Raw genomic sequence first — 1,153,433 nt, forward strand, 5'->3', positions numbered from 1 at the left:
ATTTGGATGTCGGATAAAGCCACCTTCTCACAGATGATAATCTCTGACTGCATGGCCCTGGAGAATGTACAAAGATCCAGATGGTTGTCATATGTGAAAAAGTTCTTGGCTGACATAGGATGGGAAAAATTCTACCACGATCCCCTCTCAGTCCGTGAGGTAACCACAAATGACTTTCAGGCAAAATGTCTTAACCATCTCGAAGAACTGCGTCTTACAAGTGAGGTTATGAAACCATCGGTTAGACACACATTGGATATTCAAACTACCTTTGACATTCAACCAAACCTAACCTATAACACTACTAGCTACGAACGCTTTCTTCTGATACGGTTTAGGTTGAACTTTTTCCACCAATTAGTTGCCTTTCCAACGAAAAATAACTGGGTAAAATATCTTCCCCCTTGTCCTTGTGACGGTACTTCCAACCAGTCCACAATACACACTATTCTTTTCTGTAAGTTCTACAGTGAGTTTAGAACAAAGTGGCTTTTACCATTGTTAAAGCAGATGGGGTTTAGAAGATGCCTCCCCGCATTTCTCTTTCTACAATTTTTGGAGGGAGAAAAACTTATTACCATAATTGCCAGCCTTCTGAAATGTATTGTTCGGCATAGAAATAACTTAGAATGATTCGCGGGTTACTGAGACTCCCCTCTGTTAAATGAGTTTGGCTTATCAATTTTTTAAGGTATTTCTTTTATTTTTAATCTTCCATTTTATCCGTGTAATAAAGTGTTTCAATTAAGTACTATAAGCTGCAATAACCTTAATGGAAGGATGATCCCAACAAGGTCGTATATATTTTGACACGCGCAGAAAGCTCACCAAGGAGTACCCATAAAAGTATAATGAAATTGTAAATTCTTCTTTTTAACTGCTGAACTGTGCTGATTGATATCATCGATGAAATTTGGGACATTTCCATTTTTTATATTGCAATTTAGCATTTTTTATTCTACTTTTAAATTGTAAATTTTTAAATATTTATTTTAAATAATTGAAATATTGTATGCTTTTGCAACTTAGTCTAATAAAGCTTCATTGAATTGAATTGACTAGCTCACGGCCGCAGCGCCGTCCTCCAACCAGGCGCCGCCGGCCTAGCGTGAGCGCATTCTCTGTGATGGCCTGGGACCAGTTCTGGCGGCTATCCGTGGGCTTTCTGGCTCCCGCCTCCGCACCCCGACTCCTCACCTCTTGCCGCGGCAGCTTCTTTCACACCCCGCAGACAGGGAGCGCACTCCGCCTCGGGGGGAGGGGGAGGGGCCGCGGCCTCCAGTTCATCGCGATCACCTCCCTGCCCCTCCGCTGATCGGAACCGAGTCCCCGATGTCCCGGAGCGCCCAAGAGGTGGTGGAGAAGCTGCGGGGTTCCGGAGCCGCCGTGGGCGTCTCTCAAGCTGGGCCTCTGTCGGGTGTCGCGATAGCATGGTCAGCAAGCCGCGTCCCTGGATCGCTGCTGCGAGGCACGCCAGAAGCTGCCGCTATGTCTCCCAGCCCCCGGGGGCAGTCCAGATGCCGAAAATGACACTTGGTAAGGGGGCACTGTGCTGGAGATCTGCTACTGGGGCCGACGGGCCAGGGAGCTCACGGGGTCTGCGCCCGCCTATGCCGCCATCTTGGCCACCACCCGAGGTCAGTTTTAAAGGCCTGGGAGGAGGTGGTGGTCCGGAGCTGAGGCGGAAGTGAGTTCCAGATTCTCACCGCGTTGCCTGAAAAGGATTGGGCCATCGATCTTTCCTTCTTGAAAGTGGGAGGTTCAAGCAGTAGATTTTCCGCATTACGTGATGGTCTAGAGCCTCCAGAGACTTTCAGTTTATTCGCCTGGTAGCTAGGAGAGGAGTGCAAGGCTTTGTGGGTGATACAGGCAGTCTTGTGAATAGATCTTGCCTCGATGGGAAGCCAGCGGAGGGTGGATAACAAGGGTGTGATGTGGTAGCCTTTTTTAGCCCCATAAATGAAACAAGCTGCTGAACGAAGAAAATATTTAAGGGGGACAGGTGGGATTTGGGGAGGCCAGTAAGAAGAGAATCACAGTAGTCCAGTCTGGATAGGACCAGCGATTGGACTAGGGTTTTAAGGTCTTGCTCCGAGAAGAAGCGACAAATACCCCAAAGAAGGCGCAGTTTGTATCGAGCAGACTTTGCAACAGAATTGATGTGGGAGATTAGATTGAGTTTTTTGTCGAGTATGACACCAAGGGATTTTGCGCTGTCGACAATGATGGGTTTATTGTTAAGTAGATTCATCTGATCCATCCATGAGTGAACCGGGGGAGGAGAAAGTGAGGAGGAGAGGAGGAGGAATTCAGTTTTGGCGGGATTCAGAATCAGTTGATGAGTTGACATCCAGTTTTGAATGGAGTCAAGAGTAGAGCTTAGGATAGAGATATCGTGAGTGGAGGCAACCTTGAGGTAGATTTGAGTGTCGTCTGCATAGAGATGATAGTGGATCCCGGATTTACTTAGGAGATTTCCCAGTGGTTCTAAGTGGAGGTTGAACAATGTGGGTGCAAGTATGGAGCCTTGAGGAACACCATGACCTATCGCCAAAGGAGGTGAAAGACTTCGCTATTTTGATCATTTGGGATCTATCCGAGAGGAAGGAAGTAAACCATTTAAGCACAGTGCCCTCCATGCCCATTCTCTGTTGAAGAGTGTTGAGGAGAGTGTTGTGATTGACAGTGTCAAAGGCTGCAGAAAGGTCGAGGAGAATTAGAAGACAAGACCCCCCCCCTGAGTCGAGTATTTGCAGCACGTCATCAATCACTTGCAGCAAGGCTGTTTCAGTGATGCAGTTTTGGATGAAGCTGGACTGAAAATTGTCAAGAAGATTATTGTTCTTGATATGACGAGAGAGTTGTTTCGCTACACATCTTTCTGTGATCTTCTTAAGAAAGGGTAGGTTAGTGATGGGGCGGAAATAGTTGAGGTCATTTGCAGTGGGTTTTTTAAGCAGAGGGGTGACCTGCCCAGTTTTGAAGGAGACCGGAAGGGAACCTTGAGAGAGGGAGAGGTTGACCAGAGTGGTCCAATAGGAAAGGGAATGGGTATAGAAGTCAATGGCAATGGTACCCAAGAAGGTCAAAGGCCTGCGTCCTATCTTGGACCTCAGGGACACAACCGCTTCCTCCGGAAGAAGTACTTAAAAACGTTGACATTGGCTCAGGTTCTGTCTGCTCTCAGCCCTGGAGACTAGATGGTAGCGTTGGACTAGCAGGATGCCTATTTCCACATCCCCGTCCTGCCAGCCCACAGGCGTTACATATGGTTCATGGTAGGCCACGAGCATTTTCAGTTTACTGTGCTCCCCTTTGGCCTTACCAGTGCCCCTCGGGTGTTCACGAAAGTGATGGCAGCTCATCTGTTCAGATCGGGGGATCCACTCTTCCCTTATTTCAGCCACTGGCTGTTGAAGCTGAGTTCGCCCCAGGCAGTTGTCTTCAACTTTCAGACTACGGCAGACCTCCTGGGGGTTCACTGACAACGTGCCGAATTCACACCTGATTCCCTCTCAGAAGCTCCATTTCATTGGAGCGATTCTGGATACAGCGCAGTTTCGGACTTATCCTCCCAAGTAGCGAATCTGGGATATTTAGGCTATGATTCCGATGTTTCAGCCTCTATCCCCGGTTAAGGTGAGAATGACTCTGAGACTGCTGGGCCTCGTGGCCTCCTGCATCCTGCTGGTGTATCATGCCAGGTGGCATATACAGGCTCTGCAGTGGGACCTTAAGTTCCAGTGGGCACAGCATCAGGGGAATCTTTCTGATTGCGCCCAGAACTCGGAGGGGACTGCACACCAATTGCAGTGGTGGCTCACAAACCAGGATTGGGGCAATTGGTCCCTTCCCTAACCAGACTTCACAGTAGTGACAGATGCATCACTTTTGGGATGGGGCTGCCACATGGGAGAGGCGGAGATCAGAGGCCTCTGGTCTCTGGCGGAGTCTGGGCTCCACATCAACCTTCTGGAGCTCCGGGCGATTCGTCTTGCACTGAAAGCATTCCTTCCCTCTGTCAAGGGAAGAGTGGTGCAGGTGTTCACTGACAACACCACCGCCATATGGTAATGCAACAAACAGGATGGGCTGGGGTTGTGGACCCTATATCAGGAGTCTCTTCGTCTTTGGACATGGCTGGTACATCAGGACATGTCAGGTTCCCTGAATGCCAGGGCAGACAAACACAGCACGAATAGTGTCTTCACTCAGAGGTGGTACAAGGTCTCTTTCAGCAGTGGGGAGAGCCTTGGTTAGATCTGTTTGCCACCGAAGAGAACGCGCAATGTCGGCAGTTCTACACATTGATTTCCAAGGTGACACTCGCTCGGCAACGCTTTTCATCGCGAGTGGAATTGCGATCATCTATGCGCCTTTTTGCCTATACCACTTCTGCCCAGAGTGCTGAAGAAGATCAAGCATGACCGGTCAAGAGTCATTCTTGTGGCCCCGGATTGGGCACAAAGAGTCTAGGATCCTGAGCTCTTCGACATGGCCATCGATCCTCCGATCAGACTGCCTCTACGGGAAGATCTTTTGTCGCAGCAGAAGGGGACGGTCCTCCACCCAAAACTGTCCAGCCTCCACCTCCTTGCGTTGAGTTTGAACAGCAACAGTTAACCTTCCTCCTGAAGTCTATAATGTAATCTTGGCAGCCAGGCGTCCCTCCACTAAAACCATATACACCTCTATACATTTGTGGCATGGTGCACAGCAAAGGCTGTGGATCCCCTTTCTGCCCCTCTTTCAGAGGTTCTCCTCCTCATCCTTTCTTTGGCCTAGCAGGGCTCTGCTCTGGACACCCTCGAAAGCTATCTTCCGGCCATTTCGGCCTTCCTTCGCCTTCCTGATTAGCCTTCTCTTTTCAGGTTCCCTATTGTAAATAGATTTCTTAAGGGCATTACTCACCTCTTTCCTCCTATTCCTTTCGTAATTCCCCAGTGGGATTTGAAGCTGGTCTCAACTTACCTTATGTGTGCTCCTTTTGAGCCACTACATAATTGTCCTCTCAGACTCTTGACTCTAAAGACTGCTTATCTGGTTGCCATCACCTCTGCTCACAGGGTGAGTGAACTTCAGGCTCTTTCTTCTAAACCTCCTTTCCTTGCTGTTCATCCGGACAAGGTTGTCTTTAGAACTAGACCTTCTTTTCTTCCCAAAGTCGTTACCTCTTTCCACTTAGGACAGACCATCACTTTGCCCACCTTCTTCCTGCCCCCGCATCCTTCCAAGGAGGAGGAGGAGGAGAGACTCCACTGTCTGGATCCAAGACGTGTGTTATCTTTCTATTTAGATCGCACAAAACAATTCCGGGTGGACGATCAACTCTTTGTCGGCTATGTGGGCGCCAAGAAAGGTTGGGCCATGCAAAAAAGGACCATTTCTAGATGGGTCGTCTTTTGCATTTACGATCTGTTATTCCTTTGCAAAAAAGGAGCCTCCCGTGGGACCGCGCGCCCATTCCACCAGGGTGAAGGCAGCCACTGTTGCTTTTGGACGTGCAGTCCCCCTTCGTGAAATCTGCCTGGCAGTCACGTGGGCATCTTTGCACACATTTACTAAACATTATTGCCTGCATACTCCAGTCCAGAAAGACAGCTTCTTGGGCCGTTCAGTTCTCTGGGACTTTCTGGTGTGAACTTGGTTCGCAGACCCACCTCCTAGGTTTGCATTGCTGGGGTATCTATTCTAAGGTAAGGAATCTATAACTAATAGTCTCTTTCAGATTAACCAGTTACTTACCTCAGGTAACGATATATCTGTAAGAGACATATATTAGTTATAGATTTCTTACCACCCCACCCATCCTTCCCATTCTGCGAACTGACTTTTAGGGTTAGAAACTCCCTTTCAAGGTCCTAGTTTTGTGCACCAGTGGTCAGTGTCTTGCAAGGCTCTGCGCTTTTGGCGTGGAATGTTGTGTAAAGAACTGACATCAGTGGTCAGTGGCGGCGTCTAAGTAGAGACCGCGATGTCATCCTAGCGATCAGGACGCCGACGACAAACGTGGAGTCAACCGACACCACCTACCGACGCGCAAGGGTACTGATATGAAAACATGTCTCCAGATCCATTCTGACACCTGGGGGTAATTGTAAGGTAAGGAATCTATAATATATGTCTCTTACAGATATATTGTTACAGAAGGTAAGTAACCTGTTCTTCAGAACCTATCACTCCACTCCATAAAGTTGGAGAAGTGCTGGAACCTCTTCATATCCTCCATGACTTATCAATCTACTCACCCCACCACAGCCAATCATCACCTGAGTAAAAACTTGTCAGTAGAAAGCAAGTTAAATTTACATTGAAAAACTCTGCCTCTTCCTAATCACCGCTCCAGACCACATAGGAACATTGAACATCGGTCAGAGGATGATATGCACTCCCTTCTATTATCTTACAACGCCGCGCATAGCAATTCTTCACTTGAAACATTTATTATCCAAACTATTCCCTCCAACCCGTTCAGAGAGGCTAGTGTCAATCACAGAACCTCGAACATGGTCAATTTACTTGCTATCACTACCTCTCACCTTGAAGCACTAGTAACTAAATCCCACATCAAATCGATGCTTCTTAACTCTAGGTCTGCGGTAAGACATGCTGCTGATATCGCCGACCTCATTCACTCAAGACTTGGACCTCCTAATCTTAAAGGAAATCTGGCTTAATGACTCCTCTTCATCAATTTTAGACATCTTAGTACCCCTTGCGTATGGCATCATTAGACTAAATAGGCTTTTTAAAGTTGGAGGGGGCTTAACCTGCATCTTTTGATCACTTCTTACCTGAAACACACTAAAACTGATCCAATGTCCTCTGTTGAGAACATGGGCATCGAACTCTGGAACAAAAACAACTAAGTTTGTATACTACACACCATCTATCAGCCACCTGGTGATAATCTTCTCTTTGTAGAACAAATAATGGAGACCATATCCTCCTATTCTGACGAAAACACGATTCGTATCTTCCTGGGTGACTTCAAACTTCACTGTAACGACGCAAATGATCCCTTACTGTACACTTTAAAGGCCTTCCTCTCTGATCTAAACCTCACCCAATCCTGCAATGATCCTACCCACATCAAGGGATCCACTCTAGAGTTAATCATCTAATGTCATTCAGCATCTTGGAAAGGGTGGCGCTCAGGCAAAGTCAACCTCATAAGGCCAAACAATGGTCAAGAGACTTCAAGAACATCAATTTTTATGAGCTAACTAGCATCAGCAAGAAACTACTTCTCCCGCCCCTTAACCTGGTAAATCTCAAGGTCCTCAACGATCACTACATTCATTCCATGATTAATATTTTAGGCCTCAATTGCTTCAAAGCAACTCAAAAGAATTCCCAGCAAAATATACAAACCCTGGTTCAATTGCTCCTTTAGTGAGTAAAGACGCAAGCTTAGGATAGAGGAGAGATACTGGAGAAACTCGCCTTTGGTTACAAACTTCAAGCATCTGCGGATAACAAAAAGCACGTGCAACAAACATATCTGTAGTGCCAAGATCGATCACTTTAGATCACCGCTCGACCTCGCCATAAACAGGCCAAGAAAACTCAAAACAGCAAGCCAACTACTCAATTGACCACCAGTCTGCACTCAATGACTTAACCCCAAATAGCGAGGAATTCTATGCACACTTCCTGGAAAAGACAAGAAAGATTGATTTTGAATTACGACACATCACAACAAATACAAATTGGGTGTCCCAGTCGACTACCTCTCCCTCACACCTGTGGATTTCCCCTCTCTCTGATTCATAGAATTGCTCTCCAAAAAGCCAAGGTCTGCATGATACCTTCAAACTACCAGGCGACTTTGAGATATATGATACTATTTCTTCATTAAAGCCCTCAAATCATTTCAATGATATTCTGTCAACCAATCTCTTCAAAAATCTTTTATTCTCTATGCTACCACTCTGGACGCAAATAGTCCATGAATCTCTCCCGCAAGGATTGATTCCTGACTGCCACAAAATGGGTCAAGTTATCACCATTCCAAAAATAACTAATGTGGACCTAACGGATCCTAACACCTTCAGACCAATTTCCAACATAATGACTTTAGCCAAACTACTTGAGAAGTGTGTGCACACAATTTTGAAATCACATTGAACGATTTCAACTCCTCGACCTTCACCAATCCGGATTCGGTACATAGCCATGAAAGTGCTCTAAATCACATCATTGACGACACCTTGAGACTTCTGGACCAGAATGAAAGCTGCCTACTTATACTTCTAGATCTTTCCTCAGCGTTTGACATCGTCGAACATGACCACTATATTGCTCTGCTGGAAAAAAGGATGGGGTTAGCAGGTCCATTTCTAAATTGGTTTTCTTCATACCTACACAATAGAACTCAAAGAATCAAAATCTGCCATTCCCTTTCTAACAGTGCTCAAGTCTCAATAGGAGTGCCTCAAGGTTCAGTACTTCCACCCATGCTCTTCAACCTGTTCATGGAACCTCTCACCGCAATTCTGAATCATTCAAACATACATTACCACATGTACACAGACGATTTGTAATTGAAAATCTCTACTCCGAAGGACATCAAAACACTTAACGTTGCCCTTGCGAAAAAGCAAAATTGGTTAGCCCACAATCATCTTATGCTAAATACTCCTGATCTCCCCTCGCAAACACTCTACCCCCATTCATGACTGGCTCAGGCAACTAACGGCCCTCAATTGTACTCCTCTTATTGTGGACTCAACTAGATCATTAGGCATAATTCTAGACAAACACTTAAATATGCAAGACCGCATCAGAACAACAACCACCAGAGAAGCTAATCACCAACTCAACACCTTAAGGGAAATCAAACCCTTCCTTCCTCCTGTTCCCCCCTCATGTAACGCAACTGGTGCGCCTGTAAAGCACTCTGATACCCGATACCTTTGGGTCGAACTTTGCGCTATATAAAAAAACTCTGTATTGGCCACTTCAGATGGAAGCTCAAAAGAAGTCAGTTGATACCGCTCAGTCTCCATGTATAGAGCCTGAGCATTTGAGGTTTTGGATGAGGGTTCTAACTACCCTGCTACAACTGCAGCAGATCTGCTCTGTCCAGTTTGAGAAGAGTGGGCCTAACACTGATTCCAAGAGTTCAGCATACAAAATCCTCCTTCCCCAATCCAGAGCAATAATGATTATCTGAGATCCATCTCTTTTTGAGCCTTGCTACGGAAAGTGCAGAGCAAAAATGAGAGATGCTTCCATTTGAGAAAAGAAGCTAATAGGTTGATGCATAGGTGCTCCATAAAACATTAAAAAAGACCACTGCTTTCATGTCAAGCTGAAACTCCCATTTTTAGTCCTTCGATAATGACCTGCTGTGAGAAAGTGCCATCTCTCTTGCATTGGTATGCTCCCACTTTTTGCTGAACTGCTGATGTGCTTTGACTGAGTGTGCCCTGGGCTCCTGCCAACCAGGTACCCAGGGCCTGTGTTCCTTCCCTAAAACTGTGTTGAAACAAAACCCAATTGGCATCTCTGGCCACCTATCAGCCCCTAGTAAATGGTACCCTAGGTACTCCGGGCATGGTGACCAGAGAAGGCCCCTAAAGGCTGCAGCACTTACTGTGCCACCCTTAGGGGCCTTGTACCCGGACAACCACACACTGCTTTTGCAGGCTGAGTGTCTGAGTACATAACTAAACAGAGTCGACATGGCACACATCCCTGTGTGCCATGCCCACAAACCCCACTGCCCTGGCATACATCAGTCACCCCTCTAGCTGGGTGCCCTATGCCAGTGGTGTGGGCACAGGTGCATGAGCCCTGTGCCCCTACAGTACCCAGGGCCATTCCTGGGCACTGTAAGTGCAGTGCTGCCATTTAAGAGTATATGGTGCTGGGAGGTCGTCATTACGAACTCCACAGCACCATGATGGCTTCACTGAAGACTGAGAAGTTTGGCATCAAACTGCTCAGCATATTAAACCCACACTGATGCCAGTGTGAGGTTTAATGTAAAATGCACCACCCCTAAAATCTAACCTACAATCCACGTCTGGACTAAGTGGCTGCCCAGGCTGCCACAAAGCAGACATGTTGCTGGACCCCTGGGTGGAGAGCCCCTCGCTCTCCTGGGCCTGCAACAATGCACATCCTGGGTGAGGTGCTAGGTCTCCTCCCCCAGGATGGGTAGGGAGAAGCTTCAAAGGCATGCCGCCTCTGTGAGCTTCTCCAGACCATTTGCTGTACCCAGCAACTGGCCCCCACCAGTTCTGACCCCCACTCCGGCGGGAAGACTGGCGGGAAACCCTACGTCAGGAAGGGGGGTGTGCCAGCCTGTGCCAACCCCACCCCTCAGGTGGGGAAGGCGAGGTGAAGCACGACCCCGGGCTCCGGCCATCTTGAAGATGGGGAGCCCTGCCTAATCACAGCTAGGTCCCTGCCCCCTCCCACGGACAGGAGCAGGCTAGGGGGTGTACCCACCCCAGGACAGGGACCTATTGGTCCCTGCCCTTGCCCTACCTGTAACGCCCCTAAATTCAGTTTTATGGGGCTCCCTGAACCTGGTGCCCAGGTCCACTAAGTAAGTGACCTCACTCTTTTTCTCCAGGATAGGGTAAGGGGCACTCCATTTGTCCTGGAGAGCCCTTGGTGCCACTGGCACAAACACCCACACCTGTTGCCCAAGTTGAAATTCAACCAGTACAGCTTTCTGGTCATACCAGTGCTTCTGAAGCTCCTGGCTGGCCTCAAGATTCTTCGATACCTTTCCCATATACTTAGGCATTCTGGACCTTAGGCCAAGCACATAGTCCATAATGTCTTGTTTGGGTTTTTGGAGAGGCCTCTCCCAACCCTCTTTTACAAGACAAAGTGTTCCCCTTACAGGATGACCAAACAGAAGCTCAATGGGGGAAAACCCTACTCCCTTCTGTGGCACTTCCCTTTAAGCGAAGAACAGGCATGGCAACAGGACATCCCATCTCCTCTTGAGTTTTTCTGGGAGTCCCATGATCATACCTTTCAAGGTCTTGTTGAATCTCTCAACAAGGCCATTGGTTTGTGGATGGTATGGGGTAGTAAACCTGTACTGCGTCTTGCACGCCACTCTCCTTCCACATGTGTTTCAGGTAAGCAGACATGAAGTTGGAACCTCTGTTTGAAACCACCTCCTTAGGAAACCCTACTCTGGCGAAGACACCCAGGAGGGCCTTGGCTACTGCAGGAGCTGTAGTAACCCTAAGGGGAATTGCTTCAGGGTACCTTGTAGCATGATACACTACTACTAGAATTAACTTTTTCCCTGAGGCTGTGGGAGGTTCCAGTTGACCCACAATGTCCACCTTTACCCTCTCAAAGGGGACCCCCACCACTGGCAGTGGTATCAGGGGGGCCTTTGGGTGGCCACCTGTCTTGCCACTGGCCTGACAGGTAACACAGGAGCTCACAAACTCCATCACCTTTTGGTGCATCTGGGGCCAGTAGAAGTGACTGACTAGTCTCTCCCAAGCTTTGTTTTGACCCAGATGTCCAGCTAGGGGAATGTCATGAGCCAAGGTTAGGAGGAACTCCCTGTACTTCTGTGGTACTACCACACTCCTGTTGGCTCCAGGAGGGGTGCTTCTTGCCTCAGCATACAATAACCCCTCTTCCCAATAAGCTCTGTGGGTACCACAGACATCTCCCTGTGCTTCTGAAACAGCTTGCTGCCTCAGGCTTTCAAGAGTGGGACAGTCTTGTTGTCCCTGGCACAGCTCTTCCCTAGTGGGTCCCCCTGGGCCCAAGAGTTCAACCTGGTAAGGCTCAAGCTCCATGGGCTCAGTTCCCTCTAGGGTTTCCAAATCCTGAGTGGAGGGCTGTGTATAAGCTGGTCCCCCAGGCTTCTGGTTCTTCCTCTTGGTTGGTTGGGCCATACTTTCAGGCTCCAAACCTATTTGTACACCCTTCTTTTGGCTCTGTGCACACACACCAGTCTATGGATACCCAGCATGGCTGCATGAGTTATTTGCTCAACTTCAGCCCAGGCGGACGTTTCCAGGTCATTTCCAATCAGACAGTCAGCTGTTAACTGTTAAGAGACCACCAACAGTTTCAGGCCAGTAACCCCCCCCCCCCCCAACCTAGTGTCGCCATAGCCATAGGGCGTTGGGTGGCAATGCTGTCAGCATTAGTGACTGGGTAAGTTTTCCCAATCAAGTATTGCTCTGGGGAAACCAGCATATCTTTCACCAAAGTGATACTGGCACCTGTATCCCTCAGGGCTTCTACTCTAGTTCCATGAATGGAGGTGTATTGCAAATATTTTTTTACAGTTGGGTGGCCAACCAGCTACATTGGCAAACTCCATTTCCCCCAAAGTGACTAGACTAGCTTGAGTGTATTCCCAGGTTTCATCTGGGCACTCCTCTGATCCCATCTGTAGACTCACTGTCCCTGGGGTAGTTGTACTGGGTGCCTTAGGGGCTTTTTTGTAGGGGCAGTTTTTGTCTACAGTTAAATGTCCCAACTTCTTACAGTTGTTACAATAGGTCTTGTTAGGATCAAAGTTCTTCCCCGATAGGGCTGAGGCACATAGGGAGTAGTTTGGGACCCACCCACCTGTACAGGTTTTTGGGGCCCTTTGGAAGACTCAGACTTTTTTTCTTGGGGATTCTCACCACCTTTCCCCTGGTGAGGTTTTGTAACCACCTTCTTTTGGTCACCCCCAGTGGCTGTCCTTGTCACCCTAGTCTCGACACAATGGTCTGCCTTCTTTCCCAATTCTTGGGGAGAAATTAGACGTAGGTCTACCAAATGCTGATGCAACTTTTCATTTGTGCAATTACTCAAAACATGTTCCTTCATAAACAAATTATAAAGTCCAGTAAAATCATGCACATTGTGTCCAGTTAACCAACCATTCAGTGGCTTTACTGAGTAGTCTACAAAATCTATCCAGGATTGGGTCTGGGTTTTGTGAGCCCCCCATAACCTAATTCTGTACTCCTCAGTAGTGAGTCCAAATCCCTCAATCAGAGTTTTCTTCATGAGGTCATAAGACCCTGCATCTGGCCCAGAGAGGGTCAGAAGCCTGTCTCTGCAGTTACCGGAGAACAGTTCCCACAGGAGCCCCCCCCCCCCCCCCCCCCCCCCCCCCCCCCCCCCCCCCCCCCCCCATAGAGGTTTATTCACTCTTCTCATATCACAAGCCCTCTCGAAGGCTGTGAACCACTTGGTGATATCATCACCTTCCTCAAATTTAGGGACAATCCCTTTGGGGATTTTAGGATCATAAGATTCCTCTCTATCCTTGTTATTGGTATCGCAGGCTGGCTCCCACGCTCTTTAGTTGCCCTGGCTCCCACGCTCTTTAGTCTTTATATAAATGGCGGGTGAACTGGATAGGGTCAGGGACAGTGATGCTCAATGGTTGGCCACTGGGCGGGTACCTGCTCTGATGTTCGCAGACGACACCTTGTTGTTGTCTCGAACATCATCAGGTATCCAGAGGGTCCTGGATGGCTTTGTATCTTTTTGCGCTCAGAGGGGATTGGAGATAAACTTGGCAAAGACGAAGTTTATGATCTTTCATCCCCCAAAGCGAACTCGCCCTAACCCGGTATTAAATGGCGTCCCGCTCGAAAGGGTGAGAACCTTTGTATACTTGGAGGTTACCCTGACTGAAGATTTCGGTTGGGGCCCACAGGTATCCAAATCTGCTTTGAGGTTGGCGCAGATCGGAGGGGGCATTGGCAAGTTCCACAGAACAACCCTGTTTAAGCCAGTTGCCCCAGCCCTTGAGCTCTATGGGGCGCAAGCTAGACCAGCTGTGATGTATGGTGCAGAACTCTGGGGCCATAAGAGTACACTAAGCCTCCTCAAGGTGGAACAGGCCTTTATGCGGAACCTGATAGGCCTCCCCCAGAGCACCCCGCTCTCACCCCTGAGACTAGATCTAGGCCTAGAGTCCATCTCAGAACTGCTAGCCACCCGAACTCTTCAGTATTGGAGAAGGCTCTGGACAGTGCCTGAGCTGAGTTCGCTGCAGTCTGGGGGCACCTAAAGACCAAGAATATCCACTGGCTAGCCCATATCAAGGCCCTTGTATATCAAATTGGTATGCCCCAATTATGGGAGACCCCGGAGGTGAGCTGCCCGAGAGTGAAGAGAATGGAGCTCTTGGCCTCCCTGAGACATTACAACCTAAGCCTTTTGCATAGCTCGACAACGCTGGGCAGTCTCTGCAGAATTTTTGCAGGTAAAACTTGTGTCTAAGAGGAAGGAGTTTCTGGACTTAATACAGCCTCCCCTTGCAAGAAAACTTTACACACAATTAAGACATGGTTATTTACCTATTGGGGCATTTACTTGCAAATGGAATGGACGAGAAGAGGGAATTTGCCCAGTTTGTAACAACACCAAAGAGGATATTGTCCACGTCTTATTCCTCTGCCCAGCCTACAGTACAATAAGGAGATGCTGGTTGGCACCGCTGTGTAGAAGCCTTGGTTTAAGAAAATGTGCACAAGCTGTCAGAATTTTAAGATATGACACCTCCCCCTCTATTGTGTTTGCGGTATCCCGTTTTTTATATGGTATGTGGCACAGAAGGCTCACTTTAATGAATTGCGACAATCTGTGATTAACTGGGATGTTTTGATACCATTACTTTGATAACTTACTGTTTAATAACTTTTTAACCATGTATTTTTTAAATTATTTATGTATTTTATGTATGTACATATTTTACCTGTGCTTTTATGGTCTATGACCGCAATAAAGTTATCAAAATGAAATGGTATTGCAGCCACCAGAGATAGGGGCTAAGCCCATCTCTTTCCTTTCTTTTTCTAGAGCCAGGAGCCTGGACTCTAGATCTAATCTCTTGGCCCAATGTTTTCTCTGGGCCCTGGCCCACCTGTGTAGGTCCTAGGGTCCCAGAGGGTGATTCTTGGAGCTAAGGGTACAGGGCCACTCCTCTACCTAGAGATGATTGGGGGGTGGGAAAGTATCCTCCTCCTCTAGCACCTCTTCCTCTGACTGGTCATCACCCTGTTCAGAGGGGTGGCCTTTAGCATACTCAGCCAAGAGCTCCTGGAGCCCTACTTTGGTTGGATGCAGGCCCATTGGTATATTTTTCAGTTTGCATAAGAACCTTACTTCTTTGAAATTCAAGTGTAAGTAAGGTGTGAGGTCGAGCTTCTCCACCAGGACCTGTGCAATAGTATCCTCACTAATAGTTGGGGGTTGTTGAGACATTCTAACCTGATAGTTCTAACCCTCTACCCTGAATATAGTGACTTATTTTTCAAAAATTTTAAAGGGACTTAAGCAAGGCCCTGACAAGACTTTTAGGGGAAGATTTACAATTACTGGCGCATCCCTGCTTATCGGTAAGGATGCGCCAGTAATTGTGCGCCGTAGTTCCGCCACCCTTGATGCCCCGCATTTACAATGCGGCGCACCATGGGGCAAAAACGGCACAGATGCGTCACGCATCTGTGCCGTAAAAGCGGCACATTGCTGGAGTTGCGTCGCAAGCACGACGCAGCTCCAGCAATGATCAGGGTGGGGGGTCTATGTGCACAATGCTGCGTCAATCCTTACGCCTGCTTCAAGCAGGCGCAGGGTTTTGACGCAGCATGGGCCCAAAAGTGACTGAGTGAAATCTTGTAGATTTCATTAAGCCACTTTTGGGATGCGTTCCTGCGCCGGAACGCCTCCCCCTGCGATGGTACGCCTCTTCCGGCGCAGGGCTTTACAACGTGACGCATCTGGGAGATGCGTCATGTTGTAAATACCCCGCACCATGGTGCATCTTTTGCGCCGCCGCGTCACGAAAGTGATGCAACGGCGGCGTAAAAGCGGCGCAAGGGGCTTGTAAATCTGTCCCTTAGTATTTTGGAAAACCCAATTTCAGAATTCTAAAGGCAATTTATGAGTTCTGTTGTGTGATCAGATGGTAACCAAGTAGTCCAACAAATGCAAGTTTGTATCCCACCGCTGATCCACCAATGTGAGAAAGTGGCTCTATATGTACTGGACTAAAGTAAGGTGCAGTGTGTATAGAGGCCACCAACCCCAGAGGTATAACAGAGGTTACAGTCAGGGCTGACCTTACTCTTAAAAGCGGTAGCTTGGGCGAGCAGTAAGGCAGTACCAGAGGACAGTGTAAATCATTTGTTGGACACACTCAGTCACAAAAGGTTTCACACACTCAAGGACTGAACTCCATGCCCTGGGTACCTGGTTGGCAGGAGCCCAGGGCACACTCAAAGCACATCAGCAGTTCAGCAAAAAGTGGGGGCATACCAATGCAAGAAATATGGCACTTTCTCACACCTGCTCAAGTCTTTATTCTGGATATTCAATGCTCCTATTAGGTGTGTTGCAGCTGGCAAAACCTGAATATCTAGAAGTTACAGGGAAAGGCCTCCATTCAGACAGTGTTTCTTATCACGCCAATGGAAAGTTACACTGTGTTGGAATGAGATGGCTCATCTGATGATTCAGAGAGAACACCAACAGACAAAGGCATTCCAGAGTGAAGTTCAAGTAGTGTGCAAAGAGGTTTAGGCTACCTTCATCCGCCTACTGTCTAAGTATGGAAATATGTGGATACCCGACCTGCTAAGGAAATCGGCCACAACTGACAAAACCTTGGTGAAAACCTACAGAATGGTTGTGAGGCCAAAAGGCAGTACTTGCAGTGTTGGGATCCCACAGGGAAGGCAAACAAAAATGCTTGGGAGTAAGCAAAAGTAGCATTTGAAAGTAGGTATCCTGTAGGTCAAGAGACACCATCCCAGCCCTGTCACTTGAGGACCAAAAGAACTTGGCTAAGGGACAACATCTTGAAATAGTCCTGCCTGAGCAAAAACGACCGCAGACCCCCATGCTTTTGGGGACCAGGAATTAATGGGAATAGGACCATGCTCCCCTCTTTGCTAGATAAACCACTTATACAGCACGTTCAGGTGCAGAGCATGAAATCCCACTTCCAAGCGTGAGTCATGTTCTGAAAAGCAAGTCTGATTTGAGGAAGAACGGTTCAGAGGAGCTATCAAAAAGGGGAGACCATACCCCTTGCAAATTAATTAAATCAACCAACCATTAATCTGTTTTAATGATATCCTACAATGGTCCAGACAGGCAAAAACCATCCACCAACTGGAAGATGACCCACTAAAGCATTTTTATAGCCAAAACGCTGGCAGCGGTTTAGAATATGTGACTGCTGCTGTTGATGTCTGCTTTTATGTAATCATGTTTCACATAATCAGTGTTAGAACTGCTGCAGTTTTTGCACCAGTTCAGACAGTAGTCTCTACAGGCTCAGTTCTTGAGAAGCCAGAAAGAGGGGATAATGCTGACTGGATTGTCTCTCCGGAGAAGCTGAAATGAATGAATGAAATGAATTCGTACTTGTATGGCGCACTTATACCCTGAGGCATCTTGGCGCTGTACACAAACTGCTGTGGAACTCTTCCTGGCTTTTTCCTGTGAAATGCCCACTCCTGGGCACCCTCAAGGTGAAACCAGGCATCCCAGCGCTGTTGGGGCCGTTGTGGAGATTAAGCAAGCTAATGCCCAGAGTTGCAGAGTGGGACCCATGATTAGAATAGGCGCCGAGGCGAGAATTATCAGGTCCGAGGAAATTGAGCCCAAGACCGCCGAGGCGGGAATTGAACCCTGGTCCCGGGCCAGACATCTGCATCGGGGTCTGCCGCTCTAACCATTGAGCCACACTTCTCCACTTAGCTAGCCCCAGGACAAGAGCTGCGGGTCTACTAACCATGAAGAACCCCGAGGAGGATTCTGCCTTGTCTCCCACAGCGAAATTCTTTACATTTAAATGGCATGTTCACAGGGCAGCATGGAAGCTACAAAAGAAGACTGTACATGTACATAAGGATACCTTTGCATGATCATGGCCATGAACCTAGAGAAACCCATGGTATCCGCTGAATCTAGGCTGCATTAATGGGTCAGTTTTGAGGCATCAAGGCCATCTCATACCAGTTGTGAAAACTATCATTCCATATGCTCTGCATGCTAATGCTAGTTCTTTTAACCAGACTTATCTGCCTCCTAGGCAGCTGGCATTACCAGAGTGGTAAATGAAGCTTCCTGACACAGACACCTTCCATCCCGTGGTATCCAAATACTTGGACTCAGGATCAAGTGGAGCATTGGGAAGAGCACTGGGGTTCAGTTCTACAGAGGGTGCATGAACTACCAGGCTTTTCAATAATTAGTGCTCCAACAAGAATTTCGGATTAGTCTGGGCAGACTTCTGTCGGCATTCAACCTTTCAATGGATTATGGGGCTGAAAGTTTTTTTTTCCCAAGCAGCAAAAAAGGGTTGAAGAAGGGCTTTTATGAAAGGCACAAGAGGAGTCGAAGTTTTATATGATGGCTGTAATATTTCAGTCAGAAAATTGAACTTTTCTTCAAAGCATGCCTGGACCTTTTTTTCTGGCAGAAATGAGGGTTGTGCAAAAGGTGCAAGATTTTCTTTTGTGTTATTACATGAATTTTTAGAAAATTCTGCAAAATTACACAAAATGGAAATCAAGCCTTTATTGCCACATTTAATATAAAATGCATCCCCACATCTATAGCGCTAAAACACAAGAGCCGTAAATAACATCCACTTGTGTTTTTGTAGTTTACGTTGTTCCGGTACTCCACAAGAACATTTTTGTTTGAACGGTCTTTACTTTCCTGACCAGGCATATTGGTCTCATCTCTGTAATTTTGTATAGTAACATAAGGCAAAATGCTGGAACTTATGTGAGATTGCGCTGGCCTAACAAAAATTTCACCTGGGCCAAAGACGGCACAAGTGTCTTATGGGCCTGCACTCTAGCACAGATGGAAAAGGCACACGAGGAGAAGGTGCCAAGACTGGACCCTGAGGTGGTGTGGAGTGGAGAGGCATTGACACTGGAGTTGTCAAAGGTGCCATACTGAAGAGATCAAAAAGGGTTTGTCAAAAGACCTCCACCTGCAAGGGGTTGACCGAAGGAGCTGGAAACTCCATCCTGAGTTTCATTAAAAGTGGAACTATCTCCTAGGAGGAAGAAGAGAACTCTGGCTTCAGGTAATGGCACCGCTAACTCTTTAACCAATCCCAATCCAGTCTCAGTGGTCAAGGTTCTCAAAGCTCTGGCCAGCATCAAAAGTGGTTCCCCTAGCGATCCAGTACCCATGCGGATCCTGAAACAGATTGCAACCACCATTGCTACACCGGTTACTGATCTTATCAATGCCTCTCTGTCGCAGGGAGTGGTTCCACCTGGATGGTAGGGAGCTATTGTGAAAGCACTTCTTAAAAAGCCTCACCTAGACCCGGCGGAATTGGCCAATTTTAGGCCGATTTCACTACTCCCTGGACTTAGCAAGATCACAGAAAGACTAGTTAATCAACAACTTTCCCATTTCCTAGAGTCCAACGGCCTTCTCCGGAACTCGCAAACTGGCTTTCGCCCTGGCCAGGGTACGGATACCGCCCTTCTGGCAGTCGTTGAGGAGGCTAGATGCATTTTGGACTCGGGAGGATCAGTGGCAGTGATCCTCCTGGACCTAAGTGCAGCTTTTGATACTGTTAATCACCAGGTCCTAATTCAACGACTGTCAGACGTAGGTGTGGTAGGGACAGCCTTGTCCTGGCTTACCTCATTCCTTAGCAACCGCACCTTTCAGGTCTGGGAGAGTAACTCACGATCGGCTGCAATTCCCCTCCAGTGTGGGGTGCCACAAGGCTCATCCTTAAGCCCCATATTATTTAATGTGTACATGGCCCCACTGGAGGAGGTGGTTGCCCCGTTTGGAATCAAAATCGTGAGCTACGCTGACGACACCCAACTGGTCGTCTCCTTATCCCAACTTGCCCAGTGTCCAGACACCCTCCACACATCAAAAATCTATAACTGGATGTGTGAATCCTCTCTCAAACTGAATGGGTCTAAGACCGAAATTATGCTACTAGGGTCCTCATTGCCTTCGAACATCTGGCCCACCTGTCTGGGCGAGCCCCCCTCCGGTGGGAGCCTGTTTTGGCCTCCTTCGTTCGGCTCGAAAAGTCTTGCCACTTCTTCCGCAGCCTTCTAGGAAACTGCTGATCCAAGGATTGATCCTATCCAGATTGGATTACAGTAACGCTATCTTCCTTGGTGCACCGGAAACCACATTTAACAAACTCTAACAGATCCAAAATGCTGCAGCGAGGCTTCTCACGGGCACCTCAGTCAGAATGTCAGCTAAACCAGCACTTAAGCTGCTGCACTGGCTTCCGATACGTGAAAGGGTAAAATTCAAATCCTTATACATTGCACACAAACTTTTGCAGGGTAAGGGTCCCCCCATTTTGAAGAACTTAGTCATACCCTATAAAGCCAACAGACCACTCCGTTCAGATCATGAAGGTCTGGTCATCGTGCCTCGAGTAAAAAAGGCACACACAGGAGGACGGCGATTCTCTGTAAATACAGCTAAACTGTGGAATTCCCTCCCCTTGATACTACGTGCAGAATCTTGCCATCTGCGGTTTCGGAAACTTTTGAAAACCCACCTCTTTCCCTAATTGTTTACTACTTCTCTGCTTTTCGCACTGGTCTCTCTGTTCTGGTTTAGCGCTGGGATGCTTCCGGGTAACTATGCGCTCTATAAATCCTCATTCATTCACTCACTCATTCATTCATTCATTCAATAGCTTTTCCTGTAGGAAGAAGTTGAGGAACCTTTGGAAGATCACTATATCTTACAGTTTATCTGCAGAATGTGAAAGAGACCATCTGAGAGTCTCCTTATGGGCTTGGGACAAGAATACCTTGGCCTCCTGATCCCTTATGGCTTTGGGGTGCATCAATGCAAAAAGGTGGCACAGCAAAGATTAGTGACCCAACACCAGACTCCACATTCAGATGTTGTGGTGGTCATAAAGAGACATCTGATTGTGATGTATTCTGTAAGTTATTAGCCACAACACCTTAAGAGGTGACAATTGACCAAGGTCTGCAGGGGACGGGGAAAATGTATTGGAGAAAATTGATAACTGAAGAGGAACCTCAGACCAATGCCAGGTAGGGAAAAACAGGAATTGATACCTGTGCATCAGGTAGCTCCATTTATAGCCTAATATCACCATGTCCAGGAGCAGTTAAAATCATGATAGCAGTCAGTTGGTACTTCTTGGCTATGCTTGATTGCTATTATTTGGAGAAGCTTTTTGGATTCTCTAAGGCATCTGGGATAAGTATAAGGTGAAGAATCTGCAACAAGAATTAATCATCAGACACAGTTAATAGGCTACCAACCCTTTCACACGATGAAAGGGATGATTGCTAGTATTGGGCCTACTTCTAAAGCAAAGGGACCATACTATGCACTTTCATTGTTTGTTTGTGCCGGGCGCACCTATTAAAAAGTGCCCCCGCTGCAAACAATCAAAGTACGCCCTATTACAGTGAATGAGCTGCTGCTTGCAGCCGCTCCGTGTTTTCTCAGTGCAGGCGGCACCCACCTGCACGTTTACAGGGGATTAGAGATCCCCTTGGAGGCAGGTGCAGTCAGTGACTGCACTTGCCTGCAAGGGGATGTCTGGCTTTCCTCCCTCCAGAGAGCTGCTCTCCGGGGGCGCACTCACAGTGCACCCCCTGAGAGCTTCTTTGCCTCTGCGCACACGTCTGTAATGCGGCTTGGGTGCAGAGGCAAAGGAATTCCCTCATTTACATTGCGCACGCCCCCATGCAAATGAGGGAACACCCCCTGAAGGTAGCGCTGGTGTTTTAAGAGCGCCAGTGCTATTGGTATTACTGAAGAGGACACATAAGCGCCTGCTCCCCCTTCCGTAATACCAAAGTGCCCGGGGGCGCACAAATCTGGCACAAACGCCGTTTTGCCCCAGAGCACTTACTGTAACATGGCCCTTGATGTTGTATAGCCTGTCCCTGACCATGTAGCTACTAGTACGGTTTTCAAAACACTGCAGTGTAGGCTTACACGCTATATAAGAAAACAAGCATTGGCAACGCCAATAGGTCTTGCCTATGCAATATCTATTGGCTTTGTGAATGTTTTCTTAGCTATGTTGTACAGCAATGAGTTTGCTGTACATCATGGCTAAAAACTAGAAGAAAGAGTGTGGCCAGTGCTGGACACGTCATAGTATCATATTTTTTGGTGGGTGCAGGGGGGGGCAAGCATCTGACAGAAGTGTAGGCAAGCAACAATGACCGGAGCGGAGAGAGGGGGCAAAGAACAACAATGGGAGAAGGAAAATAGGCTAGCAACAACAACGGGAGGGGGAAAGGAGCTAGCAGCAACAATTGGAGACGTGCAGGTGCAAGAAAAAAACAGGCAAGAAAGGACAGAGGTAAGCAAAAATGAGAAGGGCAAAAATAATGGAGAAATAATGACACAGAACAGGGGACATGGACTGTAAACACATGCTGTAATTACATATTTTTTTTAAAAAAGAAAGCGAAAGCAGCAGAAGGACACACAGAAGGACGCTGGACCACCCAGGTGCCAGCAAATAAAAGTGAGAATGAAGCTAACCAGTAGTAAAAACAAGCATTTACAATGCAACGGTTTCGCCTTTGGAAAAGTTTGAGCTATTGGCATTGTAAATAACAACATTTGTATTTATGTGTTGGTTTTGAAAACAGATAAATAAATGGCATTGTCATTTACATTGCCAATAGCTCTAACTTTTCCAAAGTCTTTTTTTTTTAAAGAAGGGAGGCACGTGCTCGGAGACAGTTCTGTTCCGTTTTGAAAAGTCACCTCCGCGTGAACAATCAGCATGGATATCCTCGCAAAGATTAGGAAAATAAATATTGCGTTTGCTTTCACAAAGGGGAGCTGCTAAATAGATCCTGAATTAATATGCATGCGAAATTAATTAGACGCAATTCGTGACATCGAAAGCAGTACCTGGGACGGAGGACACCTTCTGGGCATGTAGAGCATATGTTGGAATGCTACTTAATTGACTCATTACATAAATTAAGCATTCGTTTTTAGAGCACACACAGCCGAAAATATATCTGAATTAACAGAGTATAAATTACGGGGGTGGGGGAGGAGTTGAGGACGGCATTGCCCCCCACCGCACCTCCCCGTGAGCCAAAATGAGAGGACAGGAAAGGGAAAGAACCCAAATACGACATTTCTTATTAATTTTACATAATAATAGTAACCGTAATAATAACGCTATTATGTTTTACTATTGTTGTTATTTCCATTGTTATTGGCATCGTCGTCATCTATGCAATAAGTCACAAGAATTAGTGACCGCAGCGCTTTCTTCGGACTTGGTACTCCTTTTCTCTTCCTTGGTATATGAAAGAAACCCCCCCTTCCCCATATATGCACGGAGAACTCGGTGAAGAAAATGTTGTTGCGGCAGAAACCTGTATTGCGTGCAGCCAGCGGGGCTGGGTGAGCTGACATCCTGCCGGCACTGCGGGCAGTGCACAGATTCAACCTGCATCTGCACGCTATGGAATAGTCTCTGCGCACCTCGAAGTGAAATACAGATGATCGGTTACAGATAATTAATCATGTGCTTCGTCTACCTCGCCCCTTCATTCCCATAGAAGGATAAATAATGAATCGCTCACCTTCCAGGTGGTGAAGTAGTGACAGGTAAATATCGCAAAAAAACCCCACAAAATATAAGAGCCCCTCCCCCAACCGCTTCCAGTCCACACACCTCTTAGTCTAATAATCTCATGTTGAAATGTACACAGGAACATTATAAGGTCGTTTTTACATCCCCTTTCTGTGTTTCGCCCTGTGCTCGTCGAACCCCTACAGTGAAATATTTTTTCCTGTGTTCGTTTTCATTCGTGATTTTGAACCTTTTATGCAAATCTGAGTTCCGTGCAGATTGTTCAGCTGCTGCCCGAAAACGAGCTCTTTTTTTGCTCCTGTGTGATCGCTTACCTAAATCGGTATTTAATCCTCTATTTATCTCTAATAACCCGTTCCGGCTGGCTGGTCGCGTGAGGTCTCTCTTCGCATCGATCATTGCGGGAGTTTACGCAGATTGTAGAATCGACAGAGTGGAGTGCACGTGATGGACCTGAAACTGAAGGCTGATAGATGTTTTAAGTGAGAGTTCGATAGCGCTGTATTGCCACTCGCGACGCTTTGACGTCAGGCTACCTCCGACCTTTCCATCGCCGCATATGTCCGTTCGGTCCTTCTGAGTGTCGGAGCCCTAATCTTTGGAAGCAGAGGGAATCGGGTAAAAGGACGGCAGCGCGAGAGCCTCGGCTGGAGGGTTTTCTGCGACCACATGGCCTGGGAGGCTGCACTTCTGACAGGGCTACAGTGGGCACCAGTACCAGCCCCACAAGCATGTGGTGAGCGGCCTTCTGCACAAGAGTATAGACACGAAGGTTGGGGACCGCTTCGCGGGCACATTTCCCCTAAAATTGTAGAAGAATCCGCATAAGCGCATGGGTGCGCCTGTCACGGTACTGAAAGCGCCGCATTATGTTTTCCAGGGGGGACGGCTGCCTAGGTTACCGGAAAGTACCGCATTATTCCAAGGGTGCGCCTGCCACAATACCAGAGAGCACCGCTTTAGGCTCCGCCTGCCAGGCACCGGCAAGCACCGCATTATTCCAGGAATGTGCCCTTTCACCGTAGAGCATTGCATTAATGCAGGGGTGTCTCTGCCACGGTCCCAGAAAGCACCGGATTATTCCAGGGGTACCTCTGCCACGGTACCATGGCGCAGTGTGCCCCCCGGAGGAGCACGTGTGTGTGTGTGCTGGGCTGGCACACCCATCCCACTCTGCTCTCTGGCGGGAAGTGACCTGCCTTTGACTTCTGGACTCTATGCTGGTTGTTTCCGACTTGGAGTGAAAGCCGGACCCTTCGCGCACAACTGACAGGGTTACTCGCTATAGTTGGTTCATTTTTTACTGCTCCTTCATAGTGCTCTATGGCTCAAATATTCTTATACTTGCCTTAACTCTGAAATAGTGCCACGGAGAAACGAGCACATTATTAGTGTTTCCGCTGAAGGACTTGGTTTAAAAAAGTATAAACAAAACAAGTCTTCATCAGAGATACGGACCGTCGCTTCACTGTCGTGGGGGACGGCTGCCTAGGTTACCGGAAAGTACCGCATTATTCCAAGGGTGCGCCTGCCACAATACCAGAGAGCACCGCTTTAGGCTCCTCCTGCCAGGCACCGGCAAGCACCGCATTATTCCAGGAATGTGCCCTTTCACCGTAGAGCATTGCATTAATGCAGGGGTGTCTCTGCCACGGTCCCAGAAAGCACCGGATTATTCCAGGGGTACCTCTGCCACGGTACCATGGCGCAGTGTGCCCCCCGGAGGAGCACGTGTGTGTGTGTGCTGGGCTGGCACACCCATCCCACTCTGCTCTCTGGCCGGAAGTGACCTGCCTTTGACTTCTGGACTCTATGCTGGTTGTTTCCGACTTGGAGTGAAAGCCGGACCCTTCGCGCACAACTGACAGGGTTACTCGCTATAGTTGGTTCATTTTTTACTGCTCCTTCATAGTGCTCTATGGCTCAAATATTCTTATACTTGCCTTAACTCTGAAATAGTGCCGCGGAGAAACGAGCACATTATTAGTGTTTCCGCTGAAGGACTTGGTTTAAAAAAGTATAAACAAAACAAGTCTTCATCAGAGATACGGACCGTCGCTTCACTGTCGTGGATTCCGTGGTCTGTCTCTTGCGGAAGAAGCCTTAGCGCCCCAGGCAGGCTCATGTACCAACACCGGGGAAGGAACTGTCGGCTGGAGGAGGCAAAGGGAGGAGGGACAGCTGGAAGACAAAGAACCGAGCGCTAGACGAACGGCAACAGACACGAAACATGGCAGTGGGGAACATAAAGTGGGCAAAACTAAAGAACAAAATCTAGCGAGAAAAACAAAGCAAAATCTGAAGGAAGGAAACTAAGAGCAGGCTCCTCCAGTCGAGCGGGCCAATCCAGACACGGCAGAACGGGCGAGCCTCCAAAGCACCCGGGAGTCAGCCTATGGCAGTGCGGCTCCCGGGTCAAGCCTGCGATGACGCTCCTCGCCCTAGCCAATCACCACACGGCAACAGTGGTGACGCTGCGCCGCACGGGCCAATCCCGTCGCGGCGTTTGGTGAGGGGGCTCGGCTCTCCCGTCCAATCGGAGAGCAGCGGGCTCGTTTTCGGTCGCGTTGGTACCAGCAAGGTACGGGGCCCTTCGTCGGGGGTTTACTGATCCCGGGTCGCGGTGGTGAAGCTGCACACAGGTTATTTTAGTGCGCTCTGCTCGGGGAAGAGGGAGGCGGGAAACGTGGGGACGGCGGGAGGAGGGACACAAGGCAGGACAGCAGCAAGCACGGCCCGGCCGGACCAGATTCGGGGGCGTTCCCGGCGTCGCGTGACGTCGGCAAAAGCCAAAGAATCTCGGGAACGCCCCCGTGTCTGGTCCGGCATTGACGGACAGGCCCCTAGTCCAATGGCTAGGCTCCATTTATGGAGCTAGCCAATGAAACAGAGGGAGGGACTAAGAGTACACACTAAGAAACATAAGATTTCTCTGGAGGCGGAGCCTAACGGCTCCGTTCCCCAGCGAAACCTAAAGAACTACAGAAAAAGACGGGCAACTTTTTCGAAGACACTATTCAATGAATTAAACAAAGATATTTATTTTAGTTATGCTACATGTTCCACAGAATGATAAACTTTCATGTTAAATCTGATTGTGTTTTCACTCATTGAACTGCTTTTGTCACTATTGTATGGTAAAAATATTGACGGTGTGCACAATGCAGAACACATGGATACACCCTGGCGAAACAAGAAGCAATGCTTTATCTCCCCTTGTTTTTGCTAAGACCAGTTGCGCTGCCACATATTTATGCCACCCTTGTAAATATGGGGCAACGTCACAATCAATGGGTGTTTCAATGGAACGCCCACCACAACACCCATTGCCCACCCCTTTCACACTAACTTTGGCGGGAAAGGGTGCCTTATTCACAAGGCATTCATTACAAACCACAGGGGCAGTCCAACAAACCTGAACCAGGGACAGTCAGTATATACACCTAACAAATGGTTCAAGAGAAAAAATTGCATCGAACATACAATTTAACACACAAATGTCCAAATTATAAACTGTTGTGAATAGAATAGTTAAAAAGAAAGCAGTGGGAAAAGGAAGAAGCCCCTAATACAAGGAAATAATATATAAAAAAATATTATTTATTACATATGATAAAAACAGTCCCCTGACCTGAAGTTTACTTCTAATTCCAGCAATAGTCAGGTAGACTTCCTAGATCTCACGATCTTTCCACATGATGGTAAGCTGTCAACAAGACTGTTTACTAAACCAACAGCCCGGAATACCCTGTTGGAGTATACTAGCAATCATCCAAAAGGCTTAGGGACGGTCTGCCATTTGGGCAGTTTCTACATATACGTAGAAATTGTTTTTTAAGGAAGATTATTTCTATGAGGCAGAAGTTCTGGCAAAAAAACTCCAACAACGTGGCTATCCAATGTAAATTATTTAAAAGATCCATGAAAAGAGCATGGTACAACCATCTGGAATTTTTGTTAATACCCAAAACTAAAAAGCACTCTAATCGGATTCTGTGTGTGACAACTTTTGGAACCAGGAGTAACCAAATCTCTGGTATCATTAGAAAACATTGGCCTTCGGTTGGATCTACCAGAATCACGCAGGAACAGCCCCTATTTTCTTACAAAAGAGGAAAAAATCTCTGAGACCATTTGGTCAGAGATGCATTACCTCGGACAGAGAGCCCCAATTTCTTTGTGGGGCCAAAACAAGTTGGTCGGACACTATAAATGTGGTGGTTGTCTTTATGTGTGGAACTAGTATGAACACCAAACAGTTCACCCATGGAAACATTAACCATGATTTACGAGACTTCTCAAACTGCAATACACCGAACGTTGTATATGCGATTTGATGCCCATGTGACCTGATTTATGTAGGTCAAACGACCCAAAAGATTAAAACAAGGCATGGGCAACATAAAAGTCGGATTCGGTGCCAAACTGAGAATGCCCCTCTGGTGTCCCATTATTTGGAGCACAATCACGCTCGGTTAAATACACGGCGGTGCAACTGTAAGCTATTTCCTGAACTTTGCGAGCGGTAACACGGTCACTAAAGGTGACGTTCCTGTGGATATAGGGTCTTGTAAATATGCCCCTTATTTTCCTGCAGGTGTTATACTAAAATGTTAACTGTTTTCATATACAAGCCTCAGACAGTCACAGAGCACTAGTAAGCAAGTTAACATTTCCTCTGAGATTTTTCAAATAAATTGGTAACGTAATAATTCAAAGTAAAACTTTATTTGTGCAAATGCTGCAAAGTACAGTTGGAAAGGTACTTACATAAAACATAATGGAGCCCTTTTTAAATATATATTGTATACATTTTTCGAGGCAATACAAGAGGTAATTTATACAAGACACTTTAATGTTAGCATTTACTTTTTCCATTTATAAGGTGTTATCCATTTACAAAGATTTAATCATTGAACATATTAAATATTTTGACATCAAGGCATTAACTCAAAAATGAAGTCTGACAGTCAAAAAGTTAACAATGTTGATTTGATATATACGTTCCTTAAGCCTAAATTCCAAGTGGGCAACTAATTCAGGTAAGGGAAACCACCGAGGGAAATTATGTTACCACAATTATAGAATAACCTCCGTTTTCAGTTAGGGAACAGAATATTTCCCTTCTTCTGCTGCAAATGGCACACAGGGAAATATCATGGGTCTGTGTGAAACTACATCCTAGAATGTGAAATGGGGAGCAAACACGGTTTGCATCTGAGTTGACATTTATCACCCTACTCAGAGTGAGGGTATTAGTGTTTAAGGTCACCATCAGCTGCCAACACTTGAAAAGAAAATGTACCTATTGATCATTTGTCTTTTAGATTACATTTACAAAGTGTCACACTTTTGTAGTGAAATGTTTTCTTTGAGTACTAAATTGAGAATGAAGAAGACTTTAAGGAGACATATGCAACAGATTACATGTCACCTCAAGGGTTCCTTCTTCTGCTTAGTCACTAGTGAAGGCAACCAGCTCCTACCACAGAGAGGAGTAAAGAAAATATCTTTTTTTTTCCCTCGTTGCTTCCTCTTTCCATGCGTAATACATTCTGCATCACACATAGAAAGAGGAAATTTGCATCTAGGAATTGTTTTTGTGCTTTAATATATCCCTTCCAGCACAATAACAGTCCTACCTGTAACGCAGACACCCTAGCACCATGGTGCAAGGTTGCCTGCGTTGGCGCTTGGCATCTACAAGGGCACTAATACTGGGAGATGGCTGAACAGCACAATATCTTTGTTACATATGGTGCTGTTCAGCTTTATCTCATTCTCGCAACACACCGCAGCAACTTACCTTGCTGACCTGTGTTTCGTGAAATAATAGCAAATAATCCTCTATATTGGGCTAAGCTCTGCAAGATATGTAGGCTTACACTATTCGTAATCCTAGGGAAACAGAAAAACTGATTCCTATTTTCGATGAGCATAATTACATCCCCAGTAGAACTAATTAACAAAATTATATTTTACAATTTAGAAGTTAAGGACAGAAAGTGCAACTAAAGGTGTTGGGTTACTAGATCGGGATGACTAGACAGCATCACATAGGTTCTCTACCCAAGCAACTGCACCTCTTGGACAGAAGGCAGCAACTAGGTTTATAGTCCTATTTGAAATTTTGTAATGAGAAGTTTCCACTAATAAACACTACACAGAAAGACTAGCTGCTGAAGTCTTCAGAAGTAGCTTGAGGGAACACAGGCCCAAGAGCTGACAACCCTTAACAGTGCATATAGTCAGTCTCTGTGAAATATAAATGAAAGTGTATTATTAAGGTTTAAGATATTTAATGTGGTAAATGAACATAAATCAAGGAGTTTCATTAACAAAGAGAAAATTCCCTAAATGGCCACAAAGAGAATAAGTTAAAAACCAGGTTTGCCTTGAAAACATTTACCAAGAAATGACAAAGTCGTGGCTCTATCAAGAGGTGAAGGTTGCTAAGAGAAATTTGTGCCAGATTGTTCATGATAAATGTGGTAGAGAACCACCAGAAATGTAGGATGCAAATATTAAAACTTAATTTAGGAATTACTAATGCAGAAGATGGACCTTGAATACAGAATGCATTTAGTAGTAGTAAAGTTGAGATTCCTAACTTTACTACTACTAAATGCCTTTTGTGAATACCGAAAGTCGTAAAGTTAGGATTTTTATCAGTTTAGCAGTAGTAAAGTTAGAAATCCTAACTTTACTACTACTAAATGCCTTTTGTGAATACCAATACTTGTAAAGTGTGGATTTTGTCTGTTTAGTAGTAAAGTTAGGAATCTTATCTTTACTACTACTTAAATGGCTTTTGTGAATACCAAAAGTTGTAAATTTAGGATTTTATCTCATATTACTTTTATGAATCTGGCCCAACTTGTTTCTGCATTCCAATGCAGTCAACAGATGATAAAATGAAGACATACCTCAGACGGGAGTAGGATTAAAAAGGAATACCCTTGATGTGGAGGGGGTCCGAAATGATACATGGTAAACTGAGCGCAGTTCAGGATAATGAGTTTTTTTCTTATATGAAAATGCATACGCAGAACTCTAATTGGATTTGCGGTGGAACACAAGTAAAGCAAGATAAACGTCAGGTTGGGATGGAGATCTTTATAGGGTATATCCACAGCAATGGAAGTGGACCAAAGTCATGATAAAGCCTGGACCAGACAAATAAAGGAGATTTTCATTGATGGGCTCTGGGAGGATACACATCAGTGTATTGTGAAACTTCATGTAGTCAAATGCTTATTTTATTAATGGACATGACAGAATACCTAAAATTGATCTTGTTGTTTGCAAGCTATCTGCTTGAGATTGCAGTTCTATAGTTAGGAATAAAATGACACTCAAAGATATAAGCCACCACACAGAAAATTACTGATACACCAGAATTGGAGAGAGCAGTTATTGAGCGGTATGTGGAAACATTGCACGTTAAATAATTATTTTTCAGAGGCAGCCAACTGAGCTGTTTGGGTGAAACCTTACTCTTAGGGTAGGGGAAGACAGACTGGCATATGGATCAATCGCTGTAATGACACAGACGAGCTAGACATTATGGAATAGATTGTGGATCGTATCTTAAGTTTTTCCATTCCATCGAAAGGATGGCATCAGTCTACAATTTGGAAGCTACAGTTGAGAAGAGTTATCAATGCAGCACTATTCACTTCGAAATATAGCATAATTGTAGTATTTCCAAATTTAAAGTTAAGGTACAAAACATTTGGGCCTAGTGAAGCAGAAATATGCACTCACCAGCTGGTGGCTTCGGAAGGCCGGTGGCTTCAGCTCGGAAAAGAAAGGAAGCATAATGGATCAGGACACTAAGAGACTGAGGTTCTGCATCCTTTGGTGTGGTTAAGCAAGTTGCCATTGCAAGGAAGGCCTATTTGATAAAAGACTTTGGAAATAGATGCTTGCAGTTTGATTACTGCAGAAGAGTTGTTTTACTGAATACAGCATGCTCACTGCAAAGGTCAAGTTGGGAGCACACATACTTTAGAAACAAATATGCTTTTAAGTATGTCTAGGCCACGCGCTGTAACAGAAAAAGGCATCTTTGAAGTTCCTAGCAGGAAGATAATTACGGGGACTTCAGCTCAAGAAAACGTCTTCAAGACACTGTAGGCAACATCTTGGGTGTAATCTGCATGTGTGCGTTATTTTGTATTGGTACAGTTGTGCTCTTCAAGTCAGCCATTTTTGCCGTTTATTTGACAGGAAGAACCTTAAAAAGCAATATTGCCCAAAACCATTGTCAAGATTTCCTCTCACTAGTATTATGATTCTTATGTAAGGCCATTACCTGTTGCCTCCTTCATTTGACTAAGACCTGACATGAGAGTTGAGAAGCAGTGAGCATGCTATTAAACCAGTGAACCTATTGTGGTGGAGAACCCTTTAAAAATAACTGACTGAGTGGTGAATGAGGCATCAATACTTTTAAAGGCAACCAATATCTTGCCGATTTGAAAAACATTAGCTGGGATCACACTCTACAAATACCAGCACATACATACATGCAAGTGGTTAAGCAGGAGAGTACAGATGTCACAAGTGATACACACTCTGCAAATGAGCACTACAGCTTATATTATTTTTAGATCCACATTTGGATCTTAAGACCTTTTTATGTCGCCTTTATAATGTTGGTGTATTCTATTAAGTAAGTATTGATGATGGTGATGATGATGATTAGGTAATAGCATGAGTAGTGCAAAACCTTTTCTTACATTTAAAGTGCTATGAAAATGATCTTGTTTATGTAATCAGCAAATGCCATCACTACTTCCTTTCATTAGAACTGAAAGTACATTTCAATTACAATTTGGTAATTTAAAGTTTATGCTTTAATGTACAAAACATTATTTTAATTATAGTGCAACACTTAATGACACTTAATCATTTGCTCATCATGCTACGTTTATCCATGGTCAAGTTCTCAATGTAGTAATATTGCTAAGGAAGAAACATGTCAATTTAGTTAGACCTGATTGTCGGTGGGTCTTAATTCTGTTCCGAAGGAAAATTCCTGTTTTCATTCAGAACAGAATTAAAGGTTCCCAGGTTCTACCACACCTGAAATCATAGAAATGCAGTGCAAATCATAATCCGGCCCATAATGGTGACAGGATAAACAGGAAGGATAAAATCTGAAATGAGCACATTTCCAGTTATTCTTACACAGGACCCTTCTGTAGCAATGGAAATATATGAATAAACACATACACCAAATTTCAGCCCAGACAAATTTGATTCCTACATGTGTATCCCTACATGAATCCATCATCATTTCTACATTGTTGAGGAAAGTGTTGACATGGTGTTTGGATTTGTTGGGGGTCTAAAAGGAGGTAGGTACTGCCAATGGAGGAACAACTTGCACTGTAAGAACTGGGTCCAAAATAACACAACATTTAAAATGATAAAAAGATGGACCGGCACCTAATGCAGAAAAATTGAATTTATAAACGAATGCAGATCTAGATATTCATAATGTTTAGTCAAACCTATTTGGAAATAAATATGAAAAAATACATCATATAAAAGAGAATAGTTGTGTGTGGGCCCAGCTCCGATTACAATTTACAAAAAATCATCATGGTACATTTTTCAATGTCCGTTGGAAATAAAATCTCTCAAACTTGCGTGCTGGTTTTCTTTTTTATTTTGCTTCAATGTAGAAAAGAACTCCAGTACGGAAACAGAGAATATTGTCTCCCTGAACAACCTACTGTATTGCCCCAAAATTTCTTTCAACATATTGGGGCATATGTACCAGGAGTAAATGCCACCAGAAAGACACTTTTGCCAACGTTTTGGTGGCATTAAGTCCTTCAAACACAAAAATTGGCGTGTTACCCTCAGAAAAATACTTTTTGTTTATTCAGAAGGTCAGCAGGTTACTGCCAGAGACACAATAAGTTCTCTGGGTGCTGCTAGTTGCTCTTTACTTAAATTCAAGGCAATTCCACGAATTGGACGACAATGGCTCACTCACGTAATGTGACATGCTTCATCATTTGCCACCTCATTCCACCCTGGTGAGATATTACTACCAGGACGGGCTGAACCGAAGAATGGGGATTTTCTGAGGGAGGTCTTAGATATTTCTTCTTCAGGACAATGATTTAGGTCCAGTTCATGAATTTTAAAAAACATGGGATAAACCACTAAAGTATCCTTTAATTTGGTGGTATCCCTGATTAGTTAAAAGATTATCATCGGCGGCATACTCGGGTATAATGGCCTGTATGCGTCACTGTACAAAACTTATGCCAACATGTTCCTGCCTCTATTAAGCCGTGGGTCTAAGGCATTTGCAGGGCTGTGTCTATGCCCCCTACACTGCAATTAGTAAGTGTTGGATAGGCTTAGATGTAAAAAGGAGGACCTACCTCTCAACTGCCATCATAGTTCGTGATAACCTAGAGCCATTTAGCTAGGTGCTTCATGGTCTGCTCGGGGTGGGTCTCTCCTGTAGTCACACTTTTGTCAAGGTCAAGAACCCACTCATCACCTCACTTGCCACATAGAACAGCCATCTGGTGCCGTGGCATTAAGTCCTTCACCTTATTTTCAAGGCAGCGCCTTGTAAAAAATGCCCCTATTCCAGCGGCACTTAGCATGAAAGGTGCGTGCAATGGGTGTTGCAGTGGGCATTCCGCCGCAACACCCATAGCTTTTTGACAGTTCCTCATATTTACAAGGTATGGGACAGAACCAAAAATATCGCCAGGGAATAAATGCCTGGTCTTAAGCAGGTTATACGAGGAGAAATGTTTAATTTCTCCTCTAATTTTGCTCTTTCCATGTGTGCTGCATTCTGCAGCACACATAGAAACAGCATATCACCTGTAAAGATTGTTTATGTGCAGAGGGAGGTGTCCCTTCCTGCACATTAACAATCCTTCCTGCATCGCAGGCACCTTTGCAACATGGCAAAGGGTACTTGCACTGGTTCTAGGCAGCTTTTTTTACCACCAGCAGAAACACTGGGGTGCGCAGCTTTCTTGTAAATACGTCGCATCCCTGCGTTTTGAAACTGGCAGAGATCTGAGTTACCAATTTTGTCATAACACCGCGATCTGCCAGTCTCCAGTAAACATGCCCATTTGTTTCGTATTCATATCCTCAGAGTGTATTGAGAAAACGGAACCGCAATCTATTTATGTTGTGGTTGTTTGAAAAACAAGACATCAGTCTGCCAAACTTCAGGAGGAAGTCGGGGAGACTGGCGTAGGAGAGCGGAGTGTAATCTGGCCATTAACAAGGAAACATGGTTTGAGACCAAAAATGATTTATTATGAGTTATCAAATGCAAGATGTTTAAAGTGTACTTTTAGCTTTTTGCTAAATTCTGTGAGGGGTTATCACAGAAAATTATGTAGAGGCAGAGAGGCGAAAACTGTTCATTTCATTTGCTCTACTGTAACGGAATCCTGTCTTCAGAAGGGGGTGCTTTGGGGGAAGACTAGTGTAATCTACCATGTTGATGCCAAAAAGAGCCTGTGTTGTAATCCAGCAACATACTGTTAATCTATTTTTAGGAGGCTAGGTAAGGGCATACTACAGCTGTTTAGTAAAAAGACCATGTAAGTCACGATCATTGAGACTATCAAGAACGTTTAGAGAAGAATGTTTTTATACAAATGAAGTTTAAAGATTGAAATATTAAGACTTTGTTGATATGAGGTGTAATGAAGAGCCACTTAGGAAAGACCATCTCTACGATATACTCTTTTGGTGACAAATCTATGGTAAGGGCTTTAAGTAGGATAGGACATACCCAAGGGAGAGGATTTAGTCAGAGAGTACTAATACATGTTAGTTTGATTTCCCGCTGTAGTGGCAAATTCAATCTCAATTCATGCACTTCAGATTTTTTGGGGAAAAGATTCGGAAGCCCTCTGCATTTGGGTTGGCACTTCAAAGTAAAATAGATCTGGGAATTCCTCACAATAGAATCTTCCCCCAGGTGCCAGCCTAGAGCGAGAGATTCTTTGTAGAAGTGCTCCGTGCAATGCTAGATGGCATCATGCGGCTCTGCACTGACTCTATACCGCAATGTAAGTAACAAAGTGGAGCGGCATCAATGCATCACCTCTGCGTACAGATGTATTTTTTTTATTTTCCATTTCTGCACACTTAGACAATGAGTGTGAACAATTGTTGGTAACAGTGTGCAAAATACTAATTTAGGACCTTTTCTTTTACTAATAAAGTCCACTCTGGAAAGCGGAGGTGGGAGGACAGTGGGGAATCTGCGGTTAAATAGCATATCCACCATTAAAGGTAAGTTACTTGTTCTTATGATGGATCATTCTAACTGCAGATTCCTCACCTTAAAATTGATACAAAAGCACTAAGTTGAAAGGTCTGTAGAGGAGCTTAGACCAAAAAGTCTTGCAGAGTCCGTGAAGAGACCTTTCGGCTAGAATTGGCTGTCAAGGCAGTAGGGGTTTATGAACCTATGCACGAAAGCCCATATCATAGCCTGGCAGATGTCAAGGAGACAGTCCTCCTGCCAACGCTGGGCTAACAGACTTGGCCTTGGGGGACTGGGCTGTCAGACCTTCCAAGGGCTCCTTCTTGGCCAGTGCATACAGAGGACAAGGTCCTCTTCTGCACAGCCTTCCTTTTCTCCAGAGAACTCAACAAAAACGTTGATCATCTTCTCGAGGGTTCTTAATAAGAACTATGTAAAAACTTAAAACCCTGTTGGGGTGTGACTGAAGTAGCCCCTCCTCCTCTTTTGAGGGAGTGAGGGTGAGCAAAGAACGCTGGTGACTGATTGCCTAACATGGAAGGGAGTCACAACTCTTGGTAGGAAGGATGATTGAGTCCTCAGCACTAATTTGTATGGGGAAAAAGTGGTGTAAGACGGTTGCACTGACAGTGCCTATAGTTCACTCCTACGACAATCTGATGCAATTGGATCGAGAAAAACAGTCTTCAAGGTCAGGCGATGAAGTGAATAGCTATGCATATGCTTGGAAGGTTGCACATGAATATTGTCAGGACCAAGTTAAAGTCCTCTGTGGAATCACAAAGGGCTTTGGGAGGGAATATGAGAGGGTATTCCCGTAGACCAACTTGCTGGTGATGAGGGCATGAGTGACGGCCGGGAGCAATTTGAATTTGTTTGTAATATCTTTATGGTGTGGAAGCATGTCAGATGTGATGTGCGGGATGTGATGGATCCCCAAACTGGGAAGAAGTGCAGGATTCTGCCTTCCACTGGGCGGGCTAAGGGCAAGCTAAGAGGGCTGATGTCCCTGCCAGAGGACACATTGTTTGTCAGATCCTTGACCATTGCCTTGAAAGGACAAGGTTGTCTGCTGCATCACTGGCTGAGAAGAGTATATCTTCAACAGAAATAGAGGGACTGGGAGAAATGAAGGTCCAGCACAGACTCCTGACTTATAATACTCAAACAACAACGTGCTGTTCCTAAAAATGACACAGATTAACACCATTTGTGTACCTTAGTTGTTGCCAGGTTAAACAGAAAGTTTAATTATCAGAGCAAGAGCCCTCACCCACCCCTAGAAGTAACATGCTTCATCATCAGGCTAGCTCCTTGATGGGCCGATGATGCAGTGCTCAACGGGCCCCTATGTACTGGCTCTGTGCTCTCTCCTTGCACCGCTGAACTTTAGGCAGCCATGAACCAACGCACACGGGAAACATCGTTAACATCGCAGACAGCACACCGTGATGCTGTTACATCGCGGTCGTTACAACGACTGCGATGTTACCACGCTACGCAATTACAACGCACATCTTTACATCGACTTGCGATAGATGGCGTGCTAACATTACAAATAGTGTAGTTTACTATCCCAACACCTTACCTACTGTTAAGTGGACTGGAGTTGGAATAGTAAATTACACTTTTCTAATGTTAGCACGCCATCTAGCGCAAGTCGATGTAAAGACTTGTGTTGTAATGGCATAGCGTGGTAACATCGCAGTCGTTGTAACGCCTGCGATGTAACGGCACGCGTTGTACTGCCTTGCGTGGTAACGTCATACATTCAACGTACACACCCCTGCACCAAAGTGCAAGGCTGCTTGCATTGTCTGAAGCATAGTTTTGCACTTAAAGTGGTCCTTTCCAGTAAAAAAAGAACCCCTCTGACTTAAGGCTAATACCAATTTGTATTTGTGCTGTACAATCCAGTACACGAGGACCAATGAAAACATTTCTCCTTGTGCTTGCCTTGAGAAGGTGTTGAATGTTAGCGAAAATCCCTGTCAACAATTCTTTGTAGAAAGTAATTTGCATCAAACCCATGGATAAGTATGTGCATGGGAACGCCCATACACCACCCGAGGAATGCTTCTTTGAAGCAAAGTAAAGTAAAGCAAGGCAACACATTGCACAACTTTGCGTTACTTGGGGTTACTATCTAGTCCAAATTGAGATTTGCGCTGGATTGTAAAGAACACAAACACCTTACAACATCTGGTTTGTGGTAGAAAGTAACTCAAACCCAGCTCAAAGCGTTTCTACATCTGGGCCTCAGTGTGCCTCCCTACAGCTTTTGTGCCTCTGCGCTTATTTCTGTAATCAAGCAGAGCACAAAAGCAAATGAGGAACCGACCCAATGTGATCCTGCCAGCGCAAAATGTGCTCCCCATACAAGTTATATTATTGAAGCGGCCGCACAAGCATTCACAGTCCTTTGTAAGATAGCAGAGTGCCCCAGGGGCCCAAAAGGATGGGCAAACACACGTTGCACCCATGAGCACTTACTGTAATACAGTGACCAGCTCCTATGAAGCGCGGGCTGGAGCCTTGTACCCTGATATGGACCTGCTCAGCAGCTCCTCACATTCTGCCCACAACTGAAAACCTAACAACTAAACACTCTTTCTTTCAAACCACTAAACCACTCCTCGATTTTTAGTCTACTGCAAGCTTCATCAATAACATGAGAAGTCTTGACAAGCTGCTGTTACGTCTACGCTCACTCCTTGCTTCCATGTCTCTCCTCATTGAGAATTCAATCTTCGAAGCTGCCTGAAAGGCTCAACAGCACACTGCATGGACAAAATACATGAGAAATCAGGGAACTTGTCATCCTGCTGTCTTGCATGCCCAGTGGTAGGGTAGAGGTCCATATGTAATCTATGTAAAGATGCATCGATCGAAGCAAAATAGAAAATGATCAGCTATCAACGATTAAGAGATTTTAGTTCAGTACCCATGTTATTCACGGACATCATTTAAAAATGCAAAGTTATGCAATGCAGCTGTAAAACTGCTTGTGACATGTACCATGGCTCAGTAATTTATATATTTTCAATTTGAGTTGATTTTTGGGAGATTTTTAAAACTACTTTATCTAGCACCGATATGTGGAAGCCCTTAGTATGTTTTTACAGATGTCGGCTCCCTTTCCGTCAAACTTGATAGTATATCTTGTGCTAACGGTCTCCTCGTTGGCGTTTCTGAAAGCATTCTCTGGATCAATTTCACCTGTGAAAAGAAAGGTGCAGTATACATTTATTGCAGAAATTATGACACGGTATACAAGCATTCGAATTTTGATAAATAGTCCCAAAACCCGTTACCTCCTTTGGATACTTTGCTTTAAAGTCATCACTGAATTCCCCGTTTCGTACACGGTCCCAGTCCTAAAAATAAAAAAACATTTTTAAGATTGTGTAACTTTCCAACCAAAACTTTCTCATACACTAGTCCAGGAAGTGGGATCAAATGTTGCAGAGTGAAATAATCATACCAATGCTGACCCCATATGTATTGCGCAAATTACAACCTAACTATAGTTTCACGTTTATTCCGATGTTACTTTTACCCAACTCCGGTAAGGCTAGGCCAATTTACAGAGTTAAAACTGTAAATTTCTAGGGCCTCATTTATGAAAGCCTTGCGCCATCGGTGTGTCACTTTTCCCATGTTAAAAGTGACGGACCGGCGGTGCAAGGCCTTCATAAATAAGGGCCCTAGTTTTGTAATGATCTCTGCAGGAAGTGCATTATCCCACTGAACTACAGACAAAGGTAAATACCAGTGGTCTTTCAGCCCTACAAACTACTTACCACTAACTGAGCTCTCTCATAAAATATATCATTTTTGCGTCCATCATGGTAAAATCAGGGAAATTCTGCTATTATTCAGATTAAGATTGCTCCACACCTGTACATTCTGATCATACTTGCATCTAAAAGACTATCACATTTTAAGGCAATCCATAATCTGTGAACATACATCATACAGGTAGAGAAAAGCAAGTGAATACTCAGGCTGTTCTATTTAGGCAAGTTGCTGACTGTGCCTTACTGCATATTCAAAAAGGATTTATTTCTACAAAAATAAGTGTTGGGCAACAACAATTTTAGACCTACAACAACAGTTTTCCAAAATTGGTACCTTCAAATGGTGATGCAGACAAGTACCCTGATGCCCAGGGGTAGGTTGACACTGATTTAATGCCAGATATACAGATGTTTTTCTGTAATGCTCATCTTGGAAGCCCATGAGCAAAATAATCTATTGGTGTGTGCATATGGAGATTTAGGGTCTTATTTTTTGTTTAGCTGATCGGACCCTTTGTCAAAACGTGGTGGCTTTACCATCCGGAAATATTACAAGTACCATAGGCTTTAATGCATTTGTAATACAGTGGACAGCCGATCCACTGCATTTGTGATGGAGTATCCCATCCACCAAACTGTAAATAAGGCCTTTAGTATTGGAAAAGCCTACCAATGATGAATCTCTCAGAGCTGAGCTTTGAATCTCAATTGAGGACATAGGGCCAGTAATTGCTTTCATCGTGCTGCTGTAGCATGGGAAACATCCTGTGCGAAGAAAACATTATTGCCAGACCACTGAAGATTTCCAACTTTGCTTGCTGCTGAGAGGACTTGCATAAGCTCTGTGAATTGGAGATATAGGATAATGGACGTGAATTTAAAGAGATGGAAGATCTGGGACCAAGATGATGAGTCCGTTGGATAGTTAAAGAAGGCGTATCAGGTAAGTTCATATTTGTAGTGATTGCTATTTGCAAGAAAGTAATCATGTTGGAGCCCTCTAAACCTTCTGTGACATCAAATAGTCTGAGGTTGTTCCTTCTGTTCCTATTTTCCTGTCAGTCGTTTCAGCTGATTAATGTTTTTTACCATTTGAGTCACATCAAGGGTAGAATCCTCAATATTGCTCACACGTTGTTCAAGCATACTGATCCTTTGATCGTGGGAGGACCATTTTTCCTCAGTTCGTAGCAAGGAGGCATTAGTTTCAACCATAAATGGGTTCAGGGTTCTAATTTCTTCCTTAACATCCACCAGAGTCAAAGGGGAGGTGATTTAGGGGAAGAATCAAGATCTTTTTTAGGCCGCTCGAAAGACATAGAATTAGTGGACATCTCTGAGATAGCTCCAGAGGCCTTAGGAGAAGGCAAGCCCTCACTCCCATGTTCCGAAACACCCTCCATGAGTTCTGATTCTGAGGAAGGTGTAATGGTAGAGACTAGAGTGTGCCATTGAAAATGGATATTATTCACAGATTTAAAAGGAGAAAGAGATTTCTTGCCACCTTGCGATTTGTGAGGTCTCCCCATGCAAAGGATCAAAATAAATGTGATGATATGAGGGGAGAACCAATAGCGCAGCAATGACCAGGATGGTATGTCATGAAAATAAATAAAAATATCAACAAAGGAAAATATGCAGCAAACTATGGTATCTGCATAGCATGAAACTGTACTCAACAGTAGCAGACGTAGTAAAGTAGTAAGAAAGTCAGTCACATCTTCAGGCAGTAAATTTAAAATTGCATTGAGCGGTTAATAAAATGCTCTCATATATTTAGCAATTATGCAAGGAACTGCAGAGGATGAAGATATAAACATTAAGTGAAGTCCATGTGAGAAAACAAAAGCCATGAAATAATGCTGCAAGAACAAAAACAGCCATCTGCCCTCGAAGGCACCCAAGCTTCGACGGCCCAGACATCAAAAGGCTCAGATAGCAAAAGGCATTTTTTAAATTTATTTGATGAGTTTTATATAGCGCTGGCTAGACCCGGAAGTATCAGAGCGCTTTACATGAGGTTCCACAATGTTATAAAGTTACATCAGTTACAAGTTACATTTGTTGCAAAAAGACGAGATAAGAGGAGCGTAGAAGGGTAGTGGAGTAAGGTAAAAGGATAGGAGGGAGATACAGAGGAGAGACGAAGGAAAGTCTGCCCAAAGTCCGGCTGGGTAGGTGACGGCCGAGGGGGAAGTCCACAGCCCATCTCCTCTATAGCTATCAAGGTAGCTCCACCGGGCATCAGCCAAACTGCTAGGTTTCAACAGTCAGTGGCAAGTTCACAGATTCCATGCTCTGATGGGTGAGACGGATGGGGGATATGCTCGATGTCTGGTCGATCAATTTTGTCCAAGAGTAGTAGCACAACGTGGTAAAGGACCACTGTGGCAGCCATCCTGGGGTCAGGCAAGGGATTCTGCCCCTGGTGTTTCATTCTGCCGGACCCCATTTTTATCTTTTCCCTATGTATTCACAGAGCCCAAGGTTAATCGCGCAGCTTCTTGAGGTGTCTCCTAGGCTGTTTCAGTAGGAGACTTCTCCTCGATGCCTATTCAAGGGGGTTGTTTGTTGTACAATGGAGCAGCTTGGGCCAGCGCCAGTGTCCGTTTGCCACCAGAGGAGTGCAGTATTGTAATGATATAGCTGCAAAGGGGGACAGATGGCCACCATTTTAAGATCAGAAGGGCCCCTCCGGTTTCACTCTCACTCGCTTATAGGCCTCCTGATGCTGTTCAAAATGCGCAGCGCAATAAAGGTGGAGGGGGGAGGAACACAGCTCACCTCCGCTTACAGCTACATGCATTTCTGAGCTCCAGAAATATGTGGGGTATCTCCGCTGCAGCCGCAGCTCCTTTTCGTACTCAGCGACCAGGCCCTATGCCATCTTATGCTCCCTGGCAAATGTCAAGTGGCTGAACACTGCTTTGTAAATAAGTCAAAGCCCGTATCGCCACCACAATGTCTTTAAAAGTGACGGCGTGGTAGCGATAGGGGCTTGTAAATATGCCCCATAATATTGTTGTAGTGGAAGAGATAGGAATTGAAACAGGACTGCCACCCTTGTAAGCTGAAGTACACATCTTCAGAATTTAGTTTTTTCCAAGGCTCTTGAATTGAATGATAGAGTTTCTTCAATAGCAGCCATGTGATTGGGTGAATATTTTATTGATAAGAGATTAAGGCTCCACATCATTAAATGATTTAAAAGTAAAGTATTGGTATAAGTATAGAACTGTTCATTAACAGGGAATTTGCACTTGCTCTCAGGAGAGACATATAAAAAGAAAAGGTTGACATGAACCCTTTTGCTAGCGACTTACACTTTTAATCTAACAAATCCTAAAACAAACTAACAACTGTACCTTTCACTTGTACAACTGCACTGGATAAAAGGAAAAAGTATTACAAATCACTATTTAAGCAAGTTGGCATAAGGACCATGGAAAATGCCTTTATCTATTTACTCGTGACATAGCAAAGGCAGCTGTAAGTGTAGCACTGTTTTAAAATATATATTTAGTTAGGATACCGAATTAAAAAGGCTCATATATATCTTATGGTAAGAACAGAGCTCAATCGAATAATATAAGTGTATTGTAAATAAGTTCAAGTATAATTTTAATTTGTTAGGTGATGCTAATTTGTTAGGTGATTAAAATCTGTGTATGCTTATCATACTGCTAATAATATGCATACATTTTATATTGTAAAAGGATTTAGCAAAATTCACAATAAAAGCAATTTTAACTGGCTCACACAGAAGCATATTTCCCTTATGTAAAGCAAGGTTCTCAATCTGGATGCCACTGAACAGCTAATAATACATGAAGACAACAAATAATAGGATAAATATCATGATGTGCTGAAAAAGCACTGGACCTCACTGCCTCCCCCCCAAACCATGGGGTGGCAAAACAAGTACAATGGTAATGAGACTTTGTCCAAGCTTTTGAGCTGTGGCATCTATCATGGCCACCCATGCCACTAAAGTTTCAGGTCTCAGTGCTATCACCGTTGTGTATCTAACCTTTTGAATGCACTTTTACCATCCATCACTGCTCTCATGTATATGTAAATGTAAATGTAAATTGATACTTGTATAGCGCACTACTCACCCGCAAGGGTCTCAAGGCGCTTGTACGAATACCGCTGTGGAACCCATCCTGGCTTTCCCTGTGAGGCGTCCCCTCCTGGGCACCCCCAAGGTGGAGGCCAGGCATCCTTACGTTGTGGGGGCCGTTGTGGAGATTAAGCAAGCTATTGCCCAGGATTGCAGAGTGGGATTCCATGATTGGACTGACGTGCTAACAACTGTGAAGAAGTGTTATGCTGAATCTGCTGTACTCGTGTTCAGGTATCCCTCCAAACTCTTACCTCAACCTTCCTAGATTTTTTGATCTTCTGTTCCAAAACTGGACCTCCCCCTTTGTCTGGTGCTTGACCCGAACTGATTGTATTTATCTGGCTTTATCCTCTTGGCCAGCCACATGTCTTCCCTCCATACCCTGAATATGTCACTTATATTCATCATATATTACTGACCTGTACTAACTTTTGGATTTAACTGCTAAAGAAGAAACAGTGCCTCTTAAAATCAGATACGGTGTTACAAGCAACTACAAGAATAATTGATGGGTAGAACATTGCGATTAAGAAAGGAATAGATCTGAGCATAGTTCTACATTCCAAACATGAAAGAAACACAATGTCAAGTTATCACAAAAAGTGTTACCTACACCCAGGGTTGATGAACTTTGACTTAACTGCTGGGTACTGGCAGATTGGCATGGACCTAGGAGCCAAAGAAAAAACAGCATCCTCCACACCAGATGGGCATTATCAGTTCACTGTTATGCCCTTTGGTATAAAGAATGCCCCTGCCACCTTCCAAAGGTTGGTGAATCAAGTCCTTGATGGGTTGGAGAACTTTAATGCAGTATATCTTGATGATATTGCTGTCTTCCGCTCCCCCTGGCAGGATCACATGGTCCATCTGAGGAAGGTTTTATAGGCCCTGCAATCTGTAGGCCTAACTATCAAGGCATCCAAGTGCCAGACAGGACAGGGTACTGTTGTATACTTGGACCACCTTGTAGGTGGAAGCCAAGTGCAACCATTACAACCCAAGATGCTGACAATTCTGGACTGGGAAGCTCCAACCATCCAGACACACCCAAGCCAGGGCATTCCTTGGCTTGACTGGGCATTACAGGAGGTTTGTGAACGGGTATGTTGTGCAAACTGATGCCTCTGAGCTAGGGATAGGAGCGGTCTTACCCCAGACCAATGATGATGGCTAAGACCAGCCTGTTGCTTTTATAAGCAGGAGGTTACTCCCCGAGGAACAGCATTGGAGTGCCTTTGAGAGGGAGCGCTTTGCTGTGGTTTGGTCCCTGAAGAATGTGAGACCATACTCGTTTGATACTCACTTCCTTATCAAAACTGACCACAGACCTCTCAGATAGCGAATGCAGATAAAAGGTGAGGACCCAAAACCTTTGAGACGGTCCAGCTCCCTGAACATTACAGTGGAACACACAACTGGGACTGCCCATTCCAATGCAGATGGACTTTCCAGGTTCTCCCACTTAGACAATGAAGACTCTCTTGGGAAAGGTTAGTCTCATCCTCTCTCGTTTGGTGGTGTGAGGGGGGGGGGGTGTAGGAAAGTACCTCTTACTGCTAATCAGGTTCCCAGTGCCTGTGCTCTTTCTCAAAACTGTACCTGTGATTCCACAATTGGCAAACCTCTGGCTCGCTTGTAAGCCCCTTGTGAAAGGTGCCAATAGTACCAAGGGCCTAGTGAGGTTCTCTAAGGGCTGCAGCATGTATTGCGCCACACTCAGAGACCCCTCACTAAACACATACACATTGCCATTGCAAACTGTGTTGTGGTACAGACTAAACTTGCCTGTGTGCCATGCCCACCAAACACGGACTGTGGCATAGGTAGGTTACCCCTCTAGCAGGCCTCACAGCCCTAAGGCATAGGCCTGTAGCATAGGTAGGTCACCCCTCTAGCAAGCCTCACAGCCCTAAGGCAGGGTTCATTATACCATAGGTCAAGGCACAGCTTCATGAGCAATGTGCCCCTACAGTGTCTGTGCCATTCACAGACATTGTAAGTGCAGTGGAGCCATATTGAGTACTTGGGCTGGCAGTCTGTCATTATGAACTCCACCGCTCCATGATGGCTTTACTGAATGCTAAGAAGTTTGGTATCAAACTCCTCATCATAATAAACCCACATGGATGCCAGTGTTGGATTTATTACAAGATGCACTCAGAGGGCATCTTAGAGATGCCTCCTGAAAAACGACCAACTCCCTTGTGTCTAGCTGACAGGTATGCACCAGCCTGCCACACACAGAGATGTTTCTGACCCCCTGAGGTTGGAGCTCCTGTGGGGCAGGGACACAAGCTGCTTGGGGTGGAGGTGCTTCACATCTACCCCCAAGCAGGAACAGCATTCAGGATGGTGAGCCCAAAAGGCTTCCTGCCCTTCGATATGCTTGCCAGGGCCTCTTCAACAAGATGATGGACTGAATGTTGCACATTGGCAAAACATTCACCCCCAGTCACAGATTTATGTTTAATGCACCGTTATTTTGCTCACCAAACCACCCCAGTTCAGACATGGCCATATGCAAATCAGTCTTGACCCTCTGCCTCATGGAAACAGTCCAGCCCAAGCTGCCAAGCCATGTCTTCCCTGGACCGAAATCAAGCATCCTAGGACCGGTTTCGGGGGTTTCAACCCTTTTCAGCAAGGATAGCTTGACTCCAGTGGCTTAGTGAGCACGGGACCCACGTCTGGGCATACCCTTCCCACATAGGGCGAACAGCAATACACACAAGATGATAGACGGAATGTTGCACATTGGCAACATATTCACCCACAGTCACAGATCTGAGTTTAATCCATTGTTATTTTGCTCACCAAGCTACCCCAGTTCAGACATGGCCATATGCAAATCAGTGTTGACCCTGTGCCTTATGGGAACAGTCCAGCCCGAACTGCCAAGCCATGTGTTCCCTGGACCGGAATCAAGCATCCTAGGACCGGTTTCGGGGTATCACCCTTCTTCAGCCAGGATAGCTTGACTCCAGTGGCTTAGTGAGCTCGGGACCCATGGTTAGGCATACCCTTCCCACGTAGGGCGAACAGCAAAACACACAAGATGATGGACGGAATGTTGCACATTGGCAAAACATTCACCCCCAGTCACAGATATGGGTTTAATCCATTGTTATTTTGCTCACCAAGCCACCCCAGTTCAGACATGGCCATATGCAAATCAGTCTTGACCCTGTGCCTCATGGGAACAGTCCAGCCCGAACTGTCAAGCCATGTCTTCCCTGGACCGGAATCAAGCACCCTAGGACCGGGTTCGGGGTTTCACCCCTCTTCAGCCAGGATAGCTTGACTTCAGTGGCTTAGTGAGCACGGGGCCTACTTCTGGGCATACCCTTCCCACATAGGGCGAACAGCAAAACACACAAGATGATGGACTGAATGTTGCACATTAGCAAAACATTCACCCCCAGTCACAGATCTGGGTTTAATCCATCGTTATTTTGCTCACCAAGCCACCCCAGTTCAGACATGGCCATATGCAAATCAGTCTTGACCCTGGGCCTCAGGGGAACAGTCCAGCCCGAACTGCCAAGCCATGTGTTCCCTGGACCGGAATCAAGCATCCTAGGACCAGTTTCGGGGTTTCACTCCACAAACTGGGGTGGTGGAGTGAGCTAAAGAATGATGATGGATTAAACCCATATCAGTTGACTGGGGGTGAGTGTTTGATTTGCTCAAACGCTCCGTCCATCATTCACTTTGGTATCGCTTTATTCGCCCCAAGTTGGCAGGGTATGCCCAGACGTGGGTCCCTTGCTCACTTTGCCACTGGATTCAAGCTTGCCTGGGTGATGACGGCTGAATAGCCACAAACCGGTCCCAGGATGCTTGTTTCCGATCCAGGGAAGACATGGCTAGGCAGTTTGGTCTGGACTGTTCCCATGAGGCACAGGGTCAGACTGATTTGCATATGGCTATGTTTGAACTGGGGTGGTGGAGTGAGCTAAAGAATGATGATGGATTAAACCCAGATCAGCTGACTGGGGGTCAGTGTTTGATTTGCTCAATCGCTCCGTCCATCATCCCCTTTGGTACCCCCCTTGACCAAGCCCTACTTTTGGTAGCAAGATCAGTGGGAAAATTAGTAGTCAAGAGAGGTGTGTCCACTCTCTGCCAGGACCACCCCTAAGGTGCCCTGGACCGAGGTGACCTCCTCCTTCGGAAATCCTCCATCTTGAATGGAAGGATTTGACCCATTCAGGTTATGGGGATGCCCCCTCCCCAAAGATAGGGGCCATTTTAAGGATGCAGTCATCCTAAAGTCAAGTTGCCCATTGGCTACCATCTGCCAGCCCCTGTAACACCTCTAAATTTGGTATTCAGGGGCACCCCTGAACCTTGATCCTCAGATTCCTGCAGCCTAAGAAGAAGGACTAAGATGACGCTGTGCAGCAAAGCAAGAATATACCTACTGCCTTGGCCCCAGCCCAACAGGCCAGTCTCCTGCTTCTTGAGCCTGCAACTTCCAAGAACCTAAAGAAGACTACCACTCTTCAATAAAGACCAGATCTCCAGAGGACAGCGGCCATGTCCAGAAAAACTCCATCTTCAAGGATTCCGGATCCAGGTGGATCTGCGACCCCTGCCCACTCTGCACCCGACGACCACTGACTGAGCTCGAGTGGCTCACCTGTCCTCTGAAGTCTCTACAGCAATCTTGACCTCATCTCCATCGGTGGCTGACCTCTCCTGGACCCCACGAAGTCGCCTGCAGCCTCAATATGAAGGGTTCCCCTGAGCCGCACTGGCTCCAACCCCAATCCGATACTAAAAAGTATCCCTGCACCCTCAGCCCTCCTGCCTTGGGGAGTTCATCTGACGGTGCCTTGACCTGCCCCAGACCTCCAACTTACCTGTCCATCTGGTGGTCACCTTCAGCCACCCTCCTGGTCCGAGCCTGCAGCCTCTTTGTGCGACCGTCAACCTCCATTGAAATGCATTGGGTTGCAAGATTCTGATTTTGCACCCTGCACCAGTCCACTCCTGTGCCGCTGGTGGTGTAGATTTGGTGCTGCCTTGTGGCCCCCTCCTGTGCTGATCTTAACCCTCTGGGGCCTGTGCCCTGAAACTGCAGGTACAAACATCACTTACTTATATTTTACCTTAACCTTTCTGGTATCCAAGTGCATGCAATGTCCATTCAACAGCTCTTTGGTACATGTTTTATGAATAGGATTTTTGTTAAACTGCATGACCTTTGGAATTGCCGCCAGGAAATTTTATTTCATGATTCAAAGTCCCACAGGAGTAAGCACCTCCCATCTTTCACCAATTATCTTTGTTTTATTTGTACACAAATGAGATACAGTGAGAAGCCGGTACATCTTGGATCTTGATGCGGAATGCCAATTAAATCTGGACCTTCATTGTGTTCGACAGACCTAATGGATGGCTTTGTATCCTACCCAGAGGGCCTTATGAATCAATTCTGGAAGCAAGCAGCATTCCATATAACCTACGTCGGCCTGGTAATATATAATAGTGACAGGAAAGCCCACTAGCACACTAATTTCACGATTATGATTTATTTGGAGGGGCCCTTGCTTACTTTTTAGAAGCTATAATGAAGAGTGCATTTTTCTAGTTGGAGACCAAAGTGCTCAGGTGATCGTTACCCTCCCCTTTTTCATTAAAAGGACGTATATCTTTATATATACTATATCCATTCCAATCTATTGTAGTTTGAGATACAATTAACTGGTTGCCCAGATATATGATTGTATAGAAACAAGCCATACAGAAGTGCATTCTACCTTATAGCGGTTGCCACTGGAGATTTATTATGCTCTAATTTCTTCGTGCCTTTAACAATGCTAGCAGCTTTATGACGTATAGCTTTCAGAAGTGCTATGGCTGATTTCAGCAAATCACATAGTAGTCTGTTAACTTCATATAGATGAAAAAGAGCCACTTCTTTAACAGCTGGTGTGAAACTTGTGAGAGGAACAAAAGGGTTAAGGTTCCTTAGAAAAAGGAGTTGGATGGATCTAGTTTTGTGAATTTTGCAGATATGATGTGTCATACTATGTTCCTGATCAATTATGTAACTAATAGGGGAGAGGTACGAACCTCCGCAAGAACGCCATGCCGTTCTTAAACAGTACACAAAGGATCTTTGGAGTGCATGAGAAAGAATTCAGAATTGATAGGATTTCATTTTAAGTAGCATTAGGCCAACAAAAGTATGTTATTTTCTAGTAGGATTTTTAGGTGTAGAATGCTAGTGTGATTGGAAAATGTGAGGCATAGTTTTCTAACATCTGAATACTGGCGACAACTGTCATGTTGCCGTGCAACATTAGGCTTCGTAGCTCCATCTACAAGTTAAATGAGGGCGGTGGGTGTTGGGAATTGAGCCCGAGGAAACACCACATTTAGTTAGAAGAGAAGGAATGCGGAAGAGATTAATTTTACAAATAGAGCCCTAGATGGAACCAAGGAAAATAACCATTTCAGCACTTGACTCTCAATCCTCATTCTGAATCAAAGAATATTTAATATGAATCTAAGGTTGATGGTGTTGAATGTTGATGAAAGATACAGTACTAACTGGAGACAGAAATGTTCTCCATTCAGTATATTTAGATTATTAAGATTTTTTAGGTATCCATAGTCAAAGCAGAGAAATCCATTTGGTATTTAACCATTTTCATCATTTTGGGCCAACAAGAACATAAAAGACGATAGTCACAAAGCAATCCTTTTGGCCCAATACAGAAAGTGCGTAAAATGCAAAATTACAATTCATCAGTTTTCAGATATGCATTTATTAAAAGTGAAGTGGAGGGGCGCGGCCAACCATCATGGCCGACCGGACGTAACTCCGATCGGCTCCGCTCCAGGCCCGGCCACATGAGCTTGATTTGAGGCGCTTGGCACCCAAGAAGCAGTTTGCTGAGTCACTTGGGCACCCAGACAAGTTGGGCCCCCAGCTGAAACATTTGGGTCAGCAGCAAGGCGTGCTTTATCATAAGCAGTCTGATCTGGGAGCCGAGCGGATTGAACCAAGATGGCGCCCAGCATCGGGACATGACGTAGCAGCAAGGCCAGCGGTCCCGGACGAGAGTGACGGGCATACTGGAGGCCCACGACTGGAGACCAGGGGCTTTTACGGCGCCGCACATATAGCCTTGGGGGTCAGTGTCGCCGCCCGTGGTACATGCTCTGCCTCCTCAACATTCTTGAGGAGAGACGCGCATTCAATGCAGAGACCCTCAGGTGAGGAGCGGGTTCCGCGTGTGGCGGGGACCGAACCTGGGGAGAATCGCCCTGCATGTGAGGATCAAGGGAGCATTGGGGGACCCCCCCCCCCCCCCGGAACACCGAGGGATCAGCAGCAAAGCCCCGGGAACGCAATGCCTGACCTCAAAATGGTGTCTGTCGGGCACCTGAAAGCAGCCTCGTGGCTAGATTTTCGGCCGGCGGCCTCATATAGTCACAATGCACCCAGCCCACGAGCCTTGACTATGCGCTGGAGAGGGCACCAGACCCAGTAAAGCCCAGGCATAGGGGCACTGTACATCTGCCGTACCACGCAGTGAGGGCCTTGGAGTAAGACTGCAGGACAAAAACAGAGCGCCTTTGCAGGGGGGTCCAACGGGGCCCCCGGTCTTTTTAGCTGTGGGAAGGCCTCGAGCCGATGTAGTGCCTAGGTCCCTATGCATCCAAAAAAGGCACAGCCCGCAAAGGTCTCCAGCTTCTTTACCCCAGCTAACAAGGGGGCAGCCAGTAAGGAGACAGCCTAGCCCGGGGGAAGCATGGCCCTCACAAGGGACGACCTGATGACCTCGCTGACAGAGTTTAAGAAAGAGCTGCAAGACGATATTAAGGCTGATATGGGAGCCTTGTTTGAGGCATTCAAAGCTGAGATGGGGGGCAGACTGGTGGCCCTACAGGCAGATGTGGACTCGGTCGGGGCCTGCACCCTGGACCTCGAGGCAAAATACCAGGAGCTGGCTGACCGAGTGCAACCTTTGGAATCCCATTCTGATGTCCTGCGCAATCAACTGAGAGCCACGGTGCTCAGGTGCGAAGATCTTGAGAACCTCTCCTGGCGGGATAATACTTGTGTGAGAGGCCTGGAGGAGGGATGCCCAGGCCCAGACCTGGAAACATTTATGGTGAGACTTTTTTTGACGGTGTCAGAGGAAAGGGTCCGGAGATCCAGATGGAGAGAGTCCACAGGGGACTCCAGAAGGCCTAGAGATGTGCTGGCGAAATTCAGTTCCTTCAAGACCAAAGAGTTGATCCTCCAGAAAGCACGGGCCCTTGACAAAATCTCGTTCCATAATGTGTCCTGTTCGCTGTTCCAAGACGTGGCCCAAGCCACACTTCCTCGTCGCCAGCAGTTCAGGCCGGTCACAGCAGCTCTGAGGGAGAGTAAGCTGAAATACCACTGAACCTACCCTTTTGGGCTGACTTTTTCGTTGGACAATAAGAATTTCCACTGCACAGAACTGGATGACGCAGCAGCCATTTTGGGAGTAGAGGTACCCGCACTGACACAAACGCCAGAATCAGGAGATATGGGATCTGATACAGGAACAAGGAAACGTGGAGGAGGTCACTGGCTGCAGCAGAAGAGAGGCAGCAAGAACACGATGGGTTGACTCAAGCACTGCCTTGTTGTCTGGGCATAGGTAGGATCCACCCGAATGTTGCACCAAGTGGCTCGAAGGAGGCAAGACTCTAACAGGGACCTAGCCTCATAAATGGCAGTTGCTGACTTATCTGGCTGTCACAATGGGGGTGAGGGGTCTGCAGCTAAGAGGCTAAAGCTATCATTATTGGCTAATGTGTTCGATGGTTAATGCTACATTTGTACCGAGTAGTTGTTCTATGGGGCTTGGAGGTGGAATTTGGTCCGCCTCAGGAAGCGCTCAAGATGAGGTTCTCTTCTGAGATTGAGAGCCATTTCTTCTCCAGGCTTCTAAAACAGATAAGGCGGGGAGGTTTATAATGGCCAGGGGTGAACTAAGGGGTCGATTGTGCACCATTGCTACGATCTATGCACCCAACGCAGGGTAACACGAGTTCCTGAGCTCTTTTTTGGCCTCAGTAGAGGGGTTTGCCATTGATGACACTGTTACTGGGAGAATTTAACTCAATTTGGGACCCATCTCTTGACACTGCCCACCAGCACAGGGCAATAGGGGAGGGTGTTTAGCAAATCGCTTAAAGCAGCACTACAGGGGTTGGGGCTTTTCGATGCTTGGAGGGGTGCTCACCCCACGACAAGGGATTCCTCCTTCTTTTGGGACTCCCACAAGGCATACTGCAGGATTGACCATGCATTCATTAGCCACACCCTTCTCCACACACTGTCAGGATGCCAGTTTTACCCAATCGGCCTTTCGGATCACACCCCTCTAGAGTTGGTCCTGGACTGGCCTACCCCATGCTCCAAACATGCTAGATGGTATTTCCCCAACTTTCTCTGCAGGGAGCTTCTTCTTAGGGACAAACTAAGAAAAGCAATTATGGAGTATTTTGACCTCAACGATCCTGCTCAGACCTCTCTAGCTAATAATTGGGACGCCTTCAAGGCAGTCATCAGAGGGAAGTGCATTTAACTAGATGCAATGCTAAAATAACAACGCAAGTGGGAACGACTACTTCTAGAAGGTGAACTCTGGAATGACGAAAAGGACCACAAGACTAACCCCTCGATACGATCCCTGTGGAAAGTCATACAGATTAAGGGGAAGCTGCAGGCCATCTACACTAATGGAGCAGAAAAAACTCTTCTGCGCCTGCAAGCCAGTAGCTATGAGGGGGAAAATAAGGTAGGTCCCCTACTGGCACGCCAATAAAGAGTGAGGCTGGAAAAAGAATACATCACGCACATAGTAGATATGAAGGGGGTCTCCCAAAAACGCGAAGTGGGAAAGCCGAAGCTTTTGGGGAATTTTACTGCTCTCTGTATACCGCGGACTCGTTGGAAGCTGGAGATCAGGTGCATTATTTAGCAGCTCTAGATCTGCCTCAGGTCCCGGCCTCCATAAACGCAGATCTGAGCAGACCTATTTCAGTTGAGGAGGTCCAAAAAGCAATAGACACGCTAAAGTTTCATAAGGCACCAGGCCCTGATGGGTTGAATGCCCACTTCCATCGTACTTTCACGGCGGAGCTCGTTTCCCGTCTGGTGACGCTTTACAGCGATATAACTGCCTTGCAACGGGGGACCCACTTTATGGGTGAGGCACTGATCTCAGTCATCCCCAAACTGGGAAAAGATCCCACAAATTGGGCCTCTTATAGTTCTATCGCTTCCTTGAACCTAGATGCCAAGTTGTTCTCTAAAATATTAGCCACACGCTTAGAGCATGTCATGTCTCGTCAAGCCAGATCAAGCGGGCTTCATCAAGGGTGAGGCAAACCCATGATAATCTGCGGAGGGTGGTGCACATTATTGAGAAGGTGCAGAGGAAGGGTATTCCAGTGGCCCTTCCATCGCTACACGCGGAGAAGGCCTTTGATCCGGTCGATTGAGACTTTCTGACCCGAACACTGAGGCGGTTTGGGTTCAATGAGACCTTTATAGGCATGGTACGGGCCAACTATTCTGCTCCGAGATCCCAAGTCTTGGTGAATGGAGTAGCTTCAGACCAGACCCCCTTGATCTTTCCCGGGGAACTAGGCAGGGCTGCCCACTATCTCCACTGCTTTTTGCTTTCAGCATTGCGCCCCTAGCAGAACGCATTTGATCTAATCCTGGCAAAGGTGGAGTTTCGTTCAGGACAGACGTGCACAAAATCTCTCTCTTTGCAGATGACGTGCAGCTCCCTATCACAAATCTGGAGTCCTCTCTCCCAGCTATTCAATCAGAGCTCGCCTCCTATGAACAATTTCAGGGTTAAGTTAAACCTTTTTAAATCCTATCTCCTTAACCTAACCCTCTCCAAAGAGACTATGTGGAGCATAGAAACTCTGTATCCTTTACAAAGCATGCACAAAGACATCACATACCTGGGTATCAAACTCACCCCTAAGCTATTGCATGTCTATGGAACGAATGATCCTCCCTTACTACGCCAGATTAAAGCGGATCAGGCCAGATGGAGAACAGCCTACTTCTCCTGGATAGGGCGAGTAAACTCCATTAAAATGAACTTTCTCCCTAAGCTGCTTTACTTTTTCCAGGGTCCACCGATTCCAGTAGAAAGGCCTCTCTTTTCATACATTTGGCTTGGTCTTGCCCCTGATTACATACTTACTGGACGGACGTGCAGACGACACTGGGGAAAATAGTCAACCTCCCTTTAAATCCTATCCCAGAGATTGTGCTGCTAGGATACACAGCTCAATTCCACCAAAACGTCAGGGGATTGGCCTCCTAAGGACTGCTTCTGGCCAAAAGAGAAGTCGCCATACATTGGGGCCAGAAAACTGCTCCTAAAAAGCAGAGCTGGTTACGAAGTTTCGCATATTGCAATATAACGCTGAAACCTATGCCAATTTGATGCCATTAACATCACTCCCAAAGGACATTTAGGGATTACGTAGCAGTTGCTAAGCAGACTTCTATCACACAGGTGGAGAATGGCATTACCCCAGAGGGAGTGGGATAAGTCGGTTGAAAATGTAGGTTTTGGCTGGGCTGGTCCAGGATGCGGTATCATGGATAGAGGGGTGATCTATGCTGTACTGTCGAACACGCTGCAAAGAAAAGGACCTTATGGCAGGGGTTGGGAGGGTGGACCGTGTGCAATTGCTAAACTTCGAGATATGTAATGAAAATATTGCCATAACTGCGGCAGTTGTTTATTTTGTCAGGTGTGATATTCTGTAATTATACAGCGTTGAATGTGATGATATGGAAAAGATGACGAATATTTGCAAAATAAAGTGTTTTTTTTAAAAAAGGCTCTCTTTTCTGACCTGAAAAAAATTATCACTAAGTTCATATGGCAGGGTCAGAGGGCGCGTTTATCCAATCAAGTGTTAGCTAGGGCGCGGAAGGAAGGGGGATTGGCCTTACCGGATTTCTTAGGGTACTATAGAGCGGCCCAACTCAGAGTGATAACTGACTGGTCACTCCGTGAATCTGAAAAAACTCTGGCTCCACATGGACCAACAGATAGTGGGCAGGACGATTTGGGATCTCTTGTGGGAACAGAAGCACAGTCGACCATGTAATGCATATATTAGCACCCCCATGGCCACCACTTTAAGGGTTTGGGACGGACTTGCCAGATCCACTTCCCTTCCCACCTTCCCGTCCCCCTATGCTCCCATACACTTCAACCCAGAGTTTCCTCCAGCTCTTCAGGAGGGGCCATTTGAAGGTTGGCGGAAGGGCGGCTGTCTCATGATATCTGATCTTTATAAATAGGGGAAGCTACTGACATTTGTGGACTGCGCTAAAACATTTCAACTCCAGACTGCCGAAAAATACCACTACTTACAACTTAAGCATTGGGTCCTACAACCAGGTATGGCTGGTCGCAACTAGGGAGTTACTACCAATTGAAAAATGTGCACAATCAGGGGCTTCCACGAAAGGGACTATCTCCTTTCTTTACTCATTCATACGGGCTTTGGGATCCCATTCCACTCCTAGACACCAAAGGTTCTGGGACTCAGTTTTAACTACTCCTTTGGAGGGCAAACAATGGCACTCCCTATACAGGGACATCACCAAATACAATTGGCCCATGTTTTTAAGAGAAGCCCACTATAAAATTATGTACAACTGGTACTTGCACCCTCAGAAGTTGTACACAATCTTCCATACTGCCTTAGATAGATGTTGGAGGGGCTGTGGGCTATTGGGGGACTTTAGGCACATTTGGTAGGACTGTCCAAGCATCAAGCCCTTTTGGAAAGAAATACTATCCCAAATCAGGTTGATTTTGGGCTACCCAATTCCCAGAATGATGGAACACCTCTCCTGGGGAATCGGGACCTCAGCTTGGAACGTCAAACTCTAGGGGAACGCTCCGTGATGTGGCTGTGCTTCGGGGCAGCCAAGATGGCACTGACAGCAGCATGGAAGAAGATGGAGGCCCCCTCACTTACCCAATGGCATTCCAGGCTGTGGCGAGCACTGGCGATGGAAAGAATGGCGAATATTATGGAGGGTTCGAGAAAGGGCTTTGACTATATTTGGGCCCCTTGGGTTGAATATTTGTTGGAGGGTCTACTCTTGCTTGCATGTGGGTCCAGATTAAGGGCTCTCCACCTCTTCCAAATCTAGTATTCCGGACAGCCCCCCTGACTTGGATTTGGGGCCCCGTAGTTTCGGGGTATTCCGGTCCCCATTGACTTGCCCTCACTCGCAACCCAACTTTAACTTATTTCGACCGTGACACCATAGTTTGTTTACTTTTCTTTATCTTTGAGTTATTGGGGGTGGATGGGGGGTGTGTGAGTCACGGGTACCAAAGATTAACCTGACCAACAATGTTAAATTCTGGAGTAGTGACACATGTTTAGCACGGTTGGGGTCAGCAGGGGTCATGTAGTGAACAAACTTCGCAGATCGAGTCCTAGTACACAAACTGATCATTGTACTCTAGCTCTCTGTAACTCTCGATCTGTAAGATGTACTGGTGTCTCTCACCAATGTTTGTCTTGTATTGTTCCGACTCTAAAACCAATAAAAACATTTTGACATAAAAGTAAAGTGACCAGTGCAAAGTGCATGGAGAACAGTGCAAAATTTGCATAAAAATAACATAGCTGGCTAGGTCAATCTTCCAATCTTCAATTAAAAAGATTAACTATCCCTCTAATGGTTTACCAGCCCAGCACAGGAAGCAGGGAATCTTGCCCCCCTCCCTTAGTTTGTTGAGGGTTTGTCTGACGAAGCCCTTCTTCGAATAGATAGCTTTTTCAAGGGTACATATAGAATATAGTCGGGCCAGCCACTGTGAGAATATAGGGGGGTTGGGATCTACCCAAACATGTTGAACGGGGTGGGTTAGGGTGGAGGGGCGTTGTACCTTGATGCTGTGTTTTTGTTTTGTATGTGGCATATTTAAAAATCAATACAAATTTAATATAAATAAAAAAATAAGAATTTGAAGGATTGCTCTTTTTTTGTTGCATTTGGGGCGAAATTCAGATTGAAAAGATTTTAGTAGGTTTTTGGTAGTGATGTTCAAATGTTGTACAGAAAAATCTTTTTCAATGGTTTTCACAAAGGAAGAAAGTTTGGAAACTGGCCTTAGGTTTTGGAAGTTTGCCGGGTTATGGTTTTGTTCCTAAGCAGGAAGGGTTTGTAGTCAGTTTTAGGTTGACTAGAAATGTACTTTTTTCAAAGGAGTACATGCAGTTCCTCATAATGGGGTGCAGAGGGCTAAAGCTTGCATGCTTTATAATGTTTCCTTGGATAAGATTGTTACAGTAAGAGTTTAATGGAAGTGATGATCTGTAAGAGAGAGTGGGTATCCTGTGGTATTAAGAATGACCATTTTGTGATCTTCCTTCTTGAAATGGTAAAGGAGTGGAAGATTTTTTTTTAGATTCTTTGTGTATGAATTATTTGTAGTTTCTAAGACAAGCAGATAGCCAAGTGCGAGGCGAGTGTAGCTAAGCTTCAAATTTTAGGCTTTTCTCTAATAGAAGCAATGACTATTATTCAGAAAGAATATTCTTGAGTGGTTTGAAGTATTGCTCATTAGTTTCTTGAAATCTCTATAACTTAAGTGCTGGTTATAGAGTGTATAAACTATTCTTAACCATAAATGTGGGCTTGTGTCACCTTGATATTGAGGAATGTTTATGGTTAGTAGGACCAGTTCCACTTTACCAGCTGGGCTAGCTCTCAAGAAAATTTGTCTTGAAGACTGACAATCCTACCTGATTGGTTCCAGTGTCCATTGAGATTAACATGCTCAGAAATCATTACTTTCTTCTTTTAAGCTTATGCTGGAAAAACATTTTTTTCCTGCCATTTAGCTTGAGCAGCCCTAAGTTTGGTTTTAAAGTGATCACGTTTGTAATTATATCATCAGTGCCCTGTTCTTGCTTTTTCATTGGCCTGAATGCTTCAAGTTCCACTAGCTCTTCTGCAATGGGAGGCTGGAAGGCGTTACAGAAACATACACAAGCTTAACCTGAGAGAACGAGGGGCATTCTTCTGGGATATTAATAATACCTTAATATTGTGACCTCGGAGTCTTCTGGTTAGACATTAGGATACTAATTAAACAGACAATTTGTGCCTGGGTAGAGGACTCCTGAAGTTGATAAAGTTAGGTAAAAGGGATTGGCTATACCCTTATCTTCGCTAAACATAGCAAGTAAAAGGCTAAAAGCCAATCGTCAGTTTGACGCAAGTCATGTGTTGGAGAAATGACCTGTTGCTTAAAGACTAGTATTGAGGTGGCTTAAAAAGGACACTAATCATCTTAAATATTCAGCCTAAATATATTAAATGAATCTATATTGTGAACCTTGGGATCAAGATAAACTACTGAGTTTATAAAGTCATCCCCAAGTCCTTTTTATTGCCTGGGAGTCTTCACATGGAGACAAACAGCAGTGATGAGTTTGGAGATGCAATATAATATCATGTGACCCCCACACACTGCATGATGTTTGCCCAGCAGAATGGGTTTGCTGGTTAGATTTTTTTAATCAGATGTGCCATACCATCACTATGCCCGACACTCTGTTTAGGGAAAAGAAAGGAATAGTTACATGGCTGTGCTGCATTTAAGTCAATGCTTGAGTGCTCTTTTAACAATGCAGGTCATTACATCAAAGGAGGTGTTCCTCCCTAATTATTCATTCTCACTTGAGGTTTAGTTTTGTATTAACTTTATTTACTACTATACATACACACACACACATCACTGATTAACCAACTGGCCATAGGGACCTCCACCATAGTCCCCTCAAGCCTGTCTAGTGGAACAGTGGTCCTGATAAAAGCCCCAAACCTTAAAGACTCTTGGTAGTGGGCTGAATAGGTTAGTCTGTCTTTTAAGTAGAAATATTCCCCTGACTTTTTAAACTTTTCTGATTGGCCAGATTTTTAAGTTTCTGGTTTGCTTTTAGGAATTTTTATTCTTTATGATTTTGGTGCATCACGATCTTCTAGTAACTGGGGCTCACCACTGTGACAATTTTCCCCATTCTTAGGGGGATGATGTTGCAGAGTCTTAAGGGAATGAAGACTCATGACCATATTTTGACATTACCCAACTGAGGGAAGTACATTTACCTCCACTTAGGGACAGTGTTAATTGGAGTATTGGTTCTCATTTTTCCTCCCCTTGACTCAAATTCCTCTTTAAAACAAAAATGTCTTTAGATGTGAGCTTGTTGGGCTCTTTGTACGATAAAGGAGTACTTGATGCAATGGGATGGTCAATGATAAAATAGTTAATAAGATGCATACCCTGTCCCAATATGCAGCATGTGAAGCATGGCGCCTCTGACCTATCCATACCCTTGAATCACTTTGCTTTTAAATCAGCTGATACATATCTGTTCATATTAAATGACCTGTGATGCAAACCCATCTTGCCCATTATCGGGTGCAACTATACAGCTAACCATCAAGCAAATCAATTCTGTACCCATAAATTGGGAACAGAATCACACACATATTAACCCAGACATAACAATACTTATTGTGCAAACATCCAAGACCTACATGGAGAGGTCGGCAAACAGAGAATTATACACACACACACCACTCGATTTCAAACATAAACAGACAAATATAAAAACCTATCACCACTATGGGCAAGAGGACTCAGCGAGTTAGGTGCGCAGTCCTGCATTTTGTTGTAATTCGTAGGTCACAGGTTCCTTTTAGTTTTAAAAGACGATCATTCCATTTAAACAAAATACCTCATGATAATGCATTCAAACCGGTATAAGGAATACAATTAAAGGGAAAGACGAAGGAGGGGAAACAAACAATAAGGATGATATGATAAGAAAAGCATACATGGTTTATGGTAAAAGAATCAGATAAAAAAACAAGACATATTTAAGCATAGAAAGCAATTTATAGAAAAGAATAAATTATCAGTAAGAAAATAGGAAGTCAGGGAGTCTGAAGAACTTAGGTTGACGTTCAAAAGAGGGTTTTGCATTTTTACCTAGAACATTTGTGACAGGACCATAAAACAGTGTGCTTCGACATGAGTGAAACAGTGTAAATATACACATTATATCCAATCTATGATTTTAACAAATCACATACCACCAAGCTTGAAAAGATATTTGGGTGAAGGCCTTCCACTTCTTTACTATTTGCTGAAGGCAACTGCTAGTAATAGATCTACTCTTTGTATCCACAGTGAAACATCTTCCCAGTCATCAGATGAACTACTCGAGAAAATACTAATAACAGAAAAAGCTACAGTTGAATTGAAAATAGAATTGATTTGATTCCATATTTGTGTTCAGAAACTATGAACTACAGGACAAGTGAATAGCTGGTGTTTTATGTCTGGATGTTGTGAGAGACAAGACCAACAGGTATCGGGAAGATCTGGGGTACTTAGGATGCAGAGTAGAAGCAGGTATGAAGAGACTGTTGTAAATATAAAAGAATGCTTGTGTAGTGTCCGCTGCATGAGAAGGTTTTCACAATTTTGTCTATATTTTTCTCCATGTGGAGATAGGCCAAGTTTCTCCCAAATCTCTTTCCGAGGCTAATTCAGTATCTGTCTTACCTCTATCAACAGGAGTTTGTTTTAAAATATTATAAATAGTAGATGCTTAGAAGATTACCCAATCGAGGAGTGGATATTGTTGAACTTGAGACTTAAGCTGATTATATATGCATCAGATATAATAGTTTGTAATATCTAAAATTTATTTTGAAAGTAAGATGGAAGATTAAGAGTTTGATGCTTAAGTAAATATCATAAACTAATTATTAACAAATAATTGTTTACCCCATATTAGACCGTTTTTTCTCCATGTTTTCCAAAAAATAGGGTTAGTTTTATGTAACAATAGAGTGTTAGACGAGATTGTCGAGTTAAGGAAAGAGTAATTATTCGAAAGTGTACATGACAATATAAGTTCTAACAGTTTACAAGGGTGTTTAAAGATAGGAGTAGAGACACTCTGCGGTTTCTGGAGAATGTCAAATATGCACGAAAGGTAAAAGGATATAGAAAAATCTTTTCCAGGTCTTCCTAAGGAGATAATACTCCAAAGATTCTAAAATCCAATAAATAGAATGTTTTAAAAAAAGGATGTATGATACTTATGGAAATTGGGAACATTTAGGCCACCATCCCATTTTTGACATCTCAGTTTCAATAAGGACATAGAAGGTTTTTTGTATTTCATAACAAAGAGGAAAGTATGGAAATATTTGTTTAAAAGACTTGGAGGGAATATATAATAGGATACTAGGTATTGTGTATAAAACTATGCATAATAACATCATCTTTATGGTATCACGATGTTCCCACCAGAAGAAATGTAAACGATGCAAAGAGTTGGTTAAAGTTGGTAATTTATTTACACAGTAGTCTAGACTTAATGAAATGGAGGTTTTAATAGATTATGAAAACCACAACCCTGGGTATTTATTTTTAGGCAAATTCCATGAGAAATTGGTAACCAACAAATCTTGTTTAAATGTACATTTATTAAGGGGTAGCATTTCACACTTATCATGATTTAATTTATCAAACAGAAACAAGAGAATAAGAAGATACTTCACTTAAAAAAAAGCTGGAAGTGACAAATGTGGTTGTAAAATAAGTAACAGAATGTCATTGGCGTAAACTGCTAATTTAACCTGTTGGTCGTTACATTCAAACATGTGAAGTTGGACTTTGTCTGATTTTTAGAAATAAAAGGTTCTACTGCTAGATTAAAAAGAAAAGGTGAAAGAGAACACCCTTGATGAACACCTATATCCAAATGAAATAGGGAGAAGTAAGACCATTGGTGAAAACAGCCGCTTGGGGCGAAGTACATAATGGGTCACAAGCTCTAATCTTTCTTTATAATTGGGAATTACCCACTCCATTTTACAATCATACCTGCAAGACAATAATGTTGTCTGAGCATGTGTAGTTTCCAGATCTCTATTCAAAGCTATCCATATTTTGTACCACTACAGCCTGGACACACAAGAGAACATACCTGTCTATTAACATTCACCTCTACAAACACGCCCAAAAATCACGAAACATTTTTAGGTCTCACCTGAGACAGCACATAAGCTGTCAATTATTAGGTCTTCGCCTGAGACAGTGCATGTGCTGTTGCTGGTTATGTCTCGCCTGAGACAGCGCATGCCTGACACTTGCAAGACTTTTGTAAACTTAAAGGGGGCTTGGATCCCACCAATTGCTTACCATTTGTTACTCTTTTTTTTTGCTGGCTCCTGATTGGCTGCAGAAAATGGCGAAAACAAATCATTGACAAAGCCAATATATCTCGCATAGGCGAGTCCTATTAGCTTTTTCAATGCTTTTTGAAATTATGTTCTATAAAGAATGGAATTACATATTCAGCCCATTATACTGGGCAGCTAATCAAGAGCAGGGAAGTTTGACACCTTGACAGAATAAGGAAATACATTAATTTGCTTTGTTAAGCAACAGCCTTAGGGTTGATATTAGTTATCAAATATTGCTACTTTGTGCCTATGGAGGAAACAGACCTCTTGTAACTGTACACATACATGTACCCCATACACAAAGAAGGACATGGAAATAAATATGTTGGTCCACCCCAAAGGATGAAACAATATTGGCACAAAGTAATCTCACAAGCAATTTTTTTCTACAATCTCTTGGACAGTCTAGCACGATGAAGGGAGGTGCCCTCCCACAGAGAGGTTCTGTATCGTGTGCAGAATGAGGCAGATATGATATTTGTAACTTTGATTGGGACGCCTTGTTTATTTCCAAAGAAACAGAAGGTTAGGTCATACTTGTTATACAAACCTGGGACCACTTATTCTCACATTTTTTAAATGGCTGAGGCTTAAAAGAAATGTCACCTTTGGAAAAATCCCTTGCAAAAATAAAAGAAGAACACATTCAAAAGCAGGTTAGGAGGAACAAGGTCCATCACAGACAGATGACCCAGAAAATCCAGATCGCTAGGTTGAGCTGAGCTGGGTCTGGGTGTGTGATCTCTCCATGGTTCTGTGTTAATAGGCGTGGAGATAGGTTTAGTTTTTGGTGTGGTGCTACAGACATTTGCAACAGCGTGGTGTACCACGGTTGTCTGGCCCAAGTTGGAGCGACTAGGATGAGCGTCAGGGAATGTTGCTGTAGTTTGCGTACCACTAACGGAAGTAGTGGGAGAGGAGGAAAAGCCTACTCAAATAGTTCTGACCAATTCATCCATATCGCATTGCCTTTGGACAATGGGTGTGGGTATCTGGCGGCAAAGTTTGGGCATTTTGCGTTTTCGTGGGTGTCAAAGAGGTCTATTTGAGGTTGTCCTCACATTTGAAAGAACGGATGAAGAACTTGTGGATGAGGTTCCCACTCGTGGATCTGCTGTGCGTGTCGACTTAGCAGATCTACCATAGTGTTTTGTACTCCTTGGACGTGTTGGGCTAAGAGGAAGATCTTTAGTGGTATAGCCCATCTCCATATCTGCTGTGCTAACAGAGAGCTGCAGAGAGTGTGTCCCCCCTTGTTTGTTTATGTAGTACATAGCTTTCATATTGTCTGTGCGGACTAAGGCAGCTTTTTCTGACACTTGAGTTTGAAACGCTTTTAGGGCTAGAAACATGGTTGAAGTGGAGTAGCTTTTGTTGCGGCGTCCACCTGCTTTCCATGGTGTGATGCAGTAGATGAGCTCCCCACCCGGAGAGCGATGCGTCCACTGTCATGACTATTTGAGGACCTGGCTCTAGAAACGGTCGTCCTTTAGAAAGGTTTTTGGTGTTCCACCATTGCAGAGAATGATAAGTCCGACCGTCTACCAACACTAGGTCTGTTAATTGACCTTGAGATGGTTCCATTGGCGAGCTAGGCACTCTTGAAGTAACGCATTTACAGTCTTGCTTGAGGTACTACAGATATGCAAGATGCCATCATTCCTATGAGCTGCACGAACACTCGAGCTGGTAGCGAGTGTTGCGGTTTTAATTTTGTTAGGAGAGTTTGTACTGGCTGGAGAGGGATAAGCTAGTGTTAGTTGGGTGTTTATTGTAGCCCCGAGATACTGTTGTATGTGCAAGGGTTGGAGATGCCATTTGGTGTGATTCACTGTGAATCCCAAATCGTGAAGCAGTTGAATAGTAGCGTGAGTGTGTTGCACACACTGGCTGTATGAGCTGGCTTTTATGAGCCAGTCATCTAGATATGGGAAGACATGAATATGTTGTCTTCTTAAGTGTGCTGCTACTACTGCTAGGCATTTGGTAAACACCCTTGGTGCTGTTGTAACTCCGAATGGGAGCACTTTGAACTGGTAGTGCTGCCCGTCTAGCACAAATCTGAGATATTTCCTGTGTGCTATGTGGATGGGAATATGGAAGTAGGCGTCCTTGAGATCTAGAGTGACTAGGAAGTCGTTTAGAACCAGAAGTGAAAGGACCTGTTGGAGTGTGACCATATGGAAATGATTAGAGTGTATGTAAATGTGTAAATGTTTAGAGGTCTGAGGTCTAGGATGGGTCTTAGAGATCCGTCCTTCTTTGGTATTAGGAAATATAGGGAGTATACTCCTTTGTTTTTCTGATGCTCTGGAACTATTTCTATTGCATTTTTCTGCAGGAGTGATATTACCCTCCTGTCTGAGCAATGTTAAATTTTCTTGTGACATTGGACGCTGCTTGGGTGGCATGTTTGCGGGGGTAGATGTTAGTTCTAGATAGTAACCTGATTGAATTATTTGGAGCACCCACCTGTCTGATGTGATGCTTTCCCAGGCTGGCAGGTATTGTTGAAGTCTTCTCCCGACAGGAGTGGAATGGGACGGGGGAAGGGGAAGGGAGTCATTGGGCAGGGGTAGAGGCAGAGCGGGAGTTGTTATTTTTTACCTCTGCCTTTGTTATTGTTACCCCTGTAACCACCCCTTTGGTAGCCTCTGCTGTAAGTGGACAGTGTAGGGGCTTGGTATGAGGTAGAAGCTGTGTCTGACGAGTATCCCCTGGTGGCACCTCTATAGGATGAGCGACGAAATGAGCGTCTGGGAGCCTGCGACTGCAGGGCTCCCATAGATTTCGCTGTGTCTGTATCCTTTTTCATTTTTTCAAGTGATGAATCCACGTTAGGTCCAAATAGGTGTTGCTCATCAAAGGGTTGATTAAGAATGGCACTTTGTACCTCAGGTTTGAATCCTGATATACGTAGCTAGGCGTGTCTGCGTTGTAAAACGCTGGTGTTAACTGCCATAGAAGCAGTATCTGCTAATCGAGTGCACACCGAATAGAGGTGTTTGTGATGTTTTTCTCCTCTTGGATAAGCTCGTTTGCTCTATCCTTGTACCTGTCAGGGAGGTGTCTCATTAATGACTAACTCATCATAATGTGCCCTGTCGTATCTGGCTAATAATGCCTGTGTATTTGCGATACACCCCATGTTTGCTGCTTGAGACGCTGTTCTTTTCCCTGAGGCGTCAAGTAGCTTAGACTCCTTATCTTGTGCTGGAGCATCACCCGATGTTTGTGAGCTTGCTCTCTTGCGTGCGTTGGAAACTACAAGTGAGTCTAGAGGTACTGGACCTTTAATATATGCTGGGTCTGAGGGGGCAGCTTTATATTTTTTCTCTATACGAGGGTTAGTGACCTGAGTTCTGACTGGGTCTTTGAAGACATCAGGAGCATGCTGAATAACTCCTTTAAGCATTGGTAAAATGGATGAGGACCTTTGTGCATTATCAAAGGTATCCATTAGGAAGTCTTCTTCTACAGGGTCTGTGTGTATGTCTACCCCATGTTATTGTGCAGCCCTGTGGATTAATTCCTTAAACCCTATAGTGTCTTCTGGTGGGGAAGGGCTTGAGGGGTATAAGTCATTCTGAGGGACATTTGGGACATCTGGGGTGGCTGGATCAGGTATATGACCCCCATATCATCAGATTAAACCCAGATCTTTTGACTTGGTGTGAGTGTTTGATTGATTCAGATGCTCCGTCCATCACCACTCCCTTTTGTACCACTTTTGGCTGCCATAAGTGTGGCAGGGTATGCTCAGACGTGAGTCCCTTGCTGACTTTGCCACTGGATTCAAGCAAGCCGGGCTGAAGACGGCTGGAATGCCAGAAACGGGTCCTCAGAAGCTTGTTTCCGGTCCAGGGAAGACATGGCTTGGCAGTTCGGGCTGGACTGTTCCCATGAGGCACAGGGTCAGACTGATTTGCATATAGCCATGTCTGAACTGGGGTGGCAGAGTGGGCTAAAGAACGGTGAAAAAGATTAAACCCAGATTTTTTGACTGGGTGTGAGTGTTTGATTGATTCAGATGCTCCGTCCATCACCACCCCCTTTTGTACCCCCCCATATCATCAGAGCTATCCTCCCTGTTGTCCTCGTGTGGTATGATAGAGGATGCTGGGGAATGCTGTGGTATGGGAGGATGTGGTGATGGTACAGGTGAAAGAGAAGGGGAAGGCAGTCTTAAGGGAGAGGTAGCCATGTCCTTCTTCTTTGAATGCGGAGCTGGTGTGTCCAGTGGCCGCTTTTTTGAAGCCAAAATTAACTGTCCAGTAATTGGATCTTTAGCTAGAGTCTGAGCAGGGTCTGGAGAAGGTAAAGCCTCTGCAGGAGGTCGATCTTTTGGTGCGGAGGAAGGTTTCGGCACCGAAGCGGTTTGTTTTGGTTTCTTGACAATGTCTTTTACCGGGGTAGCAGGAGTCTTTTTCGGCTCCAAAGCTTTTTTCGTTTCCGAGGATTTTTTCGGTTCCGGTATAGTTTTTGGATCCGGTGGTCTTTTGAGATCTGGTAGTTTTTTCGAATCTGAAGAGTGTTTGCTTGGTTCCGACCTAGGTTTCGGTGTCGATTGTTTAGATGTCGACGTGGAAGCTGATGTTGTCTTTTTTGGTGCCGATGGGTGTGTGTCGGCACCGTGGGGAGGTCGACTTGAGCCCGAGTCGCCTGAAGACTTTGATAGCTGGGCCTTAAGGTGGGGCAATAGAAGCAGTGTCTCGGCGTGCACCCAAGGGCGAGGGTGTGACCGGAGCCTTTTTTGGGTGTGTTGAGGGTGGGGTCGACGGTCTTACTTACGACCCGTTGAGCTAGAGTAACTTCTTCGACATCTGATTCTTCTGCCTCGGAGTTGCTCTCGACGCCATGTTGTTCTGGGACGTCGACGCCCTCCTCGAAAATGTCGTCTGGAATCGGAGCTGAAGATCGAGCCATTGTTCTCCTGGCTCTTCGGTCCCGGATCGTCTTTTTGGAGCGGAAAGAGGCACAGGTGGAACAGTCTTTAGCCTCGTGCTCCGGGGAGAGGCAGAGGCTACACACCTCATGAAGGTCGGTGTGGGGAAAATTCGACCCACATTGAGGACACTTTTTAAATGGCATCCTTTCCATGAGCTGGAGTCGAGGCCTAGGTAGGCCCGAAGGCAGTCGACGACGACCGGAATCGAAGTTCTCGATGTGGAGAAGTAGCGTAGACTGGAAAAGCGTTCAAAACTAGATTCTAGAAGTCGGCGAGGATTGCGTGCCTAAGGAAATCGGTTCCAACACGGAGCGCTGGAAACACAGCCGAGCCCGGTGGCGGAAAAAAACAATCTGGGGATGGAGCTGATGCCCATGCGCAGTATTATCCAAGGGAGGAGTCACCTATCTTGTGACTTCCAAACACTTTTCTACAACAAAACAAACTGCAAACCTCCGGGCCCAACACTAGGTGACCATCTATGCACAGTGTGTAATCTGTAGCTCATATGCCTCAAACATATATTTCTAAAAAACTATGTTCGGAAATTGTTAGCCTGCAATGTAAACACTAAAGAGCAGACTGGCTTCTTAAAATACAGTCTAATACTGCCACCCTTTCTCCCTTAACTCTGCAATCTGCCACCCCCCCCTCCCCCAGTGAATCAATTATTTAAGCAGTTGGTGCCCACAGCACCCTACATAATGCCCCTAAAGTGTTGCTCATTTTCAGTGACACAACTACAACACCCTATGTTATACATACAAAGTGCCCCCCTCTTTTTAGTGACTGCTCCTAAACACCCTGATGATGGTATTCCAATGACATTCCCTGATAACACCCACCCTAAAACCCACAATTGCATTCCAGCAGACCTTTCCCAGCAGCTTCTTAATCCCATGCAGCTTTTGGACCACCAGATCTCGCTGCAAATAATCACCCACACAACTTACTGTTGGGCATCACAGTTCCCTCTCCAAAGGATAGGACCACATTGATATTCATCTACACAACCAGGAGAGATGGAGTTGGGATCCTTATCCATCAGTCCCATATCAAATCACCTAATTCACCCATGAGACCTGCTCCAGTCCATTAAACACAGATGTAACCTTCACAGCACTATTTAATTAACAAGTCCTCGTTATGTGCAGGCTATCAGGATTCAATGATAGTTTCTTTGAAGATATTGATAATATTCTCGACTCTGCTGATCCTTACCTCACCCCACCCATGATCATCATGTGCCTCTTGCATTTCTAGACATCATCGGAAAGGCAACAGTGACCTATCACTATACCCTTCCATTCTCAGATGCATGGTAGGCCTCTGGCTGAAACAGAAACCCCTGCCTTTTGCTGTCTTGTTAGGGTTCATCCTGGACCTTGTATACGTTCCATTCTACATCACTATTAATGAGTTCACTCATTCTTTGGAACTTAATATCCCAGCTACACCGTCTCCTCAAATAGTAAATTGTTCACTTCCTAATGGTAATTTGGTATGCCCAAATGATCATTCTTCATGTATTGCGCCACACTCAGAGACCCCTCACTAAACACATACACATTGCCATTGCAAACTGTGTTGTGGTACAGACTAAACTTGCCTGTGTGCCATGCCCACCAAACACGGACTGTGGCATAGGTAGGTTACCCCTCTAGCAGACCTCACAGCCCTAAGGCATAGGCCTGTAGCATAGGTAGGTCACCCCTCTAGCAAGCCTCACAGGCAGGGTTCATTATACCATAGGTCAAGGCACAGCTTCATGAGCAATGTGCCCCTACAGTGTCTGTGCCATTCACAGACATTGTAAGTGCAGTGGTGCCATATTGAGTACTTGGGCTGGCAGTCTGTCATTATGAACTCCACCGCTCCATGATGGCTTTACTGAATGCTAAGAAGTTTGGTATCAAACTCCTCATCATAATAAACCTACATGGATGCCAGTGTTGGATTTATTACAAGATGCACTCAGAGGGCATCTTAGAGATGCCTCCTGAAAAACGACCAACTCCCTTGTGTCCAGCTGACAGGTATGCACCAGCCTGCCACACACAGAGATGTTTCTGACCCCCTGAGGTTGGAGCTCCTGTGGGGCAGGGACACAAGCTGCTTGGGGTTGAGGTGCTTCACATCTACCCCCAAGCAGGAACAGCATTCAGAATGGTGAGCCCAAAAGGCTTCCTGCCCTTCGATATGCTTGCCAGGGCCTCTTCAGCTAGTGGAGAGGCCCCCCCTTGACCAAAAAGCACACAAGATGATGGACGGAATCTTGCACATTGGCAAAACATTCACCCCCTGTCACAGATCTGTGTTTAATCCACCGTTATTTTGCTCACCAAACCACCCCAGTTCAGACATGGCCATATGCAAATCAGTCTTGACCCTGTGCCTCATGGGAACAGTCCAGCCCAAGCTGCCAAGCCATGTCTTCCATTGACCGGAATCAAGCATCCTAGGACTGGTTTCGAGGGTTTCACCCCTCTTCAGCCAGGATAGCTTGAATCCAGTGGCTTAGTGAGCACGGGACCCACGTCTGGGCATACCCTTCCCACGTAGGGCGAACAGCAAAACACACAAGATGATGGACGGAATGTTGCACCTTGGTAAAACATTCACCCACAGTCACAGATCTGGGTTTAATCCATTGTTATTTTGCTCACCAAGCCACCCCAGTTCAGACATGGCCATATGCAAATCAGTCTTGACCCTGTGCCTTATGGGAACAGTCCAGCCCGAACTGCCAAGCCATGTGTTCCCTGGACCGGAATCAAGCATCCTAGGACCAGTTTCGGGGTTTCACTCCACAAACTGGGGTGGTGGAGTGAGCTAAAGAATGATGATGGATTAAACCCATATCAGTTGACTGGGGGTGAGTGTTTGATTTGCTCAAACGCTCCGTCCATCATTCACTTTGGTATCGCTTTATTTGCCCCAAGTTGGCAGGGTATGTCCAGACGTGGGTCCCTTGCTCACTTTGCCACTGGATTCAAGCTTGCCTGGGTGATGACGGCTGAATAGCCAGAAACCGGTCCCAGGATGCTTGTTTCCGATCCAAGGAAGACATGGCTAGGCAGTTCGGGCTGGACTGTTCCCATGAGGCACAGGGTCAGACTGATTTGCATATGGCTATGTTTGAACTGGGGTGGTGGAGTGAGCTAAAGAATGATGATGGATTAAACCCAGATCAGTTGACTGGGGGTGAGTGTTTGATTTGCTCAAACGCTCCGTCCATCATTCACTTTGGTATCGCTTTATTTGCCCCAAGTTGGCAGGGTATGTCCAGACGTGGGTCCCTTGCTCACTTTGCCACTGGATTCAAGCTTGCCTGGGTGATGACGGCTGAATAGCCAGAAACCGGTCCCAGGATGCTTGTTTCCGATCCAGGGAAGACATGGCTAGGCAGTTTGGGCTGGACTGTTCCCATGAGGCACAGGGTCAGACTGATTTGCATATTGCTATGTTTGAACTGGGGTGGTGGAGTGAGCTAAAGAATGATGATGGATTAAACCCAGATCAGTTGACTGGGGGTGAGTGTTTGAATTGCTCAAACGCTCCGTCCATCATCCCCTTTGGTACCCCCCTTGACCAAGCCCTACTTTTGGAAGCAAGATTAGTGGGAAAATTAGCAGTCAATAGATGTGTGTCCACTCTCTGCCAGGACCAACCCTAAGGTGCCCTGGACCGAGGTGACCTCCTCCTTAGGAAATCCTCCATCTTGAATGGAAGGATTTGACCCATTCAGATTATGGGGATGCCCCCTCCCCAAAGATAGGGGCCATTTTAAGGATGCAGTCATCCTAAAGGCAAGTTGCCCATTGGCTACCATCTGCCAGCCCCTGTAAAAACCTCTAAATTTGGTATTCAGGGGCACCCCTGAACCTTGATCCTCAGATTCCTGCAGCCTAAGAAGAAGGACTAAGATGACGCTGTGCAGCAAAGCAAGAATATACCTACTGCCTTGGCCCCAGCCCAACAGGCCAGTCTCCTGCTTCTTGAGCCTGCAACTTCCAAGAACCTAAAGAAGACTACCACTCTTCAATAAAGACCAGATCTCCAGAGGACAGCGGCCATGTCCAGAAAAACTCCATCTTCAAGGATTCCGGATCCAGGTGGATCTGCGACCCCTGCCCACTCTGCACCCGACGACCACTGACTGAGCTCGAGTGGCTCACCTGTCCTCTGAAGTCTCTCCAGCAATCTTGTCCTCATCTCCATCGGTGGGTGACCTCTCCTGGACCCCACGAAGTCGCCTGCAGCCTCAATATGAAGGGTTCCCCTGAGCCGCACTGGCTCCAACCCCAATCCGATACTAAAAAGTATCCCTGCACCCTCAGCCCTCCTGCCTTGGGGAGCTCATCTGACGGTGCCTTGACCTGCCCCAGACCTCCAACTTACCTGTCCATCTGGTGGTCACCTTCAGCCACCCTCCTGGTCCGAGCCTGCAGCCTCTTTGTGCGACCGTCAACCTCCATTGAAATGCATTGGGTTGCAAGATTCTGATTTTGCACCCTGCACCAGTCCACTCCTGTGCCGCTGGTGGTGTAGATTTGGTGCTGCCTTGTGGCCCCCTCCTGTGCTGATCTTAACCCTCTGGGGCCTGTGCCCTGAAACTGCAGGTACAAACTTCACTTACTTATATTTTACCTTAACCTTTCTGGTATCCAAGTGCCTGCAAGGTCGATTCAACAGCTCTTTGGTACATGTTTTATGAATAGGATTTTTGTTAATCTGCATGACCTTTGGAATTGCCGCCAGGAAATTTTATTTCATGATTCAAAGTTCCACAGGAGTAAGCACCTCCCATCTTTCACCAATTATCTTTGTTTTATTTGTACACAAATGAGATACAGTGAGAAGCCGGTACATCTTGGATCTTGATGCGGAATGCCAATTAAATCTGGACCTTCATTGTGTTCGACAGACCTAATGGATGGCTTTGTATCCTACCCAGAGGGCCTTATGAATCAATTCTGGAAGCAAGCGGCATTCCATATAACCTACGTCGGCCTGGTAATATATAATAGTGACAGGAAAGCCCACTAGCACACTAAATTCACGATTATGATTTATTTGGAGGGGCCCTTGCTCACTTTTTAGAAGCTATAATGAAGAGGGAATTTTTCTAGTTGGAGACCAAAGTGCTCAGGTGATCGTTACCCTCCCCTTTTTCATTAAAAGGACGTATATCTTTATATATACTTTATCCATTCCAATCTATTGTAGTTTGAGATACAATTAACTGGTTGCCCAGATATATGATTGTATAGAAACAAGCCATACAGAAGTGCATTCTACCTTATAGCGGTTGCCACTGGAGATTTATTATGCTCTAATTTCTTCGTGCCTTTAACAATGCTAGCAGCTTTATGACGTATAGCTTTCAGAAGTGCTATGGCTGATTTCAGCAAATCACATAGTAGTCTGTTAACTTCATATAGATGAAAAAGAGCCACTTCTTTAACAGCTGGTGTGAAACTTGTGAGAGGAACAAAAGGGTTAAGGTTCCTTAGAAAAAGGAGTTGGATGGATCTAGTTTTGTGAATTTTGCAGATATGATGTGTCATACTATGTTCCTGGTCAATTATGTAACTAATAGGGGAGAGGTACAAACCTCTGCAAGAACGCCATGCCATTCTTAAACAGTACACAAAGGATCTTTGGAGTGCATGAGAAAGAATTCAGAATTGATAGGATTTCATTTTAAGTAGCATTAGGCCAACAAAAGTATGTTATTTTCTAGTAGGATTTTTAGGCATAGAATGCTAGTGTGATTGGAAAGTGTGAGGCATAGTTTTCTAACATCTGAATACTGGCGACAACTGTCATGTTGCCGTGCAACATTAGGCTTGGTAGCTCCATCTACAAGTTAAATGAGGGCGGTGGGTGTTGAGAATTGAGCCTGAGGAAACACCACATTTAGTTAGAAGAGAAGGAATGCGGAAGAGATTAATTTTACAAACTGAGCCCTAGATGGAACCAAGGAAAATAACCATTTCAGCACTTGACTCTCAATCCTCATTCTGAATGAAAGAATATTTAATATGAATCTAAGGTTGATGGTGTTGAATGTTGATGAAAGATACAGTACTAACTGGAGACAGAAATGTTCTCCATTCAGTATATTTAGATTATTAAGATTTTTTAGGTACCCATAGTCAAAGCAGAGGAATCCATTTGGTATTTAACCAGTTTCATCATTTTGGGCCAACAAGAACATAAAAGACGATAGTCACAAAGCAATCCTTTTGGCCCAATACAGAAAGTGCGTAAAATGCAAAATTACAATTCATCAGTTTTCAGATATGCATTTATTAAAAGTAAAGTGGAGGGGCGCGGGCAACCATCATGGCCGACCGGACGTAACTCCGATCGGCTCCGCTCCAGGCCCGTCCACATGAGCTTGATTTGAGGCGCTTGGCACCCAAGAAGCAGTTCGCTGAGTCACTTGGGCACCCAGACAAGTTGGGCCCCCCAGCTGAAACATTTGGGTGAGCAGCGAGGCGTGCTTTATCATAAGCACTCGGATCTGGGAGCCGATCGGATCGAACCAAGATGGCGCCCAGCCTCGGTACATGACGTAGCAGCAAGGCCAGCGGTCCCGGACGAGAGTGACGGGCATACAGGAGGCCCACGACTGGAGACCAGGGGCTTCTACGGCGCCGCACATATAGCCTTGGGGGTCAGTGTCGCCGCCCGTGGTACACGCTCTGCCTCCTCAACATTCTTGAGGAGAGACGCGCATTCAATGCAGAGACCCTCAGGTGAGGAGCGGGTTCCGCGTGTGGAGGGGACCGAACCTGGGGAGAATCGCCCTGCATGTGAGGATCGAGGGAGCATTGGGGGACCCCCCCCCCCCCCGGAACACCGAGGGATCAGCAGCAAAGCCCCGGGAACGCAGTGCCTGACCTCAAAATGGTGTCTGTCGGGCACCTGAAAGCAGCCTCGTGGCTAGATCTTCGGCCGGCGGCCTCATATAGTCACAATGCACCCAGCCCACAAGCCTTGACTATGCGCTGGAGAGGGCACCAGACCCAGTAAAGCCCAGGCATAGGGGCACTGTACATCTGCCGTACCACGCAGTGAGGGCCTTGGAGTAAGACTGCAGGACAAAAACAGAGCGCCTTTGCAGGGGGGTCCAACGGGGCCCCCGGTCTTTTTTGCTGTGGGAAGGCCTCGAGCCGACGTAGTGCCTGGGTCCCTATGCATCCAAAAAAGGCACAGCCCGCAAAGGTCTCCAGCTTCTTTACCCCAGCTAACAAGGGGGCAGCCAGTAAGGAGACAGCCTAGCCCGGGGGAAGCATGGCCCTCACAAGGGACGACCTGATGACCTCGCTGACAGAGTTTAAGAAGGAGCTGCAAGACGATATTAAGGCTGATATGGGAGCCTTGTTTGAGGCATTCAAAGCTGAGATGGGGGGCAGACTGGTGGCCCTACAGGCAGATGTGGACTCGGTCGGGGCCTGCACCCTGGACCTCGAGGCAAAATACCAGGAGCTGGCTGACCGAGTGCAACCTTTGGAATCCCATTCTGATGTCCTGCGTAATCAACTGAGAGCCACGGTGCTCAGGTGCGAAGATCTTGAGAACCTCTCCTGGCGGGATAATACTCGTGTGAGAGGCCTGGAGGAGGGATGCCCGGGCCCAGACCTGGAAACATTTATGGTGAGACTTTTTTTGACGGTGTTCAGAGGAAAGGGTCCGGAGATCCAGATGGAGAGAGTCCACAGGGGACTCCAGAAGGCCTAGAGATGTGCTGGCGAAATTCAGTTCCTTCAAGACCAAAGAGTTGATCCTCCAGAAAGCACGGGCCCTTGACAAAATCTCGTTCCATAATGTGTCCTGTTCGCTGTTCCAAGACGTGGCCCAAGCCACACTTCCTCGTCGCCAGCAGTTCAGGCCGGTCACAGCAGCTCTGAGGGAGAGTAAGCTGAAATACCACTGAACCTACCCTTTTGGGCTGACTTTTTCGTTGGACAATAAGAATTTCCACTGCACAGAACTGGATGAAGCAGCAGCCATTTTGGGAGTAGAGGTACCCGCACTGACACAAACGCCAGAATCAGGAGACATGGGATCTGATACAGGAACAAGGAAACGTGGAGGAGGTCACTGGCTGCAGCAGAAGAGAGGCAGCAAGAACACAATGGGTTGACTCAAGCACTGCCTTGTTGTCTCTGCATAGGTAGGATCCACCCGAATGTTGCACCAAGTGGCTCGAAGGAGGCAAGACTCTAACAGGGACCTAGCCTCATAAATGGCAGTTGCTGACTTATCTGGCTGTCACAATGGGGGTGAGGGGTCTGCAGCTAAGAGGCTGAAGCTATCATTATTGGCTAATGTGTTCGATGGTTAATGCTACATTTGTGCCGAGTAGTTGTTCTATGGGCCTTGGAGGTGGAATTTGGTCCGCCTCAGGAAGCGCTCAAGATGAGGTTCTCTTCTGAGATTGAGAGCCATTTCTTCTCCAGGCTTCTAAAACAGATAAGGCGGGGAGGTTTATAATGGCCAGGGGTGAACTAAGGGGTCGATTGTGCACCATTGCTACGATCTATGCACCCAACGCAGGGTAACACGAGTTCCTGAGCTCTTTTTTGGCCTCAGTAGAGGGTTTTGCCATTGATGACACTGTTACTGGGAGAATTTAACTCAATTTGGGACCCATCTCTTGACACTGCCCACCCGCACAGGGCAATAGGGGAGGGTGTTTAGCAAATCACTTAAGGCGGCACTACAGGGGTTGGGGCTTTTCGATGCTTGGAGGGGTGCTCACCCCACGACAAGGGATTCCTCCTCCTTTTGGAACTCCCACAAGGCATACTGCAGGATTGACCATGCATTCGTTAGCCACACCCTTCTCCACACACTGTCAGGATGCCAGTTTTACCTGATCTGCCTTTCGGATCACACCCCTCTAGAGTTGGTCCTGGACTGGCCTACCCCATGCTCCAAACATGCTAGATGGTATTTCCCCAACTTTCTCTGCAGGGAGCTTCTTCTTAGGGACAAACTAAGAAAAGCAATTATGGAGTATTTTGACCTCAACGATCCTGCACAGACCTCTCTAGCTAATAATTGGGACACCTTCAAGGCAGTCATCAGAGGGAAGTGCATTGAACTAGATGCAATGCTAAAATAACAACGCAAGTGGGAACGACTACTTCTAGAAGGTGAACTCTGGAATGACGAAAATGACCACAAGACTAACCCCTCAATACGATCCCTGAGGAAAGTCATACAGATTAAGGGGAAGCTGCAGGCCATCTACACTAATGGAGCAGAAAAAACTCTTCTGCGCCTGCAAGCCAGTAGCTATGAGGGGGAAAATAAGGTAGGTCCCCTACTGGCACGCCAACAAAGAGAGAGGCTGGAAAAAGAATACATTACGCACATAGTAGATATGAAGGGGGTCTCCCAAAAACGCGAAGTGGGAAAGCCAAAGCTTTTGGGGAATTTTACTGCTCTCTGTATACCGCGGACTCGTTGGAAGCTGGAGATCAGGTGCATTATTTAGCAGCTCTAGATCTGCCTCAGGTCCTGGCCTCCATAAACGAAGATCTAAGCAGACCTATTTCAGTTGAGGAGGTCCAAAAAGCAATAGACACGCTAAAGTTTCATAAGGCACCAGGCCCTGATGGGTTGAATGCCCACTTCCATCGTACCTTCACGGCGGAGCTCGTTCCCCGTCTGGTGACGCTTTACAACGATATAACTGCCTTGCAACGGGTGACCCACTTTATGGGTGAGGCACTGATCTCAGTCATCCCCAAACTGGGAAAAGATCCCACAAATTGCGCCTCTTATAGTTCTATCGCTTCCATGAACCTAGATGCCAAGTTGTTCTCTAAAATATTAGCCACACGCTTAGAGCATGTCATGTCTCGTCAAGCCAGATCAAGCGGGCTTCATCAAGGGTGAGGCAAACCCATGATAATCTGCGGAGGGTGGTGCACATTATTGAGAAGGTGCAGAGGAAGGGTATTCCAGTGGCCCTTCCATCGCTACACGCGGAGAAGGCCTTTGATCCGGTCGATTGAGACTTTCTGACCCGAACACTGAGGCGGTTTGGGTTCAATGAGACCTTTATAGGCATGGTGCGGGCCAACTATTCTGCTCCGAGATCCCAAGACTTGGTGAATGGAGTAGCTTCAGACCAGACCCCCTTGATCTTTCCCGGGGAACTAGGCAGGGCTGCCCACTATCTCCACTGCTTTTTGCTTTCAGCATTGCGCCCCTAGCAGAACGCATTTGATCCAATCCTGGCATAGGTAGAGTTTCGTTCAGGACAGACGAGCACAAAATCTCTCTCTTTGCAGATTAGGTGCAGCTCCTAATCACAAATCTGGAGTCCTCTCTCCCAGCTATTCAATCAGAGCTCGCCTCCTATGAACAATTTCAGGGTTAAGTTAAACCTTTCTAAATCCTATCTCCTTAACCTAACCCTCTCCAAAGAGACTATGTGGAGCATAGAAACTCTGTATCCTTTACAAAGCATGCACAAAGACATCACATACCTGGGTATCAAACTCACCCCATAGCTATTGCATCTCTATGGAACTAATTATCCTCCCTTACTACGCCAGATTAAAGTGGATCAGGCCAGATGGAGAACAGCCTACATCTCCTGGATAGGGCGAGTTAACTCCATTAAAATGAACTTTCTCCCTAAGCTGCTTTATTTTTTCCAGGGTTCACCGATTCCAGTAGAAAGGCCTCTCTTTTCATACATTTGGCTTGGTCTTGCCCCTGATTACATACTTACTGGACAGACGTGCACACAACACTGGGGAAAATAGTCAACCTCCCTTTAAATCCTATCCTGGAGATTGCGCTGCTAGGATACACAGCTCAATTCCACCAAAACGTCAGGGGATTGGCCTCCCAAGGACTGCTTCTGGCCAAAAGAGAATTCGCCATACATTGGGGCCAGAAAACTGCTCCTAAATAGCAGAGCTGGTTACGAAGTTTCGCATATTGCAATATAACGCTGAAACCTATGCCAATTTGATGCCATTAACATCACTCCCAAAGGACATTTAGGGATTACGTAGCAGTTGCTAAGCAGACTTCTATCACACAGGTGGAGAATGGCATTACCCCAGAGGGAGGGGGATAAATCGGTTGAAAATGTATGTTGTGGCTAGGCTGGTCCAGGATGCGGTATCATGGATAGAGGGGTGATCTATGCTGTACTGTCGAACACGCTGCAAAGAAAAGGACCTTATGGCAGGGGTTGGGAGGGTGGACCGTGTGCAATTGCTAAATTTCGAGATATGTAATGAAAATATTGCCATAACTGCGGCTGTTTATTTTGTCAGGTGTGATATTCTGTAATTATACAGCGTTGGATGTGATGATATGGAAAAGATGACGAATATTTGCAAAATAAAGTGTTTTTTTTTAAAAAAGGCTCTCTTTTCTGACCTGAAAAAAATTATCACTAAGTTCATATGGCAGGGTCAGAGGCGCTGCGCGTTTATCCAATCAAGTATTAGCTAGGGCGCGGAAGGAAGGGGGATTGGCCTTACCAGATTTCTTAGGGTACTATAGAGCGGCCCAACTCAGAGTGATAACTGACTGGTCACTCCGTGAATCTGAAAAAACTCTGGCTCCACATGGACCAACAAATAGTGGGCAGGACGATTTGGGATCTCTTGTGGGAACAGAAGCACAGTCGACCACGTAATGCATATATTAGCACCCCCATGGCCACCACTTTAAGGGTTTGGGACGGACTTGCCAGATCCACTTCCCTTCCCACCTTCCTGTCCCCCTATGCTCCCATACACTTCAACCCAGAGTTTCCTCCGGCTCTTCAGGAGGGGCCATTTGAAGGTTGGGGGAAGGGCGGCTGTCTCATGATATCTGATCTTTATAAATAGGGGAAGCTACTGACATTTGTGGACTGCGCTAAAACATTTCAACTCCAGCCTGCCGAAAAATACCACTACTTACAACTTAAGCATTGGGTCCTACAACCAGGTATGGCTGGTCGCAACTAGGGAGTTACTACCAATTGAAAAATGTGCACAATCAGGGGCTTCCATGAAAGGGACTATCTCCTTCCTTTACTCACTCATACGGGCTCTGGGATCCCATTCCACTCCTAGACACCAAAGGTTCTGGGATTCAGTTTTAACTACTCCTTTGGAGGGCAAACAATGGCACTCCCTATACAGGGACATCACCAAATACAACTGGTCCATGTTTTTAAGAGAAGCCCACTATAAAATTATGTACAACTGGTACTTGCACCCTCAGAAGTTGGACACAATCTTCCATACTGCCTTTTTTTTTATTTTTTTTAAACTCTTTATTCGTGACTGTCACAGGATACCATACATTTCTGTACATTTTCTTATCTCAGCGTACGTCAGTCTTTTCCGTTTTCATAACCATTAATTTGTGGGAGCAGTACATTACAGATATAAGTTGCTTGTCAGAGAACTCCCCGGATACATCCCATATATATTCTGTAAACTCCAGAGTCGTGTCCTGTATAAGTGTCACACCCCAACTATCCCTCCCTTCCCACCCGCCCACCCATCCGCTGTCTCCTGGTCGTTCTCACTCGTGCACCCCCTATCCAGGGTCATAATGGCTCTGTCCATTTGTGATTGGTAAAAGCTCTAGGCCTGATCTAGCCCTTGTGAGTCGGAATGGTGCTCGTGGTTCCCGTCCCCCTCCCATTGCCCATGTGAGGTCACTCCGCCGGGCTTCCCGGACTATCTGGTTCTGCCTCTTCCAGCTCCAGCAGCATTACGTCCCATTCCTGAGCTATGGGATATTTGCGCAGGCCCTTGCTCTCCTCTTCTCGCAGCGCCGCGGATTCTGCTTTGCCCCATTTCAGTAAGTCGCTGCGCCATATTTCTATTTGTGGGGCCCTGGGCGACTTCCATCGCATGGTAAGCACCCTGATCGCCAGCACTAGTGCCAGGTCTATAAGTTTCAGCTGTGCCTTGCATGTCTTGGGCCGTTTCCTGTTCCCCAGTAGGCATGGTGACGCTCCCTCAGGGATCTGAAGTGTTGTTATGGAGTGTAGCGTATGTTTGACTGTTCCCCAATAAGCTTGCAACTTTGGGCATGACCACAGCATGTGGAGAATATGTGCTTCGTCTTGGTAACATCTGGGGCAGCAGTGTGCGGTGGCAGGGAACATCCGGTGCAACCTCTGGGGTGTAAGGTAAGCCCTGTGGAGAACCATGGCCTGTATGAACTGAAACTTAACGTTCCTGGATACCCGTCTATGATGGCCTAGGATAATTTTCCACTCCCCGTCCATTATGTTTTCGCCCGAGTCTGTAGCCCAGGCCTCCCTGAGTGTAGCAATCGGCGAAGGTTCATGTACCCTAATGCCAACATATAGCCATTTCACTAAGTGTCCCCCCGTGCCCATGTAGTATAGGAGATGTACTAATTCGTGTTGCTCCGGTTTTGCACGTTGTGGGGCCCAAGCCTGTCGCACATAGTGTGTCACCGAGGCGTGTAGTAGGTGTAAGCGTGCGGGTGCTCCCGTGGCGTGTACAAACGAGGCGTGGTCCAGCATGGTGTCATCGCCAAACAGGTCTCCCACCCTGTCCACCCCAGACTCCGTCCAGGGTCGTAATCTGCGCAGTGTCAGGGCCCCCTGTGGTGTCGGGAGTCCCAGTAGTGGTATATTGTCCGCATATGGGGAGGTCCCAGCTGAGTATGATAGTGCTTTCTTCCAACAGGTCAAGGCTACGTGTAGGAGGGGGTGACAGTCCCCAGGGATCCTAGCATTGGGCAAGAGGAGGGAGTGCAGGTCTCCACGCGCTAATTTATCCGCCGTGTAAGCTATCTCATGCAGGTCCCTGCCCGCCACCCACCGGGTCAGCCATTGGAGTTGGCGGCATAGTAGTAACTACGCAGGTCCGGCACACCCAGGCCGCCCTGTCTGGTGTTCAGTTGCAGTTTTTTAAGGCTGATCCGTCTTCTCCCCGAGCCCCATATGAGGGTAACCAGTAATGTATTTAGCGTGGTAAAGATCTGGCGCGGGAGCATAACCGGCAGGTTCACGAAATAATACAGTATGCGGGGAAGCAGGACCATCTTCGAGACAGCCACTCGTCCCATCACCGATAGGGGTAAGGACGTCCAGAAGCCTATGCTACCTCGCAGGCCAGTAATGGCCTTACGGATATTACCGTCAATCTGGGCCTCCGGGTCCCGGTAGACCTGTATTCCGAGATATTTAAACGTGGTCGGCGCCACCTGGATTTCGTAGGCCCTGAACTGTATGAGGGGGGGCTGTTGGCCCTCCTGAAAGAAGAAGCCCAGGGACTTCCCTGGATTTATAGCCAGCCCAGATATGACCTCAAACCGTCTAAAGATAGTCGCCAGGACTGAGTGGTCCCCCCGCAGGTTCCGGAGGAACACCAAGATGTCGTCGGCATATATTGAGATCATGTGGTCTGTGCCCTCCCCCGGTATGCCGTCCTCCGCAGCTCTATTGCGAAGCGCAATAGCCAGGGGTTCCAGCGTCAGCACAAACAGTAGTGGCGACAGTGGGCAACCCTGCCGGGTGCCCCTATGGACTTCATAGCTGTCCGATGTGTGTCTCCCCGTGCGTGCTCTAGCCCTCGGGCCCGTGTATAGCAGGCGGATCCATTTTATAAGGCCGTCCGAGAAGTCAAAGCAATGCAGGACTTCGAACATGAAGTTCCACGTCAGGGAATCAAACGCCTGCCGGAGGTCTAGTGCTATGCAGCCGGCGTGTGGTAGGTTGTGGGGCGTAGTTGTCATAAGGGCATGGAGTCGCCTCGAGTTCTGGGAGGTACTCCTCTCAGGGAGGAAGCCGCATTGGTCAGTATGGATCAGGCCAGGGAGGTGGTGCTGGATCCTCATGGCAATAGCTTTACTAAGGATCTTATACTCCGTGGAGAGCATGGAGAGGGGCCTGTAATTACCTACATCCAGGGTGTCCCTGCCGGGTTTCGGGATCGAGATCACCAGGGCCTGCATGGTGGTAGCCGGGAGATGGCCAGCCTTGTACGCCGTGATATATATTTTCTCCAGGACAGGGGCCAGCACATCAGCATATGTTTGATAAAACTCCCCTGGTAGGCCATCCATGCCCGGGGTTTTGCCCCGGTTAAGCGAGTGGATTGCCACCTTTATTTCCTGCAGTGTTATAGGCCCAGCTAGAGCCGCCTGGATTCCAGGGGCCAACACTGGGAGCGTCAGTTCGTCCAGAAAGTCCATCAGTTCGTCCCTATCCACTACAGAGGGGGGAGCATAGAGTGTCTCCAGGTGAGTCTTAAAGACATTGTTGATCCCCAGTTGAGTGTGTATCAAGTCACCCGTCGCGTTCCGGATAGACGTTATTGTAGGGCTCTCAGGGGCATCTCGGACCAGCCGGGCAAGTAGAGCACCGGACCTGTCCGCCTCCGACTGTTGTCGTTTCAAGTAGGCCCCGTAGTCCATCACTCTCAGGGTCTCTAACAGTTCAGCATGTTCGATATTGCACTGCTGCAGATCAGTCTGCTGGACAGGGTCCAGCCCTACCGCCTGTTCAAGGTCACGCAAGCGCTGCTCTACCTCACACAGCCCATTGTGGATCTCCTTTCTGGCTCCCACTAGGCGGCCTATAGCAGCCCCCCGTATCACAGTTTTCATTGCGTCCCACACCACTAGGTTCGAGGACGCAGAGTCCCAGTTTGTGTCGAAGTAGCCAGTTAAAGCTTCAGCTATGTGTGCCCGAAACGGGCCATCCTCGAGCAACTTAGGGTGAAGCCTCCAGGTAGGGACAGGTGAGGGCACTCTACCCCAGTGTAGGTCCAGCGTTAGCGGCCGGTGGTCTGAGAACGTTTTAGTAAGGTAATCTGACGAGTCGCATCTAGTCGCGACTGAGGTGGAGCATACAAATCTATCCAGTCTGGTATGTAGGTTGTGTACAGGGGAGTAGTATGAGTATTCCTTATGTGTTGGGTGCAGTGTGCGCCATATGTCAGCCAACCCCCAGCCCCGAAGCCACAACCCAAACAGTTCAGACAGTTTATGTATTCCCGCCGCCTGAAGGGGGGGGTGCGATCTGTCAAGGCCCACATCTAAGATCAAGTTCCAGTCACCTCCCAAGATCCAGGGGACGTCCACCCAGTCCGTCAATGCCCGTCCCACTGCAGCTAGGAACTTATCTTGGTCGAAATTCGGGGCATAGATGCTGCCCAACACTACCACCTCCCCGTCTAGGGTGCCCCTCACCAACACATAGCGCCCCTGTTCGTCTGTTCGTCTCTCCAGTTCTACAAATGGAGTGCCGTGGCGTATCCATATCGTGGCCCCTCTGGAGAAGGCAGAGTATGTGGTAGAGAAGATAGTACCTCGCCATTTTTTCCGTAGCAGGAGTGCTTCGGAGTGTGTCATGGGCGACTCCTGTAGGAACACTATCTGTGCCTTTTGTCGTAGCAGGAAGGCATGCACCCTGTGTCTCTTCTGCACTGCCCCCAGCCCTCTCACATTCCAGGTGACCAGCCTATACTTGCCTTGTGTTTCAGCCATAACCCCATGTAGGTGTTGCAAGGAGTATTCCCATATGTCTTAGTGAGTGATTCGCCCGTTGCAACCAGGAGACAGTACCCTCCCTATCCCAAACCCCAACTGTGGAGGCGCAGCCTCTGAACTCTGCTGTGCCGAACCATAAACATTGTAACGTAATTAAACAGGTAACGTTGCATACGCTAGTGGGGGGTGGGCCAAGCGCTGGCCGTGTCCATAGTGCCATGCCTGGTCAAGTCGCCGGCTCAACGGCGCCGCCGGGAGAGTTCTTTCGGGATTGTTCGTTATATGTGCCCACGTCTTGTGGGAGGGAGGGGGGGAGAGGAAGGGGCAGGGGAGGGGAGAGGAGAGGAAACAAGGCCAGTCTCACACTGTTACAGTTAGCAACCAGCGGCCAAGTGCCTTAGGACCTCAGGAGATGCAGGAATCTCGTCTGCGCAGTCCCCGCATCTAAGTTTCTTTCCCCACCCATGGGTAGGCCACGTAATGGTCGCCAACAAAAAGGGGCCAAACACATTTACGGAGCAAGCCCCCCCACGCCCCTCCCCCCCTTTTTAGTCCCCACACACAAAACAAAAGGATATCGTAGTGAAATCAATCTTCAGGTCTGGTCCATAGGAGGTCTTACTCTTGGGCATTGTCTAGAAGTTCGTCCGCGGCTCTAGGTGTCACCGTCGGGAACAGGACTATACTGTTGTCCGAGTCCGAGTGGACGGTGCTTTCCTCAGTGTCAGTGTTGATTGTCTCTCGGTCGTCTCTGAAGGAGCCCACTGTTGCCACTGCCTCCACCTGACCCTGCTTCTGCTGATGGGCAGTCGGTTTACGCTGTCTTGGATGATTGCGTCGGGCGCCGCTCCCGTTCTCCTCCTGAGGCTGGCTGTCCTTGGACCTGCTGTCCTCGGAGGTCTGTGTCGGGTCCAGTCTTTCCTCAATGTCCATCACCTCCATCCATTCTTCCACATCTGTGGGGCTTTCAAAAAAGTGGGTCTTCTTGTCATGGATTACCTTCAGGCACGCAGGGAACAGTAAGGCATAGCGTAATTTCGCCTTTTGGAGTTTCTGTTTCACCTCATAATACGACGATCGTTGTTTTTGCACTTGAGTGGTGTAATCCGGATACAGAGATATTCTTTTATTCTCCCACGGTATGACCGATTTTATTCTGGCCTGATTTAACAGCATGTCTCTGTCCCGGTAATTTAGGATCCGGACAATGAGGGGCCGTGGCGTCAGTCCCGGCTTGGGCTGGCCAGTTGGGATCCTATGGGCCCTCTCCACACAAAAGAACGGCGATAGACCTTCAGGGGCAACATTATCTCGGAACCACTGTTCCATGAACTCTGCCGGACGTGATCCCTCGCTTCTTTCCGGTAGGCCAATAACGCGAATGTTATTGCGTCGATTGCGCCCTTCTGCATCCTCCACGCGTTCCATCAGGGTTTTGACTTGACGCTGAATCAGCTGGATGGAGTCCGTGTGTTCCGCCACTGCCGGGGCAACTTCAGCCAGCGAGAGACCTTGGTCCTTAACTTTGTCCGCTAGCTTCTCGTGGTCCGCCTTAAGCAGGGAGAGGTTAGTGGTGAGGGTGCCCATCTGCGCCTCCATTACAGCTCTGGAGTCTCTGATCTCCTTAAGAATAAGGTCCAGCTTATCACCTTGCTGACTCCCTGAGAGAGTGGAAGCGAACGTCAGCGGCGCAGAGCCCCCGGGGTCCGCGTCCTGAGTAGGGCCCGTGACCGGTCCTTCCTTGCCCTCCGTGTTCCTCACGCCTTTGCGCACCATTGTAAGCGCCAGGAGTCCAGGCGGCGGCAGGGGCGCAAACCCCAGCCGTCCAGGGCGGGACTGCTGTGCTAGTAGCCCTCTCGTTGGCCTCTCTCAGCACTCACATCCCGGGGTATCTGTTGCAGGATGCCGTGGCTCCGTTCAGCGTATAAGGGCGTTGGGGCCCTCCGCAGCGCCAATCACCTCGCCTCGAGGCGCGATGTCGTACCCCCCACCCAGCGTTCTGCAGGGGCCAAGAGCGGTAACAGGAGCAAGTGGGTGTCTCCCTGCCTAAGTCTCCAGCACTGTATGGGCGAAATGTAGCCCGGGCCGTGCCGACAATGGAGCAGGTTAGGTGCCCCGGGGGTTCCACCAGCCCCGGTCCAGGCCCCTCCGGCGCTCCGACCCCTAGTATGTCTCGTGGGGCAGGCTCACACCCCTTCAGTCCCACCGTGTCACAGCCGGGCAGACAGGACGTCCCAGCCGGTCCCGGCTCCTACCCCAGGGGTCTCCGTCCTCCTCAGTCTGCCCCCTGCAGGCAATGGGGCCGTAGCGCTGTCCCAATCCTCGGACCTCCGCTCCTTTCAGGGCTTCCAGGGGTCTCCTCCTTCTCCCACGGACCTCTCACCAGCAACCCTCGCAGGCAGGGGGCAGATCAGGCGGTGGGGCACCGCATTCAATGGCGCCGCCGGGAATATCCGGGCCACAGCGTCCGCGCTCCGGCGCCCCCGTCTGCAGCTCCCGACCCCCACTCAGCTCTCGGGGTCCCAGGGCATCGTCCGCTCCTCTCAGGCGCCGCGGGGTCAGGGGTCCGCGCCCCAGGGGTCCACTTCCGGTCTCGGGGCCTCCGGCGCGCCGCCCCTCTCGGCCCACGTCCACCGGGTGCAGCTATCACCCGAGGTCCCGGTCTGCAGCGCGGCACCAGGCCCCACCGTCAATCACGGCGCAGCTCCGAGGTCCCTGCCGCCAGGGCTTCAGGAGTTTCAGCGAGGCAGGCGGGGGTCAGGAGCTTCGGTATGCAGCCGAATTTTGGTGTGAGCGGCCCCTCGGCGTGGGCTACAGGATCGGACCTCCCCCAGCGGCACCGGAGCACTAGCAAACTCCGTCCGCCATGCTGGCCTGCTAGCCAAGCCCCCCTTCCATACTGCCTTAGATAGATGTTGGAGGGGCTGTGGGCTATTGGGGGACTTTAGGCACATTTGGTAGGACTGTCCAAGCATCAAGCCCTTTTGGAAAGAAATACTATCCCAAATCAGGGTGATTTTGGGCTACCCAATTCCCAGAATGATGGAACACCTCTCCGGGGGAATCGGGACCTCAGCTTGAAACGTCAAACTCTAGGGGAACGCTCCGTGATGTGGCTGTGCTTGGGGGCAGCCAAGATGGCACTGACAGCAGCATGGAAGAAGATGGAGGCTCCCTCCCTTACCCAATGGCATTCCAGGCTGTGGCGAGCACTGGCGATGGAAAGAATGGCGAATATTATGGAGGGTTCGAGAAAGGGCTTTGACTATATTTGGGCCCCTTGGGTTGAATATTTGTTGGAGGGTCTACTCTTGTTTGCATGTGGGTCCAGATTAAGGGCTCTCCACCTCTTCCATATATAGTATTCCGGACAGCCCCCCTGACTTGGATTTGGGGCCCTGTAGTTTCGGGGTATTCCGGTCCCCATTGACTTGCCCTCACTCGCAACCAAACTTTAACTTATTTCGACCGTGACACCATAGTTTGTTTACTTTTCTTTATCTTTGAGTTATGGGGGGTGGATGGGGGTGTGTGAGTCACGGGTACCAAAGATTAACCTGACCAACAATGATAAATTCTGGAGTCGTGACACATGTTTAGCCCGGTTGGGGTCAGCAGGGGTCATGTAGTGAACAAACTTTGCAGATCGAGTCCTAGTACACAAACTGATCATTGTACTCTAGCTCTCTGTAACTCTCGATCTCTAAGATGTACTGGTGTCTCTCACCAATGTTTGTCTTGTATTGTTCCGACTCTAAAACCAATAAAAACATTTTGACATAAAAGTAAAGTGACCAGTGCAAAGTGCATGGAGAACAGTGCAAAATTTGCATAAAAATAACATAGCTGGCTAGGTCAATCTTCCAATCTTCAATTAAAAAGATTAACTATCCCTCTAATGGTTTACCAGCCCAGCACAGGAAGCAGGGAATCTTGCCCCCCTCCCTTAGTTTGTTGAGGGTTTGTCTGGCGAAGCCCTTCTTCGAATAGATAGCTTTTTCAAGGGTACATATAGAATATAGTCGGGCCAGCCACTGTGAGAATATAGGGGGGTTGGGATCTACCCAAACATGTTGAACGGGGTGGGTTAGGGTGGAGGGGCGTTGTACCTTGATGCTGTGTTTTTGTTTTGTATGTGGCATATTTAAAAATCAATACAAATTTAATAAAAATAAAAAAAAAAGAATTTGAAGGATTGCTCTTTTTTTGTTGCATTTGGGGCGAAATTCAGATTGAAAAGATTTTAGTAGGTTTTTGGTAGTGATGTTCAAATGTTGTACAGAAAAATCTTTTTCAATGGTTTTCACAAAGGAAGAAAGTTTGGAAACTGGCCTTAGGTTTTGGAAGTTTGCCGGGTTATGGTTTTGTTCCTAAGCAGGAAGGGTTTGTAGTCAGTTTAAGGTTGACTAGAAATGTACTTTTTTCAAAGGAGTACATGCAGATCCTCAGAATGGGGTGCAGAGGGCTAAAGCTTGCATGCTTTATAATGTTTCCTTGGATAAGATTGTTACAGTAAGAGTTTAATGGAAGTGATGATCTGTAAGAGAGAGTGGGTATCCTGTGGTATTAAGAATGACCATTTTGTGATCTTCCTTCTTGAAATGGTAAAGGAGTGGAAGATTTATTTTTAGATTCTTTGTGTATGAATTATTTGTAGTTTCTAAGACAAGCAGATATTCAAGTGTGAGGCGAGTGTAGCTAAGCTTCAAATTTTAGGCTTTTCTCTAATAGAAGCAATGACTATTATTCAGAAAGAATATTCTTGAGTGGTTTGAAGTATTGCTCATTGGTTTCTTGAAATCTCTATAACTTAAGTGCTGGTTATAGAGAGTGTATAAACTATTCTTAACCATAAATGTGGGCTTGTGTCACCTTGATATTGAGGAATGTTTATGGTTAGTAGGACCAGTTCCACTTTACCAGCTGGGCTAGCTCTCAAGAAAATTTGTCTTGAAGACTGACAATCCTACCTGATTGGTTCCAGTGTCCATTGCTCAGAAATCATTACTTTCTTCTTTTAAGCTTATGCTGGAAAAAAAAGAAATTCCTGCCATTTAGCTTGAGCAGCCCTAAGTTTGGTTTTAAAGTGATCACGTTTGTAATTATATCATCAGTGCCCTGTTCTTGCTTTTTCATTGGCCTGAATGCTTCAAGTTCCACTAGCTCTTCTGCAAAGGGAGGCTGGAAGGCGTTACGGAAACATACACAAGCTTAACCTGAGAGAACGAGGGGCATTCTTCTGGGATATTAGTAATACCTTAATATTGTGACCTCAGAGTCTTCTGGTTAGACATTAGGATACTAATTAAACAGACAATTTGTGCCTGGGTAGAGGACTCCTGAAGTTGATAAAGTTAGGTAAAAGGGATTGGCTATACCCTTATCTTCGCTAAACATAGCAAGTAAACGGCTAAAAGCCAATCGTCAGTTTGACTCAAGTCATGTGTTGGAGAAATGACCTGTTGCTTAAAGACTAGTGCATTGAGGTAGCTTAAAAAGGACACTAATCATCTTAAATATTCAGCCTAAATATATTAAATGAATCTATAATGTGAACCTTGGGATCAAGATAAACTACTGAGTTTATAAAGTCATCCCCAAGACCTTTTTATTGCCTGGGAGTCTTCACATGGAGACAAACAGCAGTGATGAGTTTGGAGATGCAATATAATATCATGTGACTCCCACACACTGCATGATGTTTGCCCAGCAGAATGGGTTTGCTGGTTAGATTTTTTTAATTAGATGTGCCATACCATCACTATGCCCGACACTCTGTTTAGGGAAAAGAAAAGAATAGTTACATGGCTGTGCTGCATTTAAGTCAATGCTTGAGTGCTCTTTTAACAATGCAGGTCATTACATCAAAGGAGGTGTTCCTCCCTAATTATTCATTCTCACTTGAGGTTTAGTTTTGTATTAACTTTATTTACTACTATACATACACACACACACATCACTGATTAACCAACTGGCCATAGGGACCTCCACCATAGTCCCCTCAAGCCTGTCTAGTGGAACAGTGGTCCTGATAAAAGCCCCAAACCTTAAAGACTCTTGGTAGTGGGCTGAATAGGTTAGTCTGTCTTTTAAGTAGAAATATTCCCCTGACTTTTTAAACTTTTCTGATTGGCCAGATCTTTAAGTTTCAGGTTTGCTTTTAGGAATTTTTATTCTTTATGATTTTGGTGCATCACGCTCTTCTAGTAACTGGGGCTCACCACTGTGACAATTTTCCCCATGCTTAGGGGGATGATGTCGCAGAGTCTTAAGGGAATGAAGACTCATGACCATATTTTGACATTACCCAACTGAGGGAAGTACATTTACCTCCACTTAGGGACAGTGTTAATTGGAGTATTGGTTCTCATTTTTCCTCCGCTTGACTCAAATTCCTCTCTAAAACAAAAATGTCTTTAGATGTGAGCTTGTTGGGCTCTTTGTACGATAAAGGAGTACTTGATGCAATGGGATGGTCAATGATAAAATAGTTAATAAGATGCATACCCTGTCCCAATATGCAGCATGTGAAGCATGGCGCCTCTGACCTATCCATACCCTTGAATCACTTTGCTTTTAAATCAGCTGATACATATCTGTTCATATTAAATGACCTGTGATGCAAACCCATCTTGCCCAATATCGGGTGCAACTATACAGATAACTATCAAGCAAATCAATTCTGTACCCATAAATTGGGTACAGAATCACACACATATTAACCCAGACATAACAATACTTATTGTGCAAACATCCAAGACCTACATGGAGAGGTCGGCAAACAGAGAATTATACACACACACACCACTCGATTTCAAACATAAACAGACAAATATAAAAACCTATCACCACTATGGGCAAGAGGACTCAGCGAGTTAGGTGCTCAGTCCTGCATTTTGTTGTAATTCGTAGGTCACAGGTTCCTTTTAGTTTTAAAAGACGATCATTCTATTTAAACAAAATACTTCATGATAATGCATTCAAACCGGTATAAGGAATACAATTAAAGGGAAAGACGAAGGAGGGGAAACAAACAATAAGAATGATATGATAAGAAAAGCATACATGGTTTATGGTAAAAGAATCCGATAAAAAAAACAAGACATATTTAAGCATAGAAAGCAATTTATAGAAAAGAATAAATTATCAGTAAGAAAATAGGAAGTCAGGGAGTCTGAAGAACTTAGGTTGACGTTCAAAAGAGGGTTTTGCATTTTTACCTAGAACATTTGTGACAGGACCATAAAACAGTGTGCTTCGAGATGAGTGAAACAGTGTAAATATACACATTATATCCAATCTATGATTTTAACAAATCACATACCACCAAGCTTGAAAAGATAATTGGGTGAAGGCCTTCCACTTCTTTACTATTTGCTGAAGGCAACTGCTAGTAATAGATCTACTCTTTGTATCCACAGCGAAACATCTTCCCAGTCATCAGATGAACTACTCGAGAAAATACTAATAACAGAAAAAGCTACAGTTGAATTGAAAATAGCATTGATTTGATTCCATATTTGTGTTCAGAAACATGAACTACAGGACAAGTGAATAGCTGGTGTTTTATGTCTGGATGTTGTGAGAGACAAGACCAACAGGTATCGGGAAGATCTGGGGTACTTATGATGCAGAGTAGAAGGAGGTATGAAGAGACTGTTGTAAATATAAAAGAATGCTTGTGTAGTGTCCGCTGCATGAGAAGGTTTTCACAATTTTGTCCATATTTTTCTCCATGTGGAGATAGGCCAAGTTACTCCCAAATCTCTTTTCGAGGCTAATTCAGTATCTGTCTTACCTCTATCAACAGGAGTTTGTTTTAAAATATTATAAATAGTAGATGCTTAGAAGATTACCCAATCGAGGAGTGGATATTGTTGAACTTGAGACTTAAGCTGATTATATATGCATCAGATATAATAGTTTGTAATATCTAAAATTTATTTTGAAAGAAATATGGAAGATTAAGAGTTTGATGCTTGAGTAAATATCAAACTAATTATTAACAAATAATTGTTTACCCAATATTAGACCTTTTTTCTCCATGTTTTCCAAAAAATAGGGTTAGTTTTATGTAACAATAGAGTGTTAGACGAGATTGTCGAGTTAAGGAAAGAGTAATTATTCGAAAGTGTACATGACAATATAAGTTCTAACAGTTTACAAGGGTGTTTAAAGATAGGAGTAGAGACACTCTGCGGTTTCTGGAGAATGTCAAATATGCACGAAAGGTAAAAGGATATAGAAAAATCTTTTCCAGGTCTTCCTAAGGAGATAATACTCCAAAGATTCTAAAATCCAATAAATAGAATGTTTTAAAAAAAAGGATGTATGATACTTATGGAAAGTGGGAACATTTAGGCCACCATCCCATTTTTGACATCTCAGTTTCAATAAGGACATAGAAGGTTTTTTTGTATTTCATAACAAAGAGGAAAGTATGGAAATATTTGTTTAAAAGACTTGGAGGGAATATATAATAGGATACTAGGTATTGTGTATAAAACTATGCATAATAACATCATCTTTATGGTATCAAGATGGTCCCACTAGAAGAAATGTAAACGATGCAAAGAGTTGGTTAAAGTTGGTAATTTATTTACACAGTAGTCTAGACTTAATGAAATGGAGGTTTTAATAGATTATGAAAACCACAACCCTGGGTATTTATTTTTAGGCAAATTCCATGAGAAATTGGTAACCAACAAATCTTGTTTAAATGTACATTTATTAAGGGGTAGAATTTCACACTTATGATTTAATTTATCAAACAGAAACAAGAGAATAAGAAGCTACTTCACTTAAAAAAAGCTGGAAGTGACAAATGTGGTTGTAAAATAAGTAAACAGAATGTCATTGGCGTAAACTGCTAATTTAACCTGTTGGTCGTTACATTCAAACATGTGAAGTTGGACTTTGTCTGATTTTTAGAAATAAAAGGTTCTACTGCTAGATTAAAAAGAAAAGGTGAAAGAGAACACCCTTGATGAACACCTATATCCAAATGAAATAGGGAGAAGTAAGACCATTGGTGAAAACATCCGCTTGGGGCGAAGTACATAATGGGTCACAAGCTCTAATCTTTCTTTATAATTGGGAATTACCCACTCCATTTTACAATCATACCTGCAAGACAATAATGTTGTCTGAGCATGTGTAGTTTCCAGATCTCTATTCAAAGCTATCCATATTTCGTACCACTACAGCCTGGACACACAAGAGAACATACCTGTCTATTAACATTCACCTCTACAAACACGCCCAAAAATCACGAAACATTTTTAGGTCTCACCTGAGACAGCATATAAGCTGTCAATTATTAGGTCTTCGCCTGAGACAGTGCATGCGCTGTTGCTGGTTATGTCTCGCCTGAGACAGCGCATACCTGACACTTGCAAGACTTTTGTAAACTTAAAGGGGGCTTGGATCCCACCAATTGCTTACCATTTGTTACTCTTTCTTTGGCTGGCTGCAGAAAATGGCGAAAACAAATCATTGACAAAGCCAATATATCTCGCATAGGCGAGTCCTATTAGCTTTTTCAATGTTTTTTGAAATTATGTTCTATAAAGAATGGAAGTACATATTCAGCCCATTATATTGGGCAGCTAATCAAGAGCAGGGAAGTTTGCCACCTTGACAGAATAAGGAAATACATTCATTTGATTTGTTAAGCAACAGCCTTAGGGTTGATATTAGTTATCAAATATTGCTACTTTGTGCCTATGGAGGAAACAGATCTCTTGTAACTGTACACATATATGTTCTCCATACACAAAGAAGGTCATGGAAATAAATATGTTGGTCCTCCCCCAAGGATGAAACATTATTGGCACAAAGAAATCTCACAAGCAATTTTTTGCTACAATCTCTTGGACAGTCTAGCACGATGAAGGGAGGTGCCCTTCCACAGAGAGGTTCTGTATCGTGGGCAGAATGAGGCAGATATGATATTTGTAACTTTGATTGGGACGCCTTGTTTATTTCCAAAGAAACAGAAGGTTAGGTCATACTTGTTATACAAACCTGGGACCACTTATTCTCAAATTTTTTAAATGGCTGAGGCTTAAAAGAAATGTCACCTTTGGAAAAATCCCTTGCAAAAATAAAAGAAGAACACATTCAAAAGCAAGTTAGGAGGAACAAGGTCCATCACAGACAGATGACCCAGAAAATCCAGATCGCTAGGTTGAGCTGAGCTGGGTCTGGGTGTGTGATCTCTCCATGGTTCTGTGTTAATAGGCGTGGAGATAAATGTAGTTTTTGGTGTGGTGCTACAGACATTTGCAACAGCGTGGTGTACCACTGTAGTGTAGTTCCTAGTTACACCACACCATCGTTCGCGCTTTAGCAGCGATAGTGGTATCAGCAGCTTCGAGCGATGGGCAGCAATCTGCAGCAACAGGGTGCTAGCTTCAGCTATCAGCGGGGGCAGCAGACAGCTAGCAACAGGCAATTGCTTAAGGCAACGTTGGTAATATTTATACCTGACAGGTGCCTGGTTTGACGCAAGTTTGTTGGACATAAGACGTCAATTAAAGATGTCACTAGGAAGTGATAGCTATCAGTTGCTCATTAGAGTTCCATTACTAATCAAAACACAGCAAGCGGGGATTTCCAGGTTTGCTGAGTTTTTATCTTGTTGAAGAACTCGGAGTGTTAATCTAGGAATATCAGATAGTGACTTCTGCTCTGTCATTGCACTAATTGGTTGCAAAGGAAGTGGCAGAGAACTTTTCTGGAATGTGGCTCTGTTCGTGTGAGGCCAGAGATGACTTTCTGAATATCGCACTTGAACGGTTATGCCAATATAGGGAATAAATGGATTTATAGCCGAATAGGGGCATAAGGTCACAGTATCGATCAGGAACCTAGATAAACACGCAACACCCACTCCACGTTTTTATGTCCATCAAATTACTAAAACTAGAGCAATAAGATGCATGTGTAACATTGCCCACCCCAAAATACATAAATGCATTCGAAATAGGCGTATATTGTAATACGTGAAATTTAGGTACTGTACGTTTTTGAAGCATAGAAATCATTCAAAAATTATTGCATAGGAAATCAATGAACGATTATGCAAAAAGAATTACACATGAAGTATCTCTGAACAGAAGAAGGGCGAGATAAATCATCACATATAAATGCATTGCAATAACATGTGCTAGAGGCTGATGTAAGTTTGTTATGTCTCTAGATGTGTTTTAGAAATAGAAGTGTGAAGCTTCTGTTCTCTAAGAATAGTTTTACGTTAAGCAAAGAATTGTTCGTGCCAAAAGAAAGGGTGAATATTTCTAGGTATGAGCGGATTTTGCGGATTGGCAATCCGCGAATTTGCGGATTTGCGGATTGCCAAAATCCGCGGATTTTTTTTTTTCATGTTCGCACGGGTTTCTGCAAGTTCGCGAGGGTTTTGTACAATTTCGCAAATTGCGAAATTGTACAAAACGCGTGCGAACTTGCAGCAACCCGTGCGAACACATATATGAAGAGAAAGAAGCTCCTGGTCACAGAACAGCACGGGGATTGCGCTCATGAAAGTCAAGGATGCAAAGGCCTCTACCCAGCATCACAGCTGATTTTCCACAGTAGATTTGGGAAGAGGCACACCTGTCCAGCCTCGAAGACGCTCACGATTGTTTTTGGGCTAATGAATGAGTCACTGAATTTGAGCATCAACTAGTTCGAGGGACCATGTGTGTGTTACTATGCAATCGCCCCGAAGGGCGCAGGGGTCCCTTGAGTGAACTGCCTGTAACTATTTTACAATGGCGCCAGCAAGCTGCCAGCGCCGTTGTAAAATAGTTACAAAGTTAGCTTGCACAGGAAGCACTTAGATAAAATAAAGCAGCACCTGCTTCGTTTTATATAGTGGTTCCTGTGCAAGCTAACTTTGTAACTATTTTACAACGGCGCTGGCAGCTTGCTGGCGCCATTGTAAAATAGTTGCATGAGTGGGGGTTCAACTTTTGAACCCGTTACGCTCGCGGATTTTTTTTTGCGGATTTTGCGGGAAATCCGCAAAATTAGCGGATTACGGATTTCCCAAAAATCCGCAAAATCCGCGAGCGTAACGGATTTCCCGCTCATGCCTAAATATTTCAAAAAAATGTCCAATTCAAAAGAATTATTGCTTGAACGGGGAAATAGAGTTCCAACGCTTTTAGCAGTTTTTGTTGATCAAAACTGAAGGCCGAATTCAGAGTTCATGGGAACGCTGTGTGTCGGAAAGCTTCTCAAAAGTTATTGTTTCTGTACGGGTGAGAACATCGTATCAGACAGGCTCTCAAAGAATTGGTCTACAAAATCAGGTGACAGTTCAACCAAATTCGATAGTGCTGTAACTTGGCAGGTGTGAGAATGATTGCTGTCATCATAGGCAGGATCAGCAATGCTCACAGAAGGTCGTACCTGGGTGATGCTGCTTTTGTCACTTGCTCCACTGTTACCACCTAGTCGTAGCACAGGAGTCTCAACGAATGCGGTCATCAGGATTGGTAGCCGCTGGGGACAACACAATGCGTGAGCCGTTATTGGACTGAGCAAAGTATCGACGTCCATTGGTACTGCTGATGGAAGTGAAAGACAGATGTCCAACACGCACTCATCTCCGCATAGCATACATCGAAGTACCGGTAAGATACAGTTCTGCCATATAGGTCTGAATGAAAGGAACCAGGTCATGTTTAGATCTCTCAGCCTGGCCAATCCAAGGACGTTAGTTATCCTGTCCCGGTAGCGCATTGCTAGGATTGTCTCTTCCATTCCCATGGGAGCTATGTCTGTGTTTCGGCTTGCCATAACGAAGCAGGAGGGTCAAAAATAAAATCCCTGCAACAAGTCCCAAAAATAATGGTATGCCGCCAAAAACAGAGTGTACAAAATTAGGAACGATTCCCAAAATTGCCTGGAAGGGTGTTAGTAGTCCCGTAAAAATCGACTTAAATATGCCTGGGATGCTTGTGGCACTAGACATGTTAAGGAGTTGGCTAAGCATTTCTACGAAATGCCCGGGGCAATTTGTTGATAAAAGTTCATGAACTTCAGTAGCTGTCCTTGCAACTAGAAGATCATACGTCTCTTTTGATGACGTTATAGGCACTGTTGTCTGGAAAAGCACAGACTTCATTTTGCTTAAAGTATCAATTCGTATAGAATAGAGATTCAGACGAGGCCAGAGGGGAGTCACTGTGTCTGCAGGCCCACTCGGGAACAATGCCTGCATACAGCATTTGACCATGGATGTTACTCTTACTAGATAACTTTTCCCTGGCACAAGGCCACAACATCTGTGATCCGTTCTAAGAATGTAACTCCCGTTTGCAAGTTGCATAAAGAAGGGCTCTATCTGAGTTGCAGGTGTGACTAGCTGGTGGCATGAAAGGTTGTTAGAATTTCCATCACATGCTCCGTGTAAATTAATACCCTGACACAAAAGTATACCGCTTAGTGAATGTTTACAGTTTTCACCACTAAGAAATACATTTTTGTCGCTGTCACTGTAGCAAGAATGTGTGTATGGTAATTTCCATTCAGATTTTACATATCCTTTACCCAATTGTTCATACTGGCCAGCAGGTATGTACTCAAGGCACTTTTTAAATCGGAAAGTTGTTATCGGAATGGTGATAATTCTGTGTATTATCCATTCAATGACAGGACTCTCTGACATTGTCAATGGTAATCTCTCGAGTTTTTCGATGCTCAGGATTGTATAGTCTGCTCCTTTCTGTGCCAAACTGATCTGTTTATCAGCAAGGTTAAAAATGGAAAATAATGACGTTGTGTTGATTAAACGCCAAGGCACATAGCCTGAACGAAGATTTTGCAGCGTCCAGCCTAATTGTATAATAGAACGTAATTGCGACTGGCCATGTTGTAACATTAGCAAGTCTCTGTCTATCACATCAAAGGCAGAGGATACAATATTGTCCAACGAATATATTCTGGAAAACAGAGTCATTAACCCATTGTCTACTACAGAAAGTGATTTTTCCAAATTAATACGATCAATTTCTCGTATTTGTTCAGCTGTTTCAAATTGTGTGACTTTCCAAGCCTCGTTGTAAGCAGCATAGATACTGGTCGCTATGAAACGCTTTTGACGCTGTTTGTGTGGTCCAAGAATGAAATCGCGCAAATCAGCACCATCTTTTAGTAAAGACAAGTATTGCTTAATTTCAGCCAGTGTGGATGATGTTAGCCATTCAAGGCAGAGTTTCCCTACACTGTATGTTGTTATTATCCCTGGATGTTGTCTCTGGGAGTATCTCGGGTCTAGTCTGGTCATTTTTAACCCCTGTGTTTTATTCAGGAATCTATCTTGACAGCTGTTTGTGTCAGTAGGCCAGATTAACCACTTTTTCCAATCAGGATGTGTTCTGTTAAAATGTAAAATTTGTGATACGTCTAACTCAATATCTGCAGTTGCATTTTCAGGTATTGGTTTTGGTATAGACGGTTTTTTAAGGTCTTTGATCTTAGCTAGGCCAAGACAAGATGTTTGGTGTATTGCGTCGTTTAAAAACAACATTTGTTCTGGTATCATGCAGGTTCTGAATAGTGCTTCAAGGCCTTGTACCTGCCAATCTTTTGTACCCCAAATTGTTTTCGTTTCAATATTATTTTTCCAATAATCAAAACCAAATGTCATCATTTTGTCATAAAATGCTTCTGAATATATCAATTTAGAATTTGTCAGCATTGTTTTCATACCTGTTTTATCTAACAGTTTGTAATAAAACGTTTCTGCATTACTGGTGTTAAACCCTGAGAAGTATTTGAATTTCTCAAAAAATGCTTTAGAACTGCTTTTAGGTGGTGTAGCACAATGTTCCCATTGATTATACATAAAAACACTTCTAGGCTGTGCAGATTTATGCAAGTAATGATCACCATAGTGTGTGTAACAGAATAGCTGCTCATAACTAGATGAACCTTGTAAATAATCATGATCTGTGAATCTAGCTGACATTACTAAATCAGACATCATGTCATTAATACTGTTAAAGTCCCAATCATCAGAGAATGTACTAGGTGTTACAAAGTCACTTAAGGAAACCTTCAGTTGATGAGGATACTTCAGGATTTCGACCGGACCATATATCTCATAGTCTGTTTTCTCTCATATTACCCCACCAGGTATTGGAATTGCTGTGACATTTACTGTTGACAGTTCTCTTTTCTTCACATGGGATGATCTGTGTGGTTTCAGGACTAGGTTGATGTTCTGACTTGCTGTGTCCATTGTAATATGTTTTCCCTCAATGAATTTTCCCAAACAAAGTACCATGATGAGCCAAAGCAGGAGGAAAAATACACCTAGACCGAACCAGAACTCTAACCAAGGTGAAATAAGGTATATTTCCTTTAGTTGATGAAAGAGTTCCGTTGCTTTTTCTTTGAAAGTCTTTTTTGTTTCTGGCATCACTTCGGGGTCGTTTTGATCTTCAGAGAAGTTGTCGAAGTTGATGAAATAACCAGAGGCAGTTCTGTCAATTGATGGGATTGTTCTTTCAATCTGTCTCTCCGTAGCACTTTGTGATGCCACATTAGTGTAGACTGGTGTTGTTTCTTGACGAACTGTTTCAATCTGTGTCTCAAGAGGCACGAGTTCCATGGCATTATTGCATAGTCCTTCATTGTGCACTGCAGGCTGATCGAATGTGATTAGTCTTTCAGTTTGAACCTCTTGGATTGTTGCAAGTTTGGGTATTCTGTTGTTTCTTGGGAGTCCACTGGGCCTACTGCTGATTATAGGCCACATGCTTGTGGTTTTACCAGGTCGATGGACACGACTCTGTTCTCCTTTTTACCAGCAAGGGGCGGTAGCACAACTGATCTTGTTCCGGTGACTGCCAAGACAGGTACTGCTTTTCTGTAAGAAGGCCCAAATTCCTTCTTTACCGCGATCTTTTCTCTGACTAGATCCCCAATCTTTGGAATCCAGACAGGCCTTGCTGGGGCTGTTGCTTGTGGTGCCTCGTCAGTGGTATTTGGCTGTTGCTTTAACTTTATGTTGCTTAAGGATTTTCTTGTTTCATTCAGTTCCTGTAAAACAGCCAAACGATCTTTGATGTCAAAGTCTGTTGTTTTTTCTTGCACCACTGACATTTGACTATCGAGGTCCTGAATGTTCATTCTAATTCCGAACAATAGTTCGTATGGGCTGAAACCTTTTAGAGAATTTCTTGGCAAGTTATTAAGACTAGTCTGGACACTTATTAAATGTTTGACCCACCCAGCGCCTGAACCTAATACCTTCGCTGTTATAGATTGCTTTATGTCACGGTTTTTTCTTTCTACCACACTATTCCCTTCGGGGTGCGACGGACAAGAATACCGCAACCCAATTCCCATGCTGGCCATGGCCTCCTTATAAGCTTGAGAGCTAAAAGCAGGACCCTGGTCAGAATGGAACGTGGTAATTGCGTATGTGCCGATAAAGACTCGCAAATCTTTTATAACCGTTCTAGCGTCAGCCGAGCGCTGGAGGCCTCATTCTTTAAGTGCTTTTTGTCTTAACGGTGTACACTGGGACGCGCTTCTCTTCTTTGATTGCGCAGATAGACCGCCTTATGCTGTCTAGCAGGGATCCTGAAACTACACTGGCCTGTTCATTACTGCGATCTCTGTTGCAGTCTTCACAATTTTGAGCAAAACATTGGATATCTATGCTCATTCCTGGCCACCAGTACTCTGATTGTAATTCTTTCAGAGACTCCTTAATCGTTTGATGTCTCAGACCCAATCCCATGTGTGCTTCCAGTAAGAGGAAGCCCCTCCTGCTCCTGTTTGGAATTACTCTGTCCCCCACTCCAGGGATTCGAGCAAAAGGAACATTATTCGTATCTGTTAAGTACAAGTACTTTTCAGGAAAGCCTTTTGGGAGTGTTTTCTTATCATTTTTTACTGACGCACTGACAGCTTGTAGAATATCGCTGTCTATTTTTGTTTGTGACCGAGTTATTGCAGCTACGGAAGCCGTTTGCACAGCTGCCTTCGCGGCTTCATCAGCCAATGAATTCCCTGCAACGTGAACGCCATCACGTTGATGACTCAGTGTATGTATCACGTGAGTCTTTTGTAGTTCTTTCTGTAAAAGAACTACCTGTTCCCAAAGCATTTTATGCTTTATTGTGCCACCTTTTGCATCTTTGAAACCATTTTCCACCCAATTCTGCAAGTATTCATTATAAGATTGTACGCAATAAAAAGAATCGCACACTGGGAATTCGCGATCGGTATTTTCTAGCGCCATCTTAAATGCTACTAATTCAGCTCGTTGAGCCGAGCAATCTCCTAGAGATTGTGTTTTAGTGACCAGTGGTCTAAATTTTCCTTTGTGCCAGCGACCTTTTATCATCGCGCACGCAGCACTGTAAGCTTGCTTACCCCCAACTGCGGGTTGTGCTGATCCGTCAGTATATATAATACTTCCGTATTCTTCGAGAGGCAGGATTTCAATTGGCAGAGGACATTCATATTCATATTGTAAAAATTCCTGTGTTTTTAAGTTAGGATCAAATTCGTAAACTACGTCTGTTGCAGCAAGAGAATTAACCCACTGGATCCATCTAGGATGCAAAGCCTTTGCATTAGGAATGCTTGCTTTAGTTACCGCTTCTAAAGTCGGTATAGGTGTTACGATTATTATTCATTTACCTTGTGCTAGGGGCCTTTCTTTTGCTACAGCAGTCTGAACCGCAGTTAGAATTTTCTCAGTTGAACTGAATTTTATTTCAGCCTTTGTGTACAAATGTGATTTGTAAGCTATTGGTACCTTTTCTACCTCATTAGAGGTTAGGTACGTGAATCCTTATCTTCCTGGGATGACTCGGATTACAAGATCACGTGTGTTGTCACGTGTATCTAATTTTGTTTTTGCTAGCATGTCTGTTTGCAGTGATCTCAAAATTTCTGTGTGTTTTTGAGTCCAATTGATTTGTTTAAAATCAGGTTTTATTAGTTCGTAGAGAGGTTTAACCCTCTCTGCGTAATTTAGGATGTAAGTTCTTCCGAAATTCAGAAAACCTAGTATGGATTGTAAATTCTTCAGCGTTTTCGGAGCTTGGAGTACAGCGCACTTCTCTAAGAAGTTGTCCGCTAGGCTTTTCCCTTCACTTGATAATTCGTACCCTAAGAACAGTACTGTCAGATGGGCAATTCAGGACTTTTTAAAGTTGAATTTGTAACCCTCTGCTGCGAACCCAAGTATAATGGTGTTCACTCTTTTCAAGTGAGTATCCAAGTCGTCGTCTGTGAGATAGATATCATCTACGTAAGATAATGCCTCATCATCATAGATTTGTAGTAACTCTGTTACCCTAGCTGAGAATAGTCCTGGGCTGTTCTTGAACCCCTGTGGGAGTCGACAGAATTTTTTGCTGCGACCCAAATGCTGAGAAAGCGGTCAAATATCTGCTTTCTGGTGCAATGTTTTGACAAAAGAAGCCATTAGATATATCTAATGTCGTTTTATATTTTTTCCTAACTATGTTATTCATTAGGGCTGCACTATGCGAGTTTTGTACTGCAAAAGTTTTGCAACATGTATTAAGGTGTCTGTAGTCCAAAACTAGACGATATGAATTGTCTGGTTTGGAGACAGGAAACAAAGGATTGTTCATTTGAGAGGTTCATGTTTCAATCACCCCCTGGTACTCAAGTTGATCTAAGATCTCCCTGACTTGTTTTTTAGCTTCTTGCTTAATGGGATACTGCCGTTGGGCAGTTGGTTCACTTTTTAATTGGATTTTGTGAGGAGGTGAATCCTCATCCCATCCTACATGATTTTTATACAATGCAGGTGCCTGGGCTACCGCCAATTTCCTTGCATATGTATACTTTTTGTGAATCGGAATGTGATTCGAGAAGGCAGGCATAATTACTTCTTCGCCACGAGGGCACTCCCTGACAAACTCCGGGGGCCAATCTTTTTCAGCTAACAGAATATCATAGCCTTTTGAGAGCTTATCCCAAAATAGACCCTTTATTTTCCTAGTCTTATCACCCTCTATACGCAATGTTATTTCGTATATTTTATGGGGCTCGCTAAGTCTGGTGTCGGCAGTTTCAACCTGAATGAATTCATTTGTGTCCACTGTCTCCAGATGACTCATCAAGATCTTGCGCGCTATACTGATTTCTGCTGCACTGTCCAACATTGTCAATGCCCACTCCCCGTTTTTCAACTGTGTCCTCAGTATTCTCGGCATGGTTGATTACTCTAATACTGGCTACCTTCTTTTTTGAAAATTGAGATTTTTTACTCTGAGCAGGTTCCTTGTCTTTGGACTTGGTGTGCTCTTCTGGGTCTGACCGTCCTCTTCTTTCCGAATTCTGTGGAAAAGATCGAGAGGGACGTGTATCAATACTTTGATATCTATCAGGTTTTTTCAGATTATCCCTATTTCTAAGGTTATATCTTTTCTCAGAGGGCTCCCTCTGGGGAGACTGGTGTTCTCGAGTCGGAGTTCTTTCCCTCCGCCGAGGAGACCTTCCTCTGGACTGGAAAACTTTTTCCTTGGGAGTGGATTGTTTATTTCCATCCCAGCTTTTTTTAGGAGTGTTTGAATTATTTTTAATAAATCATTTTTCAGGATTTTCGAGCAGTTGGGGCTTTACTGGTTTCCCACCCAAGCTGTCTCTACCTAATTCTTCATAGCATTTTTCTATGATTTTTGCAAGCTCAACAGGATCTTTTATATCTGTTTCCTTCAACTTCTGGCGCATCGCCACAGATGCTGCTTCTCCCTTTATGTTGGCTAATAATATAGCCGAGACCTGCTTGAAGTCTTTCAGTAATTTCATACCTAGAGTTAAAGCGGGCTCTGGACCGTATTCATTTTGAATCTGTTTTAGCACTTCTGGTATTATCGCCATAGACGGAACACCGTGTGTTTTTGTGTAAATGGAAGCAAAGACTGTACCCCAAGTGTCGCAGTCCTCCACGTGTGGTGCGATTCCCATAGGAAGGCAGATGGTCAAGATTCTGTGTTTCTCAATAGGGGTAGTATCAGGAAATACTGCCTCTATTTGAGTGATTTTCTGTGCTAACCAGAAAGGAATTTGTTCCCGTTTTACGGGTGTTTTACCAAGACATGACTGTATGTTCTGTGGTGTAATTTTATTTGTGTTCCCCTGATGAGGGGTCAGCTGTGGTGTATTAACAGCTGGTTGGACTGTTGCAGTCCGCATTACATATTGGACTAATTGCCTATGTATTTTTATCAGTGTTTTTAGCTGTACTAACAGCTCTTCTCTAGACATTTTTGCAATGTCCGGATGTGGTGTGTAGCTGGCTAGAACCGGCCACGTTGCTCCTGGTCTACCTAGTGGACCGAGCCTAGTTATGTGATCTTTGTGTTTTAGGGCGCCATTAAACCAGAGCAGGTGCTCTTGAAATTTAAGTGGAATTTCAATCTCCTCGAAAGGAGCGTACTCTTCCGGAGGTTCCTCTATTTTGTAATAGTGAAACTCTTTTGTTGTAGCGTTTGCCGCTGGAAAGTTTATCCATGAATAGAATACCTCTGTCTGCCGATATTCGTGAGCCTCTATCACGAAAATTACTGTACCACCTTGAGGTGTCAGTCCGTTCTCTATAAGTTTTAAAGTTATAGATTTTCTTAAGTGGACCGGGATGATAATAGCACCCGGGTCTGTGTATTCGGGACCTTGCTGAGTCGCATCTACTGCGGCCCCAGTGGTTCCGTTTTCTCCTGGCATTGTTAAAATGCAAGGTTTGCAGAGTAGGTCTCCAAGGAGACAAAGATTAGGTGCACAATATTTTGGAACACTGTATCCTTCAACGTTGAATAAACCAGAGCTTTACATAGGAATCTCTTCCTACTAAGGTCGGGCGGATTTTAACCTTTCACCCACTCCAGACGTCTATTGGAGTATTTACGGGAGAAAGGGGTCTGTGTGAAATATGCACGACTGAGTTACTCTAACGTCTTGCGTTAGTTTATCGCCTTACCAAACGTTGGGCGCCATGTAGTGTAGTTCCTAGTTACACCACACCATCGTTCGCGCTTTAGCAGCGATAATGGTATCAGCAGCTTCGAGCGATGGGCAGCAGGCTGCAGCAACAGGGTGCTAGCTTCAGCTATCAGCGGGGGCAGCAGACAGCTAGCAACAGGCAATTGCTTAAGGCAACGTTGGTAATATTTATACCTGACAGGTGCCTGGTTTGACGCAAGTTTGTTGGACATAAGACGTCAATTAAAGATGTCACTAGGAAGTGATAGCTATCAGTTGCTCATTAGAGTTCCATTACTAATCAAAACACAGCAAGCGGGGATTTCCAGGTTTGCTGAGTTTTTATCTTGTTGAAGAACTCGGAGTGTTAATCTAGGAATATCAGATAGTGACTTCTGCTCTGTCATTGCACTAATTGGTTGCAAAGGAAGTGGCAGAGAACTATTCTGGAATGTGGCTCTGTTCGTGTGAGGCCAGAGATGACTTTCTGAATATCGCACTTGAACGGTTATGCCAATATAGGGAATAAATGGATTTATAGCCGAATAGGGGCATAAGGTCACAGTATCGATCAGGAACCTAGATAAACACGCAACACCACGGTTGTCTGGCCCAAGTTGGAGCGACTAGGATGAGCGTCAGGGAATGTTGCTGTAGTTTGCGTACCACTAACGGAAGTAGTGGGAGAGGAGGAAAAGCCTACTCAAATAGTTCTGACCAATTCATCCATATCGCATTGCCTTTGGACAATGGGTGTGGGTATCTGGCGGCAAAGTTTGGGCATTTTGCGTTTTCGTGGGTGGCAAAGAGGTCTATTTGAGGTTGTCCTCACATTTGAAAGAACGGATAAAGTACTTGTGGATGAGGTTCCCACTCGTGGATCTGCTGTGTGTGTCGACTTAGCAGATCTACCATAGTGTTTTGTACTCCTTGGACGTGTTGGGCTAAGAGGAAGATCTTAGTGGTATAGCCCATCTCCACATCTGCTGTGCTAACTGAGAGAGCTGCAGAGAGTGTGTCCCCCCCCTTGTTTGTTTATGTAGTACACAGCTGTCATATTGTCTGTGCGGACTAAGACAGCTTTTTCTGACACTTGAGTTTGAAACGCTTTTAGGGCTAGACACACGGTTGAAGTGGAGTAGCTTTTGTTGCGGCGTCCACCTGCCTTCCATGGTGTGATGCAGTAGATGAGCTCCCCACCCGGAGAGCGATGCGTCCACTGTCATGACTATTTGAGAAACTGGCTCTAGAAACGGTCGTCCTTTAGAAAGGTTTTTGGTGTTCCACCATTGCAGAGAACGATAAGTCCGACCGTCTACCAACACTAGGTCTGTTAATTGACCTTGAGCCTGGTTCCATTGGCGTGCTAGGCACTCTTGAAGTGGACGCATTTACAGTCTTGCGTGAGGTACTACAGATATGCATGATGCCATCATTACTATGAGCTGCACGAACACTCGAGCTGGTAGCGAGTGTTGCGGTTTGAATTTTGTTAGGAGAGTTTGTACACTTGTTATCCTGGCTGGAGAGGGATAAGCTAGTGTTAGTTGGGTGTTTATTGTAGCCCCGAGATACTGTTGTATGTGCGAGGGTTGGAGATGCCATTTGGTGTGATTCACTGTGAATCCCAAATCGTGAAGCAGTTGAATAGTAGTGTGAGTGTGTTGCACACACTGGATGTATGAGCTGGCTTTTATGAGCCAGTCATCTAGATATGGGAAGACATGAATATGTTGTCTTCTTAAGTGTGCTGCTACTACTGCTAGGCATTTGGTAAACACCCTTGGTGCTGTTGTAACTCCGAATGGGAGCACTTTGAACTGGTAGTGCTGCCCGTCTAGCACAAATCTGAGATATTTTCTGTGTGCTATGTGGATGGGAATATGGAAGTAGGCGTCCTTGAGATCTAGAGTGACTAGGAAGTCGTTTAGAACCAGAAGTGAAAGGACCTGTTGGAGTGTGACCATATGGAAATGATTCGAGTGTATGTAAATGTGTAAATGTCAGGTCTTAGAGATCCGTCCTTCTTTGGTATTAGGAAATATAGGGAGTATACTCCTTTGTTTTTCTGATGCTCTGGAACTATTTCTATTGCATTTTTCTGCAGGAGTGATATTACCCTCCTGTCTGAGCAATATTACATTTTCTTGTGACATTGGACGCTGCTTGGGTGTCATGTTTGCGGGGGTAGATGTTAGTTCTAGATAGTAACCTGATTGAATTATTTGGAGCACCCACCTGTCTGATGTGATGCTTTCCCTGGCTGGCAGGTATTGTTGAAGTCTTCTCCCGACAGGAGTGGAATGGGACGGGGGAAGGGGAAGGGAGTCATTGGGCAGGGGTAGAGGCAGAGCGGGAGTTGTTATTTTTACCTCTGCCTTTGTTATTGTTACCCCTGTAACCACCCCTTTGGTAGCCTCTGCTGTAAGTGGACAGTGTAGGGGCTTGGTATGAGATATAAGCTGTGTTCGACGAGTATCCCCTGGTGGCACCTCTATAGGATGAGCGACGAAATGAGCGTCTGGGAGCCTGCGACTGCAGGGCTCCCATAGATTTCGCTGTGTCTGTATCCTTTTTCATTTTTTCAAGTGATAAATCCACGTTAGGTCCAAATAGGTGTTGCTCATCAAAGGGTTGATTAAGAATGGCACTTTGTACCTCAGGTTTGAATCCTGATATACGTAGCTAGGCGTGTCTGCGTAGTAAAACGCTGGTGTTAACTGCCATAGAGGCAGTATCTGCTAATCGAGTGCACACCGAATAGAGGTGTTTGTGATGTTTTTCTCCTCTTGGATAAGCTCGTTTGCTCTATCCTTGTACCTGTCAGGGAGGTGTCTCATTAATGACTAACTCATCATAATGTGCCCTGTCGTATCTGGCTAATAATGCCTGTGTATTTGCGATACGCAACATGTTTGCTGCTTGAGACGCTGTTCTTTTCCCTGAGGCGTCAAGTAGCTTAGACTCCTTATCTGGTGCTGGAGCATCACCCGTTATTTGTGAGCTTGCTCTCTTGCGTGCGTTGGAAACTACAAGTGAGTCTAGAGGTACTGGACCTTTAATATATGCTGGGTCTGAGGGGGCAGCTTTATATTTTTTCTCTATACGAGGGTTAGTGACCTGAGTTCTGACTGGGTCTTTGAAGACATCAGGAGCATGCTGAATAACTCCTTTAAGCATTGGTCAAATGGATGAGGACCTTTGTGCATTATCAAAGGTATCCATTAGGAAGTCTTCTTCTACAGGGTCTGTGTGTATGTCTACCCCATGTTATTGTGCAGCCCTGTGGATTAATTCATTAAACCCTATAGTGTCTTCTGGTGGGGAAGGCCTTGAGGGGTATAAGTCATTCTGAGGGACATTTGGGACATATGGGGTGGCTGGATCAGGTATATGACCCCCCATATCATCAGATTAAACCCAGATCTTTTGACTGGGTGTGAGTGTTTGATTGATTCAGATGCTCCATCCATCACCACCCCCTTTTGTACCGCTTTTGGCCGCCATAAGTGTGGCAGGGTATGCTCAGACGTGAGTCCCTTGCTCACTTTGCCACTGGATTCAAGCAAGCCGGGCTGAAGACTGCTGGAATGCCAGAAACCGGTCCTCAGAAGCTTGTTTCCGGTCCAGGGAAGACATGGCTTGGCAGTTCGGGCTGGACTGTTCCCATGAGGCACAGGGTCAGACTGATTTGCATATAGCCATGTCTGAACTGGGGTGGCAGAGTGGGCTAAAGAACGGTGAAAAAGATTAAACCCAGATCTTTTGACTGGGTGTGAGTGTTTGATTGATTCAGATGCTCCGTCCATCACCACCCCCTTTTGTACCCCCCATATCATCAGAGCTATCCTCCCTGTTGTCCTCGTGTGGTATGATAGAGGATGCTGGGGAATGCTGTGGTATGGGAGGATGTGGTGATGGTACAGGTGAAAGAGAAGGGGAAGGCAGTCTTAAGGGAGAGGTAGCCATGTCCTTCTTCTTTGAATGCGGAGCTGGTGTGTCCAGTGGCCGCTTTTTTGAAGCCAAAATTAACTGTCCAGTGATTGGATCTTTAGCTAGAGTCTGAGCAGGGTCTGGAGAAGGTAAATCCTCTGCAGGAGGTCGATCTTTTGGTGCGGAGGAAGGTTTCGGCACCGAAGCGGTTAGTTTTGGTTTCTTGAAAATGTCTTTTACCGGGGTAGCAGGAGTCTTTTTCGGCTCCGAAGTTTTTTTCGTTTCCGAGGATTTTTTCGGTTCCGGTATAGTTTTTGGATCCGATGGTCTTTTTAGATCTGGTAGTTTTTTCGAATCTGAAGAGTGTTTGCTTGGTTCCGACCTGGGTTTCGGTGTCGATTGTTTAGATGTCGACTTGGAAGCTGATGTTGTCTTTTTTGGTGCCGATGGGTGTGTGTCGATCAGAGTCGCCTGAAGGCTTCGATAGCCGGGCCTTAAGGTGGGGCAATAGAAGCAGTGTCTCGGTGTGCACCCGAGGGCGAGGGGGTGACGGAGCCTTTTTTGGGTGTGTCGAGGAAGGGGTGGGGTCGACGGTCTTACTTACGACCCGTTGAGCTGGAGTAACTTCTTCGACATCTGATTCTTCTGCCTCGGAGTTGCTCTCGATGCCATGTTGTTCTGGGACGTTGACGCCCTCCTCGAAAATGTCGTCTTGAGTCGAAGCTGAAGATCGAGCCATTGTTCTCCTGGCTCTTCGGTCCCGGATCGTCTTTTTGGAGCGGAAAGAGGCACAGGTGGAACAGTCTTTAGCCTCGTGCTCCGGTGAGAGGCAGAGGTTACACACCTCATGAAGGTCAGTGTGGGGAAACTTCGACCCACATTGAGGACACTTTTTAAATGGCATCCTTTCCATGAGCTGGAGTCGAGGCCTAGGTAGGCCCGAAGGCAGTCGACGACGACCGGAATCGAAGTTCTCGATGTGGAGAAGTAGCGTAGACTGGAAAAGCGTTCAAAACTAGATTCTAGAAGTCGGTGAGGATTGCGTGCCTAAGGAAATCGGTTCCAACACGGAGCGCTGGAAACACATCCGAGCCCGGTGGCGGAAAAAACAATCTGGGGATGGAGCTGATGCCCATGCGCAGTATTATCCAAGGGAGGAGTCACATATCTTGTGACTTCCAAACACTTTTCTACAACAAAACAAACTGGAATCCTCCGGGCCCAACACTAGGTGGCCATCTATGCACAGTGTGTAATCTGCAGCTCATATGCCTCGAACATATATTTCTAAAAAACTATGTTCGGAAATTGTTAACCTGCAATGTAAACACTAAAGAGCAGACTGGCTTCTTAAAATACAGTCTAATACTGCCACCCTTTCTCCCTTAACTCTGCAATCTGCCACCCCCACTACCCCAGTGAATCAATTATTTAAGCAGTTGGTGCCCACAGCACCCTACATAATGCCCCCAAAGTGTTGCTCATTTTCAGTGACACAACTACAACACCCTATGTTATACATACAAGGTCCCCCCTCTTTTTAGTGACTGCTCCTAAACACCCTGATGATGGTATTCCAATGACATTCCCTGATAACACCCACCCTAAAACCCACAATGGCATTCCAGCACACCTTTCCCAGCAGCTTCTTAATCCCATGCAGCTTTTGGACCACCAGATCTCGCTGCAAATAATCACCCACACAACTTACTGTTGGGCATCACAGTTCCCTCTCCAAAGGATAGGACCACATTGATATTCATCTACACAACCAGGAGAGATGGAGTTGGGATCCTTATCCATCAGTCCCATATCAAATCACCTAATTCACCCATGAGACCTGCTCCAGTCCATCAAACACAGATGTAACCTTCACAGCACTATTTAATTAACAAGTCCTCGTTATGTGCAGGCTATCAGGATTCAATGATAGTTTCTTTGAAGATATTGATAATATTCTCGACTCTGCTGATCCTTTCCTCACCCCACCCATGATCATCCTGTGCCTCTTGCATTTCTAGACATCATTGGAAAGGCAAAAGTGACCTATCACTATACCCTTCCATTCTCAGATGCATGGTAGGCCTCTGGCTGAAACAGAAACCCCTGCCTTTTGCTGTCTTGTTAGGGTTCATCCTGGACCTTGTATACGTTCCATTCTACATCACTATTCATGAGTTCACTCATTCTTTGGAACTTAATATCCCAGCTACACCGTCTCCTCAAATAGTAAATTGTTCACTTCCTAATGGAAGTTTGGTCTGCCCGAATAATAATTCTTCGAAAACTTAAATGATCTACCTCCCTAGAGTGCATATCTTCCTTCATCTCCATCAACACTAACATCTTAACACGTTCCTCCTCAGGAAGCAGTTTAGGCTTTTCCATCATCAACAGCATGAGCCTAGAGTCATTGATCAGCTCCTCATCAAAAGCCATCTGGTTCCAAATGCTTGACATCAGCAGAATCAATAATCATTGACCATAAACAGCCCCATCCCGACCCAGCAAGCATGTTGTGATCAAATTGAGCTATTAACAGATTACGAGAGGGTCTCTCCCCAAATGCTTTTGCTACCCTGGATAATACTATGAATTTTGCTACTCACATGCATAAAATCCTCCCTCCCAGCACCTTTTATACTCATCAACAGATGATGGGACTTCTGGTAACAGAATTAACTGAACCATCATAATCAATAAAGCTATAACAGAAGTGGAGACCTAGATGAAGCATCTTCATCAATTGCTTGGGATGAAGAAATGAAGACACAATGACAAGTTTCTTGCCCTATACTGAGATCACTCTTCCCTCTTAAGACATCCTGGATACCTTGCTCCAAGCCGCTGTACTTGCAAGCAACCTTCCATGTGATACTGCTCTTCATGTGTAGTAATATTGGCTGCCGTGACACTTTTATTGTCCTTAAGGAGGTCTGCTACTATTGCCATAATTCATACAATGCTCATTTTTACATTCATGGGCAAAGGTTCCTATTTTTCTATAGTGTATTTATTACTTAATATAATTCATGAACATTTGAATGTGCTATGGTGTAATTTATAGATTGTACTAACTTTTTAGCAGTGCAAGCATACCTGTGTCTCAGAAGATAGTTGGCGAACAATGAATATTTATTTGTTAACTTTGAACACTGTACTTGCCCTTCTGCTTGAAAACTTGTTTTCCACTGATTAACTCCTTTTTTCTTTCTACCAGGCTTTGGGTGCCATAAGGGATTCAGGTGCATTCTCAAAGCCTGATGACAGCATAGGCTCCCAACAACTTGAATCAATATCCGCTATATTATAGCACACTACCTATTTGCCAATACCACCCATAGGCCTTAATCTGTTGAAAGAGACTTATAATCTCGACAATCCAATAAAGGTTATGACCTTGCTGTCACTGTCTGTCGCTACACACCCACAGGGCATCTAGAGAAGGTTCCTACAATGCGATTAAATCTGAGGCATGAAAAAACATAAACCTTTACATACCGGAGGACCAGCATCAACCCTTAACCAGACTTCATAGTCATGTTAGCTGACATCAGACCGAATGGGGCAGTTAAATAGAGAAAATATTTCCAAAGTAAACCCATTTATATGTCAGCAAACTTATTCAGATTTTAAAGGTGAGGCGAGTCATATTTTCTGTGCATCACAGGAAAAACAAACTTCAGAAAACCACAGTAGGAACAAAAAAGAGTTTAGGAAGGAGCAGAAAATAATCTTTCTGTACTATGTGTGTCAAGCGTAAAACGTAGCCATATGAAAATGTTTAATTGAACTTTCTAAAGATCAATTTATGTATGTGGCCATAATTGCAAAGCTAATCCCGAGAAAATGATCGAGATAGTACAAAAAGATAAAAATGTGGCACAAATGAACTGTTTGGCAGAGAATATCTGTGGGCTATACCACTATAGCATATTATACTACCATCTCAAATACCTTTGAGTTTTACCAGTGCTTTTTGTTTAGTATTTCAAAATTAAGGACTGAAACAAACTTACCAAGCTGTACACTGTTCTCAGAATATCTACTTTCCTGCTTTTAAAAAGTGGTAGTTTTTCTGTGAAATTTAGAGGTACAGTGCCCAGGGCAGTTAGTGCAAGGAACTACTCACCTTATATTTTTCAGTATCAGTTGAATATAGCCTGAGTAGTTCAAAAAATATTAATCCTAATGCAAAAATATCAACTTCCGTTCCATATTGGCTTGAACGGTTCTGAAAAGCGAAAAAGGACAGTTGTTAATAAGAAAGTGTCTCTTTGAAAGAATGTGTGCATAAATGTGGAAATATCAGTCAATACATCACATTTACTATATATGTTATTTGATCTATACTACATGGTAAAATCACCATGATTACAAATACAAGGGCTCCTGCCAGATCAATGCACCTTTAGTCTTCAAGTAAGGCAGGCGGTTCTGATGAAAACATGCATGCAGTGAATGCAAGAGACGGGGCTCGGCTGCTGCAAATCTTCAGTGGCAGAGCAAGCCTGGATTAAAGCCAGAATCTTGAAGCTTAACACAGCGAAAGTGAAGGAAATTGAGGAGTCAAGGAAACAATTAAAAAAGATCCTTGGGGGTACAAGGTCCATGCAATAATTAGCTAAGCATGAGATAACTCACCAGGTGATGCAAGTGTACATGTGTTTCTCGGCCATGCACAGCTATGATTCAACAGCTGTTGATACAGTTTATGGTCCCACCACTGGGTTTCATAGTACACAAAATGCTGAGAATGGGAACTGACAGACCATAGGAGTAACTGAATGTATTTGATTTGCACAACTTCAGCTTCTCCCATTCCTGTGCAACAACGGCTTAAGTCAATGTTCTGACTCAGCATTTAACCCTCACATACATTCAGTACTTAACTTTGTATTTGAGTTTCTTGCTCTGCAGCTAGACACAGCACTGTATCATCAGCTGTATCCTTTGCTAGGTTGCCAGAGAGGCTTATTTTTAACCTTATAATATCTCAGACTAATAGCTATTCCTTTCTACTTGCTCATTAAAGAGAGCACAGTCCTGTAGGGATGGGGTTGAGGGCTACTTGCCATAACTCACCCCACTGCCTCATTCCTCTTCAGATTCTAAGCTGAAGAGAAATTACAAAATGTATTAATTACAAAATCTGCTGACCAGTCTGAAGAGAACCAATGAATTGGGAACACTGACACCCTCTTCACCACTACCCACAAATCCCCTAGTACACTAGGTAAAAAGCTTTCTTGGCATCAAACAACAAAATCCCTGGTAGGATTCATTGTATATTGAGCTAGGGGTATTGTCTCAATTGCAAAACATGTTAGGAACTAGCTTACTTCACAGAATGAACCCACCATGATCGGAATAGTTGATTCTTTTTATAATATTGTCCTGTGTTAATGATCACATTTTCAAAAGTATTTGATCATCTAAATAAAGCAAATTAATCAGTCGATATGCACTGTACTGAAGTGGACACTTAATTGCTTTTAAAAAGACTATCTGATTCCCTTTCTTGAAAAAGGCAGAACATAGTCTACTGTAGAACACTAGGTTGGCAAGCTACAACAGTGGGGCACCTGGTTCTATGCATAATTGTTTTGCATAATTTGTTCCAAGTCAGTCCTCATCACATGATTTTGTCACAGGGAACGTCCTGATGGCTTTCTCAATTGCTCTCGTTTCTAATTGTCGACGTATTATTTCACACTCGATTGCAATTAGGCAAGACAGTGAGATACAACTGAAAAAGCTTTCTCTTTGACCTGTCTAGGTTTGCTGACTACAATAGCATGTCATTCTGCAGATGTAAGATTCTACATTTCCCCAGATTAGTGGAAATATGTCAGTGCAGTCCACTATTAATGTCAAAGGATTCCAGTGAACAAGAACGTGTTCAAGAAATGTAATATTCGAGGGGCGTGGCTTGGCGCCGACAGCAATGGCGGCGTAGTCTCCGAGCTCCCACAGGGCTTGTGGCATACCCTGCCAAATCCGTCCAGAATCCGGAAAACTGGGGCAGAATAAATAGCAATACGGCTCCGGAATCCGAGGAGCACAAGAAAGATCACTTTTGAGCCTCCTGCTGATTGCGACCGCCAAGTTATCGCAGTGGTATTGAAAGTGAGGCGGCGGCCGCGACAGCGGTGGGCGGAGCTGCATAAACTGAAGGCCCGCGGCAAGAACCAAGGGCCGGGACCTGGAACCACGTGAGGGTCGCGGCTGCTGGCCTGCTCCTCCGAACTGAGGAGCGGTAGCTAAAGACCTCCCAGGAGCGCCGACAGAGCATACAGTCTGAGGCCCTCTTCAAGGTGAGTCCCCGGATGGCTTGCGGGAGGCTTCCCCACCCCCATGGGTGTTCAGAGATACAGGCACGCGGTGCAGCACCTCCTATCCTTTGAAGCACCGGCGATGCCTGGCTGGTGAGGAGGCCTTGATATATACTTTGGGATGTGACGCTGAGACATGGAAAACTGACAAATAAATGCTAAACTGCTCAGTTGCAACACTACAGCTGCAGTGAACATGGTGGGGGAAGAGGACGGGAGACCCCCAGCCGGCGGCTATTAAGTGAGGGAGAACGCGCTCCAGAAAGACTTCCGGCGGGCGTCCCATCGCATCCGCCCCTGCACTACCCTCCCACACACCGCTACATAGCCTGATATAGTGGATAGCTTTGGCATAATAAGGACAGGCGCTGACCACATCACCAAGGAGAGCTCTCGAACGCAAATACGCCAAAGTTGGGCCGGTGACCGACCGCCAGTACAGGCATTTTGCCATCATGGACTATTGATGTCAAACTCCACAAGCGCCAAATACAGCCTGGGAACCGGCTTTTGAGATTGAGGAGGGAGAAAAGTAGAATTACGAACGACACAACCGGAACTGGACGGTGCTTTGAAGGAGCCTGCTAAGGACTGCACTGAGGTGGGGGGACAGACTGTGGGAAAAGCGGGACCCTCCGGCTCCACATAATTGCAAGACAGCGCTCAATACGCTACAGAGGTGACAAAGCTCTCCTCCTTTGATGCCACACTGCCCGACGTGAGGCCCACACTGTAGCATGACGAAACCTAACGGCACTGTGGCAGCCGTCCAACTTAACATATGTATGCGGTCCCTCGCCAGCTTGCGGCTCGGATGGAACGAACAAAGAGGCCGCACCCACAGAGGAACCGTCACTTGGATCAGTTATGGCAGCGATACAATCAGTCGGTACCAACCTAGAGACAAAAATCGATAGTCACAATCAAGATGAACCTTATGAGAGCGGACATGCGGAAAACCTCCGACAGAGTAACGGCTACGGAAGGACATGTCGAGGAACTCCAGTCCGCAACACGCAAATTGAAAGACAAGGTCAAGCAATTAGTTCGCCAACACAGAGAAATGGCACTGCACCTGGATGACAAGAGGGACGAGCTTGCCGTAACAACATACGGGTGGTGGAGGTAGCTGATGGGGCGGAGGGGCCCAGCGTTGACCTCTTCCTTGAAGATCTCATCCTGCATCATTTAAAGCCCAAGAGACTCTCCCCAGTGTTCTCCATTGAAAGGGCGCACAGAGCCCCAATCGCGAAGCCTAAGCTTGAATGCCACAACGCACCATTATAGCACGCATCTTGAACTTCCGTGACTGAGATGCGATCCTGCAAGCAGCCAGAGTCACTGGAGACCTCCAATATGACAATTCAACGATCCGGTTCTTTCTAGACTTCACCTTGAAGGTGCAACGAGAAAGATGCTCCTTCGAGGGCATCAAACGGGCCCTTAGAGACAGAGGACCTAAATATATGATGTTCTTTCCAGCTAAATTGAAAGTCATTGACGAAAAAAAATCCTGGTTCTTTACGACGATGAGGAAGCGTAACAATGGCTGGAAGGAGGTCCACTCAAGTCCCAACGCCGCAAAGAAGAGACGAATCGCGAAAATGCTGAATATCACCCCAAGGACTCTTCCCATAGACGCAGAGGCGGTCGGCGCTCCACATCGAGATTGAGAGCAGTTCCCACTCAACCAGTCCTGGCAGTGACATGACGCGTGCCGTAAGATGAAAAGATCGCAGGACTGAGATAATCGTCTTTCTTATTGTTGATATGGGGGATAGGTGAGGATGAAGGTGGGAGATTCCTGCTCGTAGGACAATATCAGACTCCCCTTTTGCAGACTGAATCTGCACTGGCAGCCTGCTAGTGAACAGTAGAAAGTTCAGAACTAACATTGTCCTTTAATGTAACTTGGTTGTTGCTGTAGGCCGGGGAGGAAGAGACTGCTGGGCGCCAACGCCACACAACCATACGTTTTAATGGGTTTTCTCCTAGGGATTCTAAGCACTCTGCTATTGGGGTGGTGGGTACTAGGCAGGGATGCAGGGAGGGAGGTTGTTTGTCTCACAGGTAGGGGGGAAGGTATGGAATTTAACTGAGTTTATGGTAACCATGGCTGCATGTACCCACAATACAGATGCAAAATGTTCTTTTCTGTATATGATGGGGCCTAGGTTTGGCAGAGGTGGGGGAATGCAGATTCCGGCTGCAATAGATGTCTACTCGCAACTCTGGAATGCTTTATATGTTGATTTTCTTTTAGTTCTTGATCTGCTCATATCGAAGTACAGTCACTATGACAAGGGGTTCACAATGACTTTTGATGTCCGACAGGTTACGAGGATTGGCATCCCCAATGTCTTCATCTAATCCAATGACCCAACACACCAAAGTGCCAGCACTATCACTCCTCTCCTGGAATGTTAATGGCTTAGGGATAAGATAAAGTGTGCATTAGTGCTCCAATATCTCAAACGCAACTCCCCGGCAATTATACTGCTTCAAGAGACACACCTTATGGGTTCCACGTGTAAGGCACTTGAGAGGTGGGGATTTCTTTAGTGGACAACCAAGGCCGATTTGCGGCTATAACACTCCAATGGGAGGGTCGCATCTTTTTTTGTGTGAAAATCTTTATTGACATGAAGGCATATTAAGCATTTATCATGGTACATTTCTTTATAAAATTCCTGTTTGTCATAATTAAATTCCCGCATCTTGCAACATGTTTCATACAATTTCAAACAGTGTCCTTGTCTACCCCCCCTAAGACTAATGTGACCATACCCTTATGTCCAATCCGCCGTTGGAGGATTTCGCCAAGTATTGTTCTGAGTATGTTGCTTAACATGAACCCCCATCATAATAAACCTAATGAAAGTACCCCCCCCCCCCCCAACTTAAGCCATCATGTCTATTTGTGATACCACAACAGTCTGTCCTGGAGTGAGCCTGCATTCCCTTCCATCACCGCTTAGTCACCCTGTTCTAACCACATTTACATTTGGTCCCCACCAGTGGTCCTCCCCGTGTCTTTCCACTACTCATCTTCCCCCTCGGAGTCTAGGTCATCTCCCTCTGGCAGAGGTTCACATATCTCTCCTCTATAGACATTCCACAATGCCCAAACCTTGTTCCATTTACGGGGGGAGGCTCGAAGGACATAAACCGCCCTCTCCGTGACCATTAGTGCATCCATATTTTTAGCCCATCTGTTCACCGTGGGAAGCTCCGGGGCCCCCCACTTCTGCGCGATGTCTCGCTTAGCCACCGTCATGGCCAGTGTAGCCCAGATTAGGCCATATCTGTCTAGGTCATTGGGATCCCAGATATTTAGGAGGCATTTGCGTGGTTCAGGCAAAACAGAGATTGTAAGTGTTTGGGAGATAGTACGCATTATTTGTTTCCAAAATTCCTGTATACGTGTGCAGTCCCATAATGTGTGAAACAGTGTTCCCTCCTCCCCGCAGCCCCGCAGGCAAAAGGGATGTGGCGCCCTATGTATTTTATGGAGCAGCGTTCTAGTATAATAGATGCGGTGTAAAATTTTTAGTTGCACCAGTCGGAACTTTGCCGAAATTCCCACCTCTCTCGGGGAGGCTAAAGCCTCATTCCATTCTGATTCATCCATCTCGCCTACCTCCCTTTCTCATTGTTCTTTCAGTTTCAGTGTAGGGTCTTCCAGGTTGTTAATTAGCTTTTTATAGGAAAGAGAGGTCGCTTTGTGTTGCATAAAATCTGTTAGCAATCTATCCTCTAGTGGTGAGGATTCCGGTATGTCAGTGCCCGCTGGAATCGCCCGGAGTAATGCTTGTCTGATTTGTACGTATTTATATGTCTCCGTGGATCTAAGGCCATATTGCTGCTGCAATTGTGGAAACGGTATTACTGTGTCTTTGTCCCACATGTCCCCTACCGTGGAAAAGCCTATTTGATCCCAATTCAGCAAATCCTTTGCACATTCTCAGGGTCCCCAGTGACTTTGTGTCCCATAGTGGCGTCATTTTAGTGATCCTCTCTTTCCAGCCCAACCGTGCCTGTGCTATGTGCCATAGTGCTGCTGTGTGTCGCGTCGGGCCAGTCAGACGATTAATCTGTGATTTATTATATAGCACCGATAGCATGCAATCCGTCCCTAGCTGTGACCAATCTGCTCGATATGCTGGGTCGTCTCTCGGGGCGTGAAGCCATTGGTTGATTATTTTAAGTTGAGCTGCCCAGTAATATAGCTGTATGTTGGGCAGTGCAATCCCCCCCTCATACCAGCTTTTCACAAGTTTGTCGTAGGCTATACGTGCCGGGCCATTAATCCAGAGCAGGTTGGAGACCAACGCCGCAATTTGTTTAAAGTATCGTGGTGGGACAAGATGCGGGGTATTTTCTAACACGTAGAGGAACCTTGGCAGCGTCATCATCTTATATAAGGCTGCCCTCCCTAGGAGGGTCAGAGGTAGAGTTGCCCAGTGCTTGACGTCTGCACGCAGGCGTTCCATAGGTGGTTTTAAGTTGTTAATAAAGAAGGCTGATGCATCCTGTGTGACGACAATGCCCAGGTATTTAAAGGAGGTCGTCGACATCGCCAACGGGCAATCCTCCTGCAGATTCGGTGCCGGGCCCTTCAGCGTGTATAACACTGATTTTGACCAGTTCAAAGTATATCCCGAGGTCCTCACATGCGTGCTGCAGAGATCCAGCAGGGCGGGGATTCCGGCTTCAGGGTCGACCATATAGACGAGCATGTCGTCTGCATATAATGATATTTTATCTTCCCATCCTTCCTCCCATTTAATGCCTCTGAATAGGGGTGTCGTCCTAAGCAGAATTGCCAAGGGTTCGAGTACTAATGCGAATAGTAAGGGTGACAAGGGGCACCCCTGTCTAGTCCCTCTGCCCAATGGGAATGTTGGCGAGATGTGGCCATTGGCTACCACTTGTGCCACCGGTTTCGTGTACAGGAGTCGTATCCAGGCTATGTATTTCGGCCCAAAGCCCATACGGGCAAGCACTTCAAAGAGATATTCCCATTCTACGAGGTCAAAAGCCATTTTGGCGTCGAGGGAGATGATTACTGCCTTCTCTGAGAGGAGGTGTGCACGAGCCAGAACCCCATGGACCCTCCGGAGGTTCAATGCTGTACTTCTATTAGGCATAAAGCCTGACTGGTCAGGGTGGATCAGGGCATGTAGGTGCGGCAACAAACGATTAGCCAGAAGCTTGGCCAAGACCTTGGCCTCTATATTAAGCAAGGATATTGGGCGATACGAAGCACAGTCAGTTGGTGGTTTTCCTGGCTTCGGGATAGCTATGATCGTGGCCGTGCGCTGGTCAAGTGGTAATTCCGTCCTGTCCCTGCTCTCTTTATACATTTCTAACAGGGGTTTACTAAGCTCCGAGGCCATTGCTTTGTACCATTCCATGGGTAATCCATTAGGGCCCAATGCTTTGCCTGACTGTAATGCCTGAATCGATAACTGTATTTCCTCCTCTGTCGGGTCTGCCTCTAGGTCTTGCATAACCTCGTGTGAGATACTGGGGATGTCGATTTCAGTTAGTGATGCCGATGCCATTTGCGCGGTGATGGTATGTTCCGGGGTGTATATATCTCGAAAGTGATTCGCTAAAGTGTGCACAATTTCCTCCGGGTGTGTCAGTACCCGGTCGTCAGTAGTGTGAAGCTTCTGAATCCCCCTCGCACCCCCCTTTCTCCTATCCAACCATGCCAGCATTCTTCCCGCTTTGTCACCTACATCATAAATTCTGTGTGCCGTGCTGGCGATGTAACCCTGCACTGTCGTTTTGAGATGGATCTGGTATTGCTGCTGTCTTAGTTGCAATGTATGCGCTGTGGCTGGGGTGGGTGTCGCCATGTGTGCAGTGTTCGCGTCGTTGAGTGTCAGCTCCATCTCCGTGAGTTCTCGCCGGGAGTCCCTTTTGTGTCCTGTTATTGCTGCTATTGCCGCGCCTCTGAGGACCGTTTTGTATGCTTCCCATAGGACTGACGGTGAGGTCACCGTGCCCGTGTTTTCTGTGAAGTAGCGTGTTGTCGCTAGTTTGAGTTTCTTTCGGATCTTAGGGACTTTTAAGTAATTCGGGTATATTGGGAGGGTCGCATCTTTAATGTTGTATCGGTATATGTCCTGCCTGCCCTGCACTTCCCCGCTCTTCACGATCTCGGCAAATTCCTCCCAACACTGCCAGACTATGACTATGAATGACGTACTGGACCGCACACCAAGCCATCCGCAGCACCGCACCAGTTCCCCCAGCAGAATTTATAGAGGCGCATGTTCTACTGACATCTGGAGGCGTCAAAATCCGACAGCGAGACAATACACATTACACTCAGGAGTGCATAACAGCCTCTCCCGCATTGATTATGTGCTCACGGCTATGGACGATCTGGGAAGGATGGGGGCGACCACACACTCACCCAGAGGGATTTCTGATCATTCCCCGGTGAGAACAGAAATACGAGCACATTGCGCTCCTCGGGAAGTATGTACCCCATCTATCCCGGGTACCTTCTGAATTCTAAGATCAGGAAAACCTTAACTACAAAAACCACGCAATATTTCCTAGAAAATCAAGCGTCCGTTTCCTCTTCGCTAGCTAACGCTTTGGGAAGCTTATAAATCAGTAATACGGGGTCAGGCTATCTCCCTTATCGAGGGGCACAAACGGGAACAAGCATTTGCAATGCAATAGGTCTCGCATTAGGAAAGTTTGAGCTATTGGTATTGTAAATGACACATTTTTTATTTATGTGTTAGTTTTGAAAATAGCGAAACTAATAGCTTTGTCATTTACAATGCCAATAGTTATACCTTTCACAAATGTGACACCTATAGCATTTGTAATGCAATATGTGTTGTATTTACGTGACTTAGATGTATTGATATTACAAATAACAGTGGCTTTTAATTTTTTTTTAATAATTAATACTTAAATAAAAGGTATTGTAATTTATAATGGCAATAGCTCAAACTTTTGTAAATAACTTTTGTGAAGATTATGTTCAGTGTATTTTATTGTGACGAAAATCCAAGAACAGAAGTGAAATATTAACATCTTTTTGTGACATTTGTAATAAAGCTTGAAACATTGAGAGAACATTTCAACGTGGCTCTTTATTGAACTGTTTGCTAGCATAAGTCAGACACTTTGAATTCTCTTTGTCTTAATCTTTGTATGAAGTATCTGCTTTTGATTTGACCAATGGCACATGGCACTTCGGAGCTGGAGCTGGATACATTATCTCCTACTAGCTAATGCATGTTTTTAAGCTTATAGTGATTTTACCGCAACATTTCTCCCATTTAGTTATTTCTGGGTTATCATTTCCCTCCTATTCTCTCTTTCTTGGGAATATTAGAATGGAGTTCAGATACTTAAAAAAAACTAGTTATGATGCTTATGGTCTTTTTCGTGGTCTTCTTTGCTACTCGGAGTAGAAAAGAACTGCATGGATTTTCCCAGAACACTAGTGGCTCATGAGGCATAACAGTCTTCTTCTGTGAAACTGCACGTGTGAACACACCACCAGATGTGCTCTTTTATCAGTTTGCTTACTTAGCTAAGACATCATATCACGTGCTACAGATCCTGCTGACTTAACATTTTGGCTTACAACTATGTCATCGTTACTTCTATCCTCAGCACTCTATCAGTTTAGTCTAGTCTGCCTGATGTTTGATATTGCAGTGCAGGTTGATTACATGTGTTAATACACACACAATATGTCTGGCTATGAGGAGGGGAAAGCAGGATGTGAAGAGACAAAGGGAGTGCGCTGCTTAACGCCTTAACCGCAGCGGTTTTTCCGCCACGGTGTGGGCGTTCTAAAGGGTGGGTGGGGCTCCGTCGGACAACAGTGTTTTTAGGGTTGCGTTTAGATTGAGTTACAGATCGCTTTCAAAGACATGTCGGTTATGTTAATTATACTGATTCAACACCATCTTTTGGTCCCTTTGATTGCTAGAAAAAAGATGCCTTTTTGGTGAAGGTGTGCTGGATATGTAAGTAAATTCGATCAAATAAATAAACAAATAGAAGGGGGACAAGGATGGAAGTGTTTCATGCAAAGCAACCAGGAAAGCGCATTTGGTGCAGAGCCATCTTGAGACCTATAGCTAAAGGTGTTTTGCACCAACTCTTAGACAAATCTATCTGTCTCAGTTATTGGTCACCGGCTGACATCTAATCATGCATTTCTACCCCTACATTTGATTATTTGCTCTTGATTTTCTACCAGTGTAATAAAGAAAGAGTCACTTATGACAACTTTTAATTTGCTCTTTATTTTATACCCTATACAGTTTGTCACTTCGCATTTTATAAATCTAGCTGCTCTTATGTAAGGCGTTCTTCTAGCCTACGGGGTCTGAGTTACACAAAAAAAAGCACAATAAATAAATAAATATTTGCCTTATCTGACTCCACGACCCGAGGACTCCAAGGCTCGGTCTGATCCCAATGTGCTCACTACAGGCACATAATTTCACTACCATAGTAACTGTTCTATGTATGCATAGTGAGAAAATGGAGGTAGGGTGAAAAGATGTGTCTCCCACGGATTCATACTCAAATGTAGCTTTGGTATCAAAAGACAACGCCAACAAAATGAAACAAGAATAAACTAGAAAAAAAAAAACGAGAAGAGAAGGGGACAGTAAACTAGAAAAATAAACCTATTGTATTGCTTGTACATTTCCTCCCTTTGGGCTTAATGACTCTCAGCGATAATGGTAAAAAAATCACCCATCCGAACTCCTCGCACAGAAAAGGTCTGCTGGGAATTGTAGTGTTTTCGGGCCACGCCTCCAAAAGCTGCACGTGGTATGACGTCGGTAAAAAACTGCAATCCCCATTAGCTCCTCTCCCTTGTTCCTACAGGGCTAAAAGGTGGACTATGTCGCCGCTCGCCTCAGCTGTGAGTGACGCCCTCCTGAGCACCTGGACAGAGACCAGGAGAACAACGGAGAGGAGGAGCAGCAGCCTGGTGGAGAGAGGGAGCTGCTGCACGGTCCGCGGCGGTGGGGGAACGGAGCGGCCTGGGGGTGCGAGGACCTCCCATGGTGTCTGCAAGGTACCCGCGCTCTCTGGTCACTACTGCTGGGGCGGTATACCGGGGCAGAGGCGAGGATAGGGGGGGCGGAGAGGGAGCTACGCCTCTGCGAGGACTGTGCGCTAGAGTGTGTGCGTGCGTGTGTGTGTGTGTATGCGCGGGGGGGGGAGGGATTGTCTGTGCGTGTACTCTCGTGTGTGGGCGGCGGCGCGGGGGGGCTGGGGAGGTGTAGTGTGTGTCTGTATGTGTGCGCTCGTGTGTGTGTCGTGTCTGCCTGCGTGTGCATGTGTTGTGAACAGCCTGCTCTGTGTGTGTGTGTGTAGGTGCGGCGGCAGCGACGGGGGGGGGGTGTGGCTGTGACTGTGATGTGCGCATGCGTGAGTGTGGGTGCGCGTGCACACAGTGTAATCCAGCCAAGAGAAGCGCGTGGCAGTTTCCTGTCCTCCATTCCCCCGAGTCAGATAACTATAAGTCTCCAACCCTGGACGCATCCTTCGGATGCGAATTCCAGGGCGAGACCTAAAAAGGAAAGAATCAGAGGCCTTGGAACAGAAAGTTCAGCATTTAGAATCCCAACATGCAGCTGCACCCACTGACGAGACTACACATGCATTACGCGTGAAAACACAGGAATACTAGGAACACCTCAGGGTGGCCGCTCAGTTCCGCCTGCAGGCGGGTCCTTATCGGGTCTATGAGTCCGGAGACAAAGCAGGCAAACATCTGGCCTGGTTAGACAAGAAAGAACGGGCGCATAAATGGGTAGCGCAGATTACAATCGGTAAAGGCACACTCACGTCGGACCCACAACAAATTGTGGATACACTGGCACAACACTACAAGCAAGTATACACATCCACAAATGCTATCACTCTACAAGAAGCACTCGCATTCTTACACGACATTCATATACCACTACTTACGCCACAAGAAGCCGAAACTCTAGAAGCCAACATCACGGTAGACTAATTTAAAATCGCCATCTCCAAACTACCATTGGGCAAAGCCGCGGGCCCTAACGGAATCCCGATAGACCTATATAAACACACAGCGGAGAAAATAGCCCTATATTTGCAAAAAATGTTCGAAACCAGTCGTGACATAGGGACACTCCCCAGAGACCAACGGCTGGCAACTGGTGTTGCCAGCCGTTGCCAGCAGCGTTTTTGGGTCGGATGGTGGCAGCGGCCACTGTGACCCCGATCCGAATGAAAGTCCGATCACGGCGTACCTTGCGGATGACACCGATGGGAGTCGATCCGGCATCTGTGCCCTGGAGAAGGTGAGGCGGCCCGTTTTACCCCCCCCCCCCACCCCCCCCCCCCCGCCTTCGGCACCGCTGCAGGTTTGAGTGGCACTCTTCAATGGAGCTGCCTGGTTCCAAAATGGAGCCCGCAGCGTGCCTCGACCAACAAACGGCGAAAGGAGTCGGAACCCAATGAAGGAATACCACGGCAGACAGGAGGAGGTATCATGTTGACTCCCCCGAACCACCCGATGCCGCACGCATGACCGCCCCCCCCCCACCTCTCCCCCCCCATTGCTACTTATGCTGGCTGGATGCAGCAAAGACAGTCACTGCCTGACCCTAACTTGGCGGACTGCATATACGCACTGCAATCTTGCTTAGGAAACCACCTTCCTCCCCTCTGACACAAGTGGCACACACCGGAGGTCTCCTGACGCCCGTCCTGGGAGCTGCGCCCTGGGGGTGAAGCCCAGCACTAGCAATGGGAACAGCCACAACACAAACTTGGGGCCCCCCTGGCAGGGCTCACCGCCGACTGTACCCCCCTGACAATGGCAGCCCGAGTGGCCCTGACAAGGAACCGGGTGCACTCATGAGACGGCTGTGAACAAAACCGGAGCACTTCATAGACGGAGGCTCTGCAAAACATGTCCCGGACACCGGCAACACCCCACACTCAAAGAACCACTCCAGCCTGCACAATGGGGAAACAAAATATCACGCAGAACCTGACTGTACCTGAGACTGCACTGGAGAATCAGCCGACTACCCGCACATTGACTAAGCTGGCAACTATAGTCCACCAGATCCATGGGAACTTTTTACCGAACTACCATCCCCTTACCCCTCCTCGCTCTACTCCTCTCCACTTTCTTGCTACTGACTTCTGCCTTCACCTGTCCTGGCCCAGGTCGGGGATTCCCTCCTTGGACGTCACCTACCCAGTCGGTCTTTAGCCAGACTTCCATTCGTCTCTCCTGTCGTCTCTTCCCGCATCCTCCCTCTATTTATGTCTCTCCTCTCTCAATGTATTGAGACCGAACTATTTTGTCGAATGCCCGATGGAGCTACATGGTTTAGCTATAGGGGAGATGGGCCGTGGACTCCCTCCTTGGTCGTCACCTACCCAGTCATTTTGTCTCTCCTTGTTGTCTCTTCCCCTATCCCCCCTTCTCTCCTTCCCTGCCCCTCCCCTCTACGCTCCATTTATTTTGCCCTCCATGTTTCTTTAAATACTTTGCCATTGAGACCTAGCTATTTGGCCAATGCCCGGTGGAGCTACCTGATAGCTATAGAGGAGATGGGTTTTGGGACTTCCCCTCGACCGTCACCTACACCGTCACCTACACCTACTTTAAACAGACTTTCCTTTCGTCTTTCTGCTGTATCTGCCTCCTACCCCTTTACCCTTACCCCCTTCCCCTCTACACTTCAATTATCTCGTCTTCTATGTTCTTGTAATTGTTTGTCTAGCAACTGATGTAAATTGGAACTGATGTAATCTTGTAATGTAATTTTTGTGGAACCTCATGTAAAGCGCTCTGATACCTCCGGGTCTAGCCAGCGTTATATAAAACTCTTAAAATAGATAAATAAATAAATCCATAAACCTGGCAAACCGGCGGAGGAAATGTACATCATACCGCCCAATTTCCTTAATTAATGCCGAAGGTAAAATCTTAGCCAAGACGCTGGCGCTCAGGCTAACCCCTCTTCTCCGCACATTACTCCACCCAGATCTATCCGGCTTTATGCCGGGCAGAAACATGGCCCTAAACCTTGGACGCCTTCATGGCGTATTAGGTCAGAAACATACTATCCGGGAAGATACTGCGGTCCTCTCCTTGGATGCACGGATGGCCTTTGACTCTGTGGAATGGGCCTTCCTGTTCGCAGTCCTTCAACAGTTGGGGTTTGGACCGAAATTCTGTTCTTCGGTACGTTTACTCTATACTGATCCGATCGCACACGTAGTTGCTAATGGTCACATATCGAAAGACTTCAACCTAGGCAAAGGAACTAGACAGGGCTGCCCACTGTCGACCTTATTGTTTGCATTAGTGCTCCAACCGCTGGTGGCATGGATAAGATGGGACCCCATGGTTCGCAGTCTAAAATGGAATGAGGAATAGAAGGATCGCATCTCTATATGCAGATGATGTACTATTGTATATAACTTCACCTGCAAGGTTGCTGCATGCGCTACTTAATATCTGTGCAGTATACGGCTCTGTCTCCGGTTATGCTATCAATTGGGATAAGTCAGTACTATACGTATTATATGACCCATCCCCGCGTCTCACGAGAGGCTGTACGGTCCAAATAGTCACGGACAGTTTTAAATATCTGGGTATATATATAACTTCGGATTGCGACACGTTCTTGACACTTAATTTACAAGCCCCTCTGCAACGACTAAAATGTGATATTCGGCACTGGAAGACGCTACCACTCACTCTGCTTGGCAGAGCGGCTCTATTTAAAATGATGGCCTTGCCCAGATTCTTATACGTTATGCATAACACCCAATCCCTGAATCATACTTTAGAGCGGTTAACTCTGAGGTGGCAGCCCTCTTATGGGACTGCAAACCGGCAAGTGTGGCAGCGAGCAAGTTGGTATGATGGAGGAATATCCCTCCCCGATATCAAAGCGTATTACTGGGCTTCGCAACTTACGGTTATTAATCAAAGGGTTCATGTGCCGGAAATAGACTCAGCTTATCACCTCGACAGAATGGCTCTAGGGAAAGGCGGTATTAATAGAGCAATATACAATACCCAGAAAGCCAGTAACGTTGTAGGCCCCACATCGGACACCATCTGCATCTGGCACACGGTAAACAGGCACCTGGGGTGGACCGATAAACTTACGAGACACACACCCTTATGGGACACTCGCAAACTGGGGACACTGGGCAATAGCAAGGGGTTTCAAAAGTGGGACCTGATCGGCATCTCCCGGCTGGGAGATCTCTGGCAGAATGGGAAGGTTGTCAGCTTCACCCACCTGCAAGAACAGTACTCAATGGCTCCTAGCGAAAGGTTTAGATATTTAGAAGTCAAACATGCTATAGAAACGGCCCTCCCCACAAATGAGACCTTTCCAGAGTCCTCTCCATTAGAAGACCGACTACTCACTGACTTTCTCCATAAAAAAGCGACTACCTTGACATATAAAAAAATCATTAACAATCGACCAGACCCGCTCGCCCGACTCCGGGGACCTTTGGCAATCAGACGTGGGAGACATGGACGACCCTGACTGGCAGGAGGCGTTAGCATAACCCAAAGAAGTAGCAATCTCCTCCAGACTGCGATTGGTACAGTTTAAAATACTACACAAATCAATCAATCAATCAGTAGTTTGTTAAAGCGCAACTACTCACCCGTAAGGGTCTCAAGGCGCTAGGGGTGGGGGGGTTCAGGTTCCATTCCATCAAGGAGGGGGTCTGTCGAAGAGCCAGGTTTTGAGGTTTCTTGCCAAAATGGGGAGCGTTGTTGTCTGTCTGAGGTGGAGCGGAAGGGCGTTCCATGCTTTGGCCGCGAGGAAGGAGAAGGAGCGGCCTCCCGATCTGGTCTTTCTGGTGCGGGGGACCTCGGCGTAGGAGAGCTGGGCTGATCGTAGGGTCCTTTGGGGTGCGTGGAATTTGAGCCGGCTGTTCAGGTATGCTGGTCTGGTGCCGTGGAGGGCCTTGTGTGCGTGGGTGAGCATTCTTAAAGGTGATTCTCGCCTCGACGGGGAGCCAGTGGAGTGTGCGCAGGTGCTGGGAGATGTGGAAGTGTTTTGGCAGGTTGAGGACCAGTCTTGCGGCGGCGTTCTGGATGTTCTGTAGCTTGCGGATGAGGTTTTTGTTTATTCCGGCGTAGAGTGCGTTGCCGTAGTCGAGTCTGCTGGTGACCAGGGCGTGAGTGACTGTCTTTCGGTGTTCGAGGGGGATCCATTTGAAGGTCTTACGAAGGAGGCGGAGGGTGTGGAAGCAGGAAGATGAGACAGAGTTGATCTGGCGGTCCATTTTGAGCTCGGAGTCCAGGATGATTCCCAGGTTGCGTGCGTGGTCTGTGGGGGTTGGCGGGTTTCCGAGGGCAGTGGGCCACCAGGTGTCGCTCCAGGCGTCGGGGTTTGGGCCCATGATGAGTACTTCTGTTTTGTTGGTGTTTAGTTGTAGGCAGCTGTTTTTCATCCATTTGGCGACGGCTTCCATGCCTTCTCGAAAGTTGCGTCTGGCGGTGTTGGGCTCGTTGGATAGGGAGAGGATGAGCTGGGTGTCGTCTGCGTATGACACGATGTTGAGTCCGTAGGTTCTGATGATGGAGGCAAGTGGAGCCATGTAGACGTTGAAGAGCGTTGGGCTGAGGGAGGAGCCCTGGGGGACTCCGCAGGTGGTAGTAGTGGGGTCTGAGAGGAAAGGGGGGAGTCTGACCCGTTGCGTCCTGTCGGAGAGGAAGGAGCAGATCCAGTCGAGGGCCTTGTCCTGGATTCCTGCGCCGTAGAGTCTGCGTATTAGGGTGCGGTGGGAGACTGTGTCGAACGCCGCTGATAGGTCTAGGAGGATGAGGGCTACTGTTTCTCCTTTGTCCAGTAGGGTGCAGATTTCATCTGTTGCGGCGAGGAGGGCGGTTTCCGTACTGTGGTTTTTTCTGAAGCCGGATTGGGAGGAGTCGAAGATGTTGTGATCTTCAATGAATGTGGCGAGTTCGCTGTTGATGGCTTTCTCGATGACTTTTGCTGGGAAAGGGAGCAGGGAGATGGGTCTGTAGTTTTTGAGGTTGGTGGGGTCTGCTGAAGGTTTCTTCAGGAGGGGGTTGACCTAGGCGTGTTTCCAGTCGTCGGGGAATGAGGCGGTCGCCAGGGAGCGGTTGACGGTGTGGCAGAGCATGGGTGCGATGGTGTCAGCGGCTCTGTTGAAGATGTGGTGGGTGATTTAAAGGGGGGGTTCTACCCAAAAAATCCACATGGGACCTGGGTGCTAAATGGTATAGGAAAGAAGGGTCCCAGTAGAAGTTGATACATTTGCTTGAATTTATTATGTAAAAATCAAAACAGGCAATGTCAGTTAATCACAATGCATGAGCTGTATCATTTAGTAAATAAAAGTGCCCCAAGAAGGGAAGGAAAATGGGATAGCGTGATGCTGTGAGGGAAGGGCAGTGAGGGAATAGAGTTGGTGACAAATCATCTATTGCAAAGTTATTTCAAAATGCAATATGGTTTTGTGGCTTCAGATCTCTGAGCCAAAAAATTAGGGGATTATAACATATCCCAAAGAAATTAAACTGTTTCTGTTGACACTGAAATATTCAAAATCATGGGGGAGTGCCAACGAAACAAATTATGAAAGTAGCCGTCGACGTTTCGACCCCACGCTACACTTGTAGGCGTAATTGTAACCTTACATCGGGGTCTTCATCAGGACAGGGTAATCAGCAAAGGGGCACTACAATATCTAGAAATATAAAAACAATAGGGTGTGGAGGGGCGTGGCTTAGCGGGCGATCATGGCGGACGTGGCTGCCTAAGAGCTCCCGCCGGCCCGCCGCTTATCCTTGAATTATCCTGGCCCTGAACCCCAGAAAGTACACCACGTCCAGGGTAGTGTTGGCTGAGGACACCAGGAATAGTCCGGTGCCAGAGACGACGCGCCGGGACCGCCTGCGGCTGCGGGGCGAGTGAGTGCAGCGAGCGGCCTGGTGCCCGCCGGACGAGCCGGGGCCTCGATTTTGGCGTCCCCGACCGGGGGACCTGACTCGGAGCCGGCGCTGCCGCTCCCAGACCACGATCCAGGGCTATCTACTGCCGGCGGCTCACAGCGGAGTGCCCGGCCTGTCCTTGCTTTGCCGGTGGCGGGGGCCCGGGCCGGTGGGGGGCCTCGGAGGGACTGCGGCCTACCTGGCCTTGTTGGAGCCGGGGCCTCGAGTTTGGCGACACCCGAAGACGCTCACGCTGGTGTCCGGACACCCTGCTGCTGCTGTCCCCCACTGCTGGCAGACGCATTACCCCCCCGCTGGGACTGGCGGCGGCTCCATTGCCGGTGAGAACTGTGTCCTCTATCCTTGTTGACCGGCGCAGTGGGGGCTGCTGCGAGGAGTTGTGCCAGAAGGGGTCGCGGCAAACATTGGACCCTGGACCAGTGATTATCCTCCCAGGGCTTGGCTGAACCTGCAAGTGGGGTGGACGCGGCGAAGGGGCCGGAGCGGCAGAGGTGGCCTGGTGGCCCGGGCACAGTCGGGACATTGATTTTCGCAGCCTGGGCTGGCCGCGATCCGGGGTCCCCTGCTCCTGACGACTTACAGTGGGATCCTCGGCCCTTTCTCGCTGCGACTGGAGGAGTTGTCGGAAGCTCTGCGGCTTGCCTGGCCTTGGCACAGCCGGGACCTCTGGTTTGGTGGTCCCCACCCGGAATCACCGGCCCGGATCCATTGGGCGCGAAGACGATTTCATACACCTTGGCGGGGCAGCGTTGCCTGGGGTGTAACCCGATCGGTGGGCCGGAGGTGAGGAACTCTCAGGTGGCCTGGTGTGTTCGAGACGCCTCGGCTGGGGCCTGGCTGGCGGACTACTGCGAGAAGCGGCCCTAATACAGGTGCGTGTCACTGCTCACGGCCGCCATGACGAGGGGCTCGGCCGCCACTAAGACGGGACCCATTGACAAATTCACTGGCCATGGTGGAGGAGCCGGGGCGGCTGGTGGGAGCCATCCTGCTGGACCGGACAACGCGGCATTGATGGCAGCCATTACACAGTCCCGTGACATGCTGGATGCGAAAATCGGCGCGGTAGGGGCCGATGTGATGCTGCTGCGTCAAGATCTTCGCAATGCAGTCGCCCGCATTACTGAAACTGAGACCAGGGTCACGACAGTGGAGGGTGATGCCGGTGCCCTTAAGAAGAAGATTGCCGACATGGAACAGATCCAACGGGGCCTGGCGACTCGTGTGGAGGATGCCGAGGGTCGGGCAAGGCGAAACAACCTGCGCTTCGTTGGCTTTCCGGAGGACTGCGAGAAGGGACCTATGGACGCTTTTCTCTCCCGGTGGCTGGAGAGCTGGCTACCTCCGGACTCCCTGTCGCGATGTTTCATAGTGGAACGTGCCCACCGCGCCCTGACACAGAAGCCGCCAGTCGGGGAGCGGCCTCGCCCGATCATCGCCAGGCTCCTCAACTTCCACGACAGGGACGTCATCCTCCGGGAAGCGCGGTTGAAGGACACCCTGCTGTATGACAATCATAAAATAATGATCTTCCCGGACTATACCAAACTGGTCCACCAACAGCGGCACTCGTTCCTGGATGCCAAGGCCAAGCTGCGTGGTCTGAAAATTCAATACTCGCTGCTCTACCCGGCCCGCCTCCGGGTGATCTTCAACTCCAAGACCCTCTTCTTTGATACACCGGAGGCCGTCTTCAACTGGACCGATGAAACAGTCAGGATCCGACCTCACGTCCAGCCGGGGCTGCACTCTGGATCATCGCGTGGCTCGTCTCAGGACAGGAGCAACCCGTCTGGCAAAGGGAAACGTCATCGCAAGTCCCGCTCCCGGCGGAGGTCCCTGTCCCGGGACCCTCTCTTGGGGGACACACAGCCGGATGCGGACCAATCTGATGGAGGCTCCTGATCGCCCGTCATGGGGACTGTCTGCTGGCTGCCTTCTATATGTGACCATATCTGGCGGAGGCTGAGCTGTGGTCGATGGGACATACATTGGCTGGTGCAGTATGGCTTCCTTCTTGGCGAATGCTAGGGCCTTCATGGGCTGTAACTTTCATGTGGTGCTCTGCTTATGACTTTGCTGTGTGTTTATTGGGGTTCAGGGCACGTACTTTGGGCTGCCTCCTCCTGTTGGGACTGGGAGGTGGTTCTGGGTGTGTCTGATTAGTTAGGGGGGGGACTAGTTGGGATCCATTGGTATGGCTGGCTTTGGGTGCTGCGTTTTGGGCCTGAAGTACCGTATACCGCGACAGGTACTTCATTGTTCCTTGAAGTATGGGGGTGGGGGTGGGGGGAACCTGGGTGTTTGGTTGTTTGTGGGTTGGGTCGGGGTTGGAGGGGTAGTAGGGTTTGGGGCTTCGGGATTTGTGGGGTATGGGGTTCTGGTTCTGGGGGTGCACGTGGTCTTTGTATATTTTGCAACTGTGGGGTCTGGAATGTGGGCCGGGGGTCTGGGAGTGTGGGGCTGGGAACATTGTGATCATGGTTGATGCTCCTCACTTGGCGCCCAATGGCGCGTCCATGCGTGTCCTTAGCTGGAATGTACGGGGACTATTGGACAAGATTAAACGGGGAGCGGTGCTTCGATGGGCTAAGAGGGACTTGGCAGATGTACTCCTTCTTCAAGAAACGCACATGCTAGGTACGAAGGCCCTGAGCTTGCAGCGCTTTGGCTTCCATCAAGTGTTCCATGCCGGATTTACCAGGGGCTCCAGAGGTGTAGCCATTCTTATTCATAGACGGCTGGCGTATGTACATGAGCGTCAGTGGCTTGACCCCCAGGGCCGTTTTGTCTTTGTACAGGGGAAAGTCGGGGTGGAGCCGGTTGTATTTGGCTGTGTGTATGCCCCCCCCCCCCTTGCAGTGGACCTTGGCTGAACGTTTGTTTGTTGTGTGGGCTGAGCTCCCCCGCTCCATGGCTGTGATTGGCGGAGACTGGAACGATGTGATGGATGTGGCTTTGGACCGGCAGAGGAGGCCGGGAGTGGCACTTGTATCCTCCCCTACACGGTTGGGGGCTATGGTTGATGGTCTGGGCTGGGTGGATGTGTGGAGGCATCTGCATGCGGAACGGCGAGAGTACACCTTTGTCTCGGCTGTCCATGGCTCCCTTTCACGTTTGGACTGTGTGTTTGTCCCGAGGGCTTTCCTAGACAGAGTGAAGGGGCAGCGATTCGGCCTCGCGGGCTCTCTGATCATTCTCCAGTGGCGGTACAAATTGACTTGCGCAAAGCGCGCTCCCCCTTCCGGTGGCGAATGTCCGCGTGGCATCTGCAGCGCCCTGATTATTCCCAACATTTGCGTAGCGCGATCGCCCATTATTGGCAGGACAACCTTACTGAAGGGATGGATGCGGTGACAGTTTGGGAGGCTATGAAACCCACCCTGCGGGGCATAGATATCGCTTGGTGTGCATCTGCTCGCCGGACTCGGCTGGGAGGCATTGCTGCGGCCGCGGAGCGGGTGGAGGAGCTCGAGGCTCGACACGGTGAGGCACCCGATGATGTGGCACTGCGGCTACTCCTGCAGGCGCAACAGTCTTACTCCTCGGTCCTGTTGGATGAGGCTCGTCAGGCGTGGTTAGCCACTCGTAGTCGGGTCTACCAGTGGGGCGACAAGTCTTGCACCATGCTCCATAGGCTGTGCCAACAGAACCTACAGCCTCTTACGCTGCCGGGCCTTGTTGATGGTGCAGGAGTGGCAATCACAGATCCGGCAACTCTCGCAACGAGTTTTGCGCGCTATTATGGGCACCAGTATGCCTCTCGGGAGACTCTCTCCCCTGCCATCATCGCTGATTATATTGCCTCGGTTCCCCCATCTGCTGTATCTGATGAGGTGCGCGGGGCCCTAGACCTTCCCCTGTCGGCCGAGGAGCTGGGTGATGCACTGGGTCAGTTAAATGTAGGCAAGGCACCGGGGCCGAGCGGTTTCCCCAGCGAATTTTATAAGAAGTTCCATCTGCAGCTCGGGCCGCACTATTTGCGGGCTCTGGAAAAGGCACGAGAGCGTGGCCGCCTCCCATCGGACTGGCGTCATGCAGAAATAGTGGTGTTTTTGAAGCCAGGTAGGCCCCCCGATCGCCATGACTCTTATCGCCCCATATCCCTCATCAACTTCGAGGCCAAGCTCCTGGCAAAGGCGCTGGCGAACCGTTTACTTCCACACATTTCGGCCCTTGTCCACCCAGATCAGGCGGGTTTTATGCCGCGAAGAGCAACGAGACACAATATACGACGGGCGCAGGCCGCGATACAAGCGATTGAGTCCTCGGAAGACCCGGCGGCGCTCCTGCTGGCTGATATTGATAGTGCCTTCGATTCGGTCAGCTGGACCTTTCTCTTTGCCCTGTTGCCGCTGCTGAATCTCGGCCCGGTGTTCCTCTCCTATATCAAGCTGCTTTACACCGAGATCACGGCCTCAGTGCGTATCTCGGGAACGACGTCTGCTCGTTTTCCAGTGTCCAGGGGCACACGTCAGGGGTGTCCGCTCTCCCCTTACCTTTTCGCACTGGCCATGGAGCCGCTGGCCGCCAGGGTGCGCCGCGATGAGCTCTACCGTGGCTTCGTCTGGGGAGCGGATCACTCGGACCGCATAGCTTTATATGCGGATGATGTGCTATTTTTCATGACCGACCTGCAACGTACGGGTCCTCGTGTCCTGGAGCTGATGCAGGAGTTTGGTCGGGCATCGGGGCTCTTCCTTAACCCGCGCAAATCGACCATGTGGGTGCTGGGGGGTGCCGCAGTGGACTGCCCATGGGCTGCATCCCTTCAGGTGGCAGTTGAGGGTGTGAAGTACCTGGGTGTCTTCCTCTCGGCCTCGCCTGCAGTGGCATGGGACCGGAACATTCTACCTGTATGGGATCGGGTCCAACTAGACGTCAAGACATGGACGCGCATGCCGCTCAATATCTACGGCCGATCGGCCATCTTCAAGATGGTGGCTTTGCCCCGTCTGCTATATCAATTGCAGAATCATCCCTTCCAGATTGACCCGCAGTGGTTCCGTACTGTTGATTCTGTGCTGGGCCGGTTTCTGTGGGCTGGCGGTGCCGCCAGGGTGGCACTGCGCACATGCTTCCTCTCTACCTACTGCGGCGGCTTGGCGGCCGCGGACATTTTATCTTACTATCAGGCCTCCCATCTCCTTGTGCTCAACGAGTGGTGGTATGGCGACCGTGGTGACCCGGCTTATGCCCTTGAACATTCCCTGATGGGTGACACCTCCCTTCACACCCTGTTGTACTCGGCTAGGCGGAGGCGACTGCTTCCGCAAGTCACTCAAGTGGTCTTCGCTGTCTGGCGGCGGGCCTTGCATCGGATGGGCTGGTGGGGTCGGCTTACAGCCGAAACCCCGCTGTGGCGAAATGGTCTATTACCGGCACTGGCGTCCCTGTCCGGATTTGACGGCTGGGATGCGATTGGGATCTCATCCCTAGGACATGTCCTCTCTGGTACTACCCTGAAGTCCTTTCAGGAGCTTAGCTCCGAATTTAGCATGCCCAAGACCCAGTTTTTCCGCTACCTCCAATTCCGCCACGCACTTACTCCAAGTCTGGTGGGCATGGAACAGCTCCCTGATTTTAGTCCTATCGAGGCTAAACTGTTTATGGGAGACCTGGGGGACAAGAAGGTCTCGCAGATATATCGCTCTCTGGTCACTCACTGTTCCCCTTCACTCACAACGCTGCGGGCCTCCTGGGAGGCTGATGTAGGTCCACTGGACGATGACGACTGGCGTGAGGCCTTGGAATCTCCCCGAGGTGCTGCTATAGCCATCCGCCTTCGCTTCATCCAGTTCAAATACCTCCACCGGGCATATTTTACTAGACACCGTCTATGGCGGGCGGGCCTTGTCGCGTCTCCCGAATGCCTGAGGTGCAGTTCTGAAGAGGGCACCCTGTTCCATACAGTATGGTCCTGTGAGAGATTGAGTCGATTCTGGGCTGGGGTTTGGGACTGCCTGTCAGAGGTGTTGGGCTGGGACCTGCCCCGTACCCCCAGACTGGGTCTTCTTCATGTTCTAGAGAATGTTGGGGGCAATATTTACAAGCGCCATTTGCTGTTACTAGGGCTGGTGGTGGCGAAGAGGGACCTGGCGCAGGCCTGGAAGAGCGAGCGCGCCCCCCCCCTTGGGGCTTGGAGGGCGGGACTGGATTTCCTCATGGGTCTGGAGCAGCCTGTTTTCGAAGCCCGGGGATGTCCCCGCAAGCATTACAAAATTTGGAAACGGTGGGCGGATTACCGGGGCCTGCTCCTTGACCCTCCCGTGGACATTGATGATGCATTACAGCTGGATGTGGATCCCGCACTCTAGGCCACTGGCCGGCTCCACCTTGGCAGACTGTCTCAAGTTGCTGGACTGTGATCGCGTGCACTGGGTTAGGGTGGGATAAGGGGTGGGTAGTTGCGGGCGGGGCTGGTTGGTGTTTTTGGGGTTGGGTGGGAGGGGTAGGTCGAGGCCATTTCCTATATAACGATGGGTTCGATGCTGTGCTAATGATGTGTCTCTTTTTGTCTGTCTTTGACAGTTCCCTCCTGACTGTGGAGGACTGTGTTGAGCTTTGCTTGAACTCATAATAAAATTGGTTATGAAAAAAAAAACAATAGGGTGTAACTCGCCGACAATCAATGTCAAGTTACCGTAGTGAGCGGTAAACACATAACTAACACAATTACCATGGCTATATACAGACAAACAAGTTATAAAGCATATAAGAACTATACATTTGGAAACCTTAGTACGAAGAATCAACACTTGACTATACATTTCAAATCAATTAATATACCCCATGAGTGGTATCTAGTTTGAGAAAATTTAGTGTATACAGGCTGACCTACAAAAACACAAGAATCCTGGCTCGACCCAGAGGAAACCAAATTATTCAGTGGGAATCACTAATCCCATGAGGGGTCATAAGGCTCTAAGGTAGTTAGGCCTTATGGAAATATACTGAATTGGTAATGCGTGAATGACAGAGATCTATTGGAGAGTAAGATCACTAGGCAAATTGAAGAAAAACATACCTGCTCATGTAGAGCAAATTTCATGGCCTTGATCAAAATATTCGTGCTGGACGATCAGGCTGAATCTGCAGACATGGTAACGTATATTAATAGACCGGTCCACACTTAATTTATACATAGCGACCTTGTGTAGAAATTGGGGCTTACCTATCAGGACCACTAGGTTGCGAATATCCTGCTCTTTGATATCGCTACACAACGTGGGGATAAACAGTCACCTCAGATATGCCGCATCTGTAAATATTAAGCCAGGGATATGTATTTTAAACTTCATCACTGGTTAGGTGGCTCAGGCCTAGAGAGGGAAAAAAGGGGCTCACCTGATTTGTGAATTCGCGTAGTTATAAAAGCCTGACTGTGGAGGATACGCGTAGCTCATTGAGGAAGTTAATCACGTTGCTTTGTCAACCCGGACCTGTAGGCGGTTGGGCAATTATTAGTAGAATCTTAAACAATGACCATGAATACATATGAGACATGCACCATATGAAGTGCGGGCTTACCTATATAGCCCGGGAGAGTTAGATGTAAGTAGTTTCACTAATATTTCTTTTATCTCGGCGGAGCGTCCATGAAGATCGCCTCGCGTTTACCGTATCTGTGGGTAATGGGACAAGAAAAGCGGTAGATTATTGCCGACTCCGTGACAGTTTAAGTGGACTCAGGAGATACCTAAAGCGGGGGTGATCTTACCGTGTGTAAACGAACTCGGAGTTCAAAACTTCCGTCTTTCCGCGGTTGCTGGCTGCAAGCGAATGGGCGTGGCCAGTGGGGAGGTTTATGAAGATAAAGGGAGGACAATACCTCCGGAGCGTTGCTGTTGGCAACGTGAGACGCTAAAGACTGTTCCAGGTCTGTTTTAAAAAAATATATAAAGGACGGACATAGAGTCCCGAGTGTTACTAGTGGCAACCTGATTGTAAAGAGTGAGCCGTGGCGAAAGGGGTTGACCGGGACTGATACTACGTGCACCACGTACTGTTTTCAATGAAGCCAAATTATTTCAATGATGTAATAAATAGCAATTGTCCATTCCTAAATAATGAAATTGATGCACCTCTCCCACACGAGGGTGTAGATCACTTTAAATATGTTTTACATTGGAATAGGTACTCCATGTCGCAAATGTTAAAGGTTTTCAAGGCACATCAGAGTTGTGGATACCTGAGGCCTCAGTAAAAATATTACATTCATTTGAGGATGGAAGTGATGCACCTCTCAGCCAGGAGGGTGAAGATCTCTTCCATTATTTCTGACATTGATTTTTATATAGTAAAATAATTTGGTGAAAAGTAGACAGGGTAATCAAACATTCATTATTTTGTAAAAAGTGGAACAAAACGGTCATTATAAACATTGCAAATACTGTACTCAATGCGTGGTACATTCATGAAGAGATGCACCTCCCAGACACGAGGGTGAAGATCTCTTTTGGCATAGGGTCCTGTTCAGAACATCAATGTTTAAAACGTGAAGAGTGTGCAGACTATCCATGGGGTAGTCAGCACACAGGACTCTATGCCAAAAGAGATCTTCACCCTCGTGTCTGGGAGGTGCATCTCTTCATGAATATACCACGCATTGAGTACAGTATTTGCAATGTTTATAATGACCGTTTTGTTCCACTTTTTACAAAATAATGAATGTTTGATTACCCTGTCTACTTTTCACCAAATTATTTTACTATATAAAAATCAATGTCAGAAATAATGGAAGAGATCTTCACCCTCCTGGCTGAGAGGTGCATCACTTCCATCATCAAATGAATGTAATATTTTTACTGAGGCCTCAGGTATCCACAACTCTGATGTGCCTTGAAAACCTTTAACATTTGCGACATGGAGTACCTATTCCAATGTAAAACATATTTAAAGTGATCTACACCCTCGTGTGGGAGAGGTGCATCAATTTCATTATTTAGGAATGGACAACTGCTATTTATTACATCATTGAAATAATTTGGCTTCATTGAAAACAGTACGTGGTGCACGTAGTATCAGTCCCAGTCAACCCCTTTCGCCACGGCTCACTCTTTACAATCAGGTTGCCACTAGTAACACTCGGGACTCTATGTCCGTCCTTTATATATTTTTTTAAAACAGACCCGGAACAGTCTTTAGCGTCTCACGTTGCCAACAGCAACGCTCCGGAGGTATTGTCCTCCCTTTATCTTCATAAACCTCCCCACTGGCCACGCCCATTCGCTTGCAGCCAGCAACCGCGGAAAGACGGAAGTTTTGAACTCCGAGTTCGTTTACACACGGTAAGATCACCCCCGCTTTAGGTATCTCCTGAGTCCACTTAAACTGTCACGGAGTCGGCAATAATCTACCGCTTTTCTTGTCCCATTACCCACAGATACGGTAAACGCGAGGCGATCTTCATGGACGCTCCGCCGAGATAAAAGAAATATTAGTGAAACTACTTACATCTAACTCTCCCGGGCTATATAGGTAAGCCCGCACTTCATATGGTGCATGTCTCATATGTATTCATGGTCATTGTTTAAGATTCTACTAATAATTGCCCAACCGCCTACAGGTCCGGGTTGACAAAACAACGTGATTAACTTCCTCAATGAGCCACGCGTATCCTCCACAGTCAGGCTTTTATAATTACGCGAATTCACAAATCAGGTGAGCCCCTTTTTTCCCTCTCTAGGCCTGAGCCACCTAACCAGTGATGAAGTTTAAAATACATATCCCTGGCTTAATATTTACAGATGCGGCATATCTGAGGTGACTGTTTATCCCCACGTTGTGTAGCGATATCAAAGAGCAGGATATTCGCAACCTAGTGGTCCTGATAGGTAAGCCCCAATTTCTACACAAGGTCGTTATGTATAAATTAAGTGTGGACCGGTCTATTAATATACGTTACCATGTCTGCAGATTCAGCCTGATCGTCCAGCACGAATATTTTGATCAAGACCATGAAATTTGCTCTACATGAGCAGGTATGTTTTTCTTCAATTTGCCTAGTGATCTTACTCTCCAATAGATCTCTGTCATTCACGCATTACCAATTCAGTATATTTCCATAAGGCCTAACTACCTTAGAGCCTTATGACCCCTCATGGGATTAGTGATTCCCACTGAATAATTTGGTTTCCTCTGGGTCGAGCCAGGATTCTTGTGTTTTTGTAGGTCAGCCTATATACACTAAATTTTCTCAAACTAGATACCACTCATGGGGTATATTAATTGATTTGAAATGTATAGTCAAGTGTTGATTCTTCGTACTAAGGTTTCCAAATGTATAGTTCTTATATGCTTTATAACTTGTTTGTCTGTATATAGCCATGGTAATTGTGTTAGTTATGTGTTTACCGCTCACTACGGTAACTTGACATTGATTGTCGGCGAGTTACACCCTATTGTTTTTATATTTCTAGATATTGTAGTGCCCCTTTGCTGATTACCCTGTCCTGATGAAGACCCCGATGTAAGGTTACAATTACGCCTACAAGTGTAGCGTGGGGTCGAAACGTCGACGGCTACTTTCATAATTTGTTTCGTTGGCACTCCCCCATGATTTTGAATATTTCAGTGTCAACAGAAACAGTTTAATTTCTTTGGGATATGTTATAATCCCCTAATTTTTTGGCTCAGAGATCTGAAGCCACAAAACCATATTGCATTTTGAAATAACTTTGCAATAGATGATTTGTCACCAACTCTATTCCCTCACTGCCCTTCCCTCACAGCATCACGCTATCCCATTTTCCTTCCCTTCTTGGGGCACTTTTATTTACTAAATGATACAGCTCATGCATTGTGATTAACTGACATTGCCTGTTTTGATTTTTACATAATAAATTCAAGCAAATGTATCAACTTCTACTGGGACCCTTCTTTCCTATACCATTTAGCACCCAGGTCCCATGTGGATTTTTTGGGTAGAACCCCCCCTTTAAATCAATTATCTGAGCAGGTGCACACCTGCGAGGTTCTCTTAGGTTGTAATTCATTCCTTTAGAATTCCTTTCTTGAGACCATGGTAGAAAGTGAACTACTTTCGTATACGGAAGATTACATCAACACACTCCTGCAAGACCAGAATAACCAATTTTTGTCTAACACCAACTTACAAGTAGATGTCACTCTGAATGACAAGATCACCAGACTAGAGAGATTAGAAAAAAAGCTTATTAGAACAAGACTCCATGGGTACCTGTTCACAAAATATTTACAAGAAAATATCATTACGGTTGGTCTCCAAATTAAAATAGAACCGGCTATTTTTGTCGACGTACCTAAATTCAAGGAGGGATTTAGCTACGTCTCCAATAATTGCTCCCGACACTGGATGGTGTTGGGAGTGGAGACCGCCGCGGAACAAGTGCAAACACTCACCAAAGAGATTGCGGCCTTAAGATCCGAAATACTAGGGGACAGCACTTTGACTAATGCCAAATCCGCCCTAGAGTCTCTGGACGCCACACTAAAAGAGTTTGATGTCACCACTCAAACCAAGAAGCTAGAGAAACTAGCCAAGGACATAAGAGCATTTGACAAGAAAAGTGTCTACCCATATCTTCAACCGGACTACTACAAACAAGACACCCAAGGCCGGTTTTCCAACCGAGGGAGGGGTGGATACAGAGGCAGGAGAGCATATACCACGTTCTCCGACTCCTCTTATAGCTCTGGAAGCGAATCTGAACCTGCAACACCTGGCCCCTCATACAATTACCCTTACTCAGACTTCAACTATCCACCATACCCACCTCCGCCGCCTCATTTTTTAGGCAGAGGCCAGATGCAATGGAGACCGCCCCGAGGTCGGGGCAATTGGTCCGGAGGACTGCAACGTGGACAACAACCCAACGCGGGCAATCAGAATGGAGGTCGGGGGCGCGCCCAGAAACAAGTCACCTTCCGCCCCGAGAATCATGGCGAAATATCAACCAGGAGAAACACATATCGGTGGTGACCAATCAACCTGCACAGGTTTCTTCCAGCCCCGTAGTAAATATCTCCAAATATAAACTATCTGAAGAAGAAGAAAAAGTATTGAGTAAGGGTCTCTCTTACGTTCCAACCACACTTCCGAACAGATTTCAACTGAAAACAGAACTTTACAATTTCTTCAGAAAAATTCGTCTCCGGTATTTCTTCAGGCATGCGACTGCTCCACTAAGATCATCAGTAACAGGATTGAGGGAACCTTCTACCTTTTTCCCCCCTTCATATGCAATCAGTAATAAAATTCTTGCATTCGAAGAATTGGTCATTCAAGAAGTGGAGAAGACTGTCAGTGAGCCAAAATACATCAGATTCAACTTAAGTGCCAACCAAAAACTGGCACTAAAAACTCTGAAAGAAAATGCTGATATAGTCATCAAACCCGCCGACAAGGGCGGGGCGATTGTGATTCAAGACACCGCTGCCTATAAAAAGGAAATTTACAGGCAACTAAATGACGGAGTCAGCTATAAACTCATCCATAGTGACCCTTCAAAAGACCTAGCCCTAGAGATACTCCGAATCACACAAAGAGGATTGGATGAAGGTTTTCTATCCCAACAGGAGTTCAAATTCTTGAACCAAAGTCACCCACGGCTAGCAACTATATATACCTTGCCAAAGGTGCACAAAGGCCTCGACAATCCCCCCGGACGCCCGATAGTGTCCGGATGTGAATCAATGCTGGAACCACTCAACCAATATATTGTTTTTATTCTGAAGCCGCTGGCTATAAGAACAAAGACATATCTCCGGGACACAACCCAGGTTATCAACTTGATCGATCAGAGACCTTTCGACCCAGATATTCAACTGTTAGTAACCTGTGACATAGTGTCATTGTACACTAGCATCCCTCAGCATGACGCCATTGTGGTTATGGAAAAGGCCCTTGAAACCAGAACGGCTCCAGTCCCAGTACCCACGGATTTTATCATAGAACTCTTGAGAATAGCTATGATGAAAAATGTCTTTATGTTTCAAGGGGAGTTCTTTCTACAAACGAAGGGAGTAGCGATGGGGGCTACTTTTGCCCCTAATCTGGCCATACTTTATATGGACGATTATGAGAAACGGGTCATCTTCAGTGATATGAATCCATTCGGACACCACATCAATATGTGGGTCCGATATATAGATGACGTACTTTGCTTGTGGATTGGCACGCGTGAAGAACTTATGTCATTCCACTCTTGGCTTAACTCACAGAGCACGGACATACAATTCACCCTTGAGGCCAATCAGGAGAAGATTGCATTCCTGGATATAACCATCTTTCACAATCCTGAAACAAAATCACTTGAGACTACCTTGTTTCGCAAACCCACTGAGCGGAACTCGTTACTTGAATATAATAGCCACCATCCCAGGGGCCTTAGAGACAACCTGCCTGTCGGGCAGTTCCTCAGGATCAGACGGAATTGTTCCTCAAAAGAGAACTACATGCTGGAATCGCAAGATCTCGCAGACCGACTAACAGTACGGGGCTACCCCACACGTCTAACAAAACGTGCACGAAAAAGAGCCTGGTATAGTCCCAGAGAGCACCTACTGAATTGCGAAAGCAAAGAAGACTCAGCTGCTGAACGAATCATCTGTGTAACCACATTTTCCACCCGCAGTAATGATATAAAAAAAGTTATCAACAAACACTGGCGTTTGGTAGCAGATGATATTGGACAACAGACACCACCTTTACACTCTTTCAAAAGAGCTCGTAACATCAGGGATCAGGTTGTACGTTCATTCCTTCCCACACCGCCGAATCCCACCATTCAATCATTATGGCATCTTCCCCCGGTTGTGGGACACACTAGATGTGGATCATGCACTGCATGCGCAACCACAATCCAAACTAAAGAGTTGAAGTACAGAGGCAAAACGTATACCCTGAAGTCACATACTAACTGTAACTCCTCAAATGTTATTTATTGGATTAAGTGTCCCTGCGATTTAGCATATGTAGGCCAGACCCAACAAAAGGTTAAAGCCCGTATTTTACAACACGGCAGTAGTATCAGGTGCCAAGTACAGGGTGCCCCCCTAGTGGATCATTGCACTTTGAAGGGTCACACTCCATAGACCTTACAATGGCTAGTCCTAGAAAAAATCAACCTTGACCTAAGGGGCGGGAACATCGCACGCATTCTAACTCTGAGAGAATCCAAATGGATGACCATTTTGGACACTATCCGAAATGGCTTAAATGAGTCAGAGAGCAGCCATGCCCAATTAGCTACCTTTGGTCACTAACACTTGAATACGTCTGCCATCCGAATGGGCTACCTCTCTATACGTCATGTAAAGCGATCCCCTGTGACCCTCCTGTGCGAGTGGTCGGAAGTTTCGATTAACTAAGCTGAGGAATTGTATAGAGTATCAGACATAACATATGCCAGAGTCCTGTGTGCTGACTACCCCTGGGATAGTCTGCACACTCTTCACGTTTTAAACATTGATGTTCTGAACAGGACCCTATGCCAAAAGAGATCTTCACCCTCGTGTCTGGGAGGTGCATCTCTTCATGAATATACCACGCATTGAGTACAGTATTTGCAATGTTTATAATGACCGTTTTGTTCCACTTTTTACAAAATAATGAATGTTTGATTACCCTGTCTACTTTTCACCAAATTATTTTACTATATAAAAATCAATGGCAGAAATAATGGAAGAGATCTTCACCCTCCTGGCTGAGAGGTGCATCACTTCCATCATCAAATGAATGTAATATTTTTACTGAGGCCTCAGGTATCCACAACTCTGATGTGCCTTGAAAACCTTTAACATTTGCGACATGGAGTACCTATTCCAATGTAAAACATATTTAAAGTGATCTACACCCTCGTGTGGGAGAGGTGCATCAATTTCATTATTTAGGAATGGACAACTGCTATTTATTACATCATTGAAATAATTTGGCTTCATTGAAAACAGTACGTGGTGCACGTAGTATCAGTCCCGGTCAACCCCTTTCGCCACGGCTCACTCTTTACAATCAGGTTGCCACTAGTAACACTCGGGACTCTATGTCCGTCCTTTATATATTTTTTTAAAACAGACCCGGAACAGTCTTTAGCGTCTCACGTTGCCAACAGCAACGCTCCGGAGGTATTGTCCTCCCTTTATCTTCATAAACCTCCCCACTGGCCACGCCCATTCGCTTGCAGCCAGCAACATCGGAAAGACGAAAGTTTTGAACTCCGAGTTAGTTTACACACGGTAAGATCACCCCCGCTTTAGGTATCTCCTGAGTCCACTTAAACTCTCACGGAGTCGGCAATAATCTACCGCTTTTCTTGTCCCATTACCCACAGATACAGTAAACGCGAGGCGATCTTCATGGACGCTCCGCCGAGATAAAAGAAATATTAGTGAAACTACTTACATCTAACTCTCCCGGGCTATATAGGTAAGCCCGCACTTCATATGGTGCATGTCTCATATGTATTCATGGTCATTGTTTAAGATTCTACTAATAATTGCCCAACCGCCTACAGGTCCGGGTTGACAAAACAACGTGATTAACTTCCTCAATGAGCCACGCGTATCCTCCACAGTCAGGCTTTTATAACTACGCGAATTCACAAATCAGGTGAGCCCCTTTTTTCCCTCTCTAGGCCTGAGCCACCTAACCAGTGATGAAGTTTAAAATACATATCCCTGGCTTAATATTTACAGATGCAGCATATCTGAGGTGACTGTTTATCCCCACGTTGTGTAGCGATATCAAAGAGCAGGATATTCGCAACCTAGTGGTCCTGATAGGTAAGCCCCAATTTCTACACAAGGTCGCTATGTATAAATTAAGTGTGGACCGGTCTATTAATATACGTTACCATGTCTGCAGATTCAGCCTGATCGTCCAGCACGAATATTTTGATCAAGGCCATGAAATTTGCTCTACATGAGCAGGTATGTTTTTCTTCAATTTGCCTAGTGATCTTACTCTCCAATAGATCTCTGTCATTCACGCATTACCAATTCAGTATATTTCCATAAGGCCTAACTACCTTAGAGCCTTATGACCCCTCATGGGATTAGTGATTCCCACTGAATAATTTGGTTTCCTCTGGGTCGAGCCAGGATTCTTGTGTTTTTGTAGGTCAGCCTGTATACACTAAATTTTCTCAAACTAGATACCACTCATGGGGTATATTAATTGATTTGAAATGTATAGTCAAGTGTTGATTCTTCGTACTAAGGTTTCCAAATGTATAGTTCTTATATGCTTTATAACTTGTTTGTCTGTATATAGCCATGGTAATTGTGTTAGTTATGTGTTTACCGCTCACTACGGTAACTTGACATTGATTGTCGGCGAGTTACACCCTATTGTTTTTATATTTCTAGATATTGTAGTGCCCCTTTGCTGATTACCCTGTCCTGATGAAGACCCTGATGTAAGGTTACAATTACGCCTACAAGTGTAGCGTGGGGTCGAAACGTCGACGGCTACTTTCATAATTTGTTTCGTTGGCACTCCCCCATGATTTTGAATATTTCAGTGTCAACTGAAACAGTTTAATTTCTTTGGGATATGTTATAATCCCCTAATTTTTTGGCTCAGAGATCTGAAGCCACGAAACCATATTGCATTTTGAAATAACTTTGCAATAGATGATTTGTCACCAACTCTATTCCCTCACTGCCCTTCCCTCACAGCATCACGCTATCCCATTTTCCTTCCCTTCTTGGGGCACTTATTTACTAAATGATACAGCTCATGCATTGTGATTAACTGACATTGCCTGTTTTGATTTTTACATAATAAATTCAAGCAAATGTATCAACTTCTACTGGGACCCTTCTTTCCTATACCACGAAGATGTGGTGGGGGCAGGGGTCCGTGGGGGCCCCTGAGTGGATTGACTTCATTGTCTTCAGTGTGTCTTTGGCGGTGAGGGCTGTCCAGTCAACAATCGCTGGTTTCCGGGTGTCGGGGTGGTTGGTGAGGGTTCAGTGTGTTGGTTGTCTTTGTCGAAGTTGTCGTAGATGCTCTTGATTTTGTGGTGGAAAAAGGTGCTGAGTTTGTCGCAGAGGTCTTGCGAGGGAGGGATGTCGGTAGACTCGCTGGTGGGTTGGGCGAACTCCTTGATGATGCTGAAGAGTTCCTTGCTGTTGTGTGCGTGGGTGGAGATTCTGTCTTCAATCGCTTTTTTCCTCGTTTCTCTGATGAGTTGATGGTGAGCGTTGGTGGCGGCTCTGAAGTTGTTGTGGGCTTCTGTGGATTTGGTGTTTCTCCAGGCCTTTTCGCGGCGGCGGCATGTGCACCTGGACTCTCGAAGTTCGGTGGTAAACCATCTGGCTTTCTTGGCACGGGTATTGTTTTTATTGAGGGCGGCTATGGTGTTGGTGGTGTCCGAGATCCATCTATGCAGGGTTCGGGCTGCGGTGTTGGGGTCGTAGTTTTCCGCGATGGTTGGGGTGGAGTTGTTGAGTGAGGAGATGAGCTGGTCATCGGTGATTTTGGTCCAGTTTCTTTGTGGAAGCAGGTGCTGGTGCCTGTGGATGGTGGGTGTTCTGAAGGTGAAGTGGACGCAACAATGGTCGGTCCATGGGAGTTCGGTGGTGTGGCTGAAGGTGATGGAGTTTCCTGTAGTGACGAGGGGGTCGAGGGTGTGTCCTGCTGAGTGCGTGGGCTCGGTCACGATCTGGCAGAGTCCAATGTTGTGGAGGTTGTCCAGGAGGCATGTGGTGTTGGGGTCCAGTTGATTGTCGAGGTGGAAGTTGAGGTCCCCCAGCAGGGTGTAGTTGGTGGATGCGATGGCCTGCGGGGAGATAATGTCCGTGATGGAGTTTGCGAAGGGTCCGCGGGGTCCAGGGGGTCGGTAGATGAGGGTTCCTCGGAGGACACAGGTCCTATTACACTCGGACGGTACTACACAAGATGGGAAGGGCCCCTGACCCGAGCTGTCTGCGTCTCTGTGGAGACACGGGTACTTATTATCACACCTTATGGGAATGTCCGGCACGGATACCATACTGGGAGGAAGTGGTAGACATAATCGCAGACGTCACCAAGAAACGGGTCCCACTTGAACCTCAGTGCTGCATTCTTATTGTCTGGGGCCCGACAGATCTCACCCATGCTGAACACCTATGGGCCACAACTGGCATGATAATAGCTAAACGAAATATAGTGCAGAAATGGGGTTTGGGAACGGTGCCAACAATAATGCAGTGGTATAGGGACATGGATATGGCCATGGTGGCGGAAAAGGCCGCAATGGGGAGGGTGGAATGAACACAGAGGAAACATCTGTTCGCCCCCAGAAGAAGATAGTGATTCGGGAGAAGACATGTAATGCTAAGTAGAACCTCTGTATGAAAGTAGAATTGTATAATAAGTGACTGTACAAAAATGACATCATGATTGTATAAAGCATATGCAGATCTTTATTGTTATAATGTAACTTGAATAAAAAGTTTAATAAAAAAAAAAAAGAAAAAGAAATGTAATATTCCAGTATAAAGGTGTATTTTCAATTTAGCTGAATGTCAACCACAAATGACTGCAGGATTTTACACTATAAACTCCCTCTATGCCTCCCGTACAACTTGAAATCAAATACAGCGCAAGATATGTGCTATATGTATTTTCTACTTATATTTCCTTATTTTTTCAATACAAGCCTGACTAGACTCAGGACAAACGATGTGTGTGTTTAAATAATAGAACAAAGTTGGCAAAGCCATCCATATTAGAATGTTGTAACTGTATTCAAAGATACAACATTAATGCTTAACACTGTTTAATGTCAAATGCACCCAACATTTTAATGAGAACAAGTGAAAAAAGTACCTTTTGTTCAGGGCTCATGTAAGTTGTTGTTCCAACGCCTTTGGTCCGATCCCGATCAATGCTAATTGTGGTTACAAGGCCAAAATCACCTATTTTAATGTTCATTTCCTCAGATAAAAATATGTTTGAAGGCTAAAACAGACATTCAGAAAAAGATTTTGAGATTAATAGAATTCATTGAAATTAATATACATTTTTAATTGCTTCGTGTGATACAAAATTGAAATGTATTCTGCGACATAGTAGAGCTAGAAAATTAAATTGATGCTTGGGACTGACAAGTGAAACAAGCATTGGCAAGGTCAATAGGTATGGCTTTATTTTCAGTACATAGTAAAATATTGCGACTGCAAAAAACAAACATAGCAAAAATCTATTGCTTTGTGTATGCAAGGCATCTGTGAGATCTATCAGATAAAGAATCCAACGTGTGAAGTTTCAGAGCACCTTTAGAATGTAAACCAGTCCCCCATGCTTTTGCAACACAAGTACCTGAAAGGAGGTAAATTGATACATTAAACAGCATGAGGTGAGAGAGAATAATTGGCAACGAAATATGTTGCAGTTTAATTCTGGCAAAACTGTTGATTTCAAATGTGTTTACGGAAGGCCGTTAAAGTTTAATTACCATACAGCCTGACTAGATTAGTTAATTATAATCAAATTATTTTATAGTTTGTGTTCAAATATTATCATATTACATCTTATTTCTTAGGTACCTTCAACGCAGACGTCTTCAGCACATTATCCACGATTCAAACTTTCATTCGAACTAGTGTTATGTTTGAAACTCATTCCACCTCCCTTGGCTTAACCACTTCCACCCTCCAGAGTTGTGTGGCATTTATGAAAACGAAATGCTTTTTGATTGTCCCATCACAATCGTGCATTTGGTGGCCTATTTCCTGCCACTTCTTTCAAGATATCAGCTACAGAGATAGAAATGGTTGGCCCACAAAATTATACAGGGTAACTTGTGTAATGCTCTTAATTTTGGGGCTGAGAGCATGGAAGAACTATCCTCTATGGAGAAACTATTAAACCGGTCATTACCACTGTTTAGTAAATGTATGTTCATAAGCATTCAATGCATGTCACCTTATCCACCACCAGCAAGCCCCACATATGATGCTGGAACTGCAATATATAACATTTTGCTCCATTAGCAGGTGACCACTTCCTATGATGCCAATATACTGGTGTGATTAGTTTGGTTTTGAAGGCTATCAGGTATTATTCGCCTATGATCAGTAATCCTAGTAAACTGATCAACGTGTCCTTGGAGGAGGAGGTCAACAATTTCTGCTTGGGATGTGACATGGTAAGACTACCTAATAGGCATCACATGTCAGCAATTTCATCATCTCTTACAACTACTTGACCTATTAGAGACAATTCTTGTGAGCCTACCCTCTTGTTATGCATTTAATGTCCATGCAATGTTGTAGGGAGCTAGCCTGAACCTGTCTAGGACTTTACAGCACGATGTTTCTCTCACTCTCTCCAACAAATAAGGGCCAAAGCATTTTTTCATTTCATATAATTATATTTGGTCAGATTGCACAGATGTTACAGTAGGTTGAGAATCTGAAGTGAAGAAACATTCAAATACTTCAGGTTACTACAGCCAACATTTGACACAAAACACTTGTATATGTTCTCCAGCCCAGCCTCGGAGTATCATTTGCTTATTCATTTCCTTTCTTTAATCAAATGTCAGAGACAATCAAAGATAACAGGCAACATGCACTCAAAACACAATACATAAAAATCTATACAATAATCTTAGAAATCGGGTTTCTAGTTGACTACGGTTTGCACCTAAGCCAGACAGAACTCAACACTCTAGTAAAGGATAAGTCAGTTACACACCAAAGATAACCTGTGCTCACCCTCTGGTAGCATGCCACAGAGCAGTCAGGCTTATCGTCAGAGGCAAAGTGTATAGCATTTGTGCAACACACTTAAACAGTAACACAATGAATACACCACAAAAGCGACTCCACACAGGGGCATCAAAAATATCTTATTGTATTATAACCACATTAGGACCAAAACGACACAAATCACATGAGTAGTGCAATAAAAGAAATGTTCCTATTTTGCAAACGACAAAGAACATATGTATACTTTTGGAAAGACGCTAATATCACTTTTCATGTATGCAACCCCTAAATACTTCCCCAGGTACATGATAAAGTTCTAAAAGCAAGTAACACCAAAGTAGTTTTCAAGGTATGCAAGTGTGCAGTAGAACATTTCAGGCATCCATAAAACATGGAGCACCTGCACTCCTATTACACTTTATACTGTAATTTCCCTATGAGTCCCTTTGCAATGATTGCATTCACAAACAAAACGTAGGGCACGGGAGCACCTGCACACCTACTAAACATTATATGGTAATCTCTGTGAAGTCTCGTAGAAGTACTTTGTCAATTCAAACAGTACCTAGAACTAGCAGTTTTAGCACGGGTGTAATAAGCAAAATGGAAAGGTTTCAGGCACTCCTATAAGAAATATCCACATTATCAGCCAAAAAAACAGTGGGACCAGTGCCAACGCGTGTCAGGGACAATTAATTGCTCCTATTTGTGCTGTGGCGCTAAACTTCAGGGGCACGCGAGAAACCTTGCTCGGTCCCTTGAGGTACAGTACCTAATTTCCAAAGACACTGAGTCAAGAAGCAGGTGTTGCTGTGGCACTCCCCCACCCCCCTCCAAGGAGTAAGTGGGGCTCATCGCTCTTCGGAAAGTCGACAACCCAGCACGCTGTGTATATCGGTAGGAGATGGCCTGGACTGAGAATGACCAACAGGTACCTGATCTCCCTTCTTGCACTGAGTGGGTTGAACAGGGCTCACCTCTAACACAAGAATCCCCCAGGCTCCTTCGCAATGTGTACTTCCCGCGCCACTGGTGTAGCTAGCGCACCGGCTCAAGGGATGCGCTCGTTTCACAGTCAATTCATTGTTCGGGAATGAATTACTGCTCTCGCCGAGAAAGCCTTCCACGAGCGCACCTACAACAGGGAGGGAGGGGCATGTCGCCAACCAAGTCCTTATGTTGTGCTACCTCTTCAGGGGGAGCGCTGCTTTCGTGGAGCGAGAGGCTCTGCTGCTCTGGGGATTGTATAAATTGCTCAGCCCACGCAAATCTTTGAAGTAAGAGAACTGCTCCACACACTGGTTGCACTGCAAGGCGCAGTCAACCAGGCTCCCAGTTTAGGACGCACTGCAGCTGGACTCATAGGCAACATTTTTCCATGGCAGCGGTGTGTAAGTGCAATCTTTGAGGGCCTTGAGATTGTAAAAACTGGGGGCATGCCAACTAGCCTTTGGAGAACACTTGGGGGCACATAAGGAAGCAGCAATCAGCATGCCAGCACATGCATCCAATTGCAGAGTGGCAGTCCCTACAGCATCCCAGCAAGCAGTAGGACAGAACAATAAAGCAAACAGACCAATGGCGGTTCCTCCTGGCAGCACAGCAGTCCTCTGTCTATGTGCAGTTTGTAGTGCCAGCAGTGTCTGGGTACAAGTCCACGTAATGTCTAACAACATGGGGTCAGAGCTCCTGTACTTATACTATTAAATGTCTTTGATCAAGGGGTAACCTCAAAGGAACCCTTAGAAGCGCACAACAATTACTTTCAGCCCAGCCCTGCCCAAAGACGATCAATAGGGGTAAAGCCCTTTGTGTGAGGGCCGGACACAACCTATTTAAATGTAAGTGCGAACCACCTCTCCCAGCACAGGAAGACTATCAGTATGTAGATGAATGCAGATGTACCCCCTGTCACACCCAGCCGTTCCTGTGTTGTGGCTGTCAGGAAAGTATGCGCCAAGAGTAGCTGTCACCCATCCAGATGAGAATTGGAGTCAGGCGGTAAAGTATGAAGTCATAAGCATAGTGAAATGCCCGCTTTCTAAAAGTGGCATTTTTAAAATAGTAATGTAAAATCCAACTAAACCAGTGAGTAGGATTTATCATCACTATTCTAAACATATACCAAACATTACAACGCCAATCCTTTCTGATCAGGAATTACCAACTAAAAGTATATAAGGGTATTCCCAATGCTGGCCATTAGAGGAGTAGGCCTTCCAGCAGTGAAAACAAAATAGGCTGCTTCTCACTACAAGGACATGACACACATAAAAGAACATGTCCTACCTTTTCTTTACTCAGCACCCTGCCCATAGTGCTACTTAGGGCCTACCTTAGGCGTAACCTATGTGTAGAAAAAGGAGAGTTTAAGGTTTGGCAAGTAGTTTAAAATGCCATGTCAAAGTGGAAGTAAACTGCACACACAGCCCTGTCGGTGGCTTGCCTGACTCCGGTTTGAGAGGCTACTTCTGTGGGTAGCATAAGCAGTGCTGCAAGTCCACTAGTACTAAACAACAAAATAACTGCCAGTACTACCACTCTATTCTAATATCTTTTTAAGGGGAACGTATTGATTTGAAACAATATGTACCATGGACCGCTTTTTCAGTCTGAAATAAATCAATTTCTTTTATTTAATTTTACATATCAAAAGCACTTTTTCTTATATTTATAAACACATGATTAACATTTTCACCTTAACACATCCTAGAAAACACAGAAATGAATTACATTCACTCTCTCTCCTTCTCACATTCCTTTTCATCCATTCATACATACATACACGCAACAACCTATCCAAATCTTCTTTTTACAAAGACATATATACACTTTACATGAATTATTTACAAATCACAGCCATGGGAAATCATTTTAGTAATTGTCTAGTTTGAATCTTATGAGCACACTCCTAAGGCTGTATGAAGAACTGGTCAACAAAAAAGTGCTTTTGATATGTAAAATTAAATAAAAGAAATTGATTTATTTCAGACTGAAAAAGAGGTGTCCGGAGGGGCTGTCCGAAAACCGGCACCCAAAAACACTCCTTTCCATTGGGAAGCCAGCTTTTACCATAAACGATGACACTAACCAATGGAAAAGAGGGGCGGAGCTTAGAGTCCCCTTTAGAATTATTTTTTTAACAATATATCTCGCAGATGGGGAGCAGCTTCGCTGCCACGCCCACGGGAAACCCAAAAAGGGATGAAAAGACGTGTTACTTCCGAATCTTTATTTGGATGCGGGGGTCCCCCAAGCCCCGGGGAACACAACCTCCCTGGGGCTTTAAACGTTGGGAGGGGGGCCGCGCAGCCCCTCTTCTGGAGCCCTTGATGGGCCTGGGGACCGCCACCCCCGAGGGCAGACTCCTGCAGTGTCCTGGGGTGCCCACCCCCTGGACACTCCTATTTGCTATGGCAGGGCTGGAGCATGGCTCCAGCCTTGCCATAGCAAACGCTGCTTTGCTTCCTTGAAGCAGAGAAACCTGCTCTCGCTTCAAGGAAGCAAAGCAGAATTGCTTTTGAGCAAGGGGAGCTGCATGTCAACAGCTCCCCTTGCTCAAAAGCAATGCCGGCTCCTGCAGGAGGCGGGGAGCCGGCGGGACTGTGGGGGCATTGGGGCTCCCCCCACGGTCCCCAACACAAAGGGCCAGCCCCGGGGATGGAGTCCCTGGGGCCATAAGTGGCCCAGGAGGGGGGCTGTGTGTCCCCCCTTCAATGATATATATATATTTTTTTATTTAAAAAAAGGGGCACAACCCCGGGGGATGGGGTCCCCAAGGCCAATAGATGCCTCAGGAGGTGGGCCAAGCAGCCCCCATGCCCTGGGGTCCCCGGGGCCGAAATAGGCCTCGGAATGGGGGCCTCGCGGTCCCCTTCCCGTTTTTTTTTTAATGTAAAAAAAGGTCAAGTCCTGGGGGATGGGTCCCCATGTCCCCAAATAATGTACAAGAAGGGGGCCACATAGCCCCCTTTTTAAAAATAAAAAAAAGCCGGCATTGATCCGGAGGCCCCGCCCCCTCCCTGCAGCACTCAGCAAACGCCCCCCCTGGCGCGATGTAAGTTGGGGAATTAATTGCCCCTGAATACTGGGGGTACCTGGGGGCTAACTAGCCCACCAGGTACCTACAGTATGCGCCACAGAGCTGCGTTGCAGAGAGGTGTTCCGAGGCCACGTCCCTTTTTATACCTCTCTGCAGCACAGTTCTGTGGCGCTTACTGGAGGTACCTGGTGGGCTAGTTGGCCCCCAGGGACCCTCAGGACTCGAGGGGAATTAATCGCCTGGGGGCGCGTTTGCACAGTGGTGTAGGTAGGGGGCTGGGCCTAACAAAACAAGTGTGCAAATGTGCCCCCTGGCGCGTTGTAAATTGGGGAATTACGTCACCTTCAATCCTGAGGGTCCCTGAGGGCCAACTAGCCCACCTGGTACCTCCAGTAAGTGCCACAGAGCTGCGTTGCAGAGAGGTGGTCTGAGGCCACGCCCCTTTTTACACGACTCTGCAAACACGGCTTCTGGCGTACTGCTGGTGGGGTGATGAGGTACTCTTGTGTTCTTAGGATCAGGACACAAGTGGACTTCATCCTCTGAGCAGCAGTACGCCAGAAGCCGCATTTGCAGCTTGGTGTAAAAAGGGGCGTGGCTTATTCCTAATTTCTAACTATAACGTCCCTGAAACCTGTGTTTTTTTTCAGTGTATATATATATATATATATATATATAAATTACCTACTGGAAGTCGTCAGTAGGTAGTTATAGTTAGGACTTGATTTCTATTAAAAAGCCGTTTTTTATTTGCCAATAACGTTTTCAAAACTATTGTTGCAGTCACTTCAGCTCCTGTCTAGAAAACTTCGGGGTGATCCGTCAAGCAGGGGCTGAGAAAAAGGGGGTTTCCCAAAATGCTTTTTTCCATGTTAATTTCCCAGAGAAACTTTAGACATGGCTATAGCCCGAAATGCTGAACGGAATTGCACCAAATTTGCCAAAAAGGTAGCACTTGGTCCAGAAAGAAATCTTTTTGTTAAATGGTATAAATCTGTTAAGTAGTTCCTTAGAAATTCAAAGATTTTTCAGATATACAACTGTGGCGGCTGTGGATTCGCGACCGCTGCCTATCGTGTGCCTGATATATGATTGGCTGCCAACACTTCAAACCAGGAAGTGTTGGCTGCCATCTTGTGACTCAGTTGAACCGAGTCACAAGAAAAAAGTTAAAAAAAAAGAAAAGGGGCAGGGTAGAAACACCCTGACCCTCGAGGCCTGTTAGGGCCAAAAAAAGATTTTTTTGTGAATTTTTGGTGGGATCCGCAAATCCCGCAGAATTCGTTTTAAAAAAATGAAATGCAAGAACCAGTGCTTTACGTTAAATAGGCCCCTAGGTGGGCGAGGTCCTGGGGGCAATAAAAAAATGCAGGGCCCACGCGAGCCCACCCAGCCCCGTGGACCGCCACCTCCCAGGGGCTACTTTTAATTATAATGTGTGGGGGTCCAGCCCCCCTGCAGCCCCAGAGACCTCCACCTTTTCGGGTCTATATACTTAAATGCGGGGGATCGCCACCTCTCTGGGAGTATTTTTAATTGTAATGCGTGGGGGGTCCATCTCTCTCCACCCAGCCCCAGGGACCGGCACTTCCCTGGGGCTAATTGTTTGAAATGCGGGGGCTACGAGGCCCCCCACAGTCCCGTAGACCGCCACCTCCCGGGGGCTATGTGTAACTAAGATGCTTGGGGGGCTCCGCCCCCCCTCACAACCCCTGGGACCACCACCTCCCCGAGGATATTTTCAAGATGGGAGGGTGGCAACACGGCCCCCTCCTGGAGGCGTAAATGGCCCTGGAGACCTCCACCCCCCAGGACTGGCTCCAGCAATGTCCCGGGTGCACCCCCAGGACATTTCAGTTTGCTATGGGATGGCGGGAGCACTGCTCCCGCCATCCCATAGCAAACAAGTGTGCTCTGCTTTGAACAAGCAAGAGCGTTTTGCTCTTTCAAAGCGGAGCACACTTTTCTTTTTACACCCAGGGAGCTGCATGCTTCAGGCTCCCCCAGCGGTCACCAATGAGATGACCATGCCCTGGGGGATAGGGTCCCAGAGGCTAAAAATGGCATGGAAGGGGGAGCCACTCGGCCCCCATCCCCTGAAATAAAAAAAAAGAAATGGCCTAGGGGGCCACGCCGCCCCCCTGCTGTTACATTTAATAAAAAAATAAAAGAATGTCTCAAGGCCCGGGAGATGTAGTCTCCCCAAAAAGGGTCAAGGAAAGGGGGGCAACACAGCTCCTCTTTCAAAGAAAAAAAAAATCTGTACTCGCCCAAGTCCCGCCCCCTTTCTCCACTATTTTGCAAATGCACCACCTGGCTCGCTCTTGGTTGGTGGATGTAGTTCCCTTCGCTGCTGAGGGTCCTTAGGGGCCAACTAACCCACCTGTTACCTCCAGTAAGACCCACACAGAGGGATTGCTGAGAGGTGGTCAGAGGCCACGCCCCCATTTTCCACCACTCTGCAAACACACCTCTCAGGGCACTGCTGATGTGGGGACGATGCCATCTTGCTTCCGGAGCGCCTCAGGACTAAAGTGAACTTCTTCTCACAAGCAGCCGTGTGCCCGGAGGCGTGTTGAATGGTGGAGAGAGGGGGCATGGCCTCTGACTACCTCTCAACAATCCAGCTGTGTGGGCCTTACTGGAGGTAACAGGAGGACTAGTTGGCTCCCAAGGACCCTAAAGAGCCAAGGGGACTTCGTCCCCCTACTAGTAGTGCGCCAGGAGGTGCGTTTACAGAGTTTTGGAGAATGGGGACATGGACTTATATCAGATCTCAGCTATCGTGTTGTATGGGACTTGATGGAGGTAATAGAAAGAGTAGTTGGCCCCCAAGGACATCCTCGGGGGCCAACTAACCCTCCTGTCACCTTCAGTAAGTTCCACACAGCAGGATTGCTGAGAAGTTGTTAGAGGCATGCCCCTTTTCTCCACCACTCTGCAAACGTGCCTCCTGGCACACTACTAATTGGGAGATAAAGTCCCCTAGGCTCCAGATGGACCTTTGGGACCAAGAAGCCCTCATGGTACCTCCTGTAAGTCCTACACAGCTGAATTCCTGTGAGCTGGTCGGAGGCCTGCGCCTTTTCTAGACTGTGGAAATAAAATCTATAATTATGCCCCTTCGCTGCCCTCTGCGCGATCTAATTATGCCCCTTTGCGCGATTAATAATTGCCCACATTAAAAGCCGGCACCATTTTGTTTTTAATTCACCCTTTGGTGTCCCAAGACATGAAGCACGAGCACGACACCCCTGCACCTGGTCTTCCTCATTTTCACCATCTGTCTCTGTGGTTTCTGCCAAGTCTGGGAAACCAGTACATGAGTTCCTGCCCCCGCCCCGCCGAGATGGTTCATGTTTCTGACATGAAGCACGAGCACAAACCCCAAATGAGGAAGCCTCCCCCTTCCAACTGTCAGACTATTTCACATTGCAAGTCCCCTCACGAAGCCTAAGACACGCCCCCATTTCTTCACACTCTGCTCCTCTTGCTGATCTTTGTTCCTCTATCTGCCACGACCTGTTTGTTCCTCTATTTTGCCTTGTGACCAAGACTGTATAAAATGTTCTGCTGTTAAAATAAACACCCCACTTCAAGAGAGGGACTTGAGAGATTGCTCCTGTGCCCGCTTGGTGCTGGAAGCGCTCCCCTTAACTCGAGTTATTGGTCTCCTCCTCCTTCATTTGAGCACCACGGACTCCTCGCTTTGCATTGACAAGAAATTATGATTTCTTAAGCATAGAAATTCAGAAATGAGGTAATAAGTACATTTAATTTACCACATTAATTGGCGCCCGGAACAGGGACATTCCCTTTCCCCCACGCGCCGGCGATATTGGACCCGGTACTGTCCCCTCCTGACCGTTGACGGACTTCAAAAGTGCACAACACGGTGAATTCCCGCTAACTCCCTCGAGGCGAAGAGGGGGACCGACTGCGGCCCAGCAGCCACACAAGGCGGTGAGGAAATAGCGGAACGTCCTGAACCAAAGCCCAACCTGCGAAGCAGACGAGTCCGAGGTTCTACAAATCCCACCTTGAAACTGCGCGCCGCGTTTTTCCAAAATTTCCAAGAGGCCTTCCAGTTATTTTTCGGTGAGTACTGCTGAAAAGTATAAAAACGAACCCACAGCTTTTGTGGGGGCGGTAAAGATACGCGTTTTGTTGGTTTCTCACCTATCTTTGGTGAGGACTACTAAAACTAGTATAAAAGACGGACTCACTACCTTGTGGGCACGGTAAAGATACATGTTTTTGTGGGTTTCTCACTTATTTTGTGAGGACTACTAAACTAGTATAAAAGACGGACTCACCTCTTTCGTGGGTACGGTAAAGATATTTGTTCTGTTTGTGTTTTTCTTACTTCTAAAATCTTTGAAAGCCTTGCCATCATGCCTATTTTCTCGAAAATACGTAAGATGGCAACAAAAAGGAGTATTCTTGAGAAGGAAATTCCCCTTCCTCCTCGGGATACTCCAGGACACTTCATGTATGCAAAACATGGTGTCGGTGCACTTATTTATTGTGATCTATGGGTAGAATATACTAAAGACCTAGAACTCAGATATAGATGGCCTGAAAATGATAGTTTTGATACGGAGTGTATTATGAAATTAGAGGAACAGTTATGGAAGAAAAAGAGAGTCCGCCAGTCACAGAGTGACTCAGTAGAGTTATGGAGAAAAGAAGCCCATAGGAGGCAACAGAAGGAATTGCATAAAGTTGAAAAGGGTAAGAGAATGTCAGAGCAGGCCAAGAAAGAACAGTTACAAGAAATAGGGAAAGAAGTAGTTAGTGAAAGGAATAAAAGGGAGCAATTAGCCATTTCTACTGGTTTTTATCCTGTATTGCCATCTGCACCTGAAAACCTTAACATTGCATCAGCACAGCCTACAGCCCCACTACCAGAGGATACTTTCACCAATTTCCTCTTAGATACTCCACCTCCATATGAGGTTCCAGTAATTCAACACCCTCTGCCTCCGCCACCCCTTTTACAACATAACGCACCATCTCTCACTCCAGAAGGGGGTGCCGTAGGTCCAGACCCAGGTAAAACAATTCACGACTGCCCCTATGACCCGACTCCGAGCAACACAGGGGAGGCGGGCCGAATAAGTAAAATACTTCATGACTCCTGGGAAGAAATAAGACATCTACCAGCAATTGACACGTCAAGCGGCCTCTGAGTTTCTTCGTACTGGAGAGAACTCACGAGCCATTAACGCTATGACTACAAGAAGATCACACCCTGTAAAAATGCACATGTATAGGTTCCTCCTTTGCTGTTTCATAAAACACATACAAGCAGAGGAAAGAAATGTACCAGTTTCACTTTTTGACTTATTAGATTCTGCATCCAACCACGCTAGTCTAGAACTTATAAATGATGCACTAGACAGGTTCACCCGTAATGTGACCCGTATTCTGCAAAACTTGCAAACAAATGAAGAGAATAAGAAACTTGAGGAGGAAATTACTGAACCTACTGAAAAAGTCCTACCCGTTCGTTGTTCCGCCCCTAATTCACGAACACCCCCGCCTACATTCCTCCAAGGTCACTCTGAACGGTCATCTCCAGATGAGTTATTTGAAAATACATCCAATGCATTAGACTACTGGTTAGACCAGGAACCTCCGCTTACACCGGAGGAGGAGGAAATAGCCAGAACTGCGACCCTATGGGTCTCTCAATATAAGATATATGACAATGATCTCATAGCCCAGCTTTTTCTAGCATTACCACGCTCACATCAACGATTAGCAAGTCTCTACATGGTACAACATCTCATCACACTCAATGACACTCATCTTAAACATGATCCAAGACTCGAAGATTTTCTGTCTGACTGTGCTGATAACATGTTCCTCCACAATAGTTCAGTTTTTCTCAACACATTTATAGATTTTAGACAGAAATACCAGAAAACGACTGAATATAAATCTTTCAATAATACTTGTAGACCAATTAATAGACTTCCTCAAACACGCCAGTTCCCCATGAGAGAGGTCCACCCCAGAACTGACACAAATGGAGCGCTACAACGCGTCTTCATTTATGTACCCTTGACAAAACTTGAGTTACTAAGGATGAAAGAGATGGTTCCCTCCCACTCAAAGGATCCTGCTGGATTCTTTAAGGAATTAGGAGATGTATTAATGATGGGAACATATACTCTTTCTGATACCATAGCAATTCTGAAATTATTGTTGCCATCAGGTATATATGACAAACTAAGAGAAAAGGATTGGGAAGTAGCAGGTGAACACATTAGATGGACTGAACTTCAGAATGACGAAAATACTAGAGTAGCAGGTATAGGAGACAGACTAAAAGCACTTCCTGGCACTATTTTAAAGGTGCTACCACAGTTACTAACAGTGAAAAAGGAGGACTGGGATGCCATTTCCTTCTCCAACAGAAACATGGTGAAGACATAGGAGATTATTACACCAGACTTAAAAAATGTTTTGCGGTAAATAGCGGCCTTACGCCGACAAGTGAAGCTTACCCGCATCTGTTTGTTTCCAAATTAGTAGATAACGCCTTGCCAGCCATTAAGGACAGAGTACTAAAAGTAGAAAGTACCTGGCAAGCACATACACCTCCACAGGTGTTACAAATGCTACAATATCACCAGAATCGCATTAGGAATGAAGAAGAAAATGATAAGAAACGCATGAAAGACACAAAGATGAAAGCATTAGTAGCCCAAACTGCACCCCAGCGTCAACAGACACCAAGTAGCCAGACAAATATAAAAAGCACTTGTAATTATTGCAAGAAGATGGGACACTTCGTTAAAGATTGCCCAGTCTTAAAGCACAATTTGGCTACTGGTAAGACCCAGCCACGCCCATATCAGCCAAAACATCAGCCAAAACAGAATGTTTCCCAAGACAGTTCAACACCTTCAGTTCCACCGACAACACAAATGGCCCAAATGAACATTATAGACAGCGACTACACTGAATATTACCCATATTTCTCATGATGTTGCCCAGAGAGAGAAGGTGACAAACTGCCCCTAATCCCCATTCCAGTAGATAAGACAGGTCCATTTATAGAGGTCCGACTTCTTGGGGAGGATAGGAAATTTCTACTAGACACTGGGGCCAGTAAAACAACAATAAGCCATCAAGAGGCTCCTCTCTCGGGTTCAAAAAGTATTTCTCTGGGTTTCTCGGGACAACCTGTGACAAACGCCACGTCAAAACCACTGCCCTTGCAGGTTGGTCCCCTCACGACAACTACAGATCTTATATTGACAAAATCATGTCCAGAAAACTTGCTTGGTATAAAAACATTGAAAGAATTAGGAGCTGTCATTGTTTGCTCACCTACAGATGTCAGACTATTTCTGCGAGATTTCAAGGGCCACTACACAAGTAGAGAATTAGACGAGCGTTTGAAAGATTTGCCACACACCCTTTGGGCCACTGATTCCACCACAGTAGGATGTATGGAAATAACACCTCACAAGGTTACACTGAAAGAGGGAGCCCAACTACCACGCATAAGGCAATACAAAATTCCACCTCAGGCTGAACAAGCATTAATGTTAATTATTCAGGACCTAATACAGTCAGGTGTGATTAAAGAAACAACTTCTAACATTTGCAATTCCCCTGTTTTACCAGTCCATAAAAAAGTGGAACCAGAAACACCACCTGTCTACAAACTAGTGGTGGATTTGAGAGAGCTCAATAAATGTGTCGTTCCACAACACCCTGTGGTTCCAGACATCTCCACCCTACTCACAGCCATAGATGCGGAAGCAACGCATTTTTCAGTCATTGACTTGAAAAACGCATTCTTTAGCATACCTATTCACCCAGACAGTCAATACCTTTTTGGCTTCTCCTTACAAGGACGAAGTTTCCAATTCACAAGAGCTCCTCAAGGTTTCACAGAGAGTCCAAGCGTATATAGCCAAGCATTAAAAAGACAACTAGATACTGTTCAAATGCCCACGGATACAGCCATACTACAATATGTTGATGATATCCTCATTACGGCCAGATCTGACGCAGCATGTGCTGAAGCATCACTACTAGTACTAGAATTCCTAGCTGCAAATGGCCATAAAGTTTCCCCTGGTAAGCTCCAATTTTGTTTACAGCAAGTGGCATACTTAGGGCACTTGCTGTCAAAGGAGGGTAGGCAGCTTACACAGGAACGCATCCAGCTCATACTACAAATACCACAACCAACAACACAGAAACAAGTTCGAGCCTTTGTTGGTCTCACCTCATATTGTAGACAGTGGATCCCACAATTTGCACTTATTTCCAAACCGTTAGTGCAGCTGACAACACTCGAAGCTGGCGCTACTCCACAATTACCCTGGACAGATGAACACAGGCAAGCCTTTCAGTCTCTTAAAAAAGCTATGTGTCAAGCCCCAGTGCTGGCAACACCTAATTACACCAAAGATTTTACATTATTTGTAACAGAAAACTCAGGTACAGCACTATCAGTTCTGGCCCAACTTCAAGCAGACAAACATAAACCATGTGGTTATTTTTTAAGCACATTAGATCCAGTAGCACAAGCATTGCCTGCATGTCTAAAATCAGTAGCAGCTACTGCATAAGCTATTAGACAAAGCGATTCTATTGTATTGGGACATCATCTGATAGTTCAGGTCCCACACGCTGTAGAACTTCTGTTAAACAGAACACAAACACATCATCTGACAATAGCCAGACTCACCGGATATGAGATGACACTTTTTCAGCCACACATTGAGATTAGACGCTGCAACATTTTAAACCCAGCAACACTGTTGCCACTGACCTCTCCTACTGAAGAAATTCACGATTTTATTGACATAATTGATTTAGTGACCAAACCAAGACCAGATTTACAAGATACTCCCCTTGCTAAGGCAGAAATGACACTCTTTGTTGATGGTTTATGTATGAGACTCCCCACAGGAGAATTAGCAGCAGCCTATGCCGTCACAAATGGTACAGACACTTTAGAAGCACACAAGATAGAGATACTGTCGGCACAGGCAGCAGAACTCATAGCCCTAACACGAGCATGTCACTTAGCAAAAGGAAAGTCAGTTAACATCTACACTGATTCACAATATGCCTTTGGAGTTGTACATAACTTCGGTACATTGTGGAAAGAGAGAGGATTTCTCACATCACATGGGTCCAGAATACAGCATGCTACACTCATCACTGCCCTCTTAGAGGCCAGTCAGTTACCAGAGAAAATTGCAGTGCTAAAATGTAAAGCGCACACAAAAGGAACAGATGAAATATCAAAAGGAAATGATTCTGCAGACAGTGCAGCCAAGTTAGCAGCAAACACAGAATTAAGTATACCACACCGCCAATATACAATACGAGACCCCTTTTCTGACATCCAGGATGTCCAAAGTCAACCCACACCACAGGAACTGCTAGAATGGAAGGAAAAAGGAGGGGTCCTTACAGATCAAGGCTGGATGACACCTGAAAGAGCAGTATGGTTTCTACCGGATGCCATGGTACAGGTTATGGTAAACACCATACATGGACCAGCGCATCTGGGAGAAAAAGCAATGTTAGACAGCATACAGAATATATGGCACAACAAACATTTGAGAACTGCAGCCAAACAAAAAGTTAAAACGTGCATGACTTGTAATCAGTTCAACCCAGGAAAAGGCACAAAGGTGGAACAGGGAGGATTCCAACCCCCTGACCATCCATTTGAAGTTCTCCAGATGGACTATATCCAGATGGAGAGATGTAGAGGTCACAAGTATGTGCTAGTTGTAGTGTGTGCTCTGACCAGATGGACAGAAGCCTATCCCGTCCCAGATTACACTGCAACGGCAACTGCTAAACAATTAGTTAGAGAGTTTTTCCCAAGGTATGGGTTGCCCCGTGTCATCTACTCAGATAACGGCCAACCTTTTTCCTCTGAACTCATGAAGCAAGTGTCTCTTCTGTTAGGATACACTTGGAAGTTTCACTGTGTAAGACATCCTCAGGCAGCAGGTCTAGTAGAAAGACACAACCAAACTTTGAAGACAAAATTGGCCAAGATATGCACTGACAAAGGCGTGGACTGGATGGTAGCCTTACCGGTTGCCCTCTTCTACATGCGTATGGTAGTCCATTCCAGAACTGGCTTATCTCCATATGAAGTGGTCTTTGGCAGACCACCAAATATGTGGGGTACGCCAAGGCCTAAAGGAATAACTGATGTTGACAGTACTATGCTGACTGACTATCTGGCTTCCTTGATGTCTGCACTCCAATCTTGTCGTTCTCAGGTTGCTGCCACCTTCCCTGACAAAACTAACCCGGAAGAACACGCCATCCAACCCGGGGACTGGGTCCTCGTGAGGAACTTCGACCGGACCAGTCCCCTCCAGCCCAGGTGGAAGAAGCCAAGACTCGTACTACTAACAACACGGACAGCAGTGAAGGTCGAGGGCAGGAAGGGCTGGCTCCACGCAAGCCACTGCCGGAAACATTTTGGACAAAAAGACACTGTTGCTGATGGCCCTGCCAATCCCACTGACATTGTGACTGAACAATCTTTGTTGCCTTTGGAACTAACCCCACAAAAGGACTACAAATCAAAGTTACGGTCTGCCATTCGGACTCTGGCTAATTAAGTCCATTGGGCGTCGGTCCAGTGGTGAAGCGGTTGGAGCATGAGAATGGATTTTAACACCTTGACTATGTGGGGAAAAAAAAATGAACTCTAGAAAGAGACATACTGGTCCTACTATATGTTTAACAGTATTATTTTTCCTCATGGCAGTTATGACGTGTCTTGGTTGGATTCTCCACACTGTTTTTCCTCCAACACAACACACCTCTCATACACCCAACAGCACTCAGGAACACACCTATCACGACCTACCCCCTCATGAACAAGCCCATAGACTAGCCTTGCGAAACAATACCTTCATACAGATGCTACATCACACTCAGCAGGCCAGTAATAGCACCAATTGTTGGATATGTGGCCGCATCCCACCTCATCAGACAAGCATTGGAAATGCAATAGGTCTCGCATTAGAAAAGTTGGAGCTATTGGTCTTGTAAATGACAAATGTTTTATTTATTTGTTGCTTTTTAAAATAGCTAAATTGATAGCTTTGTCATTTACAATGCCAATAGTTATAACTTTTGCGGATGTGACACCTATAGCATTTGGAATGCAACATGTTTTGTATTTACGTGACTTAGAATGCATTTCTGGTCGTTAGGCCACATCTGTAGAGAGCAGGAGAGTGCAGCAGGGGAGAGAAGCACAGCACTGCAATAGGTCTTGCATTAGGAAAGTTTGAGCTATTGGTATTGTAAAGGACACTTTTTTAATTCTGTGTTTTTTTTGAAAATCGCGAAATTAATAGCTTTGTTATTTACAATGCCAATAGTTTTATCTTTCGCAAATGTGACACCTATTGTAACACAATATGTGTTGTAGCACTGAGTGGTGTGAGGGTGAGTGGTGTGAGGGTGAAGGGTGTGAGGGTGAGGGGTGTGAGGGTGAGGGGGGTGAGGGTGAAGGGGGTGAGGGGGGTGAGGGGGGTGAGGGTGAGCGTGAGGGTGAGGGGGGTGAGGGGGGTGAGGGGTGTGAGGGTGAGGGGTGTGAGGGTGAGGGTGTTGAGGTTGAGGGGGTTGAGGGTGAGGGTGAGGGGGGTGAGGGTGAGGGTGAGTGGGGTGAGGGTGAGGGGTGTGAGGGTGAGGGGGGTGAGGGTGAGGGGAGGGAGGGTGAGGGAGGGTGAGGGGGTGAGGGAGGTTGAGGGAGGGTGAGGGTGAGGGTGAGCGGGTGAGTGAGGGGGTGTTTGAGAGGGTGAGTGAGGGGGTGTGTGAGGGGGTGTGTGAGAGGGTGAGTGAGGGGGTGTGTGAGGGGGTGTGTGAGAGGGTGTGTGAGAGGGTGAGGGTGTGTGAGGGTGAATGAGGGTGAATGAGGGTGAATGGGGGGGTGAGGGTGGGGGGGTGAGGGGGTGAGGGTGAGGGGGTGAGGGTGAGGGGGTGAGGGGTGAGCGTGAGGGGGTGAGGGTGTGGGGGTGAGGGGGTGAGGGTTAGGGGGTGATTGTTAGGGGGTGTGAGCGTTAGGGGGTGTGAGGGTGAGTGAGAGGGTGTGAGGCTTCGGGTGTGTGACGTTGCGTGAGTGTGAGTGTGTGTGAGGGTGAGTGAGGTTGTGAGAGGTGTTGTTACGCAGAGGGTGTGTGACGGTGTGTGAGGGTGAGGGTGAGTGTGAGTCATTGTGAGTGAGTGTGAGTGAGTGTGAGTGAGGGGGTGTGAGGGTGTTGTTGTGAGGGTGAGGTGAGTGAGCGTGTGTGAGTGTGATGGGGTGTGAGGGTGAGGGGGTGTGAGTGTGTGTGAGGGTGAGGATGAGTGAGGTTGTTTGCGTCTGAGAGTGTGTGAGGTGTAGTGAGTGTGAGAGTGTTGTGATGTGTTTTAGGGGAGCGTGTGTGTGTGAGGGTAAGGTGTTTGAGGATGAGGGGGTGTGTGTGTGAGGGTGAGTGAGGGGGTGTGAGGTTTCGGGTGTGTGAGTGTGAGTGTGTGTGAGGGTGATTGAGGGTGAGAGAGGTGTTGTTAGGCAGAGGGTGTGTGACAGTGTGTGAGCGTGAGGGTGTGTGAGGCTGAGTGTGAGTGATTGTGAGTGAGTGTGAGTGAGTGTGAGTGAGGGGGGTGTGAGGGTGATGGGGTGTGAGGGTGAGGGGGTGTGTGTGTGTGAGGGTGAGGGTGAGCGAGGGAGTGTGAGTGTGTGTGAGTTGTTGAGGGTGAGAGTTAGGGTGTGTGAGGGTGATGGTGTGAGGGTGATTGAGGGTGTGTGAGGGTGAGGGGATGAGGGTAAGGCTGTGTGAGGCTGAGCGTTGTTGATGGTGAGAGAGTGTGAGGGGTGTGAGTGGGTGCGGCTGTCCGGTGTAGTGAGTGTGAGCTTGTTGTGAGGGGTGTTATTTTTTGAGGGGAGTGAGGGTGTGTGAGTGTGTGTGAGTGTGAGGGGGTGTGAGTGTGTGTGAGGGTGAGTGTGAGTAAGTGGGTGTGAGGCTGAAGGTGTGTGATGGTGTGTGAGGGAGATGTTGTGTCAGGGTGATTGAGTGTGTGTGAAGGAGTGTGATATTTTTGGTGTGTGAGGGTGATGTTATGAGTGTGTGTATGTTAATATTAATTATTTAATATGTGTTGTGTAAAAAAAAACGTGATAGATCTTCCCTTTGTAATTGTCCTGCCTTATGTGTATATTTGTATGTAATCGAACTGTGTATGTTTTTTACTTACTGTGTGGTGTTATGTGTGTTTTAGGTGTTTGATGAGACCCGTAATTAATTTTATTTTTTTTAAAATGGCCGACGCAATGCGTCACCTTGACGTCCCCTAGGTTAGCGTTCTAGTTTATTTTTGTATTGTGAGTGTTTACGTTTTTTTGACGTTTTTTTCTAGCCAATCGGAGCGCGACGTTTTTGACGTAGCGTTCCGATTTGCTTACGTCAACGGTGGAATTCCCCAGAGATCGAGAATGTTGGTGCGCGGAAGGCGTGTTCTTGTTCCTGTGCTGTTGCTGCGTCGTTTGACAGGTAAGAATGTATTCCAAAGTGTTTTTTTATGTAATGTAATGTAGTATCTATACTATCTTTACGTGAACGACTGAATAGGAGTGTGTTTTTATAACTTGACAAATTTTTTTTTTCCGATCGTAATATTTGTAAATGTTTGTAATGTAATGTAAATTAAATTCTTGTTTTTAATTGTTGATATGTAATGCATATGTTTTCTAAAACTGTAATGTAATGTATTTTTTGCTGGTGTTTGGTATTTGACGTACAAGAGCTGTTATTTGAACTTTGAAGTGCTATTTATTTTATAATATATTTATGTATGTTGTGTTTGCATTGTTTTTTTCCTGTGATGCTGAAGTAGCCGGATTATATGTTATTGATGTACTCGATGTATTAAAGGAAACTTTGTGTATTTGCTGAATTTATTATCCCTAGCAATGTATTAAGAGGATGTACAGTGATGTAATGTGTGTATTTTTTGCGTTTTGTGAAAGAATTGTTTTATTTTCGAATCCCTGTTTGCATATTTGTGTATTAATAGCTGCACCCTCCTTGCGTTGCTTTAAGTTTGCATTTTGGACTAGCTGCAAGTGTGTAATCCTCTTTTTACGTATAATTCAAATAGTTGCTTAACGATATTTATGTGTACAGTTGGAGGCTGGAGTTGTATTTGGAGTGTAGAGTTGTAGAGTTGTATTGTAGTTATAGGGTGTAGTTGGAGGCTGGACTTTGACGGTGTGAGTGTGAGGGTGAGTGCATGTGAGCCTTTTGTAGTTTGCCATAGTATGTGTAAATTTGTAGTACTGTATGCAGTCTATTTTCTTCCCCAAACATGTTTTGTAGCTTAGTATGTGTTAGATTAGAATGTGTATGTGAACTATCTTTGATGTATGCAATAGTGAGAATAAGGGTGTTGCTTGTAATTTATGGGCATAAGGGTAGACGTCTTAGGATGTTTTTGTATTTTCAGTAGTTCCCTAATTTTTTGTGAACAGCTGCGTGGGCAAGGGGCGTTGGTTGTTGTGTTGTTGAGTAGTGCTCTTTTGATGTTTTTTGATGCTGTTGTGGTGTACGGTGTTCCTGTGGTTGTGCACTTAGCACCACCAAAAACACTTCGTGCAACAGCAGCATCAGTCAGAGCAACACCAGAGTCTTGTGCTTTTGTGATGAAGCATTTTGTTTGTGTTTTTGATTTTTTCTGGCATTGTTTACTTGTTTATTTCCCCTTACTTTAGTAAGTGCTTTCTGTTGTGAATTTTTTCCCTTTAGCTCACTTTGTCCACTTAAAAATTGTTGTATTTTTTGCTGTGTATTCATATGTTTGTCTATTTTGTGTGCATTTATGATCTTTGTGAAAGAACTGTTGTATTTTACAATCCCTTTTCTTATTTTTGTGTATTAATTGCTGCACTGTCCTTGCGTTGCATTAAGTTTGAATGTTTTAATAGCTACAAGTGTGTAATCCGAATTTTACATATTAAAATAAATGTTGCCTTACGTTATTTATGTGTGGATTTGGAGAGTAGAGTTGTAGTTGGAGTGTAGAGTTGTAGGGTGGTATTGTAGGTATAGGGTGTAGTTGGAGGGTGGACTTGGACTGTGTGAGTGTGAGGGTGATTGGATGTGAGTCTTTGGGTGTTTGAGGGTGCGTGATGGTGTGTGAGAGTGATTGAGGGTGACTGTTTTAGTATGAGTGATGGTGTGAGTGTTGTGAGTTTGTGTGTGAGGATGAGGGGGTGGGTGTAAATGTTGACTAACGTTATTTTTGTGTGGAGTTTGAGGGTGGAGTTGTAGTTGGAGTGTAGAGTTGTAGTGTGGTATTGTACTTTTATGGTGTAGTAGGAGTGTTGTATTTGACGGTGTGAGGGTGAGTGGATGTGAGGGTCAGGGGGTGTGAGTGTGTGTGATGGTGTGTGAGGGTGAGTGAGGGTGACGATGTGAGTATGAGTGAGGTTTTGAGGGTTGTGAGGGTGGACTTGGACGGTGTGAGGGTGATTGGATGTGATTTTTAGGGGGTGTGAGGGTGTGTGATGTTGTGTGAGGGTGAGTGAGGGTGACGGTGTGAGTATGAGTGTGGGTGTGAGGGTGATGGTGTGAGGGTGTGTGAATGTGAGGGTAATGGTATGTGATAGTGTGTGATGATAGGTGTGGGTGAGTGAAGGTGATAGTTTGAGCGTGAGTGAGGCTGAGTGTTGTGAGGGTGTCAAGGTGAGTGAGGGTGTGCGAGTTTGAAGGTTGAGTGTGTGACTGTGGGTGAGGGTGAGTGTTTGTGAGGGTGAGGGGGTGTGAGGGGGTGGGAGTGTTTGGGGGTGTTGTTGAGTTATGGTGTGTGATGGTGAGTGGGTGAGGCTGATTGAGTGTGTGTGAGGGAGAGGCTGTTGAGGTTGTGAGTGAGGGTGTGTTGCTGAGTGATGGTGCGTGATGGAGGTTGTGGGAGTGTGATGGTATCACGCTGTAGAGGGATGTGGGGAAATAGTAGGCCAGCTGAATGGGTTTTTTTTATTTTTTGTATTTGTTTTGACACAAGTCTTTTGAAAGTAAAGCTAGCCATCCCTCTTGTGCCTCGAACTTGCTGTCATTTTTTCTTTTTTGTGTGTGCGTGTAATTTAGTATGTGTTGTGTGTTGTGTGTGCGTCAAAATGCAACCCAAGGAGACGTAATAGAGTGTGTGTGTGAAAGTCCCCTTGATCCGTGAATGTTTGTATGAAATAGGTCTTGCATTAGAAAAGTTTGATTTATTTGTCTTGTAAATGACATATTTTATTTATTTGTTGGTTTTTAAAATTGCTAAATTGATGGCTTTGTCATTTACAATGCCAATAGTTATAACTTTCGCGAATGTGACACTTATAGCATTTGGAATGCAACATGTTTTGTATTTACGTGACTTAGATGGCAGCTCTTGTCGTTAGGCCACATCTTTAGAGAGCAGGAGAGTGCAGCAGTGGAGAGAAGCACAGCAATGCAATATGTCTCGCATTAGGAAAGTTTGAGCTATTGGTATTGTAAAGGACACATTTTTTATTTATGTGCTTGTTTTGAAAATAGCGAATTAATAGCTTTGTTATTTACAATGCCAATAGTTTTATCTTTTGCAAATGTGACACCTATTGTAACACAATATGTGTTGTGAGGGTGAGTGAGGGTGAGGGTGAGGGGTTGAGTGTGAGGGGTTGAGGGTGAGTGAGGGTGAGTGAGGGTGAGGGGTTGAGGGTGAGTGAGGGTGAGTGAGGGTGAGTGAGGGTGAGGGGTTGAGGGGGAGGGGTCGAGGGTGAGGGGTCGAGGGTGAGGGAGGGTGAGGGGTTGAGGGTGAGTGAGGGTGAGGGGTTGAGGGTGAGTGAGGGTGAGTGAGGGTGAGGTGTTGAGGGTGAGTGAGGATCAGGGGTTGAGGGTGAGTGAGGGTGAGGGGTTGAGGGTGAGTGAGGGTGAGGGGTTGAGGGTGAGTGAGGATGAGTGACAGTGAGGGGTTGAGGGTGAGGGGTTGAGGGTGAGGGGTTGAGGGTGAGTGAGGGTGAGGTGTTGAGGGTGAGTGAGGGTGAGGTGTTGAGTGTTAGTGAGGGGGAGGTGTTGAGGGTGAGTGAGGGTGAGGGTGAGTGAGGGTGAGGTGGTGAGGGTGAGTGAGGGTGAGGTGTTGAGGGTGAGTGAGGGTGAGTGATGGTGAGTGAGGGTGGGTGAGGGTGAGTGAGGATGAGTGAGGGTGAGTGAGGGTGAGGGTGAGTGAGGGTGAGGAGTTGAGGGTGAGTAAGGGTGAGGTTGAGTGAGGGTGAGTGAGGGTGAGGGGTTGAGGGTGAGTGAGGGTGAGTGAGGGTGAGGTGTTGAGGGTGAGGCGTTGAGGGTGAGTGAGGGTGAAGGGTTGAGGGTGAGTGAGGGTGAGGGGTTGAGGGTGAGTGAGGGTGAGGTGTTGAGGGTGAGGTGTTGAGGGTGAGTGAGGATGAGGTGTTGAGGGTGAGTGAGGGTGAGGGGTTGAGGGTGAGTGAGGATGAGTGAGAGTGAGGGTGAGTGAGGGGTTGAGGGTGAGGGGTTGAGGGTGAGTGAGGGTGAGGGTGAGGGGTTGATGGTGAGTGAGGGTGAGGGTTTGAGGTTGAGTGAGTGTGAGTGAGGGTGAGTGAGGGTGAGGGGTTGAGGGTGAGTGTGGGTGGGTGAGGGTGAGTGAGGGTGAGGGTGAGTGAGGGTGAGTGTGAGTGAGGGTGAGGGGTTGAGGGTGAGTGAGGGTGATGTTTTGAGGGTGAGTGAGGGTGAGGGGTTGAGGGTGAGTGAGGGTGAGGTGTTGAGGGTGAGGCGTTGAGGGTGAGTGAGGGTGAAGGGTTGAGGGTGAGTGAGGGTGAGGGGTTGAGGGTGAGTGAGGGTGAGGTGTTGAGGGTGAGTGAAGGTGAGGTGTTGAGGGTGAGTGAGGATGAGATGTTGAGGGTGAGTGAGGGTGAGGGGTTGAGGGTGAGTGAGGATGAGTGAGAGTGAGGGTGAGTGAGGGGTTGAGGGTGAGGGGTTGAGGGTGAGTGAGGGTGAGGGTGAGGGGTTGAGGGTGGGTGAGAGTTTGAGGTTGAGTGAGGGTGAGTGAGGGTGAGTGAGGGTGAGGGGTTGAGGGTGAGTGAGGGTGAGTGAGGGTGAGTGAGGGTGAGGGTGAGTGAGGGTGAGGGTGAGGGTGAGTGAGGGTGAGTGTGAGTGAGGGTGAGTGTGAGTGAGGGTGAGTGTGAGTGAGGGTGAGTGTGAGTGAGGGTGAGGGTGAGTGAGGGTGAGGGTGAGGGGTTGAGGGTGAGTGAGGGTGAGGTTTTGAGGGTGAGTGAGGGTGAGTGAGGGTGAGGGGTTGAGGGTGAGTGAGGGTGAGTGAGGGTGAGTGAGGGTGAGGGTGAGTGAGGGTGAGTGTGAGGGAGGGTGAGGGTGAGGGAGGGTGAGTGAGGGTGAGTGAGGGTGAGGTGTTGAGGGTGAGTGAGGGTGAGTGAGGGTGAGGTGTTGAGGGTGAGTGAGGGTGAGGGGTTGAGGGTGAGGCGTTGAGGGTGAGTGAGCGTGAGGCGTTGAGGGTGAGTGAGGGTGAGGGGTTGAGGGTGAGTGAGGGTGAGGGGTTGAGGGGGAGGGGTCGAGGGTGAGGGGTCGAGGGTGAGGGAGGGTGAGGTGTTGAGGGTGAGTGAGGGTGAGGGGTTGAGGGTGAGTGAGGGTGAGTGAGGGTGAGGGGTTGAGGGTGAGTGAGGGTGAGTGGTTGAGGGTGAGTGACGGTGAGGTGTTGAGGGTGAGTGAGGGTGAGGGGTTGAGGGTGAGTGAGGATGAGTGAGAGTGAGGGGTTGAGGGTGAGGGGTTGAGGGTGAGGGGTTGAGGGTGAGTGAGGGTGAGGTGTTGAGGGTGAGTGAGGGTGAGTGAGGGTGAGGGTGGGTGAGCGTGAGGGTGGGTGAGGGTGAGTGAGGGTGTGTATTTGTATTGTAAGTGTTTAGTGAATTTTTTTTAAACTGTGTTTTATTTGTGTTATGTTAAACTGTCGTACGCTATGTATTCCGTTTTACGTTTGTTACGTAAGGGAGGTTAGCGTTCTAGTTTTTGTTTGATGTAGATGTAATGTTTAGCGTGACGTAATTTTTAGCCAATCGCAGCGCTACGTTGTGTGACGTAGCGTTGCGTTTGACGTGCGTCAACGGGGCGTTTTCCAGATTGGTGTGAATGTTCGTGCGGTAAAGGCGTGTTCTTCCTCAGTTGTTGTTGCTGCGTCGTTTGACAGGTAAGATCTAATTTTTTTAACATTTAGTACATGAATTTGAATGTATTATTACTTGTGTGTATATATGTATTAGTAGTAGTGTTTTATTACGATGTATTATTGTTTTTTTTGTATTGCGACTTGTGTATTTTGTACCGTTTACGTAAAATATACTTTTGTACTGTTGTAAAAGATAGATGCAGTAATAATTGTAATGTTTATAAATGTTACATATAGCAATGTATATTTTTGTATGTGTAATGTGTTTTAAATTACGAACGTTGTAATATTTTTGGTATGTACTTGTTTATTATATTTGGCAATACTAGAAGTTTTTCAATTGGGAAAGTTTTAATTATGTATATAAGTAGTATATTTGAATGTGTATTCCTTTTATTATGTATTTTTTGTATGTATTGCTTTTCGATGTTTTGCATATGTGCGAGTTGGTGCAACATACTGTTTTTATTGGCTAAAATCCCTTTTTATAAAGCTGTTGAGTGTATTGTATTTTTATTGGTATTTTCCTGTATTTATGTTTTTTTATTAATATCCATTTGTAATGAATTTATTAAATATATTATTTGTCGAAAGTGCTTACACAAATTGTTATCGTCGAATATTTGAATGTAATACGTTATTCTTGTGGCACGTTTTTGACGCTAACGTCAGTTACGTATATCTTCCGCGTGTATTTGCAGGTAAGAGCAATTATTGTTTGTTTATGTAATTTTTTATGTGTGAATTTTAATTCTTATATATATATATGTTTATAATTTTTTTCTGAAAGTGTTGTCTCGCGTTTACTATGTAGCCAAATTGCAGTGCTACGTTTTGTGTTCAACGTATTATGTATGCACTGTGGTTGTTTGTGTGTAGTTTGTCGGATTTCTATACTTTAGTCACTGATGTGCTACGCGCGACAGCTAATAGCCTTTTTAGTAAAAATATATATAAAGAGTGACTTTGTTATTTGGTCCTTAAATTTGTATAACTTTTTATTTCTGTGAATGTAATGTAATTTTGGTTTTTCCAATTATTTCGGTCGCACTTGCCTTGTGTCTGGCATTTTTCTTGTTATTTATGCTATTACTGGCTCGTCTTTAAGTTGATTGTTCGCCATGCATTGACTAATGTTTGCTAGTGTCTTCCTGGTATGTAGTTCCTGTAGTTTCGTTTCGCCTGAGCTCGCACTCTGATGATTATTTTTTCTCCGACTTGGCTTGTTTTTTGTGTGGTTTTGACCCGTATGTGACTTGTTTCGCCGCTATGCTTGGGCCTTTTTGTTTTTTTATTGTTTTAGTGAAACGTATTATGTATGCACTGTTTATGTTCTCTTTGTGTGTTGTTTTTTTATTCTCTACATTTCAGTGAATGAGCTGCTACGATCGACAGGTAATTACTATTTTATTTTCATATTATTAAAGAGTGCCTTTGTGAGTTGTTACACTTTTGTCTATGAATTTGCTTTTTGTGATGTGAATCTAATTATTGTTTGGGGTCTTGCTTTGCTCGCACTTGGTTTCTGTCCGGCTCCTTTGTTTAGAGTGTGTTTTTTATGTTATCAATGGCTGCTATTTAGTTTTTTTTTTAGCCATGCATTGAGTTCCGTTTCGCTGTACGTGTTTTTCGGTCGCACTTGCCTTGTGTCTGGCATTTTTCTTGTTATTTATGCTATTACTGGCTCGTCTTTAAGTTGATTGTTCGCCATGCATTGACTAATGTTTGCTAGTGTCTTCCTGGTATGCAGTTCCTGTAGTTTCGTTTCGCCTGAGCTCGCACTCTGATGTTTTTTTTTTCTCCGACTTGGCTTGTTTTTGTGTGGTTTTGACCCGTATGTGACTTGTTTCGCCGCTATGCTTTGGCGCTATGCTGTTGTTGTGATGTGTTGTTCTGTGCTGGTGATGAGTGGTGCTGTGTTGGTGTTCAATTATTACCACCACAGCATAACTCAGCACCACAACAGTTGCACTTCTCCCAACAACGTCATCACTGATGTCCACCAATGCAACACGCAGCAATACCACTTTATCATTCTGCACCCCCACAGTACCATTGAGCAACAACACAGCATCACTCTGCACCACCACATCCGTATTTCGCACACCAACAGTCTCATTCATACATACTACTGCAGTACTGATGACTGTTGTGTGTGTATGCCTGGTGAAAGCGTCCATTGATAGCTGTTGGTGTGTGTGCCTGTTAAAAGCGTACATGTTTTGATTGTATGACGTTTGTCTGCTGAGTAATGCTGTAGTGGTGATGAGTGGTGCTGTGGTGGTAAGTGTTTGTGTGTGGTTGTAGTGTGATAGTGTGTTGTTGTTGAATGATGCTGTTGTGGTGGTGTAGAGTGATGTTGGTGTGTTGCTGAGTGATGTTAGTGTGGTGCTTAGTAATGCTGTTGTTGTGATGTGTTGTTCTGTGCTGGTGAAGAGTGGTGCTGTGTTGGTGTTCAATGATTACCACCACAGCATAACTCAGCACCAGAACAGTTGCACTTCTCCCAACAACGTCATCACTGATGTCCACCAATGCAACACGCAGCAATACCACTTTATCATTCTGCACCCCCACAGTACCATTGAGCAACAACACAGCATGACTCTGCACCACCACATCCGTATTTCGCACACCAACAGTCTCATTCATACATACTACTGCAGTACTGATGACTGTTGTGTGTGTATGCCTGGTGAAAGCGTCCATTGATAGCTGTTGGTGTGTGTACCTGTTAAAAGCGTACATGTTTTGATTGTATGGCGTTTGTCTGCTGAGTAATGCTGTAGTGGTGATAAGTGGTGCTGTGGTGGTAAGTGTTTGTGTGTGGTTGTGTGTTGTTGTTGAATGATGCTGTTGTTGTGGTGTAGAGTGATGTTGGTGTGTTGCTAAGTGATGTTAGTGTGGTGCTTAGTAATGCTGTTGTTGTGATGTGTTGTTCTGTGCTGGTGATGAGTGGTGCTGTGTTGGTGTTCAATGATTACCACCACAGCATAACTCAGCACCAGAACAGTTGCACTTCTCCCAACAACGTCATCACTGATGTCCACCAATGCAACACGCAGCAATACCACTTTATCATTCTGCACCCCCACAGTACCATTGAGCAACAACACAGCATCACTCTGCACCACCACATCCGTATTTCGCACACCAACAGTCTCATTCATACATACTACTGCAGTACTGATGACTGTTGTGTGTGTACGCCTGGTGAAAGCGTCCATTAATGTGTGTGTGGCAACTTTAAAATGCAGTGGTCGAATGAGAAAGATGGTGGATGATTTGTTTGGCAATACATAAATGTAGAGACAGGTGTGGCGAAATGTTATGAGCTGATGTATGGTGCTGAATGGGTCAGAGGCTGGATGCAATATTTGCCATCAAAGTTGTGTTGTTATTTTTATTATGAAAAACGTGAGCATTTCTGCGGATGCGTCCCTTGAATGTGTCTGTGGGTAGTTTTAAATGCTGGAATTGTTGTTGCTGTGTGTGTACGTGTTGTAAATACATAACTTTGCTGCGGATGCGTCCCTTAATGTGTGTGTGGCTACTTGTAAATCCTGTAATCGTTGTTCTTGGTGTGTGTGTACGGGTTGTAGAATGATAAATATGGTGGCTGATGTGTCTGGCAATACATAAATGTAGAGACAGATGTGGCGAAATGGTATGAGCTTATGTATGGTGCTGAATGGGACAGAGGCTGGATGCAATATTTGCCCTTAAAGTGGTGTCGTTATTTTTATTCGGAAAATCGTGAGCATTGCTGCGGATGCGGCCCTTGAATGTGTCTGTGGGTAGTTTTAAATGCTGGAATTGTTGTTGCTGTGTGTGTACGTGTTGTAAATACAGAACTTTGCTGCGGATGCGTCCCTTAATGAGTGTGTGGCTACTTTTAAATCCTGTAATCGTTGTTCTTGGTGTGTGTGTGTACGGGTTGTAGAATGATAAATATGGTGGCTGCTTTGTCTGGCAATACATAAATGTAGAGACAGATGTGGCGAAATGGTATGAGCTTATGTATGGTGCTGAATGGGACAGAGGCTGGATGCAATATTTGCCCTTAAAGTGGTGTCGTTATTTTTATTAGGAAAATCGTGAGCATTGCTGAGGATGCGGCCCTTGAATGTGTCTGTGGGTAGTTTTAAATGCTGGAATTGTTGTTGCTGTGTGTGTACGTGTTGTAAATACAGAACTTTGCTGCGGATGCGTCCCTTAATGTGTGTGTGGCTACTTTTAAATCCTGTAATCGTTGTTTTTGGTGTGTGTGTACGTGTTGTAGAATGAGAAAGATGGTGGAGGTTCCTGAAAGACAGGGCGGAAAGGCAAAGTGCTGGAGGGATTCCCACGATAGACTGGTAGGACATGGAGCAATAGGGCATCATCACCCAGGATGGAGCACTGTGTGGCATGTAAAATAATTTGTGTATGTTTTGGTAGAAGGATGTACTCACCATAGGTGTTGTGTGTGCCTAAGGGGTAAATGTGCACAACTAGCAAGCTCTGTGTTTCATTTCCGTTTGGAAAAAGCAATGTCCATTATGTTCCCAAATACAGACGGTATTTTTCCGCATGGATCTATTGTTTGCAAGCATTGGAATAGTTGTAATAAGTTTATGCCAATGAAGACAACGGATTAAATTTTTAGTATGTGCAAGCGTAGACGTAAAATTCCCCATTTTTCCATAGGGCGCTCTAGAGGGAGGCTATAAAATAGGAGTCAAGGTGAATGGGGATGAGCCTGTGGGTTTTATGAATGTAGTACACAAGTATGTTTTAATTAAAACTATCCATCCCTCTCGTGACTGGCACTTTCTTTCACTTTTGTGTTTGTGTTTGTGCGCTGTAGTATGAGCTTATGTTAGTTAATGCTGTTGTGTGTGTACGTGTTGCTGGCATTTATAATAATTAGTGTATGTTTCGGAACAAGCATGTAGTCAAAAGAGCCGTTGTGGGTGCATAACGGCTAAATGTGCACAACGAGCATGCTCTGTGTTTTTGTTGCGTTTGTAGGATCAAAGGTTTTAATCCTTCCCTTGCCCCAAGGAAAAGTCACACTAGCTGATGTGCGCGACTTGGAAGTGTGAATGTTTGAATGTGTATGCAGATGAAGTTTCGACATTGGCGCGACAGTAGACTTCCCTGGGCAACTCCCTTAATCGCACATAAGAGTTCGCTCTCAACTGACAAAGCAAACGACATTTCTTCCCTTACTGTAATTCGACTTCAACTGTCTGCTCCAAGTTACCCTTACAAATGGCATATATAAAGCTGTCAAAGTATAAAAAGTTGGCCTTTTAAAAGTACAACTCTTGTAATATTCATGCTCAAACTTGTGACGTTATGTTTATTAGGAAAATACAGAACTTTGCTGAGGATGCGTCCCTTAATGTGTGTGTGGCTACTTTGAAATCCTGTAATCGTTGTTCTTGGTGTGTGTGTGTACGGGTTGTAGAATGAGAAATATGGTGGCTGATTTGTCTGGCAATACATAAATGTAGAGACAGATGTGGCGAAATGGTATGAGCTTATGTATGGTGCTGAATGGGACAGAGGCTGGATGCAATATTTGCCCTTAAAGTGGTGTCGTTATTTTTATTAGGAAAATCGTGAGCATTGCTGAGGATGCGGCCCTTGAATGTGTCTGTGGGTAGTTTTAAATGCTGGAATTGTTGTTGCTGTGTGTGTACGTGTTGTAAATACAGAACTTTGCTGCGGATGCGTCCCTTAATGTGTGTGTGGCTACTTTTAAATCCTGTAATCGTTGTTCTTGGTGTGTGTGTACGTGTTGTAGAATGAGAAAGATGGTGGTTATCCCAATGAAGGCAACATAGGAAATCTTTCAATGAAGGCAACATAGGAAATCTTTAGTCTGTGCAAGCGTAGACGTACAATCCCCCAATTTTACATACCACGCTCTAGAGGGAGGCTGTGAAATAGTAGGCATGGTATGTAAACTATAGGAGTTTTGTTAAAAAAGCATCACGTTTCCAGTGTTAGTATTTTCTTTCAGTGGGATTTTTTATTTTTTTGGTTTGTTGGGGTTCTTGGGCTAACACCCGGCTCGCATCCTGCTGTTCAAAATTAGCACATCCCCAAAGGAACTTGACAAGTGATTACAATCTTGACGACGGCGCTTAAAGTACTCTAGCATCCTGTAGTTTTGTTGACGAAAGCCTTGGAGTCTGTGGCCTGTGTGTTTATGTAAATGGAATTGAAGAGTGGTCCGAGCAGGTCCGACGTATTGTTGGGGGTTAGGGCGGGTTGCGAGGACTGTTTAGTCACGTGGATGTGATAGAGGCTCTGTGATGTCACGCTGTGTAGAGGGAGGGGGAGGGAAATAGTAGGCCCGCTGAATGGGACTGAGTCTGTGTCTTTTATTTCGTTTATAATCATGTCAAAATATTAAATGTTTTTTAGGTGCAATGCTATAGATACAATCGCTAATTTTTGCGTAGCACGCTGTAGAGGGAGGGGGGGAAATAGTAGGCCCGCTGAATGGGAGTGAGTCTGTGTCTTTTTTTCGTTTATAATGTCAAAATATGAAATGTTTTTTAGGTGCAATGCTATAGATACAATCGCTATTTTTTGCGTTGCACGCTGTAGAGGGAGGGGGGGGAATAGTAGGCCTGCTGATTGGGGAATGTACACGGCGATGTAGCTTGTAATTCGTCTGTGATTATTTGTTTTTGTCGACGATTTCAGTTTCAAGTCTTTCGTTTATTGTGTTGTGAGAGCCTGGCTGTGTGCAGGGACAGAGAGGGGAGGTGCTGGCGTCTGGGGAGGGGGAGTTGAATTGCGAGCCTGGCTGTGTCCGGGAAGAGAGAGGGGAGGTGCTGGCGTTTGTGGGTTGGGGAAGAGATGACGAAGGCTGTAGAAAAGTTTGTTAACAAATAAGTATGTTTCATTGTCCCAAAAAAGAGATTTGTGCAAGTTAGAGTTCAAGACGAAAATCATTTCTGCTGGGCAATAGGTCTTGTTATTGGTAAGACTTTCGTGTGGCAGACAGTTTCACGGAAGACAAGCAGTGCTAGAGTGGTGGTAGAGAGAGTGGTGAGGGGGCGGATCGGGAGGGGCGTCGTGAGGGGGAGTGGAATTGCGAGGCTGGCTGTGTCCGGGAAGAGAGAGGGGAGGTGCTGGCGTTTGTGGGTTGGGGAACAGATGTCGAAGGCTCTAGAAGAAATGCGACACGGCAGGCAGGGGAGGGGGCGGAGCGGGGGTGTGGGAGGGATGCGCCTGAGGGGAAAAACATGCAAGGCAGACGGCTGCAGGCAGGCATTTATTTTCAAAACGTTTTTTATGCAACATAACTTTGCCTTTAAACACTAAATACATAATATTACTCTTATACTGTTAGGAGGGGGAGTTGAATTGCGAGCCTGGCTGTGTCCGGGAAGAGAGAGGGGAGGTGCTGGCGTTTGTGGGTTGGGGAAGAGATGTCGAAGGCTGTAGAAAAGTTTGTTAACAAATAAGTATGTTTCATTGTCCCAAAAAAGAGATTTGTGCAAGTTAGAGTTCAAGACGAAAATCATTTCTGCTGGGCAATAGGTCTTGTTATTGGTAAGACTTTCGTGTGGCAGACAGTTTCACGGAAGACAAGCAGTGCTAGACTGGTGGTAGAGAGAGTGGTGAGGGGGCGGATCGGGAGGGGCGTCGTGAGGGGGAGTGGAATTGCGAGCCTGGCTGTGTCCGGGAAGAGAGAGGGGAGGTGCTGGCGTTTGTGGGTTGGGGAACAGATGTCGAAGGCTGTAGAAGAAATGCGACAAGGCAGGCAGGGGAGGGGGCGGAGCGGGGGTGTGGGAGGGATGCGCCTGAGGGGAAAAACATGCAAGGCAGGCGGCTGCAGGCAGGCATTTATTTTCAAAACGTTTTTTATGCAACATAACTTTGCCTTTAAACACTAAATACATAATATTACTCTTATACTGTTAATAAAAAAAAAAGTTTGCATTTAGAACACCCCTCCCCCCAAAAAAGACGGACTTCTTTCAGAATGTATTAAAACAACCCAACTCAAAGATGGCTCTGTGTTCCTCGAATGCATTTGGTTGGCACCTGCACGGCCTGTCGGCCTGGAAAAGAATTTTCATTTCGGGATACAATTTTTTTCGTGAATGGTATGTGTCTTTGTTAGCAGCGGGGAGAGGTGCGACACGGCAGGCAGGGGAGGAGAGTAGGAGGAGGAGGGGGGAGGAGAGTAGGAGGAGGAGGGGGGAGGAGAGTAGGGGAGGCACGGCCTAGCGGCCGTGCAATCAAGAAGTGAGGGGGCGGAGCTGGGGGAGGCTGTGACAGAGAGAGTAGGCAAGGCAGGCGGCTGGGGGCATGTGCACGCGCTTTTAAGCTCATTGCGCATGCGCATTGAGCTTAAATTTCTCGTGCACTGCAAGGAATCGCCACGATTCCTTGCAAGTTGGTTAAAGAGTGGATAAGCCCCCATAGTCTCGCAAGCTCGATGCGCATGCGCATCGACAGGCGAGACCTAAAAAAGGGAGGGATGCCTCTTTTTCCTTTCCCATTCTCTTATAATGGAACTTGTGAAGCCTGGTTCGCCCTAAAAACAGCTGACGATACTACCCTCACCTCCTGCCCTGACGGAAATAATTCATGCAAGAATGGGTGGCCTTGGGGGGATTTAAACAAGGTACTCAATACTGCCTGTTACCCTAATAAGGAGGGAGATCCTCAGGCGACAGGTACAGTCCTAGAAAGTGAAGAATACAAGCAAGGGAGCATGACCATGTCCTACAAGATGTTAAATACCAAACCTAAAAAGAATGCTGGTCCCCCTTCCATCTAGGTCTCACCAGTAAAAGGACACCTGTGCATCCAGAAAAATGGCTCTGTTCCATTAGGACACAGTGACTGTCATACCACTATAAGTTTTGAAGACAGAGGGAAGTCCTCATTTCTAGCATCTCGCCATACTTGTTTCGTCTGTGGCCAAACGGCCTATGTGCAGCTGCCCTTGAACTGGGGGGAACTTGCTATATAGCATTTCTGTTACCCCCTGTCTTTGTGGCCCCATCCACTTACCACCGAGACCTCCTAGTGCCCCATGTCAGACATAAAAGAACGATCGATACCTCCGTGGTTGACCAAACGGAAACCTCATGGGAACAGTATACAGATTTTAACAAAGGGTTCTTCTTCTTTGTTGGCCCTGTACAGAACAGCAAGCTTATACGCAGGTTGACAAGGACCTTAGAGGCTGTTGTAAACCAGACGGCATCTGCCCTGGGGAGCTTAACCCAGGAGCAGTCTGCCATACGATTGGTTACTCTCCAAAATCGCCTTGTCCTTGACATCATCTTGGCCGACAGAGGCGGAGCCTGTAAAATTATAGGCTCTAGCTGCTGTATATTTATTCCTGATAATTCCCCATCTGTATACACGGCCATAACAAAATTACACAAGATAGCCGTAAGTTTACATCAAGAACCTGGCACTTGGACGTGGTCTGACTGGTTCTGGAAGATGATATCGTCCTGGGGATGGCAACTGCTGTCAGCAGCAGGTATAATATTCCTGATAATAACTGGATGCTGCCTTTGCATCCAATGTGGCCCTGCCCTGTGCGGTCTATGCGCTGCAAAATGCATTCCTAAACCACTTGTCCAGCAGAGAGAAAGGGAAAGAATCATGTTACAAGAATGTATAAATGATCTCATGCAAATTGAGATATAATGTAGGTACACTCTGGGGGCAAGGAGGGAATGTGGAAATAAAATCTATAATTATGCCCCTTCGCTGCCCTCTGCGCGATCTAATTATGCCCCTTTGCGCGATCCCCTTTGCGCCATTAATAATTGCCCACATTAAAAGTCGGCACCATTTTGTTTTTAATTCACCCTTTGGTGTCCCAAGACATGAAGCACAAGCACGACACCCCTGCACCTGGTCTTCCTCATTTTCACCATCTGTCTCTGTGGTTTCTGCCAAGTCCGGGAAACCAGTACATGAGTTCCTGGCCCCCCCGCAGAGATGGTTCATGTTTCTGACATGAAGCACGAGCACAAACCCCAAATGAGGAAGCCTTCCCCTTCCAACTGTCAGACTATTTCACATCGCAAGTCCCCTCACGAAGCCTAAGACACGCCCCCATTTCTTCACACTCTGCTCCTCTTGCTGATCTTTGTTCCTCTATCTGCCACGACCTGTTTGTTCCTCTATTTTGCCTGGTGACCAAGACTGTATAAAATGTTCTGCTGTCAAAATAAACACCCCATTTCAAGAGAGGGACTTGAGAGATTGCTCCTGTGCCTGCTTGGTGCTGGAAGCGCTCCCCTTAACTCAAGTTATTGGTCTCCTCCTCCTTCATTTGAGCACCACGGACTCCTCGCTTTGCATTGACAAGAAATTATGATTTATTAAGCATAGAAATTCAGAAATGAGGTAATAAGTAAATTTAATTTACCACACCACTACCCTGCAAACATGACTACTACTTTAAAAACCATAGAAATTCACTGAAAAACCCAAAGGTTTCAGGGACGTTGTAGTTAGGAATTAGCATTTTAAAAATCTTAGAAATTCACAGAAAAAACAAAGGTTACAGGGATGTTACAATTAGGAATTTGCATTTAAAAAACCCTAGAAATTCACTACAAAACCCAAAGGTTACAGGGACACTATAGTTAGGTTCAGATTTTATTCATGCAAAACTAGAGAAATTCAGCCGTTATAGTTAGCCAGTTAACTATAATTCGCGCCCCTGCAATACACTGCTTATGACCTCACATATTACATCACTTCTTACATGGTCAGTGACATCACTGATGACATCTCAAATGACATCACTGATTACATCATCCAGTGACTGTGACTATAAAATGCTTATGAATGTTAAATATATATACCAAGGTGTACTGGTGAATCAGTGGGTGTATAAGTGACTGTGTGGATGACTTTGTGGGTGCAAGACTGACTGTATAAGTGATTGATTAGGTGTCTCGGTGAATGTATGAGTGAGTGATTGGTTGTGTGAATGTGTGTATCTGTCAGTTGATGTCTAAGTGGGTGTATGAGTGTGTTAGTGGGTATGTGAATGGCAATATGTGTGATTGATTGGCTGTCTGACTACCTCTATGGGTGTCTGTGTGTGTGGGTGAGGATGCATGTGACTGCCTGTATGAATGAGTGAGTGGGTGAGTCAGTGGCTGTATGGGGTACTGTGTGCGTGTGTGAGAAGTTGTATGGGTGGGTGAGTGAGTGTATGTATGGCTGTGTATATGATTGAGTACATGTGCCAGTATGGGTGAGTAACTGGGTATGTGAAAGGCAGCATAGAGGTGTGACGGGGTATATGAGTGACTGTATGCGTGAGTGACTGAATGTGAGTGGCTATATGGACGAGTGCATGCTTCTGGCAGTGACTGTATAGGTGAGTGATTATGTGTTACTATTTGTAAGTGTGTGTATGTGTAACTTTTTTGGTGATTACGTTGCTGTCTGATTGACTGTATGGGTGAGTGTTTAGGTTTGTAAGTAGTTCTATGGGAGACTCACTCAGTGTGTGAGTGCCTGTATGGGTGCATGAGTGAATATGTGAATGGCTGTATTAGTGAGTGAGTGGGTGTATGAGTGGCAGTATGGGTGAGCGAGTGGATGCATGTGTAGATCTATGAATCAGTGAGTGGGTGTGTAAGTACTGGTATGGCTCTGTGAATCAGTTTGTGAATGGTTGTGTGGGAGTGGCAGTGGGTGTACAAAAGATTCTATAGGGATGTGAGTGGGTACGTCATAGATGCTGTGGATGATGTCATTTGAGATGTCATCAGTGATGTCACTAACCGTGTAAGGAGTGATGTAATATGTGAGGTCATGAGCAGTGCATTGCGGGGGCGCGAGTTATAGTTAACTCAGCTAACTATAACAACTAAATTTCTCTGTTTTTGTATGGGTAAATTCTGACCTTAACTATAACGCCTCTCTAACCTTTGTTTTTTTGTGTGGGGACCTGATACCTACTTAAGGATATGAAATGCTGTGATATCACTGAAGCACACTGAACTTACAAAAAACAAATAACTGCCCACACAGCAGGACTACATGTTCCATCAAACATTGCAGGGACACGTGATGTTGATTGTTCCTGCGCAGTGATGTGGATAATAAATACCTGTGAAACACCTTGTGAGTATCAGCGGTGTTTCTGAAAGCTGAAACAAAACAACAAACTGGTGGGTAGAGGGTCCCAGGGAATATTTAATGACCCCACAGTTATAGTCCCCTGAACACAAGCACAACTAAACAACAAGATAACTGTGGGTCAACAAAGGTGTGTCTTGTATGGCGTGTGTCTGGGTGGCTGCGTGTGTGTTAAGCAAATTGTTAAAGCAGCACACAACAAAGTATCGCACTAGATGGGAAGATATCCATCAGTTGATCGTCCTTTACCGCCCAGGCAACTCGTCTCACCAATCACTTCCTAGAAGTCAACCAGAAACCTACTGATTTTCAATGGACAGTACTGGAGCAACCACAGATCCCTACTCATATTACAGATGTTTCCAAATACCTCTTCAAGATCGAACAAAAATGGGTATATAAACTTAATACAGACAAGGCTGGCTTGAACGAAGACATCCCTTGGATGTCCCTTTAATATCGTTCACATTGGAGTACTTAATGAATGAGGTACAGCGCTTGCTTCCAATCACTTATACCTTAAGATCTCTGATGAAAAATACGTCGACATAGGCAATCACGATTAAACTACCCACGTCTCTGGCTTAGCTCATCGACACCCATTTTGCAATGATTTGTTGTTTCTGTCTTAATATCAACATAGCTAGCTTAATTACACACATACGTGGGTATTTAGGAATCACAACTGCCCTTCCCAGTCACCTACTTTATTTCAAACATCAACATAGCCAGCTGAATTGCACACACACGAGGGCATTTAGGAGACATGACTGCCCTTTCTATTTCAACATTCACATCCCATTGTGGAACACAATTATTGACCTGCTGTGCAATCCCCTGTGTTTCTGTATATAATCATACAAGAATTCGGCATGTTTTCAACAACAATTATCCAGGGTGAGGCAACTACATTTCCCGACATACTTAGTCGCCGAAATGTGACGTCATTGATTGACGTGTTTTTCCATCGTAAGGGATTCCCTCTAATCCGAATGAAATTAATCGAGATTAGATGGTCTCTAGTTTTTCACGTATATGTAACTTTGGTGATGCACCGCAATCATAATACTAAAATGCAGTTTAGTTCTATGTGTGCACCATAATATTGGTCGCTGAAACTTTCAGTCATATCACGACCTTTGCCACGAGCGGCGAGCAACCGGAACTACATGTACCGGCATGCTCAGCCGCCGTTTGATGACGCGTCTTGTGTCGATCACCAAAACAAACAAGTAATGGCATCTCACTATTTTTCGGCACCTCCCCGAGCAGCATAGACGGCTGCCGAGTGTACCGACAGGCAGGTAAGCCCTGGAGTTGTTGCCTCCTTGTACCGTTTTTAGCGGGTCGCGCTGTATATGCGCAGTAAGCGTGAGCAGGAACTGTGTTTCGCCAAGCAAGTCTAGGCTTCCGATTACACGGGGACAAAATACTGGCTACTTTGATGCGTATAATAATCTCCCAAATGATCATTCATCCAATGTGGGATCGCGACTAGATAACCAACCGTTTAGAACGCGATAAGCATAGTAATACTACTAAGCTTGCAGAGTCCTTTCTTGTGATCGGACCATAGTATTACCACAGTGATAATAGAAGGGCTACACACCTCTAGCTATTATCTACAAGAATTAATTGTTACAAATATAGTCCTTCACCCCTTTACTTCTATTCCAGAGTGATGAGAGACTTTGTGCTAACGACATTAAATCAAACATGAGGTACCATCCCCAAAGAGCACTATAGTTTGATTTGTTGTTTCTTGATTAAAATACAGTGACAGGTATATCTCGACTAGCCTTTTTGTAGCGCCCACATGTTAGGCTCTCGCAGTGTTTTATTGGCTTTACATCTCATTTCCTCTACATTTTAGAGCAGTGCACTATCTTCCTGAGCTGTGGCCAGGCGAGGAGTGGCACGTTCCTCTTACCGTATAGGTGAGCGAGAGGACTAAGGTTGATTAGTGACTGGCAATTGACTTATTAGGAATGCCAAATCATGAGTCGTGAAAGTATAATGACGTACACTAATCATGTAAATGTCGTTTTTATCTTTGTATGTGTCTATTTATTTGTGTCGTTTGTGTCTTGATGACGCCTTCCCTGGACTTCCCACACATACCTAGGAGGATCACCAGGGTTGATCAGGTGACAACTGTATCAAATACCTTTTTATCGCACATTGAGCAGTAGCAAATACTATAGGTCCTGATGAAGCGGGTGATACTCTTTTGATCTATAAACCGCAGAAACATGTCGACCACCATGAAAAACCAGTGACTACTAGGGTTACTCACTGGTAGTTTTGCACTGATTTATTTTTTAACCTTGGAAGCAAACAGCACCAGAATAAAGTTCCTCAGCGTTTACTATCCAATTTTAATATAGAGCACCTCTTTCTCTTTCCTTGTTTGATTTTTCACTCACTTTTTCTTGCACTGCTCCTCAGTTATCAAAAAATATCCACTTCACCGCGCATCACCCTTTCCCTTTTGAAGTGGCAACAACTCAGCTTCCATGTTATGGGAAAGGTTTCAAATGATGACAGGGCGGTAAAGGACGATCAACTGATGGATATCTTCCCATCTAGTGCGATACTTTGTTGTGTGCTGCTTTAACAATTTGCTTAACACACACGCAGCCACCCAGACACACGCCATACAAGACACACCTTTGTTGACCCACAGTTATCTTGTTGTTTAGTTGTCTCTGAAAGCTGCCCAGGAAGAAGGGGCCGCCGAGCCCCTAAACGCGTTGGCAAATGAAAAATGAATTCGGGGAATCTAATGCAAGCTGCTTTTCAGACCGGAAGGTGGGGGCGATGCTGTGTGCTTTCCTAAAAGCTTTGGAAACTTTGTTTTGAACATTTCTTGCACGGCTGTTTCCTGCCGTGGGGAGAGGCACCATCTCACAACATAAAGAGAGGCTGGGAGTGGAACTGTTCAGCTCCATTCAGCGCATCGCTCCATATGCTAATAATTAGCTTGTGATCAGGACCTGATACCTACTTAAGGATATGAAATGCTGTGATATCACTGAAGCACACTGAACTTACAAAAAACAAATAACTGCCCACACAGCAGGACTACATGTTCCATCAAACATTGCAGGGACACGTGATGTTGATTGTTCCTGCGCAGTGATGTGGATAATAAATACCTGTGAAACACCTTGTGAGTATCAGCGGTGTTTCTGAAAGCTGAAACAAAACAACAAACTGGTGGGTAGAGGGTCCCAGGGAATATTTAATGACCCCACAGTTATAGTCCCCTGAACACAAGCACAACTAAACAACAAGATAACTGTGGGTCAACAAAGGTGTGTCTTGTATGGCGTGTGTCTGGGTGGCTGCGTGTGTGTTAAGCAAATTGTTAAAGCAGCACACAACAAAGTATCGCACTAGATGGGAAGATATCCATCAGTTGATCGTCCTTTACCGCCCAGGCAACTCGTCTCACCAATCACTTCCTAGAAGTCAACCAGAAACCTACTGATTTTCAATGGACAGTACTGGAGCAACCACAGATCCCTACTCATATTACAGATGTTTCCAAATACCTCTTCAAGATCGAACAAAAATGGGTATATAAACTTAATACAGACAAGGCTGGCTTGAACGAAGACATCCCTTGGATGTCCCTTTAATATCGTTCACATTGGAGTACTTAATGAATGAGGTACAGCGCTTGCTTCCAATCACTTATACCTTAAGATCTCTGATGAAAAATACGTCGACATAGGCAATCACGATTAAACTACCCACGTCTCTGGCTTAGCTCATCGACACCCATTTTGCAATGATTTGTTGTTTCTGTCTTAATATCAACATAGCTAGCTTAATTACACACATACGTGGGTATTTAGGAATCACAACTGCCCTTCCCAGTCACCTACTTTATTTCAAACATCAACATAGCCAGCTGAATTGCACACACACGAGGGCATTTAGGAGACATGACTGCCCTTTCTATTTCAACATTCACATCCCATTGTGGAACACAATTATTGACCTGCTGTGCAATCCCCTGTGTTTCTGTATATAATCATACAAGAATTCGGCATGTTTTCAACAACAATTATCCAGGGTGAGGCAACTACATTTCCCGACATACTTAGTCGCCGAAATGTGACGTCATTGATTGACGTGTTTTTCCATCGTAAGGGATTCCCTCTAATCCGAATGAAATTAATCGAGATTAGATGGTCTCTAGTTTTTCACGTATATGTAACTTTGGTGATGCACCGCAATCATAATACTAAAATGCAGTTTAGTTCTATGTGTGCACCATAATATTGGTCGCTGAAACTTTCAGTCATATCACGACCTTTGCCACGAGCGGCGAGCAACCGGAACTACATGTACCGGCATGCTCAGCCGCCGTTTGATGACGCGTCTTGTGTCGATCACCAAAACAAACAAGTAATGGCATCTCACTATTTTTCGGCACCTCCCCGAGCAGCATAGACGGCTGCCGAGTGTACCGACAGGCAGGTAAGCCCTGGAGTTGTTGCCTCCTTGTACCGTTTTTAGCGGGTCGCGCTGTATATGCGCAGTAAGCGTGAGCAGGAACTGTGTTTCGCCAAGCAAGTCTAGGCTTCCGATTACACGGGGACAAAATACTGGCTACTTTGATGCGTATAATAATCTCCCAAATGATCATTCATCCAATGTGGGATCGCGACTAGATAACCAACCGTTTAGAACGCGATAAGCATAGTAATACTACTAAGCTTGCAGAGTCCTTTCTTGTGATCGGACCATAGTATTACCACAGTGATAATAGAAGGGCTACACACCTCTAGCTATTATCTACAAGAATTAATTGTTACAAATATAGTCCTTCACCCCTTTACTTCTATTCCAGAGTGATGAGAGACTTTGTGCTAACGACATTAAATCAAACATGAGGTACCATCCCCAAAGAGCACTATAGTTTGATTTGTTGTTTCTTGATTAAAATACAGTGACAGGTATATCTCGACTAGCCTTTTTGTAGCGCCCACATGTTAGGCTCTCGCAGTGTTTTATTGGCTTTACATCTCATTTCCTCTACATTTTAGAGCAGTGCACTATCTTCCTGAGCTGTGGCCAGGCGAGGAGTGGCACGTTCCTCTTACCGTATAGGTGAGCGAGAGGACTAAGGTTGATTAGTGACTGGCAATTGACTTATTAGGAATGCCAAATCATGAGTCGTGAAAGTATAATGACGTACACTAATCATGTAAATGTCGTTTTTATCTTTGTATGTGTCTATTTATTTGTGTCGTTTGTGTCTTGATGACGCCTTCCCTGGACTTCCCACACATACCTAGGAGGATCACCAGGGTTGATCAGGTGACAACTGTATCAAATACCTTTTTATCGCACATTGAGCAGTAGCAAATACTATAGGTCCTGATGAAGCGGGTGATACTCTTTTGATCTATAAACCGCAGAAACATGTCGACCACCATGAAAAACCAGTGACTACTAGGGTTACTCACTGGTAGTTTTGCACTGATTTATTTTTTAACCTTGGAAGCAAACAGCACCAGAATAAAGTTCCTCAGCGTTTACTATCCAATTTTAATATAGAGCACCTCTTTCTCTTTCCTTGTTTGATTTTTCACTCACTTTTTCTTGCACTGCTCCTCAGTTATCAAAAAATATCCACTTCACCGCGCATCACCCTTTCCCTTTTGAAGTGGCAACAACTCAGCTTCCATGTTATGGGAAAGGTTTCAAATGATGACAGGGCGGTAAAGGACGATCAACTGATGGATATCTTCCCATCTAGTGCGATACTTTGTTGTGTGCTGCTTTAACAATTTGCTTAACACACACGCAGCCACCCAGACACACGCCATACAAGACACACCTTTGTTGACCCACAGTTATCTTGTTGTTTAGTTGTCTCTGAAAGCTGCCCAGGAAGAAGGGGCCGCCGAGCCCCTAAACGCGTTGGCAAATGAAAAATGAATTCGGGGAATCTAATGCAAGCTGCTTTTCAGACCGGAAGGTGGGGGCGATGCTGTGTGCTTTCCTAAAAGCTTTGGAAACTTTGTTTTGAACATTTCTTGCACGGCTGTTTCCTGCCGTGGGGAGAGGCACCATCTCACAACATAAAGAGAGGCTGGGAGTGGAACTGTTCAGCTCCATTCAGCGCATCGCTCCATATGCTAATAATTAGCTTGTGATCAGGACCTGATACCTACTTAAGGATATGAAATGCTGTGATATCACTGAAGCACACTGAACTTACAAAAAACAAATAACTGCCCACACAGCAGGACTACATGTTCCATCAAACATTGCAGGGACACGTGATGTTGATTGTTCCTGCGCAGTGATGTGGATAATAAATACCTGTGAAACACCTTGTGAGTATCAGTGGTGTTTCTGAAAGCTGCCCAGGAAGAAGGGGCCGCCGAGCCCCGAAACGCGTTGGCAAATGAAAAATGAATCCGGGGAATCTAATGCAAGCTGCTTTTCAGACCGGAAGGTGGGGGCGATGCTGTGTGCTTTCCTAAAAGCTTTGGAAACTTTGTTTTGAATATATATATATATATATATATATATATATACATATACATATACATATATACATATACATATATACATATATACATATATATATATATATATATATATATATATATATATATATATATATATATATATATATATATATATATATATTACCTACTTGCGGTCGCCAGTAGGTATATATAGTTAGGATTTTTTCTCTATGGGATTTTTGAAAATTCTATGTCTAATAACTTTGGCGTTTGTGGACGGAATTGGCTGAAATTTTCAGGAAAATGGAACATTTTGTTTCTGAGCAGCCCCTGACAATTTGGGGGGGTTTCATCAAGGGGGGGCCGAGAAAAAAGGGGGGTCCCAAAACGCGTTTTTCCCATGTTAATTTCCATAGGGCGGTTGGCCTCACTTTTAGCTCGAACGGCTGAATGGATTTGCACGAAACTTGGCAAAATTGTAGGGACTGTTAGCCCGATGTGCCTTTGCTAGGTCTCAATATATGTGCTCCAGTGGATTTTGAGTAATTTAGGTTAAAAAAAAGATATATATCTGGGCGGAGCCTAACCACACATCTGATCTGACTGGCTGTCAGCACTTCATCCAAGAAGTGTTGGCAGCCATCTTGGGACCAATATACATGATAGCACCTCATTAAAAAGCATTGTAGTTAATAGAGGGTTTTAGGACTTTAGTTACATTATAAATCATTTGTTGATGGTACCATACTCGTTTTAGGAATTGTGGTGGGTTCTAAGGTGATTTTACCATGTGAAAAAACCTTCTGCTGTGATATCATGAATATTGTTTGAAAGAAAACTAATATCTCATGATTTTCCCACAGTGGTTTGGAAGGGGATCTATAAGCTAAACTGAAAGCATATTTTCTGTAAATTCACATTATCTTTCTCAGTCATGTGAAAATGAAGTCTGACATTCTCAGTAAAACATAAACATACAACAAGGACAGAGACTGTCAGTTGATTCCTTTGTGTTCTACTGCAGCCTCCTAGAGTGTTCTAAAGAACAACTAGAGCGTTAAAAAGTCCTACTTATTACAAAGGTATGGCACACCTGAAGCCATCTTGATTGGAATAAAGTGGTAACTCTTAAAACATTTAATTTAAAAAGGAACAAAATGAGGGGGTATATTTTGCCATATGAATTATGATTAGTGCTTCAGAAAGAAAAATTAGGGATCATTTTGAGTGACTTCTCAAATCCTCTTCTATTTCATTAAAAAAATTCTGACATGCAGACTGAAACATGCACTTTGAATACCAGCAGCAGACGTCCCTGGTGAGCAGTAGCTTTACTACAGTGATCTAATGTGCAACTAGAGTGCTAACATTCAGAATTTATGGCAAATGTGTGACACATCTGAATGCCTTCTTGATGGAACCAAAGTAAACAAGCATTGAAAATGCAATAGATCTCGCCCTCGTTTAAGTTAAAGCCATTCTGTTTGTAATGAGGTGGCTTTTTAGCTTTGCTTTTATTAGTGTTTTTTCAACTTTCATGTAAATAACATGCATCTGTATGCATATAAGTATATGTATGCATGCATTTATGTTTGTATTTATATAGATATACAGATGATATATGTTTATATATGTATGTATATATATATATTCACTGAAAAAACCATAGGCTATAGACCATATATAGTTAGGAATTAGCATTTACAAAACCTTGAAAATTCACTGAAAAAACCATAGGTTATAGACCATATATAGTTAGGAATTAGCATTTACAAAACCTTGAAAATTCACTGAAAAAACCATAGGTTATAGACCATATATAGTTAGGAATTCGCATTTACAAAACCTTATTTTACTCACACAAAACCATTGAAATTCCATATATAGTTAGTTGCACTAACTATATATCGCGCACCCGCAATCCACTGCTGATGATGTCACATATTACATCATTCATGACATGGTCAGTGACATCACTGATGACATCTCAAATGACATCACTGATGACATCACTGATGACATCTCATTTGACATTACTGATCACATCACTGATGATATCATTCATGTGATAATACGATGAACCTCTTCAGACTCTAATATAACCTTAGATACAATCAGTGTAAACAGACACTCACAGACTGTCACTCATCCATGGAGTTACTCACACACCTAGTCAGTCATGCAAAGAATCAATCACACCTCCATTTCCTCAACTATACAGTTATACAAACTTTACTTATTCAAACATATACTAACACATATTTACTCTCTTATACAATCCCTGATACAAGTTCACAATGATCCATACAGCCACTCACACATTCACTGGCTCTTATGCACAGTTATTTATATATGTCAACTCTCACATGTACTGTGTTTTACATATGTACTTACTTTGACATGTAGCACTGAGATATCCATTCACTCACCAATACACTCATGCACACAGTCAACCGCCCATACAGCTGTTTCCACATGCACTTTTGAAACCATACATCTAGTGAATCAACTGCTCACACATCTATGCACAGAGTCATACACCTCCGAGCCACCCACACAGACACTCAGTCTCCCATACAAATACTTGGGCAACCAATCAATAACCCATATAGTTACTCATATAGCTACTTATCAACACATGCAACAGTTTACAGAACAACAGACATAATGATGCACAAATTAAGACAGTTTAGTCACTAACCCATGCACTCAGTGAGACACATTTAATCACTCACTCATACAGTCAGTCATGCACCTACTAAATCCTTCATCCAGACACTTATACATCCACTCATTCTTCAATATGTAAGACATATTTTAACTTTACAGAAACATACAGTCACTGGATGTTGTCATCAGTGATGTCATCAGTGATGTCATTTGAGATGTCATCAGTGATGTCATCAGTGATGTCACTGACCATGTCATGAATGATGTAATATGTGACATCATCAGCAGTGGATTGCGGGTGCGCGATATATAGTTAGTGCAACTAACTATATATGGAATTTCAATGGTTTTGTGTGAGTAAAATAAGGTTTTGTAAATGCGAATTCCTAACTATATATGGTCTATAACCTATGTTTTTTTCAGTGAATATATATATATATATATATATATATATATATATATATATATATATATATATATATATATATATATATATATATATATATATATATATATATATATATATATATATATATATATATATATATATATGTGTGTTCACTGAAAAAAACATAGGTTATAGACCATATATAGTTAGGAATTAGCATTTACAAAACCTTAAAAATTCACTGAAAAAACCATAGGTTATAGACCATATATAGTTAGGGATTAGCATTTACAAAACCTTATTTTACTCGCACAAAACCATTGAAATTCGCATATATAGTTAGTTGCACTAACTATATATCGCGCACCCGCAATCCACTGCTGATGATGTCACATATTACATCATTCATGACATGGTCAGTGACATCACTGATGACATCTCAAAGGACATCACTGATGACATCACTGATGACAACATCCAGTGACTGTATGCTTCTGTAAAGTTAAAATATGTCTTACATATTGAAGAATGAGTGGATGTATAAGTGTCTGCATGAAGGATTTAGTAGGTGCATGACTGACTGTATGAGTGAGTGATTAAATGTGTCTCACTGAGTGCATGGGTTAGTGACCAAACTGTCTTAATTTGTGCATCATTATGTCTGTTGTTCTGTAAACTGCTGCATGTGTTGATCAGTAGCTATATGAGTAACTATATGGGTTATTGATTGGTTGCCCAAGTATTTGTATGGGAGACTGAGTGTGTGTGTGGGTGGCTGGGAGGGGTATGACTCTGTGCATAGATGTGTGAGCAGTTGATTCACTAGATGTATGGGTTCAAAAGTGCATGTGGAAACAGCTGTATGGGCGGTTGACTGTGTGCATAAGTGTATTGGTGAGTGAATGGATATCTCAGTGCTACATGTCAAAGTAAGTACATATATAAAACACAGTACATGTGAGAGTTGACATATATAAATAACTGTGCATAAGAGCCAGTGAATGTGTGAGTGGCTGTATGGATCATTGTGAACTTGTATCAGGGATTGTATAAGAGAGTAAATATGTGTTGGTATATGTTTGAATAAGTAAGGTGTGTATAACTGTATAGTTGAGGATATGGAGGTGTGATTGATTCTTTGCATGACTGACTACGTGTGTGAGTAACTCCATGGATGAGTGACAGTCTGTGAGTGTCTGTTTACACTGATTGTATCTAAGGTTATATTAGAGTCGGAAGAGGTTCATCGTATTATCACATGAATGATATCATCAGTGATGTGATCAGTAATGTCAAATGAGATGTCATCAGTGATGTCATTTGAGATGTCATCAGTGATGTCATTTGAGATGTCATCAGTGATGTCATCAGTGATGTCATTTGAGATGTCATCAGTGATGTCATCAGTGATGTCACTGACCAGGTCATGAATGATGTAATATGTGACATCATCAGCAGTGGATTGCGGGTGCGCGATATATAGTTAGTGCGACTAACTATATATGCGAATTTCAATGGTTTTGTGCGAGTAAAATAAGGTTTTGTAAATGCTAATCCCTAACTATATATGGTCTATAACCTATGGTTTTTTCAGTGAATATATATATATATATACTTATTGTATATGTGTGTGTATATGTCTGTGTGTGTGTTATATATTAAATATTGGATTCAGTTTATTTAATTAAATGAAACTTCTAATAAAATGTTTTAATTATTCAACCACATAAATTTGAATACATTGTACTAAGTAATAATTAAACATAAAAATGATAGTTAGGGAGGGAATTGTTTTTACATATTATTTTAAATAATAATTATAAATGTAATTAATACATTATTAATGTAATTACTTATTAAACATTTAATTTGATGGATTATTGTGCTGTAAGATTTAATATTTTTTAATTCTAGGTTAGTGATAATTATTTTAAGTTTAAACACCCAACAGCCCTACTGACGCCAGTCTTACTAATGGCAAGAACAGGTGAAAAGTTCTGTGCTGCTTTGTTTGAGTGCTACCACAATCTGTGTATATGTTTTTAAAACCTGTGGTTTGGGGAGTGAGTGCCCTGCACCGAGGGGTTGCTCCCTTGATGGATAAAGGCATCCGGTAATTTCCCATTTTCATTATTATACAGCATTGAAAGTCATCACTACCAAATAAGGTTGAGGTCCACTGAAAACCTTTAATGGAAGTGAAATATCATGATGTTAGGAAAGCACCTCCCTGAAAACTGAACTGTTTAAATGAAAAGAGATTATCTCATAAAAAAATTGTCAGTATTTTACTGTTAAATGAAGATTGAAAAATAAAATCAAAAAAGCAAGACCTACATGTTTCATGATACTATAGTGCCTTAGTGAATGCAAACTTACTGAAGGAAAATACTTGTGAAAATGTCTGTGCTGTTTTGTCTGAGCGCTACCACAATCTCTTTGTCGTTTTGACTTCTTTCCACTTTTGTATTATATAGTTAAATTGTTCCCAATCTATGATAAACATGTTGTCCACAACAGTTTTCTATGTGTTTAAAAATAGTTGACTCACAATTACTGGATCATTGTTCTGTCCGAATTACAATGCTACTTATTTTAAAATATTTTTAATTACCTTTAAATGTAGTTGTTTCTAAGGTATGCAGAGGCAGTTACTACATACATTATATATTTTTAGTGTGTTTTATCATTTCCTTAATTATAACTCTATAAAAACTTGATTTTAAAGTCAGTTCACATTCATGCATGGAGGTGCAACTACTGACTAAAGGAAGTGGAAGAATCAAAAGAAAAAAAGTAGGTAACAGCCTTTGTGTGGAAGGCCAACAGCTGACCACGGGCGGAAAGGTGTATGTTATTCCAGAGGTGGATCCAAACATGTCTACACTCATGGGAAAATGTCCCCAGGCCCAAACATCTTACATACGTCCTGGCAAGAATGCCTGTACAAACTACTGGATCTGGCAAGTCCTCTCAGAAAGATTTCAGAAATGGCACTTACGCCAAAGACACCAGCTCAATGATTGGCCATGACATTCTGGTGGAATGGGCCAGTGGGCTATTTGCTTCCTGGGCATTGCTAATGCACTTTGTTGAGAAAGGGACAAATCTTAATCAGACTGGATCACAAACTGGGCTACCTTGCGAAAACTTAAGGCAGGCTCTTGCTGAGAGATTCCTATTGGGGATCCCTTTGCAAAAGAACCAGGTCATTTTTTGACTACTTTCACAGACTTGGATAAGATGTTCAGCCGTCACCTTTTTGTCAGAGACTGATGGGGTAGGGGCCACACCTCTGGCCATTGAAGTTTTCAAAGGTTTTAACACAGGCAAGCTGTTGCATAAGTTACTACTATGGCACAGCTCTACAAGGTGTGCTTTCCCACCTACAGGTGAACATGGTTTAATGCATCAGCAATAAATGTGAAAGACAGATTATTGAAGCTCCACAAAACATTATTTGATGTGTATTTGACAAAAAAGCATTGCTTTTGGGTTACATACAATCCCATAAAGGGATCAGGGGCACAGTGAAAACAGCAACAAACCTTACTTTGTTATTTATCGTATCACACACTCTGTACTGAGAATGAATACTTTTAAGTTAAAAGCATTTATTACTACAGGAACAATCTGTTTATCAGCACATCTAAAACAACTACAGAGAATAATATAAAGACAGCAAGAAGGCACGTTATGAATAACAAGAATATAACGAACATTTCCAACATTGTTAAAATGTCATGAGAAAATGTAATCTATATCGTGACACCCTAATATCTATTTCCATGCGATATATCAAGAAAGCATGGAAGGCACCACAACTTGCAGTCTCGAGTTTCTTAGGGAGCAAAAGCTATCTTTATCAGCAGAGGTGCGAACACAACGTTCCCCACGAAGGGCAAAATGCGGTAGCTGTCAGTCAGTCTTCCACCAGGACTCAGCGTTATCAGCTTCAGGCAAAATGTAACATCTGCAAAGTGCGAAGTGTGACAGCAGTAGTTGAGACTGTCTCTGGCAGAATCTCTGGAGATAATCTGGGCAAAGTACCTCTCCTGACAAGTGATCAAGTAGTTGTCCTTATATACTAAACCTTATCAGAAGTTGGAATTTTGGCTATAAGTTTAAGAATGTCTGACAATTATTATGTGCATCAAAGTATGCATCCTAGATGTTTCCTTACCAACACAGGACGTCAATTCCAACTACACTATTTCGGTTATATGTCTGTACGTGCTCTTAATTAACCATGACATGGTGGAGAGTAGAAATTTGACCCAGACAAATGTTGCATTGATGGAAAAATGAAAAAAAGATATCTTGAGTGCCCAGAATTCACACAATTCCACACAGCTGTACACTAAGGCAATTAAAAAAGACAGAGGAAGCTGTGAGTAAAGAATAGTTTGAGACTCCTATAAAGCTTATATAAGGGAATGATCATTTAATGGGTAAAAGACTATAGATGAGAAGTATGAAAGCTTTAGGATGCTTTGCAGATACAGATATAGCAACTAGAAAATCTAATCTAAGACCTAGGTAGTTAGGTGCAGTTAATATAAACAGCTAAAAAAAGGAAGTAACTATTTGCAAGCAAGAATATAGGAGACTCATAGAAAATAAACAGGAGAAATGGGAAGCAAGAAAGATAGAGCAGTTCGAATTTGGGGAGAAGATTGGTAAGATGTTGGCATGGCGTGTAAGAACATAGGCCACCCGCAATATTATCAAATGTACCTCAGAGATTTCCATATCTTGGAATTCTCTTTGACCAAAATGATTCATGGGTCCAGGCAGTATCAGCAAAAAAACTAGCGTTTTCAAGCAGTATCAGCAAAAAAACTAGCGTTTTCAAGGACTACAACAGCCCTCGCTAATTTCTCAAAAAAACTGGGCAGGAGACTGCCAGTACAGCTTATCCAGATTTACAAAGCAAAATGTGTCTCTGTGGCCATGTACGGGCAGGGGTTGGGGTTGGGGTTGGGGTTTTTCCGGTGTCCACCCGATACAAATTGTGGAAAACACCTTTCTACGCTACCTTCTGACCGTTCCAAATGGCACATCTTCATATGTCTGCCATACATCTCTGACCTTATAAAAATGGAGCCTACACTTTTATGGCAACGGATTTGGACAAAGAAAGAGACAAAGCTAAACCGTGATATTCTAATAGATAGCTTGAAGCTGGAAGGAGCCATAAAAATCCCATGGTTAAGGTATGTCCGAGATTTCATGGGCGATCTAGGCCATACAGAATATTTTACTGATCCGAATACAATGCGGATGGTCAAGAGAAAGGATTTTAAAACAGAGAGCCTCCTGCTATTAGATACAAACAGAATGTCAAGTGAGATTATAAAGCCCACTGTCCAGCACAATCAGTTGATTTTAACAACTTTTTATATATAACCGTATTTAACATTGGCACCTAGTGGCTATGATAGGTTTTTATTGACTAGATTTAGGCTTGGAATCTTCCAAAAAATTGTACGTTTTCCAAAAATTAATGACTGGTCCCAAGAAATGCAATTGAGCCCCCGTGACAAACACTCAGAACAATCAACCATCCATGTTGTTCTATTTTGTATATTTTATAGTGAATTAAGGAAGGTATGGATTGTCACACTCTTAAAATCTTTGGGGATTAGACAATGTCACCCGGCTTTTATTGTTCTACAGTTGTTGGATAATGAACTTAGAGTCTGGAGGGTAATGATGTTTTTAAAGAAAGTGCTCAACCACAGGAAACGCATTGTAATATAAACACTGAGATTACACAGAATCTAATGAATACTATTCTTAATCATGAGTTTTACAATTAATTGTATATAAATTATTCTTACCCTTATTCTGTGTAATGAATGTATGTTTTTATGTGCTTTTATGATTGTCTGAAATAGCAATCGAATAAAGTTGTTTTGATTGATTGATTGATTGATTGATTGGTTATATGTCTGTATGTGCTCTTAATTAACCTTGACATGATGGAGAGTAGAAATTTGACCCAGACAAATGTCGCATTGATGGAAAAATGGAAAAAAGGTATTTTGAGTACCCGTACATCACCCAATTCCTACAGCTGTACACTAAGGCATTTAGAAAATAAACAGGAGAAATGGAAAGCCAGAAAGATTGAGCAGTTCGAATTTGGGGAGAAGATTGGTAAGATGTTGGCATGGCATGCAAGAACATAGACCACCCGCAATATTATCAAATATACCTCAGCGAATTCCACGGCACTCGCTGGGAAGGAGCGGGAGTTGGTACAGATGGAGGAAATCTGAGATGCCTTCCAGAGATGTGATCAACACTTATACAAGGATAATATGCTTACTGAAAACAAAGTGTTAGAAAGTGGTTAGGATCAATGCAATTGCCATGTCTTTCAGGTGACACCAGAGCAGAATTAGGGCAGTAGATAACTGAAGAAGAAGGCAGGGGAAACTGTTAAAGGAATTAGCAAGGGGAAGGCGGTTGGGCGAGATGGGATACCGGGGAAACTCTACAAAGGCATAAGTAGGAAGATTTGACCTGTAATAAAATCACTGTTTAATGGAATATTATTCTCAGGACTGCAGTCAGCACATTCATAGTATGAGGCAACCATCTCAGTAATTTTGAAACCCATTAGAAACCCTGAGGAATGTGAGTCTTTCTGACTTATATCCTTAGAAAAAACATTATAAATGTTTGGCGGGATAATGGCAAAAAGGTTGGGAGGGGTAGTAAGGAAAATGCTACTTACCCAGTATGCATCTGTTCTTGGCATGTAGAGCTGTAGAGTCACATGCTGTGCATAGATCGCTATCTAGTGTTGGGTCCAGATATTTGCACTTTGTTTTTCTTCGAAGAAGTCTTTCCAGTCAAGAGGTAGGTGACAACTCCTTTCAGTGATAGTGCGCATGGGCATCGACTCCATAGTTAGATTGTTTTCCCCCAGAGATTGATAATGGAGTAAGTAAGAGTAGTAAAAAGAGATGTCCATGACCCTGGGAGGCGGGTGGACACATGTGACTCTACAGCTCTACATGCCAAGAACAGATGAATACTACTGAGTAAGTAGCATTATCCGTTTGAGGCATGTGAGCTGTAGATGACATGCTGTGCATAGACTACAGGGCAGTTATCTCCCAAAGCGGTGGTTAACCTGTAGCTGCTGCGGTCGTTTGAAATGGTGTACGTAAAACTGCTTGGCCCACTAGCTTGCTGTCTTGCTAACAAACCTACACAATAGTGTTTTGTGAATGTACGAGGTGTAGACCATATTGCAGCTTTGCATATGTCATCTATAGGTATTTTTCCTAAGAATGTCATAGAAGCCCCCAGTTTGTGTGTAGAGTGTGCTCTAGGGGGAACTGTTAATGTTCGTTTCGCTTCTGCATAGCATATTTGAATGCACTTGATTATCAACCTTGCTTGCCTGATTTTGATATGGGATTGCCTTATGTGGTGGAGCAAAAGCGACAAAAAGTTGCTTTGTCTTACGGAAAGGTTTCGTCCTTTCTATGTGGTACAGCAATGCTCTTTTCACATCTAAGGTGTGTAAAGCATGTTCTGCCACAGAATCTGGTTGAGGGAAGAACACAGGCAACTCAACAGATTGTTTGATATGAAAGGCAGAAATTACTTTGGGTAGGAATTTAGGGTTGGTCGAAAGAACCACCTTTTTCTGACGTATCTGTAGTTAGTGCCTGAAGCTCACCCACTCTCCTCAGTGATGTGATAGCTATGAGGAAAGCTACCTTCCATGAGAGAAATTGCAGCTCCATCTGTGTAATGGCTCAAAGGGTGGACCCATTAGCCTGGTGAGAACAATGTTGAGATTCAACACTGGAGCAGGTGGATGTCTCGGGGGAATGACTCTAAGTCCCTCCATGAACGCTTTGATGACAGGCCCTCTTAAGAGAGATAGATGTTGTCTATTCTGGAGGTATGCAAGTATTGCAGCCAGATGCAAATATATGGATGTGTACGCTAAATTTGAACACTGCAGATGTAACAAATAACATATATTGTTTTGAACAGAACCATCATGTGGGGTTGATGTGATTGTTAGTGTAGCATATTACAAACCGCTTCCACTTTGCTGCATAGTAGGCTCTTTTTGTAGGACATCTAGCCTCTTTGATAATATTCATACTGTCTGATGGTAGATTAAGGTGCCAGATCGCCAGGTTGAGTTGACTGGGGTCTGGATGTCTTATGTCTCCATGGCTCTGTGTGAGGAGATTGGGTGTAAGACGTAGTTTTTAATGAGGAACTACTGGGAGCTCCAACAGAGTTGTGAACCAGAGTTGACATGCCAAAATGGGAGCAACTAGGATTAGTGTCAGGGAGGATTGTTTGAGTTTCCGAGCCGCTAATGGAATGAGTGGGAGAGGCGGAAAAGCATAAACAAATATCCTGACCAATTCATCCATATTGCATTGCCTTTGGACAATGGGTGTGGATACTTGGATGTGAAGCTTGGGCATTATCTGGCTGTGGGTCAGTGTCATAATGGTCCCATGGGTCAGCATCCTGTGGGATATACTCATCCTCATCCCCATCCCTGCATCCTGAGGGCCAGGTGATAGTGGTGGTGGTGAATGTGTGGATGTGTCGTACGAAGGCATTGGAGGAACCAGAGCCTTTTTGCATAAGAGATGGTAGGAAGTCTCCATACTCACAATCCGTTGGCCCGGTGTTGGATTCGGCTTTAGACACAGAGATGTGTTCTTCTTCCAATTTGGCTTCCTGCGCTTGTGATTCTTCATGTTCGGAGTCGTCTCCGACTAGACCCTATACAAAGCCGCTTTGTTTGTGCATTTCGTGACGTCAAGCCCAACGGTCACAACGCGTCTTCTTCAATCGAAACGACCGACATGCGTCGCAGTCTTTCTCGTCGTGTTCCGGGGATAGGCAAAAGTTGCACACTTTGTGCAAGTCGGTGCGTGGAAACTTAGCGCGACACCCATGACAGAACTTGAATGGAGTCAGTTCCATTGACTGCTATCTACCCGGACGTGGGTAGGCCCAACGGCCCTCCACGAATCTTCCGATCGAAGGATTACGAGTGTAAACGATACAAGGAGAATGGGAAACGTGGTCGATTAACAATACCGTCGATGGTAGTGGATTGCGCATCGAAGGAAGCCTGAAAAACGGTGCCGAACCGGAGCGCAACAATTCACATCTGAACCCGATGGCGGAAAACCTAACCATGGAGTCGATGCCCATGCGCACTATCACTGAAAGGAGGTGTCACCTACCTCGTGACTGGAAAGACTTCTTCGAAGAAAAACAAAGTGCAAACATCCAGACCCAACACTAGATGGCAATCTATGCACAGCATGTGATCTACACCTCAAATGCCTCGAACATGCAGTTATCCATCAAGATAGGTAAAGTTTCATGAAAGGACAACAAATGCGTACTTTAACTCGACTGTTATTAGGTACTATTGATATGGACAACATCTATAAACTTCCATTGGCAATACAAACCTTTGACGTGGCCAAAGCTTTTGACCCGGAGCATTGAGCTTATTTGTGGCTTTGCCTAGAAAAACTGGTATTCCAACATCATGTATAGAGGCTTAAAGGTACGATACTTAAAAACCTTGGCTAGAGTATTGGTTAATTGTGGTTTAACATATTGTTTTCCTGTATTTGGAGGTACTCAGCAGGGGTGCCCCTTTTCCCCTCTATTGTTTAACTTATATATTGAACCCCTAGCTCAAAAGGTGAGGGAGGACCAAGACATCCGACTGTTTAAAATACATGTATACTCAAAAAAGATTAGCCTCTATGCAGATGATTTGATAATATACACGTCTGAGCCCAATACAGATTTGCAAAGATTAGAGAAACTGGTCATCAAATATAGAAAAAACTGAGATTATGGTTTGGAACTCAGAGATACAGAATAACTTAGTAAAAGAGAAACTGCAATATCTAGGCATTCTGATCAACTGTGAGTTAGACTGAATTGCAGAGGTTAATCTGAAAAAAGCTTGATCTGAGGCAAACAAACCCCTCACAAGGTGGCAGAATTTATCCCTGACAATATATGGCAGTGTAAATCTGGTTGAAAATAGTATTTTCCTTAAGCTCACTTTCCTATTTAATTGTATTCCGTTAGCCTTTTTGAAGACACTAATTGAAAAGATACAGGGAAACAGTAGTGTTTCTTTTTGGGCATCGAGAGGGGTGAGAATATAATGGAAGACGTTGAGAAAAAAGGTTAGAGAGTGAGGCTTACAGTTAACAGACATTCAATTGTACTGTATGACTTTCCAACTTTAACAAATTTAGGTTTTTCTAAACACAGTGGTAGACTCAGGCAATGGAGATATATATATGGTGTTCCGAATTCTGTTAGGATCCCAGGGTGCCAAAGCTGGTTATTTATGTAAGTTTGAGTATCCCAAATACTTTATCAATATGCTGCTGCCGGTTTTAGCATCTGCTGTTGACCTTTGGACTAGCCTTTGGAAAACATGGTTAATACCATATTTTAATATTTATGAACTGATCTGTGACTTGCCTGACATGCTGGAGTGTTTACAAGTAAGCTTATATGTCCCGTTGTGTGCCACAGGAATAACAAATGGGGGGATTTGCTGGATGGTAACACGCTACAATCCAGGCCAGAGCTGAGCCTGAAGACTGGGGAAAATGTGTCCAAATTTAAATATCTACATTTATCATTATAGGCAATGGCAATCAAAGATGAGCTGCAAGTTCCAGTTGATATCGAGGCCACTCTACAGAGCTTAAAGTTTTAAAAGGAAATTGCTAAATGGTATGGACTGTTGTGTCAAACTGAGGATCTAAATTCAAAACCGCCTTATGGAATATGGAAAGGATGCCTGCTGATTGACAAGTTGAAGACCCTATGGCAAGTATTCTTTAGCACTTTATATGATGTTGTCAGTCCCACAGCACTTAAAGGAAACCATTTGTTTACACTGCACAGGGCTTTTTGGACCCCCCATAAACTCTTGAAGATTTCCAGTATGATCGAGAGACGTTGTAAGAAGTGCAACTTAGCCAGAGCGGATGATTTGCACATGTATTTGGAATGCCCCTGCTTAAAAACATTCTGGGGTAAGCTCAGTGGTTTCAGAAATGGCTAGCACAGAAATCAAGGTAAGCCCCAATTTGGTAATGTTCGGAAAAACATAGGAGACAGAAGAAGAATCTGCTAAGTGGAAGGGAAGAAACGTAATTCTTTTTAATTGATATTATTAGTGAGACACACTATTTGTACAAAATTGATTGATCCTGACCCTCCTAAGCTGAAGGATTTGTTAATACAAGTAAAGAATGTTGCTCAATGGACTTATGATGTCGAAGGTTTAAGAGTAAATCTAATTTGTGGTTCCCTGTGACTGAATGTTTGAGAGCCAGACATAAATGGGTCCAATGATTCTTAACACCAGCTGTGCTGTGTCAGAGCAATGGCCTATGGCCCTGCACGAAAGGAATAGCCCCACCACCTATCATTGTGGTGTAAATGTTTGAACGGCTAACACTGTCTATTGGATCAAGAAAGTTTGGTAATAAGAACAAAAAAACAATGCATCAGTGACGGCAAAATATCTTCCTGGTGAGGCCAATATAATCGCGGACTGGACGTCTAGACATATGGTAGATTGCAATGATTGGAAATTAGGTCCACTGGTTTTCCAGTATCAAAAGACTATCTAGCTCCCATGCAAGATAGATTTTGTTTTCGCCTACACACTGAATTGCTAGCTAAATCAGTTTTACAATTAGCTGCCAGACCCGTACGCACAACATGCAGATACCTTCCTTCAGAACTGGCAGAGAAGTCTTCATTGTGCCCACCCCTCCTTTAATAATGATACTGAAACTGACTTCTTATCTGAGACCTCAGAAATGAGAATTAGTTGTAGTGATATCATGCTGGAGGCCACATGTCTGGTTTCCAGCTCTGTTGGAATCAACTGTGGCACATATGGCCCACCTCCCTCAGTCTCCTCAGTTTCTGAACAATCCCGAATGGGATTATCACCCCCCCTATAACATCATACCAAGTTCATCTCATTTGCCTGGCATCTGGAGATGCTGGCAAGCCCTGTGCCTTCCACAGGCAGGAACCATTGACATCAAACAACAGGAATGGAAAGAGGTTCTTGGCTTTTTCTCGGACCCTGTATATCCACATGGTCAATAACTACCTGAAAGTGCCCTTCCCATTGCATAGATTTGCTTAATTAGTGCCCATGGTTAGCTACAGCTTGCGGAGACCAGCTTTGACAATCTCTCTCTTCTACAGACAAAATGTCTTCTTTTTAATAAAGCTAAGTGATTTTCTAGTATATTTTTATAATTATAACTATGACTTTTTCTCTTCTTTTTACCACAGACAACATAAGAGCACAGTCCAATATTTTTCTTTTCACTTACTATTTTCAGTAAACATTTGACCTTTTGGGTGCTACCTGCCTCAAACTAAATATGTAATGTAAAAATATATATCCTGTAGCTTGTGTGATATGATTTTATATTGCCTAACTTTATAAACCACTCAACATTCAGACTTGTGGTTCGAGAGAGAATGATATATCGATATATATGTTAATATTGGTGAAAACGATGTCAATGTACACCCTGATGTATTCAAGCATAATAACTGCACTACTAATAAATGCAATGTTGACGCACACCTTAACCTATGCGTGCATAACTATGTCAATACCAGTAAATGTAATGTCGATGTGTGCCATACCTTATGCATGCATAACGATGTCATACAAGGAAATGCATTGTTGAAGTTCACTGTAACAACTGTACGCATAATAATGAGAATGTCAGTAAATGTGATATCAATTACCGCCGTATTATATATACAAGCAAACACAAACTCGTATCATTGCTGTGAAATTCACCCGAGATGACCTCCCCATCAACTCTGAGTCAGAGATATGTGGTCAGGCATGCCCTGCGACCCAAACCCAAGTCTACCGATGGACATGTCACACTTAAAAAGTGCCCCAGGGAAAACCCTGAATGATCCCACAGATTGGCAGTTACAACACAAACAGGACTGAGGAGATTGGCCCCAATAAAACAAGTTTTGGCCAAACGCGCATGTTCTCAAGACTCCAAAAAGTTAGATGCCACATGTAGTTAGGAACACTCAGCCAATCAGGATATGACATGTACACTGCATGAGGTGATCATGTGCTCCCCACACTGAGCAACTGAACACGTACACACTGGCCCAAACTAGCTCTCCCCCCAGGTCGAGAGCCATCTGTGCTCTTCTTATCAGATGGTTGTACTTGTTGTTTATGACTAGGATGCTTTTCAAAGAATATCGGATTGTTTTATTGTACCCCAAAAACTGTTTATATGTGCAGCCAAGACTTCTGTACATGACTTCTGGTACAAGTATATATATATATATATATATATATATATATATATATATATATATATATATATATATATATTCACTGAAAAAACCATAGGTTATAGACCATATATAGTTAGTAATTTGCATTTAAAAAACCTTGAAAATTCACTGAAAAAACCATTGGTTATAGACCATATATAGTTAGGGATTAGCATTTACAAAACCTTAATTTACTCGCACAAAACCATAGAAATTCGCATATATAGTTAGTTGCAATAACTATATATCGCGCACCCGCAATCCACTGCTGATGATGTCACATATTACATCATTCATGACATGGTCAGTGACATCTCAAATGACATCACTGATGACATCTCAAATGACATCACTGATGACATCACTGATGACATCTCAAATGACATCACTGATGAAATCACTGATAACATCTCATTTGACATTACTGATCACATCACTGATGACATCATTCATGTGATAATACGATAAACCTCTTCAGACTCTAATAAACAGTCCCTACAATTTTGCCAAGTTTGGTGGAAATCTATTCCTTTAAATTTTATTTTACTGTTTCTCTTGGTTTTCCCCTTGTTACGCTTACCGGAACGCTACCCGGTACGCAAACCGGACGCTCCAAAAACACAAGATGTCGGACTCCCGTTACGCTGCCGGTTAGCTGCCCGGTTGGCGTACCGGGAAGCGCCTCTACCGCGAAAAATCGCAATTTTTTTTTTCTTTTGCCCCGCGGGGCACTTTAATATCCCCCTCATCAATCCTAGGGGGTCAGGAGGGGTCTACCTTGCCCCCTTTCCTTAATTTCCCCCTTCGTTTTTCACCACCTCTTGTCTCTCGATCCTACCGAGAAACAAGATGGCGGCCGCTCTGGACTGTTTACAATGTTGACAGCCAATCAGCTTCTCCTCAGACTCCCGTTACGCTGCCAGATAGTTGCCCGGTTAGCTGCCCGGTTCACGTACCGATTTGCACCTCTACGACAAAAAATCGCAATTTTTTTTTTTTTCTTTGGGCCCCGCGGGGCACTTTAATATCCCCCTCATCAATCCTAGGGGGTCAGAAGGGGTCTACCTTGCCCCCTTTCCTTCATTTCCCCCTTCGTTTTGGCCTCCTCTTGTCTCTCGATCCTACCGAGAGACAAGATGGCGGCCACTCCGGACTGTTTAGAATGTTGACAGACACCGGAGAGCCAATCAGCTTCGCTTCGCAAAGCTCCGTTACGCGAAAAGTACGCGAACTGGTGCGCTATCCGGTACGCTGTCACAGATATATCTGTTTTTTTAAACGTTAATTTCTCAAAATCCACTGGAGCACATATATTGAGACCCAGCAAAGGCACATCGGGCTAACAGTCCCTACAATTTTGCCAAGTTTCGTGCAAATCCCTTCAGCCGTTCGAGCTAAAAGTGAGGCCAAACGCCCTATGGAAAAATGAATGGGAAAAACGCGTTTTGGGACCCCCCTTTTTTCTCGGCCCCCCCTTGACGGAACCCCCCCAAATTTTCAGGGGCTGCTCAGAAACCAAATGTGCCATTTTCCTGAAAATTTCAGCCGATTCCGTCCACAAACGCCAAAGTTATTAGAGATAGAATTTTCAAAAGTTCCATAGAGAAAAAATCCTAACTATATATATATATATATATATACCTTAACCAGCGCCCCATTGAGTGTGTACAACACAAAAAGATGATTGTTGGGATGTTGAAAATATGTTTGGAACAGAACTTTTTTATTTTCAATAATCAAATATACCAGCAACTAAGAGGGGTGGCTATGGGGGCCTGCTTCTCCCCCAGCTTCGCTTGTCTACATATGGGGCTGTGGGAGGAGCGGGTCCTCATGGACCAACACAAAGAGACTATGTGTAACAAGGTAATGCTTTACTTAAGGTATATTGATGATCTATTCATGATCTGGAGGGGATCACTTGAAGAGGCAACAGAATTTGTGAGAGAACTCAACACGAACAACTTAAACCTTCAATTCACATCACATATTGATAAAGAAAAAGTCACTTTCTTGGATGTGGAGGTTTATATCAGGGACAACACTCTGCAAACTAAATTGCACAGGAAAGAGACTGCTGGCAATACAGTCTTACATGCCAGCAGCCAGCACCCCCAACATCTAATCCGTAGCATCCCCTATGGGGAGATGCTAAGATTACGGAGAATCTGCAGCTCTGACTTGGAATGTGATCTTGCCCAACAAGCCAGCAAAGCCAGGTTCTTAAAGAGGGGATATAGCAGTACTCTAATAGATGGAGCGATTAGACGTACTAAAAATACAACAAGGGCGGAAGCCCTAGTGCCTAAGGTTAGATCTATTGCAGAGAGTTCTAGCAATGAGCTAATTCAATCGAGAGCCATTGTTACTTACAGTAGCCAACATTCCCAGATTAGAAAAATTCTGAACAAAAACTGGAATCTGGTCAAGGATGACCCAGTTATTGGCAGCCTGGTACCGGATAAACCCAGCCTCACTTTCCGCAGATCTCCCAGTCTAGCCAGTGCATTAGTCAGTAACACACTAGAACCCACTAAATCCTGGATGGATCACATTACGGGTTTCAAGAAGTGCCTAACGTGTAAAGCCTGTCGCCACGGGATTAACAAGACACAGGTCTCACACCCTTTCTCAGAGAAGCCCTTTGTGATTAATAAAAGACTCACTTGTAAGACAGAATACGTTGTCTATGTCTTACAATGCCCTTGTGGCCTACAATATGTGGGCAGTACACGCCCACCCGCCCACAAGCGCATTCTACAACATCTAAGGGCAATTTCTGGAAAGGACCAAGCCTACCCGGTGGCTAGGCACTTCGAAACTGTACATAATAGTGACCCCAGTGGCCTTCAATACTTGTTGACTCTGTCCTACCTCTGAGAAGAGGGGGAAATCGGGACGCAAAATTGCGCCTGCTGGAAACCAGGTTTATTCTTGAGTTCAACACAAAGAACCCAGGAGGTTTGAACGCTAGCGAGGACTTATACACCTGTCTCTAGTAGTTGTTGTTAACCTGTTGATAGTCACTTTTGCACTTTAATGTACATTAATAATGTTTCATCTGATTAATGGTGGGTTTTCTAAACAGCTCCCCCTAAGAGGATCTCGTTCTCTGACTCTGCTACCTGTTGTTAACTGTAGTATGTTTTTAATATTGGCACCAGCACCTTTCACTTTGCAACAATTTTTTGATCTGCAGTAACCTTAAAAGGATAATTTAATAGTGCGTTACTATATTGAATTTATGAGTATGTGCAGTGTTAAACTATGCCCACTTGGGCGTGATTTTCGTAACAGTGTAACTAACATATTATTCGAATATTGAATGTAAATGATAAATTTGGGTTCATACAGCCATACTAATGTGCATATGAAGAAGTGATGTCTATTTAGACCGAGATGTGTATATATATGAAGTAGTAGTGAGAAAAAGTTTTAAACTATGTGTATATATATGAATTTATTTATTTATATGCAAATTTTAGGATTAATACATGCTCCATATATGTATTCATATGCCTTAGAACCCGCAAGGCACTATGCCCTTTATCCTTCGATAATCTAGTGGAGTATGTTTTCACTGTTTACTAGAAGGTGACATGCACAGCTGTACTCAATTAAGCACTAGCACTTTAAATTCCCTTGTTTGTGTCCATGGCACCTATGTGATCAAGCCTCTCTTGAGGTGAAACGCGTCATGGTGGATTGCAGGCTGTAACTTTTTGGCACAGAATAAATTGCACTGAAGAAACTGCACCTACTTTGTGGTCTCGCTCTTTTCGTTGTTCTGCAGGGAAGCAGAAGCCAAAACGACGACTTTTGGAAAATATATATATATATATATATATATATATATATATATATATATATATATATATATATATATATATATATATATATATATATATATATATATATATATATATATATATATATATATATATATATATATATATATATATATATATATATATATATATATATATATATATATATATATATATATATATATATATATATATATATATATATATATATATATATATATATATATATATATATATATATATATATATATATATATATATATATATATCAGGAACACTCCAATCTTCACAATATAAGAAAGGCACTGACTCCGTGAAATTTCGAATTCCAAATAAGTTTTATTCCACTTTTAGGCTGCTTTGATGCGTTTCGGCGGTTAGCTCCCGCCTTGTTCACTACATCTCTGCATTCTGTGACTCAATTTATACCCCTGTGACATTACATTACATCATGAATGTTTGACTCTTTTTTCACGGTATATTGCAGCTTGTTTTACATTTTGACTACCCTGTTGCCATGACTGTGCTAGCAACTCTTGGTTTTGACAGACATAGAAGAGTTCTTGAGGCATGCACATTTCTACATAACGTCATCATGGCTTGCACGTTTTGCAGTTACTATAGAAACCTCCCCGCAATGACAGCCTAGTGATTCCTTCGTTCCTTCAAAAGCGCCTGGCTGGTGTGGTTCGGCGGTCCCTGTGTGCGGAGTTTTTCTAACAGTGAGTTTTGGCATGTGTGTTTCACAATTAAACGGGGTCCTTGAATTACGCGCAGTTAATTGGCGCTTGTGTCCCGTCATGTATTGTGAATAATCACTATGTATGGAACAATATCTTGTGGTGTGGTTAAAATATTGAACTGTGGAGTGGGTTTGGGGACTGGTGCCTAGGGTTATTCCGGTGCGTCATGTATCGGGCCCATAAAAATGCGGAGGCCCCAGGTTTATACCCGTGTGTAGTGTATTAGCCTAACTATGTGTATCGCACGCTTATAGTGCTTGGCTATTTCAAAGTACCGCTGGCGCTTATCCCTCTTCTCCAAGTGGACTAAACTGGGAAACTCTGATAGTTATGGTATAGTACCCTAGTGGATGTGCGCTATGAATGTAACTATGATTATTTACTCCACCTGTGTTTGTCACACGGAATCTTTCTTTTACTCCCCATTTAGATTAAAATGCATACAAATATACATATTTTTTAACTCCATATAGGATTCCCATTGTCAAACATCGAGAACAATGTTCAAAATTGAGTACACACGCCCAAATGCAATGATATTTAAATGATGAGACGACATGCCTGTCCGTAATAGCTTAAACTACCATTTGAAATCTCCAGAGTCTAGGGGTGGTGGTTGTGCTCATATGTACAAAGTGATGTGAGGTTAAAATGCGAACAGCAGATGTTTACTGGAATGGAGAACGGGAACTGGGAAGAGGATAGGAACTATTATTAATGCTCCTACGGCGACTTACAGATGTACGCTAAGAGCCTCATCTGCATTGAGGCCGTTAGGTATCTTGGAGTTTAAGAGGATTATATATCTTGACTCCAATCTCCTAAGTGTTTGGAGACGGTTTCCCCCCCTGATGTTTTTAGGGACACTGTCGATGACAAAGTACGACAGTACCTCTATGTCACCTGCGTGGACCGTATTGATGTGTCTGGCCACAGGATGGGCCAGATCATCATTTGTCACTGCTCGAAGGTGCTGGAGAACTCTCACATGTACAGGGTGAATTGTACTCCCCACGTACCGCTTCCCACAAACACAAACCAAAACGTATACTGCGTATTCCGTTTTACAGGTGTATTTGTCTCTAATGGAATATGGTTATTGTCTGAAAGGCACATCCACCTTACTTGTGTTTATACCGTGCTTGCATGCTTTACATTTTACACATTTTTTGAAACCCTTTTGGTTGGTAAGCCAATCTGCAGGTTTTTTGAGGATTGGGGCGTTGCAGACCAGATGAGTTCTCATCGATTTGGCTTTTCTGAAAGCAATAGAGGGTCTTTTTCCACACATTTCCCCGATGGCAGGATCATTTTTGACCAACGGCCAGTGTTTAGTGAGTATTTTCCTGACCTGGGTGTGGTAGGCAATAAAGCCTGTGATTAGTCTAGGAGGCTCTTTGGTTGGTGTTTGTGTGGCAGGGACCTGTTTTTGTGTAAACAGAAGATCTTTTCTGTTTAATGTTCTGCATTTGGTATTTGCTTTCTTGCATGTTTCTTTGCTGTACCCTCTTTTTTTCAATCTAGAAAAAAGATTTTCTTTTGCCTCAGTGAGCCCTGTTTTAGTGCTGCAATTTCTAGTCATGCGTAAGCATTCCGCATAAGGGATGGATTCTTTCAGATTGTGGGGGTGGAAGCTTTGTGCGTGTAGCACAGAGTTTCCCGCAGTAGGCTTACGGTAGGTTCGTGTTTGGATTTTATTGTGTTCAGTGTAGAGTTCTAGGTCAAGGAATTGTATGGAGGTGGCATTGGTGGTGCATGTGAATTTTAAGTTCAGTGCATTGTCATTTAGCTGTGCAGCAAATGATTCAGCCTCCTCTTTTGGTCCTTGCCACAGTATAAAAATATCATCAATGTAGCATTTGCACATGACTACATTCTTGGTTAATGTGGCTGCATGTTTGACTCCTAGTACCTGTTCCTCCCACCAGCCCATGTGTAAATTTGCATAGCTGGGAGAGAAACAGGTACCCATAGCTGATCCTTGTAGTTGTTTATAGTGGAGTCTGTTGAAAAGGAAGGTGTTGTTTGTTAGGCACCATTCTGTCATTTCTAATAACATTTTAGTGTGGTTGTACAATGTTATAGGTCTCTGCCCCAGAAAAAGATTGACGGCTCGTAGTCCGTCGTGGTGTCTGATACTAGTGTACAGAGACTGCACATCCAAAGTCATAAATACATAATCAGTTTCCCATTTGACATCAAAGATTTTGCGTAAAAAGTCTCCAGTGTCTTTTATGTATGCTGGAAGTCGTGATACAAATGGTTGTATGAAATGCTCAATGAAAATGCTTGTGCATATATGAGAGAGAGTCAGAGGTAGACAGACAAAAACCGAGAGACAGAGACTGACAGCGATTTACACCCAGGTTACCTTAAACCATTGCTTTTACTTACTTCTATATGGACCTGATCATTATATCGACCAGGCAACAGCACCTAAATTGCTAGAGAAGGAGTAATGCATGTTAAATAATTTATCATACTCAATAAAATGGCCATGGTTGATGTAAGGGGCAATAACGGTTCTGAGGGTTTTTATCCAGACATACATAAATATATACATTTATTTATATTTTTACCTTGAGATCTCTGTGAATTAAGCCTTTTGAATGAACATATTTCACTCCCTCGACGATTTGCTGAAATATTACCAATGATTCTGACTTGTCACTGTCCTTTCCCCTTCTTTCATCAATCCAATTTTTTAAAGTTCCCTTTTCACAAAGTTCCATTTGGATGAAGAGTGCTTCACATAATATCCCACAAGTATCACTGGATAAAAAGTGAAAAAACGATTAAACGACATAAAGTACAAAAGTTGTAAATAAACATCTTTCACAAAACGTCTGCCACTTATATTGAATAAACTCCCAAATAAATATTTTGGCAACATGCGTTAAAAACAAGTGTTTTTTTAAATGCTTGTTAATGCTCAATTCTCTTCCTTATTCAGAATCAGAATGATTCACATGGAGTTCTGACCTCAAGCAGGTCATTGATAATAAACAAGTTACTTACCGGCCACTACAGTTGTCCAGCATTGGTATGTTTCATCATGGATTCACATGTTTGAATCATTTCCTGCTGTCGAGCTGTGAGTACAACAGTAACCTTTCAACAATATTAACTTAATTGAACTGCCTGAAAGGCATATAAAATGTGGCTAGTCACCCAATCAAAGGCAAAATCTTTAACAAAGGAATTGAAACTTAACTATACATATCAGTATATCCCAGCTGAGCAACTTACGGCCTATCTCTCTTTTCCCGTATTTTGCTGGTCGATCAGCAACTCTGGGTGGCAGGGTATGCTCAGACGTGAGTCCCTTGCTCACTTTGCCACTGGATTCAAGCAAGCCAGGCTGAAGACGGCTGGAATGCCAGAAACCGGTCCTCTGAAGTTTGTTTCCGGTCCAGGGAAGGCATGGCTTGGCAGTTCGGGCTGGACTGTTCCCATGAGGCACAGGGTCAGACTGATTTGCACATAGCCATGTCTGAACTGGAGTGGCAGAGTGGGCTAAAGAACGGTGATGGATTAAACCCAGATCTTTTGACTGGGTGTGAGTGTTTGATTGGTTCAGATGCTCCGTCCATTACCACACCCTTTGTACCGCTTTTGGCCGCCATAAGTGTGGCAGGGTATGCTCAGACGTGAGTCCCTTGCTCACTTTGCCACTGGATTCAAGCAAGCCAGGCTGAAGACGGCTGGAATGCCAGAAACCGGTCCTCGGAAGCTTGTTTCCGGTCCAGGGAAAGCATGGCTTGGCAGTTCGGACTGGACTGTACCCATGAGGCACAGGGTCAGACTGATTTGCATACAGCAATGTCTGAACTGGGGTGGCAGAGTGGGCTAAAGAACGGTGATGGATTAAACCCAGATCTTTTGACTGGGTGTGAGTGTTTGATTGGTTCAGATGCTCCGTCCATAACCACCCCCTTTTGTACCGCTTTTGGCCGCCATAAGTGTGGCAGGGTATGCTCAGACGTGAGTCCCTTGCTCACTTTGCCACTGGATTCAAGCAAGCCAGGCTGAAGACGGCTGGAATGCCAGAAACCGGTCCTCGGAAGCTTGTTTCCGGTCCAGGGAAGGCATGGCTTGGCAGTTCGGACTGGACTGTTCCCATGAGGCACAGGGTCAGACTGATTTGCATATAGCTATGTCTGAACTGGGGTGGCAGAGTGGGCTAAAGAACGGTGATGGATTAAACCCAGATCTTTTGACTGGGTGTGAGTGTTTGATTGGTTCAGATGCTCCGTCCATTACCACCCCTTTTGTACCGCAATCAGCAACTCTCAGCACATATTGAGGCTTGCAGGCTTTTACATCCCACACAGGCAGGATTTCGGGCCTGCCACTCTACAGAGTCTGCGCTCCTCTTTTCCACTGAAGCCTTGCGCAAACACGTGGATGAGGGTCAAACAGCGGCACTGATTCTTCTTGATCTCAGTGCCGGGTTTGACACTGTGGCGCATCACACCCTGCTACAGTGCCTGAGGCAGGGGGGAGTGGCAGGTATTATTATTATTACATTTCTTATATAGCGCCAGAATCGACCCCCGAAGGGGTATCTCCACGCTTGCCTTGGGAACCCGTCCTGGTTTTTCCCTGTGAGATAGCCCCTACAGGGCATCCCCAAGGTGAAAGCCAGGCATCCCGCCGCGGGGGGCTGTTGTGAAGATTAAGCAAGCTTAATGCCCAGAGTTGCAGAGTGTGAACCCATGATTAGGTCAGGCACCGAAGCGAGAATTATCGAGTCCGTGGACATTTGAGCTCAACACCCTGCCGCGTCGGGAATCGAACCCTGGTCCCGGGTCTGACCTCTGCTTCAGGGTCTGCCTGCTCCAACCAGTGAGCCAGGTATGGCATAGAAATGGCTGGAATCCTTCCTTCATGAGCGTAGCTTCTGTGTTGAGCAGGGGCCCCACGGGTCAGAGGCTTTTGACCTGAATCATGGGGTCCCACAGGGTTCAAGCCTCAGCCCCACCCTTTTTAACCTGTACGTGGCTCCGGTAGCCTCTATCACGGAACAGTATGGGGTGGAGGTTGTAACTTATGTTGACGATACTCAGCTGGTTGTGGCTTTGCACGCGGCTGGTAGGTTTGCGACTTGTTTGCAGGACTTGGCTAGCTGGATGGCCAATAACTGCATCAGACTTAATGTTGATAAAACGGAGGTGCTCATAGTGGGCAAATCCCTATCGGTCTGGACCTCTGCGTGGTGGCCGCAGGACCTAGGGCCCCTGCCTACCCCTATGGATCAAGTTAAAAACCTTGGCATGTGGATCGACTCCAAGATCTCGTTCGACTACCATGCTAGGCGTGTGGCAGGCACCTGTTTTGGCATTCTTCGTAGTCTGAGGAAAACACTCGACTTGCTCTCTGTGTCAGCAAGGAGGGCCCTGGTCCATGCCTTGGTTACTTCCAGGCTGGACTATGGGAATGCCCTCTATCTGGGAGCAAGTGCGAGGTGTCTCCAGAGACTGCAGTGTATATACAGAATGCTGCTACACGTCTGATATTGATGATTCCAAGGAGATGCTCTGCCAAACAGGCGCTGGGGGCGCAGCACTGGCTGCCTATTAAAGAGCGGATCCAGTTTAAGGTCCTGTGTATTAGTCACAAAATTGTTCAGAGGCATGGACCCAGCTTCCTGCACAGCTTGCTTACACCGTATGAGCCTACTAGGCTACGGAGGTCGCAGGGTGCCGCTCTGCTACAGGTCCCCAAGATCAGAAGGGCGAGAATGGGAGGCAGATCATTCCGCTACTTGGCGGCGCGTAAATGGAATACTCTTCCCCTCAGGCTCCGTTTGGAGCCCGTGGAGTCAGTTTTCCGGAGGGAGCTTAAAACCTTGCTGTTTGCAAGGGTTTAGTTTGCTCTAGGGTCAGTAGTTTGGTTGGGGAGTACTTAGGCCACTGGAAGCGCGGGGACACACTGGCTAGTGTAACCATGCGCTATATAAGCTCAGTATTATTATTATTATTATTATAACTAAACTACACTACTAAATAACAGAAGCTACCATACATAAGATTTCGATTGCACAAGTTTAAAAGATATGTACATAGTGAGCCCCTGAAAGGGAAGGAGGGAAGGTTGCATGTGAATCGTTGAACGATACCAACACCAAAGAACCTTATTTACAAGTAGTCAACTAGTTTGTTCTACTGTATTTTAACTTTCATAGAGTCATATGCTTGAATCAGAATAGAACAAAGGAGATGAACACACACATGTACATACATTCTATGGTTGGTGAGAATCAGATAACGTTCACCTTATTGCTCATTTCCCTGTTTACTCTTGTGTAGCTCCAACCTCCAAACTGTAGTGCTTTATGATGGTGTGGCAGTTCTTCTGAGTAGCTGCCTTGCCTATGTCCTCAAGAGGTACTATAGCATACAGAGCCCCTGTTGCAGTGTGGCCTCTCACTGAGAGTGCTGTAAGAGCCCTAAAGGGGCTAAGTAAGTTTTGCATGGCAGAAAAATGATGGCTGCTGCTTTCCACCTTGCAATTATCTTTGGAAAGGGCACATCCCTTGCAGGATGTCTCGAAAGGTACGAAAAACTGGTCAGTTTTTTCCAAGCACCTCAATTCTCTCGATGTACAGTTTGAGGTACGTGAGAATGGTAAGACAATGACGGGATATATATGCGAGAGCAAAATGATCTATGAAAAACAATGGTTCATTGGCTGTAAAAGTCGAAGCGTATCTTCGGGATAACATTTGGCTTAGTTTAAAGTCAGTTTTGTATAATTGTAGAAAGGATTCCATCTATTTTTTTAAATGCCTCCAGCTCACTAAGCCTTTAGAGCAAGGCAAGTTAGGGCATATCCTGTGGCATGTCAGATATTTCAAAACCAAAGGAGAAGGTAGAGTGGTTGAAGTAATTGGGGACTGTGGGCTGCCACCTCAGCACCAAAGTGGAAGGCAGAGGCAAAGCAATGGTCACACCAATGGGGTAATTGCCACACTGCCACAAGAGAACATGGTAATGGCAGTGCTCTCAAGCTTAGCAGGCATGAGTTGCCCTCCCAGTCCAGGTACTTTCTTTGCCTTCTGATACCTATGGTCTTGACTACATCACTCAAAAATCAAACTTCATGCACCTAAATGCAAAGATAAATCCTAGATTACGTTAGTGTAAGTGTCCCCAAGGCGGGATAGAAAGACAGCTGAGTACCAAAGTCACTGGTCTTTAAGGAAGAGGAAGCACAAACGCTTGACTCTCCTCAAACCAATAAGTTAACATAAATCCATGCCTCTTCCTTCAGAACCTTAAGTTCAGTGATTTTTCACTGAACTTGGAAAGGTCCTTCTTGGTCTTTCTTCTGGCATATACCAGTCCAAAACCTTAAAGAATTTTGTATTGAGTCTTCAAAGCAGTGTTAAAACGGTGTTGAATGAAAGAAAACACCATCAAATCTTGAGAAAATGCAAAAGTTTTTTTTATAGTTCTCTTTCTTTCTATTGGTTAACAATTTTTCTATCAATCTCAGAGATCTAGACATTTTCGTTATATGGAAATGCTACTCCAGTGCCTTTCCTCTATTTTGTCGGTTCCTGAGGAGAAGAACGCAGGGGGTCATGAAGGTCAGATAAACTCGTTTACGTAGGTAACTGTCTAGATGTGCCCTTTTCTATAGTTCGGGCGGTGTCTGAAGCAGCGCTGTGAAATTTAACACAGGTTTTAGATACATGGTGCATGTGAATGCTGTCACAGTTCTGCGGAACTGGGAGACAAGTACAAAGTGCTTTACAGTGTGGATTACCAATACACTATGGAGCCCCATTACATAGGCAAGCCCCAACTATGCAGTCAGCGCTGAGTGTGCAGACTGTGCAAAGAGCCCACTCCCTCTAGAGACCCAAGCCCTATTAGGTAGGCAAGTCAATATTACACACAATCCCACTGTGTGTAGCGCCAACCCCCCCCCCCCCCCCCCCCCCCCCACAGACATGCAAGCGGTATTATGTGGGCAAGCCCCTAATATGAAGAGTTAGTGCTCAGTGTGCAGACTGTGCGTTGAGCCCACTCCCACAAAAGATTTAAGCCCATTAGGTGGGAGGCCCCTACTATGACCAGTTGACACTCAGTGTACATCCCACACACTCCAGGCACCCAAGCTCCTTTATGTGGAGAAGCCCCCACTACGGGCAGCTTGAACTGCCTATGGTGCGCTTCAGGGAGAGCCCACTCCCTCAGGACAGGAGAGCTCACTCCCTAAACATAATCAAGTCTACTTATGTAGCAAAGGGCCTTATTGATTCAGTTATGTATGTTAGGAATTGTTTTATGTAAAAGAAATCCTAGAAATTCACTGGAAAAAAACAAGGTTAAAGTGATGTTGTAGTTAGGTGATCATGTCTGTCATAACAACACATTTGCAACCTGAAGAACCACTGAAATTCACTGTTCTAGTTTACTGGGATAACTATAACATGCATCCCTGCTACATACTGTTTATGACCTCACATAATACATCACTCATGAACTGTTCATTGACATAATTTATCACATCACTGATTACATCTCAAATGTTATGTTATTGTTAGAGCGCAAAACAGCTGCCCCAGCAACGGGGCGTCCCGGCGCTGAACCAAGAAAGACACCTGAGGGGAGAGGGTGAAACAGCAGGAAGTTTAGATCAGAGGGAACAGATGAGTTTTAATTGCCTTACGAAAGGCAGTCAGGTTGGTCAGAGAGCGAATATGAAGTGGCAGGGTTCCAAAGTTTCGCCCCTAAAACTTTGAAGGAGCGGCCACCCATTCTGCTGAGCCTGGTTCGAGGGACAGACACAAGGTGCTGTCCTAAGGAGCGCAAGGCGCGCTGGGGAGTGTAGGGTACCAGGAGCGGGCGTAAGAGTTCAGGACAGCCTGATCTAAGAATTTTAAAAGCAATGGTGAGGGTCTTGAATTGAATTCGAGACTCGATCGGCAGCCAATGTAGTTTCCGGATGGTAGCTCTAACAGAGCACCTACAGGGAAGGCCTACCACTGCCCTTGCTGCTGAGTTTTGAACCCGTTGCAGCCATGCTATCTCTGCTTTATTGGCGCCTAAAAATAAAACACTGGCATAATCCAACCGAGCAAGGATGATAGATTGGACAATTAGTTGCCGCGTTTTGGAGTCGAAGAAGCCAAGTATCGGGCTGAGACTCCTCAGCATGGTTTCACTGATGACATCATCCACCATACTGTTGTTCAATTTAGACTACAAACATGCTTTTGAACTATGCAAATAAGTATCAAACGGCCCAGAATCATCTAAGGCATAAACATGTATACAAAAACAAGAAGAATCCTACTGCTAGTGTGAGGAAAGACGGGGAGGGGAAGCACTCAGTGTTGTGTAAAATACCCCTCACACACCAACAGGCCCCTTGGTGTCATGCTTCATCATCGGGGTCTTCGCACCCCGCTAGAGGGATGCGGCACGCTGCGACCTACGACTACGTGGGAGCGTTGACAGGTGTAAACTATGTGTGGTGTGTGTTGATTGTGAGTGATAAGGGGATTAGATGTGAGTGGGAAACGTGATGAGGAAATTTAAAAAGTACCTGGCTAGTGGGAAAAATGAAAAAAACTTTATTTCGTACCCCTAGCTGGTGCTATTAAAAGGTGTGCAGAAAAAAGACGAGGTTGGCTTGTCTTAATTATGGACAAAACCTCCAGAGGTTTTGTCCATAATTAAGACAAGCCAACCTCGTCTTTTTTCTGCACACCTTTTAATAGCACCAGCTAGGGGTACGAAATAAAGTTTTTTTCATTTTTCCCACTAGCCAGGTACTTTTTACATTTCCTCATCACGTTTCCCACTCACATCTAATCCCCTTATCACTCACAATCAACACACACCACACATAGTTTACACCTGTCAACGCTCCCACGTAGTCGTAGGTCGCAGCGTGCCGCATCCCTCTAGCGGGGTGCGAAGACCCCGATGATGAAGCATGACACCAAGGGGCCTGTTGGTGTGTGAGGGGTATTTTACACAACACTGAGTGCTTCCCCTCCCCGTCTTTCCTCACACTAGCAGTAGGATTCTTCTTGTTTTTGTATCAGTGCCCGTGGAGTAGGAATCCTACTTTGTACTCTACCTCCCTTCTTTGTTAAAAATATAAACATGTATATGCTTACATAAATAATTAGACTGTAGTCTACTGCCTGGAGACACACAAGTCCCATAAGGTGCCATGCTCCTACTACGCACATCCTATTCAATTTGCACACATTTTCACGGAGAGTCCATTACCTTCAGACTTCCCACCAACAATAGGTGCCTAAACATCTTTTACATACAGCCTTCATTCATCCTGTGCAAAACTCTTCAGGTCGAGCCCACTCCAGGCAGGCACCCAAGTACCATTAGGCGGCCAAACTCCTACTATATACAACCTTTTTCGGCAGCAGAGCTCTTCACAGAGAGCCCACTCTCTCCAAGCACAGATGATGTGCTAGCACGCTTAATGAAGACTAATGAAAACTGTTGGGAGAAATTGTAGGCAGATGCGTGTAAACTATCTTCATTAGATCAGACCTATCCTGAGAATTAGAGAGTTGCAACAATAAAAACAATCTTTCAAAAGGGTGATCAGGCAGACAAAAAAAACTACAGATTAATTAGGTTAATAGATGTGGGTGCAAAAATGTATAGCAAAATATTGTTCCAGGCAGTTTCACAACGGTGCAAAGAGCTGAATTTGATCCAGTTGGTACAGGGCCGCTTCAAGCCTGGGCATTCTACTTTAGATTAATGCCTTAAGCTATAGCCTATTTTACAAAAATCCTTAGAAACAGGGGGCTCTTTCTATACCTGCTTTGTAGACTTACAGGCTGCATTTGACCTGGTTGAATGAGAGATTTTGTGTGGCAAATTGGAAAGTATGGAAATTCCATGTACTTTACTGGGGATACTTAAAGAGATCCCCAGTGAAAATTGGGCCAGGGTACAGATGGACACCGATGGTAGTCTCTTCCAGAAGATAAACATTAACAATGGGCTAAGTAAAGGTTGTGTGATGGCCCCAACTCTTTTTGCCCTGTACTTAGCTGACCTCTCAAAAACAATACTAGGTACTCACTCCTTTTCTGCTAAAATTGGGGGGGGGTGGGGGGGGGGGGCTCCCACATATCATGTCTGCTTTATGAGGGTGATCTTGTTATTATGGATCCTACCCCAGCTGACTTACAAAGGAAAGTGGTTCAGTTTAAATAGTACTGCATGAAAAATAAGTTCATGATTTACTAAGATAAAACCAAAATGATGATGTCTGGTAAGAAGAGGCACAGCTTTGAATGGCAAAACCATTATCAACCATTGGTAGTTTACAGAAATTCATACAAGAATTTTTCAGGACATCCCTCCAACCAGTGATAGCAGCTTATGAACCACTAATTATTTCTAAAATGTTATATGAGTTTAAGTGCTGTGCTTAAATAAAACATTAGATTGAGATAAGGTAGACAAATGTTGCTTAAAAAAACCTATTATCCCTTCCAAAATGTATAATAGTATCAGCTATTAGGGTGGAGGCTGAGCTCCAATCCTGGTCCATAAGGAAAATGCTACTTACCAGTATGCATCTATTCTTGGCATGTAGAGCTGCAGAATCGTACACTTAGCAATAGATCGCCACCTGGTGTTGGGCTCGGATGATTGCAGGTTGTTGTCTTCTTGGAAGAAGTCTTTGTAGTCACGAGATAGGTGACTCCTCCCTTGGACAATACTGCGCATGGTCATCGACTCCATCCTCAGATTGTTTTTCGCCATGATGGGAAATGATGGAGTTAGTAGAAGTAAAGAGAAAGGATGTCCATGCGTGTGCATCTAAGTAAGATGAGTACTGGAACGGATACAAGTCCAGGGGAGGCAGGAGGAAGTGTACGATTCTGCAGCTCTACATGCCAAGAACAGATGCATACTGGTAAGTAGCATTTTCCGTTCGAGGCATATGAGCTGCAGATCGTACACTTAGCATCGATTGTGCAGCAGTGTCTCCCCTAGCGGTGGTCGTTTGTATCTGTTGCAGCATACTGAAATAGTGTTCTAAGGACAGCTTGGCCTACTGCAGCTTGCTGCTTGGCTTGCACATCAACACAATAGTGTTCAGTGAAGGTGTGTATTGTAGACCATCTTGCTGCCTTGTATATGTCCTCTAGTGGTATATTTCCTAAGAAAGCCATAGAGGCTCCTAGTTTGCGAGTGGAGTGCGCTCTAGGAGGAACAGTTAGTGTACGTTTAGCTTTTTGATAGCATATTTGTATACACTTTACAATCCATCTGGCAATTCCTCTTTTAGAGATGGGATTGCCCTTGTGTGGGGGAGAGAAAGATACAAATAGTTGTTTTGTCTTTCTGAAGGATTTAGTCCTGTCTGTGTAGTATAACAGAGCTCTTCTAACATCTAAGGTGTGTAAAGCCCTTTCTGCAACAGAGTCCGGTTTTTGAAAAAACACTGGTAGCTCTACTGATTGGTTAAGGTGAAAAGGATTAATAACTTTTGGCAGGAATTTAGGATTGGGCCTAAGAACCACTTTGTTAGGATGTATCTGAAAAAATGGCTCTTGTATTGTGAATGCTTGTATTTCACTAACTCTTCTGAGAGAGGTGATAGCAACAAGGAAAGCAGTTTTCCATGTTAGGAATTGCAATTCACACTTATGTAAAGGCTCGAAAGGGGGTCCCATAAGTCTTGTAAGGACCACATTTAGGTTCCATACTGGAGCAGGTGGTAACTTAGGTGGGATTGTTCGTTTTAATCCTTCCATAAATGCTTTGATTGCAGGTACTCTAAAGAGAGATAGATGTTGCCTATTCTGTAAATAGGCTGCAATTGCTGTCAGATGCAGGCGTATGGAAGAGTAAGCCAAATTGGACCTTTGCAGGTGTAGAAGGTAGCAAATAATATTTTGGATGGAAACATCCAGTGGATCAATGTGATTATTGTTACAATATATTGCAAATCTTTTCCACTTAGCGGCATAACATGCTCTGGTAGTGGGTCTCCTAGCTTCTTTAATTATGTTCATACAGTCTGGTGGTAGGTTTAAGTAACCGAACTCTAAGACTTCAGGAGCCAAATCGCCAAATTCAGTTGGCTTGGTTCTGGGTGTCTTATTTCTCCATGGTACGGTGTTAACAGGGATGGCGTGTGCCGTAATTTCTGATGTGGAACCAGTGAGAGATCTAGTAGTGTGGTGAACCATGGCTGACGTGCCCATGTGGGAGCCACTAGTATTAGTTTGAGAGACTGTTGTCTGAGCTTGCGTACTACTAATGGAATGAGTGGGAGAGGCGGAAAAGCGTACGCAAATCTGCCTGACCAGTTCATCCATATCGCATTCCCCTCCGACCGTGGGTGTGGAAACCTGGCGGCGAAGGTTGGGCATTTTGCATTTTCGTGGGTGGCAAACAGATCTATCTGTGGATGCCCCCACATTTGGAAGAATAGTTGAAGTACTTGTGGGTGTATCTCCCATTCGTGAATCTGTTGTGACTGACGACTCAACAGATCTGCTATCTGATTGTGAATTCCTGGAAGGTGTTCTACTGTCAGGTGTATGTTTTGAAGAATGGCCCATCTCCAAATGTTCTGTGCAAGCTGGGACAGTTGCAGAGAGTGTGTCCCCCCCTGTTTTTGTATATAATACATGGCTGTCATATTGTCCATCCGGATTAGGACAGCTTTGTTTCGTACTTGTACCTGAAACGTTTTGAGTGCTAGGAAAATTGCGAGCAACACTATATGGTTGATATGGAACTGTCTTTGTTGGTTGTTCCATTGGCCGTGTGTAGTATAATGCAAGAGATGGGATCCCCATCCTGTGAGGGATGCATCTGTCGTGAGCACTATCTGTGGAACAGGGTCTAGGAACGGCCGTCCCTTTGTCAAGTTTTTGGTGTTCCACCATTGCAGAGAGCGATATGTACGGCTGTCTACCAACACCAGGTCTGTGAGCTGACCTTGAGCCTGATTCCACTGTTGTGCTAGATATTCTTGTAATGGGCGCATTTGCAGTCTCGCGTGAGGAACTATGAAGATGCAAGACGCCATCATGCCTATTAGTCTCATGAACACTCTGGCTTGGAGAGACTGCTGGTGTTGAAAAAGGGAGACTAAGGTCTGAATGCTCTGTATCCTGGCTTGACTGGGATACGCTAGAGCTGTAGATGTGTCTATGGTAGCTCCTAGATATTGGTGAACGTGCGAAGGCTCTAGGTGCGACTTGGTGTAGTTTATTGTAAACCCTAAGTTGTGCAATGTCTGAATTGTTTGTTTTGTGTGTTTTACACACTGGTTGAACGATTTTGCTTTTATGAGCCAATCGTTGAGGTAAGGGAAGACATGTATCTGTTGTCTTCTGAGATGTGCTGCTACTACTGCTAAGCACTTTGTAAACACTCGTGGTGCTGTTGTGACCCCGAATGGAAGGACTTTGAACTGATAGTGCTGTCCTTGTATGACAAACCTTAGATACTTACTGTGCGCAGGATGTATAGGAACATGAAAATAGGCGTCCTTCAGGTCTAGTGTTGAAAGAAAGTCTCCCTGTTGTAGTAGTGGGAGTACTTGTTGTAAAGTGATCATGTGAAAATGATCAGATTGTATGTAATAGTTGAGGGGCCTGAGGTCGAGAATTGGTCTTAATGTCCCGTCCTTCTTGGGAATTAGGAAGTACAGGGAGTAAACTCCTGTTCCCCGTTCCTCTAAAGGAACTACTTGAATAGCATCCTTTTGTAGAAGTGCTAGAACTTCCTGTTGAAGCAGAGTCATATGTTCGGTGGACATTGGACGCTGCCTGGGTGGTATGTTTGGGGGGGTTGCTGTGAGTTCTAGGCAGTAGCCATGTTGGATAATCTGTCTTACCCACCTGTCTGTTGTGATGGAATTCCAGACAGGTAGGAACTGTGATAATCTGCCCCCCACAGGAGTGGAATGCTGTAGGGGAGGCAGAGGGAAGTCACTGTTTGGAAGTGGAAGAGGAGCGGTTGTTGTTATTACCTCTACCTCTTCCCTTATTGTTGCCTCTGTATCCTCCTCTAAAGTAGCCTTTGTTAGAGGAGGTCTGTGTGTGCGTCTTAAAAGATGATGTTGTGTCTGTGCCGGTCTGCTTGGAGCCTCCTCTATAAAAGGAGCGGCGAAAAGAACTTCTAGTCTGTGTGGATTGTAATGCACCCATAGACTTAGCTGTGTCCGTGTCTTTCTTCATCTTTTCTAGTGTGTTGTCTACTTCCGGCCCGAACAACTGGTTCTAATTGAAGGGCTGGTTCAAGATGGTAGTCTGAACATCTGGTTTGAAACCTGAAATGCGTAACCACGCATGACGTCTGAGTATAACACTAGTATTGACTGCTCTGGATGCTGTGCCAGCTACATCTAGTGCACATTTAATTGAGGCATTGGATATTAATTTACCTTCTTGTAAGAGCTCTTCTGCCTGATCTTTGTATTGATCTGGGAGGTGCTCCATTAGTTTTTCTAGTTGGTCGTAGTGAGCCCTGTCATAGCGTGAGAGTAAGGCTTGTGTGTTTGCTATGCGCCATATGTTTGTTGCCTGCGCAGCAATCCGTTTCCCTGACGCATCAATAACTTTAGATTCTTTGTCAGGCGGGGGCGTGTCACCAGAGGTCTGGGAATTGGCCCTTTTACATGCATTAGACACTACCAAAGAGTCTAGATGTCCCTTAATATAGACTGGATCAGATGGTGCTGGTCTATACTTCTTTTCTATTCTAGGATTTAACACCCTACATCGTACCGGGTCTTTAAATATGTCTGGAGCATGTTTAATGACTCCTTTGATCATGGGTAGTATTTGTGTAGTCCTTTGTGACTGCTCAAATGTGTCCAGTAAAAAATCCTCATCAATGGCATCAGAGTGCATTGGAGCTCCCGACATCGCCATCGCCATCCCAGAGGGCTACAAGATCACCCGGAGGGACCGCACCGCCAACCAGATGGGAGGAGGCATCGCCATCATCCACAGGAACACCATCCGTATCACGACCAGCACCGACAACACCCTTACCACCGCCGAACACCTGCACTTCCAGATCCACACCGACCCGAAGACCACCCTCAGAGGCACTCTGATCTACCGTCCTCCGGGACCACGCACCCAATTCAGCGAGGACATCGCCGACTTCGTCAGCCCGCATGCCCTCCCCTCCGCTGACTACATCCTCCTGGGAGACCTCAACTTCCACCTGGAGAACAACAACGACCGCAACACCAGCACCCTGCTCGACAACCTCGCCAATCTTGGACTCAAGCAGCTGGTGTCCACCCCCACCCACCTCGCAGGACACACACTCGACGCAGTCTTCTCATCCAGCACAGACATCGCCTTCAGCCACGCCACAGAGCTTCAATGGACGGACCACAGCTGCGTCCACTTCACCTTCAAAAGAACGACGACCCACCACCACCAGCAACAGGCTGCCCGCAGAAGCTGGAACAAGATCACAGCCGACCAGCTCGCCACCTCCCTGAGCCAGCACCCTCCTGCCAGCTCAGCGAACCCCAGCCAGGCCGGCGACAACCTCACGAAGTGGATCAGCAACTGCGCGGACGAGCTCGCCCCGCTGAGGACCCCGCCCAGCAGACCCGGCAGCAAGAAAGCCCCATGGTTCACCGACGAACTCAAGAGCTCCAAGAAGAACTGCCGAGCCCTCGAGAAAGTCTGGAGAAGGGAACCAACACCGGACAACATGACCACCTTCAAGCTTGCCACCCGGAAGCACCACCAGCTGATCCGCGCCGCCAAGAAAACTGCATTCAAGAACCGGCTGGACAACAACGCACACAACTGCAAGGAACTCTTCAACATCGTGAAAGAGCTATCCAACCCCAGCGCAGGAAACAACAACATCACCCCATCGCAAGACCTCTGCAACTCCCTCGCCTCATACTTCCACAACAAGATCGCGGACATACACAACAGCTTCAACAACCAACCAACGCACACCACGACCGAACCACCACCCCCCACCACCACCCTCCGCGCCTGGACTCCGATCAGCACCGAAGACACCATCCGCACGATGAACTCCGTCCACTCCGGATCTCCGACCGACCCCTGCCCTCACCACGTCTTCAACAAGGCCGACGCTGTCATCGCACCCCACCTTCGAGACATCATCAACACCTCGTTCGACACCGCCACCTTCCCTGAGAGCTGGAAGCACGCCGAACTCAGCGCTCTACTCAAGAAACCCACAGCAGACCCCACCGAACTCAAGAATTACCGCCCCATCTCGCTCCTCCCGTTTCCAGCCAAAGTCATCGAGAAGACCGTCAACAAGCAGCTGGCCGCCTTCCTTGAGACGAATGGATCCCTCGACCCCTCACAGTCTGGCTTCCGAGCCAACCACAGCACCGAGACCGCCCTCATCGCCGCCACCGATGACATCCGAGCCCTGATGGACAACGGAGAAACAGCGGCCCTCATCCTCCTAGACCTCTCCGCGGCATTCGACACTGTCTGCCACCGCACCCTAGTACAACGCCTCAGCAACGTCGGAATCCAGGAGAAGGCTCTGGAATGGATCATCTCCTTCCTCGAGGGAAGAACACAGAGAGTCCGCCTACCACCGTACAAGTCAGAGGCCACCGAAGTCATCTGCGGCGTCCCTCAAGGATCCTCGCTGAGCCCCACCCTCTTCAACGTCTACATGAGCCCCCTCGCGGCCATCGCACGCCAACACAACCTGAACATAATCTCCTACGCCGACGACACCCAGCTGATCCTCTCCCTGACCAACGACCCCGCCGCCGCCAGAGCCAACCTGCACGAAGGGATGAAAGAGGTAGCCGAGTGGATGACGACCAGCCGCCTGAAACTGAACTCAGACAAGACGGAGGTCCTCATCCTGGGCTCTTCGCCCTCCGCCTGGGACGACTCCTGGTGGCCTCCAACCCTGGGTACCGCACCCAAACCGACAGACCACGCACGCAACCTGGGCTTCATCCTGGACTCCTCCCTCTCCATGACCAGGCAAGTCAACAACGTCTCCTCGGCATGCTTCAACATCCTACGCATGCTACGGAAGATCTTCTGGTGGATCCCCACCGAGACCAGGAAGACCGTCACCCAGGCCCTCGTCACCAGCCGACTGGACTACGGCAACGCCCTCTACGCCGGGACCACCGCCAAGCTCCAGAAGAGACTCCAGCGGATCCAGAACGCCTCAGCCAGACTCATCCTCGACATCCCACGAACCAGCCACATCTCCGGACATCTGAGAGACCTGCATTGGCTCCCCGTCAACAAAAGAATCACCTTCCGCCTCCTCACCCACACAAAGCCCTACACGACCAAGGCCCGAGCTACCTCAACAACCGAATCAACTTCTACGCTCCCAAACGCCACCTCCGATCAGCCAACCACGCCCTCGCCGCCGTCCCCCGCATCCGAAGAGCGACAACAGGAGGAAGGTCCTTCTCCTACCTGGCCGCCAAGACCTGGAACTCCCTCCCGACCGACCTGCGCCTGACCCAAGACCACCTCTCCTTCAGGAAGAAGCTGAAGACCTGGCTGTTCGAGCAGTAACGGCACCCCCCTCCCCCCAGCGCCTTGAGACCCTACGGGTAAGTAGTGCGCTCTATAAATGTCTTTGATTGATTGATTGAACTCCATGGTAAAGGGCAGCTCTATTTAATAGATGATTAAACCCAATACTATCTTCTGGAGGGGAAGGTTTTGTTGGGTAGTACTGAGGATCAGGAATGTCTGGCACATTGTGTGGTGGAAAACCATATATGTCGTCATCCTTAGGATATTCTGGATTGACATCCTCATCTAAAGAGTATGCATGTGGCTCTGGTACGTCATTCCCCCTACCTAGATCATACTCCTCGTCAGTGTGGTGTGATGATGCAGGAGATTGAACAGGAGAAGCTATAGGTTCAATATAAGGAGGGATAGGAGAGGAAGAAGGTGAAGGAGAGGAAGGGTGCATTGGAGAAGTTGCACAATCCTTCTTTTTGGCAGGAACCACAGGTGGAAGTGGTGTGTCTGTCGGTCTTTTCTTGTAAGGAATTGCTTCCACATGTCCAGTTTTTGGATTGATAGAGACCTTTTTCTGTTTAGGATCTGGTCTAAACAGTTCTTCCACCTCTACAATCTTCTTCGGCGTCGATTTTTTCGGTGCCGATAGGGTTTGTTTAGTGTTCTTTGCTTTAGGAGGAGTTATCTAGTCCTGTGGCAAATTTTTCGGTGCCGAAGGTGGTTTCGGCTTGGTAGGCTTGTTAGAGGGTTTAGGCGTCTCTGTATCAGGTCTTGGAGTCTTTGGTACTGATGTTGGCGATTTCGGCGTGGAGACAGTTTTCGTTGGACCTGCGGCGCCGGACTCTGGCTTTCCATATTTATTTTTGGAACCGGAAGGTTTCGGAGTCGAAGCTTTCGGATCCGGTACAGTTTTTGGCTTCGGCACCGATGTGTCTTTTTATGTGGGTGCCAAAGGGTCTTTGTCTTTGGGCACCGAAGGGAGTTTTGGCTTCGGTGTCGAAGAGTCCTTCGGTGTCGAAGGATGTTTTGGTGCTAATGGAGGAGGTGGAATTGGCACATGAGGTTTCTTCGGTGCCGAGGCACTGGAAGGCGTAGTCTTTTTCCTCGGAGCCGAGCACGAAGGGTAGATTTCGGTCTCGACTGGGCCCCATGGGTGGAGTGCCGACCGCTGCCTTTGGCTTGGGTAGTGTATGTTGTGCAGGGGCAGGGGTACTCACGGGCTGCCGAGAAGGAATCGAGTCGTCTGAGTCCTCTGCACCCGATATGATCTGGAGATCAGGTGAGTCTTCCTCGGCGACGAGTGGAGCCTCGTCCTCGGAGATATCTTCGAGTGGATCCTCGTCCCCGGAGACGTCCTCTCCAACGATCTCCTCCTCAAAGATGGCCTCCGGTGCTGGCGCTGATCTCCTCATCTCGTGTCGACGGGCCCTCCGATCCCGAATGGTCTTCTTCGATCGGAAGGAGGCACAGGCTGTGCAGGTCGACTCGTCGTGTTCCGGCGATAGACAGAGGTTGCAGACCTCGTGATGGGCGCTATGAGGGAATTTTGCTCGACATACCGGGCATCTCTTGAATGGAGTTCTGTCCATGAGGCGTAGGCCGTACGGCGCCGATAGGCCCAACGGCCCGCGTCGACGCACCAGAATATAGCTGGTGATGTCAAAAAGTATTCGATGTCGAAAATGTTTATATAAAGTTTCACGCTTCGAAGTTGCTGAAAAAGTCTTTTCCAGCCGGAGCGGAAAACTTTCATCCGAACGCAGTGGCGGAAAAAAACAATCTGCGGATGGAGTCGATGACCATGCGCAGTATTGTCCAAGGAAGGAGTCACCGTATCTCGTGACTTCAAAGACTTCTTCCAAGAAGACAACAACCTGCAATCATCCAAGCCCAACACCAGGTGGCGATCTATTGCTAAGTGTACGATCTGCAGCTCATATGCCTCGAACCTATTGTTATATGAACACTACGGTTTTGGAGCAGGTTGCTAGTATCAGAGCAACCTTAGATAGCTATCTTGTGCCTCTCATTTGTTGCCCCTGTAGGACCCTCTAAAGTAACCGCTAGGAGAGGATTGCTGTCCCTGGGTGCACTGGCAGGACGTAGAGGCCTTTGGGGGAGGTGGTCTTCGAGCCGCCACAATAGCCTGTGCGGTAAAAGTAGATGCGGGAAGCATGTGTCTGAAGTGTGCCCAACGCCTTAGCTGTCTCTGTGTCTCTCTTGATCTTTTAGAACATTTGGTCCACCTTTGGCCCAATAGATGCTGGCCATCAAAAGGCATGTTTAACAGGTTCTGTTGAACTTACGACTTGAAGCCGGAGACACGGAGCCAGGCATGTGTGCGCAGAAGAACGCTTGAATTAACCCCCATGGCGGCGGTGTCTGCTGCATCTAGGGCATAGCGAACAACAGTGTTCGATATCTGCTTGCCTTTTGAAACTACTTCATGACCCCTCTTTCTGTGCTCCTCTGGGAGGTACTGGAGGAGCTCTTCTATCTTTTCCAAATGGACCCTATCATACCCTCAAAAAAGGACAACTGAATCGGCGATACACTATTCGTTTGATGATTGCGCGGTCACCCTTTTGCGCGCCGCATCTATGTGCTTACTATTCTTCCCCGGCTTGGCAATCATCCCCACTAGCATGGGAGTTGGCTCACTTAAGCGTCGTAGAAGGCTTCATTGTGGTCTGGCGACAGGCACAAACTACAGATTTGACTGAGGTCGATCCGAGGATATTTTGCTTGGCAGCGAAGACAATATCGGAATGGTATCCATTCTATCACCGTCGAAGCATGGTAGAGAGATGCGACCGAGAGATGGAAGTAGGCCCCGAAGGACAAGGCCCACTAGGCTTGAGATCGACCCAGACCCCGCTCAAACAAAATAACTAAACGTCTACCTGAGACAGAGAGTAGGAGAGACATGATTGAAATACAATACTGACAGAGGTAAGGAACCCGTGTGAACTGAAAAAGAGCAAAGCAACAGTGTTGATCGGTAGCGCAGGAGCACACATCCAAACACAATGGCAAAAAGAACACAATCTAACAATGGAGTCGATGAACATGCGCATTACCAGCAAGAGGATTCTGCAAAGAAAAGAACTGGCACACATCTGGGCTTAACACTAGCTGTCAGGAGAATGCACAGCATGTTTATCTACAACCACACATGCCTCGAACATATCATATCAGTACACTATAAACAAATATGTACTATTGCCAGAAAAATCCACATTCATTCTTTGCCCCATACTGTCCCTTACCAAAGGGACAAGAAAGGACAATAGCACGACTCCTGACAGCCAAGGATCAATAAGGCAATTCATGGAGTTTGGACGAATCGTACAGGTCATGAGAAGGAAGTGCTTGTACCCAAATAAAGAGGGGTTAACTGCTGTGATAGCAGAGAATATGTAGTCTACAATGTAGACAGGCATGGGCCAGTGGCATGGAAAGAGGACAGCAGAATCATAAGACATCTGAGATGTTACTTCTCTAGTTCTTTCATATTATTTTCCATTGGTTTTATTATGGCGGCCACGTAAAAGACTCTGATACCATGTGGAATGCTGATGTCAGAACCCCCACAAACATTCCAGGTTACGAGAACGGTACAGATGCCTCAGTCCACATGCTGTTACAGTTATTTTACTTAAGTATGTTAGCAAGCTGCAAGGTAAATAAATGTCAACAAATCTGTGATGATGTCAAGGAACAATAATCAGGTGGTTGGCTGGGCTGCTTATCAGATGAAAAATGTCAAATATTTAGGAATAATAATTCTAAAGAAGCTTGAAGACACCTTTTGCTTGAATTACAACTCAAAATGGTTGGTGATTCAACAATGTTTGGAGTATAATCAAATGCTTCGACTATCATTGATTGGCAATGTCAATTATATCAAGATAACAATTCTCCTGAACTTATAACTTTTTTAACACCTTCCTAGTTACATAATTAATAGCTTTTTTATAATTTAGAAACCTCCATTAACAGAATGTTCTTGTACAATACATGGCTAAAACCACACAGAGTAAATTAACACATAACTGAAACATCCTGCATGTGTCTGCACTTCGTGGATGAGCACAAGTATCTGATGGAAGTCCTCAAAAATAGCTATTTAATACTACCTGGATGAAACTGTCATCAAAACTAACTGATGCAGAGGTCTGATTAACACACTTATACCAGATAATTAGAGCACATCTTAAACTACAGCAGAGGAGTTACTAATTGTGAAGCTACACAGAAGGTCACATTCCTAAGAACCTGATTCTTGAGAACCTTATCTGAAAAATGACTATCTGTTGTATTCCCAGGGAAAAAATCCCCATTGTATGAAGCCATGATGAAAAACCAGAGGAGTGCCTCGAAATAATGGCATGCTTTTCATTTCCACTGCCTGGCACTGAGGAAGCTCAGCTCGTTGAGGCGTACTGAACAATCTTGCAATAACTTACATCATTTTAATCTAATTACAAAACACTTTAAGGAAAATAAAAACCTTTTGATAGTAATGGATAATACTTGCCTTGAGTTAGTGGCTGTATCACTCACATCAGGATAAAAATAAGCCTTTTCTTGCCAGGAGGTGTAATAGCGAACAACATTTGGGTGATTAAGATCTGCTAGAGTTATTACCTCCGACACTGCTTTCCTAATGAAACATAGGAATAAATGATATAATTATACACATCAAATTGATACCTACATATAGTATTCGATTGTCACCGGTTTGGCATTTGGGCATTGAGTGAAGACATTTGATTTAGGAAAATGTCTTCCTGTTTTACAGTGATGTATCGGTCCCAAAGCAGCTTTTATGATAAAAACAGGCTATATTAACATTATTTCAGAATAATTTAACTGCACTGCAAAAATCATTAATTTTGCACAATCATTTCGGTACCCTCAAATGATGCCTAAATAATTGGAACCCAGTACAAATCCAAAAAGATTGTGTGGTGATATAACTGGCAAGCCTTGGTAGTTAGAAGGGACTCTATTCTCCACCAATACTTCCCTAAACGATATTGTAATTCCTTACTTTCAAACAAAGTCAGGCAGTGATCTAAGCATTTCACAAACACCACAGTCTGTGAAAACTTGAGAAAGCAAAAATTGGAATCAAATGAAATGTAACTGAGTTGCCTCAATGTCAGCTAGAGATTAGAATAGATGAGTTTTACATATTGTAGGGAAATATGGGTTATCTCTTTCTTTTGAACTGTAGCATCGTGTGAGAAGGGGGCTTTGGAACAGGTAAACAATGTAGTTTACACAAATGTACTGAAGTTTTTTTATATAGAGCGAATATAGTACACATGAGCAATTCATATGCATGAGAAGTAAATGGTGATGTGAGTGACGAGGTTATTTGAAGAGAAGATGATAGAGAAAATGGAAGCATGTTGGATATCAATCTGATGTCAGAAGGCAAAGCCAAGAAGGAAAAAACTCAACTGAGTGCCTTAACTGTTTTGCTTTGAAGTGTTCCAAGTTATTCACTGCTTTAGTTTTTTGGCTTCTAGTACCGCCAGCACTTCTGAGTTTGTTTATTGAGCCTTTGTGGTGCCAGAGATGAGGCAGTCGGCAGAATTTATTTACATTTTAGTAGAGCTCTTATATATTTGGGCGAACATTTACAATTGTGTTTCTTTTATTAATGGGGAGAGGACATCATCATTTACAACAAGCTCACTATGAAATCACAGATCAATGCCGTCACCTCTGCCTGCTTCCTCACTCTGCGCAAGCTACGCAAGATCTTTAAATGTCTACCCCTACACACGAGACGCACAGTGACACAGGCCCTCATCGTCAGCTGACCGGACTACAGCAACGCCTTCTACCTAGAAATCTCTGCATGTTTCTTACAGAGACTTTAGACCATACAGAACGCCACAGCCAGACTCATCCTTGGTCATCCTGACGAACCAACATCAGGCAACTTCACTGGCTCCCCATACAGAAGAGTGCCAACTTAGGATGCTGACCCATGCATACAAGGCTCTACACAACTAAGGACCCACCTACATTAACCAACACCTAAACGTCCACCCACGGTCAAAAAGACTACACTCTGCTTTCTTTTGCTTGCCCATACTCCCCGCATCCACTGAAGAAGCAAAGGACGCTCCTTCTCCCACATCAAAGCAAAGACCTGGAACAGCCTCCCCATGCAACTTCAGACCTTCACCTCATGTTCAGAATCCCGATTGACACTCAAGATCAGGCTGTTCGCATAGGCCTTCGGGACCAGCAAGTACCTGGATAACCAATTGGGTGTTTAGCCGTACTTTATAAATCCTGATTGACTGATTGAGGATTTTACGTCTTCAGAAGGAACATGAATTTGCTATTAAGTAGTATCAGTTTGCAAACATACACTTGCCGGGTTTGGTGGCTTAGTGGACTAATTCATCCACTGTAGGGGCCTGTGTTTGGCCTCATGGTCACCAGTTCAAATCTCAACAGGTCCACTCAGCCTTTCATCCTTCTGGGGTCAATAAAATGAGTACTATTGAATTGAGTAACAATAATCATATGTTATTCAGCTCCAAGATGCCCTTCTGGGTGAACGTGCACTTTACAAAAACACGTTATGCAATACACGTTAAGTTATGTCTATGAATATTGAGTTGGCCAGAAGTCAAACAACCTAGCAATTTGGCAAAAGGGAGATCATTGGTTGATGCTACGTACATGAGCAGGTACTTTTCAAGTTTTCAATGATGGACTCTGTAGTATGCTAAAAACTTCATTTGTTATGTTTGGGAAAACACTTTTTCAGTTGATAGACGTCAACAGAAGAAGACAACCTTATGAAAAGTCCCTTTTGATTTGCCTATAGATGGATGGAGACATCAAGCCTTAATATGCAAGCACCAATGCCTTCATTATGGAATTTGAAGGAATACCGAAGAAGTAATACTGCAATAGATATTACTGATACTATGCCACCAGGTAGTTTTGGGAAGTGTTTTTAACGCAACATTCCGTGGACAGTGAATAACAATGATAATCTGTTGTTCTGCACCCAGATGTTTTCCCTCATTCTACAGCATTTTGTCCCATGCACTTTACAAGGTTTTGCAGAAGTACTGTAAAAATATGTACCACTAAACAAACCAGACAAAATATTTTTTATAATTGAGACTTACCCACTGTGCAGTTTTACTTTCTTCACAGCATAGTACTTGCAGTCAACTTTGTGTTTTGCTTTGAAAACACATCCATATCCACCTTTGCCAATATCTGATATCTCCTGAAACTTTTTTTTAAATCTAGAAAAATTGTAATGTATGTATTATTTACAGTTTAGGTCCCCATATTATTCAGTCACATGCACAATATCAGTAGTACAAAGATCACAGCAGTTCATTTATAAATTAAATGACAGTACTACTCTTCTCAGCTAAGACAGGCATACATATATCTATATATTACACAGTGGCAGTCGCCACTCTGCCTTTTCAATGGAAAGTGTATCTGAACCAAAACTAAATTGTTTGATTGACCTGTAACTTTGAGAACTGTGGAAGAATCTGCACACAATGTATGACTCGCTTAGCAGTAGGCAGCTAAGGATGGGCATGCCAACCTTCCTGTAGTTCCACATAGGGGAAAAAAATTAAGAGGAATGGAAACAACAAAAGTGTGCCTTCCATTGTAGCACTCAAAGGAAATTTTGCTCTTGTCTGTAGCAAAAAGTGCCTAACTGATTTACTCAAACTTAGCATAAATGTAGAAATGTTCACAAAAAGCATGCTGTTATTGGTTTGGTGTACATCTATTGGACACTTTTAGCGGTATCAGTGTTTGAAAAGGGTGCTTGGATGGCTCGGGAGGGTTAACACGTATATAGATTGCCAGATATAAAGTTATTTGTTTAATTACTTATGCCTTTTGCACACTTTTGACGAAAACGCATGAAATTTGTACCTACTCTGTTGAGATTACTCTTTGTATTTTTAAATTTGTGCAGATCCACTGGAGGTGGAAGAGACAAATAACGAGCAATAAAAGTTTCATTTGCTAATAATCTGGCGCTGTTTGATGACTACATGAAATGTGACAGACAGTTAGCGAAATTAAGCCTAATGTAAGGTCAGGCATGCCGTACAACCAACCTCCACCGCGCATAGCTCCTGTGCTTTGGGTGTAGGGCCTAGCTTAAGGCCATGCACTGTGCAAAAACGGGACATGGTAGGTGTATGAGGTACATCATAAGACATATGAAAAAAACAAGTTAAAGGTTAGTTGTGGGTCCCCAAACACGACAACTGGTCATTTCTGTGCTTTTTTCGATTGTGTGTTTGCTCAACTATAATTAGCCTGTGTTTATTCCAGCAAGTATGTATATAATATATTTAAGTCAGTTTGGTGCACACATTACAATTGCTTTAGATAATTATAACTGGTAAATTTTAGTAGTTTTGTTAGTTTAACACGGGATCTTGTAACTGACATTTTCACATAAATATAACGCCCCTTTAACCTTTGCTTTTTTCAATGAATTTCTAAGGTTTTTTTTTGTTACGTAAAATGTCCATTACCTATGGCGGCATGGAATTGGGGGCCCTACCCACCACTGCGGGAGGCCTTTGGCCATGCACAGCATGCAATTGGACGCAGGGCCTGGCCACGCCTCACTGGTACCCACGGCCCACCTGCACATGGCCTTTGGCTCTGCTGTCTGTGAGGAAGTGCTGTGGCAACAAATGATGGACAGAATGATGAATGAATCAAACATTCAGCCCCAGTCAAGAGATCTGGGTCAAATCCATTGTTCTTTTGCTCACTACACCACCCCAGTTTGGGCCCTGCCATATGTAAATCAGTCTTGACCCTGTTCCTCATGGCAACAGTCAAGCCCGAACTGCCTAGCTGGGTCCTCCCTGGACTAGAAACAAGCAGCCTGGGATCGGTTTCAGGGTAACACCCCTCATCGGCCAGGCTAGCTTGAATACAGTGGCACAGCAAGCAAGGGACCCACATCTGGGCATATCCATTCCAATTAGGGCAAAAAGTGCTACAGCAGCAAATGATAGGCCAGAATGCTGAATGAATCAAACAATCACCCCTAGTCAAGAATTCTGGGTAAAATTCATTGTTCATTTGCTCACTATGCCACCCCAATTTTGACACAGCCATAAGCAAATCAGTCTTGACCCTTCGCCTCAACAGTGCAGACGGAACTGCCCAGCCAGGTCCTCCCTGGACTGGAAACAAGCTTCCTAGGACCGGTTTCGGGGTAACACCCCCCAGCAGCCAGGCAAGCTTGACTCCAGTGACACAGTGAGCAAGGGACCCATGTCTGGGCATACCCATCCCACTTAGGGTGAAAAATGCTGTGGCAACAAATGATGGACGGAATGGTGAAGGAATCAAACATTCACCCCAGTCAAGAGATCTGGGTTAAATCCATTGTGTGCGGAAGCATGCAGGGCCTCTGCCCAACCCTCTGCAAATGCCCTACCTCCCATAGTCATGGCCTCTGGGGGTGGGGGTGGAGTTGGGGATAGTGTAGTTGGTCGCAGGGCCGGATTGCAGTCAGGAAAGCTTGCTGACTTCGTCAAAGGGTCATAACATCAAAATATAAATAATGGGACTATTGGCTTCATCAAGGATTGAGCATATCAACATATATGAAGCAGATTTCTCCACAATTCACAAATAACTTTCATCAAATGTATATTTCACGAACTCACACATTACAATGTTTAATAAAAGTGATTGTTGTAAAAATGTTTCTTAAAAAAGTATTTTAAAAAAATTAAATCAACCTGTCTCTATGTCTTTCTTTTAACATTTTGCAGCCCGTTGTTAGACTTGACATCTTTTGGAGTGTTTCCCCTGACATTTTACTTTCTGACCTCCCGGTTTTGACTATGTTTTTGCTGGTTTAGTGTCTCTGCGCACTTTCTCACTGCTGATCAGTGTTAAAGTGCAAGTGCTTCTGTTGTAAATTTTGTTATGGACTGGTATTTCCATGATTGACATATTTGATGTACATGTCAGTCCCTAGTAAAGGGCACTGAGTGTGCCAAGGCCTGTAAATCAAATGCTGTTAGTGGGCTGCAGCACTGGATTGTGCCACCCACACAAACAGCCTGTAAATGTAACTTTGGTCTGCCACTGCAGAGCCTGTGTGCAGTCTGGGACTGCCATGTCGTCGACTTGGCAAGTGTACTCACTTGCCAGGCCATACCCTTCCCTTTTCTTACGTCAGTCACCCCTAAAGTAGGCCCAAGGTACCCTGTGGGCAGAGTACCCTGTGGGCAGGGTGCAGTGTATGTGCCCTCGTGTGTGTGGCATGCCCTGATAGTGAATTACTGCCAATTTCATGTTTCACTATTGCAAGGCTACCTATTCCCATAGGACAGAATAGGGATTTTGTTTATAAATTTTATAAACATAACTGGACCTAGAAACTACATAGAAAAATAAAATTTAGTATGCCTGAACTGAGAATCTAAAGATGTATCTTTTAGTGAAGGTAATTTTTACATTCTGTGTTTGAAAATACCGCTTTTAGAAAGTAGGTATTTTCTTGCTCAGCCATCCAGTAGGCCTCCGCTGGGGTTGTGGATTGACTGTCTGGGTTTTGGATGACAGGGGCTGGAGAGGAGCAGTGGCTCCAGGTAGTCTAGGTGGGTCAGGAAAGAGCTGAATAGACCTGGGCTGCATTTAGGGGGAGGAGATTTCCTTTTACCTGAATGGGCCTGGTCTGCCTCTGACAATGCTGTCTCCATCTCTTGTCAGAAAGCCACACCATAGAGGGCAGAATGGTTCTGGCTGGGCACAGACACTCTATGCCTGAGAGGACAAAGGATTTTGGGCTATAAAAAGTGGGGCTTAAACCCCTAAACTTTTAAACTCTTTTGGACCAAGAAGACTGCCAAGAAGAGATGCTGGAGAAGCTGTGAGGAAAAACTAACACTTTGCTGAGTGCTTTGCTGTGTTGGCCTGCAGTGGCTGCTTCTCTCTTGGGCAGTGAAAGTACTGGACTAAACTTTCTACAACTTATTTCTTCGAGTATCTCCAAGGGCTTGAGGTAGAGCGTGTCCCCTGTTCAAGAAAGCTCAGCAAATGCAAAAACTTCAAGTTCTTCTGCCCTCAGCACTGGAGACTGTGTGTTTTGTGCTGCAACAGAAGAAAAAGCAACCCAACGCCGCTGTCGACTCCGTGTCCTGAAGGCACCGCCGCAACACTGCACTGTGACCCTGGTGTCACCGAAGCCGCTATCCGATGCCACCACTGAGCCGCGGCTCGCACCGCGACCTATAGGCACCGCACTGCCTCGCTTCACAACGCCGCCTTGCTATCATTGACAATGACACTTCACGCCAAAATCGACGCCACTGCTTGCACCTTGGTTTTAGGGAACCGCTCGTAAAGTTACATGACACACCGCCATCATCCCGCACCGCAGCCTTGGCCTACCGACGCCGGCACTATTGACTCCAGTTCGTCAGCTGACGACAGCGCTTCAGCAACGATGCCGCCGCTGCCTGCACCGGGACCTGCCAGCCCCGCGACGAGCACTACATCACACTTCACACCGCGACCCCGCCGCCACCTGACGCCGCCACCAAGCTGCTGCTCGCACCGCGTCCTGACTACAACTGCGAGGAGTTCGATCTGCAACGCGTGTGACTTCAAGGACCCGACAGAGAGGTAGCTGACGCCCTGCATTTCTAAAGGTACTGTTTTGCAGGTCTCCCCGGCACCGTAGCTGGCCCGCTACGCCCGGTCAGCCAGAACAATTTGGATTTGTTTGTTCACAATGCCATGATAGACCCGGACGGAGCTATTGAGTTCAAGAAACTGTATTTCTAGGTTATTTTGATAACTGACGATTTCTAAGTACTGTATTGTGGATTTTTATCATTTTAGGTCTTGTCTCAAGTTTATACAAATATTGGATATTTTTCTAAACTGGTGTGGTGACCTTTTGTAGTGTTTACACTGTATTACTGGTTATGTGCAAATGCTTTACACACTGCCTCTAAGGTAAGGCTGACTGCTCGTGCTAAGCTACCAAGGGGGAGAGCAGGGGTTATTTTAGGAGTGTAACTCCCTTATCCTGACTAGAAGGAAGGGTCCCTACTTGGACAAGGTACAAACTATTGTCAACTAGGGACCTCCAATTATAAAACCTATAAAATGCAATCATGGCAACTATCAGAAGAGGTCTCTGCACTCCAGCTGAAGAGCACAGAGATCCAGGAGGGAGTGCTTTAGAAAAATATGGTAAGTTTTAGTGGGGTCATGGATTTAATGACCCAGGAAAATTAGGACCTGAATACTATCAAGGTGGATGGGATACTCCGTCACAAACGTAATAGATATCCCGTCCGCCATATAACAATTTTATTATAGCCTATGTAACTTGTAATATGGCAGACGGGATATCCGTCACGCTTATGACGGAGTATCCCATACGTCAAGATCGTAATTAGGCCCTTGCTGGTTTTTGTTTTAACATTGGTGGGGGGCTGGTGCACTTCCTGCAGCCCTCCAATAACATTTAAAGATATTTGGTGGTGCCCCTGCCTCTTTTAGGGGCCCCACCAATACTAAAATACTTTTTTTTAAAAAGCCTTAGGTATATGAGCTTGCTTATTTTGGTCAGTGCTCTTTACTAATAGCATAACTTAAGCAATCCTTTTTCTGAATTTCACAACCATGCCATAGGCACTGGAAGTAGAGAGGTGGGAGGTGCTGGAGCACCCTCAAAATAACCATGATGGAGTTCAGAAGTGAATGAGCAATAACAGGTCTTTACATTTTGTTTTTATCATGTCACATGTGCGGAGCATTCAAAGACAAAGGTCAAATGTTAGGCTCTTTCTTCCAAGGGACGTCGGTGTTTACTTTCCTTTCTCTAACTGCAAAGTGAGCGAATTTATGTGACAATCTTGATGGGTACTGGGGGTTGGAAGGAAAGGCTGTGAAATGTAATTTCGTTCCAGCACACAAGAAAATGTATATGCCAGTAAATAAACTACTCAAAGTTTTGAGAATATATCAGAATTAGGAAAGCACTAATGAAGCCCATTTTTTGTAACTCTGAAGAGCGGTGTAAACAAATATTTTAATATGATCAAACCAAATCAGTACACTAGGTGATGCCGATTTCCACATATTACTGTGTACGCGCTGTATAGTTTTATCAATAAAACTGTATGTCTGTACAAATGTAATGGTAATTTAAATTGAAGATATGCTGACTGTAAGGGTGGTGTCCTACCAAACCATGCATACTTCACTCATGCCACAGTACACCCCTCCACTCCACTCTATGCCATTCCACTCAACACCTCTCCACTCTGTGACTCTGTAAGCCCTTCCACTCTACTCTTCTCCACACCACTCGCCTCTATGCAACTCAGCACCCCTCTATGTCAGACGTTGAGACTCTACGCCACCCCATTCTACGTCATTCTACTCCCCTCCACTCCTAACACTTTAACTCCACCGTACTCCATTCTAGATGCTTTATTCTACTCTAGACCACTCCAACCCTACTCCACTCCACTCTACAAATCTATAATCCACTTAATTCTACTCCACTCTATGCTACTCCACTCTATGCCACTCACACTTTACTCCACTCTATGACACTCCACTCTACTCCTCTATATAACACTCTATGCCACTCCACTACATTCTACTCCACAATACTTTACTCCACTGTACGCTACTTCATTATTTATCACTATACTCCGCTTAATGACACTCTACTCTACGCTGCTTCACTCTGTCACTCTACTACACTCTATGCCATACAACAACACTCTACTCCACAATACTACACTCTCCTCTATGCCACTCCACTCCGAGCCACTCCACTCTACGACACTCCATGACACTCTATTCCACTCCACTCTATGCAACCCTACGCCAGACCACTCTACTCCACGATATACCACTAAATTCTATGCAACTCTAAGCCACTTTACTCCACCCTACTACACTTGCCACTCTGCTCTAAGGCAGTCTACCAGACGGTACCTTACTCTACCCCACTCCATGCAGATTTACACCACTTTACACCACACTACGCAACTCCATCAATGACACTCCAGTCCACTCTACACAATTTCACTCTACTTCATCTACTTCACACCATACCACTCTCATCTACGCCACGAACCATACTGAAGAACAGTCACGCCAGTGTACGACATGGCTAAAACACATTGTTAAAGGCAATAGCTCTTGCATTAGTGAGACCTACTAGCTTAACCATTGCTTGTTTTTATAAGTGCTCTGCTTTTTTTTTAAATTTTTTTTATTGAAGAGAAACATAAAAATAAAAGAAACAATCGCATCAGGTGAACAACAATTGACATCATTGTGAGATTTTAGTGTGTCTTACGTACAGAAACAAAGTATCATAAGTATACAATTTGGGATCATGGGATCATGGGGATACCTGTGCATCTGCTTCTTTTTAACACAACGGGGGTGTGCACAATTCGCCTCGATAAGTATTCCATGCCCCCCAAATCTTCCCCTACTTCTCTGGACAACCCATGGCTACATACACTGCCTTTTCCCTGAACATACACCAATCTAAGTTCTCGATCCATTTAGTAATCCGGGGCGGCCGGCTAGCTCCCCACAACTGAGCGATATCTCGTTCAGCCACCATATTTGCCAATGTTACCCACTGTTTCAGGCAGGCATTCAAATCCGTGGGTTCCCATATATTAAGTATACATCTCCAGCCCTCCGGCTGCATCCCCCCCTTCAGCACTTCTTTAATTTCATCATGTATCTTAACCCAAAAGGTTTGTATCTCCTCACAGTGCCGTAGGATATGCATGAAAGTGCCAAGTTCTCCACAACCTCGCCTGCATTCTCCGCTCGCCCCATATTTTCCAATCTAGGCCCTGTGATATAAGACCTGTGCAGGATCCTAAGTTGCACTAATCGGAGCCTCATCTGAATGGCAACTACCTTAGGGGAGGAGACTGCCTCCACCCAGTCCTCGTCATCTAATTCCAGTCCATCCGCCTCCCATGCTCTTCTAAGACTTCCCAACGGGTCCACCATATTATTTATCAACTTCCTGTATATCAAGGAGATAGTCTTTTCGGGGCTGTGACCATCTAGCACCCGGTCCTCGAGAGGAGAAGCCTCCGGAAGTTCCATGTCTCTGGGTATGTGAGCGAGAAGAGCGTGCCTAATATGTCGGTATCGAAAGTGTTCGCTATCATTTAAACTGTATTGTTGCTTTAAAGTTTCAAATGTCTGCACACTGTCCTTCCCCCACACATCCTTAATCTGATGGATTCCAATGAGGTCCCATTTATTAAACCCTTTAGATCTCTAAAAGCTACCTAGCCTCTCCGAGCAAAACAGGGGGGTGGCCAAAGTCAATCTTCCCTCCCATCCCAGACTTCTGGTAGCCGCGTGCCAAATTCGTACAGCGTGTGCTGTTGGTCCCGCCAACGGGAACTTCCCAGGCCTGGCATACAGGGCTTTAAGAAGATCTCCACCCGGCGCCAATTTCTCTGCTTTTATTTGGGAGCCCCAGGGGTCCCGGTCCCCCTCACCACTTATATACTTAAAACACAAAACTGGAGTGGAATCACTTTACTATTATTAATATATACTAAACTAGGCTTCTCCAACTAGTAGCTCTCCGTGTTTATTACAGTCTACTGAATTTGAAGCTTTTGCTTGGCTGAATTAATATATGCATACCAAAATTCAAGTGTGTCCATTATCTGAGACAAAAATGTGTGTATTTTTCGACCAATTTAAAAAGTAATATATTCAAAGCAGATATTTAAGTGAAAAATCGTGTGGCAATGGGGGAGATATATTACTAATGTTACCTTGGTGCCAGAGGTGATGCCGCTATGGCTGCTATGTATTACCCAGGTAACGGCAATCCAAATTGACAAAGCTTTTTTAAATTGCTTCGTGCAATCCTGCTTGTGCTTGATGCATTGAACTGAACACTGCTGGAAACCCTGCACTGAGGAGACCACTGCTGGCAATCTTGCATAGAGTGTGACTACTGAAATCTTGTCTGATGTTGACATTATTATTACAAATCAAATAATATTAGTAGCTAGGGATCGTTTTCACTGAACATAAGTAGTTTTTATTAGAGAAAGGTTCAAGGATCCCTCTGCTATACTGTATGAACCTCGGGAACCAATCAGCCCATTATTACAATTGCTGTATAAAAAAGCTTTTCAAAACTGGTGTGGATGCATTCCTACATATAAATTTACTTAAATCTTTGGGAAAGTGGGCCCTCCCCTAAATTAAGAATGCACTAAATTCAGTACTACATTTTGAACACTCAAATAGGCATGTGACGGTGCATTGCAGGACCTTCCTCCACGCCCACTTTTATTGAATCTGAGCAACTCAATTGATGTTTTGATTCTAATCGTAGCACTTCCAGTTTGACATCTGCAATTCCCAATCATGTAGGAGATCATAGTCGAGTCTCTATCAACAAATAAAATAAAACATAGATTTGATTAAAATATTCGACATACTCTACAGAGTCCACCTCTTGTTTGTTCGGCTTGTCCACTGGTTTCACTGAAAAACTGGGCGCCAACGTAATGTCTTTTCTAGAAACAAAAAAAAACTGGATATAAGGTATATTTTATTAGTTTGTTCTCATGCCAATTAGGCAATACAAACCACACATCTCAAAATACATTAATAATAAAAACAAATCATCTTAGAAATACATTCGATCAACAATAAAAACAACTGCTATTTACATTCTACTAGGTTTCTCAAGTTCAAAGGATGTGGATCGGTGCCAAAATAAGAAAAACATGAGCACGAAAAACGTGATAGAACAAATGCAGTACATAATCCCATAACACATGCTAAAATGGATCCAATACAGAGCTCCGACCCAATATTGAGTGTAAAACCAGTTTTACACACAACCCAACCCAGACCAAGACTGAAAACAAGCATTTGCAATTCAATAGGTCCCGCACTTGTTATATTTAGCGTTATGGTGTTGTAATGTTAATGTTATTGTTTTTTTAATGTTTGTTGTGTAGTGTAGTGGTTGTACGCGGTGTGTAGTGAAATGATATTAGTTGTATAAGAATGGTTGTTGTTTTAGTGGTGATGAATTATGTGTTGTGTAGTTTATTTGTGTAGTGGAATTATGTGGTATGGTGTATAGATAGTGGTAGCAGAGAAGAGATAGAAAGGAAGAATGACTGGTAAATGTAGTTTATGGAGGTAGTTGTTATTGATATTGAGAGACAGTAAGAGAAATATTGTGTGAGAAAGAGAAATAAGGAGTGCGTAGGTAATACTTGTTTAAAGAAGTATTTTTGTTTTTTAGAAGAAAGATTAATAAGAGGAATGGTGTCTGTGTTTTTTAGTGATAGTTTGAACATAGTTGTGTATGAAACTGTGTGCAAATAAGTTCAGTTAAGTATTTTATTGATGTGGTGATATTGTATGGGATAGTGAGATAGGCATGATAGTAGAGAAATATAAAGGTGTAAGTGAAAGTGGTATTTGCAGGGAGGGTGGAATGTGAGAGGTATTAGTTATAGTGTGAGAAGATTTAAGAAGGCAGGGTATGTTAGTTGGTAGTATAGAAAGGATAGGTAATGTAATGAAGGAATGATATGGTGTAGTGGTATATGTTGGCTAGCATTTAATGATGTATTTTCCCAAATAACTAAGTATAAGTAAATAAAAAGGTTGTTTTTTTTAGATTTTTTTTTCTTTTGTAGACACACACATAGAATAAACAATTTGTGACAAATTTTAAATGCTACCAGCTTAAATAGTACCAGTAGTAATAAATGTATTAAGTTGGCAATAGCGTGGAAAGTTATATTGGGAAAAAATCATTTTGATTGAATTTACTACCAGTGTGCGTATTAATTTTCTTTTGTTTTTTAAAGCCTGAAGTGTGTGTTTTTCTTATATAAACTTTGCAGAATTGGGTATGTAATCTTTTGGGTTCTGTAAATTGTTTTGGTTTGGTTAAACGTGTGTTTTAAGGGTTACATTTGTGACACCAAAAGTTGAGTTAAGAATATAAAACTGTGGGGGTGATGTGTGTGGAACGCAAACCCAAAAGTGTGACGTAAACAGCCTTGGTGGGCTATATAATAATTGCAGTGGCACAGCGATGGTGCTTATGAGTTTGTAAAAAAAAAAAGTGTCAGAAGCTACTACATCTGTCCCATTAGCATATAGCAATTACCATGTGTAAAAAACTCTGTATCCTTCCAAGTTTCCCAGGGTACATTTCCACCTCTTAAGAAATATATGTGGAACCTACTCAAAAAATCAGAGCACTTCACACAAATAAGCATGTGGGTGCTTGCGTGTGAGGAGGTAGGGTTTTCACAGAGAGGCCTAATTGTGGTAAGTACTCTGATGTTGTGTAGTGGGTTCCAGTTAAATGTCTAAATAGGTGGAGATATAAGTTTTAAAAATTTCAAGGGTACGGAGTGTTTTCAAAATAGTAATTGCTGATGCGATAAACTATGCATTAACATTAAAACCGAACTTAGGGTGTAAATGTATCCATGATATACGTCTATAAGGGGTGCAGCCTGTTACACCTTGCCTGCCTTTTGGTACCCCCCGCTACTTCTTTTCTTAGGATTCTTGGCTGAGTGAACCTAAAATAGGCAGGGGTTGTAAATTCCCATTTCATCCTCTACACGTACCTTAAGCAACTAATAGGAGGCCAAAAAGAGACCAACGTTGCATAAGAGTTAATGTAAGGAAGTTCCTATAGGCTTTTTTTGGGGGGGGGGTTTATAAAGCGCAAAACTAGACCCCAATGTATCTGACCGCTTTACATTAGCACCAGTTGCCTGACAGACAGATAAATTTTTGTTAGGCACAGGGAGATTAAGTGATTTGCCCAGAATTGTTGAGCGTCCCTGCCGAGACTCGATCCAGGTTCCCCGGCTCCAAGATAGACTGCTCTAGTCATTCGGCCACATCCTTTCCAATAGGCTTTAGGATGGCTCAGAGACTTCATTGTGTTTGCCGCACAAAAATACCTTGCTACTTCCTAAAGAAGGTTTGCTTACTGAAGGATTATATAGTAAGCGGATCACTGACATCAATGGCCAAAATATTAACATCCTATCTCTATAAAGGTAAGTACAAAAATATTGAAACCAAAAAATCGTTGTTTAAAATATCGTTGTTCAAAATATTGTTTTTTTTAAATGTCATAAAAATGATATAAAATAAATCAAATAATAAATATACTTAATAAAAGCACAGTTAGAATTATTAAAAAATGTAAAACATCATAAATAATAAATGTAATATAAAAATTAATTAAACATATATAAAAAAATTAATATTTATAATTACTTAATAATATTAATAAATAATTACTTTATTAAATTATAAAACATTGCAAACATAATAAAATTGATAAATACACACACATATATATATTGTCAAGGAAAGGGCTGAATGGAAGAGGCTTCGGTGAGAAGCCCGCCTCACCTATTGAATTGAACTTTTGAATTTGCCAGAGTTTGCGGAAGGTTTTTCTCCCCAGCACTGCACACAGATGATCCTTTCAAAGGCAGGCAAAAACCAGCGGAAATCGGGATGGTTGCGAATTTTTCCACGCTACTCTGACCATCATATGGAGCCAAAAGATGGTACTACACCGCGAAAAGGCTGGGATAGTGTCAGAGAAGCGGCGTGAAAAGATTGCCATAATCTACATTGAGGAATGCTGGAAAATTTGGAGTATCAACAAGAGGCATTGTGGGGCATGAAGTCCGAATATCATGTGAAGAAGGTGTACTGCGCATTAAGGTGAACTTTAAAGTGACCATAGTGAGACTATTGTATTTAACAGTTCAAAGAGTAAAATTAGTACTGTTAAACCTTAAAACGCAACACTTTATTTCTTTTGAAACAGATTGCCTCTTTAAGCAAATGGACATTGGTCCTTCTTCAATGACTAGTTACGTTTTAAATAACTAACGAACCCACCCCTGAAGCTGTGCATTTGAGGAAGAGGTGTGTTACCTCGAAACGCGTTATGCTATTTTGCCGCAAATAAAGGAATCTGAAGTATGCTGGTGTGGCCGGTTCTTCACGCTGCTGAGGTCTGCGCGTGGTCTTTGAGTGGATTAATGAGGTGCTTGACACACCTGACACCGGCCCCAACTCGCTTGGAAGGGCGCTTTGCTTGTCAAGTTTCCTGCAAAGTTGTGCCAAACAAACATTGAGCGCCCGCCGGCTGAAACAATTGTCAAGGAAAGGGCTGAATGGAAGAGGCTTTGGTGAGAAGCCCGCCTCACCTATTGAATTTAACTTTTGAATTTGCCAGAGTTTGCGGAAGGTTTTTCTCCCCAGCACTGCACACAGATGATCCTTTCAAAGGCAGGCAAAAACCAGCGGAAATCGGGATGGTTGCGAATTTTTCCACGCTACTCTGACCATCATATGGAGCCAAAAGATGGTACTACACCGCGAAAAGGCTGGGATAGTGTCAGAGAAGCGGCGTGAAAAGATTGCCATAATCTACATTGAGGAATGCTGGAAAATTTGGAGTATCAACAAGAGGCATTGTGGGGCATGAAGTCCGAATATCATGTGAAGAAGGTGTACTGCGCATTAAGGTGAACTTTAAAGTGACCATAGTGAGACTATTGTATTTAACAGTTCAAAGAGTAAAATTAGTACTGTTAAACCTTAAAACGCAACACTTTATTTCTTTTGAAACAGATTGCCTCTTTAAGCAAATGGACATTGGTCCTTCTTCAATGACTAGTTACGTTTTAAATAACTAACGAACCCACCCCTGAAGCTGTGCATTTGAGGAAGAGGTGTGTTACCTCGAAACGCGTTATGCTATTTTGCCGCAAATAAAGGAATCTGAAGTATGCTGGTGTGGTCGGTTCTTCACGCTGCTGAGGTCTGCGCGTGGTCTTTGAGTGGATATATATATATATATATATATATATATATATATATTTACTAAAAAAACCATAGGTTAGAGACCATATATAGTTAGCTGGACATTTTATTGACATAAAACCAATGAAATTCCATATATAGTTAGTTGCACTAACTATATATCGCGCACCCGCAATCCACTGCTGATGATGTCACATATTACATCATTCATGACATGGTCAGTGACATCACTGATGACATCACTGATGACATCTCAAATGACATCACTGATGACATCACTGATGACATCTCAAATGACATCACTGATGACATCATCTAGTGTCTGTGTGTTTTTGTAAAGTTTAAATATGTTTTACATATTGAAGAATGAGTGGATGTATGGAAGACTGAGTGTGTGTGTGGCTGGCTGGGAGGTGTGTGACTCTGTGCATATCAATGTGTACTTGTATCAGTGATTGTATAAGAGAGTAAGTATGTGTTAGTATATGTGTGAAAAGTATGGTGTTCTGTGTTTAACTGTATAGATGAGGAAATCGAAGTGTGATTGATTCTTCACAGGACTGACTAGGTGTATGAGTGCATATGATAGTCTTGTAATAATGAGTGACTGTATGTATGAGTGATTGTATGGGTAAATGAGTGAATGTGTGTGTAGACGTAGGAATCAGTGAGTGCGTATGTAGTAACTGGTATTGGTGTGTCATGATGTCATCAGTGATGTCATTTGAGATGTTATCAGTGATGTCATTTGAGATGTCATCAGTGATGTCATCAGTGATGTCACTGAAGTATGGTGTTCTGTGTTTAACTGTATAGATGAGGAAATGGAAGTGTGATTGATTCTTTACAGGACTGACTAGATGTGTGAGTAACTCCATGGATGAGTGGCAGTGTGTGAGTGTCTGCATAGGTGTATGAGTGCATATGATAGTGTTGTAATACTGAGTGACTGTATGTATGAGTGATTGTATGGGTGAATGAGTGAATGTGTGTGTAGACGTAGGAATCAGTGAGTGCATATGTAGTAACTGGTATTGGTGTGTCATGATGTCATCAGTGATGTCATTTGAGATGTCATCAGTGATGTCATCAGTGATGTCATTTGAGATGTCATCAGTGATGTCATCAGTGATGTCACTGACCATGTCATGAATGATGTAATATGTGACATCATCAGCAGTGGATTGCGGGTGCGCGATATATAGTTAGTGCAACTAACTATATATGGAATTTCATTGGTTTTATGTCAATAAAATGTCCAGCTAACTATATATGGTCTCTAACCTATGGTTTTTTTAGTGAATTTTCAAGGTTTTGTAAATGCAAATTCCTAACTATATATGGTCTATAACCTATGGTTTTTTCAGTGAATTTCATTGGTTTTTTAAAAGCTAATATCTATAGCTGTAAAATATATTCTTTATTACGTGACGTATCACGTAGCCACGTGAGACGCCTCATGACGCGTCGCATAACCGTGACGTATCGGCTCTGCAGCGCAAACAAAACCCGTAACGTAAGCGTGCCGGAGCACGCTTACAGATATATATATTTTTTTTTAACCTTAATTAGACAAAATCCACACGTGCACATATCTTGAGACCTTGCAAAGGCACATCAAACAAACAGTCCCTACAATTTTGTCAAGTTTGCTGGAAATCTATTCCCTTAATTTTTTTTTTACTGTTTCTCTTGGTTTTCCCCTTGTTACACTTACCGGGACGCTACCCGGTACGCGAACCGGACGCTCCAAAAACACAAGATGGCGGACTCCCGTTACGCTGCCGGTTAGCTGCCCGGTTCGCGTACCGGGAAGCGCCTCTACCGCGAAAAATCGCGGGGGACTTTAATATCCCCCTCATCAATCCTAGGGGGTCAGGAGGGGTGTACCTTGCCCCCTTTCCTTCATTTCCCCCTTCTTTTTTCACCACATCTTGTCTCTCGAACCTACCGAGAGACAAGATGGCGGCCGCTCCGGACTGTTTACAATGTTGACAGCTACGCTGCCGGTTAGCTGCCCGGTTAGCTTTTTTTGCCCCGCGGGGCACTTTAATATCCCCCTCATCAATCCTAGGGGGTCAGGAGTGGTCTACCTTGCCCCCTTTCCTTCATTTCCCCCTTTGTTTTTCACCACATCTTGTCTCTCGATCGTACCGAGCGACAAGATGGCGGCCGCTCCGGACTGTTTAGAATGTTGACAGACACCGGAGAGCCAATCAGCTTCGCTTCGCGAAGTTCCGTTACGCGTCAGGTACGCAAACCGGGGCGCTAACCGGAGCGCTGTCACAGATATATATATTTTTTTAAACGTTAATTTCTCAAAATCCACTGGAGCACATATATTGAGACATAGCAAAGGCACGTCGGGCAAACCATATCTACAATTTTGCCAAGTTTCATGTAAATCTATTCAGCCGTTCGAGCTAAAAGTGAGTCCAACCGCCCTATGGAAAAATGAATGGGAAAAACGTGTTTTGGGACCCCCCTTGTTTCTCGGCCCCCCCCCTTGACGAAACCCCCCCAAATTTTCAGCGGCTGCTCAGAAACAAAATGTGCCATTTTCCTGAAAATTTCAGCCAATTCCGTCCACAAACGCCAAAGTTATTAGACATAGAATTTTCAGAAATCCCATAGAGAAAAAATCCTAACTATATATACCCACTGGCTATCGCCAGTAGGTAATATACATATATAAACATATATAATCTGCATATCTATATAAATATAAATGCATGCATACATATACATATATGCATACATATGCATGTTATTTACATGAAAGTTTTAAAAACACTAATAAAAGCAAAGCTAAAAAGCCACCTCATTACAAACAGAATGGCTTTAACTTAAACGAGGGCGAGATCTATTGCATTTTCAATGCTTGTTTACTTTGGTTCTATCAAGAAGGCATTCAGATGTTTCACACATTTGCCATAAATTCTGAATGTTAGCACTCTAGTTGCTCATTAGATCACTGTAGTAAAGCTAGTGCTTTACTGCTGCTAATCATGGTTTGCAGCCATTTTCCCGCATTTTTTTTCCCGCAGACTTTCAGTCCGCATACCATTATCCCGCAAGGTCATTGACCTCGCATACCATTATCCCGCATTTTTTCAAAACGCATGTGCATTTATCGCGCATGCCTTTACAAAGAATTACGTTTTAAAGGCATGTATGGTAAATGCATTTGCGTTGTGAAAACCACGATGACGAGAGAGGTAAGTGGGTTTGTGTTAATTTTTTCGTGGGTTAGTGATTGTGTAGTGTAGTGTAGTGTTGTGTAGTGTAGTGTTGTGTTAGTGTAGTGTAGAGTTGTGGTGGTTGTTTAGTGTAGGGTCATGCTGGGGGTAGTGTTTTAGGGTTTAGGGTTGTGTTGTAGTGTTTGCGTAGTGTAGGGTCATGCTGAGGGTAGTGTTTTAGGGTTTAGGGTAGTGTTGTAGTGTTTGCGTAGTGTAGGGTCATGCTGGGGGTAGTGTTTTAGGGTTTAGGGTAGTGTTGTAGTGTTTGCGTAGTGTAGGGTCATGCTGGGCGTAGTGTTTTAGGGTTTAGGATAGTGTTGTAGTGTTTGCGTAGTGTAGGGTCATGCTGGGGGTAGTGTTTTAGGGTTTTGGGTAGTGTTGTAGTGTTTGCGTAGTGTAGGGTCATGCTGGGGTGTAGTGTTTTAGGGTTTAGGGTAGTGTTGTAGTGTTTGTGTAGTGTAGGGTCATGCTGGGGGTAGTGTTTTAGGGTTTTGGGTAGTGTTTGCGTAGTGTAGGGTCATGCTGGGGGTAGTGTTTTAGGGTTTTGAGTAGTGTTGTAGTGTTTGCGTAGTGTAGGGTCATGCTGGGGTGTAGTGTTTTAGGGTTTTGGGTAGTGTTGTAGTGTTTGCGTAGTAAAGGGTCATGCTGGGGTGTAGTGTTTTAGGGTTTTGGGTAGTGTTGTAGTGTTTGCGTAGTGTAGGGTCATGCTGGGGGGTAGTGTTTTAGGGTTTTGGTTAGTGTTGTAGTGTTTGCGTAGTGTAGGGTCATGCTGGGGGTAGTGTTTTAGGGTTTTGGGTAGTGTTGTAGTGTTTGCGTAGTGTAGGGTCATGCTGGGGGTAGTGTTTTAGGGTTTAGGGTAGTGTTGTAGTGTTTGCGTAGTGTAGGGTCATGCTGGGGGTAGTGTTTTAGGGTTTAGGGTAGTGTTGTAGTGTTTGCGTAGTGTAGGGTCATGCTGGGGGTAGTGTTTTAGGGTTTAGGGTAGTGTTGTAGTGTTTGCGTAGTGTAGGGTCATGCTGGGGGTAGTGTTTTAGGGTTTAGGGTAGTGTTGTAGTGTTTGCGTAGTGTAGGGTCATGCTGGGGGTAGTGTTTTAGGGTTTAGGGTAGTGTTGCAGTGTTTGCGTAGTGTAGGGTCATGCTGGGTGTAGTGTTTTAGGGTTTTGGGTAGTGTTGTAGTGTTTGCGTAGTGTAGGGTCATGCTGGGGGTAGTGTTTTAGGGTTTAGGGTAGTGTTGCAGTGTTTGCGTAGTGTAGGGTCATGCTGGGGTGTAGTGTTTTAGGGTTTTGGGTAGTGTTGCAGTGTTTGCGTAGTGTAGGGTCATGCTGGGGGTAGTGTTTTAGGGTTTAGGGTAGTGTTGTAGTGTTTGCGTAGTGTAGGGTCATGCTGGGGGTAGTGTTTTAGGGTTTAGGGTTGTGTTGTAGTGTTTGCGTAGTGTAGGGTCATGCTGGGGGTAGTGTTTTAGGGTTTTGGGTAGTGTTGTAGTGTTTGCGTAGTGTAGGGTCATGCTGGGGGTAGTGTTTTAGGGTTTTGGGTAGTGTTGTAGTGTTTGCGTAGTGTAGGGTCATGCTGGGGTGTAGTGTTTTAGGGTTTTGGGTAGTGTTGTAGTGTTTGCGTAGTGTAGGGTCATGCTGGGGGTAGTGTTTTAGGGTTTAGGGTAGTGTTGTAGTGTTTGCGTAGTGTAGGGTCATGCTGGGGGTAGTGTTTTAGGGTTTTGTGTAGTGTTGTAGTGTTTGCGTAGTGTAGGGTCATGCTGGGGTGTAGTGTTTTAGGGTTTTGTGTAGTGTTGTAGTGTTTGCGTAGTGAAGGGTCATGCTGGGGGTAGTGTTTTAGGGTTTTGGGTAGTGTTGTAGTGTTTGCGTAGTGTAGGGTCATGCTGGGGGGTAGTGTTTTAGGGTTTTGGGTAGTGTTGTAGTGTTTGCGTAGTGTAGGGTCATGCTGGGGGGTAGTGTTTTAGGGTTTTGGGTAGTGTTGTAGTGTTTGCGTAGTGTAGGGTCATGCTGGGGGTAGTGTTTTAGGGTTTAGGGTAGTGTTGTAGTGTTTGCGTAGTGTAGGGTCATGCTGGGGGTAGTGTTTTAGGGTTTAGGGTAGTGTTGTAGTGTTTGCGTAGTGTAGGGTCATGCTGGGGGTAGTGTTTTAGGGTTTAGGGTAGTGTTGTAGTGTTTGCGTAGTGTAGGGTCATGCTGGGGGTAGTGTTTTAGGGTTTAGGGTAGTGTTGCAGTGTTTGCGTAGTGTAGGGTCATGCTGGGTGTAGTGTTTTAGGGTTTTGGGTAGTGTTGCAGTGTTTGCGTAGTGTAGGGTCATGCTGGGGGTAGTGTTTTAGGGTTTAGGGTAGTGTTGCAGTGTTTGCGTAGTGTAGGGTCATGCTGGGGTGTAGTGTTTTAGGGTTTTGGGTAGTGTTGTAGTGTTTGCGTAGTGTAGGGTCATGCTGGGGGTAGTGTTTTAGGGTTTAGGGTAGTGTTGTAGTGTTTGCGTAGTGTAGGGTCATGCTGGGGGTAGTGTTTTAGGGTTTAGGGTTGTGTTGTAGTGTTTGCGTAGTGTAGGGTCATGCTGGGGGTAGTGTTTTAGGGTTTAGGGTAGTGTTGTAGTGTTTGCGTAGTATAGGGTCATGCTGGGGTGTAGTGTATTAGGGTTTTGGGTAGTGTTGTAGTGTTTGCGTAGTGTAGGGTCATGCTGGGGGTAGTGTTTTAGGGTTTAGGGTAGTGTTGTACTGTTTGTGTAGTGTAGGGTCATGCTGGGGGTAGTGTTTTAGGGTTTAGGGTAGTTTAGTTGTTTAGTGTATGCTAAAGGCATATTCGTTCTAAAAGTTTTCGTTATTTTGATTTGCGGCCTAATAGTACATGCGGGATTTTTTTTGCGGACTGATGGTATGCGGGATTTCGTCATATATTCGCTAATCATACTTTCTATGGCAAAATGAACCCCCTCATTTTGTTCCTTTTTGAATTAAATGTTTTAAGAGTTACCACTTTATTCCAATCAAGATGGCTTCAGGTGTGCCATACCTTTGTAATAAGTAGGACTGTTAGCACTCTAGTTGTTCTTTAGAACACTCTGGGACATTCTGTCATTGGGCTATAGTTGGGCTACATCTGGCTGATATTTGGGCTACATTTGTTTTTTTTGCCTCTGGTGGCCATCTTTGGGCTACATTGGGCTACATTGGGCTACATTGGGCTACATTTGGGCTCCAACATATATATAGCCCAATGTAGCCCAATATATATTTTTCAAAGTTAATTTTCGTAAAAACCACTGGAGCCTATATCTTGAGACATAGCAAAGGCACATTGGGCTACCAGTCCCTACAATTTTGCCAAGTTTGGTGTAAATCCATTCAGCCGTTCAGGCTAAAAGTGAGGCCAACCGCCCTATGGAAAATTGCATGGGAAAAACACGTTTTGGGACCCCCCTTTTTTCTCGGCCCCCCCTTGACGAAACCCCCCCAAATTTTCAGGGGCTGCTCAGAAACAAAATGTTCCATTTTCCTGAAAATTTCAGCCTATTCTGTCCTCAAACGCCAAAGTTATTCGACATAGAATTTTCAAAAATCCCATAGGAAAAAAATCCTAACTATATATACCTACTGGCTATCGCCAGTAGGTAATATATACATATATATATATATATATATATACATAAACCTGTAAGATAAATATAAAAATAAATTATATATAATAGAAGAAAATCTATATAAATAAAAATGTAACTGTTAGTTTGTTCAAAATCTCAAATTTCTGAAAGTTCTTCACCGATTGCTTTGAAATTTTGACACAACGTTGCATTCGAATACGCAAGTGTTTTTATATACACAACGTTGGATTCGAATACGCGTGTGTCGAATATGCGCGTGTTTTTTAATCGAAAGCACAAACAGACACATACAAATGTCAATGCGCATTTGATAAAAATCTTACATCTACGAAAGTTCATCACCGACTGATCTGAAATTTTGCCACAACGTTGAATTCGAATAAGCGCGTGTTTATATATACACAGACAACCTTGGTTTCGAATACCTGTGTGTCCAATACACACGTTTTTAATCTAAAGGCCGAACAGACCCTACCAATTTGGTTGCTGCGCAACAAATACAAGGGACGCATATAGGCAATAGTCTACATATTTTAGGATGGACAGTTGGTGTCAGGATGGCAGACCAGGAAGTGGGTGGAGGGAGGGGGGAGGAGTTTGTTCACTTTGCAACATTAAGAAAGGACGCATAGAGACAATAGTCTAAATAGATTAGGATGGACAGTTGGTGTCAGGATGGCAGACCGGGAGGTGGGTGGAGGGAGGGGGGAGGAGTTGGTTCACTTTGCAACATTAGCGCATCAGACCGGGAAGTGGGTGGAGGAAGGGGGGAGGAGTTGGTTCACTTGGCAACATTAAGAAAGGACGCATACATATATTAGGATGGACTGTTTCTGTCAGGATGGCAGACCGGGAAGTGGGTGAAGGGAGGGGGAGGAGTTGGTTCACTTTGCAACCCGACAGACCCTATCGATTTGGTTGCTGCGCAACAAATACAAGGGACGCATACAGACAATAGTCTACATATATTTAGATGGACAAAAACATATTGTATACCCACAAGCATTGTGAAATTAAACATATTAGAAAAGTGCGCTTACTCTTCTCTTCCGCTTCTATTTAACCAAACTGAGCCACAGCAACGCGTGGCCGGGTACAGCTAGTATTAAAGTAAATATTTATCTTTAAAACAACATTTTACACTACATTAACTAAATCAGTAGGGAAAATATTGGATAGCGTGGGGCATAAAATTCCTATACCTACTCTAAGGAGTGCAACAGTAGGGACAGTGTTGGATAGCGGAGAGGAATAATTTACTATTCCCACTCCACAGAGTGCAACAGTTGGGAAAGTTTTGGATAGCAGAGGAGATAAATTACTCTTCCCACTCCAGCAAGTGCAACAGTAGGAAAAGTGTTGGATAGCGGAGGGTAATAATTTACTATTCCCACTCCAGCAAGTGCAAAAGTAGGGAAAGTGTTGGACAGCGGATGGGAATAATTTACTATTCTCACTTCAGGGAGTGCAACAGTAGGGAAAGTGTTTGATAGCGGAGGGGAATCATTTAATATTCCCACTCCAGCAACTGCAACTGTAGGGAAAGTGTTGGATAGCGGAGGGGAATAATTTACTATTCCCACTCCAGCAAGTGCAACAGTAGGTAAAGTGTTGGATAGCAGATGGGAATAATTTACTATTCAACATGCAACAGTACGGAAAGTGTTGGATAGCAAAGGGGAATAATTTACTATTCCCACTCCAGCAACTGCAATAGTAGGGAAGGTGTTGGATCGAGGAGGGGATAAAATAACAATTCCCACTCCAACTAATGCAACAGTAGGGAAACTGTTGGATAGCGGAGGGGATACAATTACTATTCCCACTCCAGCAAGTCCAACAGTAGGGAAAGTGTTGGATAGCGGAAGGGAATAATTTACTATTGGCACTCCAGCAAAATAATAAACATTAATTAACAAATACTTAAATAATAAAAAATTATTTACCTCTCACTAAATACCCCTATAAATAACACCACCACTATTGTAAAACATGACACAATTAACATAATTGATTAACAATTAATTAATTAACAATAAACAAAAACATTAAAAACAATGAGTAACACATTAATTTATACTATTAAGACTATAAAATAATAAATAAATGTTACCTGAAAAAATGTAAAATTATATTAATTTTTGATTACTTGCCACACTACTCCCCTTTATATACACAAATCGCTAATACAAATTTGACACAATTTACACATTTACTAATTATCAATAATTATTAACCAATTAATAATGAATAAATAAACTATTTAACACTATTAATATGAAAATTAAATACACAAATAGTAATTAATACAAATTAATTAATTAATTATAATGAAATTACTTCCCACCATACTCCCCTGTAAACCCACAACTCACTCTTAAAAAAACGAACACAATTAAGATATTAACCAATTATTAATTTAGTATCCAATTAATAACAAAATATTTAACACAACAGCATAACATATTAAATACATAATTAATTAATAAAAGTATTAATTAATTAATAATAATTAAATTACTTCCCACCCTACTCCCCTATAAACCTACAACTCGCTTCTAGAAAATAACACAATTAACATATTTACCAATTAATTATTATTAATAATCAATTAATAACTAATTAATAACAAAAAAATGAACACAATTAACAATATAAATTATTAAATCCAAAATGATTCATTAACATTATTCATTAATTAATTAATTTTAATTAAATTACTTCCCATCCCTCTCCCTTATAAACCCACAACCTGCTACGGAACTAAAACACCATTATAATTTCTTAAAAAATGTATAATTTCTAAAAATGTATGAATAAATATATTATAATTAAATTGTTTCCCACCCCATTACCCTTTAAATACACAACCCGCTACAGAACTAAAATACACAAAAATTAATTACTTCTAAAAATTTCAAACATATATTAGATAAATAAACTATACTTTTAACACATATACTAAAGTACAGAACACTAAAATACATTTTCATATTATTAACAACAATAGTTTGACTAAAGAAATTACTAACTTCGATATTAACAACAATGATATTTCTTACCTGCATGTCAATATTCTGGTCGACGATATTCTTGCAGGTCGATATTGTGTCACATCTTTATTTAAACATCGATAATATGGCATATCTATATTCAAACATCAATATTATGACTCTATTCCAAAGTAAGCAACAATTTTAAAAGTTTTTTCAAGATTTCCATGTTATCCTCTCCATGCAACTTAAGCAAATAATAGGAAGCCGATAAGGGGCAAACGTTGGAAAAGGGTTAACCCAAAGTAGCTGCGATAAGCTTCAAGATGGCTCAGTGAGTTAATTTTGTTTGCAGCAAGAAAATAAATTGTTTACGGGTTAAAATCTCAAGCTCTGGAAGGGCCTACTTAAAGTTACAACCTGCCTAAGTTATAAACCTTATAACCATTAAAACTGGTGAAAAGTAATACCTTTTATTGAACATGCTTTGATTCAACAAATGCGGCACTAATCAGGCTCGTGCCCCATCTGCATGTAAAAGTAACATACATGTTTCTCCCAGTGTCTACCGCTGGGGCACTAACAACAAGTTATCCAATATCCGTTGTGGGTTTGACTCATTATTTCACACTCAAAATGAACACCCTCAGATGCAACAATTCTGGCTGGTATGTTTCACTCCAATTACTACAACAGCGGTCTCCGAGGGCCTCCCTGTTTAAAAGTGCACACAGGGGTGTGTACATACTGCAAAACAGCTTAACTTGTATACGGATGGCATTGTCTGTTCGCTACAGTTTTTTTTAATAAGGGCAGCACCATCTGTTTAAATATGGCAGCTTCGGAGTTTATTACACATGGTAACGGCTAAATGCAAAAAAACTTGCATTACTTTTAGTAAGGGCAACTGGAATTAAATAATTTTGGAGCTGTTGCGTCTTCAGCATTTTTATGAACTTGCCACATTTTCCAGATAATCCATTAAATGCTGCATAAACTGCAGATTTCAAAACAGAAACATATTAAATATTACTATAAACAAAATTAATTCTATTGCTGCACAGCCCTTTGAAACGTTCACTGATAACCGATCTATTGCTTTTGGCTGTTTTTATGTGTTAAAGTGGTAGTAATAACATAGAACCCTAGTTCAAACACTGCAAACATGTAAAAATGGAAAATCAATAAAGCAATACTATCACAAAATACCCCACATAACACCGCATAATTGGTTCCATTGGCACCTGGCAAATTAAAAATGTTGAAAAGGTTTTAAAAAAATATGTTAACTGACCTTTCTCCTGCCTAGCTCTAAGAAAGGGTAGGTTGAAAAAGATGAGTTACAATTAGATTACCTTATAATAAAAGTGCCAAATGATTAAAGTTTACATGAGGTCGTACGCTTATGCTCGACCTAATAACAAGTAAATACTTAGGCGGCAAGCTTATCAGTAGAGATAAGTTACTTACAAAGCAAACTGCAATACAAGTTAACAGCACAAAAATAAATAAAAATTCACGCTTATTGACTAAAAAGAATTTATGTAGGGAGGAAATGCCTTCTGACCTCAAATGAAGCACAACATACACATTCTCACTCATTAAAATAAAGGAGCAATAGCAGCAGAATAAAAATAGTTCCAAAACAAAAACACATGTAAATTAAACACTGAATTGATGTGTCTATAATGAGCCAGCTTAACAAATATTGCACATTGGAAGCTATAGTACACCTACCGTAAATGTACAGTGTAGCTAGCATAGTGGTACAATGCTTTAAATTGACTTGGTATTGTACATGCAGCTATTAGAATTTGCACATTGCCTTTTAACAATCAAATAGGCTGAAAATCCTGTTCTTCCATTTTAACAAAGGCCCAGCTTAAGCTAATTGTGCCAAACTCAGACATGCTTGCTCTTAGGGGATGTTTTAACCTTGCACGCTGAATGCTTTTAATTTTTATGTCTTTTTGTTAAGGGTTTTATTGACTGTACCATAAAATTCTTCCTCAGTATAACGGTACAATGCACATCTGCGTCAATATTACGAAATGCCCATCAGTGGGGGGTAAGGAATAAAATATTTAATTCAAGAAGCTTTAATGCCCTACTCTGCAGCACTTTAATTAATCGTTGTCTCTCCTCAGACTGAGTGAAATAGCTTTCCATGCAATTGCTGATAAGGATTACAATGGCTGAAAAATATTTAGAAGAAGCCTTCAAGGAAGTTACTTTCTGGATCACTGCAGGGCTTTTAACTCTCAGATTTGGCATTATGTTGGTTCAGCATGATTCATGATACATGAAACTTAATACCAAATCCGTTGTTCCTTAGAATATGTCTCTAAAATAAATTCTGGGCTTGCATCTCGCTCTGCAGGGGAACTTTAAAAAAATAGGTTGACTACACACTTTTGTATTATGTCCTGCACTGCACATGGTCAACCACTGGTACTGAGGTTTGCATTATTTTCTAGGGGAGGGTTTTGCAGTTCCAGTGGTTGACCATGTGTAGTGCTGGACTACTACTGTTTTCTTTAACAGTAACTTACACTCTGAGTTTGTGAGTACAAAAAAAGTAGTACATATACTTAAAGCTATAAATTTACTCCAAAGTGTAAGTTACTTTTGTGAATCAGTCCCTTAGTATTCAACAGGGTGTTTACGCAATTGGTTTAGAGCATCAACTCACCGTAGATTGTAGTTATTACAAAATTGCAACTCAGGATGTATACTAGAAGTAGGTCTGGAAGTAAGAGTATGGGAAAGGGATACTAGAGTTGTTCATTGTTCTATACATAACTATTTCTACAACATGTTCATGGGTTACAACCAACATTTAGGCGCTATACTAGCGTTGTCAAAAAATATGATGATTAATTGCAGATAGAGGCCTTTCCTATTTTTTGCTGCAGGCACTACAGGAAATGTGTTCTCACTCGGTCAGCAATTAACTGACGTTAAGTCGATAATGACTTGTTGGAAATTACACATTGAGATCCTAACAGGTGATAAGCTGCGCTTTATAAGAATCTTGATTGATTGGTTTAGTGTTCAGTTCCTAGAGTGTGTTATTATAGGTTTGTAGATAATATAAAAAAATAAAATTTATTCAAATACATAGCCTCTACTATGAAAAAGTAAATTACATTACACAAATCACTTTTTCAGTTTTTTCTCGTATACTAGTATAAATACATCAAACCTATACCATCACTATTTTCTTTTCTGTACTTTCAACACTTTTCTGATTTAGCACACCAGGGGAGTGCATATCCTGCTGTTTACTGTCTAACTTTCACGTTGCTTGTGTAAGTTTTATCCCACATCTCTCTTGCCACTCGTAGTCATCCATTGTTTCACCACACCTTTTTCCACAACCTTTGTATACTTCTCTCTCTCTCTCTCTCTCTCTCTCTCTCTGCTGCAGGTCAGTGCCTCTCTTTTTCTCCCTCTACTGTCTCTCTTTCATCTGACTGCTGAGTAAACTAGTTAACTTTCCTTCATTATGTTGTTTTCTTCCCCTTCCTTTCTCTGCTCTACTCCATCCAGCTGTAAGCACAGTGGTGTTTTCTTTCAGAAGGGTACAGATTACTACGTTTACGCTACAGTGTGCAGTGTTCTCGCTATCGGTTTTCCTATACATAAACCAAGGATAGACAAATTCTCCATGAGGTAGTGTAGGCTAACAGTCTAAGATACTAGATTAAAACATTATAATTTTCAAGATGTAGGCTTGAGTCCCACTTATGGAAACATTTTATTCTACATAAATATGCACAATCATTACCTTTGTGTAATTTTCAAGTGCCTGATATTGTTCCTTTTCAAAACCATACAAACACAATTCAAATACAAACAGTGAATAAGAAAATAAAAGGCTTACTTAGCTCTACATTTCGTTTGGTCATTCTTCAAACTTTCCTCTAGTTTTGGGATTCCCTATAATTAATAAAGTAAAAGTTTAGAACAGGGACACATACAAATATTTATAAACTCATTGTGAAATGCCAATTATGGACCAGCTCGAGTAGTGTTTGGATTGTGTATGCTCCCTGTGATAAGAAATGGATAATGCATTCCTCTCCATATTATGGTAGCACAGATTCATCATATGAAATTAACAATTTATATTATTTCCATTTTCTCACATTATAGGCCTAACTTTTTGCTATTTTATTTTTGGATTAAATACAATCAGTGAAGCCTTTCCTCCTCAGCATCTACCAAAAATCCATACCACTTTAAGATGTCAGCTGTGTTACACTGTGTAGTCACATTCACCATCAGGTTTTTCTCAAACACAGAAAGGCATTATCACACTGCGAAAGAGAGCCAACAAACTGCATATCAACAATTTAAGGCAACATTTTGTAAAACTATCCCCAATATCCATTGTGACCTAAAGCTGTTTCTAGGGTTTTCTGCCCATACGTATGATTATTCACGTAAATGGAAAATATACATTGGTATATAATGCAACTGGGAAATTAGTTTCTTGGTGCTCAATAACGGGCTGGTGAAAAGTTATTTAGATTTTCACAAACAGGGTTGATCTTACTAAAATTCGAAGCAAAATGCTGTGGCCCTTTTAATATTGGGTACACTAGATGGGAAGTTAAGGCCTTGAGCTAGGTCTAATGTAATTTTAAATTCTTTTTATATAGTGCTTACTACACCTGGCGATGCGTTGAAGTGATTTGCGTAACGTATCAGGCTCCTCTGGAGCCCAAGATTAGAAGTTAATAGTTGGCAGATTAATATATTTATTTGTTTTGATTTGTGCATCAGTTGGGTTAGGTTTGAGATCTGGATTTTTTGTGTGTTCAATAGAATTTAAAATAGGGAGAGAATGATAGTAGTGGATTTGAAAGAGGAGGTATTAAGTTGTATTTTGTAAGTAGAGGTTGTGTATGTCTGTTAGTTGGGTGACATGGGTAAAAAAAAAGGAGGGAAAGTTTGCAAAGGAAGTTTGGGGGCTCATAGCAGTCAGAAAGGTTTGAGATGAGTCAGAGAGAGGAGGGATGGGATAAAGGGTGAGAGGAAAATGTATTTTATTACAAAAAACCCTGAAATTAACTTAAAACATTTATAGTGTTTTTTTATATCAAAAACCTTTATTATATTATAAAAGCACAGTACATCAATGCCATGAATTCAGGCAACTGTGTGTCAAATATTGTACAGAATATGCGCATATTCCCATGCTTAGTGTTGTACATGAAGCAGTAACATTGTACGAAAAGGAATTGACATTAACTTCATTCCCCCCCATTAACATTTACCCCCACAGTTCAATACCATCTGCATTTCTGAAGGAAGTAGCACATCCAAAGTCATATACAAATCAGTGAAATAAACATGACTATAGCTATTGTCAGGAGGTTGAGCTGGCGAGGCATACATCATGAAGAAAAAAGGACCAACTGGAAAAAAGGACCACCTCACAAGTGCATACCCCAGCTAGAAGACTAAGACGCACTGACGCCATCATTGGGTATATTGCCATGTCCGTCATCATCCTTTGACGGTTGACGAAGTAGGAAGGACGTGAAGGGAGCCCAGATGTCTTTAGGTTTTGATCATAAAGGCAGTAATTTGGCGTAATCATGTACGTGTTCCTGCCATGTGGACATTGTCCGGATCCAGCAATTAAACTTAGGTGCTCGCCCCCGTCCCCACCGACACGCCACCAAACGCTTGCCCAATAAAAGGCTAAGTACCAGGAATTTCCTATGTCCAGTAACCACCCGCTGCGTCAGACCAAGGAGAGCTATCAAAGGACAGGGGGCCATAGTGATGCCCAGCATTGTGGAGAGCCATTCGAACACCTGTGTCCAATATGTGGCTACCTGGGGGCAGAACCAAGCTAGGTGAAGGAAGTCAGCACCAGCGGAACCACATCGCAGACAGCAATCTGAATCACGGAGGTGTAATTTGTGTAGGCGAGAAGGGGTGTGGTATAAGCGGTGTAAGAATGTATAGAGCAGGAGTCGTAGTCTATTGTTGCCGGTGATGGCTTTCGTTTGTGTGCAGCTAATCTCCCATTGTTCGTCTGTCAACGGTTCTGTGAGGTCTCTATCCCACTCAAGGCAGGCCCTCAAAGTGGAGGGGTGTGGCGCTTCCTGTACGTGTTTATAGAGCTGGGAAACAACATGACATAGAGCATCTGCGTGTACTAAGGCATGTAGTGGTGCAAAGGTGTCGGGTTCAGTGGGTAAGTCAGGAGTGATGGTGCGGACGTTCTGTTGCAGACGGGTAAATAGAAAGGTATCCATGATAGAGGGCGACCTATCCTTAAAAAACTGTTCCTTAGTCAGAAATGTACTGTTCACATAGAGATCGCCCCAGCGATTATACCCCAGGTCCATGAGCATCTTGCGCCCTATCGCCTCGCCTGTAACCTGACGTCTGGGATCACTGTCCAGAGGCAATTTGGGTGAGTAGAGGAACGCACATTCCAGAATTTGTGCGATCGAATGCCAAGCAGCCACAGTGCAGTCAACCGTGGAAGGGTTGCGCTCTCTGGGTCACACTTTAGCATGGATATACCAGATACTGACTGTAGGAGCCATGTGGCCATCCTCCACAGCGAGGTGCGCCATGTATGGTGGCGGGTAGTACCAATATGCAGCGAAGTGTGCTTGGGCACAGTCCTAGTATCTCTCGAAGTTGGGAACCTCAAACCCGCCTAGATGGAAGGGGAGCATGAGAGTATCGAGGCTGAGGCGTGCCTGCTTCCCGCCCCATATTAGTCTCGTAAATTGGGATTTCAGGGTACTGAAAAAAAACCTCCCTGGATTATATGGGATGTTAACAAAGAGATATAGTAGCTTCTGCAGTAATACCATCTTGGCCAGAGCTATCCTCCCAGCCATTGATAGTGGGAAGTGAATCCAATTAGTGACATTATCCGTAATTTTATCAATTACAGCGCCATAATTAGCCCGCATCATGGCATCCTTCCGTCTGGTGATGTGAATGCCCAAATATTTCAGTTCATCTTGTTCCCACATGAGAGGGTAGTCAAGTTGGTGCGGATGAGTGTTGTCAGTTAATGGGAAATTTGCAGATTAGGCCCAATTGATTTGCACTCCGGCAATTCCCCCAAATTTGGTGATTTCGCGTAGTACCGGGTTCAAATTTTCTTGGGGTTTCTTAATGTAAAGAGTCATGTCGTCTGAGTAAAGGGACACGAGCAGTTGACGGGCGGGGTAGATGAGGGCGCAGTTGTTATGCTTTTGACGGAGTTTCGCGGCCAGGGGCTAGATCGCAATAGCAAACAGAATAGTGGATAGGGGCAGCCCTGGCGTGTGCCTCTTTGAAAAGTGAAAGGGGTGGACCTGGTGCCATTAAGCAGCACAGTAGCGGTCGGGTGATGATATAATAATCAAACCCAGTCTATGAAGCTGAATGGCATTCCCATGTGCTGTAGTGTGCCCAGTAGTTAATCCTACTCTAGCAAATCGAAAGCCTTGGTGGCATCTAAGAACACCGCCACGGCCTAGCATTTAGGGTCTATGTCCTGAAGGACAGCGCGCAGAGTGCGGCGCTTGTGCGAAGTTGCCCGGTTGGGGACAAAACCGGCTTGGTCTGGTAGAACCAAGCGCTCCATGAGGAGATTAAGGCGAGTCGCCAACACTTTAGCCAAGATTTTAGTGTCACAATTCAATAGCGATAAGGGCCGATAGGAGTCACATTGCGTGGGGAGCTTGCCAAGCTTAAGTAGGGAGGTGATTAGTGCTTCGAGCATAGTGCGGGGGAGGCTGCCTTCTTCAAGTGCTGCGTAATATACCTGTTTCAGAATGGGGGCTAGGATGGGAGCAAAGAGTTTATAAAAATCAATAGGAAGGCCATCTGATCCTCGAGCTTTGCCGGACCGCATACCCATGATTGCCTCAGTTATCTCATCCAACTCCAGCTCTAGATGGAGGAATTTCTTCTGGGTCTCCCCTAACCAGACCAGTGCGACATCGTCAAAGTAAGCTGAGAGATCCAAAGGTTCCGTCCTATGAGAGGAGTATAGCGTACGATAATGTTCCTGAAAGGTGCGGAGCTGATCAGGGAGATTCCTGTGAATGTTACCGTCAGTATCGTGTATTTCAGCGACACAGTTCTGGAATCTGGGAAGCTTGATCAAATTTGCCAACGCCTTACCAGGCCTGTCCCCCTCCCCGTAAATGCGAGCCATATGTGGTCGTCCCAGAAATTTGCATTCCCTATCTGCAGCTTGAGTGTATTCCGCACGTTTTTCACGCATTTGGGCTTGTAGTGCACAATCGTCGGGGTTTTGGGCGATACTGCGTTCTAACTCGCGCAGGTCTGTTTCTAAAGTGCGCAGGTCAGAACGCAGAGATTTCAGAATGCCTCCGCCTTTGGAAATGCACCATCCCCTGACTGTTACTTTAAAGGCCTCCCAGACTGTCGTGACACTATCAACCGAGGACTTGTTTCGCTAAAAGAAGTCCCGAATGTTCTGTTTCATTTCAGCCTTGAAGACTGCATCTCTGAGGTGTGCCGGTTTGAGCCGCCAATTTGAGTAGGGCGAACATGCAAGAGGAACTCAGAGTTCCAGGAGAACCGGTGAATGGTCTGAATGGGTACGGCTAAGTGTTGTGACCGTATAAGCCAGGACGCCAGACTCGCCGATATGAATATGTAGTCTAAGCGCGCCTAGGTGGAGTGTACAGAGGAATAATGTGTGCTTTCTTTAAGGGTGGGATGGGCAAATCTCCAGGCATCAATCAAGCCATTTTCTTTAACTATGTCGTTGAGTGTTCTTTGCAGGTTTGTGCAGTGTGTGGGGAGCGTTCTCGACCTGTCTAACGGGGGATGTAGTGGAGTGTTAAAATCACCCCTCCCAGACGACGTGAGCAATGCCCAGCGGTACGATCTTACCCCATAGTACACGCATGGCAGAAGGGTCGTCCACATTGGGGCCATAGTAATTTGCAAATAGGACGTCTTGTGCATGCAGTCGTCCCCACATCAAGCAGAATTTGCCTTCAGTATCAAGATCGATACCTTTCGGTATGAATGCCACCCCACGTTTGATAAGTACAGTGACCCCTCTGGAGTAGTTAGAGTAGGAGGAGAAAGTGCGGCTCCCAGCCCATTTGGATGCGAATTGAGTAGACCCACCAGGGGTCAAATGTGTCTCTTGAAGGAGGGCGATTTGTATTCCATGTCTATCTAGGTATCCTAATACATGTCTGCGCTTTCCGGGGTCGTTTAGGCGTCGTATGTTCCAGGTGACAAGTTTAATGTGTTGTTGTGTCCTATCCTCGCAAAGGAAGACCATATTTACACATGACCATTGTTAGAACTGGGGGTCTCTAGTTGGCAGAGGTAGGTACCACTGTCCAAATAGGGACCCTTGATTCTAGTCAGGGAAAGGAGAAAACCCTCTGAGATAACCCCTGCTCACCCTCTAGGTAGCTTGGCACGAGCAGTCAAGGCTAATCAGAAGGCAATGTGAAAAGTATTTGTACCAACACTCACAGTAACACAGTGAAAACACCACAAACTGACTCCACAACAGTTTAGAAAAATAAAGGTATTTAATCTAAACTACACAAGACCAAAACGACAAAAATCCAACATACACAGTTCAAGAATATGGTTACAAAAAGAGTTCTTAAGGTTGTAATGTAAGTTCTTTAGGTTGCGATAAAATAATCCACAGTTGCGTGAAAAGTTCACAGTTGCGTCACGTTTACTCACAGTACCTTTTAGATGCGACAAAGTTCTAAAAGCAGAAGCTGGTGCGGTGGAAAACAAGCGATGCGTTGCTCCCGAGACCCTGGGGAGGCGATGCGACAGCCCCGCTGCAGCAGCGGGCGTGTTGCGACGAATCCGGTCTGTATGGGGAGGAAGGCCACTTGAATGGATTCCGGTGCGTAGGTTCCGTAGGAAGTTTGTTCTCGCAAAGGCACGATGCGACGATCTCTGGAGTTGCGACAATCCCCGGGGCGACGATGCGTGAACCAGCGGTGATCTTCTCTCTCGCAGCTCCTCGATGCGATGGCTTCTGCGACGATACTCGCAGCGACGTGATGCGGTCCGCAAGCAAGCAGTTCGGTGATCTCACCCAGCGACGACAGGCTCTGCGACGAAAATCGCAGCGATGTTAGGCTTCCCGCACCGATAGGGTGCGTCCCGCAAACGAAGGATGCGACGGCTCTGACAGCGGCAACAGGCGCTGCGACGATCTCGACCTTCGTAGAGGCGGGAAACTTCTCGCACTGTCGGGGATGCGCTCCGCAGCAAGCGATGCGATAACTTTTCAATTGCAAAAAGTCTCTCAAGCTTAGTTTCAAGCTTCCCAGCAGAGGTACAACTTCCAGAGGCCCCACAACTGGATCAAGCACTCTAGGAAGGACAGAACTCTCTCAGCAGAGTTCAGGGAAGTTGGGGGTAACGTCCTTTTGTTTCTGGGACTTCAGAACAGGGAGCCAGCTCTTCTCAGGCCCTTGGAGATTCCTTCAAGACAGGGGATACAAAACAACAGCAAAGTCCTTCCCCTCTCCTTGGCAGCAAAGCAACAGGTCAGTCCAGCAGAGAAACAGCAGGACAGTCTTCCTTCTTCAGATTCAGCTTTCTCCTTGGCAGAGGTTCCTTCTTGATTCCAGGATGATCTAATTTTCTGTTGTCAGGGGTCCTGTACTTATACCCCTAAAAGTCTTTGTTATCTTTGTGCATGTGGGCCCTGAGCCCGGTCTGAACCAGTTCTGGGTGTTTCTTGAGTACTTTGTTTTCCTGGCTTCTCCTTTCCTTTCAGAGTGAGGGGCAGGGTCATCAGCCGCCCAGCAGGAGGTTGAGCCAGCATTGTGGCAGGCAGGCACAGCCCTATTCAGGCCCAGGTGCTAACTCCTCCCACCACTCAGGTTGCAAATGCAGTCATTAAGCCTAGGGCTGACTCAGCCCGCCTCCTGGGGAATCCTCAGCCCCTGTCACTCTGAAACCAGACATTCAATACACAAACAGGCCAAGGCACACAGAAGGGTCAGACAAAAGAACAGCAACTTTCTAAAAGTGCTGTTCTCAAACACAGGATTTAAAAACAACCTTTCCTAAAAGATGTGTTATTAAATTTTGAGTTCAGGGATACTAGATACTTATGTCCTATCGTGTTCCTATGGGAAGAAATGCTGGAAGCCACTGTAGCCAGCATCCCCCATATTAATCTCTATGGAGCAAGATAGCTTTACAATAGTGAAAAACGAAAATGTCTGTAATTCACTACCAGAGCATGTCACCTGCACTAGTACATGCTCTACCTTTAACATACACTGCACCCTGCCCAGGGGGGTACCTTGGACCTTCCATAGGGGTGACTAATGTGCACAAAAAGGGAAGGGGTAGGCCTGGTCAGTGGGGACACTCACCAGGAAGACACCGCAGTTCCTAGACTGCACACAGGCACTGCAGTGGCAGGCCCGAGTCACCATTTTAGGGCTACTCATGTGGGTGGCACAATCAGTGCTGCAGGCCCACTAGTAGCATTTGTCATCACCAGCCCTGGCACACCCAGTGCACTTTACTAGGGACTTCGTGGTGATACAAATATGCCAATCCTGTATATCCAATCATGATAACAATTTACATAGAGAGCATATGCACTTTAGCATTGATCAGCAGTGGTAAAGTGCGCAGAGTCCTATTGCCAACAGCCACGGGTCAGGAAAAATAAGGGAGGAAGAAGCAAAAAGTTTGTGGATGGCCCTGCAAGAAGGGCCAGTTCCAACAACCATTCTCTCTAGTCGTGAGTATTTGGAGTGTGCAATAAAAGATGGCATGAATTCCGTGCTTCAGAAACAGAGTGCGGCATAAATACAGTAAATGCATTGGTAGGTAGTGTGATATTTCTTCTGTTGATCCCTGCCCCCACCCACGCCGGCTTCCCCAACTTGCCGGGTAGCACCGTCCCTCCCATGAAACTGTAACTCATCAGAATAACAGTAGATTCTCCAACTAGCTAATAGTGGAGGAATAGCAGGGGTTCGCCCTGTCTCAGGGGGAAGAGTAGCTAGGGGCAATCGACCCGCCCATACATCTCCCTACTTTCACCCACCGATCACTCAGCCATCATCTCGAGTGTGGGACGGAGATGAAAGTCCGAGCAGTATAGTGAGTGCAAAAAGAACAGTCAAACAATATAACATTCTTATACATCACCAAGCAGTGCAGAGTGTGGGATCAGCATCTATGAGGCTAGAGACTCCACAGAGATCTGTTCTGGCGAGTGGGGTCAGTCCTGTTGGGAAAGTGGAGAAGGCGATCTGGAGCGACCACTTGGAGCCGCCGCATCGGAGTTCGCCTGCCTGTGTCGTTTAAGGTAGTCCTCGGCCTGCTGCGGGGAGCCAAAGAAGTGTTGCTTTCCATTATGGGTAAACTTGAGCTTGGCCGGATAGAGCATGGTGTATGGGATCTCCAAAGACTGCAGCTTCTTCTTTATACCTGCGAATTTGTGGCGCGCGTCTTGTACCGAAGTTGTAAAGTCCGGGTAGAAGGACAGCAATGTGTTTTCGTAAGGGACATGTTGTTTCTCTCTGGCCAGCCGAAGAACTGTGTCCCTGTCGCGGTAATTGAGGAACCTGGCGATGATAGGTCTTGGTGGGGCGCCTGGGGGGGGGGGGGGGGGGGGGGGGGGGGGCCACAAGGGAACGGTGCGCTCTCTCCACTGTAAGGTGTACAGAGAAGGAGTCTCTGCCAAAAAGGTAGACTACGAGTTTTTCTAAGAAGTCCTCCATGCGCCCTGTATTGGTTGTCTCCGCAAGGCCTAAAATTTGCACGTTGTTTCTTCGCGACCTGGCTTCAAGGTCCTCGTTTTTATCCGCGATGATTTTAAGCAATTTCTCCATTTGGGTGACCTGCCGACCACTACCAGTGGCAGTGTCCTCTAAATCTGAAATACCACCTCCTTCAATCGAGTATCATGTTGGCCCAGTTTCGCCACAACAGTGTCCATTCGTGAGTTAAGCGCGTCAATTTTGGAATCAATCGAGGTGAGGCTTTGTTTCATGCCAAGGAGGAGTGACTTCCAGTCCTCATCAAGTGGGGCCGCGGCTCCGGAGGCGGTTGGCTCCGTTGGCTGGGTTTCGGAGTTCTTTCGGGCTTCGTAGGGCAGTTTGGATTGCCTGGCATCATTCCGCCCCATGGTGTGGTATCAGACAGGAGGGTGCCCAGAGGGCCGTGCAGCGTCAAAGGAAGTGCGAACTCGTGGTTGGAGGGAGGGTTGCAAGAATGTTGACCAAGAGTGTGCTGGCAGCAATGCCGGGGCCGTGAAGCACTGTAGGGCCTCCTGATGTGAGTTGTCCAGGGCGAGGCAGTCAGGATCAATGGAAACCCTTGGGTAGGGAGGTATCTGCCAAAACAGGCAGCCGGGTTTGGCGGGCTTTCAATAGAGCTGGTCCAACATTAACAACGTCGTAGATATCCCAGGTAGGGGTTGCGGTCAGCCAGGTGCAGCCTTTGGATCCAGAGTGAGGTGGCAGGGTGTCGCAGCCAATCAGCCAGGCGGAGGGGGCTGAACACAGGGCCGCGTGTATGGAGCACACTAGAGGAAAGGGCCAAGGGGTGTTGTAGAGGTGGATGCCTGCGGACTAGTGGTATAGTGGTGAGAGCACGGGTGGCATCAGTCAGCAGATATTGCAGGTATTTTTCCTCCTGCTGGACCCAGACGGAAGCGGCAGTTTCAGTTCATTGGGGGAGGGGGTGGAGGTGCAGTGACCATGTCCCCGGCGTCACAGACACACGTGTACCGTGTCCTCAAGGAGTCAGAGAGAGTTGCAGGTGCCCCGCAGCATGTGGGGGTGCTGGATTTAGGCTGCCGAGGATCACGGAAAGAAGGCCCAGGTCTCAGCCCAAAGACGCATCTCCGGCCGTAGGCCCGGGTGCATCGGGGAACCAGTGGTGAAGGAGCGCAGGGAGCCGGGAGTCGGGAAAATGCCGGTAGTCTCCTCACCTCGGCTCCAGGCAGGCAGCAGTCTGGTCTGGGCGGCGGTTCAAGCTTCCCGCTCCTCCCGATGGAAACTCTCCAGCCAGGCAGGATCCAGGTAGGCCCCAAAGCAGCGGTGTGGATTTCAGTAGTCAGTGAGGGTCGATGGCGCCTCGCTGTGCGTGGTGGGTGCTGGGCCTAGGGTGCCGAGTAAACGCGGATAGAGGGTCCAGGCCACGTGTCTAAGATGCATCACCAGCCTCACGTAGGCCCGGGTCTGGTGGGGAACTAGTAGTGAAGGAGTGCAGGGGAACGGGAGTCGGGAAAGTGCCGGCAGACTATTCACTTCGGCACCAGGCGGGCAGCTGTTGGTTCCGGGCGGCAGTTTGTGCTTTCCGCTCCTCCCGATGCAGACTCTCCGTCCAAGCAGAATCCAGGTAGGCCCCAAAGCCGCGGTGTAGATTTCCAGGCTCGCCCAGGTCGCGAGCTCGTGTGAAGCGCAGCAGGGGACCGCCGAGAGGATGAGGTGTCTGTAACTCGGTGATCACCTCCGTGAGGTCAGCATGTAAGGTATCTGAGGAATCCTCTCGGCTGCGCGATGCTAGCGGTGGTATTTATGGGCATTTATATGCACTCAGGATGGTATGGAGGATCATGCAAAGCTCAGAAGGGCTAGAGCCTCACTGAAGCGCGGCCATCTTGGTCAAGCGCCACCTAGCGCCCCCTTCAACATTTATAGTGTTTATACCTTGTGGAGCCCATGTATCCCAGAATATCAACTTCCCATCAAGTTTAATTGTGCTGCTGAACCACAGAGAGGTAAGGGACGAGCTATGTAGTGGATGTTCTGAGTGTTAATCGAGAAGCAGGAGTGGCGCAACCGTGTCCACTATTATTTGCCTTGAGTGTTCCAGAGGGAATTTTGAAATAATGTGTATTGTGAGGGCGGAACTAAGGGGTAAGGGGGCAGTATGGTTGTATTTAATGCTGGTACCCTGGGATAGAGTATTGTGTGTAAGGGGGTAGTGTATGTAGAAGCACCACCCAGGTAGCCGAAGGAGAAAGCCCAAGGGCTGGGGAGAGCAGGACAGGCTAGCGTAAAGGCGATAGAGAGCGGGGAGAAGAAGAGCCAGAGCAAAACAAGTTACAAGTAAAACTGTAACAAAACCATATACCAACTCCTACCCATCCTCCACTCATCTCTTAGAATGAGTAGCAGCACACCTTCCCCCACCCTTATTCTATGAAGGAAACACTGTGCCACACACTGGCCTATGCCAAACAGGCCGGGTACCTAACCAGCCCTGCAGGATAGCTGGTTGGTAACAAACGGAGAGAAAGGGTCACACTATAGGGAGTCAAGGGAATATTAATGTGCTCTGGTGGTGTGTGTAATGGGTCATGGCAAGGGTCTCTTGGCACTCCAACAGTGTGTGATAAACAGGTGTCTGAGCACTATCACCAAAAAGAGACTAGAGTTTACCGGGGTGAGCGTGCTAGAAAAAGGTAGAACACTTGGCTACTGAAGAAACATTGTAAAGCCATGAACTATGCTGAGGGTATAGATGAGTGAGAAGAAGTGGTGGGGATCACTCTGAATTGGGTGGGGTTTCCATTGCAAGACTGAAAGGGCAAAATAATTGGTAAAGGTCGGTGTGGGTAACATGTGGTGGGGACACTATAGTCATACGTCCCACCTGACAGTTGTTCAATGGTCATAAGGGGTGTGCACGTTAATAGACTATACAGACATAGGGCAACCATCTTTCGACCAAAAACCTCAACAGTTTAAACAGGAAGCATCAAACATTACACTGATATCATCAGACATTTCAGTAGCAGGAAGTATAGCAGTCATGCTGTTAGACATGCATGCAGATCTTACGTAACTGGCGTGGTGTAATGAGTTACAGGTGTATTAGTGCAGTTCCAAACATGATAGACTGGGTTGGGCCACAGGTATAAATCAGGAAGTTTGTACTCCATAACGTCAACTTAGGGCAGGATAGCGTCAGCAGTGGGGGCTAGATGCTACCCGGTGGGGTAGGTCAGTGTTGTTTGACGTTAGCCCATCAGACTAGGGAGTCATTTTGACAGACTAGGAAGTGCCGGTGAGGAACTGTGACCCCTCCCAGTGGGATCTGGCAGCTCAATGTAAGAAGAGTCTTAGAGATGGGAGAGTCAGAGGACATTGGCAAACCAGGTGGACATTAAATGTTTATTACAGCCAGGACGGAAGAGTCCAAGAACTTTTGTAATGTATAAAAGCATCTGGATCCGTGAAGACCAGAGCTTTCCCATGGAGGACGATCCAGAAATTCAAAGGGCCTACGAATCTGTATCCCAAACATTTTAGACAAAGCAATATGCAGGGCCTGATTCCCAACAGGCCGTCCCTTCAATTTCTCATTGTTCCTTTCTCCTGGTTTAATGACCGTTTCACACCAACAACGTGATCATCGGGAGTATGGCTCCACCAATCCCTGGCACATGAATGAGAACCAAACCTGGTCTTAGTGCGATTCCCACTGGCACATTTTTTCCACAACCTCATCCTTGATATTGCACTCGGTTGACCCGTGCAACGAGTTAGTATGAGCCATTCAGCGCTTGATTCCTTTCAAAACACAGGGTTCGATCCCCAGCGATGCGTACCTTCAATCTGCCTTTTCTATTTCTAATTTCCTTTTTAACACTTTAGTCTCCCTCAGTTTTTCTTTATCATATTGATAATCATACATTAGTGATCTGTTTAATTTAATTGTGCTGAGTGAACAATACAGGTCCTCCCGTTTCCCGTTCACAGTCTTGCCACGCCTACCGACACACCCTCTGGCATGCCTGGCCTCGAGGACACAACATGGCTTCACTGAAGTATCTTTATCTTCCCACTCGGAAGACCTGAGCACTGTCAATTTCCCATGTAGGTGGTTCTGTTACCCGGAGACCTCGCAGTATGGCTGTATCTTACTACCAAACAATATGGACATTTTTATATCCAACATCTTTCACCTGACAGTTTATTAAAACACCTTATTGTAATGCCCCCTCTTCTTCTGAACAGGGAATACCATGTAAGGTTGAACTAAATGCCCCCGCCTTTATAAAAAGCATCTGGCAGGCTTATCTCCCAATTACCGGTAAGGACTATAATTCTTCTGTCCAATTACTCATCCCCCAAAGTTTAATTTCCCATACACAATTTTTAAATCTTACCTCACCTGACTGTTGGATTTCTGGATCATGAATTTGCCATTTCTAAAGAAATGAATTTCGATTCAGCAGAATCAAATTTACTATGAAATACTGGTTGTTTCTCCTTAAAGATTAACTGTAGATAGAACTTTATCTATACAAAACCTAGCTGTTCTCGACTAGATTAAGTCTATACAGGAATTCCTGTACTATTATATTGAGGTTTTGAAAATGAATTCCATATGAACACTTGTTCCAAGTTTTACAATTGACAACCATGTTCATGTGGACATTTGAGTTTGCTCTTGTTGCTTAGATAATGGAAAGGAATGCTGAGCATAGGAATGAGGAGCAATTCCTTAACAGACGCGTACCTGTTACGCAGACAAGTGAGGACTCGAATGAGGATAGTGGTACTTGAAACGTCTATAGACTTGAACTGTTGAGGACAAATGTACAGGACTAGTTATAGTCTCCTGTTGTCAGCAAGCAGTGGTTTCACGAACATTGGACGCTGGACTCCAAGGTTCGTACATTCGTAAATATTGTTGTTTGCCCCATGGCAGCTTTTAATGGTCATCAAATAACTTTATTTCTGATCACAAAGATCTTATAAAGTGCAAGATACAGCCTAGACTAAAAACAGCATAAAATTGAAATCAATTTACAGATAGATTGCATAACACTAGATAAAACAATTTGGCAATAAAACTCATTATTCAAGAGAAGACAAGGAATTCTCATAAGCAAAATGCTACTTACCCAGTATGCATCTGTTCTCGGCATATAGAGCTGTAGAGTCATGTGCTGTGCATAGATCGCCATCTAGTGTTGGGTCCGGATGTTTGCACTTTGTTTCTCTTCAAAGAATTTGTTTCCGTTCACGAGGTAGGTGACTCCTCCTTTCAGTGATAGTGCGCATGGGCATCGACTCCATTGTTAGATTGTTCTTCACGTAGAGAGTGATAATGGAGTTAGTATGAGTGGTAAAAGGAGATGTCCATGACTGCATGTATCTAATTAGGATGTTACTGCAACAGGTATAGGTACCCGGGGAGGCTGGTGGGCGCATATGAGCCTACAGCTTTTATGCCAAGAACAGATGCATACGGGGTATGTAGCATTATCTGTTCGAGGCATATGAGCTGTAGATCATATGCTGTGCATAGACTATATAGCAGTTATCTCCCAAAACTGTGGCTAACCTGTATCTGTTGGAGAGGTCTGAAATAATGTAAGTCATCTATGGGTGTATTTCCTAGGAATGCCGTAGAAGCCCGCAGTTTGCGTGTAGAGTGTGCTCTAGGGGGAACTGTTAGCGTTCATTTTGCTTTTGCATAACATATTTGAATGCACTTGACTATCCACCTTGCAATACCTGATTTGGGATTGCTTTTGTGTGGTGGGGCAAAAGCGACAAAAAGTTGATTTGTGTTAGAGAACGGTTTTGTCCTTTCGATGTAATAAAGCAATGCTCTCTTCACATCTAATGTGTGTAGGGCATGTTCTGCCACTGAATCTGGTTGAGGGAAGAACACAGGCAACTCAACAGATTGATTGATATAAAAAGCAGAAATGACTTTTGTAAGGAATTTAGGATTAGTCAGAAGAACCATTTTATTTTGGTGCATTTGTAAAAAGGGTTCTTCTATAGTTAATGCCTGAAGCTGACAGACTCTTATGAGTGACGTGATAGCAACGAGGGAAGCAACTTTCTATGTGAGAAATTGTAGTTCACATTGTGCAATGGCTCAAAGGGTGGACCCATTAGTCTGGTGAGAACAATGTTGAGATTCCACACTGGAGCAGGTGGACGTCTCGAGGGAATGACTCATTTGAGTCCTTTCATAAAGGCTTTGATAACTGGTATTCTAAAAAGAGATAGATGTTGTCTATTCTGGAGGAATGCAGCTATTGCAGCCAGATGTAAACATATGGATGTGTGCGCTAAATTGGAATGTTGTAGATGTAACAAATAACATATGTTTTGTATAGAAGCATTCAGCGGGTTGATGTAGCTGTTACTACAGTATATCACAAACCGCTTCCACTTTGCTGCATAGCAGGCTCTTGTGGTAGGACGTCTAGCCTCTTTGATAATATTCATGCAGTCTGGCGGTAGATTAAGATAGCCAAACTCTAAGACTTCAAGAGCCAGATCGTCAGATTGAGTTGACTGGTGTCTGGATGTCTTATGTCTCCATAGTTCTGTGTGAGGAGATTGGGTGTGAGACTTAGTTTTTGGTGAGGAACTTATGAGAGTTCCAATAGGGTTGTGAACCAAGGTTGACGTGCCCATGTGGGAGCAACTAGGATTAGTGTCAATGACACTTGTTTGAGTTTCTGAACCACTAATGGAATGAGTGGGAGATGCAGAAAAGCATGAGCAAATATCCCTGACCAATTCATCCATAGTGCATTGCCTTTGGACAATTGGTGTGGACACCTCAACGCGAAGTTTGGGCATTTTGCGTTTAGATGTGTGGCGAACAGGTCTTTGTGTGGGAATCCCCACATTTGGAAGAATGGGAGGAGAACTTGAGGGTGTATTTCCCATTCACGAATTTGCTGTGTCTGACGACTGAGCAAATCTGCTATCTGATTGTCTACTCCTGGAATGGGGGTTCTGCTAGGAGACATATTTTGTGATGTATGGCCCATTTACAGTTCGTCTGTGCTAGCTATGACAGCTGGAGACAGTGTTTCCCTCCCTGTTTTTGTATGTAGTACATGGTTGTCATGTTGTCTTGCATACTAGCTGAACTTGAAATCAGCGCCAGAAAAATGCTAGCAGCTCTAGATGCTTCATATGAAGCGGTTTCTACTGCATGCTCAAAATGCCCTGAATTGTGTGGGTTTGGAGATGCGCTCCCCAACCTGTCAGTGATGCGTCTGCTGTCAGTACTATCTGTGGAACCGGGTCGCTGAAGGGCCGCCCTTTTAAAAGGTTTTGTGTGTTCTACCACTGCAGAGAGCGATCGGAGCGGCCGTCTACCAACACTAAATCTGATAACTGACAGTGAGCTTGGTTCCACTGATGTGCTAAGCATTCCTGTAGGGGACGCATTTGAAGTCTTGCGTAGGGGGACTATAAAAATGCAAGATGTCATCATTCCCAGTAACATGAACACTCGAGCAGGTAAGGAGTGTTTGATGCTGAAACTGAGACATAAGGGTTTGTATATTCCAGACTCTGGCTGGAGATGGGTATGCTAGAGCTTTTTGTGTGTTTACAGTAGCTCCTAGATATGCTTGAGACGTAAATGCTTGGAGATGGGATTTGGACAGATTTACTGTGAATCCTAGCTCGTGGAGCAATTGCACAGTTTTTTGTGTGTGGCGTAGACAGCTGATATGCGAGCTAGCCTTTATGAGCCAGTCGTCTCTGTATGGAAAGACATGAATATGTTGTCTTCTTAGATGAGCTGCGACTACTGCCAAGCATTTTTTGAAAACCCTGAGTGCGGTTTTTACTCCAAATGGGAGGACTTTGAATTGATAGTGCTGACCTGCTACCACAAACCTGAGGTATTTGCGGTGCACAGGGTGTATTGGAAAATGAAATTAAGCGCCCTTTAAATCCAGAGTGGAGAGGAAGTCGCCTGTTGGAGTGTTACCATATGGAAATGGTCAGACTGAATGTATAGATTTAGCTCTCTGAGGTCTAATATAGGCCTGAAAGAAACTTCCTTTTTGGGAATTAGAAAGTAGAGGGAGTACACCCTGTCCCTGGTATAGTAAAGGGAATGGTTCTATTGCACCTTTCTGCAAAAAAGAGACAACCTCTTTCTTTAGAAGGTTGAGATGTTCTTGTGACATAAGGTGTGACCTCAGAGGAAGACTCGGTGGAGTGCTTGTAAGCTCCAGGCAATAACCAGATTGAACAATTTGTAGACCCATTTGTCTGATGTAATCATATTCCAAAAGGGTAGAAATTGGGAAAGACATCCCCGACAGGAGTGGAATGGTCGAGTATGGAAAGGAAGTCACTGTTTGGTGTTTGCAGGGGAAGTGTGTGTTGAGTTACCTCTGCCTCCTCCCTTGCCGTTGTTTCCTCTATATTCACCTTTAAAATGCCTTTAGAAGAGGGCGACTGATTGTTCCCCTTGTAAGAGGAGGAGGGATTATCTGTAGACACATTTTTGGAGCTGCCCTGTAAAATGAGCAACAAAAGGATCCTCTGTTGGAAGGTGATTGTAAGGCCCCCATGGACTTAGCAACCTCAGTATCCATTTTCATCTTTTCTCGTGCTGTATCGACAGCTGGACCAAAGAGGTGTTCTTTGTCAAAGGGTTGATTAAGAATAGAGGCTTGTACCTACGGCTTGAATCCTGAAATTTTTAACCAAGCATGTCTACGGAGCACTACACAAGTGTTTACTGCCCGAGCTGCTGTACCTGCCTTGATCTAGAGCACACCTGATTAGTTATTAATTTTCCCTCTTGAATAAGGTCACTAGCTCTAGACTTATGCTCATCAGGAAGAAATTCAATGAGCTTTTCGAGCTCATTATAATGAACTCTATCATACCTTGCCAAAAGTGATTGAGCATTGGCAATACGCAACTGATTAGCTGCTTGTGACGCTACCCTTTTGCCCGAAGCGTCAATTAATTTGGATTCTCTATCATATCTAGCTAGCAATGCCTGTGTGTTGGGGATACGCCACATGTTTGCTGCTTGAGACCCAGTTGTCTTTCCTGATGCGTCTAATAACTTAGACTCTTTATCTGGTGGAGCAGCATCACCTGACGTTTGTGAGTTTGCTCTCTTGCATGCGTTGGAAACTACAAGTGAGTCTAGTGGTACTGGTCCCTTAATGTCTGTTGGATCTGAAGGGGAGGCTTTATATTTCTTCTCTATACGAGGATTAAAGATTCTAGTTCTGACTGGATCTTTGAAGACTTCTGAAGCGTGTATAATTACTCCTTTGAGCATTGGTAATATAGATGTTGACCTTTGTGCGTTATCAAAGGTATCCATCAGGAAGTCTTCGTCTACAGGGTCTGTGTGTATGTCTACCCCGTGATATTGTGCAGCCCTGTGTATCAATTCGTTAAACCCTATGGTGTCTTCCGGTGGGGAAAGCCGTGAGGGGTATAAGTCATCCTGAGGGACATTTGGGACATCTGGAGTGGTGTAATCATTCCATGGGTCGGGTGATCCTGCAGGTGTGTCTGGATCAGGCATGTTACCCCCCACATCATCAGAACTATCATCCCTATGAGAGGATGCTGGGGAATGCTGTGGTATGGGAGTTTGTGGTGATGGCATAGGTGGAGGAGCAGGGGTAGGCGGTCTTAAAGGCGAGGTAGCCATGTCTTTTCTCTATGCATACGGAGCAGGGGCTGGTTTGTCCAGTGGTCGCTTTTTCGAGGCCAAAATCAACTGTCCTGTGATTGGGTCTTTAGCTAGAGTCTTTTGAGCAGGGTCTGGATAATATGAGTCTTCTGTTGGAGGCCGATCCGTAGGTGCTGGAGAATGTTTCGGCACCGAAGCGGCTTGTTTTTGTTTTTGACTATGTCAGTCAGTCAGTCAGAATACTTTATTTCGATAAATCAATATCATAAAAAGACAATAGTACTATACAGAGCATGCATAAAATACATTATTTATACACAGTAAAAGCAGAATATTAAACCAGTTAAAAATTTCCCAAAAAGTTTCAAAAGATAAGATCATGATAAAAAGAATATGTCCTTTATCGGGTTGGCAGGAGTCTTTCTCTGCTCCGAATGTTTTTTCGGCTCCGAATGTTTTTTCGGTTCCGGATCTTTTTCGGATCCGGCTGTTTCTTCGGATCAGATGCTTTTTTCGGTTCCGATTGTTTTTTGGAATCCGAAGGTTTACTTGGTTCCGACCTGGGTTTCGGTGCCGAAGGAGTTGTGTGTTTCGGTGCCGATGGTTTGGGTGTCGGCATAGCCGAAGTCAATGTCTTTTTTGGTGCCGGTAAGTTGGCGCCGGCACCATGCGAAGGCTGACTCGAAGGCTTAATTGGCTTCTTTGCCGGGCCCGAAGGTGGGGCAGTAGAAGTAGGGTGTCAGTGTGCACCCGAGCCAGAGGGCGAGGGTGTGACCTGGGCCTTCTTTGGGGGTGTTGAGGAAGGGTCGGGGTCGACGGTCTTACTAACAACCAGTTGCGCTGGAGTGATGTCCTGGACATCCGAATCTTCTTCCTGTTTGGAATCGCTGTCGGCTGCTTGTTGTTCTGGGACGTTGACGCCTTCCTCAAAGATGTCGTCCGGAATGGAAGCTGAAGATCGAGCCATTGTTCTTCTCGGTCTTCGGTCCCGGTTAGTCTTTTTGGAGCAGAAAGAGGCACAAGCTGAACAGTCCTTTACCTCGTGCTCCGGAGAAAGGCAGAGGTTACACACCTCGTGGAGGTCAGTGTGGGGAAACTTCTACCCACATTGAGGACACTTTTTGAAGGGAGTCCTTTCGATGAGCTGAAGTCGAGGCCTAGCTAGGCCCGAAGGCCGTCGACCGAAATCGAGGTATTCGACGTTGAAGAGCAGCGTCGAGTGGAGAAGCGTTCAAAACTTATTTTCTGAAAGTTGGTGAGGATTGCGCGCCGAAGGAATTCGGTTTCAACACGGAGTGCTGGAAACACATCCGAGCCCAGTGGCGGAAAAAAACAATCTGGGGATGGAACCGATGACCATGCGCAGTATCATCCAAAGGAGGAGTCACCTATCCCATAACTTCCAAAGACTTTTCTACAAAACAAACTGCAGACATCCGGGACCAACACTAGGTGGCAATCTATGCATAGTGTGCAATCTGCAGCTCATATGCCTCGAACATTAAATTCGGAGTATCACGGAATAAACTTTTTGTCTCCTTCTTGTGAAGCCTCTGGACTGTATAAACAAGGTCAGTTTTGTGGCTCCCCTTCGTGCTATAGAATCAGAGTGACTAAGAGTCTGGGTGGGAAAGGGTTGGAACTCTGCATTTCACCTACTTCTCTGTGGCTTCACAGAGTCAGTGTGCAAATCCGAGTTTTCGTCTTTACATTGTACTTGTCGGCAAGGGAAATAAATACATGGATTTGTCATATTCTTACTATTTGTTAGTCCATCGAACATCTGGGGGCCTGGAAACAGCGGTGTCAGTAAGCTAGGTACAGGGCAAATTTAAAGCGGTAGCACACCGCATATGACTGCATACTGTTGTAAGTATCCACAGAATGAAAAAGGGTTAACAGACTTGCACATGCCTCAGCCAAAGTAAACAGAGGCAGGCAACGGGTGGGAGCTGCTGGTGGTGGTGGGGATCACAGTGCGAGGTCCTGGCGTCGGCTCTCTGCCATATACTAAGAAACCCACAGTTGCTTTTGTGTTAAGAGGGTGGGGGTGGAGGGGTTTCTAACCTGAGGAGGGGGGGATAAAAACAAAGAGGCAGCGACGAAGGGAAAGACAAAGAGGGCATAATATAAATGCAACAAATGCTGTCTAAACATGAAAGACGCAGTGCTAATACGGAAGCATAGGGAAATGGAAAAAAGTCAGTGGGAACAACCATATTTAAACAAGAAAAGTGTTCCTGGATGGCAGAGACCATCAGCTGAGCTCACCAAGTGCCATCATTTGTGGAAATGTACATAAGTATGCACCACTGCTGCTAACAGTGAAGTTGGCAAAACCCCGCCAAGTGCAACAAAACATCTAGCAAAAATGCAGGAGGGCAGTATGAGCCAGCAGGGCAGGGGGCAACAAGAGGCACTTTATGCATGTCCTCTGGTAGTCAGACCTGGCTCCTAGGAACTTGTCTAGCAGCTGCAGCACAGGGCCTCAACAAAAACGAGGGGCAGGCTGGGGGCAGAGGAAGGGGGGGGGAGTGGGAATTATTCCCCAACATTTGCTGAAAGAGCCCACAGGCAACGCCCTCGCCATATGTTAGAGCTGTAGATACTCAGCTAGATAGTTGAGAAAAGAATTGAAATCACTGTGGAAAACTTAGCATGGACAGTATTCTTCAGGGTATGAGGGTAGTTTGCTAAGGTCTCTGTGGAGTTAAGCATTTTAAAAGAACGCAGCCAGACTGGTGGTAGCGCCAACGGAACAACGGTTTGTGGGGACCGGTGGGATGTGAAAGCAGGGCATGAGAGAGGCAGAGGAGAGGGTGGAACAAACAGGGCGGGAGGTGTACCAACGCCGTTTAAAAGAACACTGTGTCGAGATTATATGTATATATAGGTTTCTTTGTTTCCAAAACCCCACCCCCCATTCTGTGTGTCCCAATTTTCATTTTAAAACTCACCTACCCGCAACAGAATAAGCTTCTACCATAGGAAAAATTCCAGATTTCTGTTAAATGACTCTTTTAATTGTGCAATAATGCCATTAAGATTTATTCAAACACCCAACTGCAGAACTCTGCGATATAATATTTAAAAATGAGCCACGGCGGAGAGCTCGAGCATCCAGCAGACTAGCACGGCGAAACTCACCGGCCGTCTCCCTGGAACCACTGCAGTATTTCTAACAAATCAATTATAGCTGGGTGGCGCTCATGCAAAACAACACAAAAGCCATTGGCCTCCCCCTTCGATTTCAATTTCAATTTCAAATAACTTTATTCGGTTTTTTGATACAAAACCATAAAAGTTCATAATTAAAACATTAAGAATTAGCAATTTAAAAATCCACGTTACACGTCAGCTAAAACAAAACAAATATTGGCATCAATACTCGTATAACTATTATTGCACTTTACATGAACTTTGTTCCAGGGATTCATTTTATACAGGCTGAGGGTCCAGGCATTTCCTATATTTCATTGAACACTTTAAAAATCCAATCACAAGAGGTATACAGTCAGGTTTTAACAATTGTAAATAAAATAAGGCGGGACGGCTTGAACAAAATTTAACCTTTTTAAAAGGGGTTAAGATAAAAAGCCCTGTGGAATTCGTAAAATTTACAAAAAAATACAAAGTGCAGCAAATCCTGTGGAGACAAGTTGTTGCAGCCACAGGTTGCTAACAGTGTCCCTTTGTGACATCCCCTCGGGACTGCTAAAAGTAGGTGGAATAGGTTAAACCGGAACCTGATTAGTAAAAAACGCTTGTGTGAGGTTAATGGCCAGAGCAAGTAAGGTTCTACACTAGGCATAGTTTTAAGCATTAACTGAAGGCGTGCGTTGGGCTTACACAGTTCCTTTTCCTCCCTTTCCAGTCTTTTTTGTGTGGTGAAGGACTGTTTAATGTACACAACATCCTTCCTGGTGATTCCTGCCGGGTTTGAGAACAAATCCGGGCGTCCCCCCTTGCTAAAACTAGTCTTAAGATATTTCATCCAGGGATTTTTGATCATATAATCCAGGCTCAATGCCTCTCTCAGAAGGCTATGGGTTAGACCAAGCTGTATGTTGAGCCAGCATTGCAGCCAAAATAGAAGCGGCCGTAAGGGCAGTAAGTCACTAATGAATGGCTTGACAGTTTCTTCGTGCACCGCCATATTTGGGGTCCCCTGTGGGACACACAGAAGCTGTTTTAAAAATGTATTTTCGGCCACTTGAAGAACCTCTAGATTACAGTGTCCCCATAGCTCGCTACCATAGCTGGCTATCGCAATGCTCTTGGCACGGTATACTTTCAGCATAGCAGCCACTGGTCTGTTACCCAATCTTGAGGCAAAATCAAATAATGCTGCATTGGCCCTGGTGACTTCTCCCTTTTTTCCGGCCAGCAAGGTGTTCCAATTTAACTGATTATCAAAAAGAAAATCCAAGTATGAAAAGGAGGTGTAAGTGGGTACCCTGTTCTCATTTACCAAGAAGGGGTGGTGTTTTTTTGCTCCTTTCCCCACCTGCATTACGTACGATTTTGTGTTATTTACGTGCAGGTCTCGGCTGATCATGTACTTATGGAAGGCGTTTAGCAAAGTCTGAAGCCCTTTCGGGGTGCGGGCCAGGAGGACTGCGTCGTCCGCATAAAGCAGGACGGGCAGTCCTCGCTGGCCCACGTACGGATAGTCGGTCCCTGTCCCAACCAAGTGACTTTCAAGGCCATTAATGTATAAGTTAAATAGAAAGGGGGCCAGGATGCACCCTTGCCTGACCCCCCGTCTAGTATTGAAATTTCTTGTAACCTTGAGGTCCATAGAATATCTAACATTTGCCTTTGTGTCTCTGTGGAGATCCTTAAGAAAGTTCACCAGATGTTGATCCACCCCTATGGCCTCCATGGACTGCCACAACTTTCCCCGGTTGACACAGTCAAAAGCCGAGGAAAGATCCATGAAGGCCATATAGATGGTCCCTGGGCGTGAAAGTGTATACTTACTCAGGATCATTTAGAGGTTAAGGCATTGGGCCGTGGTTGAGTGTCCTGACCGAAATCCATATTCGGTATCAGAGATAATCTCGTTGGTCTCAGCCCAGGTCGTCAACCTCTTCAATATTACTCTCGCTAAAACTTTGACAATAGAATCGATTAGGGAGATGGGACTATAGTTTAAGGTACAACCGCGGTCACCCTTCTTGAAGACGGGGACTATAGTTTATACTCCCCAAGAGGTTGGGCAACCCTTTTCGGCCGCAGCGTTACCCACTGCGGTCAAAATTTTGGCCCAAAATAGCAGGCTGGATTTAAATAAATCGGGAGGGATGCCATCTGGGCCAGGCGCCTTTTTATTGGTAAGTTTGTTATTTCCCTCGACCATTTCTATTTCTGAGAACATCATAGCGTCTAAACCCAATCTTTCTTCAGATGTAACAGAGGACATATCTGTGCCCTTAAAAATTCCAGAGAAGTGGGCCACCCACTCATCCTCCGTGATGTTAGAACCCGCTTCCTGACCCCCTGAAGCTGTTAAAGGGGAATGGTTGATCGTGGCCCAAAATCTGGAGCTTCTGGCTAGGGTTTCCAGGTCTAATAGTTCCCTCCAGAGCTCTTCTTTCAGCTCCTTTTTCCTTTTCGCCATTGCTTTCTTATAGATAGTTCGCAATGAGCGAATACGAGGTCTATTCTGGGAAGATAGTTTAAGAGCCCTCTTCAGGTTTCTGGCAGCTTTAGAACAGTTAGAGCAGAACCATTTGTGCTCCCCATGTGTGGTCTTACCCCGTGGGGCCTGTAGCATATTTCCCACAGTAGAAGCCAAACTCTCAAAAGCTTTGAGGATTCCCTCACCCGTTGAGTCCTCGCTTAGGCACAGTGAGAGTTCAGTGGCACAATTCAGTTTTAGTTTATCGAGAAAGGCTGATGGTATGACCTGGTTCCATTTAATACGCCGTCCACCATTAACAGGTAGTAACGCATTTTTTCCCACTGATTTATCATTTTTGTTCATAAGGTTCTCTCCCAACAGCACACAGACTGGATTATGGTCGCTGTATGCACTCGGAGTTATGCAGAAACCCAGGAGCAGGGGCATGATATTTCTGGTAACCAGGATAAAATCTATGAAGGTTCCACGGTTTCTGCCCTTGAAGGTCGGTTCTTTTTGTTTGGATAAAGGTGGAGCCACACTCAAGTCGAACATTAGGTGAAGCTCATCTAACGTAAGGTTTAGGGCGTTACCCTGAGATGTGTGTTCAAAATGTAAGCCCTTTATCAACAGGCATCCCATGGTCGTTAGGGTGTTTAACATGGGATCACCACAAAGATGGACATTGAAGTCCCCTGCGAGTACCCTTCAAGTATTGGGTGAATGGCGTGTCCATCAAGTTTGGTAATATTCCAGAGGATTGGCAAAGGCAAAAGTGTTAAAAAATAAAGCTCGGTGTCACTGTAGCGGGCGCTGCTCTTATCTTTAAAGTTAAAATAAAAAAGCAGAAACATTGCGCTGTGTCCCTGCAGCGGGCGCTGTGCTTCAAAGTTAAAAACAGGACCTTACTAACCTTTTATACTGCCAAGGAGGTGCCTGAAGCACAAGCAGCAGCGTCCATAACGCTTGCCAATGCCCGTAAGATCCAGGAAGGCAGTCAAATTGCACTGTTGTAAAGCACAGCATACAACTACCGGAGAGAATGCACTGCAGATTCCGGCCGGGCAATCGACAGCAAATAGCCACGCCTACCCAGCAAGATGTAGGCACAGCAGGACCTCGGCTGGGCAGCCAACCCCGAAGGTCACCACATTGTCCTCGGCTGGAAGAAAGCACCGCAGACCTCAGACCGTGCAGCTCGCTACACCGCATGCAAGCACCAACTCATCGTGGGCTTCGGGGGAAATACAATATAACACACACACCGCAGTCCCAAAAGGAATCCCCAGCCGAGGTACCCCCACATAACAGCACACAAATCACCGGCATTGGGAGGCAGCCAGCTATACAGGGCAGCCCAGGCGCGAAAGCATGCGTGAAACAGGTTCGGCAATGAAGCCACATCCATCCCGGCTGGAGGCAGGCACCACTATTACACGATAATTAAAACACATAAGGCCCCTGCGCGCCTGAACGTGCGACTACCGCGAAAATGGGAAAAGACGTGTAAAGCAGTAAATAGCTCCAGACAGTATTGCATAAAACAAGAGAACAAGCACAAGCGAGCGCCGCATTCGATGGCAGCAGAGGGAGGGGAGAGAGGAGGGGGCCGGCACGATTCCCTCACGGGAGCGAGGGGCTGGGGCCTCGATAATTGATAACATTCGGCCCCAGCTGCTCGCTCCCGTGAGTGAATAGCCAGACGTGCACGCGTTGCCATTGGAAGCAATGCAACGTGTGCACGTTTTTCACTGGAAAGCTCTACTGATGGCTTACGGTCTCTTTCCTCTCCAACGCATCGCATCTATGTTGTCGCACCGTAACTAAGGCGCCATTTTTGTCGCATCGCACCGGAGCGCCATCGCATCGGATCGCAGTAAGAAACTGGCGCGTCAACTCCCCACACGGTAAGGAAATGAGTCTCAACTCTCCTGCGCAGCAGTAAGTAACCAACACATCCACTCCCCTGAGTGTAAAGAACAGTGCATCAACTTCCCTGCGACCGTTTTATTTGTTTTGCGTTATGCATCCCAGGTCCCGTGAGAGTAAAGTGTTGCATTTACAATTTAACGTGAACTAAGCTATTTCTACCATTTAAAAGACTTATTTTGATTACAGTAGTGTGGATTTTTGTTTGGTGTTGTGTTAAGTCTAGTGAAGATTACTTTTTTTTTTAAACTGGTGTGGTGTCCATTTGTAGTGATTTCACTGCATTACTGTATGTGCTCACAAATCTGCCTCTGAGATAATCCTGTCTGCTCGTGCCAAGCTACCAAGGGGGTGAGCAGGAGTACCTTAAGTGTAGCCCCTTACCATGACTAGAAGCAAGGGTCGCTATTTGGACAAAGGTGTATACCATTGCCAAATAGAGACCCCCATTTCTAACAGTAAGTTAATGGATTTTTTTAATTAACCCCCCCACCGCACGATCACCCACGCAACCCCCACCCGCGTGCATTCCAGGCATAATGGGAGCAGGGAGGAGCTGAAGTTAAGTCAGTTGAATCTTGAGGACAGTCTGTCTCTAGAACTGGTAACTAGTATACCTTGGTTTGTTCATGTTAAGGCATCTTTTTTCTTCCCCGGTAGGCCTGATATTTTTATGAATTCAACTGTTCTCTCCGCCCACGAGTTGGGGAGTGTCAAAAGATTGTTCCTGGAATGCTCTGGTCTGTAGAGAAAATGTTTAGAACTCCAGAAGCCAGGAGTTAGGGACCATATGCTTCTTAAAACTGTACAAGGGATGGAGCCATACCTGCACTTACAACTTGACAGGTTTTTACTGGTCAGGTTCAGGTTTAATCCATTGCATAATTTTTTGGCTTCTCAGCGTGGGCGAGTTCGGCCTGAGGAAAGGTTACCCTGCGGCTGCGACAATGTGTCTCCGCATGATTTGCTCCATTTTGTTTTGCTCATACTTCAGTTGTCAGAAATCATTGCACTTTAACCCCTTTGGTGCGCATGACAGCCACCGGTCGTCATGTGTCACGGTGGGCGTGTGAAGAGGACGACCGGGTGCCGTCTGAATCCCGCCCACTATTTAAATCGCCCACACAGGGCGAAAATGTGCACAGCGCCTAAAGGGTTAAACAAGTCAGGTCCACCTTTTTGTGTTTACAGATGCTATCCACAGAGCATGTGATTTTTACTGTTTTATCCTTTTTACGAGCTGCCTGGGCGTCTCGGAAGACGAGACCTGATTAATTGTTTTATGTGTTTCTTGTCTCTATGAGTAATTTTATTGTCTGTTTTTATTGTTATTCATGAAATTGATTTTATCATTATGGATCTGTATTCTTTTATGGTGATTTTATTTATTGAATACAGCTTTATTGATTGATTGACACAATATTTTTGTCAACAATACTGTTTACCACAATATAGTGTCAGGAAGAGGAAGACAGAGGGCGCTCTCATTTACATATTCTTCGGACTCCTTACTCACTTTTCACTAATCAGTTTGCATCCTAGCAGTTTACCTCAGAGCTAATTAAATTGGAATTAAAAATCCTAAACTATAACAGAAAATGGAATATTAAAAAAACACATGTACTGATAGTGTGCTAGAGGACTAACAACCTGTTTTGAAGCTTCACAAAACATTCATTGTGTTTTATATGGCCCTCTCTGTAGAGTCACCTCCAAACGTTTTGTTGTTTACCCTCTACTTTTTGCGGAATTTCTTACATGTCCTGGTAGTGAAAAACGACTACATTTATATTTCATTCCTGTTAGGCCAACCCTTCTGGTAGGATAACAATAGAGGTTCTTTATTACATTTAATAAGCTGTAATTCATAATTGGGAGCAGGTCAAAATGTCATGTTTGGTACTTATATAATTGTAATGATAAACCCTCTTTAACCATTTGTTATGTTATGTATTGGTATTTGTTGAGCGCATATATCACCCTAAGGTCTCGTAGCGCTAGCTTGCGCCTGCAGCCTATTTTGAGTCGCATGCCTGGGTGTAGTTGACTGTTAAGACTTTGTGGCTTTCCCTCAGACAGCTACATACTAGAAGGATTAGGAATGCCTCAATGAGCCATCTGCTGGCAGAATTGGGGGTGAAGCAAAGCACAGGCCCACTTGCAACTAAATAACCTGTGCTCTACCTTTCCACAAAGGGCCTAACTACCCTTCTTTTTCACTGCAGCCAGCTTGAAGCCAGGGCAGGGGAGTCAGGAAATTCCATGCACTTCAAAGAACTTTTCCAGACTCTTCTCCCACCTTTCAAAAGAAGAGCACCAGGATATAACAAGCATCTGCAATGCAATAGAGCTCGCATTCACGCAAGTTTGAGCTATTGGCATTGTAAATGACTATGCCGTTTATTTATATTTTGGGTTTTAAAACATACATAAAAGGCATTGTCATTTACCATACTAATAGCTTAAACTATTGCAAATGCGAGACCTATCGCATTTCAATAAAGGGCCTTCTCGACCGCTTGTAAGATTGTAAATATCAGAGGAGAGACCAGCCTGCAACGCCTTCAAAGTAGTGATAAATAGTGCAGTGAAGAAGATGTATAAGACACATAGGGGGTGATTAGGATGACGGGCGGACTTAGTCTGCCCGTTGTCCCATCGTGGGAAGGGACAACCCGCCATAAGAGCGGGGGTCCCGTGGGGAGTATTAGGATGCGCCCGCCACAGTGGAGGGCTCATCATGTATGTTTAACATTGCGGCGGGCGGTGTTTACACCAGCACCCACCGCAATGTTAAAAATGCATGTAATGCATTTGCATACACAAAGTGGCAGGCACCGCACAGTGCCTGCCGCATTGTGTATGCAAATGCAGGGGGGTACCACAGGTACCCCCCCATGTGCATCCCCCACCTCGCCTTCACCATGGGGGCCTGCAACGGGCCCCCAAAGTAAAGACTGCATGCCTTTCCGTGGCGGCATATAAACCTTTTTCCACCCCGGTCGCAAGGCGACAGGGCGGAAAAGCGGCAGACGGTGTTTCCGTCCGCCGCGGACCCCCAAGCCATGTTAATATGGCGGGGGTTCATTGCAGCAAGGATGGCGGGCGGATCGCCCCCGCCAGGCCGGCGGTGACTACTGCCAGCCTGGCGGGGGCAATCCACCCGCCATCCTAATGGGCCCCAAAGTGTGAAGTGAGAGTTATATATGATCCAAGCTATAAACACTAACAAAGTGCTCCAACACCTTTCGCTCTGTGATTACACAGTCGCGGCTCAGGAGGAAGAGTGGAAGGGGGGCCATTTCCGGCCCTCTCTGTGAGTTGAGTGTGAAGTGTGGCATTGCGTAATGTCATTGCTATTGTTGGCCTAATAAAAAACACTCCTGCTGTAGTAGGGCCCTGGCTGCACCCCCTGGTGCTCGGCGGGCTATGCTTTATGGCAGGCATGGAGGGAGGGAGGGATGGTCTCAGCTGCAGCTCAGGCTATTACTAGTGAGCGAGAGGCGCTGAGGTGGCGGTATTGATGGCGGTGGTATTGGAGGTACTGGTATAGGTGGTATTGGTGGTTGTGGTGGTTTGGTGGTGGGGGTGGTATTGGTATTGGTGGTGGTGGTGGTGGCATTGGTGGTGGTATTGACGGTGGTGGTATTGGCAGTGGTGGTATTGGTGGTGGTGGTATTGGTGGTGGTATTGGTGGTGGTGGTGATATTGGTATTGGCAGTGGTGGTATTGGTGGGTGGTGGTGGTATTGTTGGTACTGGGGGTGGTGGTACTGGGGGTATTTGTAGTTGAGGAATTGGAAGTGGTGGTGATATTGGTTGTGGTATTAGTGGTGGTGGTATTGGTGGTGGGGGGTATTTGTGGTGGTATTGATTGTATTGGTGGTGGTGGTACTGGTGGTGGGGATATTGGTATTGGAGGTGGTGGTGGTATTGGTGGTGGTGGTATTGGTGGTGGTGGTATTGGTATTCGCGGTGGTGGTGGCATTTGGTGGTGGTGGTGGTGGTGGTATTGGTGGTGCTTATATTGGTGGTGGTGGTATTGGTGGTGCTGGTATTTGTGGTGCTGGTATTGGTGGTGCTGGTATTGGTGGTGGTGGTACAAAAGGGGGTGGTGATGGACAGGGGTGGCAGAGTGGGCTAAAGAACGGTGATGGATTAAACCCAGATCTGTTGACTGGGTGTGAGTGTTTGATTGGTTCAGATGCTCCGTCCATCACCACCCCCTTTTGTACTGTAATTGGTGGTGGTGGCATTGGTGGTGAAGGTATTGGTGGCAGTATTAGTATTGATGGTGGTGGTATTGGTATTAGTGGTGGTATTGGTGTTGGTGGTATTGGTGGTGGTATTGGTGTTGGTATTGGTGGCGTTGGTATTGGTGGCGGTGGTATTGGTGGTATTGGTGGTGGTGGTGGTATTGGTGGTGATGGTGGTATTGATGGTGATGATATTGGTGGTGGTGGTATTGATGGTGGTGGTTGTATAGGTATTGGCAGTGGTATTCGTGGGGGGGACTGGATTGTTGGTATTGGATTGGTGGTCGTATTGATGTTGGTCGTATTGATGTTGGTGGTATTGATGTTGGTGGTATTGGTGGTGGTGTTGGTGGGATTGGTGGTGGAGGGGGTATTGGTTGTGGTGGTGGTGGAGGTGGTGGTATTGGTGGTAGTGGTATTGGTGGTGGTAGCGGTATTGGTGGTGGTAGCGGTATTGGTGGTGATGACGGTATAGGTGGTGGTGGCGGGATTGGTGGTCGTGATATTGGTGTTGTTGTTGTTAATAAAGCAGGCTTTTGAAAACAACCATTCAGGTGGCTTAGTGCAGATGACATGTAACACAGATGTGCTGTCGTCAGCTTCAGCCCATAAGCACACGATTATGTGCTACCTGGAATTCACATGACTTAATTCGCTAATCATTTCTGAATCCATTTTACTTGGGGTTGAAACGGTAAAGAGATAATGCCAGATACAAGATAATGCTGGGTTAATGTGATTGAAAGGGGTGCCCGTGTTAGGGGGAAGGCCGTGCTGCTTAAAAAAACACAAGCGGTTTCAGCTGAAGCAGTGCATGTCCGACCTGCAGTAAGAGAAGCTCAACAAAGTAAATAGTGCTTAGAGACTAAATACCAGGTCCGGTGTAATAACCGAAGTTAAGGGGCCAGTAGCCAGAAGTGACTCCAAGGGCTAGTTGCTGGCCTCCTGTTACGAGCCACCGGGACATAAAAAGCTCCCACCATCTTAAACGCGCACCTGTACCAAACCAAATTGAGTCCTGCAGTCCTAAGAGGTGTCACGCCAGTTTTGGACCCTTTGCGGCTTCTCCTGCTACGTTGATCTCCACAGTAGGAAATCTTTTTGGTCGGCCCTGCGCCAAAGGGGAATCTGACTTCGTGGAACTATCTTCGGCTACAGCTCTCTGCCTCGTCCAGCTGGAGATATCGGCTTTCATTTGGATGACTAAGTCCGAATGTAGAAATCTTCACTGAGGCTTCGCCCGAAAGCCATTTGAGGAAAACATTCCCTCCTCGGACGCCTCCTTCAGCCTTGTCCTGCTGAACTTTACCTTCTCAGACACTCTTTCTCAGAATTTCTCCAAGTCCAAAGGTCAGCTCCGACCAGGGCCAATCTACTGCTACGATCCAAACTGCGCTCCATTGTGGTCGGCCATAACATTCAACTTTGACCCAGTGTCGCGCAACTGGAAATTCGTGGTTGGCCCTTTGATCTCTTAGGGGCATGTTTTTACCAAAAACTTTAAAAAAAATCATAAGTGCTACTGAATTTTCATTATTTTGCTGTCAATTTATTAAAATTGACTGAGTTTTCTAAATTGGTTTGGGATTTTACTTGTGTTGTGTCTTCACTTTATTTCTGTTCTTACACATCAACTCTAAGTTAAGCCTGAATATTTTTTGTGTCAAACTACCAAGGGTTAACCATAGGCTAATTTAGGGACTTTTTGTGGTTCACCCTGCAAGGGTTTGTGGTTGCTGCTTGACCAAGACTCACACCCCAGTCAACCAACAACCCAATTTCTCACACATTCGGCCTCCTTATAATGACAGTCGGATGAGCATTCGAGCAACATTGTAGCGGAATTGGGACCGACTGACAAGCAATCGGAGGACCCCCCCAATTTATGATGCGACCTCCGTGTAGGCGGTCAGGATCATAACTTTTCCCATTGCGGCTTGTGCTGCGGCCCAAAAAGCAGCACAGGCCACAATGGAAATATTGATGTTTTCAAACATTCATGCCCCGTGTGCCGGTCACCATGTGTTGCCTGGCACATTGGACATGGATGTTTGGAGCACCACAGGTGGCCCCCTGGGCCTATAGCAGAAGCCCACAGGGGACAGGGGCCTTGCTTGGTGCCTCAAAAGTCCTATTCCGGCAGCCTTTCGGACCGCCATGAAAAGGCAGTCGGAATGGACAATCTTATTCCCTACGGCGGTGCCTAAGCAGGAACTGCCCCCTATTGTAGGGTATTATTTTTTGACCAACAGTCCGACAGGCTCTAAAGCGCCAGTCCCTCCGCCCGCTACCTCCGACTGCCACACATCATAATGCGGTGGTTGGACCGCTGCACCAGATGTCAGATGGACCGCCCCCAACAGGCCATCAGTGACTGTCCATCTGACATCATAATTGGGCCCACTGTGTTTACAAGAATACCAATGGATTACTGGGAAAGTCAAACAAACATAGCAAGCATATTACCTGTATATTACAACTTGTTATGCCGATTTCTTCAAGAGCCAACTGAGCAGCCTTCTGTTTTGCAAACTTTTTATTTTTTCCTTCAGCTTCCTTATACTCTTTGCCTCCAACTACTGCACAGCAAACAAACCTACAAAAACAGTAATGTGATTAATTTATCTGTTTATTAAATTATTTTCATTACTACAGTTTTCATTCATTTATCATGTGGTGCATCATGTTTGTTCCAGTCCTTACAACACAGAGTATTCCTCACAAGGAAATAGAAATCTAGTTTGCTCTTGTGAGAAAAAAAAGCTCAGCTCTAGCTGCCGATCAGACCTTTCATTCGCAATTCTATAATTTACACATAGATTGACATTTGGCTCTGCCCTAAAGGACTATTTGTCTTTCTAATTCACCTCATGCTATTGGCTGTTTCATATACCAGTTAGTTTCCTATGAATGAATGAATAAATTAGTATCCTATGAATGAATGAATTAATCAAATACATGTATTAAGACAAATATCTCCAAAAACAAACCAATTAAACAAGTATGTTAAAACTATTTAGAACAGAGCAAATACACCCAGGGTTAACAAATTCAGTCTATTCATCTTTTCAATGTCATTCATAAATTGTCCAAGTACTCCTGTCATATCTGAGAATCTCATATTAATTAATAATTCAATCGCCAACTTCTGTGTCAAAGTGAAGTATTTTGAAAAGACATGTTTAAGAATCGTTTTATAAATATCCATAATCAAAAAGCAGTCCATTTAAATATTTTTAAAACTCTGCGGGGATAAAGGGGGTAAGATGCTTTCACATAGGCTTCGTGCGCGGGCGCAGTCACACACAATTCAAGCAATCAAAGATCATCAGGCACAGACCCACACCACTGACGCTGACATTGTTAACACCTTTCGCCACTTTTACCAAGCGCTCTATAAGAAGGAGGGAACGGCACCTGAGAGCATAAAGGAGTATCTTGCATCATCGGGTATTACGCCCTTGTATCGGGACTCGGCTGAGGCGCTAGACGCTGAGATACGGGTGGAGGAGGTTATCTCGGCCATCGCGCGGCTGAAGCTGGCCTAATCACCTGGTCAAGATGGGTTTCCAGCTATCTTTTACAAAACGTATTGTGAGGAGCTGGCTCCTATCCTGACTCGCCTCTTCAATTCCTTCCTCAACACCGGGGTGGTCACTCCCTCCATGACTGAAGCAGCCATAATGGTCATTCCCAAACAAGGGAAGGATCCTACGGAATGCGGCTCTTATAGGCCGATCTCACACCTCAACATTGACGCTAAATTATTTGCGGGAGTGTTAGCTGCGAGGCTTAGCCCCCTGATGGATGGAGTGATTGACCCTGATCAAGCGGGTTTATACCAACTAGGCAGCGGGGTGATAACACTAAGAGGTTGCTCCACCTACTGACCTGGTACACCGCTCCAGGACGCAAACTTTCCTGCTTTCTATCGGTGCGGAGAAAGCATTCAACCGTGTCGACTGGGGCTACATATTCGAGGTACTACGGGCTTTTGGGATAGGCGATAACTTCTTGCGGTGGATTCAGTGCCTCTATACAGCTCCTACAGAGGTGGTGCGGGTGAATGGGTGTCAGGCTGCACCTTTTCCATCTCTAGGGGGACACAGCAGGGGTGCCCCCTATCCCCGCTGCTTTTTGCGCTCTATATGGTGCTTTTCGCCCAGCACGTGCGCTCCCACGCTGATATCTCGGGGATCCGGTTTGGGGCTGATGTCCATAAAGTCAGAGCCAAGATGACGTTGTCCGCATACAGACTAACTAACCCCCACCCTTCTCTGCGGTGTCTATCCGCGGAACCTATGGCCTTCCAAAACGCAGCAGGGTTTAAAGTCAATTTTTCTAAATCACAAATGTCTCTGTTCCGGACGCTGATGTGGTAGACCTGCAGAGAGACTTCCCCTTCCAATGGCTACAATCAGACATCAAGTACTTGGGTATACGGCTGGCCCCGACCCTACCCAAGACCCTTTCCTTAAACTATTCTATACTGGGTGAACAGGTCACCAAGACCCTGTTCGACTGGTCCTGCCTTAAGTTGGCCTGGTTCGGGAGGTTGGCCGCCATCAAAATTACGGTGCTTCCCCGCATTCTTCATCTTTTTCAGATGTTGCCTCTGAGCCCACCGCTGGGCATGCTGCGGAGACTTCAGGGCCTCCTCAATAAGTTCTTATGGAACCACAAGAGGCCTCGCGTTGCGTTTGCCGTGACCACTGCTCCGAAGGCAGCTGGTGGGCTGGGCTTCCCGCTGCTTGCTGCATACTTCCAGGCATCCTGTTTTAGGTACATAGTCGAATGGAATAGGCCTTTGTCCAGTAAGCACTGGAACTTTATGGACCAGTCGGTTGCTGGATGTAATATTTGGCGGGAGCTATGGCTGCCGCGCAAGCGAAGGGCATGGGGTTTGTATTCTTCCCCGGTGACATCGCCGACACTCAAAGCCTGGGATCAGCTGGCGCTGAATAAGGATTGGACATCCTTCCCCTCCCCAATGACACCCATAGTAGATAACCCTGACTTTCCGCAGGGTTGTGCATCACCGTTCTTCCATCACTGGCGAGAGGAGGGCTGCAAGCGGGTGGGTTTGCTCTTCGACCTATACGGGCTGATTCCGTTTACCACATTGCGTTCGGAATATTTTCAGTTGCACAAGGAGGACGCATTCTACCAATTTTCAATTCAATTCAATTTTATTTAAATATGGTTTTGGAACTCCTTAGAGATCCACATATTACAAAGAAACAGACAAGACATATAAAATGAGTCCACATGTGGTCGACTTATTCTAGCAAAATTATACAGATTATCTTACCATTCATCTAATACAATTCTAAAAAACATTTGAAAAAATTAAAAATTCTGTTACAGAAAATTTCGTTTGGAGGACTAAAGATTGCATCTATCAGGGATCTTGCTGATAAAATACCAAACTGAATACATACAGGCTTTACCCACAAACGACGGTGGGCCATTAATGCTGGACAAACTAGCAGGACATGTATGGAGTCTTGGACTGAAGTATTACAGAAATTACATATATTGGATATACCGTGCCATTTGGCCAACAACTTATTCAGTAGAAGAAGATCCTGCCTAAGAAGCAGCCAAAAGCGGCGCAAACCATGAGGTATATTCCAGGAGGCATAAGGTTGTATTTGTCCAAACAAACAGGAATCAACAGCTTGAGTGGCCCCCTTCTTTTGTACAATCAAGTTGCGATCCCTTTCGTAGCTTAACTTCCATGTAGCTTGTTTTAATGTAAATTTTAATTGTTGCATAGAGAGGTCTAAAAGAGTGGCTTCCTCCAAGACCAAGAGTGTAATGGCCTTCCTGTAATTCTTTATAAGAATCGAATGCTCTTTTAGGGGGCCCATCAACTCTTTTGTGATTAGGGATCTTAGTGTGGCTGGCTTTCCTTTGATCAAACAGATAACCCAGCGAATGACTCCTGCCAGACCCTGTGCCCAGCTGCTTCTTAGACCGAATTCCAAACGAAGGGCTGCTGCACTGCAACTATTATTAACCGAAGTTAAGCTTCTCAGGAGGGAGCCCTCGATAATGTCCAAAAAACCCCATTCGACTGAGTCGATGAGTTCTATGCCGTAAAGCAAAGTTGGGGGGACTTTTGCCTGGAAAGCCTCCAGCAGGTAACCAAAGTGTCTTTTACCGGTTGATTTGTATAATGCTCTTAACCCATTTCCCTGCGACTTTGCCTTGCGAGAACTATTTTCTATATGGGTTTTGTTGCTCAAGTTGCTATTAACAACCTTGCCCAAAAATACATATGATTTTACTCTTTCTAATTTTTGGCCTCCCAGCTCCCAGCTAATGTGTTCCAACTTCAGTTTTTTTCGCCCCTCCATACACATTACCTTGCTTTTAGAAATATTTATTTTCAGGAAATGGGCTTCGGAGAATGCGTATAATGAATGCAGACGATTGTTAAGGCCTTTTGGGGTAAGGTCTAGGATTAATATGTCGTCCGCATACATTAAACAGGAAATATGTGTGTCTCCCAGGCGTGGCGCAATTCCTTCACATGCAGATATGATGAAGGGGAGATCACTAACGTAAAGGGAAAACAAAAGGGGAGCTAAAAGACAGCCCTGTTTGAGGCTATTTGCCGATGGAATAAGCTGGGATAAGCCCCTTTCTCCTCCCAATAGCACTCTGCACCACGTATTATCGTGCAAATCTTGTACCAAACGTAAGAGGCTATGAGGCATTCCCAGAGCGTGTAGCTTTCTCCACAATAATTGTCGATCGACCTTATCAAAGGCCGTGGTGAAATCTATGAATGCCGCATAGACTCTCCCCTTTCTGGCTCCAATGTATTTGTCGGTTATTACCTGGAGGGCTGTTAGATTGTCCATGGTACCATGGTTTTTCCTGAAACCAGTCTGCTCGAGTGGAAGAATATTTGAATGTTCCACCCAATCATTTATTCGTTTGAGCAGGCATCTTGTAAAAACTTTGCCGATTGCATCCAACAATGCAATCTGGCGGTAGTTCTGAGGGGATAGGCGATCTCCCTTTTTAAACAATGGTACCAGGATACTTCCCTTCCAGGAGGGTAAAACCTTACCTCTTAATAAACAAATATTAAAAATTGGACAGAGTAGCACACTCCATTTAGCCCTATTCTGTTTTAGTACGTTAATGGGCAATTCATCCGGGCCCATAGCCCCGGAATGCCGCATTTCTCCGATAGCTAAGTCTATGTCCTTTTCTGTAAATGGCTCTAAAGGCAAACTCGTTTCTTTTGGCCATACTTGGGCCACCGTGTTGTTGCTTGCATAGAGATTAGAAACAAAGTCCCTCCATATTTGTTCCTCAATAGGGATGGGTAGAGGGCTTGTTCTCAGTCCGCACCCCTCACCTATAAGGGACCAAAATTGCCTCATTTCCCCATTAATGGCTGCTTCTCTTGTTTTTACCCAGATGGCATCCTCTTTTTCTTTACGTAATGTGGCTAATAGCCTTCTCATTTTCCTTTTTAGCATTGTTATTTTTTGTGCTGTACCAGCAGATCTATTTAAATATTGAGCCCTTATTAATTTCTATGTTGAGCAGTCTCAGAGGGCTAGGGAATATTGCAGTGGACTTTTTCTTATTAAGCTTTTTTGCCCCTGCTATCACTGACTTCATGAACAGGGAGAAATTTTCGATTTCAGAGCCATACCAGGAAGGAAGCTCAGATATAGCTACATCGAGCATTGCTTCCAAATTTCGATGCGCCCTTGCATTCCAGTAGCACCTTCCTGATTTGGAGCCGAAATTTGTTTGCTCACTATTCAAAGACCACCGATCACATTTTGAAGGCTTTACATTCATCGAGATGGAGAGGATTCTGTGATCACTTAACGGTGTATCGATAATATTGAGGTCCTTCAACAACTCAAATGAATGGGTCCCCATTATTACATAATCAAGAATCGATTCCCCTTGGTAGGATTTATGTGTGAAATTAGCCGGGGAATCCGAGGGGAGTCTCCCATTTGCAATAATCCCGTCCATTTCTGCCAACTCATTTAATAATAGCTTACCACGTTTGTTTGTTTTTATATTTTCAGGAAACGCTGCCCGAGGGATATGGAGAGTTTCTTCTCTAAATTTATTGCAGAATAAGTTTATGCTTGAATTGGAAATCTTGCAATTCAAGTCCCCGACTAGAATTATAGCCGTCATTGGATCTTTCTCCCTGATACTCTGGATATGCAAAAAAACCTTTTTTAAGATTGCATTAAAACCAGCTTCCGGGGGTATATAGGCATTAATCAGAACCAGACGGTTACCAGCTTTAGGGTTATCTGGCCCAAATAGAGTTGCTACTTGAAATAGTTTACTGGGGTCCATATAGTGCACATAGTTCCAATTTATTCGGTTCGATAAAAGACAAGCTATCCCCCCACTGGCATGTCCTTTTTTATTCGAAGTGGCGCTACCTTCCAATACATAATAGTCTTTCCCTATTTGAACTTTATCGGGGCACCATGTCTCCTGGAGGCATATTATGTTTGCCTCCAGGGACAAAAGAAATGCCATTTTCTCCGGACTGTTTTTTAAACCGGCTGCATTCCAGGATATTATAGATAATTTTTTGCTAAAGATGCGAATTAGATGGTTGTTTATTTAGGGGTTTTTCTGCAAGAACTCTGGGAAGCCAATTCCATTGAACATTTTCATCTCCAGTATCTGATTGGTAAGATAGCAAGGTAGGATTAGCATAGGACACTAAACGAGAATCCTTAGACTTGCATATTTTTAACTCTGTAAGCTCCCTCACCTTATTTATACTACCTGTTGCTGCTTGCAACAGAGAAGAGGGGGGCTTCTGGCGAGTTTGGGATTTAAGGACATTGTTTTGTCTAGTGTGCTCCAACACCGGGATTACATCTATTCCTCTGCTCTGCAGATCTTCTGAGCGTTGCAGAATAAGATTGGCTACTAACTTAGAGTGGAACTTCACCCTAGTTATCATCCCCACTTCTGATTTTAATATTTGTACCCTATCTAAATCGGCTGATTGTATTAATTTCAAGTTAGCAGATTCTTGAAAATATTTAAGCAAAAGGGATCTATTCAGAATGCATTCAGCATCAAAAAGGGGAAAAAATTCTACCCATACGGTATCTATGCTTTTCTCCTTAGACTCTGTTAGCGAGGCACCTCTTGCGACTACTCCCGAGAAGGGTGTTGCTAGGGGGTTAAGTGTTGGAACTACTTGGCCGGGGGGATTCTGTTCCTGTCCTGAGAATATTGGATTTTTGGACCCAATTATATCCCTATTGATGGTAACTTGTTGCAAGAGGATATTTGTATCAATTGTTGAAGGTGGAGGGGGGGAGGAAGTAAATAATAATGGTGGAATAGCCGGGGGCGGAGGGGCGATATTTTCTTTAATGATCTTATTTTCAGAGTTATTATCCTTTTCCGCTACAACCTGAGTTTGATATACCTCATTGTGTAGGGGGGAATTAAGATGTTTTCTAAAAAGGATTTTCCTCCGCCTATTTTTTTCTATCCATCTCAATAGTTTCCTCTTGTTCTTTCCGTTCTTTTTTGTTATCTCTGACTTCCCTTTATTACTATTCTCTTCCGGAGCAGCATCCACCTCTCTATCTTCTTCTCCCTGTTGCTTCTTGAAAATAGGGAAAAGGTCATTCCCGGTTTTTGGAGGGAGTTCCCCACAAGATTTTCTGAATCATTAACTGATGAGCAATTTTGGGAAGAGGGTGGCTGGGTAGCACTTGTTTTTACGACCTCATGTACTCTATTTGGAACATTATTAACTATAGATAACTGATCTTTTATTCCTACCTCATCTAGTTCTAAAGGGGAGGAGGACTGCTCCTTTTGAACTGCAACCTTCTCTTTTTGAGTGCCCAATAAAACTTTCAAAATTTTAGTCACTGTATCTAGTACACAGTCGGAGCCCCCCACAAATTTTTCCAGTAATTGTAAAATGGACGACAATAAATGTTCTAATATATGGAGGGAATCAGAAATGGGTTTGTCTGTCCCCTGACATTGTAGTGCATTTATCCCGGTCAAATCTAGGTTGGGACTTATAGAAAAATTTGAGTGTGAGGACTTGGAGGGGGTACTGCTGTAAAGCTGCAAGCCTGCATGGGTCGATGTTACCGGGGTTTTTAAGTCCATCTCGGTTTTAACCAGGTCGGTCTCTATATACCTTTGACATAGGTCTTTATCTAGGACCATTGGAGACAGACCATTGTTGAAGGAATCTTTTGTTGGTGATATATTTACTGTGTGATGGGCATCTTCGTGTGGAGTTTTCCCTATATGCAAGTTATCTTGTTCTATGTCTTTCTTTGTTTTTATGACTACTTCTGGTACTAATTCAATATTGTTTTGCATTGTGGGGAATAGGGGAGGAGAAAAACCACACTCAGAGGATAAAGGTGCTACTCTTGTTGCTGCAGAATTATTATCCACAATTACCTTTCTATTTTCAGGCATCTCTCTCGAAGTATTGGATAATATATCTAAGTGAATAGCTCCAGAATCCTTAATATCCTCCGACTTATTGTCCGCCACTGTAGCTTTATTCTTACCCCTTTCCCAGAGATTAAAGAGCTGACAAGTGCTTTTCAGATTAGTGGCCTGGCTAAGTTTATTTCGGAGGGGATTCGATCTGGTTTTTGAACATGATTTTCCTACCAGTATTCTCCCGGACCTTAATTTCTTTGTCATCATCTCAATCAAACAATGAAAGCGGTAAAAGGTATAAGAGAGATTACTATTTAGTACACCTAAGCTGAAATACTTGGCAGATTTCTCGAAAGTATATATTTGATGAACTAAACCTAAACCTGACAAACAGTGACTACAGAACCTATAAGGTTGTAAGAAACATTCTAGAGCATTTTTCAAAATGGGGCGAGGAGGTCACGAGACAGGTGGGGGTACTCTGGCCAAACAGTATGCGGATAGATGAATGTTAGAGGACTGGCCTAGCCTAGCCTTCTCGTGCCTCTGAGGCCCTCAGAGGGCCCGCCCTTGTCCCGGGCTTCTCCCGGCGCAATCCCGCGCGCTCCCGCGCAGCGGAAGTCCTATGCGAGATTTATTGGAGACCTAATGAAGGGGGTGTGGCTGACAGGGAGAGCGGCCCAGGTGACTCAGGCGGGTCCGCAGCAGGGACTCCTGGAACTCGGAGTCCAGCAGACCACACGCTCGCAGCCCTGCAGCACTAACCAGCAACACTGTCCACACAAGTCTCCCCTCCTCTGTAATCTCCTGGCAGCAAGCGCTGCGAGCAGTAGAATTTCACTGGGTAGGCGCTCTGGAGATACAAGGCGCTAGGGAGCCTCCGTGCAAGCAAACAGGATATCAGGATACCAACAGGCAGGAACAGTTCAGAGTGAAACAATCCCATGTAGGAGACGAATCCGGTATGGAGGCTTACCACAGGGGGCGTGGCTGACAGGGAGAGCGGCCCAGGTGACTCAGGCGGGTCCGCAGCAGGGACTCCTGGAACTCGGAGTCCAGCAGACCACACGCTCGCAGCCCTGCAGCACTAACCAGCAACACTGTCCACACAAGTCTCCCCTCCTCTGTAATCTCCTGGCAGCAAGCGCTGCGAAGCGGGACCCGCGGAGCGGGTCCTGCGAGCAGTAGAATTTCACTGGGTAGGCGCTCTGGAGATACAAGGTGCTAGGGAGCCTCCGTGCAAGCAAACAGGATATCAGGATACCAACAGGCAGGAACAGTTCAGAGTGAAACGCATTCTACCACACACAGGAGCCACATTGGGTGACCCAACCGACCAATGTAGCACTCATGTCGCAGCCGCTAACAACCTTTGAACGTTGGCTGGTATGCAAAAAAGATAACCGGAGTCTCATCTCAGAGCTTTATGTGATGATTCTACGCTGTCCGCGGAAGCAACGTACAAAAGCGCAGGTCCGCTGGGAAGTGGAGTTAGGGCGTTCTCTGTTGACCAAAGAATGGGAGCATGTGTTCTATAGAGCGCACCACACGTTATCTAACACTGCTAGGACTGAATCGGCCTACAAAACAGCGACCTATTGGTACTACACGCCTGCGCGCATTAAGATGTTTGACAAAGCAAAGTCAGGCCTCTGCTGGAGGGGTTGTGGGATGTCCGGGACCTTGATCCATTTGTTATGGCGATGCCCGAAACTGGAACGCTATTGGGCCACAGTCCTCGACGAGCTAGATTCTGCTTTTCAGATTACATTTTCTCGGCTACCTGAACATACGCTGCTGGGGTTACCCCATTCTAAATCTTTCCCTTTGCGCTCACTTAGGGGCAGACCGATTGCATTGGCTTTGCTAGCTGCGCGACAGGTTCTTTTGGCTCAGTGGGGTTCCCCGGCGATACCTGATTCTCGAGATTGGATCCAACGATTGTGGCATACCCTTGCAATGGAGCGCCTATCCTTGGGTATAGATGGGAAGGGCTCTGAGTATGCTAGGCTCTGGGGTCCTTTTTTACAGCTCATGTCCAAAGACCTGCGGGAAGTGACATGCCCGAATTACTTGCAAATCTTACAACTTATACCCCTGGAACCCGTGGGGGCCACACCGGTCACTTGAAAGACCACTGCATGCAGTCAGGATGAGTGGGTGGATCCGTGGGGGTAGTTAAGGTGTAGAGAAGCTGATGCAGAGCGGGGTGGGTTTGGGAGGTGGGGGGAAGGGAGGTTTCAGACGGGTACAGGGCTAGGGAGGGGGAGGGCTTGTTTTTCTTTTTCCTTATAAAACGGTGGCTGTGAATCAGGTGGGGCGGTGGAGTTTTTCCATTTACGCGGGGTCGACCTCCGGGGTGTAGACCCAGATGCTGTGTCTTTGATCTGTGTATCCGCCCTGCTGGCAGGTTGATGTAGGCAGCTGGGCTATGTTCTGAGATGTCCTTGCCGCATAATAAAAATTATTGATTCTAAATATTTTTAAAAGTGTGTTTAGTATTAAGTAAACAATGGTATTTTTCATGTTTTCCTCATATTTTTGATAAAAGTTTGACATTCAGAAACTGCGGTCCAGCCTACTCTAAATTTTAAAGCACTTTGACGTAAATTGTGATCTATCAATTTATATAAATATGGGAACACTTCCTCACATATCAATGTTCCTACTGGTAGGCAACTGAAGGTTTAAGTCACAAGTACGTAGCACTACCAAACAGTGGTAGTAAATGTTTGTAGAAGTATTTTACCAGGAAAAGTTTTCCATATTATTATATTACTCATCCTGTTCACTCAATTATATTTTTAATTTAAGAACACATCCACTGTCTTTTACTATTATGTGCTTCCTGCCAGCAGCGATAAGATACTTCATTTAAATCATGTTCCTATGACAATTTTCTAAAGAAGCCTAATCGAGATATTCTTGCAAACTCTAACCATGAGGTCAAACAAATTTCACACCTGATCATCTGAATAATTGCCCCTTTTGGTAAATGTAATTCTCTAGCGTAGCACTTTTTTAGTTGTTCCCAAGGAGATTTTGTAATCAGATATAAAGAATTTAGCTGCATATGTGAAAATACTGTCAGAAGAGGGGACAAAGAATGCCCTGCATATTTCTAACAGAAACTTAATAGGGCCAACTCCCATAATGTGATTATTACTTTTAATAATTGACCATAGCTTTCAACACCCTTTATTCTTTCCGTGTGAGAAACAATTTATATTTTGGTTGCTTTTTACCAAATATCATCTCTGCTTTTTCAAATGTTATACTTATATAATGTATTTTACAATATTGTGTAACAGCATCAATTTTCCTCTGTAACCCTACTTAAGACAGATTATTAATTTTAGGTGAGAAAGAGTGGTTAGAGTTAAAAGTAGAGGGAAGATCGTCGAAATAGAGACTAAACAAAGTTGGTGCAAAGACACAGCCTTGGAACAGGCCATTTTGTACGAATTACTTTTTTTCAAAAGTCACCCTAAAGTTTCAAGCATTATCTGCGCCTAGTTTGATATGTACAGTCCTTGAATTTAAGAGAGCAAGCCGAACTGTAGTTCCCATGAGATCAGTTTGATACTCTGCCTACTGTGTCAAAGGCAATTCGGAAGTCATACGCTGAAGGAGGAACATGGCGGCGGCAGGCTAACGGCTGCTGCGAGGCTCTGAACCCAAAACGCCCCGAGACGAGTGTTATGCCGGTCTCTATGCCTTATAAACGTGGATAGTCGTATTTAAACAAATGGTGAGATGGTTGATTGTTTATTAGCCGACTTTTGAATGTTTTCTGCTGAGTTTCCCCCCGCTCTTCTCTTTTCCGAGATTCGAGTCTGAATAAGCACGGAGGCACTAGGACCTGCGCGGAGACCTGGGCGGGATGCGGGAGCGAAGGTACGCAGCGGAGCAGGACACCGGGCAGCTGTACCGGATTTCGTGCAAGGAAAGCAGCGATTTACAGAAGCAGGGGAAAAGCAGTAACGGCTCACGAGTAGAGAAGGGCGCAGAAATCTCTAGACTCCGGGTAAGCTGCTGTAATATATGGCTGCGCTCAAGATTAGCTTTTTTGTATCGAGCAAGCACCTTAACGTGTCGGGACTCCTTTTCAGCAGCCTTTAGAAGCAGTGTAGTGGGTGATTGTATGGAGGCAGATAGAACCATAACTGACCCCTAAAATGACAATATCACCTCAATAGAAGTTACTAAGAGAGGGGAAACGACAGAGGAGGCTCCCTCAATTGTTTATTCTGTAGAATTACCCCTAAAGCAAGTTCCTGCTACTAAAGAAAAAAGAGGAGAAGTAAAGAACCGCTATCAGCTACGTTCTAAGCAAGAGCTTAAGAAGAAGGGAGTTCTCAATCCTACTGATTTAGCTGAGAGGGAGAGTAGTGGGCCGGTACCTATTTCGCCCTACAAACAAAACAGGAAAGGGGGGACAAAAAGAGGGAAGTCCAGAGGGATAAAGCAAACACAAGTACCCAGAGGGACCCCTTCGCTAAAAAGTTACTTCAAAATCATGGAGCAAGCTTTGAACTCTAAGGAGAGCAATATTGAAAACAACACAGGAACTGTGGGAGTGGACATAGGTTTACATGGAATTGAGAAGTCTACAATAGATGAAACTATTAAGTCCAATATAACATCAGACCCCCCTCTCCTATCTACCTTTCCTTTGAGTAATAAGTATGCTGTTTTGGATTCAATTCATTCTGCAGAAGTATCAGGGGCAATTTCACAGCAACTTTCCAGTCAAAACCCTGAGTTAGACATAGATATCCTACCGAATGGTGAACGAACGATACAAACTGTTCCCCCTCCTCCGGAAGATTTTGCAGCTACGGATACAGTAGAATTTCCCTTAAATAGCTCTCTACCTTTGCCTCCACCTAACGCCTGCTTGGGAAAATATGGCTTAACTTCACACCTAGATGAGGCAGCTGGAAGGTATGGAGCAGAAGAGGATAGACTGGGCTCCCTACTGCATACGCTGAGAGAGGATTTATTGGGTACATTTGAGATTTCTGAAAAAAACCAGAGAGGTTTACATGACAGATTCGACCTTCTGGAGGCCAAAATTGAAGGTATTAGTGCCAAAACTAGTGTTCTAGAAGGCAAAGTGACGGCCCTTTCAGAGACCTCTAAAGGAAACTCTAAAGACATAGAAGCCCTAAAAGCCCAGAATCGTACCTTAACAATGGATCTGGAAAGGTTGGAAACCCAAAGCCGACGCAACAATTTGAGAATCCTTAAAATTCCTGAAGGGGTTGAAGTAGAGGAGGACATAAAGGGATTTGTATGTAGACTGCTTCGAGAGGATATCCTGAAGGATCGTCTTGATATTAATCTGGAAGCTGAGAACCAGCGAGTCCACAGAGACCCGTTTAAGTTGCACCCTGACCGTAAAGCGCCTAGGAAGATTCTGGTGTACTTTCAAACTTATAGTGTTAAAGAATTGATCCTCACTAGATGTTTGTCACGTACGTCTTTACATTTTCGAGCCAATCCTTATCAAATAAGGTCAGATATAGGTGGAAAAACTGCTCAAAGACAATGGGAGCTTGGCTCTAGAATGCCAGAACTGCGTTCAATGGGGGCACAGGTGCAAATGAAATTCCCAGCTCTCCTTAAAATAATGTGGAATAATAAAATGTTTACGTGCCATTTCCCAGAGGAAGCTGATGCAGTATTAGCTAGGATGAAAGAGCAGACAGAATAACTGTATCACTACCTAAATTAATTCTATTTAAGAAGGGTTAGATTAAAAAAAGGGGGAAAGAAAAAAAATAAATAAAAGGGAGGAGAAAGGGTGATGGTGTGGGAAGTGGGCAAAAAAAAAAGAGGTGTGGTGTTTAAGAGAGGAAAGGGGGGGGGTAATAAACAAAAACAAAAAAAAAGAGACCAATACTCTTCTATGTACAGGCGGGGCGTCAGAGGTACAGGGCCTCCTAGGGCGTAATTTCGCCAATCAGGAGGGTAGGGTTCCTCGGGGGGAGGGAGGGGAGGGCTCACAGGGGAGAGGGAAAAAAACAGATAAAAAAGCCCTCATTTGCCATAAATCTTTATTTTTCTAAACTCAAATGCTACTATAGGTCACTATGCTCTTTATTGGCCATATACGGAAGGGTAGTTATGCCACATGATGACTCAGTCTAGATGTAATAAAATCCTCTCCTGGAACTTGAATGGTTTGGGGAGCCGTAAGAAACAACAAAATATCTGTCACTTTCTGAAAAACACTGGAGCTTCTATACTCCTTTTACAGGAAACCCATCTGGAGGCAGAGGAATGTAGGAAAATATTTATTAGGTACAAATGGGTTCAGGATATCTTTTGCTCAAAACAAAAACGGGTGCCATGAGAGGGGTAGCAATAGTAGTTAGCGCCAATAAAGGGATTAAAGTTCATGATTGGACTACAGACCAGTCAGGAAGGTGGCTGGCTGCTGTAGTCTCAATAGGTATTGTCAAGTTTCTATGCGGGGTTTATTATGGCCCGAATTAAGACAATGCCTGTTTTCTACAAAAGCTGGAAAAATATATGCTACAGCATACAATTCCTATGATATTAGGAGGTGACTTTAATTTACTATTAGATCCTGAAGTAGATCGCACCGCAAAAGCCAAATATAACTGTTCCAAAAAATCCCTTACAGTCTTGAAAAATATTATGAAAGATTATACATTGCGCGACGCGTGGAGAGTTAAACATGGTACCCAAAGAGAATATTCCTTTTACAGCAAAAAGTACCACTAGTTTTCAAGAATAGATTTCTTTTTACTAGACCAATCCTTCTTAGCAAGTATTTCTTCTATTTCTTACATTCCAGTAGGTCTGTCAGACCACTCAGCGGTTGAATTAAACATTAATCTCCAAAATAACATTCTAGAATATAGGTGGACACTGGATAGGACCATTTTACTAAATGAAGAGTTTAAGAATAAAATTAAGGAAAAGTCAACAGAATTTTTCAAGTTTAATAATAATACCGCTTCTGATTACATTATGTGGGATGCATTTAAGTATTATATAAGAGGAATATACGGCTCCCAAATGACTTTAAACAGGAAGCTTAATAAAGAAAAGGATCTTAAAGAGCTTAGCTTGATTAAAATAAAAGAACAGCAACTTCATTCCGCAATTTTGGATGATAGAACCAATGTACCAAGACTAGAAAAGGAATTACTAGATCTACAAATAAACTTCAGAACAAGAACTGAAAAAATACTTAAAGATAAATGGGAAGCAAGTAAGTTACGCAACTTTGAATATGGAGAGAAATGTGGGTCTTTGCTAGCATGGAAGGCTAGGACGGAGAGAAGCAGAAACAATATTAAATCCCTGATACAACGTGGGACCGGTGTTTTCCTAACAGAAGATGCAGAGATTAAAAGGGAAGCCAGATCCTTTTATGAAGAACTTTATCTAGAAAAAATCAATTGACCTACGGGAGAACTGGACACTTTGTGGATTTTAAGAGACCTGCCACAGCTGAGTGATATAGATCTAGCTTTTCTGGTAAAGGAGATATCAGAGGGAGAGATTAGGTCCCAATTGAAGAAAATGGCAAGAAATAAGGCTTCTGGACCCGACAGACTCCCGATAGAGGTCTACAAAGACAGTGTTGAAGAAATTTTAGACCCATTACAGAAACTATTTAATAAAATATTCATTCAGGGAGAACAAATACCGTCTTCTTGGTTAGATGCCACAATTTCTTTAATAGCTAAACCAAATAAAGATCCAGAAAGAATTGAGTCTTATCGCCCCATCTGACTCTTGAATTCTGATTTAAAAATATATTCTGGTATTTTGGCAACCAGACTCGCTAAAGTCATAAAATCTATCATCCATCCAGACCAGAGGGGATTTATTCCTGCCCGTCAATTAAATGAACTCACCTTCCAAGCAATTGGAGCCATAGACTTTGCAATAGAGAAGAAGAAGCAGCTCACCATTGTTGCAATAGACGCAGCCAAAGCGTTTGACCAAGTGAACTGGCTTTTTCTATGGAAAACGATGGTGAAATTCGGCTTCCCAGAGATCTTTGTTAAAGGAGTTGAAACCTTATATAGGGGCCCGAGAGCTAAGATCTTGGTAATCGGTAGTTTGTCCGACTGGCTGAACATCTGCAGAGGGACAAGGCAAGGATGCCCCTTGTCTCCACTTTTGTTTTATATATATATTGAGTCTTTTGTTTGTTCCCTTAGACAGGACCCAGTAATTAAACCATTTAAAATAGGAGATTTAACAATTAAGACAGCTCTATACGCAGATGATCTTCTTCTTTATACTTCAAACCTCTAGAAGCAATACCAAGATTATTTAAACTAGCTGAGGACTTTGGTACAGTATCTGGGTATAGTATCAACAGAGATAAAACTGATAGTATGTGCTGGAATAATACTGTCCCTATCCCAGAAGCTAAATCCAAGATTAGATATTTGGGTATTCAACTTACTCCAAAACTGGAAGATACTCCTAAGACCAGCTGGGAAATTGTAATAAAAGAGGTTAAAAAACTCCTGTCCAGGTGGAACACCCTGCCTTTAAACATCTATGGCAGAGTGAAATTAATTAAAATGATAATCTTGCCAAAGGTAACGTTTCTCTTTAACTCCATCCCCCTAGTATTCAATAAAAAAGATATTCTTAACTTGCAAGGCAGGATAGGCTCTTTCATTTGGGCGACAAAATCTCCCAGGATAGCTTGGAAGAAGCTGAGGAGAGGATTAAAACTTGGTGGTTTGGCACTCCCAGACTTACTTCTTAATTGCTATGCCTTCCAATTCAAAAACTTTAGACTTTTAGCCAATAAGCAGGATTTTACTTCCAATGGTATACTCTTTCAGGCTATGCTACTAGACATCCCACATAGTGCAGATTTCTTTCTGTTTAAGTTTGGAGACCAACATTTTTTTAAAAAGGTTCGACTGAAGCTTCTGAAGGCAGCCCTAGAAAATTGGCTACAGATCCGCAAGATGTTAGGTATTCACTACTATCACTCACAAGCCCCAATTTGGGACTCCCCCGGCACCCCGGACTGTTTGATGGATCAATTAGCTCTTCCATTGAGGAGAGCCGGTCTCTCAAACTGGGGGGACCTTTGTGATGCTTTGAAATTATTAAACTGGGAAGTCCTAGTGAGTTTAACCGGGGGCACTCTTACGAGATTTAAGTTTTATCAACTGTCGGCCTGGTGGGGAAGTCAAACTTGGAATATAGAAGATGAGAACCCCTTGTTAGACTTAATAAGTGGCAATACAGGAAGGAAAGGGGAGACTGCTCAATGGTATAAAATTTTGCTGGAAAGTAAGGATAATTTGGAAACATATATTAGTAAATTATGGGACCCCTCCACGGTTCAGATCTCAGATAATTTAGTGGAACTTTGGGTAGATTCTTTTACGATGTCTCAAAAAATTATTAAACCTTCAAATTTATGAAGAAATCATTTATTTACAATGTACAGGGCTTACTGGACTCCAGCTAAACTTTCTAAGATGTCAGCAGTTCAATACTCTTGTCCCAGATGTAAGTCTCAAGAAGCTAATGACATACATATGTTTGTTGAATGTCCCGAAATAGGTAACTTCTGGGGACAAGTGTGTGGTTTTCTGGAAGAGGTACTTTCATCTTCATTCAAATGTAACCCTAGATTGGTTTTCTTTGGTCTCCCATCTGATTATGATATTAACAGCAATATATCACAGTTTATTTTTTATGTAATAGTCATCGCTAGAAGAGAGATCTGTAAAGAGTGGAAGTCGGAACTCCCTCCAAAATTTGCAGACTGCCTTAAAAACATCATGGCGGTGAGTAGATTCGATACACTATGTGGGGGTGAGAAGTCTGTTAATCTGTGGTCGGCCTTAAATGCATGGAGTGAGAAATAAAAAACTAATAGTCCAATGACTATGCCAGAGGTCTTGTGGTCCTGTCCTCCCTAAGTAGCAAGTACCATCATGAAAGGGAGTTGGACGGGTAACAGCCCTACCTCTGGGCAATCTTCATAGGCTATCCACAAACACAAGGGTTGGAAAGGAAGATTTGTGTCAGTGGCCCGAAGAATCGCCTATCTAGAGCTAACATCTACTGGTGGCATATATGAGGACAAATTTTTTTTTTTTTTTTTAAAAAGGCAATTCGGAAGTCAACAATACACATACACAGCCTTTGATTAGCTTTGAGTGACTTCTGCACTATCGATCACAGAGCGAAAGTGATCCACTGTCAAATGGTCTTCTCAGAAACCCCCTGCTACATAGTCATGAGATTTTTTTTGCTTATACTTGATTCTTGTCGGTGTAGGCTTTCATCTCTTTTTTAAAATATTGGTTTTACTACCTTCTACAACTTTGGAATTTATTGTATCTTTGAAATGTAACTGAAGAGGAAGGAAATACATTTTGCCCACATTTCCATATTATTGTGGACCACCAAAACTGTGAGATTATAACAGTTTTGGGTATCCTGTTTTAATAACTATATTCATTTTCTTCCATTCAGTGTCAAAATAGGCTATCTTCTTTCTGTGCTTTGTAACTCCTTATTAGTTTTTTGTTTCAGTGTTGATGGTCCCGGATATAAGCCTTTTTTTCAGTTTTGCATTGTACTGATTTTCCTTTTTAACTCTTGATTATCGGAACCAGACCAATTTGCACTTTCAATGCTAACTAACCTTCAAGTTTGCTGCACCATAATTTTTTGGCCTATAACCTGGTGGCACGGAACAACCTTCTTCATTGTGTATTGGTACTACTGAAGTTTGCTCCGAATTTTATTGAACTCATTTTCCATGCAATTATCAGATAGATAATCATAAAGCATGTTAATGTGAGTGCGGTCAACACATGAATCAATATTTTTGAATACACAAGCTCTACTGGCAGAACTCTATCAAGGATGTACTCTTTCTCACTTAGTGGTAGACAGATGGATACTACCTATTGATCTCTCCCACAGTACTGAACAGCTTATGGTCTCTGAGCCGAAGAAACTCCCAAGTTAAAACCAAATATAGTCAATAAGGCAGGTGTGATTTTCATAGCAGAACATTTTATTTCTGGAGAATATAAGAGAGTATGCCCATTAAGACAAGTTCCTTTTCTTCTAACCATCAACTTATAGTTTATTCCACCCTTGAGCAAAAGAAAATATGGAAATTAATCTCTGGAAATGTAAATGAATGTAATATATCCCCTAAGACCCTAAGACTTCATCTGGTGTTGTAGGCAATAGCTTAATATTGAAATCCCACACCATTTCTACAAATGATTCTCAATATTCTAACTTTAATCGTTCAAGTTCTAATCCAATTTCTTCCATTTTTGTCAACATTGTAGATGTCTTATTCTTATCCATATAAATATTCACCACTAACAGAGTTTGTTTATACACAACAATTTCATGAATTACACACATTTTGTGTTTACTTACAACATTGTGAGATCTTTATAATGTTTGTTGAAACTAGTACAAGTAAAGCACCAGATGTCTTTCATCACCAGTTTAACAACTGACACACAGAAAGCAGCAACATCTTCTACCCTGGGTATCTCCTGTAGCCAAGTTTCCAGGAGCATTAGAATTTGATAACGAGTTCACATTTCTAGCATATAATTTTTCCTAATTATTCATTTAGACCTATGGACATTCAAGGTTGCAAGTTTAATGTTGCTAAAAGTTTCATGGAAATGGTTGCAGACACACATTTTCTTCAGTTAAAATATTATACTGGTTGAACATTAGACACTTACATGGTGACCCTATCCAATTATTATTAATGTAATCACTTCTTACAATGCTAAGTTGAATTGTTCAGAATAAAGCTATTTTCTATCTTGCCATTCAGTCTTTTGTCTGGATCAAAATTATGTCCACAAAAAGACTTGACCTGATATTTTCTGTGCATGGTTCTTCAAAAACTATGTCTTGTTGAGGCTGTTCTTAATTTTTACTGCCACTTTGAGAACCTGTTTATTTCAGGGCTGATACCATTAAAATACATCTGATACTTTTCAAAACCTATTCTTTACAAAAAGAAAAAAAGATAGATTTTATTCACCACTCTACCATTTTGATTATTGATAAAAACCTATATATTCAAGTTTATTTGCGCTTATTTTTGCAAGGTTAGGGATTTGTTTGAATAGGTTTAAAATTTTAGAGCTAATCAGTGGCTGAAGCATCCTCACTTGTTTGCCTTTCTGGTAAATATCAAAATAGATATCTACGTCTTTTTTAGGGCTTGCCTTGTGCACTACATGTCCTACGTTAATTTACATGAGGTTCAACTATATATGGTCCAATGTGATAATATCCTTAGAACAACTGAATCTCACTGCTTTAAAGCTCCCCTTTTTTTACCTTTCGGAACATAATTACTGTCATTATCACTTTGTTTAACTTGCCAGACGGTGAAAGAGATCTCATTTTTGGGGGTTCATTGCTTGCAATATTTTTCGATCTTTGATTTTACTTTTCTTAAGGCTCAATTTGATTTACCTATGTAGTTTTGAAAGGTTTCTAATTTTTCCTTGATTTTGGAACTTATATGATGAAAGTATTTGATTTGATTATATATATATTCTCACAATCACTGGTTTTCTTCAAATATATATAATAAATCAGAGAGGAGCCCCACTTACCCTTCAAATATAGACATATTTTGACTCTGATACCTCATCTAGAATCTTTTCTGTGTTTCTTCCAAATTTCCTGTTTTAGTGACAGTATAGCATTGCTATCCCCTATTTGCTGACTTCCCAAGTTGCTCATAACTTCTTCATCTCCATCTATCTCATATGTCCCACTTTGAACACCACAAAAGTGGATGGCAGTAGTAATGTTGGTAAACAACTGTTTACTTTTCATAAATCCAAACATATATCCTTAACATGACAACATTGGTTCTGCTGATTCTTCTTTACAACAATAAGTGGTTTTAATGCTTCCTGCATCATAAGATTGGTGAGCAGGATGAAGTGGAAAAGAGGCCAATTTCCGTTTAAGCTGAAGATGTAGAGCAATAATGATCCTCCACCAAATCAACTACATGGTCAAAGGATTTTAAACTCTGACTCAAGTAAAAATACTGAGCCGTGGCATTACATGAGCTTTGCGCTGATATAGCATTTTCTCATAACATGACTTTGACCTGATTAAATTCTTTTGAATTTAAATAAGGAGAGGGAAATAACTGAGATCCTCTTTGATAAGGTGATAAAACTGAAGATTAATTTGAAAACACTGTGACTTCCTTTTGTTCAATGAGTTCCTTTTCAATTTCTTCATTATTTGCCATTTCCACGCTATCTTTCCGAGTGACACACTAACTGTATGATGAGCGTGAGTTTTAAAATGTTTATTTACAAAGTTCAGAATGGACTATGCTAACGGGGAAGATGTCATCTTTATGTGATTAAACTCTGTACCCTAAATGAGATCACGATCTATAACCCTTTTGTTACATTGCGGTGTAAGCACTTTAGGAGATATATTCTTTCCACCACCACTAATTTTCTTTGAGTGAAGACAATGAGGGCGAGGGGGATTTACTTTGGATCTCCATTGCTCAGAAATTTAACTTTCTTGATATTCCCTTTTTGAGATTAAGAGATATGCTTTTTATTTCGTAACATACAGAAATATTCTTATGTTTCCATTAATTCAGAAGCAGGTCATAATATTGGGGACTATATACGTCGAAGTATATGAGAAAATGCAATGAGCTGCGACTGCCTTCAGCTTTTACATTCTCTGCCCCAAAGACTAGATAACTCCCTAGGAAGTGGACAGCCCACTTTTTCTAAATCCTGATGCTCATCCAGGCCGATCTTAAATGATAAGCACAGTCAAATAGGTGCTAGGAACAACTCCATGGGCCCAAACGGAGTCCTGAAAAGAGGGAGCAAATTCTCAGTATACGAGATGTGAAAACTAGAGTTAACTGGCTTCAGGTTCCTGGGCTACCATAAGCCGCACTGAGCACCGCTACCGCCACAAAAACACAGAGCTGTGCCTTCATCACTACCTTACACCATTGCGTTATATCATTATACCACCTTCTTCCCCACCTGTCGCCTCTCGAGTGGCGCACAAGTATACTGAAGCGCTCCTTGGCTTCTCGAGATGTGGAACTATAAAAATCAGCTTGGAGTAATCACAGCTGGCAGTCCGGGCTCACAGGAAAACATCAGGCAGGAGGGTCCAAAAGATTTCTGGCTGGTGGATAGGCAGCATGATCGCCTGGTGGCCTGTAGCACCGGAATACGGCCTATCGGCTTGCCGTGCAATGTGTACATGCTTCGGCGCAGCCAGGATGTGCTGGCACAACCACACCTAGCCGCTTCTGAAGTACGCAACAACCGGACTATGTATTGATCCCAGCCAACCTGTAGTGCCTCAAGTTCATTGATACACACACGACCGTCCTCATAAGTCACGACCCAGTCATGGATCCACAATGTTGGAGCCCTGTCCACTCGCCCTGCTTATGACTTGGACAGGCCTGTTGGTCGATCGGATCTATCTAACACATATAATGCCTGGTTAAAATTCCACGGATTTGCCATCCATCGATCCATATCATCTGCCCGCCCATTTCAATTCGGAGCGCCCAATACGCACCCGCTCGTAAACTACAACCCCCAGCATTCCGCTGACCCGGAACTAAGCCCTGACTCAAACCCGCTGGACCACTACCCATTCGCCCTGCGTTTGACTTTGACAGACCTTTCGCGCGATCAAACCTTTGCACAACATACATTGCCTGGCTACTATTACCCGGATTTGTAGTCCATCTATTTAAGTTATTTACATACCCATTTCAATCTGGAGTATTCATCACTCACCCGCCCGCCAAACTACAACCCCCAGCATTCCCCCGGCCGGAACCGAGTCCTACTTTAACCCGCCAACCCGGAACAACCACACGGCGTTCCATTGACGGAAGCGACGCCCACGGAGGAATCGTGTTTCCAAACCAAAGGTAAAACTTTTCTGCTGGATCCAAGCTAATTTGGTCCAGTGTCAAAATATGTTTTCTTAGCCTCGTAACATATGCGAGTTCGCATTTCCGCCCCAATTGAGGACTTTGCGATATTTCTATGAACTAGCAAAGAGTTCTACTCCACCCCTCGTTTCCATCAGGTATCAGGACGTTGACATTCCATTACCACTGAAATATAGCGCGAGTGCCAAACGCGTATCATTCGAGCAGTCCTGAACGACAGAATGTTGCTTGTCACACCGAGTTTCGAGTCTTTCCAGGACAAATTGGAAAGCAAGATTTTCACTCAACCTTTCGTTTTTTTCCCAAAAAAATTTCAAAACATGGAAAATCTCTTCTACAAAATGGCATAACAATCTTCGGATTATAGTGAACCCAGGAGATCGCGTTTAGCAGCAACCAAGTGAGTAACATAGACAAATGAACTGCTTTCATGAAGGACTTTTTCATCTGATCTTGATCACTCATGAGCCCTCCCTTTCCATCCCTATGTTTCTAGTCCTTTGACAGAAAAGACTACTCACAGAAGCACAGGTATGACCTGAGTATGTGCTGGACTGAATGTTAAGTTGAGAGTTGCTCAGGTTTATGACTGACAGTATGATTTCCGAATTTATGTCTTCCAGATTATTTCCGTATGGCCCTGAAGAGAATCCCACTATTCTAAGGGATTCGAAACGCGTCGACCTTTCCCGTCTGTAGATTTAGGCCAATCTTTTGTGATTGTATTGTCCAAATGTAAAATTGTTGATGGTCTAATCTTTTGATTGTATTGATTTTTGTTCGCCTCCATTCAGTGTATTTGGTTTCACCTGCTATTATAAATAGGACTTGCGCAGGGTCACCACATCCCTCACACCGCCCCACCCCCCTTCCACCATTCCTTCTCTGTCTGGTAGTCATTTCATGTATACTATTTGATTGTTTTGAATGTAGTCTTTTAAACGTGTCCTATCTCTTTTCCCTCCACTCACCCCTGTCAAAAATCCCTCCTCTTTTTCTAAAAAGTTTCTTAGCACTAAGATCCTTGTTCCTCCCTTGATATTCATGATAAACATGTTGAACCAAGTAAAAGCCAAATGATCACTGTTCCGTTCTTCTTAATACCACAAAAGGTTTTTTTTAAAAAAAATAAGCAAATATATAAAAATAAATTCATTCGATTTGATTAAATCTTGACTGAAAGAGTGGTCTTTGAAAATGAGAGACTTATAACTCATTTTTCCTTGTATTCTCTCGATTAATTGCGCAGTACTGGCAATTTGTTTGTTTATTATTGGTGGGCTTCAAGCATCCTTTTTGTAAACTCTCCTTTGGAGTTCAGACAATGCATTGCGTATGGGACTATTTTACATCTGAAAAGCAAACTCAATTATTGCACATTAAATTCTTTAGGTCATACATTCATTCAATTTTTAAATCAACCTGCATTCAATATGTAAAGCAAAAATTGTTTGTACTATTTGTTATTACTAAGATCACCTTAATATCCTAGGATCCCTGGTAAGACACCTGAATATGCTGGAGCAAGCTCTTGATGTTACTGATGCACCTTAAAACGCTATACTTAGGGGCTGGGTATAGCAAACATCTAAGCAGCCACAAGAGACAGGTGTGCTGATTTAACTCATTAGGTCCTGGCTGCCTTGTTTGAGAGTTAGCAAGCCACTGTGAGCCAAATGGGTTTATGTCTTGTTCCAAAAATAATAAATAACTGAGCGTTCAACTGAGTCCAGGCGGATAATATAAGACTCTGACTGAAAACAAATGGTGTTGCCTGCATAAAAATCATCTTTAGTAAGATATGAGAGTAGAAAAGTAATCTTGGCAAAATCATTATTAAACCATTGCGATTTTGCTAAAAAAATGCAACTGACACTAGGCCAGAAAAATGTGAAACTTATGGGGGTCTCCTCAAAATGTATCCCAAGGGGTTATGGCCACATTTGGAGTGACATATGGAGTGACATATGTATTATGACTCACTGTGACATTACCATTTGCCCCTTCAGTTACCACAGAGGCACTCACTGGGGGTTATCGATACGCAACAAGAGTGGCGCATCGTTACGCAACAAGAGTGGCGTACCGTTACTCAACAAGAGTGCCGTATCATTACTTGAGCGACGTGTTAATTGCTTCAATCAATTAAGCAAAAAGCTTGCACCTGGCCAAGCCACTTTATGCTCTTCCTGGATCTTACTAATAGCTTGGGACATGATGTAAACAGGACTCTCATATAAGTCTATTAAGAGGCCTGGGAAGCTGTCAGAGTATGCTGTTGCAGACCCACCGAAATACCCTGCTGTCCCTTAATATATGTGCTCGTGAACAAGACGGGACGTATCACCAGACATACAAAGTGAGAGAGAGAGAGAGACAAAGAGAGAACATCTTAGTATGACAGCCATATTGGGTCGCCCCCTTGTGTGAAAGGGAGCCATACCTTGCAATTTAGGCTCACTATTTCGGATCATCTGTGTGAGAAAGTTTGCAGCCCTCTTCTCTACTGGAGCATCAAAGCTGTGGCTTGGTGAGATTGGAGACAACTAGACAAACTGGGAGAAGCACAACTGCGCAAACTGTGACTCTGCTTTTCTTTGAACTACTAAATTAGAAAGAAATTATAGTATATCTTCGGTTGAGAACACCGAGCAAAAGAAGAACCTTGTTAAACCTCACGTGAAAGAATTTCTTTACTGATTACAACTTGTTACGAACTTAGAGAAAGTATTACCAGAGAACATATTTAATTTTTCTTTTTATTTTGGACTTGCTATGAAATGTGAACTGCTAACTCTGCTGTGTGATTGATTATGGAACTGAATAGACAGATACAAAAAAAAACATTTCCAAGAACCCTTTCACATTGATGACGAGGTAATTAATTTACTAATCTGTGCAGAGATTGCAAAGTGCAGCTAGAGAGAGTGAATTACTTTGAGAGATCCAGGTGCCTAAGAAGTTATACACATTTTTTGGATAAAGACAGCTGTAACTGCAGAGTGAGGAAACTGCTGTTGTATTAAAGATGGTCTGGAACTCGTTTTGATATATAAATATAAATACAGATCTGAGGAAGATAGCTTCTCCAACGAGTAGCTCATCAGCTACTGGTAGCTCTCCGGACCCCTGTGAGTAGCTCCTCTGTGTACAGCCCAACATACTAAATGAGACGCTTTTCCTTAGCTGAATTAACATATGTATAGCACAACTGAAAAATGTACATTCAAGACGAAAATGTGAGTACATTCAGAACTCATAAGCTGATGTGTGGAAAAAATGGCTGGATTTCCAAAATGCATTTAAAGCTGCCATTTCAATGTGAAACAATGCAGTGTTGGGGGCAGTTATTACTACTGTTACTACCTTGCAGCCAGGGAAGATTAGTGCAGCGATGGCTATTCTATATTATCCACATAAAGGCATTCCAAATTGACAAAGCCTATTTCACCGTACTGCTTATGCACTGAGGGTGATCACTGCTGATAATCTTGCATTGTGTGCCACTATGGTAATCTTGCCTGATATGGTCGCTATTACAACACTAATAATATTAGTAGCTGGGTATGACTTTTTACATTTCAATACAAAATAGAGTGGCAATTTGAAGGCATCAGTAAATATAACATTTCTCAATATGTTACAATAGCATATTCACCTGCGCAATCAACTGGAATGAGAAGATCGCATGCAACCCAATAAGCTCTTGACAACCCTGTTCTTGTCTGATCCTCAAACCCCTCTAAACTCCCTACAAGCCCCCAAACTTTATCCCACTTTTTGGGCACCCTCTTCCCTGATACACCACATGCTTTGCTCTTTGACAACAGTCCATATCAGACATCCATTCCCATATGGTTGTGGGTTTTATACTGCCCCACAATTTCAGACATTGTAATCCTGATTTCCAACCATCTCCTCTCAAAACTGGAAAGCCTATGAAGGAGCACTAGAAAAGGTATTGCACAAGACAGATAAACAAGACTGATAAGGAGTGTAGAGAACTTTAGATGTATTTGTCTCTTGTAGAGTTCCTGGTCTCCTTCCCTGACTTTCCTCTTCTTAATTCCCCTCCTCCTAACATGGCCACATTCTTACTCTGTTCCCTTATGAGGTCAGAGTTTGTGGTGCCTAGTGGTGAGACTTACTGAGCTTGCTTTGGCCAGCGCTGGACCAGATAGCTATTTCCTTTAACTACCCTCTTCTAGGCTTTGTCCCCTTCGACAAGGATTATTTGGGCTGTAGTTTGGAAAGAGCAATGTATCTCTCATGAACTCCTCAACCAAGACACTGTTCAACATAGTAAGTCAATTTGGTTCTATGTCACGAGATTCGCTTGCCTAAATAACTCTCTCTCAAGCTGGCCACAAAATTAGGAATTTTTTCTGTCGAAAGAGTCTTCTATGTCCAGGCTCTTTCTCTTGAAAATGGTCTTTCTACACTAACCATGTGATTTTCTGAGCGAACTAAGATTGTATGTTATTCCACCTCGTACCCTTATTTGCCAAACCGTCCCAAAATATGTGCTATTTCATCTCACGTAGTACGAGAGGTGACAGCTATCTCTTTCAGAAAACCGTATCAGACTGTTTTGTCCCCCATGTGATTGATTCTTGCTTCACAGATCTTCAATAAAGTGAGAAGAGTGGTGAGGGATATAGATACGATTGGAGAGAGCCAATAACCTGTTGCTCAACATTATTGTTCCATGTCATTCCCTTCTTCTCTGGGTACAAACACAATCATAAGTGATGCTGATAGTAATTAGATATATAAAGTCCTAGGAGTTCACATAATGACTCATTTGGAAAATTCTAATTTAACAAACATTAACAAAGTTGAAAATCTGCATCTTTAAAAGACAAGTGGTGCAACCTATTGGCTTTGTCAATGCTTGTTTCCACTGGAGCACCGCATCTTTCTGGTGTGTCGTGCCACAAGGGTGTGCATGCATTGTTATGTCCACATACTCATGAGCACATGTGACAGCCGTCTTGTAAACTATTTCAAAATGGTGAGTAGATGTGTTATGATGTGCTTACGGCCATTTGGGCCTTTTATACATGACCGTTCCGACACGGCTGACAGTTATTTTGGAACCGTAAACTACAAATAAAAATAAAGTGCACAGGAGTGTTTGAAAGCAAAGTGAGCGGCCTGGCAGCACGTTGGAGCGATCTGGCCATTGAATATTTTTTCTTTAAACTGTTACGGTTTAGGAAGCAACATCAGGATAGGAAGCTCAATGACAAAGCGCAGGAGAGGAGGCGAAGCCCTTCTAAAAAGAAATTATAACACAAAAGGAAAAAGTAAGAAATGAAAGCCATTGTGTACAAACTACTTTTCAGAGGTGTTCACATTTGTGAAATGACATGGGCTGTATCCAGTGCCGATGGGCAGGCCTGTTGTCTAATGGCAAAAGCCAGCTGAACAATAGCAGCTAATGTATGTGTAGGTGGTGCTTTGTGTATGTGGTGTTTTGTGTCCCGCCACCCGGCATCATAATCAGGCCCATAGTATCACAGCAGTTTTAAAGTCACCACATGTCCTAACTACAAAACGAAAACATTCATCATGTAAACTGCAACACAACTCTACTCATAAGAAAAAAGAGCATCAGTCAGTTGAAAAGACAATCAAAACAATCAATCGAGTTAGAAAAACCTAAAAGTGCATATTACTTACGTTGGAAGGTGTGAGGGACCGTCCTGTTTAATCTCTTTAAAGTGATACGAAGTTCTCTCACGCTGGCAGTATTCATTCAGTCTTTTAATGTAATTTGTGTCTCCATTTTCCAAGTCTGGGTTTGATGATTTAGATGAATCACTAGCAATCTGAGTACAGAACATAGGGAAAAATTAGTTTTCATGATTATAGCATATCAAAGAGTGACACAAAAAAGTTAGATTTATTCAATAATTTCACTTACAAAGCTACTTATCAAAGTCATTAGAAAGGACAGTTTGAAAATAAAGTGCAGGCTAATGCTTGCTAAATATCCTGGCAAGTTATTTAGCATAAAGTCAATATCAAAATCAAAGCAGGAACTGTACAGTGGTGATCATTTTTGTGTTTAATTTTGCAATTCAATAAGTAGAAAAAATACAAGTTGTCCATTCTGAAGCAATAGTTAATATGCAGAATAAAACAGTGACTATACTATTGCATTACTCTAACAATAAACATCCATCAGTCATGAAGATTTCACAACTTCCAAGTTCTCTGGTCAATTTTTAAATATTATATACTGTCAATTTTTAAATATTATATACCAGTAAGTGTGATAAGGAAAATGTTACTTAACCTGTACGCATCTGTTTGTGGCATGTAGTGCTGTGGATACACATGATGTGCATACTACTGTCATCTAATGTTGGGCCCGGATGAGTGAAAGTTGTTTTTCTTCAAAGAAGTCTTGAGTCACAAGGTAAAGTGACTCCTCTTATTACTAATGTTCATGGTCACCGATTTCATTGTTAGATTGTTTCCACGCACGACAAGTGAGGCGCCATCTGAAGCGCAGCGATGTATAGAACGTATGGAAAGTTGTCTGTGCCTATGCAGAAGATGAGATCTTAAAAATGACTGCAACAGTCACAGGCGTCCGGGGAGGAAGGTGGGTGCATGTGAATCTACCATAACACAAGAAAGATGAGGAGGGGGTCCAAGGGAGATACTTTTAAAGACCTGGCAGAAGAATATACCCTTTCACTATAGTCATAACACAAAAACTACTCGGGTCTGTGCTAGCATGAGGCTAGTTTTGAAAATGAAAGAGTGAAAAAGTAATGCAAACCTAACCCGTGACCATGGAGTAAAGGCTCCAAAACGCGTTGGGATCTTGTTGCCGGTGTTTGCTAAATAAACATGCTGACACATTGGAGCCGTGGTATTGTGGTTATTGCGCTGAAGCAGAGAAAGACCCAGACGCACCGGCACGTTTTTTTGAAGATTGGAATGGGAGGGGGAGGAGTTGGTTCACTTTGCAACCAGAACAGACCCTATTGATTTGGTTGCTGCGCAACAAATACTAGGGACGCATATAGACAATAGTCTACATATATTAGGATAGACAGTTGGTGTCAGGATGGCAGACCGGGAAGTGGGTGGAGGGAGGGGGGAGGAGTTGGTTCAATTGGCAACATTAAGAAAGGACGCATAGAGACAATAGTCTATATATATTAGGATGGACAGTTGATGTCAGGATGGCAGACCGGGAAGTGGGCCAAGGGAGGGGGGAGGAGTTTGTTCACTTTGCAACATTAGCGCGTGTTTATATATACACAACTTTGGTTTCGAATACGTGTGTGTCCAATACGCGCGTGTTTTTAATCGAAAGGCCGAACAGACCCTATTGATTTGGTTGCTGCGCAACAAATACTAGGGACGCATATAGACAATAGTCTACATATATTAGGATGGACAGTTGGTGTCAGGATGGCAGACCGGGAAGTGGGGGGGAGGAGTTGGTACACTTTGCAACATTAAGAAAGGACGCATAGAGACAATAGTCTAAATAGATTAGGATGGACAGTTGGTGTCAGGATGGCAGACCGGGAAGTGGGTGGAGGGAGGGGTGAGGAGTTGGTTCATTTTGCAATATTAGCGTGTCAGACCGTGAAGTGGGTGGAGGGAGGAGTTGGTTCGTGTTAGACCTGTCTGACTTTTTGCGTAGTCCCTCCAATTTATTATTTATTTTGTCCCCTTTTTGCCCCTCATACCTTTATTAATTTTTGTGTCCACTAGCTTTTTCAAGGTGTTGGTCAAGGGGATAGGTGTTCTTTCACCCTCATAGTTTTTCACCTCAGGCCTAGAGGCCTTTCCTGACAGGAATTTCTATGGAGTCACAAAATGGTGGCTACCAACTGTCACAACTGACAAACCTAGAACCTGTCCCATAGGGTGGAATAGGGCATTCCAGAACCTTCTGGTCCCTTCTGGACCTCTGAGGGTCAGCTTATAAAAGGCGGAATGCTGGACAGCCATTTTGTCTTGCCAGTGAGGAACAGCTAGAGTGAAGGCTGAGGTCTGGTAGGGGTAGGATCCTGAAGGGTGGATTGCTCTACAAGGGTAGCCCTCTGTCTAGGTTTTTCCACCCCCCATTCCTGTTGACCTAGCCGAGTTAGTTCATCCTGCTGACCCTGGACAGTTAGGTGAAGGGGTTAATCCCAGTAGTCTGTGGAGCTGAGAAGGTCCCTGCATTGGGAACCGAACTAGGAGATCGCCTGGGCCCCTATATCTGTCCAGTAAGGAGGGTTTGGGGACTATTGCTGAACTAGGGGATCTGGGGTTCCAACGCAAAGGATCCCCCCTTTTACCCCCCCCCTCTTTAGGGTGAGAAGAAAGCTCCTTCCCTATAAGACACTGAGACTTTCTTACCAGTGCCTGGTCCTGTGGCGAGTGGCAAGCCTCCCGACTTGTGAGGTAGTGAAGTGTGGAGTTAGGATCTATTGGGCCTGAGCAGCTTCCCTTTGTTTTCACTGTGAGCGGGACCCCCGGGGCACCGATCGCGCTCCGTGTCAGCGCCACTGAAGGTCCGTGAGAAGGGGCAAAGTGTTCGAAATTCAGCGCTACTGCGCATATTCCTGACTGAGCCGGGTTATCACCTCAGGAGGGGCCTAGGACCGAGCAGGCCCATTGCAGAGTCACTACGCTGAGCCAGGTCGACGGAGCGGTCTCTGTGATTGAGACACTAATTCCCTGCGCATGCCCAGTGGAGCTGTCTGGCTCTGAGAGGCGGAGTCGGCCGGCACCGAGGAAGCAGTTCAGAGCGGCTCCTGTCCGCGAAGGCGAGCCCCTGTCTGCCCCAGCCCGGAGGTCGTGAGGCTGAGTAGGCGGAAGGCACACAGTCGTCCCTCAGGAGAGGGGAAGTGCCATTACCGCTCCTCCCCGCGCCAGCACCGAGATTGAGCAGCTGGCTGGGCGGGAAGTAGCGGAATCAACCGCTGCCGTCTGGTAGCTCGTGGAGCCCTCTTGACGGCTCTGCCCCACTGAGACTTCGGCCTTCAAAGTCACTACCGGAAAGTAAGGAGTGTGTGGGAAGAGGGGAAGGCTGATCAACGCAAGGGATTGGGGAGTGGTACTTCAAAGGAAGTCTTCCGGTGTGAGGGAAAGTTAAACTTGGTGCATAAGCACGTGATCCAGTACTACAGTTCATTGTCCCCCCTGACTGGGAGCTACTAACTGATTATTGACCCATTGAAGTAAACCTTGTCGAGTTCAATGCCAGGAAAGAACAGCCACTGAACCCCAAATCCAAGGGGGGTAGAGCTAACTATAAAAGTGGTGTAAAAAGTAACCCTTGACTAGAAAATGTAAGGTCCTTGCAGGGGTTTCAAGCGCATATGTAAATTTAATATAACCACTGTCAATCTTCACTGATTGTGAACTTTCCCTTGGTGGTTAGCAGTAGCCAGGGAGTAAAAGTATAAAAACCCTGTACAAAAGTCAAGTCTAACCAATTTTGGAGTCCAATGTGATGTATTGTTGAAGTGGGGTAACGATATAATTTAGCAACTGGAAAAGTATTATTATTATTTACATGTCAAACTGTAAAGTGCTAAGCTGTGATATCCAAGGACAAAAAGAGCAAAGAATATTTTCATAAACAAGCACGTATTTTTCCAAACATTGGTGTAGCGTCATTTTTGAGTGAAATTACGTTGTTTTACTGTTGGGTGGTTCTGCAACCTTTACACATGTGCCTCTAGTGATAGTGTCTTACCCTAGGCCAGGCTACCCTAGGTTACCTGACATATTTAGGTTCCAACAGTTCCCTTGGCAACATTAAGTAAGGACGCATAGAGACAAATAGTCTACATATATGAGGATGGACAGTTGGTGTCAGGATGGCAGACCGGGAAGTGGGTGGAGGGAGGGGGGAGGAGTTGGTTCACTTGGCAACATTTCGAAAGGACGCATAGAGACAAATGGTCTACATATATTAGGCTGGACAGTTGATGTCAGGATGGCAGACCGGGAAGTGGGTGGAGGGAGGGGGGAGGAGTTGGTTCACTTTGCAACATTAGCCGTGTTTATATATACACAAACTTAGTTTTGAATACGTGCATTTCCAATAAGCGTGTGTTTTCAATGGAAAGGCCGAACAGACCCTATCGATTTGGTTGCTGCGCAACAAATACAAGGGACGCATACAGACAATAGTCTACATCTATTAGGATGGACAGTTGGTGTCAAGATGGCGAACCGGGAAGTGGGTGGAGGGAGGGGGGAGGAGTTGGTTCACTTTGCAACCTGAACAGACCCTATCGATTTGGTTGCTGCGCAACAAATACTAGGTACGCATATAGACAATAGCCTACATATATTAGGATGGACAGTTGGTGTCAGGATGGCAGACCGGGAAGTGGGTGGAGGGAGGGGGGAGGAGTTGGTTCACTTGGCAACATTAAGAAAGGACGCATAGAGACAATAGTCTACATATATTAGGATGGACACTTGCTGTCAGGATGGCAGACCAGGAAGTGGGTGGAGGGGGGGAGAAGTTGGTTCACTTTGCAACATTAGCGCGTGTTTATATATACACACAACGTTGGATTCGAATACGTGCTTGTCCAATACGCGCGTGTTATTAATTGAAAGGCCGTACAGAACCTATTGATTTGGTTGCTGCGCAACAAATACAAGGGAGGCATATAGACAATAGTCTACATATATTAGGATGGACAGTTGGTGTCAGGATGGCAGACCGGGAAGTGGGTGGAGGGAGGGAGGGTGGAGGAGTTGGTACACTTTGCAACCCGAACAGACCCTATCGATTTGGTTGCTGCGCAACAAATACTAGGGACGCATATAGACAATAGTCTACATATATTAGGATGGACAGTTGGTGTCAGGATGGCAGACCGGGAAGTGGGTGGAGGGAGGGGGGAGGAGTTGGTTCACTTTGCAACATTAAGAAAGGACGTATAGAGACAATAGTCTACATATATTAAGATGGGCACTTGCTGTCAGGATGGCAGACCGGGAAGTGGGTGGAGGGAGGGAGGGAGGGGGGAGGAGTTGGTATATATTACAGTGAACAAAAACATATTGCATACCCACAAGCATTGTGAAATTAAACATATTAGAAACGTGAGCTTACTCTTTTCTTTCTCTTCCATTTAACCAGACTGAGCCACAGCAACGCGTGGCCGGGTACAGCTAGCGTGTATATATATATATATATATATATATATATATATATATATATATATATATATATATATATAGTGCAATCTTCCGGACCCAACACTAGGCGGCGATCTATGCACAGACATGAATGTCAGCAGCCCTACATGCCAAGAACAGATGCATACTGGTAAGTAGCATAATATATATATTAGGGCACTTGGTGCTCGAAACGCGTAACCAGCGAGGTTTTTATTAAAGATCTCCTTGACTGCAGCCTCTGGGTCCGTGTCTTCGTTTTTCCACGACAGGAGTGTGGTTATTTGAAGATTACTTGGTTCATATATATATATATATATATATATATATATATATATATATATTACCTACTGGCGATAGCCAGTAGGTATATATAGTTAGGATTTTTTTCCTATGGGATTTTTGAAAATTCTATGTCGAATAACTTTGGCTTATGAGGACAGAATTGGCTGAAGTTTTCAGGAAAATGGAACATTTTGTTTCTGAGCAGCCCCTGAAAATTTGGGGGGTTTTCGTCAAGGGGGGGCCGAGAAAAAAGGGGGGTCCCAAAACGTGTTTTTCCCATGCAATTTTTCATAGGGCGGTTGGCCTCACTTTTAGCCTGAACGGCTGAATGGATTTACACCAAACTTGGCAAAATTGTAGGGACTGGTAGCCCGATGTGCCTTTGCTATGTCTCAAAATATAGGCTCCAGTGGTTTTTACGAAAATTAACTTTGAAAAATATAAATTGGGCTACATTGGGCTATATATATGTTGGAGCCCAAATGTAGCCCAATGTAGCCCAATGTAGCCCAATGTAGCCCAAAGATGGCCACCAGAGACAAAAAACCAAATGTAGCCCAAATATCAGCCAGATGTAGCCCAACTATAGCCCAATGACAGATTGTCCCAGAGTGTTCTAAAGAACAACTAGAGTGCTAACAGTCCTACTTATTACAAAGGTATGGCACACCTGAAGCCATCTTGATTGGAATAAAGTGGTAACTCTTAAAACATTTAATTTAAAAAGGAACAAAATGAGGGGGTTCATTTTGCCATAGAAAGTATGATTAGCGAATATATGACGAAATCCCGCATACCATCAGTCCGCAAAAAAAATCCCGCATGTACTATTAGGCCGCAAATTAAAATAACGAAAACTTTTAGAACGAATATGCCTTTAGCATACACTAAACAACTAAACTACCCTAAACCCTAAAACACTACCCCCAGCATGACCCTACACTACACAAACAGTACAACACTACCCTAAACCCTAAAACACTACCCCCAGCATGACCCTACACTACACAAACACTACAACACTACCCTAAACCCTAAAACACTACCCCCAGCATGACCCTACACTACACAAACACTACAACACTATCCTAAACCCTAAAACACTACCCCCAGCATGACCCTACACTACACAAACACTACAACACTACCCTAAACCCTAAAACACTACCCCCAGCATGACCCTACACTACGCAAACACTACAACACTACCCAAAACCCTAAAACACTACACCCCAGCATGACCCTACACTACGCAAACACTACAACACTACCCTAAACCCTAAAACACTACCCCCAGCATGACCCTACACTACACAAACACTACAACACAACCCTAAACCCTAAAACACTACCCCCAGCATGACCCTACACTACGCAAACACTACAACACAACCCTAAACCCTAAAACACTACCCCCAGCATGACCCTACACTACGCAAACACTACAACACTAACCTAAATCCTAAAACACTACCCCCAGCATGACCCTACACTACGCAAACACTACAACACTACCCAAAACCCTACAACACTACACCCCAGCATGACCCTACACTACGCAAACACTACAACACTACCCTAAACCCTAAAACACTACCCCCAGCATGACCCTACACTACGCAAACACTACAACACTACCCAAAACCCTAAAACACTACACCCCAGCATGACCCTACACTACGCAAACATTACAACACTACCCTAACCCCTAAAACACTACCCCCAGCATGATCCTACACTACGCAAACACTACAACACTACCCTAAACCCTAAAACACTACCCCCAGCATGACCCTACACTACACAAACACTACAACACTACCCTAAACCCTAAAACACTACCCCCAGCATGACCCTACACTACGCAAACACTACAACACTACCCTAAACCCTAAAACACTACCCCCAGCATGACCCTACACTACGCAAACACTACAACACTACCCTAAACCCTAAAACACTACCCTCAGCATGACCCTACACTACGCAAACACTACAACACTACCCAAAACCCTAAAACACTACCCCCCAGCATGACCCTACACTACGCAAACACTACAACACTACCCAAAACCCTAAAACACTACCCCCAGCATGACCCTACACTACGCAAACACTACAACACTACCCAAAATCCTAAAACACTACCCCCAGCATGACCCTACACTACGCAAACACTACAACACTACCCAAAACCCTAAAACACTACACCCCAGCATGACCCTACACTACGCAAACACTACAACACTACCCTAAACCCTAAAACACTACCCCCAGCATGACCCTACACTACGCAAACACTACAACACTACCCAAAACCCTAAAACACTACACCCCAGCATGACCCTACACTACGCAAACACTACAACACTACCCTAAACCCTAAAACACTACCCCCAGCATGACCCTACACTACGCAAACACTACAACACTACCCTAAACCCTAAAACACTACCCCCAGCATGACCCTACACTACGCAAACACTACAACACTACCCTAAACCCTAAAACACTACCCCCAGCATGACCCTACACTACGCAAACACTACAACACTACCCTAAACCCTAAAACACTACCCTCAGCATGACCCTACACTACGCAAACACTACAACACTACCCAAAACCCTAAAACACTACCCCCAGCATGACCCTACACTACGCAAACACTACAACACTACCCAAAACCCTAAAACACTACACCCCAGCATGACCCTACACTACGCAAACACTACAACACTACCCAAAACCCTAAAACACTACCCCCAGCATGACCCTACACTACGCAAACACTACAACACTACCCAAAACCCTAAAACACTACACCCCAGCATGACCCTACACTACGCAAACACTACAACACTACCCAAAACCCTAAAACACTACCCCCAGCATGACCCTACACTACGCAAACACTACAACACTATCCTAAACCCTAAAACACTACGCCCAGCATGACCCTACACTACGCAAACACTACAACACTACCCTAAACCCTAAAACACTAGCCCCAGCATGACCCTACACTACGCAAACACTACAACACATCCTAAACCCTAAAACACTACCCCCAGCATGACCCTACACTACGCAAACACTACAACACTGCCCTGAACCCTAAAACACTACCCCCAGCATGACCCTACACTACGCAAACACTACAACACAACCCTAAACCCTAAAACACTACCCCCAGCATGACCCTACACTAAACAACCACCACAACTCTACACTACACTAACACAACACTACACTACACAACACTACACTACACTACACAATCACTAACCCACGAAAAAATTAACACAAACCCACTTACCTCTCTCGTCATCGTGGTTTTCACAACGCAAATGCATTTACCATACATGCCTTTAAAACGTACTTCTTTGTAAAGGCATGCGCGATAAATGCACATGCGTTTTGAAAAAATGCGGGATAATGGTATGCGAGCTCAATGACCTTGCGGGATAATGGTATGCGGACTGAAAGTCTGCGGGATAAAAAATGCGGTAAAATGGCTGCAAACCATGATTAGCAGCAGACTTCCCTGGTGAGCACTAGCTTTACTACATTGATCTAATGAGCAACTAGAGTGCTAACATTCAGAATTTATGGCAAATGTGTGACACATCTGAATGCCTTCTTGATAGAACCAAAGTAAACAAGCATTGAAAATGCAATAGATCTCGCCCTCGTTTAAGTTAAAGCCATTCTGTTTGTAATGAGGTGGCTTTTTAGCTTTGCTTTTATTAGTGTTTTTAAAACTTTCATGTAAATAACATGCATATGTATGCATATATGTATATGTATGCATGCATTTATATTTATATAGATATGCAGATTACATATGTTTATATATGTATATTACCTACTGGCGATAGCCAGTGGGTATATATAGTTAGGATTTTTTCTCTATGGGACTTCTGAAAATTCTATGTCTAATAACTTTGGCGTTTGTGGACGGAATTGGCTGAAATTTTCAGGAAAATGGCACATTTTTTTTCTGAGCAGCCCCTGAAAATTTGGTGGGGTTTCGTCAAGGGGGGGCCGAGAACAAAGGGGGGTCCCAAAACGCGTTTTTCCCATTCATTTTTCCATAGGGCGGTTGGACTCACTTTTAGCTCGAACGGCTGAATAGATTTACATGAAACTTGGCAAAATTGTAGATATGGTTTGCCCGACGTGCCTTTGCTATGTCTCAATATATGTGCTCCAGTGGATTTTGAGAAATTAACGTTTAAAAAAATATATATATCTGTGACAGCGCTCCGGTTAGCGCCCCGGTTCGCGTACCTGACGCGTAACGGAACTTCGCAAAGCGAATCTGATTGGCTCTCCGGTGTCTGTCAACATTCTAAACAAACCGGAGCGGCCGCCATCTTGTCTCTCGGTACGATCGAGAGACAAGATGTGGTGAAAAACGAAGGGGGAAATGAAGGAAAGGGGGCAAGGTAGACCACTCCTGACCCCCTAGGATTGATGAGGGGGATATTAAAGTGCCCCGCGGGGCAAAAAATTTTGCGATTTTACGCCGTAGAGGCGCGTCCCGGTACGCGAACAGGGCAGCTCACCGGGCAGCTAACCGGGCAGCTAACCGGCAGCGTAGCTGTCAACATTGTAAACAGTCCGGAGCGGCCGCCATCTTGTCTCTCGGTAGGTTCGAGAGACAAGATGTGGTGAAAAAAGAAGGGGGCAAGGTAAACCCCTCCTGACCCCCTAGGATTTATGAGGGGGATATTAAAGTCCCCCGCGATTTTTCGCGGTAGAGGCGCTTCCCGGTACGCGAACCGGGCAGCTAACCGGCAGCGTAACAGGAGTCCGCCATCTTGTGTTTTTGGAGCGTCCGGTTCGCGTACCGGGTAGCGTCCCGGTAAGCGTAACAAGGGGAAAACCAAGAGAAACAGTAAAAAAAAAATTAAGGGAATAGATTTCCAGCAAACTTGGCAAAATTGTAGGGACTGTTTGTTTGATGTGCCTTTGCAAGGCCTCAAGATATGTGCACGTGTGGATTTTGTCTAATTAAGGTTAAAAAAAATATATATATCTGTAAGCGTGCTCCGGCACGCTTACGTTACGGGTTTTGTTTGCGCTGCAGAACCGATACGTCACGGTTATGCGACGCGTCATGAGGCGTCTCACGTGGCTACGTGATACGTCACGTAATAAAGAATATATTTTACAGCTATAGATATTAGCTTTTAAAAAACCAATGAAATTCACTGAAAAAACCATAGGTTATAGACCATATATAGTTAGGAATTTGCATTTACAAAACCTTGAAAATTCACTGAAAAAACCATAGGTTAGAGACCATATATAGTTAGCTGGACATTTTATTGACAAAAAACCAATGAAATTCCATATATAGTTAGTTGCACTAACTATATATCGCGCACCCGCAATCCACTGCTGATGATGTCACATATTACATCATTCATGACATGGTCAGTGACATCACTGATGACATCACTGATGACATCTCAAATGACATCACTGATGACATCACTGATGACATCTCAAATGACATCAGTGATGACATCATGACACACCAATACCAGTTACTACATACGCACTCACTGATTCCTACGTCTACACACACATTCACTCATTCACCCATACAATCACTCATACATACAGTCACTCATTATTACACTATCATATGCACTCATACACCTATGCAGACACTCACACACTGCCACTCATCCATGGAGTTACTCACACACCTAGTCAGTCCTGTAAAGAATCAATCACACTTCCATTTCCTCATCTATACAGTTAAACACAGAACACCATACTTCAGTGACATCACTGATGACATCACTGATGACATCTCAAATGACATCACTGATGACATCTCAAATGACATCACTGATGACATCATGACACACCAATACCAGTTACTACATACGCACTCACTGATTCCTACGTCTACACACACATTCACTCATTCACCCATACAATCACTCATACATACAGTCACTCATTATTACAACACTATCATATGCACTCATACACCTAGTCAGTCCTGTGAAGAATCAATCACACTTCGATTTCCTCATCTATACAGTTAAACACAGAACACCATACTTTTCAAACATATACTAACACATACTTACTCTCTTATACAATCACTGATACAAGTACACATTGATATGCACAGAGTCACACACCTCCCAGCCAGCCACACACACACTCAGTCTTCCATACATCCACTCATTCTTCAATATGTAAAACATATTTAAACTTTACAAAAACACACAGACACTAGATGATGTCATCAGTGATGTCATTTGAGATGTCATCAGTGATGTCATCAGTGATGTCATTTGAGATGTCATCAGTGATGTCATCAGTGATGTCACTGACCATGTCATGAATGATGTAATATGTGACATCATCAGCAGTGGATTGCGGGTGCGCGATATATAGTTAGTGCAACTAACTATATATGGAATTTCATTGGTTTTTTGTCAATAAAATGTCCAGCTAACTATATATGGTCTCTAACCTATGGTTTTTTCAGTGAATATATATATATATATATATATATATATATATATATATATATATTATGCTACTTACCAGTATGCATCTGTTCTTGGCATGTAGGGCTGCTGACATTCATGTCTGTGCATAGATCGCCGCCTAGTGTTGGGTCCGGAAGATTGCACTTTGTTGTCCTGGAAGAGTCTTCGAAGTATCACGAGATAGGTGACTCCTACCCTGGACTACAGTGGGCATGGGCATCTTCTCCATCCTCAGATTGTTTTTCGCCATTGTGGCAGAGATGGAGATAGTAAAGTAAGAGATGGCCATGCAAAAGATAAAGCTGCAGCTGCGACAGGCACTGGGGAGGAGGGCGGGCGATATGAATGTCAGCAGCCCTACATGCCAAGAACAGATGCATACTGGTAAGTAGCATATTCCGTTCGAGGCATGTGGGCTGCTAAATTAATATCTGTGCATAGACTGTATAGCAGTATCTCCTCTAGCCGTGGCTACCTGTGTCAGCTGCAGCAGTTTGAAAAAGAGTTTTGAGGACAGCCTGGCCTACAGCAGCTTGCTGCTTAGCTTGCACGTCTACACCGTAGTGTTTTGTGAAAGTGTGTATGGTAGTCCATGTGGCTGCCTTACATATCTCAAGAGGAATATTCCCTAGGAAAGCCATGGATGCCCCCATTTTCATTGTAGAGTGTGCTCTTGGGGGGACATTTAAAGTGCGTTTGGCTTTTTGATAGCATATTTGAATGCATTCAACTATCCATCTGACTATTCCTGACTTTGATATTGGATTCCCTTTATGTTGTGGTGAAAAAGCAACAAATAGTTGCTTTGTTTTTCTAAATGATTTCGTTCTGTCCACGTAGTAAAGCAGAGCTCTCTTTACATCTAGTGTGTGTAGGGCTCTCTCGGCTACTGACTGTGGATTTTGGAAGAACACTGGCAGTTCTATAGATTGGTTAATGTGGAAATTTGATACGACTTTGGCATAAACTTAGGGTTTGTTCTAAGAACTACCCTGTTAGCATGTACTTGCATGAAAGGTTCTTGAATTGTTAGTGCTTGTAATTCGCTAACTCGCTTGAGTGAGGTAATGGCAATCAAGAAAGCCACCTTGCACATTAAGAATTGTAGTTCGCATGAGTGTAGAGGTCCGAAAGGAGGCCCCATAAGTCTGGTGAGTACTATATTTAGATTCCAGACTGGGGAAGGAGGGTGTCTTGGAGGGATCACCCTTTTAAGACCTTCCATAAAAGCCTTGATTGCTGGCACTCTAAACAGTGAAAGGTGTTGCCTGTTTTGAAGGTATGCTGCTATGGTAGCTAGGTGTAGTCTTATTGAGGGTATGCTAAGTTGCATCTCTGAAGATGCAGTAGGTAACATATAATGTTTTGTGTGGAAGCATCTAATGGGTTGTTTTGGTTATTGTTGCAGTAAATAACAAATCTTTTCCATGTTGCTGCATAGCATGCTCTACCAGTTGGCCGTCTAGCCTCCTTGATAATGTTCATGCAATCAGGAGGTAAGTTAAGGTATCCGAACTCTAAGACTTCAGGAGCCAGATCACTAGGTTCATCTTATTGGGATCTGGGTGCCTGATTTCTCCATGGTTCTGAGTTAGAAGATGGGGTGCGAGGCACAGCCTTTGATGAGGAACTACTGAAAGCTCCAGGAACATTGTGTACCATGGTTGTCTCGCCCATGTGGGAGCAACTAGAATTAGCGTGAGTGAATGTTGCTGCAGTTTGCGTGCCACCAGCGGAATCAGCGGTGCTGGGGGAAAAGCGTATGCAAATCTGCTTGACCAGTTCATCCATATCGCATTGCCCTGTGACAACGGATGTTGGAACCTGGCGGCAAAGTACTGGCATTTCGAGTTTTCTTTTGTGGCAAACAGGTCTATTTCTGGGTGACCCCACTTTTGGAAGAATGGCTGGAGAACTTTGGGGTGAATCTCCCATTCGTGCAGTTGTTGGCTGTGCCTGCTGAGCAGGTCTGCTATCTGATTGTCTTTCCCTGGAAGGTGTTCTGCTAGGAGAAAGATGTTTTTTGGAATTACCCACTTCCATATGCTCTGTGCCAAGTGGGACAGCTGTGGAGAGTGTGTTCCTCCCTGTTTCAGGATATAGTACATTGCGGTCATGTTGTTCGTCCGGATCAACACGGTCTTGCTGCACAAGTATTTTTGGAATGCTTTTAGGGCTAGGACTATCGCCAGCAACTCTAGTTGGTTGATATGCAGTTTCTTTTGTTTGTTTGTCCAGAGCCCTTGTACTGTGTAGTGAAGGAGGTGGGCTCCCCAACTGTCAGTGATGCGTCCACTGTTCGTACTAGTTGTGGAACTGGCTCTTGGAACAGTCGCCCCTTGGAAAGGTTTTGTGGGTTCTACCACTGCAGAGAGTAGTGAGCGCGACTGTCCACCAACACTAGGTCTTTTAGTTGCCCTTGAGCCTGGTTTCATTGCCGTGCTAGGCATTCTTGCAGTGGGCGCATTTGAAGTCTGGCATGGGGGACTATGAATATGCAGGATGCCATCATGCCTATGAGTTGCATGAAGACTCGAGCTGGCAGAGAGTGTTGTGGCAGAAATTTCTGAATGAGCATCTGCATGCTGGCTATTCTCGCTGAGTTTGGGTATGCCTTGCCACTGAGGTATCTATAGTGGCTCCTAGATATTGTTGTATGTGGGAAGGTTGCAGATGCGATTTTGGGTAGTTTATCGAGAAACCTAGGCTGTGTAGCAGCTGAAGGGTTTGGGACGTGTCTTCTGCACACTGTTGGTGCGATTTCGCTTGTATTAGCCAATCGTCCAGATACGGGAACACATGGATGTGTTGCCTCCTGAGATGTGCTGCTACTGTCGCTAAGCATTTTGTAAACACTCTCGGAGCTTCGGTTACCCCGAAGGGCAAGACCTTGAATTGGTAGTGTTGTCCTTCTATTGTGAACCTGAGATATTTTCTGTGAGCTGGATGGATGGGTATGTGAAAATACGCGTCCTTGAGGTCTAATGTTGCTAGGAAGTCTCCTTGCTGTAGTCATGGGAGCACTTGCTGTAGTGTGATCATATGGAAGTGCTCTGATTGTATATATTGAGTTAGAGGTCTGAGGTCCAATATTGGTCTGAGGGAACAGTCCTTCTTGGGAATAAGGTAGTATAGGGAGTATACACCTGTCCCTTGATGTTGGAAAGGGACTGGCTCTATAGCCCCCTTTTCCAGCATGCATTTCACCTCTTTTTGTAGCAGGGTGATGTGTTCTTTGGACATAGGACGGTACCTGGGTGGTATGTTTGGTGGGGTAGAAGTGAGTTCCAGGCAGTAACCATACTGGATAATTGGTCTCACCCACCTGTCGTGGTATTGCGTTCAAGACAGGTAGGAATTGTTGGAGTCTGCCTCCGACCGGTGTTAGCTGGTCTGGAGGTAGCGTGATGAAGTCACTGTTTTGTGGCAGGGAAGGCTCTGGTGTTATTGCCTCCACGTCCTCTTCCCTTATTATTGTTTCCTCTATAACCTCCTCTGTTTGAGTTTTTTGTAAAGGAACTTTGTGTGTTGCCTTTGTATGATGACGTTTGGGAAGTATTGCCTCGTGTAGCTGCCCTGTATGAGGAGCGTCGAAAGGAACTTCTGTGTTGCTGAAACTGCAATGCTCCCATTGACTTTGCAGTTTCTGTGTCCTTTTTCATTTTATCTAAAATGGTGTCGACAGCAGGGTCAAAAAGGAAGTCTTGGTTGACTGCCTGATTAAGAATAGTGGACTGCACTTCGTTCTTAAAACCCGAAATACGCAGCCATGCATGTCGCCTTCGTAAAACACTGGTGTTAATAGACCTGGCTGCGGTGTCTGTTGCATCAAGTGCACATTTGATAGAGGCGTTTGTGATGAACTTTGCCTCCTGTATGAGGTCCTCAGCTTGTGTTTTGAAAGGCTCAGGTAGGTGTTGCATTAAGCTTTTGAACTGGTCATAGTGCACCCTGTCGTAACAAGCTAGCAGAGCTCGTGTATTGGCTATCCTCCATTAATTGGAGACTTGTGCTGCTACCCTTTTATCTGAGGCCTCTAATATTTTTTATTCCTTATCAGGGGGAGGGGTTTCCCCCATTGTCTGTGAGTTGGCCCTTTTGCATGCGTTAGCTACAACTAGTGAGTCTAATGGTATCTGCCCTCTGATGTAGGTAGGGACTGTTGGGGCTGCCCTATACTTTTTCTCAATCCTTGGATTGATTACCCGTGCCCTGGCTGTATCTTTAAAAATGTCAGGTGCGTGTTTAACACTCCCTTCAGCATAGGAAGTGTTCTGACACTCTTTTCTGATGTTGGGAAGGTGTCAAATAAGAAGTCTTCCTCGACAGGGTCATTATGCATATCTACATTGTGGTACTGCGCTGCCCTGTCTATTAATTGGTTGAAGACAATGGTGTCATCAGTGGGTGAAGGCTTAGTTGGATAGGAGTAGACATCAGGGATGGGATGGGTGTTATAAGGGTCAGTTGGCTCCTCCCATGGTACATTTTGTGGCTCATGATCCTGTGGATAATCATAATCAGCCTGAGGATCCTCCCCTGTGTTCCCCTCATCGTCCCCATGGTGAGAAGGAGAGTAAGGAGCAAAAGGAGTAGTAGGCATAATAGGATAGAAGGGAATGAAGGGTCTAGATGAAGAAGTCCCAAAGTCCTTCTTTTTCAATGGAATAGGGGAATTAGAGTCAGTGTCCAGTGGCCTCTTCTTTCTTTGTAGGATTGTGACTTTACCAGTCTCCGGGTTAATCTATATTTTTGCCTGGTGGTCTGCTGGACGAGTTCTTACTCCACTGTTCTTGATTGTGACTCTTTTGGGTCGATACCACCTACAGCCTCGGCGACTTTTGGTGCCTTAGTGCTTTTCTTCGGCTCTGGCCCTTTTTTCGGGTGGGCGCGTGTTTTTGGGTCGACCGTGTCTTTCGGTTCGACACGTTTCTTGTGCTCGACAGGCCTCTTTAGTTCACTGTCCTTTGCCGAGTCGATGGTCTTTTTCGATCGACTGGTGTTTTCGGAGCACTTGTCTTCGGGTCGATAGCCTTTTCCGGGCGGATTATAGGCTTGGATTCAGCACCCTTTCCGTCGGCGACCTTCTTTGGTTCGGCGACCTTTGGCACAGCTGGCTTTTTTCGCTCAACGTATTTTTTTGTTTTCGGAGCCCTTCGGCTTGGCGTTCTTTCTGGGCTCGACAACCTGTTTGGGGTCGGCGCCTTTCGGCTTGACGGCCTTTTTTGGGTCGACTGTTTTCTTTGGGTCGACGCCTTTAGGCTGCACGGCCTTCTTCGGGTCGACGTTTTTATTTGGGTCGACGCTTTTGGGCTGTACACTTTTGTTCGGGTCGGCGGATTTCGGGTCGACAACCTTTTTAGGTTCTGGAACCTTCTTTGGGATTGCCGTACTTGGCCCTGGGGTCTCTGAAGGCTTAGGTTTCGGTTTCGGAGCAGAGCCAGATGGCGGGGCTGGTGAATGTTTCTTTTGATCTTGGCTAAGGCCTTTTGGCGATGCCTTGACCGGAGCCTTCGATAACGGGGTAATCGTTGTCGGGGCAGTGTACTCACGATTTGCCCCGGTGGGATCTCGTCATCGGAGTCCGAGTAGTCCTCGACGGTGACGATCTCTAGGTCCGAATCTGGAGCTTCTGGAAGTTCCTGGTCATCATCGAAGATGTTGTCCGGTTCCGGTGCCTGTCGCTGCATCTCTTGCCTAGCGGCCCGTCGATTCCGTATGGTTTTCTTTGATCGAAACTGGGCGCAGGCCGGGCAGGTTTCTTCCTTATGGCCTGGAGAAAGGCACTTGTTGCATATTGAATGCTTGTCAGTATGCGGGAACTTTGAGTGGCATTGTGGGCACCTTTTAAATGGGCTCCTTTCCATCGACAGCAGGCCCACGTGGCGTCGAAAAGGCCCAACGGCCCGCGTCGACGACCGATTCGAGATGGAAAGCTTTATCGAGTCAAGAGGTACAGAGTGAGAATAATACCGTCGAAGTCGAAGGCCTTTTGGCCTCTATAAAAGTTTTGTTTTGATTCCGAAGTTGGAGTGTAGGAATAACATCCGAACCCAATGGCGGAAAAAAACTATCTGAGGACGGAGAAGATGCCCTTGAGCACTGTAGTCCAGGGGAGGAGTCACCTATCTCGTGATACTTCGAAAACTCTTCCAGGAGAAAAAAGTGCAATCATCCGGACGCAACACTAGGCGGCGATCTATGCACAGATATGAATTCAGCAGCCCACATGCCTCGAATATATATATATATATATATATATATATATATATATATATATATATGTATATATATATATATATATATATATATCTGTAATCTCTCTTCACACACAAAAGAGAGCAGAGGTCACATCGGGGGAAACAGCAAGGAAGCAGCTTTATTGGCAAACCATGGCGAATGCATTTCGGCTTTTAATGCCTTCTTCAGCGCCCAAAGATGTTCACAGCAGCTTCCAATTTAGCATCATGTTGAATCCTGCTGCCCCCTTTGTTGAAGAAAGTCGGCTCCGCCCCCTATGTAGATGATGCACCACCTGTTGCAGCCTACCGCATAGCGCTGAACTGCAACACCCAGAATGCACAGATCCGATCCCAGGTAGGTGGTGATAGGAATGAAAACCCAGTGGGGTGGGCGGAATGTAGGATTTGCAGTTAAGGGAGCCCAAATTGTGAATCCTTGAAATGCCCGCAAAGTTTTTCCCTCGAGTTCCCTCACTGCCCCAACCGGCGTGCTGCAGACCAAATCTCGGCGGGGGTAGATGTGACAGTACACGTCACCCAAAGCCAGGTACAATACCTCGCAATATATATATATAGAGAGAGAGTTATAGATAGATATATATACATATATTAACAAACACTCACACATATGTATACATATGTGTGAGTGTGTGTTTCGCGAAATATGTATTGATATATACTATTAAATATTAGTGGAACTTATTTAATTTACATTCTAGTCAATTTATATATTAAGATATTTAACATTTGCTACTTCAAACTCTATTTATATTTAAAAACAAATCGATAATTTTGTATATTTTAGACTATATTAGTGTCAACAATATTTACTCCAACATTTCTGGACTTACCATAGTAAGTATAAAAGAATGATATTGTGCCAAAAAATGTTTTGACACAATATTTTTATCAACAATATGGTTTACCACGGTATGTGTCAGTGATGGCGAGAGAGAGACAGACTGCATTCTCATTTATATAATCTTCTGACACTTTCTCACTTTTCGCTAAACAGTTTGCATCTTAGCAGTTTACCGCAGAGCTAACGAATGGAACATTAAAAAATACAGGTAGCGATAGTCAGTTGGATGTCTAAAAACCTGTTCTGAAGCTTCATAAAACATTCATTGTGTTGAACCTGCCCTCTCTGCAGGGCCACCCCATAACCTTTTGCCTTTTACCCTCCACATTTTGCTTAATTTGTCTTTGTTGGCCTTAGGACTCTAACCAGTGCAAACAGGCTTGTACTCTCTACTTTAAACATGGTTAAATTGGCTCATACCCAATTGACATATTACTTGTAAGCAGAGTGGTATAACAGGCCCTGTAAATTAAATACTACCAGTGAGCCTGCAGCACTTATTGTGCCACTCATTTAAGTAGCTTTTTAAAACACCTCCCAGGCCTGCCATTGTAGTCTGAATGCAGTGTTAAATTGCCATGCCAACTTCACATTTAAACCCCCTTGCCAAGTCATAAACTCCCCTTGTATTACATATAAATCACCTCGAACAAAGGCCCTCGGTAGCCCATAAGGCAGGGTTCTGTGTAATTAAAAGGTTGAACATATACTTTTAGGTTTTACATGTCCTGGTAAATAAAAACAAATAAGTTTGTTTTTCACTACTGAGAGGCCTACCCCTCCCATAAAATAAAACTGTGGATTCCTTATTACATGTAATAAGCTGTAAATCCTAATAGAGAGCAGGTAGATATGTCATGGTTGGTGCCTTTGAAATTGTACTGATAAACTCTCTTTAATGGTAAAGTTAGATTTTTCATTACAATTTTGAAAATGCCATTTTTGAAAAGTTGGAATTTTCCAGACCTTAGCAGTTTGTATCTGCAGCCTGTCTTAGGTCACATGTCTGGGTTGTAGCTGACAATTATACTTTGTGAATTCCCCCCAGACAGTCACTCAATACAGGAATTAGGTGTGCATCAATGGACTGGCAGGCTGTAGGGGTGGAGCTGAGCACAGCCCCATTTGCAACTGAATAGCCTGTGCTCTACCTTCTCACAAAGAGCCTAACAACCCTGCATTGTCACTACAACCAGCTTGGAGCTAGGGCAGGGGAGTCAGGAAATCCCAGCTTCTCCCACCGTCCTAAAGAAGGGCACCAGGATAATAAAATAGGATCTTCAGAGCCACTCTTCGGTTCACTACTGGACCTATGGAAGGACTCTCAGAGGACTGCCTGCTGCTGTGACCTGCTGTGCTCTCTGCCAGACTGCTGCTGTACCTGGAAGGACTGCTTTGCTGCCTACAGCCTTCATTGAACCCTCAGTTGCTAGCCCTGCTGTTGGGGCCTAAAACTTCACCTGCACCCAGCCAGGACTACCAGAAGTCACTCCAAGGGATAATTCACTGGCCTCCTGTTTAAAGCCACAGTGACAAAAAAGGCTCCCACCATCTTGAACCTGCACCTGGACCCAGCCTGACCTAGTATTGATTCCCCATGAGCCGTCTCACCAGTTCCAGGCACTTGTTTGTGGTGCTAAAGGTGCCCAGATGGCCAAAAACGGAAAGTGAGACACATTTTGACCCAAGATTGCTCTGAGAACCAGGAAAAGAAGGGACCAACCTGCTCACCTATCTGCCAGAGGTACATCGCAATTCAGACTGACTTTACGGCTTCTCCTGCTACTTTCTCTTCTGCAGAAGCAAATCATTTTCAGCAGTTCTTCCCCAAAAGGGTATTCGACCTCATGGAACTGTCTTCCGGGCCCAATCTACTTCTGGTATCCATCGTGGTCAGCCATAAATTTCGTCTTTGACCTGGTCTCGTGCGACTAGATATCTGCAGTTGGCACTCTTTTAGGCATTTGTTTTTCCTAAAAATTTAAAAATTGATATCTCTGGTTTTAGTGATTTGGATTTTTGTCATGTTGGTGTCAATTTGTTAAAATGTACTCCGTTTCTCTAAATTGGTTTGGTATTTTTTTGTGCTGTGTCTTCACTTTACTTCTGTTTGAGTGCTATTTAAATACTTTGCACATTGCCTCCAAGTTAAGCCTGACTGTTTTTTTGTGCCAAGCTACCCAGGGTAAGGCACAGGTTAACTTAGCAACTTTTTCTGGTTCACCCAGCAAGTGATTGTGACTGTTGCATGACCAGGCTCACACCCCAGCCAACAAACAGCCCAATTTCTCACACATTGTGCTTTGCAAAAACACCAAAGGATTACTGAGAAAGCCAAACAAATACAGCAAACAAATTACCTGTATAGTGCAAGGTGTTATACCCATTTCCTCAAGCGCCAACTGGGCAGCCTTCTGTTTTGCAGCTTTTTTATTTTTTCCTTCAGCTTCCTTATACTTTTTGTCTCCAACTACTGCACAGCAAACAAACCTACAAAAATAGGACCGCTGTTAATTTATCTGTTGTTTATTAAATGTTTTTCATTACTACAGTTTTCATTCATTTACCATGCAGTCCATTGTTTTTGTTACAGTCCGTACGTCACTGAGAGTATTCCTCACAAGGACTTAGAAAACTGTTTGCTCCCATGAGAAAATAAATCTCTTCCCTAAAAGCAATTTTTTTTATGCCTAGCTAAAGATAGCTTTAGCTGTCTGCCAGACCTTTCACTCTATATTCTTTAATAAAAACACAGATTCGGCTTTGGCTTTGTCCCATAAGAGTATTTGTCTCTCAAACTCACCTCATGCTATTGGCTGTTTCATGTATCATTTAGCGTCCTATGAATGAATGAATACATTAATCAAATACATTTATTAAGACAATACACTCCATAAAATCAAACCAACTAAACAAATATGTTAAAACAAATATAAACAGAACAAATACACCCCCAGTTAACAAATCCAATCAGTTCATCATTCTAATTGCATTCCTAAATCATCCGAGAGCTACTGTCACATCTGAGAATCTCATATTAATTAACAATTCAATTGCCAACTTTTGTGTCAAAGTGCAGCATTTTAAAAAGACAGGTTTAAGAGTCTGTTTGTGAATCTCCAAAATAAAAAAAACAGTCCATTAAAATATTTAATAAAGTGCATTTAGTATTAAGTAAGCAGTAGCATTTTTCATGATTTCCTTTTATTCTTGATAACAATCTGGCATTGAGAAACTGCGGTTACATGCTACTCTAAAATTGAAAACTATTTGACTGAAATTGTGATCCATTAGTTTATGTAAATATGAGAACACTTACTCACCTCCCAATGCACCTCCTAATGTTCCTTTTTTTTCTCGTACTAGATAACAATAATTATGACAACATTTTACAGCATATTATAAAACACATACTATTCCAAGTGATTAACCAATGCCTAAAAGGAAGAGAAACAAGACAAAAACAGAAATGTTGAGAAATTAATTTTTCTTCATACCAGAGCCTATGCCACTATCAAACTGTGTTAGATCTAAATTATTCTTCAATCCAGTTAGTCAGTGGCGTCCACACCTTCTTACCCCATTCCTGTTTCCTGCGCCCTTTAAGTCTGTAGACTGCTAGGTCCAAACTATATATGGCCAATAGTCTTGCACTCCAGTTGATAAACGATTGAGGATCGGGGCTAATCCATTGAGATGTAATATTGGCTCTTAAAATGGCCATTGCTATGAATATAAAGCCAGTATCTGCCCTAGTCACACCCATAGTACTTTGAGCTTGATCCATCCTGAAAATCACGAAACCGGCTGTAATTTACACAGGCTTACCCAATAATTGTATTAAGAAAGCCTTGATATCTCGTAGAAAGTCAAACAGCTTGGGGCAGCTATAGAACGTATGTAACGTGTCGGCTGCAAATAGCCTGCACCTACTGCATGAACTACTCTGTGACCCTGACCATTTAGCGTTTTTCCCCGGGGTGTAATAAAGATCAAAAGTAGCCATATAATGTTGTGCTACCAAGCTACCAGTTATTAATATTGGATTAGCTAATGCGATAGAGCCTTCAATGTCCGTGCTGCCCTGCCCCAATTTACTATCCCATCTGAGAACCTGGGTGTCTAAGTCATCAGGAAGCGTTGTGAGTAATGTCTGGTAGATTTTCCCAAGTCTGGATTTGGAAACTAAGGTCTCCAGCAGTGGCACCTTTACAAAATTGCCCCTACCCTGTGACATAGTTTCCATCAAAAAGCTTCTAATTTGTAAAAACTTAAAATAATGTTTTGTGGGGAGTCCGAATTTTTCCTGCAATTCAGAGAAGGACATCATTTGACCCTCAGAAAAAAAAATCTCAGAGAACATTAACTTTCAGGGTGCCCCATCCCCTAGTTATAGAATCCTGAAAAATCGTTGGCGGTAGGCCATAAGATAACAAAGAAGTGTACACATTTAAATTCAGAACCCCTACCCGCCGCCTCATTTTCCTCCATATCGAAAATGCGGATTGAATTATCTTGAATTTTGTTTTCTTGTAATAGCTAGGTTCTATAATTCGAAACAGGGAATTTTGCGCTTCCTTAACTAATAACAGCTCATATATTGTAGGTTTAAGTGGTTCTGGCACTACCACCTTATTTCCAGCCAACAGTATCCCCAAGTGCTGCAGCAAAGCCGCCCAGTGGTACAGCCGGGAGTCCCCAGCCCCCCTCCCCCCCAGATTTTGGGAGGATTAGCCATTTCGTTGCCCTTCTGGCTTTGTGGTAATTCCACAGGAATCTCACACAGATTCCTTTAGCTTTTGCCATGCAAGAGGCTGGAAATTCGAGGGGAATTGTCCGGAACAAGTATAAGAATTTAGGAAAGATGGACATCTTTATAACGTTACAGCGCCCGTGTAAGGAAAGGTGGAGGTGATCTAATCTTGACAATGCTTGATCAGTACTTTTTATTATAGGTATCATATTCAGTTCAGGGATTCGCTCTACCTCATTCAACAGTTTAATACCCAAATAAGTTGCCACTGATAATGTTGGGATCTCCAGCGGTCTGGCAGTGACAGAATGTATAACCTGAGTTTTATCCGCATTTAGCTTATAACCTGATATAAGGCCGAATTGTTTGCCTAAATCAAAAACCGCGGGTAGTGCTGATCTTATATTTTTCGTAAATATGGCTACATCATCCACGTATGCCATAGTTTTATACGAGATCCCATTTACCGTGACAGCAATGTTCCTATTGAAAGTTTAATTCACAAACATTTAACATCACATTTCAGCTATACAGTGGCAGCAGATATTTTACCAGGAAATGGTTTCCATAATATTAAATAACTCCTCATTTGCACTGAATTATCTTTTTAATTAAAGAAACCACCCACTGTCTCCGAGTCTCTGTCTCTGGTGCTTTAAGCCACCAAAGATAAGATACTTCATTTACATTTTTCTTACAGTGGCAATTAGTTAAAGAAGACTAAAAGGGTATTCTTGCAAGCTCTATCCATGAGGTCAAACAAAATTCACACCTGAATCATAGACCCTTTTGGTAAATGTAGAACTCTTAGCATAGCACATTCTAGTTGTTCCCAAGGGGATTTCTTTTTATTCAGATATACAAAATTCTGTTCTATATTACACCATTGGTAGAATGTTTAGAGAGAATTCAGTCACAAGAGGGGACAAAGAGTCCCCAGAATATTTCTAACTGAATCTTAGTAGAGCTCACGCCCATAATGTAGTTCTTACTTTTAACAATTGGAAATACCAGTCCAATTTAAGCTGTCTGTAAACAACAAGCGTAGATATTTGTAGCTTTGAACCTCCTCTATTCTTTCCTGTGAGAAATCATTTATATTTTGGTTGCTTTTTACTAAATAGCATCTCTGCTTTCTCAACATTTATATTTATAAAACTTATTTTGTAATATTGTGCAAGAGAATACATTTTTCCCTGTTAACCTACCGCTGCAAAATCAAGGAGAATCAATTATCGGTACAGAGAAGGCAGGGGATATGTACATTGTGCATTTTGGGTGAGAAATAGTGGTTAGTTTTAAGAATAGAGGGAAGATCGGCTAAGTAGAGCCTAGACAAAGTTGGTACAATAAGAACAGCCCTAGAACAGGCCATTTTGCGCCAATTTTCTTTCTGGAAGTCACCCTATAGTGGCATGTACAGCCTGCACCGAGATTAATATATACAGTCATTGAATTAATGAGAGAGCAAGCCGAATGGTATTTCCCATGTGATCAGTTTCCTACTGTCTACTGTCTTGAAGGTAGTTCAGAAGTCAACAAAACACGTGTTGCTCATTTGAGTAGCCTCAAGTGACTTCTGAACTATTCGCACAGGGTGAAAGTGGTCCACCGTCAAATGGCCTTCTCAGAATCCCCCCTAAACTTTTTCCTTATACATTTTTGTAGGTTGTTAAACAAATCTTTGCAAAAACCTTTAAACCAACATTGGTCAAATGTATTAGATTATAGTTTTTTGGTAGGATTTCATTCCATTTTTTAAATATTTGTTTTACTACTGCACCCTTGCACCCCTCCTTTCACCTATCTTTGATATCCAATTGAAGAAGAGGGCAACAATTTTGGCCTACCATTGCATATTATTGTGGACCACTAGAGCTTTGAGATTATAAGGTCCAGCAGCATGGGTGGGGGGGGAGGGGGTTGGATTAGAGCGTGGATGTTATTTCTTGCATTACTCACTGCGAAGGATTTACCAGTTTTATTATCAATCACGTTTAACAGGTGAGACTTTTAGAGCTGGCATTCCAAAGGGGTTTTGGAGACGACATTCCCATTTATACTAAGACGTTATATTTAATAATGAACATGTCTTTAACTCACCAATTCACCAATCTCCAGAACTGTTTTTCAATTACTATATTCATTTCTTGCCATTGAGTGTTAAAATAGTGTTAAAATAGCTTGTCTTCTTTCCACATATCTGAGCTTTTAGTTTTTTTAATTTCAGAGTTGATCGTCCTGGATATAAGCCTTTTTTTATAGGTTAGCATTTTACAGATTATTCTTTTTAACTCTTGGCAATTGGAACCAAACAAATTTGCACTTTCAATGCTTCGCTAAATTTGTGCCACTATAATTATTTGGACCTGTAACCTGGAGACAGTTAACAAACCTTGCTTTCTGTGTATTTGTACTAGCAATGCTTGCTCAGAATGTTATAGAACTTGTCTTCCAATCCGTTATCAGAAGAATTAGCATGAAGCATTTGAATGCGAGTGCAGTCCACACACAAATCAGGCGTCTTGAATATGCATGCTCTACTGGGAGAACTTTATCAAGGATGCACGCTTTCTCACTTAGGCCCTGATTATGATAGCAGGCGGATGGACCATCACCCGAATCACGGGAGTCAGAAGACCACCTGACAAGCAGGCAGCGATCCAACCGTCCATTTACGATGCGACCACCCGGCTGCCTGTTGCAAAGTGCTCCTTTACATGGCAGCTTATGCTGCAGCCCAGGGAAAGGGTGGCAGCACAAGCCAGCATGTAAGATAACTTCCTGCCCATCCATGCACCATATGCCATGCACCCTGTAGTGCATGGCTAAGGGTGCATGGGAGAGTGTTGGGGCACAACATGTGCCCCCAGGGCTACTTAACAGTGGCCAACAATGGAAGGGGCCCTGTCTGGGGCCCCCAAAATCAGTTTCTGCAAGCCTTTTTCACAACGTTGTTTACGACATGAAAAGGCTGTCGGAAAGGGATATCGTAACCCCAAAGGCGGTGCCTGACTCAGCACCACCTCCATTCAGGATTGCGATGCAGACCACCGTCCCAACGGGATCACTGATGCTATCGGAGTAGGCGATCTGTACTCCACCTGCTGTGGGTCTCACCTCCTGCATTGGGCGAAAGCGCTTTTGGCGGTCGAACCGCCACTGAAGTCCTATCGGTGTGCGGTCCGACCGCCATCAAAATCAGGCCCATAGTGTTAGAGAGAGGTACACCACCTAGTTATCAATCCAGTATTTAACAGCTTATAGTCCCTTACGTGACAAAGCTGCCAAGTTCCACCAAAATAAAGTCAATAGGCCTGACATGATTTCCATGGCGGAAGGTTTTATTAGCTGGAGAATCTAACACAGTAAGACCCTCATCAAGACAGACAAGCTCCTTTACATCTAACCATCAACATATATTTTCTCCCACCCCCGAGCAAAAGCATACGCGGAAATTCGACTTTGGAGATTTAAATTTATTTAATATATCCCCTAAGATTTCATGTGTTGTTGTAGGCAACAGCTTCAAATTGAAATCTTCCACTATTACCACAAATGATTCTCAATATTTTAACTTTAATCATTCGATTTCTAAAAAAATTTCTTCCATTATTGTCACTATTATAGATGTCTTATTCGTATGCATATAAATATTTACCGAAATCAGTTTCATTTAACACTGAATTTACATGAATTACAATTATCTGGACACATGTTGTGTTTACTTTGAACATTATTATACTTTTTATAGTTTTTGGTTGAAACTAGTATGAGTAAACCACCAGACAGTCTTTTATCACCAATCGAAAAACTGTTCACATAGAAAGCAGCTAATCTTTCTTCCATGGGTACTTCCCGCAGCCAGGTTTCCAGTAGCATTAGAATTTGATTTAACATTTCTAACATAACATTTACCGTAATTATTCATTTAAAACTATGGACATTCCACCTCATTGAATAAATGTTGCTGAATCACCCCCAATATTATGCTAACGCATTCCATGGAGAAGGTTTCAGACAATAATTTTGTTGAGATAAAATGCCATACTGGTTGAAAGTTGGATACTTGCATGTTGACACTATTCAGTCATTTTTAATGTCATCACTTATTACATTGCAAAGTTGTGTTGTTCAGAATAGTGCTATTATCTATCTTGCTATTCATTATTTTGTCTAGGATCAAAATGATGTTCACAAAGAGATACTTGGCCTGATATATTTCCTAAATGGTTCTCCAAAAATGTCTTGTTGGCGCAGTTCTTAATTTGTACTGCCGATTTGAAATAATGTTTTATTTAAAGGCTGATTCCATTTAATACATCCGATTCTTTTAAAATCCTTTTCCTTGCAAAAAGAGAAAAAAAAGATTGATTTTGGTCACCTCTCTACTATTTGGATTATTGATATTGATTATTGATTAAACCTATATGTTTAATATATTTTGTGTTTATTTCGGCAAAGTCTGAAATTTCTTGGAATACGTTTAAAATGTTAGACCTATTCAGTGGCTGGAGCATCTTCACTTTTTTTCTTACTGGGAAAAATCTGGTGATAACTTCCCAACTTAACCCCCTCCTTCCTCTATGCTAGAATGGGGATAGGGGCTTAGACTATATGTGTTGGAGGATCTCATTTTTTGTAGGGTTACTTTTGTCCTTAGAATAATAATGTGTTTTTTGCCCCACTCTGAGCTTTAGTCTGCACCAGAGTGTAGCACGCACTATGATGAAGCATAACACTATTTGGAGTGTGAGGGCAGTCTTAATACCATTAAGGGCTTCCCATGAAGAAGTGAGGATGATTTGATTTTCCTCTTCCTTTTTTTGGTGAGAGTTATATTCTCCCCAAACAACAGCCCCTTCATAACAGTTAGATCCCTTTATACCTTTCTCCTCAATGATTCTCCATGAAGAGGAGATGGGGGCTGAGATTGCACATCCTGGCTTCCACATTATTGCATGACCAATGCCTTAGTTAAAGACGTACCGGAAAGGCAGCTAATTGTATCAAAGTATGCTTATTTCCAAATTAGGTTGGTGCTGGCTGGAGGGTCTTGCGATGTTGATTAATGCACACAACTTCCTAAACTGAAAAAAGGAAGATTTTCTCTGTGCTTCATTTCGCATATTTTAGTTAACACAACCAGAACCGACTTGTTTATAACAGAATGTGGCAATCTTGCACAGTATATTTTCTATTATCACAATTTAAAATGAGTTTCCTTGGCCCTAATCTTTTCACATACACACAATAAAGGATGTGTGGGCATGTTTATCATACAATTAGGTTTAATTCGTATGTAACATGCACGTCATCAGATAAAGCCCAGAAACAGTTAGATCTCCATTAATGCGTTTTACTTTTTTTATTGCACCACTTCACATTATGATCACATGACACTTGACCGTTATTCTTTTGCTGCTCACACCTTTAGCATGCCTAAAGGTTCCATGTTATTTTGCTTTTCATTTTTAATGCAATGGCTGGCTACCTTTCATCTTGACATTGGACACCTGCCCATTCAGCCAGCCACTAGGCCATTGCTACCTTTCAGCACCCTTGGCAGCTCCTTTTCCTTTTGCTGGCAGGCTGTGCTGGTGTTCATGTTGCCTGGCAATCATTATCATTCTTTTGTCCGGATTTCGCTGAAAGTCAACAGGTATTGCTCTTAACCTCTTCGGTGCTCATGACGGAACGGTTCCGTCATGAGCGTCGGTTGGCCTGTGCTCATGACGGAACCGTTCCGTCATGAGTCCATAGGTTCTTTAGAACCTTCAGCACTGCAGAGGAATTCGCGCAGCACTGAAGGGGTTAACTGAAAATGCAGGTTAGACCTATTGACTTTGCCAATGCTTGTTTCATGTTGCAATTGTCCATGTCTGGTTTAGTGCATAAAGCCCTTGAAGACTCATCGAGACCTCTTGTTTTGTGTAACTTTACAGGGGAAAGCATTGTTTTGCCCCGTTTTTAGTTCTACTTGAAAACACATTTTGAAAGAAACCATGCATTCTGCAAAACTATAGACACTACCACCCTGATTGCTCAAAACTCAACCTCTTGTAAAGCTCTTCCTGCAATAGTTCCGCCTGTATTTAACTCCAGAATCCAACCAACTTCACATCCTACATATATTAGTAGTAATAGTAATAATTTATTTCGCATAGTTACTTAAAACCATTGCAATACAAGAATAGGTTAAGAACAAGGAATAATAAAAGTACAATTCTAATAAAAGAGAATAAAACATTCACATTTCCTTAGTTCGAATGTGCACGCAGCAACTTCGTAAGCAGTAATTATTATTATTATTATATTTTTTTTAAAGTTCAGCTTTATAATTATAAAATATTTCCACTTTCCTGATATCCCCATAAACTCTTTGAGTCAGTAATGTCATTTGACAAAGCGGTAATAGATCAATAGTACAGGGACCGTTATAGATTTATTTCAGGCATCTTTTTTCCCACCGCCTTCATAAATTTTATGAAGCTACAGCTCAAGCGAGAGTCATGGGCAGAAAAGCAAGCCAGAACTGCCTTCCTTCGTGTGCGGATTCCTTGCCGATTGAAGTGTTGTTTCAACAAGTATTTTGTTCATCGTGTAATTTCTCGCAAGAGCATATCAGGTGCAGCATGTCCTCTTGCCCCAAGCCACATAGCCGACAAAGGGGATCAGCTTTTATTTTGATCCAGCGCGGGAGATTTTGAATACAGGGTAGCAAGCCCAGCCTATGCTTTAAGAAATGCATTTTGACGGATTTGGAGTATCCCTCGCCAAGGTGGCTCTGTGGTGCCTTAGGAGTGTACGAGTTTAGGGTCATCCAACCATGCGTTCTTTTGGAGAGGGCTGCCTTATCTTGGACCCATGATAGCTGTTTGATCGATTTCTTGATCAATTTTTTAAAAGTTGTATGGCTTACTGGGGTATCGTAGAGCTGCTCTAGTCCCGTGTTTGTCCGGCTGTCTAGTAGGAACTTGGCTGCTGCTGAGGATGGATGTTGGGCTAACTCACTCCACAAATATTCGTTTAATGTTCCCTGTTTTGACTTCCTCACTTTGTCCCAGGCTATCATGTAGGCTCCCTGCCTTGCTAGGAGCTGTTGCTCGATGCCAAATTCTAGCCTGATTTGAGCTGGTGAGGTTTGTTTGGGTAGGCTGAAGATGATTCTGTAGGCGGCTGTTATTGTATTATCAAGAATCTTGGCATCCCTTCCTCTAAGTACCTCACACCCATAGGTAATTGTTGGGAGAAGTTTAGCGCGGATTACTTGCGTCTGGGGTAGAAGAGAGGGGCCAGAAAGTTTGAGGTTTAGAGACTTCAGCGAAATTGCCAGAGATAGCCCTTTCCCTCGTATACTCGTTCTCTGGGCGGAGAACTGCCACCGTTATCAATCTTCACTCCTAAGTATTTATATGTTGGGGTATCTCCAATTCTTGTCTTGTTCCAGTACCATGATGTTGGTTTCCTTTTTTCCTGCTGATGGTCATTGTCTGTGTTTTCTCAAGGTTTATTGTGAGCTCATTTTTATCTGAGTAGCATTGTGTTGCAGTCAGGAGGTGTTGAAGTCCTACCTTGGTATAACTTATAAGGACGATGTCATCAGCATATAGTAGACAAGGTAAATGCAGTCCCCCTAGCTTCGGAGCGTGGGAGTTGCAACCGTTTAAAATGGGGACCAGGTCGCTTAGGAACAAGTTAAATAGGGTGGGGGCCAGGACGCAGCCCTGTTTCAGGCCCTTGTTGGTCTGTATGCGCCTGGACAGAACGGAGCCATCCCCCACCTTTATCTGTACCCAGGTCTCTGTGTGGAGGTTGATTATCAGGTCCAAAAGTGGTCTCGATATCCCCCAGTTGTTCAGTTTAGACCATAAGAGGTTCCGGTTTATATGGTCGAAAGCTGCCTTATAGTCAATGAAGCAGAAATGAATGGGCATTTTGTTTAATTCTGCCTTATCTATGAGCATGCCCATGCTCAAAATGTTAGTCATTGTGCCTACTGATTTGGCAAAGCCTGTCTGGTTGGCCGGGATTAAGGATCTCTCTGATGCCCAGGCCATCAACTCTTCTAGAAGGATGCCTGCAAAATATTTTGCCTCATTGTCGATTAAAGCCACCAATCAATAGTTTTGAGGGGAAGCCTTGTCTCCTGCTTTGTAAATTAGAGAGATAATTGAGCCCTTCGAGGAGCTTGGCAGGATGTTGAAATGTCTTATCTCTAAAAAAAGGGGTTCCAGGGGTGCTGCCCAGCCTGCTGCATCTTGTTTGTAAAGAATTGGCGGGATTCCATTCGGCCCTGGAGCTCCCTCTCTTCTTCCCTTCTTGATTTGGCGCTGAATTATGTTTTTTAAGTTCTGCAAATTCCCTATTTCGCTCAGAGAGTGCCATTCTGTGGAGCTTAAACCATTGCTCTCTGGAAGTTTTTTGTAAGTAGCAAGCTCCTGGTCCTGGTTATATCCCTCAGCCTGGTTGAAATGGGTACCAAGATAGTTTGCCCATGTGTCCTCTGAGATGTTAGTTGAGATCCCATGGTGCATTGGTCTTATGAATAAGTTCATTGATTTCCAGAACCTTACCCCATCGTTCCGTTTAATGTCAGCGGGAAGTCTCGCCCATAAGTTATCCTCAGCAGATCTGTTTGCTTCCCATTTTGTTTTTTTCAAAGTTGATTTTAATTTCCGTAATTGGTCGTGCTTTGCTGTGTCTTTGGGTTCCTGTTGGAGCTCTCTCATTGTGCGATAGATTCTGGTTTTTATGCCTCTAATTTTACTTTTATGTTCTTTAGAGAATTTGCCCGATCTTTCATTGCCTATTTGTGACTGTGGCTTAGGTCTTGTTGCATATGTAGACATGATGTTTGTAAATTGTTCCCATTTCGTGGTTTCGCCGGATCCAGAGTAGCTCCCAAGATGCTGTTTTGCTCTTTCCACTAGAGTTTCGTCTATAGCTGCTGAATATTTTTTTAGATTGACGGTGTGGATTGACTCTTTCAGTTCTTTAGATAGCTCAAAGTTGGGCTTTTCGATCTTAAAGCTGGTTTCTTGGGGGCAGTGATCGCTGTCTCCGCTGCCGCCTATGATTTTAAGAACTGGAATAGTGGTAATGAAATAAAGGTATAGTCTAGGATGCTGCTTGTTCTTGTTGAGTGAAAAGTTGCGGCTGGGGGGTTGTCTCCAGAGGTCCTTCCATTTAGCGCCCTGATGTTGAAGTATTCCAGATCTTTTAAAGTCTTATTGCCTAGCTTTGTTTGCTTAGAGGGTTGTGGAGTCACTTGTGATGGAATGTCCCAGATTGCATTTTGAATTAGTGGTTCGTCTTCTTGCGTGGTGCCAATGAGGTTAAGGTTGAAGTCCCCAGTGAGAACGACATTTGTTATGGGTCTATCCCTTATGCAAGTCTCCATAAAGCTGCAAAGGTCATTGGCTGCTTTTCTTTTCCTTCTAGGATGGATATAGACGTTGATTAAAGTAAAGTCGGTGTCAACGGTACTTGTTTTAAGTTGTGACAGGTAAATATTAACAGCCAGCGAGGTTGTAGAGGTTGGTCCGACTTCTTTAGCTGTCAAGGTGCATGTGGCCGATATATAAGTTACTAGGCCGCCTTGAGGGTGCCCATATTTAGCTTTCCTTTTTGCAGCAGAGAAAAAGCGTAAGTAGCCATGGAGGTGCGGGGGATCTGCGAGCCATGTTCCTTGAAATGCCACAACATCAAAGTTTCTAATGTAGGTCATAAACTCTGGGTCTGTTATTTTAGGCGCCAAGCCATTAATGTTCCAAGAGCATATTCTCAATAAGTCATGAGTGCTCTCCATTGGCTTGGGGCTAATTTGTCACTCATTATTATTTAAAGTTCCATCTTGGGTCGGGCAGTCCAGGTAGTTGTGTGTATTCATCTGCAGTATGTCGGGTAATCTCGTTATGTTGCTCGGCATTATTACCCCCTGGCCCTACCGCTCCTCTCAGGACTGAGTTTCTGAGACTTTTCGTTCTGCCTCATTTTCCGCCGGGACAAGAATATCAGGATATCTTGGCTTTGTATATGGTTTTATTGTGATCCCCCAGTTTTTAAAGGTTTCCGCTTCGGCATATATTTTTTGTGAAATTGCCAAGGATGTCCAAGTTGCTTTTGTTTTTTCTCTGCCTGTAACCTCATCGGCTATAAATTCAATGGATACTAATTCCGAGCTTTTTACTTCTGCAAAGAGGGAATATGGGATAGCAGCCGTAAGATGTTGCCTCTGTGCAGTGTGTCCTGTCTTCCTTGCGAGGTGTAGTCCAGATTGAACCAAACGACGCCTATTGCGTTTCTTTGTTCGCTTGTCAGCCCACTCTGTATTTTCGGTTGGCTAGATCGCATTTCCTCTACTAGTCTTATGGCAGTCGTTTTCGTTTGATTGAGATTAGGTGCAGTGACTCTTATCTCTCGGCCAGGTATTTGTTGATTTCGTGCAGGCGCTTCAACGTTTCTTTGTTCGTTTGACAACCCACCCTCTATTTTGGGAGGACTGGGTCGCAGGTCCTCTACTAGTCGTGTTGCAGTTGTTTTAGGCTGGTTTGTATTGAATGTGGTTACTCTTAGATCTCGGCCGATGGTGTGCTGATTCCATGCTGGCTGCCCGGCCGGGTGATAATTATCTCCAGGCCTGGAGATAAAGCATGTAAGATCCGCTGTCCCTGTAATGGGTGGTTCTTCTTCTCTCTCTGTGGTCGATGTTCCTTGGGTAATTATAGGTAGATAGCTTTCTGGCAGCCCTTTGCCCATCTCTGCATTATCTAGTTCCGGATTATTCTCAGGCTTCGCACCCAGAGTGTGTTCTTGGTTTTTTATTTGCGGGAAGTTGGGGCCGGGCTGCCTGCTGCTTTTTTGTGCCTGTTCAGCGCTTGGTTTAAGGGTTATGTTGCTGAATTCACCGATTGGGAGGCATACATTTTGTGTTCCTGTTTCGGGCGCTTTTTGTGTACAAATCCCATATTTTTAAGAGGTTTTTGTTTTGTTTTTACTGTTGCACCCCATCCCATTAATGGGTGTTACCTCGGTAGGAGTCTTAGATATATTAATGACTTTCTCGCATTCCGATAGACACGTGGCACCCTCGAGTTGAGCTGTGCTTTGTTCCATAATTGAAATATTACCAAAGAGGTTCAAAAAGCCTTTCAATTTTGTATTTCCTGCCTTTGCGTTTTTTTGCTCGTCTTTGCTTGGCGTTCATTTTTAGGTTTGCTTTATCTTCCTCCGCGTTTTCAAAGACTGGAGGATCTATAGTTCCGGTTTCGCTCACCCCTGTGCTTGTTGGTATTATAGGTGGTGAGGCCCTTGATTTAGAGTTGCCTTGTCTTTTACCCACCGGCGCTTCTTTGGACCTTGAGTTGTCTGTGTCCGCCTTGAAGGAGCTATTGCAGGGATTGCTTCGTTTGCACTTAGATGGCCTTCTGAGCTGTGTACACAGGTCGCTCAATATTGTTGGTAATGTTGCCAATTTATCGATGATTGGGCCACATCCACATCCCTCTCTATACTTCCCAAAGCCTTGATTCGGCTGAGCCAGTTTGTTTTGAAGAAGCGCATTTAGCGTGCCCAACTTCCCATCAATGGTGACCACAAATACAGCCAGTGTGTCAAGTAGCGTTAGTTGAATGTCCATTTTATCCGACTGATAGTTGAGGGCTTCTACCAGGGGTTGTGTTGTTTTGAGTAAACTGCACCAAGCGCTTTCGTACTTTGTGTGCTTTGGGGTTTCGTGGGGTTTTTCTGCAGTTGTGGGGCTTCTTTGGCCCGTCTCTGAAGCCCCCATATCCTTCCTTGGGTGATCATGAGTAACATCGCTTATTATAATAGGCGTATTCGGCACTTTAGTATTTGTCTCACTTTTGCTGTTGTCTTGCGTGTATGCAGCTAATAGATCTTCCCACTCTTCCTTACCCAGATATGAGGATATTTCTATTACCTCTAGCGGTGAAGTTGGCGATCTGTCAGTGTGGGCCATTTCCTTCCTAGGCCTCGACGTACTATTATGGTCAATTGCTTGTTCGATATGGGTTAAAGTTTGGTTTCCCAGAATTGAGTCGTTCTGTTCCCAGCGCTCCTTTTCAATGTTTACATTTGCTTCGTTGTTATCGTTGAGATACTTTGTTTGTTCTTGGCTTGTTGCAATGCAGTTCGAAGCTCCGTCGGCTTCGCCTCCCTTGCCGGGTATGTTGCCCTCACTAGAATTTTCGTTAGCAGTAGTGCCAGGGCCTATGGAGCTTTTGTGGGGTGTGTTTATAGGAAGGTTTTTTGTATTGTCATTTGCCCTGTGCACTTGAATAAGGTTTGCTTCTAAGACTAATTTCATTCCTGGCTTTATCTCTTTGGTTGTAACGGACCTTGAGATGAAGCTTTTGTCACGCTGAGGGGTGGGGGAGTGCAGGGACGCAGTCTAGCACTCGCAAGCACCACCCTGACACAAGCCTACTTAGGCAAGCACCACACAAGGCGCATCAGTAGCCAGAAGCCTGTGGAGCGATCAGAGCTCACGCAGGAAACTTGTATTTTCATTGTGTATGAAGCTTTGTTTTTAAAGATTTAGTTACTCTGCAATTTGGCTGATAAATTGTACGTTATTGCTCGTTTAGGACTCGTTTTAAAAAAAATACTCTGTGTTTGCAATTTGATTGATAAATTGTATAATACTGCTCTGTGACCCTTACCTGCTACCCTATCCCTGTTTCTGCAGCGGGAAGTCCCGTTTGTGCGGAGGGAGAACCGGGTTGCCGAAAATCACAAACACCCACACATTGCCGCCATCTTAGGTGTGGGGGAGTGCAGGGACGCGGTCTAGCGCTCGCAAGCACCACCCTGACACGAGCCTACTTAGCCGAATGCTCCCCCGGCAGCGCAGCGGACGAGCGCAGCGGGCGTGCCGGAAACGCGCCGAAGTTGCGCCAAAGTCAAGCTCGTTTGCGCCCGTCCGCCCCGGGCCAGCGCATAGCGCTATGACCCCTGCCCGATCTTCGCCACTCCGCTACTCAGCTAAAGAGCTATTTCAGCTTAATCGTCCAACCTGCAACAATCCCGTCAAAGTTAACTGCTCAGACTCCTTCTCAGTCCCTAAGTGCCTGACCTGTGGGTTTCAACCTATCATCTGTAATCATCATAGTCGGGATGCCTCTCCTGTTATCAGGAGAAGGACCCTAAAATGTATCCTATTAAATACTAGATCCATGCCAAAGCACAAATGCGATATCGAGGCGTTCACAGTGGATCATGACGCAGATGTAATGTTCCTCACTGAGACCTGGTCATCAGAGGCCTCCGGTCCTGATTGGAACGTAGCAGTCCCCGAAGGCTATATTGTAGAGTACCTCAACCGACCTGGAAGAACAGGCGGGGGCATTGGTATTATCTACAAGTCCCATCTAAAAATATTCTGCCAACCAGAGTCAAATATGGAGGCTGAAGCCTTGAACTTCAAAATCAAATGTAACAACCGTCTGATTTTCTCTGGCATGCTGCTCTACAGACCCCCTGGGCCAAATACTCCCTTCATTACTGCTCTTCACACATATTTGAAATCCACCACGGACTCCGCCACTTTCACAATTCTAGGAGATTTTAATTTTCATCTCGAAGCCACCAACAACTCTGATTCCACAACTCTCATTGACAACCTGCTTAGCTTTGATATGATCCAACTAGTGTGTACGCCCACCCATAATGCAGGATATACTCTCAATGGCATTTTTACTAATAACAATAACCTAAAATTTTCCTCTACTTTGCCTGTCCCTTGGTCTGACCATACGGCTGTCTTTTTTAACCTAAAATTCAATGACTCTGCCAGACACAGAAGACGCTTCCTGCTCCCGGAAAATAAGCGCTCATGGAAGAACTTAGATTCGAAACTGCTAACAGAGGCGCTTGCTAACAATCCACCAACATTTGAGCAATGTAGCATCGACACCGGAGTTTCCAACTTTAACAGATGGATTGCTCAGGCTGCCGATGAGTTAGCTCCTCTGGAGTCCCGAGTGTCTAAGAAACGGTCGGCCACCGCTCAGTGGTACACAGCTGAGCTGAAATTAATCAAACTTAAATGCCGCAAACAGCAACAGAGGATATCAGGAAGACTATGGATGACGGTGGAAGAACGGTCCTCATATTACTTGACTTAACCTCGGCGTTCGACACCGTCAACCACTCGGTCCTACTGAGCCGACTGGAAAAACTGGGCATCTCTGATGCCGCTCTGGCCCTCTTAGCATCATTCCTGAAAGGCAGAATCCAACAGGTTAACTGGGATGGACTTAAATCAGAGGAATTCACTCTTCCTGGAGGAGTCCCACAAGGGTCGGCGTTATCACCAACCTTGTTCAATCTATATGTCACCCCCTTGGCGGATCTGATAAAATCTCATGGCCTGAGACTAGTGTCTTATGCAGACGACACGCAAATCATAGTGTTTGTCTCCGATTCTATTGAAGCAAATCGCGTCCGTTGGCACTCAATGACCAGCGGCCTGGAAAATGTGGTTTAGAATAATGTCTTCCTGCACAGCCTCAGGGGGTCGGGTGATCTGACTGGTGCTTGGCAATTAACAGGTCTGATAAGCTTTTAACGGTCGACATTCCTCCTACGAGCCTCTGTCTGCTGCTGCCTGATGCCTGTCAATGGGTTCTCAGCCTGTCTCAGTCTGTCGCGGCTCTTCCACCACCGAGCCTTCCACCACCGAGCCTTCCCTGCAAACCCTGCCTCAGTGCCTCAGCGCCTCCGCTCCTTTGGCATGCAGTGGCTTTCCTTGGGACCCCGCTTCACCAACTGGCAAAAGTGCTCACAGGGTACTGGGATATCCAAGCTTACTCCCAGCCCTCCACAGTAATAACGCCTTGCTGTGATCAGAGCTGCTGGCACATTTATTCTCTGCTCCTCCTGCTCTCATTCGTCACCTTCACCAATCCCTTTGATACTCCTTTTCTCACTTCATGTGTCTAAGAGCGAGAGCAAAGGAGCGGGAGGGGGCAAATCAGCTGAAGCAGGTGGCGGCTTATCTCACACTTCACCGCTTTGCTATTCAAATTAAAAAGATTACACTGCGCTGCCCCCTTTGCTCTCACTGTATAATCAGTTCCACTGCTATGCCTCCTCTCCGGCTCCGACACACAGTCACGGATGGGGTGCAGGGGAAGACCCCTGGCGGAGGCGGGTGTGGAGGGAGTGCCGCAGTTTAGCGAGGCGTCCCTGCTGCTGCCGAGTCTGCGATGGCTGGTAAAAATGCCTCCCTCGGCTCCCTCGCCTCGCCACAGCCGCCTGCAGCCGCCTGCAGCTTTCACGGCCCCCAGCTCCCACGCGCAAAACGAGCATGGAGCCGGTGCCGGTGCCGGTGCTGATGCGGGTGCCGATGCCGGGAGCCCTCCAAAGCACAGTTCCTGAAGCCCGGGGTTTGTGGCTGGGCTTGGCTTGTCTCGTACGACACGCAATTTGCCGACAGCGTTCTGGCGATCGCAAGAAACTGCTCTCTAGCTCCCCCTCAGCTTCCGTAACTCGCCTCCGTCATCCTACATATATTAAAACTCGAGTAATTCTATAATTGTAGTAAGTTTCTTGACAGTGGGAATGGGGAAGGCCGACAGTCTGGCAGCTGTTTCGGGGTCTCTGTTTTACAAAATAAGTTATTTCAGTATCTCTTTTCTCATGCTACACCTCTGATAGGTATGTCTATAAAGTCTTCTTTCCTTTTGTGTTTGCGTTTCAAGAAATCATTCAGTGGAAAAAAACAGTTCTCTTTGCCCAGGTTTGCATCTCTGACAAACACCACCAATAAGCATTCTTGAAAGTTTAATTATGTTATCTGGGATTTTGAGCTTCATTGTGACATGACATTCCATTTAAGGCTTGAGGCCTAGCGGTATGGTACTGTGGGACAAAAATGCATAGGGCTTGGGCTAAGATGTGCTTTTAGCAACAGTCATGGCTGAGCTCTGCCAGTAAGGGTCAATAACACGTAGAGTCTGGTGGCTTAGTGGACTAATGCATTCACTGTTGGGGCCTGTGTTTGACCTTATGGTCACAGGTTCAAATCCTGGCAAATGCTCTCAGCCTTTCATCCTTCTGAGGTTGATAAAATGAGTACCATTGAGTTGGGTAACAATAAACACCTGTAATTCAGTGCGAAGATACCCTTTGGGGTGAACGTGTACTTTACAAAAATGTTATGCTTATGTTGCATATGACAGAAACTGAGTGAATCTGAAGGTCATGTTTAGAAGGCCAGATAAACAATTACAAAGATACATCAGAAGGGAAAATGATCTGAAATAAATGTGGTGTACGAATGTGCAGATGATAGTGAAGGCTGGTCCGCCTTAATCTAAAAGGATATCCCTACCCATAGGACGAAAGACCCTAAGCCACTGAAGAGATATGCTTCATTATTGGGCCTGTTCCTCATCAAGCCAACAGACGTTATTGTGTGAGCAGGCTCTAAAAATCGGAGCTCATATGGAGATATTTTTCTAGAGGTATGATTTTAATAAAGGGGAGCTTCAGAAGAGAAATGTTAAAATTAGCTGGAGGACACCCAGGTAACTTTAATTAGAGGTAGGGGTGCCTGTGGTAAAATTCTATTAAATTAAGTTTGTTGGAGAATTGCAACTGTTCCTCTCTTTCTCTTGTCAATATGTTTTAGCTGTTTGTTATAAGCCCCATACGGGAACTGTACGCTTCATCAGAAGCTCTAATATCACTGCTTTACAGTGTTGTGAAGGATAAAGAGACATTTGCGAGCAGAGCCCATGCCTGGTCGGTTGTTAATGAATACAAACTTCTTAAAACCCACACATACTTAGAAACTGGCTGGTCAAGAAAACTGAAAATCGATTTGATATATTTCTGTTTTGGCAAAACTCCAGGGGAAGAACATGAATGTAATACAATATCTGCAAGAACACTCTGTAGACTGTGTAATAAAGGGATGGAGAACACTGTTACATTGTTTGTGTATGCCACAGACCGATAAAAAAGAAGACATGTGTTGGACTCTTTTTTAACGAGCAGGGAATCCACACCGGTAGGCAAGCTGACATTTCATGTCTAAGATCCACTGATCCAATGATCAACTGATCAAACTGTCGATATACAACATTTTCAAATATGGCTGGACAATTATTAGATACAGCTGAGGATTGGTTTTGTACGTGAAACTGAATAAAATATTTAAAGTTTACTCCGCCATATTTTGATTTGTTGTAATCCCATTTCATATTTATACAGTATTGCTAATATCACTGCAGTTTAATTATTGTACAGCGCATATGCAGTTTAGTGATAAAAAATACCTCCCGGTACTCAGAATTGTTGGAAAGATATCTTTGTTTTTATATGTAATCTGTACATATTTTATAAATAGTATATGCTTTTATAGCAGTGTCTTTCGGTGCTAAACTGTGATGAAATGTTGCCTGATGTATAACTTTTTAAAGTATTTTTTTTTCCTTTATGATAAATGTAAACGCTATGCTACGGTTTTAAATAACTATACATAAATACATAAACTAACTTACTGCCTTTACACGGTTATTGATCTAACTTAACACAAGTGTATAAGGTAGGAAGTATGTCTTTTGGTAATTCATGTGAAAGTGAACACTGAACTGATGTAAAAGAAAAATGATTATAGAGATACTGGCTTTTCCGATCAAACCAGTTAATTGCTTCCACCTGTAGAAATATAATTGTAACTTGAAAGCCAAAATAGGGGTTGGCGATGGCCAACTACAATAATTTACTCATTCAGGTATAAACACAATATTTTGTGCTTTTAAACTCTATAGGAAGTATACTTTATGTATACTTTCAAAACTATACTTGTTGCCACTTCATCCCACTGAGCTCCCTGCATAAAACCACCATGAAACCCCTGTGATTAGACAGCGTTCTTGTCCCCTAAAATAAAAGGGGGCTGGCTGGCTGCATACTACGGTTGGCACGGTACCCCTCTGTAGTCACACTCTAGTTAAAAAGTTATATTCAAGTTAGAACTTCCTTTCAGATTTAGTTACAAATGTATAGAAACATGACATTTCCAATAAAAAAGGTTTTAAGAAATTCTTACATTGTCAAGAAGTGATTCCTAGCTGTTTCACACAGTTGATGGAGTGCCCCGGCCTCTGAACCATGGAAGGCTCCACTCTCTAACTTTAGATTAAGATATTGACATTGCAAATGACAATGCCTTTTATTTACAAATAAATTAAAGGCATTGTCATTTTAAATGTCAATAAATCAAACTCTTGTTAATGCAAGACCGATTGCATTGCAAAGAAGCGTTCACCATTATCCCAGGCTGCTTGGAAAGTGAAAGGGCACATGGCATGCTGAATGTTGTAGAAAAGCATGTCGTGTCTGCAGTAGGTCAAAACTCATTAAAGTAAATAGTGCTTACAGACAAAATAAAGCATCCTGTGTAACAACAGAAGTAAGAGGGCTAGTCCTCATGGGAGGTTACAAATGAAAACAAGGCAGTACTAAGGAGGGACTAACAAGCCTATTAACGAATCAGAAGCCAGCATTTAAGAAGGACACAAGCCGATGACAAATATGGGCGGAGAGTGGGCGGGGCTTCAAGTACGTTTTCAAATACAGCATGCCTCGCAGAACAGCGCATGCGCTGCCCAGGCCCAACCTAAAAAACAACAAAGAAAGGATCTGGGCATTTAAAAAAAAAAATAGAGCTCTCATGATAGACTATCAGTATTCCGTGTGTTGAAGCTACCCATTTTTCCCTGCACTAGCATCCTTAATGAGCCTATCTATGGATTCTGCGCATGTCCATTGACGCAGATGTATTTTCACCTTCCCTGCATCCTGGCACATGAAAATAAAGTTCGTGTTTTCAATCATTCCCAAATCAAAATTTTACTTAAGACAAGGAGGCAATTTCTGGTTATATATGTTTACATATACCATGTCTTTGTTGTATGTGCTGTTGATACCAATCTTATATTTGTTATTGCTGCCTCTCTCCTTTTACCCTTTGCAGACCATGTATTTAATCTCCTTTTTAGTTTTTACCATTTACAACTTTTTCTTGTCTATAAACTAAAGATGAAATAAGCACTCTGTATGATGATTACCAAAGTTAATGACTAACAATTAGGCTGTAAAACTATTATTGAGTATATGATAATTATCGTCTTAAATAATTTGCATTCTTTATGCTATAGTAATATGGAATATTTGTTCTGAAAATATCATATAGTTTGGAGCAAGAATGTTAAAGGCAAACACAAATTGTAAATGCCCAACTCTACATTTAGTATACAAAAATGTTATTCTTTTTCTATATCTGCAGTAAAACGCAATAAAGTTGTTGGTATAATGTTGGCAGTATGGTAGCTGACTGACCCAATAATAAAAGAATACCAAACCTATTTCTGTGTATGATATAAGAATGGTGTAATATTTAAGCAGGGGGGTGTGTAGGCTGGCTTGTAAGCCGTCAGTAAGACCAATAACGATCACATAAGGGAAAATGCATCATACTAGGTTTTGACATCACTATCTTGAGTAGCTCATGGGGATATTTGAAAACCGATTTGATCTATATTTAAAATCTTCAAGGGTCATTTAAGTTAACTTGTCCTTTTAGATATTTTCCACAATACCTATTCCACCCACCTTGTTACTCACAATGTCAGATTTTTGATAATGTTGGCATCAGACATGTGCCCTTCACCAGCAGTAGAGCCCTTACAAACCATGTATGCTGCTTAAAAAGCAAGTATGGAGGTGACACCAATGAGATGTCATGTTTCGCTGAAAGTACTTGCCGTCCCTTAAAATCTCTGCTGGTAAACAAGCGGGAATGTATCACCAAACACGGAAATCATGCAGGAAATAGGGTAGGGAGTGAAAGAGAGAAAGTCCGGACTGGAGTCAGTTCTCCAAGATTTTCTCTGTTCCAGGGGCCTGGACAGGACAGATCTGTCTGGGAGTAACAGCAGGAAGAAAGTCTGTCCAGCTGTAAGATACAAGGCATACGGCAAGTATAACATACCAACTGTTTGGTAAGAATAAATAATAAATGGGTCAACGGTATACCAGTTCCAGCTGTGGATGGTGCAAAGACAAGCTGGGAGCCGACCTGGAATCCAGCTCTGGACACTGCTGAACACATAGGTATGGCTACTCAAGAAATGAGACAGCACAACCAATAATACAAGGAGAAAATAGGACTAAAGGAAAAAATAACAAGAACTATAAAGGGAAAAATAACAAAAAGTCAAGGAACACCAAAAACGAGTGAACTAAGTGAGAATCAGCAAAGCCAGTGCAATACGTTGGCAGGTACAGGAATGAGTTCCTATGAGGACTAAATAGGGATCTACCTTCCATGACCCGGACATGGCCCCAACCTAAACAGTGAGTGCAAGAGAGTCAATAACAGTTAACAGTCTAGGGTCCGCTTATCATCTGCCATCATGTCCATTTCCAGGACCTTCAGCAGGTCTGTTATCTTGTCTGAATCATGGTAGTACCTTACCCCCAAACCCTACACTCTTTGGGGGACACTGTGGGGTCCTGTGTTTAATGGTTGAACAGTAAAATGGTGAGCTCCCCAAAGATGAATGTAAGGAATTGTTGTACGCTAATTCAGTTAATGCAAACCATTGGTTCCATGCACTAGGATGGCCTGTCAGAAACTAGTGCACGTATTGGTCAAATGATTGGTTTAATATTGGTCAAATGATCGGTTTAATGATTCCACGTGACTATCAGTTTGTGGTTGGTAACTCAGAGATCTAAAGTTCTTGGTACATATTCTTTTAATTAATTCTGCCCAAAAAGTGATGTGAACTATGTTCATCTGTCTGTGATAATTACTTCAGGTAGATCATGCAAAAGAAAGGGGGGAACGATGAGCACTTCAGCAGTTCCACGACAAAAGGCAATTTTTTCAATGGAATGAAATACCCCTTCTTGTGAAGTAGTCTATGACTACCAAGATAGTTGTATAGCCTTTGTGGTGGACATGGAGATCATATTCCACAGATGTCTGAGAGTGGGTAGTGGCTGCAGAACTCCAGATGCAGGTGTGTGTGACACTTTGGCTTCTGCACAAATAGAACCTCTGGTTACATAGTCCCTGACAATAGCCCTTATGCCAAGCCACCAAAGACTCTTGAAATTAGTTCTATCATTCGTTGCTGGCATGGGGAGCCTACTGCGGAAAGCCTTTCTTAGGAGTAGGGAGGGGGGAGGCCAGATCGTCGGGTAACAATGCTGGCCTGTGGCGGTAAGGTCATGACCGGTGAGCAGCTATTTTAAGGTCTGAGGGGGCGGCATCATCCTTTGGAGGTGTCCGCCCAGGGGGAGGAGGGGTCACTGGCCCCTCCTAGAACTTCAGGGGCAGCTGGTGGCGCGAGTTAGGGCCCTCCTTCAGTGGTTAAATGGAGTTCACGGGGTGGACCGAGTAATTAACGGGCTCGGCTGCATGGGTGGACCGAGTAATTAACAGGCTCGGCTGCATGGGTGGACCGAGTAATTAACGGGCTCGGCTGCATGGGTGGACCGAGTAATTAACGGGCTCGGCTGCACGGGTGGACCGGGTAATTAACGGGCCCGGCTGCGCATGCGCACCTGCGGTAAGGGCGCAGCTTGTAAGACCTGACACCGGTTAGCGACCTTGCCATATGGCCATAAATGTTAGTATGCAAAGATTTTCAGATGAGGATGTTAGATTCGGTTAGGAAACAAGCTGTATTAGAATCTTGTTAAGGTTAGCCGATCACACTTGTCGATAAGAATGTATCTAAATGTTCCTGAATATTTTTGCATAAAAATTGTATATTTTGTTTAACAATTTTATTATTTTGTATCTTAATAAATACGGCCGGGGGTCTTGCGATCCCCTGCCTTCCAAAGTCAAATCATGTTCCGTGTCGATGTGTTCTGGGTTGATGTGGGTATACAGGGAGAGGGGCGGTAGCCGTCACTGACCATGTGTATCCAAAGTGAAGTCGCAGTATTTTAAGAAACTGTGATGAGGAGACAAGGACTTGAGGCGAGCCGACTACAGGTATGGAATCGGAACGGTGTTACAACAAAGATTAGATTCATGCATAAAAATATATAAAGCTGTACATTTTGACACCAGAAATTGCACAAATCAAGCTCTCAAAAATGAAGTCTGCTAAGAACTATTCTGTATGTAGGAAGCAAGAAAAAGATGTAAAACACACAGCACTGGATGAAAAGTATTCTGAGAAGTAGTGAGTACATTATGTCTCTGAGAATAACAAGCGCCTGACACAAATAAGGTAAGTGTTTCTCATAAGGCACAGCTGCAGCAGAGGTGCAGTCAAGTATCTTCATTTCCAGGCACCCTCGGGCCTAAGACATGGTACACTGGTTGATTTATTTTTGTCAGGGAGATTTTATTTTGCCTTGAAGTATTCTCTCTTGGAGCTAGTCGGTTTAGCTGTGATTGCATTATCTCCTGCTATTATTTGAACAATTAGATCTAAAACATTCCACCATACTTAACTGAGCCCATAACACCACAAAGTTTTAATATAATCCTAAATTATTCTTTAAACTTCAGTTGTGTTCTTTGCATTCTCTTCTACCCATTCAAGTGCATGACTAGAGAGTTACATGGTGTGGGCTGGAGCTTTTCGTGATGGACTAAGAGACTTTGTGAAAATTGTAGCTTCATCCTATAATCTGCAAAATTACTGATTTTTTTGTGAAACAGCTGCTTAAAAAACAACTTTCCGTTAATGGTATTCCCTGATACCCGGACAGATGCATCACTTAAAAACCTTAAATTAAAAAAATGTGCCTGGGATTAAGTCTTTGCAAGGAGTAATTTTTAAAGAGGCAACCCTTGTCAAACGGTCTAAAAATGTGTAAAATCATACTTGAGCATTATAATTATTCCTACGAAATATATACAAATGCTATTCTACTTGTCAATTAGATAACAAAGCAGTTGTAAATTCACCTCCTGTCCTAACTACGGAACCAAAACCTTCATCACCTACACTGCAAAACAACTTTACTCATGAGAAAAAAGAGCATCAGACAGTTGAAAAGACAATCAAAACAATCAATCGAGTTAAAAAAAACTAAAATTAAATATTCCTTACGTTGGAAGGTGTGAGGGACCGTCCTGTTTAATCTCTTTAAACTGTTTGGCAATTCCCTCACGAAGGCAATATTCATTCAGTCTGCTAATGTAATCAATGTCTCCATTTTCCAAGTCTGGGTTTGATGATTTAGAGGAGTCATTAACAACCTGAGTACAGAACAGAGGGAAAAATTAGTTTGCATGAGAATGACATAGCAAAATGTGCAGAAAGGTTAGGTTTAATCAATATTTTCAGCAACAACGCTACCATAAAAAAAGAAATTTTTAAACTTACGTGCAGGATAATGCTTGCTAAATGTCCTGGCATGTTATATAGCATAAAGTAAATATCAACATCACAGCAAGACTTGTACAGTGGTGATCCTTTTTGTGTCGAATTCTTTTTATTAAATAAGTAGTAATAGAAAACGTCTTTATTCGGTTAAAATATATTAATCATACAAAGACGATAAATAAATCTCGATTCATTGTCTTGAGTAAGTAAAGTAATACGAGTAGTTCATTCTGAAGCAATAGTTAATAAGGAGGATAAAAAATGTGACTATAATATTACATTACTCAACTAACTGAAACAAAAACAACCAATAACCACAAGCATCAAAACATTTTGTTTAAAAATAGAAACAAGAGAAGAGGGAAAACAAGGACAGGGAAAAGGGGGGTAAATTGGTTTTGAAATACAATGCACCTACAGATTTAGCTACAGTGCATGAATAAGAACATGTATGTAGCAAAAAATAACTTACAAATTTCTTGTGTAACAGAGATGAAGCTATAATAAGGAACAATAAAAATCCATCAGTCATGAAGTTTTGACATCCTTTCGGTTGTCTGGTCAATTTTCAAATATATACCAGTAAGCAAGATAAGGAAAATGTTACATACCCTGTAAGCACCTTGTGGTATGGAGTGCTGTGAAATCACATACTCTTGCCATCTAGTGTTGGGCCCGGATGTGTCCAAGTTGTTTTTCTTCGAAGAAGTCTCTTGAGTCAAAAGGTAGAGTGACTCTTCTTCTTGCTGGTAATGTGCATGGTCATCGACTCCATTGTTGAATTGTTTTTCTGCATGGCCCGTGAGGAGGCCATAGAGGCTCCATTTTTCGAAGAGGAGTGGGCTCGAAGAGGAACAGTCAAAGTTCTTTTAGATTTAGCCTAGTATGTCTAGATGCATTTCACTATCCATCTGGCAATGACACATTTGGACAGAGTCCTCCCTTTATGGGATTTGGAGAAAGCAACAAAGACTTGTGTCTTCCTAAATGTCTAAGTCCTGTCAATTTAATACATGAGGGCACGTTTCACATCCAAAGTATGGAGAGCCTGTTCCTCAACTGAGTACGGATGTGGGAAGTAGACAGGGAGTTGATGAAGGTGCAACTGAGAGGTCACCTTTAAAGAAGAATTTAGGATTAGTGCGGAGGACAATCCTATCCCTATGTACTGCGAAGAAAGGTTCTTCTAAGGTTAGTGCCTTTAGCTCACTGAAACATCCGAGTGAAACGATGGTGATCAGAAAAGCCACCTTTCAAGAAAGGAATTGTAGGGGGCAGGAGTGGAGGAGTTGATGCGCATATTTAGTACAATTTTGAAGTTCCAAGCCCGGGCTAATGGGACTCGAGGATGAATGACTCTCTTGAGACCCTTCATGAAAGCCTTAATGACTGGAACTCTAAAGAGAGAACAATGTCTGTTCTGGAGATAGGTGGCCAACGTGGCCAGGTGTAGGTGTATAGAGGTGAATGCCAGTCTGCAAAAATGCAATGAAGCAGATAGCAGACACTGTCCTGCACTGCGGCTGTTCCACTTGGCCGCATAGCAAGCACAGGAAGCAGGTCGGCATGCATCCGTGAGAATGCTCATGCATTCAGGTGGAAGATTAAGGTATGCAAACTCTTGGAGCTCAGGAGTCAAATCACAAAGTTGAGAGACCTGGGGAATCGGTGCCAGATTTCTCCATGGGTCTGAGTGAGAAGGTCCAGCCTGATTGAGAGCCTCTTGGGCACAACCAGTGAGAATTTTAGCAGAACGTGAACCAGGGCAGGCGGGCCCATGTGGGAGCCACTGAGATGAGGGTGAAACATTTGCTGAAGCCTCAAAACCACAAATGGAAGTAGTGGGAGAGGCAGAAAAGCGTAGTTAAATATCCCTGACCCAATCATTCATAGTGCACTGCTGATGGATTGTGGGTATGGGAACCTGGAGGAGATGTCTGGGTATCTGGCATTTTCTGTTGTTACAAATAGGTCTATTTCTGGCAAGCCCCATTGCCGAAAGTACTGGAGGAGGACTTGTTGCAGCATCCTGCAGATCAGGTCGGCAAATTGTTGCCCATTCACGGAAGGTACTATGCTAGCAGATGGATTTTGTGATGAAGAGCCTAGCGCCAAATGCTCTGGGCTATAGAGGTGGGGAGGCCGGGTGCCACCCTGTTTCTGAAGATAATACATGGCTATCATATCAAACGAGAACAACCTTGTCCGTCAGGTGAGATAGAAAAGCCTTCAGCACTAAGTGAATGGCTAGGAGCTCCTAGTAGTTGATGTGGACGCCGTTATGTCTGGGATCCCATTGGTCTTGAACATACTGATCCTGCAAGTGTGCACCACATCCTGTAACGGCCTTCAGTGGAACTGGGTTGAAGAAAGGCCACCCTTGAACAGGTTGTTGGTATTCCACTACTGCGGAGAGCAAGAAGTGTGACAGCCAATGAACACTCAATCAATCAATCAAGAGAATTTGTAAAGCGCGCTACTCACCCGCTAGGGTCTCAAGGAGCTGCTACTGCTCGAAAAGCCAGGGGATGAGTTGCTTCCTGAAGGAGAGATGGTCCTGGGTGAGTCGTAGGTGGGTGGGGAGGGTGTTCCAGGTCTTGGCCGCCAGGTAGGTGAAGGATCTTCCTCCGGTGGTGGTTCTGCGGATCCGTGGGACGGTGGCGAGGCTGGCGGAGCGGAGCTGGCGGGTTGGCGTGTAGAACGTGAGGCGGTTGTTGAGGTATTCAGGGCCCAAGTCGTGGAGAGCCTTGTGTGCGTGGGTGAGGAGTCTGAACGTGATCCTTTTGCTGACAGGGAGCCAGTGCAGGTCCTTCAGGTGGGCAGAGATGTGGCTGTGTCGGGGGGTGTCCAAGACGAGTCGTGCTGAGGCGTTCTGGATGCGCTGGAGTCTTTTCTGTAGTTTGGCGGTGGTCCCAGTGTAGAGGGCGTTCCCGTAGTCCAGACGGCTGGTGAAGAGGGCCTGGGTGACCGTTTTCCTGGTTCCAGTGAGGATCCAGCGGAAGATCTTACAGAGCATGCGAAGTGTGTTGAAGCAGGAGGAGGTAACGGCGTTAACTTGCCTGGCCATCGTGAGGGAGGAGTCAAGTATGAAGCCCAGGTTGCGTGCGTGGTCCGTGGGCTTGGGTAGGGGGACCAGAGCAGGGGGCCACCAGGAGTCGTCCCAGGCGGAGATGGATATGCCGAGGATGAGGACTTCCGTCTTGTCTGAGTTCAGTTTCAGGCGGCCGAGCTTCATCCAGTCTGCGATCTCTTTCATTCCGTCCTGGAAGCTGGCTCTGGCAGAGGTGGGGTCGTTGGTGAGGGAGAGGATCAGTTGAGTATCGTCGGTGTAGGAGATGATGTTGAGGTTGTGCTTGTGTGCGATGGCTGCGAGGGGGCTCATGTAGACGTTGAAGAGGGTGGGGCTGAGCGAGGAGCCTTGAAGTACGCCGCAGATTATCTTGGTGGCTTCTGCGAGGAAGGGCGGGAGACGGACTCTTTGGGTTCTGTCCGAGAGGAAGGAGGTGATCCATTCCAGGGCCTTTCCTTGGATCCCGGCATGGCGGAGGCGGGTTGTCAGGGTGCGGTGGCAGACCGTGTCGAACGCAGCCGAAAGGTCGAGCAGGATGAGGGCGGTGGTTTCTCCGTTGTCCAGTAGGGTCCGGATGTCATTGGTGGCCGCGATGAGGGCGGTCTCAGTGCTGTGGTTCGCTCGGAATCCGGACTGCGATGGGTCGAGGAAGCCGTTCGTCTCCAGGAAGGCTGTCAGCTGTTTGCTGACAGTTTTCTCGATGACTTTTGCAGCGAAGGGCAGGAGCGAGATGGGGCGGAAGTTCTTGAGGTCTGAGGGGTCTACGGTGGTTTTCTTCAGGAGGGCGCTGATCTCTGCGTGCTTCCAGCTCTCCGGGAAGGTGGCGGATATGAAGGAGTTGTTGATGATGTCCCAAAGTATGGGTGCGATGATGGAGTCGGCTTTGTTAAAGATGTGGTGTGGGCCGGGATCGGCTGGGGAGCCCGAGTGGATGGTGTTCATCGTGTGGGTGGTATCTTCCGTGCTGACCTGAGTCCAGGCGCACATGGTGGTGGTGGGGGGTGTAGGTTCGGTGGTGGGGTACGTGTTCTGAGCGCCGAAGCTGTCGTGTATGTCGACGATCTTACGGTGAAAAAAGGTGGCCAGAGAGTTGCAGAGGTCTTGAGAAGGCGTGATGTCGTTGTCGCTGGCGTTGGGGTTGGAGAGCTCTTTCACGACATTGAAGAGTTCCTTGCTGTTGTGGGTGTTGTTGTCCAGTCGTTCTCTGAGGGATGACCTTTTGGTGGTGCGGATCAGCTGGTGGTGTTTGCGGGTGGCGTTCTTGAGGGCTGTCATGTTATCCGTTGACTGGTTGTGGCGCCAGGCTTTCTAGAGGTCACGGCAGGATTTCTTGGTGGCTTTGAGATCGTTGGTGAACCACGCAGCTTTCTTGCTGTTGAGGTTGCTGGGAGGGTTTTTCAGTGGAGCAAGGGTGTCGGCGCAGTCGGTGTTCCACTGTGTGAGGTTGCGGGCTCCTTCGTTGGGGTCCGTGGTGTTGGTGGGAGGGTTTAGGCGCAAGGAGGTGGTGAGTTGGTCGGTGGTGATCTTGCTCCAGCATCTTCGGGGGGTTGTTGAGGGCGTTGGTGGGTCTTTGTTTTCCTGAAGTTGAAGTGTACGCAGCTGTCGTCGGTCCAGTGGAGCTCGGTGGTGTGGCTGAAGGAGATGTGGTTACTGGAGGAGAAGACAGGGTCGAGCGTGTGGCCGGCGTAATGGGAGGGGGTGTTGTCCGGTTGCTTGAATCAGAGGTTAGCGAGGTTGTCTAGTAGGGCGGTGGTGTTGTTGTTGTCCTGGTCGTTCTCCAGGTGGAAGTTGAGGCCTCCTAGGAGGATGTAGTTGGGGGAGGCGAGGGCGAGCGGGCTGATGAAGTCTGCAATGGCCTCGCTGAAGTGTGAGCGTGGTCCCGGGGGTCTGTAGATGAGGGTTCCTCGGAGGGTGGTCTTGGGGTCGGTGTGAATCTGGAAGTGCAGGTGCTCTGCGGTGGCGAGGGGGTCGTTGGTGTTGGTCGTGATGCGGATAGTGTTTCTGTTTGCGATGGCGATGCCTCCTCCGGTCTGGTTGACGCGGTCCCTCCGGATGATCTTGTAGCTGTCCGGGATGGCAATGGCGATGTCGGGGGCGTAGGAGGCGTTCATCCAGGTTTCCGTGAAGAAGGCGACGTCTGGTGCCTTTTTGTCCAGGAGGTCCCTTAGTTCGTCGGCGTGCCTGTGGATGGAGCGGGTGTTGAGCACGATGCACTTGAGGTGGTGATTGTTGGCGGCTGTTTTGGCTGGTGCGGTGCAGGACCGAGTGCAGGTGAAGTAGCAGGCGTGGCAGGTGAATGCTCTGTGGGTGCGTTTCGGGGTGGCTTGGAAGCAGGCTAGATGTCGGCCGGTGTTGAGTGCGTGGAGGGTGTCGGCGTCGTAGCTCAGTCGGGTTGGCTGGCTCTGGCAGGGTCCAGGGGTTCTGGCGCTGGGCGCGGTCCAGGCATGGACGGGCGTAGACGGGCTTGCCTTTGGACACAATGAACACAATGACCCTCCACTTGAAACCACTATTGCACTAGACATTTCTGCACCAGACGCATGTGTAACCTGGTATGGGGTACTATGGCAATGCAGGAGGCCAGCATGCCAAGGAGGCGCATGACTGTTTTGACTGAGATCTGACGATCTGGTTGGAAAAGAGGGCTCAGTGCTTGACAGTACAGGATCCTGGCAAGCATTGGATATGCCATCCCAAACTCCAAGCTGAGAATTTCCCCAAGGAAGGGTTGGATCTGGAGGGGCTGGAAGTGGGATATGATGGTGTTGATTGTAAGCACTAAGTTGTGTAAGAGGTTTATCATAATCTGTGTGTGTTTGCGGCATTGCTGGCAGGTGGCACTCTTGCTTAGCCAGTCATCGAGGCAGGGGGCGACATGAACGCCCTGTCTGCGCAGAAGAGCAGCCACCACATCAAGACATTTGGTGAACACATGGGGTGCAGTGGTGACCCCAACAGGTAGCTCCTTCAACTGGTGCTTCATGCTGACCGCAAACCTGAGATATCGCTAATGCACCAGGTGTAGTGGTATGTGGAAAAAGGCATCCTTCGGGTCAAGAGCAGTCATGAAGTTGCCTGGTTACAGAAGTGGGATAACATCTTGACAAGTAACCATATGAGAGTGCTCTGAAAGGATGTATACGTTCAGGGGCCAGAGGTCCAGAATGGGTCTGAGGGAACTGTCCTTTTTGGGAATTAGGAAGTCTGAGAGTATACTCCTATGCCCTGGTGATGATGGGGGCAGGTTCAATAGACATTTTGAGAAGTAGTGCTTGGACGTATTCCTCCAGTAACTACTGTATGCACACGGGTTAACCCAAAAAAGTCACTGGGACCTGGGTAGTCAATTAGTATAAACAAAGTGGTCCCAAGGACAAACAGAACAAATAAAAAACAATCAAATAGATTCTCAAATAAAATTAAACAAAAGATATATATCATACCATTGTTTTTAATCACAACGTATTAGCATATTTAATAAAATCAATTTACAAAACATTTAGACCTAAATTTTGCCCCTAAGGGATGGGGGAACGGAGAAGGGGAGTGATGGAGTAGTGTAGGAGAGCTAATTTACTTGTAATATAACGGTCACTTAGACCTCATTCACTCAACCCCTCCAACGCCATAGGAACATCATTTTCAGACAATCACCTCTGAAAATACCTCGACAACCTTGCCCCCCTCTCTGGACACCCTGCCCGAGTGAGTGCCAGCTAATATATCTGTGCTATTTTATCCACGGTCATTGTGCTAAGAACCATATCGAACTCCCCCAACGCAGTAGGAACATCATTTCCAGATCCACTGCCCTTGCCTTACCCCGGTCCTGATGAAGACCCACTAGCAAGGCATCATCCAAGTCCTGCGCATCTTTGGGTCGAAACGTCGACATACCTCCCGTTCTCAGCCGTCCTATCCATATCAACAAGTTATTTGTTTGTGACCTGGCATGAGTGACAATATTTATTTTATGAATTTGTTGATCATATGCATAAATTAATTTATTGCCATTTTTCCATGAATGAGGTCTAAGTGACCGTTATATTACAAGTAAATTAGCTCTCCTACACTACTCCATCACTCCCCTTCCCCGTTCCCCCATCCCTTAGGGGCAAAATGTAGGTCTAAATGTTTTGTAAATTGATTTTATTAAATATGCTTATACGTTGTGATTAAAAACAATAGTATGATATATATCTTTTGTTTAATTTTATTTGAGAATCTATTTGATTGTTTTTTATTTGTTCTGTTTGTCCTTGGGACCACTTTGTTTATACCAATTATTCCTCCAGTAGCCTCTGTTGTTCCAGGGAGAGTTTGTGTTTGTAAGGTGGAATTGTGGGAGGCGTCTAAGTGAGCTCCAGGCAATAACCATGTTGGATAATATATAACATACACTGGTCGGAGGTGACGTTCAGCCATGTGGGAAAGAACCACTGAAAGCGCCCGACAGGTGTTGTGTAATTGGGGGGGGGGGGGGGGGGGGAGACAAGTCAGGGTTTGGTGGTGGTGGCAGCTCCTTTGGGGGAACCACCTTTACCCTTTGCCTTTTGATGTCACCTTATAGGATCCACTTAAGTAGCCTGTGGGAGAGAGCTGCTGGGCCTGTGGACAGCGGTAGGATGTGGAGGCGTCGGGGGTGGTGGTCTTTTAGGCTCAACGGTACGGCATGCGACGAAAGGAGCCATGAGAAGTAGGTGCTTGAAGTGCTGCCAGTGTTTGGTCTACCTGTGGACAGAATAGATTCTGACCATCAAATGGTATGGGAAGCAGGTTCTGTTGGACCTCTGGCTTGAAGCTGGAAATATGGATCCAGGTATGCCTAAGCAGTCGGCCACTGGAGTTCACTCCTCTGGAGGCAGTCAGTGGCATCTAATGCACCTTAGCACCACTGAAAAAACGTCAAAGCAAACCTGGCAACAAGAAGGCCTCATGGTTCAACGATGATCTTAAGAAGTCCAAGAAACTCTGCCGCTCCCTCTCTTTACTAACCTTGTTTTTCCTTATGTATGTTTACGTAGACCCCTGACGAAGGGGCCTAATGGTCCCGAAATGCATTGGGTTGATGTATTTTATATTGTATTTTCTGTTTGATTACGTTGTGATGTAATTCACTTAATTTTGAAAAAGATGAATGCCATTTGAATATTATTTTGAATATGTTTGATGCATAGGTGAAACACAACATATAAATAATGGAATAAAAAATAAGTTGAATGTCAAAAGCATACTAAGAGTTAACTCATTTAAGAGTGCACCCTAGAGTCCTGGTAGCCTTCAGGTGCCAGGCTAAATACATGTTTCACTAAGTGTTGCAGGCACTAATCAAAGGTAGCACTCGTACCGGATTAATCTTGTCAAAAACATAAATACAGTGTGCAGTACCCACACTCATTCATTGTTCTCAAGTTTCTCTGCAAACGGTGGGCACTAGCACCAGGAGAATGTCATTTGATTCAATATCAAGTATAACAGAAAATAGAGCTAACACCAAAATATATACCTCAGATGAGGCAGACTCAATTTATAAATTGATCAAGGAAACTAAAACTTTCGATGCGAAGAGCGGATCAGTAACACAGCAATTGAAACAGCTTGAATATTTAACAAAACGGGAGTTAAACCAACGGCTACACGCCTCCACGCTCATTCAATATCACCGCGTGAGACGAATACCCAGAGGGCTCAGACTAGCCATTAGACCGATGTTATACAGACTTAACAACAACCCGCAATTTATGGAAAAGTGGTTTTGTATTTTGAATAAATGTTCGCTCGATTTAATCTTGCTACTAGTGGAAGAATTATCAAGAATTATCAATGAGTTGGAAGAAGAAATATACAACATCAAAACGGATTTAGGAACACGAATGGAAAAAGAGCCTTGGGACAAATTTCTAGCAGATTTGGACATAAAACTTGATAAGTACGGAAAAGAGCTTCAAGAAATGAAATTACGAAAATTCAAACGTGACACGATTGATTATAAGCTCAACGAAGCTTACACCTGGGCAGAGGTCTATGCAAAGAGAAGATATACAAGCAAAAAGCAGCAACCAACAACATCGGATGAGAGTGGTGTTTCAGACAGTGATACTAGTACATCAAGGCAACCTCTAACCAAACAACAAACCGCCCCATCAACTTCAACAGATACCACAAGCAGTACAACTCCCATGTCGGACCCTTTTTTAGAGATGGGCCCCCAGGCCAGCAAACCACCAGACCAGGCTACAATAACACAGGCAGACAAAAAACGAGACGAGGAAAAGGAAAAGGAAAAACAAAGGAAAGCGAGTTTAAGGAGTCAGACCAAAGCCTCGTGATAAATATATCAGAGTATCCTTTGATGCCTTTTGAAAGAGACCTACTGAACAAAGGAACATCATTTGTAAGCACCTATCAAACGAATGAGCTAGAAACAGAAGTCGCGTTTTTCAAATTCATGCGTTCATTAAGGCTCAAGCACTTTTTCACGATGGTGAACCCGATACGAACTGAGGATAATGAAGACATCAAGTTCAAACCAAAGAGCACTTTTTTGGCTCCTATTTCACACAAAACACTTGACACCTTCGAAACACTAGTCAAGGCGGACCTAAGCAAAATACATTTCAAAAGAAAACTAAATAACCTAACCAAGGCTGAATACAGTGCTTTACAAACATTAGCCAAAAATCCTGCAATCACTATCCAGAAAGCGGACAAAGGAGGGGGTCTCGTGATAATGGATTCTACATTTTATCAACAAAAAGGTACAGAGCATGTAAATGATGCAACAACATATGCTAAATTGAGTAATGATCCGACAACAATGATAGCGCAAACTTTGGACAAAATACTAAATAGAGCTGAAGAACTAAACTGGATCAACCCAACAGTTAAGCGTTATCTGAGACAAATCTATCCAAGGAGGCCGAGAATTTACTTCTTGCCAAAAATACATAAAGATCTGTACAACCCACCATTCAGACCTATAGTGTCTGGCTGCTCGTCAATATTTGAGAACTTAGGCATTTTCATTGACAGCCATATGCAGTCGTTCATACAACAATGGCCCACATATTTGGAAGACACTTCTGATTTTTTAAGAAATCTCAAAACCATTGATGCTAAATCAGCAAGTGAATGGACAATTTGTACAATAGATGTCACAGCATTGTATACATCTATACCGCACAAACAGGGTCTAGAAGCCATGGAATGGGCTCTGCAAAAGGGAGAAAAACCAGAAGAAGTCAAATGCATGGTTATCCAACTATTGGAATTTTGTCTAGAAAATAGTTATTTCACCTGGCAAAAGGATTTCTTTCTACAACTAAATGGTACAGCCATGGGCTTTCCTGGGGCCTGTATCTATGCCAATGTTTTCATGGCGAAATTTGAAGATGATCATGTTTTGAAACACCCAGAGTGGCAAGTAGGCTTGGTCTACTACAAAAGATACATAGACGACATCTTTATAATTTGGAAGGAATCACAGGCTAAACTCATTGAAAACATTCAAAATTTGAATACTATTGATCCACGAATTCAATTTACATACAGCATGAGTGCTGAAGCTCTGCCATTTCTAGATGTTCTAGTTGAAATCAAGAATGAGTCCATACACACAAGTGTCTATAAGAAACCTACAGACAAAAACAATGCGCTACTATATGGGAGTTTTCATCCTGCAAGTTTAATCAACAACTTACCTGTGTCGCAGTTCATGCGGATTAAGAGAATTACGTCAAACTCAGAGATTTGTGACAAAACTATTGAGGAGCAAAAACAGAGGTATTTGGAAAGAGGATACCCAAAAAAACTGCTAGAGGCACATGTTGAAAAAATTAAAACTATTCCGAGAGATGAACTATTACAAAAAAAACCCAAGAAAACAAACACAAGGATGGTATTCGTGACAAAATATTCAACAGCATCTTGGGAGATTAAGAAAATAGTCAACAAAAGATGGGAAATTTTACAAGCCGAAAAAGACTTTGGTTCTCTCTTTAGTGAACAACCTCTATTCGCCTACAAAAGGGCCCAGAACCTCAAAGAAATGCTCAGTAAACCCAGCAGACCTAAGGAAGACATTGGACCAACAACTTACAAAGGCACAACAAAATGTCACAATTGCAAAAATTGCAACAATGTAATAACAGGGAACATAATTCTGCACCCAAGAACCGGAGAACAAATCCAACTAAGGCACAATACTACCTGTAATTCTGAACATGTTATCTATACCATCAAATGCCCATGTGGACTCCTATACGTAGGAAAGACAGATAGAAAAATAAAAGTGAGGCTTACGGAACACAAAAGTCGCATAAGACTTAAAAACACAACGTCCCCATTGGCGCAACATTGGACTGAACATAGACACTCAATTGCTCAATTGAGATTTCAAATAGTTGAGCAAGTCCCACAAAAACTAGGCTTCGACAACGCAAAGACCCTACTCCAGCGAGAAGCTTACTGGATTCGGAGGTTACAGACACTGGTCCCTTCCGGGCTCAATGATAAAATGGAAATGATATGTTTCCTTTAAACAGCTATATAATAAGGCTGGATCTGATACCCTGAGCATTCAGGCACCGCGATGATTTGAATAATAAAGTACACATACAAAGGTTCAATAAAAGCACATAGAAGCATATCATCATAAGACATCTTTTATAGAATAATCACACATGATTTAGATTGTAAATAGGCAGGCATATAAAAAAATCTCTCTGTACATATGAGTGTTGCATAGCAATTGCCTTTCAAATCCACATGTTATTTTTCATAATAACATAATGACTACCGTTCTGATTTCTTTTTTCTGTATTACTCATCTTTTCTTTGGTTTTCAATTAATATTTTTTCTGTTCGTGATCGCATAATTAATAGTCATTAAAATTGCTTAAAACCCGCACTAGGATCCGAACTCACGAGCATACATGCTTCAAAGACTCTCAAATATGGCCGCCCCAAATAGATACGCTAGTCCTTTATTTATTTTTATGCAAACACTGCCGACCAATATAGATGTAGGACTTCGAGTCCGTGAACGACAGGAAGCTACCGAGCATAGAACTCAGCAGGACAGAGCACATATCGGTAAGACGCGTGAGCGTTCAAGTAGAAAGATTGAATGCCTTTGAGCATCTTTACGGCTTCGCCGGTAACAATCTTCTAATACGTGGTTCATATTTTTACAGACCACGCTGCCAACACAGACTGCGGAACCGAAGCGCCCACGCCTAGGACCGCAGGTAGAAACTACTTTGGATTGTTTGGATAGGCGCGTTAGTAATTGTCAGACAGTTAGTGAACGGGTTTTTAGATAGCCTGTTTGAGTTACTAAGCATACTAAATTAAGCTTCTCCACCTTCCCGATAGGTTGTTTGGAGCTGGTTATACAAAGAGAAGAAAGACGTAATCAATACTTCATTGAGAGGTAAACAATGGCTCATTGTAAATATAATGAACCAACACTTCTTCACAAACCAGATTTTAATTTGGTTTCTTTTTTCACCAGAAAAGTTTTATTTGTCCTGAACACTGAAGCGAGACCAATGTGCCACATATAGGCTCGTAAGGTAATCATAAAAAGGTGGAATTCGACATATTTTCAATATTGTTTTTTTAAATGGAGTAATAAGTTACCCCATTATTTTTATATTTTTTTCAATATAGGCAAGCTGCATATCTTCAAAATCTTCTTCTGAATAACGGTAGGCAGGCTTTAAATTAAGCAAAGCACGCATTGTATTATATGTCTCAATTAGACTAATGTGAATATATCGCACTTTGTACAGATAAATAGCTCCCAAAGCTAAATGAAGAGAGTAATAATCTCACTAAATTCAAGAAATTGTAAATGATTTAATATCAATATAACTGTGAAACCTCTAAGCATTGAGAGTAACGAGTTCTCTTGTTCTCTTTTTTCCTTTTTTTTCTTTTCTCTTCCTCTTTACTAACCTTGTTTTTCCTTATGTATGTTTACGTAGACCCCTGACGAAGGGGCCTAATGGTCCCGAAATGCATTGGGTTGATGTATTTTATATTGTATTTTCTGTTTGATTACGTTGTGATGTAATTCACTTAATTTTGAAAAAGATGAATGCCATTTGAATATTATTTTGAATATGTTTGATGCATAGGTGAAACACAACATATAAATAATGGAATAAAAAATAAGTTGAATGTCAAAAGCATACTAAGAGTTAACTCATTTAAGAGTGCACCCTAGAGTCCTGGTAGCCTTCAGGTGCCAGGCTAAATACATGTTTCACTAAGTGTTGCAGGCACTAATCAAAGGTAGCACTCGTACCGGATTAATCTTGTCAAAAACATAAATACAGTGTGCAGTACCCACACTCATTCATTGCTCCCTTGAAAAGGCCTGGAAAAAAGACCCAACCACTAGCGCCAAGGACGCCTTCAAAAACGCCACCCGCACACACCACCAACTAATCCGAAAGGCCAAGAAAACAGCATTCAAGGATCGACTTGACAACAACGCCCACAACAGCAAGGAACTTTTCAACATCGTCAAGGAATTTTCCAATCCCTCGGCCAACTCCAACGACATCACCCCCTCGCAAGCCCTCTGCGACTCCCTAGCCTCATTCTTCCAAAACAAGATTGCAGACATCCACAACAGCTTCGACAACCAACCCGGAGACCAACCCGCCCAACCATATGCTGAACATTCTCCCCCCGTGAACACCCTTTACGACTGGAACGCAATCTCCACTGAGGACACCATCCGCCTGATGAACTCCATCCACTCAGGATCCCCCACAGACCCATGTCCTCACCACATCTTCAACAAAGCAGACTCCCTCATAGCACCGCACCTCCGAGACGTCATCAGCTGCTCCTTCAACTCCGCAACCTTCCCTGAGAGCTGGAAACACGCTGAACTCACCGCCCTTCTGAAAAAACCCACAGCGGACCCCACCGAACTAAAAAATTACCGCCCCATTTCGCTCCTTCCATTCCCGGCAAAAGTAATCGAGAAAGCTGTCAACAACCAGCTCGCCGCCTTCCTCGAAGCCAACAAATCCCTCGACTCCTCACAGTCCGGCTTCCGAGCAAAACACAGCACGGAGACCGCCCTCATCGCAGCAACAGACGACATTCGAACTCTACTGGACAATGGAGACACAGTCGCCCTCATCCTCCTCGACCTCTCTGCAGCCTTCGACACAGTCTGCCACAGCACCCTTTTACAACGCCTCAATAACATCGGAATACAAGGAAAAGCACTTGAATGGATCACCTCGTTCCTCTCCGGAAGAACCCAGAGAGTCCGCCTTCCACCATTCAAATCCGAGGCCACTGAAGTCATCTGTGGCGTACCACAAGGATCCTCACTCAGCCCCACCCTCTTCAACGTATACATGAGCCCCCTCGCGACCATCGCCCGCCAACACAACCTCAACATCATCTCTTACGCGGATGACACTCAACTAATCCTTTCTCTCACCAATGACCCCAGCACCGCCAAAACCAACCTACACGAAGGAATGAAAGAAGTTGCCGAATGGATGAAACACAGCCGCCTGAAACTGAACTCAGATAAAACAGAAGTCCTCATATTAGGCACATCCCCCTCTGCATAGGACGACTCTTGGTGGCCGGAAGCCCTTGGAAAAGCACCCATCCCGACAGACCACGCACGGAACCTAGGCGTCATCCTGGATTCTTCACTCTCAATGAACAGACAAGTCAGCGCCGTATCCTCATCCTGCTTCAACATTCTTCGCATGCTCAAAAAAACTTTCCGCTGGATCCCCACCGTAACCAGGAAAACAGTCACCCATGCTCTGGTAACGAGCCGACTGGACTACGGAAACACCCTCTACGCAGGTACTACCGCTAAACTCCAGAAGAAACTCCAACGAATCCAAAACGCCTCAGCCAGGATCATATTAGACATCCCGCGCAACGAACACATCTCTGGTCACCTGAAAGACCTCCACTGGCTACCCGTCAATAAGAGAATCACTTTCCGACTGCTAACCCACGCACACAAAGCACTCTACGACATCGGACCAGAATTCCTCAACTCACGACTGTCCTTCTACACCCCCTCCCGCCAACTACGTTCTTCCAGCCAAGCCCTCGCCACCGTACCTCACATCAACAAGACCACCATGGGAGGCAGATCCTTCTCATACCTGGCTGCTAAAACATGGAACTCTCTCCCTACTTACCTTCGCCTTACCCAGAACCACCTAGCATTCAGAAAGCAACTTAAAACATGGTTATTTGACAAATAATCCTCCTCCCCTTCCTAAGCGCCTTGAGACCCTCTGGGTATGTAGTGCGCTATATAAATTCTTTGACTTGACTTGACTTGAGGTGGGAGCTGTCCATGAATGTAAATGGGGTCAGTAGGGGAAGCTTTGTATTTTCTTTTCCCCCTAGGTGTAATGACCCTAACATGGACAGGTTCTTGAAAAATATTGGGAGTATAACGGAGCACGCCCTAGAGCACAAGGAGTTATTGGGTTAAGCCACAGATGGAGGAAAGGGTCTCCAAAAAATATCCTCTTCTGGAGGCTCAGTGTGGAGATCTACCTTATGGAAGGCAGTGGCTCTACCAATAGGTCAAGGTAGGATGTGGAGACATCTGGAGGAGCAGGCAAGGTACAAGTGGGGATTTGAGCCTGCAACATAAAAGTCCCAGTAGTCGCCCTGCAGAGAAGTGTGAAAGGTCTCCCCCAATGCCCTGCCCTGTCAGAATGAGGTGACCCTTGAAATCTAAAAGAAAGGGGGTCCTCAGGGGAAGCACAAGGGGAAGGTAAGCGCTCTGGAGAAGGCTGAGATAATGGGTGTGTGTGTAAGGGAAAGGATTAGTTGCCTTGTCGGCTTTTTTACACTGCTTGAGTGGGGCTGGCATGTCCATGGTTTCTTCGAAGGGTACAGCTGCTGCTTGGATGGTTAAGCAGCAGACCCCAAAGGGCCGCAAGGGTTTGGCCTGTTTAGGGATAGATATCCAGATGTCTCGATCCAAAATCGATAGGCTCTCTGAGTTTATGGAGGATCCGTTCGACGTCGCCAGAGCGGACATTGATTTGCTGTTTGACGCGGAGGGTGTCGGCTCAGCGTGCACCTTTGACTCCGATTTTGGCACCAAAGGTGTGGGAGCCAATGGGCAAATTGGTGCCGGAGTAGTCGATGCAGAACAAGCCAGCCTCTGTGGTTTCTTTGGCGCTAATCTTGCGATTAATGTTATGTCCGAATGTGGTGGTGGATGCTGATCGTGGCCCAAAGGCAGTGGTGGCTCAGTTGTCTGTTTCTGGCATTTCAGAGTAGCCATGTAACCCTTGGAATGGGGCTGCTCAACTTGTGATTGGTGTCGAGGGGAAGAGGGGGTACCGTACTCAAGGCCTACTGAGCTGGTGACAGATCTTCAATCTTTCGATCGGAACCAGAGCTCCTGTCAGGGGAGTAAAGTTCCTCCTCTTCGGCTGATTGCTGTGGGTGGTGCTCCTCTTTGAAGTCCTCAGCACCGAAAAGGTCTGGGGTGGCAACTTACCGCCTATGCAACATCTGGTGATGGCAAGCCTTAAAGTCGCATAGGGTATTTTTGGAGCAGAAAAAACAACAGACATCACAAGCAGTCTCTTTATAGACCTAATGAAGGTCAGTCCGAGGGCACTTTGCATGGCAGCGAGGACAGTACCGAAATGGCATGCATTCCATAAATGCCAAAGCATGGCAGAAAGATCAGGAGATGGAAGTAGGCTCAAAGGGTGAGGCCTAAGAGGGGCCGCGGCTGACCAGAACACAACTCAAGTAATGCTGCAAACGTCCCCAAGAAGGAAGAGAAAACACTATTGATAACAATATCAATGGAGGAAATGACCCAGTGTAGAACAGAAAGTCAGCACACCAATGATGTCGAACCGGAGCACACATCCGAACCCGACAGCAGAATGAAAACAGTCTAACAATGGAGTTGATGACCATGCACATTACAGGTACAAAAGGGGGTGGTGATGGACGGAGCATCTGAATCAATCAAACACTCACACCCAGTCAAAAGATCTGGGTTTAATCCATCACCGTTCTTTAGCCCACTCTGCCACCCCAGTTCAGACATGGCTATATGCAAATCAGTCTGACCCTGTGCCTCATGGGAACAGTCCAGCCCGAACTGCCAAGCCATGTCTTCCCTGGACGGGACACAAGCTTCCGAGGACCAGACTCGAATGTCAATACGATTGTCACCATGAAAATATGGCGGACAAACTCATACAAACATACACAAAAAAAACTTTTAAAAATGCAACTAACGGAATGAATTTAGCTACTATAAGTTTCTTAGCATTATTTATACTAATCTCAGTTTTCGTGATGTAATCTCGTAATGGAATATGTATTTATCAACGAAAAAAACGGATATCAACTGATTAAAAAATATTATTGATTTACACTAACCCTACACTCATTGGTGACTCAATGAAAAATATATAAAATACATAGAAAACTTTATAAAAAGCTTTCTCTCCAGGGTCTCTGTAGCAATTTTATGTCTGGTAAAGAAAGTTACTTCCGGAATGTCTATCACATCCCTACTCTTTAAATAACTCAAATCATAGTGAGTGATTAATACATGTATGGTTACACACATCAATATAATGGCTGAAGACTAGATATTCTCTATATACCTATGGTAATTCCATTGTCTAATAAATTGAGATATCTACATATTAAATTTCAAGTCCATAGTGTTGTACTCACTCCAAAAATTATATTAAGTGAGTTACAAATCTTTGGTAACAGACTCAAATATATGGGTCATAAACTAGGTATTGCTTATACCAAGAAGGGATACTTAGATAATAGCATTCTCCCGGGGCAAATCATTGTTTAGGCCACATTTAAACTTATTAAGTGTAAAAACCCAGTAAACTTCTCTTTTTTTGCAGATTTGTAGTCCGCCTTTGTCATCTGGTATTATGATTTTTTCCAATATTCACCAACGAATATCATCTGATTTGTGATTGAACTCCATCAAGTGTTTCACTGACCGCCTCGACCTGCTTGAGAACGGTCGCTCCCTCCTGCCCTCGCTGACCCAGAGCTGCCTGGTATCGTTATCTCTGCGCTGCTCAGCCTTTTAACGCTGCTCTCCTCTCTCCACACTCACCTTACATAGCGCTGCTGCCCTCGCATAGCGCTCGAACGTGCCTGCCTGATTGTGCGCTACCTTTGATGCAAACTGTAATTTTGTGAAAGCCTTGTGCCTGAAAGCTGCATTTGGTCACTGTTGGGATCGTGTTGATTATATTACGCTCCAAGTCTCTCAATACTCGATCTGCTTGTTGTTATTTCCGCCGCCATTTGCTGTGTTGTTATTGTTGCCCTAAGACCGCCCCCTCCACCACGCAACCGCCTCCCATCGGATCCTCCCTCGCCCCTCCCCTTCCCACTATCCATATATGACAGTTCTTCCCGCGCGCAGCGTCCACGCGCAGCGACCGCGCCCAACCCGCGCCGAAGGTGCGCCAAAGGTAAGCCCGTCTACGCCCGTCCGCGCCTGGACCGCGCCCAGTGCCAGACCCCCTGCCCCTCGCGCTCCACAGCCCTCCCGCATTACCTATGATGCCGCCACCCTCCTAGCCCTTGACCCCGGTCGCGCCCCCAACTGCGTCCAAGCCGCTCCTGGACGCACCCATGGCCCGTTCTCCTGCTTCTCCTGCAAATTTAGCGGCACCGACAACATCTCCGCTACGACCACACCACAGATTCCCGACCCCAACCACCTAGAATGCATCCTTCTCAACACCCGCTCGGTCCACAGGCACGCCATTGACCTTTGGAACCTACTTGACACCATCTCTCCTGACGTCGCCTTCCTAACGGAAACATGGATGAACGCTTCCTCCGCCCCTGACATCGCCATCGCTATCCCTGATGACTATAAGATCACACGCAAGGACCGCCCCGACCATACAGGAGGAGGAATCGCTATCGTCCATAAGAAATCCATCCGCATCTCTACCAGCTCCGACGCCAACCTCGCTAACTCCGAACACCTTCACTTCCAGATCCACATCGACCCCAAGACAACTCTCAGAGGCACCCTCCTCTACAGACCACCAGGACCCCGCGCTAAATTCAGTGAAGACATCACGGACTTCATCACCCCACACGCGCTCCCCTCCAAAGACTACATCCTTCTGGGAGACCTCAACTTCCACCTTGAAAAGATCAACGACCGCAACACCGCCACCCTCTTAGACAACCTCGCCAACCTCGGACTTAAACAACTGGTCACTTCTCCCACCCACATCGCAGGTCACACACTCGACCCCATCTTCACCTCCAGCGACCATGTCTCCTTCAGCCACACTACGGATCTCATCTGGACTGACCACAGCTGCGTTCACTTCACCTACAACAAGCCGAAACCCATCATCCACCTTCAACCAACTCTACAAAGAAACTGGAACAAAATCACCACGGATCAGATCTCCACATCGCTCCTTCGAACCTCCCCAGCCCTCTCTTCTAACGCCAACGAAGCCGCCTCCAACCTCACCCTTTGGTTATCCAACACCGCAGACACCTTAGCACCACTGAAAAAACGTCAACACAAACTTGACAACAAGAAGGCCTCATGGTTCAACGATGATCTCAAGAAGTCCAAGAAACTATGCCGCTCCCTTGAAAAGGCCTGGAAAAAAGACCCATCCACTAGCAACAAGGACGCCTTCAAAAGCGCCACCCGTACTCACCACCAACTGATCCGAAAAGCCAAGAAAACAGCATTCAAGGATCGACTTGACAACAACGCCCACAACAGCAAGGAACTTTTCAACATCGTCAAGGAATTTTCCAACCCCTCGGCCAACTCCAATGACATCACCCCCTCCCAAACCCTCTGCGACTCCCTTGCCTCTTTTTTCCACAACAAGATTGCTGACATCCACAACAGCTTTGACAACCAACCCGGAAGCCAACCCGCCCTACCATCTGCTGACCATCTTCCCCCCGTAAACACCCTTAACGCCTGGAACCCAATCTCCACTGAAGACACCATCCGCCTGATGAATTCCATCCACTCTGGATCCCCCACAGACCCATGCCCTCACCACATCTTCAACAAAGCAGACTCCATCATAGCCCCGCACCTCCGAGACGTCATCAACTGCTCCTTCAACTCCGCTACCTTCCCAGAAGACTGGAAACACGCTGAACTCACCGCCCTTCTGAAAAAACCAACAGCAGACCCCACCGAACTCAAAAACTACCGCCCCATCTCGCTTCTTCCATTCCCGGCCAAAGTCATCGAGAAAGCCGTCAACATCCAGCTCGCCGCCTTCCTCGAAGCCAACAAATCACTCGACCCCTCACAATCTGGCTTTCGAGCCAAACACAGCACTGAGACCGCCCTCATCGCAGCAACAGACGACATTCGAACTCTACTGGACAATGGAGACACAGTTGCCCTCATCCTCCTCGACCTCTCTGCAGCCTTCGACACAGTCTGCCACAGCACCCTTTTACAACGCCTCAGAAACATCGGAATCCAAGGAAAAGCCCTGGAATGGATCACCTCGTTCCTCACCGGAAGAACTCAGAGAGTCCGCCTCCCACCATTCAAATCCGAGGCCTCTGAAATCATTTGCGGCGTACCTCAAGGATCTTCACTCAGTCCCACCCTCTTCAACGTATACATGAGCCCCCTTGCGACCATCGCCCGCCAACACAACCTCAACATCATCTCTTACGCGGACGACACTCAACTGATCCTTTCTCTCACCAAGGACCCCAGCACCGCCAAAACTAACCTACACGAAGGAATGAAAGAAGTCGCCGAATGGATGAAACAAAGCCGTCTGAAACTGAATTCAGACAAAACAGAAGTCCTCATCTTAGGTACATCCCCCTCCGCATGGGACGACTCCTGGTGGCCGGAAGCCCTCGGAAAAGCACCCATCCCGACAGACCACGCACGGAACCTTGGCGTCATCCTGGATTCTTCACTCTCCATGAACAGACAAGTCAACGCCGTATCCTCTTCCTGCTTTAACATTCTTCGCATGCTCAGAAAAACATTTCGCTGGATCCCCTCCGAAACAAGGAAAACAGTCACCCACGCTCTAGTCACGAGCCGACTGGATTACGGAAACACCCTATACGCAGGCACCACCGCTAAACTCCAGAAGAAACTACAACGAATCCAAAACGCCTCAGCCAGGCTCATACTAGACATCCCACGCAACGAACACATTTCTGGTCACCTTAAAGACCTCCACTGGCTACCCGTTAATAAGAGGATCACTTTCCGACTGCTTACCCACGCACACAAATCACTCTACGACATCGGACCAGATTGCCTCAACTCTCGACTGTCCTTCTACACCCCCTCCCGCCAACTTCGCTCTTCCAGCCAAGCCTTCGCCACGGTACCTCGCATCAACAAGACCACCATGGGAGGCAGATCCTTTTCATACCTGGCTGCCAAAACATGGAATTCACTCCCCGCTTACCTTCGCCTCACCCAGAATCACCTAGCGTTCAGAAAGCAGCTTAAAACGTGGATATTTGACAAATAATCCTCCTCCCCCTCCTAAGCGCCTTGAAACCCTCTGGGTATGTAGTGCGCTATACAAATTTTATGACTTGACTTGACTTGACTAAAGGTGCCATCGTTTTAGCATTTTTTATGGCTGACTGATGCTCTGTCAATCCTGTCTGGATGGGTCTGGATGTCTCGCCTACATAATTTAAGTCACAAGGACATAGGCGAAGATAGATGACATTCTGGGTCTTACAATTCCGGAGTCCCTGTGCTTTAATGTTGAAATTATTAAATGTCATTCTTTCACCTTCCAATATTCTGTTGCATGACTTACATGAAGAACACCTTGTTGTTCCTTTGATAGGCTTGCTGCCATCAATTGTTTTCTGTACAAATGGGGGTTCTGTCGTTTTTGTAGTAAAGCGAGAATGTACTATCAAATCCTTGATGTTTTTATTCCAGTGATGTGCGAAAAGTGGCTTAGAAATCTTTCTCTGGTCTTGGTTACTGTTTTAAGAGGTGCCATTTAGAATTTATAATCTGTTTAACTTGAGAATTTAATGTAGAGTGTTTTGTAACACCTACTAATTTGCAATCTGTCTTACTTTTATTCACATTTAAAAGATGATCCCTATCAAAATAAAGGGCCCTTTTATATGACTCCCTCACCAGCTGGTGCGGGTAGCCTCTGGCTAAAAATTTATTTTTCGTTGCTACCGCCTGTGCATCAAAATCTGAGAGGTTGGTGCAATTGCGCTTAACTCTCAAAAATGGAGAGAAGGGATACTTTGTTTTTTTGGCAGAGCGGATGGTTACTTTTAAAATGTAACAAGGTATTTCTCGCTGAGGATTTCACAAATAACTCTACCTCCAAAATGCCCATTTTGTATCTTATCCAATCTACACCACACTCAGTTTTTAAAAACCAACAAAGCAACTTGTTCGTCCACATCCTGCACTTCATGTTGGCAACATCTAGAATGTACAATAGATACAATCGTCACAGGGTTTCGGCCATATTGAAGCTCCTCAAAGGGTAATACAGAGCAACAACACTAATCCAAATTACAAATAATCTATCAGAGATGGAAAGGACATAAAACAGTCAAATAATTTTACTATAAAACTGTAATAATAGATCATGCCATAAATATCCAGAGAACACATATAAAACCTAACAGGAGATTCAGAGTTGCTGCACATATTATGAGGAATATTTGTGCAGATGTTCCATCAACCGGTTACAAAATTACTTTGCAGATCGTACATTTTACTAATAATGTTCATATATTCATACAAACACAAAATAATGGTACAAAGCCTTGATCTTGCAAGTGTGCTTATCATAAATATGAGGTGCTAATGCTTCGTGTCATCATCATATTGCACATATCCCATAAAATTCACTGACTGAATACTACTCCATTTCATTAGCCAAACTGGCTGTGGTTAGAATACATAGTTTATGACACTGTTAACACGTTCGATGCTGATGACGGAACCGCTCCGTCATCAGCTGCGGTTGGGCTGTGCTGATGGCGGAGCGGTTCGGTCATGGCCCGGTCGCCACGCCTGCACGGCGCGTTCTATTGAGCGGGGCGGGCCATGATGGAACCGCTCCGTCACGAGCACAGCTCAACCGCGGCTGGTGACGGAGCGGTTCTGTCACCAGCATGCGGCCGCCGCGCCCTGTTAGCGCTGCGGCGGAATAGCCGCCGCAGTGAAAGGGTTAAATGCAAATGCTCCAGTAAACAACTCACTCTTGTTGTGAATATTTGTTAAGTTGAATAAGTTGTCTCATCAACTGGTGACAAAATTACTTTGTAGATCATACATTATACCAATAATTTTCATATATTCACACAAACTCCATATAATGGTGCAAGGCCTGGATCGTACAAGTGTACTTATCATAAATATAAAGTGCTAATACTTCTTGTCATCCTCACTGAACAAAAAACAAAGGTTACAGTGATGTCATCAGTGATGTCACTGACCATGTCAAGAGTGATGTAATATGTGAGCTCATAAGCAGTGTATGGTGGGGGCGTAAGTTGAAGTTAGCTCAGCTAACTAAAACTGCTGAATTACTCTGGTTTTGTATGAGTGAAATCTGCCCCTAACTATAATGTTCCTGTAACCTTTGTTTTTTTTCAATGAATTTATAAGATTTTTTTAAATTCTATTTGCAAACTATAACGTCCCTGTAACCTTTGTTTTTTTCAGTAAATTTCTATGTTTTTTTTTACTAGTAATTGTGTTTGCAGAATGGTGGAGAAAGTTGGCCGGGCCTCTGACCAGCTCTCAGGAATCCCGCTGTGTAGGACTTACAGGAGGTGCAAGGATTGCTTCTTAGGACCCAAGGTCCCTCAGGAGTAAAGGGGACTTCATCCCCCAACCACTAGTGCACCACGAGCCGAGCCATGTTTGCAGAGTGGTGGAGAAAGGGGGCGTTGCCTCCAAAGACCTCTTCGCAATCTCGCTGAGGGTGACTTACTGGAAGTAATAAGGGGGGCAAACACACCTGACGCACTACTGGTTTACGGAAGTGGTCCATTTTAGTCCTTGCTCAAGACATGCCCTGACTCCCAATTGCTAGGTGAGACTCCTGTATCGTGCTCCACATCGTAACCTGCTTGACCTTCCAGCGTGGGTTGCTGTTCCCAAGGCTTGTTGGCGCCCCAGCCGGACACAGACCCCTGAGCACTCGACATTCTTCATGGGACAGCTCGCATCCGACTCCTGGTTATCCTCGACGTCTCCTGGACTTCGTGGCTGCATAGTCAAGCATCCCTTCTTCGCACCTGAAGCATCCCACATCAGTGGGCATTCTCTACCGAGCCCCTTGTCACCCTGAAGTGACTCAGACTCTGTCCCCTCTGCTTTCAGGTTCCTTTCATCACAAATCCACCCTTGGATTCCAGTGAACACTTTCTTCCTTACAGGCGGCAGCTCTTCTTTGAAGCCCCCCATTGAAAAGGACGGCAGTTTCCAACACCAGTTCAGGCCTATGCACTTGGCTCCCCTGGGATAGGTAACTCGGGTACTCCAGTATCCACAGGTGGGGTGGCTCGAAGTCCACCGAGAAGTGTCCTTAAACTTTAAAATTGTAACTGCGACTTCCCCATAGAATTGTACGGAGCCCGCGTTTGTGTTAGCCCACTGCACCCATCCTCTGTGGGGTCACTGTTTACTCACCTTGGGGGGCTCCTTGAGGTCCCAGCGATTCTAAGTGTTCTAGATACTGTCCCGACTCCAGTTGTGGTTCTTTTACCACTATTTTAGTATATGGTTTGGTCTCCCCCTGGAGCCCACTGTGTATTGTGCTATTTACAACTGTTTCTTTTCTAAAGTAGTGTGTGCTTTGTGTTGTATCCTTGTGTAGAAGATACTAGAGAGTGTTATATAAATAAATACATCTTTTATAACTATTGTGTGGATCTCCTTTCATTTGGTTAATACTAAAGGTGATTTTCTGGTAATACAAGCTGCTTTACATTCCTTCAAGACTAAGCCCGAAGGCTGCTCTCCACAGCTACCTTTGACCTTATACATCATAAGGGTCATTTGGACTGGTGCAAGGTGCCCACTTTAATTAGTGGACTGCATATACCAGGTCAACTTCTCGCAATAGACCCTCAGAATATTATCATTTGTAGACTTTGTCAGATTCTTCCTAGTCAAAAGCAAAGACAACGGTTTCGAGAGTGTAACACATTTGAAGGAGGTCAATACATGGCTCCTTTTCAGACCATTTAATATGTAGACAATTGATCTACTGAGGGATATTGTCTGCCAAGGAAATTGGAGCTCAAAATACACTTTTGGCAATCCCTCTCTTCATAGCCCACTGCAGATAATTGTAATCCCATTGGTTGAACCAAATTTATGAGGTTGTTGTATTACATTTTGGTCCTCCAGTCACTTGAGGGTAAACCCAGGTAATAAAACCAGTGGTGGAGTGTCTAAAACCATAAGGCTCCAGAATGAAAATTTACTAGGAAAAAATAATTGGATATCACAATATCCCTAGCTGCAAATTGACCCTATACAAATTGCAGTTGCTGCTCTCGTACAGGATCTTGACTTCATAATCAGTGGTCCTAATCTGAACTTCATCTCCAAGAAACCCTCAGTAATCTTGGGGAATAGGGCACATTCAACAACATCAACTCTGCCAGTACCTGCCTGCAAAATAAAGGCTCCTTAGATAGATTTAAAGAGAAATGCAAGACTGAGTCTTTTTGAGGCAATTAGCTAGGACTGCAGAAAATGGTCACATGCAGGATGTCCGAGGGCCATAAATTGCCTGAAACTGTTGGTGGGATTTTTACAGATTAAGTCTCTAAAGAGGGACAGGCTAGAGATGCTGTGACAAACTCAAGATGGACAACGTCGCAGTCAATCAGTCAGCACTGAAAAAGGTGTGTGAGCTATGGACAATCACACCACCTCTGGTAGTGAATTTTGTACAGCTTACACTAACAAATGCAAGAACCATACTATCTTTGCCCTAGAGGGTGCTCTGGCAAATGTCACAACCGGGGACCATGGTAAAATTCTAATTTGTAAGATTGTCACCTGAGGCACCAGTGATCTGCTGAATGTCCTTCAGCTACCGTGATTCAAGTAAATAATTCTCTGAACTCAATTTCTGTTTTGCTCCTGTTTGTGAGTTTTATTCCAATGTTTCATTTCAAGTTTACTTTTCACTTGTTTTCATTTTTTTCATCCCAATACATTATACATGATCCAATGCATTTCGGCGATATAATACGCCTTCATCAGGGATTATCTATAAACAAATAATAAATCAAATTGCATATTAGAATGTTGCCGTTTTCTCTTTGATTACATGCTTTATAACAATACTAGTTGTCCTTCCTTACTGGATTTGAATAAATGCGGACATGAACAGTACGGAATTAAATTCATCTATTTCAAACCAATTTATATTGTAAGGCAACAGATAGAAACAATCTATTACAATATGCTAGTCATCATCCAGAAGCACTGAAGAGACATTTGCCCTACTCCCAGTTTCTTAGGGTGAAACGTGTGGTCTCCCACCATGATTTACAACTACAACAACTGGACCACATGGCAGACAGGTTTAAAGATAGGGGATACCCCAATCAATTGATGGATCAAGCCAGGCAGAGGGCACTTCCTATCTCAAGAGAAGAGTTGCTCAAAAGTAGATTGCGGCCAACGGAGCAACGCATCACGAGCGTGAGCAAATATTTGAATATGAGCATACATTACAAAAAAATTGTGAAAAGACACTGGCAGATTTTCAAATTAGAACCCGATTTCAAAGGCATATTTGCTAAGGAACCAATGTTTGCATACACTCGTGCGAAGAACCTGGGAGAACTGTTAAAAAAAAAAAAAACAAACAAAGTCAAGCCTCCAAGGAATTTCGAGGGACTTTACCTTGTCTAAACTGCAGCGGATGTCACAACATCATGAAAGGGAACATAGTATCCCACCCAATGAAAGGCAATCCTATACAGTTGAAAGTAAACGGCACATGCGACTCAATGAATTTAATTTACATGTTGAAATGCCCCTGCGGGTCAGTATATGTGGGCCACACGGAGAGAAAACTAAAAGTAAGCTTAAGCGAACACAAAGGCAACATCAGAACTTTTTCCACAAAATCCACAGTGGCAATGCATTTTCATGAACAACAACATCATATTAGCCAATTGAAGGTATGTGTATGGGAAATGGTTCCCAAAAAAGAAGGTTCAACAAACAAAAGAAATCTACTCATGAGAGAAAATCATTGGATTTATTTTATGAACAGCCTGAAGCCTCACGGACTGAACGATAGGACTGAGTTTTTGTGCTATCTATGATCAAACACCATAGATTAACATACAGTTTATTAGCATGTGGACAATTAACTCGTATACTACCAAGTAGTGGTAGCAGATCATATGCACTGGCATCTCTGGGTTGATGTTATTTAGATGCAATTTAATTCATATATAATTTATGTTGTACAATATCAAGCTTGATGTAGAGCAGGTCTAACCTCTTAGAAGTACATTTAAATGACCGTTTTAAGGGCCGCAATAAAGCATTCGCGATTTCAACTAGGAATAGGAACACTACTCAACACGCGCATGCGCAGCTAGCAGCGATATTAACATCCCTATCAGCTGACAGGAAACACTGTTTGGAAAGCAAAGAGACAGAGAAGTACGCAGGCTAAAGTCGTCACCGAAGGTAAGGAACACGCCATTCAATTAGCAGGGCCCCCGCAGTAGGCAACAGCAACGCGCTATATGCAGGTTCAGGAAAACATGCCCAGAGTTGATATAACGTAGAAGAGGGGTATTTTAACGTTCCAAACGGGGAGAATGTCATAACGCACGGCGCTTCAACCACGAGTACGTAGAACGCCATAACATGGCGAGGAACCTATGAGATAAAGCATAAGCATAGAACGTAACAGAGAGTTAGATACGGCCACATTTGAGTTGATAACAAGAGAGTAGAAATTCGGAACATAGGGTTGTTTACAGGAATTTAGAAATTTGCAACTAGTATTGTAATAAAGCATGTAATCAGAGAGAAAACAGCAACATTCTAATATGCAATTTGATTTATTATTTGTTTATAGATAATCCCTGATGAAGGCGTATTATATCGCCGAAATGCATTGGATAATGTGTAATGTATTGGGATGAAAAAATTAAAACAAGTGAAAAGTTAACTTGAAATGAAACATTGGAATAAAATTCACAAACAAGAGCAAAACAGAAATTGAGTTCAGAGAATTATTTATTTGAATCACGGTAGCTGAAGGACATTCAGCAGATCACTGGTGCCTCAGGTGACAATCTTACAGGCTGTAGGATTGCAACTCGTTTAATATTTGTCCACACTCCAGGAGGGGAGTGATACCGGAGAGCACAACATTTTTTGGGAGTAACACGTATAAATATAGGGTGTGCACTACCCTTAACCATTAGCAACATTCTAATTTGCCCTTCTTTGTTTTTTAATAATAACAAAATAAATACTCAGGGCCCAATTCACAGAACTAATCTGAGACAAAATCTTAAACTTACTACTTTTGGTATTCACAGAATGCACTTACTACTTTTGGATAAACTTACTACTTTTGGTATTCACAGAAGGCATTTAGTAGTAGTAAACGAAGTTTACTACTACTAAATGCCTTCTATGAATACTAAAAGTAGTAAGTTTAATCAAAAGTAGTAAGTTTAACCAAAAGCAGTAGTTTAACCAAAAGTAGTAAGTGCATTCTGTGAATACCAAAAGTAGTAAGTGCCTTCTGTAAATACCAAAAGTAGTAAGTTTAGGATTTTGTCTCAGATTAGTTCTGTGAATCGGGTCCTCAGTGTCTAATAAATACAACTGAAAAGGAAAGCATCACACATAGATTCATTATTATTATTACAACTTGTAGAGCGCACAGCTACCTCCAACAGAGGTGTCCTGGCGCTAACAGCGGGTGCAGAGTGGTAGTACCTGGTGGGGGTAGCTCTAAGTTAGGCCGAAAAGCCAGGTCTTCAGAGTGTTCCAAAATAAAGGTTGTGAGTTGGCCTTTCATAGGTGCTTCAGCATGGAGTTCCAAAGAGAGGCGGTTTTAAGAGCAAAAGAGCTTGCTTTTGTAAAGCAAGGGATGGCTAAGAGTTCCTGGGGATTCGACCTCAGAGTCCTAGTCTGATTGTATATGGGAAGTCTGAGCTTCAAGTATTGGGGGCCAGTATCTCTAGTAGCCTTGTAGGCAAGGGTCAGAGCCTTAAACTCATTCCTCGTTTTAACAGGCAGCCAGTTAGGCTGCGCAGGTGGGGGGGAATGTGGTGTCGGAGTGGCACGTTTCTAATGAGCCTGGCGGCCGCATTCTAATTGACCTGCAACTTTCTAATCAGGTAAGCTGGGAGACCCAAGTATAGACTGTTGGCATAGTCTAGCTTTGAGGTGATCAATGCGTGAACCACTGTTTTCCTGCTGTCCACTGGTAGGAGGTAAAGGAATCTCCGCAGGATTTTCAGCTTCCAGAAGCACGAGGATGAGACTTGGCATATCTGGGCTTTTCCTGAAAGGGTGGAGTCAAATTTAAACCCTAGATTTCTAGCAGATGGGACTGGAAGAGGAGGAGGATTAAGTTCTGTTGGCCTCCACCAGAGGGCAGCTCGAGGAGGGGACGGCGGATTGAAAAACAGAAATTCTATTTTATCCGGATTTAGCTTTAAACAGTTGTCAGTCTTCCAAGATGAGATGTTAATCAGACACTGTTTGAAGTTGGAGAAAGCTGCCTCAGAGTGATCCCTGAAAGAGAACACCAGCTGGGTGTCGTCAGCATACTGGACAACCTTTACACTGTGTTGCTCGACAAGTGGGGCGAGATAAACATTAAAAAGGGTCATGCTAACGGCAGAGCCCTGGGGGACTCCGCAGACAAGTGGGCGAGCGGAGGAGACATGGGGGCGTAGGAGGATTTTCTGGAAAAGGCCCTCAAGAAAGGAGCGGATCCAAGTTAAGACAGTACCCCTCACTCCCATCTGCTCAAGCCTCTCAAGAAGGATCTGGTGTGAGACCGTGTCAAATGCTGCTGACAAGTCCAGCAGCACTAACATTGCACAGATACCATGATCCAAGGTTCCACGTATTGTTTCCGCCACCTCAAGCAGGGCTGTCCCTGTGCTGTAACCTGACCTAAATCCTGATTGGGAGTCATGGAGGAGGTTGTTAGATTCAAGATATGCTGACAGTTGTCTCTGCACTTCCTTCTCCTGGATCTTGGTCAACGCTGGCAAGAGGGAGATAGGCCTGAAATTTTTTTATTCTGCCGGGTCTGCATGTTCTTTCTGTAGGATTGGCTTGACCAATGCGGTCTTCCAGATAGAAGGATAGATGCCTGAGTTTAAGGATGCATTCCAAATCCAGTTAAGAGAGGGATTGAATAACAGGGCGAGTAGTGTAAAAAACTTAGCCGGGCATAGCTCCATCGGAGATCCGGATTTTACTTTGATCAGTTCTTTAAGGGAAGCTTTGGAGCTGAACTGGTGAAATTCAGACCAGGCGTCTGAGCAGTGAAGACTAGGTGGGGGCAAGGTTGGAGCTCCTGTCGGAGTGAACACAGAGTATATTGCCCTAACTTTCTCCTGAAAGAAGCTGGAAAGATCTTCACACAGGGTGTCTGAAAGCTCTATGGTGCTTTTCAAGGACCCTGAATTGATGAAGCCCTGAACAATCCTAAAAACCTCTTTCACAGAGTTGTCAGAGGACATAATTTGGTCAGTAATGGTGTAGCGTTTGAGTTTATTGAATTTTTTTAGTGCTGCTCTGTAAGCGCTCTTAGTCTCTATGTCGTATGTCTTTCGCCATAACCGCTCCAGCTTCTTACAGAGGCTTCTCTCCATACGGAGTTCGGCTGTTAACCAAGGGGCTGCAGGTTTGTTTCTGGCAATTTTCGTGTTTTTAATTGAGGCTATTTTGTCAAGGGCTGCAGTAACCGAGCAGTTGAAGGTGGGGGCATCACAACTAGGTTCCCCTGTGAGCAGCAGAGAGCTATTTGATAGTGCTGGCTCCATAGACTCAGGGGAGACTTTCCACCAATTCCTTCTATCTTCGTATTTTGCTCTCGCTGGAACCTTGTAGCAGGAACCAGCGAGGTTAAATGGTATTAGGCTGTGGTCTGACCATGTAAGAATAGGGTCTTCCACTTTAAAGTAGAGACACTAGTGAAGATCAGATCTAACATATGGCCAGCTTTATGAGTGGGTAGAACAACCTTTTGGGTAAGGTTTAATCCCTTTAGGGAGTCGGACAGCTGGGAGGCGAAGAGACAGCTGTCATTCTCCATATGGACATTGAAGTTGCCCAGGACTATAACATTCGCCTGTCTCAAAGAAAGATCTGCAATCAGAACGCAAAGCTCCAACAGCTCAGAAGACTCAGAGTCCGGGGTCTGTAAACCAGCAGTCTTGTCACAGCAAAGGTGGTGGAGATTTTAATACTGAAAGACATTGCTTCAATTAGTCTGTTCAATTATTTTATGTGAGATCTCCCAGTGATCTCTAAGGATCACGGCAAGCCCACCCCCCACTCTATTACCTGTCTGGTTGGCTGCAATTATTCTGTAACCTTCTGGAATGGCCACCAGTATACCAGGGTTAGAGCTTTCTCTTAACCATGTTTCAGTAAGAGACATGAGGTCCCAGGTTTTTGACTCAAGTGTAATCCAGATGTCATACCTATGTTTGGGGAGGGATCTACAGTTGATTAAACATGCGTTAATATTGGACCCTGCGGCTGGCGTGTGTGCTTTGGCGGACATTGCCGTACTTTTGCCTTTGCCTCCGTTTACCAGGAACTGCCATTTATCAAGTGCAAAGGAGCATGCCTTACAACGCAGCTCCTGGCCATAGCCCTCTAAGTCCAGAGTACATGGATCAAGACATGCTTGCCGGGTGCAACCTCCCGAGGACAGCTCAAGCAGTTGGTACCTGGACCACACAGTTCTTGTTGATGGATTAGAAAGGGCTGGATGCGGGCCGGGCGCAGACGGGCTTGCATGTGGCACGCCGCTGCACGCGTCTGCTGGGTGCGTCCGCTGTCCCATCTGCTTTAAAAGGGAGCACGCGTTAAAACAAGCTCAGCCCACTCCAGCGTCAGAGTGCAGCTGAGCAAAATGTTGCTGCCAACCCCGCCTTTCACACAATCAGAAGCCTGCTGCGGTGGACCGAGACGAGTGGCAGGTAAGAAGCCTCACCCACTGTGCAAAGTGCAGTCAATTTAAAAAAGATTTTAAAAAGTCTCAGAACACATAGAAAAGGATTGCATAATATGTAGAACGTGTCACTCATGGTATAAATGTTGAGTTGGAGTTGTTTAACACACAATTAACCCTGGGCGAAGCACTACGCTACGCTCGCGGAGTTTGCGAAGTTTGCGCAACTTCGCACTATGCGAGCTGCACGTAGCACAGTGCGAACACGCGTAGTGCAGCGTAGCGTAGTGCAGCGGTCATTTTTTGCTTGTTCGCGGTCCTCAACGTCATGTTCGCGACCGCGAGCAAGCAAAATGACATCCCGGCGAGATTCTCAATGCGGAGAGGTCAGGTTTCTCATTGTGAGTGGTTGCGCATGCTCGCGACCGCTCTCAATGAGAAACTACCAGTTCGCGTTGAGAAAGCTGCCGCTCAAATAATAATCTACTCGAACAGCAGAAAACTACAGCTCGCACTGTGCAAGATGCCATTTTCAATGATTGCACAGTGCCGGATGCTTGTCCGCACATACAATCATTGAAAACGTATCTTGCACAGTGCGAACATGCTACTACGCAGCTCGCGTAGTGCTACGTGAAGTTCGCGTAGTGCGAAGTGCACTTCGGGTAGCTTCGCGTAGCGCTACTTCGCGAACTACGCCCACCCCTACACACAATGGTTCCTCATCGCATTTAAGAATAATCACTGTACAGTTCAGACGTCCACAATGATCCAAAACGCAAGAATGTCCGAAACAAAAAGGTGGCACTGTTTCTGCATTCAAAATGTTCCAAAGCATAACACTGCAAAGTTTGCAATATACAGACTGTTCAAAAGCATACATATGTACAGGCTCCAGAACGTTTCAAAAATCAAACACTGCACAGATAGTTCAGTATTTTAAATGTCCTTAAGTGGAATGTCTTTGAATGCAATTAGGTTCTTGCTAAATTCAAAGGTCCACAGTCATGTCCCAACAAGTTAAGCTGTTTAAAGGTACAGGCAAAAGAACACACACATGGAATCCAAAATGAGGACATCACTAGCACTCCTATTGCATAATCAGTTGGGTTAAACGCCAGGAGGTCAACCTGCTTCTCTGCTGAGGCTGCTCATAAGGAGTAGATAGATGTGGAGGAATGTCAGCACTTGCAGTCACACACAAATAGTTAGAATATTGAGCATGGGAGGCACCTTTTGTAGCACCCATCAACCCAACAGGTGAAGATACAGGTATTGTTCTGTTGTATATATAACACAATAATTCTGCTAATCATCAGCTCATCATTAACCAATGTCTTCACTTGTCATTCCAGATCTCCTTCCATGTAGGCCCTCCATATTATCTCCCATCATCTAGCTACTCTAATTCACTGTGCTTGCTGTAACCAGTGTTTTGCTGCCTGTGTTCTTTTGGGTTCATGTTGCTTCCAAGATATAGGATTTGACATAATCAACAACGTCTGGGAGGAATGAAGTCAGAGGATCTGACTAGAGCCGGTGCTGACAAATATGTGTTGGTGTCCAGCAGCGGAAACCACTGGCCAAGGACTTTTGGAACTACTGCCTGGCTCACAAGATTGCTGTTTCGGAGGAGTGCCTTCCAGGCAAGACTGACATTGTGGGTGATAGGAACTCAATGACTGCCAGCTGTATAAGAGGAGGTGTTTCAGAGGGACAATGGAGCCCCTACAAGATTGAGCTCTTTTACTCTCAGATGATCAAGAAGCTTTCACTGCTTTAAAGCTGAAAGCTAGACATATATATTGAGGTCACAGATATCTTCCTATAGAATCGCCCAAAAGAATTCCATTGTGCGTTTCCCCCTAACATAATGATTTTGAGTTTGACAATGTTCATCCAGATGCAACAGGCTAAATTCTCCTGCCTCAGACTTAACAAATGTTGGAGCAATTAGGTATGCTGCCATTGTTGAAAGATTTCAGGAAAAGATTGAATGTGAACATTTATGACACAGGAGTCAAGACAGATGACTGACTGGTGAACCGTCCACCCATGCTAAATGTCCTTAAGTGGAATGTCTTTGAATGCAATTAGGTTCTTGCTAAATTCAAAGGTCCACAGTCATGTCCCAACAAGTTAAGCTGTTTAAAGGTACAGGCAAAAGAACACACACATGGAATCCAAAATGAGGACATCACTAGCACTCCTATTGCATAATCAGTTGGGTTAAACGCCAGGAGGTCAACCTGCTTCTCTGCTGAGGCTGCTCATAAGGAGTAGATAGATGTGGAGGAATGTCAGCACTTGCAGTCACACACAAATAGTTAGAATATTGAGCATGGGAGGCACCTTTTGTAGCACCCATCAACCCAACAGGTGAAGATACAGGTATTGTTCTGTTGTATATATAACACAATAATTCTGCTAATCATCAGCTCATCATTAACCAATGTCTTCACTTGTCATTCCAGATCTCCTTCCATGTAGGCCCTCCATATTATCTCCCATCATCTAGCTACTCTAATTCACTGTGCTTGCTGTAACCAGTGTTTTGCTGCCTGTGTTCTTTTGGGTTCATGTTGCTTCCAAGATATAGGATTTGACATAATCAACAACGTCTGGGAGGAATGAAGTCAGAGGATCTGACTAGAGCCGGTGCTGACAAATATGTGTTGGTGTCCAGCAGCGGAAACCACTGGCCAAGGACTTTTGGAACTACTGCCTGGCTCACAAGATTGCTGTTTCGGAGGAGTGCCTTCCAGGCAAGACTGACATTGTGGGTGATAGGAACTCAATGACTGCCAGCTGTATAAGAGGAGGTGTTTCAGAGGGACAATGGAGCCCCTACAAGATTGAGCTCTTTTACTCTCAGATGATCAAGAAGCTTTCACTGCTTTAAAGCTGAAAGCTAGACATATATATTGAGGTCACAGATATCTTCCTATAGAATCGCCCAAAAGAATTCCATTGTGCGTTTCCCCCTAACATAATGATTTTGAGTTTGACAATGTTCATCCAGATGCAACAGGCTAAATTCTCCTGCCTCAGACTTAACAAATGTTGGAGCAATTAGGTATGCTGCCATTGTTGAAAGATTTCAGGAAAAGATTGAATGTGAACATTTATGACACAGGAGTCAAGACAGATGACTGACTGGTGAACCGTCCACCCATGCTAATTCAAAAGCAGTAAAAACACAATCGGGAATCCGCTGTTCAGTGAAAATGTCTACACCCCGAGTAAGGGAAGAACCTCTTTAACACAACAATGCACTGTAATCGAAGTTGAAACCTTGGGGGTGCAGCTCATTTTAAAAGATAAATCTGTACCACCATGGAAGGGACAGGTGCAAAACCTATTAGGGGAGGATACACCAAAGGAGCCACACAGTAGGAAGACAAATGAGAAGCTCATGACACAAGCTATTCTGCATCTACAGTGCTGGCTATTGGATAATAGGAGGCCTAGGTAGTAGAGGGACTATAAGCCACTATGTAGTACCCCCTACCCACCCTCAACTGTAGGGAAAGATGGAGGCCCACAGGTAACTGAATTAAATCTAATTCAAGAAACAGGAGGTCATACAATGCTTAGGTGATGCATGGGAGTATTTAATCATTCACTCTTTATACATGTTGAAAACTATTAGGACATACTGAGACAATTTGCAAAGAGAATGCCAAACCATCCCTCCAATCCTCTAGATGCATTTCTCATCCCCCTTTGTAAAGTCACAATATTACTGTGAGGTCATGCATCATCTGAGCAATTTGGTTAGTTGCTGGTTTCTTGAATTAGATTTCAAAATCTAATATAACATTTCCTTTTACAACTTTTGCAACTGAGAGTTTTCAAAGCTATAAAGGACACAAAGACAAGAATGGTCACACTTGGTCTACCTAATTACTAGAACTACTTTCAGTTGATAGCTGTGGTATGACATGTTACGCTTCCCAATTCTGCGTGATGTGATATAAGGATGGTTGATGTTACTTATTGTTTCCTGTGTTCAGATTTGTGAATTGTTCTACTGTTCAGATTTATCTTTTGCGTTTGTATTTAAACCTCTTACTCCATTTCACAGATTGCAGAAGGTGCAATGATTCTAGAACAAAAAACCCAAGCGTTTCGGGTCATAGCGAAACACTGGAAGAAGAAAAACAAAAACTTAAGGCAACCAATATTCCATATGGTATTATGTGTGATAATGCAAACATGTCAGTTCTTAGATTACTATAACTGCAACAAATAATGGACGGAATGCTGAATGATTCAAACATTCCCCCCAGTCAAGAGATCTGGGTTAAATCCATCGTTCTTTTTCACCCTGCGCCACCCCAGTTTGGACCCAGCCATATGGAAATCAGTCTTGACCCTGTGCCTCATGGGAACAACCCAGAACGAACTGCCAAGCAAGGTCCTCCCTGGACCAGAAACAAGCATCCTGGGACCGGTTTCAGGGTATGTCACCCTTCATCAACCAGGCTAGCTTCAATCCAGTGGCACAGTGAGCAAGGGACCCACGTCTGGGCATACCCATCCCACTTAGGGCGAAAAGTGTAACTGCAACAAATGATGGACGGAATGCCAAATATGCTAAGTATGCGCGGTATAAATGACCATTCATTCATTCAATGATTCAAACATTCTCCCCCAGTCAAGAGATCTGGGTTAAATCCATTGTGCTTAGATTACTGCATAATACGGAGGAATAATCACCATCGAATAGCATCAACTTTGAAAATGCCTCTTTAGATTTAAACTCACAGTACAAATCAAAGGGAAATTGTGACATTTTAAATCGCCATAATAATTTGAAGTCATTAAACAATTTTCCTGAATTGAAAGATATGCAGTCTAGTAATCTAACAAGTGTTAGATTCATTCAAGGTACAAGTCCCAACAGAGAGACACAAGCTACTATTGATGGATATTATTCCACTTAAAATCTGGGTCAGATGGGCCAATCTAGCTAATTGGGGTATTATTTGGAACATCAGCATGATCAATGTTCACCTTTTCAACCACTGAACAAAACAATTTCAAGGGCCCTCAAATAATTATGGAAATCTTCACATTAATGTCATTAAAACATGCCTGTTTGAGCATCTGTAGTGACAGGGTAATTTTAGCCTGTTTTAGACTGGTGGTGACTATAATCCACTACCATCTCAGTCCTAGTTGCAGTTGCGTTCATTTGTAGGGCTTAACATTGTGCTTTGACAAGGTTTAGTGCCTTTTTCCGAGCTAGAGAGAAGCCATTTTGTAATTCTGCCTCGGCTGTCCGAGGCGCTTGCAGGGTAAAGGTATTGTTTAGAAACTAGCCTGTTGTTCGCTAGTGAGGAACCGGTCAAGACTGGCCCTTATCGAAGGATTGTGTTTGTCTCCCCGGCTCTAGACGCAATATGCAGGTGGCCACTGCGGAGAGCGAAGGGAACCGGGAACTGGTACAGGAATTCGGTGGGAGTCAGCCTAATACTAGAATTTTCCATAGAGAAAGAGAGCTCTATATTATCAAGGAGCAAGCAGAGATAGGGGGAGAGTAACCTGTGGAGCAGACAGAAGAAGTTGGTCCGAGGGCTGGTACAGAGAGATTGATTCCATTAGCTAATTGAAATCCTGAAACAGAGAAGGAAAGTGGCTATGGGTCCTGTAGTGACATCATACAGGAGTGGCAGAGACTGAGTCCAGAAGAGGGTTCGAGTATTTCAGAACCATGGCAGCGTAGATGAGGGGTAGCGGTGCAGACGTGTATTCATGAGCCAAAGAGGAAGAGCAGAGTCCCGAGACGAGAGAAAGAGAAGCGAGAGGGATCCGCTCCGCTGCTGAGATGGATAGAGACACGTCTAAGGTGAGGCGTTCTGAGCTTAGTGTAGAATATATCTAATCATTCATTCTTATTTCCCCTTTTTAAGTTATAGGCAGCGACTAACTTAATTCATGTTTCTTTTGCTCATTCTGTCATGCATAATTGTAGAATAAAGATTTAATGTTAAATTTCTTTGAATGTTGTTTTTATTAATGGGATTGACCTTTCCTTTTAACCAGATGCTGACATACAGAAGGATGGGATATGCCCTTCTGAAAAGGTAACTGGTGATGATGGGAGAGTGTGAACTTCATTTGGGAAATAACTTTTAAAGGTGAATCCCCATTAGTGTAGATCGTCGGGTGACGTTAAAGATACCGTCGAGTGAAGTTAAAGATATAGTCGGGTGACGTTAATGATAAAAGTCGGGAGACTATAAAGATATCGTCGGGTGACTTTAAAGATAAAAGTCTTACGGGACTATAAATATAGCGACAGAAAGGTAACTATAGGATAAGATATGGAATCCATTAGATGTTAGTGGTATGTTTGACTGTACAGGCTTGTAAATAGCCCTTTTCACTTTCTCAGGTGAGTACTTTGGATATCATGTAAATAGTGGCCTGAGAAGAGTGTTGTTACGTGACGACTGGGTTAGCTACGGTTGGTAAGCTGCTTGGTCTGAAAATCCGGTCGTTACAGCATCCCACCATTATAACATCTTAGATCTTTACCATCAGTAGGAATGGACTGCTCCACTTCATTCCTAACAGTAAGATAAAGAAAAATACTGCACAACAGAATGAACTCTTGATTTATTCACAGAATATCACAGGCATTGAGTGATACATTAACTCAAGCAGTGAAAATGTAATTACCTACTTAAATAACCAGCATGTGCTCTTCCTTCAATAAAATTGGATAGTTGGACTATTCAAACTCTAAAATTTGCTTTCACGTAAAATCCTGGCTACCAAAAGTTCTATGAGCCATCCACGTGGCAGATTATCAACCTAAATACACAACAACCTATTATTAAAAGTACCAATATCTATATTCTCAAAATCAAATTGGATCAAATGATATGCAGATAGCCGTTCTTGACACCAAGAGTCAAAATCATCTTGTTAGTGAACATTAACTTTCCGCCAATGTTAATTAAACACAAGTCTAAACTTTACCCTATTCTTTGATGAGCTGGAGACCATCTTGGAACAATATGTTAAGTGTCCGATGAGCATTATGGGTGACTTTTCCAAACAATTCTAGCTCCCATATTTGAAGGATTTGTTACCAGAGGATTCACCAGATATGGCCGGTAAAATAGTTTCACCTCATATATCATGCACATCGAATAAGAAGGCTACCATCAGCAATCATCATTTCAATCTGTTTTTTAGGTTTCGCCTGCGCAAACAGCGTTTCGCTCAGGCGAAATCTTTTGTTAGACATATGTTGCTTTGTCCCCGCCTCTCTGTTCCATTGGCTAGCTCCATAAATGGAGGTTAGCCATTGGAAGAGAGAGGCGTCCGTCATTCTGCGAGGCAACTCGTGGGCGTTCCTGAGATTTTTCTCATCCAGCCCCTTTGTTGCCGTCATTGCGGCGGTGGGTGGTACCTATTTTTTTGGGGGGGGGGGGGGAAGGTTTGTTTTGGTCATTGCAGGCTGACCGCCGCCGGAAGAAGTCCAGGTGAGTGCTTTTTCTTGCCTTCTGCTTTGCCTTTCTTGCCGTTCCCGCCCCGTCCCGCTGTCCGTGCCTTTCCCGCCCCCCCCTCCCACTGTCCGTGCCTTTCCCGCCCCCTCCCGGTGTCCATGCCTTTCCAGCCCCCCTCCCGCTGTCCGTGCCTTTCCCGCCCCCCTCCCGCTGTCTATGCCTTTCCTGCCCTCCCTCCCGCTGTCCGTGCCTTTCCTTGTTATTAGTGTAATGAGGATTTAACTAGTCTTTCCTGCTACTAGGCAGAGTGGCGTAAGGTCAGGACTCAAGTGACAAGCAAAGAAGGCATGTTTTGTCAAGGGGCGGGAAGGAGGAAAAAGCCCTATTGAACGAGCGGGTGGGATACATGGCATGAATGTACTGCGGATGGGAGCAAGCTGCAAGAAAGATGGCGGAGCCTGACTCCTGGGGTAAGGCGGATTCTCGGACCTCGGCCTTTGCTTCTTCCCTTAACCTCAATGACTCTTTCGGCATGTGACTCTTTACTCCATTGTAGCCGTTAATGGCCACGGACTTGCTACTTTCTGTCGATCTCTGGTCGTGCTTCCTCAGCCTTCTGAATTCAAGCTTTCTCCAGCCTCAAACTTACACCTTTGCTCTTTCTCTTCCCATTTAGTCTGGAGGGGGGCCCCTCCGTGCACTTTGCAGTGGCGAGCAGCTGCCTGGATGAAGACAGGCTGCGCCTGTGGCAGAGTGCAGTAAGTGACCTGTTCGGGTCATTACTAATACTAAAGTAAGTGAAAGTCCACGCTGTGTCACTTTAGTATGGCACGTGAATCAATTAATCATGTTTGCAGAAAATATTTGGTACAGGTAGCACTGCAGATTAGGTAAGTGGCAAGTAAAGTAAATGTGGAATCAAAAGTAAGTTGTGTTTAATTAATTGCATCGTGGGTTATGAAACTGCCAGTAATGCAGGTTTTGCCTCAAAACTCGGACTATGGAGCCCACTGTCTGTGCAGCAGCACTGGCGCCTGCTGCTAGTCCGAGCCGCAGTGAGAGTCTAATTAATACCCAGGACCAGGAATCAGCAGGCGGCAGCTGGCCTGTTAAGTGCTGTGGCAAGCCTCACAAGTAAGTGACAGTGACTGTGTCACTGTGAGACAGTAGAGCGGATTCTTCATCAAATACACAAATACTTTTTAGCGCGATCAGCTGCCAGCAGTTCCTCAGTGTCTGGAATGAAGTCTCATTTCTTATTTACATGGTTCATGTACAACAGAAAATGAGACTCCAGTCCAGACACCGACCCTGCAAGCAGCTAGCTGATGGCTCCGCTGCTAAAAAGCTAATTTGCATTATGTAGGCCAGAAAACCCCGAGGCCCGCTCTTGTTTCTCACCAGGTCATTAATATGGCTTTTATGCAGATTAGAATCGCCTGTTCCGCAGGTTGGTCTGGGACTGGGAGTTCTCCGTTGTGGCAGCAAGTTCCCGTGCTGGAAATTGTCCAACTTCCTTTACTCATAAGCATATATCAAGGAGGTAAACTTTCCCTCAGACTGAGTTCACTTAAGTCCAGCGTGACAGGAAAACAAGCGTCAGTAAATGTTGACACCTAAACAGTCACTGAAATGTTCTGCGCTTTTACTACGCATAAGATGATAAAACTTTTGTCTTTTTAATATTCTAATAATATTGTTCGGTTTTGTAGGTTAGTTGAGCTCTGTAGCACTACTATGAAAGGCTACTGACAACCAGTAACACAATTAACTTATCTCTGTAATTAAATGTGTGGGTTTGCGTTTTGTCACTGTTTTCCCTTCCATTTTTTATCATCACATTGGACGACATGTGGCTGATTGCAATTATGTGATTTAATAATTGTGACAAGCTGATTTTTTTTCCCCATTGGCATCATATTATAATTAATCCTGTAAAGAGCCCTTTTCCTACTTTGTATTTCATGGTTTGCTTTTAATTACCTCAGGGTACCTCATGTTAAGGTAGTTTTCGTGTGTAGTGTTAGATTGCCTTGTGTCTTAGCCTGTTCGAATTGTCTTGCTTTTTGTGCTGAAATGTGAGGCATATATTACTTTGGTTTATTTTATGTTTGTTTCCCTTTGGGTGCCCTGCTTGTCGCGTGTTGCCTTAGTTTGCCATGTGTTGCTTTGCTTCAAGTCTTGTCGTAAGTCCTCTAGTGTTGTTTTACAGACCCCATTAGTTGTCTGGTTGCCGTGTCGCTTTATTCAAGGCCTGCAATGCCTTAGGTTGCCCTGTGTTACCTTAGCTTGACTTGTTGCAATACTTTTCTATGTGTTGTCTTTCATCGCTCATGTTCTTTCTGTGCCATATGCGAGAAATTAAGCTATTGACATTGTAAATGACAATGCCATTTATTTATCTGTTTTCAAAACCAACACAAATAAAAAAATTGTCATTTACATTGCCAATAGTTCTAACTTTGGCAAAGGCGAGACCGTTGTGGCTCTAGGTGTGTGTTTGTGTGTGTGTCTGTGGATCTGGGTGTGTGTGTGTGGCTCTTAGTGTATGTATGTGTGTGTGGCTAATTGGGTGTGTGTGTGGCTGTAATTGCTGTCTGCTGAGCTCATTTATAGGGTACAATAGGTCTCACATTTGCAAAAGATTAAGCTAATGGCAATGTAAAAAAAATGCCATTTATTTATATGTTTTGAAAACCAACACATAAATACTAATTTTGTCATTTACAATGCCAATAGATCAAACTTTTCAAAAGGCGAAACCATTGCATTGTAAATGCTTGTTTGAATTGGGTTACTGCACAGTGAACTGAAGGTTACCGAACAACCAACTGCAAAAACAATGCTTACTACAACAAAATCTAAAAGTAGATTCATTATTTCACACGTTCTTCCCAAGCCATTTTATTGGGTTCTACATTTCGGGTTGTGATTTACACAGTAGATTCTTGCCTTCCACATATTGCTAGGAAACAAAGCTTCACAAGGAATAAACATCAGTATCTTTAATATGAACCAAAAAGGACCCATCCCCTTCCCTCTCTAGTCGCTCCTGCCCCACAGAGTGTTGGTCTCTTGCTACATAAGATGTATATAAGGCATTAAATTCATGGCTGGGTTGCTTTTACAGCAGAAGCTCGCCAAGTGATTTCTTGTTTAGTAGGGGCTGGACTATTGCAGTATCCCAGGATGATCAGTGCTTCAGTAGAGCTCATGTGCTGGTGGGACTTTCCAGGGCACCGTTGGTGGTTTACGGGAAAGTCCTCATTCCACTCCTACAAAGGCACTGGATGTGGAAGGCTGGCGGGGGTGGGACCTGCTTAGGAGCCGGTGTGAGGGCCTGGGTCTCCACCACGGTCTTGGTCCCATAGGTCTTGAATTATTGGACCACAGCAACCCAGTGTGTTGCAATGGGCATTGTGCACAGTCTCTGATTTTACTCCCTATGCAGAGCTTTATTTGCAGCTTCTGCCCACGTGAAAACTGCCAGTTTCCAACTTTGAAATATTTGTGGGAATATTAGTTTTCCATCACATAGTTATGGCTCATTTGGTGAGTAACAGTGCCAATTCTAAACATCGGGTGGACACTTTGGTGCTTTTTAGGCTGGAGTAGATAAGTTTAAGGAAGGCTATTAGGCGAGTGAACCGTGGGTGCATCATTACCTCTGTGAATGTGTCCAAGGCCCTTTGCCAAAATGAGCGGAGTGGTGTACAATGCTACATCATGTGGGGAGAAACTGCTGGGGCATGATGACATCTAGGGAAAATATTGGCCACTCTTGTATCGATCCAATAGAGTCTACAGGGGCCCGAGGTAAGCGCTGTGTAAAATATTAAATTGAACTAAATTTAAAATTGCGGAAGACATTCTAGTAGTCTCTGCTGTTGGAAAGTACAATATTTGTAGTTATAAGTAGGGACCTACCACTAGTTCAGCCACAAACACACTAAAAGGATCAGTCAATCAATTGTAAGCACGTTACTCACCCGTGAGGGTCTCAAGGCGCAGGGAGAGGGGAGGATGTCCACAGGTCTGTTAGCTGGAAGAGCCAGGTCTTGAGGGTCTTCTTTAAGATGTTCAGGGAAGGGGAGCGTCTGATGTGTGCCGGTAGCTCGTTCCAGATCTTAGCTGCGATTAGAGAGAAGGATCTTCCGCCTACTCTTGCTCTGTGGATGCGTGGGGTTTTGGCTAGTGAGAGGTTGGAGGATCGGAGGTTTCTTTTGGGTACGTGGAAGTTGATTCTGTCATTGAGGTATTTGGGTCCGTTGTTGTGTAGGCATTAGTAGGCGTGGATGAGGATTTTGAAGGTGACTCTTTTCTATACAGGGAGCCAGTAGAGTCTTCGTAGGTGTTGGCTGATGTGTGCGTGCCAGGCGATGCAGAGGAAGAGTCTGGCGGCTACGTTCTGTATTGTCTGTAGTCTGTGAAGTAGGGACTTGTTTATGCCGGCGTAGGGTGCGTTTCAATAGTCTAGTCTGCTGGTGATGGGTGCGTGGGTGACTGTCTTTTTTGACTCCGGGGGGATCGATTTGAAGGTCTTTCGGAGGGTGACTGCGTTGACCTGGCTGAACATAGTGAGCGATGAGCCGAGAACGATCCAGAGGTCTTTGGCGTGGTCTGAGGGCTGGGTGGGTTTCCGAGGGCGGTCGGCCACCACGTTGTGTCCCATGCTGAAGGGGTTGTTCCCAGGACGAGTACTTCTGTCTTCTCGGCGTTGAGCTTCAGGCAGCTGTTGGTCATCCAGGCTGCGACGTCTTGCATTCCTTTCTGGAAGTTTAGTTTGGCTGTGATGGGATCTTTGGTGAGGGAGAGGATGAGATCGGTGTCGTCCGCATAGGATACGATGTTGAGGCTGCGTGGGAGGCCATGTAGATGTTAAAGAGGGTCGGGCTCAGTGATGACCCCTGTGGTACACCGCAGGTGATTTTCGTGGGATCGGAGAGGAAGGGAGGAATTCTGATCCTTTGGCTTCTTTCGGTTAGGAATGATTGGATCCAGTCCAGGGCTGCTCTTTGGATGCCGGCGTTGTGTAGTCTGGCGACTAGTGTGCTGTGGGAGACAGTGTCGAAGGTGTCGAAGGTCAGTGAGAGGTCGAGTAGGATGAGGGCTGTGGAGTGGCCTTGGTCCAGGAGGGTGCGGATGTCTTCTGTGGCGGCGAGTAGGGCAGTCTTCCCGCCGCCATTAAGTGGGGGAGGGCCGAGCAGCTGGGAGGCGGAAGCGGTCAAGGGGGAGGAGTCCCAGGGGCAGCGGTGGAGCGGGAATGGGCACAGAACAGTGGGGTGAATGAAAAGAATAGAGCAGCAGTGTGGACAAATAAAACAATACAGCAACAGTGGGCACAGAGTTCTGAAGAACGAGCTGAGCAACAGTGGCGCACAACAGGCAACACAGGCACAAAATACCACAACTGAAATGAAACAAGCGAGCACGGAGTTATGGGGAGCGAGTTGATGCTAATGAGGAATACCCACAGCGGGGACAGGCGCAGTCAGGGCGGTCTCAAACCCTGCCTGGGAGAGGTAGAGTTGATCAGCGGCAGCGCACACCAGAGCAGAGCTGCTGGGGAGTTAGCGGTCCCAGACCGAGGGTCAGAGGACTTGCTCGCGCTCCCCCGCAGCGGCCGCCATTAAGTGAGGAAGGGGGAGGGACGAGCAGCTGGGAGGCGGGGCGGTCAAGGGGGAGGGGTCCCGGGGACAGCGGTGGAGCTGGAACAGGCAGAGCACAGAACAGTGGGGTCAATGAAAAGAATAGAGCAGCAGTGTGGACAAATAAAACCATACAGCAACAGAGGGGCACAACAGGCAATAACAGGCAACAAGCGGGCACAAGCACAAAACCTAGAATTAAAATGAAACAAGCGGGCATGGAGTTCAAAGGAGCGAGCTGAGCAACAGTGGTGCACAACAAGCAACACAAGCACAAAATACAACAACTGTCTCGAAACATTATTCCCTTGCCTAACCCTAGGGTAAATGTCAATGAGCAGACAGGTGTGTAAAACATTTAAAAACACCAATGCATTAAATAAGTAAGACACAAAACACAATATAAATCCAACAAAAATTTATCAAAAATAGGTTCTATTTTTATGAACTAATAGACACCAAAATGACAAAATAATGTAGGGAATTCAAAATATACATTTTTAAAAGAACAAACACTTTCTAGTGCCTAAAAACTTAAAGCACTACTTTGGGACATCTGATCACGCTTGTCCGTGACAAAGTCAAAGTTTGAGGCCGACCGCAATGGAGCCTTGGTCGGATACACTAAGCCAGTGTCCTCGGTCAAAACGTTACCTTTGCACTTAGAAACTTTTCTGGAGCTTTTTGTTAGGTCTGGGTTCGAGTCGAAGACTGCAGGTTGGTTCAACATGAGGTCTCTGTGAAATCTTGAATTTCATGAGCTCCTGAGCTTTCTGCGTGATGAACCTGAAATTCAGGCCATGTCGCGGTTCGATATCGGCGGCTTGACTCTTGTCGATGGATCGGTCATCTTATGGAGCTTTTAACCAAATATTTTCCAATCTTCTCAAAACTTGTGGATCTTCCTCTAGAAGGTCCTTTTGGGATTCCAAAGAATCCACAACACAAATTCAAGGATCTAGAAGCTCTGAGATGGTCCTTGGGATGTTGGGACTACGTTTCCCAGAATGCAACTGGCTAGCTCCTTAAAAGTCCAATCCGCACTCCAGAAGGGTTTTTCTTGGTGGAGATGGTGCAGGTGGAGCTCTGTTAACCTGTTGCTGTCAGGGAGTTAACTCCTTAATCCTTGTGTCAGCCAAGCAAAGTCCTTAGGGCTGTAGTCCCAGATTGTGCAGTAGGTGCAGTCCTTCAGAGTGCAATCCTTTGGATGCAAATCAGGGTTTCAGCAGAGCAGTCCTTCTTTTCCTTTACTGTTTCAGGTAGGGATCTGAGTTGCTAGGCAGCATTTCCATTTTCAGCCAGTGTTCCTGGGAGACAAGTAGGGGGGCACCCCTGACCAATGAGGTGCAGGGTGCCATCGTCAGGTATGACCATTTCCTCCAAAGTATGGAATATTCTTGCCCCAGAAAAAAACATTCTTCCAAAATCCAAATGTAGAAACTTTCTCCTGCAAGTTTAGATCTGGCTAAGCCATCCACTGGCGTGGCTACCTTTCTCTAACACTCTCCGTCTATCCCCTGTGCTAATCTAATTACATGGGTTCCCGTCTGGCTGGGGGTGCAGGATGTTGGGACGAGCCTGTGCTGTCCTCCTTGAAGAACAGTTTGGCTACTCCACCCAGATCCTGCCTTTTGCTCTGCAGCATGCAGTTCTCCTCCCACAGGAAATCCTCTGTCTCTAGTCAGGCCACTTCACACCTTATTAAGACAGCTTGGCTCAGCCTCGCAAATGCGGACCAATCAGAGCAGGGCTGCTAGAAGGCTGGATTTTGGCTTACAGAAAAAGAAAGTTCTTTAACTTCTTTTCCGTGATGGTTATAATAAATCAAGCAGTGGCAAGTTGTTGGATTTATCCTATCATTTTGATACCTTGAAGTATATTTTTAGCTCCCTTCTTACAGCAGTTACACTTTAATAAATTATTACCAAGTTAGCCTATGGAGCTATTGTGCTACAATGGGGAAAACGAAATTGGCAGTCTTTTCCTCACCAGGGCATATAAAACATCTTTTAAAATATCCCTGCTTATAGTTATAAGGCGCTGTACCCCTGGGGCACCTCGGGGAGACCCTAGGGGTGACTTATATGTAATGAGGTAGTTTAATTCTAAAGTCGAATTTGCATATATTTTTAATGTAAAGGCAGCCTGGAAATCAAGGCTGCCTTTAAAATGACAGCAGGCAGCACAGTAGTGCACAATTAAATGCATTAATTCTACTGGGCCTCTAAACCTACATGCCCCATTATATACTAGGGACTTACAGCTAGGCTGTCAGTACCAATTGTAATTAAACCTAATTACCATATACAACGTAAAGAACTGCATTCATGCCCCACTGTTTAAAAGACCTGAGTCAGTGCATGAGTAACGGGCTTCCCCTGTTCACCTTGCCACCATTGGTGAAGCATGTGTCAATCTGCCATATAATAACAAATCTCTCCCCCCCGGTAGTCCCTTAGTGTTGACTAATATTTGGAAAGGTGGGACAATTTCTCCATCATATAGGTCTCCCAAAGTAGTTATCCCTACCTCGATCCACTGTTCTAATTCCTTATCTGCGACCTGCCAGTAGTGGGAAATTCCAAAAACGGGACAGAGGGGACATACCACACTGCTGTATTAGAATATTGGGTGCTATGTTTCAGTACTGTAATTGCTGTCTTCAGGAGTAGGTGGAGGTCATGTGGGTTTAGCGAACAGGATTAGAAATCTATGCAGGTCAATCCCTTGTAAGTTGGGCCACATTAGTTGGGTCTCTCTCTGGATGTGTCCTGCCAGCCAGTGAGCCAGCCACTGAAGTTGCGCTGCATAGTATTAGCCCTTATAATCTGGAGCTCACATACAACCTTGATCTGTTGTACGTGTCTGTTTAGCAAAGCTAACTCTACACATCCCCAGGACCCAAATCACTTCGACCAGTAAGGCATTGATTCACTTAAAGTAGGATGTAGGTATGGGCACTGGTAAGATGACAAAGTAATACAAGAGGCTTGAAAGCATTACCATTTTTGCCACTGCTATGCGTCCTGAGGTAGAGGGGGCACCACCTGGCCCAAGTTACCCTCCAGCAAGTCGTAGTGAGTATGGTACATATTAAAGCCAAGGTATCGAAACGTGTGTGTAGCCCACTGGATTTCCCTATTGCCAAGGACTGCCAATGTAGTAGGTGAGGTGCGTCCTATGGGAAATAAGTACAATTTGGCATCGTTTTGTCATAGACCAGAGGTCACCCCGAAGTCTTGTAGGATTTTTTGGATTGGGGTAAGGTCAAGCGTAAGATTATGGACATAAAGCAGTATATCGTCAGGGTACAGTGAGATTATTTCTACCGTTTGTCCCAGAGGTATTGCCCAGGCACGGCCCTGTTCTCATAACTTAATGGGCAGAGGTTCAATGACCAATGGAAACAGCGGTGGGAACTGCGGGCGTCCCGGTCTTGTGCCCCACTTTACTCCGTAACGTTCTGAAATATAGCCGCCCGTTTTAGGAGGTGCTGAAGATAGGAGCCAAATTCAATGGGTCATAATGGCATACTGTAGCGCTTTAGAACCTCCATGACGTATGTTCAGTCAAGGGTCAAAAGCCTTTTCAAAATCCAGGGATAGGCAGGCTGCTTAATAATAATAATAATAATAAAGGGGCTTGTAAAGCGCCTGGTGACGCCATCCCGGCGTGTCCCCGCGCTGTGGAAAAGAGAGTCAAGGCCAGGAGAGGGAGTTAGAGGGAAAACAGATGGGTTTTCAGAAGTTTTCTGAATAAGGTCTCTGAGTCCGCTAATCTGATATTTATGGGGAGGGAGTTCCATTCCTTAGCAGCCATTACACGAAAGGAACAGCCTCCCATTCTGGCTTTCTTGGTACGAGGAATTTTAAGCAGTCCAGTTCCCCCAGAGCGAAGAGTTCTGTTTGGCTCGTAGGGGATAGCCAGATCAGTCATGTAGGAGGGAGCCTTATGAGAGATGATCCTGTGGCACATAAGAAGTGCCTTAAAAAGGACTCTCTTTTTTATTGGAAGCCAATGCAGAGTTGCCAGGGCTGGTTTGGAGGCTGCTCTTTTAGGAAGTCTAAGGACTAGGCGTGCTGCCGTATTTTGGAGTACTTGGAGTCTCCTGATGTTTTTTTGTGTTGTTCCGAGCAGAAGCACATTTCCATAGTCAATCCTCGAGGTCACCAGGGCTTGGGTCATAGTGCGCCTGGCTTCAAGAGGGAGGAGGTCTAAGGTACGGTTCAAGGTCTTCATCACCCCGAAGCATTTCCCAACCACCTTGTGCACATGGCTGTCATAGGAGAGCCTGGGATCAACCCAGATCCCTAGGTTCTTGGCTGCTTTACAGGGAGTGGGTAACGGTCCCAGGCAAGATGGCCACCACTCCTTGGTCCAGCTAGTATCTTTGCCTCCAATTACCAGAACCTCCGTTTTTGAACCGTTTAACTTCAGACAGTGCTGGGTCATCCAGCCTGCCAGAGTCTGCATGCAGGTTTTAAAATTATCTGCGGCTATAGAGGGGGCTTGGGACAGGGAGATGAGAAGTTGGGTATCGTCGGCATATGAAACTAATTCAATGCCGAACGATTGAACCACTTCAGCCAAGGGGGCCATGTACAGGTTGAACAGGGTAGGGCTCAGGGCCGAGCCCTGAGGTACCCCCTGTTCTAAGGCTATGCTATCAGAGAGGTACGTGCCTCTCTGAACCTGGAAGCAACGGTTGGTAAGGAAGGCTTTAAGCCAGCCTAGTGCTTCCTGGGTGACCCCGGCTTTGTTCAGACACTGCAGCAGGATGGAGTGAGCCACAGTGTCGAACGCGGCACTAAGGTCAAGCATAATCAGTGCCATAGTCTGGCCTTCATCAGCGCCTGCCCGTAAGGTTTCAGTCGCTCTCAGAAGGGCGGTTTCAGTGGAGTATCCTGCCCTAAACCCTGATTGGGAGCTGTGGAAGGCTTCCACATCGTATGCGTAGCTTCAAAAATCTGATAGAACTATAGAAAATAGAACAAGATGCTATTCCAAGAGATTAAGCCATTCTGATTTTGTGTATCAGGCCCGTTAGTAAGGGCAAAAGTCTATCTGCAGGCACCTTACTATGAATTTTGTATTCTGAGTTTAGTATAGAAATTGGTCTGTAAGAGGGCAATGATTGCACATCCCAGCCAGGCTTAAGTGAACAGATAACTACAGCCACATTCAGAGATGTCGGTAACTCACCCTTCTCTACCACACTGCGTTATAACTTTAGTAGCCATGGGACCAATAGGGTCATTTACGTGTCATAGAGTTTATTGGGGAGGCCCTCCGTGCTGGTCTTTTACCTTGTACTAGCGCTCGGATTGCACTTTTTATCTCCTGTTCTGTGATTTGGGTGCCCAATGTTGTGGCCGGTGCTTGTGATACCTGTAGGATGCCTCAACTGAGGCATTATTACTGCACTGTGATGCAGAGTATAACGTGGAGCAGACTTGGTTAATCTAATTTTGTGTTCCCACTCCTCTCCCATCTTTGATCATGATATCGGAGATGGGCGTTTGCGGGTTGGGTTGGTTTTAGTATCCACTCCAGGAGTCAACCAGCCATTCACCCTCTGTGTGGGATTTGTCTCTGTCAGTTGCATGGTCCAAACAGTGTAGATGCTCAAGCAGTCTGCTGAATGTTTGTCAGACCTCAATGAGAGTGTCGGTTTGCTTCGGAGTCTGCATTGCTGCGTGCTCCAGTGCCAAAAGCGAACTTTCCACCAATTCAATATTCGATCAGTGCATACTAGGAATGCCCATTGTCATCCAAATGCATACTCCTCGCAGCACTATCTTAGAGGTCTCCCATTGTATCAATGTGGATGAGGCAGTATTATCGTTATCTTGAAAGTAGTGGATGATATTCTCCGCTATTTCTTCCTTAAAAGCTGGATCTTCCAACCATGATGGCTGGAGTTTTTAGGTAGGGATAGAATTAGGCACCATGCCCAACCCATATTGCGTGCGAGGAGGGTAACGGTGAATGGGAGTGATCAAGGTCTGTATCTAATACACTATTTAAATCCCCACCCAGTATCCAGGGTATGGTTACCCAGTCAACCAATGTTCAAGAGATGTGATTGTTCAAATGTCATCACTGTAAGAAATTTGAGATAATTTTCAGCAAGGTTAGAGATCACACTCCTTAGCAAATAACATTATATTTTAATCCTGATCAATATCACTTAAACAAATCAATTTCCTGACTGGTTCTAGGATTGTGAGATACTGCTAACCTAGATTAGAAATTTCTTTCCACTAAATTCAATAGACTTACTTCTCACCGCAATCATACTAGTCATTCAGTCATTTCATTAAAAATACCACACAGAAGATTGGTGCAACACTATCTAAAGAATCCACACTCATAAAAACAAGACCTTCTTGTCAAACTACACAACTATAGGTGATCAAAAAACAAAAAAATGAGACATCAGGAAGCAGCTTGGGGTCAACTAATTGGGGCAATTAAATCAAATAATGTGAAATCAATGTGAAATCATGTTGGGCTCTGACTGGTCAGGGAACTGAGGTACACAGAACAAAAAATTATTATTTAATTTGATTTTGAATACGCACATTGATGATCTTCTGACTATTCTAATACTTCATTAGATATATCATAAAAATAAATAATGACTGATCAAAAATTGTAGATCTTCACATGTAGCAGGTCTAAATGTTATACCCGTTGATGTAGTAATATCTGATCTCAGCTTTTGGTGACTATTACTAGGTCTATGTCAACTATTTACACAAGTGGACATCTTATCTTCATGGAAACGTGCACTAATCCATCCAAACCATTCTTGTCTGCAATGGCAGGATATTTGGGAAATATTTATTCAACTAATTATATTCATGACCCATCTAATGCAGCTTACTCCAGCTCAGTCAATTCAATAGGTTCTGAATAGGTTGTTCTACTAACAACAATACCATTACCCTCAAAGTGTTAGTTAACAAAGGAAAGGTTTACTCGGCATTTCTGTTTCATCGACTCCACTACAGTTTGATAAAATCAATCAAGGCTGTCTGTGGGACAAACAATTAAAATGGGAAACCAACAGTATGTTATTACATTTTCTAATCACCCTGCATGACAAAACAAGCTGAAAATCAAAACTGACTAACACCAAGCCTATCTCTCAAACGATGTCTACATCAAATGGCTTAAAGCAGGGTTGCACTTTGGTGCCCTTTCTCTTTTCCCTTCACATTTCAGATCCTCTATTTTGTTTTGATTATGTAGCAGATCTACTACCACAATTAAGCATGCAAAGCAATACTCATCTAGTCTACATGGATGATTTAGTTATCTTTTCATTAACTCCCACTGAACTGCAAACCCAACTTTTCATATTACATGAATATAATATTGTAAATAATCTAATTGTTAATCTAGGGAAAACAAAAGTGATGTCCTTTGGTAAACTTTTAAAACAGGCGGCTTGGGCAATAGACAGAAAAGAAATAGATCAATTAAATAAATAGAATTGCTTGGGATTAACCAGCAACATAAATATATCATGGATGACCATTGTTCAGCTAAGAAATCGAAATTATGTATTATCAGTTCAGTTCAACAAACTTTATTGCGGCTGTTTCAGCCATAAAAGCACATATAGCATTTTTAGTAATACAGTGAGATATGATTGGTAACAGCATACGGGATTTTGCAGCATCATTATGTTATTGACTCAAACAATTTACAGACAAATCAAAATAAGATAACAAGGGGATCCGTTCTAATAAATAAAAATTGATATAAAACATAATTTAAGATTAAGATCATATAAAAACTTTAAAAAAGTTAGCAAACATTGTGAAAAATGCATCCCAAGTTAATAAGCTAAAGTTTGCATCTCAGAAAGCAGCGGCTAGTGGCTGAATTGCTTTTTTTTAACAAAAACATACGTTTAAGCCACATAGCAAAAAGACATTTTGAACACGCCACCACATATACTAATGCAGTATCAGATTTTAGGATCCTTAGACAGTCTCGATAATTTCTAGTGCCCATATTTCTGCACAGCTGGATGATCCATTTGGCCCTAGTCAACTTGTATGCTGGGCAGAATAGCATTACATTGGGTCACCGTTTCCTACTCCACCATACATCCCGGGCAAAGAGACTTTAAACCCCCAGCCCACTTATTAGTTACTGCATAAAGCGGGATTGTCCCGTATCTGAATTGCAGATACAACTTCCTACCTAGAGGCGGTTGGATCTGGTCTAAAACTTTTTCGAATTGGTACAATGACTTAAAATCATGGAACCCGTACGTTAAACTAGTCGTTGCTGCTCCTTGGATTAAACTAGCAAGTTTATGGGCTTTCACGGCGTTAGCTAGTTGTCTTTTAGAAGTAGCTAGACATGATTCCTCAGGGGTAGTCCATAAGTCCTCCCTACCCATAGCACGAAAGGAGTCCCTAACGAACGACAGCCAGGGTATACGGCCCACAGCCCCCAATAGTAACAGAACCACTTTCAATTCATCCCTATAGTGCCTCAACTCGGGTGTGCTCCACACCCGCCGCCAGTATAACAGCGGTCTTGCCGAAGTTAGGCCCTCTACTGGGAGAATATCCAGGTCCATTCGTAGCGGCACAAGGGGCGTACTTACTGGAAGAGCTAAAATACTTCTAATAAGCTTATTTTCAGTAAGTGATAGGGCATTAGGGTTACAATGACCCCACAACTCTGCCCCGTAAAGGGCAGCAGACCTAGCTTGGACTTTATAAATCCCAAGCAGCAGGCTTATGGTCTTTGCCACACAAGACTTATGCACTTTCATTAATCCCCCTATTGCCTGAGTCAATTTCAGATTAGCCTTCCCAATTTGGGGGCCCCATCCCATCTTATCATTTAATGTTAAGCCCAGATAGTCAAATAATGTAACTTGCTCTAGTGGTCTATTATCCATCAAGGGATGTGGACAGTTAGTGGTAGTGGCATTAAATACCATATATTTTGTTTTATTAATGTTAACTGCCAGTTTTCGCTTTTTACAGAACTGGGCAAACTCATTCAACACCCTCTGCATCCCCATTGATGACTTTGAGAGGAGCAGGGTGTCGTCCGCGGACATTAGTGCAGGAAATTTAGATGGCGATGTTCTCGGAGCGTCCAGATCTTTAACGGTAAGCAGATCATCAATTAGACCATTTAAAAATAGAGAGAAGAGGGTCGGGGATAATACACAGCCTTGCCTGACCCCATTTCCAACAGCAAAAGGCGCTGTTAATATACCATTCTTCCTGTATCTTACCCTAGCGTATGTATTCTCTTGGAGGCGTTTAAGTTGATAACAAAGATATGGCAGAACTCCCATGTCCAAGAGGATGTTCCACATCTGGTCACGGTCCACCATATCAAACGCCTACTTCAAATCCACAAATGTAAGGAACAGGGTCCCCCCCTCCAAAACTACATGCTTCCAATAAATTAACTGGAGCCTAAACAATTGGTCTGTAGTTGAAATTTTAGATCTAAATCCTGCTTGTAATGGAGTTAGGATATCTCGGTCTTCTATCCACTCCTGTAGTCTGCCCAGCAGTATCCTTCCATAGATTTTCTGCGTAACATCAATAAGACTGATTGGCCTGTAGTTCGCAGGCTCAATCGGTGACCCTTTTTTAACAAGCATTTACAATGCAACGGTTTCGCCTTTGGAAGAGTTAGAGCTATTGGCATAGTAAATGACAAAATTTGTATTTATGTGTTGGTTTTGAAAACAGATAAATAAATGGCATTGTCATTTACATTGCCAATAGCTTAATCTCTTGCAAATGTGAGACCTATTGTACCCTACGGACGAGCTCAGCAAACAGCAATTACTACCACACACACACACCCAGAGCCACACACACACACACACACACAGAGCCACACACACACACACAGAGCCACACACACACAGAGCCACACACACAGAGCCACACACACAGAGCCAGCCACACACACCCAGAGCCACACACACACACACACACAGAGCCACACACACACACCCAGAGCCACACACACACAGAGCCGCACACATACACACTCACCCAGAGCCCCACACACCCAGAGCCCCACACACCCACACCCAGAGACACACACACACACACACACACACACACAAACACCCAGAGCCACACACACACACACACACACACCCACCCAGAGCCACACACACACATACCCAGAGCCACACACACCCACCCAGAGCCACACACACACACATACCCAGAGCCACACACACACACACCCCCAGAGCCACACACACACACACACACACCCAGAGCCACACACACCCACCCACAGCCACACACACTCAGGAGAGCAAGCACAATGTAAAAGGAACGTCAACAATTAAATGAATCACTGTGAGCGATCTCCTGCGTTCTTTCCACAACGTCTAGAGGTGGGCACAAGTGAGCTCTGTGCTATGAAACCAACATGACACAATCAAAGGAGGTAATGCCACTACAATAATCACAACGTGAAGTCGCGCTGTGGTTATCGAATGTTTGGAAACTCTGCATCCGTGTGTCCCCTCCTCCTAAAAGTATCACTGAGACACCCAATCCCGCTCTAGAGAGGGGAGGGGCAGAAGGGAGGGAGGTTGTAGGAATGGCAGAGAGGGCGGGAAGGGACGGGCCTCCATGTGGCTGCAGAGGAGCATACAGAGGGGAAGAAGGAGTAAACAGAGCTATAATCTGCAAGTGGATGAAGTGGGGGGGGTTCAATGTGGTGATGTGAGGGGGTCTATCAGACGGGGGTACGTAGCAGAGTTTCAGGCTAGGATGGGGACGAGCTGTTTCGTATGGCACGCTACGATCGAGGTTCTGACAGCAACTCAGCACTGTATCTACTAATGTCCAGTTAAACCCGGGGCACCTGGCTGACACCACAGAGGCGGAGTCATTGAGGTCAGGGGGAAGCCTATACTAATCACGGGTAATAGCGGCTGCGAAAGTACATAGGGAACCGAGCTAAGTCATGGGGGGGGCGAGGTCAGAAAGATCTGCTGATCCAAATTCCGGGGCTCCATGCCCATGCTTGTGAGAACAGATTTCACCCTGGAGCCCATCCAGTGACGGCCCACTTCCTGCTCGCGTCCAGCTGCGCCTGGACTTTCCCTCCCGCACCACAGGTGTTATTCTTGCTTGTCCAGCTCACCCTCGACCGCCTCCAAAGCTGCTGTAGGCCCGGTCATCGTAAGTATCGTAATCCGCCATTGCTGTCTCCTCTCAGACCAAGCAGGTCCAGACCGAAGGACCCTCAATATAGCACCATAGGCGGGGCTGCCCTGCGCGCTGCCTGACTGCCGTGCAGACAGCACTCATCACAGAGACAGAACAAGCATTTACAAGTGGGGCCGGAGACACGGACAGCGGCGGGGGGCGGGAACGGGCACATGGACAGCAGGAGGGGAGGGGATCACTTACCTGGACTTCTTCCGGCGGCGGTCGACCTGGAAGAATGACCCAAAAAAAACCTTTAAAAAAAATAAATAAACCACCGCCCACCGCCGCAATGACGTTCACAAAGGGGCGGAGAGCGAAAAAATTGCCGGAACGCCCACGAATCTGCTCGGGCAATGACGGACGCATCTCTGTTCCAATAGCTAGCCTCCATTTATGGAGCTAGCCAATGGAACAGAGAGGCAGGTTAAAGCCCCATACTGATTCTCAAAAGATTTCACCTGCGCGAACACTGCTGCGCAGTGGACGCCAGGCGAAACCTAAAAATGGGGACCATCTCCGCCCCTACCCATGTCGACGGTACTGGAAGACGATGAAGTATTTCATTAAAGATCAATAATAAATATGGTGCCCATACTGTCTGCTTGTTTTTTAACAGATCCCCTGGGATCCTGTCCAGACCGGGTGCCTTGTTCGGCTGCAAATTTGTTAGAGCTAATAATACCTCACTCATATTAAATGGACGTATTTCCTGTATCAATTCTAAGTTAAAATATTATTGGGGTGCATTTATATCATTTGTGACAGGGCATGAGCCAGAATACAGTTCTTTAAAATATAAATACCAGGAATGTTCATCAATGTTAGGGTCAATAGTGGTCCTTTCTTCGGTTTTACCGGTATGGACCAAATTCCAGAAAGATCTGCTATCCTTAGCATCTAAAGCAGTCTTAATGGCCTGCCATCTCTCTTCCTCCCAGTCTAGTTTGGCTTGTTTTTGCGCATAGCGAAAATGGGTTTTTGTAAGGGGTGTTCCAGAGTTTCCAATAAATGCCAATTTTTCAAAATGATGCGTTTAAATTGATTCATGTGCGAACCAAAGGTTGTTACACAAACCAATTTGTCTAACTCACCCTTTTCTTTTATCTGGAGGAGATTTTCTCTTGGGGTGAATCTGGCCCGTTTCTTGACGTCACAGTAGGCGCCAGCAAAGATACGCTGACAACCACTATATACAAAAAAGAAACAGACAGAAATACCATTCTTCATTATAGAAGTTCCCACCCACAGTGCTTGAAAGAGAATCTCCCTTACGGACAACTGTTGAGAATAAGACATAACTGTACAGATGTGGCAGACTATGAGTCTCATGCAACAGAATTTTGCAAGGAAATGGCGACAAGAGGTTATCCCAGAAAACTATTAAAACATTCTAAGAAACGGGCCAGATTCACAAATCAATTTAAACGCATCATTTTGAAAAATTGGCATTTATTGGAAACTCTGGAACACTACTGACAAAAACCCATTTTCGCTATGCGCAAAAACACAAGCATAGGCCAGCAACTGGTAAGAGCGGATAGTTATATCCCGAAGCAGAAGAGCGACCTGATAGCGCAGTGGAAGTTAAAACCTGTATGTGGGCACCACAAATGTGGCAACTGTGTGTCCTGTTCAACGACACTAGAAGGAAATGTTTTTGACCATGACGGGGTCAAATGGAAACACGATATGTTCACGAATTGTAAGACCAAGAATGTGGTCTATGCTGTGGTATGTCCATGCAATAGAGTATATATTGGAAAAACTTGTCAATCCATCAATGTTAGGATTACACAACATCGCTTGAGAATAAAGAAACTAGTTTCATCTGCACCCATGGTTGAACACTTTTTGAGCAATAACCATGGTGAAAACGATTTCAAGTGGACAGTATTAACCCCAAACACCATTCGCCATGCGTTGAGACTGCACTGCTGTGAAAAGAGGCGTACCTCATCATGAAATTCGACAGTGTAAACAAAGGACTAAATTGCTTGAGCGAAGTAAATAGGGCATAGAAGTTACGCATGTTCTAGAAATACGAAGATCCTTTCATAACAGTTTGACACAGATGCGAGGCACTGTTGTTACTACAATTCCCACAATACAATGCAAACACTGGAAACGTCCTATGTGGGTTTGATTGGGCAGACTAGCACCACGTGACCGGGACTAGAATATTGAATGCAACCGCGCATGCACGGGCTTCGCTGACTGCACGAACCCGTGGTTGCAATGAAACTGACAACGCTGAGAGTTTGAAAACCATACGGTAAGATTTCCAAGCTGCACTGGCCGCGGTATTGATTCACAATATGACGGACCAGTTAAGTGATACCCCTCTGTCTTTCACAGGACACACGACCGCCTGGAAATCAAATAAATAGCGGCATCCATTTCCGCTCCACTTGCATCTACTGATGAGTAAGTCCAGATTTCCGTTTTCAAACAGGGCACAATAGCTTTTCACTTTAAAACACACTTATGCGGCGTTTTGCATCTTTGCAGAAATGTAATTCAAACCCGGCACCCAGAGCAAATTAAGATGGCCACGCAGCACATCGCTAGATGAACACGAGTAAGGTAATACAAGCTTTCTGTCCTCTTGACTAAAGCAGGGCGCCGCCCATATTGGGAATACTGGTTCCCTAACCCACATTTTACTCTGTTGCAGTGTGACATCCACGGCATTGACGACATTTTAAAGGCCAGCGCAACTTTGGTTAAAAAAGGTATGCCGCATCTTTTGATGCTATTCACTTTGAGGTATTTTTGAATGGATTGAGGACCGATTGCTAAAAATTCTTCCCCCTTCTCTCCTAGGTTCTGGTGGTACCGGGGCCATGCTTACTGTCGTTATTGTGGCCATTACTGCCTCCCAATATGCCACTATTTAAGGACATTCCCACAGCGTGTGGTAAAATGTGACTGTTGCCCCACTCTGTCGTAGGCAGAGATGACTATCTGCCCTTCCCATTTTATATAGCGTAACCCTATTGTCGTAAATCTGATGTAGCACTTTAAGTTGGATTAGGCGTAGTTTTGAAGAGATTGCCCCCTCCCAGGGGATGCAAACTCCGCTTTGCATGGTTTTTCCTAAAATGTATCTTTACAGGTGAGCCGTGTGATGGTCTTAATATCGTATTTTGCCTGCCGTTTGTACCTTTCGATATTTTTATTGTTATTCTGTACTTACCAGTATGTCTTCCGATATCCATTCAAATATGGCGCTCGTTTGTATCTCGTTGTACTACCTTCGGCTTACAACACCCACGTGACTCTCCGGGTGACTTATGGGTAAGTCTGTCCTATTTTTACCTGCGTGACGGTAATGGTGGGTTGTTCGATACAGCGGGCTTGGGGATACGGACTCGGTACCTACGGGTAAGAGGACAATCGTCGTACGATTCTATGTAGGCTTTTTTTGATTGTGGCAGGTGACATTTGATTATGATAGATGATATGTGTGGTACTAATTTAGTTTTCCGGCCGTCTCATTTAAAAATGTACTTTGAATTAGGTGGGCGGCAGGGGGTATATTTTCACTTATTTAATGTATGATGGCTTTTTTATAGGGGATAGATTACTGGGGTGCATGGGCGTTGTTTTAATAAAACATTGCCCCGCATTCACTATGAACCTTGAGGATTTATTTTATGACACAAATTCACAATTGGCACAATACAAATGTGGTCCATGTACTATTTAATCGATGGGTGACATCCGATTTCCCGCTTGTGTGCTTGGGATATAGTGTACTCTTTTAAATGATGTAAACAGTACATTTTCGAGGTCTAGATTGAAGAGTACAGTTATTTATACCGCGATATACTACACAAAAAAAATATGCTCGCTTATGTTTGGACTGCTTCAGACTTTGTTTGCTTCCTGTTCTTCTTTGTCTACAGAGAATACGAACCTTTTTAGGGCTTCTGGCTTTAACCGCGCGAAAGCGCGGCCTCGCCAGAGACCTATTGTTTCCGACGCAGCTTTCCAGGAGACAGGAGCGGGCTGCGCGCGAACGCGCTCGCTGTGGCCGTCTCCTGTCTCCTGGGAAGTTCCAACACACACGCATACGCACACACACGAGTGCCCATGCACGCACGCACGCACACATACATACATACATACAGAGACACACCTCCCCCCGTCGCCCACATACACACGCGCGCACACGCACACACACACACACACACGCATACACGTGTTACCATCCTTGTGGGGACTATGTGTGAATACCTGCCTTGTTATGTTAAAATCAATTTATAAAGCGCTCGTACGCCCGTGGGCTTCATGGCGCTATAGGAAGTGTGAAGAATCCGTCCAACATAACACTAAGCTAACAATGGCTAATGGTAGGCTTGAGAGAACAACCAGGTTTTTAGTCCCTTACGAAAGGTGAGTAAATCCTTACTTTGCCTAATCGGTAAGGGGATGGAGTTCCAAAGTGAGGCTGCTAGATGGCGAAAGCAGCAGCCACCCTGACGCTTCCTTTTAAAGCGAGGCACCTCCAATAGGGATTTTTGAGCAGAGCGCAGGCTTCTAGTGGGGGTATATTTAGAGACCAAACTGCGAATAAAGGCAGGGCCTTTATCTTGTGTGGCCCTGAAGGTGATACAGCCAGCCTTAAAGGCTATGCGCTGGGAAATCGGAAGCCAATGTAGCTTTTCTAGTCCAGGTTTAATAGAAGACCATTTTGGCTGTTGTAAAATGAGTCTAGCCGCTTGATTCTGGACTAGTTGAAGTCTCTTCGACAGGCCCACTGGAAGTCCCAGGTAGACGCTGTTGGAATAGTCCAGACGGGACATGACCAAGGCAATAGTAACCTGGATTAAGGCAGACTGGGTGAGTAAGTGGGCAATTTTTTTTATTTTTCTCATTTGGAAAAAGCTTGCGGAGACCACAGCACCCACCTGGGTCTTTAAGGACAGGTCCGTATGGAGCGTGATACCTAGGCTCTTTACAGCAGTGGACCTTACAGGGGGGGTGCCCAGGTCTGCTGGCCAGTAGTTGACACTCCAGCTGGAAAAACTATTTCCGGGCAAAAGTAGTTCCGTTTTTCCCGGGTTAAGTTTTAGATGGTTTTCGTTCATCCAGCATTGGATGTGTCTCATGGTGTTCTGAAATTCGGACACAGCATCGGGAATGTTCAGTTGGAATAATAGCTGTAAATCGTCCGCATAATTGAACACCGTGACTTTAAATTTCTTAAGGGAATGAAGAAGAGGGCGGAGATAAAGATTAAATAATAAGGGGGACAATGACGACCCCTGCGGGACTCCACAGGTGGATGTATGCCTAGTGCCTATAAAGCTGCCTAGCTGAATTGCCTTGCCTTGTGGGGACTAGCCTTTCCCAATGTTTTTAAAATACACTAATAACAGAAAAATGTTAAGAAAAAATTCATGATACAGGATCCTGCTTCAAATTAGCAAATATATTGTTATTTAATCGTACGCACAGCACCATCCTTGTGGGGACTTGAACACGTGCTACCATCCTTGTGGGGACCTAGTCTGTAACACTATTTGTGGTTGAATACAGTTGAAGGCACATGGCTAAATGTTTATTTTATCAACAATATACACAAACAACATAATCTATTCATTTATAAATTGCTGCACAAATACTACGGGTATACATTAAAGACAGATTATGTTAATGTGCCAGAAAATATAATATCATGCTTAAAGAAAGACAGTTACAGCTGTATGTAACCTATTTATTAGTGTCTAAAATCTTAGGAGGTAAGGGAACTAACACAAAGAAATTAACATATGGAACTAAGTAATATGGTCTAGTGGAACCCAGAGCTTAATTAGCTGCTAACATCTATAGAGATAGTGGGTGAAGATCATTGTGGTTAAGTCTCCATAAAATAGTGTGCACATTCAAAGCATAAATCCCATTATAAGAGTATGAAGCTAATGATGTTCAAGTCCACACAGAGGTTGTGTGTAAGTATAGGAATGCTCAAGTCCCCACAGAGATAGTATGTTATTATAGCGATGTTTAAGTCCCCACAGAGATAGTGTGTTATCATAGAGATGTTCAAGTCCCCACAGAGATGGTATGTTATTATAGTGATGTTCAAGTCCCCACAAAGATAGTGTGTTATTACGGTCTTGTGTAAGTCCCCACAAAGTTAATGTGTTATTATAGCGATGTTTAAGTCCCCACAGAGATAGTGCATGAAAGTGATTGTGTTTAAGTCCTCATTAAAATCGGGCCAAATTCACTAAGGTAAACTTAGGCAAAAAGTCTAACTTTACTACTTTTCAGTATTCACAAAGGTAAATTTAGACCAAAAGTCTAAATTTACTACTTTTCAAGATTCACAAAGGCCCATACAGAGAATGTGAAGCTGATGATGTTTAAGTCGAAGCAAACACAAGGAGATGATGGACGGAGCACTGAATCTTTTCAAACACTCCCCCCCAGTCACAGATTTGGGTTAAATCCATCATCGTTCTTTAGCTCACTTTGCCGCCCCAGTTCAGACTAAGTTAATTGCAAATCAGTCTTGACCCCGCGCCTCATGGCACCCCCTGATGCTTCAAGTCAAAACAGAGCTTGCGTTTATTTACAGGAATGCTCAAGTCCCCACAGAGATGGTGTATGTTTTTATAGTGAATTTTAAGTCTCCACAAATAGTGTTTTATTATAGTTTTTTCAAGCCCCCACAAAGATAGTGTGTTATTAGAGCAATATTTAAGCCCCCGCAGAGTACATGAAGATGAATGTGTTTAAGTCCTCATTAAAATAGGGCCCTATTCACAAGGGAAAACTTAGACAAAAAAATCAAACTTTTCTACTTTTCAGTTTTAACAAATGTAAACTTAGACCAAAAGCCTAACTTTACTACTATTCAGTATTCACAGAACCCCTTACAGATAATGCGAAGCTGATGATGCTCAAGCCAAAACAGTGCTTGCGTGTAATTACAGGAATGCTCAAGTCCCCACAGAGATGTTGTGTGACTATAGTATTACCACGGTTACCAAAGAAGAATGTGTGTGATTATAGACATGCCCAAATCCCCACAGAGATAGTGTGTGATTATAGAGATGCCCAGGTCCCCACAAAGATAGTGTGTGATTATAGACATGCCCAGGTCCCCACAGAGATAGTGTGTGATTATAGAGATGTCGAGGTCCCCACAGAGATAGTGTGTGACTATAGAGATGTTGAGGTCCCCACAGATATAGTGTGTTATTATAGACATGCCCTGCTCCCCACAGAGATAGTGTGTGATTATAGAGATGTTGAGGTCCCCACAGAGATAGTGTGTGATTATAGACATGCCCAGCTCCCCACAGAGATAGTGTGTGATTATAGAGATGCCGAGGTCCCCACAGAGATAGTGTGTGACTATAGAGATGTTGAGGTCCCCACAGAGATAGTGTGTGATTATGGACATGCCCAGGTCCCCACTTAGATAGTGTGTGATTATAGAGATGTTGAGGTCCCCACCGAGATAGTGTGTGATTAGAGACATGCCCAGGTGCCCACAGATATAGTTGAGGTCCCCACAGAAATAGTGTGTGATTATAGACATGACCAGGTCCCCACAGAGATATTGTGTGATTATAGAGATGTCGAGGTCCCCACAGATATGGTGTGTGACTATAGTATTACCACGGTTGTCAAAGAGAATGTGTGTGATTATAGACATTTTGAAAAATACATATTAATGCTGAATCATTGAAAATTAGTTGGAAGAGTTGTGTAATGTTGGGCCAAGGATGTTAAGACAGAGGCAGGTTCAGATTAATGCTTTGTCAAAGACAAATGTACCATTATCTTTTTCCCAAACACTCCAAGTCCGTTTTTACCCTTTTAAGATTTACTCCACTCATGGATATTCTCCCGATATGATTTTTGCAGATTGATGGTTATATAATCTGTTTTAGAGGAGTTTGTCCCCAGTCTACTCTCTATGCATATCATCAAAAAGTATTCAATTAAAAGTTCTAATGTTAGACGGGGACCTGGAGGGTCGGCCGAGGACAAGGGGAGAGGCCTCCGGGGAGGGCCGTCTCCAGCGATCGTACAGACAAGTAACTTCCCCCCCACAGATGGACACCACACAAGGATAAGGTTAACGCTTTTTATATGCAGTTCTTGAAGCAAAGTATCACGGTACAGTGAGATCGGGACACGAGGGTCCTCTCAATTCTAGTCTCTGGAAGGGAAAGGGGTAGCGGGACAGTCTTAGTACCGATCCGGTACAGGTGGTAGGGTGGATAGCTCACAATCCTCGAGCTCGAAGTTCTGGGAGGTGGGGCCGCAGCAGCGCCAGTGGCTCGGATGGTAGTTCACACAAGGAAGGGCTGCGGCAGTGCCAGCAGGTCCCGATGAGGCCGTAGATTGCAGAGGGCCGCGGCAGCGCCAGCAGGTCCCGACGAGGATGTAGGTTTGCAGAGGGCCGCGGCAGCGCCAGCAGGTCCCGACGAGGATGTAGGTTGCAGAGGGCCGCGGCAGCGCCAGCAGGTCCCGACGAGGATGTAGGTTGCAGGAAGCCACGGCAGCGCCAGCAGGCAGGACGATGAATCACAAGGCAGGGCTGCGGCAGCGCCAGCAGTCCGTCAAGGATGAGTTCTTCAAGGTGTCTCTCGACTCCAGGATACAACTGCCCTCCTGCTCTGGAGCTGCCCCAGTTATAGGTCTGGCCTCCTTTGATGTCCGGACCCTCGCTCTTGGAGGTCGGGAGGTCCGGGATGAGGGAGTCCAGACACCCAGCAGGGGGGTGGAGCCAGCGCCCGGGGAGGCTGGGGGCGATCGGCACCTGGCGGGGGAGAGCCATCGACACTCCTCTCCCCCATTGACTTGCCAAGTGGTCCGTTCACCTCCTGGGCGGATGGTGGTGCCGGGATGTCGGGGCCTGGCCAGGCCCAGGGTTGGGGTCGAGTTGAGGCCACGCGGCCTCGTGGTGCAGTGTCCAAGATGGCGGCTGGGCCGGGCAATGGTGCTGACGGTGGCCCAGGCCAGTGATACAGAGATGTCCGGGAGCAGGCGTCCCGTAGGGGACGGGTTGCGGGTTGCTTCTGTGGGTCGTCGGGGTTGTTCTTCTGGTGGCACAGGGAGAGCCGGTGTCCGGGCTTTATCATGCGGGGAGGGAGCGAGCCCTTCACGAGGCCTGTCCAACACAGTGTATCTTTCGCAAACAATAACAAAGAGACTTTGCTTGAGAGTATTGGAGATGCATTAGCACAAACTATGCAACTAGATCATATAAATAAAAGGAAAATAATGGAGTAAGCATGTAACCCTGCTGCACCCCTTTATTCATGGTAATGCATTCTGCCAGTTACCCTGACTAGCACTCCACACCTGGGCATGACTGTCATTGAGTAAGCAGATTAATATTGATATGTTACTAGGGACCACCATCCTCTCCAAAACTGACCAGTTTTGTTCGTGGGACTAGCTCAAACGCAGGTTTTAGGTCACAAATGCTACACCACTCTATTATACTCTGCAACACATCACTCCACTCTACAACACTCTTCTCTTCACTATGGATGGAGATCGGCACCATCCTCTGACCACCTGAAGCTACTAAGAAGCACGGGAAACGCCTACTACAGAAAGATCAGACGATCAAAAGCAGATTTCTTCAGTAAGTTATTAGACCAAGCCAAGAAGTGTCTCAAAAAGCTATTCAAACTAATCAAATCTCAATCTAAGTGTGTACCCCACCGCCCCCTAGCTAACCTAGACACACTACCCAATTGCGATGAATTTGCCTCCTTCTTTACTATGAAGACAGAAAACATAAAGATGGACCTGCTCAACGACCTAATATCCCATACCGACACTCACGTGAACACCTCATTGCTCCCTCTTGGAGTCCCACTCATATGTTCCGCAAAGTGCGACCTCAAAAACAACGCATCCTGGTCCTCCTTCAACACTTACAGTGAAGAAACTATATTTAAAACGCTCACGCCCCTGAATCCCTCCAGGCACTTCACAGACCCTCTTCCTGCAAACTACATGAAAGACTTAATTCCATTATTACTGCCTATATGGACCAAGATTGTAAACACCTCTCTCCTTCAAGGAACCATCCCAGAAATCCGTAAAGCAGGGCAGGTATCCCCTATCTTAAAGAAGTCATCAGCGGACCCGTCGGACTTAAATAACTATCGCCCAATATCCAACATTCCCAAATTTAAAATTGTAAGGAAATCGCCGCAGCCGCACAATTGCATAATTCCAGTGGGCCTGAGCATATGGGTCTAGCTATGATTAGTGTAGCAGGTGCAGTGGAACTGGGAAAAGGTGGGGTGAAGAGCCAACAGCAGCCGGTTCCTGACATTAAGGATTGAGGTGCTGCTATTGTATTGCAATGTACAGTGCTTCATGTGTGGTGCCAAAGTACATTTTTGGACAGGTAGCATGTGTGGCTAGTAGAGTGTTGTATTTATTATCTTCCTTAGTGGGAAATGTTTTGATTTCATAGATATATCTTGGGGCACAGTGACTATGAATTTAAGCATTTGCTTTAGTGGTAAGGTAGGGGCTCGTTTCTTGATTAAAGTTGCCTCTTCTACTGTCTGCTAGGGCTTTCTAAAAATATAGCTTTTTCCTGCATTCCCCTGTGTGTCGGCCAATACTGTTTTTTAGTTTCTCTGTTTTAAATTTTGCTGCTTTGTTTTTTTAAATCCTTGCTTGCTGTGGGAACAAAGGGTGTTTCCGGGGGACTTGAGGATTGTGTGTTATTCTTTTTAGACTGCAGGAAAAGCACGTGTTCATGTGCTGTTTCCTCGCCCGATGGCCGTTTTTGTTGTGTCATAATTTCTCTGCCACCTGCGGTCTAGCTCCAAGTGAAACAGCCCTATTTAAAAGATGGCCAGGGAGCGGATGCGCAGCGGCTACCTAGGGGCAAATTTTTGGGTTAAAGCTGCCTCTACTACTGCTCGTTCTCCCTATATTATTATGTCTGCCAGTGCCTTTTAATAACTTATATTTTCCCCATGTTCCTCTGTATGTTGGCTAATACTGTATTTAATTACTTTTGCTTTCTTTGTTTTTTTTAAATCCATGCTTGCTGTGAGAACAAAGGGTGTTTCAGGGGGACTTGGGGCGTGTGTGTTATTTTATTGAGGTGCAGGTAAAGCATGTGTTCAAGTGCTGTTTCCTCTCCAGACAGCCATTTTTGTTGTGCCATAACTTCTCTGCCACCTCCAGTCTAGCTCTAAGTGACACGCCCCTATTTAAAATGGCCATGGAGTGGATGTGCTACAGACGGGTGCAGCAGGTGGGCCGCTGGTGCACCAAAGGCGTGCCAAAGGTTAGCCCATCTGTGTCCGTCCATGTCTCACCAGGGCTAGGGGCCACTAACCCTGGTCACCGACTACTGGAGAAGTTAACTCACACTCCGAACTAATTAAAGACTTTATAGCCTGACCACCACACAGATTGTCAGATTATTGTGCCTGGGGTGAGTCCTTTAGCCTGTAGCAACTGTAATTATATATGTTCTATCTATGTTAACAGCAATGATAGTAATGCCTGGCACTCATCTGAAGCCAACAGCTTTGAGGTTTTCCCCCACTATGGCTGACCTTATCTTGGAGTCTTCTTCAGGACCTAGTCAGACAGGGGATTTTGATTCTTCCGTTTTAAATTTCGGTCTCTTCCTAAACATCAACAACATCTATTCAACTTTTTATGGGCTTTTCAGCCTGATGCTCTGCTTCTTACTGAGATATGGCTTCGCTAGGGCTCTGCATCAGATATAATTATGGTCCTCCCCCTAACTATTCTATGGTTAGGAAAGATAGACAGGACAGGCAGGGGGATTGCCATTATTTTAAAAAATGACTTACAGTGTAAAACTGAAGAATTCTCTGTTCCCGACTGTAGATATTTCTGTATTGCACTCTTGCTTACACCGAAATTCACGTTCTCAGGAGCCCTGTTGTATTGTCTACCTGGTTTCACAAAAAATTGGTGTACCTCCGTGCCAGACTTGGTAGCTCCACACATTTCACTCTACTTGCTGATATTAATCTTCATTTAGAAGATCCCATGTGCAACCTGAGTTCCACTCTGATAGTGGATCGTGGTGTCCTTAGCCTTACTTTGTGAAACACTAGCCCTACTCATCTGGCCAACCATTTTGTGAATAGTTTTTTCCAATGTCTCTGACTTGGTGACTGCTCCCCCTATGCTACTATTGTTGTCTGAACATTTTGTTGTACCTTTAACTATTAGAATCCCGCCATGTTTTCTAACATCACCATGATTAATGTTGATGTAACACCTAAACTAAGGACTTGCAGCCAGATTCATCAAACCAAAATCCGCTCGCAAAGGGCCAGATTCTGAGAATCTGGCCCTTTTCGAGCGGTATTTTTGCATTTGGGATGCATCATCCCAAATACAAAAATCGCAATTTTAGAAATCGCTACATTGCGATTATTTGCATTTAAGGAATCTCAATTTGAGATTCCTTAAATGCAGTGCACGAACCATTTAAAAATTGCAAATTCGCAATCTGGGACCGCTATTTACCACGAAGTCTAACTACGTGATAAATAGCAAAAACTTAGAAAAATTCACTAAAGTGCATTTTTCTAAGTTGTATGTTACACACACACATGTCCTTGGGACATGTGTGTGCGCAATACCAGTGTACATTACCATTTCAGGGGTGCAACAGGGTGTCCTTTAGACACCCTGGCACCCTTGAAATTGCTTCCTTATTTGCGATTCGCTAATTGCTAATGGCAAATAAGGAATGACTTCCCATTCATTCCTATGGGCCTTTAGGCCCATAGGAATGAATGGGGAAGCCATTCCTTATTTGCGATTAGCAATTAGCGAATCGCAAATAAGGAAGCAGTAGAAATCGCTAAAAATATTGCGATTTCTACATGCATCCCGTTTTGAGATTCTTTAATAGCGAATCCTTAACCCCTTAAGTGCTGCCTCGGTGCATTGGCCGACGGCAGCACTACCTCCCCAGTGCTGCGCACGACCATTGGACGTCCATTCAGCACTAGTTCCAATGGACAGCGCAGCACTGGGGAGGAATGTTTAATAGCATCTATGAGGTTAAAATTCGCTATTAAGGACTCACAAAACATGACTTTGATGAATCTGGGGGTTGGTCCTTGTTGGACACTATGACTTTCAATGCCATTTTGCAATCTGTAAAATTAGGCTCTCCTTTGGACCTCCTACCCCTAACATGATCAGGCAACTTGACTCTAACTTGTTATCTATGTTAGGAGATCTTTTTAATATCTCTCTTGGCGAAGGGCTGGTACCCAAGAAATAGAAACATGCTATGGTCCTTCCCCTCCTGAAAAAAACACCTTGGACCCGACCAATATGTCCACATTTAATCCCATTTCCCTTCATCCTATCTGTTCCAAAGTTTTGGGAAAACATACTAATAGCCAGCTTACCTCGTTTGTGGAGGCTCAGAATTCACATCATCATTCTCAGCCTGTATTAATGGCTGAACACAGTACAGAATTCGCCCTCTTGGGCATTACAGAGTGCTAGAGGCAGCGCCTTTATGGCAGTAGGGCAGCGTTCTTTTTGTTAACCATAGCGTAGCCTTCGATACTGTGTCTCATTCCATTTTGAAGCAGAGACTGATTGCCCTGGGCCTTAAGGGCTCGGCATTGGCCTGGCTGGATCATTTTTGACAGATTGTACATTTCAAATTTTTTTCCCAAATATCAGATCTGAGACTCATGACCTGAGTTCAGTGCTGAGCCCTTTATTGTTTAAAATCTATGTCCGCTCTTTGGTTGATGAGGTGGAAAGTTGTGGTCTGACTTTTCTCCTAAGCAGATGGCACACAGATCATCTTCATGTTGTCGTCTGAACAGAAAAATGGACCCATGGATTTGAGCTTGAGCCTGAGTAGCACCTCCTTATGGATGAACATAAACTCTCTCAGGTTCAATGGTGATAAGACTGAGGTGATGATTCTGGGGGAAAACTCCTCAGTCTGAGGTCCTCATCACTGTACCAACTCTGTAGGGGCTCTGCCAATTCCATCTCAGAAAGTACAAAATCTGGGATTCCTTCTGGATCACAAATTGTCTATGAAGCCTAAAGTGGCTAAGGTGAACGCCAATTGTTTTGCTGTCCTCAAATGACTAAAAAATAATCATTTGGAATTTCCCTACTCTCGCTCGAAGGACTGTGATCCAGGCTTTGATTTTAGCAAGACTAAACTACAGCATTGTGTTCTATTTGGAAGCAGATAAAGCTACAACCTGCCAGCTGCAATTAGTTCAGAATGCAGTTGTAAGGTTGTTTTACCAACTTTCAAAAACTTCCTCAGTCTCCAACCTTCTTCGCAAGCTTCATTGGTTGACAATTCCCAACTGTATCCTGTTCAAAGCCTTATGCTACATGTTCAAGGCTAAAGCAGGAACTGGACCAAGGTTATTTTTAAGACTTGGTGTCACTTTATCATCTTTGTCGATCCTTGTGATCAATGATTCACTCCCTATTCAGTGTGCCTAGATTCCGCATGACTCGTATGACAGGCCTTTCCTTTTCATATTTGCGCCTGAAACTCTAGGAGTTCAGTAAGTGATAATCAAATTGATATTTACCAACAAAATAGTGAGGGCCTCATTTCTGAGGTCCCTTGCGCCATCGGAACGTCACTTTTTGTGACGTTTTCGTGGCACAGGAGCCTGCGTGATATTTATCAGGCAGCACTAAGCCACTTTTTTGGCTCAATGCTGCCTGATAAATATCAGTCCCTTTAACGCAGTGTTCTGCATTAAAGGGTTGTGCAGTGGGTGTTGCTGGGGGCGTTCCCAGCAACATCCATGGTCTTTTGACACTGCCCCAGATTTACAAGAAATTGTAAATCTGAGGCAGGGCCAAAAGCTTACGGCTCCCCAGGGAAGGCGTAAGGGAGGCGCAACAGGGAGAAATGTCTTTCTTTCTCCTCGTTTTTCCGTTTTCTATGTGCGCTGCATTCTGTAGCACACATAGAAAGAGGTCAAGCCTCCTGTGATTATTTTTTTACAGACAGGTCTCCCTTCCTGTACAAAAATAATCATCCCCTCAACGCCGGCACCCTTGCACCATTGTGCCAAGATGCCTGCGTTGGTGCAAGCAGCCCATTGTGCGCTGGGGTAGGGGATGAGGACAGGAATGCGCCATATCTTATAGATATGGCGCATTCCTGCCCTTTTCTTTTGCCGTAGGGAAGCACAGCAGGAAGGCCTCCTGCGCTTCCCTACGGCAAAACCTCATAAACAAGCATTGGAAATGCAATAGGTCTCGCACCATTAGAGTTAGTGCTTTTAGAATTGTTTATGGGTTTTTTTTGTAAATGTTTAGCATTTTTGTTTCCTGTAGCCAATGCTAAAGAATTACAAATAAAAAAAGCCATAAATATTTCTAAAAGCTCTAACTGAAATGGTCTGAGAGCTATTGCACTGTGTGAGGGTGAGGTGTTGAGGGTGAGTTAGGGTGAGCGTGAGGGTGGGTGAGGGTGAGTGAGGGTGAGGTGTTGAGGGTGAGTGAGGGTGAGTGAGGGTGAGGTGTTGAGGGTGAGTGAGGGTGAGGGGGAGTAGTTGAGGCTGAGTGAGGGTGAGTGAGAGTGAGTGTGAGTGAGGTGTTGAGGGTGAAAGTTTCAGGGTGAGGATTTTTTTTTTTTTGTAAATTGCGAAAATAATTGCTTTGTTATTTACAATGCCAATAGTTTTATGTTTCGGAAATCTGACACATATTGTAACACAAAATGTGTTGTAGCACTGAGTGGTGTGAGGGTGAGTGGTGTGAGGGTGAAGGGTGTGAGGGTGAGGGGTGTGAGGGTGAGGGGTGTGAGGGTGAGGGGGGTGAGTGTGAGGGGGGTGAGGGGGGTGAGGGTGAGGGGTGTGAGGGGTGTGAGGGTGAGGGTGAGTGTGAGGGGGGTGAGTGTGAGGGGGAGGGGGGTGAGGGTGAGGGGGGTGAGGGGTGTGAGGGTGAGGGGTGTGAGGGTGAGGGGGGTGCGGGTGAGGGGGGGGAGGGTGAGGGTGAGTGTGAGGGGGGTGAGGGTGAGTGGGGTGAGAGTTAAGGGTGTTGAGGATGAGGGGGTTAGTATGAGGGAGTTGAGGGTAAGGGGGTGAGGGTGAGGGTGAGGGGAGGGGAGGGAGGGTGAGGGAGGGTGAAGGGTGTGAGGGTGAAGGGTGTGAGGGTGAGGGGTGTGAGGGTGAGGGGTGTGAGTGTGAGGGGGGTGAGGGTGAGGGGTGTGAGGGGTGTCAGGGTGAGGGTGAGGGTGAGGGGGGTGAGGGGGAGGGGGAGTGGGGTGAGGGTGAGGGGGGTGAGGGGTGTGAGGGTGAGGGGTGTGAGGGTGAGGGGGGTGCGGGTGAGGGGGGGGAGGGTGAGGGTGAGTGTGAGGGGGGTGAGTGTGAGTGGGGTGAGTGTTAAGGGTGTTGATGATGAGGGGGGTTAGTATGAGGGAGTTGAGGGTGAGGGGGGGAGGGTGAGGGTGAGGGGAGGGGAGGGAGGGTGAGGGAGGGTGAGTGGTGTGAGGGTGAAGGGTGTGAGGGTGAGGGGTGTGAGGGTGAGGGGTGTGAGGGTGAGGGGGGTGAGTGTGAGGGGGGAGGGGGTGAGGGTGAGGGGTCTGAGGGGTGTCAGTGTGAGGGTGAGGGGGGTGAAGGTGAGGGGGAGGGGGGTGAGGGGGAGGGGGGTGAGTGGTGTGAGGGTGAGGGTTGTGCGGGTGAGGGGGGAGAGGGTGAGGGTGAGTGTGAGGGGGGTGAGGGTGAGTGGGGTGAGTGTTAAGGGTGTTGAGGATGAGGGGTGTTAGTATGAGGGAGTTGAGGGTGAGGGAGTTGAGGGTGAGGGGGGTGAGGGTGAGGGTGAGGGGAGGGGAGGGAGGGCGAGGGAGGGTGAGGGGGTGAGGGAGTGTAAGGAAGAGTGAGGGTGAGGCTGAGCGGGTGTGAGAGGGTCAGTGAGGGGGTGTGTGAGAGAGTGAGTGAGGGGGTGTGTGAGGTGGTGTGTGAGAGCGTGAGTGAGGGGGGGTGTGAGAGGGTGTGTGAGAGGGTGAGGGTGTGTTAGGGTGAATGAGGGTGAATGAGGGGGTGTGAGGGGGGTGAGGGTGGGGTGTTGAGGGAGTGAGTGTGAGGGTGTGAGGGGTGAGGTTGAGGGGGTGAGGGTGAGTGTTAGGGGGTGACTGTTAGGCGGGTGTGAGTGTTAGGAGGTGTGAGCGTTAGGGGGTGTTATTTTTAGGGTGTGTGAGGGTGAGGGTGAGTGAGGGTGTGTGACTTTTCGGGTGTGTGACGGTGCGTGAGTGTTAGTGTGTGTGAGGGTGAGTGAGGGTGTGCGATGTTTTGTTACACAGAGGGTGTGTGCCGGTGTGTGAGGGTGAGGGTGTGTGAGGGTGAGTGTGAGTTATTTGGAGTGAGTGTGAGTGAGGGGGTGTGAGGGTGTTGTTGTGCGTGTGAGGTGAGTGAGCGTGTGTGAGTGTGATGGAGTGTGAGGGTGAGGGGGTGTGAGTGTGTGTAAGTGTGAGGATGAGTGATGTTGTTTGCGTCAGAGAGTGTGTGAAGTGTCGTGAGTGTGAGAGTGTTGTGATGAGTTTTAGGGCAGCGTGTGTGTGTGAGGGTAAGGTGTTTGAGGATGAGGGTGTGTGTGTGTGAGGGTGAGTGAGGGTGTGTGAGGTGTTGTTAATTAGAGGGTGTCTGACGGTGTGTGACGGTGTGTGAGGGTGAGGGTGTGTGAGGGTGAGTTTGAGTCATTGGGAGTGAGTGTGAGTGAGTGTGAGTGAGGGGGTGTGAGGGTGTTGTTGTGAGTGTGAGGGGTGTGAGCGTGTGTGAGTGTAATGGGGTGTGAGGGTGAGGGGGTGTGAGTGTGTATGAGGATGAGGATGAGTGATGTTGTTTGCGTCTGAGAGTGTGTGTGGTGTAGTGAGTTTGAGAGTGTTGTGATGAGTTTTAGTGGAGCGTGTGTGTGTGAGTATAAGGTGTTTGAGTTTGAGGGGGTGTGTGTGAGGGTGAGTGAGGGGGTGTGACGTTTATGGTGTGTGATGGTGTGTGAGTGTGAGTGTGTGTGAGTGTTATTGAGGGTGTGAGAGGTGTTGTTAGGCACAGGGCGTGTGAGGGTGTGTGAGCGTGAGGGTGTGTGAGTCCGAGTGTGAGTTATTGTGAGTGAGTGTGAGTGAGTGTGAGTGAGGGGGTGTGAGGGTGATGGGGTGTGAGGGTGAGGGGGTGTGAGTGTGTGAGTGTGAGGGTGAGCGAGGGAGTGTGAGTGTGAGTGAGTAGTTGCGGATGAGAGTTAGAGTGTGTGAGGGTAATGGTGTGATGGTTATTGTGCGTGTGTGAGGGTGAGGGGATGAGGCTAAGGCTGTGTGAGGCGGAGGGGTGTTGATGGTGATAGAGTGTGAGGGGTGTGAGTGGGTGCGGCTGTCCGGTGTAGTGAGTGTGAGCTTGTTGTGAGGGGTGTTATTTTTTGAGGGGAGTGAGGGTGTGTGAGTGTGTGTGAGTGTGAGTGGGTGTGAGTGTGAGTGTGTGTGAGTAAGTGGGTGTGAGGCTGAAGGTGTGTGATGGTGTATGAGGGAGATGTTGTGTTAGGGTTATTGAGGGTGTGTGAAGGAGTGTGATAGTTTTGGTGTGTGAGGGTGATGTTATGAGTGTGTGTATGTTAATATTAATTAAGTAATATGTGTTGTGTTTTACAAAAGGTGTTAGATGTTCCCTTTGTATTCCTTCTGTCTTATGTGTATATTTCTATGTAATGTAACTGTGTATGTTTTGTACTAACTGTGTGGTGTTATGTGTTTAACATGTTTGTGGAGTCCCGTTTTTTATTTTATTTTTTTTAAAATGGCCGACGCAATGCGTCACTTCGACGTTGGCTACGTTTAGCGGTCTAGTTTTTTTTGTGTTGTGTGTGTTTATTTTTTTTGACGTTTATTTTTAGCCAATCGGAGCGCGACGTTTTTGACGTAGCGTTCCGATTTGCATACGTCAACGGTGGAATTCCCCAGAGATCGAGAATGTTGGTGCGCGGAAGGCGTGTTCTTGTTCCTGTGGTGTTGCTGCGTCGTTTGACAGGTAAGAATGTATTCCAAAGATTGTTATTATGTAATGTAATGTAGTATATATACTATGTTTAAGTTAAAGACTTGCGAAATGTTTTTTTTTCGATCGTAATATTTGTAAATGTTTGTAATGTAACGGAAAGTTTTGTTTTTTATTGTTGATATGTAATGCATATGTTTTGTTAAACTGTAATGTAATGTATTTTTTGCTGTTTTTTGTTATTTGACGTACAAAAGCTGTTTTTCGAACTTTGTAGTGCTAATATTTTTTTAATATATTGATGTAAGTTGTGTTTGCATTATTTTTTCTAGTGATGCTGAAGTAGCCGGATTATATGTTATTGACGTACTTGATGTATGAAAGGAAACTTTGTGTATTTGCTGACTTTATTATTCGTAGCAATGTATGAAGTGGATGTACAGTGATGTAATGTTATTTTTTTTTGCTTTTTTGTGAAAGAATAGTTCTATTTTCGTAATATGTTTCTTATATTCGAAGTAATTACGTGTGAATAACTGCTATTGTTGTATGCGTACGGCTTTTAGTGTAACTGTTGACCATTGTCTTTAATCCGTCCCATTCTCCGGATGAATAGTGCTTGTTTATTGCCCCCAGAAAAAGTTGGCTGTTTCAGAATAGTTGTATTTTCGTAATATGTTTCTTATATTACATGTAATTCCGTGTGAATAACTGCTATTGTTCTATGCGTACGGGTTTTTGTGTAACTGTTGACTATTGTTTTTAATCCGTCCCATTCTCCGGATGAATAGTGCTTGTTTATTGCCCCAAGAAAAAGTTGTCTGTTTCACTTTTGTCTTTGTACATCCTCGTCCTCGCTTCCTGCCACATATTTGTATTTGTTTTGTTGGTGTAATATTGTTGTAATATTGTACGAATTTTATTTGCTTTTTGGCCCGAAGCCTGATTAACATCCTTGCATCCTGTAGGTCACTTTTGGGAAGTATATTTTGTGTATAACGTATCTGATGCACTACTCCGTAGACACCCTTTTTTTTCCGTCATAAAAGTTGTTTATGTGTATGAAAATGGCATAACATTCATAAATTTGCAGAGTGGGTGAATGATGGAGAGTGGGTGAATGATGGAGAGTGGGTGAATGATGGAGAGTGGGTGAATGATGGAGAGTGGGTGAATGATGGAGAGTGGGTGAATGATGGAGAGTGGGTGACTGAAGCAGAGTGGGTGACTGAAGCAGAGTGGGTGACTGAAGCAGAGTGGGTGACTGAAGCAGAGTGGGTGACTGAAGCAGAGTGGGTGACTGAAGCAGAGTGGGTGACTGAAGCAGAGTGGGTGACTGAAGCAGAGTGGGTGACTGAAGCAGAGTGGGTGACTGAAGCAGAGTGGGTGACTGAAGCAGAGGGGGTGACTGAAGCAGAGGGGGTGACTGAAGCAGAGTGGGTGACTGAAGCAGAGTGGGTGACTGAAGCAGAGTGGGTGAATGAAGCAGAGTGGGTGACTGGCGTTTGTGGATGTGTGTTGCAATAGGTCTTGTATTTGGAAAGTTTGTGCTATTGGTATTGTAAAGGACAGCATTTTTATTTATGTGCTTGTTTTGAAAATAGCGAATTAATATGTTTGTTATTTACAATGGCAATAATTTAATCTTTTGCCAATGTGATACCAATTGTAACATAATATGTGTTGTGAGTGAGGGTGAGGGGTTGAGGGTGAGTTGTTGTGGGTGAGTGAGGATGATGTGTTGAGGGTGAGTGAGGGTGAGGTGTTGAGGTTGAGTGAGGGTGAGGCGTTGAGGGGGAGGGGTGGAGGGTGAGGTGTTGAGGGTGAGTGAGGGTGAGGTGTTGAGGGTGACTGAGGGTGAGGGTGAGTGAGGCTGAGTGCGGTTGCGTTTTTGAGGGTGAGTGTAGGTGACTGAGGGTGAGTCGTTGAGGGTGAGTGAGGATGAGGTTGAGTAAAGGTGAGGGTGGGGTGTTGAGGGTGATTGAGGGTGAGTGAGGGTGAGGTGTTGAGGGTGAGTGAGGGTGAGTGATGGTGAGGGTGAGTGAGGGAGGGTGATTGAGGGTGAGGTGTTGAGGGTGAGGGTGAGTGAGGGTGAGGTGTTGAGGGTGAGGGGGTGAGGGGGGAGGTGTTGAGGGTGACTGAGGGTGAGGTGTTGAGGGTGAGTGAGTGTGAGGTGTTGAGGGTGAGTGAGGATGAGTGAGAGTGAGGGTGAGTGAGGTGTTAAGGATGAGGTGTTGAGGGTGAGTGAGGGTGATGGTGAGTGTAGGTGAGGGTGATGTGTTGAGGGTGAGTGAGGGTAAGGTGTTGTGGGTGAGTGAGGGTAAGGTGTTGAGGGTGAGTGAAGGTGAGGTGTTGAGGGTGAGTGAGGGTGAGGTGTTGAGGGTGGGTGTGGGTGAGGAGTTGAGGGTGAGTGACGATGAGTGAGAGTGAGGGTGAGTGAGGTGTCGAGGGTGAGGTGTTGAGTGTGAAGTGTTGAGGGTGAGTGAGGGTGAGGTGTTGAGGGTGAGTGAAGGTGAGGGTGGGTGAGCGTTAGTGAGTGAGGGCGAATGAGTTGTTGAGGGTGAGGTGTTGAGGGTGAGTGATGTTGAGGGTGAGTTAGGGTGAGGGGATGATGGTGTGAGGGTGATGGTGAGTGAGGTTGGGCGAGGGTGAGGGTGTGAGCCTTATTGAGAATGTGTGTGGGTGTGTGAGGATGTGTGAGAGTTTGTGAGGGCGGGTGTGTGTGAGGGTGGGGGTGTGTGAGTGTGGGGGCATGTGAGGGTGTGTTGTTGAGGTCATGAAGGTGAGTGTGGGTGAGGGTGAATGAGGGTGAGGTGTTGAGGGTTAGTGAGGGTGAGTGAGGTTGAGGGTGATGGTGAGTGTAGGTGAGTGTGAGGTGTTGAGGGTGAGTGAGGGTGAGGGTAAGGTGTTGTGGGTGAGTGAGGGTGAGGGGTTGAGGGTGAGTGAGGGTGACGTGTTGAGGGTGAGTGAGGGTGAGGGTGAGTGAGGGTGATTGCGGGTGAGAGTTTGAGGGTGAGTGTGGCTGACTGAGGGTGAGGCGTTGAGGGTGAGTGAGGGTGAGGTTGAGTGAAGGTGAGGGTGAGGTGTTGAGGGTGAGGGTGAGGTGTTGAGGGTGAGTGTAATATTGTTGTAATATTGTACGAATTTTATTTGCTTTTTGGCCCGAAGCCTGATTAACATCCTTGCATCCTGTAGGTCACTTTTGGGAAGTATATTTTGTGTATAACGTATCTGATGCACTACTCCGTAGACACCCTTTTTTTTCCGTCATAAAAGTTGTTTATGTGTATGAAAATGGCATAACATTCATAAATTTGCAGAGTGGGTGAATGATGGAGAGTGGGTGAATGATGGAGAGTGGGTGAATGATGGAGAGTGGGTGAATGATGGAGAGTGGGTGAATGATGGAGAGTGGGTGAATGATGGAGAGTGGGTGACTGAAGCAGAGTGGGTGACTGAAGCAGAGTGGGTGACTGAAGCAGAGTGGGTGACTGAAGCAGAGTGGGTGACTGAAGCAGAGTGGGTGACTGAAGCAGAGTGGGTGACTGAAGCAGAGTGGGTGACTGAAGCAGAGTGGGTGACTGAAGCAGAGTGGGTGACTGAAGCAGAGTGGGTGACTGAAGCAGAGGGGGTGACTGAAGCAGAGGGGGTGACTGAAGCAGAGTGGGTGACTGAAGCAGAGTGGGTGACTGAAGCAGAGTGGGTGAATGAAGCAGAGTGGGTGACTGGCGTTTGTGGATGTGTGTTGCAATAGGTCTTGTATTTGGAAAGTTTGTGCTATTGGTATTGTAAAGGACAGCATTTTTATTTATGTGCTTGTTTTGAAAATAGCGAATTAATATGTTTGTTATTTACAATGGCAATAGTTTAATCTTTTGCCGATGTGATACCAATTGTAACATAATATGTGTTGTGAGTGAGGGTGAGGGGTTGAGGGTGAGTTGTTGTGGGTGAGTGAGGATGATGTGTTGAGGGTGAGTGAGGGTGAGGTGTTGAGGTTGAGTGAGGGTGAGGCGTTGAGGGGGAGGGGTGGAGGGTGAGGTGTTGAGGGTGAGTGAGGGTGAGGTGTTGAGGGTGACTGAGGGTGAGGGTGAGTGAGGCTGAGTGCGGTTGCGTTTTTGAGGGTGAGTGTAGGTGACTGAGGGTGAGTCGTTGAGGGTGAGTGAGGATGAGGTTGAGTAAAGGTGAGGGTGGGGTGTTGAGGGTGATTGAGGGTGAGTGAGGGTGAGGTGTTGAGGGTGAGTGAGGGTGAGTGATGGTGAGGGTGAGTGAGGGAGGGTGATTGAGGGTGAGGTGTTGAGGGTGAGGGTGAGTGAGGGTGAGGTGTTGAGGGTGAGGGGGTGAGGGGGGAGGTGTTGAGGGTGACTGAGGGTGAGGTGTTGAGGGTGAGTGAGTGTGAGGTGTTGAGGGTGAGTGAGGATGAGTGAGAGTGAGGGTGAGTGAGGTGTTAAGGATGAGGTGTTGAGGGTGAGTGAGGGTGATGGTGAGTGTAGGTGAGGGTGATGTGTTGAGGGTGAGTGAGGGTAAGGTGTTGTGGGTGAGTGAGGGTAAGGTGTTGAGGGTGAGTGAAGGTGAGGTGTTGAGGGTGAGTGAGGGTGAGGTGTTGAGGGTGGGTGTGGGTGAGGAGTTGAGGGTGAGTGACGATGAGTGAGAGTGAGGGTGAGTGAGGTGTCGAGGGTGAGGTGTTGAGTGTGAAGTGTTGAGGGTGAGTGAAGGTGAGGGTGGGTGAGCGTTAGTGAGTGAGGGCGAATGAGTTGTTGAGGGTGAGGTGTTGAGGGTGAGTGATGTTGAGGGTGAGTTAGGGTGAGGGGATGATGGTGTGAGGGTGATGGTGAGTGAGGTTGGGCGAGGGTGAGGGTGTGAGCCTTATTGAGAATGTGTGTGGGTGTGTGAGGATGTGTGAGAGTTTGTGAGGGCGGGTGTGTGTGAGGGTGGGGGTGTGTGAGTGTGGGGGCATGTGAGGGTGTGTTGTTGAGGTCATGAAGGTGAGTGTGGGTGAGGGTGAATGAGGGTGAGGTGTTGAGGGTTAGTGAGGGTGAGTGAGGTTGAGGGTGATGGTGAGTGTAGGTGAGTGTGAGGTGTTGAGGGTGAGTGAGGGTGAGGGTAAGGTGTTGTGGGTGAGTGAGGGTGAGGGGTTGAGGGTGAGTGAGGGTGACGTGTTGAGGGTGAGTGAGGGTGAGGGTGAGTGAGGGTGATTGCGGGTGAGAGTTTGAGGGTGAGTGTGGCTGACTGAGGGTGAGGCGTTGAGGGTGAGTGAGGGTGAGGTTGAGTGAAGGTGAGGGTGAGGTGTTGAGGGTGAGGGTGAGGTGTTGAGGGTGAGTGAGGGTGAGTGATGGTGAGGGTGAGTGAGGGAGGGTGATTGTGGGTGAGGTGTTGAGGGTGAGGTTAGTGAGGGTGAGGTGTTGAGGGTGAGGGGCTGAGGGTGAATGAGGGTGAGGTGTTGAGGGTGAGTGAGGGTGAGGTAGTGAGGTCGCACTCTGATGTTTATTTGTTCTCTGACTTTGCTTTTTTTTGTGTTGTTTGGACCCGTATGTGACTTGTTTTGCCGCTATGCTTTTTTTTTTCGTTTGTTGATTGTTGTAGTTAAAAGTATTATGTATGCACTGTTTATGTTCTGTTTGTGTGTTTTTTTTTAATATTTTCTACATTTCAGGGAATGAGCTGCTACGATCGACAGGTAATGAGAATTTTATTTTCATATTATTAAAGAGTGCCTTTGTGAGTTGTTATACTTTTGTTTATGCATTTCCTTATTGTGATGTTAATCTAATTATTGTTTTCGGTCTTGCTTTGCTGGCACTTACTTTCTGTCTGGCTCCTTTCTTTAGAGTGTGTTTTGTATTTTATCAATGGCTGCTATTTAGTTTTATTTTTTGCCATGGATTGAGTTCCGTTTTGCCGTACGTGTTTTTCGGTCGCACTTGCCTTGTGTTTGGTATTTTTCTCTTCCACGGCCTCCCTGATGTCCATTTATGCAGCACGCAGCAATAGCACATTATAATTCGGCACCCCCACAGTACCATTGAGCAACATCAGATAATCACTCTGCCCCACTAGAGCCGTATTTAGCACACCCCCAGTCTCATTTAGACATACTACTGCAGTACTGTACAGCACCAAAGCATGCTTGTATAGCTGTAATTGTGTGTGCTACGTAAAAAAAGTTGTTAGAAAGCGTGCACTTCCGGCTGGTGGTGTGTGTGACTGTTGAAAGCGTGGACTGATGCCTGTTTGTGTGGGTGTATGCATGGTGAAAGGATGCACTGATGACTGTTGTGTGTGTACGCCTGGTGAAAGTGTCCATTGCTAGCTGTTGGTGTGTGTGCCTGTTAAAAGCGCACATGTTTGGATTGTATGACGTTTGTCTGCTGAGTAATGCTGTAGTGGTAATGAGTGGTGCTAAGTGTTTGTGTGTGGTTGTAGTGTGATAGTGTGTTGTTGTTGAATGATGTGTTGTGGTGGTGCAGAGTGATGTTGGTGTGTTGCTGAGTGATGTTAGTGTGGTGCTTAGTAATGCTGTTGTTGTGATGTGTTGTTCTGTGCTAGTGATGAGTGGTGCTGTGTTGGTGTTCAATAATTACCACCACAGCATAACTCAGCACCACAACAGTTGCACTTCTCCCAACAACGGCATCACTGATGTCCACGAATGCAACACGCAGCAATACCACTTTATCATTCTGCACCCCCACAGTACCATTGAGCAACAGCACAGCATCACTCTGCACCACCACAGCCGTATTTAGCACATCAACAGTCTCATTCATACATACTACTGCAGTACTGATGACTGTTGTGTATGTACGCCTGGTGAAAGAGTCCATTGATAGCTGTTGGTGTGTGTGCTTCTTAAAAGCGTCCATGTTTTGATTGTATGACGTTTGTCTGCTGAGTAATGCTGTAGTGGTGATGAGTGGTGCTGTTGTGGTAAGTGTTTGTGTGTAGTTGTAGTGTGATAGTGTGTTGTTGTTGAATGATGCTGTTGTGGTGGTGTAGAGTGATGTTGTTGTGTTTCTAAGTGATGTTAGTGTGGTGCTTAGTAATGCTGTTGTTGTGATGTGTTGTTCTTTGCTGGTGATGAGTGGTGCTGTGTTGGTGTTTAATGATTACCACCACAGCATAACTCAGCACTACAACAGTTGCACTTCTCCCAACAACGCCATCACTGATGTCCACCAATGCAACACGCAGCAATACCACTTTATCTTTCTGCACCCCCACAGTACCATTGAGCAACAACACAGCATCACTCTGCACCACCACATCCGTATTTCGCACACCAACAGTCTCATTTATACATACTACTGCAGTACTGATGACTGTTGTGTGTGTATGCCTGGTGAAAGTGCCCATTGATAGCTGTTGTTGTGTGTGTGACTGTTAAAAGCGTACATGTTTTGATTGTATGACTTTTGTCTGCCGAGTAATGCTGTAGTGGTGATGAGTGGTGCTGTGGTGGTAAGTGTTTGTGTGTGGTTGTAGTGTGATAGTGTGTTGATGGTGAGTGAGGGTGAATGAGGGTGAGGTGTTGAGGGTGAGGGGATGATGGTGTGAGGGTGACGGTGTGAGGGTGAGGGTGAGTGATTGTGGGCGAGGGTGAGGGTGTGAGGCTTATTGAGAATGTGAGTGGGTGTGCGAGGATGTGTGAGAGTGTGTGAGTGCGGGTGTGTGTGAGGGTGGGGTTGTGTGAGGGTGGGGGCATGTGAGGGTGTTGTTGAGGTCATGAGGTTGAGTGAGGGTGTGTGAGGGTGTGAGGGTGAGTGAGGATGTGTGAGATTGAGTGTGTGAAGGTGTGTGAGGGTGGGCGTAGGTGAGGGTGCGTGAGTGTGATTGAGGGTGAAGCGTTGAGGGTGAGTGAGGGTGAGGTGTTGAGGCTGAGTGAGGGTGAGGGTGGGTGAGCGTTAGTGAGTGAGGGTGATTGAGTTGTTGAGGGTGAGGTGTTGAGGTTGAGTGAGGGTGATGTGTTGTGGGTGAGTGAGGGTGAGTGGTTGAGGGTGAGTGAGGGTGAGGTGTTGAGGGTGAGGGGCTGAGGGTGAGTGAGGGAGGGTGATTGTGGGTGAGGTGTTGAGGGTGAGGGTGAGTAAGGGTGAGGTGTTGAGGGTGAGGGGCTGAGGGTGAATGAGGGTGAGGTGTTGAGGGTGATTGAGGGTGAGGTAGTGAGGGTGAGGTGTTGAGGGTGAGTGAGGATGAGTGAGAGTGAGTGTGAGTGAGGTGTTGAGGGTGAGGTGTTGAGGGTGAGTGAAGGTGAGGGTGAGGTGTTGAGGGTGAGTGCGGGTGAGTGAGGGTGAGTGAGGTTGAGGGTGATTGAGGGTGAGGGGATGATGGTGTGAGGGTGACGGTGTGAGGGTGAGTGATTGTGGGCGAGGGTGAGGGTGTGAGGCTTATTGAGAATGTGTGTGGGTGTGTGAGGATGTGTGAGAGTGTGTGAGTGCGGGTGTGTGTGAGGGTGGGGGTGTGTGAGGGTGGGGGCATGTGAGGGTGTGGTTGAGGTCATGAGGTTGAGTGAGGGTGTGTGAGGGTGTGAGGGTGAGTGAGGATGTGTGAGGTTGAGGGTGTGAAGGTGTGTGAGGGTGGGGGTGTGTGAGGGTGCGTGAGTGTGATTGAGGGTGAAGCGTTGAGGGTGAGTGAGGGTGAGGTGTTGAGGCTGAGTGAGGGTGAGGGTGGGTGAGCGTTAGTGAGTAAGGGTGATTGAGTTGTTGAGGGTGAGGTGTTGAGGTTGAGTGAGGGTGTGTGGTTGAGGGTGAGTGAGTGTGAGTGTAAGTGAGGGTGAGGTGTTGAGGGTGAGGGGCTGAGGGTGAGTGAGGGAGGGTGATTGTGGGTGAGGTGTTGAGGGTGAGGGTGAGTAAGGGTGAGGTGTTGAGGGTGAGGGGCTGAGGGTGAATGAGGGTGAGGTGTTGAGGGTGAGTGAGCGTGAGGTAGTGAGGGTGAGGTGTTGAGGGTGAGTGAGGATGAGTGAGAGTGAGTGTGAGAGAGGTGTTGAGGGTGAGGTGTTGAGGGTGAATGAGGGTGAGTGAAGGTGAGGGTGAGGTGTTGAGGGTGAGTGCGGGTGAGTGAGGGTGAGTGAGGTTGAGGGTGATTGAGGGTGAGGGTGACGGTGTGAGGGTGAGGGTGAGTGATTGTGGGCGAGGGTGAGGGTGTGAGGCTTATTGAGAATGTGTGTGGGTGTGTGAGGATGTGTGAGAGTGTGTGAGTGCGGGTGTGTGTGAGGGTGGGGGTGTGTGAGGGTGGGGGCATGTGAGGGTGTGGTTGAGGTCATGAGGTTGAGTGAGGGTGAGTGAGGGTGAGTGAGGGTGAGGTGTTGAGGGTGAGTGAGGGTGAGTGAGTTGTTGAGGGTGAGGTGTTGAGGTTGAGTGAGGGTGAGGTGTTGAGGGTGAGTGAGGGTGAGTGGTTGAGGGTGAGTGAGGGTGAGTGAAGGTGAGGGTGAGGTGTTGAGGGTGAGTGCGGGTGAGTGAGGTTGAGGGTGATTGAGGGTGATTGAGGGTGAGGGGATGATGGTGTGAGGGTGACGGTGTGAGGGTGAGGGTGAGTGATTGTGGGCGAGGGTGAGGGTGTGAGGCTTATTGAGAATGTGTGTGGGTGTGTGAGGATGTGTGAGAGTGTGTGAGTGCGGGTGTGTGTGAGGGTGGGGGTGTGTGAGGGTGGGGGCATGTGAGGGTGTGGTTGAGGTCATGAGGTTGAGTGAGGGTGAGTGAGGGTGAGTGAGGGTGAGGTGTTGAGGGTGAGTGAGGGTGAGTGAGTTGTTGAGGGTGAGGTGTTGAGGTTGAGTGAGGCTGAGGTGTTGAGTGTGAGTGAGGGTGAGAGTGAGGGTGAGTGAGGGGTTGAGTGTTAGTGAGGGTGAGGTATTGAAGGTAAGTGAGGGTAAGGGTGATTGAGGGGTTGAGAGTTAGTGAGGGTGAGGGGTTGAGGGTTAGTGATGGTGAGGTGTTGAGGGTGAGTGAGGGTGAGGGTGAGTGAGGGTGGGGGTGAGGGTGAGTGAGGGTGAGGGGGAGGGGTTGAGGGTGAGTGAGGGGTTGAGGGTGAAGTGTTGAGGGTGTGGGTGAGGGGTTGAGGGTGAGGGAGGGTGGGTGAGGGTGAGTGGTTGAGGGTGAGTGGTTGAGGGTGAGGGGTTGAGGGTGAGGGGTTCAGGGTGAGTGAGGGTGAGATGTTGATGGTGAGTGAAGGTGAGGTGTTGAGTGAGGGTGAGGGGTTGAGGGTGAGTGAGGGTGAGGCTAGGTGAGGGGTTGAGGGTGAGTGAGGGTGAGTGAGGGTGAGGGTGAGTGGTTGAGGGTGAGTGAGGGTGAGGCTAGGTGAGGGGTTGAGGGTGAGTGAGGGTGAGTGAGGGTGAGGGTGAGTGGTTGAGGGTGAGGTGTTGAGGGTGAGGTGTTGAGGGTGAGTGAGGGTGAGATGTTGATGGTGAGTGAGGGTGAGGTGTTGAGTGAGTGAGGGTGAGGGGTTAAGGGTGAGTGAGGGTGACGGTAGGTGAGGGGTTCAGGGTGAGGGTGATTGAGGGTGAGCATGCCTCCATTAATGTGTGTGTGGCAACGTTAAAATACAGTGGGCGAATTAGAAAGATGGTAGATAATTTTGTTTGGCAATACATGTAAATGTAGAGACAGGTGTGGCGAAATGTTATGAGCTGATGTATTTGCCATCAAAGTTGTGTTGTTTTTTTTACTATAAAAATCTTGAGCATTGCTGAGGATGCGGCCCTTGAATGTGTCTGTGGGTAATTTTAAATGCTGGGATTGTTGTTGGTGTGTGTGTACGGCATGGTATGTAAAGTATAGGAGTTTTGTTCTAAAAACATAACGTTTCCAGACGCCATTTTCTCCCTTACTGTAATTCGACTTGAACTGTCTGCTCCAAGTTACCCTTAAAAATGGCATGAGGGGTTGAGGGTGAGTGAGGGTGAGGGTGAGTGAGGGTGAGGCTGAGGTGTTGAGTGTGAGTGAGGGTGAGAGTGAGGGTGAGTGAGGGGTTGAGTGTTAGTGAGGGTGAGGTATTGAGGGTGAGTGAGGGAAAGGGTGATTGAGGGGTTGAGAGTTAGTGAGGGTGAGGGGTTGAGGGTTAGTGATGGTGAGGTGTTGAGGGTGAGTGAGGGTGAGGGTGAGGGTGAGTGAGGGTGAGGGTGAGGGTGAGTGAGGGTGAGGGGGAGGGGTTGAGGGTGAGTGAGGGGTTGAGGGTGAAGTGTTGAGGGTGTGGGTGAGGGGTTGAGGGTGAGGGAGGGTGAGTGAGGGTGAGGGTGAGGGTGAGTGGTTGAGGGGGAGTGGTTGAGGGTGAGGGGTTGAGGGTGAGGTGTTCAGGGTGAGTGAGGGTGAGATGTTGATGGTGAGTGAAGGTGAGGTGTTGAGTGAGGGTGAGGGGTTGAGGGTGAGTGAGGGTGAGGCTAGGTGAGGGGTTGAGGGTGAGTGAGGGTGAGTGAGGGTGAGGGTGAGTGGTTGAGGGTGAGTGAGGGTGAGGCTAGGTGAGGGGTTGAGGGTGAGTGAGGGTGGGTGAGGGTGAGTGATTGAGGGTGAGGTGTTGAGGGTGAGGTGTTGAGGGTGAGTGAGGGTGAGATGTTGATGGTGAGTGAGGGTGAGGTGTTGAGTGAGTGAGGGTGAGGGGTTAAGGGTGAGTGAGGGTGACGGTAGGTGAGGGGTTCAGGGTGAGGGTGATTGAGGGTGAGCATGCCTCCATTAATGTGTGTGTGGCAACGTTAAAATACAGTGGGCGAATTAGAAAGATGGTAGATAATTTTGTTTGGCAATACATAAATGTAGAGACAGGTGTGGCGAAATGTTATGAGCTGATGTATTTGCCATCAAAGTTGTGTTGTTTTTTTTACTATAAAAATCTTGAGCATTGCTGAGGATGCGGCCCTTGAATGTGTCTGTGGGTAATTTTAAATGCTGGGATTGTTGTCGGTGTGTGTGTACGGCATGGTATGTAAAGTATAGGAGTTTTGTTCTAAAAACATAACGTTTCCAGACGCCATTTTCTCCCTTACTGTAATTCGACTTGAACTGTCTGCTCCAAGTTACCATTCAAAATACCATGAGGGGTTGAGGGTGAGTGAGGGTGAGGGTGAGTGAGGGTGAGGCTGCTGCGGATGCGTCCCTTAATGTGTGTGTATAAGAAATATGGTGGTTATCCAAAAGAAGGCAACATCAGAAATGTTTCACTGAAGGCAACATAGGAAATCTTTAGTCTGTACAAGCGTCGACGTAGAATAGGCCGATTTTACATACCACGCTGTAGAGGGAAGTTGTGAAATACTAGGCATGATTATGTAAAGTAAATAAGTTTTGTTAAAAAAACATCACGTTTCTAGTGTTAGTATTTTAGTTCAGTGGGATTGTTTAAGATTTGCGAAAAAGCATCACGTTTCTAGTGTTAGTTTTTTCTTTCAGTGGGTTTTTTTTTTGGGGGGTTTGTTGTTGTTCTCGAGCTAACACCCGGCTCGCATCCTGCTGTTCTAAATTAGCACATCCCCAAAGGAACTTCACAAGTGATTACAATCTTGACGACGGCGCTTAAAGTAGTCTAGCATCCTGTAGTTTTGTTGACGAAAGCCTTGGAGTCTGTGGCCTGGCTTTGTGTTCGTGTAAATGGTATTAAAGAATGGTCCCAGCAGGTCCGGCGTATTGTTGGGGGTTATGGCGGGTTGCGAGGACTGTTTAGTCACGTGGATGTGCTAGAGGCTCTGTGATGTCACGCTGTGTCGGAGGAGGGAAATAGTAGGCCCGTTGAATTGAACTGACTCTGTGTGTTTCATTTCGTTTATAAACATGTCAAAATATTAAATGTTTTTTAGGTGCAATGCTATAGATACAAGCGCTTATTTTGGCGTAGCACGCTGTAGAGGGAGGGGTGGGAATAGTAGGCCTGCTGATTGGGGAATGTACAAGGCGATGTAGCTTGTAATGCGTCTGTCATTATTTATTTTTGTCGACGATTTCAGTTTCAAGTCTTTTTGTGTTCTGAGAGCCTGGCTGTGTGCAGGGACAGAGAGGGGAGGTGCTGGCGTCTGGGGAGGGGGAGTTGAATTGCGAGCCTGGCTGTGTACGGGAACAGAGGGGGGAGGTGCTGGCGTTTGTGGGTTGTAATATTAACTGTTTTTCCGGTGCAATGCTATACATACTATCGCTATTTTTTGCGTAGCACGCTGTAGAGGGAGGGGTGGGAATAGTAGGCCTGCTGATTGGGGAATGTACAAGGCGATGTAGCTTGTAATGCGTCTGTCATTATTTATTTTTGTCGACGATTTCAGTTTCAAGTCTTTTTGTGTTCTGAGAGCCTGGCTGTGTGCAGGGACAGAGAGGGGAGGTGCTGGCGTCTGGGGAGGGGGAGTTGAATTGCGAGCCTGGCTGTGTACGGGAACAGAGGGGGGAGGTGCTGGCGTTTGTGGGTTGTAATATTAACTGTGTTTCAGGTGCAATGCTATACATACTATCGCTATTTTTTGCGTAGCACGCTGTAGAGGGAGGGGTGGGAATAGTAGGCCTGATGATTGGGGAATGTACAAGGCGATGTAGCTTGTAATGCGTCTGTCATTATTTCTTTTTGTCGACGATTTCAGTTTCAAGTCTTTTTGTGTTCTGAGAGCCTGGCTGTGTGCAGGGACAGAGAGGGGAGGTGCTGGCGTCTGGGGAGGGGGAGTTGAATTGCGAGCCTGGCTGTGTACGGGAACAGAGGGGGGAGGTGCTGGCGTTTGTGGGTTGTAATATTAACTGTTTTTTAGGTGCAATGCTATACATACTATCGCTATTTTTTGCGTAGCACGCTGTAGATGGAGGGGTGGGAATAGTAGGTCTGCTGATTGGGGAATGTACAAGGCGATGTAGCTTGTAATGCGTCTGTCATTATTTCTTTTTGTCGACGATTTCAGTTTCAAGTCTTTTTGTGTTCTGAGAGCCTGGCTGTGTGCAGGGACAGAGAGGGGAGGTGCTGGCGTCTGGGGAGGGGGAGTTGAATTGCGAGCCTGGCTGTGTACGGGAACAGAGGGGGGAGGTGCTGGCGTTTGTGGGTTGTAATATTAACTGTTTTTTAGGTGCAATGCTATACATACTATCGCTATTTTTTGCGTAGCACGCTGTTTTCTTTTTGTCGACGATTTCAGTTTCAAGTCTTTCGTTTTTGTTGTGTTCTGAGAGCCTGGCTGTGTGCAGGGACAGAGAGGGGAGGTGCTGGCGTCTGAGATGTCGAAGGCTGTAGAAAAGTTTGTTAACAAATAAGTATGTTTCATTGTCCCAAAAAATAGATTTGGGGAAGTTAGAGTTGAAGACGAAAGTCATTTCTGATGGGCAATAGGTCTTGTTAATGGTAAGACTTTCGTGTGCCAGACAGTTTCACGGAAGACAACCAGTGCTAGAGTGGTGGTAGAGAAAGTGGGGAGGGGGCGGATCCGGAGGTGCGTCGTGAGGGGGAGTGGAGGAGGAGGGGGGAGGAGAGTAGGGGAGGCACGGCCTAACGGCCGTGCAATCAATAAGTGAGGAGGCGGAGCTGGGGGAGGCTGTGACAGAGAGAGCAGGCAATGCAGGCGGCTGGGGGCATGTGCACGCGCTTTTAAGCTCATTGCGCATGCGCATTGACCTTAAATTTCTCGTGCACTGCAAGGAATCGCCACGATTCCTTGCAAGTTGGATAAAGAGTGGTTAAGCCCCCATAGTCTCGCAAGCTCGATGCGCATGCGCATCGACAAGCGAGACCTAATGAGGCCCTGAGTGTTTAGTGCTTGGATGCCCCAGAGCACCATTTAATGAAATATGTTCATTGAAGCTCTTACATTTTCTTAGGTACTTTTATACAGCGCAAAATCAACCCAAGGTAGCGCTTTGCATAACCACCACTTACATTACGCAAGGACATATTTTTTCAAAGCACAGGGAGATTAAGTGATTTGCTCAGAATCACTGGATCTGATGCTGAGACTCAAATCCGGACCTCCAGTTCCACAGTTAGCAGGCAGCTCTGGCTGTAAGCCACATCCTCTCTATTAAAGTAGTGAGTAAGTGAATTAAAGAGAAGATAAAAACACACAAGTATAAGTTTACTAATAGGATTGTCTTGTTTTCTGTTTTCAATATTGCGATACCAAGCATTCACATTATTGGGCCTCTGAAAGCACCTCTTTCCATTGGAAAAAAGCCCTGCTAATCTGTACAAATATTTATTTATTATAAATGTGTCTCAATGGAGCACTTCGGCGCTGAATGCATCTCAGAGATGTGGCATGTTTTGGGGATATTCTAAAATCTCGGATCTGTTGAAAAAGCACTGCGTTTACAACCTTGTAAATGAAATACCACTTATTTCAGGACAATGCATGTAAAGCATACATGAATTTCTATCGGTTTTAAACGAAATAAATTAATGAAAAAGAGGAACGCGGTTTTCGCGCCTTTTGTGTGAATGTCATTAAAGTATTTAATGTTTTTGGTGCATCCTGTTTAGACGATAAAAGAAAGGGCGTACTCCAGACATCAAGAGGGTTTAATACTATCTGCCTTGAAAGGAAACTCAAGGCAGGACTTCAGAACGGCAGGCCAGAGTTGCAAATGCACGTCTGTGCATAACAAAAGGGTCATTAGCATCGCAAGAGAACCGTGCGGCCGAAAACCCCTGAGGTCTCCTACCTTCACAGACTGGGGGATGGGTTTCCTCCTAACACACCTTCCTTCAAGGAAGCGGCATAAAGATCGCTCTGTATGCCACCTTCATTGCAGCAGGGATGGGGCTGAGGCGTGCAGACAAACACTGCCTGTGAACAGAAACTACATCTAAAAATAATTACACAACTGCAACAATCACACAGCATTTTTTTTACTTTTAATGGGCAGAAGTAACTTTAAAGTGCACTTTCTTTTATTTGCAATTAAGTAATTGTAATAATTGTGGTTAAATAGCTGCAGCGCTAGCACGCCTTTGTTCACTTGGAAAGGGTCTCATATCTCGAGCCCTTCAATCTTTGAGCTGTGTTTTCTCAAGATGTTCTTTCAATAGTGATGGTGAGATATGAGGACGGTGAACGCAGCAGAGCTAGGAACCAAAACATATAAGAGGAAGACCGCGGAGAGACATACCATAGGAGCACACAGCATGTGGAGGTTGCTTGTGAAAAGTGTATAGAACTATATATGTGTTAATAGGTGTAAGGCGTTAGTGGAATTTGAAGAAGGGAAGATCATTACAGGAATGGCGAGAGGAATATGTAGGGAAGTACAGATGGATGGATTTGGGGTGAGGTGATATGGGTAAGAGGCACTTTACATCCAACGCTTACAAAAATCCCTGCAGGCCACCCTCCCTGTTATTGTAATGGGTTGTAATTTGCGACCTAGCTCATGCAAACTAATACTGTAAACCAAATTGCGTTCCACTACTACTCTGTATGATGTGAACTGGCCTATTAGTACATTGGTTGGTTCGCAAAATACAAATGCATTCAGTTCAAGTCAATGTGCAAATTGTAATCCCTTTTACCAAATGCATTCTTTGTACATGAGCCCAAGGCAAAGATTTGCTAAAATATCACACAGTGCAGTGCAGCAGCCCCAAATGCTGCGCTGCATGAGAAGGAGAGAGCAAGAGAGCACCATATTTATATAAATATTTCACTCCACTCTCCCTAGCGACAGTGCAGAAATATGCTGCTGTGCGCCATGCACACACCTTCACACAGTAGTGCAAGGGTGCCTGCATGAGTCTACCATATGTTTTGTACTGGAAGGATACCCTTCCAGTACAAAATAGTATGCTTAGACTAACTTTACAACTTTTCCCACCTTCTATAAGTGCTGAACAGTGCATCACATTTACAATGTGGGACAAGAAGGGAGAAATTAAAGCATTCCTTTGTGGCTGGACCTGGTTGAAGTGGCCTTTATTTTTTTGACTCAAAGACATGACTACTTTTTTAAGTAAATAGGGTTTTGCATCAGAATCCATGTGGTTGCATGGGAATGCCCATGCACCACCCATTGAATGCCCTCTTGACGCTAAGTAAGCTGCTTTGCACTACTTTCAAGTGATTTTCCAGCGCAAAACAACTTTTGCACTGGAAAGTCAATTAGTAAAAAAAGATTCTACGCCGATTTGCGCTACCTTTGTGATGCAAACATGGGGCGAAATTTTTGTAAATATACCCCAAGTATTCTTAAATAGCGAATCATAAGAAATCACTATTTATGACTCTGGGCTCAAAGTTCATAACCTTTTGCTATTTCTAAATAGGAACTGGAAAATTTACTTTTTTTAGCAGAAGCATTTCTCAGGGTGGGAGGGGGAGCGTTGGGAGGATAGAGGTGGTGGAATGATGCATATTTTCCAGCAATAAGGATTATTTGAGTTATTCAAGGCTCAGTTTCTGACTTACTATAAATAATAACTCGGTACTTGTGAAGCGTGAACTAACCACCCCTAAGGGTCTCAAGGTGCTAGGGGCCATCTGGGAGATTAAGCGAGCTATTGCCCAGAGTCACATGGTGCTGGGCTGAGCTGCCACCGGCAACAGGGATCAAACTGGGAGCCCTGTGCTTTGGACCTAGCCATATGCAAATCCAGTCTTGACCCTCCTCCAGTGGGAACAGTCCAGCCCAAACTGCTAGGCCAGACCCTCCCTAACCCAGAACACAAGAAACCAAGTACCCGTTGTGCTCTAGTAATAGCTCATCAGACAGGTATAGATTGGTTCCAGTGACAGTGTGTATGGTACCCACAAGTTTGTATAAAGTAAAGGGTGCTCATGTAAATTGCTCCAATACCTTCAGAGCAGAGAGCACTTAAAAGCCTTTAAGAAGGGATATGTAGGAACCTCTGATATACCAAAAGGCTTTGGGAGACCACCTAGAGTGATTTCAAAAGACATTGCAACAGAAAAATGTGTGAAGGGCTGTCACCAGTGGCGTAGCAAGGGGGTTGTGGGTGGGGCGGTCCGCCCGCGGTGGCATGACTTCTCCCTTCTCCCCTTTCTCTTACCTGCAGCCTCACGAGGCTTCAAATGCAGGATTCATTTGCAGCAGCGGTGCGTCCATTGGGGCGTAGGGGCGTAGCCCCACCAGCCCACATGGAAGCATCGCGGCCGCCGAGCAATCCTACTAGTATAAATAACAATTACAAATCAGCCGCCGGTTGCGCAGGGGGGGTGGGCGTGGCCTGCTGCAGCTTGAGTGACAGTCCACACACTCAGGCTGCAGCAGACCGTAGTGGGGAACTTACAGTGCGCATGCTTGGGAAAGTTGAAAACTTTCTCAAGCATGCGCACTGTAAGTTCCCCAGCGGGACCCAGGGGTACTTGTTTGCTGCCACAGCCCGGGTTTAGAAAGGCCGAAAGGGCGAGCAGCAAATATGCCTTCGTAGCCAATGGATTGGCTGGTCCACCGGCGCAGCATCCCATTGGATGCCGCGCTTGGGGGCGAGGTCTGTCGCTGGCTCCCGTACAGTGTTTGTCTAGCTGTCGCCATTACGTGCTGACTGTACCACGGTAAATTCCATTTTTCATCACCGGAGCTCAGCTGTGGCACTTTGAATTGCACGGAGAGGCAGAAAATAAATTAAAAAAAGTTGCAGCAGCATTGCCCTGGACTTTCACTGCTGCAGGACCCCAGTCCAGGCCAGAATACGCTCTGAGGAGGCAAGCGGCAATCGCTAATTGCCGCGGTGGCTTGAGCTCCAGTTACTGCAACTTGGATAAGTAAGTGCGGCCGCCGACTGTGTGTGACAGTGTGAATAATGAATCCCTAAAGACATTGCGGGATCGGCAGCGGGTGCCAGTAGTGTACAAAACTCACTGTAACTCAGACGTTTTGTAGTGTCCTGGCATGGCTGCATCTTCCATTGTTGGTATTTTATTTCGCATATATTTACCATGTTTGAAACTGTCTGCCTAATTGGGATGACGGTGAATTGGGCCTCTTTCGATTACAAACGTAGGAGTGAAAAATGAAATGTGTTGATGTTATGGCAATGATGTTAAAACCCTTCACTATGTAAATAACCTTAATTTTATGCTGCCCCATGACTGAAAATGTCCCACTGTGTATTCACACCCAGCGGTGCAATTTCGGGGGGGAGGGGGGGGGGGGTGGAGTGGGGCTAAGAAAACATTTTGTGGGGGCTGATTCTTCCAGAAATGGGCAGAATGGGGCTGCAGTGGCTGGAAGAAGGGGTGAAAAACGCCAAAGCCTCGTTAACTCGCAAACGGTCTTAAAGACCTGTGAAGTGCACACCCAGGGCCCTTTCCCAATGGGCATTGGTCGGCTGTTCACACCCGCCCTCTGCATTCTCCCCTGAAGACTTTCCATTCCCATACCCAGTGGGGAGGCTCAGTGAGAGGACCTGTACCTTCCGACCCCTCCTCGAGCTTCACGTTCTTCGCAGGCACAGAGCCCACCAGGCTGCACTCGGGTCCCTGGGTTGCCTGTCAAAGGCCTAGAATTGCCAGCAGCTGCCCTGGCAGCCTCCCAGCCGTTTGCCTTCTGCTCAAAAATATAATCACTGTGTCTGCCGAGCCGAGGCGTGCCAACTGATGCATGCACGACGCTCTCCTGTCATCCTGCTACTGCCTCCTGCAACCCCCACAGGGCTATGAAAGTTTTTATTTTATTTTAATGCATGCAGCTTGCTTTTCAAAAGAATCGGCATTCTGTGGTCTGGTAACTTTGGATTTGTCTCTCAGAAGCTAGGAAAGAGCTCAGTGCGAGGGCAATTTCCACTGGCTCGAAGGAGAAGAGTCTGGGGTAATTTAAAACAGCTTTCCGACAGCAATAAGCTATCATCTGTTGTATGGGAGGAAATTATTGCACCAGCCTCAGCCTGTGAAGATAATGCAGAATGGTGCTAGGCAGCCTGTCTGTGTGCATGTCAGATGAGACAGTGTGACACTTAGATAACTGAGATGGCTGAGGGTAACTTGTTCATGTTGGTGCCTCACCACACATCCTTCCTGTTGGGCCAGGTCCCATGTGGACAGAGACGTTTTCTAGTACATTTAAGATGTTCTTGGAGTTTCTAGTTGTTCAAATGGGTGGAATTTCTGATGTGTATATGTTTCCCTCATCTTCATTACTTGATTTTGCATGTGAGAAAGTGTCACTCCTAGTTGTTGAAATGTCACTCATAATTACACTGACATTTTGAAAATGTCACACGTAGCAATCTGAAACCTTAGCAGCTATGGTGATCTGGGGCATGAGAGTGCAGTTGAGGTATTATTAATAAGTTGAAGAAATGACTCCCATCATGCACTGAAATCACATTAAAGCTCGCTTGTAAGCAAAGTCGTTAAATGCCTATTGAATGTGTACTTTATCGTTCTCTCTTTATCTAAATACTCCACTCTCAGATCGGTTCCAGAAAGTAAAAGTGTGCACAGTGTGTAGTGGGGATGCTCAGTGATACGTTACATCGCCTGCACTGACAACCATTGTGCATACTCGGGTCCCAGCGCTGCAGTTTGGGAACCACACGGGGAGGGAAGCTATAACACAGACCAAGCTGCCTGTCCTGTCTGTATTTTATTTGTGTTCGTTTTATTTGAAATGTGTGAAATAAAAAACGCGCCCAGAGCCCCATTAATCAACGTTCCTTTTCCATAAACATGAAAGGGAGAGGAGACCGTCGCCAGGCAACAACCCTCAAACCATCAGTTGTAGGAGAGACATGCGAGGGTCCCCTGTTCTATCACCACTAGGACCCCCAGCAGCAATTCCCTCATGTGGACTGCACTGATGATGTCAACGGCTGTTGCCGTGGCAACAGGCGCTGTGATGTCATTGCTACATGTGGAGGACGGAGGCCCTTCCAGGAAGGGTGCATTCCAGAGCACTGGATGAGGGGCACAGGAGTTTAGCGACGCTGGTTTAGATGGGACAGCCACAAAGTCACGGTGACACTTTTGACGCACCGCCCAGACCGCACCAACATTATTCACAATCATACCACGTTAAAAACCATGCTTTACAAACTACGCACCACAGACATGGCAGCCTCTTACTCGAGCACCTGGGTGGTGCACTTCGGCGCCTTGTCTGGTGCATGAGGCGCTAGAGACATACTACACTAATTAGTACTACCTGCCCATGTTCCAGTGCCGTGTCCAGCAGTGAGGATGGATGGTGGAGGAAAAGAGGATTGACAGCGCCTGACCCCTGACAAGTAGGCACTAGCTAGGGGCGCAGTGAGTCATTTTTTAGCAGCTAACTATGAGTATCAGAAAGGGAACAAAGGGAGAACAAGACAGAAAGGTACAGCGAGAAAGTGGAAGCGAAAAAGCAAGAAAACAAGCAGAGGCGCTTTGAACGAAGAAATGAGAGTAAGGTAAGGTAATGGAGGAAGTGTGAAAGGAAAGTACGGTGAAAGGATTAATGGAAAGATGGAAAATTAAGTGGGAGGAATAGAGTGCTGAATGGATGAGAGGATAAAAAGATCGAAGGGAGAAAGAAGAGTTAAATTCAAAGACACAGCGTGCGCGAGAATGCCGTTGCGAACCCTACAACTCTCTTTCACTATCACTCCTTTTATCACTCACTGGGTTGTTTCTGAACTTTTCTTTTAATACATCTCAACCTTATTTCAACTTGGGGTGGCACAGAGGGAGGGAGTGACACAGAGGGAGGGAGTGACACAGAGGGGGGAGTGACACAGAAGGAGGGGGTGACACAGAGGGAGGGGTGACACAGAGGGGGGAGTGACACAGAAGGAGTGAATAACACACAGGGAGGGGTGACACAGAGGGAGGTTGTGACACAGAAGGAGGGGGTGACACAGTGGGAGGGGTGACACAGAGGGAGGGAGTGACACAGAGGGGGGAGTGACACAAAAGGAGGGAGTGACACAGAAGGAGGGGGTGACACAGAGGGAGGGAGTGACACAGACGGAGGGGGTGACACAGAGGGAGGGAGGGAGTGACACAGAAGGAGGGGGTGACACAGAGGGAGGGGGTGACACAGAAGGAGGGAGTGACACAGAAGGAGGGGGTGACACAGAAGGAGGGGGTGACACAGAAGGAGGGGGTGACAGAGAAGGAGGGGGTGACACAGAGAAGGAGGGGGTGACACAGAGGGAGGGAGTGACACAGACGGAGGGGGTGACACAGAGGGAGGGAGTGAGGGATGGAGTGACACAGAGGGAGGGAGAGGCAGTTGTTGCAACGCCAATACGTTGATTGCTATTGGGCAGTACTTAACTTCGCAGACCACTAAATCGCACGCCCGACAACGCGTTTTGTTTTTTGTTCCCCTCTGTTTCATGTGTGAACTGCTCTTTTATCCTACTGAAATGAAATTGTTGTAAAAAAGACAAGAATACATATCCCATATCCGTCCGTATTTAGCCAGCCACGCATTTCCCAGAGTGTGCTTGCTGCCCGTCCTATAAGGCACCTGGATGCCACCCAAAGCATTATGAAGCGCTATGTAAATATCATTACTGTTGGGGATAGTCTGGTCCGCTGTGCATGAATTGTGATTGGCTTTAAAATCTGCTCCCTAAAGTGCAATTTATATCGGTGCATATTTCGTCAGCCACACATTTAGCAGATTGCGCTTGCTACCCGTTCGATAAGGCACCTGTACGCCACCCAAAGCGGTACGAAGCGCTATGTAAATACCATTAGTGTTCGAGATAGTCAGGTTCGCTGTGCATAAAATGTGATCAGCTTTATAATCTGATTTCTAACGTGCATTTTTCTTTTCTGCTGTGTGCCTGCAATTCCATCCATCCACCCTGTACAGACTTACATGAAGCAATTATTAAGTATTTGTTTGAAACCTATCCACCCATTCATCCATCCACCCACCCTTTGATCCATCCACATACCCATCCAGCCATCCTTCACCCATCCACCCTTTGAAACATCCATTCATCCATGCACCATTTCATCTAGCCATCCACCAATCCTTCACACACCCACCCTTTCATCCGTCCATGCATCCAGCGACCCTTTCATTCAGCCAGCAAGCCATCTGTCATCCACCCACCCTTTCATCCATCCAGCCAGCCTTTCACCAGTCCTACCATACACCCTTCATCCATCCACCCACCCTCTCTCCATCAATCCACCCATCGCATTAACAAAGGAATGATGATATTGACATTGCGCACAATTTACGTTATTTGTAGCTTTGTTGAGCGTTTGCAGTATTAATGAATGCATTATAAACAATTCAATCAACTGGCATTAAGTATATGACCGTTATTAAGTATATGAGCGTTATTAATACGCGCATCAATAAGCTAAGGTGACATAGCCGCTGTTTAAAATAACCATGTCTTCAGCTTCCTGGAGTGCCTCTGACTTCGTTCTGTTTCTTTACTTTTTGTGACTGTTGGTCCTGCTGGGAAACATTTTCAATTTATGTTGTCTTGTTTACTGGGAGCATTGCTTTTATTTTCCTTTAGTGTAATAGGCTGGCTGGTGAAGTGCACTTCCCATAGTGTGCAGTCACTTCAATTTGCCTTTAGGTGACTACCTGGCTTGATGGTGGTTTTCTATTTGATTTAATGTAACTCCTTGTCTTGATGAGTGCATTGGTTTTAGTTTGTTTGAGGTAACTGCTTCACATGCTGGTTTCATCACACAGCTGACACCCACCCTGAGAAAGCCAGAGCTGCCCTGTTATTGGTATCAACACCAGTGCGCTTAGGTTCCTTACAACTTTTTCACTTGAAGTGGGTTACCACCTACTCGTTTACTTTTTGTATCCTGCTCGTACCAAGTCAGATCCAGACCCAGACCAGTCATTTTTCTTTCATTAAACTGTACTTGCTTGGTGCTTTTATGTTGGTGCCTGCATGCTGAGGTGTACTCTTCTTCAGTTTAAATGTATGTGACTGGCCTGTTGACTAGCACCCTGCTTTCAAAGTGAAGGTTCACAGGTTCACACTTGCTTTAGTTTACCTTTGTATGGTTGACTGCATGCACTGTTTTGCTGGATGCATTGCTTTAAGTTACTACTTGATGCATTGCTTTCAGTTTGCTTTCAAGTAATTGCCTCTCATTTTCCTAATGCTTTGTGAAGGCTGTTTCCCAACTGCTGTGCAACTTCTACTCTTAGAGCTGAGATTTTCATGAAAGTCTTATAGTCTGAATTCAGCACCTGAGCGTAATAGGACGGAATGAATGAAGCTCTGTGGTTATACTGAATAAGCAGCTACCTATGTTATGCCATCTATTAACCCCTTCGAAGCTAATGACGAGCTGGGCTCGTCATGGCGCTTACCTGCCGTGCGCTCATGACAAGGCCAGCTCGTCATGAAATAAAGTAAAACAACAATTTGCAGCGCAGGACGGGAAAACGCCTAGCAGCCATGTGGTTAATGTAATAACTGCACTTTCACAATTGCTTTATTAACCTTCCTGCTTTCTCAAATTTGCTTGAAAATGCACGATTTTTCTTCTTTTTTTCAAAATTTTCTTGGGGGGGGGTTATCCCCCCAAACCCCCCTTTTGGGGTTCGGGCTCGCTCGCTCGCTACGGTGCTGTATGCTAATCATTTCACGCCCCACCACTTTGAAATGTCACCCACCGCCCCTGTTCATTTGCCAGCAGACCCCACCCTCCTGCTCTTACGACCGTGGCGGCGGCAAAGGCCGAGACCGCCACGGACGGCAAAAGGCCTTGCTACGCCACTGGCTGTCACATATGTTTCATTTGAAAGAGCACACAGGACACCTTCTCTCAATTTACCTAAGGGTAACTCTAGAATCGAATTAAGTCATACCACTGGACATCGAGGGAGTTAATAACTTAGACTCAATGTGAAAATGTCCAGTCTGTACTTTATGCTGTTAACAGAAACATACTTAATTTAACTGGTATATAAATTTAACAGAAATACATAAGATAAGCAAAGAAATATAGAAGGAGACAGTACCTTATCAGGCCAGGCGGCAACACCAAATACTTTCGTAAATGGGTTAAAGTCGCTGCTGTTGTACAGCGAAAGGGTATTGTAAATCACTAAGGAGTTCCATGAATCAGTGTAGCGGAGTAAGGCAAAAATACAAGTTCCTTTAAGGTCATTCAAATTCTGAGGTCATTTGCAATATTCTTTTAACATACTGCAGAGAGGACTTTATGCCTTATAATACATGATCACTCTCACTCGTCTTACAAACGACTTAAATCCCTTTTATCCTGCTCTTTCAAATTAAAGATAAACTGCTTACAAACAAAGTATTACAACTAAATCTGTAGTGTGGAAGTTAGCACACCATAAAACAGTTATTAACTTGCAGCAAAAAGGTAGGAAATTATTGTATTGTAATTGCTTTATATAGTTACTAGCAGCCCGTTCTGACGTTGTGCGGGAGCAAAAGGCTGCTTCAGGGCCCCCGCCCGCCCCGCAGAAGAGTTGTCTGTGCAAGTCCTGGCCCTGTTCAACTGATTTGGCCCACTTGTGTTATTTTATTAATTCGTATGTATTGTTTTCCGCGTTTTATGTTGTCGGCAAGATGTGAGGAAAGTGTTGTGTCACCTGTTTAATGTTTTTTTCTCTTTCGAAGGCTCTTTCCGTGTGTTCGTTTTTATATCCCTTCAAAGAAGTTTCCCTTTCGTTTTGTCAATTGTGTGGTGAAGTCCTGGCAGTGCTCAAGTGATTATGGGCAGTTGTGTTATTTTCGTTATTCGTGTGTCTTATTGTAAGCGTTTTATCTTGTCCGCAAGATGTATGGAAAGTCTCGTAATTTCGCAGTCGGTTGCGTTTCTCTGTTAAGAAATGTCGGCTTTTTTTGTTCGTGTTTACCCCCCTGTGACGTCGTTGGTCAATGGCCATTGGTTAAAGACTTTTTTTTTGGTAAGCCGAAGTCGTGTGTGTTTCTTTAGTGCGTTGTGATTGGTGTAGTATGCGATTAATCCTGCCCCCTGTGTGGCGTCATTTGACACTCCTCATCGATGGAAGGCCCGCCCGGTTTTTAATGCGGAGGTGTCAATGTTGTCTGGGTAACTGCCACAAATGTTTGTATATTTCTTATAGCGCGCACCTCTGCTGTTTTTGTATATTGGTGTTACCGCGCTGTATGTGTGAATTTAAATTCATTGAAAGCGCATTTCCGCTGTATGTGTTGGGATTTGCAAATGTTTGTTAGAAATTCATTGAAAGCGCATTTCCGCTCTGTCTGCATATTGTGCGTTCTAAATTCAGTGAAAGCGCATTTCCGCTCTGTGTGCATATGTAAGTGTGTTGTGAAGTCGCTTTGCCTATGTTTGTTATTTGCATTTGGCCCGGCCCTGTAAACGCACACATTTGTTGTTTGAGACGCCCACGACCACGCCCCCAAGGGACTACTTTACCACTTTTGGCGTTTTTGCTTTTTTAATGTATATGGTATACATATCTATAGCCTATGTCCTTCTGCAACCTTTCCCCTTTCAAATGGTGTATTGGGTGTAGTGATTGTTGCATTACTTTTGTAGTTTACCTGGCTCAAAGGTTTGTGTTCTCTCTTTATAATAGTAGTATAGATTACTACCACTGAAGAGACATTGGAGTGTTTTATGCAGGTAGTACACTATTTCAGACCTCAGGGTCTGTGATTAGTCTGGTGGTCATTAGGTATTATTAGTTATTTTTTAGGTCTCGCCTAGCAACCCGCATGCGCTGAATAGGCAAAATGACCTATTCCTATCGCTTTGGCTGTGCAGCCAAGCAAGTGGACGCGTTCCATTGCCTTCAATGCAAACACGTGCACGTCTTGAGATTTACTAGCGGGAGCGAGCGCCACCATATGGTAGCAATTATTGCTCCCGCGAGTGAATCGATCCCGCCCCCCTCCCCCTTCCACCTGCTGCTGCACGAGCACTTGTTTCTTGTGTGTGGGTAAACCTAAAGGAAAGGCGTGTGGACTCGAGCTGGCTCTACACCCCCAGCACATGGCATGCTTCTCATGGGAGGTGGGGCTGTCTGCCCATCCCGTGCGTCCCCGTCCTATAGAAGCGCATAGGGTGACAGCTGCAGCCTGCTGTCAGGGGGCGCTTCCCTTTCATTCTGCCCCCTGACAGCAGGCTGCAGCTCCAGCTCCAAGACATGCTCCAGACTGCATGAGCTCTCGGACCCAACATCCAGTAAAGTGTGGCAGAGGATCAAAGGAGGTGCCCGGACTGGGACTGCGAGTGCCAAATGAGCCGGGTACAAAAGGCTTGGACATCACTTCCCTTGAGCAAGGCACACATCGGAGGCAAGAGCGCGTGCTTCTCTGCTCCAGAACATACCCCACCCACCGCGTACCTGGAGCATATTATGTCAAAGGCGCATGTATGTCAACTTTCCCTCTCTAGCCGAGCCACTCCCGCCACCTTCCGCTCGATATCGTCTGACGGGATTGGCCATGTGTACAAGGCTGCCCACACCTTCCCTCCACCTAGCCCACCTTTCACTGACCGTATTGCCCACGTCTCTAGAGCAGAGAAACTACAAAGGGCAATCCACAGGTGTGCACATAACCACGCCCTCACCCAAAAGGTTCAGGCAAAGAGGCCCCTCCCTCTCCTCGTGTACACAGCGCTCACTCCTCTGATACATGGCTCTGCACTGGTGAGGCCCAGTGCCTAGTTTGCAAAAGAAAGAGTACCACTTCTCAAACACTGCTCATACGTCGGCGGCCCGCAGTTATATATGGCGCGCTCAATAATGAGGCAGCGAGGTCCTAAATCCACTACCAGATAACCTCCCTCCCCCTTATCTCACTCTTGCACAATCCTGCTTTCTACCCTAGTGGCGGTTTCCCGTCTTTTTCTTCCTCCGTCTCTCTGCTTTGTTTGTTTTCCATCTCTTGCTCTCGGTAAAGCTTGATGCAGAAAAAAAGTGCCAGCCCCCTACAAGAGTGCCAGTGGGCTTCACCGGCTCGAATTAAGCAATGGTGAGGCCATAGGCCCATGCCACTGCACTGGCAAGGTTGGCCATGGCTTGTCTAGCACCAGCTCACCCCGCACCCCTACCGCCGAGTCCCTCAAGGCTGAAGGTTAAGGACAGGGTTCTCAGTGAGATGGAAAGCAGCCTCTCCAGGGCTCTGGTTCTGATCTGGGACTTGCGAAAGGGCACTGATTTATTGCCAGGTTATCCCGACAGGGACAAATGCCCTTCCTTTGGCTGGGTACTGGCATACTCACTGCCATAGTTTCCTGTTCAGGACAGAGTGTGCCATTCACAAGCACTTCAGGAGTGTGCCACCCAACAGCACTTTTACCGGCAACCATCAACTGAGCAGTGTTTTTTGTTTTTGCACACAGAGTCGGTACAATGACAGAGCTCTTACATGACACTTGCAGGAGTGATGCAGGAACGGCTGAGGCATGGAACAGGGCTCAGGTTTGGGCTTTGTAAAATTAACTGGGATGCAATTCTGTCTATTTTAGGTGCAGTTTTAGCAGAGGGAACCTCCACTCCAGAAGCAATCTTCACTGAGAGATTGTTCATTTCAAGGTGATGCAGTGCTTGAGGTGCAGGTCTTCTGTCTAGGTTACAGCTCTTCTCCCTGAGACACATTTGTTCACCCACAGCTCTTTTCTCTGGACTACAGCTCTTCTCTTTGAGATGCAGTTCTCCACCTGAGATACTGTTCTTCTCCTTGAGATGCAGATTTTCTTTTCGGGTTATCACTCTGCTCCCTGAAATGCAATTCTCACCCGAGAAGCGGGTCATCTCCATGGAGTGCAGTTCTTCTCCCTGAGATTCATTTTTCTCACTTAAATAAATGTACTCCCGCCCCTTGAGCTACAGTTCTTCTCTCTGGTTTCAGCTATTCTGAGATGCAATTCTTCAGCTGAGACATAGTCCTTCTTGAGATGCACCTCTTCTCTCTGCCTTACTCTGCTTCTCCCAGAAGTACAATTCTCTACCTAAGGTTCATCTCCCTGCGGGAGATGCAATACCCACATGGGATATTTCCATATCCTGTCCCCGATTTACAGTGGGCTCCCCACAGAACTGAAATTGGCTATAAGGAAGGGTAGGCTACAGGAACGCTAACCCAAACATAGTCCCTAGACTGCACTTTAGCCAGAGAGGATCATAGAAGTCGGTGGTAACAATGTCTGCACCCTACTAATCTTGCAGCCCTCCCCAACAACATATCTATTAGGCACATGCATACATACACTCCGAATGCCACATAATTACACTGCACTCAATGCAACATACACTCCAAATACCACTCAGTGCCACACAATTACACTGCACTCAATGTAACATACACTCCAAATACCACTCAGTGCCACATAATTACACACCACATATTTACACTCTACTGAATGCTACACACACTCCACACAATACCACTCAGTGCCACATAATTACACGCCACATAATTACACTGCACTCAATGCAACATACACTCCAAATACCACTCAGTGCCACATAGTTATATGCAACATAATTATACTGCACTCAATGCAACATACACTCCAAATACCACTCAGTGCCACATAATTTTATGCCACACAATTACACTCTACTGAATACAGCATAACCTCCCCTAATACCACTCAGTGCCACATAGTTATATGCTACATAATTACACTGCATTCAATGCAACATACACTCCAAATACCACTCAGTGCCACATAATTACACACCACATAACTATGCTCTACTGAATTCAACACACTCCACACAATACCACTCAGTGCCACATAATTATATTCTACATAGTTACACTGCACTCAATGCAACATACACTCCAAATACCACTCAGTGCCACATAATTACACACCACATAATTACACTCTACTCAATGCAACATAAATACACTCCACATAATACCACTAAGTGCCATAAAATTACACGCCACGTACTTACACTCTACTCAATGCAACATAAATGCACTCCACATATTACCACACAGTGCCACATAATTATATGCTACATAATTACACTGCACTCAATGCAACATACACTCCAAACAATACCACTCAGTGCCATATAATTAGATGCTACATAATTGGTGGACTGGATACTCGTCACTGTTGTGACAGAGTAACCCATCTACTGAAATCTAAATCAGGCCCTAAGCCCTACAATAGTAGTGTTTAAATATAATCTTTCAGTCCCCACACAGATAGTGCGTGAAGGTAATGATGTTCACACTTAAACAGGGATAATATATGATTATAGACATGTTCCAATCTGCATATACATAGTGTGTGATTATAGGGATGTTCAAGTTTTCCAAAGATTGTGTGTGTTTATAGGTGCGATCAAAACCTCACAGAGATGGTGTGAGAAGGTAATGAGAATCAAATTCCCACAACGATAGAGCATGAAGATGATGATCAAGTCTCCACAAATATAGTGTGTGTAGATAATGATGTTTACGTCCCCAAAGAAATGAAGTGATTACAGGAAAGTTCAAGACCTCTCCGTGATTGTGTGTGAAGATAATAATGTTCAAGTCACCACAAAGATAGTGGTTGATAATCATGTTCAAATCTCCATAAAGCTAGTGTGTGACTAAAATGCTGTTCTAGTGTCACAGAGATACTGTGGTCCTGATTCACAAAGATACACTCACACATTTGTGTATGTTTATGATTTTTCGCAATTCCTATGTAATTTTATGAGTAATATCTTTATGAATGAGGAGACTCCACACCTAAAAAGGTGGGAGTCTTAAAAAGACTGCTCGTAAAAGTGCTTTGTAAATTGCAAAATGTCAAACTTTCACAAATGTTTAAGTTTACCTTTGTGAATCAGGCCCTGTGTGATTATGGGAATGTTCAAAACCTTCTACAGATTACGTGTGAAGTTAATAATATTCAAGTCCCCACAAAGATAGAGTGTGAATATAATAATAAAATCTCTCCACAGAAAGTGTGTTGTTAGTGATATGTTTGATTCCCCACAGAGACAGCATGTGGTTACTGGGATGTTCAAGCTGCCACAAAGATAGTGTGTGTTTAATGATGTTCAAGTACCCCCAGAGATAGTGTGCAACTATAGTAGTGTTCAAGTCCCAAATTGTGATAGTGTTTAATAATCTTCATGTCCTTACACAGATAGCATGTAAAGGTTAGTTTGTTCACATTCAAACAGGGATTACAGGCATGTTTTACCCTGCACATACATCGTGTGTGAGTATAGGGATGTTCAAGTTTAAAAAAAGATTGCGTGTGAAGTAAATGATGTTCAGCTCCCCACACAGATAGTGCATGATTATAGGACTGTTAAAAACCTCACACATATTGTGTGTGAAATTAATCATATTCAAGTCCCCACAAAGATAGTGTGTGAATATGATGTTCAAATCTCCATCCCAAAAATGTGTGATTATTAACACGTACAAGTCGCCACAAAGATAGTGTGTGGTTACAGGGATGCTCAAGTTCCCACAGTGATAGTGTCTAGTTACTGGGATGTTTAAGGTGCCATAAAGATAGTGTGTGTTTATAAGGCTGTTCAAGTCCCCACAAAGATAGTGTGTGGTTACGGGGATGCTCAAGTCCCCACAGTGGTAGCGTGTGGTTACTGAGATGTTCAAGCTGCCACAAAGATAGTGTGTGCTTATTAAGATGTTGAAGTCCCCACAAAGATAGTGTGCAAAGTTAATAGTGTTCAAGGGCCTGATTTTGATTTCGGACGAAGAGTTACTCTGTCACAACAGTGACAGATATCCCATCCGCCGAAATATAAATCCCATAGGATATTATGGGATTTATATTTTGGTGGACTGGATACTCGTCACTGTTGTGACAGAGTAACCCATCTACTGAAATCTAAATCAGGCCCTAAGCCCTACAATAGTAGTGTTTAAATATAATCTTTCAGTCCCTACACAGATAGTGCGTGAAGGTAATGATGTTCACACTTAAACAGGGATAATATATGAATATAGACATGTTCCAATCTGCATATACATAGTGTGTGATTATATGGATGTTCAAGTTTTCCAAACATTGTGTGTGTTTATAGGTGCGATCAAAACCTCACAGAGATGGTGTGAGAAGGTAATGAGAATCAAATTCCCACAACGATAGAGCATGAAGATGATGATCAAGTCTCCACAAATATAGTGTGTGTAGATAATGATGTTTACCTACCCAAAGAAATGAAGTGATTACAGGAAAGTTCAAGACCTCTCTGTGATTGTGTGTGAAGATAATAATGTTCAAGTCACCACAAAGATAGTGGTTGATGATCATGTTCAAATCTCCATAAAGCTAGTGTGTGACTAAAATGCTGTTCTAGTGTCACAGAGATAATGTGGTCCTGATTCACAAAGGTACACTCACACATTTGTGTAAGTTTATGATTTTTCGCAATTCTATGAGTAATATCTTTATGAATGAGGAGACTCCACACATAAAAAGGTAGGGAGTCTTAAAAAGACTGCTCGTAAAATTGCTTTGTGAATTGCAAAATGTCATAAACTTTCAGAAATTTTTAAGTTTACCTTTGTGAATCAGGCCCTGTGTGAATATGGGAAAGTTCAGGACCTTCTACAGATTATGTGTGAAGTTAATCATATTCAAGTCCCCACAAAGATATTGTGTGAATATAATAGTAAAATCTCCCCACAGAGAGTATGTCGTTAGTGATATGTTTGATTCTCCACAGAGACAGCATGTGGTTACTGGGATGTTCAAGCTGCCACAAAGATAGTGTGTGTTTATTATGATGTTCAAGTACCCCCAGAGATAGTGTGCAACTATAGTAGTGTTCAAGTCCCAAATTGTGATAGTGTTTAAATAATCTACATGTTCTCACACAGATAGCATGTAAAGGTAAGATTGTTCACATTCAAACAGGGATTACAGTCATGTTTAACCCTGGACATACATATCATGTGAGTATAGGGATGTTCAAGTTTAAAAAAAGATTGCGTGTAAAGTAAATGATGTTCAGCTCCCCCACACAGATAGTGCATGATTATAGGACTGTTCAAAAACTCACACAGATTGTGTGTGAAATTAATCTTATTCAAGTCCCCACAAAGATAGTGTGTGAATATGATGTTCAAATCTCCCCATAAATATTGTGTGATTATTAACATGTTCAAGCCCCCACAAAGATAGTGTGTGGTTACAGGGATGCTCAAGTGCCCACAGTGATAGTGTGTAATTACTGTGATGTTTAAGCTGCCACACAGATAGTGTGTGTTTATTAGGATGTTCAAGTCCCCATAAAGATAGTGTGTGGTTACGGGGATGCTCAAGTCCCCACAGTGATAGTGTGTAGTTACTGGGTTGTTTAAGCTGCCACAAAGATAGTGTGTGTTTATTAGGATGTTGAAGTCCACACAAAGATAGTGTGCAAAGATAAAAGTGTTCAAGGGCCTGATTTCGATTTCGGCCGAAGAGTTACTCTGTCACAACAGTGACAGATATCCCATCCGCCGAAATATAAATCCCATAGTACATTATGGGATTTATATTTTGGTGGACTGGATACTCATCACTGTTGTGACAGAGCAACCCATCTACTGAAATCTAAATCAGGCCCTAAGCCCTACAATAGTAGTGTTTAAATATAATCTTTAAGTACCTACACAGATAGTGTGAAGGTAATGATGTTCACACTTAAACAGGGATAATATATGATTATTGACATGTTCCAATCTGCATATACATAGTGTGTGATTCTAGGGATGTTCAAGTTTTCCAAACATTGTCTGTGTTTATAGGTGCGATCAAAACCTCGCAGAGATGGTGTGAGAAGGTAATGAGAATCAAGTTCCCACAAAGATAGAGCATCAAGATGACGTTCAAGTCTCCACAAATATAGTGTGTGTCGATAATGATGTTTAAGTCCCCAAAGAAATGAAGTGATTACAGGAAAGTTCAAGACCTCGAAGTGATTGTGTGTGAAGATAATCATGTTCAAGTCACCACAAAGATAGTGTGTGACTAAAATGCTGTTCTAGTGTCACAGAGATACTGTGGTCCTGATTCACAAAGGTAAAATTAAACTTTTGTTTAAGTTTACAATTTTTTACAATTCACAAAGGCATTTTACGACTAGTATCTTTATGACTGATGCGTCTATGCACTCAGGGCAGAGACTCCACACATTAAAAGGTAGAGATGCGTAAAAACAATGCTCATAAAATTGTTTTGTGATTGCAAAATGTGATAAACATACACAAATATTTAAGTTCACCTTAGTGAATCAGGCCCGTGTAATAATGGAAATGATGAAGACCTTCCACTGATAGTGTGTGAAGTTAATCATATTCAAGTCCCCACAAAGAGAATGTGTGAATAGAATGGTAAAATCTCCCCAAGGATAGTATGTGGTTAGTGATATGTTCGAGTCCCCACAGAGACAGCATGTGGCTATTGTGATGTTCAAGCTGCCACAAAGATAGTGTGTGTTTATTATGATCAAGTGCCCCAAGTGATAGTGTGCAACTATAGTAGTGTTCAAGTCCCAATTATGATAGTGTTTAAATAATCTTCATGTCCTTACATAGATAGCATGTAAAGGTAAGATTGTTCACATTCAAACAGGGATTATAGCTATGTTCAACCCTGCACATACATAGTGTGTGAGTATAGGGTTGTTCAAGTTTCAAAAAGATTGCATGTGAAGTAAATGGTGTTCAGGTCCCCACACAGATTGTGTGTGATTATAGGACTGTTCAAGAACTCACACAGATTGTGTGTGAAATTGATCTTATTCAAGTCCCCACAAAGATAGTGTGTGAATATATTGTTCAAATCTCCCCCAAAAATTGTTTGATTATTAACATGTTCAAGTCCCTACAAAGATAGTGTGTGGTTACAGGGATGCTCAAGTCCCAGCAGTGATAGTGTGTAGTTACTGGGATCTTCAAGCTACCACAAAGATAGTGTGTGTTTATTAGGATGTTCAAGTCCCCACAAAGATTGTGTGCAAAGATAATAGTGCTCAAGGGCCTGATTTAGATTTAGGCGGTAGGGTTACTCTGTTAACACAGTGACAGATATTGCATCAGCTGAAATATAAATCCCATAGGATATTATGGGATTTATATTTCAGAGGACGGGATATCCATCACTGTTGTGACAGAGTAACCCGTCTGCCGAAATCTAAATCAGGCCCTAAGTCCCTATAGTGGTAGTGTTTAAATATAATCTTTAAGTCCCCACACATATAGTGTGTAAAGGTAATGATGTTCACATTTAAACATGTATAATATATGAATATAGACATGTTCCAATCTGCATATACATAGTGTGTGATTGTAGGGATATTCAAGTTTTCCAAAGATTGTGTGTGTTTATAGGTACGATCAAGACCTCGCAGAGATGGTGTGGGAAAGTAATGATGATCAAGTTCCCACAAAGATAGGGCATGAAGATGATGTTCAAGTCTCCACAAATATATTGTGTGTAGATAATGATGTTTAAGTCCCCAAAGAAATGAAGCGATTACATGAAAGTTGAAGACCTCACATCGATTGTGTGTGAAGGTAATCATGTTCAAGCTGCCACAAAGTTAGTGGCTGATGATCATGCTCAAGTCTCCAATGAAATGCTGTTCTAGTGTCACAGAGATACTGTGGTCCTGATATTAAACTTTTGTTTATGCTTACAAAGAGACTCTGCACATAAAAAGATAAGGAGTTGTAAAGATACTAGTTGTAAAATTGCTTTGTGAATTGTAAAATGTCCTAAACTTACACAAAAGTGTAAGTTTACCTTGGGAATCAGGACATGTGTGATTATGGGAATGCTTCAGACCTACCACAGATTGTATGTGAAGTTAATCATATTCAAGTCCCCACAAAGATAGTGTGTGAATATAAAGGTCAAATCTCCCCACTGAGATAGTATATGGTTACTGGGGTGTTCAAGCAGCCACAACAATAGTGGGTGTTTATTATTATGTTCAAGTCCCCACAGAGATAGTGTGCAACTATAGTAGTCTTCAAGTCCCTATAGTGACAGTGTTTAAAGATAATCTTCATGCCCTTAAACAGATAGCATGAGAAGGTATAATAGTTCATGTTCAAACATGCATTGTAGGCATGTTAAACCCAGCATATACTTAGGGCCTCATTAAGATGTTGGTCGGAAACTATACCGTCCGACTCCTTGTCGGATTTTGTTCCGACTGACTCGTGGTCGGTGGTTCCGCCCGACCGATTACGACGCTTCCGAACACTGTTGGAAGGACTCCCATTGACTTCAATGGGAGCCAGTGTTCAGACTGATAACACAGGCTCCTATTGGGAAAATGGGTGCATGCGGAAAACATTGCTCCCAGTTGCGGGCCCCACATGGTGCCTGCCACAATGTGCATGGTTTCACAGGGGGTCCCTTGGATATCCCCTCGAGCCCAAACCAGAGGACTCAGGAGGAACGGGGGCCTGCTAGGACAGACCGAGTCAGAAAGGCTGTTGGAATCCAACATCGTAATCGGTCAGGCAAAAACTCTGGCCGTTGAGCTGTACGAATCAGTTCCGACGAACTCAGATTTTTCAAATGCCAGTTAGAACCGATTCGGTATCCACCTTCTGACAGCAAGCATCATAATAGTTTGGTCGGAACTGTTTCTGACTGAGTTGGGCGCATGGGTTCCAACACGGTGTAGGGGAATCCGACTGTTGATCAGACGCTTTCCGACCGACATCGTAATGAGGATTATAGGAATGTTCAAGTCTTTAAAAGATTGTGTGTGAAGTAAATGATGTTCAGGTCCCACAGAGATAGTGTGTGATTATAGGAATGTTTAAGATCTCAAAGAGATTGTGTGTGAAGGTAATCATGGTCGAGTCACCTTAATAATTGTGTGTGAAGATTATGATGTGTAAGTGCCCACACAAATAGTATTGGATGATAGGACTGTTCAAGAGCTCACACAGATTGTGTGTGAAATTAATGTTATTCAAGTCCCCACAAAGATAGTGTGTGAATATAAGGTTCAAATCTCCCCATAAATAATGTTTGGTTACTAACATGTTCAAGTCCCTACAGAGATAGTGTGTAGTTATTGGGATGTACAGCCACTCTTGAGAAGTTTTCCCTGGCTGGCTTCAAATCCACGCACACACCTGTTGTGGATGATCACAGTTCAGTGGGCAGTCTAAGACTCTTCTTACTCAAGTTACATGCTTAAAGAGTCCGGAAGGCATATCTTGCTGAAGGGAGCAGTGTACCTGTTTTGAATTAACCCAGAATGATAAGTACAAATTAGTGAATAAGCTGGAGCTAGCACAGCTTAGAAACATGAGTTTTGTGTTGCTTCAGCAGCTACAGCGGGGCTGTAGTTCATTGTTCTCCTATTCTGTCTGCACCTGTGCAGACAAAATGTCATAATTAATGCAATAAAGGAATACTGCCTCAAAAGAAAAGCAACAGGAGAAAGGAAGAACAAACAATGGGTAAAGAGAAAAAGGAAATAAAGAAGGAATATTTAAAGGAAGGATGGGTGAAAGGAACGAAGATGGGTATATGAGTAGGTGGATGAATGAGTGGGTGGATGGATGAGTGGGTAAAAGGATGCATGGAATGAATGGATAGTTGGATGAACATGTGAAAGGATGGCAGAGGTAAGACATGGATGGATGGCAAAGCGATGGATGGATAGATAAATGGAAGGATAGGTGAAGGAATGGCAGAGTAAATAGCTGGATGGATGAGAGAACGAATGAATAGGTGGATGAACATGTGAAAGGATAGCAGAGGTAAGACATGGATAGATGGCAGTGTAAAGTAATGGATAGATAGGTGAATGGACAGTTGAAATAATGCCAGAGTAAAGTTATTGCTGGATGGATGAATGAATGAATGAATTAGTGGATAGGTGGATGGGCGGATGGGCAGGTGAAAGGATGACAGATTAAAGTGATGGATGGATCGATGAGTGGATGAAATGAGTTAACGTATGGCAGAGAGGATGAATGAGTGAATCGATGACAGAATAGATGGATGTCTGAATGGATGGCAGAGTGGATGGATGGACAATGGATAGCTAGATGGATGGCTGAGTGGGTAGATGAATGGCACAATGGATGGATGGTGATGGATGGATGGTTAGATGGATGGCTGAGTGAGTAGATAGATGGTCGAGTGGATTGGTGGATGGCAGAGAGGATACATGGAAGAGTGGATGGATGGATGGATGGTAAAGTGGATAATGGATGGATGGCAAGGTGGATGATGGATGGATGGCAAAATGTAGAGAGGGATGACAGTGGGTGGATGGATGGATGGATAGATGAATCAATGGATGGATGGATGGCAGAGTGGATGGATGGATGGCAGACTGGATAGATGGATGGCTTGATGGATGTAATTGGGAAGAATGAATGACGGATGAAAGAATGAATGACTGATACAATGTAAAGGTGAAATAGTGGTTATCAACAGATAGGTGGAAGGGTGAAAGGATGATTGGATGGAAGAGACAAGGGAGCTCTTCTGGACTGGGCTCACTTACTTGGTGCCATCAGAGTTTTAGTTCAAAATTGGGGAGTATATTCATTTTCTGGCTACTCTCTTGTTCAGAAACATGGGGCTGTGGTGCCACCCTGTGATATTGATAAACTAAACATGGGGCAGAACTATATAAACATTTTTATAATTCCATTGCACTCCCTTGGGCAAACAGTAAAAATAGTACAGCACCAAATTTTCAAAGAGCCGCATGCCAATAATGTCTGTTTTGTATGATTCTAAGCTTGCAAGACAGTGCTAAGGCTACCTAGTAGTTTCTTTTGTGAAATATATATACACAATGAAGCCCTCCAGTACAAACCTCAACACAATATCAAGAGGCTAGGGGTAAGCTGTGTCAAGTGGATATTTTTGCAGAAATTACATGTGTGTCAGGAAATATCCTAGGCTTTTCTGTATACCCATTGTTTGCTCCTGGTTTCATTTGGTGGTATAAGTTCATGCAATGGCAGGACACATTAGTTAAGTAGAACTGGCTTTGTGTGGATTGCAGTTGTCTTTGAACTGTTCCCACCCTGATATTGGGTTTGTGCACCACAGTGCAGAGAATTTGGTGCTGCACTCACGTCAACGTTTGACACAAAAAGCATTTTATGTGGCAAAGTTGATTGAATCCCTCTCCATGCCACACAAGTACATGATCAGAATGTGAGTAAATCATGGCTGTATTTATATAATATATTGTGTACAGCTTAGCCACTAATGTAGTCTATTTCCATGCTAGTGTATGAGCTGTAGGTATTGTAGTGCAATTACATTCAAAAACAGACACACGTCTACTGTTTTCTACCGGCACCCATATCCATGCTATGGTTCTACTTCCTAGATGTATACCAATAATTTTCTAGGCTTACCCAAAATATTAAGTGCAGTGCCTCATTTTAAAAAGTACTACCCTCCTTAATTGACAGTCTAATTACAGCAACATTCACACTTCATTTCCAATATATGTATGGTACCGCTCACAGCCGTTTGTGGTGCAGTGACTTCTCTACATAACCTGCCTTTTTTGGTCCGTGTTCTGAGGATATCATGAACTGCTTGCCGATTTGGGCTGAACTTGCTGTGAAACTTTTGGCAGACACTCTGGCGGGACTGCGAGGATCAGCAGGCTTAGCTGCAATCACTCGCCGCAGATGGGCCCTCATCCCGATGGGCCCTCTTCAGCACCGGGCCCTCTTTTCCCGCCCCCTCCTCCCTGCAGTGTTTCGCGGCAAAAGTAAAAGAGGGGGTGGTCCTCAGAAGGGTGGCGCAGCAAAAATATCAAAAACAGCCATCTTAAACCCGGCATCACATCATACTGCTCAGTCCCCTAGTCCAATTACGGCTATCTCCCGTTCAAATCAACTGCCTACCCTAAGTAGTGCACATGACAGGCTATTCGACAAAGTAGAAAAATTATTTAAATCACTGACACTACCTCTTTTGGAGAGAATTAGATTGATTAAATCAAAAATAGAGAAACTCGAAAAGTTAGTACTAGTTAACTCTAGCGCGTTGGAAAGGATAGCGAAAGGCATGGAGGGTCCAAGTGCCAAAGCCCACCCATTTTGTCCCCCAGGGCTTAGAAGTGGTAGTGAGTCTGCACAACAAGACCAAAATGACAGGGCCATCAACCTAAACCTTCCACCTCGTGCTGAGATGCGGTAGAGATGGATTTATCTGGTCCTAATGGGGATAAGGGTACGGGAGTTTGCAAGGTGGCAAGTAGCCAGCCTACACCATCTGTGCGGGTAGGGAAGAGACCCCCTAGTGGGACAACTCCACAGGGAAGCGAGGGTATTATACAGCGGCTGCCTTGTATCAATCTCCCCCCAGAGTCAGTACCGTACACTGTTATTCTGGCGGGAGTTCCGGGGATTAGAGCTTGATAAAATTGAATCACATAGGGAGTTGAAAAACAAAGTTACCCACTGGCTCAACCGGAACAGACCACTTCCATCTTCCTCAAACGCAGAGATATTAAATGTTAGAAGGGTGAGTTGGTAGGGTCGTAGAGAGAAGGATATAGAGGGTGACTGCGTAATTTTGAACATTAGAGATCCTAGGGTGGTAGAGTACATTTGCTATGATCCTAGGTTCAGCAGAGTGGAAGATGTTCAAACCCTGGGCCTAAATTACTTTTCTGCTTATGCTTACCATGGACTAACCAATCCCACCTCCTTTATTCGTAATATTAGATCTTTTGGTGTAAAACCGTTTGACAGGGCTGAGTATCATATGCCCCTGACAAATCGATTTGACCCACTTATTGGTCTAGAGGGGGTGGATTGACTTGAGAACAACTATAGGGGCTATATGGTGGTCCACTCAACGGGAAGGGAAGATACAGCATGCCAACTGAGTAGGGATGTGGATCACCTTGAGGATCTAGCAGTGGTGGATGGTGATAGTGTTGGAAGTGGTCTAGGCCTCTGCCCTTCACCCAGGATGCCCCCAGTGCTTGACGGAGAGATCGTAGTGAGGAAGGTTAGGGGGGGGTGAGGCGGTCGAACAAGGCTCGGTGAGGTCGTGCCCAGGATCCTCAGCAAGTGGGGGCCCTTATGCAGGAAGGAGACCAATAGGGGTAAATCCGTCGGAGCCTGGTCAGATCCAGCATGTTATTCGGGACAACCTGTTAAAAATTGTCTCATGGAACATTGTGTCATATGGTTATTACGTTTCTATAGATTGTGTTAAGTTAGCATGTGCTTATTAAATGTTTAAACGCCATATTTTCTTTCTGCTTCGGTTTGCACACGACACCTAATTGTTATTACAGCTTTTAACCTAGACGAAAGATGTGATTTATTTCAGAATAATATATTATTGTACTGGTATCAGTCGTGCCTGGAACACTTGGTACAACTGTCTGCACACTGAGAACTGCACACTCTAACACAAGGTTGCTGTAGGCCTGATCCTCGCACTACGTTAGTCATAACACAAATAATGTTTGTGCCAACTTTGGGCTTTACGTGAGTTCAAGATACAGTTACAGAGAATGAGAAAACACACTTGATGCTGTACATGCTGAGAGCTGGTAGCTGTTGATGTGATCTCCTCCTACTGAGAATTTGAGGTATGGGTTCGCCCAGCTAAAGCCCAGATGAGACCTTCTTAGATATAATATAATATGCTAATTAGGGTGCGCGAAATATAGGTGATACAGAATTCTATAGATTTTTGCATCATAATATGTTATCACAATTGGCTTACTATGGATTAGTGACTATGCTGCTAACTCTGATTTTTATAATATGTATGTTGATATTATACAAGATACTGCGTTTGAGAATGTTGCATTGAAAAAATAAACATTTCAAACTTGCACGTGTTCTCATTGCCTCCCAGTTTCGGTTTGGAATGATAATATAACGAAAGAGTGTTCATGTGTTCCACGATACCTGAGGTATTCTAAGTTCATGTTCTGGATTGTCTAAGACATCGGGGAGTATTCACTTCCGATGAGATACTGTAGCTAGCCTGGTAAGGGGATTTCTGAAACATAGGTGAGTTGTGGGTCACCCTGACTCACCCAGGTTCTAGGTCTCTGTGCACAGTTCTGTGAGAGAACGGAAACCCTGCGACATGGCGCCCATACGTTGGTTGGCCTTATAACATGACACTCGAGTAGTATATCATTCAAACCTTAACGCCTACATTCCCGTTTCCGGAAAACGGCAGTGTCGGAGAAACCTACCTATTTTTGAAATGGGTCTTTTTCAAGCTTGAATCTATCTAAAACGGTTTCCTTGAATTACTACCCAGTTGTGCTACAAAGTATAATTTGTTTTTTCTAGTTCCCGTGCTAACATGGCTCAGCCCGTGGACATCCCGCAGCATAGTCGCATTGCGGTGCGTGACCATTTGCGGATGTATGATGTTCCTGTGGAAGGCTTGGCTGTGGTTCTGGTGGTGAGCGCGGAACATGCTTACCCGTACGAACTGTTTTATTCGTGGGTGACATTTCCAGCAGTGGACGCTAATACTGGTGTGTTCCACACATACACAGCTACGGATGTACCGGCTGAGTACGCTCCGTACAGAGCACTGGAGGTTCCTATAGACGCTTGGCAGCATGGCGTTTGGTTTGGTGGCGCCCTACCGCACGCTTTGACCGCTCCGAGGTTAGGTCCTTTGTCCATTCCGGGCACTACTTGGCCGGCTTTGGGTGGATTTACTCCTCACCCTCGACGTAACGCATGTAACGTGGCTGAATTGCGGCGGCTTCATGAAGTCGCGGTGGGAGTGATTAGAGCGCTTGTTCATTACATTGGCCGTAATGTTCAGGACGCGGCCCCTAGAGGCGCACAGCTTCGAGCAGAACATGCTGGTCTGAAAATCAACCCGGTCATGGTAAATTCCGTGATGGGTAAGAAGCCCCAGGAAAAGGACGATTTTCCGTTCTGGCTTGCTGAGAAATTCGGCCAGCTGGAAGCTGTGTTTCCCAATACGAGTCCAGGTGATAAACACCGGATTCTTACACTGAGTTTGCCGAAAGATCTGGCTCCTGACCTTGCTGACTGTGAAACCTGGGGAAAAACTTTTGCAGCGGTCTATTCGAGGTGCTATGGCTCCCCCTCTGTGACCAATCTAGGTGGGGTCCTTAAACGTGTTCAGGACGAACACGGACCGGAGGCGGCTGTTGAATTGGGCATGCGCCTGTGTGGCTCCTTTGAAGTAGTTTGCGGTGTGATCCTTGCGAATGTCAAGGGGGATGCAGTGAACTTTCAAGTTGCTAACGCATTAGCGTTGGTTCCCGAGCCCGACCGACCCCGACAGTTAGCAAAGATTATTGTGAATGCTTACAAAATGGTGGGCCGCAATGCAAAGGGGGTTAAATCTTTTCCTGAGAAGGAGAAGAAACAGCCCCAGGGTCAGACATCGGAAACTAGTGTTCAACAAAAGTCCAAAAAACAAAATTGGCCTAAAAAGCAGAATCAGGGTAAGCAACAACAACAACAAACACAGGTTTCTACTCCTGCGTCTCCATTGCCTGCGCAGTCGGATCGTGTTTATGATTTGCGCGACCGCGCGATGATTAAATCGCCTGAGAGGTTTCAGGCTTCTGAACAACGCTCTCCTCGTTCCTTTCAGGACTCATCGGCTCCGTCAACCGGTGGTGGAGGGGGCGGCAGAGGCCGGGGTGGCCAGCAAGGACGTGGTCAGCCCCGCCCGCGTTCCAGTGGAGATCAGCAGGAAGGCTCTACGCCCAAGAGACCACAGTTTGCCACGAAGAAAGTCGCAGCCCTGACCGCGCATCGTTATGCCGAAGATAGTGAGAACGCGGCTTCGGAATCTGACGTGGGCTCTGACATTGCTAGACAGCGCAGCAGAGATTACCATAGTGAGAGAGGCCCTCCGTCCACTGTTGAAGGTGACAGCGACTGATTCTTATGTTGTGATTGAAACAGCAGATACGCATGTTGCTCCCCCTGAACGACTTTTTGAAATTGTCCTGTTAATTGAAGGTGACATGCAGCGAACTGTAAAAGGGGTATTTTGGGAAAATCTTTCGTCTACGTATGACATTTTGCTTTCGGAGGCTGACTGGCCCCCACCTTTTGTTCTCGCAGCTCCGCGAGGGGAGGAGGTAATCCTACCCAGCTTCGCGCACACAGTGCCGAGGGTGGAGGCGCTGCATTTTGCAGAAGAGTGGGCTCTGGCGCTTGCGCCGGCTGTGTACCGCAATCAATGTGGCTGGGATAAATTGTCACCAAACCATGAGATTCCTTTACGGTCACAGCCACAGCCTCAACCTCAATATCCCATACGGCGTGAAGCGAAAGCTTCAGTCGCAGCTATCCTTGAACAATTGGAATATCAAGGTGTAATTGAAACGTGTGTGTCACCGATGAATAACCCTCTTTTTACTGTGAACAAGCCGGACGGCTCATATCGTTTGGTTTTGGATTATAGGCATTTGAACTCGCATTGCCGTAACTGTGCAGTACAGAATACGCACGGCTCTGCGTTAGTGAATAGTCTTGAGCGTAAACGGTTCAAAACCACGCTTGACATTTCCAATGGTTTTTATGCGCATAGATTAGATGGTCTAAGTTCCCAATGGACCAGTTTTACATGCGCCGGAGTGCAAAAAATGTTTAAACGACTCCCAATGGGCTACAAGAACAGTCCTGGAGTTTTTTCCGCGCGCATAGTCTCTCTTTTGGAGAGCTTCGACCCAGTTGCTTGTTCGTATGTGGATGACATTTATCTCACAGACGACGATCTTTGGGAGCATCTGTGTCGAGTAAATAGCATAATTTGTAACTTTGCAGACATGGGTTACAAGTTTAACTTTGCAAAGTCGCACATTGCAGAGTACACAGTGTTGTTTCTAGGTTACGAGCTTAACCATGAAGGGAAGGGTTTAGCACCCCATTTCCTGGAGAAATGCGCACATTTGTGCTCTCCGACAACACTGAAAAAATTACAATCTCTTCTGGGCTTTCTGAATTTCGGGAGGACTTACATTCCGGAATATGCCCAGCGTATCAAGCCTTTGTATGCTTTGATACAACCATCTTTTTCCAAATCATGCTGGCTGCCTGAGCATTCGGCCATTCTGCAGTCTTTGCAGGCTGATTTGCTCGCTTCTGAATACTTACGGACTCGTGATAACCAGACCAACATGGTGATAAGAATTATCCCTGGGGCGGTGGGTTTCACGTACCTGACTTTTAATGAAGGGGATACAGTACCTATTGCTTACAAGTCACACTTGTACACTTCGGCTGAATTGCGTTTTTCCACTGTGGAGAAAGTTTTAACAGCTGTGCAGATGGCAATTCTTAAGGAACGTGCCCTGTCACAAGGAAAGCGCATGTTGGTTGTTACCCCGTGTCCTGCCTTAGAGGCGGTTACGAAAGCCAGTGTACCTAATTCCAAAGCTTTGCACCCTCGGTGGATTCAATGGGCTGCATCCTTGACGTCCCAGGATGTCACGTTTATTTTTGACGCCACGTTACGGTCACAGGAGTATTTACAGTATGAATTTGTTCATCCTGCTCCATTAGCAATGCGGCCGTTGGAGGATTTCCATTGCATCATTTACACTGATGGTTCGGCGCAGGTTGCGCATGGCTCTAAACATGCCTACGTTTCCGCTTGCGCCATTGTGGTCGGTGCCATGGTGAACGATGAGTTCAAGTCCAGTGTCGTGCACACGCAGACGCTTGGAGACTGCACCGCACAATTGGCAGAGCTTCGTGCTCTGATGCTTGCATTGGAGTACGCAGATCCTAGTGTGACGACTTTGATCGTAAGTGATTCTTACTACTGTGTCCAGTCTTACAATGAAAACTTGTTCTTTTGGATTCAGAATGATTTTCGTGACTCCAAAGGTAGCACAATAAAACATAAAACAATCTGGGTCCGAGTGGCGGAACTTAAAGAGAAGCTGCCACTCGTGTTTGTGATTCATACTCTCGGTCATCAGCGCGTGGGGGTCCACGCTGTTGGCAACTCCCTTGCTGATGAAGCAGCGAAGTCAGCGGTATCAAAATACTTAGTTGCAGCAGTCACGAGGTCCAAAAGCAAAATCGATGATGACATCTTGGCAGCTGTAGCTGCGACGGAGAAGGGAGGTAAATATCCTGCGGGATTCCCTTCTAAATACACATACCACTTAAGTCCCGATAAGGTTCCTTATGTGAAAATCCCTGAAGTTGGCGAGCGTTTAGTTCCCAACTCGGATCGCAGAGCTGCTTTGATTACAGCGGCACATGAAGGTGTGGCGTCTGCGCATGCGGGCGTCTCGGCCACTGTAACTCAGCTACAACAGAGATTCTGGTGGCGGGGTCTGTACAAACAGACGCGTGAATATGTTCTTCAATGTAACATTTGCCAGCAGATTAAGCCTTCTACTGCTGCGCGTCCGCCTCAGACACAGTTGTACATCTCTAATAAACCACTTGGTTGCGTTTATTTGGATCACTGCGGTCCTTTTTCTTCTGAAACTGCGTTTAAATACATCTTAGTAGCAGTTGACTCATGCACACGCTTTGTATGGGTATGGCCGCATCGAAGCGCTGATTCGCGGACTGTCATTAAGGATTTGCGTGTCTTTGTGGGAATTTTTGCCTGTGGTACTTTCCATTCGGACCAGGGTCCGGCTTTCGCCTCTAAGGCATACAAGGCTGCTATGGTTTCGTTGGGAGTCCAAGTCAAGTTTTCAAGTCCCTACAGGCCTGAGGGCAATAGTGTAGTAGAACCAATGAACCGCGACTTAAAGCAATCTTTGACAGCCCGAGTTATAGGTACTGGTAGAAACTGGCTAGCCCACCTCATAGGCGTGCAGCGTGCGCTTAATAATCTCCCTAGAAGGTCTCTGGGTGGGCGGACCCCATACGAAATGCTCTTTGGTATCAAGATGTATGTACCTGACCTTGATGGGCCGGACTACAAGGCCCAGGCCGGGGCCTTTGACGTAGATGAACATTGCAATGTTTTACAGAATCTACAAGAGACCAGAGACAGTCTTGCAAAGGAACATTTGCCCTCCACATCGGATGATGCGTTGCAGATCCCGGTAGTTGGCTGGCTACCCCAAGTTGGAGAACTGGTTCGAGAGAAGATCGATATCAAGAAAGAGTTTGGTCCCTCATATCGAGCACCAGTTCGAGTCCTTGGAGTGAAGGGCACAAGAACGGTCATTTTACCACCACTTCCAGGTCGTAAGGAAAACAGATTTATTTCTATTGACAATGTCAAGACACACAGGGTGGCCGATTCTTCATAGCATGACACCGGCTGTATCCTGTCCTTCCATGGTGAGGCACTCTGTGCTGGCTATTACATCTGGTGCAGAACAGGAGGTGTCCCTCGAGATGCCTGCCATATCCAGTCCTTTATTAAATACTATTCCTGAAACTAACATTGATGAGCTAAACTACACTTATCCTGCTGATTTATCGATGCCTGATTTACAGACCCGTTTGGCAGGCCAGTCCAGATTCTCTTTTGACTCTGTTTCGGAAACATCAAAGAAACCCACAAACATTGCAAGATATGCCACGTTGTTTAAAAAACATTTTTTAATTCCGCCTTGGACATACATTTGGCTGATCCTATTTTCATTCTATCTTTTTATGTCAATTGGTTTTGTGTTTTATTTTTTCCGCCTGATTGATGGTCACTACGTTAAAGAAAGAACAGGAATTCGGTACCTTAATGGAACATTGGCCCCTCTTTCCTCTTCACATTCTGCGCACAGACTGAAACGAAACTTGAATACAGTTAACATTACTGCTTGGCCTGTCCTTGATGGGATTGTGTGGGATGCGGTTAGATTTCAGATACATGGGCCTACTGAAGTGATTAATGTTCCAAATGTCCTTAGAGTAAACATGGGAGATGTGATTAAACAAAATATACGTTCTGATGATTGGGATATTCAGGCCGTAGAAGCATTATTCTCGGATTTAAAGTATTATGCTGCCTTCGATGCTGAGGATCTGTACACAGATGCTATTAATTATGGTGATTTGTTTTGTTTTCAACACTATGGTAATCATTTTTTACATAAGACAAATTCCAGGAGGGTTGCTGTAAATTATACACAATGGGAACATTGCCCTGCTCCATTCAGTGGCAGTTCCAATACATTTCTGAAAAAATATACATATTTTACAGACTTTGATCAGTCTAATCCCGAGTCATTTTATTTTAAAATGACACAAAAGCCCATTTCCAAAGTTAGACTTACCGATACAAAATTGCTGTATTCGAAGTCCTTTTTAGACAGGTTGGCTGTAGATGGCTACGAGTTCTGGAAAGGAACAATTGACCTTAAATCGGTTTGGGGTACCAAAGATTGGCAGGTACAAGGCACTGAGGCTTTGCACCGTGCATGTCTCATCCCGAATCACATGTTGTTTTTAAATTCGACCATTTTCCAGACAACATGCTTTGGATTGGCTACTTCTAAAAAATTAAATACACCGACCATCCCTGATTTAAATGAATATACAGGTTGGGGTAATTTCACTGGTTCCTCCATTCAAGAGTTGCAAACTCTTTTACACAATTCGTCCTTTAACATTTCCAGTTTGGATTCCAAGGGTTGGCTGGTATGGCAAAAGAGTGCTGATTCTTGCCAGCGCCGTTTTATGGGTTTGGCTGAGGGGTTCACAAAACTCAGGCCCGATCCACGTTTTGAAGAAGACTATACTGTCACGACTTATTCTGTGGGGAAGCTGTGTCAAAATTGGTTACGACATTCCACTTTAGCTGCAGTTAAACTACATCTGTCACAATTACATGATAATGTGGATTTGAACGATTTTATAAAAGGACCGGCTAAAGGTAGATCTAAAAGATGGCTGTATGCGATTTACAATGAAATTTGGAAAGTTACCCAGGTTGAGGCTGCTAAACGCCTGAGAGCTATTGATCAAGCTAATTTAGAGAAAGTGCTTGCAGTTGTTGATAACAGCATTAACACGCTTTCTTCCCGAATTTACACTTTAAATAATATTGTGTCATCTGTTGTCGACATTGTACATGATGAAGTGTCCGTGTTATATCATGGTCTAAATCAATTGCGTTCTGTGATGCAGTTTGCGTGGACACTACAGACTCTTAAGTCTGGTCGAGTGCCATGGACTTTTTTGAACGTATCATCATTATTTGCCCCGTTTAATTTGACTGAAAAACAGCGCATGTTGTCAATGAGAGATGCTACATTTTCTATGTTACATATTGAAAAATTAGAATCCCTGCCATTTTCGGTGGCTGAAGTGACTGCAGCAACATGGCTTATTCATGGTGTTATAACATTACCTTTTGCTTTGTATAAATTTACAAATTGTATGAAATATATTGCCATTGGGCGATATGAACCATTAGGCAGCGCTTTCCTCCATGAGACATGGTCCTTACCATACACTTACAGGTGCCTTAAGGAGGGGAATGAAGTGAATCTGAATGGTGAAGAATGTACACAGTCGCCTGACCGCTCACTTATTTGCAGACACATCCAGTTGCATGGTTCTTGTAATCAGGACAAACCTAATTTGGCCTGTGTTTTGAAAGGGACACCAGTTCCTGCAATAGTTCCCACGTTCACGTTGTTGTCCAACGGTAGTTATTTACTTTTGAATAACGAGTTTTGTTGTGGGTTAGAGCCTGGTATCGCATATGTGGTTACCGTGTCTGAAAGGGTCGTTTGCTGCAAGAATGTGTTGTATCCACCCACGCATGGGAATTCAGAAGTTTTAATTTGGCCAAGAATACCAACCTTGAGGGCTGAGTTCAATGGTTTAGGCCGTATAAGAGCCCTTTTGTCTCAAAAACAGGTGGCCCTGAGCTCTGCCCGCGAAACTTATGTCCTTCACATAGCAAACACACGCACAGAAGTACAAGCGCTTTTAAGTACTGATTTGCCGTTTCATTTTTGCGAGCTGGTTCATCAAATCTTCAATGCCTCCTCCACATCCAGCCTCGCTCATTTTTTTAAAATGGTTAGCAGTGGTCTCGTGACTACATTTGAAAAAGTATTTGGTATTATCCCTGCGTTCTTTCATTCTATATTCGCTAGTCTGTTTGGCGGATTTCCTGTTTTGCTGGCTTTGGCTGCAGGCGTTCTGGTGATATTTTATTTCATAAAACATGGATGCCCATCCTGCGCAAAGAAACGCACAGCCCCTACTGATGCAGTTTCGCAACCGGATGCTTAATTATTATGGATCCCTGCCGCTTGCGACTTTAAGCACGGCTTTTGGATTATCTTTCAGGTTTTCCTATTTCACCTGTGTCCAGCCTGTGTTTCATTGCCTGAGCTGTGATTTCGACTGGGCCATTGAATTGTGTCTCTGTTTACCGACTTCTCCTGACGTCAACTTTGATCAGCTGATGTCCCCCGTAGTGGCTCATGAATTGGTCTGTTCTGGCGAAAGGGTTATGGCTGTGGCAGCGATGCATGGACTAATGGGTCAGTGGGACATATTTGCAGCAGCGCATGACTTTCTGGCACAGAGCGTTCTCGAGAACCCACTGAGTTGTCCTCTGATGTTGCTAGAGGATTCGGTGCTGGAGGAGCACGTATGTTCTTTCCCATTGCTTAATTGGATGGCTGAGCTGTTTTCGGATGATGACAGTGATTTCATGTTGGAAGCTGTTGCTACATATTTTGCATATTCATTCAACGAGGAATGACTCTGAATACTTCCATCATTATGGCACGTGACTTTTTAGTAATTCTGAATGGTGCCAGTTTCAATACGAACATTCGATTTTTTCATATGTTCTAGGCCTATTACTTATAGTTAGGCCTCAAGTTCGACTTTTTATATTTTGTGTGGCCACTATAGGCATTCATACATTTTTTTTGTATTTTTTAAATTTTACATACATTACATACATTTAGCTTGGCTCAATATCATTGAACTCTGCTTTCAAGTCTAGCCTCTCATAGAGTATTGGCTTATATATTTGTCTTTTGACCGTCCTCGGATCATTGGGGGGGTGTCATATGGTTATTACGTTTCTATAGATTGTGTTAAGTTAGCATGTGCTTATTAAATGTTTAAACGCCATATTTTCTTTCTGCTTCGGTTTGCACACGACACCTAATTGTTATTACAGCTTTTAACCTAGACGAAAGATGTGATTTATTTCAGAATAATATATTATTGTACTGGTATCAGTCGTGCCTGGAACACTTGGTACAACTGTCTGCACACTGAGAACTGCACACTCTAACACAAGGTTGCTGTAGGCCTGATCCTCGCACTACGTTAGTCATAACACAAATAATGTTTGTGCCAACTTTGGGCTTTACGTGAGTTCAAGATACAGTTACAGAGAATGAGAAAACACACTTGATGCTGTACATGCTGAGAGCTGGTAGCTGTTGATGTGATCTCCTCCTACTGAGAATTTGAGGTATGGGTTCGCCCAGCTAAAGCCCAGATGAGACCTTCTTAGATATAATATAATATGCTAATTAGGGTGCGCGAAATATAGGTGATACAGAATTCTATAGATTTTTGCATCATAATATGTTATCACAATTTGCTTACTATGGATTAGTGACAATGCTGCTAACTCTGATTTTTATAATATGTATGTTGATATTATACAAGATACTGCGTTTGAGAATGTTGCATTGAAAAAATAAACATTTCAAACTTGCACGTGTTCTCATTGCCTCCCAGTTTCGGTTTGGAATGATAATATAACGAAAGAGTGTTCATGTGTTCCACGATACCTGAGGTATTCTAAGTTCATGTTCTGGATTGTCTAAGACATCGGGGAGTATTCACTTCCGATGAGATACTGTAGCTAGCCTGGTAAGGGGATTTCTGAAACATAGGTGAGTTGTGGGTCACCCTGACTCACCCAGGTTCTAGGTCTCTGTGCACAGTTCTGTGAGAGAACGGAAACCCTGCGACAATTGCAGGCCTGAGGAGTAAACCTCAATAGCAGAGTGGATAGATTTTGTGGAGGACTAGGATATCCTGATTTTTCAAGAAAATTGGGCCCCTGATCCCATCCATCGCCTGGGGTATTTAAACTTTTTTAAACCTGCTATTAGAGGTAAAAGAGGTAGATCGTCAGGTGGCCTGACCATCTGGGTGAAGCAGTCGCTTAGTTATAGGTCCACTGAAGTAATGGTGCTTAACCCTGATATTCTTGTTATAAGACTGTCGCGGCCGAATGAGATGGAGATCATCATTATTAATATATATGTTAGAGGCCAGCCTGGGGGGCGGGGCTCAGGAATTACTAAAGAGCTGGATCTCATTCTCAACTCTGTTGGGATGGATTGCCTCATGATTGTGGCAGGGGATTTCAATTGTACATTTGAACCCTTACTTCTTGTGGGGGAAGATATTTTAGCAGAGGAAGATGTGCAGTGGAATATCCCCTGTCTTGACCTAAACCCGATAAAGAAGTGAACAGAATCGGCCATACAGTGGCTGGGCTTCTGCCTCGAGCGGGGTTTGAGAGCTGTTAATGGTCGATCCAGGTCTCATAAATCCTGTTGGGTAACCTTTGATAATGGTATCAATTCAAGCAGAATCGATTATATTTTAATCAAGGTTGAGTACTGGTCCCTTCCCGAGGACATGATAATATCTGCCTGCCCTGAGAGCGACCATAACCCGCTCTTACTTAGCTTAAAAACTGCGGGCGGTCTGGAGACTGTCAGAGCCACCGAGATAGTAACAGCCGAAGCCTTTCTTTCTAATGATAGGCGTAGGGTCCGGTGGGCTAGGGTAGTCGATGATCCCCTAATTTTAGACAAGATCTCTCAGGAGGTTTCTACCACTTTGTGTGCCTTACAGGCACTGGCTGAACAAGAAGACCAGATTGCTAAAACTAGCGCTCTCCATGAATAGCTTTTTGGGTATTGAAATCCCATTTCTCCAAAAGTGCCAAACCCAGTAAACTACCACCTCTTAAACCAGGTAATCATTGGTACAATAAATTATGCCGCTCCGCTTATGGCTCTCTGGTGAAAGCCATTAAATCACGGAATACTGAGGACATTAGGGCAGCAAGGATTACATACAGGAAAATCCAAAAACAGGCTAAAAAGGACTGGGATGATCAGCACTGGCAGGATCTACTAGTGGCCAGTAGGTCGAGAGACCAGACTAAGATCTGGCAGATAGTTAAATGGGGAAGCGCAGTGGAATCCCAAGTCCCGGATAACCATGTGTGTGCCGCAGTATGGATCAAATATTTTGAGTCCCAGTATAGGGGACTAGAATATGTGACAGTCCCCGCACCCCCTGTTCTTTCCCCACAAGTACTGACCCCGAGCCACTCCCTAGTGTTTGTTGGGAAAGATGTAGAGAATGGACTGAGGATGGTACAAGGTGGAAAATCACCAGGTATGGACTGCATCCCCGCAGATCTATTTAAATTTGACTTAATTAATTGGGTGCCTTACATTACCTTTCTTGCCAATGCTATCGCGAAGGGTGCACAAATCCCGGATTCTTGGCTAGGAGCTGAGATCTTGCCTATATTTAAAAAGGGGGATCGTTCTGCTCCGGGGAATTATCACCCCATCAGTTTAATAGATGCCATTCAGAAAATTATAGCTAGGATGGTGCTCGCTAAGATCCAGATTTGGATGGACCTAGAGAATGTCTTGTCCCCCTTACAAGCTGGTTTTAGATCCTGTGTAAGCACGATTGATAAGGTGTTTAGATTTATTTTAATTTATTGGAAGGTTGTTACTCTGGTAGGTGGAACTATCTATGCAGCGTTTGTAGACCTAAAGTCTGCCTTTGACTTAGTTCCAAGAGCTAAGCTATGGGATGCACTGGGAACACTGGGGATGCCCCTAAAACTCCTTGAAATAGTAATCAGACTACAGGAAGCAAACTTCGCGCAGGTCAGATGGGGCAAACAGGGGCAGGTTACAGAGAGAGTTCCAGTTTCCCGGGGTGTACGTCAAGGGTGCGTACTTGCACCGACCCTGTTTCTGTTGTTCATCAACAGGGTAGTGCAGTACTTCGCAGCATTCCCTATAGATGCCCCTGGTCTAGACAGTAATAAGTTCCCGCTACTTATCTTTGCGGATGACACCCTTATTCTATCTAAAACGCAGAAGGGTCTCCAGTCCGCCCTAAACAGGTTTGAGGTATTCTGCCAAGATAATGATCTGCAGGTCAATGTATCGAAGACTAAATTTATGGTCTTATCTAAAAATAGATCGCAGTTGGGCCATGTTAGTTTGAATGGCAGTGTGTTAGAGCAGGTTAAAGTCATGACTTACCTAGGGGTTGTATTCGAAAACAGGCTTAGCTGGAAACCCCAGCTTGACATACTCTCTCTGAAGTTTGCTCAGCTAACAGGGCGTTTAATTAAGGAACAGAGAACCTCACTGACCAAAAGGATAGGTCCTGCTTTAAAAATGTACAATGCTAAAATAAGTTCCGCGATCTTGTACGGCGCAGACTTATGGGCTTTTTCGGACCTGTCACCATTAGTCAGAGTTCAAAATAAATTCCTTCGTAATCTTGTTGGCCTTCCCCAGTCCAGCCCCTTGAAGCCACTGCTACTTGACCTGGGTTGTCAACCGATTGATGATGTAGCACGTTTCAGAGCTGTTGCCTTGTAGAGGAGAGTGTGGACAACCCCGGCACTTTTTGCTAACAACATTTTGGATGTTAGATCTGTGGTGGGATCAGGCAATATTCTCTGGTTCAAAAAAGTAAGAATGCTCCTGGAAAATATGGGCCTAAGCCATCTCTGGTCTGCTCCGAATAATAATGTCTTCCCCTCGAAAAAAGAATTCAAAGCTCTATATTGGTCCACAGTAAGACAACAACTCATAGCACAGACAGATAACACCTCCCTGTCTGGTAGGTTGTTAGAGCACAAACTTGACCCTTCTCTAGAGGCTTACTGGGATACCATCACCAAGAGTGGTGACAGTAAGCTTTTTCACCAGTTTAGGGTCGGGTCGCTTCCGTTGAGATCATTCACCAGTAAATGGCTTAGACAGACAAATGTGTTTAGCCCCTGGTGTGAGGACCAAAACGAGTCACTAGGCCATTTCTTTTTTGCTTGCCCAGCCTATTCAGCACCCCGGAACAAATGGTTAAAACCTATTTGTAAAAATTTAAGACCACAGGTGGGGCTGGAGGCGCGGCGGATAATGATGACCGACACAACAGAACTAGTGGTCATTGCAGTTGCAAAGTTCTTGGGTTGGTCGTGGATTATCCGAGCCAAGCACCTTACAGATAGTTGATTATTTTCTCCAAATCTGTTTTTATAAATATATTTTAGTACATCTTTAATCGTATATATGCTATATTGTTGTAACATAATTTTTTATTTTTACTCTATGATTTGTCTTGCCAGAGTGTTTTTAATGGTTAGGGAATGATGTTTGAGTTAATTTTTATGATTGTCTTTTATGATGAAATATTTCGAAATAAAGACGTATGAACTGAACTGTGTGGTAAATTCCTTGCTAAAGGTAGACCTCCAAAATGTATAAACACTCTTAATAGTCTGCAGTTAAGCGAATCCCACAATCTCTGCTCCCAACTGCAGACCAAAAAGATCATAGACAACATATTATGCCAAAGAAATATTTCACTTCTAAACAAGACATTTTTCACCCCATAAATGTGATATACTTGTCCATTCTTTATGCACCCTATGTCTGCGGTGAAAGCCTTTCTTCTCTTGGGTCGAGTATAAGGCTCTCCAGGATTGAGTCATCTTTATACAGAATAAGTCACAGTCATAGTAAGGGCTTTGAGTAGCAAAAATAGTTCAGCTATGTACAGCAATAATGTGCACCAGACATTTTGATATCGATGTATGTTATGCTGTGAGCAAATGTTTTTGATCAGTGAGGCCCTCTGTTTTGGATGCTTCATTCCCTGCCTAGAGGCTTTCAAGGTCTTAGGTTAGGCACAGTCCATGCACAGTCCATGCTTTTCTTTCCAAATGTACGCTCTTACCAGCAGGGCCCATCTCCCACTATGGGAGGGGAATCAACTTCAGGAGGTTCAGGTGCCCAGGCCTATTCACTTGTTAATGGTACATTTGTTATGTGCGAAGGTCATAACCCTGAAGTCCTGCCTGATTTTCTTCTCAAGGCAGATGATAGTAACATTACCAATTGAAGGAAAGAGGAAGGAATATGAACACACAGGCAGTTCATCTTCTCTGTAGGGCTAGTACTGATGTTTCACAGGCTGCAGCTACCTCATGACAAATTTCGAGACCTGAGCAGTAGTCTATATCATCCTCACCCATGGCTGTGGTTGCATTAGTAGACTTTACCCACACAAATGTTCTCAGGTTAAAGCAACAGAAGCCACATCTCACATACTTCTGTAAATGCCTCATTCCCACCAGTGCTGTGCTTGTGTCACTCCACTTTGAAGCACTTTACACGAGCACCAGTTAAGTCATGTACAATTTCTTTAGGCGCAGGGAGATTAAGTGATTAGGCCAGAATCACATGATGTCAAGCCAACCTCAGGAATTGAGTTCCAAGTGTGCAGCTCTAGCATAACGCTGCATCTTCTTCATACTTCCGGCTTTAAGACCTTTTCACTCATAAGGCAGGTGGTTGAGCACAGCCTATGCTACTGCAGTATGCTGTAGTTAAACTAGTGAGGTCTAGGAAGGCAAACTATATTTAAATACACAGGAAGGGCACGTTGAAGTGGACACCAACATGAGGTGGCCTATTTTACAGCAGAACTTTGCACCTTAGCTGAAAAAACGAAGTACAAACTGTAATAAGTGTGGGTGCCAATCAGGCGCACAACACCCATTGGGCTCACGGGGCTTCAGACCCCCCCGTCGTGTGTGTCAGCCCGGGCTGACACATCTTTGCGGGCTGGTGAGCATCTAATTGCAGCCGCACCCGAGTACTTAACAGGTCTTTAAAAGACCATTAATTGTAAATGAGGCTTTTGTTGTGTTCACCCATTCTTACAGCCACTCTGTCTGTGGTTGGAAGAATTACCCCCCCCCCCCCCTGAAATATTTTTCAGCCCACCCCCCGAAATTTGGCTCTAGTTGCCCGCCTGGTGCCAATGCAGTAGTAAGTGCACTGTAAGCCCTAATGCAAGATAGGGATTTAGTTTCCTATCCACCTCCCCTGTTTTGGCTTTTAAAAGATAGCCACTAATAAGGGTAAACCAGGACCCTGTGTCTCTGCACCTACTTCACTAAGGTTGATATATATCAGAGTCTGCATGTTATAATTGAATAAGGCCAAGGAGGCTTTGACAAATTCTTTATGTACTGAAATCAGCTGTGGCAGCGTCAGTGATTTTTCTTTTCCCCACCGTCTCCGTTGATAGTGTTGACCCCTCACACGTCCCCACCCTCCTGCCAGCAATAAAAATAAGTTTCATGATGTGGTCTGTTTTGGCTGAATCATAGTGCTTTAAAAAATATATAATTTCAATTTCATCCATGCAGCAGAGCAGGCACGCTGCTGTACAATAGGGCAAAAAAATTTCGAAGCCAGTAGTTTTCTCGTAGGTGGCACCTGTTGGCTTTGCCAATGCTTGTTATATGACTGTTCTTCACCCATCTTTGGGAATGAAGCTGCTTTAATTCTTAAAGCATTGGGAACAATTTGGAAAGTAAACAATTCAAAGGATTTCAATGTAATTTCATCTTATGGCAATATTTGAATATATTTTCCAAGAATGTCACTAATATTCTTAGAACACACTTTTTCTGTTCAAATTAAACTTACCCATGGTGTGGGCATGACATTACTGCAGTTTGGCTTCTGAGAGAGCGTAGCTGTTAGCAAAATGCAACTCTAGGCATTCACTCATCTAGCCATCATCTTAAGAACGTATTCCAAAGTGCATATTAATATGTAATCAAATTACAAAAAATGATCAGATCAGTTTATATTGTATTATGTTTTAATGCACCATCGTTCTTTAATTACAGATAAGGATCAAACTGCAATAGTGACGTAATCTGGGATTCAAAACGTACCCAAATTGCTTTTAGCAATGTTTATAAACCACTAACAATTTTTAAACTCAAATAGTCTAAATTCAAATTTTCATGTAAATAAACTTTACTAAACAGGGAAAATGTTACTTTATTTGAAGTCCCGCCCCATGACAGGTTTAGTTTTCGCTCATTGTCCAGTGCGCGCGGAGGGGGAACAGTGATTAACGAAGAGACGCAGCTTTAAACCCCGGCTCATCCCTGCGGTTTAGTCTGAGAAGACTTCACAGCGCAGCGACGCTAATCCGGGCTTCGAGGCTTTTAGCTCTGACCCCAGCAGCAACCCCACGCTACAGCACTCAGAACTATAAATTATTTCTTATTTATTCGCGAGGGTGGACTGCTGGCTCGTAAAATCCACTCTGTGACACCATTCGTTTCACACGCAAAGTAATGCAAAGGGGGGAGGGGCACACTCGATTCGGATGTTTCCTTATCACACAAAACATGAGCGCTGGAGGTAACAATCTGCTTCCTTCGTCGCCCCCAAGTTATTTGGTTTCTGCAGTGGGACCCATCAGTAGGTAGCAAGGGTGTCACCACCCGTTTGGCTGACGCTGGATTAATAAAACACTGCATTTTCAGGGTTCGATGGCCCGGGTGTTACTGCACCTGCTGCACCCATTGTAACTATGCCTCACAACTGAACTGGATCCGTTTCTCTTGGGAGCGTATTCCTTGGAGATGTGGCAGGACAAAAGTGCCAGGGTTCTGCACACAGTGCCGCCTCTGTCCATCTATGTGAGAGGGATCCCATACTGTACATAATAAGGATATTGCAAGGGACCTTGGCTTCTGTGTACAGATAAAGGATGTGTTTATGCAATGCAGTGATAAACCGCACGCGAAGGGAAGGCCAGCAGTGACAAAACAAAGCAGCAGAACAACTGTGCATCCACCAAGGCCAATTCCAAGCGTGTCCAACAACTGGCCTTGTGACCTGAGCATCGCCACCCCGAGTCCTGGCTTTTAAACCAGCAGCACCGAGCCTACAGTTTGCAAACATTACCTTTAAAACCCCGGCATGCATCTGATCAGCACCCGGAGTCAGTCTCACTTCAGTCTCCATTCATGCATGCCCTAAATCATTCCTGTTCATACAAGTCGAGAAAACTCTGCCTATATTCTGTCAGAAAGAAGTCTAGACAATGACAGAGACAGGCACCTAATAATTCAAAAGGAATGAAAACAAAATACGAATAGATATCAGCATGAAGAACCACAAAACATACCGAGATTAACAGTGCCAAACAAAATATATAAAGGGACCCTTGACCCTGATGGTACACTGGAATATTGCTATGAGGGCCCCCATGCAGGCTCTGCGAGAGCTCAGTGGGTTCAACGCCGAGGTAACGATGCCGATAAATGAGTGCATTAGATTTATAGAGAAAGGCGCTACTCCACCTTTTAACGCGCCAAGCAAACAAAGGATGTAGGATGTAAGTGCCTTTTATGGGCGCTAACAAATAATGGGGTTATGAGCAAATGCGAGTTGACAGGGCTGTGAGGAGAAAGACTCCAACAGCCTCTAATGTACCAGGCAGCAATCCCATTAGTGGACGCTGATTGGATCTCTCTCCTGCCCCTCAGGGTCAGGCTGAGAGGCCCGGCAGGTACTAACAGGTGATCAATAAGTGTCAGATCATGGGCTGCAAATCCCCATCTGGGGTGAGGCCTGATTACATTATGGAACGCGCATGTGGCCCTTTGCGGCTGGATCGAACAGGCTTCTGTTTTCTGTAGCTTTTTGTACCACGTGTTTGAAGTGGCGAGTCCGACGTACTCTGTGATAGAACTTGGGTTTTTAATGGTAGTGTGCATTTAAAGACAAGTGTACCGTGCTTCAGTAGACAAAAGATGGCGGGCCCAAAGCTTTTCTTAGGAACTTACTGCTACCGCCAAATGCTGTGTTCCGGAATACCGAGATTGACGAATATTGATTGTGCCACATGCCTCTTTCTTCCACCACCTTCAGCAACAACTAACAGCTACCAAAAAATCTTCCTAAAGCAATACAGACGTTCATAACAAATTTATGCAACACATTGTTATATACAATGCCAATAGCTCAAACTTTAATGCTGCAAGACCTATTGCATTGCAAATGCTTGTTCTTGGGGAGATCATTACTGGTGGCTCAGGTTTATATATGCCCTTTCCCATGGTCATTGCATTCATTTGCAGGTAATATTGCCTTTCTATATTCTTCTTGGACCACTTTTTAGTATATGGATGTACTGAATGTTCATAATAATATGCTAATGATTTTTCATTTCTCTCACTAGTTTCTACCCCCATCCTCTATATATATAGGACTTTCAAAACCCTGTGGGCCATACTTAATTTGTTGAGAGATGGTCATCAATTCCAACTAGGTATGTTTAATATATTTTTTCTTTGTAATATATGTCTCTTTGATATCGTATTGATTTTTGCACTATAGGCATCGTGGTTCTGGTATTCGCTTTCAAATTGTTTGTCTTTTTGTTCCTAATGTTTTTTTTGTCGTCCTTCATGACAGTTCTGACATTTCCTTGGTCTCACATCCGACATATCAACGAATTTTGGTTCAGTTTCTTGTTTAAACTGGTGAGCATGTTTTTGCAACAGTAGTTTTATGGTACTTAGGGTTAGGTTATATGCCCCTTCCCTTATGTCAGTTCTTTAAAGACTTATCCAACTAATCACGTGGAGGCCGCTATAGACTTCTTTGTTTTGTGCCTTGTGCTTCAAGAATTCTGTGTTTATCGTGCTCAATAGGTAGTTTATTCTTGGGTGGGACAAGGCATGAATTATATCAATGTATATTTATTTTTTACATAGATATTAATTTACGAGTGAAGACTCCTGCCCAGTGATGCTTATTGGCGTTAGAAACTCCATTTAATACGTCTCATCTATTTATTCGAAGGTGAGGCTATGTATTGTTCGGTGTTTGAAGCCATGTGGCTATGAATCTATTTTTGATCTCTGGCTATTGATGGTTTTGGTATGTGTCAGTGGACCCTTTGTTTATCACCATGTGCGGTCATGTGTATTGAACTAATACTATTGAATAGATTTCTTGTACACTCTCTTATGCAGAATTTGACCTATTGATGACGTGGAGTTTTTGATTTACAAGTTGCGCTTGGCTGCCTTACGTGTCACCAAGTTTTTCTCTAGGTAAGTTTACAGTCTCGATCTGCTCAATTTCCTTTTTTTTCTTTTTTAGCTACACCTTTGATATATAAAAATAGATTTTCTGGGGGAGGAGCTTCGCGGGCAAGCAAGATGGCCGCGTAAGCTCGGAGCTCCGGAGACCCTCCGACCCTCCGCATAAATCCTGATCGAAATCCTGATCCACGTTGGTGGATTCTTGTTGATGAACGGTCGTTGAGACGGGATCTACTGTCCAATTTAAAATCCGACGCTCATAGACGGAGATACACCGTGCTGAAGATTCGTTCTAGGGACAGATCATTGTCTCGATGATGGCCGACGGCAGCGACACTGTAATGCATGAACGATATGCTGTGTGAGTGACTACTGCGCCGGCCCTGCGGAGCACGCGAAGTAGCAGAGTGGCACTGCGCTGAACAACTATCGGAAGCCGCTACGCACTGCAGTTCTTTGCTTATTCGAAGTGACTTTGGTGTGCCACCCTTTGTTCCATCTCTTGGTCCCAACATGGCGGGCAGGGGCGAACCAGACAGGACGGCGAACCGGGTCAGTAGGAAGACGATCCAACCCCAGTCCAACAAGATTGATCGCTATGCCCAACAAAGGATCTCGCCGAATGCGGCTACCCGCTCCAAAGACACTCTTCGGGCGGGATCGCCAGACGAGTCGGAGCCAACGCTCTGGGACATTATGGGGGCTATAGCTGGCATCAGAACGGAGATGCACAAGCAACATGAGGTCCTAACGCATAAAGTGGATACTCTGGCGATCGATCTCAACCTGATCAGAGCTGATCTCGGCAAGACCAACGACAGGGTGAAGTCACTAGACATCAAAACCGCGAGCCTCATGACTGATGTCTCGGACCTGCAGACGGAGGTCCGGGACCTGAGGTCCGCCAACGATCTCTTCTCAAAGCGGCTAGAAGATTTTGAGGGACGGGCCAGGCGGCAGAACATCCGAATTATCGGGGTGCCGGAAGGTGCCGAAGACCCGGCCACTGATCTCTTTGTTGAGGAACTGATACAGACTCATCTGGCCCCCGCGGGCCTCAGTCGTTTCTTTTCAGTTGAGCGGGCCCACAGAATGCCGGGGGGGCGGCCCAAGCTGGGCGCCACGCCGAGGCCTATTATAGCTCGGCTGTTCAACTTCAAAGATCGTGATGTGATCCTACAGGCCTCGAGACGACACGGGCCCCTCAAATTCCAGAATGCGGATGTCAACTTCTACCCGGACTTTACTAGGACGGTTCAGCGGCAGCGCCAAAGTTTTGCGGGAGTGAAGCGGCGTCTCAGAGACTTGGGTATGAAGTACTCAATGATGTTCCCTGCTAGACTACGGATTGAGCATGATGGCCGTGCTGTGTTCTTCGACATGCCCGAAGTGGTAAGCGAATGGCTGGACACCTTGCCACACAGACACGAGGAGCGGGATGAACATTCGGAGGGCGCCTCGGGGGGCCCAGAGCGCCAAGAGTAGAACTCACTTTAATAACTTTATCGGTCGGCGACCCTGTTGACAATGACTAAAGCCATACTGTTGCACTTTACAGTGTATATCCTTTTTTCCGTTATGGAGGGTGGCGGGGGGGCTTACGTGATCTTCTTTCTCCTCTAGGGTCTTCTTGTAGTGTAGTTAATGGGGCGACAGGCACACTGCTGGTTGGGGGGGCTTTTTAGTCTGCTGCAGGGGTGCAGGGTGGGGGGAGGTTTGATGGTTGGTTCCGTTTGTTTTCTTTGTTTCTCTTTTCTTCTTTTAAGGCAATGTAAAGACTGCTCTACTTTCGTAAATGTACCTATTGGGCCTACTGGGGTCGGCGAAGGCCCACGATTCGACGATGGGGGGTAGGAAATTAAAAGTATTGTGTTGGAATGTTAACAGCTTGGGTGATCGCATCAAGAGAGGGGTGGTTTTGCAACTGTTCAAGAGATGTATGCCTGATGTTATTCTATTGCAGGAGACACACTTGGTGGGGAATACGTGCCGAGCGCTTAATAGGAAGGGATTCAAGATGGTGGCGCACTCGGGGTTCTCCTCAGGTTCCCGAGGGGCGGGGATTATGGTGCGCACGTCTCTCCCATTTGAGGTAAACTCTAGTGTTGTTGATGAGAGGGGGCGATACGTTGCTGTCTCGGGGAGATGGGAGGGGCGGTCTCTGGTTTTGGTTTCAGTTTACGTCCCCCCGGGGCTACAAAATAACACCTTTCAGGACCTTGGAGGCGCCATTTTGGGTCTACCCGAGGGGTTGCTTATTGTGGGTGGCGATTTTAACTCGGTCTGCTCGGGACCTTGGACAGACATCCGCCCAGAGATCTCCGAAGTTCACAATCCTGGCTGCCGGATTTCCTAGACACCATGGGGCTGGTTGACTGCTGGAGGCTTATGCATCCCACCCAGAGTCAATATTAATTTCATTCTGGGGCACACGGTAGCCTTTCTAGAATAGACTATATCCTAGCCCTGGCGGCCCACGCATCGGCAGTTTCCGAGGCTCGCTTGCTAGCGAGGGGCATCTCAGACCATTCCCCGGTCTGGGTGTCCTTTGACTTTGATGTGGTGGTTACTGAACGGGCTGTCGTGGTCAATCCCTGGTATTTCCGTAACCCGAAGACGCGTGGACTCTTGTCCAGGGCCATCGAGCTCTATTTCACTGAGAATACTGGGTCGGTTGCGTCGGCCGTCACTCTGTGGGAGGCGTTTAAGACGGTCTTGAGAGGTGAGGCGCTCTCCCTTATTGCTGACGTCCGGAGGCGCAGAGACGCCGACGTGGCGCGCATCGCAGCGGAGATTATGGAGCTGGACTCCCAATTGGAAGCGGGCCCGACACCTGAGCTGCTCCATGTGCTCTCGCTCAAACAATTAGAATATCGTGATATTGTCTCCGACGCCGCCAAAGTTATGGGTAGAGAGCAGCAGGGTCGAATTTACGACGTCGGGGACAAGGCGGGCAAGCTTATTGCCTGGCTCGACAAAAAGGAGAGAGCTAGTCGGGTGGTTCCAGAAGTGTTGGGGGAGGACGGCCTGCTTGTTACCGATCCGAGTGCAATAGTGGAGACGTTCGCGGACTACTTTGAGACCATTTACACCTCGGTCTCGGACCTGTCTGAGGCCGAATCCAGTGCGCTATTGGCTGAGATAGATCTCCCATGTCTGTCAGAGACGGACCGTGATGACTTAGATAGGAGTATTACTGCGGACGAGATAGCCCTGGCCATCCGCTCCCTTAGATCCGGTAAGGCGCCCGGCCCCAATGGTATTCCGGTGGAACTCTATAAAATCAAACCTGACGTCGTCTCCACGCCCCTGCGGAACATGTTTCTTGAGGCGCGAGAGAAGGGTGTGCTTCCCCACGACCAGAGGCTGGCCACCATTGTGGTCATCCATAAGGAAGGGAAACCCAGAGACTTGTGCTGATCGTATCGTCCCATCTCTCTGTTGAATGCCGAGCCTAAGATTCTAGCCAAATTGCTGGCCAACCGTTTGATTGGCGTGATTGGCGACTTAGTGCACCCGGACCAGTCGGGCTTTATTCCACACCGCAACACTGCCCTTAATCTACGGAGACTCCATGGAGCCCTTGCTAGGGTTCACACGCTCAGGGAGCCAGGAGTCCTTGCATCATTGGATGCCACGATGGCGTATGACTCCCTTGAATGGGACTACTTATGGGCAGTGTTGGCGAAGCTCGGCTTCGGCCCGGAATTTGTAGGGTGGGTTAAACTTCTGTACGCCAGTCCGCTGGCCAACGTGACGGTCAACGGTCGTGTCTCCGCGTCCTTTGCTCTCCATAGGGGCACCAGGCAGGGCTGCCCCCTGTCGCCCCTTTTGTTTGCACTGGCACTCGAATCATTGGCCGCGTGGCTACGGCACCACCCCAACATGCACGGAATTCGCTGGTCCCCTGGATTCGAGGACCGTGTCTCACTATATGCTGATGACATCCTGCTGTACCTCACCTCCCCCTGCAAGTCACTTATTGTTGTATGTGACGTGCTTCGACTTTTTGGCCGACACTCTAGCCTGGTCATTAACTGGTCGAAGTCGCACTTGTACGTGCTGAAAGGGGGGACGCCTCGTCTTCCAAGGGACTGTGGCATACAGATCGCGAGACAGTGATTTAAATACCTGGGGATCTACATCTCGGCTGACCCCAAGGCGCGCTACGCCAACAATTTGCTTCCCCCCTTGTTCGTCTCCGACGTGATGTAGAAGGTTGGCGTAAACTCCCACTCTCTCTCCTTGGGCGCGCGGCATTATTTAAAATGATGTCCCTGCCCAGGTTTCTGTATGCTCTGCAAAACACCCAAGATCCGGTCCCAGCTAGTTACTTTGGGGAAATCGAGAGCTTGCAACGTGCACTGCTATGGGATGGCAGACCGCGCATAGCTATCACGAAGCTTACGCTCCCGTGGTACGATGGGGGTATTGCATTGCCCGACGTTCGGAGATACTACTGGGCCTCCCATTTGGCAGCATTAATCCACGGCCTCTATGGCCCGGCGGATAGTCCGGGCTACACCATGGATCGGTGGCTCTTAGACGGCGGAAAATACCACAGGCCGTTGTACTCGAGGTCTCTTGATAGGCGGATGTCTGGGCCAACGAAAACGGCGGTGCATATTTGGAGAACAATAACTAAATCACTGGGGTGGAAAGACAGGCTCACAATGGCAACTCCTCTTTATGATTCCGAGATATTGGGTAAATTGTGGCACACTAAGGGATTCGACAAGTGGGACATGATTGGCATATCTAAGGTGGAGGACATGATGGTGAGAGGGGAAGTAAAATCCTTTGGCCAACTGCAGACAGAGTTCCAGCTGGGTGGAACGGAGTACTTTTGGCACGCTCAACTGCGCCACGCTCTCCTTGCGGCCATGCCGGAAGGCGAGCAAATTCCTGAATACTCCCCCCTGGAAGACAGAGTGCTGGACGGCCATATGCCGGATAGCGCAATTTCCCTAACCTATAAAAAGTTTATTAATGTCCGCACAGACCTTCTCTTGGGGGTGAGGGACCAGTGGACACGGGATGGAATAGAGATAGACGATGAAGATTGGCAGAGCGCAGTGTCGTCCCCCAAGGAGGTTGCTATTCCTGCCCGGCTGCGACTGGTACAATTGAAGATCCTGCACAGAGTTTACGTTACTGGTCCCAGGTTAATTCGTATGGGACATTCGGTTGATGGCCTTTGTCGGCGCGGCTGTGGTGCTCTGGCCACCTTCATGCACATCATTTGGGAGTGCAGTGCGATAGCCTCCTACTGGAGGCGGATACACACTATTATGAGTGAGGTAACTGGGGTGGAGGTCCATGCGGAGGCCCGGCGATGCCTCTTGAATATCTGGGGCCCAACTGACTATAACACTGCACAATCCCAATGGGTTACCCTGGGGAATATGGTCGCAAAACGGGACATTGCACAGATGTGGGGAGCGTCATCAGCTCCAAAGGTGGTACAATGGAAGGCCAACATGGATTGGTGTATGTTCCGAGAAAAGACTGTGTATGTGTCCAGGGGTAAACCCAAAAAATGGCGGAGGCTGTGGGGGGCCTGGAATGAGTATAGGGGTGACATCTGCATACCACCGGATACCGCCCCACTGGAAGAACATCTGACCCCATAACCTATAACTCCAACTGGCTTTCAGGTTTCATTACTATTCTTTGTTTCCCTCCCCCCTATGGTTCTACACTTTAACACTGTCCTTTGAATCGAACTGTGATTACTGAGCCTAGCCGACTCCTAGATTGGGCCCCACCACACACTGGTTTCATTGCCTTCTCTCTAGCGCTAGTTCTGGCGCCTCTTTTCTGTACTTGTTCCTCCTTTCTTTTTTCTAATACAACAAAAATGAAAATTACAACCTTTGACACGTGCTGGTACTTTGCTTCTTGCACTTTGACCCATTGTTTACTGACTTGCTGCCTAGCCTCCGGGATGTAAGGCTAAATAGCTGTGTGCACTGATTTGAAAATAAAGGTTTTAAAAATTAAAAAAAAAAGAGATTTTCTGTTTTTTCTCATTTTGTATTTATTGATGCAATTTAGAGTATTATTGGATATAAAGAGGCAGATACCATACTCCTTTCTCTCATGGCTGGGCTGACTCTATATGGGTAGGCTATATTATCTTGTGTAGCTTTGATTAACATGAATGGCAGGTTTTTTGGCCCTTTTGGAGAGACAACAATTGGTTTAATATCCTTACTTAACTGCTTCTCTATTTTTGTTCTTTCTTTCTTTTTCTTTTTTTCTTCCCCTATTTTTCTTCCTTTCTCTTACTCTGTTGTTTCCCTTCCTTCACGTAGTTTTCCTTTTCTTTACTTTCCTTGAGGGATCTTGTGTAGTACACATGTTTTTTATGTTATGTTTTTTGATGTCTTGAGCTCACTGTTTTTAATTTGTTTTGTATATGGTAAAAATGTGAACTAAATTGGCAACTAAGTAATATCTCTTAGTGCATGTATGTATATATTGGGACATGTAAGAGTATCCTATGTAATAGGAAGCATCCAGACAGAGGAGAAGGCAACGTTTGCTCTTCTCTCTGTTTTCTTTCTGTTCTTTCACTTATTTCTTCATCCTTTCCCTTCATCATTTTTTTTCAACCGTCTGTCTTTTGGGGTATCATAATGTGACTGTCCCTTTGGAATTTTGATCTTTGTGTGATTTTATGGGTTCTTCCGATATATAATGTCATATTAAGTGTTAATTAGTTTTGTATGTTCTTTTGTCTAATTTTTTGTATATTCTTGTATATATATTATTGAAATATGCTTTGTATGTCTATGTACTTAGTGGTTTTATTTGTGCTTTTACAGCCCTGACGAAGTTTGTATGGGAACGAAACGCGTTGGCTGAGGCCTTTTTAAAGATTGAAAATAATAAAGGACTTTTTCAAAAATACGACAGCCTCTTTGGACTACTAATTCTGGTGCACCATCCTTTCCTATAGAATTTGGTATCTGTCTTGACAGTGGAGCTTTTTGTGGCCAGCTCCGGATGTTGTTGTGCACAGTGTCATACTGACTATCCGACATTGAAATTGAAGTGCGAATCCTTGGTCAGCCACAGTTGTGTTGTTAACATTGGCCTCCTGCCAATCCGTCTCGTCCAGTTCCCCCACCTCTGTCTGCCATTTCTCCCGGAGTGATTGTGTGGGGTCGGGGTGATTGTTAATGAATTTCCGATATGTTAAAGATGTGGCTTTTTTGTGCATCTGTTCTGTACCTATATGCCTCTTTAGCTCTTAAAATGAAAAACAGTCAATGAGCTGGATAAGAACTACATGAGAGAAATAAGATCCTAACTAAATTCACATTCCGTCACTCCAATTTGCATACTACGCTGAGAACATTTATAACTTGGAAAAAAACCAGCAATGCCAAACTTTTTATGTGATTGTGGCAGAGCCAATGGCAAGTTCTTAAAAAGATTATTTATCGAAGAACTAAGAGCGAATGTTGGAGCAACCAAGGATCTGAAATCAGCAAGTAATGAAAAAGTTCTTAATAAAAACACATTACCTTCACTAGCTTTGTTGATGAATGTGATCCGCCTGGAGTGGAAGGAGGTCATAACTAAAACTATGAAGTTCAACAATGGTATGAATAAGCTATCTATGTTGAAGAACAAGAAACTTCCGGAATCTATAACTGATACTTATTTGACATAAAATCGGGATATCTACATTCCAATCTACAGGCTGCATGTAAAATCAAGTATCTATTCATATATCTAAAACGCAGACTAATGTATACTCCACTAGGCAAATTTGAAGGATCTTGAAATGTGCAATGCCTAGCCTCAAAAAGATGTAGGCTTTGGGGCTATAAAAATGAAACCACTGACTACATAATTTGTAACTGATCCTAAGAAAAATGTATGTGCAGGTATCATTCAATAAGGCAAACATCAGGTCAGTTAAGGTAGTAACTAAGTACTGCTTTTCTTCAAAAAATCATTATTTTATTGGGAAGCTTATAAAAATTTTAGATGTTGCCTACACCTTTCTATAAAAGGCTACTATTTTAGATGTTTCTGTGTGACTTATACCATCATGTCTTAATCAGCCCATTTAGATTGTTAATCTCTTTATATGTAATATGCCCACTTTAAATGATTTGATTTATTTTAATGTCTATTTTATTGTAATTGATATATTTTCTATACAATAAGCTACTTGCTACTAATATTGTTCTGTATCTGAATAAAGCTACATATAATAATGTGTTGTTTATCTCATTTCATCTAGTTTTGTTTATTCATGTACTATTTGAGCGTCATTATCCAGGAACATAATATTATTCTCTATGAGTTTCAGATCCCTGCAGTTGTTCCTCATAGATGCACGATGAGTATGTTTCCATATAACTAAATTTCTTATTACAGAGTCTATCCAACCAGCTCAGAGTCTCTACATTAAGCTTTGTGGTATTCAGGTGCATTGTCCACAATTACCCTAGGAAAATACATAAAATTTAATATAGCCTAATGACTAATCAACAGAATAATTTTTAGAAGGGCAAAATTAGTAGCATAACAGAATTAAAGTGAGTTTTGAGGCATCAAGAGCCCTAAACTTTTGCATTGAGAAACATCGGGTAAATGTACGTGATACCTTTGCTATGTGAAACTGACTTTGACATGACAAGGTGCAATCTGCTACTATATGCAACAATATAAGATGCAGAACTAAGCTTTGGAATTTATGCAAAAACAAAAGGTGTACAAAAACAGAACTTTCACAAACAAAAAAATTAACATTCCATGCATTTTTGCCATTATTTCGTTGGAAAATATATTGTAATATTCTTACTTTACAGCATTCTTATTTTGATCATGGAAATCATTAGATTATAAACATGTTAGTATTGAGATGATCAAAAATTAAATATATCACTTTCAACGGTTATCATATTAACTCACCAAGTTCTGAGGTGCGTTAGAACTGCGAGCCATCAATAATTCAAAAGTATTTTTGGCTGCAAGCTTTTTTGCCTCTTTTTTGTTTTTGCCACAGGCTTCAGGAAATTTATCGCCATTTACTATGTACCAGCATGGAAATCTTGAAATAAAGAATAATATAATTAAATAAAATTCACAGAAATCACAGTACAAATAAGAACATTTTAGAGATGTGCAATAAAGTTAATTTTAAACTGGATAATATTTCATTTTTTCTTCACCATTCCAATATAGAAATACAAAATTAGGAGCATTTGCACTGACTTAAAAGATTGTAATATCGAAAGCATAATCTGATTTATTTATTTTTAAATTGAGAGTTTCGATTGGTTTACTATTGGGACCAAAAGGCAACTTTCATAAATAGTTAGCCAATTGTGATTTAAACTATGGGAGCTACCTGTTTACACTGCCATTTTTTTATCATTTGAAGTAGTTTCAATCGTGGAAATAAAGCAAAGCACTGTGGAACTACTATGACACTTCAATCAGATGAGATTGGCCACTCCCAGTAGATGGAAGCGAAAGGAGCACTGTTCCCGCATCAGTCAAAGCCAGCACCTCAATAAAAGGAAGTTTGCATTTTGGCAGATTTACACGGTACATTAAGAATGATGTTGCATTAAAATTACAATCACAGAGACTGGTTATTAGAAGACATAAATAAGAATTAATTTTAAACCTACATTCATTCAGTAACAATAGTTTTGATCATTACACTCTTCAAGATTTACTTGCCATACATATCCAGCGGTATAGTTTGAAATTTTCTTTTAATAAAATAAAGTTTTGCTTTTTAGTGTTGACCATATGTGGAGCCACTATGCCCCTGATGATACTGATTGTGAGCCGACAATGCCCAAGATCAGTAAGTGAACATCATATTTAGATTAGTCCTGTGCAGTGTATATAAGAACCGAATTGTTTTATATGGACATATACATATATTTGTTTATCACTACCCTCCTTCACCAGGTGGCTGGTACTTTCATGTTTATGGTTGAGGCTGTAAACATTTGGTAGTTGCAAGCAAATGTTTGAATGCTGTATGCCTTACTTGTGTGCCTCTTTTCTTGCAAGAACTTACACACAATAATGTTTTGTGCCTTTATGAACTGAAAACCACATAGTTTCAGTACATGTGTCATTTATTGGCCAATATCCAAATGCATGCTTTCTTCAATAGTGAGCTTTATGTCTCCCACTCGGAGTCTTACACGCTAAAAAGTAGCATAACTGAATTGTTTGTACAATCTGGCTGATAATAGTTACACTTCGTATTGCATTACTCCTCCCCTCCCCATTAGTTTGGATGGAGCCAAGAAAAACTGTTTAGTCTTAATAAGTTTGTCTCTTCATTATAACACACTACTGTTCTAGTTACGTTTGGTGAAAGGATGTGTAAGGCAGGACTATTCTAATATGAACAGGACCACGACTGATTTTAATACAGCTGGTCTCGGTCTAGAGCGGCATAGTGAGTTAAAACACATTGTTTAAATTCCATAACTAAGCGATCGCCAATTGCTGAGATTAAATCAAGCATTCCATCCATCGCTTCGTTGTAACTTCTACATTAATCAGACTAGTCATTTACTTTTATTTTTTCAAAACCTAACAAGAGTAGCTGGAAGAGCATTCCATAATCTAAACATTAAAAAAACCGCCGTGTATCACACTTAAGAGAGAAAATTAAGGCAAACACCATTTTTCATGTACTAAATAATGTGAAAACATTTAGCATAAGAAACATGTACCAATTGGTTATCAGTCTTTAAATATAAATACCTAGAAGATTGCAATTGCTGTATAAAAGCCTAGCTTTAATTTCCTATATTACAGTTGCATTGGGACAACTCTAGTGAACTGTAATAACAAAATGGCATAGCTGCTCAACTGTAATGTAGCATTATAGCCACTACCTAGGGCTATGACAGTTATTAAAGGCCCTGGACATGAGTTAAATGCATTATGGGCCTAGGTTGGTGGCGATGGCCTATAATGAAGGAGAGGGCTATTGACAACTGGCCGATGCAGATGGCCATATGTAGCACTAAGTGTGGAATGTTCTAAATTAAAAAGGGAGAAACAGTGAAATAAACATAGGAATGTTCGAGCAGGAGGCCTGTACTAGCCTTTATTCGTGCTCAACTCTCTTCAAGCTCGCCTGCACTCAGGGCGGGTGCCTCTGTTATGTGACGGCGAAACTACTATATCGTATTTCTGGCATCCAACAGGACAAAACATGGAACACTCACTGGATTACATTTTCATGATTTATTGCCAGTAAACGCATTTCGACTTTCACCTTTCTCATTACCAGCAAAAATACCTTGAACATCTTAGCAAAGATTTAAAATTCACCCATTACACTCCCATTGGTTGCTTGAAAATCGTAGGGGAAAGGGGACTTCTGCTGTACTTTTTGATATATATGTATATATATATATATATATATATATATATATATATATATATATATATATATATATATATATATATATATATATATACCGTCCATAAATGTTTTTGTTTTGCACTATGTATAGTGTTTTAAATAAATACTTCAAAGCATATCTGCTCTTTCGCTGTGTGGAGGAGCGAAGATTGCAGGACATGTGTGTGTATATATATATATATATATATATATATATATATATATAGATAGATAGATAGATAGATAGATAGATAGATAGATAGATAGAGAGAGATTACTTTAAAAAAAGTATATATATTTTTATTCACATTTTACACAAGTTGAACACACACCCCCTCCCCCTTGAGACCAGGACCCCGAATCTATTACAATCATTGGTATAAGACATGTTATCATACACTTTGACACAATACTACTAAGACAGAAGAGAAAGTAAAGGCATATCTTAATGCTTTAGAAATATCGTCAATTGTAAAACAAAGAAATGAAAAGACAAAAGAGAAACTAAAAAAAACAACAAAAGAACAGAAAAATTAGAGCTATAACACAGGATATTGATGAATCCAATCAATGATCTTGAATCCAGTTTAACAGAGGTTCCCAAATTTTCATACCCCTTCTTCGTGCATTACGCCCTTTATTTTTATATATAGCCACTTCGAGGCTACATGTCGCAAATAATCTAGCCCTCCATTGCAAAAATGACTGTGGCATCGGATCCAGCCATGACGACGCTATACACAAACGAAAAACACCCATTGCCACAAAAATCAGCCGATGTAAATGTTTTGGTCGAGCACTGCTAGTTGTGCCCAACATAACCTCTTCAGTTGTAATATTCACTCTAATTTGGAATATGTCAGATAGAAAACCAGAGACTTCAGCTAGCAGATTTGTTAGTACGTTACATGAGGCAAACATATGGGCAATATCTGCTTCAGGTAATGCACAGCGTGGGCATGTAGTTCCTTTCCCTGTCCCCATTTTGCTATTTTGTATGGGGTTTAGTATAGTGAGAAGAAGGTTTTATAGAATTGAGCCTGTAGTTTTATACACATCAAGCAAGTGCGCGACAATTCATATGCATAAGGGAGAATTTGGGGAGATACCCCTAGTTTAGTCTGCCATGCTACCGCATGTTTATCCGTGTCATCTGGAAGTGATGGAGTCAGTACTTCATATATTTCCCTAATTTTAGGGGTAGATTCTTTACTGAGATTTTCTATACCTAGGCAGATTTGACATTTGATCCGGCCTCCTCCTTTCTTCAATAAAAAATCTCTCAGCTGCAAGAATTTAAAAAAGTCCCTGTGGGTGATATTAAGCTCGGAGCGCAGCTCATCAAACGTCTGAAGTCTGTTTGTCGTAAAAAAGCACCCGAGCTGTCGCACCCCTGCCTCAATCCATCTCTCCATACAGGTCTCGTGGAAAATCCCTGGTAGATCCGTATTTTTACTCTTAGGGGTATAACAGGAATAACGCCCCAATCCCAGTAATTTCCTGACATTCCCCCAAACTTTGGCGACGCTGGATATAGTCTTACATTTTTTTTAAATAGCTATCATTTACATGGCGCCATAGGCACCCTTCACAGCCCTCCCCTAGAATAAGTTCTTGTGGAGTGGGTATATTGCCACCATTCGGATTTTTAGATATAAGTGTCACGCTATATCTTAATACAGTGGCCCAGTAATATAACAAAGTTGGGCATTGTCAATCCTCCTCTTTCTTTTGGTAGTGTAATCCACCTGAGTGCCCTACGAGGTCTCTTATACCCACATATGAACCGTGAGAACGTGGAGTCTATAGCTTTAAATAGTTGGGGAGAAAATTCTAAGCATATTGCCCAGAAAAAAAATAAAAATCTCGGGGGGAAAAGCATTTTAACTACGTTACATCTACCACCTATAGTTAGATGTAGATTATTTAATCGAGCCAGTTCTCTCTTGGTACACTGGATAAGTGGTTCCACGTTTTCATTGACTATATTCTCAATTCTAGCATTTATACTGACCCCAAGGTATATGGCTTTATCCGTTATTCTAGAGTCCCTCATCTTAATTTTATTATTAAGCACAATCTGTGTTTTGCTGGAGTTTAACTTATACCCTGAGACAGTACCAAATGTTTGGGCTTCTTTTTCTATCAATCTTATAGCACTGATGGGATCCCAGGTAACAATAGCTATGTCATCAGCATATGCTAGAGTTTTTGTGTCATGATTGCTCACTCGAAAAGGGGGAATTAGTGCATTATTTTTTAGCCTTCGTACAATTGTATGAATATAGATTGAAAATAAAAGAGGCAAACAGGGGCACCCCGGTCTTGTCCCACTGGTGATGGTAAATCTTTCAGACAGAACCCCATTAATCAATATGCTGGCACTTGGATTAACATACAGCTTTTGAATCGCTTTTATGACTCTCTCGCTGATGCCATAGTTTGACATAGCGACCCAAAGAAATTTCCAGGCGACCCTATCGAACACTTTCTCAGCCTCGAGCAGAGTAAGCGCCATAGGGTCGCCTGTTGTCCCCATGTAGTCAACGAGAGAGATAACTCTTTGTACATGATCAATTGTAGATCTTCCAGGAATAAAACCATGTTAACGGTCTGAGACGATTTTATGTATCATTGGCGCCAGTCGTGCGGCTAACAGTTTTGAGTATATTTTCAAATCCCCATTAATCAATGTGATAGGTCGATATGATCCCATTTAATGAGGGTCTTTATTTTTCCTTGGGAAAACCACTATTTTGACGGACGACCATGACATAGGTGGATTCCCTCCTGAAAGATATATAAAAATTGTTCTAACATGATAGTCCTGAGTTGGGGTGCGAATTTAACATAAAACTCTGTTGGGATCCCATCCATCCCTGCTGCTTTCCCACTGGTTAGGGAGTTCATAGAGAGTAGAATTTCCTCCCAATGAAGGGGACTATCTAGTGTGTCCTGATCGCCTGTTTCCAATCGATCTGTTATAATTGGATCAAGATACGTCTCAGGATCCATCTGCTCATTTTCTGTCTCATGAAATAATTTTTGATAAAATCTCTGAAATGAGGCTCTTATATCAGAAGGTTCAGATCTCAAGACGAGTTCTGGGTCCTCGATTTCTTTTACTAGATTGATTGATATTTCTTCCAGAGTCCGTACCGCTAACTGGTGTCCCACTTGTTCACTTAATTCATAGGTTTTCTCTCTACGGATATTAGCTTTGGCGACCACTTTTTCAATTAACATCTCCGAAATATAACTTTTTCAATTGCCACGCTACTCACTTTATTATCTGTTACCCTTCCCTCCTGCACCGCTTTAATCAGTTCTTCCTCAACTCTGCGCAGGTTTTGTTCTAATATTGCCATCTTTTGTTTCCCTTCTTTATTAGCCCTGAAGGAGAATTCCATTGTTTCACCTCTAACACCAGCCTTCAGGGTATCCCAAACCATGCCAATTGTGGCAAAGCCTAGATTGTCCGCCAGAAAGGCTGGAATCCAAGGTCTCATGTGTTGGCAATATCTCTAATTCTTTAATAATGCTCTTTCAATTCAATTCAAATCTTTATTCAGCACTTAAAAAGACACCATAAAAGTACATAGACAATTACATTTAAAAAAAAATACTTTTAAGAAATTTAAAAAGATTAAAAAGGCTAAAATTCATTACGTGCAAAAAAAGGGGGATTTCCATAAGAAGTCTCTGTTTATGGGGCGTTGCAATCGGTTGTTTCTCTTGTGTTCCTTAACCTCATTGCCACCCTGATGAAGCTTACTGTGCAAAACAATGTATGAGCATCTGGGGCTTCCTGCAGAAACTTTAGGGCCACTTTTGCTTGTCTAAATTTAGCTTCTTTCAGGATCCCCACTAGAAATTTGCGTCTGGGAACAGAATAAAAGGGACATAGCAATACAAAGTGAAGGGTATCCTTTGGAGACCTACTGTCGCAGCCGCAGGTACCCTTTGCCTCCACTGTTAAAGTAAATCCAGAGGGGACAGAGAGTAGATGGTGTAACATGTTGAGTCTGAACCGAGTCATATAAAATCTATCCTGAGCGTTGTGCATCACGGCGAGGTATGGTTCCATTCTATGTGTCTCTTTCAATGAGCAATAGGATAAAACAGTGGGTTTGCACTTTTCAGCATCGGCCCTGTTCGTAAGTGTCCATTCTGTAAAATGTTTTTTGACCAATGTTTTATTCTGGGTGTTTAGAGATTCCGGTGCAGTAAAAAGGTTTTTGCAGCCAATTGCCTCAAGAGAGTCTTTTACATATCTCAACCATGGGATGTGGCCCCCTCTATCGCGGTTCAGACAGTCTTTGAAAATTTGTCTGGTGAGGCCCGCTTCTGGGTTAGTCCAAATTTTAATCCAGGTCAGAAGTGGTCTGATTTTAATTCGATCTTCAATATATGGCTCCCCTAGTTCTTTATGTGTGATATAGGATGGAGTACTCTGTGGCACTTTCAAAATTCTTTTGAGAAACTTACTTTCCTCCACCTGGATCTGCTGCAAATGTTTGTTTGAGAAACCCCACACTTCTGATCCATAGGCTACTTTGGTGCAACAGATTGATCTATACAGATTTAACATTTGCTCCCGGGACCATATGCCAAGTCTTCTCCCATAGCCCAGTATGGCCCCTGATGACGCCACCAATTTCGCTGCATGTTTATCCATCAGGGGTTTAAAATTTAAATGTTCATCGAACAGCACACCTAGATACGAGAAAGTCTTGACCTGGCCTATTTTGTGTGACCCAATCTTATATGTGAAGTTCCTTTTTTCTCTGCCTCCCGCTGTCATGACATAGGATTTTTCCAAGTTGGCTGATAGATCAAGTTTAGCCATGAAATTCACAAATCCATCAATCAGCTTCTGGAGCCCCAACGGTGTTCTAGCTAGCAGCACCACGTCGTCCGCATAGAGCAATACGGGCACCGCTCGATGTCCTATTTGGGGGAAATCCACACGCAATTTGGATAGTTCATTGTCCAGATTGTTAATATATACAGAAAACAAAAAAGGCGCTAAAATACAGCCCTGCCTCACTCCACTCGTACATAAGAATTGCTCCGTCCTGCTTCCCTCTTGGTTGTATCGGACCGTTGCAGAGGTGTTCCAATGTAGGGCCTTCAGGAGGTCAACTAGCTTTTGTTCCACTCCTAAGTTTGTCATTAGTGCCCATAGTTTTTCTCTGTTTACACGGTGGAATGCCGCGGAGAGGTCCATAAACCCCATGTATATAGCCCCCTTGCCGGCAATGATGTACTTGGCTGTCAAGAAGTATAGATTCAGGCATTGGTCAGTGGTGGATCTGCCCTCCCTGAACCCATATTGAATGTCTGTGAGGGTTTGGTTCTCATCCGCCCATTCCTGTAGTCGATTTAAAATAGCACGGCCCAGCACCTTAGCAGTCACGTCGATAAGGGATATAGGACGGTAACATTGTGGGTCATCCCGGTTCCCTTTTTTGTAAATTGGGACAAATGTTGCCATTGACCAGGAATGAGGCAGTCCTGCCACAACTGCCTCGTTCAGGACCCTCGTGAGTATGGGAGCCCACAGCTCTATGTTGCTCAGATAGAGTTCAGGGGGTATACCATCCGGGCCAGGTGCTTTGTTTTTACTTAGTCCTGAGATTGCCAGTTCCACTTCTGCCAGGGAAAAGTCTAATCGCGTAGTAGGGTTTGGCCTTAGTCCTTCATCATAGGTTAGTTGCCCTGTGTAATTATAAAGACTCTGGAAGTGGGTGTACCATTGCTCTGGTAAGATGGTGTTTGTTAATTTGGGCCCGCCAGGATCCTGGAAGCACGGTGTATTTATGACTTTCCAAAACCCTGACATGTCTCTCTTTTCTGCCTCCTCCCTTAAGTCCTCCCACGCTTGTATTTGTAAGCTTTTTTTATGGTATTTCAGGGCCTTTTTATATTCTGATCTGAAGTGGGCTATTTTAGTGTTGTCCCTGGGGCGCGACTTAAGGCTAAGTTTGAGATTTATGTGAGCCTTAGTGCAATCTTGGTCAAACCAGCGCGGAGTAGGCACTGTATTGCTGCCTTTGGTGGTCTTTAATAAACCGTCTACATGACGTGCGATTTCCTCGAATGCACCGACCACCATTGCTCCCTTCATACTGAGATCGAGACATATATTTATTGCGTTTTGCCCTGCTGTTATTAGGCTTCTATAAAATTTGTTTTCATCTGTCCTGGCCCACTTGATCCTCCTCCCCTGATCCATCGCCTTTTCTATAGTGTCTATTCTAGAAGATTGTTTTTTGCAATTAATACCAGATGATTGTGATCACTAAATATGCTTATGTCAATTGCCATGCTACTGGTGCTTCTTTTTATTGTGGGCGAAACCATAACAAAGTCAATATACGAGTGGCAGCCTCTGCCCTTAAATGTTGGGTTAGGATCTCCATTGCTGCCTAACTCTATCAGGTCCATAGTATTGACCAGATTGTGCCTTTTTGTTATCTTCTCTAGTTCCCACCCCTCTGTAGTGTGTGCAAAGTGTGGGCCTTTTAAGACAGTGCACTGTGACCAGTCCTTATTCAGTGGTCTCAGGTTCTCACAGAGGTGACAGTTAAAGTCCCCCGAGAGTATTATGCTGGGGGAGTTTGCTCTCTTATTTGATATCTGCCCATCTAGACGGGAATCCAGTTATTTTATTACGTTCCCTCTTCCCATCAGGCCCACCGCATTATACCAATTTAGCAGTAGGAAATTGATCCCTTTAGAACGGTACCCTATCGCTTGCATATTTTGTGAATCCCAGTTGTAGTTGAACCAGGTCCCTTGAATGAGGATGTCTACATATATTATAAGTCCTCCGATCGCTCTCCCTGATGATGATCTTACCGCCGGGACGGAAAAACATTTAAACCCCTCCATGCTGTACTGGTTAGGGTCGACCGCCCAGGTCTCTTGCAGGCATATAATTTGGAAGTTATTTATGTACTTCCGCCATTCCTGGGAGTCGTATTTGGTCGCCAGACCTGCAATGTTCCACTATATAATTCCAAGACTATCCTGGGTATCCGACAATGCAGATCCTTTCAGTTCCCTTATTGAACAAGTTTTCTTGTCTTCCCCCGCTGGTGTAGTTTTGGTATAGGGTGCAAATGTGATTTCCATATTCCGCCTTGCTTGTTTGGCTGTTACCATTTGATCTATTTGATCTATGTGCTTTGTCCCCCCTTTTTGTTCTTGAGCATTCCTTATGCTAGCCCTCCTACAGCCACTTTCTTCTAGGGTGATTAATGTGCGGTTTTCCATCCCTGGGGGCCCTTCCCCAACGAACCTCATGTCAGGTTGTGAGATGCTAGTTTCCTCAAGTGCGAGTCAGTCCACCTCGTCCAGTGCACAGAACCTATTCCAATGGGCATACTTGGATAGGAAGGGATCGTAGATGGGTGTGCCCTGATAGGGCGTTTGCCATTGGTGAAATCTGTGCTGGGGTTCTAACTGGTGGACCCTACTCACAGGTGCCCTATTTGTATGCATGGGTCTTTGGGGTGTAATTGGATAGAAGTATGATAAGTGTAGCGGGTAGATCTGTGTGTTTGTTGTACTAGAGGGTACATTGCATACAAAGTTCACTGCAGCAGTGTCTCTGAAATTGATTGTTATAATGTCCCCTGCTATCGTTTTTATTCCTCTCCCTATCCACTCCCCTCTTCTGACCGCTAGTATTTTGCCTGAGATATTTGGGGGTAAAGGTCTGTTTGCCCTTAACCATTGTACACATTTATTTTTTAACTCAAAGTGTGTTTCCCTTTTCCCCTCTTTCAGGGGGGGAACTCCTGTCAGTACAACAACGAAAGGCAAAGCTTCCGGTGGAGGGTTAATTGTATGGAAGCGAGCCGATCTTGTTTTTTTGGGTGGGGCTTTAGGCAGAGAGTTATTTGTGGTGGTACTATCCTTTGGATTTTGGCCACTTTTATTGTTTGAGACTGAGAGGATTCCCTTTCCTTGCTTTGTTTGTACTTGTGGGGTGGTAATAGTGGTGCTAGGGTTCTGCAGAATAGGTGCTTTGTTGACTTTTGGGGTATTAGTTTGAGTACCTTTCTTTGGTTTATTTATAGGGAGATTATTAGCTGGTACTACCTTATCCTTGGGTGTGTTAATAACGATTCCCCATTCTTGCCCTGCTTTGACCTGTATACCCTCATGTCCCACTTGCCTAGCGGTTCCTACCCCCTTATTATTTATTATGGATCTTAATCTGTCAATCTTGGACATAAGGGGTTTAATGTGGGAAATGATTGTTTCTTCTAGGTCTGCCTTTAGGTCGGCTACCATGTTTGCCACCCCGCAAGGTATTCCTGGTGTAGAGTTAGTAATTGGTACCACTAAATTATGGTTCGTTTTGTGACTTCGCCCCTTTTTTTTGTTGCATACACGAGCTTCTTTAGCTCTTTTTGGCTCTAGATTACTTGCACTTGCCTTTTCTATGACACGCGCGGGACTTGGGTTAATCTGGGTGTTCTCAGTACCTCTGTTGGTCTCAGTAGGGGCCTGTGCGCACGGGAGCTCTGCCTAGGAGGAGGTAAAACAAAAGCTTATGTCTGAGGCATCTATTGCATCTATTGTGACTATTGAGAGGTCATCTCCTACATTTTGTACATCTTGGGTAATTATGGTCGGTGGTAAAGAGAGCCTCCTTTCCGTGTTAACTATTGCAGCGGTTACGACCCCTATAGTTTGTTGTAACATTTTGTCTATCGCTGTTAGTGTGGGTAGTGGCTGGGGTGTGTCAGCCTTCTGTTTGGTGTTGGATCGTAGCATGGGCATCCTGGTAGTTTTGGTCACCTTCCTCATACTACTCAGGTCTGTGCTTGGCAGTAATTTTCGAGTTATCTCCCCTAACAAGGTTCTCTTCCTAAGTTGCATGGGTGATAAGCCACTCAGTGTCAACGGGCGAAACTCAAAGTGCAAAATAGAAAAACTTGTGGGCTTAATTGTACCTTGTAGTGCAGTTTGTCCGGATAACGGTAGCTCACAGGTAAAGAGTGAAAGGGGTGGCCCAGCCCAGCCTCCTCCAGCCTCTGAGGGCCGTAGAGAGCCCGCCCTTTGCTCGGGCTTAGCCCGCCCGCGCGCGTCCCGTGACGCGGAGGGACCGTCCTGTTTAAGTAGCGCCTCCGGGCGCGCTGTGGCCGGAAGCAGGAAGTGGCCGCAAAGCTCCCTGGGAACTGTAGTCTCTAGCCGCGAGATGGTGTGCAATGGCGGCGAGACCACAGCGTTTGGGCCCCAGGAGCGAGCGAGCGTCTGCCCGGCCGGTAGGGTGTCCTTTCACTGGTGCCCTCTGATTAGTCCTCGCTCCACCGAGGGAGCGTCCTGTTTAAGTAGTGCCTCCGGGCGCGCTGTGGCTGGAAGCAGGAAGTGGCCGCAAAGCTCCCTGGGAGCTGTAGTCTCTGGCCGCGAGATGGTGTGCAATGGCGGCGAGACCACAGCGTTTGGGCCCCAGGAGCGAGCGAGCGTCCGCCCGGGTGGTAGGGTGTCCTTTCACTGGTGCCCTCCGATTAGTCCTAATGCTCTTTCAAATGTCCATGTCTTGTAATAGATTTATCTACATCACATGTTAAGGTTAATTCTAGTGGATTGTGGTCCGAAAGGACTCTTGGTAGTTTTTCTATTAGACAAGTAGATTTTAAAGAATTAGAAATAAGCATATAGTCTAGCCTCACATGTCGAGAGTGTGGGTGAGAATAGTACGTAAAGCCAGGATCCCCGGGGTGTTTAAGTGTCCATCCATCAATCAACCCATAAAAGACACAGAGATCTTTTAGTGCCTGAAAGACTTTCTGTTTCCTGCCCTGAAATTTTTAATCTGGGCCCGTGGACCACTATCCTGGTAGATGTATGTTCAAGTCCCCACATACAATCAGAGGTAGAGGCCAATATACTAGTTTGTTAGAGACATTAGTCAATACATCCGGGTCATCACTAACATTGCCATAAATAGTGCACAGAGTCATCTTACTTTCCCCGTTATTATAACAACATTCAGTGATCGCGAATCGTCCGAATTTATCCGCTACTGAACAAGTGAATTGTACCCCCCCCTCCTCTTGCCAATATGGCGACGGCCCTAGTTCGAGCCCCCTGTGTTGAGGCTGTGATAAGTCGATATCCAAGTGTTTTAAGCAGATATTGTTGTGACCCCTCTATATGCGTCTCCTGGAGACATATGATATTCACCCCTGTCAGCTGGAGTCCCACAGCTACTTTCTGCCTTTTTTTTTTATATCATTTAGGCCACATATATTGGTTGAGAAAATTTTTAACTTAGCCATACTGGTATTTGCTAATCAACGATTGATTTCTGTAATGTCTTCTAAACCACAGTGCACCCCTGTAACTTCTCTTTTCGTATTTATACCACTCTATACCCTTTGAATACACCCAGTAGATATCCAGGACCCTGGTCTTCCCCACCCTCAACCCCCCCCCTCAACCCACCACCGTTTTTGAAGATGCCAGGCTCAATCCTGACCCTGTGTGATAACGTCTGACCAACCTCACCCACTCTCCACCCCCCCCTCCCCCTGCATCCGTGAATCAGCCGCGAGTCATCCCTGTCTGACCCTGGAATATTACATCACTAGTATCATACCTCTTGATATGCAATCAACACAGAGAAGAAAGGAAAAAAAAAAAGAAAACAAAAAGGAGTAAACAAAGAAAAAACTCTGAGCTATAATTTAAGTTACTGCAATAATAACCCCTTTAGTCCAATTTATCACCAAGCAACAGGAGCATCAGTATTATCCGCTTCCCCCTGCAGCCCCTGCTTTCCCAGCAGTAAATTCCTTCAGAGCCTGCTCCGCCTGTATTTCTCAGGTAAAAAACATTGTTTTGCCCAGCGATATCACTTTCAATTTAGCAGGATTTTGCAGAAAAGCGGCGGCCCCAGCTTTCTGGAAAGGTGTAATCAGCTGCCGCAGTCGCCATCGTCTTTCCACCGTAGCATGTGCGAAATCCGGTTTGGCAAAGAATGAGAAGTTTCCCCAATTTCGTTTTTTATTTGGCCTTGCAAGGTCATATACTGCTTGCCTTAATAGGAAGTTGCCAAAGAAAATCAGGATGACTCTAGGAAAGGATTAGTCTCCGCGAGGGTGTTTAGGGGGTGAAAACGGGAATCTGTGCACACGTTGAATTTCTTTGTCGCAATCCCAGTGTGTTAGTTCGGGAAATGCGTTTCTGAACAGGTTGATGGTAAATGCCCGGATATCGCTCCCTTCGCAATTCTCTAGAATACCAAGAATCCTCAGATTGTTCCGGCGTTGGCGATTTTCTGCCTCTTCCAGTTTCCACATGATGTCGGTCACAAAGCTTCCTTGGGAGGTCACCTGGGTTTTCAAGGTATCCACTGTATTCTCCAGTATTTCCGCCCGACTTTCAACCATGCTCATTCTCTCCGCTATATCCGTGCATGTTTTCCCAATTTTGCGCACCGACCCCTGGAGTTTTTTCGCTGCTACTCGAGCAAGCTGATTCTCTGACTTGACGTCACTCTGAAATAAGTTTAGGGATTGTAAAATCATCGCCAGCGTGGGTTCAGATGTCTGTCCTGTATTTTTATGTCCGTCGATTTTTTTCCTGGGATATTTTATCCCCGGCAACTGCATCCTGCCCCCATGTCAGGGAAAGTGGTTGAGTGTCTGAGTAGTCCCATCTAAGTTAATGTTCATCCTTAGTATCCACTTTCCGTTTAGTCTTTCACCCCTCTAAAGTCCTTTTTGATTTTCTGGGCTTTCTTTGGCTACCTTGTTGGCTACCATTACTCATTGAAGAGTCGTTGCATCCCTCATCGCTGCTTCCACTGAGTATGTGCATACCTTCTGAGTACCCCGACTCCTTAAAAAAATTCTCAGTGGATCTGGGGACGTGTAGCCCAGCTCTACATTATCTGTGGGGATATCCTGAGTACCATCTGTCTGCTGATCGATAACCCCTAGGTTATTTAGCTCATTTTCCTCGTTCTGTAACGCGTTTCCAATCATATTATCTGCATTTAGAACCGTGATCTCAGTACTTGACCCCCATGATTTCCGGGCTTCATTATTGTCTATATTATCCATATTTTCGTTGCCTTCCTCCTTATTTTTAGGCATGTTCTCAGGAGCCGCCCTCTGTTTTTGCAAAGGATCCCCCACACAAATTGAGTCATTGTTTAGCTCTTTGCTTGTTTTACTAGCAAAGAGACTTGAAATTGCAGTTTGTTTTTCATTTTTTATGGTAGAGGGGGCACTGACTGGGTTCGCTGAAGTAATATTATTTTTTCTTACCGGTGTTCGAAGTGGTATCTCGCTGATCCCTGTTAGTTTTAACCTCCTTCGCCTCTTTTGCCTCCTTAGCCTCTGGCCGTAACATCAGAGCCGGTACTGGTACTTCGGAGCGCGATTTGATCCGCGCTTCACCTCGGGCTGCCATTGCGCTCCTCGTGGACGTTTCCGGGTTACTGGCGTCCTGCTCAACGCTGTGGTTGCTATGCAACCACGGTCCTCTCTCGTCAGTTTCGCCCCAGCCGTGAATGACTGTCAGAAGGTGCCGGGCTAGCGCTTCCCAGCGCCGGCTGTATACTGGATTGCGCTGTCGGTGACACCGCGGAGCTTCAGAGCCGCTTTGCAAGCCGATCGGGTCCCAATCGATTTCCCACCAGTAGCACCAGCGGTTCCAGGTCCCAGGGCCACGGTGCATTTCTCGGGTGGCACGCAGAGATCAGAGCGGTGGTGTGGAGGCGAGTTACCTGAGGTTTCACTCAGCCGCCATCTTGCTTCTCCCCAGACTGTGAGAGAGCGCGTTTACTAGTTGAAATGATTTAAGGTATAACAGTAAAACAAGCCTATGATGTGTTTTTGCAGATACTTTTACAAAAGACTTACGTTCGGTCATGAGCAGGTCCAGTTGGAGTGCCCTCTACAAAATCCCATTCTACGTTATCCTTCTGACACTTTGCAATGAGCTGTTCATGGTAATTCTGGATCGGAACAGGATTATTAGCCATATTGTCTTCACACGATCTACAAAAGAAATATTATCATTGTCATATGTAAGCTCATGAGTATCTAGCAGTTCAAATAATAGTGTGTGTTGTTAATTTCTTGCTGTAACGAAGAACCACTTGACATATTAAAATGAGAAATCTGTTCCAAAGAATACAAGGTTTACTTAAAAGTATGCAAAATATAATTAGAAGCAGAACATAATGATAAGCTAATACACAATGCCAAATGAATGCTTCATTATTACCGCCCAAATATGGTGGGGAGGAGGGGTGGAAAAGAGAGGGGGAAAGAGAGATTTTCACTCATAAACCCACAGTCAATGATATGGCTAGGAATTAAAGGCCCCAAAAACCCTACAATCTCCAAATTAGGATTAGTTTTGCAATCCTTAAAGTGCACAACAGTCAAGCAGATCATAACTCAAAAACAAAATGCAGCACTTATAACCATACCCACAATGAGAAAGATCACATCCCAAATGACTTAAAGGATCTCATGGGTGACATGACAAATGTTATTTCTGTAAACATTATCAATGACCTAGAACGGATGACCATGTCTAGCCTTAAGCAGATAACTATATGCATATGTGCGATACCCACAATGGACTGGCCAGAGACTAATTAAACAAGCATTTGCAATGCAATGGTCTCGGCATCATTAAAGGTAGAGCTATTGGCATTGCTCATGACATTTTTTTTCTTTAAATCAAAAATAAAACTCTGCCCTCACCACTCTGCACTCACCACTCTGCACTCACCACCACTCTGCACTCACCACCACTCTGCACTCACCACCACTCTGCACTCACCACTCACCACTCACCACTCACCACTCACCACTCACCACCACTCTGCACTCACCACCACTCTGCACTCACCACTCTGCACTCACCACTCTGCACTCACCACTCTGCACTCACCACCACTCTGCACTCACCACCACTCTGCACTCACCACCACTCTGCACTCACCACTCTGCACTCACCACCACTCTGCACTCACCACTCTGCACTCACCACCACTCTGCACTCACCACTCTGCACTCACCACTCTGCACTCACCACTCTGCCCTCACCACTCTGCACTCACCACCACTCTGCATTCACCACCACTCTGCACTCACCACCACTCTGCACTCACCACTCTGCACTCACCACTCTGCACTCACCACCACTCTGCACTCACCACCACTCTGCACTCACCACTCTGCCCTCACCACTCTGCCCTCACCACTCTGCCCTCACCACTCTGCCCTCACCACTCTGCCCTCACCACTCTGCACTCACCACTCTGCACTCACCACTCTGCACTCACCACTCGGCACTCACCACTCTGCACTCACCACTCTGCACTCACCACTCTGCACCACTCACCACTCTGCACCACTCACCACTCTGCACCACTCACCACTCTGCACCACTCACCACTCTGCACCACTCACCACTCTGCACTCACCACCACTCTGCACTCACCACCACTCTGCACTCACCACCACTCTGCACTCACCACCACTCTGCACTCACCACCACTCTGCCCTCACCACTCTGCCCTCACCACTCTGCCCTCACCACTCTGCCCTCACCACTCTGCACTCACCACCACTCTGCACTCACCACCACTCTGCCCTCACCACTCTGCCCTCACCACTCTGCCCTCACCACTCTGCCCTCACCACTCTGCACTCACCACTCTGCACTCACCACTCTGCACTCACCACTCTGCACTCACCACTCTGCCCTCACCACTCTGCCCTCACCACTCACCACCACCAAGCATTGACAAACCCAATACCTTATGTAGACGAAACCTATTGGCTTTTCCAATGCTTGTTTTTAACTCTGTGGTCGCGTCCTTCTGAATATGTTTGAATATAAACGTTCACATTCTATCGCACGTTGGCTTGAGGGCTGTTGGAAATCACTGTATGCTTTAATCCAAAATGTTGATGCGGGTTCAACGAGAGAGAGACAGAATTTGGCAGTACGGCAAGCGATTTTCTTGCATGAGTTCAATCAATGGGTGATGTAAACAAAGCGTCTTTCATCAGTGTCCATTTTGAGAACTAACAGCGAATCCCTGGAACGTTGCCTGTGTTGTATTTGTGTTGTGCAAAAGGGGATGATTGCATACTCAACCATTCATAATTTAAACATGTAAATTGTTGGCAGATGAAACACGGGTGCATACAACTGCTGAGCTTTGCTTAGCAAGGAGTTATGGTAACTTTGTTCTTAGAATGAAGTAGGAGCAGGATGCTCCGGGCAGAATTGTAAGCATTAATTTAAATCCTGTTTAAACACCGTTAGGTGAGGGCTTGGAAAACCTATTAATCAGCTATTGAATACAATTGCATTTATGGTATTTGTTGCATTTCATTGAACTCGCGGCCGCCCCGGAAGTCAGGCACGGTCGCCTGTGACGGGGGCGGGGCCACGTTCACACCGGAAGAGGAGGCAGGCGGAGTCATAGCGTCTCGCGGCCCGGGGCTCCTGTGAGCGGTGTAGAGCCCCGGGGCCGCGCCAGCAGGAGGTTGGGCGCCGCGTGCTGAGGTAAGGTAAGTTCTGGAGCGCGATTGGTGCACTTGTGTGTGTGTATGCTCGTGTGTGTGTGTGTATGTATGTGTGCGACGGTGACGGCGGGGGAGGGGGAGGGGGGGCCTCGGTGCACTTGTGTGTGTGCGCGCGTGTGTGTATGAGTCAGGGGTGGTGTCTCTGTATGTATGTATGTGCGTGCGTGCATGGGCGCGTGTGTGTGTGTATGCGCATGCGTGTGTGGTGCTTGAGCTTCCCAGGAGACAGCGCCTGGCCACAGCGCGCGTTCCAGTTACAAATCGCCTGGAAGGATGCGCGTGGCCAGGACTGTCTCCTGGGAATGATAGTCGCTGACAAAAGATCTCGGCGGAGACGCGCTTCCGCGCGTTGACGCCGAGACCTAAAAACAATATTTATTTTGAAATGCCTTGGTTCTTATGACCAACTTTGACAAATCTCAAAACATACAGGGACCTAGCAGTGAACGGTCATGCCCAATTATGCAAGCTTAAGAAATGTTTATATAACTGAGGATTCTAGATCATAAAGAATCCTAATAAGAGTTGGGAGCTCAACATGGTGCTTTTGCTAGCTTCACTGGTTAAGGGTCTGCAGAATTCGACTACCTTCCAACCTCTATACTAGGTTAAGTGGCCGACTTAAAATGTTCTCCTTTTCCGGACTGCAGTATGCCCTTTGAAATTATCCCTTTCGGATGTCCAGTACATTTGTTAAGAAGGTGCATGAATACTGCTGTTCCTTTATAGGAGTGCATGTTGTCCTCCAAGTAGCATTCATTAAAGGTGTTCAGTTGGTTTATTAGATGCAGCACTGGCAATGGTGGATATAGAAATATATTATTAGGCAGTTTATCGTAATCAATGACTGTCTCTTTGGACCGGCAGGGGACCCAGCTATCTTTTTAGAGCCAACTAAAGTTGTGAATTCTGACATATACCCTCAACTCTTCCTCCTGCAGCTAGAGTTTTCTTGGACTCCTGGTGTAGAGGACTCAATTGGGCGGGTTTGGATCAAGGCTGACTCAGAAGACTGTTCTATGGGGTGTGACATGGCTACCACATACGACCAGACTTCCTGATTTCAAACAGTAAGATTTCATGAATATATCAAAATTAAGGTGATGTTCATGGACATGATCATATGAAGTCCTCTCTGTCATTGGTGGATGAGTTTGTTCTGCGTGAATCAATTCAAGTATTTCCAAATACATACTTGAGGTTTACTAACTAAATTTGGCTGAACACCCTCCGTTCAATTTTGTGCTGGGTCAATTCAGAGTCAGCTCAAAATATCAGGTATATTGTAAGTTTTTATTGCAACCACAGTTTCAGAACTGCAGCTACAGGGGCAAAAGTTCTTAGGCCCATTAGTTGGGGACGAATGCCATAAGGCTATGGCGGCTTCTTGTGAACTGGTCATCTCTACTACTGTGTACTTAATTCAATGCATGTTCTTCCACAGGGTGAATTACAGACCTCGTGGTCTTTGAAAGAGGAGCAGGAGCCCCAACTTGCCTTACATGCAGACTGGTGATTTCTTCCACGCTATCTGCAACTGCCCAAGAATCCAAAGATATTAGATTAAGGGAATTGCCCCCTAAATTCACACTACTGGGAATCATGGAGAATCAAGAGAAATACATATGGGGTACCTGTTTTCTACTTTCCAAAAGAGATAGCCCTATAAATGTTCCATCTGCCACCACCCTGCCCTTTCAGGAATGGTTGACAGAGAGACAAATAACCCCCGACTAGTTGGTGGAATCAGTCTACAGAGCAAGCAGATGTTTGAATAAACATGCCAAGGTTTAGAGTTTTATGTGGGAACATTTTCATATTAGTGTATGCTGCATAGATCCTGTGTATTATGGTGGTCTGTAAGGTGCAGACAGTCTGTGGTATTTTGCTCTGGCTAATCATTGTACTCTTTTAGTCAATGTTTTATTTATATACACTAAATACGAATAAATCTTTTTTTAAAACAACATTGTCAATGAAACTATTATGGATACAGTAGGATTTCTTTGTTTGGGTACATGTTAGTATTTAATGATGCGCTGTCCATTTTTCTTAGAAAATGGCATACATTTTGTGAGGTCATAGGTATTGTAAATGTTATGTGAGCTACAGTTTATATGACTGCTGTGTGAGTTATGGATTATGGAGCTAACTAGGACTGAGGAATTTAAGGAGTTGTAATTGCAAACCATAAATAAACTTTTAACTGTGGTTTTCAATGTGAATTTCAAAGGTTTTTTTAAACACACAGTAATTTGTTATGAGTAAATGAAACCATAGAGCAGCTCCAGGATTGTTTGGATGCGCCTTTCACTGAGCAGGAAAAAAGTACTTCCATCCATGCACTTGGACATGGGGGAGAAACACCATGCAGGGGAGAAGTGCGTCATTTTATGGTGAGTTTGGCCCCATCGTACCCCATCATAATTATAACCGGTAGCCGCCACGGTTCAAGAGCACCCTTCATAAACTGCAAACTTCAAGAATGTCTGTAAAAGGAAGCAGTTTGAAAGAGTTTAACGCATTGATCTTGTACGGAGATTTAACCACATTGATGCTACAGCAATTCCCCTGCTGTGCTGAAGGGTCTTCATATCCATTATACATGACGAGCTCAGCTCGTCATTAGTGCAGCTCCACTGTGCCTCATGACGAGCTGAGCTCGTCATTAGCGTCGATGTGGTTAAAGATGGAGGGTATCCATCTCCTAAGGGATCTTCTGCAGAAGCAAGATTGAATGTTTCATCTAAACTTGAGGGACACATATTTGACAATCCCAATCTTTGCACCCCTGACCCGGACTGTCATTGGCTTCATGATTCTTCATCAAGCTTATGATACCAATAGTAGAAGCCCTGAGAACTAGATGGGTATGTATGATTGATTGTCTATTTGGACAATCCGATCATCCTGGCACCAGATCAACAAATAGTAATCCTTCACCTCTCTTGGAGAGTACACTTGCTTCAGGACCTGGGCTTTGTGATAAACCTCCAGAAATCGGTCCTCACTTGTGTCATTGCATCGAACTCCTGGTCTTCCAGGTAGACTCAGTGAGTAAACAACTGTGGTTGCCACCTCAGAAGGTGAGAGTGATCAAGATGGAATTGAAATCAGCTTTGAGCAGCCAGATTATAACGCTGAGGTCATTTGCTAGGATTGAGGGGCTCCTGGCGTTGTACAATCAGGTTATATTTAGCGGCCCTTTACAATACAGGCCCCTCCAAAGAGTGAAAATTCATGACCTTCGGAAGGGTCTGTCTCATGTGCATCAGGTAGCATTGCTGGAAGATGCGAAGACCAAACTGTCTTTCTGCTTTAATAAATGGAGACATGGAATGCAGGACCATAATTGAAAGTCTGACGGAGGTAGTAATAAAATCAGATACCAGCAATTGAGGCTGGCGTGCAAGGTGTGAACTGATCTCCAAGGGTGAGGGCAATGGCTCCTGATGGAACTGAACCTCCATATAAATTGTTTGGAGCTTCTGGTGGGCTCCTTCCCATCAAAAGGCTCCCACCCCAGAAGACAAATTGCTGAACCTTCTTGAGGATGGACAACATTTTAGCAGTGCTGTATATCAACAAGCTAGGAGGAATTAAATCCCCGGCTGTTGGTAGGAATACAGGTAATCAAAAGAAGAGTGACCATAAAGATAAAGCATATGAAAGAGGTGGGTGTCGCACGTGAAGTCTGAGGCCAGTTGTAAGTGGTCCGATGGTAAGACCAAATTTCAAGAAAAAGTACACTGTTTTTTCAGGAAACCCTCACTCACCCTAGTGGTGACATGCTTCATCATCGGGTCCACCGGGAGAGATCGAATACCTCCCCGGTGTGCTGCGACGCCAGGAGACTGCGGAGCAGGTTTTTGTGTGAAGATGAAGTGTGAAAAAATATATACTGAAGTTTAAAAATGTCAAAGGTTGTACCAAAAAAAAATGTATTCGCTGGTCAACCTGACATATTAAAAATAAGATATGTGAAGGGAAACTAGCCAATTACTTTATACTGGTGTTTACCCTGTAAAGAAGGTCAACATGTTTCTGCCCGTTTTTATGTGTTACTTTACTGGGCTTTCATCAGGACCGGTAAGCGAGTGTGCCAATGACAGGAGGGGCGCGCTAAGGCCCGCCCTGCCAATGGTCGTGAAAGTTAAAAATAGCACTATGTGTAAAATGGTGCAAAAAGAAAGAGAAACAAACTCATAAGTAGTGGGGTTTTACCTCTTTTGCGAGGAACCTAGGAGTCTGTAAGAAGAAAAAATTGACAAACAGACACATACAAACATAAACACAAAGATAACGAATCATTGGTTTGTGCATATGTACAGTGGCCATAAAGAGTGACTTTGTGGCTTGACACGTGCTAGCATACCTATCAAGGGCCGTGGTATGCCTGGGTTGCGTAGTTGAATTCATGCCAAAATCCGAAGTGGAGGGGCGGGGCCTCAACTAACGCTGATTAAATCTGTTCAGCGCGGACTGTTGCATATGTGTGGTATAGCAACAGTGGCTAAACAGGCAGACTAGACTTGTCTAAGTCTATTTGTGAGGAAGTACAAGAAATATCTTGCTACCTATGGTGGGGTGTCAGGGAATGAACCCCGAAGGAAAAAATGCATTAAAGCAGCGTCCCGGTGCAAAGCGCCGTGACACTGCTGGCCGTGGTATATACATTACCCAAGCACACAACACTAAGTACAAAGTATAGGATAAATGTCCTCACTTGTAAAGAAATAGATCCACGCCCCATGTTATCTACGCGCTCACGAGATCACGTGAGATATTGACCAGAATCACAAAGAGGCTTGTAACTCAAGCTAAAATGAAACGCAAGCTTGGGGTTTTGCGTGGCTGGTGTTAGTAATGAGCGGAATGCGTAATGTCCAGCATATGTTACCCAGTGTTGGTAAAAACTTTAAATAAACAGCATAAGTCTGGTCAGGATAGCTGCATGATTCTGGTCAATATCTCACGTGATCTCGTGAGCGCGTAGATAACATCTCTCTGAAACAAGGGCGGACCTCGCCCATCCCTAAGATCGAGGCTTGCGTTCCAATGCAAGCCTCGTTTCCAGGTCCTCACGCGAGATTACGCGAACACCTTCCTCGTCACCCATTGGCTTAACGGCTTTGAGCTTCAAGCCTCGCTTTCATCTGAAGGCGCCTGATTGGTCCGCACTCGGCCACCGCCCTTTAAACGCCTCGCTAGCCCGTCGCAATGGATCCACGAGATCCAGCGAGGGTGAAGCTAGGTGCCGAGCGGGTGCTGAGCGTTGCGGGCGTAAGAGACCTTACTTTGGAGACATCATTCTAACCAGATAAGTTGTATGAATGGAATCCTGCCAGTTCTAAAATCCTCCTTTGTGTGTATTTGTTTCCCTCCCTCAATTACAGGGTGTGCCATTGTCGCTCCCACCCCCCTCCTGTGTTCTATGGGGCTTGGATCTATTTCTTTACAAGTGAGGACATTTATCCTATACTTTGTACTTAGTGTTGTGTGCTTGGGTAATGTATATACCACGGCCAGCAGTGTCACGGCGCTTTGCACCGGGACGCTGCTTTAATGCATTTTTTCCTTCGGGGTTCATTCCCTGACACCCCACCATAGGTAGCAAGATATTTCTTGTACTTCCTCACAAATAGACTTAGACAAGTCTAGTCTGCCTGTTTAGCCACTGTTGCTATACCACACATATGCAACAGTCCGCGCTGAACAGATTTAATCAGCGTTAGTTGAGGCCCCTCCACTTCGGATTTTGGCATGAATTCAACTACGCAACCCAGGCATACCGGCCACGGCCCTTGATAGGTATTCTAGCACGTGTCAAGCCACAAAGTCACTCTTTATGGCCACTGTACATATGCACAAACCAATGATTCGTTATCTTTGTGTTTATGTTTGTATGTGTCTGTTTGTCAATTTTTTCTTCTTACAGACTCCTAGGTTCCTCGCAAAAGAGGTAAAACCCCACTACTTATGAGTTTGTTTCTCTTTCTTTTTGCACCATTTTACACATAGTGCTATTTTTAACTTTCACGACCATTGGCAGGGCGGGCCTTAGCGCGCCCCTCCTGTCATTGGCACACTCGCTTACCGGTCCTGATGAAAGCCCAGTAAAGTAACACATAAAAACGGGCAGAAACATGTTGACCTTCTTTACAGGGTAAACACCAGTATAAAGTAATTGGATAGTTTCCCTTCACATATCTTATTTTTAATATGTCAGGTTGACCAGCGAATAAAAATTTTTTTGGTACAACCTTTGACATTTTTAAACTTCAGTATATATTTTTTCACACTTCATCTTCACACAAAAACCTGCTCCGCAGTCTCCTGGCGTCGCAGCACAACGGGGAGGTATTCGATCTCTCCCGGTGGACCCGATGATGAAGCATGTCACCACTAGGGTGAGTGAGGGTTTCCTGAAAAAACAGTGTACTTTTTCTTGAAATTTGGTCTTACCATCGGACCACTTACAACTGGCCTCAGACTTCACGTGCGACACCCACCTCTTTCATATGCTTTATCTTTATGGTCACTCTTCTTTTGATTACCTGTATATTGCTTGGGGACTAAGAGTGCCCTAAAACCCTCTCTCTCCTTTTGTTGAGATATAATGTTGGTAGGAATAGCCATGGACTTCTGCCATTTCTGCCTGAAACATCTAATACCAGTTATGTCAGAATATATTCCAGGCCAGCGGAATGTAGTGGCTGATTGGAACTTGCACCTCCTGGGGGACAATAGTAACCTTGTGCTCATCAGCCGGACTCCAGTCGGCTTCCAACGCTTACTGGACACCACTCAAAGTTATTCTCCTGAAAATGGGTTGAATACAAATCCAAAGTCATGTAGTTAAACCGATAAAAGGTCACTCCAAAAAATCATAGGCATTTGGCAGGACAATAGCTAGATACAGTTAACGAATACAAGCATCTGGGGGGTCAGAATAGACAGCAAAGGTACGTTTGCAGCTCATAAGGAGGCATTAAAAAAAAGGAGGAATTCCAGAGGTTGTAGTACTAATAAATCTCGAGAAAAAAATCATCAGACCAAGCTTCACTCCACTGATCCAGGTGATACAGGCCAAGCTCATCCCAACTATCACCTACGGGAGTGAGTGCATGAGGGGTACGGATGCCAGCACGCTGGATATTACAGTAACAAGAGCATTGAGAATGATTTTTACCGTACCAAAATATACTTCACAGGTTCAAATAAGACTGGAATTTGGTATGTTTCTTCTCCAATTTGTTATTTAACATCGCTCAGACATCGTTATGACAGAATTCTACATTTGTTTTACAGGTTTAAGGAATACCGTTAAGTTAGAGGATGACACGGGTCACCCTACACAGTGGTAACATCTGACAAGATTTGGTAAGATGGGAGACCTCGTTTTTTCATCCTGATGAATGCCACAGACCCTCTGGGCCAACTTGGCAGAAACATGTTGACAATGACAACTATGGTGGTGATGAGGTACTAGCTCTACCAATCCCCACACTTAGTTTTTAATACCAAGTAAAAACCCAGCGAATAACTGTAATTCGGCTTTTACATTGGTTTTTAGGACTCGCTTCTCTCACGGCCCCCCCTCAGATCTTAGAAGTGCCTCCCTGTTTCCAGGTGACGGCCCACTCTCTACCGAACGCGGTTTCTAGAGAGCAAGGACAGCCAATGAGAAAGCATGGACATGGTGGTGTGCGAGGATAGTCCTTTACATTTTTTGAGATGCCCCGCACCACACTAATCAGTCTCTATTCCGGTCGCCCGCCAAACCCTTGGCTCCACCCCTTAGCACACCAAAAGCCACAATTCACTAGCATCTTTTTTGTTTTTAAGGGAATTTATGAGGATCTTTTAAACATGTTAACACTTTCGCTGCTGGAAAGGTGGCGCATATCTGTGTCGGAGCTTTTTTGTTTAAAAAAAGTTGGCATTAGGTTGTTGGATTATTTCATTTCTTGGTGCATCTCTGCAATATAGCTGATGTTTTTCTTGCACATTCAGGACTACGCACTGGTGAAAAGCCCACATCAATATCTCAATGAAGCCTGAAAATGTAATGAAGAATGTGGAGGCTGTATCATTTTTTTTTTTTTAAACAAATTTGTTCACTATTTTGTTGCATTCATCAAATGGAATCATGGAATGCTAACTAAGGAAATGTTGCGGTGAATGTCTGGAGTCCAGCGGTATTACCAAATTTTTGTGGGGTTTCCCTGGGAATGTAGTGTGCAAAATACGTTATTCAATATAAGAGTAGATCCCTAAGTTGTGGAAGAATCACTATGTATAGTGCACTGTTCATTTGATGACAGTTTCAAATTCTGTGCAACTAAAGGAATTTAGAGGTGCATGTCAATCCTCCCTTGCCCTCCTCGCTGGCTGGTCAGTAAAATAATTTAGCATTTTTTTCCAAATCATAGTAGCTCCCTCCACTATCCTTCGTACAGGAACATATTCCTGTACAGGCTTACCCCCAGTTTGTGTTTCTCTGGGTCTCTTAAACATGGGGCTACTAGACATGTATGGCTTTCCTGTGGTTTCAGAAAGACCACAGTCGAAAAACTGCACACACGGCATGTGGCAAAATTGTAAAGCAATAAGCCAGGTTAGGGTTAATTTTTTGGTCAAAGGTATCACGCTGGGCTTTACGGAAACATGTCACAAACAAATACTTTTAACAGTTACATTCAAAACAATTTCTGTACCTGGGTGCAAGACCTTCTTTTCTCTGATTGACTGCCCAGTAAAATATGCATCACCATCAGCACCCCTTGTTGTTAAATATTTTGTCCACCCTAAGCGTGGAAGGGTATACTCAGATGTGAGTCCCTTGCTCATTGCACCTTCAGGATTCAAGCAAGCCGGGCCGACGACGGCTGAAATGCCAGAAACCGGTCCCCGGAAGCTTGTTTCCTTCCCAGTGTAAGAATTGGCTTGGTAGTTTGGTTTGCCCTGTTCCCATCATGCACTGGGACAGGAACAGACTAATTTGCATATAGCCAGGTTCTGAGCTGGGATGGTGCAGTGAGCTAAAAAAAACGGTGTTGGATCTAGCCCTGATCTCTTGACTGGGTGAGAGTATTCTGCTTAATTCAGAAACTCTGTCCATCACCACCCCTAGCTGTTAAATATTTTGTCCACCCTAAGCGTGGAAGGGTATACTCAGATGTGAGTCCCTTGCTCATTGCACCATCATGATTCAAGCAAGCCGGGCCGACGACGGCTGAAATGCCAGAAACCGGTCCCCAGTAGCTTGTTTCCTTCCCAGTGTAAGAATTGGCTTGGTAGTTTGGTTTGCCCTGTTCCCATCATGCACTGGGACAGGAACAGACTAATTTGCATATAGCCAGGTTCTGAGCTGGGATGGTGCAGTGAGCTAAAAAATGGTGTTGGATCTAGCCCTGATCTCTTGACTGGGTGAGAGTATTCTGCTTAATTCAGAAACTCTGTCCATCACCACCCCTTGTTGTTAAATATTTTGTCCACCCTAAGCGTGGAAGGGTATACTCAGATGTGAGTCCCTTGCTCATTGCACCATCAGGATTCAAGCAAGCCGGGCCGACGACGGCTGAAATGCCAGAAACCGGTCCCCGGAAGCTTGTTTCCTTCCCAGTGTAAGAATTGGCTTGGTAGTTTGGTTTGCCCTGTTCCCATCATGCACTGGGACAGGAACAGACTAATTTGCATATAGCCAGGTTCTGAGCTGGGATGGTGCAGTGAGCTAAAAAACGGTGTTGGATCTAGCCCTGATCTCTTGACTGGGTGAGAGTATTCTGCTTAATTCAGAAACTCTGTCCATCACCACCCATTGTTGTTAAATATGAACATGAGGTTTAGCAGATTTGTTGTAACTTTTTCCCCAAAATATGGCATTTCCCTCCATTCTTTCTATTGCAGGAATATATCCCATCCAATGCATGACCCATCACGCCATCTGTGTTCTTATGGATCTCCTATGTGTGGGGGGTGGCAGGCATATATGATTTTTCTATAGGTTTGGTGTGGGTGGACTGTATTTGAGAAATTTGGAAAGCAACTTAAAGTGAAATGCATGTGTAGGGTATACAAACACTGGACTGTATGGAAATATATAACAACCATATATTTTTAACATATACACTAAGTACCAGACTGACCTTAACCCTGATCGGATAACTGGGACCTTGCTCTGAACATGACATTTGTCAATTGTTTGCATTTGTTCTAAAATCTGGTAATTCCTTCCAGTTTCATTCATGTAGGAATATATCCCTGCCAAGGTTTCACCCCAGCTTTGTACCTCTGGATCTCCGGTCAGGGTCACCGGAGATGTATGGGTTTTCTATGGGTTCAAGAAGCCCATAGACAGTAGTGCTTTCTGGAAATTTGGAAAGCAGCTGAAAGCGTAAAACTGGTTTCGGGCCCAGGCACCTCTCATTTGTACACAAATTTCACCTCTGGACTATATAGAAACACACCACAAACACATATGTGTTAACATTTACACATCCCAAAGTTTCTTTCGCTGGCTGACCCAAAGATTTTTTTGATTTTTTGTTTTTTCCCCAATACCTGGTAATTCCAGACAGTAACCCTCACCCAGTAGTATATCCCTGCCAAGGGCTGACTCCAAACGTTGTTCCTATTTATTTTCTGCGCATGGGGGAAATGGACATGTATGGGTTTTGTAAGAGCTATGGATGACCCACAGGTCATAAATGCGGTGCAATGCATCTAGGATATTTGGAAATAAAATAAAAGTGAAATGCAGTCTTTGGGCACAAGTTTGTTGGTTGCCGGTGTGACCCCCGGACTCCATGGTAACATAATCATATCATCTGTTTTTATTATCTGCACATTTGTAGGACTTACTTGGAAATCATGTTGACCATGATATTTGTTTTTCCCCAAAACAGTAATTTTGGCCAGCTTCCCATGTGCAGGAACATATCCGTGACAAGGCTTGCCTCCCAACTTTGCTCCTGAAGGGTCTGAATGTGGGGGTACCAGACATAAATGGCTTTGGGGTGTTCTATGACATTGGGTGCACAATGGCAATAAACTGGGTGCAATGCATTTGGGAAGAAACTGAAAACAAAATGTTTGGCTTAGGATCCCGTCTTCTGTCGCAGATATCACCAGTGGGCTGTATGCAAATTTATCATAACCATATATTTGCACATCTTCACAACCTAAGATTTATATCGGTGAGTGCCTGACCTCCATCTGCCCGATAGGCTGGTTGGGACAATGCTGAAAATCTGACAAGCGTCATGTTTATTGAAATAGTTTTTCTCATAACATCGTAATTCCCTTTAGTCTTTCTCACACAGATAGTCGAGATTTGTATTCCGCCTAGTTTACGAAGTGTGGGAGTACCAGATATACATAGGTGTACAAGGGGTTTGAGAAGGGTTCCTCACACTAGACACCACAGAGTGTTTTGATGGGGTAGCTTCCTTAGAGGATATCTGAAGTATTTGTGCCCAGGGTCAGTCAGCACCCAAGGAATCCTAACGAAGCCAGACATTTCTAAAATGAAGAGAACTATGGGAAACCAAAGAGATGTCACTTGTCTGAATCTCAGCACGTTTGATTAACCAGAATGCCCTGCAAATAGCAAAGTAACAATAAATAAACATACATTTTTCACTTTCTGTGACAGAAAACTCCAGAACTAATAGCAAATGGTAAAAGTCACACATTGTAATGTTCCCAGATTTTTCCTGATAAAACTAGTACCTGGCATGAATGGGTATGCCCAGATGTGGCTCTCGTGCTCACTGTGCCACTGGAATCGAGCCATACCTAGCTGATGAGCCCTAATAAGAGAATAACTGGTCCAGTTCGGTGACAACCTGGCCTGGTAGTTCGGGCTGGACATTTCCCACTGGAGGAGGGTCAAGACTGCTTTGAAAATGGCTGGGTCCAAACTGAGGTGGCATGATGGGGGGGGAAAAACGATGGGTTGAGATGCGGCCCGAGCATCAATGAATTAGATTAATTTAAGCATTTCATCCATCACCTTATTTTTGATCATAGGGCCCAAGCAGGGCTCTCCGTCTTTAAATCAGTTTTATGTGATTAATGAAAATATGTTCTGATGCTTTTTTGTGTAGCCTTTTTTGATTATGCAATTTTGTAAACCTATGTCTGAAATACATTTGTTGTTCTACTGGTATACTTTGTGTCCCTCCCCCTACCCCACCCTGCTTTTTTATCCTTATGTCATGGCAGTCGTTTGAGCTCACCCGTCATATTGAGCAAAGACATATTAATCTCCAAATATTTACAACAAATGAAGTAAAAACAAATGTAGTATTTGATTACCCAATAACAAAACACATGCACTTGGATGCTAGATGAATTGTAGCACTATTAGAAGAAATATATACTACATCAGTCATATCAAATGCGGTCATACAGAAACATTGGCACTGTAATACTACAACACAATCACATCTGCAGCTGGAAACCTTGTCCCATTTTGTATTTAACTCCCCTGTCTGCCAGCCATCTTGACAGCACTGAAAAGCACTCAAATAACCCCTTTTTTATAGTTTTCCTCACATTTAACAAAAAAATGAAGATAAGGAGTGAACGTGCTTAGGGAAGTGGTAGTAACCCCAAGGCTTACCTGGCAACTGGTCGATCACGCACAACCTAGAGTCCTAGTATTTTAGTCTATGCCACTTTCCATAAACTGGCCTGCTGCTGCCACAACGCCTCGCCTCACAGCACGAAAATACCTTTTAATTGCAGTGCAACTATTTCAAGATAATTTCTAGACCACTGAGTCGCACAAATAAAATGGGACAATATCTGAAATGACAGCTCTGTTCCACTCGCAATAAAGTGTCACTCAAACATAAGCACGTTTAACCCCTGGAAACTTCACATTTAAGCCAAATGAAATCCTGGCACCTTCGCTATGATTTCCTATATATTTCACGGTGTATAATATTTGGACGCATTCATTTTTTTCGTACCTCAACGTTCCTATTTTAATGTGAATACAATTAATTACACATGAACACTGTTGAGATGAATAAAAGTGCAACAACGTAGCACTGCAACTAATGGAGCCTTAAGCCCTGCGTATGACGTTCAATGACAGCGCGTCAATTTCAAAGCACAACCTGTGACACAAGAGCTCTGAACCATGGAACACACACAGGGAAAGGCAGGCAGTTAGCTTAGCGGCGCAGGCGCGATCGGCATGCAAGGAAACCCCCAAACGGGTCGGAAAGAGCACCCCAGAAAACACACAGACCCACAGATGCCGATCAACCTCAACATTTACCTATCACACCATCTGAGGACCCTCGGCAGAACCCAGCTTAGTGCTTACCTACGGTCTATCCGTCTTACGACTTCAGCGCCTTCGTTAGTTTCGATTCTTAGGAAACTAAAGGCGAAACAAAACTGAAACTGAACCGGAAGAGGAGCCAATGGGGAAGCGAGGCTATTGTGATTGGTGCGCTAAAGGTTGTATTACGAGGGGCTTTTTTATTTTAAAACTATTTCTTATTTAAAGATCCGTAAATAGTGCACTAGGTCAGAAAGAAAATTCCAGTACCTTCCGGAAGAGAAAGAACACGGTTTTTTACCTTTTTCGCGCGCGCTTACTTGGACTTCAACTCGTGCCAAATATCCTAATGGGCAGGGCCGGTCCTAGGACTTTTGGGGCCCCGGGCAGAAACAAAATGTGTGAGGCCCCCCTAATTTACATATAGCGTGAAATTACAGAACGTGACATCACAGGAAGTGCCATCAATTGTTTATTTTTAAGCGACTTTGCAGGAAGCACCTTTCTTGGTGAGAATATCAGTAAAACAATAACATAAATATTAACACTATTAGAATAAGCACATATTTAACATTTCAATTAACTGGACATACATTATGTAAGTGACACTGGATGGAAAGTTTTAGGCTAAGTCTTTCCAAAACGTATGAGTTCAATCAGATGTTAACAATTTGTTTCCAGATTAGTGCATTAGATACATATATGTGCATGCTGTATTTATATAGGTCAGGGAATGGGCCCCTCAAGTCATGCTGCGCTTGACCATGTCTGTGAGGCCCACACAAGAGACAGCCTATTCCTGAACCGTACCCACCATGGTCCAGCGCATCAAACCATAGGGGAGGCCCCTTCCTCCTCTAGCAGTTGCAGCATTGGGTAATGGCTGGGATCCCTTGATGAAAAGAATCAATCCCTAACTTCTAAAAGTAAAGAACATGCTCCACCCAACCTATCCCTTGGCATCCACCTGGGACAGAAGTCAGCTTTCCATCATTACTTTGCAGGACTCTAAGCGTGCTTGTGGTTTCACCAAGATGATGTATATATGGAGGTTACGAAATATCACTGAGTTCATTTTGAGGTTTTCATTCCATGACACCCTGTCCTAAATCAGACTCCTTTTCTCTTTAACCCCTTCCAGGCTGATGACGAGCTGGGCTCGTCATGGCGTAGCCTCCTCGCACGCTGATGACAAGCCCAGCTTGTCACGTAACATGCGCTTTTAAAAATCTCAGCGTACGAGCGGAATTCCGCTGGTGCGCATGAGGTTAACACATAAAGAATTCTGGAAAGTTATGAGTCTCCAAACAAGCTATCTTGGTTCTCCTACTTGACCAAATTGTTTGATCTTGGCCAAATCATGTTCTTCCTGTACTTTTAACTTCTTAAATGTCTTTCTCTCATGGGCTGACTGGCCATTATCTCAAAGACTTTATAGTGAGTGCTGCTTGTTCTGGGGTGATTCATTCCCACTGTTTACATTCCTCAATTTTAGCAACCCTAAAGGTGAAAATGTTTAATAAAGTGGCCTGTCTACGGCACTTCCTTTGGTACAGGTACTCGATCCCAGTTACCATGTTAGTAAATGCTGCCCTCTTGCACCGCTGTAAAGGAAAGCCATCGTTAAGACAATGCCACTAGGCTATGTTGCTCCAGGCTTACCGGCTACACTGTTTATTTTTTACACCATATTGATTAGACTACTTGTCTAAATCAGTTCCTTGGCAAGCAAAAAGGGTTACACGTTTGATATCCTGCAGGAACTCACATCAGTATGCTGTGCAAACATCTAAAAGAAAAGCAGAGCAATCCAGCAAACTGCCTTCTTCTTTTGGTGGACCTCCCTAGACTGGACCATGGCTGTGATGTCCAGGGGAGTGAAGGCCTCTCCTGACTTGCAGCGCTGGACCATGGCTGTGAGGTGTAGGCGAGTGGGCTAGCGGTGTAGCAATGGTGCCATGGGTCATGGTTACTGCAAGGTAAATGGGCCACTCTCGTCCCCCCCCCACATCCCGATCCCTAAAATGGATATACAACATCCATAATTCTGGTAAATATGGTCCAAAGCACCCCGGACTCCAGTGCCATTGCACCTTCTGCACCATTAATTCCAAGACCCTGGGTGGGGCCACGTTCCATGGACCTCGCAGCCATAGTCCTGCACAAGACAGACATAATCTAGGTACATAGGGGACTTAACACCCTACAGTTCCACTTTCACGGCACCTGCTGCACTTTGATTAGCCAAGCCTCTACAAGGGGTCTCACAATGATGGTCCTGTGATGCGAGACCTGACAGTGGATGAACATGTCTGAGAGAGGAAGGGAAACTGTGCCGTAACAGTGGTGCATTGAGCCCTGAGGCAAACAAGGTAAATTGTTCCTCCGTCTACAGAATGGACAGTAAAATACAGCCATAATGTAAGTACATTGGCCCAAAACCCCACAAGGCAACAGTGACACTGCACTTGCTATTCAGTCTATGGCTACAACCCTCAAAGCCATGGTCCAGTGCTGGGAGGCCTAGGACAGAAGGATACCTTTCTTGGGACTCTGAGCACTAGACCAAGGCTTTAAAGTCTAGGAGAGGATAGGCTTTTCCGGGTCCTCACAGCTCTAGGTCAAGGCTCTGAGGTGCATGGGAGAAGGGACCAGTGGCAAAGTATGGGCTTAGATGCAAGGAAACGATGCTGGACAGTAAAACTCAGCAATACCTTTGGTGCACTGGCTCATTGCCATCCATGTACCCTGGTGCTATAGCCCCTGCTGCACTGATAGCTACACCCATGATAGAGTGACACCCCCCATGGTCTCATAGCCATGGACTAGTGCCCGAAAGCTCATGGGTGGGCACTCCCTGCACTGGGTATCCAACCGTGGCTGATGGGCCCAGGAGAGAATCTGCTCTCAGCCTCAGAGTGCAGAAACATGGCTCTGAGGTCTATGAAACACAGGCAAGTTGGATAGCAATGGTGCTAGGACCCTGGTGCAAAGGAAAAGCGTCCCCTTAACTTTGTCCACTGCCTGCAGAGTAAAATACAGCTATAGTTTGGGTACCTTTGGCACTTAATACCCCAGGCTTGGTACTAGTTGTAGGTGAAGGAGTTTAACTCCCTTGGGCCTTGCAGCACTGAACCATGGCTTCGCTCCCTAGAGTGCCCCCTCCCAACCCCACCTGCCTTGGTCCTCTCAACCAAGGTCTAGAGCAACGGGGCCCAGGAGAGCGGAGTCCAGTGTAATGGCGGCCTCTTCCCTGCATCTCGCAACAATGGTCTGGCACTGCAAGCCCAGTTAATGGGGTTTTTCTCTGCTGCACATTCCCCATGATCCAGAGCTATAAGGAGCAGGGGAGTGAGTAGGAGCTTTCCCCTGGGCCTCACATCTATGATCTACTGTTGTGGGGCCAAGGGGGGTGGTCCCACTCCACTATGTCCCCAGCAGTGGTCTAGCACTGCTAGGCCAAGGGGAGGGTGGTCCCATCTCCATGGTGGGTCCCATCCTCTAGTCCTCAAATCTACTGGCTGGTGTTGCAAGGCCCACGAGAGGTGGCCCCTCGGACTTAGGCCTCTCATCAATGGTCTAGTCCAGCTGCAAGTCTCAGAGGAGAAGAGTCTCCATTCCTGGGCCACATTTATATGACCCATCACTGAGTCCCAGGAGAAGGGGGCCAGTCCCCTGGAGCTCACAGGCATGGTCTAGAACTGCGAGGCCATAGTAGGGTGGCCAATTTCCAATTTTGCTTTCACCAGGCGCTTTGTGCCTTCCGACTTGTGAGCGCCGCGGACGCCGATCAATTCAGCGCACGCGGTAAACGGCTGATACCCACGGCTGGCAAGAGCACTGATTCAATCAGCAAGCTCCTTCCTGCAGCCCACAGACGACCCACTCTGGGGCTCCAAAAGTCACCCTGACATCTCCCAAGACAATTGCTTAAAAGGATTCTACTCAACCAGGATCCTCCCAGCACTCCTTCATCCAGACAACCAGTCCTGATGATGATCCGAACTAACCCGGATCGAAACGCCGTCGACCTAACAGCCTGATCAATAGGCGCACTTCTTCCTTGTGGCTCTACATTTAAATAAATTAATCGTGCCTGCTGTGATATCACAATGTCACATGCGCTGTTAAGCCACTCACTGTAAATAGTTTGCACCTTATGCACAGGGCGCCACCAACGCTGTTCACTTTTCACTTGCGTCGCCACTTGCACTTTTGTAAACGTTTTTTGCACCAAGTTCCATGTGGTTGTCACTAATTCAATTTATGCAGTGCTGTTCTTAACTGTATACGTCCGACCTTGGAACTAATGTAACTATATAAAGATGAATAACTATCTTTTGACTTAAAAACGAGTACTCTCCTTCTTTTCTGCTCAAGTAATGCTATGTGCATGCTATTTATAATTGTCTACCGACTCCCACCTTTCAGGACACTGTGTTTCTGTTGCATTGTGCCTTTTGAGACACATTGTGTTTGCTGAGACATCCGACGTTTCTTGTGTAGCAGAGGAACTGCAAAGTCAAATAGAAGATGTTGGACCTGGCACCTTGGCGTGAGTCTCCCTTCCACTTTTTGCTGATGTGCCTCCGATGTTTTGCTGGTTTTCCGATACTCAGGGCACTGCGCCACGGCTGACCCGTGCCGCAGTGCAAGTGCTCCCTACTGTAAATTGTACATGTGATTGATGTCCATGATTGGTTCATTGGATTTACTGTTAGTCCCTAGTAAAGTGCACCCGGAGTGCCAGGGCTTGTAGATGCCAATACTGCTGGTGGGCCTGCAGCGCTGGTTGTGCCACCCACCGAAGCAGCCGTAAGATGTGTCTGGGGTCCGCCATTGCAGACCCCGCGTGCAGTCGCGTACTGTCACGCTGGCTGGGCAAGTGCACCCACTTGCCAGCCGCCAAACCTTCCCTTAACTTCATATTAGTCACCCCTATGGTAGGCCCGAGGGCAGGGTGCATTGTAAGTGTAAGGTAGGACAAGCCCTGATGTGCGTGGCATGTCCTAGTAGTGAATTACAACTAAATTTGTATTTCACTATTGTAAGGCTACCTGCTTCCTTTAGGCCAGAACGAGCGGCTGGAATTATTACACCCTATAATCCCAGCCGGCTCAGGGAGCACGGTAGAGAGTCGTGTTTAGTATGCCTGAACTCAGAATAATAAAATATTTCTTTTAGTAAAGTTTATTTTAATATCCTGTGTTTGCAAATGCTACTTTTAGAAAGTTAGCATTTGCTTGCCTAACCATTTCAGCCCGCCCCTGCTGGTATGTGTATCTGACTGTCTGGGATGTGTGAGTGACAGGGCTGGGGGATGACAGGTGGTGAATGCGAAGATTACACCTTAGTGGGAGGTAGGAGTGGCTCTTGACTCTGAATCTAGCTGTGCTCTGCCACCACAATGCTGGCTCCACCCTCCTGGGGAGCGACTGATGACTCAGCCGACACCTGGCCCAGGAAGGGCGAAGCCCCATCAACAAGGTACTTCTGGCTGCCCCTGTCCACACAATGCTGGCCCCACCTCCTGTGGGACGTCTGATGCGCCTGCCCCTCACACTGAAAGCAGAAGCCGGAGTACACCCACCAGAGTACTCAAGGACTGAAAGTGGCTATGCAAAGGCCCCCCTGGCCTGCGAGAACAAAAGAAATGCAGTATAAAAGAAGGGGCCCTGCTCCTTGTAAATTAGATCCTGTTTGTGCTACAGAAGGAACTCTGCCCGACGAGAAGGACCTGGAAGGACAAGGAAGAGTGCTGACTCTTGCCTGTGTCTGGTGCCTTGCTGCAGAAGGAGAGGAAAAGGAAAGACTACAAGAGACTTTTGCTTTGTGAAACTTTGTGCCAAACTCTGCTGAAGAGATCTCCAAGGGCTTGCTGCTGAACTTGCCCCTGACCAGCGCCCCAGGACCAGTGGGCGCTACACCCTGAAGAAAGTGACTGTGTGTGCTGCTTATCGCTGCAGTACTGACAGAAGGGTCTGGGAGCGCTGGGCAAGCCTGCCACGCTCCCCGTATCCAAGGCATCGACATCCCCCCAAGCACCGTGACCGGGGCCCAAAGCAACAGCGAGAGCAACGTGAGGTCCAGCCGCCGCTGGCCCGAACACCGTGACTGCACCTGCACTGGGAACCCGAGAGCAAAGTAAAGGAGGACCCGTCCGGTCCACCTGCAAAGACGGACAGCTGCCTATGATAACCCCCCTCTGGTCGGTATCCTGCCCGACAGCTCAGCTGTGAGCGCACAGCTGCAAACCGGCACTTGGCTGGGTACGTCCTGGACTTGGGGACCGTACTGCCACTTGCCGTCACCGCACAGCCGCCGACTCCAAGGTCGGAGCGAACGTCGAAGGAAGGACCCTGCCGCCACAGAACACCGCCGCCCCGGATGACCCGTGACCTGCCCGGCTGAGAGCCGCAGCGAACCGCGACCCCGGAAAAGCAACGCGACGTGGGACAGCTCCCCTGGAAGCCGACCGCTCCAAAAGAATCGAAAGGTACTGTGTTGTATCCTCACGGTGCGAGCGTCCTGCAATCCGAGCTCGCACCGCGCCATCTACTCCCAACACGAGCCTACCCTGAAACCGAGGCTCGCACGGCGCCCGGCCCCCGGGGCCCACGTGGAGAGCGCATTGAGGCGCTACGAGACACTGAACCATGTCGAGCCTGGGCAGAAGGCCCAACAGACTGCGTATTGCTAAAAGAAAATTGTGGCAACCTGAACTCAAGTAACCTGGAACCGATATTGAAAGTTTGATAACTGTATTTACAAGCCTGCTTGAAATCTATATAAAGATATATATTTTTACAAATACAGTTTGGTGTCATTGTGTGGTGGGTTGGTTGTGATGGTGTGATATTGCAAATGTTTAACCCTATGTGCCCCAAAGATTAGCCTAAGACTGCTTAAGCCACACTACCTAGAGGGTAAGCAGAGGTTGTCTGGAAGGTAACCCTCAGCCCTGACGAGGAAGAGAGAGTCCCTGCTTGTCGCTAGTACTACACTGCGCCAACTAGAGCCTCCCCCTTCCTACATTGGACGCAGCGGTGAGGATTTTCGAATTTACATATGCAGTGTCTATACCTTAACTTCTGACCATTGCACAGTGATTACAGTCCAGTTACTTAGCCACAGGTTTTATTGTAATTTTGCCGAGAGAAGATCCCTAGGGAAGAAGCCATGCCGGGCACGAAGAGCCTGGATGGAGCGGAGTCCACGACCTCTGAGATGTTGGAGGTGGAGTGGGACGCCGCAAAGCTGGACAAATACTCAAAGAGTGAACTGAAGTTTTTTTGCAAGAAACTCAAGGTTCCGCACGCCGGTTGCAAGAACAAGCCAGAGCTCTACAAGGCCCTGAATGCCTGGATAGAGTCCAGAAAGGCCCCGGAGGATCAGGATGCCCTCACGGAGCAAGAGGCAACTGAGGAGCAGAATGCACCCATAGATCTGGTGGATCTCGAAAGGCAAGACAGCGTGCACAGCTTTGGTAAAGGCCTGTCGCCAGAGGAGCTGGCAGACAGGAAGGAAACAAGGGATCATGAAAGAAAGCTGGCAGAATTAAAAATCCAACTGGAGCTAGAAACCAAAAGAATGGCGCTGGAAGAGCGAAAGCACCAAATGGATTATGAATTGAAAATGAGGGAGATGACTCTGAAGGAGAAAAGCTTGGAGAATCCTCCCTCTGGTGGCAGCACAACGCCGGTGCAGGTAGAGTCAAGAGTGCACATCCCCAAAGATGTAGTTAAAGAATTCTTTAAGGGGGATGACATAGGACAGTGGTTTAGGGCATACGAGGTAGCCATGTCCTCCCACCGGGTCCCTGACAAGGATTGGGGAGCGGGGTTGTGGGGAAGGTTCCTTAGCGAAGGGCGAGATACCCTGCTAGATTTGCCTGTTGAAAACCAAAGATCATATTCCCACATGAAAGAAGCTTTAATGAACAGGTACGGGCTTACCCCTGAAATGTATAGACAGAAGTTTAGGGGGTGTACTAAGCGGCCTGGGAATACGTATGTGGAGTATGTGACTTTTTTTTGCAGAGCACTGGATGGTTGGGTGAAGGGTAGCAAGGTGGATGATTTTCAAGGTCTCTTTGATTTGATTGCATGGGAGCACTTGTCTGATCATTGTTTTCCTGAGTTACGCCAACACCTGATCGATAGCAAGCTGTCCAACCCGAGGAAGCTTGCTGAGGAGGCGGACCGCTGGCTCAGCACCAGAGTCCACAAGGGTCCAGTGGGAGACTCCGCCAAGAGTGGGCAGGGTCCCCAGCAGAAGAGTGGGGGGGACAAGGGAAAACAGAAAGGGTTCCAAAAAGGCCCCCAAAGTAATCCCCAAGGGAACCAGCAGCAAGGTTCTCAGCCTCCCCCACCCCCAAAGCAGAATGGGGCCCGACAGGTAAACCTGTTCCAAAGGGGCCCTTCAATTGTTTCAAATGTGGTGAGCCGGGGCACATATCCAGTGACCCCAAGTGTCGCCTGTTTGGAAAACCCGCACCCACTGGTGCTCCGCCCCGTCAAGTGACTAGTGTTCACTTAGGAGAAGAAGTGATGGTCCCGGGGGGTGGAGATCCCGTTCACATGACCCTAGTCTCGCTAGGAGACAGTGAGATGATCCCTACGAACTACCTGCCCTCTAACACTAAGAAATATGGGCAGGTGGTGATCATCAATGGTAAGGAAGCTGAGGCTCTTAGAGATACAGGAGCCAGCGTGACTGCAGTGAGGCAGCACCTGGTGTCTCAAGAACAGGTTGTAGCCCATGCCTACTGTAGGGTTATCAACGCTGATAATTCAGAGAGTCAGTGTCCGATGGCTCAAGTTCCCTTCGAGTGGGGGGGGGTCTCTGGTACTCTGCAGGTCTGTGTGAGGAAAACCATGCCTGTTGACTGTTTGCTAGGGAATGACTTGGAGCACTCCCCTTGGGAAAAGGCGGAGAAGACGACTCACCTGAGGATGGTGGGTCTGCCTGACTGGGCGTGCGTGACCACCCGGTCGATGGCAGCCAGTAGGGGTGATCAAGAGGTCCTGGGGCCTGAAGGAGAGGCCCAGGAACCGGCCTTAGGGAGAAGGCGCAGGGGGCGCGGGAAACCGGCCCCTGAAGTTCCCACGGTCCAGGAGGAAGCAGACCTTGAGGGGGATGCCCTGGAGCCTACAGGGGAACAGATTGCCGAACTGGGGGACCTGCCTGAGCTGACCCATTGGCAGCAAGAAGGAGGACCCTCCAGGGAGGAATTCTGCAAGGAGCAGAAAGAATGCCCTTCTCTCGTGGGTATGCGGCAGCAGGCTGCAGACCAGGCCAATGGTGTTCAGGCCAAAACACATTACGTGTACTGGGAGAACGACCTCCTGTATTCAGAGCCTAAGGCTGCTGAACCTGGGTCAGCCCGTGTGCTGGTGGTACCCCAGAAGTTCAGAGCCTTCCTACTGGGTCTGGCTCACGATGTGCCTTTAGCAGGACATTTGGGGATGGACAAGACCTATGACAGGCTTGTCACCCACTTTTACTGGCCCCAAATGCACAAGAGCTCAGACGCTCATTGTAGAACCTGTCCGACTTGCCAGGCAAGTGGGAAGAGCGGAGGGAAGAACAAGGCTCCCCTCCAACCCTTCCCTGTGGTCGGTACGCCATTCCAACGAGTGGGTATTGACATTGTTGGGCCTCTGGACCCCAAGACAGCCATGGGCAACAGGTTCATCCTGGTCTTGGTGGATCATGCCACCCGGTACCCTGAAGCCATCCCTCTGAGGACAGTGACGGCCCCCGTGGTGGGACGTGCACTGATGGGAATTTTCTCACGAGTAGGATTCCCTCTAGAGGTGGTGAGCGACAGGGGGACCAACTTCATATCCAAGTATATGAAGTCCCTTTGGCAAGCGTGTGGCGTAACGTACAAGTTCACCACGCCTTACCATCCACAAGGAAACGGGTTGGTTGAAAGGTTCAACCGAACCCTGAAAGGCATGATCATGGGCCTGGAAGGTCCAATGAGGCGTAAGTGGGACGTCCTCTTACCATGCCTGCTCTTTGCATATCGCGAGGTACCCCAGAAGTCCCTAGGGTTCAGCCCCTTTGAACTGCTGTACGGTCACCCCGTGAGAGGACCACTGAGTTTGGTAAAGGAAGGCTGGGAGCAATCTCCCAGGAAACCTCCCCAGAATGTATATAGCTACATGCTGGCCTTCAGAAACCAAACCAGGTGCTTCAGACAACTTGCCGAGGCAAATCTGGAAGCAAGCCAGGAGGAAATGAAGCGGTGGTACGACCAGAATGCCACTCTGGTCGAGCTTCAGCCTGGACAAGAGGTGTATGTCCTGGCCCCAGTGGAGCCCTGTGCCCTTCAGGATAAGTGGACAGGTCCATTTGAGGTTGTGGAGCGCAAGAGCCCAGTGACATACTTGGTGGACATGAAGACGCCCAGGAACCCTTTGAGGGTCCTACATGTCAACCGCCTCAAGCCCCACTTAAGACGGTCCGAAGTGGGCATGTTGTTGGCAACTGATGATGGAATGGAGGAGGAGTCGGAGCCTCTTCCTGACCTCTTAGTGGCCTGTGAGAAAGATGGGTCAGTGGATGGAGTTAACCTCTCACCCACCCTGACCCCCGAACAACAGGAAGATTGCCGCCAGTTGCTGGGGCAGTTTCCAGATCTGTTCTCCCTGGTTCCGAGTGTCACAGATTGGTGCGTCCATGATGTGGACACTGGAGACAGCTTACCTGTGAAGCATAAGGCTTACAGAGTGACTGACAGGGTCAGGGCCTGCATTAAGGAGGAGGTCTCCAAGATGCTTGCCCTTGGGGTGGTTGAGTCTTCCAGCAGTCCTTGGTCCAGCCCCGTGGTCTTGGTCCCAAAGGCTGCTGCGCCGGGAGCCACACCCGAACTCCGGTTCTGTGTGGACTACAGAGGACTCAATTCAGTCACGAAGACTGACGCGCACCCCATCCCCAGAGCTGATGAGCTCATTGATCGGCTAGGGGCTGCCCGGTTCCTCAGCACGTTTGATTTAACGTCTGGGTACTGGCAGATCGCCTTGACCGATGGGGCAAAGGAGAGGTCCGCATTCTCTACACCAGATGGGCATTTCCAGTTCCGGGTTATGCCATTTGGAATGAAGAATGCCCCTGCCACCTTTCAGAGATTGGTCAACCAGGTGTTGGCTGGGCTGGATGAGTTCAGTGCCGCCTACCTGGATGACATCGCGGTGTTCAGTGGCACCTGGCCAGAACACCTGCGACACCTCTGGGAAGTGTTGATGGCCCTGCGCAGAGCAGGCCTCACAATCAAGGCAAGCAAGTGCCAGATTGGGCAGGGTTCCGTGGTGTACTTAGGACACCAGGTGGGGAGTGGCAAGGTGGCACCCTTGCAACCCAAAATCGAGACCATCCTGGCTTGGGAACCCCCCAAGACCCAGACTGCAGTGAGAGCCTTCCTGGAGCTCACTGGGTATTACAGGAGGTTTGTCAAGGGCTATGGCACGATCGTGACCCCCTTGACAGAGCTGACTTCGAAGAAGCAGCCCAGGAATGTGATTTGGACTGACACCTGTCAGAAGGCTTTTGACACCCTGAAGACTGCCATGTGCACGGCGCCCGTGCTCCTGGCTCCTGATTTCTCCAAGGAATTCATAGTGCAAACAGACGCTTCAGAGCATGGTGTAGGGGCTGTTCTTTCACAGATGACTGAGGAGGGCTTTGACCAACCCGTAGCCTTCATAAGTAGGAGGTTACTTCCACGGGAAAGTAGGTGGAGTGCAATAGAGCGTGAAGCATTTGCTGTGGTCTGGGCGCTGAAGAAGCTAAGACCCTACTTGTTTGGGTCTCACTTCCGAGTTCAGACGGACCACAGGCCCCTCAGATGGTTGATGCAAATGAGGGGTGAGAACCCGAAACTGTTGAGGTGGTCCATTTCTCTTCAGAGTATGGACTTTACGGTGGAACACCGCCCTGGCACCGATCACGCCAACGCTGACGGTCTGTCCAGATTTTTCCGCCTTAGTGATGTGGAACTCCCTGGGGAAGGGTAGTTCCCCCCACATTTCAGCTGGAGGGGACACATGTTGGACCTGGCACCTTGGCGTGAGTCTCCCTTCCACTTTTTGCTGATGTGCCTCCGATGTTTTGCTGGTTTTCCGATACTCAGGGCACTGCGCCACGGCTGACCCGTGCCGCAGTGCAAGTGCTCCCTACTGTAAATTGTACATGTGATTGATGTCCATGATTGGTTCATTGGATTTACTGTTAGTCCCTAGTAAAGTGCACCCGGAGTGCCAGGGCTTGTAGATGCCAATACTGCTGGTGGGCCTGCAGCGCTGGTTGTGCCACCCACCGAAGCAGCCGTAAGATGTGTCTGGGGTCCGCCATTGCAGACCCCGCGTGCAGTCGCGTACTGTCACGCTGGCTGGGCAAGTGCACCCACTTGCCAGCCGCCAAACCTTCCCTTAACTTCATATTAGTCACCCCTATGGTAGGCCCGAGGGCAGGGTGCATTGTAAGTGTAAGGTAGGACAAGCCCTGATGTGCGTGGCATGTCCTAGTAGTGAATTACAACTAAATTCGTATTTCACTATTGTAAGGCTACCTGCTTCCTTTAGGCCAGAACGAGCGGCTGGAATTATTACACCCTATAATCCCAGCCGGCTCAGGGAGCACGGTAGAGAGTCGTGTTTAGTATGCCTGAACTCAGAATAATAAAATATTTCTTTTAGTAAAGTTTATTTTAATATCCTGTGTTTGCAAATGCTACTTTTAGAAAGTTAGCATTTGCTTGCCTAACCATTTCAGCCCGCCTCTGCTGGTATGTGTATCTGACTGTCTGGGATGTGTGAGTGACAGGGCTGGGGGATGACAGGTGGTGAATGCGAAGATTACACCTTAGTGGGAGGTAGGAGTGGCTCTTGACTCTGAATCTAGCTGTGCTCTGCCACCAAAATGCTGGCTCCACCCTCCTGGGGAGCGACTGATGACTCAGCCGACACCTGGCCCAGGAAGGGCGAAGCCCCATCAACAAGGTACTTCTGGCTGCCCCTGTCCACACAATGCTGGCCCCACCTCCTGTGGGGCGTCTGATGCGCCTGCCCCTCACACTGAAAGCAGAAGCCGGAGTACACCCACCAGAGTACTCAAGGACTGAAAGTGGCTATGCAAAGGCCCCCCTGGCCTGCGAGAACAAAAGAAATGCAGTATAAAAGAAGGGGCCCTGCTCCTTGCAAATTAGATCCTGTTTGTGCTACAGAAGGAACTCTGCCCGACGAGAAGGACCTGGAAGGACAAGGAAGAGTGCTGACTCTTGCCTGTGTCTGGTGCCTTGCTGCAGAAGGAGAGGAAAAGGAAAGACTACAAGAGACTTTTGCTTTGTGAAACTTTGTGCCAAACTCTGCTGAAGAGATCTCCAAGGGCTTGCTGCTGAACTTGCCCCCTGACCAGCGCCCCAGGACCAGTGGGCGCTACACCCTGAAGAAAGTGACTGTGTGTGCTGCTTATCGCTGCAGTACTGACAGAAGGGTCTGGGAGTGCTGGGCAAGCCTGCCACGCTCCCCGTATCCAAGGCATCGACATCCCCCCAAGCACCGTGACCGGGGCCCAAAGCAACAGCGAGAGCAACGTGAGGTCCAGCCGCCGCTGGCCCGAACACCGTGACTGCACCTGCACTGGGAACCCGAGAGCAAAGTAAAGGAGGACCCGTCCGGTCCAAGCTCCCGGATTGACTGCGTTAAGCCACCTGCAAAGACGGACAGCTGCCTATGATAACCCCCCTCTGGTCGGTATCCTGCCCGACAGCTCAGCTGTGAGCGCACAGCTGCAAACCGGCACTTGGCTGGGTACGTCCTGCACTTGGGGACCGTACTGCCACTTGCCGTCACCGCACAGCCACCGACTCCAAGGTCGGAGCGAACGTCGAAGGAAGGACCCTGCCGCCACAGAACACCGCCGCCCCGGATGACCCGTGACCTGCCCGGCTGAGAGCCGCAGCGAACCGCGACCCCGGAAAAGCAACGCGACGTGGGACAGCTCCCCTGGAAGCCGACCGCTCCAAAAGAATCGAAAGGTACTGTGTTGTATCCTCACGGTGCGAGCGTCCTGCAATCCGAGCTCGCACCGCGCCATCTACTCCCAACACGAGCCTACCCTGAAACCGAGGCTCGCACGGCGCCCGGCCCCCGGGGCCCACGTGGAGAGCGCATTGAGGCGCTACGAGACACTGAACCTTGTCGAGCCTGGGCAGAAGGCCCAACAGACTGCGTATTGCTAAAAGAGAATTGTGGCAACCTGAACTCAAGTAACCTGGAACCGATATTGAAAGTTTGATAACTGTATTTACAAGCCTGCTTGAAATCTATATAAAGATATATATTTTTACAAATACAGTTTGGTGTCATTGTGTGGTGGGTTGGTTGTGATGGTGTGATATTGCAAATGTTTAACCCTATGTGCCCCAAAGATTAGCCTAAGACTGCTTAAGCCACACTACCTAGAGGGTAAGCAGAGGTTGTCTGGAAGGTAACCCTCAGCCCTGACGAGGAAGAGAGAGTCCCTGCTTGTCGCTAGTACTACACTGCGCCAACTAGAGCCTCCCCCTTCCTACAGAAGATTTTTGGAACTTCATTTTAAATCTCTGCCTCTGACACAAACCATCTGTTGGACTTGGCCCGCAGGGCAGGTTCACCCCTAGACTTTTTGCCTTATTTGTGACCCTGTGTCAGTGATTTTTGGGTCTCTGCGCACTTTCCCCTGGGTCCCAGAGTGAAAGTGCGTGCGTGTAGTATGGCTGGCCTGCCCTCCCATAGGAATGCATGGGGAATGTGTGTGTCCCTAGTAGTTCCTGATGCGTGGGGAGTGCAGGCTCGAGTTTGGTATGCCTGAACTCGTGAGAGTGAATGCTGCAAGATGGTGTCTGCGGCATGTGTGTGTCCAGTTGGGAAGTGCTACTTCTGGACATTGAGATATGTGTACAGTGAGGGTGCTGGAGCGTGATTGGCTGGAGCTGGCTGGCATGCCAGGCTCCAGGAAGTCTGGATGGGTCTGCCCGGTGGTGAGTGGGAGATTAGCATGAGTGATGTGTGGGAGGAGTGTACCTGTGTCCTGGATGGGCTGGGTTTTCCCCACACAATGCTGGCTCCGCCCCCCTGTGGTGTGTCTAATGACCCTAGCCTCCCCAGTGAAAGGAATGGGTGGTTGGGCCATCAAGAGTGCTCCAGAACCAGCTGCGACTGGTTTTCCCCCCACCCTGCACATTGTAACAAAGGATTTGTTGGTATAAGAGGGGGCTGTGTCCCCACTGAAAATGTTCTTCTTTTGGGAATCCTGCCAGAGGGGGCTTGTGCCGCTGCTGGGGCCAGAAGGACCGCCACTTGGGGAGTCTCCCTGCCTGGAGACCCAGTGTGCTGGCTCTGGCCCAGCCTTGCCCCCCCTGCCTGCCTCCAGCCCTGCTGGAGCCCTGTCCTGCCCTCCAGTGCTGGGGAGCACTGAGGACTTCATTGCCTGCAGCCTGAGAGCGCTGCTCTCTTCCCTTCAGCGCTAGGAGCGCTGAGATCGCCTGCCTAGCGCCTGGAAACGCTGGATTTTACCCCCAGCGCCTGGGAGCGCTTTTTGCTGCTGTTTAGCGCTTACGAGCGCTTACTTGTGCCTGCAGCGCTAGGGAGCGCTGTGTTCTGCAGAGGCCGGTGCCCATCCGGCCTCCGATCGCCCCGTGTGGTGGTTGGACGGCGCGGGTGCCACCCCGCTCATTGCCGTATTGTTTTGCCCCGGGTTCGTGATTTGTTGGAGTCACGAGGGAGCCCACTCCTCGGATCCTGGGAAGCCGCCTGCCTGCCTAAAACGGGCCGCCGCGCTGCCCGCGACGACCCGGAAGTGTTCCAGACGGCCGGCCATTCAGAGAGCGGCCCCGGAAAGGCCGACCGGAAGTCCCGCCTCCCTCGCCGAGCCGAGAGAGAGCCTGCCGAGGCTCCCCGAGAGGGAAGGAGAGCCCCGGGACCAGCGGGAGAGACCCGCCTCCGTGGAAGACCAGCCGGTGAGTGCAGGTGCCTGCAGAGGAGGGGGGGAGCGTCGGGACACATTGCCGGTGTCCGTCCCGCCCCCTCTCTGTAGCGCGACCTCGCGCCCGCGCGTTGGGAGCCCAGAGAGGCTCAGAGGCAGCATTTGGTTGTTGGAGCCCGAGAGGCTCATCGGGGGCAATTATTTCACGAGCCCTGAGAGGCTCTGAGCGCCCCACCTTCCCTGCGAGTCCCCAGAGGGGGGGACTCCCCCAAAGAGAAGCGCCGCACTTGTGCCTAGAGCCTGAGAGAGGCTCAGGGCGCCATTTTAGAGAGCCAGAGAGGCTCGCAAGTGCCTTGTCTTTACTCCGGGTCCCCAGAGAGAGGGACCCCCCAGCCCAGCGAGGCTGCACCTGTTCGCTGCTGGAGCCCTGAGAGGCTCAGCAGCCCCCCTTACTGGAGAGAGAGCCTAAGAAAGGCTCACCAGTGCCACAGTGGTGGTTCTTTGAGTCCAGAGAGGCTCCAACTTTGTGCTAACTTTCCCCACTCCAGTTGTCCAGCACTTAGTGGACAACTGCCACGTTTAGGCCCTGACATTGGGACACCGGGACAGTCACAGGTGGTGACTTGTGAGTATGGGGTAATGGTTATTGATTCTGCACCGCTGAATGTATTGCTTATGCGTCATGTGCCTTTACACCTCTGAATGTTGATACATCATGTGTTTTATCCTTGCACCCCTATAGGTATTGTGACATGTAGGTGGTTGTTTTCTCCCTAGTACAGGTGGTGCTAGAGAGGTCCTGTTACCAGTGATTACTGGTTGTATGCTCTACTTTTATATATTGTACTACAGTGATTATTTCTAAAAGTGCTGATACCCTTGACAGTGGTCCAAGTGGCCCTGTCCTGTACAAATATCCCTTGTAAATTCCGCCCGTGCCTGTTGGCACCGTGTAATAAGATGTGTGTTTTATCTGATGTATATTTTTATAATACAAAGGCTATTTTTACATAACCTTGTGTGGAGTGTTTCTTTGTGGTGGGCCTTGGGTGTTGTTGCTGGGGTGCGTGCGCAAATACTTAACTTACATCGCCTCCAAGTTTAGCCTTGACTGCTCGCGCCACGTTACCTAGAGGGCGAGTGGGGGTTGCCTTGGTGTGTGACTCCCTTGCCCTGACACTTAGAACTGGCGATCCCTGACTGACCTCGACGCGAGTCTTGGCCGGCCAGGGTCCCGGGTCTAACATTGGCGGCAAGCGGTGAGGATAAGAATTTGTGTTTGCGTTGTACCACAGTAGCAACTGGCCACTACAAAGCTCTGCATTTTAGATGACCACATTTTTGGGGATTATTGTGTTTTGGTGAAGTTCCATTATTGCTTCTCCTGAAGAGGGTCATTTGATAATTGTGTTCAGTACATTTGTCCCCCGCCCTGCTTCCAGAGTTTGGTACCTGTGTCACATGTGGTCAGGTTGAGAAGTCAGGGGTGGTAGAAACTGCCTTACCGATCCGAGGGGAGGGTGTGTGTGGATGAATGGTGTGTTTTCCTGGACGCATGAGTGAGTTCTTTTTTTTTAAGGAGAGTGGAAGTTTTGGAATTGTGTACTTTTACTTCAGATTGCTAGTTCCCTTGTGTTGCACGTGTCTGTGAGCATCCTGTCAAGATGGAATCTCCTTTTAACCTGTGTGGCCTGTCTAAGTACAGTGTGCATGAGTTGGTACGGTTATGTAAGGAGAGAGACATCCCAGTGAGTGAGTCAGACACCCAGTCCAAGCTCAGGGATAACATGATCCTGTGGCAGAAGAGTGACTGGGAGCGTGAGCACAGTGAGAGGGAGAGGGCCCGGACCGCACACCATGAGGGTGGTGGGTCTGAGGGGAGCCCTGAAGAGTCTGATGTGGAGAGTGAGTTTGACAGTGGATGGGCGCCAGCAGAGAGCGAGTACCCCCTAGATAGGGAGTCCCTTGCTGGGTCCCGTGTCAGATGTAGCCCCCCATCCCTTTCCCTGTCCCCAGAAGAGTGGGTGGATAGGAGAGAAGAGAGGGAGCACCAGCTGGCCATGGAGAAGCTCAGGTTAGAGTATGCCTGGAGGATGGCGCAGCTGGGTGTGAATGAGCGGATTGCAGAGGCTGAGAGGGCCTGGGCCAGGGAGAAGATAGCCCTAGAGAGTAGGTTATCCCCTGCCCGCAGTCCGAATTTTCTGGATCCCCCAGGGAGGGTGGAGTCCAGTGGTGGCAGCTTTTTGAGTGTTGATGTTGACAGTCCCACTCCCAGTTCCCAGAGTATGGTTCCTGGTTCTCCAGAGGAGGAGAAAAGGTTGAAATTCAGGGGCAGTAGGAAGCTGCCTCACCAGTCGTGGGAGGAATTTGAGGAGGACTGTTGTGAAGCCCTGTGCGATTGGGTACAGGAGCCCACGAAATGTGATTGGGACATATTGTTCGATGTGTTTCTCAGAGAGCAGATGCTCAGTTGTTGTCCCCCAGGGTTGCGACAACACCTGATGGGGTGTGGATTGTCTGAACCATGGGAGCTTGCACTGGAAGCAGACCGCTGGGAGAGGGCCAGAGGTGCTGTACAGTCATTAGAGAGTGAGTCCAACAGCAGTGGTACAGGGAGCTTCCAGCCCAGCGTGGTGGAAGAGGCTCAGTGTAGCCCAGCTAGGTCCCAGTATAGTGAGAAGGGTGAAGGGGCTGACTGCCTGGCTCAGTGGAGCAGGAGTCAGGGGGTGGCTGAGAGCACCCCGAGGCCCGAAGCCCTGTCTCAGAACTTGGGTGGTTTCTTAAGGGAACACCAGGTTGGGAACCTAGGCTGTCCTGTGAGTACACTTGAGGAAGATCTCCTAGTGTCTAGGGAACCTGGAGTGTCTGTAACTAGAACTCCAGGGGTTCCAGTGTCCGGCAGTGTCGCTCCAGTTGGGAGGGCACAGAAGTCCGAAGCGAGGAGTGATTGGGGGACGAGTTTCCCAGTGGATGCACCAGTGGACCAGAGACTAGCCAGTGGGGCTAGGTCTTGGGTGGACCCGGGGGGCGCCACTTCTGGTCTGGGGGATCTTTGCGCCCTGTCAGGTGGACAGGAGGCGGGAGATCTGCGCCAGACAGACCGTCACACGACACATGGGTCATGTGTCAGCCTCAGGGGGATTGCGTGTGAATCCCCAGAAGTCCTGGAGTGCCAGGCAATTATTCCACCAAAGGTTTTAGACCGGAGGTTGGGAGGCCAGGGGCAGGTTCGGCCTGACCTGAGGGGTAGGACGACTGTAAGCAGTGTCCTGACCGGTTCTTCCAGGGGAACTTCTCCAGTTGGGAGAGGGCAGACCTCTGGAAGGGGGTGCAGAGGGTAGGAAAGCCCACCTCTGACCCCGGTGCAACCTGAGGGGTTAAACCCTGGGTTGGAATGGCGTCCTGGGTGTCCCCCTCGCAGGAGGAGGAGGAACCCCGGAAGAAGAGGTAAGGGGAGGAAAGCCTTCTCTGAGACTCCTGGTCCGCCTGAGGTTGTAGACCAAAGGCTGGTGAACCAGTGGCAGTCTAGTCCTGTCTTGCAGACAGGGAGAGTGGAAAATGGACACTATGTGCCAGGGGTTACTACCCCCCGCTCTGCGAATTGGCAAGGACCGGTGGCACCTGGGTGGCCCAGGGCCTGGTCCGGGCCGCGGACAGCTGAGGAGTACCAGTGGGGTAGCCCAGTTGGTCCTTACAGGAGCTTTAGAAGGAACCCTAGGGGTTCACCGTGGCATAGAACAGGAGAGTGTACCGGCCGTGGCGGGCCTGCGTCCGTGTTCTATCGCCCCAAGCAGGGAAGTCCATCACGGTGGTGATTGTTCTCCCCTGCGTTTTGGCTGGAAGGGGGTTGTGTTGGACTTGGCCCGCAGGGCAGGTTCACCCCTAGACTTTTTGCCTTATTTGTGACCCTGTGTCAGTGATTTTTGGGTCTCTGCGCACTTTCCCCTGGGTCCCAGAGTGAAAGTGCGTGCGTGTAGTATGGCTGGCCTGCCCTCCCATAGGAATGCATGGGGAATGTGTGTGTCCCTAGTAGTTCCTGATGCGTGGGGAGTGCAGGCTCGAGTTTGGTATGCCTGAACTCGTGAGAGTGAATGCTGCAAGATGGTGTCTGCGGCATGTGTGTGTCCAGTTGGGAAGTGCTACTTCTGGACATTGAGATATGTGTACAGTGAGGGTGCTGGAGCGTGATTGGCTGGAGCTGGCTGGCATGCCAGGCTCCAGGAAGTCTGGATGGGTCTGCCCGGTGGTGAGTGGGAGATTAGCATGAGTGATGTGTGGGAGGAGTGTACCTGTGTCCTGGATGGGCTGGGTTTTCCCCACACAATGCTGGCTCCGCCCCCCTGTGGTGTGTCTAATGACCCTAGCCTCCCCAGTGAAAGGAATGGGTGGTTGGGCCATCAAGAGTGCTCCAGAACCAGCTGCGACTGGTTTTCCCCCCACCCTGCACATTGTAACAAAGGATTTGTTGGTATAAGAGGGGGCTGTGTCCCCACTGAAAATGTTCTTCTTTTGGGAATCCTGCCAGAGGGGGCTTGTGCCGCTGCTGGGGCCAGAAGGACCGCCACTTGGGGAGTCTCCCTGCCTGGAGACCCAGTGTGCTGGCTCTGGCCCAGCCTTGCCCCCCCTGCCTGCCTCCAGCCCTGCTGGAGCCCTGTCCTGCCCTCCAGTGCTGGGGAGCACTGAGGACTTCATTGCCTGCAGCCTGAGAGCGCTGCTCTCTTCCCTTCAGCGCTAGGAGCGCTGAGATCGCCTGCCTAGCGCCTGGAAACGCTGGATTTTACCCCCAGCGCCTGGGAGCGCTTTTTGCTGCTGTTTAGCGCTTACGAGCGCTTACTTGTGCCTGCAGCGCTAGGGAGCGCTGTGTTCTGCAGAGGCCGGTGCCCATCCGGCCTCCGATCGCCCCGTGTGGTGGTTGGACGGCGCGGGTGCCACCCCGCTCATTGCCGTATTGTTTTGCCCCGGGTTCGTGATTTGTTGGAGTCACGAGGGAGCCCACTCCTCGGATCCTGGGAAGCCGCCTGCCTGCCTAAAACGGGCCGCCGCGCTGCCCGCGACGACCCGGAAGTGTTCCAGACGGCCGGCCATTCAGAGAGCGGCCCCGGAAAGGCCGACCGGAAGTCCCGCCTCCCTCGCCGAGCCGAGAGAGAGCCTGCCGAGGCTCCCCGAGAGGGAAGGAGAGCCCCGGGACCAGCGGGAGAGACCCGCCTCCGTGGAAGACCAGCCGGTGAGTGCAGGTGCCTGCAGAGGAGGGGGGGAGCGTCGGGACACATTGCCGGTGTCCGTCCCGCCCCCTCTCTGTAGCGCGACCTCGCGCCCGCGCGTTGGGAGCCCAGAGAGGCTCAGAGGCAGCATTTGGTTGTTGGAGCCCGAGAGGCTCATCGGGGGCAATTATTTCACGAGCCCTGAGAGGCTCTGAGCGCCCCACCTTCCCTGCGAGTCCCCAGAGGGGGGGACTCCCCCAAAGAGAAGCGCCGCACTTGTGCCTAGAGCCTGAGAGAGGCTCAGGGCGCCATTTTAGAGAGCCAGAGAGGCTCGCAAGTGCCTTGTCTTTACTCCGGGTCCCCAGAGAGAGGGACCCCCCAGCCCAGCGAGGCTGCACCTGTTCGCTGCTGGAGCCCTGAGAGGCTCAGCAGCCCCCCTTACTGGAGAGAGAGCCTAAGAAAGGCTCACCAGTGCCACAGTGGTGGTTCTTTGAGTCCAGAGAGGCTCCAACTTTGTGCTAACTTTCCCCACTCCAGTTGTCCAGCACTTAGTGGACAACTGCCACGTTTAGGCCCTGACATTGGGACACCGGGACAGTCACAGGTGGTGACTTGTGAGTATGGGGTAATGGTTATTGATTCTGCACCGCTGAATGTATTGCTTATGCGTCATGTGCCTTTACACCTCTGAATGTTGATACATCATGTGTTTTATCCTTGCACCCCTATAGGTATTGTGACATGTAGGTGGTTGTTTTCTCCCTAGTACAGGTGGTGCTAGAGAGGTCCTGTTACCAGTGATTACTGGTTGTATGCTCTACTTTTATATATTGTACTACAGTGATTATTTCTAAAAGTGCTGATACCCTTGACAGTGGTCCAAGTGGCCCTGTCCTGTACAAATATCCCTTGTAAATTCCGCCCGTGCCTGTTGGCACCGTGTAATAAGATGTGTGTTTTATCTGATGTATATTTTTATAATACAAAGGCTATTTTTACATAACCTTGTGTGGAGTGTTTCTTTGTGGTGGGCCTTGGGTGTTGTTGCTGGGGTGCGTGCGCAAATACTTAACTTACATCGCCTCCAAGTTTAGCCTTGACTGCTCGCGCCACGTTACCTAGAGGGCGAGTGGGGGTTGCCTTGGTGTGTGACTCCCTTGCCCTGACACTTAGAACTGGCGATCCCTGACTGACCTCGACGCGAGTCTTGGCCGGCCAGGGTCCCGGGTCTAACACCATCTTAAAATAATTCAGCTGGAGACTGATTTTATTGATTGTGATTGCTATTCATACCGTATGTGATTTTTGGATCCTGTTACCATGCCCTGGAGTAAGCCTTAACTACTCACTATTGGAAACTTTGATTGACAAGTTTAGAAAATGAACTCTGGTATTCATATGGAATGAAGTGCTTAAGCTTTTAAACACCAGTAGCAAATATCAGTTTCTAGCAGTGTCTGGTAGTAACATCCTCCACAGGACCTTGTCCAGTGGGTATGTTTTAGCCAGTGAACTGTTATTTGACATCTAATCTCAGCTTTACCATTTCACCTGAATATGATGGAAATAAACACTATAACTAGAATGACATTTAACTGAGAAGGGCACCCCCTTGACCAGTGGACTAGCTGTAAATGTGGAACGAGGGGCCACATTTTTTAACCCCGGCCTCTCACCTGAACAAATTCTGTGTTCTTGGGCAATCACGTTTCTTAAATTATTGCTGTGCTCCTTTTTTTGGCAACACTGGGAGTATTTTGACCCCATTTAAAAACTTCTAGAAAGCGTATGATTACAACATGTACTACGGTCCTGATTATGACTACAGCAGTCTACCCGCTGTATCATGACTTTGGCAGTTGGACTGCCACAGTATAGCTGCAACCTGTCAGAGGCTGCAATATATTGGCGTTGCCGCAGCACCGCCGAGCATATTATGATTTGCCCCACCACCATCCATTTCATTGGGGTGAGACTGCCATGAAAAGAGTGGTGGTGAGGCAACAAACAGGGCCCTAACAGGGCCCCCTGTTGTCTCTGTGCATGGGGGTGCGTGCGGGAGGGGCACGTTCTGCCGCCCTGTATCTTTGCACCCCCAGTTCCTACACGGGACGGAATTCATGACATGGAGCATTCCTTACCTGCAGGAACGTACAGCGGAAGTCCCATGGCGGTGCCTTTCTAAGACACCGCTGCAGCACATCCGCCTGCCAAGGATTACAGTCATAATCCGGCAGGCAATTTGGGGACGGCTTTGGCGGTCCTACCATGAAGCACTGGTGTGGCGTTCCACAGGAGGACAGCCAAAGTCGCAATCAGGCCTTAAATATTACCTGGGAGAGAATTGCCCAGTCACATGGTATATTCACCTAAATGCAATAAAGTGGTAAATGTATAGCCAGGGCCAATGAAACTAAGCAATTGTGCGGCCAGGGTGGTTTTCCCATAATTATGGAATTGACACATTTGCCACATAATCGATCATCTGCTCCATAATCTACAGATTTTAACCATAAAAATTTTTACTTGCTCTAACAGTTCAAAAGTTACTAAAAACCCAGCAATGTGTTGCCATGCAATGAAAGGCCCATGTCAAAGGTTCACTGGTCACCTATTGTTTTCTTATTACTATGTTTGGGTGTTGAATTGATACTAATGGGGGCAGACTGTGCACCAACAGGGTTAACAAGCATAAAATGAAGGAAGAATTAAGTGATACTATGATCAAATATACTGCATTACACTGCATACATTTTTTACCACATAATTTAGTGAACCCTGCCGCACAATTTGGGTGCCTTTGCTGCATAATTACAGCGGGCCTGTGCATTGCCTTTACAACAGTAGAAGTGTGTCACAGTCCTGGCTCTACTAATTTAATCAACTGTTTGTTCCTGGGCAAATACTAATCTCCTTGTTCCTCCTTTAGTGATTTGACCTTGTGACAGCTCTTTGAAAGAACCTTACAGGGCATACCCTCAGTACAGGTCCTTGGAATAGCTTTCATGCACTCATTTGAGGCTGTTTGCAGCCTGGTGACTAAAGGCTCTAAGGAAGTTGCCTTGCACGGGACCCCTCGTGAGCTGCACTGCGTCCCTGTCTGCTGTCCACAAGCACCTCTTTCACAGTTTATCCATGGCTGAAAGAGAGGCTCTTGTCTTTTGAAGGGTTGAAAGTGCGTGATTTAGGGTGTCCTGCAGTGTCTTTGTATGGGCAGCGTGAGACATGATCCCCAATCACAGGAGCTGATTAGCCTGGGAGAGGTCCTTTGTTCCCAGAGCATACTACTTAAGATGTAGAGCTGCGAGGCCCTGGGGGTGAGGCCCCTTTCCTTGTGCCTCCCACGCAGTCAAGGCAGTGTGGCGAGGCCCAGGGAAGTGCGTCCCTGCACTTCATACTTCCATAGGCGCACGCACATGATTGCGAGGCCTGGGGCCTCGCACCTCTACATCTCAGCTGTGAGGCCCAAGGTTGGAGCTTTAGAAGTGCGAGGCCCCTTGTTGGTCGGCTGGGCGCGGGGCCCTGGGCAGCTGCTTACACTACCCATGCCTTGCGCCGGCCCTGCTAATGGGACAGAAGGAACTGCAGCTATGGTCGGAGAAAAAGTTTGCCGTCCTTCATATCATTGCTTTCTGCTAGAGAGACAGGCAAGCCAGATAATAAAGGTCTGGTTTGGGAAGCGAAGAGCCAGTGCACCACCCTAACTTATCAAAATCGTTGGCATGTAGACTGTGCAGCAAGCGTCATATAAAAAAATATGACAAAGGCTGGTCGAACTTTCCTAAAAATGTAATTCCTTAACTTGGACGTTTTTCACTTACGCGCAGTAAGTTATTGCATTCCATTCGAGTTAGAGTGACCAGATTTTGAGAAGGAAAAACCGGACTAGACCAGACACAAAAGTAGAACTCAAAGCCTTTCGCCTTCCTTTTATGTGTGCCCTCTCCTGTTTTTGTGTAGCCTTATAAATGTGTACACACGTTATATATGTTTGTATTTTTTTCACAAAAAAAACATAGGTTTCAGGGATGTTATAGTTCGAAATTAGTGTGTAAGAAACCTTGGCAATTCACAGAAAAATACACAGGTTTCAGGGATGTTTTAGTTAGTAATTTGCATTTAAAAAAACCTTTGAAATTCACAGAAAAAACACAGTTTTCAGGGACTTTATAGTTAGAAATTAGTATTTAAAAAACCTTGAAAATTCACTAAACAAGCATTTACAATGCAACAGTCTCGCCTTTGCAAAAGTTATAGCTATTGGCATTGTAAATGACAACATTTTTATTTATGTGTTGGTTTTGAAAACAAATAAATAAATGGCATTGTCATTTACAATGTCAATAGCTTAATCTCTCGCAAATGCGAGACCTATTGCATTTGCACACACACAGAGCCACACACACACAGAGCCACACACACAGAGCCACACACACACACACAGAGCCACACACAGCCACACACACACACACAGCGACACACACACAGGCACACACAGAGCCCCCCACACACACACACAGAGCCACACACACACACACAGAACCACACACACATGCACAGAGCCCCAGAACATAATTCCAAGAGCCAATGTAGTTTAAAAATTACTTGTGAAGAAGCATCCGGGGCACCGTGGAGGCGCTGACAGCTCATTTGCTTACGTGCGCCCGGGGGTCCATCACTGGGTGCTGAGGTAAACACCCTGCGCCATGAGGCCGCCAGAGACCTAAAAAAAGCCCCACTACTTCCAGGCCCGCCCTTCCTGTCACACACTGAAAACATTTCAAAGCATTTTAGCAGATTATGTCACAAAGAGGTGTGCGGGGGAGGACACATTTTTTGGTAAATGAGTGCTTGGCTTAAAAGGGAATGAAGAACCTTTCACCATAGATTGGTCATGACCTATATCTGAAAATCTATGAAGCCGATAGATGTTGCTTGTAGGTAACTCCATGTCACTGAAAATACATGATGTTTAATGAACAGAGGGCATTCTGGGAGCGGTAGTCTTCATTGGGGTATAAATAAACTTGGAATAAACATGTTGAATATTGTCAGAGCATACAGGAAGCTGTCACCAAGGCAAAAGAAAGAAACTGCAACAGGTAAAGGCATCTCAAGAGCAGCTTAGCTTCTCACAGGCTCCGTCCCTCCTCTCATCTCATGCAAAGGCAACCTTTTACTAATATGAGCGTGTCCGTCAAATGAAACCCATCTGGGGGGCTTGTGCATGGTCATGGTTTGGTTGTCTGGGTTCAGAATGATATGTCATCTTGTAGTTTGCTCACAGTAGCACTCTAACTTATTGCTGCAGGGTGTGGTTAATCTTATTCCACATGAAACGCTCACATGCACATTGCCATGTTGAATGGTGTTTGCCTGCACATACCAGCAATGCCTCGGTCTCCAGCTGTGGTTACAGAGAAATAAACAAGTAGCACACTTGGTTCTCCAATGTAATGATAAACACGAGCTTCATCTTTGCCAATGCAGCATGAACCATTTTCTAACCATAAGACAAGACTTTCACTCGGGTACCTCACTGCTGACTCACTCATGGGATGAGCTGAATACAGAGATACTGCAGTGTACTGATTCTCAAGACCAGGTAAGTCTCTTCTTTAGATACAAGTAGAATTGATACCAAGTGGCCTCATCAAGCCAGGCACGATGAGCCAACCCTTGCTTTTTTACACACTTTTCATGCTGCGGCATATATGCCTGTGCTCCTACCACACGTTGTAGAATGCAGTGCACTAATTGCTGAAAGGCCATCATTGATTGATGGTGTCACATACAACGTGGATGAATATGGACAGAATCGTGAAACTACTTACTGTATTTATTGGCATCTGGAAACATGACTGCGTAATGACAGTACCTTTTGTATCAAGCAACACTCCAAAGCACACGCAGGCGTTGAACTAACACCCCACCAAGCATTCTAATGATCATGCAGCAGGAAACACATGACAACATCTTAAGGACTTGTCTGGGCAAAGGGCATGTTCAACTTTTGCATGTTTCTCTACTTTGCAAAGACATTTTCTGTCACCAGAAGGGCATGCCGGGGGACTTTCACAGTCCCTAGAGGATGGGTGCAGATGCAAACGTCAAATTCGTGCAGTCAAAAGCAAGGTACGTACATATTCAAAGCAATAAAAAAACAAAGGTGCTTGTAGATTAATGCAACACTGCAATTCTGATAACATGACCAACATTTGACCAACTTCACTCACAGTGAAGACAGACACTAATAAGAAAAGGAACCCTTGTTCACCTGAGGTAGCCTATGCACTCTTTTATTCTGGGGTTGAATTGTGTATTTGCAGTCTGTTGTTATTGTATTTAATCCAACAAACAGGAGAGTCATGATTGTCAATACATGCTTCTACATTTGGATCATACATTTCCTATAAGTATTACATTCGGAACGCAAACCTGCTGTAAAACACCTCGCCCTTTACAATGGTCAGCAGAATAGGAATAGGCAGATCCCCTTCCTTCCCTCACCCAGGTAGAAAAACTAAATCCAGCAGCGAATTGCTCTGTGATGTCACAGCCAGTAGTGCCTGGCAGGGATAAATCTCAGAACATACAGGTATGCTGCGAACCCGTATGACCCCCTTGCCCCCCCCCTCCTCCTCCCCCTGTCCTATCAGCAACAGGAGGCGATCTAAAGAACCGGATCTAAAATACAGTCCGTTTACAGATCAAACCGAATGAGCCTGCAGTCAGTTGGGGCCAAATACAGCATAAATTCCGGAGAGAAATCTCAAAACGTACAGGTATGCTGCGAACCCGTATGACCCCCTTCGCCCCCTCCTCCTCCCCCTGGCCTATCAGCAACAGGAGGCGATCTAAAGAATCGGAACTAAAACACATCAGCTTTACTCACATCTGTATGTTCGGGTCGACTGAAAGGGACAGGCGCACAAGTCCGTTTACAGATCAAACCGAATGAGCCTGCAGTCAGTTGGGGCCAAATACAGCATAAATTCTCAACAGCATGCACTGCACTCTGCCCCCAGCACACGCATAGAGCCCTATGGAGCAGAATACCATTCTTCAATACCACCCCAAATGATCTAACTTTATAATCAATTTCTAAATCAAAAGCTGCAGCGTCCAATGAAATACAGTATGAACTTCTGCCTTTCAACTCCCCAGGTGACAATAACCTATAAAAGGAAAGTACAGTAGAACAACCCCCTTCGCCCCTCCCCCTCCTCCCCCTGTCCTATCAGCAACAGGAGGCGATCTAAAGAACCGGATCTAAAATACATCAGCTTTACTCACATCTGTACGCTCGGGTCGACTCAAAGGGACAGGCGCACAAGTCCGTTCATGGATCAAACCGAATGAGCCTGCAGTCAGTTGGGGCCAAATACAGCATAAATTCCAGAGAGAAATCTCAAAACGTACAAGTATGCTGCGAACCCGTATGACCCCCTTTGCCCCCCCTGCCCTATCAGCAACAGGAGGCGATTTAAAGGACCGGATCTAAAACACATCAGCTTTACTCACATCTGTACGCTCGGGTCGACTCGAAGGGACAGGCGCACAAGTCCGTTCACAGATCAAACCGAATGAGCCTGCAGTCAGTTGGGGCCAAATACAGCATACATTCTCAACAGCATGTACTGCACTCTGACCCCAGCACATGCATTGAGTCCTATGGAGCAGAATACCATTCTTCAATACCACCCCAAATGATCTAACTTTAGAATCGATTTCTAAATCAAAAGCTGCGGCGCCCAATAAAATACAGTATGAACTTCTGCCTTTTAACTCCCAGGTGACAATAAGGTATAAAAGGAAAGTACAGAAGAACAAACCCCTTCGCCCCTCCCCCTTCTCCCCTGTCCTATCAGCAACAGGAGGCGATCTAAAGAACTGGATCTAAAAACATCAGCTTTACTCACATCTGTATGCTCGGGCGACTCGAAGGGACAGGCGCACAAGTCCGTTCACGGATCAAACCGAATGAGCCTGCAGTCAGTTGGGCCAAATACAGCATACACTCTCAACAGCATGCACAACACTCTGACCCCAGCACATGCATAGAGCCCTATGGAGCAGAATACCATTCTTCAATACCATCCCAAATGATCTAACATGAGAATCAATTTCTAAATCAAAAGCTGCGGCGCCCAATGAAATACGGTATGAACGGCTGCCTTTTAACTCCCCAAGTGACAATAACTTATAAAAGGAAAGTACAGTAGAATAAAAAAACATCTGTGGCCGTGATTTACAAATGTCATCTTAATTTTACTCTACAGCTGTTCTTCCATCAGTGAAATGCCAGCACCTAAGTACCCAGGATCAGGTTAGCAAGGAGCCAAGTGTCCCTTCGTGCCCTGCAAACCTCCTGTCAAACTCTGGCACTGACGCTATTTAATCTGAGCTCGCATGCCTTTGCGTGACAACAGAAGGAAATCATAAACCTGCAGCAAGACGAGATGAGAAATGTAGAGTACAGGGCTGCTAAACGAATTCACTACACTGCCTTTCTGACTGTTCCCCATTCAACCCGCGTGTCAGTATTACTTCTACAGTCCCCCACTCCTTTGTCTCCATCGCACACGGAGCGGAGTCTCACCCATGGGATGGGGGCAGACACAGGCACACACAACAGCAGCCGCGGCACCCGCGCCTGACTTCCTGCTCACAACAGCAGCCGCGGCACCCGCGCCTGACTTCCTGCTGGCATAAAAGGTTCTTTATCTTATTTATGGGGCCATCTGGACTCATAAAGAAGATAACAAACTTTTACGCCAGCAGTATGTCAAGGAGGCCCGTCTGAAAAGGACAGGGCATAGCGAGAAAGGACAACGTCACTAGGACTTCTTCTCCAATGGCTGGCCACTGTTTAGGAGGCCGGCCAATGGAGAAGAGGGGCGGGGCTTAACCCTCGCTAGTGAAGTACACTCTAAAACATAAAATCTCGCGAGCTTGACTGCGCATGTGCGCAGTACCCATGCAAGACCTAAAAAAACACAGGATGGCTGCAAACACTTTCTTGTTTGAAGTGTAGGCAGCCAATCAGAATCAAGCTCGTGCTTGGGAGTGTTCGCGAATCCTCCTCGGTCACCAGATATATAATTGTTTTAAACATGAATACTTCAGGAACTATTAAACAGATTTACACCATTTTTTTTAAAAAGCATGCTTTCTGAACCAAAAGCTACAGTTTTTGCCAAAATTGGTGTAATTCCGTTCAGCAGTTCAAGCTGTAGCTTTGTCTAAAGTGTACTATGGAAATTAACATCGAGAAAACGCATTTGGGACCCCCCTTTTTTCTCGGCCCCCACTTGAATCACCCCGAAAATTTCAAGACGGGATCTGACCTGAGAATGGCCAATAGGTGGGAGCAAGTATTAATACCTGTCCCCAGCCCACTGCACGCCCGATATGATGCTGCAAAGGCTGCGGAAATAGAAGGGACTCCCATGGGAAGGGGTCCCAGCGACTGGTGCATGGAGATGTGCCTAATGGGGCACAAAGAAGGTCGCCCTCTTACAGGGGCCCACTGCGTGTGCCGCGGTAACACCGGTGATGAGAGGTGTTACCTCGAAACCGGTCCGGTCCTCGGATGCTTGATTCCGTTCTGGGAAGGACATGGCTTTTGTAGTTCGGACTGGACTGTTCCCATGGGGCAACAGGGTCAGAGCTGATTTGCATATCGCCATTGTCTAACCCAGGGTGGTGTGGAGTGCAAAAAAACGATGGATTTGGGCCCAGATCTTTTGACTGGGGGAATGTGTGACATTGATCCACATTCGGTCCATCACTTGTTGTTTTTGCAATTGCCGCCCTAAGTGCGCTGGGGATGCCCAGACGTGGGTCCCAGGCACGCCACACCACTTGGAGTCAAGCTAGCCGGGCTGATGAGAGGTGTTACCTCGAAACCGGTCCGGTCCTCGGATGCTTGATTCCGTTCTGGGAAGGACATGGCTTTTGTAGTTCGGACTGGACTGTTCCCATGGGGCAACAGGGTCAGAGCTGATTTGCATATCGCCATTGTCTAACCCAGGGTGGTGTGGAGTGCAAAAAAACGATGGATTTGGCCCCAGATCTTTTGACTGGGGGAATGTGTGACATTGATCCACATTCGGTCCATCCCAGACGTGGGTCCCAGGCTAGGGAGTGCTAGGGAGTGCAGAGTGACTAGGGAGTGCCAGGGAGTGTAGAGTGACTGCAGAGTGCTAGGGGGTGCTAGGGAGTGCTAAGTGACTGCAGAGTGCTAGGGAGTGCTAGGGAGTGCAGATTGACCAGGGAGTGCTAGGGAGTGCAGAGTGCTAGGGAGTGCTAGGGAGTGCAGAGTGACTAGGGAGTGCTAGGGAGTGCAGAGTGGCTAGGGAGTGCTAGGGAGTGCTAGAGAGTGCTAGGGAGTGCAGAGTGACTAGGGAGTGCAGAGTGACTAGGAAGTGCTAGGGAGTGCAGAGTGACTATGGAGTGCTAGGGAGTGGAGAGTGACTAGGGAGTGCTAGGGAGTGCAGAGTGACTGCAGAGTGCTAGGTAGTGCTAGGGAGTGCAGAGTGACTGCAGAGTGCTAGGGAGTGCTAGGGACTGCAGAGTGACTGTTAGGGAGTGCAGTGTGACTGCAGAGTGCCAGGGAGTGCAGAGTGACTAGGGAGTGCTAGGGAGTGCAGAGTGACTAGGGAGTGCTAGGGAGTGCAGAGTGACTAGGGAGTGCTAGGGAGTACAGAGTGAGTATGGAGTGCAGAGTGAGTATGGAGTGCAGAGTGACTAGGGAGTGCTAGGGAGTGCAGAGTGACTAGAGAGTGCTAGGGAGTTCAGAGTGCTAGGGAGTACAGAGTGCTAGGGAGTGCAGAGTGCTGGGGAGTGCAGAGTGACTAGGGAGTGCTAGGGAGTGCAGAGTGACCATGGAGTGCTAGGGAGTGCTAGGGAGTGCAGAGTGATTAGGTAGTGCTAGGGAGTGCAGAGTGACTGCAGAGTGCTAGGGAGTGCAGAGTGACTGCAGAGTGCTAGGGAGTGCAGAGTGACTGCAGAGTGCTAGGGAGTGCTACGTAGTGCAAGGGAGTGCCGAGTGACTGCAGAGTGCTAGGGAGTGCTAGGGAGTGCAGAGTGACTAGGGAGTGACTAGGGAGTGCTAGGGAGTGCTAGGGAGTGCAGAGTGACTAGGGAGTGCAGAGTGACTGCAGAATGCTAGGGAATGCTAGGGAGTGCAGAGTGACTAGGGAGTGCAGAGTGACTAGGGAGTGCTAGGGAGTGCAGAGTGACTAGGGAGTGCTAGGGAGTGCAGAGTGCAAGGGAGTGCAGAGTGCTAGGGAGTGCTAGGGAGTGCAGAGTGACTAGGGAGTGCAGAGTGACTAGGGAGTGCTAGGGAGTGGAGAGTGACTGCAGAGTGCTAGGGAATGCTAGGGACTGCAGAGTGATTGCAGAGTGCTAGGGAGTGCTAGGGAGTACAGAGTGCTAGGGAGTGCTAGGGACTGCAGAGTGACTGCTAGGGTGTGTTAGGGAGTGCAGCGTGACTGCAGAGTGCTAGGGAGTGTTAGGGAGTGCAGAGTGACTAGGGACTGCAGAGTGACTAGGGAGTGCTAGGGAGTGCAGAGTGACTCGGGAGTGCTAGGGAGTGCAGAGTGCAGAGTGTAAGGGAGTGCAGAGTGCTAGGGAGTGCTAGGGAGTGCAGAGTGACTAGGGAGTGCAGAGTGACTAGGGAGTGCATAGTGACTAGGGAGTGCTAGGGAGTGGAGAGTGACTGCAGAGTGCTAGGGAGTGCTAGGGAGTGCAGAGTGACTGCAGAGTGCTAGGGAGTGCTAGGGAGTGCAGAGTGACTGCAGAGTGCTAGGGAGATTAAGCAATAAGGCTTCAGTTTTGCCAAAGTAATGAATAAAGAGCTGCTTTTCAAAAATCATCGTCCGGGAAAATGAAAAAGCTTTCTAACAAATAAGACAGGAGTGGAGAGGATGTGGTGCACCGGCCAGGGCTGCTGACTCGAGAGCTGGGGGCCAGGCAACACTCTGAGATTCTATGCAAATCACTTGTTTTACTGTGCTTTCAGTTTCATTGCGACTGTGCGCATTTGTTTACATGTGGCTAGCCGTATTTACTTTACCGCGGCTGCACGGACGGGAAGTAGCAGGGGGCACAGCCACATGGACGCCCCCACCCTCACTACAGTAAGGAGCCGCTGTCAGATGAGTTCGGGCAGAGAGTTCACTAAAGTGACGTACCGGGACAGGGTTAAACTGGAGTATTAGGAAGAGGGCGGCGAGTGTGTGTACTGCACTACAGGGAGCAACATATACCCGGAGAGTATACACAGGGGCAGCGGGCACTGACAAACCAGGACAGTGGGCACTGTCTCATGGGGTGAGGGATGGTCATCGGTACAGGACAGTGACGAACGTGCCACCACCACCATACAGGGGTTAGAGACGTGTTTGCCTCAGTGGACAATGTGTTACTGGGCCTGCGCCCACAGAAGGTAGTTATTTGGTTCACTGAACAGTAGGCTCTATGGCCAAAGTGCACCACCGGTTGATACAAGAGAGAGAGTGTAGAGTGCCTTGAAGCGGTGGGGGCTTGTTTTGTTAGGCACGGGGAGAGTGGGTGTGTGTGTGTGTGTGTGTGTGGCTCTAGGTGTGTGTGTGTGTGTGTGTGGCTCTGGGTGTGTGTGTGTGTCTGTGGCTCTGGGTGTGTGTGTGTGTGGCTCTGGGTGTGTGTGTGTGTGTGGCTCTGGGTGTGTGGCTCTGGGTATGTGTGTGTGGCTGGCTCTGGGTGTGTGTGTGTGGCTCTGGGTGTGTGTGTGTGGCACTGGGTGTGTGTGTGTGGTAGTAATTGCTGTCTGCTGAGCTCGTCCGTAGGGTACAATAGGTCTCACATTTGCGAGAGATTAAGCTATTGGCGATATAAATGACAATGCCATTTATTTATCTGTTTTCAAAACCAACACATAAATACAAATTTTGTCATTTACAATGCCAATAGCTCTAACTTTTCCAAAGGCAAACCGTTGCATTGTAAATGCTTGTTATACAATAGTTTGGAAAGTACTGTGAAACCATGGCACATGATTGAAGTGTTCATGCAAAGTCTCTAACTGATTTACAGTTTCTAACAAAGTTGTCTGAATACATTTGTGGTGTCATAATAAACTTAATTTCATTACTGTCTTGTGCTGCAGAACTAACTCTCAAGGGAGGAAGACTTGTGATTCAGGATTGCTGCCAAGCTAACTACGAGCCACGTAAATTACCAATCCAATGCTTTGCTGACAACTTTACAAGTAGTGGGCACATTGAAAAAGAAGAAAGTCCATTGCAATGTGTTGTAAATGTGTTTATTTATTGAAAGTTGATTCTTCCAATTCAATCACAGTTATCACAGATAAAATGGATGGTTGGAGGCAGCTTGGCAGGCCTAGAGTAATCCGTGGGTAGTCATTGTGGCTGGTGGGTGTTACCAGGGTTCACACACAATTGGTCAGGACCCAAATTGGATTGTGACACAAACCAAAATGGTGGTTTCACCCAGATACCACCTGTTCCAAGGTATTAATGTTAGTGATTGGTTCCGTGCTTTGTTCCTTGTTCCTGTAATTTATAGGGTGAATGAATCCCCCAATCTTGTATTGGACGTAATACGAACAACAGAGGGTTACATTTTTTGTTTGCAGTGGTCTTTTTATTTCAAAGACAAGTATAAACAAGCATTTGCAATGCAATGGGACTCTCATTAGGAAAGTGTGAGCTATTGGTATTGTAAATGACATTTTTTTAAATATGTGTTGGCTTTGAAAATATATAAATTAATAGCATTGTTATTCACAAAGCCAATAGCTTACACTTTTCTAATGCGAGTTCTATTGGCTATGGGAATGCTTGTTGGTAGCAAGCAAGGACAGTGCTGTTGTGGTGCTGAGTGATGCTGTCTGGTGCTGAGTGATGATGTGGTTGGGCTGAGTGTTGTGGTGGTATATTAGAGTGATGTGGTGGTGCATTAGAGTGATGTGGTGGTGCATTAGAGTGATGTGATGGTGTATTAGAGTGATGTGGTGGTATCCCAGAGTGATGTGGAGGTGTCTCAGAGTGATGTGGTGGTGTCCCAGAGTGATGTGGTGGTGTCCCTGAGTGATGTGGTGGTGTCCCTGAGTGATGTGGTGGTGTCCCAGAGTGATGTGGTGGTATCCCAGAGTGATGTGTTGGTGTCCCAGAGAGATGTGGTGGTGTCCCAGAGTGATGTGGTGGTGTCCCAGAGTGATGTGGTGGTATCCTATAGTGATGTAGTGGTGTCCTATAGTGATATGGTGGTGTCCTAGAGTGATATGGTGGTGTGATAGAGTGATATGGTGGTGTCCCTGAGTGATGTGGTGGTGTTGTGTGGCGTGTAGCAGTGTGAGGCATGCAGCAGTGTGGGGCGTGCAGCAGTGTGAGTAATGCAGCAGCGTGCAGCAGTGTGTGGCGTGCAGCAGAGTGTGGCGTGCAGCAGAGTGTGGCGTGCAGCAGAGTGTGGCGTGCAGCAGAGTGTGGTGTGCAGCAGTGTGAGGCATGCAGCAGTGTGAGGTGTGCAGCAGTGTGAGGCGTGCAGCAGTGTGAGGTGTGCAGCAGTGTGCAGCTTGCAGCAGTGTGCATCGTGCAGCAGTGTGAGGCATGCAGCAGTGTGCAGCATGCAGCAGTATGAGTAATGCAGCAGTGTGCAGCGTGCAGCGTGTGAGGCATGCAGCAGTGTGTGGCATGCAGCAGTGTGTGGCATGCAGCAGTGTGAGTAATGCAGCAGTGTGCAGCATGCATCAGTGTGCAGCATGCAGCAGTGTGTGGCGTGCAGCAGTGTGTGGCACGCAGCAGTGTGTGGCATGCAGCAGTGTGTGGCGTGCAGCAGTGTGTGGTGTGCAGCAGTGTGAGTAATGCAGCAGTGTGAGTAATGCAGCAGTGTGAGTAATGCAGCACTGTGCAGCATGCAGCAGTGTGAGTAATGCAGCAGTGTGTGGCGGGCAGAAGTGTGTGGCATGGAGCAGTGTGTGGTGTGCAGCAGTGTGAGTGATGCAGCAGTGTGCAGCGTGCAGCAGTGTGAGGCGTGCAGCAGTGTGAGTCGTGCGGTAGTGTGCAGCATGCAGCAGTGTGCAGCGTGCAGTAGTGTGCAGCAGTGTGAGGCGTGCAGCAGTGTGTGGTGTGCAGCAGTGTGTGGCGTGCAGCAGTGTGAGTAATGCAGCAGTGTGAGTATTGCAGCAGTGTGCAGCGTGCAGCAGTGTGAGGCGTGCAGCAGTGTGAGGCGTGCAGCAGTGTGCAGCATGCAGCAGTATGAGGAATGCAGCAGTGTGCAGCAGTGTGAGGCGTGCAGCAGTGAGTGGCGTGCAGCCGTGTGGCGTGCAGCAGTGTGTGGCGTGCAGCAGTGTGTGGCGTGCAGCAGTGTGAGGCATGCAGGAGTGTGTGGCGTGCAGCAGTGTGAGTCATGTGGTAGTGTGCAGCATGCAGCAGTGTGAGTAATGCAGCAGTGTGTGGCGTGCAGCAGTGTGTGGTGTGCAGCAGTGTTAGTATTGCAGCAGTGTGCAGCGTGCAGCAGTGTGAGGCATGCAGCAGTGTGGTAGTGTGCAGCATGCAGCAGTGTGAGTAACTCAGCAGTGTGAGTAATGCAGCAGTGTGCAGCGTGCAGCAGTGTGTGTTGCGTGCAGCAGTGTGTGGCATGCAGCAGTGTGAGGCATGCAGCAATGTGGGTAATGCAGCAGTGTAAGTAATGCAGCAGTGTGCAGCATGCAGTAGTGTGCAGCATGCAGCAGTGTGAGTAATGCAGCAGTGTGCAGCAAGCACCAGTGTGCAGTGAGCACCAGTGTGCAGCGTGCAGCAGTGTGAGGCCTGCAGCAGTGTGAGGCATGCAGCAGTGTGAGGCATGCAGCAGTGTGTGGCGTGCAGCAGTGTGAGTAATACAGCAGTGTGCAGTGTGCAGCAGTGTGAGGCATGCAGCAGTGTGAGGCGTGCAGCAGTGTGAGGCGTGAAGCAGTGTGTGGCATGCAGCAGTGTGTAGCGTGCAGCAGTGTGAGGCATACAGCAGTGTGAGGCATGCAGCAGTGTGTGGCATGCAGCAGTGTGTGGCGTGCAGCAGTGTGCAGCATGCAGCAGTGTGAGTAATGCAGCAGTGTGCAGAAGAGTGAGGCGGGCAGCAGTTTGTGGCGTGCAGCAGTGTGTGGTGTGAGGTGAGGGTGAGGGGGTGTGAGGGTAAGAGGGTGTGAGGGTGAGAGGGTGTGAGGGTGAGAGGGTGTGTGAGGGTGAGAGGGTGTGAGGGTGTGTGATGGAGTGGGGGTGTGAGGGTGAGGGGGTGTGGGTGAGGGGGTGTGAGGGTGAGGGTGTGTGTGAGGGTGAGAGGGTTTGTGAGGGTGTGTGAGGGTGAGGGGGTGTAAGAGTGTGTGATGGTGAGGAGGGTGTGTGAGGATGTGAGGGTGATGGTGTGTGGGGGGTCTGAGGGTGTGTGAGGGGGTGTGAGTGTGAGGGGGTGTGTGAGGGTGAGGGTGTGTGAGGGTGAGTGGTGTGAGGGTGAGGGTGTGTGAAGGTGGGTGAGAGTGTGTGTGAGGGTGAAAGGATGTGAGGGTGAGAGGGTGAGTGAAGGTGGGTGAGAGGGAGGGTGAGGGTGAGGGTGTGTGTGAGGGTGAGGGGGTGTGAGGGTGAGGGGGTGTGAGGGTGTGGGGGTGTGAGGGTGAGAGTGTTGTGAGGGTGAGGGGGGTCGGGGTGAGGGGGTGTGAGGGTGTGGGGGGGTGAGGGTGAGAGGGTTGTGAGGGTGAGGGTGTAAGGGTGAGGGTGAGGGTGTGAGTGTGAGTGAATAGTGAGGAGAACACAAAGCTAAAGAAGCACAGAACGACAAGAAGGAATAGCCTGCAGGGTAAAACTAATACCAAGATCAGGCAAAACCAGTGACGGCAAGTTGTCACATTTTTGTCAAAAGTACATAATTATCAGCTATACAAAAAGTGTCATCAATAACTAGAAGATGAATATGGAGGGGCAACGATTGTGTTTGGCATAAATTGCATTTATTTGGCTAAATTAGTCAATCGCCTTAAAGAGGTGCATTAAGTGAATGTAAAGTTTGTAAATGTCTGGTCTGGTTTAAGTCGTAAGAAAACGTTTTCTCCTTGTCTCCTGCATGTGGGGAAAGCCTTCAAGGCAGCGCTGGGAGGGGGCTGGGCAACCATGCCAGCATTCCGATTCACAAGCAGATGATCCTGTTTATGACCAGCGGAGCGCATGAAGTGGCTGCTGGCAAATGGCTTTGATGTTCTTGTCTTGCTTTGTGGGAGGTGTAGGGGGAGCGAATTGTTGTGCACGCGCCTGGCTCTCACATGAACTGTATGAAATCAGCTTACTATAATCTCGCCGAAAACAATGCTTACGCATTGCTTCAGCGAGACCTAAAAACTAGGGAACAGCCGACACGTGTTTCGCCCAGAGGCCAGCAGGCCAGGGCTTTTTCAAGGCAGATCAATCTCTTTAGGTTGAATGTATTCATACATACGTTAATCCGGAAACTCGAGGAAAGGTCTGAGTGGCTTCATCAATCTGGAGTAACGCAATCTGGAGTAACTCAATGCTGTGAAAATCAGTGGTTGGTCTGGCCTGGGAAAGTGTTCCACAGGCATTGCGTGGGTGTTCCCACACAACGCCCATAGTTTTTGACACATCCCTAGATTTACCAACAGTGGTAGACCTGGGAATGCACCAAAAAGATACACTTTCCCCGGGGAGGCGTAATGAGGAGCAATATCAATATCTTTATTACTCCTTGTTAATTTTTCTTTTTATGTGAGCTGCATTCTGCAGCACACACAGAAAGAGGAATATGCCTCTCACTATTGGTTTTGTTCAGGAAGGTACCCTGCATGCAACACAGGCACCCTTGCATGTTGGCACTAGGCAGACATAACAGCACCAGCACAGGGACAAATGCAGGAATGTGCCATATTCTTTTAAATATGGCACGTTCCTGCCCTTTCCCTGTCATGCAACAAGGTGATTTGCTGTGCTACATGACTTTCCCTTAAATATGCCCCTAAGTACTATGCAATTTAACATGTTGCTTATCAGCTGAGAATTGCTGCTCTCTGCAATAGCAGAAATCACGGAGGCAAACCTGCTACGTTCTATCTTGAAAACAGCAGACCGTGAATCGAATGCACACAACAGAATAGATGTTTACTCTGCACGCTGACGATTTGCAGCCAGAGATACTAAGCATGGTCTGCCTCTCCAAGGAGCACTACTAGTGTGTTAGTACTGTAGCAGGAAGATGCTTCTTAGAAAAGTAAAAAGACATTTATTGCATACATACTACTCAATACTATGCAGTAATTTACAAATATACATAAGGCTGGTGGAAATACTTTTGCAAAAATGTCATTTGAACCCTAAAGAGGTCATGACCCCAACATCCACAGTACACCCACTTCGTGTACAATACAGCACATAGCCATTTATGGGTGTGGCGGTTTGCATTGGGTCAATGTTGTCAAGTTTCAAAGCTGGAATCACATGTTAAGGTAAGACTTCATTCCATCACCTACTCCAGTAGCCATTATCCCTCTGAACTTATGAATAATCATGCATTACAAAAAGGTGCTTGCATCATTAGTAATGAAACACTGCCGCCTCTAAGGAATATGAATTACTGTCAGCATTAACAACCCTTTAAGTAAGGCATTGTCAATAACATATTTGAATGAAACATTGCTTAAAACCATGGTGAATATTACTTTTGAATAAAGCATTGCCAATAAACCAAGCAAAACACTTTTCAATACAGCATTCTAAACTATTGTGAATTACAGTTTGACATGAATCATTTTTGAACTTGCAGCATGTGTCTATCTTCCTTGACATCCTTTAGGCCACATACCCTGCAGCCACAAACTCAGCCCCTAAATAGGGCACACTGTACTCCTAGCTGCAGAGCACCTATTTCAGCCTGGGGAGTTTTTTCAAACATTAACAAAACTTAGTGTGGTCCTCCTCTTCTTGGCCCTCTCAACCTAGGGTCACTACTTTGTGGCTTTTCCATTGGGGGAGCTCCTGCCCTCCTGCAGCCCCTCCTGCTCTCTTGCAATCATTGGTTTTACCACTGCCCCCCTGGGTCCACCTCATTTCACTTTCTGGGCTGCCAAAAAGGCCTGCAGGGCATTATGGGTGCTCCTTTGTGGATCCGGTGAATCTTGATGAGGGGCCTGCCGCTATCTTGTGTCTGGCCACAAAGCCTCATGCGCCTTTCCCCGTATCTTTGTCTTTATTATTTAAAAACAATCTTTTAGGTGCCTAGTCCATCCCACGCATCTTTCAGGCATTGACTTGTTGGGAGCAGCCCAGGGAGTCCAACCCTAGGATTCCCAGTCCCTTCCCTTTACCTCTCAGGGACACAATAACGCACCTGTAGCTTGCTGGTGGTGTGGGGGCCTGGAGTTGGAGATCGCGGGCCCCTGTGGATGAAACCTAGCCCAGGGGTTGGGGTTCCTGCATGCGCCCTCCCAGGGTAGGAAGAAGGTAATTACTCCTTGTGGCAACCCCAGGTCCTGGCCCACCCTGGGGGCTTTGAGCAGCTGGGCAGCAGAGCTTCAAGAGCTCTGGGATCGCGCTGGGGTGGTCAAATATCAAATCCTTCCCCTGCTCACATCTTGGGCCCCATTGTGCTCTTTTCTACACTTTTGGGCTCATTTTGCTGCTGGTGGTGAGTCCTAGCCACCAGAAGAACTTTCTTAGTCCTTCCTCCGGATCTCTAACGTGATGAACTTTCAAGGAAGTTGGTTCCTGTGGCTTTCTACACCAGCCTTTTTCTCCTCTTGGGGTTCTCTCCTCCTTGGCGCAGAAGTCCAGTCCTTCAACCTACTATCCCTTAAAGAGGGTTAGGTGACCAGCTTCCCTGTTCCTTCGGAGAGCCCCACTGGTCCTGCATCAACTGTAGTCAGAATCCCTACTCCTGATGTATGTCAGGGGGTTCCTCCTTCCAGTGGTCCATGGCTGCCCTTTCCAGGCCCAGTGTCTTCATAAAAAACACAACTGAGAGAACTCGCCCCTTATGGAAGACCTTTTAAATGAGGGCAGACAGGTCTGGAAGCTAGGCACCTCAGGCCATTTTGGGGTGCCACATAAACTCTCCCCCATTCCATCCCTCCTGCACAGCATGCTGGGACAATTCAAAATGCTGTCACTCAGGTGTCACTGATCATATCTCCTCTAGGGGCCACAGCTCTGCCCCTTGCTGACATCACTGCCAGGGCCTTTCCCACCAAATCTTCAAAGGCGAGTCCCTGCCTGTGTTGGCTACAGATGTCCTCCTCAGTAACTAAGTGAAACTCTGTTAATGGCTCCCTTTGTGTGGGGATGCCATTGTTTCTGCTGCTGGCGAGAAATTAAATTAATGTGGCAGAGCAAGGTGACAAAAGGCCTGAGCGCTGTTCCTGAGCTGAGCCTGCGAAATATGACAATTCTGGATGACCCATAAGTTGTACAGATATCGTCTGGGAAATCTCAGATGTGAGTTTGGCATACAGGTCCCACTCCATTTCGATATGTCACTGGTCTCTGTAGACCAAAGGGAAGCAAAATTGCACTTTAAAACAGTCCTCCCGTTGGTGTAGAATGGAGTGTTACTGCAGACAAGATAGTACACCAGACGTACATCCCCTGTGAGTGTACATTAACATTATGAGGCCTACCCCAGATCTATAGTCAGTCCTGCAGTCACCTCTGCGCCAGGCTATCTGTGCACAGTTATGGGGCTGTGCATGACAGGAGTCTCACACGCGCAACCCTCACATGTGTGTACACATTTTCACCTGTAACCAGCCAATAGTCCCTTAACCTTTCTGCATCGCAGCTCCCTTATCTTAGACGGCAGACACTGACAGTAAACATATGCAGTCGGTGTACCGTGGGTGAGTCACGAGTAGTGAGGGTCACCCACAGTAAAAAGATCAAAAACCAGATGATGAAAAAGCGGAAAATCTAGGTGCCTTACACTATGCATTATTTTATTTCACAGTGCCTCCTTTTTCTTGTCACTTGTGAGGGTACCTTGAAATACATGAGTTTGAGTATCTGCTTTAGAAACATTTCTTGTGTTTGATTTAATAGACTATAATGTTGCACTATCTATAATAAAAACCAAGGGCACATACCTAGTGTATAGGACAACTGACTTGCTTCTTGGTTCATTAATGGCGTTGTTGCCACGGTGGAGATTGGTGGGCTGCCATTGTTGGTGGGGTCATGAATGTTTCTAAGTTCATTTTTAAAAACTATCACTGCTAATAAATGGTACTTAATGCAGCAATATAAAGCAAGGCACCCACATGGTATTTAAACAGCCTTTCTTTGAATTTTGAAGAGATGTTATCATATGTTTAAATGATTGTCATGTCTCTGCTTGTGTAGAGGCTCTTGAAGTCAAGCCAAACCCTGGGCTTAGCTGTCCCCGTTTATGTTGTGGTTCAGACACCTCTATATACATGAGTTCTTTTGCACAACGACTATACTGAATTCATGTATTTAAAGTTGATTGAAAATATTAACTTAGGAAATTGGGTTACTGGTTGAGGGGGGTGTAATGCTAATCAATTAGCAACCAGGAGCACAGCTGGGTTAGCATAGTATCGCCATGGCCCATTTTAAAGGGTCCAGGCTTAGGGTGGCACCACTGGCTGAGTCCAGGTGCTGGGTTTAAGGTGGTTGGATTCTTTTCTGTCCCTGAGACTTGTAGTTACTCTGGTGGTCCTGGGTTCAAGATGCAGGTCCAGTCCTTTTCACTCAGCAGGATAGCAGTCCTTCTTGTAGAGCAGAACAGCAGCTCTTCTGAGTCTTGCACGGGTGCAGCTGTGTACTGAAGAGTTGGGTGAGAGGGTCCAATATTTATACCTGGTACTAACTTTGAAGTAGAAGTTGTTTTTGGATGTTTCCAACCCCAGTGGTGTTTGGAGTATCCTGCCTTCCTGTCCTGGCCACAGCTTGCCTGGGGTAACAAAAGGCTAGTGTCAAACCCTGTGTAAGTGTGTCAGGCAGAGTCTTTGTGATGTACAAGTGGGAAAGGTGCCAGCTCCTCCCCCTCATCAAGTCAGAGATGGCCCATTCTGCCAACACCTATCCCCGTTTGTCTCACTGGGAGCAATACACAAAGAACAACTACCGGTTACACCAAGTTACGTGACCCAATAGACAGGCTGCAGGCACCAAATGGTTGGGACAAAAAAATGCCAGCTTTATAAAAGTGGGATTTTCTAACTTAAAATCTCACTATACCATTAAAGAGGGTTTTACATATAATTGCATTGACACCAAACTCGAAATTCCCATCTGCTCCCAATTGAAATGTATCACTTAATAAATGTAATAAGGTAACCCCAAGTTGTCTTATGGGAGAAGTAGACCATGCAGTAGTGATAAATGAATGTTAGAATGTTTTACTACCAAGACATGTAAGAGTTAAAAATACATGTCCAACTTTTTAAATACACTGCATCCTGCCCTGTGGGTGCATATAGGTCCTTCTTTAGGAGTGACTTATATATATTAACAAGCATTTGCAATGCAATAGGTCTCGCATTATTAAAGTTTGAGCTATTGGTGTTTCATTATTTAGCAATGCCAATAGCGCAAACTTTAATAATGCGAGACCTATTGCATTGCAAATGCTTGTTGGTATTGGTGAAAGGATTGCCAACTACTCACACTGCCCCAGGCCACACTCGTCCACAGAGCACGCAACACGCAAAGAGATAAACTTCAGCACTCTGAAGGCCCATTCAAACCATGGCCTCTCTGCAAATGCTGCCACCACTCATTATGGGGGTGGGGGAGGTGGCAATGGAAAATTATAAGGACCTTGGTGATCATTAAAAGGTCTGCAGGAGAAAAGAGAATAGAAAGGACGAGCATGAAAAGGGACGCATAGGAGCGAACAGCAATGGAAGTAGCCATGCAGGATGCCATGGACTACTATCATTAAACTATAACGGAATTAAGCAAACCTGAGAGACTAGAAAGGCTGGTATGCAGTCTGTCACATAATACTGACTCTGTAGCAGCCCTACTGACCCTTCAGGGTTTTTAGTCTGCCGTCAGATCTACTGTTTTGTCTACAGACTACTGAGGAATGTATGCTGACCTTATGGCCACAGGTTCGAATCCCAAAACCTAGCCTTTCATCCTTCCAAAGTCGATAAAATGCATGTCCTTAAATCGGGTAACAATTGGTAAATTGGGTAAATTGGTAAAAGCCCCAATGAGTAAAGGCGTGCTTCCAAATACAAGCCAAGTTAATAGTTCTAAATTAATTCTGTGTGCAGAAAGTCTTTGCAAAATGCCGGACATGAAATTTCAAGTAGAGATAAATAAAATATAGTACCTTCCTATGATCCTCTTGAGAAGGGACGTATGTGGCATTCACAGCTCTCGCACAGTTTAAACCTCAGGCAAAGCGCTGCTTTTAGTCAGACAGACAGCAAGTACCCCTTTACCCATTACCACCAATTAACTCAGCCTTCAAGTTCATCTAACAATAGCGGGGCTTTTTAAAATCAGCCCTACTTCCCTTTCCATCACTTAAGGGATGGCGCCTGTCTGCGCAGTTCCCACTTCAGGAGGCGTGGCACTACATCAAAACCAATCCCACATCGGGGCTACACTGGAGTGGAGCAGTGAGGAGTAACGCGGCCACCCTATGTAAAGCAGCTGCGGCTTTGTGTGTTATAGCGCTGTGCTTGTGTTGATAGGGTTCAGAGATTGTATAGCGCTGAGATGCCATATCTAACAATAGCCGCAAAGCGCTCCCTATGGTAACACATGCATATCCCTCTTCAGAAGAAGATTGGCAGCAGTGAGAGGCAGTATTCTCCCGCACCGCTGGCTCCATGTGGCTACAGAACCCAAGCTTGTGCAGCTGCACGCCTCTCGGTTACAACCTTTTGTTCAGAAATCTGTTTACACGTGTTGCTCTGAAGCCCTGAAAACCCTAACTAATAAACCTTACATCAATTGTTTACAAACTGCAGCACGGAGGCATGCAAAACCAGTGGTGCGCGTGCACCACGTAGGAGGGGTGGGGGCGCCGAGGGAGCCTGTCGTCTGTGACGTGCGCTGATGCGCATTCTAGACACGGACGGAAAAGGGCAGAGCAAAGGCGTGCTGTATTTACTTTTAAAAAAACACGCAAAAGCCAATAAGAGCAGGTGAAAGCAAAGCCACATGCACAAGTGCGTGGTTAGCTTTCTAAAGCCCTTTCAAGAGGTCTCGCGCAAGCAGTGCTGCGCACTGCAACGCTAGGCGCGAGACCTAAAAAGGAAAATTTAGGCCTGGCAAAATCTTTACTTTGCCAGGTCGAAATGGCAGTTTAAAATTGCACACACAGGCTGCAGTGGCAGTCATGAGACATGTTTAAAGGGCCACGTAAGTGGGAGGCACAATAAGTGCTACAGGACTTCTAGTAGCATTTAATCTACAGGTCCTGGGTATATGTGGTACCACTTTACTAGGAACTTACAAGTACATTAAATATACCAATTAGATGTAAGCCGATGTTTTCCATGTTTAGAGGAGCAAGCACATGGAACTTAGCACTGGTTAGCAGCTGTAAAGAGCACAGAGTCCTAAGGTCAGCAAAAAGGAGATCATCAAAAATGTAGGAGTAAGACAAAAGTTTGGGGGAAGACCACTGTAAGGCTGGCAGATCTAACATAAAGATGAAAGAGAAAACATGCAGAGAATATAGGTCTTCCCAAAATGGAATATTGGTAATGATGTACATGAAAAAAGCAATGGTTCCCTTGGAAACATCTAAAATGTGATACTAGAATTCAAGTTAGTAGTGCAACATACTTGTTAATGTTTACAAATCATTTGCGGTCCTTAGTCTGTAGGTGTTATCACATACACAATGCAAACAAGCATTATACAAAAGGTTATCTATTGGCTGCATCTCAACATTACTCCAAATTTAAAGTGCTGGTCCTCTAAAGAAAGATTACTCATGTGTGACAGACTGATAATTTACATGAAAATGTAGTCAGTGGTCTTTCAACCCATGCCAATTGTGCTAGTAATCATCAGGACTAAAGTAGTTTTAGAGGCCTGAAAGAAGGGGACTGAAGGTGCTCAGAGGTCCCCTGTTGAATAGTAAGAATCTAAGGCGGGTGAGAAACTCTGGTCTAAAAATTGGGCGAATGCTATATTTGGTTTTATTGAAGAGGCCCCGAAGAGACAGCTGACTGTAGAGAGTCCCAGAAGGGTACAAACCAAAACAGTCAGCAGGCTGCAAATTAATATAAGCTGTGGAAAGACCACACATGGTCAGAGAAGAAGCAATGGTTACTTTGTGAATTAATGGGTGAACTGAGCGCTGTAATGCAACCACTACTGCTGGTGTTCATGGGCAAAAAGAAAATAATTAAGGAAAAGATAATAATAAGTAATTGCCGAGGAATACACAGTTTGATCAGTAGGAAAACTGTGATTGGTCCAGTTTCCTTGTTACACCCAGGACTTTAAGTGGTCCGGGTCCTGCAGATGCTCAGCACTGGCAGTTCTGAAAAGAGGTGCTGAGACGGTTCCAATGGCGCTCTCCATTTTTAGGTCTTGTAGAGAGACCTATTGGGGTGGAACCAGAAAGCTAAACCAGGCGGATTTTGCCGAGTGCATGTGTGTCCGTGCACGCGCTTCCATTTGCTTCCCGAGCCGCCTGCCTGCTTCACACTTCAAAGGAATGCGACCCCCGCCCACGCAATGCCGAGTGCCAGCGCTTCCCTCCCACTTGCTCACTCCCCTTCTTCCCCGCCCCCCACCCCATCCGACTTGTTCTTTCTTGTTTTTAAACGCGATGAAATCCAACCTTGAAAGTCAGTAATGTAGAACTGCTTTGCCTCTCTCATCGCATCTTTTTTATTGTTCACGGCCGCGAGGCCGTGCTTCAAGGCAAAAGGTATTTAATATTTAAATCATGCTGAATGTAGCCCATACCTGTTTCCCTCTTTCGCAATAATTTCTATAGGTTTCTCTATCTTTCCCTTTACCTCAGTAACTCAATGATCTATCCTCGTTTGCCTTCTTGCAACACCCTTCTCTCCACCTTTCCACAGTGCTGCCTGCTATTTTTCCTGCTCCTTGTGTGTCTGCTTCTTGATGTATTGAACAAAAAGAGTGTGGATGTTTCATGTCAGCTGCAGTGAAAGGAGACATCTGTGTATACTGTGATCTGCCCTTTCAGTCGTCTCCATCCCTCATTCGGCCTTTGACCCCTGACCAGTAGAGTCCCCCAAGGCAGCAGTGCCCAAACTGAAGGCCTTGTTTTATTTTACTGAAGGATGTCACCAAACATGACATCATTGGGACTTCAGTAAACTCTGGAAACGAGTCCTGGTGGTTCCCCAGGGGCTTGAGTGCACGTGCACACGCGGCCATCTGCCTTTCCTGCCTGCTTCTGCCTTTCCTTTGATGCCGCACCTCTCACAACAAGCCCTGCCCCTCCCCCTCCCCCACCACAGAGCGTGTCTCGCGCCGCGTCTTTTTGTTGTCGTCGTCACATGTTTGCTTTGCCTGCAGCTTTGACTTTTGTCACTAGACTTTATCCCAAATTTTTTTTTTAGAAAAAACAGAGCCCTACTGATCTGAAGGGCTAAGTGCCATGACTTTTCTTTTACACGTCAGTCGTTTTCAAGTGTTTTTATTCGACCGGATGATCGAAAGTGAAACCGGACTACTACTCTCAGGGTGCAGTAGGGCATTAAACTAAATCCCTGGACTGTAGCAGTGCCCTTTGTGACATGGAGCCACCCGGTAACTTTCCGTTAGCTACTTGCAGATGTGGGCTGCTCTGTCTGCGGGAGAGCGGGGCATTCCTCAACAAGCTGTTGAGACACAAAGACCCATGCATCTGGGGTGCACTGCACGGCGGCCATGTACCGCTGCAAGGTCACAGGTGGTGGAGAGCAGCAAGGCACACGCCAGACCCTCCCTTCCTTCCTCGTGTGCATAGGTAGGCAGGATACAAGCCATTTCATCGGCACGTTTACTTTACCCAAAGCTGCTGAAAAATGAATGAAGTAACCGCACGCTGACATTTAACAGGCGGAAAAATGGAAGTTACACGCGGCGCAGGCCTCCCCCGGCATTGCAGCAGCCACAGCAATGAGAAGACGGCGGGCCTGCCCTACATGTCCCCTACCCTCGGATTAGGAGCACAGTCAGTCATTCCCATTGGTTCGGGGCGCCCTCCTCTCCTTCCTGATACGGGGTCTTTCTTGTTTAAAATTTGCTTTAAACACATGACATTCTTAAAGTGAAAGAGCGCCAAAACAACTGGAGTGCAAAACAATGGAACACAGACTTCGGCACTGGTGGTCGCTTGTTAATATTTGGACTGTGCCATTTGCCGGTTCACTTTAACAATAGCTACCGTCCTTCACACCACTTGCATCATATGTAGAATGCCAATCTAAATGGTCTCTTATGATGCTCTTTACGGAGCCCATGCCACTATAAACAAGGCCCTTATGTTAACACTAAGTTGCTGTCCCTTTTGTCGTCTCGTTTGAGTGAGGTCACATGGATAAGTGCACTTACAATCAGTACAGTTGGCGGTCATCCCCGGGCGTTGAGGTTTCTGCAGCACAGACATTTAGTCCACATGGAGGCTGTGGTGAGTGTAAACAGCGGGCGGAACGCATGCGCGTGCAGCCAGCAGGAGGAAGAAGGAAAGGGCTGATAATGCGTAGCATGGGGTGTTGAATGCTCCAGGTTGAGCGCTTTCGCAGTCCGGCCATCCTCACAGAGTGAAGCAGTAGTGGTCCGGAGCCAGTACGTGTGCAGTGTATTATAGTACACTACTACCCCATGCGGCGTGCCAAACTAGGGCCTACTCAGCCCTTCATATTTATAAGGTCGAGCGCTTCTACCACCATAGGAAGAGCCCAGTGCTGAGTTCAGTTCCCTCACCGCCCCCTCCCCCCTCACAATACTATCCAGAGGCGCTGCAGTCGGTTGCGATGGACAGCAAATACTTGACATTGGCATACAGCTATAATAAGGTGGTGATGTAGGTGACTGCACACTGCTTCCAGGGGAGGAACTGCTGCTAAGTCCTCACTCTGCACCCCCCCCCCCTATCACTGGCTTGGGCCCTGCACAGCCGTACAGGCTGCTGTTTGCACTTCACTTAATGTGTGTTTCAAGTCTGCGCATCTGGAGGGGGAGTCGCCCAGTTCCCTACCCCTCACCTTACTGGAATTATCAAGGACGCATCCAGTCCCCTTGCATCACTCAGCACCACCACAGCAACACTCAGCACAACCACAGCACCACTCAGCACCACCACAGCACCACCAGTACCACCACAGCATCACTCAGACTCACCACAGCACCACTCAGCACCACCACAGCATCACTCAGTGCAACCCCAGGTTATAGGTGTCACTTTTGCGAAAGTTATAACTATTGGCATGGTAAATGACAAAGCTATTAATTTAGCTATTTTCAAAACCAACACATAAATAAAAAAAATGTCATTTACAAGACCAATAGCTCAAACTTTCATAATGCGAGACCTATTGCATTGCAAATGCTTGCTGTCCTCATTGTGAAAATGAAATCTTAACTCTGTAGCAGTACCAACCTTCACTGCCTATGATGTAACTTCAAAGAGTCTCGTTATAGTTCTTTCCCAGTCTCAACATTTCGATACTGAAACATTTCCAATACTATATGCAACTAAGCCATAGATTTTGCTTATTTATCTTATGCAACTAACAACCATTGACGACTGCCAGTACGCCCTTTAATACTCCCAGACCTGCCTGTAAGTCTACCGTCACTGCCCCAGCTCCAGCGTCCTTCCATACTTCCAGGCCTGCCTGTAAGTCTACAGACACTGCCCCAGCTCTACTGTCCAATAAGACTCTGGCACTATCCTATCTTTGCTCTATCTCTGGCAGGAGAGGGCCCTATGGGTGCTAACAATAACTTATCATCCCCTTTCTGACAGGAGAGGACCCTGGCAGGGGCTGGCAGTGGTTGCCGGGAGGAAAATTTCTGATAAGTCAGACTTCTTGCAGTTCAAGCCATGTTTCCCAGATACACATGCATTAGATGGGAACTTTTAAGGTATTTGAATTCACTCTTATTGAATGGGCTCTAGGAGGGAGAGAAGGCAACAGACAGGGGAAAGAGAGGGGGAGAACGGAAGCTCAAGGGAAGAAAAGTGAAGAAAAGGAGGAAGAGAAAAGGAGAACGTGAGTCAGAGGGGACAGACGGACGAGTAAGAGAGAGAGAGAGAGAGAGAGAGAGATGGGGAGACTGAAAGAAACAGGGATGGAAGAGAAGGAGTAGTTTGGCAGAGGAAGAGAAGACCAGAAAGGAATAGGAGAGGGTGCTAATAAAGTGATAGAGAAACAGAGTCAGGAAGAGGGAGCCAAGGGCAACATAAGAAGGAATAAATGTGAGAGAAAGGTAGGGAGATGAAAAAAGGAAGACGCAAAAACATGTGTAACTGTCTCTTGCGCACAAGACAGTGTTTCAAGGGCCTCGCCTCGAGAAGAAGAGAGACCAGGGTGAGAGGACAGCTCAGAGTCGAATACAAGAAGGCAGGGCAAGGTTGGCCCTACTACATCATCCTTCAGCAACAGGCCAGCCCAGACAAGAAACTGAAGTGAGGCGCCGACACCACCCACTGCTTACTGCTCACCCCTGCTAGTTAGTTGTTATTGCTCTGCTCGCATTGCCTGCAGGATTGCTTGTGCCTGATTGTGCCGTTGCCACTGCCCAGATCATAGTGTTGTTCCGGTTGTGCCCCAATCTCGTCCTGTTTCGTTTTTTGTTTGTGCTGCCATTTTGTTGTTGTGACTCCTAGCCCGTCTCTCCACCCCGCTCCCGCCTCCCAGCTGCTCCTCCCTCGCTCCACCCCCCCCACTATCCACTTATGACAGATGCTTTTGCGCGCAGCGTTCACGCGCAGCGGACACGCCCCACGCGCGCCGAAGGTGCGCCAAAGGTAAGCCCATCTACGCCCATCCGCGACTGGACCGCGCCCAGCGCCAAACCCCCTGGCCCCCGCAAAATCCACTCCACCTGCATAACGTACGACGCCGCAACCCTCTCAGCACTTAACCCTGACCGACTCCTACACTGCTACCAAGCCGCCCCAGGACACACCCATGGACCCTTCACCTGCCACTCCTGCAAGTTCAACTGCATCAGGACACACACCAAATCCATAGACTCCAAACAGAGCCCCAACACTAACCACCTGAAGTGCATCCTGCTCAACACCCGCTCGGTCCACAGACACGCCATTGAACTTTGGAACCTACTCGACACCACATCGCCGGACGTCGCCTTTCTTACAGAAACCTGGATGAACGCCTCATCAACGCCCGACATCACCATAGCCATCCCGGACGGCTACAAGATCATCCGAAAGGACCGCATCAACCAAACAGGAGGAGGCATCGCCATCGTCCATAAGAACACCATCCGCATCGCGACCAGTTCCGAGGACAACCTCACAACCGCAGAACACCTTCACTTCCAGATTCACACCGGCGCTAAGACCACACTCAGAGGCACCCTCATCTATAGACCACCCGGACCCCGCACACAATTCAGCGAAGGCATCACTGACTTCATCAGCCCACACGCCCTCACCTCCGAGGACTACATTCTACTGGGAGACCTCAACTTCCACCTGGAAAAGAACAACAACTGCAACACCACCACCCTTCTGGACAACCTCGCCAAACTCGGACTCAAACAACTTGTTGACACCCCCACCCACTATGCCGGACACACTGAGGTTCCGTGACGATTTGAACCCGTGTTTTCAATGTTGTCGGAAATACATAATATTGGTATCAGCGAACCGCAAATGATCCATTTAGCATATCCTGGTGTTTTCGCTATGCTACGAGCAAGAGCACTCCTGTTATGAACACATTTCTGATCTACCCACGGCATCCATCTTAGATCATGGCAGCCATTTTGTGTTTCTTGCCCTCACATACGCAATAACCTCTGATCACTTCATTTCAAATAAGGACACGTAGCCTTAGCCGAAGATTCACCTCTTTCATGACACGTGCACCTTAAACCAGATCACGCTGTAGCTGCATGACTCGACAAAGGCTGCCTCCTCTGCCCGAGGCCAGCCCAACTGAACTGGTTCTCGTGTCCATTGTCCCAATCATGATTAGGCGGCCGAAGCCGGTAGCCTTGCCCATTTACAACCCACAAACATCCCTTATCCCGCTTTTCTATCTTCCACACCTGGCTGCGTTCCTTTCTTTCTGAATCTTTATTAGGGGGAGGTAACGAAATTTACGATGAGGCGGTCCGGCTCTTGAAAGCAATATTGACAAGGGATTGTGATGAACTAGTGGGAACCCCTCTTCGTAATGTTTGGCATCAGATATTATCGACAATTCCTGTGTAACGCCAAATATTTATTGTTTTAGACACAAAGGTTTTGAGAATGTATTACATGTAAAGAATTCGCCCCCAGCTTAAAATTTAGTATATAAGGAGCAACCCTCTTTGTACAAATTGAACAGGCTCCTAGAATCTGCCCATGTGTGGTTTCTGTGACTTCTGTGTCCCTGCAGTAATAAACCTTTGGTCTTTGACGCCACCATCGAGAAGCCCGTGTTTCTGTTCATTTGCGCACCAAGGCAGGTGGAACTCCGGGGTCTTTGGGTGTTGTTCCCTGACACCTCTGGACGGAACCAAAAAGTCCAGAACTCCAATTGGCGCCCAACGTGGGGCGACGTCATTCGGTACCGGTCCAAAAGCCTGAAGAGTTTGAGAAGCTTCGTGTGAAGATTCCTGAGGGAGGCGCCCCACTTCATCGATCCCGGCATATCGCAAAAGTGGCCCGAAGTTCTCTTCCACGAGGGTTCCCGTTCAGGACGGCTGCAGTGGGCCGTTGCCTTGACCGTCACCCTGTCTTGGACCCGAGGTGCAGCCCTTAGTACAGCGAAACGTGACGGGTTTCTCCTTGGTGACGTCTTCAGTGCCTCAGTTAAGTATTTAGTGGTCGCTAGTTGGTTACTTCGTGAGGGTTGTTAAAATCCTTTTTGGTTCTTGGTTTGGTTTGGTTTCGTAAGATTATCACTGGTTGTTCTGGTTACGATAATCTATTTGGTTTAGTTTGGGTATCGATACATCAGTTCGTTTTGGTAGGCCTAAGTTCTTGGTTCAGGTGCACATATCTGTTTCTTGTTTTGTTTGTTTTTGTGTTCCGGACTGAAAATGGTAAGTCGGAGAAACTGTATGTTGTCTTGTTTTGGTTGCAACAGTGACTCACGATTGGAGGACTCATGTCTGGTTCCTCCGATTGGGACTCCCTTATATGACTTGTACTGTAAACATGGTGTGGGTCCTATATCTTATAATGAGGTGTGGGTCCGATACACTGAGAAAGATGGTGTCCTTAGTTGGCCACTGCATGGTAGTTTTGAACCCGAAATTCTTGATAATTTAGAAGCGAAATTGTTTAGGAAGAAAGCCCGGCCGGCAATGTTTGATTCTTTCCGTTACTGGCGAAAAGAATCCAAACAGAGAGAAATTAAGAGGTTAAAGAAAGAACAGAAAGAGCAAGAAGAGTTGACTCTGGAACAAGCGGCTAAGCAGCTGCAAGATAATGAGTGTGAGAAGGCCATAGAGGTGGCCATTAGAGAGCATAATTTGGCGATTGACAAGTGCTATCCTGCCTTGCCATCGAAAACAGCTAAGATACTAGAGGACCCCGAAAACGATCCTCTGTTGTCTTATCTGTTACGGTCACCTCCACCGTATGCACAAGGTGCTACGGCTCCACCTTTACCGAATGTTCAATTGCCGGTTGCTGGACAACCTGGTATTCCTGCTCCTGCCCCTCAGAATCAAGCTCCTGTACCTCCTGTGGTTAATGTGAATATTCCTACGGCTCCTCCTCCTGGGTTGCCGACTTCTATACCTGTATCTGTCTCGCTTACACCTACTGTTCCACAAAGTATCTTCCTCGATACTCCTACTGTTCCGCTATCTGTTCCTACCTCTACTGTGTTCTCTACGTCTGCGAGTGTGTTGACTCCACTTTCTGTTCGTCGAAGAATCACTGATTCTGTTTCTAACATTCTGTCTCCTTTCTATAAAACTCTAATTAAGACTCCTACTTCTGACTCTGTACAGAGACGCAGTCAGCATCCAAGCACTGAGGAACGGGGAATTTTAGATTCCACGGCTCTCAGATGGATTTCGAAGAGTAGGAGATATAGTATGAGAGACGTGCTAGATACATTTATGCAGTGGAAGGAACCAACACAACGGTATGTCTTTGATGAGATGTGCTCGCTGTTACGTGAGGAGATAGAAGAAGATGATATTGAATCGAATTTAGAAGACTTAATTAAGGTTCAGAAAGAGTTTGCTGCAGGTATGATAGTAGGTGAAAATATAGAAGAAGCGATGGAACTGATTTTAAGTTTTAGAAATGATCCATCTCTTCGTTCACCAAGAGATTTAGAGAAAGGTAAGACGAAGCTAAGTCGCCAATATCCAATGAGGGAGGTTCCTCCAATTTGGCGCGAAGCTGTGCAAGCCGACAATGTTAATGGTATTGTAGCTGCTCCGGCGCAATTCCAAAGGGTGTGGATACACATTCCGTGGAAGCGAGCCGAAGTGCTAGCAGTGAAGCAGGCCTTGCCAGACCCGCGTAAGAACCCTGCTGGATACTATAAAGAACTGACGCAAACAGTTGAGGCTTGTATAATGAACTTAGCAGACATCGATATGTTATTTGGAAATGTAGTTCCGCAACCAATTTGGGCTAAAATTCGTAGAGAGAATCATCCAGTTGCCCTAGGTGGTGATTGGGCAGCTATCATTGCAACGGATGGTCAGCAAACAGGTGGTGCAAAACCCGAACCCCTAATTGCTAATCTTCCAGGTAGGATAATAGACTTAATGAAGACTCTGATGCCCGCATTGCGTGTTAATTGGGACAAGTTATCCGCATGCAGGCAGAAGAAAGACGAAAGTGTCTCCGACTTCTTCACGAGGTTCGAAGAGACTTTTGTAGATCATAGTGGTCAAGATATGAGCACAGAAGGAGGACAGAGACTGTTTGTCGATAAATTCGTGCATAATTTGTTACCTGAGTTATGCAATAAATTAAAGGATTCAGAGAGTGCGTGGGCTGTTTCTACAACTGCGCAAATACTTGCAACTGCACAGTATTATGAAAATAGGGATAAAGAGGAAAAAGAGAAATCAGACAAGAAAACGAAAGATTTAAAGACTAAAGTTCTTTTGCAACAGGCGTATCCGCCTCGCATGAATCAGACTAACACGCAGCAAGGTTCGTATCAAAGGACAGATTATAGTTCACCTAGACCTCAATATCAGTGGAACCAGTGTGCGTACTGTAAGAAAGAGGGTCACTACAAGAATGAGTGTCCGATCTTAGCGCAAAATAATGCAGCAGCAGCTCAAAGAGGTCGTGGTGGTTTTGTGCAGAATTCTAGAGGTCGAGGGCGAGGTGCTATGCCTCCACAGATGAATGATCGTCCTTCCAATCACTTTGATCAACGAAATGGACAGTCTGCCCAGCAAAATAGATCTCAACAATATCTTGTTGAAGACTATTGTGAAGCGGATGAGGGATTTCAGCAAAATGGGTACTAGGACAGCCATGGACAGAGAGAGGGAGTAGTATCAGTTCCAGTGGATCAGAGTGGGCCTTATGTCGCAGTAGCAACATCAGGTGTAATCGAACCGTTTCTGTTGGATACTGGTGCCGCAAAAAGTTCTATCATTCATGCGAAACTCCCTGGCGCACCTTTGTCCGGCTCAACAAATGTTTCTGTAGGTTTTTCAGGCGCCCCTGTTTACAACCCCATATCTGGTCCTTTGTCTATTTCTGTTGGACCGTGCCAATTAAAAGCACCACTGATTTTGACGACAGGTTGTAATGAAAATCTGCTTGGTTTAGACTTATTAAAACGCCTATATGCGACATTGTACTGTTCTCCGGAAGGGGTACAGCTTACGTTGGGTAAAAGAATCACCTCTCCGATGTACTTGTCAATGGATGCACTCCCGCCAGAGCTGCGTTTACTCCCTGATTCTCTTTGGGCGACTGGTCCTAATGATATAGGCCTTTTAGAAATACCACCATATGTAGTAACTTTGAAAGCAAATGTGAAATTTCCAAGAATTCCTCAATACAAAATATCTAGTGAAGGTGAGCGTGCACTTTTATTGATTGTGCAAGATTTGATTAAGAAAGGTGTGGTTGAAGAAACTAGAGGAAATGTTTGTAATAGTCCTATATTACCGATTTTGAAACGAACTGATCCTACAAAGCCTCCAGTGTATAGGTTTGTCATCGACCTCAGAGAAGTCAATAAGATTGTGGTCCCGCAGTTTCCTGTGGTTCCAGACATTACTGCCTTGTTAACATTGATTCCTGCTACAGCTACTTGGTTTTCAGTCATCCACTTGAAAAATGCCTTTTTCAGCATTCCAATAGCCGAAGAAAGCAGAGATATTTTTGGCTTCTGTCTAGGAGGTCGAAGTTTCAGATTTAAACGCGCTCCACAAGGCTATTGTGAAAGCCCATCTATTTACAGTCAAGCACTAAAAAGTCAGTTAGATTCCTTTGTCCTTCCTCCAGGCTCTGCTCTAGTGCAGTATGTAGACGATCTTTTAGTGGCTGCCAATGACAAGGAAACTTGCAAGGCAGCTACGGTTTCGTTATTGCATCATTTGTCTAATTTGAATCACAAGGTATCACCTTCAAAAATGCAATACTGCTGCCAAGAAGTGACCTACCTAGGTCATCTCTTGTCAAAGGAGGGAAGGAAGTTGACCCCAGAAAGAATAAAAGCAATTACGCAGATGAGTGTTCCCCGCACACAGAGAGAAGTGCGTGCCTTTTTAGGTATTACCTCTTACTGTAGGCAGTGGATCCCAAATTTTTCTCTTTTAGCGAAACCATTGGTAGCCTTGACTGGGAAAAATGTTCCGAGTCCGGTACCATGGTCTGATGAATGTCAAGAGAGCTTTTCTGAGTTACAAAAAGCATTGTGTTCAGCTCCTGTATTGGGTACACCCGATTACAGTAAGCCATTCACGCTCTACGTTCACGAGAGAGAAGGTTGCGCGTTGAGTGTTCTGACACAGACGTTTGGTGATAAACAACGCCCTTGTGCGTATTTCTCATCAACATTGGATCCGGTAGCAAGAGCGTTACCTAGTTGTTTGAGAGCTACAGCGGCAGCTGCGGCTTCCATTCAACAATCTGCTGGTTTGGTGATGAGCAACATGCTAGTGGTCATGGTTCCTCATGCGGTGGATACACTCATGAACCGAACCAAGACACAACACCTTACCAGTGCGAGACTATCTGGTTACGAGCTGACATTACTAGCAAGTCATATTCAGATCAAAAGATGTAATGTATTGAATCCAGCAACGTTGTTGCCGGCTAATCAAGAGTCGAGTGATTCCGAGCCACATGATTGTTGTTTTAGAACGGAGGAAGAGACAAAAGGACGTATTGACTTAAAGGACACTCCATTATCAGATCCAGATGGCACGTTGTATGTGGATGGATCATGTTTTAAATTGGAGAATGGTGACGTGACTGCTGCTTACGCAGTAACGACTTTGAAGACGATTGTGGAGACTGCAAGAGTGAGTCAGAATTCTGCCCAAGCTGCAGAATTAATAGCTTTAACCAGAGCGTGTGTTTTAGCTAAGGGAAAGAGAGTGAATGTTTTTACAGATAGTCAGTACGCATTTGGTGTGGCCCATAGTTTTGGCCGGTTGTGGAAAGAAAGAGGTTTCATTACGTCCCATGGGACTAAGATTCAACATGGTCAGCTAGTTAACGATCTGTTGGAATCTCTAACCTTGCCGACTGAAGTTGCGATTGTGAAGTGCAGTGCTCATAAAGCAATCACGGATGATGTTGGTCGTGGGAATGCTTTTGCTGATGAGACCGCTAAACAGACAGCTAGAGACATGATGAGCAGAATGTATGTTACTACATCCGCAAGGTGGATTGCTGAATCTGGAATGTGTGAGGATACAATGGAAAGTGTGAAAGAGATTCAGAAAGAGGCAACTGAGGAGGAAAAACGTGTATGGAGAGAGAGTACGGGCAAGTTGGATTCGAATGGGTGTTGGATTGATTTGACAGAACAGCAGCGTTGGATGTTGCCTGATGCGTATGTGCTTGCAGTGGTGACGATGGCGCATGGAGTAGCGCATATAAGTTCTAAAGGAATCTGTAAGATGTTGGCTCCAGTCTGGAAGAATGATGGGATCAATAAGTGTGCAGAGAGAGTGGTGAAAAATTGTATGGTATGCCTGATGCATAATCCTGGCAAGGGAACTCCAACTCCTGCTGGTCACTTCGCTCCTCCTTCCTGTCCTTTTGAAGTGATTCAGTTAGACTTCATTCACATGGATCGCTGTAATAATCTGAAATACGTCCTGGTGGTAGTTTGTGCTTTTTCAAGATGGATCGAAGCATACCCACTAAAGGACAATACTGCCCTATCAACTGCCAAAATTCTTCTCAAAGAATATTTCCCTAGATATGGTATGCCACGGATTGTATGGTCAGATAACGGAAGTGAGTTCATAGGGAAAGTTATGCAGAGTGTGTGTGCCGGTCTGAACATAAAACAGAAGTTTCACAGTGCAAACCATCCCCAGTCTGCTGGTTTAGTTGAGGGTTACAATGGCACCCTCAAACTAAAACTAGCCAAAATTCAAGCCTCCACAGGTTTGTCCTGGCCAGACGCACTTCCTTTGGCTTTATTATCAACGAGAGCAACTGTACATTCTAGAGTGGGGCTTAGCCCGTATGAGATCGTTTTTGGCCGCCTGGCAAATATTTGGGGTGTGCCGAGACCTAAAGAGTTTTGTTCTCTAGAATATCCTATGTTGATCGACTACCTTTACGACTTGACTGCTAAATTGAGTCTTATTCACCAACAGGTTTTCGATACATTGCCAAAGCCTCCGGAGAGTCCAGGGCATCAGCTGAAACCCGGCGACCAAGTTGTAATCCGGAACTTCGCGAGGACGAAGAATCTTCAGCCCAGATACATCGGCCCTTTCCAGGTCCTGCTTGCAACGAGAACAGCAGTTCGTGTAGCTGGTCGCAAGCATTGGGTGCACGCATCTCATGTTAAGCGTGTACCTTTGCCACTTCCTTACGACGACTGGGTGAAGAAAAGAATTGGTGCTTCCGAATTTGAACACACGCCAAAGTTCATCCCTTTCAGCGATGCCGAATTGATTACTGACACTCCAAACTCTGACTCTCCTCCTGAAAAAACTCCTATGAACTCTGAACATTTGTCCCCTGCATCAGAAAAACCTCTATCACCTGCGAACCTGAACACTGCAACAGTTACCAGTGATACGCTATTTGCCGATCAAACAGTACCTGCAAAGCAAAGATACAATTTACGACCTCGTAAAATGGACAAATAAAGCAGGCAACTGCCTATTGTGATATTTTGAAATATTGAACTTTTTTCAGCCAGGAAGTTTGCTATTGTTTTATTGTTTTTAAAAATTGCCTTGCCGTCTGGGTAGCCGTAGGGTCGTGGCTGTGTGCCTAGTTGAATCTGCGGGGGTCTGACACAAGGTCGATCTTTCTGTTGGTTCTGGGAACTCCCAGGGCTGATAGAGGCATTTTCATCTACGTACACATCATCAGTGGTCGCGAGCGGATTGTAGAAGATGGAGCTTCCTGCGCTGCAACGAGAAAATGTGATTTATGTTCGCAGAAACAGACTTTACAGAATTCTTCACAGCAAATGCTTTTTCATACAATGTGCCATTACATTTTTGATTGTTTTGATAACGTTGGTGGGTGGAATCGTTTTCGGTATGAGTTTAATTTTTGTGCCAGTAACTACAGTACTTCCCCTTAATCCTGCTACTTCTACTGTTTCCTCTATACACTCTTTTCACTCGTTTCCTGAACATGAGCAAGCTCGACGCTCAGAATTCATTAACAACACTTTTGTACAGCTCTTGCACCAACACCAACTGGTAGTTAACACTACAGACTGCTGGGTGTGTGGCTTGATACCCCACACTATGGATAAAGGCATTCCCTATCTGGTTTTGCCTTTCAGCTACAATGGATCATTTCAGGCCCTTCAAACCATCTTTGCTTATGCCCTTGAAACCTATCCTCCGCGTCCACCACGTTCCACTAAATATAACTCTGCCAACAAAGCCTTAGTCCAGGGAATTATTGACATGATCAAGGACGTCAATAATACTCCATCTTACCCTAGAGACGAATTGCGAGTATATTTGAGTTGGAATTCTTCAGAGTATCGCCTTAGTTTGGGAGAAAGCAAGCGTAAAAGCTCAACTCCAATCTGGGTCGTACCTCACCGAGGTCAGGTCTGTTTGCAAGGTAATGGGAGAAATCCGAGAGCTCAGCTAGGGAGGAGTGAGTGCGTAGAGACTTATGTGTTTCCAGCTAGCTCTTCCCCTGCTTTCCTTACTGCTAGGGGTACCTACTTCATCTGTCGAGACCGAGCATATACATGGTTACCTGCTGACTTTTCAGGTTCATGTTATATTGCTCGACTGTTGCCTCCAACATACACTGCTTCATCCGATTATCACAGGACCAGAGTAGCGAGAGGTGTCTTCAGCAAGGAAGATACCGCTGGTCAGGAAGCTGGAGACTTCTTCAAAGGCTTCCTTCCGTTCTGGGGGCCTATGGCCAATAGTAGAAACATACGTCAGCTAACACGGGTAGTTGAATCTACTATTACCGAAACTGCTGGTGCCCTTAGCAATTTGACAGCTGAGCTTCAGGCGGATAGACTCATGACGTTGCAGAACCGTATGGTTCTAGACGTTATACTTGCAGATCGAGGTGGGGTATGCAGAATGATCCAATCGAGCTGCTGTGTCTTTATTCCTAATAATGCTCCAACAGTCTACGAGGCGATCTCTAAACTACACAAGATTTCCGACTCTATTCATGTAGACAAGGGAAACTGGTCCTTCATGGAGTGGTTTTGGACTCTGATATCAGCATGGGGATGGAAGGTTCTAATGGTCATTGGTGTCATCTTAGTATTCCTCTTCTCATGCTGCCTGATTATCCAGTGTGGTCCAGCTCTGTGTAGCCTTTGTGCTGCAACCTGTTTTAGGAAACCACCTGCGTTTGGAGAAAAGGCACGAGAAAGGATGATGATACAACAGCATGTCACTGACCTGATGAGCATAGAACTAGATTCTGACATAGACTGAGTAATTGCCTATGTAAGGGCAAAAGGAGGGTCTGAGGTTCCGTGACGATTTGAACCCGTGTTTTCAATGTTGTCGGAAATACATAATATTGGTATCAGCGAACCGCAAATGATCCATTTAGCGTATCCTGGTGTTTTCGCTATGCTACGAGCAAGAGCACTCCTGTTATGAACACATTTCTGATCTACCCACGGCATCCATCTTAGATCATGGCAGCCATTTTGTGTTTCTTGCCCTCACATACGCAATAACCTCTGATCACTTCATTTCAAATAAGGACACGTAGCCTTAGCCGAAGATTCACCTCTTTCATGACACGTGCACCTTAAACCAGATCACGCTGTAGCTGCATGACTCGACAAAGGCTGCCTCCTCTGCCCGAGGCCAGCCCAACTGAACTGGTTCTCGTGTCCATTGTCCCAATCATGATTAGGCGGCCGAAGCCGGTAGCCTTGCCCATTTACAACCCACAAACATCCCTTATCCCGCTTTTCTATCTTCCACACCTGGCTGCGTTCCTTTCTTTCTGAATCTTTATTAGGGGGAGGTAACGAAATTTACGATGAGGCGGTCCGGCTCTTGAAAGCAATATTGACAAGGGATTGTGATGAACTAGTGGGAACCCCTCTTCGTAATGTTTGGCATCAGATATTATCGACAATTCCTGTGTAACGCCAAATATTTATTGTTTTAGACACAAAGGTTTTGAGAATGTATTACATGTAAAGAATTCGCCCCCAGCTTAAAATTTAGTATATAAGGAGCAACCCTCTTTGTAAAAATTGAACAGGCTCCTAGAATCTGCCCATGTGTGGTTTCTGTGACTTCTGTGTCCCTGCAGTAATAAACCTTTGGTCTTTGACGCCACCATCGAGAAGCCCGTGTTTCTGTTCATTTGCGCACCAAGGCAGGTGGAACTCCGGGGTCTTTGGGTGTTGTTCCCTGACACCTCTGGACGGAACCAAAAAGTCCAGAACTCCAACACGCTCGACCCAATCTTCACCTCCAGCAAGCACATCTCCTTTAATCACACCACAGCTCTCCATTGGACGGACCACAGCTGCGTTCACTTCAACTACAAAAAGACTACGACCCACAACCACTCACAACCATTTCCCTGGAGAAACTGGAACAAAATTACCACCGACCAGCTCTTCACATCGCTTCATCAAAACCCTCCTGCAAAATCATCGGACCCAAACCAAGCAGCCACCAACCTCACACAATGGATCACCCACAGCGCTGACAAATTAGCACCCTTGAAAAACCATCAAATCAAGGAAGGCAGCAAAAAAGCCCTCTGGTTTAATGATGACCTTAAAAAATCCAAGAAGATCTGTCGTACCCTCGAGAAAGCCTGGCGAAAAAAACCCAACCACTGACAACCTGGCCACCTTCAAGAACGCCACCCGCAAACACCACCAACTGATCAGATCCACCAAGAAATTGTTAGACCTTTCGCCGACTCAACCCACAACCACGGAAGCGAGGATGGCCCCACTCATCTGCCCTCTCTCGGCCCGCCACACGCACTGTAGTACAGCGTGACCGCGAACCGGGAAAAGGGAGAAGGTAGGAAAATAAGTAAAACAAAGAAAAAGAAAAGCCAAGGCTCTCTCTTTGTTACAGCTCGGCAGACCCTCCTAGTAGTTGGGGTAAAGGAATCCTGACCTGCAGCCACAAAAGACAAGAAACACAGAACAGAAAAAGAATGTCAATGTATAACCCAGAGCTTCTTCCTTTGCTTCCCTATTCCCACCTATTAACCACATCCAACACACCCCAGTCCCCTCCTTACCTGTGTAACCAATAGAAGGTTTCCGAGAAGAGCAAATAATTCACTTGGCAAATAGAAACCAGCGTAACTTAAATTCCTTTTGCAGGCAATGGGGGAAAAAGTCATACGTCTGACTGAAAAAACCCCTTGCAGGAAAAACACGAACAGTGCGTTATAAGCACAATCTAAATCTGTGGCCACAGACTAACACGCTAACCACAAAAAGCGGGGAGAACAAACTGTACTAAACTTCGGGCACACCGTACCCGGAAGGCTAAATCAGTTCCCACGAAGCAGGAAACCCAAATGCAAAGTCCCGATACTGTCAACAAATCCCGCTGCAAGGCACTCACTCGTTGGGGAAAAACGGACGCTTTTAAGTGCGTTACCGCCGTGCTTCACTCGTTCTGAAAAACAACCGGAGCAGCACCCATCCGGGCGGCTGTCACGAAGCCTCGTGCAGCTGAACGCATCCGTTTGTAGCTCCGCCAGTAGAACGCTCCAAACATACAGATTCCCACGTAGGCTCTTGGCGAACACAAATCCCGACTCCAGCAAGATGCCAACCAGGTTAGAAACCAAGCACAGAGCTCTAGTGCTGGTCGCCTAAATTCACGGAGGGAAAGGGGGCGGGGCTACCGAAAATAGGGAAACAAAGGAAGGACACCATTCCAAACAAAGAAAGAAGAAAAAAGACTAGCCCATGGAGCTAAACCCACACTAATTCCCAACAGTACCTCCCCTCAAAGGCCTCCCCACCGGGCGAGGTTTGTTCGGGTGACGAAGATGGAACAACCGAACCAATCTGGGAGCATGCACTGCAGTAGCAGGTTCCCAGGAACGGTCTTCTGGGGGATACCCTTTCCAATCAATCAAGTACATCAACCTCCCACGTCTCCTCCTGGCATCTAGAATAGCGTTAACCTCGAACTCTACCTCTCCTTCAATCATCACGGGAGGGGGAGGGGGCAAGGTTTGATCAGTGTCGGCATATGGCTTCAACAATGAGGTGTGAAACACCGGATGGATGCGATATTCATCCGGTAGCTCCAGTCTCATTGCCACCGGATTGATCACCTGAGCTATGGGGAAAGGACCCACAAACCTAGGCTGCAGTTTCCTAGGGCCATCCAAATGCAGATTCCTAGTAGACAGCCACACTCGTTCCCCCACGGCATAGGACGGAGCAGGTACTCTATGCCTGTCTGCCTGTCGCTTCATGTCATCCTTGGCCTTTATTAGATGTTCCCTAGCCAAATCCCATATCCTGCTCAAGGCGATCCCTAAGGTATCCACAGCAGGCACATGACCTGTAGGTTGGATGGGTATTGCCCGGGGATGAAACCCCATGGAACAGTAAAAGGGGGACATTCCCAGTGCGGAATGAAAGCTGTTGTTGTACGCGAATTCCGCAAGAGGGAGAGCCACCACCCAATCACACGTTAAGGAAGTCAACAAACATCTCAAGTACTGTTCCATGGTTTGGTTAACCCTCTCTGTCTGACCATCGGACTGGGGATGATAGGCTGAAGAAAGGCAGAGTTTCATATGAAGGGCCTCCCCTAACTCAGTCCAAAACCGGGACACAAACTGGGAGCCCCTGTCAGACACAATGGAGGAAGGTAGGCCATGCAGCCGCACGATAGATGACACAAATATCAAGGCCATTTCCTTGGCTGAGGGTAATTTAGGCAAGGGGATGAAATGGCTCATCTTGGTGAAGGAATCGACCACAACCAGAATCACCGTGCAACCTGATTTCAATGGCAGATCGGTAACAAAGTCCATACTTATCGTATGCCAGGGTGCAGGTGGGACAGGTAATGGTCTCAACAGGCCAGACGGGCAAGAATGTGATGGTTTACTCACAGCACAAATCGGACAAGACGCGACATACTGTTGCACATCCTGGGTCAACGACTCCCACCAAAACCAACGTAAACAGAATTCCCTGGTTTTGTGCATTCCTGGATGCCCAACCAAAGCAGATGAATGACACCATTCCACCACAGAGTCACGTAGAGAGGGGGGTACGAACAATTGCGATCCGTGATACAACAACCCATCCCTCTGTGCACAAGAAGGCATCGACAACCAAGGTGTTAAATCCAAACCCCTCAACTGATCTTTCACCGAGGCCACAAAATCATCCAGTGTGATACTACCTACTATTTTCTCAGAAGGAATAAAACACCCTGAGTCCTTATCGGTTCCCCACTCATTCGGTTTCACATGGATGCGAGATAGAGCATCCGATTTCAGTTGCTGAGCTGCAGGCCGATAGGTGATAATGAAATCGTACTCATTGAAGAATGAGACCCACCTCATCTGTCTGGGGGTAAGGGCCCGAGCAGATCGAAAGAACTCAAGATTCTTGTGATCTGTAAAGATGGTAATGGAATGCCGGGCCCCCCACAGATGATGTCTCCACTCCTCAAAGGACAATTTAATGGCCAGCAGTTCTCGCTCTGCCACCGTGTAATTTCTTTCGGCAGGCAACAAGGTTTTCGAGAAGAATGCTATGGGGTGCATAAATCCGGTCTCTGCCTCTCTTTGTGACAAAACCCCCCCCACAGCACCCAAGGATGCATCGGCTTCAACGAAAAAGGGCAACGCAGGGTCGGGATGGACCAGAACGGGGGCAGAAGTAAACTTTTCTATCAATTGATCCAGAGCCATCTGAGCCACATACGACCAGACAAAAGGAACACCCTTCCGTAACAATACTGTCATGGGGGCCACTATCTCCGAAAAATGGGAGATAAACCTTCTATAGAAGTTAGCGAATCCTAACAACACTTGGACGTCTTTCACATTTTTTGGCACTGGCCACGATGTGATTGCCTCGATCTTCCGAGGATCCATCTTGATACCTTCGACCGAGATCACAAAACCAAGAAACTCGACCCTGTCGGTATGAAACTTACATTTCTCAGGCCTGACAAACAACTGATTGTCTCTCAACGTCTGCAATACCTGCCGAACATGAATAACATGTTCTTCCTCGGAGTTTGAGAAGATCAGTATATCATCTATGTAGACAATCACGCTTACATCCAGAAACTCCCTCAAGATCTCATTGATAAAAAACTGAAACGCCGCCGGGGCATTACACAACCCGAAGGGCATCACACAATACTCATACAAGCCGAATTTAGTCCGGAAGGCTGTCTTCCATTCATCGCCTTCACGGACTCGTATGAGATGGTATGCCCCTCGGAGGTCCAATTTGGTGAACACGGTCGCATGCCTCAGCTGGTCGAGCAACACTGGGATCAACGGGAGAGGGTACTTGTTCTTAATAGTCCCTTTATTAAGCGCCCTATAGTCCACACAGGCTCGTAACCCACCTTCCCGTTTTGGTATGAAGAAGATAGCCGAAGAGGCAGGCGAAGAGGAAGGGCGAATAAACCCCTTAGCCAACATCTCGTCTAAATACTCCTTTAAATGGAGTTCTTCCGGCCCAGATAAGGCGTAGACACGACAACAGGGTAACGTCGCCCCAGGTATTAAGTCAATGCGACAATCAAATGAGCGGTGGGGTGGCAAGTCCCTCGCTCGCCCCTTGTCAAACACCTCCTCAAACTCCAAATATGTTTCTGGGATTGTCTGCACGTCACACCGTAAGCCATCGCCAACTGCACAAGATAGAGGCGTAACCCAATCAGTAGCAACTTTATAACAGCTTTGCAAGCAAAAAACAGAATCCAGGGTGACCGTTCTTCTAAACCAATCGATGCGGGGATTGTGGGATTGCAACCAAGGAACCCCCAATACAACACCAAATGAAGGGGCATCAATCAAATCAAACCCAATATATTCTGAGTGGCCGTTATCACAAATCATACACAAGGGTTCGGTCTGTCTAGTGATGGTCCCTGAAGATAATTCGGTTCCGTCTATCGCCCTCACAGGTTCGGGTTGCTCCTTTAGAATCCAGGGCACTTTCAATTGTTCCGCCAACTTGATGTCCATAAAATTGCCAGTGGCCCCTGAATCCAACAAGGCAGACACCGGAGTCCTGTGGCTGTTGGTAATAACTAAGCAGACGGTTATCATAAAATGTTTAGGGACTCGTTTGACTATACCAGAAACCTGGTAGGAAGGATTCAGTCGATCAATCATCTCCACTTCTGCCGAGGGTTGCACACAAGCCACCACCTTTCGAGAAGACAAAGAAGACGGTTTAACTGTGCAATCCCTGGCATAATGGCCTCCCTGCCCACAATACAAACACAAATTCTGAGTTCGCCTTCTGTTTTTCTCCTCAGTTGTTAAGGGACTTCGAACACCGCCTATCTCCATCGGTTCAGGGATCGTCCTACTCTCTACTGAACTCTTTACCTCTACTCTAGATGGAACCCCACGAGAAAATTGGAATCGATTTTTCTCTCCTCTCCGCTCAGTGAGCCTATGGTTCAGCTTTACAACAAGATCAATGAATTCTACACAGCCTTCAGGTGGATTCACTACCTGTGAGACAATGTCCTTTAAGTCCTCCGACAATCCTTGATAAAATAAGGACGTCCTTTTTTCGGCGGGCCAATGGGTTTCGGAAACCAACCGATTAAAGGTGGACACATATGTCATTAGATCTAGTTTTCCCTGCTTAAGTTTCAATAATTCAGCGTCGCTTGCCTGCATAAACGCGTGTTTAGCAAAGAGACAACGCATCTGTTCTTTGAAAGCCGCAAAGTTGTTCAGAACAGGGTCATCACTCTCGACAAGGGGCACGGCCCAAGACGCCGCAGTACCGGCTAAATAGGATATAACAAACGCCACCTTGGTAGAGTCATTAGGAAATGACGCAGGTCGACACATGAAGTGCAAATGGCACTGATTCATAAAGATGCTATATTTACTGGAATCCCCAGTAAACCTTTCGGGAACAGCCAAAGGTACCGGAGAGGGTGTAGTCACATTCACAGTCAAAGGGGGATTACCAGAACCACTAGTACCCACACCCCTATCAAATTGGAAAGTAGCAGGCTGGACTACGGGAGATTTACCCATTCCCCAAACCGGAGCCTTAACCTTCCCTGCACTCATTTCCTGACGTAGCCCTTGATTCTCCTGCTGTAATTCCTGCACCTTTAGCTGCAGTGCGTTAACCGCCCCTATCAATTCCTGCACAGTAGGGGCCCTTTCATCCACCTCATTCCCATCCTCATCCATACTCGCTCGGGTGGTTGCAATTTCGTGGGCTTGGTTTTCTGTTAGACCTTTCGCCGACTCAACCCACAACCACGGAAGCGAGGATGGCCCCACTCATCTGCCCTCTCTCGGCCCGCCACACGCACTGTAGTACAGCGTGACCGCGAACCGGGAAAAGGGAGAAGGTAGGAAAATAAGTAAAACAAAGAAAAAGAAAAGCCAAGGCTCTCTCTTTGTTACAGCTCGGCAGACCCTCCTAGTAGTTGGGGTAAAGGAATCCTGACCTGCAGCCACAAAAGACAAGAAACACAGAACAGAAAAAGAATGTCAATGTATAACCCAGAGCTTCTTCCTTTGCTTCCCTATTCCCACCTATTAACCACATCCAACACACCCCAGTCCCCTCCTTACCTGTGTAACCAATAGAAGGTTTCCGAGAAGAGCAAATAATTCACTTGGCAAATAGAAACCAGCGTAACTTAAATTCCTTTTGCAGGCAATGGGGGAAAAAGTCATACGTCTGACTGAAAAAACCCCTTGCAGGAAAAACACGAACAGTGCGTTATAAGCACAATCTAAATCTGTGGCCACAGACTAACACGCTAACCACAAAAAGCGGGGAGAACAAACTGTACTAAACTTCGGGCACACCGTACCCGGAAGGCTAAATCAGTTCCCACGAAGCAGGAAACCCAAATGCAAAGTCCCGATACTGTCAACAAATCCCGCTGCAAGGCACTCACTCGTTGGGGAAAAACGGACGCTTTTAAGTGCGTTACCGCCGTGCTTCACTCGTTCTGAAAAACAACCGGAGCAGCACCCATCCGGGCGGCTGTCACGAAGCCTCGTGCAGCTGAACGCATCCGTTTGTAGCTCCGCCAGTAGAACGCTCCAAACATACAGATTCCCACGTAGGCTCTTGGCGAACACAAATCCCGACTCCAGCAAGATGCCAACCAGGTTAGAAACCAAGCACAGAGCTCTAGTGCTGGTCGCCTAAATTCACGGAGGGAAAGGGGGCGGGGCTACCGAAAATAGGGAAACAAAGGAAGGACACCATTCCAAACAAAGAAAGAAGAAAAAAGACTAGCCCATGGAGCTAAACCCACACTAATTCCCAACAGAAATCAGCATTCAAGGATCGACTCGACAACAACGCCCACAACAGCAAGGAACTATTCAACATCGTCAAAGAGTTTACCAACCCCACCGCCGGCACCAACGACATCACTCCCTCCCAAGACCTCTGCGACTCTCTAGCCTCGTTCTTCCACAACAAAATCGCTGACATACATATCACCTCTGAACTAAAACCCCCTTCCAACAACCTTTGCGCCTGGAACCCAATCACTGCTAAAGACACCATCCGCCTGATGAACACCATCCACTCAGGATCACCAACCGACCCATGTCCCCACCACATTTTCAACAAAGCAGACTCCATTATCGCACCCCATCTCCGAGACGTCATCAACTGCTCCCTCAACTCCGCTACCTTCCCGGAAAGCTGGAAACATGCCGAACTCAGCGCCCTCTTGAAGAAACCCACAGCAAACCCCACTGAACTTAAGAGCTACCGCCCCATTTCGCTCCTCCCATTCCCTGCCAAAGTCATTGAGAAAGCCGTCAACAGTCAACTCGCCGCTTTCCTCGAATCCAACAAATCCCTCGACCCTTCACAGTCCGGCTTCCGAGCCAAGCACAGCACCGAGACCGCCCTCCTCGCAGCAACAGATGACATTCGAACTCTACTGGACAGCGGAGAGACAGCTGCCCTCATCCTACTTGACCTATCCGCAGCCTTCGACACAGTCTGTCATAGCACCCTTATACAACGCCTCAGCGACGTAGGAATACAAGGAAAAGCATTGGACTGGATCATCTCGTTCCTCGCCGGAAGAACCCAGAGAGTCCGCCTCCCCCCTTTTAGATCAGAGGCCACCGAAGTCATCTGCGGCATACCACAAGGATCTTCACTCAGTCCCACCCTCTTCAACGTATACATGAGTCCCCTCGCATCCATCGCGCGCCAACACAACCTCAACATTATCTCCTACGCAGACGACACCCAGCTGATCCTCTCCCTCACAAAAAAGACCCAAACACCGCCAAAACCAACCTACACGAAGGGATGAAAGAAGTAGCCGAGTGGATGAAGAACAGCCGTTTAAAACTGAACTCGGACAAAACGGAAGTCCTCATCTTAGGATCATCCCCCTCCGCCTGGGACGACTCATGGTGGCCACCGGCCCTGGGAACCGCACCCATACCAACGGACCACGCACGTAACCTGGGCTTCATCCTGGACTCCTCCCTCTCGATGACCAGACAAGTCAACGCCGTCTCATCATCATGCTTCAACATCCAACGTATGCTCAAAAAAATCTTCAGTTGGATCCCCACCGAAACAAGAAAGATGGTCACCCATGCACTGGTCACAAGCCGACTGGACTACGGAAACACCCTTTACGCCGGAACCACAGCCAAACTACAGAAAAAACTTCAACGCATCCAAAACGCCTCAGCCAGACTCATCCTAGACATCCCCCGCCAAGCTCACATTTCCGGTCACCTGAAAGACCTCCACTGGCTCCCAGTCAACAAGAGAATAACGTTCCGTCTCCTCACCCACGCACACAAAGCCCTATACGACCTAGGACCCGAATACCTCAACACGCGCCTGTCCTTTTACATCCCCACCCGCCCACTACGATCGTCCAATCAAGCCCTCGCCGCAATTTCACGCATCCAAAGATCCACCATGGGAGGAAGATCCTTCTCCTACTTAGCGGCCAAGACCTGGAATTCTCTCCCCACCCACCTCAGACTTACACAGAACCACCTATCCTTCAGAAAACAACTAAAAACTTGGATATTCGATAAGTAAAGTTCCCCCCCTCCCTCAAGCGCCTTGAGTCCCTCTGGGCGATTAGTGCGCTATACAAATTTAAACTTAACTTAACTTAACTTAACTTAACTTAACTTAACTTATATGGGGTGACCTGATGCGCTTCAAGGTGCATCCAACCCCATACTTGCAAACCTATCTCAGAAGACAGAACCACCACCCTGTGCCCCTCATTACCCACTGTACAGCTTTAGGAATGACGTGGTCCCTTTAAGATACATTATAGACAAATATGGCATTTAAAAGGCTTGATGCTACATCCTAAGAACCTGAATACTATGTAAAAGCGAGGAATACATTAAACACTCCTCTGCGAAGAAATATGCAAAGTGTGTGTATATGCCATGTTCTTCTATTGTAAATGACACACAAGATTATAAACAAGTCTAAAAATGACTGAAAGTAAATAATTTCTGAAGCAACCGTAAGTTATGTTGTTAGCACTCTTGAAGATGCACTTTTATTGTCTCAGTAAAAGTGCACCTGCAGTGCAGCCTGCTATTCATTTAGCTGCACAGACTGAAATGATACTCACCGGTACAGCCAGGATTAGGAAGGTGAAGCAATGAGATTCAGAAGGGGCACCAGAGGGCAGCAGCAAGAGTGGAGGGGGCCTTAGAGCTAATTTACCAGCAGCACTGGCTAGAGATACACATAGAAAAAGCTGAATGCTGCAATGTCATCATGACTGGCCTCCATTACAGCAGAAGCACACAATTGCAATACTGGCAAAGAGCATGTTGCAACACAATGCTGACAACACAGCTTTACCAATAATTCTTCCTATGCAGATGGAAGACAGCACTAAAAGAGCTGTTGACAGTGAACCCTTTCTTCCCACTTTATAGGCAAACAAATCATATTGTCTCTCCCTGTACGTAAGGCTAAGTAACCATGGCAAGGGTTATTCTTAGACACGTTTTAAATGTGTTACCTGTTTGTTAAGTGCGGCCCTGCCTTGACCAGCATGGTGCCGTGCCTCACGCTATACCTACTAACTACCATACATTCATAGTCCTCCTAAAGCAATATGCTGATGCTCCCGGCAGGCCTGGGGAATGTCCCCACCTCCCCTGTACAGGCCTTACCAAGATCAAGATGTATCCTGGCGTTGGTTCATGTGGACTAAATGAGGGCCCAATTACAACTATTAAATGAACTTGGCCAGGCTCAGCCAGCTGTCCATTTTATTTTATTCTTACCTGGGCTTGAGAACACAAAACACATGATGTCCATAAGTCCTAACATGCAGTGCTGTGCGCAAGCAGTCATTAGGACTGGCAGCCAACAGTGCAGTATATCATGTGGCTGGCTCAACACAGACACAAACACAGTGTACTAAAATGTCTTCCAGGATGTTGAGCCTCACTGTAAGTCGAGTCTGTGTAGACGCAATTTCTTGGCTTTCCGGCTGTCACATCTGTTTCTAACTCGTCACAGGGTGGTGGGGACCCAGCCTACGCCATGTAATGAGTTGGGAAATTGTGTGGTGACAATGCTCTCCACTCCCTGATTGGCATGGAAGCTTAGCAATACCGGGTTGGTATAAAAAAAAAACGGGGATAACTTTACCTCCATGCCATCAGGGGGTGGGGACTGGGCCTTGATGTTAGGTCTTTGCCGAGCTGATGACCTCACAGGCCTCGGGGCTGAGAGATAGCCAGCCCGACAAACACTTAAACTTAGGGCGTATGGAGCGAAAGAAGCGGGTAGCTGCTTGTGGTGTAGAAGCAGCCGTATTGGCCTGCTCACTAGCGGAGATTTCCCCTAAAATGTTTAAAACACATGGTCTGGGGTAAAGCACAGAATTAGACAATGCGTCAGGAGAAGCTGGGCTTACCTCGTCGACACTCCGGCTGGCCTCATCTGTGAAGCGAGGCAGAGGACATGCGGATACACGCACTCTCAGAGCCAAACACCCGGTAAGTGAGAGGCAGGCTCAGGAGGCTTTCCTAGTTAAAGGGGAAGCGTTAGGAGGACACATTTTTCATCATCGCCCCTTAGGGAAAGACAGTCAGTTGTTAGTTACTGTGGAAGGCAGCAGAGTTGCTACACCGCAGGGTGGCTATGCTAAGCTAAATATACCAATATTTAAAACTACATGTAAAAATATTGTAAATGTTACTTCACTACCGGTGATGGAGAGATCGTTAACACCATTAATATGTGGTATACATGGTGAAAACATTGTAGATATGTTACAGTCACCTGGGTTTGAAAGCAGTAATGAGAGGGGGAGAAAGAGATTCAGAACAAATAAAAAGAACTAATGAACAAAATACATTAGTTACTCAGGATGATACAGGTGTAGTTAATCATAAAGAAATAGTCAAGAAAGACTCAGTTAGCAAAAAAGGAATATAAAGATAACACAAGTTGGGAAATGGATTTGGGTTCCCGCCTGGTGAGGCAGAATTAAAACAAGAAATCTATACAAATAAAAATGTAACTGTTTGTTTGTTCAAAATCTCAAAACTCAAAAAGTTCTTCACCGATTGCTTTGAAATGTTGACACAACGTTGAATTAGAATATGCGAGTGGATTTGTATACACAAAGTTGGATTCGAATATGCGCGTGTCGAATACGCGCGTGTTTTTACTCAAAAGCACAAACAGACATAGAAATTTCAATGTGCGTTTGAAAAAAAATATATTAAATCTACGAAAGTTCTTCACCGATTGCTTTAAAATGTTGACACAATGTTGCATTCGAATACGCGCATGTTTTTATATACACAACGTTACATTCGAATACTCGCGTGGTGAATACGCACATGTTTTTAATCGAAAGCACTAAGAGACACATAAAAATGTCAATGTGCGTTTGATAAAAATCTTGAATCTACGAAAGTTCTTCACCAAATTGATTTGAAATTTTAACACAACGTTGAATTCGAATAAGCGCGTGTTTATATATACACAAAGTTGGATTCAAATACGCTCGTGCCAAATACGCGCGTGTTTTTAATCTAAAGGACGAACAGACCCAAACGATTGGGTTCCTGCACAACAACTACAATTGACGTATAGAGACAATAGTCTACATATATTAGGATGGGCAGTTGGCGTCAGGATGGCAGACCAGGAAGTGGGTGGAAGGCGGGGGGAGGAGTTGGTTCACTTGGCAACATTAAGAAAGGAGGCATAGAGACAATAGTCTACATATATTAGGATGGACAGTTGGTGTCAGGATGGCAGACCGGGAAGTGGGTGGAGGGAGGGGGGAGGAGTGGGTTCACTTTGCGACATTAGCGCATGGTTATATATACACAACCTTGGTTTTGAATACTTGCGTGTCCAATACGCGTGTGTTTTTAATCGAAAGGCCGAACAGACCCTATCGATTTGGTTGCTGCGCAACAAATACAAGTGACGCTCATAGACAATAGACTACATATATTAGGATGGACAGTTGGTGTCAGGATGGCAGACCGGGAAGTGGATGGAGGGAGGTGGGAGGAGTTGGTTCACTTTGCAACCTGAACAGAGCCTATCGATTTGGTTGCTGCGCAAAAAATACAAGGGACGCATATAGACAATAGTCTACATATATTAGGATGGACAGTTGGTGTCAGGATGGCAGACCAAGAAGTGGGTGGAGGGAGGGGGGAAGAGTTGGTTCACTTTGCAACATTAACCCCTTAAGTGCTGCTGACGGCCAACGGTCGTCAGCAGCGCTACCTCCCCAGTGCTGCGCACGACCATTGGACGTCCATTCAGCACTGGTTCCAATGGACAGCGCAGCACTGGGGAGGGATGTTTACACGCAGCTAAGGTGTTAAGAAAGGACGCATGGAGACAATAGTCTAAATAGATTAGAATGGACAATTGGTTTCAGGATTGCAGACCGGGAAGTGGGTGGAGGGAGGAGTTGGTTCACTTTGCAACATTAGCGCGTCAGACCGGGAAGTGGGTGGAGGGAGGGGAGAGGAGTTGGCACACTTGGCAACATTAAGAAAGGATGTATAGAGACAATAGTCTACATATATTAGGATGGACAGTTGGTGTCAGGATGGCAGACGGGGAAGTGGGTGGAGGGAGGGGGGAGGAGTTGGTTCACTTTACAACATTAGCGCGTGTTTATATATGCACAACGTTGGATTGGAATACACGCGTGTCCAATGCGCGCGTGTTTTTAATCGAAAGGCCAAACAAACCCTATTGATTTAGTTGCTGCGCAACAAATACAAGAGATGCATATAGACAATAGTCTACATATATTAGGATGGACAAAAACATATTGTATACCCACACGCATTGTGAAATTAAACATATTAGAAACGTGCGCTTAATCTTTTCTTTCTCTTCCATTTAACCAGACTGAGCCACAACAACGCATGGCCAGGTACAGCTAGTAGTAAATAAAGGAGAAAGCAGAAATGCAGCGTCTGCAAGTTTTGGCGACTTGCGGAACAACGTAGGGAAAATTCTGCATGTAAAACAAGATGCAGTAAAAATTTGCCGGCCGGGTCAAAGGCGTCCTGGTGTCACTGGCACGAAGAGAAGAATGATTTTCCAACAACCACCCTGACAGCAAGGGAAAATAATACATCACAGCCTTAACAAATAATTGTTTGGAAATGTTTTGATGGTGGTGTGGTAGATGGGAAGTGCCCGTGTGTGAGTGCGGGAAGAATGGAGGTGCATTGGGAGGGTGCATTAGATTATGCAGAAGAGCTTGAAGACGTGGAAGAAATGGAGATATTAGATGAACATGAAGAAGGGGATTGTGGTATGGACGAGCGGAGGGTGTCTCATTATTTTTCAAAAAGTCATGTTTTACAGAAAAAAGAGGCAATGGGGAAGTTGTTGAACAGACATAAAGGCGGTAAAAGATATCAAGCAGGGGAACTCAAATGGCAGACTTCTCAGATGTATCCAACACGTGAGAGTCAAGGGTGGAAGAATTGGGATGCTGGTAAATCAGGTTGCAAGAAAATGAGAATGGCGGAACATATGTTATTGGATAAAAATGTGGGTACAGAATCCACTTCAGAAGATTTAGAAACAATTAAGAAAAGTAAAGAGAATAAGACACAAAAAGATGATGAAGAAAAGGGAGTCAAGGAAGAGATAACCATGTCAGAGAGCGGGAAGGATAAGAAAGATAATGAAAAGGAAGATAAGAGTAAAAGGAAAGGTTTAAAATGTTTACCTTATTGTTGAGTCACTATCACAAAAAGTATAGTTGAAAAGATGTAGTTTATTCGTAGGTAAAAGAAGCATCTCCTAGTGACACATCCTAATACATCAGTCAGCAAGAGCATTGGCGGAGCAAATAGCATTTTTGACATCACAAAATTCTTTCTCACACTCATCCGTCCACTCAAAGGTAACCCTGTTCTTAATTAGTTGTCTTATATTGAATGTCCTACAAGAAAAATCAGGTACATATCTAGCATAGAACTCAACTAACCCCAAAAATGACCTTACATCATCCTTGGACTTAGGATGCGGTGCAGACTTGATAGCCTCTAATAAATCAGACTTAGGCTTAATTCCTTCCTCACACAGTTCATGGCCCAAATAGTTAACAGAATGAACACCAAATTTGCATTTTTCATACTTAATGGTAAGACCATGTACGTTCAATGCACCTAAAACATCTTCCAAAGCAGAAATATGATTTTCCCTGTTGTCATTGAAAACTAAGATGTCATCCTGAAAACAGACAGCATTCTTGCAGTTCTTTAAAATATCTTGCATCACCCTCTGAAAGATGGCAGCAGCCGACGCCAACCCAAAAGGCATCCTGTTAAATCTAAAACACCCAAATGGGGTGATGAAAGCTGTTAAATCCTTGCTCTTTTCACTAAGCTCTATCTGATGGTAGGCAGCAGATAAGTCTATGGTAGAGAAAAATTTGGAACCACCAGCAGAAGATAACAATTCAGCAATGCGAGGAAGAGGAAACTGATCCACTACAATATTATTGTTAAGATGGCGAAGGTCAATGCAAAGTCTGACCTTGCCATTGGCCCATCTGGCAGCCACTATGGGAGAAACCCATTCAGAAGATTCAATCCTTTCTATTATGCCTTCTTTTACTAAAGCATCTAATTCCTTTTGGACCTCCTCTCGAACTGCAAAAGGAATATTTCTAGCTTTGTGCACCTTTGGACACGCATTTTCTTTCAAACGAATTTCATGTTTGAAACTGGTTAACCTCCCAATATTTTTAGAAAAAACATTTGGAAATTTTTCTAACAACAGAGCTGAAATACCATTATGCTCATCCACTAACATCACTGGATTAGGACTATTTGGATTCAAAATAATACCAAGTTTGCCAAGATCGAACCAGCTAAGAACTGAAGGACCTTTCTTAGAAATATAAAGTTTAGCAATGCATTCTCTATTTTTGAACCTGAAGACTAATTTTCTAAAACCTAAAATATCTATTCTTCCTCCTGAATATCCTTCAGGATTGATGTCACTCTTTTCTAAAAAACTTCCCAATCTATCTACAAACAACTTCTTCCACACGGATTCACATATAATAGAATATGGTGAACCAGAGTCAGCATACATGTTAATTTTAACCCCTCCAATAACCATGTCACACAATGGCTTTTTCTTAATTACATCATCATTGACATTTAAGACTGTAGATTCTTTGACATTTAGAACAAAAGAACAGTTGTTGGAGTCACTAGAGAAGGTATCATCTTCACTGTTATCACTTTGTTCAATACACTTGACTTTCTGGTTGGACTTACTTTTTCTGCAAGCAGAGGTGAAATGACCAGATAGTCCACAATTCGAACATTTTTGTTTTAAACCGGGACATTATTATTATTATTATTATAATTGCATTTTTGAGCGCGCAGCTACCCGGAGGTTTCCCGGCGCTAAAGAAAAACAGAAAATGAGATAGGTTTAGAGGGGATCCGTACACCAATTAAGTATTAAAAAGCCATGTCTTGATTCCTTTACGGAATGTACAGTAACAAATTTCAGTTCGTAAGGATTGGGGCATAGAATTCCATAAGGAAGGTGCCAGCAGAGCAAACGAGCGGCCGCCCATTTTGACTCTGTTGACCCGGGGGATCAGAAACTTGTCTTGTGTGGAAGATCTCAGCGTACGGGAGGGAACGTAATGCTGGACTAAAGAGGAAAGGTATCTTGGGGCCTTACCCATTTTAATATGGTGCATTATGCAGAGAGCTTTAAATTTTACTCTGCTCTCAATGCGCAACCAATGCAGCTTACGTAGATGGATAGAGGCCGATGACCTGGCAGGCAAATTGCAGAGAAGGCGGACTGCCATGTTCTGGACCACCTGGAGTTTCTGTAATACCTCCTTACAAGCACCCAGAAGCAGAATGTTCCCGTAGTCCAGGCGTGAGGTGACAAGAGCCTGGACTACTGTCCTCAGGGTATCAGCTGGAAGCATCCACGTGATTTTTCTCAGCCACCTAATGATGGTAATACAGGTGGCAGAGACTTTTACAACGTGTTGCTTAAATGACAGCTGGTTGTCAAAAAGAACCCCGAGGTTGCGAACTGAGGTTGAAGGGGTAGGAGAAGGGCCCATCTGGAGAGGCCAATGTTGAGGGCCCCAGAGCGAAGTGTGCGGGCCGAATAGAAGTAGCTCTGTTTTATCTCCATTAAGCTTTAATTTATGACTGTGCATCCAGTTGGCAATTCGTTCCAACCCAGATTGCAAGGAAGACGTGGGAAGGTGTTTGTTGGTGGAAAGCGAGTAGACGATTTGTGTATCGTCTGCGTAAGAGTAGATCGTGAGGCCTGCTTGCTCTGCCAGGAAGGCAAGAGGTCTCACATAGAGATTAAAAAAGAGAGGGCTAAGAATAGATCCTTGGGGCACACCGTGGGGGGAGGAAAAGACAGAGGAAACAGACGAAGAAGAAAAGACTTGAAAAGTGCGGTTAGAGAGAAAGCTAGCAATCCAGGCCAGGGCGGAACCATCAATACCCACCGATTTCAAGGTGGACAGCAAGATGGAGTGGGAGACAGTGTCAAAAGCGGCACTCAAGTCTAGACATGTTTTGCTATTAGCCAGATGTGATTTACTATTACACCTATAACATTTTAAATTGGTCTTAAACTCTTCCGAATTATTTTTTGAACTGAAATTTGGTTTCTTTTTAAAAGAATCCTTACGCTTATCGTCATATTTAGAATTGACTTTTGAGACAATGTCCTTACTTACAGAGACATCTTTCCCTTTAACTTGTTGTGCACTCCTACACGAAAGTTCAGCTTTTCTTACAATGGCAACAACAAAATCTAAATTCTCATCACCATTAATCCACAACCTTTCTTGTATAGTTTCATTACATGAATGCATGACAACCTGATCTCTAATTAAATCTTCTTGTAAATTTCCAAACTTGCAGTCTAAGGCTAGAGTTTTAAGGGAGGAAACAAAATTGTCAACAGATTCTTCACTTAACTGTTTCCTTTGAAAGAATGTATACCTGGAAATTCCTATGCACACCTTTGGAGAACAAAATTTATCAAAGTCAAATAATGCTTTTTCAAAAACATTTGCATCTCCACTGGCTTGTGAAGCAGGTAATTGATTGAAGGCTTTTAAACCTTCAGGTCCCAAGCAATGTAGAAAAATACCTTTCTTTTCTGGGGGTTTTTATTTTACCATTTGCATCCAGGGTTTCAATATAATTTAGAAAATAAGCTTTCCACTCAATCCAGGGCATGCAAGGAGAACTTCCAGCTGCCCAATAACTCTGGGGTGGAGAAAGAGTATAACCTTGTGGACACATATTAACACTTTATACTTATACTGTATATAAATAATAAATTAACAAGTAGAATAATGTGTTATTTAAAAAAAAAAACAGTCACGAATTCAAATGAATTGCTGAAGAAAGAATTCTTCACTTTTAAAAAAAAAGGAGAGGTTGCCGAGTCTTCCTTAAGCATGTTTCATTCAATAAGTGAAATCCGATTGAAAAATAAACATAAAGTCACCTCCTTTCTTCTTAAAGTTTCAAACTGCCGATGAATAAACTCAAACCAGAAATAACTTCCTCTTCGTGAAATCCGATTAGGAGATAAAATGAAGAAGTCACCTCTTTTCTTTCCGAGACCGGTAAAGGGGAGTGGCGTTTAAACAAGTTGATCCAATCACCTCTCTGCTTGGAGAAAACCAATCAAGGCTCCTCATAGGCAAACGTTGTGCAGCGTGTGGAAAGGAAGTAGATGAAGACAACCTTCGCGCTTAGCTGGCAGCAAACGATTTTAAGAAAAGGCGTTTAAACGATCAAGGTAAAATAAACCAAACACCCACAGTCTTAATGGATCAAAGTAAATACTCTGAAATTAAGTTTGAAGATCTAGAGATTAATTTAGTAGATTCTTTAATCCTTCGGTGCTCGTTAATTTTATCAATTTTTTTTTTAAATAGAAATGAAACCAGGAAATGCCTCCAAAGTGTTCCGTCCCTCGTCGCCAGATTGTTGAGTCACGATCACAAAAAGTAAAGTTAAAAAGATGTAGTTTATTCGTAGGTAAAAGAAGCATCTCCTAGTGACACATCCTAATACATCGGTCAGCATACAGCAACTGACTAAACATCTCTTAACTGTGAAACGGCCCGAAAACAGATCGTGCCGTGAAGCAATACAACACATTTAAACAGCAACATGTTATTCAAAGAAACACAATGCGCGAGAGAACAGCGCGCAAGAGAAACAGCACGCGAGAAAGGGCGCGCGTGACTCAGAAGCATACACAACACTTATATGGGACCTTCTATGCCATTAGACATTTAAGTAAGTCAACTAAAGATAACATTTGGAGGGGTGAATTTGTTGATGTACCTAAATTGCTTCATAGAGAAATTAAATTGAAAGAAGGGTCCAGGGAAGAAGCCTGGGAACTAGCAAAAACAACAAATGTGCCTTTTTAATATTTGCTAGTTTATATTGCGAAAGGTTTCCAGAATGTGCTGTGGCAATATTCAAATACATTGACACCATTCGTAAAGCGCACATGGAATTTGGGGGTTTTAATTGGTTGCATTATGATGAAGAATTCAGACTTGTTTAGTTCTGATTCAGAAGAAACCTTGGCGGGAGGTGGACAACTAATTATGGGTTCAATGGATGTACCCCACTTAGCAGTACCTCATGGGCAGTACCTCACTTAGTCGGTGAGGTACTGCTAAGTGGCTTAGCAGTACCTCACCTGCCTTTTCTTGCCAAACCCACTCGGTGGGATTTTGGAATAGAGCTCAAAACCCTTATTCGGGTGCATGCTGGAATTTTATTAGGGGATATTGTCCTAGGAACTCATGCAGATCCAAGCATGAATGTTCAAAATGTAGAGGAAAACATGCCGTATTGCAGTGTTTTGGAGACCAAACAATTTGGGGAGGTAACAGCCAAGGCAGAGGGAGAGGTGCAACCTTTCAGCCTGGTTACAAGGGCTTCTACTCAAATTGACATAGAATAGTTATGTTTTTGGCTGAAAATGTACCCTAACAGGGAGGAAGCTTATTGACTGGAGTGGCGATTTAAAAAAGGTTTTAGATTAGGTTACCAAGGTCCAAGAGTTCGTAGGCTTGCAGAAAATCTAAAGTCAACAAAAGAACATCCTCAATTGGTTAAACAAAAATTGAGCAAAAAAGTTTCCGAAGGAAGAATGGCTGGTCCTTTTGTTGGTGACCTTTACCTAACCGGATGATATCCCTACTAGGAGTAATACCTAAAAAGGCGGAGGGTGAATTTGAGATGATTCAGCATCTTTTGTGGCCTCAAGGATGGTGGGTAAACGATTTCATAGCAAAGATTGATACTGCAGTGCAAATTGCATCAATCGATGTAGCTATTGGTTTGAGCAGAAAGGTAGGCCCAAAAGCGCAATTGGCAAAATGTGATATTAAATCAGCATTTAGATTATTTCCAGTCCATCCTTTAGTTTTCCATTGTTGGGTATTCATTTTGACAATTCGTTTTATGTGGATAAGGTATTTCCTATGGGATGTGCCACGTCATGCAAGCTTTTTGAGGCGTTTAGTACATTTTTGCAATGGTGTTTTTCATTCTGGTCAGGTCACTGTAATGTCACATATTATTTAGACGATTCTTTTTTTTATAGGTGCAGCTGGTACCCAAGAATGTAAAAGGGCACTTATTCAATTTGAGAATATGGCGCAAGAGTTTGAAGTACCTCTGGCTCCTGCTAAAACTGAGGGTACTAAAACATAGCAAGCCAAATTGTCTCCTAGGTTATGCTTGAAACACATTCGATGCTTGCTAGGACATTTGAATTCCGCTTGTCGTGTGATGAACGCTGGAAGAACCTTTTTTAGGTGTCTAGGTTTCGCTATGTCTCAAGCCAGTTAGCCGCATCATAAGATACAAATTTCAGCTGCAATGAGGGCAGATTTTGATGTTTGGTTAATGTTTTTGAGAGCATTCAATGGAGTGACAATGTGTCTCTTGATTTGGATTTTGTATGGATGATACCATTTTTTTCAGACTCAGCAGGAGCTAATGGTTTTGGCCTATTGCGGGAGGGCTGGTGGTGTGCAGAGCGGTGGCAAAGAAAGTGGATAAGTGAACAATGAAGTATAGCCTTTTAATTCTTTCCGCTCTTAGTAGCACTGGCGTTGTGGGGTCCTTAATTGGCAAACAACACAGTCATTTTTAACATCGACAACAAGACTATTGTGGATTTGGTCAATGGTCAAATGATGAAAGATGAACATCTACTAAAGCTTTAACAGAGATTTATGCTAGGTTGTTTGATGTTTAATATTAGTTTTAAAGCCAAACATGACCCAGGTGCATATAGCAATATTGCAGTCGCATTATGTTGTTCGCAGTGGCTTGGCGCCCGGAGTGGATCTGCGAAAAACACATGTTCTACAAGAGGTATGCAAACTAGCAGAATGAGAATGCTTCAGTTAGTTGAAAAATCACTAGCAATGAGTACCATGGCAGCCAATAGAAGAGCATGGCTAGAATTTTTAGAGTCAGGTGCATTACAAAGGTCCCAAAGGTTAGAAGGTTTAAGGGTGCGCAGAGATGATGCACTACGCTCCATTATGGCCAACATTGAAAGGAACACTTCAGCTTCTACAATTGCAGGGAACTTGGTTGGGCTGAGTTGTTATGGAAAGTTTTTCTGGGGTTATGAGCCATTGGCAGTTGAGATGGGAAGGCGTCTATTGCAAGATTGGGCAAAGGAAAAGAAAAGAGGTCAGTTTATTAGAGACCTAGTGTCCTTGACAATGTTAGTTCGCATAATCAAGAGCCTCCGGGTAATATGTTTTTCTCTTTTTGAGCAAATAATATTTAAGTTATGCATATGTTGGGTATTTTTCGGAGCTTTTAGAATTGTTGGGTAGAGGTCAAGATGGCGGCAAAAAGTTAAAAATGTTTAACAACAAGGGGTGGTGATGGACAGAGTCTCTGAATTAAGCAGAATACTCTCACCCAGTCAAGAGATCAGGGCTAGATCCAACACCGTTTTTTAGCTCACTGCACCATCCCAGCTCAGAACCCGCCTATATGCAAATTAGTCTGTTCCTGTCCCAGTGCATGATGGGAACAGGGCAAACCAAACTACCAAGCCAATTCTTACACTGGGAAGGAAACAAGCTTCCGGGGACCGGTTTCTGGCATTTCAGCCGTCGTCGGCCCGGCTTGCTTGAATCCTGATGATGCAATGAGCAAGGGACTCACATCTGAGTATACCCTTCCACGCTTATGGTGGACAAAATATTTAACAACAAGGGGTGGTGATGGACAGAGTCTCTGAATTAAGCAGAATACTCTCACCCAGTCAAGAGATCAGGGCTAGATCCAACACCGTTTTTTAGCTCACTGCACCATCCCAGCTCAGAACCCGGCTATATGCATATTAGTCTGTTCCTGTCCCAGTGCATGATGGGAACAGGGCAAACCAAACTACCAAGCCAATTCTTACACTGGGAAGGAAACAAGCTTCCGGGGACCGGTTTCTGGCATTTCAGCCGTCGTCGGCCCGGCTTGCTTGAATCCTGATGATGCAATGAGCAAGGGACTCACATCTGAGTATACCCTTCCACGCTTATGGTGGACAAAATATTTAACAACAAGGGGTGGTGATGGACAGAGTCTCTGAATTAAGTTGAAATACTCTCACCCAGTCAAGAGATCAGGGCTAGATCCAACACCGTTTTTTAGCTCACTGCACCATCCCAGCTCAGAACCCGGCTATATGCAAATTAGTCTGTTCCTGTCCCAGTGCATGATGGGAACAGGGCAAACCAAACTACCAAGCCAATTCTTACACTGGGAAGTTAAAAATGTGTCAGCTTCTACGGAATCAATACTTTTGGAGTATTCTAAAACTGATCAAGCAGGCAACGGAACGAAAATGCTTGGCAAGACTTCAATGCTGCAGGTGGAGCAAATGTTGATTTTGTTTTTAGGCACCGAGATGGCTTGCGGCTTATAGCTTCACAAGTACTGGAGGTGATGAGAAAAGCTTTGCGTTTTATTGGGGAAGATCCTGTTTGCTTTGGTACGCATTCTTTCAGGATGGGTGGTGAAGAATCGAGGTTGGGTTATTCTATTAAATAAGTGAAGAGTTTAGGTCGATGGTCATCTGCTTGTTGTTTACGTTACATTAGGAACATTGAGGATTCTTAGCTTTTATATTTGTGTTAATTTCTTGTTTCTTTTTCAGGTCACATATAAGGTCCTGCAATGGATTACGTTTCCATTTGAATGTTTGGACACTCTCATAAAATGGGCAGTGAAGCAAGCAGAAAAAGGGCATTTTGGGAGAAATGTAAGTTGTCGCTGTGACAAATTAAAATTGATTGGTGGGGAAAGGGGGGGTATGAAATAGGGGCAACTATTACCATGATTTAATGATTTGTTATCTGTCAGGAAATATCCAGATGTTTTACTGTTACATTTAGGAGAAAATGACTTAGTGCAGTTATCAGGTTTGGGTTTAATTAAAGAGATGAAAAAATATTTCGAATTCATTGCAAGATCTTGGGACAGGACAAAATTGTTATTGACAGCTCTAGTTCCTTGAAGAGTCTGGCGGTGTGCTGAAAAATTGACAGCAGTTGAGAGGGCGAGACGGAAAGTTAATAGAGAGATGCATCATTTTTGCAGCATTAATAGTATAAGTTGGTTGGAACATAATGACATAAACAAAGAAGATTTTCAGTTTTTTAGGCAAGAAGGAGTTCACCTTTCCTTCATAGGTAATGAACTCTATTTTCTTAACATTAAACAGAAGTTAGCATTTACATTAGCTATAAAAACCTGGTGTTAAACCGAGACTGTTATGGCGACAGTCTGTTTTTTGTTGCTCTCTAGCTCAAGCAAAATGTGGAGCTAGCTGTTTTGGTGACAGATCTAAAAGAAATAGTTTTTTATATGTTAACCTTTATTCCCCCTCCACATACATCCCCCCACTCTCCTCCTCAATGGTCTATTAAAAAAAGGGGGGTATGTTTTAGGCAGACCCCCCAGGATATAGCGGCATGGTTAGAAAATTTAGCGGCACAAAAATGGAAATTTAGCGGCACAAATATGGAAATTTAGCGGCAATTTAGCGGGCATTTTATTTGGCGGTTTTTCCTACAACAAACACAGATATCTGTGTGTGTTGGTCCCTGATGTGTCTGTGATCTGTGTGTGTTAGTCTCTGGTGTGTTTTTGGTCTGTGTGTGTTGTTCCCAGTGTGTTTGTGGTCTGTGTGTGCTGGGCTCCAGTGTGTTTGTGGTCTGTGTATGTTGGTCCCTGGTGTGTTTGTGGTCTTTGTGTGTTGGTCGCTGGTGTGTTTGTGGTCTGTGTGTGTTGGTCGCTGGTGTGTTTGTGGTCTGTGTGTGTTGGTCGCTGGTGTGTTTGTGGTCGGTGTGTGTTGGTCTGTCCCTGGTGTGTTTGTGGTCTGTGTGTGTTGGTCCCTGGTGTGTTTGTGGTCTGTGTGTGTTGTTTCCAGTGTGTTGGTCTGTAGTGCGTTGACGCCTGTGCCGCCGGGCACTGATGATTTCCTCTTGTCCTTGAACTATCTGAAGCTGCTGCTGTCTGCAGACTCTGAAGTCACCCCTAGGGCCCTCAGGGGCATGGGCAGTGCACGTCTCCAGATAAGGGCCAGTCCGGGAGCCAGGAGAGTGAAGGAAGCCCCCAGAAGGGCTGGGGCAAAGTCAGGCTTCCGGCAGGGACGGATCCCCTGGTCTGCAGCTGCATTAAATGTTCCTGTAATTACAGACACAGCTTTATTTGAAAGAGCCATCAGTGACAGCACCCCCCTCCTCCCCCCGCACAGGTCGGATGCTCTCCTTGGAGATTCCAAGTTACAACGAGCCTCTCTCTCCCCTCGATCGTGGGATCAGCAGAGAGCACCCCTGGAGGGTCCCACAGAGCGGCCCCACCCCAGGCTTCCCACGGAGCGGAGGCTGCCACTGCCACCAGAGGCCTGAGATTGACCAGATAGCTCTTTCCACCCCCCCGCCCCCACCCCTCCGCAGACCGGCCCCGCCCCCTTGAAAGGGGTCTGGATGTCTAGATTTCGCGGGCACTTTTGTAAAAATCCCGCCATTTTTACAAAAGTGCCGATTTTGCAGTTACTTTTGTGAAAATCGCTGCATTTTTACAAAAGTGCCGATTTTGCGGCAAATCGTGAAATCCTGGAGGGTCTGTTTAGGCAATGGGGTCTATATTAGGATATTTTGGGGGGGGGACAGAAAAAACGACTGGCAAGATTTTTTCTGGTGGCAGAAATAATGAGTTCGAGCCAATCAGGAAGGGTTGGGGGCATTACAGAGTAGGTTCAGGCAGAGGGAACACAGGGGAGCGATGACTGAGGCAGGATGAACGGTACAAAAGGGGGTGGTGATGGACGGAGCATCTGAATCAATCAAACACTCACACCCAGTCAAAAGATCTGGGTTTAATCCATCACCGTTCTTTAGCCCACTCTGCCACCCCAGTTCAGACATGGCTATTTGCAAATCAGTCTGACCCTGTGCCTCATGGGAACAGTCCAGCCCGAACTGCCAAGCCATGTCTTCCCTGGACCGGAAACAAGCTTCCGACGACCGGTTTCTGGCATTCCAGCTGTCTTCAGCCCGGCTTGCTTGAATCCAGTGGCAAAGTGAGCAAGGGACTCACGTCTGAGCATACCCTGCCACACTTATGGCGGCCAAAAGCGGTACAAAAGGGGGTGTTGATGGACGGAGCATCTGAATCAATCAAACACTCACACCCAGTCAAAAGATCTGGGTTTAATCCATCACCGTCCTTTAGCCCCCTCTGCCACCCCAGTTCAGACATGGCTATATGCAAATCAGTCTGACCCTGTGCCTCATGGGAACAGTCCAGCCCGAACTGCCAAGCCATGTCTTCCCTGGACCGGAAACAAGCTTCCGGCACCGGTTTCTGGCATTCCAGCCGTCTTCAGGCCAGCTTGCTTGAATCCAGTGGCAAAGTGAGCAAGGGACTCACGTCTGAGCATACCCTGCCACACTTATTGCGGCCAAAAGCGGTAAAAAGGGGGTGGTGATGGACGGAGCATCTGAATCAATCAAACGCTCACACCCAGTCAAAAGATCTGGGTTTAATCCATCACTGTTCTTTAGCCCACTCTTCCACCCCAGTTCAGACATGGCTATATGCAAATCAGTCTGACCCTGTGCCTCATGGGAACAGTCCAGCCCGAACTGCCAAGCCATGTCTTCCCTGGACCGGAAACAAGCTTCCGAGGACCGGTTTCTGGCATTCGAGCCGTCTTCAGCCCGGCAGGATGAAGGCAGTGGGTGAAATAAAGGGGATGGTAAGGAGTGGTACGTTAGAAGAATGTTTTGAGAATTGTTTATTGTTGGGTAGGCTTAAGGGTGGGGGGGGGTGTTAGGAGATGATACTGTATTAGTGAGGCTTTGTTTATATTTTGAAAATGTGAATCGCCATACCTGTCCAAATAAAGCAGTCTTTTACCCTTATTAGACCTGTTTTTTGTTCTTCTTGCCCGATGCGGGAAGAGCGGGCATACACACCGGCGGTAGAGCACAGCAGTGTTGCAGAGAACGTCACCTGTACATATATCCCCGGTTGCAGAGGGGAATTTACTGTAAAATTACTCCACCTGGATTGATGGGAGCCCTGCAGGTCCTGAGGTGAGCGTGTGACCTGGGCGAACCCATGAGGTGGTGAGGTTCCTGATCTACGGTGCCTGAGGGCAACTCCCTAGGCCCATCCTGACCCCAACGAGTGCAGTCCTACCGGGGCACTACCCAGCATCTGTAAATCCTGGGAACACATGCCCCAGGTGCTTTCTGCATCATGATGCCTGTCTCCCCTTGAGTTGGTGGGTTGCTGGACTGAGGGAGATGTGCCCCTATGCGCGAAGGTTCGGGCAGACAGCAAAGAGGACCTGACTGTATGTACTGCTAAGACCACCGGGGGTTCTTTGAGCAAGTGGGTCGGTGACACAATTTTGCCTGCTGTGTGACTAATACGCCATGCAGACCGCTATACTGCCCTGTCCTGGAATACTGGGAGCCCCTAAAGTCCTGGGGTGGGCATGTGGTGTTGGCCGACCACATAATAGGGTGGATGAACTGGACTAATATGACTGGGGGTCTGCCCTGGCACTCGTGGGGTGTCTGGCATATGTGTATCCCAGGGACTTGCTCCCATGCACGTATTACATCATGCCGCCAACTCCCCTATGAGCCACGGGGTACTGGACTGAGGGGGACGTGGCTGTGATGTCTCTGTGGTTCCCACAGGGGAGCTCAACTGCTTGTGCTGCCAAGTCCACGGATGAGTCCTTGTGCACGCAGGTCGGTGGCCCTCATCTCGCCTACTGTGTGACTGGTGTACTCTGTCAGCTGGCATACTGCCTAACCCGGCGGCATGGAGCTGTTACCTCCCCTGAGGACCACCAACAACATACGCAGAGAAGACAAGGGGAAGTATCATGGATCACAGGGACCCCTGGATGACCCAGGCAAAATTCATAACTCCCCCACCCACCGCTGCCAAATCTATTAACGACTAACCTATGAACAATTGGTCCTTGACAACAGGGAATATGACTTTGTAATAATTATAGGCCACAATGAACTCTATAACAAGAAGAAAGTCCAGCCGGACATAGAATTTAATTCAATGTATTGAAAATATACTTAATCAGACGAACAAACAATAAAGCAGTGGGACACAGTCCTGCATCCTCAATGCTACACATACATTCAAAGCATACAATTACAGTGGTATTTCAGGGGGGGTTCCACGGCGCGACTGTGCACCGGGACGGCTGACTGCGGTTCCACTGTGAACCTGAGGAGTCCAATTACTCGGCATCCCGGCCAAGACTCTCACTTAGGCGAGAAGACCATCCAACCCGACATCGGCTAATTAACCGGTTGTATCCCTGACCCACCATTGTCTTTTTGGGTTAGGTCCTAAAATTAGACGTATACCACAGACGTCAACCACTGCCCGTCAATATCTTTCCTACCCCTTTCTTCAGTCGGGACAATCTCCAGAGAACCCCCTTATTTCATCGTCCAAATATCAACATCACCCTGATACCCACCCCTTGAGGCTTTCTACATTCAGGCTAACATTGGAAGTCCGGATGATGATCCATTAATACAATTGGATCGAAACGCCGTCGACACAATATGTGGGTTAAACAATAAGTGTACTATTATGTGCCAAAATTGTATGTTTCCCGCATATGTGAAGCAATTGTACGCTAAATACTCTCTTTGCTCACGCCCTCTAATTGCCTGAAATACCACTGTAATTGTATGTTTTGAATGTATGTGTAGCATCGAGGATGCAGGACTGTGTCCCACTGCTTTATTGTTTGTTCGTCTGATTAAGTATATTTTCAATACATTAAATTAAATTCTAAGTCTGGCTGGACTTTCTTCTTGTTATAGAGTTCATTGTCGCCTATAATTATTACAAAGTCATATTTCCTGTTGTCAAGGACCAATTGTTCATAGGTTAATTGATACCCCAGGTCCTTGGTTACCTAGTGGGTTCCCTTGTTTTTTATAAAAATCTATTAACGACAACAGCACCTATGCAGTAAGACCTGGGATTCCGACACCTCAGAAATCATGCAAGCAATGCAAGTACCCCGTGCAACACAGGAAACTAAAATTGGAGAAGTTGGGTGTATGTCGCTCTCCTGAGACAGGACGTATGCAACATTGTCGAAAGAGTAACAGGAGCCGATGGGCAGATCGCGGACCTGGAGGACTCAGTCACTGCTTTGTGGATTGCGCAGAGGAGGCACCTCCAGAGAAATTTCTGGAGCCATGGATCTCGTCATGGATCCTGAAGAACAACTATCATCTTACTCTATCATTGAGAGGGCACACAGATCGATGGCAGCAAAGTTTTCCCCAGGCGAACCCCAACCCATGATAGCTAAAATTGTAAACTATAGGGAAGGAGACAATATCTTCAATGGGGCCAGGGAGAAGAATATAGTACAATTCCAATCCTCCAAGATCCTCATTCTTCCAGATTATTCTTGAAAGTTCAATGGCAGCATAAACCATTTGAGGTAGTCAAGCAAAAACTGAGACCACTGAACATAAAATACATGCTTCTATTTCCGGCCAGGTTCAAGGTTATCCACTACTCTAAATCTCTTTTTTTTTATATCCACGAGGTGGCCTAGAGGTAAGAGAGAAGCGGCCCAACGCCACAACTCTCTGTCGCCAGAGAGATGACAGGAGGGGAGAATTGTGCGATGGAGCGGATTGTTTACCAGACGGGATTCACCCTGGAGAGACCCTGGTGAGAGGGGGCTATACTCAACACCCTAAGAGCCTCATGCCATGATGGAATTTAATATAATATGGAATGTCAATTGCATGAATGATTGTATTAAGCACTTCGCAGTACTGGGATTTGGGAAATGCCATGCACCAGATGGCTTACTCCAGCAGGAGACATATCTCTTCGGTACCCGGTGTCCCACATAGGCCAGGTATGGCTATGAGAGGTATACTATGCTAGATACTTCAGGGGCTCCCAGGGAGTGGCCAGCTTAATGTACAAGCGCTTGCCATTAGTGGTCTCCCACATTGTGTCCAATCTGCAGGGTAGATGTGTCATAGTAGAGGCCTTTGTGGTGTTTGGCAGGTCTGAAATCCTGACTCATTGGTGTTTACCCCCTCATCAGCTGCGCACAAGACAAGGTCTCACATTGACCTTCTCTTCATGCCCACCACACATCTGCTCTATATCACAGGATGTGCATACTTTACCCAATCTGGACCATTACCCAGTGATGGTCCAGATTGGGAGACTTCGCCTGACGAGATCCCCATCTGGCGGCTCAATGCATGGCGACAGATGAATAATGAGGTAACAGACTTCCTCACAAAAGTTGGAGGCATTCTTCGCACTGAACAATTGTTCAGTGAAGTTACTTGGGACCCTGTCGGTATCTGGCAAAACATATATGCAGGTTATTTTGCAATCTCACTTAAAAGCTAGGAATAAGCGAAAGTAGCACCAGATAGAGGAGTCAGAGGCCTGCATTGCTCGCATGAAGGAACAGTTGGGGGAGGAAGAAACAGAGTCATGCTAGGTAGAGATTGACCGGACAACACTGAGGCAAATGTGTCTCGATGAGGTACAGCTCTGATGGATTGCATCCCAGTGCAAAGTTTATGGGTGGGGAGACAAATCCAGAAAACTCCTATACTAGCTGGCAACACACAGTGTAGTCAAGAGGGTGATCCCCGGCACTATGGACCTGGAGCGGGGGAGGACTGCTGAGACCCAGGGGGATTGCATCCACGTTCATCAAGCCTTATACACTAAACGTGTGAGGTCCTCACAAAATTTCTCTACACCATTGATAGCGTACTTGCGGCTGCCCACCCTGCCATCATCGGGCAGGGCCAACCTGCAACAACCTATTACTCATGAGGAGATAGACAAGCCTTTCTCAGACATGAACCATGGCAAGACACCGGATCCCAACGGATTCCCGGTTGAATACTACCAGAAATTTCATAGGTCATTATTTCACCGCTTGTACATGTACAATGAAGCCATAGCAAGGGGCCATTTCCAAGAAGGACTGAGCGTGGCAACAACAGTGGTTCTACACAAGGCGGGCGAACTCCCAAGGACTACACATCCTATCATCCAATTTTAGACCAATTTGGTTTTATGCCCCAATGTGCATCCGTGAGGTACACATGTTCGTGGACACATAACATCAGCTCACAGGGCCTTGCGGTTTTTTCCTCATTGACTTTGAAAAAGCTTTTGATTCCCTTGACAGGAACTTGTTGGAAGACACACTGTGATGCCTGGACTTGGGCCCCACTTTATGTTTTATGTAAGGAGATTATACACCGGTACTACGGCACAAGTTTGGGTCAATGGGGTTCTATCACAGGCCTTTGATACAGCGTGGCATCAGACAAGGGTGCCTGTTCGCATTAGCGATAGAGCTGTTGGAGATATAGGTGTGATGCGTTTCAGGGGGTCAAGTGGGAAAATGGCCTAGAAGACTGAATGCCTCACCCATGGACAATGTCTTGCTTTTTTTCTGACCAGGAGACTTCGGGGTCAAGACTGCTCCACATGTTAGAAAAATATGGGCGGGCCTCCAGCCTGCTTGTTAACTGGTATAAATCCCTCCTGGTTTCCTTGAGCAGGGCTACAGTGGAGACGGCCTGACAGACCCAAGTGCCAGTCCCCAGGTTCAACTACATGTATCTAGGCATACATATCTCCCTGCTCCCGACACTCTCCTGGTCCATTAGCTTGATGCGACTGGTCAGCAAGATGCAGAGAGCTTTAGGGAGCTGGAACCTCTTGCCACTCAACATACTGGGGAGGATAGTTCTCTTCACCATGATGGTCCTACCAAACTTTTTATATATGTTCTACAAACTTTCCCACACCTGCTACTCAAACAGTGGTTCACAGGGATACAGACCAGGGTATGCTCGTTCCTTTGTACTGAGCAGGAATGGTGCATTGTCTTACGGTAATGTGTGCATTCAACCTTTTATGGGGGCCTGGCAGTGGCAGACTTACAACTATACTAGTAGGTCTAACGGGGTTACGCAATGCACTAGAGTGCATTGGGTAACCCCGTTATTTCTGCAGTTGGTAGTTTGACTACTCACTTTTGAGTGGTTCTAAGGGCTCTCCACTCACCCTTTGCACCACCAGATAATAGCCAACTAATATTAAGTGTGTTGATTGTTAGGCTGTGCACCTTTGTTTCTTCTAACTACAAGCCCTTCAGTATTCTTATACTAGTATGTCTGTCTGCCTGTATGACTGGCTTAACAGAGGGTTGGAATATCAGGCCAACAGGGTGAAATTGGCACTCATGGGTTGAGATACCTTTGTTGGCTATATGGAACATCCATGCCTCGCACCACCCCCAACCTCACTAGAGTGGTGTCTTGGTGTTGAGATTGCCGTTGTGTTAAACTGGCTGGGAGGAGCAGGATTACGCTTCAGATTCCCCTCTGGAGAGACAACTGGTTCGGCCAAGCAGCTGACTTGGATGGGTTTGGGAAATGGGATCTTATAGACATCTCTAGATTAGGGGGCGTGTATCAGGGGAACATATGTGGTCCTCTGAAGACCTGCAGATGGATTTCAGCCTTCATTGGTCCCAAGTCTATTAGTTCTTGCAACTTCGCTATGTCCTGCCTTCCCACCTCTCATACATTAGTGAGGCATCTGAGCACAGCCCTTCAGGGGTCAAGATAGGGCGTCCTCTCTTGTGTTTATGGATTTCTATGCATTATTTCAAGGGACCTATTCGGTCCTTTGAGAGCTCACGGGAATCATGGATAGGCCCTTTAGAGGACAGTGAATGAAGAGAAGCTGGGGGGGCGGGGTTCGCAGGTTCCAGTCCATCAAGAAGGGGGCTGTCAAAGAGCCAGGTTTTGAGGTTTCTTGCGAAGATGGGGAGCGCTGTTATCTGTCTAAGGTGGAGCGGAAGGTCGTTCCAGGCACTGGCCGCACGGAAGGAGAAGGAGCGGCCTCCCGATCTGGTCTTTCTGGTGCGGGGGACCACGGTGTAGGAGAGTTGGGCTGATCGTAGGATCGTAGAGCTATTGGGGCTCTATTTTTTGCCCCTTATTCCGAGTGTGGCAATTGCCCATGGACTTATCTTCCTGTAGAGGTGTCCCTGACCTAATGGAGAACCTGAGGGGGAGTAGGAGTGCTCGTTTTCTGGTGGGTCTGGGGACACTGATTGCCAAATGAGACATACCACAGATGTGGAACTCAGTGAACCTGTCCGCGGTGGAGACATGGTGCAGGCCAATAGACTGGTGTGTATAACTAGAAGACCCCATCTACACTGCAAGAGGATACCTCCACAAACACAAAAAGATTTTGAGAAAATGGTGTGGGTATTGGGGATTCAAAGTATTGCGTGTTAAGTATGTATGGAATTTTTACTCTAAGGCTGTCACAGATCATCTGCACAGTTCGCTTTATGTTTTTTCTGACACATCAATAAAAATTAGTTTATGAAAAAAAAATTGCTACTTAGTTCTCATGCCTGCAAGTGCTTAAAGCTTGAGAACTATATAGTAATGCTGTTTATATACAGATTTATATACTGACGTATAGAGTGCAAACTCCAACTAAAATAGGTTTCAGGGCAGTGCAAAATCAGAGTGGAAGAAGCAGGACTGGAACAATGAATCACAATAAGTGAAATTGCCAATGAGAGCATATCAAGGGACTATAAAATCAGGAGTGAAACAAAAGTGCCTAAATATGAGTTGAAACTCTGGAATTAAAGAATCTCATTTAAGCCCTATTTACAACCTGAGGGTTAAATTAAAATCTCTGTGCAAATAGACGTTTCCACGGGGATAGGAATTCTGAGTAGTGTGAAAATGACACACCCCCAGTATTTATTGGGGAAAGCCTGTTAAAAAGCCAAAACTTGCAGAATTCAGTGTGTTTACTGATTCTGCATGTTATGCCTCATTTCCAAGTTCAATACTCAGAATAGTAGGTATTTATCCAATCTGGTTAATACCTCATTCTATCGTAATGGTATTTACCAGTTGTTGTAAATACTCCACCCTTTTTTGCACCAATCAGAATTAGGACCTTAGCTTCAGATTAACTAGAGTGGAGAATGGTTGCAAGGTGCAACAAGTTTAGACAAGAAATTAGCATAATCATATTTCTAAGCAGTTTATGAAAAGACAGCAAGTTAGCCATGCAAATCATTTGACAACAGAATAAAAATAAAGGATGTAGGTTAGGAAAATCTAAAGGGTTTAAAGTAAAGTGTATATGAAAGGACTGCAGTAGCTTAAAGGTCAAACACTGTATTAAAAGACAACTGTTGGTTTTGCCAGTGCTTGTTTAGTGTTTGTAAAAAAACTGGCAGTAGCGCGATCAACAGCTCAAATTGAGGCACACCCCCTCACCCTCACATCCCCTCACCCTCCCTCACACCCTCACTCACCCTCTCACCCTCCCTCACCTTCCCTCTCTCCCTCACCCCCCTCTCACCCTCACACACCCTTTCACCCTCACACACCCTCTCACCCACCCGCACCCTCACACCCCCTCACCCTCACCCTCACAGACCCTCACACCCTCACCCTCACACACCCCCTCACCCTCACACCCCCTCACCCTCACACCCCTCTCACACCCTCACACCCCCACACACCCTCACCCTCACACCCTCACACACCCCCTCACACCCCCTCACTCTCACCCCCTCACACCCGTCACCCTTACCCTCACACCCCCTCACACACCTGCACCGTCACACACCCTAACCTGCACACACCCTCCCCCTCACACACCCTCTCACCCCCTCTCACTCTCACATACCCTCTTACCCTCACACACCCTTTCATCTCACACACCCTCACCCTCACACCCCCTCACCCTCACCATCACACCCCCACACCCTCACCCTCACACACCCTCTCACCCTCACACACCCTCTCACCCTCACACCCCCTCACCCCTCACACCCCCTCACCCTCAAACCCCCTCACCCTCACACACCCTCACACACCCTCACCCTCACACCTCCCACCATCACACCCCCTTACCCTCACCCCGTTACCTTCACCCCTGTCACCCTCACCCTTCCTCACCCTCACACCCCCTCACCCTCACACCCTCTCACCCTAACCCTCACACCCTCACTCTCACACCCCCTCTCCCTGACAACCCCTCACCCTCACCCTCACAACCCCACAACCTCCCCCTCACACCCCCTCACACCCCCTCACCCTCCCACCCCTTCACCCTCACACAGCCACACCCTTGCACCCTCACCCTCACACACTACCTCACCCTCACACCCCCTCAACCTCACACCCCCTCACCTTCACACCTCACACACCCTCACACTCCCTCACACCCCCTCACACCCCCTCACACCCCCTCACCCTGACACCCCTTCACCCTCACACCTCCTCACCCTCACACCCTCTCACCCTCACACCCTCACACCCCCTCACTCACCCTCACACCCCCTCACCCTCTCACCCTCACACACCCTCACTCACCCTCAAACCCCCTCACCCTCACACACCCTCACCCCCCTCACCTTCACACACCCTCATACACTTTCACCCCCTCACTCACCCTCACACCCTCACCCTCACACACCCTCACAACCCTCACCCTCACCCCCTCACACCCACTCATGCTCACACCCTCTCACCCTCACACACCCTCACTCACACCCCCTCACACCCCCTCACCCTCACACCCTCTCACCCTCACACACCCTCACCTTCACACACCCTCACCCTCACACACACTCACACACCCTCACCAGCATAGCATAACAAAACATAGCATAGCATAACAAAACACAGCATAGAATTCACAAAAGCATAGGATAGCAAAACATAGCATAGAATAACAAAACTAAGCATGGGATAGCAAACCAAAACCAAGCATAACAAAAAACATAGCATAGCAAAACACAACAAAGCATAGCATAGCATAACAAAACACAACAAAACATAGCATAGCATAACAAAACATAGCATAACAAAACAAAGCATAGCATAGTATAACAAAACATAGCATAGCATAACAAAACATAGCAGACCAAAAGAGCATAACATAACAACACATAGCATAACATAACATAAAACAAAGCATAGCATAACAAAACATAGCAAAACACAACAAAACATAGCATAACAAAACACAACAAAACATAGCCTACATAACAAAACATAGCATTGCAAAGCATAGCAAAACATAGCATAGCATAACAAAACACAACAAAACATAGCGTAGCATGACAAAACACAACACAGCATAACAAAACAAAGCTTAGCATAGCATAACAAAACATAGCATAGCATAACAAAACACAACAAACCATAGCATAGCATAACAAAACAAAGCATAGGATAGCAAAACTAAACATAGCATAGCATAACAAAACATAGCATAACATAACAAAACATAGCATAACAAAACACAACAACACATAGCATAACAAAACATAGCAAAACACAACACAACAACACATAGCATAACAAAACAGCAAAACTCAACAAAACATAGCATAGCTTAACAAAACACAACAAAAGATAGCATAGCAAAACAAAACATATAATAGCATAGCAAAACATAGCATACCAAACACAACAAAACATAGCATAGCATAACAAAACATAGCATAGCAAAACAAAGCATAGCATAATAAAACACAACAAAACATAGCATAGCATAACAAAACATAGCATAGCATACCAAAGCATAGCATAGCAAAACATAGCATAGCATAACAAAACATAGCATAGCATAACAAAACACAGCATAGCATAGCATAACAATTTAAAGCATAGGAAAGCAAAACATAGCATAGCATAACAAAACAAAACATAGGATAGCAAAACAAAACATAGCATAGCATACAGCATCACTATGCACCACCACAGCATAACTCAGGGGCACCACAACATCACTATGCACTACCACAGCATCACTGAACGCCACAGCATCACTCGTTCACCATCACAACATCACTCAGCGCCACCACAGCATCAATCTGTGCAACCATTTAACAACACCTGGTTCAAATATGTTCTGTCAATGTTTCAAGCTTTATTACAAATGTAACAAAAAGATGTTAATATTTCACTTCTGTTCTTGGATTTTCGACACAATAAAGTACACTGAACATAATCTTCACAAAAGTTATTTACAAAACTTTAAGCTATTGCCATTATAAATTACAATAACTTTTATTTAAGTATTAGTTATTGAAAAAAAATTAAAAGCCATTGTTATTTGTAATATCAATACACATAAGTCACGTAAATACAACACATATTGCATTACAAATGCTATAGGTGTCACATTTGGTAAAGTTATAACTATTGGCATTGTGAATGACAAAGCTATTATTTCGCTATTTTCAAAAACAAAACATAAATAAAAAATTTGTAATTTACAATACCAGTAGCTCAAACTTTCCTAATGCGAGACCTATTGCATTGCAAATGCTTGTTTTAATGTTGGAATAGCTCGTGCCTCACCATCATAACGTTTTTCCACAAAAGTTATGTGGAAAATTACAAAAATTGATGTACATAAGCAGCGTTCATTTGCCTTTTCCCACTCCCCTCCCTGTAAGCACCATGAATACCGTAAAATATTGACCGCATCACTCCGCCAGTAAAAGCCCGTGCCCATATGTACATGACAGCCATTTTAGGCACCCTGGCCTTTTGCCCGCTCATTAGACTCACCGGCTTCCCTTCTGCGCGTATTTGAACCCCCCCCTCTCTCACATGCATAGACCATGAAACCCTCTCCCTCTGCGCGACCCTGCCCTGAAAGGCAACCCTCCTGCTTGACCCACGCAAACCCCCCCATTTCCTCTTGAAGAGGCCTCCTTCGCCTCAGCTGACATAGCCCTCCCCAGCTGCACCTGACTGCCCCCGCTCTCTCATGCACGAGTCAATAAGACCTCTCTCTCTCTCTCTGTGCGACTCTGTCCTTGGGAGTCACGGCCGCGCCTGACCAGCACCTCCCTTCCTTTCATGAATAACCCCTCTGTTGGTAAACCCTCCCTCCGCGATTGACTGTCCACACATGTCCGAGGTCATCGCCTAAGCCAGAAGATACTGTTTACTGCCCCTTATTGTATGGAGTCACTCCTCTTCAAAGGACCCACTTTTGATCCTGGCCTCCCCACCCCCTGGGCTACGATCAGGCGCACATATCCTAAAAATCGGCGGAACACTCAGCTGCGTGATTACCCTCTCCTCTTATCGGCAGGCCAAGGGTCTCTATTGTGAATATATGTCGGGTAGGATTGACACGAGGATAATGGGGATGTCTTTTCCTTGTTTCACAATGTCGTGATTGTAATACAGAGTGTTTTGTAAGGTATAAAAGACGATGTCTCAGCTCACTTGTTAGAGCACCTCCCGAAAGTCACTGTGTTTCGTGTCCGAAATGACAGGCTCTCCTCATGAGTAATAAATCCTGTTCTTGTGACTCCTGCTTCCAGCGCCCGTCTCTTTATTTGGTAACTATTCAGAATGGGAACTAAGAGGCGACTTGCGCCAGCCGTCCGGGCATCGATAGCAGTCTGGGCTCCTGTTCCACAATTGGCGCCCAACATAGGGCCCATCAGTGACATTAGGTCCAGTAAGAGAGATCCAGACGAAGAGGTGAACATCTAAATGATCGGAGTATACCTGCCTTGAGAGGGCCCTCGTCCGGCTGCCGATCGAATGAACTTCACCGATTCTGAACGGACCTCTCTCGAGTGACCTACTGTCCTGACTGGAATCCCACAGGAATGCTGCATAGAGTAAGAGAACGATCGGGCGCTGGAAGGGGAAGACGAAGAACTATCCGCATGGTCCGGTCCCGGTAAGATTAAGTAGGGTGTTTTTACGCCTAATTGGTAGGGTGGTTTTATCCATCTGATTGATTGATTGATTGTATTGGAATCGGTATTTGAATACTGATATTGTTGTTATTGGTTCATTTAGCTTTGGATGCTACTTGAAATATTGGTTCTCTTCTCGAGAACGAGACATTCTCTGTTTGCAAACAGCGGTGAATAGGAACGTTCGTCCCTCTTTGCAGATAGAGAAGGGTAGGTTATGCCCCTTTATGATTCGTCAGGCCTACCTTTCTCCCCACTGATTGTTTGAAATCGATTAATAATCGATTGTTGCTCTTTGAGATCTTCCCTGTCTACAAACAGAGACGAATAGAAATATTCTGTCTTCCTTTGCAGATAGTGAAGGGCAGGTAATGCAGACGTTTGTCCCCGTTGTAATCCGTCATGCCTGTTTTTCTCCCCACTGATTGATTGATTGACTGGACATTGTTGTCCAAGGAATTGTTTGTTTGAGGTATTTTCTGTTTGCAAACAACGTGGAATAGAAATATTCTGTCTAGTCTTTGCAAGTAGTAAAGGGTAGGTTATGCCCCTTTATGATTCGTCAGTCCTACCCACTCCCCACTGATTGACTATTTATTGGGGGTAGCTCACCTGGTCCGCCCAGGAGGCTACCCTAATGGAGGGACATATGCTCCCCACTCATTGGCCATTTATTGGAGGTAGCCCATCTGGTCCGTCCAGGAGGCTACCCTAGTAATTGGAGGTACATCATTTGGTCCGTCCAGGATGATACCCTAATGAAGGGACATGTGTTCCCCACTGATTGATAATCTAGTTCCACCCCGGACCATTTATTGGAGGTAACTCACCTGGTCCGTCCAGGAGTACCCCTAATGAAAAGGACATATAAAAATATGAAGTGATCACCGTACCCTGTTAACAGAATCTTTAGCTTGAAACACGCTAAGGAGAAGAAGGAAAAATAAAAGAAATCGGGCTAAGTCAGTAACCCCCTGATGAGCTTTCGACTTCACTAAAAATAAGAAACATTAGAAACAGTTCGTAATAAGAAATATAAAATGGCCAAAAGCTTGACAGCAAGACAGCCATGAGGTAGCTAGGTTCCGCTACCTATTCCTGCTTCAAACATGTCTGCCTCATTGCCCACCACGCCCAAATAACGGTCACATGGAATAGATACAAATCAATGGGTACCTACCCCCATTCCGGAAGCTCCCGAAGTGTAACAGGTCCGCGGTTACGCCCATCCGGAAGGCGAGGCCTCGATGCGTGCAGGGCTCGGCTGGCCGCAGTCGGAAGGGGAGGCTGTGGGGCGGACGGCCCGAAAATCGTAATGATCTCTCCTTTTCCCCTCTTCTGCTGCCCTGCAGGCCACGGGGGGGGGATGTCTTGCCTCAGCCACCGACCCCCCCCCCCCTCTCTCGCCTGATCCAGCTCTCATCGAAGGCCGAAGCCAAGGCGAGGACGGCGGCGCTTCTTTGCGCAATAATGGCTGCAACAACACTCGGCCCGGGATAGTTGCAGGTAGCTCCGCCACATGGCAACGCCTGAGAGTGACAGGTAGTCCCGCCACACGGCAACCCCAGAGTTGCAGGTAGTCCCGCCACATGACAAGGGGGGGATGTCTTGCCTCAGCCACCGACCCCCCCCCATCTTCATTGCCTGGCACGGCTGTACCAAAGCGCTGGAGCCGAGGAACGGCGCGGGGTCGCTGGAAGGGGGAGGCGGCGCGAACGAGCCTCCCCCACCTCCCTCCAGGTGGAGGCTTCCAGCGACACCCTAACGCTCCTGCTTGAAGAAGGGGTCCATATCAAAAAGCGGGTTTCCTTGCCCGGGACGGGCACACGCCCTGTACTCCTCGACCTTGAAGATTCTAAAAGAGCCGGGGGGGCCGACCTCTCCACGAGGCGCCCCCCGCCCTGTCCTCCGATGGAGCCACGAGACGACGGTGCACTCCTGCCGGCGCCAGCCTCAGTTTGGAAATGACTAAAATCCTGCAAAGATACAGATTTGTTCAGTTCCGGTGGAACACCAGAATGACCCGGTAGGAAAAGATTGTTGCCTCCCTCCCCACTTTTTGACTGATGATTCATATTGCTAGTCTGTCACCCCATTACGAGAAAACTTTTTGAACTGCCAAAAGAGGTTCTGGTCCGACTACGAGTCATTGGAGACATTCTGACTATACTGGGACCTGCCTGACCTCGCCCAAAATGGCGCCGATACAAAAATGAAACTTTCAAACTCCCTGTTCACCCGGATTGCTCAAACCTTGATGCCCCGAGATATGTATGCATTTTTGGACAATGAAAGTCGATAAGATGGATAGTGATTATGTGCTTAGAAAAGAAAGCGATGTAAGATAGATATTGATTATATGTTGGGACAATGAACTGATTTAGGGTGGGTACTAATTATGTTTGAAGCAATGAATTGGTGTAAAGTAGGCACCGAGTGAGCATTTGGATAATGAATTAATGTTATTAAAACTTGAATTTCTGACATGCATCATGCTCGGCCTGTAGGAAAGTTCGATACGATTTTATTGCACTGCTGTACTTTATGCAATGAACGGCCACAGACTTCGTTCCTCTTATGCACAGTTCCAGTCCGCCCCGTGGCCGGTCCACTGGGTCGTAGGCCCGTATTTGTACACCAACATTTTTTTTAATTAAAGGTATTTTGAAAAAGAAAGTATAATTGTAGCGGTTGCATTAATGAGTTCTGAATGTGTTACTACTGTCTCCAATATGAGCGAAGAATAAGCATGATTAAGGTTGAAGGTTAAAAAGGCCCGATAGTTAGCGGCTACATTATGTGTCACAGGCAGCCGGAAAAGTGTTTTAGACGCCCTTAAGCGACACCACAGAAATGCCACCTGACCACCACCCTTGCACACGACCTAAAAGGTCACGATCAAGTGATTCATGTAGATACGCAGACCATCGATGATTATCTATCTAACACTACTGGTCCCTCTGGGCTTAAACGCCGAGATGGTAGAGAATGCACTACGTGGAGATAGGTCGAGTATGTGGTAGGTAAAAACATTTTCAGACTACTGCATGCTGATGTGCTTTGAATGCTGCCCCCACCCCCTTCTTCTCCTCCCTTCTGCAGGTCGCGTCGGAACGTCGGCTGAAGTATGGAAGAGCGATGATCGAACAACCGACGAAAAGGGAAGGAGGGGATCTGAGCATAGTACTTATGTTGACGAGTTTTTGAAGACGTAGACTTAGATATGACTGTTCCTCCTTAGAACGTAGCGACTGGGAGGATGGACTGACATAGAAACTTGACGGGTACTGTATGACGGAAATTGACTCGAATTAGCACGTTAGATAATGTAACTATGACGTTTAACTAGATAGGGAAAGGACAAAGAAGAGTCCTGGGGTAAGGGTTACCCAGGCACCACCCGTCTGGGAAGTTAGAAATGTTATTGATGTTCGAAATGTACCACCTCCTTCTCACACTCTTATAGATATAACCAAGCTGTCCGACTGTTCTCCTGATCAATACCCTCTGTTGCCTCAGCCTGGAGAACTTCCCACCAAAGGAAGAAACTCAAAAGTGGTTTAAGATCCAACCGTGGGTAAATAGCCCGACCAGGTTAATTTCTGACCGGCTGACCGAGGTGTAAGTATAAGCAACCGAGAACATTCGCAGAGATAGTAAACAAGAGGAAAAGGAGGAAAGGTAAAAAGAGCTCAGCACGTAGATAAAAAGGATATTAAAGATACGCAGGATGCAAAAATAGATCTTTTTGGCCAATAATTGTTATGTGTTTTATCGTGAATCTATTTGTATGTAATACATGTACTGTCTTCCTTCGTCTGAGTTTTGTGTGTATGTACTGTAGGGGTTTATGTCTTCCCTCTGTTTGCGTCTCTCCGTTACCTGACCCCTGCTGTTCTGTGTTGTGAGCGCACTAAATGACCTATTTTTGTACACGTCTCTCTATCTCTCTCTCTCTCTCTCTCTCTCTCTCTCTCTCTCTCTCTCTCTCTCTCTCTCTCTCTACATGTCATACGTGTACCGAATGGCTCGTTTAGATTGCGGACGACTCTCACTCTCTATGAGAGTCTCCCTATTCCCTCTTCCTTTTCATGGTAAAATTGTGCCTTGCTGGCACCAGTCTGATTGGATACTTATTGAACGCGAAGGTGTTCAGCGAAATTGACTGAAACTAAAATGATTGTATCTCGCCATATTACTACCTCTCCTTTCTGCAAAATGAATGAACTCGAATTGGCTAAGAAAGGAAGGACAGGTAAGACGACTAAGGTCCCCCAATCTGGCCTTTTATAGGGGAACTATATGTCAATGGCACCTTATTTTTCAGTTCATCAGAGACAAGCGCCAACGTCTAGATTGACCCCCAATGCCCAGATTGCCCCACCCCTTTGCACCCAAACGCGAATGCCCAAAGCGTCCCCGCCCCACTTGATTGACCCCAGCTGCTGTCCCCGATATATACATGATGACCATGAGTAACTGTCATCCCTCGAGAAAAACTTGTTTTACCCTGTCTTTCGATGATTGCACCCCCGCTCTGTTTGAAAGAGTTAACCAGCTCTGAAGGGAAATGTCAGACTGTTAAGGCTCAGGTTAGAAAGACGAGTCTCCCTGGAGGTTCCGAAATGTTGAGTTTGATGAAATGCACAGTTGATAAGAGTCTGATTTTTCTCCATGTGTGACATGAATAGACAATGAATAAACTTGGCATGAACTCAGTAGGAATGCCGACATATGCACTGCTTGGTAATAGACTTCTGACTGTGACCGATGAGCGTATCTCCCAAGTGCGTAGGATTGAGGGAAGAATTCACATGCATAAATGTTTTCTGCTGCCAGTTCTCTAAAGCTTGTTTTGTACCTATTCAAAGATTTACGATCACCGGAGGAGAAGGGTCGGACGTGACGTACAGCCTGGCTGCAGATCTTGAGACACATGTGACCTCGACCAAAGGTGGAGCTGCAGAGCAACAAGATGCGGGACGAGACAGCAATTTCAGACGTGGAAAATGAAACTTGACAGGCTGCCCTGAAGCCCTCCGTCTGTTAACCCACGTGTGTCTGAAGTCTCCGTCCCCCTTTTTTGGGCCCGATCGATGGGCCTGCCTGCTTGTTACCCTTTGCTCCCTTGGTCCCTTTGGTGCGTCCCAGGAAATCTGACCCCACTCCGCCCTCTCTCCTATCGACTATTTGAACGACACACCCTCTTTTCCACGTGACTTTTTGCCGAAAAGAAGAACAGCATTTAGATGGAAATGGGGTTGTGCCACGGAAATATAGGTGCTGAGCATAAGGCGCCACTAAAAGGATTGGTTAGGGAACAGGACTGTGGTCTAACAGCAGAGGACAGATCGCACCTTGCAACGCGAAAGGTTAAATTCGAGCTGGGCCTATAGCTCCACCGCCGGTGCTCAACAGCGCCAACTAAAGGACACGGACTAGAGCCTACCAGTGATGGCTCACTGCTAAAAAGACACTGTGACGAAGAGACCTTGTGTATTGAACTGAATTCCGCCCTCAACTACTTGGTCAAAATGTTCATTGGTCACATTTTAAAGTCAGAAGCATTTATGCTATGTAGTACGTTTGAATGTTAGGAACTCAACAAATGCAATTTCCTATGTGCTGCATTCTGCCAATCACATCAACTGTCCATGATTATATGCCATATGTTAGTATTGACAAATGCTAATTCTTCAACCGCACCTGTTTATATGTACCCCCATCAATTAGGAAAGTGAACTTTGCTATGTAAAAAGCGGCGACTGTGGAAAATTACAAAAATTGATGTACATAAGCAGCGTTCATTTGCCTTTTCCCACTCCCCTCCCTGTAAGCACCATGAATACCGTAAAATATTGACCGCATCACTCCGCCAGTAAAAGCCCGTGCCCATATGTACATGATAGCCATTTTAGGCACCCTGGCCTTTTGCCCGCTCATTAGAATCACCGGCTTCCCTTCTGTACGTATTTGAACGCCCCCCCTCTCTCACATGCATAGACCATGAAACCCTCTCCCTCTGCGCGACCCTGCCCTGAAAGGCAACCCTCCTGCTTGACCCACGCAAACCCCCCCATTTCCTCTTGAAGAGGCCTCCTTCGCCTCAGCTGACATAGCCCTCCCCAGCTGCACCTGACTGCCCCCGCTCTCTCATGCACGAGTCAATAAGACCTCTCTCTCTCTCTCTGTGCGACTCTGTCCTTGGGAGTCACGGCCGCGCCTGACCAGCACCTCCCTTCCTTTCATGAATAACCCCTCTGTTGGTAAACCCTCCCTCCGCGATTGACTGTCCACACATGTCCGAGGTCATCGCCTAAGCCAGAAGATACTGTTTACTGCCCCTTATTGTATGGAGTCACTCCTCTTCAAAGGACCCACTATTGATCCTGGCCTCCCCACCCCCTGGGCTACGATCAGGCGCACATATCCTAAAAATCGGCAGAACACTCAGCTGCGTGATTACCCTCTCCTCTTATCGGCAGGTCAAGGGTCTCTATTGTGAATATATGTGGGGTAGGATTGACACGAGGATTATGGGGATGTCTTTTCCTTGTTTCACAATGTCGTGATTGTAATACAGAGTGTTTTGTAAGGTATAAAAGACGATGTCTCAGCTCACTTGTTAGAGCACCTCCCGAAAGACACTGTGTTTCGTGTCCGAAATGACAGGCTCTCCTCATGAGTAATAAATCCTGTTCTTGTGACTCCTGCTTCCAGCGCCCGTCTCTTTATTTGGTAACTATTCAGAATGGGAACTAAGAGGCGACTTGCGCCAGCCGTCCGAGCATCGATAGCAGTCTGGGCTCCTGTTCCACAGTTATCCACACTAAAATTGCATACTTCTTTCCAACATCCAGGGCATTCTAAAAGGTACCCTGGGTTTGTGGATTACCCTGGAGGAAACCTAGACAATAGCCAAAATATAGTAACATTTTAGATTTTGTGGGAAAAAAGTGCTGCACAAGAAAGTGTATGCTTTATCTAAAAATAGCATCAATAAAAGGTTTTGTATGCTAGGATCACATTTTTTCCAGCTTTCAGGAACACGTAGAGCTGTATTAAAAAAAATACCATGGCTTTTGCATTTATGTGAGGGGTACTTAATTTTTCCTGTAGTAGTTTAACCTTCTTGCAGTTTATGGTGGAAACAGGTGTTAAACCCATGGGTGATCCCAGAAAGCTATACATTTCTGCAAAGTTGACATAATTTTGAATTCAGCAAGGCGTCATTTGCATAGAATATTTAAGCCTAAAGTGAAATCCCTGGAAATTAACTGTATCTGTTCTCACATCACCCTCTCATTCTTCCATATCAAACTCTTATTGAGCCAACTTCTGTACCCAATATATTGTCAGACTAAAATGTAGCGCTTACAGTATTTTTATTGGTATACAATTTTCTTTGTCTTGACACTTAAAATCTCAGAAATATTCCCGAAAACATACACATAAAAAAAATTTGAATTAAAAAATCTTTTGGTACAGTTTATACATTTCATTTCATGTCGTCATAAAATACTACATACACATTTCAATAAAAAAGCATAACACATAATCATAAACGACTGTAGTCACTAGGCAGATCTAATGCTCTTATTTAATCTTAATCCGATCCAATAGACCTATATATTTTCTATGGGACACTCAGTAAAGGAATTTCCGTGTATCTACAGATTCCCAGGCTTTTTTTGGATTCTTTGTTTGACATAGGCGTCAACGCGTTTCGGTGGTTTAAACCATTAGATGTGGGGCCACCTTCTTCAGAACACTGTTTCTTATGGGGTCACTTCTTTGAATTGATTTGATTACTTCTGTATGTACAACAATTTTTTTTTAAAGAACAGTCAGCTAGATGACATTTTATATTTTATCATCCCTCAAAATACTGCTTTGAGAAAAGTCATTCAGAAATTGTCTTCAGCTAAACAGGACTTTATACCATGACAAAAAATCCTCCATTTATACTGACTACCTTGTTACCCGTAGTCTCTTTGAGCCTTTATTATCTATTACAGAGGCTTTCGTTGGAAATCATTAAAGATTTACACATTTTTTGAAACATCAAAAGAGCACAATTTTACAGACTATTAGTCAAAGTTGTTATCTTATTCATATTCAAATGTACAATATCTGAATGAATTTGAAGCATAGGCGCAAGACTATGCGGTACATTTTAGTCTAAAGACACGGTAGGTGCTTCTATCTACTCTCACTCATACCCCACACACTCATACTTCATCATTTTATTCTTTTATACTGACCTTTGAAAATATATAAGGATTTATTTTAAAGCATGAAGTTCTACTTGAATCTTGTAGTCAGGATGATATTCCAAAGGTGAATTTTATATATCTAATGCGAGAGAGAGATGATATTTATCATTTTGTTTCTCGTCATACCCAATGCAGATCTGTCTATGTTTCATTTCTTTTATTACCTTTTTATAAAACAGTAGTGCTTATATAGGTTCTTCTTTAAAATGGGTGGCTATTCATACCATCATGGAGTTTTTTATCCACATCCACGTGTATCTATAGCGAAAATATAATCAGGAAAGTTTGCATAAATCACTATCCCTATATGTTATCCTCTTGCATCTTAATGTGTCCCACTCTCGCTTACCTCATGTTATTATACGTAGATTTTCAGAGTAAATAATGTGGAGCAGGGAGTCACATTAATCTCTCATGGGCTTGACTCTTTAGCTTTCTTTGCCCCAATTGTTCAGGTCGTTTGGAATTCTGTAGGCACATTTGAAAAGGGAATTCAGTTCTTCCTATCTAATAATTTCATTAGATTTATCGATTTCCCTCTATCACTTCTTATCTCAATTTATATCTCCACTGCCATGTTCAAATGCATTACTCTTACATATGCACTATTCCTCTATTTCATCTCATCTAGCGGAGGATTTTTTTAACTAAATTCTAATTCTGTTATTCTTTCCATCTCCATACTTTGTTGGCATGTCTAATTGCTTCCTATTGACAGACTGTTTATCATCCCTTTCTTGTAGAAGTTAGCTTTCCCAAGTTTGTAAATATATCTTATCCCCCACTACAGGTAGGTTCCTCTTCTAGTCTAAAGTCAAGTCAAGTCAAGTCAAAAATTTATATAGCGCGCTACATACCCATAGGGTCTCAAGGCGCTTGAGGAAGGGGGGGAAATTACTTGTCGAATATCCAAGTTTTAAGTTGCTTTCTGAATGCTAGGTGGTTCTGAGTAAGGCGAAGGTGAGTGGGAAGAGAATTCCAGGTTTTGGCTGCCAGGTAGGAGAAGGATCTACCTCCCATGGTGGCTTTGTTGATGCGAGGAACAGTGGCAAGGGCTTGGTTGGAGGATCGTAGCTGACGGGAGGGGGTGTAGAAGGACAGTCGTGTGTTGAGGCATTCGGGTCCAAGTTCGTAAAGTGCTTTGTGTGCGTGGGTTAAGAGGCGGAAGGTAATCCTCTTATTTACGGGGAGCCAGTGGAGGTTTTTCAGGTGACCAGAGATGTGTTCTTTACGCGGGATATCTAGTATGAGCCTGGCTGAGGCGTTCTGGATGCGTTGGAGTTTTTTCTGGAGTTTTGCGGTGGAACCGGCGTATAGGGTGTTTCCGTAGTCCAGGCGACTCGTGACCAGTGCGTGAGTGACCGTTTTTCTAGTTTCGGTGGGGATCCAGCGAAATGTTTTTTTGAGCATGCGAAGAATGTTGAAGCAAGATGATGAGACAGCGTTGACTTGTCTGGTCATTGAGAGTGAGGAGTCCAGGATGACGCCCAGGTTCCGTGCGTGGTCCGTCGGGATGGGTGCTTTACCAAGGGCCTCTGGCCACCAAGAGTCATCCCAGGCGGAGGGGGAGGTACCTAAGATTAGGACTTCTGTTTTGTCTGAATTCAGTTTCAGACGGCTGTGCTTCATCCACTCGGCTACTTCTTTCATTCCTTCGTGTAAGTTGTTTTTGGCGGTGTCGGGGTCCTTGGTGAGTGAGAGGATCAGTTGGGTGTCGTCAGCGTAGGAGATGATGTTGAGATTGTGTTGGCGAACGATGGCTGCGAGGGGGCTCATGTACACGTTGAAGAGGGTGGGGCTGAGTGACGATCCTTGCGGCACGCCGCAGATGACTTCAGAGGCCTCTGATTTGAATGGAGGGAGCCGGACTCTCTGAGTTCTTCCGGTGAGGAACGAGGTGATCCATTCCAGTGCTTTTCCTTGGATTCCGATGTTACTGAGGCGCTGTAATAGGGTGCTATGGCAGACTGTGTCGAAGGCTGCGGAGAGGTCAAGGAGGATGAGGGCGACTGTTTCTCCATTGTCCAGTAGGGTTCGAATGTCATCTGTAGCTGCGATGAGTGCGGTCTCAGTACTGTGTTTGGTTCGGAATCCGGACTGTGAGGGGTCGAGGGATTTGTTGCTTTCGAGAAAGGCGGCAAGCTGGTTGTTGACAGCTTTCTCGATGACTTTGGCCGGGAAAGGAAGAAGCGAGATGGGGCGGTAGTTTTTGAGTTCGGTGGGGTCAGCTGTGGGTTTTTTCAGAAGGGCGCTGAGTTCTGCATGTTTCCAGCTTTCCGGGAAGGTGGCGGAGTTGAGGGAGCAGTTGATGACGTCTCGGAGGTGTGGTGCTATGATGGAGTCTGCTTTGTTGAAGATGTGGTGAGGGCATGGGTCAGTTGGGGATCCTGAGTGGATGGAGTTCATGAGGCGGATAGTGTCCTCAGTGGAGATTGGGTTCCAGTCGTTAAGGATGTTCAAGGGGGGAGGAGTTCCTGCAGAAGGTTGGGTGGGTTGGTCTTCGGGTCGGTTGTCGAAGCTGTTGTGGATGTCTGCAATTTTGTTGTGGAAGAAGGAAGCTAGGGAGTCGCAGAGGGCTTGAGAGGGGGTGATGTCGTTGGAGTTGGCTGATGGGTTGGTAAATTCTTTGACGATGTTGAATAACTCCTTGCTATTGTGGGCGTTGTTATCTAGTCGGTCTTTGAAGGCGGCTTTCTTGGCAGACCGGATTAGTTGGTGGTGTATGCGGGTGGCGTTTTTGAAGGCGTCTCTGGTGTTGGAGTTTGGGTCTTTTTTCCATGCTTTCTCGAGGGAGCGACAGAGTTTTTTGGATTTCCTAAGATCATCGTTGAACCAGGAGGCCTTCTTGCTGCCTAGTTTGTTTTGATGTTTTTTCAACGGTGCTAGGATGTCGGCGCTTTTGGATAGCCATTGGGTGAAGTTAATGGCTACTTGGTCGGGGTTTGAGGAGTGGACAGGAGGGATTTGAAGGAGCGATGAGGAGATCTGGTCGATGGTGAGTTTGTTCCAATTTCTACGCAGGGTGGGTTGAGGGTGGTAGTGGATTGTGGACTTATTGTAGAAAAAGTGAACGCAGCTGTGGTCCGTCCAATGAAGAGCTGTGGTGTGGCTGAATGAGACGTGTTTGCTGGAGGTGAAGATAGGGTCGAGTGTGTGACCTGCAATGTGGGTGGGGGAAGTGACAAGTTGTTGAGTCCGATGTTTGCGAGGTTGTCCAGAAGGGTGGTGGCGCTGTTGTCATTGCTCTTTTCCAGGTGAAAATTGAGGTCTCCCAATAGGATGTAGTCCTCGGAGGGGAGGGCGTGTGGGGTGATGAAGTCAGCGATGCTGCCATTCTCGGGGTCCCTTTATCACCTTCGTATTATCGACCGCCTTACTCTGCTCCTTGTTTTTCGATGTATCTTGGCGGTTTCTCCGGGCATTCTATTTATGCTCCGGTTAATTAGTTCTAATTGGTTTCACCTTTGCGCAATTTTCCTTTGTTTTGCCTTTACGCAACCCGTTTTTGCTCTGGGCATGACTGGCGGCCATCATGGAAAAGGTTTTTTATCGGGGAACTCCGAATTGAATTTAATGTACGTTCCCTCTTGGTACTTGTTACCTCTTTTAGAGTCATATTTGGTTAAATCTATCTCGTAATACCTCCAAAACGATATTGTTAGGGTGTATTCCTCAAAATTCATTTGGCGCTTTGAAAGCGCTACTCCCCTGCTCATGTCTGGCCGCAATTTTGAATCGGGGCAGCTCTACATTTATCTGGTGGCCATTTTGGATCGGGCTGCTCCGACCTGCTTTGATTTTTTTGACAAGTCTTGGGTGCGATCTTACCAATATATATAAGGTGCAGATTTTACCCTTAGCCTAAAAAATAATACTCAAAGTAAATTTTAAACCTTGTGTTGAAAAATAATACATAAAATCAATTTTAAATCTTGTGTTGCATTTTACAACTAAACACTTTTTTAATTAAGTGCACTTTTCTCTATTTCAACCAAATGTGCAACCCTATGGCCTCAGTGCTAATGTTAGTCGCATTTTTTCCCCTATTAAAAAACCCGGAGTGTAAATCTTTGAGGGTTAGATTACTATTTAATGATCACTCAATCATGTTTAAAGTCTATTATTTATTTACGTCATATGCATAGAAACCTCAAGGTTTGCCCAAAAAACAGAGGGCCGATTACGATGTGGTTCAGACTGCAACTGATGGCTGGTCAGTTGCTGTCCGAACCGCATCTACTACTGTGTTCTGACCGACGCATTACGATGCATGCAGCGGAGGCAGCAGTCAACAGACATTTCTATTTCGGCATTTCAGACATAGAAATGCTGTCAGAAAGCGACATTGGGGGTCCTTAGTAGGGCCTCCTTTCCATCTGGACATCAGCGTCCGTACAGGTGCCCACTCAACCTCCCTGCACCAGGTGGTGCCTGCCACACGGTGCAGGGATGTTCACAAACTCTTATTTCTCAATGGGAGCTTGTTCTTTGGGTGGTTTCAGCTCGCTGCACAAGCTCCAATTGAGAAACACGTGTTTGCGGTCGCATCCAAATAATGTTGTCGGAACCACCAACCTGAGGTCGGTGGGTTCCCAATCCGCAGCAATGTCGGTTGGAGGCAACTCCGACGGACATCGTAATCAGGCCCAGAGTGTTGAAATAAACAACGTAATGAAAATGCGAAGGAAAAAAGAGCGATGTGCGACAAAGTTTACATCTATAATTTTTTTATCACAATGGTGATTTACAAATACAATATAGCATTATGTTCGATAGACACTTGTACTCCTGGTGATTTATATGATGTGTAGGTTCTCCAAAAATACGCCATACCCAGACCCAACAATTGAGCTGAACCTCACAACGATTATTTAATTGTGTACCAAATGTACATTAATTCATATTGTAAAATATAATGCTTGACAAATGGGTATTGTGTATTGTTAGAAATGGGGTCTGTAGTTGGCAGTAATTTGCACACTGTCCAAGTGGGGACCCTAACTCTAGTCAGGGTAACGAAGTCACACAGTTAAGATAACCCCTGCTCACCCCCTTGGTAGCTTGGCATGAGCAGTCAGGCTTATCTCAGAGGCAATGTGTAAAGAATCTGTACATACACACCCAGTAATACAGTGAAAACAAACAAAAGGACACCATACCAGTTGAAAAAAATAGCCAATTTGTATCTAAATTAAGCTAGACCAAAATGATAAAAAACACAACTTACAGATGTAAAGATATCACTTTTAAAAGGTTAAATAAGTTCAGTCCATAGAAATCTACAGATGTGTTTCTTTTAAAACAAAGTACCTCCGATGCATCAAAATTCAAAGACAAAATAGGCGTAGAGGATGTAGTGTAGTTCCTATATTCCCAATAGGCTCTGTGCATTGGAATAATATATACTATAGAATTGACGTAGGACTTAGGTCAACTAGGTCTCTATCAAATATATAAAACTTAATTGTGAGTGCCAGCTAGCTCAGAGGTCACTAGAAACTTTCTCGAATAAACAAGAAGGGATTAGTTTCTGACAACCGCATAAACTTGACAACTTTGTTTCCCCAAGATAAAACGTATCTTCAGAGTCATGGAAACAATAGAAAGATATTTCACTCAGTCAATCGTGCATGCTTCGCTTCAACAGAGGAGCAGAGAAATAGAGAGACGGGCATTTTCAATAAAAGTATTTATTGTATAAAAGTATTTATTGAACAGTCTTCTTTCTCTTGCAAGAAAAGTGAACTGCTACAATCGTAATACTGGCTGTAAAGTATAATGCGTACAGCAAGAAGAATATTATAAAATCATACTGTAAAAGCATGGTATGGTTTCTAAGCCATAAAATACATACAAAAAAAAATAAAGACTAAAAGTACTCAACTGGTGCTTCTAAAATACACCTACCCCGATGTCCCTAACCTAAGTCTAGTACGAGGGAAGAAGTAAGTATGGTGTAGCATAGGTTTAGTTTGTTTAAGCCAAGAATCTAACCAATATTTCTTTTAGGGTATAATCGGCTCCGTACCTTGGTTTAGAATGAAGGAGGTCTGGTATCTCTCTGTCTCAGGACTCGATTTTCCAACACCCAGCAAGGGAAGCTTGGAAACACTGGAGCTGGATTTCTCGGCAAGAGCAAAGACAGCGTCTCTCTTAGTGCGTCTGCTGGAGGGTCGGCTACCTTCGGCACTTGCTGTATCGAGCTGCGTCGGGCAAGTAGATAGTCGAACTGCTCCAAACCACTGTGTGTTTGCTATGGCAAGTGTGGCCATATTTATACCTTGAAGGTGCCGAGTTTGACGTAAACTTGGACATAATAACGTCATCAAAGAGTCTCAGTTCTTTAAAAACTCAGTGAGTTCTTGGACAAATCAATATTCAAGCAAGGGTAATTCCCTAACTGCTGAAGCTGATTTTTCCAAGAAATCGTTGTGGCTTTTCGGAACTAGTGGAAGTAACCATGCCGTATTTGGACTGCAGGGTCCATGTCTAAATATGGTTATGATTTCTATGCCTATATAAGAACAAGGTGATTTATCCCTATATAAGGGCATGAATCGGTAAAATTACAATAGGGTCCTTAAACGCTATACAACACCCACTCCACTTTATTATGTTCGACATTGCTAAATTTCAAGCACTAAAACATATCTAAAGAATGTGTTTACAACCCCACTCAAATATACATAAAATGCATTTAAAAAATGGTTGTGCACATAAAATGAACATTTGTACAGTGCACATTAAAAGGAAATGATATCATTGTAAGCATATAATATGATATTGGCTATGCTAACCGAATAAATCATGGAAATTACATTTATAAAATGGCTCTTATTTACAGAAGAAAAAGTCGCGACCATCCCATTGCAAAGTATATAAACTGTTTTGGTTTGTGGATAAGGTCAATCTTGTTTCTAGGAAGTATTCAAAGAATTGTTGTTCTCTAAGAATAGTTCTACTTTAAGCAGATGTACTTTGTGCCCCCAAAAAAAAGTTCAATTTTGGAAAAAGTCAAATCAAATCATAGAAAAATAGAGTTCCAAAGTTAGAAGTTTTGTTTTAAAAAAGCAAAGGTCGAATTCAGAGTACATAGAATGCTGTGTGCTAATTTCAAAAGTTATTCTCTGTGTCAGGAGAAAACATTAAATCTTCTAGGCTGGATAAGAAGTCGTCTACCACTGTATGTGAAAGTTGAACCACTTCATTAAGTAGATCAATTGTACACAGATGAGAAACATCGCAGTCAGCGTCAGTCGCATTAGCAATGTTCGCAGTAGATGGTACCTGTGTGCCTGTTTGTCCACGTATCTCACCGTCACCTGGAATTGCTGGTGAGACCTCAATGAATGCCGTCATCAGGATTGGTAGCCGTTGGGGACAACACAATGCATGAGCCGTTACCGAACCAAGCAAAGCGTCAACATCCGTTGGCAGTGCTGATGGAAGTGTCAGACAAATATCCAAAACGCATTCCTCTCCACAAAGCAGGCATCGTAGAACAGGTAAGATGCATCCTTGCTGGATTATTCTGAACAATAGGAACCACGTGGTATTCAGATATCTCAAACGAGCCAAGCCAAGAATCTGTGTTATGCTCTCACAATACTGCTGAGTGTTCTCCATGGTAATCTGGGTATCGCTGGTGACTGGACTTGCCATAACAGAACAGAAGGAACAAAAATAGTATCCCTGCTACAAGTCCCAAGACGAGAGGCAGGCCGCAGAACACATAGTGCATGAAGTTTGGAAAAATGCCTAGAACTGCTTCAAAAGGTGCTAACAGACCCGAACAAATCGTCTTAAATACATGTACAATACCACTGGTATCAGAGATGTTTACGATACGACCAAATATTTCTGAGAAATGTATGGGGCAATTTGGTGATAATGAGGCATGTATCTCTGCAGAGGACCTTGCAACTTGCAGATCATACGTCTCTCTGGACGAGGTCAGTGGCACAGTTTTTTGTAAAAGAATGGCTTTCATTCTGCTTAAAGTATCAATTCGAATAGAAGAGATGTTCAGTGAAGGCCATAATGGTGACTGCCCGTCTGTATTACTTTTAAGAAACAATACTTGCGTACAACAAGTGACCCTGGCAGACACACTCTGTCCTTTGTATGACCTACAGAGCCATCGCTAAAAAAAGGCGACACGGGTATTGGGTCTATCATCTCCCACTACATTCCCGGTAGGAACTTGCGTTCCTCCGGGAAATTGCTTTTGACAGCCCCCCGCGTACGAAAAGCTAAATGGGGTGGCAGGGCTTTTTCCACGCTAGCCCCCAAGTGGTGGAATGATCTTCCTCTTGACCTGAGATCCCTTCCATCGTTACAGAAATTCCGCATTGCCCTAAAAACTCGTCTCTTCCGACAAGCCTATATGTAAGGACGTCTGTTTCAACTTTGATTGTATTGTTAGGCGCCTTGACATCTGCGGATTATTGTTTTGCGCATTATGTTTCATCGTATTTATTTTTTCAATTAAAGGAGGGAGGTGTGTTATATCCTGCTCTTCCTCTCTCTTTGTCCCTCCTTAGTGTTAGTGTCTGCTTGTCTATGTCATGTCTCTGTGATGTCATCCAGGATTCTACCTGTTGCTGTTCAAGGGATTTATCAGTTACCTGGAGGCTGAGCAGGAAGTTATCTGCTCCCGGTGGGGTTTCTTACCATATTACATTCCTACCTGAATGCTGTACCTTCTATCTAATCCCAAGAATAAATATACTACATGAACATTACAACAAGGACCCATCATCTTTATTTTATTGAATTTAACAAAATTCTTATAAATAAAATAAATAAAATAAACACACTAACGAGATAAGCTATTCCTGGCATCATTCCACAACAGCTGTGATCATTCAACTGTAGCTCAAATTGGAAAGCTGCCTAAAAATTGGATCTATCACTGCTGTCAGGGAACCCTGCAGGTGGCAGGATAAGTTGTTTGAAGAACCATCACAGGCTCCGTGTAAATTAATACCCTGACTTAAAAGAGTACCACTTAGTGCGCTTTTGCAATTTTAACCACTAAGAAATTCCTCCTTTCCCTCACTCTATCATTTGTGTGTGTGTGGTAAATCCCAGGTCGACTTTATGTATTTTTTACCCAACTTTTCATACAGGCCTGCTGGTATGTGTTTTAAGCAATACTGAAACTGGAAAATCGTCACTGGTATCGTGAGGGTGCTATGTATTATCCATTCCACGGCTGGTTAATGGTAATCTTTCCAGTTGTTCTATGCTCAGCACCGTATAGTCTGCTCCCCTCTGTGCCAAAGAGATTTGTTTATCCGTAAGGTTAAATCCAGTAAACAATGACGTTGTTGCATCAACAGTGTTGATGAGACGCCAAGGCACATAGACTGAACGAAGATTTTGTAACGCCCACCCTGGCAGCATTATAGAACACAATTGAGACTGGCCATGTTGTAACATGAGCAAGTCCTGTTCCATTATGTCCATGGCAGAGGATACAATGCTGTCCACAGAATAAATTCTGGATGACAGAGTCGTTAACCCATTCTCAACTACAGATAGATCTTTCTCTAAATTAATACGATCAATTTCTCGTATACGTTCTGCAGTTTCCATTTGCGTGACTTTCCAGGCTTCATTATATGCAACGTAAATACCGGCGTATTATGAAACGTTTATGACGTGGTTTGCGAGGTCCTAGTAAGAAGTCTCTCAAATCAACTCCATCTTTAAGTAAAGTTAAGTGTTGTTTTATATCTGGGAGTGTGGATTTTTGTAGTCACTCAAGGCACAGCTTTCCTACACTGTAAGTTGTTATTATACTTGGATGTTGTCTCTGGACATATCTTGAATCTGGCCTAGTTACTGTAAACCCTTGTGTCTTGTTCAGGAATCTATCTTGACAGTTATTCGTGTCTGTGGGCCCGATTAACCATTTTTTCCAATCAGAATGAGTTCTGTTGTGTTGTAAAATATAGTTTACGTCTACCTCCTCATCTGTAGTTCCCTTACTATCAGGTGTGGGTTTAGGTATGGACGGTTTGTTTAAATCTTTTATCTTAGCTAGGCCAAGACAAGAAGTCTGTTGAACAGTTTCATTTAAAACATTATTTGTTCTGGGATGATGCAGGCTCTGAATAAGGCTTCTAAACCTTGCACCTGCCAGTCCTTTGTGCCCCAGACAGTTTTTGTCTCAATGTTGTCTTTCCAAAAGTCAAAACCTAATGTGGAGCATAAAAGGCCACAGAATAAATTTGCTTAGTATTAGTCATCATACTTTTAATTCCTGTCTTATTAATATTTTTAAAGTAAAATGTTTCTGGATTTGTGGTATTAAAACCTGAAAAGTATGGACTTTTTTCAAAAAATGTTTTTGAGCTACCCTTTGGTGGTGTTGGACAATATTCCAATTGATTATAAGAAAATGCATTTCGAGGATTTGCAGATTTGTGCAAATAATGATGACCATAATGATTATAACAGTACATTTGTTCATAATCTGATGAACCTTCTAAGTACTCATGGTTAGTAAATGTTGCTGACATTTCTAAGTCTACCATCATGTTGTTAACAGTCTCAAAGTCCCAATCATCAGAAAATGTACTGGGTGAAACAAAATCAATCAAGGAAACCTTAAATTGGTGTGAAACTTTCAACAGCTCTACAGGACCATAAATGTCATAATCAGTTCTGTCCCATGCTATACCACCAGGTAGGGGAGTGGCTGTGATGTTTACTGATGACAGTTCTCTTTGTTCATGATGGGATGATTTGTTTGGCTTCAGGAGCAAGTTGATGTTCTTACTTGCTGTGTCCATTTTACTATATTCTCCATCTATCAGCTTTCCCAAACTTAAAACGAGAATGAGCCATAGTAGGAGACAAAGTACAACTAACACAATCCAAAACTCAACCCATGGTGAAACAAGATATATATTTGCAAGCTGGTGACAAAGTTTAATTACTTGTTCCTTGAAGGTTTTATTTGCTTACGTTGTTTCTGGCTCACTCGGATCCTCAGAAAATGTATCAAATTGATGAAATAGCCAGAGGCAGTTCTGTCAATTGTTGGTATTGCATGCGGATTATTTGAAATCGCTGGAGCTGCATGGTCCCTTGACATGTTAGTATAGTCAGATGCTACATCATTGTAGACGGGAGTTTCTTGACAAACTATTATTTGGGTTTCAAGAGGCACAAGTTCCATGGCTTTGTTGCATAGTTCTTTCTTCTCACTGTAGATTCTTCAAAGGTGATAAGTCTTTCAGTTTGAACCTCTTGTATAGTAGCAAGATTTGTGTGTCTACTACTCCGTTGGAGTCCACTGGGCCTACTACTTATTATCGACCACATGATGTGGTTTTACCAGGTCGATGGACACGAACCAGTTCTCTTTTCTACCAGCAAGGGGCGGCAGTAACACTGTTCTTGATCCGTGGATTGCTAGCACAGGTACTGGTTTTCTGTAACAAGGCCCAAATTCCTTCTTATCCGCTATTTTTTCTCTGACCACATCCCTAATCTTTGGAATCCAGACAGGTCTTGCTGGGACAGGTGGTTTTTCTTTAGTGGTCATTGGCTTCTGTAATGTGTTGCTTAGACTTCTTCGTGTTTCATTTAAGTCCTGCAAAACAGCCAAACGGTCTTTGATATCAAAGGGTTTTTGTTCTACCACTGAAGTATGACGGACTAGGTCTTCGACAATCATTCTAGTACCAAAAAGGATTTCATATGGAGTGATTCCACCAAGAGAATTTCTTGGCAGATTATTAAGACTACTTTGGACACTTATTAGATGTTTGACCCACCCGTCACCCGAGCCTAATACCCTAGCTGTTATAGATTGTTTTATGTCACGTTTTTTTCTTTCCACTACAGAATTTCCCTCAGGATGGAATGGACTTGAGTACCGCAATGCAACGCTGTTAGACCTGGCACCTTAGCGTGAGTCTCCCTTCCACTTTTTGCTGATGTGCCTCAGATGTTTTTGCTGGTGTTCGATGCTCAGGGCACTGCGCCATGGTCAATCCGTGCCGCAGTGCAAGTGCTCCCAATGTAAAGGGTGTGTACAATTGATTTCCACGATTGGATTATTCGGTTTACTGTCAGTCCCCAGTAAAGTGCACGAGGCGTGCCGGGGCTTGTAGATACAAATGCCGCTAGTGGGCCTGCAGCGCTGGTTGCGCCACCCACAGAAGCGGCCTTGTAAGATATGTCTCTGGTCCACCATTGCTGACCCCGCGCACAGTCCCGCACTGTCATGCTGACTGTGCAAGTGCCTACACTTGCCAGTCCCAGAACCTTCCCTCACCTTCATATCAGTCACCCCTATGGTAGGCCTATGGGCAGGGTGCATTGAAAGTATAAGGTATGACAGGCCTAGAGTGTGGCATGTCCTAGTAGTGAATTACAGCCCTTTCTCGTTCTTCACTACTGAAGGGCTACCGGTTCTCTTAGGCCAGATGAGCTGTCGGAGCTATTACACGCTATAGTCCCGGCAGGCTCAGGGAACCCGATAGCAGGTCGAGTTTAGTATGCCTGAACTCAGAATAATAAAATACTTCCTTTAGTAAGGTTTATTTTAATATCCTGTGTTTGCAAATGCTACTTTTAGAGAGTTAGCATTTGCTCGCCTAACTGCGCCTAACCCGCCTCTGCCAGGTTGTGTATCTGCTGTCTGGGTTTGTGTGAGTGACAGGGCTGGGAGATTTCCGGGGAATAGTCGGGTGCTCAGGAGGGTGAATGAGATGCTTACACCAGGATGGGTGGGCGAGTAGTCCTTGACTCTGAATAGGGTTGTGCTCCACCACCACAATGCTGGCTCCACCTCCTGCGGAGAGTCTGATGTCTCTGCCCTGCACCCTGAAAGAAGACGGCAGCATCCTGTCAACAAAGTACTTCAGAACCGGGTTGAACCAGGCTCAGGCCCCCTGGCCTGCAAAGACAAAAGAAATGCTGTATAAATATAGGAGCTCCTCTCCTTACAAATCAGATCCAGTTTTGACCACGACGAACCTCTGCCTGACTAGAAGGACCAAGAGAAGCTGAAGGACGGAAACCAGTCTGTATCCTGTAAGCTTGGCCTGCAGTGGTGCCTTGCTGAGAACGGAGAGGAAAGGACCAGAGAGGACTTTGTAGACTTGTGCCTGAAACGATCTCAAAGGGCCTGATCGAGAGCTTGCCCCCTGAACGGAACCCCATGACCATTGGGTTCTATCTGCTTGTGCCCGTTTGCTGTTGGGCCTCAGTTCTTATTCCCTCGCCAGAGTTGTGACTCGGGTGCCTTCGCCCTCTCCCAGGCCGTGACAGCTCGGAGCCTGGTCACCCCGCCGTAGAGAGTCCCGCTTATTCCTGAGCCACTCTCCGCTTCAGTGCCGGGCCGCCCGCTCTCCTGTCACCTCGCCGCTTACGGAGCGAGCTTCGCACCTCTCATCTTCTCCAGCCGGAATCTGCACGGAGAGCATCTCATAGCCTCGGACGGTCCGTACGTCGTAACGTACCCGACTGCCTCGATTTGCGTCCCTGCATACCAAGGCTCGTGCCGCACCCCAAGAAAGGCCTCCTCGTACCTTGGTACCGGAAGCCTGGCGCTGCACCCGTCTGCCTAAGAACTCGAAGCCCCTCACAGATCCACGAGTCAGAACCTGCGTGCTAAGAAGTTGTACGCCCCGCAGGCCTGAACGGCGCCTCGCCCCGTGAGCTGTCCCGATCCCGGATCGCCGCAACCCTCCGCAGTCTAGCTCCTTCACCTCCCTCCTCGAGGGGGATTGAGCCGGAGAGATCCTCTGGAGAATCTTCGGCCTCGTTCGGGGTCTGCCCTCACAAGTAGCCGTGCCTGAACCGCCTCGGACTTCCACCCGCAAGGTACACTTGAACTCCGTCTCGAGTTCACATCGGATCCAGGGTCCGCAACGTTCTTATTTCCCTGTCATCGTACCTTGCTGAACAACGAACATTGAAAGACTAAGTTTGCCTACTGTAATCTGGTGACCTCGATTTGCTAAACGTTATTCCGATCTTGTGATAATCCTGCTTGAAACTATCTTTTATATAAAGTATACGTATTTTTGATACAACCATACGACTGGTGTCCATTTGTGGTGGGTCAGTGGGTTTACTGTGTGTGTTCATGAATGCTTAACTTACTATCGCCCTGAGGATTAGCCTTGTCTGCTCGCGCCACACTACCTAGAGGGTGAGCAGGGGTTATTCAAAGGAGTAGTTCCCTTGGCCTGACGTGGAGCTGAGGGTCCTTGCTTGTCACAAGTGCATACCTGTGCCAACCAGGGACCTCCGGTTCTAACATTGGTACCAGCGGTGAGGATTTCGGATTTGCATTCATGATTCATATACAGTGAGTTACTGATCACCACGTAGTGAGAGCAGACCAATAACGCGACCAGATTACAATCTGCCGAGAGATCTCTAATCTCCTAAACCATGCCTGATTCACTTCCCTCAAGAGCACTCTCTGTTATCTCTGGAATCGACGATGTTGACTGGGATGGGCTGGAAAAGTGCAAAGTCGAGCACTTGAGAGTCCTGTGCGAAAAGTTACGAGTTTCGCAAGCCAACTGCAGAACCCGAACCCAGCGCATCATGGCACTGAGAGCCTGGAAAGAGTCCAGAGAGCCCGAAAATCAGGTGGTGATCGATCCACCTGATAGCCTCATCGGAGGCCTGGGAGGCCCGTCGTCCGACGAGCTGGCAGGCAGGGCCGCAACCAGAGCGCATGAAGTGGAGATGGCCAGATTGAAAGGTCAGATGGCCATGGAGGAAAAAAGGCTCGAGCTGGAGCACGAGATACGCCTAAAAGAATTGGAGCTGAAAGCGAAGAGCTTGGACGCAGCTCCTGGTGGCAGCACAATGCCAGCCCAGGTAGAGTCAAGGGTCTACATACCGAAGGATGTGGTGAAAGAGTATTTCAAAGGAGATGACATAGGGCAGTGGTTCCGAGCCTACGAGGTAGCCATGTCTTTCCACCGGGTCCCTGAGAAGGATTGGGGAGCGGGGTTGTGGAACGGTTCCTGACCGAGGGGCGGGATACCCTGTTAGATCTTCCTCCTGAAGAGTCAGTCTCCTACCCACACATGAAAGATGCCCTGATGAATCGGTTTGGGTTAACACCTGAAATGTACCGGCAACGGTTTAGAAAGTGTGTGAAGATTCAAGGGGGTACGTATGTAGAGTATGTGATCTTTTTCTGCAGAGCGCTGGATGGTTGGGTGAAGGGCAGTAAGGTAAATGATTTTCAAGGGCTGTTTGATTTAATCGCAAGGGAGCACTTGTCGGATAATTGTTTTCCTGAGTTACGCCAGCACCTGATCGATAGCAAGCTGTCCAACCCGAGGAAGCTTGCTGAGGAAGCGGACCACTGGGTCAGCACCAGGGTCCACAAAGGTCCAGTGGGAGATTCAGCCAAAGGTGGGCAGGGTCCCCAGCAGAAGAGTGGGGGGGACAAGGGAAAACAGAAAGGGTTCCACAAAGGCCCCCAAAGTAATCCCCAAGGGAACCAAGGGAAAGGTTCTCAGCCTCCTCCACCCCCAAATCAACCGGGGCCCGACAGGTAAACCTGTTCCAAAGGGGCCCATCACCTGCTTTAGGTGTGGCAACCTGAGTCATGTTGCCTCTGACCCTAAGTGTTGCTTGTTTGCAAAACCCGCACCCACTGGTGCTCCACCCCGGCAACTATCTAATGTTAACTGTGGGGAGGAAGTAGCAATCCCAATGGGTGGGGATCCCGTCCAGATGACCCTAGTCTCGCTAGGAGACAGCGAGATGGTCCCAGAGAACTATCTTCCCAGTAACATTAAAAAATATGGGCAGGTAGTGACCATCAATGATAAGAAAGCGGAGGCTCTTCGAGATACAGGAGCCAGCGTGACTGCAGTGAGGCAGCACCTGGTGTCTCAAGAGCAGGTAGTACCGCACGCCTACTGCAAAGTTGTTAATGCTGACAATTCTGAGAGCCAGTGTCCGATGGCTCAGGTTCCCTTTGAGTGGGGGGGGGGTGGTCTCAGGTACTCTTCAAGTTGTTGTGAGGACCTCCATGCCTGTAGATTGTCTGCTAGGGAACGATTTGGAGAACTCCCCTTGAGAAAAGGTGGAGAAAACGACCCATCTGCGGGTGGTGGGTCTACCCGACTGGGCGTGCGTGACCACGAGGTCCATGGCAGCCAGTAGGGGTGTCGAAGAGGTCCTGGAGCCTGAGGGAGAGGCCCAGGAACCGGCCTTAGAGAGGAGGCACAGGGGGCGCGGACAGCCGGTCCCTGAAGTTCCCACGGCCCAGGAGGAGGCAGACTTCGAGGGGGATGCCATGGAGCCTACGGGGGAACAGATCGCCGAACTGGGAGACTTGCCTGAGCTGACCCGTTGGCAGCAAGAAGGGGGTCCCTCCAGGGAGGAATTCTGTGAGGAGCAGAAAACGTGCCCTTCTCTCGCGGGTATGCGGCAGCAGGCTGCAGACCAGGCCAATGGCGTTCGGCCCGGAAAACACTTGGTGTACTGGGAGAGCGATCTCCTGTATTCAGAGCCTATGGCTGCTGAACCTGGGTCAGCCCGTGTGCTGGTGGTACCCCAGAAGTTCAGGGCCTTCCTACTGGGTTTGGCTCACGATGTGCCTTTAGAAGGACATCTGGGGATGGACAAGACCTATGACAGGCTTGTCACCCACTTTTACTGGCCCCAGATGCACCGGAGCTCCGATGCTCACTGCAGGACTTGCCAGACTTGCCAGGCAAGTGGTAAGTGTGGAGGGAAGAACAAGGCTCCCCTCCAACCCTTCCCCGTCGTCAGTACCCCATTCCAGCGAATGGGGATTGACATTGTGGGGCCTCTGGACTCCAAGACAGCCATGGGCAACAGGTTTATCCTGGTCTTGGTGGACCATGCCACCCGGTACCCTGAAGCCATCCCTCTGAGGACAGTGACGGCCCCCGTGGTGGGACGAGCGCTGATGGGAATTTTCTCTCGAGTAGGATTCCCTCTAGAGGTGGTGTCTGACAGGGGCACCAACTTCATCTCGAAATATGTGAAGTCCCTTTGGCAAGAGTTTGGTGTAACGTACAAGTTCACCACCCCTTACCACCCCCAAGGAAACGGTTTGGTTGAGAGATTCAACCGAACCCTGAAAGGCATGATTATGGGCCTAGAAGGACCAATGAGGCGTAAGTGGGACGTCCTTTTACCATGTCTACTGTTTGCGTACCGAGAGGTGCCACAGAAGCCGCTCGGGTTCAGTCCCTTCGAGCTTCTGTACGGTCACCCGGTTCGAGGACCTCTGAGTCTGGTTAGGGAAGGCTGGGAGCAATCTCCCAGGAAACCTCCCCAGAATGTATATAGCTACATGCTGGCCTTCCGAAACCAGACCAGGCAATTCAGGCAACTTGCTGAGGCAAACCTGGAAGCCAGCCAGGAGGAGATGAAGCTCTGGTAGAGCTTCAGCCTGGACAAAAGGTGTGGGTCTTGGCCCCAGTGGAGCCCTGTGCACTTCAGGATAAGTGGACGAGTCCATTTGAGATTGTGGAGCGCAAGAGTCCTGTCACCTACCTGGTGAACGTGCAAACTCCCAGGAACCCTTTGAGGGTCCTACATGTTAACCGCCTTAAGCCCCACTTGGAGAGGTCCGAAGTGAGCATGCTGTTGGCAACCGATGACGGAATGGAGGAGGAGACCGAGCCTCTTCCGGACCTCTTGGTGGCCTCCGAGTGTGATGGGTCAGTGGATGGAGTTAACCTCTCACCCTCCCTGACCCCGGAGCAGCAGAGTGATTGCCGCCAGCTGCTGGGGCAATTCACTGACTTGTTCTCCCTGGTTCCTGGTGTCACAGTTTGGTGCGTCCATGATGTGGACACGGGAGACAGCTTACCGGTGAAGCATAAGGCTTACCGCGTGACTGACAGGGTACAAGCTTGCATCAAGGAGGAAGTCTCGAAGATGTTTACTCTTGGGGTGATTGAGTCCTCCAGCAGTCCTTGGGCCAGCCCAGTGGTCTTGGTCCCGAAGGCTGCGACGCCGGGAGCCATACCCGAACTCCGGTTCTGTGTGGACTATTGAGGACTCAAATCGGTCACGAAGATTGACGAGCACCCCATCCCCAGAGCTGATGAGCTCATCGATCGGTTGGGAGCTACCCGGTACCTCAGTACGTTTGACTTAACGTCTGGGTACTGGCAGATTGCCTTAACCGAAGGGGCCAAAGAGAGGTCAGCGTTTTCAACCCCAGATGGGCACTACCAATTCCGGGTCATGCCCTTCGGGATAAAAAACTCCCCTGCCACCTTCCAGAGGTTGGTCAACCAGGTGTTGGTCGGACTGGACGCGTTCAGTGCCGCCTACCTGGACGACATCGCAGTGTTCAGCGGAACGTGGAAGGAACACTTGCGGCACCTTTGGGAAGTGTTGGTGGCTCTGCGCAAGGCAGGCCTCACGATCAAGGCAAGCAAGTGCCAGATCGGGCAGGGTTCTGTGGTGTATTTGGGACACCAAGTTGGGAGCGGCCAGGTGGCGCCCCTTCAACCCAAAGTTCAGACCATCCTGGCTTGGGAAGCCCCCAAGACACAAACGGAGGTGAGGGCCTTCCTGGGACTCACCGGGTATTACAGGAGGTTCGTCAAGGGATACGGCACCATCGTTGCCCCCTTGACGGAGCTGACTTCGAAGAAGCAGCCTCGAAAAGTGATCTGGACCGACGCCTGTCAGGAAGCATTCGACACCCTGAAGAAGGCCATGTGCACGGCACCCGTGCTTCTGGCTCCTGATTTCTCCAGAGAGTTCTTAGTGCAGACAGACGCTTCAGGGAATGGGATAGGGGCTATCCTTTCACAGACGACTGAGGAGGGCTGGGATCACCTTTTGGCCTTCATCAGTCGAAGGTTACTTTCACGGGAACAGAAGTGGAGTGCGATTGAGCGAGAAGCTTTTGCTGTGGTCTGGGCCCTGAAGAAGTTAAGACCCTACTTGTTTGGGTCTCACTTCCGAGTTCAGACAGACCACAGGCCCCTCAGATGGTTGATGCAAATGAGGGGTGAGAACCCGAAACTGTTGAGGTGGTCCATTTCACTAAAGAGTATGGACTTTACGGTGGAACACCGCCCTGGCATAGACCACGCCACTGCTGACGGTCTGTCAAGGTTTTTCCGCCTTAGTGATGAGGAACTCCCTGGGATAGGGTAGTTCTCCTCACCTTAGAGCTGGAGGGGACACGTGTTAGACCTGGCACCTTGGCGTTAGTCTCCCTTCCACTTTTTGCTGATGTGCCTCAGATGTTTTTGCTGGTGTTCGATGCTCAGGGCACTGCGCCACGGCCAATCCGTGCCGCAGTTAAAGTGCTCCCAATGTAAAGTGTATGTACAATTGATTTCCACGATTGGATTATTTGGTTTACTGTCAGTCCCCAGTAAAGTGCACGAGGCGTGCCGGGGCTTGTAGATACAAATGCCGCTAGTGGGCCTGTAGCACTGGTTGCGTGACCCACAGAAGCGGCCTCGTAAGATATGTCTCGGGTCCGCCATTGCTGACCCCGCGTACAGTCCCGCACTGTCACGCTGACTGTGCAAGTGCCCACACTTGCCAGTCCCAGAACCTTCCCTCACCTTCATATCAGTCACCCCTATGGTAGGCCTACGGGCAGGGTGCATTGGAAGTATAAGGTAGGACAGGCCTAGAGTGTGGCATGTCCTAGTAGTGAATTACCGCCCTTTCTCATTCTTCACTACTGAAGGGCTACCGGTTCTCTTAGGCCAGATGAGCTGTCGGAGCTATTACATGCTATAGTCCCGGCAGGCTCAGGGAACCCGGTAGCAGGTCGAGTTTAGTATGCCTGAACTCAGAATAATAAAATACTTCCTTCAGTAAGGTTTATTTTAATATCCTGTGTTTGCAAATGATACTTTTAGAAAGTTAGCATTTGCTCGCCTAACTGTTCAGCCCGCCTCTGCCAGGAAGTGTATCTGCTGTCTGGGTTTGTGTGAGTGACAGGGCTGGGAGATTCCCGGGGGATAGTCGGCTGCTCAGGAGGGTGATTGAGATGCTTACACCAGGATGGGTGGGCGGAGTAGTCCTTGACTCTGAATAGGGTTGTGCTCCACCACCACAATTCTGGCTCCACCTTCTGCAGAGCGTCTGATGTCTCTGCCCTGCACCCTGAAAGAAGACGGCAGCGTCCTGTCAACAAAGTACTTCAGAACCGGGTTGAACCAGGCTCAGGCCCCCTGGCCTGCAAAGACAAAAGAAATGCCGTATAAATATAGGAGCTCCCCTCCTTACAAATCAGATCCAGTTTTGACCATGACGAACCTCTGCCTGACTAGAAGGACCAAGAGAAGCTGAAGGACGGAAACCAGTCTGTATCCTGTAAGACTGGCCTGCAGTGGTGCCTTGCTGAGAACGGAGAGGAAAGGACCAGTGAGGACTTTGTAGACTTGTGCCTGAAACGATCTTCAAGGGCCTGATCGAGAGCTTGCCCCCTGAACTGAACCCCGGGACCATTGGGTTCTATCTGCGTGTGCCCGTTTGCTGTTGGGCCTCAGTTCTTATTCCCTCGCCAGAGTTGTGACTCGGGTGCCTTCGCCCTCTCCCAGGCCGTGACAGCTCGGAGCCTGGTCACCCCGCCGTAGAGAGTCCTGCTCATTCCTGAGCCGCTTCCCCCTTCAGTGCCGGGCCGCCCGCTCTCCTGTCACCTCGCCGCTTACCGAGCGAGCTTCGCAACTCTCATCTTCTCCAGCCGGAATCTGCACGGAGAGCATCTCATAGCCTCGGATGGTCCGTACGTTGTAACGTACCCGACTGTCTCGCTTTGCGCTCCTGCATACCAAGGCTCATGCCGCACCTCAAGAAAGGCCTCCTCGTACCTTGGTACCGGAAGCCTGGTGCTGCACCCGTCTGCCCGAGAACTCGACGCCCCTCACAGATCCACGAGTCAGAACCTGCATGCTAAGAAGTAGTACGCCCCGCAGGCCTGAACGGCGCCTCGCCCCGTGAGCTGTCACGATCCCGGATCGCCGCAACCCTCCACAGTCTAGCTCCTTCACCTCGCTCCTCGAGGGGGATTGAGCCGGAGAGATCCTCTGGAGAACCGTCAGCCTTGTTCGGCCTCACAAGTAGCTGCGCCTGAACCGCCTCAGACTTCCACCCGCAAGGTACACTTGAACTCCGTCTCGAGTTCACATAGGATCCAGGGTCCACAATGTTCTTATTTCCCTGTCATCGTACCTTGCTGAACAACGAACATTGAAAGACTAAGTTTGCCTACTGTAATCTGGTGACCTCGATTTGATAAACGTTATTCCGGTCTAGTGATAATCCTGCTTGAAACTATCTTTTATATAAAGTATACGTATTTTTGATACAACCATACGACTGGTGACCATTTGTGGTGGGTCAGTGGGTTTACTGTGTGTGTTCATGAATGCTTAACTTACGATCGCCCTGAGGATTAGCCTTGTCTGCTCGCGCCACAATACCTAGAGGGTGAGCAGGGGTTATTCAAAGGAGTAGTTCCTTTGCCCTGACGTGGAGCTGAGGGTCCTTGCTTGTCACAAGTACATACCTGTGCCAACCAGAGACCTCCGGTTCTAACAAATGCCCAAATTGGCCATGGCCTCCTTGTAAGCTCGAGAGCTAAACGCAGGACCCTGGTCAGAATGTAGTGTGCCGATTGTGTATGTGCCGATAAAGACTCGCAAATCTTTTATAACAGTTCAGGCGTCAGCGGAGCGCTGAGGCCACATCCAAATGAATCTTGAGCAGGACTCCACTGCGACCATGATATATTTATAGTTGCCATCCCTCTGTAAGGGACAACAGTGGTCCAGGTACACACATGCTAATGGTTTATCTGAAATTAAAAGGGGCGTCTGCGCAGGACGTTTCACTGTAGAGACTTTCATCTTTTGGCAGATTTCACATTCCAAAACATAGTTTCTGGTCTGTTTCCTCATGCCTGGCCACCAGTATCTCTGTTTTAATAATGACAGTGTGGCGGAAACACCTGCATGTGCAGAGGCAAGCCCTTCATGCGCTGCTAAAATTAGTCCTAATCTATGTTCCATGTTTGGGATTACTCTATCCCCCACTCCAGGAATTCGAGCAAAAGGAACATTATTCGAATCAGTTATATACGAGTATTTGAGTGGAAAGCCTTTTGGTAATGTTTTACCGCTGTCTTTGATGGAAGCGGTGACAGCCTGCATTATTTCGCTGTATATGTTTGTTTTTGAACGAGTGATTGAAGCTACGGAAGCCGTTTGCACAGCTGCCTTCGCGGCCTCATCAGCCAATTAATTCCCTGCAACGTGAACGCCATCACGCTGATGACTCAGTGTATGGATCATGTGAGTCTTTTGTAGTTCTTTTTGTAATAGAACTACTTGTTCCCAAAGCAATTTATGCTTGATTGTGCCACCTTTTGCGTCTTTGAAACCGTTTTGAACCCAGTACTGCAAGTATTCATTGAAAGACTGAACGCAGTAATACGAATCGCACACTATTAGTGTGGGGAATTCGCGATCAGTATTTTCCAGCGCCATTTTGAAAGCCAGTAGTTCAGCTCGCTGAGCTGTATAGTCTCCTAGTGATTGAATTTTTGTGACCATGAGTTGGAATTTGCCATTGCGCCAGCGACCTTTAACAATCACGCACGCAGCACTATAAGCTTGTTTGCCCCCAATTGCGGGATGTGCTGATCCGTCTGTATAGATTATACATCCGTAGTGTTCTAGAGGCAGAATCTCAGTGGGCAGAGGACATTCTTGTTCGTATTGGAGAAATTCTTTAGTTTTCAAGTAGGGGGTCAAAAACGTATTCAACGTCAGTTGCAGCAAGAGAGTTAACCCATTGTATCCATCTTGGATGTAAAGCTTTTGCATTCGGAATGCATGCTTTTGTCACTGCCTCTAGTGCAGGTACAGGAGTAACAACCATTATGCGTTTCCCCTGTGCGAGGGCTCTCTCTTTTGCTACTGCAGTTTGAACCGCTGTCAGAATTTTTTCTGTAGAAGTGAATTTCATTTCAGCTTGTGTGTACAAGTGTGGTTTATACGCTATTGGTACCTTTTCACCTTCATTAAAGGTTAGGTATGTGAATCCGCATCTCCCTAGGATGATTCGGATCACAAGGTTGCGCACGTTTACGCGTGTCTGTAAATGGGTTGTTGCTAACACATCTGTTTGCACTGAACGCAAAATTTCTGTGTCTTTTTGAGTCCAATTAGTTTGTTTAAAATCAGGTTTGATTAATTTGTAGAGAGGTTTAACCCTTTCTGCGTAATTTAGAATGTAAGTTCTTCCGAAATTTAGGAAGCCTAGAATTGACTGTAAGTTTTTCAGCGTTTTTGGAGGTTGGAGCAGCGCACACTTTTCTAAAAAGTTGGCTGCCAGGTTTTTGCTTTCACTTGAAAGTTCGTATCCTAAGAATAGGACGTTGAGGTGGGCAATTCTTGATTTTTTAAAGTTGAATTTGTACCCTTCAGATGCGAAGCTAAGTATTATGGTGTTCACTCTGTTCAAGTGCCTGTCCAAGTCATTGTCTGTAAGATAGATGTCATCGGCATAGGATAATGCCTCATCATCATACGTTTGTAGTAACTCTGTTACTCTGGCTGAAAATGACCCTTGACTATTCTTGAATCTTTAGGGGGGACAACAGAAATGACGCTGTGTCCCCACGATTAAGAAAGCGGTCAAATACCTGCTTTCAAGTGCGATATTTTGACAGAAGAACCCGTTTTAAATATTTAATGTAGTTTTATATTTTTTGTGTACAATGTTATTTATCAGTGCTGCACTGTGTGCATTTTGTACTGCAAAGGTTTTGCAACAGGAGTTTAAATGTCTGTAATCCAAAACTAGACAATATGTAATGTCAGGTTTGGAGACAGGAAACAAAGGATTGTTCATAGACGAGGTGCATGTTTCAATCACCCCTTGGTATTCAAGTTGATCTAAGATCTTCCTGACCTGTTTTTCAGCTTCTTGTTTAACTGGATACTGCCTCTAAGCAGCATGTTGATTTTTGAACTTGATCTTATGGTGAGGAGAGTCCTCATCCCATCCCACATGATTGTTATATAATTCTGGAGCCTGGGCCATAGCCCGTTTCCTGGCATAGGTGTATTTTTTATGAATAGGAATATGATTTGAGAAGGCTGGCATAATCATTTCTTTGCCATGTAGGCACTCCCTGACAAATTCCGGTGGCCAGTCTTATTCACCCAGATGGATGTCATAACCCTTGGATGGTTTTTCCCAAAAGAGTGCTCTTATTTTTCTAGTTATTATCCCCTCTATCTGAAGTGTTACTTCAGATAATTTATGGGGTACACTAACCATGGTATCGGTAGTTTCAACTTGAATGTACTCATTCAAGACCACTGTCTCCAGATGATCCTTCAGGATCCTGCGAGCTATGGTAACTTCTGCTGCGCTGTCCAGCATTGTCTGGGCCCACTCCCCGTTCTTGAGTTGTGTCATCAAAATTCTCTGCATGTCTGATTTTTAGACCTGCTACCTTCTTTTTGGTGAATTGAGTTTTCTTATCTTTCTGAACGTGTTGATCGTCTTTGGACTTCACGCATTCGTCCTTGTGTTCTGATCGTCCTCTTCTTTTGGATTTCTGCGAGGAAGTCTGAAAGGTACGAGAGGAACGTGTATCAGTATCTTGATATCTATCAGGTTTTCTCAAATTATCCCTGTTTCTGAGGTTATACCTCTTTTCAGTTGGCTCCTTTTGAGGAGACCTACCTCTGGATTGAGAGCGTTTCTCTTTAGGAAGTGTCTGTCTAGTACTTTTTCCCACTTCTTTTTTTAGGAGTGGTGAGATTATTTTTAATAAAAACTTTTTCAGGATTTTCTGTTAGTTCGGGCTTTACTGGTTTCCCTCCCAAACTATCTCTACCTAATTCTTCATAGGATTTTTCTATTATTCTGGCCAGTTAATATGGTTGCTCAGTTACATCAAGTTCTTTTAGTTTTTGGTGGATTGCCACGGATACTGCTTCACCCTTAATATTAGCTACTATTATAGCTGAGACCTGTTTGAAATCCTTCAGTAACTTCAAACCGAGATTTAAAGCAGGCTCTGCCCCGTAGTCATTTTGAATTTGTTTCAGGACGTCTGGTATGTGTCACCATGTGTTTTTGTGTAGATTGCAGCAAAGACTGTACCCCAAGTGTCACAGTCCTCCATGTGGGGTGCGATCCCCATTGGTAAACAGATTGTTAGAATCCTGTGTTTCTCATGAGGTGTACTATCGGGAAATACTGCCTTTATTTGAGTAATCTTTTGAGCTAACCAGAATGGAATTTGTTCCCTTTTTGTGGGTAATTTACCAATGACCGATTGTATAGTCTGTGGTGTAATTTTGTTTGTGTTCCCCTGATGAGGGGAGTGCTGTGGAATTCTTATAGCAGGTTGGACTGTTAGAGTCCGCATGACATATTGTACCAACTGTCTATGTATTTTAAATAATTGTTTTAGCTGAGCTAACAGTTCTGGACCTGTCATTTCTTGAATGGCAGGATGTGGTGTACAGCTGGCTAGTACCGGAGGACCATGTTGCTCCTGGTCTTCCTAGTGGACCGAGCCTGGTAATGTGATTTTGAAGTTGTAGGACGCCTTCAAACCAGAGCTGGTGCTCTTGGTATGTTAATGGAATTTCAACATCCTCGAAAGGAGTGTATTCCGCTGGAGGTTCCTCTACTTTGTAGTAGTGGAACACATGTGTTCTTGGATTTGCTTCAGGGAAGATAATCCATGAATGAAATACTTCTGTCTGCCGATATTCGTGTGCCTCTATGACAAATATTACCCTACCACCTCTCGGTGATAGGCCATTTTCTATAAGTTTTATAGCTATTGTTTTCCGTACGTTTCTGGGATGATTATAGCATCCGCGTTGTCTTGTTGGAAACCTGTAACGTCTAAACCTGGTCGGTTTGCAGTTTCTGCAGCTCCACCATTCTTGGTGTCGCTATTCGACATTTTGTTTGAAAATCTTGCAGACCAAGTTTCAAGGAAACAAAGATAAGGTGCACTATATTTTGGAACACTGTATCCTTCAACGTTGAACAAACCAAAAACTAATACATAGGTTTTTCGTCTACTCAGTTATGGCGGATATTTTATCCTTTTACCCACTCCAGACGTCTATTGGAGTATTTTACGGGAAAAAGGGGTTTCTGTGAAAAGCACGACTGAGTTATTCTAGTATCTAGCGTTAAATTAGTGCCTTACCAAACTTTGGGTGCCATGTATTGTAGTTCCTATATTCTCAATAGGCTCTGCGCATTGAAATAATATATACTATAGAATTGACGTAGGACTTAGGTCAACTAGGTCTCTATTGAATATATTAAACTTAATTGTGAGTGCCAGCTAGCTCAGAGGTCACTAGAAACTTTCTCAAATAAACAAGAAGGGATTAGTTTCTGACAACCGCATAAAAATGACAACTTTGTGTCCCCAAGATAAAACGTATCTTCAGAGTCGTGGAAACAATAGATACATATTTCACTCAGTCAGTCATGCATGCTTCATTTCAACAGAGGTGCAGAGAAATAGAGAGACAGGCGTTTTCAATAAAAGTATTTATTGAACAGTCTTCTTTCTCTTGCAAGTAAAGTGAACTGCTACAATCGTAATCCTGACTGTAAAGTATAAACGCGTACAGCAAGAAGAGTATTATAAAATAATACTATAAAAGCATGGTATGGTTTCTAAGCCATACAATACATACAAGAATAAATAAAGACTAAAAGTACTCAACTGGTGCTTCTAAAATACGCCTACCCTGATGTGCCTAACCTAAGTCTAGTATGAGGGAAGAAGTAAGTATGGTGTAGCATAGGTTTAGTTTGTTTAAGCCAAGAATCTAACCAAGATTTGTCTTAGGGTCTAATCAGCTCCGTACCTTGGTTTAGAATGAAGGAGGTCTGGTATCTCTCTGTCTCACGACTCGATTTCCCAACACCCCACAAGGGGAGCTTGGAAACACTGGAGCTCGATTTCTTGGCAAGAGAAAAGACAGCGTCTCTCTCAGTGCGTCTGCTGGAGGGTCGGCTTCCTTCGGCACTTGCTGTAGCGAGATGCGTCGGGCAAGTAGATAGTCGAACTGCTCCAAACCACTGTGTGTTTGCTATGGCAAGTGTGGGCATATTTATACCTTGAAGGTGCCGACTTTGACATAAACTTGGACATAATAACGTCATCAAAGAGTCTCAGTTCTTTAAAAACTCCATGAGTTCTTGGACAAATCAATATTCAAGCAAGGGGAAGTCCCTAACTGCTGAAGCTGATTTTTCCAAGAAATCGTTGTGGCTTTTCGGAACTAGTGGAAGTATCCATGCTGTATTTGGACTGCAGGGGCCATGTCTAAATATGGTTATTATTTCTATGCCTATATAAGGACAAGGTGATTTATACCTATATAAGGGCATGAATCGGGAAAATTACACTCGGGTCCTTAAACGCTATATAACAAGGAGGTGAGGTGCCAAAAAAGCTAAGCGGTGCATCGGTTCCTTACTCCAAGGGGGGGTTATGCATTGGTTCCTTACTGCTATGGGAGGTGACGCGTCGATTACTTACTGCAAGGCAGGGAAAGTGGATACGCAGCCACGGTTCCTTACTGTGACCCAGCAAAGATGAAAAGACAGCGTAGAGGGATGATGCATCGAAAATGCAGACACGCTGTGTCAATGCGGCTACGCAGGCACTGCGTTGGAGTCAGAACGGGGTGCCACGGACATCGGTGACAGTAATCAAGACTCACGATGCAGTGATCGTTCTGTCGCAAAGCGGTTCGTCAGCTGCATGGCTGCGCTGCAACGATAAAACAGGTGCTGAGAGTCGATGCATGGATCTCACCAGATTCGCTTCCAAGGGCCCAAAGACTGGATATGGCACCACTTGGCAACTTAGGGCCCTCAGCAGAAGAGCATCGGCACTGGTAAGTGAAGTCTTTGATAGCCCTAAGACTTTTTAACAGGAGGCAAGCATGCACAAGCCCTTGGAGAACCTTGGAAGTAGAATGTAAAAAGCAAAGTCCAGTCCTTTCACTCCCAGGACAGAAGCAGCAAGCAACAGGCCAGCGCCAGAAAGCAACAGAGTGCCAGTCCCTCCTACAACGTCCAGCACTTCTTCCTGGCAGAATGTACTTTAGTCCAGAAGTCTTCTGATTTTGGGGTGTCAGAGGTCAAATACTTATCCCCCTTTCTGCCTTTGAATTAGGCAAACTTCAAAGGAAAGTCTTTGTAGTGCCAGGACCCTGCCTTTCCCTGACCTGGCTCCAGGCACACTACAGGTGGGTGGAACCGGCTGTGTTTGAGGACAGGCACAGCACTATTCAGGTGTAAGTGACAACTCCTCCCATCACTCTATCACAGGAAGGCCCATCAGCCTGGTGATGGGCCATCAGGATATGCAAGGAACACCTCAGCTCCCTTTGTGTGACTGTCTAGAGTGAATGCACAAACTGTCATTCTAACCCGGACGTGGATTCTACAGACAGAGACATAGAATGGTAAAGCAAGAAAAGGGCCACTTTCTAAAAGTGCCAATATCAAACACGCAATTTAATAATTAACTTAACCAAAAAGATGTATTTTTAAATTGTGAGCTCAGAAACACCAAACTCTGTTGCCAATTGGAGGATACACTTGTAAGATGTTACCAGCAGCTCTAATGATAACCTATGGGAGAGATTGGCCTTGCAATAGCAATAGCGGAAACCAAAAATTTGCATTATTTCACTATTAGGCTATGTAAAAAACCACAGTATGTGTCCTGCCTTTTAAATACATTGCACCCTACTCATAGAGCTAGCTTTGGAGTACCTTAGAGGTGCCTTACATGGAGTAATAGGGAAGGGTTGGGTCTGGCAAGCTGTTGCACTTGCTAGGTTGACATGGCAGTTTAAAACTGCCCACACAGACAGTGCAGTGAGACATGATTGAAGAGCTACTCATGTGGGTGGCGCAATCAGTGCTGCAGGCCTACTAGTAGCATTTGATTTAAAGGCCCTGGGCCCACCTGGTGCATTTTACTAGGGATTTACTAGTAAAGCAAATATGCCAATCATGGATAAGCAAATCACCAATACAACTTATACAGAGAGCGTATACACTTTAGCTCTGATTAGCAGTGGTAAAGGGCACAGAGTACTAAAACCAATAAAAACATGCCAGAAAAAATAGGAGGAAGAAGGTAAAACGTTTGGGGCTAACCCTGCAAAAGGGTCAGGTCCAAAAGGTATTAAGGGAAAGTATTTATGAAATTTACACAAGGTATTGAGCTTAGGAACAGTGGGTATTTGTACACCGCTGAATTTGTGGTTATCCTAAAGATTGTGATTCAGAGGGCATTTTGCAAAACTTCTTCTCTTTTACACACTGACTTACATTTGGAAACCACAAATGCAGAAAAATACAATTGGTAATAGCAAATATTCTACTATTCTGTATTCCCACAACTCTCCCGAAAAACATCTTACCCCACTTATGTGGCTTGGTCTAGAGCCTGTGAAACAGAATTCCCCAAAACACAACCTAGATTGATCATGTTTCACTCAGCAATATCAAGGCTTTTTTTTTACAATGTGAGTAGAGGTGGTATTTGGGCCCTAGCTCATCCGCCATTCTGAGAAACCTAATAAACCCATATTTCTGAAAACTAGGTCTTAGTGGAGGTCTAGAATGATGTAACCTGTATGGAGGTTATGAGTTTATTTTTTTACACTGAAGCCCTTGCAAACATCAAACTTTGACATTTTTGAAAACTAGACACCAGGGAGTGTCCAGGGTGGTGTGAGTTGTGTGGTCTCACAATGTTTTCTTACCCGAAAGTCCTTGCAAACCGCTAACTTTGGCTTAAAGCAGACATTTTCCTCACATTTGTATGAGGTAAAGTTCTGGAACCTGCAGAAATGCACTAATGTCCTACCACTCAGCATTCACATACTCTTTCAATAAAAATGTTGCACCATGATTCTGGGTGGGCTTAGCACTCATGATAGGAGTGACCCCAAAGAGCAACATGGACAGATTACATTTTTCCAGGCAAAACCAATGCTTTTTTGCTCTGCGAGTAGCCGTGGATATTGTGTCTGACTCAGCCACCAACCAAGGAAAATGCCTGATTTCATGTTATATGAGGTTTTATAAAGCGTTCAAATACTCAGGAATGTCCTGGGGCGAGCTCATGCAGAGAGACATAAGGAATGAAAATGAAGGTTAAAGTGCCATGGTAAAAAGATGTGTTTTTAGTGCTTTTTTAAAGAGATAGAGGTCCTGAGTGGCGCGAAGTTGTAAAGGAAGAGCATTCCAGGCCCTTGCTGCTTTAACTGAGATAGATTGTCCGCCTAAGCGAGCCCAGCAGGAAGCGTGGGAGAGCCAGTCGGCACTGATTGGCCGACCTAAGTGGGCAGTTGGGGACATACATGGAGAACCGCCTCCTAAGGTAATAGGGTCCTTGACCATGAGTGGCTCTGAACGATAAAACCAGAGTCTTAAACAGAATCCGTTGGGCCACTGGCAGCCAATGTAGACTACGCAGATGTTGCCGTACGCTAGACCTCTTTGAGATGTTAAAGAGAAGTCTAGCGACAGCGTTCTGAATAATCTGGAGACGCTTGATCAAGTAAGCAGGGATGCCGAGGAACAAGGCATTTACGTAGTCTAAACGAGAGAGGATGAGGGCACGTGACACTGTTTCTTTGGCCTCCCTTGGCAGTAAGGGAAAAAATCTGCGTAAAGCTTTGAGAGTGCCAAAGCAAATGCCGTTTAATTTTTTTATGTGATCCTCAAATTTAAGGTTTTCACTAAACCACACTCCCAAGTTTTTTGCCGGGCTTCCTGTCGAATGAGGACAAGGAGCATCGGGTGGCCACAGTAGTTCTCTGAAGTTAGTTGGAAATCTCTGTAGAGGAGGACTTCAGATTTTTCCTCATTGCACTTCAATTGGGCAAGTGCAAGCCAACGGAAGACTGATGAGAGGCTGAGCTGGACAGAGGAGGTATCCAGATCGGCACCTGGCCAAGTAAACAATAGCTGGGTGTCATCGGCGTAGGTAATAATTTTTGCACCCAGTTGTTCGGCCAAAAAAATCAGAAGGGTCAAATAAATATTAAACAGCAGAGGACTAAGAGTAGACCCCTGAGGCACCCCAGTAGACAATGTCCTGGCTGAGGACGCGTGAGGCGGTATCCACACCTGTTGGGTACGGTTATTCAAGAAGGATGTCAGCCACTCTAAGGCGGAGCCGGTAATACCAATAGCAGACAGCCTGGCAAGAAGAAGCTGATGGGGCACCGTATCGAAGGCGGCAGAGAGGTCTAACAAAATCAATGCCGCTCTGCCGCCTCCATCCAGGCACTCCCTGATAGCCTCTGACATCTCAACCAATGCTGCTTCAGTGCTATAGGCAGCACGAAACCCTGACTGGGATGGGTGCAAAGCATGGGAGGCCTCCACAAAGACGTCCAGCTGGCGAAACGCAATTTTTTCACAAACCTTGGCTAGCACTGGTAACAGGGAAATAGGTCGGTAGATAGATGGAGCCGACGGGTCCAGACCTGATTTCTTTAGGAGCGGCAGTAGTTTGGCCTGCTTCCAGCAAGTCGGAACTGTGGCTGTTGTAAAGGAGAGGTTAATAATCTGAGTAACCTCTGCACAGACCGCTTCTGCCACCCCTCCCAACACACGTGCCGTACACGGATCGGTGGGAGACCCCGATTTCATGGACTTCAGAACAGCCAGGATGTTCTCATCCTCAGAAGGGAAAAAATGGCTAAACCAACAATTAGGTACAGAGGAAGGCAGTGAAGGTTGCTCGGCACAAGGAGAAAGAAAGCTCTTAACGGTGGCAAAAATTTCTTTGCTGTTGTTATTAGCCTTGGCTATCTTTCCTGTGTAATAGTTGCCTTTTGCTGTCCTAATGGTGGCATAATATTCTCTCTGGGCGGCGCGAAGAGTCGTCTTAGCAATTGGGCAGTAGCCAAGTCTCCAGCACCGTTCAAGTTTTTTACAACCCAATTTCATTTCACGCAGGGCATGAGAAAACCACGGCTTGGAGGGAGAAATGCGGCCCCTGCAACCAGAGCCCTGATTCACAGAAGACACAACCCCCTCACCAATCCAGGCGTAAAAACGCTGCACTGCTTCCGATACCTCAGAACCCAAAGAAGGACGGCTCTGAGATAAAGTATCAAATAATGCAGGGAGATTGATCTTCTTTGGGGCAGACACTGGGGGGGGTGACAAAACCCCCAGAAGGTTTATCTAATGACCAGGAAAACCTGATCAAACGATGGTCGGACCATGTCACACATTCTGGACTGGATAGAGAAAGGTCAAAGTTGGAGCAGACTAGATCAAGTAGGTGACCCCGACATGCGTCGGCAGCTTAACCCACTGTTTAAGCTGGGCTAGATTCAGAGAGCCGGCTACACATCTCGAATCCGAGGAATCCAAAACATCTGCATGAATATTTAAGTCCCCAAGAAGGAGAAATTTAGGAAACCTCAGTACACGAGGCACAATCACATCCTCCAAAGCAGTAATAAACGGCCCTGCAGGCCCGGGGGCCGGTACACCAGCGTACCTCCCAGCGTAAAGTGAGGGTTAAGAGCAAGGGAGAAATGAAGTGCCTCCCCCTCACCCAAATCTTCTGATGTCTCATAGGAAAAAGCCCAATTGTCCCTGAATACCACAGCAACCCCCCCGCCCCTCCCTATGGAACGATCCGCTCGCATAATTTTAAAGCCTCTGGGAATGGCGAGATCCACCACCGGGGCACAAGAGCTGTTAAACCATGTCTCCGTGATGAAGAGTAAACCAAGTTGGCCGTCCGCAAGAAGCTCAAATACATCGGCGTCATGTTTAACCAGGGACCTAGCATTAATTAGCACAGCTGAAATCGTAGAGTGGTTAATAGTTTGAAGGGTAGGGCAAGCTGTAGTAAGGTGAAAGCGAAAATGACAGGAATGCCAAACCTTGGAAGTGCAATCAGAGACTTCCCAGTGTCTGTCCTCGGGACATTTGTCTATATTTAGTGCCATAAGCTCATTGCAACTATACCTTCTTTTTCCTGCCATCTGCACGGAAGAAAAACGGGCAGGGGGACTGGTGCTAGGCGTGCCTGTGGCGCGGACGGGCGCAGACGGCCTCTCCTTTGGCACGCCAGCGGTGCGCCCGCTGCGCGCGTCCGCTGCGCAGCCAGGAAGTCATAGGCAATTTATATGAGAGCCTCCCTCCCCCAGCTAGAGCGCTACCACCAGTCCAGCCGGGGTCCGGGACAACTCCCAAGATGGCCACCTGCCCTCCACTCAATTGGCACAGCAAGCCGCGGTGGAACGGGGCAGGGAAGGCACACCTAGATACTACCCAAGTCAGACACACGTAGGCAAGTACCAAAAAGTATTTTAAACAGAGCGGGCTGCTGAAAAACAAATTAAAAAGAGCGCAAGCGGTTTTGCACACCTCTCAAATTAAAATCACAAAGCCAGTGAGAAGCACAGTAAATTAAAATAGAGCACACAGAACTGAGTCCTGCCTCTGCAGAGCAAAGCGGGTTGAGTAGGAGCTGCCACCACCTGCCCTAGCCGCAAGCGTCCCAGCCTGGCAGCCGATTGATATGAGAGCCTCCCTCCCCCAGCTAGAGCGCTATCACCAGTCCAGCCGGGGTCCGGGACTACTCCCAAGATGGCCGCCTGCCCTCCACTCAATCGGCACAGCAAGCCGCGATGGAACGGGGCAGGGAAGGCACACCTAGGTACTACCGAAGTCAGACATAGGTAGGCAAGTACCAAAAAGTATTTTAAACAGAGCGGGGCTGCTGAAAAACAAATTAAAAAGAGCGTGAGCGTTTTTGCACACCACTCGAATTAAAATCACACAGCCAGTGAGAAGCACAGTAAATTAAAATAGAGCACACAGAACTGAGTCCTGCCTCTACAGAGCAAAGCGGGGTTGAGTAGGAGCTGCCACCACCTGCCCTAGCCGCATTTTAGGCAACGTTTTATGTTTACAGGGCATTTTGGGTCAGAAAAATTGTGACAGCCATACAAGGCACAACACAATGGACTCCCTCAGGTGTCTACTTTGCAAAGTGTCTGAGTACGATAAGTTTCCATAGGTGGCAGCCGAACCTGGACCGAAATCCAGCTGCTATCCCTATTTCCCATGTCACTATGATGCGTTTTGGAGCCTTTGTCTTGCATGTGCTAGGCCGAGCCACACACGTGGGTTTTATCGGGAGAAGTGTGGGAACGCTGGGAACTAACCTTAGTGTCTAGTTTCCAGTAATGTCTGGGTTTGGTAGAGTTCTCCGGATGGCGGGCAACCACAAATAGTTTGGCTGTTCTGCACGGCAAGTGGGTCGAGATTGGGTTTCACCCCCCCTCCACTGGCCCATATGTATAAGTTATGCTCAAAATAATTAAAATGTCCTCTTGTTTGTTATAGGAACATAAATTCTATAGTCAACAGGTGAGCAGAAAGACTGATGAGGCTTTAGGGATAGGACCTGATGTCAGGGCGGCCAGACCCCACAACCTTATTTTGTAAAAATTACTGCTGGCTAAGCATGGGCGGAAAATCCGTTCCACTCGCGGATTTTGCGGATTTTTGGTAAATTCGCAATCCGCGAACGCTCGCGAATTTACCGAAAATCCGCAAATTCGCGCAGCGGATTTTTTTTCATGGTGATACAATTTTGCGGCGCGCGGCGTTCACTTACCGTCATTCAGCGTTTGCCGAGTTGTTTTTCTCGATATTTTGCGAGTGCTGCGCCATTTTGGATCTTGCTGCGGGATCCCGCAGGAGTTTGGCGACCGCGATTACGTCATCGCGGCTTGCCACCTTGCACAGCGAGAGTTTGTCAACGCGAGTAGGCCGTGATCACGTATCGTGGGAGTTCGCAATTGCGAACACGTAGATGCGGCGGGCAGCAACAATCTCGCACTCGCGAAAATACAAAATTTGCAATTCTGCACAAGAAATCCACCAGCAAGCAGCATAAACCTTCTGGAAATGATGATTTTTATCAGAATAACTTCTCAGATTGACATTTGCCTGCACTTTTTTTTGCAAGGAGTCCATTTTGGGGGGGGGGGGGAGGAAGTGCCCCACAGTCTCCAACTTCCTGTTCCTGTCCAGCAGGCTCCTCCCAGTGCTTTCTTCATGTGCTGGTCACTTTCATTCGGATTCTTCACCTGGAAGGATTACTTTTTGTGGATGCTGCTGGATATTTGGATTTGAGGCCTTTTTGACTTTCTTTGGATCACTTTTGGATTAGAATTTTTTTTTGCTATTTCTGACATTTTGCTCAATGTAGCGTTTTCGGGGGCCTGTTTGGGGGGCTTCCTGGTGTTTGTGAGTGGGTTTCGGGGTCTGGGAGCACTGCTGGCTATGGATACTTTAGATTGCAAGAGGTTTGAAGCAAATCCATGGTGGCAGAGGGGAGTTAGGGCCTAGCTGCAGAGCACGCGCGGAGTGATTTTGGAAATTGCCAAAAAAATGACTAAGTCCCCATCTTTGTACTTTTGCTTTTTGGCTGTTTGGGGGTCTTCTACTAGTTTTCGCCTGGGTTGACAGCTCTGGGGCCATTGCTGGGAAGCTCTAATACCGGATAAAAGTGGTTTGGACCAAATCGGAGGCGAAAATGTTTTTGCGTTTTTACTGACTTGCTTGCCTTTCAGGTGCTCTTTGGTTGGTTCCGGTTGTTTGTGGGTGAGTTTTGGGGTCTGGGAGCACTACTGGGACAGTCTCATTTTGATTGCATTTGCTTTTCAGGAAATCCTTGGTGGAAAACGGGAGTTATGACCTAGCTGCACAGCGCATTTGGACCGAAGGCCGAGAAATATTGTCAGTATGAGATTTTCCTTTTTGGCTGTTTGGGGGTGTTGTGCTTTTTTGCGGGTGGGTTGGCGGGTCTTGGGGCATTGCTGGGAAGGTCTAATACCTGATAGAAGTGGTTTGTACAAAATCCATGCAGAATTTTTTTTGTGCTATTTCTGACATTTTGCTCAATGTAGCGTTTTCGGGGGCCTGTTTGGGGGGCTTCCTGGTGTTTGTGGGTGGGTTTCGGGGTCTGGGAGCACTGCTGGCTATGGATACTTTAGATTGCAAGAGGTTTGAAGCAAATCCATGGTGGCAGAGGGGAGTTAGGGCCTAGCTGCAGAGCACGCGCGGAGTGATTTTGGAAATTGCCAAAAAAATGACTAAGTCCCCATTTTTGTACTTTTGCTTTTTGGCTGTTTGGGGGTCTTCTACTAGTTTTTGCCTGGGTTGACGGCTCTGGGGCCATTGCTGGGAAGCTCTAATACCGGATAAAAGTGGTTTGGACCAAATCGGAGGCAATTTTTTTTTTGCGTTTTTGCTGACTTGCTTGCCTTTCAGGTGCTCTTTGGGGGGGTTCCGGGTGTTTGTGGGTGAGTTTTGGGGTCTGGGAGCACTGCTGGGACAGTCTAATTTTGATTGCATTTGCTTTTCAGGAAATCCGAAAACGGGAGTTATGACCTAGCTGCACAGCGCGTTTGGACCGAAGGCCGAGAAATATTGTAAGTATGAGATTTTCCTTTCTGGCTGTTTGGGGGTGTTGTGCTTTTTTGCGGGTAGGTTGGCGGGTCTTGGGGCATTGCTGGGAAGGTCTAATACCGGATAGAAGTGGTTTGGACAAAATCCATAAGGAAAAGCCTTTTGGCACTTTTTGTAACTTAGGGTTCGTTAGGGTAAGCCCTAGCAGCAGGATTGCATGTGTTTCGGGGTGTTCTAGATTTTTGCAACTGAGTTCTGGGGTCTTAGAGCACTCGTGGGAATGTGTAATTTTGGTTGCAAGTCATTTGAAGAAAATCCATGGTGGGAAAGGGGGGATTTGGCATAGTTAAAGAAAGCCTTTGCCACTATTCTTAACTTAGGGCTCGTTAGGGTTAGCAGTATTTCTATTGCATGTGTTTGGGTGGGGGGTTTTCGAGTCTTGGAGCAATGCTGGCTATGGATACTTTTGCTTGCTTGCAAGTGGTTTGAATACAACCCACGGTGGGTAAGGGGGTATTTGGGCCTACTTTTACTTTCAAAGTACGTTTTGTCACCAGTTTTCTGCCAGGCCTCGTTTTTTGAGATCTGATTGGGGGTCTTCTACATTTTTGCAACTGGCTTTAGTAAGGGTCTGGGTGGGAGCACTGCTGGGAAGGTCTAATTTTGTTCTAAAACACAGTTTACAGTACACCTAGCTTGAGGGGAAAGATCCGCTAAATTCATTTGCCCATACTTATTTATCCTTCAAAAGGAGACTCAGACAGAGTACGCACTTTCAAAAATATTGTACTGTTTATTAGGAAACTCAAAGTGTGACTTTTTGCACTACACAGCGTACATACCTGATATTTATTTATCAGTGTTGTTGTAATATCACTTCCTGTTTTTCGTTCAATAATTACAAGCCGGGTTTCAGTCTGTGCAATGGGGAAAAAAGGATGGAGTCAGGCTTCACATTAGCGAGCCGCAATTCAGCATCCGCCAGGCAGGCAGTGGACAGGGTGTCTTTTGGTCACCAACATTGATGGACGAAGCGTCAGCTGGAATGGAGGAGTGCCGCTAATAAGAGGAATTGTTTGCTGCATGCAACTTACTTACAAAATTCAACTACAACAACATACAGATACAGTATCCATTGTTTTCTTCTATGAGTGTGACTGCATTTCTTGGATCTCTCTCTGCTTCTAAATTGATCCCTACAGCCATTCTATAGGTTTTACTTCGGCTATTTTTTAAACCTTATTTAATGTAAGAAGTGTTTCTCTGAGTGCAGAGATAGGCAAGTGAAAACGCTGCAGCCCTGTACTGTCGCATTCTGTCATTCACGGTTGTCGAAAGTATTACTTACTTTTCCGTAACAATGCATGCAGTAGTGCATGCACTTCCTTTATGCCACTTAAAAGACTTATGGTTAGCTTTGTACCCAAAGATTTCTTTATCTTCAATTATTGTTTGTCCATGCCGTGCTTTTTTTTCCTTCTCTCAACAAAACAGACCCAAAAAGAAACCCCCATTCCCATCCATTTTCCAAACCCTAACCCTCTTCCCGCGGGCTGTGTGGTTTTGATTGATGTGTGACTAAATGACAGCAATAATTCCATACACTTGCTGGGGAGGATAAGGTCATAGCAACAGGCTGGTGAAGGAATCCGAGGATATATTCTAGACTTACTCAGCTTCAGTACTATTTCTTGTAGTAGTAGCCAATGTCAAAGCAATTCAACGCAAGTACTAGTTATACTTTCAATACTTTACCATTTCTTAGGCTACATTGTGGCACTGTTCTAGTGTACTGTCACCTGCTATATTCTCTATCGTACCGTTCTAATGCTACGGTAAGGACAAACAAGGTTTCATTTTCTTTATTTTCAGATGCTGCAACTGCCACTGTGTAACACCACTAGTACCAACGCAATGATGACATTTCATCCGCCCAGGATTGCCATATCGCCATTTGACGTGCAGCCAGCCCTGTGCCTAGCCCTTTTTTTCAAACACAAATTACAGGTAAGATAAGTGTTTGGGGGGAGGAAGTATAATGGAGTATTAGGAGTATTAGGAGAGACGAGAGACTGACGCTAGTACTTGTAAAGTCCTAGGACTATGGAATTCACTTACTCTGTGAGAGGCACTTAGTTTTGAAAACATTTGGGCAATTAATTACACAACTTGAATCAAGATGCCACTTAAGTGTCACCAAAACAAAGTTACTGTTAAACTCCCACCCACTAGCCTCAAAAGCAGTAAAAAAAACATGTATGCTAAGATAGAGTTTAAAGTATATTTATATCCCTGACAAAAATAATCTCCCACAAGACCCAACCCACCCCCACTCCCTAACCCCAACGAATGTCCGTGAAAAGTCCAAAAAAGTGAAAAAACCCAACTCCCAATTCCCACCCCCCAGAAGTCTTTAAAAAAGGGGCAAGGGACAGTCTCCTCCTACTGCTGGCTGCTGCTGTTGAATTTCCGGACCAGGTCGGAATGCTCCTTGCGGAGGGTCTCGAGCAGGATTTTGGTGTTGAGCAGCTCCTGCTCCAGGTAGGAAACCCTCAGGGAAAGGCGGTGCATATGTTTCTTCCAACTGCTGTGGGGGGCAGCTGATTTCTTCGCTCGGCGGTGGTGGGTGGCTGCGGTACCCCGGCTCCGTACCGCTGGAGACCTGCGCCATCTGGGTGACCCAGGGAGCGCGGAGGAGGATGCAGCAGTCCCTGTAGATGTAGTGGTAGACTGCGTGTCCCCCTCCTCCTGGGCCACCAGCCACCGATATTCAGCGACAGTGGCCTCCAGCCTCCGTTGCCGGGCCCGTGTAGCCAGCTCCTTCCGGGTTGGTTTGGAAGGAGCATCTATATGAAGAAAGAAAGACATAGTCTGTAACCAATGCTCTTTAAGATTAACAAAAAATGATTCAGCAGAAAGTTGTGTCACAGTAGAACTAGCAACTTACAAGTGCAGTACATAACTATTGTGGCCAGTATCTATCTAACCTCCCACTTCTTCACCCTTGCTCCAACATTAGTGGGAGTTTAAGGAATCAATTCTACGAGCACTATGGACTCACTCCATTAGAGTCGACTATGACAGTACACCAGTCTTCTTCTTCTTCTTCTTCTTCTCTCTTGTTTAGCAAAATTGGTACGTTAACTTCTGCAAGCCGGCATCATGCCAGCGCAGTCAACTTGCACCCGAGGAAAACAGACGCCCGCCATGATGAGTGAGACAGACTTGCGTTACTGTACCAGTCCAGTACATACAGGTGGTGATGCTGTTACTTTTCTATTACGGGTGGCACTGAGAATACACTGTTACAAGGGCTACTGCTTAATTAATTTAAGTTTCACCCTACAGTGCCAATGAATACTAGAAAAGGAAAATGAAGAAGATAAATAATCTGATTATCTATCACTGCACATGGTATGTATTTACTAACATATGGGATGACTTTAGGTGCTTTGCTTTTTATTGAGTGAACAGTGATACATCCACACATGAATGACCGAGTTCTACTAAACTTATTAACAGAGGTAGTGAGTGGCCATCGTAATAGCCGGATATATGCTGTGCTTGCAATACAAACTACTGCTACTATGCATGGTAGTATTCGGACAAAATTACAACTTCTTTTCCTTGCCTTTCCTACACTGGGACGGACGTACGGGTGCCGTGTTACCTGCTCTTCAAAGTAACACTTAGTTCATCCAGTGACCGTCTACTCTCTCTAGATACACATATGCTATCTAAGAGTCAGATAGTACCATGATCCAGGCATCCATCCATTCAAACTATGGGGCAGATTAGGATTGCGGATTCCCCGCATCCTCCGGGCCGGCGGAATCCACCGCCGTCCCGGAGGATGCGGGAAATCCGCAGCGGACTGAAAAAGACCCCCGCCAGATTAGGATGGCTGGGGGATCGTTTTTCAGTCCGCAGCTTTTTCGCCGCAGTCGCCTCCCGTCCGCGGCGGAAAAGCACTAACATGGCTGGCGGTGTCTATCAGACACCGCCAGCCATATTAGGATGTCTGGAGGAACACATGCCTTTACACGGCGGCATTTCCGACGTAAAAAGGCATACGGATTTTTTTTGGGGGCCCGTTGCAGGCCCCCAGAGGTGAAGGGGGTGGGGGGGCACATGGGGGGTACCTATGGTACCCCCCTGCATTTGCCTGCACAAAGCGGCAGGCACCACGCGGTGCCTGCCGCTTTGTGCATGCAAATGCACAACTTACATTTTTATCATTGCGGCGGGTGTTGCTTCAAGCAGCACCCGCCGCAATGATAAAAATACAGGATGTGACCGCCAGGGTGGCGGTCACATCCTAATTACCACGGAGGGACCGCCACTGCACCTGCGGACGGTCCCTCCTACTCTATGGTGGCAGACGGACTCAGGTCCGTCCGCCATCATAATAGGCCCCTAAATGTCAATCATTCTTCTTCATGTCTCTCATCTGGACAAACCTTACGTTTTCTCACGGGGAGCAGCACACTATGCAGTCTGCAATCTCAATAAGTAAGGAATATAAGAGCTTACCACTGCCCGCCACTACCGTGGCAACCCGCACAGCAGTTTGGTCCGGCTCCGGCACTTGCACCGCCTCCTCCCCAGAGCTTCCCTCATCCACCTCCGCGCTGGGCCCAGCACCAGATGTTACACATACAAAGTACATTTAAGAATGTTAGATGTCATAGACATACACCACTCACTAGCATTTTGTCTAGGAATGAAGAAATGTGAATATAGAAACCAATCTAATAATCTGTGACTGTCTACTCTAAAGTAACATTTTCCAGTGAAGGGTCTTGTCTTGCTGCACTTTTTGGCAAAACTGATGAATGCTTGCTTTTTAACACGCACCATTTTTCTCATAACAGACAGAAGCTTCACTTCTAAGAAAAAATCATCATCATCACCACTAGGACAGATAGACCAATGATTCATCTTCAAAAAGCAAAATTAAAGTTCAAACCAGGTGAGGGCTCGGCTCGCCCACAATAAATATGTGAAATAAATCACTATTAGCACTTTTCCATTTTTAATCAACCGTTTCGGTTTCATGACAAGCTTGATTTTAATAAATATTTTTACTTTTAATAAAGCTTTAAAACTTAAATAGACTCTGTGGTTTTTGGTCATGAGTGAATGGGCAAAAGGTTTTGCAATTTGCAAGCATGAGCCCGTGCCTCTGACACTTCTGGACTCTGACTCCGTACTCTTGTCCTGCGTTGGATAATCATCATTGGGGATCAATCATCGATGAATTCGGGAGCTAAATGACTCTGCCACACTATCTAGTCAGTAATGAGATTGGGGGTTCTTCAAAGTCTGATATCACTGAGGTATGTGGAAAGTCTACCTGCGCCTATTATAATTGATAAACAATGCACTATTTAGTGTCCATAGTTCTGTTTGTGCAGATTTTTCCCTGCAACAGTAGTAGAATGGATTGTTCTCCTATCGAAACCAAAAGTAAAGTAGTATCTTATTCATTCTTGGTGGTCATTTACCTTTTTATTGTTGGCAATTGTCAAAGCATAAACATTTAGAAGACTTGAAAAGACATTATGGACAATCCCAGAGGACTGCACTCAGTGCATAGAGCTATTGCTGACTAGAATAGGAGTCCAATGGAATTGCCAAATGTGCAATCTTACTTAGCTACACAGACAATAAGAATAATCTAGTAATACCACAGGGAGTCATAGTCGAGGCAGGATAAGAATTTAGATACAGTCTACAAGAAGATCAAAGACGATTTAGAAAAAATCTAATGAGGAACGCTAGGAAAAAATAGGTACTCTATATTAAAATTAAAACTTACCGGGGCCAGCAAAGGAGCCCTCGCCTGATGGATCCTGTTCAGCAGCAGCAGCAGCCTCCTCCAATGCCCTCTTGCCCCTGGGGGGAGCTGATGTACAACATGAAAGAAAGAAAGACCAGAAAACATGGATGAGATTTGTCAACCAAATCAAACATTTCAAAAGAACAATAACAAAATATTTTGGCGAAATAGCAAATAGACAACTATTCCACGGGATATATTGACCGATCTCATGTGGTCTACTACGTTATTAGTATTGCTTGATTTGCGGACCGTCGACTTGGAAAGTTCTTATGTAACTCACTAAACAAAGTACTAAAAAGGTTTGCCTAGGACTGGCAGGCAGCAGTCCGCAGCACGCGAAGTGACAGACAAAGTCCATCGTGATTGCAGATCAGCGACAACACTAACGTTTCCTACTACTTTAACCAGTCATTAAAATACTCAAACTATCAATCTACAACCACTATTTCTTCTTATCGCCATGTGTACAAAGAAAGGACTGGACTTGAGTCTGTAGGGGCTGATTTAGAAGCCCCTTGCGGCTCTTTTGCTCCATTGTTGCGTGACTTTTGTGACGCAGCGGCAGAACAAAAGAGGCGCCATGGTGCGGCGTATATTAACAACGTGACGCATATGGGAGATGCATGACGTTGTAAAGCCCTGCGCCATCAGGGGGCGTTCCAGCACAAGGGAGGGTGTTCCTGCGCAGGAACGCATTGTAAAAAGTGGCTGAGGGAAATCTACAAGATTTCAATCAGTCACTTTGAGGACAATGATGCGTGACTTAAACCCTGCGCCTGCTTGAAGCAGACGTACGGCTTGACGCAGCATTGGGTAGATAGGGCACCCCAGAGCATTGCTGGAGCTGCGCCATCGCTGCGACGCAACTCCAGCAATGCGCCGCCTTTACGGCACAGATGCGTAACGCTTTGGTGACGTTTTGGGCCCATGGTGGGCCGCATTGTAAATACGGCGCACCATGGGTGGTGGTGGCGTGGCGCACAATTACTGGCACATCCCTGCTACTTTGCAGGGATGCGCCGGTAATTAAAAATCTGACCCTTAGTGTCTAGCATTAGGCAGTTCTTTAAACTACACTCATGCATAATTTCACAGGCCAATGAAATGAGCACAAAATCGAAAACAAATAAGCATAGTAGCAGCGCTACTGAGAAGGAGAGCAGTGCACCTGAAATGCACAGAAGATTTTGAAATATAATTTACCTACAATGTAATCAGCAGCATTATTGCTCTTGGTAAAAAACAACAATTTGCAAGATAATAACACACAGAGCAGGAGAAAACATAGTAAAGAAATAGCTACTACTACTCACCAAGCCCGGGGATCTCAAGGCCGAGCAGGTCGAGCAGATCGCGTTCCCGGTCCAGGACATCCGTCCAGCGGTGGGTGGCCTGGTTGTAGGTGCGCCGGACCCGAGTGTGGTGGTACATGGCCCGGTACACCTTCTCCCACCGCTTCCGGCGCTCCTGGATCCCGTACCCGCTAGCGATCTTGCCGCCTGCCATGATGGTCCTGGGGAGGCGGCGCTGAACATAAAAAATTAGTGCGGCCACCTCCTCCGGGCTGAAGATCTCCCGGGGTGCGACCTGCTCCCCCCTCAAACGCCCGCACGGGAGCCGAGCACGGGGTGCGGGACCCTTCCCCTTCTCGGGATGCTTCCCGGCTCCCTTTACCATGGTCTGGGCAGAAAGGAAGCTAAATAATAAAGAAAATAGAATAGGGAAGAGAAGAAAAGAAAAGAAAAGAGTTTAAAAAAGTAGTTTAAAATTAACCAAAAGTAGCAGAAAACACAAAAATATAGAGCTAGAAAAATAGAGGGATAGATAATAAGTAAAATAAGTAAAATAGATAAAAAAAACTTCAAACAAGCAAAGGATGGCAGAGATTCAGAAAGGATAGAAAAAGCATGCCCAGAACCATAGCAATGAATGAGAAACAAGATGGCCGCGCCCGTTCACGACCGCGTGGGTAAGTTCGCGCGAGATTTTCCTCGCGAACACACGCGAAATTGTACTAGCGAGCCGCACACTTTGCGAGATTACACATCGCGCCCGGAAACGGAAATACGTCATGCAAACAAGATGGCTGCGCCCGTGAACGACCGAGAGGGTAACTTCGCGCCGTTGCGCTACAAGCGGCTCGCTAAAACGCACAAAATCTTGCGAACTAACATGCCGCAAAAAAACAAATCGCATATTCGCACAAATTTGTGGCTTTCGAGTTCGATCTCGCGCAAGTTCGCGCCCCGCGAATCCCGCGAAATTGCAGAAAAACGAGTTTTGCAAAACTGAAAGCACTCAGCAGGTGCAAAAGTTCAAACTCATCATTAGTAACCATTCCCTGTAGTGCTTCCTGACTGGGGCCCCTCCAGAGTTCAGTTGCTAGTTGCAACAATTGTATGACCCTGCTCTGACCCTCACAGCAGGCTCATAGAATAGCTACAAGTAGGCCACAAAGGTCCTGGAAAAAAAATGCACTGCAACAGAAAGCAAATTACTGATAAGGAAGCAGGTGCCAGACTTGAATTTTAAAACAGTGACACATTAATAAACCAACCCCAAATTAATTCATGTCAGTTGAAGCAGGGCGATTGTGCTTGCTTTCCCCCCCCATAATCTACAGTGATGATGAACCAGAGGGTGGCATTGATGTACCAGAGGGTGGCATGGGTGAAACAGAGGGTGGCAGTGGTGAAACAGAGGGTGCTGGGAACCTGTGATGATGAACCAGACGTAGAAACAACATAGTCGCGACCGTTGCGAGCCGACAAGTAAGTTCGCAATTGTGAACTGGTACCAAACCCTCGCGAACTGGCAGAAACCCTTCCGAACACAAAAAAAAAGAAAAAATCCGCAAATTCGCGAGAATTTGCGTATTTTGTGGATTGCGAGTTCGCAAATACGCAAATTCACGAACGCCAGATTTGCAAAATTCACCCATACTTACTCCTGGCATCCAGTGGGGTTTCTGCCTTCCTCCTCCATGGGGCAAATTGGGGCAACCGGGGGGCAGAAAGACTGGTATGCCCCAGCTGTGCTGGTGGCACCTGCATCCCTTTGTTTTGCCCAAATGTAAAATCGCTGGTGTCTAGTTGACTTTCTGCTCCCCAGGAATGAGGGTAATTTTGAAGCTGCCTCCCCGGGGGCAGAAAGTCTGTATTGGCTCCTTGTGGGGTGGGGGCATGGCCCTAACCTAGGTGGGCCACATCCACCCAGATTTTTTGGGGGAAATCTATTACTGGTGTCCAGCAGGCTTTCTGTGTCCTCGGAATGCACACTGGGGCAGACCACCCAATCTGCCCCAATGGAGGGGCAATGATTATAATGCCCCCTTTTGGGGTGGGGCCATAGCCTGAAGCAAGGTGGGCTGCTCCTAGCCCTTTTTGGAAAAAATAATTTCCATGGTATTGTGTGGACTTTCTGTCTCAACGAGGACATATTGGGGGTAAATATCCTTAAACGCCGACCGAGGGTGTAGAAAGACAAAAAATATTGGAGGTGTGAGCGAGCACAAAACCTTGGCTAATGGGCTGCTCCCTCTACAAAAAAAATCCCTGGTGTCTAGTTGAAGCACCAGTCAATCACACCCCACTGTTACCACCTGGCGCTTGGCAGAGCAAGGGAGGTTGCACTGAAGAGCTGATTTTCTCAGCTTTTTAGCAATAGATCTCTTTAGGCACAATGTCTTGAGAGTTTGGAGAATGGGGCTGTTTTTTGTCCCCTCTGTGCTCCAAGGAAATCCAAGTAACCATTTCCTGAATTCCAATCCTGCAAATAAAATAATCACATCAACTACACATTTGCATCATTTGCATGACCATCATACCCCTAGGCCAGAGCGGGAGAGTCTCCTGCTCCGAGCCATGTGGGGTGTGACAGGTTAAAGGGGGCCCTGGAGCGGAACACAAGAACTGTTGCTCCCGTGCTGGGTGTTTGCACGAGACCTCCACGACCAAAATGCCCAGTTTTGAGCACTTTCACAAATTGAAGTTTCGTCCACAACGCCCAAGAGATTATGGGCCATAAGTATCAAGGTACCAGTTAGCGAATCTGTAATAGCGATTTTTAAGAAATCGCTATTTCAGAATAGCTAAGTGGTATGTATGTATGAATTCGCAAAACAATTGCGATTCCTTAAAAATCGCTATTTTTAGTGCGATTCCCACAATTGCGATTTTTTATGTTAAAAAATCGCAATTTTGCGATTTCTTAACAGAAAAAATCGTGAAATTACAAATTTTGCGAATCTGCTATTCAGAAACTCAGGTGCAGCTTGATGATATCACAACCAGGAAGTGTGACTACCCATGCTGCACCTGAGTTTCTGATTCACAGAGTGAAGGAGTGTTTGAGAGGGAACACTGTGGTGGATTCTGAAAATGTAGGACACAGGAGACATGCCCAGCCATGACACCCCCCAGAAGCAGCAGCAGCAGGAAAACCAGAGGAAGAGAAAACAAAAGGTTTCAGAAGCAGAGCTGGAAGTCCTCATACAGGAAATGGTTACAAACCATGAACTGCTGTTTGGAAAGAAATCTCTGAGGGTGCCTGAGACACGGAAGAGGCGCATATGGGCAGACATCCAAGAAAAGGTGAATGCTGTTGGGGTGACACATAGGAGTGTGGAGGACCTGCGTAAGCGCTGGTATGACATGCGCCACCGCTCCAAAGAGAAGGTGGCTACCAGGTTGGAGCAAGCAAGGAAGACAGGTGCAGGGACCTCCACTGCCACAGACTCAACACCTTTGGAGGAACTTGTGGAGGCAACAAAACTTCCTGAGAGCGTCATGGGTGTGGCTGACCTGGACAGCTCTGACCCCCCTGGACCAGGACCAGGTAAGAGGCATGCCATCATACCCCTGACCCCTCCCCAACTACCCCCACACACCGAACAGCGACCTTTAGGCAGGTTGAAAGTAGTAATCCAGTGCAGGTACGCAAACACACACTGCAATGCATTATGGGAGATGTAGTCACATGCACATTACATTGGTACATTTACACCCAGCCATTCCCAAAAACGCATGTGCGCATCAGGAAAGTGGAAAACAAGATACGTGTAATACTAAAAAGTGAAATTTAATTATTGTCAAGTGCTAGTCAGGACAGAAAATAAATGTGTGATTTTACGTCCACAGCATCTACTGCAAATTAGGCAACAGGTAGTGGGAGACGGCAATTCCCCTACCAGAACAGCAGCTGCGCAGGAGGATGAAAGTGAGGACAAGGCTAGTCCAGTGAACCCCCCCAAGCGTCGCAGGAGGATTGTTGTGAGACCACTACCTCCTTTGGAGGATGAGGGCCAGGACACTGATGGTGAGGGGCAAACCGATTACACTCAGCCTGAACCACAACAGCACCACCGTGCAGAGCCAATGCCAGGAGTCTCAAACAGGCGCAGGTCCCGTGCTGCAACAATTGCTGTAGATCCTGGGGATGGGTCCGTGTTTGCCGGTCTTGAGTTGAACATGTTGCAGGTACAGCGCCTGCAAGCAAAGAATAATAAATCACTACAAAGGGAAGTCAGGGCAGACTACAGGAGCATGACATGTGCCATGGAGGCACTCTGTGGTAAACTCAGGGCTGACCGTGCAGCCAGCCATAGGAAGATGCAGCGCCTGGACCTATATACACGTGCGGTGAACCGCCTGGCCTCTTCAAACAATATTCTAGCTAGATGCTGCATCTGCATGCAGCGTGAGGTTGCGCACAACAACCAGGACATGGCAAGGGCCCTGCTCCAAATCTCTATGGCTGTAGATGAGCTGCCTTATCAGTACGGAGCAGCGCCACCCCCCCACCAACCATGGATAGGCGTCATAGTGGACGTAACAGCAGGGCAACTGAAACAAGTGAAGGAGGCACTGTGCATCCCCAAAGAGGTGCTTTCTCCCGCCAGCGCCGCTTGTAAGCACACATACATGGGACCACAGGATGGGTGCAGCTAACCACTGCGGATGGACACTTGCCCATGAAGGGATACTTGCACTGTGCATTAACACGTGCTGGACATTATGAAAGACATTGTTTTTCACTCAGCCTGTGTGACGTTTAAAATCCTGATGTTAAGGAATAAAAACACAGTCTGACAATTGTAATTTAGCTTTGTGTCTTGCTAAACCGGCAGGCATGCGTCCTGGAGCTGGGCCCTCCACATCTGATGAGTCAGATTCAGTGACCTCCACCGGTGTGCCTTTCCTGGTGGCGATGTTGTGCAAGATGGCACATGCGACCACTATCTTGCAACAGGTTTCTGGCTATATTGCAGTGCCCCTCCACTCTTGTGTATGCACCTAAATCTGCTTTTGAGAATCCCAAATGTCCTCTCAATGGTGCCTCTTGTTGCAATGTGCGCGCTGTTGTACCACCGCTCTGCTGCATTGGCTGGATTGAGGTAGAGCGTCAGTATAAAGTCACGAACTGCATACACACTGTCACCTGAGGGGAGGAAGGTATATGGTTAGACACTGTCCTGCACATGCTATCCTTGACAAGTGTGTCCACTGTTCAAATGCATTTACCTAGTAGATAGCCCTCTCGTACTCATTGTGGGATGGGGGGGATATTGCAATGTGCATCCCATCTGTGCATCCGATTACATGGGAAAATCGGGCAATTTGATAAAAGTCCTGTTTGGTCTCCTGCAGTGCCTGTGGGGTGCTTGGGAAGTAAATGTGGTGGGGCATCCTATGTACCATGGCATCAAGGAATGCATGGAAAAAGCGCGAAAGAGCACTTTGTGACACCCCTCCTACTAAGGCAATCACCCCCTGGAAACTGCCTGATGCCAAGAGGTGCAGGGAGCACAGGACCTGGATGTGGGTGGGGATGGATTGGGTCCAGCGTGTGGGGTGTTCAAGGAAGGATTTGAGTTCCTCAATTAAGTCAAGGATACTCTCTTCATCCAGTCTGGAGTGTGTGTAGATATCCTCCTCTGTAGTGTGTGTAGATATCCGCCTCTGTGCGATTGAAGATGGAAATGCGCACACAGAATATCCTCTCCTGGCTTCTCCTCCTCTGTGCAGCAGCTCCCAGTCGCAGCCTCCTCGCTATCACGTAAAGCCCAGACATTGTGGAAGAAGGCAGTTGCATTGTGGGCCTCCTTTTATACTTTGCACCTGGTTACCACCTGCTCTCACTTGGTGGTAATTGCGATTCTCTAAATTGCGAATTTCGAGAATTAGCAAATTGCGATTTTTTGATACATTTCATTGCGATTCCTTATTTTGCGATTATCCAATTTGCGAATTTCGCAAACTGAGGTAATCGCAAAATAAGAAATTGCATGGGAAATCGCAGAATTCTGCCTCTCGCAACGTAAGGAATCACTATTTTAGCGTTTTCTTAATTTGCTAAAAAAAAATGGTACATACATTCCGAAAAGCGCATTTTTAATCGCAAACACTGTTTTTTGCGATTCGCAACGTTTGCGACTAAAGATTAGCTTGATACATATGGCCCTAAGGTTTTAAAATTCTTAAGTTTATAAAGATACAATCCAGGAGACTTAGCTACACCTAGAGTGTGCACTGTTCACCTTAGGTATGCTGCATCAACAAGCAAGGACATCTTAAAGATTTTGGGCGCCCTGAGCCAAACGTATTTCAGCTTTTTCAAGTTGTCATTGGTTAGGACATTGACATTGCACAGGCACACTGGTCCAAATTCTAAATGTGCTTCCATCTAATATTCAGGGGTAGTGATGTGTTTTTTCAGTTTTGTAATATAACAGCAGCTCACTAATATTATTGGAAATAATCTCTGTGAGCCACTGCCATTTCTCAAATGTGTGGTCCTGTTTCGGTCTAACAGGATTTTTTTTTTAATGGATTTGCATGGTGTTGAAAAACAAACCCAACATGTCTCTGCATAATGTTTGTGAAAGACACCTACTCATCACCCATATGAAAAATAAACTAAAAGAAAGTGGTATTTAAAACAATCTATCTTTAAGAATCATGCAAGGTCCTCAGGGCAGGACTGAGTGGAGAAAAGAGCTGAATCTAACATTGGGCCCCCAAAAGGCTTGGGCCCTGGACCAGAGCCCCCTTTGTCCATGCCTTAAAACGTTTCTGTCAACAAGATAACTTGGGAATTTAGCAGTACTATTTCTAGGGGGGGGGGTGTCAGCAGGCGTTAGGGCTGTTTGTAATCTCTCTAGACCTGAGATGAATGAAAAATATTATTTATTCTGGCACTGGTGCATGAATCCCCTTTTTCAGTGATTTTCATTGACAATGAAAGGTACCAGTGCCTTGTTCAAATCTGGAGTCATGTCAAGCCATCCATTTGACTTTCCCATCCCTTTGCAGAGAGGGTTGTACACGTCAGTCGCAGCAAAAAGTCAGTCGGTTGGCAAGTGGAGTCTGCTAATCCCATCAGTGCCATCTTTCATATCTGCAAATTATTGCTATTGAGATTCACAACGGATGCAGACTGAGGCAGTTATTTATTCAGTCTACAAGCATTCCTTTCATTATTTTTACTCCAAAATTAGTGAAATAAAAAAAAACCTCACCCTAATTTGAGCTATGTCGAACACTTTGATGGTACGTGGCTAAAATTAAGTTGAAAATGATACAAGTATGCCAAATAGAACTTTACAGTTCTTTTCTCAGTTTCTTTGTTATGCATGTAACCGAAAAACAAATACGTCAAATAAACACAACCATGTAATTGTCTAGACAAGGCAATTGATAACCGGATAACAATTAGGTCAAGGTAACACAACACTATAATTGTCTAAACAATGCAATCAGTTCTGCAAAATACACACCAGTGTCCCTTCTTTTTATGTCTTACTCACAGACAGGTTTACCTCTTTGTACGAAGACCTTTTATTTTGAATACATCTGTATACTTAGAGTGGGCTTAGGGTCAACAGTTTTCTTGTAATTGGATGGCTTTGCTGTCTATCTCAAGAGCTGTGTGCTCTTGATTTGATAGCTTTAATCATCATTCTTCGGCTTGTCCTGCCCAGGCCCTTATTTATCAAGGTTTTGCGTCGCCCATGCGCCATGCAAGGAGGCGCAAGGGTGACGCACAACCTAAGTGAGATTTACCAAACCAAGCAAGCCCACCTTGCATGGGCCTCCATGGCTTGTTAGATCTAATGTAACACAAGGCAGTGCAACTCGCGACCTTCTATTACTCTGATGCAGGGAGGTGTTCCATGGGTGGAGTGTGGGTGTTCCCACACATCCACCCAAAGATTCTGTCAATTTCCCAGATTCACCTTTAGTGGTAGACCTGGGAATGTGTCAAAATGCTACGCCTCCCAAGTGAGGAGGAACAAGGAAAAATATCTTTATTTCTCCTCGGTTTTTTCCTCTTTCTACGTGTGCTGCAGAAAATGCCTCTGTTAGACCAGGCATCTTTTGGCATGATTTCCTCTGACTTTTTTACAGTGTGCTGTATTTTATTTTTGCTGCTTTTAGGATTTGTAGCACTTTACCTCTGCTGACCTGTGCTAAAGTGCAAGTGCTCCCTGTGTGAATTCTATTGGTGATTGGTTTATCCATGATTGGCATATTTGATTGACCAGTAATTCCCCCGTAAAGTGCATCAGGTGTGACCAGGGCCTGTAAATCAAATGCTACTAGTGGGCCTGCAGCACTGATTGTGCCACCCACATGAGTAACCCTACAAACAAGTCTCATTGCCATGTCTGTGAGTGCAGTTTTAAATTGCCATTTCGAACTGGCAAATGCACCCACTTGCCATGCCCAAACCAGGTCCGTCTCCGGGGCAGTGCAACCGGTGCCACCGCACCGGATGCTTACTTCAGGTGGCGCAGAGATTGCAAGTTTATTTTGGTTTTAAAAGCACCTGGTGCTGCGTTCCTTGCCTCCAGCAATTTTCAGGCAACAGTAAGAATGTCAAGATAACACCGGTGATTAATGATCTCCCGAAAGAGAGATGGAGTTTGGTCCAGTTGAGGTTGTGACTGATTATAAAATAGCACAGAGGGTTAATATCCCTCCTGCAATGAACGTGTACCATGCAGATCGCAAAGTACATATAATGTAAATAGGTCAGTGGGTAACTGCTTTTCTAAGAGACATCCTTTTGTTACTTGCAGTTTCCAAGTTAAAAAATCATAATATGGAACAGTGAATTATTAACTGTCATCAAAGAACTGCCTGCAAACTTCAAACATATAGATTAGAGCATAGAAATTGATGCTTATTATTAAAGAGAACCCCTCAATTATGGTGTTCCGTTTTCAATTCTGAGTTTGTGCTTTTCTAGACCAAGCACTCCTAAACTATATTGCCTACCAGTATGGATGACATCTCACTCCTACACCTTTCCTGAGATAGAGTGGTGGGAGGAGTTGTCTGGAGGAGTTGTCACTGACACCTAACTACGGCTGTCCATGTCCTCACACAAAGCTGTCTCCAGCCCCCTTTAGTGTATCTGGAGCCAGGGCAAGGGGAAAGCAGGGTCTTGTGTACTACAAAGATTTTACTTTGCAGTTTGCCTACTTCAAAGGCAGAACAGTTTATAAGTATTAGACCTCTGACATCCCAAGATCAGAACACTTCTGGACTGAGGACATTCTGCCAGGAAGAAGAGCTGCATGCTGTAGGAGGGACTGACACTTTTTTCTCCTATTTTCTTGAATTTATAGTCTTTCTTTACCATTTAGGTCCTGATTATCAGTTTCGTGGTGCAGGAGTGGGCCGCCAAACCCATGTGCCCACCGCCTGCCAGACTTTGATTTTCCCCCATGTCTTGCAGGATTTTTTGATGCTCTCACAGTGGTGCCTCTGAAAATGGGCACCGCAATGGGAACGCAAACAAAATTCCTGCATGGCCTGGACTGTAAAGTCCAAACAGTGCAGGAAATGGGATGCATTCACATAGATGGGCACATGCTGTGCCCCCTGCATGCATCCCCATGCAAAGAGCTTTGTTTCAGGACCGCCAGCCTTTTCATGTAGTAAAGACCTCCATGACACCGCTGGTGGTCCTGAAACTCGTAATATGCATGGCGGTTCCACAGTGGCACCACCAGCATATTACTGAGGGCGTGCCCGCTGCACCACTGCCAGGGAACAGCGGTTCCCTGGCAGCTGTGGCAGTGCAATCGCAGTTTCCTATTGCTGTTCTCCAATTTAAGTAAGATCATTTAAAACATATTTTCTAAGGGTTTAGTGGTAGGGTGAAGGTGTTGAGACTCAGGCTCTGATTTAGATTTCGGCAGACAGGTTACTCCATTACAATGGTGACAGATATCCTATCTGCCAAAATATAAATCCCATAATATCCTATGGGATTTATATTTCGGCAGACAGGATATCCGTCACCGTTGTGACGGAGTAACACGTCCACTGAAATCTAAATCAGACCCTTAGGCTAGTCATTGTTATTGGATTTTGCCTTAGTGTATTGTTTTTTAGAGTAGTCATCATGTTGTAAAAGTTTTAGAAATGATGGCTTTGCGGAGTAATAGTCCTGCGTTATAAAAATTGCGAAGTGATGGTATGCAGGATGTTGGTTTGCGGAATATCATCACATATTCGTTTCCCGCTGTTCTTATTTTTTTATGACCCACACCAACGCTCTTCCGCAAACTTAGCCCTGAACCCTAAAAATACCCCTGCACCCCAAAACCCAAACCCAGCCCTGAACCCTAAAATACCCCTGTACCCCAAAACCCAAACCTAGCCCTGAACCCTAAAAATACCTCTGTACCCCAAAACCCAAACCTGTCCCTGAAACTTAAAATACCCCTGTACCCCAAAACACAGACCTACCCCGAACCCTAAAATACCCCTGTACCCCAAAACCCAAACCTACCCCTGAACCCTAAAAATACCCCTGTACCCAAAAACCCAAACCTAGGCCTGAACCCTAAAAATACCCCTGTACCCCAAAACCCAAACCTAGCCCTGAACCCTAAAAATACCCCTGTACCCCAAAATCCAAACCTACTCCTGAACCCTAAAACACCCCTGTACCCCAAAACCCAAACCTAGCCCTGAACCCTAAAAATACCCCTGTACCCAATACCCAAACCTAGCCCTGAACCCTAAAAACACCCCTGTACCCCAAAAACCAAACCTACCCCTGAACCCTAAAAAAACCTGTACCCCAAACCCAAACCTATCCCTGAACCCTAAAATACCCCTGTACACCAAAACCCAAACCAACCCTGAACCCTAAAACTACCCCTGTACCCCAAAACCCAAACATAGCCCTGAACCCTAAAAATACCCCTGTACCCCAAAACCTAAACCTAGCCCTGAACCCTAAAAATACCCCTGTACCCCAAAACCCAAACCTAGCCCTAAACCCTAAAAATACCCCTGTACCCCAAAACCCATACCTATCCCTAAACCCTAAAAAAACCTGTACCCCATAAACCAAAACTATATCTGAACCCTTAAAATACCCAAACACCCCAAAACATATACCTCAGTACCCCAAAACATATACCCCTTTACCCATACTTACCTTATCCAAACATTAAAAAAAAAAACATGCTTTTACCATTCATACATTTACAACGAATTTCGTTGTAAATGTATGCGTGGTAAAAGCATATAAAATGTAATGCCATGCGTTATAATGGCATTGCGGAGTCATGGTACTTTCGTAATGAAAGTATGCGGAGTGATGGTATGCGGAAAGAAAGTTGCAGGATAATGGGTGTTTACCGCGGGAAACAATCATTCAAGACTCACACAATTCTAATTGTTAAACGGTCGCCGATGGCTCTCAAGCGGGGGCACACGCGAATGAGCGTGTCACATTACACACATTCTATTTCATACCCAGACAACATCGGGACGGGCTGCTAGTGTGATAGAAAATTATTTTAAAAAATATTGGTGACTTTGTGTTGTATATTTATATATTTTTAAATATTTGTTATAGTATATTTTAATTACCCATCTGAATTCTTGTCTTTTGAATATTTTGTTTTATTCAGATTGATATTTAAAATGTGCTTATTAATAGTTATATATTAATAAATAAACATTGATCATGTTTTAGGGAGGTTAAATGGTGTTGATTCATTTTTTTACAGTATGGTTCTTGCTACCGACTATAGATGGAGTAGGCCTGAGTTGTCAGAAAATGTTACTTGCATGCTAGGTGTTTGTGCATTTGTTTAGTTTATTTGAAGATTTTTGATTTGAGTTGGGTTGGGGACTGTTTCACTCTTAGCTCCTGGTAGCTTCGTTCTTTTTTTAAATATTTCTAGAAACTGGTAGACTGCAGGGTGGCTTTTCCCAAGTGTTCCTTTGAATGAATTTTGTCACCCTTCCTCTGCGTTATTTCTCCTTGCTTCTTGGGACATTTTGCTGGTATAGACATTCCACATGCAATGTCATACTTGGGTTGGGGTTTGTGGCCTGTTTGGTATAGGCAACAAACCCAAGTATCCCTGAAATCATCCATTAAAGAAGCTAGTTTAATTTCATGTTGTTGGTAATATGGGGATTCAATTAGCATATCATAATGTTTAGTGACTTCTGTTACAGGGAAATTTGATAAAGCTCATCACTTATTATTTTGTGTGCAAATTCTAAGGGGCCCATTAGGATGGCGGGCGGATCGCCCCTGCCAGGCTGGCGGTAGCCACCGCCGGCTCTGAAAACCCCCGCCATATTAGGATGGCGGGGGGGACCGCGGCGGACAGTAAGACCGTCCGCCGCTTTTCCGCCCCGCAAGGCGACCGGGCGGAAAAGGTATAATATGGTGGCGGTGTCTATGAGACACCGCCAGCCATATTATGATGGGCCAATGTGAATGCCTTTCCGTGGCGGCGCAAGGCATGCGGAGAATCCCTGCGGGGGCCCGTTGCGGGCCCCCAGGGACTCTGGGGGGTGGGGGGTGTACATGGGGGTACCTATGGTACCCTCGCATTTCAAAGTGCAACATGGCAGGCACTGCGCGGTGCCTGTCATGTTGTGCTTTGAAATGCACGACGTGAATTTTTACCATTGCGGCGGGCGGCGCCCGCCACTGTGGCGGGCGCATCCTAATGCCACCATCGGGACCCCCGCCCTTATGGCGGGCGGTCCCTTTTTCCGATGGGATGGCAGGCGGACAAAGTCCCCCTGTCATCCTAATGAGGGCCAAAGTTAGGTGCATTTTCTATTTTCAGGGGGGATTTTTGTGGGTTTCTCTGTGTGCTCTGGTTAAAGTGATAGAAGCATTCCTAATTAGCAGTATGTGGGTAGAGTTCAAGTCTGGTCAAAATCATTGCCTGTTCAAAATCTATAATGATTTTTTTGGGGGTTATAGTTGTTAGTGTGTTGTTGTACATGTACTAATAGCTCACTGTAACTTGTAATTTGTTTGTTAGGTAACGTGATGATTGTATTTTGATAATGACCATATAATGTGTATCTTTGAATGAATGGCGGAAGCCACTCCTTATAAGTACCATTTATCAATCACATATTACATTGTATTAAAAATGGTAAATTGGTAGCATAATTTATAATTCTTTTATCATTACTGAGGTTATCATATTGTAACTATGTCTCTTTTTTAATTGTGGTTAGCAAGTGTTGGTGTATGTCTGTATCTTCATATTTATAGGTGTTACTGGTGATTCCTTGGCTGCCCTTCATGTTCTGGCAATTAATCATGTCAGTCTTGGCACGCAAGGAGTTGGCCTGTTGCTTGTTCAGGAACATTTGGTATAACATTTTTAAGTATTGTTTCTCTTGTGGGTTCGTACAGACCTTTATCAGTCCCAGTAAAACACTTCTAACTACAATTTCAGTAACATTAGTGGGACGGTTATGTTCCCTAATGCTTTCAACTATTTCCTTTTTAGTGGTAGGCTTGCCATAGTAAATGCCTGGATAATATTTGGCGCATTTCCAGTGTGTTTTCTCACGTGAAAGGCTCCTTACTATGGGAACGTCCTCTATAATTTACACACAGCTTCCTTTATTGGGATTTGATGTATTTTGCTGTTTCTAACATTTTGTCTGTGAGGTTTAGACTATAGAAGATATATATTAATTTAAAAAATACACGGGGCGTGGCCAAGGCGGCGATCATGGCGGACGCAGCTTGAAAGAGCTCCGTCCCGCCGTACTGATATCCTGACGATATCCTTTGCTTCCCTCACCCGAGGCAGCCCGGACCAACGGATTCGCCCACCGGACCCTGCAGCGGAGCTGCAGTGATCGATTGCGGGCTGTGGTGGCTTGCTGTGCGGCGCCTTGGGCCCCGGCGTGGAGAGGCCTGTGGTCACGAGTGAAGCCGGGGCTCTCGCCTACCAACAGCGGACCGGAAGTGGGACACGGCCGGTGTGCCGCAGAGGGAGGAGTCGGTCCTTGCCATCACGACCGCGGAGGCGGCGGCGGAAGAGGTACCCAGATCACGCTTAGGGGGGAGGGCCGTGGACAATCTACTGGAGGCCCCCGCTCCACATCGTCAGCTGGCTCGCGGGCCGGATCGGCTGCTGGGCGGGCTGCCGCGAGGTTGCAGCGACCGCTCTGTGGGGCGGTGGAGTCCCCCCCCTCCTCCCCTGGAGACGCAGTTGGGCTATCCCCCCCGTATACCCTCTCCTGCTGCCGAGTGGCGTCCTTTGGAGCTGCTCGAGTGGGGGGGGGGTGTGTGACATTTGGCCGAGGAGCGTAGATCCAGCGTTCCCCCCTGTGGTGTACTGCACTTTACCCTCCTGAGGCACGGAACCGCTGCGGGGCCACTCGCTCTTCCACGAGCCGAGTGGTCGCTCCCAGGGTCCCTGCTGACTGCTGGTATTGTAGCGCTATTTGCTGTTCTCACTGCCTGGTATTTTTGTTTTGTTATTTGCAGGATCAGCGCTTTGCTGTAGGAGCGCTTGGTGCATCTCTGTGCTGTGTGCTGGTTAGACTGTGTAAACGCGCTTTGCCGCTAGCGCTCCGCTGTGCCCCCCCCTCCGCCTCCATTTTGTTTGTTGTGCTTGCCCTCGTGTGCCCGCCCCGCCTCCCAGCTGAGACGCCCTCCCACTGTCCTGAATAACGCTCTCCTCCCTCCAGGCGCCGTGACTCACTGCTCTTCCACGAGCCGAGTGGTCGCTCCCAGGGTCCCTGCTGACTGCTGGTATTGTAGCGCTATTTGCTGTTCTCACTGCCTGGTATTTTTGTTTTGTTATTTGCAGGATCAGCGCTTTGCTGTAGGAGCGCTTGGTGCATCTCTGTGCTGTGTGCTGGTTAGACTGTGTAAACGCGCTTTGCCGCTAGCGCTCCGCTGTGCCCCCCCCCTCTGCCTCCATTTTGTTTGTTGTGCTTGCCCTCGTGTGCCCGCCCCGCCTCCCAGCTGAGACGCCCTCGCCCCTCCCCCCTCCACCATCCATATATGACAGGAGTTCCCGCGCGCAGCGTTCACGCGCAGCGTCCGCGCCCCATTCGCGCCGAAGGTGCGCCAAAGGTAAGCCCGTCTACGCCCGTCCGCGCCTGGACCGCGCCCAGCGCCAGACCCCCTGCCCCTCGCGCTCCCCAGCCCCCCCGCACTACCTACGATGCCGCCACCCTCCTAGCCCTTAACCCCGGCCACGCCCCCAACTGCGTCCAAGCCGCTCCTGGACGCACCCATGGACCGTTCTCCTGCTTCTCCTGCAAATTTAGCGGCACCGACAACATCTCCGCTACGACCACACCACAGATTCCCGACCCCAACCACCTACAATGCATCCTTCTCAACACCCGCTCGGTCCACAGGCACGCCATTGACCTTTGGAACCTACTAGACACCATCTCTCCTGACGTCGCCTTCCTAACGGAAACATGGATGAACGCTTCCTCCGCCCCTGACATCGCCATCGCTATCCCAGATGACTATAAGATCACACGCAAGGACCGCACCGACCACACAGGAGGAGGAATCGCTATCGTCCATAAGAAATCCATCCGCATCTCTACCAGCTCCGACGCCAACCTCGCTAACTCCGAACACCTTCACTTCCAGATCCACATCGACCCCAAGACCACACTCAGAGGCACCCTCCTCTACAGACCACCAGGACCCCGCGCAAAATTCAGTGAAGACATCACGGACTTCATCACCCCACACGCGCTCCCCTCCAAAGACTACATCCTTCTGGGAGACCTCAACTTCCACCTTGAAAAGATCAACGACCGCAACACCGCCACCCTCTTAGACAACCTCGCCAACCTCGGACTTAAACAACTGGTCACTTCCCCCACCCACATCGCAGGTCACACACTCGACCCCATCTTCACCTCCAGCAACCATGTCTCCTTCAGCCACACTACGGATCTCCTCTGGACTGACCACAGCTGCGTTCACTTCACCTACAACAAGCCGAAACCCATCATCCACTGCCAACCAACTCTACAAAGAAACTGGAACAAAATCACCACGGATCAGATCTCCACATCGCTCCTTCGAACCTCCCCAGCCCTCTCTTCTAACGCCAACGAAGCTGCCTCCAACCTCACCCTTTGGTTATCCAACACCGCCGACACCTTAGCACCACTGAAAAAACGTCAACACAAACTCGGCAACAAGAAGGCCTCATGGTTCAACGATGATCTCAAGAAGTCCAAGAAACTGTGCCGCTCCCTTGAAAAGGCCTGGAAAAAAGACCCATCCACCAGCACCAAGGACGCTTTCAAAAGCGCCACCCGTACTCACCACCAACTGATCCGAAAAGCCAAGAAAACAGCATTCAAGGATCGACTTGACAACAACGCCCACAACAGCAAGGAACTTTTCAACATCGTCAAGGAATTCTCCAACCCCTCGGCCAACTCCAACGACATCACCCCCTCTCAAACCCTCTGCGACTCCCTAGCCTCTTTTTTCCACAACAAGATTGCTGACATCCACAACAGCTTTGACAACCAACCCGGAAGCCAACCCACCCTACCATCTGCTGACCATCTTCCCCCCGTAAACACCCTTAACGCCTGGAACCCAATCTCCACTGAGGACACCATCCGCCTGATGAATTCCATCCACTCCGGATCCCCCACAGACCCATGCCCTCACCACATCTTCAACAAAGCAGACTCCGTCATAGCACCGCACCTCCGAGACGTCATCAACTGCTCCTTCAACTCCGCTACCTTCCCAGAAGACTGGAAACACGCTGAACTCACCGCCCTTCTGAAAAAACCAACAGCAGACCCCACCGAACTCAAAAACTACCGCCCCATCTCGCTTCTTCCATTCCCGGCCAAAGTCATCGAGAAAGCCGTCAACAACCAGCTCGCCGCCTTCCTCGAAGCCAACAAATCACTCGACCCCTCACAATCTGGCTTCCGAGCCAAACACAGCACTGAGACCGCCCTCATCGCAGCAACAGACGACATTCGAACTCTACTGGACAATGGAGACACAGTCGCCCTCATCCTCCTCGACCTCTCCGCAGCCTTCGACACAGTCTGCCACAGCACCCTTTTACAACGCCTCAGAAACATCGGAATCCAAGGAAAAGCACTGGAATGGATCACCTCGTTCCTCACCGGAAGAACCCAGAGAGTCCGCCTCCCACCATTCAAGTCCGAGGCCTCTGAAATCATTTGCGGCGTACCTCAAGGATCCTCACTCAGTCCCACCCTCTTCAACGTATACATGAGCCCCCTCGCGGCCATCGCCCGCCAACACAACCTCAACATCATCTCTTACGCGGACGACACTCAACTGATCCTCTCTCTCACCAAGGACCCCAGCACCGCCAAAACTAACCTACACGAAGGAATGAAAGAAGTCGCCGAATGGATGAAACAAAGCCGTCTGAAACTGAACTCAGACAAAACAGAAGTCCTCATCTTAGGTACATCCCCCTCTGCATGGGACGACTCCTGGTGGCCGGAAGCCCTCGGAAAAGCACCCATCCCGACAGACCACGCACGGAACCTTGGCGTCATCCTGGATTCTTCACTCTCAATGAACAGACAAGTCAACGCCGTATCATCTTCCTGCTTTAACATTCTTCGCATGCTCAGAAAAACATTTCGCTGGATCCCCTCCGAAACAAGGAAAACAGTCACCCACGCTCTAGTCACCAGCCGACTGGACTACGGAAACACCCTCTACGCAGGTACCACTGCTAAACTCCAGAAGAAACTACAACGAATCCAAAACGCCTCAGCCAGGCTCATATTAGACATCCCACGCAACAAACACATCTCTGGTCACCTTAAAGACCTCCACTGGCTACCCGTCAATAAGAGGATCACTTTCCGACTGCTAACCCACGCACACAAATCACTCTACGACATCGGACCAGATTGCCTCAACTCTCGACTGTCCTTCTACACCCCCTCCCGCCAACTTCGCTCTTCCAGCCAAGCCTTCGCCACTGTACCTCGCATCAACAAGACCACCATGGGAGGCAGATCCTTTTCATACCTGGCTGCCAAAACATGGAACTCACTCCCCGCTTACCTTCGCCTCACCCAGAATCACCTAGCGTTCAGAAAGCAGCTTAAAACGTGGATATTTGACAAATAATCCTCCTCCCCTTCCTAAGCGCCTTGAAACCCTCTGGGTATGTAGTGCGCTATACAAATTTTATGACTTGACTTGACTTGACTGGACAGGTCCCGCTACGCAGGGGAGGAGACAGGCGGGGGTGCCTGGCGGTATATTGCCTCGCAGTGGATTGGTCCCGTGGGGGCTATAGCCTGGCTTAGTGGAGTGGGCCTGCGGGTCAGTGGTGGTGGCCCTCCTCCTGGAAGGAGTCCCGCGGAGCGACACAAGTGGCCTTGATCCTGGCGTTGGCCCATTTACTGGCTGTTGGAGGGAGAAGCACCTGGTGACGGTACGGCCGGAGCGCAGGCGTGTGGCGCCCTAGGCAGTGGATGCGTTCCTGCATCTTGCTGGCCCTACAGATAGCGTCTTGGACCTCGCCCTCGCATTCCCTGGCAGCCATGACGAGGGGAGGCAACAGTGGTCACACCTCCAAACAAGGCACCATAGACAAATTCACAGGCCCCTCGGGGGGGGCTGGAGCGGCTGGGGGTCCCCCTACGTCTGTCCCTGACAATGCTGCCCTCATGGCGGCGATAACGCAATCCCGGGACATGTTGGATGCTAAAATTGGGGCGGTTGGAGCAGACGTGACGCTCCTGCGCCAGGACCTGCGCAATGCGGTGGCCCGCATATCGGAGGCCGAAACAAGGATCACTGGGGTGGAGGAAGATGTCGCGACCTTTAAGAAGAAGGTGGCTAACATGGAGGGCATTCAGAGGGGCCTTGCCCTGAGGGCAGAGGATGTGGAAGGGTGCGCCAGACGGAATAACCTACGGTTTGTGGGTTTTCCAGAAGATTGCGAGAAGGGTGACATGGAGGCTTTCCTGACCACTTGGATAGAAAGTTGGATGCCGCCAGAGTCCCTATCGCGCTGCTTTATCGTCGAACGGGCACACAGGGCGCTGACACAGAAGCCGCCGGTGGGAGAACGCCCTCGGCCTATGATAGCCAAGCTCCTTAACTATCACGACCGCGACATGATTCTGCACCAAGCCCGTCTGAAGGACCCTCTGCTCTACGACCATCATAAGATCATGATTTTTCCGGACTACACTAAGCTAGTGCAGAAGCAGCGCCAATACTTCACTGAAGCTAAAGCGAAACTGCGGGGTCTGAAAATCCAATATGCCTTGCTTTATCCAGCCCGCCTGCGGGTGGTGTTTCAATCCAGGACTCTGTTCTTTAATACACCTGAGGAGGTCTTCGCCTGGACTGACGAGACTGTCCGCATTCGAGTGCACACCCCCCCGGGTTGGGATTCAGACTCCTCCACGACCGGGCCCCCTCGGACTCCACGGAGGTCGCGCAGCAGAAGTAATTGGAGGTCCCGCTCAAAGAAAAACTCTTCTGCGGAGGATGGGGCAGCAGGAACTACTGGGGCTCCGGGCTCTCAAGATCCGGCATCTTAGCTCCCACAACGCCAGGTGGTGGCTTCATTGAGAGTACTGGGGAGTTGATTCGCTCCCCCCTGTTGTGAACAGCTGTGGCGGATCGGAGCAAAGGATTTCATTTGTACAAGGAACATTATGGTTTCGGGACTCGGGTGGGGGGACGAATTAAGGAGGGCGGGCTTGGCCCCTCTGTTGGTTTAGTTGTTAGTGGGTTTTGGGTAGCGATGGGGGTCCATTGGTGGGGTGGGCGATCTGTCTCGAGTTGGGGGCAGGTGCTGAGCTTCACCGCGACAGGTACTTCATTGTTCATTGAGGTATGGGGTGGGGGCGGGGGGGGGGAGTTGTGGGATGTTGATTGCAGTTGGGGTAAGGGGGTCGGGGCCTGAGGGAGGTGGGGGGAGAGGGTGGTCCTGCTCACGAATGTCTCGAAAGATGCTGCTGTGGTGTTCACGTTTGTTGAGCCTATTACCTGCTGTACAAATTCACCAGCGATTAGATGGGGGCTGAAAACCCTAGGCGGGCGCAACTAGGTGCCCTTATGAGAGTGATGAGCTGGAATGTGAGGGGTGTGCTAGACAAGATTAAGCGGGGGCGGTGTTGCGACAGGGGAAGAAGGAGAATGTAGATGTCATGATGCTGCAAGAAACACACCTCATGGGTAACAAAGCACTGAGCCTACAGAGATATGGATTTGATCAAGTTTACCATGCAGGCTTCGGGAGGGGTTCCAGGGGGGTGGCCTTGCTGATACCTCGTAGACTGGCCTTTTCACACACCAAACACTGGATAGACCCCCAGGGCCGATATGTTTTTGTACATGGGACGGTGGGCTCAGACTCCGTGGTTCTTGGGAGTGTCTATGCTCCACCCCCGCTGCAGTGGGCCCTAATCGAAAAACTCTTCACAGTTTGGGCCGAGATCCCTGAGAGCCTTGCGGTGATTGGGGGAGACTGGAACGATGTCATGCAGTGTCGGCTTGATCGCCTCAGACTCAGGGGAGATCCCGCTGTTGATACCCCCACTAAATTACACAGCATGGTAAACAGTCTGAACTGGGTAGACTCATGGCGATATCTCCATACACACGAGAGGGAGTATACGTATGTCTCGGCGGTCCACCGCTCATTTTCGCGACTAGATTACGTTTTTGTTCCCGTGGCGGTCATTTCCAGGGTGGTCTCGGTGGCTATCCGGCCGCGGGGACTATCAGATCACTCCCCCGTGGTTGTGGAGGTCGCCCTCGACAGGGAGAGGCGCCCATTTCGGTGGAGACTCTCCACCTGGCATTTGCAGCAAGAGGCGTATCAACAACATCTAGAGGTGGCTATTGCCCAGTACTGGGAGGAAAACCTGGGCTCGGTCTCCGATCCACGGGCGGTTTGGGAGGCTATGAAACCCACGCTGCGCGGGGTAGACATAACATGGTGTGCGGCGGCACGTCGCAAACGACGGGAGGAACTGGTGCGGGCGGCAGCGGAGGTAGAGCGGTTGGAAACTCAATGTGGGGTGGCGCATCGCTTAGAAGACGTAGGGCAACTTTTGCTGGCGCAACAGACATACGCCTCTCTCCAGCTAGACGAGGCCCGCCAGATCTGGCTGGCGACCCGGAGTAGAATTTATCAATGGGGCGACAAGTCCAGCACCATGCTTCATAGGCTCTGCCAAAAGGTGTTCCAGGCACAGGACCTGCCGGGCCTTCGGGATGACACCGGGGCTCCCAAGGTACTTGCGGACAGCTTCGCTGGCTACTTTGCAGCGCAGTGCACTCCGAGGGACCCTCTCTCGGCACTTGACGTTGATAAATTTATAGCTGATCTCCCGCCCCGCGCGCTCTCAGATGATGTGCGGGAGCTCCTTGAGGCCCCACTTTCGGCCGATGAATGGGGCGCAGCCTTGGGGGAACTTAATGCTGGTAAGGCTCCCGGGCCCAACGGTTTCCCGAGTGAGTTTTTTAAACGCTACCACCTACAGTTGGGCCCGCACTACAAAGCCGCCCTGGAGGCAGCGCGAGAGGATGGCCTACTGCCGGCGGACTGGAGGCATGCGGAAATTGTTGTCTTCTGTAAACCCGGCCGGCCCCCGGACCGCCACGAGTCCTATCGGCCAATTTCACTCCTGAACATTGAGGCTAAAATACTTGCTAAAGCGCTCGCGAATCGCCTTCTTCCCTATATATCAGAGTTGGTCCACCCGGATCAAGCCGGATTTATGCCCCGCAGGGCGACGCGGCACAATATTAGACGAGCCCACGTAGCTGTGGAAATGATGAGTAAGACCGGGGATCAAGCGGCGCTGCTGCTAGCCGATATAGACAGGGCCTTCGATTCCCTGAGCTGGACTTACTTATTTGCCCTCCTTCCGCGCCTCAACTTAGGGCCCCACTTTCTGTCTTATGTCAAGCTTCTTTATACCGGTCTGACGGCCTCGGTGAGGGGGGCGGGGGAGGTGTCGGCCGCCTTCCCGATAGGACGTGGCACTCGGCAGGGATGCCCCCTTTCGCCTTACTTGTTTGCTCTGGCTAGGGAGCCGCTGGCGGCGTGGGTCCGGATTGATGCACAGCTGAAGGGGTTTGAGTGGCAGGTGGGACCGTCGGACAGAATCGCACTATATGCAGATGGTGTTCTGTTCTTCCTTAGCAATGTGAACCGCTCTGGGCCGCGGGTCCTAGACATCATGAGGATCTTTGGCGAGGTCTCCGGACTCTGCTTGAAATCGCAGAAGTCCATCTTATGGACTTTGGGTAATCACTTTGAGGTTGGGCCGTGGGCATCGACATTGCAGAGAGCGGTCGGGGGCCTAAAATACTTGGGAGTGTTCCTGACAATTATGCCGACTATAGCCTGGTAGCGCAACGTAGTTCCCGTGTGGGACAAAGTGCAGCAGGAAATGAAATGCTGGTCCCGCATGCCTCTCAATATTTATGGTAGATCAGCCATCTTCAAGATGGTGGCCCTTCCCAGATTGTTATATCAACTACAAAACCACCCGTTCCCGGTTCCACCGCAGTGGTTCCGATTGGTCAACTCGGCTCTAGGTCGCTTTTTGTGGGCCGGTGGCGCGGCGAGAATAGCGCTGCAAACCTGCTTTCTATCCACATATTGTGGGGGACTGGCGACCTCGGATATTCTGTCGTATTACCAGGCCTCGCATCTGGTGGTCCTGAATGACTGGTGGTACTGCGATGGGGGGGACCCGGCGTATGCCCTGGAGCGCTTCCTGATGGAACCTGATTCCCTCCATACGGTCTTATACTCACCCCAGCTGCGAAAGAGACTGCCTAGAGCAACGCAAGTGGTGTTCCAGGTCTGGCGGCAGTCACTGCACCGCATGGGATGGTGGGGTAAGCTGACTGGAGAGACCCCGCTCTGGCATAACGGGCAACTGCCGGCCCTGATGTCCCTTTCAGGATTTAAGAGCTGGGACTTGATAGGAATTTCTACTCTGGGCCAGGTCCTCAGAGGCACCACGCTTCGGACCTTTCAGGATCTCAGTGCAGAGTTCAATATGCCCCGCACCCAGTTTTTTCGCTACTTACAGCTTAGACATGCTTTGGCGCCTGCGCTGGAGGGCTTAGCCACACTACCCGAATTTAGCCCGATAGAAGCAAAAGTCTTTATGGGGGACTAGGAGGACCGTAAAATATCCAAAATATACCAAACATTAGTGACGCACTGTTCCTCAGACCTACAGCCTTTAAGAGATCGATGGGAGCGGGATGTGGGAGAACTGGAGGAGGAGGACTGGCGGGAGGCTCTTGAGTCCCCCAGGGGAGCAGCAATAGCAGTCCGTTTATGGCTAATTCAATTCAAATACTTGCACCGGGCGTATTATACCAGAGAAAGATTGTGAAAGGCAGGGTTGATTGAGTCCCCTGAGTGCTTGAGATGTGGTCATGAGTTTGGTACCCTGTTGCATACAGTGTGGGAATGTGGTGGCCTGGCGCGGTTCTGGAAGGGTGTGTGGGACTGTTTGTCGGAGGTGCTGGGGTGGGAGCTCCCTCGTATGGCAAAATTGGGCCTGCTCCATGTGCTTGAAGGGGTAGGTGGGAATGTGTACAAGCGGCACTTGTTATTATTGGGACTCACACTGGCCAAACGTGACGTGGCTCAGGCCTGGAAGGACCCTGGGGCTCCTAAAGTGGTCGGGTGGAAGAAAGGCCTGGACTTTTGCATGGGACTGGAGAGGCCGGTGTTTGAGGCCAGGGGCTGTCCCACAAAACACTATAAGATATGGAAGAGGTAGGCGGACTATAGGGGATTGTGGCTGGAGCCCCCACCGCCGCCACGGAGCGAGGAGGGGCAGATGTAGAGGGCATATTGGGGCTTGATTCTTTTCCTGTTGAATTGTATGCTTTCTTAGCAGTGTTGGGGAGATGGAGTGTTGCAGGACGGGGGGGGTGGTTGGGTAGTTAGGGGGGGTGGAGGGGAGGGAGTATTTTTCATTAAACTATATCGCACAACATGACCCATGATTGTAGTCACAGTCCCTCCGGAGTTCGGAACACTGTGGATGTTTATTTCTGCGATTCAATAAAACCAGTTTTGAAAAAAAAAAAAATACACAGTATTGTGCTTATTTTCACATTTTTACATTGTAGGCGCTCTTTTTAAGCTACGTTCTGGATATTGCCTTCACTTTATTTTAGTTTTGGATTTTCACTTTGTGGGCCTTTTTGGTGTTGCTTTGGCACACTTTTCTTTTGTTGAAGTTTTTGGGGAGGCACAGATTTGCTAGTTGTGGCAGTTTAATCTTTTTACGTAAAATTTTGTTTAACGTTTGTTTGTTGTACTTTATTTTTTAAATATGTTGAAGTGCTATTTTTATTTTGAATTAAGTTTCTTATTTTGGTTACAATGTTGGTTACAATGTTTACTTTTGTGGTGGCTTTTTTTGTATTTTGAGTAATTTGGTGTCCATGTCTTTCTTTTCCTTTCTGTTTAGCATTTTAATTATTTCTTATTTTAATATAATCTTTGTTATTTATTACTTTTGTTGGTTTTCATTTATTGTCGGACGTACTTTGTTTGCATTGCTTGTAGTTAATAGTGGTTCATGGAAGTGTTAAAATGTTCTTTTGTAGGTGTTCACCTCAGCAAAGTAACACTATCCTGCTGTAATTGTTCTTGAGGGCGTGTTTTGTTGTGCATTGTACAGCCTTTTTATCCTGTTTTTTAATTGGAAAAGTGTTTCTATTTGTTAACTATTTAAACGTTTAATTTGATAGGTTGGTTGGAGACTTGGTTACATTTTTTGTTTGCACCTTTCGTGGTAAACGCTAACTATATTATATGGTTAGATATTTAAAGTACATTCATTTAATTATGAATTATTTTTGTATGTGTATACATATTGAATGAATGTTCACTTGTTTTGATTAGAATTATGTTGATTTTTCTGTGTTTTGATATTTAGTTTTTTTGTGATTGCTGTTATGTTTCTTTAGTTTTAATCAGTGCATCATTTGAGTCGGTGGTTTCTGGTGCACGGCACAGGCACTTTAATGTCAAACCAGGCTGTTATGACAGCCTGCCACATGGTGGCGCTGTTAGTCGCGCCAAGACGCCTACGGGTATTTGCCGCGCTTTACAAATAGCAATAAATAAATAAATAAATAGTCCTATTTCTTTGAGGAGCACAACAACTGTTGTTTATTAATTAAATATACATTAAAGGCACTAATACCGCCCACCCAAAGCTATAAGAATAGCTTGGGTGGCATATGCATTAGTCAATTTAATGTATATCAGGTCTAAAGTGTCACACTTGTATGAGTGTGATGACTAATAGTGATAGTACTGTCATTGGCAGCACTAGTGGAAGCAATAGGTGGTGCAAGCTACTGGGCTCTCCCCTACTTCTTCTTTTACAAATGATGCACTGGTTTTAATATAGATGCGATAGTTGGTATTTTTTATTTTTGATTAAGATATTGTTCTATCTTAGATATTTTCTTCCACACAATTTGTGTCATCGATATTTGTGTCTTAACTGCTTAAGTATAGCGTCTCAACATTAACATTTTTCAATATTTTTGGGCAATATTTGTATATGTTGATATTGTTTTTCTCAATATAGTGTCATTCAACCACAAAAGCACCTTAGAAAAAATGTTAAGAACATGGCTGGGCATATCTGGTAACATATCAGCTAGTATACTGAACATTCTTTTGTGAAAACATAATCTCCAGGATATCTACCCAAACCTGGACGTAGTCATGGACCTTTTAATATGCAATTATGCCACAAATTGTGCAGAGGAACAACTTCTCTCCAGCTTAAAGAGGGTGAAAATCTACTTCCAAAACACAGCAGGCAAAAGATGCTTAACACAACAGTTCCTGTAAACGTTAAACAGCATCTTGGCAATAATATGGACTGTGAGGATATAATATCTGACTTTGTGAATGCAAAAGCAAGATGACTGCATCAGCAATCTTTTTGTTTTGTTTGAAAGTGGTTGCATTCTTTGCCTCAGAGATTGTTCATACTTGATACCCCAGTGTCTTTGTCCTTATGATAGATAATTATGGCATGCAAAAATGGCTAATTAACACCACGTTCCAATGATGAATTAATGCTTTGTGAAAAAATCAATTTTGCACTTAAATCATTCTCCCCTTTTTATGTCTGCAAAACAATTTACGTCTGTCTACATCATAATCATCTCAGCCAAGGGGATCTGAATATAGGCAAGGGATGTAGTCAAATGTTTGCATCTTGGGCTCCAAAACAAAATTAATTCCTAGTTCCCTTACACTTCCATTCTAATCTACTTTATTCTGCACAACTATTTACAGAGCACACCAAACACACTAAATAGGACGGGGTCATAGAAACATTTAGAAAGAAAGATGGATGTTCTACTCAAAACTGATCAAAGAGTCAGGTTTTAAACCTATATCTACATTTCATTAGCTTTGGCTTAAGCTTTAAGTGTTAGAGAGTTCCACTTTTTAGGGCATTGTATCCTGGAGATTTTGCCAGCCAACAAGATCTCTAGAATTTTGTGATAGTGCTGCATTTAGGAGAAAATGACCGGGGTTGAACTATTGGAGAGTACCTACTTATCCTTTTAGAAATGCTGCTCAAGATGATTACGGATGTGATGCATCAAAAAGAAAGATGTCCAAACAACCGTTTTCCCCATGGAGCCAATGCAGTGCCTTGATTTTGCCAGAAATTCTGTAAAATTTCTAGGACCAAAAATGGTCCAAGCTATGGGTCTCAATAGACTTGGATGTGAGGCCAAACTATATATCATAGTAGTAATCAGACATTCATCACAAACACGTAAAAGCAAAGCTTAGAAAACAGAAAAGTCAGGGGCGTGGCTTGGCGCCCGAGCTGTATGGCGGCGCCGGGGTGAGCGCTCCGCCGACCGCGGAGATGCGACACGCTTCGAGGACTCCTTCACAACTGCCGACGATGGGTTTTGCTCACGGAAGGGTTCGAGCATGCCTGAAGACTTCTCTTGACTCTCGCTGAGGCGCACTTTCACTGATTTCCGCCGGAGTAAGTGCGGCCGCGATTTTGCGATTCCTTCTCTCCTGACACCCTCGCAAATTACTGATTTACCTTCTATGCCTCCTGTAACACTTCATGGCGATTTCCTCTGCCTAAATACCTTACTGGCTCCCGCTATGACATGAGCTTTTTCACCCAGGCTGTTTGACTCTTCTTACGCTCCTTTTTTTCAGTCACTGCCTGCTACCTTGATTTTCCTCAGAAGTGGCGGCCATTTTACGCAGTCTCCCACTTAAGAATAATTTTTTCGTTGTTCTATGCCCTTATCACAGCGTTTCTTGATTGTCAGGCACATGCTCGCTGTTAATGGTCTGTTCACAGATGACCTTCATTGGAACTAGCCTTCTCTACCACGCAGTTTATTTCTTGTGACGCACGGCAGACGGCATTTTTCTGATCTACTCCTGCTGTTGGTCTTCATTAAACTGTGTTTAAATTTTTTGAATTTTACACTTTATGAGCCAATCTGTGCCACATTCTACTCTCACCTCCTCAAGACATTCCTTAATTAAAAATTAAAAATTATTTACGCTCTTTGCCAAGTTTGAAGCTCTCCACTGACCCTTAATTCCGGATACACAATCTACAATGGAATCTTCTGCATCAACCTCTGGGAAAGCAAACTCCAAAAGTCTTAAAAAGGACCCCCCCTCTCCCCCTAAGTCACCAATTTCTTTGGAGCTCCTTTTAGAGGAAATAAGAGCTCTCCGCCCCTTCATGGAGGACACCAACGCCAAATTACAAGTCCTCACAGACGATTGGGCGCAAATGGATGCAAGAGTTTCTTCTATGGAGCAAAGCATCTCCTCTTTCAAAGAAACGTCCACTAAAGTTTCTCACTTAAACATGCAGATTTCTTCTCTCCAGAAGCAGGTGGAGGAGCTTGAAAACCGCAACAGGCGCAATAATTTGCGTATCTATGGCCTGGTGGAGGGCTGTGAGGGGACTGATCCCATCGCTTTCTTTAAGTCTTAAGCTGTTACATCTCCCAGAGGGCACAGATCTCAACATCCAACGCGCTCATAGACTGAGCCGGCCTCCCTCTATCACTGCCACTCCATCGCGACCAAGAGGAGTTATCATGTACTTTTTTAAATATACTGACCTCTTGAAAGTCTTGTCAGCAGCCAGAGCTTCTCCTCGACTCGTTTGGTCCGGATCTTCTTTATTCTTCGCGCAGGACTATGCTAAAGCTACAGCGAACCGACGAAAGGCTTTTCTGGACATGCGTGCTGATCTACGAGCCAATGGCGCAAGATATGGCTTATTCTATCCTTGCCTCTTTAAGGTCACCTACAACAACAAGACTACAGCGTACGAGGATCCTGTTCATCTCTGAAGCTTCCTGAACTCATGCAGATCAACCGAAATGGACACCTCCAATGCTTCTTCTTCCTTTCCTCCCTGATCGCCATGTCTCTCTTTTGTGGTTCTCTTCTACTCTATTATTGTTGGCCTGTTCCCCAGTTCTTCTGCTGTATTGCATGAATCTCTCCCGTTTCCTTCCTTTTTGATGTTTCCATACCTGTTGCTTACTGTTGCAATGCTCTTGCAGTGGTGTTAAGTTTCCTATGTTATGTTCATTGCTTGTATTCTTTTTCGCTGTTTTCATAAAATCAATGTTTCTCCTATATCCTTCTTTACCCTCGCTTACCATTTCCCTCATGTTCCTCATAGGTCAGATCATCGTCATACGGTGTCTTCCCGATTATGTGACCCTCTGTCGTCGGATGCCTTGCCTGCTCTTTGTGGTTCCACCTTCCCTCCCCTTGATTCTGGTTTGTTCTTGATCCTGATCCCTCATTCTGTAGGTATGTTTTCCTCTTTATTGATCTTTATCCTTTCTCACATGTTCACTTCTATTCCTTCCTTTCATTTACCTTGTGTTTCTTTTTTCTTCGGTGTCGTTCTCTGTGTTTTTTCTTTTGCCTCTCTGTCATTACCTTTACTTGAACATTTGCCTTTTATACTGTTACTGTGGGTCATGCTCCCTCTCCTCCTATTCTACAACTTCGATGCCTTCCCTCTTCTCTTCTTTACACTTTTTTCCTTTTTTTTTCACTTTGCAGTGCACTTCTTTGCTTGTTTTCTTTTTTCTCTCCCTATGATCTATCTTCAATATTTCTCTCTAATCATCATTATGGTCTTTTACCCCCTTTGGTCTTCCCCATTTGGTCTCTGTATCTGTGATCGGTATCTGTTTTTTCATTCTCCTATTAAGCGTCAAAGAATTTTAACTCATCTTGCTAAATTGAACGTAGATTTTGCTTTCTTACAAGAAACTCATTTGTCTCAGGCTGAATCTCTCAAACTTAAAAGAGGTTGGGTGGGTGAAGTTTTTTATGCTCCTGGGGATGGGAAACGAAATGGTGTGATAATTTTGTGTCGCAAGTCCGTCTCTTTTTCTTTAGTTGATACAGAATCTGATCCTGATGGTAGATGGGTTTATGTCAAACTCTCTTTAAGGGGTGTTCCACTCTCTCTTTTAAATGTATATGCTCCCACAAGTGGTGATCCCACTTTTTGGCACACCATGGCTTCGTCCATTACCAAATACTTGGATGATAACTTCATCCTGGCTGGAGATTGTAACCAATCTCTTGATCCAATTTTGGACAGGCACCCCAAGGTCCCCTTTGTCCCTAACAAGCCGCACAAGCTTTTTACACAGGCGATTTCACAACATAAGCTTGTTGATGCTTGGCGTTTATGTAACCCAACTACTAGGGAGTTTACCTTTTATTCTCCCTCTCACCATTCCCAATCCCGGATTGATTATATTTTTGTCTCTCACCACATCTCCCAATCCCTCACGAATGCAGTAATTGGACCCATTTTGTTATCTGACCACGCTCCTGTTTCGATTAATATTGATATTTTACCTAAATCTGTGGGGCCCAAACGATGGCGCTTTACTAATTCCCTTCTTTTGGATCCCAAATTTACTGCTTCCTTTTCCAATTTTTCTGCCGAATTTTTTGAGTTGAATGAGACCCCTGATGTCCCCAAACACACTATTTGGGATGCTTTCAAAGCTACGGTGAGGGACTTCATAATTAGCTTTGTAGCTAAGAAACGGAAACTTGCTCGCAACTATACTGGGGATTTTCTCCGCAACATCAAGAGACTGGAGCACTCCTATTATACCTCTCACTCACAAGACAGTTTGACCGCCCTTATAGATGCTAAAATGAAATTTAATAAGCAGTCCACAGACGATGCTTCCTTATTTTTGTTGAAGTCTAGTGCAAAATTTTACAGGGGCAAAAACAAGGCAGGGAAAATTTTAGCTAATTATTTGAAGGTTAAGCACAATAAGTTAAACATTGAAGCTATCTTTGATAATGCCTCTGTTCTCAATCAAAAAGATGATGATATTTGTCTGAATTTTCTCGCTTTTATGCTAATCTTTATTCTTCTGATACTAATCCCACTGCTTCATCCCTATCTACTTTTATCTCTGACATTCGCACACCTCCCACTTTCCCCCTCGACCTAACCTCTTTGGAATCTGATATTTCCCAGCATGAACTACTTACAGCCCTGCGACATCTCAAAAAAGACAAAGCTCCCGGACCAGATGGTTTCACTGTTGAGTTTTACCTTCAATTTTCCAATTTTCTTTTACCTAAATTACACTCTCTTATAGACTCTTTTGTTACCTTGGGTAGCTCCTCTGGTACTTTTTCGGATGCTTACATCTGTCTTATTCCGAAAGAGGGGAAGGATACTAGACACTGCAAAAACTATAGACCCATATCATTGGTTAATATAGATTATAAGTTATTCGCCAAGGCACTTGCTGCGAGGTTAGACCCTTTTTTGCCAGATTTACTTGGCCCGGAACAGTCTGGGTTTGTTAAAGGGCGTTTTATATCTGATAATACCAGACTTTTCTTTAATGTTTTATCTAAATATCCACGCATCCAACACTCCTTGGCAGCAATTACACTAGATGCTGAAAAAGCATTTGATAGGGCGAATGGACATATCTCTTTTACACACTAAAATGGTTTGGTTTTGGCCCCAAATTTATTTCACTAATTTCCTTCCTTTATTCTAACCCTCGGGTTGCAGTTTGCGATAATGGTTTAATTTCTTCCTTTTTTAATTTAGCCAGAGGGGTCCGTCAGGGTTGCCCCCTCTCCCCGTTTCTTTTCAATTTAGCCTTAGAACCCTTCCTCTCTAAACTTCGTCAAAATCCGGACATCTCTGGTTTTCAGACTCCTCATTGTCATATCAAACTCGCAGCTTATGCAGATGACATTTTACTTTTCATGTCTAACCCTACTATTTCTGTGCCCGCCTTTCTCCAGAAAGTCCATAATTATTCTTTGGTTTCTGGTTATAAATTGAATAATGATAAGTGCAAAATTTTTCCCTTAACAAAATTTACCTTCAAACCTGAGTTTGCTGCCTCCAACTTTACTTGGAGCCCCTCTCATATTAATTATTTAGGCTTGTATTTTACTCCCTTAATCACAGACACAGTCTCCCTTTGCCTTACTAAATGTATCCAAAAACGTACCGATTTAACCACAAAATGGCATCCCCTTTACCTGTCCTGGTGGGGTCGCCTTGATACTATTAAGATGATGCTGTCCCCCATAGTTTTTTATACCATCTCCAATATTCCAGTTCTCATCCCAGCCAAATTTTTTAAAAAGATTAACTCAATCCTTTCTACCTTCCTTTGGAGCAAAAAGAAGCCCAGAATGTCCATTCTTAGATTAATTCGCCCTAAATCAGAAGGGGGTGTTAATTTTCCAGACTTCCCCGCATATCACAAGGCTTTCCTTCTGCGGCAAGCCTCTTTCTGGTTGCGTGACCCAGATGACGTCTCTCCTTTATGGGTATCGCTTGAGCGTCTTTCCCTTTCTCCTTTCTCTTTTGCCGAATACTTGTCTTTCTCACGCAAACCGCCCTCGTTATCTACCCCTATAATTAAATTCACTACTAGGTTGCTCCTCTCCTTCGCCCCTGATCATCCTGCTACACTCGCCGAGTTTCTCAATTCTACCATTTGGCATAATAAATATCTATTAATTAATATTAAACCTTTTTATTGGAATTCCTGGAGGCAGAAGGTTCTATTTTGGATTTCACAGCTCTTCTCTAACTCAATTTTTCTATCCTTCCCAGCTCTTAGTCTCTCTTTTAACTTGCCTGCTTCTTTTGCTCGCCAATATTCATTACTTCACACGGCGGTCATGGCGCGACACACTCACTTTGCACAACTCTCATCCCATCCCTCTCTTCTCACCCCTACCTCACAACTTCACTCCTTTTTACACACAACTTCCAAAGCATCAGCCATTTACAAGCATCTTCATATTGCAGACTCCGTCAGACCAAGATCCAAGGTAGAAGAACAGTGGGAATCTGATTTCGATACCTCTTGGCCCATTGCTTTGTGGGATAAAATTTGGACCAAACTCCGTAAATCGTCTAGGGCACCGAACATAACTCAAACTCTTTTCTTCATATACAATAGACTGCTCTTTACCCCACATACTTTGAGCAAGCAATTTTCCGTAGTCTCAGACGTTTGTTGGTCTTGCTCTTCCCCACAAGCCACTTTATTTCACATGTTATTTTCGTGTAAAATTGTGCACGCTTCTTGGATACAAATTTGGTCCCAAATCAACCTGATTTTTCACACTCACATCCCCTTCTCTTTTGCACACATCTTTTTTGGAAGTATCTCTTCATGTTGGGATGATGTTGAGCTCAATTTTAATATTGTTGATTTGCTAATAGCTGTTGCTTTCCAACAGATTACTGCTAACTGGAAGAATTTTTCAAACATTTCTTTTAGGGCATGGTGGTATAATGTTTGCCACAATATTAGGCTGGATACTGCTTTTGTATTTCCTATCCATCTGGCAACAAAGCGTTTGGACCTTTGGCTTCCTATCACTTTATACCTTGATGTATGTGCTAAACGTTAGTTTCAACTGTGCCCTACTCAGCAGGAAGTCGCTAAACCTCCTTGATTGCCTTATACGTTCCTTTTTCTTCATTATCCGCTGTATTATCTTTTTTCTCTTATTTGATGTATTCACATTTTTGTAACTCATTTTGCTCATTTGGAGTTTTCTGTAACTATTATTTTACTGCACTGCTTTGCTTTACTTGCTTGTTATCATATTCCCTTTTACTGTTTTTCCACATTGTAATGACACCCTTTATTTGATCAATAAAATTTCTTATGAACTTAAAAAAAGAAAACAGAAAAGTCTTGAAGAACTCAATTTTCAGGAACAAGCTTTCACAACATAATCAATATGTGCGATCAAGGTAAGTTTGAGATCTAACAAGATAAGTAGATGTTGATGCCTTGGTGGGTCAAGGCAGGGCCCCATAGATGGTGTCAACAGGTCTCTGTCCCTGATGCAAGCGGAATCCATAGCGGAAAAAAACCATGATCTTTAAAGGGTTATGTTTTAAGCAGTTTAAACTCATCCCACACGGAATTACCTTTAGTACTAGTGGAAGCTCATGAGCAGATGTTTCCTAACCGTCCCACATGCCTAACAGGAACTGATTGTTGTCTACACAAATAAAGAATGAATACCCGACTTAATGCTGCAAATGGGTAATTGTCCCTAGGCACAAATTGAACAGCTTAGGGGGGAAGTGATAACCCCTGAGAGATGCCATGAGGCACTGGTTTGATTAGGAAGAGAATGAACCTAGCCGTACTACTTTGGCCCTATCAGTAAGTAAGGACTGGAATTCGTCTTAGAACTAGTCCTCCAATGTGGGCACTAGTCAGGTACTTTCAAAGCATCTGATGAGTGATAGTAAAGAAAGCCACTAAGAGATTGAATAATGTCATCATGCAAGCTTATCCGAAATTGAGACAACTGCATTTGTGCTTAGAGTCAGCCTTGAGGGTACTGCCCTCCACAAAGTTCTGGAATTAAACCACAACAGCTCTCCTAAAATATATGGAGTGGGAGGGCAGAAGTAATATAGAGTGAAAGGTATGTATGTTTTTGGGGTCTAGTACATGGTTCATCAGCAAGTTGAATGGCTGCCACTTTCATCTCTTCTGGGACCACTACTGAAATGAATGAGCTTTTATTTCAAGTAATTAGAATCTCTGGGAAACTTCCAGGATTTACAAAATGTAATGAGTTTTTACACATCCAAGGGGGGAGGGCCTGGAGGTTCATCTCAGTGTTTTCCTTATGTGCTTCTCCCACCCTGGAGAATGAAGATGGTTTTAGTCTGGAAATTTGAGAGAGATTGAAGAGTTTTAAAGAGCTTTTTTAAAGAATTGTTGGGATTGAAATGCTTACATGAGAAATACTGTATTTTTATTTTCTGGATCAGATGCTTATACTTACCAATCAGATTCCTAAAAGTATTCTGGCTCACATCTGGCTCACATTGTAGGATTTCTTCCTGCAGTCTCTAGCTTACGAATAGCTTGTCTTCTTTGTAAGACCTGGTAAAGATTCTCACATTTTAAATATTTGTATTTACGATGTATTGTCTTTTCCAGTACCACCACATCAATAGACTCAATCATCATCCTAATAAAATTATTTTGATGGGCTACAGTTTCAATAGTTTGATCAGTATTATCTTATTTAAAATGGCCAGAAATGAGAATGGCAAGAGCAGAAGGTTCTTGGTTTTCCACAGTCTTTCGTTAAATTTGTAAGATCCTGAAATTTAATAGACCGTTTTTGGGGGAAATTAAAATAATCTAATAGATATTACTAGGAGTCTTCCTATTTGCCCACCTCATAATAGAAAGTCTTTGATTGTATACTTTTATTTGAAATTTAATTTTGCTCAAGTTTTCAGGGCTAAATATAATGAACTCAAGTTAATCTGTCACTTGCCTAGAACATCAGGCCCACCTTCCTCAATGGCACAGACGGTTGGCCAGAACTCCAAGGGAAATGGTAGGGTGTGCTTAAGAGAAAAAGCAAACATTCATCTGAACTCCAGGCACATCTTCTGGTTTGGTTTGGAATAGCTTCAGACAAAGTATGAAAATCCTATTAAACGCAAACCATAAGCAAAGTCATGGTTCAAACAGTACTTACCATGGACGGTATACTGGGTTGTCCTTACTAGCGTGGCAAAGATGATCTGCTGGGCATCTTTGACTCAGGAATACTTGCAGCATAGGAGTATGGGGGAAACGGATTGTCGAAACCAGAGGTGAAGATCGAACCTTAAGGAAACCAAAGAACATGACTGCAACAGAAGGGTTTGGGGAACAACCAAAAGCAAAAATATCCATCCAGAAGATCCAAGGGAACTGAGTGAAAAACAAAGCAAATGTGAGCAAGGATGTCTGGGTGCAAACTACAAACAATATGAAGAGTCTCAGCAGAACGCATGTGACCAGGTGCTTCATTTTGTGCTAGCTCTACCTTGCTTGACCTGGAAGCAGATCACAGCATACTAGAAGTACTTGCAAATGCTGCTGTGTCAATTCCCCTATGGGTTTCATCTATCCAGAATTGATCTTTGACACCTCAGTCCTAACCCCACAGGTGGTATAGCATTGTCTAGCCGAAATCCCCACTCCTGTCTCCTTGTACTCTATACCGTAGCCTAATTCATGACATAACCCACACCCTCTAAAGGTGCCCTCCATCCCTGATTTAGTAGGAAACCAGTAAGAATAAAAAGGACACTCGATGATTGTCATTCAGAAAAGACGATGTCACCCAGGATCGTTCAGACACCCCAGGCCATCAAGCATTGAAGGAAACCCCAATGCCAAAGGGAATGAATAATAGCATCTGCCTCAAACTCAGAAGTCCCATCAACAAGAACAGGGGCAAGGATTCCTTGTCTACTGAACTTGTCACCATTAATACATGAAGCACAGGATGAACCAAACATAAGATAACAAAATGCAACGTTACTGTCACCCCACTCACCTTCTGAATAATGGGAAATGGCCCTTTAAAGTGAGCGGAGGCTAAATTTAAGATGACCCCCTGGGAGGGATAAATCACTTGTGGATAACCACACCCTTTTCCCCATATCATAAGATGAAAAGGGAATGTGGGTGTTTCTTTGTGTATTTCTTGTAATGAACCTTTGCCTGCGGCAAGTACTTATTTTCTGTGGTCACTGTCAATAGTCCGAAAGAGTGCAGATATTTATAATACAGAGATCATGTGTAAAGCTTTTTGCAATGTTTGAGGGTGGTGCCCAACCAACTCAATGCAGTTGTTTTCAATAACACGTCTTGAATGTTTGTGGATGATATACCAAAAAACACACCTACAGTCTAACTCATGTGTTTAAAAGCTTCACATCAAGTAAGGCCCTTCCTCTCCCAAACCAACTCATGTGTAATTTATCATTAAGGGGGAGACATCCCTTAAGGATTAGAACCCTCACTCACCTGAAGGTGACATGCTTCATCATATGGGTCCTCCTTACCAGTGGGGAAAACCTAGTCGCCACTGGGAGCTGCCACTTCGTAGTTAAGGAAGGAGCTCAGAGATGTTTTATTTTATCTTTATAAGGATGGGAACTAATCCCATATGTGAGGATGATGAGTGTAGTGAGGTTTGCAGCGCTGTGTGAACAAATAGAAGAGCGAGTTAAAACTGTCTAGATAGAAATCACTAACATTCGTTTTATTGATGTGTTCTACCTGACAGGATTAAAAAGGAACAGCACAGTAGTATGGATGTATAACCACTGTCACAATGTGGTCGACATGTTTCAGCCTATTGATCAGACCTCTGTATCAGCGGCTTTCTTCAGGACCAGATATAATAGTGATATTGCTGCTGCAAAAAGTGAACTAGAGATAAATAAAGGTATATACAACACCGGTATTCCTGCTTATCCTTTTTGTCAGGTTATACCCAAGGTATCTATGGAAAAAAGACAAAAAAAGGATGGGGGAAGGTAGAGAGAAAGAAAGAAAGAGAGAAAGGGCACAAACAATAAATCACACGGTAACTCAGGCATTGTGCATTGTCACAATATCAAAAGTCTATTAGTGCTTCTTTTTAGTCACAGCTATAAAGGACTTATCCTCAATTGTAGGATAGCCCTGCCTCACCTCAACCTGACAGGCTGCTCAGGAAGGCGGCCCGCTCTGCAGGAGTAAAAGAAAGTGTGGATGGGGTTATAATTTTATACACCACCTAAACCATATCCTTATTTCTTTGTAAACAAAGGGGCCAGAGGTACATACAGGTCAAGTGGATCAAAGGACTCACCAACTAGCCACCAAAAATATCTCGTTGCCACGTCCCCAGAATCAACGTATTAAGCGGGGACAGAACACAAGAGTAAAAGACACTCCATGAGGAGAACGATTCTGATTAGACCATAACCAGAGGCTACTGCAACCCGATAGCTAAGCTTATTTCCGGTATCAGCAACAAAGGAAAGAAACACACACAAACATCCAGCTTACCTGTCCGTCGGTACCTCGTCTTGTGAGAGAGCTCGCTCCGGAAGGTACCGAACGAGACAGTGGACGCACATTTATACTTATGCGGCATGATTGACTACGCTGTGCGAAATACGGGTCCTACCGCCCGTAGTAGCCCAGTACTTGCCTGCATAATCTATTGGGCATGCGTCCAAGTTGGTAACACTACTTTCTGCGCATGCGCGCTTGAATGGAATAAATACGTAAGCGTTTCTAGTTACCGAAATATATTTTAAATAATCTGGTACACATTCATGCTAATAACACCCTCATCTCTCCAGACCAATCATTGCCCATTCATTGACTGGAGACGTTTTTTTTGTGGTTAATGTTTCTTCCTGTGGAATACACGTGTAAAGGGATTCCACATCGAAGGAAACCAACCAATCTAGTTCAAGATTGATTGGTTGGTTTCCTTCGACGTGGAATCCACAGGTGTATTCCACAGGAAGAAACAATAAAAGGAATGTTGGAAGCATTAACTTGGGAGAGCATAACGCCCATTGACTTTGTCATGTTTTGCGCAAGGATGGTGCTAAAAGAGAATTTTTTCAAATTCGAGGATCAGATGTATCTCCAAGTGTCAAGGACATGTATGGGGAGTGTGTGTGCCCCCAGCCTGGCAAACCTATATGTTCACAAGTTTGAACAGGGGACGGTATTGACATCAGGCAATCCGTTTTTGAATCATCTGCGTACCTGGAAACGGTACATCGATGACATTTTTGTTATCTGGAGAGGTGATGAAAAGACACTAAAGATGTTTCACGAATGGCTGAACAATCAAGACGACTTTCTGAGTTTCACCTTGGAATTTTCCAAAACCAGTCTCCCTTTTTTGGATTTGAAGATAATACCGAGAAATGGCGGGCTAATAACAGAATTGTATAGGAAGCCTACTTCGTGCAACTCTCTTTTATAATTTCAGAGTTACCATCCACGAGCCCTTCGTGAAAACTTGCCTTTTGGTCAGTTTCTCCGAATAAGACGAAACTGTACAGAGTTGGAACAATATGAGGAACATGCGAAAGCCTTGTCACAAGATTTAATTGTGAAAAAATATCCTAGCCATCTAATACGCAAATCGAAAAAAAGAGCAGCCAACAATAATAGAGAAGCTTTGTTGGAAAAGACAAATAAAAAAGACACAAACCAAAGACTCACATTTGTGAATACCTTTTCCAGCTTTTCTAATTCAGTAAAGAAAAGCATTAACACACATTGGCAGATTTTGAATTCAGCAGAGACTGTACTTCCCCGTCCCTTGTTTGCATACAAACGGAGTGCCAACCTAAAGGACAAATTAGTCCATACACGACCACAGATGACTAGACACATCAGGCCACAAACAACGTTATGGAATCTTCCTCTTGTGGTGGGACCTTTCCCCTGTGGCACTTGTACTGTCTGTTCCCAGACAGAAAAAACCTTAGAGATCGATATTGGAACCACACGGCCATGGAAAATCAATAAACATACCAATTGCAATAGTGAGCGACTCATCTATTTAATATGGTGTCCTTGCAAGCTTCGCCATGTGGGGATGACCAAAAGAAAGATATAAACTCGTATACAAGAACATAAGAGTACTATTAGATGTGGTAAGTGCTCCACTATGTTGACCAATCCTTTCCTGGACTAAGGCCACCTAGATACAGACTTACGCTGGGTGGTTTTAGAACAGCCATGGATTCCACCACACTTGACGGATCCATCTAAGTTTTTAATCCAGAAGGAACAACGTTGGGTCTACAGACTGAAATCAGACAGAATAGGCCTAAACGATGAAATCCCTTGGGTATCACTGTAGACACATATCCAAGTCACCTAACAATAGAGTACCACCTATAACACATATGGTTAAATAGATCAAATAGTTCTGCACCTATGAGCATGAGCAGAAATAGTTTAACATCTTCCAGACAACACTTTAGTTTCCCTAACATCATTGGTGACAGAGGGTTATGTATAGAGGAATATTATTTACACTTGGGGTATCAGATTAGCGACTCTTATGTCAGGCATGAAGTTCCCAATTATGTCTCTGAGGAAAGGCCATTCGTAAGTTCCCAATTATGTCTCTGAGGTAAGGCCATTCGCAAGATACCACTGGCGGCATACGAGTTACACAGTATTAAGGTTTCATGATGGTATACAGCTCAGACAATGGTAGACGTAGTGCACCGTTCCACACGCATGCGCATGTTAATAACATATGGCGCATGCGCGTATGGAGTTGTTATCTGTTACGAGCTTTAGCAAATTGAGCACCGTCTCCAGTCAATGAATGGGCAATGATTCGTCTGGAGAGACGAGGGTGTTATTAGCATGAATGTGTACCAGATTATTTAAAATATATTTCGGTAACTAGAAACGCTTACATAATTATTCAAGCGCGCATGCGCAGAAAGTAGTGTTACCAACTTGGACGCATGCCCGATAGATTATACAGGCAAGTACTGGGCTACTACGGGCGGTAGGACCCGTTTTTTGCACAGCGGTAGTCAATCATGCCACATTAGTATAAATGTGCGTCCACTGTCTCGTTCAGTACCTCCCGGGGCGAGCTCTCTCACGAGACGAGGTACCGACGGACAGGTAAGCTGGATGTTTGTGTGTGTTTCTTTCCTTTGGTGCTGACACCGGAAATAAGCTTAGCTATCAGGTGGCAGTAGCCGCTGGTTATGGTCTAATCAGAATCGTTCTCCTCATGGAGTGTCTTTTACTCTTGTGTTCTGTCCCCGCTTAATACGTTGATTCTGGGGACGTGGCAACAAGATATTTGTGGTGGCTAGTTGGTGGGTCCTTTGATCCACTTGACCTGTATGTACCTCTGGCACCTTTGTTTACAAAGAAATAAGGATATGGTTTAGGTGGTGTAAAAAATTATAACCCTATCCACACTTTATTTTCCTCCCGCAGAGCGGGCCTCCTTCCTGAGCAGCCCGTCAGGTTGAGGTGAGGCAGGGCTATCCTACAATTGAGGGTAAGTCCTTTATAGCTGTGACTAAAAAGAAGCACTAATAGACTTTTGATATTGTGACAATGCACAATGCCTGAGTTACCGTGTGATTTATTGTTTGTGCCCTTTCTCTCTTTCTTTCTTTCTCTCTACCTTCCCCCATCCTTTTTTTGTCTTTTTTCCATAGATACCTTGGGTATAACCTGACAAAAAGGATAAGCAGGAATACCGGTGTTGTATATACCTTTATTTATCTCTAGTTCACTTTTTGCAGCAGCAATATCACTATTATATCTGGTCCTGAAGAAAGCCGCTGATACAGAGGTCTGATCAATAGGCTGAAACATGTCGACCACATTGTGACAGTGGTTATACATCCATACTACTGTGCTGTTCCTTTTTAATCCTGTCAGGTAGAACACATCAATAAAACAAATGTTAGTGATTTCTATCTAGACAGTTTTATCTCACTCTTCTATTTGTTCACACAGCGCTGCAAACCTCACTACACTCATCATCCTCACATATGGGATTAGTACCCATCCTTATAAAGATAAAATAAAACATCTCTGAGCTCCTTCCTTAACTACGAAGTGGCAGTTCCCAGTGGCGACTAGGTTTTCCCCACTGGTAAGGAGGACCCATATGATGAAGCATGTCACCTTCGGGTGAGTGAGGGTTTTAATCCTTAAGGGATGTCTCCCCCTTAATGATAAATTACACGTGAGTTGGTTTGGGAGAGGAAGGGCCTTACTTGATGTGAAGCTTTTAAACACATGAGTTGGACTGTAGGTGTGTTTTTTGGTATACACAGTTAATATTTAGGGAACTTACACCTGCTGGTCTTTAAACGTTCCCTTTCGACCCCCAATCTGCGGTAGTGATATTATATGTTTGTGGATGATACCTTGTTGACTTGTGACACAGAGTTGTTCTGGAGCAGAAGCAGCTTTTGCAAGAGAATCAAGTGAGTCAACCTAGAAAAATAGTCAATCACCACCAATATCTTAGTGAAGAAAAGGGAAGGTCTACAATAACATCCACTGAAATACGAGCCCATAGACTATTGAGAGTAGTAGGAGGTTACAGCAGCTCAAACGGATAATGGTGATTGGTCTTCTTTGCACAAATGGTAACAAAGGCCCTGATTTACACTCTGGCGGTATTCTTTCACAACGGCGACAGAGTACCCTCTCCGACAAAGCGAAGTTCCGCCTACCTCATTTAGAGTCAGATGGAACTTCAGTATGCAGATGATGAAGACTACTGCGTTTCTGCCACCTACAAATACCTCTGATAGCTCGACAGGGTAAGAGCCATCAGGGGGTTGTCCATGTGTTTTCCTGAACTATTTAGATGAGTGAACACATGGGCAGTTTTCACTGTCTGTCACCGCCAGGTAAAACCTAGAAGAAGACCAGGTAGTAAAAACTGCTAAATCACTGCCACCATATGGGAGAAATCTCTCATGGTGAGGTGGTGGGGGGGGGGGGGGGGAGGGGGGGTTAGGGTCAATGTTTTTCTACTTTGGAATTTTCTTTTTGAGAAAACAAAAAGCTGAAAGTTGATACCCAGCTCTATCATGTTGACGTAGCCGTGTGTCAACCTTTCAATTCATTTACACAGACCATTGTCATGGCAGTTCCTGTACATGCAAGAGATGCCTGCTGGGTTGGCAGACATCTCAAAATTTGGTGGGTAGGTTCTCCCTCAGGGCGACTAAGTATTTTGCTCTGTCACCCTGATGGAGTAAATTCCTGCCCAGCAAACCCAAAATCAGGCCCATAGTCCCTCAATATTTTCTACTATGAAAGACCCCTAAAAAAGTGGAATAGAAAAAAGTGATGGGCGGACTAATTGAATTAATCTCAGACACTGGTAATTTCTCAGGGCTGTTTCCCAGTCTGTTATGTTTTGCCCATCATGCCACCTTAGTAAAGAACCAGCCATATGCAAATGAGCCATGGTCCTGCTTGTGTTTCAGTTCAGAGTGAACCAGGCCTGACTGTTCCGACTGGACAGTTCCTATTGGTGCAGGAACCAATCAAAAAAAATACCGACAACGGTAAATTAAGTTTGAGGCACTGCAACAACTACATCCTGGATCCTCATCACCCAACAATGGGCCCAGTGCGAGGGAATGCATGTTCAAAATGTAATAAACTCAATCATTTAGATAAAGTGTGCCACAGTGGAGGCAGAGGGAAAAGAGTGTCCAAGAGAAAGAGTGCTTCATGAAATCATATAGGTGGTCAGTGGCTACAACAATGTCAAAAGCAAGGAGTAACTTCAAAGTTGAGGACGAGGAAGTTTTCCTCATTTCATACACAAACACCCATAGAAGACAAAGGCAGCCACCACCAATGTGTATGATACTTTTAGACAGCCAACCTATTAAAGCCTGTTTTGAATCAAGGGCATTCATTAATGTGATGGATCAGTACCAGTTTGAATCATTCACACCACAGCCATCACTGAAACCAATCAAAACCAAAAAAACATGTCACCGGGAGCAACAAACCAATGCCTCCAGCAAGTGTATCCCTAGCCCAAGAACAATACAGAAGACACTCCCTACTCTGGCCAGCTGTAGCATGGTGGGATATCTACATCTAATACATTTGGCACGACAAATGAGGGACTGTCAGCTGGTAGATATCTCGTTGGATTTTTCCCACCTATTTCAATTACTGGGGAGCTACGAAGATGTTATAATCACACTTCACATATACAAAATGGTAATGCCCACTGCACTGAAGCACCGGAGGACTCCTTTTCACCTCAGACCACTGAAGAAAAAGGAGTTAGAGAAACTGGAAAAAAGAATGTGATAGAAAAAGTGTCTGAACCAATGCCTTGGGACTCTTCCATAGTGGTAGCCACGAAACCCAAACAACCGGTACAATCAATTTCGAAGCTGGATCTTAATACTGGTTATCAACAGCTGCAATTGGATCTGGTTACATTAGAGCTTTCCCTAATTATGTGGGACTGAGAAGGTACATAAGACTCAAAATACTGGGGTCCCATCAGCCAGAAAAGTATTGCCATCAATTCAGCAGTCTCCAGCCTGAAGGGAGTTTTATTTTGACGTCTGTTTTTATTTCACCCCCGAAGAAGGGAATACGCCAAAAAAAGGTGACATATACACAGCGATAAGCCTACAACCCCACAGGGGCCGGCCGCGTCAGAGGAAATGCTGTGAAATAACATGGGAAGTGTGTTTGCTTCTCAACAGTATACACAGCGTTCCGCCTACAACCCAATAGGGCCGGCCGCGTCATAAGATAGCAATAGCATTCTGTCTCGCCCAATAGTCACTGCCAATAAAGCCTGGCCTCAAGGGCCAAGTGTAGGCCAGGAACTAGAACTAACAAAACCACCGGACAAGAATGGTCCAACTTACAACCAGGTGCCTAGGAAAAGGCAGTAGAACAGCAAGGGTAGCAGAAGAGAAGAAAGGGAAAGAATCAGCAAAGAGGAGAGAAAGGACCTAGAGAACAACGAAGGGACCAGCGGGAAAAGAGTCCTCACAGACCCCGTCAGCACCAGGAGCACCCGCCACGTGCCACAGTACGGACTCCAGGGCTATTACACCACAGGCCTGCGTGAGGTAGGAGGAAGCACAGCATCGTCCACTAGATGCAGCGCCCTCAGTTTAGGGGGCATATTTTGCGCATGTTCGGTTTTGCACAAGTAGGTCACCAGAGGTTGCCATACCGCCTTGAAGCGTGTATTACGAGACTGAAGTCTAGTGGAGAGTAACTCCATGGTAAGGACATGCCAGAGTCTCACAAACCACGCAGCAATAGGGGGCGCCTCCGTTTTCTTCCAGTACAGGGCAATGAGTTGTCTGGCAGAGCCTAGCATTTGTAGCGCTATAGTCCAATCACCCTGGGTCAATGCTGACAGATTCGCAGGTTTGATTCCCAGCAACAATGTACTAGCGGCATCAGGCAAAGGAAGCCCCAGGACCCCCTTAATGTGACTCAGGACCTCCTTCCAGAAGGCGGTGATCAAGGGGCAGGTCCACCAGATGTGCAGGAAATCCCCAGGCGCGGCTCGACACCTCCAGCAGTCGGGAGAAGAGGTTGGGAACATTTTATGTAAGCACTGGGGCGTGTAATACCACTGGGTCATCATTTTATACGCGTTTTCTTGTTGCGGTATACTACGGTAAACTTTAGGGATATCCCGCCACAGGCGAAGCCACTGCGCCGGTGTAATATCAGTCCCTAACATCGTGTGCCACCGCTGTTGATAGGTCTGCGAAGGCGGCACCTGAGGGTGTTGCAGAATCTGGTATATCTTGGAGATCAAGCCCTTTGTTGCGGCACAAGTACGGGCTAGGCGCTCGAATGGGGTAAAGTCTCGGGTGACCCCCGGGTAGGTTGCATTCATCAGGACCCAGTGACGCAGCTGGAGATATTGCATCTCGGCCTCCGGCGGGAGTCGGAACTCCTCCCTGCAGTGGGCAAAAGACTTAAGGGTGCCTCCATCAAAGAGGTCCGTGAGGACCCTGCAATCGCCCTGAGACCATCTACGAAAAGCTCTAGTACGGAAAGCCGGCAGAAACCATGGGTTACCCTCAATAGGGGTGTGCGGAGAAGGAAAAGTCGTGAGACCTCTACGTATCGCAATTCTGTCCCATATGTCCAATACTGTTTTTGTGGGCACCGCCAAGTAGGCGCTCGGGGAACGCCCTGCCTTATGGTTCCATGCTAAGTCCCAGATGGTGTGGCCAGTTACAGCCCTATCCATGTGGAGCCACCCCTTTTCACTTTCTCTGGTGCCCCACTCAACCACGAAGCGCAAATGGGCAGCCCAATAATAGTCCACCAAATTAGGACATGCCAGCCCTCCACGGTCTCGTGGCACCATAAGGAGTGCTTGGGAGAAGCGTGGTCTCTTCCCCCCCAGATGAAGTTGGTTAATTCCCTCTGCAAACTCCGAATATTATGTAAGGGGATGGGTGTAGGTAGACACTGGAACAAATAAAGGAGTTTGGGTAGGATGGACATCTTTACTGCATTGAGTCTACCCAGCCATGATGGTATCAGCGACTTTCATCTCCGCAGGTCTTCAAGGACCGATCTGCGGCAGTCCCTCCAATTAACTGGCGACCAACCATCTAATGAAGGGGTCAGGTATAAACCGAGGTACCTAATGTGGCGCTCTGTCCAGCGATACGGGCACATCTGCTCCAGTGGGAGGATTTCGGATGTGGGGATGGTAAGGTTAAGTGCCCAGGATTTGCTGTGGTTAATTTTCAGACCAGAGACCCGTTCAAAGAGGCAAAGCGTAGAATGGATTGCTGGCAAGGACTCCCGAGGTCTACTGAGGGTGAGAATGAGATCGTCCACATAGAGAGCCACTTTATGGTCCCGACCACCCAACGGGATGCCGTGGATGTCCGGAGCCCGACGGATCATATCCGCCAGGGGCTCAATCGCCAAGGCGAACAGCAAAGGCGAGAGTGGGCAGCCCTGCCTGGTCCCTCTCCCTATGCTAAACGGTTCCGTTAGCTGTCCATTCACGCGGACCCTGGCCTTTGGTGTAACATAAGGCGCCATGATTCTAGTAACCCACTTCGGGCCAAGTCCCATCTTGCCGAGGACCGCCCGGAGGAATGACCAGTCCACCCGGTCAAACGCTTTTTCAGCGTCCAACGAGAGGAGGCAAGCCGGGATCTGCCAATGGTGCACCTTCCCCACCAAGTGAGCCACCCGTTGCACGTTATCGCCCCCCTGACGGCCTCGTATAAACCCCACCTGATCCGGGTCAATCAGGTCAGGCATATGGGGGTCCAGCCGCTTCGCCAGCACTTTGGTGTATATTTTAAAATCGGTGTTTAGTAGTGTTATCGGGCGATATGATGAGCATAGTGTGGGATCTTTCCCAGGCTTTAAGACTAAGGCTATTTCCGCCATTCCCATATCCGGGGAGGGACCCTGTTCGTCAGTGAAAGAATTGAAGAGCCGGAGAAGGTAAGGTCCCAGCTGAGCCTGAAGCAGGCGATAGAAGGAGAGCGGTAGTCCATCAGGACCCGGCGATTTCCCCAGGTGGAGCTCACGAAGAGCCGAGGTCACCTCTTCTTGTGTTATCGACTCCTCCAGGAGCACCGCCGAGTGGGAGCACAATGTCGTCCCACCATATTGCTCCAAGACTTCCTCCACCAAGTCAGGAGGCGGCGTCTCCGCAGTGTATAGTGAGGCATAGTAATCCCGGAACGCCTGACATTTATCCTTAGCCGCCGCAGCCTTGGACCCATTAGGTAGTTGTACATTCGCTATGTGAGACTTAGCAGCTCTGACCCGCAACCTCCTCGCTAGGAGACTCCCAACCTTGTCTCCCCCCTCAAAATGTGTCTGTTTTAAAGCCAAGAGGGAGCCTTCCGCCCTATTCGTGCGCAACAACCGCAATCTCTAAGATTCGCCAGGTGACGTCTCGTTTGTAGGGTAGAGTCGCCCCGGTCTTGCGCCTCTGCCTCCTTTAGGTCCTTCACCAGGCCATCCTCCACTGCTCTCGCCTCACGCGTTCTCGCGATCACAAGAGACGTAATATGGCCCCGAATCGTGGCCTTAAAAGCGTCCCAGACCACTGGGAAAGGCGTCTCCGGTAAGTCATTGTTCTCAAAATAGGAGGTAATGGCTTCACGGATGTCCTCAACATTCGCTGCATCCCGAAGGATGCTTGGCGGCAAATACCACTTCCGCTCCCGAGGGGGGCACTCACCCGGGTCCTGAAAGAGCAGTTCCACATGGGCATGGTCTGAGATTGAAATGTCAGACATCTCCACTCCCACTACATCCAGGACAAGGTCGTGGGACACAAACATATAATCGATGCGAGAGTAGGAGCGGTGAGCACTCGAATAGAAGGAGTACTCACGTTTATCCTGGGAAAAATACCGCCACGCATCAAACAATCCTAGATCACCGATCTGCTTGCGAAGCGCCAGAGACATTGCTCCAGCCCCACTGAAAGAGCCCTCGCCCCGATCCATCTTCAGGCACCACACCATGTTCAAATCCCCCCCCAGAATTAGCGAGGGGCCGCCTTGAGGTATCTGATCCCGCAAGAGGTCCCGGAGGAAGCGATCCTGCGCCTGATTGGGGGCGTACACGTTGCATAATGTTAAGCAGCGATGTCCCACCTCGACATTCACCTTGAGAAAGCGGCCATCGCCACCCCGGAAGGGCCTTCCTTCCCCCCGCCTGATGCCAGCCCTGCACATAATTGCCACTCCTGCTGTTTTCGTGTCCGCCGCTGCCCAGAACTGAAGAGGGTATCTAGGGTGAGCCATGCACCCAGTGTCAGCCTGTAGAAGGTGGGTCTCCTGCAAGAAAATGATATCTGGATTGTGACGCAGGAGATAGTGCCAGACCTGTTTGCGCTTGTTGGGCGAATTAAGACCCTTCACGTTAAGGGTCATGATCTTCAGAGGGCTAGCCACATTCATAGCCACGCCAAGTAGTCACAGAGCGTATCATGATCCACACAACAATCACATCACTCTCAGTACATCCACTCCCAATCCGGAGCCGAACATCCCTACCCCCCACCCGTAGTCTACCTCCCCTCCCCAGGCCCCCACAAGAAGAAAGGAAAAGAGAACGAAAGGGTAGTAGGAAACCAAGAAAGGTAGAAAAAGAGAGGAAAGGAACTAAGAGCCACAAGGCCCATCCATCAGGAAAAAAACACTCGCGGCCAACCGGGCCGCAGGACACCGACCCCGTAACAGGGCATCCTACACCCACAGGTTCCGACGCTCTCCGGGATGTCACCCCCTAAGGGGCAGGTCAAGAACAGAGAGGGGGTTGCGACGGTCTCAAAGGGAATCCCGCTACGGAGCCCCCACCGTCTCCGCAGCCCACATAGTCGGAGTCCGGGATGAAGGGAAGGAGTCCCTCTGCCCTCTCCCCACTCAGAGCCCGACAGGATTAGGGGCAGACCTCCCCCTCGAGGCAGGGGCGAAGAAAGAGACAGTCCATTGTTCAAGGTGGGAGGGGGCCCACGTCCAGCTCAGCCTTATCCCCCTCCAGGGATCGTATGTGGGTTATAATGTCTTGCTTGGCCTGAGAAGGGGAGAGCCCCTCCGCGGGGGGGGGGGGGGACAGCAATCCCGATGTACCGTGGTCCAATCTGGTCCCGCCGGCTCCCTCTTCTGTCTGCGGGGCTGCGACGGGCTCGGCGGAGGGGTCGTTGCCAAGCGAAGGAGCTGTGCCGCCTCCCTGTAGGATCTCAGCGATCTGCGCTTCGACTCCCATTGAAAAATAAGGGCGAAGGGGGGACCCCACTGGTAAGTGATGCCCAGGCTTCGTAGCTTCTCAGTCACCGGCCTGAATGCTCGGCGCCGCTTAAGGGTGTTGGATGCCAGATCCTGAAAAATTTGGATCTTATGGCCGTTGTATCTCATATCCGGGTTGTCTCGGGCATTTTTCCAAATCGCCTCCTTCTCAGTGAAAAAGTGGACCCTGGTCAGAATATCCGGCAGGAGTCCCGCCCTCCCCGCCGGGGCGGCCACCCGATGAGCTCGATCCAATGTTGGGGGCGGAGCGTTCTCGTCTCCCCAAACCTCGTGCAGAAGCTGCGCCACATAGCCCATGATGTCCTCCCCTTCTTCACCCAACGGAATGCCTCGAATGCGGAGATTGTTGCGCCGACTTCTATCCTCCAAGTCCTCCTGCTTCACCTGGAGCTTGATGTTCTGCTCCTCGAGGGCCGCCCGGCACTGCCACAGTTGTTCTTGGTCCTCTGTTCGCGTATCCATTCTCCGTTCCAGCCCATCAACTCGGTCTCCAAGGTCCGTCACCTCCCTCCGAAGCTCCTTCACACAGCTGTGGACCTCAGACCGCAGGGAACCTATCTCCGCTTTCAACTCCACCATGAAGGAGGACATGAACGCTTGAGTGACCGGCAGAGAGCTCTCGGCACCCCTGGATGGACCGTCATCAGCCGCGGGCGCCCCTGTTTTGCCCCACATGGCCACCACCGTATTGTCCTTGGGGGTTGCAGTCGCATCGGCCTTGCCGCCCTTGTTGGAGCATGTCATCGCTGAAGGATTGTCAGAGCCGACAATGCAGGCAGTTCCCCCACCGACTAGGGGAGGAGGCCGGCTCTGCGGAGGTCTGACCAGAGAGATAACAAGGCCCCCCACCCTCCACCAAAGACTCCGGCCTCGCACCAGGACAGGACCCTCCTTCCCCACGACAAAGGTGCAGGCCTCCAGGAGGGTCCCCCACACCAGTCAACCGTGTCTCACAAGGTAGGCAGTCAGCCGCTCCACTGACCACCACTGTGCCACATCTGACCACCCCACACAGCCCCAGGCCGGGGAGAGTACTACTAGAAGGCAGTTCAAGGTCCCGTCCGCTCAGGCCCAAGGCTCCGCAACTGGTGGCTTCCGCTAGGGGCGAGAGCGCAGGCCAAACACTCCCGGGACCAGGGTACTCCACAGTTAGGGGCCCGATGCAAAGCGTGGAACAGATCGTCCCCTCAGCTCCCCAGGGGGCCCCACGCAGTTCAGCAGGCCTCCCAAGGCCGATCTCCCAGGAGTCTGAAGGTGGTGGACCGCTCCGACCTCTTCTGCCACGCCCCCCGGGAAGGTATCGCTCACCTGCGGACTGCCAGACCTCTCTCTTTGCCGGATCGCTGCACTGAGGGTTCCACGCCTCCACCGCACCCGGCAGAACAGCGCGGGGGGGAGGGGCCCCGGGCCGACCTCAACACACCTTGCAGCCGTGGTCGGCGCTGCCCAGAGCCTCAGTCCCCGCTAGCCGTTGGCAACCTCCACCACCGTACACAGAGCCAGCACCACCAATCTGCCCCGCAGCGCTCCAAGGGCCCTCCAGGTCCACAGTGCATGCAGGCCTCTCCAGCAGCACACAAAATGGCGGATCCCGATGTCCAGCGAAGCACCCGCTGCCCCACCGCTGCTCACGCCGCACAGAGGAGCACCCGCTGGGCTCCCTCGTTCTGTACCTCAGGGCTGCAGTTGCAGGACTGTCCTCCACACTCCGGGCACGGCACCCGGGCCGAGACTGCAGGCCGCCGGACACCGCAAAATGGCAGATCCTCCTCGTCCGATCTGCGTCGGGGATCCGGCACCTCCGCTCCCCCGCCGCTCACCGGGGCACAGAGAGGGCCGACTGCACCAATTTCTCAGAGTGTAACCGCAGGGGCTCTCCGGGAGTGCACCAGTAGCGCTCGCGGTCTCGCGCTCTCCTCCCGGACAGCCTGGGCGACACTAGATGCGGCCCGGGGCACCAAGATGGCGGGTCACCTCTCCGGGTCTCTGGTCGGCGCCGTGTAGAAGCGCTCTTCCTCCGCTCTCTCGCCAGAACTCCCAACCGGACACGGCTCCAATGCCAGCAGCCCCCGCTGCAGTGCTCCGGGGTTGGTATTTAAGCCCTCCGACTCCGCTGTAATGGCTTAATATAGCTGGGAACGGCAGGAGCTCCGACAAACGCGTCCGCTCACAGCGCCATGCAAGCCACGCCCCCCCTGAAGGGAGTTTTAAAAATAAGTGACAATATTCTGATGTACAAAAAATAAAATTGAAAAATACTATCAGAGGTTAGGGGGCCACACTAAGAAGTCAGGTCAACCAGGGGTTTCCCTGCACCTAGACAAGTGTAATTTCTTCAAAGACTTCATTCACTTCTTTGGATATATTTTTCCTAAGAAAGGAAGCTCAGGCCCCAACAAATCTGAAGACATCTGCAATGCTCAGGGCCTCCCGATTGCTAGTGAATTAAGAAGCTGTCTAGACATGACCAAGTCACCTTTAACAGACCTCCTAAGAGCTAAACTGAACATGCAAATGAGTGGACCAAGATACATGAGGAGGCACTCTGGAAACCTAGACACTGTCCTCCATTACATCTCAATGACGTACTTCAACCCTTGTAAAGCAACTGAGCTAATAGCGAATGCCAGTGTGATAGGACTGGAGGTTGGGTTGTCTTGGCACAAGAGACAAAACAAGGAATTTGAGCACCTATTGAATTTGCAAGCAAAGCCCCATCTGAAACTGAGTTGAGATACTCCCAAATTGAAAGGGAAGCATTGGTGATAAAATGGGGTTGTCTGCACATTAACTTGGACATCTATGGCATGTGTAGGAAACTGGATTTTTGTATCAGGACCCCCGAGACTTTTGGCCTGGCTTTTGATGCAACTTGGACTGGAATGTACTGGGTCCCTGCTTACCAAGTTCCCTGCATCAGTGTTCTTTCTCTAAACTTTACCTTTTGTTTCCCAATTGGCACCACTTCAATACCCCTTGTAAGTCCTTAGTAAATGGTACCCCTGTTACCTAGGGAACAGGCACTGAAGAGGGTCCACGAGGCTAGCAGCACAAATTGTGCCACCCTAGGGTCCCCTCACCAAAGACCTGCACTCTGCCATTTCAGAGTGCGTGCCTTGGTGCACACAGAACTGAAGAGTCGACATGGCACACATCCCTGTGTGCCGCGCCCACAAGACACTATGGGCCAGATGTAGGTAGCCTAATACCGGTCGGTTACGGCCGAAATTACCTAATTTCGGCCGTTACCGACCGGTATTGGGCTTTTGAGATGTAGGTGGCCAATTTACGGATTCGGTAATTTACTGAATCGGTATTTTAAGGAATCGGTAAATTACTGATTCCTTAAAATACCGAATCGGTAAATTACCGAATCCGTAATGTAGGGAGCACTCAAATGAGTGCATTGCATAGTTAAGGATTCTGTATTTACCACCGACTAAAAGTTGGTGGTAAATATCGAAAACATTTGAAAAAGCAAATTTGTGCTTTTCCAAAAGTGCCATGTGGCAGACATTCATGCCCTTAGGGCATGTATGTCTGCCACATGTGCACACATGCACGATTCAGGGATGCAACAGGGTGTCAATGTGACACCCTGCCACCCTTGAATGTGTTCCCCCTATTACCGAATCAGTATTTACCGATTCGGTAATTCCCATTCATTCCTATGGGCCAGACTGATTTGTATATGGCCATGTCTGAACTGGGGTGGCGGAGTGAGCTAAAGAATGATGATGGATTAAACCCAGATTAGTTGACTGGGGATGAGTGCTTGCAATATTCAACGCTCCATCTATCATTCCCTTTGGATTTGTTTTGTTCGCCATCAGTTGGCAGGGTATGCCCAGGCATGGGTCCCTGGCTCACTTTGTCACTGGATTCAAGCAGGCCTGGCTGATGATGGCCGATTAGTCAGAAACCGGTCCCAGAATGCTTGTTTCCGGTCCAGGGAAGACATGGCTTGGCAGTTTGGGCTGGACTGTTCCCATGAGGCACAGGGTCAGACTGATTTGCATATGGCCATGTCTGAACTGGGGTGGCGGAGTGAGCTAAAGAATGATGATGAATTAAACCTAGATCAGTTGACTGGGGGTGAGTGCTTGCAATGTTCAACACTCCGTCCATCATCCCCTTTGGTTTTGTATAGTATATAAAGAGCCAGCTTCATACTACAGGATGGAATTCAAGGTAATAACCAATCACAAACCCTTGTTGAACTTATTTCCAGGAATCCTATGAAGGTACCAAAATATTATACTAATGGACTATACTCACCAATAGCCCATATACCTTATTCGTAAGCAAGAAATCAGTCGGCAATGGAGAAGGTTCAATCGTTTATTCTGCAAGTACAAGCCCTGAAGGGGGAGCCTCCGTCTACACGACCCTCGGAGGTGCGCAGAGGAGACTGACTACATACAAGTGGTACAAAGCATATATACGTTTCACACATAGCACGATGACACCTTACTAGGAAAGATACAACTTGTCAGTGAGCCAGCAGGAAGACCCATATAAGGCACAATTGATTGCTAGTAGCTAGGCCTAAGCTATTCCGGGGGTAGGTCAGTAAGGTGCCTCCCTTTCTATCTGTGGCTCGGGGAGTGCAGGAACGGGATCTGCTAGAATGTGCGCATCCCACGAGAAGGGCAGGTGTGACCTTGGGTTTCCCTGAGCTACAAACTAACGAGTGGAATAGGCAACTAAGCCTGCCATCGTGGTTTCATGCAGGAAGCTTAATCACGTGATTTCAGGGAAATAGTGCTTGAGACAGGGAAACGAAACAAGATGGCTCTGGTCACACCAAAAGGTTTAAGCAGTACTAAAGTGAATCATTCCTAACATCGATAATACAATGTGATTAGTGCAATGCTATCGTGCGGTTATAAGGTTATATTGTATATATTAGGCCAATAACATGTATGTATCGTATCTATATCCAATCAGACGGCCCTTTTGGCCTACTATAGCCAATATAACTAGTTTTATTCTACAAATACACCCTCATCGATCTGCTTAAGGTCTGAGACCTCCTTCTGAATCATTTGCTTGTCCACCTTGGCCTGTTGGGAGACATTCAAGGCAGACGTGATTCTAGCTGCACAAAAAGAACAACAGGCCGGGCCACAATGAAGACACAGGCAGCAAGTAAATATGACTCCAAAAGCCCCGGCAAGTATCATGAATATCTTCCAACCCCAGGTAGATAAAAGACCGCAGAACCACCCACTAAGGGACCAAGTACCATTGTTGACATGTGCTTCACTAGCTAACCGGTGGAGTTTCTGAATTGGAAGGTGTATGGTAGGGGCCGAATCAGGAATGAAAACACAACAAGAGCTGCCGATCACGCGACAGGCTCCACCCCTATCTGCTAGGATGACGTCAAGAACCATTCGGTTCTGAAGCGAAACGAGCCTCGTAGCCTGAAGCTCAACAGTAATGTTGGTCAAAATCCCAGTTGTGGTCTGAACCACATTTTCCACTATTCTTGACAGGCGTCTTATGCTACGGCTATTGAAAATCGGTCCCCAAAAAGGGGTAAGACCTTTAGCAAAATCTTCAAACTGCTGCAAGGAGGTGTCAGTCTGATCGGTACTATCAGTGTCGAAACTCCTAATGCTTCGGTTAGATTCTGTCTCTCGTCTAACTAGTTGATGTGTCTTATGATAGTCAGATGGGGCAATATAAACTGGGAGTAGAGGAATGAGAGGTAGCACCGCCCTGCCCATCCCCGGGGAAGCCAAGTGTATGCATTTTCACCGCACACAAAATATACATTAGGGGGAGTAATCACAGGAGGAGTGCTGTATGTCTGCAAGGTGTAAGTGTAGTTGCATCTACTTCTCCCTACCTTAATATGGCCTCGTCCCTGTATGCAAAAGGGGGAGATACCATTTATAATGGGAATTGGCAAAGCTTTGTCATTAGTGACATTTCCTTCTTTAAAATGCTGAAAATACATGGTGGAGTTGAAAAGTAAAAAATCCTGCATTTCCTCTTGTAACCAGGTAGCATTTTTATATTCAGTGTATACATTCATACAAGCATTTGGGTCCAAGGATCCCTCTCCCCCATTTCTATCAGCATCAAATCTCTGGTGCTGCTCTATATACTTCAGAATGGCCTCTTAATATTTTTCGGTATATATCTTAGGTTCAGCTACATAGTGGGAATACATCAATGACAATAATTGGAACCAGGCTTCACAGCTGGCTAAGTGGGACAAAGGCAGGGAAATGAATAGTTCATGCTGATGCATTACTGACGGGAGTAACCCACAGACCCAACAATTCGTCTTCTTGGTAGTGCTGTGCGTCTGATGTAACATTTCGATGAAAACATTCTTTGCATAAGTTTCTCTGTGTCTAGCCTTATGTGGAGGTAGGGAATAAAAGAGGTGTTCTTCTGGGGCAGGGGTCGTTCCTAACAGTTTTTGTACAGGGTGTAGAAATTCTAAGTACACAAAAACACACATTAAAATTACTGTGATCACAACAATAAAAGCAACAAATGCAACCTTCACTCTGGTGGGCCATCTGGAAAACAATTGCATATTATCAATATACCGTTGAGGGGCAATTGGTCATTCATCCTCCATGACAAATCGGGCAAAAGGAAACATGCTCTCTATAAGTCCAAATTCTAACTCGGATCCTCTCTAAAAGTCCAAAAAAACGAATCATTGTATCCACAAAGCACGCACACCACCGGAGGGTTCTTCTTTCCACTGAGGGATCTTCTCCCTGTGTCCGTTAGAGTCTCACAGGTAGACTCCTATCATTCATCAAAAAGAGCAAGCTTTTATATTCCAGTAGTACGACTGCGCCCCTTAACTCAGTCTTTCTTTCTGAACAGAGCTATTTAACACAATGTTCCAAGCTCTCAACGGGTTCAGTCCAGTGTCTCGCTCAGTACCCCAGTAATTCTATCCGATATTCCTCAACTCAAGTCTCTGTCTAGCTCCTACCATTGGAAGCTGGGGTACCGCGCTGTTTTCGGGGCCGCAGGTCGTTTTTACAACAGCCAGGTTGCTCCTGGTCAGAAAACAATTCTGCTGCAATGGCATCAGGTGCATTCAAAGCCTGTGGTGCCCTGGAGCTGACAGCTTCCGCTGATTGAGCCGTCTCACTTCCAACTGTAGGCAACACCTCACTCGGTTGCCCTACTTCTTGGGCGTCTGAAAAGGGCACAAAACTTTGATTCAGCTCTCCTTCCTGGCTCGGAATGTCTTCTCGGTTTCGTTGATCAAACGGCAAAGGCAGCGGCAGGTGTTTTAGATGACTGACGTGGATCCAGTGCTTTCTTCCATGCACTTTCACCGCCGTCCTGGTTGCCAGGAGGATCTGGTAGGGCTCTGACCACCTGGGCTCCAAGCTCGATTTCCGTTGATAATTCTTCACCAGTACCCACTGGCCGGGTTCCAATCGATGTCCAGGACCCTCCGGTAGTGGCTGCAATGTGTCCGATACCTGTTGATGAATAGAACGCAAATCTTTAGTCAAGGAGTATAGGTAGTCTGTCATCAAAGGGTAATCAATATCCCTAAAGGATCGGGGTCTGGGGACTCCCCACACATTGGCGGGTCAGCCAAAGATCACCTCATAAGGAGACAATCCAGTTCTAGTGTGAGGGGTTGTTTTCGGGGACAGCAGTGCTAATGGAAGTGCATCAAGCCAATTTAATCCAGTACTTTCACAGATTTTAGCCATTTTTAATTTCAGGGTGCCATTATACTTTTCCACTAGCCCAGCCGACTGTGGATGTCTGGCGGCATGGAACTTCTGTTTTATTTGCAATCCTTTACAAACGCTATGTACTAGCTGAGCAATAAAATGAGGCCCGTTGTCGGACCGGATGACACGGGGCAAGCAATATCGGGGCAGATATTCCTTGACTAGGGCTTTGGCAGTTGCCCCTACAGTGGCTTCTTTAGTAGGGTAGGCTTCAACCCATTTGCTAAAAGCACATACCACCACTAATACATATTTGAGATTGTTTCACCCTTTCCATCTGGATGAAATCTATTTGTATTACCTCAAAAGGCAAGGGCGGTGGGGCAAAGTTTCCACTCAAAACAGATTCTCTACCTCCTGGATTGTGGCATAAACACACCGGACAGTATTTCACTATATGTGCTGCAGTTTTGGAAATGTTTGAGTTGTTCCACACTGGATCTAACATGGCACGAATACCTTTCGTGCCTATGTGGGCTGGACCATGGGCCATTGTCACTACAGCATATACTAATGCATTGGTAGTAACCATCGCTGCTTTTCAGATAGATCTATCCAACAATCATTTTTATCTAGTTTTCCTACCTCCTGTTCCCATCTCTGTACTTCATCTATTGTTGCTTCCTTTTGTAGTTCTCTCACACTTTCAATAGTATTGTCAAACAGGGATGTTTCTGCTACCCACCGAGCCGATGTGGTAGGAAACATGGGATTCATTCTAGTCTGGGCTGTTTCTTTCGCTACTGAATCAGCAAATGCGTTTCCCTTTCCAGTGAAATCAACAACTTTTTTATGAGCGCTGCACTTGATAATGGCCACTTTCTCTGATAGTGTCAAAGCAGATAACAATCGGTCAATTAAAGGGCCATGTTTAATTTTCTGACCATGGGTGGTAAAGAAACCCCTCTCCCTCCACAGCCTCCCAAAACTATGGGCCACGCCAAAGGCATACTGGCTGTCCGTAAAAATGTTCACCTTCAGCCCTTCACTCAATTCACAAGCTCTTAACAAGGCTATTAGTTCAGCTACCTGGGCTGAGTGACGGGAAATCCTCGGGGTCTCCACCACAGTCTTTAATGTCGTAATAGCATAGACAGCTGTTGCAGTGCCATCTGGTAACTTAAAACAAGAGCCATCCACATACAACTCTCCTTGAGGTTTCGATAAACGGGTGTCAGTGAGATCTACACGTCCCTTCGTTTCCTCTTCTGTTCTAAATATAAAATCATGGACATCGTCCTTTTCATCATTCGAAGGGAGAGACAGTAATGTGGCTGGGTTCAGAGTGGCACATCTTTTGATCGTGATATGGGGTGCAAACAAAGTTAGTTCATATCCTGTCAATCTAGCACTCGTAAGGTGCTGGGTCTTGGTTCTGTTCAAAAGGATATCCACAGCATGCGGTACCATGACTGTGAGGTCTGTATTCAAAACTATTCCCTCTGATTGCCGGATGGCCACCGCTACAGCAGCCGTGGCCCTCAGGCAACTCGGGAGGGCTCGTGCAACAATATCCAAGACTGATGAAAAGAATGCACAGGGTCTCTGCTTTCTGCCAAAACCCTGTGTTAACACTGAAAGTGAGCAACCGTCCACCTCGTGCACATAAAGTGAAAAAGGCTTTCGGTAATCTGGAGTACCCAGGACAGGTGCAGAACAGAGAGCAGACTTTAAAGAATCAAAGGCTTCTTGACATTCATCCGTCCAGGGTAAGGGTTCATGCACATCTTTGGTTGTCAAATACAACAAAGGTTTAGAGAGGAGTGAATAGTTAGGAATCCATTGGCGACAGTAAGAGGTTATGCCAAGAAAAGCACGAACATCACATTGAGTACAAGGTAGAGACATGTTAGTTATTACAGATATTCGCTCTGGAGTCAATCGTCTCCCCGCTTTCGACAGTAAGTGGCCAAGGTAGGTCACTTCCTGTCAACAATACTGGAATTTAGAAAGGGACACTTTATTACACTTTTCAGCCAAATGCTTTAACAATTTAACCGTGGCCTCTTTGCAGCCTTCCTCTGTGTCGGAGGCTACCAAGATGTCATCCACATACTGGATGATCGCGTTCCCCGCTGGCAAAATTAATTCATCATGGACTGCTTTCAAGGCTTGGCTGTAAATGCTAGGACTCTCTGTATAGCCTTGAGGTGCACAACTAAATCTAAAGCTTCGGCCAGCCAATGAGAATCCAAAGATATGTCTGCTATCCGGGTGAATTGGAATGCTAAAGAAAGCATTTTTTAAATCGATTACTGAAAATTACTGAGCTGTAGGGGGAATCATGGTCAGAATCGCAGTTATATCAGGTACCACTGGGTATTGTGGGACCACAATTTTGTTGACCTCTCGGAGGTCAATTACAAAACGATATGTATTTTTATTACCTGGGGCACCATCAATTGGTATTTTCTTCAAAATCGGTAAAATCGGACTGTTACAAACATTAGCAGTTGTCTCTTCCACACCCCCTTCTGAATGAGGTCACGAATAATGTGTAACAAGGCCTGTTCACCTTCTGGTGAAATTTTATACTGAGGAATGCAGGGCAGCTGGGCATTAGGTTTCACAGTTATTGACACGGGGGCTATTCTTAACAAACCAACATCTGTGTCTCCTGTAGCCCATAGTGTCTGAGGAATCGTAGAAAATTCAGGGGGAAGGCTCTCATTCTTAGCAGAATATTGGGATGCATTTGGGGACGGTTTCTGTAACGTCAAATAGACACCATCAGGGGAACAATAAATCCGTGCAGTTAGCTTTTTCAAAATGTCCAGACCCAAAAGATTTTCTCCACAATTTGAAGTTAAAAGAAAAGGTGAATGTATAGAAATGGGGCCCACAGTGAAATGCAGAGGTTTAGAAACGGGGCTTACCACAGGTATTCCAGAGAATCCCACTGATACGCTATTTTGGCCAGACAGATGTGTGTTAAATGTTAAATGTATTGGCATTTATATAGCGCACTACTTACCCGTAGGGTCCCAAGGCGCTTCGACCGCTGCGAAACCCTTCCTGGCTTCCCTGAGAGATGGTCCCTTAATGGGTATCTCCAGGGTGAGACCAGGCATCCCCGGCGGTCTGGTGGGGCCGTTAGTGAAGATGAGGCAAGCTAATGCCCAGAGTTGCCGAGTGTGATCGCTGATCAGAGTGGGCACCGAGGCGAGAGAATTATCGAGTCCGCTGACCCTGGTCCAGAAACCTGCCGCGCCGGGAATCGAACCCTGGTCCCGGGCCGTCCTCTGCTCTCGGGTCTGCCGCCTCTAACCAGTGAGCCACACTACTTCACAGAGCAGCCCCTGGGACCAGTGTATGGGCAACTGAGCTATTCATTGCCCCAGTATCCACTAGAAATTTTCCCGATGTTCCCAACAGTTCCCCCTGTACATAAGGTCCCTCCTGGTCTACTGGTACTGTAAAGTGGCCCCCGCTCTGTCCTTGGCTATCTCATGCATAATCCTGTCCGTCATACCCATCATCCCTACAAGTCTCGTTGTAGTACTGTCTGGTTTGGGGGTTGTCAAAGTAATTTTTCCGGGAATCCTCATGTTGCATTTCTTCTCGTTTCATGCTATTTCGGTCTATATTTCCCCGACCCCTTCCTCGTCCTCTGCTAGGACCATTCTTTGCCAGCAACAGAGGGCAATCTGCCCTCCAATGCTTCCTGTTTGCAATAGGAACATTGATTTATACCAATGTTCGGGGACCTCCTCTACCTCTTCCCGCCATTGCACCCCTCTGAAATGAGCCACGCCCTCCCCGTCCTGTGTTCTGTCCTCTACTAACTTACTGCAACAGAACTAGAGTCTTCAAGTCCTTAGTCTTCTTTTCTGACTTTTCTTTACTTTCATTTTCTTGATGTTCATAGTATTGGGCCATACTAAGAATCACTGACGGGGCAGCCGTAGTCCATGTACTCTCGGCTGCTTGGAGGCGGGACATGACTTCAGGGAGTAAATTGGTAACAAACCTATTTACAAACAACCGTATCCCACCTTCCGTGGATAGGTCTTGCCCGCTAAAATCTATGAAGACTTTCTCAAACCTGGTAAAGAAATCTGACACACTTTCATCTTTCTTCTGTCTACAGGTTGTTAATTTGTCCCAATCAACTTTTCTAGGAGGGAGGAGAGTCTGCATATAAGTGATAATCTTTGCTGGCACTGCTAGTACCTCGTCTCTAGGTTTCTCTCCAGGCTTTCGTTCTTTGTCCCATGCTTTTAGTTGGTCCCACGTCCCTCCTAACTCAGGGACATGGTCCGTGTCGTGTATTTGTCTCCAAATGTCCACTGGGATCAAGAGACCAAAGAACAGCTCAATATCAGGTATCGTCATGATAGCAGAATTGGCAGCCTCGGCTAATTCCTTATAGTAAGCAGTGGGATTTTTACGGGGGTCGGGGAGCTGAGCCTTTAGAGTGAGGAGCTCGCTTCGTTTCCAAGGGGTATAAACCCATTGTTCCTGGAGCCTAGCGTCTACACGAGCCCTAGTTACCTGGCCACCGCCATCCCTTATTTCAGGTAGTTCAGGATAAAAGAGAGGATGCACTTCCCTCATGGGGTGCTGTGCTCCCCAATCGGCGCACTTTCGGTGCATTCGTTCGCGATAATGCACAAGAGTTGCTACATTCTGATATACTTCATCAGCCTGTAATTGGAATTTAAAAGCTCGTATCACGTAGTATTTGAGGAGGTATTCCTTCTTCGAAACACTGCTCCCATAGTGAAATCAACCGGATTGCCATGTTCTCGAGAGCCAGTTTCTGCGCAACTGGTTCAAAATCTTTCATGGTGCTCCAAATGTCCTCCAAGGTGTAAATGGCGTTCCGCATCCACTGGGATGCCTGAATCACTATGGCCTTCCTCTCTTCCGTACCCAACAGCGACCTAGTATAGACTCGTTGATCACTCAAGTCAGGTCTAAGGCGTTTGGGCGTGGTATCTAGGCAAGCAGTGTATTGAGGATCTATAGCAGTCTGGGTCGGAGGGGAGAGAAATACAGGGTGCAAAGGGGAAGGTACAGCCGCGTCCGGTTGTAGGGATATCAGGGATGAGGTAGTTGGTCGGAGAGTGGGTGGGGGAAGTAATGCACTTCGTACTGAACCGTCAGCGGGGGCCGTGGCAGCCGTTACCGGTGCTCACGCGGCCGATGCTGCTCCAATTTGGCCTGCTCGTAACAAAGGCACAGCTGGGTATAGTCCCTGTGGGGCGTACGGAGGGGGTGGTCGGGCTTCTAATAAATCCTCTATTTCATCTCCAGCCTCGGGTCGATTTACACAGCATTTCTCCGTCTCTAAACGGAACTGACTATCCATTTGTGCGATATTCTCTTCAACCTTTCCTTTATCATAAGCTATAGCTTTCTGGGTGACTGTCTGTCCTGATTTAAGCTTTCCCAATTTCTCTTCCCTTATCCGTCATCGTTTTGCCTCCTTCAACCACAGGTTCAAGGAGTCAAACATCGACTGGCGGCTTTTCTTCATAAACAGCTTGTTTTGGATGTAATTAATCTTTTTCTCATCAAATGACCCCATTAGAGGCCATTGCAAATCAGAATTATCCTTAGTGTATCTATTCCATATTGTATTAAACAAAATTGGTGTAAGACCGTGCTTCACATGCATATCAATACTGGGGCTGCCCTCGGGAGGGGCAGGCTGTCTTTCTTCCAGCCTTTTATTTCGCCGACAGCAGCACCCAAAACATATTTTACTAAAACAGGGCATTTTTATACTGTTCACGCAATTCTACTCATATACTACAAAAATCATTCACATTCGGACGCGTCCTTCTCACCATTCACACTCTCATATTCTTCTAGTTCCTCGCAATAAAGTGCTGTAAAGCGTCGCAAGGCAATACTTTGTTCTATGCAAATGACATGTCTTCAAAACGAACAGAGCCCGTCGACTCCTGTTCGGGGAATCGTTTCAAAAGAGTTCCGGACCAACCAAATTCAACAACAAAAGAAACAGTCACTAGACTGTTCTGAGATCACCAGGTAGGCGAACCACGAACCCTCCTACAGGCCATCCCATGGTCCTGTTCTGGTTGGGCCGGGCGTCTGGGCACGCAGCTCCAGAACCCTAGCTTACCCAGTTGCTCCCAGGGCTTCCCCGAAGAGGATTCGGCCGAGCGGGTAACTCAGTACACCGCTAAGGCACCAGGTGTTGTCTCAAGTTTTCACCAAACAAGTTCGTGAGGTATCTACCCGCGCAGCCACTTCGCCGCAACGTTAGACCCCCAGATTCCCATGTAGTCCGGCTTCCCTGGCCACCTTCAAAAGCAGTTAACCGCTACCAAAAAGACACTTCTTCCAAGTGCTTCTTATCCAATACAATCAGAAATTCACTCACCTGGTGCACTCAAGTAGATTGCGAGTTCTCCGCTGCCGACTCCTAAACAGACTGGCACAGTCTATTTTTCTCTCTGGTTAAGCCCATAGGACTCCGGCGTAGGGTCTTCAGCAGCTGGGAGGGATACTGGGCTCGAGAGTGGAATTTCTTGTTTTCGTGCCACAAACGGGTGTTTCAAATCAGGATTCTCTTTCTGTCCACCCACTCGGCCAGAACTCCTCCCTGTCCCTTCTACTCCCGTTTACGGGAGGGGACGACCCTATCGCTGAGTCCCGGCGGAGTCGCCAACTGAAGGAACCAAAATATTATACTAATGGACTATACTCACCAATAGCCCATATACCTTATTCGTAAGCAAGAAATCAGTCGGCAATGGAGAAGGTTCAATCATTTATTCTGCAAGTACAAGCCCTGACAGGGGAGCCTCAGTCTACACGACCCTCGGAGGTGCGCAGAGGAGACTGACTACATACAAGTGGCACAAAGCATATATACGTTTCACACATAGCACAATGACACCTTACTGGGAAAGATACAACTTGTCAGTGAGACAGCAGGAAGACCCATATAAGGCACAATTGATTGCTAGTAGCTAGGCCTAAGCTATTCCGGGGGTAGGTCAGTAAGGTGCCTCCCTTTCTATCTGTGGCTCGAGGAGTGCAGGAACGGGATCTGCTAGAATATGCGCATCCCACGAGAAGGGCAGGTGTGACCTTGGGTTTCCCTGAGCTACAAACTAACGAGTGGAATAGGCAGATAAGCCTGCCATCATGGTTTCATGCAGAAAGCTTAATCACGTGATTTCAGGGAAATAGTGCTTGAGACACGGAAACGAAACAATATGGCTCCGGTCACACCAATAGGTTTAAGCAGTACTAAAGTGAATCATTCCTAACATCGATAATACAATGTGATTAGTGCAATGCTATCGTGCGGTTATAAGGTTATATTGTATATATTAGGCCAATAACATGTATTTATCGTATCTATATCCCATCACTTACAACACCAAGAATTGAATAATGGGTGTTGCAATTACAACAATACAAATTCACTGCTCTTAACCAGCACAGAACTGACAACCCTGCAGACAACACTACCGCCACCCAGTTAACTAGGAGGTGGAAATGGGGAGGGGCGTGGCACGAAGGCACAACAGGGACATTTGTTTGGACTGTGTTACATGGTGCCTGTCCCAGGGCCAGTACAGTGTAAGAACTTGCAACCAGACCTGCAGAGGATGAATGTCTTCAAAAGGCTATGCACGCAAAGCACAATGGGTCCTGGAAGACTTTTCTGACTAATGTCAGGTCTTGGGACGCCTCCTGTAAAAACACCTTCACCTAGCTATGGAGGGTCTTGTTAAAACTGAGCACCACCCCGGAAGGGTCAGTCTTGCAAGACAATCTAATAGTGGTCCTGGAAGCTATGCAAGAGAGGTTCATATCTCCAGCTTACCAGTGGCACCAGGGTGTGCCTAAAACAAAAAAACAGACTAAGAGAAAACCTTAGGTTTGCTGGGATGGACTGGATGGTTGAAGAACATGTAGAAAGATGCCGGTCATGTCCACTCACAAACGAGATGGAGAGGCCGGACCTAGACAATGTTTCCACCATTCCAAGGGGCTGAGTTTCAAAACCATCTTGTTCAGCCGGAAGTGCGCCACCATAAAATCACACTCCATTGGCCTCAAGCGAATGCAAATTGGAGTGATTTGTGTTCACCTTAAACAACTCCCTGCACATAAGAATGTAGTGAAGTGAGGACTCAGAATGGACTATGCATCGCTTCTTGAAAGTATATTGCAACACCCCACACTGCAATGGCAACTTTGGTCTCTGTACTCTGAGGTTTTACAACAAAAGAAGGAGATACACCAATGAACAAGCCAAGGGAATGAGAGCTCTGCCTGTATGATTGCTGGAGGTTGGTCAAGTCCTGGTGAGAGACTGACATCTAGGGTGGAAATTTCGTACCCATATGAGAAAGAGCCCTGGACTGTGATATAAGTAAAATGGATCATGATCACTGTTCGGAGAGAAAGGCTGAGTGGTGATTACATGCAATGCATCCATGTTTAGGTGGATCCCACCCATTGACACTGGTGCTGCCGGACACTCAGGACCTTATTTATGAGGCCTTGTGACAGTTTGGCGCTTCCGTTGCGTCACTTTTTTGTGATGCATCGGTGGTGTAAAACATGCCTGGTGCGCCCTATTTACAAAATGACGCATCTAAGCATATGTGTCACTTTGTAATTCCCTGTGCTACATTATAACTGTGTCAGGTATAATGTTTGCAGGGAGGGCATTCCCACATAAGTAAGCCTCGTAGAAGTGACGCAGTGAAATCTACGAGATTTCACTGCGCCACTTCTAGGGTGCAAATGCGTCAAAATATTACGCCGGCTTCACAGCAGGCGTAAGACTGATGCAGGTCCTTTCACATGGCGCTTGCCCCATTTGAAAGGACACATTGCTGGAGTTGCTTCACTTTTGTGACACACTCCAGCAATGCGTCACTTTTGCACCTACAGATACTTCAGAAATACTTACGTATCTGTAACTCCTTACGACATGATGCGTCATACTGTAAATATGATGCATCCATCATGCCGCAAGGAGGGCGCACTGAGGAGTGACGCATCACTGCTTTCACACAGCGATGCATCACTTCTCATAAATGAGGCCCTCAGTCTCACCATCACACTATAGGGAAGGCACAGAAGACACGGAGTGGGACTAGTGGGACATACCTGGAACAGATATGACCTCACAAATCAGCCACAGATGCAGTAGAAACAAGAGGTGCTAGTCCATTGTCCCTGCATTGAGCAATGATATCGCTCTGCAAAGCCAAATGTATAACCTCACACCAAGTCCATAACTGACCAAGTGACTGCAAATCAAATCAATCTTTATTGTTAGAATAATCAAAATCATTACAATGTGTAAGAATCTAGTTGAAAAAAGAAAAAAGCGATACTGTCATGATCCCTTTTCAATGTGCAATAAAGATGAGGTAAAAGTCAAGAGTGTCAAAAACCATAAATAAAAATCGATAGTCAAAGGTGTTCGTGCAAGACAAACTGTTTGCATGCATGATCAAACAGGTTGTAGTAGGTAAGTAATGTTTGCTGGTGTTGCCTCACATTTTAAAAGAGTCTGTTTTCTTTAGGGGTAAGGCTAGGGATCCAGTAGCTGAGGGCGTGAGTTGATTTGTGTGCAAAGGTGATTATGTGCCAACTGCCTTTTTCAGGGCCCTTTCTACACCATTAATATACATTACAGTTCAGGAGATTATTCTCTGATCTGAGGAATTAAGGCAGGCCAGTATGGCGTGCCTGCAGCGGCGCACCCCTTGTTGGTGTCCATAGCGGGCACAGCCACTTTCGCCGTATGTCTAGGGTAGACTTGCAGAGGCAGATGGTGTGGGATAGATTTTCTGTAGCGAGGCCACAAAGCCAGTAGGTCGTGTCTCCTTCTGTCCTCCCTGTTGTGATATTGGGACAGTAAAATTCCCAGGCGGTAGTTCAGATTTTTCCTTTTCATCCTGGGATTTAAAACTTTGCCCAGGTACTGCCGAGGTCTCAGGGTCTTGTAACTATTCAGTATGACCCAGGGGGTGAGAGCCTTTTTCTAGGGATGCCCTGTCTTCTAGTGAGGTAGTTATTTTAGCAGATTTTGAGACTGTTCTTTAAAATTGATTGTGGCTCACTGCTGCAGTCTATAATTCTGCCAATACTAGCAGGTTGCTCGTTTTGTTGAGGTATTCTCAGGCTGGTGAGCGTGATTTGTCAGTAATCTCCTCCCAAACATGATGGCTGGTGGAGTTTTCCTCAGAATTTTTGAGTTTGTGACAGAGGGTGACAAAGGCTGCGCATCTGGCGTGGGACTGCTTTGTCAGCCGAACTCCAGCCTGATCTGGGCTGGTGAGGTGTGTTAGGGGTAGCTGAAAGATGTGCCATACATGCTGACTACTGTGGTGTCCAAGACCAGTGTGTCTCTGCCTCGAAGGACCTTGCTGCCATAGGCCAGGGATAGGGACCACTTTTGCTCTGGCCATTTCAAGTATGGGGCTGTCAGAGTGTCAGTTCAAATGACTAAATATGGCCAAGAGGCCTGCTGCAAGAGCAATTCCTTTCGTTTAGTTTCCCTTCTTATCTGACTTAAATGAGCCGTTGTAGTTAAAAAAAGAGGCCGAGGTACTCGTAGCATGTTGTTTCTTCGATCCTGCTCCCATCAGGGCACCAGCTGACCCTCCCCTTTAACGACCTCAGTGCAATGGTCATAAGTTTAGTTTATTTGCTGTTTATATTAAGCCGGTTCGACAGGGAGTAGGCTTCAGTCGCTCCCAGCAGGAGCTGCATCCCAACCCTCTGCTCAGTAGCACCAGGTGGTCGGCATTCAAAACGTTAGACCACTGTATTGGCCCTAGTTTGGGGACGTGGGTGGTGATGGAGGATAGTGTGGGGAACCTAGGTCTGCGAGAAATAAATTAAATAACATCAGTGCCAACACACACACTTGTTTGAGGCCGCTTGTTGTTGGGATGACCCTTGGGAGGTTGCCTCCACTCCCCAGTTTGACTCTAACCCAGGGGTTAGACCCGAGTGTAGGTTCACAATTGCTTTCAGGATATGTGATGGACAGAGACTGGGAGGCAGGGCTGACCTTGGGCAGGGGCGAGCTGGACCCAGGGACGGGGCCTCAATATTCCCAGCAGGGAGCTGCCTGGCTTAATTTATGTAAACAGCAGCTCGTCCATCACACTTGGGCTCAATCAGGCCAGTTAAAGACTTTGTAATCAGCCCTTGTACATCAGCGTAATTTTTAGCAACCCATCAACCCACTGCCCTCCTTCCATCTTCCTCACACCTACTGACGTCACTTGGCAGCGACCCTCCTGCCCCAAAACAAACACAAAATGTTCTTTCGCCCCAGGGTGCATCCTGGTCAATCCGATGTAAGGCGGGCCCTGCTGAGGAACTACGTTTGTTGAGAAGCCATGTTATATTGAAGTGCTGTTATACTGTGTACAGTTTTTTTTTCTTTTACATTCCAAGATAGGGAGGGGTGAAGTGAGTCACCCGGCTCGACGTGCATGTCTGTTACTCACAGACACCCCTTGGGCCGGCCCTCGGAAACAAATAAAGAAGGCGGGTTTTCCGGCTTAGTTCCGAGTAAATGCTAAATGCTTCTCTTACTTACTCGTGCCAGACCTGACTTATCTTTGGGCGTGTACCACACAGTCGTCACACTGGTCTTTGTGATAATTCTTAGCATTTCGAAAAGATCTACTATGGATGTCATTTATTGCATACCTAAATATTTTACTGTATTAATCTGTCCTGCCTTAACGTTCGCTTAGATTTGTGGGGAACTACCATGAATTCTGGTCGAGTTCGTACTAAAACTACAACAACAAAAAAACTCAGTGATACTCGTGAGTGGTTTCTAACCGGTACAGGGTGAAACAAGTTTATGTTTTTTCAAGACATTATCTTGCTTGTTGAGTTAGTACTTCGGGGGAAAAGGTCCCATAAAATTTCACCAGAAAAGAAACGAGTACCAAGTAAAGCGTAACAAAAAACTGAATGTGTTCAAGTTTATTTCAAACACCCATTAGCATAGTCACATCATGTCAACAGGACCCCCCACCCTGCAACATACCCAAACATCCCGCAAATAACACACAAGACACCAGTGTTAGATTGGGGAAAATTGCTGCAGGTTTATTACATACAACGTTATGTAATTATGGTGGGTTATCTTACGGGCGATCCAAGGGCAGGCCGCATTCTCGCCACCTGCCGCCTGATGAGCCAAGCAGCACCGTGGCGAACCACCCATATGCTGCACCATTATGTTAATAAATATACTCACGCCCCTTGCGGGGCGTGTCTAGGCAAACCCCCGGTTGCACAGGCCCACAACCGCCTGAAGGAATACTGGGGCGCCGACACGGGTTCCCGGCCTCCCTTGAGGTTCCTGGTTTTAGGCTCTGACACCCCTATGTGCCCGCTGAGGTACAGTGCTGTACCTCTCTGCTTCCGGATTGCCCTGTAACTCCGCCACAGCCCGGCCGGCGGCCGCCGGCGCCGGTCGGGCCCCCCCCCCACTTTGCTGCCTAGATTACCTGCCATCCTTGCTCTGCAGAGCTACACGTAAGTCCAGGAGGAACAAGTCCAAAAAACCCAGCGGTGTCAGGGCAACACCCAAAGACCCCGGATTCCCCTGTCTTGGCAAACAGAGACACGGGATACTTCTCGATGACGTCAAAGACCAAAGTTTAATGGTTGCAACCAGGGACAGAGGTCTACGAAGTACACACTGGTAGTTCGACAGAGACTGCACCATCTCAATGAACAAAACTCGGTCTTTTATGCCGAAAATTACGCTTCTGGCAACATCACAATTTACATTCAGTGCATACAAAACTAACCAATGAGCAAGTAGCATTTCAAAAAGTAGCGAATCACGACGGTCAAAGTTAATCCCACTTTCCGTTGTCCAGCCCACTAAAACGATCGCACATATGCTAGTTTCCTGTTCGATCAGGCCGGACAAACCCATCATAAAACCTTCAACCAGATCTATGAACATGTTGTAAAGGAAAGGCAGAAACAGATGGAAAGGAGATAGAGGAGTGGGAATGGTGGGCCCTAAAACCGGACCACGTCCTGTTCTTTGATCTTTATCAGTACAGCTGCTAACCAAGGAACTGGCTCAGCAGAATTCGCTCCAGGCGAGGAGTCAGTTCGGCCAGGTCAACCAGAAGTCAGCTAAGGCGTACGTGTCAAGGACTCGTTCGGCCACAATCGCAAGGCCTATGTTAGGGCAACCATACAAGATGGCTGCCACATACAAAATGGAACCCGAGGGTTGAAACTAAATCCTCAAATGTAGAGTGTTCTCCTATATCGATTCATACGAAAACACTCAGACACGTTAGACTCGTCATTTGCGGTCTGCTGACACCAAGATCGTCCATTTCCGACAATCTTTATAAATCGGGTTTCGGAACTATCGAACCTAATTCGGGACCACGGAACCACAGACCCTCCTTTTGCCCTATCATAGGCAATAAACCCAGACCCATTTTAATCTGAATCCGGATCTATATTCATCAGGTCATTGATATGCTGTTGTAGCATCATCTTATTACTATGTATCTCTCTCCGGACAGGCTTCCTTAAGCACAAAGTAGCACAAAGGCCACAAATAGCCGGAGCACACTGTACACAAAGACAGAACATAAACAGAATTGCTAAGACCATCCCAATGACCATCAGAACTTTCCAACCCCAAGTGGATATCAATCCCCATAACCATCCCATCAAAGACCAATCCCCTTTGTCCAGATGGACGGAATTGGATATTTTGTGCAATTTGGAAATGGCCTGGAGGACTGACGGAGCGTTGTCAGGAATAAAAACGCAGCAGCTTGATTGAATCAATCTACAAACTCCCCCTCGATCGGCCAGAATAACGTCTAGGGCAACTCTATTCTGAAGTGTCATAAGTCTATCAGACTGGAGCTCAGCAGTCAAGTTACCAAGGGCACCGGCAGTCTCAACTATGGTGGACTCAACCACTCTCGTAAGCTGACGAATATTCCTACTGTTAGCCATGAGTCCCCAAAACGGCAGAAAACCCTTAACGAAATCACCCAATTCTTGTCCTGCAGTGTCTTCTTGGCTAAAGACACCTCTAGCAATCCTCATTTTGTGGTAATCTACCGCTGCTGTAAAAGTAGGGGGTAACAGAAAGGAAACAAAACATGTGCCCGAAAAGTCATGGGGCAACCATGTGTATGCTTTGTCGTAGCAAACAAAGTAGGTACCCTTAGCAGCTAAGAACGCTGGGGAAGACTGAGACGGAAACACATAAGTCTCAGCGCAAACGCTCTTCCCTAACTGAGCCTTTGTATTCTTACCGTCGCCCTGCAGACAATAGTAGCCCTTATGGGGCACCATCCAGATCGGTAGGGGACTTTTCGCACGCTGGTTAATACTCAGACTAACTCCATATCCAGTTATGTTCCAACCACTATATGGTTGCCTCTCGTCTTTCGGAATAGTCTCTACTGCATTAGTCCCTTTAATCATGTCGACTATGCCTCTAGCTATAGGACTATTCTTCGGATTATCTCTCGGTGAACATAAAGGGTCAACACTGTGGGCATATATAAACATGGTTCTGTAAGCTCGGATCGAACCATTCAAACTAAAGGGCAAGACCAAATAGGGGATTCCTTTATCAGTGGTATGAGGCATTAAACCACAGATCCAGCAGTTTGTCGTATTGATCACTAACTGATGCTGATGTAACAGCTGTATGAAGGAATTATTAGCAAACTCCTTACGTCTGACTACCTCATATTCAGGCAAAGGGTGGAAAGAATGAGAGGAAATAGTAGGTGAAGGTGTAGATTGCACAGTGGAATTAGACGTCATTTTAAAAACAAATGCTACATAACCAATTATGAGAATTACAAAACTCAGTAGTAAAAGTATGCATGGTATCAAAAAACATTTCTTCAACATTATTTTGCAAATGCGTTTTCTAAAAGTCAGTGTCTGCACAGGTCTCTCCAACTCAAAGAAATCCATCCTAAACTAAAGTTGCTGCCCGCGGTGGTTGGTTGATTCTGCTTGAGAGGGCCTCCGCTGAACCCAGGAAGACTGCCTCGGACCAACAGAACCCAAGCCCTAGTGTCTCAGGCTTGCAATCCCAAGACTGGTAGCAACCGCGACCCTAGCAGCAAGAACCGGATGGCAGTTCAGAAAAACAAAAATACGTAGATCCTTGGTGGAGAGTTAACCTGCAAACAGTAAAAAAATCAACTTTATTAAGCTTTTATTTGTCCTTAATTCTCGATCTCAAATTGTATCTGTCTCGTCCAGGTAATTCTTGATCGGTGAACAACAGATGAGGCTCGGTAGTGTCCAACCGCTTTGCAGGAGGTATTGCTGCTTGCAAAAGCCGATCGCTCTCCAATTCTGAATTAGTCCCAATCAAACGAGCATCCCTGAATGTGACAAACTTCGGAACTGTATCCGTTTCTGAATCTGCAAGACCGTCTTGAACCCACTTATCATACGGTAAAGGTAAGGGTGCTTTCTTCGTATGGCACCCGTGAATCCAGTGACGCTTGCCACGTACTCGCACCGCAGATCTCGTTGATAAGAGGACCTGGTAAGGTCCAATCCAGCAGGGCTGAGTATTCTTCGTTCTCTGAAAGTTTCTGACAAAAACCCAGGAACCGGGTTCTATCACGTGACCTTGATCATCTGTAGCTTGTGGCAAGGAATTATATACCTGTTGGCGTAAAACACTCATTTTAGTTGTCAATTCACGCAAATAGTCAAGCAAAACAGGATATTCAAGATCACTAAATTTAGTCGGTCTTGGTACACCCCAAATATTCGCTGGGCGACCAAACACGACCTCATACGGACTCAAACCCATTCGCGAGTGCACAGTCATTCGGGTGGACAAAAGTGCTAATGGCAAAGCATCTGGCCATTGTAAACCAGTGCTCTCTTGAATTTTGGCTAATTTGAGTTTCAGAGTGCCATTATAGCACTCGACTAAACCAGCTGATTGGGGATGATTTGCAGCATGAAATTTCTGCTTGATCCCGAGACCATCACACACTCTCTTCATCACTCGTCCCACAAACTCACTTCCATTATCACTCCAAATTATTCTCGGCAATCCAAACCTAGGGAAAAATTCTTTTATCAGAGCTTTGGCAGTGGACAAAGCAGTGTTGTCCTTAAGGGGGTAAGCTTCTACCCATCTAGAAAAAGAACAAACAACTACCAACACATACTTCAAGTTGTTGCATCTTTCCATATGGATAAAATCTAGCTGCAAAGCCTCGAACAGATACGTAGGAGGAGCAAAATGACCAGCTGGTGTTGGAGTTCCCTTGCCAGGATTATGCATCAAACACACCATACAATTCTTGACCAAGTTCTCTGCACATTTGCGTATTCCTGTATTCTGCCAAACCGGAGCCAACAACTTGCAAATCCCTTTCACACTAATGTGTGCCACTCCATGCGCCATTATAACAACTGGAAGCACATACGCATTTGGCAGCAACCATCTTTGATGTTCGGACAAATCAGTCCAACAACCGTTCGAATCCAACCTACCCTTACTCTCTCTCCATTAATCCAACTCTTTCTCGGTAGCCTGACTCTGGATAATCTTCACGCTCTCAATGGTGTCTTCACACATACCCTTCTCTGGAACCCATCTCGCTGGTCCCACAACATACATTCGACTCGCCACATTCTTAGCAGTTTCTTTCGCAACTTCATCCGCAAACGCATTACCACGACCAACATCATCTGTGATCTTTCTATGGGCACTTCATTTCACAATCGCTATTTGCAAAGGTAACGTAAGAGATTCAAGAAGTTCATTCACCAGTTGCCCATGCTGGATTTTCGTCCCATGCGATGTCAAAAATCCACGTTCATGCCACAATCGTCCAAAACTATGGGCCACTCCAAACGCATACTGGCTATCAGTATACACATTCACTCTTTTCCCTTTCGCCAACACACATGCTCTCGTAAGTGCGATCAATTCTGCCGCTTGAGCAGAATTATACGGGATACGTGCAGCTTCGACAACTGTATATAAAGTCGTCACGGCATATGCTGCAGTGGTATCGCCATTTGGTAATTTAAAACACGAGCCGTCAACCTACAAGGCATCATTGCAATCAGGAAGAGGAGTATCTTTCAGATCTATCCTCCCTTTCGTCTCTTCTTCAGTTCTCAAAAAACAATTGTGTTGCTCTTCGCTATCATCGTCTGTCTCAAGCGAAATCGGCAACAATGTAGCCAGGTTTAGGGTATTGCACCTCTTAATGTGCACATGGCTCGCTAACAACGTAAGCTCATACCCTGACAACCGAGCACTAGTCAAGTGCTGTGTCTTCGTCCGATTCAACAAGGTATCCACTGCATGTGGAACCATAACCACTAGCGTATTATCCATAACCAAACCAGCAGATTGTCGAATCGAAACAGCCGCTGCTGCAGTTGCTCTCAAGCAACTCGGCAACGCTCTAGCCACAGGATCTAAAGTTGACGAAAAGTACGCACATGGGCGTTGCTTCCCGCCAAATTGTTGGGTCAAAACCGACAATGCACATCCTTCTCTCTCATGCACATACAATGTGAAAGGCTTGCTGTAGTCGGGAGTACCCAACACAGGAGCCGAACACAACGAATTTCGTAGTTCAGAGAAACTCTTCTGGCATTCCTCAGTCCAAGGAATCGGATTTGAAGTATCCTTAACCGTAAGAGCTATCAAAGGTTTCGCTAGAAGGGAAAAATTTGGGATCCACTGTCTACAGTACGACGTAATACCCAGAAACGCACGTACTTCTCTCTGTGTCGTAGGGACATTCATTCTCGCAATGGTCTGAATTCTCTCTGGGGTCAGTTTCCTTCCCTCCTTTGATAAGAGGTGACCTAAATAGGTAACTTCTTGGCGACAGAATTGTAGCTTCGAGAGAGAAACTTTATGATGGCATTCAGACAAATGAGACAACAAGGACACAGTGGCATCCTTACATATGTCTTCAGTATCGGCAGCGACCAACAAATCGTCAACATACTTCAGGTAGGGCCAACAAGTCAAGTTGTGTCTTCAGAGCTTGACTGTAAATAGATGGACTCTCACAATAACCTTGAGGAGCGCGCTTAAAGCGGAAACTTCGTCCTCCTAAAGAGAATCCAAAGATATCTCTACTTTCTATGGCAATCGGGATGCTGAAGAAAGCATTCTTCAAATCAATCACCGAAAACCAAGTAGCAGAAGCCAGAATCAAAGTCAGTAACGCAGTAATGTTGGGTACAACAGGGAATTGCGGAACAACGATCTTGTTCACTTCACGGAGATCGATAACAAACCTATATACAGGAGGCTGTGAAGAATCAGTTCTCTTCAGAACAGGCAAAACAGGACTATTGCACACATTACCTCGAGTTTCTTCAATAACGCCTTTGTCAATTTTTTTTTTTTTTTTTTAAATATATTCTTATTGCAGGAATAAGCCAAAGTTAACTGTCAGATCAGCCACATATCTACAGGGGAAATAAGATAGAAACATCCGATCCCCGTGAGAAAACATCTTGAGTACACAGCCATTCAGCCCACAACCCGAGGGTCGGGCGGCGTCTTCTTACACAAAAAAACACAGGTGGGGATCCGATATAAAGTCGAAGCTGATCTGGATAATCCAACGGCCTTCATCTGCTTTTCTAGATCAACCTAACAGAAAAAACAACCCCCCCCTCCCCAGCAGTCTCTTGGTTCCGCTCCCTCCCCCCACCCAACCCCGCCATCAGTGTGTAGTGGTACGTGTAGAAAGAGCTTGTGGGAAGAAACCCTGGGTGACTGGATAGAGATCAGTGTCGTGGACGACTAACGGGACTCAAGGTGTGTTGCATCATCATCCTCGGAATCGCTGGAAGCGCAGTAATCTCTAAGGGCCTGCACTATTGTCTCCCATTCCAATGCTGTTTCTAGCGCCTTCTCGTTTTGCTGCCGCCTCGCCAGTTGGTATCGCAGAGTGCTCTCCCCTGTGGCCCACTTCAGAAGTTTGTTGTGCCATTTAGCTCCCGTTGGACCAACCCTTGCCTTCCAATTCCTGGTTATCTCTCGTTTAGCGAGAACGAGCCCTAAATCGATAAATTTGCTCGAAATTTTATTTTTAGGGGTATGCGGGAACCAATGAAGGAGCCCCACCGCCGCGTCGACCGTCAAGGTTCTCCCAGTGACCCTAGTAAGAGTGTCCTCGATCAAAAGCCAGTATGTGGACAGCGCCGGGCAGGACCACAGCATGTGAATAAGGTCTGCCTCAGACGCTCGGCATCTGGGGCAATCCGCTGTGTCCGTGGCGAAGTATTGCTGAATTTTCGCCGGGGTCAAATAGGCCCTGTGGAGTACATAAAAATGGACCAGTTGAAACCGGGCATGGCGCGCTCCCTTCCAGGCTCGGCGCAAAAGTTGTGACCACGTCGTCTCTGGTATCTCTTTCCCTATGTCAGCCTCCCAGCGGTTAAGTAGTGTGGTGAGCGGGGGCAAACCCTCGTTAATCAATCTATTATATAAGCATGTGACTGCCTTAACAGTCCCCGCGGACATCATAACGTATTGGCACACCGGAGACGTAGGCGGTTCCTCCAGACCACTTTTCCAGTGCGTCTGAATCGCTCTAACCAAAGCCGTGTGCAGGAGGAAGTCGCCTCGGGGAACGTCGAAACGGTCCAAGATCTCCTGGAAGGGCAGCAACACCCCGTCCTCATAAAGGTCCCCTACTAATTGCAATCCTGCATCTTCCCACTGTCCTAGGCGCGACCAGTCTCCCCCGTGCGGTAAGGCCGTTAACATCCCCAGCGGCATTTCCGGTGCATATGGGAGTCGCAGCTCCCCCCGGGCGTGGGCGCGATTCCAGCATAACCTGATAGTCCTTTCTTCGAGCGTCAGGTCTTGCAGGGCCAGACGCTGGCGTAGTGCGATGAAGGAAATAACATGCCTGGGCAATCCCCTGCCCCTCCCCTCCTCCGGGCCTCGGAACTCTCTCGCTATCTCCTGGGTGAAGGTCTGCAATTGAGCTGCCAGATAATATTTCTCAAAGTCTGGCATCGCAAGGCCTCCTTCCGACTTTGGTCTCATCAGAGTCTTGAGAGCCACTCTCCAGCGGCCCTGTCCCCAGAGGAACCCCACCACCATGGATCTCAAAAGCCGAAAGGTGGCCGGCGGGATCCAAATCGGAAGCGCTCTAAAATAGTATAGCAACCGGGGAAGTGCCACCATTTTCAACAGTGCAATGCGCCCCGCCACCGAAAGCGGTAGGGTAGCCCAAAAATCCATGTTACCTCGCAACGCGCGAGTACAATGGGCTATATTGCCATCTAGAAGGTCGGCGGGGTCATGGTATATGTATACCCCCAGGTACTTGAGGCAGCTGGGTTCCCACCTAATCTCTCTGATGGTGTCGGGTCTGGGTTCTCCCTTACGAACCGGAAACAGACAGGTCTTGGCCCAATTCACTCTAAGGCCCGAGACCTCCCCGAAGGATGTCAGAGCCTCAGCAGCCCCATCCAAAGCAGTATCCGAATTCTCGAGGAAGAGCAGCAGGTCATCAGCATACAGTGAGATATAGTGCTGACCAGATAAGGTCCGCAATCCGCCGAAAGCAACTCCGGATCAGACTGACAGCGCCAGTGGCTCCACCGCTAACGCGAAGAGCTATGGGGATAACGAGCATCCCTGTCTCGTGCCTCGTTCTACTGGGTATTGTTGGGAGATCAGCGGGCCTGCCCTCACCCTGGCCGACGCCGAGGCATAAAGCACCGTGGTCCACCTGATAAAGCCCTCCCCCAGACCAAAGCTCAGAAGCACTCTGCACAAATAATCCCATTCTAGGCTATCAAGACCTTTTCCAGATCGACCGAAAGGACGAACGGGCACAGGGCCTCCGTATGCGATTCCCCTAGCAAGCGAAACAACCTGCGAATATTCATGGTCGTGTTACGTTTTGGGATGAATCCTGCCTGGTCCTCGTGCACCAAGGAGCGCATGTGCCCTAGCAGCCTCGATGCCAGTATGCTGCTTAGGATCTTATAATCGACCGTTAACATTGATAACGGTCGGTAAGACGCCGGGTCAGCTGACTCCCTACCAGGTTTGAGGAGGGGAACTACTAAGGCCTCACACATCGAGCTGGGGAGTCGTCCCAAGCGCTTCGCCTCTTTGTAGACTATCAGCAGTCGGGGCGCCAGTAGGTCTATGTAGGTGGAGTAGAACTCGACCGGGAGCCCGTCAAGGCCCGGGGTCTTATTTCTCGCCATCCCCTTTATGGCGCTACGGATTTCCCCCAGTTCAATATCGGTGCCTAGGGTCTTCGCCACTTCTGGCTCCAGCGCGGGAATCTCTAAGGGTTGCAGATAATCATCAATCAGGGTGGGGTCTCGGGCTGGGTTACTGCGGTACAACCGTTCGTAGTAGCGTTGGTAGCAACCTAATATCTCCGGTTGGGTGTACACCTCAAGACCCTCCGCGGTGCGCATGGACGTCGTCAGGGAGGTCTGGCGCGTGGGGTTGGCCAACCAAGCCAAAAGCGCGCCCGACTTATCCCCCTCCGCGAGCGGCCTGGTGGTGTAGGCCTTATAATCAAAACAGCGCAGTCTTTCGACCTCGGCTGCCACCGCCTCCCTCGCCGCGGCAGTACGCTCCTGAAGTTCCGGATGGCCGGGGCGGCGAAGTTCCATCTCGCGGAGCTTCCGGTCAGCTGTGGCCAAGTCATCAAGGATGACACGTCGCATTCCCACTTTCTTAGAGATACAATAGCCCTTGACCACTACCTTAAACGCATCCCACTCTGACGCTCTCGATCCAGCAGTGCCCCCATTTGTCGCAAAATAATCAGAAATTTTGTCTTCCAGGTCCGCTCTGAAGACTATATCCTCTAATATCTCTGGGCGCAGTTTCCAAGTAGGTACACTAGGGGTCCCGGGGAACCAACGGAAGCCCGCTAGGAGGGGGTTGTGATCAGAGATGGTCCTAGCCAAATATTCAGAGCGCACCGCCGCAGCCACCAACTCCGCCGATCCTAGAAATCCGTCTAGCCGCACATGTAATTCGTGCAGGCCAGAAAAAAATGAGTAGTCTCTAGTGTCGGGGTGCTGTGCTCGCCAGATATCCGTCAGCCCCCAGTGTGTCTGCCAGTCCTTCCTACCTTTAGCCACCCGCCGGACCGGGGAGTCTGGGAGTGGGGGGTGTGAGCGGTCGGCGTCCACATCCACCACCGAGTTAAAATCACCACCTAGCAGGAGGGTTCCCGAGAGGAAATGGGCCAAGGAGCCCGACAACCCGGAGAGGAAGGCGAGCTGGTCCACATTAGGTGCATAAACACAACAAATATTCAGGTCCCTACCCCCCAATGTACCAGAGATAGCTACGTAGCGACCCTCCGGATCTATCACCGATCTTGAAACCTGCAGGGGAACCCCAGCTCTTATCCATATTAGCGCCCCCTCGCGTAAGCTGAGTATGAAGTGCAGTAGACCAGCCCTCTCCACCTACGTTGCAGCGCCGCCCCTTCCGCCTTGGTGAGATGTGTCTCCTGCAGCAGCGCTATTTGCACCCCTCTACGCACTAAATAATCGTGAACCTTGTGACGTCTGGACATAGTGTGGAGCCCCCGCACATTCCAAGTGATGCATTTTACATTTGCGATCTCAGCCATTGTCCCACATCGTCATTCCCGGGCTCTCCCAACAACGCCCAAACAAAAAACAAGCAACAGTCAAGTCAACACTAATGGCGGCCATTCCCCCCAACAACAACTCAACCTCCGTCTGAAACAAACCCCTCCCCACCCACCCCAGAACAGGACCCAAATAGCACCGTCTAGTTCCCATCCAAACCGTGTCCCCGGAAAACCCCCGTTCCCCGACTAATCCTGCGGTCGCCACCGCAGGGAAGCCTTAAGGGCTAGGTGCGGGCCGGGCGCCAGTAATGGGCCATCAAGTCTCGGTCTACCGAGACTAAGTCGAGCCCCAAGTCAAGAGTGTTAACCAGATCAGGGCCCCCCAACCCCACCAATGAGTCATGGCATTAACCGCATCCTCCACATTCCCCCCGGTCAACCCCCGCCCAAATGGAATCAGCTCACCCGAGTTCATCCCTGCCCATCCAGCATGCCCTCAGCCGAGTCCGGAGTAACCACTGGCAAGTGAACACTATCAGTCTCTGATTCCTCCATGTCCGAATGAGCCCCCTCGCCGCCTGGTTCCGATTCTTCAACAATGGGGCCGCCTTGTGAACCAGACAGGTTAGAAACCATCTCCAGCACTCCTCGCCGCTCCGCCATAGTCTCTACTGTCGAAGGCTTGCCCGGTTTGCCGCGGCCGCTCCAAAGTCTCTTGGAACGTCGTTGCTGACCGGGTTCCATAGTAGACTGGGAGGAAGAGTCGAAACCATCCTTGCCAGCTCTATATATTTCGAGCCAAGTGCAGACGTCCTCTGGGGTATCAAAGAACTGGGTCTTATCGTCAAGGATAATGCGGAGCCTCGCAGGAAAGAGGAGCGAGTATTGAATGCCCACGCTCCGGAGCTCACGCTTGACCGCTAGAAAAGAGGTCCGCTTTCGTTGGGTCTCATAAGTATAGTCTGGAAAAATGTTCACCTGACTATTCTCCACCTGATAAGGGCCATGGTGCCTGGCAGCGTTGAGGAGCAGGTCCCTGTCCCGAAAATGCAATAAGTGCGCCACCACCGGGCGTGGGGAGCGACCTTGTTGCGGTGGCCTCACCGGCACTCTGTGTGCACGTTCCAGGGTATAGAAGGAGGACAGACCTTCCGGGGCCACCACAGTCCGGAGCCAGGCTTCTAGATAGGCCACCATGTCGCCATCTTCGATTTTTTCCGGTAGGCCCACCACACGAATATTGTTCCGTCTGTTACGCCCTTCAGCGTCCTCTGCCCGTCTCTCCAAGGCGTCGATCCGGGACAGGGCATCCCTCACCGTTGCAGCCAGAGTCTTCTGTGCCTGCTCCAGGACCTTCACGGAGCTCTCCACCTCTTTGACTCTGTCCGAGAGCTTACCGTGGTCTGCCCTAAGGAGGCCCAAACTCGTCACAACCTGGGCAATGTCTTGCTGTAGGGCAGTTCGCGTATTTGCGATCGCCTCCAGGATCCGGTCGAATTGCTGTTGTAGGTGGGGACCACCAGAGCACTCCGGGTCAACTCGATCGTCCTTGTCCGGTGCCTCCGTGTCCGAGGCGGCCGGGGTGGTTCCTTTGGGTCTCCTTGGTTTTCCCATGGTGGACGTGCTTCGCGGGAGAGAGCTCGGTAGGTTCTCCACCAAGTGTGGGCGTTGGCTGTAGGTCCCTTGGTGTGTGGTCGTATTGAAGAGGGCCTTCGATCGTCCTCGCCAAGTCCTGCCACTTCTCCGATCTTTCGGGATGTACCACCGCTGAGACCCCGGAGGCCGCCTAGGGGGAGGTGGGGGCGATCGGCGCCGACTCGAGTAGGCCCGTCGGGTCAAGGGAGACCTCGAATTATAACCACCAGTGCAGCCGGAATCCCTATGACGCCAAGTCGCCGTGCCGCCCATAAAGTTCCCAGGGATCCGGCGAAGTCAGATTCAAGCAAACCGGGCCGAAGACGGCTGTAATGCCAGAAACCGGTCCCCGGGAGCTTGTTTCCTTCCCAGTGTAAGAATTGGCTTTTGTAGTTTGGTTTGCCCTGTTCCCATCATGCACTGGGACAGGAACAGACTAATTTGCATACAGCCAGGTTCTGAAACTGGGATGGTGCAGTGAGCTAAAAAACGGTGTTGGATCTAGCCCTGATCTCTTGACTGGGTGAGAGTTTTCTGCTTTATTCAGAGACTCTGTCCCTCACCACCCCTTGTTGTAAATATTTTTGTCCACCCTAAGCGTGGAAGGGTATACTCAGACATGAGTCCCTTGCTCATTGCACCATCAGGATTCAAGCAAACCGGGCCGAAGACGGCTGTAATGCCAGAAACCAGTCCCCGGGAGCTTGTTTCCTTCCCAGTGTAAGAATTGGCTTTTGTAGTTTGGTTTGCCCTGTTCCCATCATGCACTGGGACAGGAACAGACTAATTTGCATACAGCCAGGTTCTGAAACTGGGATGGTGCAGTGAGCTAAAAAACGGTGTTGGATCTAGCCCTGATCTCTTGACTGGGTGAGAGTTTTCTGCTTTATTCAGAGACTCTGTCCCTCACCACCCCTTGTTGTAAATAGAAGTCAGGTTCGCGGCGGGAGGTAGCCGATCGTTTCGAGTGGCATTGTCGTTCCGCTCAGGGCCTCCGGCCGTCCGCGACCAGCCTGCGCCGGGAGAAGCGACTAACAATCAGTTCAGGGATGACCACGGCGTCCAGACCCTCCCAAACCGCCAGCCGGACGGTCGCCTCTCGGGAAGATGAGACGTGGAGAAGATTCACGCAGATCTGGCAGACTTCTCCGGGCCAGGGGTCTCGGCAAGGCTATCGAGAGGGTCCGGGCACCATCTTGGGCTCCGCTCCGTTTCTTCCGCAACTTCGCTTTTTTGACAGAACAGCCAGTCTTCAGGCGTCCCCGGGTGCCTCACCAGGTCGGCCTCAACCCGATCTTCGATTTGTGGGGGTCGGGGTGCCCCAAAATCCTGGATCTGCAGGATAAAAGCGGGCTCAGTCCCGGAGCCGAGCTCTCAGGCGACCATCGCCATCGGCGTCCAAGCCACGCCCCAATAACGCCTTTGTCAATCAAGTCATAAATGATCGCTAAAAGCGCTCGTTCACCATCACTTGAAATACGATATTGCGGAATGCGTGGTAACTGAGCATTCGCTTTCAACGTCACAACATATGGAGGAATGTCTAACAGGCCCACATCATTTGGACCCGTAGCCCATAATGAATCTGGCACCGAAGACAATTCCGGTGGAAGACAATCTTTCGAAACATATATCGGAGAAATCACATTCTCGCCCAAAGTAAGATGTACTCCTGACGGAGAACAGTACAAAGTCGCATACAATCTCTTCAACAAGTCAAGGCCTAACAAGTTCTCATTACAACCTGTAGTCAAAAGAAGGGGTGCTTCAAACCTACAAGGACCAACAGAAAGAGGCAATGGAACGGAAATCGGATTCATAACGGGGACGCCAGAAAAACCTATAGAAACATTATTTAAGCCAGACAAAGGTGCGCCAGGGAGTTTCGAATGCATAATAGAACTCTTCATGGCACCAGTGTCTAGCAGGAAAGGCTCTGACACACCTGATGCAATCACTTCCACGTAAGGTCCACTCTGATCTACCGGAACTGAAACAACTCCCTCTCTTTGTCCATGGCTGTCCTAACAATCATTACCTTGCTCTTCGTCGCCTTCAGCATAATAATCATCTACGTAGTACTGTGTAGACCTACCAGAAGAATTCTGCTGTTGATCAAAGCTATTCATTGAATTTTGCGGAGGCAAAGGGCGCGCGTTTTGTCCGCGACCTCTACCTCTAGGCACTTGTTGAGCACCTCTACCTCTAACACCAGGAGCACTATTTGCACGTTGCAACAAAACGGGACAACTATTCTTATAATGACCCTCTTCTCTACAATACGCACACTGATTAGGCCCATAGGGAATACGCTGTTGTTGAGGAGTCTCGTCTCTTTGCGAGTTCCTCGAATACTGTGGTGATTGCTGATAATCACGCTGATTATTAACACGGGGTGGATAAGCTTGTTGTAGAAGAACTTTAGTCTTCAATTCCTTAGTCTTCTTATCCGCTTTCTCTAACTCATCCTTACGCCTATTCTCGTAGTACTGAGCCGTAGCAAGAATCTGCGCTGAAGTAGAAACAGGCCAAGAACTCTCAGAATCCTTCAACTTAGTACACAATTCAGGAAGAAGATTGTGCACGAATTTATCAACGAACAATCTCTGGCCACCTTCAGTAGCCATATCCTGACAACTATGATCTATAAACGTTTCCTCGAAACGCGAGAAAAAGTCTGAAACAGACTCTTCTTTCTTCTGCTTACAGGCTGACAATTTATCCCAATTAACACGGACTTCAGGCATTAAAGTCTTCATGAAAGTAATAATCCTACCAGGAAGTTCAATAATAGCATCTTCAGGCTAAGCACCTCCCACTTGTCTGTCGTTTGCTGCAGCGAGATTCACCCACGAATCGCCCAATTCATTATCATGATCTGTATGACGAATGACATTCCAAATGGACTGTGGAACAACATTCCCAAAAAGCATATCTATATCCGCCAAATTCATGACGCACGAACTCACAGTTTGTGCAAGTTCTTTATAATACCCCGCAGGATTCTTTCGCGGATCTGGTAAAGTCTGCTTAAGAGCCAGAACTTCTGCTCGCTTCCATGGCACATGAACCCACACACGCTGAAAGTGTGCTTGAACAGGTGGAGCAGCAGCAGCATCAGCAGGTCTCCATACTGGAGGAACCTCTCGCATCGGATACTGACGCGCATGTCTCCTAACTGACGAATCTGGCTCAAACAACTGTTCAATAGGAACATCACTACAAAGCAACAGTAACGTTGATACCGCTTTCTCAACATCGGGTAGACTCACAATCGTTCCTTTGGCAAACTCCGAACGCAATCGGGACAATTCTACAGGAACTCTACCCACTTCGTCCATCCATTGTTCATGGAGGAATGCACACATAAGTTCAAAGACGTAACGCTGCTTTGGTGCTTCCCATTGTCGGAAAACATCCATAATACCTTCTAGATCATACTGGGACTTATACGTCACCCATCTACGTGTCATATGGTCTAGAACCACTCGCTCATCTGCATCGGGCAATTGACTACGCAATTGTCTACGCTCACTCACAGGAGACATACCCATTTGTACCAAAATAGGTGTTAGGAAGTTAGAAAAAGCAGCGGTCATCCGCTGTCTAGGAGAAGGAACAGTCGGAAGGACAAGAGGAGACGAAACAGTAGTAGTAGGATCCATAGTCGGAACAGGCATAGAAACAACAGTAGTAGAAGAAGGAGACAAAGTGGGCAACCCTTGAGAAGGCTGCGCATTAGGAACAACAACCAACGGAGGAGCTGGCTGTGGAGGAATAACAGGAAGCAAAGCAATAGGAGCTTGCACGGCCACAATAGGCTGTGGTGGTGCCGTAGCATTCTGCACATAAGGTGGTGGTGAATTTAACAAGTGCAACATCAAAGGGTCTTTCACAAGATCCTTTTCGTCTTTTTGCTCTTTAGCTGGCAAGACTGGATAGCATCTGTCTACCACCAACTTCCTCACTCTAAGCATCTGCTCACTGTCTTTTTCTTCTTCATTATCTCTGTATGCAACGGCTGCTTGCACCATTGACATACCCTTTCTATTCTTTTTCGCTAACTTAATTTCTTTCTGCTTGGCTTCTTTGCGCCATATGCGGAATGAGTCAAACATTGCCGGCCGGGCTTTCTTCTTAAACAGCTTCACTTCAAGGTTATCTAAAACTTCTGTCTCGAAACTACCATAACGGGGCCACTGTAGGACACCGTCATTCTTGGTATATCTGATCCAGACCTCATTATAGCTAATAGGACCCACTCCATGCTTCACATACAGCTCGTACGTAGGAGTTCCGATCGGAGGAACCGGACACGAATCCTCTAACCGGGAATCCCTCAAAGTACCACAACTAAAGAAATTTCTAAGACTGCTAAAACCAGGCATCTTGCTCACTAATCTAGCTTCAAACAACAAGGGTAATCTAAAATCGATAAGCTCGTGAATACACGAATCCCTTGGCTTTGGGGCCTGCAGGTACCAAATCAAAGCTATCCACTAAAGGATACAAGCCAAACTAAGAACTAAGAACTAGGAGACGCTCCCTTTAATACTTAACTGAATTGTCGATGGCGTCACCAGAAGACCCGTCAATCGTCTCGCTCTACAAACGTCTAAGACTCCAAAACAGGGTGACAGTCAGGGCAGCAGTCCTTCGTAGCCGTCGGGACGCGGGAAACCTCGCAGCAAAGACCTTCGGAACCACGTCGACATACAGGGGTCTCTGAAGTGGCTGGCCAACCTCCGGAATTTTCTCACAAAGCTCCTCACAAACCTCTGGCTTGGACCGGTACCGCTGAAGTCGCCCCACGTTGGGCGCCAAATGAGGTACTGGGTTTTCTCGGAACCAATACTACTACAAAAAACCCAGCGGTGTCAGGGCAACACCCAAAGACCCCGGATTCCCCTGTCTTGGCAAACAGAGACACAGGATACTTCTCGATGACGTCAAAGACCAAAGTTTAATGGTTGCAACCAGGGACAGAGGTCTACGAAGTACACACGGGTAGTTCGACAGAGACTGCACCATCTAAATGAACAAAACTCGGTCTTTTATGCCGAAAATTACGCTTCTGGCAACATCACAATTTACATTCAGTGCATACAAAACTAACCAATGAGCAAGTAGCATTTCAAAAAGTAGCGAATCACGACAGTCAAAGTTAATCCCACTTTCCGTTGTCCAGCCCACTAAAACGATCGCACATATTCTAGTTTCCTGTTCGATCAGGCCGGACAAACCCATCATAAAACCTTCAACCAGATCGATGAACATGTCGTAAAGGAAAGGCATAAACAGATGGAAAGGAGATAGAGGAGTGGGAACGGTGGGCCATAAAATCGGACCACGTCCTGTTCTTTGATCTTTATCAGTACAGCTGCTAACCAAGGAACTGGCTCAGCAGGATTCGCCCCAGGCGAGGAGTCAGTTCGGCCAGGTCAACCAGAAGTCAGCTAAGGCGTACGTGTCAAGGACTCGTTCGGCCACAATCGCAAGGCCTATGTTAGCGCAACCATACAAGATGGCTGCCACATACAAAATGCAACCCGAGGGTTCAAACTAAATCCTCAAATGTAGAGTGTTCTCCTAAATCGATTCATATGAAAACATTCAGACACGTTAGACTCGTCATTTGCGGTCTGCTGACACCAAGATCGTCCATTTCCGACAACCTTTATAAATCGGGTTTCGGAACTATCGAACCCACTTCGGGACCACAGAACCACATTCCGGTGAAAGGAGAACCCCGTCAGCCTCAAAGTAACCCTTGTGCCTGCCCTGGGTTGTTTCATGCCTGATGAAACCAATGCCCCTCTGCAGGTGACTTTACGCCTTGCACTGGTGAATCTCCTCCTAGACCTCTCTAATGCTTCACATTAATAGGCGCCCTGCAACACCCTGCGTGGCACCAATTCTGGCCACTCTACCTCATACTCCCTAACGAGTCTGCAGGTTTCACCCAGGTCCAATTTCATCTACAGCAATAGCGCAGACCTTCCCAAGTACGTGAGGCCAAAGCTCCCAAGGTGGGAGGCCAGGCGATGGGGAGGGGCTCTCACTGAAGCTAGCAACTTCTTGAGTCTAGGCAAGGGGCTGTACCAGCAGTTTCCTATCCTATCAGCAACCTTAAAACTGCCGTACTTCCTGCAAGTCTAAGGGGAAAAGGTCCATTCCTACCGGTGAGAGGTGAACACCGTCGACCTCAAAGTAGCCTAGAACCAGTCCTGAATCGCTATTGCTTCCCAGGTTTCGGCTCCCTGCCACGCCCTACGTGGCACACATCCTGACCCCCATACTTCACCTAGCCCCAAGCGTCTGCAGACTACAACCCCGGTCAAACTTTCATCTTCTGGAGACACGCAGTCCTCCGAATACGTGAGGTCGTAACCCCCCAAGAGGATGACCAGGTGATGGGGAGGGGCTCCCCAGAAACTATAAGTTGCTCAAGTTTATTCGCAAGGCTGAACCAGCTCAAGCCAGGGAAACCCAACCACAAGTATACTGTGTCCGTGAATCCGTGTGCCCAATTCCCGATTGATGCCCATCGTGCTGACCACAACCCCTCTGGGTGTAACGTGCAAAAAGTGGGTGTTAAAGGATACCAGATTGACCAGTGTGCACCCCCGCAACAAACTATGCGGGGAAAATCGCGAGGGCCCCTCCTCCTTGTGAGACACCGGAGGAAGCCATGACAGCAAGTCTGTAAATTAAGTAATTAAGGTATCCAGGAAAATATTGCACAGTAATTTAAAGTAGTTTCAAATAGCTAATATGAACAATTCCAATCCATATCCATACTAATATTATAAAGAGAGAGACCAAACCTTTGAGGCGGGTAATCTCAGTAACCACAGCACCAATCACAACACCCAATACAGAGTTGGAAAGGGCAGTTGCAGCAGAAGGACATAGGCTATGCAGACGGCCACCATATATATTTAAAAGGTAAAAGAACCGTGCCAGCAAAGTAGTCCCTTGTGGGTGTGTCTGCGTTCTGCTGTGGGCATGTGCAGGGGGGCGTGACTCAAACTGCTGTGGGCGTGTGCTGGGGCGTGACAAATGCTGGGGGCGTGTGGTACGTTCCGCCCTTCATGCCATGTGAGTCGTACATACAAGCGTCAATTACGCAATTGCGCCTCATCAAGGGGCACGCTGGGGGCGTGACATGCTGGGGCCGTGACAAACGCTTTGGGCATGATTATGGGGTGCAGGGGTATTTAAAGGGACCAGGGTGGGATTAGTTTGTAGGGTGTAAAAGGTAATCAAATCAAATAATAAATAAATATAATATAAATAATGCAATTTAAAAGAATAAGGGCCTGATGTAGGTAATTCCTATTTACCGACTCTTAAATACCGAATTTTACCGATTCGGTATTTAAGAGTCGGTAAATAGGAAGGGGGAGATGTAGGTAATTCGAATTGAAGAATTACCGAATCGGTAAGATTCGGTATTTACCGATTCGGTAAATACCGAATCGGTATTGCCCATTGATTCCTATGGGCGATTAAGCCCATTGGAATCAATGGGCAATACCGATTCGGTATTTACCGAATCAGTAAATACCGAATCCTGCAAGGGTGCTGGGGGTGTCACTTTGACACCCTCTAGCACCCCAATTCCGGACTTGTGTGCCATGTGGCACACAGACTAAGCATGAGCGGATTTTGCGGATTGGCAATCCGCGAATTTTGCGGATTTGCGGATTCGCAATCCGCAAAATCCGCGAATTCCCGCGAATTTGCGGATTTTTTTTTTTTTGTGTTCGCCCGTGTTTCTGCCAGTTCGCGAGGGTTTTTACAATTTCGCAATTTGCGAACTTACCTGTCGGGTCGCAAGTTTTGCGAACTTGTTGTTTCTACGTGTCCAGCCTGTTTGGGACACTCTTCTTCATCACTGCCACTCTCTGTCACCACTGCCACTCTCTGACTACTCATGCCACCCTCTGGCCCACCCATGCCACCCTCTGTTTCATCACTACACCCTCTGGTTGTCCAGTGTACATTATTTTCGGCAAAGCAAAGCACACCTTCCCTGCCTCAAGTGACCTGAATTAATTTGGGGCTGATTAATGTGTCACAGAATATTTTTTTAGCTGGCACCTGCTTCCTTAGTGCGCCCTGATTAGTGATCTTTTGCACTTGCTAAGTGCTTTCATTGTTGCAAAATTAGTTACAACACCTGCCCTGCCCCAACTGACAATAATGAATTAGGGGCTGATTAATGGATTTTAACTTCCAGCCTGGCTCCTGCTTGTCTCCTTTAGCTGTAATTCAGGACCTTTGTGGCATATGTGTAACTATTCTGAGGTTCAGAGCAGGGTCACATAATAGTTTCAACTGGCAACTGAACTCTGGAGGGGCCCCTCAGGAAGCACTACAGGAAATGGCTACTAATGATGTGCCTGAACTTTTGAACCTGGTAAGTAGTTACTTTCAGTTTTGCCAAGATCGTATTTCTGCAATTTTGCACTTATTCGCGGGGCGCGAACTCACGCGAACAGTGCGAGCAGTGCGAGCAAAATCCGCTGCTCGCGGATTTGCGGATTTTGCGGGAAATTCGCAAATCTCGCGGATTGCGGATTTCCCGAAAATCCGCAAAATCCGCGAGCGGAACGGATTTTCCGCCCACGCCTAACACAGACATGCCCTAAGGGCATGTCTGTGTGTCACATTGCACAGGTGTGCATGCACAGATGTGCATGCACACCTGAATTCGGTATTTTACCACCCAGTAGGATTGGGTGGTAAAATACCGACTCTTAGGGGCCTGAGGCACTCTTAGGAGTGCCACCTACATGTGGATTTACCGAATCGGTAAATATACCGATTCGGTATTTTACCGATTCGGTAAATCTACTGATTCAGTAAATTTACAGAATCGGTAAAATATAGGCCCTCTACATCTGAAAACCCTAATACCGGTCGGTAACGGCCGAATTCGGTCGTTACCGACCGGTATTAGGGCTCCTACATCTGACCCTAAATGTTTTAATTAAATAAAAAAAAAGGGTATATATATATATATATATATATATATCCAACACGAAAGCTGCTCACAAATGAAGACGCCTCACATGGCATGCTAAATTCCTTTTATTCAAAGACGACAGGGTGCTCCAGCCTTGCTCTTAAAACCAAAGTTATATCGCCATACGCGTTTCAAGCGTCACCCGCTCTTGTTCACTGGCTTATGCAAATGAGGAACAGCAGCAAAATGCGAACATCACCTGCACCGAGTTTAAGTGTCCCGCCCCAGTGGGCGTTTGCACAAAGCATTCTGGTTACTGCAGTTCGCATTACATTAACACTCCAAGTGGATGTTGCCATGCCCCATAAGTTCGTGCACATCTTTCCCCAGTGGGCAGTTCAAAGTAGGCACGACTGGAATCCTGCCATTATCCAGTCTGTTGAATTGGACATGCCATTCCTGTTGACAGCGCACAGTCTCCTATGCACTGCGGATCCGCTGTATCTGCAGCAGGGCGTCTTCGCGGTTTGAGCAAACCGCTAAATTTCCAACACGAAAGCTGCTCACAAATGAAGACGCCTCACATGGCATGCTAAATTCCTTTTATTCAAAGACGACAGGGTGCTCCAGACTTGCTCTTAAAACCAAAGTTATATCGCCATACGCGTTTCAAGCGTCACCCGCTCTTGTTCACTGGCTTATGCAAATGAGGAACAGCAGCAAAATGCAAACATCACCTGCACCGAGTTTAAGTGTCCCGCCCCAGTGGGCGGTTGCACAAAGCATTCTGGTTACTGCAGTTCGCATTATATTAACACTCCAAGTGGATGTTGCCATGCCCCATAAGTTCGTGCACATCTTTCCCCAGTGGGCAGTTCAAAGTAGGCACGACTGGAATCCTGCCATTATCCAGTCTGTTGAATTGGACATGCCATTCCTGTTGACAGCGCACAGTCTCCTATGCACTGCGGATCCGCTGTATCTGCAGCAGGGCGTCTTCGCGGTTTGAGCAAACCGCTAAATTTCCAACACGAAAGCTGCTCACAAATGAAGACGCCTCACATGGCATGCTAAATTCCTTTTATTCAAAGACGACAGGGTGCTCCAGCCTTGCTCTTAAAACCAAAGTTATATCGCCATACGCGTTTCAAGCGTCACCCGCTCTTGTTCACTGGCTTATGCAAATGAGGAACAGCAGCAAAATGCGAACATCACCTGCACCGAGTTTAAGTGTCCCGCCCCAGTGGGCGTTTGCACAAAGCATTCTGGTTACTGCAGTTCGCATTACATTAACACTCCAAGTGGATGTTGCCATGCCCCATAAGTTCGTGCACATCTTTCCCCAGTGGGCAGTTCAAAGTAGGCACGACTGGAATCCAGTATACACATATATACAAACATATATTTAATGTTTTAATAATGTACTTTTACAATGTATATGACTTTACCACACATGCATTTGCGTTATAATGGCATGCATGATAAAGTCATATAGGTTGTAAAAGTTTTAGAAATGATGGCTTTGCGGAGTAATAGTCCTGCGTTATAAAAATTGCGGAGTGATGGTATGCGGGATGTTGGTTTGCGGAATATCATCACATATTCGTTTCCTGCTGTTCTTATTTTTTTATGACCGACACCAGCGCTGTTCGGCAAACCTAGCCCTGAACCCTAAAAATACCCCTGTACCCCAAAACCCAAACCTAGCCCTGAACCCTAAAATATCCCTGTACCCCAAAACCCAAACCTAGCCCTGAACCCTAAAAATACCCCTGTACCCCAAAACCCAAACCTGTCCCTGAACCCTAAAATACCCCTGTACCCCAAAACACAGACTTACCCCCGAACCCTAAAATACCCCTGTACCCCAAAACCCAAACCTAGCCCTGAACCCTTAAAATACCCCTGTACCCAAAAACCCAAACCTAGCCCTGAACCCTAAAAATACCCCTGTACCTTAAAACCCAAACCTAGCCCTGAACCCTAAAAATACCCCTGTACCCCAAAATCCAAACCTACTCCTGAACCCTAAAATACCCCTGTACCCCAAAACCCAAACCTAGCCCTGAACCCTAAAAATACCCCTGTACCCAATACCCAAACCTAGCCTGAACCTTAAAAACACCCCTGTACCCCAAAAACCAAACCTACCCCTGAACCCTAAAAAAACCTGTACCCCAAACCCAAACCTATCCCTGAACCCTAAAATACCCCTGTACACCAAAACCCAAACCAACCCCTGAACCCTAAAAATGCCCCTGTACCCCAAAACCCAAACATAGCCCTGAACCCTAAAAATACCACTGTACCCCAAAACCCAAACCTAGCCCTGAACCCTAAAAATACCCCTCTACTCCAAAACCCAAACCTAGCCCTGAACCCTAAAAATACCCCTGTACCCCAAAACCCATACCTATCCCTAAACCCTACAAAAAAACTGTACCCCATAAACCCAAACTATATCTTAACCCTAACATACCCAAACACCCCAAAACATATACCTCAGTACCCCAAAACATATACCCCTATACCCATACTTACATCATCCAAACATAAAAAGAAAACATGCTTTTACCATTCATACATTTACAACGAATTTCGTTGTAAATGTATGCGTGGTAAAAGCATATAAAATGTAATGCCATGCGTTATAATGGCATTGCGGAGTCATGGCACTTTCGCAATGAAAGTATGCGGCGTGATGGTATGCGGAAAGAAAGTTGCAGAATAATGGGTGTTTACCGCGGTAAACAATCATTCAAGACTCACACAATTTTAATTGTTAAACGGTCGCCGATTCGCCCTCAAGCTGGGGCACACGCGAATGAGCGTGTCACATTACACACATTCTATTTCATACCCGGACATCTTCGGGACGGGCTGCTAGTAGCTTATATACACAAATCTACTCGCTGCGCATAGGAACGTACAGCCTCCTACTAGCCCAAACAGGTGGCTGAAAAATCTACGCCTGCTGGTAACGTGAGCTTGGGATAATATGCCACTTGTAAACCTTAACTACCCTTAGTGCATGTCAAAAGGGACGAAGCCCAAAATACTATAGTGCGATCAGCTCGACTCCCGCCATCGCTGAGGGTCTCCCTGGTACCTCGGGCCCGAAGCAAAGAAATATTTGCTGTCCCGGCGGCTGTAACTAGCACGTATGTTTCAAGATCCAAAATGTGTAACGCTGGGTCTTGAAAAGGCCGGTGTAAAGTATGATTGGGTCTCCCACCTGCCACATTAAACTTCATCTAGCAAATGGTGGTGGTGGTTCTATCTGAAAGAAATAGATGGCCTGTATAATAATGACCAAAGTCGGTAAAGTCAGAGGCAGACACTGCATCCCCTGTTGGGAGACCCATACAAATCCCCTCATGCTTAATTGCTGAAGTCCTACCTGTTGTCCTCAAGTGACCCTCGATGTGGAAGGACACCAGCCCTGTTTCGCTCGGTAGCCCCAGAAGTGCAGCCCTCAACCGATGTTTGAAAATGGGCATGCTTGTATCTTGTAGGAACTAGTGGACGTATGTGATGTGCAGTGCATGTGAAACTGCCCCTTGTTTAGCGACTTGTGGAGGACATACAACACCCCTTCTGGTCGACTTAGCACCTCCCAGCTGTGCCCACAGCCCCACACAATTGCAAGTATGCTATGGTGCCTTCGCCTGATGACCCATCAGGTGGCCCCCCAAGTAGGTAGGGTGGATCTCCTTAGTGGTTCCCGCAATTGAAACAGAACCTCCCTATAAAAGCCCTGTCCCCCTTCATCTAACAATATGAATTCACTGAGATGGGACAAAGGCCCTCAATGCCGCACACAACCAAGGGCAAGCCTGAATGTCAGTAACGAGAAGCAGGTTGACCACAATAGACTCATCCGGAGTAGGGACAGGTAGAAACTATATTACTTAAACAAGTGGTAAATAAAATTGACTGCTGAACAATATTTACTTTTCTGCCCATAACCACCTCCGCTTGAGTAGTCATGCCCACGCTGTTATCTGAGAGGAGCCTTTTATATAGAAAATTAATTCTCTTTGACTCAGGAGGAGTCCTCCCAGGGTGTTCATGTGGTTTGAGAGTCGCCAAATACGACGCATTCTCCTTCTACCTGTGTTTGGTACCTATTGCAACCACGCACATTACTTCTCTCTTTGAACACCCTGTTTGCTACTTCTTAACGAGTGTTTGGTACGGTACGTGCACCAGTGCCACCATTGCCTACGACGTTTGCTACTTGATATTTCATGCCCCCAGTTCTTGCAGTAATATGCCAATACTTGCACTCAATACGCACTTATAGCTTGCACGCCTGTAACCTGTCTCCTGAAAAGCTCTGAATGCTACTCTTGTAATGTATGCTCAGGAGAACAGGTCTATATTTGCTTTTAACGCGTGTTCGTTTATATTGCTCTCATGTATCGGATCTGTTCATATTGAGGAGCGCTCTGACACATGCTGAAAAAGTCCACGCTGTACGAAGGCATAGATAGCGTACAATGATGTCCACTCCTGCGGGATGAGTAGAGGTAAGGCAAGACTCGCACCCGCTTCGCCTGCAACAAAGTCGACCGCTTACGCACTGCAACATAGCCGACCGCTTACGCATAGAGGCCCCCTCACCACCATTTTAATGGTGGCTAGCCTAAACGCTGCCATGCCATCCCTTTCCCCTCACTAGTGTCGATGTTCGAGCCAGGTAACTTTTAAGGAGGGGGAATATACAGTCATTTTCTCTCTTGACCTCCATTCCCTTTGCGAAGCTCGTGAGCAGCCGCACTGTCCTGCTGTTAAAAGGGCTCTAAGTGTAAGCCTTACCAACATTTCGTACCTGCCAAGGCTACTACTTATATACCTTATGCAACGAGCTCCCTAAACCAAGCCAATGGTTAGACTTGTATGTGTGGTGCTACCTGTTGTATCCTGTATCCATGTGCAATGACCGGAAATTAAAATCCACACGGGCGGCGCACAATGCACCAATTCTCTAGTGTGCATCATAAGCCGCGCCCAAAATTGTGTTGTCCTTACCCCCATTGAGGGACCCTTCCACAAGAAGTCAGGAGCCATCTAGATTCTCCCTAGTTCAGTGACTTATGGAGAGCCGGTCTGTTCTGTTAATAAAATATTGGCGGTGAAGCCACAAGGCCACAGACTATTGATCCTCACTTATGACCCAGAGAAATCTATGATATAAGTGCTATGCCATCATGTCAGGAGCCCCTTCTGATGTGTGATTCCTATAGCCCCTGCTGCCCTGCAAACAACAAATCGGACCCAGGGTATGGCCTAGATGTGGCAGCGGAATTCTGTGTGTGTTATGTCCGTGATGACATTCCCTGCACTGGCACAGTGGAGCGCCGAGATGAACTGGGTAACTGAGCGCTCACCTCGCACCAGTTCCGTTACCCCAGGACACACCTACATTCTGTTAGGCACCGGGGTGAAAGAGTAACTTGCCCCGAATTTTATTTAATGCGATTATATATAGCGCAAACTTACCCGAAGGTGTGACGAGGAACGGCCCCGGGCCCCGGTCAAAGTCGGCGGACCTCACCCCTAAACTTGGTGCTAACGTGGGGTTCCTATTCTAATCGTGTGCCGAGATTGACATGTATACCTGGGTGCAGGCCGTCCCCTTGTCGGTTCGGATGGACGCTTGACCAGGTTTGATACCTCTCGGAAACCGTGAGTGGTGCAGACGCTCAGAAACCAAGAAGGGGATGCACTTACTAACAAATTATGTCAATGCGTTAAGGCGCATCCTATCTGCTTCGCCGCATGGGGAAAACGACCCAGCCCCCCAGCTGGTGGCCGAACTTTTGCCTCGTGACCCCAGAGGCAGAAGTCCTAGCCTCTGAGCTACCGCTCCATTATGCAGGTAGTTTAGAGGGCTTGGCGGGCCTCTAGCGCTGCGGGGAGGAGGCTGTAACATTCTATGTATTGAGGTGCGATGCACTTCCGAGCCTCAAGGCACTACAAGCGAGGCCTAGCCCCCAGAGGGGGCCACTATCTAGGCGCCCGGGCGGGATACGGCCGCACAATGAACAATGACGACCCGCGCTACCTACGCATTTAGCAAGCTACCTTGTGCCACACAGCATTGCAAGGGCGGTAGGGGGCACCGATCGAGCATAATGAGCATTACCTGGGCCAGGTCCCAGGATAACGCTATGGGCGGGGAACCATGAAAATCGTGCTCCAATTGTGTAGGCACAGGGGTATGGGGGGTTTGGCCAGGTCCACACATGAGGCGCCGAGGTCCGACCCGGTTCCCAAGTAAACAGTGCTGGTCGGTACTCTATGTCCTGTCCCCAGAAACACTATCCCTAGTCAACATCGCAGATACCGAGTAACCCACCACACCGTGGAACTAACTCGTTGCCCGCCTATAGAACACCATGATCACCGCCTACGCTGGACCTCTTGGTGGCTGGCTGCGGCGGGGGTGGTGGTGAGGACTCTCTCTATCCCTGCATGCCTCCTCGAGGTCTACCCCTAGACACAGGCAAAGGAGGGCCGACACCACAAGGCCAGGCAAGCTCACCCTGCCCTCCCCGCGTCCAGCAACTATCCACAGAGTGAAACCACTCCCTAACCGTTAACAGCAGACGTGCCTACGATCCAGTGGGGGGCAGCGCTAACCCGTGTCCTCGAAAATGCCCAACATGTTCCGCACAATAACTCGCAGTGACTGTGCCCCGATGATATCCCAGCACAGCGAGCCGCGCCCGCGGGGGAGGGGGAGGGGGAGGGGGGAGGGGCATGACCCAGCCCGAGGAAGGGGCCTCTCGAAAACTCCAGGCAGCGATGGCTCGGTCGGTCGGGACCGCAGAGCTGCACCAAGCACGAAGACAAGGAACACCATGTCCACTGCCGGTCCCCCGCATGGAGCATGGGCACACCAGGTACCCAAAATGGTCGGCGAGCGCCACATGGCACTAACCCACCCAGCGCTAACTGGATCAGGAACCTGCCCACCCAGCACAGCTAGCCGGCACGCGCGGCCACGCCAGGTACCCACGACCGAGGACCAGATCCCATTCCCCCAACACCGAGTCTACCAGGGGGTGGGAATCCGAACAGGGGGGTGCAAGCTGCGCCCGCCAGGCGGAGGACGCGCTTCCGCAGACCCCCCTAGTACATGCTGAATTAGACACCAGCATACAAACAGTACCCCAGCCCCAAGGAATGGGGGGGCGCCGGGGGGGGCTTTCAGGGGTAACAGTGCAGTTATGGTGCCGTACCCCGACACCGCGCCCCCGTGCTCTATCGCCACCCAGCCGCCGGTGGCCATACTGCACTCCTCCCGCAGACTCAATACCACGACCGCATTCTTAACAAGCAGGGGGGACTTCACTATAGCCTGCAATCCAGGACCTAAAGACACAGCTAAGGAGCTCATACCCACGATACTTGCAACCCCCGAATGCACTCGCCCGAGACCATCCACAGTGGCGCTCCCCTGCCGCCCTGATGCCTGCATAATTGTGAAAGGGGGCCGAGCAAAGGGTGCCCAGTCTGGGAGACCATGAGACCGGGGGGGGGGGGCGGACTATGGCTGACTCACCGCACTCATCCTTCCCTGAGGAAAAGTAAATGGCCCGACCACGTAGAGCTGCAACCTTCCATCTTATAATCCAAAGTCGGACGCCTTATCATTAGGCCAGGCGTCACCGTAAAGAATCGTGGATGAAACGAACAACGGCAGGTGAATGCTGTTGCATGGGGGGGGGGGGCACGACCGAGCTGAAAGAAAGGTGCAAACGGCCCAATATTGATGACGTGACCACGAGGCCGACCGACATATTGCCCCCGCAGAGCAAAGCAAAGGCAGACCCTACCGAGACTGCCATAGGGGAACGATTTGTGGGGGGGGCTAGGTGCCGCACGAGCTGACCACCCGACCCCCGCTGGGTAAACCGCTCGAGGACTCATGCTACGGCCCGAAATGGCGGGCAGGGGGTAGCATCCGATTCCCGTCCCCTTGGGCACCCACCCGCACACAGTGATCAGCGAAGCGTGGAGAACCCAGTGGGTATATCTGGGTCGGCCAAGGCCTGCCCTGATCGCCCGCCAGTGCGACCGGTGAAGGTCCACTGCGTGGGCTCAGATGTTGTCTCTGCACCCCCGCCTCCACAGCGGCCTGCTCCTAAGCAGGCCGCCTGGCCCAGCTCTACCTCAGAGAGGAGGGAGTAGGCGGAGGGGGGGTACCGACCAATGGGCCCTCACTCACCGTATCTAAAAAGAGTGTCCCTGGTGCACGACGCGCGGCGTCCGGAGCGACAAAGTGGCATCTGAGATGGTGAGGGGAAGCTAAATACCCCTCGCCCTGCCTGCCGCCCCGGACGTGCGTCACTGGCCCACCCACCCTCCGGCCGGGACTCCACCTGCCCGGGGAGGAGTGGATGATCGAAGGCAGGGGGCGGGGGAGGACCTCTGTGACTACGGGGCCGCCCTCCTGTTGGCCACCGGGTGGCCTTGGGCAGCTGCAAATATATGTATTTCTCTGGTAGCCACCTGATGGCAGTGTTGTGCAGAACTTTGCACGTTTAATTCAACCACACTTTATAAGTCTTTTGTGACTTTCAGTAGCTCTCGCTGTTAAAAGTGAGACAAGGATCTACAGTGGGTGGAATTTTTATGGGCGTAAGGGGCCCCCACCGAGCCCAATACCAATACCTATCGGAAAGTCTTTGCTCCTCATCTCATTCTGCAGGGGAGGGTGGGGAAGGGCGTCAACGCCACTGCTATATAGCACGGTACACTTCTGCAACCCAACCAACCACACTCTTCGTCTTCCCTCATGTGCTGCTCTCGGCCGAGGACTGAGTGTTTCCAATGTGAACTCATCTTAATTTTTATCTCTTAAGGTTCATTTTATTAATATTTCAGTCAATTCATATATATGTGTACATACTGTTGCACCTGGAGAGCCCTGAATACTTTACCTTTACTTAACTTCATCTCAATTATTTATGTAGTATGGTGATTTTGTTGTTGCGGTTTTATATTATAGCGCGAACCAAGATATTGCAGGGCTTCACGTGAGCACCAGTTACATTTCTAAGGACACATTCATTTTTGGTAGGCAAAGAGAGAATAAGGCCCCTCCATTACGATGAGAGTCGGTAAGCCTGCAGGTCGGAGGCTTTCCGAGCCTTATCACAGTTTCAGTTTTGACCACCGCATTACGATGCAGGTGGTCGAAAGTGAAACCGTCCGGTGATGCAGGCGGTCGAAAGTGAAACCGGCCGGTCATTCCGGCCGTCGGCCAGTTGGAGACTGGCACGTAATCCGTATGGGTGGTGTTTATGCCATAGAGATTACGATGTCGGTTTAAGACAGGCTTTCCATGTCAGACTTTCCGACATGGAAAGCTTGTCGGAAAGTGACATTGGGGTCCTCTAGCAGGGCCCTCGTCACCCTGCGGCTTCTGGCTGGGGGGCGAGGGGGGCACCGTAGCACAAGCTCCTATAGAAAAATGGAAGTTTGCAACTGCACCATGTGCGGTCACATTGTAATTGCGGTGTCGGGACTGCCCACCGCAGGTCGGTCGGTCGGTCCCGAGACCACAACGGTTATGTCCGCACAACATCGTAATTAGGCCGTTAGTGTTGTGCTCAGGAGCACAGGTTGTTGAGGCAACGCTGAGGCTCGAACCTGGTTCCTAAGCTCCAAGGCCGGCAGCTATGGCCATTGGGCCACATCCTTGTCATGTCATGTTCACAGCAGTCCTATCCAGGTAGGCTCTCTGTGAACTCTGCTGTACCAGGATTTCCAGGCTTGGCGTCATAGGGAGAATGAATGAGCTTTCAGCGCTCATGAGTAGGAGTTACCCACTAGTGTGAATGGTGTAAGTGTGAATGTGTCTTTGTGCATCAGTGATCCTAACCCATATATCATGCCCCCAAAAACAATAATCTGTCTTTTGGGTCCCAGCAAACCAACAAAACAGAGTCATGCCAATGCTGAAACTACCAGCCTTCCCCTGCAAAAGTGGAGGTTATTATGTGCTGAGTAACTCCGACAGTAGCTTCTGCCTTTCCTACCACCTTTCCCCACTATATCCCTGGAAATTGTGGATCTCTGATATGACTGATTTAAAGGGGCCGGTTAAGGCCTGATGGTGCCTATGGCCCAACTCTATTTGTCTTTGCTTCACCATCCCAGCTGTTGAACTTGCCAGGAGGCAAAACTTTAAAAAAAAAAAGGCATGCAACTTCTCACACACATTCATTTGCACAACTACTTTTTACTGTCACTGTAACAAGTCTGCTTGCTTAGAATGGTTAAAACTGACTTTGTATATATAGCGAAACGCGTCAAGGAGAGCACTTGCTCTGTCAATGCTGCACAATAAAACCTTCACTGCAACACGACTAACGGTGTGATGGCGGCTCTTTAAATCTTCTTTTGGAGTAACTTTATGGGAGAGGTGGTCTGCGCCTGCTGTGTCTGTATTGATAGCGGTCAGGACTGCTTTTATATATATATATATATTCTGAAAAAACCATAGGTTTCAGGGGTGTTATAGTTAGTTGGACATTTCGCTCGTACAAAACCATTTAAATTCGCCCGTTATAGTTAGTTCAGCTAACTATAACTTGCGCGTCCGCAATGCACTGTTGCTGACGTCACATATTACATCACTCATGACACCACTGATGACATCTCAAATGACATCACTGATGACATCACTCATGACATCATTCAGTGAATGTGTGTTTTTATGAAAATTAAATATGTTTTATATATGTGTATCTCAAGGTTAATGGAAGAATAAATAGGTATATAAGTGGCTAAATGGATGATATTTTTGTTGAAAAATTGATTGTATAACTGACTGATTAAGTGTATCTCAGTGAATGCATGGGTTAGTGAGTAATGTTTAAACATATGAATAGCTGTATCACTTTATGTATAAGTTGCTGCCTGGGTTGTTGAGTAGCTACATGAGTGTCTATATAGGTTATTATTTGTTTTTTTGAGTATCAGTATGAGTGTCTGAGTGTCTGTATAGTTCGGTGTGGGGACTTACGTAGTGCATAGATGCATGAATAAGTGAGTCACTGCTTGTAGTTGTTGAAGACAGCATGTGTGCAGGACTGTATGGGTGGATGAGTGTGTGTATGGGTGTGTTAGTGAATGAATGACTCTCAATAGTGTCTTCATGAGTAACTAAATATGTTTTAAACTAGTATATGTGAGTATTGGTGTATATAAGTGAGTATATGTGAGAGACTGGAAGAGTTCCGGTATCATTTAGTATGTGTTTCTATAAGTGATTGCTTAAGAGAGTAAGTATATGTAAGTTTCTGTAGCAGTAGGTGTTGTGGTGTGTGTATAACTCTATAGGCAATTTAATGGATGTTTGATACTTTGTTTGCATGTGTGACTGTGTGTGTGTGAGTAACTCTATGGATGAGTGTCATTGTGTAACAGGATGTATAAGTGTATAAGTACATATGATGAGTGAATACATGTATGCGTGACTGTATAGGACTGTTGGTGAATGAGTGGATGTGTGTGTAGATCTTGGAATTACTAAATAGGTGTTTTGTAAATGGTATTGGTATGTTCATTGTTTTGAAAATGTTAGTTTCTATTTTTGAGTGTGTTTAAGAAAGGTTATATGAGGGTGAGAGGAGGTCTGCCACTCTATCACAAGGATGATGTCATCAGTGATGTCATTTGAGATGTCATCAGTGATGTCATGAGTGATGTCACTGACCATGTCATGAGTGATGTAATATGTGATGTCATCAGCAGTGCATTGCTGGCGCGCGAGTTATAGTTAGCTGAACTAACTATAACAGGGGAATTTCAATGGTTTTGTACCAGCGAAATGTCCAACTAACTATAACGCCCCTAATCCTATGTTTTTTCAGTGAATTTCTAAGGTTTTTTAAATGCTAATTCCTAACTATAAAGTGCCTGAAACCTATGTTTTTTTCAGTGAATTTCAATGTTTTTTAAATGCTAATTTGTAACTATAACGTGGCTTAAACCTATGGTTTTTTAGTTAAATTTCTAAGGTGCTTTAAATGAAAGTTTCTAACTATGCCTACAGAGGTAGGACATGTGAAGAAAGAAGAAAAAAACAAAGAAAGAAGAAAAAGAAATGCAGAAAGAAGCAACAGAAGTCCTCAAAGATTATGAAAAGTGCATGAAGAAGGAAGACGTGCAGAAAGAACAAACAGAGGAGCAGAAAGAGGCCTCGTTGCAAAATCATCCTGTACCCTCAACTTTTTCAGATGGGTACTGGTGGTAACTGACTCTGACTAACCAGTCCTAGAGCCAGTGCTATGCTAAAAGACACTTAGAATACAGTTAAAACACCCACATACACCAGGGAACACTATGCATTGGGGTACCCATGTGATTACCATGCCCTCCTCTGTAAAACCCTAGTACATAATAGGGCAGGGGGATTAAAACTTTCTTTTAAAACGCGCCACAGGGCACGTTTGCGCACTGGTGAAGGGGGGAGGGGCTGAGCTGACATGTGCAAACACACCCTGTGGCCGTTTAAATTTGGTGGATAAAGTCCCCTTGAATCCTGAATGTCCCTTTGGTACAACTAGCCCACCAGGTATCTCCAGTTAGCGCCACAGAGCTGCGTTGCAGAGAGGTGTAAAAAGAGGCACCGCCTGGGCCACCTCTCTGCAACGCAGCGCAGTGGCGCCTACTGGAAGAACCTAGTGGTCTAGTTGGCCCCAGGGGCCCTCAGGATTGAAGGGGAATTATTTCCCTAAATTAAAATGAGCCACAAGGCGTTTTTGCACAAGTCACTTCAGGCCCCCTCCCCCCCTTCACCACTGTGTGAACGCGCCCTGTAGCCATTTTAATTTGGGAGATTAAGTCCCCTTCAATCCTGAGGGTTCCTAGGGTCCAACTAGCCCACTAGGTACCTCCAGTAAGCGCCACAGACCTGTGTTGAAGAGAGGTGTAAAAGGGGTACGGCCTGGACCACTTCTCTGCAACGCAGCACAGTGGCGCTTACTAGAAGCACCTGGTGGGCTAGTTAGCTCCCAGGGGCGCTCAGGATTGAAGGGGAATTATTTCCCAACTTGAAACACGCCACAGGGTGTGTTTGCACATGACACCTCAGTCCCCGTCGCCTCCCTTCCCCACTGTGTAAACATGCCCTGTGTCAGTTTTAAGTTGGGAGATTAAGTCCCCTTGAATCCATAAGGTCCCTAAGGTCAAACTAACCCACTAGATACCTCCAGTAAGCGCCGTTGCAGAGAGGTGTAAAAAGGGGTACGACCTGGACCACCTCTCTGCAACGCAGCGCAACAGCGCTTACTGGAAGCACCTGGTGGGCTAGTTGGCCCCCAGGGGCTCTCAGGATTGAAGCGGAATTATTTCCCCAACTTAAAACAAGCCACGTGCGTGTTTGCACACGTCACCTCAGGCCCGTGCCTTCCCTTCGCCCCTATATATAGGTGCCCTGTGTCTGTTTTAATTTAGGAGATTAAGTCCCCTTGAATCCTGAGGGTCCCTAGGGTCAACCTAGCCCACTAAGTACCTCCACTAAGCACCACAGAGCTGCGTGGCAGAGAGGTGTAAAAAGGGGCATGGCCTCTGAACACCTCTGTGCAACACAGCTCGATGGCGCATACTGGAGGTACCTGGTAGGCTAGTTGGTCCTCAGGGACCCTCACTTTTGAAGAGGAATAATTTCCCCAGGTTACAACTCTCCAGGGGGCGCTTTTGCACAATGGTGAAGAAAGGGGGCGGGCCTGAGGTGACATGTGTGCAAACACACCCTGTGGCGCGTTTTAAGTTGGGGAATTTATTCCTCTTCAATCCCGAGGGTCCCTGCGGGCCAACTAGCCCACCAGGTACAACTCAGGCCCGCCCCCTCCCTTCACCACTGTGCAAACGCGCCCCGTGGTGCATTTTAAGTTGGGGTATTAACTCCCCTTGAATCCTGAGGGTCTCTGGGGTGCAACTAGCCCATCAGTTACCTACATTATGCACCACAGAGTTGTGTTGCAGAGAGGTGTAAAAAGGGACGTGGCCTTAGAACATCTGTCTACATCGCAGCTTCCTGGCGCTAACTGGAGGTTTCTGGTGGGCTAGTTGGCCCCCAGGGACCTCCAGTATTCAATGAAATTAGTTCCTCATCTGCAAATGTGCCAGGGGGCGCATTTGCAGAGTGCTGCAAGGAGGGGGGGGCTCCCACGCGATGCTGGTTTAAAAAAAAAATAATAATTTAAGAAGCGGGGGCTGTGTGGCCCCCGTCTTTCCTAAATTTTTGGCCCCGGGGCCCCATCCCCCGGGCATGACCTTTTTGTTTTTATTGTTTTGTAGGGGGGCTGAATAACTATATGGTATATATATTACCTACTGGCGGTTGCCAGTAAGTAGTTATAGTTAGGACCTAGTTACCATAGGAAAATCGCAACATTCTATTCTCAATAACTTTGACGCCGATTGACAAATCTTAGCTAAATTTTCAAAACTCGTGGGGCGCTCTGGTCCGCTCCTATCCTGAAAGTTTCGGGGTGATTCAGCACGCAGGGGCCGAGAAAAAAGGGGGGTCACAAAACATGTTTTCTCCATGTTATTTTCCATAGGAATGTTTAGACACAGCTACAGCCCGAACTGTTGAACGGAAGTACACCAAATTTGGCAAAAAGATAGCCCTTGGTTCAGAAAGAACTCTTTTTATGGTGTAAATCCATTCTGTAGTTGCTGAGAAACTCAAAATTAAAAAAATATCGCTATGTAGAGACACACAGGATCCGCACACCCTCCCGATTACGGGCTTCATGCTAATTGGCTGTCAACACTCTAAACCAGGAAGTGTTGGTAGTCATTTTGTGCCTCAGTAGAACCGAGGCACAAGAAATCAGTAAAACAAACACGAAAAAAAAGAAAAGGGGGCAGGGTAGAAACACCCTGACCCCCTAGGCCTGCTTAGGGGGTCCCACAAGGACCCCTAGGTCCCAAAAAAGCATTAAACAAAAAACAGTGGGATGCGGCCATGAAAATGAAAACAGCAAAGCATGGGCTCCCGTGCTTCGTTATTAATTAGCCCCTTGGTGGGACAAGTCCTGGGGCAATGTTTAGATTGTAATGGGGGGCCCAAAGGGGCCCCCCAGCACTGGGGACCGCCACCCCGGGCTTTTCAAAAGTATTTGTAGGGGGGCTGATGGCCCCCCGCAGCCCTATGGACTGCCACCTCCGGGGCTTCTATAGTAAATGGGTGGGGGGCTCAAAGGTCCCCCAAGCCCAGAGGACCGCCACCTCCTGGGGCTTTTATAAAATATTGGCGGGGGCACATGGCCCCCCACAGCCCTGAGGACCACCACCCCCGGGGCTTGATTTAAAAAAAGAATTAACTACTGTGTGGGGGTGCTTGAACCCCCCACACGCCTCTGGGACTGCCACTTTGCCGGGGCTCTAATTATTAAAATTGGGGTTCCGTGATGGACCCGTAAGCCCCGGGGACCACCCCCCCGGGGCTTTGCAAATGTTGGGAGGGGGGCCCCGCGGCCCCCATCCTGAAGCCCTTGATGGCCCTGGGTACCGCTACCCCCCAGGGCTGTCTCCTGCAGTGTTCCGGGATGCCCACCCCCGGGTCACTGCTGTTTGCTATGGCAGGGAAGGAGCCTTGCGGCTCCCGCCCTGCCATAGCAAACTCTGCTTTGGTTTTTCAAAAGAGAGAGCAAGAAACCTGCTCTCTCTTCCAAAAACCAAAGCCGATTAGTTTTCCACACGGTGAGCTGCATCTTAGCAGCTCCACATCTGGAAAAGCAATGCCGGCTCCCGCAGGAGGCAGGGAGCCGGCGGGACCGTGGGGGGATTGGGGACCCCTCCACGGTTCCCAATGGAGAGGGCCAGCCCCGGGGATGGGGTTCCCGGCGCTAGAAGTGGCCCTCTCTCTTAAAAACAAAACAAACAAAAAAAGAATGCCGGCCCGAGTGATAGGGTCCGCGGGATCAATTATGGCTTCGGGAGGGGGGCCACACGGCCACCTTCCAATTAAAAAAAAAAAAAATACAATAGGCCAATAAAATAGGGAGGCCACACAGCCCCCCTTCTTAAAAAAATAAAATAAATAAAAGACCGGCATCACTTTGGAGGCCACGCCCCCTCCCTGCAGCACTCTGCAAACGGGGAACTAATTCCCCTTGAATACTGGAGGTTCCTGGGGGCCAACCAGGAACCTCAAGTATGCGCCAGGGAGCTGCATTGCAGAGAGGTGTTCAGAGGCCACGCCCCCCTCCTGAGGCCATAATCGACCCAGGGGACCCCATCCCCCTGGGCATGGCCATTTATTTATTTTTTAATTTATTTGGAGGGGGGCTGCGTTGCCCCCCCACCATTGTGCAACCACGACCCCGGCGAGTTGTAAGTTGGGGAATTAATTCCCCTTCAATACTGAGGGTCCCTGAGGGCCAACTAGCACACCAGGTACCTCCACTATGCGGGAGGGAGCTGCGTTGCAGAGAGGTGTTCAGAGGCCACGACTCTTTACACCTCTCTGCAAAACAGCTCTGTGGCGCTTACTGGAGGTACCTAGTGGGCTAGTTGGACCCTAGGGACCCTCAGGATTCAAGGGGACTTAATCTCCCAACTTAAAATGGCCAAAGGGTGTGTTTACACAGTGGTGAAGGGAGGGGACCGGGCCTGAGGTGACGTGTGCAAACACACCCTGTGGCGCGTTTTAAGTTGGGGAAATAATTCCTCTTCAATCCTGACAGCCCCTGGGGCCAAATAGCCCACCAGGTGCTTCCAGTAAGCACCACTGCGCAGCGTTGTAGAGAGGTGGTCCAAGTCGTGTCCCCTTTTACACCTCTCTGCAACGGCGCTTACTGGAGGTACCTAGTGGGCTAGTTTGACCCTAGGGACCCTCGGGATTCAGGGGGGCTTAATCTCCCAACTTAAAACAGCCACAGGGCATGTTTACACAGTGGTGAAGGGAGGGGACCGGGCCTGTGGTTAAATGTGCAAACACGCCCTGTGGCGCGTTTTATGTTGGGGAAATAATTCCCCTTCAATCCTGAGGGCCCCTGGGGGCTAACTAGCCCACCAGGTGCTACCAGTAAATGCCACTGCCTTGCGTTGTAGAGAGGTGGTCCAGGTCGTGTTGTTTGCTCACTCCCTGAGCCCGCCCCGCCTCCCAGCTGAGACGCCCTCGCCCCTCCCCCCCTACATCCACTTATGGCCAATGACTCCACGCGCAGTGTCCACGCGCTTCGGACACGCCGAAGGTGCGCCAAAGGTAAGCCCGTCTACGCCCGTCCGCGCCTGGACCGCGCCCAGCGCCAGACCCCCTGCCCCTCGCACTGCCCAGCCCCCCCGCTTTAGCTACGATGCCGCATCCCTCCTAGCCCTCAACCCCGGCCGCGACCCCAACTGTGTCCAAGCCGCCCCTGGACACACCCATGGACCTTTCTCCTGCTACTCCTGCAAATTCAGCGGCACCGACAACATCTCTGCTACGACCACACCACAGATTCCCGACACCAACCACCTACAATGCATCCTTCTCAACACCCGATCGGTCCACAGGCACGCCATTGACCTATGGAATCTACTAGACACCATCTCTCCAGACGTCGCCTTCCTTACGGAAACATGGATGAACGCTTCCTCCGCACCAGACATCACCATTGCCATCCCTGAAGACTATAAGATCACTCGCAAGGACCGTACCGGCACAGGAGGAGGAATCGCTATCGTCCATAAGAAATCAATCCGCATCTCAACCAGCTCTGACGCCAACCTCGCCAACTCGGAACACCTTCACTTCCAGATCCACATCGACCCCAAGACCACACTCAGAGGCACCCTCCTCTACAGACCACCAGGACCCCGCGCAAAATTCAGTGAAGACATCACGGACTTCATCACTCCACACGCGCTCCCCTCCAAAGACTACATCCTTCTGGGAGACCTCAACTTTCACCTTGAAAAGAACAACGACCGCAACACCGCCACCCTTTTGGACAACCTCGCCAATCTCGGACTTAAACAACTTGTCACCACCTCCACCCACATCGCAGGTCACACACTCGACCCCATCTTCACATCCAGCAACCATGTCTCCTTCAGCCACACTACGGATCTCCTCTGGACTGACCACAGCTGCGTCCACTTCACCTACAACAAACCAAAACCCAGCTTCCACCTCCAACCTACCCTACAAAGAAACTGGAACAAAATCACCACGGACCAAATCTCCGCTTCGCTCCTTCAACACACCCCAGCCCTCTCATCCAACGCTAACGAAGCCGCCGCCAACCTCACCATCTGGCTATCCAAAACCGCTGACACCCTAGCGCCACTGAAAAAACAAACCTGGCAGCAAGAAGGCCTCTTGGTTCAACAATGATCTCAAGAAGTCCAAGAAACTCTGCCGCACCCTTGAAAAGACCTGGAAAAAAGACCCAACCACCAGCACCAAGGACGCCTTCAAAAACGCCACCCGCATTCACCACCAACTAATCCGGAAGGCCAAAAAAACAGCATTCAAGGATCGACTTGACAACAACGCTCACAACAGCAAGGAACTTTTCAACATCGTCAAGGAATTTTCCAATCCCTCGGCCAACTCCAACGACATCACCCCCTCTCAAACCCTCTGCGACTCCCTAGCCTCATTTTTCCACAACAAGATTGCAGACATCCACAACAGCTTTGACAACCAACCCGGAAACCAACACACCCTACCAGTTGCTGATCATCCTCCCCCGACGAACACCCTTAACGATTGGAACCCAATCTCCACTGAAGACACCATCCGCCTAATGAACTCCATCCACTCAGGATCTCCCACAGACCCATGTCCTCACCACATCCTCAACAAAGCAGACTCCATCATAGCACCGCACCTCCGAGACGTCATCAACTGCTCCTTCAACTCCGCCACCTTTCCGGTAGACTGGAAACACGCAGAACTCACCGCCCTTCTGAAAAAACCCACAGCGGACCCCACCGAACTCAAAAACTACCGCCCCATCTCGCTCCTACCATTCCCGGCCAAAGTCATCGAGAAAGCTGTCAACAACCAGCTCACCGCCTTCCTCGAAGCCAACAAATCCCTCGACCCCTCACAATCCGGATTCAGAGCAAAACACAGCACTGAGACCGCCCTCATCGCAGCCACAGACGACATTCGAACTCTACTGGACAATGGTGACACCGTCGCCCTCATCCTCCTTGACCTCTCTGCAGCATTCGACACAGTCTGCCACAAAACACTGTTACAACGCCTCAATAACATCGGAATCCAAGGAAAAGCACTTGAATGGATCACCTCATTCCTCACCGGAAGAACCCAGAGAGTCCGTCTTCCGCCATTCACGTCAGAGGCCTCTGAAGTCATCTGCGGCGTACCACAAGGATCCTCTCTCAGTCCCACCCTCTTCAACGTATACATGAGCCCCCTCGCGGCCATCGCACGCCAACACAACCTCAACATCATCTCCTACGCGGATGACACACAACTGATCCTCTCTCTCACCAATGACCCCAGCACCGCCAAAACTAACCTACACGAAGGAATGAAAGAAGTTGCCGAATGGATGAAACTAAGCCGTCTGAAACTGAACTCAGACAAAACAGAAGTCCTCATCCTAGGTACATCCCCATCTGCATGGGACGACTCCTGGTGGCCGGAAGCCCTCGGAAAAGCACCCATCCCGACAGACCACGCTCGGAACCTAGGCGTCATCCTGGATTCTTCACTTTCAATGAACAGACAAGTCAGCGCCGTATCCTCTTCCTGCTTCAACATTCTTCGCATGCTCAAAAAAACATTTCGCTGGATCCCCCCCGACACAAGGAAAACAGTCACCCACGCTCTGGTCACGAGCCGACTGGACTATGGAAACACCCTCTACGCAGGTACTACCGCAAAACTCCAGAAGAAACTCCAACGAATCCAAAACGCCTCAGCCAGACTCATATTAGACATCCCACGCAACGAACACATCTCTGGTCACCTTAAAGACCTCCACTGGCTACCCTTCAATAAGAGAATCACTTTCAGACTGCTTACCCACGCACACAAATCACTCTACGACATCGGTCCAGAATGCCTCAACTCACGACTGTCCTTCTACACCCCCTCCCGCCAACTACGTTCTTCCAACCAAGCCCTCGCCACTGTTCCTCGCATCAACAAGACCACCATGGGAGGCAGATCCTTTTCATACCTGGCTGCTAGAACATGGAACTCACTCCCCGCCTACCTCCGCCTCACCCAGAACCACCTAGCATTCAGAAAGCAACTCAAAACTTGGATATTTGACAAGTAATCCCCCCCTTCCTTAGCGCCTTGAAACCCTCTGGGTATGTAGTGCGCTATACAAATTCTCTGACTTGACTTGACTTGACCTTTTATACCTCTCTGCAACAGCGCTTACCCGAGGTACCTAGTGGGCTAGTTTGACCCTAGGGACCCTCAGGATTCAGGGGGACTTAATCCCCCAATTTAAAATGGCCACAGGGCGTGTTTACACAGTGGTCAAGGGAGGGGACCAGGCCTGATGTGACGTGTGCGTACACGCCCTGTGGCGCGTTTTAAGTTGGGGGAATAATTCCCCTTCAATCCTCAGGCCCCTGGGGGATAACTAGCCCACCAGGTGCTTCCAGTAAATGCCCCTGCGCTGCGTTGCAGAGAGGTGGTCCAAGCCGTGCCCCTTTTTACACCTCTCTGCAACGCAGCTCTGTGGCGCTTACTGGAGGTACCTAGTGGGCTAATTAGACCCTAGGGACCCTCAGGATTCAAGGGGACTTAATCACCCTCTTAAAACGGCCACAGGGCGTGTTTACACAGTGGAGAAGGGAGGGGACGGGGCCTGAGGTGACGTCTGCAAACACGCCCTGTGGCACATTTTAAGTTGGGGAAATAATTCCCCTGCAATCCTGAGGGCCCCTGGGGGCTAACTAGTTCACCAGGTGCTTCCAGTAAGCGCCACTGTGCTGCGTTACAGAGATGTTGTCCAGGCCGTGCCCCTTTTTACACTTCTCTGCAACATAGCTCTGTGGCGCTTACTGGAGGTACCTAGAGGGCTAGTTGGACCCAAGGGACACTCAGGATTCAAGGGGACTTTATCCCCCAAATTAAAACAGCTACAGGGCGTGTTGCACACGTCACATCAGGCAACCCTGCTCTTTACCTGTGTGCAAACGCGCCCTGTGGAGCGTTTTAAGAGGTAGTTTTAATCCCCCTGCCCTATTATGTACTAGGTTCTTACAGAGGAGGTCATGGTAATCACAGGGGTACCCCAAAGCATAGTGTTCCCTAGTGTATATAGGTGTTTTCACTGTATTCTAACTGTCTTTTAGCATAGCACTGGCTCTAGTCCTGGTTAGTAGGATTCAGTTACCATCAGTACCCGTCAGAAAAAGTTGTGGTTACAGGAGGACTTTCTGTTCGTTCTTTCTGAACATCTCTTCTTTCTGCACTTTTCTTCATCTTTGTGGACTTCTGTTGCTTCTTTCTCCATTTCTTGTTTTTCTTTCTGTGCATTTTTACTTCTTTCTTCACATGTCCTACCTCTGTAGGCATAGTTAGAAACTAGCATCTAAAAAAACCTTTGAAATTCACTGAAAAAAACATGGGTTTCAGGCACGTTATAGTTAAAAATTAGCATTTAAAAAAACTTTGAAATTCACTGAAAAAACCATAGGTTTTAGGCACGTTATAGTCTGAAATTAGCATTTAAGAAACCTTAGAAATTCACTGAAAAAAACATAGGTTTCAGGGGCGTTATAGTTAGTTGGACATTTCACTGTAAAAAAAACAGTGAAATTCCCCGTTATAGTTAGTTCAGCTAACTATAACTCGCGCACCCGCAATGCACTGCTGATGACATATCAAATGACATCACTGATTACATCACTGGTGACCTTATCCTTGTGATAGAGTGGCAGACCTCCTCTCACCCTAATACACACACTCAAAAATTGAAACAAACATTTTCAAAACTATGGACATACCAATACCACTTACAATACACCAATTCAGTTATCCCAAGATCTACACACACATCCACTCATTCACCAACAGTCCTATACAGTCACTCATACATGTACCCACTCATCATATGTACTCATACACATATACATCCTGTTACACACCAAAACTCATCCATAGAGTTACTCACACACATAGCCACACATGCAAATGAAGTATCAAACATCCATTTACTTGAATATACAGTTATACACACATCACCACACTTACCTCTAAATAAACTTACACATACTAACTCTCTTAAGCAATAACTTATAGAAACACATACTAATTTATACAGGAACTCTTCCAATCTCTCACTCTCACATATACTCACTTATATAAACCAATACTCACATATACTAGGTTATAACATATGTAGTTACTCAAAAAGACACTATTGAGACAGTCATTCACTCACTAACACACCCATACACACACTCATCCACCCATACAGTCCTGCACACATGCTGTCTTCAACACATACAAATAGAGAGTCACTCATTCATGCATCTATGCACTACGTAATACCCCCACCGAACCATACAGACACTCAGACACTCATACTGATACTCAAAAAAACAACTAATAACCTATATAGACACTCATGTAGCTACTCACCAACCCATGCAGTCACTTATACACTCTGGGGCAGATTTATGTTAACTGGCGCATCCCCAGGGATGCCCCAGTTAACATGCACCACAGTGCGCCACTGCTCCGCCACCCATGGTGCGCCGCATTTATGATGCGGCGCACCATGGTGCAAGTTAGTGAAGATGCGTGACGCATCTCTCAGCGTACGGGCGGCGCATTGCAGGAGTCATGTCGCAAGTGCGACATGACTCCTGCAATGCACAGGAGCCACCTCTTCAATGCATGGTGCGTCACCCTTACGCCTGCTTCAAGCAGGCGTGAGGAATTGACGTAGAAAGTGACTCAGTGAAATCTCATAGATTTCACTCAGCCACTTTTAGGAGGCGTTCCTGCGCAGGAACGCCCCCCCCTGCGCAGGAACGCCTCCTCATGGCGCAGGGCTTTCCAACGTGACGCATCTCCTCGATGCGTCACGTTGTAAATAGGGCGCATTGTTTGCGCCGCCGTTGCGTCACATTAAGTGACGCAATTGCGGCGCAAGGAGGCGCAAGGAGGCGCACGGGCCTCATAAATCTGCCCCAAAGTGAGAGACTGATACAGATATTTACATATTTAAACAACACTCACTAACCCATGTAATCACTAAGATACACTTAATCAGTCAGTTATACAATCAATTTTACAAATAAAATCATCCATTTAGACACTTATATACCCATTTATTCTTCCATCGACCTTGAGATATACATATATAAAACATATTTAATTTTCAGAAAAACACACATTCACTGGATGATGTCATCAGTGATGTCATCAGTGATGTCATTTGAGATGTCATGAGTGATGTCATGAGTGATGTCACTGACCATGTCATGAGTGATGTAATATGTGACGTGTTCAGCAGTGCATTGCGGGCGCGCAAGTTATAGTTAGCTGAACTAACTATAACGGGGAAATTTCACTGGTTTTGTATGAGTGAAATGTCAAACTAACTATTACGCCCCTGAAACCTATGGTTTTTTCAGTGAATTTCTAAGGTTTTTTACATGCCAATTTCTAACTATAACGTGCCTGAAACATAGGTGCTACAATCAGCTAATTGGCAAGTTGGAGTCTGACAGCAACATTATAGTCAGACAAGCAGACAAAGGCGGGAACATTGTCCTGTGGCCTCACCAATTGTATCTGGAGGAAGCTGAGTTACAATTGGGGGACATATCTTGTTATAGGAAGAGTAACATCCAGACTATAAAAGCTGCATGGATGGATCAATATTCGAAACTCCAGGCTTAGAGAAGTGGGGGTTTGATCTCAGAGGAGGATTATCGTTTCTTGAGAAAAGAACACCCTGTCATCCCCACTTTGTATCTGATACCAAATGTGCACAAGAACATAGAGAAACCCCCGGGCAGACCATTTATCTCGGCCATCAATAGTTCAATGGAAAATACATCTAGATACATTGACTATTTTTTAGAAGACTGGGTCAAAGTATTACAGTCACATGGGCAGGACACTTCTGATTTTGTACGCAAAATTGATCGTGTGACATGGGGCCCTGACATGTTTTTAATGACTTTGGATGTATCTGCCCTTTATACATCAATAAGGCACTGTGATGGATTAAAAGCTGTTGAGCACTTCCTGAGCAGACTATGGTACAGATGTGTCTAGAGTAGAATTTGTTTCTCTTCAATAACCAAGCATACCAACAGATCAGGGGAGTTGCGATGGGGGGCCTGCTTCTCCCGCAGCTACGCATGTTTGCACATGGGGCTGTGGGAGGAGCAGGTCCTCATTGGGTAACATAGAGAAACTGTGGAACACAATATAATCCTGTATCTCTGTATCCAAGATATATAGATGATTTGTTCTTCGTCTGGAGGGGTTCAAAAGGTAGTGCCAGGGCATTTGTGGATGAGCTAAATAACAACAGCCTAAATTTAAAGTTTACATCCACTATCCATGCAACATCCATTTGCTTCCTTGATGTAGAAATATATGTAGAAAACAATAACTTGGCTACAAAACTGTACAGGAAACCCACTGCTGGGAATACTGTTCTGCATGCGGTGAGTCACCATCGCACCACCTGATTTGCAGTATCCCTTATGGGGAAATGCTGCGTATCAGGACGATATACAGTTCTGATGACGAATGTGCAATTCCACAGGAGGCAAGCAGCTTGCGTTTTCGAGCCAGGGGTTATTCTCATCAAGTTCTCGACATTGCTATCAAGCGCTCTCAAAGCATGACGAGGCAGGAAGCACTAGTTCCTAAAGTCAAACCCAGATCAGAAACAATCGAGGAACCTAGTATTCAGTCACGTGTCATCCTTACATCCAATAGACAGCACTCGAAATTAAGGAAGATTTTTTATAAGAATTGGAATCTGATTAAGGGAGACCCCATAATTGAGGTTAATCAAGTGGAAAAATGGACACTTGTGACAATTCTAGACCATTGGTTAGAAAAACTATGGTATCCTCAAAAGACCCAATGTGTACAGGTGTTGCGGTATATATCGTTCATCCGCCCCTACATTGTGGTTTTTCGGCAGTTATCATCGGATACCATAGAGAGTGTGGGTGCCTGCCTCATCCAGAGGCTCCTCTGGTCTAGGTTGCAGTGTCCAGAGATGAAAAAAGAAGAAACCAGTGCAAAGAAAGGTAAAAAACTGTTAAAAATAAGGTCAACACCAGCAAGGATTTTAATGAAATGGTGGAGATCTTATATTAAAATAAGTGGGTACTTATCCTAGATCGAGTTACTGGATCTAGAAGTGCGAATTTTCAAAAAAATTTCAAAAAATGTCGACATGTTTCAGCCCCCTTCGGCTCAACTGAGTCTATGGGGCTTTCGTCAGGACAGAAGGACAAACAAACATAGAGAATCTACTCACACTTTTTGTGTGGAGTTCAAATGGAAGTAGTGAGGGTCAACATTAGCCACTCAAGTCTTATTAACCTGAAAAAGAAAATACACACAAATATGTTGTGCAGGGGTAATATACATTCTCACAGTATTACAGGAGTGGAGGTTGGCACAGTAGTAAGCATTAGTCTAGACTACTACATTGATGCATGTTTAGCAAAAATAGCGCGAAAATTCTAAACAGTGGAGTGTCACCTGGTAGGGTAGAGGAAAGAGGGAGGCAAAAGTGAGCAAGAAGGTACTGCGTTGTGATTTCAAGCAGCAGGGTGTAATTCAAACATAGCTGTGGTATGTCAGCATCATGTATGGAATAATCAAGCATTTAGGACCTAGGTAGTTCTAGTCATTCGGTCAGAATCTCGATAATAATACACAATAATAAGTACAAAATAATCCCAATGTCTATTTTTCAGGGAGGACGAGTAAAGGTACTTAAAAAGGACTAACGTTTGTGTAGGGAAACGCGGAGTAACAAACCCCTTCGTGATATTTAAATGCAGCGCAAAAAACGTTGACAGACGGTCCCTCGACATTAGGTCTAGTTGTGGACTTACCCCCGATAGTGGAGTCTTTTGTTATCCTCGGGGAGGCCCAGAGCTGTGAGAAAGAGGTAGACAGAGGTCAGAATCACCTTACCTCACGGGAAGAGAAAGCTTCCCTGACTGATACGTTCCGCCATTACCCGCGTGTGTGGGATCCTACGCCGCTTGTGCTGGCTCTGCCCCTGGATGTCGGACTGGTGTCCGGGGGAGCGTTTTTGACGGAGTTTTTTTGAAAGCCCAACTTTGTTAGGTGTAACACGGAAACCTTGGCAATGTGATACTGGATGGTGTAAACACACGTAATGCTCGTTTGTGGAAGCAAAACGGCGAATTATTATGTTAGTTGCAATCTGTTTTGCAATATATAAAGTACTATTATCATGAGGTGCGAGGGCTACCAGACATGATTGAAATTTGAATAAATAAATACAGCCAATGTCGGAGTGATGATGACCTCATTGTGTCTGATTGACGGTTAAGCAGTGTACATTCAGTGGACCGCAAACTGGTGCCAGGGGACGTTGTCATTCATACCTGTGATATTAGTTTTCAAACGGTCCACCCACCTTTGTTCTTTTTCATGCAGAATTCTCTCTGCGTTGGGGGTTTTATCCGTCAGCATCTCGATGACAGTCCATCTGATGTCATCACAAGAGTGTCCCTTTTCTAAATAATGGGCACACAGTTTGGTTGTAGTCTTTTTTAGGCGAATATTGCTCCGATGTTTCCCTATTCTGATTTTAACTTTCCGGCATGTCATTCCTATGTATAATTTATTGCATGGACAGTTGACCATATAAATTACATAGGAAGAGTTACAGTTCGTGTGTTGCTTTTGGGTCCAAACTAGAGTCTCTGACAGTTGTAATTGTTTAGAGTGGGTGGTAAATTGGCAAGCTGTGCAATTTCCACAGGGGTAGTGACCACTGACCGGAGACATAGAAATGTTTCTGATAGTTTCTTGGTTATGTATTTGTCGTGGCCGTGTATGAACCAATGTGTCTTGCAAGTTTTTAGTTCTTCTATTAGCAAAACGTGGTTTAGGCCAATTAAATTTCCCAGTATTAAGGATTTTCCAATTCTTATTGACCAGTTTTTGGACCTCATAGGTAGATGGACAAAACGTAGGTACACAGGTCATAAGATCCGGTATAGGGTCTTTGGGGTAAGTTTGTAGGAGGCATTCCCTGGGTTGATGGTTCGCACGTTTCATGCATTTCTGGATGGTACTTTGCGTGTAGTCTCTTTGTTTTAATTTGGTGCATAGATCCTTAGCTTGGGCTTTATAGTCATCTGTCTTGGTACAGTTCCATTTCAAACGTAAAAACTGACTATAGGGCAAATTGTCCCTCAGTGGTTTTGGATGATGACTCTTATAAGACAGTAGACTATTTTTAGCAGTGGGTTTGGTATAAGTTTTGGTTTTGAGTTGATTGTCTTCCGCAAAAATTGTAAGATCAAGGAAGTCAATGGATGTGTTGTTGGCCATGTGTGTGAATTTAAGCCAAGGGTCCCTTTCATTTAGCCACCTCAAAAAGAGTTGCAGGTCAAGTTTGGTATCCCAAATGAGGAGGATGTCGTCAATATATCTCTTCCAGTATAGAATACTGGAAGAGTACGGGTTTGCCTCATTTAGTACGTGTTGTTGTTCAAAATGGCTGACGTACAGTCCAGCCACCGAAGGGGCGAAGGCACTGCCCATCGAAGTTCCATGATTTTGTAAATACAACATTCCGTTGTATTAAAAAAAAATGTCTTTGAGTGCTAGTTGGCAACACTGTAGGACAAAATGTCTTGGAGTGTGGTGGTTCCAATCTTCACTGTAAAGGACATCTTCCAGCATTTGCAGGGTATCGTCTTGAGGTAGGCTAGAGTACAGTGACTCCACGTCAAGGCCTACCAGAAGCATGGTGTTTTGATCGAAAGGTATGTCCTTGATTTGTACTAGAAGGTCACGTGTGTCTTTAAGATAGGTTGGTGTCTTCTGCACTAGTGGTTTTAGGAATTCATCTGCGAATTTGGACAGAGGTTCAAGCAATGATCCTATGCCTGCCACAATAGGGCGTCCAGGTGGAGGTAATTTATTTTTATGAGTCTTGGGTAAGGAGTAAAAGAAAGGGATTTTGGGTTCTTTAGTGCACAGGTAGTCAGCTCCCTTCCCTGTTATCCACCTGTTGGTTTCTGCTTCATGGACCATTATGTTAATTGTGTTCTGAAGTCTCTCTGTGGGATCCTCATCGATTTTCTTGTAATACTTTGTATCTGATAGGAGGGAGAGGCATTGTAAGTTGTAACCCTCTTTGCTGAGGATCACAATACCTCCCCCCTTGTCCGCTGGTTTGAAGACAATATTCGCATTTGATTCAAGAGTTTTTAAAGCCTGTCGTTCTCTATTACTCAAGTTTTGAAAATGTTGTTTCTTTTTGGTTGTTATTTCATCTATACCCTTGAGTAGTGCTTGCTCAAAGGTGTGGATTTCTGATGGTATACTGCCTGCTGGAGGATTGAAGGTAGATTTCTTTCTCAGATTGGTGTCTCCTTCAGATGGCGGAGAAGGTTTGTCCGCAAACCTACCTACCTCAAGACGATACCCTGCAAATGCTGGAAGATGTCCTTTACAGTGAAGATTGGAACCACCACACTCCAAGACATTTTGTCCTACAGTGTTGCCAACTAGCACTCAAAGATTTTTTTTTTTAATACAACGGAATGTTGTATTTACAAAATCATGGAACTTCGATGGGCAGTGCCTTCGCCCCTTCGGTGGCTGGACTGTAGGTCAGCCATTTTGAACAACAACACGTACTAAATGAGGCAAACCCGTACTCTTCCAGTATTCTATACTGGAAGAGATATATTGACGACATCCTCCTCATTTGGGATATCAAACTTGACCTGGAACTCTTTTTGAGGTGGCCAAATGAAAGGGACCCTTGGCTTAAATTCACACACATGGCCAACAACACATCCATTGACTTCCTTGATCTTACAATTTTTGCGGAAGACAATCAACTCAAAACCAAAACTTATACCAAGCCCACTGCTAAAAATAGTCTACTGTCTTATAAGAGTCATCATCCAAAACCACTGAGGGACAATTTGCCCTATAGTCAGTTTTTACGTTTGAAACGGAACTGTACCAAGACAGATGACTATAAAGCCCAAGCTAAGGATCTATGCACCAAATTAAAACAAAGAGACTACACGCAAAGTACCATCCAGAAATGCATTAAACGTGCGAACCATCAACCCAGGGAATGCCTCCTACAAACTTACCCCAAAGACCCTATACCGGATCTTATGACCTGTGTAACTACGTTTTGTCCATCTACCTATGAGGTCCAAAAACTGGTCAATAAGAATTGGAAAATCCTTAATACTGGGAAATTTAATTGGCCTAAACCACGTTTTGCTAATAGTGGAACTAAAAACTTGCGAGACACATTGGTTCATACACGGCCACGACAAATACATAACCAAGAAACTATCAGAAACATTTCTATGTCTCCGGTCAGTGGTCACTACCCCTGTGGAAATTGCACAGCTTGCCAATTTACCACCCACTCTAAACAATTACAACTGTCAGAGACTCTAGTTTGGACCCAAAAGCAACACACGAACTGTAACTCTTCCTATGTAATTTATATGGTCAACTGTCCATGCAATAAATTATACATAGGAATGACATGCCGGAAAGTTAAAATCAGAATAGGGGAACATCGGAGCAATATTCGCCTAAAAAAGACTACAACCAAACTGTGTGCCCATTATTTAGAAAAGGGACACTCTTGTGATGACATCAGATGGACTGTCATCGAGATGCTGACGGATAAAACCCCCAACGCAGAGAGAATTCTGCATGAAAAAGAACAAAGGTGGGTGGACCGTTTGAAAACTAATATCACAGGTATGAATGACAATGTCCCCTGGCACCAGTTTGCGGTCCACTGAATGTACACTGCTTAACCGTCAATCAGACACAATGAGGTCATCATCCCTCCGACATTGGCTGTATTTATTTATTCAAATTTCAATCATGTCTGGTAGCCCTCGCACCTCATGATAATAGTACTTTATATATTGCAAAACAGATTGCAACTAACATAATAATTCGCCGTTTTGCTTCCACAAACGAGCATTACGTGTGTTTACACCATCCAGTATCACATTGCCAAGGTTTCCGTGTTACACCTAATAAAGTTGGGCTTTCAAAAAAACTCCGTCAAAAACGCTCCCCCGGACACCAGTCCGACATCCGGGGGCAGAGTCAGCACAAGCGGCGTAGGATCCCACACACGCGGGTAATGGCGGAACGTATCAGTCAGGGAAGCTTTCTCTTCCCGTGAGGTAAGGTGATTCTGACCTCTGTCTACCTCTTTCTCACAGCTCTGGGCCTCCCCGAGGATAACAAAAGACTCCACTATCGGGGGTAAGTCCACAACTAGACCTAATGTCGAGGGACCGTCTGTCAACGTTTTTTGCGCTGCATTTAAATATCACGAAGGGGTTTGTTACTCCGCGTTTCCCTACACAAACGTTAGTCCTTTTTAAGTACCTTTACTCGTCCTCCCTGAAAAATAGACATTGGGATTATTTTGTACTTATTATTGTGTATTATTATCGAGATTCTGACCGAATGACTAGAACTACCTAGGTCCTAAATGCTTGATTATTCCATACATGATGCTGACATACCACAGCTATGTTTGAATTACACCCTGCTGCTTGAAATCACAACGCAGTACCTTCTTGCTCACTTTTGCCTCCCTCTTTCCTCTACCCTACCAGGTGACACTCCACTGTTTAGAATTTTCGCGCTATTTTTGCTAAACATGCATCAATGTAGTAGTCTAGACTAATGCTTACTACTGTGCCAACCTCCACTCCTGTAATACTGTGAGAATGTATATTACCCCTGCACAACATATTTGTGTGTATTTTCTTTTTCAGGTTAATAAGACTTGAGTGGCTAATGTTGACCCTCACTACTTCCATTTGAACTCCACACAAAAAGTGTGAGTAGATTCTCTATGTTTGTTTGTCCTTCTGTCCTGACGAAAGCCCCATAGACTCAGTTGAGCCGAAGGGGGCTGAAACATGTCGACATTTTTTGATTATTTTTTGAAAATTCGCACTTCTAGATCCAGTAACTCGATCTAGGATAAGTACCCACTTATTTTAATATAAGATCTCCACCATTTCATTAAAATCCTTGCTGGTGTTGACCTTATTTTTAACAGTTTTTTACCTTTCTTTGCACTGGTTTCTTCTTTTTTCATCTCTGGACACTGCAACCTAGACCAGAGGAGCCTCTGGATGAGGCAGGCACCCACACTCTCTATGGTATCCGATGATAACTGCCGAAAAACCACAATGTAGTGGCGGATGAACGATATATACCGCAACACCTGTACACATTGGGTCTTTTGAGGATACCATAGTTTTTCTAACCAATGGTCTAGAATTGTCACAAGTGTCCATTTTTCCACTTGATTAACCTTGATACTTACCTGGGGAAATAAATGGACATGTATTCCTCCTCCCCTTTCTGATTACCCTTGACCCCATAATTGGTCAAAGTGTAGCTAATAAACCGGCACTCACATTTAGAAGGTCGGCCGCTCCAGACTGTTTACAATGTTGACAGCCAATCAGCTTCTCCTCAGACTACCGTTACGCTGCCGGTTAGCTGCCCAGTTAGCTGCCCGGTTCACGTACCGATTTGCGCCTCTACGACAAAAAAATCACATTTTTTTTTTTGGCCCCGCGGGGCACTTTAATATCCCCCTCATCAATCCTAGGGGGTCGGAAGAGGTCTACCTTGCCCCCTTTCCTTCATTTCCCCCTTCGTTTTGGCCTCCTCTTGTCTCTCGATCCTACCGAGAGACAAGATGGCGGCCGCTCCGGACTGTTTAGAATGTTGACAGACACCGGAGAGCCAATCAGCTTCACTTCGCAAAGCTCCGTTACGCGAAAAGTACGCGTACTGGTACGCTATCGGGTACGCTGTCACAGATATATCTGTTTTTTTAAACGTTAATTTCTCAAAATCCACTGGAGCACATATATTGAGACCCAGCAAAGGCACATCGGGCTAACAGTCCCTACAATTTTGCCAAGTTTCGTGCAAATCCATTCAGCCGTTCGAGCTAAAAGTGAGGCCAACAGCCCTATGGAAAAATGAATGGGAAAAACGCGTTTTGGGACCCCCCTTTTTTCTCGCCCCCCCTTGACGGAACCCCCCCAAATTTTCAGGGGCTGCTCAGAAACAAAATGTGCAATTTTCCTGAAAATTTCAGCCGATTCCATCCACAAACGCCAAAGTTATTAGACATAGAATTTCCAAAAGTTCCATAGAGAAAAAATCCTAACTATATATACCTACTGGCTAGCGCCAGTAGGTAATATATATATATATATATATATATATATATATATATATATATATATATATATATATATATATATATATATATACATATATATATTACTGCTCCCAGGTTCTTTCAGCGTTCCTTCTCCGAACAAGAAAAACAGCACTCACAAGGGGGGGGTTGTGCCAACCATTCTTTTTATTGGCAACCCTAGCACAAACAAGACGCGTTTCAGCACTTAGCCTTCGTCAATTGTGGTTCAGAACGCGCGGCCATTCCATTTAAATGCATTTCTTTTGGTCTTTGCACGTAAGTCATAGGCATAGAAAGAAGACTTGCGAGGTTCTATAACCGTCGCCATTTTGAAAGGTACAATACGCTATTAACGCAAAAGAGAAAGTCAATACATTCTTAATTTGCTTGTCTCCCATATATATCAGATGTAGTTTCTAATCGGTATTTACCGATTAACTACGATATTAGTCACAAATTCATATAGCCCTGGATGGGCATTGCAACAAGCCCTATCAATCAAGCCCCTGGATGGGCATTCTGCCATTTATAAACATACATGCTAGACCATTAAAATCATCATCAATTCATCAGTTCAAAAAGGATACTCTTAATAAATAGGATACTCAGACAATTTCAAAAACAATCTAATCAACAAACAATCATTCCTATGTCAATAAACATTGATTCAGCTGTGTACATATTAACCCAAATGTGCTGCTAATTCTTCATGTGTATTTAAACCTGTTGGGCTCTTGCTTTTTAAGTCTATTATATAGCGTGATTCTAAACGCCTTAGTTTCTGCACGCGATCTCCCCCTCTGGGGTGTGCAGGCACGCTATCCAGATAAAAATAGGCCAATAGATCCCTATTGTGCCCATGCATTTTATTAAAATGTCTGGCGACAGGGTAAGATTCATAGTTGTTGATCGCACGCATATTTTCTAATATGCGCAACTTGACAGGGTTAATCGTGCTACCGATATAACGTAGCCCACAAGGACACACCAAACAATATATAACATATGGAGTGGTGCAGGTTAAACATTTATTGATTTTTTTAGGAAATTTGAAACCTGGTATTTTGTATGATAAAATTTGTCTGCTTATTTTGCAAGCCTTACATCGGCCGCAAGGATAGAAACCATTCAGTGATTTTTGATTAGGGGCACTGGCTTTTATCGAATGATGACTATGGACCAAATGATCTTTCAAAGCCCTAGCTTTCCGGAAAGTCACCATGGGATTAGGTGGTAAATCATCTTTAATGATGTTGTCAGTGAGCAAGATATTCCAGTTCTTACGTAGTATCTTTCTCACTTGTCCAGCATTATCCGAAAAAGTAGTCCCCTTATCTGTATTCGCTTTCTGCTTAGGTTTTAAAAGATCGGATCTTGGCCGGTTGTTCACTCTCGTTAAGGTCTGTGTTAGTACTCCCTCATTGTACCCACGCACTCTGAAGCGATCCATACTGGGCCTCATTAGGATGGAGGATTTTCCGCATCCTCCGGGCCGGCGGAAGCCACCGCCGGCCCGGAGGATGCGGAAAATCCTCTGCGGACCCACCAAAGACCCACCGCCACATTAGGATGGCTGGTGGGTCCTGGTTTCGGTCCGCAGCTTTTCTGCCGCGGTTGGCTTACAACCGCTGCGGGAAAGCACTAATATGGTGACGGTGTCTCTCAGACACCGTCAGCCAGATTAGGATGGGCTCTGAAACATGCTTTTCTGCGGCGGCTTTTCCGCCGTGGAAAAGCATGTGTAACTTCACTGCGGGGGCCCGTTGCGGGTCCCCTAGGTGAAGGGGGGGTGCACATGGGGGGTACCTACCCCCCTATATGTGTATGCAGTAAGCGTGCATTTTTAACATTTGAAGCTTGAAGCCGCACCCGCCGCAATGTTAAAAATAGAGAATGTGACCGCCAGGGTGGCGGTCACAACCTAATTGCACAGGAGGGAACTCCGCAGCCCATGCAGAAGTTGGCTCCTACTCTATGGTGGCGGACGGACTCAGGTCCGTCCGCCATCATAATGTGCCCCATAGTTTGGCAGATTTCTGAAATTCCCTTTCAGTGGAATTATTTCTTTTTAGCCTCAAGAGTTCGCCATATGGGATACTCTTTATAAGTTGTTTAGGATGGCTACTAGTGGCATGAAGAGTGGAGTTCCCTGCGGTGGTCTTTCGGAACAATTTGGTGTATAAGTGTCCCTCCTCAATGTACACAGTCAGATCCAGGTAATTTTCACTAGACATACTGATCTTCCTTTCTGTAAAGTTTTGCATGATCCATGAAGCAGGACCCAAGAAAAAACGAGGGTCCCAAAACCTTGATTTCCTATGTTAATTCTCAGAGATTGTCCAATACAGAAAAAAGCTATTGGAATTATTTTGCTAATTACTTTGGTGACAAAACTTTCCAAACAGTTTTTCCTACCATTGCTCCTTTCTGGAAAGATTTGCATGATCCAAGAAGCAGGACCGAAGAAAAAACGGGGGTCTCAAAACCTTGATTTCCTATGTTAATTCTCATAGAATCTCCCATACAGAAAAAAGTGATTGGAATTATATCAAATTTGGCAACAAAAATAGAATTGTACTCTGAAAGTGTGATTTTTGTGATTTGGTGTAAAACCGTTCAGCTGTTTTAGAGTAATTTTTATTTAAGGAGGTGCTTGGGCTGGTCATAAAGAAGTTAGTTAGAATGTTAGGTATATCTGGACAGTTGGTCAAGTGGGAATCCCACTGTACTGAAAATTACCATAACAGAGCCATCTGATTGGCTATGTGAGTTTTATCAGAATGTCCTTAATATATGGTACAAAGGGTAGCTAGGACCTTTATATAAAATGTCACAAGTGGACTAAACACCCATTGTTCATCCAGTCCAGTGATAGTGCAATCATGGCTGCAGGCCTAACATTTGTAGCCCAACTGTTGCAGTTTTAAACTGCACACTTGAAGAACCGCAGCCTTAAGGCCCGGCGGCACAGGGTACGCCTGAAATCCCCAGGATTCACCTGCCTTGTCAGAAACAGAGACATGGACTCTTCGTCTGGCGTAGAAGATGGTATTTATTAGCTGCTGTTAGTACAGTGGTCTTAGAAGTCATTGGTATAACAAGGTTCAAAAGAGACTGCCACTTAACTCCTTGGCGTATAGGTTTATATACGATACAATACAATGTAAAATGCAATCACACAAGAGCATGAGCATAGGCAAACGTTATAAACAATGTTTTAAGTCCAAAGCAACTCAAGTTCCCAGTTATGTTTGTCACTCGACCCCTTAAGCAAATTACAAATGAATCCACACAATTCGATTTACGAGTAGAGAAAACACAGCTGCATGTTTTAGAAGGACAGTCGTGAAACAGGAGAATGCATGAGACATGTAGCGAAGGACAGCAGATAAGATAACTTAGAGGAAAGAATGGTGTGAACCAACAAATAGTCGGGACGGAGATTAATCAGCTCAGACAGGAATTAGTGTACTCGGCCAGACCCTGACACTCGTTAGTAAACATAGGCAAAGAAGTCACCTGACACGTAAATGCAGAAACGACAAAAACATCACGTTCGCCGCGCTGCCTGAGTGAGGGCAACACAAAATGGCGGCGACTACAAAATGGAGGCTGAGCACGAACGAATTCGTAATTTACAGAACCTCACACTCAACCTGCCAAAATAACCCTATTGATTATGTCATAACCTTAATTTTAAACATTTATAAGTCACTGCTACATAGGCCTTATTGCCCCTAAGGTAGTGTGCAATGTATTTAAAATTCAGGCATGTAGGCATGTAATGTAAAACATGTCTGTACAGGCAAAAAGCCCCAAAAACTATTTTCACTGTAGCAAGTCTGGCTGTTCCATAGGAAAACATTGCATTACAATATTACATTAAAATATTGCTCATTTTGGTTAGGAAACAACTAAAAAAATACTACATGCTGACATTAAAAAATACTTTCATCCGCTCTAGTAGATGACCACCGAATCGATGAGAGATGACAACCTCTGAATTCATTCATAATAGAAAACGAAAAGAGGAGATAACCTTTTCAGTCCTTGCTGTACATGATTAATCCTGGCATTGGAAAATCAATCACAGAAAATGACCACCACAGCCAATGAGAGATGGCACCTGCTGATTTCACCCCCTTTAACAATACATCATCCCCTGTCTCCCCAAAGGGTGACAACCACGTAAGCCCCCCTCCCCAGCAGAGAGCAACAATCCCAGATCTGTAGATAAGAATCAACTCAATTCTTCTCAAAAGGGCTTTGTGACTCACTCCCACCCCAAAACAGTTACTTCACTAATCCTCAGTACAAGATCAGCACATTTCAACATATGAGATTGCATTAATCTGAGACCAAAGGGTGATTACAGTCACTCTATTAATCACCTTAAGAAGCAGAGCACACCATATAGACTGGACAGTCATTCCAGTTTTCACCACCAGGTGAATCACATGATCTGGATGAGAAACCCACTATATTCCTCTCATGCAGGACTCCATACAGAGAGTAGGCCTCTAAACCGACCTTCCAAGGATAAGAGTGCACATTATTGAGAAAAAAAACCACAACAACAAGCAATGAATGGTTGTTGTTGTGTTGTCCGCAGGAGACAACCATGACCGCCTCAACCTGCACTATTACTTCAGTAGACTATGAGAGGTGATACCTATGCCACCTTCAACTGTAACAGGTAATATATCTTGTAGGTGAATGCACCATGTCTAGTATTAAAGAGAAATGGTGCGCATCACCATTATACTGTTTATTATTCCTTCAGTGTGCTTCACTTTAAAAGAGTAAGGGCTTGATTGAGTTTGGCAGTCTTAAATCCGGTGATGTCCCATCTGCCAGATTTGCAGTTCCCCCAGTCTTGATGCAGTTGTGGAGCCAGCCTGCCTCTGACCATGGAGCCTACACTGCCTCCAGGAGCAGAAACATTTGACCAAAAGGCGTTCAGAGTTCGGGTTGCTAGTCACACTTCCTCACACCGTCCACTCTCCTTCAGGGAAACAATTTTCCTGTTCACCTGACTGACAAGAAAAGCGTGGCAGTCCTGAACACGGACCCAAAACAAAATGACCCTCACACTCTATGAGAAAAAAACCCAGAATGTTTTAAATAACAAATTCAATTTTCGAAGAACAAAAAGCATTGTTGAGCCAGTATAATAAAGATGGTGCCCGATCACCAAAGTTTCAGTGTCTTCACTGATCACAATTACATTTGCACTGCAGAAGGCACTGAGATCTCTGCCAACATAGAGCTCTCAGTAGGCCAGTTGGTCCTTCACTAGAGTAGTGGAGTGCCTCCTTCCATTTCCCTGGCAGACCAACGGATCAACTGCTTTACTCTAAATGAGGGTCTAAGAATGATTAGAGTGCATGGCTAGACGTAGGCTCTACATCCCTACATCACCTCTCATTACACTCTTGGGAAAGGATATTCTGGAGAAGAGAAACTAAAGTTTAGTAAATGTGTTCTGCAAACAATTGTGCTTGAAAGATAAACATATATTCACTGCTACAGAATTTATTGGAAGAAAGAAATCAATATTCGTATGCTTTGCTATTCCCCTTGAAGGGCATGCTTCCTCTCTGATATCCAGGGCTCTGGCAGAGAATGGAGAACATTTACTGAACAGCAATCAGGAGCAAATTAGGTGTAAGATATTAAAATATATCATTGACGGTTGCCTTTGGATCTACATTGAAGGAGAGGTTTAGATTCTGTTAAAAAGCTCTAATTAACGGAAATGAATGCTATCTTGTCAATGATTCTGATACAGCTCCTGGAAGCATTTTAACAATGAGCTAACAGGCAGACTGTTTTACTTTCTATTTGATAGCAGGGTAACCCTTGAGAAATCAAATGAAAGAACAAAAGATAAGATAATATAAAGACACGACTTTGAAGGGGTGTATCTGGTAGGCAATTGTGCCAGAGCTCCCTTTCAATGTTAATGCAGATTTTTCACGGTTTTAATGTAAAGAAATTCATGATTTTATTAAAAAAGGCACGGAGGCTAATATTATGCATATCCCTTTTATTCCTGCCCAAACACAGCAGCAGCAACACTATAGAACTTAGAATATTATCAAAACATTCCAGAACTTAGAACATGTATAAGACACCATGTCAAGCAGCCATCTTCCTCTTTTGTGACTGCGAAAAACAATAAACAACAAGTCCAAAAAAATTCCACCGACTCCAAACTTCCTTAAACTCCATTTCTGACTCTTCCTCTTCAAACTGGAACATCCTCTCTATCCGCTTCTTCAGCTTCATCCTTCAAAATAAACCAAACAAAATTAATTACAGGGCGGGCACAGCGGAGGGATAATATTAGCCTCCGCGCCTTTTTTAATAAAATCATGATTTTCTTTACATTAAAACTGTGGAAAATCTGCATTTTATGTCAAAGGCCCGGAGGCCAACATTATGCATGTTCAAAGTTCTTCCAAAACCTTACTCAAAACATTTTCCACAGGCTTAAAGTAAAACTTTCGAAAAGTCGAATCATTTGACCCATCCGCAGCCTTTAAAATTCCACCCAAACTGAATCCTTTCACAAAGGCTTTACAAGCCATATCCCCTATTACTGAATGGGACCCGAAAACACTAATATTCACCCCTGCCTTGACCATCACATTTCTTACCCATCTCGCCAAAGTAGGAGTAGACACAGCCTTATACGGATTAACATAGGAAATCAACAACTGCTTACTATCCGCTCTCCTCAAAGCAGAAGTCCTTCTCTCATATTCCTTCAGGCATTTAACCACACACAAAACACTCTCACCCTCTAAAAAAGGATAAAAAATTGTTCTTGACATAGTCTTTGTCCTCCTTTTAACTTCAAAACATACTCCCTCAGGTTGATAAAACCTAGAATTAACATCCAAAGCCCTAATATCCGATACTCGCCAAAAAGAAACCAGACATAACAGCATTGTCATCTTCCATGTCAAGAATTTCAAATCCAACTCTGAATTCGACCCCCAACTTTCAAGCTCTCTCAACACCAAAGTAACGTCCCAAAGTGAATCATTCTTTGCCTTTAGCGGAATAACCACTCTTACACTTTTAACCAACCTCCTGACTAGAACATGCTGCCCAACCGGAACTCCATCCACCAAACTATGCCCTGCTAAAATAGCAGACCTACTTAGATTAACTGAATTATACGCCAAACCACTACAAAAGAGACCTGACAAATAATTTGCCACCTCTACCACAGGTGCTGAAATGGGATCCAAACCCCTCTCAACACACCAACCATTCCACTTTCTCCATGCTGACTCATACACCCTAGATGTCCCTTTAGACCATGACTTTGAGACAAGCTCCTCAGCCTCCTTTGATAATCCCTGCATTTGCCAAATTCTCCTGAAATAAACCATTCCATCAACTTTAGCTGCCCTGAGACCACAAGATCGTGAAAGTTTCCCTGAACATCCATCAATATTTCCCTGCAATCTGGCAGAATTACCGATTCTCTACCAACAAATTCATCGCATCCGGGAACCATACCTGAGCTTTCCAAAAAGGAGTTATCAGGACCAACTCTAACTCCTCCCTTCTGACCTTGTTCAGAACCCTCTGAATCATAGAAAACGGGGGAAACGCATAACTCCTTCCCCCCTTCCAATTCTGCAGAAAACATCCACTCCCTTCGCCTCTTGATCCGGCCTCCAACTGTAAAACTCCTTCACCTGAGTGTTCAACCTGTCTGCAAACAGATCTACACTCAAAGGCCCCCACATTCTCTCCAGACTCAAAAACACCTCTCTCTTCAACCTCCAACTGCTTGCATCCCTCAGGTATCTTGAATACCAATCCGCTTCTACGTTGCTCAACCCTGGTATGTACTGTACCTGGACTACAATCTCCCTTTCCAGACAAAAGTTCCAAAATTCCTTTGCAAGTTCTGCTAACCCTTTTGACCATGGACCACCCATCTTGTTTACATATTGAACCGCTGACAAATTGCCCATCTTCAGAAGTACACAACATTGCACTCTGTCCTTCACAAAACTCTTTATTGCGAAGGAGCCCGCCAGCAACTCCAAACAATTTATGTGCATTAGTCCTTCCTCTTTTGACCATTGCCCCCCTGTTGAAGTCTCTCCACATCTCGCTCCCCATCCGTATAAACTTGCATCCGATTCTGTCTCCACTTCTGGCATCGACCCAAATATCGCTCCTCCGTTCCAAGCTTCCAGACTCATCAACCACCACTCCAATTCCTCCTGTGATTCCTGATTTTTCACAACCTTCTGAGAATACCTCACATCTCTTCTCAAATACTTTGACTTCAACCTCTGTAACGCACGATAATGCAGGGGAGCAGGGAATATCGCCTGAATTGAAGAAGAAAGTAGACCCAACAGACGAGCTAACTGCCTCAAAGTAATCCAATCTGCCGACTTCACTCTCCTCACTTCTTTCCTGATCTTTCTCACCTTCCCCATAGGCAACATCAACACACAGTCCAATGTCCGTATCTGAAAACCTAAAAATGTCATCTCCTGTGTTGGGTCCACACAAGACTTCTCTTTGTTCACTACAAACCCCAAATCCTCTATTACTCTCACTGCAAACTCTGTATGATCCTTTGCCAACTTCCTCTCTTCTGCCATTATCAATATATCGTCTAAATAGACTATCAGACGAATTCCTCTGTACCTCAACCAAGCTGCAATTGGTCTCATCACTTTGGTGAAGCACCACGGAGCTGACGTCAAACCGAAAGGGAGACTCTTGAACCTCCAGCGCCTTCCCGACCACCTGAACTGAAGGAAATCTCTTTGTTCTTAACACATCGTAATTGTTAAATAAGCATCCTTTAAATCCAGTGTCGTTCACCAATCCCCCTTTCTCACCAAATCTCTTAGCATATGTATCCCTTCCATTTTGAAATGGTTGTAAACAACCCAATCGTTCAATTCCTTCAAATTGATTACCGGTCTCATCTTTTTGTCTTTCTTCTCTTCAAGAAAAAAGTTGCTTATGAAAAAACCCGGTACTTCCTCTGCATGCTCTATTGCACCCTTTCTCTCCAACTAACACTTCCTTTGTTACCAAACTTTCCATCTCTTCTGAAAACCTTAATACCTTTGGGATCTTCACCTGAACCGGAGTACTGATAAAGTCTATCCTGTATCCAACCACAGTTTCCAAAATCCATGGATCCTGTGTTATTTCCTGCCACCTGGAAACAACCTGGGCTAGTCTGCCGCCCAATTAAACTTCCATAAATAAAGGGTCTTGTAAGAAACTTACCTGAGACTCCTCTTGGCCTCCTATCCGATCTTGCACTTCTTCTTCTCCCCCTCTGTCTTTGCGGGAAGAAACTTCCTTGATCGGACCTCGTAAAACCATATCCTCCTCCACTTCCATAACCAAATCCATATCCATAACCTGTTCCATAGGGCCTGTTACCTCTCCCATAAAATCCTCTGGTAACTCCAAATCCTCGGCCGGGGAACCAACCCCTTGTTCTCCCTGCCGAACCAAAAACACTTCTCATATCCTTCTGTGCCTTCTGTAAAGAATTAAAAGTACCCACAAACTTTGCCATATCCTTTACAATGTCGTCTCCGAACAGCAGCCCATCGCTCTGTTCACCCAACTCCTTGCCAGCCAAATCTGCAAGTTTTGGATCGATCTTAAACAAGATACTCTTTCTCCTCTCCTGACAGAGTGCTGCATTTGCATTCCCTAGCAAACAAATTGCACGTTGCACCCACTGACGCATCTCACTTACGTCAATACCTGTATTATTGCTATGTGCTTCTTCGCACAAATCAAAAATCTTCGACAAAGGACCCAGAATATCCAGCATTCGATCCTGGCACCCTTTCAAGCCTTTGTCCAAACCCCTTCTTGGGTCTCTTCCCCCTTTGTTATTAATAAATGTCAGCATCTTTTGATCCAACTCTGGAGTGAATGCGACTTTACTATTTAGGGTTGGCCTTAGGCACTCTGACCTCAGCCGAGTTCTTATCTCTTTTGGCATCTCCTTTCTGATCCAATATCGAATGTATTTGGCAACATGCTCTACAGGGGACCACTGTGGTGACAGAGGATGTTGTATAAGTAATGGATCAAACATTTGATCCCCTTGAGGATCAACAAAATCCTCATATTCCAATTTTATCTCCTCATCCAACTTCCTCCTCTTAACCTTTACCTCTTCCACATCCGAATACTCCAAACTCGAGCTGCATGTAAGCTCCACGTCTCCACTAGTTGAACTACTATTACACACCACAGTGCTATGTCCTTTTCTTTGTGCCTTTATAGCACACACTTTGGCCTTTATAGCCTTCTCCTTTTGCTCTCTATTCTCCTTCACCTTTGATGCCTTTCCTTTTACCACATTCTTCCTTTTCTCCTTCCTTTTAGATGCTCCACAAGAAGTACCTGCCACTACCTGCACTTCCTCAGTGGTATAAAAACCATCCTACTCTCCAGACCTTTGGCTTTTTTCTCCATCTTTATTTCTCTTCCCCATGGTGCTTTCTATCCTTTTCTCTAAGGAAGCACTAAACTCGCCAAACATCTTCTCCATGTATCCTTTCATTCTTTCCTCGAAACCTAACTCCTAATTCTCCACCTTGAACTATACTTTCCTCAAGTATTCCTATACAAAATTGAAATTTTCAAAATCTAATTCAAATCAATACTCCTAAAATAAAAAAAAACACAATTTATCTCTCCTCATAAACTCTTAAAACACCTCAAAGCGACACACTCCACCTGAACTGACGAACTTCGTCTGACTGAAACTGACACTGATCAGTCAGACGATGTAAATCACCCCAAAATATGGCTGATCACGTTCCCAATGAGAAACCCGACGTTTCCCAATGACTCAAAATGGCCGCCGCACGTTACGCACGTATGGCGGCCCCCTCAGCACACACTATCTTTCAGTGCTTGTCTGACTTCGCATCCGAACTCTCTTCAGCTGCCGTTCTACGCAGCCACCGCCTTCTCTTCTTGAAGCATTTGCGACTCCTGTCACGCGACGCATCAATCATACGCCATGCGCTGGTGGACCCACGCACTTTCCAACCGTCAACCCTACGAACCAGCAAACGGTAACCTTATATCCTTAATTATTGTAAAATTAAATACACCTCAATTCGCTAAAGAAACCACGCCATAAATCCAAATCTCCTTACAATAGACACCCATTTTTCCTACCTCTAACAAGCATCACTTCACCATCACTTCACATATCAAATCCCATTAAAAAAACAATTTCCTTTAAATCCTTACTCTAAATAAAATCCCAATATATTTAATTATCCTGGGCTAAATTAATTAATGATTTTCTTTTTAAATAGAATTCATACAGAGCACTTATCTCATGTTTGAGCAGCAACAAAAGAGGAAGATGGCTGTTTGACATGGTGTCTTATACATGTTCTAAGTTCTGGAATGTTTTGATAATATTTTAAGTTCTATAGTGTTGTTGCTGCTGTGTTTGGGCAGGAATAAAAGGGATATGCATAATGTTGGCCTCTGGGCCTTTGACATAAAATTATAAAGTAAATGATTGATCAAAGCTATTTTAGCAAATCTATGTAGGCTTCATAGGAAGACCAGTTGTTTGAGGGAGGGGTGTAAAGGAATGTGTGGGGGGAAGGGCAGGGGAGCGCTCTAAGGACGAACGATACACAAACCTTCATAATTGTGTAAGTTGACTGGTCAAGCTATTGATAGGACCTTGATGAGTCAGTTACATGGAACACGATTTTACAGTCATCAGGCCATTTCTGGTTTCTTCAGCTTAAGCTGCTTCTTGAGACGGTCAAGGAGGGGTCATCCCACATTGATGTCTCTTATTCGAAACTGGCGGAATTCAACAGAATTGTGATGGGGACCATGGATATTCTGGACATCACTATGGTGTGAGACAATTAAATGCATAAGGAATCTTGATGGTGAAGTTAGGAAGTATGTTGCCAGAAGTCCAGCAATGTATTCTCTACACTTCACGTGCACGAAAAAAACTCCGCCATGCGACGGTTGGCATTTTTTTGTGAAACTCCTTGCACCAAGCAGAGAGTGGAGTGGGCAAAACTCCACAAACTCTACCAGAGGAGCAGAGTTTACTGCCCACATCTAGTTAATCGTAAATCATACGTTCTTATATAGCGCCTTTCACCGTAAGGTCTCAAGGCGCTTGCTTTGGGAATCCGTCCTGGCTTTTCCCTGCAAGATAACCCCTACTGGGCATCCCCAAGGTGAAAACCAGGCATCCCATTGCGGTGGGCCGTAGTGGAGATTAAGCAGGCTATTGCCCAGAGTTGCAGAGTGTGAACCCATGATTCGAGTAGGCACCGAGGCGAGAATTATCGAGTCCGTGGACATTTTGAGCTCAAGACCCTGGCGAGAATTATCAAGTCCATGGACATTTTGAGCTCAAGACCCTGCCGCGTCTGGGATTGAACCCTGGTCCCGGGTCTGATCTCTGCGTCCGGGTCTGCCTCCTCTAACCAGTGAGCCACACTTCTCCACGTTGAAATGTGGTGTGTTGTTAAAAACAGAGGAGTATGCTGGAGCGGCCCGTATCGGTAAGAGTGGTGGGTGGGGTAGGGAGAGCCTCGACAGACGACGACGAGGGAAAATTAAATAACTCATTTTACTCGTTTTCGTCCGTCGAGTCCCCTCCACCACCCTGCCCCACTGCTCTTACCTGCACGGGCCACTCCTGGGAGTATGGTGCCTAAAAAAGGAACTGACATGTAAATGTTTTTGGTAGTGTTAATGTGCGGAATTCACCTTTTTCTTTCTATTTTTTTTTGCTGGTATATTTTTTATTTACAGTGTTCTTTTTTCGGAACATTTCAAGATAAGCCAGTATGTTCTTTTCAGGCAAATATCCATTGTATCTCTGTAAAGAAAACAAGTCAATATATAATTCTAATTTCATGCTTTTCCTCATTCTTTGCTGGCACTGGGAAGCACTATCTACAATAACGAACTTAATGCTCCCACTAAAAGGACACTGGGTACTTGCTCTGCAAAGCAAAGCTCTTTCTCCCCAAAGTGTCCTTGAATCTACAGATAAACACGGGCGAGCATTCAAGGCTTACCTCAAAGGAGGGGGTCTGAGGTTGACTACAACATTTTTATGACAGGGTATAGACATCCAACCAGAGCTGTGGGTTTTTGAACACTTTAATATTTATAAAATGAAGGCCAAAGAGCACAAAACAGATTAAATCAAAGTATATAATAAACAGGTAATGCAGAGGCAATTCACTGATCAACCAGTGCCTCTGGACATAAACACTATATGCTGGTGAAGAGCAAATGATAATTTGGATGATTTGCAAAAGCCATGCAGCTTCATAAAAAGAGAATCACCCAAAAACACAATGTAGATGTACGATTAGATTGTGATTGCATACACTGTACTGTAAAATAGAACATCAAAATCATCTGCCAAAACCTGGTTACTTTGTTACAGGTTCGCAGACCTTAGCAGTCGCGATCCTAAAGATTATGACCATAGACAACTGGCTGAAATAAAGAAACAGAGTAGCAAACAATGCAAAATGCAACAGTGACACAGTAACTCTGCAACAGAATGATAAGCACCTCTGCCTCAGCACGCTTGGACAGATTCATGTAACTCCCGGTGTAGGGTAAGGGCATTCCAGTTCCTAAAATATGGATATCATGCAATCCATGGATCCTAGTGACTCCAGATTGGCGACTTTAAAATGAGCGAGGATTAACCTGTATAATGAAGTGGGGTTAACGGAGCTCTGCCCCACAGGGTCAATGATATGTACACTCAACAAGTCAAATTGATGCACACGGGGTTACTTAAACACTTTGCCCACGAAGGTATGATCAGGGGAAAACAAATAAATACAAGGCATTCCAGGGAAGAACTCAGACTAAAGTCACCACTGAGATTATGTGCACTTAAAACATTAACTAGCAGCCCGTCCCGACGTTGTCCGGGTATGAATTGCTGCCGGCCAGTAGTATATTGTTTTGTAGGATTTCGTTTTGGTAGCATTTCTCATCTGTGACAGGCCTGTGAAACGCTCCGATTCACAGTGCACTGCTGATGCACTTAAGAGTGCGCGTTCAGTAGTGTGTGAACTTGAGTTTCCCTACTTTATTTTTCCTTGTAATATTATATAGCGCGAACTCGACAACATGGCATGAGCACAATTTACATTACAGAAGAACACATTCATTTGTGGTAGGCACGGGGAGACAAAGCGATTTGCCTGGAATCCCAGGATGTTGAGCTGATGCCGAGATTCGAACGTAGCTCCCCAGCTCTAAAGTTCGCAATTCTAGAACTTGTGGCGGGAGGTGTGTCTAAAAGTGTATGTCGGTGCTGGCCATCAATGAGAGAGACCTGTGCATTTTTCAAACGGGTGGTGAAAAAATATGAGTATGTTGCTGGAGATGTGGGCCGCCGTGCCACCAATGTACTTATCAGGGAGGGTAAACACCCATTATTCCGTAACTTTCTTTCCGCATACCATCACTCCGCATACTTTCATTACGATAGTACCATGCCTCCGCAATGCCATTATAACGCATGGCATTACATTTTATATGCTTTTACCCACATACACTTACAACGAAATTCGTTGTAAATGCATGAATGGTAAAAGCATGTCGTTTTTTTAAATGTTTGGATAAGGTAAGTATGGGTATAGGGGTATATGTTTTGGGGTACTGAGGTATATGTTTTGGGGTGTTTGGGTATTTTAAGGGTTCAGATATAGTTTTGGGTTATGGGGTACAGGGGTAGTTTTAGGGATTAGGGATAGGTATGGGCTTTGGGGTACAGGGGTATTTTTAGGGATCAGGGCTAGGTTTGGGTTTTGGGGTATAGGGGTATTTTTAGGGTTCAGGGATACGTTTGGGTTTTGGGGTACAGTGGTATTTTAAGGGTTCAGGGCTAGGTTTGGGTTTGGGGTACAGGGGTATTTTTAGAGTTCAGGGCTAGGTTAGGGTTTTGGGGTATTTTAGGGTTAAGGGGTAGGTTTTGGTTTTAGGGTACACAGGTATTTTAAGGGTTTAGGGCTAGGTTTGGTGGGGTACAGGGGTATTTTAAGGTTCAGGGGTAAGTTTGGGTTTTGGGGTACAGTGGTATTTTTAGGGTTCAGGGCTAGGTTTGGGTTTTGGGGTACAGGGGTATTTTTAGGTTTCAATGGTAGGTTTGGGTTTGAGGTACAGGGGTATTTGTAGGGTTCAGGGCTAGGTTTGGGTTTTGGGGTACAGGGGTATTTTTAGGGTTTAGGGCTAGGTTTGGGTTTTGGGGTACAGGGTATATTTATAGGGTTAAGATGGGTTAGTGTTTAAGGGTGTTGGGGTATTTTAAGGAGTAAGGGTGGGCTATGATTATGGGGAGCAGGGGTATTTAAAGGGAGCAGGGTGGGATTGGCACACGATATGAGACATGGCATGAAGGGCGGAACGTACCACACGCCCCCAGCGTTTATCACGCCCCCAGCACACGCCCACAGCCCAATGCAGACACGCCCACAAGGGACTACTTTGCTGGCACGGTTCTTTTACCTTTTAAATATATATGGTGGGCGTCTGCATAGCCTATGTCCTTCTGCTGCAACTGCCCTTTCCAACGCTGTATTGGGTGTTGTGATTGGTGCTGTGGTTCCTGACATTACCCGCCTTAAAGGTTTGGGCTCTCTCTTTATTATATTAGTATGGATATCTGAATGCAACATTCATCCATTCTTGGGGTAGAAGGAGCTTTCCCACAATCTTTGTCAGCAACAGAAGAAGCGCGGACCATCAGAGCTTCAGCAGAGTTGTCCAAGGGGGGTGGGGCGCTCTGCTCCAGGCGGCACAAGTTTTGGCGGCGGTGGCAACCCCAGGACGCAAGCACTAAAAAAAGAAGTAGGGGTCTAACCTAGTTAGGCAGTATGCAAGTGACATCACACCACGCAACATCACGGTGCACAACATCACGGCACATGACATCACGGCACACGTCATCACAGCCCATTACATCACACATGGCATTACAGGAATTGACATCATAGAAAGTGGCATCACAAGCCACGATTTTACAGGAAGCGGCATCACAAGAAGTGATATCAGCTCTAAAGCCCTCACATATATGTTCAGCAGGTCTATCATGTGTACGTTTGAGTGTATTACGAGGATAATAGCACAGTGAGCTATGGAAGATGATATGTGACTCCTACACCTTGCAATCCTCCAGTTTTATGTAACACATTCTGTACATTCATTCACAAACATATAATTTATTGTACATGTAATATGCACATGTTGATGTAAAGCGCTCTGACACTCTGCATTGGAATGAGTAGGGCTATACAAGAAAAAATAGTGGTACTTAAATTATTTCAACGCCTCCTGGGAAAGACCAACATATCTGACATTCTTACAGTACATGCATACCACCTAAACAGGAAATGAACAAAGTGAAAAGCTGTCTCTCTTATGAATGTGTGTGAAGTGCTAACAAGGTTTGAGCCTTTGTTTCACCTCCGCTTCATTTGCATCAGGTGTGAGGCTCTTGACTGCACCCAGCCAATATGCTCGAACAAAAGGAGGCCTGTGATGACCCCTCAAATTCAGCCTTTGTTACGGGTCCAGCAGGAGTCTTAAATAAGAAAGCCCCGTCCCCGCCTGTACTTAGTTGCTTGTTGCAGATGGAAAGCAGACAACAACGTGCAGGCGCAGCTGAAAGTGTCCTGGTGTTTGGAAATTTCACTGTGACAAGTTCAGCTCGTTATTCAGATGGGCCCAAATTCTGGCAGGGTGGACGGTGTTCACCCTGTGAAAATAGTGGGTGGACACCGTCCACCCACGTGTACCCCTGACTCGGGCCCCGCCTCCCCCTCTCTTACCTGCAGGCTCATGGTGGCAATCTCCAGCACCCCTCTACCCCTGTACTTCTGCTCTTCAATGAGAACGTCGCGGGACGGCAAAAGCAGGGACCGCCATGTGGGCGAGCTACGCCACTTGCGTTTTCCGGCTTGTTCTTTGAGAAAACAGCCAGCACCCATCTCAACACTTTGATGCACGGTATATGCAGAGCAGTCGAAGAATGAGTTCCAGGAGCTGGACGGCAGCTCCAATTTATAAGCTCAAACATAGGAAGCCAGGCAGCAGCCCCCTGACAGCTAGGTTCAATGTTTGCTTGCAGTTCAAAGATTCAACCAACCAGACTTAAGCACAGTTCTGGAGGGGTTCTGGGAAGGGCATCCTTTGTTCTTTACCAGAGTGCACAGAGTTGACAACAATTTGCCATGAAAATCCTTCAGGAGATGGTTCTGGTGCGAAGGTTTGTGTATTACCCTCAGGCAGGCCAAGAGGAGAAAGAAGCTGTAAAGGAAGACGTGGAAAATGGACGGTCCTGTTTTTTGGAGACCAGCGGCCATTTTACATATTTCAAAAGCTGTTCGTAAAACTATAAAGATGTTTTCGATCACCTAAGGGTAATGCTAATTACAGGAACACTGCTAATGATCACAAATCATCTTTCGTGCAAGCATATTCCAATGGTTGCAAATAGTATTGTAAACCCTTTGTACATGATGTTCACAAACATTTCCACTTATGACGTCAAACGAACTAGAAGGGGTTCTATTGGCCCAGGCCACTGAACTTACTTTAAAAAGGGATCAGACATCATCCGCGGGTACATCTGCTGCACTCCAAAAGAAACCATGCTGTCACTGGAAATAGATGTGCAGTGGAAGTCGAGGATGGTTCCTTCTCTTGCGACTGGTACAGGGAGGAAAACAGGTGGGAGGTCTGTCCCTGAGGAGCACCAGATTTACAGCTTCTCAGCTTTAGTGGTCGTAAAACTCTTGACAAAAAGCAAACAAGGCAGGAGAACTGTAGGGGCTAAGGGCGGATGGCAGGGTTGTCATAGCTGCACAGGTGGTCGGGGCATACATCTTTACAGCTTGCATACTTGGAATTTGGACCAGTTAAGAACGATTTATTCATACAGACTAGGCCTAGTTGCTAACTGCACTAATTGCCGCATGATTCTTTGTATGAATTAGTCCAGCGTTCAATCTGAGCAAGTTTAAATTAAATCTGCTAGGGCTGTTGTGCATTACTCACACACCTTTTTACCACAGGGTTGCAATCCAAACCACAGTGGTATAAAACTTTGACATGACACATTATCTCAGATAGCGTGTGAAATAGCTTTGTGGTGGGCAGAGGAAACCAGAATGTCAAACCAAGCGCGAATGACTGTTGACAAATCACACGATCTTTTATTCTTCTACTCTGTTCAAGGGATGAAGTAAGAACAATTACAAGCTTTAACACGTGAAATGCGGCTCTCAGGCATTATATTAAGGGCACATCTTTCAATATTAGCCTTTAAGCTGCTGTTTCACATTTAAATTCTACTAGAAAAGTGTGTACTTTGTATTCTAAAATAAAGTGCATGAATAAAGTGGTGACTTGAGGCTTTTAGCAAAAAATGTGCCTTACAAATGCTCAGAATAACATAAAATAGTTTTCTTAAGCTGCCATAAAAAGTATGACATGGTATTTCAGGTACAAGCTTCTCTCATAAACTGGTAACACATGGGCATCTGTTTTCATACTCCTCTCACTCACTAAACAGATACTAGGAAGTATCAGAAGGGCGAGCTTCTCTTGCCCTCAGAACAAATACAGCCTGGGGTCTGGTTTTAAAAGATTCCCTCTCACAAAACAGACACACTGCCATTGCAAAAGGTGAAAGCCATATGCATAAAATGGATGAAAGCACTTCCACTGCAATGATTGGGTTCTTAACCGCCCTATCATTGCAAGAGAAGACAATATGTAAAAAAGAGGACAACCTCCCTATGAGAAATCATTTCACATCTGACCTAGTGTCCTAGTGACACCATGTCACGAAGAACGTCTACGCCCAGGTCTGGTTTTATAGACATATTTTGTGTTGTAGGACTTGTAGAGCAGTTTTGATGAACCCATTCGAAGTAGGGGCCTACATGCTCCATCTTGCAATGTGTTATAGGATGAAAAGCCAGTACTGTATACCATGGGGCTTTTAAAACACGTTAATGCATGTCAGAATATACCCAAAGACCACAACCCACGCTGGTTTGATTCCGCGTGTTCTAAAGCCAATAGGGAACTGAGGGCGGCCTTACAACTAAACCCTAGGGATTTTAACCTAGTGAGAGAATTAAGAGCTAAATATAAACTCGCCCTACGGACAAGAACTGAGGCTTTAGTGGTTAACCATTGGGAGTCACTAACGCGGACTGTCTTATTAAAAGACACCGCGGGGTTCTGGAGAGAAGTCAAATCACTCAGGTCTTTTGGTTCTAACATCCAACCAATTAACTGTAATATAAATGGAGAGGACTGGGTGGAGCACTTCTCCAAAATTTACAATATAGCTGCCCCTAGCATAGATTCTATATTGTCTTTAAATAATACTGATCAACTAAACTTCTCCATATCTGAGGTGGAGGATGCAATTTCTGACAGTGCCAGTAATAAAGCCCCTGGCCCTGATGGTCTATCTATCGACCAGATCAAATCGGAAATTAACTTCTGGGCCCCCCTATTATGTAACTTATTTAATCATTTGACCGACAGCTCCATCCCCGAAACCTGGTCGAACAGCGTTATCGTACCAATATTTAAGAAAGGTGACAGGGCCGATCCGGCCTGTTACCGTCCGATCTCGCTGATCGACAATACATTAAAAGTCCTTGGTAGGGTATTATTTAAGAGAATAAGGGATTGGGCTGAGGATAATAATGTGTTACACTGTAGCCAATTGGGGTTTAGAAGCCATGTGGGTACGGTTGAGCAGTGTCTCAACTTGAACCTAATCATGGCCAAATATATTATCGTCAAAAAGTCCCCACTTTATTTAGGTTTTATGGATCTGAGTTCCGCTTTTGATTTTGTTAACCGCTCTAGGTTATGGTCACAATTGCTGGAATATGGTTTAGATGATTCATTAGTATATTTTCTTTCATATTTACACAGGGATCTTAAGGCAAAAGTACGCATCAACAATGAAGGTGAACTATCTGGTGACATTTCCATCCAAAGAGGAGTCCGGCAGGGCTGTGTACTCGCCCCTCTACTTTTTATTTTATATATTAATGGGCTGAGCCCTGCCCTGAGCAAGAACACCAAGGATGTTCCAATTATTAATGGTTCCCCTATCACCACCTTACTCTATGCGGATGACGCTGTATTGATGGGGCGTACCCCAAATGCGTTGCGCTCATTAATTACAGGGTTTGTTGTTTTTATGTCTGATTTAGGTTTAAATACCAATTTTAAAAAATCATTTATCATGAATTGTGGTTTAAAAAGATACAACATTCTTTCAATTAAAAGTGGCGAAAATGAATTAAAATGCACAAGCACTTTCCCCTATTTAGGGTTATTATTCTCCAACACTGGCTCGTGGCAACATCACACCGCCCACGCAAGAAATAAGATTGGCAAATCAATTAACTCAATTTTATCTCTTCGCCAACTGAGAACGGCAGATGTGATCACCCCCTTGTTAAATATTTATCGTACCCAATGTCTGCCAACTGGGACATATGGATCCGAAGTGTGGGGTTATTGTAATAGCCTGCCTTTGCAGCTAGAGGAAAATAGATTTTGCAGGAAGGTATTGGGTGGTATTTCTTGCACGCCCATCTTTATTTGCCACCAAGAACTTAAGTTGCCATATATAGCTGATTTTATAAGGTCAAGGCCTACGCTTTTCTGGTTAAAAACCTGGACAAATCCAGCGGCTTCCTTGACCCGTAGCATAATCTTAGATTGTTTATCTCATGAACGATCCAACCTCATACCTTGGCTAAATGCGGTCAAGAATAGCCTAATTAGTGTTGGACATGGTTCCCTGTTTAGCTCCCCAAACACTATTGTGCCCGCCCATAAGAATAATGTAAAACGGGCATTGTATGAGTTATACAAAGAGGAACGCATGAGAATTGAAATAATGAAACCAGCTATTATTAAATATCTTCCACTAACTGTGACTAGTAATGCTGTTTTAAATGAACCCTACAAACCCTGTAGATATCTGTCATTACCGATAGGAAGATGGAACCGGAGCCTCTTATTTAGGTTCCGCGATGGCAGTATTGTAAATTTACTGAGCTTTCCACTCGGCTATAATAAGAATCTAGAAGAGCTTGAATGCCCGTGTTCTGTCGGTGGGAAACAAAGTTTACTGCATTATTTTATCTTCTGTGGCCACTATAAATTGTACATCCATCACTACCTATTGCCAATTTTCAGAAAATACAATCTAAGAGACTTTAATTTGGCATTGAAATTCTTACAAATGTTACCAACCGATGATGTTATATTCACCATAAGCTGCTTCATAAAAGCCTGTGTAAAATCGAGGGCAAGTATGGAACATGCATAATGGTCTCTGGATGCATAACGCACTTTAAACTCTAAATATAAATTGTATAGAGGTTTAATTATCTGTATGGAAACATTGTTACTAGTTTTATCTAAACAGAAATTTACGAATGCTTTCCTAAACTGTTTATGATACTATATCATGTAATATGCACTTTATGCCATATATGCTGCTCATGTCTAATTGGGATGTATTTTAACTTTTAACTTTTAACTTTTGTATATGTTTTTATGTATTTTAAATGATTCATCCTGTATGTACTTTTATGGATTTTTTCAGAATCCGAATAAAGATCATTTCATTCATTCATTCATATACCCAAAGAATTCAAGTGGAAATTAATCTATTTAAGACACAGACACTTTATCATGTTAGGTGACATCAAAATAGTTCAACAATATGGCAATTACGTGGATTAAGCAAGATGCTTTTGTTGAGAGGTACCAAGACGGGGGTATATGTACCAACAGTCAGAGAAAATGACAAACACTACCCTTTGCAATAAAACATGGGTGGGAAGTAATATGTAATAGGCATTTCAATAACCACTTCTAAATTAATATGCTATATATAGGGAGGTACATGTCCAGTTACATAAATATAGAAGTGTCAGTGCAGAATTGGGCTTTTATGGCCTGAATAGTTCAATTAAGTGTGTTTCCATCATCACACAGCAGTATGATGAACTAGACTAAAGGTATAAGTGTAGTGCCCAGTAAGTATACAGTCAGCTAGACTGTCTGTGCAAACGTTGTGTATGCTTTCATTCAGGGAAACATTCTAGAGCAGGCAAAAAACTGAGGCTACAGTTTTGTGGAAACTGTGTGTGATACAGTTGGTGAGCAAGAATGGGATTTAATTGAAGACTGGGTTTAGGAAATTGTGTTTTTTGTTGCACTAAACCCCACATTTTTTGCCCGCTATTTGATGCGACTTTGATTGAAGTGCACTGAGTTCCTGCTAAACAGGTCCCTACTGCCAGTGTTCCTTCCCCAAGAAAAGACAACTGGTCATAAGGCCCCCAAGTACCCGGGCCTTTAGCACCTCTGTAAGTCCCTAGTAAGTGGTACCTCTGGTACCTAGGACATAGGTACTAAAGAGGGACCTCAAGAGCTGCAGCATACCTCGTGCCACTCTAAGGGACCCAGCACCAAACTCATACAGCCTGACCCTGCAGGCTGTGTAACAAGGTGCTCTGAAAAGTGAAAACACAACATGTCACACACCTGTGTGCCATAGCCCCTAAAACGGCAAGTAATATTTGTAAGGCAAATGAACAGATATGATCTTGTGCTGGGCAGTTCAATTACTGCCAGTACAAGTGACCAGGGAAGCCATTTTAAGTGCATGTGCTGGACACTGGTCAAAAAAGGGTTCCCCAGCTACATGATGGCTTCACTGATACTAGAGATGTTTGGTATCAAACATCTTGTATTAATAAACCCACGTGATTCCAGTGTAGAATCTATTAATACATGCACCCAAACATCACCTTAGAGGTACCCCCTGAAAACCTACCAACTATCTAGTGTGCTGATTGACTGGTCCTAGCCAGTCTGCCACCACAGATGAATTTTCTACACCCGCGTTCAAGGGCTTTCCTGTCTGGAGGTCAGGAGCAAAGCCTGCTCAGGCAGAGGGTGTTTACACCCCCTCCCACAGGATGACCTACGAATTAGCATCCCAAGGCAGGAAGCTTCAAAGAGTCCTCTGCCTTTGGTATGCAAATCTGACTTCCCTCACAGGAGAGGATGCTGAACACCCTTTCCAGGGCCCATTTGGCACTTAGACTGTCGGGAAATATGGACAGAGAGACGTGTTCACCTTTAGTCTAGTTCCACCCCTAAGGTGGGCTACCTGGAGTGAATATGAAATCAAAAGTCTGTCTTGTGATGGAAAACTTAGGAACTCTTGGACAGGGTTATGCCCACTTCCCACAGGAAGTGGTCACGGTGACCCTGGGGGTAAGTAGACCATTGGCCCCTACCCTACACTCCCCTAACACCTCTAAATCTAGTATTTAGGGGAACCCATGGCACCACAAAATCAGATCCTGCCACCCTAAAAGAAGGACTGCAGAGCTGGCAAAAGAAGAACTGTGGAAGGAGCAACTGACTTGGTGTAGAAAGCTGGTTCTGTATATACTATACCAAAATGAGGTATAGTGTGCACAGAGTCCAGTGGAAACCCAAAGGAAGGCAGAGGCAAAAAGTAGATAGCATCTTACTCTCTATTTGTGGTAGTGTGGGGGCGAGCAGGAAGGCTTTATCAGAGGGTCGTGTTACGCATATGTTGTACACACTCGGACGGAAAATGGTGTCACACTCAAAAACTGAATTCAGACCAATTTCTTTGTATAAAAATATTATTTAGTTATATTTATTTTCTAGAATGAAGCAAGCCTGGCACAGGTAAGTGTAAATGGTACTTCTCAAGGCAAGTTGAACAATACAAGCAAGCTGAATAAAATTGACTTCTTTCCAGGTTTGTTAATACTTTGAATACAGTTGAAATTACTGTTAGATTACTTTTGATTACTTTGCAGATTACTTTATGGATTACTTTTTCTACTCCATGTGATATGCCTAGATATCACACTGGGACATTTCTTAGAGAAAAGGTAAGTAATAGTTTTTAGATATTTGAAGTTCAAGTTCTCATACAAAACCAACTCCACATAACAATTTTCAAGAAAAGCAGTCAATGCAATTCTATGGAAGGAAATTGAGTTATTTTTACAGTTTAGTAGTTATTTGTGGGAGTTGGTATTCTGGGTTAGAACCAGGGTTCTCCCAGGGTCAAGGATGCACTCTTGAAACACCTGCAGCGGCACTAGGGCGGCGGGTTGCAGCGTGCTGAGGCCCAATGTTATCCAATAGGGGATAGGGGGCGTCCGGTTGGGGGCTACTCACGAGCAGGCCACAAGGTTGTGGGAGCAAAGCTCCTGGTGTTAGGCTCAGGGCAACCGGGGTTCCGAGTTAGCACCGAAATTAAACCCGCAGGGGCAGCTGGGTGCAGGGTGCTGTTTTGGCGTTGGGTGCCCTGTTGTTTTCAATGGAGAATCTCCGGTTGCAGGCCCGGGGACGAAGATCTTCTGGAGGTGACTAACGGTTGGAGAGTTAAGTTGAGATGCCTGGGGATACTGTGACACAGTAAATTGGCCCACCCAAGGCAGCGGGGCGTCGGGTGCAGAGGTATATTCAGGCATCAGGTTTTCTTCCCAGCTCCGGTAGGAGAATCCTCCAGAAAGGGGCTGCAGGCTTCGCTTGGAAATTCATGGCATTTCAGAGCTCACCAGATCTCATGTCACAATTGTTGGGAAGACTTCCTTGTGGTGTTGGACCACTCAAACGTGGGCGTGGGCGTATGGTGCAGAGTGGTGCTGACTCATGGTTTTGGCTGGGGCCTGAGTCTATGGGTGAGTGAATTTGGTGCTCATGGGAGACAAAGTCTTTGGTTTGGAGGGCAGGGCAGGTCCTTTGGGTTCTTGAGGCAGCTAACTGCAGGATACACTGTGATTTTGCTGGGGAATTTTCGAGGTGGGGACAGGCTGGTAGGGCTGGGGCCAAATCAGTGTGCGTCCTCCTCTTCTTAGCTTCAGCACAGCTTATTCAGTCCTTCTTTTCTTCTTGGTCAGTTCTTGTCTCTGGAGGCAAGGTTCAGGGGTGACCCATAATACTAGATTTAGGGACATTACAGGTAGGTAAAGGTTGGAACCAATGGGCCTTCCTTTGGATGGGTATACCCCCTATTATGCCACCCTCCAGTAAGAGGGGGCATATGCCTCTCTCTGATTGGCTGGGTCCCCCCATCTGCAAGATGGCAGGGACTGAGAGTTGTACTTCACCTCATATCCCCCACCTCTGGGATGGCGAAGGTGGGTACACCTCCCTTCCTCACTTGGCTTTCCGGCTGATTCTCCCACCAAAAGTGGGGGTCAGAACTGGTGAAAACCAGTTGCTGGAAGCAGCAAAGGGCTGGGGAAGCTTATAAAGGCTCCACATCGAGCCAACAATACAAACGAATCATCAGATCACATTGGCCTTTATTAGCAGGGGAACCAGCTTTCAAAGGAATTTTCCCCAACACACCAATTTTGGGATATACAAGGAGTAAAAACATTCAGGAACTTCTAAAGCCTTCCACAAACACTGATAAGGATGTTTATAAAGGGATAACCCCTTGCCATAACTGCAGCAATTGCCACAATATCATCAAAGGCAATACGATCACACATCCCATGCGAGGTACACCAATCAAATTAAGGGTCACAGCAACATGTGACACAGCAAATGTCATTTATCTCTTGAAATGCCCATGCAGTCTTGTGTACGTTGTCAAAACTATCAGGAAAATAAAGATACGCATATCCGAACATAAAAGTAACATCAGAACAAACAATTTGAAATCAACAGTACCACTGCATTTTAATGAACGGAACCATAACATATCACAATTGAAATTCACAATCCTCGAAGTCATTGAGAAATCAGCCGGAAGAGACAACAACAGAACCTTGCTGCAGAGAGAGAACAATTGGATTTATTTACTGGATTCAATGAAACTCAACGGACTCAATGACCGTCTGGAATTCGTTTGCTACCTGTGAACTTGAATGACCTCAATACGTTGTATAGCACTTTATCAGTTCAGTTCAAAAAGTCTTTATTTCGAAAATCAATTCATAAAAGACAATGCATAGAAAAACACCAGTATTTTTAAAAAACCATAGTAATAAAAAGTTCTCTCATTTTTTGTTTAAAAAAAAAATATTAAACAATTTGATAGACAGTTTAATAAAGACTTCTAGGTATGATAGCAATCAATTTTGTAAAATATGTAAAAACATAGACATTAAGAGACATTGAGGTTTCTAGTTCGAATAATCCAGGCCCAGCCTAGATACTTGGCCACACCGATCACCACCATCTCTGATGTGTTAGAGAGAAATATCCTTATGGATTCTAAAAACCATTTAATTTCAAGATTTTTACATATTGGTTTAAGCCATTTCAGCCGCGGAATGTGGTAAGCTGGGCATGCAAAGAAAAAGTGACCCAGGCTTTCCGGGTGGTTAGGGCACCAAGGACAGGTATGATTTGTATTCCCAGACCATTTCCCAGTGAAGGAATTAACGGGGAGTGATCCGACACGGAATTGGTGATATAATTTCCGGTCGAGGGTTTTAGTGATCACATCCCAGTAGGATTCTAAAGAAGGGGTCAATTTGTGTACAAGAAAATGCCCAGTTAGATTAGAAACATCCGACTCGGCCACTGCTAGATGTTTTATTGTGGCCCAGTATAAATCCTTAAATTCCTGTTTAGGGGGGGGAAGGGAATCCCCCGGGTTGGACCAGAGGCAATTGAGACCCATCTCATCCAGCACAGATTTTACTTCTCTTAGCCAAGGGATTTGGGAGGCCCCCCACAATGACCTAACTTCATCCAGTTCCTTGGCAAAAAGGCTAAGCTCTGGAGTGGTCCAGAGCCGTGGCCATAGAGCCACCAGACGGAAGCGAGCCATGTCGTTGAGGGGTTTGCAGCCTAAATCCAACAACAATGGTTTGGTGGGTGTAGATTGAGGGAGACCCACCAAATTGCGCAAACATTTATTTTGTGCCTTAACAAGGAGAGACAGATCTTTATACCCCCACACATCAGCGCCATATAATACGGCTGTGTTGATTTTCGCTTCATATATTTTTATCACCGGGGCAATACGTTTGGTCAGGGACTTTTTTTGCTCCTGTAATAAGCAGCCCGAAAGGCGGGCAAACTTAAGATATAGAGCCTCAATCTGAGGTTTCCAGTTAAAACAGTAGTCCAGGGTCACACCCAAATACATCATTGTATCCACTTGTTCAATCAGGTTTTGATGGGACTTTTATTACTGAAAACCATAAATTTTGTTTTGTCAGTGTTGATATGCAGATCGTTGACGTATAGCACTTTATTTAACTCCTTTGCCATTTATACACCCACACTGATTACAGATTTGATATTGTTAATTCATATGTTGGCACATCATTTCTATTAAGGGCTATCCCATTTAGACACATGACATAACATCACAGATTTCATTTAACATACACATTTTTGCACTTGACCAATACAACCCATCATGATCATGTATGTATGTATGTATGTATAAACCGTTTTGTAACGTGCTCCGTTACTTGGGAGTATCCTGGCGCGGATTTGGGAGAGACGGATACACTGAACAGCAAAAAGAAAAGACAGCTTAGATTACACTCTTGAATAAATGGGTTTTCAGATTTTTCTTGAATAACGTCACAGTTTGCATAGAGCGAAGCTGGAGAGGAAGAGCGTTCCAGGCCCGAGCCACGATCACGGAGATCGACTGACCGCCGAGTCTGGCTCGTTTAAAGCGGGGAAGAGACAGTTTAAACAGGGAAGATGATCTGAGGGTGCGGGCGGGGGCATAGCAAGTGAATCTCTTTCTTAGATACAGGGGGCCTTGATCATGAATAGCTCGAAACGCAAGCACCAGGGATTTGAACAGAATGCGCTGTGCAACGGGAAGCCAATGAAGAGTGTGAAGATCAGAGCGCACACTCTTCCATCTCGGGATGTTAAATAAAAGATCTTGAGACGAAATTTTATTGACAGTCCTTCAGGAGGTGGACATTTATATTATTTACACCACTTATACTTATACACGTTTGTTTAATTTCCAACCCGACACATTTGTCAATAACTCAGGTTTGTATGTACCATCCAAAGAAGGCGCTGTCCTGAGAAGAGGACATTAAATCCTTTTGTTACTCCCATTTAACAAGATCATAAAGATGGTGACAACACGCAATAGATAGCCCTTCCAGGGTTTTATATACATATTATCCAAACACAAGCATTTTTGGAGTTTTGACTGTTCACTTGAACCTGAAACATAATTGTCAATGCCTCATGCCTTTTATATGTTAAATGCACCATTTAAAGATGGCGATGGTCATAGCGCCGAAGATACTAAGTCCATTGTTTATTTTGATCACGCACGCCACGTGTTCGCGATACTTTATTCACACGCACATACCGCGACCATTAACAAACACTCTCCAGCGCATGATACATCGAATAGTAGGTAAGGTTCGTAATAATCTCACAAAATTTAGTTTAAACTTTTAATCACTCGCGCCTAGTATGTGATTACCATGCTCACTGCCGCTTTTGTAAAAACCGTACCTATGCGTTTGTCACAAATGCCAATTTCAAAAACACGTGCCGCTTCCATCACACCTATTCACTGAAATCGTTTTTAACCATGCGCCTTTTATTATTGTCATTCTTTAACGCTATAGATTACCTTCTTTCACTAAAGTACCGCAATCGTTTTCAAACCGTGCGGTTCACCCGCACCACAAACCTATATTCTCAACCACGGGATGCACCAATCATTGATCACTTGCATGATTTTTTTAACACCGCAGCTCACCTGCAAACACCGCTATGATTACCTCACCGCAATCACAATAGTGCTTTACAACGCATACTGAACATTAGCACAATGTTCCATTTACAATTCTCATGAATTCATCTTTTCACGCTAAACTTACGCTTCAGGTTGAAGCAACACTTTGATTGTTTACTTATATTTTATGAACCCATTTGTCTTGGGTGTGGACCCTCATTTAGTTATATTTTCTTATAGGTTTTCCCCTGAAGAAGTGCACGCGAGTGCACGAAATTCATTGGGAATGCTATTCAAAATGATTGTTTTGTTTACTAAGGAAGAGTAAACTTAACCCATTGGATTTACTGCTCAAATGCATGATGCAAATAAATCTTGAAGCTCACATCTTGAACAAAGACTGATAATTTTTTTGAATTTAACTTTTGTTTGAATAAATAATCGCACGCAGAGCGATCGAAGTTGAGCCCAGAGGGTCGTCTTCGATGTCTAGGAGACTCATGACAGAGGATTTTTGAATTACACCCCGAGGTTCAGAGAGTGAGACCTCTGAGGCCCACTACAATTTTGCAACATCCTTGTACATACTCAGCCTGTGCGCAGCAAATTTATTGAACAAGCTTATAAAGGCGGCAAGCCCTTGTAGCTTCCCCTTCGTGGACCTTGCCCATACTGGCGGAGGAGGCGTGGCACCTCGTCCCAGGATGTGCATTGTTTCAGACCCCCGAGAGCAGCAGGCTCTCAACCCAGGGGTCCAGAAACATGTCTAGTGGTGGCAGCTGGCGAGCAGCCACTGAGCCAAGACACTAGTGTTAGGTCGTTCTTTCAGGGAGCATCTCTAAGATGCCCTCTGTGATTTTTCATTAAATCCCACACAGGAATCATTGTGGGTTTGATGTGCTGAGAAGTTTGATAGCAAACTTCCCAGTTTTTAGTAAAGTAATCATGATGCTGTGGAGTTCGTAATTACAAACTCCCAGCACCGTATACTCTTAATGGCATTATTGCACTTACAGTGTCTATAAATTGGCCTAGACACTGTAGGGGTACATGGCTCATGCACCTGTACCCTCACCACTGGTATAGTGAACCAAGCAAGAGGGGTGGATGACCTATGCCAGGGCAGTGGGTTGTAGGCATGGCACAAAGGGATGTGTGACAAACCAACTCTTCACTTTGTTCTGCACCAAAACATGCAGCCTGCATAGACAGAGTGTGTATGTGTGTGTAAAGGTACAGGGCATCTAAGGGTGGCACAAAAGTGCTTCAGCCCTTAGAGGCCTTCCCTAACCACAGTGCCCTTGGTACCTGGGGTACCATTTACAAGGGAGTGACGTGTGGCCAAAGAGTGTCCTTTAAGTTTTGTTTTTAATGCAGTTTAGTGAAATAACATAGGCCCTGGGTACCTGTTTGGCAGGAACTCAGGGCACACTCAATCAAAGTACATCAGCAGTTTGGCAAAAGTGGGGGCAACAATGCAAAAAGAGGGCACTTTCTTACACCACCCCAAACAAAAGAGGATGAGACTAACCTTTCCCTAGTGAGTCTTCATTGTCTAAGTGAAAGAACCTGGAAAGTTCATCTACATTAGCATGGGCAGTCCCAGGTCTGTGTTCCACTATAAAGTCCATTCCCTTAGGAAGATGGACCACCTCAAACGTTTAGGATTTCTACCTTTCATTTGCATTAGCCATTTGAGAGGTCTGTGGTCAGTTTGAACTAGGAAGTGAGTACCAAACACGTATGGTCTCAGCTTCTTCAGGGACCAAACCACAGCAAAGGCCTCCCTCTCAATGGCACTCCAACGCTACTCCCTGGGGAGAATCCTCCTGCTTATAAAAGCAACAGGTTGGTCTTGGCCTTCATCATTGGTCTGGGATAGGACTGCCCTATCCCTAGCTCAGAGGCATCAGTCTGCACTGTGAACAACTTGGTACAGTCTGGAGCTTTCAGAATTGTTGCTGAGCACATTGCCTCTTTCAGGGTGTCAAAAGCCTTTTGACAGCTAACTGTCCAGTTTACCTTTTTGGGCATCTTCTTGGAGGTATGTTCTGTGAGGGAAGTCACAATGGACCCATATCCCTTCACAATCCTCCAGTCAAGCCAAGGAATGCCCTGACTTGGGTTGGGTCTGGGTTGTTGGTGCTACCCAGTCTAGGATGGCCTGAATCGTGGGCGGTAAGGATTGCACTTGGCTTCCACCAACAAGGTGGCACAAGTATATCACTGTTCCCTGCCCAATCTGCCATGTGGATGCCTTGATAGTTCAGCATGCAGTTTGCAGGGCTTTTAAAACCTTCTCCAGGTGGATCAGGTGATCCTGCTAGGTGGAGCTAAAGAGAGCAATATCATCTAGATATGCTGCACTAAAGGACTCTAATCCTGCAAGGACTTCATTCACCAACCTTTGGAACGTGGCAGGGGCATTCTTTAAACCAAAAGCATAACAATGAACCGATAATGCCCTTCAGGTGTGGAGAATGCTGTCTTTTCTTTTACTCCTGGTGCCATGCCAATCTGTCAGTACCCTGCAGTTAAGTCAAAGGTACTTTGAAATTTGGCTGCACCCAATTTATCTATCAATTCATCAGCTCTTGAGATAGGGCGAGCATCTGTCTTGGTGATAGAGTTGAGCCCTCTATAGTCCACACAGAACCTCACTTCTCTCTTTCCACCCTGTGGATGAGGTTTGGGGACTAGAACCACGGGGCTGCACCCAACGTATCTATCAATTCATCAGCTCTTGAGATAGGGCGAGCATCTGTCTTGGTGATAGAGTTGAGCCCTCTATACTCCACACAGAACCTCACTTCTCTCTTTCCACCCTGTGGATGAGGTTTGGGGACTAGAACCACGGGGCTGGCCCAGGGGCTCTCAGAGGGTTCAATAACACCTAGCTCCAGCATCTTGCTGACTTCAGCTCTGATGATTTCTTTGACTTGATCAGACTATAGATTTTGTTCGTGACAGGTACCCAGTGTCTACATCATGGGTACACCAGCTTCTCTGACCAGGGGTCAAGCAAAAGAGCTTAGCATACTATTGCAAGACTTACTTGCAATCAGCCTGCTGTTGGGCGGAAAGGGTGTCTGAGTAGACAACTCCAATCACTGACCCATCTTTGGGGCTGTAAGAGAGGAGGTCAGGGAGAGGATCCTCATCAATCACGATCAGCATGGTGATGTCAGCCCTGTCATAGAAAAGCTTAAGGCGGTTCACATGGATCACCCTTTTGGGTGTCCTGCTTGTGCCCAGGTCAACCAAGTAGGTGACCTCAATTTTCTTTTCTAAGATGGGGTAAGGGCAACTTAATTTGTCCTGGAGGGGCCTTGGTGCCAAAGGCTCCAAAACACACACCTTGTGCCCTGGTTGGAACTCCACCAGTGCAGACTTTTGGTCATACCAGTGCTTCTGGAGCTCCTGCCTGGCCTCAAGATTTTTGGAAGCTTTTTCTATGTACTCTGCCATTCTGGATGTTAGGCCTAGTACATAGTCCACAATGTCTTGTTTGGGTTCTTGGAGAGGCTTCTCCCAACCCTCTCTTGCAAGACAGAATGGTCCCCAAACAGTATGGCCAAACAGAAGTTCAAAGGGGGAAAACCCTACTCCCTACTGAGGCACCTCTATGTAGGCGAAAAGCAAGCATGGTTAGAGGACATCCCATCTCCTCTTGACCTTTTCAGGTAGCCCCATAATAATGCCTTTTAACCTCTCAACAAGATCACTGGTTTGTGGGTGATAGGGTGTAGTAAACTTGTACTGCACTCCACACTCTTTCCACATATGTTTTAGGTAAGCAGACATGAAGCTTGACCTTCTGTCTGCAACCACCTCCTTAGCAAACCCTATCTGGGTGAAGACACCAATGAGGGCCTTGGCTCCTGCAGGGGCTGTAGTAGTCCTAACCTAAGGGGAATTGCTTTAGGATACCTAGTGGCATGATAAACTACCACCAGTGTGAATTTGTTTCCTGATGCTGTTGTAGGTTCAAGTGGACCCACTATTTCCACACCTACCCTTTCAAAGGGGACCCGACCTCTGGTAGTGGAATTCAAGGGACCTTTGGTGTCCACCTGTTTTGCCACTGGCTTGACAGTTGACACAGGAGTTGACAAACTCCATTCCCTTCTGAGATATCTGGGGCCGGTAAAAGTGGCTAACTAGCCTTTCCAAAGTTTTGATTTGGCCCAGATGTCCAGCTAGGGGGATGTCATGAGCTAAAGTTAGTAAGAACTCCCTGTACTTCTGAGGCACTACCACTCTCCTAGTGGCTCCAGGGTTGGGGTCTCTGGCCTCAGTGTGCACCAGTCCCTCCTCCCAATAGACTCTGTGGGTACCACTGACGTCTCCCTTTTCCTGTGCAGCAGCTTGCTGCCTCAGACTCTAGAGAGTTGGACCGGTCTTTTGTCCAAGGCACAGCTTTTCCCTAGTGGGTCTGGGCCTAAGAGCTCAACCTGGTAAGGGTCAAGTTCCATAGGCTCAGTTCCCTCTGGGGCTTTCAAGTCCTCTCCCTAAGGAAAGGGGCCCTGATTATGTTGCTGTTCAGAAGCTGATTTCCCAGTTTCCTTACCTTTCCACTTGGAAAGTTGGGACATTATTTCAGGCTCCAACAATTCTTTTTCACTCTGCTTTCAGCTCTGTGCTCTAGTCTTGACACGCACAAGCTCAGGGATGTCCAGCATTGCTGCAGGGGTTTTTAATTTTACCTCAGCCCATGCTGAGGTTTCCAGGTCATTATCAAGCAGACAGGCAGCTGGAAGCTTTGGAGAGACCACTACCTGTTTCAGGCCAGTAAACCCCCCCCCCCCCCCACCACAATCCAATGTCACCATAGCCGTGGCATGGTTAATAGTAACACTGTCAGCGTTGGTGACTGGGTATGCTTTCCCAATCAGGTATAGTTCTAGGGAAACCAGTGTATCTCTCTTCTTAGTGACACTGGCACCGGTATCCCTCAGGGCCTCTATTCTAGTTCCAGTGATCCAGGAGTATTGCGAATACTTCTTTAAGTTGGGTTTCAAGACTACAGTAGCTGTAACTCGATTAATGGGTATGACTAAGAAAAAGAGCCAACATTTGAGAAGCATAACTAGGTACCCACAATGGAGAAAAAGATACTAAGGGCCATATGTATCAAGCCAAATTGCATTCGCAAATGCCAAAATTCACAGAATTTCGGCGTTTGTGAATGCAATTTGGCCAAATGGTATGTATTAAGCAAATCTGCGTGCAAAATAAGGAATTGCAAAATTTGCGATTCCTTATTTTGCGATTGCATTGAAGGAATCGCAAATTTTGCGATTCCTTAAATACAATGTAAGAAGCATTTAAAAAATGCAAATTGGCCTTAAGGAATCGCAAATTACCAACAACTTCAAGTTGGTGGTAATTTGCGAATTCCTTGAAAAATTCACTTTTTTGCATTTTTCAAAGTGCACTGTGAAGCACGTACATGCCCTTAGGGCATGTATGTGCACCACATGTGCACCCATTCTAATTTCAGGGGTGCAACAGGGTGTCCTTTGGACACCCCTGCACCCTTGAAGTTATTCTCAATTTGCGATTCTCAAATTGTGAATCGTAAATTGAGAATAACTTCCCATTCATTCCTATGGGTCTCCTGGCCCATAGAAATGAATGGGAAAGTATTCCTTAATTGCGATTCGCAATTTTCTAATCGCAATTATGGAATTTTAAGAAGTCGCAAAAAAATGCGATTTTCTACATACATACCGATTTGCAAATCTCAAATAGCGATTTCTAAAAAATCTCTATTTGAGATTCGCTAATGGGTACCTTCATACATATGGCCCCAAGTCACAAAACTCATTTTAAAGCAGTGTATCAGTACATTAAAAGACTCTCACAGAAAAATGGCCGCCATCGGCGAAACGCGTTCAAACCCAGGTTCGCGGTCTAGTGTTTTTGAACGCGCGACTGGGAGAGAGCCAATGCGCATGTTCCAAGAAAGAACTGCGCACTTCAACTGAAATTCTGTGGAAGACGGAGCGTTTCCCCACTGCACATGGTAAATTTTGTGAGGAAACAAATTTTAGCGACGTAAGTAGCGTCTTGGTTTAGGGTTAGAGTTAGAGTTCAAGTGTCTCAGACAAAACGCATGCGCTACGAGTTAGAATTGACGACAGTGAGATTGCTGCCGTACCGAAACATGAAGAATTGAGGTAATGCGTTGGGCTTCTCCCTTCGTGACTCAACTTCCAGTGTCTATATCAACTGCTCTAAAGAGTTCATGACTAGCAGTAAACCATATTGAGAAAGTTTATTTTTGAAACATTAAGTACTGCGCAATTTAACCCATTAGCTTATTTGACTGCAAGAAACGTTAGTGGAATCTAGTAGAAGAAGAGAGATAACAATTGGAATTTACTAATGAAATTAAATAAACAAAATGTCAAGTGAGCATTATATGCCAAATTACTGACTGCAAAGTAAATGAACATTGAGTTGTCAGACAGAAAGGTAAATGCGGTGTAGTATTAACCAAATGCAACAGTTAGGTAGAGTGTAAAGGTAGTTATAATTAGACCTTATATGTTGCAGATGCTGAATGAAAGCAAGTTCACAACAACTCATACCAATAAGAGAGAGGAGCAATAGCCCAAGGTCCAGAGGGTAATTATCAGAGCGTTTTGGTTATAATAGTTAGAATCAGGAAGGAAATGTGTGTTCATGAGTTTTGTCTCCCCTTACAGATGCAGTTCTAGACCACGTCAAATCAATTGGCCCTGAAACCAGAGAGGACTCTAGTTTGCATCACGAAGGCTGTCTCTCTCTCTTTTTCACTTCCCCTTTCCCCCCGCTTTAGCAGCGACCCTGAAAGTAATTTCGGGTGGCGGTTGAGGTGGAGGGGCGTTGGGACCATCGTCGGCTCCTGTGGAATTGGGCTTGGTATCTGACATTCGGAGGCCACACAGCTAAAGTGGCAAACTCAACGTACCCTCAGTGACAAGAACTGCTTCAGTGTAAACCTTGATTTGCTCTGGGCAAACTGTTGATCCCATCTGGAGACTGACTACACAAGTAGTAGCTGTAGGAGGACTATGGGGCTTCTTGTTAGGACAAGCAGCATAAGAGTCCCAATTATTACAGTTGAAGCACCAGGCCTTTAGGGGATCAAAAGTTCTTCCATTTGTATCTATTACTGGACTGGGAATAGTTTTGGGGGCCTTTTGAAGACTCAGGCTTTTTTATCTTTGGGGTTCTCACTCCCTTTCCCCTGGGGAGGTTTTGTAACCCTTCTTTTGGTCACCCTCAGTGACTGTTTTTGTTGCCCTCATCTTGACCCAGTGGTCTGCCTTCTTTCCCAATTCTTGGGAAAACAACACAACTTGGAGCCTGTTTTACATTTGGCAAAATTAAACGCAGGCTTTTAAACTGTTGACAGTCTTGGTTAGTCAAATATACTGCTTTTTGAACTCCTGTGGTGTGAAACATTTTTCAGTGACACTTCCGAGGGCCCCCTGGGCTGGTGTAAAAGAAACAATACTGCCATTTACAACGTGAATAGCTCTAACTTTCACCAATGTATTGCCACTACAAAGTATTGGCACTTGTAATTATTGTTTTTGTACTATTCCTTGCACCCCCTCCCTTCCCCACGCCGAGTTTGCCAAGCCTGTCCCTGTTTTTATTAATTGCTTTCCACCCGCTGCTGTTTTAATTAATTTCATTCTGCCGTCGCGTTATCAGGCTTCCCCAGCATCCCAGCACAAATGCAGCAGAAGCAGTTCTTCTGTGGTACAACCATGCTTCTGTCAAATTGTCCTGTGCAGGCCCATTGTCGTTTTCCCTATATTAGCATGAGCACGCTGCAGTCTTTACTCTGCTTTTCACGCAATAATATGCACACGTACTTTGCTTTGTGCCACGCTGTACTTTCACACAGAAACTACTGTTGTATTTGCGTTCTGTTCTTTCCTGAGATTTAGTCTGAACACCATAGACAAAGTCAAACAACAATGCCCCTTGTTATTCTGTTTTGGTCAGGCTCTAGCATCTAGACAAAACACACAAATGGAGCTGTTGTTTGGGAACACATACTCTTTGTCATATAGGTGTGCACAGACATGCAAATACACTCTTTGAGAGAGATTTTACACAGACTACATCGTGACTAACCCTTAGATGTAGCACTTTCATCTGTGCATGCTAATGTAGGGGCCTCTGCTAACACCCAGAGATCTTTTGATATGTAATCACTTTGCTTCTGTAGAAGGGTATGGGGGTTAGTTTACCCTGTCTTATACCATGACAGCTCCCTTTATGATTTATGTATTACTCACTGTGAGCGAAAGGGTGTGTCCTGTCACTGCGATACCAGAGAGGGTCAGGAAAGTTGTGTTCTGGGGTGTCTAATCACTTGTTCCTCTGTGAGTAGGCAGGCAAGTGAGAAACTATAGCTAGTTGGTCCCAGGCTCATGGGTACTCAGGTGGTAGGATGATTCAGTCTCTGCCTAATAAGGTTCTGTGGTCTCAAGCATAGTGCTGTGACTTCGCCGAATCCCTGCAACACTCCCCGCAGGCCTCCTGGAACTACCATCTGCCTCACACGGTCCACAGGTAGTCAGCTACGTAGTCGTGTTCCTTGACAAGAAGCCTGAAGCGTGGTGTAGTGCCCTTTTAAATTGCTGACAATTTCCCCACTGGGATCATCGTTCTTTGAGCCCGTGTGCTCCAACGCTTGTGCACTGTCCGTGCTTGGGGACCCTGGTGACTGTCTGAGCCTGCGTGCTCCATCGCGCTGCCCTGAATAGACTGTGCCTGGGGAGCTTGGAACTTTGCAGAGCCCGTGTGCTCCATACCACGTTTTGTCATCTGTCCGTGGGAGTCGAGGTAGGAAGTGGGAGCGGGACTGCGAGGCCCAGAGGTGCTTGCGCAAGGTAATCGCGCGCACCTGGTGCCTCTTCCCGCCCCCTCCTCCCTGCAAGCATTTAACGACTCGCGGCCCCCGCTCCGCGGGCGCCGCTCGTAGTCGTGTTCCTTGACAAGAAGCCTGAAGCGTGGTGTAGTGCCAATTTAAACTGCTGACAATTTCCCCACTGGGATCATCGTTCTTTGAGCCCGTGTGCTCCAACGCTTGTGCACTGTCCGTGCTTGGGGACCCTGGTGACTGTCTGAGCCTGCGTGCTCCATCGCGCTGCCCTGAATAGACTGTGCCTGGGGAGCTTGGAACTTTGCAGAGCCCGTGTGCTCCATACCACGTTTTGTCATCTGTCCGTGGGAGTCGAGGTAGGAAGTGGGAGCGGGACTGCGAGGCCCAGAGGTGCTTGCGCAAGGTAATCGCGCGCACCTGGTGCCTCTTCCCGCCCCCTCCTCCCTGCAAGCATTTAACGACTCGCGGCCCCCGCTCCGCGGGAGCCGCTCGTAGTCGTGTTCCTTGACAAGAAGCCTGAAGCGTGGTGTAGTGCCCTTTTAAACTGCTGACAATTTCCCCACTGGGATCATCGTTCTTTGAGCCCGTGTGCTCCAACGCTTGTGCACTGTCCGTGCTTGGGGACCCTGGTGACTGTCTGAGCCTGCGTGCTCCATCGCGCTGCCCTGAATAGACTGTGCCTGGGGAGCTTGGAACTTTGCAGAGCCCGTGTGCTCCATACCACGTTTTGTCATCTGTCCGTGGGAGTCGAGGTAGGAAGTGGGAGCGGGACTGCGAGGCCCAGAGGTGCTTGCGCAAGGTAATCGCGCGCACCTGGTGCCTCTTCCCGCCCCCTCCTCCCTGCAAGCATTTAACGACTCACGGCCCCCGCTCCGCGGGGGCCGCTCGTAGTCGTGTTCCTTGACAAGTAGCCTGAAGCGTGGTGTAGTGCCCTTTTAAACTGCTGACAATTTCCCCACTGGGATCATCGTTCTTTGAGCCCATGTGCACCAACGCTTGTGCACTGTCCGTGCTTGGCGACCCTGGTGACTGTCTGAGCCTGCATGCTCCATCGCGCTGCCCTGAATAGACTGTGCCTGGGGAGCTTGGAACTTTGCAGAGCCCGTGTGCTCCATACCACGTTTTGTCATCTGTCCGTGGGAGTCGAGGTAGGAAGTGGGAGCGGGACTGCGAGGCCCAGAGGTGCTTGTGCAAGGTAATTGCGCGCACCTGGTGCCTCTTCCCGCCCCCTCCTCCCTGCAAGCATTTAACGACTCGCGGCCCCCGCTCCGCGGGAGCCGCTCGTAGTCGTGTTCCTTGACAAGAAGCCTGAAGCGTGGTGTAGTGCCCTTTTAAACTGCTGACAATTTCCCCACTGGGATCATCGTTCTTTGAGCCCATGTGCACCAACGCTTGTGCACTGTCCGTGCTTGGCGACCCTGGTGACTGTCTGAGCCTGCATGCTCCATCGCGCTGCCCTGAATAGACTGTGCCTGGGGAGCTTGGAACTTTGCAGAGCCCGTGTGCTCCATACCACGTTTTGTCATCTGTCCGTGGGAGTCGAGGTAGGAAGTGGGAGCGGGACTGCGAGGCCCAGAGGTGCTTGTGCAAGGTAATCGCGCGCACCTGGTGCCTCTTCCCGCCCCCTCCTCCCTGCAAGCATTTAACGACTCGCGGCCCCCGCTCCGGGGGAGCCGCTCGTAGTCGTGTTCCTTGACAAGAAGCCTGAAGCGTGGTGTAGTGCCCTTTTAAACTGCTGACAATTTCTCCACTGGGATCATCGTTCTTTGAGCCTGTGTGCTCCAACGCTTGTGCACTGTCCGTGCTTGGGGACCATGGTGACTGTCTGAGCCTGCGTGCTCCATCGCGCTGCCCTGAATAGACTGTGCCTGGGGAGCTTGGAACTTTGCAGAGCCCGTGTGCTCCATACCACGTTTTGTCATCTGTCCGTGGGAGTCGAGGTAGGAAGTGGGAGCGGGACTGCGAGGCCCAGAGGTGCTTGCGCAAGGTAATCGCGCGCACCTGGTGCCTCTTCCCGCCCCCTCCTCCCTGCAAGCATTTAACGACTCGCGGCCCCAGCTCCGCGGGAGCCGCTCGTAGTCGTGTTCCTTGACAAGAAGCCTGAAGCGTGGTGTAGTGCCCTTTTAAACTGCTGACAATTTCCCCACTGGGATCATCGTTCTTTGAGCCCGTGTGCTCCAACGCTTGTGCACTGTCCGTGCTTGGGGACCCTGGTGACTGTCTGAGCCTTCGTGCTCCATCGCGCTGCCCTGAATAGACTGTGCCTGGGGAGCTTGGAACTTTGCAGAGCCCGTGTGCTCCATACCACGTTTTGTCATCTGTCCGTGGGAGTCGAGGTAGGAAGTGGGAGCGGGACTGCGAGGCCCAGAGGTGCTTGCGCAAGGTAATCGCGCGCACCTGGTGCCTCTTCCTGCCCCCTCCTCCCTGCAAGCATTTAACGACTCGCGGCCCCCGCTCCGCGGGCGCCGCTCGTAGTCGTGTTCCTTGACAAGAAGCCTGAAGCGTGGTGTAGTGCCCTTTTAAACTGCTGACAATTTCCCCACTGGGATCATCGTTCTTTGAGCCCATGTGCTCCAACGCTTGTGCACTGTCCGTGCTTGGGGACCCTGGTGACTGTCTGAGCCAGCGTGCTCCATCGCGCTGCCCTGAATAGACTGTGCCTGGGGAGCTTGGAACTTTGCAGAGCCCGTGTGCTCCATACCACGCCTTATCATCTGTCCGTGGGAGTCGAGGTATGAAGTGGGAGCGGGACTGCGAGGCCCAGAGGTGCTTGCGCAAGGTAAACGCGCGCACCTGGTGCCTCTTCCCGCCCCCTCCTCCCTGCAAGCATTTAACGACTCGCGGCCCCCGCTCCGCGGGAGCTGCTCGTAGTCGTGTTCCTTGACAAGAAGCCTGAAGCGTGGTGTAGTGCCCTTTTAAACTGCTGACAATTTCCCCACTGGGATCATCGTTCTTTGAGCCCGTGTGCTCCAACGCTTGTGCACTGTCCGTGCTTGGGGACCCTGGTGACTGTCTGAGCCTGCGTGCTCCATCGCGCTGCCCTGAATAGACTGTGCCTGGGGAGCTTGGAACTTTGCAGAGCCCGTGTGCTCCATACCACGTTTTGTCATCTGTCCGTGGGAGTCGAGGTAGGAAGTGGGAGCGGGACTGCAAGGCCCAGAGGTGCTTGCGCAAGGTAATCGCGCGCACCTGGTGCCTCTTCCCGCCCCCTCCTCCCTGCAAGCATTTAACGACTCGCGGCCCCCGCTCCGCGGGAGCCGCTCGTAGTTGTGTTCCTTGACAAGAAGCCTGAAGCGTGGTGTAGTGCCCTTTTAAACTGCTGACAATTTCCCCACTGGGTTCATCGTTCTTTGAGCCCGTGTGCTCCAACGCTTGTGCACTGTCCGTGCTTGGGGACCCTGGTGACTGTCTGAGCCTGCGTGCTCCATCGCGCTGCCCTGAATAGACTGTGCCTGGGGAGCTTGGAACTTTGCAGAGCCCGTGTGCTCCATACCACGTTTTGTCATCTGTCCGTGGGAGTCGAGGTAGGAAGTGGGAGCGGGACTGCGAGGCCCAGAGGTGCTTGCGCAAGGTAATCGCGCGCACCTGGTGCCTCTTCCTGCCCCCTCCTCCCTGCAAGCATTTAATGACTCGCCGCCCCCGCACCGTGGGAGCCGCTCGTAGTCGTGTTCCTTGACAAGAAGCCTGAAGCGTGGTGTAGTGCCCTTTTAAACTGCTGACAATTTCCCCACTGGGATCATCGTTCTTTGAGCCTGTGTGCTCCAACGCTTGTGCACTGTCCGTGCTTGGGGACCCTGGTGACTGTCTGAGCCTGCGTGCTCCATCGCGCTGCCCTGAATAGACTGTGCCTGGGGAGCTTGGAACTTTGCAGAGCCCGTGTGCTCCATACCACGTTTTGTCATCTGTCCGTGGGAGTCGAGGTAGGAAGTGGGAGCGGGACTGCGAGGCCCAGAGGTGCTTGCGCAAGGTAATTGCGCGCACCTGGTGCCTCTTCCCGCCCCCTCCTCCCTGCAAGCATTTAACGACTCGCGGCCCCCGCTCCGGGGGGGCCGCTCGTAGTCGTGTTCCTTGACAAGAAGCCTGAAGCGTGGTGTAGTGCCCTTTTAAACTGCTGACAATTTCCCCACTGGGATCATCGTTCTTTGAGCCCGTGTGCTCCAACGCTTGTGCACTGTCCGTGCTTGGGGACCCTGGTGACTGTCTGAGCCTGCGTGCTCCATCGCGCTGCCCTGAATAGACTGTGCCTGGGGAGCTTGGAACTTTGCAGAGCCCGTGTACTCCATACCACGTTTTGTCATCTGTCCGTGGGAGTCGAGGTAGGAAGTGGGAGCGGGACTGCGAGGCCCAGAGGTGCTTGCGCAAGGTAATCGCGCGCACCTGGTGCCTCTTCCCGCCCCCCTCCTCCTCCTACTTAGCCCAGCTTCCGGACACGTACGCGGGACGCGCGCGAAGACCGTGCAAAGAGCGGGCCGTTGTGTGGCCGTTAGGTGGCTGGAGAGGCTGGGCTGGGCCCCGTCTTTTTCATCTTCAGGTGTGTCACCTAGACCAGTGTTCATTACGGATAAAACTGTCTATACATTCTTTATATGAGTTGTATTGCTTACCTGCCCTTACTATCCTATGCTAGTATAATTCTACTATCATTGCTCGGCTAGGCAGTTTTTCTGATTGGTTACTCCTGTACAAGTACCACTGCTGTGTATTTCCTTGCCACCATGGACACGGCATCACCTGGGACAGCGGGGGCAAATTCTAATAAGGGCACACTAGACAATTATTTCAAGAAATCCATCTCAGAAATGGAAAGGGAAGAAGCCCTAGCGTAGAGAAGGGTGGAGCGTCGTCGCTCCATCGAGGGCTATAAGGCCAGACCCTCTTTGGCAACACCCCCGCATAGTATACTACCTAACTCAGGGGTGACCACTATCACTGAGGATCCCTTCATATCCCAGGGAATTCCAGAACTTCTAAGGGATATTACTCCCACACCACCCTCTCTTGGGGACCTACTTAGCCCATCTACTGTCGCTCCCTCGCCACCATGTAATTTTGATGTGGGCCAGGAAGTTACGCCAGCTCCCCTCCTTATTGGTAAAACCATCGCCAAAAATCAACCGAGGAAGATAGAGGCTCAGATAATTCATGGTCCTCCACCCAAAAAGAGAATGAGGAAAGGGGGTTCTATTCAAAAGGGCAAAATTAGCCACTCTGATTTTGGTAAGGGGAAAGGGGGGGGGGGTGTAGTATCTGTTTCTAAACCAATTGTGGACGCAAGACCCGTCATCACTATAGTGACCACACTAGAAACACCACCACCTACACTTGTCACTACCCCCCCAAGTGCAATTTCCGAGGAGACTCTCCCGCTTGCCTCCACTCTGGAGTCTCTTGGGCAAACACTCAGGACGCTTATCTCCCCTATTGTAGACAGACTATTGGCCATTGAACAACGGCTAGGGAACTTGGAACTGGCTATTCTTAACAAATCGGATATCCAGAAGGCCCCCTCTACTCCCAGTACAGCACTGGCTGCAGTCAGTTCACTTAATACCTCAAAACCTTCTTCATCTAAGATGGTTTACTCAACATCTACTAACTCTACCAAGGCGGCCCATACAACTTCCATTACCACCACAACGGCCTCTTTTTCTAGTCCAAATGTCCCTACCAAAACAGTGTCCCACAATCCCTTAGGAACCACAACCTCTGCCATTCCTCCCAGACCGGCCATGCATATGGATGGTGCCATCCCGAAGGGTGGAATTAGTATGGCTACAAGATCAATGCAGCCGGCTGGAGTGAGGGAACCACCCAGCAAAGTACTAAAACGTAGGATCCCCCAGGTTGAACTTCCTCCGGAATCACTACCCTATGTAGTGGTGCTTATGGGAGTTCCCACCCTTGATCCTGACAAGCGAGAAGGTCCACAGCAACTTAAAAACAAAACTATGTACTGGCTGTCTAAAAATAGGCCACTCCCGGAGTATGTTAATGGGGACATAGTGCACGTGCGTCGACTCTCCTGGTTGGGGGGGCGGGAGAAAGACATAGAGGGTGACTTGATTGTGATTAATTTTAGGGACCCAGAAGCTGTCAGGCACATTCTGAGCTGGATGCCAGGGAATTTAGGCAAATCAATTATGCCGTGCGATCTCACTTATTTCTACCCTAGAGCCCTAGTAGCTCCCCTGTCATGTCCATGGCCTCCTATGGCCCTGACAAGTACTAATGGTCCCAAACAAAATAACCATTACTTCCCCTTGCAGCCTGGCCCCATGATTCCAAAGAATGCTTATGGGTGGGAACTTGTCCCGCAAAGGGGCCATGGTACTAACTATAGGAGATCGGACTATTCTTCTCAAACAGGGGGGATGGACCATTTGCTTCCTTTCACACCCTTGGAAGTTAGCAACAGATTTGAAGCTTTTTACGGCTTGGATTCCTGTGATTGACGCCCCCCTGGTCATTCTGCTGTAGAGAGGGGCTCAAGTGTACAGGATGCTAATTCCTATGCTTCTGGTGCTAACTCCCCTCCTCAGTTGCCAGGTGATTCATATAGCACGATCCAAACCCCTCTAGTCACATCCAACCACAGCCCACCCTCCCCTCCAGGGACTCCTACCTCACATGTATGCAGTGGTAGTGATACCATAGGGGGCCAGGGACCTACATTGCACACTCCTTTTAGAGCCCTGAGGGTACTGTCATGGAATGTTGCAGGCATTTTTAACAAAATACACACTGAAGAATGGGACTCCCTAATAAAAAATAATGACATCTGCCTCTTCCAAGAGACATGGGCTAGGGAACCCGTTCTTAAAACGGGTTACGCAATATTTGAAATCCAGGCGTCCTGGAATGGCAAGGGGAGGCCCTCGGGAGGTTTGGCGGTGTGGATAGCGTCTCATATTGGTTGCACAGCGGAAACTATAGCTACGTCCTCTCAAGACATCCAGTGCGTTCTATTGAACTGGTTGGGCGCCCCCAAGTTGGCAATAATAAATGTTTATTCCCGCCCAGTAGGCCCAACGGCGGAGTCTGCCACACTTGAAGACCTTGCGTCTTTCTTGGGTCAGTTGCCGACCGACTACAAGGTGGTAATGGGCGGTGATTTCAACTGTCATTTCGAGCCCTTAGAGGGCTTGAGGGAAGGGGCCCTTACGGCAGAAGATGACTTCTGGGGTATTCCAGCGTGTCAATCGCCCTATCCCAGATCCTGGTCTCCACTTGCGGTTCAAATCATGTCATTAACTCTTAATTTTGCTCTAAGGGCCTGCAACGGCCGTACACCCTCAGACACCCCTTCAAAATGTACATTTAACAGAACTAATCACGAGTCACGACTGGACTACATTTTTGTTGATACCAGTCTTTGGCCAAAGGTAGAGGACTTTAACATAATCCCCCGCACTGATAGTGATCACAATGCTCTCCTACTCTCCCTGGCCTATCTTCCAGAATACACAGGATCATCATCACTTGAAGAAAGAGATGAACGGGGAATCCTGGTACTAACCTCAAACAGGCGTAGGGTGAGATGGCAGAAATTTTCCAAATCAGAAGAAAATATTGGGAAAATCTACAACCTGGTGCTGCCTAAATTTGAGGTTTTGAACGAACTAATTAGTCAATCCAGTACTCAGGATTTGCATAATACCCTACCCTCAATACATGAAGACTTAGTGGGAGCATTGAGAGAGGTTCTCTATCCAGAGGTGCCAAAGCCCAAGAATAGGACTAGAACCTCCACCTGGTACAACTCTGATTGCAGAAAGGCCAAATCAGACCTTATCACCGCAGTCAAAGAGGGCGTACCCCGTACCAGGGTGGCCGCTCTGCGACGTCAGTATAAGGACACAATGGCCCGTGCGAGGTCAGACTGGGACTGGGATAGATGGCAGGATCTTTCAGCAGCCCTAATAACTAAGGACTTAAGAAGATTCTGGTCCTTAGTTACTACTGGCTCAGGGGAACCCAAAGCTGCAGTTGAGCCCAATATAGCAGCACACATATGGGAAGAACACTTCAGTAAACTCTATGCAGATACCTTAGACAATACTGATGCCGTTGTTGCAACACTCCTTTCCCTTCCTGGAGACACCTTGGAGTTTACGCTAGGGGAAGTGGTCACCGCAATAGATGGTCTAGCGTTGGGCAAGGCCCCCGGCCTTGATAAATTACCAGGTGACCTTTTTAGGTCCCACCCTGAGATCTGGGCGCCTTATCTTCACATTCTTTACAATTCACTGGCAGGTGGAATGGCGATCCCCTGTACTTGGCTGGGGGCAGAGATAGTCCCTATCTTCAAGAAGGGCTGCCCTCTGCTCCCATCCAACTACAGGCCGATCAGCCTGATAGATGTCCCCCAAAAGATTTACTCCCGTCTCTTATTGGACCAACTCTTGGACTGGATGGAGGAAAATGAAATCTTAAGTCCCCTCCAGGCTGGCTTCAGGAAAAATACATCCACCATGGATCAAATCTTCCGCCTCGTCCTCCTTTTCTGGAAATCGGTGACCATCGAGGGCGGGAGATTGTACATGGTGTTCGTAGACCTGAAGTCAGCATTTGATTTGGTACCACGGAAAAAACTCTGGGAGGTTCTGAAGGAGATGGGAGTGCCCACCAATTTACTCCAGGCCATAATAAGACTCCATCAGGGCAACTTTGCCCAGGTACGATGTGGGCGGGGTGGAGCTTTGTCAAAAAGGTTTCCTGTTTCCCGGGGGGTCAGGCAGGGATGCGTCCTTGCCCCTACTCTTTTTTGTCTTTACGTGAACAGTGTCATTTCACACTTAGTTAACGTTAGGGACAATGACGCCCCGGTCTTGGCAGGCAGGAGGGTGCCGGCAATTATGTTTGCTGATGACACCCTCCTGCTTTCCAAATCACCCATGGGAATTTAGAAAATCCTTCATGGTTTCGGTCTTTTCTGCAGGCAGTATGGACTTGAGATCAACGCTGGGAAGACCAAGTATATGATCTTTAACCCCTCCTCCACAACTAGACCTAATCCATCCCTAAATTCCACGGTTCTAGAGAGGGTTAAAACATTTCAGTACCTGGGCGTAACCCTCTAAGAGAACCTTTCCTGGGGACCACAGATTTCAAGTTCACGAATAAGGCTTTCTCAACTTTCTGGGGCTATTTTAAAGGTTACAAACACCTCATCATACAAACCTATAGCTCCTGCAGTTGAGATATATAAAACACAAGCAAAATCTGCCGCACTTTACGGCAGTGAACTATGGGGACACCTAGCTGCAACTGAGTTGGTACGTGTTGAAAATAACTTCATGAGGCGTCTCCTAGCCCTCCCAACTGCAACTCCTCTGTTTCCCTTACGTCTAGATTTGGGTTTACCGTCCAATAGGGAGGACCTTGAATCCAAACCTATAAGATTTTGGCACAGACTTTGGTCAACAAAGGAGCTTGGTCACTACAGGCAAGATCTGGTGCATGTCATGACCTTAAACCACAATGACAAAATCCCTTGGCTTGCCTTTGTTAAAAAAGAATTGTTCCGGCTTGGTTTTAAAGAGCTATGGGTGGCCCCAGAAATAGGCTGTAACAAGGTCCCTCGGAAAAGACTTGTGGAAGCATACAAGGAACAAAATCTTGTCTCTCACACGACTGCACCCAGCAACGGCACTTTAACCCACTGTTTTATCGAATCCAAAAATTCTTATAAGTTTGAAACTTTTATGGACTTCATTTACCCGATCAAGGCAAGCAAGCTTTTCATACAGTGGCGGTTTGGCACTCTACCTATCAAATCCTTCACCAGCAAATGGACCCTTGGAGGGGATTAATTATGCCCCGGCTGTAATTCGTGTGATGAGAGGAAATCCATGTTCTGTTTTTTTGCCCCACCTACAAGTCACCAAGGAAATACTGGCTGGTGCCCCTATGTAGGAACATGGCAATAAGGAACTGTGTAACATCTTACAGAATACTTAAATCTGATTCCTCCCCCCACATCGTTTTTGCAGTCTCAAAATATCTCTCCGCCATGTGGCGCATTAGGTCCAAGTTGATTAAGGCCAAATCATCATAGGATAAATGCCTTTGCCACTGTCTTACTGTAACCTTCGGCTTCCGTCGATAATGCCTTCTATTACATTGCTCATTTTATTTTTAATGACATGTATTGTTGCTGCTTCTCTTTCTATGCATTTTACAAACCTGATTTTAAAAGTTAAGAAATGTTGTCACTTGTTCATGAATGTATACCAATGCTGATTTTAACATGTTGTATGTTTTTTTTTATGCATCTTTTATGGCCTCAATGGCCGAAATAAAGATTTTTTGGATTGGATTGGATTGGTAGTCAGCTGCAGTGGACATCCCGGTGCCTCACATTCAGCACAAAGTATTGACAATTTGTAATTTTTACTTTAACAACAAAGCACCTGGCAAATGACACTGTTTTATTGTCTATATTTAACTTTTGCATTTATTTTGCCAAATCTTCTTTTCGCACGTGGCAGGCATATGGGTCTTCTCACTTTCGGCTCGGTTGGGCTTTACTGAATGTCTTGTCATATCTCTTGCTCATCCATAATTGATATTTCGCATGCTTTGCGGCAAAAGGGACTACAGCACTTAAACATTTCATATTTTGCCCACCGCTTCCCAAACCCCATGTCTGATTTGGAGCACAAACCCCGGAGACCACCGAGAACAGACACAAGACAGCAGAAGCCAAAGCTGCAAAGCAGCCTGTGGATGGCGTGGAGATCGATCCACACCAGTCGATCATGGTGTTTCTCTTGTCTTATTGTTGCTTCCTCTGTCGTCATGCCTCACCACTCTCCTTCCCACCCAGCGCTGCTTGGTTGTTTTTGCGTATAAAAAAAAAGAAAAAAACACTGATGCAGTGTACGCTGGCACATTTTTTTAAATTGTTGTTTACTGTTCTATGTTTCTGGCTTCTCTTCTCCCTTTCTCAGAGTAGTGAACAAACAAGCAGCATTTGTGCTGAGCAGGACCTTTCCTGCCCCGGCTTCCTCCCAGCCTGGGCTCTGGTGATGGATGTTCTGGCATCCTGCACCTGCCCAGCTCCGGAAACCACACATTGTTGTGTCCATGGTACACTGCTTGGCAAGCACAGTGCGTTCCTTTGTGGGTCACCGCCTGCACCGTAATATGTGGTACTCCAGTAACTTTATAATTGCTCAAAGTAATGGTACCTACTGTATTGCCTTCTGAAGGATGAATGCCTCTGTGGACCCTGCTGCAAAATAAAACGGTCACCTGCGAGGTACATTGAGATCTGTGTAGCAGGCTGCCAAGCAAAATGTGCCTTAGCAGCGCATCGTCCTTGTGCCCACTCTCTTGCAAGGATCATCATTTGGCATCCGGCTCACTTTGCATAATCCAACTGGATAATGTAATGTTGGATAGGATTATGACAGCAACAAAGTGAAGAACCATTTTCACTATGGTGCTCTTCCTTGATTTTCCCCGCTTGTAAATGAAAATGCTTGTTCCACTTGCACACACTGTGTCATTCTAAGGAAAAACTCTTGTGCTTTAGTTTTCGTATCTACTGTAATTATATTGTAACTGCATATGAACAATAGTGGGGACACTTTGCAAAATCAGCGCTCATAGCAGCATGAACTAAAGTGTACTTAAAAACGTACATCCAGTCCACTAGAGTAATTTCCTTAGCATTCTTAGGATCCAAATGTGGGATTTCACTACCGCAGTAATCTGGGCTTTAAAAGAAAGTTGTGTCAAACAATCCCTAGTGTTCTTGCCCCCTCCAGTGGAGGGGGAGGCGGTGGGGGGGGGGGGGGGGAAGTTGCTACTGTGCCAGGCTCCTGTCTGCCCTGGCAGGCAGTGGTGGCTCCTCCCCTAAGGCAGATGAGCGTCTCCCAACTGCTATTTTAGCAGTGCATGAAATAAAAATAATAGGATCATAACAGGACATTATTATAATTTTCTTTTTCTATACGCACTCAGAGTTTGGGTGGCGGTTGAGGTGGAAGGGTATTGGGAGTCTGGGACCATGTTTGGCACATGTTTGGCCCAAAAAGCATGATAGCGATAAGATTGCTCTAGTTTCCAATGTTATGATGCAAACGACAAATGTTTTTGTACATACATTTTTTTGTATAAAAGTATTGCATATGTTGTCTATTGTGAATTGTCATAAGTATTTTTCATGTTTTGTATGTTAATTTGAAAAATGTGTGTCTCTCCACTTCTCATGCAACTAAATTCTTTTTGGTAAATATAACAAGAATAATTGAAAAAAAGGAATGGTCTTGATAGAGCGAGCTTTAGAAATATTTTATTCAAGCTTGTGATGTCATACTCTCATAATTTGAATTAATATATTAATGAGTGTTTGCATGATTTGTTTGATTAAACCAACCTAGATTAAGTTTGCACCACACATGAACACGCGGGAAACTAATTAAATGTGCTCTTGTTGCAATTGCAAGTCTGTTTTTTGTAACACATTATTAATATTGTCCTGTTTGTTATGTCTGTCCTATTGTCTTTGTCACTATTAATATGCAGCTGATCATTCATGGCATGTGCCTTTATATGTGCTTACATGTATGTCCTATGTTGTGTTTGTCTGTCTGTGTATTATTTAATCATCTTTTTATTCTTTCAGAATCATAAAGCTGGACTACATGAAGAGTGGTGGTTATTTTATGTGCTGCTTTAAATGTTTGCTTTTGCTAAATGTTTTTATTAGTGGGTTAATTATTAATTAATAAGGGACTGGGTGGTACAGAAGGGTTTGTTTTACCTGAATTAATTATTCTTTTGTGTTTGTTTAAATAATAGTTTTCTGAAAAAGTGATGTAAGCTGAAAGTGGCATAGTGACGCAATCAGAAGTGGCGCAGAAAAGGCCTCCTGCTGTTGTTGAAAGCCACATGAGAAACCCATATTTTGAAGTGGTTGATAAACTTCTATTTTGAAAACACTAGAAAATGGACTGCTAAAGTCGACTCTGTGGAGTGGGTTTGGATGTGCCACAAAGCTCAGAACGGTCTGGCTCAAGGCTAAAAGGAAGAGACGTGACAAGATTTCATACTGTTTGAACATTTTTGCTACAAATTGTAGCGGACTAAGGAACTGTTGCCAGGATTCTGTGCATGGACAATGACTTTGTGTAAAGCCTGGTCTCGTGATGGAAGATGTCACAGTTTACTGTGGCGTGAGGGGATTCAGCCAATGGAGAGCCAGAATTCAGCTGTTGGAATGTGAAAAATAGTTAGCTCAGCTTTTTTTAGAGTATAAGAATAGGCGTTAGCTGCAAACTTTTGGCTTACGCTCTTAATTCCAGAAGGACGTGTTCTGCTGTCCGATGATTACACGTAAGAAATGTAACTTTTAAAACTTTGTTTTCAGGCGATGAGGGTAGCGACAGAGAGATAGTTAGGTTTTGGAAATGCTCTTCCTTTTCACTTATTTCTACTAATTAATAATGTTTTCTTGAAATAAGCTCTCTTTATAAAATGCTGAATAAAACTTATATGACTTTTTCTAATGCTTGCTTAATAAAGTTCCAAACCTAAGTTTTCTTAAATATGTTTTAATAAACTTTTTAAAATGACAAGCTGGTCTTGTTTATTGTAGATAGTTTATTGCTAAAAGTTATACAACATATAGTATCCATTCACCTCATTCACTATGTTTATGGGCCTGGTATTGATTAGTAAGTGTGATAGTGGATTGAGCCATCATTTATAAAGAATTTTAGTTTCTAGGCTCTATCAGTCTAATAAAAATTCCATTCAAACAGATAAGGCTGTGGTCTGTTTGTTGCTGTAAAGTAATAGGAGCATAAGGCATAACGGAGCCAGGTAACCCCCTTTTTGTGCTTTCAATTTAGCACAGCCATACCTGGCCCTGGTCCTTTGGGCCTATCCCTTCCAGTTTTTTTGTACTTTTAGAAAGTTGGCATTATTCTGCCCTCATCCCTTCGTGCCTGCAGCTTGTTTTGGGATAAAATGACTGGGTGTAGCTGACAGTTAGACTTTGTAAAATCCTCCCAGTCAGTCACACAATAGAGCAGAGGTCTTCACACTTTTGTAGGTTGATCCCCCCCCAGCTAAATTTTTTAAGATGTTGGGCCCCCCCACCACCTGATAGAAATTTCTGGAATCTGGTACACTACATAATCGACTGCCATGCGCATATCATGGGCCATATCCGGCAAATAATGTTCAACACAATAAGAGTGTTTATTAAACTGCAGGTTTGTGAATGGGTGGCTTATTACACAGGTCAAAACACAGTTTTCCAAGATAAAATGTGCGCAAATTCTTTTTACTAGGATGCTTTGTTTTACACATGACATAGATTAATAATAACACCACCAACATAAATGTGACGGGTGTGCCAGTTTTAAGCCTCATAGACTGTCAATCTGTGAATGGATTTTTGCTACTGCCATCCTCAGGTTGTGCTCTACATCCAGCCTAGAATGGTACTTAGTCTTTAATGCTGCATGTGCTGAGAACCCAATCTCACATAAATAGGACGAGCTGAAAGGCAAGAGAGTTTTGACAGCAGTTTCTCTCAAAGCTGAATGTTCTGCAGACATTTTCCGCCAAAACAGTGACTGTAAGGGAGACAGTGTTATTAGATTTTTTGAGCACTCCCTAGTTCAGAGTTGGTACATGAGATACAATTCTTCTCTAGAAACGATTAACAAATGGTTTAGGCAGCATTATAATGGGATAATTGCCCACCAACCAGTTATGGATTCGAAGAGAAAGGTGAAAGTCCACAGAGAGGGCGCTGAAAGAACACCTAATTGAGAATTCCTTAGTGGTATGATAAGTTGCTTGCCTGAAACAGTGGGGGTTTAGGACACGTCAGGCTTATGTTTAAAAAAAATAGAACTGATAATAAATTAATGATGTTGCCTATTTTACTTCAGAGCAATGTTGTCTGACAGACTTTGTGGTGGCAGGGACATGTTAAGGAGTTTGAATGCCCTGGGCCAATACTATTTTGGGGACCCCTGTTCAGAACAGCTTTGAGATTAAATGATTTACTTTCAGCTCTGCCATGCCCTAGATAAACAGCTAGATAAACTTCAGGTTGTCCAAAATACGGCAGCTAGACTGGCCCTCAATGCCCCTCCCAGAACGCCTTCCCGCCCTTTACTTCGCCAACTTCACTGGCTACCAGTAAAGCAGCGCATCAAATTTAAAATCTGTAACATGATACACAGATGCCTGTTTGGTACTAGCCCCAAATATCTAAAAGAAAAATTTGTACCATACACCCCTGGACGTACTCTACGTTCTAGCAACCATCTACTGCTACAGGTCCCAAAAATAAGAAGAGCCAGACAGGGAGGTCGAGCCCTGTCTTACAAAGGACCTATCCCCTGGAACTCCCTACCCACCGAACTGAAACAGATCAGGAATCTAGAACCATTTAGGAAAAAACTGAAAACTTACCTCTTTACCTTGCCATAAAATCTATTTAATCTCCCCCTTCAGCTTCAATTCATACAGTAAACTGTCTAAATGCAAGCAACAGCGCAGAGATATCCCTTCGGGAATTGACTCAGGCGCTTAACAAGCAAATAAATAAATAAATAAATAAATAAATATTTAGCCAGGCTACTAAAGGTGCACAGGTGCTATGGTCGAAATTAAAAAAGTGTTTACAGCTAATATTCAGAGATAATGATGTGTGTTTTCACTATTGTAACAAAGCAGCAGCCCACTAATTTTACAGCGAATAATATCTGGGATATCCTCCAATTTCTCATATGTGAGGACCCGTTTTTACCTAAAATAAACTTTTTTATGGTTGTTGCATGAAACAAAAAAAATTCTCTGCATCTAGTAATAGACTCTCTCACATTAATCACATTAAAAAGAAATGAAACAAAACAGTATTTACAAGAATCTGTTTAGGAATTATTCCAGGCCATCCAGGCAAAAGCAGAGCTGCCTCTATCAAGGAGCCCCCTGAAAGGCTGGATTGCAGTGCATGTAAATATGTCCTATTGTAATTTAGGACGAAAACCTTGATGGGGCACGACATGTCCATACTTGTGTATAGGGGCGCAACTAGGCGCGAACATCGGGGGGGCTCTAGCAGTGGTTGCACACAATGCAACGGTCTGTTTTGGCACATCCTCCCCTATTTCCTCCTTCTCCATGAATTTCCTCACTACCACTCACCAACAATGCACCCCATCTCTCTACAGCACCTTTCTGGCAAACATTTCATTTTTTTATAGCGCTACTCATAGTTTACCCACACTCAAGTTCTTTGATCTGCATAATACACGTTCTTTGTAGCAGGCACATTAAACCTTTGCGCTGTGTGGGTGGCAGGAGTACCCATGTGAGTAGAGGTTGATCCATGCAACAGTTAGAGAGTAAGGTAAGAGGGGTTACTGCAGGGTGAGTGAGGTGACAATATGAATTTGGGTGTGGATGTAAGTGCAGAGTGGGACAAAATAATGTATGGTTAGTGATGATCTTATTTGAGTGAGTTTGCACGTTGAGCAGTAAGGGGGACATGTGAGTGAAGTGTTCCATGAGTGCAGGGTGAGCAGTGTGCTCGTGTGACTGCAGGGTGAGGTACAGGGTGAACAGCACAAGTGCATTGTGAGTGCAGAATGATCACTGTGAGTTCAGGGTGAGCGGGTGATCAGTGTGAGTGCATGGTGATCAGTGTGAATGCAATGTGATCACTGTGAGTGGTGGGTGAGCATGAAAGGGAAGTGGCAAGAATGAGGAGAGAGTTGCCTGAATGCATGGTGCATTCCCAGACACCTGAAGTAACTCAGCAGGTTATTGACGGCAGTGTAGGGTTTCAGATATGTTAAACTATTGCTATTATGGCATTAACCAGGGATCAGGAAATAAATGTGCTGATCTTGCAACAAACTTCCAGTTTTATGATTAGGGTTGCCAGCTCATTATTTTGATGTCTCATGCAGTACAAACATACAGTCACCTAAAGCTGCATTGTCAGCACTTGTCTGTGCATACTTTGAACAGCAAATGTAAATAGTAGCACGTTTAATTGAGTTCTAGGGATGCCTGAATGGTCCATGACTGATAATAAAATGGAACAAAGACAGAAAAGTCACATTACAAATGTATACATACTTGTTTATTTATAAGCATATTTAGTGTCAAGACAAGCAATTTGCAGGCTGTTTAAAAAACACATTGATGCTGGCATTTTTCTTTTGGTAACTTGAAGCCCTGTGGGTGATGTGACACCTGTCTGTGTAAATTTAAAAGAAACATTGTCTCCTTTCTGCTAAGAGCTAACCCTCCCAGGACGGGGTTAAGCTCATAGAGCTGAAATGCTTCAGCTTCAGTGGGAGGCAGGATGTCTCCTTTGCTAAATTTGAAAGAAAGGAACAGGCAGTCATTTCAGCTGCAGTGGGAGGTAAGGGGTTTCCTCTGCTATGAAATCTAACGTGAAGGAACAGGAGTGTCTGTTCGTTTGCTTTCGGTTTTAGCAGAGGAGACACTGCCTCCCACTGCAGCTGAAGCATTTCAGTTCTACCAATTAACCCCCTCCTGGGAAGGTTAACTGTTAGCTCTTTACATGCTAAAAGCGCAAGTCATGCCTTATCTATTTCCCCTCCATCCCCTCTCCAACCATCTGTTACCGGAGCTCGCCAATAAAAAATTCATATTTGAAATGAGTGAAGACTTGCGACGCCTCGGACAGTAAAAGACCAACAAAGGTAAGATCTTAGTGCAGAGTGCGCGCCCCCCATGAGATAGTGTTGTGCCCCTGGGGGGGGGGGGGTGCGCTCCAGAGATGGAAGAACTCTGCAATAGAGGGATATAGGAGCATATTTACTAGAGCCATGGTGGTTGTCACACTCCACCCCTGATTGCCTACACACGCAAGGAATGAATGAGGTATGATTGATGGACTACATGTCCCAGAACGCTAGGGAGTGAGTCTCTTCCTCTCTTTCCTCTGTCCTGCCTATTTATCCCCTCCTCTTCCTGAATCAGGTACTTGTCACCTGATATTGTAGGGGTAACGGAGCTGGAGTATTCCTCGTATTCAGAGGAGTTTGTTTTGGAAATCCGTTCTTTGACCTTGGATGAAGAGCAATTGCTGCACGGGATACTTGACGCCGTGGTGACTCACAGAGCGCTGGGCCGCGTTGAGTCACGGAGCACCGAGTCGCGCTGGATAATTGAAGCTGTGAAGGTGTTTGCCGGTAAGAGCGTTGCCGAGCTAACTTACGAGGACGCCAGAGTAGTAAATAGTTTAGCGCATGCCGCGCTGGATTAGGGAAATCCTGCCGCTGTTAAAGTACAGAGCGCTGGGCAGGAGAGCTTCCTGGTTGTTTCCCTGAAAGCACGTAGTAGCGCTGTGTGCATTGATACTTCCTATTTTTGGTTATTTTTATATAAGAAGCGACCACGCCACCTAGAGCCCAGCAGCTCGAAGAAGCTGGTTGTTACATTTTCATTTGGAGAGGTACGAGTGGGAGGAAAACCACGGAAGTACCGTGCAGCCAATTCTGACCTAGGACAAGGTTGTGATATGTTCAGCAGGTCTTATGAGCTTTAGACCAACGTATATTAATACAAGAAGGTCTTCTTGTTACATATAAGTTCAAAATTGGGTGTGAGTCAACGTCCACACAAGAACAGTGAATTACTATTGACAATTACTGACTTAGTAATTGTAAGCTTGTGAACCTTTCTGCGTGCTCCTTTGACCTCCTCTGAACTCTGCAAGATTGCTGATGTACCTGGAAGGACTACTTTGCTGCCTGCAGCCTGCCTTGAGCCCTCAGAGGCCAGCCCTGCTGTTGGGCTCTGAATAGTCAACCTCCCAAAATAAAATGATAGACAGTGTGTTGAAACTTTTCAAACACTCACCCCCCAGTCAAAGATATGGGTTCAATCCATCATTATTTTGCTGGCCACGTCATCCCAGTTTGGACCCAGACATATGCAAATAAGTCTTGACCCTGCTCCCCATGGGAACGATCCAGCTGGAACTGCCTAGCCAGTACCTCCCTGGACTGGAAACTGGCATCCTGGCATCCTGGGACCAGTCCATCATCTTGTGGTGTTTGCTCTGCGAATTTACTTGCAAAGTGATTCCAAGGGGTAGTTTGCTTGCCTCATAATCATGGCCACAGGGACATAAAAGGCTTCCAGCATCTTGGGCCCACACTTGGACCAAGCCTGAGTGAATGCTGAAACACCAAGAGGTGCCCCACAAGTCCTAGGCCCATGGTTAAGGTGCCAAAGGTGTCCAGATGGCCAATTTCCAAAACTGAGGCCTTTGATAAAATTGGGGTAAAAAGTGCTCTGAGAACCAGAAGAAGACTGGGACCAAGTTGCTCGACTATCTGCCGGAGGTGCATCGCAGCCGGATTGACTTAGGGGCTTTTACATCTATGTACAGAGCAGCAAATCCTTTTCTGCGGTCCGTTGCCAAAGGGGTATCTGACCTTATGGTACTGTCTTCGGCTAAAGCACTCTGCCTCATCCCACTGGAGAGTTTTGATTTCCTTTGCGATGACTAAGTACGAAGGTAAAAATCTTCACTGCAGCTTCCCTCCATGGCCATCCTATGAGGGCATTCCCTTCTCGGACACAAACTCAGCCTTGCCCGCTGAACTTCTACCTCCTCAGACATTTTTCTTCAATAACTTTTCTATATGAGGGTAAGTGCTGACAAGTTCAATCCACTTCTTGTATCCGAACTGCACTCCATCGCGGACAACTTTAACTTTCGACTTTGACCTGATCTCGCACATCTAGATGTATGCATTTGGCGCTTTGATCATGTGCTAGATTTCACCCAAATATCTATTGATTGGATTTTTGCCATTTTAGATTCAAATAATTAATTAAGATGTACACTATTTTTCTAAATTGGTTTGGGTTTTCACTTTATAACTGTTTGTGTCCTGCATAAGCACTTTACACATTGCCTCTAAATTAAGCATGACTCCTTTTTTCTGCCAAGCTTCTCGGGGTTAAGCACAGGTTCATTTATGACTTTTTTTTGGTTCACCCTGAAAAGCACTGCAGCAGTTGCTTGGCCAGGGCCCACCCCCTAGCCAACCAACAACCCAATTTCTCACACTGGCCTAATCAACAGAGATGCTGACTTTAAATCTAGAGAACTGGGCTTAAGTCACGGTGTTAGCTCTGGGCAAATCACTTAGTCTCCTGTGCTAAAAATAAAATGAATTTGACCTTTGGTTGTGTAATGTAGTGCTCAGGTAAAGCACTCCATTTCTCTTGGGCAGTGTTTTTGGTATGTTAAATGCTATTAGCGAATGGCTTTAGCCACGCTGTAGTTATAGTTAGGGTTCTGAGAGAAAGGAATCCCTCAGATTTTTGCTTTCTAATATCTTTGTCACTGTTTGATGAATCTCCACAAAACTTTGCATACCTATTCTTTTGTCTAAATTGGCTGATGATGCAAAGTTTCATGGTAATTAGTTAAGGGAGTGCACATAAAAATGGGCGGGGGTTCCAAAACACTTTTTTCCACCAATGCACTTTCCAAAGACTTTATAAAGAGATGTAGTGGCAAAATGGCTGAATGGATATACATGAAAGTTGGCAGGAATATAGATTATGGCGTGGAAAGGGTCATTTTACTTTTTGATCTGAATTTTTCAGTTCTTTTAAGTAATAAGGGGCAAAAACATAGTGGTATATTTGTCTGCAGTATACCGCACTAAGCTTGCGGTGTATCACATTACATGACAGTGACACAACACAAAATTATTGGTTCATTAAAGCCCTTGCAAAATAAAAAGGCAGCTATATTGTTTAGACCCTACTTTGTCTTTGTTCTGTGTTTTAAGGTGAAATATAGCTTATTACTCTTTTTGTAATGTATAGGAAGAAATGATGCAATTTAGCAAAGTATGTAGAGTTAGGGATAAGTATTTTATTTGATTTACATATTTTCTAAAAAGTTTATGATGTGTTGCTGTACTTCTAAATCATCTAGAAACTACTGCAGTACTTATTGAAATGAAAAACAAATGATATGTGACAAAATAAAATTAGACATAATATAGGGTGGCTCTTAAAAGAGCCTTTGCTTTTCAAATCAAAATAGAAACACTTTTATATATATTTGTCAAGCTGCTTTTTTAGGCTTGAAATGAACATACGGTTCCGCTGAGTAGAAAAATGTACCCCATCAGGAAGATACAGTACTGCATTGCCCCATTTTATATTTAGGTGAAAAATAGAAGACATTTTATGATTGCGAATGAATGCTGACACTGCCTTATTCGCACATCTTTGTATCTTTTCAAATTTGGCAGCCTTTACAGTAGATCACTTCCACTTATGTCTCTGACAAATATTTGAGAACACAAAATATGTGTTCAGAAACATACGGTGACATGCATCAAGCGTTTGCGAATTCGCAAATGATGCGAATCGCAATTTTAGCGCAATTGCGACCGCAATAGGCAGTGTAGAAATGCATTAACCAAAGATTTGCGAAAATCGCTAAATTATCGCAAATAAAGAGAAATCGCAAAAAATAAACAGAGAATCCAATTGCGAATCCTTATTTGCGAATCGCAATTACCGATTCGCAAATAAGGAATCGCCATTGATATGCATAAAAAAATCGCAATTTGCGATTTTCTCAAAAATCGCTATTTTGCACTTGCAAATTAAGAAGGGACACTACCAGGTGGTAAAAATGAAAATGTAACCTGAAACACCTGCTAACCAACTGAAAAAGTATAAAACACACCCACACAAGGCCCCAGAGCACAAAATGGCTGGTCTTTACCTGATGGCGAGGAGGATGCGGCTGCTTGGTGCTCGACAGAGAAGGAGGCAAATCAATGAACGCATATTCAGAGTGCGCGTAACTTTGCTTGGCCAGCAGGACGACGAAATATACGATAAGTATAGGCTGAATGGACAAATGATTATTGATCTAATTAATGAATTGGACCCCATTCTGCAGCGCCAGACACATAGGACCCAAGCTATCCCAACGCACGTCCAAATATTATGTTGCCTACTCCTACTGGCATCAGGCAGTTTTCAGGGAGTAATTGCAGTTGCCGGAGGGGTCTCACAAAGTGCATTATCAAGAATGTTGAAAGCGTTCCTTGATGCCATGATCTCCCGGATACATGCACATATCAGTATTCCAACATCAGCCCATGACCTAGCTAAGACTAAGCAGGAATTTTACCAAATGGCTGGCTTCCCACAAGTAATAGGTTGCATAGATTGTACCCATGTAGCAATATGTCCCCCAGCTACACAGGAATATTTGTATCGGAATAGGAAATGCTACCATTCCCTCAACATTCAGGTTGTGTGCAATGCCAAAACCATCATTACAGACATTGCTGCACAATTTCCTGGCAGTGCACATGATTCTTTCATCTTCCGGCAAAGTGGCATGCACACCCGACTTGCAAGGGGGGATTTTGGAGAGGGACATTTGCTAGGTAAATATGTGCTACACAGCATTACAAACTAGTCAAAAATGCATATCTGAAACATATAGTTGACATATCTTCTTTTTTCACATGTAGGCGACAGCGCATACGCCTTGCGCAATTACCTCATGACACCTTATCTCAATCCTGCAACAGCCGCCCAAAGAAGATACAATGCTGCGCACATCTCAACAAGGAATATGATCGAGAGAACATTTGGGCTACTAAAGAGCAGATTCAGACGCCTACATAAGACTGGAGGAGCTATGAAGTACAACCCAGAGCAATGCTGCAAAATTGTGGCAGGATGTGCCATGCTGCACAACATAGTGACGAAGGGAGGCCTGGAAATTGACCTTTCTGACAGTGACTCTAAGGATGAAAACCAGCCACTCCTTCACCAACGTGCCCAACAAGGATCTGACGCAGCAGAAGGACGCAGACGCAGAATTGAGATCACACAAAATTACTTTTAAGGTGAGTAATGATGACACGAAGACAGTATGGTTTGCAAAGTAATTATTTATGATAACAATATGTGACCTGGAAACAGAGACGCACTTTAAAAGTGACTTTGGGCACAGTTTTGTTGCCAACAACATTTACTATCACTTAAAAAAAATAATACTTGTCAGCAATGTTCCCTCTAATATTTTTCCTCTGTGTGCGGCAGTGTAGGGTCTCTGTGCGCTGCAGCCATGGCTATGTGCGACAGGAACCAGACCGGGCGTGTGTGCAGCGCCAAATATCCCTCCAAACTTTTGCCTAAAAATCTTAAAAGATGGTGCATTTCCACACATACAGTGCCACGTTAAGGGTCTTAAGGCAGATTTGCAATTTGGATATACCTGCAATGACATGAATTGGTTACACAGGCAAGTACACTTCAGGTTTACAAAAGCACAAGATTCCAACAGTGGTGTCAGCATAAGATTTTACTAACGATTCTTAACTGGAGCACTGTTCATTGGGTGGGTAAATGTCGAGAGCCTACACAAGATTACATATACACAATAAGTTGTGGAATGGAATATTTTTGCTGTTGCCTGAAGCGTTCATCTTTATTTGGCAATTTCAACTATTGACACATACTGCGGGATACAGTGCTTAATTTGTAAAACAACAAGTGTCGTGGATCAATGCTTAGCTCAGAAGATGTGCATTGTTTTCTATCTGTGGCCCTGGATGAAATTTTGTCGAGGAAAAATATGTAATCGTCCTCAGGGTGCAGTAATGATGGAATCCGCAAAGGTTCAGTGGACTCTGATGCCCCAGAGTTGTCTCTTAGAAGGTCTGGAAGGAGAGCTATCCCACCTGCTTACGTAGGGGAGTATTTAAGATAGATATACTGTTTACAGGTGGGTGGTTGGCATTTTAAATACTTATTTTTGTTTAAATCTGCTGAGTGAAGGTACCCATGGATATGGAATGAGGCTATGCCATTTTGAATGCCTATGGGGGTGTGACTCAACCAAGGGATACTGAACATATTATACCAATTCTGAACCCATCAGGTTTCACGTGCATGTCTTCCTTGCAGAACTGATCAAGAAGAATACTGCCCGAAGATATTACCCGTCTGATTAAAGTCTTTTTACTATTTGGATCCTCTTGCACCCTGTCACAGTCCATAGCTCTTAACAGGTCAAGTAACTTTATACGTCTGCAGTAATGCCCTGATACACAGAAAGTAGGTATTGCATAACCATGAACCATCTGTCTTAATATCAGTGAGACCTAAACCTTATTTTCAGTCTTGAAGCAAAGCAGTGTGAATGTTGTCCAGTTGAATTTAATGATACACCTCCGCCTTCTCAAACACTTAAACCGCTGGAAGTTTTAGGTGATGCATCCTTGTTAATTGACAAGAATATCTCCACCTTTTTTCAAAAGTAGTCTCCAGGGTGAGGACATCTCATTTACTCTTATAAATGTAAACCGTATTTTTTCTAGCTTACTGTATTACTCCGCTGTCTGTTTACATGTCATGAAACTGAGTCTGAATAAGTCGCAAACTATTCAAATCAAGCTTTGAAAGGTGTGCGATGTCTTAAAAAATCTGACCATCTATCATTGTCCCATAGGTCATTTGGATGGTTTCCTCATTGACAGATTGTTTCCACTATCCAAAACGGAGGAGGGTACTTTCTTCCATTGCATGGCTGGGTTGGCGGTAGAACATGAATTGGCGAAGTTGGCGGTCTGACGGCAGGCCGGGGTAGTGCTTTGAATCTTCACCACATCTTGCCTTTGTAAAGGTTGGGCATAGCCCGACTTCTTTCCCAGCCATGGATCGCATTATTAAAAAACCCAAAAGAAAGTGACCCTAAATTGTGGTAGCCTTCTAGCCTGCCGCAAGAGGCCATGTGGAACGTTTCTGGTCCCCTTCCTTAATTTTTGCTCTTGCCTTCAAATTAAACCTAGCATGGCAAAGCAAGGCTTTAGTTAGCGGCTTAAACCATAGCGGCAGGTTTAAAGACTAAATCTTATCTGCTGTGAGCTTAACCAGGTGGCGGTAAGAATGCTACTGTGATGTCCTCCTGTGCATTGAGACAGATTGGCATAGCTTTACAAAAAATTTCGTCTTGATATGTAATGAAAGAAGAAGTTGGAAATAGTGTTTGTAGGTGTCACAAAGTTGTTGCAGAAAATTCCTGATATGAACAGGAAGGGAACGGACAGAGTTGCATTTGTGGAACAGCTAACTGCTATAAATGGATGCTCCTTTCTTCATTTGAGGAAGGGATGGAGACGGAAAGAAACACTGAAAGTTTCCGTTCCTATTTGCACCGCCCGGCCGCACTCCAATTAAAACAATCTGATCCTGAGGAGAGACCGAGAGAACAGGGCAGTGGGATTGTTAGCGAGGGGCTGGCTGCCAGTTACGTTACACTGGCCAAAATCAAGTGCCAACAGCACACATACAGTGTTATTAGCTGTTTGAACTCCGCTTTCCATTTTGGTAAGCCATAAATATGACTGCTTTATAATTTACTAGCAGCCCGCCCCAGCGTTGCCTGGGGCAGAAAGGGGCTGGGGGCAGCATTTGAGGCTTGCGGGCACTTCTGCCCCCGGCCCTCTCCCGTCAGGCCCTGCCCGGCCCCCTCCCGCCCGTGTCCCGGAGAGCCTGATCCTTACCTCAGCCGCCGGTCCCGCTCCAGGCGCCCCGCCCGCACAGGCTGCCACTCTCCAGGCACTCCGCCCGCACAGGCTGCCACTCTCCAGGCACCCCGCCCGCACAGGCTGCCACTCTCCAGGCGCCCCGCCCGCACAGGCCGCCACTCTCCATGCGCCCCACCCGCACAGGCCGCCACTTCGCCACTTCGCTCAGCAGCAAGCAGGGCCGCGGCAGTCCTCCCAGCAGGTCGCGATCTTCGGCGCCATTTCCGGAAGTGTTGCCAGTGAGCGCAAACGCAAATGATGTCATCACACAGACGTCGCGCCCGGTGCTACTTGCAAGGGACTACTTTATTTTTATTTCGAAATTTTTTAAACAACGTATATTTTTTAATCTTAATAGCCTATGTCCTTCTGCTTGCCCTGAGGGTTTCAAAGATGTCTTGGGTGTTTTGATTGGTGGTGTACTTTTCGAGTTTACCTGGCTCAAAGGTTTGTGTTCTCTCTTTATAATAGTAGTATAGATTATTTCTTTTGCAAAGTTTTTGATTGTGTCTGTAAACAATGCATTTTTGGGACATTTGTAGCATTGACTGGTGACTGTGGGTAAACTTTAGCTGTGTGACGATTTAAAAACGACATGCATTACTAGGCCTATGCAATCACTAGTAATGCAGCTGGTTTTGGCATGTTGTCACTTTTCACCAGTGAGTGCATTTACATAAAAACATCTTACTTTTCATTGTTTTTCCCTTGTCACCAGCCCAGTTGGTTTCGTGCACAACACTTGTGCTGGTCTGTGCTGTACTGTGATGTTGAGTTTTTGGTATCGGTGCAGGATGTTTTCTCTAACTGCAGCCTCCCCCATCCATCTGGACATAATTGGCAGGCCAGAAGGATCTGAACTTCACACTTACCAGTGAAGCCCTCCAGACATGTGAGTTTGTCACAGTTTGGAGGACAGGCTTTTATTTCATCCCTAACGGGTCCCGTGGAAGAGAGATACTACAACAGAAAGGCTGTCTGTCAGATGACAGCACTAGCACTATCAAGCAGCCCTGCAACACTTTCAGGGAGCAGAGCTGGCCAGAGGAGCCGAGAGCTTTACTGTGTGAATCACTGCTGAGGTGCAAGGCCATCCCTGCAGCTGTAGTGCACTTGTCACAAGCATTTTTAGTTCAATAGCAATTTTGTATTCATTTATCACTGCAGGCCCTCGTGTGAAGTTAGTGCCCTTCCATTTCTAGTGCTGTGCAAAAGTTTTAAGATTTCCTTAGAGTGTTTTGTTGCTCAAATTGGTGTAATTTCTGATATTTATGTCATCTTCATTGCTTGATTTTGCACACAGGAAAGTGTCACTCATAGTCACTGTATGTCACTCATAATTACACTAAAATTATGAAAATGTCACATAGCAATCTGAAACCTTGGCGGCTATGTACAGTTTAATAATTAGTGCTTGTGTCGGCGGCGCCACGGAGGGGTATGCACAGTCTTATTTCTGATACATTATTTTAGTCACACACAATCAATTTAGTTTCAAATCTGCAGGCTGGGCTGCTCTGTCTCATCATCCTTCTGAATGAGCCTGGTTTATCTGCAAATCGATTTAATCACAGTAAATCTGCAGGCCCAGCCAAGGGCTGCTCTGTCTTCTAATCCTTATCATGGGTGCCCTGACTAACTGGGTTTATCTTCCCAGACTACGGGTCAGTGTGTGACTGTTTTACCAGCCAGGCTAGCTCTCGCTGCTCTCTCAGCACTGGGGCCCAGACGAGGATAGGGAGGGGGGAGGGGCACGGGGAAGTTTCTATTTGCTCATATGTCTGTAATTTCTTATATTTAGAAGTTTCCCTAATCTTCATTGCATGATTTTTGCTCGAGAGAAAGTGTCACTCGTAGTCATTGGGATGTCATTCATAATTTCACAGAAATGTTTAAAATGTCACACATGGCAATCTGAAACTTTGGCAGCTATGAGTCTGACTATGTATACCCATCTTGGAACGGTAATAGTGCTCATTTAGTGCAGTGCAGAAAACTGTGGAAGTAACGATAGATTGTCTTTGCTGTGAGTTTACCAACTGGTTTTCTTATTTTTTCAATAAGTAAAATTGTGTTTGTTGCTGTGAGCCAAAGCAGGAAACAAAACTATGGCTACGCACGGTTTACCTGTTTGAACTTGAGCTTTCACAGTGTAGTCCTCTGTCTGTTTCGGGAGCAGAGAGCAGGGAATCCGTGTGTGTCAGGAAAAGGCAGGCTGAATGTGATTGGTTGCAAGTTTCGCCTATGCAGATTTTTAATGCAGTGAGTCACCCAGGATCTACTGAGAATGCTTTATTGCGAAGAATGCATCTGCCTGTGCATCTTTATATTGTCATTTTGTGGTGTTATACAGCCATATGTTTTTGTTGGAGTTGATGATGAAAAACCTTTTCTTACTGTATGTTAGAATGGTTTTTACTTTTCCAGTCCGTGTGAGCTGCAGTCTATCTTTTTAAGACCATGAAATCAGATATCATTTCCTTAGTTTTGATGTAAAGGAATGAGTTTCTGAAGTGTTAAACCGCTAATTACGAGGAAGAAATGATAAGCTCCCTTCTGAGCGCGGAGAGGCTGGACAGTGTGGCATGAATCCAGCTACTGTATGCCTTGAACTTAACGTTTGTCATTTCTCTTTAATAAGCGCACGCTCAGCTGCTGGTGTGTGCAGTGATGAACACGAACATCAACTCACTCCCGGCAGATGTGCACTGGCAATTCTTCGCGCCGTTCGGGAGTGCGCGCTAAGGATGACCTCTGTGGGCGCGCGCTCGCGCGCGCAGGTTATTGGGAACAGTGCTTGTCAATCAGTCATGAGGTCACAATGTGAGAATGGTTCATTCACCATCACAACAGGATTTGTGCATGTAAGCTCAGCGTTTCTTGCCCCGAACTCTGAGACGCCTCTCGGCAGCAGCATGTTCTTTCCCTAGGCTGTGTGTGGATGTGATGGCAACGCGTTTTGACCGTCTAGCCTCATTCACAATTGGCATTGGCGTATTGGTCATGCCTGAGGCACCCTCAGTGACTACATTTGGTGCTGGGATGTTTTCATCACTTGTAGATGCAGTCACTATCTCGACTGCGTTTGTCACTTGCTGTGATCCTGTAGCAACATCACTGTTACCATTGGTCATCTTGGTCTGCATCATAGACATTCTACGTGACAACATAGCTGTTGCTGTGGCCAGTGTGTTGTTGGACTCCACTTGCATTTGCAGTTGCTCCATGAGTTGTTGATGCTGTGCATTGTGTGCTTTTTGCCCCTCAAACATTACTCTTGTCATTTCCTGGAGACTAGTGGCAAGCAGAGCTATGTTACCAGACATTTTTGCTATTTCGCCCTTGATTAATCTAGTGTGTTTTGCCTGCAGGCGATGTGACCGAAGCATCTGTCCCTCCAAGCCACCCCATACATCATTCAACTGTTCCACCTGCTGTGGCCTCCGTGCTCTGCGTCGTCTCCGTGTCAACCTTGCATTGACTCTACGGTGGAAGGATCATCTACTTGTTGCAGAAGTACTTTGTGGGTTGGTGACATGAGGTGGTGCTTAAGCCTCATCATCCGTCTGATAGGGGACCAAACTTTGGACGGGTGTCCTACGTGATTGTGGGACTCGTGATTGGATGCTTTGCGCAGGTGGTGTGTTTTCTGCTTCAGAGGCGCTGCTCAGCTGCATGTCCTGGACATCTTTGTCTCCGGCCTCACCATGTTCTGCATCTGTGAGTTTAAACAGTGCACAACTGCATTAATGTATGCTTATTTGGTTATGTGAGTGTTGTAAGATGAATAAACATTTATACTTTGGCACACTTACTACACTTTTGGAATTGGTGTTAATTATATGTGTGTCTGTGACTGTAACTGCTTGACCAAACTACATCTCCCATGATGCACTTGCCATACCATTGAAATTGATGTTAATGTTTCACTGCTTGCGTGTGCGCTATGCAGAGCTAACATTCACACTGCTGTGATAGGGGCAATGTACACATGCATTCCTCTTACCTTTGGACGTGTGTGCTGCTCCGGAGGTATCCAGATTTGTCACACCAACAACTGCTTCTTTCTGGATTGTGCTCTCAATTAAATCCTCCATGGGAGTGTTGCTGGTGTGTGGTGGTGTTCCTCCTCCAGTTACTAGTGCAGCCTTCAAGCGGTCTGCGATGCACGCCTTGGCCCTACTGCGCAAGTCGTACCACCTTTTTTTCAGTTCGTCGGTGGTACGATGAGTGACCCCAATTGCGTTCACTCTGCTTTGGATCATGAGCCATATTCTTCTTTTCTCCTGCTCAGGCACCTTCAGAGAAGCCTTCCCAAACAGCGTCTCATTGTTGTGCACAACTCCCTCAATCAGGGCTTCAATTTCTGTTTCAGAAAACGTAAGTTTTCTTTTTCTGCCACTTTGAGAGTCCTCAACAGTTTCTGCAGGCTCCATTTTGTTTGAATAATCAGACACACTCCTCTCCTGCTCCCAGTACCAGCTCCCTCCTCTCTATGTGATCCTGGAGTGAAAATTAGGCTCTCAGAGCAAACTTCCTGTATCAAAATGAGGCTTGGAGGGCACATTTCCTGGTTCTGACATCATCAATATGCATCAACGTGCAACCTCGCAATTTGCGATATCGCAAATTGCGATTTTGCAATTTATTTCTGCGATTTTTTGCGATTCCTTAGAAAATCGCTATTTTATTGTTGCATCCTGTTTTGCGATTCCCTATTAGCAATTCCTTAAAAATCGCTAATAAGGAATCGCAAAACGTTTTGTTGATGCATGTCACCGATAGACATTAAAATGGAGAATGTCTCCTTCATCTCAATTTCTGATCTAAACTCAGTTAAGTGTCCTATATCATTGCCAAAACAGTGGATCACCATAAAGTATGGATGGTCACATTTACTAGCAGAGTAAAGTAGAGGAGTAACTAACTCCATTTCAAACCTCTTTTACCAATCCATGTCAGTTCAACTCCTTCCTAACCAAATTAATTTTCAATACCTTCTTTCTTAGCATGCTGTCTGGCCTAAAAAATGTAAACTTTGCCTAACAAAGCAAACCCTAACCATCCTGCAAATACCCTCAAATACAAGGATATGGAACACAGAGGCAGACAAACACATATACAAAGAGTTAGATGACTGACTAGAGGGAAAGTACATCATCCCAACAACTTAGTTTTTGAAATGGGGAGACTTATTGGCTTAAATAAAATGTGGGCTACTAATGTAGCACAATACAACCAAAATCCAAAATGAGATAAGAAAATAACTAGTCTGCAGCAATGACGTTCATCAAGTATTAGAAAGGTATTTGACACACACTTTTGATGTCACATGACAATGAAACTGAATAGAACACCAGATAAAAAATCAAATTAAGAAGTATCGACATGATTATGTCGATGAGTTTTGAAAAGTTTAGGAAATTGAATACTTTGCACATTATGATCCCACAAATAAAGACATTTTGAAAAAAATATGTTGGACACATACTACCCAAAGAGAACTCCATCGTTAGAAAAACTATGCCTCTATGAAGTTGCTCAGTCAACACATATAGAAACAATCCGACAGGAGACACTGGTAAATTTTGTGTAGAAGGTACCAATGGCTGTTACAACATCATAGTAAAGCTTCTTTTATTGATCAATGTAAAATAAGTTGTGACACAGTAAACAAGCATTTGCAATGCAATCAGTCTCGCCTGTGGGACCTTATAAGTATTTATCCATGCAACACAATATTCTGCGTGCTGCAACCACCCGCTCAAATTAAGCACTGCAGTAAATGATATGACATCATTTTCATATCTGACTAGAGTGCCTGTGACACACCATATACACCATCTGAGGCCTTAACTGTGCATCCTGACCACCATAAGCATTTCTTTTGGCTCATCCCGAGAGTTTGGAGCCTATTACTTCACGATTGCCACTCGACGGACATAAATGAGTGATTAAAATAATGCTAGGTAAAAATCAGATTTATGTATATTCAACACAATTCTAATCACTATAATGCAGTCTAAAATCATTTTGAATTCCTGGGCTACTCAATCTTGAATAATTTTCAAAAACTCACCCTTTTGGCAACTATTATTACTAGGTTTGATTGTTGTCACGTTTCTCAAAGATAGCACAATCTTGAAAATTTAGCAGGACTACCATCTATGTGTTCCTTGGCTAGTACTATTTTTTCTACACCTGCTACTTCTGCAGAGTTATGAGTAGGCTTACCTACATAACAGTGCATTATGGGAGTTATAGACTTGGTACATTTTATTTGAGCCAATTGGACCTCAGCATCTGATAACAAAGGTATGTGAAAGAAAATACCAGGAATGGAAAAAGTGGTGGCCAGTGAGTACATGGGGCCATTTGGTCACCATAGTCATAAAGGAGCTGAATGTGCTCTGCTAGCCCTGTTTACTTACAGAAGTTTACACCACGTGCCCTGTCCTACACCCTTCAGTGCCAACAACCATGCTACTGAAAGTCTAAGGACAGCTCAGACCTGGGATATCATCACGCTTCAAATGCTAAATGATGTCACTACAGCTGTCTCTAGCAATTTGGAGCCTAGACATATTCCTGTATTTCAAAGAAGAATACAACATTTGAGGAACAAACAAGCAAACTGCCTACGTGCAATTGTAAGATAGCCGCCTGATCAGTGAGCTGTTGTACTTAGGAATTTTGTTGACAAACGCTGAGTGTGAATTACCGCCCACCTTTGCAGCCGACCCTACATTGCCCTGGTGAGCCGGGCACTCACAACAGCTACGAGCAGCACAGAGCAAGGCACAATTGAAGCAGTGGGAGGAGCCAGGCAGCGCCCCCTGACTTTTGTTTCAACACAGTGTCGACATCGGCCTGTAGGGCATAGAGCAGCAGTGAAAGAGTATTACAAAAATATGGGAACAGTGAATTTTAAAGAATAACACAGTTAGGACGAAGGGTAATAATGAAATAATCAATGGGAACAATCACTTTGTTTTAGTAAAGATATCAACAAATATAGTAAACATCAACCCAATATAATTGCAACAATCAGGGCTTTAAGTGGGATGAAAAACTGGGGAGTCACTCAAAGCGGTGTGGCTGAAATAATTAAGGGCATTCCTTAAAACATTTATGCTAAAAATCTGTGCTTAGTTTAGTGTGCCACCCAACTGGTATTTTGCTCATTCTGTCATTGCCTTCACATATATAATACAACGAGTAACATTACACCGACAACCAGCCAGGACTATTGGCTTTGTCAAAGGTTGATAGATGCATAAGATACATATTCCACATGCATACATACAACTATGGCTTTGTTGTACTTGATATTGAACATGATTTAGCTCTTGCGTGAGAGGTTCTGGCCTAATGGCTAGAGCTCCGAATTTTTGAGGTGAGGAAGCCAGTTTTAGACTTGCATTGGCTCAGCAGCATGTGTTTCTGGGCAAATCAGAAGTCAAAAGGCAAAGAACCGCGTGTTTAAACAGTTGAAGAAGTGCTAAATAGTAAGATTCTTCCTTTTTAGGTCGAGCTTCTATCGTATCTCTTCTGTGGGGTTTAGCACACCCCCCTACAGCCATTGGTTACGATCTGTGACATTCAGAAATGCTTACTTGTTACTGGTGCATTTGTGTAAATGCCCCTCCTTTGCTGCTTAATTTCGCCCCTGGCGATTTCACTCAGAGAAGGTTTTGTTTGGCCATCACACTGTACAGCATGTGATGGCCCCTCCTCCTTGTTTTTCATTTTCATTCCCCGGTTAGTTTCATTTTGGTAGTGGCTCTGGGTTTGTCTTAACTTCGGTGTGCTTCATTTAGTGTCCTTGTGGACAGTGCACTTGTCTTTGCCTCCATTAAGATTTTGGGGAGGTACAAGAGCAGCCACTGCCAGTCACAAGAACGCAGTTCAGCTGCAAATCCAAATTTTGTGCGATGTTTACTGACATGGCGGGATGGGAGATTCACCGAGCTAGAGGCCGAGCCGAGCCCTAAAAGGAAGCATCTAGTGCATTTAGCGCTTTACCTCGGTGGTGCCCTCTTCACAGCGCTGCTTGGAACAGCAGCACGAAAGAGGGAAGTGAAGTAACAGGTCAGGAAAGACACAAAGTGCGCCACCAGGAAAGAGCGTGGGCAGCCCAGGAACAAACAAATGCCTTGTTCCTGGGATTACTGGAATCCGGACACCCCCTCAAAAACATCATTGTAATCCATAGACCCCCCACTGAGCCATTATTGGAAGGAGGGAACCCTGGCTAAGCATTTTAGATGATTTTAACAGCAAAACAATGCACCAAAAATATGGAAGCATAGATTCATTTAAAAAATACACAAATGACGCAATAGTTAATTTAATTTATTAAACACACATAAAAAAACAAAATGTTATGTTTAATAGGAAGGTTTAATGGAGAAATGATCAAGCAGCGAAGGCAGAATACTGCTCAGGAATGCGAGAAGAGGTATAGGCAGGAATGAGAGGGCACAAGCTTGGGAGGTACTACTGCAGGGCATGAAAAATTCTGATCAAGAAGAGGAATCTATCGGCTCAGGGGGAGCATCCAGACAAGGAGCCCTGAGAGACGGGAGCAGGATGAGGGAATGGAGCACGAGCTAGAGGGGAGGAGTCCATAATGGGAAGGATCCCCTAGCTCGACGGAGAGAACCCCCATGCTAGGGAGGTATAGAAAACATGATCATGGTTCACTTCAGAAAAACGTAGCATGATACCATAGGGAACAGCAGCACAGGGGAGGAAGGGGGGATGTTGAGGACAGGTTGGGAGAGAGGGTAAGGCGTATACAAATATAGATTGAACAGCGGCTCTAAAACTAATTATCTTATGCCCAGGAAAGTCATGAGGGTGTTATGTAGAAGATAAAAGATATGCAATATGACAAGAAGACAGAGGAACTGAACTGTGTAAATGTATTGCTGAAATTGCAAATGTACTGATGAATACAAAAGGCAATAAAATATGTTAAAAAAGTAATAATAACAGGAAATTCAATTGTGGCCTCTCATTGTCCATACTAATTCTATTTGAAGCATTTGCGCTGCTCCCACAAATCTATACGAGGATACAAACTTAATATTTAGCCTCCAATTTAATAATTCTTTATATTTGCAGAACCTATTACATTTTTTTATTTTACATTTTGCTTCTTTATTAATATACTGTTTATCATTTGATTTTCTTAGCTACCATGGACTCCCAGTTGTCACCGGACAACAGTCTAAGAACCACTGATTCAAACCACACGCACAGAAAAACTTATAGGTCCCTTTCAATGCTATGAAGATACATTTAATATATGTAAAAATAACATTGCATTGCCTGAATAATTCAGACATATTAATAAATGATCCATTGAGAAATAGAAGAAGAAAGCAATATTAATGCATAAATTCAACACAATACTCCATCTACTGATAATACCTCTACTTCCAGGACTGCTGATCAAATTGGACAACCAATTATGAATACTGAAGCTGTGGTTGCCATTGAAAAGGTTCTAAATGCAATGAACCAAGTCAAAAAGAATGTCCATAATTTAGATAACTTAATATGTCAATTGAATAGGGAACAACTAGAAATTAAAAAATACATAAAAGAATCTGTAGATGATGGACTTCAACATGAGAAGGACTGTACTACTCATGAACCTACATTACAATATGTAAGAGGACGAGCAGGCACAGGGAAACGCTTTGTTATTAAAGTAGTTACTGCTTATGTGCATAAAGTTTCTAGCTCTCATTTATTTTTTGTAGTTACGGGTACCTACTGGCTCAGAAGCACATAACATCAAAGGAATTACCTCACACTGCCTACTCTTTCTACCTGTGGAGCATGATAACAAACTAGAATACTTAAATTAAATACTGATACATGCCAAGAACCTGGTAGAGTCCTTAAAAAATTAAATGTTCATGATGACTACTACCATATGATCATCTGGAACCTTGAATAAGCTAAAATGGTGACACAGTTGTGCAACAGAAATGTCAGTTTTGTCTGAAAGTACATAAAACGGAAAACTATGATCGATTTCATTTTTGGTGTGCTTATTAAATACAATCAGATATCATTGTAGTAATCTATTATTAGCTTACCATCTATTATGAAGCAACCATAAGGCAATTTACATTACACTTACCATTTATTGCTATATTATTTGTAATTTAGTAGGTCTGATACCTGAAAAAATATGGTTAATATTGGTAGAAGCTCTTTATCTTTTGAGATATTTGGTTAGTTCTGAAAATAACTTGTTTTCCTTCTTTAAAAAAACAAACACATTCTGGAACCTTTTTTTTAACTAGGTCAACATGGCCAACCATTACAATAGTTCAACAGAAATCAGGAATACTACAAAGGGGAAAACACTAAAGCTGTTGGGGAGGACACTGGGAAGCCATAACAAGCTCATGATGGATGCTCATATTTCTCTCTCCCACAACAATGACAGTATGGCAGATGTCGCTGTACTGCTATATTGCTCCATTATTTTTCCAATCTGCCTCAAAAGATGAATTGGTACCATAGTACCAGAGGCAGGTACTGGTGAAGGGACAGATGCAATGAGTGTTGGTGGAGGTTTTAAGGGAGCAGAAGAACTAGAAGATTATATTGGAGGGACAGATGTAGCAGGTTGTGGTGGAGGCGCTGATGAAAAAGAAGACATTGATGAGGGGCGTGTTGAGCACCAAGATGGTGGCTTGGCCATGAAGCTCCCAGGCAGCCGCACTGGAACAACTGCATGCTGGTACACCAGTGGGAAATGCGCAGCCCTCTACAACGGCAGTGAGAAGCGGAGGCTGACGGGCATGCGGAGACGGCTCCAGACATGTGAAAGAGCCCCCGAAGCACCCGCAACGTCTTTCTTGTGGCCGCGGCCTGACAGGGCTCTCGGGGGCCTGCAACGTTGGGGGTCGCGGGTGAGCCTGAGGGCAGGCCGCAGCCGACCGTGTAGAAAAAGGTAGGGCTATGACCTTTTTCAAGATGTGCCCGGCGCTAACCGCCCTTGTACCATTCAAATTACCAAGCAATGAGGCAGACGCCGGAGACCAGAAGGCAGGAAACAGAAGTTTTATTCCGACGGAGCAGAACACATCAGATCAGACAACAAGGTATCGTCTCGAGGTGCTCTAACAGCCTCTCGGAGGCCTGGCCTCTTATACACTGGTTTATGGCATGTGACCTTTCTTTATTACAATCAGAACATTGTGAACAACAAGGAAAGACACATCCCCGTAATCCTCGGGTCAATCCCACCCCCGTATACCTTCACAATAGAGGTCCTCAACCTGCTGATAAGAGGAGGGGGTCATCACGCAGCTGAGTGTTTCGCCAAGTCTTAGGATGTGTGCGCCTGATCATATCCCAGGGGGTGGGGAGGCCCTGATCAACAGTGTGTCCTTTAAAGAGGGACGATTCCATACAATGAGGGGCAGTAAATGGTATCTCCCGGCTTAGGCAATGGCCTCGGACCTGTGTGGACAGTCGGACACGGGGTGAGGGGTCATCAAAGGAGTGGTATTCATGCCGCGTGGACAATCCAGTGCGGAGGGAAGGTTTATCAACAGAGGGGCATTCATGGGAGGAGAGGAGGTGCTGGTCAGGCGCTGGCGTGACTCCCAGGGACAGGGTCATGCGGAAGGGTCATGCTCATGAGAGGGAGGGAGGGGGAGCCAGGGTGCGCGGAGGATGCTTGCTGGGTCAGAGGGGCGCGCTGGCAACCGATCGTGGACAGGGAGACCATGATACCTAAAATGGTTGTCGTGCACGTTGTACATGGGTGACAAGCTGGCGCAGATGATGTTCAGGTCGTAAACTAAAATTCCACAGTCCTCCCTTTTAACATGTCTCGCCAACTTGTCAGTTCGGATTTATCCCCATAAGGTCACGTATTTCTACTTCATAGAGGGGACTCATGTGCTCATTTCGGAAGTCCAAAGTCTTTGGGCACATGCAGTTAGAAACGAAACTGCACAAGGGGGGTAGACATTGAACACCCAAGCAACACCCACATAATATCACAACAGGTATCAGTATGAAGGAAAACAACTTCCAACCCCAGTCCTTCAAAGTGTCCCAAAACCAGCTCCCAAGCGACCATCCTTCCTGCTCTTGGTGAACCTCCGAGGAAAGTCTGTGGAGGTGTTCAATGGCTTTGTAGACTGAAGGCGAGTTGTCTGGCACGTAGGTGCAGCAGCTGGATCCGATGATGCGGCATGCTCCTCCTCGGTCGGCTAGGACCACGTCTAGGACAAGGCGGTTTTGAAGTGTCACAAGGCGGACCGCTTGAAGCTCAGCCGTGTTGTTAGCGAGGATGCCAGCCGTGATGTTGATCGTTGTTTCTACTGCCTGGGTCAGGTGTCGGATAGCGCGGCTGTTTGCCATTGGGCCCCACAGAGGAACAAGTCCCTTTGCTGCATCTAGGAACTGTGCTCCGGTGGAGTCGGCTTGTCCAATGTCATCTGCACGCCTCTGCCGGTGATGGTTGGCAGGGGCTACATATGTGGGTGGAAGAACGAAGGCAATGTAACAGGCGCCCTTCCAACCTCTCGGGAGCCAGGTGTAAGCTTTGGTGCCACACACAAAGTACATATTCGGAGAAGCAACAAAGGAAGGGGGGTCAACTGAGTCCAATGTTCTGGTGATTCGGCAGGCACTGTGACCCACCAGCTGCGTTCCATGGCCTTCGAGACACACAAGACCTGTGACATTGATAACAGACAGGGCCACAGTCAGAGTAGCGGTAGTTTGTTTTTGCAGATGAGAGAAGGTGGTCCTAGCCGGATTGTGGAGCACCTGTACTTCGACTCGTTCTTTGGTTGGAATGTCCTTAAGGAAGGTGGCGCCCGTTAGCGCAGGACACAGGGCAGCAGAAGTCTTTCCGGTTTTGTTCAGCCAGAAACCAGAGTAGAAGTGCGACACCGTCTGGCTGGAGGTGGCGTTGTCCTTGTGGCTCTCTTGCATGAGGATCAACCAGGCGAGGCAGGAGCCGTGAACTGAGAAAGGAGAAGGGATGAAGGGGATGGAGTGTCCAGCGGCATGCGGGAGCAACCCGCAGATCCAGCAGTTCGTAGCATTTGCGGCAAGGTTGTGTTGGTGCAACAGTTGCACGAAAGAATTGTTCCAGAATTCCCTGCGCCTTTCTCGCAGCTGAGGCGACAGAGAGACTAGGTGATGCTCTTTCAGGGGTGTTGGTTGTGCAGTAGGTAGCAATGCCTCATGAGCCGGTGTGCTTTCCTCCAGAATCCAGAAGGAGGTCATGAGGAGGAGGCAGAAGAGGAAGACAATAAAGAGGGCTATTGTCTTTGATTTGTGCAAATTGTCAGTCTTTGGGTTTCTATAGTGGGTATTTCCTGTTGCTTCCATCATCTTCTTATCTGGCGCTTCCATCATCTTCTCATCTGGCGCTTCCATCACTTTCAAGAGGCTCGGTAGTGGGCAGAACCACAGACTTCGTTTAGCTTCTCTCCCGGTAACCCTTGATTGTGCTTAGGTCACCGTTCTGAGATTCAACTTAGTCCGTGGCCTACTTAGCCGAAACTCCCTCCTTTCGACGCAGGAAATACCCTTCTCTGGATGGCACAGTGGGATCAGAGAATTTTGCAAGTTCGAGTGCCTCAGTATCGGGATAACAGTTCAATGTCGGTCGGTCTTTGTTCAGGAGCTCTTCTTGGGTGTTGACGTTTTCTGTCGTGGCCAAGTTTGCAGAGACCTTCCGGCAGTGATGTGCGTGCAGCCAGTGCTTCTTCCCCTCCACTCGAAGCGCCATTCGGGTGGTAATCAGCACTTGCCAGGGGCCCGTCCACCGAGGTTCCAGACTCTTGGTCCGCTGAAAATTTCGTATTAGGACGAAATCTCCCGGCTGGATGTCGTGGCCGGGGCCCCTGGAAGCATCGGGGATGGCCTGCTGCACCTGTTGATGAATGACAGACAACGTTTTAGTTAACTTGCACAAATAATCAGATAGTAGGACGTCTGGGACGTCATGAATGGAGGTCGGTTTGGGAGCAGTCCAGAGATTCATCGGTCGCCCAAACACGACCTCGTAGGGGGTCAAGTGGTGCTTGGTGGGAGTGGAGCGCATTGATAACAAGGCCAGTGGGAGGGCATCCGGCCAGTTAAGTCCAGTGGTGGCCACTATTTTTGACAGTTTTAACTTCAGTGTGGCATTATGGCGTTCCACCAGACCGGTGGATTGGGGGTGGAAGACCGCATGAAACCTTTGCTTCACCCCCAACCCCTTTAGGATTAGTTGGATAACCTCAGCTACGAAGTGGGGGCCATTGTCGCTCCATAAAATTCGACAAAGGCCATAGCGAGGGAAGAATTCTTTCAGTAGTACTTTGGCAGTAGTCATGGCAGTGTTGTCACGGGTTGGATAGGCCTCTACCCATTTGCTGAAGGCACATACGATGACTAGTACATACTTCAAGCTTTGGCATCTCTCTAGTTGGATGTAGTCCATCTGAAGGACCTCAAAGGGGTGATTGGGGGTCCCAAACCCTCCCCGGGGTACCACAGTTCCTTTCCCGGGGTTGTGTTGCAGACAGATAAGGCACTGCTGGACTAGGCGTCTGGCTGAGTCGGGGATTTTGTCGTTGTGCCAGACTTTGGAAATGAGCTCGATCATGGGTGCAGATCCTATGTGTGCGGGGGAATGTGCCATCGTCAGTACGGGGATCAGATATGAGTCGGGCAGCAACCACTTGTTTGCATCCTTCGTTCGCCAGCAGCCCTCTTCGTCCTTCAAACCCACCCTTGCCCACCTAGTCAGTTCGTGAGGGGTGCTGGCCGACTGAATATCTCTGATCATTACCCTTGTGTCACTCCATTTCTCTGCTTGTGACCTGGTCACATACATGCGTGTCACCGTCCTATTCTCAGCTGTGGTTTGTGCAGTGATGTCGGCCAGTGCATTCCCTTGTCCGACTAAGTCTGTCACCCTCTTGTGTGCCTGACATTTGATCACCGCCAATCGTTTGGGGAGGAGAACTGCTTCAATCAGGGCGGAGACTAGATCTCCGTGGAGGATTGGGGTGCCGTGGGACGTCAGGAATCCCCTCTCCCTCCACAGGAGTCCAAAATGGTGGACCACCCCGAAGGCATACTGGCTGTCTGTGTATATGTTCGCGGTGGTCCCCGTGGCTATGATGCATGCTCGTGTGAGGGCTATCAGCTCTGCTGCCTGGGCAGATCGTTGTGTGATGCAGGCTGTCTCAACTACTGTTCGGGCAGTCGTGACTGCATAGGCAGCTGAAGTGGTGCCATCTGGGAGTTTGATGCATGAGCCGTCTACCCATAGCTCTCCATCGGGATCAGTGAAAGCAGTATCTCGGAGGTCAACTCTACTCCTAGTTTGTTCGTCCGTGAGGGTCACACAGTCGTGGATGGGGGGAACGTCGGGGTCATTTTCAGGCAGGGGCAACAATGTGGCAGGATTCAAAGTTGTGCATCTCTTTAGTGTGATGTGGGGTGCAAGTAGCGTCAGTTCGTACCCTGTCAGTCGTGCGCTAGTCAGGTGTTGAGTCTTGGTTTAGTTCAGGAGGGTGTCGACAGCATGGGGTACTAGCACGGTGAGGGAGTTGGAAAGTACAATTCCCTCGCTCTGACGGATAGAGACAGCAGCGGCAGCTACTGCTCGAAGGCAGGCAGGTAAGGCTCTGGCTACAGGATCAAGAGTGGCGGAGAAGTAGGCACAAGGGCGCTGTTTAGGACCAATTGATTGAGTTAGGACAGATAATGCACACCCCTCCCTTTCGTGAGTGAAGAGGGAGAAGGGTTTGGAGTAATCCGGTGTTCCTAGGACAGGCGCCGAACAGAGGGCATCTCGCAATTCCTTAAAGGATGCTTGACACTCAGGGGTCCAAGGGAGCGGGAAGGAGGCATCTTTGGTTAATAGGGCAAGTAGGGGTTTTACAATGAGGCTGAAGTTAGGTAACCACTGTCTGCAGAAAGAGGTTAGGCCAACCAAAGAGCGGACTTGCTTTTGTGTTTTTGGGATGGGGGTGTCTAGGATGGTTTGGATTCGGTCGGGTGTAAGTTTCCTCCCTTCTTTGGACAGGAGATGGCCTAGGTAAGTCACTTGTGGCTGGCAGAATTGTAACTTCTTTTTGGAGACTTTATGGCCATTTTCTGCAAGAAAGTGTAGGAGTTGGACGGTGGCTGTCGTTGCAAGCGGGGTGGTGTCGGCCGCCAAAAGGATATCATCGACATATTGGATCAACACCACTCCATCTGGCAGCTTGAAGGCATCCAGCTGCCTTTTGAGGGCCTGGCTGTAAATGCTGGGACTTTCAGTGTACCCCTGGGGAGCTCTACAAAATCGGTACGAGCGGGATTTTAAAGTGAAGCCGAAGAGATAACGGCTGTCTGGATGGATGGGGATAGAGAAAAACGCATTCTTAAGGTCGATAACAGTGAAGGTGGTGGCAGTGGACGGGATGAGGGTCAGAATGGTGGTGATATCGGAGACTACAGGGTATTGGGGCACAACCACTTTGTTAATTTCTCGCAGGTCGATGATAAAGCGGTACGCTTTCTCATCTCCTTCACCTTGCTTCTTAACAATAGGTAGGATTGGGCTGTTGCAGACGTTGCTGACCACCTCTTCAACCACTCCTGCATCTACCAGAGACTGAATGATCGCTACCAGTGCCTTCTCGCCCTCTGGGGATATCCGATATTGTGGGAGTTTCGGGAGCATAGCGTCCTGTCTTACAGTTATATGAATAGGGTCAATCATCATTCGTCCCACATCAGAGTCATTTTTGGCCCACAGGTACGGAGGCAGGGTGTCAAGCAAGGACAGGTCAGCGTCAGTTATGGAGCACATGTGTCGTGAGGGGCAGGATCTGGGCATGTCTGGGTTGTCGTACAGGATGACTCGGATTCCATCTGGGGAACACCTAATAGTGGCTCGAAAATGTTTCAGTAAGTCAATGCCCATAATGGCGTCAGGGGAGTTGGAGGAGAGCAGAAATGTCGCGTCAGTGGTGTTGTTTTCTAGGTCAAAGGTAATAGGTACGGACAGGGGGTTAGTGGAGGGCGTTCCATCGAAACCTATCGAGGTAATGTGTGAGCCAGACAAGGGTGCCCTTGGAATCAGTCGTTTCGATAACACACTACGTGTCGCCCCAGTGTCTACCAAAAATGGAGACTCTGTACCCAGGACCTTAGCGGTGACATAAGGACCTTGCTGGTCAACACAGAGCTCGACTGGATCCCTCCCTTGCCCCTGGCAGTCCTATGCAAAATCGGGGGCATTCTCACCATCGGACAGTTGATATTGGTTCGGTCGGGGGCGGTCAAATGTGTTCAGTCTCCCTGATCTGTCATTGTTGGTGTCGTTGGTGTGCCCTCGTCCTTGTACTCTATTTCTCGGACCACCTGCCACATCCCTGGAGTCCCTATTTCTATTCATCTCTAGCAGAACCGGACACTGGGATTTCCAATGGCCGAACCCTTTGCAGAAGGCGCATTGGTCATTGCTAATGTCTCTGCGTCCAGTGTGGGGTGTGGGAGTGTGGTCTTTAGGAGGTAGATCTCTGGGGGTGGCTGATTGGTAGTTCCCCCTTTGATGTTCCCGTCCTACCGTTATACCTTGTATCTGGGCTATCATTACCCTTTCTTTTAAATATTTCTTCTTTTTCTCGGACGCCCTATCATTCTCATTCTTTTGGTGCTCGTAATACTGAGCCATCTGAAGGATAGCTGCGGGTTTGGAGGCCCCCCAACTACTCTCACTCGTCTGCAGCTTTTGGGAGACCTCTTGTGTTAGGCCTTTTACGTAATTTTGTACAAACAGGTGCTGTCCGGTTGCGGTGGTCATGTCTTGGCCACTGTAGTCGGAGAACACTGTCTCGAACCGGGAGAAGTATTCTGACACATCTTCCTCAGGTTTCTGTCGACAGGCCGTGACTATCGACCAGTCTACCTTTCTTTCTGGGATCAGTGTCTTTAATTTCTGAACTATTTTGTCTGGGAGTTCTAGTATGTCTTTTACCGGTTTCCTTCCAGGTTCTCGTTGTCTATCTAATTTACCGAGTTGGTCCCAGGTATGTCCAAACAGATCCGTGTGGTCAGCCTTCCGGATTTGCTTCCACACGTCAGCCGGCAGGCATAACCCGAAGAACAAGTCAATGTCCGCTAAAGTCATTATCGTCGAACCCAAGGCTGTGCCTAATTCGGTATAGAATGCTGTCGGGTTCTTTCTTAAATCGGGCAGAGTTTGTTTAAAGGTTAGGATATCTTGTCGGTCCCATGGTTGGTAAACCCAATTATACACAACCCTCCCTTTTGCATCTGCATTATTAATATCATCGCTTGTTCCCTGGCCACGTGGCGGGATCCAGTAAGGGGCCGCCTCTCTGATGGGCATCATAGTGTTGGCTACTTCTACTGAGGTCGTTTCAGGGACTGTAACCTTGGCTTCTGGTTTTTGTTCCGTGAGGTGGCGGAGGACCTCAAGCATCTGCGTGAAGAGCTCCGTCGCCTCACATTCAGTCCCATCTCCAACATCAATCTTCCTATACAGCGTTGTTAGTTTAGCGGGGCCCTTACTTTGGTACCTATCTTCATATGCGTTCAGGGTGTGGTAGCTGAATCGCAAAATGAAATGTCGCCTGTGGCTGTCGGCATGTGAATTATATATGTTCATTGTGTACTCTTCGCTCTCCCTTCGTTCTACTAAGGTCTTTGCTATTTTGTCGATCCCATCCCGCTCATCTTTGCTCAACCTATTTGGTCTGGCTGGTGGTTGTTTGCTAGCCTCAGGGTCGTCTGACGATGTTGTTAATGTGGCTGGTGCGGAGGCCGTGAGGGCCGGTGCACTAGCGCTGAGGTCGTTCTCGTTTGCATTTAGGGCCTGTGAGTGTTGTTGGCAGGGGGCATACGGAGGGGGCATGTAGATAATTGGGGGACCTAGTAGTAACTCATCGTTCGCCCGCTGTTTGGAGGGCAATTCAGGGTAGAGCGCAGAGGGGGTCCTAACAGGACATTGGCCTGTCGACCCTGATTCTTGGTTTCGCATAGTTTCCTTTCTTTCTTTTATTTCTTCTTCTAGTTGCTTTGCGGCTAGGTGGGCTGCCTTTCGTAACTCTTTCCCTATTTTCGCCTCTTCTCTTTTCTTTCGTTGTTCCGTTTCTTTGCGCCACATGCCGATACTATCGAGCATAGTGGGCGTAGTCTTATTTTTCTGGAGCGCTATTTCTAATGCTTTTATTTTATGATCGTCAAAGGAACCTATCAGTGGCCACTGACTTTCAGGGTTCTTCTTTGTATATTTATGCCATAACTTAGTATAAGCTATAGCGACTAGTCCATGCTTAGTGAACATGTCCTTATTAGGGGTGCCCTCCAGTGGAGCTGGATGATTCATCTCTAATAAGCGGTCCGGGCTGTACAGGCTACCAACCAGTGGGGAGAAGATAGGCATGACGGGTTACAACGGGGACAAAGGTCTGCACTACCTATCTTATCACGGCGGACAAAGACTAGACAGAATATTTCTATTCTACGTTGTTTGGAGGCCGTGAATACCTCAAAAGAACCAATACCGAACAATCAGTGTTCGGTCAATCAAACAATCAGTGGGGAGAATAAGTGGGTACGAAAAGTTTGCGTTACCCACCCTTTCTCTACCTGCAAAGAGAAACCTTGTTCTTCCCTGTTTGCAGACAAAGAATCTCCAGACAATAATCCACGAACGACAGTTCGGGACAACAGTGGGGGAGGAAGATAGGCACGACGGATTACAATGGGGACAAAAGTCTGCGTTACCTATCCTTCACTGCTTGCAAAGAGAGAGCCTGTTATTTTCTCCGTTTGCAGACGGTGAATCTCCAGAGGGTTTCAACAAAGCGTAATACTAGTATTATCCAAACCAAAAATTTTTTCTCAGTTCGTCGTGTCTACACGACCTTACCCGGACCGCATGGACGTTTTCCTGTCTTCTGAATCCAGCGCCCGATCGTCCTCTCTTCTTCGTGATGTTCGTGGCACTCCTGATGGTTCCCAGTCAGGACCGTAGATCACTCGAGAGAGGTCTGTTCGGAACTAGTGAAGGTCGGATGATCGGCTGTCAGACGAGGGTCTATCGGACACGAGCTCTCCCGATCGTTGCAGTCGTTCACTCTGTCGTCGGGACCTCTCCCACTGGATCCACGTGTCACTGATGGGCCCCACGCTTTGGGACGCCAATTGTGGAAAAAGGTAGGGCTATGACCTTTTTCAAGATGTGCCCGGCGCTAACCGCCCTTGTACCATTCAAATTACCAAGCAATGAGGCAGGCGCCGGAGACCAGAAGGCAGGAAACAGAAGTTTTATTCCGACGGAGCAGAACACATCAGATCAGACAACAAGGTATCGTCTCGAGGTGCTTTAACAGCCTCTCGGAGGCCTGGCCTCTTATACACTGGTTTATGGCATGTGACCTTTCTTTATTACAATCAGAACATTGTGAACAACAAGGAAAGACACATCCCCGTAATCCTCGGGTCAATCCCACCCCCGTATACCTTCACAATAGAGGTCCTCAACCTGCTGATAAGAGGAGGGGGTCATCACGCAGCTGAGTGTTTCGCCAAGTCTTAGGATGTGTGCGTCTGATCATATCCCAGGGGGTGGGGAGGCCCTGATCAACAGTGTGTCCTTTGAAGAGGGGCGATTCCATACAATGAGGGGCAGTAAATGGTATCTCCCGGCTTAGGCAATGGCCTCGGACCTGTGTGGACAGTCGGACACGGGGTGAGGGGTCATCAAAGGAGTGGTATTCATGCCGCGTGGACAATCCAGTGCGGAGGGAAGGTTTATCAACAGAGGGGCATTCATGGGAGGAGAGGAGGTGCTGGTCAGGCGCTGGCGTGACTCCCAGGGAGAGGGTCATGCGGAAGGGTCATGCTCATGAGAGGGAGGGAGGGGGAGCCAGGGTGCGCGGAGGATGCTTGCTGGGTCAGAGGGGCGCGCTGGCAACCGATCGTGGACAGGGAGACCATGATACCTAAAATGGTTGTCGTGCACGTTGTACATGGGTGACAAGCTGGCGCAGATGATGTTCAGGTCGTAAACTAAAATTCCACAACCGGAGTGGCTGCGGAGGTTCTGCACCCTTCGGATTTCACAGCGGATGATGACGTGAGCTCTGTGCTGCCATGTGTGGGCCCTCCTTCCCTTATACTGATTGAAATAAGCGCCCGGATCAAAGCAGGGGGCCGAGAGTGTTGAGGCTCTTCACACATTGGAGGCGACGCCATCTGTGTATGGAGATTGTAGGAGAGCCATTGCTCTGATATGAACCCCTGTGCCTCTAAACATTGTTAGGATAAGCACCTTTGCCTGGGGTGTGCCGTGCTCTCTTTCTGACAGGGTGAGGGATGCAGTTGCGCCCTGTGCTCCGCTCTGAGGCATAAAAGACTTGCAGTGCCCTTCCTTCTGCCCTGTGCTCTATGCTGCACTGTGTTACTCTGACTTGATAGCTGGCTGGCTACCTTGCCATTATCGCTGATTGAGCAACATGGTTCGGAGTGATCCCAAACAGAGGCAGCCCACCTTCGAGGCTTCTAAGACTCCTAGGAGGGATGGTGGGGACCACATGCCACAGGAGGATCCCCCTGAGCGTGCAGATCATTCAGTACAGGTAAAGGGAACTGCTGTCATCATGGCTGAATTGCGTGTTGGGTGTAAGGCCATAGATGCACGATTTGATGAGCTGGGCGCATGGATGGATGGCATGCACGGCCGTCTGGAATACCATGAGGCCTGCATAGACGCAACAGAGAAGCGTATCTCCAACACCGAGGATGCACACGTCGCACTGAACAAACGTCTTGAGTACGTGGAGCGCCTTCTAAAAACTACGGCAGCGAAGGCGGTGGATCTCGAAGCACGATCGCGCCACAATAATTTTCGCATTGCAGGGATTGCAGAGTCCACCAATACTGGGCGTTTGTGAAACGGGTTTTGTCAGATCTCCTCGGCAGAGACAGTTTCTCATCTACATTTGTGGTGGAGCGTGCTCACCAATCCCTGGCCCCCAGGGCGGCTCCTAGTGGCCTCCCCGTCTTGTCATTGCGCTGCTGTTAAATTATCATGACAGAGATGTTGCGCTCAGGAAGGCCTGGGAAATAGGGGATCTGCAGTTTTAGGGAATGACTCTCTCATTTTACCAAGACTTTACACCTATGGTGCAAGAGGCCAGGCAAAAATATCAGGATCTGAAGCAAATATTGAGAAATGAAAACATCCGATATGTTATGTTATATCCGGCACCTTTATTTTCGACAGCACTAGAAACACCATAAATCGGACAAGTCCACCGCACCTGGAAAATTGATGCAAGTATGTACTATGGGAATGAAGTAACCGGCTGGATGCTTCCTGCTTCCTTGAGGTGCTATTGAATCTGGTGCGGACTCAGCCACCTCCAACGACTTGACTGTTAAAATGCTTTTTCCTCTTGCTTGCACCTGTTCTTCATCAGAGACACACATGTTATACTATTTTTGCATGCATGCAGCTACTTATAATTGATGATGTATTGTTATATATTGACTCGCTGCTTACTTGGGGCTTTGCTGACCCCCTGGGAGATCTCCCACGACTCGCACTTTGTGCTGGGTTTCTTTCTTTGGTTTGCCTGTTCTGTTGTATTAACATGTCTTGGGATTCACGGGATACAGGCTGGGTGGGTATCCGATTTGGATGGGAAGGAGTTTTGGTTAATCTTTTTTATTTGTGCACAGGCCATAGACACTATTGACATTTGGCTATCCAACCATATGCATACTGTTACATTGTGACACATAGGAGTATGCCTGGAGTGACAGGCGCAAGGGGGAGGCCTGGAGTATTTGAATTGCGGTGCATGTCATGGAATGTCAGAGGGCTCTCAACCCAGCGTAAGGGTCGACAAGTGCTTGCATACATACATGTCGACTTTTGCAGGAGACCCATGACACTCCCTCTAACTCAAGTAATAGGTTTGCAGCTGCATGGGGGGACAATCGATTCTTCACAGGGTAGAGCACCTATTCCCGGGGAGTCTGCAAATTGATTTGTAAAACACAACTTTTTGCTGTTCAGCGTGTGGTTGAGGACCCGGAGGGCCGCTGTCTTCTGGTGGAAAGATCCATGGGTGCGCAGCGATTGCTCTTTGTGAATGTTTAAGCTCCTAATGTGGATGCTCGTGGCTTTTTTGTCAACATCTCAACCCTTGCCACTGCCATACCAGTAGACTCTATTATACTTGGTGGTGACTTTAACGTTACTTTACAGCCTGGGACAGACACTGCTGGCACTGGGCATCAAACTAAGCCATGCTCCATGAGGGAGCTACAGGCATTAAAACAGACACGCTGGCAGATGCCTTTAAAAAAAAAATAAAGAAAACAGAAGAAGACATTGAAGGTCTTGCAGTAACTGAAGAAGTGGCCACTGCCAATGTTCCACCTTTGACTTCTTTTAACTCCTTCGGATGCCTTCTTTCTGTATGTGCCAACCTGGTGGAATGATGAATTGTCTGCAGATGTTTTCTCAGTCCTGTGGTAGCAAACTAGTTTTGTTTCACCCCCCCATGGGAAAATACCTTTATTGAATAGCTTGCCGGAAAAAAGTTTTAGATTCACCTCTTTCCCTCCAGGTGGCAATGGAAAAAAATATCCCATGCAAGGGATTCCTTTCATTTCTTCGAATCTGCTTCCTCTTCTTGCAACAGCACATTATCATCTTCTTCAGCCATTGCAGTTCTCCAAAAGTTCAAAGGAAGGTTCAGAAGAAAAGATAATTCCAAAGCCAAAGAGCACAAACTTCTCCTTTGAAGATTATTTGAAGTTTTTTTAATGAAAACTAAGATAATATTACCTAACTATATAACTGTAATGTTTTTTTCTGGTATCTATCTATCTATCCATCTATCCATCCATCCATCCATCCATCCATCCATCTATCTATCTATCTATCTATCTATCTATCTATCTATCTATCTATCTATCTATCTATCTATCTATCTATCTATCTATCTATCTATCTATCTATCTATCTATCTATCTATCTATCTATCTCTATCTCTATCTCACTTTAATTTCTAATATATATATATATATATATATATATATATATATATATATATATGCGCTCTTGTACATATTAATGCCCCAACTCACGTCGGCTTTCGGGCTGAAAGTTCATACCTCCATTCAATTACTTTCTGGTGATCTCGCAATGGTGGTGTACCTTCATGCAGTGAATACTGTTTTTTCTCTCCCCAGTGCAACAATGTGAAACTCACTGCAGGGGGGACTTTGCGGTGTATCGTTGCATACACATTCCCACTGTTGACGGCAGCCACATCACTCCTGACCGAGAGGGCATGTCAAATCCAGTGCCGACGAACTGGTAGAACATCGCCTCCCAAATCCCACTCTGCTTCAAGAATGGGTTGCACAGCTCAGGTACACAGCCAGCGAGTTGAATGAATCACCAGGGACATAAGATATCCTAAACTGTAGTGTAACTTTTGAAATTAAGTTTTTAGGTCATCGTGTGGCTTTTTCCTGATGAAGACGCATTTTGCGTCGAAACGCGCGTCAAAGATATTTGATTCTCTTTGCCACTGCTAATGTTGTAGTTGTGTAGTTGTATATGTTAATGGTTTTAGATTATTGATATAAATGTGTTGATAAACTTATTTAAAAAAAAAAAATCTTTTTAGTAATGTAGGAAGATGGATATCTGACTATGGTTGCCCCCAACTTTTTGCCTGGTGTTTTGCTGGTTTTCCGACTTAGTTGACCTGGGACCCTGCTAATCAGGACCCCAGGTCCACTGCTCTCTCTGTAAAATGGATTCCATGTACCTTAGGTGCATTTACCAATTGGTACTGGGCCACCTTATCAGTCCCTGTACAGCATACCTTAGGTATCCAGGGCATAGGTGTACCCAGGGCCTACCAGGGGCTGCAGCATGTATTATGCCACCCCTGGCTGGCCATCCAAATCTGACACCACTGGCTGCACGACAGCTGGGGCAAGGTGGTGTAATCACCCTTTGCTTTAGATATAGTATTCCTATATCTAACCCTAAAATGGACACATATATTCCTATCAGTCACTCCTATGGCAGGCCTTATCAATCCTGAAGGCAGAGTGCTTGGAACTATGTGAGATGGTGCTCTGGCATGAGCTGAGCCCGTTTGCAGCTTGCAGAACCAAATCCTAATAGCTGTTCCATGATAACGCGTACCATATACTCTTAAGTGCATTATAATCCTCGCGGTTATTTGCTATCTTTGGTATCGCTTTATCAAAACATGTCGAGTAAGGTGTCATACGAATTGGAATACTAACCCCTCGCCAATTCTGGCGACGGGGTTAGCATTCCACCCTTCTAGAGGGACACGACATGTATGTAACTGTGAACCCCGGTTAAAGTTAACTCGAGCCTCAGCATCACAAAATGGATGCTGCCACCACAGACACAAGTCTGACCTCCTGCTGCTGGGAGTCCTTCCAGCGAGGAGAGCTTGGACAAAGGGTTTCCTGTCAGGGGCGGTGCTAGCACCATCCCAGACAGGGTTTTGTGTATCCCAGGTAGGCAGGGCTGAGAGGAAGGTGGCTGCAAGTGGCACCCCGGTGCTCACTGTGCATACGCCGGCTCAAACCAGTTCCAGGGGCACACCAGCCCCTGAGCTGGGGAGAGACCGGACAAAGGAGAGGGGTGTAACCACCCCCCTCCTGGTCCCACCCATGGGCAGGACCTAGTCGCGTGCCAGCCCCTTTTCTTAGGATAAAGGTAGGAGCGGGCCCCCTTCCCAAATTAGATAATTCTGAATCTTGACTGCTTTCCACGAAAGGATTCTTGACCATTTCTGAAAACTCTCCCTTGTGGCTAAGGAGTAGCCACCCTGCATCCGCAGGCACCACCTAAGCATCGCGGTTTGCTGTAAGTCCATCCTCCGGATCAAGACTGCCCAGCTCGACGAGACCCGGATTCCCTGGCATCTCTGACCTCTACCTACATCATCAGCCCAGCTGAGATTCGTGGGTGCGACGAGACCTGAAGGGACCGGCCATCTTCAAAACTGCACGACGCTTAACCAGCATGACCGCCGAGGGATCCTCGAGTGAGTGCTTTGGGGTTTGAGAAGCCCTAACCCTGAGCAGCTCCAGCACTGAAGTCCAGCCCCCCAGCATCCACGAGATCTGCGTGGGGCCCTTCTGCACTTTGCTGCTCACCGCGTTGTCCGGTCACTTGCCTGCTGGCTAGTGGACCTCCTGACAACGAGCCACGACGATTACACCACTGGTCTGGTTGCTCCAGACTGGCCCTTGCTCCCTTCCAAGAGAGGAGCACCCCGGACCCTCCTGGTCCACTCCAGACGCCATCTTGTCTCCACCGCGTGGGCTTGACTTTGCCAAGATTTGTTGCCCCAATCCTGGGTCCAGCATCGCCGACAGCAGACACCTTCGTGGGACAGCTCGCACCTCCATCCTGGTCGCCGACAACGCCTCCTGGTCCGAGGGACAGCAGAGTCCAGCGTCGCCCACTCACCTGGTCGAGGTGACTTCATCCGGTGCCATCCTGGTGCCCACCTAATCACTGGCTAGTGATTAAGAACTGAGTCCCCTCTGCTTTCAGGTCGTCTCCATCACTGATCCAGGCTTAGATGACATCGAACTTCTTCACTGGTCGCCTGCCAGCAACTTCTTCTTTCAGGCTCCATAGACTTCAACGAGGATTCCCGATGTCTTTTGAACCCTATGCAGCCGCGGCCCCTGGGCTAAGTAACCTGAGCATTTCGGTACTCCAACGTAGGTTCACTATCTAAGTGTCCAGATCCTTTTTCGTTTTCAGTCTAGCTAGTCGGATTCGTCCGATAACAGTCACTTTACGAGATTCTAGTATCCATAGACTTTGTCCCGCATCCCGCGTGAGAGTGCACACTCTGCACCAGATCTTCCTAGGCCTCCTGCTCCTAACCTGAAGGTTCAGTAGTGTAGTCCTAGCGATCCTAAAGCCTCTGGATCTTGTTACTTACCTGCTAGTATTTCGCATTCCACTTTTAGTGTATATGGTTTTTCGTGCCCCTCGGGCATTTGTGTAAATTGTGCAACTTAAAGTATTTTCTTAAGAGTTTTGTTGTGTGCTTAGCTCCCTGACTCATAAAGAGTTCAGGGTAGACTTTTTATAAATAAATATCCTTTTATTTTCATAACAACTTGTGTGGTGTCCTTTCACTTGGTGTTCAAGGGGCATATGTGATGGTATAACAGCTGACTTAACACGCCCTCTAGAGTTTAGCCTAAAGACTGCTCTTGTCCATGCTAGTAGGATAGCTGGTCTATAAGGTTGACTTACAACCAATCATCAATAAGGGTCGTTTGGTATGATACACAGTGATCACTAGAATAGTGAGCACTATATATCAGGCCAACTTCTCACATTGGTGAGCAGCGGTTGGGATTTGAGCTTGCTGTTGTTTTACCACACGTATCCTAAGAATATCATTTGAAAGATCACATAAGTACAAAGGTACATATAACTTAGCTTAGAATACTCTGAGTTCTACTGAACCAGCTGTTGTAGTGTAACAGGGCTTAGCACACCCTGACTACAACTCTTAGCAAGGGATCAGTAGGCAAACAAATAGTGTAGGTAAGTGCACCACTTACACCTCACTAGAAAAGCATGTCTGAAAAAGGAGAGAACCTCCCCTTATGTCAGTTGACCCTCCACAGGTCATATCAAGATATGCAGCTCTTAGCTTCCAGGAGATGACAAGTGTGTACCTCCAGGAAGCTAAAACAGGGTTCTAACCCTACCATCCCATTTCTGATAGGTCTCTTAGAGACTTATGATGCAAGGAAGGCTTCTAACACAGGCCCTTCTAAACCAGATGGGAATATGCCTCCCTTAGAGGGAACCCTTGGTGACCCTCACCTCAACCTCCTTGATCTAGAAAGTGAAGAGGAGGGAAGAGAAGATGGGTTATCAGGGGATGAGGCAGACAAAGGTCAGGTAGTAGTCAGTAGACACACCAGGACCAACTTAAGCAGGCATGAAAATGGACTTGGGGGACCCCCAGGCCCACTCTCAGGCAGGCTTAACATTGGGAATGGACGAGTTAGGTCTCTCTCTAGAGGCTCTAACAGATCCATTCATACCAATGGCTCTCAGGCCTCTTCTCACAGAGGGATGACATCCCCTCAGAGAAGAGGCATGAAGCTAAGATGAGGGAAGTCAATCTGAGGATTGAGAGGGAAGACCTTGCCCTTGCCAAAAAGAGACTTGCCTTTGCTAGAGAGCAGAAATTGAGTGGTGCAGACCCCACTGGTGGCAGCATTATCATTAGAGAAAAAGACAGGAGTTTAGACACTAGACACCTGAGTAAAATAGTGCCCCCCTTTAAACAAGGGGATGACATCCACAAATGGATGACTGCTTTGGAGAGGGCCTGCACTGTCCAGTGCATCCCCCAGAGTCAGTGGGCAGCTATACTGTGGCTCTCCTTTGAAGGTAAAGGTAGAGATAAGCTCCTCACTACTAGAGCTGAGGATGCTAACAATTACCAAGTCCTGAAGAATACACTGGTTGATGGGTTTGGCTTAACAACTGAGCAGTACAGGTTGCTGTTCAGAGACACCCAGAAAACTCAGTCTCAGGATTGGACTAACTTTGTTGATTGTGCCACTAAGGCTCTAGAAGGCTGGCTATTGGGTAGTAAAGTTACTGACTTCACAGGATTGTATAATCTTATTATGAGAGAGCAAGTCTTAAATAATTGTCAGAACCAGTTATTACACCAGCACCTGGTAGACCCTGATCTGACCTCTCCACAAGAATTGGGTAAGAGGGCAGACAAATGGGTCAGAACCAGGATTAGGCCTAAGAACCAGGGTGGTGACCAAAAGAAGGAATCAACCAAGCCTCAAGAGAAGGGTGGGAATAAATCTTCTGATCAAACCACATCAGGGCCCCAACAATCCTCTGAAAAGGGTGGGTCCCAGAATCCTTCCAATTCCCAAAAGAAACCTTATTTTCATACCTGCAAACAGGTAGGCCATTACAAAACTGACAGCAGTTGCCCAAAGGCCAACAACAATAAGGAGAACATACCCCCAAGTAAAACTTCCCAGCCTCCTGTTACTACTAGTAGTAATCCCCCAGGTGGTGGGAGTGCCCCAAGAATCTGGGTGCATTTACTTTGGGAGTTCCTGGGGACTCTGGCCTAACCAGGTCCCCTGACTTAGATACTCTTGTCTGTGAGACTGGCATGGGGTTTGCCAACTTCACAGCTTGTCCCAACACTTTGGACAAGTACAGACAGGAGCCCCTCATCAATGGTTCAAAAGTTGAGGCCTATAGAGATACAGGGGTTAGCATCACCATGGTGACTGAGAGCCTAGTCCCCTCAAGGCAACTTATACCTGGAGCCACATACCAGGTGACCAACATTGATGGCGTGCAGAGAGATCATCCCATAGCAGTGGTCAATCTCAGCTGGGGAGGTGTTACTGGCCATAAGAGAGTGGCAGTGTCACCAAACTTGCCTGTAGATTGCCTACTGGGGAATGATTTAGAGATCTCAGCCTGGGCTGAGGTAGAGCAAGAAACCCATTTTAAAATGGTAAACCTCCATGGTAAGGTTAGTGGGGCAGTGATAGCCACAGCCCCAGTCCAAGATGTCCTCCCTGAACAGGTCAGGAGGGCTGTGCCAGTCACAGCCCGATCTCAGACAGATTCCTTCCCTGAACAGGTTGGCAAGGCTGTGATGGTCACAGCCCATACCCACACTGAGTCCCTTCCTGAAAAGGTTGGTGGAGTTGTGATGGCCACAGCTCAAACTCAGACAGATAATAGTGTTGTGAAGCCTGAAACTATGGATCACTCCACTCAGACAGAGAGCATTGAGGAGGAAGAAAAATCTCCCTCCCACCAGACTTTAGGAAAGGATCAGCCTCCTCAGGGAACTGATCTGACCCCTTGTGAAGGAACTGCCCCAGAGGTAGCCAGGCCTAGCCTGGCAGAGCCCCTGATGTCAGTGGACCCTTCCAAGGTGGGACCCAGTCTGGAGCAGGTAACCTGCCCCTCTCTACCCTGCCTCAGTCAGCCCAGGGCTGTAGAGGTCAGGGAGGCCAGTGGTGGACCCCAAAGGGCTCCCCGTCCAAAAGAACCCCCCAATCAGCAGATTAGGATCACTGAAGCTAGTAGACCTAGCCAAGTGAAAATAAAACAGACTCCTGAGGGATCCCCCTTAAACTTAGTCAGGGACCCCCCACAGATGGACACTGTTGGACACAGCCAAACCTGGGGCCTAAAAACCCCAAACCTGACCTGTCCCCCCAGTAAGCCAAACAGAGGGACTCAGCCTCCAGCTTTAGGTAGCCAGAGGTTGACCCTGAGAGCTCACAGCAACTCAGTCCTGGAAAGAAAGGCATATATGGTGAATAGTGATTGGAGGAAGTTGAGCCCAACATTAGTGGAGCCTCACTTCAGTACTCCATCCCAGCACCAGCCTTTTACTTTGCCAAAACACACCACAGGTAGTGATTCCCTATAGTGGAGACCCTCAGAGACCCTTAGGGTGAGGGATTGCTTAGTGGACCATGAGATAGGGGGTAACCATGCCAGTGCATATACCACCTCATATGGCCACTCAGGCAATATAGGCTTACCTGGCCAAGGATAGCCTTATCTCCTTTTGTTTGGGGGGGGGGGGGTTATGTAGGAAGGTGGATATCTGACTATGGTTGCCCCCAACTTTGTGCCTGGTGTTTTGCTGGTTTTCCGACTTAGTTGACCTGGGACCCTGCTAATCAGGACCCCAGGCCCACTGCTCTCTCTGTAAAATGGATTCCATGTACCTTAGGTGCATTTACCAATTGGTACTGGGCCACCTTATCAGTCCCTGTACAGCATACCTTAGGTATCCAGGGCATAGGTATACCCAGGGCCTACCAGGGGCTGCAGCATGTATTATGCCACCCCTGGCTGGCCATCCAAATCTGACACCACTGGCTGCACGACAGCTCGGGCAAGGTGGTGTAATCACCCTTTGCTTTAGATATAGTATTCCTATATCTAACCCTAAAATGGACACATATATTCCTATCAGTCACTCTGTTGTAATTGGCCCGGCCGCATTAGCGATTAGCTGAACCTACACGTTGTCCTCCTTAACTTGACTATATATGAAAAACGCCATTTTGAATGTTGTAGCGGCCATCTTAGATCATGAGCGGCCTCGTGGCCGACGTGCCCTTTAGTCCGTTGTCCGTTCCGCTGACCACTCCTATCTGCCCAGCAACAGGCTATTTTTAGTACTGGTCAGGTCGCACATGCGCAGTTCCCACTGACCCGTAAACCTTTTGGAATGTGCACCAAACTGACCAGCGGAGTTGTGCCCCTTCCAATGAGCTGGCAGTATTCCAAAACATGACCATATATGTCCTCAAATGTGTCTTAACTTGTGCCGCCTATCTTTTATTGCCCCAAAACTGTATAAAAACGGGGTCGCACCGGTGTTCGGTGTGATACCTCTTGCATTACCGAAGGGTGCTGTTTGAGTGTACCATAACCCCATGGGGTCTTAATAAACTTGTTCTTTGCCTTTTACAGCTTCCGTGCCAACAGTTCTTGAGTGTAAGTGGGTTATCTTTGGAGTGTGTAGGCCTTGGGAACCCCGAATTACTTCAATTGGCGACCACGAAGGGACTCATCGGCGACTCGGATGCCCGAAGGAGAGGTCGTGACGAAGGCTTGGAAACCCGCCATGGGCGCGCGCTGCCACGAGTGACCCGAGTCTTGGCTGCCACGGTGTTTTTCCTTTCCTTCCGATCTGACCTTCCAGGTGGCGCCGGTCTCCGACTGAGTTCCGAAGTGTCTGCATCGCTGAGAAAGTGCCGTTTGGCTGATTTGGCTTACAAGACCTTGGCAGTTGGAATCTGGACATTTGGGAATTTGGGTAAGCTTCGTGATCGGTAAGGTAGTCTTCGGACGCTTACTGAGGTCCTATGATTTGTGTTCGGTAAGGTAGTCTTCGGACGCTTACTGAAAATCTGTGCTTTGTGATCGGTAAGGTAGTCCTCGGACGCTTGCCGAAGTCCTATGATTTTTGATTTGAGTTAGCTAACATTGTGAATTTGTGATCTTTGAACTTATATGTGTAGTGCACTTCACATAGGCAGGCATGTAGAGATGTTTCTCTAACCTTGTTTTTTTCCTTTGAGCGGCACAATTGTGTGAAGAACTGTAAGTGCCATTTTGTCCGGTGTCACGCTTTCGTGATACTTTTTGAACATGCCTGTTTTCAGCACACTCCGAGGAATGTGCTGTCTTGGAGAAGGTACCTCAATTAGGTTAGCGGAATCACAGCCGGCTCCCCCAGAGGGAACACCAAATAGGGACATGTACATAAAATTTGGCCTTCCCCCTATTATGTACAGTAAATTATGGCATAAGTACACCAACTCCGATTCTGAATTGCAATGGCCTCTACACGGGTCGTTTGATTTAATTAAAATACAATTTGTAGAGCAATGTTTGTTTCAACGTAGGTCTAGACAAAATATGTTTGATTGTGTACGAATGTGGGAGAAAGCGGCGCGTGAGCGAATGAAGCGTGAAGTTGCCTTGGCGGACAAAGAGCAGCATAAGGCTGCTCGGGATAAGGCTTTACAGCTTGAGGAAAAGGAGGCTCAGGAGAAGAAAGAAAGGGAGGAACGGGAGCGTAAATTGCAAACGACTGGTCAATTTCCTATTCGTCAACCACTCTATCCTGTCCTTAATAATGACATAGATGATTTTTCTTTGTTAGAACGGTCACCGCCTCCGTATGTTTCGCCGACGGCTCCGGATGAGGATTCAGGGGACGACGGACGGGATAAGTCGGACAAGAAGGGTATATCCGCTCTCAGGTTCACTGCGGAGAGGTCCGCTCACCTACGCAGTTGGGCTCGTAAAGTGAATAAGCGTAGTATTACTCAGGAGCAATTGTTAACAGAAAAGAAAGGGTGGTCGGATCTTGAATTGATGTACTTTTTGTCTAGCCTGGCGGATGAAGTTGTAGGCGCATATCGTGACCTTTCTGATACGTTTGAGCCAAAAGCATTGTCAGTGTATCGTGAAAATTTGACCAAAGGTGATTTTGATCTTTCAGATGTTGATGACCTGTTTGCGCACTTGATCAAGCTGCGGGATGAGACAATTCGATTGCGGGAGGAGCGGAAAAAGAGGCAAAAGGAGTCCGAATTGGAGACTAATGGGCAGGCCAAAGAGTGTTCTCTCCGTGGTTCAGATAAGAATTCTGCGTTGCATGTTATGCCTATGCGTGAAGCCGCACCTTTGTATGTTCCGCCAAAAGGGGAAGGTACGGATGATGATAAATTGTCGAAGGATGCGAAAGGGTATTTTTTGTATAATTGGGTATATACGCCGTGGAATAGAGCGGATGTTATGGCATTGAAAAATTCCTTACCTGACCTGCGGAAGAATCCGGCGGCATTTTATGAGGGGGTGGAGGGGGCTATATCGTCTTGTGTGATGACTCTTGTAGACATAGATTTGTTTTTTGGGCTAATATTACCACCTGATATGTGGAGGCAGATTCGTAAAAATAATGACGAAACGATATTGGGGGGAACATGGAAGGAAATAAATGCGGCAGATTTAGACAGAGAACCAGCCTGTAAGCCTTGCCAGTTAATTCTAGATCTGCCGGCAGCTATCTTGAATAAATTAAAAACGCTTGTTCCCTCCAAAAAGATTGACTGGACCATGCTAACATCGTGTAAGCAGAAACCCGATGAAACGGTTTCAGATTTCTTTACACGTTTCGAGGAAGCTTTCCATGATTACAGTGGTCAATCTTTAACAGATGATACGGGTCGGCATTTGTTTGTAGATAAGTATGTAGCTAATCTCCTACCAGAGATTGCAAAGCGATTGAAGTCGAGTGAAAGTTCCTGGGCCACGGCGACCCCTGCGTCCTTGTTAACTATGGCTCAGTATTATGAGCGGCAGGAAGTGGAGGCTAAAGAAAGTGTAGAGAAAAAGGCCAAGGAATTGAAAACGAAGGTGATGTTGGCGCAAGTTCGGGGAACACAGGGTAGAGGGAATGATAGAGGTAGACGAGGTGGAGGAAACGCATCGTATGGTCGTACGGATATTGCGGAGGATCAGTGTGCTTATTGTAAGGAGTTTGGGCATTGGGCCGAAGATTGTCCGGTACTTCGTGAACTGCGTAGTCACCGTGGTCGAGGAAGTGGAAGGTCGAGAGGAGGTTATACTGGAGCGAGAGGTGGCGGAGGTGATCGTAGACAGGTTGAGGAGAGGGGCCGTGGCCAGGACGAACGAAATACGTTTGATAGACGGAATCAATATCAGATTTTGGAAGGAGAGAATGTGGAACACCAGGATTATGTGCATGCATAGGATTGCGTAGGATGGGGTAAGGAATCAGTTGAAGTGCCGGTAGATCAGCAAGGTCCATATGTAACAGCGGGTATTTTGGGTTCTACTGATCAATTTCTAGTCGACACAGGAGCTACTCGTAGCGCTCTGTCGAAAAACTTGGTTCCGAGGGCTCCCCTGTCTGGCGAAATGATTACGTGTGTAGGGTTTGATGGCACACCCTCCCCCAGCCCATTGTCCAAGCCCCTTGCACTATGCATTGACAAATATTTCAGTTTTGGCCAATTTTTGTTATCACCCCATACCCCAGACAATATCCTGGGCATTGATTTACTTAAATATTTTCGAGCGACAATATGTTGCGCTCCAGAGGGAGTGCGGGTTATTCTGAACGACAATTACCCTGACCCTGATGATTGCCCTGACCCTGATAGATTTTATGCCATTTTAGACATTCCTGCTTTGGCCTCTCTGCCGCACACGTTGTGGGCGACCTCAGATACGGATGTGGGAGAGATGCGTATTCCACCGATACGTATTACTGTTAAGGAGGGGGCCCCTCTACCACGAGTGCCACAGTATAAGATTTCGAAAGAAGGTGAAATTGCATTGACACATATTGTTCAGGATTTGATTTCTGCAGGGGTGGTGGAGGAGGTCCCTTATAATGTTTGTAACAGCCCTATTCTACCGATTCTTAAGAGAGACACTGATGGCAAGATCTATCGATTTATTATCGATTTGCGAGAGATTAACAAAATTGTCATTCCCCAATACCCGGTGGTGTCTGATATTACGACCTTGCTTACCTTAGTTCCACCGACAGCCACCACCTTTAGTGTTATTGACTTAAAGAATGCGTTCTTTTCCATCCCTGTTCATCCTGATAGCAGATATCTGTTTGGTTTTACGCTCAATAATAAATCGTATAGATTTTGTCGTGTTCCCCAAGGATATACTGAAAGTCCTAGCATCTATAGCCAGGCTTTGAAAAGGCAGCTAGATTCGTTTAAATTGCAGTCCGGCGTAGCGCTCATCCAGTACGTGGATGACCTTCTGCTTGCCGCTGACTCCCATGCACAATGTGAACAGAGTACACTTGCGTTGCTTTCCTTTTTGGCGCAAAACAATCACAAGGTTTCGAAGAAGAAGCTCCAATACTGTAGACCCCAGGTGACGTACCTCGGTCATCTGTTGTCTAAGGAGGGGCGTGCTTTAACATCTGATCGAATTCAAGCAATTTTAGACACACCAGTCCCCCGCACGCAGAGAGATGTACGTGCCTTTATAGGGTTGACGTCTTTTTGTAGGCAATGGATCATGGGTTTTTCGCATATCATAAAACCTTTGCTAGCATTACTGTCCAAAGCCGCACCAATGCCTCTTGAGTGGACAGATGAATGTCAGAAAGCTTTTGAGCAGTTGAGGCAGGCCCTTTGTTCCGCACCCGTGTTAGGTACACCAGACTACACGAAACTTTTCACATTGTATGTACATGAGAATGATGGGTGCGCGTTGTCAGTGTTAGTGCAATTACACGGGGATAAGCAGAGACCATGTGCATACTTCTCTGCAATTTTGGATCCTGTAGCACGAGGGTTGCCAGGGTGTTTTCGAGCGGTAGCAGCAACTGCAGTAGCCATACGGCAGAGTGAGGGAATAGTGTTATCACACAAATTATTGGTGTTAGTTCCTCACGCAGTAGATGCCCTGTTAAACCAAACAAAGACCCAATATCTCATGAGTGCACGGCTAACAGGATACGAGCTGACACTCTTGGCACCACATATTACATTGAAAAGATGCGCTACTTTGAACCCTGCCACTTTATTGCCCTATCCGGCCGAGGAGGGTCAGGAAGAGAAACATCACGACTGTGTTTTCCTGACCGAGGAACAGACAAAGGGTCGTGTTGACTTACAGGATGTGCCACTTCCAGATGTGGATGGGGAACTGTGGGTTGATGGATCGTGCCTAAGGCTGCCAGATGGCACGACTTCCGCAGCATATGCAATCACGACACTTAAGACAGTGGTAGAAACAGCTAGGATACCACAAAAATCAGCTCAGGCAGCAGAGCTGATAGCTTTAACAAGAGCCTGTGAATTGAGTGCCGGATTATGTGTGAACATATATACGGACAGCCGGTACGCCTTTGGAGTGGCTCACGACTTCGGGCTTCTTTGGAGAGAACGCGGGTTTCTGACATCACACGGAGAGCACATTATGCACGGAGAGCTAGTGCGTGATCTCCTAAATGCGTTGCTTGGCCCTAAGAAAGTAGCGATAGTAAAGTGCAGTGCCCATAAAAAGATTACGGATAGAGTGGGTCAAGGAAATGCCTTTGCAGACAGTATAGCAAGGCAAACGGCTATGTCCCGAACTAGCTCCCCCATGTACGTGGTACAATCACAGGCTGAGCGATGGAGTGATGCTAGAGCAGAGATACGGGATATCCAAAAATCAGCCACAGAATCTGAACTTGCGGCTTGGGCAGCAGATGGGGTACTAGATGACGAGGGTTGTTGGAGAAGCAAAGACATGGAAAAGTGGAAATTGCCTGCGGCTTACTTGCAGGCGATGGTCCAGATGACACATGGACTGGCTCATGTCGGAGCTCTTGCAATAACTCGGCTTTTAACACGAGTTTGGGAACATCCCGAGATTGCTAATACTGCAACGAGAGTAGTGCAGACCTGCCTGGTGTGTTTGCAACACAATCCTGGAAAGGGGACCCATACTCCGAAAGGAGGTTTCGTTCCACCTTCGGCACCATTTGAAGTGCTTCAAATGGACTACATCCAACTCGAGCGCTGCAACAACTTGAAGTATGTCCTAGTGGTGGTGTGTGCTTTTAGCAAATGGGTTGAGGCCTACCCCACGAAAGACAATACAGCTTTGACAACAGCTAAGGTGTTGCTTAAGGAATTCTTTCCTCGCTTTGGAGTTTGCAAATTTTTGTGGAGCGATAATGGGCCCCATTTTGTTGGAAAGATTGTGGAATATGTACTGAAGGGGTTAGGGATTCAGCAAAAGTTCCACGCTGTATTCCACCCTCAGTCAGCAGGTTTGGTCGAGCGGTACAATGCCACGTTGAAGCTTAAGCTGGCCAAAATTGTGGCGTCTACATCACTGAAGTGGCCAGATGCGTTGCCGCTAGCACTACTATCTCTTAGATCAGTACCCCACTCACGAACCGGCCTTACGCCCTATGAGGTGGTGTTTGGCCGCCCTATGAATATTTGGGGGGTGCCCAAGCCGCGATTAATACATGATGTGCCTTGTGTTATGATGAATGATTATTTGGCACGATTAACAAATGATTTGCTCTCTATTCATCAACAGGTTCGAGAAGCGCTCCCTGACAACTCTACTGGAGAAGGCCATGATCTTCGTCCCGGTGATCATGTAATGGTTCGCTCGTTTGAGAGAGCAAGCAGTTTGGAGCCCAGGTGGAAGGGCCCCGAGCAGGTCCTCCTGGCGACCCGCACCGCAGTACGAGTGACAAACAGGAAGCGGTGGGTACATTCGACACATTGTCGCCGTGTCTCTCCGGATCTGGTGACTCCTGCTGTGTTGACTGATTACAAGGAGATTTTGGAGAAAGAAAAGAGCCCAGCTGTGACGTCGGCCGAAGTGGAGGGAGCCTTCCCGGACCAAACTACGATTGGGAGAGAACGCTACAACCTACGTCCACGATAAGAAGATTTTTGTGTCCTTTTTAAATGACTGGTTGGTTACCGCTCCAGGTTTGTGAAACGGAAACCGGGAATTCCAAGGGGGGGGGATCAGTTCTGCCAGAGTAGCGACACCCGTCTTGGCCCGGAGAAGAAAACAACGGCTACCTCGGAGTTCAGCACCGCATTTTTCTTTTTATTAGGTATACACGTACGTGTATCTGAGACAATTTGTGGACAGTTTGTGAACAATTGGTGCTATTTGAGATTTTGCACGAATATTCTTGAAATATGGCATCAACGGCATCCCGTGATAAGAAAATATTGGGTGCCTTTCTCTTTGTCTTGACTATCGTGGTGATAGCTGTTATAGCCTGGGTAGTCGAACTTGTGGTGCCTGTACGTGAACATTTGCTGCCGACTACCCCGGCACCGTCTGAACATTTTCATTTCACACTGCCCTTTCATGAAGAGCGCCATCGCCAAACGTATTTAAATAACAGCTTCATTCAGATTCTTCACCACACACATAACATGACCAATACCTCGAATTGTTGGGTGTGTGGGATGTTGCCTGGGCACCAGAAGAGAGGGGGCACCCCACTTATTCCACTCCTGTTTTCACATAATGGGTCATGCAACGCTTGGTACACCCTCCTTTTTACTTTGAGATGGCCAACTAAAGGGGGGGTGCTTTTCCGTTTGAATAAAGTATGTTTCCATGACAAAGATGGGTTTCCCCAGGCTGAGGGTACACGTTTCGAATGGGAAGAGTATAGGCCTGACAATATATCTGCCCCACGTGTATACAGCAATCAGCGGAATGTTAATGTATCTAGTGCTCATGTTATAAATGTCATTGCCACAAAAGCCGATTTATGTATCAGAAACAAGGGCACGATTGCAGTGGGGAAAAGCGAATGTAACATTTCTCTCACGTTTGATAGCCCGAATGGCATCTCATTTGTTGCATCACGAAATACATACTTTATCTGTGGAACGAAGGGATACCATCAGCTTCCAGTGGGATGGTTGGGCACGTGCTACGTATCGTTTGTGTTGCCCCCTGTATTCATTGCCCCTCCGATGTACCACAACGATTATATACTGTACCATGATTTCGTTTTGAATAGGGTCAAACGAACTGTTGCCCTGGAGGACATTGACCAAACAGACACTGCGTTACAACAGTATGTGGACTTTAATCTGGGACTATTTTCCTTTGTGGGGGCTGCACTGAACAGCCGGAAAATCAGACGACTGACACGTGTTGTTGAGGCTGTTGCAAATGACACTGCCATTGCCCTGGGGAATATTACCGAGGAACTACAGATTTCCAGAATTGTCACCCTCCAAAATCGAATGGTGTTGGACGTTGTTTTGGCTGATCGTGGGGGGGCATGTAGGATTATCGGAAGCAGCTGTTGCGTATATGTCCCGGACAATTCTCCATCTGTGTATGATGCTATTTCTAAGCTTCATAAAATAGCTGCTGAAATACACCCGGACAATGGAACTTGGACACTTTCAGGGTGGTTCTGGTCTACGATTGCAACTTGGGGCTGGAAACTGTTGACAATTCTCTGTATACTTGTGGGAGCAATGTTTTCCGTATGTTTATGTATTCAATGTGGCCCAGCCTTATGTTCAATATGTTTATCAGCTTGTATACCATCAAGACGAGCTCTTGCCCATGACAAAATGATGCTTCACAAGGAGGTAACACAAATAATGTTAATAGACATCGAGGACGAACATCCTGACTATGTTCACTATGAGGTAGATTCAGCTAACCGCTAAAAGGGTCGTCTGTTGTAATTGGCCCGGCCGCATTAGCGATTAGCTGAACCTACACGTTGTCCTCCTTAACTTGACTATATATGAAAAACGCCATTTTGAATGTTGTAGCGGCCATCTTAGATCATGAGCGGCCTCGTGGCCGACGTGCCCTTTAGTCCGTTGTCCGTTCCGCTGACCACTCCTATCTGCCCAGCAACAGGCTATTTTTAGTACTGGTCAGGTCGCACATGCGCAGTTCCCACTGACCCGTAAACCTTTTGGAATGTGCACCAAACTGACCAGCGGAGTTGTGCCCCTTCCAATGAGCTGGCAGTATTCCAAAACATGACCATATATGTCCTCAAATGTGTCTTAACTTGTGCCGCCTATCTTTTATTGCCCCAAAACTGTATAAAAACGGGGTCGCACCGGTGTTCGGTGTGATACCTCTTGCATTACCGAAGGGTGCTGTTTGAGTGTACCACCACCCCATGGGGTCTTAATAAACTTGTTCTTTGCCTTTTACAGCTTCCGTGCCAACAGTTCTTGAGTGTAAGTGGGTTATCTTTGGAGTGTGTAGGCCTTGGGAACCCCGAATTACTTCAACCTCTATGGCAGGCCTTATCAATCCTGAAGGCAGAGTGCTTGGAATTATGTGAGATGGTGCTCTGGCATGAGCTGAGCCCGTTTGCAGCTTGCGGAACCAAGTCCTAATAGCTGTTCCATGATAACGCGTACCATATACTCCTAAGTGCATTATAATCCTCGTGGTTATTTGCTATCTTTGGTATCGCTTTATCAAAACATGTCGAGTAAGGTGTCATACGAATTGGAATACTAACCCCTCGCCAATTCCGGCGACGGGGTTAGCATTCCACCCTTCTAGAGGGACACGACATGTATGTAACTGTGAACCCCGGTTAAAGTTAACTCGAGCCTCAGCATCACAAAATGGATGCTGCCACCACAGACACAAGTCTGACCTCCTGCTGCTGGGAGTCCTTCCAGCGAGGAGAGCTTGGACAAAGGGTTTCCTGTCAGGGGCGGTGCTAGCACCATCCCAGACAGGGTTTTGTGTATCCCAGGTAGGCAGGGCTGAGAGGAAGGTGACTGCAAGTGGCACCCCGGTGCTCACTGTGCATACGCTGGCTCAAACCAGTTCCAGGGGCACACCAGCCCCTGAGCTGGGGAGAGACCGGACAAAGGAGAGGGGTGTAACCACCCCCCTCCTGGTCCCACCCATGGGCAGGACCTAGTAGCGTGCCAGCCCCTTTTCTTAGGATAAAGGTAGGAGCGGGCCCCCTTCCCAAATTAGATAATTCTGAATCTTGACTACTTTCCACGAAAGGATTCTTGACCATTTCTGAAAACTCTCCCTTGTGGCTAAGGAGTAGCCACCCTGCATCCGCAGGCACCACCTAAGCATCGCGGTTTGCTGTAAGTCCATCCTCCGGATCAAGACTGCCCAGCTCGACGAGACCCGGATTCCCTGGCATCTCTGACCTCTACCTACATCATCAGCCCAGCTGAGATTCGTGGGTGCGACGAGACCTGAAGGGACCGGCCATCTTCAAAACTGCACGACGCTTAACCAGCACGACCGCCGAGGGATCCTCGAGTGAGTGCTTTGGGGTTTGCGAAGCCCTAACCCTGAGCAGCTCCAGCACCGAAGTCCAGCCCCCCAGCATCCACGAGATCTGCGTGGGGCCCTTCTGCTCTTTGCTGCTCACCGCGTTGTCCGGTCACTTGCCTGCTGGCTAGTGGCCCTCCTGACGATGAACCACGACGATTACACCGCTGGTCTGGTTGCTCCAGACTGGCCCTTGCTCCCTTCCAAGAGAGGAGCACCCCGGACCCTCCTGGTCCACTCCAGACGCCATCTTGTCTCCACCGCGTGGGCTTGACTTTGCCAAGATTTGTTGCCCCAATCCTGGGTCCAGCATCGCCGACAGCAGACACCTTCGTGGGACAGCTCGCACCTCCATCCTGGTCGCCGACAACGCCTCCTGGTCCGAGGGACAGCAGAGTCCAGCGTCGCCCACTCACCTGGTCGAGGTGACTTCATCCGGTGCCATCCTGGTGCCCACCTAATCACTGGCTAGTGATTAAGAACTGAGTCCCCTCTGCTTTCAGGTCGTCTCCATCACTGATCCAGTCTTGGATCACATCGAACTTCTTCACTGGTCTCCTGCCAGCAACTTCTTCTTTCAGGCTCCATAGACTTCAACGAGGATTCCCGACGTCTTTTGAACCCTATGCAGCCGCGGCCCCTGGGCTAGGTAACCTGAGCATTTCGGTGCTCCAACGTAGGTTCACTATCTAAGTGTCCTGATCCTTTTTCGTTTTCAGTCTAGCTAGTCGGATTCGTCCGATAACAGTAACTTTACGAGATTCTAGTATCCATAGACTTTGTCCCGCATCCCGCGTGAGAGTGCACACTCTGCACCCGATCTCCCTAGGCCTCCTGCTCCTAACCTGAAGGTTCAGTAGTGTAGTCCTAGCGATCCTAAAGCCTCTGGATCTTGTTACTTACCTACTAGTATTTCGCATTCCACTTTTAGTGTATATGGTTTTTCGTGCCCCTCGGGCATTTGTGTAAATTGTGCAACTTAAAGTATTTTCTTAAGAGTTTTGTTGTGTGCTTAGCTCCCTGACTCATAAAGAGTTCAGGGTAGACTTGTTATAAATAAATATCCTTTTACTTTCATAACAACGTGTGTGGTGTCCTTTCACTTGGTGTTCAAGGGGTATATGTGATGGTATAACAGCTGGCTTAACACGCCCTCTAGAGTTTAGCCTAAAGACTGCTTTTGTCCATGCTACTAGGATAGCTGGTTTATAAGGTTGACTTACAACCAATCATCAATAAGGGTCGTTTGGTATGATACACAGTGATCACTAGAATAGTGAGCACTATATATCAGGCCAACTTCTCACAATTAACATATATAAAACAAAGGCATCAGGTGATAGGCAATACAATCTCAAAAGGTATTCATACATTTCCATATATCAGAGTGGACATCCAGGATTTACTCTGGGTTCATTGAGATTCCAACACTACAGTATCTTCATTTACCGTCGGAGGAGTACATATATCCCCTCTATATCTATTCCACGCACCCCAAATTTTCCCCCACTTCCCGGGTCGACCCCTGGCCACATACCCTGACCTCTCTCTGAACATGCACCAGTCTAAATCTTCCATCCATTTCCCCATCTGTGGCGCTTGACCGGCACCCCACAGCTGTACAATATTACACTTAGATATCATACATGCCGGAGTCACCCATTGCTTCCCATTCCCATTTAGGTCAGTCGGCTCCCAGACATTCAGGACACAACGTCGGGCCTCCAACAACAATTCCACTCCCATCACCTCTCGAATCTTGTCGTAGTTCTTGACCCAGTAATTCTGTATTTCGGTGCAGTGCCATAAGACATGCATAAACGTTCCAGTCTCCCCACAACCTCTCCGGCACTTCTCATCCTCCGCCAAGCCCATCCGCACAAGCCGAGGTCCTGTGATATAGGATCAGTGCAGGAACTTCAGTTGCACCAGCCTAAGTCTCATCTGGATGGCTACTACTTTCGGGGAAGAGACTGCCTCCCTCCATTCCTCATCATCCAGTACTAGACCGTCAGCACCCCATTGCTCTCTAAGTATTACCAGCGGGTCCTCTGTGTGATTGATCAGTTTTTTTATAGATCAGAGAAATAGTGTTGGTTGGGAGAAGGCCGTCCAGCACACGGTCCTCCAGTGGGGAGGCCTCCGGGGGCACAATACCTCGGGGAATATTTGCTAACAAAGCATGTCTGACCTGGAGATATCGGTACCTCTCACTCTCCTGCAGCTGATACCCTTCCTGCAAGGCGTCAAACGTAAGAATTCCATCTTTCCCCCACATATCCTTGACCTGAGAGATCCCAATGAGATCCCATCTGTCAAAACCTTTTGTTTTCCACAGGCTACCCAGGCCCTCCGAACTCCACAATGGGGCAGCTAATGTAATTCTCCCGTCGCACTTGAGATACCTATTAGGTGCTTGCCACACCTGAACCGCGTGTGCAGCCGGTCTGACAAGGGGGAGCCTATCCTTTCTAGCTGAGAGGGCTCTCGTATAGTCTCCGGCTAACATCTGACCTCGATCCATCGCATATCCGGGGTCCAGGGGTGATCCATAGATCGCATGGTTGATCGCTGCCAACTGGGAGGCCCAATAGTATTTCCGAAGGTCCGGCAAACCGATCCCTCCATCGTACCAGGGTAAGGTGAGCTTGGAAAAGGCAATACTCGGTCTGCCTTCCCAAAGAAGCTGCTGTTGGAGGAACTCTATTTCCTTGAAGTATGAGGGGGTCACTGGGTCCATTGTATTTGGAAGCACATACAGGAAACGGGGTAGAGCCATCATTTTGAACAGCACTGCGCGACCCAACAGAGAGAGCAGCAATATTTTCCATCTCGCCACATCCTGACGGAATCTGGCCAATGGGAGCCCCAAATTATTATCATATTGTAGCTTCGGGTCCATTGTCACATATATTCCCAAATACCGAAATCCAACCAGCTCTAACTGTAGTGGGCAGGAGCTCGGGACAGCAGGGGGTTCAACGCTAATAATAAAAAGCACTGATTTCCCCTAGTTAATAGCAAAGCCCGATTATCTACCAAATATGGCTAGGACATCAAGCAAATTAATCAGGGATTCCCTAGGGGTAGTAAGATAGAGTAGAATATAATCTGCGTAGAGCGAGATTTCATCTTCCCATTCGGGCGTCCACCGCAGCCCTCGAATTGTCCTGTCCCAACGGACCCACACCACCAGAGGCTCAATTTCCAGTGCAAACAGCAATGGGGAAAGGGGACATCCCTGCTGTGTGCCCCTACCCAAAGGGACGTCAGCGGATTTAAGGTTATTCACCACGACTAGGGCAAGGGGACCTGTATACAAAAGACGGACCCAACCGATAAATCCCTGTCCAATACCCATCTTTCCCAAGACCGCAAACAAATAGGGCCACTCAACTCTATCAAAGGCCATGGTAGCGTCAAATGATAACAGGGCCGCTGGTTCATGCATATGTGACGCGCCAGCCAGAATCCCATGCAGCCTCCGTATATTGAGAGCTGTGTTACGGTGGGGCATAAAGCCAGATTGATCCGGATGGATCAGGGTCGTAATTACCTTGACCAGCCTGGTCGCCAGCAGTTTTGCTAGCACCTTCGGCTCAGCATTCAGAAGTAAAATTGGCCGATAGGAAGAGCACGCTGTCCAAGGTTTACCGTCCTTATGTATAACGATTATGTTAGCTACACGTTGATCATACGGGAGCTGACCCTCCTCCTTGCTCTCAATGAACATGTCACGAAGAAACAGCGCTAGCTTGTTCGCATTCAATTTATACAATTTTATGGGGATTCCGTTCGGGCCTGTGACCTTCTCAGAGTGTACCCCTCTAATCGCCTGCGCAACCTCATCATTCGTGAAGGGGGAATCCAAATATTTCCTATCTTCCTTCCATCCTTCCTTCCTCATATCCGCATTATCGGCCTCTGTATACACACCTGCAGCTGTATACACCGAGCTATAATAGGCAGAGAACTCCTCTACTATCTGCTGCGGGTCTGTAATTCTACCTAAACCATCTGCCAGCAACTCTGGCACCAGCTGCAATCCCCACTCCCCTTTCTATAACCACGCGATCAATTTCCCGGCTTTGTCGCCTTGCTCATAAACCCTGCTCTGAGTGTTGGCATGTTGCACCTTAGCTCTGTCTCTCGCCAGGCTCCTATATTCATTTTGGAGGAGTCTAAGACGGTGCAACCCTTCTGGAGTGTCCTCCCTCAACTCTTCCCCCTCCAAGGCCATCAGTTCTGCCTCTATTCTATCTACCTCTGCCCGACCCTTTCTCTTCTTTCCTGAGACTAATGACAACACTTCCCCTCGAATGACAGTTTTGTATGCCTCCCACAGGGAACACTTTGATTCCACCGTTCCCACATTATTCTGGAAATACTGTTGCGTGGTTTGCGTGATCTCCTTCTTGGTGGCGGGATCTCTCAGGTACCATGCACTTATGGGGGCAATCCTACTCTCATCTCTTCATCCCACCTCTACACTAAGCCAAATTGGTGTGTGATCGGATATTCCTCTGCCCAGATGTCGCACCTCTCGGATCCCCGCCACTTGTGACATCGGTACCAAAATATAATCTATTCTTGAGAGGGAGTGTAGTGTAGTTCCCCTGGGTTCCTCAGTCGCCACCCATCCGCAAGCACAGTGATTTCTACGAAATCCGATAACCACCTCTGTGATGGTGGCAGGATTCGGGCAGGGTGTCTATCAACTGCACCATTTATCACCGCATTGAAATCACCCCCCACAATCAACATCCCCACAAGCAATGTCAAGAAAATTCTGCACAAGTCACGAAAGGTGTCCGCCTGCAGGGCCGGCGGGACATACACCGACAAAAAGGTAACAGTCTTCCCTTCCCACAGCCCCAAAATGCCAGCATATCTGCCTCTGTTATCCACCCATATGGCCTGAATGATCAGTGGGAAGGGGTTCCTCACTAGGATCCCCACCCCCCTGGACCCTGTGGTAAATCCAGCATGTGCCACTAATTTGCATCCCCCCCTATGCAACGCCATACAGCGATTACCAATCAGATGCGTCTCCTGTAGCAACACTACATCCGGGGAGTGCCTCCTGACCAACTGGCTAACCATTCCCCTTTTTATCTAGTCCCCTAGCCTGGTAAAATTGGGGGTCTCTGGTTGGCACAGGTATACACTTGTGACAAACAGGGACCCTCTCCTCTAGTCAGGGCAAAGGACTTACTCTTAGAAATAACCCTGCTCACCCTATAGGCGGCGTGGCGCGGGCAGACAAAGCTAATCCCCAGAGCATTTAGAGTTAAGCATTTGTAGCAACACACAGCAATCAATTGATACACCACAAATGGAAACCAGGCTGGCTTTGTGTAAAAATATACTATTTTATATGCAGGCTTTAGGCAGGCTTAATTTACAAGTTCCAATAACTTAGCAAAGGTTCCACAATACTAAAGGCAGTTCTCAGTTCTTTGGCAACGTCTTTTTGAAAAGGTTGTGCTCGTCGCAGCGCTCCTGTGGGCTTTGTGCGGTTCGAACAAGGAAGCCTCGCCGAGTCTCATGCGCCTCGCGGACACTCTAGTCTGAGGCACGATGCTTGGTGCGAGACGTACAGCGCTGACGGCTCACACTGGGGTACGAGTCGTTGTACTCCACCGCGATGCGTACAGCGTTTAGATGGAAAGGCTTCACTAAATTGTACGCGCCTCGCGGACACTGCAGTCCGGGGCGCAGCGTACAGCACAATGCGTCACAGTACCTTTGTTCTTGAAATGTTCGTGGCTGACGATGCGAAGGCCGGTCAAACGTCCCACGTCGCGGTGCCTTCCTTGTTGTGAGAGCTACGGCTCGGGGGCTCAGTAGTCGCGTTACTTGGGCAGCAATGCGTTGTGGGGCGCAGGCTCTTCGGTGCAGAGTCCGCTCTGGTCCTGAAGGGGGGAAGCAGCGGACGGCGATGAAAGGGGCAGTGCGGTCCCAAGGTACGGGACGTACACCAACCACACAACGCGCTGCAGCTGCTCACTCACAGCGGCGGGGAACGTTCAGCAGTACCCCACACGGGGAAAGCGAACACGGGCAAGAGTCCGTCTTTACGTTGCGAGCTACGGCTCGGGGGCCACAGGGTCGCGGTGCTCGGACCGGACGGGTCCTTTCTTGCGTTGCGAGCTACGGCTCGGTTTTGGCAGCAGTCACGGTGCTCGGGTCAGGCGGGGCTGGCCTTTACTTTGCGAACTGCGATGCGACCAAGCAGCAGTCGCGTTGCTCGGCAGGACAGGGAGTGCACAGGCTCTTCAGAGTGCGCGACGAAGGGGCACAGCACACTCAGCTTTCCTCCGTCAGTGCTGCAGAGACAGGCAGCACCATCAGCATCTTTTCCTTCAGGGGGTAGCGCCCAATGTTCCTGGGGCGCAGTTCAGGTGGCAGGCTCACACGCAAACCCTTAGAGATCTTTGTCAGAGATTGCACAAGTTGAAATAAAAAGTCACTTCAGGCTTCTTCTCCTCTCCTTCTTGCAGCAAGGCACCCACCACAGGCCAGTCTCTAAGGCTAGAGACAGTAGTCCTCCATGCAGCTTTCCAAGGTCCTTCTCTTCGGGCAGAGGTTCTTCTTAGCGCAAACAGGATCTGATTTCTTAGGAGCAGGGCTCCTACTTTTATACCTGAAATCCTTTGGTCTTTCAGGCCAGGGCGGCCTTTGCCTAATCCGTTTCAGCCCTTGAGCACTTTGTTTTGCAGACTTGGCTTCTCCTTTCAGTGAGCAGGGCAGGGACATCAGACGCTCTGCAGGAGGTGGAGCCAGAATTGTGGTGGCAAGTACAGTCCAGGAGCGCTCTGTTGACAGTCTTCCCCTCTCTCTTCACAAGGTGCAGGGCAGAGACATCAGCCCCTCCCCAGGGGGCGGAGCCAGCATTGAGGTGGCAGAGCACAGCCCTATTCAGAGTCAAGGGGCACTTCCCCCACCCATCCTGGTGTAATCCCTCTATTCACCACCTGTCAGCCCCAGCCCTGTCACTCACAGAAACCAGACAGCAGATACACATCCTAGCAGAGGCAGGCTGAAATGGTTAGGCAAGCAAATACTAACTTTCTAAAAGTAGTATTTGCAAAGACAGGATATTAAAATAAACTTTACTAAAATATGTATTTTATTATTCTGAGTTCAGGCATACTAAACCTGACGTTATACCATGTTCCCTGAGCCTGCTGGGACTATAGGGTGTAATAATTCCAGCAGCCCATTCTGGCCTATGAGAACAGGTAGCCTTACAATAGTGAAAAACGAAAATGGCTATAATTCACTATTTGGACATGCCACACACATCAGGGTTTGTCCTACCTTATACTTACAATGCACCCTGCCCTTGGGCCTACCATAGGGGTGACTCACATGAAGTAAAGGGAAGGTATTTAGGGGCTGGCAAGTTTTTGCACTTGCCCAGCCAGCATGACAATACCAGACTGCACGCAGTTTCTGCAATGGCAGACCTTAGACACATTTTACCAGGCCGCTTCTGTGGGTGGCTCAACCAGTGCTGCAAGCCTACCACCAGCATTTGTATTTACAAGCCCTGGCACTCCTGGTGCACTTTAATGGGGTCTGACAGTAAACCAAATAAGCCAATCATGGAAACCAATCAATGTATACACTTTTCATTGGGAGCACTTGCACTGTGGCACTGATTGGCAGTGGCACAGTGCCCTGAGCAGCTAACACCAGCAAAACACATGAGGCACAAAGGCAAAAAGTGGAAGGGAGACTCACGCCAAGGTGCCAGGTCTAACATAGCCCATTTACATTCCAGCTGAGTGTGGCAATCCCCGACCCCTGTCTACCAGAAGTCATTGAAATAGTACATCATATCCAGGTCACCCGATGCAAAAAAAAAGGAAACAACAAAAACAAATTGCTAATAAAGATGCATATAATGAAATCACTATTTTGGAAAAACCTCAAAATCTCAAACACCCCTTAACTCGCACTCCTCCTCCCCCCACCCTGCACCCCTGCCTGCAGCTTGCGCTGATCCCCAACTAGCAGTGTGCCTGTCGCCCCCAACCTACTCTACAACTAACTAAAAGTAGAAATAGAGGAGGGCCCGGGATAGGCCCGCCTCCCCCCCGCACCGCCCCTGCATAAATCAATCCCCAAAGGCATTTTTCTCAACTTAGCGGCATCGGGGAATTATTACTCGCCCGCCCCACCTCCCGTCACAGCATGCCATACTCCAGGCCCGCTCAGTCACCATGTTCAATAATTATTGATCATCCGCCTCTTCTCTATGTTGGCTCTCTGTTTCCGCCGCGTGCTTACTGTCCAACCAATCCGCTGCTACTGCTGCATTGTCATAAAACCAGGCCTTCCCGTTATGTTCCACACGAAGACGAGCCGGAAACATCATGCCGTATTTCATGCCCTTGTCAAGCAGTCTCCTTTTCACCGACAAGAAGCCCTGTTGCTGTTTTTGCACTGTTTGTGTAAAATACGGAAAGAAAGGGAGAGTCGCGTTTTCAAGACGCAACGGGGGTCCCGATCTAGCAGCCTGAAGTATCACATCTCTATCTCGAATGTTTAGGACCCTGGCAATCATAGGACAGGGAGGCGCCCCAGGCCTGGGTCTGCCCCTGGGACCCTATGTGCACGTTCGACCGTAAAAAATGTACTGAGTCCTTTCGGTTTGAGGTGGTTGAGTACAATATTTTCAACAAATAGGTCAGGCGTTTGACCCTCTGACTTCTCTGGCACCCCTAAAATGCTAACATTGTTACGCCATGCTCTACCTTCAAAATCATTCAGCTTACGATCCGCGAGGGCTCTTGATGACTTAAGTTCCCGCACTTCCTGTTGCAACAAATTCACATCATCTATGAGACTAGTGGTCTTGACCTCCAATGCCTTTACTTTCTCACTCGTCTTTGAGAGATCGGCTCGTATCAGCCCTACTTCAATTGTGACAGTATCAAGCTTGGTGTCCAGGGTTTCCATTTTCTGGCCCAGAGATGTTTGGACTCCATTAATGGCCGCCATAACATCCGTCAATGTTAGCTCTACCAAAGCAAGTGTGACCTCTTCCCCTCCAAATTGCGTCCGTTTCGACTCCACAGGGGACCCCTTAGGCAAAGTGTAACGACCCAACTTATTGGACTGAACATTCCGGACCCCCTTGGAGGTTCGGGGCAGTGCTCTGTCATGTATGTTTGATTTAAATCATTGAAATATGATATAAATATGAGAATAGCTAGGATATATGATAATAGACGAATCATGTGTCATGAATTGTTTTTTAATATTGTAATACATTTCAGTTTATAATTTTTCATAAATAATGTTATTGTGTTTTTGAATATTGATTGTTACACTCAGTTTCTGTGTTATCTGCACTGGAAAGGTCTATATATTTATAGATCTATGACAAGTATAATAAATTGCCTATGGATATACAATACACTTGAATAGTGCCCTGCCCTAGGAATTGCTGTACCAATTCAACAGGGGGTCCTTGTTACTTTTCGCTATATTCACCAGGGACATAAGTACAGGGATATTCATTTGCAGTCCTTGAAACGCTTAGGCAGACGCGTTTCGGCTAATTGCCTTTTCAATGCCTGTTCCACATGAAGGGTTCATCAGCTGGAGGTACTTAAATATACAAGTGTTGGCTCCCAATGGAGCATGTGTGTATCCACACTTGTGTCTTAAAAATACAGTGTCCCCTCTTTTTGACCACAGTCTCAAATACAGCCGCTGAATAACGCTTAGCAGTCCCATCTGCGAGAGTTAGGTCAGTAACTAGCGCTTTGCACATATTAATGCCCCAACTCACGTCAGCTTTTGGGCTGTAAACTCCTACGCGCCATTGAATTACCTTCTGGTGATCTCCTAGCAATGGTGGTGTACCTACATGCAGTGAATACTGCTTCCTCTCTCCCCAATGCAACAATGTAAAACTCACTGCAAGGGGGGGATGGTGGTTTATCATTGCATACACATTACCACTTTTGATGGCAGCCGCATAGCTCATGACCCAGAGGGCGTGTTGAATCCAGTGAAAGCTGAACTGGTAAAACATACCCTCCTAAATACCACTCTGATTCAAGAATGGGTTGACATACGACCTTCAACCGTGAAACAGTGGTCAGTCATGGTAGCCAGTTTAAATCAGCTTTATTCACAAACTCAAAGCACTATGATATAATATATATATATATACTTCAAAATGTACCAGTGGGCCTTGTTTTAACACAGAAATTGATATGAGGCCTTACATCGTACTCTGCTTCCAAGGGTTTGGGGAAATTTGCTACAATCACTGGTATCAACACCAAGATTTTTCAGAAGCCATGTGATTTTGGTGAACAGATGCCAGAGTCAGCGCCGACTGTGAACAGTATCCAGCTCCATAGCAGTTCACCGTCTACCACAGTATGGGTGGATTAATGTTATTGGCCAAAGTTTCATAAAGGTATATCAACGGGTACTGTCAAGGTTGTGACATTTACAAACAAATTGCTATTAGAGCGTAACTCAAAAATTTGCCCTGCCTCATGTCTGTTAAAGCTAGGTGGGTTATCAAAGTTTTTTAGGTTGTGGTTCTGAAAAGTCTATGAAGATCTGTTCTATAGCATGCTCTTTGTATCACTGAGATATTTTACTGGGACTACAAAGATTGGAGTCTACGATCTTCGGTGTGTACAGAGATCTCCTTAATTGATATATGAACTCCCTGATTTACATTACAGCGATTCTAAATTGTTATTTTCAAGAAGTGGGATTTGCAGCAAAGCGTGGAAGAGAACAAAGACGTTGCAGAGACTTATACTAATCACGTAGGAGTAAGAACAGTAAATAACATTAAACTCACAAGCCCCTAGAAAGTGCACTACTGCCTTTCACCAACTAACACACTTACACCAATTGCATGATTTATCCTTACAGAAAAACACATTCCTACAAAAAACACACAGTACAGCCATAGAGTCCATGCTAAGAAACATATCAACAAAATATCCCACTTTTAGCAAATGTGTCACTCCTCTTCACACATGCGGCATTACATTTTGCTGTGATAACGATAAACATGTTCAGCGCTTATAAACTTTTCACGATAAAACCTAGAATTATTTTTCGAGTCTTTATTATAATTCAAGTTCCTGTATTCATTGCACCTGTATTTAACACACTTGCTAGTGACACTGTCTTCCTGAATATTTCCGTGGGTGCTGCTAGCTTCATTTAATTGTCTGCACTTTTTATTTACTGTACGAGACTAGTGGTTTAGAATTTACCTATATACGCATAATAGGTAGATTAAATGAGAATGTTGCTGATATAAGTGGATAATCATCTTATTAGCATAACCACAAGGCCCTCTTCTAGGTCACACGAAAAACCTACATATTTGTAGAAATAAGATTCTTATCAGCCCGGTAGCACCAATTTGAGAGAGCAACTGCATAGGATTAACCTTGGCTTGCAACACTACATTATAAAACAAGAGTTTACTTGTGCCATCAAGCTGTGAAGGTAGTCTGAGTAAAAGTAAAATGTTTATATACATTTTTATTGCAAAGCATGAAACAGTCACAGTTTTAGGATCCTAAATGACTTTATACATACTGCTCCCATTATAACTTCTGAAGAGCATATTCCTTTTTAAGTCTCACATACACATTGCGCATGCACTGCATGGGAGACCTTTAGCCATCGTGCAGCTCTTTCTCAAAGCACATACTCATGCTTGTGGCGGCATACGCTTTGTGGGAGTGCACAGTGGTGCGCCTCAAGCACGAGTATGTGCTATGAAAAAGAGCACACTGCGCGAGCACGTATACACCTTGTTTTTTTTTTACTTTAAGCGCGAGGCGCGCGTTTGTCTTGGCAGTGTCAACTCTTTTCCCTGACTTCCATCTATGAAAAGACGGACTGACATTGTTAACTTCGCCAAGGTAAATACATCATGAACGTTTCTGCACAGATGTCTGAACGACTGATGGACCATAATCTATTCTGAAGAGAATATGTAACCGAGATTCCCTCTAAAGCAAAGCGTTAAACAAATGCTAATAAAATATATAGTACAGAGAGCGCATCCTTACAAATTGAGAAAATGCATGTGGGCAGATAGCTTTGTTAGATGAGTTAAAAGCAACCTCAGGAGCAGCAAAGAGCGAGACCTCAAAAGACCCACTGCTTTCAACACCATTGCTCAGACCCTTGCAAAAAATGGCGAAATCGGCAGTTTTGTAAAAATGCAGCGATTTTTACAAAACTGCCCGCGAAATTTAGAAAATGCGCCCAAAACACTGAAGGTCCATGCAAATTTCATGTTGAAGATGTAGATTTGTGAATCCCAGAGACTGAAAAGCCGTCGATACATGGATGCGGGGGCAGGCTGCAGCATGCATGTTTCACCCACATTGGTACAAAAGGGGGTGGTGATGGGCGGAGCATCTGAACCAATCAAACACTCACACCCAGTCAACAGATCTGGGTTTGATCTATCTCCGTTCTTTAGCCCACTCTGCCACCCCAGTTCAGACATGACTGGAAACAAGCTTCCGAGGACCGGTTTCTGGCATTCCAGCCCCCTGCACCTCCACTCTGCTTTTTGCTGTAGGAATTTGACACCCCCTCCTCCTCTCCAAAATCGGGCTCAAGTTGAGCCTCTGCACAGTGGCACGGAATAACCGAAGCAGGCATAAAATCCTTCATCTGAAATACACGTATTCTTGCTGACTGCCGCAATAAAGCCATTGCTGCCCTGGTGAATGCTACATGGAAGGAATCTTTTAATAGCCGGTTTCAAGCACACCAGGCTTGCATGCAAACATTAGATTACGAAAGGACTGGTGTGCAGCATGCCCACGGGCACATACTTTTGTTTTGCACATCATTGGTGCATGCATTTGCCACTGTTATTTATGGCATGTGTCTGCAAAAAGGCATCCGTGATATGATTGAGTCCTTTAGAGCCGGCCAGAGAGTCTCAGCTGAGGGGGTTGTGAGCTGTGATTCATTCAGAAGCCATCAAGCCATCGAGCATTCGAAGCAGGAAGCGTGACTCATTCAGTAAACACGGAGCTGTGTTACATTGCTGTGCAGGTTTGTGTTACCAAGTACTTGTGGATCTTGGGGTAGGTTATATTCGAAATTAATGTTGCTTCTTTGACATGCTCCAGAGTTGAGTTAATAACACGCACTCACTGCCTAACACAATGCCAAATCTGCAGCAGCCTTTTCGAATGGGAATAGCCCATTTCCTTGGAAATAGAGCTATCCGAATCAAGGCGCGCTGTATGGTCCCACAAGATTGGGGGGGCATCAGTGGCACTCTCAATTCTTCGAATTGGCGTGGGTAGGTGATTAGAGGTGGGCAAGTCAAATTGGCACACTCAATTGCTTTTAGTCTACCCATGAATGAGTCAAATAGTCTCTTGAGTGCTCAGCGTTTGTGATGTTGAAACTGACCTAACCTCCAAATTCACTACAGCAGTAGTGACATACACTGGACTCCCAACTGAATTGGGCAGCATTTTATCCTTAAGGTGCACAGTATGCAAAGAGTACTTTTTTACTTTTCCCTGGGTGTGAGTTGGGAAAAATTTGTCAAAGGCTTCACAGCATTAACATACATGGGCACTAGAACATCCCAGGGAGAAATACAGCACACTCCCACAAGGTTAGGACTGGAGATGTTCTTCCCTATAGCAGCAGATACTTTAACCCCTCCCATAATCGTGACGGAACCGTTCCGTCACGAGCCTCTGGTGGGCTGTGCTGGTGACTGAACGGTTCCGTCACGGCCCCAGCGCCACGCATGCACGGCGCGAATTCCGTGCCTGCGCTACCGTTCTCTAGCGCGGGCGGGGCCGTGATGGAACCGTTCCGTCACAAGCACAGCTCACCCGCGTACCGTGATGGAGCGGTTCCGTCATTTCCATATTTGTGCCGCTAAATTTGCAAAGCCATGCCGCTATATCCTGGGGGGTCGGATTGCTAAGCAGCACACAGTGGGGAAACCATAACATGCATCCGAGAGCAATTTATAGAAAATCTGATTACGGAATTAACATTACTGAATTATTGGTACTCTTTGCCATGGGACAAGCAAACACATACCTAGCATCCCGCCTTGTACGAGGCAAGCACAATGAAACACTTCGTTTCCAGAATGCAGGACTAAAGAGACTATGATCTGAACTTTAGATAACCGTAGACCTATGAATTTCCCAGAATTCGCATCTCGTACCTCATAACATCAGTTTATAAGGTGCTCAAGGTCACACAATCTTTTATTTTCTGCCAAACTTTATACAAAGCAAATTAAACTACTTTAATTCTTCAGATTCTTTATTATATGCAGCGTTAGTTCAATAAAAGCAGACTGGACTTCTTGTAGAATACCAGCAAGACACTCTCCAACCAAAGGCGGGCTAAGGGTTCATAGCCCATTGCTACACCGTCAAGGGGAAAACATAAAAGCTGTGTGGGTATTTCATTTGGATTGTTTATATTAACAACACACTGTGAAACAAATCGCAAGCCAGAAACTATCCACGTGTTGAGCTTACAATATATCACAGACAAAGCTATGTCAACTTGTGGCAGCCACTAGCTAGAAGATGCCCGACATATTTGAGATACAGGCAATTGAGGGCAAATATTATACAAACTACGCCATGAGCAGACCTCGGTGCAATCTCACACGAAATGAACACTCCTGCTTGAAACTAGGCTCTAAACGACTGCGCATGTGCAGGATGAATCTACTTACTTCTCCAGAATGAGCCCACATATGTAAGACTGAATTTAAAAGCCATTTTGGAAAAACTATTGGAAAAGGCCTGTATTTCCCCCAAAAGACCTAATCCAGGGAAAACTAGGAATTCCAGTGTACCTTCTTCCAAAGACACAAATGAACATGCTTGAACACAATGGTATATTCATCAAACAATATATCCAAGACCATTAGGTAAATATGTACATACATTTCTTCAACTTTTTGAACAAGGAGGCCCCAACTACATAAAGGATACAACTGATTTCTTGAATAAACTTTACCATGTTTATGTAGTCACTGACAAAGACTATGGCTTTGTACTTGGAATGTGGTTTTATGTTATACATCTATTACCTGCAGAAAAGGCATTAACGCAGCATAACCTTTTCTCTACGAGAGAGAAACACCTGGGGTTAACAAGACCTTTTTACTGCAACTCTTTTTTTCTTTCCTACAAGTACTTTAAGTCACAAAAAAAATTCTATCTACGGATCTCAAGGACTTCAAAGGGATCACAGTTAGCTCGTGGGCATGTTACTACATTCATGTGTAAGTTCAAAGAGCAACATCTTCTAAATAATGACACTTGGAACAGATGACTAAAACATTTCTGCGATTCACTGATGACATTTTTTGCATGGCAAGACACTTAAAAAGATTTGCTGCACAATAAAGTTGTACTTAAAAGAAACAGAATGAAATTCACTGCAACAAGACATTCAGATATCTGTTTGGATGTTCAACTGTAGTATCTCGGTAGTAACAGAGAACCCACGTAATACCAAACTAGTTGACAGTTGTAACTTGTTGAATGCAGAATGTTTTCAGCACAACACTCTGATCACTCATCTTCCCCTACTCACCAACTATTAAGAGGGAAACTGACTGTATCCAAATGCTAAATATATTTAGGACAGGAGAGCAGGATGCTGAATAAATTCAGATCTTGACACTCTTGACAAGGCTACAAGACTAGTAGGATTAGAACCCAAGTAATCCCTGCCACAGAAAGTTAGCATCAAAAAGCTACAAACAAGACTGACTTTCATTACTAAATGTAATAGTCTGAGCCACAAAACTCAGAAGGCTAGCCATAAACATTGGAGACATGTTGGAAAGGATGAGGATCTCAGCTCTGTGTTCATTGAACCTTTGATGACGGCATAATAAAAAAATAGAAACACCAAAAATCTGATAGGAAGAAAATATTGACCAATGATAGCTCGCCAAACCACCCTTCAGCTATCAATTTATTTTTTCTTTTATGTGTTTAAATTGCAATGGCTGTTCTAATGTGATCAAGGACAGCCGAATTTACCATCCAAGCAGTCATACTGCCATTAAACTCAAAGACTATGCGACGTCAAACAATGGAAACTGCATTTAGTTTATAAAATGCCTTATGGCAAAGCAAACATGGGTAAAACCAGACAAAAAAGTATACATATACATCTGTTATTCAGCGCCTTGAGACCTTCGGGTGATACAAGCGCTTTACAAATGTACATGTTATGTTAAATAAGTAAACAAGCATTGGCATAGCCAATAGGTCTCGCCTTTAAGACCTTATAAGTGTTTAGTTATCCAGCACAATATCCTTGGTGCAACAACATCAAGTGTTGCATGGCTAAACACTTATAAGGTCCCAAAGGCGAGACCTATTGGCTATGCCAATGCTTGTTAACAACATGTCCTGGAGCAGCCGACCTTGGAGGGATGGTGGCTAACCCACATTGCCCCTATGGGCGACAAACAAAGGGCACAGCGGCATCAGAGCGGCGAAAACACACCAACACTGGGGGGGTCAGCAAGTGACCAAACAAGTTGTTTTTGAAATGCCCCAATCAGAGGAGGGTGCGTGGCGAAGAGCAAGGCTAAAAGGGGAAAGGGACAAGCGGTCTCCAATATTGTTGCCCCAAAAACTGTTCCCACTCACCCAATACGGATAACGCAGGCGTCACAGCCACATGAGAGACAAGGGGATAGGGAGTTACAGGTTTTAACAATAAATATCTTTACACAAGGACGTGGAAGAACAATTGCCTGAACAAGGTCCTTGAGATACCTCACATCAGGGGCACTTGAGGGCAAACAAAGGGGTTAGGAATGGTCAGTGCAGCGTGGACATGGGACTTGCAGCCCAGGCATTTACCAAGTAATCGACAGAATATGAGCTATCACAGCAGTTGATAAAAAGTGAATTATGTCAACCATTAAAGCAGAGATCTTCAAACTGTAGTGCGCACCCACCTGAATGGGCTGTGGCTGCATTCCCAGGGGGTGCAAATGGCTCAAAAAGTACTTGTAAATGAAGAAGGCCTGGAAGCACAATGAGGCACGTTTCCAGGCTGTCTTCATTTGCAAGCAGTCTTTATAAGGGTTAAAAAAAAACGTACATTCTCATGATGCTAAAGAATGTATTTCCATGTGATTAGTCCAACTTTCAATTATTTTTCGTTTAAGATTTCGTTATTGTTTTATAGGTACGTAACTGGAAAAACAAGACACTTACAAAATATTTTGTTCCTTTTAGCCAAGTAGTTTCACAAAAGAACAAAATATTCTTCAAGTGTTTTGTTTTTCACTTTCAAGTAATCACATGTAAAATAAGGGAGACATCTTAAATTAAAAATATGATGCAGATTGAGCTACTCAGATACAAATACATTGTTTATGTTATGAAATTTCATTTGGGTAATGTGACATCTCCAGATGTGAGTAATAGGGACTTGTGTATTTATAGTGCTACAAGGTCCTAGCCTGGAGCAGAAAGCACTGTGAATATGGAACTCATTATTTTAAACATGTATTACACATTGTATAAGTTAGACTTCTGCAAAATGATTTGATGTTTTAAGATAAAGTAAGTGCTTTAAAGATATATTTTAGTAATAGGTAAATAATACCTAGCGCACACATTTGTCTAATAAAAGAACACTTTCTATTACACCCTGACATTAAGTATCAAAAAGAATAACTCATTGTCCCCATGTAGCCTCAGGTGATTCCATCAACTAAAGCCAGGTTCTGAGCTGGGATGGTGCAGTGAGCTAAAAAACGGTGTTGGGTCAAGCCCTGATCTCTTGACTGGGTGAGAGTATTCTGCTTAATTCAGAAACTCTGTCCATCACCACCCCCTGTTGTTTAATTAAACTGGGTTCCAAGCAGCCTTTACCTTTGGTGATTAACCTATTGCACACATTTACATTCTTTCAGGTAGCAGACACCCTGGTGAGAATGCCTGATTTGTCCTTAGCTCTGTGTCCCTCCCTGAACTTCATAGTAAAGGCTAACCCCTCCCCATTTCAACACCGCCCTCCCTTCACCTTTACGCAGAAGCACTTCAAGGGCCACAATAACTGTTCAGGGATGGTTGTTATTTAATGAAAAGTATGGAGTCTGCTTTTGTAAAATGAAGGAAGCATGGGGCATGTGGGTCCCCATAGATCCCGTCCACTTCGACCTCTGTTTACATGCACATGCCCTTGAAGGTGAGTCCAGTGGGTGACAGGGAGGAGGCCAGCAGAGTCATGTTCAGACTGAGACCTCTGATCGTCCAGACCCCTCGGGTCTCAGAGTAACGGTCAGGAGAAAGAGGAAAGTAGTGAGGTCTCTTGATAGCTTCAAAGAGATAGCTCAGAGGAAGTGCAGCTATATGGGGGTCTGAGGATATTTTTTTAGATTACAAATAATATAGACAGCTTCCTCAGAGAGATGCCTTGAAGAAGGGGAGGAGTTTTGGGGGCTTCTTTTTGTAGGGCTTTCTAGTGCAGTTCCATTGGAACCCAGGCTCACAACACCCCAATTATGGTCAATGTCTGTATTGGTTTCATATATTGTACTTTTGTAAATCTCACATATGGTGTGGATTAAAACCTACAGAAAAATACCCCTGAATTGATCTTCTAAGCACTGTCCTGGAGCTCACCCCTTCCCCTCCCACTCTTGGGCTTGTGGGGGGCTCAGAGCAAAAAGGTTTGAAGAACTCTGCATTAAAGAGACATTCTGACCTAACGGTGATGCATTTCAGGGTTCTGCAAGTTATGGTTAGTAATATGCAATAAAGATAACATGTACGCTGTATAACCAGTTATGAATAGAGGGGCATATTATCAGGGGGGTTTATCTCCGCTTTTTTCGCTTTAAAAGCCAAGAAAGCGGAGATAAAATGATCTCCCTATTACCTAGCTGTCGCTAACACCAGTTAGCGACAGCTAGTAGGAGATAGCGACCATCTTGGGCCCCGCTTTGCATGTCAGTGATATTTATCACTAATGACATGCAAAGTGGGCGTGCCAAGATGTTAGCGACTGGAAACAGTCGCTAACATCGCTATCTCCTATTACCAACTTTTGGAGATATTCGCGCTAAGCGCGAATATCTCCAAAAGCTAACACCTGCCCTGAGCAGTTTTTAGCCATGTTATCCAATGGGAGGTGGATAACATGGCTAAGAGCATTTGCTCGGTAATGCATGAATATCGCTGACTTTTCAGCGATATTCATGCATTTCGGCCGATTTTTATCGCTTAGGAGATAAACCTTGATAATATCAAGGCTCCTAAGCGATAAAAATCGTCGCTACACGGCGATAAACTTATTGCCGCTAAGCCAACCTAGCGATAATTATCGCTAGTTGTTGGTAATATGCCCCAGAGTGCGTTACATTGAAATGCAAGATAAGCAAGAGCTGAGCATGCTAATGATCGAAGCCATTTTGTGATAACTTATGTACCAGCTTATGATGGGAATAAACTGCAGCCATTCTTCACCACAATGATCTTGGCGTCCATAATTGATGAGAAAGGAAGGAACGGCAGGAGGACTCGTGAGATGGTCGCACAACTGGGGGTGGTTTCTTCATATGCTTTCCCTAAAGTAGTTGTGTGCTTCTGACTTGAGATGGGCGAGTCAGGACTCCCGCATGAACACCTCATGATTTGTGTAAGTAGATGCAGTCTTGATGATGTTGACATCAATATTAAAGGCCTGAAAAACTGGGGCCCGTATGTATGAACACATTTTTCATTTCCTAATGGTGCGATTCGATTTTCGGGTCATTAGGAAAAGCAAAATAGCATTTTGGTATGTGTGAAAGGCATATGCAGCGTTGCTAAATGCGATTTCTACCATGTAGAAATCGCATTTAAGAAATAGCAAATATGGAAATCGCAAGAAAGCGATTTTCTTAATGCCAATCACAAACCGCATCAATATATAAATACAAAATGGGCATTCCTACAAAAAACACACAATACAGGCATGTGGTCCTAGCTAGGAAACATAGCAACAAAAGATCCCACTCTTAGCAAATGTGTCACTCCTCTTCACACATGCGGCATTACATTTTGCTGTGATAACAATAAACATGTTCAGCGCTCATAAACATTTCACCATAAAACCTAGATCTGTTTATTTTGCAAGTGTTCATTATAATTCAAGTTCCTGTATTCATTGAACCTGTATTTAACACCCTTGCTAGTGACACTGTCTTCCTGAATATTGCCGTGGGTGCAGCTAGCTTTATTTAATAGTAAGCACTTTTTATTTACTGTAGGGGACTAGTGGTTTAGAATTCACCTATATACACATAATAGGTAGATTAAATGAGAACGTTGCTGATATAAGCTGATAATCATCTTTTTAGCATAACCACAAGGACCTCTTCTAGGTCACAAAAAAACCCACAAATGTGTAGAAATAAGATTCTTATCAGCTCGGTAGCACCAATCTGCAAGAGCAAGTGCATAGAATTAACCTTGGTTTGCAACACTGCAATATAAAATAAGAGTACACTTGTGCCATCAAGCTGTACAGGTAGTTTGAGTAAAAGTAACATTTTTATATAACTTTTTATTGCAAAGCATACAACACAATCACAATTTTAAGACCCTATATGACTTTGTACATACTGCTCCCATTATAACGTCTGAAGCACACATCCTTTTTTAACAACATGCTCTGGCGCAGCCAACCATGGATGGATGGTGGCTAACCACCCTTGCCCCCATGGGCGGCAAACAAAGGGCACAGCAGCATCAGTGAAGCGAAAACACGCCAAAACTTGGGGGTCAGCAAGTGACCGAACAAGTTGTTTTCTAAATGCCCCAATCAGAGGAGGGGCGTAGCCAAGAGCAAGGCCAAAAGGGTCACTGGAACAAGTGGTCCCCAACATTGTCACCCCAAAAACTGTTCACAACCACCCAATACGGATAATGCAGGCGTCCCAGCCACAGTGAGACAAGGGTATAGGGTGTCACAAAGCTTTAACAATAAATATCTTTACACAAGAAAGTGGAAGGACAATTGCCTGAACAAGGTACATGGGATACCTCGCATCAGGGGCACTTGAGGGCAAACAAAGGGGTAAGAAATGCTCAGTGCAGGGTGAACATGGCACTTGCAGCTCAGGCATGGCCACAGGGCCAAGAACGGCAAATATTTGGTAGCAAGAGAAGCCTCAAAGCCACGACACGCTGTACCAAGTAATCGTCAGAAGGAGAGCTGTTACAGCAGTTGATAAAAAGAGAATTATGACAACCATTAAAGCAGAGATCTTCAAACTTTGGGGCGTGCCCCCCTTGGGAGCCGTGGCTGCATTCCCAGGTACCTCGAAACCGGTCCGGTCCTCGGATGCTTGATTCCGTTCTGGGAAGGACATGGCTTTTGTAGTTCGGACTGGACTGTTCCCATGGGGCACAGGGTCAGAGCTGATTTGCATATCGCCATTGTCTAACCCAGGGTGGTGTGGAGTGCAAAAAAACGATGGATTTGGGCCCAGATCTTTGGACTGGGATGAATGTGTGACATTGATCCACATTCGGTCCATCACTTGTTTTGTGTGCATTCCCAGGTAGGCGCAAATGGCTCAACAGGTACTTGTAAAGGAAGAGGGCCTGGAAGCGCCAGGCTGTCTTCATTTACATGCAGTCTTAGAAATGGTTAAAAAAATATACATTCTCATGATGCTAAAGAATGCATTTCCATCTGAGTAGCCCAACTTTCAATTATTTTTCGTTTAAGGTTTCTGTATTATTTTATATGCAGGTAACTGAAAGAGGAAAAAACAAGAAACTTTTGTTCCTTTTAGCCAAGTGGTGTAAAAAAAGAACAAAATATTCTTCAAGTGTTTTGTTTTTCACTTTCAGGTAATTGCATGTAAAATAATGGAGAAACCTTAAATGAAAAATAAATACTGATTAAGCTAATCAGATAGAAATACATTGTTTATGTTATGAAATTTCAGTAGGGTATTGTGACAACTGCACATGTGAGTAATAGTGACTTGTGTATTTACAGTGCTACAAGGTTCCAGCCTGAAGCAGAAAGCACTGTGAATATGCAAGTAATTATTTAAAAAATGTATTCTACACAGTATAAGTTAGACTTCTGCAAAATGAGTTGATGTTTTAAGATAAAAAAGTGTTTGGGGGCATGGCCTAGATGGCGACGGGAGAGGACACTGCCTACAGGAGCTCCGCGCCCGCCCCCACTAATTGCCTGAAGAGATCCTGCCAGTGCCAAACAAGTGCACTTTTTGGCTGCGAAGGGGAATACAGACACTGGGTTCCCAGTCCGGATCGCGGTGGACCGCCCTGACTGAAGATATTGGCGGTGGCCCAACAGACGCCGCAAGTGCAGCTGCGACCTGTGTTGCGGGTTGCACCTTCAATTGATCAATCAATCATGGGTTTGTAAAGCGCGACTACTCACCCGTAAGGGTCTCAGGGCACTGGGGGTGGGGGGTACTGGTTCCAGTCCATCAAGGAGGGGGTCTGTTGAAGAGCCAGGTTTGAGGTTTCTTGTGAAGATGGGAAGCAATGTGGTCTGTCTGAGGTGGAGCGGAAGGGCGTTCCAGGCTCTGGCCGCCAGGAAGGAGAAGGAGCGGCCTCCCGATCTGGTCTTTCTGGTGCGGGGGATCACGGTGTAGGAGAGCTGGGCTGATCCTAGGGTCCTTTGGGGTGCAGCGTATTTGAGTCGGCAGTTCAGGTATGCTGGTCCGGTGTCGTGGAGGACCTTATGTGTGTGGGTAAGCATCTTGAAGGTGACTGGAACGCCCTTCCGCACACTTGCTCACCTGCATCGCTATCTCTGCTCGAGGGACAGATTAGGGAAAAGCAGCAGTTCCCCCGGGGTCCGACGGTCGGGACCATCAATTAGGGGACAGAGGAGGGTCAGCTGACAGGCGGAGTCACGTGGGTAAGTCTTAAAAAACTCTGTGAAAGCTCTCATGCATCGTGTAGAATTGCTCCTGAGGCACAGCCGGGAGATTAGCTCTTTTAAAAACACACATTGCACTTTTATAAACTGTTTTAAAGTAACACTTGCTCACCTGCATCGCTATATCTGCTTGAGGGACAGATTAGGGAAAAGCAGCAGTGCCCCCGGGGTCCGACGGTCGGGACCACCAATCAGGGGATAGAGGAGGGTCAGCTGACAGGCAGAGTCACGTGGGTAATCCTTAAAAATAAGGGGATGTGTCAGGCGCGCAGCGGACGTGCGCAGCGGACGTGCGCAGCGGACGTGTGCAGCGGGCGCGCCGCCTGCATGCCGAAGGCACGCCAAAGGCAAGCCCGTCATTGCTAACACCGCGACAGGCGCAGGCCATGCTGGTAAAAATTCCCCTCGCCTGATATATCAGGTGAATGTACTTTGAGAGCTTAATGACGATATCAAGTGCGAGTGCCTTCTCCCTATGACGAATTTATGGGGCCCTATCTCCTGTAGAACTGGTGGATTGACAATGCCCTGGCAGGTATCTGAAAGGCAGATCCATACCTCCCCTTCTCAATGTAGCATCAAAGGAGGACTTATAAATGCTTTATCTGTGTGTAAACATAGCCAAGATATTAAGGACCTGATTTTGAAACATCACCTCGACTTTTTTTTTATAACTGAGACTTGGCTCAAAGAATGGAGCGCCCCCGACCTATCTGTTGCCCTGCCACCTGACTATGTCATATTTAGAGTGGACAGGCTGAAAGCCAGGGGAGGAGGGTTAGCTATAATATTTAAAAATTCTTGGAAGTGTCACACGTTCTGCCTTGATCATATCAAAGGGGCGGAAGGCATCAGCTTTTTCATCTCCCTCCATGCCTCGTTATCTTTCACAGGAGGATTGGTATATCGTTCCCCGGACAGCGCCTCTAGATTTATGGAATCTCTGGGAGAATTCTTAGGTCAACAGCTACTTCGTTACCCTCATTTTACTCTCCTGGGAGATTTCAACTTGCATCTGGAATCGAAGACTGATCCCCAAGTTGAAAATTTTCTACACACCCTTGAAATTCAAAGAATAGTAAATGCAACGCATTCAGCTGGTCACACTTTGGATGGTATATGTTCCAACTTCCCATCACTAGTAGATCATCATCCTATACCCCAAATATGGTCTGATCATTGCTTTATTCCTTTTAGCATAAATGTCTACCGTCCACCTAAAATCGGAAAAAAAACAATCCGACAACTTATCACCACTTCGCATAATTGGACAGCAATAGCCAAGAGTACTAGACTTAAGCAATCAGCCCAGGCACAAGCCCCTAATATGACCGGCGATGTTGAGCAAGACTCCAAAAGTTTTCACACCTGGATACAGTCTGCAACATACGATCTGGTACCTCCAAAGCGCCTTAGGAAAAATGATAAACCTAAGAAGATATGCGCACCATGGTACTCGCAGGCCCTTTCGGAAATTCATCTCAAGTGTAGAAAAAGCGAACGGAAATGGAGAAAGGACTATGACCCTACAGCAAAAGATCTTTTTATAAAAAAAAGGAATGAATATTTTGTACATATATAAACGGCCAAGAAAAATTACTACATTAAAATGATTTCTGAGGCCCAACAAAAACAAAAAAACTTATTCGCTATAGTGAAATTTTTTACCCATCCAAAAGTGCTTCAAAAAGAAATTTCCCCCTCTCAGGTTCTATGCGACCAGATCGCGGATTACTTTGAGGAGAAAATAAGTCTCATCAAGAAGAACTTTCCTCAAATAACCTTGTCTAATTTAAATGAAATTAAAGACACCCCGGCCATGACATATGAACCCCTGAGGATGTTTAGGCCTGCTACTCTTGCCCTTACAAGGGATGCCATCATATCCTGTAAATCTGGATCACCTTCAGACGCTTGTCTTCCGTTTATTCTCCATCAAATTGTGGACATAGTAAATCCTTACATCAATAGAATAGTTAACGATTCATTGAGTTCAGTTACTGTACCCAGAGATTGGAACAAAGCTACAGTTAAACCTCTAATGAAAAAAACAAATAAAAACCCGACAGAACTCTCCAATTTACGTCTCATCACCCTCCTGCCAATACTTGGTAAGATAACTGAAGCCATGGTGCATCAAGAACTTTCAAATTTCGTGGAAACTCATAACATTCTTCATCATCAACAATCTGGCTTCCAGCCTAAGCATTCCACGGAAACTGCTCTCATGTAATTACCGATTCCATCAAATTCGTTCAAGATGAGGGAAAGAACGCCGTCTTGATACTGCTTGACTTATCGGCGGCGTTCGATACCATCTCCCATGACATACTCATTGACAGATTGAGAGGAAATGGTATAACCGACAGAGCTCTTGATTGGATCGGCTCTTTCCTCTCGGAGAGAACCCAAATTATATCATTAGGATCTTTTTCCTCAAAGGAGAAACAAATTACTGCAGTAGTCCCTCTGGGCTCTATTTTGAGTCCCCTGCTTTTTAACATATATATGTCGCCTCTCTTTACCCTTATTGAATCACATGGTATATGTGTCACTTCATACGCAGATGACACGCAAGTGATTGTTTCCCTTGAAAAAAATTAAACTAAAGCTAAACAAAATTTCCAAATTTGCTTGACGGAGATCTTCCAGTGGATGGAAAATAATCATCTAAAATGTAATTCGAGCAAAACGGAAATCCTGCCTATTGGAAAAACCATTGAATTCTGCCCCAGCAAATGGTGGCCTGATGGCACCACTCAGCCTCCTGTCTCGGTGGAGTCAGCACGGAATCTGGGTATCTTCTATGACTCCTCACTTTCTTTTGACCTCCATGTAAGAAATATGGCAAGCTGCTGCTTCAATATCATAAAATCCTTGAAGAAATGTTTTGATTTTCTTCCTTTCAAAGCTAGAAAGTCTGTCGCAGTCTCTCTTATACTCTCTCGCCTCGATTATTGTAACGGGCTGATGGCAGGGGTAAAGAAACAAACGCTAAAGAAGTTACAGAGCGTCCAGCATGCAGCAGCGCGGCTGGTGCTTAAACTTCCTAGAAAATCTTCAGCGTCTGCAGCTCTTAGAACTCTGCATTGGCTGCCGATCCACAAAAGAATTCTTTTTAAGATTCTACTGACCATTTTTAGATCTCTAAATGATATCGGACCAAGGTATCTAATAAATAGGTTTACCCGTTATAATCCCACCAGAGGTTTGAGGTCAGCAGGGCATAATCTTGCTAAAAGCCCGAAATTTCTTTGAAAAACGAAAGGAGGCAAAACACTAGGTGTTTTGGCCTCCAAGGCCTGGAATTTGATGCCAAATGATTTTAGAATGCAACCTACGGAGGCCGCTTTCAGGAAAAGGCTTAAAACTTGGCTATACAATCTAACAGACACCTATGTGCTGAACATCATCTAGTGCCTCCTCACAGTTCTTTTCTACCTTTCCATTGCGCCAGGATGCTCCTTTCGGAGTGGCAGTTTCGCGCTTTATAAATACCACATAACATTAACATTAACATTAACATTAACTCTAGACTCGATGGGGAGCCAGTGGAGTGTGTGCAGGTGCTGGTAGATGTGGCAGTGTCTTGGCAGGTTGAGGACCAGTCTTGCGGCTGCGTTCTGGAATGTTCTGTAGCTTGCGGGTGAGGTTTTTGTTTATTCCGGCGTAGAGTGCGTTGCCATAGTCAAGTCTGCTGGTGACCAGGGCTTGAGTGACGGTCTTTCTGTGTTCGAGGAGGATCCATTTGAAGGTCCTACGTAAGAGGCGGAGGGTGTGGAAGCAGGAGGAGGAGATAGAGTTGATCTGGCGATCCATTTTGAGCTAGGAGTCCAGGATGATCCCCAGGTGGCGTGCGTGGTCCATGGGGGTGGGAGGGCTTCTGAGGGCGGGGGGCCACCAGGTGTTGTTCGAGGCGTCGGGGTTTGGGCCCATGATGAGGACTTTTTTTTTGTTGGTGTTCAGTTGTAGGCAGCTATTTTTCATCCATTTGGCGTTGGCTTCCATGCCTTCTCGAAAGTTGTGTCTGGCGGTGTTGGGTTCTTTGGATAGGGAGAGGATGTGTTGGGTGTCATCTGCATATGACAAAATATTGAGTCCGTAGGTACTGACGATGGGGGCGAGCGGCGCCATGTAGACGTTGAAGAGCGTAGGGCTGAGAGAGGACCGCTGGGGGACTCCGCAGGTTGTTGGTGTACGGTCCGAGAGAAAAGGGGGAGTCTGATCCGCTGCGTTCTGCCAGAAAGGAAGGAGAGGATCCATTGGAGGGCCTTTTCCTGGATCCATGCGTTGTGAAATCTGCGTAATAGAGGTCGGTGAGAGACTGTGTCAACGCTGCTGAGAGGTCAATGAGGATGAGGGTGACTGTTTCTCCTTTGTCTAGTAGGGTGCGTATGTCCTTTGTTGCGGCGAGGAGGGCAGTTTCCGTACTGTGTTTTTTCTGAAGCCGGATTGGGAGGAGTCGAGGATGTTGTGCTCTTCGATGAATGTGGCGAGTTGGCTGTTGACGGCTTTCCCAATGACTTTCCTTGGGAACGGCAGCAGAAAGATGGGTCTATAGTTTTTAAGGTCGGTGGGGTCCGCCGAGGGTTACATCAGGAGGGGGTTGACCTCGGCATGTTTCCAGTCATCAGCGAAAAAGGCAGTCGCCAGGGAATGGTGTGACGGAGCATGGGTCAATGGTGTCGTGCCTGTGTTGAATATGTGGTGGGGCAGGGGTCCGTGGGGGGCCCGGAGTGGATTGACTTCATTTTCTTCAGTGTGTCTTCGGTGGTGAGGGCTGTCCAGTTGTCATTCGCTGGCTTCAGGGTGTTGGGGTGATTGGTGAGGGTTCAATGTGTTGGTTGTCTTCGTCGAAGTTGTCGTAGATGCTCTTTATTTTGTGGTGGAAAAAGGTGCTGAGTTTATCGCAGAGGTCTTGTGAGGGAGGGATGTCAGTTGATTCGCTGGTGGGTTGGGCAAACTCTTTGATGATGTTGAAGAGTTCTTTGCTGTTGTGTGCGTGTGAGGAGATTCTGTCTTCAATCGCTTTTTTTCTAGTTGTTCTGATGAGTTGGTGGTGGGCATTGGTGGCGGCACTGAATTTGTTGTGGGCTTCTGTGGATCTGGTGTTCCTCTCTCGAAGTTTTGTGGTAAACTATCTGTCTTTCTTGGTGTGGGTGTTGTTGTTTTTGTTGAGGGGGGCTACGTTATTAGTGCTGTCGGAGATCCATCTGTGCAGAATTTGGGGTGCGCTGTTGGGGTCGTTGTATTCTGCGATGGTTGGGGTGGAGTTGCTGAGTGAGGAGGTGAGCTGGCCATCGGTGATTCTGGTCCAATTTCTTTGTGGGAGCAGGTGCTGGTGTCTGTGGATGGTGGGTGTTCTGAAGGTGAAGTGGATGCATCGATGGTCAGTCTATGGGAGTTCGGTGGTGTGGCTGAAGGTGATGGAGTTTTCTGTTGTAAAGAGGGGGTCAAGGGTGTGTGCTGCTGAGTGCATGGGTTTCGTCACGATCTGCCAGAGTCCAATGTTGTGGAGGTTGTCCAGCAGGGATGTGGTGTTGGGGTCCAGTTGGTTGTCGAGGTGGAAGTTGAGGTCTCCCAGCAGGGTGTAGTTGGTGGATGCGATGGCCTGCGGGAGATGATTTTCGTGATGGAGTTGGCAAAAGATCCGCAGGGTCCAGGGGGGCGGTAGATGAGAGTTCCTCGGAGGGTGGTGGTGGGGCTGGCCAGTATTTTGAAGTGAAGGTGTTCCATCAGGTCTGTGGGCTTGTCGGAGAGTGTGCTCAGGCGGAGGTTGGATTTGTGGACGATGGCGAATCCTCCTCCCAGGGGGGTGGGGCGGTCTTTCTTGGAGATCTTGTATCCTTGGGGAATGGCGATGGCGAAGAACACTAGATCCGGTGTGGTGCTGTTGAGGAGGTCCCAGATTTCGGTGGTGTGTTTGTGGAGGGATCGGACATTGAGGAGGATGCATTGCAGAGTCTTCGGTTCAGTTTGTTCTTGTGAGCGGGTTTTGCTGGGTCCATGTTCTTGGCAGTGCTCTATGTGTGCCGGCAGCAGTGTCAGCTGAAGGGTCCATGGGTGTCGGCTGGTGATGCTAGCTTGCAGTTGTTATTGCGGCCTGGGTTGAGTGCGTGGAGTGCTGCTGGGTCGTACTGTTGGCGGGTGGAGGTCCAGGATTCCTGCCGCTGGTCGCGGTCAGGTTGAGGATGGGTACAGACGGGCTTGCCTTTGGTGTGCGAGCAGTGCTCCTGCTGCACACGGCCGCTGTGCCGCTGCGCAGCAGCTGCCATTAAGTAGGAGTCGGGGAGGGCTGCCAGCTGGGAGGTGTGAGCGTGGAGGGGAGCTGGATTGGGCCGGTCATGCTGGTCGTGCTAGGGGCAGGGGCCACGGGGGCAGCAGCGGCAGGGAAAAAATGGACGGGAAAGGAGGAATAAAGGAAAAGGGAGTGGAAATGAGCAGAACAGCAGACAAGTGCAGAGAAAAGAGAAAATAAGGGTGAAATCGAGTGAAAACAGAGAGAAAAGCGGAGCGAGCAAAAGGAAAGAATAAAGGAAAATGAGGAATAAAGGAAAAGGGAGTGGAAATGCGCAGAACAGCAGAAAAGTGCAGAGAAAAAAGAAAAAGCAGGTGAAAACGAGTGAAAACAGAGGAAAGTGGAGCGAGAGAAGGGAGACAGAGGTCCACTGGATCACCAGGGATGAGGGGCAGATAAACCTTTGGGTGGAGGAGGGCCTCGAAACACCACCACTCAAGAGTGCAGGAGCTCGGGGGCAGGCCTCACTTAATGGTGGAGCTGCGAGGGTCGGAGAGCAATTTCACTGACAATGAGTCAGTGATCTTGCCCAGCAGCTTGTTCAGCTCCTCGTTATTTCGATGGCCAACTGGAGGTGTATAGGAATGATGCGGGTCTTCTTGTTGTCCCGATCGGGGTTACCAGCCAGCTCCAGGAACTCAGCGGTCAGGTACTCCAGGACTGCTTCCAGATAGACTGGGGCACCGGCGCCGACCCTCTCGCTGTAGCCTCGCTTCCACAGCAGCCTGTGCACATGACCCACAGGGAACTGGAGACCGGCTCTGGAAGATTGTGTCTTGGCCTTAGCGCAGGCCGTTCCTCCTTGTTTTCGGCTTCCAGACATGACAGTCGTTGCAGGGACTCAGTCACACAACAGAGAAAATAGTACAGACTCGGGGGCAGGGGCGCTGAACTGTTGTGATGTTGGCTGGCCCTGGGCTGCCTATTACCCCGGAGTGGGGCGTTGCCCTGGGAGCGGCGTGCCTCGGTGGGGTGGCGGGGGTTCCTGGTGTCTGTTTGGCCTGGTGGGCTGGCCTTGCCTTTCCTGATCCCGGAGTGGCCCGCATGTGAGGGGATTGAGGCCGGTGGACTGACGGCCCTTCCGATCAGGCTCCCATTGCCAAGGAAACGCAGAGGAGCAGTCGGGGTGGCTTTGATTACGGCACAAGGATCGAGGCAGGCCCGCTCCTAACTCACTCTCAGTGCATTGGAGGATATTCAGGCCCATTTGGGGTTGTTAGTGCCGCAGGCGGGTGTTGCCGCCCCTGGGCCCTGCCCCTCCCCATCCTACACACAGAATCGCTCCAACGCCAAGGCAAGATGACCTCCCTTGGGGCCTGGACAGTTGCATAATTTGGCCATTATCTCAGCGGAAGGTGGTTCCCTGTGGGGAGGTAAACGGCAGCGGACACATTTGATATTGTGTGCTCTGCCACAAGAGGGGGCTGGATTGTGGGGCCCGGTATGTGGTGCAGGAGAGAGCTGGTAGAGGGTCTGGGTGTTGCAGGTGCAGCCCTTTGTGGACTTTAAGTTACGACCTACATTGGGGCACCCGACTCCTGTGTTCGCTGAGACCCACGGGTGGGTGCTGGGTGTATGCACACGTACCCTGAACAGTTCAGAGTTGACCTCCTGAGTGCTCGGCAAGAGGCACGGCCTGCAAATAGTGTGCTGGTGAGAGGTTAGGGGGCCGCAGGTCGGTTAACACACCGGGCGTGGTGCCCAGTGATGGGTAAGGATCGCCTACCGAGAGCCTCTCAGCAAATGAAGATGGACCAGTATACGGCGCCGAATGTGCCCCTAAAGACTATTGTGGTTCTGGGGACATCGACGGGTGGAGATGCAGCGCTGCCTGAGCCCACTGGATCCCAGGTTCTGGCTGCAATTGAATCCTCTAGTGCAAGAGTGCAGATGAAGATAGATGCAGTCTCCCAGGATGTGGGGCTGTTGAGGGCAAATCTCTGCACTGTTGCAGATTGCTCATTGGCCACGAAGCAGACGGTCAGTGAGTTGGTAGACAAGGTCTCTGCCCTGAAGGTGTCTTTTGGTGAGCTGTTATAAAAATCGCTGTCCCTGGAGCGCCGAGCTGAGGATACAGAAGGAAGGTCCTGCAGATGTAATCTGCGTTTCGTAGGTTTTCCAGAGAAAGCTGAAGGGAAGGAACCGGAACTCTTCCTTGAAAAGTGGATTAAGGAGGCCCTACCCACTACTGATCGTTCCTCGGTCTTCATTATTAAACATGCGCATTGGGCGCTTGCTGCCCCTCTGCCACCAGGGGCCCCACCCAGGACCCTGATCGCTCGGATCTTAAACTAGAGGGATAGACACTGGACCTTTAGGGCAGCACATCGAGAGGGGGGATCCTACGTTCAAGAACCATCTTCCTGGATTACACCTGTATGGTTCCACAGAAGAGGCCATCGTTTCTTGCGGTAAAGCAGAAATTGCGAGCCATAAAGCTACAGTATATGCTTCTCTATCCAGCAAAATTGAAAGTCCTCCATAATGAACGTGCACATTTTTTTACATCGCCGAGGAGGTGTGGGATTGGCTGGAGGTGCATAGAGAGGGAGGGGTGCTGAGGGGGGGGCGAGTGGTGGCAAGATCCTCGCTGCGTCCAGAAGGTGGAACTGGTAGAGGTCGTACAGGAAAATGCAGAAACAGCTCCAGATCAATGCAGAGAGTGGTGGAGCAGCGTGATGGGTCCCTAGAGCTGGAAGGGGCCGAATCAGGGTGGGAAGGCAGGAAATCCCCTGGATAGGTTTGGTGTCTCAGCAGGCTGAACAAGATGCAGCCAGATCATTGGTGGAAGTCGGGATGGCTACAGGTTCGGACTCAAGTATGGGCGACGTTGTTGCGGATACTCTGTAGTGTAGTTCCTATATTCCCAATAGGCTCTGCGCATTGGAATAATATAAACAGCAGTGTAGATGTAGGACTGAGGTCCACTAGGTCTCTCCTGACTATATTAGACTTAATTAGTTTCGCCAGCCTGCTCAGAGGTCACTAGAAACTTTCTCAAATGTTCAGGAAAGAGTTAACTCTCCGGATTAGACAAGACGGGATTAGCTTCTGACAACCGTACAAACATGACAACTTTGTTCCCCCAGAATAGAGTGTATCTCTAGAGTCGTGTGAAATTAATAGGCAGCTATTTCACCTAGTCAATCGTGCATACTTAGTTTCACCAGAGTGCAGAGAAACAGAGAGACGGCGTTTTCAATAAAAGGTGGTATTTATTGAGCAGTCTTCTTTCTCATGCAAGAGAAATGAATTGCCACAATTGCAATACTTATTATGAAGTAAAGTGCGTACAGTAAAAGTAGTATTATGAAATAATACTGTAAAAGCATAGATATGGTTTCTTAGCCATATGATACTTAAAATAGATAAAATATATATACATACATAAAACCATTGACTAACGTACTCAACTGGTGCTTCTAACTACGCCTACCCCGATGTACCTGACCTAAGCCTAATACTTTGGAAGGAGTAAGTAAGTAGCAGTTTAAGTTAAGTTGGTTAAGATTGTTTTTGCCAAGGATCTGATTCAAGAATTCTCTTTAAGGGTTTAGTCAGCTCCGTACCTTAGTAATAGAATGTGGGAGGTCTGGTATCTCTTTCTTCAGGACTCGATCTCCCAGCAAACCGCAAGGGTGACTCGAGAACACCGGAGCTGGATTTTCTCGACGTGAGAAAAAGTAGCTTCTCCAGCGCGTCAAAGGGGAGGGGCGGCTTCCGTGGGCCCTCGCATCAGCTGGGTTCTCGGGCAAGTAGATAGCCTCTCTGCTCCAAACCACCTTGTGTTTGCTTAAGGCAACCGTTGGTATTTTATACCTGAAAGGTGCCGGGTTTGAAGTAAGGTTGGACATAAGACGTCACTAAGAACTAACAGTTCTTGCTGGACTCCAGGAGTTCTTGTTCAAATCAAAACAAAAGCAGGGGGGGGAATTTCCCGGGCTGCTGGAGGCTTGGTTTGTTTAAAGAACGCGTTGTGCTTTCTAGGAGTCGATGGGAGTAGCCGTGTTGTGCTTTGGACTGCAGGGGCTATTACTGAATATGGATATGATTCTTATGCCTTTGTAAGGATATTATTGATTATAACCGCACAAGGGCATGAATCGGGAATATCGAATTAGGGTCCTAGATAGAAATACAACAACCCCACAACAAACAGGTTCTGCAGGAACGTTCTTACAATGGACATCCTTAGAGTGGGAAGGGACCAAATCAGAGAGTGAAGGCAGGAAATCCCCCGGATAGATTTGGTGTCTCAGCGGGCTGAACGAGATGCAGCCAGAGCATTGGTAGAAGTCGTGATGGCTACAGGTTCGGACTCAAGTATGGGCGATGTTGTGTGTTCGGGGCTGCATGGGGATGCACTTTATTTTGAAACTGTCTACCCAGGGGGTGGGTGTTTGTTGTTGTTTTAAGGGGGAGGCTGTTTGGCAGTGGCAGGGGTGGCAGGCAGGTTGCTTACATGGAAAATGAGCTGTGTATTAGCTATAGCTATGGGGCACTATAGAATTGTTAAGTGGAATGTGAGAGGGTTGAACTCGTACATAAAGCGTTCAGGGTACAAACATATCTACCCCGGCAGGGTGACAATGCTTCAGGAGACTCATCTGTTGGACACGGAAATACAGGAACTTCATAGGAAATGGAGGGGACAACTGTTTGCATCACTTTTTCGAGGGGGTAGTTATCTTTCTTTGCCCAATACGCCAACCCAGTATGGACCCAGCCTGAGAATAGTGAAATCAAAACAAGCTCGATCTGAGCACATGCGCACCATGTGGAGAAGCGATTGGGTCATCAAAGGGGAATTGAGAAACACAAGTAAACAAGTTTGCGTTTCCGTCTTCTTTTGTTCTGTTCCACATCTGCCCACGTGGTGGCCCTGGAGAGCCAGTTGCCATGGGTGGGAAAAACACACCAACAGGTGAGACCAATGGGAACAATTAATCACAGCATTGAAAGGAATTTACACACAAAAACAAATGGAAAGGAAGTGGCATGGTGAAAGCCCACAGAGTAGATACAGCATGTCTTGTATGAGAAAGCGCATGCCTTGCCTAGGAGAGACCTAAAGAAAGAGATGCAGTTAAAATAAGGAAAGGACAAAAGAAAGGTGCAGCATACAAAAAAAGAAAGAACCTTGTTTCCAACAGGAGGAGAGAGCCGACATTGAAAGGGAAGATGGACTACAAGAAAGTTAGGCGGTGTTAGGGGGGCCCTAGTGAGGCGAGAAAGGAAGAATGAATCAGGAATCGAGGAGAAGAGCGCTGAATGCTAAAGAGCGCTGTCAGAAAGAGACCCAACTCAAGGGCGACCACTATAATCAAAGTGCAAGAGACCTACCCTAATGCCGGAGAGTCTCCTGAGGACGGATCCCTCTGGAGTGGCCTTCGGTCCTGCCATGCTCCTGGAGGAGCCCAGGTGAGTACACAGGTACGAGGGTGGTGGGTGAGGGCGAGGCCTGGAGAAACCAGGAGCACAGCCACCATCAAATAATAAGGAAAGGAGGGGAAAGAAGAACCCCCTCCAAAAACTAAACAAACTAAAAAGAAAGAGAAAGGTCTGTAATGGACAAAAGCCTGAAGAAGAGAGTAAGGGTGTATAAAAAAAGAAAGTCCTAAATGCAGCTAATTAAGCTTCTCATGGTCGATAATTTGTTTATTTTTTCAGTTTGTTTTGGTTCAATTTATTTTCCTTTTTTTTACTCACCATATGCAGAATAAGGCATTCAAAGAGAGATGACAGAAAAAAAGGATACATATAAACACCACTCAGAGAGGACAGAGAGGTGTGGTGAACTCAGAAAGGGATAGAAATGCAAGAAGGAAGGAATACAGATAGTGATTTAAAAGAAAAGACATTAACAACTTATCAGACAAGGGAGAAGAGTAGAGAGTACAACTATAGATAGATTTTGGTACAAAGCACTTAGCTGTGCTTCTTTTCTGAAAACAAAAATGCTCTGGGCTCCGCTATTGACCAGTGTTTTGAATGTGGCAGCTAAGATCAGCCCTCCCAGCTCTTGGAAGCAAATGGTTACTGTCCCCATCTACAAAAAGGGAGATTGGGTAAACCAAAACACTACAGAAATATCTCCTTAATTATTAGTACAGCAAAACAAATAAGAAGGATGCTCTTAAACAGGATAGAGGACTGGTCCCATGAGAAAAATATATTAGCAGTATCTCAGTATGGTTTTAGGAAAGAAAAGAGCACTGTTGATCAGTGCTTAAACCTGACCATTATTATTTCCAAATATACTCTAGCAAAGGATGGCCGGTTATTCATGGCTTTTATGGGGACACTCTGTGGATGCCTGTGGATTGAATCTTTGGCAGCAGCCTTCGAGCAGCAGCTGAATCTGTTCCTTTCTTCACACCGCCTTCATCCAGCAACTCGCGGTACCCGCTTCGCGGGTCCCGCGACGCATGGGCACTTTCCTCAAAACAATCTGCCAGTAGAGGGGAAACTGAGCTTGCAGGGCTGCGAGCGAGCGGAGCCGAGGCGCAGGACTACCAGTCCCAGGAGCGCCCGCCCGCCCGCCCGCCCTCATCGTACACACCTGGCAGCTCTCCCTGCAGGCTCCTCCCCTATTCTCAGCTACTATAAACATATTGGAATTGTCCCGCTGCGCAGGAGCGCGCGGGTGAGCGCCGGGAGAAGCCCGGGACAAGGGCGGGACCGTCTGTGGCCGTCCGGGGCCCGAAGGAGGCCGGGCTGGGCCAGGTCTCTAACTTCCATCCAGCAACTGTGTGTTAATTTATCCCTTGTTATATAGCTCCTGTGTATGTTGTCAGGGGGTCCAGTATTTTGTGGTTATACTTTGTCTAATTATAAATATGACTAGTTCTCTCCCACCTAGTGCGGGCGTTTCATTTCAGGGGCCCCTTGATAAATATTTCGGCAAGGTAAATAGGGAGATCGACAAAGAACTTCTCTTAGCAGAAAGGCGGGCTGAGCGTCGCCGTTCTATTGAACTCCTGAAACAAACTCTGTTGACCTCTCAGCCTGGACCAAACAACTCCCAAGATCTGGCAGTGCAAGGGAAAACGATTATTGATCTGGACTTGACAAGCACTGACCAAATTCCGAGCATTTTTCGAGCTCCTATTTGTTCCCCCGTTTGCTCTTTTATGAATAGTGAGGGTCAAAATAATAGTCCCAATCCTGCCCCTAGCAGCCCCATTGACTTTACAGATCGTGTCGAACAGATTGCTGCCCCAGAGTTACACTCAACCTTTACTAACCAATCTTGTTTAAGTGATGTTCAAGGAGGGAACTTTCGGACCCATTCTAATACTGTCCCTGAATCTAATGCCTTAAGAAATGTACGAGCTGCCTGCCTTCCACCCAGGAAGAAAAGAAAAAAGGGTGGTGTGAAAAGAAAAGGCATAGATCAACAAACTTGTCCCTCCACCCCAATTACCCAGTTAACCGACATTACGGTACTTCCTGTAATTGAGGTTCCCTCTGGGTCTCCCCATCTACCAACGCCCTCTGTGGATACCTCAACTGGGTTTAACAAGGAGTGCTACGACATCTTTGAGAAACTCTTGAAATCATACATGTTACCCCTTCTGGAACGAGTAAGGTTATTAGGCGAAAAGATGGATCGACTCTTACTTCCTGGGGTTACACCTTTACCTATGAGTTTGGTTAGTCAGTCTGCTCTTCCATCTAAGCCTAGCGCCACAGCTGTTCCTCCGACCATTCAACCTGGAGCTAACAGTAATAATATAGTAAATACCAAACCAAAAACGCAGGATTTGTCAACCAAACCCAAAAGTGCTACCAATACTGTCAAAGAAAAGCCCTGACTGCTCAGTACTAAGTCATTGCCTGCGGGAAGCAAGGTAACTCCCAATAAAGGTGTAGCCAAGTCTGTCAATTCCACTTCTAGACCAATCTTAAATCGCAGGAACATGGTTGAACTTCCACCTGAGTCTACTAATTACATTATCATTATGACGGGTGTGCCCCCTATCTCAAATGGTAATAAGGAAAGTAATGTTAATCTAAAGAACAAGGTCATCTTTTGGTTGAAAACCAATAGACCCCTCCCCGCCCATCTCAATGGTGATATCATTTCAGTTCGTAGATGTAAGTGGGTGGGTCCTCGCCCAAAAGATATTGAGGGTGATACTGTGATCATTAATTTCAGGGATCACAGGGTAGTTTCCCACTTGACCGATTGGTATGTGGGAAACTATGATGGGGGAATATCCACGAGGAACTTAAGTTACTTCTATCCGGAGTCCCTGGTTAAACCACAAGGACAACTAAGTCCGAAAAGCAATCCCTATCCCCTTAAATGGACCAACTTTACCCCCAGATTCCATGGGCCACCAATAAACCCAGAAGCCATGTACCATTCTTATGCACAATCAGCATTTAACAGCTCTACTTATACACCGTCCTGGGCTAACCCCATTTCCAACCCCCAGTACTCGGGCTATCCTGCATCACACGTCTTCCCTAACTCTCGTCAACATCATAGTCTCTTTTCCAATCTTAATAACCCCGGCAAATACATCCAGCCCAATGAGTATTGGAATATCCCGTTGAGGAACTTGTATGAGCCCTTATCAGATCTGAATTTCAATGATTGACCAACTTCCCCAACGAGGGTAGGCGTGGGCAGTCTGGTTTGTCTAGGGGTTGCTGATTTTCAATTGAATGATTCCTGTAAAGCTCTAGACCCTAGGGGTCAACCTGTTCAAAATGTTACTGATGCTTTTGTTAAATTGTGTGGGTCTGGGGAATCAACGTTGGTGCTAGAACCAGTGTTATCAGCAGTTGCATCCACAGAGTCTGATCTCCTAGCACTAGATACCTTGGGTGAGCTCACTGGTTCTTGTGCAATAGCTGAAATGGGGGATAGTGTTTTTAAAACAGGAGTTGTTCCCTCGCAAGTAGATGCTGCCTTATCCATTGATGTTGAGTGCATTTCTGACCATGGCACTTCTAGTGCTTCATTAGGTGGACATGGTATCATTTTGGGTAGCTGGAATATTGCCGGTCTTGAGCCAAGACTGTCTATACCTGATTGGGTTAGTTTTATACGCAGCGGGGATGTATGGTCCTTTCAAGAAACATGGGCTCTCCATCCATTGTTTCTTACTGGCTATCTGTCCTTTAGTAAATTGGCTGTCAAGGGACAAAAAGGTCGTGCCATGGGGGGCCTGACAGTGTGGGTTCGGCAGCAAGTAGGTGTTACAGTAGAAGAAGTTTTTATAGATAGTCCTGATATTCTACTGGTTAGTATTAAATCCACCAGCGGCCTGGATATCCTGTTGATTAATATATATGCCAGGGGTATTCAGGGCGGTAGGGTTTCTTCATCCCTTATCCTCCTGGACGACTATTTAAGCATAGCTTCGGAAACAGGGCTAAAGGTGGTGATGGGAGATTTAAATTCTTGCTTTGAACCTCTGAGCCAGGATGAGGGTTCTCTTACAGAGACTGAAGATCTGGTCTGGGGGATCCCCCAACTGGATTTAGTTCCGATTAAAAGGTGGTCCCAGGTGGCAATTTTGATCAAAGGTATGTGTTTGGACCAAGGCTTGCGTGCCCTTAACGGTAGAACTCGCTCTGATAAGCAAGGCAAGGACACCTTCAGTAATGGTAGACATAGTAGTAGAATTGACTACGTACTATTGGATGTTAAACTGTGGCACTTGTTGGTGGATATGGAGGTGACACCACGCCCAGAAAGTGATCACGATCCCCTAGTGGTGGAACTAAGGGATTCAAGTTTTACAGGCCTAGACAATCAAGTCTCTAATATTGTACAGGATAATGTTATTCTCACTAATGACACAAGAAGAGTACGCTGGCCAAAAATTTGTGCCGATCCTGAAGCCCGCAAAACTATTAGATCTTTGGTTTCCGATTCCCTGGTTAATATTACCAAATGTGAGTCCCAGGAGGCAATTAACTCTATGATCACCGATACCCACACTTTCCTGTTCAGGTCCTTAAAGAAACTTTTTTTTAAATCCCTCACTAAAAGGGGTGGAAGGGGGTACAAGAAAAGGCTAAATTGGTTCGATGATGAGTGTCATCGGACCCATGCCGAATTGTTTAAGGCCCTTAAACTTAAGGATCTGTGTTTAATAAGGGCTTGTAGGAAGGCATTTAATGCTGCGAAACATAGAGCTAGGGTGAAATGGGATGAAGAAAGGTGGACTACTCTGTCAGATGCATGTAGCTCCAAGAACTTCCAGCAGTTTTGGCATCTACTTAAATGGGGCTTGTCCCAGGATGATCGGCCGAGCCCTTCATCGGTGGGTCAACAACATTGGGTTAGCTATTTTGAGAACCAATTTAAGGGTCCAGACAGTTCTCTGGAGAACATCTGCAGGCCAATAGCGGTTGACCCCCTAGTGTTTACATCTACCGAAGTAAAATCTGTCTTGAAATCCATTCCGAGAGGGAAGGCACCTGGACCAGATTGCATCCCAGCCGATTTATTTCTTCAGGACCAAGATCTATGGGTTCCTTATCTGGTTCAGTTGGTTAATGCCTTGGCCTCTGGTGCCAGAGTCCCCGAATCCTGGGCTGGGGCTGAAATCTTGCCTATATATAAGAAAGGTGATAGGTCGGTTCCCTCCAACTATCGGCCTATCAGCCTTATAGACGCGGTACAAAAAATCATAGCCCGTCTTGTCCTTGCCAGGATTCATGAATGGATAGATTCACATATTATTTTAACTCCATTACAGGCTGGATTCAGGTCTCATGTAAGCACCTTAGATCAGGCCTATCGTTTTATGCTTCTCTTCTGGAAGACGGTTCTTTTAGGCAAGGGAAACCTATACGCAGCATTTGTAGATCTCAGGTCTGCCTTTGACCTTGTGCCAAGGGCTGGTTTATGGAAGTGCCTATTAGATATGGGCATGCCAGCCCCTCTTGTTAGTCTGCTAATTAGCTTACACAGGAATACCTATGCCCAGGTACGTTGGGGCAAACCAGGGGAGGTGACTGATAGGTTTTCTGTGGCTAAAGGTGTCAGGCAAGGCTGTGTTTTAGCCCCTACCCTTTTTTCGTTATATATTAATAGGGTTGTCAACTACTTTGCCAATCACCCCACAGATGCCCCGTCACTAGCAGGAATGAAAATACCTCTACTCATGTTCGCTGACGATACCCTTTTAATATCTAAAACCAGACAGGGTCTTCAGCAGGCCCTGTCTAGGTTTGAGCTATTCTGTCATGAACATGAGTTGGAGGTAAATGTTTCCAAGACTAAGTTTATGGTCTTAAGATGCCACAACCAGATCACCGCAAGGGTCACAATGGGGGGTATGCCCCTAGAACAAATGAAGCTGTTTACATACCTAGGAGTTACATTTAGCAACACCTTAAGCTGGACTCCCCAGATTGAGCTTATGGCCTTGAAACATTTGCAGATAGGTGGTGCGCTGATTAAAGAGCACAAACGCTCCTTTACTCGGCCTATTTCTCCCCTAATTAAAATTTACGGTTCCAAGGTTCTTCCCTCCGTTCTCTATGGGGCGGAATTATGGGGGTTTAGTAACTTGGACCCGATGAGATTAGCCCAAAACAAATTTCTTAGGGTGGCCACTGGTTTGCCGCAGTCAACCCCAAGGATCCCACTCATGTATGATCTTGGGTGTCTATCGGTTGAGGATCAGGCTCGATTTTGCCCATTGGCGTTCTGGAGGCGCCTATGGACGACGCCGGAACTCAACCTGTATGCCAGGGCATGCTTAGATGTCAGAGATATCTCTGGTTCATCGAACATAAGCTGGTTTAGAAATCTTAGATCATCACTCTATGCCCTGGGGTTAAGCGAACTATGGGTATCTCCTGATTCAGCAGTCTTTCCCTCAAAGAAAATATTAAAAGTGCTGTATTGGGATTGGGTGACCTCAAACCGTCACCAGAGATTGCCTGCAAACAACCTATCTAGTAAATTCATCGACCTTAAAGATGCTCCCAAGCTCGAAAAATATTGGGACCTGATTACCAAACCAATGGATCGCAAATTGTTCCACCAGCTTAGATGTGATACGCTTCCATTAAGGGTGTTTACCAACAAATGGTGCTCAAGTGGGTCAGGGAGCTGTCCGCACTGTCATGACCTGGGTGAAAGTGTTAACCACTTTTTGTTTGTATGCCCTTTGTACGCTGCTCCTAGGTCCAAATGGCTCAGCCCGGTCTGCAGAACCCTGGGTACCCGCTCAGCTATTGAGGCCAGTAGAATCCTAAGAACTAACCTAACTCCACTCATTGTAATTGGTGTGGCAAAATACCTTGGATGGGCGTGGGTGATTAGAATTAGGTATTTAAAAAATAGCTAGTACCAGGTCTGTCATTGTTCAATCAAATGCAATTTTCTATTGTACGTCTTTGGTCTTCCAGGTTCTTATTTTTTGCTTTTTTAATGTTCTGTACCCATTGAAAGAATGTCTGCTTAAACTGATTTAACATGTTTTAATGTCTTAAAGAAACTGTATATTTTATATGTATATTTTGTATGTATGTCTTTTAAGATGAAACAATCGAATAAAGACTTCTTAAATGGTAAATGGTAATGGATTTATTATCCGCTTTTGATTGTTTATCTCACAGTAAACTATAAAAAAATAATGGTAGAAATGGGAGTGGACCCCCGATCATTGCTTTTATTAGCAAACTGTACACAGGAGCGACAGCATCTGTCCGGTATGGTAGGAGTGGAGAGCGAACAAAGGCCTTTAATATTGAGAGGGGGGGTAAGACAGGGTTGCGTGCTGGCCCCACTCCTATTCTCTCTATACACTAATGGGCTAGAAGCAACTTTTGGGTCAGTCCACGAAGGACATTCCTTATATAGAGTCATCGCCCTACCCATCCTTTTATATGCAGATGAACCCGTGCTCCTGGGTAGAACCCCGATTGCACTACAGAAACTCATTCAGGACTACTCACGTTATATATGGCTAGCCTAGACCTAAGTTTTAATGTCACAAAATCCTATATTTTAATTGCCGGTATCCAGCGCTAAGAAACCTTTTAACTTTCGCATAGAGGATCGGAAACTGGAGGTGGTTGCTTCATTCGCCTATCTGGGAGTAACATTTGATAGAAAGTTATCCTGGAAAAATATGTTACTCAACAGAAAGGCCCATTTGGAAAATGGGATTAGGTCTATGGCTTACCTCTCAAAAGAACTTGGCTCTTAGCCCTTGCCAGAAATGTTACACATTTATTCACGGAAAATGCTGGAAAGTGCCACTTATGGGGCAGCGATCTGGGGAACGGTAGACCGAGCTCCTCTCCAAATTGAAGAGAATGTTTTTTGGAAAAACCTGCTCTTACTTTCCTGGTCTTGTGCAAATTACCTACTGAGAACTGGCTTACCTTATCTCAAGGATGTGATTAGATTTGCTCCCCTGTTGTTATGGCTTTCTGTTTGGTCAAGACAATGCTTACAACTGAACCAGGCGATCTAAAGGGACTGCTTTAAACTGAATTATGCCCTTAGGATCCCATGGTTAAACTGTGTTAAGAACATCTTGACTGAGTTAGATCTCCAACATCTATACGGGTCCACTCTACAGTGTACCTAATTTTCAAAGGTAAAACTAAAAAAGATCTTCTTGGAAAAAATGGCAAATGACAGATGGGAGAGAAACAAACACAAATTCACAATAATTGCATATAGCTTTCTTCCCACAGCTAAAGCACTATTACATTCCTACCTCTCATTTGTACATAACCCACAGCATAGATGCATCCTGATCAGATTTAGAATGAACTACATTCTGTTAATGTTTGGTTTCCCAGCTAACACCTACACAGTGGATGATCTGCCCTCATGCCTGTGCAACAGGAGAGCATCCCAATCAAAGCTACATATCCTCTTTTTTTTACTCTCTATGGGCCCCAAACGAAAGCCTTGTTAGTTCTCATGCTACAGAAGTACAACTTTACTCAATATAAGCCTGCACTGCACTTTATCTATCAGCTTTCAGATCCCTATGTGTGTTATTCCCTTGCATCCTACCAATGGGCAGTTGTTAGTAGAAGATGTCTACCTTTATAACTGTTTCCTTTTAATGGATTGTTTTGTCTGATATTGATGAGGTTATAAAATTATGGCTTCATCTTATATGGTATAATGTCTTTTAGATATTTTATTGATTCAATATTTTTTTAATTGTTTTTATATTTGTACTTTTCATGCGTTGAAATAATGCGAAATAAAGTATGATTGAATGAATGACTGACATTAACAACTTATCACACATAGGAGAAGAGTAGAGAGTACAACGATAGATAGATTTTGGCACAAAGTCCTTCGCTTGCTTCACATGTTTTTCCTGAGGGACTCAGAAGGATACTCTTCAACCTATAAATGCAAAGCAAAGAAGGACAAGGAAGAAAAGTGGGCACTACGTTCAGCACATAATTTAAGATTGTTCTCAGATATCCTCAGGAAATAGGAGACTTAGATCCCCTCCTGCTCTTACACCTGAGAGGAAAAGGAAAAATACTTAATAAACCACCACATAAGGAATCACTTCAACTGGCTTTTCAAGTATTTGACGACCCAGGTAACACTGTCGACATGTGGTTTCAGAAGTGTGTTTTGTATTGTCTATAACAGATTGAAAACATTATTCATCACATGGCAGAGGGCAGATGAAATTAGAGTGGGCCCTGGAACACTACATTAAAACTGAGTGTAGCATCTTTCGAGATTCCCTGAAAAACAAGCTTGAAGAATTACATAAGGAGCCTGACGCCAACTTCAATTGGCCACAGACATTGCACAAAGTAATGGCCTGGTACCCATAGGACCCAAAGATTTCTTGCAGAAATGTACTCAAGGTGAAGATCCAGAGGCCTTCCTACTCAATTTCAAAAGAGCAGCTCAAGCAAGTTTGTGGCCCACTGAGAGATGGCCACACCACTTGGCGCCATTATTAGTATTAGAGGTATTACTCAGTCGTCAAGCGTTTTTCAAAGGCAAGCAAAAACTTTACAATCTTACAATTGATTTGTGTATCCGTAGAGTCCAAGCAGCCTATAATGGCTGTCCTACAGGTACCTAATCCTTTAGTCAGAAAGTGATTCTTTAAAAGAAGAGTTCGCTCTTGATTCAGCTTTGTACAATGACAAATAATGTGGATTATATCCTCTTTTTTATAATCACAGAGCCGACAGGCGATGGATCCCGTGTGTTTCCAGGCTGGTGCATCAGCCAGCGTTGGATATTTTCCGAATCTTAGAGCCATCAACCTTTTTTTAATAAAAACAGAGTATGTAGAGTCCAAGTAGAGCGCCGGAGTAAGAAGTTTATAGCTGTTAATTGCAACCCAAGAATGTGAACGATGGGAAAAAATCTCCTTATCAATAAGTAGAGAATGTAGTTTGGCGGCTTTGTTTATTACCTGTTTAAATGAGTTAACTGGCAGGTTTTTATTCCATAGCTGGGCGGTGCGTGTTAATTCCAGAGCTTTGGTCAGGAATTTGTTTGCCTCTGATTTGGTTCCCTTTTCAACTTCTTGCCACAAGAAGTTGAAGAGCACAGGCCACTTATCAAGCTGCCAATGCCAGCGGAAACATGCCCTATGTGTACATTAAGATGGTTATTCTCAATAGGCTCTGGATTGATGAAGAAAGTCATTGAATATGACTTTGGAAGGAATGAGGTGTACCAAGGGATCCCCTTAGAGTCATATTCTTTAAAACAAATGATGCCGCTGACTATTGGCTTTAACCCAAGAAAGCAACCAAGGAGGAGAGAATGTCTAAAATTTACATAGAACAATACCCAGAAACCATGCCAATATGAATGGAAAGGAGGTTAAGACAGCATCCGGTATTGACCCTGGAACAAGCCTTAGAAATGGCTACCACCTCTTCTCAGGGTCAACCACTGAACAGCTTTCCAGAGTATGTAAAAGAGACAAAACTTCTCCTTAGTACCCTTGGAAAAATCCCAAAGATACCTCTAAACTTTTGTCCAAAATTGGCTAATGTGCGACCAGTCAAAATAGAAACTACACATCCTACCGGTTCACCGTGCTATGAATCTGAAGAATGGGATCACATCGTCCGGTTCTGTAGAAGTAAAACGTTGGAATAAGAACATATAAAAATAAATTGCTTACCACGCCCTATTTATTTTCCCAGGAGATGGGAGCAAGCTATTATGTAAGTTTACCAATTAATCAGAAATGGGTTACCGCCTTATTAGACTCCGGGTGCAGACAGTCCGTAATCAAAGGTGATTTGGTTCGCCCTCACCGGAATATTCCTATCGAACAAGTATGTATTAGATGCGGTCATGGAGACCAAAAAACGTACCCAATAGTCAAGATCAGTGTGAGATCTTGAAGTCGGGTTCTCAGTAACCTCCAAGAATAAGTGATTTTAGGCACTTATAACCCCCAATTCCTTACCCTCCTCAGTGAGACAATACAAGAAGAGCATGCTTGGTTGAAAACAGCCTCTAACTCACACAAGAATATAAATAGCCCACAACCCTCCAAAGATCCAAAATCAAAGAAACAGAGATGAGAAGAAAGGAGAACAGGGCCCTCCCAAAATGCCTTAGTAATATAAGAGCCTGAAAACTGGACTGAATCTGACAGGCAGCCCAAATAGACAATCCTACCCTTCAGTATACCAGGCAGAGAACTAGAGAATACGAAGGAAAGTTTCCTCAGATATATCCATTGTTCCAAAAAAGAACCGGACAGTTGTATTGCAGTATTAAAAAAGATTAGTTTCCCCAATTGCAAGTCCCAAATAGTTTACGGGATCAGATATTATTCTTCACTCAATCCCATCTCATGGCAGGGCATTTAGTGACAAAAAAGACATTACATGCAATAGTATCTCAATTTTTTTGGCTCAGAATTTTATCACAAGTCAAGAAGCACTGTCAGGAATGTGTGATTTGTCAAAAGAAAAAATCATACCAACCCCTAAGGTTCCTTTACTGAAAATATCTACGATTGGAAAAACCTTTGGAAGAGCTGATTTAAACCTAGTGGATTCCCTGATTCATTTTGGCAAAGTAAATAAATATATATTAGTCCTACTTGAATATGCCACCTGTTAACAGGAAGCTGTTCCTCTTAGAGAAACTTCTACGAAGATTAAAGCACAGGCCATAATTAAGTTCTTTGCTAGAATGGGTTTCCTGAATGAAATCTTGACAGACCAAGGCACTCCATTTGTATCTAAATTATTTAGCCAAATCTGTAAACAATTGAACATTAAACACCCAAGGACGTCGGTATATCATTCTCAAAATGGCAGGTTGGTAGAAAGATATAATGGAACCCTAAAATTACTTTAAAAAAAATGCTTACACAAGAGGGCAAAATGTGGGACTAATTACTCCTCTTATCTTTCTTCGTGGTACGAAATCAAACCCAGAGGAGCCTATGGCGTTTACCCTCCAAACTACTTTTTGGGTGCAAGCATCGAACATTACTTGAAATCACTAGAGAGGCCTGGGAGAAACACTCAGAAGAAGAAAGGAGTTTGTTAGGCTATACAGCCCAAATGAAGGTTTGACTAGGGAAACTCAGAAAATCCACCTAAAATGATCAAGAAAAAGTCAAATAGAGAATAAATCTTTCTATAATAAAGACAAAAAGTGGAGAGAATTAAAAGCCGGTGATTGGGTATTATTACTACTTCCCACCACCAAAAACAAAATGAAATCTGAGTGCAAGGCCCATATAAATTTGTAAAGAAGATTGGGCTAGTTACCTACAAGCTACAGCTTTCAGGATTATGTCGGCAAATGTAGTATATAAACTTGCTTAAAAAATGTTTTTGACCCATTCCAAAATCAATTCAAATGGTGGCTCAGATTAACGGCAGTACCCTTGAAGATATTGCTGTGGGTGACATTTTAACTATCATACAAAAGAAGTAGCTATACAAGTGTTTGTCCCACTTCTCAGATCTCCAACGGAAAATACATCTTACCACTCATGCCATTTATACTAAAGAAGGGTCAGTTGTAAAACAGTGACCCTATTAAATACGCGAGGCAAGATGGAAAGCCATCCAAGAAGAGGTAAAACAGATGTTAGGGCTTGCAGTAATTGAACCCTCCACCAGTGAATGGTGTTCCTCTATTGCTTTAGTTCCCAACCCGATTGAACCATCCAGTTCTGTATTGGCTTCCGTGCAGTAAATAAGATTTCCAAGTTTGATATGTACCCCTTACCAAGAATAGAAGAATTCATTGAAAGATTGGGAGAGGCTCAGTACATATCTACTGTCGATATCACTAAGTGATACTGGCAGATGTTGTGAAGTCCGCACACCAGTAGTTGGGAGTGGGCGGAGCTAGGGGGCCAGAGGAAGAGGAGGGGCAGACACAGGAAAGGGTCAGTTAGACTAGGGACAGGGGACCGATAAGACATGCTAAATAAAGCTCTAATTGAAGATCATTATGAGTATCTGTGTTCATTGTAGCTGGATGCTACAACTGGCGACGAAGGTGGGATGGGCATGATCATAGCCCACAGAACCCCACAAGAGAGCCCTGTCCCCAGGCAGCCTCAAGGAGAAGAAAACGCTGCCCAAGGGAAACGAAGTTGCTGCCTGAAACAAGAAACCAGCAGCAGGTGACCCTGTTCCCCCAACAGTTGAGAGGGATCCAAGAGGGAGACGAGGCACTGAGCGTTAGAACGCTCGAAGAAGAAGAGACCCCTTCGCGCCAAAAAGCGCCTCACGCTGGAAGCGTGTGCCCTGAGTGAAGAGCCCGTGTGCAGGAATCGGGAGCCCACTCCGACCCTGTGGAGTGCCCAGAGAGGTAAAAGAAGTGCCCCAGAATTGTGGAAGGCGTCCACAACGTGCCGACAGCAAGCGCTGCTGAGAGCGCTGAAAGCGGAGCCCGAGAGAATTTCGAGGTCGGAAAACCTCACGCCCGATGCATGAGATTTGGCACGGTGCCGGTGAAGGAGAGCGGGAACTTTAAAAGCGAGGGATCGGGAGCCCAACCCCGACCCTGCCGTGCTGCCCGAGTGTGTGGAGTCCTGCGGGGTAAGGCGTGGACATCGCCTGGAGAAGAGCGCTGCCGAGCGCCAAAACAAATGCAATCGGGAGCCCTGTGTGCAGAGGTGGGAGCATCCCGTCTGAAGTGCCCAGAAGTGCTCACCGGGAGCCCACCCCGGCGGCAGAAGTCAAGGAAAGCTGCCTCACCTGAAGCATTGACTCTAGCAGTGGATCCTGGCTGCGACCGGCAAGCGGTGAGTGGAAGCGCTGCGAAATACGGTGACTCCGGTGAAGAAACAAAGAAAAACGGCCGAAATCCCGTCGAAAACGAGATTCCCGCGCGGCCATTTTAGAGTCAGGCAGCAGTGTCCAATCCCCTGCGAGGGATCATCGGCGGCCATTTTGAGGTCAGGCAGAAGACCTGAAAGTACAAATAAACATTGGCAAGTGCCACAGGGCCCGAGAATAAGCACTGGTAAGTGCAAATCAAGCAGTGGTAAACACAAAACAAACAAGCACTAGTAAATACAAGAACAAACATTGGCAAATGTAAGTAGAACAAGCATTGATAAAGGCGAGGAAACAAACATTGACAAATGCAAGAAAACAAACATTGTCAAATGTAAAAAGAAAAAACATGCACTGGTAAAGACAAGAAAAGAAATTATACAACAAGCATTGGCAAATGCAAGAGCATACAAACATTGGTGCATGCAAAGACAAGTACTGGCTAAGAGTAAACAAGCATTGATCCATGCAAAGAGACACAAGCATTGACACATACAGATCAACAAGCATTGGACAAATCGTGGCCAAGGAAGAAAACCGGCATTGGCGAAGGCCAAACAAACATTGGCAAAGAAACCAATCAGCAGTGGCGAAAAGATACAAACAAGCATTTGAAAAGCGAGCAAACAAACGTTGGCGAGAAACAACAAACCAGCACGAGCACCTACAAAGGTGATGCAACACACACTGGCCAACGCAAGTGCAGAAAAGAAACGAGCACTGATGCATGCAAGAGTCAGGTAACTACAACAAGTGGACACTTCGGAACGCACAAACTCCACGTGATTCACTGGCGTAGACCGTGATGATCGCAAACATTACCAACGTCCCAGCACATGATCAGACCGCAGGTTTCGACTAAAGAAGATCAACTCCGAAGACGCGAAGACGAGTGAACAGCCCGTGCCCTGCAAATATGATCCATCAGAATCCTCTTCTCATGGCGAGGGAAGAAGTAGCACAACGACCCAACCCTTGCATCAGAGCACCACCCCCAGGAATGCAGTATGATACCTGGAGTCTGTGTCTTGAACAGAACCAATGGCTGGCGACATTGGGTGACTTCCTGGACGCCAATGGTGAACAAAGAGAGAGGAAATGTCTAATGCTGCTCCTCCATTTGGTGGGTCCAGAGGGCCGATGCCCAATCGAAACATTTTCCAAAAAAGACACAGAAATCTATAAAAGACTCCAAGAACAGCTATGTGCCCGTCTCTCCGCACAAGCGGAAGTAGATCAAGAGCGCATCGCTTTCAACACAGCTCGACAGGAACCAGGTGAACCACTGCCAACTTTCATCACTCGGCTGCAAAACCTGGTACAAGGCTGCCACTTCAACACCTTTACGAATGAGGACGCAGTTCGACTCCGGATAATTGACGGCTGCGCAAACCCCGACACAAAGCTCAAGATCTTGCGAGGACAGTGGTCGCTAGAAGAAATCATCAGGAAGGCTGAAATGGGAATGCACGTCAAGGCAAGAGACAGATCAAAGGACCCGAATCTGAAGGCAAATTATCAAGGTGCCTGGACAGATGATACTCGAAAAACAGTCAAAACAAAAAAGAGAGAGAGGGAAGGCAGACCAATGGAAAGACAACGGGAGAGACACAGTGACAAGGAGTACTCTGAGTCAATCAGTCAAAGGACAACCTCAAAGAGTTCTTCACCCTCAAAGTGTCATTCAAAGTCTGACAAAGGAGGAGTGTCAAGTGGAACAGATCGCACCCCTGAACAAGATGGCAACTTACACAACAAGAGAGTAAGGAAGACAAACTATAGAAGGAGAGCTCAAAATGGTCACAACTGGAAGTTGGCACAAGAACACTCTTCGTCAAGTTGTGAAGACGAGTCTGAGGGAACATCATCCAGCAGGAGAACACACCACCAACAGATCAGAGATACTAGAGCACCAAACAATTGGGAAGGAGAACCAGATCACACAAGACGGACTGGTCCCGCACAACAACAACAAGCAAGAAAAGATCCATGCAGTCATGGGCCTCAAAGCATCCATGGGCCCCGCGACAACGTAGAAACAGAGCGTAGATGGGTAACATCAGGCGAGAAGGACGAAGAGGCAAAAGCTTGGGATCAAGCACAAGGAACAAGCACGGAATCTTCAAACAATCTCCCAAATGAGACAACATTGAAGATGTTCCAACAAAGACACACAGAGAAGCTTTTCACAGACAATTCCGAGACGGAAAGCAGCTCGTCACGGACTACCCGGTTCCGAAGACCACCTGGTAAGACATTCCCAAAGGAACACTCACAGAGGAAACTGACGGAGCACCCCTCTGATTCAGAAAGCATGTCGGTCCGATCCTTTGAGTCGGCAGAATCGTGGTCCCGACAACGGCCACGCGCAACATTCGTAAAGAAACATTCTCAGAGGGAAGTGAGGGAGGACCCCTCTGATTCAGATAGCATCTCGGTCCGATCCTTCGAGTCGACAGAGTCGTGGTCCCGACAACGGCCATGGCGCCAAGCACCTGAACACATCAGCGGACCAAGGGACACTTTTCCCGTCAAGAGCGACGTGTCTTACACCAATGTCAATGCACACTCGATCACTCCACCAGACGACCTGCCACATCGAGCACAGGTGCATCGCGACACAAATACTACACCGTCACCCCGGGTAGGGGCAGCAAGGTTGACTCGAAGGTCCTGGTCCTGGTCCTATAAAATGAAAACAGATATCGTGGCCAGTAGCACCCAAATAAAGACGGACCAACCAGTCGATCTGCAAAGGAAGCCGGACGCGCCAGGAGAGCCAAGTCATCATCGGATAAGAATGAAACACACAACTACCCAGCCGGTTCCAAGGTTTGCCTGTTCTAGGCGCGAGCAGGAGTGGGAGAGGCAACCCGAGGCAGCCAATCAATCTCCAAGCCATACCAAGATGGCCTCCCCAGTTCATACCCCACCGGCTGGCATCCCAGACTCGAAACAGGAGGACAGTGTTGTTCTCGACCTGACAAGGCAAAATGAAGCAAAAATACATGCAGACACTCGGAAGGGAACTAGAACAACATCCCCGTGGAAAAGAGGCCGAGCGTCACGTGAGCAAGAGTCACAAAGGAGGACAGACTGCCGATATCAAACTGAGCTCGCCATAGGCACCTCAGACACTGAAGGCCCCATCTCTCCAGACATCAGCAACAGAGCTTGTCTATTCAAAGACGAACCACTGGCGAACACTCATCACGACATACGTCCACCCAAGAGACTGATAGTGGAGATGGACTGAGAAGTCAGTATGTTTTGTTTGTTTGTTACAAACGGGGGAGATGTTGTGAAGTCCGCACACCAGTAGTTGGGAGTGGGCGGAGCTAGGGGGCCAGAGGAAGAGGAGGGGCAGACACAGGAAAGGGTCAGTTAGACTAGGGACAGGGGACCGATAAGACATGCTAAATAAAGCTCTAATTGAAGATCATTATGAGTATCTGTGTTCATTGTAGCTGGATGCTACAGCAGATGCCCTTCACTCAAAGACAAGGAGTAGGCAGTCTTTTCTACATATGCGTTGTTCCAATGTACAGTTCTCACCTCGTCTTTGGGTTGCGCGGGACTCCAGCACATCCGTGCATAGTGTCACATATTTAGGCTATGTGCTTGGGGATGGACTGATTGAACCCCAGGAGGAGAAAGTAAAAGCCATTACTGATATCCTGTTTCCCCTGAACAAACTAAATATGAGAGCTTTCCTGGCTCACCTAGGTTAAAATAGAAAATGCATTCCTCATTATTTGAAAATATACTGTGTTAACTAATCGTCTTTAAAAAAAACCGAATAGAACCTGTGTACATCCTTCTACCATAGCTCTAGTCGCCTTTGGCCAGTTAAAAAGAATAATTTCCTCTACGCCTGTCTTGCAGCCTCCAGACTTCACCAAACCATTTTTACCTCAAACCATTTTTACCTCAAACAGATGCCTCTGAAATCTGTATTGAAATTGTGCTGTCCCAGTTAAATGAAGTTAGGGATGAAAAGCTCTTTCTGTTTATCACTCATAAACTGTAATCCATTCTCCCGTTATCAAAAAGGAATATTTGACCATCAAATGGTCAGTGGAGAAACTGCAATATTATTTGGAGGTACACCCTCTCATCCTCTACACTGACCATGTCCCTCTAAATTGGTTAAGCCAGAATAAGGGGTCTGATGCTTTCGTTCTCTGCTGGTTCCTATCCCTTCAACCCTTCCAATTTGAGGTTCGACATTGTTATAACAAAAACCAGAGTAATGTAAATTTCCTCTGTAGGTATCCTCCTTTTCCCAATCAGGAAAATTTAAGGGATGAGGTGTGTGAGGGAGTAGGAGTGACAGAGCAGGCAGAGGGGTCAGAGTGAGACTTACCAGACATTCCCTGGCAAGCAACACCATCACCAGCACCTAAAAACAAAAGGGAGGCAGCGAAAATAGGCAAAGGGAAAAAGCAAAGTTCAACAAACATAAAAACAAAGAAAGTACTTGGTTTCCAACAGGAGGAGAGGGTCAATTTTGAAAGGGAAGAAGGACTACATGAAGAGGAGGCAGACCGAGTGAGGTGAGAGAGGAAAAAGGAACAAGGAATCAAGGAGAGGAGCACTGTACAAAAGGAACTCCGTCGGAAGGAGACACACCCCAGGGCAACCACCATAATCAAAGAGCAGGAGACCTCTGTGAACACTGAAGGGCCCATCCAGAGTGGCCCGTCCCCCCTGTCCCTCCACACTCCCGGAGGTGCGTGGTTAGCCCAGGTGAGTGCAAGGGTACAAGGGTGCTGGGTGAGGGCTGGGGAAACCAGCAGCACAGCCAGCATCAAATAAGAAGGGAAGGGTAGAGGTAAGGAGAACTCCCCTCTTAAAAGCAAACTAGTTAAAAAGAAAGGGAAAGGTCTTTAATAGACAGGAGTCCGAAGAAGAGAGTAAGGGTGTATGATAAATATAGCACTAGACGCTGCTTACTAAGCTTCTCTGGCTCAATTATTTTGGTTTGTTTTTTTCAGATTCTTTTTGATCTATTTATTTTCATTTTCTTTACTCACAATATATAGAATTAGGCAAAGAGCTAGGACAGAAAGGAAGGATACATATAAACACTGTTCGTAGAGGACAGAGAGGTGTGGTGAACTCAGAAAGGAACAAAATGCAAGACAGCAAGTACAACAAAAGCCACTAACAACAACTTATCACACATAGAAGAAGAGTAGAGAGTACAATTATATACAGCTTTGGTACAAAGTACTTAGGTGTGCTTCACATGTTTTTTCTGAGGGACTTCGGATGGGTACTCTCCAACCTATAAAGGAAAAGAAGAGAAGGAAAGTGAAGAAAAGTGGGCACAACCCTGAGCACGTGATTTAGACTATTGTTGCACCTGAGAGGAAAACTAAAGCCACTTATTAAGCCACCACGTAGAGTATCACTACAACTGGCTTTTCATGTTTTTATTGGATGCCCCAGATAACCCTGCTGACAACATTATGAAACTTAAAATTATTAAACCTTTTTGAAAAAATATGTAATTGACATATTAATCAGTTAAAAATAATGAATATGCACTTAACATAACACTGCCTACCCAATCCCCAAAACCCAACACATTAAAATTTTAGTAATAATTGTTTTTTTAATGACCTAAAAATAAAAAAGAAATCAAATCATAAAGCAAAAAATGAGAACAATACAATACAAAATGATATTATTGAAATAATTTTTTTACCTTTGATATCATAGTAACAAATTTAAAAAAACATTAGTGAGAAGGATAGAGGGGTCAGCTTTAATATTCCAATTCCAGTCTAACAAACATTGGGGAGAGGACGGACATTTGGGGGGTCTAGTATTATTATTCTTACTCCGGTCCAGAAAACATTGGTGAAAGTGCTTTTATCTGGGGTGGGGCAGGCCTTTGTTACTATTCTAACACCTATCCAACAAACACTGGGGACATGCATTTTTGGGGGGAAGGGGTTATATTTAATTCTCTAATTCTAGCCCATCAAACATTAGGAACATTACATTTATTTGAGTGAAGGGTTAGGGATCAGAGTTACTATATTATCTCCAGTGCAACAAACTGTTCTACTATTTTAATTCCAGTCCAATAAAGACTGCAGAAAATTCATATATTTTAGGGGTGGGGCAGATGTATTATTCTACTTCAATCAAACAAATATCGGGGAAAAGCACATGTATTTTGAGAGGGGGGTCCGAGGTAATATTCTAGTTCCCGTTCAACAAACATTTGGGAAAGATAACACCTTTGGGAGGTCAACTTCACGTTTCTACAACCAATCCAGCAACTATTTGGGACAGTGCATAGTTTGGGGAGGGCATATCTAATATTCTAACTCCAGTCTAAGAAACATTGAGGAAAGTGCATATATATTTGGGGGGGGGGGCAGATTTAAAATGTTAACTCTAGTCCAACAAACATTCTAGAAAGTGCATGTACTTGGAAGGCAGGAGCCAATTTACTATTCTAACTGCAGTCAACAAGCACTAGGGAAAGTGCATATATTTAGGTGTCATAGTCAATAGCTAAAAACATATGTATCATATAATTGTAATAAAATGTTATTAAATCATTGAATTATATATTATACCTATTATACCTTTTGGCGGAGATTATGGGTGACTCCAGAGTTGTCTGTATACAGGATAAGTTAAATGATCTTTTAGCCATATGCACCATCAAGAAAATTCCATGGCTTTGCCACATAAAGGACCTTGCCTTTATGTTAGGCATGTCAGACCTCAGGAGAACTCCCGATACTTCAAGCGCCACGATTTCGAGGTTGGAACTAGTCAAACGCTATGGACTAGCCAAATTATTGTCCATTCAAGAAAGTACCTCATGTGGTCGTTTTTTTTTTCGAACAATTTTTTAAAATTGTTTTCTTGAGAGAGATTGCAGGTAAACCACAGTACTCCGAACACCGGAGGGGCTTTGAGCATATATTCAAAATGCACAGAATAGCAATCAATACAGTAGTTCAAAAGAAGCATAATTACTACAACTCTCCCACCCCCCTGCCCCGTATTAACTACCCCCTCCCGGATCCCACCCTAGCCCCTTGCACGATGTCCTCACAGGTCCAAGAAAGAAAATCATTATGAAACAGGTAATGCATACTCTCCCTCAACCAGGTTCTTAAAGCATCTGTCCAGCATCCACATCCCGCTGTGCTGGCGGCTCCAGCCACAATCCCCTGTACTTCGCCCATCTCTTCCATATTTTGTAGTGCTTCCTGGGGCAACCTCGAGCCTCAAACACTGGACGCTCCAGCCCCATACAGTAATCTAATCCCTTTTTCCACACTCCCACCTAGGGTCCTTCCAGGCGCGGGCCACATTCCTCTTGGCCACGGTAAGGCCGAGGCGCAGTAAGTGCCGTTTATAAATGTTGCCACCCACTTGTTCCATTACATGGAGAAGGCCCAGCTGCGGTGTACCGGGGAGATCCCAACCCAATACTTCATTCAAACAGTCCCAAACACCAGTCCAGAATCTCTCCAGTGCTCCACAAGACCATACTGTATGTAGGAAGGTGCCCACCTCCCGACCACATCTCAGACATTCGGGGGCCGCAATCAAACCCACTCGCCACAGCCTCTCTCTAGTATAGTAAGCTCTATGTAGATATTTAAATTGGATGAATCGTAATCGTACGGCAACGGCCGCACCCCTAGGATCAGCAAGAGCCTCCTTCCAATCTTCTTCTTCCAGCTCTCCCACATCTCCCTCCCATGTGGTCTGCAGCTTGTCAAGAGAGGAGGAACAATGTGTAACCAATAATTGGTAGATGCAGGATATTTTCTTATCCTCCAATTCACCTATAAATACCTTAGCTTCCAGAGGGCTGAATTCACGTAAGGAGTCTAGTCCCTCCAGGGCAGGGGAGATGGCATGTCGGAACTGCAAGTATTTAAAGAACTGGGTTTGGGGCATATTATATTCGTCCCTCAGCTCTTGGAATGATTTTAGGGTCGTGCCTTTCATTACATGGCCCAACGCCGAGATCCCTATTGCGTCCCAGCCGCGAAACCCCTGCAAGGACGCCAGAGCCGGTAAGCGACCATTCTGCCACAATGGAGTCTCCTCGTCAGTCTGTTCCACCATCCCATGCAGTGAAGCGCCTGTCGCCAGATCTGAAAGACCACCTGTGTGACCACCGAGAGGCTCTTCCTCTTCACAGCAGAGTACTATAATGTATGTAGGGTGTCCGGCTCCATCAGATACCTCTCCAGGGCGTAAGCTGGGTCTCCCCAATCCCCATACCAACACTCATTCAATACCAACAAGTGGGACGCCTGATAATAGGACAGGACATCCGAAGATGCCAAGCCACCGCATTATGTGGAGAGGAAACAGGTACGGAGCGCCACTCTCACTGCACCCCCGGCCCAGAGGAACTGGCCTAGCGCCGAATTGACCTGGCGAAACCACTGCTGCGATATAGGGTAGGGGTGGTTCTGTAGTTGATAGAGTAAGTGTGGGAGGGCCACCATCTTGAAAATGGCAGAGCGGCCATAGAGATTCAAGGGCATATGGGACCATGTTTTCATGGCCGACCGGACCCGGTACCAGACAGGAATGACATTGCGCTCCCACGAGACTCCAGGTATGTCCGTCAGGAACACCCCAAGATACTTAAGGCCCCCGGTCGCCCCCTGCAAAGCCGATGCCCAGGCACCCAGCTCAGTACCGTCCCCCAGAGTCCACAGTGTGGATTTCCGCACATTTAGATGGAGCCCCGGTACCTCCCCAAACACCCGCATAATTTCCAGGACCCTCGGTCCTGACCTATTGATGTCCGTGAGGAAGAAAAGCACATCATCAGCGTAAAGCGCGATCCTGTCTGATGGCCCGGCCTCCCATTCGAAGCCCCTCATCTGCGCGTCTATGCGCACCCATGCCGCCAAGGGTTCCATGGCAAGGGCGAACAGGTACGGCGAGAGGGGACACCCCTGTCGGGTGCCCCGTCCGATAGGAAAGGCGCCGGATAGAGCCCCAGCCACTCTCACCGAAGCCGTCAAGTCGGTATACAGCAGCTGTATGTACGATAAAAACTGGGGTCCAAGATTCAGGCGAGGAAGGAGTGCATGTAAATAAACCCAACTCAACGAGTCAAAGGCTCTATCTATGTCAGCCAGTAGAAGTGCCGCCTGGGTTCCTGTGGCCCGCATCATCTCCAATGCCACCTGAGCACGCCTAATGTTGTGTCTCGTCGCTCTATGCGGGATAAATCCTGCTTGGTCCGGATGGACCAAGTTAGTGATAAACGGAAGGTACGATTGGCGAGGGCCTTAGCAAATATCTTCGCCTCAACATTTAGAAGCGATATGGGTCTATATGATTCATGACGTTCGGGGGGCCTCCCTGGTTTACAAAAGACCACTATTTCGGCATGCCTCCAATCCGTCGGTAAGCGGCCACACTCCCTGGCCGCATCTAATGCTCTCTTATAATGCGCCCCTAACTGGAGGTGGTATTTCCTAAAGAACACGCACGGGAACCCATTGGGTCCGGGGGTCTTCCCTGCATTCAATTCCCCGAGGGCCTTTCCTAATTCTTCTGCGGACAACGGAAGCTCGAGACGATCTCACTCCTCCTCTGATATCGCTCGTGGCGGGAGGTCTGCGATAAATTTATCGACAGCATCTGCTGGGAGGGATTCCCTAGGGGCAAATTGTGCCGCATAGTAGCGCGCAAAGCTGTATGCAATCTCCTTGGGGGCTGACAAAGGTTCCCCGGCCTCGTTTCGAAGAGCCGGCAGTGTCTGTGCCTGGAAAGTGCCCTGGCAGAGCCTATACAGCATTGTGCTGGACTTATCTCCCCATTGGTAGATTCTGCTCTGCGTAGCAAGCCACACCTGACGTGACTCCTCAAGGTGTAGAGATGCAGAATCCTGCTGCGCCTGTAGCAGCCATCGCACGTCTTCGTCATCCCCGGTCGCCGTGCACAGCTCTTCTAAGTCGTGGACCCGATCTGCCGCCCTCTCTAGGCCCTCCCTACGCGTCCTACGGGCCGCCGCACACCAGGCTATATACACTCCTCGGAGTGTGGGCTTCAGAGCCTCCCAGAGGGTCACGTCATCTGTCTCCGATCCATCATTATCCTCCCAATAGTGGGCTATGGCCTCCCGCATGTGAGACTGGTAGTAGTCTTGTTGCAGGTGCCAAGTGGAGAGGCGCCATCGAAACGGCTGCCGCCTCTTGTCCAGAAGGAGATTAATAGTAATGGGGGAGTGGTCAGAGAGACCACGTGGCAGTATATCTGTCGAGTCCACCCTCCCAATCCGTGCGCAGGGGACAAACAGGTAATCTAATCTTGAGAAGGATTTATGTACCGCAGAAACATATGTGTATTCCCGGCTATATGTATGTTGATAGCGCCATGCATCTATCCAGCCCATTCCTCTCACCATGTCATTCAACCTGGTAGGGGTGCCCACCGTCTGCTTACCACCGGGTCTGCAGCGATCCATCTGACTATTCATAACATCGTTCCAGTCACCCCCGATGACAGCCATCACGTCTGGGATCTCGGCCCAGATGGTGAACAGTTTCTCAACAAGCGACCACTGCAGCGGGGGAGGAGCATACACACTTCCGAAAACCACTGGTTCACCTCCAATCATTCCTTTGACAAATACGTATCTGCCCTGAGCATCTACCCATTGTGTCGAGTGGACGTAAGACCCCCTGCGGTGAATCAAAACAGCCACTCCCCAGGAGCCCCTAACAAAACCGGCGTGGAACACCTGTTGGTATCCATACCGCTGCAAACTAAGGGTTTTGGTGCCCAGGTGGTGTGTCTCCTGCAACAGTAGGATATCTGCCTTCTCTTTTTTCCCCTGTCGCAGCACAGCGCCCCTCTTAATTTTATCCAGCATGCCCCTTACATTCCAGCTCTCTAATCGCAGCGATGCCCTGGGGAGCTCTGGCTCTCATGTGGTCGTTTGACAGCAGAATTCCTGCTAGTGAAAGATGCATACAGCAAGGAAAACTTCCTGGATTTCATTCAACCACCACTGGCCAGGAAATTGTATGTGCAATTCAGACTAGGGACTCTTCCACTACAAACGTTCACTAGCAAATGGGTGAAAGACCAAAGGGGTGAATGCCCTGCATGCATTCCAAGGAGGAGTCTGATCTACATGTTTTGCTCTCTCTGTCTTGCCTATCGAAAGCCGCGCAAGCGTTGGTTAATCCAGCTATGCAAGAATTTGGGCTTTGTGCACTGCATTGAGGCCTACAGAGTCTTAAAGTACGACACCCATTCACCAATTGTCTATGCTGTATCACGGTACTTAAATTGCATGTGGCATATCCGGCAGGCCTGTCTAAAGTAGATCCCAATGGGGAAGTACAAATACACTGAATTTGCACGGGTCGAGCAACTGTGTACTTATGCTTGGGGATCTGTATCTTTGTCCTACATTTTTAGGTTTTGTAAAAAAAAAAATTAGATTGCAGCTCATCTTTGGATAGTTGTTTTTATTCCATTTTTAATGGGTTGAAGATAGTTTTAGACATAACTCTACATCCCTGCTGTATCGCTTATGCACTGTGTGTTTTCTTTTTTCTTGTTTTTGTGTGGGATGAATTTTGTATAAGAAGATGATTGGGAGTTATCCAAATTTATAACTTTACAGTATCTGTTTTATTGTTCTTGCACTTTTGTGGCCCTAGTGGCCGAAAGAAAGTTAATAACTGGTAAAATGGTAAATGGATAATTTTTTGGGTAGATTGTGTAAATATTTTTTAATATGATCTATTTAATTAGGTTTGCATGTTTGTTTTATGGGTGCATGGGGTCTTTTTTTCTAATGATGTATTTATTAGTTTCTAATTATTTTTACAATTATAATATATAATTCAATGTTTTAATAACATTGTAATACAATTATATGTTACATATGTTTTTAGTTATTGACTATGACACCTGAATATATGCTCTTTCCCTAGTGCTTAGTGACTGCAGTTAGAATAGTAAATCAGCTCCTGCCTTCCAAATACATGCACTTTCTAGAATGTTTGTTGGACTAGAGTTACCATGCTAAATCTGACTCCCCCAAATATATATGCACTTTCCTCAATGTTTCTTAAACTGGAGTTAGAATATTAGATATGCCCTCCCCAAAAATATGCACTGCCCCAAATATTTGATGGATTGGATGTAGAAACGTGAAGTGGACCTCCCAAAGGTATGTACTTTCCCAAAATGTTTGTTGAATGGGAACTAGAATATTACCTCGGACCCCCCTCTCAAAATACTTGTGCTTTTCTCCGATATTTGTTTGATTGGAGTTAGAATAATACATCTGCCCCACCCCTACAATATATGAATTTTCTGCAGTCTTTATTGGACTGGAATTAAAATTGGCAAAGTTTCTGGGATGGACATGGGCCATAAGATCACAGGCACTTCCCGTAGGCTGAAGGCCTGTATCAGTACTATTCTTCTGTATATGAATTTATGGAGCTGGCCACTCGCATGCTAGATGCAGTGGTACTGTTCTGGTATGATCGGGCATGTTAGTTATGTAATTATTTGTGACCCTGCGTTATGCAATACGATGAATTGTAAAGTGTCTCAGTGGTTTTATAGTATTAACATATTCAGTCGTTTTCAAACTGTTTAAATGTATTTTAATCACTTTAGAGGACATATTTTTAATTATTTTGTAAACGAAGGGGGGTTTCAACTTTTTTTATATATGTGTCTTAAGAATTATTTTCTGTATTATGCTTTGATGATGTATCTGTCGAATAAAGCTTATTTGGATTGGATTGGATTGGATGTATGCAAATCTTTGTGGATTCCCAGGCCTCCTTCTGCTACAGGTCTTTTTAGTGTCTGAATACCGAGAATAGGAAATCGGTTTGACCGGAGGAAGCTGCTCAGTTTAATTTTTGTATTAAAAAAAGCTAAAAGACTGATGCTTTAATTACCAATGACACAATGTACTGGGACTGTAATTTGCTGGTATTAATGGATATATATATCAACTGGAAGAATTTTGCCTTGTTGATGTTGCTTATAATAAAAAGAATTTTATTAAAAAAATTAAAAAATGAATAACGTTGTTGGCCTTAAAAAAAAAAGGTAAAAGTAAAAAAACAATGAAAAAGACTAAAAAATAAGAACCATGATAATACTTGCTTTTTAACAAATGTAATTCTACCAATAATTAATTAGGGGGTATGGATCATTTGCTGGGTTAACTATCTAGTCTGCGTTATCAATCATTCAAAAAATGAATTCCTTAATACCTTTAAGGATGAGATTTACCTCTAAATCTGGGGGAAGAAACTCTCTTCAGATATTAAATACAAGTATTTTTGTTTGCAGTTCACTTCATAGTCTCCATATTTTGTATATGCTGTACTTTCATTAAAGTGTGAGTGTACAATGTGTGTTTCACGTTTCAAAACAAGAGCAACATCGTCAGCATATAATTTAATTGGAGACATATCTTGAATCAATGGAGAAACCTTACTGGAATGTTGCCTTTATGCAGGATCACCCCCACTTGTGGCCCACACTTTTTACTAGATGTAGTGCTATTTTACTGACTGAACACTGAGGCATTGACACCCAACACACAGTATATGTTCTCTGATCCCTAAAGTATATGTGCAATTTGCTAATATTTGATTGGCATTTTGAACTTTCCCAAAAGTCCCTACTATATCGTACTCAGTGTACCCATAAGTTAAATGGTACTAGTGGACTGCCGCACTGATTGTCCCACCCCTATAGTGACATTGTGAAAACATAATTCTAGGACTGTCAATGAAGCCTAGCATGGAAGTTTTACAACTGCAAATTCAACATGGCCAAACAAACCTTTTGTTGGGCCTAAACCTGCATTTTAATACCTACACGTCACTCCTAATGTAGGCCCTACATTCCCATATGACAGGATGCATGGTATTTAAAAAGTATCAAGAACCACAAAGGCAGTGAGGGAAAACAATTACAGCCGCACTAGGGGGCAGATGTATCAAGTGTTTTGCATGTCGCAACTGCTGAGAAACGCATTTTCGCAGCATTTGCGAAATGAAAAAGTGCAACTGGCATGTATCAAAGAAATTGCATCGCATAATAAGAATTCGCAATTTTTGCAAATTCTTAGTGTGCGAGAAGTGTTTTTCGCAGAATATATCGCGATTACCAATTTTGCATGTTCCTAAATTTGCGAAAATTGCAAATAACAAATCGCAAGTTAAGAAATCACATCAATATGTAAGAAAAAATCACAAATAGCAAATTTACAAAATTCTCAAATTAAGAAATTGCAATTAACACCAAATAGAAGCAGGTGGTAAAAAAAAATATATAAAAGGGCTCCAGAATGCATTCTCCTACATTTGAAAATGGCGGGACTGTACCTGATTGCCAGGAGGCTGCGCATTCAAGCTCTTGCCCAGAGAAGACAAAGACAGGAGAGAATCTTCAGAATACGCATAACGCTGTTCCAGCAGACTCAGGAGGAGATCTATGAAAAATACAGACTACATCCTCAAACCATTCTTGACCTGATAAATTAATTGAAACCTTTTTGGGCACATCCAACAGGCAGAACACAATCAATACCAACACATGTGCAGGTATTGTGCTCACTACACCTTTTGGCTTCTGGCTCTTTCCAAAGTGTAATTGCAGAGGTTTGTGGAGTGTCACGTTTTTTTCATGTGTTCCGGGACGCAATGCTAAATAGACTCCAACATCATATATATTTCTCCAATACACAACAAGCCATACAGGAAACAAAGTTGGATTTCTATCAAATAGCACGATTTCCACATGTGATTGGATGCATTGACGGAACCCATATTGCCATCACTCCACCTGCACCCATTGAATATGTATTCCGGAATAGAAATAGCTACCACTCGCTCAACATCCAGATCATATGCAATGCCAAAAACATAATCAATGACATTGTAGCAAAGTTTCCAGGGAGTACACATGACTCTTTCATCTTCAGACATAGCGCAATTCATAGACGTCTTAGTGCTGGTCAGTTCGGAGATGGATACCTGCTAGGTGAGTAACACTCATGCAAACATCCATCCATCCATCCATCAAAATGAAATGGTACATACAGTTACTATTTTCTCTCTTACTTGCAGGTGATAGTGCCTACGCAGTGCGTGATTTAATACTTACACCATACTTAAATCCTGCAAATGCAAGTGAAAGACGGTACAACAGGGCACACCGGTCCACACATAAGCGTTACGTAACATAAGCGTTACGTAACATAACATAACATAACACATGGGGTCATTGAACGTACTTTTGGAATATTAAAAAGCCGTTTCAGATGCATACACAAAAGTGGAGGTGCATTGCAATACAATCCAGTGACATGTGGCAAAATTGTTACAGCATGTGCAATGCTGCAAAACATGGCAATTCGCAAAGGCACAGAAATTGAAGTGAGTGACTCTGACTCATCTAATGATGATGACATCCCTCCACCAAGAATGGCAGTAGCAGGAGTTGGAGCCATGGCAGGCCGTCAAAGAAGGACAGAGATTACACGAAATTATTTTTAGGTAAGAAAAAACTAAGTACTAACTCAAGTTTGTAATTGTTGTTTTAATTCACAACATACAAACTTTACTGCTATATGCATTAAACATTTCTTTACAATGCTGTAAATCAAAATATCCATACATGGAAAAGTAAAGAAAAAACGTTCACAATGCATTTCTGCAGCATAGGTAACTAATCACAAAGTTATTTTTTGCGCTGGCGGCTGGAAGCATGTTACTCCTGTGAAGGCATGGCCTCTTGCTCAGGTCCGGTAGCAGAACGCCTTCCACTTCTGCGTTGGCCAATTTGGTTAGTTGGGGTAGGGTTTCTACTACTCCTACTAGAGTTGTCCTCACTTTCTCCAGAGCATAGGAGAGCGCTTGCACCTGAGTTGGTGGTTTGCATACTTTCCAGGACTGAGGTCATTTTGTCCACACTCTTCGCCATTTCACGTGTGCAGTCACTTAATTCTCGCTGCATGTTGATGCTGCGCCTCGTGAAATTGCTTGTGACTGCACAAAGCCTGTTGATTGCCTTTGTGTAGGTATGCATCCTGACTTGTGCAGCCTGTGCAGCCCTGTTACGTGCTTTTTCTGTTTTTACAAGTCTCATATCGTACCACCTTTTTTTAATTTCATCAATGGAGTGAGTGGTGACTCCTACAGAAATAACTTTTTCCTGGATCTCCAGCCAGAATTTCCTTTTCCTGGAGTCAGGAACTTTCAGTGCTTTTTTTCCAAAAAGGTCCTCATGGTTACACAACCAATCAAAAAGGACAAGACCTAAAGCAGGTACTTTTTCAACCGATTTACCTTGGTAATCGCCAGTATATTTATAAACCCCTCACCCATCTGTCTTGTAGATGGCATGCTTCATCATCGGGGCCCAGTTGGAACACCGAATGTGAACCAACTGTGCTGCAACGCCTGTCTACAGCGGAGCGGGATTTGTTGTGTATAAGTGGACGGTGCTATGTGAAGTGATTTTATGGGTTAAGAATGCCTATGGGAACTACCCTTTTAAAGGTTTTAATGGAAGGGTCCTATGGCATAGGTAAAAAGAAGTTATTGATATGTATGAGGATATAATGATCCTCTATATCAAGACAAATAAAGGTCGACTAGTTTCAGCCTTCGTCGTCAGTCGGGAGGCTTTCTTCAGGACCAAAAGGTGCAGGGTCAAAAAGTATTATTGCCCCTGCAATGTGAGTATATATGAACGCACACCCTAAAGTGCGTTGTGTGTGTAGTGCGTCAGTATACTTACAGATCCCATTCGTAAAGTATTCCCTTTACGTTATTCAGGCTGCATGGATCCTACCCCAGATAAGGACAGTCGAGGGACCGTTTGTCGCCTCGACCTGGAGCCCCTAACCTAGGACTGGGTGCAGGAACCGGCCGGTTGCAGCACAGTTGGTTCACATTCGGTGTTCCAACTGGGCCCCGATGATGAAGCATGCCATCCACTAGACAGATGGGTGAGGGGTTTATAAATATACTGGTGATTACCAAGGTAAATCGGTTGAAAAAGTACCTGCTTTAGGTCTTATCCTTTTTGATTGGTTATATATTCTGGGGAGACGGACAAGTACCGTGGTCTATTCCTCGCTCTCTCTTTGTTCTAGCACCTCATGGTTACACACCATTTCCTCAATGAGGATTTCTTGCTCCTTTTCAGAAAACTTTTGCTTCCTTTTTCTCATTTCCAATGCCATTTCCTCCTGTGCCTTCTGTGACTCCATTGCTCTCCAAACAGGTCTGCTCTGCCTCATAACACTCTTCCAACTGCCACTGGGTGTGGCTCTGGGTAGCAGGTGCAAGCAATCACTGGAACTTCCTGGTTGTGATGTCATTAGGCTGTTCCTGCATTGCATGATTCCCGTTTTTGCGATTTCTTAATTTGCGAAATTCGCTAATTAAGAAATCGCAAGATTATCGCAAAAAATTCTGCGATTTTTTAGGAATCGCAGATTTATTGCAGAATCCATCATACATCCCATTTTGCGATTCCGAAATTGCGATTCGCAAAAAATCGCAATTACGGACTCGCAAAATGGAATCTTGATACATCTGCCCCTTACTCTTTTATCACTCAATGTAAATTTGTCCAAAAGTCTAGTTCATGCCCTCCTTTGTAGGTACCCTGCCCCAGAACTTAAATTTAGACTAAACAATATAATTGCTCAAAGAGGCACAAATTGAATGGCATACAGTATGCACACGAATCACACAAACAGTATGCTGGACCTAGATTATAAAAGCCCTTGTCCCTTGTTGGTTTATACTGGATGCTGAATAGGCCCGTCTGTCAGTACCGGAAACTTTTAATAGCTGCTCAAGTTTCTTCCAATAAGATTTGTTTAGACAATGTCAATATAAAGCAGTCATCAATACAAGCCCCAAATGCATCTAGCCATTTCATATCAAGTCAAGTCAAGTCAGAGAATTTATATAGCGCGCTACATACCCAGAGGGTCTCAAGCCGCTTGTGGAGGGGTGGGGAATTATTTGTCAAATATCCACGTTTTAAGTTGCTTTCTGAATGCTAGGTGGTTCTGGGTAAGGCGAAGGTAAGTGGGAAGTGAGTTCCAGGTTTTAGCTGCCAGGTAGGAGAAGGATCTACCTCCCATGGTGGTTTTGTTGATGCGAGGTACAGTGGCAAGGGCTTGGTTGGATGATCGTAGCTGGCGGGAGGGGGTGTAGAAGGACAGTCGAGTGTTTAGGCATTCTGGTCCGATTTCGTAGAGTGCTTTGTGTGCGTGGGTTAGGAGCCGGAAAGTGATCCTCTTATTGATGGGAAGCCAGTGGAGGTTTTTCAGGTGACCAGAGATATGTTCTTTACGCGGGATGTCTAATATGAGCCTGGCTGAGGCGTTTTGGATTCGTTGGAGTTTTTTCTGGAGTTTAACGGTAGTACCGGCGTAGAGGGTGTTTCCATAGTCCAGTCGGCTCGTGACCAGAGCGTGGGTGACCGTTTTCCTAGTTTCGGTGGGGATCCAACGAAATGTTTTTTTGAGCATGCGAAGAATGTTGAAGCAGGATGAAGAGACGGCGTTGACTTGTCTGTTCATCGAAAGTGAGGAATCCAGGATGACGCCCAGGTTCCGTGCGTGGTCTGTCGGGATGGGTGCTTTTCCAAGGGCTTCTGGCCACCAAGAGTCGTCCCATGCAGAGGGGGAGGTACCTAAGATGAGGACTTCTGTTTTATCTGAGTTCAGTTTCAGACGGCTGTGTTTCATCCATTCGGCTACTTCTTTCATTCCTTCGTGTAGGTTAGTTTTGGCGGTGCTAGGGTCATTGGTGAGTGATAGGATCAGTTGAGTGTCATCCGCGTAGGAGATGATGTTGAGGTTGTGTTGGCGGGCGATGGCCGCGAGGGGGCTCATGGATACGTTGAAAAGGGTGGGGCTGAGTGAAGATCCTTGTGGTACGCCGCAGATGACTTCAGTGGCCTCTGACTTGAATGGTGGAAGGCGGATTCTCTGGGTTCTTCCGGTGAGGAACGAGGTGATCCATTCTAGTGCTTTTCCTTGGATTCCGATGTTTCTGAGGCGCTGTAGAAGGGTGCTATGGCAGACTGTGTCGAAGGCTGCGGAGAGATCGAGGAGGATGAGGGCGACTGTGTCTCCATTGTCCAGTAGAGTTCGAATGTCGTCTGTTGCTGCGATGAGGGCGGTCTCAGTGCTGTGTTTTGCTCGGAAGCCGGACTGTGAGGAGTCGAGGGATTTGTTGGCTTCGAGGAAGGCGGCGAGCTGGTTGTTGACAGCTTTCTCGATGACTTTGGCCGGGAATGGAAGGAGCGAGATGGGGCGGTAGTTTTTGAGTTCGGTGGGGTCCGCTGTGGGTTTTTTCAGAAGGGCGCTGAGTTCAGCGTGTTTCCAGCTTTCCGGGAAGGTGGCGGAGTTGAAGGAGCAGTTGATGACGTCTCGGAGGTGCGGTGCTATGATGGAGTCTGCTTTGTTGAAGATGTGGTGAGGGCATGGGTCTGTGGGGGATCCTGAGTGGATGGAGTTCATCAGGCGGATGGTGTCCTCAGTGGAGATTGGGTTCCAGTTATTAAGGATGTTCGAGGGGGGTGAAGGTCCAGCAGATGGTTGGCTGGGTTGGTCTCCGGGTTGGTTGTCGAAGCTGTTGTGGATGTCTGCAATTTTGTTGTGGAAGAATGAGGCTAGGGAGTCGCAGAGGGCTTGAGAGGGGGTGATGTCGTTAGAGTTGGCCGAGGGATTGGTAAATTCCTTGACGATGTTGAAAAGTTCCTTGCTGTTGTGGGCGTTGTTGTCTAGTCGGTCCTTGAAGGCGGTTTTCTTGGCCTTTCGGATCAGTTGGTGGTGTATGCGGGTGGCGTTTTTGAGGGCGTCCTTGGTGCTGGTGGTTGGGTCTTTTTTCCAGGCAGAGTCAGAGTGAGTCAAAAACACTTTATTCGATTAAATTAAAATCACAAAAGTATGCTATACATTCATAGTTAATTATTGGAGTATATAACATTTTTTTATAAATAACTTAAAAACAAGACACATTATATACAAATCCAAATTTCATATTTACAAAATTCATATTTACAGAAGTTATAGAAAAATTGAAATTTTTGTCCTCATACTGCACTATCTGTGGTTTACTACAGAATTTCATTTCATTTATACGGTTTGTGATATGGAGTATGTTCGATGATTTATTTACAATAATATTAACAAACCTATAATATAATCATTTACAGTGCTACCCCGACTGGGCGTACAGTTTTTAGCAGAGGCTAGGACAATTGATCGGTAACCTCACTCTATTTCGACGAGACCTGATGGACATAGTGAGAAAATTTGCTACCCCATACATGATTAGGGGTGTTTCCATTAATTGTAAAAACAGAAAGGCCGGTTTCACTTGGGTAAACTTATGATCATTTAATATTGGCTTAATATATTTCTCTCTTGCAGTTCTGAAAAAAGGACAAAAAAAGAGGAAATGAAGAGAATCCTGGTCTGAGAAATCGTCACACTTACAGGGGGCGTTCTCATGTGGTTTACACCATTTATTGTATTCGCCTAACAGGAAGTGAGACTGATCAAAGCGAAATTTAGTGAGGAGCCACCGGTGGAAAGGTTTGTTTACTACCGCCAAGTATGGTTCGATAGCTAAAGATGTTATTGTCAAAAAATGTGACCTCACGGTTGGCTTCATAATCTCGCGAGTTTCTCTATCGGCTTCTCTTTTCTTTATATATTCCAGTTTTACCCAACTAATGTCCTCTTTTTGAAGGCCTTCAGGGTTGGTGTATAAATCAGGGCGGCCCAAGTATTGTGCTATTTTCTTAATGTATGAAAGCCACTCAATCTCAGCCACACGATCCCGCCCCATGCAGTCTTTAATGATCGTGTGGTTCAATGTTAAATTAGGATTAAGCCAAGTTTTAATCCATGCCCCCAGTGGTGCAAGGGACAACATATCTTCAATGTAACCCATCCCCAATTCCATATGAACTGAGTGAGCAGGTGTGGATTTTGGTAAACCCAGAACAGTTCGCAGAAATATGTTCTCTGCCCTTTGGATTTGGGTTGTGTTCTTATATCCCCAAATAGAGGCTCCATATCTTGCTATTGCTATGGTTTTGGCTTTGTATATGGATAATATAGCCTCTGGTGGTTTGCCGCCAAGACGTTTGGCGAACCCCAATATAGCAGCAGAAGATCTTTTTACTGCTGCGGTCTTGTTCTGGATTTGTGGTGCCCATGTCCCTTTCGCATCGAACACCACTCCTAGATATGTGAAGGTTTTAACCTTACTGAGTGCGGCACCATTACAGGTCAGGGTTCTGATGTTACTTTTAGAATTACCCACAGCCATGACATGCGACTTTCCTGCGTTAATCACTAAATCCAGGTCTTGCATAAAAGCCCCAAAGGTGTTTAGTAGATGTTGAAGACCCCTCGGGGTCCTTGACATCAGCACCGTGTCGTCGGCATATAAAAGTACCGGCGTCACGGCACCACCCATGCAGGGCACATCTGCAGAGGCAATTTTTAGCGACTCGCCAAGGGAGTTAATATAAAGGGAGAAGAGCATAGGCGCCAAGATGCACCCTTGGCGCACTCCCCTTCCCGATTTAAAAAAAGAGGTGCAGTTCCCTTCTTGGGTCATACGGATGGTTGCCTTTAAATCACTGTGGAGTTGCGCTAAAAAATCCACAAGTGCCCGATCCAGTCCCATTTCTAGGAGTATTGTCCACAGCTTTGACCTATTAACTAGATCAAAAGCTGTGGACAAGTCCATAAAGGCCAAGTACATCATTCCCCTTGAAGCTACAGTGTATTTGCTCAGTATAAGGTGCAAATTGAGGCATTGGTCTTCTGTACCTCTGGCAGATCTAAACCCATACTGTGCATCACTCAAGATGTTTTTATCGGTTGTCCAGGCTGAGATTCTCTCTAGTATTATTTTACCCAAGATTTTAAATGAGGAATCTAACAGGGATATGGGTCTGTAGCATCTGGGGTCCCCCCTTTGACCCTTCTTAAATATGGGGATGATGACAGCCTGTGACCAGGTAGTTGGAGGTCTTATTTTGTCTATACCGACTACATTAAAGACATTTGTAAGGACAACTGACCACATTGCTGAGTTTGTTTTGTACATATCAGCGGGTACGCCATCTGGCCCAGGGGCCTTCTGTGATGACATGCCCTCGATAGCATTCTGTACCTCTTTAATAGTAAAACTTAGAAGGGGGGCTTGAGTGTCGATCGGTGTTGGATTAGAGGGCCCGAGGTCGATGTTGCTGCCATAGATTTTTTGGAAATGGTCCAGCCATTCCTTCTCAGGGATATTTAACTCCAATGGCGCATTTTCTTTCCCATTGAACAAAGGTGTATTAACAATGGTCCAGAACTTTGCGCTGTCCCTCAGGGTGGCTTTTTCATACAGATTATCCCACGCCTGTTTCTTGATTTCCTTTTTCCTAGCTAGGATATCCTGATTGTATTGTTTTCTAAGCCTCGCCACCTCCACTCTATCACGGGGTACCTTTTTCAGTGCTTTATGAAGCGCTCGATGTGATTTGGAGCATGCATTATTGAACCACCCCTCAGCCTTTCTCTCTCTATTTGTGGGCTTACATTTTAAATCATCTGCCACCTGACGACAGATGGCTTCAAAGGACCCAATGATATTCCCTTTGAATCTCAATGGCTCTCTACAAACATTAATATCGCTGCCCACTTTCTCGCTAAGGGAGTAAAAGAACTCTTCAGGTATAACTTTGCTCCACTTCACCCGTCTCCCTTGGTCCTTTACGGTGATATCAACAGCGATATCTACTTCTGGGTTTTTATTAAACAATGATAAAATATTATCCTCCATATTCAACACAACCGGGTTGTGATCACTATGTGTGGTATGTATAGCATTATAAAAAGTCACATTCTGCAACATAACTGGTGAAAGAAATATATAATCAATAATACTGTTACAATCCCTGGCTCTGTAGGTTGATACCCTTTCTTTACTGTCAAAAAACTCCGGTTCGTAAAGTTCGTTTTCAAGAAGCAAATCTTCTAGGGTCGACCCTTTAACAGAGTGTTCAAAATGTGGGAGTTGGAACATGTCTACATTCACATTATCTATGAAATGACAGTTTTGTTGACATAGGTGAACATTAAAATCTCCTAACAAAATAAAATATATCGTCGCGGTTTGACTCTCTTTAAAATTACACAGAAAATTATTCAAAGAATTGAGGTTTTCGATATCACCAGTGCCTTGGGTAGCGTTATAGAAGTTAATGTAAACGCATTTAGATTGATTAATCAATGTGACTTCCAAGGCGAGAAAATTTTGGGAACGAGTGTTTATTACTTTTGCAGTTCCATTCATTTTAACTGACATTAAAAATTGTAAACCTCCTTTGTTTCGACCAGAATTTGATGGTTGTGCAGCAAGAAAATAGGATGTATACCCATCTATCCAAAAATCACAGTCCGTATCCCATGTCTCCTGCAATGCTATCACATCATACTTTTTCAATATATTCAACCAGTTTATGTCTTCTCTTTTGGAGCGGAGTCCTGCAATATTCCAACTCATTATGTTAACTATAGAGCCCCCTGCATTGCTATCATTAGTTGTAGATGATGGATCATTAACACAATCAACAGGAACTAGTCAATCAATTTCCTCCAAATTTGATAGTGCTGAAAACATATTGGATAGCTCCAAACCATTACTTAATTCACGACCCTGGTTTGCTTGAGGTTTAGGTAACATACCAGTAGTTTGTGTTGCCCAAGAGCTAATACGGTGAGTTTTGGTTGGGGGAACAATACGACTTGCCCTTTCAGAAAGTTTTCTTGGAAGTACAGGTGGGGGGTAGAAGAAACCTAAGGGTACTGCTCTTATTCTATCCTCTCTAATCTCAGTTGCATCCCAAAATAGGCGGGATGCCTCATGGGGTCGGTTAAAGTTAACAATTAGGCAATCCCCAGAGAATTTCTTCTTTGTATATCCCACCCAATCCACACGTCTGCCTGTTTGGATGTATTCAGAGATGTTGTTAGGGCCAGTACAGTTATCGTTGCACCATGTTTTTATATTGTCCAGTACTGAGTCATTTGACTCAGTTTCCCCAGGCTTTAAGATTGGAATGTTCACCAAGATTGCGACAAAAGGTGTAGCTTCTGGTGGAAGGTGAACAGGTGGCCTCGAACGAGGTCTTCTAGACCCTGCTGTGTTAAGCCCCTCTTGGGTAGAGGTCAGGGGAAGTGTCTGTGGCAGGCAGGGTTTGGGTGCGGGGTGCAACTTTGTGCTAATTTTGCTGTCCCCTTGCCCCATTCCATGACTAATTAACCCTTGTAATGGTGCAGATGGAAACTGAGGGTTGGCTAGTACAATATTTCCCTGCTCCATAGGGGATTGGGATTGCCTCTGTGGGTTGGTAGGGGATTGTGGGGTAATGTAGGATGATGGGCACCGATGATCTTTCTCAAAAGAGGTTACAAATTTATTAATCCTATCACATTTTTTTAAAATATCGGAAACACAATCCCTTAGAGTATCAATAATATCTGTGGAGATTTGTATAAGTACCCCTTCAAGTTTATCAACCAGGACCTTCTCCACCATGTCCTTGATGGATGATTCTAAGGCACTCAATGGTGTGTTTTGTTGCTTACGTCGCTGTGCGCCATGTGTCCTTTGTTTATAAGTGCACTTGTTACTCTGGAGTTCATGTTCAGGTTCCTGGGTGCAATCATGTGAAGAGTGTACAATTTGGCAATCAGTCACTTTTCCCTCCGCACCTTCTTGTACCAGTATATTATCTACGTCTGTGTCTGGTAACCTAGTAATGGGTGCTTTTTCAATCACAATTATTGGGTCCAAAGGGGTTGGGTGTCTAGACAAATTAGGCAAAGTTTGACTATCCGGTGATATGGGATCCAAGCCAAGTTCGCGCTCTTTGTCAGCTATTTCCTGGTTCAGCTTGCCGACGGCTGAGGTCAGGAACGACATAATGTTAGAAGATGCAGGGGTTTTACGCGCAATTTTAGCCTTGGTTGTACCCCCATTAACAGAAGTTTGTAGTTTGCGCTTACCCATTGTCCGGTGTGCAAATCGAAGGGGGGATGCCCGTCCCGTCCCCTGTAGTCCACTGACGGCCACAGACGGCCCGCCCTCTGCCCGGGCTCAGCCCGGCGTCGCCCGCGCGCTCCCCGCTCCACCGAGGGAGCTGCTGACCTTTAAGCGCCTCCGGGCGCGCTCCAACCGGAAGTGGGCGGTTCCAGCCCCTGAGCCCTCTGGGAGCTGTAGTCTTCCCCTGCTCTGGCCGTGCGATGTTGCTAGCACGGTGGCAGGGAAGAACGCACAGCGTTAGGGCCCCAGTGGTGCTGCTGCGCGATGTGACCTGGTGTCAGGGTTTTCGCCGGTAAGTTCTTCCCTTTGCGCGTGTATGCGCTCCCCGCTCCACCGAGGGAGCTGCTGACCTTTAAGCGCCTCCGGGCGCGCTCCAACCGGAAGTGGGCGGTTCCAGCCCCTGAGCCCTCTGGGAGCTGTAGTCTTCCCCTGCTCTGGCCGTGCGATGTTGCTAGCACGGTGGCAGGGAAGAACGCACAGCGTTAGGGCCCCAGTGGTGCTGCTGCGCGATGTGACCTGGTGTCAGGGTTTTCGCCGGTAAGTTCTTCCCTTTGCGCGTGTATGCGCTCCCCGCTCCACCGAGGGAGCTGCTGACCTTTAAGCGCCTCCGGGCGCGCTCCAACCGGAAGTGGGCGGTTCCAGCCCCTGAGCCCTCTGGGAGCTGTAGTCTTCCCCTGCTCTGGCCGTGCGATGTTGCTAGCACGGTGGCAGGGAAGAACGCACAGCGTTAGGGCCCCAGTGGTGCTGCTGCGCGATGTGACCTGGTGTCAGGGTTTTCGCCGGTAAGTTCTTCCCTTTGCGCGTGTATGCGCTCCCCGCTCCACCGAGGGAGCTGCTGACCTTTAAGCGCCTCCGGGCGCGCTCCAACCGGAAGTGGGCGGTTCCAGCCCCTGAGCCCTCTGGGAGCTGTAGTCTTCCCCTGCTCTGGCCGTGCGATGTTGCTAGCACGGTGGCAGGGAAGAACGCACAGCGTTAGGGCCCCAGTGGTGCTGCTGCGCGATGTGACCTGGTGTCAGGGTTTTCGCCGGTAAGTTCTTCCCTTTGCGCGTGTATGCGCTCCCCGCTCCACCGAGGGAGCTGCTGACCTTTAAGCGCCTCCGGGCGCGCTCCAACCGGAAGTGGGCGGTTCCAGCCCCTGAGCCCTCTGGGAGCTGTAGTCTTCCCCTGCTCTGGCCGTGCGATGTTGCTAGCACGGTGGCAGGGAAGAACGCACAGCGTTAGGGCCCCAGTGGTGCTGCTGCGCGATGTGACCTGGTGTCAGGGTTTTCGCCGGTAAGTTCTTCCCTTTGCGCGTGTATGCGCTCCCCCTTTCCAGGCCTTCTCAAGGGAGCGGCAGAGTTTCTTGGATTTCTTAAGATCATCGTTGAACCAGGAGGCCTTCTTGCTGCCAAGTTTGCTTTGTCATTTTTTCAGTGGTGCTAGGATGTCGGCGCTGTTGGATAACCATAGGGTGAGGTTGTTGGCGGCTTGGACGGGGTTTGAGGAGTGGGCTGGGGGGTTAAGGAGAAGCGATGAGGAGATCTGGTCGATGGTGATTTTGTTCCAGTTTCTTTGCAGAGTTGGTTGGGGGTGGTTGTTGGGTTTGGGCTTGTTGTAGGTAAAGTGAACACAGCTGTGGTCAGTCCAGAGGAGAGCCGTAGTGTGGCTGAAGGAGACATATAATAATAATAATAATAATAATAATAATAATAATAATAATAATAATAATAATAATAATAATAATAATAATAATAATAATAATAATAATAATAATGGTTCACAAAGGTTACTGATATGACAGCATCCTCCACCAGGGGCCGCTGGACAGCTAATACCTACATGTATAATGCTCCATAAGCCATGCTCATGCATTAACAGGCCTTTCCTTATCTGTGCAGCCTTTTGGCTATTCCATTTGTTCTGAGAAACTTGACTTCTGTTTAGGCGAAATCCTTTAAAGGAAATTTAGTCTGTATTTTAGCCATTATCTTGTAATCCCTGGGGGAATTTGTAGTTAGCTTCTAGTTGCATCAATGTGACTTGCCAATGGTTTAAACACTGCCTAATTTATTTCAGGTTTCCTGCATCTTTGGACATGCATACTCCTCCAATATATATACCTGGAAATTTTCCCAGTCAGTGCTGACCTTGGAGATTGAGCTAGTGATATTATTTAAAAAGAGAATCTATCATGCTCTCTCTAATCTCTGAGCTGAAGAATAAGCCTTGCAGCAATCAGAGCACCACTTTCATGTAGGGCTTCGTGACCTATGCACTGGAATTCTCAATGTTAATGCCATTGGTCAGTGAACTGGTAACATCCTTGGAAGTATGTCTGAAGTGTGTCTGAATTAAGAAAAAGCCTAGAAATTCACTAGAAAATCAGTTGGAGGTCAATTTATGAGAAAGCATCATGAATCATTGAGAGGAATGCGAACTGTAAGTCAGACTGATGATGGTGACACCAGATATCAATCAGGTCCAACATTTCTAGATTGAGCTAAATGACCTTGGCTGAAGAAGAGAAGGCCGGGTAGGAATGACTCGATCTATCTAATGCAAGGTCTAATATAGTAGACACATACGAGCTTGCCAATAACGTATTGCAAATAGGTAAAACAAAAGAGAGCAAAACAAAACAGGGTCCTAACTGTTAAGAAGCACTAGAATATTTTTAACTTTCCCCACCAGAATTAGAAATCGGTTCCCCGAGTCATCCTCAGTGTCAAGGAGTCTGTAGCTACAGTTTCTGCGAATTAATGTGATTACCACTCTGGAATGGGAATCATAGTATTCTAAATACGTCTTACACCTGGCTGCAAAGGAACAATAAACAATCCATGAGACATCAGGCTCCTGAAAAATGTCAATATCTCCTTTGTGCTGCTCCTAATTCTGCAAAACCCTTTATGAAAATTCAATACACATACATTTTAACCGAGCAGTCTCAGCCCAGCAATCATTTTCTTATCCCCTATTATTATAGACAAGAGAACATCATGTACTTTGACCTTACATTTATACAACCATTCATTGCCTAATGGAAAATGCCTATTGCCCCCAATGCAACAGCAACAATAAGATGTTATTTCCGTCCACCGACAATAAACCCCACAACTAACAATGTATTTAACAAACCAATACAAAGGGCAAATTAGCCACCCCAAAGGAAACGTAAAACTAAACATAAAAGAAACAAACAGTGACACATACCCACACACATGCACGGGTACACACATACACACTGTATATACAGCGTGCCTCTCCAGCAGAAAGAGGATGTATTTATGGGGTATGAATACACACCCCATTACTCTTGACCCATGCCTGGCCAGAAAGAAAGTTCTGGAATATTACAAGTTGCACCTTTTATACCCCCATGCACTCAAGGAGGAGAATGGCGGAATTTAAGTAAATTGGCACTTAATATATTATTGGCAGATATATGATTTGCAATAAATGCAGTGCAAGAGAATAGATAACCTAGATTGTCCACAGTCATGTGGGGAGAGTCATTTCTTATTGTGTGCTCTGCAGCCTGAATGGCGTCCAGCATTTGACCTTTGCATTGGCCCCGACTATATAACCTTTGTTCTTTTGTATTATGTCATTTATGATCTTATACTACTAAGCTTAGGTTCTATTATTAGTCTGTATTTTTAGAATAGCATGTCTATGTTATCATGTATGTACTATATACAGAGTGTGGTTATTTATAATGATATATAATACTGCCTTTCTTATTGCAAGTACTGCAAAACAAATGGGATATGTTAGTAAGCCCTATAAATGAGCACGCTTTCACCAAAAAAACGCTACTGTTCTCACACATATCAAGAGGATGACAATACCTTCTTTTGCACTTTTTAGGTCTCGGCCTGCGTAGACTGCTCTTGCGCAGTCTCGCCGGCGAGATCTTATGTTTTAGAGTGTGGGGCTTGAACCCGCCCCTCTTCTCCATTGGCTGGCTTCCTAAACGGAGGCCAGCCATTGGAGAAGAGGGGCGTTTGTCCGCTTAAGCCCCGTCTTTTTGGGATTTGGGGGCGTGTGTTTTCATGTTCTTTCTCTCCTCTTCCCATTGGCTGGAATTGTACATTCCAGCCAATGGGAAGAGGAGAGAAAGAAAACACGCCCCGAATCCGAAAATGACGCTGTGTTTCTCTGAGGCATTTCTGTTTCACCTCGGAGAAACATGGTGGTGTTCGACTGCCCTCCTGACGGCTTGTTTACTTTTCTCAATCACGCTCCGCTGGTTGCTTCTCTTGCTCTGCCCTCTTTCCCCTCTCATCATGCCCACCATTCGTCTCTCTCGTTCACAGCACAGAGCCACTTGTTTAGCTCTTAGCTGCTCCCTGAGGCCAGCACATTCTTCTAGTCAAAATATACACTTTTCTGCCCGCAGCCTGGGCCATCATTGCCGGCGATAAGAGTAGCGTCCAGGCTGGTGCTGATGACATTTTAACAGTGCCCGATGCATCCTGCAGTCGCGTGCGGCGTCGTTCTCTGCAGTATTTTGACAATCTCCGCCCCTCGTTCTTTCTGTGTGACAGCCACTGCCGGTTGAGAACAGAAAACGGCCGGTGCCAGGGACATGGGAACGGTGGATTACGAGAGCTTGCCCCAGCCAGTGACTCAGACGATCTTCCAGGCCGCCTCCCACTGACGCGCCCAGACTCTCTAACTAAAGGCGCCCATGGCTTCTCTCCTGATGAGAGGCTACCACAAGCCGCCCATCCTTCAGCTCCCACGGGTACTTGCCAGGGAAGCTGCTAATGGTAAGGAGCAAAATGGTGTGGGAAGATACGACCTTGTCTGCCCGTCATGTGTACCTGCCCACGCAGGCCCTCAGTAGTTGGACGTGGAAGGAAGCTTACATATATCAGATCCTTGGAGGAAAATGCTAAATGGCGAGATAGAAGTAAAGAGTACACAGATGTGGCAGTTTAGGAGGCACAAGGAACAGGGCCAAGGACAGGAGCAAAGAGCACGTTTAAAGACATAAAGTCAGAGGTTACGGTGAACTATACGAAAGGGTTACGATGACACGGGTAAATGTAAATACGAAGGGGACAGAGGACAGATATGGTGCCTCCCATCAAGGCTAAGAGTAAGCAATATTTCTCTAGCCCGTGATTGCTGCGACAAGGAGGATGCACCTGGGCAGAGAGCAACGGCATGGAGAAGTGTGATAAAAGTTGTGCGAATACAGTGTGACCTGCTTTCATTATTTAGCTAACTTCCCGGGAGCGTGGAAAGGTACATACGCCATGGGCTTTCTTGCTGAGTGCTAGCATGGGCGTGACACTGTGCCCTGGGAGCGATTGACCTGGAGGTACCTTCCAGCTTTTTACACCCCCTGTCCTATCAACTAATCCAGTGATCTAATACCTCAGGCGATGAGCCAGGTGAAGCCGCCATTCAGCCATCCGTTTCTGTTCTCCACTTACAAACCTGGCCCCGTGGACCTGCCCCCATTACAGCAGGATCAGGGAATGTCCGGATCTCGAAGATGGTCGACCACACCTAGAGTTTATCTCAAAGGTTCCTTGTTCCATAGTTCGAAATTCGGCTATATTTCAGTTTTGTGCGTAAACACCTTTGCAATAATCTTTGTCCATTAGGTAGTAAAAGCGATGCAGTTGAACTCGTTAGCCTATTTATTGCTCATATATCTGTTACCATAGTACAGTAACACCAGTCAAAGGGGCTCCTGGGGCTGGATAAAAATAATTTTTTGTAGTGGAGTTTGACAGTGCAATAACCTAGTTAAAAATAAGTCACTTGTTGTGATTGTTTTTCTGCCCTCTGTTCCCTCGTTGTGATCGTTTTTCTGCCCTCTGTTCCCTCGTTGTGATCGTTTTTTCTGCCCTCTGTTCCCTGTGTGTGGCTCTCTCTGTGGGTGTGTCTCTGTGTGTGTGTTTGTGTGTGTGGCTCTGTGTGTGTGTGTGTGTCTATGTGGGTGTGTGTGGCACTGTGTGTGTCTGTGTCTCTGTGTGTGTGGGTCTGTGTGTGTGTGTCTGTGTGTGTGTGTGTGTGTGTGGCTCTCTGTGTGTGTGTGGCTCTGTGTGTGTGTGTGGCTCTGTGTGTGTGGCTCTGTGTGTGTGTGTGGGGCTCTGTGTGTGTGTGTGGGAGGCTTTGTGTGTATGTGGGGCTCTGTGTGTGTGTGGGGCTCTGTGTGTGTGTGTGTGGCTGTATGTGGCTGTGTGTGGCTCTGTCTGTGTGTGTGTGGCTCTGTGTGTGTGTGTGTGTGTGGCTCTGTATGTGCGTCTGTGTGTGTGGCTCTGTGTGTGTGTGTGGCTCTGTCTGTGTGTGTGTGTGGCTCTGTCTGTGTGTGTGGCTCTGTCTGTGTGTGTGGCTCTGTGTGTGTGTGTCTCTGTCTGTGTGTGTGTGGCTCTGTGTGTGTGTGTGTGTGTTGGGCTCTGTGTGTGTGTTGGGCTCTGTGTGGGTAGCTTTTTTTGTAGGTGGGTCTGTGTGAGGGTGGCTCTGTGTGTGTGTAGGTGGGTCTGTGTGAAGGTGGCTCTGTGTGTGTATAGGTGGCTCTGTGTGTGTGTGTTGGTGGCTCTGTGTGGGTGGCTCTGTATGTGTGTGTGGGTGGTTTTGTGTGTGTGGCTCTGTGTGTGGGTGCAAATGCAATAGGTCTCGCATTTGCGAGAGATTAAGCTATTGGCATTTTGTAAATGACAATGCCATTTATTTATATGTTTTAAAAACAAAAACAAAAATATAAATAAAAATAATGTCATGAGTAATGCCAATAGCTCTAACTTTAACAATGCCAAGACCATTGCATTGTAAATGCTTGTTTTTAATTCAATGAAAATTGAAGCAAAAGGGATCAAAGATCTGTCTACTAGCAGAGAGAATTGACCCATTCAGGGAGCTGCGTCCCCTGTGATATCTGGCTTTGTCTCCAGACATAGCCTAGGACAATCTGTTGTCTGTGCAAATACAGGCTGTAATCTACCATGGCTCAGCTATGGAGCTTTGATTAGGATATGTAGGAAATATATACAAACAAATATAACATTTAGGGCCTGATTCTGATGTGGTTTGGAGAGCTTCTCAACCAAATAGGATTGGGAATGGTTTCCAACCGAATCGGATCAAGAGAGTCCAACCGACCGAGTATGATGCATTGGATGCTTCCAGATACAATTTGGTTGGACTCCTATTGACTTCAATGGGAACCTTTGTTCAGACCGCATGCATAGGCTTCCATTAAAGAAATAGGTGACTGGAGAACATTTGGCACCCTATGGCGGGCACCCCCTGGTGCCTGCCACACTGCAGGGCTGATAAGGGAAGACCCATGGGTAACCCCAGGGGCACGATTGGGAAAGCTCCAGGTGCAGGGGGGCCCACTATGGGCCCCAAAGGCTAATTACGACTGCGGATTCAAGTCGGACGGCACGATTTGGAAAGGCTGTCCAAATCCAGCATTGTACTCGGTCGTTTGGAAACGCGGCCGTAGAGAAGTACAATTCCGCTCCGTACGGCTCGGTCATTCCAAATGCCGTCAGGTTTGGATTGGGATATTACTAATGCCTAACTCGCATCATACTCGGTCAGTTGGAAACCTTTTCGAGTCGGTTGGAAAGATACATTCCCGATCAGATTTGGACAGAGCAAATGCCTTTAGGAGGCCTTCCTAACCAGATCAGAATCAGGCCCTTAGTCTTTTGTACTACTTGCTTTCTTTATGTTCACTCTTGGCAATATTCTCATGTTTTTGTCATGTCATTGCTAAGCTGACTCCTGGAGGGAGAAGAGAATGGGTGCCACAGATGGTTGCAAACACAAAATGATAAGCAGAATATAGCATCAGCAGTGAGGTTACGATGACATGTTTTGCTGTGGCTGGGAGTGTCTGGACTCCATCTAGCGAAGTATGCCAGTAACTTATCAGAATCAGCAATGAACTGTAAATAGTGCTACCAATTCAAAGTGTAAGACCAAGAAAGGCTATGTAAGTAAATGCTGCTAACTAAGCAACATCTCACTTCATGGTTCACAAGTGGGCCCATTATTAGTTTATTTACACAACACCCCGACTCCATACGTGTTCATTCTCCACTTCTCCAGTTTAATATATTGTCTTTTTATTTCCATCACTCTCTACGGTCTCGGCTATGCAGGTTCTCATCTTTGAAGCTGCTGCTATAACACGTAAAGACACAAAAAGAAAAACACTGTTTTTGTATGTAATATTGTCCTACATTTCCGTATTAAATGTGTCCCATTTTTCTTCCAAGACACACCATTAACATTAGCTGGATGTTTTCCACAACTATCAGGTTTATTCATTGAACTTAACTATTGACTTGGGATCTATTCAAAGCAGGTTGTCATGTAGGTTTCCAATGGCTTTTGCCCAGATTCTACAGAAATGCGTGTTTTCTTTGCACAAATATGAAGACCACTTTAATTGAAGAAGGTGTCAATCAGAAATGCTATTATCCTATTTGTTGCAACATCACCCAAGTACTTTACTACAGTCTACTCAGAATGAGGATTAATTGAGACTGCTACATACATGTCCTATTTTCCCACAGCAAATACAGGACAAGTAAACTGTAAGGCCAACTTTCCCCCAATAGTTCATTGGTGACCTGCTCTCAGGACACCCCCGCGCCGCACGGCCCCCCAGCTGTGTGTGTGCCCGTCGTGTGCCCCTCGCTGCTGCTCGCAGTCTCGATCAGCCGTTTTCCTGCTTCCCCAGCTGGTATTGTTGCCACTGCCTCACTGTATTGTACCCCTGCTGTATCGTGGTTTTTGTTGTAATTTTATGGTAATTCTGTTGTAAATTTGTCGTATTTCTGTGCATTTTCCGTTTTGCCTGTCTAGCCCCGCTCCCCGCTTCCCGCTGCCGTTCTCGCGGCCACGCCCCCTTTCTCCGTGTCCTACCCGCTCCCGCCTCCCAGCTGCTCCTCCCTCCCACTTAGCCTTAAATGGCTACCGCACGGACGCGCAGCGGTCACGAGCAGCGGACGTGCCGATTGTGCGCCAAAGGCAAGCCTGTCTGCGCCCGTCCGCACCTGGACCGCGCCCAGCGCCAGGACCCCTGGCCCCGAAGATGCCTGCCCAGACGACGGTCCTACGACGCCGCCACCCTCAACGCACTCAACGCCCGCCGAACCCCAGCCTGCTACCGAGCCACCCCGAAACGCACCCACGGACCCTTCGCCTGCCAAGCCTGCAAATTCACCTGCCTCCGGACCTGCACCGCACCCGCCAAGCCGAGCACCCGCAGCAACCACCTGAAGTGCATCCTGCTCAACACCCGCTCCGTCCACAGACACGCCGTCGAACTCTGGAACATGCACGACACCACATCACCATACGTCGCCTTCCTCACGGAAACCTGGATGAACGCCTCCTCAGCGCCCGGCATCGCCATCGCCATCCCGGACGGATACAAGATCACCTGGAGGGACCGCGTCAACCAGACTGGAGGAGGCATCGCCATAGTACACAAGAACACCATCCGCATCACGACCGACTCCAACGACACCTTCCCCGCCGCCGAGCACCTCCACTTCCAGATACACACCGACCCAAAGACAACCCTCAGAGGCACCCTCGTCTACAGACCCCCGGGACCACGCACACAAGACATCACGGACTTCATCAGCCCGCACGCCCTCCCCTCGGCAGACTACATCCTCATAGGGGACCTCAACTTCCACCTGGAGAACAACAAGGACCGCAACAACGCCGCCCTGCTGGACAACCTTGCAAACCTTGGACTCAAGCAACTGGTCAACACCCCCACTCACTACGCAGGTCACACGCTTGATCCCGTCTTCTCATCCAGCAAGCATATCACATTCAGCCACTCCACCGGACTTCACTGGACCGACCACAGCTGCGTCCACTTCAGTTTCAGAAGAAAAACAACCCACCACCACCCGCAACAGGTTCCTCACAGGAGCTGGAGCAAGATCACTGCCGAGCAGCTCACCACCTCCCTCAGCCAGAACCCGCCCGCCAGCACAACGGACCCCAACGAAGCAGCCCGCAACTTCACACAGTGGCTGACCGCCTGCACAGACGACCTCGCGCCACTGAAGAACCCTCCCAGCAGACCCAGAAGCAAGAAAGCCACCTGGTTCACCGACGAACTCAAGGACTCCAAGAAGAACTGCTGCACCCTTGAGAAAGCCTGGCTCCTCGACCAAACCACAGACAACATGACCACCCTCAAACAAGCCACCCGCAAGCACCACCAGCTCATCCGCACCACCAAGAAGAAAACACTGAAGGAACGACTGGACAACAACACCCACGACAGCAAGGAACTCTTCAGCATCATCAAGGAGTTCTCCAACCCCAGCACCGGCAACAACGACATCACTCCTTCACAAGACCTCTGCGACTCTCTCACCTCGTTCTTCCACCGCAAGATGGCCGACATCCACAACAGCTTCGGCGCACCATCCATGCACCCTACCGTCGAACCAACGCCCCCCACCGCCACCCTCGGCACATGGACCACGGTGACCACCGAAGACACAGCCCGCACGATGAACACCATCCACTCCGGATCTCCAACCGACCCCTGCCCCCACCACGTCTTCAACAAGGCCGACTCCATCATCGCACCCCAACTCCGGGACATCATCAACATCTCCTTCAACACCGCCACCTTCCCGGAGAGCTGGAAGCACGCCGAGCTCAGCGCCCTACTGAAGAAACCAACAGCGGATCCCACCGACCTCAAGAACTTTCGCCCCATCTCGAGCCTCCCTTTCCCTGCCAAAGTCATCGAGAAGACCGTCAACAGACAGCTTGCCGCCTTCCTCGAGACGAACGGATCCCTTGACCCCTCGCAGTCCGGTTTCCGAGCCAACCACAGCACCGAGACCACCCTCATCGCAGCCACCGACGACATCAGAACCCTGCTCGACAACGGGGAAACAGCGGCCCTCATCCTCCTGGACCTCTCCGCAGCGTTCGACACTGTCTGCCACTGCACCCTAGTCCAACGCCTCAGCAACACAGGTGTCCAAGAGAAGGCACTGGAATGGATCATCTTGTTCCTCGCCGGGAGAACATAGAGAGTCCGCCTCCCCCCGTTTCAATCCGAGGCCACCGGAGTCATCTGCGGCGTACCGCAAGGATCATCACTCAGCCCCACCCTCTTCAACGTCTACATGAGACCCCTTGCAGCCATCGCACGCCAACACAACCTCAACATCATCTCCTACGCCGACGACACCCAACTGATCCTCTCCCTCACCAGAGACCCCGCCACCGCCGGAACTAGCCTACACGAAGGGATGAAAGACGTCGCCGAGTGGATGAAAAACAGCCGCCTGAAACTGAACTCAGACAAGACGGAAGTCCTCATCCTGGGACCATCGCCTTCACCTGGGACGACTCCTAGAGGCCCCCGGCCCTAGGCAGCGCACCCAAGCCAATAGACCACGCACGCAACCTGGGCTTCATCCTGGACTCCTCCCTCTCGATGACCAGACAAGTCAACGCCGTCTCCTCATCATGCTTCAACACCGTACGCATGCTCCGCAAGATCTTCCAATGGATCCCGACCGAGACCAGGAAGACGGTCACCCAGGCACACGTCACAAGCCGACTGGACTACGGAAACACCCTCTACTCCGGAACCACAGCCAAGCTACAGAAAAGACTCCAACGCATCCAGAACGCCTCCGCCCGACTCATCCTGGACATTCCCCGACGCGGCCACATCTCCGGCCACCTGAGGGACCTGCACTGGCTCCCCGTCAGCAAGAGAATCACGTTCAGACTCCTCACCCACGCACACAAGTCCCTCCACGACCTGGGCCCCAAGTACCTCAACGACCGCTTGACCTTCTACACACCCACCCGCCAGCTACGTTCGACAAGCCTCGCCCTCGCCGCCGTACCACGCATCCGAAGAGCCACCGCCGGAGGAAGATCCTTCTCCTACCTGGCGGCCAAGACATGGAACTCCCTCCCCACCCACCTTCGGCTGACCCAGGACCATATCGCCTTCAGGAGACAACTCAAGACCTGGCTGTTCGAGCAATAGCAGCCCCCCCTTCCCCCAAGCGCCTTGAGACCCTCCGGGTGAGTAGTGCCCTATACAAATGCTATGATTGATTGATTGATTGATTGGTAACTGCATTGGAAGACAGAGGTGGCTGGCATACACTCTTTCTACTCTCTCCCTGTCTAGACCACACTACCAGAATGACTGTCTTGTCTCGTTCTTCTTTTCATCATATTTCACACATCAGTTTTATCATCTCGTCCCTCATTTCTGTCAGTAGTACAATTTATTGTCTTCTCAACACGTCTCTTTCCTTTATGTTCAATTCACAGTTTATGTAGGTAAACTAGTTTTCCTCTGAACCCTGAACTCCTCTACAATTTCATTCCTTCATCAGCTGCTCTTTCCCCAGATGTATCCTGCTGTGTGGCTTCATCCTATTCTCCAGTCTTCAAAAGAAGCTCATCTCCCACCACCATCTCAACCATTATTCTTTCTTACCACTAATCCACATTTGCTACTACATGCGTTGACCCATTCACATACTGCACTTCAGAATCATATTTCATGAAGCCTAACAAGCACCATGAGATACCTCACATAAAATTCCCGCCAGCGCCCCTACTGCATTTGAAGACATAAATGAGGTTTATGATCTGCCTCTATTTTGAATGCAATCCCCCACACGAAGACCAGAAATGTTTGACTGTCCAATAGCAGGCTTACACCTCTTGGTCTCAAACAGAATGCTGCAACTCAGCGCCCCTCAATCTGCTTGACACAATGGTAGCTCTCCCACCCCTCTAATGGATTCGACTTGGACCATTGGAACACCACCTTGATGAGTTAGAGTTGCCCATGTTCTTTGCAACAAGTCACTGGCTGCCCCTTCAGTCCAAATGGAACTCAAGAGAGCTTTGGGAGAGGTGCTGGAAGGTGGAGTTAGTGGGGGTGGAGCATCAACACTTCCATGGTAAGTACTCCTTATAAAATGTACTTATTGCAGAAAGCATACCCCTATACTTTCCCCTCTCTGGGCCCGATTTGCAATGGTAAAGTTAGACGAAAGTCTAACTTTACAACTTTCGGTATTCACAAAGGGCATTTACGAGTAGTAAATGCCCTTTGTGAATACCGAAGGTCGTAAAGATAGACTTTCATCTAACTTTATTTTGTGAATCAGGCCCTCCATGTTCATCCTCGTCCTTTTTTTTTTATTTGATACTTTTTTTTGTTTGACATTTTTTTATTGAGCGTAAAAAACATAGCAGACATGTTAATCGAGGTACATAAAGCAGACAAGTTTGCACACTCTCCAATCTCATATTATAAATAGACAATAAGTAGAACAAATGTCATAATTCATTTGTACATGATAAATATGATACACAAGATATACAGAAAAAGAAAGATAAAACCTATAGAATATTGAGTCTCATATTTAAAACGTACACTAATAAAAAGAGCAAATTAATATCTTATTTTACATAGTATGCTATACCAGCATTCTAAATAGCAGCTCAGTGATAACATGTTACCCCTACCTTGATGACCTATATGATTACAGTCTTTCCTTTGAGAAGTGGTACTTCATAAATAGTTTGATTCTGGATCCTGAGCTCCCTCCTGGGAACTGCACTCCTTTTAACTGTTACAGTACCATAAAGAGGTTAATAATCGCTGATATTAAGTTTATACAAAAAAAACACATAACTAAATTACATAGCATCATTTGTATGCGTGGTTACAGCATAGCCCTTAGTAAACAACAAGGGTACAATGAGGGCTTGAGAAAGGTCCACCGTACTTGCACTGGGTGGAACTAGAAGACAAAAGAGGTACGGTGTTCCTGGGTGGAAAGTTGGCCACCTGGTGTGGACCAGGCGGGCAACTAGAGCCAAACTTCAGGGGGAGGGGCCTGAAAAATATTTCGGGGGGGGGGGCTAATACTTTCAACCATAGACAGAGTGGCTGTAAGAGGGGTGAAAACACAACAAAAGCCTAATTTACAAGTAAATGGTCTTTTAAAGACCTGTTAAGTACTCGGGTGCAGCTGCAATTAGATGCTCGCCAGCCCGCGAAGCGGTCTCAGCCCGGGCTGACACACACGTTGGGGGGGCTGAAGCCCCGTGAGCCCAATGGGTGTTGCACACCTGGTGAGAACTCAGAGTGGTGGGGAAGTGGGGAATACTTCCTTTCGGAACTAGGACCCTCACACACCCAACAAGCTAGGTGTCATGCTTCATCATATGGGTCTGCTCCTCGTCGAGCCGGCACTGCAATGCTCGACGGCCCCACCTCCCCACCACTCCGAGTCCTCACCAGGTGGCCAACTTGCCACCCAGGAACACCGTACCTCTTTTGTCTTCTACAGCATAGCCCTGCCAGATCATCCCAAATCTCCGCACCGCCCCTATCCTCTTCCCGTAGGCCTCCTCAAATTTGTAGGTCCTTTCCAGCATACCCCTATACATTCCCTCTCCAGGCGATTCACAAAGGTAAAAGTTAGACGAAAGTCTAACCTTACGACTTTAGATATTCACCAAGGGCATTTACGAGTAGTAAATGCCCTTTGTGAACACCGAAGGTCGTAAAGGTAGACTTTTGTCTGCAGCCAGACCAGACCACGTGGCAAAGCTCAGCTTCTGCATTCCATCCCTGTATTTTATGATTTAAAAATGTGTATTAAATAAAATGAGATGCGATATTGGTAACAAAATGTAAATCATATTTGCAAGCAGATGCCTGTTAAAAAAAACCAGAAGTCATTCCGGTCACAGCTTTGAACTATAAGTTGGGGGAATTTCAAACATCAGTTCACTTTTATAGCAAGTCGCCCTAACCCCCATATTTAACTTCTCACAATTTTACGTTTGCAACAATTGTGCGTCTGGTTCCCTTTTTGAGCCGATTTGTCAATTAGCTGAAAGTGACCTATTTGAGAAAAACAAAGAAACGATCATTTTCCACTTCAGAACCCGGGGTGAATGTGACGGCAGCAGGATGGCGGACTTGTGGTGAGGAGCCGCAAAACCTAAGTGCAAATAAAATAGATTAAACGTGAAGATAACATCTTTTCTGGGAACTACTGTAAAGCATGGTGCAGCAGCAGCAAAGGTGTAGAAACTGGCTGATTGTGCATAATCGTTTGCATGAAATCTTTTTTTCAAAGGCTGGGCGCGCGCTCACAGTCTCAGGAGGTTTACGCATTTGGAGGGCAAACCACTAGCTAACACAGCCATCTTGTAGGAACATTTGAGTTATGTAGGAGTGTGGAACGCCTGCTGATTTTTAGTCAGGTAAGCCAGTTACTATTTCATTATGTTAATTACGCATATCAGCCTTTCAAATGGTGAGGCACACGGGAAATGCGCAAAGCGTGCTGTATTTTTTTCCCGGGTTTGTGACAGGCGTGGGTAAATTGAAATAGGAAAAAATAAATAGCTATAAAAACAAAGAAATAAAAAAAACTCCATGAACAAAAAATGTCAATACAGCTTAAATCATTTGTGTGAATTGTAGCTGGCCAATTTTCAAACGGTTTTAACTAGATCCAGTTTTAGCACACCGGGTTTTTGACAGTTGCCTGTATGACCAGTGACCAGCAGAACAAACTCGTTTGAAAATTAAAATTAAAGCACAAACTGAAAATTTAGATGATTTTGATAGAAAAAAGCAACCCTAGTAAATATATATCTGTAATTTCCGTTAGCTATCATATTTTGAACGAGCCTCACAGGACTTTTTTCCCTTTTCTGTTCTGGCAGTTTATGGAATTTTTGGATAGGCATTTTCTCTTTTTGCAGCTGTATGAACATATTTCCGTATTTCTTATTTATTTTTTTAGGTTGGCATTTTTAGTTGATATGTAATAGTGATTTTTTTACAGTGCTCTGCTTTCGACTACATTTGATGGGGCACATTTCCATGCAACAATGTGTACGATTGTTCCTCTTACGTGGAAAGCAAATGCGTTGAGTAAAATAACTATCTCTTTCAATAAATAAATAATTCGTTCTTGTAAGAGTAAAATTTTTCCAAAGATCATGTAAACTGCTAGTTAAAATCATAACAAAAAAATCAATTGATCTACTTTGCGCTGGCCTTTACTGATGCTTGTGGGAAATGCCTTTTTACAACTGAGTGAGTTATGTTTAACCATGTGCACAATTTCACACGATGAGAGCACAGCACATTGTTAACATCATTTAACAAACTTTGTTTATTTGTTCTCAGTGTATTGCATTTTAGCACTTTAGGAAAAGCAAATAACTTCAATACCTCTAAGAAAAATATCTAGAGTTAATTATTTCATGATAAGATCCACTCTTATGTATATGAATTCTGACCAAACGTCCACTCTTAAGTATATGAATTCTGACTAACAATGAAATTAAGAAATACAAAAGCAATGAACAAATACAAATATGAGTGCTCTGGTCTAAAAGCAGATTTGTCAGTGAGCAATGCTGAAAGGCAGCAAAATGTTTTGAGTGCTAGTACAGAAAATAGATGTATTATTAGCCCGAGTTGAGAAAGCGATTGCGATATGGAGTTCATATTAATCGACCCAAAGCAGCATTGGATGTTGCATTACAGGCTGGTTTTGGTATACGTTGTGGAACTGAATTATTTTGAAGCAAGTACTAGGCAGGATTCATGAACATAAGTCATGTACAATTGAACTACTAAAATATTGATTGAGATAAAATTGAGTGAGATAAAATAAAATAATATATTGTTAACAATACATCTATGTTTATATTGATGAATTAATATGTTTTTAATACTACTTAGAGGATCACTTATGTTACCGTTTAAAGTTATGAAATAATTCCTCTGGGGAACATTTTCTGTGAATTGACTATTGTACCCAGTTCCCTGGGGAAGATTGGGTTGCCTTAGTGTAGAGTAACAGTACAGAAAATAGGGCTGTGTGACAATGCTAAGACTGTTTATCATAGGATAATAAAAAGGGCACAAAAAGTGTGACACTAAAAATACTGGTGTGCCTCAGCCCTGAATAGTAGTGTAGCAAGGGGGGTTAGGGCCCTAATGCAAACAAGGAGAATGCCCCCCACATGGTGGATGATAGCCATGAATGGGTGGAGTGAGCCACTCACAGCCATTGCACCACAGAACACTGCACCTTCAGCACTAATGATAGCTAAGTGGCTAGCAGTGAAACTATATCTCAGAGTGGTAGCTACTTGTGTACTGTGCCAGCAACGCCCACTTACCCAGTCACAGAAATCATCAGAGGAGCAACAGAATGCGCCTTCCCCAGGGTCGGACAGGGACAAAAAATAGTACCAGGCACCAAAATAAAAAAGTGGCCCCATTAGAGAACCAGATAGCCTAAAAAGTGCCCCACATTTGCAAATCAGAGCAGTTTTGAACTTATAAAGGCATACTGTATGGATACTTTGCAAGGTATAGGCGAAGGCTTGCATTTGTTTTTGATGCAGGCAATGCTTGTGGTAGTAATAGTGAAATCAACAGGAAAAAAATGACACACCAGGGCCATAAACAAGCCCACAAAATGAATAAAGTACTGTTTTTATAAATCATCCTTCGGGAGCAGTAAAGAGTTCCCTGACAAATAACACAGGAGTGGATAGGATGTGGTGCAGTGGCCAGAGCTGCCGACTCGAGAGCTGGGGATCTCGGTTCGAGTCTACTTGGCAGCAACATCCTATGATTCTATGCAAATCACTTAATCTCCCCGGTGATACATTGTTAAATAAATATGCTGCAAGAGTAAAAAGCAAAAGGAGGCAAAGCTTTATGAAAAAAATAGTTCCACCAAAGCGGATGTTAACAGTATTTCAGCGACGGGAAACTGATAAGAGAAGCAGACAAGAAACAAGCATTGGTAAATGCAGGAAAATATGCTACAGCCAAGAGAAATGGAGGAAAAGTAAGTAGCAAGTCCAGGAACCATTGCGAAGCCAAGAAAGAGAGGAGGCGGGATCAAAATCCCTTTTAAGTCTTTATTAAAAACAATAGATTTCTCAAGCCCAGCGCTAGTGCTGTGCAGGCGAAACTATAAAACCGGCCCACTCTGATCTTTGAGACCAGCCCATTGGGCACTGCCTGATTTCTCTGTAGGGAAGTCCAACCCTGCCCTTCCCCCCTAAATCTCTGTGGACCTTGTGGCCTGATGCCAAAATTAGGAATTTCTACCCACCAGGAACACAATTGCTTTGTGTTCTGGGAATCTTCTGGCACCGGCCATTCAAATATATTGGAAATAAAGCCACTCCCTAAGCAGGTCCGAATCCCAGTGCCATTTGCAAGATATCCCTGCTTCTACTATGAACAGAATGTCAATTCCCAGATAAAATTCAAATGACCTTTTTAATAGGTACTACGCATCATGCTAATGATCTTGTGTATTGGGCATTGTGGGCATGGGGATACGTAGTGCTGTGCCCTGTGGGCGTCCATTTTAGGTGGTTAAACCTGTCACACTGTACATATTGTAATTTGCCTTAATTAGGAGCCTGCGTTGATATAAGAACAAAGCAGATTGCCCTGCATCTTCTGTGTTTTTGTTCAATCCATTGTTGTTCCAAAAAAACTGATCTTAAGGAATGCAAAAAGAGTCCTTATGTTGTTAGACTTGTCATTAAAAGAATCATGATTGGGGCGTGGCATGGCGGCAACCAAGATGACCGCATAACACTGCGGCGCGGCTGGGGGCGAACCAATGGCCCCAAAAATCTGACAGTAATCCTGCCGTCCCACCGACCTTGAAGCCGGATTCAGACAGCAGGAGTGTTCTGGAGTCGGGAGGTGTTACTCCGGTCCCTCTCCGACAGCGGCTGAAGCAGCGGCGATGCCCGACAGCCGGGGAGTCCCCTGGGGCCTGGGCCGAAGGAGAGCGAGAAGGAGAACACCGGCCTTTCGTATGCAGCGGGCCGGGTGCAGCTAGGGGGTGTAGGCACCGAATGGTGCGGCAAGCGGCGATTCCGGGGCGAGAGGAAACGGGCCCCGTTTTATAAGTAGCCCTCCTGGGAAACATTGAACCGGGACGTCTGGGGGGGAGAAGAGGCCGACTGTGAACATTAAAGAGGCAGAGGGCCCGAGAGGAACCACGTGGTGGCGAAAGGCAGTTGCCCACATCCCAGGGGAGGAAAGCAGGACACAGGGCGCGTCGGCGCTGAAAAGGGAGCAGAGCGAAGGCCCCGGGACAGGGAGTGGCGGGCCCTGTCCGGTCAGCAGCACCCCCCCCGACGACGCTGTTTTGCGACATCGCTTTGCGCCTTCTGGTGAGGAGGAAGGGTCGGCCGCATATCTGGCACATCAGGAGGGCGGAGGGCCCGGGTGACCTGGTCTTTACTCCACGTGGCGACGGCCAGAGGCAGCAGGTAGCAACTGAGGGCAGAGGCGTGCCCGGGGCTTGCGAGCGGACCTGGACGTGCCTGGTGATGGTGGAGAGGTGCGGTGGCACTGATCCTGGGGGGTGCATCGTGTGGCTTGCGGGAGGGCACCCTAACAGCAACGGTTCCTGGGGGTGATTGGACCCTGGGACAGAAGGCACCGCACACCAGGGTGTGGCACGGGTGGCCCTCAGCAGGAGGCTCGTGGGGGGAAAGTGGCAACCCCGCGCAGTTGAGGAGGCCGAGGGCTGCGCTACAGTGACCGCCGCGAGGAAACACCACGGTAGGCGGTTTAGCCGGGAGTCCAGGTACTACACAAGCAGGCGCCTGCTGGGCTAAGAGTGGACGGCGTCTGGAGTGACCGAGGGTGCTGGAAAGCGGTGCGTCTCCTTCATCGCCCAGTGGTCATCATTTAGGACAGCCATGAAACCCCAAAAGTCCACTACGACACAAACCAACACAATGAACAACTACACGGCCTTGGCGGGTTGAGGGGGTGAGGCCCATGCTGGGAAATTGACAGATGGGCCGGAGCCCTCCTGACCTCCATCATGCAGGCCATACAAACTCTGGGTGCCACGCTGGAGTCCAAGATTAATCAAGTGACCATCGAAATGGCGTTGCAACGGGCGGACCTAAAGAAAACCTCAGAGAAGGCCACCCAAAACGCCACGGACATTGTGGAGCTTCAGCGCACCACCAAGCTGTTGCAGCAGCAGGTCCAGCACCTGACCCACCAACAGAAGCTAGCGACGGCCCGGCTGGAGAACCAGGAAGGAAGGGCCCGTAGGAATAACCTACGGGTGGTGGGAGTGCCGGAGAAAATGGAATGGCCGAGTGTGGATTTGTTCCTGGAGGACCTTATTCTAAATCACCTACAGCCCAAACGCCTCTCAACATTTTTTGTAATTGAGAGTGCACAAAGGGCGCCGATCCCTCCGCCTCGTCCTGGAGCTCCCCCGAGGACAATAATTGCTAGGATCCTTAATTATAGGGACCGGGATGCCATTTTGCAGGCGGCCCGTCAACACGGCGATCTTCAGGGTGGAAAACGCCACTATTAGATTCTTCCCTGATTTCACACTTAAGGTCCAGTAGGAGCGCCGCTCATTCGATGGAGTCATGAAGGAGCTCCGGGATCGTGGCATTAAGTACATGATGTTTTTTCCGGCGCGTCTCAAGCTTCTAGCAAATGGGAAATCCTTTTTCTTCACATCCCCGGAGCACGTCCATGCCTGGATGGAGGAGACTGCGCAGCCATCAGGAGACCCCAGGCCGGGAGACAGTTGGAGGAACACAATTGCCCAGTCTCCAACTTCTTCCTTGGGCTCCACGGGGAGGGAGCGTCGATCGCACGGCAGTCCTCGACCATCCGGCGGAACCAGGGCCCGGAACCTGTCAGCCTCGCCGGACATGGGATGACGCTGCCGGGGATGTCCTGGTGTGAAGGGCACAGATGGAGTGCACATAACATATCTTGCCTCCCCGGTGCATGAGACTGCTGGGACATTGTTGTGGGGAGGGGGCATTGTACTAAAGGTGGCCGGGGGGTTGGGTAACTAACCTCTATCTGACATGTCACAACGAATTCTCAGCAACAATTGGGGGGGTGGGGGTTTGGCCTGAGTACTTACTTGGGAGGGTTACACTTCCGACCTTGTCCCCCTTGCCAGGATATGGTGAGACGGCTAGCTCAATATGGTGGTGGTCCGGGTGACACCCTCAGGTTGCCAGACTGGTTGTAGCACTCACCCCCTAGGTTTTTCGTTGTAAGGGCTACAGGCACTCTGCTTGTTGGGGTATGTCGGGCCATGTTGGCCTGCGCAGCAGGGTAGCAGGGTGGGGGGGGTTCCGGGGTTTGGGGGGGGGAATGTTGAATGTTTGCTTTTTGCACTTATGTTTATGCATTATATAATGGTTTTGGCTCTAAACGCACTAATGGTGGGCAGGCGGGTGGTGGGAGGCGGTGGGGATGGGCAGCCGTCCCTGAAGGTTTTTCTGCTAGACATAAATGATGCACACATCAAAGGCACAACAAGTCAATATATTGTCCTGGAATGTTAATGGCCTGCAGACAAGATTAAGCGCACCATGGTACTTCAGTATTTCCATAGGCTCCATAGGCACGTCCCAGATATTGTCCTCCTCCAGGAGACCCACCTGATAGGGACCAATACAAGGCCCTTAATAGATTTGGCTACACGTTGTGGGCCCATGCAGGTTTCACCACGGGCTCCATGGGTGCTGGGATCCTCATAAAAAATTCCCTTCCGCTGGTGATTGGGCGGCAATGGTTAGACCCATTGGGGCGCTATGCGGCAGTCTCTGGAGAGTGGGAGGGGCTGACGCTTAATCTCTGTTCGCTTTACATTCCCCCAAAGCTACACAGCACTACTCTCCCCGATATTTGGAAGCTACACTTGGATATGCCGGCGGGGGTCCTGCTCTTAGGGGGGGATATGAATGAGGTCATGACTAGGCACATTGGGCCCGATTCACAGAATGAACTTAAGACTCAATCCTAAATTTACTACTATTTTGGTATTGACAGAATGCACTTACTACTTTTGGCATTCACAGAATTAACATACTACTTTTGGTATTCACAGAAGTTAGGATTTTGTCTTAAGTTTGTCTTAAGACAAACTTAAGACAAACTTAAGACAGACTTAAGACAAACTTAAGACAAAATCCTAACTTCTGTGAATACCAAAAGTAGTAAGTTCATTCTGTGAATGCCAAAAGTAGTAAGTGCATTCTGTGAATACCAAAATAGTAGTAACGTTAGGATTGAGTCTTAAGTTCATTCTGTGAATCAGGCCCATTGATAGGTCACAAGCACTGCCTACCAGGGGGGCGACGTGCCATCTCCGAGGTTTTGTGTATGCTATGGGCTTGGTGGATCTGTGGAGGTCACATAACCCTCACATTCGGCAATACACACATATATCCGCAGCGCCTGGCTCAGGGTCCAGGATTGATTATATATTCACGCAGGTGGGTCATATGGGCCTCTTTCATGGTGGTTGCCAAAAGGCAAGAGGTTTATCCGATCACTCCCCGGTAGGGGTGCAATTACGAGGCCAGGAGAGGGAATGGACTAGTCCCCCCCGGCTTGATGCCTTTCTGTTTAAAGACCAGGAGTTTCAGGAACAGTTCCGGGAGCGCGTAGACACATATTTTGAGGATAACGTGGGCTCGGTGAGATCACATGGTATAGTATGGGAGGCATATAAGACCGTGGCTAGGGGTTTTGTACAGGTGGAGGTTGGGAAACGTCGGAAGGACAAATATGCACAAATTGACAGACTGGTATTGGAGTTCCACGCCTTAGAGGGTGCTAGGGGGGAAACGCAGGAGCAGGAGCAGGACTCTCGGCACAGGTTGCGGCTCTTAGAGAAAGAATTAAAGGGTGTCCTTTCTGACCAGGCGAGATCAAGCGCCCTGGCTACCCAGAGGCGCGTTTATGATTTAGGGGATAAGGCCAATAAAATGATAGCCTGGCTCGAGAAACGGGACAGGGAACGTAACTGGGTGCCGGGGATCCGAATGGCAGATGGGGCGGTGAAAGACACAAGTGTGGGCATAGCGGAGGAGTTTGCGCTTTATTATGAAGCAGTGTATCGGTCGCAAACTGAACTGCAAGAGTGGCAGTGCAAGGACTTTCTGGCTCCCTTGCAGTTGCCTACCCTGGATCCCGCAGATAGGGATATCATGGAGTCAGAAATTACAGTGAAAGAGGTAGAAGATGCCATGGGAGATCTACAGACGGGGAAAGTGCCGGGCCTAACGGGTTTCCAGCAGAGGCGTTTGGATGTGTAGCGAGTAAAGTTGTGCCTCATATGCTACGTATGTTCAATGAAGCCCGTCAGGAGGGGATGCTTCCGAAGGATCTTAGGTCAGCAACGATCGTAGTAATTCATAAATCCGGCAAACCGCAATACTTGTGTAGCTCGTACAGTCCCATATCTCTTCTTAATTATGAAACAAAGGTCCTCGGCAAGATCCTGGCCACAAGACTGGGGGCGGTTATTCAGTCTCTGATCCACCCGGATCAGTCGGGCTTTATGCCGCACAGGAGCACGAGCCTTAATTTGAGGTGCCTGTTTGGAGTATTGCAGGCGCTATATGCCCGGCCGAGCGTGTCGGTGGCCCTGCTGTCTCTAGATGCCCATATGGCTTTTGATAGTATGGAATGGCAATACATACATGCTGTTTTGGCAAAATTAGGCTTTGGAGACAACTTCCGGTCGTGAGTGAAATTGTTGTACACCGAGTCGCTGGCGAGGGTCCGAATCAATGGTGCCCTGTCTAGGGAATTTCAACTGGGACGGGGCACGCGCAGGGCTGTCCGCTCTCCCCGAACTTATTCGCCTTGGCCCTGGAGCCGCTGGCGACCTGGGTGCGCACGGATCCAATGGTGTGGGGTATTGACTTGAGAGGGGGCTGGGGAGAGCCTATATCGTTGTACGCCGATGATGTTTTATTGTTTGTTTAACGGCCAGCTGCCTCCATTCAGAGACTGATGGAAATTTTGAGCACGTTTGGTGAGTACTCCGGATACTGTATCAATTGGGATAAGTCCCTAGGTCATGTATTGGTGGGGCCACAGCCGAGCTTAGCTGAGGAATGTAGGGGGCTGGTTTGGAAGGCGTTATTCTGGTACCTGGGTATTTGGATCAGAAAGTCGGAGGAGGAGTTCCTGCGCCTGAATGTGTCGGCTCAATTGGAGCAGCTACATGGGGACGTTGAGCATTGGAAAACCCTCCCACTCTCCTTGATGGGGCGCGCTGTTTTATTTTAAATGATGGCCCTTCCCCGCATGCTGTATGTTCTGCAGAGTGCGCCCTTTCCAGTCCCGGAACGTTTTTTTAAGGTGATTGAATCGGAACAACGCTCCTTACTATGGAGTGGGGGATGCCTGAGAATTGCTCTCCGGAAGCTACAGCAGGGGGTATATGACGGAGGGTTCGCCATCCCAGATGTCCGGCTTTATTATTTGGCGACGCAGTTGGTCAACATCAATGGGTGGGTGTTTGCTCCAATGGAGGAGCCGGCTTATAGGGTAGATCGCATGCTCTTCGGCAGTGGTACCTATCCAGCAGCTCTTTATAATAGGGGTAGGCGCGGCCCACCTCTGCCACCCCAAACGGCGGCGGTGGTAGGGGCGTGGAAGCGGGCGACGAAACTGCTGAGCTGGGAGAGAAAACTAACAGCACAAACCCCATTGTGGACCCGGAATTTCTTCCCAGAGGTTGTGAAGCTACAGGGTCTTCGTCAATGGAGCCTAATAGGTATTGATGTACTGGGGGATATTTGGAAAAGAGGGGGTATGGTGGAATTCACTACCCTACAGGCGGAATTTCAAATGGGGAGTGGGGAGTTTCAGCACTATCAACAACTTAGGCATGCCCTACACCAACACCTGCACCTAGGAGAGCCGATACCAGACTATGCCCCACTGGAAGATAGGCTACTGATGGACCCCATGATCGACAAGGCCATCTCCCTCACGTACAAAAAGCCCCTTAAGCGCTGCGCCCGTCCAACGGCCGACGGCACCACTACCTCGGGAGTGCTGCCGTCGGCCGTTGGACATTCCAACTGCACCTGCGCAATGGAACATCCAGCACTGGAGCTGGACGTTCCATAGCAGCTAAGGTGTTAACAACTTGGCGGACCCCTTGGGACCTTTACGGGAAAAATGGGAATCGGATATTGGGCTATTGGAGGACGATGACTGGCGGGAGGCATTGCAGAGTCCCCTGGAGGTGGAGATTCGCGCCCGGTTTAGGCTGGTTCAGCTACGCATCTTACACCGTTCATACACAGCACGCACGACACAATACAGGATAGGGTATGTAGATTCACGGTTTTTCTTAAGGGTGTGTGGGGAGAAGAGCACCTTTTATCATATTTTGTGGGATTGCGCCAGGGTTCAGGCATATTGGTCCAGACTGACAGACATCATGTCGGAAGTGATGGGTGCGGAAGTTCCACTAGAAGCCCGGTGGCACATTTTGGGAGTGACGAGTGACATCACCTGGCCGAAGTGGGATAAGGTATGGCTGGCATTAGCGAATATGGTTGCCAAGAGAAATGTAGCACGGCTGTGGGGTAGTGATCTCTTGCCAACAGTGGAGAAATGGGGACGGGACCTAGACTGGTGCCAACGGGCTGAGAAAGTAATATATAAAAGCAGAGGATTCCCCAAGAAATGGGAGAAAATCTGGGCGGCATGGAGACGGTGCAGGGGGAATTGATGGATACCCAGACTGTGTCTGATCCTGGTTAATGTACTGCATGTATTATGGTTTCTAATTGTTGAACACACTGTCTATGACGCTTTTATGACTCACTCTGCCTCTTTTAACACACTGGCCTGATAATGTTGGTTATTGAGGGCCTGTCATGGACCTGGAGGATATGAGGGGATCGAACTGCTATGGATGACTTCAGGATGACCTTCTCCATTTCTGTGTCCTATGGGGCTCTGGTGTTAACACCTAGACGTATATCCAGGAGCTTGGTCTTTGTATGCAGGTCATATTGTTAATAATGATTGTATGATCAACTTTGTTTTTATGTGCCAATGAATTTCCGATGCCGACTAATGTGTGATATAATGGAACTAGTTCTTATAATAAAAAGATTTAAAAAAAAAAAAAGAATCATGATTTATATATGATGTTCTTTTTTTTATTTTAGGTACCAAGTATACAAATATATAAAGTAATGTTTAAAAAAATCTTATGGACATGGATAAACTGCGGAATGAAACATTGTAATAAACAAGCATTTGCTATGGCAATAGTTCTGTGTGTAATGTGCTGACCTAGAGTCAAGCACAAGCAGTGGTTTGATATAGGTTATTCGGCGCCACTTAGAAAGTCTCACAATTATTCAAGTCCAAACGTTATATCTGACGGTGCTATAAGGTAGAAGGAACCACTTAATCCCTCCAAACGAGAGCATATGCCTCAAACAAACTGTAACACTCCTTAGCACACGTATATCAAATTTCTGTTATATATAGGTGTTGCCACCCTTTGAAACAATCACAATACGTAGTTGTTATTAGTACAAAAACTTGTATTTATTCTTGATCACTGGAAGTTCTCCACACAGCCGACACGTGTTTCGTCGTAACTGGGAGTGTAACCCACGACTTTTTCAAGGCTGCAGAAGTTCAAACAAACAAAACAAAGATATGTTGCCATTTGTATGCATACTTTGGGTCATAGTTTCTAATGATAAACATACGTCACATGATCATTATGTTTATAGATGTGGCCCTCATTGTGAAAAATTATAATAGTGTGTCCACTCAGTGGGTTCCTAGAAACATATTATACAACATTTCTTTCTCATTTGGAAGATGCAACCCACACCTTGATAAGCTGTCATAGTACGTAGTTGATATTACGCAATTTTCCCAGTATGAAATCACAATATGGTCAAATACACTTCTCTTGTTGTATAACACAGAATGCACCTCTATTTCTTATAGAGGTCTATGAACCTGTATAGGATGGAGAGATCCAGTACTCGGATAGTCTTATTAAGGCGTGATTTGATACCGTGTTTCATTGTGACCATTGTGCATATTTTTTCATTTTTTGAAACACCCTGAACCAGCACCATGTGTCAAGATTTTTTGAAAGTATAGTGATCTATAGTGCTCATATTTATCTTCAAGTGCAAGCGATTTATACATCGCTGGTGTGACATTGTGTGACTGGTACATGTTCATAAATACCAGATCTGTTCTCTTTTAGCTGTAGGAGTAATACGTATAACTCATTTATAGTTCAAGTATTATTTTATATTTATCATTTATCACATAGCGTGATTTTGTACTTGTTTCCAGTTGCTGACTTACTCAGTATGCGGTGATAATTCCAACCCGCATGGGGGTTTTACGGGGGTCTTCTGTTGTTTGGTATTCAGTTTATGATGTCCAAAATGGCTTCAGATCACAGTTTGTATTGGAAGGCTGAAAGGAACATTGCCGTTAGTACTCTTATTAATTCGTATTTTATCCTTAGTGGTGCATAGATGAACTAGTATTTTATTTGTTATTAAAGTTGTAGTGTCATCAAGGGTGATTTTAAAATATCCCCAGATAAATCATCATACTATCTATTTAGTAGTCAGTCTTTGCTCATGTTAATTATTACTCACATTGTGTCTGATAGAGCAAATTTGTATATTTTTTCTGAATATATATATTATTGCTAATAAAGAATTTCATTACAGCCATTAGCTCATTTTATCATCCTTCTCATCATTTATTATCCAACACTGTACGATCCGGCATGCCTATACTTCTAAGTGCATTTTTAAGGTATGTGAATAATCCCGCCCGTTATATCTTGTTGATCCCCGGGTTTGCACTTATGGTTTGAAAGTTATCGTTTAACATTAAACTCCTAGTGCTAAGTAATATATCCTAAGTCAACGAGTTCTTGCTCCTCTTACCTTTCGCCCGTGTTTTCCAGTTCGCAAAGGCTCCCCGTTGACAATCAGCGTGTCCGCTCGATTATCGTTTTTCCAACCCGCCGCGTATTTATTACAATAATTAAACAACAGGGGGTGGTGATGGACAGAGTTTCTGAATTAAGCAGAATACTCTCACCCAGTCAAGAGATCAGGGCTTGATCCAACACCGTTTTTTAGCTCACTGCACCATCCCAGCTCAGAACCTGGCTATATGCAAATTAGTCTGTCCCTGGCCCAGTGCATCATGGGAACAGGGCAGACCAAACTACCAAGCCAATTCTTTCACTGGGAAGGAAACAAGCTTCCGGGGACCGGTTTCTGGCATTACAGCCGTCTTCGGCCCGGCTTGCTTGAATCCTGATGGTGCAATGAGCAAGGGACTCACGTCTGAGTATACCCTTCCACGCTTATGGTGGACAAAATAATTAAACAACAGGGGGTGGTGATGGACAGAGTTTCTGAATTAAGCAGAATACTCTCACCCAGTCAAGAGATCAGGGCTTGATCCAACACCGTTTTTTAGCTCACTGCACCATCCCAGCTCAGAACCTGGCTATATGCAAATTAGTCTGTCCCTGGCCCAGTGCATCATGGGAACAGGGCAGACCAAACTACCAAGCCAATTCTTTCACTGGGAAGGAAACAAGCTTCCGGGGACCGGTTTCTGGCATTACAGCCGTCTTCGGCCCGGCTTGCTTGAATCCTGATGGTGCAATGAGCAAGGGACTCACGTCTGAGTATACCCTTCCACGCTTATGGTGGACAAAATAATTAAACAACAGGGGGTGGTGATGGACAGAGTTTCTGAATTAAGCAGAATACTCTCACCCAGTCAAGAGATCAGGGCTTGATCCAACACCGTTTTTTAGCTCACTGCACCATCCCAGCTCAGAACCTGGCTATATGCAAATTAGTCTGTCCCTAGCCCAGTGCATCATGGGAACAGGGCAGACCAAACTACCAAGCCAATTCTTTCACTGGGAAGGAAACAAGCTTCCGGGGACCGGTTTCTGGCATTACAGCCGTCTTCGGCCCGGCTTGCTTGAATCCTGATGGTGCAATGAGCAAGGGACTCACGTCTGAGTATACCCTTCCACGCTTATGGTGGACAAAATAATTAAACAACAGGGGGTGGTGATGGACATAGTTTCTGAATTAAGCAGAATACTCTCACCCAGTCAAGAGATCAGGGCTTGATCCAACACCGTTTTTTAGCTCACTGCACCATCCCAGCTCAGAACCTGGCTATATGCAAATTAGTCTGTCCCTGGCCCAGTGCATCATGGGAACAGGGCAGACCAAACTACCAAGCCAATTCTTTCACTGGGAAGGAAACAAGCTTCCGGGGACCGGTTTCTGGCATTACAGCCGTCTTCGGCCCGGCTTGCTTGAATCCTGATGGTGCAATGAGCAAGGGACTCACGTCTGAGTATACCCTTCCACGCTTATGGTGGACAAAATAATTAAACAACAGGGGGTGGTGATGGACAGAGTTTCTGAATTAAGCAGAATACTCTCACCCAGTCAAGAGATCAGGGCTTGAACCAACACCGTTTTTTAGCTCACTGCACCATCCCAGCTCAGAACCTGGCTGTATGCAAATTAGTCTGTCCCTGGCCCAGTGCATCATGGGAACAGGGCAGACCAAACTACCAAGCCAATTCTTTCACTGGGAAGGAAACAAGCTTCCGGGGACCGGTTTCTGGCATTACAGCCGTCTTCGGCCCGGCTTGGTATTCAGTTTATGATGTCCAAAATGGCTTCACATCACAGTTTGTATTGGAAGGCTGAAAGGAACATTGCCGTTAGTACTCTTATTAATTCATATTTTATCCTTAGTGGTGCATAGATTAACTAGTATTTTATTTGTTATTAAAGTTGTAGTGTCATCAAGGGTGATTTTAAAATATCCCCAGATAAATCATCATACTATCTATTTAGTAGTCAGTCTTTGCTCATGTTAATTATTACTCACATCGTGTCTGATAGAGCAAATTTGTATATTTTTTCTGAATATATATATTATTGCTAATAAAGAATTTCATTACAGCCATTAGCTCATTTTATCATCCTTCTCATCATTTATTATCCAACACTGTACGATCCGGCATGCCTATACTTCTAAGTGCATTTTTAAGGTATGTGAATAATCCCGCCCGTTATATCTTGTTGATCCCCAGGTTTGCACTTATGGTTTGAAAGTTATCGTTTAACATTAAACTCCTAGTGCTAAGTAATATATCCTAAGTCAACGAGTTCTTGTTCCTCTTACCTTTCGCCCGTGTTTTCCAGTTCGCAAAGGCTCCCCGTTGACAATCAGCGTGTCCGCTCGATTATCGTTTTTCCAACCCGCCGCGTATTTATTACAATAATTAAACAACAGGGGGTGGTGATGGACAGAGTTTCTGAATTAAGCAGAATACTCTCACCCAGTCAAGAGATCAGGGCTTGATCCAACACCGTTTTTTAGCTCACTGCACCATCCCAGCTCAGAACCTGGCTATATGCAAATTAGTCTGTCCCTGGCCCAGTGCATCATGGGAACAGGGCAGACCAAATTACCAAGCCAATTCTTTCACTGGGAAGGAAACAAGCTTCCGGGGACCGGTTTCTGGCATTACAGCCGTCTTCGGCCCGGCTTGCTTGAATCCTGATGGTGCAATGAGCAAGGGACTCACGTCTGAGTATACCCTTCCACGCTTATGGTGGACAAAATAATTAAACAACAGGGGGTGGTGATGGACAGAGTTTCTGAATTAAGCAGAATACTCTCACCCAGTCAAGAGATCAGGGCTTGATCCAACACCGTTTTTTAGCTCACTGCACCATCCCAGCTCAGAACCTGGCTGTATGCAAATTAGTCTGTCCCTGGCCCAGTGCATCATGGGAACAGGGCAGACCAAACTACCAAGCCAATTCTTTCACTGGGAAGTAAACAAGCTTCCGGGGACCGGTTTCTGGCATTACAGCCGTCTTCGGCCCGGCTTGGTATTCAGTTTATGATGTCCAAAATGGCTTCACATCACAGTTTGTATTGGAAGGCTGAAAGGAACATTGCCGTTAGTACTCTTATTAATTCATATTTTATCCTTAGTGGTGCATAGATTAACTAGTATTTTATTTGTTATTAAAGTTGTAGTGTCATCAAGGGTGATTTTAAAATATCCCCAGATAAATCATCATACTATCTATTTAGTAGTCAGTCTTTGCTCATGTTAATTATTACTCACATCGTGTCTGATAGAGCAAATTTGTATATTTTTTCTGAATATATATATTATTGCTAATAAAGAATTTCATTACAGCCATTAGCTCATTTTATCATCCTTCTCATCATTTATTATCCAACACTGTACGATCCGGCATGCCTATACTTCTAAGTGCATTTTTAAGGTATGTGAATAATCCCGCCCGTTATATCTTGTTGATCCCCAGGTTTGCACTTATGGTTTGAAAGTTATCGTTTAACATTAAACTCCTAGTGCTAAGTAATATATCCTAAGTCAACGAGTTCTTGTTCCTCTTACCTTTCGCCCGTGTTTTCCAGTTCGCAAAGGCTCCCCGTTGACAATCAGCGTGTCCGCTCGATTATCGTTTTTCCAACCCGCCGCGTATTTATTACAATAATTAAACAACAGGGGGTGGTGATGGACAGAGTTTCTGAATTAAGCAGAATACTCTCACCCAGTCAAGAGATCAGGGCTTGATCCAACACCGTTTTTTAGCTCACTGCACCATCCCAGCTCAGAACCTGGCTATATGCAAATTAGTCTGTCCCTGGCCCAGTGCATCATGGGAACAGGGATGACCAAACTACCAAGCCAATTCTTTCACTGGGAAGGAAACAAGCTTCCGGGGACCGGTTTCTGGCATTACAGCCGTCTTCGGCCCGGCTTGCTTGAATCCTGATGGTGCAATGAGCAAGGGACTCACGTCTGAGTATACCCTTCCACGCTTATGGTGGACAAAATAATTAAACAACAGGGGGTGGTGATGGACAGAGTTTCTGAATTAAGCAGAATACTCTCACCCAGTCAAGAGATCAGGGCTTGATCCAACACCGTTTTTTAGCTCACTGCACCATCCCAGCTCAGAACCTGGCTATATGCAAATTGGTCTGTCCCTGGCCCAGTGCATCATGGGAGCAGGGCAGACCAACCAAGCCAATTCTTTCACTGGGAAGGAAACAAGCTTCCGGGGACCGGTTTCTGGCATTACAGCCGTCTTCGGCCCGGCTTGCTTGAATCCTGATGGTGCAATGAGCAAGGGACTCACGTCTGAGTATACCCTTCCACGCTTATGGTGGACAAAATAATTAAACAACAGGGGGTGGTGATGGACAGAGTTTCTGAATTAAGCAGAATACTCTCACCCAGTCAAGAGATCAGGGCTTGATCCAACACCGTTTTTTAGCTCACTGCACCATCCCAGCTCAGAACCTGGCTATATGCAAATTAGTCTGTCCCTGGCCCAGTGCATCATGGGAGCAGGGCAGACCAACCAAGCCAATTCTTTCACTGGGAAGGAAACAAGCTTCCGGGGACCGGTTTCTGGCATTACAGCCGTCTTCGGCCCGGCTTGCTTGAATCCTGATGGTGCAATGAGCAAGGGACTCACGTCTGAGTATACCCTTCCACGCTTATGGTGGACAAAATAATTAAACAACAGGGGGTGGTGATGGACAGAGTTTCTGAATTAAGCAGCATACTCTCACCCAGTCAAGAGATCAGGGCTTGATCCAACACCGTTTTTTAGCTCACTGCACTATCCCAGCTCAGAACCTGGCTATATGCAAATTAGTCTGTCCCTGGCCCAGTGCATCCCGGGAACAGGGCAGACCAAACTACCAAGCCAATTCTTTCACTGGGAAGGAAACAAGCTTCCGGGGACCGATTTCTGGCATTACAGCCGTCTTCGGCCCGGCTTGCTTGAATCCTGATGGTGCAATGAGCAAGGGACTCACGTCTGAGTATACCCTTCCACGCTTATGGTGGACAAAATAATTAAACAACAGGGGGTGGTGATGGACAGAGTTTCTGAATTAAGCAGAATACTCTCACCCAGTCAAGAGATCAGGGCTTGATCCAACACCGTTTTTTACCTCACTGCACCATCCCAGCTCAGAACCTGGCTATATGCAAATGAGTCTGTCCCTGGCCCAGTGCATCATGGGAACAGGGCAGACCAAACTACCAAGCCAATTCTTTCACTGGGAAGGAAACAAGCTTCCGGGGACCGGTTTCTGGCATTACAGCCGTCTTCGGCCCGGCTTGCTTGAATCCTGATGGTGCAATGAGCAAGGGACTCACGTCTGAGTATACCCTTCCACGCTTATGGTGGACCAAATAATTAAACAACAGGGGGTGGTGATGGACAGAGTTTCTGAATTAAGCAGAATACTCTCACCCAGTCAAGAGATCAGGGCTTGATCGAACACCGTTTTTTAGCTCACTGCACCATCCCAGCTCAGAACCTGGCTATATGCAAATTAGTCTTTCCCTGGCCCAGTGCATCATGGGAACAGGGCAGACCAAACTACCAAGCCAATTCTTTCAATGGGAAGGAAACAAGCTTCCGGGGACCGGTTTCTGGCATTACAGCCGTCTTCGGCCCGGCTTGGTATTCAGTTTATGATGTCCAAAATGGCTTCACATCACAGTTTGTATAGGAAGGCTGAAAGGAACATTGCCGTTAGTACTCTTATTAATTTATATTTTATCCTTAGTGGTGCATAGATTAACTAGTATTTTATTTGTTATTAAAGTTGTAGTGTCATCAAGGGTGATTTTAAAATATCCCCAGATAAATCATCATACTATCTATTTAGTAGTCAGTCTTTGCTCATGTTAATTATTACTCACATCGTGTCTGATAGAGCAAATTTGTATATTTTTTCTGAATATATATATTATTGCTAATAAAGAATTTCATAACAGCCATTAGCTCATTTTATCATCCTTCTCATCATTTATTATCCAACACTGTACGATCCGGCATGCCTATACTTCTAAGTGCATTTTTAAGGTATGTGAATAATCCCGCCCGTTATATCTTGTTGATCCCCGGGTTTGCACTTATGGTTTGAAAGTTATCGTTTAACATTAAACTCCTAGTGCTAAGTAATATATTCTAAGTCAACGAGTTCTTGTTCCTCTTACCTTTCGCCCGTGTTTTCCAGTTCGCAAAGGCTCCCAGTTGACAATCAGCGTGTCCGCTCGATTATCGTTTTTCCAACCCGCCGCGTATTTATTACAAACACTTCCGTGTTCCAGGCGCATTTGTGATAGGTCATCGAGCACCTCGTGACCTACGCATCATTAGTTCAATGCTGATTGGGGTAGAAAGGGCACGTGGGCCTGTTCGGTTTGAGTGTTCTCGGTGTTTGTTACTGTAAAAACGTGGTCGCCATCTTATAATGTTGACTCTAAAGTTGATTTTAATCTATTTCTGTATGTTTATGGTCTATTTAGTCAGCGATGTTGAGTTATAATGGCGCATAGTTTACTATTTTGGATTATCGTTTGATACCACCATATAAAGTATTTATACGTAGTGTCTTTATTATCAATCCAATTATATACACAATCTATTTAGAATTAATTCTATCTTATCTTGCATCATTATTTCTTTTGATATTATTCTTAAGGATAATAATAATTTCAGAAATGGCCAGTGTGGACCAATTTCCTTAGAGAGAATATTTCAGACTCGAACTTACTCTAACATTGGCTCAGTTAAACAGTATATCTATAATTATGGGGCTCCTTGTTTCTGACCCACAGGTTTGATATATATTTATTTATGCTGATTTTACTACATATATTGAGATTCAAATATATCTCTCATTTTATCATTAACCTTCACGTGTCAAGTAAAGGTCGGTGCGTTTATCAGGCTGTCTTTAGCGTCTCAGCCGCGATTGTCACTTTTCTGGTGTGACATATGGTGATGTTATCTATTTTATTGTGATATGGTTGATAATTGGGTAATGATATTTTCAAGTCAAATGCCTATAATACGTTTAACAACTTTTCCTATTTGTGTCTATTACTTATGAACCGTGAGTTCCAAAATGATGCAAAGGGAATTAGACTAACTTTGTGTATCCCTATATAGTGAAAGCAGTGAGTGGTCATTCACTATTAGTATTCTATATCTGTTGTTACTGATAGACTATCAAGTTGTGTATATAAAGGTGCACGTGTGCGTCAAAGAGTATATTTGTCAGGTGGTTGGTGATCTAGTGGTCTCTCCATCATGTAGGGTCAGTACATAGTCATGGTACTTACATTAATGAACGATTATATTATCATAGAACATTTTATGAGCTTCATCTTAGGATACATTATTCATACATTCATATGCGAACCTCATTTCAGAATTATATTACATTTCGCAGTGTCCACATATGAGCGTGTTGTGTATAAAATATGTATTGTGTCAACAACCTCCCTAGGAAGTAATGTAGCTCATGGTCAATGTTTAAGCCCTGTTCTACGCTTCGCATCTTCATAATCCACTGGGCTTCTCTCTGTCTCAGGCTTAGCTCTCTATTACCTCCCCTAGGATGTCTAGGTGTGTGTTCTATTCCAAAGAATTCAAACATTCGATGTGTTGTTTGCGCGGGACAGATTGACATATGGGCAGCAACTGGGTATCGCATATCACCCTGTTTGACTGCCCTAATGTGTTCATTAATTCTTTCCCTAAGTGTTCGTATAGTACTGCCAATGTATTTTTTACCACATTTGCAGACTAGGGCATAAGTTACAAATTTCGTCATACAGTTGATGTTGGTGTAGATGCGGTATTTTCTCCCAAATGGACCTTCAAATTCTGTCACTTTTTTGTAGGCCCATTTACACGCACTGCAGTTGTTACAGCTATAGAAGCCCTTTGTATGCTTGTCTAACCAAGTTTCTTGGGTCTTCTCACTAGGATAACTTGGGCTCAGTAAGTTTCTGATTGTTTTTCCTTTTCTGTATGTCAGTGTAGGTTTCTCAGATATGTGTCTCTTCAATACGCTATCTGTCTTAAGGAGATGCCAATGTTTACTTAGACTTTTCATCAGTATCCCAGACCAATTGTTGTAACTGGTGACTAATCTTATTTTGTCATCTTTTTCCTTGTTTTTTGATTGTTCTCTCAAAGTGTCTTCCTGTTCGACCTTGTCTAAACAACAGAAGACCCCCGTAGAACCCCCATGCGGGTTGGAATTATCACTGCATACTGAGTAAGTCAGCAACTGGAAATAAGTACAAAATCACGCTATGTGATAAATGATAAATATAAAATAATACTTGAACTATAAATAAGTTATACGTATTACTCCTACAGCTAAAAGAGAACAGATCTGGAAATAGGTATTTATGAACATGTACCAGTCACACAATGTCACACCAGCGATGTATAAATCGCTTGCAATTGAAGATAAATATGAGCACTATAGATCACTATACTTTCAAAAAATCTTGACACATGGTGCTGGTTCAGGGTGTTTCAAAAAATGAAAAAATATGCACGATGGTCACAATGAAACACGATATCAAATCACGCCTTAATAAGACTATCCGAGTACTGGATCTCTCCATCCTATACAGGTTCAGAGACCTCTATAAGAAATAGAGGTGCATTCTGTGTTATACAACAAGAGAAGTGTATTTGACCATATTGTGATTTCATACTGGGAAAATTGCGTAATATTAACTGCGTACTATGACAGCTTATCAAGGTGTGGGTTGCATCTTCCAAATGAGAAAGAAATGTTGTATAATATGTTTCTAGGAACCCACTGAGTGGACACACTATTATAATTTTTCACAATGAGGGCCACATCTATAAACATAATGATCATGTGACGTATGTTTATCATTAGAAACTATGACCCAAAGTATACATACAAATGGCAACATATCTTTGTTTTGTTTGTTTGAACTTCTGCAGCCTTGAAAAAGTCGTGGGTTACACTCCCAGTTACGACAAAACACGTGTCGGCTGTGTGGAGAACTTCCAGTGATCAAGAATAAATACAAGTTTATGTACTAATAACAACTACGTATTGTGGTTGTTTCAAAGGGTGGCAACACCTATATATATAACAGTACTTTGATATACGTGTGCTAAGGAGTGTTACAGTTAATGTGCTGACCTATGCAGAATTAGCATATTAGAGTGAGAAACGAAAGAGAGAGCCAGCCTAGAGTTGGTAGAGAGAGACATTGCTGTAAAGTAGTCCGTTATGCCCTTCAGTGCAAGCTCTCAAGTGGAGACAATAAAACAGACAAAAGTGGCAGATGAGAGATGGATATCCCTTTGGGTTGAGCGAAGACATGACTGAAAAAGTATTAAGCCAATGGCAGAAAGAGGCTGGTCAACGACAGATAGTGGTTGAAAGGGGTTGAACCAAAGCACAAACTATTTATATTGTTAGCAGTAGTGCGGTCAAAATCCAGGCCTAACAAATCCCACCTAGTACTTAAGAGGGAACTGGACTAATTTGAAGAATCATGAGAGCTTTAAGGGGAGGAAGATTAAGATTAAATTATTGTAAACAGGCAGAGCTCAAATGGAGAGTATGAGACTCAAACAGTTAGGCGGGTAGCAAGGATTCTGGATATGATGATCTGGGGGGAACTTCCGGTAGACAGTGAAGAATACGAGGTGGGATCCTTTTCACCCATTTGCCTGCTCTGGACGCTGCTGTACCATGATTCCCTTCTTAGAAATCACCGAGTCTGCCCTGGAAGAAGAAGGAAAGGGTCAATCTTCCGAGGCAGAGGCCAGGCACTTAGAGATTTTCAGGTTTTGAGCTTGGAATTTTTAATACAAGGTTGCATCAGTAGGGAAGCAGAGGAGGAACAGGAGGGGCCGGCAGGTAGGTATTTTCTAATTTTACATTTCAAGAACCCTGGAGCAGCACCATACATACATTATTGTATGAAATAAAGCATTGTGAAGGAAATTCTACTCTGGACTGGAAGCCCTTTGAACTAAGTAGAAAAAGCACTGGAAGAAGAGAAAAAAGATACAACTGGTAGCTAGTCAGGCTGCCTGGTTTTGTATGATTTGGAGTTTTTGTACTATATATTTTTACATACCGTAATACAAAGAAATACAGTTTTCCAGTCTGACCCAGATCAATGCAGAAATAAACAATTTTCCTAATATCTATGATGAGGAAAGGCATGATGGGACATAGTTTCCGTAACTAATAGGTACAACCCGATTACAGATGCATCCTCGTTAGGCACAGTCAGGGTCTCTGGAATCATGTGATTGTGCAGCCCTTGTGTTTTCGCACAAATATATATTTGGTGCACTTGTTACATAATCCATCATTTGCTGCATAATTTGCACCAAAAAATGTTTTCTTTTTCAAACGGTTCAAACGTAGCTCTTTGCAAAGCCTGCCTGGTCACCTTTCTGTTGCCTATTGCTATATATGAGTGTAAAACTGCTACTAATGAGGCGCAACCAATGCCCAGACAGTGTTAACAGGTGTAAACATAACAAAATAATAAAGTAGTACTGTAATAAAATATGCCAAATTACCCCACATAATTTGCCTTTTCTTGCTGCGTAATTAACTCAACCCTTTCGCATAATTTGGCCCTCCCCGCTGCATAATTACAAAGGCACTGGGCATAGTCACTTTTGAGTCTTGGATCATCCTCAGACTTTTTACATCTAATTTTATTGCAGGAAAGGTACCGAATGTATCAGGCCATAGGGTGGGGGACCACAGCCAAGAATTATTACATGTCTTATTAATATTAATCGTGAGCCAATTATAATTCATCCACTGTTTAATTCCACATTAACAGTGAGAAACCGTGGCAGAAGTAGCTGAATCACCTGTAAACTGAAAAATCTTTCGCTAGTCACTGCTTAAGTGTATAGCCCACATCCATCAGATCTGTAAACTTCTTCTTTACACAATTAGTATCGTAGGGGGTGAATTTTTTTTATATAAGTCAAGGTGCTGTGAATAATGAATGAAACACGGACATACAGGACAACCTCTGTTGGTCCTGACTCTATCAGGCCGTTTGAGGGGTGTAACTACTGCAGACATTGATTAGTCTCCGCCATTGTTACACCACAGGTCCACCCACATTTACGTCGGCAGGCGTGGGGCAGACCATTATGTTGACGGAAAAGGTTCTCCGTCACCATTGCAATGTAGTACTTTTTCCACCAACATAGAAATTGGGCCCTTATTTCCTCTGCGTACTTCTAAAGCTGTACCACAAACATAACTAGAATCAAAGATTTGTAATGATTTATCAATTACATTAGTGTAAACATAACTAGAATGTACAATTTTGAATGATTTACCAAATACATTAGTGCCTACACCTTTATTTAACATCCCATATTATGTAGACTAATTTAATTTGTAATTTAATTTCCTGTTTTGCAACTTTTTCTCTGAATTGTGCAATTTTACTAACGACGAAAGCCACATTTATCTCCCACTTTTTGTCAGAATCATTTATCTTTCTCACATAACCTTACAAATCTTTGCTGTTAGGTAAGTTGGTGGGAATAGGAAATGTCTCTGATTCAATGTTTCCTGTGCTAGGTTGGTGGCAGACTCACCACACTCAGTTTAGTTAGAGTCTGTCAGCTTCTGTTTCCACTTTGTGGTCATTCTGTCTGTCGGTTTGTCTATGTTTCATATTTTTTATGGTTCCTTTTGAGTGTTTATGTACTATTTGTCCCAGTCATGAATGGTCTTTTCGATGTACATAGGAGGTCCATGGAGCAAAGGGAGGCTTCTGCCTCTTTCTCCACAATTATTGGAGTGGGTGGGAGACTCACAAATGGCATGCGTTGGGCCTCCAGAATGCTCAAATTGACGAAAGGCTTCAATGTGTACTTATTGCAGTGATGACAAGGGTGCCCAGCCCAGGTATATTATATTTATTTTACCATGATCGTTGCATGGAGAATCATGGAATACAGAATGACTGAGGAATAGATAATGGAGTGGGCTGTGGTGCTCACTTTCATAAGTGCATTGCAAAGCTCACATAGTTCAGTGCTGTATTCCCTTTTGGCTACCTTTCAAAACTTTTCAGAACTGCAATCAACAGGAAGATGGGGTCTGGAAATGGGCTATCATACCTAGATAACTTCCTTCAAGTAAACTGGGAGAAGGTGTGGGTGGAAACGAAGATTTTATGCACTACATTAAGCCCTTGGCATAGGATTTTGAAGTGCCTTATACAGATAAGTCAGAAGGGAAGGTGGTACATCTGTAATTTGTAGGCATTTTTCTAAAATAGTCCGTAGTAGCCTTTGGGTATAGCTATGATTTTGTAGGCACTGACAGGGGACCAATGGGAGCCATGGCGTGAACATGACGAAAGTAAAATATTTGTAGGATGACCAAACTTTGCCTGTAATAATACTGCAGAGATCATTTGCTTGGAACACTGCACTTTCCAAGATGGAGGCATATCTAGGGCTTGAGAAGGTGAGGTGTGTTTTTACTAGTCATTAAGGGAGGGGCTGGGGAGCGTGGCTTCACAGCTTTGGCGATGGTCGCTCTCTAGAGGAGCTACGTGGCGGCTTTGGAGGAGTGTCGGCCTACCAGTGGATTGAACACAGCACTTCACTTTGCAGTGGAGTCCTTCGGGATGTGAAGGACTCCAGATTTAAGGCATGTGGCATTTGGAGAGCTGGTAAGCACCGCTGTGCAACTATTTGTCATTTACTCAGCGGGCGTGTTTTTCCTCATGGACTCATGCCCACCATTTTGTTTTATTGCTGCTGTGATTTTACTTTACTGCAGCTCAGTTTTTGCTCTCCTGACGGAGAGGCATTTAGTATTATCGTGCTTTTGTACACTTGTTAATCATTTTTAAAGCACTATGCCTTCAATATGAAGATTTCCCATTGGAATGGTCATCAAAGCATTCCTGCGTGTATTGGCAACTACTGTCTTTAATTCATAGCCCTTGCTGTACAGAGCCTCACTGTACTTCAGCATTTGGTTTATAAATCTTTTGCAACTCGCATTTTGTCTTTTAAGGAGTGTACTCTGCCTCATTTTTCATCAGAAATCTGGAGTTATGTGCATGACTTTTCCTCATAGATTTTCCTCAGTGTGTTCACTGATTTTCCTATTGCAAAAGGTTTGACTGTCTTTTATTGTACTTGTGCCTTCATCATTACAAACGTCCTTGTTGACGTGGTCTTTTTGTTTGTTTATGGGGAGAGCAAAATCTATATGTTGCACTCCTGTTACTTCTGGTCCCCTCTCTTCTCTGTAAGACTATAATTCTTCAATATACTTCACAAAGACATGGAGGACTCTGACTGCAATACGCTAACTCCTCTAGTGTGTTCTATGCCAGCATAATCAAATATTCTGCTTCCAATTGCCAAACATGCTTCTAAAGTGGTTTCCTCCTCTACACTCTCATCTGGCAAGCATTCCATGGACTTTTTTCTTGAGGAGCATCAGGCTCTACGACCATATATGTAAAAAAACGAATACACGTTTTACAGATTCTCTATTTGCAACTGGAAATTACTAATCTTAATAAACAAGTGGAAAATCATGAAAATCGCAACAGGCGTAATAATTTATGCATATATGGTTTAGCAGAAGGCTTGGAAGGCTCAGATCCTATTTAATTATTAAGTCATTTCTTCCAAAGGTTCTTGGTATTCCTGACACTCCAGTTCTCAACATTCAAAGAGCTCATCGTCTGGGTCATTGTTCACGTTCTGCAACATCATCTACTAAACCAAGAGGTGTTATCCTTTACTTCTTGGAATATACTGATTTATTGAAGGTTCTTCAAACAGCTAAAATCAAGGGTCAGATTTTTCTGGCAGGATCTACTCTTTTCTTTTCTCAGGACTATGCCAAAGAAATGGCGAATAGGAGAAAGACATTTTTGTATATGTGACCAGTGCTTTGAAATATCAATGCTAGATTTGGCCTCTTTCATCCATGTTTGTTTTAAGTGATTTATAAAAATAGAACTACAACCTTTGAAGACCCAGCGTTATTGCAACGGTTTTTAGACAATTGTAGAGAAGAAGATATGGATGTTACCAGGCTTTCCAATATTTGATTAAGTTGTCGCATGCTTTAAATCTTTTTCTCCTACTCGTTTGTTTTTATTATATATTTTGGGTTTTGGCTGTCTCTGTGTCACTCATTCTTCATGTTTCTTCTTTTTGTTAGGTGCGGTCTCTGTATCTGGTCATCATGATTCCCAATCTGTTTGGATGGTGTTTCCCTTCCTCCCGAGTCGCCCTTGACTGTCTGGTTGGCTGTGACGCTTCCTTATGTGGCTTCACCATCCTCGTTCTTTCTATGTCACATTTGATATGTTAGTTTGTCCTTTCTCTATATGGTTCTTGTTTTTTCTTTTTGTTTACCCGCTTCTTTTCCTTTTTTCTTTCTTCTGTCCTTTTTCTGATAATCTATGTTCTTTAATCTATATGTTCCCCTCGTTTCATACTTTCTATACTCTTTTTACATATATCTAGCTTTATATTTGCTTTCCACTTTCTTTTCATTCTCTTCATTTATGATTGTATATTTCTTTCTATGCACTAAACAATTTTTCTGGTACATTTATGCTTGTTCCTTGATAAGTTTTATTACTTATAGGATTCTGTTATATCTTAACTGCTGTTTCAAAGTTGTACACTATTTATTGCATAATACATCGCGTTAAGACTTGTCTCCTGGAATGTTAAGGATTTAGGTTCTCCTATAAAACGGCAGAGAGTAAAACATATATTTCTAATTCAAACTGTGATATTGCTTCATTGCTAGAAATTCATATTATGGACAAAGAAATCTCCAAACCTAAATGACAAGGGGTTGGCCATGTTTTTGCTTCTCCTGGCGCTGGAAACCTAATGGCGTAGCCATTTTATGTAACAAACATTTAGGTATAGAAGTTCTCACACAAGATACTGATAGGATGGGTAGATCGGTTTCTGTTTCTTTGTTGGTTGATAAAATTCCTATGACGCTTTTTAACCTCTTTTTGCTCACACGTCTCCAAATAATTCCTTTTAGCCCGGAATCCCTAAATTGATGACTTACAAAGATGATTATTTATTAGTAGGGGGTGATTGTAAAATGGATTTTGACCACAATAATATTATTTTTATTTTATCATAGATTAGAGGCATAGTAATAAAATAGCACAATTGGACCATTTTACAATCAGTTGGTCCTATCGGTAGGCAAGGATTTCTTTCACAACATTACACTATTGCCCATGCACTACAACAGTGTGGGTTCATCACAGTACATCACAATTAACAATCCCTTTAGATTACTTCTTGATCTTGGAGTATTGTTGGTAAGTTACATATCTCTCCTCTGTAGGTGTTCCATCCCTCCCAAAGTCGTATCCATTTTTTCGGACATCCCCTACGTACATACAGTCTTTTCTGCCACCAAAGCCATGCCCATATCTTTGCACCACTCCGTAAGTGTGAGGGCAGCGGCAGCTCCCCAATGCTTAGCTATATTTCTTTTAGCTAACATCATTCCCAGGGTTGCCAATGTTTGCCTGGTGGAGTTAAGGTCTGTGGCCTCCCATGTGTTTAATAAGCAGCATTTGGGCTCTGGCGGGACTGGGCTTCTGCTCATTCTTGTGATCGTGTCCATTACTGATGTCCAGTATACTGTTATTGCAGGGCAGTCCCAGATAGTGTGAAAGAAAGTACCAGTTGTCCCTCACCCCCTCAGACAAAGTTGGTTATCAGTTTTTCCTATTTTGTAAAGAATTGGCCTTGTGTAATAAATTCTATGCAATATCTTGAGGTGTACCAGGCGTAGTCTGGATGGGATCGCCACCTCTCTAGGTGAAGCCAGAGCGTCCTGCCAGTCAGTATCATCTAACTCTCCCAGTTCCTCGCTCCATTTGTCTCTGAGTTTTTGCATGGGGTCAGTCATGGTATTAATAATTTTTCGATACGTCATGGAGATTGCTTTCTTGTCCATATGCTCTGTGAGCAATCTGTCCTCTAATGGGGAGGCTTCAGGTAGGTTAGTGCCGGGGGATATTGCTGTCTCTAAGGCGTGTTTTTTTTGTGTTATCTAAATTGTTCTGTCGGTGCCATCTCATATTGCGTTTGGAGTTGCGCAAATGTAAGCACCTTCCCTCATACCCAGAGATCCCCGACCTTGGATATGCCTATAGCATCCCAGCGCTGAAAGCCCTTACTTTTGCCCAGTCTATCTGTGACCCAGAGGGGCATTGCTTGTGTAATTGGTTTGTGCCGTCCCAGTTTTCTACGTGCTGTACACCATATCTGGAGCGTGTGATTTGTTGGACCAAGCAGGGTCCGCTTTTTGTTGTATAGTGCACGGTACGGGCCCCGTCTCCTAGTTCTACCCTGTCCAGACTGTAGGCTGGGTCTGTGTGAGGGACGTGTAGCCAGTGATTAATCACATTTAGTTGAGATGCCCAGTAGTACGTCTGGACACTGGGGAGAGCTATTCCACCATCATACCATGTGCAGTACAGTTTTACCATTGCTTTACGGGCTGGTTTACTATTCCAGAGGAGCTTGGTGACCTCCGCCTCTATGGCCCGAAAGTAGGACTGGGGGACCTGGAAGGGCGTATTTTGGAGGGCTTAAAGGAATCGTTGTAGCACCATCATTTTGAAGAGTGCCTCTCTTCCCAGGAGCACCAGCGATAGCGATTGCCAGTGTTTGGTGTCTCTTTGGAGCCGTTGTAGAGGGGCACGGAGATTTAGGCTTGTAAAGACCTCGTGATCATGCATGATGTGGATTCCTAAGTACTTAAAATGATCCTTCACTCTCGTCACGTTGCACCCATCTGGCAATTGTGGCGGAGGTCCCTGCAGGATAATAAGCACAGATTTTGTCCAATTTGTCGTATACCCTGAGTATCTCCCGTAGGACCCACAGATGTTCAAGAGACAAGACAGAGATCGTTTAGGAGAGGCCAGGTATAAGAGGGTATTGTCTGCGCACAGAAATATACAGTCCTCACAATCAACAGTCCAGCAGAGCCCGCGAATGACCGGGTCTTGTTGCACCCAGGCTGCCAGGGGCTCTAATATTAGCGCGAAGAGCAATGGGGATAACGGGCAACCTTGTTGCGTGCCCCGATGCAGCGGAAATTCCCTCGAGAAGTGTCCATTTGCAACTACATGCACAGGGGATAAGTATAGAGTAATCTTATCCAGGAGCAAAACGTTGGCCCAAAGCCCAGTCTCTTGAGAACGGCAAACAGGAAGGGCCACTCGACCGTATCTAAGGCCATTCTCGCATCTAAGGAGAGCACAATGGCGTCCTCTGGTATAGTGTGCTTGCGCCCTAGGACATTATGGAGGTGTCGCAAATTAAGAGCTGTATTTCTTCCCGGCATAAATCCTGATTGGTCTGGGTGTATTAATTTGGCTATGTAAGGTTTAAGTCTATTGGCCAGGGTCTTGGCTTCCGTGTTTAGAAGTAAGTTGGGCCTATAAGAGGCACACTCCCTCGCTGGCTTACCATGTTTGTGGATGGTCACTATGGTTGCCGTTCTTTGGTCCCACAGTACTCTCCCACCTCTAAAATGGCCTCAAACATTGCTACAAGATAGGGCGCGAGTGCTGTCGCACTGCATTGAAACATTCTATGGGGATTCAGTTAGGGCCCAGGGCTTTTCCTGACTGAATTTTATTGATCGCCATTGCTAACTCCCCCGTCGAGAGTTCCGCTTACAGAAGCCGGGATTCAGTCTCCAGAGTCGGATATTATGGAGGAAATCCTCCATCTCCTCCTGTGTTATCGCGTGTGTGGAGGTGTAAACCTGTTCTTAGTGGTTTGCTAAGAGGTCCACTATATCTTGGGGATTCTGCGTGGTATCACCCATTGGGAGTCGAAGTTCTGCTACCCATCCATCCACTTTTTCCCGTTTATCGAGCCAGGCCAAGAGTTTACCCGCCTTGTCACCCACTTCTTATATCGTGTGTTGTGTTACCGAGAGCTGTGTCTTAGCTTCATCCCAAATGTGATCTTTGTATTCCTGTTTTTTGAGGAGCAGTAGATGTGTGGTGGCATCAGAGGAGTCCTGTCCCTGTTTTTTTTCTAGGTCATCTATCTCCTGTTCAAGAGTTTCCACCATCCAGACTTTTTCAGTTTTATGATTTGTTATCAGTGAAATTGCCTGGCCACGGAATTCTGTTTTATATGCTTCCCATAAAGTGAGTGGGGAGGAGACCGAAGGTGCGTTTTCACTGAAGTAGTATGTGGTGGTGTCTGATAACCCCTTCCTTATCTCCGGGTTCTTTAAGTACCCAGGGTATATGGGGTACACCCTACGTCGTGTTGTGGTTTGCCATGAATACAAGGCACTGATATGATATGATATGATATGATAAATGGGATTTGTTGAGCGCACGTTCACCTACGGTTTCTTGGCGCTGGAGTGGAAGGGCTGTGCGGCACATCATGGGGTGGACTAGTTGTGAGCAGACGAGAAAAGCCAGGTTTTTAATGATTTTCTAAAATGAACGTAGGAGGGGAGAAGGCAAAGTGCAGGAGGAAGGGAGTGCCAGAAGAGAGGAGCCTGGGTGGAGAATCTCAGGCCTCCATGTTTCTTACGCCTGAAAGAGCAAGGGGTAAGAAGGTTGGAGTTTGAGGAGAGGAGGACACTTTGGGGAACATATCGGTGTAAAAGGGAGGAAATGAAAGCGGGCCCCTGAGAGGAAAGGGCTTTATGAATCAGGCAGCCAAGTTTAAAAAGGCTGTGCTGGGTAACAGGGAGCTAATGAAGGCTCTTAAGGAGGGGCTTAGTGTGGCTAGATCTTGGCAGGCCATAGATCAACCTGGCTGCCTGATTCTGGATGAGTTGGAGACGTTGTGATTGATATGCAGATATGCCCACATATAGGTAGTTAGCATAATCGATGCGAGACATGACTAGTCCCAGGGTGACCTGCACCAGAGCTTCTCGGGAGAGGAGTCTGCTGATTTTGCGGATGCGGCGCACTGAGAGGAGAATTATCTGAGCGGCCTCTAAGAAATTACCTATTTCGCCCGCCGGTGCCAGTATGTGTTCTACTCTGGAGAAGCTGTCGTGTGCGCCCAAGTTGTATGTGTATTGTCACATCTTTGGGAAGCAAAGTCTCCAAATATCTATTAGGCCCATTGTTTCTAGGAAATCTCTGAGGGCCGAGTGTGTCCGGTGCTGGTGTCATGGGCGTGCGCGGCCTAGGGCATCGTCCAATGTGGCATTGAGGTCACCGCCTAGGAATAGGTTGCCCTGTGGGAGCTGTAGCAGAAACGCGCCAAGCGCCAGGTATGTCAATGAGTGAAGCGCTGGGGGGAGATAGACAGAGACGATATTGACCATCCAATGCTCCCACTGACACGTCAACGCCGCCAATTGGCCTTGGTCATCTGTGTATGTCTTCTTAACAATTATAGGATACTGTTTTTCAATAAGGATCCCCACCCTGCGGGAGCCGGTCGTAAATTCCGAATGTACCGCCAATTTGTAACCCCATCTGTTAAGTGCTTTACAAGTCGTCCCAGTCAAGTGGGTCTCCTGCAGCATTGCTATTGCGGGTGCTTTGCGCTTCAGATATTGTAGGACAAACCTGCGTTTAAGCTTATCCCGGAGACCATCCCGGCCTAGGTCTTCCCCCGAGAACGCGGTGGACCCGTTCCACAGAGAAGTAGTTAGAAATACCTTTTGGCTGACGATGGTACTTGATCAGATCCTCCACAAAGAGGTCTGCCACAGGGCCTCCTGTTCTTTCCGGTACGCCTATTATTCGGACGTTGTTAGGGCGGGAGCGTCCTTTGTAGACATCCAGTTTTGCCGCCATTTGCTTGTTGTCTGATTCTAATTCTTTCACTTGTTTCTTAAGTGCAATTGTGTCTGTACACAGCTCGGTTGTTGTCGTTTCTATCTCCACCACTCGAGAGCTAAGGTCCCTAAAGTCCGCCTGTATGAGGAAGAGTTCCATGGTAACTGTGTTGATATGGGACTCCAGCGACATGTGGACCTTAGTGAGTGTAGCCATTATGTCTTGCAATGTGATTTCTTTGGCTGGCGTGGGCCGCCTGGTTGTCACCTCCTCAGCGCCAGCACATTCTGGATTATTGGGGTCAGGCTTGGAGTATGCATATTTCTCCAGTCTATTCTGATGGATTCCTCTTTGGCCGTGGCCCCTCATGGTGTCCGGACCAGCTGTAAGGGTCGGCAGCCGCCAATCGCCAGCCAGTGGTACTCACCGCCTCCTGCCTGCGCTTCTCCAAGGTGTGCGCGGCCTGTCGGATTTCCCACCAACTGGGTGGTGTTGCGGCGTCTTCGCTCAGGGGGTACTTTGATGTGCCGCATGCTGGCTCCGTTGGCGCTATCTTTCTGGGTATCTCAGAACACTTGGTCACTGAGGCCCCTGTCACAGCCGGGGACATGGGCACCCAGCGGGCCGACAGCAGTCTCAGCAGTGCAGCAGGGAGCTCAGGTATGATGTTCAAGGGGCTCCCTTAATGGGCCAAGGACACAGACATTGCATCGCCGCAGGTTTCGCCAATTAGAACTGCATCTCTCCCCTGCAGGTGATCGTAGGGGTCGTGAGGAGCGGGAGCTAGTCTGTTTTGCGCACTATGGGTCGCGCGGCGGGCCGTGACACCCCCTCGCTTCATCTCCACCACTGCTTCAGTGCCCCTCAAACAGGATCTGTTGACGGACAGGCCCCTGCACCTCGGCCCTGTACGCGCACTGTCCGGTGCGGGCGTCCATTAGGCCGCCGCCCGACCTTTATTAGTTAGCGCGGCGAACTTGCCTGAATCGGCTGCATGTGTTGTACTGCTGCCAAGGTGCTTTCTTCCTGCGTTCACCACGGAGCCTCGCGGGGGGAATCACAGAGTCAGGAAGGGGAGGTTGACGCACAGCATGCCCCACCGTCTATTGCCATTGTGCCGCAGCCACCGGGCGCGCTCGCTGGGCAAGCGTGCACTCGAGGCCCCGGTCTGTCGTGTGGTTATAGGCCCTGCGTCTTTCTCGCGTCAGAGACACCACGGGTCATCGATCCCCGGCACTGAGTCCGGTCATCAGGCGACGCTGGGGTTCCAACGTCTCTACCAGCACTTTTCGCTGAGTTGCGGGCACTGATGATTGCTCGGATGATGATTACAGCCTCCGGGGGTCCGGAGCTCACAAAAGATGCAGCCATCTTCGTTGGCTGCTAACCACCCCCTCCCTTTGACCCCATTATTTATTGTAATTCTAAAGTTAAATTCCTTCCTTCCCATATGCACTCTCAGTTTACATCTACTATTCAACAAAGGTCTCTAGTGGACGCTTGGGGATTATGTAATCCCACACTTTTAGAATATACATTCTTTTCCCCTGCACACTCTTCCCAAACTCACTTAGATTATTTGTTCCTTTCTAAATCACTTGCACAGCATCTTACACATTCTAATATAGGTTCTATATAAATTTCAGACCAAGCCCCTATCATTTTGGATTTGGATCTTTTCCCACCTACTCAATGCACTAAAAGGTGGAGATTCAATAACTCCCTTCTTATGGATCCTAGTTTTACTCAAAGTTTTGAATCTTGTGCCACTACCTTTTGTTATTGAAAACAAGAGCCCAAACACCACTCCCCAGGTCATATGGTACACATTTAAAGTTGCAATTAGCGATTTCATTAATAACTTTGTATCTCATAAAAAGAAACTTTTATTAAATATATTGAAGGTACTCACAGCTTGTATTAAACAATTAAAACATACTTTTTATCATACAAACTCTAAAACTAGCTTAGAGGATCTAATTAAATCCAGGTTTGCCTTTAAAAAGCTATCCACAGAGAATGGCACTTAATCTTTACTTAACACCTCTGCCAAATACTATGGTGGTCAAAATAAATGTGGGAATTTCTGGCAAATGATCTTAAAGTTAAAAATGAATGCACCAAGATTGACTCTATCCTCACAGCTACCGATCGTATGGTTTATAAAAATGAAGTTATATTGTCAGAATTTACACATTTCTTTCAGAATCTCTGTACTCCTGAGTCTCCCACCCTTCAATTGTTTATGTATATATTTTTTATTGTTTATATTTCATGTATTAGCCATCAGCAATCTACACAAATGACCCCTTGTTGAATTCCAAATGTCTTCAGAAATATAGAGCTTTCCAGGTTCACCCATGGGTTTCACTTCCGATTCCACTGCAAATTGCAAATAGCTAGAAGCTATAAATATGGGAAAAATCAATTACCACATAGAAACATGCAAAAACTGTGGCAAAAAAGTTATTATTTTACAACTCTGCTTGGGACTGAAAGCTCAGAAATGGTGATCTTAGGACAGCAAACCTTTTTAAAAAAAAAACTTTTTATTTGATTTTCTTTACTTACACACAAGAAGCAAATTAGAGACGTGAATGGCACAGATCGCCATGTAGGGCACTCTTACATACATATACATATTGTGGGTTTCATTTTGGTAGAGTATGTAGCGTAAGGGTGAGTTATGCTACTATTGAGCATTGTGGTGTTGGTGATACTGCATTGTGATGATTGTGCTCTAGTTGTGAGTCAATGACTGTCTTATGGTAATGACGTGTATACTTAGAGTGAGCTATATGGGGTGATTAACTTGTATTGAACATGGGAGAGCGGGTGTAAACTGGGGGTACGCTGTATAGGGGTACAGAAGTGATTGGTGAAGATGATGGAGCAGGGCATGGGGTTCAGCATTAGCATATGAGGGTCCTTAGGGAACGGATGTAGCTTGTGCATCTGGTGTCTGAGTCATAATAGAGGTTAGGCAGGCCAGTTTTCTGGTCGGGCTCGATCTGTGGTTCTGGTGGGAGAAGGTATTGAGCTCAATTGTGGGAAGGGGAGACATAAGTGCTGGCTAGTTCTTGAGATATGTGTGATGATGGCGAGGGAGGTGTGGTGCTCGTGATAATTCGTTTGAACTTGTGAAGGAGTACCATCCATTGCAAGGATATGTGTCGCTCGCGTATTCCTCTGGCCTCTTCATATCGGAGTGTGTCTTTTTTGGATGCTTCCCATTTGCTGACCGACCCTGTCCAGGTCACCAGCGGGGGTCCAGCTGGTGTGTGCCAGTGCATCACAATCCCACATTTTGCCAGAAGTAGGGCTAGTGATGAGAATCTCATCTGGACTGTTTGGTGTTTGCTGCGCCCGGTTATACCCAGGGCACAAGCTTCCCATGTAGTTATATTGGTGAGCCCTGTTGTTTCGCTGATTGTGTTGTGGATCGTGCCCCAGTATGATTGTAGCATGAGACAACCACAGAACATGTGGTAGATTTTTGCATGGGGGTATGACATTGGGGGCATGCAAACTGTGTATTTGGGTAGTAACGTTGAAGGCGTTCGGTGTTAGATAAGCGCAATGTAATATATACAATTGTATGTTTTTAAATCGGGCGTTGCGGGAAAACCTCTTTGGGAACTCCAACGCTTGCTTCCATTCCCTGTCATGCAGTGGCCTCTGGAATTCTTCTTCCCATTGGTGGCGTAGGGAATTAAGAGATGTAGCTGTCAGCTTGCGTATGGCTTTATATATCCAAGTGATTATATGTTGTCCAGGCCCAATTTGTAATATGGCATGGATGACAGGTGTGTCACTTGTTCGCTTTCGGCTTTTTGCCAAGTTTGGCGACAGTCTGAGATTAATTGCCTGTGCAGAGGGAATTGCCCTTGGGGGAGTTCGTAGTCCTCTGCGAGGTCAGCGAAGGAGATCAGGAGATAGCAAAGAGGGATCCCGCCTCAATAAGTGAGTGGTCGGTCCAGATCTTGAGAGTGCGTGAGGTGTATTATTTACAGCCTTTGGGTAGGCCCGTGAGGGTTTACAAAGGGGTGTATGGTGGGGTTTCTCAGGATAATCAATGAATGTTGGACATACAGGACCATGCCATTCTCACTGGCAGGGGATGGGTCATGGTTAGGCGGGTACCCAGTAACAGCATGCGTCAGATCATTGCCATGGGTAACAGTCCTGTGTCTATAGCTGTTTCCTCTAGTGTGCACCCTGCTGTCCAACGTGACAACCACTGGAGCTGGGCTCCCAAGAAAACTGCTTCAAATGATGAGGCTCCTAGTCCACCATGATCTTTTGGCAACTGCATTTTGGCCAGGGGAACTCGTCGGCACCCTTTTCCCCATATGAGTGTGCATAACTGTGCATTTAGTTTCCTTAAAGAACGAGCAGGGTGATGACTGGGAGGTTTGCAAAATAGTATAAGAGGTGCGGGACTTTGACCATTTTGGCCAATGCAAATTTCCCAGGGAGTATAGAGGGAGAGTGCGCCAGAACCCAAAGGAGGTGCGAATGCCTGCCAGTGCTTTGCGATTGTTGCCATCGTATATGTCCTGTGCGGTGTGATAAAGTCGTACACCTAGATAGCAGGAGGCTTGCGCATTCCAGGTAAGACTGACATCACCCATACGTGTCGTTTGTGGGGGGAGGTCAGCACTAAAGGTATAGATAGAGGATTTTGCCCAGTTAACTTTGAGGCCTGCCATTGTGGCAAAATCTGCTAGGGTGGCGAGAATGGGTGTAAGGTCCATTGTGATGTCTCGCACATAGAGTAATAGATCGTTGGCATAAAGGGACATGCTGTGAGTGTCACCTGATAACGGAATACCCCAATCACTGCCCTCCCCCCTAAGACGGATTGCTAATGCTCAATTGCCAGGGCGAAGAGGAGGGGGGATAGTGGGCAGAGCTGTTGAGTTTCCCTGGATACCTTGAAAGAGGGTGAGATGTGACAGCCTAGTCTGACCCTGGATGTTGGGTTTGTATATATTAATCTTGTGTACGCTTGAAGGGCTGGGCCCACACCCATGCACCTGAGTACAGCAACAAGATGTGACCAGGATAGAGTATCAAAGGCCTTTTCCAGGTCCAGGATCAGGCACGCGACATGAGGAAATTGGCCTTGCACCCGTTCCTGAATGTGAAACAGTTGGCAAATGTTTTGGGATGTATTTCTGCCCCGGACAAATCCAGATTAGTCTGAGTGTATTAATGCTGGGAGGACTGTGGCATAACGGTGGGCTAATATCTTACAAAATATTTTGTAGTCTGCTGTCAGCAGTGCGATCGGTCAGTAGGACCCCAGGAGACTTGGGTCACACTCTGGCTTTAGAAAGGAGACTATTAAGGATTCACCGAGCGATCCTGGGAGCACCCCACCCTCTAGTGCTGCCTTGTACATGTCTGCCAGTCCAGGTGCACAAACAAGGTATGGTAATACTCTACTGGCAGACCATCAAGGCCCGGGGCCCGGGGCCAGGGGCTTTGTTTCTAGCCAGGGCTCAAATTGCCTGTGTCACGTCTGTGGCCATGATAGCAGCTTTGTGAATAGTTCTGTCAGGTGGAGAGATGCGCGACAGCGTGAGTGTGTGGAGGAATTGCTGTGCTAACATAGGGTCTACTTGTGTGGGGGCCCTGTATACATCCTTGTAGTAGTTAAAAAATGCTTGGGTGATATCTGCTGGGGTAATTATCTCGGTTATCGGGGACGTGTCAGTGTTTGCCCGTATGGCAAAGCCAGTAGCATTCCTGCTATGTCACCCTCCATTTGTACTCGGGCTCATGTGCCATGAAGTTGTATCGCCTGAGGTCAGCCAGGGCAGCTGTGTACACGCTCTTGGCCTCTGCTACTTGTGTCAGCAGCACTCTGCCCATATCTGCTGCCTGAGTTAGGCCCACTAGCTTGCACTCTTCCTCTTGTACACATCTGTCTAATAATGCACATATACCTGATATTTGCTGAATACATGCCCCTCTGCTGACTTCTTTGAATGCATCCCATTCAAGCATTCTTGTAGTGGCGGTATAGGAGTTTTCTGTGAAATAGTCGGTAATAGTTTTTTCCTGTTCGTGCCGGAATACTTGATCTTCTAAACATTCGCGTGGCAACCGTCAGGTGGGAACTGGGGGTGGGAGAAGGGGGGTTCTATTGCAATGGTGATCCTGTGTGCATCGGAAAGGGTCTGTCTTATGAAGCCTGCATTCCGAATCCTGGGATCAATGGTGGACGAGCATAGAAATCGGTCTAAGCGTCCCCGGAGGTTGTGAGATACAGAGTGTAAGGAGTAGATTTTTTCAGTTTAGTGGCAGCTGTGCCAGGCATCAATGGTGTGTCCAGGTGTTAAATCACTTTGTTTTTGCAGTGGCTAAGGAGTTTGGGTGTGGGGTATGTGATGTGTCTAAGGCAAGGTCCATTACGCAGTTATAGTCCTCTCCCAATATCCATGGTGTTACCGTGAATTGGGCCAGAGCATTAGAGCGGGTGTCCCAAAATTTCCCTTGCTTGGTATTTGGGGCATAGATACTACCTAGAATGACTGGATGACCATCCAAGAGCTCCTCTAATAAGGTATATCGTCCCTCTGGGTCAGCCACTCTGCACGTTTCCCGAAAAGGGACTCCTGGACAGAGCAATATCAATGCCCCCCATGCATATTTTGTCTAATTCCTTTGTGGTTAAGTGCATTTCTTGTAGCAATGCTATCTGGGCTTGTTGCCATGCAATATGTGTATACATTTATGATTGGCTAGAGTTCAAATATGCGTGTCAGCAGTTTGCAGTTTCACTACAGGTGGAGTCATTGAACCTGCTTGAGAGGTGTTTGGGTCGCTGCCCTGCTCTTCTGACGTGAATATTTGCAGAACTCTCTCGTCCTCTGTGTCCACTGAGGGTGGATGTTATTCGCCGCTGCCTGCAGGGCCTTTCTGCGTTCTGCGTAATTTGCTTTTCTTACAGAGACAATGCCGGCCTTTGCGTTCTTCTGACAGATATGTAGATTTTGGAGTTGATTGTAAAAAGCCATGGTGATGTTGCTCTAGCCAGTTGCTGGCCTCTGAAGAATTGGTGAAAAACATTGTAGTTCCATTGTGTATTATCTTGAAGAGTGCTGGGAATAGTAGTGAGTACTGGACACCGCGTTGGCGACCTTTGATTTCCAGGAATGAGGATCGCTGGCGCTGCACAGCTTCTGAGTAGTCGGGGAAGAGCATAACATGTTTATCTTCAATTCTAATGGGCCCCTTTTTTGGTCGCGAAAGCACTGCATTTCTGTCACGGAAGTGGAGGAGCTTCATGAGTAATGGGCAGGGAGATCCCAATTGTGGATATTGGGCTGGCACCCTGTGCGCTCATTCCACTAATTAGGTGGTGAGCTCCGAGCTGGGTGTGAAGGAAAGCAGCCAGGTTTCTACAGAACTGATAGGGCTGCGCCTCCGATTCCTTCAGGCAGACCTAAGATGCGAATGTTATTTCTTTGTGAGTGCCCTTCAAGGTCATCTGTACACTAGTCCAGAGTCTTCACCCATTCCTGTAATTCAATTAGCATTTCCTGCTGCAATTTGGCCAGGGGCTGCAGGGTGGTGAGTGTCATTTCCGCGTCTGCAACTTTGCCCGCTAGTTTACGGTGATCATCTCGTAGGAGGTTGAGCTCTGTAGCTAGAGCTCCAAATCTGTCTTCCATGGTGATTCTGGAGTGTTCAATGGCTGTTAATACTTTGTCCAGCTTATTGCACATGGAGAGGGTTGATGATGGTTCTGATTCCTCTTCTTGGGGTTGAGTAGCTGAGGTGTGACTCTGCATTAGGGCAGATCCTTGCGCTCCTGCGTTCGATCGCAATCTTCCCATGATTTCACTTGGGTGGACTTGTCTGGTTCTGTTATGCCATTGATTTTGCAGCTGTTCTGTGAGGTGTACGATCTGGCGCATTTCTCCCTGGCAGAATTAAGGATGTCTTTTATGTGGGTTCAGGTGATATTTGTTTCCATATACTCCTAGTCTCTAGTAAGGTGTCTGGACGTAATCATAATGTCCAGGAGTGCTTCTTCGCAACTGGGTGCTCTGGCGGGCGCCGCCGCCCAGGCTAGAGGCCATACGCACAGATTTTCTTCCCTGGGCGTAGGTGCCCACCCTGTCATCGCTCATCTGCCTCTTTTCTTTGTTGTCCTTTGCTGCCTGCTATAATTTGTGGCTTGGCTTCGTTATGGTGGTGGTTATCCTGATGCTGCTCTGTTTCAGATGACTGGAATTGCTATGAGTTTCTGTTGGTGTTTGTTTTTACTCTGTTCTGCTGGTATGGTGCTCAGTTCAACTTTTGCCGGGTAGCCTGGGGTGAGCTATCTGGTGGTCAGCGCAACCCGTTGATGTTGTCCTGGTGCGGGTGGAGGTTGGGGAGTAGGGTTCCCAGGCAATTGTGGCTTTCTAAAAGCTGGGGATGGCTAGGTGCTAGGAGATCAGCTGGGCAGTGGCACCATCCTTGCCAGGTCACCCCTGCGCTATATGGGTGTCGAAATTGTGGTACACTGTTCACCCAGGGCCTTCTACTGTGCTTTGCCTTGGTTTGTGAGTGTGTCCTGTCCCTCGCTCTCTGCTCCTTGGCTCGGGGTGTCTCCCTTGCGATCGGCGGCACTCACTGGTGTTGCCATGGCTGGTGGGTCTTCTCCCTCAGATGGCACTTGTTCCTGCTGCTCTAGTTGCGGTTTCCACACCGGTGGGCTGGTTACAAAGTGGATGGGCTGCTGTTTGTGGTTGCTAGTGCCGTTGGGTGCCGTTCGTCGACGGTCTGTCCTTCCCCGGGTAGCACGCCCTGTAGGCCAACGTTATGTTGACATTAGCGGTGACATAGTGTCTTGGTGACGAGAGGTCTCGCCTGTGCAGTCATCGACATTGTCTAGGTTTGGATACGAGCTATGCCTCTTTGATGTTGCCGTAGGCTGCCATGATGCATGGGGGCACTCGTTATGGCCACTGCACTACACGATGATGGCTCTCGGGGCTCGATGGTGATCGGGCTCTGGTTCTGTTAGTGTTACATGTCTTGATGGCACTGTTTAGGGCTCCCACCAAAAAGGATTACCGACAATGAGCAGGCCAGGTTGCGGAGCTGTAAGCGAACACGTCCGCCATCTTGGCTGACTTGGCCATGCCCCCTTCCCCCACCCTTCAAGACGACATCCATCAATATTTATCTTCCATTACTCCACCTTCTCATCTTAATATATATTTTTCATTCTTGGAGGATGATATTCGACCTCAGGATATTTCTAATGCTGTACATACTATTAAACATGGTAAAGCACCAGGTCCTGTTGGCTTTACTAATGAATTCTATTCTAATTTCTCTAAACTTCTTATCCCCAAACTGCATCAACTATTTCTCTTTTTAATCTTCTCAAAGATCTAGTGGTTCTTTTCAGGATGCTTTAATATGTCTTCTTCGCAAGGATAATAAGGATCATACATTGAGTAAAAACTATAGGCCATCTCTTTAATAATGTTGACTATAAAATATTTGTGAAAAATGTAGCTCTTCATTTAGAATCCTTGTTACCTTATTTGAGTGGGCAGGAACAATGTGGTTTTAATAAAGGTGGACATATTTCAGAAAATACTAGACTGTTCTTTAACTCCTTAACTGCAGTGCGAATTCCACCGTGATGCGGGAGTTTAATTGAGTGGGCGGGGCCGCGTTGGCCAACGGATGTGCACAGCACTACCGAGGTAGTGCTTGCGACGGCAGTTGGCCGACGCGCGCATGCAAGAGGTTAATGTCCTCAGCAAATCCAAATCTTATAAACACTCTTTAGCATCTATCTCTTTAGACACTGAAAAGGTGCTTGAATATGTTAGCTGGCATTTTATCTTATCTTCTCTTCTCTTCTCTGTCCTGGTTTGGTTTTAGTTCTACTTTTATTAATTATGTCTCTTTGTTGTGTTCCTCTCCTACATCCTTTATTTTAGTTAACAGTCTCCTCTTTCCATCATTTTCTCAATATCACAGAGTTTCTCCTCTTCTGTTTCTTCTTGCCCTCGAACCCTTTTTGATAAAAATTTGTCTAACCCCCCCGGATCACTGGCTTTCAATATGGTGATAATCATTTAAAAGCTTTCAGTTTATGCTGAAGACATTTAACTTTTTATCTCACATCCACAAACTTTGTTGCCTGCCTTTTTATTAGAGGTTAATTTTTTTGCCTCTGTGTCAGGGTATGAATCAAGTAGTGACAAATTCTTCCATTAACCCCTTCGATGCTCATGACGGAACGGTTCCGTCATGAGCATCGGTTGAGCTGTGCTCATGACGGAACCATTCCGTCATGACCACGCCCGTTTTCATTAGGGCTCAGCACCGGCGGTGAATCTGGACCGCACGGATGTGGTTAAATAAATTATGTTTTCATGTAGATTTTTAATTTTCTAATTTTAGTTGGAATTTGGATAAAAATAATTATCTTGGTCTATGGTTTACACCTTCTATCAAAGAAACTGTGTTACTTAACTGGAAAGAATTACAAGCGACACTGAAATCTCTTACATCCAGATGGAATCCTTTATTTTTATTTTGGTGGGGCTGCCTAGATACAATACAGATGATGCTAGTCCCTATAATACTTTTTATCTATCTAATATTCCTTTAAATATTCCTAACTCTCAATATCAGATAATTTGATCTATTTTAACTAAATTCTTATGGAATAAAGAAAAATCTTGTATGTCTCATCATAAACTCAAAAGATCTAAACTTTTGGGTGTGGAGTTAACTTTACAGACTTTTATTCCTACCATACAGCATTTTCCTTCAAACAACCTTCTTTGTTATTACAAGAGGGAGATGCATTCAACTGACCCTTATGGACTAAGAGGCCCATTAGGATGGCGGACGGACCTGCGTCCGTCCGCCACCCCCGAGGTGGAGGGACCGTCCGCAGGGGCAGCGGCGGTCCCTCCATACCAATTAGGATGTGACCGCCACCCTGGTGGTCACATCCCATATCTTTAACTTTACGGCTGGTGCTGCTTGAAGCAGCACCCGCCGCAAGGTTAAAAATGCTTGCTTTGCATTTACATGCACAAAGCGGCAGACACCGCGCGGTGCCTGCCACTTTGTGCATGTAAATGCAGGGGGGTACCATAGGTACCCCCCATGTGCACCCTCCACCCCTGACCCCATGTGGGCCGCAACGGGCCCCCAAACACAAAAGACCACATGCTTTACCATGGCGGTAAAGCCGCTGTGGAAAAGCATGTTTCGGCCTGCAATCTAATATGGCTGGCGGTGTCTTGCAGACTCCGCCACCATATTGCCTACATACACCGCGGATCAGCGGCGGACGGACTTGCCGTCCGCCGCTGATCCCACCGCCATCCTAATGTGGCGGTGGGTGTTTCCAATGTCCGCGGCAGGGAATCCGCATCCTCCAGGCCGGCGGTGGCTTCCGCCGGCACGGAGGATGCGGATTCACCGCCATCCTAATCAGCCCCTAAGTTTGAAAAATCCTTTATTCAACCATTTTCTTTAAAAAAAAATTGTATCTCTATCACATAGACCTTTGTCGTTATCCCTTCTTATTTTTACTAATACATGTAAAATTCTACAACCCATTTTTATTCTTTATCGAAATGCTAAGGATCAATTTATGCAGTCCTCAATTTGGTATAACAAATATCTTAAAATGAAAAACAAAACAATATTTTAGAAGGAACGGCATGCTAAAGGACTTTGTTGGACTTATCAACTCTTTCATGATAATCTCTCTAAAGCTTTTGTAATTGCTCAAACATGTTTTTCCTTACCTTGCTCTTATGAATCCAAGTATATATCGTTACCTTAGTTGATTCAATCAACTTTTAATCAACTTTTACATATTCCTCTTCCTACTTCTTGTAATTCTATTTTACTTTCGGTTTTAGCTACTTCTCCTTCTGCTTTTCACATATATAAACATTTAACATTTCAGACACTCGAAATAAAATAGAGGTGGAGCTTTCCTGGGAGTCTGATTTCCAAACTTCCTTTTCTATTCCTGTTTAGAATAAGATTTGGACTAAAACAAGGAAATCTTCTAGTGCAGCTAATACTATTCAAACGTTATTTTTCACTTACAATAGACCTATGTATACTCCTTACATAAAATGAACCCTACTCTTTCTACTTCTTGTTGATCATCTAATGCAAACCCTGCAGATTTCAACGATATGTTATTTGAATGTCCTCATATTTATAATGTTTGGATACAAGTTTAACTGCAGATCGATTACATTTTTCGCACACAAATCTCCTTTTCTTTTGCTAATATCTTTCTAGGTAGTGTTTCTGAAAATTGTCTTTCTCACTCTAGTAATTTTCACATAATAGATATACTTCTATCAGTTGCTTTTCAACAGATTACCGGGGGTTGGAAGGATTGCACTAAGGTGTTTTACCAAGCCTGGTGGTATGGTATCTGTTAAAATCACAGATTGTACAGGGCTTTTGTTTCTCCACTTTCTCTTGTTACCAAGCGAGATTCTCTATGGTTACCCATAACTCATTTTTTTAGATAGGGTTGCAAATAAAACAGGTTTTCATAATCCCTGAATTGAATAAGTACCTTAACCCAGATGAATACTTTTTGTATTCTATTTATTGTAATGATTAATAATTTTTGATTTTTCTAACTCCTTTAGAATAATCAGTATACAATGGTTATGTTTATCATAGATAGCTACGATTGTTGTTTTTGATTTTCTTTATCACATTTATTTCCTTCTTATATTGCTTATCTAGTGTGTGAATATTTTTGCACAGATTGCACAGATTAGTCTCGTTATTTCACTTGTTCAGGTTCCTGGTTTCTTCATTTGTGACGTTTTTCTGTCTTTCTCTTCTTTAGTCTTTCCACATTGTGTTTTTTTCCTTACTCTTGATCTTGGCAAATGCCTTATGAGGAAAAATAAATATTGGCTAGGCTAGCAACCACCTGTAACAACTCGTTTAGGAGGACAAGTACATGTACAACCTTTGAATTATACAGCACCCAGCCCTATGGACTACCTAGGTCCTACCTTAGGGGTAACATATATGTAATAAAAGGGGAGTTTAAGGCTTGGCAAGAGGGCTTTGGTGCCAAGTACATGGCAGTTTAAAACTGCATTCAGACTGCAGTGGGAGATCATCTTTTAAGGTGCTACTTGAGTGGGTGGCACAATAAGTGCTGCAGGTCCACTGGGAGCATTTAATGTACAGGCCCTGGGAATATGCTATACCACTCTACAATGGCCTTACGGGTAAATTAAACATGCCACTTGGGTGTAAGTCAATTTTACTATGTTTTAGGGGAGCACAAGCACTTTAGCACTGGTTAGCGGTGGTAAAGTGCACAGAGTCCTAAGGCCAACAAAAGCAAATTCAGAAAAAAGTGGAGGGTAAAAGGCAAAACATTTTGTGGTGACCTCGCAGGAAGGGCCAGGTCCAACAGGCCTCTTCTTGGCTGGTAAAGAATATGACAGGATTCTAGAGCTGACTATTTTTCATATACATAGTCTTCCTTGCTAGGTAGGTGAGGGTGTACATATTAGTTTCTTGATACAATACTAGCATGTACCAAAAGGCTTCAGACACTGAGTATTGTGTTCTATAGTCCTTTCCAGCATATAGACTTTATATGTCTCTCACACAGTAGAATAAGAGACATGATGAAATAACAAAATTGTAAATAACTCATTTTTTAATCATATTCAAGTATAAAAAATAATATTTCAATACATTATACAATAGCAAAGTAATTAATGTAGAGTTATGCTTGGAAACACAACCAAAGTTCTGTCTCTCTTTTTCTTTTATTAGCGGTGCGAAGCGGTAGAATAGACAAAGCTTGTGCCTCCTACATCTGTGAGTGGATACTGATGAAGAAGAAAAAAGTGACAGAAACCCAACTATGGAAACATCACTCACAACGCACTTCACCACATAAGATCCCTCTCTGAGGCTATGTTGCCTACAATGCCAACATTCCACCCAAGTGGTCCCTGTAGCATGGCTTACGCAGAATTAATGGACTTTAAAGCTTGGGTATGTCCTGTTGTGCATTGTCATATGTAGACATGACCAGAAAGGTATATGTGTTGACAACACTGCCTTTTATTCACTTGGGCTTACTGCCACCTCTCAGTGTGCCCGTTGTTAGGCTTTTGTTAGGGTTCAATATTACCAAGCGTACTGGGAAATTGGTGTGATGGAAAGTTGGGCTCACTAAGCTTCTATGACTACATGATTCAAAAAAGGGGGTGGTGATGAACAGAGTGTCTGAATTGAGCAGACCACTCTTACCCAGTCCAAAGATCAGGGCTTGATCCATCACCGTTATTTATCTCTTATGACTACATGGACACAAGGGTGGGCAATCAAGGCCTAACTCAAGGAAGGTGGTATAGAGCAGTGGTTCTTAACCTTTTGACTTCCGTGGATCCCCACTTAACCAGTATTGGAACTCAGGGACCCATACAGAATCATTATTGGAATCCAAAGACCCACTCTGAGTCATTACTGGAAGCTGGAGACCCCTGCCTAAGCAATATAGATGATTTTGACGATTTGAACAGCAAAAAAATACACAACAAAGACAGGCATTCAACAAATACAGAATGGCATTCAAACAAATACACAAATGATAGAACATTTTATTTAATTTGCAACAAATTTGGAGCGTTTCTAAATTCAATTTAGGCCACCCATTGTCTATACTATATTCTGTTTGGAGCACTTGCAGTCCTCCCACGAACCATCTTGAGGCTATAATTTAAGTTGTAGCCTACAAATTTAAAATGTCTTCACATTTACAGAACGTTTTAAAATGTTATATTGAATTTTTTTTACATCTATTTGCTTTATCAATCTGTTACTAGTATTTAAATGTTCTAGGCAGTCGTGGACCCCTTGAGTAGGCTTGGAAGTTCTCCATGGGTCACATGACCACAGGTCAAGAACCACTGGTGTAGGAGAGCAATTCCATGGGTAGTCCAACACACTTATTATAGTTTCAAAATATATGTCATTGTTCTAGCAAATTTGAAACCGCGCAACACTTTATTTAACAACTAAAGGTCATGTAAATAGTTTTACATTAATAATGGGTAAGTTAAATCATGGAACATACACAAGACCCTACACAATACACAATGAAACTATGACATAAGTATATCATTATAGTAGTAGAACCAGGAATCCTGGCTATGGCTGTATGATGTTCACGATCACTACATGATAATGAAAATGTGCACAAAATGTAAGTGTTAATCCTTATTCATAAACAATACAATAATCAAATTGAATAGCTGATAAGTACACTGCACAGTAGTGGATTTGGAATCCTCCTGCCAAAATGGAGTTAATTTGTTTCCAGTTCTTAACGACTACTGTTCGCCACACTAGTGTTCCTATATGCCCAATACAGTACAGAACAAAGCAAAAATTATGGGAAACAATAGTTTACCTGCCAACCTACAAAGGAAAGACACACTGTCTTGAAGTTCATATAGTCAGTTTACTGGCTTCAGGAAATAAGACTATCTCCTTGATTTATGGCTAGTGTTGTGGATCTTCCAAAATAAGTTGCACCCACTATGGAGACTCCAGGTCATTGGCTTCAGACTTAGGTGAGACCCAGCCTCAAAGGTCCTATGTCAGACTACCACTGACCAACAGAAATGAAGGCCAATTGCAAGGCAGAAAGGTTTTTCAATGGCCACATAGGCCTTTTACAATCTGCTTAGCTGGAAATCCCATCACATGCTGGACTACTTCAACGTGAAGTGTCATTAAAGAATAAAGAAAATAAGAAAAGCCTGGAGCAAAGAGGGTATCTGCTCACCAGACAGATGTGTCATTCAGCTCACCTCAACTTGTAGCAGGTTTTGGGGTATCCCATCCCGTTCTGTCTCTAGTGCAAGGTCAAAAAAACTTCAAAGAGTTGTGTGAATATTTCGGAACTCCTTGCATTTCACATGACTTCCACCTAGGAAAGGTCATCAGGGCAGCCCAGAAGAGCTTCAACTAGATTTTTAAACCTATTAAAAGCCTAAAAGAAATTACCACCATTTAGCTCCACATTCTGGAAGCGCCAAAGGCATCATGGTCTTCTCAGACCAAGGTCCAAATTATGTTGCATGCTGGGGGAATGTTCCAGCTATGTCAAAGATGAAGCAGCTGGGCAAGTCCCACTGCCAATTAGAATAGGTGCTTTGTCCTGATTCAAGGGCTTCAGCCAATCAGTCTGTGGGGCAGGTTTTCTCCTTAGACCGGAGTCTGGGAAAGTCCTCTCCAAAAAATGCAAAGCAATAGTAAATATCTATGTGCAGATAAACAGGTAAATATTGCAAGGGACTGCTCTAGAAGGAAAGCTTGTGTAATCCATCCAGACAGCTCTTGAAACAAAGAACAACAGAAGAGGAAGTATGGAAAATGGGGTTGGATAACCCTAAGGACAGGTGCAATGGTGGGGTATGCACACATTCTGAGGATTACAATTGCCATGGCAAAGGTTATGCTCATAACGCATGCCAACTAATAACATATTTTTGTGATAGTGGTACCAGGCCTGCCACATGTGATGGTAGAAACCATTCAAAAGGAGAACTCCGCTTCGAACATCCTACCTGGGAAATAATTCTCACAGGAGACTTCAACTCTAATTTACTACATGCCCCTGAAGAGGAAGAAAACATCATTACTGCTAATGAAATATGGGCAGTAGAAACGCAGATGATACCGTTGGCTAAACGAACGGATAAAATGGGTCGGCAACTAATGTGGGATCTTGAGCAGTTAGGCATTTGCGTGTTAAACGGGAGAACAAAACCAGATAGACCTGCCAACTGCACATACATTGGCCCCTGTTCAAGCTCAATCTTGGACTATACTATCGTCACTCTTCCCCTCCTTGGGCTAACTATGAAGTTCCAAATCATATGTACACCTAACAGCGATCATTCGGTCCAGCACTTCGAACTTAAAATAACTCCACAAAAGCATCTGGAGGCCACAATAATAGCAGGGGAAACCTCGATGATAAATTTGAAACGTCTAAGGTGGACCTCGGCCACACTACCACAGATAGCGTTAGACGCAAAAAATCTAATGCTAATGCTCTCCCCAGAAAATCAACCAACCGTTAAAACCTGGACCACCTTTCTGAATAAATTACCAAAAGTAGGAGTTAACACCAAAAAGATGCAGAAAGGCAACAACAACATCCATCTCAGTCAGGCATCATGTGCCTTGAGAAGGCGCTTGAGACAGTCCCTGAGGAGAGCTCAAGGTCATAACTCCCTATCCAAAGTATGGCAGGATGTACGCTTTCTAAAGAAATTATACAAGAAACAAATCCAGTTTGAAAAAAAAAATGCGGACATCGATTTCTGGACGAAAATAGTATATAATGCAAACAAATCTGACTCTAGAGCATTCTGGTTGCAGATAAATTCAATGAATAGAACCTCAAACATCATAAGTATGACTTGCGTTTCGGAGAAGGCATGGGTCCAACATCTAATTGATACATTCTCAATAAACCCCATGACTCAACAATCACCAGCTGTAATTGCCTCCGACTTGATACACTTACAGGATAAGAAAAATGAAGACTGGAGCCAAACACTCAAGACAAAGCAGAAATGGAATTATTATGAATTATAAAGAAAAATAGGCAAGACAGTGCCCCAGGACCGAACAATGTTCATCAGGCAATCTACAAGCAAGAGCCACATTTCTGGGCCAGCAATCTTAACAACTTGTTCCGGACGATTAACGTCGCCAGTAGTATTCCGGAAAGCCGGAGAGGTGCGATCATCAACTCGATATACAAGGGCGGGGATCGTAAGGACCCTGCAAATTCTCGCCTGATTGCGCTGATAGACGCAGAGGCCAAATATTACGCTTCATTGGTTCTAGCCGATCTCGTTAAATGGTCCGATGAAAATAACAAAATCCCCGTAAATCAGTCAGGGTTTCGACGTGGCATAGGCACAATGGCAAATGTCATGACAATAAGCTTGATTGCCGAAAAAAACCTACAAGAACATCAAGCTTTTCATCTATGTTTTGTGGACTTTAAGGCGGACTTTGACCGTGTCAGCCGTCAAACATTATGGGCCAAACTAAAGCATCAGGGCCTGCCGGACACGATCCTAAATCCAATTATGGACCTTTATACCAACACCTGGATGCAGGTTAAGATCGACAATGGCCAAAGGTTAACAAGGAAGATCGCAACCAGTGAAGAATTGAAGCAAGGCTGCGTCCTGGCCCCTCACCTGTTTAATTTATTTATGGCAGATCTGACTCTAAGGTTAGATGGGGTCAATGCACATCCTCCACGGCTAGGAACTTTGGCCCTCACGCATCTGTCCTATGTGGACGATATTGTCCTCCTCAGTCAAACGAAAATAGGGCTGCAACGTCTCATGCAAGAGCTGGCCGGATACACTAAAACTAATCTGATGGAAATAAACAGCACAAAAACAAAGGTCTTGATCATAACGCATCGTCGTCTGAAACAGCGGAATTTTACAATTAATAACATGAACCTGGAAGTAGTGGACAGTTACAAATATCTGGGGATACATCTGGACAAACGGTTCACATTCGCACTTCGACGCTATCGAAAAGAGGGGAGCAGCTCTATTGCATGCATTCTGCAGCCTATCAAAACAGCTAAAAGGCCCTTTGTTCACTCCCCTTCTTACAGTCATTAAAGCTAAGTTACTACCAACTATAGCATACGGTAGTGTGGTACATAATGGAAGAAGTGCTCCGTTACTAGATAAAATCCAAACGAGAGTGTACAAACACGTATTCAATTTACCGTGCAATGCTTCACCAGCACAGGTACGCCTAGAATTTGGACTTCAGTTTCAAATATTGCAAAAAAATATGAATCAATCAAATTCTGGTATAACATCTGGCTCAATTGTGACATGAAAATTAATTCTGCCATTTGGGAAGCCCTGCAAAGCAACCTGAAATCCAACTATGCGAAGTACCTAAAATCTTCCTTGACAAGCACTGAGATGACACCTGTTTGGCAAAAGAAATTACCACCATTAGCATTTAAGCAGCTTTCAAAAAAAGCAGCCAATACGCACTCGTTGATTGAAGACAAATTGGCATTAAGACTCCGTGCGTATGCCTGGATGATAATACAATCCTATAAAAAAACAGTTTCAGCTGCGTATTGAGTTCTCGCCTTCCCTCCACACTTAAAATTAAAGTATTTGAAGCTACGTATGGGAAAATTGCCAACAAACGCCGACCAGCCAGGCTGGAGGTCTCCTGGCCCGAAGGATTACAACCTATGTGGCGCTGCAGTGCAAGACATGATCCACCTGATTTGCATTTGCCCAATGCTAGAGCATGATCGTCTGAGTTTACTTAGGGAAAAGTTCAATGCAAAAGGTATTCGCACATGTCGTTCAGCGATATTAAATGCGCTGGACTCAGAGGATCCTCAATTCATCTGTCGAATTATTATATATGTTATCAACTTTGAAAAATTACCTAAAAGTCAATACGAACTCGAATTTTTGAACTCTGATATTGCGAACTGCTTTGGCTGATTTATAATCTGTTATCTAAACTACTCTGCAAGAGTTACTAATTCACATAGGAAAACCCCTGTAGCTGTGTTTTTATCTTTTTTACTAATGGTAGTTTTATAATCTGTATTTTATGTATATAGTGCGCAAAGGAAAGTGGCTTTATTACTTGGTATATTGTAACCGTTTTTATTAACTATACAATAAAGAATTTTTCTTCTTAATTCAAAAGCAGACCGTGTAATATTGTGGTCAAGATCACCACACTCTCATGTGGAAAAGAAAATTCAGTTTTATAATGTCTCAGATGGTGTTAAAATGTGAATGGTGACTTTTAAATTTGAACATAGCTGTATTCAAGATTGGTGCCGAAATGATCATTTACTAGGTGCACATCAAAACAGTCATTAAATATTTGAGGAGAACAGATTTTAAGGGTGAGAACGCATCTTTTATTTTGGCAGTTGTAAAAACAGCATTACCATTCATGGGCTAGAAGTGCTGCTTTTTAGATCATTATCTCATCTCTTCAATTAACACTGGGAGAGCAGTGCGAATCCCTAAAGGAGCCTAACGAGATCTTAATATAAATTAATTGGAAGAAGTCTTGGAAATATTGTATATGTATTTGGTTTCTCTTATTGTTACATAAAGTTAAATTGCAATTTCTTTTTTAAAATGGCAACAAGAAACTAGGGCGCACCATCCTTAATTCTCAAATGCAATCAATATTTCAAGTTAATTTAAAGACATTCACATATATGATGATGTTTTGGAAATATCTTTACTGTGCATAATTCTTTGGATAGAGCTGAAAGAGTTTGCCTTCTTGGATGGGTTCAAAGCCATACTTCTCCAAGTTTTTTTTTTGTGGAAAACCTTTATTGTTACTTCAATCAGTTACAAATATGGGCCTACAACCACCAGGGCCGACCGCTAATCAGTTTCATCACAGCAAGTCAGTTAGGACACGACTCGGCAGCCCGGGAAGCGAAAGTCCCACAAATTCGGTTAAAACTGGCTATTAAGCATACCATGCGAATGACAGGATTCTAAAGGCTCCATTTTACAATATAAAAAAAAAAAAAAAAAGGATCAGGTGCCATACAATATCACAGAGTCGCATAAAGGGCGGGCAAAATAGTAGGAGTTCCACAGTTAGATCGATCTCATTTAGGACAGTGGCGCTAAGGCATACAATTCAGGATAAACAAGCATACAATCACAGTTCGCACCAGTTAAGCGCCCGCCCAATAGTACTGAAATACAGTGAAAAGTATAGGCACAGATAAGAAAAATTTGATAATTGACAAAAGAGTGGACCCACTACGCTGACCCAAAAAAGGAAGAAAGGAAAGAAAAGGCAAAAGGAAAGATAGGAAAGAGAAAAAAGGCCATAGAAACAATAAAGGCGAAACAAAAACCTGCTGCCCTCACCGGTCCGCTGTTGTTCATCTAGGACCCGGCTGGACCAGCACTCGGGACCCCGGCTTCCAGACTGGGTTAGGCCTCAAGTCAAACCTCGACATTACTCCACTCGACAATGTCTGAAAAGTCTCGGGATTGCTCCATCGGACTGCAGATTAGTTCATAGACACGGATATGGGGCGGAATATCAGGATAAATGACAGGATCTTCGAGCGAAAGACGGAGGTCAGCGGAGCCGGGAAACTATGCGGCCATCTTGCTTGCTGTTGTGGCTCCTCTCCCCCCCCAAGTTTTTCATATCAAATGTTCCATCTTTTCAATTCTTTTCAATCTGTGAAGTGACGGTCTCCATAAAAAGTTAGTTGGTAGTTAGAGGCTCCTCTGTACCACGGGAAGTCTTGTATGAAACATAGGGTTTCAGTTTGAATCCAGTGAGATCAGGAAACACAAATTCTGGGACCATTTCCTTGATTTTCATAAATGTGTTGCTGACAGTGAGAACTCCTGTAATCCTGGCTCCTCTCCCTTTTTTTTAAAGTTCTAGGCCCCCGCTTACTCGTCATTTCCGACATTCTGTCTGCACCACGCACCAAACCATCACCAGATTAGTTTACAACCCCATCGCAACACCTCGCCTTTCTTTGGGCTCTAAAGTGCTTCAAAAACATGAAGGCTAGTCTATTGCATGAGTAAGACAAGCCAGGCAGCAGTAGCAGAGACAGGGCAATTTGAAAGTGCTCATTCGGTTGGTATTAGAACATCAACTGCTAAATATCGTACTACAAGAATATTATAGCAAAAATATCTTCAACCAGAATTTCGTAGATGTATGTATATATTGGTATTTATAGATATACTATTATAAACTCCACATATATGTACCCTTGAGGTGTCACACAGAGGATTGGTGGTTGAGTGTCAGAATAATGAGTCAAAAAATATCCGCTTCGGGAATGCATAGCAACATTTTAACAACCAGAAGAATATTGTAGCGCGAAGTATGCATTGGTAAGTATAAATGTATTATTTTTATCTCCATATCTACATACCTTGAAGATATGTACCGTATCAGGGTACATATACGTATATTATGGCACCTCCAGCCAGCATTCACCAATATAGTAATATGTTTAGCCCAAAAATTGTGTCTCTTACATTTGGTTCTCAGTTACTATGGAATACGAAACACATTACATTCTAAACTATTTATTCACATCATAAATTAATTACAGAGAAAACGGGACAACACACAAGGAAAATGCTTCCAATTAAAAAGTAGTGTGAAGGACGTAGAACCCCATCTTGCTGCTCGAAGTTTCTCATTAGCAGGCTGCGGGCGGTCTGGCTATTACGAGAACAGAAGGATCTCTTCTGTCTCTGGAACGGCAGGCGTGATCACCACGTCGGCGAGCACTAAGTGCAGTGTATATCTACACGCACATCAGAAATTAGCTTGGAGGTACTTTTTGAAGGTAGCTGACTCTAGCAGCACCGTTGGTATTATTCACTCGTTGATCTACAAGATACTGTGTAAAAGTGAGATACTATTTTTTTATCCTGAGGAAGGTTTTTGGCTTTGAACAATTATACACCATAACCGAAACGTGTCGATGCAATGCTGGGTGGAGATACACTAAGCTATTGAGGAAAGAAACTCCTTTAATTGTGAAATTAAATATACAACTTGGAGTAATATTCAACAATCAATTTGAACTAGTGATTTCTCTCTCCCCTTTTTAATTGGAAGCATTTTCCATGTGTATGATGTGTTACAATGTACTGTTTTTAATACTGTTTTTAATTTACCAAAAATAAAATGTACATTTTTGTATGACTGTTTCGTGTTTATCACTAGCTGCTCCTAGTCTGTGAAAGAGAATTACCTCTTTGTATGCTTAGTGTAAAACTGTGGTTAACCTATAAGTTCACCCAAAGGGGAAACTTTACTGACATTTTATCTTCTGGTACCCTACCCCTTTGGATTGTCTGGGTCCCTCTCTTTTGTTAGAGACAGTTTCTTCAACCCCATCCCTGACCTCATCGCCCTGATCGAGAACTACATTTTCTTAGGTGATCTTAACTTCCACCTCAATGACCCCAGTGACACCAACACAACCAACCTCCTGGACAGCATGAGCAATAACGACCTCAAGCAACTTATCACCAACCCTACCCACATTGCAGGACACACGTTCAACCCAATTTTCACATCCAGTGACAGAGTCAAGTACAACCACATCTCCCAGATCACTTGGACTGAACACCATGCATCCACTTCACTATCACAGGACCTATCAATACTGGCCTGATGCCTCCCAGATTCACGCACAGAAACTGGAAAAATATATCAGAAAACCAGTGGAACAATGCTCTCAACTCCCATCTCCCATACACAACATCCAACCCAGAACATACTGGGAAGAACTCCAAGTGGATCACAGAATGTGCCGACACAATCGCTCACACCAAGCCATCCAAATCTAAAGGATCTGCCAGAAGAGCCAGCTGCCTCACTGTGGAGCTGAAATCTAAATGCTGGCAACTAGAAAGGAAATGGTGCACTACCAAAGAGACAGGAGACCATGCCACTTTCAAGACATCACTCAACCACTACCACCACCTCCTGAAAGAAACAAAGAAGAATGCCCTAGCAGACCACATAAAAGTCAGCACAAATTGTAGTACGGAGCTCTTCACCATTGTGAGGAGTTCTCCAAACCCATGGCTGCCAAGATCAACATCACCTCCTCCCAAGAACTGTGTGACACCTTACCCTGGCTGAATTCTTCCACGACAAGATCTCAGTCATCTACGAAAACTTCAAACCTCAGCCTCCCACCGCTGACAGCATCAGCCTGCTCACACCCACAAACACAAACTCCAAACATCTGCTCACCCATTGGCACCCTCTCACAACTCAAGCCACAATCTCCATAATAAATTCCATGCACTCAGGAGCCTCTACGGACCTCTGTCCCCACCATGTCTTCAACCTCTGGAGCAAGACAATTGGCGACACACTCAACAAAGTCCTGAGCACCTCCATTACCTCAGCCTACTTCCCTGAGGACTGAAAACAGGCTGAAGTGAGGCCCCTTGTCCAACATCATCAAATCGCACAGACTCAACATCATCTCCTATGCCCACAACACCCAGTTCATTCTATCACTATCAGAAGACCCCTCTACCACCAAAGCCAACTTCCAGAGATATATGATGAACGTTGCCGACTATATAACGGGAAGCTGTCTCAAGCTCAACACGGACAAGACAGAAGTCCTCATCTCTGGAAACAACACCTCGCCATGGAACACGCTTGATGGCCTGCTGAACTCAGCCCTTCCCCACGCCAACAGACCATGCCTGCAATCTCGCCATCATCTTGGACAGCAAGCTATCTATGAAGAAACTGGAAAACGAAGTCTCATCCACCTCCTTTCACACACAACGCATGCTCCGCAAGATTTTCAGATGGCTTCCTGTCAACACCAAAAAGATCGTCATGCAGGCCCTCATCACCAGCAGGCTGGACTGTGGGAACACACTATGTAGGATTCACTGCACGCCTCTTGAAGAGACTACAAATAATACAAACTCAGCTGCAAGACTCATTCGCGACCTCCAAAGACAGACCCACATCACACCCCACCTCAAGAGGCTAAACTGGCTCCTGATCCAGTAGAAATGCCAGTTCAGGATGTTGGCCCCTGAATACAAAGCCCTGCACAAAGAAAACCAGCACATATCAACAAACACATCAGCTTCCACTAACCCACCAGACACTTACGACCACCTCCCTCTTGCCGTAGGCCCACCCCCGATCCGGTTAAGCAAAAATTGAGGACGCTGTTTCTCACACCTGGAGGCCAAAGCTTAGAACAACCTTCTCCTGCACCTCATGACTGCCTCATCACTCCAGTAATTTAGGAAAGGACTCAAGAGATGGCTGTTCGAATGAACAGATCACCATGAAGCAGTTAGTAACTCCAAGGCTTGAGACCCTCAAAGGTGATTTGCGGCACTATATAAATTCTTGATTTATTGAATGATTGAAAGAACTGAAATCTCACCACCTAATAAAAAAAGTCTTAGTGCAAATGTTGGGGTCTATAATGAGCTGTCTGAGTAATTGAAGTTCAAAACTGAGGCTGGTCAACGAGACAATACATTCAATAAAAGTGAAGCACATTAGCCTCAACAAGGAAGGCAAAGAAAGTTTAAGTTTCAAACCATGGAGCTTTATTAAATGTCAAAGGTTTGCAGAAGGCAAAATCATCAAGTTAGTGTCAATCAATAATCAATATATGACTGTGCCAATTAATATGAAGTTAAAATCAATTTAGTCACATAAGTCAGAGGATGACCTAGCGTAGTCACCTCATAAAGAAGAGTTAAGGAAGGCCAGTTTTCCCATACAGAGAATACCCTAACTCTGCTCTAATCTGCATCAAAAAGCAGACTGACTCTAAACTTTATTGTAGATAAAAGAAGCAATGATTTGGTTTCTGTATGTACGGCCCCCAGATGCCTGAAGCTCCTCCTCTGAAGAAGGCCAAAGGTTGGCCGAACTGTATTAGGACTATCGGAGCTTGAACTGCAAATAAATATTGAAAACTACTGCAATGTGTGCAGCTCAATTTTTCCGACCAGGAGAGGCTTTGTGAAATATATATGTATGCTATTTTTATATATATAAACAAAAATTATGAAAATTAACAAATAGTAATAGATATATTTCAACATTATTAGGAATGGTATTAGAGTCTGGAAATAATAGATATACTTTTCCCACTCCAGTTTATGGAACAGTAGTGAAAGCGTAGGCTTTCAGAGGGGTTACATTAACTATTCTAAATCCAAACTGGTCTACAGTATGGAAGTATTGGACTTAGGAGGAGTAAAATGTACTAGTCCACCTCTAGTCTGTGCAACAGTAGGAAATGTGTTGTTCTTTGGAGGGATTACATTTACTAGTCCCATTCCAATCTGTGCAGTAGTAGGGAAATAATTGGACTTCGGAGGGGTTAAATTTACTATTCCCACTCCAGTCTAAGCAACAGCAGCAAAAGTATTTCACTTAAAAAATATTACATATTTGAATAACCCTATTAATTTAGAACAAATAAAAAACTCTTAATATGAATATTATTAATGAACCAAAAACAAATATTCACATATATGAAAAATAAAAAACAAAATACATGATTATGAAACAATGTATTAATTATCAATTAAAAAATATTTATTTATAACTTCATTAATTTCCCACATTATACCCCTCCAAACCTAGAAGCCCAAAATTAAAATATAACTAAAATAAATGGTATAACAGAACTTACATAATTGATAATCAATGAAATAATTAGTTAATAATGAATTATTTGTTAATTCATTGTTAAATAATGTCCCACTCCATATCCCTACAAGCCTAGAAACAAACAACTAAAATATCACTAAAATAAATCAGCATTACATAATATACATAATTAATAAATAAATAATGAATGAATAAATAAATGTTAATTATTACTTAATTAACTTCCCATCCTATATCCCTGCAAACCCAACAGCCCATACCTAAAATATTACTAAAGTATAAAGTTAATACACAATCTACATAATTAACAATCGATTAGATATTTAAAAATAAATAAATAAATAATTGTTAATTAATTAATACCTAATTAACTTCCTACACTAAAATCCTACAAAACAAGTGGCCTGCACCTAAAATACAACAAGAAATTTTAATTATATATCACTCAAAATTTCAAACTATATTTAAAAATATTATTAACAATTATACAAACAATAACACATCACATTAATGTATGAGCTAAAACACATTAAGTTAATTTAAAAAACTAAATGTTTTACAACTATATTCATGAAAACACTATTAACAACAATACTTTTAACAACGATATTACTTACCTGAGAAAAAGAAATTCTTGACAACAATATTTGTGCACCACAATATTTTTGCATCATGATATTTTTTTTCCATTATTTCTGTCTCCTGACATTTACAGCTCAATATTTTGTCCAAATACTACATTCACGTTATGTGCCACTGGTGTCATTTTAGAAAAGCAATGCTTACCACAAACTTATTTAAATCTCCTCTACAATTGGATATGGCATGGCATGGGGCCTGCCAAGGGTTCTGCTTATGAGTGAACCGGTAGCAGTTGAAAGGGGCTGCTGGATGCTCTGAAGAATAAAGGAGTGGCTGTTAACATTGGTGGTCTAGCAGCGTAGTGCTATGAATAGTAAATGCATACCCTGCCATCCAATAGTATGGGAGCTGTTGGGGCTCTCCGAGTTAGTGCCTTATTACTCAAACTCTCCCTTCAGGTGGACCCCTTTGTGTGTGGTGCGTATAAATATGTATTTGGGCATTTTAATTTTTTTCTTTTTATCCGTCCTCATAGCTAAAGTTGATTATTGGTTGAAGGGAGTGAAACCCTACTCAAGAAGCAACCACAATCTCTGTAAGGGTGTTTCACCCCCAAAGTAACCTGTGCTTACCCCTTTGGTAGCTTGGCACAAACCAGTTAGGTTTAATTTGGAGGCAACATCTAAACTATTTGTGCAGCACTTCAAACAGTAAAAAAGTGAAATCACAACACAAGAAAAATCCCACACCAATTTGGAAAACCCAAGCAAAATGTAATACATTATTTGAGATCAAAACAGCAAAAATTCAATCAGTGGAACCAGAGATATGCAATTTCAAAATCTTAAGTAAAAATAGTATCTATAAGTATCAAGCGCCAACTGTCATTATCTAGTTGCACTCCGCCAGGACAAAGTTGCAAGTTCAGGCTGACCGCAATGGAGGGCGGTACGGATAGAAGGACCAAGTTAGGTCCTCTGAAGAAGAGTACCTTAAATCGTGGTTGGGAAGTATCGCAAGATCTCACTTCGAGGATGAGTTGTGCAGCGGCGGGTCAGGTAAGGTAAGGCTAGTAAGGTAAGGCTGCGATGCAAGGTCCTGCATCATTGTTGCTGTAGATGAGGGACTTGCGATGTTAAGTCCTGTGTCAAAGATACGTTGTTACAGGGCTGCGATGCAGAGTCCTGCGTCATCTTTGAGTATGCTGTTGATGGGGGGCTTGCAATGCGAAGGCCTGAAGGCGTTTCACAGCGTGGTTCAGAGAAGACTGCGGGCTGCGATGCGAAGTTCAGTGTCAGGGATGCGTCCTGCTGTAGTGGTTCTGATGAGGCTGCAAGCTGTTGCATCGGTGTTCTGCTTAAAGGATCATAGTTTGACTGGTAGTCCCAATTCCAAGGGTCCGGGACTGGGGTGGCATCACTTGGGAATAGGACTCACAGTAGACAGAGTCAAATGGGTTCAAGGTGATTGGAGCCTTCTCTGTCCCTGAGGCTCTGATCGGGCAACCAGCCAACTAGCACTTTGAGTCACTCTGGTGGTCCTGGGTTCAAGGTGCAGGTCCAGTCCTTTTACTCTGGGAGTAGGGCAGTATGCAGCAGGGCCACAGAGTAGCAGTCCTACTCACAGAGTGGCCCAGCAGTCTTTCAGAGTCTTCCACAGGTCCGGACGTGTACTGAAGAGTTGGGTCTGAAGGTCAAATATTTATACCTGGTGCCAGCTATGAAGTAGTAGAAGGTTCTGATGGTCTCCACCCCCAGGGGTGTTTGGAATTTCCTGCCTCCCTGTCTTGGCCCCAGCTTGTATGGGGTCTCAAAAGACTACTGCCAAACTCTGTGTGAGTGTGCTCAGGCACAGCCTTTGTGATGTGCAATTGTGGAAGTTGACAGCTCCTCCCCCTCATCAAGTTAGAGATGGCCTATTATGGAAACACCTATCTTCCCTTTGTCTCACTGTCTGGGAGCAATACACAAAGACCAATGCCAGCTACATCTAGTCGTGTGATTCTGGAAACAGGCTGCAGACACCACATACCTGGGACAAGAAAATGCCCACTTTCTGAATATGGCATTTTCAGAATTATGACATAAAATCCAATTTTACCATTAAAGAGGTTTCAAATTACAATTCTTTAGACATCAAATTTGCCAGGTCCTCAAACCAGCTCCCCCCTTTGTGCCCAATCTGAAGGTCTCCTTATCACTTTAGCTATGTTTAGCAGTGGTAAAGTGGACATAGTCCTAAGGCTAACAAAAACAAGATCTGCAAAAAAATGGGAGACCAAGTCAAAATGTTTGGGGAAAGACAACCCTAAAGATGACAGGTCTAACCGGTCCATAAGTCTGACTTATGAAAATCTATATGTTTGGCTGCTTCCTTACAGGCCAGGGTGAGTTGATTGCTCTACTGATCAGCGTCTTTTGTGAAGTACAAAAATCTCTGTGCATGACAAACGTTTTTCTTATATGGCGACGTTGTTGTGAATTCTTTGCCTTTTAATCATCCATCAATTTCTCTCTAATGATTTTTCAATGGGCTTAAAACTCGCTCTCTTGTCTATCACCACACCTCTCAATACCATGGAAGGGATCTGAAACCCAATATCACATCACCCACAACGAAGCTTACAAACCTCCTCAGGGGCTAGAGGGGGAGTCCAGAGAACTGAAAAAACCTCTTCACTTCACTCTGTGAAACCCGGCTATTCATCTCACTGCTAGACGAAATTAACATACCACAGAGCGGTCACTCACTGATAGGACTCTCCAATGACTTCCAGTCACACAACGTAGGTCATGCCTCCAATGGGTATCGATCACCACACCCACCTTATCAATGACTTTGGAATATTGGACTGGCCCAGCTGGTCCTGTTCTGATGTTGGTTCTCAATCCTTCTCCCCTGTGTCATTTTATCATAAGTTCTTCCGTACACTGGAACTACACTCGCCCATGTAAACTACACTACTCCCATGGAACATTTGCGCACGCTTCACAGAACAGATTTTACCTAACACACACGTCCTGTTATGATCCTATCTACCACTAAACTACACTCCCTCAATGCCAGATGCCTCAACTCACCGAGTAAAAGATGCCAGATTTGGTGCTATCTTATCCAGCTCGATACTGACATTATCTTCCTGCAAGAAACTCACCTCCCCAAGAGAAACAGAGACTGATGTGCCTTGCACACTATCCTGATCAATATTGTGCTCTCTGCCTTTGAAAACAACAGGCGTAGCAATTTTCTGCAAGTGCCACCTGGACAGAAGCCACTACATACTACCTAAGACCCACAGAGTCGATATCTAAAACTAGTGCTATCAGAAGGGACGCAATCCCTCACCATACTGTATGTTTACGCCCCAACACTGCACAAGACCAATTCCTGTTGTATACTCTAGTCACTCAGCTTCAGGATGCAAGTGGGCATATTGTGGTAGGAAGAGACTTTAATTTAGGATGGGACCCGGAATGTGACAGAAAACCTAATACATACCAGGGTACATGAGCAATGTCAGCCCTTTGGAAAAAAGAAATAGCTGGGACTAATAGATGCTTGGGTGAATTTGCACCCAGATGACAATGATCAGTCATATTTCACATGTTTATGTATCCTACTCCTCATTGACTATGTTTTAAGTATTCAGAAGTGTGGCTCAATGATTGGAGTGGCAGACCCTGATGCAGAGGTCTAGCCCGGGACCAGGGTTCAATTCCCTGCCTCGGCGGGTCTTGGGCTCAAAATTCCACGGACCTGATAATTCTCGCCTCGGTGCCTATTCCAATCATGGAGTCCCACTCTGCAACTCTGGGCAATAGCTTGCTTAATCTCCACAACGGCCCCCACAACGCTAAGGATGCCTGACCTCCACCTTGGGGGTGCCCAAGAGTGGACGCCTCACAGGGAAAGCCAGGATGGGTTCCACAGCGGTATTTGTACAAGCGCCTTGAGACCCTTGCGGGTGAGTAGTGCACTATACAAGTATAAATTTACATTTTTTTACATTTTATACCTACTCTTGAATTAGCCACAATGTCAGACACATCAATCTCAGAGCATGCACATCTTGCTCTTTGAGGAAAGATGCTCATCCTGCTAGTAAACAAATCAATCGATGGCACCTCAACCCTCAAATACTAAGAGATCTGGTAAACAGGCAGACCATATCACTGCTATTTCAGACTATTATACTCACAACACAGAGCAGGCCATGTCTAAACATAGACTCTGGGATGCCTTCAAAGCAACCATAGGGGAACCTTTCATCACAATTGAGATAGATAGAGCAAGGGAAACATGACTCGGGAAACAAAATGTTACAGCTGAGATACAAGCGTTAGAACGCTTTTACACTGATAAGCAAAACCCCACAAAAGCTAAACAATGTAAACTAGCAATACAGAGAAGCCAAATAAGAGCACAAAGAGCCCTCTTGGTGATGGGGCAGCGCTTGCTTGAGAAAGGTGAGAATGTGGGCTCTCTACTTTTGCCAGTGTGTCCTCACTGAGTGTATTCAATTTGCAAAAAGATAACCTCTCTTCAGTGCAGGAGCTAACTCATGGAGTAAGTGGGCAGTATGAAAATAGAGTAGTGGTTTAAACCTTCACTCTGTGTTGCTCTACAGGTGGCTCATTAAAGTCAAACACATCTTTGTCATTTACATTTGTAGGTCTGTCTATAGTGTGCCTGATGTAATGTCAGGTTGATTTATAATGCAAAGAAGGGGGCTTTGATCAGGCATTCAGCCACTGGCTTGTTTGGCTGAGCCCCGTTGAGGCATTGGCTCTGCTGTTCGCTATCTTTCATTCACCCACTGTATTTTGAGGATCTTTACATTTGCTAACGTTCCATTTTGTAGTGGGGAGAAAGACATTAGTCTGCTTTTAGTTTCATTTAGAATGGACATGTGGCTCCACCTGGTGACGTAATTGGATGAGGACAGTCATACGACATACATTAGGTCGATAAAACAAGTTTGACATTGAATAAATAGGTACTATAGCTTATTGACTTTAACAGCAATTGAACATATATTTGGGACAAAGGAATTAAGGACTGAGGAAAAGATTATACATATCATCATCACTGCACTCTCCATCACAGATTTATCAGGTTTGTTGTAGTGTGCGATGGGTAATGTATTACATATTTTATTTAAGGATGTAGAACATAATTGCCGGCATCTAACTTTGTCTATGTCGGTTCCCGTGCATGAACCTGAAATCTCTTCCCCATTTTAATTAATAAGAAGGACAGCTCAGAGGCTGGCCAGTTAATACCATCTATTCTCTGAGTATGTACTGATAAGGCATGTGATACATTTTATCCCATTGCATTTCTATTTTGGGCCTCTAACATATTGTCCAGACAAACTAATGAGCAAATCTGTTGTCTTGCTTTCCCTGCACTGAGTGGGCAAAAAGGCCTAACAAAACACCAATGGGACGAGTGTGAGAACACCCAGTCACCCCTTTAGTTGCAGTCCACATGGATTCCTAATGTGGGCTCAATACTGGCTCTACTTCCACACAATATGAAAAAATGCAGAATCTATGGCTGAACACTTAGGTATGTTCCTGGGCTTCAGCCAACAATCTTAAGCAGTTTATGTGGGATTCAATATGTTTCACGTAAGTAATTAAATTGCTCTAATTGGAATCCTGCATTTATAGATACATCCACCACATATGAAGTGATCTTATTCCATTTAATTTAATCTAAATCTCTATTATAATTCAGGGCCCACTTGTCCCTAATCCATCAATAACAACTATCAACCCCATATATATTGTTGACTTTATCTTATCCATTTTTCATAATAGCCCATTAAATGTTAAATGTTGTATACTTGTAAAGCGCACAGCTGCCCCAGCAAAGGGGCGTCCCGGCGCTGTATACCGCTGGGGAACCCATCCTGGCTTTCCCTGTGAGATGGTCCCTCCTGGGCATCTCCAAGAAGAAGACAAGCATCCCCGGCGCTGATGGGGCCGTTAGTAGAGATTAAGCACGCTATTGCCCAGAGTTGCTGAGTGGGACCCATGGTTGGAGTAGGCACCGAGGCGAAAATTATCGAGTCCACTGACCATGGCCCAAGACCCTGCCACGTCGGGAATCGAACCCTGGTCCCGGGCCGACCTCTGCTTCCGGGTCTGCCGCCTCTAACCAGTGAGCCACACCACTCCACTCCATTAGCCCCAGTTAGCTTGTCATAGGATAAACAGGGACCGTATGGGACAATCCTTCCGAAATTCTGCAGAAGTGTTATGAAACCAAAACTGTACATATCTTCCACCATTTGGAAACCATAAATGGCTCATATCCCCCTGTCTATTAGTAAGGCCACCACAATTGCAAGACTGGAGAATAATGCAATACTTGACTACTGCTATTCCAGTGAAAGTGCACTATATCTGCAGTGGAAGAGGTGTAGCGTGTATTTTATACATTTTACACAGGAGTATCCCCCATATTGTATACGGTTTCACATTTGCAATTAAATACTATAACTCCGGTGAAGGTTCCTTGCCTTACCATCCAGCATGACCGCCAAGCTCGTAATCAGGCCCTAAATCATGTAGTTCATACTTAAGTGCTGCCAGAACTCAATTTTTAGCAAGAGACAGACTTTATCTAGAGCTTTTCTGTGGCTGCCGTTGTTCACATCAATCTAGTTAAAATGTTGCTAATTTAAATAATAAGGTTGTGGGTAACATCACAAGCCTGTAGATATGTCCATCTTAGAGCAATCCGACCGATAGTCGATAAGAGGAAACTTTGGTAGAATATTATAGAACTCTTAATCACATCCATTGCTCTACCTGCATTACCTGAAATCATGTCTGATTCAACATATGTGCCCCTAAATATTTTAAAGTGTTACCTGCCCATATCTAAGGAGCTGGGTTTGTGGTATCTAACACCACACATGCAAAGTGATGTACGGGAGAAACCCAGGATATGTCCCAACTCTTAGCCCTGACACTTAACTAAAATCGTTCAGCAGAAACAACAGTGGAAAGTCTCCTGATCGAGGACTGATACTGTAAAATATAATATACATGTAGAGATATTGTATGTAACATCTCTGATAAAGCATATAGCACTATCGACTTCCCCACCTCCTAACATAGCATGTCAGGTGATCCATAGCCTAGGCAAGCTGGACTGGTGTCTTGTTCCCCTGTCTATATTGCAGCCCTCGAAGTAGACAAATCCTGACTGTACTCTAGGTGCAGGGTAGATACACTTCACACTAATCCAGGAACATACTTTGCAGTCCTAAATCCATATTTTCTAACAGAAAAAATATTCTTGCGACCTAAGGATTCCACACCTTTTTTTTATCCAGGGATCTGATCTGGTCCCATATAAGATGCCATCAAGAGAAACAAGTATTTTACTGCATTTTGGGACAAACCCATTCTGGCCAGGGTGAACTAATAATAGCAACACTCTCAAAGCTCTAATATCTTACCTACTCATTGCCTCACTTAAAATGTTATAGTCTAGGTTGGGCACTGCCAGTAAACAATAAGATCCTTTCCCATCTGTCATTTACAGGTTTGGGAAGCACAACTATTAATTTCTCTTTTGTGGTATGTGGGAGTAAACTGGAGTTTCTTGACGTAGTGTAAAGGTTCAACAATTTATGGTACAATTGGGACTTGTAGTACAATAAAACTCAATCAATATGGCATCAGATCCCAAAGTCTTCTTCCTTCTCAGGACATCTATAGCTTCCCTAATCTCATGTACCATAATAGGACGTTTTTAATGCTTAGTTTGTACCCTGGAAAGCAAATCTAACCTGATTCAATTAAATCAGTTATTAATAACACATAAGATCTGTTGTTAAGCAGTGACTATTCCCCTCCCTTTTCAATGTTATAAATGAATACAGTCTAGTCAATGCCATGTTTCGACTCTGCTATTTCTAACAGTAGTAGTTATCTGTGCCATACAATTCGACCTCTGCCTTGAGCATTTCGACAATTTCCGGAGTAATCGACCCTTCAGATATTCTGTAGTAAAAAGGAACATGCGCCTATGTCTTTCTTACATATGCAAATATTAATAAACTATCCACCTGGCACTGCATAGTCTGGCGTTGTACCCAATACGATTGCGATAGGCTATTATAATATACTGACGCTTTCTGTACACGCATCTCCCAGCCTTCCCACAGGATTATGACTGTGAAAGGGATCCATGACTGCCTCTGCTTTATAGCGCCATATGTACTACTCTCCAATGTTTTGTTAGATTTGCACTACAATGCCATTGTCACATACTGCCATTTGTTTGGCTACATTTTGTCCATATTGTTTTTCTATGATGAAGAGGGGAAAAAAGAAAGATTTTTAAAAAACACTATCCACCTGGGATATGGTTTTAAACTACCTAACCAACCTACAAACCTGTCTAGAACACAACTATTAAACTAATAATAGTCAGAAGCAAGATTCCAGAAAACTTTAAATGCATTCAAAATAATGTTTCACTCGCAGGAAGCTTAGCTACCCCCCTACCAGCAGGGTACCCCACCACAGACCTATTTAGTGGACGCAAACGGCTCAATTTCTAAACTCATTGTCCTCCATTTTATGTGTTAAACCTCATCAACCAAAAGAAGATAACGCTCATCACATGTTCTTTTTTCAGCATTAGAGGGCGTTTGAAATGGTTCTCAGGGTTTGTGGCTTCCCATTGACCTATTTTTGTAAGATGACAAATATGTGCTTTTTGTGCTGTCTGTTTTTAGGTTTCGCTGGGGGACGGAGCCTTTAGGCTCCGCCTCCAGAGAAATCTCTTGATTGCAGTAGTGACTCTGGAATACGCCCCCCTGTCCCATTGGCTAGCTCCATAAATGGAGGCTAGCCATTGGAACAGAGAGGCGTCCGTCATGGCCGGACCAGACTCGGGGGCGTTCCCGAGAATCTTTGGCTTTTGGCTACGTCACGATACGTCAGCCAAAAGCCGGGAACGCCCCCGAATCTGGTCCGGCCGGGCCGTGCTTGCTGCTGTCCTGCCTTACTCTGTGTCCCTCCTCCCGCCGTCCCCCCTCCCCCTCCCCCTCCCCCTCCTCGCTGTCCTGTGCACGTTTCCCGCCGGCCGTCCGTGTCCCCTTCCCCTCCCACAGAAGCAAAACAACCCTTGTGTCCCATTGTCTTTGCAGCATTCCCTCCCCTCCCACAGCAGATCCCCGCCTCCCGAGCCGCAGCTGATCCCCGCTCTCCCCGCCTCCCTCTCCCCTCCCACAGCAGATTCCCGCCTCCCTCTCCCCTCCCATAGCAGATCCCCGCCTCCCTCTCCCCTCCCACAGCAGATCCCCGCCTCCCGAGCCGCAGCTGGTCCCGATGCCGTTGTAACACGGCCTCCGCTCTCCCCCTCCCCTCCCACAGCAGATCCCCACCTCCCCCTCCCCTCCCACAGCAGATCCCCGCCTCCCGAGCCGGCCGAAAGTGCCAGAATGCAACCGGAACCTTAGAAGGCCAAAAACACAGCACACATGTAGCAACAGGCAACAATAGAAAATGAGGGCACAATTCAAGCCTAGTTTTGTCATTGCGCCGAAGATGGCGCCGGGGCCCGTTGACTTCTCGTTGCTCCAAGAAGTCCAGGTGAGTGCTCTGCCTTTTGATTACCCTTTCCCGCCCCCCTCTCCCCGTGTGTCCGTTCCCGCCCCCCCCCTCTCCCGCTGTTGGTGTGCCCTTTCCCGCCCCCTCTTCCGCTGTCCGTTCCCGCCCCCCCCTCTCGGTGTGCCCGTTCCCGCCCCCCCTCCCGCGGTCTGTGTCTCCGGCCCCTTGTAAATGCTTGTTTTTTTTTTTACCACCGATGTTTGTTCATTGTAAACACTTCCAGTCCAGCCGGGGGAGGAGGGGACTCCCGACCGAAGTTTGTTCGGAGCATGAACCGCGACCCTCGCGCCGCCGGCCAGGTGAGCTGCCCCGGGCACCCATGGGCGTTCAGTTCGCAAAAGGCACAAGGGGGGGGGGGTCCTGGGGAGCCGACGGGTTGACCTTTTTAACTCCCAGGTCGTCCTTGCTGCGGCCCACGGGGGCCTTTACCTCAGTCCCTCCTCGCCCTGGTCGTAGCCGATGAACCCAGCGTCAGTCCGCAGTCACCCGGGACCCGCTCCGGGGAAGGATCCGAGCTGCAGCCGGGCCGTGGGGGGCGGCTGGGACGGGGGCGCTGCGCTGCACGTGTGTCTTCTCTGCAGTCCATAGATGCTAGCAGTAGCTTCAGTCCGCGGGGGGCCCTGGCTGTACTCCGCAGGGTGTTCCTGATGTCCTGACTACTCCACAATGTCCCGACATCACCCCTCAGGGTGTTACGACTGCTCACAGCAGGATGTCCCGACTTGCAATCTGTAATGTGACTGACTGCATAGCACTGAGTGGCTGCCTGGGGATTCATGTCTACTTTCTGTCTTTTGGGGGGTCCTGACTGCACTTTTCATGGGGTGCTGATTGCTGTCTGCTGGGGGCTCGCATTAACTGTACTCTACGGGGGAGGGGTCGACTGCTCTAGACGAGTCGTCCTGACTACATTATGGGAATCTCGACTGCGCCCCAAGGGGGCTGACTGAACTCCGGGAGGGGGGCTACTAGCACTGCACCGCACACAGAGAGGCTTGCCACACTCCCAGGACTGACTGCAGCTCTCAGGGGGCCCTGACCTCAGTCCATGTGAGGAGGGCGGCGGTTGCCACAATCTACAGTGGTGTAGCCGCAGTCCAGAGTAGGCAGCCCTGCATTGGTGAAGCCAGTGTGTGTCCGGGAGAGTAGGATGGAGGCAGGGGCGTAGCTTAGTCAAAGGTGTAGGGGGGTGCGAGTCTGAGATTTCTCAATTAGCAACATCCTGGATCCAACTGAAAAGAGTAGCTACCGGCTGAGGTCACTGAACGGCAATAATGGACAAGCTCAGGGGCATTACTCAGTAGCTTTAAGATATTTAGTAAAGCAAGGACATTCTTGGTAGCAATAATATAATCTTAAACCACAACTCAATTAGCATAGAACTCAAAATGTCTATGTGTTTGCAAACTGCAGTAAAATATAAATCATTTGTTTTAGTATGTGCTTATATGGGCACAATAGAACACTTATAATAGAACACCTATAGTTGGAAACAAACGGCTTTTACCAGAAAAATTATTTTATTGATTCTTTTCCACATGTCTGCAACTATCAAAACCTTTGTACTCTGTTTATAAGCATTCAACTAGTCTGTTATCATTCTATATTAGCTTGTGTCCATTGGAACTATTCAGTGGATCAGTTTCTCTTTACCATGATAAACCTTTAGGCCAGATAAACCCCAATTTACAAAAGAGCAGAGGAACAAAATCATAAAAGGTGGACTTTTACGAAAAAGAAAGCAAAATAAAGTTGGACCTTAAACTGAAACGTGTTTATCCTTTAAAATGATCCACTGTGAAGCAAATGATTTAAGCGCTCATCTATCATTGCGGATGTAAGGTAATTCTTTACCAGTTTGCACACTTGTTAATTGCAAAAGTATATAGAACGCACTTTAGCTCTGCCTCAGAGTAGTAATTCTCGCTTGGTTATTTTTGTGTGAACCACGTGTTAGCCTTCATTGACAGAGGCGTTGCTTGATTCGTAAGATTAGGGGGAGTGGGTGAGCTTCAGATTCCCCCATAATCACGCTGGCATATAATGTTAAAATATACTACATGATGGCAGGACTCAAAGAGGGGCATTAGGGGCAGTGGAAGGAGGGATGGATGCGGGTCTGTAGGGGGACTAAGTAAGGGGAAATACTATTTTGTAAAATAACCAAATCATTTTAGGGCTTTCAAAACTGAGATGAGAATTTGTGTTTTTGTCTGTGTATGCATGCAAAAATCCCGAATGAAATCTGACAGACACCTCACCATAGCCAACTGAAAGCACCTGTACCCAACTTCTAGGGCGTGCTAGGGAGTGCAGAGTGACTGCAGATTGCTAGGGAGGGCTAGGGAGTGCAGAGTTCTGGGGAGTGCAGAGTGACTAAGGAGTGCTAGGGAGTGCAGAGTGACTAGGGAGTGCAGAGTGACTAGGGACTGCTAGGGAGTGCAGAGTGCGAGGGAGTGCAGAGTGCAAGGGAGTGCAGAGTGCGAGGGAGTGCAGAGTGCGAGGGAGTGCAGAGTGCGAGGGAGTGCAGAGTGCGAGGGAGTGCAGAGTGCGAGGGAGTGCAGAGTGCGAGGGAGTGCAGAGTGACTAGGGAGGGCTAGGGAGTGCAGAGTGACTAGGGAGGGCTAGGGAGTGCTAGGGAGTGCAGAGTGACTAGGGAGTGCCAGGGAGTGCAGAGTGACTAGGGAGTGCCAGGGAGTGCAGAGTGACTAGGGAGTGCCAGGGAGTGCAGAGTGACTAGGGAGTGCCAGGGAGTGCAGAGTGACTAGGGAGTGCCAGGGAGTGCAGAGTGACTAGGGAGTGCTAGGGAGTGCAGAGTGACTAGGGAGGGCTAGGGAGTTCTAGGAACTGCAGAGTGACTAGGGAGGGCTAGGGAGTGCTAGGGACTGCAGAGTGACTAGGGAGTGCTATGGAGTGCTAGGGACTGCAGAGTGACTGCAGAGATTATGCTAATGGCATTGTAAATGACAATGCCATTTATTTATCTGTTTTCAAAACCAACACATAAATACAAATTTTGTCATTTACAATGCCAATAGCTCTAACTTTTCCAAAGGCGAAACCATTGCATTGTAAATGCTTGTTTGTAAATGCCATCAGCGACATTTTCTACATCCAATGCTTCCAACAGCTTCTGCAGACTAGTATGTGGAATTCAAATACATTTACCTAAAAATATCATCAGTTGGGTTTTTGTTTTGTTGTTGCAATATTCTTCAAATGTATGGCAAAGGGTGTTGTATTCCCTGCAGTACATGGTCAAAACATCCTTATTCCCTCAACTCTCTTCTTATCAGAGAGCTTCTTTGGTTACGGATATGTAGAATACGTTAGGGATCTGTGCTGAGAAAATAAACACGCCAATTTGCAGCTTCTATTTGGTTCCAAAATATAGTGTTAGCAGTTTAAAAACTTATGGCAAGATGTACAAAGGTTTTTTGAGGTCTCTACAGGTCCAGTTTTGAATCAGACCGTTTTGACTTTAAAAAAAGCTTTTTGGTATGTACAAACATCAAATTGCGATTCTGTAACACATTACCGAGCTACCAAATACTGATTTGGTATTTAAATCGGTATGTTTCGACCTCAATAATGCTTTTTTAATGTACAAATCTCAAATTACACCTCAGTAACAAATTACCGAATTAGAATTTGGGTTTGCGAACCAATACCAATTCAGTGTTTGGAAAGGGCATGTTTTTTGAGTGTCTCTTCCAAATACCAAATGGTAGTTTAAAGTATCAATGTTTTTTAACAGAATTCCGGTCGCAAAAACAGTAATAATTTACCACCAATTCGACATTGGTGGTACCCCATTCTCAAAGTGGACCCCATCCACTTTGAGAATGTTAAACAAAATATTTTTTAAGAGCAGGCAGTAATCCCAAGGACCATTGCCTAAATTTAAAAAATGAAACTTAAACATTTCTTTTTTGAATCTCTTTGCATTTCCCTTTAAGAAAAATGGGCTGCATTTTAAAACAAAAGGATTGTTTTATTAAAAAGCAATCACAAAAAGAGTGGTCTGCTGACCCCAACAGGCCACCGTCGCTGCGATAGCTGTAATTCGATGCCATTGCTACAAGGTTGCAGGCCTGTTTGTAGTCGCCTGTCTTTATTGAATCACCGTTGTAAAGATTGTGAGAAGTTGGCCTGGCATATGCTGTCCACTAATTAAAGTGGGCACCTTGCACCAGTCCACACAACCATTATGATGTATGAGGTCAAATATAACCTTTAGAAAACTATCCTAGTGGTAGCTGTGGAGCGCAGCCTTTAGGCTTAAACTTGAAGGAATGTAAAGCAGCTTGTTTTACCAGAATACCACCTCTTGCATTATTTAAATGAAAGGAGAACCACACAGTAGTTATATAAAAATATGTATTTATTAATATTACACTCTCTAGTATCCTCTACCCGAGGATAGAACACAAAGCACACAGTACGAGATCAATAGAGCAGTTGTAAGAAGCACCATACACAGTGAGCTCCAGGGGGAGACCAAACCATATACTAAAATAGTGGTATAACAACCACGACCTGGGTCAAGACAAGGTCTGGAGCACGTAGAATTGTTGGGACCCCAAGGAACTACCCACGGAGAGTATCTAGGGACCCCACGGAGGACGGGTGCAGTGTGCTAACAAGAGTGCAGGCTCCTTACAATTCTATGGGGAGGTTGCGGTTGCAATTTTACAGTTTAAGGGCCCTTCTAGGAGGACTTCAAGGAAACACTTCTGAACTTAAGAGGTTGGAGAGCCACCCCACATGTGGATACCAAAGTACCAGTTACCTATCCCAGAGGAGCCGGGTGCATAGGGTTGAAGTGGCATTGGAAATCGCCGTCCTTCTCTATGGAAAGCTTCGAAGAAGTGCTGCTGCCGTGAATGTGAAAAGGGTCTGGTGGAATCCAAGGATGGATTTGTGAAGAAAGGAACCTGAGGGGGCAGAATCTGGGTCACTTCAGAGTGACCAGGGGCTCGGTAGACGAATGCCCACCGATGTCGGCTGCTTCAGGTGTAAAGGGGGGATGCTTGACTCTGCAGCCACGAGGACCAGGAGACGTCAACGACAACCAGGAGCCAGATGTGAGCTATCCCACAAAGGATGTCGAGTGCAGAGGGGTTGGTGTCTGACTGGAGCACCAACAAGCCTTTGCACAGGGACACCAAATGTGCCCCAGGTGCAGACTTTCAGGCACTCTCACAGTGCACCCACCCAGCCCCAAAACACTAAATTCTGTCTGGGAGATGGTCACACCTCCCTGTTACAGGATGCCTATTGGGTTGGCTTCGTTTGCTCGAGCTTGGCTCAGCAGCAGACGTGCAGAAATATGTCTCTGGTCAGCAGCATCCATTTTGTGCTGACCGGGTCGAGAAGGCTGGCTCCGGATAGACCAGTGACCCCACGAAGCTTGCTTCAGAAGGGTGGAATCATACCTCCCACTCCGGTTACCGGTGTGGAGGTATGATTCCAAGGTGTTTGATACCAAACACAACCTGTTTTGTTTCAGCCATTTTCAAGATAGCATTTACCTCAAGGTTAAAATGCACCTCTACGTATATGTCTGGCTGAGTCACAGACAACCTGGGAGAATGGTATTGGAAGGCTGCAGAGAGGCTCTGCTCATTGGTAAGGGCCGCTATAGGGTTGACTTATAAGTTTTAAGTGTAGTGACCTATAGATATAGTGAACCTGTATCTAAAGTAAGTGGTGCAAGCACCAGCTTACACAGGTTGTAGTAGCAGACCTGTAGTTCCATTTTGCATGGCCTCTCATGGGTGGCATAATACATGCTTCAGCCCATGGGTGGCCTCTGGGGTACCTATGCCCTAGGTACATGGGTACCATATATTAGGCACTTATAAGGGTACCCCATAACCCAATCTGGAGTGTACCAAAGGACATGCATAACAATTTTAAAGGAGATAGCAGATAGACTGGGGCCCTGATTAGCAGGATCCCAGTCAGACTAGTCAAAAACCAGCAAAACACCAGAAAGAAAAAGTGGGCATACTACGCAGTCAGATCCTACCATCCTACAAAGATTACGTGCCTCTGCCTTGCGGTCGTTGCCAATACTTTAGAGGATCCTGAAGATGTTGACAAACAATGCTGGACTACCCTGACCCAGGGCGAATCTGTACATTATGACCTGCTGAATGATCTGCATTCTACAATATGAGCCATTGACCCCAAGGTGTCACTATGGTGGGCTGTTTGGAGGAGTCAAAGGGTTAGGCAGAGTAAATGGAGATTCTGACAATGGGTCTGGATGTGAAGGTGTCGGTGCTGGAGACCTCAGTTTTCTTGAAGAGGAATGATATGCGCCACTTCGAGTGTTTCATTCTTCACTCAATACTTGGGTGGCCCACTTGCAGCATGTGGTGGAGCAGCTGGACAATCTGGCAAAGACTACGATTCTGAGTTTAGGTTGCTGGCTGAATAGTGAAGATGCTAAACACATGTACTTCATTTGTTGACAAAAGATTTTCTAGGTCATTTAAGGCTAGTCAATTAGAGGTTCACAAGGTGTCCAGGATCCATGTTAGGGGAATGAATAAAAAAAATCACAGGCCTTGAAATTATCTGGGATGAGCACTATAGATCTACAGGAACCACTGCAAGAGAGGTGGTGCCATGAGCTGCAGCCAGAATGATGGACTTGTACTTGTCCATGGATTGGTCCACATTTTTCCAGAATTGAGTTGTTCAATTCAGAGGAGAGAGAAGTTGCAATTTACTAAGGAAGAGATGAATGCAGCAACACTGCTTAGTTTCCTGCTACGCTTTATATGGTTTCTGGGGGGAAAACACATATTCCAAAAGGGCGCAATTGACGCAAGAGTTTGCGGACTGCAATAAACCTGGATGAGGTGGAGGTGACTCTGGAAGTTCCGCGACATGAGGATTTATTTAGTAAGATGGGCTGTTCTATTTTGAACTGCTTATAGTCTGGTATTTGGAGACGTGTCTTTCTTGGATTTGAAGGGTTTTTCTTTTTGGGTTTCTCTCTCTTTTCTTCTGCTCCCTTCTCACAATTCTTTCACCATTTTAATATGGAGTACGGTTTTCAATTACATAATTGGGGTGTCAATAAAGTGGTAGGTTTAGTTTGATCAAATGAGTACTTGCATGCATTCGTATGATCATTGTCTTATGCTGTTGTATGGAGCACTCAATAGACAGATTTTCCCCAAAAATGTATAAACTGGGAGAATATCAGTGCCCCAGGGGTATATTGTACCAGAGAACAATGATGCAAACGTGGAATGCTGCAAGATAATTATTTTTCATGTTTGGGACAGTGCATATAAAAATAATGCCCATCTATATTATTAAGCTAAGGAATATTGGTGTCCACTCTAGGCTATTATGTAGCATAATAATACAAATCCATCGTTTATGTAGAATAATGTTGTCTCTTCACTGATACATCATGAGAGAGAACACTACTGCTCATCCGGTATATTGTGCAGAATAACCGGGCTCATATGAATTATTATTCAAAAGAATAAATGAATTTAGCAGAGTTGCTGTCACAGAGAATAATGGGAATGATGTGACTAAAAATGTTAGCAGCGCATCTGAAATATTGGTTCTTCCAAATCTGCACTCCAGAAATATTGTTCAGAGCAAGAGTTTCATCTGGTGCTTTGGGCAAATAATTACAACCTTCAGTGGTGACGTGCAATATAGTACTGTAATGTACAAAATTGTAGAGCTGAAAAGCCCATCGAGGATAATGTACATAACAATGCTACTCATTACGAAAAATATGAAGAATATTAATGAAACCCTAAAATATTCTGCAGAATCATGGTGCACACAAGAGTGTTTGCGGAGAATATTGGTGCCCAGCATGACTGCTGGCCAGATAAATTCCCAACAGGACTGCCGTGCAAGAGAATGGTTTTCAGCAGTAATTGTTGGCAGAATAATGTTCCAATACAAAGCACATCAAATTGGTACCCACAAGTGCTCTGTTGAATTCATGTATTAGCTAAGGTGTCCTCGAAGGAACTGGTCTCCAAATAACTTACTTATGATGTACCTACATCACTTCAATGATAGGTGTGCATGCATCCTACCCTGCATTATATTAATTAGGCAGAATCCCTCACAGTATTACAAATGAGTGAATCAAGCGGCCAACCTTGACTCATTTTTAGAAATACTCTAATCATTTGTTTGTTTTGACAAACATTCTAAAAACACAAAAAGGAGTGTTCAAATCTACCATACTCATATGTCCAATTTCATTATAATTTTAATGTAATCATCCACAAATGACACATATATGTAGATGTCCGCTATCCTTGGATCTGTGTCCTTTACAATTCGCCATTTGAATTTCCTTCAAGATAAGGCGCTCAGATTCAAAAGGATAAGTCGACGTTTCGATCTTGAATCAGCAGCATTACAAAAGACCATCAGCAGGACATATTCGCATTCAGCACTGTGGGGACAGGAGTTGGCCCAACGGCTAGGGCGGTTGACTTCGAATCTGGGGATCAGAGTTTGAGTCTCAGCAAGGACGTGTAACATCCTATGATTCTGGGCAAATCACTTAATCTCCCGGGCCCGATTCACAGAACTAACTTAAGACAAAATCCTAAACTTACTACAATTTTCGTATTCACAGGAGGCACTTACTCATTTTGGTATTCACAGAAGACACCTACTCATTTCGGTATTCACAGAAGTCCTAAATGCATTCAGTAAATACCGAAAGTCTTTAAACTAGGATTTTTCTCAATTTAGTAGTAGTAAAGTTAGGACTCCTAACTTTAGGACTCCTAAATGCCTTCTGTGAATACCGAAAGTCTTAAAATTAGGATTTTTCTCAATTTAGTAGTAGTAAAGTTAGGACTCCTAACTTTAGGACTCCTAAATGCCTTCTGTGGCTACCGAAATTTTTAAATTAGGATTTTTCTCAATTTAGTAGTAGTAAAGTTAGGACTCCTAACTTTAGGACTCCTAAATGCCTTCTGTGGCTACCGAAAGTCTTTAAATTAGGATTTTTCTCAATTTAGTAGTAGTAAAGTTAAGTTAGGACTCCTAACTTTAGGACTCCTAAATGCCTTCTGTGAATGCCGAAAGTCTTAAAATTAGGATTTTTCTCAATTTAGTAGTAGTAAAGTTAGGACTCCTAACTTTAGGACTCCTAAATGCCTTCTGTGGCTACCGAAATTTTAAAATTAGGATTTTTCTCAATTTAGTAGTAGTAAAGTTATGACTCCTAACTTTAGGACTCCTAAATGCCTTCTGTGAATACCGAAAGTCCTAAAATTAGGATTTTTCTCAACTTTACTACTACTAAACTGAGAAAAATCCTAATTTTAAGACTTTTGATATAGATATAGATATATATCACAACGAATTTCTCGTGTCATCAGTAGATTTCCAAACCTTATCATTTTCAATTCCATCACTCCTGCCAGTAAATGTGGCACAAATTATTTACTAAATCCCTACTCAGGAGAGTTGTGTCAGTAAAAATATAAAATTGCACACTAATAAATGACAGCTACTCATAAATAAAAATGCTAACAATAATCAGATAATGAGAACACGTATGTATAACATTTATTTAAGAACAAGCACCAAAACGACCCATTTTTTTTATAGTGTAGGCAATACTATATACAACCAAGCACCTCTTTTTACAATCAATACATCTAGTACACATCAAATTTTATTTAATATATCCCATTATTTCAGCAGACCGTGCCTGTCCTACAGTGTATAGTCAAGAAAATATCAGTTTAACAGAAGTGCTCGAAATACCACAACAAACTCCTGAAGTAACACATTTTTAACCAGCAAAGAGATAAGACAGAGAGTTCAAAATACCAAACAATTTGACACAGCAACATTCACATACTTGGAAATCGATAAAGCAATGTTTTATGGCAAAATTAACAAATGGCGGACTCACAAAGCAAGAGCATGTTACAAATTTACCACATTACAACGTGAAATTATGCCAAGAAATATTGATACTCCCTGGATAGACTCAATCAATTGAGCGCTACACTCAATCCGAAAATAGTTTATATCAGAAAAAAAATATTTCTTCTTATCTGCAAGAAACATAGACTAATGAGCAGTCAACTAAACTAACAAAGATTCTAGTAGATAACATTCAAGTTCTAGAAGAAACCTGTTAAGATGAACACACTTACTTACCAATGATTGCACTCAAAGAGCCACACATCAACAAAAGCCAACACTGGTCCTCATATCTCAGCTCTGCTTCTGCTCATAACTGCTCATTGAACATGTCCCCACTCAGGCCTGTTCCAGCTCTGAACTATTATTCTTCCTGCTTCCGGTTCATAGTCAATAGGACACTGATGCTGTTGTGTTACACCACATATTGCTGACTGCATGTAGCCTACTGGCAATCTTTTAGCCAGTCATTCTTCTTCTGTGAAGATCCAGCTCTCTGTTGTAGTGTCTCTGCAGAGCAGAATTCCTTCCTAAAATGCCATATTTTGCAAGGCGTGATTAGGAGTACCCACATTTTTTGGATTGCAGTGTTTGCAGAGATAAACCTCAATGTATGACTCTCTTGTGTCCAGCCATCTTCTTTACACTGAATGGCAGACCTGTTACAGTGCGTGGGCCTATTTAGAATGTATGAGTGTGTTATGACATGCCATTCTCTTATTTTCAGCAGAGATTACCTCAGCTTTCAAATGGTATTTTCTCAACTGGATCACATTCAACATTTAAGGAGGGCACAGTCAAAGCTTCAGATACATCAAGACCAGCTGCCCATTGTGTAAGGAGCTCCAAGTCAGAAAAGTAAGTAGCGCTCTCTAATTCATAATCAACAAGTGAATCCATGCAGTTGTATGCATACATGCTTATTTAATAGATATTGGTATTATAAGAAGCTACTTTGTGGGCCCACCTTTCTGTCCTACACTTGACCAGATTAGGCATGATGAAGGCGGGGCAGGAGCGGGCAACAAAGGTAGCCTGCTTAAAAACAAAATATTGAGGCACAGGGTCCAGCTATTTTGCACATGGCCATGTCTGAACTGGGGTGCTGGAGTGAGCTAAAGAATGGTGATGGATTAAACCCAGATCAGTTGACTGGGGGTGATTTGCTCAAACGCTCCGTCCATCATCCCCTTTGGTATCGCTTTGTTCGCCCTAAGTTGGCAGGGTATGCCCAGACGTAGGTCCCTTGCTCACTTTGCCACTGGATTCAAGATAGCCTGTCCTCTGCGTGTTGTTCCAGGACGCACATTCTCTCTGAGAGGTCCCCTACATTAGGGTTCAGTGCCTTCTGTTCTAGCTATGACTCACTCAGAGAATTTTCATTGTGTCCATCTGATCTGCTAGTTTGCTGTTTTCTGCCCAGATCAATCCCAATCCCATTGAAACAGCACTGATCTCCTGCTGAGTGTTAGCTCGGTATCCATGATGGCAGCCAGCACCTTGTCGAAGTGAAGTTGCATAGAAGGCTCCGGTGTATCATGGATGTCTGTAACCAGCACTGCGGGTGGGACTCCTCAGAACTGGGCTGCATTGTTGGCTGTTTGCACCTTATCTAACCCATAGTAACTCTGTCACAAGTTGTTGTAGTTATAGAAGTAGGCTCAGGGTCGGCAGTAGTGTTCTCCACTAAGCAAGGAGAGTTTTATTTCCTTCTAGGTAAGGGGCACTGAGTTGGGCCAGAAAAGGAACAGACCTCCACCATCGCAGCATCGCCCCGAGGGTCACCTCCCACATGCAACAGGTCCCAGGTGTGTACCGTCCAACCATCAGTGCTGTCACATGCCCCTCCTTCAGCCTCCCAGTCGAGGCCTGCCCCTCTCAGATACCTCTCCGTATATGATGTAGGGAATTGGCGCAAATTCTAAGAGATATCTCACCTCAGTGGGCTCCAGTCAGGCCGCAGTATCAGGTCATCAGGTTTCCACTAGGGAGTACCGCCACAAAGTTCCACCTTTTATCACTGTGAGGATGACCTCTGTCACTTTCACTTTTTCATCTTTTGTACACAAATGTGTCTGCTTCTAAATGCATATTCTGGCATCCAAGGAGTAGAATGGGCTTTATAAAAGTCTCGGACACATGTTTGAGATTTCAATATGGTGTGCAGTCAGACGTTCTGCTTATTTTAATTTGCAGAGATGAAATGGTAGGCCACCTGTTGTCTCAATTGCATAGCCAGTAGTCTTCACAGGATTTCACTTCTTCTGTAATGCAGAAAGCTTGCACATATGGTGGTCAGGTAGACCAGTAAGGTACTGATAAGGAGATAGGTCTCATTCATTAGTGACATTCCAAGGTCAGTGTTTTATGAATCCTTATCATCAAGTTGCCGCACCCCTTTTATCATGTTATGTAGATTTCGACTACAATCATGACTTGTCTTTGGACAGAAGAGACCAATGCTGGTTTTTCCATTTGTTCCGAGTGGACCATTGCCTTGTTACTTCTCCCAGCTACTTCAGCTCATCTACTGTTTGATCAGAGAGTAATCTGTCATTCTAGTATGAAGGCCAGTCGAGATTTTCTATCAGAAGTGTCCAGGTCTGTATCAAACACTGAGGCAAAAAAAATTTCCAGCAGGCCTAAGTCATCATAATATATTGTCTTGTTGACATGAATGATTAACCTTGATTTAGGGTCTTGAAAGCCATATGGGATGTCCATCATCTAGAGGCTTCAGGATTCTTTTGGGTCTATGCACAGTTTCCTGTGAGAATTCTCTGAAGGTGAACATTGTGTGTTCTGTGTGGATGAAGTGCCTCCATTTCCTCAATTCTGTGAGGATCAGATGCAAATGTTGGTGTCAGAGGAAACAAGCGACTATCTAAACGTTGTCCTATCATACTTGTCATGAGTCTGGAATGGATCCTGTTGGAACTCTAGGTGAGGCTCAAACGTGAAGTTTGTGAGACTTTGTATGAAATGGGTAAGTAAGGCTAGCATGTCAATACCTTCCTGGTTCATGGGCAACACCCAGGAAAGCATAGGTTGTCTCTATGATGTCTGTCTTTGAGCTCCACAAACTATTTTAGCATATACAAATAGCTATGATGATTTAGTAGGAGAACTCACATCCTCAATTTCATCAAGCATCACAAAGAGGAGATGGACTCTGTTTTGTAAAGTCTGGAGGCCATATGGTCAAAAACTAGGTTCAGCTAAATCCAGCTCTATCGGCACCATTTATCTCCAGGACATCAATGCTGCAGCATGGGCTTCCCAGGCTCCATATGGAGCTGCAGCCTCCAATTTTTCAATTTTGCTAGGCAAAAGTACAATTGTGACTGAAGCGGGGTCATACTTAATTGTCGGCTGCCTACGCACTCAAAGTGGTGGACCCATATACACATTTTCAACCGTGCAAAACCCTGTTTCTCTAGCCATGCTGTGAAAAAGAGGACTCATTCCCGTGCCCTACTTTATGCAGCTGAAAGTGCATTGCTTACTAAGAACCTAGTTCTGACGTCTTTTGTGTTCGCCTTTTCAGTATTGTAAAGGGGTTCAAACGTGCAGGCCTTCTGTGGTTGCGTTCAGGCTATGCCATAAGGCTTCACCAGACTCCATCCGGAGATGCCTCTCACTCTATGTACACATTTACAACCAAATTAAACTCTTACCGGCTTGCCTTTTCACAATTTTACTAGGCAAAAAGACAGGTGAGATTGGAGCAGGGTTAAGACTTCAGTGTTGTACACCTGTGCGACCATTCATACAATTATTTTTCCTTTCAATAAATGTGTTTTGTTGTGGAAGAGCTGGAATTAGAATCATAATCACAGATATCATGCCCCAAAACAGATTATTTACCCATGTGCTTTGTTTCTTTCTACTGAAAATATATCTAATTTGGTGGAGTTTGACTTTCATTTGTAACTTGGGACCCATTGAAGTAAAAGGTACTCAGACAATATTTACATATACTATACTACAGGTTTGAACTATAAAGAATAAACAAAAAAAGAATAAACTTTTTTTAATTTTTACATTTGTATATTTTTTGAGGGTTTTATTTTTTATAACTGTTACTTATTCAACCTACAACTACTTCAAATAAACTGCAAACACTGAAATGTTAAAAATAGTAATATAGTAATGATTATGTAAAATATTATGATAGTTATGAAGAAAAATGTAAGGCAACAAAAAGCTAGTTCTGTTCCTCCTGAACACTAGGAGAGGGATGACAGTGACTTAACTGGGGATAACATTGCTCATGAACACCAAGTTTACAGGCAGGGCACCAGTGGCGGGAACTTTTTCTCCCTTCTGGCTGACTCCTGTCAGAGCACACAGCACAGACTCTCTCTTTTCGCCCAGGCAACAGCGCAAAGCCGTGATCCTCACTACAAAGAGAAAGTAGTGGTGTTGTAAATATTTGTTCTTGAGAGACACCATCCTGCCGTAGAAAAAGTGCCTCTACACGACTCACTATAAAACTGTGGCGACTCTGAACATTGTATGGATCAGTATTCAATTTATACAATTCGTAAGCATTCATGATTGACACATCAATCAGATTACGCCAAACCTTGGACCAGTATCTGTGTGTTGATCTCTCTGCTGCAAATTTGTATATTTTGCGGTCGCATACTTCAACCCCACCCATTCCTTTATTGTAGTCTAGAATGACTTGAGGTTTGATGATTGACTTCCCAGACCTTGTCTGTACAGTCACATCATCTGCTAGGCTAGAGGTGGACAGCAGTAGAACAGGCTTGCGTTGGCTTTTCTTTTCTCTAAAGGCGCATGCCAATACCCCTTTCTTTCTCATATACTTAGACATTTCTGCCTGCAATTTGGCCCTTGCAATTTCTGGAGGCAGCCCTTTAGAGTTTGCCCGCACTGTGCCTGTTAATATAGTTTTGTTCTGTAGTAGCTCCTCCGCTAGACTGACACTTGTGTAATAGTTGTCAGTCAATAGATGATACCCTTTAAAAAGTAAATCACATGAGTGGAGAAGACTCATCACCTTGTTGAACACAAACCCCTTTTCTGTTCCTATTGTTTTATCCTTCCCAGAATATAAATCTACATGAAGGGCATAACTGTTACTGCTGTCACATACCTCAAATTTCTTAATGCCAAACCTAGCATGCCTTTTATTATGCATGTATTGAATGTAAGCCACCCTATTTTGGGGAACATCGTTTACGACATGGTTTTTACACCACAGTGCCTTTACCACGCAGCTATTACAACGCAAGTCGTTACTACGACTTGCGCTGGATGGCGCTGTGGGATAAGGAATCTTGCAATTTTATATTCCAACAACTTCCCTACTGTTACGTGGACTGGTGTTGGAATATAAAATTATAAGATTCCTAAATCCACGCCCTACAACGCAAGTCGTTGTAACGACTTGCGTTGTAAGACTTGCGTGGTAAAGGCATGTGTTGTTACAACATGCGTTGTAACAACGTACATCCCCCTATTTTTCATGCCAATCACTGATTCGTCAATACAAATTACCTGATGTGGCACATAGTACCACTTGAAATCATGGTTTAATGAATCAAGTACTGGCCTAATCTTATGCCACGGGTCATAACCTTCAACTCCCCTCACCTTTGCAGTGGCATTGTCATTTATGTGAAGCATTCTTGTGACAATAAGGTATTGCCACAATGGCATGACTTGCCCAAAGAAAGGTGTGGCCTGAAAAGGGTGTGACAAATCCCAGTAATGTTTCACGTTATGTTTCTTTATGAGGCCCATGTTAATGGATAAACCAATCCATTTTTTAAATAGGCCTACAGTCAAGCCACATATTCATCCATCGACGTAGCCGTGAATGGGGATGCTCACTGATACAGTTTGCCATTTTGTCCAGCAAATCTCTTGCATACTTGTTTGTTTCACAAACTATGTGTACAAGCAGTTCCATAGTTAAAAACAATTGCAAATATTCAACTGGGGGGGAATTTCGTGGTGGAACTTTCCGGACTCCTGGATTCCTCACAATAAACTCAATACCATATTTGTTATTATCATTGCCCGGTGCAATTTCATCCCAGACAGTCTCATACAGATCTTCTTGAGATAATTCTTCTTCTTCTCAACCACTCTCACCAAAGTCCTCATCACCTACACTCTCTTTCCCACTGCTGGACTCCTGACCCTCCCCAGAATCCACCTCAATGTCACTGTCACCCTCTGAATAAACATCTGGAGCTTCACCCAAAAATTTGAACAAAGATTCCTCTGTGTCAATCTTAAATTGTTTGGTGTTTATGTTCTTAATTTGAAAAAATGCACAGGGGAAAAATTAGCACCCTTCCTCACAATCCTTAGTTGTGTAACTTCTGTGAGGTAAAAATGATTAACCAACACGTCCTACTCCCCAAAAATTGGTGAGGACTATGGTTAATGTAAAAAAACAAACCACACAGATAAACAGTCCAAACCCTCCTTCACACTGCCCAAGTTTTACTAAAAATAATTGAAAAATTAATCCTAACACACCCTATATATTCACAAAAAATGAATCTGTAGCATTGAAAAACAAAACAATTATAGATTAGTAATTCTCTCAGAAGCTCCTAAAAACCCAACCACTCTCCAGCACACCCAAATCCCTGTCAGAGAAATTTCTGTCAGTGAGGGGGCTAATGTATCTTTTTGGCTGCTCATGGCAGGAGTACGCTGACAGAGAAGAAGGACAAGCAGACACAGTGCACCTTTCAGTGGAAAGAGTCGGCCATTTTGTAATAACTGTTTGAGGTAATTTACAAAAGCATTGCAGCCATATATATTTCTCACAAACTGAAAAACATAGCCTATAAAAAATTTGATATTACCAACATGACTTATTTTTCTTCTGCTAATTCTGCTTATAGCGAAATAGGTATTTACATCTATTTTCACTGTTAGTTTTGAATAGCTGATAATACTTTTAATACTGGTGACTGAATTCGATTGTAATGTTAACCTCTACTGTAATGATGGTCTTATTTCCATTTCTTGATAGTTAATCGCTTTGAATCTCTCCATTGTATCCAGCTTTACTTTTCTTTCTCTGACTGCACAGTGAGCGGAGTTTTTAAAGTGCCTGCATTTCTGTGACTGGACTGGTGCAACCCATACATAGTAGTGATGGAGACTAAAGACAGGTCTATTCTTAACATTGCATTGTAAGTGTAATTATAATTGCACTTATTTAGTGCTTACTATCCCTGACCAGACATCAAATCGCTTTTTTTTCCCCCTCCAGAACCCAAAAAGGATTTGTGGTGAATTAGTATAGTGAAATGTGAAAGTAATTTGAATGGTGGACATGTTAGTCAGTTATTACAGCACCCCTTTGTACAGTTGGTTCAAGGCTCCCTGCCTCTCGTTTTGTGTCTCCTCGCTCTGCCATGAATGTTTTGAACAGGGACAGGTTGAGGGCCCACTCCCTCTCTCTTTATCCCCTTCTAGGTGGACCAGAACTTCAACAACCGTCAACTACATATGTTTAGCCTAGGGACAGCTTGTAGGTACATGCTTTGCAGCTTTCCTTGAGCTAATGCCCTCACTGAGTTGCGTTTACTGCCAGCAAAGCCACAGCACCACTTTTACAGTTGGGTCAAGGCAACCTCGCTCTTGTTTTGTCTCTCCTGGCTCTGCCAAGAATGTTATTTTTTTAACATATCTTTATTGCCATTTTACAACATACATTCCAATCATATATTCATAGCACTTTACAAGGATGTAATCAATCACCTTACAGTTATCCCCAGTATGAGATATGACCCAACATGCAACCCCGACTGGTGGTACCACAGGGTTTCAACATGTGTCCATGGGATACTGGTTCTACCTGTCTGACGTACTCATCCAGATACCTTAATTTTATTCATTTATTATCCCTGTGTGCAAAATACCTCTACGGGAGTTTCCAGGATACCGGAAAACTGTATAAGATGTTTTGCCATTTTACAGTGCTCCACATGTGTCTAAGATAGGAACTATTGTAGTGGCCGTTCAACAAAACAAAGGGTAAACATATAACAACAAACAATCCTAGCAGTGTTAATTCTGGGCTGTATAGTGGGTTCCCAGCTGTTTGTCGTATAAATTGCTTACAACATTCTAGGACCACAGACAACAGAATCCCGTGCCGTAGAACGTCAGCCTTTCAAGCCAGAAGCTTCTCTAGTAATGCTTCTTGGGGAGTTAATCTACCCGTCAGTCCTGTTTCCTCCTAGCATTAACCAGCTGGTCACTGTGCCACCCACTGTAGTTTGTCGAATAAATAATAACATTCGAAGTCAGGGGCTCCCAAGCCACCGTCAATAGGAGAGCATCGAAGAGTCTCCATTGGCAACCTGTGTTGACCACCATCCCACACCGGCTCTCAAGAAATGCTGCCAGGCCAAGCTGGCCTAACAAGTCTGTGTGGCAGTGTATGCTCAGACGTGAGTCCCTTGCTCACTTTGCCACTGGATTCAAGCAAGCCGGGCTGAAGACGGCTGGAATGCCAGAAACCGGTCCTCGGAAGCTTGTTTCCGGTCTGGGGAAGACATGGCTTGGCAGTTCGGGCTGGACTGTTCCCATGAGGCCCAGGGTCAGACTGATTTGCATATAGCCATGTCTGAACTGGGGTGGCAGAGTGGGCTAAAGAACGGTGATGGATTAAACCCAGATGTTTTGACTGGTTGTGAGTGTTTGATTGATTCAGATGCTCCGTCCATCACCACCCCCTTTTGTACCACTTTTGGCCGCCATAAGTGTGGCAGGGTATGCTCAGACGTGAGTCCCTTGCTCACTTTGCCACTGGATTCAAGCAAGGCGGGCTGAAGACGGCTGGAATGCCAGAAACCGGTCCTCGGAAGCTTGTTTCCGGTCCGGGGAAGACATGGCTTGGCAGTTCGGGCTGGACTGTTCCCATGAGGCACAGGGTCAGACTGATTTGCATATAGCCATGTCTGAACTGGGGTGGCAGAGTGGGCTAAAGAACGGTGATGGATTAAACCCAGATCTTTTGACTGGGTGTGAGTGTTTGATTGATTCAGATGCTGCGTCCATCACCACCCCCTTTTGTACCGCTTTTGGCCGCCATAAGTGTGGCAGGGTATGCTCAGACGTGAGTCCCTTCCTCACTTTGCCACTGGATTCAAGCAAGCCGGGCTGAAGACGGCTGGAATGCCAGAAACCGGTCCTCGGAAGCTTGTTTCCGGTCCGGGGAAGACATGGCTTGGCAGTTCGGGCTGGACTGTTCCCTTGAGGCACAGGGTCAGACTGATTTGCATATAGCCATGTCTGAACTGGGGTGGCAGAGTGGGCTTAAGAACGGTGATGGATTAAACCCAGATGTTTTGACTGGTTGTGAGTGTTTGATTGATTCAGATGCTCCGTCTATCACCACCCCCTTTTGTACCGCTTTTGGCAGCCATAAGTGTGGCAGGGTATGCTCAGACATGAGTCCCTTGCTCACTTTGCCACTGGATTCAAGCAAGCCGGGCTGAAGACGGCTGGAATGCCAGAAACCGGTCCTCGGAAGCTTGTTTACGGTCCGGGGAAGACATAGCTTGGCAGTTCGGGCTGGACTGTTCCCATGAGGCACAGGGTCAGACTGATTTGCATATAGCCATGTCTGAATTGGGGTGGCAGAGTGGGCTAAAGAACGGTGATGGATTAAACCCAGATCTTTTGACTGGGTGTGAGTGTTTGATTGATTCAGATGCTCCGTCCATCACCACCCCCTTTTGTACCGCTTTTGGCCGCCATAAGTGTTGTAGGGTATGCTCAGACGTGAGTCCCTTGCTCACTTTGCCACTGGATTCAAGCAAGCCGGGCTGAAGACGGCTGGAAGGCCAGAAACCGGTCCTCGGAAGCTTGTTTCGGTCCGGGGAAGACAAAGCTTGGCAGTTCGGGCTGGACTGTTTCCATGAGGCACAGGGTCAGACTGATTTGCATATAGCCATGTCTGAACTGGGGTGGCAGAGTGGGCTAAAGAACGGTGATGAATTAAACCCAGATCTTTTGACTGGGTGTGAGTGTTTGATTGATTCAGATGCTCCGTCCATCACCACCCCCTTTTGTACCGCTTTTGGCCGCCATAAGTGTGGCAGGGTATGCTCAGACGTGAGTCCCTTGCTCACTTTGCCACTGGATTCAAGCAAGCCGGGCTGAAGACGGCTGGAATGCCAGAAACCGGGTCTCGGAAGCTTGTTTCCGGTCTGGGGAATACATGGCTTGGCAGTTCGGGCTGGACTGTTCCCATGAGGCACAGGGTCAGACTGATTTGCATATAGCCATGTCTGAACTGGGGTGGCAGAGTGGGCTTAAGAACGGTGATGGATTAAACCCAGATGTTTTGACTGGTTGTGAGTGTTTGATTGATTCAGATGCTCCGTCTATCACCACCCCCTTTTGTACCGCTTTTGGCAGCCATAAGTGTGGCAGGGTATGCTCAGACATGAGTCCCTTGCTCACTTTGCCACTGGATTCAAGCAAGCCGGGCTGAAGACGGCTGGAATGCCAGAAACCGGTCCTCGGAAGCTTGTTTACGGTCCGGGGAAGACATGGCTTGGCAGTTCGGGCTGGACTGTTCCCATGAGGCACAGGGTCAGACTGATTTGCATATAGCCATGTCTGAATTGGGGTGGCAGAGTGGGCTAAAGAACGGTGATGGATTAAACCCAGATCTTTTGACTGGGTGTGAGTGTTTGATTGATTCAGATGCTCCGTCCATCACCACCCCCTTTTGTACCGCTTTTGGCCGCCATAAGTGTTGTAGGGTATGCTCAGACGTGAGTCCCTTGCTCACTTTGCCACTGGATTCAAGCAAGCCGGGCTGAAGACGGCTGGAATGCCAGAAACCGGTCCTCGGAAGCTTGTTTCGGTCCGGGGAAGACATAGCTTGGCAGTTCGGGCTGGACTGTTTCCATGAGGCACAGGGTCAGACTGATTTGCATATAGCCATGTCTGAACTGGGGTGGCAGAGTGGGCTAAAGAACGGTGATGAATTAAACCCAGATCTTTTGACTGGGTGTGAGTGTTTGATTGATTCAGATGCTCCGTCCATCACCACCCCCTTTTGTACCGCTTTTGGCCGCCATAAGTGTGGCAGGGTATGCTCAGACGTGAGTCCCTTGCTCACTTTGCCACTGGATTCAAGCAAGCCGGGCTGAAGACGGCTGGAATGCCAGAAACCGGGTCTCGGAAGCTTGTTTCCGGTCTGGGGAATACATGGCTTGGCAGTTCGGGCTGGACTGTTCCCATGAGGCACAGGGTCAGACTGATTTGCATATAGCCATGTCTGAACTGGGGTGGCAGAGTGGGCTAAAGAACGGTGATGGATTAAACCCATATCTTTTGACTGGGTGTGATTGTTTGATTGATTCAGATGCTCCGTCCATCACCACCCCCTTTTGTACCACTTTTGGCAGCCATAAGTGTGGCAGGGTATGCTCATACGTGAATCCCTTGCTCACTTTGCCACTGGATTCAAGCAAGCCGGGCTGAAGACGGCTGGAATGCCAGAAACCGGTCCTCGGAAGCTTGTTTCCGGTCCGGGGAAGACATGGCTGGGCAGTTCGGGCTGGACTGTTCCCATGAGGCACAGGGTCAGACTGATTTGCATATAGCAATGTCTGAACTGGGGTGGCAGAGTGGGCTAAAGAACGGTGATGGATTAAACCCAGATCTTTTGACTGGGTGTGAGTGTTTGATTGATTCAGATGCTCCGTCCATCACCACCCCCTTTTGTACCGCTTTTGGCCGCCATAAGTGTGGCAGGGTATGCTCAGACGTGAGTCCCTTGCTCACTTTGCCACTGGATTCAAGCAAGCCGGGCTGAAGACGGCTGGAATGCCAGAAACCGGTCCTCTGAAGCTTGTTTCCGGTCCGGGGAAGACATCGCTTGGCAGTTCGGGCTGGACTGTTCCCTTGAGGCACAGGGTCAGACTGATTTGCATATAGCCATGTCTGAACTGGGGTGGCAGAGTGGGCTAAAGAACGGTGATGGATAAAACCCAGCTCTTTTGACTGGGTGTGAGTGTTTGATTGATTCAGATGCTCCGTCCATCACCACCCCCTTTTGTACCGCTTTTGGACGCCATAAGTGTGGCAGGGTATGCTCAGACGTGAGTCCCTTGCTCACTTTGCCACTGGATTCAAGCAAGCCGGGCTGAAGACGGCTGGAATGCCAGAAACCGGTCCTCGGAAGCTTGTTTCCGGTCCGGGGAAGACATGGCTTGGCAGTTCGGGCTGGACTGTTCCCATGAGGCACAGGGTCAGACTGATTTGCATATAGCCATGTCTGAACTGGGGTGGCAGAGTGGGCTAAAGAACGGTGATGGATTAAACCCAGATCTTTTGACTGGGTGTGAGTGTTTGATTGATTCAGATGCTCCGTCCATCACCACCCCCTTTTGTACCGGTCTAACAAGTCTGGCTGTCCATATAAGGATTCATAGTATACTTGGAAAGGTCAGCTAGGACAAAGGGTAAGGAGAGTTCCAAAACTGCACCACCAGTGGCACCGGTGCGGCTTGGTGCAGAGGTCAAAGTCGGAGGTTGACCCAATGCTTTCCAATTGGAGACTGGGAATGCCTAGAGCCACACTGCTTGCAGAGAAGTAGAATCATTACAGGTGCCAAGCTTTGGGGGTTAGCACAAGCACAGGGGGGGAGCTTCAGAGCAGAACTAAACATACACCACCAGGGGCACAGGGGTGGCCAAGTGCAGGGTGCCAATTAAGTGCCAGGCGCCCAATGCTTCTCAATGGAGTTTCTTCTTTTGACAAAAAGTCTGCAGGCGTGGCACCAGAGGTTGCAGGCGAGAGACCAATGATAGCAGAGGTAAGTAGAGGTGTAGAGGATGATGTGGGCAGGAAGGATCCAGCCGTAATGCATTAATGACATTGAAAGACTTAGAAAAGTGTAATTAAAGGTCAAAGGTCAACAGACATGATCCCGACACCAATTAAACCAATGAAAACACAAGTATTTATCAAGACAATTACAATAATGCAACACTAGTAACAAATTATCCAAGGGTAGTGTGCAATAACGACCTTGATACACCTAAACAAGTATAATTAGAGGTGAAAGGTCAAAAAGCATAACCTCCTCCAACACAGTAACTAAGGAGGATGAAGGTACTCATCATTACAAATCCAATAATGCCTCAATTGTAACAAATAATCTGACAGTAATGGATTAAGGACTATGAAACACTTAGAAGAGTGTAAATTGAGGTCAAAGGTCAAATCATATGACCCCCCCTCCCACCAATTTAATGAACAAAAATGTAAGTAATTATCATTACAATTCAAACACTGCAACACTTGTAAACAATGGTCTCACTGTAATGGAATAAACTCCTTAAACATCTACAATAAGGGCAAATAGAGGTCAAAGGTCAAATTTTATGACTTCTACAATAATTTGAACAAGGGAAAAAATAGTACTTTCCATGCCGAGTCCAATAATGCCACACTTGTTGAAATTGATCCAAGGGTAACAGAATAAACAGAAAAAAGGTTTAAAAAAGTGTCTTTAGGGGTCAAAGGTACCATTTTTTCACCTCTTATAAAATTTGACTAGTTGACCTGTGAGATCACAATGACCTTTACAAAGATACCTCACTTTGCAAAAACAATTTCACTGTTACAAATATATATCCTTTGCACACTTCCAGTAGCTACAATTTAGGGTCAAAGGTCAAGGACTGACCTTCAGGAGTTATATGCATGAAATTATATGCCAACCATTCACAAAATATGCATCACTACTGTGCATAAAAGTCAAAAAATATATTTTGAGATGTTGAACATATCTCCAATAACAAGACTGAGATCATTATATTCCAGTTCAGTTTGCTGTATTCGACTTTGGTTTAAAATCATAAAAGCGTACAGTTAAAAACAGTCATAAAACAAAACATACAGTAGCACAAAGTAGGTACAAGTTAAAAAACTTGGGCCCAGCCTGTGGGAATAATTTCATCATTGTTTCCGTGCTTTTTGTAGGCTTAGCATTCACAGATCTACCATTATATCAGATTGTTATTTACTACAAGCAAATTAATAGAACTTCCCATGCTTGTAACTGTTGTACATTGGTTTGAAATGATTAAAAGCGGAAAAGCTACTACCATTCAATACACAGGCCTTTCTACCCATCGAATGATTGTATCCTGTTTTTGGTCTTGGAAAAGGGGTATGACGCACAGGGGTAAAAGTCATGTAAATCCCAGGTGGATATAGGACCGTCTCCTTCTTGGGGCCGCCAAGTTTGCAAATATGGGACAATGTGTCTGTTCCTAAATTTAACTAGCACTAGGTCACCGGGAATGTCTTTTGGGAGAGAACCTAGCCAGCCCACCCTTCTGACACTCACTATACTTCCGTTAAGGTTGGTTGGCAGAGGTCTATTTTTTGTTAACCAAAACATAACCTTATTTAGTAGATCTTCTTGTCTTTCGACTTTTCCATAAGAGATTGCTGGTACTCCCGAAAGGACATACACAAATGGAGCAGCCTCCGGTGGTAGTTGTAAATAAGGTGCTTTATTGAGCTCTGTTCTACTGTACACTGTGCTAATATGGTTTTAGAAGAGATCTTGGGAGCCTTTGGGGCTGATGTATTAAGGGCTAGTGGCTGAATTTGGGCATTAATGCTTTGTGTAGATGGCGTAGGTACTTCGGAGGCAGCAGGTGGCTGGGAATGGTTAGATGTTAAAAAGTTTTTAGTAGGTGGCAAGTTGGCCTTGATCATTTCTTCTAAGCCCGTTAGCCTGTCCCCTAGAGACTTTAATTTTTCCACCAATGGCGATGTAATAGATTTAATCAATAGTTCAATCTGGGACAATAAAGCCAGCTGGGAGAGAGGTGCTAGATGGTCTAATTCTTCTGCAGCCTCTGAGATTAGGGGGGAATTAGTGGTAACCAATGAGGGGCTTACGGACAATTTTTGTAACTTTGGGTGATTCCCATTGTGTTTATCCCCATCGTGCTTCCTTTTACCTGATATGACCTGGGGGAGTGATATACTTTGAGTATTAACTTTTTGAGGTGATAGGGGCGGTTCCAGCGGGCAGTCGTTAGGGGGTAATGTGCCAATGCTGTTTACAGGACAGGGTCGGGCACTATGTTGTTCGGATCTCGAATCCACTAAAACATACCTAGTTTTACACAGCATGTTTAATTCCTCTTCCAATGAAAGGCTTTGCGCCATACTGGCTGTTAGTGGCGGGGAATCTAGGCTGAGTGTGTTATCTACAGGCTGGCGAGAATTAAAGTCCATTAATACAGTTAAATATTGGGTGCACCAAAAAGTATAGAGTCCAAGTCTCTTTACCTCCTCATGTGGAAAAGCCAAGGGAGGTGGCCCGTCCCGTCCTCCTCAGGCCTCTGAGGGCCACAGAGGGCCCGCCCTTTGCCCGGGCTTCGCCCGGTGCGACCTCGCGAGGCGAGGAACCAGGTGTGGTTATATGCGCCTCCTGGCACATGGTGAAGGGTCCTCCTGGGGCAAAGGATCCTGGGTGATGCAGTCCCCAGCGGGGCCGGCGGAGCCAAGCCCGGCCGGACACCAGCAGGGAGTCAGAGGTAGGATGCGGGAGGGGGGGCGGAGCAAAGCCCAGCCGTGACGGCAGCAGCGGGAGAGTCAGCTGCACACTTCTATCCCCGAGCCCCAGCCACAGGTCACGAAGCTCCGAGCAGCGTTTCCCACCAGGCTCACCACCAGGCGTGGTTATATGCGCCTCCTGGCGCGAGGTGAAGGGTCGTCCTGGGGCAAAGGATCCTGGGTGATGCAGTCGCCAGCGGGGCCAGCGGAGCCAAGCCCGGCCGGACACCAGCAGGGAGTCAGAGGTAGGATGCAGGAGGGGGGGCGGAGCATTATATGAAAAACACCAACAGACGAAACAGCATGTCGACCATTTTGTTGCATGTAAAGTACTGTCAAAAGCAGCAAAAATATGTATTTTCATAAATGTACTAATGGTAGTCTCTGAAACATCCATTTTACTTCTGTGAACCAATTCTGCTAGGCTTATAAGTTTAGATTCTGCACAACAATAGAAAAACATGAAAAATGTATGTGCCTTATATCTATGTCATAGTTTGACAAAGAGCCATAAAAAACACAAAAAATTAAATCAAAATCAAAATCTGTCCTATTACCAGGTGAACAAACGGACTAATAAATATTTCTGAGTATCTGCTTTTGGAAAACACTATTTTTTTTATTACCCAACGCGGTCATTTACACTTATCATTTTCACAGTCCCCTGGTGGCCATCTTGAATTGTGTCATGTGACTTCAGGGTGTTTTATAAATGTAAGTTTTGTATGCAAATTAATAGTTCAAGAAGTACTGAAACCAAAAATTTATAGTTTCCTAACATTATAATCATAATTACACAAACTACAGCATGTTAAAGCAAAGCACTCCAAAAAGTCATTAAATGGCTTGGCACTGAAGGATTTTCAATGGGCACTAATAGAGTTAAAAAGCAATTCAGACATGGTGGTGTGCTGACCCCAGCAGGCCACCATCCCTGAAAGGGCTAGCCATTCCCAATGGGGTCGCAAATTGCACCTGCCTCATGAAGATTAATGAGGCAGGCAAATTTCGACCCCATTAGGAATTGCAAACAGTGTCTGAGACACTGTGGTAAATTCCATTTTGCGAGTCGCAAAATGACACAATTCGCGAGTCGCAAATTGGAAGGGTCGTACATCTGGTCCCTAGCTTTTTTATGTGTCACAACATTTTCCCTTATATTGTGGATTGTGGTCACTGCTGACGTAACAGTGAGACAAACTGCCTACGTGTTTCTTTTCGCCTTCACAGGTATCGTAGACGCTTGTTACAGAGGGCTGTTTGTCACCTGATTTCAGTTTCTACGAGACACTAACTTTTCTCACCAAATGTCCTGTCTCTTTTGTGCTATGGGCTCACGCTGTACTGAAGTAGTACTGACATGCCAGGTTATCTTCGTCACGCTCACATGCATTATCTTCCCTCATCCCAATTCTACTGTTTGTTGTCCCCTCCTCCGATTTCTATCAGCTTTCACCAGGCGCAGTGTCCAGGGTCCTTACGGAGGAGGTCAATGAGTCACAACAGTAGTAGGTTGCTATTCCAGTCATACATTTTTCCTTGCTTTATGGTACTTAGAGTCATACACTTAGTACAAAATCTGTCAAAATATACAGACCTTAGAGGAGGAGCGTCTGCCCACTGCATTTTTTGTAGTGGAAAAAGGAAAAATTAAATATTACTACGTTATTATCATTTTATTTTCCCTTTGTCATGCAGCTTTATGGGGCGAGGCTTGGCTGTTGTCACTGCCAGCAAGAGGAGGAATGGTGAGCACTTAAGTGAGCATGATGATTTGGCCGGCCAAACCATCATGCTCACTTTGTATGCTCCCCACCAGGCTGGAATACACAGCCTGGTGAGTAACATGCACAGGCTACCTGTGCCCATCTATGTGCCGATCCACAGTGCTCAGACCAATCACAATGCTGCATTGAAGCGTTTTGATTCGTTTAGGGAAGCCTAGGTGTGCTTCCTGCTTCAAGCAGGAACAGAAGAGGACGACGCGAGGCAAGGTAGTCAGGGGTGTAACACAGGCCGCCGCGGTGCGGGTGTCCAAGCTCGAGGGGGCCCCCTCAGCACAGCACTCTTGTCGGAGAGCTCGTGATTGAGCCTGGAGGGGGCCCCTGCACGTTCCTTGCAGGGAGGCCCCCTCAATTTTTGTTATGCCAGTGGAGGTAGCGATCCGGCGGTCTGGCAGTCTAGCAGCAAGTTATGCAACATTATAATTTATGTTTCTATCCCCCCGCCTGTGCCCCACCCATGCTACTCGGTGGCAGACGCCACTGGTGTTAGCTTCTCTCATCAGTCTATTATTTTCCTCAAAAAAATCATACATAATATATGTTTAGAGAGGGGCTTTAGGTTAGCATACTTCATCCATTGGTTATTTACCTTGTCCTTCACATTTTGCTTCTGCCCACCATGACATACTTACAACAAGGGGTGGTGAGGGACAGAGTCTCTGAATTAAACAGAATACTCTCACCCAGTCAAGAGATCAGGGCTAGATCCAACACCGTTTTTTAGCTCACTGCACCATCCCAGTTTCAGAACCTGGCTGTATGCAAATTAGTCTGTTCCTGTCCCAGTGCATGATGGGAACAGGGCAAACCAAACTACAAAAGCCAATTCTTACACTGGGAAGGAAACAAGCTACCGGGGACCGGTTTCTGGCATTTCAGCCTCTTCGGCCCGGCTTGCTTGAATCCTGATGGTGCAATGAGCAAGGGACTCACATCTGAGCATACCCTTCCACGCTTAGGGTGGACAAAAATATTTACAACAAGGGGTGGTGAGGGACAGAGTCTCTGAATTAAACAGAATACTCTCACCCAGTCAAGAGATCAGGGCTAGATCCAACACCGTTTTTTAGCTCACTGCACCATCCCAGTTTCAGAACCTGGCTGTATGCAAATTAGTCTGTTCCTGTCCCAGTGCATGATGGGAACAGGGCAAACCAAACTACAAAAGCCAATTCTTACACTGGGAAGGAAACAAGCTACCGGGGACCGGTTTCTGGCATTTCAGCCTCTTCGGCCCGGCTTGCTTGAATCCTGATGGTGCAATGAGCAAGGGACTCACATCTGAGCATACCCTTCCACGCTTAGGGTGGACAAAAATATTTACAACAAGGGGTGGTGAGGGACAGAGTCTCTGAATTAAACAGAATACTCTCACCCAGTCAAGAGATCAGGGCTAGATCCAACACCGTTTTTTAGCTCACTGCACCATCCCAGTTTCAGAACCTGGCTGTATGCAAATTAGTCTGTTCCTGTCCCAGTGCATGATGGGAACAGGGCAAACCAAACTACAAAAGCCAATTCTTACACTGGGAAGGAAACAAGCTACCGGGGACCGGTTTCTGGCATTTCAGCCTCTTCGGCCCGGCTTGCTTGAATCCTGATGGTGCAATGAGCAAGGGACTCACATCTGAGCATACCCTTCCACGCTTAGGGTGGACAAAAATATTTACAACAAGGGGTGGTGAGGGACAGAGTCTCTGAATTAAACAGAATACTCTCACCCATATAGCCAGGTTCTGAGCTGGGATGGGGCAGTGAGATAAATAACGGTGATGGATCAAGCCCTGATCTTTGGACTGGGTAAGAGTGGTCTGCTCAATTCAGACACTCTGTTCATCACCACCCCCTTTTGTAAATCGATTTTGGCCACTATAGGTGTGGCAGGGTATACTCAGACATGAGTCCCTTTCTCACTGCTCCATCAGGATTCAAGCAAGCCGGGCCGAAGAGGCTGAAATGCCAGAAACCGGTCCCCGGTAGCTTGTCTCCTTTCTGGTAAAGAATTGGCTTGGTAGTTTAGTCTGCCCTGTTCCCATGATGCACTGGGCCAGGGACGGACTGATTTGCATATAGCCAGGTTCTGAGCTGGGATGGGGCAGTGAGATAAATAACGGTGATGGATCAAGCCCTGATCTTTGGACTGGGTAAGAGTGGTCTGCTCAATTCAGACACTCTGTTCATCACCACCCCCTTTTGTAAATCGATTTTGGCCACTATAGGTGTGGCAGGGTATACTCAGACATGAGTCCCTTTCTCACTGCTCCATCAGGATTCAAGCAAGCCGGGCCGAAGAGGCTGAAATGCCAGAAACCGGTCCCCGGTAGCTTGTCTCCTTTCTGGTAAAGAATTGGCTTGGTAGTTTAGTCTGCCCTGTTCCCATGATGCACTGGGCCAGGGACGGACTGATTTGCATATAGCCAGGTTCTGAGCTGGGATGGGGCAGTGAGATAAATAACGGTGATGGATCAAGCCCTGATCTTTGGACTGGGTAAGAGTGGTCTGCTCAATTCAGACACTCTGTTCATCACCACCCCCTTTTGTAAATCGATTTTGGCCACTATAGGTGTGGCAGGGTATACTCAGACATGAGTCCCTTTCTCACTGCTCCATCAGGATTCAAGCAAGCCGGGCCGAAGAGGCTGAAATGCCAGAAACCGGTCCCCGGTAGCTTGTCTCCTTTCTGGTAAAGAATTGGCTTGGTAGTTTAGTCTGCCCTGTTCCCATGATGCACTGGGCCAGGGACGGACTGATTTGCATATAGCCAGGTTCTGAGCTGGGATGGGGCAGTGAGATAAATAACGGTGATGGATCAAGCCCTGATCTTTGGACTGGGTAAGAGTGGTCTGCTCAATTCAGACACTCTGTTCATCACCACCCCCTTTTGTAAATCCACCATGACATACAGCATGTGGCGATTACCCTTCACTTTGAGAGACTGCACAAAGTCTGTGTACTTTGTTCACATCCGCATAATAGTAGTTCTTCTTCAGGCGTAACAAAAGTGTTTGATAGTGTGCATTTTTATATTATTTTTATATATATTTACATATCAGATATTTGTTTTGCCTACACTCCTTTTAACCTTTATGTTATAAAGTATTTGAGTGGCATTATAGCTGCCCTTGGGTGTTGCACCCTAGAGCCATGGGAATGCCATGCAAGCACAACTTTATTTACTGAACAGAGAACAGTGTGAGACAGAGAGAACTTGAAATAATATAAGTGCCAAAAAGATGAAGACGCAAGGCCAATTTACCCCACTTATTAGCAGCTTACAAAAGCTATTTTACATAGGTCATGAACCAGTCAGCCTGGGTGCTCTCAGCCTGCAAAAAGTGGTACAGACAGAATGAGTGAAGTACACCAGACATTCCCACAAAACCCGATCTCAATAAAGAGGGGATAGCAGTGCCTCTCACACATCATCTAACAAGCATTGGCAAAGCCAATAGGTTTTGCCAATGCAAATTCTATTGACTTTGTCAATGTTTTTTACATGTTGTATATGCTGTGTGACATGGTGCAAAGTAATTAAAATTTTTGGTAGGCTGATACTTGACCGCCTCCAAAATTGGATTGAGGAATTTGCCATCCTAAGTCCCTACCAGGCCGGATTTAGAAGAGGGGTTTCAACAATGGACCAGATCTTCCGTCTGAACCTTTTGTTCTGGAAGACTGTGACAATCGAGGGCGGCAGCTTGTACGCGGTTTTCGTGGACTTGCGAGCAGCCTTCGATTTAGTGCCGAGAGATAGACTGTGGATTGTCCTGGCGGAGTTAGGGATCCCGGCGGATATTCTGTCAATTTTGATGCGACTACACCAGGGGAACTTCGCCCGGGTTAGGTGTGGCAGAAATGGGGCACTCTCGGCTAGTTTCCCCGTTGGCAGAGGGGTAAGACAGGGCTGCGTGCTTGCACCGACCCTGTTCTGCCTCTTTGTCAACGGGGTGATCAACCACTTGAATAGGTTGGTTGATATCGATGCTCCCAAGCTTAATGGCAGCAGGGTGCCCGCTATAATGTTTGCGGACGACACCCTGCTGCTATCTAAGTCTCCCATGGGTATACAACGGGTTTTGGACGGGTTTTCGACCTTTTGTGTGGAGCGAGGGTTGGAGATCAATGCCATGAAAACAACATTTATGATCTTCAACCCTCCCTCCTCAACTCGCCCAAACCCTACCATAGGGTCGCTGAGACTACAGAGGGTCCTCACCTTCGAATACCTGGGGATAACCATCAACCAGAATATGACTTGGGACTCACACTGTACCAGGGCTATCATGAAACTGGTCCAGCTAACGGGTGGAATCTGTAGGATGGCAAGTAGGTCGACTTCTAAGCCTTTTGGTCCCCCTTTCCATATCTATAAAATGCAGGCAAGAGGGGCCGTTACCTATGGCGGAGAATTGTGGGGCCATGCAATCGCCAAGAAACTACAGATTAGTGAGAATAATTTCTTAAGGCAGCAGGCAGCCCTACCACCTGGCACCCCTCTCCTCCCACTGAGATTAGATTTGGGTCTTAGACCCATTACTGAAGAATTGGGACTGTAACCTTTAACTTTTTGGCGTAGAATTTGGAGCTCCCCTGAATTAACGAGCTACAGGGCCGAGCTCATGGAGATCATACGCCTACCAAATGCTACCCTGATACCTTGGTTGAGATATATCAGACAAACATGTGAGTCTCTAGGAAGGCCGGAACTATGGCTTGACCCGGGTAATGTTTGTGGTAGGACCCCACGCAAACTTCTCTCGAGAGAGTTCTACGAGCAAAAGTTGCTTGTCTCGATTGAAGGTACACGCGAGGGGTCTCTAACTAATCTGTTCACCATGTCCAAGGACTCATACCTCCTGGAGCCTGTCCTTGATGGAATTAGTCCCGTCCTGACAAGGAAATTATTCATGCAGTGGAGTTATGGCACTCTCCCCCTTGGGGCCTTTACGGAACGTTGGGGTAAGTCCCAGCCCTCTGCACAGTGCCCAGCTTGCCGACATCCCCATGAAAATGATCTGCATGTTTTATTTTTTTGCCAAGCTTATCAAAGACCCAGAAAATATTGGCTTGTTCCCTTCTTAAAAAACCTAGGCTTCAGGTTCTATCTCCCAGCCTACAGAACATTAAAGACAGATCTATCCCCTCCTATTGTGTTTGCAGTGGCAACATTTTTAACAGCTATGTGGTACATTCGCAACAGTTGCATTAAGTCAATTATTGACAAAAGCATTGCCTGATGATTTTTTAAATGTAATGCACTGCGATTGTTCCTTATCTAACATGCTTTTGTAATGTTTTAACTTCGTTTACTTGTAATGTTTTAACTTCGTTTACTTGTACTGTTTTTCACTCATCCTCCAAACTTCTTTTGAATTCGACATTCTTTTAATTATCTAAAATTGTTGTAATCTTTTATGATCTATATTGATCGAAATAAAGACTGTAAACAAAATTAAAAAATGTTAGGACAATGCTGGCCGCGTCATAGAGTTTGAAAACATTTTTTAGTTTAGAACAGATTTCGTATGCGCTGTTCAGGGGAAACCTAAAAAGTGATGTTCTCTACTTTTCTATTGAAAAAGAGAGCTGCAGAATGTAACAGTTGTAAAGCATGTTTTGTTTCTGAATGTGTCTTTGAGAGCTATATTGCTAATCGCTTTCACGCTTCCCTGTTAAGGAAAGAAGGGCGCCCGATGTTTGCCGCGTATTTTTTTTTTCCTCCTTGCAATTGATGGCAAAGAAGTGTACAAGAAAATACAAGATTGTGCAAAATACTTTCACAGTTTTTTCTCACTTGGACCCCATTCTGTGGAGAGTATTATCGCTCAAGACCTTCAACTCATTTGTGACGATGAGGGACGTGCTTATGTTTGGGTGAGATGAGAAAGAGCATCTTCCAGCATCCCTGAGTTACATCCTATTTTTCTCCCGACTGTATGCTTACCAGGCTACAGAGGAAGGGGTTTTTAGGGAACAAAACATTCTGCCGGCATTCGGGCGTTGTAAACACATGTTTAAATTGTAATGGACACGCAATAGCCGAGATGCAACACTTGAACAGTTCTGTGTCTAAAACACAGCCATGTTTATCTGCTCAGTCACTGTTTGAAACAACACAAATCAACATTTGTAAGTGCACATGCCACCTGAAGCATAAAATAAGCTCCACATGTGCACATACTGCAAATGTCCAACAACACTCAGAGCTGCATCTGCTATTTGATGCTCCCCACTGCTCAGTGCCATCCCTCAACCATTCAAGCAATCCGTCCAGCACAAGAAAGAAAATGTGTTCCAAGCAACAACAAAAAAATATAACTACAAACTACTATCAACATTTCCCATTACATGCCACATTTGCCATGAAAACATCCGGTCAATCCAGGCAAACCTCAGAAATTAAGCAAATGTCTTCGACTGAAGCAGTGACTGCTTCCATGAGGTATCCATAACTGATTTAATATAAATTATCAAGACGACCCTCCAATCTGTTACAACACTTTTAATAACTGAAATCTAGCAGAGAGCAAAAACAGTACCCACCATGTGGGTACTGAAAGCGGAGGCTGGTAAAGCTGGTGATGGAGCGTAAAAGTTCAAAAACTGCTGCCTCCATCAATTCTCACCATTAGACGTGATTTACTAATATAATATTACCAAAATGTGCCAAATAAAATAATGATGAATACCTGAGATCTCATACTGCACCGTAAAAGAATGCAGAAATGTTCTGAAAACAAATTTAAAAAATACATATGAATAAAGAATGAAAAGAAATAGTTATATGCTCATGAAATGTAGAAACGTGTTTAGGTAGTAAAACGTGGTTAACTTAGAATTATACTGCTGATTACCTAATGTGCCATAATGAAAATAAATGCTTAAATAGTAAAACATGATGAATATGATTAAATGTTTAGCCTGAAGATGCTTGACAGTAAAGGTTTTGCTGCATTTTATTACAAAAATATATGTATATTCCAAATGGGAATAACAAAGTGACATGTATATCAATCCTGCTGGGAAAATAAAAATGTGTGAAGTATTTCTTTAGTAGTAGTACCTAATATTAACATGTAAACTTTGAAGAAAAGAATAATAAGTGAATATACTAAGAGACACTGAATTATTTATTATAATGTGTTTTATATTAATCTTAACGTGCTAATAATTTTAGTGAGTTTACATGTAAGCCTCAGGTGCTTCTTTTTCCTCATTCAGAAAGGCAGGATCTAGTTGAAGTCATCATTTTAGATGCTATGAGAACTTTTCTGAAAGTGTTTTTCTATGATTGTGAACAATAGGCCCTATTCCCATTCAGCAACACTTTTGACTGAAAAGTAACAAAACAATTGCAAACCCAGAGAGAGCGTCTGGGAATGGACAGACAGTGAGCAAATGGAATTTTCTTTCTTCTGAGGAGAGGATGCAAATTATAAAATTGTTGAAACTGGTGACTTGAGAAAACGATTACTTAAAGTTTCCGGATTTTCCTAGTGAGGTATTGATCACACCATGAGCAGCCCACTGTGGACAACCAATGAAAACCATAACATACGACTGAAAGAAACTTTGTGGGCGTAAACTGAGAACCTTTGGAAGTATAATTGCTCCCATTGGAGGAGTCCGGGCTGCTGGCTATCATTTCCTATTTCCCTGCCTGGCATGTGTCAGACTGAACTTTGGTTTCCCATGCCTATCCCATATTGAACTGAACTTTCAAACTGACTCAACCTGTACTTTACAGGCTGGTAAAGTGTGCAGGTATAACTCTTCGCTGGAAAGTTATGAACACAATCTTGTGACTTCTCACCTGTTATCTTCACTGCAAAAATTGGTTTGTATAAACTAAATGTTAACTCAATTTTTGGCATGCTCTCTCTCTTTCCTATTCCTTAGGAAATCAACAAATGTTTATTCATTTGCATTGGTTGATTACTTGTACTAAATGATTTCATTATCTAAAAGACAAATTGTGGTATGTGTTTATTGAGTATTCAAATTGGGGCATAGATAAATGATATACTTGAGCAATAATATCGTTTGAGTCATTTCTTGGTGTGAATTATTTTCTAGCAAATTGCCCAAGTGGATTCAAAGATATAAATTGTTCATGTTTTCTGCATGAAGATTGGCATTTCTTATTCCAGGTCCTCAGGATTTGCCCCATGTTCTCTTAATATCCAAGCCCATGTTAGCTCAGATAAAAGATTAATCGGAGGATCTAATGGATTGTATGAATGTTTAGTAATGGGCCCAGAGAGGAAATATGCTGAATGAAGTAATTAAAATAGATGCTTGTGTATACAAATTTGGCCCGCTTCACTCTGGATCACTGGTATAAAACACACGGTTTCTAAACGGGCCATGTGATTGGCTGTACACAAATAATGCTGCTTTATTACCATCAGATTGGAAACTCTTGCTAATTTTTTTTATTAAAGACATAATATTGATGCCTACAAACTCCATCACTTTCATTCGCATGCCCACAAAATATGACAGCGCTATACTGGGCATTCAACTAATGCCAGCCCTCAGCAATCCCAAGTCTCTACCAATACATGGTTTTTGTCCGGCAGGTACACTGCACTACTTTGCGTGACAATGCATGTGAAATGAATAAATGATTTATTATAATGGCAATGCTTTTATTGAAGTACAACATTCAGAAGAGCCTCTAATTTGAAGCTTAGTGCCACGATACACGAAGAGAGCATGTGCATTCCATAGCCTGTGCTTATGTAAATACGCAAACTGATGGGTGAATGGGTGGCTAAATGGCAGGATGGAGGAGATGTAATAAATTCATGCCCAAATCAGAATAAGCAGCAGTCACTCTCCTGCTAACTTACTTGCCAAAGGAATGATGGATTAAACCCAGATCCTTGTGAGTGGGGGTGAATGTTTGCATTGTCTAGCATTCCGTCCATCAATTGCTTCTTTTGCATATGTTACTTAAACAAGCAGGGAGAGGAGGCGGTGGGTATGCTCATTGAGGTGGGGTAGTAGGAGGGGGAGAGAGAATGTGATTTGGAGGGTTGCTGTTAGTGCAAGTGATAGCACCTCTAAAATGGCAATGTGTACCTGATCAGAAGCCTGAAGTACAGTCCATATCTGTCCAAGGAGACCTAGTACCTCTTCGGTGAAAAACGAAGTACGCTGAGGAACGACGCTGCCAAGGGATGGAAGACCGATGCAGAGGAATACCAAATATGTCTCATCTCATCTTGCTCTGATCATGCACTACTGGTGGGGGTCAGGGGAACAGGGGGAGGCTCTGAGGGAAAAGGGGGAGGCTCTGAGTCTTTCAGAAAAAAAATGCTGATCGCAAATGAGAGGAACCATTCTGGGAAAGAAGAAAATGTCGCAGAGCAGAGAGTGGGAGGAGGGCTGGAGTGCAGGTGGCATGCTTGCTCATAATTAAAATAAGAAAGAAACTCTAAGCAGATGAAAAGGAGTACTTCCGCCATCGGACACTGATAAGATGAACACATGAAGAACAAGCACAGTTCAAGCACTGTGCAGGCAAATCCTAACAACTGGAAATGGTATGCTATAAACAATAGGAACGGAGGCAAAGTAAGTGGCAAGCACACAAAAGAATGAAATGTAAGGCCGGGGTGTAAGCCCCTTTTAAGATTTATATTACATACATATAGATTTCAGAAGCACAGAGCAAGCGCTGTAGAGGCAAAACCTAAAAATGAAAGGGGTGGCGACAGCTGTTCAGCCGCCTGCTAAATCAGTTGGCCACACCTTGAAGTTTTTGTGTTTCTTATTGTATTGTGGATGAAAAAGCTAAGCTTGTGAATGTGTTGCTGTACACATGTAAACGTTGTTGACCCCTCCAAGCTGCAGGTGAGTCAACACGTCAGTTGTTGTGTTCTGTTTATTGTGCGCTTGGAGCACAGACCGCCAGCTCAACAGCACCAGGACAAGTGAACTCACGGCAGACAGCCTCCAGCACATGGTGCAATTAAATTACAGAAAGACTCACATCTATCAATGATAATCAGGAAATTAAGCCCTAAGGCTTATCAAAGTGTATGAAACAACAAACATTCACAAAGCCAGTAGGTCTAATTTTGTTGATTGGCGGGTTTGTGTGCACGATCCCCTGTATAGAGGTAGGATAGCAACAAATTAACAAGAAGAGCCAAACAACAGGTTAGCCAGAGTCTAGCTTGACTGTAGGGGCCCATGCACTGGCTCATTCCTAAAACTGTCATGCTGCAAACATCATGTAAAATCGTTTCAAAGTTCACATTTTTTTGGTTCTTAAAATGTGGAAGCGTTTTACTTAAGTAAATCAGATTATAAGAGTGCATTGATAGGCATTTATAATCACATGAATTAAGAAACGTTCATGTCTCAGCTGCCCTGACATCAAGCCCTTTAGTGAACTAGGAGGTAAGTGAGTTTTCACACTCACTCTGTGTGGGGCCTAGGTTCTCGTTATACAAGGAGCAACATTATAGACTGTTAAATCAAAACATGAGAGGATTTTGTATAGCACAGGTCCTGAAGAAGGTGTGGTCAAATAAATATTTCCCTAGGATCACACAATTCTTTTCACAGTTTTTATGGTTTCATATTAGGCAATTCAGCCACTAGACGGGTATCTCTTCCTCTTGTTTTATAACATGGGTTAATGTTTGTCTTTAATTCTTCTGTCATGAGGACAGAAAATGGGTGGCAGGCAAAAATCACTTAAAAGCTCATCCGCTTTTGGGCTTGTGAGTCGAAGAGGAATTCAAGCTGAGCCAGAGCCAAGCATCTGGCCTGTGGATGGTTTGAGCCTTTGGTGGCTCGCCCCCTGTACCTGTGGATGGCTGAGTGGTTCAATGTTGAAATGGGCCTATCACTGACTTAATGGCTGAGTGACTGGATGTATTGACAGAGCAACCAGATTTTGAAAAATGAACACAGGGACGATGCTGTAAATGCTGGACTGCTACTTGCCAGTAACTATGGGGACATAATTACAACACTGCCATATGAGCACACTGCACCATCAAAGAGGCGGTACGACTGGACTCGGGTACAGTAAGGGAGTGTGTACATCACAGAATGTATTCCTCTGCCTCCTCCACTGCCACAAATATTGCTGCGCAGGCAGTGTGGCACAGGGTCAGTACAAAAGGGCAGGTTACAATCAGTGCCATGAACCAATGCATGGGGGGGGGGGTCAAGATGTGGCAGTGGAAAGGGGTGGTGCCACAAGGTCAGAGTCATCAAAAGCAGAGTCTAACAGTCAACTTAAACATTAAAATGTAAACACTCTGCGGCAAAGAAATTAGCCTTCCCGGCTGCAGTGGCAGGCTGGGGGCCATTTTGTACCTGGCCTCACTCCGGCTGGCACATCTGGTGCTGTAGCCCTGGGCAGACACTCTCACTTACATGCCCTAGGCACCCATGGTACCATTTACTAGGGACTTGTATGCAAGTCAACGTCTTCAACATACATTTTGTAAGGGGTTAGAACACTGGCACTGAGGTCTGGTTAGCTGGCATCAGCGCACTCTCAGAGTCGAAAAACCAGCAGCATCAGTACAAAGCTTGGGGTGATCATGCAAAAAAAGGCACAGGAAGTGCAGTAAAAGCGGGTAGGTCACCCCTGGGAACTTTTACTACATTGGTTAGGGAGTGACCACGAATTTCCCCAACCAAAGGCTGGCACTGGACATAAATGTGGTACCCCCAGAACCCACTTCAGAACACTCCTGGACCTTTGAAGATCAGAAGAGGCATTGCCCTGCTGTCTGAACGAATACTGGACCTCCTTGCAACCTCTTTGCCTTGAACCCAGGACCACAGAAGTGTCTTTAAGGGTCAGTTGGTTGACCTCCTTTTTGAGCTACAGGCACACAACAAGCTGGTAGAGGCCTTTTCCCTACAGCTGTCGAGCTGACCAGTACCATCTGGATCTGGCCTAGACCCTGCTGTTGTCCTCTGTTGGAGTGACTCCTAATCGCAAGTGGTGCCCAAGTTGCTGGTGGTAGAGTGTACTCCTCCTGCCCAAACTGTAAAAGCTGGGACTTAAAATCCTTTTGCTAACTTTTCTTCCAAAGAACCAGTGGGAGGCCAAGACCACCATTGAGCAGAAGTGGTGGAATTGAAGGTCAGATTCAACTTGCTGGTTTGCCCTGCTGAAGGAGATCTAATTTCTAGAAATGTTTCTAAGTCCGAAATAGAGGGCTTCTTTGGGACCGAAGCTGTGCAGCAACCGTCAACATCAAGGCCTGCCTGGGCAAACACTTTGAACTTTGCCCACTCTGAGCTTTCCTGCTGTTGTTGATGACCACACTGGGACCCCACTCTTCAGCAACCCACCATCATGGAGCCCTGCTCTGGATCCAGCTTTTAGCTTGCCCTGCCAGCCAGGGGTCAACAACCTCTTTTTCTCCACAAGCGCTCTATAAGTCAGAAGGCCGACTTTCCACTAGGATGATGCTGGTCCCTGTATCTGCACCGCACTCTATCGTGTTCAACCTTAATCTTTGACCCAGTGTAGCACAACCAGATTACCGCAGTTGGCTCTTTTAGGTTTTTGGCACTATTATCTTTTGAAACTTCAAAAATCTATATCTCTGGTTCTACTGTACTTTTTGTGATTTTATATGTCATTTTATGGATGAAAATGTACTCTATTTTTCTAAATTGGTTGGTTTGGTATTTTTCTTACGTAGTGGTTTGACATTATTTGTGTTCTACATAAATCCTTTACAAATTGCCTCTAAAGTAAGCCTGCCTGCTTTGCGCCACGCTACCAGGGGGTTAAGACAGGATTATTTGATGCCTTTTGTGGCTCACCCGGACAAGGTCTGTGATTATTATTGGAGGTGGGGTCTCACTTCCCCAGGGATAATAATACTTGTATGATAACTCTGGTGGTTATTGCACTTGCTATAGAAATTTGTGTAAATTAGTCTATGTTTTCGCTCATGAGGTAATATAGATGGTTAGTATGCTTGCTACTAAGCACATTGTGTAGCATGCAGATCACAGATTAGTGTTTTATGTATATAGGTAAATGGGTTACTGCTTTTGGCACAGAGATCCTTATGTTACTTACAATTCATAAGTTGCAATATTTCTAATATAGCACAGTGATGCATAAAAAGCACCAAGGAATTGGCATAATTTAGAACATGTTTGTTTATTTCTCTTACAAGGTTGCTGAAAGGGTTCCTTTTGGTAGTAATAAAGTCTTATTAGTACAGCCAAATCCAACCACTGCATTACATTTTAAATTTTGACTTTGTGTTTTCTCCAACTACAAGCTCTTAACATAGGATGCCTACCGGTAAGGACAATATGTAGCCTCTAAACCTTGCAACCCTCATTGTCTTATGTAACATTTCCTGTATATGATTTATTGTCTTTGTTTAATGTTTGTGTGAGATGTAAAATGCTCTGACACCCTATATTGGAATGAGTAGCGCTCCAAAAAATGTAAAATGCCTTTAAAATTATTTGTGTTATTACTCATACAGTGAGATACATCTGACATTCTTACAGTGCATGCATATTTTAATATACAAAGGTTGAATAAAGTCAAAAACCTCTTTCTAGATCATAGTTTCTCTAAAGTACTTTGTAGTATCCTCATGTTAAGTTATTATGTTCCCTTTCACCTTGTTTCTAGCTGCTCAGCCAGTGTGAGTGTTCTGTGTGGAATGTTGGTGTGATTGACCCGCGTGGAATGCTTGGGTGCCTGGTGTGAGTGTTGTCAGTTGGAAGATGGGCTGAGCAGCCAGTAGGATGCTCCTGGTGGGGCTGTCACCATACATCTTATGGACCTAATAAACTTCTTGAAACACAGCTCGGCTACGTCTACTATGTCTACTCAACACTTGGTACCCGCCCACTACATACTTGTAAAATGATAAGCTGTGTATTTTGTTTCACCCATTGTATTTCCATCTAGGTATTAAGTACCAGATAGCTCGCAGCTAGGATGATACTGAACATAAGGAGGGCTGATGGCCTTTTAAATCAGACCTTTGTACTGGCCCATCTGGAAGTGAGAATGAGAAAGATGCTTTAGGGCCTGCAGATTGCTGCTCAGAACAGGAAACATGCAAGGTGCAGGCCCTGCTAAATGTGTCGTGTGTACTGGGAAACATTCAGAATATATGCAGGGGCCAGACCTGATGCCAGATCCGGTTCAATAATAGCTGTCAGATCACAGATCTGGGTGGATGCCCCTCATTTATTGCCCTGGTTATACTGCTTCCAGTTTGCAGGCTGTGGGACGTACATGGGATGTGCAGGTGTTTAGACGGTCCTTCCTGGAAGCAGGGGCGGCTCTAGGGCCATGGTGGCCCTGGGCAGGGAGCGTAGGTAGGGGGCCCCGGAAGAGGGGGTCCGGGTGGGGCAGAGCGCGGACGCCAGTAAAGAGGGGGAGGGGGAGGGGGGGGGGGGGGTCAGGGTGTTTAGAAGTGGAACTGAGCCGGAGGCCGCCAAATCCCTGCCAGGGGCCGCCACACAAATATGTATCCAGCCTCTGAGGATAAATATATTAAGGATATATATTGGTGTGGTGGCCCCTGGGGTTTGGTGGCCCTGTGCAGGTGCACAGCTTGCACATGCCTTAGGCCGGCCCTGCTGGAAGGGACAGAAGTGGGGTATGCTGCTGAGACTGCAGGGAGCACGGTCAATTAATAAGGAGCATTGCTCAAACAAATGTACTGTCTGCTCTCCTAGGGGCGGAGACTGCGTCCAGGATGATAGAGGCGTGTGGGACATTAATGAGGCCAGATGTGTACAGACACATAGCTTCTTTCAGGCAGGTGAATGGAAAGGAGGGGATGGATGGTTCTTTGGCGAGAGCAAACTCCCAAGTAACGGAAAGCGACTTTTCTGTAGGCTGGAGACTTTACAGACTTGCTTCCTGGAGCTTGTACGTGTATATTGGATGCAGATGTTAGGCGGGTCCTTCTTGCAGGCCAGCAAGTGCACCATATATAAAGGTGTCCAGAAGCTAGGCAACAGTTCTTCTGCATAGACGCCCCGAATTTCCACACACCAGGCCACTCAGGCTCATGCACAATGGGGCTGTGCAGGCTGAATTGCTTCGGCTTCTGTTGACTCCGCTGTCTAGGAATGATAAATGACAGTAGTGGTCGAGCCTGTAAACTAATAGGCAGAGCCAAGCCATAACCAAGCCAATGGTCTGGCTTGGCTCTGTAGAAGTTGTTTCTTGATTCGAGTTATATGTGCATACTAGTATGAGTCTGTGGCAATTTAAGTGAACATTCTGAAATGTACAGAAATATGTTTTTCTGACTGATGCTCAACTAGGCCCCAACAAGGCTTCAACTCTATTTTGAAATAATATGGGTGCAGCCTCACAATATTCATTGTGTGTTTAATATATTCTCATTTGGCACGTCATGCTGCAAAATGTGCACTGTTTATTTTGTAATAACATCCTGTTCTATGGAGGAAGCCTTTAGATACTTCTCAAGGCTCTTCCTGCTCACAGTCTGTATTGCATTCACTCACAAGTCTTTCCATTGTTTATGTAACTAGTTTGTTCAGAAACCTCCAATGACATTGGGTCAAGTAAAGCTTAACAATATTCAAACTACAGAATAGTGCTAATGGGTCGGGCACTATAACGTTTTATAATGTTCGTATAAAATCGAGTTATCATTTGAGAAGGGAGGAAGCCCCAATCAAATAATTCATTTAATTTGATAACTTTATTTCGGTCCTTGACCATAAAAGTGCAGATAACTTACATACAAGCACAATAATAAAATCCATAAATACGAGCAGTTAAAAAGTTATTAAACAGCAAGTTATCAAAAAAGAAAAAAGGGGAATTACCCCAGTTAGATCCTTGTCAGAAAGGTGGTCTTTCTGCGCCACATACCATGTAGGAAGCGGGAAACCGGGAAAACAATAGGAGGGGAGTTATCATATGTTAAAACTCTACATGCCTGTGCGCATTGTCTGAGTCCCAAGTTTCTGCACAGCGGAGACAACCAGCATTTCCGTATTTTGCTATACGCCGGGCAGAAAAACAGAACATGCACAATTTCTTCTATGCTATTGTTGCAGGCTGGGCAGGTTCCCTCATTTGAATTAGTCCATTTAGAAGTCATCACCCTAATGGGCAAGCAGCCATGTCTCAATTGGTTATATAGTTTTCTCGCAAGAGGAGGCTGCACTAGATCTAGAAATTCCTCCCTCTTGGGTGCAATTTTCACCTGCAAAAATTCAGTTGATAGCCTACCCAGAGTTGTCGAGCAGTGTAACATGTTAAGGCTATGGTTTCTCAAAATGGCCAACAGCTCTGACCTCTGTAACCTTGGGCAGCTCTCCTTCGGGAACTCCCACAATTGAGGCAAGCCAATTTGGTAGAAGAGAACGTTGATGTGGGATAGCCAAGGTATATTTTTGTTCTTGACCTGCCCCCAGACTGCAGAGAATTCCGCTCTGTAATCAACAAGCTCCGGAACAGTCCAGAGCCTTCTCCAGTAGAGCAGGGGTCGTGCGGCTATCAGTTCTTTAATGGACTCAAGGCCCATATCTAGCCGCAACGGTGTGAGAGGGGTGCTTTGGGGTAGGCCTACCAGATTTCTCATAAAGGCCTGCTCGACCTTTAGAAGACTCAGTGCGTTCTTGTGTCCCCAGAGTTCTGCACCGTACATAGCTGCTGACCTGGTCTGAGTTCTATAGGTTTCAAGAACAGGGGCAACTGGTTTAAATTGTGATGTTTTGTGAAATTTGCCAATACCCCCTGTAATCTGTGAAAGTCTCAGGGCGGATCTAAACACCTGGTGACCGCAGTCAAAATCTTCGGTCAACGTGACACCGAGGTAAATAAAGGTTTTCACCTGCTCAAGCGGGGTGCCATTCAAGACAGGGTTCGGGCGGGTGTGCCTCGGGGGATTGAAAACCATCAAATATTGTCAGGGTCAACCCCACAGTCACTAAATTAACCTATGCCTAACCCACTGGAAGCTTAGCAAAAAAGCAGTCAAGCTTACCTTAGAGGCATTGTTTTAAGTATGTATGCAGCACACAAACTGTAATCAAGGGAAAGCACAACACAAGAAAAATACTAAGCCATTTAGGAAAAACAGAGTGAATGTTTATAGATAAAATGACTCCAAATAAACAAAGTCCAGTCAGAAGATCAGGAGATATACAGGAGATACACATTTTTTATGTTTTAGCTAAACATGGCGCCAAGAAGCAGAAAGCACCACTCACCGTTATCTCCTTGCTCAAGTTCAGGTAGACTGCGATGAAGCATGGGTTGGATACAGGGACCACGTTAGTCCCAGTAAAAAGTTATCCTCTCGAGTACGTCGAGAAGTATTCTGTTCCAGGGGGCAGTGAAGATGAGGCTTTCGGCAAAAAGAGCTGGCAGTCGTTGCTGTAGCACGAAGAGCCCGTCATCATAGAGCTTTGCGTTGGTTGATTGCTGCTGACGGTCTCTGTCCGAAAAAAATGCAGGTCTCAGGTTTTTCATGGATGGCCACTGTTGGTGCCAAGAACAGGTCCCGCTGGAGCTTTGCATTGGTAGTCTCCGCTGGTGGTCGATTCTCAGTGTGAAGAACTCACTTCATGGTTACGAGGTCCCCAAAAATTCTTTTTCTTCACCTTCTCTTCAGGAGAAGCTCTATCACTGATGCCAGCCAAGGGCCCTGAGGGGCTCCTCCTGCGGATAAGGACTTACTCCTGCAGGGGGCAGCAGTGTAGCTTAGCTAGGTCCAGTTGATGCTTGTCACCTGGGCAGTTGAAGGGAGGCCTCTGTAAGCTTGTTCTGTCCCTGTAGCTAATACAGGAGATCAGCCAATTGACCCTTGTAGTCACTCTAGATAACCTGGGATCAAGGCAAGCAGGTTAAATCTTCCTCTTCAGAGAGCAAGGCACGCCTTCCAGAAGCAGGGCATCCCTTCTGGAAGGAGGGCAGGCCTTCTTCTGAATCTTCCAATGGTCCAGGTATATTTGAAGAGAGAATCTGAAGGTCCCATTTGTATACCTGGTACCAGCCTTTGTGTGGGTGAATTCCCTGACCTGGCTCCAAACTGTGTATGGTGACAAAGACAAGAGCAGGCCTGGTGTCAGGTTCCTTTGAGTGTACTGCAGGTAGCGCCCATTGAAATGTAATCGAGGCAAGGTAAAGCTCCTCTCCATATCTCACTATCTGGAAGCAATGCACAACCCACCACAGCAGAGCCATTCACAGTCATGTGATCCAGGACACTGGCAAGAAGGCATAATTGGTTTGGGGCAGAAACATATAAACTTTCTAAAAATGGCATTTTAAACATTGTAACTTAAATCTGACTTCGCCATACAAGAGGATTTTAAATTACAATCAATTTGAGTGTAAACATAAGTTCTCTATCTGCTCCTAGTCTGAAGTTAGCACACACTAAGAGTAATAAGGCAATCCAGTGTTAATCCATGGGAGAGATAGGCCTTACATCAGTGAAAAACGACTTTAGGAGTTTTTGAATGTCAGGACATGTGGAACTTAAACACACATGTTCTATTTTTAAATACCATACATCCTGTTCCATGACTCTTTAAGGTCTGCCATAGGGCTGACTTAAAAGTATTAAAAAGGAAGGTTTAGAACAGACAAAATGTTTATTTTGCTAGGTCGAAATAGCAGTTTAAAACTGCCCTACAGGATGCAGAGCCAGGCTTGAAATAAACCTCAGTCAAAGAGAATACCCAAAACGGAATGGTTGTCTCACTATGAAACGGGCCAGAAACAACAATCGTGAGGCCTTACTAGAGATAAGACAGAAAGATTCATGTGACGCGCTCACCTGTGTCACCATTTACAGCCCAGATTCCAACAGGATAAGGAAAATCATCAGGAAACATTGGGGTATCCTCATCACGGGCACACTCAGTTTGCCTACTCTCAGGTTCGCATTTAAACGTATCAATAATCTCAAAGATTTACTTGCATATACAAGGCCTAGGGTGCAGAGCATCAACCCACAAAGACCCCTTTGAGATCTACCACCGGTAACAGGACATCACTAGTGTGGTTCCTGCACAGTGTGCCCTTTTACAGAACCTACTAAAGAAATAGCATTTTCTGACACCTTCAAATGGCAGTTAAGAAGGCACACCAATTGTAATACTGTCTGTATATACATGATCACCTGCCCATGCGGCATTTGCTACATTGGCATGACTACTAGAACAATTAAGACACGCATCACTGAGCACAGGAGCAATATAAGGTGCCATGGAAACAACACTAAGACGTGTGCACATCTTGATCTCAGTAAACATCCACCAGACGCCGTGCGCTGGGTTGTTTTGGAGGCACACCCCAAAATATACCAAGGAGCACTGTTCAGGATTGAACAAAGATATGTGTACCGTCTGGCTACAGATAAGGAGGGACTCAATGAGGACATCCCATGGAGTACATTAAACAGAAAGGGACTTTCCTATTTGGTGTCATAGTCACCATTTATGATGCCCCAGCGTCTGCTTTGTCCCATTTACACCAAGTCAAGTCCGCACACTACATGACATATTACCATTAGGGAAGGGGCTTGCTCATACCTTAGTACTCCCGGCATTACTCCACTGAGTCCCTGTGAGGGCTTGCCAAGCCCCCCTTCATGATGACCAGTCCATAGGAGATTGTACAATTCACCCTCTGTATATATTTTTGAACACCGTTGGCCTCTTCGTACCACAATCTCCGAGTGGTCGTCCCAATTGGTCATTTTGTAATGTCCATCCCGCTTGCAGATCACAGATGAGTGCATCAGTGAACACACTTTTCCTAGTAACCTTGCACCTTGACAGATGGGCAGCAGCACCAGTTCCCACCCACTTAGTGGTTGGGCAGCCCACTATCTTGTGACCTTATCCGACTATACCCAACACCTCTTTATGTCTAACCCATTGGCACAATATATGCCTGGAAGGACCTGACTCAAAATGAACAGCAAGCCTCAACTTCCAGACACTCGAGAGGTCTACAATATTTTCCTAAGACTTTGCCCCCCCGAGGGATGGTTCACTGCCGCTAGTCCAAGTGTCTATACGTTCAATTTGCTTGCTGGTTGGGTCTCACTAGCACACCCACTTATCATCATCGGTTGCTTTCTCCCCCTTAAAAGAAAGGTGTGTTCCAACGTGAATTTCTCAAATGTGAAAGATGGAAAGAAACAGTGAAAGAACAAATATGTATGCACTGTAAGCACTAGTGTCACTAAAGTGCCCACTGGTCCCTGTGAGAAAAGAAATTAAATGCAATTCCCAGCATTACAAATGAGGTACTACTCACTGGCTGGACATTAACTTTATTCAGTACTGTTAGCGTCCTCAATTAAAAAATGGTTCAACTCAGACCATTATTAAATCCAAAATTCCAACATGTTTCGTTGCACAACTTCATCAGGGCTACAGGAGAGACCAGTCTTCACTTCACTTGGAATTAATACCAAATCTGTGGTATATGACAATAAAAAACGAAGAACATGCCAGGAGTAAATACCACCTTATTCTCTCATGTAATCAATAATTGTTTACTGGATGCTCTGTTAAAATGTATAGTTAACGAGTGGTTGCGAGTGTCCCTTGTACCTGCAACCAACTCGTCAAAGACCAAGCGCCAGACAGTCACGTGTCCTCAGGGTAAACGCACACATTTACGTCACCTTCAAATATACATATGTTACAATGTATACAATATCAGGGCTGGACTGGGAACAGAAACCCGCCCTGGCAAACTTCTCAGCCTGCCCCCCTTAGGGTGAGGGGGAGTGCAGCCGAGCAGTTTGCGAGGGCCGGTTTCGGCCGATTTTGTTACAGGGGGGCGATATTGCTGACCCCCGGTAACAAAAATGCCCCCCCCGGGGGCCCAAAACCGGCCCCCACCCTAGCGGCCAACCAAGGAAACACCCGGTGCCAGCTATGGTCAGTCCGGCCCTCTACAATATACATCAACTCATTACCTCTCAAGCCCGTTGAGCACCCTTTAAAAAAAACTTTTTCTCCATGTATGCTGTGCCTGATTATCACACCGCTATGAACATCAATCCTCTCCCCGCATCAGCGTGTACACCACTCCAAACCTCACTTCCAACCTTCTCGTTCTTTATTTGCCAAAAAGGACCCCTCATGTTTCCAGGGACTGTCTCTGAATTTCCTTCCACCAGGGTAGATGTGGTATGAATGGTTTTTCCAGTCCCTCTGCCTAATACCTGTTTTCTTGTTGTTCCCTTTGTGTACAGTTCTCCCAAGAGGGATCTTATCTGAAGTTGGACTCACCTCTATACCAGAGGTACTTTGGAAGACCCGTCTGAAACTGCAGCTTTTATTATTTTATCCACTTCCCTTTTTACCCGGAGTGCTTCCTTGTGCAGTAGTGTGTGTAGTCCTCTGTGTGGGGTTGCGCCCAGGGGAGAAGGGGGTCTCTCTACGCCCCTTCGTCCCCGCTGGCAGACCTCTGAGGTTAGTGGCTTTCTTGGATTGATGCTACTGACATTACAACAGATTGTCAAGCCCAAGATTGTTGCCCAGCCTGGACAATGGACACCAATGTGGTTTTGGCCTCGCTCTTGGAGAGCCTTACGGCTCTGCAACAGGAGGTTCATACCTCTTGACTAGAGAATCAGGAGTTGAAAAAGGAGATGGTACCTTGCACAGGGAGATAGCTGGCATATCCAGAAAAGACACCGGGACGGGTTTGTATATTAAGGAATGGACTCTTCCCCCTCCAGTATCAACCACGCCACCAGCCGGTGATTCACAGGGCACCGGGTTCTTTTCAGCCCCAGCAGCTACCCTTCTTTCCGCTGGGCCCACTCCCACAATCCATGTCATACAGAACCATGGCATACCCCTGGCACCACCCGTTTTATGGCGACCCCCAAAAATTTGAGACCTTCCCTAACCAATGCAGACTACACTTCCTCTGTAAACCTTCAGTGTTCCAGGATGACGCAGCTAAAACATCCTGTATGATGTCATACATGGGAGGAAACGCCGCTAGCTGGACCATCCCGTTAATGGAAAGAAACGATTCACTCAGGCTCCTATCTGACGTCATCCTGACTCACGCCTACCGTTCGTGGTGGAAACAGATGCATCGCAGTTCACCAAAGGAGGAGTGTTATTGGAACGACACCCAGATACAGGACAGCTCCATCCTGTAGCATACTACTCAAAGAAACTCACCCCATCACGGACAAGGAGCTGTTGGCGATCAAACAAGCTTGTGAGGAGTGGAGGCACTATCTCCTTGGAGCATGTCACACAATCGAAATTTACACAGACCACCGAAATCTTTTAATCCTGAAAACTGCAAGAGCCTTCACGCCACGGCAGCTGCGGTGGTCGCTGTTTTTCTCAGACTTTGATTTTGTTATCACATACCGACCCAGACCCCAGAACGGTAAGGCTGATGCGCTGTCCCTGGCAGTGCTCATCCGACCCTGCAGACGGCATGGGGGCATAGTGGAGCAGAGGGGTGCCTGAGTATTGAAGACTGCCCGACTGCAGAACGGTACGCTTGACCAGAGGAGCGCAACAGCAAAATGGCGCCCTAGTGTGGTTTCCCTGCTGGCTGGGAGACACTTGGCACCGGAGTGTACCTGTCACTTTGTGAGGCCTAGAACACTGCATGTAACAGTGCAAGGCTGCTGGTGCCTGCACAGCGACGGGGCAGCTTAAGTAGACTCATCTGCCCCTTGTAATTGCTGAAAAGGGATACCTGTAAGGAGCAGCAGGGATGTGCCGGTACGGGGGAGGTCTCGGCGATACTGAAGCAGACCGTTGGAGGCTGGGCGCTGTTTGCAGGTGGAGGCTGCTTTGCTACTGTGTGGAGACTGCGCTGAACCTCGGCATAACACTGCGGATGGATGTAGCTGGCCCCCGCTAGCTGCTCTGAAATCCTCCCTGAACAGGTGATCCGGCAGCGAGCATGTCCCGCGTGATTGGGAGGCTGGTAGAGACAAGGAAGAAGACACCGGCGGTTCCCGTCTGTGCAGTAGTCCGCGCACCGAACAGAGCCCTGGGATCCCACCACCACAATCTTCTTCTCCCTACAAGAGCCCTACATTCCCCTGGTGGCTCCCCGTGCACCCTAGCGCCATAGGAAGCCTTGACCCAGAAGGCTAGACGGGGCGGACCCCTGCATCACAGAAGGCCCAACATTACGACATCCAGTTTGCTTGGCACTAGCTGAGAGGTGTCTGGTACTGGGAACGACGCAGGGTGCGCCTAACTGCATGGTGCTCCGCACGCTGACGGCCTGACCCCCTCCAGACCCCTTGGCAAAATGTTGGTTGAGCACTGGTGAAGGCGCCGGGTGGAGGCAGAGGCCATCCACAGATATAGGCCCGCAAATTGCGGCGGGGCTCATCAGCAGCGGTATCATATGCATCGCCGCATGAGAGGGTTGGTGGTTTGTCAGACACTCACGCAGAACCAGGGAAATTTGGTGGCAGTGAGAGCGTCAGTTCCCCGCCCGTGGGGTTAGAATCCAGAACCTAGTGCGGCAGTGGGGCACATTCCTCCTGGAAAGTCCGCAGGCCCACAAGGTACTGGAGGGCTTAAACCGCAGCTTCAATGACACTACTAAAGTGCGCAGACAAAGACCCCAGCGCGGTTGTGAGGGCTGGAGGCTTCCTGCTGGACCGTACCGCCTAGCAAACTACTGAGAGGGCCCAAACTAATCTGCACGAAACGGCCGACGGCATTGCAGTGCGAACCTGTAGCTGACAGAAAGACACCAATTGTAGCTCTACCGGGATGGGGAGACACAGAAGAAGAGAGGTTTCGCTGCCCTCAGCGTGGATCCCCCGGAAGCCCAGATGGATGATGAGGACGAAGTTCTGGAGACAGGTCATGACTCGACCCCCCGGAAACCCACATTGACAGACATCATGCAGGCGATTAAGGCCTCCAGGGAGGTGCTGAAGGAGAAAATTGGTGCTAACAGAACAGATCTAACCCTGCTAAAGGATGGGCACCGCAAACTCAAGGATAGGGTGTCCATTAATGAAGAAGAACTAGGGGGGCCTTCCCGAAAAATTCTATGGCCTGCAACGCTCTCTCACAGACCTCAAAGCTAAGGTAAAAGTGCTAGAAATACGGGCCGAAGACAGAGAAGGTCAGTCCCACAGGAACAATATCCGCATCATCGGAGTGCCAGAAAAAAAGGAAGGACTAATATGGTGAGATACTTGGAGGACTCTCTCTTCTATGGACTGGAAGGAGCGCACAGAGTTCTGGTTAAACCACCAAAACCAGGGGCTCCTCCAAGACCTATAGTGGCCCGCCTGTTGCACTTTAGGGACACGGATCACAACTTGCAAAGAGCTCGCAAAAAACAAGATCTGCAATTCGATAACAACGCCATAATGCTCTTCCCAGACTTTACAAGGGAGGTCCAGCGGAGCAGAGTGTCCTTCACAGCTGTCAAAGCAAAGTTACACCACCTGCACTTGCCCTACGCAATGTTATTCCCTGCACGTCTACGGGTGGCGGACCCTGCAGGAACTGTCTTGTAGTGTTACTGTCTTGTAGTGTCCGATTCATGTGATGGGGAGTGGTGGAGCGGGGACCTAGCACAGAGACTGTAGGTTGTCCACCCCTGTAACTGTCATCAGATGATGGTATGTTTTAGCTCTGTTTGGATGGGGGATAGTTCTCCGGTACCTGTTCTGGAGAGGGGTAGTTGGGGACATTCTTTAAGTTGGGAAATGTAAAAGGGAACGAGACGTGTCACAGGGGTATTTTTTAATTAGAACAGACACATACCACAACAATGGGATCCCCCACTAGGTTTGAAATGCATCACGTGGAATGTGAGGGGAATGCACTCAATGACACGCCGTCACAAAATACACTCCTATTTGGTCCGTAGAGGTATTCAGATAGCATTACTTCAGGAAACCCATATATTGGCAAAGGAAGGATCGGCGTTGCAGCCCCGCTGGAGGGGCCAAGCATTTTACATTTCTTACTCCGCATTGCACGGGGGTGTTAGTATGGATAAGGGCGGGTATCCTGTTCCAATGCACACATCAGTTTATCGACCAAGAGAGCAGGTATGTGGTAGTGACCGAGAAATTGGATGGCAGGGACCTCACGCTAGGGAGTGTATACGCGCCCAATTCAGACCGACCAACCTTTTTCTCCCATCTGACTAGGAAGCTGGTGACCGTCCTCACGGGCTGGGTCTTACTGGAGGGCGACTTCAATTTCACATCAGATGTCACTTTTGATCGTTCCAACCCCTGCTCCCTGACGCACCTGCACACAAGCTAGCAGAAGCGTGCTGTCGTTGGCAACAGAAATGGGATTTGATAGACTCCTGGAGTGCGCAACACCCTGAGACCCGGGATTACTCCTTTTTCTTGCCTCTGCATGAACTACATGTCCGATTGGACACCATATTATGCTCCCCTGATGTCCATGAGAGGATTTACAGCAGCGAATACCTCACTCAGACACTATCTGACCATAATCCTGCACTAGTAAGATTACAATGGTCCCGCACGCGACCTAAGATCCCCACCTGGTGCCTGCACCCTGAGGCTTTAGAAGACCAAGCTTTCCAGGCAGTAATAGGGCCAGCTATTACTAACTACTTCCGAGATAACGTTGGCACTGCCATATCCTCTTTAGTAGAATGGGACGCATGTAAAGTAGTCATTAGGGGGAGATGCATATCAGAGATGATGGGAGTCAGAAAAGCGATCCTTCAGGACATAGAGTGGGATGACCAGCGGCTGCGAGACCTGGAAAAAGATAGGCCTGAGAACCCGGACAGACAGAAGGAGCTATTAGAAGCCAGGGAGGCAGTAGCAATGCAAGTAGAGCTGCTACACTGCTTCGATTACAAAAAATACATAACACGTGCACACTCAGAAAGGGATAAGTCAGGAGCCCTACTGGCTTGGTTTGCCAACCCGGCCAGAAGAGGCTCAGTGATCTTGGAGCTTAGGGTCCAACATGGGGTAGCAAGATATGATCAGCAGGGAATCAATGATCTGTTCCTAGCCTATTATACTGACTTCTACCAAAGCCAGTTGACTCCAGGACTTACATGAGTTCACGCAGGATGTAGAACTACCAGCTCTAGATGAGGACACAGTAGAATCGCTAGGGTGGGCAATCGAGATAGGAGAGGTAAGGTAAGGTAATATTTATTTTTGCTTGAATAATTAAAATCTTTGCAAATACAAAGAACAAAAAGATTCCCTTATACACACATTAATTAAACTTAAAAACAATGTTAAAAAGATCAACAATAAAATATTCCCAGTTTGTACAATTGGCTGTTCTGCAAGACAATGCAAATACATTCTTATACTCCTGAGAGCGTTGAACTAACAATAACTTCCATTGATTTACATGCCGCATGAAACAGCATAACTAAGTATGTTGTTTTAACCTGTGCTCACCTCTGGTAGCCTACCACAGAGCAGTCAGGCTTAAATTAAGAGGCAATGTGTACAGTATTTGTGCAACACTTAATACAGTAAAACAGTGAAAAAAACACACAAGAATATTCCACATTTTTAAAGAATATCTTGAAATATAGTGCTTAGAGTCATAAAGCGCCAACCAGGGCTATCTGGTCGTGCTGGACGGGGTCAAATCTGAAAAGTCAAGCCGGCCATGATAGAGTGCAGGTCAGATACATAAGCCACGCAAGCCCCACTGAAACAGTACCTTCACAGAGAAGTGAGGACATCAAAGAGCAGCTGCGAGGAGCGGAAGAGGTGATGTGGTGCCGCCGATCTGAAAGATTGTAGGCGAAGCGTCGACTCTGAGCCGCACAGTTGGGTCCCATGTCGATGAAGGCAATGTGTCATCATCGGGTCGCACAGTCGGATTCTGCGTAGTCGTCAAGCAGCACTGTCGACACTGTGGAATCCTTGAAGTGGCGGTGTGTCGGTGGCGAATGCATCATTTTTTACTGCCGCAGAGCAGCCAGGAAACCCACCTCCAAGGGCCCAGGACTGAATTGGCACCACTTGGCAGAGCAGAACTCACAGTTGGCAAAGTCCAGAAGCTGTAGCAGGGTTGAATTAAGTCTTTGGTGTCCTTAAGATTTCAGAACAGGAGGCAAGCCAGCAAGCCCTTGGAATCCCTTGATTCTGGGGATGTACAGATTTAGATCCAGTACTTCTCAACACCAGGCAAGGGGCAGCGAGCAGCAGGCAGCAGGGCAGGCACAACAGAGCAGGAGCAAATCCAGCAGAGTCCAACATAGTGTCAGTAATTTCAGCAGCACAGCAGTCCTTCCTGACAGAGTGTCCTCAATTCTAGAGTGTACTGAGTTGGTGGTGTCAGGGGTCCAGTACTTATACCCAGATGTACCTTTGCAGTAGGAGAAACATCAAAGAGAGGCCTTTAAAGTGCACAAGGTCCCTGCCCTTCCTGCCCTGGCTGCAGACTCACTAAAAGGGGATGTGCAGTTCTTTGTGTGTGTGGACAGGCACAGCCCTATTTAGGTACAAGTGTAAGCTCCTCCCTTCTATCGAGGCTAGGAAGGCCCAGCAGCATGGTAATGGGCCATCAGGATGTGATTGTCACACCTCAGCTCCATTTGTATGTGAATGTCTAGAGGGAATGCACAAGGCCCCGGTGTCACCCACCCCACACATTCCCAGAGAGGCACAGAATGGTAAAAGTAAGGAAATGCCGATTTTCTAAAAGTGGAAAAGGATGAGGGTTTGGACAAGTAATACTATCCGCAAGGCTAGGCCACTGAAAACATACATATGCCAGTACTAACAATACTTTCACAAGATCATTATTTACTTTCGTGATCTCGCAAGTGAATTACTGTGATCACCATTTATTTTCATCTTAGTCGGCAAAACACTTATTAATTTTCTAAAAATAGTCGTAGACTGTGGACCTACAAACATACATAACATACAATACATCAACCTTTTTTGTTTATGATGACCCTCATGACATTTACCATAGCATAACAATATCACATAAGGTTTGCAAGAAACAACAGCAAATGATATATCAACCACAACAACGGGTGTACACCAGTTCTGAAATTGAACACCCAATGGTAGCTTACATAACTTCACCATTACTAACAGCTCCTGCCTATTGGGCCATAACCAGACGGTGCAAACACAATTTGTATGAGGCCTGGCTGCTAACAGGGATTTGACAATTATGCCATTGGAACAACTCATTCTCTGTATGTCAGTAATGTTTCTTAAATGCACTCCCTGTTTCTAAACACTGTTGATGCGCTTTGAATCCTACACCAATGTCAGGGTTCTCATCAGGACTCAGAATTGCTGCACACTAAAAGAAAAACATAAGGGACACATTTAGTGCTTTTGGCTCCTCACAAGAGAGCCTTGAACCGAGTCAGATCCATGCATCTGTATAGTAAAACCTAGGGAAGAGTAATTTATACTTTACCGTAAGGAGATCTTCGCAGTTGGGGTGAAGATCTCCCCATTGTAAAGTATAGGGAAAAGTTCCCTACACTTTACCATAGGGATGTCACCCCGGTGGCAAAACAATTTCTCATGGTTAAGTATAGGGAAAAGTAAAAAAGTGTAATAAAGTTGGAAAAAGTTTGTCAAAATATTTTAATGTTACATATTAATGTAAATTAATGTTACATATTTATTTTAAATGCAGACCCAAATAAGAAATGTTAGCACCCTAACTAAATTTTTAAATAAAGTTTTAACTAATGTAAATATATCAAACTACATAAAATTATTTTTCTCAAGTTTAAATTAAAAAATAAATTCCCAAATATAAAGAAACACAATCTTTATTATCCATTAATAATTAAAAGTGACATATAAATTAACTTGAATTAATTCAAAGTAATTTGTGTATTTTAATAAAATGTATTGTTACATTAATTTAAAATCTAAAAAAGGTTATTCAAATATTTTATAATTAAATACAACTACTTTTATATATTTGTTTAAAATCAAATCATAATTATATAAATTTTTAACTATTCTAAATCATTTAATATACATTAACATAATTCCTATGGGGTTTCCATGTAAGTCCCTGCCTCTATTGTTTTCTATTGGAGGGTGTTGCATTGCTAGATATTGGCCATGTGCGATGCTAGACTTACTGCTGTTTTTTTCAGTAGTAACTTAAAGTAAGTCAGGCTCCTTCCCCTTTTTCAGTGGGTAGAGATGTGTGAGTCTCAGTGGTGGCCGGTAATTTTAGCAGGGATGGTGACAGACGGGGCACACACGCACATATACACACTCACTCACACCAATGCATCCCACATGCGTGCACACACACACATTCATAACACTCACTCTCAAAGATTCATAGATACAAACAGGTATACATGCACCAACATTGAAAAAATTACACTTACCTGCTGCAGCTCTTGGTGAGGGAAGCATCAGAGGTCACAGGAGGGTTGGGTCTGGCATCTTCTCTCATTGGCCAATGAGAAAAGGCAGCAGTCCCTACTTCATCACAAAGTGGGATGGGGTCAGTGAAAGTTGCTGCCCCGCCACACTCTGTGACACAGTGTCAGTGATAGACACTCACCACTGTGCACTTCAGGGCTTATACCTGAAGTGCCTAGAATCGAGGTTATCAATGACGCTCCTGTCGGCATGAGAGGGAGGGCCTCGAGTTACTTTTCTAGGCTGAAGAGGTCACACCCACAGGAGCTTTGACATTTTCAGCTCAGACAGCCGAGACCTGCACCTTTGGGGCATGTCTTATCTCCTGGCTGCCTGACCTGAACAAGAAGAGTGTCTGTCAGGGTGACCTTTGTTCAGCCTGACAGACACTCTTCTTGCTGGGAAAATGGTGTGTGGGGGAGGGTTGAGTGGCCTCGCCTCTAATAAGAACAGGCCATGGCTGATAAGTCTATATTGAGTAATTTTACACTCGGATTTTATGAATAGCCAAAGTAGTAAAGTTACTCAGAAATGTAAGACTAAAGTTACACATATAATTTACTCAAAAGTGTAACTTACCTCCGTGAGTAGCCTTGAGTGTCTGAAATCTCGGAATAATCATTTTCACTATCTTAATTGCCTTTTTTCGCATTTTTTACAATAAAAAATGTCTTGATGACCGATGATTGATCAAATAAACATCACTTCTGATCTGTCATATGTCAATTGAAAACCATTTAGAACACAGCATGTTGTGAAAGTTTGATATAATATAGGCCAAACTAGAGAGCTAGAGTTATTTAAATTGTAAAAGCTTTGAATCAGTTTAAGATGTATTTTGTATCTTTTTCATTTGTATTATACATAGGAAAGGTTCAACAAGCACAAGTAGTGGATCTTAGGTGTACTGCTTTGTACAACATGCAAGTAGACTGGAGGTAACGTTGCACAGTATAACTCACTGTTTTTTTCCTTTTCAGTACGCCAAGATGAGCTTTCCGCCTGCAACATACCATGAAACATCAAGTTCTGGCATGCATATTACATCACCTGAATATTCAGAATCATATGAATATCCAACCTACGATTATGATTTTAATTCGATGCCATGTAACAAAGAGGAAATCAGGGCATTTTCAAAACTATTACTGCCCGTCATATATTCGTTAATCTGCATCGTAGGGTTTGTGGGTAATATTTTCGTGGTGCTGACTTTCACATTTTATAAGAGAACCAAGTCAATGACAGACATATACCTTTTAAACATGGCCGTCGCAGACATACTGTTTGTTCTGACTATCCCGTTCTGGACAGTGTATCGCGCCAAAGAATGGATCTTTGGTGATTTTATGTGCAAACTTGTCCAAAGTGTCTACAAAATCAACTTTAACTGCAGCATGCTGCTATTGGCATGCATAGGCATTGATAGATATATCGCTATTGTGCAGGCCACACGGTCATTCCGGTGTCGAGCAATAATGTTGACATACAAGCGAATCATATGCGTGTTTGTCTGGATATTCTCAGTCCTACTCACCAGTGTAACATATGTCTTCAATACAGTCTACACACACAACAACATCAATGGAATCAAAAGGGTCTGTGAACCCCAATACAAGGTAGGGGCGGCCGGGACATGGAAAATACTGAGCTTGAGTACTCAAGTACTTTTGGGGTTTTTCCTTCCTTTTCTAATCATGGTCTTTTGCTACTCCTTGATTGTCAAAACCCTACTGCAAGCGCACAATTCTCAAAGGCACAAGGCCATACGCGTTGTCATTGCAGTTGTGGTTGTATTCCTGGCTTGTCAGATACCCTACAATATCGTGATCATAGTAAAAGCAGCAAAACTCTCCAATGAGTGCGCCGATCAAAAACTACTGGCCTATGCTCAGTTGATCACTGAAGCTTTGGCCTTTCTCCACTGTTGCCTAAATCCCGCGCTCTATGCTTTCGTGGGGGTGGAGTTTAGAAATTACTTTCTGAAGATCACGCGAGACATCTGGGGCTCTAGCAAGAAGTATATGACAGGGAGACGCTCTTTAAGGTTATCTTCTGATGTATATCTTTCTCGGGGCACCAGTGAGGTCTACGAGGATAGACACATCTCATCTTTTACCATGTAAATCCTCTGCAGTCACAGCAAAGCTTCATTTGCCAGCGAAACCAAGAAGTGTTGATCTGAATGAAAACTACAGTAGTTAGTTTTGTTTGCTACTGATAATCCAGTACTAATCTGTTCAGTACTCACTAGGAAATATTAAAGACACAAAGCACAATTGTTTCTGAAAACTTAGATTCCCTGTGGGTGATGCGTACAACCAGCGAGTGACAGAGCACTGCATTTTGTTTTACTTTCGCTTTGTCTGTTCCCCCATGACGGGGGCACCATGACACCCATGTGCACAGAATCACAATTACAACTGGAATACGTGACCCCTGCTCTGTGCGCTCTGTCAAGAGGCCAAGGATTGGATGGCCATGCATTCTGACCCACTGACAGGCACTGTGAGAAACTTGCTGTGCCTTCAGTAACACCTCCAGAGATTTTAATCATGGCCAGTTAAAAACACCTGGTACAGCTCAGTCCAACGTATGCAATATACAAGCGTACCGTGCCATATAAAGTAATTTCTAAAGCAGCATCCAGGAAATAGCTAACACTCAAGTGAATGCAGCTATTAACTAAAATGTTAAAAATGATAACATGTACTTACCTCAATTGCCTCCAGTGCATCCTTAAACACAGTGATCACCTTCTTGCCCGCTATTATACTGGTTCTGCAAAGACTATCCCCCAGATTCATCAAGAACACATTTTGCGATTCCTTAATAGCGAAAAATACCGATTCGCTATTAAGGAATAGCAAAATGCTATTCATCAAGAAATCTCTTCAAAAATAGCGATTTCTAATAATTCCTTAATTGCGACTCGCAAATTGCGAGTCGCAATTAAGGAATATCTCCCCATTCATTCCTATGGGCCTTGAGGCCCATAGGAATAAATGGGAAGAGATTCTCAATTTGCTAATCGCAATTAGCGATTCGCAAATTGAGATTGCCATTTCAAGGGTGCAGGGGTGTCCAAAGGACACCCTGTTCCACCCCTGAAATTGATGTGTGCACATGTGTTGCGCACACACATGCCCTTAGGGCATGTGTGTGCGCAACATGAAACTTTGAAAAATGCACTTTAGTGCATTTTTCAAAGTTTTTGCTATTTACCACTTAGTTAGACTTCGCGGTAAATAGCGGCCCCAGATTGCGAATTCGCAATTTTTAAATGGTTCATGAATTGCATTTAAGGAATCTCAAATTGAGATCCCTTAAATGCAATTAATCGCAATTTAGCGATTTCTAGATTTGTGATTTTTGCATTTGGGATGATGAATCCCAAATGCAAAAATAGCTCTCGCAAAGGGCCAGATTCTCAGAATCTGGCCCTTTGCGAGCTGATTTAGGCTTGATGAATCTACCTGTATGCCCTTTTGAAACCTGGAGCACTGTCAGGGAGGGCCAAGGGCAGCTGCTGGCACAGGGAAGGAGTTTCTGCAGCTCTATAGAAGCCCCCCGCCCCTCCTCGCTGCTCCCTGACAAGGCACTTTGCCCCAGAGTTGGAGTTCAGTTTTCCCACCAAAACGCAGCCTGCATGTTCAGTCCAGGATGCGACACCGTGGCCAGAGTGCAGAGTCCCAGAGTAGAGCCAACTAACCTAACCAGTGCAGGAGTTGCTCTTCTGCTGTTCATAATAGTAATCAGCATGATAATAGTGCCAGGGTTGATTTCAAAAGGCCAACCCTGCTGTCCTATTGAGACTGGGGGCCTGTGTCTGCACTCCATCTGGCTGTCTAACACAGTTCAGGTTGGAGAGGTCTGAAGTACGGATGGCGGGCTGGCTGTTGCAAGATAGCAGGCCAATCCGACATGCGCACTTTAAACTTTATGCAGATTTGTCCTCCTGCCAGTCAGCAGGAATGGTCTCACCCCTGCCCTCACACTTGGGCTGGACCAGCACACTTGTGTACTTCACCCCTTCTGTGATCTGTGTTGTTCTCTCCCTCATGTGCTTGTCGCCCGACACTGTGCTGTTCCCTTCCTGTATGCTTTACCCTTCATCCTGTGTTGTTCTGTCCTAGTTGTACTTCTCCCTGGCCCTCCTCTGCTCTTTCTCTCGTTCGCTTCTCCCCCAGCCCCACCTTGTTCTCTACCTGGTATGCTTCTCCCTGCGCCCTGCATGTTATTCTCTCCCTCGTTTGCTTCTCCTGGCCAAGCACTCCCTGCTGTTATTTCTTCTTCTACTTCATCATATGCTTATTCCCGTTGCTCTCTCTCATTCTGTGTTGCACTCTTCCATGTGTGGTGCTTTCTCCTTCCTCTTCCTCCCGCACCTCCACTCCTACTCCTTATTTTGTACCTTTGCACCCCCTTCACCTTTTGCACAAAACAATGTTCTTACCTTCTGCCAGGCGAACTGTCTGTGCACTTGGAGTCAAAACTAACTAGGCCACCAAAGAAAGTATCTGAACCCTCAGTGCCTATAGTGCACAAAGTATCAGAGCTGTGATGATGCTTCTCTGGAGCCGAACTGCAGAGTCTGAACTTAACCTACAAATGATATGATTTATTTTACTGCATTTTCATGTGTTACATCACGTTTTGCAATCTCACAATCCATTATGCAGTAATCTTAGGTTCTATTTGTTAGTGAATTGCAACTAAAGCAGTTATAGCACATATAAATAACGTCTCAACAGTTAAGATAAAATCCCAGTCATACATATGAGCCAGTAGTGAATCCTGAGATTATACAGATTTGGTGTTAAAGTGTAAATATGTACGACAGTATTCTGCTTTCGGTGTGGGGGTGTCCCTGTTGCATCT

At 45.6% G+C, this 1,153,433-nt stretch overlaps 2 protein-coding genes, 1 long non-coding RNA gene and 2 pseudogenes across 3 annotated transcripts; 3 read left to right on the forward strand and 2 right to left on the reverse strand.

The window, feature by feature from the left end:
- Positions 1-38,943: 38,943 nt before the first annotated feature.
- On the reverse strand, positions 38,944-554,773 carry EIF2AK2 (eukaryotic translation initiation factor 2 alpha kinase 2). The gene is made up of 16 exons (XM_086925273.1): positions 554,722-554,773; positions 538,683-538,820; positions 523,314-523,452; positions 377,484-377,632; positions 351,968-352,097; positions 330,210-330,358; positions 301,523-301,652; positions 268,699-268,754; positions 250,588-250,665; positions 241,216-241,338; positions 238,584-238,709; positions 218,109-218,301; positions 150,708-150,839; positions 113,682-113,783; positions 39,194-39,256; positions 38,944-39,098 (listed from the first exon to the last, which is right to left on the reverse strand). The coding sequence occupies exons 2-16, from the start codon at positions 538,802-538,804 to the stop codon at positions 38,988-38,990; spliced, it is 1,803 nt and encodes a 600-aa protein (XP_086781399.1). The 5' UTR covers positions 538,805-538,820; positions 554,722-554,773; the 3' UTR covers positions 38,944-38,987.
- On the forward strand, positions 167,349-208,320 carry LOC147707994 (endogenous retrovirus group V member 1 Env polyprotein-like; annotated as a pseudogene).
- On the forward strand, positions 169,948-173,271 carry LOC147707995 (uncharacterized). Its single transcript, XR_015296481.1, has 3 exons — positions 169,948-170,701; positions 170,972-171,420; positions 172,471-173,271. It is a non-coding gene; the product is annotated as an uncharacterized LOC147707995 (long non-coding RNA).
- A 520,839-nt stretch (positions 554,774-1,075,612) lies between the features above and the next one.
- LOC147707996 (large ribosomal subunit protein mL41-like) lies at positions 1,075,613-1,076,878 on the reverse strand (annotated as a pseudogene).
- A 72,663-nt stretch (positions 1,076,879-1,149,541) lies between these two features.
- CCR6 (C-C motif chemokine receptor 6) lies at positions 1,149,542-1,151,233 on the forward strand. The gene has a single exon (XM_086925274.1). It carries the CDS (start codon positions 1,149,542-1,149,544, stop codon positions 1,150,676-1,150,678), a length of 1,137 nt encoding a protein of 378 aa, XP_086781400.1. The 3' UTR covers positions 1,150,679-1,151,233.
- The last annotated feature ends 2,200 nt before the right edge of the window (positions 1,151,234-1,153,433 follow it).

Source organism: Lissotriton vulgaris, chromosome 6 (genome assembly GCF_964263255.1).
Source record: "Lissotriton vulgaris chromosome 6, aLisVul1.2, whole genome shotgun sequence".
NCBI classification, from domain to species: Eukaryota; Metazoa; Chordata; class Amphibia; order Caudata; family Salamandridae; genus Lissotriton; species Lissotriton vulgaris.

Bases quoted from the DNA above. Each gene is read 5' to 3' on its own strand.
- CCR6 (XM_086925274.1), top strand. From the start codon at position 1,149,542: ATGAGCTTTCCGCCTGCAACATACCATGAAACATCAAGTTCTGGCATG.
- EIF2AK2 (XM_086925273.1), bottom strand. From the start codon at position 538,804: ATGGCTAATAATCCTGTTCCGATCCAGAATTACCATGAACAGCTCATT. The intron at 268,755-301,522 runs GTAATATGCTTG...TATTAATTATAG, and splicing joins TAACAAGTTGTAATATACAG to GGAATCCCAAAACTAGAGGA. The intron at 241,339-250,587 runs GTATGTCGAATA...CAATTTTTCTAG, and splicing joins CAAGAGGTGGACTCTGTAGA to ATTTAAAAAAAAGTTTCAGG.